General features: G+C 48.5%; 344 protein-coding genes and 6 non-coding genes across 350 annotated transcripts in view; 187 read left to right on the top strand and 163 right to left on the bottom strand.

Annotated features, from left to right (window-relative positions):
* Positions 1-913: 913 nt before the first annotated feature.
* Positions 914-2607, top strand: C8Q69DRAFT_502775 (hypothetical protein; the record flags this gene model as incomplete). The annotated part of the gene is made up of 2 exons (XM_028632422.1): positions 914-2519; positions 2591-2607. The coding sequence occupies 2 exons, from the start codon at positions 914-916 to the stop codon at positions 2605-2607; spliced, it is 1623 nt and encodes a 540-aa protein (XP_028488882.1).
* A 1109-nt stretch (positions 2608-3716) lies between these two features.
* On the top strand, positions 3717-4985 carry C8Q69DRAFT_502776 (putative GPI-anchor biosynthesis protein; the record flags this gene model as incomplete). The annotated part of the gene is made up of 3 exons (XM_028632423.1): positions 3717-4238; positions 4403-4689; positions 4832-4985. The coding sequence occupies 3 exons, from the start codon at positions 3717-3719 to the stop codon at positions 4983-4985; spliced, it is 963 nt and encodes a 320-aa protein (XP_028488883.1).
* A 1117-nt stretch (positions 4986-6102) lies between these two features.
* On the bottom strand, positions 6103-9563 carry C8Q69DRAFT_15948 (Rho GTPase activator). Its single transcript, XM_028625643.1, has 3 exons — positions 9245-9563; positions 8716-8868; positions 6103-8656 (listed from the first exon to the last, which is right to left on the bottom strand). Exons 1-3 carry the CDS (start codon positions 9417-9419, stop codon positions 6321-6323), a joined length of 2664 nt encoding a protein of 887 aa, XP_028488884.1. The 5' UTR covers positions 9420-9563; the 3' UTR covers positions 6103-6320.
* Positions 9564-10333: 770 nt separating this feature from the next.
* Positions 10334-11924, top strand: C8Q69DRAFT_502778 (Tim10/DDP family zinc finger protein; the record flags this gene model as incomplete). The annotated part of the gene is made up of 3 exons (XM_028632424.1): positions 10334-10422; positions 11482-11551; positions 11730-11924. 3 exons carry the CDS (start codon positions 10334-10336, stop codon positions 11922-11924), a joined length of 354 nt encoding a protein of 117 aa, XP_028488885.1.
* A 1561-nt stretch (positions 11925-13485) lies between these two features.
* C8Q69DRAFT_450374 (formaldehyde dehydrogenase) lies at positions 13486-15668 on the top strand. The gene is made up of 6 exons (XM_028629430.1): positions 13486-13750; positions 13850-13864; positions 13951-14065; positions 14138-14273; positions 14327-14964; positions 15027-15668. The coding sequence occupies exons 1-6, from the start codon at positions 13730-13732 to the stop codon at positions 15242-15244; spliced, it is 1143 nt and encodes a 380-aa protein (XP_028488886.1). The 5' UTR covers positions 13486-13729; the 3' UTR covers positions 15245-15668.
* Positions 15669-15941: 273 nt separating this feature from the next.
* On the bottom strand, positions 15942-17358 carry C8Q69DRAFT_15995 (putative NADP(+)-dependent dehydrogenase). The gene is made up of 2 exons (XM_028625653.1): positions 16837-17358; positions 15942-16765 (listed from the first exon to the last, which is right to left on the bottom strand). Exons 1-2 carry the CDS (start codon positions 17197-17199, stop codon positions 16202-16204), a joined length of 927 nt encoding a protein of 308 aa, XP_028488887.1. The 5' UTR covers positions 17200-17358; the 3' UTR covers positions 15942-16201.
* An 899-nt stretch (positions 17359-18257) lies between these two features.
* C8Q69DRAFT_396875 (SGNH hydrolase-type esterase domain-containing protein) lies at positions 18258-19820 on the top strand (the record flags this gene model as incomplete). The annotated part of the gene is made up of 4 exons (XM_028627760.1): positions 18258-18449; positions 18500-18936; positions 19008-19118; positions 19214-19820. The coding sequence occupies 4 exons, from the start codon at positions 18258-18260 to the stop codon at positions 19818-19820; spliced, it is 1347 nt and encodes a 448-aa protein (XP_028488888.1).
* Positions 19821-20315: 495 nt separating this feature from the next.
* C8Q69DRAFT_450386 (hypothetical protein) lies at positions 20316-21401 on the top strand. Its single transcript, XM_028629431.1, has 3 exons — positions 20316-21038; positions 21165-21206; positions 21263-21401. Exons 1-3 carry the CDS (start codon positions 20473-20475, stop codon positions 21360-21362), a joined length of 708 nt encoding a protein of 235 aa, XP_028488889.1. The 5' UTR covers positions 20316-20472; the 3' UTR covers positions 21363-21401.
* Positions 21402-24077: 2676 nt separating this feature from the next.
* Positions 24078-24539, bottom strand: C8Q69DRAFT_440356 (hypothetical protein; the record flags this gene model as incomplete). Its single annotated transcript, XM_028628639.1, has 1 exon — positions 24078-24539. One exon carries the CDS (start codon positions 24537-24539, stop codon positions 24078-24080), a length of 462 nt encoding a protein of 153 aa, XP_028488890.1.
* Positions 24540-26819: 2280 nt separating this feature from the next.
* C8Q69DRAFT_502784 (cytochrome P450) lies at positions 26820-28826 on the bottom strand (the record flags this gene model as incomplete). Its single annotated transcript, XM_028632425.1, has 8 exons — positions 26820-27205; positions 27264-27492; positions 27545-27613; positions 27671-27853; positions 27926-28196; positions 28265-28310; positions 28364-28494; positions 28558-28826. 8 exons carry the CDS (start codon positions 28824-28826, stop codon positions 26820-26822), a joined length of 1584 nt encoding a protein of 527 aa, XP_028488891.1.
* A 1102-nt stretch (positions 28827-29928) lies between these two features.
* C8Q69DRAFT_502785 (S-adenosyl-L-methionine-dependent methyltransferase) lies at positions 29929-31527 on the top strand (the record flags this gene model as incomplete). The annotated part of the gene is made up of 5 exons (XM_028632426.1): positions 29929-30183; positions 30244-30488; positions 30545-30762; positions 30821-30966; positions 31045-31527. The coding sequence occupies 5 exons, from the start codon at positions 29929-29931 to the stop codon at positions 31525-31527; spliced, it is 1347 nt and encodes a 448-aa protein (XP_028488892.1).
* C8Q69DRAFT_17010 (hypothetical protein) lies at positions 31524-32762 on the bottom strand. Its single transcript, XM_028625760.1, has 3 exons — positions 32301-32762; positions 32208-32247; positions 31524-32085 (listed from the first exon to the last, which is right to left on the bottom strand). The coding sequence occupies exons 1-3, from the start codon at positions 32378-32380 to the stop codon at positions 31645-31647; spliced, it is 561 nt and encodes a 186-aa protein (XP_028488893.1). The 5' UTR covers positions 32381-32762; the 3' UTR covers positions 31524-31644.
* An 882-nt stretch (positions 32763-33644) lies between these two features.
* Positions 33645-36467, top strand: C8Q69DRAFT_17241 (hypothetical protein). The gene is made up of 4 exons (XM_028625777.1): positions 33645-33666; positions 33729-35152; positions 35207-35346; positions 35406-36467. Exons 2-4 carry the CDS (start codon positions 33999-34001, stop codon positions 36023-36025), a joined length of 1914 nt encoding a protein of 637 aa, XP_028488894.1. The 5' UTR covers positions 33645-33666; positions 33729-33998; the 3' UTR covers positions 36026-36467.
* A 485-nt stretch (positions 36468-36952) lies between these two features.
* Positions 36953-38550, top strand: C8Q69DRAFT_484216 (permease of the major facilitator superfamily; the record flags this gene model as incomplete). The annotated part of the gene is made up of 2 exons (XM_028631759.1): positions 36953-37226; positions 37292-38550. The coding sequence occupies 2 exons, from the start codon at positions 36953-36955 to the stop codon at positions 38548-38550; spliced, it is 1533 nt and encodes a 510-aa protein (XP_028488895.1).
* A 380-nt stretch (positions 38551-38930) lies between these two features.
* C8Q69DRAFT_450430 (hypothetical protein) lies at positions 38931-40560 on the top strand. The gene has a single exon (XM_028629432.1). It carries the CDS (start codon positions 39061-39063, stop codon positions 40156-40158), a length of 1098 nt encoding a protein of 365 aa, XP_028488896.1. The 5' UTR covers positions 38931-39060; the 3' UTR covers positions 40159-40560.
* Positions 40561-40722: 162 nt separating this feature from the next.
* Positions 40723-40794, top strand: C8Q69DRAFT_t2. The gene has a single exon. It is a non-coding gene; the product is annotated as a tRNA-Glu (tRNA).
* Positions 40795-41260: 466 nt separating this feature from the next.
* C8Q69DRAFT_440362 (hypothetical protein) lies at positions 41261-42676 on the bottom strand (the record flags this gene model as incomplete). Its single annotated transcript, XM_028628640.1, has 2 exons — positions 41261-41335; positions 41588-42676. The coding sequence occupies 2 exons, from the start codon at positions 42674-42676 to the stop codon at positions 41261-41263; spliced, it is 1164 nt and encodes a 387-aa protein (XP_028488897.1).
* A 435-nt stretch (positions 42677-43111) lies between these two features.
* C8Q69DRAFT_17940 (putative serine dehydratase domain-containing protein) lies at positions 43112-45287 on the top strand. Its single transcript, XM_028625852.1, has 5 exons — positions 43112-43198; positions 43313-43441; positions 43540-43797; positions 43931-44062; positions 44128-45287. Exons 3-5 carry the CDS (start codon positions 43603-43605, stop codon positions 45196-45198), a joined length of 1398 nt encoding a protein of 465 aa, XP_028488898.1. The 5' UTR covers positions 43112-43198; positions 43313-43441; positions 43540-43602; the 3' UTR covers positions 45199-45287.
* Positions 45273-46990, bottom strand: C8Q69DRAFT_17438 (putative alcohol dehydrogenase). Its single transcript, XM_028625799.1, has 3 exons — positions 46590-46990; positions 45909-46355; positions 45273-45816 (listed from the first exon to the last, which is right to left on the bottom strand). Exons 1-3 carry the CDS (start codon positions 46732-46734, stop codon positions 45347-45349), a joined length of 1062 nt encoding a protein of 353 aa, XP_028488899.1. The 5' UTR covers positions 46735-46990; the 3' UTR covers positions 45273-45346.
* A 256-nt stretch (positions 46991-47246) lies between these two features.
* On the bottom strand, positions 47247-50320 carry C8Q69DRAFT_502792 (altered inheritance of mitochondria protein 21; the record flags this gene model as incomplete). The annotated part of the gene is made up of 2 exons (XM_028632427.1): positions 47247-49285; positions 49354-50320. The coding sequence occupies 2 exons, from the start codon at positions 50318-50320 to the stop codon at positions 47247-47249; spliced, it is 3006 nt and encodes a 1001-aa protein (XP_028488900.1).
* Positions 50321-54192: 3872 nt separating this feature from the next.
* On the bottom strand, positions 54193-55421 carry C8Q69DRAFT_17731 (putative Golgi apparatus membrane protein tvp18). Its single transcript, XM_028625825.1, has 4 exons — positions 55143-55421; positions 55059-55074; positions 54699-54794; positions 54193-54643 (listed from the first exon to the last, which is right to left on the bottom strand). The coding sequence occupies exons 1-4, from the start codon at positions 55177-55179 to the stop codon at positions 54343-54345; spliced, it is 450 nt and encodes a 149-aa protein (XP_028488901.1). The 5' UTR covers positions 55180-55421; the 3' UTR covers positions 54193-54342.
* Positions 55422-56029: 608 nt separating this feature from the next.
* Positions 56030-57334, bottom strand: C8Q69DRAFT_450471 (putative nuclear transport factor NTF-2). The gene is made up of 6 exons (XM_028629433.1): positions 57182-57334; positions 57009-57026; positions 56848-56912; positions 56718-56789; positions 56565-56666; positions 56030-56480 (listed from the first exon to the last, which is right to left on the bottom strand). The coding sequence occupies exons 1-6, from the start codon at positions 57186-57188 to the stop codon at positions 56364-56366; spliced, it is 381 nt and encodes a 126-aa protein (XP_028488902.1). The 5' UTR covers positions 57189-57334; the 3' UTR covers positions 56030-56363.
* Positions 57335-57989: 655 nt separating this feature from the next.
* Positions 57990-60648, bottom strand: C8Q69DRAFT_450475 (hypothetical protein). Its single transcript, XM_028629434.1, has one exon. It carries the CDS (start codon positions 60559-60561, stop codon positions 58090-58092), a length of 2472 nt encoding a protein of 823 aa, XP_028488903.1. The 5' UTR covers positions 60562-60648; the 3' UTR covers positions 57990-58089.
* Positions 60649-60680: 32 nt separating this feature from the next.
* On the top strand, positions 60681-62506 carry C8Q69DRAFT_17793 (hypothetical protein). Its single transcript, XM_028625832.1, has 2 exons — positions 60681-60955; positions 61006-62506. The coding sequence occupies exons 1-2, from the start codon at positions 60843-60845 to the stop codon at positions 62018-62020; spliced, it is 1128 nt and encodes a 375-aa protein (XP_028488904.1). The 5' UTR covers positions 60681-60842; the 3' UTR covers positions 62021-62506.
* C8Q69DRAFT_502797 (glucose galactose transporter) lies at positions 62101-63884 on the bottom strand (the record flags this gene model as incomplete). The annotated part of the gene is made up of 7 exons (XM_028632428.1): positions 62101-62334; positions 62400-62528; positions 62590-62789; positions 62847-63206; positions 63322-63361; positions 63420-63706; positions 63788-63884. 7 exons carry the CDS (start codon positions 63882-63884, stop codon positions 62101-62103), a joined length of 1347 nt encoding a protein of 448 aa, XP_028488905.1.
* Positions 63885-66592: 2708 nt separating this feature from the next.
* Positions 66593-68758, top strand: C8Q69DRAFT_440370 (hypothetical protein; the record flags this gene model as incomplete). The annotated part of the gene is made up of 1 exon (XM_028628641.1): positions 66593-68758. One exon carries the CDS (start codon positions 66593-66595, stop codon positions 68756-68758), a length of 2166 nt encoding a protein of 721 aa, XP_028488906.1.
* A 712-nt stretch (positions 68759-69470) lies between these two features.
* Positions 69471-70829, top strand: C8Q69DRAFT_450485 (serine-rich protein). The gene is made up of 2 exons (XM_028629435.1): positions 69471-70071; positions 70155-70829. The coding sequence occupies exons 1-2, from the start codon at positions 69870-69872 to the stop codon at positions 70550-70552; spliced, it is 600 nt and encodes a 199-aa protein (XP_028488907.1). The 5' UTR covers positions 69471-69869; the 3' UTR covers positions 70553-70829.
* A 192-nt stretch (positions 70830-71021) lies between these two features.
* Positions 71022-72580, bottom strand: C8Q69DRAFT_450489 (hypothetical protein). Its single transcript, XM_028629436.1, has 3 exons — positions 72200-72580; positions 71889-72146; positions 71022-71824 (listed from the first exon to the last, which is right to left on the bottom strand). The coding sequence occupies exons 1-3, from the start codon at positions 72265-72267 to the stop codon at positions 71218-71220; spliced, it is 933 nt and encodes a 310-aa protein (XP_028488908.1). The 5' UTR covers positions 72268-72580; the 3' UTR covers positions 71022-71217.
* Positions 72581-73092: 512 nt separating this feature from the next.
* On the top strand, positions 73093-75332 carry C8Q69DRAFT_450493 (putative stress response protein). The gene is made up of 5 exons (XM_028629438.1): positions 73093-73344; positions 73442-73492; positions 73547-73694; positions 73749-74540; positions 74593-75332. The coding sequence occupies exons 1-5, from the start codon at positions 73260-73262 to the stop codon at positions 75098-75100; spliced, it is 1584 nt and encodes a 527-aa protein (XP_028488909.1). The 5' UTR covers positions 73093-73259; the 3' UTR covers positions 75101-75332.
* Positions 75333-76431, bottom strand: C8Q69DRAFT_450497 (cytochrome b5-like heme/steroid binding domain-containing protein). Its single transcript, XM_028629439.1, has 4 exons — positions 76199-76431; positions 76107-76137; positions 75790-76027; positions 75333-75699 (listed from the first exon to the last, which is right to left on the bottom strand). Exons 1-4 carry the CDS (start codon positions 76206-76208, stop codon positions 75469-75471), a joined length of 510 nt encoding a protein of 169 aa, XP_028488910.1. The 5' UTR covers positions 76209-76431; the 3' UTR covers positions 75333-75468.
* Positions 76432-77084: 653 nt separating this feature from the next.
* On the top strand, positions 77085-78607 carry C8Q69DRAFT_502803 (hypothetical protein; the record flags this gene model as incomplete). Its single annotated transcript, XM_028632429.1, has 2 exons — positions 77085-77251; positions 77314-78607. The coding sequence occupies 2 exons, from the start codon at positions 77085-77087 to the stop codon at positions 78605-78607; spliced, it is 1461 nt and encodes a 486-aa protein (XP_028488911.1).
* A 684-nt stretch (positions 78608-79291) lies between these two features.
* C8Q69DRAFT_502804 (translation machinery associated TMA7) lies at positions 79292-79657 on the bottom strand (the record flags this gene model as incomplete). The annotated part of the gene is made up of 3 exons (XM_028632430.1): positions 79292-79386; positions 79479-79568; positions 79636-79657. 3 exons carry the CDS (start codon positions 79655-79657, stop codon positions 79292-79294), a joined length of 207 nt encoding a protein of 68 aa, XP_028488912.1.
* Positions 79658-80216: 559 nt separating this feature from the next.
* C8Q69DRAFT_511904 (putative serine/threonine protein kinase) lies at positions 80217-83136 on the top strand (the record flags this gene model as incomplete). Its single annotated transcript, XM_028633280.1, has 3 exons — positions 80217-80968; positions 81026-81249; positions 81308-83136. 3 exons carry the CDS (start codon positions 80217-80219, stop codon positions 82783-82785), a joined length of 2454 nt encoding a protein of 817 aa, XP_028488913.1. The 3' UTR covers positions 82786-83136.
* A 353-nt stretch (positions 83137-83489) lies between these two features.
* C8Q69DRAFT_450514 (integral membrane protein) lies at positions 83490-85576 on the top strand. The gene is made up of 3 exons (XM_028629440.1): positions 83490-84838; positions 84937-85042; positions 85143-85576. The coding sequence occupies exons 1-3, from the start codon at positions 83796-83798 to the stop codon at positions 85365-85367; spliced, it is 1374 nt and encodes a 457-aa protein (XP_028488914.1). The 5' UTR covers positions 83490-83795; the 3' UTR covers positions 85368-85576.
* Positions 85577-91369: 5793 nt separating this feature from the next.
* Positions 91370-93323, top strand: C8Q69DRAFT_18614 (protein serine/threonine kinase). The gene is made up of 2 exons (XM_028625925.1): positions 91370-92163; positions 92241-93323. The coding sequence occupies exons 1-2, from the start codon at positions 91566-91568 to the stop codon at positions 92876-92878; spliced, it is 1236 nt and encodes a 411-aa protein (XP_028488915.1). The 5' UTR covers positions 91370-91565; the 3' UTR covers positions 92879-93323.
* Positions 93324-95434: 2111 nt separating this feature from the next.
* C8Q69DRAFT_502808 (hypothetical protein) lies at positions 95435-96292 on the top strand (the record flags this gene model as incomplete). The annotated part of the gene is made up of 1 exon (XM_028632431.1): positions 95435-96292. The coding sequence occupies one exon, from the start codon at positions 95435-95437 to the stop codon at positions 96290-96292; it is 858 nt and encodes a 285-aa protein (XP_028488916.1).
* Positions 96293-96473: 181 nt separating this feature from the next.
* On the bottom strand, positions 96474-98048 carry C8Q69DRAFT_19324 (hypothetical protein). Its single transcript, XM_028626001.1, has 4 exons — positions 97749-98048; positions 97354-97541; positions 97129-97280; positions 96474-97049 (listed from the first exon to the last, which is right to left on the bottom strand). The coding sequence occupies exons 1-4, from the start codon at positions 97918-97920 to the stop codon at positions 96656-96658; spliced, it is 906 nt and encodes a 301-aa protein (XP_028488917.1). The 5' UTR covers positions 97921-98048; the 3' UTR covers positions 96474-96655.
* A 1-nt stretch (position 98049) lies between these two features.
* On the bottom strand, positions 98050-99527 carry C8Q69DRAFT_19313 (putative hemolysin-III channel protein Izh2). Its single transcript, XM_028625999.1, has one exon. It carries the CDS (start codon positions 99299-99301, stop codon positions 98342-98344), a length of 960 nt encoding a protein of 319 aa, XP_028488918.1. The 5' UTR covers positions 99302-99527; the 3' UTR covers positions 98050-98341.
* Positions 99410-100762, top strand: C8Q69DRAFT_19301 (hypothetical protein). The gene is made up of 2 exons (XM_028625997.1): positions 99410-99621; positions 99699-100762. The coding sequence occupies exons 1-2, from the start codon at positions 99518-99520 to the stop codon at positions 100564-100566; spliced, it is 972 nt and encodes a 323-aa protein (XP_028488919.1). The 5' UTR covers positions 99410-99517; the 3' UTR covers positions 100567-100762.
* On the bottom strand, positions 100696-102686 carry C8Q69DRAFT_19441 (hypothetical protein). The gene is made up of 4 exons (XM_028626011.1): positions 102399-102686; positions 102240-102288; positions 101080-102172; positions 100696-101019 (listed from the first exon to the last, which is right to left on the bottom strand). The coding sequence occupies exons 1-4, from the start codon at positions 102442-102444 to the stop codon at positions 100825-100827; spliced, it is 1383 nt and encodes a 460-aa protein (XP_028488920.1). The 5' UTR covers positions 102445-102686; the 3' UTR covers positions 100696-100824.
* Positions 102687-102797: 111 nt separating this feature from the next.
* On the top strand, positions 102798-103609 carry C8Q69DRAFT_395020 (nucleotide-diphospho-sugar transferase; the record flags this gene model as incomplete). Its single annotated transcript, XM_028627673.1, has 2 exons — positions 102798-102901; positions 102976-103609. The coding sequence occupies 2 exons, from the start codon at positions 102798-102800 to the stop codon at positions 103607-103609; spliced, it is 738 nt and encodes a 245-aa protein (XP_028488921.1).
* A 179-nt stretch (positions 103610-103788) lies between these two features.
* On the bottom strand, positions 103789-105294 carry C8Q69DRAFT_450535 (hypothetical protein). The gene is made up of 2 exons (XM_028629441.1): positions 104960-105294; positions 103789-104881 (listed from the first exon to the last, which is right to left on the bottom strand). The coding sequence occupies exons 1-2, from the start codon at positions 105002-105004 to the stop codon at positions 103883-103885; spliced, it is 1044 nt and encodes a 347-aa protein (XP_028488922.1). The 5' UTR covers positions 105005-105294; the 3' UTR covers positions 103789-103882.
* Positions 105295-105557: 263 nt separating this feature from the next.
* C8Q69DRAFT_19545 (putative transcription factor TFIIIC complex subunit Tfc6) lies at positions 105558-108513 on the top strand. The gene is made up of 2 exons (XM_028626018.1): positions 105558-107256; positions 107311-108513. Exons 1-2 carry the CDS (start codon positions 105840-105842, stop codon positions 108162-108164), a joined length of 2271 nt encoding a protein of 756 aa, XP_028488923.1. The 5' UTR covers positions 105558-105839; the 3' UTR covers positions 108165-108513.
* A 506-nt stretch (positions 108514-109019) lies between these two features.
* C8Q69DRAFT_440387 (hypothetical protein) lies at positions 109020-109892 on the top strand (the record flags this gene model as incomplete). Its single annotated transcript, XM_028628642.1, has 1 exon — positions 109020-109892. One exon carries the CDS (start codon positions 109020-109022, stop codon positions 109890-109892), a length of 873 nt encoding a protein of 290 aa, XP_028488924.1.
* Positions 109893-110476: 584 nt separating this feature from the next.
* C8Q69DRAFT_450537 (vacuolar protein sorting-associated protein 35) lies at positions 110477-114033 on the top strand. The gene is made up of 7 exons (XM_028629442.1): positions 110477-110864; positions 110942-111579; positions 111631-112135; positions 112187-112209; positions 112272-112723; positions 112780-113325; positions 113411-114033. The coding sequence occupies exons 1-7, from the start codon at positions 110728-110730 to the stop codon at positions 113726-113728; spliced, it is 2619 nt and encodes an 872-aa protein (XP_028488925.1). The 5' UTR covers positions 110477-110727; the 3' UTR covers positions 113729-114033.
* Positions 114034-114664: 631 nt separating this feature from the next.
* Positions 114665-118761, bottom strand: C8Q69DRAFT_19586 (salt tolerance down-regulator-domain-containing protein). Its single transcript, XM_028626021.1, has 5 exons — positions 117433-118761; positions 117123-117367; positions 115433-117068; positions 115274-115375; positions 114665-115221 (listed from the first exon to the last, which is right to left on the bottom strand). The coding sequence occupies exons 1-5, from the start codon at positions 118664-118666 to the stop codon at positions 114755-114757; spliced, it is 3684 nt and encodes a 1227-aa protein (XP_028488926.1). The 5' UTR covers positions 118667-118761; the 3' UTR covers positions 114665-114754.
* Positions 118762-119941: 1180 nt separating this feature from the next.
* On the top strand, positions 119942-121153 carry C8Q69DRAFT_19681 (GTP-binding protein rho2). The gene is made up of 5 exons (XM_028626030.1): positions 119942-120134; positions 120204-120284; positions 120351-120356; positions 120425-120616; positions 120688-121153. Exons 1-5 carry the CDS (start codon positions 120072-120074, stop codon positions 120976-120978), a joined length of 633 nt encoding a protein of 210 aa, XP_028488927.1. The 5' UTR covers positions 119942-120071; the 3' UTR covers positions 120979-121153.
* An 843-nt stretch (positions 121154-121996) lies between these two features.
* Positions 121997-123375, bottom strand: C8Q69DRAFT_450547 (hypothetical protein). Its single transcript, XM_028629443.1, has 2 exons — positions 122785-123375; positions 121997-122678 (listed from the first exon to the last, which is right to left on the bottom strand). The coding sequence occupies exons 1-2, from the start codon at positions 123005-123007 to the stop codon at positions 122344-122346; spliced, it is 558 nt and encodes a 185-aa protein (XP_028488928.1). The 5' UTR covers positions 123008-123375; the 3' UTR covers positions 121997-122343.
* C8Q69DRAFT_450548 (RING finger domain protein) lies at positions 123376-125587 on the bottom strand. Its single transcript, XM_028629444.1, has one exon. The coding sequence runs from the start codon at positions 125257-125259 to the stop codon at positions 123724-123726; it is 1536 nt and encodes a 511-aa protein (XP_028488929.1). The 5' UTR covers positions 125260-125587; the 3' UTR covers positions 123376-123723.
* Positions 125588-125697: 110 nt separating this feature from the next.
* C8Q69DRAFT_19633 (large subunit of putative acetolactate synthase) lies at positions 125698-128624 on the bottom strand. Its single transcript, XM_028626027.1, has 5 exons — positions 128320-128624; positions 128155-128253; positions 128022-128089; positions 126266-127951; positions 125698-126198 (listed from the first exon to the last, which is right to left on the bottom strand). The coding sequence occupies exons 1-5, from the start codon at positions 128508-128510 to the stop codon at positions 126137-126139; spliced, it is 2106 nt and encodes a 701-aa protein (XP_028488930.1). The 5' UTR covers positions 128511-128624; the 3' UTR covers positions 125698-126136.
* Positions 128625-129530: 906 nt separating this feature from the next.
* C8Q69DRAFT_396098 (galactokinase) lies at positions 129531-131222 on the top strand (the record flags this gene model as incomplete). Its single annotated transcript, XM_028627720.1, has 2 exons — positions 129531-130186; positions 130250-131222. 2 exons carry the CDS (start codon positions 129531-129533, stop codon positions 131220-131222), a joined length of 1629 nt encoding a protein of 542 aa, XP_028488931.1.
* Positions 131223-131550: 328 nt separating this feature from the next.
* Positions 131551-133295, bottom strand: C8Q69DRAFT_19629 (ribonuclease H2, subunit B). Its single transcript, XM_028626026.1, has one exon. It carries the CDS (start codon positions 133195-133197, stop codon positions 131878-131880), a length of 1320 nt encoding a protein of 439 aa, XP_028488932.1. The 5' UTR covers positions 133198-133295; the 3' UTR covers positions 131551-131877.
* A 147-nt stretch (positions 133296-133442) lies between these two features.
* On the top strand, positions 133443-136403 carry C8Q69DRAFT_19868 (hypothetical protein). The gene is made up of 2 exons (XM_028626055.1): positions 133443-133733; positions 133802-136403. Coding segments are annotated over exons 1-2 (2430 nt in total). The 5' UTR covers positions 133443-133732; the 3' UTR covers positions 136231-136403.
* Positions 136404-136748: 345 nt separating this feature from the next.
* On the top strand, positions 136749-139459 carry C8Q69DRAFT_425871 (hypothetical protein; the record flags this gene model as incomplete). The annotated part of the gene is made up of 1 exon (XM_028628429.1): positions 136749-139459. The coding sequence occupies exon 1, from the start codon at positions 136886-136888 to the stop codon at positions 139457-139459; it is 2574 nt and encodes an 857-aa protein (XP_028488934.1). The 5' UTR covers positions 136749-136885.
* A 97-nt stretch (positions 139460-139556) lies between these two features.
* On the bottom strand, positions 139557-140083 carry C8Q69DRAFT_19878 (hypothetical protein). Its single transcript, XM_028626058.1, has 2 exons — positions 140063-140083; positions 139557-139998 (listed from the first exon to the last, which is right to left on the bottom strand). The coding sequence occupies exon 2, from the start codon at positions 139900-139902 to the stop codon at positions 139654-139656; it is 249 nt and encodes an 82-aa protein (XP_028488935.1). The 5' UTR covers positions 139903-139998; positions 140063-140083; the 3' UTR covers positions 139557-139653.
* Positions 140058-140742, bottom strand: C8Q69DRAFT_19881 (hypothetical protein). Its single transcript, XM_028626059.1, has one exon. It carries the CDS (start codon positions 140564-140566, stop codon positions 140201-140203), a length of 366 nt encoding a protein of 121 aa, XP_028488936.1. The 5' UTR covers positions 140567-140742; the 3' UTR covers positions 140058-140200.
* Positions 140743-141410: 668 nt separating this feature from the next.
* C8Q69DRAFT_19875 (UPF0132 domain protein) lies at positions 141411-142646 on the bottom strand. The gene is made up of 4 exons (XM_028626056.1): positions 142093-142646; positions 141988-142030; positions 141835-141937; positions 141411-141776 (listed from the first exon to the last, which is right to left on the bottom strand). The coding sequence occupies exons 1-4, from the start codon at positions 142440-142442 to the stop codon at positions 141706-141708; spliced, it is 567 nt and encodes a 188-aa protein (XP_028488937.1). The 5' UTR covers positions 142443-142646; the 3' UTR covers positions 141411-141705.
* An 11-nt stretch (positions 142647-142657) lies between these two features.
* Positions 142658-143808, bottom strand: C8Q69DRAFT_450563 (DASH complex subunit Duo1-domain-containing protein). Its single transcript, XM_028629445.1, has 2 exons — positions 143274-143808; positions 142658-143213 (listed from the first exon to the last, which is right to left on the bottom strand). The coding sequence occupies exons 1-2, from the start codon at positions 143565-143567 to the stop codon at positions 142758-142760; spliced, it is 750 nt and encodes a 249-aa protein (XP_028488938.1). The 5' UTR covers positions 143568-143808; the 3' UTR covers positions 142658-142757.
* Positions 143809-144025: 217 nt separating this feature from the next.
* Positions 144026-145737, top strand: C8Q69DRAFT_19913 (hypothetical protein). Its single transcript, XM_028626061.1, has 2 exons — positions 144026-144976; positions 145030-145737. Exons 1-2 carry the CDS (start codon positions 144180-144182, stop codon positions 145598-145600), a joined length of 1368 nt encoding a protein of 455 aa, XP_028488939.1. The 5' UTR covers positions 144026-144179; the 3' UTR covers positions 145601-145737.
* Positions 145738-147448: 1711 nt separating this feature from the next.
* On the top strand, positions 147449-149598 carry C8Q69DRAFT_450575 (hypothetical protein). The gene has a single exon (XM_028629446.1). The coding sequence runs from the start codon at positions 147562-147564 to the stop codon at positions 149512-149514; it is 1953 nt and encodes a 650-aa protein (XP_028488940.1). The 5' UTR covers positions 147449-147561; the 3' UTR covers positions 149515-149598.
* Positions 149599-150178: 580 nt separating this feature from the next.
* Positions 150179-153326, bottom strand: C8Q69DRAFT_396605 (putative cell division control protein; the record flags this gene model as incomplete). The annotated part of the gene is made up of 7 exons (XM_028627748.1): positions 150179-150348; positions 150406-152290; positions 152347-152445; positions 152504-152716; positions 152772-153058; positions 153112-153216; positions 153284-153326. The coding sequence occupies 7 exons, from the start codon at positions 153324-153326 to the stop codon at positions 150179-150181; spliced, it is 2802 nt and encodes a 933-aa protein (XP_028488941.1).
* A 1679-nt stretch (positions 153327-155005) lies between these two features.
* C8Q69DRAFT_20103 (major facilitator superfamily domain-containing protein) lies at positions 155006-156937 on the top strand. The gene is made up of 4 exons (XM_028626074.1): positions 155006-155509; positions 155566-155780; positions 155834-156010; positions 156064-156937. The coding sequence occupies exons 1-4, from the start codon at positions 155100-155102 to the stop codon at positions 156672-156674; spliced, it is 1413 nt and encodes a 470-aa protein (XP_028488942.1). The 5' UTR covers positions 155006-155099; the 3' UTR covers positions 156675-156937.
* A 1162-nt stretch (positions 156938-158099) lies between these two features.
* C8Q69DRAFT_20162 (Ccr4-Not transcription complex subunit) lies at positions 158100-165553 on the top strand. Its single transcript, XM_028626085.1, has 4 exons — positions 158100-158972; positions 159032-159356; positions 159414-165334; positions 165398-165553. The coding sequence occupies exons 1-4, from the start codon at positions 158274-158276 to the stop codon at positions 165461-165463; spliced, it is 7011 nt and encodes a 2336-aa protein (XP_028488943.1). The 5' UTR covers positions 158100-158273; the 3' UTR covers positions 165464-165553.
* Positions 165554-165994: 441 nt separating this feature from the next.
* Positions 165995-167727, top strand: C8Q69DRAFT_450584 (putative adipose-regulatory protein-domain-containing protein). The gene is made up of 5 exons (XM_028629447.1): positions 165995-166192; positions 166246-166430; positions 166510-166965; positions 167027-167552; positions 167606-167727. The coding sequence occupies exons 1-4, from the start codon at positions 166112-166114 to the stop codon at positions 167469-167471; spliced, it is 1167 nt and encodes a 388-aa protein (XP_028488944.1). The 5' UTR covers positions 165995-166111; the 3' UTR covers positions 167472-167552; positions 167606-167727.
* Positions 167728-168054: 327 nt separating this feature from the next.
* On the top strand, positions 168055-170705 carry C8Q69DRAFT_440405 (survival protein sure-like phosphatase/nucleotidase; the record flags this gene model as incomplete). The annotated part of the gene is made up of 5 exons (XM_028628643.1): positions 168055-168066; positions 168190-169082; positions 169140-169202; positions 169296-169369; positions 169447-170705. 5 exons carry the CDS (start codon positions 168055-168057, stop codon positions 170703-170705), a joined length of 2301 nt encoding a protein of 766 aa, XP_028488945.1.
* A 1260-nt stretch (positions 170706-171965) lies between these two features.
* Positions 171966-175805, top strand: C8Q69DRAFT_20238 (heavy metal tolerance protein). The gene is made up of 6 exons (XM_028626102.1): positions 171966-172279; positions 172369-172440; positions 172515-172982; positions 173047-173197; positions 173260-174691; positions 174750-175805. Exons 1-6 carry the CDS (start codon positions 172073-172075, stop codon positions 175576-175578), a joined length of 3159 nt encoding a protein of 1052 aa, XP_028488946.1. The 5' UTR covers positions 171966-172072; the 3' UTR covers positions 175579-175805.
* Positions 175806-175968: 163 nt separating this feature from the next.
* On the bottom strand, positions 175969-177499 carry C8Q69DRAFT_20196 (hypothetical protein). The gene is made up of 3 exons (XM_028626095.1): positions 177038-177499; positions 176595-176908; positions 175969-176533 (listed from the first exon to the last, which is right to left on the bottom strand). Exons 1-3 carry the CDS (start codon positions 177418-177420, stop codon positions 176094-176096), a joined length of 1137 nt encoding a protein of 378 aa, XP_028488947.1. The 5' UTR covers positions 177421-177499; the 3' UTR covers positions 175969-176093.
* A 132-nt stretch (positions 177500-177631) lies between these two features.
* Positions 177632-179445, bottom strand: C8Q69DRAFT_450616 (peroxisomal membrane anchor protein conserved region-domain-containing protein). The gene is made up of 5 exons (XM_028629448.1): positions 179270-179445; positions 179191-179197; positions 178883-179123; positions 178732-178816; positions 177632-178675 (listed from the first exon to the last, which is right to left on the bottom strand). The coding sequence occupies exons 1-5, from the start codon at positions 179297-179299 to the stop codon at positions 177932-177934; spliced, it is 1107 nt and encodes a 368-aa protein (XP_028488948.1). The 5' UTR covers positions 179300-179445; the 3' UTR covers positions 177632-177931.
* Positions 179446-179770: 325 nt separating this feature from the next.
* On the top strand, positions 179771-182062 carry C8Q69DRAFT_440409 (HEC/Ndc80p family protein; the record flags this gene model as incomplete). Its single annotated transcript, XM_028628644.1, has 2 exons — positions 179771-179815; positions 179888-182062. 2 exons carry the CDS (start codon positions 179771-179773, stop codon positions 182060-182062), a joined length of 2220 nt encoding a protein of 739 aa, XP_028488949.1.
* Positions 182063-183647: 1585 nt separating this feature from the next.
* Positions 183648-183953, top strand: C8Q69DRAFT_502841 (hypothetical protein; the record flags this gene model as incomplete). Its single annotated transcript, XM_028632432.1, has 2 exons — positions 183648-183752; positions 183810-183953. The coding sequence occupies 2 exons, from the start codon at positions 183648-183650 to the stop codon at positions 183951-183953; spliced, it is 249 nt and encodes an 82-aa protein (XP_028488950.1).
* Positions 183954-184553: 600 nt separating this feature from the next.
* C8Q69DRAFT_450627 (hypothetical protein) lies at positions 184554-188228 on the top strand. Its single transcript, XM_028629449.1, has one exon. It carries the CDS (start codon positions 184717-184719, stop codon positions 187795-187797), a length of 3081 nt encoding a protein of 1026 aa, XP_028488951.1. The 5' UTR covers positions 184554-184716; the 3' UTR covers positions 187798-188228.
* Positions 188229-188696: 468 nt separating this feature from the next.
* On the bottom strand, positions 188697-191805 carry C8Q69DRAFT_20480 (putative C6 transcription factor). Its single transcript, XM_028626122.1, has 4 exons — positions 191213-191805; positions 191017-191128; positions 190277-190968; positions 188697-190193 (listed from the first exon to the last, which is right to left on the bottom strand). The coding sequence occupies exons 1-4, from the start codon at positions 191554-191556 to the stop codon at positions 188771-188773; spliced, it is 2571 nt and encodes an 856-aa protein (XP_028488952.1). The 5' UTR covers positions 191557-191805; the 3' UTR covers positions 188697-188770.
* A 1-nt stretch (position 191806) lies between these two features.
* On the bottom strand, positions 191807-194134 carry C8Q69DRAFT_20479 (serine/threonine protein kinase). Its single transcript, XM_028626121.1, has one exon. It carries the CDS (start codon positions 194038-194040, stop codon positions 192235-192237), a length of 1806 nt encoding a protein of 601 aa, XP_028488953.1. The 5' UTR covers positions 194041-194134; the 3' UTR covers positions 191807-192234.
* An 875-nt stretch (positions 194135-195009) lies between these two features.
* On the bottom strand, positions 195010-196140 carry C8Q69DRAFT_440413 (dihydroneopterin aldolase domain protein; the record flags this gene model as incomplete). The annotated part of the gene is made up of 2 exons (XM_028628645.1): positions 195010-195189; positions 195253-196140. The coding sequence occupies 2 exons, from the start codon at positions 196138-196140 to the stop codon at positions 195010-195012; spliced, it is 1068 nt and encodes a 355-aa protein (XP_028488954.1).
* A 1531-nt stretch (positions 196141-197671) lies between these two features.
* C8Q69DRAFT_394729 (hypothetical protein) lies at positions 197672-200662 on the bottom strand (the record flags this gene model as incomplete). Its single annotated transcript, XM_028627661.1, has 3 exons — positions 197672-198510; positions 198585-199182; positions 199238-200662. 3 exons carry the CDS (start codon positions 200660-200662, stop codon positions 197672-197674), a joined length of 2862 nt encoding a protein of 953 aa, XP_028488955.1.
* Positions 200663-201282: 620 nt separating this feature from the next.
* On the bottom strand, positions 201283-202309 carry C8Q69DRAFT_440415 (hypothetical protein; the record flags this gene model as incomplete). The annotated part of the gene is made up of 3 exons (XM_028628646.1): positions 201283-201617; positions 201680-202065; positions 202119-202309. The coding sequence occupies 3 exons, from the start codon at positions 202307-202309 to the stop codon at positions 201283-201285; spliced, it is 912 nt and encodes a 303-aa protein (XP_028488956.1).
* Positions 202310-203491: 1182 nt separating this feature from the next.
* On the bottom strand, positions 203492-205393 carry C8Q69DRAFT_440416 (putative pre-RNA splicing factor Srp2; the record flags this gene model as incomplete). Its single annotated transcript, XM_028628647.1, has 6 exons — positions 203492-203878; positions 203929-204025; positions 204090-204166; positions 204575-204768; positions 204897-205025; positions 205342-205393. The coding sequence occupies 6 exons, from the start codon at positions 205391-205393 to the stop codon at positions 203492-203494; spliced, it is 936 nt and encodes a 311-aa protein (XP_028488957.1).
* Positions 205394-206137: 744 nt separating this feature from the next.
* On the bottom strand, positions 206138-208785 carry C8Q69DRAFT_411054 (electron transfer flavo protein-ubiquinone oxidoreductase). Its single transcript, XM_028628302.1, has 3 exons — positions 208180-208785; positions 206578-208093; positions 206138-206521 (listed from the first exon to the last, which is right to left on the bottom strand). The coding sequence occupies exons 1-3, from the start codon at positions 208481-208483 to the stop codon at positions 206422-206424; spliced, it is 1920 nt and encodes a 639-aa protein (XP_028488958.1). The 5' UTR covers positions 208484-208785; the 3' UTR covers positions 206138-206421.
* Positions 208786-211688: 2903 nt separating this feature from the next.
* On the top strand, positions 211689-212655 carry C8Q69DRAFT_502850 (putative RNA polymerase I and III transcription factor complex component Tbp; the record flags this gene model as incomplete). The annotated part of the gene is made up of 4 exons (XM_028632433.1): positions 211689-211954; positions 212015-212102; positions 212169-212583; positions 212639-212655. 4 exons carry the CDS (start codon positions 211689-211691, stop codon positions 212653-212655), a joined length of 786 nt encoding a protein of 261 aa, XP_028488959.1.
* Positions 212656-213621: 966 nt separating this feature from the next.
* Positions 213622-214135, top strand: C8Q69DRAFT_502851 (hypothetical protein; the record flags this gene model as incomplete). The annotated part of the gene is made up of 2 exons (XM_028632434.1): positions 213622-213639; positions 213701-214135. 2 exons carry the CDS (start codon positions 213622-213624, stop codon positions 214133-214135), a joined length of 453 nt encoding a protein of 150 aa, XP_028488960.1.
* Positions 214136-214312: 177 nt separating this feature from the next.
* C8Q69DRAFT_394766 (fructosyl amino acid oxidasesarcosine oxidase) lies at positions 214313-215943 on the bottom strand (the record flags this gene model as incomplete). The annotated part of the gene is made up of 3 exons (XM_028627664.1): positions 214313-214598; positions 214669-215689; positions 215889-215943. 3 exons carry the CDS (start codon positions 215941-215943, stop codon positions 214313-214315), a joined length of 1362 nt encoding a protein of 453 aa, XP_028488961.1.
* Positions 215944-216462: 519 nt separating this feature from the next.
* Positions 216463-217943, top strand: C8Q69DRAFT_20954 (ubiquinone/menaquinone biosynthesis-related protein). The gene is made up of 2 exons (XM_028626166.1): positions 216463-216653; positions 216868-217943. The coding sequence occupies exons 1-2, from the start codon at positions 216560-216562 to the stop codon at positions 217794-217796; spliced, it is 1023 nt and encodes a 340-aa protein (XP_028488962.1). The 5' UTR covers positions 216463-216559; the 3' UTR covers positions 217797-217943.
* Positions 217944-221284: 3341 nt separating this feature from the next.
* On the top strand, positions 221285-223446 carry C8Q69DRAFT_20976 (hypothetical protein). The gene is made up of 2 exons (XM_028626171.1): positions 221285-222065; positions 222173-223446. Exons 1-2 carry the CDS (start codon positions 221641-221643, stop codon positions 223317-223319), a joined length of 1572 nt encoding a protein of 523 aa, XP_028488963.1. The 5' UTR covers positions 221285-221640; the 3' UTR covers positions 223320-223446.
* A 984-nt stretch (positions 223447-224430) lies between these two features.
* Positions 224431-225999, bottom strand: C8Q69DRAFT_440422 (putative cyclin; the record flags this gene model as incomplete). Its single annotated transcript, XM_028628648.1, has 1 exon — positions 224431-225999. The coding sequence occupies one exon, from the start codon at positions 225997-225999 to the stop codon at positions 224431-224433; it is 1569 nt and encodes a 522-aa protein (XP_028488964.1).
* A 568-nt stretch (positions 226000-226567) lies between these two features.
* On the bottom strand, positions 226568-228340 carry C8Q69DRAFT_20979 (RNA polymerase II transcription elongation factor-domain-containing protein). The gene has a single exon (XM_028626173.1). It carries the CDS (start codon positions 228079-228081, stop codon positions 226816-226818), a length of 1266 nt encoding a protein of 421 aa, XP_028488965.1. The 5' UTR covers positions 228082-228340; the 3' UTR covers positions 226568-226815.
* On the bottom strand, positions 228132-230180 carry C8Q69DRAFT_21098 (Dor1-like family-domain-containing protein). The gene has a single exon (XM_028626186.1). The coding sequence runs from the start codon at positions 230063-230065 to the stop codon at positions 228599-228601; it is 1467 nt and encodes a 488-aa protein (XP_028488966.1). The 5' UTR covers positions 230066-230180; the 3' UTR covers positions 228132-228598.
* A 1-nt stretch (position 230181) lies between these two features.
* On the top strand, positions 230182-232397 carry C8Q69DRAFT_21032 (phosphoglycerate mutase family domain protein). The gene is made up of 2 exons (XM_028626178.1): positions 230182-230449; positions 230529-232397. Exons 1-2 carry the CDS (start codon positions 230435-230437, stop codon positions 232209-232211), a joined length of 1698 nt encoding a protein of 565 aa, XP_028488967.1. The 5' UTR covers positions 230182-230434; the 3' UTR covers positions 232212-232397.
* A 1378-nt stretch (positions 232398-233775) lies between these two features.
* Positions 233776-235734, bottom strand: C8Q69DRAFT_20989 (putative cyclin-like protein). The gene is made up of 2 exons (XM_028626174.1): positions 235657-235734; positions 233776-235572 (listed from the first exon to the last, which is right to left on the bottom strand). Exon 2 carries the CDS (start codon positions 235520-235522, stop codon positions 234089-234091), a length of 1434 nt encoding a protein of 477 aa, XP_028488968.1. The 5' UTR covers positions 235523-235572; positions 235657-235734; the 3' UTR covers positions 233776-234088.
* A 5558-nt stretch (positions 235735-241292) lies between these two features.
* C8Q69DRAFT_450691 (chromatin remodelling complex Rsc7/Swp82 subunit-domain-containing protein) lies at positions 241293-243619 on the bottom strand. Its single transcript, XM_028629450.1, has 3 exons — positions 243407-243619; positions 242283-243348; positions 241293-242228 (listed from the first exon to the last, which is right to left on the bottom strand). The coding sequence occupies exons 1-3, from the start codon at positions 243453-243455 to the stop codon at positions 241625-241627; spliced, it is 1719 nt and encodes a 572-aa protein (XP_028488969.1). The 5' UTR covers positions 243456-243619; the 3' UTR covers positions 241293-241624.
* Positions 243620-246871: 3252 nt separating this feature from the next.
* On the bottom strand, positions 246872-247372 carry C8Q69DRAFT_450717 (hypothetical protein). The gene is made up of 2 exons (XM_028629452.1): positions 246959-247372; positions 246872-246894 (listed from the first exon to the last, which is right to left on the bottom strand). The coding sequence occupies exon 1, from the start codon at positions 247250-247252 to the stop codon at positions 246962-246964; it is 291 nt and encodes a 96-aa protein (XP_028488970.1). The 5' UTR covers positions 247253-247372; the 3' UTR covers positions 246872-246894; positions 246959-246961.
* A 1765-nt stretch (positions 247373-249137) lies between these two features.
* On the top strand, positions 249138-251945 carry C8Q69DRAFT_440428 (kinase-like domain-containing protein; the record flags this gene model as incomplete). The annotated part of the gene is made up of 2 exons (XM_028628649.1): positions 249138-250447; positions 250508-251945. 2 exons carry the CDS (start codon positions 249138-249140, stop codon positions 251943-251945), a joined length of 2748 nt encoding a protein of 915 aa, XP_028488971.1.
* Positions 251946-257798: 5853 nt separating this feature from the next.
* On the top strand, positions 257799-260253 carry C8Q69DRAFT_502862 (hypothetical protein; the record flags this gene model as incomplete). Its single annotated transcript, XM_028632435.1, has 2 exons — positions 257799-258250; positions 258318-260253. 2 exons carry the CDS (start codon positions 257799-257801, stop codon positions 260251-260253), a joined length of 2388 nt encoding a protein of 795 aa, XP_028488972.1.
* A 119-nt stretch (positions 260254-260372) lies between these two features.
* On the top strand, positions 260373-260927 carry C8Q69DRAFT_21428 (hypothetical protein). Its single transcript, XM_028626225.1, has one exon. The coding sequence runs from the start codon at positions 260493-260495 to the stop codon at positions 260778-260780; it is 288 nt and encodes a 95-aa protein (XP_028488973.1). The 5' UTR covers positions 260373-260492; the 3' UTR covers positions 260781-260927.
* On the bottom strand, positions 260928-262769 carry C8Q69DRAFT_21432 (P-loop containing nucleoside triphosphate hydrolase protein). The gene is made up of 3 exons (XM_028626227.1): positions 262304-262769; positions 261787-262202; positions 260928-261733 (listed from the first exon to the last, which is right to left on the bottom strand). Exons 1-3 carry the CDS (start codon positions 262621-262623, stop codon positions 261075-261077), a joined length of 1395 nt encoding a protein of 464 aa, XP_028488974.1. The 5' UTR covers positions 262624-262769; the 3' UTR covers positions 260928-261074.
* Positions 262770-262842: 73 nt separating this feature from the next.
* On the bottom strand, positions 262843-265244 carry C8Q69DRAFT_450732 (trimethyllysine dioxygenase). The gene is made up of 12 exons (XM_028629453.1): positions 265147-265244; positions 265052-265085; positions 264746-264960; positions 264665-264682; positions 264540-264606; positions 264421-264481; positions 264270-264363; positions 264113-264215; positions 263957-264056; positions 263416-263904; positions 263283-263354; positions 262843-263212 (listed from the first exon to the last, which is right to left on the bottom strand). The coding sequence occupies exons 1-12, from the start codon at positions 265194-265196 to the stop codon at positions 263100-263102; spliced, it is 1416 nt and encodes a 471-aa protein (XP_028488975.1). The 5' UTR covers positions 265197-265244; the 3' UTR covers positions 262843-263099.
* A 271-nt stretch (positions 265245-265515) lies between these two features.
* On the bottom strand, positions 265516-267212 carry C8Q69DRAFT_450736 (HotDog domain-containing protein). The gene is made up of 5 exons (XM_028629454.1): positions 266822-267212; positions 266706-266754; positions 266312-266632; positions 266148-266241; positions 265516-266086 (listed from the first exon to the last, which is right to left on the bottom strand). Exons 1-5 carry the CDS (start codon positions 266939-266941, stop codon positions 265744-265746), a joined length of 927 nt encoding a protein of 308 aa, XP_028488976.1. The 5' UTR covers positions 266942-267212; the 3' UTR covers positions 265516-265743.
* A 423-nt stretch (positions 267213-267635) lies between these two features.
* Positions 267636-268774, bottom strand: C8Q69DRAFT_395350 (S-adenosyl-L-methionine-dependent methyltransferase; the record flags this gene model as incomplete). Its single annotated transcript, XM_028627690.1, has 4 exons — positions 267636-268111; positions 268165-268496; positions 268563-268672; positions 268742-268774. 4 exons carry the CDS (start codon positions 268772-268774, stop codon positions 267636-267638), a joined length of 951 nt encoding a protein of 316 aa, XP_028488977.1.
* A 955-nt stretch (positions 268775-269729) lies between these two features.
* On the top strand, positions 269730-270903 carry C8Q69DRAFT_484258 (putative Mn2+ homeostasis protein; the record flags this gene model as incomplete). The annotated part of the gene is made up of 4 exons (XM_028631760.1): positions 269730-269855; positions 269908-269950; positions 270010-270784; positions 270849-270903. 4 exons carry the CDS (start codon positions 269730-269732, stop codon positions 270901-270903), a joined length of 999 nt encoding a protein of 332 aa, XP_028488978.1.
* A 276-nt stretch (positions 270904-271179) lies between these two features.
* Positions 271180-273726, top strand: C8Q69DRAFT_21533 (N-acetylglucosamine-phosphate mutase). The gene is made up of 6 exons (XM_028626238.1): positions 271180-271548; positions 271608-271621; positions 271716-271860; positions 271918-271932; positions 271986-272492; positions 272549-273726. Exons 1-6 carry the CDS (start codon positions 271456-271458, stop codon positions 273425-273427), a joined length of 1653 nt encoding a protein of 550 aa, XP_028488979.1. The 5' UTR covers positions 271180-271455; the 3' UTR covers positions 273428-273726.
* Positions 273727-273729: 3 nt separating this feature from the next.
* C8Q69DRAFT_21749 (putative ATP-dependent RNA helicase) lies at positions 273730-275667 on the bottom strand. Its single transcript, XM_028626262.1, has 2 exons — positions 275220-275667; positions 273730-275166 (listed from the first exon to the last, which is right to left on the bottom strand). The coding sequence occupies exons 1-2, from the start codon at positions 275569-275571 to the stop codon at positions 274076-274078; spliced, it is 1443 nt and encodes a 480-aa protein (XP_028488980.1). The 5' UTR covers positions 275572-275667; the 3' UTR covers positions 273730-274075.
* A 1-nt stretch (position 275668) lies between these two features.
* On the top strand, positions 275669-277515 carry C8Q69DRAFT_21716 (putative ribosome biogenesis protein Ssf2). Its single transcript, XM_028626258.1, has 2 exons — positions 275669-275991; positions 276049-277515. Exons 1-2 carry the CDS (start codon positions 275788-275790, stop codon positions 277186-277188), a joined length of 1344 nt encoding a protein of 447 aa, XP_028488981.1. The 5' UTR covers positions 275669-275787; the 3' UTR covers positions 277189-277515.
* Positions 277516-277756: 241 nt separating this feature from the next.
* On the bottom strand, positions 277757-278762 carry C8Q69DRAFT_450749 (hypothetical protein). The gene is made up of 3 exons (XM_028629456.1): positions 278664-278762; positions 278480-278602; positions 277757-278390 (listed from the first exon to the last, which is right to left on the bottom strand). Exons 1-3 carry the CDS (start codon positions 278692-278694, stop codon positions 277843-277845), a joined length of 702 nt encoding a protein of 233 aa, XP_028488982.1. The 5' UTR covers positions 278695-278762; the 3' UTR covers positions 277757-277842.
* On the top strand, positions 278763-280860 carry C8Q69DRAFT_450750 (CoA-transferase family III domain-containing protein). The gene is made up of 6 exons (XM_028629457.1): positions 278763-279080; positions 279154-279185; positions 279274-279397; positions 279448-279952; positions 280004-280297; positions 280349-280860. The coding sequence occupies exons 1-6, from the start codon at positions 278910-278912 to the stop codon at positions 280558-280560; spliced, it is 1338 nt and encodes a 445-aa protein (XP_028488983.1). The 5' UTR covers positions 278763-278909; the 3' UTR covers positions 280561-280860.
* Positions 280856-282778, top strand: C8Q69DRAFT_450755 (putative PHD finger domain protein). The gene has a single exon (XM_028629458.1). It carries the CDS (start codon positions 280943-280945, stop codon positions 282650-282652), a length of 1710 nt encoding a protein of 569 aa, XP_028488984.1. The 5' UTR covers positions 280856-280942; the 3' UTR covers positions 282653-282778.
* Positions 282686-282777, top strand: C8Q69DRAFT_t3. Its single transcript has one exon. It is a non-coding gene; the product is annotated as a tRNA-Lys (tRNA).
* Positions 282779-283375: 597 nt separating the features above from the next.
* On the bottom strand, positions 283376-284812 carry C8Q69DRAFT_396233 (hypothetical protein; the record flags this gene model as incomplete). The annotated part of the gene is made up of 1 exon (XM_028627725.1): positions 283376-284812. One exon carries the CDS (start codon positions 284810-284812, stop codon positions 283376-283378), a length of 1437 nt encoding a protein of 478 aa, XP_028488985.1.
* Positions 284813-285393: 581 nt separating this feature from the next.
* On the top strand, positions 285394-287122 carry C8Q69DRAFT_21823 (putative short-chain dehydrogenase/reductase family protein). Its single transcript, XM_028626267.1, has 2 exons — positions 285394-286220; positions 286320-287122. Exons 1-2 carry the CDS (start codon positions 285717-285719, stop codon positions 286974-286976), a joined length of 1161 nt encoding a protein of 386 aa, XP_028488986.1. The 5' UTR covers positions 285394-285716; the 3' UTR covers positions 286977-287122.
* An 82-nt stretch (positions 287123-287204) lies between these two features.
* C8Q69DRAFT_502876 (small nucleolar ribonucleo protein complex subunit) lies at positions 287205-288708 on the bottom strand (the record flags this gene model as incomplete). Its single annotated transcript, XM_028632436.1, has 3 exons — positions 287205-287562; positions 287623-288602; positions 288658-288708. The coding sequence occupies 3 exons, from the start codon at positions 288706-288708 to the stop codon at positions 287205-287207; spliced, it is 1389 nt and encodes a 462-aa protein (XP_028488987.1).
* A 107-nt stretch (positions 288709-288815) lies between these two features.
* On the top strand, positions 288816-290534 carry C8Q69DRAFT_411101 (26S proteasome regulatory complex, subunit RPN6/PSMD11). The gene is made up of 2 exons (XM_028628303.1): positions 288816-289215; positions 289283-290534. Exons 1-2 carry the CDS (start codon positions 288948-288950, stop codon positions 290287-290289), a joined length of 1275 nt encoding a protein of 424 aa, XP_028488988.1. The 5' UTR covers positions 288816-288947; the 3' UTR covers positions 290290-290534.
* Positions 290535-290616: 82 nt separating this feature from the next.
* Positions 290617-292870, top strand: C8Q69DRAFT_21859 (hypothetical protein). Its single transcript, XM_028626271.1, has 3 exons — positions 290617-290853; positions 290939-291843; positions 291908-292870. The coding sequence occupies exons 1-3, from the start codon at positions 290760-290762 to the stop codon at positions 292430-292432; spliced, it is 1524 nt and encodes a 507-aa protein (XP_028488989.1). The 5' UTR covers positions 290617-290759; the 3' UTR covers positions 292433-292870.
* Positions 292871-293308: 438 nt separating this feature from the next.
* Positions 293309-294506, bottom strand: C8Q69DRAFT_440446 (DUF887 domain protein; the record flags this gene model as incomplete). The annotated part of the gene is made up of 2 exons (XM_028628650.1): positions 293309-293926; positions 294027-294506. 2 exons carry the CDS (start codon positions 294504-294506, stop codon positions 293309-293311), a joined length of 1098 nt encoding a protein of 365 aa, XP_028488990.1.
* A 407-nt stretch (positions 294507-294913) lies between these two features.
* C8Q69DRAFT_21935 (hypothetical protein) lies at positions 294914-302166 on the bottom strand. The gene is made up of 3 exons (XM_028626280.1): positions 301635-302166; positions 300731-301540; positions 294914-300670 (listed from the first exon to the last, which is right to left on the bottom strand). The coding sequence occupies exons 1-3, from the start codon at positions 301730-301732 to the stop codon at positions 295219-295221; spliced, it is 6360 nt and encodes a 2119-aa protein (XP_028488991.1). The 5' UTR covers positions 301733-302166; the 3' UTR covers positions 294914-295218.
* A 109-nt stretch (positions 302167-302275) lies between these two features.
* Positions 302276-303578, top strand: C8Q69DRAFT_21945 (60S ribosomal protein L27e). The gene is made up of 4 exons (XM_028626283.1): positions 302276-302533; positions 302602-302657; positions 302957-303293; positions 303367-303578. Exons 1-4 carry the CDS (start codon positions 302527-302529, stop codon positions 303372-303374), a joined length of 408 nt encoding a protein of 135 aa, XP_028488992.1. The 5' UTR covers positions 302276-302526; the 3' UTR covers positions 303375-303578.
* A 785-nt stretch (positions 303579-304363) lies between these two features.
* C8Q69DRAFT_t4 lies at positions 304364-304435 on the top strand. Its single transcript has one exon. It is a non-coding gene; the product is annotated as a tRNA-Val (tRNA).
* Positions 304436-307228: 2793 nt separating this feature from the next.
* C8Q69DRAFT_22110 (putative pathogenesis associated protein Cap20) lies at positions 307229-308470 on the top strand. Its single transcript, XM_028626291.1, has 2 exons — positions 307229-307499; positions 307578-308470. The coding sequence occupies exons 1-2, from the start codon at positions 307422-307424 to the stop codon at positions 308067-308069; spliced, it is 570 nt and encodes a 189-aa protein (XP_028488993.1). The 5' UTR covers positions 307229-307421; the 3' UTR covers positions 308070-308470.
* A 770-nt stretch (positions 308471-309240) lies between these two features.
* C8Q69DRAFT_22259 (S-adenosyl-L-methionine-dependent methyltransferase) lies at positions 309241-311315 on the top strand. The gene is made up of 4 exons (XM_028626308.1): positions 309241-309476; positions 309544-310670; positions 310736-310844; positions 310915-311315. The coding sequence occupies exons 1-4, from the start codon at positions 309357-309359 to the stop codon at positions 311098-311100; spliced, it is 1542 nt and encodes a 513-aa protein (XP_028488994.1). The 5' UTR covers positions 309241-309356; the 3' UTR covers positions 311101-311315.
* Positions 311316-312013: 698 nt separating this feature from the next.
* On the top strand, positions 312014-314830 carry C8Q69DRAFT_22261 (beta-glucosidase M). Its single transcript, XM_028626309.1, has 2 exons — positions 312014-312402; positions 312475-314830. The coding sequence occupies exons 1-2, from the start codon at positions 312267-312269 to the stop codon at positions 314757-314759; spliced, it is 2421 nt and encodes an 806-aa protein (XP_028488995.1). The 5' UTR covers positions 312014-312266; the 3' UTR covers positions 314760-314830.
* Positions 314831-316096: 1266 nt separating this feature from the next.
* On the top strand, positions 316097-318212 carry C8Q69DRAFT_450777 (putative FAD dependent oxidoreductase). Its single transcript, XM_028629459.1, has 7 exons — positions 316097-316739; positions 316795-316908; positions 316969-317051; positions 317098-317352; positions 317423-317451; positions 317507-317702; positions 317836-318212. The coding sequence occupies exons 1-7, from the start codon at positions 316247-316249 to the stop codon at positions 318151-318153; spliced, it is 1488 nt and encodes a 495-aa protein (XP_028488996.1). The 5' UTR covers positions 316097-316246; the 3' UTR covers positions 318154-318212.
* Positions 318213-320194: 1982 nt separating this feature from the next.
* Positions 320195-321600, top strand: C8Q69DRAFT_22304 (hypothetical protein). Its single transcript, XM_028626315.1, has 3 exons — positions 320195-320521; positions 320580-320697; positions 320765-321600. Exons 1-3 carry the CDS (start codon positions 320329-320331, stop codon positions 321501-321503), a joined length of 1050 nt encoding a protein of 349 aa, XP_028488997.1. The 5' UTR covers positions 320195-320328; the 3' UTR covers positions 321504-321600.
* C8Q69DRAFT_22335 (hypothetical protein) lies at positions 321599-321913 on the top strand. Its single transcript, XM_028626321.1, has one exon. It carries the CDS (start codon positions 321698-321700, stop codon positions 321869-321871), a length of 174 nt encoding a protein of 57 aa, XP_028488998.1. The 5' UTR covers positions 321599-321697; the 3' UTR covers positions 321872-321913.
* Positions 321914-322380: 467 nt separating this feature from the next.
* Positions 322381-326025, bottom strand: C8Q69DRAFT_440454 (ubiquitin-conjugating enzyme E2; the record flags this gene model as incomplete). The annotated part of the gene is made up of 2 exons (XM_028628651.1): positions 322381-325814; positions 325869-326025. 2 exons carry the CDS (start codon positions 326023-326025, stop codon positions 322381-322383), a joined length of 3591 nt encoding a protein of 1196 aa, XP_028488999.1.
* A 587-nt stretch (positions 326026-326612) lies between these two features.
* On the top strand, positions 326613-328072 carry C8Q69DRAFT_450784 (hypothetical protein). The gene has a single exon (XM_028629460.1). The coding sequence runs from the start codon at positions 326927-326929 to the stop codon at positions 328013-328015; it is 1089 nt and encodes a 362-aa protein (XP_028489000.1). The 5' UTR covers positions 326613-326926; the 3' UTR covers positions 328016-328072.
* Positions 328073-329080: 1008 nt separating this feature from the next.
* On the top strand, positions 329081-331263 carry C8Q69DRAFT_22426 (hypothetical protein). The gene is made up of 2 exons (XM_028626328.1): positions 329081-329305; positions 329362-331263. The coding sequence occupies exons 1-2, from the start codon at positions 329270-329272 to the stop codon at positions 331015-331017; spliced, it is 1692 nt and encodes a 563-aa protein (XP_028489001.1). The 5' UTR covers positions 329081-329269; the 3' UTR covers positions 331018-331263.
* A 278-nt stretch (positions 331264-331541) lies between these two features.
* C8Q69DRAFT_494721 (hypothetical protein) lies at positions 331542-333115 on the bottom strand. Its single transcript, XM_028632215.1, has 3 exons — positions 333025-333115; positions 332812-332964; positions 331542-332518 (listed from the first exon to the last, which is right to left on the bottom strand). Exons 1-3 carry the CDS (start codon positions 333028-333030, stop codon positions 332042-332044), a joined length of 636 nt encoding a protein of 211 aa, XP_028489002.1. The 5' UTR covers positions 333031-333115; the 3' UTR covers positions 331542-332041.
* A 129-nt stretch (positions 333116-333244) lies between these two features.
* C8Q69DRAFT_450790 (nucleolar protein 58) lies at positions 333245-335642 on the bottom strand. Its single transcript, XM_028629461.1, has 3 exons — positions 335343-335642; positions 335046-335206; positions 333245-334978 (listed from the first exon to the last, which is right to left on the bottom strand). Exons 1-3 carry the CDS (start codon positions 335465-335467, stop codon positions 333468-333470), a joined length of 1797 nt encoding a protein of 598 aa, XP_028489003.1. The 5' UTR covers positions 335468-335642; the 3' UTR covers positions 333245-333467.
* A 5-nt stretch (positions 335643-335647) lies between these two features.
* On the top strand, positions 335648-337535 carry C8Q69DRAFT_450793 (putative vacuolar ATP synthase subunit D). The gene is made up of 4 exons (XM_028629462.1): positions 335648-335823; positions 335876-335964; positions 336040-336935; positions 336990-337535. The coding sequence occupies exons 1-4, from the start codon at positions 335792-335794 to the stop codon at positions 337071-337073; spliced, it is 1101 nt and encodes a 366-aa protein (XP_028489004.1). The 5' UTR covers positions 335648-335791; the 3' UTR covers positions 337074-337535.
* A 789-nt stretch (positions 337536-338324) lies between these two features.
* On the bottom strand, positions 338325-340278 carry C8Q69DRAFT_22487 (ribose-phosphate pyrophosphokinase). The gene is made up of 3 exons (XM_028626334.1): positions 338924-340278; positions 338544-338867; positions 338325-338493 (listed from the first exon to the last, which is right to left on the bottom strand). Exons 1-3 carry the CDS (start codon positions 339884-339886, stop codon positions 338437-338439), a joined length of 1344 nt encoding a protein of 447 aa, XP_028489005.1. The 5' UTR covers positions 339887-340278; the 3' UTR covers positions 338325-338436.
* A 393-nt stretch (positions 340279-340671) lies between these two features.
* Positions 340672-341427, bottom strand: C8Q69DRAFT_440460 (ubiquitin-like protein; the record flags this gene model as incomplete). Its single annotated transcript, XM_028628652.1, has 3 exons — positions 340672-340693; positions 340783-340921; positions 340977-341427. The coding sequence occupies 3 exons, from the start codon at positions 341425-341427 to the stop codon at positions 340672-340674; spliced, it is 612 nt and encodes a 203-aa protein (XP_028489006.1).
* Positions 341428-341723: 296 nt separating this feature from the next.
* On the top strand, positions 341724-342745 carry C8Q69DRAFT_450798 (GPI-GlcNAc transferase complex, PIG-H component-domain-containing protein). The gene is made up of 3 exons (XM_028629463.1): positions 341724-342225; positions 342298-342500; positions 342563-342745. Exons 1-3 carry the CDS (start codon positions 341892-341894, stop codon positions 342653-342655), a joined length of 630 nt encoding a protein of 209 aa, XP_028489007.1. The 5' UTR covers positions 341724-341891; the 3' UTR covers positions 342656-342745.
* A 20-nt stretch (positions 342746-342765) lies between these two features.
* On the bottom strand, positions 342766-344643 carry C8Q69DRAFT_395570 (pseudouridylate synthase 3; the record flags this gene model as incomplete). The annotated part of the gene is made up of 2 exons (XM_028627697.1): positions 342766-343884; positions 343957-344643. 2 exons carry the CDS (start codon positions 344641-344643, stop codon positions 342766-342768), a joined length of 1806 nt encoding a protein of 601 aa, XP_028489008.1.
* Positions 344644-344957: 314 nt separating this feature from the next.
* On the top strand, positions 344958-346300 carry C8Q69DRAFT_22587 (Rho-like small GTPase). Its single transcript, XM_028626337.1, has 4 exons — positions 344958-345175; positions 345350-345584; positions 345698-345817; positions 345891-346300. The coding sequence occupies exons 1-4, from the start codon at positions 345096-345098 to the stop codon at positions 346050-346052; spliced, it is 597 nt and encodes a 198-aa protein (XP_028489009.1). The 5' UTR covers positions 344958-345095; the 3' UTR covers positions 346053-346300.
* C8Q69DRAFT_22508 (putative amidoligase enzyme-domain-containing protein) lies at positions 346199-347850 on the top strand. Its single transcript, XM_028626335.1, has one exon. The coding sequence runs from the start codon at positions 346344-346346 to the stop codon at positions 347523-347525; it is 1182 nt and encodes a 393-aa protein (XP_028489010.1). The 5' UTR covers positions 346199-346343; the 3' UTR covers positions 347526-347850.
* Positions 347851-348174: 324 nt separating this feature from the next.
* Positions 348175-349344, top strand: C8Q69DRAFT_502897 (putative allantoicase Alc; the record flags this gene model as incomplete). The annotated part of the gene is made up of 1 exon (XM_028632437.1): positions 348175-349344. The coding sequence occupies one exon, from the start codon at positions 348175-348177 to the stop codon at positions 349342-349344; it is 1170 nt and encodes a 389-aa protein (XP_028489011.1).
* Positions 349345-350697: 1353 nt separating this feature from the next.
* On the bottom strand, positions 350698-357954 carry C8Q69DRAFT_395993 (hypothetical protein; the record flags this gene model as incomplete). The annotated part of the gene is made up of 3 exons (XM_028627714.1): positions 350698-353752; positions 353812-354996; positions 355055-357954. The coding sequence occupies 3 exons, from the start codon at positions 357952-357954 to the stop codon at positions 350698-350700; spliced, it is 7140 nt and encodes a 2379-aa protein (XP_028489012.1).
* Positions 357955-362847: 4893 nt separating this feature from the next.
* C8Q69DRAFT_22626 (sensor histidine kinase/response regulator) lies at positions 362848-369032 on the top strand. The gene is made up of 3 exons (XM_028626340.1): positions 362848-368466; positions 368523-368636; positions 368695-369032. The coding sequence occupies exons 1-3, from the start codon at positions 363124-363126 to the stop codon at positions 368980-368982; spliced, it is 5745 nt and encodes a 1914-aa protein (XP_028489013.1). The 5' UTR covers positions 362848-363123; the 3' UTR covers positions 368983-369032.
* A 5508-nt stretch (positions 369033-374540) lies between these two features.
* C8Q69DRAFT_440467 (hypothetical protein) lies at positions 374541-375463 on the top strand (the record flags this gene model as incomplete). The annotated part of the gene is made up of 3 exons (XM_028628653.1): positions 374541-374866; positions 374984-375136; positions 375379-375463. The coding sequence occupies 3 exons, from the start codon at positions 374541-374543 to the stop codon at positions 375461-375463; spliced, it is 564 nt and encodes a 187-aa protein (XP_028489014.1).
* Positions 375464-378021: 2558 nt separating this feature from the next.
* On the top strand, positions 378022-379515 carry C8Q69DRAFT_450822 (kinetochore complex Sim4 subunit Fta1-domain-containing protein). Its single transcript, XM_028629464.1, has 2 exons — positions 378022-379357; positions 379416-379515. The coding sequence occupies exon 1, from the start codon at positions 378122-378124 to the stop codon at positions 379229-379231; it is 1110 nt and encodes a 369-aa protein (XP_028489015.1). The 5' UTR covers positions 378022-378121; the 3' UTR covers positions 379232-379357; positions 379416-379515.
* A 324-nt stretch (positions 379516-379839) lies between these two features.
* Positions 379840-382362, bottom strand: C8Q69DRAFT_502902 (putative sulfate transporter; the record flags this gene model as incomplete). The annotated part of the gene is made up of 4 exons (XM_028632438.1): positions 379840-380541; positions 380591-381110; positions 381169-381801; positions 381887-382362. 4 exons carry the CDS (start codon positions 382360-382362, stop codon positions 379840-379842), a joined length of 2331 nt encoding a protein of 776 aa, XP_028489016.1.
* A 362-nt stretch (positions 382363-382724) lies between these two features.
* Positions 382725-384351, top strand: C8Q69DRAFT_22765 (putative translation initiation factor 2 alpha subunit). Its single transcript, XM_028626360.1, has 4 exons — positions 382725-383088; positions 383152-383314; positions 383368-383575; positions 383627-384351. The coding sequence occupies exons 1-4, from the start codon at positions 383011-383013 to the stop codon at positions 384105-384107; spliced, it is 930 nt and encodes a 309-aa protein (XP_028489017.1). The 5' UTR covers positions 382725-383010; the 3' UTR covers positions 384108-384351.
* Positions 384352-384861: 510 nt separating this feature from the next.
* On the top strand, positions 384862-387351 carry C8Q69DRAFT_450828 (hypothetical protein). The gene is made up of 5 exons (XM_028629465.1): positions 384862-385058; positions 385106-385433; positions 385503-386437; positions 386510-386650; positions 386708-387351. Exons 1-5 carry the CDS (start codon positions 384986-384988, stop codon positions 387136-387138), a joined length of 1908 nt encoding a protein of 635 aa, XP_028489018.1. The 5' UTR covers positions 384862-384985; the 3' UTR covers positions 387139-387351.
* A 40-nt stretch (positions 387352-387391) lies between these two features.
* C8Q69DRAFT_450829 (short chain dehydrogenase/reductase family protein) lies at positions 387392-388529 on the bottom strand. The gene is made up of 2 exons (XM_028629466.1): positions 388149-388529; positions 387392-388044 (listed from the first exon to the last, which is right to left on the bottom strand). The coding sequence occupies exons 1-2, from the start codon at positions 388405-388407 to the stop codon at positions 387419-387421; spliced, it is 885 nt and encodes a 294-aa protein (XP_028489019.1). The 5' UTR covers positions 388408-388529; the 3' UTR covers positions 387392-387418.
* Positions 388530-389148: 619 nt separating this feature from the next.
* C8Q69DRAFT_22868 (putative vacuolar segregation protein) lies at positions 389149-391928 on the bottom strand. Its single transcript, XM_028626374.1, has 6 exons — positions 391420-391928; positions 391334-391356; positions 390782-391275; positions 390361-390732; positions 390089-390305; positions 389149-390034 (listed from the first exon to the last, which is right to left on the bottom strand). The coding sequence occupies exons 1-6, from the start codon at positions 391693-391695 to the stop codon at positions 389398-389400; spliced, it is 2019 nt and encodes a 672-aa protein (XP_028489020.1). The 5' UTR covers positions 391696-391928; the 3' UTR covers positions 389149-389397.
* A 201-nt stretch (positions 391929-392129) lies between these two features.
* Positions 392130-393829, bottom strand: C8Q69DRAFT_411151 (thermophilic desulfurizing enzyme family protein). Its single transcript, XM_028628304.1, has 3 exons — positions 393399-393829; positions 393211-393332; positions 392130-393142 (listed from the first exon to the last, which is right to left on the bottom strand). The coding sequence occupies exons 1-3, from the start codon at positions 393743-393745 to the stop codon at positions 392280-392282; spliced, it is 1332 nt and encodes a 443-aa protein (XP_028489021.1). The 5' UTR covers positions 393746-393829; the 3' UTR covers positions 392130-392279.
* A 670-nt stretch (positions 393830-394499) lies between these two features.
* On the bottom strand, positions 394500-395963 carry C8Q69DRAFT_22905 (putative acetate transporter). The gene is made up of 5 exons (XM_028626377.1): positions 395589-395963; positions 395314-395509; positions 395133-395243; positions 395021-395066; positions 394500-394953 (listed from the first exon to the last, which is right to left on the bottom strand). Exons 1-5 carry the CDS (start codon positions 395772-395774, stop codon positions 394701-394703), a joined length of 792 nt encoding a protein of 263 aa, XP_028489022.1. The 5' UTR covers positions 395775-395963; the 3' UTR covers positions 394500-394700.
* A 1019-nt stretch (positions 395964-396982) lies between these two features.
* On the bottom strand, positions 396983-401686 carry C8Q69DRAFT_425991 (putative cation transporting ATPase). Its single transcript, XM_028628430.1, has 4 exons — positions 401492-401686; positions 398104-401416; positions 397895-398031; positions 396983-397835 (listed from the first exon to the last, which is right to left on the bottom strand). Coding segments are annotated over exons 1-4 (3912 nt in total). The 5' UTR covers positions 401494-401686; the 3' UTR covers positions 396983-397375.
* A 5744-nt stretch (positions 401687-407430) lies between these two features.
* C8Q69DRAFT_450841 (hypothetical protein) lies at positions 407431-409463 on the bottom strand. The gene is made up of 6 exons (XM_028629467.1): positions 409441-409463; positions 409048-409385; positions 408882-408986; positions 408442-408824; positions 408320-408384; positions 407431-408243 (listed from the first exon to the last, which is right to left on the bottom strand). Exons 2-6 carry the CDS (start codon positions 409225-409227, stop codon positions 407837-407839), a joined length of 1140 nt encoding a protein of 379 aa, XP_028489024.1. The 5' UTR covers positions 409228-409385; positions 409441-409463; the 3' UTR covers positions 407431-407836.
* Positions 409464-413799: 4336 nt separating this feature from the next.
* On the bottom strand, positions 413800-414612 carry C8Q69DRAFT_440479 (glycolipid transfer protein domain-containing protein; the record flags this gene model as incomplete). Its single annotated transcript, XM_028628654.1, has 4 exons — positions 413800-414091; positions 414160-414278; positions 414337-414395; positions 414462-414612. The coding sequence occupies 4 exons, from the start codon at positions 414610-414612 to the stop codon at positions 413800-413802; spliced, it is 621 nt and encodes a 206-aa protein (XP_028489025.1).
* Positions 414613-415089: 477 nt separating this feature from the next.
* C8Q69DRAFT_440480 (Pleckstrin homology domain-containing protein) lies at positions 415090-418484 on the top strand (the record flags this gene model as incomplete). Its single annotated transcript, XM_028628655.1, has 3 exons — positions 415090-415206; positions 415259-417832; positions 417927-418484. The coding sequence occupies 3 exons, from the start codon at positions 415090-415092 to the stop codon at positions 418482-418484; spliced, it is 3249 nt and encodes a 1082-aa protein (XP_028489026.1).
* A 422-nt stretch (positions 418485-418906) lies between these two features.
* C8Q69DRAFT_22986 (putative mitochondrial inner membrane protease subunit Imp2) lies at positions 418907-420437 on the bottom strand. The gene is made up of 2 exons (XM_028626388.1): positions 419668-420437; positions 418907-419510 (listed from the first exon to the last, which is right to left on the bottom strand). The coding sequence occupies exons 1-2, from the start codon at positions 420153-420155 to the stop codon at positions 419141-419143; spliced, it is 858 nt and encodes a 285-aa protein (XP_028489027.1). The 5' UTR covers positions 420156-420437; the 3' UTR covers positions 418907-419140.
* Positions 420438-420732: 295 nt separating this feature from the next.
* C8Q69DRAFT_425998 (LRP16 family protein) lies at positions 420733-422400 on the top strand. Its single transcript, XM_028628431.1, has 2 exons — positions 420733-421660; positions 421715-422400. Exons 1-2 carry the CDS (start codon positions 421032-421034, stop codon positions 422124-422126), a joined length of 1041 nt encoding a protein of 346 aa, XP_028489028.1. The 5' UTR covers positions 420733-421031; the 3' UTR covers positions 422127-422400.
* Positions 422261-423564, top strand: C8Q69DRAFT_23041 (putative GNAT family N-acetyltransferase). The gene is made up of 4 exons (XM_028626399.1): positions 422261-422454; positions 422526-422642; positions 422703-423347; positions 423442-423564. Exons 3-4 carry the CDS (start codon positions 422758-422760, stop codon positions 423479-423481), a joined length of 630 nt encoding a protein of 209 aa, XP_028489029.1. The 5' UTR covers positions 422261-422454; positions 422526-422642; positions 422703-422757; the 3' UTR covers positions 423482-423564.
* Positions 423487-427227, bottom strand: C8Q69DRAFT_23110 (von Willebrand domain-containing protein). The gene is made up of 4 exons (XM_028626408.1): positions 424736-427227; positions 424554-424661; positions 424170-424439; positions 423487-424103 (listed from the first exon to the last, which is right to left on the bottom strand). Exons 1-4 carry the CDS (start codon positions 426927-426929, stop codon positions 423622-423624), a joined length of 3054 nt encoding a protein of 1017 aa, XP_028489030.1. The 5' UTR covers positions 426930-427227; the 3' UTR covers positions 423487-423621.
* A 2720-nt stretch (positions 427228-429947) lies between these two features.
* Positions 429948-431174, bottom strand: C8Q69DRAFT_440485 (GDSL lipase/acylhydrolase family protein; the record flags this gene model as incomplete). The annotated part of the gene is made up of 3 exons (XM_028628656.1): positions 429948-430181; positions 430254-430877; positions 430977-431174. 3 exons carry the CDS (start codon positions 431172-431174, stop codon positions 429948-429950), a joined length of 1056 nt encoding a protein of 351 aa, XP_028489031.1.
* A 1987-nt stretch (positions 431175-433161) lies between these two features.
* C8Q69DRAFT_484294 (putative monocarboxylate transporter) lies at positions 433162-434595 on the top strand (the record flags this gene model as incomplete). Its single annotated transcript, XM_028631762.1, has 3 exons — positions 433162-433438; positions 433507-433599; positions 433688-434595. 3 exons carry the CDS (start codon positions 433162-433164, stop codon positions 434593-434595), a joined length of 1278 nt encoding a protein of 425 aa, XP_028489032.1.
* A 5953-nt stretch (positions 434596-440548) lies between these two features.
* On the bottom strand, positions 440549-443222 carry C8Q69DRAFT_23223 (hypothetical protein). The gene is made up of 4 exons (XM_028626413.1): positions 442734-443222; positions 441593-442565; positions 441200-441526; positions 440549-441129 (listed from the first exon to the last, which is right to left on the bottom strand). Exons 1-4 carry the CDS (start codon positions 442763-442765, stop codon positions 440917-440919), a joined length of 1545 nt encoding a protein of 514 aa, XP_028489033.1. The 5' UTR covers positions 442766-443222; the 3' UTR covers positions 440549-440916.
* An 11209-nt stretch (positions 443223-454431) lies between these two features.
* On the bottom strand, positions 454432-456275 carry C8Q69DRAFT_396734 (cholinesterase; the record flags this gene model as incomplete). The annotated part of the gene is made up of 4 exons (XM_028627752.1): positions 454432-455024; positions 455091-455711; positions 455765-455951; positions 456006-456275. 4 exons carry the CDS (start codon positions 456273-456275, stop codon positions 454432-454434), a joined length of 1671 nt encoding a protein of 556 aa, XP_028489034.1.
* A 1934-nt stretch (positions 456276-458209) lies between these two features.
* Positions 458210-458995, top strand: C8Q69DRAFT_450920 (hypothetical protein). The gene has a single exon (XM_028629468.1). The coding sequence runs from the start codon at positions 458381-458383 to the stop codon at positions 458918-458920; it is 540 nt and encodes a 179-aa protein (XP_028489035.1). The 5' UTR covers positions 458210-458380; the 3' UTR covers positions 458921-458995.
* A 41-nt stretch (positions 458996-459036) lies between these two features.
* On the bottom strand, positions 459037-461622 carry C8Q69DRAFT_23708 (putative glutamate-cysteine ligase Gcs1). Its single transcript, XM_028626446.1, has 6 exons — positions 461373-461622; positions 461224-461289; positions 461022-461164; positions 460842-460967; positions 460204-460789; positions 459037-460152 (listed from the first exon to the last, which is right to left on the bottom strand). Exons 1-6 carry the CDS (start codon positions 461493-461495, stop codon positions 459154-459156), a joined length of 2043 nt encoding a protein of 680 aa, XP_028489036.1. The 5' UTR covers positions 461496-461622; the 3' UTR covers positions 459037-459153.
* Positions 461623-462783: 1161 nt separating this feature from the next.
* On the bottom strand, positions 462784-463138 carry C8Q69DRAFT_395136 (NADH-ubiquinone oxidoreductase B18 subunit family protein; the record flags this gene model as incomplete). Its single annotated transcript, XM_028627681.1, has 2 exons — positions 462784-462888; positions 462983-463138. 2 exons carry the CDS (start codon positions 463136-463138, stop codon positions 462784-462786), a joined length of 261 nt encoding a protein of 86 aa, XP_028489037.1.
* A 295-nt stretch (positions 463139-463433) lies between these two features.
* C8Q69DRAFT_450930 (putative apses transcription factor) lies at positions 463434-466343 on the top strand. Its single transcript, XM_028629469.1, has 3 exons — positions 463434-463735; positions 463832-464018; positions 464069-466343. Exons 1-3 carry the CDS (start codon positions 463688-463690, stop codon positions 465949-465951), a joined length of 2118 nt encoding a protein of 705 aa, XP_028489038.1. The 5' UTR covers positions 463434-463687; the 3' UTR covers positions 465952-466343.
* A 1908-nt stretch (positions 466344-468251) lies between these two features.
* On the top strand, positions 468252-470513 carry C8Q69DRAFT_23816 (hypothetical protein). Its single transcript, XM_028626459.1, has 2 exons — positions 468252-468311; positions 468541-470513. Exon 2 carries the CDS (start codon positions 468661-468663, stop codon positions 470383-470385), a length of 1725 nt encoding a protein of 574 aa, XP_028489039.1. The 5' UTR covers positions 468252-468311; positions 468541-468660; the 3' UTR covers positions 470386-470513.
* Positions 470514-471377: 864 nt separating this feature from the next.
* Positions 471378-473226, top strand: C8Q69DRAFT_23844 (putative poly(A) polymerase). The gene has a single exon (XM_028626465.1). It carries the CDS (start codon positions 471548-471550, stop codon positions 473099-473101), a length of 1554 nt encoding a protein of 517 aa, XP_028489040.1. The 5' UTR covers positions 471378-471547; the 3' UTR covers positions 473102-473226.
* A 1499-nt stretch (positions 473227-474725) lies between these two features.
* Positions 474726-478228, bottom strand: C8Q69DRAFT_23942 (hypothetical protein). The gene is made up of 2 exons (XM_028626475.1): positions 478008-478228; positions 474726-477866 (listed from the first exon to the last, which is right to left on the bottom strand). Exon 2 carries the CDS (start codon positions 477792-477794, stop codon positions 475119-475121), a length of 2676 nt encoding a protein of 891 aa, XP_028489041.1. The 5' UTR covers positions 477795-477866; positions 478008-478228; the 3' UTR covers positions 474726-475118.
* Positions 478229-487062: 8834 nt separating this feature from the next.
* Positions 487063-489255, bottom strand: C8Q69DRAFT_24062 (Mis12-Mtw1 domain protein). The gene is made up of 4 exons (XM_028626483.1): positions 488934-489255; positions 488014-488796; positions 487792-487960; positions 487063-487730 (listed from the first exon to the last, which is right to left on the bottom strand). The coding sequence occupies exons 1-4, from the start codon at positions 489166-489168 to the stop codon at positions 487151-487153; spliced, it is 1767 nt and encodes a 588-aa protein (XP_028489042.1). The 5' UTR covers positions 489169-489255; the 3' UTR covers positions 487063-487150.
* Positions 489256-490120: 865 nt separating this feature from the next.
* On the bottom strand, positions 490121-494056 carry C8Q69DRAFT_24141 (phosphatidylserine decarboxylase-domain-containing protein). Its single transcript, XM_028626496.1, has 6 exons — positions 493693-494056; positions 493577-493621; positions 493311-493526; positions 492854-493259; positions 491249-492787; positions 490121-491192 (listed from the first exon to the last, which is right to left on the bottom strand). Exons 1-6 carry the CDS (start codon positions 493837-493839, stop codon positions 490219-490221), a joined length of 3327 nt encoding a protein of 1108 aa, XP_028489043.1. The 5' UTR covers positions 493840-494056; the 3' UTR covers positions 490121-490218.
* Positions 494057-496751: 2695 nt separating this feature from the next.
* On the bottom strand, positions 496752-498875 carry C8Q69DRAFT_24099 (permease of the major facilitator superfamily). Its single transcript, XM_028626492.1, has 2 exons — positions 498613-498875; positions 496752-498545 (listed from the first exon to the last, which is right to left on the bottom strand). Exons 1-2 carry the CDS (start codon positions 498712-498714, stop codon positions 497175-497177), a joined length of 1473 nt encoding a protein of 490 aa, XP_028489044.1. The 5' UTR covers positions 498715-498875; the 3' UTR covers positions 496752-497174.
* A 526-nt stretch (positions 498876-499401) lies between these two features.
* C8Q69DRAFT_24093 (serine/threonine-protein kinase SSN3) lies at positions 499402-501674 on the top strand. The gene is made up of 3 exons (XM_028626489.1): positions 499402-499710; positions 500198-500357; positions 500412-501674. The coding sequence occupies exons 1-3, from the start codon at positions 499587-499589 to the stop codon at positions 501481-501483; spliced, it is 1356 nt and encodes a 451-aa protein (XP_028489045.1). The 5' UTR covers positions 499402-499586; the 3' UTR covers positions 501484-501674.
* A 1079-nt stretch (positions 501675-502753) lies between these two features.
* C8Q69DRAFT_494763 (putative metaphase-anaphase transition protein) lies at positions 502754-504585 on the bottom strand (the record flags this gene model as incomplete). Its single annotated transcript, XM_028632216.1, has 4 exons — positions 504363-504585; positions 504213-504267; positions 502799-504158; positions 502754-502767 (listed from the first exon to the last, which is right to left on the bottom strand). Exons 1-4 carry the CDS (start codon positions 504476-504478, stop codon positions 502754-502756), a joined length of 1545 nt encoding a protein of 514 aa, XP_028489046.1. The 5' UTR covers positions 504479-504585.
* A 727-nt stretch (positions 504586-505312) lies between these two features.
* C8Q69DRAFT_450982 (putative DNA replication licensing factor Mcm2) lies at positions 505313-508732 on the top strand. Its single transcript, XM_028629470.1, has 5 exons — positions 505313-505472; positions 505570-505688; positions 505749-508051; positions 508105-508274; positions 508349-508732. The coding sequence occupies exons 1-5, from the start codon at positions 505468-505470 to the stop codon at positions 508446-508448; spliced, it is 2697 nt and encodes an 898-aa protein (XP_028489047.1). The 5' UTR covers positions 505313-505467; the 3' UTR covers positions 508449-508732.
* Positions 508695-510338, bottom strand: C8Q69DRAFT_24271 (F-box domain protein). The gene has a single exon (XM_028626507.1). The coding sequence runs from the start codon at positions 510062-510064 to the stop codon at positions 508919-508921; it is 1146 nt and encodes a 381-aa protein (XP_028489048.1). The 5' UTR covers positions 510065-510338; the 3' UTR covers positions 508695-508918.
* Positions 510339-511384: 1046 nt separating this feature from the next.
* Positions 511385-512724, top strand: C8Q69DRAFT_396902 (hypothetical protein; the record flags this gene model as incomplete). The annotated part of the gene is made up of 3 exons (XM_028627762.1): positions 511385-511604; positions 511673-512089; positions 512153-512724. The coding sequence occupies 3 exons, from the start codon at positions 511385-511387 to the stop codon at positions 512722-512724; spliced, it is 1209 nt and encodes a 402-aa protein (XP_028489049.1).
* Positions 512725-513702: 978 nt separating this feature from the next.
* Positions 513703-515198, bottom strand: C8Q69DRAFT_450989 (hypothetical protein). The gene is made up of 4 exons (XM_028629471.1): positions 514685-515198; positions 514283-514594; positions 514144-514221; positions 513703-514086 (listed from the first exon to the last, which is right to left on the bottom strand). Exons 1-4 carry the CDS (start codon positions 514948-514950, stop codon positions 513867-513869), a joined length of 876 nt encoding a protein of 291 aa, XP_028489050.1. The 5' UTR covers positions 514951-515198; the 3' UTR covers positions 513703-513866.
* Positions 515199-516657: 1459 nt separating this feature from the next.
* C8Q69DRAFT_524060 (hypothetical protein) lies at positions 516658-518042 on the top strand (the record flags this gene model as incomplete). Its single annotated transcript, XM_028633575.1, has 2 exons — positions 516658-517489; positions 517618-518042. The coding sequence occupies 2 exons, from the start codon at positions 516658-516660 to the stop codon at positions 518040-518042; spliced, it is 1257 nt and encodes a 418-aa protein (XP_028489051.1).
* A 472-nt stretch (positions 518043-518514) lies between these two features.
* On the top strand, positions 518515-519588 carry C8Q69DRAFT_450993 (hypothetical protein). Its single transcript, XM_028629472.1, has 3 exons — positions 518515-518911; positions 518979-519091; positions 519240-519588. The coding sequence occupies exons 1-3, from the start codon at positions 518863-518865 to the stop codon at positions 519303-519305; spliced, it is 228 nt and encodes a 75-aa protein (XP_028489052.1). The 5' UTR covers positions 518515-518862; the 3' UTR covers positions 519306-519588.
* A 101-nt stretch (positions 519589-519689) lies between these two features.
* C8Q69DRAFT_24403 (hypothetical protein) lies at positions 519690-520714 on the top strand. The gene has a single exon (XM_028626522.1). The coding sequence runs from the start codon at positions 519901-519903 to the stop codon at positions 520465-520467; it is 567 nt and encodes a 188-aa protein (XP_028489053.1). The 5' UTR covers positions 519690-519900; the 3' UTR covers positions 520468-520714.
* C8Q69DRAFT_24584 (ADP-ribosylation factor family-domain-containing protein) lies at positions 520715-521924 on the bottom strand. Its single transcript, XM_028626544.1, has 5 exons — positions 521659-521924; positions 521443-521598; positions 521231-521377; positions 521060-521172; positions 520715-521003 (listed from the first exon to the last, which is right to left on the bottom strand). The coding sequence occupies exons 1-5, from the start codon at positions 521750-521752 to the stop codon at positions 520962-520964; spliced, it is 552 nt and encodes a 183-aa protein (XP_028489054.1). The 5' UTR covers positions 521753-521924; the 3' UTR covers positions 520715-520961.
* Positions 521925-522983: 1059 nt separating this feature from the next.
* On the top strand, positions 522984-525335 carry C8Q69DRAFT_484305 (hypothetical protein; the record flags this gene model as incomplete). Its single annotated transcript, XM_028631763.1, has 6 exons — positions 522984-523088; positions 523160-523545; positions 523601-523876; positions 523942-524406; positions 524461-524570; positions 524620-525335. 6 exons carry the CDS (start codon positions 522984-522986, stop codon positions 525333-525335), a joined length of 2058 nt encoding a protein of 685 aa, XP_028489055.1.
* Positions 525336-525731: 396 nt separating this feature from the next.
* Positions 525732-526455, bottom strand: C8Q69DRAFT_502942 (trimeric LpxA-like protein; the record flags this gene model as incomplete). Its single annotated transcript, XM_028632439.1, has 2 exons — positions 525732-526310; positions 526417-526455. 2 exons carry the CDS (start codon positions 526453-526455, stop codon positions 525732-525734), a joined length of 618 nt encoding a protein of 205 aa, XP_028489056.1.
* Positions 526456-526713: 258 nt separating this feature from the next.
* On the bottom strand, positions 526714-530784 carry C8Q69DRAFT_512044 (fatty acid oxygenase PpoC; the record flags this gene model as incomplete). Its single annotated transcript, XM_028633281.1, has 13 exons — positions 526714-526958; positions 527018-527297; positions 527355-527594; positions 527650-528064; positions 528123-528655; positions 528713-529056; positions 529104-529443; positions 529496-529586; positions 529636-529783; positions 529821-530033; positions 530086-530327; positions 530379-530476; positions 530530-530784. Coding segments are annotated over 13 exons (3270 nt in total), but the record flags the coding sequence as incomplete, so codon positions are not given.
* Positions 530785-533102: 2318 nt separating this feature from the next.
* On the top strand, positions 533103-535491 carry C8Q69DRAFT_24559 (hypothetical protein). Its single transcript, XM_028626542.1, has 2 exons — positions 533103-533421; positions 533473-535491. Exons 1-2 carry the CDS (start codon positions 533308-533310, stop codon positions 535249-535251), a joined length of 1893 nt encoding a protein of 630 aa, XP_028489058.1. The 5' UTR covers positions 533103-533307; the 3' UTR covers positions 535252-535491.
* A 1496-nt stretch (positions 535492-536987) lies between these two features.
* C8Q69DRAFT_502945 (hypothetical protein) lies at positions 536988-537995 on the top strand (the record flags this gene model as incomplete). Its single annotated transcript, XM_028632440.1, has 1 exon — positions 536988-537995. One exon carries the CDS (start codon positions 536988-536990, stop codon positions 537993-537995), a length of 1008 nt encoding a protein of 335 aa, XP_028489059.1.
* A 1305-nt stretch (positions 537996-539300) lies between these two features.
* Positions 539301-541088, bottom strand: C8Q69DRAFT_440515 (hypothetical protein; the record flags this gene model as incomplete). The annotated part of the gene is made up of 4 exons (XM_028628657.1): positions 539301-540364; positions 540427-540815; positions 540863-540900; positions 540954-541088. 4 exons carry the CDS (start codon positions 541086-541088, stop codon positions 539301-539303), a joined length of 1626 nt encoding a protein of 541 aa, XP_028489060.1.
* A 1303-nt stretch (positions 541089-542391) lies between these two features.
* Positions 542392-544367, bottom strand: C8Q69DRAFT_502947 (putative homeobox transcription factor; the record flags this gene model as incomplete). The annotated part of the gene is made up of 3 exons (XM_028632441.1): positions 542392-543912; positions 543982-544093; positions 544189-544367. The coding sequence occupies 3 exons, from the start codon at positions 544365-544367 to the stop codon at positions 542392-542394; spliced, it is 1812 nt and encodes a 603-aa protein (XP_028489061.1).
* Positions 544368-545947: 1580 nt separating this feature from the next.
* Positions 545948-547594, top strand: C8Q69DRAFT_24548 (hypothetical protein). The gene is made up of 4 exons (XM_028626541.1): positions 545948-546199; positions 546257-546399; positions 546460-547054; positions 547154-547594. Exons 2-4 carry the CDS (start codon positions 546298-546300, stop codon positions 547378-547380), a joined length of 924 nt encoding a protein of 307 aa, XP_028489062.1. The 5' UTR covers positions 545948-546199; positions 546257-546297; the 3' UTR covers positions 547381-547594.
* A 1-nt stretch (position 547595) lies between these two features.
* C8Q69DRAFT_24386 (thymidylate synthase) lies at positions 547596-548993 on the bottom strand. Its single transcript, XM_028626521.1, has 3 exons — positions 548783-548993; positions 548134-548698; positions 547596-548066 (listed from the first exon to the last, which is right to left on the bottom strand). Exons 1-3 carry the CDS (start codon positions 548935-548937, stop codon positions 547767-547769), a joined length of 1020 nt encoding a protein of 339 aa, XP_028489063.1. The 5' UTR covers positions 548938-548993; the 3' UTR covers positions 547596-547766.
* Positions 548994-549128: 135 nt separating this feature from the next.
* C8Q69DRAFT_24998 (hypothetical protein) lies at positions 549129-551414 on the bottom strand. The gene is made up of 6 exons (XM_028626574.1): positions 551391-551414; positions 550985-551324; positions 550482-550852; positions 550353-550424; positions 549619-550284; positions 549129-549557 (listed from the first exon to the last, which is right to left on the bottom strand). Exons 2-6 carry the CDS (start codon positions 551236-551238, stop codon positions 549229-549231), a joined length of 1692 nt encoding a protein of 563 aa, XP_028489064.1. The 5' UTR covers positions 551239-551324; positions 551391-551414; the 3' UTR covers positions 549129-549228.
* Positions 551415-552722: 1308 nt separating this feature from the next.
* Positions 552723-554248, top strand: C8Q69DRAFT_440519 (alcohol dehydrogenase; the record flags this gene model as incomplete). Its single annotated transcript, XM_028628658.1, has 4 exons — positions 552723-553190; positions 553258-553813; positions 553922-554090; positions 554155-554248. The coding sequence occupies 4 exons, from the start codon at positions 552723-552725 to the stop codon at positions 554246-554248; spliced, it is 1287 nt and encodes a 428-aa protein (XP_028489065.1).
* A 265-nt stretch (positions 554249-554513) lies between these two features.
* On the bottom strand, positions 554514-555836 carry C8Q69DRAFT_440520 (hypothetical protein; the record flags this gene model as incomplete). The annotated part of the gene is made up of 5 exons (XM_028628659.1): positions 554514-554569; positions 554620-555115; positions 555168-555429; positions 555494-555650; positions 555713-555836. The coding sequence occupies 5 exons, from the start codon at positions 555834-555836 to the stop codon at positions 554514-554516; spliced, it is 1095 nt and encodes a 364-aa protein (XP_028489066.1).
* Positions 555837-558734: 2898 nt separating this feature from the next.
* C8Q69DRAFT_440521 (RING finger domain protein) lies at positions 558735-559350 on the top strand (the record flags this gene model as incomplete). Its single annotated transcript, XM_028628660.1, has 3 exons — positions 558735-558871; positions 558931-559107; positions 559164-559350. 3 exons carry the CDS (start codon positions 558735-558737, stop codon positions 559348-559350), a joined length of 501 nt encoding a protein of 166 aa, XP_028489067.1.
* Positions 559351-559471: 121 nt separating this feature from the next.
* C8Q69DRAFT_25045 (small oligopeptide transporter, OPT family) lies at positions 559472-562652 on the bottom strand. The gene is made up of 8 exons (XM_028626582.1): positions 562360-562652; positions 562160-562302; positions 561315-562106; positions 561018-561259; positions 560609-560947; positions 560426-560557; positions 560181-560366; positions 559472-560125 (listed from the first exon to the last, which is right to left on the bottom strand). Exons 1-8 carry the CDS (start codon positions 562536-562538, stop codon positions 559793-559795), a joined length of 2346 nt encoding a protein of 781 aa, XP_028489068.1. The 5' UTR covers positions 562539-562652; the 3' UTR covers positions 559472-559792.
* Positions 562653-564745: 2093 nt separating this feature from the next.
* C8Q69DRAFT_502954 (putative ABC transporter) lies at positions 564746-569499 on the top strand (the record flags this gene model as incomplete). Its single annotated transcript, XM_028632442.1, has 6 exons — positions 564746-565075; positions 565133-566835; positions 566897-567627; positions 567680-567856; positions 567909-568580; positions 568643-569499. The coding sequence occupies 6 exons, from the start codon at positions 564746-564748 to the stop codon at positions 569497-569499; spliced, it is 4470 nt and encodes a 1489-aa protein (XP_028489069.1).
* Positions 569500-570023: 524 nt separating this feature from the next.
* Positions 570024-572924, top strand: C8Q69DRAFT_25351 (C6 zinc finger domain protein). Its single transcript, XM_028626596.1, has 2 exons — positions 570024-570393; positions 570452-572924. The coding sequence occupies exons 1-2, from the start codon at positions 570208-570210 to the stop codon at positions 572510-572512; spliced, it is 2247 nt and encodes a 748-aa protein (XP_028489070.1). The 5' UTR covers positions 570024-570207; the 3' UTR covers positions 572513-572924.
* A 602-nt stretch (positions 572925-573526) lies between these two features.
* On the top strand, positions 573527-575991 carry C8Q69DRAFT_25421 (major facilitator superfamily domain-containing protein). The gene is made up of 6 exons (XM_028626599.1): positions 573527-574037; positions 574125-574233; positions 574295-574436; positions 574509-574706; positions 574776-575034; positions 575109-575991. The coding sequence occupies exons 1-6, from the start codon at positions 573825-573827 to the stop codon at positions 575694-575696; spliced, it is 1509 nt and encodes a 502-aa protein (XP_028489071.1). The 5' UTR covers positions 573527-573824; the 3' UTR covers positions 575697-575991.
* A 1-nt stretch (position 575992) lies between these two features.
* C8Q69DRAFT_25422 (HAD-like domain-containing protein) lies at positions 575993-577238 on the top strand. Its single transcript, XM_028626600.1, has one exon. The coding sequence runs from the start codon at positions 576222-576224 to the stop codon at positions 577002-577004; it is 783 nt and encodes a 260-aa protein (XP_028489072.1). The 5' UTR covers positions 575993-576221; the 3' UTR covers positions 577005-577238.
* A 704-nt stretch (positions 577239-577942) lies between these two features.
* On the top strand, positions 577943-579268 carry C8Q69DRAFT_440527 (1-aminocyclopropane-1-carboxylate oxidase; the record flags this gene model as incomplete). Its single annotated transcript, XM_028628661.1, has 4 exons — positions 577943-577973; positions 578080-578265; positions 578366-578844; positions 578921-579268. 4 exons carry the CDS (start codon positions 577943-577945, stop codon positions 579266-579268), a joined length of 1044 nt encoding a protein of 347 aa, XP_028489073.1.
* A 720-nt stretch (positions 579269-579988) lies between these two features.
* On the top strand, positions 579989-581956 carry C8Q69DRAFT_25506 (C6 zinc finger domain protein). Its single transcript, XM_028626608.1, has 2 exons — positions 579989-580301; positions 580361-581956. The coding sequence occupies exons 1-2, from the start codon at positions 580245-580247 to the stop codon at positions 581651-581653; spliced, it is 1350 nt and encodes a 449-aa protein (XP_028489074.1). The 5' UTR covers positions 579989-580244; the 3' UTR covers positions 581654-581956.
* Positions 581956-584417, bottom strand: C8Q69DRAFT_25516 (protein-tyrosine phosphatase-like protein). Its single transcript, XM_028626610.1, has 3 exons — positions 584165-584417; positions 583563-584097; positions 581956-583513 (listed from the first exon to the last, which is right to left on the bottom strand). Exons 1-3 carry the CDS (start codon positions 584211-584213, stop codon positions 582259-582261), a joined length of 1839 nt encoding a protein of 612 aa, XP_028489075.1. The 5' UTR covers positions 584214-584417; the 3' UTR covers positions 581956-582258.
* Positions 584418-586198: 1781 nt separating this feature from the next.
* C8Q69DRAFT_t5 lies at positions 586199-586281 on the top strand. The gene has a single exon. It is a non-coding gene; the product is annotated as a tRNA-Gln (tRNA).
* A 351-nt stretch (positions 586282-586632) lies between these two features.
* C8Q69DRAFT_t6 lies at positions 586633-586717 on the top strand. Its single transcript has one exon. It is a non-coding gene; the product is annotated as a tRNA-Gln (tRNA).
* Positions 586718-589582: 2865 nt separating this feature from the next.
* Positions 589583-590631, top strand: C8Q69DRAFT_440530 (hypothetical protein; the record flags this gene model as incomplete). Its single annotated transcript, XM_028628662.1, has 4 exons — positions 589583-589916; positions 589970-590095; positions 590155-590496; positions 590561-590631. 4 exons carry the CDS (start codon positions 589583-589585, stop codon positions 590629-590631), a joined length of 873 nt encoding a protein of 290 aa, XP_028489076.1.
* A 509-nt stretch (positions 590632-591140) lies between these two features.
* On the top strand, positions 591141-591926 carry C8Q69DRAFT_25569 (transcription factor Pcc1-domain-containing protein). Its single transcript, XM_028626619.1, has 2 exons — positions 591141-591392; positions 591463-591926. The coding sequence occupies exons 1-2, from the start codon at positions 591349-591351 to the stop codon at positions 591764-591766; spliced, it is 348 nt and encodes a 115-aa protein (XP_028489077.1). The 5' UTR covers positions 591141-591348; the 3' UTR covers positions 591767-591926.
* Positions 591927-592387: 461 nt separating this feature from the next.
* C8Q69DRAFT_t22 lies at positions 592388-592472 on the bottom strand. The gene has a single exon. It is a non-coding gene; the product is annotated as a tRNA-Gln (tRNA).
* Positions 592473-593401: 929 nt separating this feature from the next.
* On the top strand, positions 593402-594091 carry C8Q69DRAFT_502963 (glutathione peroxidase Hyr1; the record flags this gene model as incomplete). The annotated part of the gene is made up of 2 exons (XM_028632443.1): positions 593402-593444; positions 593574-594091. The coding sequence occupies 2 exons, from the start codon at positions 593402-593404 to the stop codon at positions 594089-594091; spliced, it is 561 nt and encodes a 186-aa protein (XP_028489078.1).
* A 191-nt stretch (positions 594092-594282) lies between these two features.
* C8Q69DRAFT_25694 (Translin) lies at positions 594283-596168 on the bottom strand. The gene is made up of 9 exons (XM_028626636.1): positions 596048-596168; positions 595815-595989; positions 595666-595702; positions 595500-595553; positions 595228-595361; positions 595046-595151; positions 594887-594972; positions 594657-594806; positions 594283-594555 (listed from the first exon to the last, which is right to left on the bottom strand). The coding sequence occupies exons 2-9, from the start codon at positions 595878-595880 to the stop codon at positions 594475-594477; spliced, it is 714 nt and encodes a 237-aa protein (XP_028489079.1). The 5' UTR covers positions 595881-595989; positions 596048-596168; the 3' UTR covers positions 594283-594474.
* A 540-nt stretch (positions 596169-596708) lies between these two features.
* Positions 596709-597573, bottom strand: C8Q69DRAFT_25667 (component of the U4/U6.U5 snRNP/mitosis protein). Its single transcript, XM_028626634.1, has 5 exons — positions 597357-597573; positions 597241-597288; positions 597043-597171; positions 596854-596967; positions 596709-596785 (listed from the first exon to the last, which is right to left on the bottom strand). Exons 1-5 carry the CDS (start codon positions 597469-597471, stop codon positions 596760-596762), a joined length of 432 nt encoding a protein of 143 aa, XP_028489080.1. The 5' UTR covers positions 597472-597573; the 3' UTR covers positions 596709-596759.
* Positions 597574-598452, top strand: C8Q69DRAFT_25817 (hypothetical protein). The gene has a single exon (XM_028626654.1). The coding sequence runs from the start codon at positions 597676-597678 to the stop codon at positions 598237-598239; it is 564 nt and encodes a 187-aa protein (XP_028489081.1). The 5' UTR covers positions 597574-597675; the 3' UTR covers positions 598240-598452.
* Positions 598406-599736, top strand: C8Q69DRAFT_451177 (putative 60S ribosomal protein L22). Its single transcript, XM_028629473.1, has 4 exons — positions 598406-598572; positions 598824-598862; positions 598946-599142; positions 599237-599736. Exons 1-4 carry the CDS (start codon positions 598558-598560, stop codon positions 599361-599363), a joined length of 378 nt encoding a protein of 125 aa, XP_028489082.1. The 5' UTR covers positions 598406-598557; the 3' UTR covers positions 599364-599736.
* On the bottom strand, positions 599722-601912 carry C8Q69DRAFT_489616 (putative RNA exonuclease Rex3; the record flags this gene model as incomplete). The annotated part of the gene is made up of 2 exons (XM_028632110.1): positions 599722-600390; positions 600421-601912. 2 exons carry the CDS (start codon positions 601910-601912, stop codon positions 599897-599899), a joined length of 1986 nt encoding a protein of 661 aa, XP_028489083.1. The 3' UTR covers positions 599722-599896.
* Positions 601913-602737: 825 nt separating this feature from the next.
* On the top strand, positions 602738-604659 carry C8Q69DRAFT_25621 (putative lipase/serine esterase). Its single transcript, XM_028626626.1, has 2 exons — positions 602738-603036; positions 603103-604659. The coding sequence occupies exons 1-2, from the start codon at positions 602966-602968 to the stop codon at positions 604457-604459; spliced, it is 1428 nt and encodes a 475-aa protein (XP_028489084.1). The 5' UTR covers positions 602738-602965; the 3' UTR covers positions 604460-604659.
* A 1502-nt stretch (positions 604660-606161) lies between these two features.
* On the bottom strand, positions 606162-608010 carry C8Q69DRAFT_25948 (phosphatidyl synthase). The gene is made up of 2 exons (XM_028626668.1): positions 607410-608010; positions 606162-607317 (listed from the first exon to the last, which is right to left on the bottom strand). Exons 1-2 carry the CDS (start codon positions 607784-607786, stop codon positions 606336-606338), a joined length of 1359 nt encoding a protein of 452 aa, XP_028489085.1. The 5' UTR covers positions 607787-608010; the 3' UTR covers positions 606162-606335.
* A 2953-nt stretch (positions 608011-610963) lies between these two features.
* On the bottom strand, positions 610964-613530 carry C8Q69DRAFT_26032 (hypothetical protein). Its single transcript, XM_028626680.1, has 4 exons — positions 613472-613530; positions 612634-613380; positions 612023-612434; positions 610964-611922 (listed from the first exon to the last, which is right to left on the bottom strand). Exons 2-4 carry the CDS (start codon positions 613333-613335, stop codon positions 611057-611059), a joined length of 1980 nt encoding a protein of 659 aa, XP_028489086.1. The 5' UTR covers positions 613336-613380; positions 613472-613530; the 3' UTR covers positions 610964-611056.
* A 1657-nt stretch (positions 613531-615187) lies between these two features.
* On the bottom strand, positions 615188-616113 carry C8Q69DRAFT_440541 (U1 zinc finger domain protein; the record flags this gene model as incomplete). The annotated part of the gene is made up of 2 exons (XM_028628663.1): positions 615188-616027; positions 616090-616113. The coding sequence occupies 2 exons, from the start codon at positions 616111-616113 to the stop codon at positions 615188-615190; spliced, it is 864 nt and encodes a 287-aa protein (XP_028489087.1).
* A 296-nt stretch (positions 616114-616409) lies between these two features.
* On the bottom strand, positions 616410-619062 carry C8Q69DRAFT_451199 (transmembrane amino acid transporter protein-domain-containing protein). The gene is made up of 4 exons (XM_028629474.1): positions 618241-619062; positions 618111-618172; positions 617174-618027; positions 616410-617113 (listed from the first exon to the last, which is right to left on the bottom strand). Exons 1-4 carry the CDS (start codon positions 618671-618673, stop codon positions 616636-616638), a joined length of 1827 nt encoding a protein of 608 aa, XP_028489088.1. The 5' UTR covers positions 618674-619062; the 3' UTR covers positions 616410-616635.
* Positions 619063-620092: 1030 nt separating this feature from the next.
* C8Q69DRAFT_451206 (putative tubulin-specific chaperone) lies at positions 620093-622399 on the bottom strand. The gene is made up of 5 exons (XM_028629475.1): positions 622067-622399; positions 621529-621985; positions 621383-621473; positions 620213-621321; positions 620093-620162 (listed from the first exon to the last, which is right to left on the bottom strand). The coding sequence occupies exons 1-5, from the start codon at positions 622236-622238 to the stop codon at positions 620150-620152; spliced, it is 1842 nt and encodes a 613-aa protein (XP_028489089.1). The 5' UTR covers positions 622239-622399; the 3' UTR covers positions 620093-620149.
* Positions 622400-622451: 52 nt separating this feature from the next.
* C8Q69DRAFT_411238 (putative splicing factor 3a subunit 2) lies at positions 622452-623770 on the top strand. Its single transcript, XM_028628305.1, has 2 exons — positions 622452-622541; positions 622599-623770. The coding sequence occupies exons 1-2, from the start codon at positions 622530-622532 to the stop codon at positions 623295-623297; spliced, it is 711 nt and encodes a 236-aa protein (XP_028489090.1). The 5' UTR covers positions 622452-622529; the 3' UTR covers positions 623298-623770.
* Positions 623771-623772: 2 nt separating this feature from the next.
* On the bottom strand, positions 623773-626727 carry C8Q69DRAFT_411241 (serine/threonine-protein kinase cot-1). The gene is made up of 4 exons (XM_028628306.1): positions 625704-626727; positions 625135-625638; positions 624579-625055; positions 623773-624523 (listed from the first exon to the last, which is right to left on the bottom strand). The coding sequence occupies exons 1-4, from the start codon at positions 626285-626287 to the stop codon at positions 624211-624213; spliced, it is 1878 nt and encodes a 625-aa protein (XP_028489091.1). The 5' UTR covers positions 626288-626727; the 3' UTR covers positions 623773-624210.
* Positions 626728-627355: 628 nt separating this feature from the next.
* Positions 627356-629114, top strand: C8Q69DRAFT_524095 (mitochondrial import inner membrane translocase subunit Tim54). The gene is made up of 2 exons (XM_028633576.1): positions 627356-627565; positions 627619-629114. The coding sequence occupies exons 1-2, from the start codon at positions 627466-627468 to the stop codon at positions 628959-628961; spliced, it is 1443 nt and encodes a 480-aa protein (XP_028489092.1). The 5' UTR covers positions 627356-627465; the 3' UTR covers positions 628962-629114.
* A 346-nt stretch (positions 629115-629460) lies between these two features.
* Positions 629461-632554, bottom strand: C8Q69DRAFT_26130 (NMDA receptor-regulated protein 1-domain-containing protein). The gene is made up of 3 exons (XM_028626694.1): positions 632222-632554; positions 630176-632152; positions 629461-630124 (listed from the first exon to the last, which is right to left on the bottom strand). The coding sequence occupies exons 1-3, from the start codon at positions 632301-632303 to the stop codon at positions 629649-629651; spliced, it is 2535 nt and encodes an 844-aa protein (XP_028489093.1). The 5' UTR covers positions 632304-632554; the 3' UTR covers positions 629461-629648.
* A 123-nt stretch (positions 632555-632677) lies between these two features.
* Positions 632678-633957, bottom strand: C8Q69DRAFT_451213 (putative caffeine-induced death protein Cid2). The gene is made up of 2 exons (XM_028629476.1): positions 633605-633957; positions 632678-633533 (listed from the first exon to the last, which is right to left on the bottom strand). The coding sequence occupies exons 1-2, from the start codon at positions 633675-633677 to the stop codon at positions 633022-633024; spliced, it is 585 nt and encodes a 194-aa protein (XP_028489094.1). The 5' UTR covers positions 633678-633957; the 3' UTR covers positions 632678-633021.
* A 297-nt stretch (positions 633958-634254) lies between these two features.
* Positions 634255-635414, top strand: C8Q69DRAFT_440549 (formamidopyrimidine-dna glycosylase; the record flags this gene model as incomplete). The annotated part of the gene is made up of 2 exons (XM_028628664.1): positions 634255-634847; positions 634907-635414. The coding sequence occupies 2 exons, from the start codon at positions 634255-634257 to the stop codon at positions 635412-635414; spliced, it is 1101 nt and encodes a 366-aa protein (XP_028489095.1).
* C8Q69DRAFT_26163 (hypothetical protein) lies at positions 635217-636762 on the bottom strand. Its single transcript, XM_028626700.1, has one exon. The coding sequence runs from the start codon at positions 636660-636662 to the stop codon at positions 635559-635561; it is 1104 nt and encodes a 367-aa protein (XP_028489096.1). The 5' UTR covers positions 636663-636762; the 3' UTR covers positions 635217-635558.
* Positions 636763-637104: 342 nt separating this feature from the next.
* C8Q69DRAFT_440551 (nuclear architecture related protein) lies at positions 637105-638972 on the top strand (the record flags this gene model as incomplete). The annotated part of the gene is made up of 2 exons (XM_028628665.1): positions 637105-637212; positions 637293-638972. 2 exons carry the CDS (start codon positions 637105-637107, stop codon positions 638970-638972), a joined length of 1788 nt encoding a protein of 595 aa, XP_028489097.1.
* An 87-nt stretch (positions 638973-639059) lies between these two features.
* C8Q69DRAFT_512064 (hypothetical protein) lies at positions 639060-640188 on the bottom strand (the record flags this gene model as incomplete). Its single annotated transcript, XM_028633282.1, has 4 exons — positions 639060-639342; positions 639402-639479; positions 639539-639853; positions 639935-640188. 4 exons carry the CDS (start codon positions 640186-640188, stop codon positions 639147-639149), a joined length of 843 nt encoding a protein of 280 aa, XP_028489098.1. The 3' UTR covers positions 639060-639146.
* A 2158-nt stretch (positions 640189-642346) lies between these two features.
* C8Q69DRAFT_502982 (metallothionein-I gene transcription activator) lies at positions 642347-642668 on the top strand (the record flags this gene model as incomplete). The annotated part of the gene is made up of 2 exons (XM_028632444.1): positions 642347-642549; positions 642644-642668. 2 exons carry the CDS (start codon positions 642347-642349, stop codon positions 642666-642668), a joined length of 228 nt encoding a protein of 75 aa, XP_028489099.1.
* A 117-nt stretch (positions 642669-642785) lies between these two features.
* On the bottom strand, positions 642786-644618 carry C8Q69DRAFT_26214 (putative anthranilate phosphoribosyltransferase). The gene is made up of 2 exons (XM_028626704.1): positions 644075-644618; positions 642786-644017 (listed from the first exon to the last, which is right to left on the bottom strand). Exons 1-2 carry the CDS (start codon positions 644399-644401, stop codon positions 643052-643054), a joined length of 1293 nt encoding a protein of 430 aa, XP_028489100.1. The 5' UTR covers positions 644402-644618; the 3' UTR covers positions 642786-643051.
* C8Q69DRAFT_451225 (hypothetical protein) lies at positions 644526-645930 on the top strand. Its single transcript, XM_028629477.1, has one exon. The coding sequence runs from the start codon at positions 644782-644784 to the stop codon at positions 645796-645798; it is 1017 nt and encodes a 338-aa protein (XP_028489101.1). The 5' UTR covers positions 644526-644781; the 3' UTR covers positions 645799-645930.
* Positions 645931-645953: 23 nt separating this feature from the next.
* On the bottom strand, positions 645954-648021 carry C8Q69DRAFT_26239 (phosphatidylinositol phospholipase C). Its single transcript, XM_028626706.1, has 3 exons — positions 647947-648021; positions 647791-647898; positions 645954-647728 (listed from the first exon to the last, which is right to left on the bottom strand). The coding sequence occupies exons 2-3, from the start codon at positions 647881-647883 to the stop codon at positions 646109-646111; spliced, it is 1713 nt and encodes a 570-aa protein (XP_028489102.1). The 5' UTR covers positions 647884-647898; positions 647947-648021; the 3' UTR covers positions 645954-646108.
* Positions 648022-648378: 357 nt separating this feature from the next.
* C8Q69DRAFT_440555 (putative 2-oxo acid dehydrogenases acyltransferase) lies at positions 648379-649997 on the top strand (the record flags this gene model as incomplete). Its single annotated transcript, XM_028628666.1, has 4 exons — positions 648379-648547; positions 648611-648714; positions 648776-648847; positions 648900-649997. The coding sequence occupies 4 exons, from the start codon at positions 648379-648381 to the stop codon at positions 649995-649997; spliced, it is 1443 nt and encodes a 480-aa protein (XP_028489103.1).
* A 271-nt stretch (positions 649998-650268) lies between these two features.
* Positions 650269-653968, bottom strand: C8Q69DRAFT_512068 (valyl-tRNA synthetase; the record flags this gene model as incomplete). The annotated part of the gene is made up of 5 exons (XM_028633283.1): positions 650269-651753; positions 651818-651951; positions 652005-652283; positions 652342-653818; positions 653941-653968. The coding sequence occupies 5 exons, from the start codon at positions 653966-653968 to the stop codon at positions 650540-650542; spliced, it is 3132 nt and encodes a 1043-aa protein (XP_028489104.1). The 3' UTR covers positions 650269-650539.
* A 559-nt stretch (positions 653969-654527) lies between these two features.
* C8Q69DRAFT_26281 (thermoresistant gluconokinase family protein) lies at positions 654528-655674 on the bottom strand. Its single transcript, XM_028626716.1, has 2 exons — positions 655161-655674; positions 654528-655080 (listed from the first exon to the last, which is right to left on the bottom strand). Exons 1-2 carry the CDS (start codon positions 655392-655394, stop codon positions 654631-654633), a joined length of 684 nt encoding a protein of 227 aa, XP_028489105.1. The 5' UTR covers positions 655395-655674; the 3' UTR covers positions 654528-654630.
* Positions 655675-660028: 4354 nt separating this feature from the next.
* On the top strand, positions 660029-661852 carry C8Q69DRAFT_394460 (putative vacuolar protein sorting-associated protein 26; the record flags this gene model as incomplete). The annotated part of the gene is made up of 5 exons (XM_028627649.1): positions 660029-660248; positions 660361-660833; positions 660914-660938; positions 661071-661187; positions 661650-661852. The coding sequence occupies 5 exons, from the start codon at positions 660029-660031 to the stop codon at positions 661850-661852; spliced, it is 1038 nt and encodes a 345-aa protein (XP_028489106.1).
* A 458-nt stretch (positions 661853-662310) lies between these two features.
* C8Q69DRAFT_451258 (hypothetical protein) lies at positions 662311-668080 on the bottom strand. The gene is made up of 6 exons (XM_028629479.1): positions 667757-668080; positions 667637-667703; positions 667408-667581; positions 667156-667362; positions 667015-667103; positions 662311-666961 (listed from the first exon to the last, which is right to left on the bottom strand). Exons 1-6 carry the CDS (start codon positions 667832-667834, stop codon positions 662450-662452), a joined length of 5127 nt encoding a protein of 1708 aa, XP_028489107.1. The 5' UTR covers positions 667835-668080; the 3' UTR covers positions 662311-662449.
* A 258-nt stretch (positions 668081-668338) lies between these two features.
* On the top strand, positions 668339-668988 carry C8Q69DRAFT_502991 (putative ubiquitin conjugating enzyme; the record flags this gene model as incomplete). Its single annotated transcript, XM_028632445.1, has 5 exons — positions 668339-668411; positions 668477-668556; positions 668612-668737; positions 668794-668873; positions 668928-668988. 5 exons carry the CDS (start codon positions 668339-668341, stop codon positions 668986-668988), a joined length of 420 nt encoding a protein of 139 aa, XP_028489108.1.
* Positions 668839-670409, top strand: C8Q69DRAFT_26606 (hypothetical protein). Its single transcript, XM_028626742.1, has 3 exons — positions 668839-669387; positions 669466-669626; positions 669696-670409. Exons 1-3 carry the CDS (start codon positions 669339-669341, stop codon positions 670377-670379), a joined length of 894 nt encoding a protein of 297 aa, XP_028489109.1. The 5' UTR covers positions 668839-669338; the 3' UTR covers positions 670380-670409.
* A 739-nt stretch (positions 670410-671148) lies between these two features.
* C8Q69DRAFT_395324 (RWD domain-containing protein) lies at positions 671149-671917 on the bottom strand (the record flags this gene model as incomplete). The annotated part of the gene is made up of 2 exons (XM_028627688.1): positions 671149-671780; positions 671851-671917. The coding sequence occupies 2 exons, from the start codon at positions 671915-671917 to the stop codon at positions 671149-671151; spliced, it is 699 nt and encodes a 232-aa protein (XP_028489110.1).
* A 283-nt stretch (positions 671918-672200) lies between these two features.
* Positions 672201-673978, top strand: C8Q69DRAFT_451269 (hypothetical protein). The gene is made up of 2 exons (XM_028629480.1): positions 672201-672899; positions 672952-673978. Exons 1-2 carry the CDS (start codon positions 672340-672342, stop codon positions 673616-673618), a joined length of 1227 nt encoding a protein of 408 aa, XP_028489111.1. The 5' UTR covers positions 672201-672339; the 3' UTR covers positions 673619-673978.
* Positions 673979-676058, top strand: C8Q69DRAFT_451270 (chromatin regulatory protein sir2). Its single transcript, XM_028629481.1, has 5 exons — positions 673979-674317; positions 674382-674692; positions 674749-675300; positions 675358-675537; positions 675592-676058. Exons 1-5 carry the CDS (start codon positions 674062-674064, stop codon positions 675772-675774), a joined length of 1482 nt encoding a protein of 493 aa, XP_028489112.1. The 5' UTR covers positions 673979-674061; the 3' UTR covers positions 675775-676058.
* A 13-nt stretch (positions 676059-676071) lies between these two features.
* C8Q69DRAFT_26703 (RNA methylase family protein) lies at positions 676072-678191 on the top strand. Its single transcript, XM_028626756.1, has 5 exons — positions 676072-676495; positions 676590-677500; positions 677558-677763; positions 677829-677956; positions 678029-678191. Exons 1-5 carry the CDS (start codon positions 676382-676384, stop codon positions 678083-678085), a joined length of 1416 nt encoding a protein of 471 aa, XP_028489113.1. The 5' UTR covers positions 676072-676381; the 3' UTR covers positions 678086-678191.
* On the bottom strand, positions 677960-679702 carry C8Q69DRAFT_26707 (HIT domain protein). Its single transcript, XM_028626757.1, has 4 exons — positions 679524-679702; positions 679000-679454; positions 678766-678868; positions 677960-678568 (listed from the first exon to the last, which is right to left on the bottom strand). The coding sequence occupies exons 2-4, from the start codon at positions 679282-679284 to the stop codon at positions 678297-678299; spliced, it is 660 nt and encodes a 219-aa protein (XP_028489114.1). The 5' UTR covers positions 679285-679454; positions 679524-679702; the 3' UTR covers positions 677960-678296.
* A 299-nt stretch (positions 679703-680001) lies between these two features.
* Positions 680002-680571, bottom strand: C8Q69DRAFT_26769 (hypothetical protein). Its single transcript, XM_028626761.1, has one exon. The coding sequence runs from the start codon at positions 680474-680476 to the stop codon at positions 680126-680128; it is 351 nt and encodes a 116-aa protein (XP_028489115.1). The 5' UTR covers positions 680477-680571; the 3' UTR covers positions 680002-680125.
* On the bottom strand, positions 680526-682178 carry C8Q69DRAFT_502998 (G2/M-specific cyclin NimE; the record flags this gene model as incomplete). Its single annotated transcript, XM_028632446.1, has 3 exons — positions 680526-680623; positions 680676-680814; positions 680871-682178. 3 exons carry the CDS (start codon positions 682176-682178, stop codon positions 680526-680528), a joined length of 1545 nt encoding a protein of 514 aa, XP_028489116.1.
* A 1414-nt stretch (positions 682179-683592) lies between these two features.
* Positions 683593-684869, top strand: C8Q69DRAFT_502999 (50S ribosomal protein L2; the record flags this gene model as incomplete). The annotated part of the gene is made up of 2 exons (XM_028632447.1): positions 683593-684711; positions 684768-684869. The coding sequence occupies 2 exons, from the start codon at positions 683593-683595 to the stop codon at positions 684867-684869; spliced, it is 1221 nt and encodes a 406-aa protein (XP_028489117.1).
* A 1234-nt stretch (positions 684870-686103) lies between these two features.
* On the top strand, positions 686104-689085 carry C8Q69DRAFT_503000 (C6 transcription factor Prf; the record flags this gene model as incomplete). Its single annotated transcript, XM_028632448.1, has 6 exons — positions 686104-686413; positions 686482-686794; positions 686868-687387; positions 687455-687946; positions 687999-688244; positions 688315-689085. The coding sequence occupies 6 exons, from the start codon at positions 686104-686106 to the stop codon at positions 689083-689085; spliced, it is 2652 nt and encodes an 883-aa protein (XP_028489118.1).
* Positions 689086-690141: 1056 nt separating this feature from the next.
* Positions 690142-691707, bottom strand: C8Q69DRAFT_503001 (WD repeat-containing protein; the record flags this gene model as incomplete). Its single annotated transcript, XM_028632449.1, has 3 exons — positions 690142-690834; positions 690942-691254; positions 691322-691707. The coding sequence occupies 3 exons, from the start codon at positions 691705-691707 to the stop codon at positions 690142-690144; spliced, it is 1392 nt and encodes a 463-aa protein (XP_028489119.1).
* A 463-nt stretch (positions 691708-692170) lies between these two features.
* C8Q69DRAFT_451295 (MFS transporter) lies at positions 692171-694254 on the bottom strand. Its single transcript, XM_028629482.1, has 6 exons — positions 693955-694254; positions 693874-693899; positions 693531-693816; positions 693058-693472; positions 692538-693005; positions 692171-692483 (listed from the first exon to the last, which is right to left on the bottom strand). Exons 1-6 carry the CDS (start codon positions 694163-694165, stop codon positions 692324-692326), a joined length of 1566 nt encoding a protein of 521 aa, XP_028489120.1. The 5' UTR covers positions 694166-694254; the 3' UTR covers positions 692171-692323.
* A 2707-nt stretch (positions 694255-696961) lies between these two features.
* Positions 696962-699065, top strand: C8Q69DRAFT_451302 (ribonuclease P 40kDa subunit-domain-containing protein). The gene is made up of 7 exons (XM_028629483.1): positions 696962-697327; positions 697395-697539; positions 697610-697672; positions 697735-697836; positions 697892-698038; positions 698089-698419; positions 698558-699065. Exons 1-7 carry the CDS (start codon positions 697184-697186, stop codon positions 698799-698801), a joined length of 1176 nt encoding a protein of 391 aa, XP_028489121.1. The 5' UTR covers positions 696962-697183; the 3' UTR covers positions 698802-699065.
* On the top strand, positions 698689-700571 carry C8Q69DRAFT_26890 (hypothetical protein). Its single transcript, XM_028626774.1, has 2 exons — positions 698689-699477; positions 699625-700571. Exons 1-2 carry the CDS (start codon positions 699159-699161, stop codon positions 700440-700442), a joined length of 1137 nt encoding a protein of 378 aa, XP_028489122.1. The 5' UTR covers positions 698689-699158; the 3' UTR covers positions 700443-700571.
* A 3361-nt stretch (positions 700572-703932) lies between these two features.
* On the bottom strand, positions 703933-704800 carry C8Q69DRAFT_451310 (DNA replication factor Dna2). The gene is made up of 3 exons (XM_028629484.1): positions 704753-704800; positions 704349-704699; positions 703933-704251 (listed from the first exon to the last, which is right to left on the bottom strand). Exons 2-3 carry the CDS (start codon positions 704590-704592, stop codon positions 704217-704219), a joined length of 279 nt encoding a protein of 92 aa, XP_028489123.1. The 5' UTR covers positions 704593-704699; positions 704753-704800; the 3' UTR covers positions 703933-704216.
* Positions 704801-706756, bottom strand: C8Q69DRAFT_451315 (hypothetical protein). Its single transcript, XM_028629485.1, has one exon. It carries the CDS (start codon positions 706502-706504, stop codon positions 704939-704941), a length of 1566 nt encoding a protein of 521 aa, XP_028489124.1. The 5' UTR covers positions 706505-706756; the 3' UTR covers positions 704801-704938.
* An 801-nt stretch (positions 706757-707557) lies between these two features.
* Positions 707558-708031, top strand: C8Q69DRAFT_396001 (ESSS subunit of NADH:ubiquinone oxidoreductase; the record flags this gene model as incomplete). The annotated part of the gene is made up of 2 exons (XM_028627715.1): positions 707558-707817; positions 707953-708031. 2 exons carry the CDS (start codon positions 707558-707560, stop codon positions 708029-708031), a joined length of 339 nt encoding a protein of 112 aa, XP_028489125.1.
* Positions 708032-708280: 249 nt separating this feature from the next.
* On the bottom strand, positions 708281-709728 carry C8Q69DRAFT_26898 (putative nitrilase). The gene is made up of 5 exons (XM_028626775.1): positions 709599-709728; positions 709446-709538; positions 709096-709382; positions 708950-709028; positions 708281-708880 (listed from the first exon to the last, which is right to left on the bottom strand). Exons 1-5 carry the CDS (start codon positions 709608-709610, stop codon positions 708524-708526), a joined length of 828 nt encoding a protein of 275 aa, XP_028489126.1. The 5' UTR covers positions 709611-709728; the 3' UTR covers positions 708281-708523.
* A 37-nt stretch (positions 709729-709765) lies between these two features.
* C8Q69DRAFT_426140 (putative exosome complex exonuclease exoribonuclease) lies at positions 709766-713294 on the top strand. The gene is made up of 2 exons (XM_028628432.1): positions 709766-710129; positions 710185-713294. Exons 1-2 carry the CDS (start codon positions 709934-709936, stop codon positions 713097-713099), a joined length of 3111 nt encoding a protein of 1036 aa, XP_028489127.1. The 5' UTR covers positions 709766-709933; the 3' UTR covers positions 713100-713294.
* Positions 713295-713311: 17 nt separating this feature from the next.
* On the bottom strand, positions 713312-715728 carry C8Q69DRAFT_451320 (major facilitator superfamily domain-containing protein). The gene is made up of 2 exons (XM_028629486.1): positions 714982-715728; positions 713312-714904 (listed from the first exon to the last, which is right to left on the bottom strand). Exons 1-2 carry the CDS (start codon positions 715228-715230, stop codon positions 713609-713611), a joined length of 1545 nt encoding a protein of 514 aa, XP_028489128.1. The 5' UTR covers positions 715231-715728; the 3' UTR covers positions 713312-713608.
* Positions 715729-716103: 375 nt separating this feature from the next.
* Positions 716104-718852, top strand: C8Q69DRAFT_27006 (LIM domain protein). The gene is made up of 3 exons (XM_028626784.1): positions 716104-716399; positions 716513-718350; positions 718403-718852. The coding sequence occupies exons 1-3, from the start codon at positions 716294-716296 to the stop codon at positions 718715-718717; spliced, it is 2259 nt and encodes a 752-aa protein (XP_028489129.1). The 5' UTR covers positions 716104-716293; the 3' UTR covers positions 718718-718852.
* Positions 718853-719393: 541 nt separating this feature from the next.
* C8Q69DRAFT_396550 (methyltransferase-like protein 1) lies at positions 719394-720631 on the bottom strand (the record flags this gene model as incomplete). Its single annotated transcript, XM_028627744.1, has 4 exons — positions 719394-719589; positions 719635-720073; positions 720189-720376; positions 720474-720631. 4 exons carry the CDS (start codon positions 720629-720631, stop codon positions 719394-719396), a joined length of 981 nt encoding a protein of 326 aa, XP_028489130.1.
* A 424-nt stretch (positions 720632-721055) lies between these two features.
* C8Q69DRAFT_27017 (DUF852 domain protein) lies at positions 721056-722257 on the top strand. Its single transcript, XM_028626786.1, has 3 exons — positions 721056-721752; positions 721848-721923; positions 721994-722257. Exons 1-3 carry the CDS (start codon positions 721327-721329, stop codon positions 722104-722106), a joined length of 615 nt encoding a protein of 204 aa, XP_028489131.1. The 5' UTR covers positions 721056-721326; the 3' UTR covers positions 722107-722257.
* C8Q69DRAFT_27037 (signaling protein swift) lies at positions 721988-725339 on the bottom strand. Its single transcript, XM_028626789.1, has 4 exons — positions 725003-725339; positions 724490-724926; positions 723044-724442; positions 721988-722991 (listed from the first exon to the last, which is right to left on the bottom strand). Exons 1-4 carry the CDS (start codon positions 725093-725095, stop codon positions 722338-722340), a joined length of 2583 nt encoding a protein of 860 aa, XP_028489132.1. The 5' UTR covers positions 725096-725339; the 3' UTR covers positions 721988-722337.
* A 180-nt stretch (positions 725340-725519) lies between these two features.
* C8Q69DRAFT_27126 (putative toxin biosynthesis protein) lies at positions 725520-727555 on the top strand. Its single transcript, XM_028626794.1, has 4 exons — positions 725520-726114; positions 726172-726310; positions 726373-726481; positions 726548-727555. The coding sequence occupies exons 1-4, from the start codon at positions 725920-725922 to the stop codon at positions 727431-727433; spliced, it is 1329 nt and encodes a 442-aa protein (XP_028489133.1). The 5' UTR covers positions 725520-725919; the 3' UTR covers positions 727434-727555.
* A 452-nt stretch (positions 727556-728007) lies between these two features.
* On the bottom strand, positions 728008-729223 carry C8Q69DRAFT_394498 (alkaline phytoceramidase; the record flags this gene model as incomplete). The annotated part of the gene is made up of 4 exons (XM_028627653.1): positions 728008-728191; positions 728250-728766; positions 728828-729035; positions 729134-729223. The coding sequence occupies 4 exons, from the start codon at positions 729221-729223 to the stop codon at positions 728008-728010; spliced, it is 999 nt and encodes a 332-aa protein (XP_028489134.1).
* Positions 729224-737745: 8522 nt separating this feature from the next.
* On the top strand, positions 737746-740153 carry C8Q69DRAFT_27183 (putative amino acid transporter). Its single transcript, XM_028626800.1, has 3 exons — positions 737746-738482; positions 738534-739369; positions 739444-740153. Exons 1-3 carry the CDS (start codon positions 737992-737994, stop codon positions 739932-739934), a joined length of 1818 nt encoding a protein of 605 aa, XP_028489135.1. The 5' UTR covers positions 737746-737991; the 3' UTR covers positions 739935-740153.
* A 1474-nt stretch (positions 740154-741627) lies between these two features.
* On the bottom strand, positions 741628-742029 carry C8Q69DRAFT_440583 (hypothetical protein; the record flags this gene model as incomplete). Its single annotated transcript, XM_028628667.1, has 1 exon — positions 741628-742029. One exon carries the CDS (start codon positions 742027-742029, stop codon positions 741628-741630), a length of 402 nt encoding a protein of 133 aa, XP_028489136.1.
* Positions 742030-743501: 1472 nt separating this feature from the next.
* On the top strand, positions 743502-745521 carry C8Q69DRAFT_451383 (alcohol acetyltransferase). Its single transcript, XM_028629487.1, has 2 exons — positions 743502-743874; positions 743942-745521. The coding sequence occupies exons 1-2, from the start codon at positions 743844-743846 to the stop codon at positions 745309-745311; spliced, it is 1401 nt and encodes a 466-aa protein (XP_028489137.1). The 5' UTR covers positions 743502-743843; the 3' UTR covers positions 745312-745521.
* Positions 745522-745557: 36 nt separating this feature from the next.
* Positions 745558-746707, top strand: C8Q69DRAFT_27358 (regulator of chromosome condensation 1/beta-lactamase-inhibitor protein II). Its single transcript, XM_028626826.1, has one exon. It carries the CDS (start codon positions 745804-745806, stop codon positions 746401-746403), a length of 600 nt encoding a protein of 199 aa, XP_028489138.1. The 5' UTR covers positions 745558-745803; the 3' UTR covers positions 746404-746707.
* Positions 746708-746967: 260 nt separating this feature from the next.
* C8Q69DRAFT_394959 (nucleotide-diphospho-sugar transferase) lies at positions 746968-748200 on the bottom strand (the record flags this gene model as incomplete). Its single annotated transcript, XM_028627671.1, has 3 exons — positions 746968-747030; positions 747086-747744; positions 747819-748200. The coding sequence occupies 3 exons, from the start codon at positions 748198-748200 to the stop codon at positions 746968-746970; spliced, it is 1104 nt and encodes a 367-aa protein (XP_028489139.1).
* Positions 748201-748725: 525 nt separating this feature from the next.
* On the bottom strand, positions 748726-750428 carry C8Q69DRAFT_503023 (pentachlorophenol monooxygenase; the record flags this gene model as incomplete). The annotated part of the gene is made up of 2 exons (XM_028632450.1): positions 748726-749787; positions 749853-750428. 2 exons carry the CDS (start codon positions 750426-750428, stop codon positions 748726-748728), a joined length of 1638 nt encoding a protein of 545 aa, XP_028489140.1.
* Positions 750429-751701: 1273 nt separating this feature from the next.
* On the bottom strand, positions 751702-754054 carry C8Q69DRAFT_27201 (hypothetical protein). The gene is made up of 9 exons (XM_028626806.1): positions 753880-754054; positions 753799-753824; positions 753570-753742; positions 753424-753515; positions 753081-753368; positions 752811-753025; positions 752707-752743; positions 752621-752651; positions 751702-752540 (listed from the first exon to the last, which is right to left on the bottom strand). Exons 1-9 carry the CDS (start codon positions 753917-753919, stop codon positions 752105-752107), a joined length of 1338 nt encoding a protein of 445 aa, XP_028489141.1. The 5' UTR covers positions 753920-754054; the 3' UTR covers positions 751702-752104.
* Positions 754055-757357: 3303 nt separating this feature from the next.
* Positions 757358-759297, top strand: C8Q69DRAFT_440588 (putative polyamine transporter; the record flags this gene model as incomplete). Its single annotated transcript, XM_028628668.1, has 8 exons — positions 757358-757554; positions 757609-757928; positions 757986-758010; positions 758078-758373; positions 758439-758474; positions 758540-758644; positions 758719-758932; positions 759000-759297. The coding sequence occupies 8 exons, from the start codon at positions 757358-757360 to the stop codon at positions 759295-759297; spliced, it is 1491 nt and encodes a 496-aa protein (XP_028489142.1).
* A 929-nt stretch (positions 759298-760226) lies between these two features.
* C8Q69DRAFT_524141 (C6 transcription factor) lies at positions 760227-762857 on the bottom strand (the record flags this gene model as incomplete). Its single annotated transcript, XM_028633577.1, has 1 exon — positions 760227-762857. The coding sequence occupies one exon, from the start codon at positions 762855-762857 to the stop codon at positions 760227-760229; it is 2631 nt and encodes an 876-aa protein (XP_028489143.1).
* A 919-nt stretch (positions 762858-763776) lies between these two features.
* On the top strand, positions 763777-765279 carry C8Q69DRAFT_451406 (hypothetical protein). Its single transcript, XM_028629488.1, has 2 exons — positions 763777-764211; positions 764292-765279. The coding sequence occupies exons 1-2, from the start codon at positions 764057-764059 to the stop codon at positions 765013-765015; spliced, it is 879 nt and encodes a 292-aa protein (XP_028489144.1). The 5' UTR covers positions 763777-764056; the 3' UTR covers positions 765016-765279.
* C8Q69DRAFT_494843 (putative undecaprenyl diphosphate synthase) lies at positions 765280-766785 on the bottom strand. The gene is made up of 2 exons (XM_028632218.1): positions 766207-766785; positions 765280-766154 (listed from the first exon to the last, which is right to left on the bottom strand). Exons 1-2 carry the CDS (start codon positions 766694-766696, stop codon positions 765583-765585), a joined length of 1062 nt encoding a protein of 353 aa, XP_028489145.1. The 5' UTR covers positions 766697-766785; the 3' UTR covers positions 765280-765582.
* A 17-nt stretch (positions 766786-766802) lies between these two features.
* Positions 766803-769964, top strand: C8Q69DRAFT_426186 (exocyst complex component Sec10-like protein). Its single transcript, XM_028628434.1, has 2 exons — positions 766803-769177; positions 769231-769964. Exons 1-2 carry the CDS (start codon positions 766994-766996, stop codon positions 769726-769728), a joined length of 2682 nt encoding a protein of 893 aa, XP_028489146.1. The 5' UTR covers positions 766803-766993; the 3' UTR covers positions 769729-769964.
* Positions 769965-770321: 357 nt separating this feature from the next.
* C8Q69DRAFT_411353 (HNH endonuclease-domain-containing protein) lies at positions 770322-772076 on the bottom strand. The gene is made up of 2 exons (XM_028628307.1): positions 771656-772076; positions 770322-771584 (listed from the first exon to the last, which is right to left on the bottom strand). The coding sequence occupies exon 2, from the start codon at positions 771574-771576 to the stop codon at positions 770641-770643; it is 936 nt and encodes a 311-aa protein (XP_028489147.1). The 5' UTR covers positions 771577-771584; positions 771656-772076; the 3' UTR covers positions 770322-770640.
* Positions 772077-772218: 142 nt separating this feature from the next.
* On the top strand, positions 772219-774573 carry C8Q69DRAFT_451413 (hypothetical protein). The gene is made up of 2 exons (XM_028629489.1): positions 772219-772275; positions 772428-774573. The coding sequence occupies exon 2, from the start codon at positions 772472-772474 to the stop codon at positions 774176-774178; it is 1707 nt and encodes a 568-aa protein (XP_028489148.1). The 5' UTR covers positions 772219-772275; positions 772428-772471; the 3' UTR covers positions 774179-774573.
* Positions 774574-774597: 24 nt separating this feature from the next.
* Positions 774598-776415, top strand: C8Q69DRAFT_451415 (Alpha/Beta hydrolase protein). Its single transcript, XM_028629490.1, has one exon. It carries the CDS (start codon positions 774985-774987, stop codon positions 776197-776199), a length of 1215 nt encoding a protein of 404 aa, XP_028489149.1. The 5' UTR covers positions 774598-774984; the 3' UTR covers positions 776200-776415.
* Positions 776416-776801: 386 nt separating this feature from the next.
* On the top strand, positions 776802-777182 carry C8Q69DRAFT_395510 (hypothetical protein; the record flags this gene model as incomplete). Its single annotated transcript, XM_028627694.1, has 1 exon — positions 776802-777182. The coding sequence occupies one exon, from the start codon at positions 776802-776804 to the stop codon at positions 777180-777182; it is 381 nt and encodes a 126-aa protein (XP_028489150.1).
* Positions 777183-777293: 111 nt separating this feature from the next.
* On the bottom strand, positions 777294-779181 carry C8Q69DRAFT_27735 (alpha-ketoglutarate-dependent sulfonate dioxygenase). Its single transcript, XM_028626867.1, has 10 exons — positions 778696-779181; positions 778600-778628; positions 778529-778537; positions 778370-778472; positions 778249-778310; positions 778100-778190; positions 777882-778040; positions 777726-777825; positions 777580-777659; positions 777294-777527 (listed from the first exon to the last, which is right to left on the bottom strand). The coding sequence occupies exons 1-10, from the start codon at positions 779054-779056 to the stop codon at positions 777406-777408; spliced, it is 1116 nt and encodes a 371-aa protein (XP_028489151.1). The 5' UTR covers positions 779057-779181; the 3' UTR covers positions 777294-777405.
* Positions 779182-780317: 1136 nt separating this feature from the next.
* Positions 780318-781963, top strand: C8Q69DRAFT_440598 (putative aldehyde reductase; the record flags this gene model as incomplete). The annotated part of the gene is made up of 11 exons (XM_028628669.1): positions 780318-780364; positions 780442-780529; positions 780595-780608; positions 780694-780778; positions 780835-780854; positions 780909-780981; positions 781038-781170; positions 781226-781290; positions 781361-781489; positions 781544-781659; positions 781720-781963. 11 exons carry the CDS (start codon positions 780318-780320, stop codon positions 781961-781963), a joined length of 1014 nt encoding a protein of 337 aa, XP_028489152.1.
* Positions 781964-783047: 1084 nt separating this feature from the next.
* Positions 783048-786326, top strand: C8Q69DRAFT_503036 (AMP deaminase; the record flags this gene model as incomplete). Its single annotated transcript, XM_028632451.1, has 4 exons — positions 783048-784502; positions 784558-785678; positions 785747-785871; positions 785929-786326. 4 exons carry the CDS (start codon positions 783048-783050, stop codon positions 786324-786326), a joined length of 3099 nt encoding a protein of 1032 aa, XP_028489153.1.
* Positions 786327-788311: 1985 nt separating this feature from the next.
* Positions 788312-789370, top strand: C8Q69DRAFT_440600 (hypothetical protein; the record flags this gene model as incomplete). The annotated part of the gene is made up of 3 exons (XM_028628670.1): positions 788312-788363; positions 788598-788922; positions 789079-789370. 3 exons carry the CDS (start codon positions 788312-788314, stop codon positions 789368-789370), a joined length of 669 nt encoding a protein of 222 aa, XP_028489154.1.
* Positions 789371-790137: 767 nt separating this feature from the next.
* On the top strand, positions 790138-792560 carry C8Q69DRAFT_27825 (hypothetical protein). Its single transcript, XM_028626877.1, has 2 exons — positions 790138-790383; positions 791105-792560. Exons 1-2 carry the CDS (start codon positions 790321-790323, stop codon positions 792458-792460), a joined length of 1419 nt encoding a protein of 472 aa, XP_028489155.1. The 5' UTR covers positions 790138-790320; the 3' UTR covers positions 792461-792560.
* A 558-nt stretch (positions 792561-793118) lies between these two features.
* C8Q69DRAFT_451434 (vacuolar protein sorting/targeting protein 10) lies at positions 793119-798260 on the top strand. The gene is made up of 2 exons (XM_028629491.1): positions 793119-797132; positions 797199-798260. Exons 1-2 carry the CDS (start codon positions 793303-793305, stop codon positions 797842-797844), a joined length of 4476 nt encoding a protein of 1491 aa, XP_028489156.1. The 5' UTR covers positions 793119-793302; the 3' UTR covers positions 797845-798260.
* Positions 798261-800976, bottom strand: C8Q69DRAFT_411377 (putative mitochondrial ornithine carrier protein AmcA/Ort1; the record flags this gene model as incomplete). The annotated part of the gene is made up of 7 exons (XM_028628308.1): positions 798261-798534; positions 798659-798740; positions 798872-798953; positions 799062-799199; positions 799399-799599; positions 799935-800802; positions 800869-800976. The coding sequence occupies 7 exons, from the start codon at positions 800974-800976 to the stop codon at positions 798475-798477; spliced, it is 1539 nt and encodes a 512-aa protein (XP_028489157.1). The 3' UTR covers positions 798261-798474.
* Positions 800977-801504: 528 nt separating this feature from the next.
* C8Q69DRAFT_503041 (rRNA processing protein CgrA) lies at positions 801505-802001 on the top strand (the record flags this gene model as incomplete). The annotated part of the gene is made up of 3 exons (XM_028632452.1): positions 801505-801580; positions 801664-801758; positions 801861-802001. The coding sequence occupies 3 exons, from the start codon at positions 801505-801507 to the stop codon at positions 801999-802001; spliced, it is 312 nt and encodes a 103-aa protein (XP_028489158.1).
* A 1121-nt stretch (positions 802002-803122) lies between these two features.
* On the top strand, positions 803123-804494 carry C8Q69DRAFT_28038 (hypothetical protein). The gene is made up of 2 exons (XM_028626903.1): positions 803123-803535; positions 803611-804494. Exons 1-2 carry the CDS (start codon positions 803225-803227, stop codon positions 804311-804313), a joined length of 1014 nt encoding a protein of 337 aa, XP_028489159.1. The 5' UTR covers positions 803123-803224; the 3' UTR covers positions 804314-804494.
* Positions 804495-804599: 105 nt separating this feature from the next.
* On the bottom strand, positions 804600-805485 carry C8Q69DRAFT_396297 (translation initiation factor SUI1; the record flags this gene model as incomplete). Its single annotated transcript, XM_028627728.1, has 4 exons — positions 804600-805021; positions 805102-805189; positions 805317-805336; positions 805425-805485. 4 exons carry the CDS (start codon positions 805483-805485, stop codon positions 804600-804602), a joined length of 591 nt encoding a protein of 196 aa, XP_028489160.1.
* A 604-nt stretch (positions 805486-806089) lies between these two features.
* C8Q69DRAFT_451452 (hypothetical protein) lies at positions 806090-807618 on the bottom strand. The gene is made up of 4 exons (XM_028629492.1): positions 807078-807618; positions 806850-807013; positions 806492-806784; positions 806090-806431 (listed from the first exon to the last, which is right to left on the bottom strand). Exons 1-4 carry the CDS (start codon positions 807263-807265, stop codon positions 806249-806251), a joined length of 828 nt encoding a protein of 275 aa, XP_028489161.1. The 5' UTR covers positions 807266-807618; the 3' UTR covers positions 806090-806248.
* A 1118-nt stretch (positions 807619-808736) lies between these two features.
* On the top strand, positions 808737-809863 carry C8Q69DRAFT_440608 (hypothetical protein; the record flags this gene model as incomplete). Its single annotated transcript, XM_028628671.1, has 4 exons — positions 808737-809016; positions 809082-809423; positions 809482-809591; positions 809645-809863. 4 exons carry the CDS (start codon positions 808737-808739, stop codon positions 809861-809863), a joined length of 951 nt encoding a protein of 316 aa, XP_028489162.1.
* Positions 809864-813706: 3843 nt separating this feature from the next.
* On the top strand, positions 813707-814695 carry C8Q69DRAFT_28066 (hypothetical protein). The gene is made up of 2 exons (XM_028626909.1): positions 813707-814463; positions 814527-814695. The coding sequence occupies exon 1, from the start codon at positions 813811-813813 to the stop codon at positions 814309-814311; it is 501 nt and encodes a 166-aa protein (XP_028489163.1). The 5' UTR covers positions 813707-813810; the 3' UTR covers positions 814312-814463; positions 814527-814695.
* On the top strand, positions 814696-816862 carry C8Q69DRAFT_28067 (hypothetical protein). Its single transcript, XM_028626910.1, has 2 exons — positions 814696-815657; positions 815719-816862. Exons 1-2 carry the CDS (start codon positions 815017-815019, stop codon positions 816707-816709), a joined length of 1632 nt encoding a protein of 543 aa, XP_028489164.1. The 5' UTR covers positions 814696-815016; the 3' UTR covers positions 816710-816862.
* Positions 816863-817509: 647 nt separating this feature from the next.
* C8Q69DRAFT_395965 (ELMO/CED-12 family protein) lies at positions 817510-819760 on the top strand (the record flags this gene model as incomplete). The annotated part of the gene is made up of 3 exons (XM_028627712.1): positions 817510-817776; positions 817865-819254; positions 819309-819760. The coding sequence occupies 3 exons, from the start codon at positions 817510-817512 to the stop codon at positions 819758-819760; spliced, it is 2109 nt and encodes a 702-aa protein (XP_028489165.1).
* An 840-nt stretch (positions 819761-820600) lies between these two features.
* C8Q69DRAFT_395274 (Rad17 cell cycle checkpoint protein-domain-containing protein) lies at positions 820601-823140 on the top strand (the record flags this gene model as incomplete). The annotated part of the gene is made up of 2 exons (XM_028627686.1): positions 820601-821251; positions 821305-823140. Coding segments are annotated over 2 exons (2487 nt in total), but the record flags the coding sequence as incomplete, so codon positions are not given.
* An 824-nt stretch (positions 823141-823964) lies between these two features.
* C8Q69DRAFT_394722 (UAA transporter) lies at positions 823965-825225 on the top strand (the record flags this gene model as incomplete). Its single annotated transcript, XM_028627660.1, has 3 exons — positions 823965-824004; positions 824249-824913; positions 824953-825225. The coding sequence occupies 3 exons, from the start codon at positions 823965-823967 to the stop codon at positions 825223-825225; spliced, it is 978 nt and encodes a 325-aa protein (XP_028489167.1).
* A 1355-nt stretch (positions 825226-826580) lies between these two features.
* On the top strand, positions 826581-828659 carry C8Q69DRAFT_440613 (hypothetical protein; the record flags this gene model as incomplete). Its single annotated transcript, XM_028628672.1, has 1 exon — positions 826581-828659. One exon carries the CDS (start codon positions 826581-826583, stop codon positions 828657-828659), a length of 2079 nt encoding a protein of 692 aa, XP_028489168.1.
* A 775-nt stretch (positions 828660-829434) lies between these two features.
* C8Q69DRAFT_489670 (putative dynamin-like GTPase Dnm1) lies at positions 829435-832878 on the bottom strand. The gene is made up of 4 exons (XM_028632111.1): positions 832844-832878; positions 832364-832727; positions 830298-832238; positions 829435-830216 (listed from the first exon to the last, which is right to left on the bottom strand). Exons 2-4 carry the CDS (start codon positions 832460-832462, stop codon positions 829902-829904), a joined length of 2355 nt encoding a protein of 784 aa, XP_028489169.1. The 5' UTR covers positions 832463-832727; positions 832844-832878; the 3' UTR covers positions 829435-829901.
* An 829-nt stretch (positions 832879-833707) lies between these two features.
* On the top strand, positions 833708-837153 carry C8Q69DRAFT_451487 (actin binding protein). The gene is made up of 5 exons (XM_028629493.1): positions 833708-833857; positions 833989-834328; positions 834396-834583; positions 834651-836576; positions 836636-837153. Exons 2-5 carry the CDS (start codon positions 834124-834126, stop codon positions 836720-836722), a joined length of 2406 nt encoding a protein of 801 aa, XP_028489170.1. The 5' UTR covers positions 833708-833857; positions 833989-834123; the 3' UTR covers positions 836723-837153.
* A 560-nt stretch (positions 837154-837713) lies between these two features.
* Positions 837714-843120, top strand: C8Q69DRAFT_28341 (hypothetical protein). The gene is made up of 3 exons (XM_028626931.1): positions 837714-838767; positions 838829-839306; positions 839410-843120. Exons 1-3 carry the CDS (start codon positions 837931-837933, stop codon positions 842955-842957), a joined length of 4863 nt encoding a protein of 1620 aa, XP_028489171.1. The 5' UTR covers positions 837714-837930; the 3' UTR covers positions 842958-843120.
* A 295-nt stretch (positions 843121-843415) lies between these two features.
* On the top strand, positions 843416-844345 carry C8Q69DRAFT_396738 (thioredoxin-like protein; the record flags this gene model as incomplete). The annotated part of the gene is made up of 5 exons (XM_028627753.1): positions 843416-843500; positions 843586-843605; positions 843681-844082; positions 844148-844195; positions 844268-844345. The coding sequence occupies 5 exons, from the start codon at positions 843416-843418 to the stop codon at positions 844343-844345; spliced, it is 633 nt and encodes a 210-aa protein (XP_028489172.1).
* A 705-nt stretch (positions 844346-845050) lies between these two features.
* On the bottom strand, positions 845051-846292 carry C8Q69DRAFT_28530 (hypothetical protein). The gene is made up of 3 exons (XM_028626956.1): positions 845779-846292; positions 845421-845692; positions 845051-845339 (listed from the first exon to the last, which is right to left on the bottom strand). Exons 1-3 carry the CDS (start codon positions 846149-846151, stop codon positions 845160-845162), a joined length of 825 nt encoding a protein of 274 aa, XP_028489173.1. The 5' UTR covers positions 846152-846292; the 3' UTR covers positions 845051-845159.
* A 788-nt stretch (positions 846293-847080) lies between these two features.
* C8Q69DRAFT_28676 (cyclin-dependent kinase regulatory subunit) lies at positions 847081-848215 on the bottom strand. The gene is made up of 5 exons (XM_028626974.1): positions 847858-848215; positions 847655-847776; positions 847458-847602; positions 847333-847391; positions 847081-847278 (listed from the first exon to the last, which is right to left on the bottom strand). The coding sequence occupies exons 2-5, from the start codon at positions 847759-847761 to the stop codon at positions 847242-847244; spliced, it is 348 nt and encodes a 115-aa protein (XP_028489174.1). The 5' UTR covers positions 847762-847776; positions 847858-848215; the 3' UTR covers positions 847081-847241.
* A 463-nt stretch (positions 848216-848678) lies between these two features.
* Positions 848679-849836, top strand: C8Q69DRAFT_28578 (hypothetical protein). Its single transcript, XM_028626962.1, has 4 exons — positions 848679-848825; positions 848902-849030; positions 849090-849171; positions 849229-849836. Exons 1-4 carry the CDS (start codon positions 848772-848774, stop codon positions 849393-849395), a joined length of 432 nt encoding a protein of 143 aa, XP_028489175.1. The 5' UTR covers positions 848679-848771; the 3' UTR covers positions 849396-849836.
* C8Q69DRAFT_503057 (hypothetical protein) lies at positions 849546-850212 on the bottom strand (the record flags this gene model as incomplete). Its single annotated transcript, XM_028632453.1, has 2 exons — positions 849546-850021; positions 850101-850212. The coding sequence occupies 2 exons, from the start codon at positions 850210-850212 to the stop codon at positions 849546-849548; spliced, it is 588 nt and encodes a 195-aa protein (XP_028489176.1).
* Positions 850213-850347: 135 nt separating this feature from the next.
* Positions 850348-853697, top strand: C8Q69DRAFT_484400 (alanyl-tRNA synthetase, cytoplasmic; the record flags this gene model as incomplete). The annotated part of the gene is made up of 6 exons (XM_028631765.1): positions 850348-850591; positions 850669-850814; positions 850873-850899; positions 850955-850990; positions 851059-853467; positions 853524-853697. The coding sequence occupies 6 exons, from the start codon at positions 850348-850350 to the stop codon at positions 853695-853697; spliced, it is 3036 nt and encodes a 1011-aa protein (XP_028489177.1).
* A 207-nt stretch (positions 853698-853904) lies between these two features.
* C8Q69DRAFT_451530 (putative peptidyl-prolyl cis-trans isomerase) lies at positions 853905-855430 on the bottom strand. Its single transcript, XM_028629494.1, has 4 exons — positions 854912-855430; positions 854504-854649; positions 854237-854374; positions 853905-854156 (listed from the first exon to the last, which is right to left on the bottom strand). The coding sequence occupies exons 1-4, from the start codon at positions 854964-854966 to the stop codon at positions 853965-853967; spliced, it is 531 nt and encodes a 176-aa protein (XP_028489178.1). The 5' UTR covers positions 854967-855430; the 3' UTR covers positions 853905-853964.
* A 795-nt stretch (positions 855431-856225) lies between these two features.
* On the top strand, positions 856226-858296 carry C8Q69DRAFT_28591 (hypothetical protein). The gene is made up of 2 exons (XM_028626964.1): positions 856226-856658; positions 856727-858296. Exons 1-2 carry the CDS (start codon positions 856510-856512, stop codon positions 857928-857930), a joined length of 1353 nt encoding a protein of 450 aa, XP_028489179.1. The 5' UTR covers positions 856226-856509; the 3' UTR covers positions 857931-858296.
* Positions 858297-858413: 117 nt separating this feature from the next.
* Positions 858414-860268, bottom strand: C8Q69DRAFT_451535 (hypothetical protein). Its single transcript, XM_028629495.1, has 3 exons — positions 859812-860268; positions 859428-859750; positions 858414-859364 (listed from the first exon to the last, which is right to left on the bottom strand). The coding sequence occupies exons 1-3, from the start codon at positions 860131-860133 to the stop codon at positions 858741-858743; spliced, it is 1269 nt and encodes a 422-aa protein (XP_028489180.1). The 5' UTR covers positions 860134-860268; the 3' UTR covers positions 858414-858740.
* On the top strand, positions 860269-862082 carry C8Q69DRAFT_451537 (hypothetical protein). Its single transcript, XM_028629496.1, has 4 exons — positions 860269-860692; positions 860753-861045; positions 861101-861242; positions 861303-862082. Exons 1-4 carry the CDS (start codon positions 860571-860573, stop codon positions 861943-861945), a joined length of 1200 nt encoding a protein of 399 aa, XP_028489181.1. The 5' UTR covers positions 860269-860570; the 3' UTR covers positions 861946-862082.
* A 3902-nt stretch (positions 862083-865984) lies between these two features.
* Positions 865985-868003, bottom strand: C8Q69DRAFT_451539 (NAD(+)-isocitrate dehydrogenase subunit I). The gene is made up of 5 exons (XM_028629497.1): positions 867803-868003; positions 867644-867704; positions 867510-867584; positions 866548-867451; positions 865985-866476 (listed from the first exon to the last, which is right to left on the bottom strand). The coding sequence occupies exons 1-5, from the start codon at positions 867833-867835 to the stop codon at positions 866389-866391; spliced, it is 1161 nt and encodes a 386-aa protein (XP_028489182.1). The 5' UTR covers positions 867836-868003; the 3' UTR covers positions 865985-866388.
* A 1521-nt stretch (positions 868004-869524) lies between these two features.
* C8Q69DRAFT_29028 (hypothetical protein) lies at positions 869525-870631 on the bottom strand. The gene is made up of 3 exons (XM_028627008.1): positions 870517-870631; positions 869692-870387; positions 869525-869612 (listed from the first exon to the last, which is right to left on the bottom strand). Exon 2 carries the CDS (start codon positions 870353-870355, stop codon positions 869741-869743), a length of 615 nt encoding a protein of 204 aa, XP_028489183.1. The 5' UTR covers positions 870356-870387; positions 870517-870631; the 3' UTR covers positions 869525-869612; positions 869692-869740.
* Positions 870632-871159: 528 nt separating this feature from the next.
* On the top strand, positions 871160-872663 carry C8Q69DRAFT_28795 (proteasome component C1). The gene is made up of 5 exons (XM_028626988.1): positions 871160-871292; positions 871357-871422; positions 871489-871647; positions 871742-872068; positions 872124-872663. The coding sequence occupies exons 1-5, from the start codon at positions 871290-871292 to the stop codon at positions 872445-872447; spliced, it is 879 nt and encodes a 292-aa protein (XP_028489184.1). The 5' UTR covers positions 871160-871289; the 3' UTR covers positions 872448-872663.
* Positions 872497-873912, bottom strand: C8Q69DRAFT_28748 (DMRL synthase family protein). The gene is made up of 3 exons (XM_028626982.1): positions 873672-873912; positions 873437-873602; positions 872497-873285 (listed from the first exon to the last, which is right to left on the bottom strand). Exons 1-3 carry the CDS (start codon positions 873712-873714, stop codon positions 872880-872882), a joined length of 615 nt encoding a protein of 204 aa, XP_028489185.1. The 5' UTR covers positions 873715-873912; the 3' UTR covers positions 872497-872879.
* Positions 873913-874203: 291 nt separating this feature from the next.
* Positions 874204-876542, bottom strand: C8Q69DRAFT_440630 (glucosamine--fructose-6-phosphate aminotransferase; the record flags this gene model as incomplete). The annotated part of the gene is made up of 5 exons (XM_028628673.1): positions 874204-874586; positions 874646-876039; positions 876113-876344; positions 876398-876468; positions 876538-876542. The coding sequence occupies 5 exons, from the start codon at positions 876540-876542 to the stop codon at positions 874204-874206; spliced, it is 2085 nt and encodes a 694-aa protein (XP_028489186.1).
* An 830-nt stretch (positions 876543-877372) lies between these two features.
* Positions 877373-877858, top strand: C8Q69DRAFT_451558 (hypothetical protein). The gene has a single exon (XM_028629498.1). It carries the CDS (start codon positions 877419-877421, stop codon positions 877728-877730), a length of 312 nt encoding a protein of 103 aa, XP_028489187.1. The 5' UTR covers positions 877373-877418; the 3' UTR covers positions 877731-877858.
* Positions 877859-879326: 1468 nt separating this feature from the next.
* C8Q69DRAFT_29108 (histone-lysine N-methyltransferase, H3 lysine-4 specific) lies at positions 879327-883821 on the top strand. The gene is made up of 2 exons (XM_028627014.1): positions 879327-883264; positions 883326-883821. The coding sequence occupies exons 1-2, from the start codon at positions 879598-879600 to the stop codon at positions 883427-883429; spliced, it is 3771 nt and encodes a 1256-aa protein (XP_028489188.1). The 5' UTR covers positions 879327-879597; the 3' UTR covers positions 883430-883821.
* An 11-nt stretch (positions 883822-883832) lies between these two features.
* On the bottom strand, positions 883833-884527 carry C8Q69DRAFT_503069 (hypothetical protein; the record flags this gene model as incomplete). Its single annotated transcript, XM_028632454.1, has 2 exons — positions 883833-884198; positions 884342-884527. The coding sequence occupies 2 exons, from the start codon at positions 884525-884527 to the stop codon at positions 883833-883835; spliced, it is 552 nt and encodes a 183-aa protein (XP_028489189.1).
* A 199-nt stretch (positions 884528-884726) lies between these two features.
* C8Q69DRAFT_426288 (ubiquitin-2 like Rad60 SUMO-like-domain-containing protein) lies at positions 884727-886286 on the bottom strand (the record flags this gene model as incomplete). The annotated part of the gene is made up of 2 exons (XM_028628435.1): positions 884727-885743; positions 885900-886286. 2 exons carry the CDS (start codon positions 886284-886286, stop codon positions 884973-884975), a joined length of 1158 nt encoding a protein of 385 aa, XP_028489190.1. The 3' UTR covers positions 884727-884972.
* Positions 886287-887569: 1283 nt separating this feature from the next.
* On the bottom strand, positions 887570-889445 carry C8Q69DRAFT_451574 (hypothetical protein). Its single transcript, XM_028629499.1, has 2 exons — positions 888166-889445; positions 887570-888027 (listed from the first exon to the last, which is right to left on the bottom strand). Exons 1-2 carry the CDS (start codon positions 889270-889272, stop codon positions 887578-887580), a joined length of 1557 nt encoding a protein of 518 aa, XP_028489191.1. The 5' UTR covers positions 889273-889445; the 3' UTR covers positions 887570-887577.
* A 79-nt stretch (positions 889446-889524) lies between these two features.
* Positions 889525-891172, top strand: C8Q69DRAFT_451576 (putative hydrolases or acyltransferase). The gene has a single exon (XM_028629500.1). The coding sequence runs from the start codon at positions 889673-889675 to the stop codon at positions 890975-890977; it is 1305 nt and encodes a 434-aa protein (XP_028489192.1). The 5' UTR covers positions 889525-889672; the 3' UTR covers positions 890978-891172.
* Positions 891173-891736: 564 nt separating this feature from the next.
* Positions 891737-892854, top strand: C8Q69DRAFT_494883 (hypothetical protein; the record flags this gene model as incomplete). Its single annotated transcript, XM_028632219.1, has 2 exons — positions 891737-892019; positions 892382-892854. The coding sequence occupies 2 exons, from the start codon at positions 891737-891739 to the stop codon at positions 892852-892854; spliced, it is 756 nt and encodes a 251-aa protein (XP_028489193.1).
* Positions 892855-895022: 2168 nt separating this feature from the next.
* On the bottom strand, positions 895023-895429 carry C8Q69DRAFT_503073 (hypothetical protein; the record flags this gene model as incomplete). Its single annotated transcript, XM_028632455.1, has 2 exons — positions 895023-895361; positions 895421-895429. 2 exons carry the CDS (start codon positions 895427-895429, stop codon positions 895023-895025), a joined length of 348 nt encoding a protein of 115 aa, XP_028489194.1.
* Positions 895430-896157: 728 nt separating this feature from the next.
* On the top strand, positions 896158-897750 carry C8Q69DRAFT_451588 (hypothetical protein). The gene is made up of 3 exons (XM_028629501.1): positions 896158-896365; positions 896420-897502; positions 897571-897750. Exons 1-3 carry the CDS (start codon positions 896245-896247, stop codon positions 897720-897722), a joined length of 1356 nt encoding a protein of 451 aa, XP_028489195.1. The 5' UTR covers positions 896158-896244; the 3' UTR covers positions 897723-897750.
* A 206-nt stretch (positions 897751-897956) lies between these two features.
* Positions 897957-898567, bottom strand: C8Q69DRAFT_29208 (putative conidiation protein Con-6). The gene is made up of 3 exons (XM_028627031.1): positions 898427-898567; positions 898195-898329; positions 897957-898102 (listed from the first exon to the last, which is right to left on the bottom strand). Exons 1-3 carry the CDS (start codon positions 898462-898464, stop codon positions 898006-898008), a joined length of 270 nt encoding a protein of 89 aa, XP_028489196.1. The 5' UTR covers positions 898465-898567; the 3' UTR covers positions 897957-898005.
* A 613-nt stretch (positions 898568-899180) lies between these two features.
* On the bottom strand, positions 899181-901264 carry C8Q69DRAFT_451592 (chlorohydrolase family protein). The gene is made up of 2 exons (XM_028629502.1): positions 900806-901264; positions 899181-900688 (listed from the first exon to the last, which is right to left on the bottom strand). Exons 1-2 carry the CDS (start codon positions 901113-901115, stop codon positions 899418-899420), a joined length of 1581 nt encoding a protein of 526 aa, XP_028489197.1. The 5' UTR covers positions 901116-901264; the 3' UTR covers positions 899181-899417.
* A 36226-nt stretch (positions 901265-937490) lies between these two features.
* C8Q69DRAFT_29225 (glycine cleavage system P-protein-domain-containing protein) lies at positions 937491-941300 on the bottom strand. Its single transcript, XM_028627034.1, has 3 exons — positions 937984-941300; positions 937615-937928; positions 937491-937559 (listed from the first exon to the last, which is right to left on the bottom strand). Exons 1-2 carry the CDS (start codon positions 941114-941116, stop codon positions 937873-937875), a joined length of 3189 nt encoding a protein of 1062 aa, XP_028489198.1. The 5' UTR covers positions 941117-941300; the 3' UTR covers positions 937491-937559; positions 937615-937872.
* Positions 941301-942593: 1293 nt separating this feature from the next.
* On the top strand, positions 942594-945586 carry C8Q69DRAFT_29255 (hypothetical protein). Its single transcript, XM_028627037.1, has 2 exons — positions 942594-942676; positions 942734-945586. Exon 2 carries the CDS (start codon positions 942847-942849, stop codon positions 945289-945291), a length of 2445 nt encoding a protein of 814 aa, XP_028489199.1. The 5' UTR covers positions 942594-942676; positions 942734-942846; the 3' UTR covers positions 945292-945586.
* A 525-nt stretch (positions 945587-946111) lies between these two features.
* Positions 946112-948626, bottom strand: C8Q69DRAFT_29287 (putative MFS monosaccharide transporter). Its single transcript, XM_028627046.1, has 9 exons — positions 948318-948626; positions 948206-948258; positions 947868-948140; positions 947736-947813; positions 947283-947678; positions 947171-947226; positions 946827-947117; positions 946688-946772; positions 946112-946625 (listed from the first exon to the last, which is right to left on the bottom strand). Exons 1-9 carry the CDS (start codon positions 948454-948456, stop codon positions 946293-946295), a joined length of 1704 nt encoding a protein of 567 aa, XP_028489200.1. The 5' UTR covers positions 948457-948626; the 3' UTR covers positions 946112-946292.
* Positions 948627-951360: 2734 nt separating this feature from the next.
* On the top strand, positions 951361-951759 carry C8Q69DRAFT_451607 (hypothetical protein). The gene has a single exon (XM_028629503.1). It carries the CDS (start codon positions 951485-951487, stop codon positions 951704-951706), a length of 222 nt encoding a protein of 73 aa, XP_028489201.1. The 5' UTR covers positions 951361-951484; the 3' UTR covers positions 951707-951759.
* Positions 951760-953204: 1445 nt separating this feature from the next.
* On the top strand, positions 953205-954178 carry C8Q69DRAFT_440643 (hypothetical protein; the record flags this gene model as incomplete). Its single annotated transcript, XM_028628674.1, has 3 exons — positions 953205-953300; positions 953336-953881; positions 953975-954178. The coding sequence occupies 3 exons, from the start codon at positions 953205-953207 to the stop codon at positions 954176-954178; spliced, it is 846 nt and encodes a 281-aa protein (XP_028489202.1).
* A 906-nt stretch (positions 954179-955084) lies between these two features.
* On the top strand, positions 955085-955819 carry C8Q69DRAFT_524194 (hypothetical protein; the record flags this gene model as incomplete). The annotated part of the gene is made up of 1 exon (XM_028633578.1): positions 955085-955819. The coding sequence occupies one exon, from the start codon at positions 955085-955087 to the stop codon at positions 955676-955678; it is 594 nt and encodes a 197-aa protein (XP_028489203.1). The 3' UTR covers positions 955679-955819.
* A 168-nt stretch (positions 955820-955987) lies between these two features.
* On the bottom strand, positions 955988-958002 carry C8Q69DRAFT_451610 (putative serine peptidase, family S28). The gene is made up of 3 exons (XM_028629504.1): positions 957698-958002; positions 957430-957644; positions 955988-957366 (listed from the first exon to the last, which is right to left on the bottom strand). The coding sequence occupies exons 1-3, from the start codon at positions 957911-957913 to the stop codon at positions 956133-956135; spliced, it is 1665 nt and encodes a 554-aa protein (XP_028489204.1). The 5' UTR covers positions 957914-958002; the 3' UTR covers positions 955988-956132.
* Positions 958003-959911: 1909 nt separating this feature from the next.
* On the top strand, positions 959912-961202 carry C8Q69DRAFT_451615 (polysaccharide lyase family 7 protein). The gene has a single exon (XM_028629505.1). The coding sequence runs from the start codon at positions 960171-960173 to the stop codon at positions 960912-960914; it is 744 nt and encodes a 247-aa protein (XP_028489205.1). The 5' UTR covers positions 959912-960170; the 3' UTR covers positions 960915-961202.
* A 519-nt stretch (positions 961203-961721) lies between these two features.
* Positions 961722-962759, top strand: C8Q69DRAFT_29493 (hypothetical protein). The gene is made up of 2 exons (XM_028627070.1): positions 961722-962421; positions 962481-962759. Exon 1 carries the CDS (start codon positions 961817-961819, stop codon positions 962297-962299), a length of 483 nt encoding a protein of 160 aa, XP_028489206.1. The 5' UTR covers positions 961722-961816; the 3' UTR covers positions 962300-962421; positions 962481-962759.
* On the top strand, positions 962730-965181 carry C8Q69DRAFT_29358 (putative cytochrome P450 alkane hydroxylase). Its single transcript, XM_028627056.1, has 4 exons — positions 962730-963609; positions 963681-964338; positions 964457-964723; positions 964813-965181. The coding sequence occupies exons 1-4, from the start codon at positions 963160-963162 to the stop codon at positions 964986-964988; spliced, it is 1551 nt and encodes a 516-aa protein (XP_028489207.1). The 5' UTR covers positions 962730-963159; the 3' UTR covers positions 964989-965181.
* On the bottom strand, positions 965086-966977 carry C8Q69DRAFT_512203 (putative cellulase; the record flags this gene model as incomplete). The annotated part of the gene is made up of 4 exons (XM_028633285.1): positions 965086-966403; positions 966464-966711; positions 966812-966834; positions 966952-966977. The coding sequence occupies 4 exons, from the start codon at positions 966975-966977 to the stop codon at positions 965375-965377; spliced, it is 1326 nt and encodes a 441-aa protein (XP_028489208.1). The 3' UTR covers positions 965086-965374.
* A 1289-nt stretch (positions 966978-968266) lies between these two features.
* On the top strand, positions 968267-968599 carry C8Q69DRAFT_440650 (hypothetical protein; the record flags this gene model as incomplete). The annotated part of the gene is made up of 1 exon (XM_028628675.1): positions 968267-968599. The coding sequence occupies one exon, from the start codon at positions 968267-968269 to the stop codon at positions 968597-968599; it is 333 nt and encodes a 110-aa protein (XP_028489209.1).
* Positions 968600-970098: 1499 nt separating this feature from the next.
* On the bottom strand, positions 970099-971948 carry C8Q69DRAFT_29523 (putative MFS monocarboxylate transporter). The gene is made up of 5 exons (XM_028627076.1): positions 971618-971948; positions 971339-971555; positions 970508-971284; positions 970352-970449; positions 970099-970278 (listed from the first exon to the last, which is right to left on the bottom strand). The coding sequence occupies exons 1-5, from the start codon at positions 971704-971706 to the stop codon at positions 970125-970127; spliced, it is 1335 nt and encodes a 444-aa protein (XP_028489210.1). The 5' UTR covers positions 971707-971948; the 3' UTR covers positions 970099-970124.
* A 423-nt stretch (positions 971949-972371) lies between these two features.
* Positions 972372-974628, top strand: C8Q69DRAFT_396417 (C6 zinc finger domain protein; the record flags this gene model as incomplete). The annotated part of the gene is made up of 2 exons (XM_028627736.1): positions 972372-973477; positions 973533-974628. 2 exons carry the CDS (start codon positions 972372-972374, stop codon positions 974626-974628), a joined length of 2202 nt encoding a protein of 733 aa, XP_028489211.1.
* Positions 974629-974796: 168 nt separating this feature from the next.
* On the top strand, positions 974797-975625 carry C8Q69DRAFT_29528 (cupin domain protein). Its single transcript, XM_028627078.1, has one exon. The coding sequence runs from the start codon at positions 974964-974966 to the stop codon at positions 975519-975521; it is 558 nt and encodes a 185-aa protein (XP_028489212.1). The 5' UTR covers positions 974797-974963; the 3' UTR covers positions 975522-975625.
* A 1953-nt stretch (positions 975626-977578) lies between these two features.
* C8Q69DRAFT_29562 (hypothetical protein) lies at positions 977579-978669 on the top strand. The gene has a single exon (XM_028627079.1). The coding sequence runs from the start codon at positions 977721-977723 to the stop codon at positions 978627-978629; it is 909 nt and encodes a 302-aa protein (XP_028489213.1). The 5' UTR covers positions 977579-977720; the 3' UTR covers positions 978630-978669.
* A 1860-nt stretch (positions 978670-980529) lies between these two features.
* C8Q69DRAFT_451638 (aromatic-L-amino-acid decarboxylase) lies at positions 980530-982659 on the top strand. The gene is made up of 3 exons (XM_028629506.1): positions 980530-980745; positions 980861-981791; positions 981845-982659. The coding sequence occupies exons 1-3, from the start codon at positions 980697-980699 to the stop codon at positions 982416-982418; spliced, it is 1554 nt and encodes a 517-aa protein (XP_028489214.1). The 5' UTR covers positions 980530-980696; the 3' UTR covers positions 982419-982659.
* Positions 982660-983401: 742 nt separating this feature from the next.
* On the top strand, positions 983402-984499 carry C8Q69DRAFT_395862 (BNR/Asp-box repeat domain protein; the record flags this gene model as incomplete). Its single annotated transcript, XM_028627707.1, has 1 exon — positions 983402-984499. One exon carries the CDS (start codon positions 983402-983404, stop codon positions 984497-984499), a length of 1098 nt encoding a protein of 365 aa, XP_028489215.1.
* A 556-nt stretch (positions 984500-985055) lies between these two features.
* Positions 985056-986418, top strand: C8Q69DRAFT_451644 (acyl-CoA N-acyltransferase). The gene is made up of 2 exons (XM_028629507.1): positions 985056-985656; positions 985833-986418. Exons 1-2 carry the CDS (start codon positions 985227-985229, stop codon positions 986069-986071), a joined length of 669 nt encoding a protein of 222 aa, XP_028489216.1. The 5' UTR covers positions 985056-985226; the 3' UTR covers positions 986072-986418.
* Positions 986419-987751: 1333 nt separating this feature from the next.
* On the top strand, positions 987752-988267 carry C8Q69DRAFT_29709 (hypothetical protein). Its single transcript, XM_028627097.1, has 2 exons — positions 987752-988143; positions 988224-988267. Exon 1 carries the CDS (start codon positions 987842-987844, stop codon positions 988112-988114), a length of 273 nt encoding a protein of 90 aa, XP_028489217.1. The 5' UTR covers positions 987752-987841; the 3' UTR covers positions 988115-988143; positions 988224-988267.
* Positions 988268-988784: 517 nt separating this feature from the next.
* On the top strand, positions 988785-991689 carry C8Q69DRAFT_29651 (catalase-like domain-containing protein). Its single transcript, XM_028627091.1, has 6 exons — positions 988785-989258; positions 989321-989546; positions 989600-990015; positions 990072-990236; positions 990292-990466; positions 990524-991689. The coding sequence occupies exons 1-6, from the start codon at positions 988932-988934 to the stop codon at positions 991441-991443; spliced, it is 2229 nt and encodes a 742-aa protein (XP_028489218.1). The 5' UTR covers positions 988785-988931; the 3' UTR covers positions 991444-991689.
* A 518-nt stretch (positions 991690-992207) lies between these two features.
* On the top strand, positions 992208-994285 carry C8Q69DRAFT_29597 (cytochrome P450 monooxygenase). Its single transcript, XM_028627083.1, has 5 exons — positions 992208-992493; positions 992586-992904; positions 992966-993277; positions 993335-993893; positions 993967-994285. The coding sequence occupies exons 1-5, from the start codon at positions 992265-992267 to the stop codon at positions 994069-994071; spliced, it is 1524 nt and encodes a 507-aa protein (XP_028489219.1). The 5' UTR covers positions 992208-992264; the 3' UTR covers positions 994072-994285.
* C8Q69DRAFT_29768 (hypothetical protein) lies at positions 994209-995458 on the bottom strand. Its single transcript, XM_028627108.1, has 3 exons — positions 994675-995458; positions 994336-994615; positions 994209-994279 (listed from the first exon to the last, which is right to left on the bottom strand). Exons 1-2 carry the CDS (start codon positions 995249-995251, stop codon positions 994473-994475), a joined length of 720 nt encoding a protein of 239 aa, XP_028489220.1. The 5' UTR covers positions 995252-995458; the 3' UTR covers positions 994209-994279; positions 994336-994472.
* A 566-nt stretch (positions 995459-996024) lies between these two features.
* On the bottom strand, positions 996025-999731 carry C8Q69DRAFT_29616 (glycosyl hydrolase family 65 protein). Its single transcript, XM_028627088.1, has 4 exons — positions 999638-999731; positions 997829-999580; positions 997487-997774; positions 996025-997421 (listed from the first exon to the last, which is right to left on the bottom strand). Exons 1-4 carry the CDS (start codon positions 999647-999649, stop codon positions 996216-996218), a joined length of 3258 nt encoding a protein of 1085 aa, XP_028489221.1. The 5' UTR covers positions 999650-999731; the 3' UTR covers positions 996025-996215.
* A 1554-nt stretch (positions 999732-1001285) lies between these two features.
* C8Q69DRAFT_29613 (putative DNA repair protein Nse1) lies at positions 1001286-1002886 on the bottom strand. Its single transcript, XM_028627086.1, has 3 exons — positions 1002520-1002886; positions 1001846-1002450; positions 1001286-1001782 (listed from the first exon to the last, which is right to left on the bottom strand). Exons 1-3 carry the CDS (start codon positions 1002647-1002649, stop codon positions 1001507-1001509), a joined length of 1011 nt encoding a protein of 336 aa, XP_028489222.1. The 5' UTR covers positions 1002650-1002886; the 3' UTR covers positions 1001286-1001506.
* An 853-nt stretch (positions 1002887-1003739) lies between these two features.
* C8Q69DRAFT_29883 (hypothetical protein) lies at positions 1003740-1004974 on the bottom strand. Its single transcript, XM_028627119.1, has 3 exons — positions 1004324-1004974; positions 1003914-1004273; positions 1003740-1003831 (listed from the first exon to the last, which is right to left on the bottom strand). The coding sequence occupies exons 1-3, from the start codon at positions 1004552-1004554 to the stop codon at positions 1003790-1003792; spliced, it is 633 nt and encodes a 210-aa protein (XP_028489223.1). The 5' UTR covers positions 1004555-1004974; the 3' UTR covers positions 1003740-1003789.
* A 484-nt stretch (positions 1004975-1005458) lies between these two features.
* Positions 1005459-1006861, bottom strand: C8Q69DRAFT_440665 (FAD dependent oxidoreductase superfamily; the record flags this gene model as incomplete). Its single annotated transcript, XM_028628676.1, has 2 exons — positions 1005459-1006314; positions 1006383-1006861. The coding sequence occupies 2 exons, from the start codon at positions 1006859-1006861 to the stop codon at positions 1005459-1005461; spliced, it is 1335 nt and encodes a 444-aa protein (XP_028489224.1).
* A 1165-nt stretch (positions 1006862-1008026) lies between these two features.
* Positions 1008027-1008271, top strand: part of C8Q69DRAFT_503104 (hypothetical protein) — a gene marked incomplete at both ends in the record, with an annotated part of 938 nt that continues 693 nt past the window's right edge. Inside the window, 2 exons of the mRNA XM_028632456.1 lie at positions 1008027-1008063; positions 1008132-1008271. The exon at positions 1008132-1008271 is cut by the window's right edge and continues 174 nt beyond it. Of these exons, the coding sequence (XP_028489225.1) occupies positions 1008027-1008063; positions 1008132-1008271 (177 nt within the window). The remainder of the gene's footprint in view (positions 1008064-1008131) is intronic.

Below are 1008271 nucleotides of genomic sequence, written 5' to 3' on the forward strand. Positions count from 1 at the left end.
CCTCCAACCGTGCTTTGATGCAGGGGCCGTGACCAAAACGCCCGTTCGTTCGCCGGCCCACTTAGCGACGATTATCATCCGGTCATCGCGCCTTCGACCACTCAGCTTTCCATTTGCTGGTCTTCGGCGGCTGCGAAGTTCGCAGTAGTCCATTCCAGCTCGTGCGGTGGTTCCCCGTGCTGGATGGCGCTGGTCGATCTGCTCCCGCCGCGAGGAACTGAGGGTCGAACTCTCTTTCGCTGCAGTACCATAGAGTAGTAGGTCATCTGTGCCCCTCTATTATTATTGGCATAGCGGTTTTTGACCGTGTCCAGGGAGTGGAGGGATCCCGGCACGGAGATCGAACCCTTGTGATGCTTGCAGATCGTACATCTGGACCTGCGCTCCCGGCGTATTTCTTTTTCTCCTCCTTTCAAATCGTCTTTGGCCTATCTGGATTTCACAAAATGACCGCTGGCTAGTCACCCAGTACCATAGACGCCTGCCAGTCGACCCAGCCTCACGCCTGCGCAGCTCGTGGATATGGCCGCTGGTGTGTCTAGGATTCCGACTGTTCATTGTCGGGCCGATTCATAACCATAACATGCGCACCCGGCAACACCTACCACTCCCACTGGCACTCAATTAAGCGATCAAATTGCCTGTGCGCTTGTATTGCGGCGATAGTCAGGCCGGCTGAAAGGTGGAAGCATACCCATTATTCATTCTCATACACTCGTTTCCTTTCCGTGATCTTCCAAGTGATTTGGCCACGGGTGGATTGTTACTTATAGCTTCGTCCGCTGGGGACTTACATGACTATGGAATCGTGTTGCCAACTGTAGCCTGTTATCACGAGATTACATTCCTTGAGCAAACAGAAACCTTTTTTTTATTTGTGCGATCAACCCTTGGTTATCGTCTCCTATACGATATGGCTTTACGAAGCCCAAGCACCTCACACGGCATTGTTCGAAGCCACCCCAGCGTCGCCATTCGTCGCGGCGATATCAAGATATCGGATCCGATTCCCATACCTCGAGAAGGGCCCGATGGATTCGGGCCACAGAGCCTCAAACGCCCTTCAGTGTCTAACCTTCGACAAATTCGTCAATCCCAATCTTCCGCAACATCAAACTCCCGACGGCAGATCCAAGGCCCGACCATGTCCTACCACAATCAACAAGACTCAATCTCGAGTTCGATATCTAGAGAGTCCAATCTACAACGACGGCGGGGGAGTGCTTTGAAGACTGTTATGCGGAAAATATTTGGGAGAAAGCGCGGGAGTGACGCCAATGGATTCGATACCCATTTTACAGAGTTACATATTGGGAGGAATGGAAGCGTATCGCCTGACCACGGGCCAGAAGGTGCTACATTTGTCACAGTCCCTGAATCTTTCCGGGCGGATCGGTCAGCATCATTAATAGCTGGGGCCGGTCATTTTCACCATGGCATTGAATCTAGCGACGGTACCCTCACGGAGAACACTGGCCGTATCGATAAGCAGCCACGTCCACGTCGCAGAGCCACCTTACCAAGTTTGATACTTTCTGACGAAGATGCCCGTGAGGTAGTCAGCACGTTTACCCGATCAGACGGCGCGGCCGGCGGTACAGAGCAACCGTCAGAAGCAAGAAGGATTCTTGATGATCTGCGGCGCAAGCAAAAACTTGAAGATAAAAGGCGCTCGCGAAGCGCGACCGCCCTTCGGGAAATGGCTAAGGCGCATGAGATGTCCCCCGTCCAGTGGATACAGGGGAATGATGAGAGGAAATCTTGGCGAACCAGTTTTCTAGGTGCGGATGTACCTCAAGTTATTACTTCGAGACCTCAGACGGGTGCATCAGCAGTCGTGGAAGAGAGAGAGATCGCGCCTTCAGAGGCCGATGAGACTGAGCCGGATACTGAAGCCGAGAGCGCCCACTACAACTTTGAGAACCTAATAGGGTCAATGCCCAATGATGACAGCATCACGCTGGAACAAAGAGTGATTACTCTGGAGGTGAAGTTGCTCGATTTAGAATTGGCCATTGCGAAATTACAAGGCAAAGACAACCGTCGGAAAAACTCGAAACCGGATCACAAGGGCTCTTATCCCGCCGGCCAGCTTTCCATGTCCTATCAGTCGGGCGGCAGCGATGGTTCTGGCCGAAGCTCCACGTGTGGCGTTGGCGAAGGGCGGCCGGCGAGTACCAATACACTACGTCCTAATGTCCAGGCTCGAAGTCCAATGTGGCATGCGCCGTCCACTACTTCGCTCGCTGACATGAACGGTATCACTGTAGAGCAGTACAGTGCACTCATCACCCTCATCCGACGAGAACAAACGGCGCGCAGAACATTGGAAACTCAGGTGTCTCAGCTCCAGGACGATATACGACATCTGCAGCGTGTAGCTGTAGGCTCGTTGACTTCTGGGACTGCCTATCCCATCCCGAGCCCAGATGCACAGGAGGTGCTTCGGTTCCGGCGCGCTATGGGCCCTTCCAGGTCTACGACCCCTGCAGAGGAGAGGTCACCAGACCGCTACGACAGTGATAGCGAGAATTCTGATCCCTACGCCGGGAGCGATCCTCATATGAAATCTAATCTGGACATTGAACAGCGACAGCCAGCGGCTGACATGATCTAGCCACAGTTATTCGCTGCGGCAACCATTGGATGGCCTGATGACTCTTCTTCCGTTTTGTGTCCAGTTTCCTTAGCGTGTGTAATTCATGGAGCAAGCGAGCTTTTCAGTGATTCCCCAAGGCCCTGAATTCTGTTTCCAGCGTGGTATTTCTAGGCACCTTCGCTCTTGGGCAAGCATGTCTACTGTACTATCTTCCCTCTCGACACGATCAGCGCACAACCATGATATCTGTTTGCTCATGAACCTCCTTGCTATATACATATACTTCTTTCTTCCTACGGTCATTTACTCGAACCTTGCCCGTGGACATGTCATATTTGTTTTCCTATGTTTCTATTTCCCCCTCTGAGACGGGATTTCTAGTAGTGCAGAATTACCCGATCTGCACTGCACTCTGCATCTTTTTTTGTTACCTTCCCAAGATGTTGTGTTAAACCCAGCATCATTGCAATGGGCGGCTTTGGCTTTCTTCATCTTCTCTGTCTATATAGTAACGATCTCTCATGTGGACCCTTTGTTGTGTTTTTCCTTTCTTTGTGCGTTGGACGCATATTCATCTCCACAAATACCCTTAGGTGATAACCCGGAGAGCGGCAGACAAATAGAGTTGTTTAATGACGCAGTTCAAAAAAAAGTTCTTGTCTGGTTTTCTAATATCCCTGGTAATTTATATTTGACCCAGAATATAAATCAAATGGTTTGTTCTATAGATCCCATTGTCTGGAAGAGGAAGCTGGCGCGCGGTTACAGCGGAAACAAGAGAAATTAATAGTATAATCCCATTATTATTTATTAACCGTTAACAGTGTGTGCTCTTGTCGATCATTAAGTTATACTTCTTCTCGAGAACTTCTAGACCGATCAACATTCTTCCATATCGCTGATGCCGAGAGGCAGCCAAACAGGACAAACATCCCTACACGCCGACAGAGGAACGACGATAACTAATTTCCTGCTCTTCCGGAGAAGATCTCCAGGAGCCACCAGTCAAGACGCGCAATCCTCTCAAATATCGAGAGCCATTGGGAATTACTACGCGCAACTAGATCTGTCGAAAAAAACTAACAATAACCAACTGGCTCCGATATTCCATTCCAAGATGACAACAACGCCTCCCTCTCCCTCCCCTCCGCGCCCTGGCTCCTCCGCTTCCTCCGCAGCGACCATGACAACGACGACTACCGGTGCGCACCACAGTCAATCGCAGACCTCGTCGCCAGTGTCAGGGCCAGTACAGAAGCCTTCCCCCCCTCCAGTGGATATTCTACCCATCCCGGCTGCGCAGACATATGCGCACGTCCACCCGGCGCTGCTGCTGGCGCTCTACGCGCTCCGGTTCCCGTCTATGATGGCAGATCCTGTGTCAGAGATGATTACCCAGGTGCCCCTGCTGGCAGTGGCACAGGTTGTATATGTGGTCACTTGTCTTCCTGCCAAGGGCACGATTGTGACTTCAACTGTGACAGCGGCTGGTGAAGGCGGAGTTGAAGGCACGGAAAGGAGAGCTGTTTCCGGAACACATGGACCTGCGGGAACAGGTGTTGTTAAGTCTGGGAAAGTGGGATATCGGCGGAAGCATCATGGACATGGAAAGGGAGATGGTATTGGGTCGAGATTGACGGTATGTTTCTTCTTTCTATTTACCTCTGACTCGTTTGTTTTATCGGGAGCTACTCCCGCTAGATGTGCAAGAAAGCAAGACGATGAAGATGAACAACCTATAACTTCAATTCGCGATTTACAACAAGAAAAAAAAAAAACCACTAACTCTATGAACAAATACAGGCTGCTCTCCTCTCCCTAACCCTCACCTTCCTCCTGGGAACACCCGTCCTCGCAATTCTTCTCGTGCTGTTCGGCGGCCCATTGACCACCCATTCTCCGCACACCATCCTCTGCGCAATGCACATGTCCCTCCTCTCCTCAACGGCGCTCATCTATGTCTACGGTGTCGACGGCGCCGTCTGGAAAGAAGTCTACGCATTCGCAAGACCAGCAGATGCAGTCTGGGGCGGAGCTCTAGGTACCGGCGTAGGCGCCTGGTTGGGCGCCATCCCTATCCCATTAGATTGGTATGTTATTTATTTATTATCTTTCCCTCACTAGACTTCTCTATTTTTATTTTTTTTTTTTCATTTTATTTTATTTTATTTTATTTTATTTTTTTTTCTTTCGGGATATTCCTTTCTAACAACTCTATTTACCCAATTCTAGGGACCGCCCCTGGCAAGCCTACCCGATCACGATCCTCACCGGTGCGTATATCGGCTTCGCAGTCGGATCGCTCATCAGTCGGACACCTCTACTCTATGGAAAGCGATTATCATTCACAGCGCCCGAGGAGGAGCAGCATGAAAAGTCGAACTGAAAGTAGATTCTAAACATGCATTTTCCTGTTATTTCTCAAAATGAAACCTGAAAAAAGGAAAGACGCCTTTTCCTTTTAATACCCATCATCCGTCGGAAATGGAATAATAACTAGAGAGAGAAAGAAGGAAGGAAGGAAGCGTTATTTCTCCTCAGATGAACGACCGGAGGTTGGTCTTGAGGCTGCCCGTTTTTTTATAGTTGTCTCTATATCCCTACCTGTATCTGTACATAGATTTGACTTGCTTAATGGATTGAAATGTATCTTGCATCTTATGCATAGTGACTTCTTTTATTTTCTCTGAATAGGTAACCCGGAAAGAGTCGTAAATAGGCTAACTTAAGAGATCCCCAGAACACACTAAGCTATGAACTACATGGGGAGCAAAATAGTACAAATTGAATTCATGATATCATAGACTCGTTCGTTCACATGTGTTCGAGAAAACAAAAAGATGAAAAGAAATGGGGAAATCAAAGTCATAGCTAGGGGAAGAAGGGCCATTACAATATCAAGCAATCACTGAGCAAAAACACACCACTGACTCACCCACCCAAGATAGTGGATTGGCTGCGGCTGTGGGGCTTCTGTTTGATAACCGCTTGCGGCCAAATCTTGGAATAATCCCTCGACTCTTTGTTAGCTTTTTTTCCATTTCTTTTCCGCCGTCCCTTTTTCCCAAAGCAACCATTTCGAAAAAAGCAATGACCTAACAGGACAAGAAACAAGGCAATTCCTACAGAAGGATGATAAGGCGGTAATGAAGAGGTAGAGGCCAGGGCAAAGGGTATGAGGAAATATCAGCAAGCCCACAACAATAAAAGGCCAGAAAGACATGGAGAGAAACCTGTGTACTCCTAACCTGGAGCATCCTCCTTTAGCAACTCGTTCAGGATCCATTTGCTAAGACAGAGGAAAAGGCTCCCTGAGAAGCAAGCTCCCAAACGGTACAACAAGGTATTAAATGGTGCTCCACACAACAGGAAAATAAGAAAATAAAAGGGGAACTCCCACGAATAGAAGAAATAACATAGAGCCTCATTAGGGTTTCCATGATAACGCCCGCACCAAAATGATCACGTGCGTTCTCATTCCAACCAATTTCCCCAAAGCAGGCAAAAAAAAAAAAATCACTCCGTGAAATAAACCGCGATAAATAGACCGAGCGAATCTAGAGAGTCTGTATTGTAGCACATCTCTTCCGTATACTCCTCTCCGAACAGGGTAGACCGTGTTAAGCTGTTGTAAGATCGATGTCTGTCTGACCGCATATCCAGGAATGAAAGTGGAAAGAGCCAGGTTCGGCTGACGGAGGCTTCGAGCAACGGTAGGCAACTAGGATGCAGGAGCTGCCTCTGGTGCAGCGGCAACATCTTTCTGATCTCCGTTCTGTTCTGCAACAGGGGCGGTCGAGACCTCTTCCTTTGCCTTCGTCTCTTGCGAAGTGACAGCATCAGTTTGTTGCCGCTCCTGCTGCAGAGACCGTTTCGGAATTTCAGGTGATGGAGGCTCCTCAGGAATGACCGGGGGTGGGCCAGACAGTGGCAACGCAGAAGAAACAGGGGATTGTTGGAAGGCTTCGGGGGTTTCTCGGGGGCCTTCAGTTAAAATGTGTTTGGAACTTCTATTTTCCTTGTTTCCGTAGAATGAGTTCTGCGTAGAAACGGACTTTTCGGTGTCAGACTGCGGGGGACTCTTTGCTCGCTCCCTCTCAGCATCCCAGTCCTTCACTCCATCCTTCACCATGGAAACTTTAGCTTTGAACTTTTCGAAGAGACTCCTCTTCTCTGGCTCGGAGGCTTGAGAAGAATCTTTCAAGTTGTCAAAGCTGCTACTCATGTCACTCGTGGCACGTACCGGGTGGGAAGACTCGCTTCCAAACTGCTGCGAGTCCACCACGGAGCCTTGCCTGAGTCGGTTGGAGCTCCCAATAGAGCTCGTGCTGAACTCTGCTCCCGCGTTGACGCCAAGCTGTGGAGGTGAACCAAAGCCCTGACCAATCTGGTCACTATTTCTCTTAGAACGATGGAATAGCCGGCTTCGTCTGTTGTCCTTCTTCTCCGTCTTCGATGCTTCATCGAGCTGGTCGAAGTCAGAATGATCGGTGAATGAGGATCGAGAATGCATGGAGGGAGTCCTGGATGGAGGCTTCAGAGTGTGGTCGGACGGCTGATGCTGATGCTGTTGATAATTATGTGTTTCATCTATAGGGGCCGAGTCCTCCGGCTTGGTCTCTTTGTTGGCCTGCTGCGTTGTTTCGCCGTGCGATGAAGCAGGTACAGCAGGTAGCCTGGTATTCGAACCAGTATTTTCATGGCTATCCGTCTGGTGGTTGAGAGACTGAGTGAGAGACTGGGCGATGAAACCAATGGTTGAGGGGTCGGCAGACATAGCGTGAAGCGAGTGAGAGGAGCTCTGTGCGCTCTCACTGGCGCTTCCCGGAATACGCTTCTTCTTCAGACGATTGGGCTGACGGGGCTCTTTCTGTTCACCAGCCGGTGGAGGCGACTTTGTGAAAAGGTTGGATAATTTTCGTTCCTTAGTGGGAGTGACAGCTGTTGGTGGTGATGACATGCCTGTGGGAAGACCAGCCTGTAGACGAGGCTTCTCAGCAGTTACTACCTTGTCTGCCGCACTCACGGGCACTGGGCCATGGGTAGAGGTATGAATATACGCAGAGGTCGGTGTTGTCGCAACAGACCCTTCGCTGCTCGCTGTGCTTTGTTTAGCGGCAGGGTTAGGAGAAGCAGCCCGACTGCTAGATCGTGAGGCCTGGTAGGATTGAACCGGAGGAGTCAAGCCAGCGGGAGTAGGTGTCGATGGCTCAGCACCCCTGCCCAGTCTGGACGGCGGCAAGGCAGGAGATTTCTTGGAGGGTACAGTATTGCTGCGGTGCATACCACCGCCCAAGGAAGTTGGAGTAGCTGGGTTAGAGGCATTGTTCGATGTGCGGGAGTTCTTTGAAGAAACCGAGACATTCCTTCTCATAGTCTCGTATTTCCGCAGGCTTTCGGCTCCACCACTAGCGCTAGAAACCGATCGCCTGACAGTCGAGTGTGATGGCTTGGGGGCCAGACCGGATTCCACATCTTTGACCGTCTGTTCATCTGCAGCGGTTCCGTTCATTCCGAATAAGAAGTGGTCCTGGTTCTCGATCAGGAAGATGAGGATATCTTGGCTGAGCTTGTATTCCTGCGGCGCCATATCGTGCTGTGGATGCGACAGCAGACCGGGCTGAAAGATCGCCGACAGGTTGGCAGAAGTCATGCGGTTCTGCTCTGACTTGGACGCGAAAACAGCCAGTAGATCCAGAATGTAGAGAAGCAGCTGCTTGTTAAGCGGAGGCAGCTCTCTGATCAATTGTTGATATGTAGCTACCGCCTTATCGTGATCAAAGTCGCCAGTGTCGTACTCCGCAGCCTCGATATCACCAACCGCCTGAGCTTGATGATTCCGCAGTGGTTCCCTGAAACGTTCGTAAAACTCCAGAGGGACGATAGGTTCGGGCAGCTGGTTGAGATAACGACGGAGAATATTGGCGGCATCGTGTACCGTATATCCGGTCCAGTCTAGTCCTTTTCCGTACCGTTCCGGGGAATCGAAAATCTCTTGGAGATCCTTGATACGTTTTGCAGAACCGTTCAGGCGGAAAATACCTTCGACATCGGTGGCTGAGTTCGAGATGTCAGATCTGTGCGATGGAGTTGTATGGAAGAGCGGGTGTGCTCACCTTTCTCCTTCAAATAAACTCCACACTTAGCCACCACTATAGGAACGTATCCGTAGATAAAGCTCTCTCCATGGTCGTTCGTCAAGGAAATGGCGACATTTGCATATTTGATGCTCACGTTAAGCGGGACTCCGAATATCCCACGAGGTTGAACTGCCACCAGGAAAGTTAGTCTCCTGCTGCACAACAGATATATAAAGCATGCAGGCAACCAAGTACACGAGACAGAATGAAAAACCAAGCATCATTATCGGGTTGGGACAACAGTCGCAAAGAGGGATGGGCACTCCGCAAGTTCTTTGTACGCGATGAACGGGGTGGGTGTAGCGCGGGGTCGGATGGAACGCCATCGTTGAACATGGCTCGCATCCGCGTCTATTGAAGAGATATTCATTGAGATCAACGGATGGGGATAAGGTCAAGAGTGAACGCTAGCGCAGTTACATGACGGAACTGATCGGGAATGGTGCAGTAGAAACAGCAGCAGCAAGCACGAAATGACCATGTCAATGGGGACCCAGGAGCCTACCTTTTTCCTCCTCCTTTTTTGCGTTTCGCTTGAACTGCCTCCACCATGATGCTAGGTCCCTCTTGGATGGCGGAGAGGGTGCGACTGGGTTGGACGAGGGAGGATGAGCATCTCTCAGCTGAAGCTGCTGGACTTGCGCCGGATGCGACATCTGGTGCGAGTCACCCGTTGTCATCGTATAACCGGGGCAGCTGATCGATAAGCCCAGAGAAGGGCGGGTTGCAGGTGTGTTCTTAACGATCGAAGAGGCAGAGTATCGGTTAAAGGCCCTCTGGTGTTCTTGTCGGTTTTCTCGCAGTCAGGTCGTGCAGGTCTGGGGAGGCTGGCCGGTTGCAGTCCCAAAATAGCACGGGAGCTAGGCAGCGGTAGAGAGCCGCGCCTGGACTGCGGCAACGAAGGTGGAGTTAAGCGAGGGAAGCGATGACGGTGCGATCAATCACGATTAAATGCGCATCCAGAGGGGCTAAAGGGGATAGGGACGGATTGGGCGGTGCGACTGCGATGCAGGCGAAGAGTTGTTGCGGGGGGAGAGATGCTGGAGTGGATGGAAGGGCGACGGCAGGCAGTCTGTCACAGAAGCCGGGCTGTGAAGAGTTGAACTGAGGTGCCCGGCAAGACCGTTAGAAAGATGGTCACCGCAGACAGGCGTTGAACAAAGGGCTGCGCCAGAACAAAAACAACAGCATTCATCAAGGATCGCCAGTAGTACGTAGATAGTAGATAGTAGTGTGATGGAGAAAGTTGGATTAAAGAGATCTGGAATCTGAGATTGAAATGAAGGACGAGGATCGTCCGCTACTTCAAGTGGCCGCCTATCTGGGGCTTCTCTCTTGTCTAGAACTCTGGGGAGTTTCCTACCTAGGTACGCAGACGGAACGCTGCCGGGTCGCCCAGCCGGTGCCCCTCAGCAAGGCCCCAACGGTGCCTGGCAGCCAGACGATCAGACAAATAATTATTAGATGCGACCGTTGTTCCAGCAGACTATTCTTGCTTGCGTCTCTGGTTCTCTCCACTTGCGAACGGCGTCCTCGTCATGATCCTCGGGATGTGGTGAGCCTCGTTCGAAAAATACTTTTTGCTCTAGTGATAATGACGGTGGAGATGGCCCAGGACCCGTATACATTCCCGCCAGGGTCTTTGCCTTTGCCCTTTCAACGTCTACGGCACCATGGAATCCTGTGTGTTTCCGTAGCTCATCTTTCAGGAGTCTCCTTTCAATTTCCCTTCTGCCTTCTATTCCGCTCCGTCCTCCACGAGCAACCCATGGTTCCTCAAATCATCCGGTCGTGCAGGCAGTTCCAGACATAGAGACTGTACTAACTAGTACTGGTCAATATTATTATTTTCCACCCGTCTAGTTACCTAGTGTCTCGTTTACTCTACACACTGGCCACTACCGTGCCCGAGCCGCATTTCAATGTGGAGGGCAAGATAGAGATCGGGTTGGGTCTACAAGTAAGCTAGTCCAGGAACATCCTCGCTTAATCTGTCGGCGTTCGCTCCTTAAGTACCAGGAATACATCCATCACTCCAGTGGCTGCTCTTTTCTATGATCCCAGGGTTCTGGAATTCAAGCTTTGCCTTGCTGGGCATGTCCATCGAGACACCTTACTAGTATCTCCAGGTCAGCAGCAAGACCATCATCCGTAATGACTGCAGTGTAGACTACCCCCTGACCGCTGTACCGACCCTCTCCACCAGTCATACCCAACAAGTAGTGACTCATTGAGCAGTTGCTGACACCAACAAACACGGCTGGAACCGAGAAGGGTCGAATGGAGGGAAACAACAATCTGGAAAATCTTCTTCAAGGTGAGCACCTTGTCTTTGGAGGTGTTCCTTGCCCTAAAACACGGAACTATGCTCTCGAGGAGGCTGTACCCATGCATCGTAGAGACAGAGAGAAGCATCCCCCATCAGCCTGGCTTTCTCTGCTTTAATGTCTCATATTATGAGCGGAAGTCTTGTTCAGGATGCCGCAGGGACCAGTTGTTGCACACGTGACTTCACGTGACCGTGGCCCATGAAGAGCTTGCGGAGGAAGCTCTGTCTTGAGCTGCGGACACCAAGACAGCGTCAATTGGGTGGCCGTGCAAAGAACACCATTGTCCTATCCACCACAACTTGGAACTGAAGCATCCTCGTCCTGTACCATTTACCACAATGGATGCGTAAGTAATCGTTCCCTCCATCCTTCTGGTTGGCCTTCTGGTTGGACAATGCTGATGGTGAAATAGCCTCAACGCCTCGGAGCAGCGCGAGCTTGCATCTCGCATGGAGAAGAAGCAGATGAAGGAGTTCATGACTGTATGCTGGCTGACGTCCCTTTTTTCCTATCGACCCTTTTCATCTCCCCCTCTCAATCGATTCAGACTTCGTCGCTGTCTCTTCGTTTCCCGTCATCTCCGACTTTACCGGGGACTCGAAGAACACATTGCAAATAATCGATCAACACTTGCTGATACAACCTCTTTTTTTTCTCTAGATGTACTCCAGACTCGTCCAGCGTTGCTTCGACGACTGCGTCAATGACTTCACTACCAAGTCGCTCGTCTCCCGTGAGGAGAGCTGCGTCCTTCGCTGCGTCGACAAGCACCTCAAGAGTTCCGCCCGACTGGGCGAGCGCTTCCAGGAGCAGAACGCTGCCATGATGCAGGGCGGTCAGCTCCCTGGCCGGTAAACGGCTTCTCCTCACATTCCAAAAAGGCCCGTCCATCAATGTTTGGCTAGTCAATGGTTTTTTTTTTCCATTTCCAAAACTTCGGCAACGCGTACGATAGACAACCGGTCTTAACCCCCATTTCTTGACACCCCAATCAATGATCTGATGCTTCAGGTTTGACGATCGTGAAGTCATGCTCCTCCCAGAGAGTCAGGATAAAGAAGAAGAGTCAGGACGGCTTACGCAGTCCTTTTCTGTCTTTCATGTGTACAGTAGAAATTAGTGGTATTTTGAGGATACGAGCACGGCTTTGGCCGCGGTGCTCGCTGGTCGCAGGCATTCTGGGCGTCAGGAAGGTTGAACTGATGTTATGTTATTTCTATGATCGCAATCAATCTTCCCTTGCCTGGTCCCTTCGGATCGATTTTGCATGGCTGCGTCTCAGCGATAATAATAATAATAAGTGCTCTGCCCTGTATCAGTCGCCAAATAAAGTAGGTGTCGGCGAACCTAGAAGGGCTTAGGTGATCGGGCTTGTGATTTCTAATCTTCCGGATCAAACTATAGACTCTAGTCCCGTGCCGGCCTAGTTTCGGAGACTTAATCCTCACCGCCCAGGCATCACTCGAATACTCTATATGCGAAGTTAATAATGATACTAAGAATCAACCCTCGAAGAATCAGAGGTTGCGTAGCGTCATTATCTACTCTAATGCTATCCTGTCTATTATTCTCCTTATCTTCGTCCTGCGATGATGCCCTCAGCTGAGGTCCTTGATTCTCATAACTCTATGGGGATAGTAAATGGCGAAATCAAGGCCGGAAAACGTTACTCGTTTTGTCACGAAGAAGCGATGGAAGCCTTCTTGCTGGCCCAGCGATGGTAGATAGCGCTCTAGATAGTTAGGATATGATACGATTTACAGTAGCGCCTTCTGGTATATGTAGTAGTACTGAGCTTTATTCGAGATCTTTCTCCCAATCCGTGCGAAAGCGTGACGCCCAGACGATAGATGACGCCCAGACGAGAAATGACGACGAATCGCCGTCAAACCCCGCTGCCAATCTCCGAAGGCATCAGTCTGCTTAATCAGCAGTCAGATAGATTGACCTTCTCCGATGTCTATCGTTCCCTTGGATTCTGCGGACTGTGAGGGGAAGTTTGGACCGAATGTATGGCGTGTGTACTCTGCGGTAGTGATCTGTCCACCGTCTTCTGGCAGCGATGCGCTTTTTGTATGATTCCAATGGCCATGACGCCCGCCCCTCACCCCACCCCACCCGAGGCGCGCTCTTCTTCCCCTCCCCCCTCCTCGATACTCCTCGCGCTCTCCTCATCCCCTCCACAACGGATCCGACTTCCTGTCGGCTTCAGTCTGCTTAATCAGCAGTCAGATAGATTGACCTTCTCCGATGTCTATCGTTCCCTTGGATTCTGCGGACTGTGAGGGGAAGTTTGGACCGAATGTATGGCGTGTGTACTCTGCGGTAGTGATCTGTCCACCGTCTTCTGGCAGCGATGCGCTTTTTGTATGATTCCAATGGCCATGACGCCCGCCCCTCACCCCACCCCACCCGAGGCGCGCTCTTCTTCCCCTCCCCCCTCCTCGATACTCCTCGCGCTCTCCTCATCCCCTCCACAACGGATCCGACTTCCTGTCGGCTTTTGACGGCTAGAGTGGATTTATAAGAGTGTCCTCTTGAGGTTCAAAGCGCTACTTTAGTTTTTTCTTCTTTCCATATATTATAATCCCCGTTCCCCCCTCTCCAGTCAGCAACTTGTATATCTCCATCCTTGGTCAAGATAGTCCTCCAGAAGCAAAATGGCTGACACTGTCGGAAAGGTAAGCATGACGTGAACATCCTACCCATATCCTCCAGTTGAGCTTGGGCACGTCCCATGAAGTTGGGAGATCCTAACGGCTAACATGATCTCATCATAGACCATCACCTGCAAGGTAAGACTGCTTGAAGGGGACCACTCGAGGCTCCAGGCACAACGGCGCGCTCCCAGCTAGAGAGAACAAAAACTGAGATAGAATAGGCTGCCATCGCCTGGGCTGCTGGCGAGCCTCTGTCCATCGAGGACGTTGAAGTCGCTCCTCCCAAGGCTCACGAAGTCCGTATCCAGATCCTACACACTGGTGTCTGCCACACAGGTGAGTTTCTTCCATTTAACGAAGACGCCGGCCCCGGTAGTATGTTGTCATATACTAACCCTTTTCCCGCAGATGCGTACACGCTCTCTGGAAAGGACCCCGAGGGTGCTTTCCCTGTTATCCTCGGCCACGAGGGTGCCGGTATCGTCGAATCTGTTGGCGAGGGTGTCACCTCCGTGAAGCCCGGTGACCATGTCGTCGCTCTCTAGTACGTCCCATTGGGGATCCGCAACTGAAATGCAGCTAGCTAACATTGCGTAGCACTCCCGAGTGCGGCGAGTGCAAGTTCTGCAAGTCTGGAAAGACCAACCTTTGCGGTAAGATCCGGGCTACCCAGGGTCGCGGTGTCATGCCCGATGGCACCACCCGCTTCAGGGCCCGTGGCAAGGACATCCTGCACTTCATGGGTACCTCCACCTTCACGCAGTACACCGTCGTTGCCGATATCTCTGTCGTTGCCATTACTCCCAAGGCCCCCACTGACCGAACCTGCTTGCTCGGCTGTGGTATCACCACCGGTTACGGTGCCGCCGTTGTTACCGCCAAGGTTGAGGAAGGTTCCAATGTCGCCGTCTTCGGTGCCGGATGTGTCGGTCTCTCTGTCATCCAAGGTGCCGTGAAGAACAAGGCTGGTAAGATCATTGTTGTCGATGTAAACGATAGCAAGGAGGCCTGGGCCCGCAAGTTCGGTGCTACCGACTTCGTTAACCCGACCAAGCTCGACGGAAAGAGCATTCAGGAGAAGCTGATTGAGATGACTGATGGCGGCTGTGACTACACCTTCGACTGCACTGGCAACGTTGGTGTCATGCGTGCTGCCCTCGAGGCCTGCCACAAGGGCTGGGGTCAGAGCATCATCATTGGTGTTGCTGCTGCTGGCCAGGAGATCTCCACTAGACGTAAGTTTGACCATTGGACTATAAGAGAAAGACCAAGGCGCTAACTTCACTTGCCTAAATAGCATTCCAGCTGGTTACCGGACGTGTCTGGAGGGGATGCGCTTTTGGTGGTATCAAGGGCCGTAGCCAGCTTCCTGACCTTGTTGACGACTACCTGAACGGCAAGCTGAAGGTCGATGAGTTCATCACGCACCGTGAGCCCCTGGCCAACATCAACACCGCCTTCGAACAGATGAAGCAGGGTGACTGCATCCGCTGTGTTGTCGACCTGAAGGCGTAGTCGGTTACGCCCCGGAATTCAAATAATATGGAAGTGATCCACATAACTGGATATTCCTCTTAAATGAAAGCTCCTGCCAGGCTTCCATCGTATGGAGAATAACGTGAATCTCATGAGAAGTCCGTGGCTCTTCGGTAGTGCAACTGATCCGTTGCACTGGGATGGATCATCAGGGAAGGAGTTGCCGCTCATGCGGAAGCCGCAAGCCATGGCCTCCTATATAATGATTCCTGTTGCCAAACAGCTTGTGTAACTAGGGTGAAAAGTCGACTCACTTGAGGGGTGTCTGAAGTGAGATATTTAACGTTGACTAGAAATGATAAAAATGAAGTTCGGTGCATCATGCAATGTCTTCTTTCGATGTAAAATTCTCCATCTTCTGAAGGCGATACCCTTGTATGAGTTTCCCTTGAAAGCAATTGCAGTAGACGTAACATGAAACTGGATGCAGAGGGAGGATGAGCCCGCTTTTATGTCTGTCTGTCATCCCCAGGGTCCTCATGAGGTAACTGCAACCCTCCAACTTAGTGCATGGATCAGGCATTGCATACGCGCGGCAAAGAGCATATTTTCTTCTCTATAGACAAGATTAAAGCACTTCAAGATAACTCTATCTGTGGAATCCTGTAAGCTTTAACCATGTAGAGCGCGATTGCACCGTTGAGGTGGGTGGCAGAGGTATGTAGGTAGGGGGGAAGCTACAATTTCCCCACTTCCAAGTTCGAAACTTCCGATATGGGACGTTCTGTTCTGTTGCTATCCTTCGGCTCAAAGTTGCTTCCCAACAGCTGAGACAGTGCCGCTAAAAGTTGAATTTGAAAGGGGAACTGGTAGCAACCGGGGAGTACGCGAGTAATGTGAAGACGTATACCACAATCAGCAAGTTCATTTTTTTTTGTATTATCATAGTCCCTATTTAGTCGGATAGGATCACCCGTTCTCGCAGAGTGCTATAATTCAAGCATTCTCTCTCCTCTTCTTCGCATCAGCCTGAATCCACTCCTCAGCCTTAACTTTCCAGCTATCCTCCCACCGAGACAGCGGCGGTCTATCTTCGATCACATCATCAGCAGCCCATCTCATCCTAGCCTGGTCGAGAGCCCTATCCGTTTCTCCATCAGGACAGAGGATGTAGAAGGAATTCTTTTCAAAAGCCTTGCTGAAATAATCAGCAACCTGGCTAGGGTACCAGGCACCTGCTGGTTTCTTGACCTCTTCATCTTTCGTCGGGCCAACGTTCCCCATCAGGCCGGTGTATGCCCAGCCTGGGATTAGCAGGTGTACTGATATGTGAGATGTCTCTGGTGAAGCTCGTAGGTCGTATGCGAGGTGTTCTGCGATGTGCTTCACGGTGGCTTTGGATGCGTTGTATGCAGGGTTAGCTGCGCCGGGAGGGTTGGTGATTCCCTGTTTGGATCCGGTAAGGACGATGGACTTTGGTGATTTGTTCCCCGATGAGGTCAGGATAGGAAGGAAGGCGGCAATTCCGTTCAGGTAGCCATAGACGTTGGTGTTCAGAGTCTTAGGTGACGGTGTTAATATTCGCTAGTGCAGTAGATATGAAAAGACGAAAAAAAGGGGGGGCACTGTACCTTATTCCAGTAATCAAGATCTTCCCAAGCCTTTAATCTCCCTCCTTCCTGCTGACCAGCTGCTTTGAAACTCTTCCCAGCATTCAAAATCAACAGATCCACTTCTCCAAATGTCCCGGTCACCTTCTTCACGAGGTCCGCCCAAGCAGCCTTATCGGTCACATCCATCGCATATATCTCCGTCTTCAGACTCGAATTCAAACCCACCAAGACATCCTTGGCTTTGTTCAAGCTGGTAGTATCAAGATCGACTAGAGCAAGGTTCAGACCCTTCTCCCGGAGAAGTTTAGCGATTGCGAAACCAACGCCAGAGGCGGCGCCGGTGATGACAGCGGTACTTCCTTGACGTAGTGCAGCAGGCATTATGTCTCAATTAGCGAATGTCTGACTGAATAATTTTCTGTTCCTTTGAGCTGGTGAGAAGCTCGACAAGTTCTTGTTATGAAGATGACGGAGCCGGGTCTGCTTGATACATTTATATCTCGGCGTTTAGCGGTGATAAGAGGTCTCTCAGCCCCGCGCTGACTGTACGACTTAAGCGACTCTGACAAACACTCGAAGCCCTTCACTGTGAGCTGTCGAACGCTCTGGATAAGACACTGTTGATTCTGAGCCTCTTAAGAGTGTTTGTTTTCTTTTTGTTGACACGCGGTTTCTCACAGTCTCAAAAGCTTGTAGCACCCTTCAGTGCCTCGGAGAGCTACAATACGCTTCCACCAACTGTTACAAAGCTAGACAACGGCCAAACTTCTGCCTTTTAATTGAATACCCAGCTTGTCTAACTATAGGGCTGATCAGTTCTTCGCTCAAGGAGCAGACATACTGATAACTAAGGGTGGCCTGGCGATAACTATCCACCAAGAGCATAGTTGACTAACTTGAGTAAACCGTAAATAGATAGATACCTTTAACTACTATGCGGAGAACCAAAAAGACGATATCGAACAGCAAATCAGCATTTCCAGATCACCGCCTGGGCAACAGTGAGGAGAAATCCTCTTCTAGGTTATCTTGGAGATCTTATTCGTGGGATTATCCACTAAACGCCTATGATCTCATGTGCGGGCATTCCCCGGATATACCCCAAAAGGTCCACCACTCCATGCGGGGTAGAACCTTCGATTCAGACCTCCTTGGATCTTCCGGGGCATCCAGGTCAGATTGTCTTAACATTTGGAATCGGACCTTGCGATGTGAGGTTGAATTTATCCAGATTAGCCGTGCAGTCATGCCATTCGTTTGTCTAACATAGGTGCAATGCCAATCTTTGATGGAGAGATCAATTTAGGCAAACAATGTCAAAGAAGAGCAAATATAGTGAGTCCTGCTTGATCACGTATATAAGGTAGACTAGGGGAACCGGTTGTCTTTGGTAGATTAGAATCGGTCGTAGTATCTAGCAAATGCAACTCATAATGCTTATGAGCAACCTTCCTTCTCTATGCCGCACTGCTGCGGTCGGCGCCTTGATTCTTTCTAGAGTCGCGGAGGGATTGCCCCATGGCCTCTTTGACAGAGCAAACGATCATGCATCTCATAACTCGCATTGGGTGGATATCTGGACGTCTATGCCACAGTTGACGGAACCAGCTAACTTGCCTGATCCTCCGTTTGTGAGTACTCGCCGTCTGCTGATTAGCTCATGTGTTGACTTGAGGTATAGAATGGAACAAGCACTGTATTCTTCAACTCCACCATAAGACAAACCATTCATAGCTCCATTGGCGCGGATCTCATCCGCATACGCATCTCGAATGCTTTCGGCATAGACGACCTTACAATAACCAATGTAACTGTGGGCTTGCCAGCGGGAGGTAGAGCAGGTAGCAGTGCCATTGAGCCCGAGACGCTCAAGATAGTCACTTTCGATGGGCAGCCGGGAATTATCATTCCAGATGCTGGTCTCGTCGTGTCAGATCCGCTGGAGTTCAGAGTCGAGCCGCAATCGATGCTTACTGTCAGCATATACCTTGAACAAGGACAACAAGGAGGCCACATCACCTCACATCCAGGTAGTCGCACGACTTCGTGGATGGCGTTCGGTAATCAGGTAGACGCTGCGAATATTACGGGCCCTTCAGTACAGAGTGTTGAGCACTGGTGAGGAGATATCCGTGATACTTGAGAAAATAATCTCTTTTAGCTGATGAAAAGAATCATCATCATCATAGGTATTTCCTCAGTGCCATTGAGGGATGGGTTTCGCAAGAATCGAGCGGGTTTGCTATCATAGGAGACAGTATCACTGATGGTCGTGGTAGCGATACCAACATGAACAACCGGTACGCGTGTTTCTTTCCTCACTGGGATATTATATCGCCTTTCTAGCGCTCGGTGATTAATAGATATCATAACAAGATTGGCTGACCATACGCAGCTGGCCTGACCTTGTACTCGCAAAGATGCAGAGCAACCCAAGTACATCGTCCATAGCAGTGCTCAACCAGGCAGCAGGAGGGAACCGCATCCTGCATGATGGCCTCGGACCAAACGTAATCAGCCGAGTCGACCGAGATGTTCTTGCGCAATCCGGTATCAAGTATGCGATGATCTTCGAAGGCGTCAACGACATCGGCGTCGCGGACGCGGACCCAGTCAATCAAACGCTCATTGGCGATCGGCTCATTGGCGCGTATGAACAAATCGCTGCTCGCGTCCATGTGTTCGAAATACCAATCTTCGCAGCCACAATCACCCCTTTCGGAACACCCGCGAACTCATCCGTGATACAGCCCTATTCGAGCCCGGTGCGCGAACAGACAAGGCAGCGCCTAAACGCATGGATCAGGAGCAGCGGCGTATTCGACGCGGTCATCGATTTCGATGAAATAGTACGAGATCCCAACAACCCCTCGCAGCTCGCTCCTTGGTATGACTCTGGAGACCACCTTCATCCCAATGTCGCCGGATATCAAGCAATCGCAGATGCATTCCCTCTTTCTCTGTTTTCCCGCTTCGCAGACGGTGTGGATAGACTTACATAGTCCCGCTATCTATGGTAGAGCTGACGATACACCTCACACTAAATATAGCTCTCATCGCCAAGCTTGCTATATTTACCCCTAGACTAGTGCCGGGAATCTCCGCGCTAAGATGAAGATCTACCCCTGGGCCGTACCAAGTTGCCTTAAAAGTTATAGCCATCCAGAGCACTTATGCGGGCATATTTTCGACATAACTATCCTACTTTCGTATTAGCTATAGTTCTAAAGGTCAATTATTGAAAGGAGCTTGTTTTGTTTATTTGAAAATGATGTTCCTGCTTCATGCCGGGAAAAAGCTAAACCAAAATAAGCCCCAACCAATAGATGAAACCTTTTCTAGTATCTCCTAAGTATATCTAGATACTCAATTCCCATTGGATTAATCCCAAGGTATAACTATCCCGGTCATGTCCCGAAGGAAACTTAATCCGACTACGGAGTATCTACAATGAATGTTTTGATCCCTCAAATATGCTCTAGAGAGGCACAATATGGTTTAAATGGTCGACCAAGCATTGATTTGATAAAACTATTAGAGTAAAAAGTTCAGCCCGAACATAATAGTTCGAACCAATATCGAATAATACAAAGAGTGATAGCAGTTGGACGCAGGACATAAAGAAATGAAAGCCTGTTTCCTTCACAGTACTCGATGAACAGCCGGCTTATCTCACTCGATCAGACAATGCTAGCTGACTATCTCGAGAGATTTCCCTTTCTTCAAGACTGTAGGATCGGTGCTAGATGTAGAACCCGCTTATGCCGCAACCCTTTAGTTCTGAGTGGCAGGGGGAGGGGGGGGTGCCTTTCCGTTAGGCTTCTGAGGGGGAGGAGCCTGTCCATCATCACCGCGCTTGTTGGGGGGGTTCTTAGAAGGAGGGCTCTGAGGAGGCTGAGGCTTTGGTGGAGGGGCCTTTCCATCATCGCCACGCTTCTCAGGGGGGTGATGAGGAGGAGGGCCCTGGGGAGGCGGCGGGTTTCCATCATCACGCTTCTGAGGGGGCGCAGGCTTCTTCGGCTCAGGCTTCTTCGGTGGTGGAGGCGCCTTGTTGTCATCACGCTTCTCAGGCGGGTGGTGAGGAGGAGGTCCCTGAGGAGGAGGCGGGTTTCCATCATCACGCTTCTGAGGGGGCGCAGGCTTCTTCGGCTCAGGCTTCTTTGGTGGAGGCGCTTTATTGTCGTCACGCTTCTCAGGCGGGTGGTGAGGAGGAGGTCCCTGAGGAGGAGGCGGGTTTCCATCATCACGCTTCTGAGGGGGCGCAGGCTTCTTCGGCTCAGGCTTCTTTGGTGGAGGCGCTTTGTTGTCGTCACGCTTCTCAGGCGGGTGGTGAGGAGGAGGTCCCTGAGGAGGAGGCGAGGGGCCATCACGCGTGATGAGGCCGTTGTCTGATACAGTCAGTAACTGATTTTTCTCAAGATATGCATTCAGGAGAAGAACATACCGCTGTCGACCGGGAGAGCCGCTCCAACGGCCAGACCGGCCACCATAAAGCCGGAGATGAGGGCGGAGACCTTCATTTTGAAACGAGTACTGGTGGTTGAATAGAACGATTGTCTTTTGCTCTTGAGCGAATGTTCTTGTCTGATGGAGAGAAGCAGGATTATGGAGGGATTCGAGGCCCTCTTTATAGCATCGATCTCGAGAGCTATCCCGTTTCAAGATCTCAAGTCCAGACTCAATTTCCCGCCTTTCCACAATATTGAATGCAGCTATGACACTCCAGCATCACCTCTACCGGGATGCTGTCGTCAGTGTTCCCACACCTGCGGGATCCGCATGGCATCCATGCCCTAAAGGTCTGGAAGCTCTCTCATACTTGACGGGATACAGCTTAGAAGGACCAATTTCTAGCATTGCGAAACTGTGGATTTCCACTCGCTGTCGATCCGGAGTTGACGTTCGTTCTTTTTGTCCCAAACATGGCTAAGCTCCGACAAGTTATCCATATTGGGGAGTCTCAGCCACAACTATAAATTCCTCCCCTGTTTTGTTTACCTGTATGTACAATGGTCAGCTCTAAAGCCCCGAGGTATATTCAGGTTTCTTCAGGGGAAAGAACTCAACATAGTATGGTCTCCGGCGTAATGAAAGCTTCCCATTTGACAACATGAATTCGCGCTCAACAGTGCTAGCTACTCATGAAGTGAGCATCTGAATAAGGCCCAGAGCTCTTTCAACGTCAGAGGGTGAAGAGTAGTCGGACTTTTGTAGATCCGACACTGATCTGGGTAGGTCAGAACGAGATGCCCGAGTTGGCAGTTCTGGAGATTCAATAACGTCCCCACGATGGAGATTGCGAAAGCTGTCCTACAGAGCACGTCCATCTGGGGGTGTGTATGAGAGGCTGCCAGGGCGCTTCCCTCCACTTTCGCTGCTAACGTGCTGGATTCCGACACGCGGCTACTTGTCGATCATTTCCCGCTCCCCCTTCTTAGAGTTATCTTAGTTTCCGTTTAAGCACTGTTAAGGTCTCGATAGCGCCGATCATTTCAGCCGAAGGATATCATGGTCACGACATTGGCAGACGCAAGCTGGGGATTTTGGATTACGCATCAATTGGGTCGCGACATCCCTCATGCTCCGAACGTGAGATGATGGCTTTCGGGACTGCGCAAATAGTCATTGTTTGAGCAGGTATTGTGTTGACACGTCCGAAAATAGACTGCTCCCAAGGTCACAGATGACGAGGCCCTCGCAATGATAGGTAGAGCTGCATTCCAGTTCCGTACAACGTCCTCCTGCATCGACCGTCTTCTCGTCTTCTTTGAGAACAGTTCGAGAAACAGGGGTCTGCAGTAGGAGCTAACCTTAGACAGCAAGTAGTGTCTCCATTGCTTGGGAAGCTCGTCTCAGAAGATCTTGGGCGTCAGTAACACTATCCTAGATCTGTAAGGAGAGCTCTCGAGAGAGATGTGTTGATACTCCAACCTGGTTGGCCATCTCCAGCACACTGAGACAGTACGTGGAAGACATTATTAGCTCTCCTTGCTGATGCTGATGCTGCCACTGCCCGTTTGGTGACACGAAGCAGTAAGCCTCTGCATACGAGCACGCTAAACTAGGACAATATCCGGATGGATGATGCTTTGGGTTATTGATTCGGTCAGGTCACTGGTTCTAGGCCCGATAGCTATGTCAAAGAATTATGTCAAAGAAATGGTTCTTTGGCCAAACCATTTCTCCTTGCCATTATAATCTTGCCATTATTATGTGCCGAATAGGTGACATGTCGTGATGACCCTCGTCAATCGCATGACCGGAAATTGACCGGTTGGCGCCTTGACCGAGATTTCGCACTTCTCCACAAACCTGTGTTTCTCTGTAAGAGTGCTCTTTTGTACTCGTACAGAAATTCCTCATCAAGTTCTCAATAGCATTTCCCCCTTACACAAGCTTCCGAAACACCCGAGGCAAACCCCAGCATAGGGCAGATCTCGAAGAGCTGGCTTTGATGGTCTCAAGCCTTCGAGACAGACATTTCGAAGACGAGTACCACTAGACCACGAGTCCACGAGCACAAAGGGACTTGAATAGCTGGTTGTGGAAACAGACAACTATCGCAAGACACATGCAGAGGACACGGCGGAATCGGTGAGTGCCGGCCCGCGGGAACGAGTCCGCATTGTTTTCCCAAAAGTGCCTTTTCCGCGTTTTGAGGAATTCGACCCTTCAAGCGTCAGTCACCTTCCGGAAGCTCCTCTGCTTTTTGGGTGATGATAATTACTTACGACCAGAATCTATTTTCTGATATGGAACGGTACTTGCAGTTATGATTTGCATCAAGTGTCCCTGATAATGAACAGCGGTTTGTGCAGTCAGTGACCTGTTGTCATGGAAGCTCGCACAGTATTGTCAGGCGCGCGATATGGTATCATTTCTTTATCACCAGGATCTCGTTAACAGCATCTGTATTCTATCGTTCCGGATACGGACTTATTGCCTCGTCGTTACTGTACGCTCGAGATACCGTTCCAAGTGAGAATCAAATATTTCCTGTGGCATTGAAGAAGCAGAGTTTATTATGTACTAACATAGACATAAAGTATAATATATATAGACACGATCAAAGAAATTATATCCTACTCCTCGTCGTATCCCATGATAGTCTACCCGTAAACTCAGTGGCCACCCACTCGAGCTCCGTGTCGAATGTGGTGTTTAGGCGGTGACGCGCATCGAGAAGAAACGGTTTCCCCCATCGATCAATCCCAGGTTCGACAGTTACCGACGGTGATGCATGGACAAGGCTAGCCTTTCTATCTCCTGAGGCCAGGCACGGCAGTGTTGCTTGCGTTTCGAGGAATGAGGTCGAATGTCTTCAAGAACTCGTTCAGCAGGTCGGTAGTGGTCAGAGCGACCCCTTCTCCCACGGTTTCCAGGAGACAGGCAGCAACGAAAGTTGCGTTGATTCCAATTCCCAAAAGGTCGGGCGCCCACTTGGATGGGTCACCCCACCAGATGACCTCCCAGTGGATTTCATCGATGAGCTTGTTGAAGCTGAGGTCGGACAGCCCTCCAAGCTCGCCCACGATGCGGTCGCTGACGGGCCAGAGACACTGGACGAAAGCGTCAACGGGTGAGTTGTCGTTGGCAATGGGCTCTGCAAGGTTTGGCTTGTGAGAGGTAGTAACCGTCGCGCTCGAGGTTGTCGTGGTAGCTTCTGGAGCGGCAAAGGACGAGGCGATGAGCCCCATAAGGGCAAAGGAGAAAAACTTCATTTTGATGAACAGCTAGCTCGATGGCTTGATCGTCGAAACGAAGGAATTGACAGCTGTCAGCTGCCTGGTTTTGAGGAATGAGCGACTGAGCTGAGCTGAGCTGATCGGAGTGAGAAACGAAACGAAACGAAACTACGGATCCAAAGCTCCCTTTATATGCATTTCATCCAGAGAGGCACGAGAAATTGGGTGGGACATGGTTACATTGTGGTAAGCAGCCTTCCAGTAACGGAGATCTGCCCGAAGGGAACTACGCATGATATTGAGATCGGCACATACTAGATCACCAATTCTTTGCTGCAGTTATTGGGCTGTATGGCCGGCACCCGATAGCCTAATTCAAGTCTGAGAGATGGCCGAAGTATATTCCTTCAGGAACCAAGCATGTTGCATGTGAAAGTCTACCTACAACAGACCATGATCAGTTCTTTTTTACCCGATGCATAATAGTCATTCATAAGATCTGGGATCTTCAAACAATCAGACCATGATTCTTTCAAGAAATAAGCATATACAATCGCAGAAGGTGTTATCTGTACGGTTATCAATCTCGGAATTTACCGGCACCTATCCATTCTTCGCAACCTCAATTGCACTTCTCGGGTGTAGATATAGCGAGGAGAAAAGCACGGAATTCCTGCAGCCCATGAGACCTTTGGATATCGAGCTGCGTTTCCTCCGTTTTTCGGACGCAATCCTGCGGCGCAGTATACTTGATCCGGTCAAAGAGAACGTTCCATAGCGTGATATCTGCACTATGACAGGAAATGCATAGCGATTGCCTCCCTTTGCCCTTCGACTGAGCCGGAAATGACCTCCGCCCGTGGAGAGATGAATGGTCCAAAGGGACGGCAGTGTGCGGACGATGTTGTTAAGAACCCTGTCAACCGTGAACGGGCAGCTTTCTGGTTCGTCGGTACCTGTTCGATATCCCCACTGATCAACAGCACTGATTATCAGATAAAAATCGGCCCCATCCCATCCATGACGGAGAAAAAGGGTCAATAATTTCTCTCGTCCCGGAATCTTATCTGATCCAGTCCAGCCCCAGCAAGGAAGTTCCCCCGTCCAAGACGGTGGGCTCTAGTGGGATGATCGTCTCTGTGAAAGACAAAAGGCTCTATTTTTCAGCCTGGGTCATTAACCGGGACGGGATTCCTGCATCGGAGCTGCGCTTAAACAGGTACAGTTCCAAGCTGTTCCTATGCGCGTGTCAACCATGAGCCGGTGGATCGTGACGGCAACTAAGAACGACAAGTCATACCATCATGAAATAACCTTCCAAAGACAAGGTAGAGTTGAATATCTTTCGTCCGTAAGCCAGGTGAATACGTGTCGGCTATCTATGTTAGCTGATTGAACTACATACTTGCATGGATCTACGAGAAGTTCCCTGATGCCAAAAAAACCCAAGATACACAATCAAGGCCAATTCAGATACTGGAATAAGCAATGCCATTTAACCTCCACATACTCTACTTACATACAGCGGAATCACTTCGTTCTTAAGGTCATTGCATGTCTTAAGCGAGGACACTCCACCACCCCATATCTGCACAAGGTCCTTCATCACTAGAGCAGAGCAGCTCATTATTCGCAAAGATGCAGGTAAAATAAGCGATCGCGCCCACAATTTGCCAAGACACGGTGCAATATGGGATCCACGCCTTCCCTTGGCTTCCGCGAACGTGCTGCGAACAAACCTCATGCTAACGGTTGATCAAGCCACGGCACGGGGAAGACCGAGCGGATCGTCACTATTTTCAACCATAATAAGACGCCATCCGACATCGAGATCCACCGCTATTCATTTACTGTCATCCGCTTCGAGAAACTACTCCGAACCCGTTCTACACGTAGAGTATAGAGACGGTTCACAATAATTACATACCTGAGGGAACTTTATCGACCCGAGCCGGAGAGACGCAGTGTGCACTGTTTCCGAGTACCTACACGGGAGACTCCGATTCCGGCTTTGGACCGAATATTCAGCTTTCTATATAGCGATCATTTTTATGTAATTTTGTTAATTGGCGAATCTCTCTACCTAACGTTGCAGACGAGGGGAGTGGCAGCAGACCCAACGAAAAAAGATAGTACACTGCCCGAAAGTGATACAGTTCGCATCATCTCCTGCCATTATTAAACCCTCGAGACTCATCTCAATCCAACCGACATATCCTAGATCCAAAGAAATCATCCTCTTTTTCACCTTATCCCAAAAGGCATCATCATATATACATTGGTGCGTAAGAGTCGTTGCATGCGATATTCAGTGCTCTACTCTTGCACTATCTTTCTCTGCCGGAACTCGACCACCTGTTCCGGCATACAAGTAAACCTATCTCTCTTGATGTGGGTGGCACCGTCACCAGTGTTCAGCTCGAAGTGCTGCATAACAGCCACCAAGAACTGTTTTATGATCACGTTGGCGACGTTTTTGCCCAGGCACTTTCGCGGGCCCATTCCGTATCCCAGCATACTATAACGGGCCTCTCGGCTAGTGATTTTATCCCATCGCTCTGGACGGAAGGAATAACCATCCTCTCCCCAGATGGGAGACGTTTTGTTGAGTCGCTGGGTATCGATGATCACGGTAGTTCCGGCTGGAATGAGAAAGCCATCTATGCGTTTCTCTACGGCGGTTGTCTCGGGGAGAGAGAACCCTGAGGCGTCGATTATCAGCAGCGATTAGAATGGTACAGACTCCCAAGGTATACTCACAGACTGGCGGGTTATTACGGAGAATCTCGAGGTAAGTCTTGTGAAGGAACGTGTCTTCTCTTCTGACAAACTCTGCGATCTTCGTCTCGTCGCTTTCGATGGCTTTCACCTCCTCGTATAGACGCTGCTGGGAGTTCGGTGTCCGCCCTATATTGATCAATGCGTACGCAAATTGAGCGGATGTGACATCAATGTTGGTGAAAAGGATCTCGTCCAGCGATTGTAGGAACTGACAACTAGTCAGTCGATGTCGGGAGACAAATCCATCGGTTTTGGCTTACCATATCTGTGGTCATCTCACCGCGCTCAACGGCTTGGAACATCCGTTCTGCACGACAAGGCGTACCCGACTTTATATGAAATCAGCTGATAAGGCCCGGTGGTTGGAATCCGATGTTCACGCCTACCTTCCTTGCCTCCCCGATCACATCCAAGTTGAATTCTTTCCAACCATCCTCATACGCGTGCAGTGCTCGGTTGGCAGCTGTAGGCAGGTAACGGTAAAACCGCATGTTCTCCCAGGTTCCGAAGAAGGTATGAGCAGTCACTTTCTCATGGATCTTGTTCAAGTGCCACAATCTCTCAAAGACCTACAATAGAAGGAGCATCAGCTACCGTGCGAACTTCTGATATTCTCCCCATCCCAGGAGTGAATTTCTTACCTCGTCAGTAAGCATGTCACCGTACAGAGACATGGAAATCATACGGAAGGGCAGTTTTCTGCATGCCGCAACACTGTCTGCGAGGAAGGTACTCGGAGAAGTAGGTGTGGCTGCGGAGTCGCCGGGCAGCTTTGTTGCCCAGTCCGTAAGGGCCTTCTGGAACTCAAGGATCATCGAAGCTGCTTCTCCAGCCGAAAAATGAGCTTCGAGATGTCTGCGAGTTTTGTGCCATCTCTCTCCGTTCTGGACGCCAACACACTGGCCTAGACTCCTATGGATCAAATGCGCGTCAGCTCCCTCCCGATCAGAGTATGAGAGGAAAGGACACGGTTTCTATACCTTAGGAAATACTGGCCCATATTGGCATCCTGTTTCTTCTCATGGTCTAGGGGGGCGAAAATCAGCACCCCGTATCTCCAGGCTGCACTCAGAACTTACATCTAGCATCCTTTTCGAAGAAGTCGCGAACCTGATTAGGACTGAACAACACCAGTTCGATCTTCGATTTGTTCTTGACAAGATACGGGTCTGGTCCGCTCTTTTGTTCTCCCTCTTGAGAGAGCTCCTTCCTGTGGGTCGAGAATAAGCTCACGATCCAGAGTGTCGGTACAACGCGGTCGGGATATGCTTACCCATGAGTGAAACGGAGATACCTAGTATCTTTGTCAAGGATCTTCATCTTTCTGCCATCGATATGCTTGTAGTGGAACGCGTTTGCCCTTTTTCTTGAATGCAAAACTGCAATGGCCCCAAGAATCAGGAGCAGCAGAGTGAACCGGATCTTCAAAATTGAGAAGATCAAAGTGTACACGGGCGTCTGACTTGACAGTTCATCTTCATTTACTGTCGAATCTAGATAAGACACCACAGATACTCTGTCACTTGTTGATGTCAAATTCATTTTGGATTTTCTCGTCCAATGTCTGTTTAGAGCAAATGAAATTGGGTCTGCGAGGATGAACAGGAACGATCCCAGTCGAGGTTATAGAAAGCTGTATAATTCATGTAAGACAAGGATCTACTGATACTGACCGTCAATATTAAGCACTGAATGCAGGGGATACCCTGCAGTTCATCAGAGAAGTGATCACTATGCTCACTGTTATTCGTAAGCAAGTATGACTCCGCAATGCTGAAGATGGCCACTCCCAAGTATCCACGACAAAACATCACGTTGAGATATCGAGAAGTTTCCGTGACCCGGCTCTTGTGTACCTAAAACCCTGTCGTGAGGCACACATACTAGGTAGATCCATTTAGCAGGACACATCTCCTCGGGGACCATCAAGGTTTGGTTGTGGCCTCAAAATGTGCTAGAATGGAACCCGCCATACTCTCCTAGTAATACGGTACCAATACAAGAGAGACGGGCTGTAGGCCTCCACTCCGCTATCTCAGGGCTGTCAACTTTAACAGAGAAACTGAAGAAGGAATCGACGTTGTGAAGCAGGGTGGCTGCATCGTGCAGTTGCCCGATTTCGGAGGATGTTAGAATAAGGTAAACATCAATGGTGATCATTTTTCTTTTTTCGTCCGTGCAATCTATGAGCATGACACACGGCTGAGAATCTTCATGATGGAGAAAGATTGATTAGGGCATGTTGACAGGACTCTCAGCCCCAAGTCCCTCTTAGCACGATTTAGTTCCACCCACCGGCTATTTTTTCAGTCTTGCCAAGGTAGGCTCCGCCAAGGAGGGGAGGCTCTCTACATGAGACTTATTGCGTCCGGAGATCGCCAGTTGGAGAATCCCGATCGGTCTTGAGATCACCAGAATGTAAAATGTGTGCGGGTTCTGATCCGCTTCAATGGGTCGTACTGTTGGTCACAGTTTGACCGTGTGGTGATTTGAGTTGTAGCCGTACGAATGCTCAAGGGACCACGATATTGAGTAGCAGATTTCTAGATAAACCAACGGAGTCGTCCTTTTGAGGGAGTTGAAGAGAAAAGCTTTCTTCCAGTCTTAAAATTCCTCCGTTGGTTGTTGATATCATTTCCGCATAATGGCAACCGAGAAGAATCCAGTTCAAGAGCTCGAGCAGCTTCGAGACCTCATCAATTCTTCTATAGATATTATCAAGAAGAACGTTACTGAGAATGGAGATCCTCCTCTGACATTGAAGACCAACGAACCCCATCCGATCTACAGCAGGAATGACCCCCATTTGGCACAAGCTCTGAGGACTGTTTCGTCCTCGGCGCAGATGCTCAGGGCTCTCCTTGATCCGAACACCTTCCTCAACGATATCATATACGGAGTAAGATACTTGGCTTTCGTAGAATAGTGGTCATAGTCGAGACTAATATCTTTGATTCAGTATCATGATGAGACCGCTCTTCTGGTCGCCTGTCAAGCGGATGTCCCCAACTTGATCGGCGACACCGACCGTCATATAGACGAAATTGCTGCTCAGGCGGGTTTGAATGCTGACAAACTCGGCCGTTTCTTGAGGAACCTGTGCAACTCATACATCTTCGAAGAGACAGCACCGAACAGGTTTGCTAACAATGCACTCTCTGCGAGGTTCAAACCTGAAGGAAAGAGAGCAATTGTCGGGCATTGGTATGTCTGCCAGCGGGGATATAACCACAGGGGCGATACTGATAATGCTATTCCAGCGCCGACGAAGCTCGCGTTTCCTCATGCAAGTCATGGGAAGCACTTACCCTTCCTGAGTACAAGGACTCCACGGAAGCAAACAAGGCTCCTTTCAACATTGCCTACAATACGTCGCTCACATACTTCCAGTATGTTGCGACTGAAAGACAGGATATAGGAATAAGGGCGAAGAAGGCCATGGCCGGGAAAGGATTCAATCTTGGTCAATACCTCAGCTGTAAGTCGACCTAGCGTCTCTTTACCGAAAAAGGAGACAATTGACGACGAGATTGCAGTGTACCCCTGGGGATCTCAGAAAGGCGCCAAAATCGTAGATGTCGGGGGTGGAATTGGGGCCGCGACGTTCCCCATCCTTCAAGCCAACCCGGACCTACGACTGACGGTGCAGGATATTCCGGATACTGGACCTGAGTTCCAAAAGGTAACTGCATGACTCCCGTGGACCTGGTATCCTTCCCTGCATGAGGACCAAAATATTAACTTCGACTCGTTACTTTAGAACCTTGAACAAAACTTCCCTGACATCTTGAAGTCGGGTCGTGCGGAGTTCATGGAACTGGACTTCTTCAAGTCCGCCCCTGTTAAGGGTGCGGATATCTACTTCCTGCGCCATGTCATTCACGACTGGCCGGACGCAGAAGCCATCAAGATCCTTAGTGGCTGTACTTCCTCGATGTCTGCACAGAGCAAGCTGCTAATTTGTGAGCACGTTGTCTGTCCCACATATCGGTCCGCAGATGACAGCACCACAGCCGAGAAAGGATCTAACAGCGAGCCACACTTCGTAGCACCTGAGCCGTTGTTGGCAAACTGGGGAGACGCACCCACCAGCAGGCTAGATCTGCAGGTATACACATGTTTGAACGCCAAGCAGCGGACGAAGCTTGAATATCAGGCTCTAGTCCAGCAGGCAGGCCTGAAACTGGTCAAAGTGTGGCGCAACTTGGGAGATGAGACCATCCTTGAATGTCTGCTTCGCTGAGGGTATTCTCAGTTAGAATGTCTAACGCACGTAAGGTGCCGTTCTAGTAGATTCAAGATATGCCGGATGCTTCTTTAGGCAGCCTCATCCGTCCCATACTTAGGGAATAGTAGTTCATCAGAAACTTCCCTTTTTTTTCCCTTTTCTTCTTTTAGCAGTAATTGTATATTGAATCGTCACCAAATAGAATGATTGGACACCATACCATATGCAGAACCCCCTCAAAGCACCAAGTAGGTCTCCCAGGATGAGAAATTTTGTGTGATTAGCCGTATCGTCCGGACAGATTCCCACAAGGACGGAAAGTGGCCGGCATGGATCGAACCTAAGAGATGTCCTTGCAAAGGACTCCAGGCTGACAGGACGTGTCGCTGGCCACCTCGATCGGGGGCCATGCTGATCATCCCTATTTACCGTGAATAATGATTTTTCGAGCACGCTGAGCGTGAAGTGGTTCGAACATGTGGCGTGCCGATCAGGCGGGAACAGATGTCTCGGCCGTGGAGAATTGGATCCTCTGGGGAGCTTGGGGTGGGACACGCGGGCCGAGTATAATAGCTAGTCGAGAAATTAGTTCATAATTCTTCAAGTACTATATACTCTTCGACAGTCAATATCCCTGCCTCTGTCGGAAATGGGCCGGACCCTGCCGATAGTTTGTGCTCCTCGGTAAAACAAACCATCTTTTCCTTCGGACTTTTAGACAATTTCATTGACTTCCTAAATGAATAACTATCCAGAAAACAAACTCCGTGTTCTAATAGGGGACTTACCTCAAGGCTGACACTAGGTTAAGGGCTATAGCATATTTGCAGATGCCCGACGACTGTATGATAGTTCCATGGTAGTCCATTATTTCTTGGCCCGATAGTTCATTTACCGCCGTAGACGGATTCCATCAGTCATTCCATCATGGCGTCACTCTGTGGGAATTCGAGTGAATATCCCCATTGAACTGGTAGATCAGTCTGCCTAGCTCTCTTCTCTTTAGAGTCCAAAGCATCTTCGGATGGATAAGTTTCCCAGGATGTCCCTGTCGACATAAGCGTCAGAAGTGGATCCCGCTTAGTCCCACTCTAACGGCGATGCTGCCGTTATAGTTATCTGATAATCGCATAACTTTGATCAGAGATCATCAGGCCCCTTCAAGCGAAGTTGAAGACCATGTTCTGCTCCACTAATGGGAGCAGATTCCAAGGAACGTACTGGAACCATGCGGCTATTATTGATGTCTCTTATTCCGAGGTTTTCCTGATCAATTGTGCTCGTGATACTCAACCTTCAGGAACAACACTTGGCATCCGCACAAGCCCGAGAGTGGAGTTATCATACAACCTTGAGCTAAAGCCGGACGATTGCCGTGAGCTGTAATGAAGTCCTGGGCAACGCTTTTGCGTTGATATCAGACGTTGGAGTAGTTCAAGCGGAGCGATTCAGACACCGATCTCCCGGCTATCTGTGCTGCTTCTTCAAAACCCGTATGGGGGATCCCTTTCACAAGGCCAAGGCCCTCAAGTTAGTCCGTCTGTGTGGATACGTGATTCCTCAATGAAGTGACTCCATCGGCAGGGTTTCGTAATTTACGTACACCACTGTCATGAATAAGCCACTCCACTAATGAAAAAGAAAGCACACAGGGCTGGAAAGGATTATTGGTGGCGTAGTCCCCGAAATATCAAACGATATTGCTCAATAATTCGTTCTTTTGTAGTTCTGAATCCCGAGTTCTTGGCCCATTGTCTGGCCGTACAGGTCCTGAAGACTTCGTCCCGCTGCTTGGACTTCCACTCGACAGCGTTCCGCAGAGCTTGCGAGACAACTTAACACCAAGGCGAAAGGAGGATGATTTAGCCCCTGTGGATAGTACCGTTCAGCTTGCACAGAAAATATGTCAATTGGAAACTCGAATTGAGTGTCGTTGAAACCTTTCTTTCTTCGTTACCGGGCTGCGATCAGTCCTCCATTGGCGGTTCTCGAGTATTCTGTCGCTTCGGGAAACTCCTCTCCAGCTAACAGATAACAACAATTCTCATGAGAAATTATACTTCCTTGGTGAAAGCAAGCTTCTGCGCGCTTCTTGTAACACCTCGATTGGCCCGTGACATGTCAAGTTACGTACTCGAACCGGTGTGAGTGGAGATTATACCAAATCAGTTACCTGAGTGACAATCGACATAGATTACTTTCAGGGCTCCACTTACAGTCAGATTCAACCCGTCCCTTCGGGGACTTCTGTTCGTTAGGGGCCAGGCAGTCCTTTGCTCCGCAAAGTTCGGGTCAAAGAGATCTAGGTTTCCCGGGGCTCTGGATATTCCACGAGGTGATTGCTCAGGCAAGGAGGTATTTAGTAGGGAAATACTTACAGAATCAGGGTCTGAGCGGATATCAAAGACCCTATTTTCCATGATATCCTCTTCTATGTTTCCTTTGCGAGTCTTTCTGCTTCGTCCGTTAGCATTGATATCATTCAAATGGCCGACTTCCTCTTTCCCGCGTTCGAGCAGCGGATTCGCTCTCACAGGAGGCTCCTCTACCCTGCATTCTTAACAGACTTGGTTCGAGGCGCTTCAGACGCTATTGAAGCACTCGAGTTGTTCCGCGGCCTCCTCCTGGGGACCAACAATGGTCCACAGTCAGTTGGTTTCATGGCCTTCGATGCACACGGAGGAGATACAGCATGTCATCTTCGAGCAGGGATGTTGCTTGAAGTCTTCTCAGTGCACCGCCAACTGATACTCGACCAAACTGTCGGGACACCAAGGATCCCCTTGTGGATCAACAAGTATATCCAATCGTTGGAAGAAACACGTGAGCGAGCAAAGAAACTCTGCGCGGCACTCACATATGACCGAGTTCATCCAACGAGGCTCGGTTTAGGGGCCAAAGAGGACACATCTGAACATATACTCGGCGTCTTGGGATGGACAGAGCCTTTCTTCCCGCGAAACCGCGAGGGTTTATACGGCAGCATCGAGCCTTCCGGGGAGAGCCAGAAAGGCGTCCCTTTTATCACTGTCTTGAATAACGGGAACTTAACCCCCGCCTCTCTCGAGAGCCCCGAGAGCCCCGAGAACCCCGACCTCGAAGACCCTGGGCTTCTTAGCAATCAGCTCTCGTGCTTGAATCTGGCAGGACTCCCTCTTGAGCTCGATCACACAAAGCAAAATTGGCTCCATGGTGCTGGAAGACACGGTCCCCTCCATTCCGCCTATGAGTGGAACATTGGGGTTCCCCCTTCAAGTCCACCAAGGAGCCCCTCGTCCGGAGCCACTCCTTCCATTGATGACTTCGAAAGTGATGTCTCCCCTCTTCAAACGCGATGGGACCTCCTCGATGGTAGGCTTGTGGTTCGATTCATTGTTTTTTCCTATATCCTCTCAAAGTACAAGACATTCTTTTGTTCCAGGGACGTCGTCGGCGCTCGTCTATATCCGGAAGGTGCAGTCAGCCGCGGATATGAGTTGATGGAGCAGTCCTGGAATTTCAAAAACGTGGAATATAAGAAAGCAAAGCTTGAGAGAATGGCGCTGGAGCTCAGAGCTCTTCAGATGTGGCTATCCGATTTCAGCTGCGCCTGGCTGCAGTCCCTTTCGGTGAGATACTCTCCATCAAGTAACATGGCAAGGTGATCCATTCTGGTGTACTGTCTTGAAGCGAACATATCTAACGGTCCACTCAGACTGCTGCTCGGAACAGTCCAAAAGTCTGCCAAAGGGTTGACAGCGGCGGCTTGCTATCCCGGTTATATCCTTCTCCGCAACGAACTTGCTCGAGAGGAACAGACCTTCGTCATGATTGACCGGCACTTCTGTCCACATGGTATGATAGTCTGTTTGCTATATAGCACCAAATGTTTTCAGACTGCTGACGAGTTACAGGAATCCATTTCAATGTGTTCCTAGCAGATCTCCACCATACAGGTAACAAGGAAGATCAAGAGACTCGCTGCGACACGCGGCTCGAGCCTGTCGATTGGAAGGTCAGACAAGTGACGCTTGACGACCTTTATAGTTTGCCGAATCAGTCAAGGCCCCATCCTGTCGTGATGGGTAATAGCATCCAGGGTGCGTCCGCAGATTACATCGCACGCTTATCATCTCACTACACTTCAGATCCTGTGCGAACAAGCCTTCATGAAGACTCCTCGTGCGAAGAGAATGCGGCACATATAGAAGAATTCCTTGCTGCGGATCATGATAGGCTATCTCTGTCCTTCTTTGCTGCCCACAAAAGCTATGCCTTCCCTCTCGCAAATGCACAGGATGAAGTAGAATTTGTGGGTTCAAGAATGGATGAAGAATGGCCCGGCCTTCGCGAGCGATGGCTCGCGTCTCGAGAGGAGATTTCCACATTAGGGGGCGGCGATCAAGGCCTCCATCTCTTCGGTTGGCAGCATATGTTCGTCGATACCAAAGAACGCTTGGCTCATAAGTTGGATGTTTGGATCAAGAATGGGGAACTGATGCCGTTGTCTGCAGATGTCACGGCGAGGAAGTAATGTATTGGTTGGATCTCTGTGATGTTAATGATATCCCACGTTTCATGTCCATCGGTTAGTCGATAGTAAATAATGGAGAAACTCAAATCGATATCCCGGTCTGGCTTATTAACCTTGTCGCGAGGTGCCACGACTCCAAGATCGGACAGTTTCTGGTAATCTGGGATACACCATTGCTACTGGAGGTATCGCAGGATAGGTAAGCTGCAGCATTTTTACTCCTGCCTTCCTGCATCCCTTCATCCCTTATATCCCGTGCCTCGCAAAGCTGAATTTCCAGGAAGATGGCGATATAAGCCGTTGCTGTGGGGTGAAGTCATTCAAAGTCATTATTGATGCGCTTGGGGGCGCGGGGTTTCCCGTATTCGAGATAAGCTTGCTCCCTCGACCAGTTAGCCGTTCTTTTGGAAGTGGAAGCCCATTTCACCTTCGGTCTTTTGGTTATCTGGCTCTGGTTCCTTATCTGTTAAGATCTGCCTTGATAATCGCGATACAGAAGACCGACAGAGCTCAAAAGCATGGTTTAGGAACATCAAAGGTCCCTCCCGGAACTGTCTCTTCGGGCTCTCTGTTTATTGTATGTAACACCAGCTCTGACATGCGGCGAGAGAAAGGTCATTATCCCACAACAGTCTGCAGAAGGTGATCATCCCCAGAATTTCCTTACAGCGACGAGGATTCCCCGCGCCAATCATTCTTGCCGTTCTTGGTACTGGAATGCGGAGTTTCTGTCGGGATTCCAGATAATAATGTAACCCTATCGCCTTGTTATCTGGGCTTGGGCCTCTCTTGCTTCGCTCCTTGGCATGATAACAGCAGTCTAATCAGACTGTTATATAGCCAAGCATTGAGATGTTCTCCCATCGTCGTACAGCTGGCGCTGGAAGATTCCGTCCAGAATATCAACGAGATCATTCAGTCACGGCCATGGTCTCCAGTCAAGAAGATCATTCAGTGGCAGATGATGTCACAAAGGATGCGGTCTCTAAGACAAGCTACCATGACATTGACAAGATCGATAGCGGAGTCGGCCAAGCAGGCATCATCCACGATGTCGCGCGTGTGATTGACCACCAGGCTGAGCGTTCTCTTTGCCGGAAGTTTGACATCAGACTATTACCGATCATCGCTACCATGTATCTATTCAATGCGCTTGATAAAGGGAATCTTAGTAATGCTCAAACTGATGGGCTCAGTGACGGTAAGCTTCAAAGACACACTGCGCTTCTGATCACAACCATTTGGTTCTGACTGGGATATCGATAGATCTAAACTTCAAGCCTAATCAATATAACCTTATCCTGTCGATATTCTTTGTTCCTTATGTTGTCTTTGCGCCACCGATAGCAATGCTAGGAAAGCACTTTGGTGCTAACCGCACGCTTCCCATACTCATGTTTTCTTTCGGATCATTCACAATGTTGGGAGCAGCGACCAGGAATTTTGGTGGGATCTTCACGCTCCGATGGTTTCTGGGCATGTCAGAGGCGGCCTTTTTCCCGCTTGTGATTTACTACTTGACCACTTTCTATCGCCGTGGGGAACTTGCTCGACGCCTCGCCATCTTCTATGCGGCTTCGAACATCGCCAATGCATTCTCGGGTCTCTTGGCCTTCGGTGTATTTCAAATCAGGGATACGAGAATTGAGGGCTGGCGCTACCTTTTTATCATTGAAGGAGCATCTTCGGTCCTCTTCTCCATTTTCGCCTTTTGGTATCTTCCACGCAGCGCTGCTGAGGCGAAATTCCTCAACGAAGATGAGAAGAGGTTGGCATATCATCGCATTCAGGTTGATTCGAGCTCTGTTGTCAACGAGAAGTTCAACTTGCGCGAAGCTCTCGTCATTTTCAAACATCCGACTACCTATGCATTTCTGGCGATCGAGATCTGTTTGGGTGTTCCTCTGCAAGGAGTGTCATTGTTTATGCCTCAAATCGTGCAGCGGCTGGGATATCCGACCGTTAAGACTAACCTTTACACCGTGGCACCCAACATCACAGGCGCTGTCATGCTTCTTGTCCTAGCCTTTGCTTCGGATGCCACCCGAATCCGGTCCGTCTTCATAGTCCTTGGGTTCCTGTTCACTTTTGCAGGTTTTATGATCTATGCCTCAATCAACGACGTGCAAGCTCAGATCAGACTTGCGTATTATGCTACTTTCATGATGACATGGGGCACTTCCGCGCCATCGGTACTCTTGAGTACTTGGTACAACAATAACGTCGCCCACGAGGGCAGACGGGTCTTACTGACGAGTATCGGTGTGCCTCTTGCCAATCTGATGGGGTTGGTAAGTAGCAACGTCTTCAGATCCAAGGATAAACCAAAATACATGCCAGCACTCATCACGATTGCTGCGTTTGGGGCAACCGGTGCATTATTGGCTGCGTTACTCGGGATCTATATGTGGCTAGATAACAAGAGAAGAGATCGACAGGCTGGAGTGAAGATTGATGCTCGAGATGTACCGACAGAGAGGCTGAGAAACGGCCCCGATAGTCCAGAATTCCGCTGGTTTCTCTAATTTTTACTGGGACTAGGCGGCCTGAAGCACTGGGGATGTCTCTTCATTATTGATTTTTGTCCGCCCTTCATGCTTGGTATTTATTATCACGCTTTGAAAAATCGTACATGGTTTCTTTGGGATTTGGGTCGTTACCTATTCTCTGGATAGGATAGGGATCGTAGCTCTCAATCCTGACTTTATGTTGCACTAGGAACTCCCAAGGTTTTATCAGTTGGAAGAGGATTTAAATTCTGCTGCACGTCAATGGGCGTGGTGTGATACGATCATACGATACTCAAGCAGTGACCAATAGGGCAGGATGTGCCTCGGCTTCCCCTCTTACAGTAGTTACTTGACTAGCAGGTAGTTAGTTAACTAATCACTTCAAACTACTGATTACAAAACATGTCTTACATGGTTCCCCGCCAGCATGAAATGAACGACTCTACTTCTTAATCCCCTCCCTTTACTTGTTCTCTTCAAGCTACCTGGATCTGTCATAGGTATTATTCCTTCAAAATCTTCACAATGGTTCCCACAGTCCGCGCGCTCTTGTACAAAAAGATCCCCACCGGATTCCCTGTAGTAGGAGAGCATGTGGCCGTGGAAGATGTTCCTTTCGATATCTCGGCACCACCACCACCAGACGGTATCGTCGTCCAGGTTCTCTACTCGAGTCTTGATCCGTACATGCGCGGACGTATGCGACCTCCAGAAGTCGAGTCATATTTCCCCGCGTTCAAGACCGGAGAGCCTATCACAACCCGTTCTCTAGTCAAGGTGCTGCAATCGAGCAATAGCCAGTTCAAAGAGGGTGATTTGGTTACTGGATTCTTCCCTATTCAGGAATATGCAAATGCTCCTGGCGATTCGTTCCAGGCCAGAACCATCAAGCTTCTCAGCAACCCGTTCGGCATCGAGGATCTCCGGGTTTTCCTGGGTGCGCTGGGTTCATCTGGCTTAACGGCCTACTCGTCCCTGTATGAGATTGGAAAACCGAAGAAGGGAGAAACCATCTTTGTCTCTTCCGCTAGCGGCGCCGTTGGACAGATCGTGGGACAGCTTGCCAAGCACGAAGGTCTGAAGGTTATCGGCAGCGTAGGCTCCGACGACAAGCTGAACTATATCCTCAATGACCTGGGCTTCGATGGCGGGTTCAACTATAAGAAGGAGAAGCCACTGGATGCTTTGAAGCGCCTGGCTCCCGAAGGTATCGATATCTACTATGATAACGTCGGAGGCGAGCAGCTGGAAGCGGCCCTTGATGCATTGAACAGCTTTGGCCGCATCGTAACATGCGGCATGATATCGCAATATAACCTACCACCTGAGAAACAGTATCCGCTCAAGAATCTCATCCACATCTTCCGAAAAAGACTCGAGATGCGAGGGTTTATCGTTTCGGATGCAAACATGGGTCCTAGGTGGGCAGAAGAGCATCAGATGAAACTAGGGCAGTGGATAAAGGACGGTACTTTCAAGGTTCGCATCGATGAAACAGCAGGAATCGACCACGGGGCCGAGGCGTTGGTTGGTATTTTCGAAGGCAAGAATTTCGGGAAGGCTATTCTACGGATCCAGAAGGTCGGTTTATCTCCTGTTCCTTCTAGTAATGGGGCGTACTGACTGGATAGTGATATAGTAAACGCCTAATGAGCCTGGTCAGGCGCCAAGTAGACCAGTACTCATATGGTCTATGGTGACAATGATGACCGTAACATGGCTAGCATTTGGGTTTGTTCTTACGAACGCCGGACACGTTTTCTGTCGGCAAGTGCAGTCCCATGCGGGCTTCAAGGTATAATGATAAGTTATGGATTATGTCTCATGAAATCACTTTGGTTCAATACCTATGTGTCGCCGAAAACTTGGTAATCCTGTCTATAAAGTGCATTCTATAGCATATTTACCTGTTACAGCGGAGCAACATATATATATATATCCATGCCCTACCCCCAGTAGAATTAAAGCAGAAAACTTCTTCGCAACAACGAGGCGCACATGCGCCCTTATTTCGTGCTAGGAGGGATAGAACTATCGGATATATAATATAGTCATCTGATGTACCGAACATCTATACCTTAAAGTGTATAGGTGAAAATACCAGTAATCTCAAATGGATGCATTTTTACGATCTTGTGCAGACAATGGGGTCTTATATCATAGGTTCGGATCCACAATCACACAACATCCCAATTGGTGTAGTGGCTAACATCGCCGTCTTTCACACGGCAGCCCGGGGTTCGATTCCCCGATTGGGAGAACATCATCTGGATTTCTTTTTTGGTATTTCAATAATACCAATCTCTCCCCGATAGGATCTTTTTTTTCTTCTTCCCCTCTTAAATGCAGAGAATTTACCGACATGGTCTATGATAGTAATTTTGGAAGATCATGCGACATGAAGGTGCATATAAATCCACGACGCGTAGCTACTGTAGATACAAGGTCGCGTACATATCCAAGGAGAGAGAATGCGCGTTGAAGTTTCTGATACCACTAATTCATCCGTGGTGCTATTTTCAATATATATGGCCAAGCCTGAAAAACCTAGCCATGATTCTCAGTGTCTCTGCCTCTCTTTAGCAGTAGTCATGAGTTTGATCCTAGCTAGGGATGCCAGTTTCGAAAGCAAGGCATAGGATAGACGACAAGCGGAGAGCAAGTCACTCAGATTCGTGGACCACACACTAGAAATATAGGATACATTATGGGATTCCATGCCAACCTAATCCCTATAATGCCGAATCTCCGCGAAATAGATGAAAGTATAACATCGGTAGCGTGTTCCTGGTTGCCTGTTCTGCATAAATGTACTCAAATATCGTTAACGGAAGCAGAAGAAGAAGAAAAGAGGAAGAAGAAAAAGTCCTATCCCACATGTCCACGTCGCCAGATGGTCAAAAATGAAAACCGTAGATGTCAGTATGCATAAGTCATTATATGGCTCCCTGTCCGCTCATGGTATCCCGACTATCTGGGCCTCCACATCGGATAGCAGGTGCCAACAGTAATCCCATCCATTTTCGCCGCGAAAGCAACCATATGGACATACCCAGTCCTCGTCCCAATCGAGCTCTTCCAGACATGTGTGCTCAGCGTGTTCACGCGAGGGATTCGGATTCCGTTGTTGCACGTGTGCCCAGGTCTTCCCAAAGAGCCACTCGGGTTTGCTTTGGACGCCAATATTTACGTGAGGCCCACGTTTGACGATGACGAGCACTTCCTTCGTCCTCTCCGCTTCGGACATGATGTATAAGTCCTCCTCTTCACCATACTCGTCCCACTCGTCGTCGTCGGAGGGTACCTCCTGCTCAAAGGCTTGTCTCAAATTTCGCTTCATGACTGTCCCCGGTGCGGGGTTTGGCGTGAGAGTACGATAGATGGTAACGGACCCTTCCGAGCATATGCCGTCCCGGCTCCTGAGAATGCTATTCCAGACCGCGGGCTGGGGCAGGCGCACGCAGGCATCTTCGAAATCTTCCTCCCCTTCGTATCCGAATATGGTCGAATCACGCGTGACGAAATACAATTCCCTCCATCCGGATCCCTCCTGGACGAGATCTTCGACTCCCTTATACGCAAGTTCACCGGTATAGGGCGTCAGAATAGTCAGTCGGCGGAGACGTAATGTTGGCAGAAGCTTCATTGCTAGCGTGATGCTGCATTCCCACGGAAGTACCATTTCCGAGTTGCTGATACTGACATCGTCGAACCCGTCGTCATTATGGTCATCGTGATCGACTACCGGGGTATGGAGAATGGCGCTGTTTCCCAAGGTTCGAGCGTACCGGACTTGTGATAACGTTGCCTCCGGCAGCTTAGCTAGGGTCTCCATCATAACATCGATGCGCTCGAAATTGAACAGAGCGAGGCGCACCCATAGCGACCCGATCTCCGAATGGACCTGACGACAGGTGAGAAGAAGCGCTAATCTCTTGAAGGTCTTGTGTCTATTTGTATTTATTCTGAAGTAGAAATTCAGTATCGTTGAGGAGAAGACGAATTTATAAATCTCATATCGCAATTCCGGGGGCAGATTAAGGAAACGACTTGAAGACGCGGTCAGAAGACGGACATCCTTCTCGCCATCTTCTTCTTCTTCTTTTCTCAACCTGGGCCATTTCCCATTTTCAAGAGACATACCAGCTACTTGATCAAAGCCGGACAAGCGAGAGCGACTGCATGGGATGGACGTGGGTTGATTTGAAGTCGTACAGTTAGGTAGGACATGCGATCAGAGACTGACTGAGCAACTTCCGGGGTCGGTAATAATCATCATGCACCAGCACAGCACTTGGAGGCGTAGCAAAGTAAAGTGGAACCCGGCGAGTTTTCTTTTTTTACACTAGAAACGGCCTAGAATCCTGACGACGGGGACAGAATATTAAATAATAATTCGCGGCATCTCCAGCATCGCCAGCAGCAATTAATACTCTAACCAACAGTGAGTCTAGCCGCCTAAATTCGAATTGCGCCCTTATACCTATGTGAGTCGAGAAAACGCATAACGGAACCCAACAAAGACGACTTCATCCGATCAGTAACATCTTAAAACTGCACAGATCGAATGGAAACACGCAACAGGGCCTTGAGATGAGATGAGATGAGATGAGAACAAAAAGATCAATAGCCTAAGTTAACTATATATGGTATATGATATCAGGTAAAACCTCGTATTTCTACATGTTCCCCGAGTCCCGCCGTTATCTTATCTGGTTCCACAGACTCACTTGTAGAGAAGACAACGATGTAACTAACTTAACTAATTAGTTATTAGTTAGTTAGCAACATCGGCCGTCCCGACCGGGAAATATTTGCGGTATAGATAATCCACGTCTTGGAGAGGCGGGGTTAATTGTACAGTGGTTACTTGGCACTGATAATAGCCATTCTCTATATTACTCTTGTTGCTATCTCTTGTTCCTATCTGAGATTCTTCCCATTTCTCTCCTCCCGGAAAAACAACCTCCATTCATTTTAATTTAACGAAAGACAGACAGACAGACCCCGCCATCTGAACACACCCCCGCAGAGCTCGACAGCACCGCAATTCCACCATACCCAACCATGTCAGGAGTGACCAATTATCCCAATGCCTCGATTGAGGATCTCAGGACACAGTTTGTGGGAAAGCTGCTGGAGGAAATCGAGCCTCCTGCTGCAGTCATAGATGTGGCAGTGGCACGACGAAACTGTCAGCTTATGCTCGATGCGGCAGAGGCATTAGGCGTGCATTTTCGAAGCCATGTGAAGACTCATAAAGTGAGTTTTATCTGAATGTATCCGTTGACTGTTTTGATATATCCCCCCCGGGTAAAGAAACCAGCGTTGGATCATGATTCTGGTTACAGATACCATCAGTAAGTCTGCGTATGCTGATACTAACCTCTCCCAGACAACGGAGCTTACTCGACTACAAGTGGGAGAGAAATCAGAGACGGTGCGTCTGGTGGTGTCGACTTTGGCCGAGGCAGAGCAACTGCGTCCATTCCTTGAAGAATGCAAGAACAAGGGCCGACCAGCCGATGTAAATGACAAACAATCCATTGACAAGCAAAAAAAAAAAAATCATCCAGTCTAACGGTTGTATAGTTGATCTATGGAGTCCCTGTGCGGCCCTCTTCCTTCGAGAGACTGGCCACGCTGGGAAAGGCTCTCGGAGCGAACAGCATCACTGTCATTATCGACAGTGTCGACATTCTCCCGTATCTTGACCGATACCATGAACTCACGGGATATTCGCTTGGTGTCTTCATCAAACTGGATACCGGCTACAATCGCGCTGGACTCTCGCCCGAGTCCCCGCAGCTGGAAACCCTGCTGAAGGCCGTACAGGCCAAGGAGACAGAGAGCCCATCGCGTATTTTCCTTCGGGGTTTCTACAGTCATATGGGCAGCAGCTACGGTTCGGATACCACTTCAGAGGCTCTCGACTATCTGGCAAAAGAGATCGAGCGGTGCGAGACGGCTACTCAACAGGCTGCAAAGATATATTCCCAAGACTCATCCAAGCGATTTACGATCTCAGTCGGTGCCACACCGACAGCGACTACTGCACAGAACCTCGTCTCTCCCGAAGCGGCGACTCCTGCAGTAATTAGAACCAAAGAACTAATTAACAAGGTCAAAGAGTCTCACGACGTGGAACTCCATGCTGGCGCGTACGTCACACTTGATCTGCAACAGCTCGCTGCGCACGCGCGACCATCGACCTCGAACCTTTCATTCGACGACATCGCCCTGAGGATTCTAGCAGAAGTAGCCAGTCTGTACCCGCATCGCGCTCGCTACGAGGCCCTGATCGCATGTGGCTCGCTCTGTCTGGGTCGGGAACCATGCAGAAGCTACCCTGGATGGGGAGTGATAACTCCCTGGACGCACACAGACCAAGAGACAAGACAATTGTCTTCATGGTACGAACCGGAAGGAAACAAGACCGGATGGATCGTCAACCGTGTGAGTCAGGAGCATGGTATCCTGTCTTGGGAAGGTCCAAAAGATAACATGCGGCCTTTGAAAGTAGGCGAAAAGCTCCTCATCTGGCCTAATCACTGCTGCATTGCAGCGGCCGGCTTTGGCTTTTTCCTCGTGGTGGACTCGGAGAAGCCGGGAGTTGAGAAAGATAGGATTGTTGATATCTATCCTCGTTGGAGGGGTTGGTGAAATAAAAGAAAAGATATCTGCATATGGGAATCATTATCATAGGATTTTTCGAAGTTAACGAGAATCATTCCTATATGACGAGAGTATATACCCCCCACACCCTGGCCTCATAACCTATATACAAAAGTCTCCCCCACCACCTTCAAATTCACTTAACCCTAACAACAACCTTCCCAAAATGCCCACCACTATACAAAAACTTCAACGCCTCCTTCCCCTCCTCAAATCCAAACACCCGATTCACAACGGGTCGAATCTGATGCTTCTCATAAAACGACAACATTTCCTCGAACCGATCTTTCGGCCCATTAATAATCCCCTTCAGCGTGACGGTCCTTCGAAGCGCGAGGAGGTTGACATTCGTCCTATCTCCTGGCTCGTCTTGCTTGCCGGATAAGTAGCCGATAGAGTTAATGAGACCGCCCCATGCGATACAGTCGAAGGATTTACGGAGCGTGCCCGCCCCGCCGGTCTCGAGGATGATGTCGGCGCCATTGTCGGAGGTGAGGTTCATGACTTCGTTCTCCCAGTCGGGTTGGGTACGGTAGTTGATTGTGTAGTCGGCGCCGAGGGATTTGGCTTGTGAGAGCTTGGAGTCGGAGGAGGAGAGGATTATTACTATTTCCCCCCCTCCGTCGTCTTTTTGTTAGAGTTGTTTCTTAAGAAAAACAGAAAAGAAAAAAAGAGAGAGAAAAAGAAGATTAACACACCTTTCGCACCACTCGCCTTTGCAATCTGCAATCCAGCAATCGCCACCCCTCCCGTACCCTGCAACAGCACAATCTCTCCCTCTCCACCACTCTTCCCCATAGGCCTCATGCCATTGATCGACATCCACGCCGTAACAGCCGCAATCGGCAACGTACTCGCCTCCTCGTCAGTCAGATACTCGGGCGCTTTCACGAGGCCGTATTCCGGAAAGACACGATGCGTAGTCAACACGCCAGGCAACGGGAATCCCAGACCGTACGGCATGTGCTTGGAGGTGATCTGGCCGGATAGATGGGTCTGGTTGAAGGTGGAAAGGACCCGGTCCCCGACTTTCCAGGCTGAGACGCCCGGTCCGATGGCGGTGATGATGCCGCACATGTCGGAGCAGGGGACGACGGTGGGTTTGTCCTTGATGTCGCGGTGGTGGTTGTATAGGCCCATTGAGACTGTGGAGAGTGGTTAAGCGTGTTTTCTGTATTATATCAAGACAAGAAATGCCATGCTGCAGGATATAAAGAACGTTGTCAAAAAAATAAAAATAATAATAATCAAATATTATTCCTCTCCAACTTGTAACATGCCCAAGTAGTACTCCAAACATTCAATTGTAATGCTTATCAAGCGGCATCCCAGAGGAAAGAAAGAATCGGAACAAACACGAAGAAAAGCAAGCTACCAACCTTCAGTATCCCGATAATTGAGCGAAACAGCATGGATCTCTACCAGAACCTCCTTGTCTCCTGGAACGGGCATATCTGCCTCAGTCATTCGTAGATTGTCCAGTCCATCCTGGGCGGTCACCCACTGCTTGATCGTGGTGGGCATGATGATACGCGGATGGTTAACGTCTCCTTAACTCTATCGGTAGGCTGGATCTGCCGGATCAAAGTGGTATATATGCGGAAGCAAAAGGTCTATATTGGTTCAATTGCAAGTCAATATCGCTCAGATGTATGGTAGGAGCATGGAGCGTCCCTGCACAAGCAGTCTACGTCAAGAAAATGAAAAGCATAGCCCCACTTCGGATAGAGTAATCGGATAAGCAGCGCAGAGGATGCCTGGATGTTTTACGACGTCGACTACAATACTACGCGCTTATTCTCACATTGCATAGAAAATCTTTCACTTCACTTCCACAGGGATTACGGGGATCCATGATTGATTATAATTTCAGTAGCACATCACGACATCCCAAATCACTATCTCTGTGGCCACTAGCAATACCATTATATATTAATTCAGCCAGACTCGACCGAGGCCTGAGAAAGCCAAAATAAGACCAGGAATCAAGGACCAGAAACAAAGGTTGATAATTCACCGATGAGACGCCAGCGCTTCTATTCGCTAGCATTTGCCTCAGCCGCCGACTCTTTCTTCTCGTCATCCGCAGTTGTAACGGACTCCTTCGTCTCAGCATCCGGGACTGCGTCAGTAGATGACTTGCCTTCAATGGAAGTCTCAGCAAGAGCGGCAGAAGCCGCTTCAGCCTCGTCTCGGTGTATTGACGGCTCCACGGCCGGTTCGGTTGAAGCAGCAGCAACCTCCTCACTCGAAGCGGGAGAAACACTAGTCTCCCCTACCAGAGGTAGATTTGGCTCAATTGGTTTCGAGACATCAGTGTATACCGGTACTCGGTTGCTTGAAGTGACTTCAGGTTCGCGTTGGGCCTTTTCTGGAGTCTCCTTCACCTCTCCCGCTCCAGGATCCGCTGGTTCTCCCGCCGTGTTTCTTGCAATGGGCGGTGCCATCGTTGTATCGGCGGACTCCGAGGCATCAGGAGCTTTGGATGGAGTCTCCTCAGTCTTCTCTGCCTCGGGTTGACCCACAACCAGATTTCCGCTGTCGTCGGTTTGCCACACATTCCAAGCTGTAGTAATTCTAATTTCCGGTATTGAGGGCAACTTATTCTCTGTGCTGGCAGCTGCGGCCGGCTTCCTCCTTGCTGGCCCGCGGGCTCTTCCTTTCCGTGCGTCACTCAGAGGTCCTTTTGGAGCGGGAGCTTCCTCGTCCTTCTTTTCCTGAGGCTTTGGTGGCAGTTGCGGCCCTAATTGAAGGCGCGAGTTCAGGTCTGACAGGAAACCTGCCTTGAGTGCAGCAATCTTGCCTCCCACAGGTCGAGCCGGGATGGCGGGCTTGGCCTTTGGTACGGGCTGGGCACCGTTTTTAGACTCTTCAGTACTTCCATTAGAGCCGTTAGAGCCGGCGGAAGTCACCTTGGTCAGAGAGTCAGATGATCCTCGTGCAAGAGGTCTTGCAGGCCGAGCTGGAATCTGTGGCTTAGGTTTGTCGGGGATGGCCGGGGGCTTTCGCGACAAGTCGACTGAGGGGGCCTGTTGCGGACGCTTCTGTGGACGCGGCGGGATGGACGGCTTAGACGAGACATCTGCTTCCTCTTCTTCGTGAGGCTCTATCGTCGCCACAAGTTGCTGGCTATCAGGCGCGTCTTCCCAGATATCCTGGCTGGGGAAACGTTGCTTGACCATAGCCGGTCGTGTGGCGGGGCTTTCGTGGCCTTTCTCCAAGATATGCGATGCCACCTTGTGGGAGTCAATCTGTTCCGTTTGCTCCTTCCGAGCAGCCTCTTGCTCGGGGGTCTCAAAGGTGCTGGGTGATTCCTCCTTAGGAAGATCAGGAGTCGATACCGTTGCAGATAATTGCAGGCTGTTGGGTGTGTCCTCCCAGATATCTTCACTAGGAAACCTATGCTTCGAGACATCTGGACGGCGCTTGAAGCGGTCAGCAGTGGAAAGTGGTCTCTCTTGCTTGCTATCTTCTTCCGGGAAAAGCGGCTCGTACTCATCGACATCCTCGAGAGGAGTCGAAACATCTTCACGGTCATAAGAGTTAAATCTGGAGAGACCGGGAATGGCACCGTGGAGGCTGGTTGGTCTGCTTCCCGGTCTGCTTCCGGGTCTGCTGTTCGAGGCGCTAGGAGTCCGACTTCTCTCAATCTCTGCACTTCCCCTCCTATCAACCGTGGGGGAAACGGCAGGATGCAAAAATGCGGAGTCCGGGCGAATTTCGTCCGCAGCAAGGATGGGCTCATCGTACTCCTGATCCTCGCCTAGAGGAGTGCGACTTCGGTCCTCTGGGACGGGAGTGTGGGAATAACCATCCGGGTGGTGCAGTTGATGATGCAGGTCATCGACATGGATGACACCGGCTTCACTGCTGGCTCTCGAGTGCGTACTGTCCTTCCGCTGCGAGGACTCTGCATCGGACGGAGGCAGGCTCATATCCCGTAGACCGGATTTGACAGAAGGCTGAGAGTCCCGCTGAGCTAGCGGCGGCGGGGATGCCAGGCGGGAGGTATATTCGTCTGTTGCAATGTACCCCAACTCTTCCTCTGGGGTTCCGGTTACTGCAGGGGAAGTGCCTAGGAGCGGTCAGTTCGCGTCCCAAAGATGGCGAGTCGTCAGTATGTGTATGTATGTATGTACTTACCAAGACCAGATCCCCTGACCGCGGAGCCGCGCACAATCTTATTCAAGTCGTCACTGCTCAGCGCCCAATCCGGACGCGGCTCCCCAATGCCGGGACCGTACTGGCCCTGCTCTTCACGAGCCAACTCGTCCGGGTGCTTCTCATACCAGGCTTTCTCGAACTTATCACTTGGCGGCATGCCATGGCCGTGAAGGCCATAGCTTCCCGGCGGTGCGGAGAGCTCTCGGCCACTCTTGGTGCGTTGGTGGTTGCGGCCCGTACGTAGGGAACCACCAGACCCTACAGAAACGGCTGATCCTTGGCCAGCAGGGTAAATATATGGGCTTGGGGATGGTGCCTGCACATCACCCGCGTTGGGATACATCGGGACCCTCTGCCCGATTTCTGGGATGCCCTGTTCATCCGTGACAGAGGAGCGACGTTCTGTCCCGTTGGATGCTGTCGATTGTGCGCGAGAACCGCTATTCTTTGAATATAGAGAACGGGGACGGCGATCTGAGTCGTCGTCAGACCTGCCAAAACCCGCTGCAGCAGCCTGCTGAGAATCGGTGCGAGTGACAGCCTGGACCTTGGCCTTGGCGCTAGACGTGGGCAAGGAGGGCTTGGGAGCATGCAGCTTGAGATCACTGCCGACGTTCCTCGTCTCCATCGCCGCCTGATGTTGCTGCTCTGCGGCCAGGTTATCCAACTCCGCATACTCAATGCCCTCCTGGCCAAGGGACGGTATTGTCACGCTCGGGGGACGATGAGAGTGGTCGCTTCCGACGCGACTCATGTTCGGCCCGTTGGGCATCTCGTTCAACGGTGAGGGAGCATAGCTATCTCGCGCGGGGGAAACGGATCGTTCGACGCGCCGATTTACGGGACGCGGTGGAATCTTTGGTATATTGGAGGTGGCAGAGATGGCATGAGCATTTGGTGACTTTGACGGTCGAGGCGGGATTACCGGTGCCGTTTGTGTAGTCATGATGGCGGTATATGAGGTCGATTATGAACGGTACTGGACCGTCAATAGCAAGGGGGAAAAGAGAAAAAACGCTATGGACAAGTATATATTAGTCACTTGAACGAGGGCTGATGTCAATCGAACTTTGGCATTCAGCTGCTCCTCTTAGCTCCCCCCAGCAGGCTGGGGAGCCCGGATGTCGTCTCAAGGGTTGCTATAGCATGCTAGATCTACCATGCTTTCCTCGTCATCCCCGGCTTCTTGTTCGAATCCAATTGAAGGAACCCAACTTTTGATCTCACCTCCACTGTGATACGGTTGGTTGAGAATAAATATTCTGCCATGTACAAGTCACGACAGGGCATCTTGCACCATGCAGGCAACGTGGGTTGGGCTAGGCGCAGGCAATGACCAACGGACAATGCAGGAGCCGCGCCAGCACTGTGCAAGGGCAGTTCTACTGCAGCACGGAGTCGACCGCCTTTGAGAACATCCCAGATCACCATGAAAGGGATTTGGAGAAACCCAGGGAATGCGAGCGTTCATATGGGACGGCCATGCCAAGGAGGAGCAGATAACACAAAGCAGACTCATTTGCTTACCTGGTCAACGGATGGTATTACAGTGGTAGTGGTAGGACCAGTAGGTAGAGCTACAATCACAAGCTCGAAGTGGACGTCAATTGGCCACGAGGACTCTTAGAAATGTGATGTTTTCCGAGGGGAAGAGGGAGGGGATGGTAAGAAAGCGGAAATGGAGAGTGATGATTATAGATAAGGGAGGTGCAACTTCTTGTACGGAGTAGGCGGTGACTTGAAACCAAGTAGCAGCAGCAGCAGCCGGATAGAAATATGATGTGACGGGGTTGTGGCTGTGGCAGTAAGCCCTGGTGCCCTTTGACCGCCTGCCGTCGGGCTGTTGCCACGGCCCACTGCGGGCACTTGCTTGACGCTCTCTGACGCACCTCCGCAGCGCCGGGGGGAAGCCAACAAGAGGCCCGCCGTGGCATTAGCCGATTACCGTTGGCGTCCGGCCCATTGGCCCGCTGAAGTCATGATTGAGATTCTATCGAGCATTCTAGAGTACAACTGAACTATTGTCGACTTCCAGCGGTGACAACTTTTGAGCGAGCCTTTTTTTTCTCTCACTGCGACATTTATCTCATCGTATCGATCTTTTTGCTTTCTTTCTTTTCTACTCCATCATACACCCGTGGAGAAAAGGACACACTGGAGACGCTGCATCAAATCACGCAGCTCAATCCGGACGGGCCTGCTCGAATGAAAATCCTCTGTTGTTCATAAGGTTTACCTCCTGCACCGGACCCCTTTTTATCAGTCCTCACCACTGGGGCAACGTAGCCCGATTGAGTATCTATTCTGTCAGTCCAGACCATGGCCGAGATGATGGCAGATGAAGCTGCACAGCCGGTCTTCACGTGGCCGTTCGATATCGTGACAACTGTTCGAGACTCTACATTTTTTAGGGATCCTTACAGTTGGCGCGCGCACTTTGTACCGCCATGTTCCTGCTGATATGAGCCAGTCAGTAACTAATGCTAGCTAGCTAGGGATGGGGTATGTCTCGCTGGCGGTCAAGTTTGACCGGCATTAGCATTATTGTTAGGGACCTCCGCATGCGAACTTTCTATGTGTATCGAGAATTGGAGATACTTACCTGTTCCTTGAGGCATTCTTCTCTCACTGCTCAGCCCCCTTCCGGATCGTTTTTTCTTTTTTCTTCCTCATCAGCTGCTCCTTATCCGCCACGCCCTAAAAAAGAGGAAACGCGAGCAATGAATCTGGTGGGCTCGAACCATCTTACAGAAAGAGTCACATCATCGATCTTCCCCACAGGAATGGCCTCCACCAACCAACCGCCGGCAGTAAGCTCTCCCTCTGCAATTCTGCGACAGTAACCGCCAGTGGTGGATCACTGAGCATTATGGTACTTACCATAGAACGGGCTGGGGCTTTAACACCCATTATTGCCTCAGACCGTTGAACTTGTTTCGCAGCAGATTCTTGTTTTTCCTTTTACTCGGCTACAGTATGATTCCACAAATCCGCCCGAACTTGAGAATCTCACAAACAGTAACGGATTTGTCCGAAAGGATCTTGAAATTAACTCGTACAGGATAGACAGGGGAACAGTTCCGCCGATTCCACTTCAATATTGCACGCATCTCTCCACAAGGCAATTGAGTGGAGTTCTCTCCTCACTGGATAGTCAAAGTATCACTCGATATTCTAGATACATCCCAACAATTACATACTGACACTCTCAGCAACTACCACGTCACAAGACTGTCCAAGAGGCCAAAACTTGAAAAAAAGAGCGTCCCCTTGTACCAATTACGTGGGAGATATCACCACTAGAAATATGCCCCGCGATAATAGGTTCCGCGGCGGCGTTGAACAAAGCACACCAGCCTCAACCCCGCATTTTTACATCTGCAGCTTGTGGATGAAGTCCAAGCCATATAAACTGATACTACATTATCAAAACCCAGCACTAGTATTCACCAATTGAATCACTATACCCCCTCACTTCTAAAACGATATTCCCGAGCGCAAAAAAGCCCCCCCCTTCCCCAAACATATCAAATCCATGTCAGGTACACATACACATCCCGATCGAGTAGTATCTCACGCGTCCTAATCACCAGATCTCGTCGTCACTAATACCAACAATCCAACAGCAATCTCGTATCGATCAATATTACCCCTCATCGTCCAATCCTCTTCCGTGGACAATGCCCAAGATCTATCACCACGTAATAACACATGTATACCTACTACTGTACTTACTATGGTACATACTTACCCCGCAGGAACCACCTGACATCGAGTCTTAGCCTACGTCAGTTTTTCCCGAAGAAACTACTACTATAAACTAACCCTGGTTTTACATATTCCGACTTGGTTATTCTTGGATGACTGCGCCTCATGATGAAATAATAATACTCTACTCGTTCCTAGTCGTTATGGTGTTAGAGCGGTATATTGCCCGTCATGTAAGTACATAAGTAGTAGTTAATTACGAGAGTTCCCAATTTAACACGACGCAATGCGAAGAATACTTTTCAGCATACATTATATAAAATAAAATAACTTTTTCAAACAGAAACAATACAGTCATAACATTTCCAATAAGACAAAAAAAAGAAGAAATAAAGGGGAAAGGAAAGAACCCCCCCCCCCATCTTCTCATGGTTTAGACTAGACCTTGGAAGTTTTTTTATTATGACGTATGGTATATCGTTCATCGCTTAGCTTACCTACCATACTCTACTTTAAACTACCTTAGGTAACGAAGGCAAATGACTGACTACTGACTGCTCCACTGTAAATGTTTTGAAAAGGATTGTTTCTGCGAAGAAAAAGGAAAGTGGAAGGGAAATAAATGTTGCGTCTGATGTAACTTAATGCCTTTTTGTCCCGTTGGTCGTGGAGAGGCCTACTTTGATCTAACTATCAAGATGGTGCGCACACCAGTGTTCATACTCTACATCGAGAATGGATTAGCTCGGGAATATGCTACGAATGAATAATGCGCAATTGACATGGATGCTGATCTGAGCACTGCTTTTGAGAAATAACATTTGATAGGTTCGCATCGCATGGTGGATTGGCATACGGCGCGGAATCGATAATAACTGACTGAAGCGATCTGCGGCTATTAACTACACCAGAACAAAGCAGTGATAAGATTGACACGAGACATAGAAATACAGAGGCCATCCACGCATCATCATAAGAAAAAAAAAAAGACTAATGTACCATACCTCTAGCAGGGCAAAACCGGCTGTCAACTAATTGAACAACTTTTCGCACCATTTGCAGTCGTTACCGACTTCATACCTACCAATTCCCACGAAACTAAGCTTTAAGCTTCTCCTCATCGCTCGACATTTTCACTTCCTATGTAAAATGATTTCATCGTGGTATCGAGCGTTTTGCTCACTGCACCGATAGAATAGCGGAACCGGGAATTCAAAAGAACAAGCCTCGCCCATCATGTTTCTCACTCCCCGTTTCTCTTCAGACAATCATCTGCACAAGTCCCTGGCCCCCTAATGTCTTGCTGCCAACAAATTCTTGGCTCTTGAGTCCGGCCAGGGCGTAGAAAAGAGATGCTATGAGGAGGAAAACGGCGGCTGCGATCAAGCTCGACGCGCCCGAGAAGAGACTCATCCACTGAACAATACTCATCGCCAAGTACACCACTGCGCGCATCCAAATCGTGGTGAATCGTCTGATAAAGGCGTCAAATTTAGAGGACGTAGGACAGATCCTCAGCAAGAAGGGAATTTCGATGAAGATGATCAGGAATGAACAGATACTGAGTATCTCAATCTTAGCGAGCGAGACAGCGAACGCAGAGATCAAAAACTTACAGGCATACTATACTGAAGACGATTCGTAGCGCGTTGAAGGAGAAGATGTTGGCGATTCCAAGCGCAAAGCACAAGATAATGCATAACACGCCGGTCCTGTATGGTTTATAATCAGTAAACTTTCAGATCCGTGAATGACGAGTAAGAGATAGTAAGGCTGTCGCGTCCAGAGGAGAATAATCCCGCCCAACTGGGGAATTAGATCGCGACTCTTCCTGCGCAAAAGCCGACCAAAGGTTCCACGTTGTATGCCATGAACTGGGGCAATGGCAGCTCGAGCTGTTCGACCGGTGCGCGCGAGGTCTGATATGGTATGGTATACAAAGGACGTAGGGAGAGGGGAAATAGATGCTCACGAACCATTGTCCATAGATGCCTAACAGATGGTATTAGCTCTAATTCAATGCTGCTCAGCGAGCGATGCAGGCGCAAGTGGAAACTTACTGAAATTCCTGGAGCGGAACTCCTCAGCAAGCGTCATTTTGAATACTGGATCACAGATCGCAGTACCAGATATAGGCTCCTGACCGTCTCTTCTAAACCAACAGCGCAGTCACTGTTGAACGACTCGCGTCCTACTGCGTGGAAAGGCACAGATGGCTTGCTCGTCGTTACTCTCGGGTGAGAATATGGGAGTCGTGACTGTCGTTAAATTTCGTGAAGTTCGATTTCGCAGGCAAATCTGCTGAAAAGCTGAATGCAGCACGCAGGGTTGTCTATGCGTGGTTGTGAATTGGAGAGGATTCACTGGCGTGGACCAGTCGTCAGCACCCAGAAGATAAACAACGTGGGAGGTTCGGCGGTTCGGAGTCTGGGCGTCAGTAAGGCGGCAGCGAGAAATAAGGCGTTGAGCCCCGGATTGGTATGTAGAGCAACAAAGAGCAACAGACAGCAGCTATGTCGCACAGAGACGATCCTTGTCTTGATTAGAAGCTTTCGAAGATGATGCTCTGTCCTTGAGACTGATGGAGATCTTTTTTTCTTCTGACGTGGAACGTTTGGAGTTGCTCTCTAGACTACGGACCTGTCAGCTCAGCAGAAGCAGCTACTCGAAATCGGGACAAGCGGCACTCCCGGCAGGAACGGCGACACTGATTCGAGTCTCACTTGCAAGGACCTCTTCTTTGGGCGTCTTTGCTTCGCGCTTTTTTCTTGTCCAGAAGCTCCGGGGGCATCGGGGGTCGTACGTTTCGAGTTTGGCTGTTTTAGTGCGACTAGGGGGAACGGGGTTGCTTTTCATAAAACCACCACCACGCTGGTAAGCTGCAGAGAACTCTGGAGCCTAAAAGTGGATCTTACGATAAAATTATTCTAGAGATCAATAATTACAGACTAGATGTGCTAGAGGACAATGGCGTTCTTGGTTAGAAAGTAAATTGGTCCCTGGTCGTCATTTCTTGACTTTAGAAATAATAGCTCCTAGCGAAACAGATGCAGCGCAGTAGATCTTCAAGTATGTCCGTCAAGCCTCCGCCCCTTGATGTAAACCTAGACCAGGACAGAGGCGAGGGGTGTAAGATGCAAGCCAGTCTCTTCTCACAAACACCCATGCTTTCAGAGGTCAGGGTGGTCGTTTTAATGATCGCAACCCCGGCATTTGCTAGGACTGTCCCTATAGTATATCTCCAACCCTCTCAAGATATTGGTATCATCGTAACCTAGTGTCTATGCGGCGGAGTAAATAAGACGGAAGATGTCATTGAAGACAAAGTAGCTGCCAGCGCCGTCGGGCAGAAGCTGGAAAGACTGGGTGTAGCTCATGGGCTTCTGCTCCTGGTCGACCTAACGTTTCCAACCAACAGTAGTTAGTATACACGATGTGAACCGTCGGGTATATGAACCAGTGCAACCGGATTCTTGACATACCAGCAGGGCACCAGTGACCATGACCAGGATACCACCGGTCTCACTAGAGGGCTGGGCATCGAGGGTAGTCACTTGGTGAACGACCTTCTCGAAAGGCAAGCTCTGTAACCCGTTAGACTCTTGTCACTCTAAGCACTCGAAAGGAATACTTACGGTCAGCTTCTCGACGATACCAGCGGTACCCTGGACCGAGGACGTCTCGAAGGTGAGCATAGACTGGTCGCGCTGTGTGCATATCCTCCGTCAGCAACTACCTAATACCATATCTCCTGGCTTGACTCACGTAGAGAGCCGCGAGACCCGCCCGGTTCTCATCGAACGTCTTGTAGTAGAACTGGACGAACTGCTCTGCAATGTAGACGGATATATGTTAGGAACATCAATGCGCTTCGATCGGGCCACAGATGCATGTCATCAATGACTGAGAGGACCTCGGATACATACGAGCGATAGAAACGAAGTCTGCACAACAGAGAAACGTTAGCTTTCATCCTATATCAGAGTCCTCTCGAAGCGCAACATGCGCAGCCGGGCAGGGAGGGGCAGGACGGGCGTAGCAGCCCTGGTGGCCTGGGCGTCTGCAAGCCGTCTGAAATATGAAAAGAGTGAGCACTTACCACCCATCTTGAATAGATATCTCCAGGAGACCGGGACGAACACAAAGTACCAGCGAGAGCTTGTCTGCACCGAGTCGAGAGCGATTGTTGATGTATTATTTCAACACTCGCGGCTGAGAGGAGGTTGTGGGGCAGTCGGGCGTGGTGGGGGATCTCATAGAGTGAGCCAGTTTGACCGCCGGCGCCTAAATTTTTCTCTCCGAATTTCTCTTTCTTTCCACCACAGTAACTCTCGAATATTTCTTCATCCTTCTCACTACTCCTGGTTTTTCTCTTTTTGATGGTCGTACAGGACAGCTGCAGATATGGCAGTGCTATTCTCAGACTGTTGAGGCTTGCTGCTACCTTCAATGATGATGTTATGCTTGCTCTGAAGATGACCTACCTCCCTTGCAACGGAGAGACCCTGGCAGCATTAGAGCAGCAAACTCGATTCTTAACTAACACCCAGGGCTTACCTGAGCCAGATGATAACTAATCGTAATAGGTGAGTGATAACAAACAACAACAAGTGTTATGATTCTCTTTGCATGATGTTTAATTTTCTAAACGATAACTTCTGACTCACACACCCGTGGAGTTGTACCTTTTGTTCTCTGACTTGCAATCACTTTCGTACTTGTTATTTCGCATCTGTTCTGTTGACTGGACATTCATTAACAAGTATAATAGGTCTTTTGGCTAGCTCTGCGCTCTGCATGTGTCTTTCTATACAGGGGATTTGTGGTCTTGCCCCATGCCTTACTTTGATACATGTCCTGAATAGTACTTAGATAGATCTGGATAATAAACACTCGAGTTTGTCGGACCCATTTCATTTCATCGTTACAGCCTCCGTAGATTCTACTTATGTGGCAACGCGAGGCACAATATTTATAGTACAAGACAAGAAAGACCGCTGATTCCGTTCATTCGGAATCTGAGTCTGCAAACATATCCTCTGCCTTTGGGCGCGGTTTTCGCGTCGGAGGTTGAGCTTCTGGCCCAGGCTGCTTCTCAGGCGGTCTGTCAGACATGGCTGGCTTTTCCTGCGCCTGAGAACCATCTCCCTCCATGGCGATGTCCTCTTCCATCTCGTCCCCGTCCGGATCCTCCAGATCACTATCTTCCATGGGCACACCATCGATGTCACTCATAGGTTCGCCATCGAGGTTGCCATCTTGATTAGCTATGAGAGCGCCCCCTTGATCGATATCCATCTTAGTCCCCTCGGCCTCAACAGGCTTGGTCGGGTCGAATTTACCAGAAGAGACATCTTCCTCGACGGCCTTCCACCGACTCTTACCCTTTGTTCCAGGAGCACTGGCGGCTTTCTCTGCCTCTGCCTTCTCCCTCTCCTTGGCCAGCTCTTCCTCAGTGGGAGGCGGATTCTCAAAGACCTGGACAAAGTGCTCTTGGCTTGTTTGTGGGAAAACACACCATCCTTCCCACAGGTTCAGTATTATACCAACACTCCGCTTCCATTTTTCTGCCTTTAGTCGACCCCAACCAAGGTCTTTCTCCAGCCTTCCCAGATGCTCAAAGACTTGGTGTGATCTGAGCGCAGATTCGAAAAGCTGTCGGTAACGCCACGCGTGGCGGACGCCGCTAGTAGATGAAGACGAAAGAATATCGGATACCACGTAGAGCCCAACAAGTTTGGCGGCTGATGTGTCGAGTTTGTCTTTAGATGACGACCGGTTCTCCTGGGATGTGTTATCATAAACCCTGCTGGCTTCAGCCTCGCCCTTTGCAGCGCCTCTCTCAGCGAGATGATCAGGATTTGCTCCAGTGTATGCCAAAGGATTCAGGACGTTGGTGACGATCATCTCCACAACTTCATCTGCACCCGCGCCAGCATGCTCAATAGCAAAGGCAGTTACGCGAGCGATATCTCCTCTTCGTAGCTTGGCGTTCGTGGTGGGCAGCCTCGCCAGCAGATGCGTTAGTTTAGCCTTCTGGAGAGGGTTCATGAAGCCCAATCCATCACTAGGACCTCCTAGACCATCAGCAGCATGTCGTTTGTCGTCTTCCGCATCCGAGTACTCATCTTCAGAGGAATTATAATCGTCATCGGAGACGAACTCGTCCATCTGCGTAGTATACTCGAAGCGAATCGCTTTCTCAGGGGGGACCCAGCTAGGACCGCCCTCGAAAAGCAGCGACGGCGGAGTCACTCCCATGACAGGGTGCCGACGAGCTCCCTTATTTCCAGAATTTGTTAGAATATCCCATAGCTTCCACCGATACCATATACCACCGGTGCTTCGGGGATTCCACAGCCAAGCCCACTTCTCGTTTTTCTGGACCTCGGGCCGGCTCATAAGCAGAGCTTCGAATTCAGGGCCATAATTCAGCAGATTTTCCAACGTTTTGTGAATCAACCGAAGTTGCTTTAGGTCAGATGGAGGTTTAACGTCCACTTGCAGAGCCGGGCCACTTCTTCCGTAGGACGGACCGTACGACGCAGGAGGTGCAAATGCACCGCGGTGCGGCCCTGGAGGGGGAGCACGGTTCAAACTTCCAACTTGGTTCTGATTGACCTGTTTCGCGCCAAAGGGGAGAGAGCTGGATGATGATAGACCAACAGTTACAGGCATGCCAGAGCTGATTGCGGCGGACGAGAGATGTCGCGAGATAGAGAGGTAGAAGCCCCAGCCGAGATATTTATTTTGCAGTGTGCTCACAGTGGTATCTATATCGCTGGCAGCTGACTCCTTCGCAAGGGTGACGATAGCTGACCATGACTTCCGCTCCGTTGGAGTTTGGCCGGCCTGGGGCATGATTTTGACATTGTCGACGGCGAGAACTGATGGAATCAACGCCTTTACCACGGCCGGCGATGTTCCCGGTGGTAGTGAAGCTAGGTATAATGTCGGTTTCGCAGCTGCCCTCTCAGCCTCCTTTGTTTCTGTGGTCCTCTCTTCCTCATCGTCGGATGTTCGAAAAGCAGCCGCCGCGTCCCGCGCGCCGGATCCTGAGTTTTCGAAAGCAAATAGCCCTTGAGCAGAATCACGTTCCCTATGTAAGGGTTGAAAGCCTTCATGATTGCGTTTCCTCGAAAGCGATGGAGGAGGCGGTCCCAGACTGCCTGGCCCACTGCTCCGTGGACCAGAGCTCGTAAAGTGCCGTTTCGCAGGACCTCCTCCGAACCCTCCTGGCCCCGGGTGTCCGAATGTATTCAGTCTTCCTCCTCCTGGAGGACGATTCGTGCTTGGCGTATCTGCATCTTCGTCGAAGGATTTCACAAAATCCTCCAGGACAGCGGCCGTCTCAGCTTGTTCTCGGGCGCGCTTTGCTTCCGCTTCGGCTTTCTGGCGTTCAAATAACGATTTCTTGCTGGGCGCCGAGAGTTTGGCCGAGAGCTCGGGGAAGACCTTCGTCTTCGAGTCGTCTGGCATCGCGACCAAGCCGCAATAGCAACAACTGCTGTCGAAATAGCTTCGCGGGGGAAGTGGTGGTTAGTATGGGCGTTCTTTGAGCCTGGACGCGGAGGTCAGTTCGGGTGGAGATAGCGGACTTACTCGACACAGTCTAGGCGCCTACGGGGAATTTCAGCACAGTATGAAGCAACGTCCCTTCAATCTCGCAACTTCGCCATCTACAACCTTGGGATTTTCCAGGCACAGGTTCGACCTGTTAATGCCGTATATCTTATGAAAGACTTTTGATAAGTAAGAGGATGGCTGCCGTAGAACTGCAATTGTTATTACGATTCCTTTCCCAGGATGCAAAGGTACCGCTGGCGGTGGCAATGAGCAAAGTGAAAGAGCTCCAGAAAGCCGGTCTCAGCAAGTAAAGAGCTCAACTTCCATATTGACGATAAACAAGTCTAACGCTCGCAGTCCTGATGAAATTGGGCGATCCGAACTACAGACACTCCAGACGATCTTCAAAGATGACAAAACAGCCAAGAAGGTGCTGAATGCTGCGAAACGCAACTCCAAGAAACGCGCAGCGCCAAGTAGCTCAGACACTACACCAACCAAGAAGGCAAAGAAAGATGATCCTGACGCTGAGACAACACCTTTTCAGACTGAATCTAACCTCTCTCTCCCGGACTCGTCGGCGACGGAGGAAGAGCTGTCAGAGACAGTAGTACTCACAAACAGAGCACCGCTTGTCCTTGCATTTGCAGTGACTGTGCTCAAGTATACAATGCCTGAGCAGCCCATCTCAAGCAGGCTGAGTCTCGCGCAAGCTGTGGTTAGTGCCAACAGTCGCAGCAAAGCCGTCAGTCTGGGCCTTGAGAGTGGGAACAGTGCAGAAGAAGAAGGTTGGGGAGAGGGGTTACCAGTGGTGAAAGTTTTGGGAAGAGCGATTAGAGTATTAAAGAGATGGGACTATAATCCCATGGATGGAAAGCCGGAAGACGGAACTACTTCTGTCTCTGACATCCGCCCATGCCCCGGGGATTCTCAAAACACCGCCCGGGAAGATTCCGGGGAGATGCCTCCTCTCTGGGGCGTGGACCTGGAAGCCATACGAAAATCCAATGCTCAGGGTAAAAGAGTGGATTCACAAATACATACGGCGGATGCCGCACGAGCATACCTCATGAAGGCGTTTTCTTTGCATAGGGAATCCAACGGCGAAAGGAAGGAGTCCTTAAGCAAGAAGTCCAATGCTTCCCTGGCCAAAGAGAGGGAAGAGTCTCTTGGCCTCGTCCTACGTGCCATTGATCTCCTATGTGAGTCATGGGCTTCAACCCTCAGCACCGAGGAATTGGACAGACGTGCCTGGGCCTGGTACTTGCGCGTCAGGCCGGATGTCCAAAGTGGCACAGCTGGCTGGGGGGAGAAAGGCCAGGTCAGGCTCTCTGATATACTAAGGTTGCGCAGGGAAGTACCGAGCACCTGAACATTTCTGTTCAAGAGTCTACATTGTGCTTGCATCAGCTATCTTTCCTGGGTTCTACTCCAGCTATGCATGCGAAACTATCAGCGGGATACCTGCTCTGTATGCTCTACAGTCGAGGCCCCTTGTTTGTCTGCGATGCTGGTGCCTCGTTCCAGCTCAAGCGGTTTCTCAGCTGGATGGTGGACGTTCAGATCGGTGTCCCGATGGAGATCCATGCTCTCTTTATTGAAGAAGTTCACATAGATGGGGAAGACCCAAGCCAAGATATAGCCCATCATGGGAATAGCAAGGGCAACATGAGCATTACGGTTAGTCTGCAGGATAAGAGCAATCAGTAGATGGCTTTGGCGGGCAGGGTTGAATTAGGTCCTGTACTTACAACCACAGCTCCCATCATAGGAGGAAAGACAGTACCTCCAGAGATTGCTGCCACGAGAAGCGAGCCTCCTCGTTTCGTGTGACGCCCAAGACCTCGCAGGGCCAAAGTGAAAATCGTTGCGAAGCAGCACTGGGAAGATCCCAATCAGCATATGTTCATCAGAAGAGTTTGTGTTATGTGGTCCACTCACGGATTCAAAACAGAACACCAGAATGAAGAGGGCAATAGACGTCGTTCCAGATGTGTTCATCGCGGCTACCGAGAAAACGAAGCATAAGAAGAGGTATACCGCGAGCATATAGCGAGGCTTGAATGCCTTCATCATCATCAACCCGCTGGCTAGGAAACGATTGAATGCATAGAGGCCCTGGGCGACAGCAAGAAGGTCCGCTAATCCCAATCATCAACAAGGAGCCAAATTGCGCTTCACTCAGATGGAACACTTACCAGCTTCAGAGCTGGAACGTCCAGCTTCTTGGGCAAAGTTGATGAAGTATCCTGCAACTGCGACCTGGGCTCCCACATAGCAGAACTGGCTCCATACCCCTAAGAAAAGATTGTATTGCTTTTTGAAAGGGCCAGGATCCGCGATATGCTCTCCGATCTGCATTTCAACTGCCTGCTGGTCGGCGTCGGTGATTTCAGGGAAGGGGGCGAGAAGAAACAGGATAATCAGCAGTGCAACGAAGCAGGCTACTCCCAGATAGACCCATTGCACATTTTTGAGTCCAGCATTCGTATCCACGGTGTGTGCAAAGAAGACACGAGAAGCGAGAAGTGGCGCTACAAATGTTCCGACCCCTTGGACTGCTTGGGCGAGGTTCAGTCTGATTTCGCTATATCGTGGTGGGCCGCAAATAGAGAGAAAGCTACATGGTCAACAACCTTATACGCTATGCCAACCTCTGTATGCTGGACTTACGGATCTGCTGCTGTTTCAAGAGTTGACAGCCCGGCGCCAACTACCTTGTCCATCATTAGATAGATCAACGCAGAGAGAGCCGATTTCATAACACTCACAAACATGCTACCACAGAAACCCCCAAATGACTTTTTGACGCCGCTTGGCCAGAATAGAAGGCATCCAACCGCGAGGACCGCAAGACCGGTCATAAATGTGATGCGAAAGCCGAATCTTCTGACAATCCATCCCGAGATGGTCAACGGACAGATGAAGTACGCGCCGAAATAAGCCGCCTGGAGACCGCTGGACTTGCTGGCCGTAATGTTGAGGGTGCTTTGGAAATGGGAGTTCAAGACATCCAGTAAGCCATAGCCAAAGCCCCATAGGAAGAAGAGGATAGTAACTGGAAGCTCGATTTGATCAGTTTCGTCGTAAAGACGTGGTTAGAGCCGACAAATGGACTCTATGGATGCTATATCCCTACCTAGGAAATTGGGTATGAGGGACTGTCGTAGAGTAAGATGGACCGCAGACGTGACTGAATCATCCGCCACGGCGATTCTCCGCTTATATGGACCCATGGTGACCGGCGATACAAGTAAACGGGGGATTGAAACCTTTTTGACGTCCGTTTCGCAGTAATTTCATAAATTTTATTTGACCCTATCTACCACTGCAGAATAATCAGTCAACGGAACTGACTCTCCATCTCTGGGATTGATATCTGGTATTATAGAACATGTAGCTAGCTGTATTTCGGGCCATTGTGAAGCGAAGACAGAAGTACCTGAAGCCAATGGCGTCCACTGGACGTACGAATGCATCAAATGATGGCGTCTATTAGTCCCTGATGATTAAATCCTCAGCATTAGATATATTGGCCATTGACTCGACTCGATTGGTGGAATCAAACCATGCTCTTCTAGTTTACACTCCCCTATGCAGGTCATTGGTTGCGTTTTGACCTCCCCCGCCGGAGGAGACCCCAGCTTTGCGGGGGAATATTGGGGAAGAATATCTGATGGCGGTCGGGGAAATAATACCATGAGAAAGCCAGTTAGACCATGGCGGCCACCCTGTTCGAGAATCACCGTGAAAGTGAGAGGTGTCTCTTGCACGTCCCAAATTTACCTGGTCGGGACTTATCTCCTTACTTAGTGGATGAGTTTCGGCCAGAATTGGGATATCCTCCATTAAACAACACTGGGGCATCCACAACATCTGGGGTTGGTTGGTTCCAGACCAGATGTAAATTATCCGGTGGTTGTTTCTTCGCGAATATATACCCCGAGAAACCCGGGGATCACATCTAGCAGCAGACAGGGATCATAAGAAGAAAAAAATTTTAAGACAGAAAGAGTGAGAAGTCTCTGTTCTGTTCTATTAATACAATTTTACACTGGATGAGTTGTGCCTCGTATGCCATAGCTATGTCCGTCTGTAGTGTTGCTGTTATCCTGGCAGATAGATAGGTACAGTACATATACAATATGGATCAGGTGGATATGCAAAGGTAGTTTTACATCCACTTCTTCTTAGTGCTTTTTCTTCTCATTTTCTTGGCTCGATATAAGAGTTAAAATTTACCATATCTCTGTTCTTTGGCGGCCTGGAGATAGAGGAAAAGAGTTAACTTGCGCGCGATTCAGTAGTAGTATACTTAAGAGAGATGGTGAACATTCCGTTTTTGTTTCCGTTTGTTCCGTCGTGGATTCGGAGGTCCGTCAAAAAAACTTGATTTTTTCTTTTCTTTTCCCTTTTTTTTTCTTTTTTAAATGTTAGGAATAATATACACTACTATATGGAAAGAATTATCTTCTGATTAAAAAGTAGAGATGTACAGGTTTTAGTATTATTGATTTTGATTTTGATTTTTTTTTTTTTTTGTTGTCTTCATCCCGCTCGTTATAAATTGCCTGTTGAAGAACCAACGAGAGAGAGAGGATGAAAGAAGAAGCCCGGACAAATGAAGGTTAGCGGAAAGTGACAGGATCCAGGGAATGTTGGAAAGCTTCCCGGCGTCCGCACCAGAAGCGGAAAGTCTATCAAAAAAAGACAGAGAGAGAGAGAGAGAGAGAGAGAGAGAGAGAGAGCCAGAAGGGTCTGGGGGACGGACTAACTATTTAATATTTTCCACTAATGCATCGGTCATGCCAGCCAGGAAACTAGAAAAAAAAAGGTAAAAATTTGAAAATCAAAAGAAAAAGAGAGAGAAAGGTCCAGATAGATAGATTCTCTAGTTGCAGGGCTGTATCTTGTCTTGACAGAGGACGAGCTCGACCTTTGACTGGCGCCCGGGTGGCTGATCCGTAGCGGCGGCGGCAGTGGGCAATAATATTAATGGGAGATGGCCAGGGGGGAGTTTGCGGATGATAGGAGCCATGTGGAAGACAGGTTTGTTTATACATACATACTACTCCAGACTGCATCATAGTTAATAATTTACTTGGTTAGTTAGTCAGTTGATTAGTTAGTAGTACTACTTCCTCGTGCATCTCATCCTCCGCTTCCCTGATCGATAATATTAATCGATAAACTCTCCAGGGACGGTTGGATGAGATGAATGTGAGCCTGTCGCAGAGATGGTCCGGGTGCACTAACCACTGCACTATCCTGCGAGGGGGCATAGTTTACTGAGTTAATGCCCTGTTAGCGTCGACTATCGACTATCTCGACTAGTTGAACTGTTGAAGTGACTGTGATATCCGTTCTTGGCGACCACTAAAAAACCACCGCCATCTGTTTCAGACCCTTTCCCCTCTCGTCACTACTGCTCCCCATCGATCTCTCTGCCAGGACTCTCGATCCAGTCGAAAGGCAATCAGGAAACAACATTTAGATAATACATTATTATTATTATATTGAAAAGTGCTCCAGATCTTTCTTGCTGGACTGTTGGGTGGGGAGTAACCGAGTCTACCTAGTTGGTCTGGCCCAGGAACTGTTCATCAATTCTTTACTTTTAGTTCGTTCCCGTCGAGTCTGACACTCCGACCGGTCGGTCCGCCCTTCTCTCTCTCTCTCCCGACGACTCTCTTTTGCCCCAATCCTGCCCTTTCTCCTGCCCTTTGCTCTCCCTCCAAACCTCGTCCTGGTCGTTGTGCCAACTTCTGTCTCTCCCCTCCGTCTGTTTCCTCCTTCTCTCTCGCGACCCTGCTTCTCGATTCCACCCTCCGTGTCAGCTCGCTTCTATCGCCTGGCCAGCGACTCGATCCATCGATCTCTCGACGTGGTCCTTGAGTGAGAGAGCAGAAGGGAAGGAGCAGGCCCGACAGGGCTGAGCAGCGCCATGGCTGGGCGTGTACCATCGCGAGAACAGCGCGAGCGCTCTCGTTATCGTTCCTCCCAGTCGTCCACCGGGACTCAGGACCATCGGGACTCCCTCTCGCGTCGATCGCTGTCCACCCGTTTCTCGAATCCCAATGTCTTCTCCGACGAGTTCTCCCTCGATCCTCTCGATCCTCCCGACTCCGACCGGATCCACCGCAATCCCTCCATCTCCTCGCACGACTCCTCGATCACCCTCCGCTCCAACAATTACGCGCCTCTACGCTCGAAGCCCTCGTTGACCACCGACGTTGCACCCCCGCCAGAAGTCAATCCCTTTGACGACAATGCCCGATCCTCCTTGGATGATGTTCCCCATCGATCCAGCCTCCCCCAGAAGGGTGGCATGACGGTGAACCGCAACTCGACAGCTACCGTGTCCTCCGGCGTCTCGACCCCGACAATTGCTAGACGCAGTCTCAGTACCTCTTCCCACTTCTCCATGCCTCGCGCTCAGAGCCCGTATACCGGGGCCACCGGGCCCAGCCACCCCTATGCGATGTATCCCCAGCTGGGTGTGAGTCGCTCCCCCAGTGTGACAACCGCGTCGACGGTACGAGGGGTAGATCGACCGTTGATTGGGGCCAATGCTCCCCAGCATCCCTATGCCATGTACCCGCAGAACATCTTGCCCGAGGAGGGCATGGACGCTGACATTCCCCCGGTCGGGTTTCCCGGCCATTCGCAGCCGTATCAACGTCCACCGGGACGAGCAGATGACGATGTCGGTGATATAATCGGCCCCGATGGACATTTGGAACAGTTACCGCCGTATTCTCGTTATCCCGACGGAATCCCGCCCAAGATCGGTATGGGACCAGCCAGTATCGCCAGTGCCAATCGAGAACGAGACATGCACGATCATGATTGGGACCCGGCAGAGTTGGCAGTGTCGGGAGTGTCGTCGTCCAGAACGCTGCTGCCAGGTGAGCCAGCTGCTCGACCACCACCGCCGCCGCCGCCCCCGTCGCCTCCGCCTCCAGCTGCCGCACAGAGCGAACCCCAAGTGGACAGTTTTGAGGAGAAAGTAAAGCGCAAGGGCACACAGAGGACGTGTTTTGGGGTCCCAATCTGGATGTTCGTTCTCATTGCGGCCGTTCTAATCATTGGAGCTGCGATTGGCGGTGTCATCGGTGGTGTACTGGGTGCCAGAAAGGGTGAGCAGAGCGGGGCAGCCAGTGCAAGTTCTTCTCTAAGCCTGAAGCCCGCTTCGGTGGTGACGGTGACGGCTACATCACAGATGGATGCGACTCCTCTGGCGACGGTCCCGGCCAACCTCTTACCGCTACCCACTGGCAAGTTTCAGATTCCGGCCAGCGTGAAGAATCAGTCCAAGTTCTGCATGCCAAGCTCCTCTTTCTGGCCCACCTGGGGCTGCATGAGCCAGGGCTCTCTAGAAGTCGAGGTGGACGGCAAGGTCTCACAGTCGTCCATCACCTTCCAGGAAGAACCCATCAGCGGGACTTTCACGTACGGGGCTCAAGCGCCCGTATTCTCTAACCCTGTCTTTCCTCTGCATCTGATGCTGGACAAGGAGGACACCCAGCTTGGTCCAGCCTTGTTCTTCAACACGCAATTCGATAAACTGGTCATTGTCGACGAGAATACGTTTCCCACGCCGACTGCCGCCTCGAAGCGCTCCGTTGCTGGAGCCGAACTGTTGGCTGCCCAATGGTCTCGCAAGACGGTCGCGTCTGCGGGGGATAAGCCGTGGTTCTGCTGGTGGAATGGCACGGCCATGGAGTTCTTCATGTATCTCAACCAGACCACTCAGGATGCCGCCTCGGACGCTACGTCGCTGGTTTCCACGCCCACAACAACAGCTTCCCCGACCAATTCCGGTAAAGCTAAGCTCAAGCGGGATTATGTCGGCGACTACCCGCGCAGAATCAAAATTGAAGAGAAGCGGGATAGCCCCAATGCACAGCAACCATACTGTGTACAGATGCAGGTGCTAGACGATGGAGAAGTTTCGGGCCCCATCAACCAATTCCAGATCGCGATCGACGAAGTTGAACCGGCACAGACGACGACAATAGCAGTTAAACGAGACGCCGCGGCGTCGTCAACATCATCAGCGCAAGGTTCTTATCAGAGCACATGTTATTGCGAATCACTGACCGACTAAGTCTGCGATTTGATCTGGATTTACGACACTTGTTTCCAATTAGGGCATCGGCGTTTTTTTGAGGGTCCAAGGATCTCGTCTATCATGTGGATATGACTGCTTTTTTCTTCGTTGGCATCTGTTCTCTGTCTATACCACCAGCAAGCGCGTTCAGCTCTACGCGTCTTTGATTCTGTTGTCTTTCTGATCTTACAGGAGCTATTTATCTTGCAGATGGATTTTTTTCTCTCTTGAATCGTCTTCTGCTACCTTGTGTATATATTGCCATGGCGAATATTCGGCGTTGTTATGGGAGAAAGGGGACCGTGGCATTATAACTAAATGTTGGCTTTGTTTTGTTCTTTTTTTTTTGGCCAGACAGACGCATCCCGGTCTGCCTTGGGAATGACATTGGCCCAATGATTCCAGGAACGAAGATCTGAGAGATCAATATTCTTTTACGTTGCACTAGTACTTGGAAAAGCATTTAGGGAGTATAATTTATTGGATCATTTCATCTTCACGAGAAATCTTCCGTTCATACGACAGCCCAGTTATTAATATTATTCTCCGCGTCCATGATCGCATTTTCCGTCCGACTGAGGAACGATTGGCAGAGACTCGAAAAGATCGTCAGGCATCTTTGCTTTTGCATCACGGCTTGCTCTCCCGAGTGATCGCGCAAAACAGTGACTTCCCGATGACCGGCTTCAACGTCATCGTACCCTACCAACGAACCTGACCAACGCCACCAGAACTGGGCAATGAAGTTGAAGTACTCAAGCATATCGCGGACCCTCTAATGACGAGTTCTTATTAAGGAAGAGTAGTTAAATTCGAAGTATCGCCATTGAACCATTCTTCGTACTTGACATCCATTTGATCAATCAATACATTTTCCATTAATTGATATCCGTCAAATACGCGACCATCTTTGAATAAGTATATAACTCTCACAAAGAAGGAGAGCATCTTTGGAAATCCATACATACTGGGAATCTCCCGCATTTGCCACATCTCCCTCCGGACGCAATTCCGATCCCATACATATATACTACGAGCGAGGAGGGACCGTCACGCTCTCTCCTTTTCTTTCCCTTCTGAATCCTCTTTCTACACGGAATCAAACATAATGAACCCTTTCCTCCGCACCGGCCCAGCTACCAGGGCTGCTAGCTCGACGACGAAGCTAGTCTCGAACCTCTTCCGAACTGCTGTCCCGCTGCCCTCGCGGAGATCGTATTCTCATGAAGCCTATGGCGGGGGTGACGAGCCACGAGGCCCGACGAAAACTGGCCAGGATCCGAGTCCGACGAGAAACTTGGAGCATCCGGGTATGTCGGTCATCTTAATATAATATACAAACTCGAGAAAGAAAAAAAAAAGAAAGGAAAGACTAACTAACTAAAACCCCCAGGCCCACCACCACCCAACGTCTCCAAATCCACTTCTAGCAACACCAACAACACAGGATCCCCCTCCCCCTCTACACAACCACGCCAGAAAACCAATGAATCCCAACCCGGCTCCGCACCCTCTCCCGAATCCGCCTCTTCTCAAAAACCCTCCCGCGAACCCGGCACCTCGACATCATCCACGGCCCCGCCCATCCCCTCCAACAAAGCCCATCCGACACTGAACGACGGCAAGCAATCGCCCAACGTCGACGAGAGAGGCGAACTCAAGCCTGATGTTCCCGATGATGTGAAGAAGCATAATCAGGAGATGGATCAGAGGTATGATAAGTCTTATAATAGGATTGGGGATGGGGGGAAGGTGGAAAAGGGGTTTTGGAAGGAGGAGAGGCCGGAGTAGTGTATCAGTATTATTAGTACCAGTACTAAAGGTTTTTTTTTAATCCAATCTCTTGAAGGGTGGTATTGGGTTTCGTTTTCTGTTTTTGTTAGAATGTATATGGTACATACTCTAGTTACTAGTTACTAGTTACTGGTTATAACTTACATTACGTTAATATGGTGTTGTGTTGTGCATACAGAATGTAGACTAAAGACGGCGTGGGCTTGGGATTAAGCTATTCTTCTTCTTCTTCTTCTTATCTAAATCAACTGGTTTAGAACTAGTTGGAGTATTTATATTATATTTAACTGAATAATTCGATAAAATGCATATGCTCCGCGGACTGGGTTTAAACAGTCATGACGTCATAAGCAGATATACTTCCTGTTCTCCCGATTCGGGTCCACTGGTGGATCCGCTATCTATGGTATAGTTATCGTTCTATCTGTACTTTTAGGTAGTATTGGTATCTATCTATTGGTACGAGCACGAAGAAAATGGGGATATGGGCTGATATCCAGCTTGGGTTGTTGGGTGAATTACTCGTGTACTGTAACTGGGTATGATTTTGGCGGTGGTATACTATACTAGTGCTGTAGAAGAAGATTGCCTGGTACAAGGTATAATCTATACTAAGTGATATTGTTCCTGATTTTTCTTGATGGGTATCCAAAAAGATACTATTATGGGGATTCCAACAGTGGTGTTTCTTCTGAGGGTTCTGTTCCATGGTTGTGTGTACCGTCCGCAGCATCGGTCTGGGTTTGCTCTCCGTCATCTCGAGTCTCCTTGGGGGAGATGTACTCAAAGTACATTGCCATGAACAGCAACGAGCCCTGCAGCAGCGCTGTCACGATGTATAATCCCCACGTGCTCCAGCCGTCCATTCCATATCTGGCTGCAAGACTCGCCGCCCACACGAAGCTTCCAGGTGTCTGGATGCACATCATCGGTATACTGAGACTTCCCACGTGTCGCAGGCGGAGAGTCGTATAGATCTGGGGGAAGTATTGGAGGGAAGCGAGAATAGCGGCCAAGATGCCCATGATGTCGGCCCATGCTTGGAGGGCGGATGGTCGCGTGAATGAGAGTACGACCGAGACTATCGCAACAACGATGGCATGGTAGATACAGATAAATGTCACGATCTGGGCGGTGCGGTACGTCGGTTCTGCATTGAGCCGTGAGGTTTTTCCACGGCGTGTCGGTTCTCTCTGGTCCGTCGCGGCGGAATGAGTCGGTGAGGTTGCGGAGGTAGCGCGCGGGAAGTAGACTACAAATAAAACAAGGCTTCATTCAGACAGTTAGCAATATGGGAGGTGTCCAGCGGTCTGCACGAGTGTCAATTTCTTACATGATGAAGAAACAGAGCCATTGGGCTCCAGCCTGGAAGATCCCCAACAGACCGGCGAAGCAGGCTATCCCACTAATTGCCTTGCAACAGGCTACATCCTGTGAACTCAATGGCAGTACCAGGATGTTGGCAAACGCAAACGTCCCTGAAGTCGTACCCAGAAGGACAAAGTAGGGTGAGATGCCAAAGGAGCTCCGCAGCGAGATGATACGGTAGTGCTGCGGAAGGTAGGAGACCAGGATCCCGACCAGGATCACCCTAGCAGCTGTCAGTCGATGCCATCTGAGCCATATGGGGTGGTGTCGCCGTACACAGAGATGGTGAAGTTGGTATAGCTGGGTGATGCCAGCTCCGCGCAACGCGACGGGAGCGGATCCATCTTGGAAGGCAAAAGGACAACGGATAATCACCGACTATGCTCCGCTTGTCATCGATTGCCTGGACGCGTCTAGGTTTCGATGGTCCAAGCTAACCTGGAGCTGCTGGGATGCAGCTTGAGGAGGTTGATGGCGGTCTCCAATCCGCTGATCTTATCTGGAGTCGCGGTCTCGTGATCTCGCTACTCTACTTTGGTCGCGTCTGACAACGCATTGCCAGTTCAACCGAGGTGACAAGTCGGTCTGGCGGACTTGGGAAGACGATAGACACAATAAAGGCCCAGCGAGGACCTGCACCTCCAATACAGCTAGAAAGTAGCGTTTCCTGCCAACTCTCGAGGGTCTACGGGCCATGATATGGTAGTCTAATACTATATTGTGGCTGGAACGCTCAGCGGGCTATGGGGCGCCAAGTCCCGGGGCGTGGCTTAAGCGCCCTACTATGATCTAAGATCCTACCATGAGATCCTCAGTGCTTGCTGGAACTACATAGCTGATATGACGCCAATGATATGGGATGACAGGCGATTTCCGTTGAAAATGAAGATCCCCTGGGTATTCTGGGGAATTCTGGCCGAGCCAAGACTGCTCAGCCGTCCAGCTCCGGGAAAAGGCTGAGATGTCGTTTGGCATGATCTGAATCTTGCTTGTTCTCTGGTCTTGTCTTGTCTGGTCTGGTCTTGATGCGCCGATGAAAGCAGCAGGCCGAATACGTCACCCGGCATCATCACCATCAGACCCGTATATTGACACTTCTGGCTCCCACTTGAGCTTCACCACGCTATTCAACTGAGACAACAGGTCTTTTTCTTTTCCCTTTTACTTTCCATTTCTCGGATCGTCTCTCTTGGTAAGTCTGAGCATTCCCCGCTGAAACCTCTAATAAAATCACCCCTTGTTTCGATCTAGACTGACCCCCCATCTCTCTTTCTCTCACCACAGCTCAAACGGTATCCTGTCTTCAGAGCTCTAGGACACGACGAGGACACCAAAAATGAAGCTAAACTGGGCCACGGGCCTCGTGTTTGTGCTCGCGACCGCTGAGGCGGTTGGAGCGAGCAACTGGTTCAGCAAAGCTGGTAAGTCCTTGACGGTAGTAGCTCCGGGCGCGAACTCGTCTGAAGCGGGAGCTCCTGTCGCAGCTTGCATGGATATCCTGGCTGACACAAGTTACAGCATACAACAAATGGCACGAGACAGAATTGGAACGATGGCTCTCGGATCACGGTATGCTTGAAATCGTTAATGAACAGTTGATAGATACGAACTAACCATGCGTAGACATCCCCTACCCGACTCCTGCGGACCGCAGGGATCTCGAGAACTTGGTCAAGTCCAATTGGGAATCCAAGGTTCAGATCCCTCTTGCACAGGCCTCGGCTCACACCGGATACCACGCTCACAACGTGAAGGAATGGATCTTTGACACGTACGACTGCCGCCCTCTCTGCTCAGAAGAGTCGCGATGCTAACTATATCGCAGCTGGTCGGACTCACAACTGAAAGCGTTCCTGGACCGTCATGGAATCCCTGCTCCCCAGCCGCGGACTCGTGATGTTCTGATCAAAACGGCCCGTGAGAACTACGAGAAAATTGCGAAGAAGCTTGGTGAGACCGCCGCGTATCCGGGTAACTGGCTGTACGAACACTGGAGCGAGTCCGAACTCAAAGAATGGCTGGATGAGCGAGGATGGCCGGTTCCTCAGCCCACCACTCGTGACAAGCTGATTGCCTCGGTCCGTCGCAACTCGCGCCTGGCAAGTCAGCAGGCGAAGAGCATTGCCTCATCAGCTTCTGCTTCAGCCGAAGCCGCTCAGGCTACCTTGAGTGATGCTCTTTTCAACGCTTGGTCCGACTCTGACTTGAAGAAGTTCCTGGATGAGCACGGTGTCAAGGTTCCACAGGGCTCTAAGCGCAATGAGCTGATTGCCCTTGCCCGCAAGCACCGCGCTTCGCTGGTTAGCCAGGCATCTACTGCTTCCGCGACGGCTTCGTCCTCTGTTGCGAGCGTGATTGGTGCCGCCACGTCCAAGGCTGGAAACGAGTATGCTAGAGCAACTGAGGATGCCAAATTGAAGGCGGAAGACGCTTTCGACTCGGCTATCAAGACCTGGTCTGACTCCCGTCTGAAGGCTTACCTGGATGCTCGAGGTGTCCCGGTTCCTCAGCGCGGCAAGCGGGACGAGCTCCTGGCTCAGGTGAGACTGCACAAGCACAAGGCTTCCACTGGCTACAATGCCTGGACCTTCGACACTTGGACTACGGATAACTTGAAGTAGGTACTCTTTTGGTTCGTTTTATTGCGCAGATTACTAACTCGCTGCCAGGAAATACCTGTCTTCAGTGAACAAGAAAGCCGCTGACCGTGCCGGCGTCACCCGTGATGAGCTCGTGAAGCAGGCGCAGGAGGCTTACGCCAGTGCTTCCAAAACCGGAGGTGATAGCTATGCCTCTGCAACCTCGTATCTCGCTCAAGCCACCGATGCGATCAAGGACACCACTTTCGACACTTGGTCCCGCTCAGAGCTCAAGGCCTACCTTGACTCTTATGGCATCCCAACCTACCAGGGCGCCAGCACAAACGAACTGCGCGCCGCTGCTAGACGTAATGCCCAGTACTTCCGGTACGGAACTAGCTCCCCGCAGGGGACGATCTATGCCAGACTCCGTGAGACCGGCCAGTGGATCTTGGACCAGCTGAAGATTGGCGCTTCGAGCGGAAGAGCACAGGGTCAGGAAGCTGCTGAGAAAGCTGCTGAGAACGTGAAGGAGAAGGTCTCTGAGGCCAAGGACAAGGCTTATGAAGCCAGCGAGAAGGCGCATTCGGAACTCTAAACGTCTGCAAGACTATAGGTGATGGTGATACTACTCATTCAGAGGATGATATCCGGTGGTTGTGGTGGTTGATAAAATAGGGGATGGCAAGACGTGCTTGCCTTGTGATGATGACTACGATATTTCATGCTAATTTTGTCTTGGAGTGTTCCATCACGACCAAGTACCATCGCCTGTTATTCTGTTTCAACCTGTTTTCCTGTTAACTGTATCAAAAACTGAGAGATTTGATAATGCGCATTTCAAGGGACGTGAATCGTAAATTTGAGGTAGAAACAAAATATGAGATTCGAGAGCCCAAGCTACAGCCTCGCGGCCCTGGCCAATTGCTCAGCCCAATTCTGCATTGACTCCGAAGATTTTCGCAATCAAGAAGAGGGCGCTTCGGGATCACCCTCAGCAACCAGCTTGCCGACCACAAGGTACTTCTCAAGGAACCGCTCCTCCCAACTACGCAGATTCTCGAGCTGCTCCTCATTCAGGTCCGCAAGGTCATCCAAGGGTCCCTTCAGATCCTGGGTGAGCATCTCCTCATCAAAGCTCTGGCAGGCCAGTCCACGAGAGGCATCACGTCCAGCAAAGTTCTCGTACGGGCCACCCTACATGCATCATCGGTGTCTTGTCAGCAATTTTTGTGGTTCCCTCTCCAGTAACTAACGGGACAGTGCCAGAGGGGTGATTTCCCATACCGGTCCGTAGAAGTTTTTTCCGGGTGTCACGTCAAACACGCGGCCTCGCACAGCTAGATATACTGGCGCGCCATCTACACCATTGAAAGGTAGCAGCGTAGAGGGAGTGAAGGTGCGGAAAACAACGGGAGGTGGGCCTTTGGGTAGCGTCACTTGGGACTTGGGGCGGAAGTGATAGTAGAGAACAAGGATGAAGAGGGAGAGGAGGACCAGGTTAATTGGCGAAGCTATAGACATGCTGTTGTATATTGGTTCGATGTCAGTTTCGAGAGCCTCGTGATGGTGGTATAGTATGTTATCGGCTGATGGACACTTACGCTTCCGCTGGAGGTGGTGGGACTTGCTCTTCTGGATATATCCTGTCAGTATAGACGAGGCAAATAGCTGTATATATCATCCAAGTTCTCACCTGTGGCCATTTCGAATGCTGTTGGACCTAGCTGAACAGTTCAGCTGTGGTTGTAGGTGAGATATCTGGAAAGCAATAATAAGCTACTGCTGCGGAGGTCAGCTTATGCTCCCCGCCATTGGACGTCTGGACTCTGATCAGGAACCACGTGATGCGGTCAAGCAAGAGCCATCGTTTCTGCCATACTTTTAGGGCCGCAATCTGAAACGGTCCGGCGTCAATCTAGTTAATCAATAATGATGGAGGGATCTCCCTGGAGGCTGTGCTCCCCGAGATGAATATCAGCCCAGCTTGCGGTCTTTGCGCATTATGCGCTGGTCTGTGACCAGTTAATATCCCCTCCATTCTCTTTCCAGCTGGTTGATCTTGTTCTCTCCTTTCGACGACTAGATATTCTGTCTGTATCTTGCAGTGGGTTGCAGTCAGTCGTCGTCGAGCAACCAACTAATTAACTATCTTAGTCCTGTTGTCATAGCGATAACTAACGCGACCCTCCTTCGCTTGTCATCTTGTTGCTGGCGCCCTCCTGAAATGAGCTGACACCCTTGTCATTTTAACTGCCTGCAGTCGATTAATTAGCAGTCACTGTTTTTCATGAGCTTCTCTCTCTTCGTTCCCCTGCTTCGCAGCATAATGAATAATTGACCCCTACAGAATCTTGCAGTCTTGCTTTTTATTTTATTTTGGGGTACGTGATATACAGTTATACTCTAGTCCTTGCTCTTGTAATTTCCCTTGTATCTATTGTCCGTTTGCAAGCCTGGACTGTTTTTTTTTATCTCTTCTCGACCACGAGGTTGCTTATCGCCCCCTTTCTCTCCAGGACGCGACCATAGTTATTATTACAGATTAACACCAAACCCACACGTTGTTTTCATAGCGCATCATGTGGAAAAAGGCTTTCAGCCGCCCACGGGAACCAGTTATTGGAAGTCCCAAACTCATAGGAACGACTCTGAATCAACAGAGTCTGAAGGCTATGCCGCGCATTCCGGGAGCTTTGCATGATAACTCGACCAACAAGAGCCTGAAGAGTCTTCCGCCACTACCAGTGTAAGTCATAACTGGGAAAGGGGAAAAATAAGTGGCTTGGTGTAAGCTGACATCCTGACTAGTGAGGAGGAGGATCCAGATGCATGGACGCCCTATCCCGATCATCCCGCATACAGGAACTACGACTCCGAAGACCTGGAGAGGGATGTGGCAGGGCATCATTCGCGCCAGCAGTCCGCTTATAGCGATATACGCTATTCCAGTGGATATTCCGAGGCAAATGGAACACCAGAGATCTCACCTCCCGATTCTCCTGCCCAGGGAGCCGCCAACCAGAGACGACCAGATTCTGACGTATCCTCTCTGGAAGAGGAAGCAAGACAGCCGGTGGAGTCTCCGCAGAAGGGAACCAGGTTCAGTAGTCAAATACCTATCCTGCGCAAGACGGCAAGACAAGCGCCGGAAAAGACAAAGTCGGATATCTACGCGGGAGGCGCCATGGCGAGGGAGATTGGCAATTCCGAACAAGCGTCTCCGGCGATGCATCACCACAGCTTCTTTGGAAGAAACAAGGATCCAAACCGAGCGGCGGAGAAACGCAATGATCACCAGAAGGATAGCAAGCCAACGGACCGTCACTTCTCGGCTAGTCTTGGATTCGAACCACGCACAGTCACTACTATTACAAGCGGGGGAATGCCCAAGAAGCTCAAGAAAACCCATGTGCCTTTTAAGTCCGATAAACAGAAGACACAAACTGCCGGGGGAGGGTTGGAAGCCCAGGCTTCTAGTAGCCGCCTCCCTGACCCTCCTGCGAAGTCCCCTGATAAGCATCTCAGTGAAGGATCTCCTAGCCCGTTCAGGACAGATAATAATGCGGTTACCAAGTCAGCCATCGCCCCAACACCAATGATGGCCAGAGACGTCGTGACTCCACCAGTGACCGGTACGAGCAACACGCGACCTGTCTCTGAAATGCCCTCTTCAGTGATGGGAAGACGCCGCCCGGTTCCCAGTTCGGCAGCCTCCATCAAGAGCACAACCAGGAAACCAACACCTTCTGAATTCCAGGCGGACAAATACAAGTCTTTGCCGATGGCTCCCATTGAAGTCAAATATCAAAGTCGCATCGACATGCTGGAGGCAAAGCGAGAAGAGCTTAAGCGCCGTCGCATTAGCATCAACGCTATCATCCACGAATTGACCCAGGCTGTGCAACCGACTTCCACTGTGTATGATCTAGCCGCGAGAAATGAAATCAAGAAGACTGTCTCCAGTCTCAACGATGAGCTCGCCGAGATCAACAAGGAGGAGCACGACCTTGGTTTGAAGATCCTACGAGCTTGGAAGAAACGCGACGAGGAATGCGTCTATGAAAGTGGGTCGAGCTTATGGGTCAAACGTATGACTAGTTGAAGCTCGGCCTTTCTATATTTATTCCCAGCGATGCGACCACTATTTTTCTTTATCTCTGTCCATATTCATTTTCATGTTGGCTGGGCCATCATCTGTCCTGCAAACCACTGCCAGTCGGTACATATTTGTCCATTGATTGGTGATTATTATGTTCCTGTCCTTGATGTCGTTGTGTCATGTCTTTCCTAGCGTGCTTAGCATCTTCTTCCCGCGCATGATATCCTCATTGCTTCTCGCGATACCCACTCTCCATCAACGTTCCTTCGGTTAGATAGCACTCCAGACTCCAGCTACGTCCTTCTTGCGCTCCTTTCCCACCTTAGATATAGATAATGTCTACGAGTTAGTCTACACTTGACCAGTTAGTATATATATATAGACCTGATACAGTTATGCGTGAAACCTAGCGACGCAGAAATGCCACAGATGCGTGACATCTGATGTCGCAGGTATATATAGCATAAAATATATTATCCATGCGCATTTGACTCGCTCGGGTAAGTGACTGATCCGATGAAAACGCCGAATGATGTACATGAAGCTCGTTGATATCTCATAATTCCCTTTTTTCTTATCGCCCCGCAAATGATAGCCATCTTCCGCACGAACTAGAACGTCCCAAGTCTCATCGTCGGTGCTCGGATAGTGTGCGTGCGGTCGGGATGTGTGATGTGGTAAAGAAATTTATTTCTTGCCGGATTTCTTGATACCCTGGGTTCCAATATTCAGGGGACCCTTGCCCTTGGCCTTTTCCATCAGTTCCTTCTTGGCCTTGGCCTCTGTGCGTAGACAAGATCTGTCAGTGAAAATGCCCAGAAAGACTCGAGAATGAACCTCTTGCAATAGATAAAGAGGGTGTTCCTCCACTTACCAGCCTTCTGCTTCTCTCTGAACGCGATTTCATCTTCGTCCAGTTCCTTCTGCTGCTTCTTGGGAGCCTTGAGGGGCTTGGCCTTGCCGCCTGCATTTGGAGAAATGAGTCAGTATGGATGATATGTAGACAGTAGCTAGTAGAGAGATTCCCTTACCTTCTCTGGAACCACCACCCATTGTGATCGAGATCGTCCAGGCACCGATGATCGAATAAAAGCTGTGAGGACAGAGATTCGCCCGGAGGAAGCAGAAAAAATGGAGCAGAGAACTTGCTTATCAGAAGAAGATCAGTTTCCTCTTTTCCCATTTTTGCCCCTCCCTTTTCTTTCCGTCTGCGCTAGTGCCAGATCGGGCCAAGCGCAAAATCTCTAATCGGACACCGCCAACTTCGGTCCATTGCGTTTACTTCACCTCCAGCCGAACTAACGAGCTTCTCGACACGTCCGGACGACCAGCTCAATTCACGCGGTTCGAGTCGTCTCTAGCGCGTGATACCTCCTTGCTATCCAGGAAGAGAGCTTGGTACGGCATCCGATGTATGCAGGACGATAAGTGCTGTCCCGGTAGCGGAGCAAAAGGCAGACATCTCTAGCCGGTTGGAACTTCTTCATACCACCCAGCCCCATTAGTCGTTGCGATCTGCTGCTAACCGTGCACGCTGTTTTCTTCTTTCGACTACAAAGCTCCAGCAAGGGCCATATTATCTTCTGCATCGACTGTCTAGACCATCGCCGTCATGGATTCTCACAGGTCGAGGTCTCCATCGACCCCTTCCGAGGGTGAGATCATCGAATCAGGTTCGGAGACGAAGGCAACTACGTCGCAAACTTCTCTTAATGGCACCAGCGTTGACCGTCCCACCAGACCATCTTTATCATCGGCGCCCAGATCTCCTGCCTCACTGACCCGGTCGCCGCGCCCACGGAGATCGAGGACGAGATCGAGGTCGAGAACGCGCTCGCGCTCCCCTTCCTCGCCCTATCGCGATTTCAGAGGGGAGAAGCGTAGACGTGACGATGATTTTTATGACGACAGGCGCGTCCGGCATGCACCTCCTCCCCCTCCTCCGCGACGGTACGAGTCGAGATACGACGACAGATACTACGATGACCGGTCGTACGATCGAGGTTACCGCGACCGACGCCGCAGGCCTTACCATGACTACGATCGAGAGCAAGGATACGGTGGCAGCCTGCGATACACCGACGATTATGACAGGCCTCGGGACAAGCGCCACAGAACGCGTAGCCGGTCACCGTATCGAGACGTGAGGAAGCCGAAGCAGTATTCCGGTGACGAAATGGAACCGAGGAAAAATGATTTTTCGGTCCGACAGGCCGGGGGAAGGAGGGATTCTACTGAACAGTCAGTGAGCGAACGGGGCAAGACCCCAGTCGTCGCTCAAGAATCTGGAAAAGAGGCTGAAACTCGAGAGAATCAGGTGCAGCAGCAGGATTCTACCGATGCTCGTCCCCGTAAAGTGACTATGTATGTTTGCCTGCATTTTTATTTTCAGATGGAATTTGGCTGACTGTTTGCCTCCAGTGTTGATGCTCCAGCTACGGAAAAGACTCACGAAGAGCCAGAGCCGCAATTATCCGAGCCAACAGATGAGGCTGCTCGTCTAGAAGAACGCCGGAGACGGCGTGAAGCTATTAAAGCTAAGTATAGAAGTCAGGCGACTCCTTTGCAGCTTCAGGCACTGCGTATTGGGGCTGAAACAGATCCCTCAACTCCGAGTACGGAAAGTGCCAGCCAAGTGGCGTCTGGTAGGTTTTGGTCGGCCCCCTTACATTTAGGGGTGCAGTTACTAATGTGCGATTATAGTTTCCCCGCAATTGTCGTCGTCGGTGACACCAAATGAGACTAGGGCTCCGTCTCCTGAGATTAATCTCTCGAAGGATGAGAACTTGGCCAACGGAGTCGTTCCCACTGACGGCGTGGATGGAGATGACCCTTCTGCCGCCGATTACGATCCAACCGTTGATATGAGAGAGGAGAAGCAGCGACATGATCAAAGGCATTTCGGTGACGAAGTTTCCTCTACCGCCTACGATGAGACTAGAACCGCAAAACAGGACGTGCTCATGCCTGATGCTCCCGGTGCGGTGCCACCACCAGCTGCACCGGTAAAAGAGAGAGACCCTTTTGACATGTTTGCCGAGGACGACGATGATATGTTCGCTGAAGAGTCTCAAGAGACTTCGCGGCCTGTACATGCCACTGCAACCGCCGTTCCGCAGCCTCAAGAGCTGGACATGAGCATGATGGACAATTGGGATGACCCAGAAGGCTATTATAATGTGAGGTTGGGTGAGTTAATCAACGGCCGATATCACATCCAGCAGAATCTTGGAAAGGGTATGTTTTCATCAGTGGTACGTGCGACAGATTCAAAGACAGGGAAGCTTGTTGCCATCAAGATTATCCGCAACAATGACACCATGAAAAAGGCGGGTATGAAGGAGATCGCAATCTTGGAGCAGCTCCAGGCTGCGGATCCAGACGACAAGAAGCACATTATCAGGTTTGAGAGGTACTTTGATCACAAGGGCCATTTGTGTATGGTGTTTGAGAACCTCAGCATGAACCTTCGCGAAGTTCTGAAGAAGTTCGGACGAGACGTTGGTCTCAACTTGCGGGCGATCCGAGCCTATGCTCAGCAGATGTTCCTTGGGTTGAGTCTGCTTCGCAAATGCGGCATTCTCCATGCGGATCTGAAGCCTGATAATCTGTTGGTGAATGAACACCGGAACGTGCTGAAAGTGTGCGACTTGGGATCAGCATCGCCAGCCACCGAGAACGAGATCACTCCGTATCTCGTGAGTCGATTCTACCGAGCACCTGAGATCATCCTTGGTATGCCGTACGATTACTCTATCGACGTGTGGTCGATCGGTTGTACCTTGTATGAATTGTACACCGGCAAGATTCTCTTTACTGGGCGCAACAACAACCAGATGCTGCGGTCCATCATGGAGTGCCGTGGAAAGATCCCTCCTAAGCTGCTGCGAAGAGGCAGTCTTACCCACCTTCACTTTGACGATCTTCTAAACTTTAGAAGCGAAGAGCAAGACAAGACAACTGGACGAATTGTCACCAAAATCCTTGACTTTAAGAAGCCAACGCGCGACCTGAAAACGCGGCTGATGGGAAAGGACACGCGGGGACTCGGGGATGCAGAAGCGAAAGAACTTGCGCATTTTGTGGATCTGCTGGATCGGTGCTTGAATATCAATCCAGAGAGACGATGCACTCCGATGGAGGCACTCAAACACCCATTCATCGCGCGGCCCAAGAATTAACTTATTTACTCTGATAGACATAGTTGACGTGCACGACTCTCGAGTGGTTATTTAGAGGAGCTTCTTCAGCTCTATCCATGTATATCGGCCTTGGACGCTATGGTGTCGTGTTATATCATTCGATCTTAGATCTGTCTTAGGATGGCATGCAGTTGACAATAACTGTAAATACTTAATTATACCATGACCCTTTCATTTTCACTTGGCAAGACGGCTACGGCGGATTTGTATCTAATTTTGCCGTCCAGTCGAGAAAATAGATTACCAGAAGAATGATCCAGTCATTTCTGTCCCGGTATATGGATATGTCTTGTAGGACACATTGCAGATATCATAGAGTATAAAATTCGATATAAGGGGAACTGATTGATCAATATCTGTTATATAGAGACAGAAATATAACTATCAATCACCAGAAGACAAGAAATGGAGACACGCATAGGATTTGTTAAAACAACAAAAAGAGAACACTCGAAACCAGATAGATCATCGCCACCAGACATCCAAGTTTTGCCATCAACCTGTTATGTTTGTTAACGTAACATAGGATGTATCTTATTGTTATTGCATCATCGTTGAACCGTTATCAACTTCTGGCTAACTACCGTATATTCGTCTTCAATTGAATTACAGCGCAGGCATCATCGATACCCTTAAATGATAAATAGAATCTGATAATCCAGAGTATTTCAAAAAATAATAATCATCATCTACAATAGCAATCCATTCCTGAAATATCTTCTATCAAAACGCTCAAAAGTTCCGTTCCCGGCGACGTCAGCGCGGGCCCTAGCGTGGGCGCCTAAGAAAGCCTGTTTGGTTGACAGCCATGATTCCCATCAAGATATCATCACACTATTTCTCCCTATTCTGGCTGGAAAAAGCAAAAGGTTCTTTTTTTAAAGGGGTATCGAACCATGCATTCCCGCATACCCCGGAGTAGTAATACTACATAAGGACATGGCTGTTGATGCGAGAAGATATACAACGACAGCAATCAGACATCTCAGATGCCTTTGAGTAAACGGGCATTTCGCCCCGAGCGCGAGCCGCTGCGGGATTATGCTGATCTCGAACTACAGCGCTCTCATATCAATGCGCCCTTTTCGTTTCTGAACCCTACTCATGCGGTCTTCAAACCAACGGAGAAGTACGCCTTGGAAGGCGAGACTGAGAGAAAGAGACCCGAAGGCGAAGAGGAAACGATCGAGCAAGATCGCAAGAAACAACAACAACAACCACCACGCGCTGAAGCCGACCAGATCCAGTACCTGTGGCGATCTCGCGATAACCGCAAGGGCCGACATGCCTTGCAGGTACGATATCATGATGAGAAAGATCCAACAACGAAGCCACGCTATCAGGCTCCGCGGAAGACGAACGAATTCCGCTCCGTGCTCCAGGGCATCTGGCGCATGTTCAGTGTGTTTCCCTATTGGAACGTCTCGTACCTGGTCGCGGTCGTCTTTACCCTCGGATCCGTGATCTGGGTGATCAACGCCTTCTTCGTCTGGCTACCGCTGGAAGATCCCAGCTCTGCATTCCCCAATGAGTCCCTGACGGCCGGTGGCGTGACGGCTTTTATCGGCGCGACCACCTTCGAAATCGGCAGCGTGCTCCTGATGCTCGAGGCCGTCAACGAGAACACCGCGGGTTGTTTCGGCTGGGCCTTGGAACAGGTGCTCCGGGAAGAGACCGCAGAGGCGATTACCGTCGTCAAGCCCGCATCTGAGGACAAATGCCGTCATCATCACGCGGACCGGCGTGTTTTCGTGGGCAGCGGACGGCGCAGAGGACACTCTTCGTGGACGACCGTCGATGCCGCCGGGGATAGGACATTCACCTGGTTTCCGTCCTGGACGGAATTGAAGACGCATTATCTGCATGAACTTGGCTTTCTCGCCTCCCTGGCGCAGCTGATCGGGGCTACTATCTTCTGGATTGCTGGCTTCACGGGCCTTCCGGGCATTATTAACCATATGAGTCAACGCGTCACGAATGGCGTTTACTGGGTGCCGCAGATTGTTGGCGGTTCTCTCTTCATTACCAGCGGGTATGTCGCGGACAAAGCCATATACTAAATACCACGCTCAATGATATCAACGAAAGTACATATGTACATAACTAACTAACTTTAAATCTCCACTCCAGTCTCCTCTTCACCATCGAAACACAAAAGAAATGGTACATCCCCGCCCCCAACATCCTAGGTTGGCACATTGGCGCCTGGAACTTTGTCGGAGGGATTGGCTTTACGGTTCGTTCCTTAACCTCCCCCTCACCCCCCCCAAGGCCTAACCATGAAACCATATCATATCACATCATATCATATACAAACTAACCTCCCCCCCCTCCAGCTATGCGGCGCTCTCGGTCCCGCGAGCGCCAACTCCGGTGTCGAGTACCAATCCACTCTCGCCACGTTCTGGGGTTCGTGGGCCTTCTTGATCGGTTCCGTGATCCAATGGTATGAATCGTTGGATAGACATCCTGTTGAAGAGAAGAAGGATAAGAATGATGGTGCAAGTGTTAGTTCTGATGAGATGGCGACGGAGGAACTTGCTGGGAAAGAGAGGGGTTGAGTATATTATAATTGTATATATGTATGTATGAATGAATGAATCATGAATGAATGAATATATGAATATGTGGATGAGTTGATGGGTTGATGAATGGATTCACGTCGGCGATGATATTGTATAATATGAAGATATATACATATATCCATCTATCGGGACCAGAATAACTGGATCCGCTCAATTTAGATTGCAACTATACTCCAAGCAGCGGAATATGAAGATTCATTTCCCCTCCCCTTCCTTCCTTTCTCTTTTTTTCTTATTTGAATGTTTAAGGTAGAGTGTATCTCTAACTATATATTACTTCCAAGACTCACGGTCCTCTTTTTAGTTAATATCTTCGTAAAATGACTGACTAATAGCAAAAAATACGAATGTTATATAGCAGATATGTTCAAAAGAGATGATAGATACAGTACATGTAACTGATTTGGTCCCCCGGAAGAATTATTGCTCGGCCTGATTTACTTATTATCGGTGTTAATTCTTATTATTCATAGTATAGGTATATAGTCCTGGAATGCAAAGTTAAAAAAATCCAGTAAATCATGGGCTTCAATATCATGATCAACGTCCAGAAACCCAGAGACTGATCAAATCCTGATTTTCATGTAGCCCGTTCACTAATGGGGAGATATCACTCCTATACACGTGTACAGTGGTAATATCAATGCGATGCCTGGGTCTAGAGCTGAGAAGGCCTTTTCTTTCTTTTTTGTTCTTTTCCATTCCCAGAGGTTAGGGAGATAGGTATTGGGAACTGGAAAACGAAAGCAGAAAACTATGCATTAGGAGCTGCTTTTACGTACTGTGATGCATGGTATGTGCATGTGTATATATGCAGTAGGTATGAATATTGTATCTTGCCGGTTTGTTTATATGGGGGGGGGGATGCGCAGCGTGCAGAATAAAACTATATTCTTCTTCTGCAGAGTATGGCTGCAGTCAGTTCATTGACCGTAAGCAGGTGGCCTGGCGGAGTCGGCTGTTAGATGAACGAATGATCAATTCCTCGACTTGGCCCAGTTATGGTAGAAGAACGTTAATCTCAGCCCAATACCATGCTCATGGAAAGCGGAAACACCCAATTGGTCGCTTGATATCAGGTACTCATCTCCCAGATGGATGTATTTATGTACATGGGCATGTACAGGACTTTCATGTACGGAGGTCTTACTGTGGAGTTGATACATGTACACGTCCGTAGCTGGAAGTATAATCTCACGGTATAGTACTTCAGCAGGTACGTATCGGGCAGGCAGGTTACGTAGGTACCCAGCTGGGTCCGCCCTGACCAAGCCTCGCTAGCTGTTCTGCATCTCCAAGATCGTCTATTCCCCAATGCGCCGGGGAGGAGACCGACAGATCGAACGAAAGAAAAAGGCTCGACTCGACCCCGACTTGGAGTCGGTGATCGATGCTAGTAGGTAAAGTGGAGAGCGCAGAGCTGCAGTCCAAAGTAGAAGAGAACAAACCGCAAGAGCAGGAGCTCCGATGGAGAGGAACGTAGCCGCTCGCGCTAGACTGAATTGAAACCGTAGACGGCCGATCCGACCTGAGGTTGGAGTTAAGTTTCGTTGTTCAGTGCAGATTGTTCACTGTCCACCGCCAGTCTGGCGGTGTGCCGTGTGCACATATCATGCTCTGTGCTCTCTCTCTGTATGTTCGCGGCTCCGTGTGTCGGCCAGTTCGTCGACACGTGTACTGGCCGCCGAAGATACTCTAGAGAGATTCTGGCTAGATTCAACGGCCACCTGGGCGTTTGTCTTTGTACTCGTCGAGTTGAAGATTCACTAGTGCGTTTTTTTCAACCCCATTGAGGATGCGCCTTGGACCGAAGAGGAAATCGAGATTCGAGACTAATCACGAGTAGTGCATGTTTAATTCTCAGGCAGCGGGGGAGATGCATACCCAAACTAGTTGCTCCCCTCGACAAATTAGGTAGACACTATTTGTTTTGATCTTAACTGTCACCAGCGTGGCAGGAAGAGAAGAATGACAGCAAAGACAGATAGATCACTGGACGACTCGAATCAGGTGATCGGATGCGTATGCGCCTTCGATTTCATGGGATGTAAGTTGATTAGATAGTAAACCCACCAGATGTGGCAATCTATGGTACGAGACGTGGACGATTGACATTTTGACGTCGACAAAAGATCGCAGTAACATTTTCCATTGACCATTGGATCCAACTGGGGATAAGCCTACAGCGGTCAGGAGGTGCGTTTCTTTCCGGTTGCCCTGTAATGGTTGATAGACACCTGCCACGCGATTAATTGACGCTCGAGCATAGACCTTCTACCGATGCGTTGATTAGACCAGACAGATAGAACAAAGGCGCCTTTGAAAGTATGCGCAAAGTCAATTTCGTTGTCAGGGCCAGCTGCAGGTGGTGAGTTTGTGATGTATCTTCCTCTATTGTTGTCACGGCGGTTAGCGATGTAAGACAATCCCGTTAGACTAGTGATCTCAGCGATCTTCGATGGAATGGGAGAACCCCTGGACAAGAACGCTATCTAGGGGCTGTCTGGAAGCGCTCAGCTGTGATCAGGGATCAAAGAGGCTGCCTGTCTGTCGTCAAGTACGAGTCTATTATTGCGTGCCGAGTTACTGCAGGGAACACGGTGGAATCGATGTTCCGGGCGGCAAGACACTACGAAGTCCATGTTGATACATCCCTTTCCTTCTAGATGGAGGCAGGAAGATGTCATCGGTGACTGCGAACCCTCGTACGGGACGCAGGATCGCTCCCCGTTCGTACTTTTTGTACTACCGCGCAGCAGATCAGTGGCACAGTGATGTCTTTAGCCTGGCATCTTTGCGAGTCGGTAACAGAGGCGGAGCAGCAACGTCATGATCGGATAGAGCAGATACTCTCGCAAGCCGATCAGTAGGTCATATCCCAATAACGGGCATCATTTCTTTCGCCACGGTCTTCGAGACGCAGCTGAAGGCGAACTACTCACTATACGGAGTACGGAGTAGAGTACAAGCGACAGCCGTTCGCGTGTTTGGTTCCTCTTTTTTTTTTGCGGAGGGCGATTGACTACTCTAGTATCTCGAACCAGTCAGTAATTACTCTTCTCGCCTGGGGATTGCGCACTGGGCAGTTATTTTCCGAACGCCTCACGACTATCCACTTGGGATGACCCACCATCAGCGCACTATTTGTGTGAGAATTTAGAAAGGAAGCGCCAGGGGCCGGGATCGATCTGCTGCCTGTCAGCTGAACGTCGAGCGCTCCCCTGAATTTCAGGAGGGCTCTATTGTGTATGAGATGTGACTAGAGTCGGAATGGATACTCTGGCTATCTGCCGGCAAGAAAGAAAGAAAAGGGAACCGATCTCAGTTAACGATGCCGTACGGGCTTATCGACAGGGGGAATGCTCTATCGAAAGCGTCAGGATCATTACATCCGCAGCCGCCGGTCCACTCGCTTATTCTGTTGGATCATGGATGGAGGAACAATCTGTTCGAGAACAGAGAACAAGCCATCCGAGCGGAAAGGCTGGGGCACCGTGGGCCGTGCACGGCGCACGCACCAGAGTTACCAGACAATAAGATATGGTCTATTCGGTAGAGGGACATTTACCCTGGCACTGTAGGTTGGTGTATCCGTTGCAAAGATCCTGTACTGGTGGATCCTGGTCGAATGCGAACTCCCTCGAAACGCAGCGCAGACGTGTTCGTGTGAGAGGCACAGCACCTCGGCCGTTCTGTGCCAGGTACATCCAGCCATGTCCGTGGACCGACCAGGCTGTGGAATGCACTTGAGACAGATTATGGTATTGCCGGACGATGCGAAACCTCGAGGCTGCGCCGTTTAGGACGTAACGTGGCAGGATGGGAGACAAACCAATCAACTGCCACTGGGCATCAAGGGTTCAAGGGCCACAGCGGCCATTCCGTTCTTCTCGAACGCTGTGGGGAGCGAGCGAGTCCGCCTCACTTTGCCTGTCTGTCGTCCTGTCGTCCTGTCCAAGGTCAAGGCAGACCCGGCTAGATAGACAGGCTTTCCCACTGTCTCTCTGCGCCTCGCCGCATACGTCGATGGACTGGTCCGATCGTCACACGGCCAGCGAGTCGGGTGCGACGAATCAGACCGCTAGGGACCCCACGGGCTGATACGAAGTATATCATCGATTAACCTGCCCCCCGGAAGGGGATGGGATGGGGTTGACCAGGATGAGGGTGACCGTGACGGTGATGATGATATGAAAAGAGAAAGAGAATAAACGATAGACCAACCAGGGTCATCGCCACCCCGGCGTTGATGAAGTTCTTCATCCACACCGTCTAGGGTATATTATTAACTATCTACCATAGGTAGACCATTATTTGTTTCAACGGGGACGGACATGGGAATAATAATGAGTCGACGGTCGACTCAACAGCCATCGAACTAGCACCGTAGACTAGGGACCCTGACTGGACCATGAGCAGTGAGCACAAGAATTCCCTTGTTTCTTGCCTGGTTGAATGCTCCCGATCGTCCTGAGGCTACGATTCGTTTCCCGACCTGTTGGTCCGGACCACAGGAAGGTCAGCGAAGCCAAGAGGGTTCGAAATGCGGACAAGCCGTCAGTTGTCTAGATGCTGAAGTCATCGAGTGCGAGTACAGTATAGAAAACGATGATAGAGTTTCCCATGTATGAAATCCACTTGAGTATGCGCATGGGGTGGCTTTGCTTTAGCTCGCCTCCCAGTCCCAGCCGTGCCGTGGAGACGGGGTCTGGACTGTGGGAGAGCGAACACGAAGACGGAGAGGAGATTATTTTTAATTTGCCCGTGGAGACTCTGGTGCCTGGGAACTTGGAAGTTGGGAAGCGAGTGGACGCTATGGAACTAGAGCATCTAGTCATCGAGTCATCGACCAACTCTGGCACGCACGGCGATTTCTGCAGGTCAGGCGGCCGTCGTGGATGTGGCGTTGGAACTGGTCACATCCCAACGGCGGTTGGTGGCCTTGGGGGAAGTTGATTCTTGTTGGTGTTTTTCCTTCTTGTTGGTGTGTGGTGTGTGTTAGTTATGGATAGTTTCAATGGATAGTTTTAATGGATAATGATGATAATGATTGATGAATCAACTAACTGACTGTGTTCGATTGGGGATGTTGATGGGGGTTGGAGAGGCTGGTTAGTTCCAATCCACACCGTTCGCAGCCGCCACGCACTTCTCCCTTCGATGCACGCGGCTGTGAGCCACTCGATAACAAAGCAAGATGGAGCAAGAATATTAATATTAATAGAAGACGGACACCGACTCTTGCTTACCGCCACGCACTTTCCTCGCGCCACCGCCCAAAACCCCCCTCCGGCGTCGAGATCCGCCCTGTTGCTTGCTGGTTTCGCCCCCCGTCAAGTCAGTCTTGCTCCCTCTTTTCTAACTCACTAAACTACTCATCACTCATTCTTCTCTTCTTCCTCTCCATCCACTAAACTAAAACTCCTCTAAACCAGTCCAGGCCTGCGACGGTTGAGGGCGCAGGCTGTGGACCGCCCCTTCTCCTCCTTTCTTTCCTATTTGTAGCCTGCGCGTCCTGCTCCACGCTGTGCTTCTGGGAGGATTCTTCTTCCTGCTGATGTCCATCATACTAAGCATCGAGGGTGCCCGACTTACTTCAACTCGCCCTCTTCTTCCTTTCTCCTTCTCTTCTCCACGCGACTCCTACAACATCCTTCTTTGCTCCCTCGATCCTCTCTCATCCTCCCCAGACTCTTGTCTGTCCCAACAGCGGGCGTGTCTTCGTACCCATCCCCCCTCGAAGCCACCTCGTCTGTTCGCCCACCCTTTCCGTGTTTGTTAATTACGCCGTGAGAGGATCCGGAGTTTCTTGATAATAAATAATCTACCTTTGCTCCCGGAGAGGACTCGTCGACTGAGTGGTGATATCACATATATCAATCAGACCCATTGGACCAACAAAGAAGGACGCAGATCACATCCCAGAGGAAAAACCTACTATTACCACTGCTACTGCTACCACCGACTATCCTATTATTTATTTGGATTGCTGTACCAGGACTATTCTTCCGACTTGCCACGGACCCTTTACCCGGAGTTTCCATCCACAGGAAAAGAAAAAGAGGCCCTTCCCGTCCCGGATTGGATCGTCTGGTTTCGCTTGGGTGACAGTTCATCATCCCACTTGCGCGCCTATTCCCCTTCCTCTTTTTTTTCCCCCTTCTCAACGCTAGCATGTACCCTACTACCCTTCCAACTCCCCCGCCGTCTCCTATCGCGCGCTGCTATGCCCCCGAGGACCGTTTAGGACTGCTCTTGGCCAACCGGCTGGAGCTCACCAGCATCCTGGGTGTCGGAGCCTATGGCGTGGTCTACACCGCCATTGACATCCACACCAACGTCCCCTATGCTGTCAAGGCCCTCAACAAGACCGGACTCGACTCCAGACAGCGCAAGTTCCAGCAGCGCGAGATCAAGCTGCACCATCTGGCTAGCCAACATCCCAATGTGGTCTCCCTGGTCCGCATCATGGATTCCGTGGATTGTACTTTCGTCGTGATTGAATTCTGTCCCGAGGGCGACTTGTTCTCCAGTATCACTGAGCGCGGCCACTTCGTCGGGAATGACCCGCTGGCCAAACGTGCTTTCCTACAGACCTTGGATGCCGTTCAGTTCTGCCATTCCATCGGAATCTATCACCGCGACTTGAAGCCGGAAAACATTCTGGTCACCGACCACGGGATGACCGTCAAGCTGGCCGATTTTGGCCTGGCTACCACGGACTATTATACGTCGGACTTTGGCTGCGGTTCCACCTTCTACATGTCGCCAGGTACGTGCCAGCACTTCGCTTGATTCTGCGACATTTTATTGCTGCAAAACAGAAACTAACTAACTTGAAACGTGCAGAATGTCAGCAAACCAACCCGAGACCCATGTCTTGCTATGCCTCGGCCCCTAATGATGTTTGGAGCCTAGGTGTCATCTTGGTGAACCTGACCTGTGGCCGCAATCCGTGGAAGCGTGCTTCCCCAGAGGACTCAACCTTCCGGGCTTTCCTCAAGGACCCAGAGTTCCTCCGGACCATTCTGCCCTTGACCCCGGAGTTGAACTACATCCTGAGACGCATCTTTGAATGCGACCCCGTCAAGCGGATTACCATCCCGGAGTTGCGGACGTTGATCATGGAGTGCCCCGCCTTCACTACCACTTCCTACAGTTCTTGTGTACCGGCTGGACCGAAGATCGCCTACACGGAGGAGCCTGCCGTGGGCTTCATGAACTACGCCCAGCTGCCGCTGACGCCGCCAGCCCAAGCTTATGACGTGGAGTACTCCGATTCTGCCGTCTCGGACACTTCTCTGACGGACGACGACACCATCTCATCGGTGTCGTCTTCGTCTGACGATGAGTCGGAGATGCAGTCCAACGGCTACAGATACATTGCTCCCCCCCAGTACTGGGGTTCCATCGGTCAGTTGACCGACGTGACAGAAAAGTCCCTGGTTCCGAACCGACCTGCTGGACCGGTCGTCGAGGCTTATTAAAAACAAAATATTACACCTTCGACATGGCTTTGGGCACATCAACGTTACGCAGTCACGAAGTATACGGTTTATTTCTGCACTCGAACCTCAACATCACATACTACTCTATCTAATCATTGGGCGCCTTTTTCCAGTACCACCCCCAAAAAAAGTCCAATACTTCACGATTTCAACATTACCGCCACTCAAAAAGTGTCTTTTCCATCGAAAAGGCATTGGTTTTCATTTTTTTCTTGGACGGTCACCCAACCTAACCTGGTCTCTTTTCTCTTCAACCCGGACATATCATACTTGGCTTGCCGGTCCATCTGTTAATGATGGGCAACGAAGTTGTCCATGGAAACCCTTACAGTCCCTGGACTGGCCGGATATATACTTAGACTTACCACTTCACTTCACTTTGTCACGCTCCCACTTGTGAGCGGGTTTGCTTTCAAGGCTACATATTGATATCTGTGTTATTATTATCTTTACCTGGGTGGGCTTTTCCTGTTTTGAGGCATTTCTGTTTAGCTTTTTTTCCCCCAAAAGAATTTGCAGGAGATGCAAGTTTGGCGTTCGGTTATTACAGCACTGCGGGATCCCACGACGTGCGAAGTTTTCCAAATACCCAAAGGAACGAGGGTCAGTGTTGCAGCATTTGGCATGGAGTTTCTGGTTGTCAGCGGGAAAGATGATGTATGATCTGAGCAGCCTCCGTTCTCTTTCTTATATACCATATACCCACGATTCTGAAAAAAACTTCTTTTTTTTGGACAATTCTTAATCTTTCTTTCTTTTCCCTACCAACTTCATGCACCAGGTCAGGCCTTCTTGAAGCTCGTTTTATTGTGATGCATACAGGGGGTCGACGCCAGCTCTGTCGGCCCAGGGAAAATTCACGTTTTCAATGTCCAAATGGAATTGCAGCTGTGTGTGTCTAGCCAGACCACTGGTGGAAATCCACGTGTACATAGGCAAAGTTCAGATACACATACTGGTGCTGCTGAATGAACGAACCTATCCCCAGGAGGGAACCGGTGAATCTTTTTGCATGACCCTCTTCAATGTAGCAATCCCATAAAACTCTCTGTAGGGTGCGTGTCAATGAGGATTCGTCGAGGAGAGTGACACGTCATGCCTGGCGGACGCATGTGATTTATCCAGTGTAGCATAATATACTTCTACATATGCGTACACATATGTACCGGAGAGGTAACAATCATCAATAATATAAGAGGTGAGTTAGGCTTAAGTGGTAATATAATGAGTACCTTGACACTGCAACATAACTAAATATATATCATGTATATTAACTGATTTATCTACTACCTATTTATACAGTCATATACATACATAGACCTACGTAGTAACTAGTTTTATACGTATATTTACCTAAGTATATACACATGTGTACATATGTCTCTGTGTATATGCTACACTACCCCGCCACAAATTACCCCACAAGTCTCATAGCGAGCTGGGGTATTCCGGCTGAAATCAGATCGGACCGGTTCGCGGATAGCTGAATAGTTACGATCAATCACAGTCATCTTCTCTATATCCAGCGCCTTTCCTCTGCAGTCATGGTTCCATACCTGTGGGAACTTGCTGTTGAACTGGTATGGATGGCATTCATCAGAGCAGTTCTTCTGCAGGGTGAATAAGGAAGCATGGTACTGTCCTACAGTTACTGTCATCGATAGCATAACTTCACTTGAACTGCGGTTTTTTTTTTCGTTTTACTCGAACTATAAGGTGCATCTTGACCCCGCTTCCTTTTCTTGCATTCATCTATCTCTGGCATTCTCTCTTCTTATTCTGGCCACATTTCCTTGCCCTTGCCTTTTGTCGAATCCTAAATGGCACAGAAGCATGGTCTGATTTGAACCATCTAGCTAATTGCTTGAATTATCTGCCTGACTCTAGATCTACGGGGGAAGGGTTGAACCGATATTTATCTCCTAATTATACAAAGAATCAATAACAACGGCAACGGCAGCCATAATGGGCAAGCTAGTTATCCTTTATGTGATTCGTTTCTAATATTCAAACTAGATAAAATTGTCGTGAATCTCCCGGTGCGGGTGAAGGGGGCTGCTGAGGGTGAGCAGTGGTATTCATTATTATTATCTAAAATGATCTGGATCCTAGTGATCTAGTAGGTCCTATCCGATAATTAGGATCCTAAAAAGGAAAAAAGTCAAGGAACCAAAGGCAGATCCTGACAAAGCTAAGTCCATCCACCAGATGGCAATTTTATGTACATTCTGGATCGTCTGTAACCGAGGAGCGGTTCCTTACCTTCAGGATTATTTGGACAGACACCCAAAGTGTCAATAAGTTTCATTTCTTGAGAGATATCAGGAGAAAGCACACCAGGTTCTCTAAGAGCCTCCTCCAAACGGATGATTGACAGATGACCTGTACATACATACGCTCTGTGCGCCGACACCTTTCTTGACCCACGGTTCTCTTCCTTTCGGTCTGCATCACTATACTGCTGCCTGATCCAGTCGTCTCACGTCGGCTATGAATACTACCGAAACTTATGCAACCTCTGCAACCAGGAGAAACATGCCTCAAGACCCCACATTATCTATCTCTCCATCCTCACAAATTGCCCTGATAGAAGAATATCCACCGGCGGAGTATAAAGGCACGAACGCCTTAAAAAGAGCTGTTGCTGCAAAGAAACAAAAATTGGACAAAGGAAGTCAAGACCAATATCTCTCTTTCCACCATATCACATCGGACAAATTTGCGAGGATTGAGGAACGTCGCGTCGACCTTGGACGCGGAGCCGCCTTCTCCTACTTTGGCGACATTGAGACCCTAATTATAAAACTCCCTACTCGAGCACATGAGAAGGCTCATGCGACGCTGGGCCAGCGAATGCAAGCCCAAGTATTTCAGATGGGAGTCGGCTGGGATGAGTTCGTTGCGATCAATGCAACAGCCATAAGGGGTAGAAATAATTCTAAGAAGGAGGGTGACTCCGCCTGGCAAAATGAGAAACTTAGACCAAGTAAGGCAGATTGGCCAAATATAGTTATTGAAGCAGGATTATCGGGATCTCTCGCGCGGCTACGCAGTGACGCAAGATGGTGGATTGAGAACTCTGCGGGGGACGTGCTTATTGTCCTTGTCATTTGGATCCAGCCGACCTCCAAAAGAGCGAAGATAGAGAAATGGATCCCTAATGTTCAACTTACAAGACGCAGTCCCCGTCTCGGCTCCCCTACGGTATCTCCTATTAAGGTTGCTGATATTAAGATCGATCAATCGTCTGCATCTATGTGTCATGGTGCTCCCTTGCGCCTGGAGTTCGATAGGGTTTTCGGAAGACCACCACGAAATGCCCCGGAGCAGGATATCATCTTCACGCGAAATGAGCTGGAGGATTGGGCAAGGCTTCTGTGGATAGCTTGCTGATGGAAGTGAGTGGAAGGGCTGCGGTGTCTTTTCCTTGTAAAACCACTTAGTTAAGACGGAACAGTGGAATGGGCTCGAAAAGGCTCATATCTGGCTTTGATTTTGCTATCTGATGATCGACATTATCATTATTGCAAATTGATATGTGATTATCAGGGCGACCTCATGCTGATTCTGCAATGTGTATTTATAGCTTGATAGGGCATCAAAAGCAAAGCAATTAGTACCTACTGCCATGCTAACCACTGTATACTATACATATAGTCGGTATGACTACCCATCAGTCCTCCCTGAAAAAATCAAGATAGCTAACAGCCATCTCATTGAGATATCATGGTTAGAATATATGTACTATATACAACCTCACATATTCCTTCCCCCCGTAACCATGATAGTCTGTCCATTCACATAAGAAAACCACGGGCTCGCCACGCCCACAATCGACCGGGCCGCTTCCTCTGGACTCGCTGGCCTACCCAGCGGGATATCGGGATACTCTTGAGCGGGGGCCTTTGCCGCATCTCCAGAACCACCCTTGCGGGCTGCAAGTTGCTTTCCAGGAATACCCAGCGGGACTTTCGTACCGTCCGGGGCGGTGATGAATGCACCGTCCTCTTTGGCGGCAGTCAATCGGGTCGTAACGTGGCCAAAGGCAATAGTGTTGGCGCGCACGCCGAATGCAGGACCCCATTCTTTGGCGATGGTTTTTGTAAGTCCGACGACACCGGCTTTGGCGAGAGCGTAGTTGACTTGGCCTCTAAATCAAATAGGTATCAGTCAGCGAGTAATACTAAATCAATGAACAAATGGAAAATAAGAAGAAGAAGAGAACGTACGCATTCCCATGAATACCGCTCGTGCTGCTGATATTGATAATCACCCGTGGCTCCTTATCCTTGACACGGAAATATGGCGCCGCAGCCCGCACGAGCTTGAAAGGCGCCGTATTGTGAACAGCCAGCATAGTCTCCCATTGCTTATCTGTCATCTGTAAGATTTCTCCAATAGTCAGAATAATATGCGCTTCACAGACAGTCAAATATATGACTGCAAAACCTCACCTTATGAATAACTCCATCCCACGTAAATCCCGCATTGTTGACGATGATATGGATCTTGCCATTACCGAACTCAGCCGCTTTGGCTACCAATGTCTCGATGTATTTGGAATCCGTCACATCGCCCACGACGGCGATGGCGCGGCCTGCCTCTGCGCTGTTGATGGCGTTCGCTACCGAGTTTGCCTTGTCTGGAGAACGAATGGGGAAGTGTGAATAAATGAGGTTTTATTTATCCAATGCCCCCATGAAGGATCTGGGTCAAATGCCAATTTGCGATGCATTGTTTCTCGAAGACTCAAAATATACAGGCAAGATAATACAGTACATGAACATGTCGACTCTACTCCAGTTCTGCTTCACTAACAAATAATGGAAAAAAAAGAAACTATACTCACCAGCATCAATATCCGCCACGACCACCTTAGCACCCTCATTGGCAAATAATCGAGCAGCCTCTGCGCCAATGCCCTGTCCTGCACCGGTGATGATGGCTACCTGGCCTGCCAGCAGGCCTTGGGGGTAGTTGAGATGCTTGTTAATTTGGGAAAGGCGGTCTTGAGGGGCCATTTTTCCTTGAGTTACTTTCGAGTTAGAAGAGAATATTTCTGAGGAAATATAAGATGATCCAGATGTGTGGATTAATATAAGATTGAGGGTTCTGGATACAGAAAGAGTATGTGGCAGGGCCGGTCGGAGCTTAACTATCAGTTTTGGTTATCGAAATTGAGTACCCCGGATTGCGAATTTGCCGAGGCTCAATTGTATGACCAATCAGGATGCCGAATGGGGGCATTTCCAGATGGATTCATTATTGTTGTATCAGCCATGATATCCAACGTGAGATGCCGCGTTGAAGCCGTAGCTTTTGCAGTTCATGACATACGTGCAAAGATTCTATTATGGTACAGCAACGATCTCGTTATTTACATGACTTCCAAGTCCTAAATTCGACATACTACGGTAGTTACCGCGGATGCTGTTTATCGGTCTACGAGCAACTCTCTGCCAACCCGCTGTGTCGATAATCAAAAGCCTTTAAGAGTCCCGTCAGATGTGACACTGCAGCCAGGACAACGAGCACATGGAAGATCTGGTGCGAGCTTCCCAGAAGATCGAACCGGCCCGGTTTTAGACGTTCCGGAATTCGCGCGGCGTAGATTGCTGCTCCCAAGATATACAGGAATCCCTGGAGCAGCATCCAGAAGAGCCCCATCTGCCGAGCCATCTGTTCTGGACCGAATATCTTCAATCCGTGCATCACCGGGAAGATGGCCGACAGCCCCATCCCGACGAACATGGCTGCTCGGAAGGGTCGCAGTTCTGGTGTGCGGAACCGGGGCATGACGGATACGCAGGCGCAGCCTAATCCAATCAAGATGATCATGCTCCAGTACAGGTCCTGCAGTTTTGGGTGGCAGTAGAAGCCGTAGTAGACACTGGGAATGAAGCTGCCCACGATAAGCCCGACGATCCCGACATAGTCAAAGGCGTTTCCCACGCGCGCAACGAACGGAGAATGGTTAGAGATGGTATGGTAGGTTGCTGACATCCCGAGACAGAAGGCAGCTCCAGCGAAGAAGCATGAAAACGCGATTATATCAGCTTGCGTGGCAGTCTCGTAGCGTGGAGTGAGAGTACGGTAAAGCCAGAAGGCCGAGGGAATCGCGAGCAGTGACGGCAGCAGATGGCTGTAGATATTGACAGTCTCATTGTGGAGATAGGCCAGCGATTGGAAAGACACCAGAAAAGAGAACGACGCCGGTCGATAGCCTGTATGGATATGATGGTTGTCGCGCTGCCAGGGCGCCAGGTCGTCCCAGTGGAGGAGCTTCCGGATCACCTTGGGCGGTTTCTCTGCGACGGCTGAAGCGGTCGAGAGCAGGTCGACGGGTTTGCCATTACCCTGCTCTGGCTGGGAGTCAGCAGGCCGGCGTTGACGGGTAGACATATCGACGGCAAACAGCGGAATAAGAAGAACAAGAAGAAAAAAAAAAGAAGTCTAAAACATATCTATACATGGAACAAAAAAAAGTGTTGAAGGCATCCCAACATCGCGGGAGGCGTTGAAAGCTCCGCTGCAAACACTGCAAACTGGCGGGAGATGTTGGGGAAGCTCAGGAACGCGCGAGGATCTCTCGTTCAGACGACCATCTGATGTTTGATCATGGCGAAATATGTCCCGCCTGGAAAGGCCGCTGCCAGCCGGTTAAAGCCGGTCTCTGTTGATCCTCTGGAGAGCGTGGGCTTTGTCTCCAAGGGTGACAAGCAGTACGTGTGAAGATATACAACAGTCCCCAATTCCCCCGCCTCCGCTGCTCTGACCCTTGCTCTCGTGCTCTCTCCAGGCTCCTTGACCATCAGGCGCAGGTAGAGTACTTCCAGAAGATCGTGGACAGGTATATGGAATTCTGCGATCGTCATAACAAGGACTTGGATGCCGCGTTCGATTCGCTTCCTACCAGTGCCTCCGACGATGCCACCAAGAATCCCCCCGCATCCCTTCCACCCGCACGCTCGGGAGCTCCCATGAAAGGAAGCGCAGCAAGGTCGAGTCCTCCGCCTGCGATCGAGCTCTCCAGGATCCTCCTCTCCTTGCGTAAGCTCCGGGAGGCTATTCTCGCGACAGCGTCTACAATCCCAGTTCCCTTCTCCCAGCGAGTTCATGTCTTCTCCATCCGGCTCTCGATCATGGCCCAGCATCCTCCGTCATACTTCCCGTCGCTCCGCTATCTCCTTGACAAGCTCCATACACCAACCCATCCTCTTGAGCCGTCGGAACTGTCCGAGTTCACCTCCTATCTCGCTCTCGATTATGCTTGTCGACAGGCGGACATGGGGGCCGCATATGAGCTTCGCTCCCGGGCCAGGGCGCGCTACGGCTTCCGATCGGACTTGGTCGACCGCGTATTGTCCGCATTGATGCATGACGACTGGGTGGCGTTCTGGAGAGCAAGGAAGGGCCTTGATGGGTACATGCGCAGAGTGACCAACTGGGCAGTCGATAGAGTCCGAAGGCATGCGCTGAAGGCTGTCGGGAGTGCGTATATGAATGTCGACCTCAATTGGATCGTAGTGGGATGCACTGGTGACGGAGAGGGCTGGACGTGGGAGAAACTAGTGGAAAAGGAAAAGCTAGGCTGGGAGAAGGAGGGGAATAAAATCATCATAAAGCGGCCCAAGTCGAGGAGGCTGGAGCCGATCAAAGAAGTTTGAGGCGTTCGTTTTTGGGAAGCAAGGCGTTAGGCGGCATGCAAGCATCCGAAAGGCGTACAGGAGGCCTACCGTCAACATACTAGATGGTACACGGGAAAACGGTGCTATGAGCACATGGCTGTATTTGGATTCAAACTTGAGGGCTAGCGCCTGGAGTTTCTGCGGATCGTTAATCGTACATCATTATGCTTTCATCATGAACTGAGATTCTTAACACATCGTCCCGAGACTCGCCATATCTACTGACGTCCGTGTGTCTCAGAGCTTGAAGTCTGCGTTTGGTCTGTCAATGTTGGTATCCCCCGTGTGAGGCTGTTTCGCAACCTCATCTGCCAGGCGCAGCTTGAGGTTGCGCGACTTGTCAGAGCAGAGTTCGTAGATCGTGGCTAGATTAAATGTCAGGCTCTGGAAGGAATTGTTGCCAGAAATTAGGGACTCGAGAAGGCCGCGGGACTGTAAACAGGTTAGCATAGGATTCTCGCTTTCGATGGCTGACGAGAAGTGAGAACTGACCTCGTTCAGCTTCCCAATATAGAGTAGACAAACTGCCAGGTTGTTTGTGAACATGGCTTCCTGGTCCTTGCTAGTGCTTTTCTCTAGCAGAGACTTCCACCCAGCCACGGCGTCGTCGTAGCGACCTTCCGCCATGTCTAGCAGAGGGTTCAGAATCCCTTCACCAAGTTGGGTCGACTCATTCAGAATGTCCCTCGCGGTCCCGACATCGCCAATTCGTATGTTCAGGAAAGCTCTTCTCAGTTTCTCGGTATCACTCTCAGGCCCGGGCCCTTTCAGACTCTCTAGTGAACGTCGAGCGGCATCCAAGTCGCCCATTTCGATGAGCGCATTCACGCTCCTCAGACCTAAATCAGCCAATCGATCTTTCCAGACCTGCTTCTCGGCTTTTTCTATTCCTGGGCGCATAATCTCCTGTCGTGCCTCCAGACCGATCTCGTAAAGGCCTGCAATGCCCCGGCGAGCGTCTCCAAATCCAATGCTCTGCAGTCTGACTGCGAGCACGCGCAGCGGCCATGGTGCGATATGCCTTGGACGAGGCTTCTGTGTCTGATCGCGTGGCTGGCCTGTGATCTCAAGATCTGGGCTGACATAGTAGAAAGAAGAATTAAGGTCCTCCAACGCCTTAGACTCCTGGGCCGCGAGAATACCGTTGCCCGTCAGTTCCAAACATGCCAAGCGTATGTAAAATAGCGTAAAAATGGTATTGCTATCTGTCGGCGAAACAAAATGGGATGTCAACAACGTGCCGCACAGATGTGCAGCAAGGAGAAAGTGGCCTTCGTTCAATAGCTTGTCAAGGGTCTTGAGCAAAGCGGGCAAGTCTTCGCCGGGAGAAGGTGTGGTAAAAGCTGCGCGAAAGGCGGGAGGAATCTCGAGTTGTGAGAGAGGATGGTAAATTTCCGCTCGTTGCAAAAAGGAGAGGTCCTTTTTCAGTGCGCTGACATCTTCCTTCAGTATATGGTCAAGCTGTGTTTGAATCGAATCATAGTTATCCAACGGGCCCAGGGGGCTTCTGGAAGGCTCAGGGCTGGTCGGAGATTGAATACGAGACCGGAGAGGAGAGTTGGGACTTTCTGCTCCGCTAAGAGGACTGGCAATTTAATTGTCAGTGTCAATCATCACTGTCATAAAAGCAAGCGTCAGGAGTACAAGCTTACTCGTCCGTGGCTTCCAGGGGGCCTTTGGTCGAACTGCGAGGACGAGAAGCTGAAACCCAGTCAATATCCTCAAGTACATAGGAGAAGCAACGCAACAGCCTGGTACAGAGCGGAGGCAAGCTGGCTGCCATAGCTATCTTGGAAGGTTTGGATGCTTACATCTGCTGGAGATGTTGCGACGATGTCTGGAGGTCTTTGGCTCCATATTGAGTGGAATTCACTTATACACACGCATTTATTAATTCCATTCAAAATAGGGACATCACAAATTACGCCCTCTTCCAAATTGTGGTGGAGGATCTATGATGGCCGCAACGTGATAGATGATAGATGGATTGTCCCTCTGCGATAATTGATAGGCGGAGACATGACGGAGAAGCTTCATTCTGCCTAAGGCGGTGAGTATGTCTCCTGGATCGGTTGAGCTGGCCTCTGTACAGTACATTCTAAGAGACAGCAACAAGCTCCGGTTCAACTCCGTTTGCCATCCATTCTTTCATTTTCTCAGTGCAAAAGGGGTCTTTCATTTATTTTCGAAATACTGGAATATAAGACAAAATGGCAGACACCAAGAACAAGTACTCTGTGATCCTTCCCACCTACAATGAGCGCAGGAATCTCCCTATCATTACCTGGCTGATCCAGAGAACTTTCAACGAGAAGTGAGTATTCATTTTTTGTTTATTATCATTGTTTCCATAAATACAATTTATCTAATGATTGTCGTGGGTTACAGCAATCTCGACTGGGAGATCATTGTAGTCGACGATGGCTCCCCCGATGGAACTCTCGAGATCGCCAAACAACTCCAGAAGCTCTACGGCGAGGAACACATTATTCTAAAGCCTCGCGCGGGTAAGCTTGGCCTCGGAACCGCCTATGTGCATGGTCTGCAGTTCGCGTCTGGCAACTTCGTCATCATTATGGATGCCGATTTCAGTCACCACCCCAAGTTTATCCCGGAAATGATCAAGATCCAGAAGGAAACCAACGCCGATATCGTCACCGGGACGCGATATGCCAGTCGAGGACCTCTGCGGGGAGGCGTGTACGGTTGGGACCTGTTCCGTAAATTCACCTCGCGTACGGCGAACTTGATCGCGGATGTGATGTTGATGCCCGGTGTCAGCGATCTCACGGGCAGTTTCCGTCTGTACAAGAAGCAGGTGCTGGAAAAGGTTATCACCAGCACTGAGAGTAAGGGATACTCTTTCCAGATGGAGATGATGGTCCGCGCAAAGGCCATGGGTTACAAGGTGGAAGAGTGCCCGATTACCTTCGTCGACCGACTTTACGGAGAGAGCAAGTTGGGAGGAGACGAGATTGCCGAATACCTGAAAGGCGTGTTTACCCTGTGGCTGAAGGTCTAAACGCATTAGGACCTCGTATTTGTTCTCGTTTACACTTGGAATTACTTTGGTCGGTCGTCGTGTATGCTATACCCTGATGGAGTTCACTTCCTTCCTAATACTGGACGGTAGTAAGGATGCCGTTTCGAAGGAATTAGTCTGTATATTATGCTTAATTGATTTGATGGGAACGAAGAAAGTCCACGGAATTTTTATGCATTTCTCAAAGCCATATGGCCACTTTAGGAGTCTTAGGAATGACCGCAGCTAAGGGTTATGAGATATCAGATATCTTTAAATTGCCTTTAGATAGCCGGCAACCCTTGCGCTCAAGTCGCGCCTAGGTTCATCCTCATCGTCACCACTCAGAGCATGGCTAGCTCCTGGAACGACTCCGCTATGCTCAGAGTCCCAGATCTCCTTTTCGGCATTAGCTGCGTTCTTCCATCTTTGGAGCAGCTTCTCTTTGTCCACCGATGGAGGCGTGTGCTCGTCGTTGCCTGAATACAAAACAAGCAACTTGGTCTTGAGTAGACCTTTTGACGGAATCGCCCCAAACGTTTCTTGCAGGCGCTTATCAGTGAGATCCGAACTGAACAGGTCGTCCTCGCGAGGGTTTTCCGGACTATCAGGGCTAACCAGGCTCAGGAATCTTATGCTGCTGATGGGCGTGTCTGCAGGATAGCCAAGTTGAGCAGTCATGGAGAGTGGCAGGACGGTCTCAACTTTGTTTGGGGTATACGGCATCAATTTTGCCATACTAACAAGCTGATCATAACAGCCGACCAATACATTGGGTACATCTTTCTCCGTCCCCGTCGTCAAGGAATGAAGGATAGCCTCGCGGTCCGAAACAGGGGCCTGGAGAATAGCACCGTCCACTTCAGGTCGGACGATGTGTTTCAGACCATCATCAAAGTCGGGGTTGGGAGGAATTGGGTTGGATGTATAGAGGTAGTGCAGGACATCCTGGCTACCGGTGGAATGGCCCATGATAACGATCTTCCTGGTCCCATCCGAGGCAGCAGGGTGAGAGGATTTATATTCCCGTACGTAATTCACGCACTGCGCAATCTCCTCGACGTCTTTGTCCAGACTGCTCATTCCCCATCCCGTATAAGATGAAGAGAGCAGCAGGTTAAAAACGGACCATTCTGTTGGCTCCAGAGCCGCGACGAGATCCTGTACATAGCGAACGGTACCCAGGCCGTCCGTTAAGCCGCCAATGAAGAGCAGACTGTGTGGCTTGGTGCTTGGCTTGGATCCATGTTCAAAAGCGACTAGCCTTGGTGACTGTAGAAGTTAGGCAAATTCATCTCTATCAGCGCGCGCCAATGCAGATTGAGCATAATCAAGGTGGCATATTCATACATAATGGTGGAGGACACCGGGCTGGGCTGGGGAGTGCGCGGGCATGCTTTACGTCACTGGCTGAGAGACAGCTGATTCGTGACGGAGTTAGATATTTAGACGGGAGGCCGGGAATACGAAATCGTTGTAGTAATGAGGGTTGAAGCGATTAGAACGACCGTAAGGACATTGGAGAGAGAAACAAATATCAATGGCTGTCAGATGATGCTGAGTATCCCTTTCTCTCTCTTGTGCCCCGCTCGAAGGCGGGCTCAGATTAGATAGCAATAGCATGGTTCGTGTAACGACAGTAGTAACGCCAGTACGGGAGGTAACAAAACAGACTGTCGATTAATTAAACCCCATAGGTACGACCACAGATAGAAGGTGCGTCTGTTTGATTTGTATCTGTACAGAATGCCAGATGAGATAGTGAGCACAGACAACCACTAAAGTACTAATTAAATCACTGGGGTGCAAGAATTGCTGATCTGGTAGTTGTACTGTATGTATGTACTGTATGGAGCGTCATACCAGAATCTGTAACGGATTTAACAAGGCACGTAATTTATACGACCGCGGCTAAGATCAGAGCGTCTTTTATTTGCTCCGCCAACCACATCGAGAGGGTGTTGCATTGCTATAACACCTTGGACGCAAGTCAAATGGACATTGTGTTGTCCGTCTCAATGAATACTCTAGTATAGAAGCAGACTTGATCTGAGATCGGCAGCGATCTTGTTTTCTCTTTGCAGTTGTTCGTGTCCATCCCTGGGGTATGCGATGGTCTTGTTTTTCTGGGGATATAAGCGATTCTCTCTTTCGTATCTAATCGAATCTTTCAGAGCAAGTGTCGCGCATCGTATGTGCGTGAGGTAGGTTTGACGTGTCCTGACTCCAAATGGCTCGCGCGCGCAGATCTGGTCGCCTATCTGGTGCAAGAACCAAATATACGGATGATCCGTTCGAACTCGCCGGAATCAGCGGAGAGTCTGGCTCCGAGGACCAAGAGAAGAGGTCAGCGAGTAAAGGAGAAAGGAGGGCAGCGCGAGATGACTCTTCAGATGAAGACTTTGCCGAATCGGGAGACGATGTTGAAAACTATGAAGATGAGGAGGACGACGACAATACAGAGGCCGATGTTGGGACCTCACCTCCTGGAACTGAAGTGTTCGACGAAGACGAAGAAATGATTGATGGTGATGAGAGACCTGTTCGAAAAGTGGTCTCAGCGAGGAACTTTCGATCGAAGAAGAGGAAACCAGATGGCGCAGTCGATGTTCGCCCAGAAGATACGCATTCTCGCGGTATCTGGAACGCTACCGAGCACGTTGGCAAGTCTACCCATATCAAGTTGGTTTTCGGAACAGACGATCGTGACCGTCTGGCAATGGCGTATGCCAGAGATCGATGGTTTCGTGGTATTGACTCTGGTTTTCCAACTCGCACGTCTTTGGATGAAGCCCAGACGATGTCCAGTTATGGATACGGGCCTACATTCGGTATCCACCCAGATGATGCAGAAAGAGAGGCAACTACTGGGTGGGACTGGTATTACCAGGAAGATATTGGTGGGAGATTCCGAAAAAGACAGCGCGTTGAGAAGATCCAGGAGGAGGATGCGCGGAGCCAATATCTACCGCGCGCAGGTCAACGGAAACACACTGTTATGGTTGGTCCGACCGATGCCAGGAAGACATACGAGTTGGGACAGTTCGAGGTACTTAATTTCGGTGATGCATGGGGTGAAGCCAAAGCTCGGAACAAGAAAGGAGCAGCAACTTCCGAAGATTCTGAATCTCGAGCGTCTTCTTCCCGCGCATCAGCCGCTTCTGACAAATCTTCTGGGAAGAAGAAGATGAGAGAAGGGTGGATTCTTAATCTGGGGAATAAAATCCAATGTCTGGCCTGGGCACCGAACCAATCTGGTCTCACACAATATCTGGCTATTGTTGTGCCCATAACTCAGGAACAGAAGGACGCATATCCCAAACCAACAGAGCCAAAGGGTGCCCCAGCGTTTACACCTTCAGAGGGAACACCTGCGGCCTTGCAGATTTGGGCGTTCAAGGCCAGGAAAGGTGATTCATTTACAAGGGAACTTGACACGAGTGTACGACCTAAGCTGCGGATGGTTATATGTACCGATTGGGGCGATCTAAGGCGCATACACTGGTGTCAGATGCCACGCCAGAGCAGGGAGGAAGATGATGAAGACGTCTCTAAGAACCTTGGGCTTCTGGCCGGCGTATGGGCGGACGGTAGGGTAAGAGTACTTGATATCAAGCTGAGTCGGAATCCAGATTCGACCGAATTCTGTGAGTACAACGGAGGGATATACGCGAAAGTGTCTCAGACTAACACCAGCATAGACAAGATGCATTCGCCCGCCTTTGAGTCGAAGCCTCCTTCAACGATCTGTACATGTATGACTTGGTTGTCTCCTACGGATATTGCTGTCGGTTGCGCAAATGGTTTCCTCGCAGTATGGAGCATCTTGCCCGCCCAGGATGAAAAGCCGGGGACGGAAGCGCTGCCTTACATCTACCAGCGGTATCATACAACTTACGTTCTGAGCGTCGACTCCGCCTATCCAACACATGCACATCTCGTGGCGACCACGTCCATGGATGGAGAGACACGACTATCGTCTCTTCTGGACCATCAAAAGGATACGGTAGAGACCACCCGAATGCGGATGGGCTCCGCACAGCTCTCATACTCTCCGTTCCTTCAAGCTTTCTTCTCGAGTGACGAGAATGATTTCGCACGGCTGCTGGCTGTCCGACGCTTCTTTTCAACGACAGCTGTAGCAAGATTGCCCAGTACTGTGACTGCGCTGGCGCAATGCAGCTCTTGGCACCCATCTGCCTTGTTGGGATGCGCGAGCGGCTCTGTGATTGCCGCAAATCCGTTGAGAAGACTGCTCTATGCCAAAGAGAAGCATTGGCAACAAACCTGGTTTGCACACGAATGGGTGTCTGGCAAAAGCGACGATAGCTCGGGTATCAGTAGGTTCCACGATGGATTCAAAGCCGAAAGCGTTAGTCTGCTTCGAAACTTGATGGGAGACCGAAAATTAATCAATGGAACAATGATCATCACGATCTACGATGAGCCTACGCACGTCACGGCATTATCTTGGAATCTCAACCAGAGATGCGCTGGATGGGCCAGTGCAGGGATGGGGTGCGGGCTGGTTAGAGTAGAAGATCTCGCAATGTGATTTCTTTTTGGAACAGTGTTTATTGCTCAGTTTCACAGAAGTCTCGATTTCAGAGTAATAATTCCAGGACGGTAGAGGCCTTCCAGGCCCTGTGTCGATGGAGCGGTGGCTGTAGGGATTTCACCTGCCTTGCAGGTTTGGAGAACTCAGGACGGCAGAAAGCGGGGTCCCTTTGGGGTTATTATAGTAGCAGATGATGTCAAGTCTTAACTACCTAGTTAGTCTAGAAGATAGTTACTAATTTAGTCTATCTAGACAACTCAGCGTGATGGAAGAGCGAGCTGTCTGGAGATGATTTTCAGGGGCGCAGCTGTCGGTGTCCAGCCACACTTTAAATCGCCGCCACAGCCTGCACATCGTCGACTTCTCGTCTCGATCATCGGGCATCAGGTTGCAATGCGATAGGCGATATCTAGACAGGAAAAGCACATGGCCTAGTCTAGGTATCTGCCAATGACTAGTTAGCCCTTGGTGTTCCATGAGGCGATGGATACCTAGCGGGGAGTCGTGGCTGGGCCAACGATGGTCTCGCTGATAGCTTTGTTTCCCAGCCTCCAGACGACAAAACAAACCCACCGAGCGGATGGATCTCCACGGCGATGAGGGAAACAGCTGGCAAAGCCCCCCAGCCATCGCACATTTGATTGTAGCTATATCAGAGGCTGGGATCTCTTCCCTTCGTCCCATTGCCAACTAATTTGATCTCTGGCAGATTCGTCCACAAGAGATCTACTGAAGAACTTTAGTCCAGTGGTGCATTGATCTTGAGTGCACTGAATTTCTTTTCTTTCTTTCTCTCTTGTTGTTCACTTGGTCTTATTTCCTTGATTCTATACACCAATTATCGAGTTGAACATGTATTTCAATACCGCTGCGGTGCTTCTGGCCATTTCATCACTCTCAGCCGCTGTCCCAGTTGCGAACCAGCAGAACGACGCATCTCTTGAGAAGAGATATTCCGTCGTTGCTGTCGATGGAAGCTCTCAGACCACTTCACCTGTGATTGAGACCAAGACGGTCGCTACCACGAAGTACGTGACGATCTCACCGACTCCAACGCCTTTGCCGTACTGGAACAGTACGCAGCCAGTGGGCTACGCTCGTAAAGCCCGCAGAGCATTCAACGCAACATCAAATGAAGCCGCCCCCATACGGAGATTGGCGCGTTCCGCTGAATCTGTGAACGGTTCCTCCTGGAACAGCCTTAAGAGCCGCAGCCAGAACGAGACATCAGGCTCTTCCAGTCCGCTTCACATTCGAAGCACATGGACGGACGGACCCGCAGCTAACTGGACCACAAACGTCCGCGCCAGGAGCTGGAACAGCACGTACCGGGTTCCTGTTTATGTTCCCAAGATGGCTCGAGGCGAAGGCGAAGAGGCTGCTAACTGGACTGCGAGTACTCTGGAGGTCAGAAGCGCGAACGCTACTTCTCTGAAAGCTCGCGGCCTCTACAACTCGACCGTGGACAACCTGGAGGTCAGAAACTGGAATGCTACCTCTCTCAAGACTCGCGGTTTCTACGACGGTGAAGGCTCGACCAATGCAACTGGCGCCCACAAGTTCGAAGTCCGAAGCTGGAATACCACTCGCGCATCTCTTGGAGTTCGGTCTCTGAACAGCTCATCTCCTGTCGACCTTCCACCTCTGCGTCCTCAGCCGCAGACTTCCGCTGCCCCGGACACCGTCCCTGCTATGTCCAGGCCTCAGTACGAGGGCGGCTATTGATAAACGACGACGTGACATATTGACGATCCACATGATACATATTATGAAAATGCCTTCCTGCACATACGGACCATGGAGGCGGTTGCATATGCACGGCGCTTGATATTTCTTTACGAATCACTACGGATTAATGGATTGAATGTTGGTCCAGATTGAAAAACGCAATTGGGGGACGGTGATAGATATCTTATTTTGACAGCAAAGAACATAGATTGCCATGGTGTATGATTACTTTAGATAGAAACCTCGCTTAACGAATAAGCAATGTCAATCAAATAACCGATTTAATGATTAAAAACAGCGATATTTCCATCCGCTGAGCGGCTAAAAGAACATCTTCAGCCTTGAATTATCAGTCTCAAGTCTCCAACTATCACATAATACGTAATGGAGTACTATCGCCCCTTCTCTAGTAAATCCGCCCGCCTGGACAGCATGAACCACCTTCTCTGCTTGAGGATTGATTTGACTCGATGGTAACTATTCGGAACATATATTTGGATATATTGTCAGTGAGAATACTTGCTATAGGTGCATTAGTTCACAGGGGAAGCGTAAGATACCTACTAATGAATGAGGTCGGGGACGAGGCTAGCGCGGGAGCCGCTGCTGGGCGTTCTAAAGTTACTATCAGAGCTCGTGCAACTTCCCGACCCCGGATCCAGATCATAGCCAGTGATTATCGCATGTCCGCTCCGCCTCTTCTGCTTCTTTCAATTCACTAGCATGGTGACCTGGTAAACTGCGGTCTCCTCAATCCTTTCTCCGTCTTGCGCAACCGTCATTGAAGTGATCCCGAGCGTGTTCCCCTCCCGGAGGTCCCCTCCCAGCTACAATGGCTACCACCACTTCCACTTCCGAGGAACAGAGCCGCCTGCTCGAGGAGGCTCTGGGAGTGGTACGGCAGCAGTCGCATATGATGCGAAAATGCTTAGAGACTCCAGGAAAGCTGATGGATGCGCTCAAATGCGGGTGAGTGGGAAGCAGCCGGTCGGACAGCAGGCAGCCAGATTGCGCGATTGCTTACTGACAGTCTGTCCATGGAATAGATCTACCTTGGTCTCGGAACTACGAACGCCCAGTTTGGGCCCGAAACAATACTACGAGCTCTACATGGCCGTCTTTGATGCGTTGCGACACCTGTCCGTCTACCTGCGCGAAAGCCACCCCGTGAATCACCTCGCCGACCTCTACGAGCTGGTCCAATATGCGGGCAACATCATCCCTCGTCTGTATCTCATGATCACGGTGGGGACGGTCTACATGTCGGTGGAAGATGCCCCGGTCAAGGAGATTATGAAGGATATGATGGAGATGAGCCGCGGTGTGCAGCACCCCATCCGGGGTCTGTTCCTGAGATACTATCTCTCTGGACAGGCGCGGGATCATCTACCTACCGGATCAGGAGATGGCCCAGAAGGCAACTTGCAGGACTCGATCAACTTTATCCTGACGAATTTCGTGGAAATGAACAAGTTATGGGTCAGACTACAGCATCAGGGTCCCTCTAGGGAACGGGAGCAGAGAACGCAGGAGAGACGGGAATTGGAATTGCTGGTTGGCAGCAACATCGTCCGCTTGAGTCAGTTGGTTGACTTAGAAACCTACAAGTCGGTTATTCTGCAACCTCTCCTGGAACAGGTGGTTCAATGTCGTGATGTTTTGGCACAGGAGTACCTCCTTGAAGGTAAATATCACTTGCTGTTCGGGTATTTTGGATACTAAATCGTGTCTCTAGTTATCACAAAGGTGTTCCCTGATGAGTACCACCTCCACACTCTGGATCTCATGCTCTCTGCTATCGCGAGGCTTAATCCGCATGTGGATATGAAGAAGATCGTCATTGGACTCATGGACCGGCTATCATCTTACGCTGCTAGAGAGTCAGAAACAACGGAGGACCCTGCAACCAAACAGAAGGCCGAGGAGGAAGCTGTCACCAAGCTTCTGGAGAAATTAAAGGTGTCCGAGAAGGCGAAGGGTGACGAGAGCGCAGAGTCTGGTGCTATCCAGGAAAATGGTGCGAAGGCCGAAGAGCAATCTGAAGCACCGGACGAATCCGAAAAGCCCTCTGAGGAAAAGGCAACGACGAACGGAGTGACCGGTGTAACGAAAACGGGTATTCCGGGCGACATCAAGCTGTACGAGATATTCTACGAGCAGGTTGTCAATTTGATTAAGACTCGGGGCTTGCCAATACAGGATGCTCTCGCATTGTTGGTATCTCTCGTTAACCTTGCTCTGTAAGTCACAATCCAAAATCCGCACGATCTGCCCTTACTAACAGCTTATAGGAACATTTATCCCGATCGTCTAGGTAAGGACAAACATAAGGTTCTGATTGTGCTCAGCTGACAGCTTTGCTCACTATGTCAATAGAATATGTCGATCAAGTCCTTGAATATGCCATCCAGAAGACGGCTGAGTATGCCGACCATGCCGACCTTCACTCGACACCAGCACAGCAGAATATTTTGAGCCTCCTCCTTTCTCCCCTCCGATCATATCACTCCATTTTCACAGCACTCACCTTGCCCAACTATATACCCCTTCTCTTATCGCAGTCTTATTCTACGCGCAGGTCGGTGGCAGCCGAGGTTGCCCGCAGTATCTTGCGCAACAAGACTCTGATCACTACATCCGAGAATCTGGACAGGGTTCTACAGGTGCTGAGGGTTCTGATCAAAGAAGGCACGCAGCAACCGGTGGGATATCCCGGATTGTCATCACAGCGTCGTGGAGGGGAGACGGACGAGACGATCGAGGAACAAGGATGGCTTGCCAGGCTGGTGCACCTGATCCAGGGGCCTGATAATGATACCCAATTGAAAGTGAGCATAGCAACGAGACAACGTGTATGTGAACAATTCTGACGGATTCCATACAGCTCCTCCAGGCAACCCGCAAGGCGTATACAGATGGTGGCGAACGCATCCGTTATACTACACCAGCCATCATCACAGCTTCGTTGCGGCTAGCTCGCAAGTTGAAATCCCGGGAGCATTTCGATGACAACTGGCAGGGCCAGTCTTCGACTCTGTACCGATTCATGCACCAATGTGTTAGTAACCTCTACCAGAGGGTGAACCCCGGCTGTGCCGATCTTGCTCTTCGGCTGTTCGTAATGTGTGGTGAGATTGCCGACCAGACCGGCTTCGAAGAGTTCAGCTACGAGTTCTTTGCCCAAGCGTTCACAATCTATGAAGACGCTATCAGCGATTCGAGAGCACAGTTCCAAGCAGTCTGCATCATCGCGGGCGCTCTTAGTCGAACGAGAGGATTCTCCAAGGAAAATTACGACACTCTGATCACGAAAGCTGCCTTGCACGGAAGCAAACTGCTCAAGAAGCCCGATCAATGCCGGGCGGTATATCTGGCAAGCCACCTATGGTGGCTCGTTGAGGACGCCCAGAGAGAGGAAGATCCCAAGAACGTAAGTCGCTTCTCCATTCCTTTTTTTTTTCTCTTTTTGCTATAGATCTCACCAAACTAAAACCGGACTGGACTAACCTGTACAGCTCTACCGCGATGGCAAGCGCGTTCTTGAATGTCTCCAGCGCGCTCTCCGCGTCGCCGACGCTTGCATGGACACTGCCGTATCCGTTGAACTCTTCGTCGAGATCCTCAACCGATACGTGTACTATTTTGATCAAGGCAACGAAACCGTCACGGTCAAGTACCTCAACGGTCTCATCGAACTGATCCACTCGAACCTGCAGACCAACCAAGGCGAAGCCAATGCCAGCCTGGAGGCCCCGAAACGCCACTTCGAGCGCACTCTGGAGTATATCCGATCGAGAGAATACGAAGGAGTCATCACTGAGGCGCGGACGTGATGAACGCATGCACACCAGTGGAGAGAAAGAGGAGCGCGGGAGGAAGTAAGTTGAAATAATCCGTATATGCATCGTGTATGTTATGACGGGTGACGGTAGAGAGGAGAGCAGGCAGAAGATGACAGCGATGTAAAATGCAGCGTGAATGATATTCTAACAGAGCCAACCAAAGACCCTTTTTTCTTTTTCCTTTTCCCCTCTTTTTCCAGAACCTAGGTATTTTATACTAGCAGTGTACTATGCATTGAATATAATGCGATCGCAATTATACCAGCCTCTTCAAGTATCAATGTACGATGTTCATCTCACCTTCCTCCTTCTAGCGAGACGCATTTGATGCAAGTATGTCTTATCCGCCTCTTATCTACCTCCACAACACGCCACTATTACAGAATATTTAGGTATACTACCTCCCCAAGCAATTTACGTGGAGAATACGCAAAGGGACATCGGAAGTGCAAAATGGAAGATGAGAAGTAAAGGCATCCTAGAACAACCATCCCATATCTGGTTGTCTGAGTGCCCTGTATCAATGTTCATTTGTCATTGGCTTCATGAGGAGTAAAGAAAAAGCCCTGCCCCTTTTTTTCCTGCAAAAAAAAAGGAACAAAGCAAGAGAAACTCGACAAAACAGAGCGTAGCCTCTTCCGGGCTACATACAATACACGGGGACATCAGGGTAAAGCATAGAGAACAAAGCACTCGATACGGGGGTCGAGGAAGAAGACAAACGCGTACGCCCTTCGTACAGGTAGTATGATGATTCGTGAATATCAGGACATGCAATTGCTGATCACGGAGTTTACGCTTCTCCATGGGAATCGCTGCATAACTGTGAATGGGCATACATAACAAGATTAGGAAGGAAGACGCAGGAACCAGACAACTAGAGTAATCGAACAGAACAGAACAGAGGTAAACTCAGGATGACGACGCCACGGTGCTCCGGAAAACAAAACCAGACAAGCAACCGAAATGCATGAGAAAGAAAAGCAGCCAGATCAGCTGTGGTGAATAAGAATAAGCTTAGAAGCCCGCCGTCGGTGAAGAAAACTGCCTCCCAGCTGTGCCAATACCGCCAAATGCGGGCAGGCTGTGGCTAGGGACTGGGCTACCGATATCTCCAGGGACGATACTGCCCCGATGCCCCGGTAGAGAACTGTTGTTGTCTGGCTCGAATTTTACAGACTTGCCGTTCTCACCTTCATCTTTGATGATGAAAGTGCCACCACCGTTCTGGTGGTTGCCTTCCGTATCACAGATGTCCAACATTTCCGCCAGAGAAATTGGAGGCTCGTTCGGAGGTCTCAGTTGATCAACCTGCGTCAAGATTCGGTTGACATGGTGGAAGCCTGCTGTTCCCTTGGACGTAGGACTCAATGTATTAAGCTGCTTGCAAGCCTGGATGACAAGCAGCCGAATAGTGACAGGACGAGACGTATGAGCGCGATGATGTCCACCAATCCCAAATGCGTTACTTGTCCAACCGCTCCCTATTTCCTGTTAGCATTTTATGCACGACAACCAACACAGCGGTTGACTAACCTGGTCCAGCTCCCCATGATTGAGCTCCTGGGAAAGCAGTCCCGAAGGGTAACTGCGGCGCCCAGGTGCTTGAACTACCGGGGAGGCTCGGGTGTTTGGGTGCTACCAGGAGTTGTCAGTACATCTCTTTGGAAGGCGTATATCGACTTGGACACTTACCGCTAAGAGGATCCGCGAAGAACGGCGATCCCCCAAAGCTCGCACGCGCAGGACCTTGGAATGGTCCCGGAATGGCGCTGACACCCGGAAGCGACTGGGAAAGGTTTGATGTGAATGGGGCATCCGAATCATTGAGTAGCGCGCTGCTGCCCAGGTGAGCACTGAGATCGTCGATGTCAGAATGAGACGGCGGTGCTCCTTCCTTCTGCTGATCACGAGGGCTGGTACTAGATGGTCTCTTAATCGCAGACGGACGCGAGATAGGCTGAGTCTGCGTCTGTGAATCAAGAGACGGCCTGTCAAATGAGCCAGAGGTTTGTCGAGAATGAGCCTGTGACCGGATGCCTTGTGTAGGAAGGGAACCGCCAATCGGCTGCTGGCCGTAAAAAGGAAGTCCATGGCCTGGATCCAGAGGAAATCCACGCCCGGGGGGCACTGGGCGACTCCCGTTGACACCGGGAGGCACCGTAATGCCATTCGGTGCTGGGAAACCCCTGAACTGGCCGCCCATAGGGCCAGACGAAGGCGGATACATAGGTATATCATGGCCCATAAACGGACGTGGTGCCAAACCGGGTGGATTAGACGGCAACCCGTTGACACCAGGAAAACCAAGCGGCGGTCCTCTTCCAAGAGGAGACAGCGGCGCTGACGGCTGAGGATGATGAAGAACTGGTTGTGGTCCGGAACCTTTGAATGAAGCGGCGCTCGAAGTCACTGACGGAGCTGTATGTGGAGATACTGGCGTCTGGGAAAGTTCCGTACCGGCGGGTTGAGACCTTGGAGAAGATGTATGAGATCCCTGTTGCGATGGCTGACGAGCGCGCATGGGCGTCGGAGCTTTGGGAACAACAGGGGTGGCGATTTGGAAATGCGGAGAATGAAGACCTTGAGGATGCTGCAAACCTGGCGGTATAGGAATAGGGCCTGACTGCGACGTCCGTTTTGCAGATGCTTGGGTCTGCTGTCCGGGTTGTCCTTCTCGTTTTGCGCGCTCTCTGGCCTCCATTTCTGCCTTCGAAGCAGTCTCCTTGTCCTTCTTCGCTTGTTCCTCTCGAGCCTTTCGCTCGCGCTCTTCCCTGGTCTTCCTCTCTCGAGCTTCACGCTCTTCCCGTTCTTTTCTCTTGGCCTCTTCTCGCTTCTTCCGTTCCCGTTCCTTCTGCTCGCGTTGCTTACGCTCAGCTTCTGCCTGTCGCTCTCTTTCCTCCTGAAGCCGTTTCTGCTTCTCTGCTTCCTTGCGCAAACGTTCTTCTTCTTGCGCCTTCTTCTCCGCTTCCTTTTTCTTCCGTTGCTCTTCGCGCTTTCGTCGCTGTTCTTCCTGCTTCTTCTCTTCAAGCGCTCTGGCTGCGGCTTCTTCTGCGGCCCTCTCAGCTTCTCGGCGAGCCCGCTCTTCCTCTTTGGCTAGTTTCTGCTGTCTCTTCTTATCCTTCTTTTTCTGGGCCTCCCTTGCCTTCTTTGCATTGCGTTGCTCGGTCAGTGTCTGCTCTTCCATTAATTCTTGAAGGAGCTTTTGCTGACGCTGCTCTGCTACTTTCTCTCGATATGCAGTTAGTACGCGCTGCTCAAACATCCGAGCGGCGAATATCTGGAACATTCGTCTTCCCTCCTCCATACGCTGTTCCTCGGTCATGGCATCCTAAGTATCTGTTAACATCCATTCGAAACTGGGTAGAAGATTGATGTCGCGGACCATTTCGTCATCCTCATACTCTTCCTCGTCCTGACTATCATATTCCTCATCTTCCTCATCATCGTAATCTTCCTCATCGAGAGGGCCATGATTATGACCAGCGTGAAGGGACTGATGTGCCGAGGCAAGCCTGTATTGGGTATCTTCCTCTCGCTGCATTCGACGCTCGGCCAACTGCTCCATCATGTCGATGAAGTGTTTACCGTCGTTTTTGAGCAAATCGTCTGCGACTGTGAGGATTCCATCTATCGATAGAATGTTAGTTTAGAGATGTATGAGTGCCATAGGGCTTAATTCGAGAGACTCGTACCTTTCACTGTAAGACTGTTTCCAAACGCGAAGAAATCCGCACGGGCGCTTCGAGTTGCTTCGTCTTCCAGCTCCTCGTCGCTATAGGGCTCATCATCGTCTTCATCATCTTCATCATATTCCTCCTCTAGTTCTTCATCATCGTCAGGCAACTCGTGCACTCTGCCGCGAGAAGGGTGGTGATGCCCTGTCATATGACTATGATGGTCGAACGAGCGCAGAGGAGGCTGATAGAGTCGCGGAGGAGGTACGATAGGGGCGCCATTCTCGAAGGAACCTTGGTTGTTGTTCGCATACTGTTCGAGCTCTTCGTAGTACGCATCGTAAAGCACCTCTAGTTCCTCCTCGATCGCGGTTCGTTTTCTACCACAGACAGTGCAGCTGCATGAATGCTTCTGCTGCTCTTTCATCTTCTTCAAGACCGCGTCCTTCTCAACTTTGACCAGCTGGCGTCGCTCTTCCTCGCCTAGTTCCAGCCAAAAGGTCTTGATATTTTCACGCTCTTCCTGGGTTGAAGTGTTCCAAATGCGGTCTTTCGATACTTTCTGAGCAGATCGTAGGGCGGCATTCGATATAGAAGATGGCGGGCCACGTGATGTTGCAGAGAGAGAGGTTGAACTTTCTTCGACCAGATTATGAGAGTCAGAACGACCTTTCTTCCCTTTCTTCTTTTTGGATTTCTTAGATGTTGATGGCCGAGTTTGGTCATGTTCATCCTCATCGTGTGATTCATGCCCTTGCTGATGCACGACTCCGTTCTCATCCTCGTAGAAATACACTTCGCCATGGGCAGGCTCGTAATGACCACCATCATCTACCTCTCTCAGGACATTGTGGGGGTAGTGCGCTGTGTGTCTGGAGGAAGTTTCGTCGCTGATTTCATGTCCATTCTGATCTGCCTTCGCATAACCATTATTAAGCTGCTGCTCCGCTGCACGCCGAGCAGCTTCTTTCTGCCTTCTCTTCTGCTTCTTCTTATTCACCGATCGCACTGCATTCTCTGTTGTTTGGTCCTCGTTGTTTGGTTTCATGGCAGGCGCATCCTGGTCTGCCAGATCACTGGTCGTCGTCGTGGGCATGCTGGTGGATGAAGCAGGGCTGAGACTGCTTTTGTTGCTCTCAGAAGGAGGTGCTGGCTTCAGCATAGATTTCAGACTCATTCGCGCGTCTGGTGTGGGAGCCTCTTTGGAAGAGTGACTCGACGCCGTGGCTTGTCGTTTCGAGGTCGCCGGCATGCTGCTGTTTGATATGGAAACGGCGTGTCAGAACGGCGACACAGAGCACATAGATGAGACGGACGGAGAAAGAGAGAAGGCCGGTCCAGCTCACGAGACACAGAACAAGGCACGAACCGAGATGTTCAGAGGTCCTGGTCAAAATTGCAGAGAAGCCCCTCCCAGGGATTGGACTAGAACGGGCGGAGGTGCTAGGAAGAAATGGGGGGGTAAAAAGCTCCAGGCGGGCGGGCCCCGGGAGTCGGAGGGGGAGCGGAGGGGGACTCTGGCGACAGGACGGCGAGGGAAGGTCGATGAGCAGCCTGGAAGAGCCTGTCTGTTTTGTTCTCTTGAGCAGGCGCAACGAGAGGGCGGGATATTGGGGGACGTAGATGGGTTTGGACGGTGGATCTTGGACGCCGGCCTTGGGCGTCCTGGAGAGACTCTGGCTGGCCGTCGTGCCGCTGCCGCAGACGCCGCAAGCGAGCCCCCGGTACGGTATGCGTACGGTATGCGTACCGTACCCGGTAACGACGTGACAGCCGAGCAGCAACAACGGCTGGATCTGCCCTCGATCACCAGTTGACCCGTTCGTCGCGACTGAAAGACTGCGGTTGCGGGGAGCTCGACTCTCGAGGCTTGCGTCTCTCGACTCTTGTCGCTCTTCGACGTGTTTGGTATATCGTGGCCGGCCCCTCTGGTCTATCCCGACGGCAGAGACACTTCCCGTCTGGTCTCAGGTTTCCCCCGAGTCTCAGACACGCCAGCTGCTCCCAGGCCGCCCATCCTCAGCTGAATCGAACCCCCAGTCAACGGTTATCTTCGACGCCCTTTTCCCCCAGTCCGATCCCCAGGGGTACTCGTGTTATTCTATCGATTCTCGCTTCTCTGTTCGTGGCGGATTTCAGCTATCCCTCGTTGCGATCCATCGATCTATCTGGCTGCCTGTGACTAGTTGGATTCCCCCGACCATCAGACACCCGCGTTGCGACCCGACCTCCTGGACCCTATTTACATCACAGAGGAATCGAGCGCGCCCCAGAGAGTGTCTTCATAAACAGTCTACGATTCCTGCTGTGCCGCATCTCAACCAGCAGACTCACCATCGGCCCTCCCTCTTCGATCGCGACGGTGCCTGCCGTACCGCAATTGCATCTGAGCGGTGGCCTCCCAGTCGGCTACGTGTTGGCTGATATCCAGTCTAAACCGTCTGCTTGACATAGGATTCGAAGGTTTCAACTACTGGCAACAATGGCGCAACAACAGGTGGACAACGTGATGCGAAGGTACGTGATTTGAGATGTGGTTATAGAGGAAGCCGGCATGGATATTCTCTTATCAACCCCATCGATCACCATCACCAAAACCTGTGCCCAAGTATTGTTTCGGTGCTGCCTTCGGTCGGGATGCGGCCTAAAAGCTCTCGATGGCGGTATCGCCGCGTCACTCGCATGCCCCCTTAAATCGGTCTCTTTGCACGATATGTCTGATATGTCTACACATATACTATGTGTCTTTTGATCAGTGGAGTATAACCGCTAACGTTTGAGATGTATACAGGAAGCTGGTTATTATCGGGGACGGTGCTTGTGGTAAGACCAGTCTTCTGAGCGTGTTTACTCTAGGGTACTTTCCAACAGTATGTGTACTCCCGCGCCCCTCAAAATATGTTTGTCAGCCATGCTAACCAATCACTCCGCAACAGCATTATGTCAGTTCCCTATGATACTTGGTTCAAGGGCCGACAAAATACGACGCTTTGCTAACATGTTACGTTAGGTCCCGACGGTGTTTGAGAACTATGTGACAGATTGCCGTGTGGATGGCCGGTCGGTCCAGCTTGCATTATGGGATACGGCCGGTCAAGAAGACTATGAACGGCTCCGGCCGTTGGCATATTCTAAAGCACATGTGCTTCTGGTCGCATTTTCTGTAGATACGCCGGACTCGCTGGAAAACGTCAAGCATAAGGTATGTGGACGGAAATCGAATCACCAGGCATCGTAGCCTGTTATCATACCTCGTTATCTAACTCCAGGGAGCAGTGGATCGAGGAAGCCAATGAGCGATGTCCCGGCGTCCCCGTTATTCTTGTTGGGCTAAAGAAGGATCTTCGTGAAGACCCAGTTGCCATTGAGGAGATGCGAAAGAAATCGCTGCGCTTTGTGACTACCAAAGAAGGAAGCGATACGGCGACGCAGGTCGGTGCCCGAAAGTATCTCGAATGCTCGTCCTTGACTGGCGAGGGTGTCGACGATGTCTTCGAGGCTGCCACGCGAGCCGCACTTCTCACGTTTGACAAGGAAAAAAGTTCATGCTGTACGATCCTATGACCGACCCGCCCTATCTTATGCGACTACTCTCGAACTTACGCCTGCTCTGTTCTTCGGTTGATCGATTCGCATCAGTAATGAACGTAGAGGATATACCCTCCAGCGCATGCTGCGTTCCTGTCCCTGCTTCGAACATTCCGTGTGTGCTTCAGTAGCTCAGCGCAAGCGTGTTTGTCTGACTCCATTTTATTCGCCTGCGCGCTCACTGCTTTCACGGGAATACCGGAACAGCAGTGATCGAGTAGGTTCTGTGGATACATATTTTGTTGCATGAGTGGCGTTTGGGAGGTGTTTTGTGTGTTTATATGCTCGCCTTCCACGCTTCTTGTTCTTCTTCCCTTTATCACAAATGGTCTTCCATGTCAGCTCATGTGTGAGGAACTATGCTCGCTTCCCAATTAACGGCTGCCTCTCCATTCTTTCAGATACACATCTATGTGCCTACTTTGTCCTTTCGGGTCGTATCTTTTTTTTCTGCTCATACCGTGAACCGCTCCTTTTCCTCTTTTCTTCTACATTCTTGTTTCTGAAGATGCACATGTCTGATGACGAAATACCTCCATTCCTTCTTTTCCCTATTGCCTTTCGAGTCCTTTGATCCCTTGATGCTTATGGTCCGGTCACCGCTCTTTCCTGCTATCTTCCGCACCAATTAGTTTCAAACGGGCCTGGCCCTGGCTTACAATAATCTGCCGTCAGGGTGCGGAGCAATGAGCCCGTTGGTTGACAGATGTCGACGCAGAGAATACGCAAGAAAATACATCTTGCTAAGCACACTTGAAATATTCCGGACTTGGAAACAAAAAGCTATTGGACAATGTCCAACGCCTTTTCTCTTTTTGCCCTTAATTCGATCTACATGCTTATTATGAGTTTTGTCGTCTGTTATCTCTTCAAGCGTCTGTCTAAACTAAAATAGAAGTTAAAGTTTCCTTTTATCGATCATATACTGTCTTTTTTGTATCTTTTCTTTTTTTTTGGATATCTTAGAATGAAAGCTTTAGATTGGAACCAACTTGGTCGTAATTCGTCCGGGATGTGATAAGACACTCAGATACCAGTAATGCACTCAGAATGACTTTCCAACAGGAGCCAATATTGATAAACATATGTTTTGGAAATAAAAATCGTAAAAAAAAAATAGGAACACGGAAACAACGTAGGTATTGTACAGTTACATATAATACGCATCTTTCTCTTCTGAGAAGGCGGCCACGATTCTGCGTAGCTTTGACAAGACTCTCTCTTTCCATCACCATTTATCATCATGATAACGATACGACCTCGACACGGCAGTCTCTCCGATCATAGATTTTCGCCTTTTCGATTTCTTTTCCCATCTCCAATCCCCAACACAGGCCGAACTCACGCCCTCTTCCACTCATGATTCCACCCATCCTTACTCGGCCCCTCCGTCTGCATCCGTCCATACTCAATGGGAAACATATCCGTAAACACACCCCTCTTATTCATCGACACGCGGAACAGCTTTCCGCCATCCCCGGCGCCAGTCCGCAGCTCCTCGCACGCCGCCTGCATGGCCTGCCATTGTCGCTGGAGCTCGAGCTGGCGCTTCTGACGGAGCTGGGCTTGGTAGAGGTTCCAGGCGCGGTGGATCGTCCAGTGGCGGAGGTAGCGGGTTCGAGAGAAGCGGAGAGGACGAGGCGTGAGAGGGTGCCAGAGGAAGTAGCGGATTAAAGCTGTTAAATGTTTTAGTTGATTGTTTCTCTTTTTTCGATGTCAAAGGCATATATATATATATATATAATGTAGAAGGGAAGGGAAGGGAGATCGGGAAAAACATACTAACTCGCCTATCAGTCTTCGGAGCCATTCCCTTATCCCTCTTTGCCAACGAGCTCGTCGATGAGAATGGTCTCAAACCCACCACAGCAGCAGTGGTCTGGCCCGTCGTTTTCCTCAGGATATTCGTCGCAGTATCACATACTCGTCCGACAACCACCGCCGGTCTTGACGGAGCGGAGATCGGGTTCTTGAACACGTTCGCGAGGAACGTGAGTGGCCGCATGTTGGCTTTTTTTTTGTGGTCTGTCTTGAACCCTTACTCCCTGCTGGACTCTATCTTCGGGCGGGATCGGTGTATTCGATACTGATTTATGGGAAGAGGACGGAGATTCGGCTCGAGCAACGCGCAGTCGAGGCTCGGAGGGTATTCTTTAGGGATGGATGGGAATCGGTATCAGATCGGGGGAGCGCTGGGGGAGAAAATTAGCCGCGGACACTAACTAGCGCTGTCCATTAAGCGCCGGCCAACCGAAGTCATTGATGATCGTCGCGTGGGCGGTCAGCGACCCCAGGAACGCGCCTTATTTGACAGTAGCAATAATAGAGAGAGCACCGAGTGTTCTGAATTATAGTAGTTAGATTTTATATTAAAGCGGAGACTATGTACAATGATCATTGCTTCTGGAGATGCTTGGTTTTTATTGAACCAGCTTTTGTGTAGCGTAATTTGACCACAAGGTCCGCATAACTGTACTCCTGTATGTATGGCCATTACCAATAATACCGGGGAGAGCCTCAACCAGAACAAGGCCTCGACAGTAATGCATAAGAAGCCGGTCAATGGGTAGGATGACCGGGAAAGAGAGCTTCGAAATCCGACATATATAATAGTGCTACCATTGCCGCCCGAAACGCCACAAACAATGCATCATCACCGGTTTGATCATGAAAGAAAGAAAAAAAGAGGGAGATTGACCCGGGTATATCATCTTGAGGGCATCATCTCCCTACCACCTGCTTCTTTGTTCGGTCATAGTTCAGCACTCTCCTCTTCCTGTGCGTCTGCGCTAGCTTCCAGCGGCAGTATAGGATCAGGGCATCCTTCAACAAGACAAAGAGGCAACCTCCAACAACACTGCGACCCCACCGCGACTGCAGCAGTCCAGGCTTTGCGCGGTCCAAGACAGAGGACGGCGTGGTCCAGGACCTAGGCAGAATGTACTTCAATATTCCACCCATACCTGCCGATATGGCTGGGAAGAGGAGGGCGCCAAGTATGGTGTCTGCGACATTGCTCGTATCATGGATCAAGTCATCATGGCGTCGCCCAAGAAGCGGACCGCCCTGACCGTTCTGGCCCCCTTGAGCCGCTTGTCCACCGGCAGCACCTTGCTGATTATTCCCCGCTCCAAGACCTAGCATCGCTTGTGGCTGGTCATTGTCATCACCCATGCCAACCTGCAACTCAAGATCAATCTCCATAAGAATCTGTCCATCGCCAATGTCTCCTAGCGGTGGCAGTGCTGCATTAGCCGGATCCTGCTGTATATCGGGGTCCTCCGCCTCCCCAGCGCGCGGTTGCACTTCTGCAATCCACTTTCTCTCAAGCTTTCCAAAGAGTCTGTCGTACAGTGCATTGTAGAAACTCTTGACGTAAGGTAACGCAGCAAAAGTCATGGCAGCACTCGGTGGCCACAGGTCAATATCCGCTTCATGTCCACCGGGGCTATGGGTGGCAAAAAACAGCACAGGTATCGCAGGTAGGAGACCCTCCGCGTAACGGGTCCTAGAGAATATCAAGGCCAGAGGGATGAGCGGCAGACCGAGGTTCAGGGCCGGACTCCATGCCCCATCCACGCTATCCTCGAATATTCGTCTAGCATCTTCCGGGCCAAAGACAAGATACAGCGAGTAGACGCCATGTGCGCAACATCCAGCCCAGACGGTCCCAGCCAGCGTAAATACCATTCCCGGCAGCACCAATCTGCCCGCTATCCGCTCCATTGAACGAACGAGATCGACGATGTAACTCCGCGGACGCGAGATCACGATTTCCGATTTGCACTGCGGACACAGCATCTTCGCTGCGCCTCCATTCCGCTTGCGTGATTTCGGGTTCTCCAGATCTGCCAACCAGTCCAGCAAACAAGACTCATGAGCCGTCAAAGCACACGGACACGGCGAGCGCCATTCCGAGCTGAACGGCGTATCCTCCGTCTCATCCATATAACAAATCCAACATTTCTTGGGTTCCTCATCCGCAGCATCAACAACCGTAGGCGAGGCCTCAGGCGATACGACCGTAGCCTCTGACACATCCGCCGGCGTCGGCTCTCTCGAATCCGAATCGCGCGCCGCGGAAGACGGTCTATTCAAGAAGACCGTTTCTGAGTCCTCAAACGTTTCCGATGACGTTTGGTTCCGATCATTGTTCGCTCCAGAGGAGAACATCTCGTCGTTGCCTGATGTCGAGGGAGCATCCGACGACCTGGACCGGCCGCCGGCGGCAGTATACCTAGGCGGAAGTGCAGCCATCCTTTCACGACGTTAACTCGGAATGAGATAGTTCAGATAATCTTGGTCTGAATGACCAGAGAAGTCATCTCATGTCGTAGCTAGAGAGACGAAGAAAATGGGTGGGATGGAGTGAGTAGCAGGAAAGTGATGCGGAGTGGCCAAATGGAGAGCTGCCTCTCTCAAATGAGGGACGGACCGGCTGCGGAGAACGTCAGCGAGACGAATATGGTCACGTGACGAGTGCGGGCAATGCCGAGGTTCGCCGTTGCTTCTGACTAGATATTAATTATTCAATGCTAGTTAGCAAATATGGTAGTTAACTAGCTGATTGTGAAATGCCAGGGTTACGCCTTCGTGAACACATGCTTCTACGTAATTTGATCTACTATTGGAGAGCATAGAAAGTGCGTCATAGCGCATCTACAGCCTACAGTACCGTGTGCAAGGAAACGAGGAAAGCAGATGAAGTTGTAAGAAACGTTTCAATACCCGCTGCTGAATGCAAGATGCTTTTTGTAATGCTCCGTTGGAAATGCTATTCCTATATTCCTCCAAATGCGACCGTTCGATACCAAGGCAGGTAAGGAAATCAGATTATGTACATGATGGTGCTACAAAAACGTTGGCAGAAACTCGAACCCAAGCCCTTGGGGATTATGTGGGAAAAGATCTGAAAAAGGCCGAGATCTTGTTGACATTGTCGTGCTTAAGATCGGCTGATAATTCTTTTTTTGGTTGTTGTTTCTTCTTCTCTCAGAGCCACAAAAGTGCGACTTTTTTGACCCGCCAAACGCCGTGGATATCAACGGAATATCATCATCAAAGACCAAAGGGCCGCGGTCCAGGAGAGCCGCGGGTTGAGCAAGGAAAAACCGCTAATGTTTCAATTGAAATTTCACTGCAGAAGAGAGGGGTCGGTTCTCGATCTCATCAGTTCCTTCCTCTTCTGTTCCTTGGCTGCAGTAGAAAGTTAGCAAAAGAAAAAATTAAATCGAAGGGGGTTAGAATAGAATATGAGACGTACCTTCGTCATATACAAGGAATTCGTGCAGGGCACTTCCAGCCGGCACCATGGGCAGAACGGGTACCTTTCGGGCAGTGACAATCTCAAGCAGGGCAGGACCGTCGCTCTCGATGAGCCACTTCAGCTTCTCCTCGACCTCATTAGGCTTCGTGCAGCGCTGAGCCTGGACACCCATAGATTGCGACAGAAGGACAAAGTCGGGGTTCTTCTGGTGCGTGTGGGCGTAACGATCCTCGTAGAACAGGTTCTGCCACTGCGTGACCATTCCCTGCTCTTCATTGTTGAGAACGATCACCTTGACTCCGATGTTGAACTGCGCAGCGGTCGACAGTTCCGTCAGGGTCATATTGAAGGAGGCATCACCATCAATGTCAATGACGAGAGCCTCGGGACGCGCCACCTTGGCTCCAATGGCCGCGGGGAGACCGTATCCCATGGTTCCAAGCCCGCCGGAAGTGATCATGGTGCGCGGGTATCTCCAGCGGAAATGTTGTGCGGTCCACATCTGGTGCTGTCCGACACCGGTCGTGATGACAGTGTGGTCCTTAATGGGGTCCGTGAGTTCAGAGAGTTTCTCGATGACGGCCTGCGGCTTGATAGGACCATCAGAGGTCTGCTTATCGTACAGAGAGAGAGGGAAACGCTTCTTCCAGTCATTGATCTGGGCAAACCACTCCGGTCGGTTGGCAACGCGGTTGACCTGAGGGAGTAGGAGGCGGAGGTTGTCCGCACAGTCTCCCTCAACGGCCTCAGTGGCCTCAACAACCTTGTTGATGTTCTTCGGCATGACCTCGAAGTGAACGATTCCTCCACGGCCCTCAGATGCGGCCAGCTTGGCCTGAGGCGCGAACTTGGCAATGTTACCCGTCACACGGTCATCAAAACGAGCACCCAGGGCAATGATCAAGTCGGCCTCCTGCATGGCCATGTTGGCGTACGCAGCACCGTGCATACCCAGCATGTGGAGCGACTTGGGGTCATGCTCATCGAAACCACCAAGACCCTGGAGAGTAGTCGTCACGGGGATGGAAGCCTTGTCAGCCAGCTCCTTGAGAAGCTGCGGGCCCTCCGGACGAGCCAGCAGACCCTGGCCAACGTAGAGGATGGGCTTCTCGGCGATGTTGACGAGGCGGGCAACGCGGGTCATGGTGTTTTCAAGCTCCTTTCTGCTGAGCTCACGAGCAGCCAGGGTGGCTGCGCTGGGGTGGGAGGGAAGGGTGCTGGCCATGGGGATGGGCTTCCTGAGGATACCAGCCGTGATATCCTTGGGAAGGTCAACGAGGACGGGGCCAGGACGGCCGCTGGTAGCAATCTCAAAGGCCTCCTTGATCCGTCGAGGGAGCTCCGCAACGTTCTTGACCATGACATTCCACTTGGTGCATGCCCGAGAGATGCCCACCACGTCGGCCTCCTGGAACGCATCGGTACCAATCGCGGTTGTCGGCACCTGGCCACAGAAGACCACCATGGGCGTACCATCGGAGAGAGCATCCTGCATGGGAGTGATTACGTTTGTCGCTCCAGGGCCGGAAGTGACGAGGACAACGCCAGGCTTGCCCGAAGCCCTAGCGTAACCCTCGGCCATGTGACCAGCACCTTGTTCATGGCGCGGGAGGACGAAGTCGAAGTGTTTCGAATTGTAGATAGCATCGAAGACTGGGAGGATTGCACCACCGGGGTAACCAACTGACTCTAATGTTAGCACGAAAGTCCGTATCTATCTAGAGCCAAACATAGAGGACGAGTCATGACTCACAGATATGCTTCACGCCCTGACGGAGCATCATCTCGTGGAAGATCTCTCCACCACTGAGTCCGATGAAGCTGTTCACACGAGTGCCATTAATCATTCTGCTTCTCCTGGAGGGCAGGGGATCGAGGAAACATACGAGTCATCCAGCTCGGGCACAGGACGGTTCTGCAGCGGCGCTGGCTCATTGCGCCGGGTATCCTGATTGAACGCAGGACTGGGAACAGGTCTGGCTTGACTGTGGAAGCAACATCAGCACGGGGTCAATGGATTGACAGTGTTATCGGTCTGATCATCTACTCACCCTGCGGTCGCCGTCGCCGTACTCTGACCACGCTTGGAGGTCTCAATGGACGAGGAGCGCTGAGCCGAGGAGCGGTGGGGCGTGATGGCCGCAGCCAGAGGAGAGGCGGAAAAGCTCCTTCGACCAGCAGCGAGATACCGCTGGCCCTGGAGAGTGCGCAGAGCACCCTTGGATGATCTCAACGGCATCATCTTGACCACGGACGATTGCCAACCCGGGAGGATAGGATGGAGGAAGGAGAAGAGCGGCCAGCGATGAGCAGTAGTGAAGAGTCGCCGCCGCCGTCTTTTGGCAGGAATGGGGAAAAATAATTATCGAGTCTAGCGGCGACTCATTTTGCTCATGACTCTTCGATTTGCCGCGCTGCCATTGGCTGGTGGCAGGCGGAAGCGAGCACCCGGGCCGATTATCGGACGGCGGCAGGAAGAAAGGCTGCCATTGGCCTGTTAGAGCCCGGCAGTCGGAGCGTTCTCGGTGAGGGCTCGGTGTTTGATGATCATTATTATTGTTATTATTGTTATGCAGACTCCAGAGTCAAGAAACACCAAGAGATCGCCCGATTCTTTGCGGGGAAAGTATAAATCCTGAGTCACGAGTGGTTATTCCAGGAATATGGTAATCCAGGGCAGCAGTAACTAAGTTAACTACGTAGCTTCTCAATCTACTAGTACTACTGTACTAAATTCTAAGCCCACGTAAAATACTAATAATAATAATAGTATGCCGGACGGAGGGAATCGGACTCCAGCCACAGTAGAGCAGGAGACAATATGGAGCAATCCGGAAAAGCACGGTCCTGTGCTCATGCGATCTTATCGTTCCCACCACATCCAACTTGGATATGATCATGATGGCGATGATTGATGATGATGATCATAGCTCTTGAATGCCCTCGTCGGTGGTCTGACAATGCTCCAGACTCCACGGTGGCATCGTCGCATGCTGGCCCGTAGAACTGAAGACTCTCTGGTGGGGTTCCCCGTGGGTAAGGAGACCCTAACGAAATACTACGTACCACGAGGTCACCTGTGGTCTGGTCTTTTCATGCGCTCTGCTCGACCGCATTATAACTGACGCTTTTCGATCCTGCATAGCCTTGCAGTGGTGGTTTTGCTTGATAACTATCTCACATCAGATAATAATAATAGATCCCCTTACCCCCAAAGCGCGTTTGATAGTTCTCTAATCCCCAGCGCAGAAGCAACCCCGCCATGGCAACCCCGCAGGAACTCGTCCCCCAGACGGAATCCATCGCAGAGATCTATGCGACAGACGACGCATCTGCGCGGTCGATTTCGCCAGAGATCAAAGCCCGCTGGCATGGTCTGGTATCGCAGTTTACAAAGCTTTATGGTCACCGGCCTGACTTTGTCGCCCGGAGTCCCGGCCGGGTCAACATCATCGGAGAGCACATCGACTACTCCCTGTACGATGTCCTCCCTACCGCGGTCAGCGTCGATATGATCATTGCAGCCAAGGCTATCCCGACAACAGGGACGGAGCCTTTCGTCAAGATCGCGAACACGAATCCTCAGAAGTTTCCCACTCGTGAATTCACCTTCCCCGTCGACAGAGACGTCGAGATTGACCCCAAGCATCACGAATGGATCAATTACTTCAAGGCGGGCTTGAGAGGAGCGCTGCAATTCCTTCGCAAGAAGAATGAGGGATCCTCGTTCGTCCCATCCAGTCTGGAGCTCCTGATCGACGGCAACGTGCCGCCAGGTGGTGGTATCTCCAGCAGTGCTGCCTTTGTTTGCTCCAGTGCCTTGACTACCATGAAGGCCAACAAGCACGACGTCTCAAAGCAGGAACTCCTCGACCTTGCGGTGGTTTCTGAGCGTGCTGTTGGTGTTTACTCCGGAGGGTAAGCATTGTTCCCAGAGATTTGTCTGAAGGTCATTGACTGACTTGCTCTTCAACCCCCCAGAATGGACCAGGCTGCCTCCATCTTCTCCCGCCGGGGCTATCTGCTCTACACACAATTCTTCCCCAAGTTTGCCGTCCAGCACGTTCCGATACCCAAGGCGGACCACGAGATTACCTTCCTGATGGCCCAGAGTTTCGTGACGTCAAACAAGGCCGAGACAGCCCCGCGACACTACAACCTGCGCGTGGCCGAGTGTACCTTGGCCGCGGTGGTCCTGGCCAAGATGCACGGCGTTACCCTGGAAAAGGATAGCAGCTCCCTGGGCTACAGCTTGCGCAACTTCCACGAGGAGTTCATGCGGAAGGAGGGTCGTCTGCAGGACCCTCTCGAGTACCAGCTCGATTCAGTCATCCAAGACGCTGCGGAGCGTCTCTCCCAGGAACAGGGCTACACCCGCGAGGAGATTGCTAAGCTTCTCGACATCACTGTGCCTGAGCTCGAATCTAAATTCCTGTCCGCCTTCCCTGTGCAGGCGGAGCGATTCCTCCTTCGCCAGCGTGCGCTGCATTGCTTCAAGGAGGCTCGCCGCGTGCTTGACTTTAAGGCTTGCCTGTCCGGAACGGAGAAGCTGGATGAGAAGCACATTACCTATCTGGGACAGCTTCTGAACGAATCCCAGGCCTCGTGCCGCACTGATTACGACTGCAGCTGTCCCGAGGTGGACGAAATCTGCGCCATTGCCCGCCGCGCTGGGACCTGGGGTAGCCGTCTCACCGGTGCAGGATGGGGAGGCTGCACCGTCCACATGCTGCCGCAGAACAAGGTCGAAGCCGTCACCAAGGCTCTCCGCGAGGAATACTACCTTAAGCACTTCCCCGATATTAGCGAGGAGATGCTGGGTCATGCCATGGTCATCAGTAAACCCTCTAACGGATCCTTCCTGTATGTGCCGTCCCATCATACTACTGAGTATGTTGCTAACCGTGATCAATGCAGGGCTTTCGGTGCCGCCATCGATCAGGTGGAAGTCTAAATCTAAATGAAGTACATAGGCTGTAGTACTGATACACTACTTATTCATGACCATAGAAGCCGACCAAATCTGCTTCTATTGTCTTTCTCATTGGTAGATCCATTCTAGTTCTGAGATATCATCTGTGCGCCCAGAGTCCAATTGGAACATTGGCTCCAAACCCCGCAAAATAGCATACCCAACAATATCCTCTCATGCAATGCGAAATGTATATACACGTGATAGACCGCTCATCTTATTCTTCCTGCGCTGGAATCTGCTTCCAGCCGGTCACGCAACTGTTCCCCCTGTGCAATGTCCTCTCCGGCGACACCGATGCAAGATCTAGAATGGTCTCTTTAGATCTCATTGTCTCCAGTAAAGGCGTGACGCACACGGACTGCCAGAAAATCATTGGAGTCTCCTTGGGCTGCAGTGTTCGGTCCCGAGCGGCCGTAGAACACTCAGATCATGTCACTGCAGAGTGGACAGCATACCGTAAACAAACGATCCCCCGATATCCCGGGAACATCGTGTGCTGCGATACCGGCACTTTGCAGTTCGACCCTGTGTCAAACGCAAAGAAGGCTTCCTTGTGCCGTTGTTCCTCGTAGACTCCGCACTCTCAATGAGAGTATATTCTTCCGAATCACCATCCAAGGCATGAATAGAGTGGTCACGATTTCTTCTTAGCAGCAGCCGCTTTACCAAAGAAATCACTCATCTTCTTCATCCCGCTAGTATCGACTTTCTTCAAATCTTTAACCCCACGCGACTGTCCCGCTTTTTTCTTCTTCTCTTCCTCTTCCTTGCGCCGCTTCTTCTCCGCTCGTGATTCGGCCGCGTCTACATCATCGTCGTCCGCAGACCGCTTGCGACTGAAGTCTCCGAAGGAGCGCGAGGCGAGCGCTTCCGCGCGCAGGTCTGCGATGCGCTTGAGCTCGTCTGTGAGCGGTTTGAAATCAATAGGGCTTTCGGGAGACGTAAGGATCTTTTCAATCTTAGCTGAGATGTGAGGAGGAAGGTAGGAAGATTGCATGAATGAGAGCGCGGTCCGGATACGAAGTAAGCGCGGGATGCTGTCGTCTGGAGACGGCGATTGGATGGCCGAAGGCTGTGTAGCGGGCGTGGAAGCATCCAAGGGAGTTGAGATCGATATCGCAGCAGTCGCTGCGCTAGATTGAGTCTCTGCTCTCTCTAGCCCTGGTCTATCCTGCGACTCGGCTGCGGGGGTGTTGCTGTCGGATTTCGTTTCAGCCGTGACGACGTCGTCGCGCGTCACGCTCATCAGTGGTGTTTCCAAGGCCTGGCGAATAAATCGCTCTTCCAGACTTGTTGGAAGGCCCTGCGCTACCATGCGTTCTGCCTTGGAGATCAGCTCCTTGAGCAGCTTCTCCTCGCTCAGACGGAACATCTTCTCATCGCCTGCTTCCACCGTGTCGCAGATCGATTCCATCCGCTTCTCTAGAAGACCTCGAAATGACTCATTGTAGAGGATGTAGCGAAGATGGTCATGCATTTCATCTTGAGAGTCAAGAATATCGTCCAGCGGCTGGAACAGCCCCTTGGCGGAGTTTGTCTTTGATGCAGGCGGCGAGAGTATGGGAAGGATGAAGAAGATACTGTCAACAGGCGTTGCGATTAATAGTTCCGCCGTCTTGGTAAGGGACCCCGCCGGACGCTTTTCGTCGCCATTCGCTTTGGTGGACGTGCTATCTCTCTTATGTGTGAAGAGGATACTCCGCGGGATATGCGGCTGAGATGCGACCACCGTAAACTCGTACAAGCCCAATTGGGGACAGAAGAAATAACGGTTCAATTCGCCGGTACTCGGATTCGGTAACGTGAGGAATCTCGCATCGTTGCTGGCCTTCGAGGGCAGGACGAATGTCTTGCTCGGCCTCTCCGCAGGCGTCAATGTCTTCTTCGATGGCTGCTCTGTCTCCGGCTTCTCTTCTGCTGATGACCCCTTAGGGCCGTTGGCTCTCGTTCTCATGGTGATATCTGTAAACAATAAGATCTTGTGGATGCTAAGACAGTGTGTAAGATGCACCCTTGGAGCAATTGGCGACGTGCTTGGGTGTTCAACGCTGGATGCACAATTGTACTGTAGATCTAGACTGCCCATTAATTAACGTTCCCGACGCGACACGCGATGGAACGCGCTTGTCCGTCCCCGCAGCCGATCCAACCAAACCGCAGCTGGAAAAGTGACAAGCCACATTCTCCATTCGCAGGAGGCGCTGAATTGTCGGCGCTGAAATCAAACTGTTCCACCAATTCTGATAGCTCTGTGCCTTTGTGATTTTATGGAATAAGAGCGCGACTTGACGGTCCGGCTATATCGAGCTCGAAAGCTGTCAGTCAAGGATGTGGAGGGGGTAAATTCATTTGCCCGCACGTCTACTGTACCAGCGATAATGGGAAGGGAGCACGGATAAGGGACGAAATAATATCTTGATCATTGGAGAATACAACCGGGAAAGACAGCGCAAGAGGGGTCCCATCTGCGGTCCGTCTGCGATGACACAAGTGAGCAGCGTCGCCGTGTCTATCTATCTCTTGAGAATATGCTAAACTAACGCAATAACACCTCGCAGTGGGCGAAACATCGTGGCCCCCGAAATCACCCCGTGATGCTTTACTGAGCTCGCCTAGTGGTCGGAGAAAGTACCAGGATATGCAGAATAATCGAATAACGTCGCCCTTGAAGCGATCGTCTACGACGCCAAACTTGCAGGCCAAGTCGCATCGGTTGTTACAAGAGAGCGTTGGCGACGAAGACGACGACGAAGACGACGACGAAGAGACCTTGAAACTGAAGCTTGCAGCAATCGAGGCTCGTCTAAGGCTAAAGAAGCTACAGAAACAAGCAAAGACTGGACGATCGAGTTCAGACCTTGAAGGGGATGAGGTGCCATCGAGACTGTCTTCAGCTGTCGGCGCGTCTAGCCGGCTACAAAGGGATGCCCATGGAAAGGAACCAGAAGATGAAATCCAAGTTCCGCTTTCCCCGACGAGGAAGGTTGCACCGCCTGTTGAGCCGGAGTCTCCTCGGAGATTTGTGCTTGGTATAGACAAGGGGATGAGAGGGAAGGATGTATCACTTCGACGACCACCAAACTCGAGAGTCTCCGGTCGGCCAGAGAGTGCGTATGGCGGTCGAGCAGGCGTGGCACCACGTTCTGCTCATTCATCCAGTGCTACAAGTGCTTCGTCGCCGTTCCGTGATTCCCCACGACCAAAGAGTTTCAGTGAGAGGATCGCTGAAAGCAGGTCTGTGGAGAAGGACCGGCGAGAACGCGCGGAGAGATCCCAACAGACTCGCAGCTCTGCTTTCCAGTTCGACAAGGAAGAAATGGAACGGTTCAAGGCCGCGGCGGCGGACGCAAAACCAGCCTCGAGATCTGCCACTAGGTCTCGGCCAGTGGAGAGCTTCAGCCGAGAAGATGTCCTCAGATCACTCCATCAGTCTACGTCAACAAGGCAAAGAAGCCAAACGATGCCTAGTATACATGCGAATGACTCGAGCCGACCCTCTTCTGGTTCCCGCGAGACACAGTCCTTCCAGGGACAAAGACCACGATCACAGGGACGTTCGGACTCGCACCAGTCTCATGTCCCAGGTGACGCTGACGAAGAGAAACAGAGCGAAATTAAAGCAGGCGATGCCTCCAAGTACGAGGCATTTTCCTCTTTACATCTTTCCAGTCGCATATTACCGCACTCCTTTTTAAGTCGGACGCTCGAAGGCAAGAAGGTCATTACCATCCCCCAGCTCTTAAGGATGGTCAAAGCCCCGGATTTTGAGCTAGATGTGGATGGTGATTATGTGGTCTTTGGTATAGTCGCCTCGAAGTCTGATCCAAGGGAGCGCAAGGAATCGAAAAACATTGCTAAAGAGACCGATCGATTCGACGACGGTCTGAACAATACGAACAAATATATGGCCATGACGCTTACTGATCTCAAATGGTCTGTCGATCTTTTCCTCTTTGATACAGCTTTCCCAAGATACTACAAGCTCTCCGAGGGTATTTTGATCGCCGTCCTAAACCCTACTATCATGCCCCCTCCCCCGAACAAAATCGATACCAACCGGTTTAGCTTGGCTATCTCATCATCAGATGACACGATCCTTGAGATTGGATATGCGCAAGACATTGGGTTTTGCAAGGCCGTGAGGAAAGACGGCAAGACGTGCCACTCCTGGGTCGATGCACGCAAGACGGAGTTTTGTGACTTTCACATCGATGTCCAAATTCGGCGTACACAGGCACAGCGGATGGGCGTGAACAATGGAACTGGTATGTTTGGGCCAGGAGGGAGATCAGGTCCGCGAACTGGTGATTTTGGTGGGGAAAGACGAGCAGGACAGAGGGGCAATGGGTTGAAGCCTGAAGGTGCACAATACGACCTTGGGACTCAATCCACATTCTATGTCGCTCGAGCTCCAAGGATGAATAGTGACTATGATCATTCCTTGGGTTCTGCCAACCTCTTTAACCGAGGTCAATCAGCAGCCAGCTTAATTGATGCTGATGACCCTTTCCTCGCAGCTGGTATGACGGGTCGTGGGAAGGACAGTAGAGCAGAGCGTCTTCGCAGGCGCCTTGCCGAGCAGCAAAACGAGCGCAACATCAAGAGGCTGGTGACATCGGGCGCTGCCACTGGCATAGGTGGAGAGTACCTGCGAGCCCGAGTCAGCGAGAATCGTCCGTCGTCTTCATCTCGCAGCGACGGCACCCCAGCTTCGACTGGGTCAAAGGACGACAAAACCGCAACTCCCATATCATCTGACTTCAACCTAAGCAGCCTAAGAGCACAAGATGTCCGCCTGGAACACAAGAAACGCGCCCACGACGGCGACAAGCCTTCGAATATAGTGAAAAAGACACGCTTCATCACCCCGAAAGGAATTCGGGAAGCAGGTCGAGACAGTCTCGGGGGCCCGTCAGACCTGAATAGTCTGGCGAAGACCTCTGATAATAATGATTATGACGACGATGACGAGTTGGATATCATTTAAAAAGAGAGATACCACCAGGGATAGATACCAGGGACTTCTCTACCATTCCCACCACCGTCCCCTGTTTGCTTTTGGTGTTTGTTATCTATGTATGAGTACATCTGCATAGGTCTACTGGATAGCACACTTGCTGAAGACTAGAGTTATTAATTCATCAATCAATAATACCTCAGAAAACAAGCTCATTCTAAGTAAAATTTCCTTCTCTTGTCCTTGACTATCCTTGGCCATCCACGGTACGTACCATGGTTGTGGTATCTAACTAGGGCTCGTAATTGAATTCTTACATAATATTCGCGCCTATAACTAGTTAACTAGTTAACTATGGTCCTAAACCCTAATCCCCTAATCTCCTAATCTCCTAATCCCTAATTATTTTTGTGGTATATGATCAGTTATGGAAGTGGTGTAAAAACCGCGCCAAGAGTTTGGAACCACGACGAGCTGGCACCCCCGTGACCAGTGACCAGTACTTAAACAGGCGGGGTACCAGCTCAGCGTCGTTCCAAAAACTCTCAGCGTGATAAACAGGCGGCATACAGCTCGTAAATTAATAGGCCATCCTCAATCCCTTTCCTCCCTGTCATAGGGGCAAGGCTGGTCTTATCGACAGGCCAGTGGCCATTATTCACTTGTTTGGCCTTCAACCGCCAATATGCTACCTGAATTCCTGCAGAGTAGTTACGCCCGCTACAAAACAGATACCAATACATTTGCAACATGGCTACTGGAGACAGCCAACAAATGTGGCTATCAACCACCTACCCTCTCGGCCAGCGTTTCTACCGCGAAGAATGGTAAACGCAAAGGCAAAGGCAACGGCTCCGATGCAGATCCGCTTCATTATAATGCGACTACCAAAGATCTGCAAAAGCTTGCCGAGGTGATTGCCAGTTCTGGTTTCGCAGTACCCAAGTCAGTTCTCACCATCGCGGAACGCGCCATCAAATTGAGAAAAGCAGTCACCCGCTGGTTCTTGGGCCAGGGCGACTCCACGAGCAATGAACGTCATGCTCATTTCATCACTGCGCTGGAGCAGATCTGCAAGACTCTTGAATGGAAGACCACCCAGCCCTCGAAGCCAGATGCTAAGCAGCCACCACCGACTTCTGAGGCTCAAAGTGATGATGCCGATGCTGAGAGGTTTCTCAATAAATTTGCTGTTCTCACAGTGGAGGAGCCCCGGGATACTGCGCAAACCCCATCGAGACCCGCAGAATCGCAACAGATCGTTAAGGTGACTGTTGATGAAGAGGACGAGAATGAAGCAGCAGATTCATATCTTAGTCAGCTGTTCTTCAAGACCCTATGTTTACTTCAAGACCTGGACAACATGCGACAATTCATTTCCGTCACCTGGTCGGAGTATCGAGATAAGAAAATCGACCTTATGAACGCCGCTGTTGTCACCGACAGTGCTTTGCAGCTTGCCCGAGGTCTTGCAGAGGAGGTGGAGGCTGATTGGCGCACTTCTCGTACGGGGGAAAAGGACCATGTGCAGAAAGTTGTCTACAATTACGCTGTTCTTGCCCGCGGCATTTCTGCGGAACCATCCGCTGAGATTGGCCTGCCCTACAACAAGAACATGGCTGATGTAGCCAACTGGTGCTATTTGCCAACTAAGGTCCTGCTTGAGTCTTTCGCAGTTGTTCTCCAGGACGATCATCATCCAGTCTTCAAAAAAGGCCACTTCGGTATCTATGATCCGAAAGCGGACAGAGAGCGGATGTCTCTGGGTGAGAAATTCAACGAAGACAAAATCATCCTTCTTTCGATTCTGCCAGAGTTTTGCATGTTCGACACATTCAAAATCCAGATGCCCGCTGAGGACGTGATTACTCGAGGCCTTGCTGAATTTGCTAAAACTAAAACGGTTGATCTGTGGCTTTGCTTCGCCTCCCAGGTATTCCTTGATGTTCATCATATCATGCGACACAGTACCTTGGGTGCATTTGGAGACCTTCGAATGTCTGGACTTCGCATCCAAAAGACTATCGATGACTACCTGCAATTGTCTAGAACACACCCCCAGCCCAAATTTTGGCCAAAAGAGGCCGATGATGAGATTCGGAATATAAAGTCAGCCGTGAAGGCGTGGGTCATAGAAGATACGTTCCAAGACATTCGAGTCCGGTCGGGACTCGACAGCATTGGCCCCCCGCCTGAAAAGCATGCACTCTTATCGCAGCACGCGATCCTCTGCGGCTTGATCCTGTTTAACCTCAATATGGGAATGCAGTACGTTGGCCAGAAGCTCGTCACCCAATGGTACGACGTTCAACAACTGGCCTTCTTGCACAACCTCGTCATCAATACTCCAGGGCACAAAGACCTGAGATGGCCTGATATGGATGCTTTCATCAAGATCCATGGCGAGTCTCATATTTTCGTTGGTTCGCGGCCAAAGAACGCCAATGAATCACTGAACAGGCTAAAGTTGGCTACAGGCATCTCATCCACTGCCAGGTTCGCCCGCGATTCTCGGAGCAAAGGAATCCATCGCCCTGATGGCAAGAACGCCCGCTTACTCAAGCCCACCACCGCAGTTGCAAACTTGTTCTTTGCCCGGTACGTCGGCGGTTCTCAGGAAGATGCCGGGATTGTACATATTGACAGAATCCTGGACGAGCTTTCGCAGCAGCTTAATTCGGCCAGCAAGGGGCTTCAGAGGGTCAATCCAGAAGTCATGATTACCCGAAAGTGGTCTCATACCCGCAACATTGACACACTGCCGCTTCTCAAGTTCCTGAAGACCAAGTTATTCGAAGAGGAGCCTGTCATATTGTACAATTACTTCGGCATGCACAAACGCTCCATCGAGTTACTCAGGCTGATCCGAGACAAAGAGCACCATAAGTTTGCCCAATATTTCACGCCGGCGTATATGCCTGATGAGTCTTTCATATCAAACATTGTCATTCTCATCCATATGGTTGCGGAGGGCTCGGCCCAAAATGCACGTGACATGGGACTTGCATCTCGCAAACTTGGGTTAGTGAGTCGGATTGTCACGAGCGCTGGCGAGGTGATGCGGGAATACTTGAAGAAGAATGGAGATGTGGCATGCAAAGAGCTGAGAGTTTTCTGCAAGAACAAGAAGCCAATTCAAGACGATGTTGCTTATGATAAGGGCGAATCGGACAAGCTGGTGTATTCTATGCTCAATCTTGAGGACGTTATGGGTCCCAAGGCTATGGCCTCGCTCATGACTGGGATCCCGATAGCCTAGGCTCATACTAGGCGCGAACTGCACAGGAGGGTTGGGGTCCAGGGGGGAGCATCTGGGACTTTGTCCGTCTCCTCCTGTTTCTACAGTCTTACCCAGGTAATAGCTCGATATCTTACTTAGGTTGGACGGTTAGACGGGCGGTATGGGTTATTTTCAGGGAGTTCTGAACTGAATATTTCGGTTTCGGTTTCGGTTCAGGACTTCCCTGAACTGGAACAAATTAAGGAAAGGAGACCAACACTATACATATCTAAGAATGATAAACATGACCCGAAGAAGCAGACACCGTCGTAAATATCATGACACGAAATGTAAAGGCCGTCTCTACTCCAGACATAGTGGGAAAGCAACAAGAAAACGCCTAGACTGACGCGCTTCATTCGGTTAGCGCGGGCGGGTATGAGGCGTCTGGGATCATAGTTGAGGTATATCTCTGTCTGCATGTAATCGATGCTGTTTAACCCTTTATGGGACGATTTCCTTTTCTGGGGAAAGGATCAGAAGTGTAAGATTCTTTTCTTTTCTTTTTGGAAGCATATCTATCACAAATATATTTCATTAGTATGAAGATCTTGACGGTGTCCAGCCATATCTGTCACTTACCCTCATGAATCATGTAGCATATCATATTTCCCCTTTCGTAAGAAATAACCATATATCAGGAGAGAAACAGGTCGAGCCATACCCCCTCCTCCGACGAGAAGGACGAATAAAACACCCCCCCATCCATTTCTAATCTACCTAGTCAGCCCGTCCACAACCGCTAACCATGCATTTGAAACCCTTTGGTGAATCAAGCTCGCGAATCGAAGCGTATATGCAATACGGCTCCGTACAGGCGTGAAAGCCCTTATTCACAGGTTTATTATCCGCAGTAGTAGTCTCGGTTGAATTTGGAGCTCTAGGATCACCAATTGGCCATGCGATGAGGTGACGCCGTTCATAGAGCCCATTGTAAGCTGGGTCTGATATAGACAGGTCAGACGAGTCAAAATCGGACTGATGAGGACTCAATGGGGGTGATGGCGCCTTCGCGATGTGGCAGACTAGTAGGACGTGGTCATTGCGATGACCGCAGCTGTTGGTGACTCTTTGGACTTTGCACATTTTTGATGCTCTGGTTTGTGTAAGAGATGGTTCGAGTAGAATGGGAGAACCGATGGACGACGACTTTGAGACGAAGTCCTCGATGATGGCAGCCAGTGAGCACGGGAGAAAGAGCCGCCCCTACTCGTATTTGAAAGAGAAGGATCCAGAGTCGTTGATTCGAGGGAAATGAATCAAGATATCACAGCTCGACCGGCTCGATAAAGCCCATATCATAGCAGAAGGTTCAATGGACCAGATCTCAGCACGCAATGGAGATGTGATGCCGGTGATCTCTTGTCTTGTCACATGAGGTATTGTATGAGAAATTGCTTAGTCGTCAAGCATAAAATTATCCAAAGTAGGGATATGCTCATGCGAGATGATGTCGTTTAGAGATCCGAACATACCCCAAAAAGGAATGCTTGCATGAGGGTGCAGGAGTGTGAATGCGTTCAGGAGCAGAGTCTGGAAGTGACTTTCTTTCTGTCCCCATATCTGAATCGTGAATATAAGAGTTGAGGAATATGCAATCGTTAATGTTTGTTATGCATAGGCAGTAACCTTTCATCAGGACTCGTGACTGCGGAAGGGGAGTTCCAGATGTTTAGACGTTATATGCAATAGAAGGGTATTACAGACAGAAGACGACTGTAAGAAATGTAAGCTCAAATCTTTGTAATTGGGTCATGAAATCTGCCAAAACATGACCTGATGGGTAGTGTAATTTAACAATATTTGTCATGAAGCAAACACGCTAGGTAACACACTGTATCAATATCGTAACAGTGCGATCATGATAATTGAAATGAAAGTACATGAAGATAGTTACCATGTACAATGAGCTTAGTCATATGAAAAATGCTGTACATAATTCATGAGAAATTTATGAGAATCTGCAAGGAGCCAGCGGCCAGAGTATTGTTACATGAAAGAGCTGACCGCCTTAGAACCAAAAGATGCTGAACATAGCGATACAATGAGGCCGCCAACATCGAGAAAAATAAGAGTAGCGCACACAGTCATGTAGAAAAAAAGGCATAAAGAGAAGGGGTTTGCCTTCTGATCATGCAAGCGCTGGAAAGCCACAACAGGTGATTAACAAGGGTATCAAGATCACATGGTTGTGGATTGGTAAAGGAAGATGGCTATCATAAAGTTTATTCATCATCAACGAAGGAGTTTGCGAATCGCCCGAAGAAGGGAACCTCGTAATGCTCGAGAGAATCAACTGTGATCCTTGTCAGCCACTTCTGCTTTTCAATATGTTGCTTCAGAGGGGCCGTTACCGTCTCGATAAGCGTGCATAGCGAGGAAGCCGATTAGAACAATGTCGCCGATGAACATCAGCCACGATATAAAGCTCGACCAAGCAAATATGAGATGGAGTATCTGGATGCGAGTCAGTCATGTGTGTTCGGGCGACCATCGAGGTTGCATACGAAGATAGCGGTAAAGAGCAAGCTTGACTGCCAGGCATGGAACCTAATTGGAAAATCAGCAATCAGTTCTAAAGGCGTAAACTATCCGTATCGATATCAACATACCGGACATAGTCGCTCTTGTGTTCGAACAGCAGCAGAAAGACCCCGCCGGCTGGTGGCAGCAGAAGATATGCCAGCATAGCTTCATAGTCTAACCGTATCGGCAAACTGGTCTCAAAGGCATCCAGACTCAGTCTTCCATTTTCCACCACTCTCTCATATCCTCCATTGATCTGTCCTCCACCGACACCTGCGAATTGACTTGGGGATGGCAGACCGCCTCCGGGATAGTTCGGGGTCGTCGGTGATGCGCGCGGCGAGCGTAGGTTGGGTGATTTTACTCTGTCAGCGAATGCTGGAGACATAGCTCGCTCGATCTCGGGCGACTCATCCTGATATGGAGCGAAGTTCATTTTGCCGTTGAGATCCACAGAGGACCTGATGTTTTGGAGTTGACGTTCTTGGACTGCTTGCGCGCTTCTTCCTAGATAGAGCTCAGGCGGACCGAGGCTTGGCGCGTTGCAGCGATCCAAAACGAAGCTTAAAAGAGGTCAGATCTCGACATCAAACCCGGATGGCTATTTACTTAAACGAGATGCTCTGGAGCAACAATCTCTATACAGATGGTGTTCCGCAATGTGTGAATATCGACGGTTATCTCTATTCAATACTACGAACTTTTTATTCATGGACACGTCTATCTCATCAATCATCGATGCTCGATACAATCATACTCGTCCCCGGCCCCGTGGCAGACCAGTGCTTCGTGACACCCCTCCAGTGCTGGGCTTTCGCGTCGCTGTAGTGGTACCTCTTGTTGCCCCTCTAGTCGCGCTAGATCCTACGCCAGCAGAGGAAGTGCTAGCAGTCCGGCCCAGCCCAGTGCGTACTCTGCCTCTCGTTGTTCCTCGTGTAGTTCTCGTAGTTGAGGTGCCCGCTGCCCTTCTCCTCTCCTCTTCTTCTGCCTTTTTGGCAGCAGCTTCTCTTCGTTGCTGCAACTCCCGTGCCCTCCTCTCGGCTTCCTGCTGTTTCAAAGCAGCTTCATGTTCCATATCAGCGATATCTTGACTGGCACCTTGCCAGTTGGGATTGAGGATCAATCGCTGATTATGTTCTGTCTGTGAAAGTATTCGAGTCCACGTGTTTAGCAGGGTGGAAGCAGAATCAACTGTTCGAGAGACAGTCTAGCATAATATCAGCGGGTGACTGGTTATCTAGGTCTACACTATGTATAGTTGACATACCGTCATGTTTCCTTTTGCGCGATCAAGGCTCTCCAGTAGACCCTCAATTACCTGATTAATGTTGCGAACACTCTGTAGCTCATTGCGCAAGGCAGCTTCCCGTGTCTCTTCGAGGTCGAACAGCGTCTCGCCATTGCGAGGTTGCGCTGGTTCTGGCGGTACGTCTTGGGCCCTGGGTGCTTTCTGCCTTGGGGTCTTGGCATGTCGTTTGGAGGGAGAGTCCCAGAGATCTTCGGTATCCTCTTCGGAGAGCTGGAGCTTGTCCATCTCCTCCGCCGCACTCAATGTTGTCATGTTGGGCAGGGAGAGGTGGTCCACGTGGGTGAGAGCAGCACGTGTGCAGGATGAGAGAAGGTTGGACAGACAGTAAGAGCAGATTGATAGACAGGATAGATAGCAAGTGCTGTGTTCAATTAAAGGAATGCAAGCCTTTATTGTCAAACAATTTGCGCGATAAAGCTGACAGCGCCCACTATCAGATCTGGGCGTGAAGCGCGTCTCCAGCTGGTGGGGCCAGGCGACTCGCGCACCAAGCGGCTTACAGCCTCCCGAATTTGCGGAAAGCGGTGGCTGGTCGACGTCAAAGCCCAACAACATTCCACCTCGTTGGCATCTCCCTGGGCGTCTCTCGTCTCTCTTTCATTACTCTACTCTCTCTCCTTGCTCAATCCAGTGTTCTCAATACGCTCCGTGAGATTATCCTTGGATATCTATTTTATCTTATCGTTCTTTGGCCGGAAACCCCCGTCGCACACGGTCCTGCGCGTCGCCCTTGATTGCCCCTTCTTCCTGGTTGGTGCCAGTTGTCAAGCCCAGGACTACTTGCTCTTGCGATTGCCGTCTTCCAAAGTCCAGGGAGGAGAGTACCATACGAATTGTAAAGGGACGAATAGGGTATTCTACACAATGGCGACGACACCGCCGCCCCCATCGCCGTCGAAGCTTCGCGTCCCTCCGGCTCCCCGTCATGGCCCAAAATACGATTCATGGGAACCATATGGCACCCGTCATTCTGCTAGAATAGCTAGTCAACGAGCATCGAGAGACACCCATACGACACCCCCACCGAGTTCGCCAGAGTTACGTGGTCAGGCGGGTAGAATGGAGGAACACAAACAAAGGGACATGGACGTTGGAACGTTATCACCACCTGGATCGACTTTCACATCGCCCCGGAAGAAGACGTCGGGCCGGGGCAAAGGAGTTATTCCGGCATATTCACTTGACAACACTGAGCTCTCCAGCTCAGATCTCTTCGGCTCTGCTCAGACTACTCGCGTCAGACAACCCTCGTTTGAAGCATCTCGCACAACAATGACCAACGGCATGCTTCCTACTCCCATGAAAACGCCTCGCAAGAAGGCAGTCGAGGACGTGAGTAGTGCTGCACGAACTCTGTTCCCAACTGCCTCTACATCTGCGCGTCCCAAGAAGAGCAAGAAGTACAGTGGCTTTTCGCTGGAGAGTTTTGAAGAAGAGTCAACTGAGACGCATGGCAAGATTGAGATCTTTACGGATTCACGCGATAGAATCCCGCAGCTGGACGAAAGTGAAGAGAATCCGTTTTACAAGAAGCCTGCCGCCCCAGCAATCACTGAGACTGCAGCACCCCGCACTTCCAGCCGACGCAAGGCAAATGGAAGCAAACGTGACAAAGAAGTTGACAATGCTATTGACCGTAAAGATGGGATGACTTATGTCTTGTAAGTTTAGACACTGTCTATATTGTCAAAACATACTAACAGCAACAATTTAGCCGTGGAAGGAAGATATTCCGTAAATTCGATGAAGATGTCGACATGGACAGTGGTGACGAGGACGACGATGACGACTTGGGTCTCCTAGCTGCCCGTCCGGATCTGATTGACGAGTCTTTGACCAGTGTCCGACCTTTGACGCGCTCGTCCATTAAGCCTCGTGTTCTCTTCCCTGCTGCTCAGAAGACTGGACCAGACGCAGTGGAGGAAGAGGAAGCGACCGACGTTGAGGATAGCCACATCGCCAATGAGCCTGAGGTGGACGCTGGCAATGAGGAAACCGATGCACAGAAGGAAGCCGTTACCCCTGCGATTCGCTCATCTGTTACCACACCGGCCTCGCCTGGTGCTACCATCCGGTCTCTCCGGTCGCGTAGCAAGCATATCGCCCAGGATGCCACTCCCAGTGCTCCGCAATCCAAGAATGAGAAGCGCATCAGCCCCTTCAACGGCTGGATGCGTAAAAAGCAGCCGACTCCCACCGGTCTAGCTGCTGCGTCCAAGAAGAGAGAGGCGGATCCTGTTGCTGGCATTGGTGGACCTGCCACCAAAAAGACCAAGGGGAAATAAGCATGTTCCTTCCGTGATGCATCTCGCCTAACCACTGATCCTTCTGGGTTTAACATACACTCTGGAGCCGGTCTGCGCTTTTCCTTTTTTTTTGCAACGAGAAGATGACTCTCGGTCCTGTTTCTTTCTGAAAGTATCTAGTTGATTGTCTCTGGATCGCGATCCTTGGGATCCATCCAACACGCATATTGCCATCGATTCCCCATCTTGTTTCACGCTCTGTTTCTTTTCGGCTTCAACAGATTTCCCACAAAGCTGTTTAATGGGCCCCTCATTACTCCACAACTGGTCTCCTGTTTTCCTTTATGTCACGTTTCTGTCGGTATGGAAATGGACAGGTACGGTCTGGGTTGGTTGGTCGGTCTAGGGTCGGAGTTTTTGCTCTTTTTTTCCAGTAGTCAGATAGCTCAGAATCCAGAATGAATGCTCGGGCCAGAAGTACTATGTACGGCCACGGATTGATCAAATAAATATTTCGCTTTGCTTGTGCACTTACCTCCAGATAGCCCATGCCAGAGCCATGGTCAAGGCTGCTATGCCTTCGACAAAGAGCGTCAATATACTGTATAATCACAGTAGATTGCAAACCCAGCGGGTTTAGACAGACCGGGATCAAGCACCAGATTCTAGTGGCCGCTGCCTAGCTGGGATTTGTAGGCATAGTACGACCATGGTTCCAATGGTAATGTCACACAAGCATACCAATTTCGTCACTTAGCCTGAGCAGGCTTGATTTGAGTGACTACATGTCAGCTCACCTCGTCGGTCATGTGATCCTCACCTCGCACGGACCAAAAAAGCGCCAAGCCTTGTAAGCCCACCTCACCTTGTTATAATAATCCCTCCCAGATAAGGTCACATGACCAGCCACTATGCCGTTCCCGGGGGTTATTCCTGTTAAGTTCCTATTAAGTTCCTGTTAAGTTCCCGTTAAGTATAGTTAAAGGTCTTACCCGGAGTAACCCTCTTCGCTCCGGGTAAGTATAATAGTTAAAAGGGGGGTTATTTCCGGTAAAGATCTTATTGGGAGGGTGTTATAACCCAAGAAGGGTATTTGGGGTTATAAGATATAAGCTTACCGGCCAATATAAGCTGAGGAACTTAAAGCAACCCCCTCCTAGGTAAGACCTTTAATTATAGTCTCCCCCCGGAGAGGATAACAGTTATAACTAGGGGATAATTAGGGGATAAGGTGGGGTTAGAATTCAACGAGGTAAGGTAGGCTCTAAAAGGGTCCGTGCGAGGTGAGAATCACATGACCGACGAGGTGAGGTGACCTGTGTCCTGCTTGATTTGACTCCATATTCAAGAACCAAGGATACACTAGGCTCTATAGCATACCAAGTACCAAATAAACTACTGCAAATGGCAATATGACAGGCTCATCGTGTCTACCTCTGCGGCCTGTTGTGCCTATGATGGATAAAGGATCTACAGTTCCAAGTAATATTCTGCCTGTGGTGTATTCTCTTTGCTGTCACTCTAGTTCAAAAAGCATAGTCACTATTTCTGGGAGCAGATGTTTGGTTTCGCCGTAGCGGATAGACATATCCAGAATTGGCAGTACTTGCTGCCTAATTGCTTTGTGTCAGTATTACTACATAGACCCTTGGAGGGTTCCCGCTTCATATGCGTAGGTAAGTTTCAGTCACCTACAGTCTCTTTATTGCCTAGTAGTCATCCAACAAGGCAGTGACTACCAACATGTCGGCAGATTCCTGGATGAACAAACCAAGTGAATGCTGATATCAATCTTGGGATACTCAAATACCCTCCAATCACCCTCTCTGTTCTTCCTTCTCTCATCGTTTTTTTTTTTTTTTTTTTTTTCCATATATCCTTTCCTAGGAATTTCAGTTTGCAGATATATATATATATAACTCAAAATTATAATAGCTTTCTGCCGGTCGACCAAAAAGGAGAACTCATAGTTGGTCTACCTGAATCTCTAATAATATATAATGGCTGGACGTACTCCTGATATTCCGCTGTCAAGCACTATACCAACCCGGCCTGATTCGCCGAGAAAACGGCGACGCCATCTTCGTGAATCAGACGAGACAGAGGGGTTTATGTTCATCGAACAATACCTGCACAGATCAGACCCATATAGATCTACGAGTGTAGACCATCCTTTACCCTATCCCATTTCAACCAGACCAGCAAGGGGCACAATAACGACAGAGGCATCAGAGTACTATACGCCTATCGCAGATATCCTTAAGAAACATGGTTTCCATGGCCGATACGATATCGGTGTCGTCGAAGTCACTAGACCTGGATACCCAGGCGGGGAGAGGCCGACCATTACCTTAATGACCGAGTACCGGTATGGTGCAGTATTCCCTCTTGTTCCAGGGCACGCTCGAGACGAAATTCGGGACTTGCTTCGCCGGAATCTCGTGGATCTCCACGTAGAGATTGTCGACTTGCAAAACTGCTTCAGGCCGTCACTGTTCGCCATTTCGCCAGAGCATCCTACTGTTCGACCCTACGAGCAAGCAAAGGGAGATCTCATCGATATCCTAACAAAGGAGCTCGGTGCCAACTGGAGGACCCTTTGCCTGTTTGAAGTCGGCCCATCAAAACAGAAGGCTGAAGCGTCAATCGTGGTTCTTGTAGAGCCCCAGACCAACAGCAATTGGTCAAACATTCGGTTTTCCATGTTGCGTGCGGTCAGGCGGTTCCTTCATCCAGATGTACCTCTGCAAGTCGAGTTCTTACCCGGAGATGCATCACCGTTTTCCGGGGACACGGCTTCCCCACGCTCCCCTCCTTCGCAGAGAGGTGGTGATGGCGATGGTCGCCCAATGCTTCACTTGATGGATGGGGTCGGACGACTCCAACGTGGTATGTCCATTGGCATTAAAGGGGTCGAAGGCGGGGGTACCATGGGTGGCTTCGTCACCTTCAAGAGGAACAATGTCACCTATCAGGGAATTTTGACCAATTACCATGTTGTCAGGCCTGATAATCATGAAGTGACTCTGGCGGACAGAAAAGGGATCACCATCGATGATTGGAACCACCCCAACATTGAGATTGTTTACCCAGCCACGAAAGATGCAAGGGCGACAAAGCGACAAGCACAGGGGAACTATGACAGGGCTATGGCTGAGCTTCAACATGTGACCGAGCGCAGGGATCAGAACATAGCCATCGGACGGGGAGTAACTGAGAGAGAGTCGCAACACATCAAAGATCTCGACAGAGAGTGCAAGCTTAGCGAGAAGACCGTGCAGTCAGTGAAGCATCTGCCAGCCAAGATAGGCAATGTAACATTTGCCTCAGGCTTCGGCGTCATGGGATCGAGATTCCTTGATTGGGCTTTTGTCGAAATCACAGAGCCTGATATCAAAAAGTTCTTCGGGTGTGACCGAATGCCTCGTTACCCTTATTGGCATATGTCCGGAATGGAAAACTTACCTGTGATCTCCTTTCGAGATGAAGGAACTCGGTTCGCTGGCATTCGAGAAATGAAGAAAGGAGATTACTATATTATGGTCGGAAGAACCTCAGACGTTCGAGTCGGACGTTGCAATGGTACTCTGGCAACGTGCCACTGGAGAGACAGCCATGTTCGATACGATGAGAACGGCAACGCAGTAGAAACCTCCAAGGTCTGCGAGGAATGGGTTGTCATGGGCCAGGAGATAAGAGACAACAAGCTAGTGCAGGGTATTTTTTGCCAACGTGGCGATTCGGGGGCATTTTTGATCGACACAAGTGGCTATGTGTGCGGCCTGCTATATGGATATCTGGATGCGAAGGTGAAGGAGGATCTATACACGCATGCCGGTTTAGTTAACTGCATGGGAGATGTCCAGATGTCAGCACGGGCTCTTATAACCTCTCGTAACCCCCAGGGAGCGCCCAGTGAAAATTCTGCCCACTTTGAACTTCCTTTCCCTTGAAGGGTGAAATTGCTGCCGTCGACATTCCTTCACTTCATGTTCTTAGTCAGAGATTTCGGGTTCATACTAGTTAAAGCACGAGTTAGGATATTAGAATGAAATTGAAAGTTGCTACCTACCAGACTAACTATGCCAACAGTGCATACATATATTGTATAACTTAGTACATTAGCTCCCATCTAGCTCGCTATGTGCATATTATGTGGATTTACAGAAAGAAAAACAAAGGAAAGTTATTTTTGTGGCCATGTACGTTAATTATATTGCAAAAATCATGATTAACAAGACACAAGAAACTCATAACATGATATCATAGGTAAGGTGCTGAAGAGGCGCTGTTGCAAGACTTCAGGTAACAACAAAGGGAATAACAAGCAGTGGACTTAGAAGCAAAGACTGAACAAAAAGGAAAATTTCACCGAACAGGCTGAAGAACGAATCAGATACCCCGAAAGATCGAAATCGCTGACAAGAGGGAAATCAAACAAGTCCAAAACTATTCCAGCTATAAGGGCAGATTCCATCGTAGTTTCGTAATTAGTAATGTCCCAAAGACCGTCATTCCGTTCCCATATCATGACCGGCCCAAAGATTATTGAAAAATCATATTTGTACAAGAACTTGCCATGAGCATCACGAATGCGCATAAGTCGGAGCTCGTACATTAGATGTTCTGCAGGTAGTTACTCGGTACCAGACCTGGACGCCCTCGGCTGCCTGTAACTTCTGCTTCCCACCAGCCATCATCTTGCATTCGGATAACGGCAAGAATATCCCCTTTGGAAAAGCCGAGCTCCTCCGGGATAGCAGCAGAATAGCTGTACATTGCTCGTGCTACAAATTCACATCAGTGACCTATTAGAAGGAAGAGGGTGGTCAACATTTGCTTACCGAAGTGGAGAATTGGACGTCCGTCACGGCTATATTGGCGTCCAGATTCAGCCGGGACTAAACTCTTGCTTCTACTTCTGGTTCTCTGGCTGCCAGAATCGCCATAGTACATCGACATGGGACGGCCACCATCGTGCCCTCTGGAACCATATGAGTTATAGCCGCTGCCATAAGGGTCCACCTGGTTGCCGGATAGCTGAAGTTCCATTCCCCCGGAACTAGAAGGACGAGCTTGTTGTCTAAACTGAGGCTGCGGCGAAACTGCTCTGGGCATGTTGCTGGGAGAACCATGTCTAGAATACGTCTGAGGGGAGTAGCCACGCTCGTTGGCTCGCTTCGTTGGACTTGCAACGGCTGTGGGAGAATGAGAATAACGGCCATTCATGCTATTGGACTGATAGGATGTTGGGCTGGGAGCGCCTCCACTATACTGGCTCATTCGTGTTTCGACGCGAGGAGCAGGCTGGGGACTTGCACTTCGTCTAGCAGCAGGAGACCTAGCTCGAGGAACTTCCTGAGAAGCTCCACCTCTTGCTGCCGTGCGAGGAGTATTGTTCGCCCCCCTCAACATGTTGTGAGTCTGACCAACATACTTCTGAGTGGTTTTCTGCATCTGTGCAGACGTGAAGGCGGGCTGTGGTGCATCCAAACGCTTGGCTGATGTATCATTATATGCAGGAGGTGGTGTAGCCATCGCACCAGTTCCGTAGCTGGAATTTGGAGCTGACGGGGTCGGCGTGGCGATACCATGATATCGATCAGCGGAGACACGAGTCGCCGACTGTTTGCCAGCAACTTTGAGGTCCGCCAGGGCGCGAGCAATTGGATCCATTTCATCTTCGGCGTCTTTATTGGCAGGGGTTCCTTTCTTCGCTGTATTATCAGGGGGCGCCACGTCAAAAACGTTGTTGCCAACGTTAAGCTGGAAACTAGCCCTGGGATCAACTGGCTCAGGGCTCCCGGAACCGTGCTCAATGTCGGCCATGGCTGACACTGGTGGCCCAGCCTTTGTTGGGCTAGTTTGCCTCGAAGAATCCCATGCTCCCCTAGTTGGCTGCACTGAGATTGACTGGCGCTCTTTGTCGTGTCTGCTCTTCCGCCGGAAAGGGCTGTTGCTGAAGAAAGCACTCCGTTTCTTTTGGACTTGCTTCTCCGGAGTCATTCCCGGCATAGCTACGCCGTTGGTAGGCTTCGTGGGGGATTGTCTAGCACTCGGCGGTTCCTGGCTTGAGAAGGATGTTGGGTTCGAGACATCACTCTGTGAGTCCCGGCTTGAAGGTCGATGACCACTTGTGCCGGAGCTGCGTTCAGAGGGCGGACCGGTACGACAGAACATGGTCATACCGTCAGTTGGATACGCATTGTGAGGGACGCTCCCGATCTCCCCGTGCTGTTCTGGATGGTAGTTCGGTGGTAGTTGGCCATGCTGCCCACTGCGGCGAAGGTCCAACGGCGCTGGCTGCTGTGGTGCTTGCTGTTGCGATACAGGCTGCGGAGGTAAATGTTCCTGCTGGGGCTGTGGTGCTGGCTTTTGTGGTGCTGGTTTTTGTGGCGTGACAGTTGCCTCTCTGCTCGAAGGGGTTGTAGGAGCAGGATGGCCCATTTGCGCGGCCAGATCTGACTGCGGGTCATGGTGAGATTCGTATGTCGACGGCTGCGGAGACGAACTTCTGAATGCCGGATTGATAGTACGCTGAAACTGCGCCACAGAGTAGCCCTCTTCCTCTGAAATTTCGGAGCTCGAGTCATTGACGTCCCCGCGACAGAAGTTGATGTATTTTGGAGGGTCCGGGATTTCTTGCCCGGTGCCCTTTTCCTTGATAAAGCTGCTGATGTCCTTCTCGACTTCACAGTTCTCCAATGCGAGGCGAATCTTCTCGCAGGACTAGGACAGGATGAGCATGAGAGGAACATGATTAACCGGAAGTGAACATGACTTACAGCATCATCACTGACGCAGACTGTCGAAGCGATGTTGGCGTAGCTCCAAAGGCTGCTTTTGGTGAAATCCAAGCGCTCTTCCTCGAGGTCCTGGAATTTCTGTATTGGTGTTAGCCTTAATAAGGTCCAACAGCGCATGTAGTGTGTCGTGACGTACATCGCATGCAGATTTCCATTCCTTGTTCCAACGACCCGTTGTCTCCTCGAGGACTTTAACTGCAGCCTCATATTCACTGCTGTTGGCTGCGAGTTGGACCTGGGTCTTCTCGAGCTTGGCTTTGTTTTTTCGCTCTTCTTGGCCCATCACCATGTGTCCTTGTGCAAGATAACCTTTGATTCGCAGACAGTCCTGCTCGAAACGATCTCTGGTCTAAGCAGCAATGAGTACTTAGGCTCTTGATAGGTAGTTGGAAGACTGGTCTCACCTTGTTTACGGTTGCAGTCTGCTGCATCTTGGTCTTCAGGATTCGTTCGATTCCATTCTGTATAATCTTGCGTCTCTCTTTCATTCCGCCCGCGAACGCAGCCAATGGTTCCTCCAATTCTCTTTTCATTTGAGCGGCGATTGCAGAGTGTGCCTTTGCGATTGCCTCTGTCTCTCCACGCACTACATCCAGTGATGCGCGTAGGGTACCGGTTTCAGCGGAGCCCAAAGGCTTGCGACATAGGGACATAAGTTTTCTCGCATATTCGTCTTCGATCGCAGCACGAACTGTTTCGTGGCATTAGACACTTCTCCCAATGGTGTAATTGAGGTTAACATACTGTTGTAGAATGCCTTCATCTCATCACAAGTCACTTTCGCATTGTGCATGCGTTCTAACATTGGTCCAACGCCCGCATCGTCCTTCCCCCAGAAATTATTCGCGACTGTACAGACAACGGTTAGTCTTTCCCTTCACCATCAATCGACCTGCGGAGGCTCTGGGGAACTAACAAGAAAGAGAGACCGTCGGTCCCTCTGCTACTGTGCCAGGCATGCTTGCTGTCTGTTTGTCTGTGATCGATAACCCTTCGAGCCGTCGGCCAGCGTCTGCTCACTGTTCGAAAACAAGGGCGCCTTGGGCAGTCAACAACAAGGCTGCACAACACACAAAACCCTCCCAGGCTGGTCTGGAGATACAACCCGTATTAAATTGGGACAGGAATCTGTGGAGTTGAAGCGGTGCAACCGTGGAATGGAGCTGGATAGAAGTGGGCTGGCCATGTTTACTTCCTGGTGTCTCTCGGGGCAACGGCCGGGCGGCTCACGGCACTGGTCACTTCTCACCCACATCCAATCCGACAACATCATCTCTACCATAGTTCTTAATACTCCACGTGAGCACGGCTGTCGCTGGGGCGCTTGATGCTGGACGATCGAGAGAATCTTGAACACTGATAGGCGCTGGTCCGTCAGGTACGACGCTGCGGCCCTACATCAGGCTTGCATAACGCCTTACTTGCACGCCGTTGATGTGCTCATCCTGACAATCCTTTGCTTACCGACGATGGCTTACATGGCGCTAGTTAACTAGCAATTGTTCTGCTCTCTTACTCAACATGTTGAGAAGGATAGCTAGTTACACTTGTCAGGAGCCTCGTCCTGTGTGGAGTGATATTAGTTAGCTTCTCCGGCACCGGTGCTCATCAGCCCTATATCCGTGACTGTTAGCTCACCCACTCCTGCCGTCGTGGGTGAGCCCTCCCGTATCTTCAAAAAAAATTTTAGGTACCTTTTGTATGGTAACACCATACAAAAGGTACATAAGGCCAAAAACACGATATATCCAATTATCTCAACATTTTAGTAGAGAACACCTTTATTTTAATTAATAATATTAAAATAATACAATATAGGAACCTACAGCTTTAATTTGAAATTAAAATCTTAATTATTAAAGTAAGCGTTTACTTTTTTTATTTTCCCTATACAAAAAATTTTTAGTGAGAAATCTTTAAATACTTATATATCTCTTATTTTTAATAAGAGCTTTTAAAAATTTTAAATATAAATTATTCAATAATAATATTCTAATATTATCAGTTAAAATAAAGGTGTCCTCTAATAAAATGTTGAGATAATTGGATATATCGTATTTTTAGCCTTATGTACCTTTTGTATGGTGTTACCATACAAAAGGTACCTAAAGAAAAATTTTGAAGATTGGTAGGAATTGAAGATACGGGAGGGCTCACCCACGACCGGAAGGGCGTGGGTGAGCTACAAGTCACGGATAAGCTATTATTCTTTAATAGTATCAACCAGGGAATCGGGAAGAGAACGTTGCGCCGACTAAGATTAAGCTACTGTTAGCTTGTTCAAGGCGGGGCAGCTCTGCGTAAGTAAGGCTGGGTAACTCAGGCCAACGGTCTGATTGCGCTCATCAGTGTGGATGACACAAGAGATCGCGTGGACTCGGAAACGTGCCTCATAACCATCAGACGGATCTTTATTGTGCCACCAAGTAATCTGGAATCCCATGAATCTATATGTGCTTGGCCCTGCAGCAGATACTTATTATCTCTCTCCCAAGCAATACTACTCGCAACTGCGCACGCCATCTGAGTCAGATATTCTACCATCCCTGCTCGCGCATTATGCAGTGACACATTTCAACAGAGAAAACGGGCAGGTCCACGATACCCTTATCGCTTCCCACGTTAATCGTAGTTCGTATCCAGCTTCAAATACTTTCTTCACAGTGTGTCTGGTTGCTAGACAAAATCCTCCTCGCATGGCGCCCTGATAATTGACAAAGAGATCCTTTACCATGGCATGGAGCATTCTAAGAAAGCAGGCTGTGTGGTTATGGGGGCCACAGAAAGAGGATCGAGAGCTGCTCCAAAGACTGGATATCACCCTACTTCCATACTTCTCCCTAATCTGGTTCCTGTTTGGTGTGACCCGTGCTTCCTACTCATCGGCATATATAAGCGGCATGAAAGAAGCTTTGAACTTTCAAGGGAAAGATTACAATTATATGAATACAGCATACCTCGTCGTCTATGCAGTCTGCCAGATTCCCGGGACAAGCTTGTTGACGATCGTACGGCCGAAATATGTATTTGTGATCGCAAATCTCACCTGGAGTGTTCTTACGTTGGTTACATACAAGATGCAACACTCCTGGCAGATAATCGTGCTGAATGCTTTTGAAGGAGGGTTCAGCGCTATTGCTTAGTAGGTACTCATGAGAAAATTCTGATCTGAGGTTATCTCCTAACTGTCTTGTACAGTGTAGGCGCGCACTTTATTTTGGGTTCCTGGTATAAAAAGACAGAGCTGGGCACTCGAGCTGCGATATTCTGTATCTTTGGCCATCTGGGTAGTATGGCAGGCGGCTGGATCCAAGCTGGCCTGTTGAAATCGTTGGCCGGTAAACATGGCCTTCCTGCCTGGAAGTGGATCTTCATTATTGTCTCTGTGATGACCATCCCGGTGGCACTGTTTGGTAAGCCTAGATCCAAGAGACAGACGGGAGATTGAGGATCTAATGGAAAGCAGGATGGGTCTTTATCCCAGATCTACCAGAGCATCGAGCAGCTTGGTATCTTACTGAGGAACAGAAAGAACATGCTGTAACACGACTCGGTGCTACGTCCAAGAAAACATGGGATATCACAGTATTCAAGCGCGTCCTTCTGAGCTGGCAGTTTTATCTGCTTCCACTGATATTTATGTGTAAGTTGAAATAATAACGACTTTTTATGGTAAGCTGGACTGACTTGCGGAAGTATATTCATTATGCGTCCAATCTTTAGGAAACAATGTCATGCAGCTATGGATGGCATCCCGTGGATATACCGTCATCCAACAGAACAACTATCCTACAGCAGTATACGCTACTGCAATTGTCGGAACAATACTTTATGCTATTATTTCAGACAAGCTCAAGTCCCGCTGGGAATGCTCCATCGCCATCGGTCTGACATTTGTAGTGGGCAGTGCTATCCTAGTGGCTGATCCCGCCGCTGACTCTGCACACTTTTTCGCATTCTATCTTTTGGGCACGACATACGCTCCGCAAGGTCTCTGGTATTCCTGGATGGCAGACGTAACGAGTCATGATGTTCAGCTGCGTGCCATCACGACAGGTTTCATGAACTCCTTCGATTTCGCTTTTGTGACATGGTGGCCCCTGATATTCTACCCCGTGACTGATGCGCCGAACTTTGAGAAGGGATACATTGCTAGTTTAGTCACCGGCGCATTAACGATACCTTTCATTGTTCTCATTGCATATTTGGAAAAGCGGGACGTCGCAAAAGGATTCATTGGAAGAAATCAGGAAGAGGAAGTCGTGCCAGAAGACGAAGAGGCTATTGTGAATACGACCCCGAAGTAAAGCTGAGAAAAATGATAGTAGCTCGAACTATCTACCAACGACGTGAAAAATATACATATTGGATTCTGCCGAAGCCTAAATGGAAAGGAAGCAATAATATGATTTGAACCTCCTAGCTAGTAGCTAGGTTGCTTGCTCGACTCTAGATCTAGGGGGAGGGTTGATCCCACATACGTCTCCCAATCATACAAGTCTCCTCATAAAAACACCACTTCCTCTACAGGTGTTTACTTGACACAAATTATGATAAATATATTTCTAATCACCACCTTTGTTAGTTTATGGTGTCATCAAATCATGTCAATGAAATAGCCATAAGATAGAACGACGTCCTAAATTTACTTATGGGAACAGAACGCACTGAATTTCCAGTCAGGATGAACACCTAGTTGCTTACCGTATGAGGGAAATGCAAACCCCAGGGTTCGTGTTGCTGTTCCTGAACTAAGACAAAGTTCATACTCTGTCCTATATTTATTATTTCGTTGCTATGATGCATATAGTTAATACACGCATGCATCGTTTAGTAATACCTATCGTCGATGGAAAAACTACTGCCATTTATACCACACAATCTACGAGTTATCTCGACGTAAGAGCTTAGAATCTACGTGGATTTCTCTTAAGGTACCTTGAGTTTGAATACCTTACAGTAATCGAGAGAGGAATCGTGACCGTAGAAAAGTTTCGGTAGCCGTGCCCCTTTTGAACTGGCGCCAACGTCCTGTACTTAGTTAGAGTGTGTAGTTGCTTACGTTGCTCTTTTGGCCTCAACTATTTTCGGTTTGTTAGATCAGGAGCACGCACAGGACCAGCGAAGAGCATGGAATCGAGGGCGAGCTAGGGTGGCTACAATCCACGAGTCCGGTCCGATGTGTACTGGAACGCTTGCTGGAATGCCGGGTAAGGAATGTCCACAACGTCGCAGGTGTGTCTGGCAGGTGGAAGGCACTGAGCCTGAGCTGAAGTAGATATCTAAAGCGTGCACTAAAATTCGCCATGGCGCCGACCTGTTCAACTTGACCCTCGAGTCTCCCAGTTTCTTCGCCATCGCTAAAAAAGGCGTCGCCGGGGAGAATGCCAAGGGTGTATCACGTGATAGGCTGCCCGCGTCGCACAGCAGCCCAATCATCGCACTGGAAATTAGGGTATCCTCATAAACCACAATGAAAAAAAAAATCATCCCGTAGAAGAAATCAATATTGTGAGTAGAGCTCCCTGTATGTGCCACTATATATAGAGAAATACTCTTGGTAGGTGACTGCGTAGAAAAGAAATCGTTACTGTGTACTCGAGCGCGGGCGCCTTCGAGTCGGAGCCACAGAGCTTCAGCCTCCTTCTGGTTAGACCAGCCAGGTCGCCATCTCCACCTTGCAACCTATCCTCACCTCTTTGCCCGTTCCTGTGTAGAACTTCCTCCAGCACACCTCAAAGACCAACCGTCTACCCCTCCGCGCATCATCCCCTGTCCGAGATCAGAGCAATCTGGTGGGATAACATCCTGAGCACGACATCCTGATCGACCCGTGCAAGTCGGTCACCACGTCTACCGGATCAAATTCTTCGATCAGCCTCAGATCAAATGATCGCGTTTCCTAGATGACCTTCCCTCCCCCTCCCCCTTCCACTCAATCATCGATTGCTTCTGGCACCGATAAGTCCTCTTCTACCAGGTCTGCAAGATCTCAACAGTCACCTTGGGGTTCTGCGCCTCAGTCCAGTCTACGCCGTGGGTTGACGCCGCTCGCAACCGCGAATCTTTCGTCTGCGTCCGCCGCCGCAGCATCAGCTCGTCGCTCGACTCAATCGAGTAGTCCCGGTGCAGGTTTCTCGACGACGTCTCCCTTGACGTCTAGCTTCTCGTCGATCTTGAACTCGGCAAACAGGCTTCCAGGGAGCCGTAGCGGCCCTTCCCCGGTCTCGACACCGTCGCCTTTTACATCCCTTCAAACTGGCTCGCAGCAACACCAGCCGGGCCAGTCTCTCTCCTCTCCAAAATCGAGGGCCTTGACGCCGTCTTCAGCGTCGCATCTGGCTTCCGCAACCGTGGGCGGAGGAGGCAGCGGGGGCGGTGGTGGGACGGGACCCTCGAGAGGTGCAGCCTTCTCGCCGTTGTCATCGGGTCCAACCGTTAACTCACCCACGGGCTTCTCTTCGGATAAGCCAGGATCTGGTGTAAACACAAGCCAGTCTTCTCTGACGAAGATATCGGTAGCCCAGGTTTTCCTTCTGCTGGACTCCATCACCGAAAAAGAAGGGAAAGAGAAGTGGGAAACCAAAGCCGCTCAAATCCATAAGGTGCGCACCCTGATCCCTGTTGCAACAAGGCTAGATTAGAGGGAACTGACAGCTCTTAGCTTGTGGATTCGAACGGGATGGAGGTTTTTTCCAAATATTTCCGCCGACTTGTGACTGGCAACGCTCCTCAGATCTTCCCCGGCACCAACAAAGCCGTGGAGAATGCCGGAAACTACCCCCTTCTAGTGCAGGAGATGCAAAAGGCCACACAAGATTTGGATCAGGCACAAAGAATTGCAGAGACAATAGATACATCAGATGGTGATATCTTTCGAGACTTCGATCTCTCCACATTCCTAGACCACTTCAAGCTTGACCCGTTGGCAAAGGTCTCCTTGGCACTGGCTTTCAAGACAGCAAACAAGTCTGACTTGCGTGCAAAAGGTGAGCGACAGTCTCTGGAAGATGATTGTCAAAGATAGATTGCTGACCTCATACTAGCTGATGCGATCTTGACGAACTCGACGCCCCAGTTCTTGCAGAGTCTGGCTACGCCATCTGATGTTAACAAGGACTTCAGCGCTTCGTTCCTCGGCCTCACGATTGAACGCTTTATCCTCTATCCGCCGCGCAATTTCAATGAAGATGTGAAGACGAAACTGATATATGCGGCCAGTCTGCGATACCAGAAACTCGGATCAGATATCCCTCCCGAGATATCATCTGGTCTACAGATGCTGCATTTCATCAATCCTCGTCTCGTCCTTGTACGTCAGCTCCACTCCAGGGGACCGAAGGCCACTTCAAGCCAGGATGCAGTGAATGAGGCCATAACCGCTGCCGGTTCGGATAGTTGGAGCGAAGAGCACATCGGCAATGCTCTGCTCTTCATGGTTCTGTCACAGTATTTCCGGGACTATTCACTGGAGACATTCCTTAAAGCTGTCCAGGCACACTACGCCGAGAAACGGATTAACTGGTCCACCATTCTGCGGCAGTTTGACCGTGAAGGACTCCGCATTGATGCAGAACCATTCGCGAAGCTATATTCAGCGTTACTGACGGTAGCAGTGGGGGATTCTGCCTTAGACGTCCAAAGACTCTGGGGTGGTGACTGGGAACATCGTGATGCTCAGATTTCTTTCCTGACGGCATTCATCATATCTGGCGTGGATGTCACCCAGATCCCCAACCTGAGAGCTACCTTCCAAGCGGATCTGTTCGCAGATGGTCCGGAGCCTGTTCGTCTCCGTGGCGAACGCGCTGTCAAGTCTCCGCTACGCTCTCTAGATGCCATGAGAGCTATCTTTGATCTGGCCCTGTTTTCACAGGCATCATGGGCGACTGCTGAAAGTCAGCTGTTAATTAAGTCGGTTGTCCAGCATGACCTCCCCGTTTTCCTTTGTTCGACGCTGGCTCTGCCGCAGCCTTGGACAAGCGTGCAGCAGAGCTTCGTGCTACGTACCCTCGTTGTTTTCCTCTTAAAACAAGAGGAAGGCTATCAACTTGCGCTCCATGGCGTCTGGAAACAGGACAGGCAATGGGTTGCAGAGCAACTCTTCACGACGTTCACACAGGATCCGACGACTACTGCCGCCATCTACGAACATGCTGTTGAGTACGGCTGGCTAGACTACCTTCTTGGTTTCACCAATGGTCTTGCTATAGATCTTGCCTCTCTGGCCCATCGAAAGGGTTCCTTCGACCTGGAACAGTGGGTCCGCAACGCAGCCCAGAAAGGACCTATGGATATGGGTAGTCTCCTGTCAAAGTTTCTAAGGATCAAGGCCGAGGATGAACTTCATGTCCAGAGAAAGGAACAGCCAGCTCCGCAAATGGTGAGCTTATCTGTCAAGACGGTCTTCACTCTTCTGTCAATTCTGGAGGAATACGTCGGCGACCGTGAGAACCTTACGCCCGTGCAGCGAATCTGTATCCAGACCTATCCTAGATTGATCAACTATGGAGAGGGATTTGATGACATTATCGATGCTAATGGCGAGAACGGAAACGCACTGCCTGAAGTCATCGACAAGCAGATGCAGGAACTGTTCGGCAAAATGTACCATGAAGAGCTGTCACTACGGGAGATACTCGAGTTAATGAGACGCTACAAGAATTCACGTGATCCCGCGGAGCAAGATCTGTTCGCCTGCATGGTTCATGGACTCATCGACGAGTATCATTGTTACCATGAATACCCATTGGAGGCCTTGACCAAGACCGCCGTTATGTTCGGTGGCATCATCAACTTCAGGCTGATCGACGGTATCCCTCTTAAAGTCGGCTTGGGTATGATCTTGGAAGCAGTTCGGGACCATGAGCCACATGACCCGATGTACAAGTTTGGTGTCGAAGCGATTGAGCAACTGATCGCCCGTCTCCCGGAATGGGTTGGATTTTGCCACCTCTTGCTCCAAATCCCAAGCCTCCATGGCACGACCATCTCACAAAAGGCAGAGGAGGTACTACGGGAACAGGGCAACCAAGCCGCCAGTGAAGCAGAGCTGGCGAGACTCAATGGTGTTTCTGACGGACAGGTGGCCATAAATGGCAACGTCGATGAGCTGATGGCATCTGACGGCGCGTCTCGCAAGTTCCGCTCGCTCCATGTCGATCCACCACTACGTCCTGATATCTATCGGGATCCAGACGAAGAGGTGCAGGACAAGATCCTCTTCGTCTTGAACAATGTGTCAGAGCAGAATATCGAGGTAAAGCTGAAGGATCTTAAGGACGTTCTTCGTGATGAACACCACCAGTGGTTTGCGTCCTATCTTGTCGAGGAGAGAGCGAAGTTGCAACCAAACTTTCAACAGCTTTATCTTGATCTTTTAGAGCTCCTCGGTGATAGGACGCTCTGGGCCGAGGTCCTCAGGGAGACCTATGTCAGTGCTATCAGGTTGCTGAACGCCGAGTCTACGTTGAACTCGTCAACTGATCGGAGCCATCTCAAAAACCTCGGCGCATGGCTAGGGTCTCTGACCATTGCTAAGGACAAGCCTATCAAGCATAAGAACATCTATTTCAAAGAGCTTCTTATAGAAGGTTTCGATACACAACGCCTCATGGTTGTGATCCCTTTCACTTGCAAAGTCCTCATCCAGGCGGCTAAATCCACCATCTTCAGACCGCCCAACCCCTGGCTGATGGACATTCTTGCTCTACTATTGGAGCTTTATCACTTTGCTGAGCTCAAGTTGAACCTCAAATTCGAGATCGAGGTTCTCTGCAAAGATCTGGAGCTCGATCACAAGGCCATTGAACCTTCTACGTGCATCAGAGACCGTGCCGCTCATGCTGAAGATGGCATATCCACTGCCAACATCCCCGAGGGCTTGGAAGCATTCGAAGATATGTCGCTTGCGGCCATTAACCAGGGAATGCGGAACGAGAGGCTCTCGCCAGCTGCCATCATGTCATCGCTGCCCAGCTTGGACAAGATCCTTGTCTTCCCATCGTCGGCAAGCAGCATGGTCGACCCGAACGTGCTCAGACAGATCGTTCACAGCGCAGTTGAGCGAGCCATTGCTGAAATCATAACGCCTGTTGTAGAACGCTCTATAACAATTGCTTCGATATCGACCGTTCAGCTGGTGTCGAAGGATTTCGCTATGGAACCCGACGAGGAGAAGGTTCGTCACGCCGCTCAAATCATGGTCCGCCAACTTGCTGGTAGTCTGGCCTTGGTGACTTGTAAAGAGCCTCTGAAAATGAGCATGACAAACTACATCCGGATGATCCAACAGGAGTATTCTGAGCAGCCCATGCCAGAAGGCTTAATACTCATGTGCGTCAATGACAACCTAGATGCTGCCTGTGGTATCGTCGAGAAAGCAGCGGAAGAGAAGGCCATCCCGGAGATTGAGAAGGTCATTGAGCCTCAACTAGAAGCACGCAGGAGGCACAGAGCAACGCGTCCGAATGAACCGTTCATCGATCCTTCTATGAATCGCTGGGGCTTGTTCATTCCTGAGCCCTACAGACAGGTTCCTGGAGGCCTCAACAAAGAACAGCTCGCAATATACGAGGACTTTGCTCGCCAATCAAGAGGACCAGTATCCGCGCACCTTCAAAGTATTTCGACCGATTCAGGTAGACAGCTGCCAGATGTTCTTCAGGAATCTTACCCGGCTATTCCTAACCTCTCCACTCCTGCTGAACAGCCTGCTGTTCCTCACCAGACACCGCAAGCGCAGCAAGATGCCCGTCTCCCGCAATCCGGTGTGGTCGGTGCCCAGCCGCAGCTAAACGGTTTCCTCGAGGCACAGAGCCCCAGGGACAAAATCGATACTCTTGTCTCTGATCTTCAGCTGGCTGCCCGGAATGCTCCCGAAGAACATATCAAGGAACTCGGCAGGGAAAGCTCGGTCCTGCAGGCTTATAATCAAGTGCTGCGCACCATCCTCTCCTCCCCGAATGGCGAGGACTTGGCTAGGTTGACCGCTGTCAAGATCTGTACGACATTATATTCCCAAACTGAGCGTTCCCTGGAGATTGAAGTCTTGGTCCACTTGCTCGCCAAGATCTGCGACATGTCCTCGCTAGTAGCGAGATACACGTGGGCCATTCTTTCGGAAGTGGACGACGAACATATGTTCAATGTCCCTGTCACAGTTGCTCTCATTGATGCAGGACTGCTCGACCTCCATCGGGTAGACATGATCCTTACGAAGTTGATTCTGCAGAAGAATACTAGTGCCTTAGAGCTTCTCTCTAACTTGATGGACCATGTTCTTTTCAATGATGAACCATCGGCTCTGCGATCTGATTTCTCTGGAAGCTTGGAAGCCATGAATCAGTGGCTTGTCGAAGACTCCAGCTTGTCAATTGCCAGTGAAATCATTCGCAAACTGCGCGAATCTGGGGTTCCTGAGGTGGCTGACTCTCTTCTCGGTGATGAGGCGAGGGCGAAACGCGATCAGATGGAGTATATCTTCAGTGAATGGATCGGTGTCTACAAGTTCCCCGGCGCGACGGATCGGACCTACTACAGTTTCCTGAAGGACATGCACCAGAGGCAAGTTATGAATAACCAGGAGGATTCAGCCCTATTCTTCAGGCTGAGCATCGATATCTCGGTTGCCATGTTCGAGCACGAGTTACAGAACCCCAACGGTAGTCTCGACGAGGCATTCCTGTACATCGATGCCCTTGCCAAACTTGTTATCTTGTTGGTCAAGTTCCAGGGAGAGAGCACCGGATCTGTCAAGGCCAGCAAGCCAGCTTACCTTAACTCTATTCTCTCGCTCCTGGTCCTGGTCCTCAATCATCATCAGGTTATGCGTGGTGAGGCCTTCAATCAGAGAGTCTTCTTCAGGCTGTTCTCCAGCATCCTTTGCGAATACTCGATGAACGGGCTACAGCAGAGCGACCAACATCAAGATATGATGTTCGCCTTCGCCAACAAGTTCCTCTCTCTTCAGCCAAAATACGCTCCTGTCTTTGTCTACGGATGGTTGTCTCTAGTTTCGCACCGAGTTTTCATGTCAGGCATGCTGACCATGCCGGATGAAGCTGGCTGGGGACCTTACTGTGAGATCATGCAGGCCCTACTTTCGTATATCGGCGAACAACTCAAGCCAGCGAACGTTTCATACGTTGCAAAGGACCTATACAAGGGTGTTCTGCGTATCCTTTTGATCTTGCATCATGATTTCCCTGAGTTCGTTGCGGAGAATCACTTCCAGTTCTGCAACGTTATCCCGGCTCATTGTGCCCAACTGCGCAATCTTGTTCTCAGTGCTTATCCTTCCTCTTTCCACAAACTCCCAGACCCTTTCCGAGAAGGTCTCAAAGTCGAGCGGCTCGAGGAGATAAGGGAAGCCCCGAAGATCGCTGGGGATATCGTTGCTCCTCTCCAGAGGGCCGGCATCAAGAACGTTGTTGACAGTGCACTCCAAAACAACAACGCATCCGAAGCTTCTATTCAGCAGATTTGTGAAGCTATCTATAACCCGCCAAGCAAGGGCACTGGTCTCTTCATGATCCCCATCAACGTTGACGTCGTTCTCGTTAATGCTCTCGTTCTCTACATTGGTCAGAGTGCGGTGTCTGCTGCTGCTTCCAAGGGAAACACCCGAGCCGTATTTGACAGCTCGCCTCATTCCGCCTTGCTGGAAAGACTTGCCAAAGTCCTTCAACCGGAGGCGCGGTACTACCTGCTGAGTGCCATGGCAAACCAGTTGAGATACCCGAACAGTCACACTTACTATTTCAGCTTTGCTATTCTCCATCTCTTTGGAGTGGACTTCTCTGAGCAGCAAGAGTCAGACATTCGTCAGCAGATCATCAGGGTGCTGCTTGAGCGCCTTATCGTGCACCGGCCGCACCCATGGGGCCTGATCATCACACTCCAGGAACTTCTACAGAACCGGAGCTATACTTTCTTCCGTCTGCCATTCATACAGGCAGCTCCCGAGGTAAGCACCTACCACAGTATATCAAAATTTCAGAACGGGATAACTAATTATGATCGCCTAAAGATCGGTCGCCTCTTTGATGCTCTTCTCCAGCACATTCAACAGCAGAGTCCTAGGGCCCTTGCTTAAACGCCTGCGTCGAAGTCTGTATGTTCGACCAGCATTTACTTCCAGCGTCTGCTGGGCGTGTCTCATTACCTCGCAGGCATCAATGCCTTCCCATATCATATCTAGCTGTTAGCTACTTGCAACAGCATCTTTGACTTGCACACCGGCGCCTTGGTCCAGTTCGGTACGGAATTACGGTTTATGTTTTTCCAACTTTTATCTTCTTTTGCTGTGGACTATTATGAGAACGTGCGTTGTCTACGACGTGGCCAGTACGAGCCCCGAAGGCATGAGATCCGCATGATTTCTCGCAATGATTCGACACGTCTTTCCTCGATTTGTGATGAGATGGCACGAAAAAGATCGTTAAAAAGTGTATAGGCGTAATTGTTGGACTGTACTATAATGATATGGATGCCCCTCTTAATAGACAATTGTACATCTTTCTGCAAATTTAATCTTAAGAAATATCAGTTAGTAACAATCTGTATACATGCGATTGCTTTCTAGTCTAGTTATAGGACTCTTTATCGTTGTTACGTTGTAGGACCTCTTGGGGTCGTTTAGCATCGGCGCCGAAAACTGGAGTGACGTCGGAGCACCCGACTTGTCGTCATTTAGCTTTGGCCCGGACAAACAACCATCTCTGTCCGATGCGAACACCGTGACATGGAAGCCAGGATGAGGAGACCGGCATACACAATGGATGAGGAGGAGGAAGAGGATATTTCCTCGATTTCCAGAGCAGTGGTAATGATAACCTCAGTGCCTTTCTATGCCTCAGCTGACTTCATGGCCTCCAGGGTCTCATAGCAAGCCCCTTTCGCGCCGCGATATCCAAGCAAGCACAGAGAGCGTACCTGAGTTCCCTGCTGTTTGCAAGCGCTTCCATAATTCTGCTGGGCATCGCGGCCGTCTCGTATTGGATATTGTACTTCAGATTTGTTCCGCAAATTGGCCTTGAGCGAGATGTTCATTTGCAATTCGGGTATGTAGCGCGTTATGCTCGCGCATGGAGCAAGCAGCTCATGACTGGTGAACAATGGCAGTTAGCTAACTCGACATAGTAATGGACACCCTTGGGGAACTGCCATATTGGACTCCGAATTGGCCTCCCTGCAGGCTTACGACGTGAGCGTTACGCTTGAACTTCCTCGGACCCCGTCCAACCTCGCTGCCGGCAACTTCATGCTAGACCTCTCCCTATATTCGCGTCCCTCCAAGTCTATAATTACAGCTGCAAATACCTCGACGCAAGTGCTTTCGCATTCCCGTCGCCCGGCCATACTTACCTACGCATCGTCAGTCGTGGACACGGCCCACAAAGTGTCGCGGTTGCCTTTCTATGTGTTTGGGTGGCGGAGGGAGGCGGAGACATTGGAAGTGGATATGATGGAACAGGTCGAGTTTGCAAAAGGATGGCGCAACCTTCCGGCAAGTCTCCGGTTGGAGATTCAAAGTACAGAGCGCATGCAGGTCTACAGTGCCAAGGTAAAGTTCCTGGCAAGATTTACGGGGCTACGGTATGTACCTTATGATCGCCTGGCAGTCAGTGGTTTCACATACAATACTAACTTGTTACAGTTGGTTCATGTATAGGTGGAAGATCACATCGTTCCTCATATTCAGTGGGATGTTCTGGGGTGTGTCCATGGCATCCAGCGCCATTGCCTGGTTAATACTATCGTCCTATCTTGGTTCCGGTGCAAGGGAACCAGAGAAGTCGATAAAGAAGGAAGAACGTGACGATCGCCCAATCAAGACTGAGGAAGAGACAACAGATAGCGATTCTGACGGTTATCAGGAATCATCGAAGCAGGGGATAGGACGGATCAAACGGGAAGAAGATCCTCACAATGAGGCTCTAGGTGACCCTCATGCTGCTGAAGCGGACGATGAAGATGACGAAGGACAACAGATCAGGGAAAGTCCAGGAGCGGGCACAGACTCCGGCATTGGCACTAGTCTAGAGAGTGCAAGTGCGCAAGGCATTCAGCGACGGAGGAGTCGCCTGTTTGGTGGACATTGAGATGGTCACTGATATCGACCAGTGTCGAGAAAAGACATGTTGGTGGACATCATTTTCTATGTGTTTGAGATTGGATGGTTTCCTTATTAGGATGTGAGATACCCAATGAAACGATAAATACTTCAATAAACAAACCTTAGTTGTTTGTATGTTTCTTGATGCGATTGTATCGTATGTAACTATCTGAAACAAACAATGGCTGCATCCTGGTTATAAATACTGCCGCCACATCGTTGTGGCATTCGTGAATTGAAGCCTTGGAGAAATACGCCAGCAGGGTAAAAGCTTGCTCCAGACCCTACGAACAGCCATGTGACTCGAACATATTATAAATATCATTATCTTTTTACGTGATTTCCATTTTTATTTTTCCGTCCCAATAACCTGCATCAATACTGAAGAATCGAGCCTCTTTACCGGCGAACTGGTTGTCCTACTCAGTTATTTATCGATAAAAGGTGGAGCCACTTTTGGTTCCGCCGTCCGTCGAGAAAAAGGCGGAGAGGGAAAGAGACTGCCGTTTCTGACTTTGCAGGTAACTAGTTACAATCTCCATTGTACAGTTTGAAAAGGACAAGCAGAGATGCATATCCTGGTAAGTTACTCTTGGCTTTTCTTTATCTCGTCGAGAGCAATCGTCCCTCGTGGAACGTTCCCAAGTGCTCAAGGCTGTCTTCGTCTGAGGCGGTAACTAACAGACCCCTCCCCCGCGGTGCAGGTTGTCAACGACGACGGACCCCCGTCGAACGAGTCTTCGCCCTACGTTCACTCGCTCATTCACAATCTTCAGTCCGCTGGTCATGTCGTCTCCGTCGTCCTGCCGCACCAGCAGCGCTCGTGGATCGGTAAGGCACACCTTGTTGGCGCATCAGTGACACCGACGTACTTCCGACCCGGTACATTGCACCAGGACGATGGCACAGTACACCACCTACCGCGCGACGAAGATGATGATGGCGACGAGTGGATCTTAATCGATTCGACTCCCGCCAGCTGCGTCCAGATCGGACTGTACCATTACTTCCAGGATCGGGGCCCTATAGACGTCGTCATATCTGGGCCGAACTACGGACGTAACACGACTGCACTCTTCTCTTTATCAAGTGGCACGATTGGAGGCGCTATGGAGGCTGCTGTATGTGGGAAGAAGGCTATTGCTCTCTCATATGCCTTCAGTTCGCGGAACCACGATCCCGTCGTCATTGCAGAGGCGTCCAAGCACTCTGTGCGACTGATTGAGTACCTGTGCAAGAACTGGGCTGATGGTGTCGATCTCTACACCGTCAATGTTCCGCTAGAGCCAGGTGTCAGTGAGAATAAGATCTTATATACCAACATGCTAGATAACCGATGGTCGTCCGGCAGCTGTTTCCAAGCCACCGATGCTGAAGCCTCTGGAGAAGGCCCAGAGGTTCAGGAGCACAAGCTTCGACTGGCCGGCGAAACTGGGGAACTCAGTGCGAACGGATCAGCGGACGGTGAGCCGAAAAAGAAGTCGAAGATTCAGCATAAGCATTTTAAGTGGGCACCCAACTTCGCGGACGTGTATAGAAGCGTGGAGGAGAGTCAACCTGGAAATGACGGCTGGGCAGTGAAGGAAGGGATGACTAGGTATGTTGGATCTTCTCGCGCTTCTTTCAGTAACGCGTATTAATGGATTGCGACTAGTGTTACTCCTCTCAAGGCCAATTTCATGCATATACCCGGATTCACTCAGGGGGAGATCAAGTTGTGAGTGGAAATCTTGGGCCAACGAATCTTGACGACTTGCTGTTTTAAAGTACCTGGACGTTCTCCGTTATAGATATCTAGATATGATAATAGATATCCCGCTGTTGCTCTTTTATTTCTGCGAGCATTTTCTGCGAGCATTTTCACTCCGTCTCTTAACATGCGAGGTATAGTTCTGATTGTTTCCTTCTTCCTTCTAGATCAGGAACCCATGCACCGGCTCTCTACTACTTGGTGGAACTAGATTCCCCATACGTACAGCCACTGATAGAGAACGCATTGCGGAATCGACTACGAGGAACAGTCTGCCAGGCGATATCCTCCCTTTCCGATCTCCCGGACTCCTCAGCCCCCGTACTACAATACCGGGAATATGAGAAGTTGGATTTCGAACACGCCCTTGCACATCCTTCTTCGTCATTGATCAACTCCTTTGTCATCCGCAAGGCTCTGATCCGGAAGCATTACCTTTCCAATACAGTTGCCAATTGGATTTCCAAACACCCTGATAGTATCCTCCGGAAACATGTGAAACCAGCCGTGGACTTTGAGGTTGACTACGCTGAATTTCTCGATGAAGCCCTCATGGAGGCTTACGAGCTGCGCGAGAGCTTGGAAGCTAATGAGAGCAAGGCTGAGCAAGATAAAGAGTGGTGGATTCTAAAACCAGGGATGAGCGATCGAGGACAGGGAATCCGCCTCTTCAATAGCGAGGCTCAGCTGCAAGCGATTTTTGAAGAGTGGGAGGAAGATGAATCTGATGAGGAGGATGACGAGGCCAAAGTTGGAGCTGAGCCTTCGGTGGATGAGAACGCTACCAAGAATGAACAGGGAGTCGTGACCTCTCAACTGCGCCATTTCATCGCTCAGCCTTATATCGATCCTCCCCTTCTTTTACCGTCTGCATCCAACAGGAAGTTTCATATCCGCACCTATGTCCTTGCCGCGGGTTCTTTGAAGGTCTATGTATTCAGGGAAATGCTGGCTCTGTTCTCTGGAGTGCCATACCAAGCACCTTGGGAGGAGGAGGATGAGGTGAGAGATCTTGCGAGACACTTGACCAACACCTGCCTTCAGGAAGGAGGCAGCGCCAACGAGGGCAGCGTAAGACGCTTCTGGGACCTCGAAGACTCCGCACCTGGGCTACCTTCGAACTGGAAAGACAGCGTGTTTGACCAGATCTGTGCCATCACGGGTGAGATATTCGAGGCAGCAGCCAGAGGTATGCTTGTCCACTTTCAGACCCTTCCTAATGCTTTCGAGCTCTTCGGCGTGGACTTTCTGGTCGATGACGCTGGAAATGCCTGGTTGCTGGAGCTGAATGCGTTCCCCGATTTTGGGCAGACTGGCGAGGACCTTAAGGAGACTGTGGTAGGACGTCTATTTGAGGAGGTCGTGGATGTCGTTGTCAAACCATTTTTCGGACTTGGGGAGGTGCCGCGTCCCGACGACAGCATGGGCCTCAAGCTCGTTGCTAGTTTAGATCTTGGCAGGAAGATCTAGAGGTTGCCGCCAAGAAAAAAGGAGATTTGTATTATCAAATATTAGATATGCTTAACTACCATGTAGTTATATATTGCCAGTCATGGTCGCAAAACCTCCAAAATGGAAGCCTACAGATTTACTTGTTAACTACAAGCTCTGCAAAACCAAGCTAGGGGTTCTCTTGCCTGCAGCACAATCGAATGCTCAGCAAGCATCACTTGCCCTCCGTGAACTCGATGTCTGTACACTCTTTCTCCATCTGCGAGAGATCACAGCAGAAATGTGATCTTGCTCAGCACAGGAGAGCGGTGGATAGTTATCTGGCCGATGTAAATAAGCGGTGACGACGCAAGACGTGAAACACATCAAGCTTGGTGAAGGTAAAAGAGCCACTCACCCAGTCAAGCGAATAAGACAATATGATTTTATGCACATCAAGGGCGGTCAATCTCTCTGTAGTTCAGTTTATGCACTCTCTCTCGCCTATATACGAACTTGGATAAGATAGTTGTGCTTAATTTCTGTGATATTGTGGCGTCAAAATTGGATTCATGAGTGGCTTGTGCAAACTGCGCTAGATTATATGCAGGGAGCCAATAGTGTTTTTCTTAATCGTTCCGTGCTGGCCTATCCTTTCGAAAATGAGGCGGTTTTTCCTTCCTGGGGACGCGGCTATCAAGCAGGCAGTGACGATCTTCGCATCGTCCCCCTTCTGAGCATTGATTGTCATCTCGTTGACATAACTAGGTGGATCTGAGAAAGGGCCCTTTGTCAGCGTCAGAGCTTTCTTCGTGAATCCTGGGGAGTGATACGTGTCTCCTGTTGAGTTCTGTGGGGAGTGGAAGATAGTCAACACGAAGAAGCCTACCTTGGTGCGTGATCGAGCAGATATATAATACCAAACAACAGAGAAACAAAACCCCCCAGACTTAGGAAGTTCCCATCAACTTCCCTGGACCGTGAATGAGCAGTGGAAACGCATGTAGAGTCATTGAAGGCAGGCTCAGTCTATGTTGTCTTTCACTTGTCGGTAAAGGCCTCCCAGCTGCCCAACCTGGATCCAGATTGGGAACTTGGAAGTTTCGCACCTTCCTTCAGATAACCCGCAAGACTCCTCCAGATCGAGCGCGCACTCTACCTTGTTCTCTCATCTCGATAAATAATTGCTGATAAATAACAATCCCGTTCATACGAGACTCTTCAAGAATTTCTCACATTCAACTTGGCGCACTGTATGACAGTTCACATAAGAGCTAAGATCCTGGCAGCCCGCGCTCTTCTTCAAAGACACGAAGCCAGTGTATTCGTTCCTTGACGTCGAGGACGAGTAGCCTAAAAAAGAGGCAGTTCTTCGATTTATATGATACCCCGTAACCCACGGCAAAATGGCTAGTGCCCAGATGGTGCAGGCAGGAGGTATTTCGCTCGCAATTCGGACACTTCACTCTTTTCTTCCACTCGTCGTAGCAGTCTCCTTTGCTATTTCATACATCGCCAGTGCCTTACGGAAGAACGACCATGGTGGGAAGCTGCACAGAGGTCGCAGCAGGGAGATTGTTCTGTGGATGATCTCCACAGTCCTTACTACATACGTGAGTGTTGTCTTCGAGTTCACATTTGAAGCTGATATAAGTTTCTCGTTGATGGAGATTGCTTGAAATCCTGCTAACTGATAATGAAGTGTCTAGATTCTGTAATCCTCATCTATGTTGCCTTCTCCAACAATCGTGGAATTGTACCGCAGGATCATATTGTAAGAACTCTCAAATCACCAGTCAGATATCTTTCTTGATGGGATGTGAGGATGACTAAACCCAGCCTCCGTAGGTATTCTCGCTGAGTTCAATCTTGCTATGGATTGCACTGATTTTCGGTTTTGTCGACTATGCATCGACTCCGTGGTACCCGTTCTACGGTCCTTGGGTCACGTACATGGTCACCGAGGCCGCTCTGTTGGGACTGTCTACTCGCGCTCCACAGGAAATCACATATTATAAGACAATGATGTGGATCCAGATACTGCGCCTCTGTGTCTTATGTTCGCTACTCTGCTTCTCTTTCTCCTCTGACTTCCACAATAGGAGAGCAAGGAGAGTGAATACTGATGAGGAGACTGCACCCTTGTTGGCCCCTGGAAATGCCGATACCAACCATCTGGAATCCCCTCAACAATGTTCATTGGTGAACAACTACGAAACAATTAATGGAGAGGGGGATGGATCAAGTGACCTCCATCATGATAGAGGGAAGAAGGGGGATCCAGAAAAACAATCTAATGTCCTCGAGGATTTCATGGTAAGTCCCTCTGAAGAATAGATAGGACCATCAACTTTCATTTCGGACAGCTAAATGAAGTTAGTTTCTTCTTCCGTTCTTTTGGCCTAAGACAAAGCCTCGCCTGCAATTACTCTACGGCGGTGTAGGTTTGTGTTTAGTGGTCGACCGTGTACTCAACATCTTTGTTCCCATACAACTTGGTCTAATAACAAATGTCTTGAGCAGACAAAAGGGTAGGTTCTACGGTCCAGTACAAATTTCTTTCTATTTCCTAATATCTCATTTTCCTGTATAGAAACGGTTCCTTGGAAGGAGATAGTGGTCTTTGCTGCACTCCGTTTCCTAGATTCCAGTGGCGGCGTCTCGGCCATCCGACGGTATCTATGGCAGCCATTAGAGAATTTTACATATCACGAGATCAGTACTGCAGCCTTCAATAAAATAATGACGTTGTCAAGCGACTTCCATGATAATAAGCATTCTGGCAGCCTGTGGCAGACTGTCAGCCGTGGGAGATCCATCCGCCATGTCGTCGACTCCGTCCTATTCCAAATTGGGCCGATGATAGTCGATCTTGTGTTGGCCGTGAGTATTCTCTACTATCTGTTCGACGCCTATATGGCTTTGATTACAGCAGCGGTCTTCATCTTCTACCTATGGTCTTCGAGTAAGATCTTGGCCAAGCAAAAGGATAAACAGAGGCAATTGATATCAACTGTGGAGAAGGAATATGATGTGCTCTGCGAATCGACCTCCAATTGGCAGACAATTTCGTACTTCAACCGGGTCGATTATGAGAAAGACCATTATTCATCTGCAGTCAAGAATCACATGAACTCGTCACTGACGTTCACATTGTGGTCTAACTTCGAGTCAGTAGCACAGTCATTCCTGCTTGTTGGCGGTTTGACGGGAGCATGCTTCCTTGCCGCATATCAAGTTGCTCAGGGGCGCAAGTCTGTAGGTAGTTTTGTGATGCTTCTAAGCTATTGGGCTCAGTTATCTGGGCCTCTCAGGTTTTTCGCCCATGGATTCTGCAACTTCGCTCTTGACATGATCGACGCGGAGGAGCTAGTCCGTTTGCTGAGACAGAAACCAACCATTCATGATCACCCAGGGGCTAAGGAACTAGTGCTTGACCAAGGAGAAATTACGTTTGATAAGGTCTGCTTTTCTTATGACGGCCGGAGAAAGATCCTAAAAGACGTCAGCTTTCGTGTTCGTCCTGGTGAGACCGTGGCACTCGTGGGAGAGACTGGAGGAGGGAAATCAACTATATTAAAATTGATTTCACGCTTCTACGACCCAGAAAGCGGCAAAGTGACAATTGATGGCCAGGATATCCGTGATGTCACTTTGGACAGTCTCCGCGCAAATATCGGCATTGTACCTCAGGATCCAGCACTTTTTCACGACACTATCATCAATAACATTAGATATGCCAATCCTTCAGCAACTGACGAAGAGATATATGAAGCATGCAAAGCTGTTGCACTACATGACAAATTTCTAAGTTTTCCTGACGGGTATCGAACACTTGTTGGTGAGCGCGGAGTCAAGCTGTCTGGTGGAGAGCTCCAAAGAGTGGCTATAGCAAGGGTTATAATCAGAGATCCTAGTATAGTTCTTCTTGATGAGGCAACCAGCAGCGTGGACAGCAACACAGAGATGCAAATCCAAAACAGTCTAGGGAAACTCACTGCTGGACGCACAACCCTAGTTATCGCGTGAGCCTCATGTCCAATGGATCACAACTATAGTACCGAAACTGACCAATGCTTACAGACACCGTCTTTCTACCGTGATCAACGCAGATAAGATCCTCGTCATTGATGCAGGAAATATTGTTGAAGAAGGCCCTCATGAGGAGCTCCTGAAGAGAAAAGGGAACTATTATCGCTTATGGTCACATCAGTCTAGCCTGAAATCCTCGATCCAGAAGCGCAAAACGGGCGATTCACAATCTACCGGAACGCTCCCTGCTAAAGGATGGCCCGGTGGAAGATCATCTAAAACTGGTAATGGTACAGAAACTGTGCGCGAGATCTCTGTAAGAAGCGACAGAGAACCCCTATATCACGATGACTTGAGTACAGATCAAGAGGAAGGTTATGGGGAACCAGATTTGATTCTCGATATTGCCTCAAACAGCTTTCTCGACCTCGACAAAGACCATTCGAAGATATCTTCTCTCAAGCCAGATGCTCCCGAATTTATCCCACAGCGCTTACAACGTACGGAAACCCCTGCTTCATCCGCTCTCTATGGGTATAATACAATCATCAAGCCCGCTAAAGACAATGCTGGGTCCAATCACATCGGAAAAGAGAACTACAGAGGAAAGGCTACAGAACATGCTGCATGCGACCATGGGCTAGACTCGAACGGGCAGGTCTCAGACAGCTTGCGTACAGTGACTAAAAGAAGCGACATTATTGAGGAGGCCAGCTCGACTACTGCCCGAGTTCGAGTAGCGACGGCTCTAGGTCTTCAGCGGGCTGTCAATTGCAGCACAGTGAACGCAGACGTGAGTCCTAGTAAAGCGCACAAACATAAGAAAAAGCGGATATCTCGAAAGAGATTATCCAAAAGTGAACCGCCTTCTCTCGGTTAAGACACCAAACATGTCAGCTCCGTGCCAGTGGTGACCAGGAATTCGGTATATGGACACTGATATTGTTAGAATGAGAATGCCCTCGAAAGCTAGTCTATCTCTCGGTTCGATGGAAGAGACCTTGGGACGGTACGAGATGCGATGCCATCATGCATGAGATGTTGACCCGTGTCGGCCAGTGGATGGCTGCTGTGAGCAAGGAAATTATTTAATTTTAATGAAGAATAAAATGTATGAGATCTTTGATGACTCGTCCCCTGTTTCATGCCTAAAGGATCGCTTGAAGTTGTACTATTCCTCAGATTTTCCAGAAGAGCATGCCATCATGCATGTAAAGACGAGCATTTTCTGAGTCCGTCTCACCCTTTGTATTTGTTATCGAGATGGTGGTTAGTTAGTTATTTGCCTTCCTGACTAATTGACACGCGAAATCCACTTCGATCGCCCTATACAATGGAGGAACGACCAAACCGTCCCATACGGGAGCCACATAGCCATCACGTCCACCATGGTCTTCACCCAAATCTTTGCTTTGCTAATGCCTTGAGCCAGCCCATCGTCTCTTCTTCTTTTTGCCGATATCTCTGCAGTCGTTCCTCCCGCTCTGCTGCACGCGCCCGCATCATTTCCTCTCTTCGTAATTCCCGCTCGTTCTTTTTCCGCTGCTCCCTCTCTCGTTCTTTCTTCAATATATCGAGATCATTGTCCCCTCCCATGAGCTCAGCTTCTGGAGCGGCCTCCATGGGTGACCCGCCCCTAACTGTCCGAGCAAACTCCCGGTTTGCAGCTGCAGCTTCCCGCCGTTTCTCCATGCGCCGTTCATGGGTGCCGGGTTCGGCACGAGGAGCGACTTCATCGTTTATATGTCGCATCTCGGCTTTATGAGAACGGATCTCGGCACGGTGTTGCTTCTGCCGGTCTTCGCGAGCAGCGATTGCGTCCGCGATTGCAGTCGCTAGTGATGATCATTAGCAATCCATATCCTTTTCCCCCTTCGATGACCGACGTAGGCTCACCTCTCCTGATCTCTAAATCTTGTGTATTCGGGATCGTTGGACCAGGCCTTGCTCCGGTCATGCGGTCTTCTGATACCACTGACATGCCCGGGTGCGGAAGTTTAGGACCATAATCCTCATCTTCGTCTTCGTCTTCTTCCCTTTCATCTCTAGTATGCCGTGGTCTTCCGTCCTGACTCGCTCCATCGTAGTCTGGCGATGTTCGTCTCCAACCTGCGTTATCGCGCGACGGAAGCGGTTCCTCTGCAGCGCTGCGGCGCGCTTTCTCGAGCGTGACAGGATCATACCATCCTTCAGCAAGTTCTCCACGGTTCCTAATATGTTAGCCTTTTTTAGCCTTTCCTCTCCCTCCTCATACCATCGTGGAGATATATATAGCGACACCCGAGTTAAGCGTCATCGATACGATGTAAAAGCCAGACCATCCACACTCCGGAACTTACCATTTCCCAATAAAGCTCTTCCACCTTCCTTTCACTTCTTCATCGCTCAAATCTTCCATTATAATCCCCTTCTGTATATCAAGATACATCGCAAACATTGGTTCGAAGAGAGGCAAATCGCGCTTCGAGAGCTGTCGCGCTCCGAACGGTAACTCGACCGGCGCTGCTTCGCGACGAGCCTTTTCTGAGTGCCGATCATGTCTGTGACGGTGATGTGAATGATGATGATGATGATGATGATGTCTGCTTCGTCTGCTACTCTGTTCTGGAGAGCGGGAGCGCGAGGCGTGGTGGTGCTGATGACGGTGATGGCGCGAGTCTGGGGATGCAGATCGGGTCACAGAGCGATGGGAGTAGGAGTCGGAGCGCTCGCGATAGGACATTATTTCGCTCCTTTTTGGGTTTCGTTGGGGTGGGATCAAATTGCTTTTGTGCAAGAGATAATCTAACTGGAATTCGTAGCTATGGAATCTGGATGATGATGATGCCAAGCTTTCCGCCCCGAAGGTCTGGTTCCCCGCTTACTCCAAAGGGAAGATGAGGTTTTAACTATGTACCTGCATTGATCCAAAAACTAGGGTTTCAACGATCCAATTGTTCATGAATCTACATAAGCTATGACATTCCTTACTTGAAGCTCTTACTGGAATGGAGAGTAACAGATGATTTCTTGACGTGTCGTAACAGATTGAAATAAACCTAGGTACCAGGTACTCATACATACAATATCATTGAACAGCCGCTGCACATCAAAGCAAGTAAGGACAGCTACGCAAATATGCGCAGCATCGACGAATAGACAAAATCCTCGGTCCCATGTATCTTTTATAGCGGAAAAACGAAACTGCGTAAGAAGGCCCAACTCGTGCTTCAAATGACATATAATGTTTACCTTCAGCTGGGAGGCGCACTCTGCTGTTGGCTGCTTGCATTGCTAGAGTCTGCCCCAGCAGCATTAGGAGACGACTGGGGAACACTTTTCGACTTGTTGGCAGCAGCCATCTGCCAGGCAGGAATCGAAGCCGATCGACCAAGCTGGGAAAGAGGGCTGCTGGAGTTTTCACGGGGCGCTGGACTGACCGCAGCTGGCAACGAACTTGAAGCAGAATCCTGGGGCCCTGGAGCGACACCGTTCGTGGCCGTGGAAGAACCAGTTGACTGCTCTGTGAGGGACACTGCTGGGAGAGATACGCTTGGGAGAGTTGATCCTACCGTGCGTCCGGAGAGAGGGGCGGCTGATCCACTACCGGCACCGGCACTGAGTCTGTTTCCTACAAGAACCTTCAGACTTCTAAGTTCTGTCCCAAGCTCTCTGAGTCGACTCTCATTTCCTTCCCTGGCCCCCTCGAGCGCCTTAGGAATGGCATCTTTCAGAGATCTGACTTCGTCACTGATCCGGCGTGTCTCCTCATCCCTTCTACGAGTCGACGTCTTCAATTCTGAGACCACACTTTCAACCTCCCGAAGGGCTGCATCCAGTCGCTCTGTGCGTACTTCTTCTGCGGATTTCAGACTGGCGGTATCCGTAGACAGTTGCTCAATAAGAGCAAATGCTCGCGAAAACTGTTCGTCAATACTCTCTTTGTCCTGCTGAAGCTGCGGTGGTGGCGGAGGCGCAATGAGAGGAGCAATATAACGCTTTGGTAGAAGCATTAGTTTGTTTCTGGTGGGATAGCAGGAACCCGACAACTTACCTTCGCAACGAAGTACAGCCCATAGCCCACGCCACCCATCACTGTCGCCATTATAAACCAGTCACGCCAGTCTCTCCTGGGAACTCTAGTTATCAAGTGGTCAATAGAGGTCCTATCATCCTACAACATGTCCAACAACTGCGGAACTTACTCCGGTGGCGGAGGCTGCCACTGACCATACGGAGGATAGCCATATCCTTGAGGCGGAGGTCGATAGACAGCTTGTGAAGGAGCATATCCTTGAGAGGTGGATGCTGGGGCAACAGCAGAAGCGGTGTCTTCGCCAGCTCGGGCCAAGGCCAAGTCAATCTCCTCTTGAGTCAAGTTCTTTGACTGCAAAAATGCGATCCGCTTCTCAAGAGGTGATGACGCCACAGATGGATCCTGAAGAACTGTATGGCTGTTAAGAGAACAATCACGACAATTTCAATTGAACAGAGGGAAGCGCGTGCCACGTACAGGTAACCTAGCAGCAGCAAGTAGCGTTAGCTCCACGGTCGATGCAGTTGGGGTTGGTATATGCTTATCGGATACATACAGCTGAGGAGACAAGCTCCTCACGAGCCATGATGGATGACTTGCGCCTTCACCGGATCAAACACTTGAGCACCTAACGACGCATCCAGAAAGCTCTGGTCGATATCCAGAGACGAGGCGAGGAGATACCAGAGGCGATCGAAGACGGGACTTGGAGAGATCGCGCGGAGCTGCCGGTTGGAGGCTCCGCTCACCTTCCCTTTTCGCTTTTACCTCGGGAACTTCCCCACAGTCTCGTGATGCGGGATCATGTTTCTCCGTCGCCGGTACCGCCTTCCTTTCCTGGCTGCTTCAGAACTCTCCTTTTGTTTACTTTCTGCGTTGGCGCATCGAGATTCGAGACCGAGAAAACTCCCCCGCCATTACCCCAGGAACCCCCATCGCTGGCGCCCTTGGAATCTTTTTTTTGGTACAGGGAAATTACATCGATACTGCGACCGGATCGCGACTTCTCTTTCTGGTTCTTGCCTTGTCAGCCGCACGTCGCGGCGTTGCTGTCACCATGTCGCAGGACACCGGTTTGTTCAGCATTCGGCGCCCTCGAGAGGTATGAGAATATGAATTCCTGATCTTGATTATGTGAGATGTGGAAGCAGAGGTTAACTGTATGCTGACGCAGTCAACGGCGCAGACTCTTGGGAGCGTCCAGAATTTCTCAGCCATTCCTCAGCCCGCCTCCGCGCTGAAACGAACCAGTTCAATTGGTTTCCAGAATCCTCCGTATACCGGTCAACACGGTCGCGCGTCGATGCTCGGTTCTATGGGTCGTCCGCAACAGCCCAATTTCCAGCGCTCGTCATCGGGGGGGAGCTTTGGTGCGGATATGGGCTTGTCGACTGTACGGCGGTCTATTTCAGCGAATATGTTCCAAACCGCGAGCGTCGGTCGTCCAAGCTATGCTCTCGGATCACTGCCTCTAAATTCAGCTCAGAATCTGCAACGAAGAAGCAGTGTGTTCTCGCGGCCCTCCACGGCTGCCCCGATGAGCCATCAATCTTTCTTCACACAAGCGCCTGCGCCAGCTGGTGTGCCACGAGACCCTCGTCCTCTGCGGGATCGAGCTTTCCAGGCCAGGATCGGTCAGGAGATCTTAGAATACCTGACACATAACAACTTCGAGCTGGAGATGAAGCATTCATTGGGCCAGAACACGTTGAGGTCGCCTACGCAGAAGGACTTCAATTATATCTTTCAGTGGCTATACCACCGGATTGATCCAAGCTATAAATTTCAAAAGAGCATTGATGCGGAGGTACCGCCGATTCTGAAGCAGCTACGATACCCATTCGAGAAAAGTATCACGAAGTCGCAACTTGCGGCAGTGGGAGGTCAAAACTGGCCTACGTTTCTTGGTTTGCTACATTGGATGATGCAGCTGGCACAGATGTTGGATAGGTTCTATATGGGTGAATACGATGATGCGTGTGCCGAAGCTGGAGTAGACGTTACCGGTGACCGGATCATCTTCCGATTTTTGACGGGGGCGTATCACGATTGGCTCCAGGGAGGTGAAGACGAAGATGACGAGATCGCGGAGAAGCGGCTGGTACCTCATGTCGAGGCGATGGCGGCGGAATTCGAGAAAGGAAATGAACGGTACGTGCAAGAGATGAAAGTTTTGGAGGCCGAAAACAGGGCTTTGCGGGACCAGATTGAGGAGCTGGAAAAGAACGCACCGGACATCCCCAAGCTCGATAAGCATTTCCGGATACTGGAAGACGATAAGCGAAAATTCGAGGATTACAACCAGAACGTGCAAGGCAAGATTGACAAGTACGAGAACCGGATCAAGTTCTTGGACGAGGAGATCAAGAAAACCGATGCCGACCTGCAAGCTGCAGAGGAGGAACGCTCCGGTCTTCAGGCAAGTGTTGACCGACAGGGTATCACAATCCAAGACATCGACCGCATGAATACGGAGCGGGAGAGGCTTCAGAAGAGTCTTGATGATACCCTCAGCCGTTTGGAAGAGGTGCACGCCCGGGTCATGGAGAAGGAAGCAGAAGCCAGTCAAAAGTTAGAAGACCTCGAACAGATTGTCAAGACATATAATACCCTAGGGTACCAGACGAGTCTTATTCCAGCGTCCGCTGTTAACGCGAAAGGCGAGGACTACGAGCTTCATCTCAATGTTAACGAGAGCAATTTCTCTTCGTCTCAGCTTGGCGGATCCCAGAGTCGGACTTCCCCAGAAGGAGATCGCCTCGTTGCCGACCCGGTTACAGGCTATCATCCAGCACATCTACTTAACCTGGATCTCAGGGGCATCGTGCGGAGCAATCTGAACGCCTTGAAGAAAGAGATCAATGAGAGACGAAAACGGGCCATTGACGACGACCTGGAGCGACGTAACCTGCTCGATAACATCAAGGAAGCTATGGATGAAAAGCGAAGCGAGGTGGAGGCCCTGGAGCACCGGAGACGCGCGGCAGAGGAAGAATTCGAAAGGACCAAGGAGATCACGACAACCCAGAAGCTGGCCTCCGATGCGCAGATCGAAAAGATGGAGAAGGAACTCGCGAAGATGCGAGCGACTTTGACAGAGAGCGTTCAACTGATGGAGCAGCGCGAGATGAACACAAACATCGAATATGAACAGCTCACGCTCCGCGCAAACGCACTCCGGGAAGAGCTCCACACCGGGATAGAGAGTATGCTCAACGACATCATCCGGTTCAAGGTGCACGTTCAAAAGAGCTTGGAGGATTACGAGAGCTTTGTTGCAGACGAAGTCGAACAGGAATTGGGTGGCGATGTAGAGCCCGATGACGATACCCCCATGGACGAGAGTTAAAGCAGTTATACTGTTACATCATGACGGCGTACATGTTAGGATGGGTAGTTATATTGTCTTTTTATTATGATTGATGATTAGCGGTCCTGTATACAGTTATTGTTTTGTCCTCTTGGTCTAAAATTGATATATCTTTTGCCTGGCGCCTCCCCGTTTGGGAAAATTCTCCGTTGGCAGAGGACCCTGGGATACTTATTATTGGAAAGATTCTGATATCCACGGTGCTGATGACGTGCGTGATTAGTTACCCACTACTGATCACTTACTTATCTTGACTGATGTGCATTTGGTGCTTTATCGATATCCCGCTGTGGCCCTCTGTGAAGTGTGAAATGCCATTCACTGCTTGGACGAATGATTTCTGCGATAATCGAATACTGAAACGTTACCCTGCCTTGATATTTATCAGGTCCAAGGACCCTACATGAGTGATACCGGGAGCACACCATTGAGAGTGCTCTCATTACTCGCCCACGTACAACAGGCGATCGTTCCCTGATCAAGAGTATTTGGCAGCAGGAGATAGCTGCTGACGTGATAAGTGGCACATTGGATAACTAACATCGGACAGGGCCCAGCAGCGCTGATAACCAGGTCGTGGGCCTAAGCTCGCTAGATATTATTAGTATTCGAATTATCGGCAGCTTGGTTTTCAGGTACCTGCAAATTTTTTTTATCTTTTTCCGATGACGAAAGGCACACCAGCGGCGGCTTTCACTATGAGGTCCTCAACAGGCTCAACAAGGAACCGGAAGCTCTGAAGCTGGAGAAGGCAGTGCGCGGATCATCAATCTAGGCCCTGCCATATCGAAGCCCAGCCCCTGTTGAGAGTGCTTGTTCAATGTTGCAAGAAAAGACTGCAACGGTTCCACCGACGATCTCTCGCTTCTATTCTCGCAAGGCTCGCATACACAACACGGATGACCGACTCGGGCTACAAGGAACAACGGTGTGGCGCCGACGGGTTCAACACATCGATTTTATTCGCGCCGTGTTTAGTTTTGGTTCCACTCCCAAGACGGTTCGTTCTCTAGAACTTCTAGCAATGATGCTAGACTGAATAGTCGGCTCTCCGGACATCCAAGTTCCTTTGCCGTCGGCGGACCCGGACTTGCAGCCGGCCCGTACGGAGCAAACTAGAGATTGCTCGACAAGTCGAAAAGAGATGCTGGACCGAATCCACTGGCTGAAAGAAGGATGTGCACTGATATCAACACCTGCCATGAGTTAGGCAGACACCGCCAGACAGGGCATTTCCACGTAGATCCCTCTCCTCGGACGGGCTGTGAAGCCTGCGATGCTGATGTCTCTCGCTTTGGCCGTCGCCCTAACGACCATCTTACTCCCTTGGGCGTCACGGCGTCGATCCAGCACTGTATGACTGGCAAAGTTGACTGGGTTCTAGATACTTATGGAGCTCTTATTCTAATGGAGGCTAGCAGTTTCTGCTCGCTTTCCTATTTACCCATCCCCCTCCCCAGCACCAAGTAGCTTCTCTTCACCACCTGCAATATCTGATTCATAATACAATATCTTCCTTGCCTCTCAGAGAAACCCGGTCACTTCCGTCTACCGTCAAACGAAGATGAAGCTCGCTACTGTTTTCGGCGCTGTTGCGCTTTGCGTTACCCCGGTCTTCAGCAGTGTCCTGCTGCCCACTGGCACTGTTGGTCACAACTACACTGTCGTTGTAAGTCCAGCTTCTTGATGTTAATCACGTCGATTCGCACGCTGACCAGCTTGCAAGCCCTCTGGTGGTCCCAGCGCCGTTCCTTCGCACCTTCTCTCTACTCGCAACCTTCAGAACGAGACGCTGTCTGCTGTCCCTAAGCTCGGCAACTTCGGCTTCAAGAGGACCCCCGTTCGCCAGACCAGACGCTTCAACGCATAAAAACACGAAAAGATGACCGATGATCGACAATGAGGTGCCCTGACAGAAAGGCTCTCTAATTCAACGAAGCCGAATTGCTTTTTCGAGCTCTCCTCAATCCTTGGACAGCACAGAAAGCCACCATCACCGTCCTCCGCTCATAGAGTCCTCACTCCGCAGCACCCGGCACCGCGCAAGAAATCTTTTCACAGAAACAGATGTTCGCGCCGCAACTTCTTCACGTCCCTTTCATGACCTCCATAAACACTCGATGGGCCAGTTATAATGTAACGGGGGTTGTAATCAGATTCTTTGTATATAGAAGCGAGTTTTATCGGTTGGATACATGCCCAGACAGGACGAAAGGACCGTATAGGTCCATGCCACTCATTTAACGAATATAGACAACACTTTGAACACTTATTATTCTTTCTATTCTCCACTCCTTGTATGATCTTGTAGAGTAAATATTGTAACACTCGAGCCAATAACAACACTGGTAGTTGAGAAATCTGTATAGAAATGCACTGCAGTCATTGGTCCATGTAAGATGACTAAGCGCGCAGTTGCCGCTCTGCTTTTCTTCTCATCCCAAGAATTATCTTGCGGACAAAAAGCTGAAGCTGGACGGATCGTTTCCCTTGACAGTTGACAACCAACTTGTCTGTCAACTGGATTGCGAACGATGGGATGTATATGAGTCTCCGGATATGCGCCCAGGACGTCCTTGCGAGCGAAGTCACCTTCCATACATTCTCTTCCCGCCTACCTCCGTGTCCGTGTCATGAGAGCGTGCCTTCGCGCGGGCCGTCCGATACATCTGGGCCGCAAGTCTGTCCTCGCTCGTCCTTATGATCTCTCGAGTCGTTCGGTCCACCCGGTATCGCACTTCGTGAGTACGAGTCGGGGTCGTCAACAGGCGCAATGGAATCCCCAGAGAGATGGCTCCGGACTCCAAACGACCCTCTTACGATTGCGTGAAGATGTCCTGGATAAGCAACCGGTTTGCCCAGTGCCTACGTCGGAGCGCAGAGATCCGAATGCCTGGATCAGATATCTCGATCATTTCCTACCCGCGGAACTACGGGGAAATACAACAGACGATGCTGGACCGGCGGAGAGCAGTCTTGCTCAACAGGATATCCATGAGCAAAGTCAGGCCATAGCTACTCTCTTGTTTCAAGCAAGGAAGCTAAACAATTTGGATCTCCTTACGCATCTTGGGTTCAAACTTGGCAGGTGGCAGGCCGTCCATGCGCTCGTTAACCAGCTCCTTGACTCGACGGAATCACTAGAGGCCCTGTCGATTCAGTCGCGTCTACCTTCCAATATCGACTGGGGATCCGAGACGTCATTGGATCAACTCACCAGCGACTTCCTCGAATTTAAGCCCGCTGAAATCCGCATCAAGCGAGAAAGCCTCAATGCGGCTGTCTCGGAAACGGATTTGGATAAGACGACGGAACGGCCATTGGCCCAGGAGCTATCGCGGTTATTGAAGCGGGAACTGTGGCAGAGTTTGGGATCTATTATTCTCGAGGCTGCAGATGTGTCTCCTGAGCAGTCTAATGTCGCCATGCAATACGTCTACCAGGTCCTTGCTCGTCTTCACCATTCCGGTTCAATACCTGATGCGGTCTATAAGTATAAGGCCCAGAGTGATGAGGATGCATTGTTCCGCCCGCCTGGAATGCATCTCCTCTCCACACATATCATGAACGTTCTGTCTGATACTGTGTGGAGGGTGCAGGAAGCAGAGATATCCGCGAAAGCGGCTGCGGTAGGACAGAAGTCGCCTTTTCTTCCTTTCAATATGGGAATTCGGCAATTAGGGTCCGAGATCTGGTTGGAGTTCATTCTGTGGTGCTGCGTGGAGGAAGGCTACGTGAAAGAGGGAACATGGATTGTGCAACAGATGAAAGCCCGTGAGGGTGATCTTGCTTGGAAAGTCGACAGCTGGAAACCTCTTCTTGCTCATCCACGCTCGGTAGCAGATACAAATATCGATGTGGAGGATTTCTGGCACCGTCCGGGGGACACGCCGACCAGCCGGTCAGCTAAGAGTAAGAGAGGGTTGTTTCTAGGCCTGGGAAAGCGAACAATCAGTGCAGAGGTTATCGAATCCTTGATGGACGGCGCTGCGAACCTAGTCTATCGTGGACTAGGCTACCGCGGGTATTCCCCAGGTAGCATTCTGCAAAATCTGAATTTCCTCCAGTCCATGCTTCTACGTTCCCCCAAAGGAGCTCTGAGGCCTCCGTCGAGAGTGTCAAACTGGTCGGTAACGAGGATGATCGAGTCCCGTGCTATCGATCCACAGGCTGATCCGCAGGCTCTCGAGCGATTACTACGAGCACAGTCTCATATCGTGCCGCCTTGGGATTCTAATACTCCCACTGCTGAAGAGGACCTGGAATTGTTGGAAAAGCCGCAGTTATACGATGACTCGGCCGCTCTGATCGGTTTGGTCGAGTATAACCTCAGGTCTTATGCGGAATATCGTCATGCTGGAGCTGCTTTCGACATGTTTACTTGGTTACAGGAACTCGTTGATTCAAGTAAGCTGCAACATATACAAGGCTTCCTCGACGAGATCCGGCAGCTCGACAATGGCAACGCATTTCTCAGCCAACGGAAGTACCCCTCAATCAATCCGGGAGGCTCCTCAGTTCCGCAGTTGTCCTTGGTGACCTTGGCGCATGTCCTCGACCTGGCAACTACTTCCCGCGCCTTCAGTCTTGGGGAATGGTTGCTCTTTTCTACTGATGTCGATGGCCCAGCCATCCCTCTCGGGTCCTTTGGCGATGAGGCTTTGGCGCCTTCGATATTACGATTCGCGGCAGCTACAAGGAATACAGAGCTCTGCAACCAGGTTGTCAAATCACTGACTCAACCTGTTTCGCGTAATACTCTCAAAGCTCTCCTCAGTTTCCGGATTACAATGGGAGAATGGGATCGAGTAGTCACAATGTTTGAGTATCTTCGGGACCACAAAGCGAAGGCTTGGGGTGAGAGTAATATCACTGCTCTCGCGGCTATCGTTCTCAGATTGGATCGTGCAGCCAAACACAAGGGCGGACCATCTCCCAGCGACGATAAGACCAGCTCACTTTTCCGAGCAAAGGATATCCTACGAAGAGTCCTTAGTGGTGAATTCAATGTCCCGCCTAATCCGCAAAGGCGATCTGGATATCAAGAAAGGGCCTTGTACAGACACTACCAGATCTTCATGAGTCTTCCAGGCCCACTTCGGGAAGTCGCGGAGAAGGCAGAACTCAAGTACAAACCATCAGGCAGTCGACATATACTACCTTACGTCCCGTCTGTAGCCTTCCATAATCTACTTACGGCGGTCGTAGATATTTACGGCAGCGCCGCCGGCAAGCAGTTATGGGAGCGATGGTGTCTCTCACCCGAGTATTCCGAGATGAGACGTCTGCAGGAGGGTGGCACTGCCCGTCTATACTCGTCCGACGAACTCGATTTCAGAAAGGGCGCGCCTGCTTTCAACCCGCTTAGGTTGGCAGAGATCCAGAGGAAGGCCGTTATCCCAAACCTAAACACAGTCCGCATCATTGCTCAGGCAGCTGTCAAGGAATATAGGCTCCAAGAATCCCAGAAGTCGACCGCAAACAATCCCACGGACGCCATCTCCTCTCCAGAGAGCGCAACTCCTGCTGAAGTGCTGGACTTTTGCATCGACAAATTCCGCAGTCTGCGCCTCTACGAGAAGGAAATCGACAGAGAAGTCCAAGGCCACCTAAGCCGAAAAATGAAGGAGCCGTTATCAAAAAAGAGGAAGGCCCCCAAACATATCATCAAGAATAAAGCTAAGGACCAAAAGGCCAGAACCGTCTTCGCCTGATGATCATGCTCTTCACACCCTGTCTTACCGTTACCTTTCAAATCCTATGGCTCAGTTATACCTCATGACTCCCTTCCTCCTTTTCCTCCATCCTGCATACTCCTGAGCATTCCAGTTGCTTTTTCCCCCACTCTGCTGCAATTCAGATACCCTTGAAGGAAAAAAAGCGGTGTATTCTACTTTTCCGTTTACATAACTCATCTTGTATTATACTATGCTATATACCCTCAGATTTGAACAAAACTTCACTAACAGAAGGGTTCTACGTTTCATGTCCTTTTTTGGGGTTGTCTTTTCTTCTTATACGATGCGATAGTAGACGATTAGAATATCATACTGTATGATTAGAACGAGTATAGATGGGTAGAGTTCGTTTCAGAGGTATGTTCAGGATGTATTACTAGAAACGAAATAAAATAAAAAAGAATGCGCAATGATAGACGCACTGTAAGAGAGATGTGTAAGTAACTAAATAACATTGCCCCTCCATTCCAATGTTCTTCATATCTATCTAAGCTATTTGATCGTCGTATATGCGCCTGCTTTCATGTACTGCGCCATGATTCATACATACATTATCCGTCAAGGGAAAGAATCTTATATATACACAAGCCGCCCCTCCTCCATCCAACCCGCCCACAAAAAAGTATATAAATTCGAAAGATAGATATGTTGTTTCAAAAGGCCATGTTCTGCCCCACGGGCCTTTTTTTTAACGGGCGCCATGGTTATAGGCTGAGAATTGAAAATAATCAATCATATGTAGCAGGGAAAGGAAGGGAAAGAAAGGAGGGGAGGGGGGCCGATGTGCATGCATATAAATAATGTACACAGAAAGATATATCAGTAAATAGGCAAGCAATGAGGGGGCCAGCCCTCAATAGCTCGAGATTTTCCCGTTGTGATTCCTGTTTTTTTGCCCGGTTTCCCAGGCTGTACAACAGTAGACGGAAGATGAACAAGCACCATGGGCTCATTCCCACTGTTCCCATTCAGGCTCTTCCTCCGGATTAGGGAAGAATGACCTGATGAACTCTCCGCTGATGGGATCGTATGGGAAGTGAATGCTCCCTGCTACGGGAGCCTCGGTGGTGTAGAAAGCGCCTGGTACGTTCTGGCCTCCCATGAGAGAGGGGTGCAGAGGCTGCCAGTCCAACCCGGTGGGTTGGGGTAGAGGTTCAGAAGCCACGATTGGCCTCTGCTCCATAGAAGCAGTCCAGTCGGCGTACGTTGGAACGACGGATGGAGGCACCAACCCGCCGATACCAGTGCCGGCAACATTATCAGCTCCAAGCAGTGGTTGCTCCGGCTCATCGACTGGCGAAGGCGGCATATCCGTTACATCGTAGTCCATTCCGGTTGCAATCCGCCGGAGTGTACCATCGCACAGACGCCAGGCTCGCTTAGAAGCGATGCTATTTCTAGACATCGCATGTAGCCAGCGTATTGCCTTCTTGGCGGAATTGAGCGTATCCATCTCCTGTCCAGGGATGTGGACGCATCCAAAGGAGAGTTCCAGCAGCAGGACTGTGGTAGCCTGCATGAAGCAGTGTAAGATGGACCACCATGGAGAAATCTCATAAAGAGCGATCGGGTCGGGCACGTCTGGCACTAGATCGAGCATTCGTGCAGCAGCATCAAGAGAGACAATGGATAACCGGTGACTGAATGAGACGCCAGTCTCCTTGTCAGAGAATTGAGCGTCGCGTCGACAAAGACATGGACGACCGAGCGTGATCCGAGCGCTATAGTATTGAAGCGCAAGGCCTAACTTCCACCGTACGATTTCAGGAGAGTCATCTCCCTTATGGGTGAAGTCCATGGCCTCTGGTAGCAATGAAAACCAGAGATCAATGCGAGCCTTCAGGTCTCCAATTCGGTTCTCAATATGAGACCATGGCACCTTGACCGCATCTGCGGTATAAACTTTGTTGACGATCTCTTGTGTAATCACAGTAAGATCAACAAGGTACAAGTAGAAAAGCGAGGAACCAGGATTGAGCTTTTGCAGCCACTCAGCATCTCGCTTCTTCGGTTGTTTCTCAGCTGTTTTCCCTCCTGGGGGGTTCAGCGGCATCAACCGAACAAGGTCGCTGGCAACTGCGCCCCCTATCTTAGCCTCACGAAGTTGAGGGTTGCTAAGGAATTCCGTTGCAATTTGGTTGCTCAGCTGTTCCTCTTCCCATGGAAGGGGTAATGGAGCCGTTGAGACACCATCTAGAATGCATGTGACTCGACCGGTCATTATCCCCAGTAGATGTTCAAATGAGTACAAAGACCACCATACGCGATATCTCGCCTCCTTGGAGAGGTTGTGTGTAGTTACACTGGTATTTTTCATGTTGATTCCTAGAGCGATAGCGGAGCGCACAGCTAGGGCAGATATTCTCCAAGCCCTGAATATATCATATGTCAGATCCAGCCCAGGATGTTTGCGTGAAGTTGGTGATTGAAATAAGAAAGGGTGCGAGTATCGTACCTGTTTATTTGATCAGAAGAAAGCAGGTAAAAGGCTATCAAGCCTTCCACCTGCACTTGTTGCAAATCAGGGTGACTGAAAAGCACGTCCCCATTAAGGCTGAGGATCCTGGCGCGAGTAAAATAAACGAGATGGTCGCGTGAATCACCGCGCCAAGAAGCCTGGATGAGATGCGCATGCTTAGCAGCGATGGCAAATATGAGATTCAGAATCGCAAGCCATTTATCACCGGGCCTAGGATTCTGCTCGTAGAAAGTCCTAAACTGCGCGGTAAAGTGAGGCCGATTGATGATAGGAAAATAGGGGTGCACTGTTCTCAAGTAGTCCTGGAAAAGCTGGTTCGCGAGCGGCCGTGATGGCATCCAGTATAGATCCACGGGTCCCTCCACAGTGATATCCATGTCATCAAGATGGTAATTCATGGAAGGAAGCGAGAATTCCTCGGTCTCTGCTGTTCCCGGCTCTTTCTTGGAACGCTGCTCTGCTTCCAAGTGCAACCTCTGCATCCAGCTGATCTCCGAATTCTTTCCAATATAACCCGTCGCTCTGGCTTCTTCCCCTCGATTGAGATCCTCCTCCACACGGTCAATTGCCTCCAACGAACCTATAGACGATGCGGGAGACAGATCGCCAATTTCTGCCTGCTCCTGAGCTCTGGCAGATTGCAGACCCGATCCTTCATCTTCGGAATGCTGTATGGTGTTAAATCGAAACATGGCACAAGGAGGAGTGACTCAAACCTTAGCCAGCGTCCTCTTGATCCTCTCTGCCGCACGACCGTCGACTACGTTTTCCAAGTCCCTCAACAGCTGCTCGAAGTCTTGAGTTTTCGAGGAAAGCTCTTCTAAATGCCTACAGAGACCAAAATCCCCGTCAGTCAAAAAGAGAAAGCACACACAAAGAAGATTCGACACAGCTTGGTATGATCTCTTTTACCTCTTCGTCTTCTCTCGCATCCCATCGGGATAATGGCAGGAAACCCTGAGCTCGCGGCATTGTCTGCAGACAGGCGTATCACCGCTACACTTGGTCTTCCGCTGCCTGCATGATTCGCACGCCTTCGCGACTCGACGACTATATCGGGCCTCGACTCCAGATCGCTGCCGGGGAATTGGTACCTTCGCATTCGCCGCCACAGCAGCTGGCGCCGAAGAAGACTTTGCGCCCGACTGTAGACTGCGCGTGCGCGCTGATTTCGGCGCCGCCGCCGCACTCTCACTCAGGGAAGGCTCAAGAGGGGCCCCGCTGGAGGGGTCGCTGGGAGGTTGAGATGAAGTCATTATCCAGCAGCATCCAGTCCTTTCTGGGGCCAGCTGGATGTGTTTCCTCTCTGCCTCTGTAGATGTGAGCGGGGTGCGTGTTCGGTGCACACGGGAGAAGAACAAGAGCCCCAAGACCCAGCGCGGAACTCAAGAGAATGCGAAACGAGTGGACTGGCAGCGGGCGCTTCCTGCAAGAGTCTGGAGGCGAGCGCCGGAGGAGAAAAGAGAGCGACGGCGGTGGGGAGTGCGGACTTCGAAGAATCGCGCCAGAGAGATTTCGCCTTCGTTGCTTATCGCAATTCTCGAAAATCCAGACCAGCCACGTGACGGTGGGCGGGACATGCCCGTTCGGGTTCCAGCAATTCGTCTGGATTTCCAACATTCTCGTCCATACTGTTACGGCGTGAGATGATCTATCTACGTGCTAGACGTCAAATCGAAGGAGGAAGCAACGGAGTTGTACCACTCGCCAAGCAACGGAGTTCCCATGCAGATCAGATGGCTCTACTGACTAGTCGAAACCTACGAAGACTAGTCTGATGGACCGATTGATATCGTTTCAAGTCAATCGTCTACGAACTTGATGAGAGTGGGAGGGAAAGTGTGCTTGACGGTAGAGACTGTGCAGAGATAATTGCTAGAGAGATAATCTCTAAGAGAGCAGGCGTACACAGCAGCAGTTCTTCTGCCATGGAGTCAGAATCCGGCAGCAGTCAGCCCGGCATCACTATTCAAAAGGCTGCTCGGAGCCACGAAGCTGAAACCGCCAAAAGGATCAGTCTCGACCGGAGCTTCACCAGGCACGTCCTTCCCGCCAGACGCCCCAACCATGTTCAACATTTTCCCGACATCGTCCTCTTCGAAATCATTGGTGCTCACCATCGGACTGAGCGTCAGGCCGGTGAAGTCGGTAGAGAAATTCTCTGCCAACGCAGGATCCGTGATGACAGGCTTGATCGGGGGTTCCAGCTCCCGTCGCTCAAGAGCCTTCCAGTCAATTTTGCGGAAGAAACGGTGTTTCTTGATGGTCTGCAGGTCCTTGGGCATATGGTAGCCAAGCCTCTTGGAAGGCTCCTTACGGAGCAGACGGGTGAGCAGGTCCTTCGCATCGGGGCCCAGGAAGTACGGCAGGACTAGCTTCTGCTTAATGATCTTCTCCTGCATCTTCGCATTGTTGTTGGCTTTGAATGGCGGCGAACCAGTCAAGAGGTCGAATCCCAGAGCACCCAGCGACCACCAATCACAAGCCTTGCCATAAGGCTTGCCTTGTATGACTTCGGGCGCCATGTATTCGATAGTTCCAAGTGAGGAATTGCAACGGTCATCTTCATTGACGGCGACCTTACTCAATCCGAAGTCGGTAAGCAGCAGATGACCTTCGGCGTCCAAGAGACAGTTCTCGGGCTTCAGGTCACGGTAGACCACTCCGACATTCTGATGGAGATGTTCAAGCGCCAGGACCATCTCAGCCATATAGAAGGCGGCGGCATCTTCTGAGAACATGCGTTCCATTGCCAAGTGGGTGAACAGCTCACCACCTTGGGCATATTCCAAAATGAGGTAGAGTTTCTCGTGGTCTTGGAAGGCGTAGTAAAGTTTCACAACGAACGGATGGCGGTTGACGCTCTCCAGGATCATACGTTCGGTCTTTGTCTGCTCAACGAGCTTCCGGTGAACGGTAATTGAGGCTTTCCGGAACTGCTTTTGCGCGTAGAGCTTTCCCGTGATATTGTGGCGCACGAGCAACACAGTTCCAAAAGAGCCCTTCCCCAGACACATCAATGGTTCAAAGTCCCTGGTCGTCATCTTTCTGCATAGCTGTTTACGCAGATCCTCCTCGTCCATGGAAGTCTGGGCTTCGTCCGCAGCGGCGTCAGCGCTGACAAAGTCCTCCTCCAGAGGCACCTCATAGCTGGTCATCACCTCGGTCCGGTCACTATCCGAGCTTACACTGGCGTTACTCGGGGTCTGCGACCCGAGCTTGCTTGACACACGGCTGCCAGAAAGGCTCAGAGAATCGAGCTGCAGCTTCAAGGCGCTGATTCCACCACATGCTGAAGCGGGCCGTGTCACCGGGCTATCCGCATTGCCCGGGAGCGGATTCAGTCGAGGGGACATCACACAGGAACCCGTGTTAGAAAAGTCCGAATCTTCATCACCGGAAGGCGCTGGGGTAAAGCCTCGAACTGTCGACAAAGCAGGGGCAAGCTGATTTTCCTGGATGGCGCGCGGTTTCTTCTTCTTCTTTCGCGGGGTATTCGCGCTCGCACGATGCGCAGTTGGCGCTCCGTTTGGATGACGTCCCTTTTCCTCCGGGATAATTGAAGGAACCCTCCTGGGCGCTGGACAGTCGGTGCGCATATTGAATCCAGTTTCCTCAACTTTTTCAGTATCCATCTGGAGATTAAGATCCGCTTGTGGGGTAAACACATCGCCGACGGAGAGGTCATCATGACCGCTGGTCGATGCCGATTCAGTTTGCGAAAGAAGATCCGAATACATCTTCGAAGACAGGGGTTCACCGCTGCAATTGATACGTTTACCTCAGCTGGAACATAGGTGTATTTACAAGACAGACAGTCTTTCCGCGTCTGTCTAAATAGAATGGTCTGTTGAAAAAAATATATAGGTTAGCATTCCCCGCTTTGATGTCTTCAACTCCGGAAATCCCATACATCACGTCAAGAGAATCCCAAGTATGTCCGCTACCAAGCAAGACTTTCGGAGGCCCCCGACAATTTACCGTCCGCCCTTATTCAGGACGGACCAAGCACCCCTAGCCAGATCACGTCGCTAACCCTCGATCCGGAGTGTGCGAGGGCAGGGACTTCTGCTCCAAATCCCACGGCAAGAGCAGGAGAGGCGACAGCGGATTCCTTCGATTCCTTCTTGTTGTTCTCTGGGAAGAAAGGGTTCAGGTTCGCAAAGCAGCCACCGGAAATATACGAGGAAGCGGACAAGGACGAGTTCGACACAGACAAGCCCATAGAGGAAGAATCGTAATGTATACTAGATGCAATTGCTAGATTCGAAACGGACCGAATAAAGGCCAACGCTATACAAGTCGCTGAGAGAGTTAAGATGCGCTGTCAGAGAAAGAAAGTTGCTGCGGCCAGTCGCTGAAGCCTTAAAAGGAGGATGACCGATCCACGGGGCAAACCCTGAGCGCTAACCCGGAATCGGCACCTATTACGTCACGTGCAGGGCCCATTGGCCTCCGGGGCTCCGGCTCTGGACGGACTGAATTATGATTATTATTATGATTGATCTGTATCTATAGTATAGTTATTATAGTTATTACAGAGATTGTACAAAGCCACGAGTCTGGGACAGTTAACTGCTTTGAACAAACAGTACGAGTACACCCCGGGATGAGCTGCCATCTGCCATCGGTGGTCTCAGGAGATGATGATTTGCAGGCGCGACCTAAACATGCACCCCTAGATAGTCTCTTACAGGGATGATAATGATCTACGAGATGAAGAACGCCCGAGAGCGGGTGATCTCCACGCCGGCCCTCTCGACAAAAGCGAGCGCGCTGGGCTTTTCCACCTTGACCGTGACTCTGTCATTGCCAAACTCCACGGTGACAATCCGTGCGATAAATGTCGCGAGAGCCTCGACAGTCTGGTATGATGTACCTTCGACGCGCTGGAAACGAAGCATGATATATTAGTACAGAAGCAGATGATGAAGCCTGAAGGGGAACCTCACCTCAGCGACCACTCTGGTCAGCTGGGGATATGTCTCGACGACCGTGCTGGCCCACGGGAGGTGTCCGGGGCCGCTGAATTCGAGAGACACGATGACCGCTTGCTTCTCGAGTCTTTCATGTGAATTGACTCCCAGGATACAGTGACACCGTATTCCGTCGATCCGGAATTCCTGTTCCCGAACCATCGGTCGCCTTTCACTAGCTGTAGCATCCTCTTGACGTCCCGGGATCTCCTTGTAACCCCATACCATAACGCATCGGTACTTAAGACCTTCCTCGGCTCGTAGCAGCGCGTTTGGAAGGTGCAGCCAGACTTCACACTGGCCGAATTCTCCGTCCAAAAGTTCAGCGCCTGCTCCAGCCTGAGCCACAGCCTGAGCTCGCGCCTGAGCATCGACTGCTCCACTGCTCATCCTTCTCCCAGCTTCACTTCCACGTCTCTGTCGTGTTGGGCTCTGATGAACATGCGACATCCTTCGGACACCTGCCACCGTCTCGTCCAGTAACGTCAAACCGCAGTTTGCAATCTGCCCTGCGATAATCCGCACATCTCCTCCCAGGAGTATCTCCCCTGTGACTTCCTTCTGACTGAGATCCACCCCCATCATCTCTTTGATGGGGAGTTGAGACCGGCCTCCATCGCGAACTTCACGTTCCACGAAACGGTACAGCTTGCCATAGTCGAGGGAGAGTGAGACATCATCAGCGGCCGCAGCAGCGATCGCAGACGAATATGAGAGTTTCATAGATGCCGTGCATGGTTGTGGCTTCCCTGATCGATGCCACGGATCCGGGCCCATTGGCAGATGCAGTTGGATGTTTTGCAAGTGGATATTATCAATGACCGCCGGCGGCGTCGGGAAACGGATATTCCATTCTTGAGCCATTGCGAGAGGTAATGAACTATCAATTGCCTAGTGAAAAGAGGAAGAGGGAGAATAAGCAAATGGGTGCGGAAGGCCTGCGTATGCTAGTGTGTATGTGGTTTCGAGCAAACCTGGAGTAAACCCAGAACAGAGAGTAGTTGCTCTAGACCACCATGAGAAATATCAAAAGGAAGACACAGGAGTAAGCTGTCAAACACCAGTGACGATAAAGGGAGATGGATCGCAGCCGTACTCACTATGCAGCTCTGACGCAAGCGAACCGATACCACGACCCGGAACTGCCTTTTGAGCTTAGACTAGCGCGTAACTTAGAATGGCGAAAAGTAAATGGTTCAATTCTTCCGGCCAGCAGAGTGTCGTAGCTCTTTACTGTGTCTCGTTCCAGGGTTCCTCAGTGGTAACGAGAGATGACCGCGGGGAACTGGTGGAGGGGATGTTTTTTCTGCGCTGACGGGATAACGGGGTGGGGTTTTCTGCCACGGTGGGATGTCGTTAGGCTCGATAGGCTTCCGACGTAGATAGAATAACTAATGGTTAATTTAAATATAAGAAAACTATAGCTATAGAAAATTTAACGTTACTGCCAAAGCTTCTTGGCTTTGTTAAACTTTTTAATTTAGTAGTCAAGTTAATAATACAGGTGCTTTAGTTATAATACAAAGCACTTGCTTTGACTATAAATCTCTAGTATAAAATTAAATATAAACCGCTTGCCCTTTGGAAATACTAAAACTTATTATGGATAAAGTGATTTTTTTATAATAATATATTACTAAACATCCTTGACAAGAGAAAGGAGCCCTATCTCGACTTAAAAGATCGCCCATGTGTTTGGTCCTGTTCGAGACCATCAATGATCAAAGTATTAACCGACAGGCTGTGATAAGTGGTATTGTATTGGCTGCCTACGAATAAGGCTAAACGGACCTTAGCACCTTCGAGGAACAACATAACATTCCGCTTGAACTTACCCTAAAAACACAAGATATGAGAGCTAGAAAAATCCCTGGCTCACGCGTGGCTGGCTTGAAGGTATCTAAGGAAGCCGGGGCAAGATCTGCGCTAATTTGGTCTGCGATTTGTATCTAAATATAATGCTTGCTTCGTTGCATGTGATTGATAAAGTAAAGTCAATACCCTGTAGCGACAAGGATCAACTCAAAAGGAGTCATTGGCCGCATGCCTACGGATCCAACAATCACTACGCAGTCATCCCTGCTTAACTCGGTATACGGATTACACGCTGCTTTCTGACAAGGCAGCATCGGCGAGGCTTGCACGGTACGGCGTCGACCGTGGTCTCCAAGCCAGGCGGCCTCTTTCAATTTGGATCCCTGGGCCGATCTGGAAAGGACAGGCTCAACTGCTGGAGGGAACAAGTTCGTCATATCAGGTGATATTCCAATGTGCTAATCTCTCCTGATCAACAATAACAGAAAAGTCGAGCTCCCCTACGATCTCCCCAACTAGCCTGCTCCAGAAACTTGTTATCAGCCTATAGTTCGAGACATATTGAAGCCAGGCCGGTTACTTACTGCGTCAGCCGATTTAGATCCCGAGTCATATACCAGTTGACGCTGCGAATAAGGGCTGCCGCGGCAAATCCTTCTTCAGAGGGTATCTCCCTGCTAAGGAAGTCCCTCAGGTCCGGGATTCCAAACTTCCTAAGCTGCGGCGGCATGGCATGGCCACCAGCCAATGCAGAATGCAGGATGATCAGCCTGGTAGCGATGCCATCCAGAGCGATATAGCTCTCGACCGTTCCAGTCTGGTCGGCAGTCCACCAGAGAGACGGACCAGAAGAGCGATTTAGTGAGCGAGACGCATATCCGGTCAAGGTCATGTAGCCGCCCAGACGCTCTATGATGAGCAGAATCTCACTATAAGCTCTTTTGGGAAAGCGTCCACCGAGAGCGAATTCCCAATCTAGGAACTGGAAGTATTTCTTGCCGTTGCTCATCAGTGTCTGGTACTGGCGGAAGACACGGCGGCGAGCTTCTTGCAGGTGGAAGGCGGGGCTGATCTTATCAGTGGGATCTCCAGCAGTGCCGTTAATACGGGCAAAGATTATTTGGCGGATGCACATGTAGAAGTTGGCGAGCATGTACATGGACTTTGCCACCTCCTGGCGGAGCTCGTAGTGTTCGGACAGTGGATATGGGACAATTGTCCAGAAGTACCCAATGAGAACGCCGACAGCCACAACAGCAAGTCGGTAGGGAAAGGTGATATATGGCGCGTAAACTGCAAATCCGGATTTCGATACGGCTTCTTGCCCCAGACGACGGTCTTGAAGCTCAGTGGCTATCATGACAATTGCGGCTACAAGGGCTACGAACCATATGCTCGAAAAACTTGGGAATCGAACAACTAGCAGAGAGAAAGTAAGCATGGTTCAGTTCTTTCTCAGTGAAGTGATACGGGAGGGGCCCTGCAGTACTTACAGAGGTAGCCAATAACGGTGAACCAGAGCCAGAGCAAAACGAGAATCCCCGGTGTTTTTTGATCGGGGATGTACCAGATAAGATAGCAGACTATCATGGAAAGGATTGTCCCCAGTATGCGGCACAATAGAAGAAAGGTTGATGATCCAGCAGTGCGGCCCATGGAGAGTAATATGGCAAACATGGCCCAGAGAAATTGGTGTCCAAAGTAAAATGTCTGAGAGTCACGGAGGAAGGAAAGTATCGCGATAGTCATGATAGCACAGACTCCCCGAAGACCATAGGCAGCATGGTCGGTGCGCAGGATGGAGCTGATTTGGCGAATCCCGTCTCCAACAGACTGAACCAAGTTAACAGGAGGGAGGTGATCGGGGTCCCTTTGATTATAGAATGCGGAGCCAAGTTTAACATCCTCTTCAACATCGGCATTCTCTTGCCGGCGCCATCGCGAACGGGCCATTGTTGTGAGCCAGGGGATCAAGCGAACAATACGACTTGCACGAGGAAGGCGAAGTCGCTTGGGTTTCGTATTGCAGTCCTCGAGGAAAACCAGCAGCGGCAGTAGTTCGTCTCCAAGAGATGAGAGTAGGGTTTGAAACTGTGAGAATTAGTTGCTAACTGAGTTCATAGCAGTCTAGAGCTTGCACGCCTACATGGAGTAATAGAAAATAGCGCAGAGTATTGGAATACGCTTCAGGCGCGGCGTGGTCCCAATGTTCAACTTGTGGTCTGTTCTGCATGTAATTGTGAAGCAGCTCTTCCTCTCTAGTGTCATGGTCCTGCTGATGCGAAACACTACAGCTGGAGAAGATGTCACGATAAGACCTCAGAAAGTTGGCCGTTCCCGGGCGCATGAGTTCCCCCCGGCGCTCTTCATCAGTCTCTTGCGCACGAATTTTGCCGAACAAAGAACAGCCGATGGTCTGGTCGAGCCTGAGTTTGCCGTGCTCCGCTCCGTCGATGATTGCCTCAGATATCGAGAGTGAGTGCCGGTGCATTTGTAACTCAAGATCATGCCAATCCTTCTCGTCATCCGAGGTATCATTTCCCACATCACGACCATTCATCGCATCAGTACCATTGTGCGAACGGCACCCTTCTGCGGCCAGCTGCAGCATGTGGGCTGTGGAGCTTAAACCAGATGCAGGTGGAATCAAGTTGACCAACAATGAGGCAATATGCTGCAGATCTGAGCCACTAAGACGATCCCAAGATACTTCTCGCTCTGCATACCTGACGCCTTCATGAGCCTTGACAATGATATTTGTGAGCTGTTGCTGGGTCTCCTCAAGCTGACGGATAGCTGAGCTCCTTTCCTCGCTTTCCGCAGAGATCTTGTTTGACCTGAAATCGTCCATGCATTTTCCTTGAGCCTGCATGACAGCGACCAACGCATCTAGGGCGGCTTTTATGTCTCTTTTGAATACCCCTCTGCAACTCGACGGGAATATGACAAGGCCGGTGACAAAGCCGATGGCCTGTCCTGCTAGAAAAGCCTCCAGGATTACGGTGGTCTTAGCAATGGCTTCTGTCATAGTAGTCACTCGAGCAACAGCAGGCATTGCTGCAACAGCGTAGATGCCAGCCAAGGTGAATTGGAGGTTCCAAGAAGGATAGGTAGACTTTAAGGTGAACACACACCAGATGATAACTATCAGGAATATGGCGACCACGGCTTCAGCTGAGGAGTTGTAGGCTGCCAGCTGCCCAGTGCTATCTGTGGTGTGTTTCCTGGCCTGCAGCGCACACCAGCCGGCAAGCAATGCCCAGCAATATGCCGTGACTGTGGTAAATGCGAGTTGGAGATTGTACTCGATAAGCTTTGCCCGCGGAAGAGAAGGCAGCGCAGAAGCCGCAATGATCGCAGCCAAGTAAGCATTTGTGGTGAAGTAATTGATATATGCGTCCGCTTCAATAATACAAACGAGCACGGCGGGCGCGATTGCAGTTTTGATGGCCATTAACACAGTGTCCCAGTCTAAAGTCAGCTGGGCCAAGACCGACTTGAATTGCAGAAGCCTTGTAGTATCTGCAGTTGTGCCTTGTCCATTTTGGCTGGTGGACTGTGCTGCCAACATATTTCTTATCACGGTCCTGCATAGTCTTTGTCGGAATACAAAAACACCCTTCAGTCCTGCATCTTGAAGTCCGGGACAGGCTCTTGCAGATTGTACCGGTACATGACGTAATCGACATCGGCCAGGTACTTAAGGCATGCGCACTGTTCTAATCGTTGCGCATGGAAATTAAGTGGCTTTTGCGTAGCTTGGGGGTATGCTTATTTCCGACAGATATTGAGTGTGGCCTTGTGTGGAATTAACATTCTTCCTGTATTGGAACGGTGTTTTAAAGCTCGTGGTGTTTCGGGGGCTGGTGTCGAACAACGTCCGATGTCTGACCTGTGTCACAAAATTGAAATCTTCTGGATGTATTTGAAAAGGTAGTTGGTTCGATCCTTTAGAAAGACCAGTGGTTTTGCGTTTAACATTCTTGCCAAGTCGGAGCTGGTCTCGTTAACGCCTAGGATAGAGCAGGTATGCATGCACAGGAGAATAGGCTTTTCTCGCCAAAGCGCGTAATCATAAATAGCAAAATCTCAAACAGGCTTGGCGACAGTAATCTATTATTTTATTCATGACACTACCAGATCCATTCTCCTAATATGCAGTGCTAATAAGATGCGCGTTATTTCTACATATTAAAAATAATTTCCCAGCAAATCATCAACATAGAACGTCGAACAAAAGGAGCCTAGGGATTCAACATCGCTGGCATAACTCCCATGCAGGCCAGTGTGCCACGGGTTAGACGTGACTACCGAGTCTAGTATCTGCCGCGGGCCGTTATTGTCGGAGTTGGTTTCGTTTTTGTCCATCAGTTCACCTAATCCATTGGTGTTATTGATGATAGCATTATCAATGTGGTCCGGAAGCGACAAAAGCCTCTTTGCTAGTAAGAATTCCTTCCCAATATCTGTACGCCCATTGGTACATCCTATCTGACTGAGTTTATCTTCATATCTGCGGAAGGATTCTAACAAGTAGTTATGATTAGCAACCACTGTGGATCGATGCAATGAGAGACCAACAACATACGGAGGATTGCTTGTCCGAGACCCCAGTACTCAGCAAATTGTTCCATACCAGACCGGAGTGCTTGGAATGAAATTAATGCCTTTTCGCGGAGTTCCCAGGTTGACGTGGCGAACGCCTTGACCATAAGTTGAATGCATGCAGGAGCCCATAGGGCAAACATAATAAGGGGACAAGTGCGGCAAATAGAGTGCCTAGGCCAATTCCTTACGATATCGCAGATAACGTCTGATGAGAGGATGGCTTCATAGAATCTTCGTGATTCACTAAACTCCGTCGAGGCCTTCACCGGGGATGGGAGCCAAGTCGAATAATTGCGGCAATAATCAGAAGCTGCAGTTGCGTTGACATCACCGAACTTTTGCACTCTGACAATCAGAATTCGGATGCTACAGTATTTGATCAGTTAGTATTTTCCTAGACTCAGGAGACGGTAACTCACTGCTCGATGGCGACGAAAGTGGAAATTATCTCTCCCAATGGGTGCTGGCACTGACGTAGATGCCCGGGGAGCGCTTCTGGTCTGAGCGTCCGGGGCAGCCTCTTTCTCCAGATGGCAACACACTGCTCGACATTGAGGTATGAAAGAAAGCGATCAGGGCTCTCGTCGCTAGCTGTCTTGATCAATTCCATTGAGAAGCGCAGTGTAACAATACGATTAGCCAGAAAAGAATCACTGTGCCAGAGATTCTCCACCCTGCGCCATTCATCGATGTCATTGGGGAGAAACGGTGATGTGAACCTATTACCATCAAACCAGTCATGGACATCCACTGGGAGCCTCGTCCGACAACTAGAAAGATTAATCATCCATGGCTGAAATCTGAGGCTACCTAGAAAGCTGTCCAATTCCCAGATACACCACCAAGTATGGCGCCGTTCCTCAGACTTGGCCCAGTCCGACTCATTAGAATGAGATTGAGACGCGTTCGAAGACTGAAGTTTTCGGATATTCCCTGTCCTCACAGTACTGCTGGGTGCACATGTACTCTGTACTATTTATCGTTTGTACGCTATAGGCATCAAGCAAGTATACCAAAAGCAGAGAAAGTTCGGAACCCTACATACTGATGGATGAGGTCGCAATCCCCAGAGAGACCGGCGCGAGAGGAGCCCCAGTCAGGTCCGGTAAAGAATGGTTAAGTCGATGTGCTGCTTAGGTCCTTGAAAAGAAAAAGTCGTGCGTGGCCTGAATCATACATACATACATACACAAAACGCAGTTACTGCGTGTCTTGTCGATTTCATCATCAGTAACATCACACCAAATCAAATTCGTATGTTTAATTGATTTTTTCGCGGAGTCATCAGGTTTTCCCGGGTCACAGGCAAGGATATGAGGACAACCTTGCTGTAATAGCTGTTTCGCATGCCCCGATTGCCAAAGATACTATCTTATCCCAGAGTGAAAATTATCAACCACAAGAGCGAAGGGATTGGAAACGAATGGTATTGCCATTCGATAAATGTCAACGCCTCATCCATGGTGGAATCCGGAAGACAGAGATACGTAGACGCCTAGCGAGGCCTCCATGCTGGAAGGTCGTTTGTCAAAACAGGTAAGTTCTTTTTTCATCCTTATGTGTCGTCGGGCCATCGCGAATGTTGGCGAAACGAATAGTGATACGAAGAAGCAGACTCTTGCTTCTGTATTCGATCTAAACAATAAGCTTCAAGCGCAAGGCTGGGGAATCATGCCATAGACCAGTAATAAAGCAAATCAGGTCAAACGAAAACGTGCCATGCATAACACAAAGGGTATGGACGCAATGCTGGGAAACGAGAGGGTGACAAGACGAATGTGAAAAGTTGCCTCTACCAGTAGCCACGACGATCATAACCACCATAACCACCCCTAGGCGGGGTACGAGGACGGCCATATGGCGCCCTTGCCAAGTACGGATCATCATAGTGACGAGGAGGTGGTGGGGGACGAGCATCATAAGGGTCGTCGTAAGGGCGACGGGGAGGAGGATAGTCATCTATCCGGGGTCGAGGAGGGGTGCGACGTCCGTAGCCGTCACGATCATAGTAGTCGCGAGGAAGAGGCGGAGGAGAGCGTTCACGGTAGTGAGTCCGAGGGCTATAGCCACGGGGATGGGGAGGGCGCCTGTCATAATCATCAATAGGCGGATATCCGCGACGCGGAGGCGAACGGGACCGGTATGGGTCACGGAAGGGACGCTCCTCAGGAGCTTGGATCTAAATTCAATCAGCCAAGCTTTAACAAGGCAGGGACGGGAATTGCATACATCAGCAACACAGGCTACTCTAGAACCTTTGAACTCACGACCGTCGAGCTTCTCAACGGCGGCCTTGAGGTCAGCAGCAGACTCGAATTCGACGAAGCTTCCACATCAATCGCTTGTCAGCTCATATTCTCAGAAAAAGCAATGGAAGCGAACCAACTCACCCCCTTCCGTCACGGTCACGGCCGGTTTCGGAGTAGACGACATCAACTCCAGACTGTCGGGCGAAATCTTTCAGATCCTAAAGAAGGCCAGGGTGTGAGTCGAATTCCAGCCGGGTAGATCCAGAGTCCTCCTATGGATTGAATGGGAAAGGAACCATGTGCACGAGTCCGGAAACCAAGGTAAGTCCAGTCCAAAGGGTCCAGCGTCCATCTAGGCCAAGGAAGGATCTGTCCATGAGGATAACAGTACACGTCCTGGGAGGTATGCCACCAGCCGCCAGCAAGGGTACATGCGAAACATGCGACTGGAAACGAAGACATATCTCCCAAAGTTGCCAACCGCATGCGACACAATCCTTGGTAATTCCTTGGGTGGCCATCCTTCCGGAGCTGAAAGAAAGAAGAGAACGAAACGGTGTGCTCATAGAGACCAAATGGGATCATATCCAGGGGTTTCCGTTAAGAAATAGACAGGGGCTGCTAACCTGCCAACTGGTCTCTGGAAGGCCAGAGAGTTGCATACGAAAGATGGTGCGACGTGGTCGCGGTGCAACAGGACGATCTGGTGGTCCAGAGAAAGTCTCCTTGTGACGTGGGCCTCGTGCAAACTGCACGGTGAGACGCTCACCCTTAAAATCGCTGCCATCTGTAGAACGGCGACGGTCAAAAAGATGAAATCCTAAGCAGGAGCTAGCTATACATACGAAAAGCTATATGTCAAGTGTCTGGGTCAGCAAAAGGGCAACCGACAACTCTAGCGATCCGTAACACTGGATGTGCTGAATGTGGTATCAGAAGGAAGCTTACCTGGTACAACATCTCTAGCATCCATTGCATCCTCATACTCAATGAAACCGAAGCCACTCATGAGCTTGATCTCAGTGATCTTACCCGAGCCATGGGTGCTGAAATGCTCTTCGATGTCCTGTTTGGTGACTGTAATGAAGCCCAGCGCCCAAGAGGCGTCGCGCAAGTGTTAGCTCTCCATCGATCAACAAGAAAGGTCCAGGGACAAATGTGCGACTGTTCAGGGCGGTCCAGCACCGACAGCCGGTGTCATCTAGCATGATGCTTGTGTTTACCCTTGGTCGTGCAACCTGGGAGGCATATCTCTATCCTTTTGGTTTTCCACGGGAGGCATGTTTTGAGTCGGGAACTCCAGGGACATCCGGTGTCGGAGGGCATGCTCATGATGAGGAAAATACAACGCCATTGATGATATTCTGGGGTAAAGTGATAAAGACCTGCGTACCATTGCGGGGAAGGTTCCCAAGGTAAAGCCGTGTGGACGAGACCTCACTCATGATTGGCAAAGTCGAGGTTAAATTCCTGAGGATGTACCGCGGATCCGCAAGAAACTAGCTTGCCAGGAATGTATGCGATAGATCAAAGGAAAAACGAAGCCCTGGAAGAAGAAAAAATCCACCGCTGGATAAGGTCTGTCTTTAAAGTCTTCTTTCTCGCGATCCAGAAATGGTGGCCTGCCAGGGGGGATCTGTCGACAAAGACACCCTCGTTGCTGATGTGTTGATGAGGATTGACGATGAGACTGGAGATGAAAGAGGGGAAAGATGCTGGCGGCTGCGAACAGATGAAATGTTTCAGGCGGTGGAAGCGCTGAGCCCAAGAGCAAAGAACAAGACCGCCTCACTTGGTGCGATCCACGTGGCCCCGCCAGATGAAGCTGAGAGCGTTAACTAACTTAGCCTTGCACTATCTAAATCCAGAGAAGATCATCCGGGCGAAAACCGCGATCCTATAAAGCATCTTATATGCTGGGGTTGAGGATTATCATTATATTATTGCTCTTACTTTGGGACGCTGCGAAACACACTGTATTCTAGTATGGCAAGTATATTCACCAGATCCATCATATGATTATTGGTTCTAGGCACTTGATTTCCACGGTTCCGCTGCTCGGCTCCCCGCGGGGACGTTCGCCCCCATCTACGCGCCCCGATATCACTACTGGAGTGTTTCACGTTCGGAAAATTCATTTCCAGCTGCGAGACTACAGATAGAAGCTTAAGACACAAAAATAGAAAAATAAAAAGTAAAAATAAAAATACATCTATATATACACTGGGTATTGTATTTTGTTCATAGCACTTTGTCACAACAGATGCGCTTTTTTTTTCTCTCTTCTTCTTTTCTCTCTGCACCGTGTGCTCCTCTTCGCCATTCCGCCCGATTGACAATGCAACAACAATATATCCCCGGCGGGATCCCAGTCTGAATAGAAGCTGTGAATATGGACAGGCAGATGCGATGGATATAGTAAAAAAGATAATAATAGAAATATTGAACGAATAATGCTGCCTCCCAAAGAGAACTAGGTCATGAAGTATTTCGGTCCCTCGCCACCCTGGGGTGTCTGCCAGTTGATATCCTGCGTTGGCACCTTGATGTCACAGGTCTTGCAGTGGATGCAGCTAGAGTGGGTCAGCTTTTTGCTTTGTTAAGAGTAGGGGTGAAATGTGGTACTTACTTCTGCGCATTAATTTGGAAACGCACACCATGCTTCTTGCTCTCATCCTCGACATACTCGTAGACACCTGCAGGGCAGAACCGATTTTCGATGCCCTTGTACTGGGGCCAGGAAGCATCAGTGTGCTTATCCCAGTCCTCCACCTGGAGGTGGACAGGCTGGTCTTCCTCGTGGTTCGTTCCAGTGCGGCTCACGCTGGTCAGGATGTCGAAACTGATAACTCCGTCTGGCTTGGGGTACTCGATCTTCTTGCACTCCGACGCCTTCTTTGTAGCGGCAGAATCGGTACTGTGGTGCTTCAGGGTCCATGGTGTCCTTCCCTTGAATAGGTACGCTTCCAGTCCCGAGTACATGATGCCTCCCCAGAGACCGAGGGTTCCAAACGAGGGACGCATGTTGCGGACCTCCTTCAGTTCCTTCCAGATCCATGATTTCCGAAGTTTGTCTTCATAGTCATACAAGAATACCGTACCGTCCGAGGCTCCTTGCAGAGCGGAAAACGTCGCGTCCGCAGCAAGCATACCGGACTTGATAGCCGTGTGTGTACCCTTGATCTTCGGCACATTCAGAAAACCAGCCGTATCACCGATCAAGGCTCCTCCGGGGAACGCGCACTTCGGGATCGACTGGAAACCTCCCTCATTCAGAGCGCGAGCACCGTACGAGATACACTTGCCGCCCTCCAGAACTTCTTTGAAGAGAGGGTGGTGCTTCAGCTTCTGGAACTCGCCGTACGGGGACAGCCACGGGTTGGGATAGTCCAATCCAACCACAAGACCCAGGCTGACGAGGTTATCACCAAAGTGGTACATCCACGCACCTCCATAAGTGTCCGTGGGCAGCGGGTACCCCATCGAATGGACAATCTCACCAGGCTTGAATTTCTCCGGCTGGATCTCCCATACTTCCTTCAATCCGATTCCGTACGTCTGTGGCTGGCTATCCCGTCTGAGGTCGTACTTCTTGATTACCTGTTTCGTGAGACTACCATGGCATCCTTCCGCGAGTAACGTGACACGAGCATGGAACTCCATTCCGCGCTCATACGTATCCTTCGGCTTCCCCTCTCTGTTCAAACCAAGATCATTGGTAGCGACACCCTTAACTGAACCATCCTTTCCGTAGACCACTTCGCTTGCCGCGAAACCAGGATAGACCTCAACCCCTAGTTCCTCCGCACGCTCGCCCAGCCACTTGGTCAACTGGCTCAAACTGATGATGTAGTTTCCATGGTTGTTCATCTGTGGAGGAGCAGGAATCGGAAATGATGAGGTCTTGGTCAGGAAGCGCATCTTATCACTTTTCGCGGGCGTTACATGTTCGAATCGGTTCGGGTTGTCCTCCGATAGCCAGTCGGGCAAGAGTTCATTGAGCGATGTCGGCTCCAGGACATTACCTGAAAGGATATGAGCGCCAATTTCTCCCGCCTTCTCCAGCAGTATAACTCGGAATTCCTCATTTCCTGCTTCATTTGCGAGTTGCTTCAACCGGATGGCGGCAGCAAGTCCAGCTGGGCCTGTTTTGTGCGCGAAGACACAATTCGTTAGCAACAGTGCTCCTACAACGCAAAATTGCAGACCTTGAAAGTCGTGTCTTTCTTACCTCCACCGACAATGCAGACATCGACTTCGTCGCTCTCACGATCGTTTAGCCGAGGATCCCAGTTGCCCTCTTCGTCTGTGTACTTCCGCCGTAACGACTGCGTAAAAGCACGAGTCTGACCGCGAAGAGCGGTCTGGCTTAAGAAACCGACGCGAAGGTCCCGACTGTTCGTAGTCGCAGACACGCCTGCTGTGCGTCCGCGCAGAGTGTTTGCTGTGGCGGAGAATGAACCACCTCTCAAGGTCCGCGAGGAGGCGCACAGCTCGCGCCTCAACAGAGGCAAAGCAGCACCTCTCGATGCCATTGTAAAAGGATGTGTGGAAGGGCGGGACTATCGCGGCTGTCGATGGTAACCAGGACCATCCATACCTTCCTGGACAGAATAGAGAGAAAGAGGAGATGAAGTTAATGAATTTCTGATCGGACCCCCACTCTGCGCCGGTTCGGAGCTGGCCCAGACGTCAGCGAACGCTGCCAGCTGCACCGAGGAATAACCACGGCTACCCGCCCGGCCAATTGGAGCCTCGGCGATTGCAATCTGCCTGATTCCGGGGGTAACCGTCTTCTCCCCGGAATCATATCATATCATAATAATCTCATCAACATCAGATAAGTTATGGGATTTCTGGAGTGCATCTAACTAATCTACTGTCGTCGTAGGTCAGGAACCGAGCCATGCAGGCCATCAGCCTCGTCTTCCCGATGGGACGGATCAAGCCGATCACGGAACAGTCTTGGGTAATTTACCTAGAACAGCCGGTTGAAGAGACAACAAGAATTATTTGTTTCGAAAAAGCTATACCAAGTTCCCCAAGCAACTAGGTAGTTTCTACATGGACCTGATGAGATCACACTCTATTTGCAGCCTGCCATGCCCTCGAGGAGCACTACCACCTGTCTATTCTAATTATTATGGGCCTGCGAATTCCAACCCCACTTTATGCCATGATTGAAAGTTCATCCCCAATTCCATATAGAGTAATATAGTATATTGGTCAAAGCGAAACTGGTGCTTCCATTATTACCGGAACTAGATGGAAATAGTTCGCTTTGAAGTTTGGATAGTTGTCCCCCTTGATAGGCTGATGCTTTAGTGCTTACTATAATAGTTTAAATAATGCAGCGCGCATGCGACCTGGCAGGTGACATGCCGGCTATTCGGATATAGTCGAGCAATAACAATAACTAATAATATCGCATGTGGCCGTAAAATGTAATTTGCTCTACCAGTCTGTATGAGATGTGACCACGCTGGCACATTCACAAGCCGACGCAAGCATGTATCTATCCGGAATGCAAGTTTGTGCAATGCATTGCCGCCCGGAGCATGCTAATACCCGAGCGCCAAAGAACGGACGATGACAACAACGCGACGAGAAAGGAGAGGAGACGGTGTAGTTAGTCTACTCCGTACTTGCAGCTGAGAAAGAAGCGACTAGTTATAGTTACCAACCCAGCTCGTCTTTCAAGATCTGTTGTCGAGTCATTTCTTTGCGAGTAGATCGATCTAGCGCGCAGAGGCTCTTTCAGAGTGCATTATTGGGCCTCTTGGGGGGAAGATAGCGCCGACGGAAGGCTAACCCACAGCCCATAACACCGCCAAGGCTCCAAACGGTTGTGCTGAATGTCAAACGCGAACCTCCCCGACTGCAGTTTCATCTCTTGATCTTTCCACCACCACTCCCTTTTCGAAGATGCAACCTGTCCAGATGTATTCTCCTCGCTCTGCTGTATTCGATTCCGCACATGATTCTCGGTTCTGAGGTGGTTGATGTCGTGTTCTGGTCGTCTGTTGTCTCCGGAGAGACACGCCTGTCCGGCCAGGGAAGCTTCTGGCCGACCGTAGAGAGCGCAAAGCAAGAGAAAGAGGATGCGCGAAAGGATTTTTTGTCCAGTTGCCATCGGCTAAAGCGGCGAGCAGAAGGGCGACGCGCGCAGGAGGTGTGTGGAAAAGGGAGACGGACGACGATTGGGCGGCCGGAGGGCGTGTGTGGGCGGGACCGGCGCGAAGACGCAAGAGTTGGGCACGGAGGCCAACCAGTCAGAGGGCGTCCATGGGCGTGATGACACCGTACCGGCCAGAAGCAAGGGGCCAGTGGCCATTGGCAGCAGGCTCAGCCTGGTGGGGGCCCTCGACGGCTGCCGGGGGAACTGGCGGCTAGCGAACCAGCGCTGGCAGAATGGCGCTTGCTTGCTCGGCGGCCTGTCCAGATACCGGCCAGCGGTTCAGATACCGCCCTCGAACCGCTGGCCGGTCCCTACGCTGATGCAAAACCCATGGAAACGGGATGGGCGCTCTCGCCGCTTTTGGCTGGCTTGCCGGGCCCAGCCACCCCTGACGCCAGCTCCCCCCAAGCTCTGACTCACCTATATAAAGGCGCATCCTCCCACTTCGCCTCGCCCTTTGGAATCCTGATACTGGTCTTGGCACCGCCCGGAACGCCAGAAGCTCGTCACTCCTCCTCCCGCCCGCCTTCCTCCCCCCATTCCTGCTTCCCCGCCCTCTTTACTACCCCTCCGACAGTTCTTGATATCGACTGTCGACAAAAGTCGTTCAGAGGTCGCCAGCTTTCCGGGAAATCCAGGCTTAGAATATAACAGTTCAGATCTGAAAGACGGTCGCGCTTAAAAAACAAAAAAGAAAAAAAGAAAAAAAAAAGATTACCAATACCAAAAGAAGAAAAGCGCGCCTCTTCGCCACTCTCTTTTTGAGACGCAGATAGACTTCCAAAAACATCTCTTGACAATCCATAACTCCTTCCAAGTCATCTTCTCAACCTTGCTCTCTCCATCTCTCCTGTGCAATTATCCAGAAACTGAAAAAAAACAAGACCAGCTTTGGTGGGTTTCGTGGTGTGGTGTTTACCTGTTACGGAAACGTGACATCGGCGGTCGGCCTCTTTCGCCTTCTTCGCCACTCGGACGGAAACTCCCCACCGCCTTTTCCTTTAAAAGGTCCTCGACTCCCGCCAAATCAGCCGCGAGGCTTTCTGGCATCGTCTCGATCTGGTTATCATCACCTGGGATCGTTTTATCTCGAACTGAATACTCGTTGGTTGAACGGACAGTTACTGTAGGGGAGACATTCAGTTGTTCATCTCCCACAAACGGTAGGACACCTTCATCCTCGTTGACCGCGCAACACATCAGAAAGAAATTTTTTTTTCTTTCAAACCCCCCCCAAAAAAGCCACCTCGCTGGCTACACCCTCCAACAAACCCATCGTCTTCCCCAAGCCTTACTACGGCTGCAAATACCCTTCGAGGCAAACCCCGTCGCGGACATTACTCCTGGGCTCAGCAGCTTTCTGAGAGATTCCTCGACGGCTGGCCTTGTCATCGCCTGCCACACCCCCCATTTGCGACACATCGTTACCTGAATCTGGTCCTGACTGTGACTTCCCTCTGCAGACGTCCGTCTTCTAGTTCACTACAACTCTGTCACCGACGACTTCAAGACTACTCAGTGACAGTTCTCTCTCGAGCAGCTCGAGTGTCTCGCACGTCACAATGGACTCGCTCACGACTCACCCTTCGACCGCACAGCAGGCGAAGGCCTTCACGTCTCCGGCCTCTCTGTCCTTTCCCGGTGGCGCTGGCGATCTGACACCGCCTTCGTCTGAAAAGGAGGGAATCTTGGCCAACGGTAGCCAGAACGGCAGCGTGAATGGTCAGCAGCCAGGAGGGAATGCAGCCGGTAATGGGGTGACGCCCGCAACTCCCGCTGCGACTCCTGGTGCTAACAATCCGGGGAGCGGCATTGTGCCTACGTTGCAGTGAGTATACTCTTGCTGTTCTTCTGGTCTACCAGAATGCTGAACTGGATTGTTTTCAAGAAACATTGTCGCAACTGTGAACCTTGATTGTCGCTTGGACCTGAAGACCATCGCGCTTCACGCACGCAATGCCGAGTATAATCCAAAGGTATAAATCTCCCCACCCTATCAGGTGTTGCCATAGATTATATGGCTAAACATGCTCTTGTTATAGCGTTTCGCGGCCGTGATCATGCGTATCCGTGAGCCGAAGACCACCGCGTTGATCTTCGCCTCGGGTAAGATGGTCGTTACCGGTGCGAAATCTGAGGATGACTCGAAGCTGGCATCGAGGAAGTATGCTCGTATCATTCAGAAGCTCGGCTTCAACGCGAAGTTCACGGATTTCAAGATCCAGAACATCGTCGGTTCCTGTGACATCAAGTTCCCCATTCGTCTGGAGGGCTTGGCTAGCCGCCACCACAACTTCAGCTCGTACGAGCCTGAGTTGTTCCCTGGTCTTATCTACCGCATGATGAAGCCGAAGATTGTTCTTCTGATCTTCGTCAGTGGAAAGATTGTATTGACCGGCGCCAAGGTCCGTGAAGAGATCTACCAGGCGTTCGAATTGATCTATCCTGTGCTTTCCGGTATGTGGATGACTAGTCTTGTCGGCAAGGCTCGATGCTAACATGGTTCCCCCAGACTTCCGCAAGGTCTAAAAGTCCTTTGAAGGAGCATCGCGGTCACAGGAGGATCGTTCCATAACTCCTCTTTGATTTCTGCCCCCCTTGTATTAACACTTTTCCGACGTTATACGTCTCTTTGATGAGGAAAGAGCACCCATAATTCCGTCCCTACCCATGGCTTAGCTCGTGGTCGGGTAGTGTATCTCCAAGCTCATTGTTCTCATCCCCCTTTCTTGTTTACGATTACCTGATGCTAGCATTTACACGGCGTTCTTAGCGATTCGGGGAGTGATGGTTGTCTTCTATTTCGAGAAAAGAAACGATTTACACTAGAAAGTCGCACATCCCGCAGACTTGAGGAGCGGTGCGTGTGCGCTGGTCGAATGGGTGCCGTCTCCTAATTTATCTCCCTTGCCACCCTATTCCGTGCACGTTTCTATCTTCACTTCTAGTTTTTCGCCTCCATTATTCCCGGTGGCTCCTTTTTTACCGTCTTTATTGATTGAATGTGGTGTTGCTTATGCGCACTAGCTTTTAAGTTGTTTACGATTCCCGGCGGAGGGGTTGACGGAGCTAGGGTCGAGAAAATTGGTATCGTGGTTTTCCGTGGACGGGATGACTTGGTTTGGTCAATTCTTGAAATGATACAACAGTGTTACAATAGGCCTGACAATTTGCACGGAATGAAACAGATACGGCCCAATCTTTTATCCTCTTCAAAGTAGCATGTCCTCTTGGCCACAGTTTTCGTAGATCGGCAATCGCTTTGTAGGGCACCTGGATTGGCTGTAGTTTTAAATGCCCGACACAGTAGTTAGCGAAGTGTTGAGTGTTCCGAACGTCTCACCATGGTAACTTGTGCACCGCGGCAGATTATGTATGTCACATTTCATCACTCTTAATTGTGTTCCTGTTACCTGTTAACCCACCATAAAACTATCAGTCTTCTGCGCCACCATCTCTGATTCACTAAATTCGTCTTATTACTATCTTGTAACCATGAGCTACTCTCCAATAGTAAGTTATATCTAACTGATACCCTAGGTTCGTCCTAACTATATGGTCTAATAAAACCTAGCACCGAGAAGTCCCTGAAGGATGGACTACCGACCCTTTTTACGCATCATTTCCCATCAAAGGAAGATGGGCGAAGATTGCGAAAAGATGTGGTCTTGTAAATCCAGTAGGCCTCATGCATGACTCTCCGGAGTCAGGGGAAACCATGGGTTTAATTTCAGCTGGAGGGCGGTATTTCTTCACGGATGATATGACATGGTCTATTTTCGAGATTATTAAGCCAAAGACTCTGGATGAGATCTTGAAGATGATGTTTGATGGGAAAGAGAGATTGATTAAGACGAAACGTTTGGAGGAAGTGATGACGAAGGAGGATCTGGAGGAGGAGAAGAAGGAGAAGGAGGCACGTCTTGCGTCACTGGAGCAGGCAATGAAGGATAACAGAATTCCTGGACTGGGAGGCAATAGACTAGGTGGTAATGTCTCACCATGCTAGTTCTCGTGTCTCCGTCTAGTCGCGCCGATTCCTGTCCTTCTTGCGGAAAATGGTCACCCTTGAAAGGAATGTTCTATGTATTGGTAAGTATTGACAGTCAGTTAATGGCATCCATCTCCTATGTACAGTCCGTTATATATCTACTTCGAATGGCTAAAGTCACGCAGTATCCCTCGCTCATAACGATGCTTTCCCCTTGACCAACTCCTCCATCAACTTCAGCCCTTTTGGTCCGGATCGACTGCCATCCTCACATCCCTCGAACGGCACCAGTTCTTCACCCTCCGCGAAGGCGGGCCATTCCCAGAGCTCACGCAGACCGTCTTCCAAGTTTCCCTCGATGGCATCGACGATCTTTTCACCAAGAACGGGCAGGAACTTGTAGCCGTGGCCGCTTCCACCTGTGGCGATGAAGAGGCCAGGATGGTCAGGGTGATAGCTGATTATGAAGTCGCCCTTGGGGCTATTTTAATGGAAATATGATTGTCAGTTGTGGAGTCCGTGTCGAGTAATAATAGGGGTAGAGAACGTACGTATCAGTATACCAGCAGACCCGCGTTTTGCAGAAGGGTCTATCTGCAAACGCAGGCAACATCTCCCGCAAAGCGTTTCTGCAGGCCTTTTCACCTTCAGGTGGTAATGGGACATCCGTCTCTGGCAGACTGACCTCCATGGTCGCGCCAGCGTCTCCTTTCGGGCCTGGGACGGGCACTCGTTTCGGATTGAGGTATCCATATGCGTGGCGAGCAACCTTGAGGAGATTTTTGCGGGGCGGGATGATAAACATGCCTGTAGAGAAGCTCAAAAGAGTCGGCATCTGGGCTAGTCGTCTCTCTTCCTCGTCCGTTATGCGAATATATGCGAGGGCTTGCCCGGTACTTTGCGCCTTGCCGCGTAGGTCCACGAGCTTAGGAGTCCATGCGCCTGTCGCCAGGACGATCAGATCTGCGGTGATTGTCGTGTTATCACTCAGACGCACACCGGTAGCTCTCAATTGACTCTTCTTGCCGTTCCCGTTCCCATTCGCCTGCTCCTTGTCCTCGGTGAAGATGACCCTTTCTACCTCCCCTGTCTTGAATACCACCTTTCCTCCTTTCTCAAGTAACTCTCTGGTAAATCGCACTCCTGCCTCTGCGTCCGACCATCCAGAACCCCAGTTCACATATCCTCCAGCGACATCGTTGCCAACGCCGTATCCTGGCATCACTCTCTCCACGTCTACTTTCGTCGGCAGGAACTCAACCTTGTCCGCCTCGATTGCTTTCATGTTCTCATAGCTCTTGCGCACATACTTCCCAGCGGTGCTGTCAGCATTCGAATATACGAGAACTAGGCCATTCTCAGAATATCGGCCCTCTTTGCCCCAATCAGTGGTACGCCAGCGAGCAATGGCATCCGCAGCCAATTTAGCATAGGCTGCATTGGCGTAATCGGCGCGCACGATGCGAGATGTGTCGACTGAGGAGCCATGTGGGTTCGGAATAGTCTGTGCTTGCTCGAGGACGGTTACCTGGCACTCTGGATGTCGGTTTGATAGAGCGAGGGCCGTGGATACTGCGCTGGATCAGTATATTGATTGTCTCTATCTCGATGAGTGGCGATGGGCAAAATATGTAGATCTGTGTGCAGGGGACGATACGGTATGAGGGAACGATGAAAGAATCGACCACGAGAACGCAGACAACAAGGTGAATGACAGCAAGGCAGCTTATTTGTGTAGTTGACTTCGAGGGAACAACGGGCCACTACTGACATCCAAATACCCCTGCTCCTACAATCAATACCGATTGTGGTAGCGTGTGCACCATTTTCTCGGCAGTCAAGGGTGCGATTGGGACCTGTATCTAGGAGAACAGACGAATCGCTCAGTCTTGCGGAATGCCTCTCCTGTTCCGTTTCACGCGGGGACACCTTTGATCTTTATATCGGCAGATGAACCAACGCAGTGCGAGCCTTATCGATAAGGACCGGCCCGGGCGTTCTTGGCTTCGGCTGCGAACTCGGCCGGCAACACGCCAGACATTCTCTCCAGTCTATGCTCGATCAGTGTCTGTTCTACATGGGACCCATGACCGTTGTCCATTGCGTCCAATTGAGCGATCGCGTTTAGAACTATACGTTTTCGAGCTTGTATATTCGAGTTATACGTGCTGGTTTCGGTGATAATTGGCTCTTGCGTACGTATTTTCCATTGCTTTCTTTCTCTTGGATGTTTTGGCACAGTTGATTGATCTAGCCGATAGATACGTCTTTCATTGTATACCAAAACCTAATCTCATTCTGTTCTCACACGGAGGCTTTTTGGACTGGTCAGAAGCCTCTTGTTGTGGTTGATCAGAGAAGCTGGACGTTCAGTGTTGAGTAACTCTCTCGGACGACCAATTGAACATCCAGCTCGAGTTTCGACAATGACAACGTCGCCAGATGGAGGGCCCCGTGGGCCTAATAAAGTTAAACCTCGTCTACATGGTCGAACTCCAGCGCCTGAGAAGAAATTGCCTTCGATGGGTAGACACAGGTTAGTATTTGTCGAAGCTCTCCTATGCGGAAATGCCGGGGAAGAGGTCCTTATAAATCATATTTATCTGACTCCCAGCATATAATTCATGTTTGATTACTCCGACTGTAGCTTTTTTTCCCTCTGTTGTCTTGCATTAGAAGAAGAAAAGGGTATACCGTTACATCGTCAGCTGTCATATTCTGACTATCTATCCCAAGGGCACCACCTACAGCGCATTCTCATCTGAGACGCGCGAATCCCCATCTGACTGCTGTTTCTTCTGCTGCTGCTCCCAAGCCATCAGGGACATCAATGTCGCCCAAGGCAATGACGGTTTTTGGCGTTGGTATTCTCGCAATCAGCAGCTACTGTGGATATCTGTACACTTCTTACAGACAGGACGTGGCCAGGTCACGGTCCCTTTCTGTCCCGGATGATGTGACCGATCGTTACGACCAGACGGCGCCTAGCTACGACGCAGAAGTTGAGATGGGCGAGAAGGTGATGCGGTTGGGCAAGAGACGAAAGGAACTGGTACAGATGGCACGCGGAGACGTGCTGGAAGTGAGCTGTGGAACTGGACGAAATATGGATTACTACGACCTAGGCGAACGAAGGGGAGTCGATGCCAACGGGAAAGCTGAGCTGAAGGGATGTCGATCTGTTACGTTTGTCGATCTCAGCCCAGTGATGATCGAGATTGCTCGCAAGAAGTTCGAAAAGCTATATCCCGGTTTCCAGAAAGTGGCATTCCAAGTGGGCGATGCAAGTCAGATTGCGCCCTCGCCTCCGGCTGGCAAGACACCACCGACGGTAACCCGAAAGCCCTACTTCGATACAGTCCTAGAGACTATGGGCCTCTGCTCCACGCCTGATCCTGTGGCGCTTCTTCGCCATCTTGGTGACCTCACTGAGCCTGCGCAGGGACGGATCCTGCTGCTTGAACACGGTCGGTCGTATTACGGCTGGTTGAATAACATCCTGGATAACCTAGCACCAGCACATGCGAATCGACACGGCTGTTGGTGGAATCGGGACATTGGCGATATTGTTGAGAAGAGTGGATTGGAGGTTGTTGAGATCAAGAGATATCACCTTGGGACAACTTGGAGGGTCATTCTGAGACCTAGGAAGGAAACGAGAATCGAGGAGGTAAAATGAGAACTAACTTCTTGAATCACGGTAGAAAAGGGATTCTTGTCTTACGGATAGAGCGGGACTGGACGTCCTAAAGTGTACTATTATCTTCATTTATGCTGATCGATAGAAGAATGTTAGATTGTGTGTCAATAGAGAGATACGGCCGGGTATAATGTATGCTGGCTAGTCTTGTGTTATTTTAATTCTATTATATTCATTCTTACAGATGTCCGTAGCAATAATGCTTGTGTTTTTGTTTATGTTCCATGACAGGGTCAAGCGGGATGTTGGTCATTGATAGTATATATATATATATATATATCCGGGAGACATAATACCCGCCGAACCACGAATATGCTCTTCACCAGCCCCCGTTAAAAACCATCGACCACACGAAATCCACCATATCACGTCGCGAAAGTTGGCGGCTAAACTCGTTTGCCGAAAGGACCATGATATCCTCGTTCAGAGTAGAATCTCCTAGATTCGTGGAATATGGCCCATTGGGTGATTCTTGTGTGCTGTACTGTAGATACTGATGCTAAGGTAGTGGAAGCTTAATTCTTTCAGCACGGTACAAACGAACTCCTAAGGAGTGTTTACAGTTACGAGAAAAAGGGGCTGTCGACCTTTAACTACATAGCTGTTAAAGTGATTTGTTCCGGCGCCAAAGGTATGGTGTTAACTGTTTGAGTAAGGACTTTCTTCAAAATGCGAGAGGTCGTCGCAGATAAAACAAATCACCAAAGACAGCATTTAGTACTTTGTTTTTTGATTTACAAGCTGTTTTCGTGTCAAAGCGTCGCTACTATGAAGTATTTTAGATCGCAGCCATCTAGATTCTACAACAAAGCGTCAATGCGGGGTTCGGCGTTTCCACCCGCGGAGAAAAACTCCCGGTCCGACTGCCTGGGTTGGTAAGGTCGATCACCACCATTTCTTGCTTGGAGCTCCGTATATCAGGATTTCTTTGTTTGCTTAACTCTATCATTACTCCAGAGCTTCGTTGATTGCCTTGACCAGTTGGGACGGGAAAGAAACAGTCCCCACGGATGAGGTAAATCTCCGCGGAACGAGAAGGATATGCGTCAGGAAACTAGACGATATACTGTAATGGACCTGTGCAAAGAGCAATTACCTGGACTATTTTCATTGCGTAGTGTAACAAGAGTCTGTCTTTCTCTCCCCGCGGGTGAATGTGACTGCTATTCAATGGGATAGGAGGAAGGATGCAGAGAGAGCTGCGCTCAGTCCCAGCTCCGTTTGTCATGGCGCATTCCTGCATTAGTTAGGAGGCGCGGATGTATGTAAGTCCATGTAAGGCTGGCAAGCTATCATAATAATACTCCATAGGTGGGCTGAGCTTATCCTGCTTGTTGCTGGCTTGATACGAGATCCCTGATGACTTGACTTGCTGGTGTATATCCAACCAAGCCTTTTGCATCAGCATGCTGCACGTCAGACATAACGGCAGCCTGCGGTGGCTCATCCAGCTGCCAACCGAGTCGATGTCCAGTTAGAGCAGATATGCAGGCTGTGGTTTCTTTTTTTACCAAGAACTGATGCCCGCGTGTAGTAGTTATGTGGCGCCCACAGAGATGGAATGTCCAGGTTTAGAACACTCTTCCTACATGGCAGGGATACGCTATTATTACAGTACATCCCATAGTGAGAGTTCTGATCGCAGATTGGCATAGATAATAGAGTACAGAGTAGTCTGACTTACTTATCTAGTGAGAATATTGTGAATCATAATTGTATCGCTGTTCGGCTGCCCTTGCTGGCTGCAGCACTCTAGTGAAGCTCGTCAACCACCCGGAAACGTTCTGTGTTTCCACATCCCCCTCATCCATCATCACCATCAACATCAACGCCAGCAACATCGCTATTATTATTGTGGCCATCATAATCCATCCATCCCTTTTCTGGCCAGCTTTATCTAGACCCACTGCCTGATACCCTCGAGAACCTCGGTTTCAGAATGGTTAGTGGTTGGTTCGTGAGGTGTGCTCGATTCGTCTGATCAAGAACCCCTCACATCGTCAGTCCCATTTTGACTCGGTGCTAATCACTTCATGGCATCATTACTATCGTCATCTGCGTCTCAGAGAAGATGTCCAAATGCCACTTCGTTACGGTCGTGGAGAGTTTCGATGCGCCAGATGAGATCTTCGGACCCGCGCAAGCAACCCGTCTCTCCTGTCGTATGCCTCACCTACTATTTTGCTACTGAGTGACGAGTTTCTATGGTAGACATAGTTGGACTTAGCTCCCAAGGGCGTCCTTCCACTCTGCTCTAGAGTCTACTCCAGACAGCCCCATGGGTCTTGGTCTTGCTGGGCTACGCAGTGTAAGTGGCAAGCAAGCCCTTTTGATCCACGCCGCTAACCATCCACTACTGATCTCTCGACCGCTCAGAAAAATGATCCTCTAAAGCAAAGCAGCAAATTTTCTGCCGGCTTTTTCTCGTCTAAAAGAGACTAGCGATTCATTTTTTTTCCCTTCCTAAGTTCCTGCCGCCTTGAGCAACCATTCCGCTGTTGGACCGGCGCGGGATCAAGACGAAGCCGTGGCTCGCGCTTCCACTAGCGGATGCTGTCCGGTGCGCTCTCCAACGACGAGAATGAACCGCTAGGCCAAGCGATCGTCATCCTTGGGGACCGATTTGCTGGGCGAGCACCCTCTGCCTTCTTTTCGTGTTCTTTTTCCTTCGCGACTACTGCACTCCAGAGGGCCCGCAACTCCCCCTATACTAAGAACAGTGTAGAGCGACGCTTGGGCTCCTTACCGGGAAAGACGACGCCGCCTCCGAAAAACTCGTCCACTGCGACTGGCCAGGCTCGGCCACAGAGTTCGGCGTTCGCCTCCCTGAGATCGATTTTCTTTTTTTTTTTTTTTAAATCCTCTGGATAGCGTCGAGTAGCTAGCTGCAGGTTGGCGTCCAGCACCATCCGTCATCTTCCACGCCCGGTCCCCAAACTGTCGCGTCGCTTTCTCTCTGTTCAGTATTATTATACGCCACCAGGAGGACATTATTATTATTATTCTGTCTCCTAGCTCGAGCATATGGTGGTAACTTATTATTGTACAATACTATACATCAGTCGACTCAGCTACGAACCTTAGCTCGGGGGTCTATCTCTGTATCCTCGGGAAGTTTACAGGCAGTCTCGGTCGTCATAGACGCATAGTGCAGCCTACGGCCCGGTTTCTTGCATAGCTTGTTGGTCAGTGATATCTGGTGAGTTGGTTCTGGTTTTGTGGTTCCATTGCAGAAGACAGCATATATTATTATTATTATCTTGCTGCTCATTATTGTTTATTCTTTTCCTGCTCCTTTGGTGACCGCCTTACCCGCTGTTTCTCATCGCCAGGCGTCGCCTATCCGACAACTCCAGATTGCCCCTGCATGGCGGTGTGACGGGTCCATCGCTGGAGCAAACCTTGGCTGAACTTGAACTGACGCACCCACTTGGGATAGGAATCGCCTCACGCTGGTTGGATCTCAGTGTCTTTGTTTGTGCTCGTTGGATCCTCCCTGTCGCATTCCTGTTCATACCGCTCTCGCCGTCGAATCAGCGTTGCCACAACTAACGGTCGCATGCTCTCTCTTCTCCCGCCTTTCCAGCTGAAACCCACAACAAACTTGCCTCTCTCCAGCTGCCGGGACACCGACTCCAGTTGACTGCCATCCTTTCGCCCCTTCGCAACAATCAACTCTCTCCCTCCTCCCCTATCCCTATACATCCATACATATTCGTTCAATTGAAATACAAAAAAACGCTCCTTTTTTTGTTGTTTTTGTATTACTATCCCTCCCTCTCCATCTGTCACTCACTCCGGAAAAGAAAACAATAAATCGAATATGCCTTATAATACTCGTCGGAAGTCCCTATCGCTGCCATCGCTGGGCATTCACCTCCCGAACGCCTCCCGCGCACATCGATCACCGTCCGCCTCCAAGTTGCCCGCCCCAACAGACGCACAACTACCACCATCCAAGAAGGTGAAGAGGTCGCACGACCGGGAGTCGCAGTCGCCGGACGCTGAAGCAACTGGTTATCGCGACGGAAAGTCGTTGGGAGAGCAGGGTCGCGCGGGGCGCGGTACCTACGAGCACACTCCACCGCCTTCGCCCGCCGATGGTGTCGCCCCGAAGATCGATACAGAGGGGATCAACGATGATATCGTGGTCGCAGTGATCGAACAGTTGGAAAAGACTGGAAATCGACCGCACCTCATCAAGGAGCTAGCTGCCGTTCTCACGACGATCAATGAGAACGTCGCAAAGTACGTATATTTTTTTTGCCCTCTAACTTCTATCTCGTTCGCATTTAGCGCCCTGCGAAGAAAAAAAAATTATAAAATCAAAAATACAGGCTAACAATCTTGTGTAGCTCTGCGAACCCCGCAGCACTGCTGTCGTCCCGCTTGAGCGCCTACCTCAAGCGTCCCTGGTCTGCTTTGGCGCCCTGCCCACTTGCAAAGGAGCTTATTCCAGTTCACCCGCGCAAGGTGTTCTACTATCTCACCACTTGCGCGCACCAGCCTCTCCCTGAGACTTCAGATGATCTGATCATTGCTGGTTTGGACGGGAAGCAGATGACACCCAGTATCTCAAGCCTCGACCAGGACGAGGAGGATGCGCTTGCGCGGCAACGGAGTCCCAGCCCGGAGGTAGACCTGTCCTCTCCGGAATTCGAGGACGACAATATGGATCTGGCTGGTCACCACAATGCTGGTGGTTCCGGAGTCCCGGCTAACGGCTTCTCCGACCGTCGCAGCCAGCACCGGTTAGCCCACAACCACCGGGCAGCGTCTCCCCCTCTGGAAGGCGATGAGAGGGAATTCACACAGACGGCTAGCTCTGTGCGAGAGCGGACGTCGGAAGAGAGAGCGCAGCGCCAGGATGGTGCCAAGGGTAATGCCCCTCAACTGTCTGAGGCCGCCTCAGAACTGAGTAGCGCGCTCGCCAGCTTTTCCGGCTCGCCAATGGACGAGGACCCTCTCTCGTCTGCCAGCGCCAGCGCTGTTCCGGAGGATCAGTACAGTGACTACTTTTCGCGGATTGACTCCCGTGCCGCCGAGCAGGACCTCGACGAGGCAGCAGCCGTGACGCTCTTTGGCACTTCTCCGTCGCCATCGCTCTCGTCCACTGCATCCTCGATCTCGTCTGGTACGAGCGCTCCTTCTGAGATAGATGCGGACAGCGAGATGTGTACGACTACTGGTCTGCTCAAGCTGCAGCAGAACATGGCTGCCAGCGCCCGGGGCGCAAGCCCAGTGTCTGTGCCCGGCGACGCCAATGGTGCCACGGCTACAGCGCTGAAACGTTCCATCGACATGTTGGAGAATGATTTCTCCGGTGTTGACCTAAAGGTTGACCTGCAATTCGGTGAACATGACGCCAGAAAACCTCTAGCGAATCGCCCCTTTGGAGTAATGACCATGGACTTTGACATGATCCGGGACTCGTGGAGTGAGCTGCAGAGCCCGGAAACCGTTGAGGTCGACGAACTCGATGAAATGTTCGGAGACTTCTAAAACAAACGCTCTCACCGTTTCAAGTATGATTTTTCGGATTTTACCTCCTTTTTAATACGTTTATATTTTCGGGGCGGGGCAAGACTGGACGGCGCCTTTTGTCATTCTCGGCATTTGCATTACACCCAGGGGCTTTTGGCGTCACAAGTTATTCTTCGGCTTTTTTATCGACCGTTCTAACTCTATCTCCCCACTCTCGATATGTGCGCTGTGCACTCTTGTGCAACGACATCCTCTTCCGGAACATTCTCCGATGTACTCTTATTGCAGAGGCTTGTTATGCTTCTGCTCCGCTCAATTGTGTACATGCATCTTAATACCCGCCTCGTTTTCTCTTCCCTCATGTTTTAACCTTTTTTTCCAGCCTGTTGTTGGGGTCCGAGGGTTATTTTATCTGTACATATATATCTCTCTGTGTTTTTATGAGGGAGCTCGTCTCTTTTCCCTCGCTGTATTTATTTTGACGCCCTCGGGCCAGGAGCAGGCCCCCCAAAAAAGAAGACAAGTCCAGGGATGGACTGAACGCGTTGTACGTTTTATGTGAGAAGGACAGGTGACGTTTCTGGGAAGACGGAGGGAAAACAAAACAAAATAAGGATCCAAAAGGGGATGAAGAAATGAGAAACATGTAATGTGATCTGTTTTAGCTCGTGGCGCTTTTTCACCACGCAATGTTGACGAGTCTTTTTTTATTGTCCTTGCCTATCCTATTTATCTCTCTATTTTCGCTCCATTATATCTCCATTATATCTATCTATTCTCTATTTCTTACTCGGATTCCGGGCTCTCGTATTCGTATTCGTATTCTTTATACAATCTATGACAATCAGTTGAGAAAAAAAGTCCTTTTTCTTAACCTACTGCTTTCGTTTAATCACCGAGTATGCTAAGCTTATACTTTTCCCTACGGGAGAGCTATTTTAACATTAACATGCAGGAAAAAAAGAATAATAATAACGAAATTTATCTTCTCATTCATTCGAAGAATATAGATAGATCACTTGCTTGAAATCTAGCTGCTCGAATAAAAGAAGAAAAAGAAGTTAAAAAAAAAAACATCCCATCATGCGATTGATGATTGATGATTGATAATTGATGATATTAATGAACTTCATATCTCGCCCTCTTCGCTTCCACCGTCTTCTTCGTCGATTGCTTCGCCTTCTTCGATATCGCTACGGTCGTTTCGAGGCGGGCTTTTCCCTGCCTCGGCGGTATCTGAGGGACGCTTGTCTCGATCTCGGTCTCGGTCTCGATCTTGGTCAGAAGGTCGGCTGGTGGTAGTGGTGGTGGTGGTGGTGGTATTCTGCTTGACGATGTCGTCGATGCGTTGTTGGATGGGATCTGTGTCTGGTTCGTTGTCGCGGCGGGCTAGTGGAGGCGGGATGGGAGGTAGAGGATGTTGTTGACGTTGTGAAGTAGTGTGGTTGTTATGATTATCGTGATTGTTATGGGAGTTGTGGTGGTGATGGTCATTTTGGTCTCGATCTCGATCTCGAGAAGGGAGATCTGATGAGGATGAGACGTTCGGTTTTGAGTCTTGGGACGAATGTGGTGGTGGTCTCTGCGACTGGCTCTCTTGGCCTGCTCTCCTGGACTCGTCTCTCTCTATCCGTTGTCGTTTTGGAGATCTCTCCGAAGCGGATGTATCGAATGACGCTCCGTTCGAGACGGGAGGTTTCAGCGACTCATGATGGTTCAGAAGTCCTTCTGGCTCTCTTGATCGCTTTCGGCCGTTGATGTCGTTCTCGGATGGAGTGCCAGCAGCAGGACTTCCACGGTATGAGATTCTGGTCTTCTCTGTATCCTCCCCGCCGTGGACCGGCGCTGTTGGGTACCGATGGCCTTGTCGATGGATTGCATTGTTCTCGTAAAGCTCTGCCATGCGATTGCATGCCCTTCGTACCTGCGTCAAGTCCACGTCGGCCTGTTCCCACCACGGTCGTCCCAGCTCGTCGTCCTCGAACGCCACATTGCAATGCAGCGCGGCAGCATAGAGCGCACTAGCTGCGATGATGCGCGGAGTGAACTGGAGACAAAGCACCGTAAATGTAGAATCGTTGACGAACGCCCATGCTGCATTGCGAAGATTCTTATTCTCATTCCCCCCAAAGAAACAAATAAAGTCGTAGAGGATGCGGTATGGCTGCTCCAGCTGCAAGTCAAAGCAGAGCGCTTCGAGAAGCAAGTCCTCATTGTGCAAGATGGTATCTCTCCATTTCCAGAACTCCTTGGACTGTTCGTCCACGACCAGATTCGGGTTCTTCTGCGCCACCCGACAGCATGCCACCACGATCTCTCTCATCTTCCGACAATTCTCCTCCACCTTGGTAGCTAGGAAGAGCGATGTCGCAGCGATCGGATAAGGGTGCATTCCCGGCCGGTGTGGCAGATCGACCATGCTGTATCGCACGAAGAATCGGTGCAGGTATACACTGGCCGTCGCGAGCGTCAGCTGCGGAAGCTTCAACATGATCCCCACTTGTGTTATGAAGTTGACGCCCTTGCTGCGGCTCGTATGCTCTGCCTCTATCGTCATCCCATCTAGCAGGGACGGTGTTCGTGTAAGCTCTTCGTCTGTGAAGAGCCATTGCGACTGCGACGCAAGTAGGACCGGGTTCGACGGCGCCGGGACAGGCCGCCGCTCACGGCGGCGCGATGAAGATGGTGACGACGTCATGAAGGGCATCCCCAGTGGAATATCTCTCTTTCTCTCGACTGGATAGATAGAAGAACGGATTGAACGCTTCTGAGGACGAGTCGATTATCACGGCCGCTGGATGTCCGGTGTGAACTGGGATGTGAGTTCGAAACACAACCTGTCTGTACGGGGACACAGCTCCCGTTTTGTGTCTCTTTCTCCGCGCCAGGCTCCTATTGTATTTGCGGAGAGTTATCGGAGAAGGGGAACCATAGCGCATCACTCTGATACCATTGCTCTCGGGGTTCAGTCTCCGCGAGAAGGGCGTCGCAAGGACGACTAGCGGTAGAGCTATCGGAGGAGTCAGCCAGAGCGGCACCGATCAGTTGCTCTTCAGTATGGAGTCAACCCGGCGGATTTTTCATCGGATCACCAGCCTGAGGTCATAGAACAGGCCCCGGCTCAGTGAAGATACGAGCGTGTTTGGAGCTCGTCGCGGTGGTCGTCGAGGCGCAAGGAAGAGCAGATCGCGGGCGGAAGGTCCGTTATTCCGGTCCCGGCGTCCGATATTCGTTCCAGCTTACGAGACAATACGAACAAGAAATGATTTGGTTATTCTAACCGTGTTAAATTGCTGAGATGTTGCTAGTAGAACACCGAGATAGACTGACACTGACTTGGTATCATAACTGTTCGATCCCGTGTAAAGATTGCAGGGACCACATTCCCGTTTATCACCAGAAACTCCGAAGTATGCTATCGCTATGCTTGCTCGCTAAATCAAGAAAAGGATGACAGACACATCTACCACGACATCTCGCAGATAACCACACAAGAGAAGCATCGTTTACCTTATTACTCTTCCTCACTGACCTCACTCTCGTCGTCGCTGGCTACTGCATATTGCTGCTGCTGCCGCCTTGCTTCTTCCTCACGAGCGCTCTCTTCGAAGGCAGCCTCCATTTCTGCCGCCAGCGCATCATCATCCTCGACCTCATCGTTGGCCTGTTCGGGTTGCGCATTTCTGGAAGGACTTGCAGGAGATGGAAGGCGGAGATCTTCAATGTCTTCCTCATCATCGCCATCATCGTCTGCTTCATTGGCAGATGTATTATTTGATGAGAAATGAGTAGGGTTGACAATGAATGGCTTGCGTGACGGTGGTGGAGAGCCCATGTCAATTATCAGATCTCCATCGATGATGATGTTGGAATTCGGTGATGCGGCAGGTTTGGCGGATGTTGGCTGACTCGGTTCCTCATCTGAGGGAGCCGAATCAGAAACCAAGTGATCTGGCTTAGCTTTGGAAGCAGGTTCGGGTTTGGGTTTGTCTTCTGTAGCCTTGATGGTCTGAGCAGGCTTAGGGGCACGCTTCTGCTGACGTAGAGGGTTGGTCTGAGGTTTGCTTCTGCGTATTGATGGCGCTGGCGGCTTGGTAGCGGGTAGCGACGGGGTGCTGACCTTGGTCGGCACGTTATGGGGATCCGGCGTTGTGCTGGAAGAAATAGCATTCTTTTCGGCTTCGGCATTGGCCTTGGGAAGGAAATGGCGGAAATCGTATGGGTTGCTCTCGTCAGCAGCTCCGGGATCCTCATCCTCGCTTGCGTTCTCCCGCGACGGTTCATCTGCTGAAGGTTGGTCGTCTTCATGAAGAACCGGCAGTTGGGGATACTGCTCCGACACCTGTTTTTCCGTCTTTCCCGGGGCTGAACGCAGATTGAAGTTCAATTGGCTTGAGACCGGCTCCAAGATAAACGCCTTGCGTGCTGGATCAAAGACCAACACCAGGTTCCGTGTGTCTGATTGTGATACTGGCGACGCAGGATCCACGCTTCCTTCATATGAATATGTCAATGTTGTCTGCTCCGCATTCCCGGCCTTGTCCGTTACCGTCAACTTATAGATGTCTGGCGAGGATGATGAACGAGTGATGACCGACCGCTGGTGTGGGGTAGCCGATTTGCTCTTGTGGTTATAGGTGATATTGATGAAACGAGTCTCCTTGGTGCCATCTTTCCCAGAGAGTTTATCTCCCAACAGAATGGGGTATTCCGCTTGTTTGGTAGGATCAATGAGCAACCCCGACGGCGGGGGAGTCGCAGAGGCGGCGAGTGTCGACATGGGTTGGAGATTCGAAGGGAATGACTGGTAGACAAGTGTTTATTCTTCGCTGATCTCGTTTCTCATGTACTATATAGTCCCAGGCAGGGTGAGGTCTGTTCAATGCCCAGGGAGGAAGAAAGACGACCCCAACAACAACAACGGCTAACAGATCCGTGCTCAACAAGGAAGAGCGACGGGAGGTCAACACAGCGCATAAATTCCCGTGAGACTCGTACTCGTTACAGCAGGTAAGCGAACATTCCAGGAGATCATTAGGCTAGATAGAGTGGAGATGGGGGGGAAGTGGTGAGAATCCGATGGAGAGCTGAAGATGGGGAAAGCCAGAAGTTGCGGAGTCGTTGAGCGGCGGAGCGAGTGTCCGTGACCCGCCGCTAGGGCAGACTAAGTTAGCGCTGCCGATGGCATGAGAATCCATCATGAGAACTTCAGAAGACATGAGAGATGAGGGAGGGAGCATGTCAAACAGTGAGTCTCTGCACGCCAGCCTCTCTCACGGGTGCCATATGGATGCATATCAATGCACAGGGGATGCTATCGGCGAAATGCCCTTCCCCCCAGCACCCGTGCTCCCACCGGTGAGCTGCTCCAGCCGTCCAGCAAGCGCCCGATGCTTCCTCATCACCTCCTCCCAGTCATAGGTCATGTCTCTCTCCTCGCCCTCTTCAGAGTCGTCGAGAAGGGTGAGGATCATACCAAAGTCACCACCGAGACGGCCTAGACTCCCAGCACAGTAGAGGACTTGAGTCAAGAGACTCTCTCGTGAGCTCTTGTCCTGCACATTGGGCAGATAGGTACGCAGCGTCTCCGTCAGCAGTGTAACGAGATGCATTGGCAGCGTTGCCAGCGCCGGAGGAAGGACCTGGAGGGGGTCGTCTTTTTCAGACTGTTTCTTCGGGGTGCTCTTGGCCCGTAGGTTCACATTTGTAGTAGCAGAGAATCCCGAGTCCGACTGCTCGGGGGTGAAGATGTTCTTGTACAGCGACACTATAGCGAACGTCTGCTCTCGATAAATCTCAATGTACCTCTTGAGATATCTCTCCGTCTGATGACCCCCCGACCACGTATTCCCAGAAGACCGCGGATCGCTCTTGTTTCCCTTGCTCTGCATTCTCCGCCGTGTCTCCTGGTCTGCGAGCTCCCTCAGAGGATCCAGCGCTTCGAGGGTAGAAACCAGATTGGCTAACCGGGAGATGAGGAAAATGGCCCCTAACGCTCCCTCACTCGCGCCTGTAGAGCCGTCCTTTCGTAGACCCTCCAACTCCGGTGCCACACGACGCAGCCATCCCACCGTCCTCATAGCGGCAGCAAGTCTGATATTCTGCGACCGGAGACTGCTGATCAGGTTCGTCGTCATGTCCTTCATCGCATCCTCCGCCTGCAACGCGACATCCTTGACGAGAGGGGAGTCGGGGTACAACGTCTGCAGTCTCTTGATATGGGCATACAGATCCAACGCAGACGAGTAGTTTGTGCTGGACGGCGCAGCGGTATTTGCACTCGCAGAGGCAGAGGACACGGCCGTCGAGAGCAAGGTCGGCAGCTCCAGGATATCGGACAGTCGGTCCACGTTTCGCGCCAATTGCATCGCCTTCTTCCGCCGTTCTATGATCGGGTTCTCAACGGTCTTGCTGTATGTAGACGAGAAGCGTACCGCTTCCTCATCAAGCTTCGGAATCGCATCGCGTAGTTGATGTACTTCTCGACCGACGCGGGGAATAGATGTTCGGAGAGCGGAGAGGTTATCTGAGGAGGTGATGAATGCCTTGTGCGATCGATTGGACAGCGCCTGCAAAGAAAGTAATGTGGAGTGTGAAGACTGAGCGAGAGACTGAGGTTCGCTGTCCTTCAATAACTGCAATGACAGCGTAGAGAGCCGATGGAGATACTTGGAGGTCGTCGCATCTTGCGGCGCGGCGGGACGCGCAGAGGTGTCCTCTGCATCCAGATATGGAGCCAGCAGCTCATAAAGAGCATCCGTCATGGCGAATTGTGCCTGCTCCACGGGGATTCAATCAAGCAGAATCACTGTATAGACACTGCATGTAGCAGAGCAAACGCCGCGGGCTTGTTCAATTAATAATATTGCGGAGTTGAAGCTGAACTGTCCAATTATCCGATCTCGAATTGGGAGTTTTCCGGCAGTCTCCAACCGCCACTTGCGCAGACCTTTAGGACGTTTCATCATCGCCCCCTCCTGGCCCGACGATGAATCAGTTGGGCGAAAAATGCAATCCGGATTTCTTCTCTCTTTGATATATTCCTCTTAATTCCTATCTAATCTTCCATTCTACGCGCAGACGTTGCATCTTTACCCTTCTGATCATCCTATCCTGTTCTCCCCGCATTAGCCATGGGCAAACCTCGGGCAAGTTTCACCGCCTGCTTGGGCCAACATTAACTTATCTCCGCAATATCAAGTTACTAACATGAGGCTCGTGAGATAGATGATCATCCTGATTCGCCATGCGCAATCGGAAGGGAATAAGAATCGCGAAATTCACCAGACGGTGCCGGATCACCGCGTGAAGCTGACGCCGGAAGGCCATCGACAAGCACGAGAAGCTGGCCGCAAGCTGCGTGAGCTGTTGCGGCCCGATGATACCCTTCATTTCTTTACTTCGCCCTATCGTCGCACGCGGGAGACGACAGAGGGGATTCTCGAATCGCTGACGTCCGATGACCCGACGCCATCGCCTTTTCCGAGACATACTATCAAAGTGTATGAGGAGCCACGGCTCCGAGAGCAGGACTTTGGCAACTTCCAGCCATGTTCCGCCGAGATGGAACGCATGTGGCAAGAGAGAGCGGACTATGGGCATTTCTTCTACAGGATCCCTAACGGGGAATCAGCTGCGGATGCCTATGACCGCGTCAGCGGTTTTAATGAATCTCTCTGGCGGTTGTTCGGCGAAGATGACTTTGCCAGTGTCTGCATCCTTGTCACCCATGGTTTGATGACCCGCGTGTTTCTGATGAAGTGGTATCACTTCAGCGTCGAGTATTTCGAGGACCTGCGGAACATCAACCACTGTGAGTTCGTGGTGATGAAAAAGAACCCAGACAACGGCAAATATGTGCTCCAGAACAAACTGCGCACGTGGTCTGAGCTCAAGAAGGAGAAGGAACTTGAGCGGGAGCTGGAGCTGGCGGAGAAGGGCTTGAAGCCTGCTCCAGTCACTCCGTCTGATGGACCGATACCCGTGCGGCGGAGATGGGGCGGTTGCCCGGACGGTTGTGACCACGGACTGGTGAAGACCTGGAGAGACAAGCCGAGGAGACAAAACACGATTGACTTGTTCCGCGATGATGACGATGGTGATGAGACGAGTGACGCCGGAAAAGAGACGCAGAAGCAGGACCGGTCTAAAGCCTCTTCGGATACGAAGACGAGGGCCAACCTGGCTTCTGTCTCGAGAAGCCTTTCGGGACGCAAAAAGAGCGACCTGGCTATAGTAGCATACAAGCGCGAGGCCATCGATGAAATGGTCTCTTCTCCAGACCAAACGCCCTCGTATATCTCGCTGGCTGCCCTCACACACCAAAACCGTCCGGATAGCCCGGCCGGTACGTCTGAAGATGACGGGCGAGCACGACGGCCGTCTCTCTCCAGACGTCCGCCGATAGAGAAGAAGAAGAGAAGTGATCTTTCCCACCTCCGTCCTGATACCGACGATGAACGGTCTCCTGCCTCCCGAGGGCTCGCGCTCCGTCACCTAGGCGGCCGTGACGGCGGTGGCTCAAACAGCGGTGTAAACAGCCTTGTGCCATCTGATGAAGAGGGGGATCACCCTATCGAATTTGTCGAGGATCCTGCTCATTATATAGAGGACGATGGCGACGGAGACGACGAAAGTGGTGGCCAACGCCGAGCCAGGCGCGGTCGACAACAAGAACAACATCATCACCACCACCATCATCACCATCATTATCACACTCATGCAGAGCCCTCCGAGCACAATAAAGCCGAAAATAGACAAGTGGAGGCCGATGTTCTGGGCGACGGAGACAATGAAACACCAACAGTCCCCAACGACGTCCCTGAGCCAGACCAGGGAGTCCCAGTAGGGGAAGAGACATTCGAAGAAGAAAAGCGCGAAGGCCAAAGCATCCGGCAGACTGTTTACTGATGTTCATTTCTCCCTCGTTCTCCTTGATCTTCTTCTCACGCCCGACCCGTCCACGCTACGAAAATCACGGCTACGAAACGATCCATCCATGCAATTGAGACCCCCACGCTTGATACTCGATGCTTTCCATTTATGAATCTGCATTAGATCTCTTCTTCTTCTCTTCATCTGTCGAATTTGCCATGAATAGAATTCCCTTCCTGCAGATATCCGACTAAGATGGGAGAGGTGAGCGGAGAAAAGGAAAATAAAAAGATAAAAGGAAGCCTGGTTAGGAAACCATGTTTATAGATTCTCGTACAATTCCCGATAGAGCATCTGTCAAACGTGCCTTTTTGATCTTTCATATGAGTTTCCTTGGTGGACTTACTTTTAATGCACATGGCGAGAGGTCGAAGGTAGCCAAGCAACTGCGAGTGATAATGAGGACGACGGAAGCAATTCGTAGACCATCAATAATCGATAGATAGCTAATAGCTGGAACAAGGCTTGAATAGAAGATAGAAAGACGGGCCGGTATATACCGCCCTTTGTTTTCTCATTGCAAGTAATCGTTGGTAGAATGTAAGATAATGCTGATGATGGTATAATACATGGTGTACAATAAATAAGAAGCCCTCGAGAGAGAAAAGAATGGATAAGAAAAAGGCTAAGGGCAATAAATGAGCGAATTGCTGCCCTGTGTTCCATTGAAAGAGAAATTTTTTTCGCACTTTAGTCAAGGCGTCACTCACGCCTCCTGGCTGGATGGCGGGGAGCCGATGAAAATGAGCAGGATGTTCCCGCTTATAATCTGGTTACTTACATCACAAAAAAACAAGTGGTGTTAATCTGAAAATTCAACGGGCCTGTTGCCTCGTGTAGGGGAATAAAGACTTCGAATCAATGCATATCGTTGAAAAGGGGCGATTGGCGTGGGAATAAGTAAAAGAAAAAAAATGCCGCCAACCACTGCTAACGCGAGTAGGGCGAAATGCAAAAGGGTAGTTTTAAGAGAGAGCGGACAAGTAAAATAAGAGAAATGGGAGGATTCCAGCCTAATGTTCTATCCCTCGCGGCCAAGTGAAGAGACTTCAGCAGCGGATTGGGAAGACACACATGGCAGAAAACACCATTCTTGAAGAAATAAACCGTCACGAAAAAAAGAGCCATTGGAAAATTCATGGAAGCGCGAAAACGTAACAGAATCGATCCCCTAAATCGTGCATACCCTGGTCCACCAATCTGATCGACAATAAGAATTAACGCCATGAGTTTGGTCGGAGCGATGGGTTAGAAGGGAAGTAGCCCGATCTGACACAATCAACAAAATATAACAATCTATGGATAACATTCGCCAACACATGCTAGGCAAAAAAAAAAGCCTGAAAATAAAAAGGGGGAAAGAAATAATAATGGGGTTAAATGAAGAAGAGAAATCGCGTAAGACAATCATAATCGTCGTGATTGCACTCTGGTCGACATACCCATGTTGACAAGGACAAGGTCCGTCTGTAAACCTAGGTAGTGCATTCGAGAATCACGCGGACGCAACGAATTTGTATTGAAAGGGAAAATAGTAGGCCGGAGACATGGCGACTGTTTTTTTCTGCGTCGTAAAGGTGATAAGAACCGTAAAAAAAAAGGCGCTCATTCCGCTCTGCTGCTGACTTTTTTTAAGCTTTCGCGAGGCCCGTGAGAGAAACATAAGATTACTTTTTCCGAGACGACGACAAATGGATATACGAGCAATTCGAATCGACAATGGCGAGCAAAAATGGTGCGGTATCATCGAACAGCTAAAAAAAAATCGACATCGTTGAACATGAATTAAAAAGTGATTCCGAGAAGATTGATGTCAGACTGCGGCACCATAGAGCAAACTCGGACCTAGTGGTCTAGCCTGCAACAACAGGCTGCATAGCTCCAAAAGCGTTCGTGCACATGTAGTTTTCATGATGCTTCATGCAGTAGACACATCCACAAGAGGAGCCGTGACCGGTCCACACACTGTGCGTCAACGGGATCGAATAGGCTGGAGTGTGATGGTACGATGGTGGCTGCGATCGGGGTCCTGCTTGCGCCATGTACTGACTCTGGGGAATCCACGCACGCGAGTAAGGAGGCGGCGGGTTAGCATAAGCCCACGCCCCCAAACTGTAATAATCGGGCGTGTTTGGACCGCTGTGCGGAGCCGATGGAGGTGAATACTCGGAAGCAGCAGGATTCAGCCAGGTAGTATCCATATGCGCGCTGCGTTGATACTGCGGCGGAATAGGACCTTCTGGCGACATCAAGGGTTTCGAGACCGCATGTTGCCTGGGAATATTCGTGTCGATCGGAGCCAGCTTGTGACGGGTCTCACAAGCCCTTACGGCGGCTTTGGCACGCCAAGTCTCCCAGTGAGAGAGCCAAGTCGCGAAGCCATCCTGCTTGTTATGGATCCGTTCGTGGATCTTCCACTCGAAGGCAAACAACCATTCGAGCTCCGTCTTGTTCAATTCTGAGACCGGGATGTTGCTGACCTCTGACCACGACCTATTCTGGAAGGTGTTGTCGTCAAGGAACTTGCTGCCCAGCAAGAGAGCTGTGGTCAGCATGCGATATACCTGGCCACTGCCCGTCGCGTAGACTCCAGCGGCGGAGAGCATCCGCATCCTGCTAGCCAGGTAGAAGAGGCCCAGCAGGATCGTGGAACTGGGGAGGCGAGTGGACGACAAGATCTGGTAGACGTATTTTCTAAACTGAGGTGGCACCGGAGTTCCTGGGTAGACGCTTCGAGCGAAGTCAATATCTGAAAGGTTGATCTTGGTGATGTACAAAGCATACATTCCCTGGGCCATCTCAGCCACGAAATCCGACATCTGGTCCATCTCATAGTCCAAATAGGCTGCAACTCCTCCGGTCGCTTTTTCGTCCTTGGGGTGCTGCTGTTCGGGTCGGATGAACATGTCCTGTTGACGGTACTGAGGCGGGATCGCGCTATCCACGGGCGGGAGCTGGACATCGGTGCGCAGCGGTGGCAGCATGGAACCGGCAGCGACAGGTCCGTACATCGCTTGCTGCATGCCGTGCGGGACCATTGTCGACTGCGTCGACGCCATATCCCGGCCGCTTCGCATCGGGTGCATGGAGTGACCGTGCATGTTGAGCGAAGCTTGCTTGGCGTAACACGTCGACTGGGAGTACTGCTCGATAAATTCACAGCCACTCTGGGTGTATCGCGGCGGGAAGGCGGACGGCCCTGTCAGATAGTAGGGCTGGTCACCGTTGTTAACATGCGGTGGCGTGGGGGGTAAGCCATGAAGGCTTGGGGCGAAGAAGGACGGCATGATGGTGGAGGATGCTCGTGTCGAGGCCGGGGGAGGTAGACGGCCAGATGCTGTGTCCGCGACTTGCAGTCAGCACGTCTGTTCGATCCAAGAACCACTTTTGCTGGTCTTGAGTAGGGATCACAGTAGTATACCAACCGTCTACACTTCCGCCGGAACCCGAACTGGGTGAGCGTCGCTCAACGAGCCGCGGCTCTGTAACTTGCGTTGATCGTTCCCTCTAGCAGAATGACATCGAGAAGGGTTCGCTCAATTCAACAGACTGTCCAACGGCCGAGCCGTGGCGTGGCAATCGAAGACGCTTTTTGGAGTAGGGATGAAAGGGAAGGTCGACTCTGCAAATGCTCCGATCAGGACGCGACAATTTCACGAAACCGGATCGTTACTGGACGGAGACGACGATTGAGAGCGAATCAGCAGGAAAATACCGACGAGATATCCTTCAAGGAGATCGCGTCGAGGGATGTTCCGCTGCGAAGACCGACAACGACACTTAGTGAAAAGCTCGTTGATAGGAAGAGTTGGCGCGTAAGAGGTTGGGGGGGGAGTAAGAAGAGATAGCACTGAGGATGAAGAGAGAGGGAGAGAGGGAGAGAGAAAGATAGTCTAGATAGAGATGGAGAGAGGATGGAAGAGGACGGAAGACGGCGAAGGGGGCCGTTCAAAGTGTTGAGGTGGTGATGATCGCTGGGCGGCGGAGGTGTGCGGTGTCCTGGCGTCGAACTAGCGCCGTTGCCCGTGTGGGTGTCGCCGGGGCGAGTCAGGAGGGCCAGCAAAGAAAAAAAATACTAAAAAAAAAAAAGAACCAGCGCAGAACAAGAGAAGAGTAAAAAAAAAAAAAATCCAGTTGCTGGGGCTGAGGCTGGAACATGGCCCGCGGGACGACGGTCCAAGATCGGGGCCCAGGGAGAAACAGCCTCTGCGACGAAAGACTCTCCACTACTGGTGCTTAGAAGCCAACGCCGCTCGTGGGCGCTCGGCCAGCTAGATGGCTTTTCAGCAAGGATGGGCGAACATCCAGACGGCTTACTGGGCCACCGCGCACAACTGCTAGTAGTGTCTGGCGCCTGTCGGATGATCGTAACGCTCTTGTCTGAGATGATGACGCTGCCCGGACACAGCGGTGAGAAAGGGGAACGAATCTCCGCGACCAGCACTGCTCAAATTCAAAATAATCATCGAGCCGCCAGGGGCAACAGACGTAAGTGTTCCCCCCAGGTCAGACGAAGCAGTGAGCATGAGCATGAGGATGAGGATGCGGTGATGCAAAGGCACAGTCACACAGAACACTTACCATAATAATAATAATACTTACCATACTCGACCCTCTCTCTCTTCCCTTTCCAGTCATCTCCACGGCCGGATTGGATTACCTCGACTCTGACTAAATCACTCAAAACAGGCTGCTAGACAAAAGCTGCATTGGTGGATAGCACTACCGCACGCATCAACTATCCATTCATTTACTATTATGGCTTCTCCTGACCAGTACTGCTACTGCTGCTGCTGCTGCTGCTGCTCTACGGGAACCAGGCTACCAACGTAGTCTACTGCGTTTAGAACCTTTCCCCCGACACGTTCTCCATCGGCAGAAAAAGGGTGACTACTGGTCGGCCTTAGAGTCTTAGACAGACAGTCGAAACTTTGACGGCAACCGTTGTGGGATTGGTAAGATGGACCTGGCAGTGAACGATCAGAGCGTTCCCGACCGGCCGTCCAGCGGCTGTGCGAGTCCAGGCGAGAATCATTATTCTACTTGGCCCTTCTCTGCAAACCGAAGTCTGGCCCTGCCAGTTCCGCGGTTGCGACGTGCGAGATCGCAAACCCAGAGTTCACCGGGCTCGATTTTGGTCCTCCGCACGGTCACATCATGGATCTCTTCACTGGTCAGGCTGGCCGATCGGTGATACTATGAGGCGACACGGAGCATACTCGACAAATCTGCGGTTTGGATCAAATACAATAATAATAATCAGTTGTAGGACCAATTGTGACCTAGGAACACCTATTTTCGCCCCTCTACAATTTAAAGAACCCAAGGATCACAGGAAAACTGCTGCGGATGGGCACCGCAACGGTGTTTGACCGTAGAAGATCATTTTGGTCTAACGAGAGATGAAGCACTCAATGATACAGATGAAAGGCGATGCTGTCTTGGATGCCTCCAGCTGCATGGAGCAGCACGAGTCATCTGGAGATTCCATCAATTCCCCGGCACTTTTCTTCCCCGCCGTCTGCAGTGTGGGCTGAGATTGGGGGCAGGAAGAAAGGTCTCGAAGTCGACAGAGGCATGTTTGCGGCGCGAGGAGTCTTGGATGCGTCACGGATCGTCCATGCCTATGGTATTTCTATTCCCACCAGCCAACCAGTATGTATAGAATACAGAAAGCGGCAAAACGGCAGAAAACCCGACGTTATTGGTGTTGTTCGCAAGAACCAGTCTGCACCCCTCCAGATTTAGATATGCCGCTGTGCAAAGAAAAAAAGGAGAAATGCCTCCATGATACCTGCAATGTAATGGTGTGTCACCAGCTACATTTCATTGAACCAGGCATCAAGATTGTCTGTAACTACTCCAGTCGTACTGACTACGCAAGCTGTGAGCCCATGGCCGAAGTGGTCGACGGGGCATGTTGCTGGAACATATCATATTTGCGTATTATACTCATTATGTGAGTTGTGCTGAAATGTGTCTCGAGGACTTTCGACATCACCCAAATGGCCGGTAGCGAGTCTTCTCCTGGAGCCTTGGGGAATTCTGGAAAGGACATGGCGGAATCGCAAGGGGTTGGCCAGTCACCGATCGCGTTCTTGTCCTGGAACCGAAGTGGCAATAATTATAATAATGAGGTTGGTCTCCCACAGCGACTTGTCCGTAATAATACTAACTCTGCCTCGTGGCATCAAGTGGGCGCTTGATCAAATTGTGGTGGACCAGAAGAGGCGCGCAGCAAGGTTCACAGCCATGCTGGACAAACCGCACGTCTAGACGCTGTTGCTGGTGGCAACCTTCGAGTCCATTCCAATGCGCAAGGCATCCTTCAAATCGGATGAGAGTGGATGTGATCCCAGTAGATAACAATACTGTGCTGGCTGTCTCGGAGCCACAAAGCGATCTTCTGCAAGCCTGACCAACGCCTTGGTAATTATTTCTGTTGCTCATAGGGCTTCAGGGACATGGCGTTTCCACCAGCCATCGACCTCAGGTAAGCATCAGACACTTGAATGGAGCATCGTTCTGATAGCCAGTCCTTTTCATCTTCATAAAACGGTGGCTGCGCCTTGCTGATGAACCCGCCTCCTACTAACCAACCATGAAACTCCGCACGGCGCATCTTATTGATTCTTTAGATAGTGGTCCTCACCTCTCCGCACAGGTGTTTCCCTTATTGGCCTCTGTCTAAGCTGCTGCTACTCTCGGAAAGTCACACTTTGGTGATGCAGGGTCGGCCTCCCAACCGCGCGTTTTGCTGTGCGATTCTTGGACAAGACAACGCTTGGGTCAGCAGAGGGATCTTCGCCATGTCAGAGCTTTTGATCCTATCAATCGTGTTTTGCATCTGTGCGCGCCTTAAAAATAACCACGCTCTAGGCCGCAGTCAATTCTCACACAGCCCTCATTTACACTGGACGGAATAGATGTCTGCCATCGTCAAACTAAAAGTGTGTCAACTGCCGGGTACCGCAATAGTGTACTATCTGAAGGCCCAAGCGACTGATGTTACTAGAATTCGCAATAAACCGGGTGCCTGGTGCATGTACTCGAGTAGAATATTATTACTACAGCGCTCTGGTGTATACGTCTCCATCCATCTCACGAATTGCCGCCTACTGGGCGGCGTCTTTATCCCATCAAGGCAACATACCCGCTTAACTGCGACTGACATCCAAACCAGCCCCCTCGTTGGATCATCTACCCTTCCTCTTGATCCGCCAGCCCGAGCTATGTGTCACGCAGGAGTACCTGAGGATCTCTTGGGCTACTGTTAGTTAGTACGATGTACTGTACAACCCGGTACTAGAAGGCTGTGGTGCAGGAGTCGGTAAAACGACCACGAGGCATTCAATAATGATTCACAAGCAAAGCTTCTCTACCCCTCCTCCTGCTCCTCCTATTAACCCCCAGCACTAGATACCTCTAGTCACCTGGAAAAGCGCCGAAAGCCCCTCCTCCTCCTCCCTAGCTATGCAGTGAAGAGAAACTTTCTTTCTCCTTGCTGCCCGACATAAAGAGAAAAAACACCTCATTGATAAAAGAGACGAGAAACAGACCCCGCAGTCACAAAGTGGGATGGTCGAGGCTGAACTGTATTACTATCACCACTGCTACTCTAGAGTATGTAGATGGTAATCAATGAACTAAAACCCCTCATCGTTTCCGCTTCGGGACGGACCGCCGCGGCGTATGTTCATCCTAATATTATTCGATGTGATATCTAATCTCCGTCGCGTCGATACGGGATGAATGGTGGATGGATGGATAAAAGAACACCCCCAAAGAACCCAGCAGCCCCTCCTCCCTTCCTTCGAGAAGTTTATAGTATAGAAGTCAGCCGACCTCGACGCTGACACCCGTCTTTCGGCGGTCATATTACCCCCCCTCTCCTTTCTCCTTCTCCTTCTCCTTCTTACCCCCAATCTCACTTGGCAAACGGACCTTTTCCGAGACGGAGTTTTCGCCCAATGGTGGTGGAAAGTAAACAGATAATAACTAACTAACTCTACCCCGAATGATGACAAAAAGTTCAATAGAGAAGAAGAAGTAGGAAAGACTCGGATGCGAATAACGTCATTCAATCGAAGCCAGAATGAGAAAAGTAGAAGTTAACTAGGCATTTTCGGGGGAAAGAAATGCCTTCATGTCAGTTGACTCATTTTGTTTTCTTTTATGAAGAAAAAAAAAATCCATTTCCTCTCCGCCTGGATGTATTACTGGTATTATTTGGTACACCTTGCCTTTTGCTTGACAGATATTGCGTCCAAGAGGATCGGGCTCTGAAGATTGTATGTATATACATCATCTCTCCATATAACTATACAACATATATTTTTAGGAAGATAAGCAGCAGCCATAAACCAGTTACTATACCATTATCACACAATAGAGAATTATATTCTGACATAGCCCGCATAGCATCCGCGAACAGATCGAATTTCAAGATACATACATAGTAACATACATACATACTAGCCACCATACACTCTAACTACCTACTATATGTATAAGGAAGTGTCAGCACTCCCAAGCAATCAGTAGTTACTAACTAACTACATAGTAGTATTGATAAACTATTAATACTAAGTTAGTATCGAATCATCGACGACTAATTTATATACTATAGAATTTGATAAATCATCCTCTGTAGTCTTCCTCTAGTCCTACGGAATAGACAACCTTTGGTAAAGCAGATAACTCTGTGCTTTCTTCAGTAAGTAGTTCGATTGAAGGTACTTTTGTGCTTTTACATGATATGGATGTATGCGTGCATGGCTGTCCTCTCTATGTAACCAAGGAACGATCTATACTCTGATTCAGGGGTTAGGAGATATTATTATTGTTGTTGTTGTTGTTGTTGTTGTTGTTGGAAGAAGTCTGGGCAGGATTGGGATTATACTATATATCCCAAGGTTATCACTTGTTGGATCAGCATCGATACTGATGAGAGCACTTCGATTCCCCGGAATCAGACAGCATATTCACCTGCGGTATGCTGGGTCCCGAGTACATCATTTCTACGATGACTGAAAGGATAGAAAATGGAATATCATAGGCTAATTTGTTGATTTTGGTTCGATACACCCAGCATCAAAGTTGGATCTTCCGTAAATGATTCTAATAAACAGTCAAGGCCTGTATCAAACTCCCAGTAAACCGCCCGCTGAGACCATTTCATTCCCGCATTACACCCGAGCAAAACTAGACAAATACATCATTAAAAGAGGCGGCCCCTTTGCCTCTTCTTTTCCCTTTTCGTTGGTGTACATGTTTCTCCCAAGACATCGACGACGATAAGAGCAAAATGGGACGGAAAGTTTCCTTCCAGTCCGGTTTATCATACACCCCCCATAGCCTATAGTTCCCGTTGCTTTTCTGTTAATTGCTCACGGGAACCAGGCATAACTCTTCAAGGGTCTGGTTCGGGCTCCATCGACTGCTTCGCTGCGCCATTTGGACTTCCACTCCCATTCGCGTGTGGCACTGTCGACAAGTGCCTCCTTACATTCGGGAGGCAATTCAGCCAGTACATCTGCACCGACGAATTCAGGGTGCAGCGGGTCTGCAATGCTGATGAGCCCGTTGGAACCGAGATCGTGCACGTCACCGTCGGGACCAGGAATGCCAAGGTTGGAGTAGGGGGCACTTTCGTAGTGGATGTCGTGGATGGCAAGATGACGGGAGAAGGCAGCAGGTACAGGCGCGAAAATCGAATGAGGGTCACTCATGGTCTCTTTCGGAGCTGGCTCCTCAACCTCGTCCGCTTCTGCATTATCCGGGGACTCATGTCCGCTCGTGCCATTCGTCAGGCGCAGAGTAGACATGCCCTTCATGAGTTTGCTGGTGACCTTCGTGTCAGGTGGTGGCAGACGTTCCCAGCGTGCGTGCGAGGGCTGCATAATCTTCGGATATTGCATAACATTGGTGTGGACATCGTAAGTTCCTTCGAGGTTCTCCCTGCGTGCGCTAAGGATCGAAGAGTTAAACCGACTTGAGAATATGTTAGCACAATGATTGAAAACGCGTACATAGGATTCCACTAACCTGGCTTCTCTGGCATGTTCAATCATCCAATTGTCGCCAGTCACTGTTACCTTTCGCTTCTTAGGATCCACGATCTTGCCACTTGGCATAGGAACTGACGGAGCTCCGGAGTGATAAACGCTACTGGCACCATGCCATGCCACGTATTGATTCTTATTGTATGGCTCTCCAGGTGGTGGTAGCTTGTCCTCCGGAACGGCGATTTCTCCTTCGACATCCCCACGATCCCTGGCAGCCTGCGCATGATAGTCATCAATAACCTTTCTACCACCGATGATGATCTTTGCGCCGAATTCTCTGAAAACTGATCGCGCAGTGACCACACCGATAGCTCGTCCTTTGTAGGAATGAGGAATGATATCTCTCTCGATGAGATCGCGTTTGGCGTCGTCGTCGATGATGATCTTGTAAAGTAGCTTGTGCTTCTGGAAGAAAAGATAAGAGTCTCGGAAACCGATACAACGCGCCGGTTCCGTGGACAACATATATTGTCGCTCCCCGCGGTTCAGGATCGTGAATGTCCGGACTCTGTATTCTCTGCCACCTTGGAGATTTCCCATTTTATCCACCTTGGTCTCTCCTTCCGGGTCTTCAGGAAGGGCAACTTCATCATCGATCACGTCCATCATGTTTCCTTCCTTGTCGATGGGAACCTGGGTGACATGCGACGGTCCTCCTCTGTTTCGAGCCCATCGCCCACCACTGGCAGCAGGCCGTCCTCGCCTTCTCTTGACCGGCGTGCTGACGTGGATCTGCGGCTTCTCTGCAGAATCATTCTGGACATCCCAATCCGGCGGGCGATTCTTCGGTGGGCGACCTAAACGACGTTTGCGCGGAATCGCTGATGTTCTGCCGCTACGTTGAGGCGTATTCGACCGCGACGGTTCTGATTCTTTTTCAGGCGTTGCTGCGGCCTCCTCTTCCTGGTCGCCTTCCGCCTGTGGTTCGACATCAGGATCATCTTCCGCAGTATCCTTGGGTTCTTCAACAGCGCTAGATTCTCTCGATGGAGGAGCATCGGCCATCTCTTCATCTGAAGCATCGGGCAGGCTTGGTGGAGCGGTCCCTGTTGTTGGGTTAGCAATTTTCACATCGCATTGGCAATAAAGCTGAGAAACACGGACTCATAGACTGCGCTGCCGCTTGCGCGGCTGCCCTGAGCTTCCTGACCATGTTGGCGTAGCTCTAGTCGTGGCGCGGGTGAATAGGCGTTGCAACCGCGATTAATCGCATCGCAGCTGCCCCTTTGCATTCACTTTCTGCCGCTGTCGCGAGTCGCGAAGGTCTGGCGGAAATACTTTTCACCGATTCGTGGTCACGTGATACAACGATTCATGCATTTTGTCTGAACAACAACATATTATTCCCTATTGTCGTAGATTTCTAAATAAAATGGTCCGTAGTTTATTCTTCGGGGTTCATATAACTTAAAAATTGTCGCATGTTTGTGTTTCAGCTGAAGAGGGGATAGCCAACATTCGAGCTTCAAGGACATAGTTAGAACCCGTCTCACGGAACATGAATGACATACTTGACTAGGTACAAAACGTATCGGATTTCAGATTTATCCCTTGTAAGGAGAGACGATTTTGTAGTTTTAAAAGCTACTCATCAATACATATGCACCAATAGCAGCCTTCGGTAGCTCGTCACCTTCGGTGGCTCGTCAAACAATCGTATAGTATCGCTCTTTGCTTTAGTTTGCAAAATATGACTAGAATCGTCAACTCATTTAAGAGTGTATCGACGATATGGCTGTTGCATACTTAAGTATTGATACTGTCATACTATATATCGTACAATGTCACACTCGCAAGTCGAACTTGGATCCAGGATGTTTTCTCTTGAGCGATATCGCTGATTCAAAGATGTCCTGAGAGAATGGGCAAATGTTGGGCCTAGATTATGTTTTATTGATCACAATGTGGCGAGTCCTTCCATTAGCCATTAGAGTAGGTATTGATATGGTACCTAGTGACTATTGTACCAACTACACTGACTGACCATACTACTAGTTAGGTCACTGTTTAGCTCTGAACATGGACGAGTCTCGCGTGTCCTAAAAGATTCTTCTGGATTTGAGCTCCGTGAGAAAGAAAGAAACATCTAGATAGTCACTTTTCCAGATCTCACTTGTCTATTTATTTACCAGTGCAATGTGTCTGGCTATCGACAGGGGACCCGCGTAGGACTTTCGAATTAGAACATACACATAGTGATTGTCCTACCTTGGACGAGTTGACATCCCTAGACAGGAACTTACCTGAGCAAACTAGCTGTAGTAATATAAATAAATCCCTGACGCTGAGGTGTGGGCTTGAACAAGCCTCCCTTGAGACATTACTATTCTTATCCCTGGCAGACAGAGTAATAAGTCTCGAAACCCTAGATATTTTCTAGCTCGTCACAGTTTCCTTGTTATTGTGACACCGGGCAGCTGATCGATCTCAACCCTCCATGCAAGATGAGTTAATAATTAATTCTGCTCTACTTTACTCTAGAACCCGCTAATCCTTGTCTTTGCTGTCGGTAACTGATGATAATAACGTAGGGCTTTATTTCTCGGATCTCACGCACGCACGGCCTTCCGACAGGATCTTGATTTGTGAGGGATAAGGTCCACTCTATGATATTCACATGAGATAATTATTGTGATCCATGTGAAGGTATTATTATAGATTGAGAGCTAGGTATTCTCTTCGGCTGTGATGAATTTCCGTTTGAGAAGAATGAATTATTTTTAACCCCTTGCATGTTACTATAAGAGGGATTCGAACAGAGTAGTTAGTATTACTATATGGCAACAAGCCCGATTAATAATAATATCTCTCGATCACGATAGTTAGATGTAGATGATAGATGATAGATGCATCCACGGCACCGGCCTTAACTGTAGCGAGCCTGTGCAGTTGCCCTAACACCGAAGCCCTAGTTAGTTAAGTTAGTTAACCAGCTTTCGGCTCTCTGATTTAATTAATTCATTTAATTAATTAATTAAATAATCCCTTGGAGCGCAGTGCTCCGACCCCCGTCCGTCCGATGTTGCCCGTGCCGGGACGAATGGACGCGCGAAGTGGGCTGAGTGGAACTGTTGGCGCCGGAACTCCAGCGGCAGCTACGTCACAGCTCCTCGCTCCGACTTCCTCCAGCCACTCCATAAGAGCCATACTGGCCTGGTCAGCATCACGGCCACTGCGAATGGCTCGGATGCTTTTTTGGATGCTTTTTTCACCTCTGCACCTTCTTACAACCAGCGGCTATCTCTCTGCCACCGAGTAGTCACTAAGGCACTCGCTGCATCTTCGTTCTGCAGGTCAACCCAGCTACCAACCGCCAGCAAAGACTGCCGGTGGACCATCAGCATGCGATTTGACACTGGCGATCTGCTGCCCCCCCCCCTATGGAGCGTCGACAGCACTCACAGCCTCTCAGGCTCTCAGCCATCCGTAGGCGTCAGCAGTTGCCCTGTTGGTCGACTTTCCCACGTCTCGCCTGAAACAGCCGTCACATGCAGAAGGCTTCAGAAGGGGACTGCATGCATGCACGTTGAAATGGACTGGCTGGCTGGCTGGCTGGATGGATGGCGGCGAATTAATATCCTCCATTGAAAATAACATTGTTGAAATGCAGTGGCCAAAAAAAAAAAAAAAAACGTATAACAATAAACAGAAATGTATACATACTGCATTATTATTTTCACCTCGCGGCGCTTGTTAGGCCCGTTCATACGGGCTCTAGTGGTCGGGCCTGACCGTGCCAACGTGCCCGCTGATCCTGGGTCAGATCTGAAGGCCTGAGAACCTGCAGCTTGCAGATCGCCCGTAGTCAGCATGGGCCATGCCTGCAAATGACGTTATGGCAACCCTCCATCTTGACGGGCACCCTGGGCTATCGATGTCAAAACAACAACAGTGATAACCCTTCCATACGACAATGTCTTCAGGACAGTCAGGATTGACGGTTCAGTATGCCCTTTTCAGGGACAGTGCCCTCGGATCACTTTTCCCACGTTGTTGATAGGCAAGACTGAGAGATTCCATGGCCGCACAAGGGCCTTGACCGCGGAGAGTGTGAGATCTAGAACCTCCAGCTATCGCATACTTAACTTAAGCAAAGACGGAGAGGTATGCCGCACACAACTGCCAGCAGGACAGTTTTGATCGGACGTCCTCCCCCCTGGAAGATCGGTTTCTCTGGCCTGCACACGATGTGACCAGAATACTGTAGTTGACTAGTGGATGTGACGTGCCTTTTCTGACTCGAAATGGCGCCGGAATCCGGAGTACAGTTCAGGTCGCAGACGCATATACATGCTCTGTACCTCGTACGGAAGTATTCTTGACACCTGTAGACTGCACCGCTGAAATGCGGGGTGTTAGATCGACGCAAGCTTTGACCATGCTGGCCATGTATATTATACTGGTTAGACTTCTTTGACCAGGTAGGGAAACTTATCGAGCTCCCAGGATAGCCAATGGAAGTATAACAGCACTGGGCTGCTCCCTTTAGCTCCCGAGATTCCAAATTGGTGGTGCCATCGACGTTGCCAGGCCAGATCAAAGTCCTGCTTTTTTGATACTGTACTGGTCGCCTCATTTCGCCTATTGGACAACTGCGGGGGTTGGTAAGTAAGTAACTGTCCCTAGACTCGAGAGACAAATCGATCCATTGCATACAGACTAGGCTGCAGGGATGTTGATCGACAGACAAAATACTGGTACGACCTCCGTAGCCACATGTTGGTTGACCCAGAGTCTCCACCCTGCTCTGTACTCTAGTGGATGGTAGAGAGAGGAGGGTGGTGAGAAAGGGAGGGTTGAGAGGGAGTACATAACATAGGAAATCAAATCATAATAAATAGTCTCTATACCATCTATCGACCGAGGAATGCGTCTGCACGGGAAAAGAAGAAAGCACACGGCTACACGGGATATGCTCGGGCTCCTAATCATCCAACGGAATTGGCTCATCCAAAACAAAGTTCTCGTTGCCAACACCAGTCCGATAAATGATGATAAAGGGGCCGATAATGACGGTAGCAGAACGTACCCCCACCCGAGAAGGGCGGAGTACAAACCGTGCTCAGTTACTAATACCCAGTAGTGAATACCATAAGTCAGTAGGAGTTCGTACTTAGGTAGTTAATGAAATACCTAAGATTTATGAGGAATGAGAGGTAAATAATCAGGAGCAGGACTCGACCCAGCACGACGGTGAGAACAGAAACACTGATACATAATAATACATACCATAATTTGACATTATTATTCGACACGAAACACCTGGGAGATTGCAAGACAGCCACCAGTCGTCCGGTTCCCTGGGTGGAAGATGTACAGTTTGTCGCTTGCTGGTGCTTGGCTACACTACTAGCATCGTTCGCCAGTCCACCAGGACCCCTCCTGTGCGCTGAATCGTGTCCCTTGTCGCTGAAGAAGAAGAAGAAGCTGTGATCCTCTGGGCTGCGGCGGACACAAGCCCCCTCGGCTGCGCGCTCACTCGTCTACGTTGGCCGTCACCGGCTCCATCGACCAAGTCCAGTATCTCCACTCGGGCTGCAACTTTCGCCTCTCGCTGATACTTCGGCTCCTCTGAACCTGTCCGTCGAAGCGTTTTTGACAAGTTGACAAGTCGCTCCCGATTTCTTGTCTTCTTTTCCTCCTCATACTACTACTCTCCTCCTCTCTGTGTTTCTTTTTTGTTTTGTTTTCGATCTTCTCTCAGTCCGTGCCAAGTACCAGCACGATTCTGCTCCGCCGTTCGTGTGAGCCGCCGTCCCGCTGTGCCTCAGCCGGCTCCCCCCGAAAGTCGACGCTATCCCCCCCCGTACCAGTGACCTCCGCGGTGGGCGTCACACTAGTTCCCTATCATTAACCAACTGCCCGCCAGCACGGGAACAACCATCAATCATCACATCACCGTCTTCTATCTGCCTTCAGGATCACGGCTATTGAAGGTATCTCCCTCCCGGACTCGTTGTCCTGCTTGTATTCGTGGTTTGGAGAGCGACCTGTCCTTCCCGTCTAGTGCGCGGACCAGCATCGGTACCCGAATCCACCGCTGGTCGAGAACCCAGACCCGGAGCCGACAGTGGCCGTGCTTTATCCTTGTGGGAGCACAGTTATCGCGCAAAACTTCTGGATCTCTTTCTCCATCATCTTCATCATCATCATCACACATCATCAACATCAACAACAACAACGAAAGGCCTCAACACACGGCCTTGCCGCTGCGAGATCTGCTGCTACAGACATCCCCGCCATCTCTTCACAACCCCGGTGCAGGCATCTGGAGGACCGTACTGTGCTGAGAAGGGTATTGCGGACAGAAGGCCATTGAACTTTTTGGAGGAACGTTAATGGGAAAGCGGCCATGGCGGCACCAACCGGAGTGAGCCCACATGTCCCTGCGGACATGACGAGGCAAGGGTCGCATCTGAAGTGAGTTAAGACTCTTTTCTCTCTTCCATTGCTGGCATGTCGTGACAATACCGATTTTACCCGATTTGGCCATCACTGCTGCAGTTGCTTCAAAACACTATGAGCCTTCTATCTTTTTTCTTTCTTTTTTTTTTTCCAGTTTGGGCTCGCTGTGAAGCCCAAAGTCTTTGCTGCTCGACCCAGCGGCTATCTGCTGCACTGTGGTTGGTGTAGAGCTGTCAACATGCAAAAATAGCCTTGGCGCATTTACAGCACGCCTGTGACGTTCTTGTCGCGTGGATCGTCAGCTGGCTTAACGGGTTCCCGACCGATCTTCCCTGCAGGCTGCCCCAATCACTTTATATCATCACCTGGGGTTTTGAGACATCTGGATTGCAGCTCCCTCTCCTCTTCTTATTCAGGATCTTGCATTGTCATGAATTTCATCTGTGCTAACCGGTCCTGCAGCACGGGTGTGCAGGATGATGATAGCCAAGATCAAATTGGTTCCAGCGGCTCGCCGTCTCCTGGGGTCTCGACGCCTCAACCTGATCCCTCAGACAAGCGTCAGCCGTCGATAATGCACACATATCTTTCACAGGTTGGTGGCTCCTCAGGTTACACACCCAGTACTCGCAAAGCACGCTCTTCAATTTCCTTGACCCCAGCGTCTGTGGAGAGTATTCAGTTGAATGCGCAGATTGCGCAGATGGTGCAGCGGAAGGAGGGCGAGATCGTTGGCGAGAATTCCTTACCATCAGTTCCGCCTGTCATGGCAGAGCGTGACCAGCTCTCTGATGCGAAGTCATCAGCTCTGCCAGACGGTAGACAGCAGCAGCAGCCTGCAAAAGAGGAACCGCCAGAGATTTCACGCCCTACTTCGCTGCCTACCCCCCCACTTTCATCCTCCTGTTCATTTCTACAGAGAGATCAGGAAGATGCAGAAGGTTGTGCCTCTAGTCCGGATAAGGGGTTGAGTTCCGTTTATTCCACTCTCAAGGGCTATCTCTCTTCTTCAAATGGATCTCCTGAACCCCAGTCACGAGGACCTACATGTCAACCTGTGTCGAGCGTCTCGGACGATCCAGTCCTTGGAACCCGCTTTGCCAACCCGTCCCCTCCTGACCCATCAGAGCTAGACACGGACGTACCCCTGCTCGAGCATGAAAGGCCACACGTTTCAAAATCTTTTGAGAATCCTGAGAACCATGCCAAGCTAACTGAGAACGCGGCTAATGAGTCGCGTCTGAAGAATACCCCCCCACTTACGCCGAGGGCAATGTCAAATGAGCACGGACAGTCGGAGGAGGAAAAGGCCGAGGAATCGACTTCGGATCCATCACATCCATCCGGTCAACAGGCGGCGGACACAACAGACCCCTCGGAGGAATTGACGGAAAAGCTCAACGATGCGTTTCCCACTCCCGAGTCGGCTTCTCAGGAAGAAGGGCCTCCTGTCGGCTCCATCAAAGGAAAACTTCACGTGAAGATAGCAGAGGCGAGAGGCCTTCGACCTAGCACCGATCCCTACGTTGTTTGCGTGTTCGAGTGGAATGAATACATCTCGAAAGGTGCTCAGAGTCCGGACGATGAAGAAGCGAAGAAGGAAGCAGAACATGATGCCGGGCGGCCTATGGCGATCCCGATGAAGAGTCGACAGAGCAGCAACAACAGTTCGCTGGACAGCCACGACCACAGAGGCAAGACACAAGTGACGGACCCACGGTGGAATCACGAGGCTGTCTTGTATGTTCCATTTCACTCTTACCCTCTCGCGGAAAAGTTATTTACTAACGACTGGCGTAGTGATGTGCTCGGTGAACAGTCAGAGATCGATGTCTGTGTTTATGATCGCTATAATCAGGAGGCGTTTCTGGGCCATGTTCGTCTGAGCCTTGACTTAAAGGAAGACAAGAGCCGGCTCGAAGGATGGTTCCCTCTGGTCGTTCGTGCAGCAGGCAATACGCATACCAGTGGAGAAATCCACCTGGAGATGCGCTTCGAGAAGACGGAAAGGAAAAGTGTCGGCCCCAATGACTTCCAGATCCTCAAGCTCATCGGCAAAGGTACATTCGGTCAGGTGTATCAAGTCATGAAGAAGGACACCAAACGGATTTACGCTATGAAGGTTCTGTCGAAGAAGGTCATCATCCAGAAGAAGGAGGTCGCTCATACTTTGGGTGAGCGGAACATTCTTGTCAGGACTGCCATGGCCGCATCGCCCTTCATCGTCGGGCTTAAGTTCTCTTTCCAGACGCCTACAGATCTCTATCTCGTCACGGACTACATGTCCGGCGGTGAGCTCTTCTGGCACTTGCAAAAGGAGGGCCGCTTTGCTGAGCCTCGTGCAAAGTTCTACATTGCGGAACTGATTCTGGCATTGCAGCACCTTCACCAGCATGACATCGTGTATCGTGATCTGAAGCCAGAGAACATCTTACTCGATGCTAACGGGCACATCGCACTCTGCGATTTTGGTCTATCAAAGGCGAATCTTACAAAGAACGACACCACCAACACATTCTGCGGCACGACGGAGTATCTTGCGCCGGAAGTATTGCTGGACGAGCAAGGTTACACCAAGATGGTTGATTTCTGGTCCCTTGGTGTACTCGTTTTCGAGATGTGTTGCGGTTGGAGCCCTTTCTACGCTGAAGACACTCAGCAGATGTACAAGAACATCGCCTTCGGCAAGGTCCGGTTCCCCCGCGATGCCCTCAGCGCCGAGGGAAGGAACTTTGTCAAGGGTCTCCTCAACCGGAACCCCAAGCATAGACTCGGTGCCAAGGATGATGCAAAGGAGCTCATGGCGCATCCATTCTTCCACGACGTCGACTGGGAGGCTTTGAACCGGAAGGACGTCGTCCCTCCGTTCAAACCGAAGTTGAAGTCTGATACCGATACCTCCAACTTCGACCCAGAATTCACCACGGCTCTTGAAAACTCCAACTCTCTGAACGACCGTGCCGCAGCACTGGCAAATGGGTTCATGCCATCGGGCACGCCGTTGTCACCAGGCTTGCAAGCAAACTTCAAGGGCTTCACCTTCGTCAATGAAAGTTCAATTGACCACCATCTAAAGACACCGAACGAGCGCGTGGAAGAGTATTTCAGAGAGGAAGACTGGCACCGCGCACATCAAGTTGGAAGCTCTGCCGATCACCGACGCGTCTCTGACCGGCGTATAAGCGGTGCTGTCAAGAGTGGCGAAGGCGAAGCTGGCATCTTCAATGTCGATGTCTGATTGTCTTTGGCTTGCTAGGTGGGAGATCTGCACATTCTCTTGTACACAGGCTTCTTGTACACAGGCTTCTTTTTTTGGGAATAAGCGAGATCTGGGGGAGAGGTGTGTTCTACATCACGCGCCCTTTTCCTAATCCATGTGGTTGGTCTTTCATTCTATACCATAAAGCTTGCATGCGATGACCGGACAAAAGTTTCCTCATCTTCCTTGTTCCATATTCTCAGCACTTTCGCCTGGCCGCACCTTTTTCGTCCTTCGGGTAGTGGGCTCATATGATTCCTTATCTAAGACCGTTGAAAGAGTTCCTATGGGTTCCCGGTTTAGAGTTGCTTTTGCCTATTTCTTTTTACTTCTCTGCATTTTGCTATTTGAGTATCTCCCCGTTTAACTACCCCAGTTCTACCCCTGGTCCTTTGCTGCATTAGCTTGCTTTTCAGTTAAGCCTTCATCATGGTCCTTCCGATCTCATTTTTATGCTCCCGTTCTTCTGTGTACCAGAGACGAAGTCTACACAGCCTCTGGCAACTGTTTTCGTTTTCATGACACAACGATGGTATATGAATTCACTGCGTTTGAGCAGTCTCAGGGCAATGTCCTGTGCCGATTTGTTTCCAGATCTTTAGGCGTTCTGCAAGAAAGCCAGCACACGATGTCTGGTGATGTTCATCTTCCTTTTTTGTTTAACCGTCCCGAGCCCCGGGGGCATTGAGCCTTATGCTCAGTGCTACATTCCGTGATACAATCTACATATCCTGTCATGGTAGGTGTTTCACTGTGAGGTCTCGCCTGTAGTGTCGAAACCGATAGCGACTTGGTGATAGCACCCGCCTATAGGGCAGTACGTCTGACCCGGCAGCCCTTCTGAGTGTCGATCCCTGTCGTGACTACTTCTGAATGGGACCTTGATGAGCTTCTGATCCTCGTCTTGGTCGCCCTATGGATGCATGCGCCTCCGCCGGCATGACCTCGCGACATTACAGCCCTGCGGGAATCGGGCCCAGCTGCGGGGAGCCTATCGTCTTGGGTTATCATCTAGAGGAACTAGATACTGAATTTCACATTGACCCTCGACCAGAGTCATTCTCTTGCTTCCTTCTAGTCACTTGAGTAATCCACGATCCATGTCCAGAAATGGTGCGCCTCGACCGACCAAATGGCCCTTGAGAAAGAAAAGCCTTGTATCATGAGAACGCCATTTACCTCGTGACTTATCCCCACTGCCCAGGACAAATTGTTGGTGAAGTCATTTACAATGCGCGTGGGCGGCTGTATCCGTTCCTTGCAGAATTCCCGCCTGTCTCGTCCCTTGGAACAGCGTTGGATTCTCGCGACCGGCCCGCTCCGGTCGAGGTCGAGACCCAGACCCAGGTCATTATTTCATGGAATTTTCTTACTTTTCTAGAAAAAGAGATCTGGAATGGACCAGGAATGTCAGCCAGGAATGCTCCCGCCCTGGATTCCTATGTCCTTGGTACTATTCCAATATCCTGCGGACCAGACCAAAATAAAACAAGGAAGAGAACGTGAAACCGAAAGCCATAACAGGCTGCGAAAAGAAGAGGGAAAACAAGGGAATTTGTTATTACACAGTTAACCACTCCTTTTTTTTTTTTTTTGCCCATTCCGCAGTTCCTTACAACAGGTATGTCTGTGAGCGTTGACTGATGGCGTTTATTAACGAATAGCAGTGGTGATAACATTTGATAAGAGAGAAAGAATAAAATAAGATGAGATGAGATATGCTAAAATAATAGAAAGGATAATTAAGAAGAATCAAGAGCGAAAGCTATCTCAGACCTATTTTTCTATTTTATGATAATATCTTCATCTTAGACAATAATCGCCGCATGACTACGATTGTGATTACTGCGTTACATACAGAATTACATAACTATGTAGATAGTTTACATATACACGCGCATAATGGAGATAGAAACTTCTCATTTTCCTTCGGCTTAGATATAACCATTCTTTCGAATCTATTGTACAGTACTAATTGGACTTTGTTTCCTTGGAAATTATATCCTTCCTGTTCTTTATCGTACATTTCTCCCGTGCCATCTAAAAAAACGAGTAGAACAGGGGGGTAAGGAGAAGAAGGGCGTACGTATATTATTCTCGAATACGTAGTTAGTTAACTATTATTACCCTCTTCCCTCAGCAGTCTTATAAAAAAAAGACCCGGTATATTCCGAGAAAAATAGTTCCGGGTCTGATCATCTTCAGCTCGACGAAGATCTCCCGCTTATAGAATTCAATTAACTTTTACCTTAAATATAAAAAAAGGGTCTTTGCTGAAAAGAATCAGAGAAACAGAGAGAGAGAGAGAGACTTGAGTTAGTACCCACCGCAAAAGACGAATAATCTGCCAGCGGACGCCCTCAGGTTAATATACTCTATAGATAACTAAGTTAGCTATTATTACTGCTAGCTATCCTGAAGACTGGTGTTGACCGTAGTTGAGGTGGTGGTTGTTATTGTTATTTCTCCCTAGATAGAGCCGGACTCTCTCAGCGCTTACTCCTGACAGTTAAGTAGGGACCGTGAGTTGAGACTTGAGAGATTTTGTTCTAATTTAGTATCTAGGGTGGAGAGAGCTAGTGAAGTCTAAGGGAAATCACAAAACATAGATTAAAAAAGTAGCTAGCTATCTCGTGCCACTGGTGGGAATGTTTTTTTAGTAAGAAAAATTGAAAGGGGGTTAGGTAGTTAGGTAACCTTAACTTGATATTGTTGTGAGAGCTGTGTTGATTGCTATATTATTATTGTTTTCTTTTTGTAGATAAAGTTAAAGCTAAGCATTTAGTTATTCGAGGTGTGATGTTCTTCTGCCTTGAGCTTTTGCTGTTCTGAATGGATGTATGTAGCTGTTTGCTGAGTAATTATTATAGATGTTAACTAACTAGACCATCGGGTGTTGAGATGAATGTCCTTGCCGTGCTCGATAGTAAATAATAAATATCGGATCAAAAGGAGGCTCTTGTTGCTGTGGGCTGTTTACCCCAGATGGATTCTGCATGACAACCTAATCCTGTCCATATGAACTAATATCCAGTAGTTCGGCTAAGTTGGCCGGGTGATTTCTGCTGGAGATGCAATAATAATGCGTTCAGCCTGACCTGGTTAGGTGTGTGTAGCAGATTGAGCGTTGGCCAAACGATAGTAGAGTGGCGGGGCCACTCACCGTTTATTTAGCAGAATAACGCACTGTCTTTCTCGTTGTGTCTGGTCAGATAGTTAAATTACTACGTAGGTCGTCGATTCGCTGTCATTAATTGTATTTTGGCGTCTTGAATTACGACTTCATGTCTTCGGGAATCATGGTCAGATATCTCAGTGAGTGTAGGTGTAACCGAACTCCCAAATATAATACTTTTCAGTATGGAAGTAAATAGATAGTCCGCAGTGCAAGAGGCCCACTGTTGATCAAAGTAGCTCAGTGGTCGTCGAAGGCGGGACCTTGATATATCAATGCAGGTGTCTCGATTGAGCAGTCTGAATTCCAACGCTATGACCCAGAAATCCCGTTCCTCAGCGCTAAGCAAGCCGTAGGCGCGAATTCGCCCCAAGCGAGCCGGACCGGATGATCCACTTCTGGTAACGACCTTCAGGAGCTTTTCGAGGTCATCGGGCTACCTGCGATGGCGAAACATTGCCTCCGCATTTTCAGTTGGGTTGCTGTCGATGCATGTGCAGGGGAGCGTAGGACGATAATCAGTCGACGATATTAGACTTCGCGAGTTACACGAAAGATCTTCCTTGGCACAGCCAGCCAAAGCGTCTGCGGAGTGCGATCTGTGTGTTGGGAGGAACACACCGAAATCAAACGGCCGAGTATCTACTCGAGCAACGGCGTCCGAGTACCTGTAGCATTCTCGGTAGTCCGTGATCATTAGAGAGAGAGTGGAGCGGCCGTTGGATAACTTCAGCGCACGGTCACTTACTACATAACAGATACTGCTGGTGATCTCCTTTTTACATGCAGTCCTAGTAATGTTGCTTTTCCAGAACTGTAAGATTTCCATGAGTCCATTTGGCTTAGGTACTGTATCGAGTATGGACTATGGTCAAGAGCACGGTGCTAAGAGCAGACCCGTCTTCTCTTCTACCCACTGCGGACCTGGTCGAAAAGTCATCTGGTTGGATTATTATGACACGACCGGAGCATTTTGCGGTCAGAGGAGGCTGGTATGGCGGCCGCCAAATAACCACGGGGTTCCTGGACTGGTAGACGCTCTGCTTCAAACTACAGTACTTTTTTAGCAGACCCTCTAAGTTGGTTAGAGTCGTAGTTTACTACTCCCTTGGATATAGTCTTATAGTGAGCCATGCCGGTAAATCGCGCGGTCCACGAGGCGGCAAAAGACGCCATTGCGTGGCTCGCAGGCCACCATCCGATCTGTTATCTGAAACAATGGAGTGTGCGACTCTGATTCGGCGCATACTGGCAACTCCGCTGATAACAAAAGATCTCGGAGTGTTTAGAGTTCCGGACCACGAGATTCTGGAAAACAAACGACGCGTGGGATTCGGTCGTCACAAAACGTTTCCAGGATGATAAATCGACGGATAGGGGCGGCTTGATCGGCCGTGAGGCAATCGTGCAGCATGCCTGGGGTCTCATCATCGATGCCAATAATAATAATAACTAACTAATGTATGCTCTTTGACCTTCTGCTAGACTGCTATTTTCGTGAGCGTAGAAAGGGTCTAAATCTGGAGTAGAGATCACAGACGTTGCCAGCCTCGCGGCCTGATTGGCCTACAAGGGATATTGGCGAGCCGATCGGGGGCCGGTACAGCTGATCCTCTCTCCAGTTTCATCTGGAACTGTAAGGGCGCTGAATGTAGTTCACGAGATCGTTCATTCTCAAGAATCCAAATGGTGTCATAGTCGCACCCTGGATCCAAGGGTTGCAGTTCCTCCAGCAGGGTGATTGATCCCTCGATGAATTGCGTGCATAATGGACCCTCTCCATCGGAAAGAAGAAGTCTAACGGAAGAAAAAGAACCCTGAAGGGAGAATAATAATAACAATGTGTCTAAGATGCCGATGCCAATACCGCCAACAACGGTACGCTATCGTGACTAGCAAGAGAGCAGAAAAAGGGGGAGGTTGAAGAATACCCGAAACGGGTTAGCGTTATTGTCCCTGGCGCTAACCCTTTATGACCCACCGCCTACGCCCAAACAGGCAAAGCGCCTCCTCCAGACGAAGCAAACCGTCTGTTCGTCTTCCATCGCGCCTTTTCGTCGCTCGTCCATCTCGTGCGGCCGCCATGGTCATCAAGAATGCTGTATCTACACAATAACTATCTATTCCCGGCAATTGTTGATGTCATCTTGCAAGAAACAAAGAATTCCAGTATCTCGCGGGTACTAACGTGTTTCCCGCGTGCTGGAGGCGTGTCGATATGTACTGTCAAAAAAAGTTCCCGAAGCTCAGAAAGCCTCCCGGTGATGGATCCATCGTCCATACTCTTTACTTTGTCGCCCCTCTGGACTAACCCCTTCAGAGTTTCCCTGTCGTCATGGCTTGCCAAATCGCACGAGTTCCTCCGCTCCCCTCCACAGCGTGCTGGCTTTAGCACGGGTGAGAGCCTTCGATCATCGCCCCGGTGGGGAGAGGATCGTCTCGTCGAAGTGCCGCCCCATCCCTACCATACCCTTGCATCTCCCTTAAAGGTATTGGAGTGGTAGCGGCATGGCTGCGCTGGTGGTCGATGATACTCGAGTCTTAACTGTCTCTCTCCTCGAGATCGAGCCTCTCGTTAACACTCCCAATTTTGAACGATCAGGGACTGCCCACCATTCTTTCTCTCACAACTTACCAAATGCTCCAGAATATCGACCATGAGTGTCATCGCTAGCAGACCGGAAGGGGTTGCTATGCCCTATAATACTGTCCCTCACGAGAGCCATATTGTTCATACCTACAAGGATTCCGCCTATACAGTTGCCATACATTCCGTTCCTTCGCGAACAACTTCAGTCTCTTCATACTCCAGCAATTTCAGCACTTCTACTGTCCCAACTGTTTACTCTCCGACTTCCCCCACGTCTCCCACATCGCCCACATCTCCGGGCTTTTCCTACCGTACTTTCAAATCTGGTACGCCCCCTCCAAAGCCGACGGAGCCGGTCTTCAGACGCCTACCACAGGAGGTTTACGACTGCATTCTGAACCAGCTTGAATTCGAGCATAACGGCCCGCAGAAATCGGGTTGTTTAACATGTTTCCAGCGGGATCTGCACGCTCTTGCCTTAACCAGCAGGACATGGGAGAAAGCCGTCCGAAGTAAACTGTAAGCGCATTGACAGATCACTGGAATGAAATAACCTGGAAGAGAGAAAGTCTAACCTGCGTCTTAGATACAACCGCATCCACATCATAGGAAATGATTCCCCCACGCAATTGAAGAAGTACAGAATGAAGAGAGGGAGTCGACTAAAGTTGTTGAGACGGACACTACGAGAGAGGAAATTGCTGGCCAATCTAGTTCTCGAGCTTCGTGTCCCCGAAATAGATCTGCTGTTGGTGAACGGTAGGCAGGCTGCTCAGTTACAGGAATATCGCGACTTGGTGGCCTCCGTTGTTATGGTGTGTCCGAACCTCGAGAGACTGGTTGGCCTCACAGTACCCTACTACTATGAATTCGACCGTCTCACATACGCATTGTCCACGCGGAAGAAGCTGAAGGAGCACACCTGGATATTGGGTGACACTATCGAAACGCCCGATCGAGCCCGGAGTCAGTCGCCACAGAAGTCGCTGGAACCGCAGCAAGTGTTCGAGTTCCTCAATAACCATGTGTCATGGTCCAACCTAGAGACACTTATGCTGCATTCCCTGAATATGAACAGCCCGGTAGGACATGGAGTCTTCTTGCGAATGTTCAATCTTCTCCCGTCACTCCGTCACCTTTGCGTTTCCTGCTTCGGTGCGGATACATTTACGGATCGGACGTTACTGTTCCTACCGCCCTTGGAATCACTTCGTCTCGAAAACCTTCGTGGGGTAACAGATACTGGGCTAGCACAATATGCCTCCCGGAAAGAAGCTCAGGGGCTCAAGTCCTTAACACTCATCGAATTGAACATCGAATCATTACTCGCGATCTCGAAGATTCTGGCTTCTCTAAGGCAATTGGAACGGTTTAGTGTGCAGACGAGTAGCTGTCCCACATTGCAGTCCGAGGGCATGGTTTTTCAACCCTTGTTGGCATCAGCAAGCCTGAAGCATCTGCATTGGGATGTGGCCAGCCCCGACCCAATCAATGCTCTCAGCAATTTTGACTCGGTTCCTTTTGCGAAACCACCGAAGCACAGCGAGACGCCGAATTCTCATCTCGCTCAAAGTATCGTGCATTCAGGGTTCCCCCGTCTGGAAACCCTACGCGCCCCTTCCGATATTCAACCGGCGGGTATCCTCCAAGGGGTCTGCCAACCTATCAAGCGCGGACAGGCTCTCATTCCTGCTGATAGATACAGCCTTCCACGGAGTTCCCATGGATCCGTTAACGCGAAGCCACTCGCTCTTCCCGGCGGAAACAATCTAACATCCGCTCGTATCCGCGCCCAAACATTCATCGATATGGCCGCGAAGGACACTGAGACTGGAATGAAAGTCATCGTTACAGACTACTCCGATTCTTACGTCCCCGACAATGCGCTTGAAGAGGATGATGATGAGTCTGAATTTGAAATTGATGTATTCGGTGAGCGAGTGGAATCTACGGGCCAGCGACACAATGTCGACCGTGCCGACGATACCGACGGACCAATCACAGTTCACGAGTTCAGAATGCCGGCATATATGGGCAGAATAGGTGGACCGAACAGCTTCAGAGATGCAACCATTCCACGATTCATCCTTCGCCCCGATATTCCCGGAGCCGACGTCGACGGTGGACTGGTCGGATGGAGACACTTGCTAGCCACGAACCAGTCGCTAACTTACTCTGCTGGTATGGGTATGAACGTGGACGCCTGGGGTAACCGCAGTGGTAGCATCGTCAGCAGTGTAGCAGAAGAGCCGCTATCGCCAGCGTCAACAACCACTTCCAGATTCGGTGGATGGGGCTCGATTGGTGGTCGTTCGCAAATGGCAACGAGTCCGAATACTCCCATCACGCCAATTACGCCCATGACACCTAGCTTCCCATCGTCGAATGCGCCTCCGTGGGCGCGAGATAGCTGCACCGGTCACTGGAACCATTCGCACACTAAGGGCAAAGATTGGTGGTTCCACATCGAGCGCGACCGGCCGGGTGCCATTGAGCCCATCGGGCCAAAGCAATTCTTCTGATGGCTTTTTTTCCCTTCTGGATGATTCTCAGGAGGGCATCGCCCCTCGAGAGAGGACCAGCTTTGTTCGATATGCATCTTGTTGATGTGTTTCTTTGTACTATGTATACTGCATGGCATGGCATGGCATGAAATATGCCATTGCTCGTTAAGCACTCACCGGATGGGCGTTTTATGGCTTGATGGATTTGAATATCCTGTTTATTCTTTCGCATTTGTGTTTTTGTTTTTTTTTCTTTGATGCACTGGATACCTGGCTGGCACGGTTTTGGTTTTTATTTATGGCAGAGGACACAGCCCCTCATTTTCTGGCGAAACAGCAGCGCATTCTTCTTTTTTGTTTTATGGCTTTGGGTTTGGGATTTGTCATGGAGATACCTCTCATTTTCTTTCTGTTATCTAACTGCAACTCTGTTTCTCCTTTGTACAACACATCCTGAAAGTTTGTGGATATTTTTTGGTTTCAGAGCTCTGTCCTGCTTATCTGGAGATCGGAGTCTGTCATTTTCCACGGTCATATGTACATAGCGGATGATCCCTTTTCTTTATGGCACATATCTCTCTTTCTATGAAAGAACAGTAATTAATGCCTGGATTTGCTTGTTGGTTAATCATTGATAAGAAAAGTAATGGAACGTGACTAAATAGTAGGTATATCATTATGTCTGCCTTCTATCTGCCGAAACATTCTTAGAATTATAAGACTCCCCGGAACATCGGGATGGAAGGGACATGACCCATGAGCCATGATGCTGAAAGCCAGAGTTTGACTACCAATGGATACAGTACATGACGAGCCGGGAAACATAAGACGTGCGCATATCAGACGTAGATACCCATGTTCGTGTCCTTCTTCTTGGCCTGTACCTCCGCAATGGCGTCAACGTAGTTTTCGTGTCCGACCTTATTCTGACCCTTGCGCAGAGCGATCATACCGGCCTCGACACAGACAGCCTTGAGCATGGCTCCACCGAACTCATCCGTGCTGCGTGCCAGTTCGGCCCAGTTGACACCATCATCGACAGTCATCTTCCGTGAGTGGATACGCAGGATCTGTGCACGCGCCTCCTCGTTGGGCAGAGGAAATTCGATCTTACGGTCCAGACGACCAGAACGAAGAAGAGCGGGGTCAAGCACATCGATACGGTTTGTAGCTGCTAGCACCTTCACCCGGTCATCGGATGCGAAACCATCAAGCTGGTTGAGAAGTTCCAACATGGTTCGCTGCACTTCACGGTCTCCGGACTTTTCTGAGTCGAAACGTTTGGTACCGACAGCGTCGAGCTCATCGATGAAGATGATGGAGGGAGCCTTCTCCTTGGCGAGGGCGAAGCAATCCCGCACCAACTTGGCACCATCACCGATGAACATCTGTACGAGCTGTGGACCAGCGAGCTTGAGGAAAGTGGCGTTGGTCTGGGCTGCGCAAGCACGAGCAAGCAGTGTTTTTCCGGTACCAGGAGGACCGTACATCAGAGCACCTAGACAGGATGTTAGCATGTTTGATACGTATGACGAATCGAGCTCAGCATACCCTTTGGTGCCTTGATACCGATCTTCTTGAATCTCTCAGCTTCCTTCATGGGCCACACAATAGCTTCTACCAGCTCTTCAATCTGCTTGTCCAAACCTCCAACATCTGTGTACTTCTCCTGGGGCTTCTCGTCCACCTCCATAGCCTTGACTCGGCTGTCATATTCGGCTGGCAGCGTGTCCAGAACGAGGTATGAGTCCTTGTTTAGACCGATGAGGTCACCAGGCTTAAGCTTCTCGTGGTCTACGAGACCGATAAGAGGAAGGAAGATGGTCTGACGCGTGGATGTCTTGATGACGGCGGACTTGCCAACGCGGGTGGCGTCTAGGTCGATATTGGCACCCTCCTCAGCCGCCTCTGCCTCGACATCAAGGTCTAACAGTTCAACGACATTACCAACAAGGTATGGTAGTTGTCTGTAAAAGCACCATATTAGTATTAATCATCGGACACTGTGTGACGACATCGATAAAGGGCGTCTCCAAGCAAACAGCTTAGACTATAAACAAAACCGTACCTGTTGTTCTCAATCTTTTCCTGGTTGTCCTTCACCTTCTCCTTCATCGTGTTCTGTTCGTGTGTCAAGCGTTGGAACTCGCTCTTCATGATGCGCAGCTCGTTCTCCAGCATCCGTCGTCGCTTGACGATATCTCTGGTACTCGATCGCAGGATCTCCTCATCTAGCAGCTCTTCTTCCTCTTCCTTCTTCTCCTCCGCATCCTTCATGTCGGCATCGCCATCTCCTTCGGGCTTCTTGCCGTCGCCTTCGCCTGGGTGCTGCTTCTCCTCCTTGTCTTCGCGCCGCTCAAGGTCATCGAGATCCTCGAGAGTCGACATGGCGTGCGGGTGGGCAGACGAACAAAGACAAGGAACAGGATATAGTCAAGTAGGAATCAGACGTAGGAAATAGTGTAGGTAATGCACGCGGAAGATGGAGTGGTGCAAGCTGGGGATGCTGCGGCGATGTTGTCTGTCTGGAGAACCGCCGACGAGCTCTGGGCGGTCCAGCCAACGACGCAAGCTCGCCCTGCCTGTGGTCACGTGATATCACCTCATCTCACGTAAGAAGCTCTTCAACCCCAACATTCGCTATTATTGATCTCTATCCTACAGGCATAGCCTTTCTATACCTTTCGTCCCCTTAAGCATGATGTGGTCGGCCTCCTTAAAGAGAGACGGTTCTCCTAGTGACGCCAAAGAGTAGAATGTCTACCATTGCTTCTTTTTTGAAAGTTGATCGCAACCGCTCTATCCGGATGGTCACTTTTCTCACTTTTCTATAGTACTGTACAACTGTCCATTGCCAAATACTTTTACTCCTCTTGTGGCCAATCGAGGGGGTCAGGATAAACTCCAAGTGTATTCAGAGCCCGCTCACGGCCAAATTTAAGCAAACGATGTCGGGACACGAAATCGTCATTATTGACTGCCAACCGTTAGTATTGAGAATGTCCACCAAGTCACTGGTCAATATCCAGCAGCTTGAAAAGGCTCACCATAACCACCGCACATCCTCCGCTTTCCCGTAAATTCTGACCGCCCATGAAGCATTCTCCAATTGTCAAAGACTAGACCGTCTGTTAGAGGATCGTCCTGCAGACACGACGGTCATGAAGGTGAGTCACTTACTGAGAGCAGTCCCGGGTTCCAGCTGTGTCCAAATCTCCATTTCTGGACGCTTGATGATTTCATTCCAGTGACGGGCTGCGTCGTACCAAACTTTCTGTTGCTTCAAATTCCAGTCTGACTTCGGCGCCCTGTCATAGTTGTTCCAACGAACCATATAGAGCTGTCTCGACCTCGGGATAGTATGGAAGACGTGGGTCCCGTATACCGGTTGGATGCACACACTTTCGTTACCACTCGAATGAGCAGGCGTCTGGAGGCAACCGAGGATTTCAGCATGTTGATGATTTTCTCGTAGTAGCACTTCAGCAGCTTTAAATCCATCTACAAGCAAGCTTGCTCCACCTTCACCATGCGTATGCGACAGAAGGTGGAATAGCTGCAGCCTCGAGGGATCAGTAAAGTATGTGTTATCTGTGTGAGCACCCAGGAACTCTGATGTATACGCGGTGTCCTTGAATGTAAGATCCGAGGTGAAGTCCCAGAATCCGCCTGCTGGATCTTAGTTTCCTGTCTCACTTCGGTTGAGGGAAGGACCACGCACCGTAATGTGTAGGCCTGATAAAAGCGATTCTTTCAATGAGTGTTTTTGTCTTCTCTGGGTCAATTGGGACGCCTTTCACAAAGCAGAAACCCCATTTGTGCTGACTAGAATGAGCTTTCTTCCACTGCAAACAGGAATGGTTTGGTCCTAACGTACGATCTGCTCAATCCATTCCAGGACTCCTTGATCATTTTCCATAACAGAGTCATAGGAAACCGTGGGGAAAGTCTTAGAGTCGGACTTTACCGACTCGAATGGTCTGCGGAAAAGTTAAGGGTCAATACGTAACACAGTATACTGAAATTGGGAATACCTAAATGTCAACGGGTTCAGGGGAGTCCTCCTGGAACCGAACTGATGTTCCTTCAGGAACGCATACGGATAGACACCTGTGTGGCCATCCGACCCTATAGTAGCCCAATCTTAGTTTAAGCGCCACGAGAGATGGGCAGGTGGACACGTACACTTGATTCTTGTACTTTCTTCTTCATAACTCACATCGATGAAGTCAACATCTTCAGGTATCTGCCTCGCTGGTCAGGTCCTGGTATTTCAGACTCAATGTATCAAGCACAAAACTCACAGAGAATGTGTCCACAATACGTTGCTTCGTGTCCGGGTGGACGCACTCAGAACACTGACAATGATCCCTGCAACAGACCAATGAGTCCTAGTCAAGAAAAGGTAAAATAGTGAAGGCATTATTACCTGAGCCAGAATGTTGGACTAGGATGGCCTTAGAACCCAATCTCGAAGTTGACCTCAAAAACAAGTAGACAGAATACTTACTAGGTACGATCGCGACGACCGATTTTCTCAGTATTCAGGGTGATTTTTCGTATCGGATCCTTAGTGTTCCACAGATTGCTTGTACTATAACTAGACCTCAAGGGGATAGTAGGTGTCTGGGAATGCGAAGTTGCTTTTGGGTCAGAAATTGCGGGCTGCACCCAGTCCAGCATAGACTCTGAAGACGTCGATTGGAGCCTTCGACCAGTGGAAGCCTGCGTCTGTGGTTAGACTGATATTTTCTATTTAAGAGAGGCATTGATGGTATCTATGATCTAGAACAAACATGTCATATACATTACATACCCAGACGGGGCCTTGTCTCGTGGATAAAGGCGAGCTGTGATGGTACCCTCACGTTAGGTTTCCCTTCTTACCACAGCCTAGAGGATGAAGCTCACCACGCATATTTCCTGGACAGGACAGCCCTAAGAGGAGACAATCGGCTCATGTTGGTGGATTAGCATCAATTATGCTTTACAAACCGGAAAACGGGCGGTTGCTTCTTGCACAGTTGTATTGTCGGCACTTCGGGTTAATGGCATCAAGGCCAAGATCACGTGTCGAGCAGGTCCCGAATAGGCATTCTGACAGCCAGTATGCCCTTATATGAATATGAATTATAGCTGATTAAAGGTAAATCTATGCTTCAGTAAGGTCGATATTTGACTTCTTAGATATGCGTTTTCTTTCTTTCATATCTTTGTTTCCACTCACAGTACTACGGCTCAGATCCGGAAAACGGAAGTAGCTAATACAGGAATCAACTTGTGCAGAAATGTAAACTATATGTTCATTGCTTTTTTTTTTAGATTTCTGATATATAACCGAGATATAAGCTATATATAATCTCACTGAAGCAGCTCGTTTGTCAACTGGCGACATGCAGGCTTCCAGATACAGACAGATGCCTTCTGTCGCTTCGAAACCTACAAGATCGTCGATACAAGATCAAGGAAGGGAACAATCAGACAAGACTCGATGAAACATAGATCAGTTTAGAGCTTGTTCTTGGGACCGACAACCCGGAGCAATGCACGGCCATTGCTCAGAACGACCTTGCCATTCTGGTTCTTCGTAACGAAGCGGATCTCTTCGAATCCGTCCTGAAGGCTGCCAGTCCTCCAGATTTCTGTAGTCAGTTTATCACCTGGTATCACGGGTGCGGCGAACCGCGCCTGGAACTCCTTTAGGTTCTGGGGTTCACTACCGCCGAGCTCCTTTAAAATGCCGTGGGCTGCAGTGTTCCAGGCGAACAAACCATGCATGATGACGCCTCCGAAGCCCATATTCGCGCCTGGCTCTGGCGTAGCATGCAGAGGGTTGTAGTCACCATTGAGACTGTGCAGAGATTCAGCATATCGCTCTCTGGTTCAGAGAAACGTACGTGGTTTTAACTTACCGGTAAAGATGAGCTGATTCCTTGGTGCTCTGAACTACATGGACAACATCGGGTTTCTTGCCCTCTGGAGGAGGGAAGTTTACGGTGCTCGGGCCTGCAGAGAAGCGTACGTACAGGTCAGAGAGATCATATATTAAAAGATGTGCGTGAAAAGCTAGACTTACCCTTAGGACCACCCCAGTTGCCCTGCCCGACAAAGAAGCTGCTTGTAACGGTCTTTGAATACACTTCCCCTGACTCTTTGTCGACAATGGACTGCTCCGTCTCGAGCACGGTACCGGGCTTTCCCTTGTCATACACGCCAATGACCTTGTTGCGTAGCTCGAACTTCTTGCCAGCACTGGTCGGGGGAAGAGGCTTGAACAGAGTGAGCTTGCGTTGCCCATCTACCACGCGGCGAGGGTCAAACTGGGGGACGCCCGGAATGGGATTCGACTTTTCGCGCGCATAGAAATCGGTGACTTCCTCATCCGTGAGCTTGAAAGCTGATCAGCGGAACATGGAATGATTAGCAGCCACATTACATGGAACGGGATTGCAATACTGTAAAAAACTTACGCAGAATAATCGAATATGTCGGGAAAACTGCGAAGTTCGGATGAAGTTCCTGATATCGGTAAGCAGTTAGGGAAACTCGATCATTATCTGATATTGAATTTCTACGAGTGACGAACGTAGAGGAAATGCAGTTCATCAACAGTACAGCCTATACTGTTGGCGAAGAGCAAGACATCGCGCTTCAACCAGGATACCTCCTGCGCAGGGAACTCGTGGCCAGCTCCGGGACCGGACATCTTGGGTTTGATTTTGCAAAACACGGACACTCAGGAGACACAACGCAAAAGCAACACTTTCAAGCCGGTCACTGGCTATACGCGATAAATGTGCCAGAGAAGGATACAACTGCGACGTTCAACTTTTGTCGGCGGTTTGATCACGGTTTTGCGAGAAGTACAAGCACTGAGCCGGAAGCTCTCAAGCTGCGGGGCCGAGCTCGAAACACCGCCGGGAACCGAGGCAAAAAAGTAAGTTATAGTAACTACGGTGGCTAGAGTAGTATGTATTTTTCAACACGGTTAATTCATTGGGAATTTCCTATAAAGAGTTATGAGATCGGCAAAAATAATCTATTTTTATGCATATGCATGAATCTAAGTATCGGAGGTGGTGTGATTCAGCTTCGACTCGGGGTATCTATTTGCAAATGTCGAGGAGCTCCGAATTCGTCCCCTATGAAATTCACCTCCGTTAAAAGAATGATCGTACGCCGCTTGATCCGATCCCCTTCCTTCCCGAACGCCCAAGAGTAAATGGGAAACAAGACCATTTAATCACCGAAAGCCAAATTTTCTCAATGCTACTTCATCCATAGTGAAACAGGGACTCAGATACAGTGGCATCTCCCCGAAGGAACGGACAATAAAAGTGCCAGATCAGCACCTAGGAAAGAGTTAGCGTGAAGAACATAGAGAGAACAGACACTGACACTTACATTCTGTATTCGCAGTCACCCTCGGCGTACCGAGTGGGGTCCTCTGTCTGCAGCTTGTAACTGATCTTGATATCGAGATCTCTCTTGTTCTTCTCGTTCGGCTTGTTCTCAAGATGACCAGTAATAACTTCATTTTCTTCAACAGTGAGGACGTCGCGAATGTAAAAGACGGTCTGCTTCCAGTGAGTGTACTTGGCGTGGGGCCCAGTCGAGAAGCTGATCGGCTTGTGGCATGCGGTGAAATCGATATCAAACCAGGCGATAATGGCGTGGACGAAATCGTTTCGCCTTGCCACGAGTTGGAAAGGGACCTTGAATGCCAGATCGGCAGGAGTAACGGTGTAGAGATCGAGAGTGAGAACGGGGCACGGATCGGTGACGAGTGCCCTCATCTCAACCGTATCGACGAGAGGTTCCGTCAGAGCAATCTCCTTCATAGGGCTGTAGTCGAATCCGTAGACGTTGTCCCAGACTATAAAAGGTTAGCAGAAGCCTTGGGAGGAAGAAGAGGCAGCGGTCACGAACATCCGATCTTTTCGTCCTTGTATTCGCCATCCTCGATAGCACCAAGATAGATAGTCGCCTTGTCTGGGAAGATCTTGCCACCCGGCACAAGGTACTTGTCACGAGCGTAGAGAACAGTGTCCAGCATGCTTTCATAGAGAAGGAAATAGCCCATCCATTCGGAAATGATGATGTCGACTTTAGGGAAGGGAAGAACGACTTCTTCCATCTTGCCTTGGAGAAGAGTGATCTTGTTCGCCATTCCGTTCGCGGCGACGATCTCGCGAGCCTTCTCGATGATCGAGGACATGTCGACTCCGATTACATGCTTGGCACCAGCTCGAACAGCGAACCTTGAAGAATAGGGGAGTCAGTAGCTGCAGCGTTTCCAAACCCAGAACCCAGAGGCGCAAGCATACATGCTGAGAATTCCAGTTCCACATCCGACATCAAGAACAACCTTGTCCTTGAAAATGTGGCGGTTCTGATAAATGGAATCACGGTACGAGCGGGTACGGACATCATCTTTCTAGAAAAGCAAAATAGTGCCATTAGCGTCTGTAGTCGTGGTGGCAGCTGCCCTGGAGATAAGACTTACCAGCATCTCCTCGTGAATGCCTGAGCGGAGCATTAAAGTGATTAGCCAGGAATGAGAAACAAAAGAAGCTTGAAATATTTACCATGATGATCGTAGCTATTCTGATGTTAGCAAACCGCTCTGAAATAGTCGGGAATAATAAGCCTTACCTGGTAAAATAGCGAACTTCAGCATGATCTTCGCCGACCATTCTCTCAGCGCTGCTGGAAATCACGGGTCCAGCCTGGTTCTGATTTTGCGCCATATTGGACTGAAAGCCGAATGCGCCTAGAAGCGCAAACACTGATGATAGACGAAAAGGAAGAGGATCTTATGAAACACAGAAAAAACCAACCGCAAAGAAAAGTAAAGGTGTCTGCGGATGGAAAATGCGCCCCTCAAGCCCGTCTAAGCGACTTTTTTTGTTTCCTTAGAAATTCCCAACGCTAGTACAGGTATGGCGCCAGTGGCGCTATAACCAATGAGGACACGCGTCATGTGATGATAGAAGCCCTGATCCAGATTAGGGCCAAGATCAGGGTCTAGACAATAATCAGTCAGTCCTGCTTCCATCCAAGAAGAATGAACTACTGTACAAGCTCTGACTCGAGCGGATGCCAGCCTTGTATAGTACTATGCAGCGCTTCATCTTCCTTCGTGAGGTGAATTCGAAGCGGTTGTATCTTCCCATCGTAAGGCGATTCCCGCAGATGGCAGCATTTTAGCCAAAGACCATATGCTGCTACCTTAGGAAGGTTGCGTAAATCAAGATCTAAAATAAGTTGTCGACTCCGGCTGGAGGGAATGCAACTATTCTAATTAGATGTCATCGGGCTCTGATCGCAATACAGTCCTTCAGTTGAGGCGATGGGGAATCCCCATCACCCCTTAATTATAGACAGATGCCAAGACTCGCTGTTCCCAAGTGCCGTTTTCCTCCGCCTTAAAGCGAAACGCGATTCTCCCTGCGCGCCCGTCACCGATCTGGTTACCATATGGATAACTCATTATGCACCTCACTGCTGGGAAGTGGCATTTGCGGACCTTTCTGGTCTTCACTATCTTTGCCCTGTTAATAGGCCAGTCTGCGGCTTCTCTGGGAGACAGGCTCCCTGAATTTAAAGAATGTGTCAAGGTAAACCGGATAGCAAGCATGGGTCACTGAGCTTCTTGTTAACTTCCAGAAGGTGTGCCAAATTGAGAATTGCGAGAATGGCCGCTCAAGCCTGCGTAAGTCTTCTCAATTCCACATGAAAATGTGCATTGCTCATTGATATCTTTGTTTACAGCCTTATACCTCCGTCTCATGCTATGGACATGTCCCGCCGAATGCGACTACACTTGCCAGCACATTATCACCGATCGCAGAGTCGCCCGCGAGCCGCCCATGCTGACGCCAGTGGTACAATTTCATGGGAAGTGGCCTTTTCGGAGGATCCTGGGCATGCAGGAGCCATTCTCTGTCCTTTTCTCCTTCTTCAACTTCATGGCTCACCACCAAGGAATGGCGAAAGTTCGGGAGTCGATTCCATCTTCATACCCTCTTCGCAAATACTATCTTGGATTTGGATACTGTGGCCTGGCAAGCTGGACTTTTAGCATGCTGTTCCACACGAGGGATTTCCCGTTGACAGAAAAGCTGGATTATTTTGCGGCCGGCGCCAGCGTTATGTATGGGCTTTTCCTGTCCGTCGTCCGGATCTTCCGTCTCGATCGAGAGAGCCCACGATACAAGCCAAGTCTGCGACGCTACTGGATTACCTTGTGCAGCGTCCTGTACCTGATGCATGTTTCTTACCTGAGCTTCTGGTCTTGGGATTATACGTATAATATGGCGGCAAACGTTGTCGTGGGAATCATTCAGAACATACTATGGGTCGGTTTTAGTATCTATCGATACCGGAAACAGCTTAAGTCCTGGACTGCCTGGCCTGGAATGATTGTTGGGTGGATCATCCTCGCAATGAGTCTTGAGTTGCTGGATTTTCCTCCGTGGCACGAACTTATTGATGCTCATAGCCTTTGGCATCTGGGAACCGTTTTACCCACAGTCTGGTGGTACTCGTAAGTCATATATCCACGGTCTTGCCTGCCTCGATCTCTCGACTGACTCGTCTTCTACATTTAGTTTCCTCATTACAGATGCCCAGGACGACATGGCCGGGGAGCGACTAAAATCTTAACATAGTCGTCATTCCATCTTGTCCGTGTTTTATCGTTTTATATCCAAGATTAATTTCTAGCAGTTCTCTGCTAGTGGTGTATGATATCCTATTTGCTGAGCTGAGCACTAGGTCCAGCGACCGGTGCGCGAATAAAGTCCATATATCATTATCACTGATGGAGTTTGTCCGATATCTGTATAGATCCAGTTTAGAGATTGCTGCAATAAGCTTATGGCCCAGGATTCGGCCACGATCTGAGCGCACACTCGGGCCGGTTGGAGTTAAAAGGCTTCCCCAGGTGCCGAGTGGATACTGGAGGATGAACAATGCAACGCTGTCCTTTCTGCCGCGGGGATGCAGTCCTCACCGCCTTCGTCCAGCTGCGCTCCTCGTGGCTCGTGCGCCTGTAACGTGCCCTCGATGTCTCACACCGTTCCACGCTCTATGCCATTCCTTTTTAAGATCTCCATCTTCCCCCCCTCCTCTTTTCTCTCTGGTCTCACTTCTCCTGAATTCCTCGCGGTGAATCGATAAAAAAGTAACTTTCACATCCCCAATCCCGACGCCACAATGGCGTCCCCGGAAGTTAGAAAGGCTATCTCGGAAGCCGCTTTGAAGTATGTGAAGCCGGAGGGGAAGGTGTTTGAATATGGTACTGCAGGAGTAAGTGAAAAGCACCAAAATACAAAACCAAACTTGAGCTGATCCGAGATACCCTGTAGTTTCGCATGAAAGCGTAAGCGTCAACCGTCGCTGAATTGACCCCGCCTTGGGTGTGCTGCGCCCCCCCGCGATCGATGCGCTAACTTGCTATCCGTACGGATAAACAGTGATCTGCTTAACACTGTTGTATTTGCAGTGGGATTGCTCGCAGGCCTCCGCTCGAAGAAGCTTAATGGACAATGGATCGGTGTCATGGTCACCGCGAGTCACAACCCCGCGGAGGACAATGGCGTCAAGTTGATCGACCCTATGGTAAGTTACGCAGGCTTCCGCTAGAGACGAAATTTGGCTGACACCTGCTGTCTGTAGGGGGAAATGTTGGAAGTGAGTACTGCGAAAAATACGGGAACTTTGATTGCATACTTATGGTGCTTTAGGCGGAGTGGGAAAAATATGCAACTAAGCTGGCCAACTGGCCGCTTGAAAACATTGGCGATGCCTACGATGAACTCATAAAGGAGATCGACGTCAACATGGATAATCCTGCGCGTGTCGTCTTCGCTCGCGATACCCGTGCCTCTGGATCTCGGCTCGTTGGGGTCTTGAATGCTGCACTCACTGCTACTCAGGTCGAGTTCTCTGATCTGAAGTACTTGACGACACCTCAACTCCACTACATTGTGAGATGTAAGAACACTTTGGGGACGCAGTACGAGTATGGAGAACCCACGGAGCAGGGCTACTACGAGAAACTTGCCGAAGCTTTCAAGAGGGTTACGAAGGGTGTCAAAATCCAGGGGTCTCTCACAGTCGACTGCGCAAATGGTGTCGGTGGACCTAAGCTCAAAGAACTAGTCAAGTACCTGCCAAGCGCAGCAGAAGGCGGCATTGACATCAAGATCGTTAATGACAATGTTATCAACCCGGACAGCCTGAACTTTGAGGTAAGTATTTCCCACGGGACCACGTCTGGCGAGCGAACTGACCAGGACCCGTGTAGTGCGGTGCCGACTACGTAAAGACGAAGCAGCGTGCTCCGCCATCGTCCAAAGCCGGTGTGCTCGATCGTTGTGCATCTCTGGATGGCGATGCTGATCGCTTGGTTTATTACTTTATCGATGAGAGCAACACTTTCAGACTTCTTGATGGAGACCGTATCGCTACCCTGGCGGCCTCCTTCATAGGTGACCTGGCACGTAGTGCCGGCATTGCTCAGAAGCTTAAGATCGGTGTCATCCAGACAGCTTATGCAAATGGCTCCAGCACAGACTACATTGAGAAGGTGCTCAAAGTTGCAACCGTCTGCACGAACACTGGCGTAAAGCACCTTCACCATGCTGCTCTGAGGTTCGATGTGGGCGTCTACTTCGAAGCCAACGGACACGGAACGATCACATTTTCCGAGAATGCACTGAAGGTCATTAAGAACAGCGAGCCACAGTCCCCCGCGCAGCAGCACGCGCTTGATTGTCTCAATGGCCTTACCGATCTGATTAACCAAGCCGTCGGTGATGCTTTGTCGGATATGCTTCTTGTGGAGGTCATCCTTGCTCATAAGAACTGGGGCCCCAAGGAATGGTTGGCAACCTACACCGATCTTCCCTCTCGCCTGGTTCGTGTTGAGGTGGCCGATCGGTCTATCTTCAAGGCATATGATGCTGAGCGTAAACTCGAATCTCCTCCTGGACTCCAGGCCAAGATCGACTCCCTCCAGTCCCGCTACAATAAGGGCAGAAGTTTCGCCCGAGCAAGTGGAACCGAAGATGCTGTTCGCGTCTATGCCGAAGCAGCCAGCCGCTCTGAAGCAGACGATCTCGCAACACGCGTGGCAAATGCTGTTCGTGAGGCTGGTGCTGTGAAGGAAATCGTACAGTCTTAAATGAATCAGCACTTACCAACCTTCCATTTTCACATTTGTGTCTTCCCATTCCTCCAATTTTCTGATGCGGGTAGGAATATACTAGAGGAATGGTTACCTATCTTGTGGGCTAATAATGGTGGAAGGAACGTGCAGACTGTAGCAGATAGTGCGGGTCCCTTTGGTACCCGTCACCCGCAATCGCGGCTATCTTTTTTTGGGAAAAAGTGAAGATACCAGAATTTTTGACACGTCTTATTTGATGCGCAGATAAATATATAATAGAGATCAATTTAAACAGTTCTATGATCAACTTGAGATTACATGCTCAGGCGCCGTAAATACAAGCGGGGATTATTAACAAACAGGTCATTCCACCCCGGGAATTCAATAGTAGAAAAAGGTACACATTTTGATGAGCCTTCTTGGAAACGACTCCTAGTTGTTTATGTTCCGTGATCAATAAGTTAGTGCTGGGTGGCTTGCTCAGTATGATGCGTGCAGATTGAAAGTAGATCATGCTTGACTATGTCTGAAGTCGAATTGGTAGGAATAAAATACCCCATGCTAGCAATAGAAGGGTATTTTCAGGTAGAATCCTTATTACAGTCGTACGAAATAATAAACGCCATACATATCGTAAGAATCACTTTTTCAGCGGCAACCTTTTTAGCCTTCCTCCTTATCCATCTCGTCACGAGAACGTTTAAATCTTCTGCCCTTCAATGTTGCTCCTCTTGTGCCTCTCTTCTCGTGTAGATCCTTCATCTCTGTGATAGCCTGTCGCTGCGCTTCCGCCACTCGGTCTGCCAGAACCATGACCTCATCCTTTTCGGCCTCGTACTCTGATAGCTTCTTGCCCAGAGCTTTCTCGATACGTAGCCAGAGCTCGATGTCGTACTGTGTTACCAAACTAATGGCATGTCCAGATTTTCCGGCACGTGCTGTTCGACCAACTCGGTGAATGTACGTCTTGCTGTCCGGTGGAAGATCATAGTTCAGGACGACATCGACGGAGGGAATATCCAGACCACGGGCCGCAACATCGGTCGCAACGAGAATATCTCTGCTGCGAGAACGGAACTTGCCCAGTGCTCCCAGACGGGCGGACTGAGAGAGTTGTCCGTGAAGCGGGATGGCACCGAATCCTAGTGCGCGAAGGAGGATAGCGATACGTTGTGTCTCGTTGACCGTGCGCGTGAAAATGATGGCGGACTGACCGGCGAATTCGTTCAGGAGATATACAAGATAGATATCCTTGTGTTTGTGTGGGCGGAACAAGAAAGACTGGAGAAGGGTCGAGACTGTCTGGTACTTATTCGAGGATATAGACACTCGGAGCGGGTTCTGGAGCGAAGCACGCTGCAAAGACTCAACCTTGCTGCTCATTGTCGCGGAGAACAGATAGGTACGTCGCTCTCTAGGAAGGGCCTTGAGGATCTTATCGAGGATGGGACCGAAGTCCATGTCCAGGAGCCGATCGGCCTCATCCATAACGAGGTATTTCAGACCCCGTAGCGAGAAACCCTTGGTGTTCTCCAGGTGGTCCATCAGACGACCTGGAGTCGCAACGATGATATGAGGTTTCTTTCCGAGTGCGATAGCCTGCGGCACCATATCCATTCCTCCGACAATGACTGCGGATCGAACCGCTATCGTCGAACCCAGAGCTTCAAAGGATTGCGAGATCTGATACGCCAATTCTCGGGTCGGGGCCAGTACCAGGCCGAATAGCGACTGCGGCTTTTCCATTAAGGCCTCTACAACATTGTTAGTCACTGTCCATACAGGAGTTTGGGTTGGTCGACCATACGAAGAATGGGGAGAGCAAATGCTGCTGTCTTTCCTGATCCAGTCTCCGCCAGACCGATCAAGTCGCGGCCTTGCAAGGCTAGTGGAATAGCCTCAGCCTGAATAGCAGTAGGCGCCTTGTATCCCAGGGCATCGCAAGCTTCACAGAGAGGTTCGATGACTCCTAAATCTCTGAAAGTCTTAGGAGCGGTCTTTGCGGGGGTAGCTCCCTCATCCTGGTCGTGCTCCGGATCGCGATTCGTATCATTTTCGACAGGGCTAGAAGGCCTTGATGACTCTATATCGCCAGCTTCAGAGGACGCTGAAGACGCTGAGCCCTCATGGGCGACCTTTCTCTTCTTTATCGCCGGCATTATTGTGATTGTCGAACCGCCGCGGAATTTTTGGGCGAAGTGGACCGGCGATAAGCAAAGAGAAAATTAATTTTGGCGTGCCGCAAAATCGATGATCCGGGCTGCTTCTTCGACCCAATTTTGTTCCCGCCGACAAGAAGAAAAAGTTGCAGGTCGCAACATTATTACTTGGACAATTTCATTCTTCTCTTAAGTCTCTTTTGTTATTGTTCAAACATGGCGAAGAGACGTGTCAAGAAGCGCACTCACCGTCCGGTGCAGACCAGCTCCGGCACGGTCAAAAATGGCGCTGCATCCATGAACCGATCTCCAAAGTCCATGGTCATTCGCATTGGCGCTTCAGAAGTCGGTTCGAGCGTTAGCCAGCTGGTCAAGGATGTGCGGTTGATGATGGAGCCTGATACAGCGAGTCGGTTGAAGGTGAGACCTGGAGCAGATATTGTTCAGGTAGACATTGTCTAATAGTGGCATTCTTAGGAACGCAAATCGAACAAATTGAAGGACTATACGACCATGGCTGGTCCACTGGGAGTCACTCACTTTCTACTGTTTTCAAAATCTAGCACAGGGAACACAAATATGCGCCTGGCGCTGACTCCTCGCGGGCCGACTCTACATTTCAAGATTGAAAATTATTCACTCTGCAAAGACGTCGCCAGAGCGCAAAAGCACCCAAGAACTGGCGGCCAAGATCACAAGACACCTCCTCTTCTGGTCATGAATAATTTCAACTCCCCCGGTGCAACTGAGAAATCGAAGGTGCCAAAGCACCTCGAATCCCTTGCAACGACAGTGTTTCAGTCACTCTTTCCTCCTATCTCCCCGCAGACAACACCTCTTACCTCCATTCGTCGTATTATGCTAGTCAACAGAGAGCTCGGCCCCGCAACAGGCGACGGTCAGGACGCGTACGTTCTGAACGTGAGACATTACGCTATCACGACAAGGAAGACGGGTATACCGAAGCGGATCAGACGACTAGATGCGACTGAACTGCGTCATAAAGACAAAAAGAAGTCGGCTATTCCAAACCTGGGAAAGTTGGATGATGCTGCAGACTACCTGCTTGACCCATCGGCGGCTGGCTACACCTCTGCTAGTGAGACGGAGCTCGACACGGATGCGGAAGTCGAGGTGGCAGGCACTACGACGAAGAAGGTTCTGAACAAGCGTGAACTTCAGCGTATGAAAGCTGGGGAGAAGAAGCCTGAAAGGATGACCACCAACTCAGGTGTGGAAAAGCGAGCAGTAAAATTAGTCGAACTCGGTCCGCGTATGAAGCTGAGATTGACTAAAGTCGAAGAAGGCATGTGCGGAGGCAGAGTTATGTGGCACGCTTTCAAGTCCAAGACCGAGTCCGAAATCAAGCAGATGGATGCTGCTTGGGACAAAAAGATCAAAGAGAAGGAGCAGCGCAAGAAGGAGCAGAGAGAAAATGTCGAGAGAAAGAAGGCTGAGAAGGCCAAGGCTAAAGCCAACGGAGAAGCTGTCAGTGACGATGAGGAAGAGGAGGACGAGGATGAGGACATGGATGAGTGGGAGAGCGACGAATATGATGAAGATGCGGAAGTCGAAGATCAAGACGAGGGGAGTGACGACGAGTCTATGGAAGAATGAGCCTAAGGATCTGAGACCATTGAGAGCCACTGGTGGTCAAACGTTTGATGCTAAGGTCACATTCGAATGACTCGTTCCTAGTTCTCAGCTCCCTTCGATAATGATGGGATGCTAATCGTGACGCTGGAATACTGTTTCCGGCCAGATTCATACATCAATACTGTGTGACTGCACTCAGTCTACACGGGGCAAGATATGGATATTATGCCTTGCATGCTCTCGAACCGCGCTGCTGCGTGTTGGGACCAGTGTATATGATCTGGGTATACCCATTCTCTTCTTGCGCCGACTTCCCCACCGCGGTGGTGAAGTTAGACCCCATTCCGTTCCGATGAGGGACCTTCAGGGTCACTGGCGGAACCAGGACGTCCACATCCCATTCATTGCCGGGGTTGGAGTTTCATTTGACTGTCAAAGGTTTGCGATTGGATTATTCCTGTGATAGTTATTCTATCCTCTCAGGGACCAGAGGAAAGGAGTTCTATATTCTACGCCGTTGCATGTTCCTCGAAAATGGGCCTTTCTTCTATGTATAGAGCATAATAAGAATATCTGAACAATTCGATGAACAAAAATTTTGATTTCATACACTTGCCGTACGTAATTTTGTCAAAGGCGCTGCTCATCATCGCACCATATTATCATTAGTTCTTTTCATTTCTTGAGCTTTTCTTCAACGATCCTTGAGACCATCTTCTCCAGAATGTTGAAGTCCCCGCCAGCGCTTCCAGCAAAGTAGCCCTGGACACTCTTCTCAACGTATTTGCCCACCTGGTCGACCTCGACATTCACCTCTTCTCCGGGCTTCTTGGATGCAGTGACAATCTTCTCCTGCGTATACGCGATGAGCATCACTTCCCAGTATCCATCCTCTCCATCGACGACCTTGGTCACAGTCAGACTGGCTCCATCCAACGTCACAAACCCCTTCTCCACGATGTATCTCAAGACACTCTTGTCCCGAGGCTGCAGTCTGAACGTAAGCGCGTTCCCGTCTGGGGTGACTGAGAGGATCTTCGCGGTGGTGTCGACATGGCCCTGGACGAAGTGACCGCCCATACGAGTCGTCGCAGAGACGGCGCGTTCAAGATTGACGCGCGAGTTGGTCTGTAAGGATCCAAGGTTCGTGCGTCTCAGGGTCTCAGGCGCAACCCCGACCTTGAACCAGGTCTTATCGAAGGAGGTGACGGTGAGACATGTTCCTTTTCATTCGCGATGGTTTATCTCAGCAAGTAGTTCGTTTTCCAGACATTAATATGTTAGATTTAAGAATCACATGTCATTTACATACCGTTCACAGAGATGCTATCTCCCAGATGCGCATCTGTAAGGATCTCCTCGCAGTCAGATATTGTCAACGACGTTCCCCCGCCCCCGCTTGCGGTGGTGTCGAGGGGCTCGAGGGACGTGACCGCTAAAACATGGTCAGCTCTGCGGGACTCTGCGAGTCTATTCCTATGCTCCGTGAGACTCACTCCCGATCGTCTCAACGAGACCGGTAAACATGGCGACGAAAGTGTATATAATTTAGTGACACATCCGATCGTCGACGGATCTTCCGGGAAAGGTGAGCAGTGCGATTGCGGGAGCTGACCTCGGCTTCGTGGGGCTTTCTCGGAGCTCTGGCCGTAGCGCTACGATCTCCGCAACCATTGAAGCTGCCCGCAGCTGCAGTTAATTCTACATCCGAGGAGATTCCCAGACTAATTGCTGGAACAATAATGGGTGTCTCTCTGGCATTGCGGACCGTCGCGCGGCGGCCAATTCTGTCGACCTTTGGTCTGAATCGAACAGCACAATGGCGGTGCTTATCGACGGGAATTCCTCTGCCAGACGGTACGCTTCCACTGGAGGGTATACGCGTTTTGGACATGACTAGAGTGCTTGCGGGTGTAAGTTTTCTTGGGGGGCTGAATTGCATATGGACTGTGTCTGCGAAGATGCTGATCTCCGTTTTCTATTAAGCCCTATTGTACGCAGATTCTTGGAGATTTGGGGTAGGTGCATCGCATCAGTCGAAACAGACTGCCGCCGACTTTCGACACTAGCCGTGAATATATTTGCTCAACATACAAATTTCCATAGAGCAGATGTTATTAAGATCGAACACCCTGTCCGAGGTGATGACACCCGAGCGTGGGGACCGCCCTATGCGAAGTATAAGGAAGGGTCAAAGGAAGGCCCCGGTGAAAGTGCATATTACTTGGCTGTACTGCATCCTTCGTAATCACATCACAGGATCAAGCTGACAACGTCAAGGTGAATCGGAACAAGAAATCAGTCGGCCTCTCGTTTGCCCATAAGGCAGGCGTGGAAATCCTACACAAGCTTGCGCGGGAATGCGATGTATTGGTTGAGAACTATCTTCCTGGCAACCTGAAGAAGTACAATATGGATTACGAGACACTGAGCAAGATAAACCCCAAGTTGATCTATGCGAGTATCACTGGTTATGGACAAACTGGCCCATACAGCAACAGGGCTGGTTACGACGTTATGGTAGAAGCGGAGATGGGTTTGATGCACATCACAGGATCCAGGGACGGTCCACCGGTAAAAGTGGGAGTTGCTGTCACAGATCTTACGACAGGATTGTATACTTCCAATGCGATCATGGCTGCACTTCTCGCAAGAGTTAGAACAGGTAGAGGCCAGCATATCGATGCTTGTCTGAGTGACTGCCAGGTGGCCACTCTCTCGAACCTGGCGAGCTCCGCATTGATTTCCGGAGAGAAGGATTCAGGACGATGGGGTACAGCACACCGTAAGTGGCTTAATTCCGACCCCCTGCCAAAAGCCGGCTGACGCCTTTTAGCATCTATCGTACCATACAGAAGCTACAAGACACTCGATGGCGACATTCTCTTCGGCGGAGGCAACGACAGATTGTTCGGAGTTTTGAGCGACAGACTTGGTCACCCAGAGTGGAAAGAAGACCCTCGATTTGTCACGAACAGTGTCCGAGTAAAACATCGCGCGGATATTGACGGCATGATTGAAGAGATCACGAAACAGAAGACAACGCAAGAATGGCTGGAGATCTTCGAAGGGAGCGGTATGCCATATGCTGCCGTCAATGACATCCAAGGCACACTAAACCACAAGCATGGTGAGTCTTCAGAAGGCAGACAAGTGCAGGAATTTACTAATAATTCGACAGTCCAAGCTCGAGGGATGGTTCAAGAAATCGAACATCCAGCCTGCGGCCCCATCAAGCTTGTGAACACGCCCATTAAGTACTCCCACGCCAATCCCAGTATCAGAACCCCCCCTCCAACCCTCGGCCAACACACCGACGAGGTCCTTGGCGGAATTCTAGGATATGGTGAAAATGAAATCCGTCAATTGAAGAAGGATGGGGTGGTATCGTAGAGTATAGACGCTCCGTTTGTGAACCCGATCAAAGGAGGGAGTTAACCACAATGATATCTCCGGCCAGATGGAATGCGCAAATCTTCACTTGCACAGCCATGTTCTGGAGCATAGTGTAAATACACACATATATAAGTCTTTTGATATGCAGAGATTACCAACAGCCTTGCAGCATTGATATTAAGCGGAGTTGTCATCGCAGCAGTAATGCCGTTCTCGATCGGGGTGGGGAAACGGATACTGTCACGTGACGATATATAGACTTGATCCGACCATTATCGCTTCAGCCATTTGAACTCCCCCGGTCGGCAGCTGTTGATATATCCATGTTCAAGTACGGGGTTCTGGTTTGCGTGTGGATCATATAGCTGCAACAAGGAATATGTCACAGCAGAATCCGACTCTGGGCACCTCGTCTGTAGAAGACAAGGTGCAGGCAGCAAGCGCGGCGGACCAGCATCTACCTCCTGCCAATGCACCTCAAGAACAAGCAACACACAATACGGCGCACGCTTCAGATTCAACTTCTAGCGTCGCAGAGCCGAGAGGAACTACTCCTAGTGTTCCACGGATCCCGAAGCTGTCCCCTTCTACAGCAGAACTCCTTACACGGATAAACGCTAATAACCTCGGAGATATCAGAGACACTTCGAATGCTCTGGGGCAGAACCCGGTTTGGCACACTCCGTCTCCTTCATCAATCAGTGGTGATAATACAGGTCTAAATACCAAGCCAGACGGTATGAGGGTCTCTTCGGCGATCATATCGCTGCCTACACCCCCTTTTACTGGTCCCGCTTCTCAGCCGGCATCCAGTGTACCTCAAAAGACAACTCTCTTACCACAGAACATCGCACCAAAAGGAGGGCTTGTTGCCATTGCACCAAAGCCTCAGGCGCCAGTAGCGACGCCGTTGCGAACACCACCAGTGGCTCCTGGTGCTCTTGTCCAATCAGCTGGAATATCCACTAAGAAGACGCAAAGAGCAACAGCGTCCCCTAGTCAGCGCAGAAAAGTTACAAACAGCGCCAAAGGTTCAAAGAAGCGGCGGCGAAATCATGGCAGTGATGAAGAAGTTATCAAAGCGGGAGATTCCAGCTCAGACGAGTCTACTGACTTCACGCCAGTCGCAACGCAAACAAAGTCTGGCCGTCAGGTACATCGTCCTTCTTTATACGTGCCGCCGTCGAATCCCGCTGCTATTCCAAAGCCAAACAAAGAGTCGCCCAATGCGGCAGATGGTCTGGTTTCCCAGAACACTCCAGTTAAGAAGCGAAGACGTGTCTATCGCAAAGGAAAGGATATGAATGTCAACTGCATCCATTGCCAGAGGGGCCACGGCCCGTCGACCAATATGATCGTATTCTGCGACGAATGCAATAGGGCCTGGCATCAGTTCTGCCATGATCCGCCGATTGAAAATGATGTGATAACGGTAAAGGAAGCGGAGTGGTTTTGTCACGAATGCAGGCCGACCCAACGTCCAGCTGATGAGGTCTCTACGAACACTATTCATTCTGAATGGCCTTCCTCGCACATCACAAGTGCGCTTCCACCAACTGAAGTTGGAGGAGAACAGTTCTCTTCGGTTGAGAAACGAGCATATCTATCCAGTCTCTCACATGCAGGACTCGTCAACCTGCTCATGACTATTTCGGATCGCAATCCTGCTTTGCCTATGTTCCCATCGAATCTGAAAGCTCTGTCAGCGTCAAGGCTCGTTTCTTCTCAAATGCCGGCAGGGACATTTGCTAGTTCAGCGTCTCCAGCCCCGGCCTCCGAACCACTGGTGACTACTGCTATACGACAGAGTACCGCCGGTAGTGCGGATATTCCACCTACTGGTCAATCGACAACAGCCTCTACTCGGGAGAGAGACGATGACGAGTCTTCCGAATCGTCCGAATACGAAGTAGAAGAACACCGACTCTATCCACGAGCTGGCAATGGTTTCCGCATACCTATGACGCCTGAAGACCTTGACATGTTGCTCGACGATCCTGCCTGTCCGACATTCAGCTACGCCCTCCACGGACCGGCAAAGGCAAAGGCAGAAATGGCAGGAATGGTAGCTGTTAGCGGGAGTGCGTGATAAGACCTTCTGAGCTCCAGGTTATCACAAGCCGCCGGGCTAGCTCAATCGGTAGAGCGTGCGGCTCTTAAAATCCACACTTCGTGGTCACCGCAAGGCTGCGGGTTCGACCCCCGCGTTCGGCTCAATTCCGGACATTTCCAATTCGGCTTTCTTTTTTGTCTTTTTTTTTTTTCTGGAAACTATTTCTACGGTCTAGCTACGACACTGGCCTTTCATCCATGATGTGTTCTTTTTGTGGATTTCTGGAGGCAAGACACGGAGGGAAGAAAAAAAAAGATTTTTTTCGGTTTCCCGCGGAAGGTATGGGATAACGCAACATACTTTGCGTGAAGCACTATGTGTATGAAAATGATGTATTCAAAAAGTCCCTAGCAGATGAGACGGTGTCTGTAGATATGACGGTTTCTGCTACATCCAAAACTTGCCTTGCATCTGCTCGTTTTCCTTGAACAAGGTGTATATTCGATCAGTCATTGAGTTCATGAAAAAAGTATAAACGCTTGTACTTTGTATCATTTATCATTGTCTACGCATGGATGCAACATCCACATTTCTACTCTAAGCAGTCTGAAATTGTAGGCATGCTTATGATGCGTATTCATACGTCGCAAGTATATCATGATATCGCTACGACACTCACTGACAAGATAATCTCCACCCGCCTTCCCCCCCACCGCAAGACCATCACCATGCTATGCACAGCCAGGCCTTAAAGTGGTATCACACAAGGACCACAGTTGTCCCCGGGCTCGAGGCCACCCTCTCAGCTGCAAAAGGTTTCATGGCCAGTTGACCAGCATAGGTCACATCCCTACTTATTCTCCCTGGAGGATCCCAGACGACCTCTGCCACGGTCCTTCTGGTCCTTGGGGTACCAAGGCCTGTCTCATCGACGTTATATATGATGAGCAGGTCTGCGTCTTGGCCTTCTCGCAAAGATAAACCAGATGAAGGCCCTCCCAGGCCTATCGCGGCACGGGCTCGAATTGAGACGCATTCGTATAGTAGTTCCGCATCAGTCTGTGTCCCCTTCTGATAGATACCAACACCGAGACAGGCGAGGGAGAGCGGATCAGGAGCTCCCCAGGGCGTGAATGCGTTTCCAACATTATTCACACCAACCACAGCATCAAGGCCATATTTGCGAATCATGTCAGGTACATGTAGCGTACCCCGCTGTCTGACCTGCGGTGGATTATCCGACGCAGCGGGCGGAGAAGCCATGTATGTATCGCTAGTTGGAAGCCCGACGAAGCTGATGGGAAGGCCATATTCCCGGATCTGGCTTGCGAGTCGGTTCCATTCTTCGTTTGAGAAAAGTGTCAGTCTGGTGCAATGGCCGAGCATGATTCTTTTCCCGGGTGCTTTGGTCGTCCAGCCCTTCGCGTGCAGCGTGGACACGACATGCCATACTAGGGCCTCCTTGCCAGCATCGAGGTTGTAATCGAGATGGAAGTCGACATGCTTTCCTAGTTCTATGGCCCTGTCAATTGCCCATTCGATATTCCGTTTCGCATCTGCGGTTGTCGCTTCGACGTAGGGCGTTGCGCCGATAACTTCTACCTCGGTTTTCCGAATAGCAGTCTCCATGAGGTGTCGGTTCTCGTCCCCGTGAGGGCCAGAGAATAGAGGATCCTGAGCGAAGCATACTAGTTGGACGTAGCAGGACTCTTTCCATGTTTTCTTGAGCTTGATACCGGCTTCCAGACAAGTTAGCTCGACTGCGTTGTCGACCTCGACGAACGCTCTCATGGCCGTGACTCCCGACGCGACAGACTCCGCAATTAGCCATCCTCCACGCCTGAGGAGGTCTGGTGTTGTGAATCTCGCTTTAGCCTGGCTTGTATATGATAATGCTTCCTGGAAGGAGCCCGTTGAGGGAAGCAAATCAGCGTATTCTGGAGCGCCGTGGACGAAAGCCTTGTCCAAGTGGATGTGGGGGTGCGTCAATGCTGGTAGAACGAGAGGGTAAGATGCAGGAGCGCTATTTTCATTGATATCTGGTCTGGAATATGGTGTGATTGATGCAATGACCCCTTTTGGACTCTCTTCCTCTGGGTGCTGGATACTGAGATTCCATAGAGAGTCAGGCGGGGTCCCGGCCAGTCGAACACCTTGTAGGGCCTGTATCGACTTCACGGCATTGGCCTCTGCCATTGTTATTAATATTGGATTCCAGCACCGAATACTCGCGTTTGCAAGGAGGTTATCTAGGCTGGTGGTTCACGGACTCGGTTGTGAAACTGCTGGTTATCGCTTTTGGATGCCGCCATTATATATTCCGATATGGCCACGATAAGCTCTCCCCGCAGTATAAAATCATGGCCCACCTGGACATTAAAAGCCCAAACAAACAGTCGATCCAGGCATGCAGCTAGGATCTCCTAAAAAGATGCTAGCATTGTGTAGATAGCCTCAATTGCAGACACTAAAAGACATATATAAGTCCGGGTAAAAATGCCGTATAGACTTCAGACCGTGTGTTTTGCGTGTGTCGCAGTTTGGTTTCATACTGGTTCCTTTCCAGGGACCAACTTAAAAAGATCGGTGGGTTTGCGAACAGGAAAACAAAAAAAAATATCATGAGTATTGATCTGGTAGTAGACCAGGAACTATTTTTTTTGAAAATATCAGAAATTATTATAGTGAATGGACATTTGTGTATCTAGACTTTCCCAGAGAAATAGCGTAAAGCGAAAGGAAAGGGTATGTTATCCAAAAGAATCCTTAGCCAAACCATTTAACCGTTCAGTGCAGATCACGTCACACTAAGAGGGCCTTCTGCGCCTTATCGGTGATTTGGAGCTTGGATCGACTTTCACCTAGCTATTATTATTATTACCTCTCCGCGGCATACCTTTTCTTGCGCTTCAGATCCTCTTTCATTTTTCATTTAAATAGCCATTCCAAGAAAACCATGGCCATTTATATCTTCTAATCCACGATATTCCTTCTAACCAAACCCTCAACTTCATCCTCTCCTTCCCCTCTCTCTCTTCCCTCAACTAGAGGAACAAAAACAAACCAAGGCCTCGCACTCGCAGCGAGAGACAGAATCGCAATGTCCTCCATCCCAACCGTCCATTCTACCTCGAAATCCATACCAATCCGCCAGAAAGCATGGCACGAATACCTCACCCTCGACCTCTTCCTAGCGGTGCTTAACCGCACGTTCCTCCACCCATTCATCGCCTGGATCGTGGTGCTCTGTCTGCGCGCCCAGGTTACGCCTTACGAACACCCGGCTATGATCATTGCGATTTCGTACGCGATCCTTTTGACGGTCTATACTGGGGCGCAGATGGTTAGTGAGCGCATCGCGTTCGGATTGCCTCGTACCGTTGATCTGGGCGAGGAAGTCGTGGTGATCACGGGGGGTGCAAGTGGGCTGGGGCAGTTGATTGCGCAGATCTATGGTATGCGTGGTGTCAGCGTTGCTGTGTTGGATGTGAAGGAAGTAGCGGAAATTGAGGGGTGGGAGGAGTTGTCGGGCGTTGAGTACTATAAGTGTGATGTGGGAGATAGGAAGGAGGTAGAGAAGACTGCGAGGATGATTGAGAAAGACGTATGTGATTTACTACTGCTGTGCTCTGGGCTGGAAATTTACTTGGATCGATGTGCATTGAATTTGGTTATTCTATCTCGCTGACATGCTATCTTGCAGCTCGGTACACCTACGGTGCTGATCAATTGTGCCGCAGCCGGGATTAATGCACAGCCATTCCTCTCCCTCTCTACAAGCGCCATCAAGAAGACGATTCAAACAAACTTGCTCGCACCGTTCCATACCTGTCAGACGTTCCTCCCGGGGATGCTGGAAGCAGAGAACGGTGGTACCATTGTCAACGTCAGCTCTGTACTGGGCCAGCTTTCTGCCGCGGGTCTTTCAGACTACTCGGCCAGCAAGGCGGGTCTCAGTGCCCTTCACAGAACCCTGGAGGCTGAGCTGCGAGCATCCGGGGACCACGAGAGAGTGAAAATGTTGCTTGTTGAGATCGGGCAGATGTCGACTCCCCTCTTCGACAGGATTCAAACACCTAATCGTTTCTTTGCCCCCGTCCTCGAACCAGTCCAAGTCGCTCAGGCTATCATTTACGCCGTCGACAATGGTAAGGGGGGAGTAATCAGGCTCCCTGCTTTTGCCACGTTGGTCAATCTGTATGCGGCATTGCCCGTCGGAGTTCAGAGAATTGCTCGCTACCTAAGCGGCATCGATACAGCCGTAGCCAAGTCCGCTGCAGAAAATGTTGAGCAGCAGCAGCCTCCCTCACAAGACCAGACGTCCGAAAGCGAGCTGGAGATTATCAACGCGGAACAATGATGCGGTTCAGATGAAAGTCTGTCCCATTGTACATAGAGCCAGGCGATCTATGCCGATAATCGTATTTTAATGTATATGGAGGGCTCCGGGTGAGCCCAATTAGCGCAAGTCACGAAAGATCAAATGGTAATCCTCACGCCAATGTTGGCAACCGGAACCGGCACAAGGGAACGCTGAATTGTAGAGGATTCAAACCAAGTCGTTGTTCCCCAAAGTTGCAAGACTCGGTTACTGTTCCGTCGTGAGAATCATCTTCTCACGCTCGCTGCGACGTGGCATGCTACCGGGTTTGCTATGTCTGCGAACGTTCTCCTCTCTTCTCTTGAGAGCCGCCAGTTCTTCCTTCTTGATCTCGCCTGCCTTCTTGACAACCTTCGGTAGACGTCTGTGACGTCTTATTCTGCGGATCTCCGGCATGTGCGAATATCTGTTGATCAGAGCCTGGTCGTACTCCAACTTCTGTCTCTGGCGGGCACTCTTGATGCCACTTCTCGATGAAGCATTTGTACGCCATATTCGAATGTTACCATCATCCGAGCCGGACAGGACGTACTGATTGTCTGGGGTGAACTTGGCAGAGAAGACACTATAGCACAGGATCAGTATATGCACACCAAAAGCAAAGGAATCGAAATGAAATACGTACCGTTGCATCCGCTTTGTATGGTAGATGTCTCTCGAATGACCCTGAGCCCTGTTCCAGAGACGGATCGTACGATCGTAGGAAGCAGTGACGAGCTCTTCGCCAGTGGGACTGAACTCCACATCCATAACAGCAGCGACGTGGTCCTTGAGCACGTTCAACGCTCGGTCCATCTTCCTCATATCGAAAATGTATGCATTGTGATCTTCGTTTGCGACGGCGAAATTGAATGCCTCCATTGGGTTCCATGCCAGTGCGTTGGAAGCCAGTTTCAGGACAACCTTGGCCAGAGGTGAGCTTGTCCGAAGATCATACATGATAACGGAACGATCTGTAGCGGTAGACGCCAGGATGGAAGTCTCAGTCTGATTAAAAGCGACTGACGTGATCGTATCGGTAGCGTTAGGCCAGTGGAGTGTCTGCGCAGGTGTCGAGGAAGGTCGCGAAAGGTCGTAGATTGAAATGACAGAGGAGGATGCGGCAAAGGATGGACGATCACGATGATGCGTGATGCTCGTAAAGGCACCCTGGCCCAGCCAAGTCGCCAGCGGCGGAGCCTCTGGCGCCGAATTATACGGGTCGAAAAGTTTGACCGTCTTGTCGCTGGCACACGAGAGAATCTTCCGATCGGGCGTCCAGCACATCCCCTTGACAATATTTTCATGCGCCTGGGTCGTCCAGATTTCCTCCCGACTGGTGGTGTCCCAGACTTTTACTACACCATCACCGCTTCCACTTGCGAAACGCTCGAGAGAACCGGGATCCTTAGCCATGGTGTAGACACCGTCAACGTGACCGCTTCCTAGCTGTCCGACGAACGGCGCCGCAAACATCCGCTCCATTTTAGTTGCATTGAGGGCTCGAGTATATTCTCGCGCTCTCTCGAACGGATGCTGGGCGGGATCTAGGTTCCTGTGCTGTCTGGCGACAGTCGTGCCAGGAGCCTGCTGCGAGGCAGCGGAGCGAGAAAGAGCCTTGATTTTCTTATAGACAGTCAGTACGACAGAAGCCAGCAATAATCCTGCATTGAAAACTCACCATGCTGCTCTCTGGGTGTTGCGGAAAATACTCCGTGCAAAGACAAGACATAAAAATTCCAGATCTTTTTGACGGCGATTGACCGCCTCGGCGGGCTGCAGCGTGATTGGCCAGCCAAGGCGGAGCTGGACTGCCGCAGTTCCAAGGCCGCCAGCGGACATACGCAACATCGCCAGACCTCAACCAGCTCCAGCTCTAGCTCTCAACCCCACGACCTCTTCCCTTCCTTGCCGTCTAGTCGACTCATTTGGTCCTTTCCACCTCTATAGTTTAATTGTACTCGTCCCAGGATGGCTCCCACATCACCAGCCGCCCAGCGGATAGAGGAAGCCAAGGCGATCTCTAAGAAGGACGCCTCCAAGGCAGAGAGCATCTACCGGGATATCCTCTCCAAGGGGCCAGGTTCGACGGAAGCCTCTTCGCGCGACTACGAGGCAGCCTTGATAGGATTAGGAGAGCTGTACCGTGATGTCAAGAAGCCACAGGAGCTCTCAGAACTCATCAAGACGAGCCGCGATGTCTTCTCCTCGTTTGCTAAAGCTAAGACGGCGAAGCTAGGTGAGTCACTTATTCCGCAGAAATGGGCATTTGATCCCTTTCATAACGCTGACAATTCACGATATAGTCCGTCAGCTACTCGACATTTTCAGCGAAATCCCAAACACCCTCGATATCCAGATCAACGTCATCAAGTCATGCATAGAATGGGCAGTGTCAGAACGACGATCCTTCTTGAGACAGAACCTCGAAACCCGACTGGTCACGATCTATATGCAGAAGCAGACATACTACGATGCCTTGACACTAATTAACTCTCTGTTGCGGGAGCTGAAGCGTCTGGATGACAAGTTGATGCTGGTGGAGGTCCAGCTACTGGAGTCGCGTGTCTACCATGCACTCGGCAACCAGCCCAAAGCGCGTGCTGCGCTCACAGCTGCACGAACATCTGCAGCCTCTGTGTACACCCCTCCGCAGGTCCAGGCCGGTCTCGATATGCAGAGTGGCATGCTCCACGCGGAGGACAAGGACTTCAACACTGCCTTCTCATACTTCATCGAAGCCCTTGAGGGTTACAGTTCTCTCGACGACGCAACCAAGGCTACCGCGGCCCTTCAGTACATGCTGCTGTGCAAGATTATGTTGAATGCTGTGGATGATGTGACTACCTTGCTGGCCTCCAAACAGGCTCTTAAGTATGCTAGTACTAGACTGGAGGCCATGAAGGCGGTGGCCCGAGCTCACGCCAACCGATCGCTGGAGGAATATGAGAAGGCCCTATCAGACTACCGGTATGAACTCGGTGGTGACACCTTTATCCGAAACCACCTGCGCAGACTTTACGATGCGATGCTGGAGCAGAACCTCATCAAGGTGATCGAGCCGTTCAGCAGAGTCGAGATCGACCACATTGCCAAGATGGTCGGACTGGACACGCAGCAGGTTGAGAGGAAGCTATCGCAGATGATCCTGGACAAGGTCATCATTGGCGTCTTGGACCAGGGTGCCGGCTGCTTGATTGTGTACGATGAGACAGAGCGGGACCGGGGCTACGATGCCGCGCTGGAGACGATCGAGAAGCTGAGCAACGTGGTGGAAGTGTTGTATACTAACCAGGCCTCTCTTCTCGAATAAAGGCCTTCCCTGTTTGGTCGAATTTTCTGAAATGTGATGACTTTGGGAGCATAAGGTGGTCGGATGGTGCTTGATATACCAGGCGGCGAAAAAAGAGCCGGACGTGTAGGTAGAGGCATCAATGATTCGATCTTATCACGAGATCAGACGATTAAAACTTGTTATTCTATGCCTGTAGACGAGACAGATTCCTTAAAAAAGAAATCGAATCGAATACTAGTAGCTCATAGATAGACCAGAAGCCGGTCCTTTGTTACCTACGGCAAGGTGACTACCGCAAGGGGTAAAGCGCGGGAGCGCAACAAGCGCCCATCGTGACTTTGTCGCTTCAAACTCGCGCAAGAACCATCGGCGAACCAGACCGACTCAACAACTCAGAGTTTCGATAAGGACCGCGCTTGAGGAACAAAGAGCTCCACGGACCACGACCCGGTCGTTTTGCGGGCTTGGATTACCCGCTTGTGACCAGCATGAACGCTCCAATTCCCCCCAACTATGCCCGGGCCTATCCTCAGGCCGCGCAGCACTCCCCTGCCACGCCTCGTCGCGGTGCCCCAGGCCCAGGTATGATAGTGTCCTGCATCGCACCTAGCGTGGTTGCGTCCTTTTTTTTCTGTTTTCTTTTAAACTGACATGGCGCTTGTTGCAGCACCAGTGATGCCCGTGCCACTACCACCGCAGGCAGTCCCCAACCCTCAACTCCTTGCCGCTCAGCGCACCATGGCGCAGTCGAACGATGCGGCCTTGCGACGGAGCCGGAAGCCGACAGATAAGAATATCCCCGATGGCGTCGAAGAGGTGATTATTGGGGAGGGCGTGCAGCAGTACAAGAGCCTGCGCGAGGTTGAGAAGCGGCTCGACGCTGCCATGGTCCGTAAGAGGCTGGACATCCAAGACTCGATCAGCAGAACGGTGAAAAGATACAGAACTCTGCGTGTCTGGATTACAAACACTGTGGAGAATCAACCATGGCAGAAGGACGAGCAGAATGGAGCCAATCCGGGTTCCGGTCGCTATAAGGTGAAAATTGAAGGCAGACTGCTCGATGATGATAGTGATCCTACGGTTCCTGATGAGAGCGATGACGAGGGAGGGGAGGACCAGAACGGTGACGCCATGGAGCAGGATGGACAGGAGGGCACGAAGGACAAGAAGCCCGCCTCCAAGCGACCACGGCCGCGTCTGTCGCATTTCTTCAAGACTATCACCATTGATTTTGACAAGGCGCCATCCGCAAAGCCAGAGGAGGTCAAGCCCATCACCTGGAATAAGCCTCAGCTACCACCAAACGCGACATCTTTGCCTCCCACCGCCGACTTTGACTCGTTGCAATTTTCGCGGGCATCGCAGGAGAATCTCAACGTGACCATTAGCCTGGTCCGCGACGAGACCCCGGAACGGTACAAGCTGAGCAAGGAGCTTGCAGAGGTTCTCGACACAGAAGAGGAGGCGCGAAGTGGTATCGTCCTCGGTATCTGGGACTATATCCGTGCAATGGGACTGCAAGAAGACGAGGAGAAGCGACAAGTCCGTTGTGATCACCGTCTGCGTTCGGTATGCAGACATTTCCTTCCCCGGATAATATTGAAGACGGGATACGCTGACATTATCTCTACAGATCTTTGGTCGTGACCAGATGTTCTTCCCTCAGATCCCTGAAAGCACCAGCGCCCACACCAGCCCGATGGAGCCCATCAAGCTTTCCTACACGATCCGCGTGGACCAGGATTTCCACAAGGACCCTAAGCCCACCGTCTACGACATCCGCGTCGCCGTGGAAGACCCTCTGCGCCAGAAGATGATCGCCTTGACGTCTAACCCACAATACGCGGCCTCTATCAGGCAGATCAACGCCCTTGACGACCAACTCTCGCTGGTCACCCAGGCCCTTACACACTCCAAGGCCAAGCATGCGTTCTACACCGCTCTCAGCAAGGACCCAGCCACCTTCATCTGTCGCTGGCTCAACTCCCAGCGCAGGGACCTCGAGACCATTCTTGGCGAAGCGACTCGTGGCGGCGGCGAGGATGGCTCTGGCCCCGAGTTCCGACGAGGTGGTACCAGCAGCGTCTGGGAGACACCCGTCGCTCGTGAAGCGGTTCGCTACATGCTAGCCAAGCCAGATGCTGCTGCCGCTAGATAGACGCAAAACACAGGAGAGTTAGTTCGATCCTGATTCAGAGTAAAGACAAAAACGAGAGGAAAAAAGAAAAGATACAACTAAAGAAAAAAAAAGCAGAGACGACGGTTAATCGAGGCGCTTGGTGGGGTTTTCTTTTTATTTATTCTTCAAACCGTGCTGTTCTCTTTTTTAACGTATTGACCCGGTGTTCTGCGGTTCGGTTTATCTCTTTTCTTTTCTGACCCTTGTTTGTTTCGCAGGGAGTGGATGTCGCTCATGGATGGATGAATGGGTTTGATTGATTGACTGCTTGGTTGATAGGCAGGATTTGTATTCAATGTAAACTAAACTAAGCTCCTGGATTCCTATCGATTCATGGTCTTGTTCGATAAGTCATTTTTATGTGTCCTTTTCTGGTCAAGGAAAGTAAGAGATATGTTTTTGCTAAGAACCTTTACGACTGTTTCCAGCTATTAGGCAAAATGAGGAATATATAAAGTTGACATAGTTATATGTTTCTAGGCTTTCAACCAATTCGTGAGATCGAGAGTTAGCAAATACAAAGCAAGGCACTTGATATAAAAAAAGCAACTTAAGGGCGTATTCCTGATTTTAAGACGCAACTCGTAATCTGAGACGGTGATGGTTCTTCGCTCAAGTTCGGAGAGAGGAAACTTCAATGAAACTCCAGCTTGAGAACATCGAATTAGGAACAAGCGGCCAGAACTGAAGCGCAAAAAAATCAAAGAGGAGTCAAAAGGCGGAATGGATTCTATGGTCGTGATCTACCTTATGCTGCGTTGACTCGTTACTCGTTTGCAACAGGATAAAGGATAGAAATAGGGCAACAGCCGGATGATAAGAATAGCCAACGTGCGCATCGGATCTATATTCAGCTCACGCTTTTCTCCTTCTCAGCTCCTCGTTATCAGCCGCATCCACGGCTGAAGAGGTCTTTTCGAAGTGACCCTCTTCCTCTTCTAGTGTTGCGGCCGCATCGATTACAACGTTGGGAACGTCCTCCTTCTTGGCGGGAGGTTGACGGAATCGCTTCAGGACAGTCTCGACCATCTTCGAGAACCAGTAGTAATTAAGCGCATTCAGGGTCAGGTTGGAAACCACGTAGGTGATGACCAACCACTGTGGGACGCCGGCTGCGGTGTGATGAGCGAACTTGGAGATTTCCGCGTTCGCTCTGGCGCAGGTATCGTCAACGCACAACGTCCCGTTACGCTCCTGGAAAACCGTAGCACTAATGTTGACAGGCTCAAGCAGCTTCGACGCGGACCATGTATGCTTCAGAGCCATCCACATGTCCTGATACACATAGACAGACTGCCAGGTGCCCCAGATTATACGGCATGAAAAGAAAACAGCCAGCAGGGTCATTCCGTTGTACCATTGAGCTTTGCTGCCAGTCATGTTGACCTTATCCAAGAACCAATGGATATTGAGGAACGGGCTCGATAGCTCGTAAAGGATGAAAGTTGGTGCGTAGAAATTTATGAAAGGTCTCTACACACTCATATTAGACCTCGATAATACCCGCAAGGCCTGCTTGCCAGTGCTACATCTGCTATGAAAGGAACAGACGACGACGCGTTGGTGAACTTACAAATCCGAGACTGAAGACCCACAAGGCACTGACTGCATGGAACAGCATCCCGATTCCAAAGATGTCCAAGTGTACCGTACTGATGATCAGATCGTAGACGAAGTATCCGGCTGCCAGTGCCTGTACCAGACCGCAGCCTCCTGTATATCCGTACACTCGTTCCCCAGGGTTCATGGCCTTCCGCTCCTGGTCGGCGAACATGACCCAGAGAGCTACCACATTGATCAATACGCTCTGCACCAGCGAGACGACATGGACATCCCAGTTCAGCTTGGTCCGGGGATTGAACTTCGGATAGATGCTGGGAAAGAGGCGTGCGGATAATAGAGGAGATACGAAGGAGTGGATGAACTGATATACAAGGAACGACCCAATCACCTCATGGATGTGCTCAGTTAGCGTCGGGAGATTGAGGTATGCTGCCCAGGGCTCTGTATAGGTCCGCAGCCACTGAGGCGGCGGAGGAAGAGGATCCAACATGATTGATCGTGGAGTTCTATGGCAAGGGAAGAGTGCTACAGCCTTATAGGGCGTTGGAGAAGCTTAAACGACATAGGGTTGGTGAGAGATGGTGCTCAGACAGAGGCCATGATCAACGAGAGAGAGGGGTAGAGAAGCTCTCCAAGAGCATCCAGCTTCGATAGCTGAAGGGATGAGCTTCCAGAGAGGCGAGGGGAGTCGGATGATAGATGATAAAATAGATGATAAACAGAGGAAGAGCAAGAAGAAGAGCGTGGCTCCTTTCGGTCCGCTGGGGACGCATGACGTTGCGTTGGGGTTGGCTGACTCAGCATTCTCATCCAGTCACATGGCTGACTGCTCATGACTAAGTCATTATTTAGTTCTATTTACTAACTATACAAGACCATTATTATTTCTACAAAGGACTCATTCTCTTTTCTGTGCATATCTAGCATCAATCGACTCGTATTGCATGTACCTCGTGGAGTATCTGGGAAAAACAAAGGGAATTCAAATCAAGGAACGCAACACAAAAGAAATTCGTCAACAAACGAATGACAGAGACGCCAGAAAGCAGAAACCCCGTTTCACTCCACACTCCAGCGCTCAACTTTCCGACATCAAACAGAACGAAACGCTCATATACGAAGAAACATAACCATGGCTTCGGAACATGTGGGTGCTATCACTGATGATTTCTTTTCACCTTCACTGCATACAACGTAGACCTTTAGTCTCCGTTTGCGCTCGCTCCGCTCGGGATGTCCGTTCCGAGACCGCTGTCATTCTGATGAGCCAGATCTCCGATTTTGGGTGGAGGTTCCAGTTCGGGGAGTCCCTTCTCGTCGAATCCACGAGGGTGCTCATCAGAAGCCTCCTCGTCACCAACGGTAGAATGAGCGTCAGCATAGTCGGCATTTCCGTCACGTTCGACCGCATCGTCTTCGCTATCACTGGCCTCGTGATCATCGTGCTGGTCCTCCTTTTCCTCACCAGCGTCATGAGCTTCATGATCCTCATGCTGTTTCTCGTCCCCGTGGTCCCGGGTATCTGGAAGAACGGAACCCTCGTGCTCAGCAACTAGTCCGTTTGTTGAGCTGGCGTAGCTGACCTTGCGGTCGGCTGACAAGGCACTGCCGGTGCCATACATCATACTGTCAGTATAGGTGCCCGCATAGCTAGTGCGTCTCTCAGTTCCGGTGTCACTCTCGTCGCCCGACTGGTTCTCGTCCTCTTCGTGGAAGATCTCGTTCTCTTTGTTTCCTGTCGAGCTCCGAGCCCCCCAGGAAGCTTTCCGGGATGCGGCGTTCGACTTTACCGAGTGACTCCGTTTCATATTGCTGATCCCACTGTTGGGAAGCTGGGAGAGCATGCTCTGCCGGTCGGTCAGGCCCCTGTTGCCAGTAACATGACTCAAACTAAGAATTCGCCTTTCCTTGCCGGGGTTAGGTGAGACGGTTGATCCGGATCGGGTTTTCACTGCGCTGCGTCGCTTCAGAGCCATCCCGACACCGCTGCTGACAATGCTATTGTTGTCCTTGAAAGTGTTGACGGTACTGGCGCGACTGGCCTTGGTGGCAGTGCTCGCAGCACTAGGGACTCTCTTCAGGTTCATGTGCCGTGTGGTGCTTGGCCGGATGAGCAGACTCCTGGCGTGGTCTAGGACACCCTCCAAAATCCTTCTCTCTAGCGATTCGGCCCGGTCTTCCATGACTTGCATTTCTTCATGGCGAATCTCCAAAGCGGTTTCGAGACCGGAGAGCTCCTTGGATAGTTTATGATTCTGCTTGGTGAGATCTTCCTTTTCCTGCTTGAGCGCTTGGATAACGCTCAGGAGGGAGTCTTTCTCTTCGTGGAGACCCAGAATTTCTGCCTCGACCTTCACTTTGTCTGCGATGCTCCTTTCGAGAGCGGCGGCGGCTTCGTCTGCCTCACGTCTCTTCCTCTCATTATCCTCTTCGATGAGCCTGGTCTGGAAAGTAAACATCTCGTTCATCTGCTGAGATGCTGCCATCACCTGCTGTTGGATCGCGTCAAGCTTCTCCATCTGAGCAGTGGACGCGCTTGCGGTTGAGATGTGGTTAAGCAAGGTGTCGAGCTTCTCATGCACTTGAGAGTCATCGTATTTCTCCGGCGGAGGGATCTCTACAGGCGGCGGCAACGCAGGCAGTAGCGGAGTGATGGCGTTAGGGATGGTACAGAGATCATTCTTCAGTTCCTCGGTGGACTTCTGAGAATGTTCGTAATGCTGGCCAACAATAGACAAGATATCCTTGATGGTGTTCAGGATCTGAGGGTGATACTCTTGCAGTTCTGTCTGAACCCGGTCCGTAGACGCAGATGTCTTCTCTAGTTCCGCCTTGGCTTGCTCCTGAGTTGACTTCACCTCGTTATGCATCTCTTCCATCTTCTTGTAGGATTCATCCACCTTTTCGAAGAATGTCCTGGCGTCTTCAGTTATCCGTTCGCAGGCTTCATTGACACTATTGCCCATGGCGCCGATAACGAGTCTGATATCCTCGGCAACAGCCTTGGTGCTCGTGAGTGCCTCGATGTTGGCCGCGTCTCGGTCTTCGATCTCAGAGAACTTCGACTGCACCGTAGATTGTGCCTCGTCATACTTGCCAAGGACTTCGCCCAGCTTCTCGTCAATCTTGGTGCCAAGCTCAACGATAATAGCTGCCCGAACTTCATCCTGTTTAACCATGATCCCCGCATCTCGCTCCTCTGTCTCAACCTTGGTGGCCTCGTGGTCATTGCGCACTCGCTCAAATTCGTTGTTAATGAGGTCAGTAAGCTCCTTAATGCTCTCAACAGTGCTAAATGACTCTGCGGAAGACGCTAATCCTTCAAGGAGCGTCTTCAGTTCATAGAGGCCTCCATTGCTGCCGTCGAGCTTACTGGTGAGCTCTTCGCGAAGCTCATCGACCACGGACTTGGCCTCTTCGATCTTCTCCGCAAGGCCACCGTGTTCAACTTTCCGTGCCTCGAAGGCTTGCGCAGTAAGCTCATTTTCGGCCTCGACCGTCTCCTTAAAACCGGCAACAAGCTCGTTGAGTTCCTGGATCTCAGCCTTTGTTGGTAGAGTCTCTACATCAGGGAGCTTAAGCTCGTCAATCTGGGTCTTGACTTGGAATATCATAGCCTCAACTGTCTGCAGGTCCGCTTTAACAAGCTTCTCCGTGTCCTCTTCAGAAGACTCCTCGGAAGGCTTCACCTTGTTCTGGACTTCTTCAATCGAGGCCCAGATGTCCTTCAGGAGAGCCTCGAGGGTACCGATGTCGGCTTTGGTTGAGCCTTCAGCCTCCATGCGAGCGGCGAAGTCATCGACAGCCTCCTTGGTCTCTTTGAGAAGAGCCTCGACTGCGGAGAGCTGCTCTGTCTTGGCGATTTCGTCCGGATCCGGGAGAACGATCTCATCGATCTTGGCCTTCGTGTTCTGCAGCAAGGTTTCGATGGCATCTGTGTCTTCCTTCTTTGCGAGGGTATCATCCATTGGCAGGTCCCGGGTGCTGGCTTCTGCCACTGATCCCTGGACCTCCCGCACGGCGGCCAAGACCTCGTTCAGGTCCTCTCTCTTCAAAGCATCTTCTGCGGGCTCTGCAGCGGTAGGTGGTTCCATAGCCTCGACCTTGATCTGAAGCTGCGTAATGAGCACTTTCAGGCCCTCAATATCACTGCCAATGGAGCCCTCGTTGGCAAGCATGAGCTCTCTGCCACGACTCGTATTGGCCTCCTCGAATTCCTTCTGTGACTCGCGAATAGATTCCATCTCTGCCTTTATTCCTGCCATGCCTTCTCTTAAAGTCTCCAGAATCTCATTGCTGTCGTTCTCGGAAGGTTTGTTCAATATCCTATCCAGGTCGGCACGGATTACATCGACTCCATCGTGGAAAGCGTCAAGTAGCTCGCCAGTGCTGGAGTAGATGCTCTCGTTGCCATCCCGTCTTTGCGAAGTCTCATCTTGCATCGTCTGGAACGCGTCCTTGAGAGAAGTTATAGCACTTAGGATCTCGTCCTTGTCGGCAGACGGTTCTGACCGCACCATGCTCATGGCGATAGTTTCACGAAGGTGCTCGAACTCCTCCTTGAGAGGGTTGACGATACTAGAACTGTCAGGTGCTCTCTGGTTATCCGTGATATCGCGAATTGCGTCCAGGATCTCTTCTTTATCACTCGACCCGGTATTGCGGATCAGGAGACTGCCGAGGGTCTGTCGCAGGTGCTCAAACTCTTTCTCCATCGCATCGAGGAGATCTGTCGTCTCAGGATTGTGGCCTCCAATCGCACTAACAGCAGTTTCGGTTATCGTCCTCTCCATATCAGCTTGGAGTAGTCTGAACCCTTCCTTGACCGTATCGATTATCTCGTCCTTGCCTGTAACATCAGAGGCACGATCAACGTAGGACTCAATTTCTCCTCGGAGGACCTCGAGGCCGTCTTTCATGGCATCGAGTACCTGCTCTGTGTCTCGGCCGTTTGCAGCGGAATATTGTTTGAACTCATCTTTCATCCCTTCGAGGACATCGTGCAGACGGTCCAGAATTTCCTCGCCAACGTTGAACTTAGTCTCATGGGCGACTTCCTGAAGGCCTGATCGGACTGCTTCGTGAAGGTCCTCCTTGTTCAGCTCGATGTCCTTGCCCGTGGATGGTTGATTGGCAAGTGCACCTGCGATTGTCTCCAAGATCTCTTCACGCGAGATAGTTGGCTGTACATTGGTCGTCAGGGCAGTGTTCTGCGCAGCAAATGCTTCGTTTACTGCGTATACAATGTCGTCTCTGGTGATGTGTGGTTCCGAATAGCCCATGTCCTTGACAGCCGCGTGGTGAGCAGCAAGACCATCAGTCACCGCACCCAGCACGTCGTCGCGCGTTATTCCTGATTCTAGCAATTCTCGGGTGAGACCACTGTGCCCAGCCATACCCTCTGAGACTGCTGCCAGAATATCATCGCGCGTGAGGGAAGGCTCTCTGTCGGACGGCTGAGGTGAAGGGAGTTCGATGCTCTCGAGACATTCACGGATGGTCAAGATGATGTCGTCCCTGGTGATATTTGGTTGAGCGTCTACCATAGGGGGTGTGAAGCTTTTCAGGCCCGCTTCGACTGCAGCAACCATTTGGTCGTATGTGATGCTTGGCTCATGTCGCGGCTGGTAGGCTTTCAAGCCTTCGGAGAGACATTCGAGAATCTCGTCGCGTTCCAATCCGAAATTTTGAAGTTCGATCTCTGGCTTGTAGGTTTCCCAGGCTTCCCTAACGGCCTCAAGTATGTCTTCCTTCTCTATTCCAGATGATGGAGGCTCAGAAGCTGCCAGTTGCGACAATGGCAATTCGGACAGAGCGTTCTTCACCGCGTTGTAGACATCAGTGCTGTCTACACTTCCTCGAGAGACCTCAGACGACAACGATTCTCTTCGGTTCTCTCGAATCATGTACGTCATGTGCTCTCTCAATTCCGCGAGACTATTTTCCACGATGGCTGCAATCTCCTCTTTGTTTGGGCCCGTTGGCTGTCCGGCCTCCGCCGTTCGCAAAGCCTCAGCTTCTTCGAGCTTTCGGGCGATGTCTCTGCCCATCCCCAGAACCTCACCACGTAGTTCCCGGACGAGGGCCTTGACTTCGTTGGTGAGACCTCCTCCCTCGACCACGCTGTTCTTCAGCCTCTTTAGGAGATCCATTATTTCTCCAGGCAGAACATTGTTGCCGGGTGTCAACGAGTTCCCATCAAGAGTGCCTTCTCCGGAATGGACCTGGATCCTACCCTCGAGTCCGGAGCCGGCTGGCCGGACAGAGGGGGAGAGAGATCTTGATCGGCTACCTGGTTGAGGAGGATTGTCGCTTAGGCCTGCCACGACCCTCGAGCGAACAAGAGCACGGGTTCCAGATTCGTCCTTTACCAGGTTAAGAATCTCCTCGAGCATCTTGGTTATCGTCTTATCGGCGTCCTTGTCAGCTTCATTCTTCGTTGGCCTGGACTTGATCTCATCCACAAGCTCGATCAGCTTCTCCTGTCCCTCTTGCGTAGCCATTTCACGCAAAACCTTCTCCAGGAGAGCAATGCTGGCGGAACCATCCGAGATAGGCGCGGGAGACCCGCACAATTCCCTCTCCATGGCGGCGGCAAAACTATTCGGAGTGGGTATTCGGGGAAGCGTGTAGCTTTTCCTTGAGCTTGGGGAACTGTCGTATGCTCTATTATCAATCATGTAACCAGGGCAGATGTGGGTAGAATGTGCTGACCTTCCTGCTGCTTCCGGATCCAGGAGCTTTGAGCTTATGTTGTTTGCCAGCTCGCGGAGGCTCTTCCTGATGTCCTCATCTCGGGCATTAGTGGCCGCCTTGAGACTGATCAGATCCGTAGCATTGTCCTTGCTACGGCGGCTCAACTGGGCCATCTCTCGCTGCAGGTTGGTTGCAATACTGGTGAGACTCAAGATCTGTGTTGAAAGAGCATCGAACGTCTGGCTGGGTAAGCTGCTGCTGTTATTGCTGCTGCTGCTGTTACCCCCAGATGTGTTCGTGCCATTCGAAGGCGCAGGCTCGTTCTCGCCTGGGAGCTTCATGTTCTGGAGAGCCAACATCGTAGCAGATGGAGGTGTATTCTCTCCCAGGATGGGCTTTGACAGGAACCGGTTGGATATCCGGAATGACGGAGTCTCGTTGTCTGAGTCCCGGTTTGACGAGCCCGGCCGGGTGGGAGTCTTCTCCACTGCTTTATCAGCGTTATCGAAGACAGATGCGCGCGACGGCCTCTCGGGAGACCGACTCTCCAGGTAGCTGCGAAACTCCGCTCGAGGGTCACCGCTCTGCTGCGCGAAACTCTGCATCCGCTTGTGATACTGCCCCTTGATGAGCGACTTCTCCGGCGACGTTGGCTTCAACGGCATCGGGTTGGTCGTGTATGAACTGGGAGCATTTTCACGCATCTTCTCGGTTAGACCTGCTGCAACAGCCTGGATGTTGGGCGATACATTTGATCGCGTAGTCGGGCTGCCACCAGGGTTGAGAGGGAGAGGGGGAGGAGCTCTATCTGGATCTGAGCTGTCCCACCTGCGTGTTTCCAAGCACTCAATGTCAGTATGGCTCAGATGAAGCAATCCAAAGAAAAGCTTAAAATGAGGGATATCATCCTCTGTTTACATACATAGGAACCGAGGATCGACCACTTTCTGAGTGCGAGTGTTGGTGATGTCTGACGACCAGTTCGCGGTCGCGCGAACCTTCCCTTTCATGCGACGGCATGGTGATGATGTAATATTCTTATCTGTGATTCCCTTACTGTCTGTCGATGTGATTTCAAAGTTGTTGCTGGAATGCGGGGCGGAATGTCGATTTGTTCAATTTCAAGGACGATTAAGCAATTAAAAACAACACAACTGGGGGCATAACGGGTCGTTAGATCAAACCAAGGTCAATAATAGGACAACCGGACACACAAGACTGTCCGTGTCGAGGAAGGAGATATCCTGCTCCTGCAAGCTGCGGTTGAAACAGTTTCACGAGCAGGCCGTGCCTTGACAATGAATATAAGGAAAACAAGCCAGTGGAGTTTATAGTAAGCAAAGTACGGTAGGTTATGGGGCGGTGACGACGCCAGCCGAACCACCGTCGTACACATGGAGATCGAGGGGGACCATAATAATAGTGGTCAACTTTCGTAGCAACGAGCAACGACGGCGTTGCCCGGTAAACAAAGCTATCTACTGTAGTCTGTGAGATACATCACGGGCTAGACTAGCGCCTTCTTTTCCCCGGGTTCTGAAGGCGGTGAGCAGAAGGCGGTGAGCCAAACCCGCCAGGTTCCGCCTTCGGAGCCTTGCCCAATGGAGAAACTTTCGCTTTCCAGTCTGGCGTCCAGCCATCGGTAAGCCGGCCAATCATCGGAGCGCACACAAATCGTCTTGCCCTACGCCCTCCGTCCACTGCTCACAAGCGAAAAAAGACGTCGAACGCGGAGAACCACACCTGAACGACCGAACTTCCATCGACAACCACCCCCCCGTACGACCTCGCTGCCGCCTACCGGGACTTTCACAATGAAGTGTGAGTGTTCAATGCGATCAGGACTATATTGCTATCGAGAACTTGCAATACTGATGCTGTTGCAATAGTCATGAAAGTGGGCCGTGTGGCCATCATCACCCGAGGCCGCTATGCCGGCAAGAAGGTACGACAACTTCCTTTGAATTCCCTTGTTTTTTGGGCGATCGGACATATGCGGAGATCAGCTGGATGGGAAAAGAGGTGGAAAAGACGTGGAATGGACGAGCTCTTCTCCATTATGAAAGAGGAATCTTCGACTGCGGACATGTTTTACGGACTGGCCGGGGCACAAAAAAAGGAAAATGAGGATATCCGATAGGGAAATAAGGAGCCCAGGGCTGCGTGGAGGACATTGATTTCTCACATCACGTTCAAAGAGACGTACAGAATTGCTGACATGGGCACTTTTTCGCGCACGTTCAGGTCGTCATCATCCAGCCCTACGACGCTGGTTCCAAGTCGCACCCCTTCTCCTACGCTCTCGTTGCCGGTATCGAGCGCTACCCCCTGAAGGTCACCCGCCGCATGGGACAGAAGAAGATTGAGAAGCGCAGCCGCATCAAGCCCTTCATCAAGGTCGTCAACTACAACCACCTGATGCCCACTCGCTACACTCTCGAGCTCGAGGGCCTCAAGGGTGTTGTCACCCAGGACACCTTCAAGGAGGTCTCTCAGCGCGAGGACGCCAAGAAGACCATCAAGAAGGCTCTGGAGGACCGATACACCAGCGGCAAGAACAGATGGTTCTTCACTCCTCTGCGTAAGTTGGGGTCCTTTTCTTGCTTTTCTTTCATGCAAGTCCAGAATTAGCGCGCTAACTTGACTTGTTATAGGTTTCTAAACGGGATACTCCGGGGTTACGGGTGTTGTCGTTTTGAAGGCGCAGGGTCCGAGGTGAGGTGAAGAGGAAGCAACGAGCCCTCGAGCATCTCCAATTCTCGTGCATGGCAACAAAGATCCGGAAAAAGCGACATGATTAGAAAGGGAAAGGGTTTTTATACCATGGCTGGAGAACGGGATTGGAGGGATGGTGCTCGATGGCCACCAAGTCCCGGGACTTGGGGGGCTTGGTAACTTTGCCGGAAGATAATCTTTCTTTTGTTATGAGGGAAGCCGTTAAGATCTGGCGTCTGTCTCGAATGAAATGAAAAAAGCAAATACCAACCACATTTCCTGCCTTCCAGAGACTTCCAAAACAGACTATATCTTAAAGCCACAGCCCGGTTCGTTTTGTCATGCACATAGACCAGGACCACAGCCACGACTTGTTATGAGCTCACGTATATATTCCACATCTTCGAATAACTCTCACGCACTCATATCCCGTCGCCCAACATCATATACACACTACACTACATGACAGTATCGTCACCAAAAGAGGACCCGAAAACCCACTCTCTCAACCAGCGATCCAGGTACACCAATTACTATCACATCCCCATCTCGACATCATATCCCACACAGCAACAACTATTCCAGCTCTTCGCAGACGTAGATGAATGAAAACTTCCAAGGAAATCTCACTGAGAAATTAGCTACCTACCCGTGACCAGGTAGCTAGCTAGCTAGCTAGCTATGGATGAAATCAGCAGCCCGGATATCATGAGTAACGATTTCTGATAAGTTAATCATTGATAGTTACAAATCCGTAGTTGTCGTTGAAGATTGTAGTAGATACTAGTTATCAACTAATATCAACTAAGTAAGTAAGTAATAACTATCGGATCTAGTTGAGGTAGTTAGGAGTAGATGGCTCAGTAATTGGAAATCGGGCGAGGGAATGGTATTATCTGAAGAAGCAAATCTCAGAATGAGATGAAGACTGTCACTGGTCGGTTGGTCTAGTGGTATGACGTCTCCTTTACACGGAGAAAATCGGCGGTTCGATCCCGTCACCGATCATTTTTGTTTTTTTGTTGTTTTTTCTCCGAACGGAAGGCTTTTTTTATCAAACGTCGTGTATGTGTATAGATAGAGATAGTTGCTTCCAATAAGGTCTAGTATTGATTATTCTCTTGACTATTGATTGTACTTTCTTTTCCCATGTCTTTTTCTGCATTGGATGGCCTTTCTTTTTGCGGCGCAGCATACTAAGAAACATATAGATCGGAAGGCATCAAGGTCCGGTTGCCTGGCCAGGTTTGGTAGAGTCGTAAATCATTCGACTACTATCGTTCGATTCTCGCCTAGGGGGCGATCCTTTCTGAGAGAAGCCCCGTGCGCGGTTCTGGAGTGAAATGTTGGGGGCAGAATCCAGACAACTATCTGCGTCCTTCGTGATGCGATGCATTGCATGCATCGGCTGTCGATATTGGAAATCGGTCTTTCAGTAACCCCGTATCTGGGCCAATGATACCGTGTGATGCATGTTAAATGTCCTACTCGAACCTGCGGTTGAAGTCATAGCGCGGGGTTAGACGGGTCTGGGGAGGAGGGGAAATATACACTGGGGGTTTCCCCTGGGCCCTGGCAAAGATAAATCTAACGTTACCAGGATTGCTTCACCGGGGTGCGGTAGGTCTAGATCCGAACTCCCCGCAGACAATAGAGCATCTGGAGCGATGGGAATCTTTCCCGCTTGCATTATCTGTTGAATTGAGTTTTGGGGGCTTGAGTGTCAATAGTTCGTGGCAGGCTGCAAGAGGGTATCATGGACTCCGTTGAGGACGCGGCGACCGACTATCTTAGGCGGACGTGGCGAAAGAATGCTGCGACGTCAGCTTCTTTTTAATCCTGGACATATGTACTTGGGGAGTGCATATGTATCGTTCTTTGACGGCGTTGTAATCCCGGGGCATCCGTCTTTCGCCATCTGATGCGCGCGCGGTGTTGAAGCTCATTCTTTCTACTACTCCATGGATCATTGAAGCGCATGCATCGAGCGGGGAAACGCAGAAGTCTTTGCTCCTTTGCGGCTGAGATTCACATGGGAATCTACTCCGTACAACAGCCGATGAGGTTGGTCTGTGGGTGATCGACTAGCGGACTATGTATCGAATATATCATGCCACTGGCCCCGACACCTTAATTGGTCTCCATAGTACGGAGTCCGGGTTAGATGAATAGGGCTATCCATTATTGGACAGAATGTATTGTTTTGTTTCTTGCAGCCTGGCAGTTGATAATCACGACCGCAACGGCCGTGCCAGTGCCATGGCGCTTGGTTCGTGATAGCGACACTCGTCGGGACCAACAAGGTCAGACTGATGAGCTGTTCCCATCCGCGACAGACTCGTATTGGTAGCACAGTGCACCAGTTCCGCTAATAACGCGGCTTCGCGGGTGTTGATAACTGGTGACCGTGCAATGGCGTTTTGTCGCCCAGCAGGATATTATTATTCTCCTCAACCTCTAGCCCAACCAAGAAACGTGATCCAACTTACTGGGGGAGTGAACTAGCAGGGATGCATGTCACCTTTTTTTCAACAAACAGTGCGGCCAGAGCCTCGAGCGACCCTGCTGTGCAGACAGTTGAATATCTAAGCGCGACGGGCGGATCAGCTATTGCATCGTATACTTTCGGATCAGAATTGCTAGGTTTTGCCCGTGACGCAAACACGGGTGATCATGACGAGACTACTCGAGAGGGTTGAACTTGAACCTGATCGATTTGAACGCTGCATCGAGGGTGTTACCATGTTTGGGAATAGAGTCTGAATGTACGAAGGAAGCATTGTCCAGGCCGGCCGGGAGAAAGAAAAGAAAGAATCAAACCAGAAGCTTTTGCCATCGATGATCGGGGCTGGGATATAATAATTAGACGGAATGGTTGACAGGAAGCATCCCGAAAGGGGGTGGCCGAAAACGCTTGGCTTGGCCCGCAATCACATGTGAATGACACACCACCTTCTTCTTTTTTCTATCAAAGCTTTCGATAACAGATCAGATTCCACGGTTTGCCACTGCAACAACACCATCAGTTTTATTCGACTGAAGCAGAAGGCGAATATGTTGGCAGAGGTGATATAATAACTAATACCTGGGTGAGATATTAGCTTGCTGGAGGACGAGTTGACGGCCCTTTGAAGCCGTTGAACAAGATTCTGCATGTGCGGGCCAGCTTCAGCATTGGCCTCTGGCAAATGCAATCCAAGATTGCGCCCGGGAGACGAACAGTGCAGACTAAGTCGAGTAACTACCTTGAATTAAACTAGTTGGAGTCGGTTAGTAGTAGTTAGTTATGGTACTACTATAAGTAACAAGTTACAAGTTACCAGTTAGTTACTACAGTAGAGTAACTGACTAAGTTATCAGTCTACCATATTATTATTATCAGCTCCACCACTGCCCACAATCACATGTCAGCCTGGCACTTCCCGGACGCAGCACACCATCGCTGATTGGCCCGCAGGAAGCTGTCGCGACAGCTGCGACTTATCTCGAATGCTTGCGGTTTCCCTTCCCGGTCTGACGCCTCGTTATTAACCGCCTTCGTGTCCCCCGTTGCTGCTGGTCGAGATTGAAAAGAAAAAAGAAAAAAAGAAGAGAAAAAAAAAGCCATAATTCAGTCATACGTTGTCGTGCTCCCATCATCCCTGTCAGACATCAAGAGAGTACAACGAGTATCTTCCTCTACCTACTACTTACTACCACTACTACTACTACCACTACTACCACCGCCATCTTATCTAGGCACACACAAGCAAGTAAGTACGTCAGACCGGGAAGTGGACATGCTGCACCCGCTTACCAACTTCCCTACTTACCTTAACTACCTACTACTTAGTTACCCCCCTCGTCCTCCTCCCTCCTCCTGGCCCGCATTGCTCTTATCACTTCCATCCCTCCAGATCCGCTGTCTGCTCATCCGACCGCTCAGCGTAGATACTGAGATCTCAAGGCTGACAACTCCCAGTCGTCCAGTTTCAAAGCTCTCACGTCCATCTTCATGCCCCACGCAGTGAACAACGGCACCATGGGCGAACCCGCAGTCAACGGCGAGAAGATCCATTCTCAATTCCTTAACGTGAGTACCTTCTTCTCCCAATTGTATCACGGGTTACTGTTCTTGGTTCGGTCCTGCTGACATATTTCTCGCTCACAGCACCTGACATCCTACCCGGTCGTTTCAGATTCCATCGCAACCCTTAAGAGCAACAAGTACGCCGCCAAGTCATTGGACTTCGCCGACCAGGGTTACAACCGCTTCGCAAAGCCCGTCCTTCCCTATTTCTCCAAGCCCTATGAATATGTCGCTCCCTACATCAACAAGGCCGATGCTTTTGGAGACCAGGGCCTGAACAAGGTCGATCAGAGGTTCCCTATCATCAAGGAGGATACGGAGAAGATCAGGGACACCATTGTCGACAGTGCCTTCTTCCCCCTCAAGCTCGTGGGCGACATCAAGCAGCACGTCTTCGAACTGTACGGCTCAGAATACAAGAAATGCGGCGGAGATGGCCTCGTGGCCAGCGGCAAGGCCGCCATCACCACCAGCCTCCTCCTCTCCCAGGAGTCGCTGGGCCTGTTGAGCGCCTACTTGGGTGCGAAGAAGGAACAGGCCAAAGATGCGACTGCCGAGAAGCTCAACAACTAGATCGGTCATGAGGCCCACGGGGGAAACTTTCGTGGAAGCGTCCCTGGTCCGTGTTCGTCCCACTTGCCACGACCTCATAAGATAAGACTTGCTTCCCTCCGTTCTGTGTGCGGCTAGCTGGAGTGGGTTGCGACGGTTGGGTGAACTTGTTCTTTTCTCTTAGCGGGAGTTCTAATCTGTGATACTGAACATTGCATTCCTCGTTTCCTCGTCCTGGTCCAGTACTGGCTTCCTCTCCGTCCTTCGTCCCTTTCGACCTCGCTCGAATCGCTTCTGTTTGTGTGTTTGGATATATATAGCCTGGCTTCCTATTTTTCTTTGTTATCGGTCATACTGTGCTCTGCTCCATTCCTGGGTTTTCTTTTCCTCGTCTTTGGCACTTGTATTTTCGACTCGACAATAAAATACCCTTCATCCGACGAACCAGAGTCCCTCTACGCGGTTTCTCAGGTTGACTCGACCGTTCAGAACCGATGAAGTCTTCACCCCAACGGCATCCGAGAAACCGGCAGGAAGTAACTACTATACTACTCTTATCTACTATTCCGTGCTATTCTTGGATCGACCAGTCGAATCAGCTAGACACTGACAGCCCTGCCTAAAATGGTATAGTGTGTCGCTCTGATTCTTGATTCAGAAACGAAGCTCTCGCCCTATCAAGCGACAGAAAAGATCTCCAAAATAGTATAACCACATTCCTTTCCAACGCTGTTTATAACAATAAGGACCAGAAATCTCCTTTTTCCTTGCTAGCAGTTCAAGGGGAAGCCAATACCTACTGCAAAGGGGTGACAATCATAAGCTACCTAGTTAACCAAATACAAAACCTGCGTAGATTAATTACATGATAATAAGATCCATCCCATCCTACTACTCCGTACCTTGTTGTTTGTGTTCCTACCCAATCTGGTAATGATCGGGTGAATCGACTGACGATCTGAAACCCTTCTTTTCTCGGGGACGGCAGAGGCTGGGCAGTGGGGCGGTCCAGTAATAATAATACCTTCGACTCTAGTATTATTATTCTTTCGTTGAAAACTATGTACAAAAAACATTGGATACCCACTTTAATATTGTGTCTGCCTAATTGCCGGGCAAGCAATATTAACCATTGTACTGCTCAATTCAATCCCGTTCGAGTCAATTGATGTTGACTGGCTTCCCTGGTGGAAATCTCGCAGTCAATCAAGGATCTTCGAAAGGGGGTTTCTACCTTTGGAAAAGGCGAAGTCATTGTCCTTAAAGCCAGATAAGCTTCAATTCGTGGTCAACGGTTCTTCTTAGAGGATGTCGTCCAAACCGCTAAATGGCAAGCATCTTGCTGCCGATATCGAATTCATACCGACTCCCCCCCCTGCGCCAGACACGTTTGCTACGAGCGAAGATGTTGGAGTGAAGATCACCAAGGTAAGTGCCTCTGAACCACCTATTGTTCTATTTGACCAAGCTGATGGGCAGTGGTAATTTCAAAAAGTCACCGGCGATTCACAATGCTCCCTTACCTGCGGACGGTCCCGGATATGAAAACTGGTCCAACATCAAGTTGGCTGTGGCTCTCGTGGGTGTGCCGACAGTCCTGGCACGCCTGGTTGGCGGTGGATTCAAGACGACCATCGCCGTCGGTCTGGTTACCACTGTGCCCGTCCTCATGGCATTCTGGACCGTGATGTCGACCAAGAGCCGCCCACTCAACAACAAGGTCAAGCTGCCGGGCCGTCCCGTGGAGTATTACTTGACGTTCAAGAAGGAGTCGGACCGGAAAAAGTGGCATGGACAGAACAAAATCCCATTGCAGACCTTTTACGAACTATACTTCAACGGGGATGTTGACTTTAACGGAGACACTCTCAATGCTATGGAATACCGACATGATTGGGCCACATTTGGCTTCACGCTTGACCTCTTTCGCTACATCCTGTTTACGTTTGCGCTCGACGTTCTGTTCCACACTCAGTCGCAGGACGAAGAACAAGTCCGTCCCAACTACGATAGCGGTAATGATCACTATGCCTACTTTCTCGGCCCTCGGATGATCTACACGAGCGGCATCATCGGTGACACCACGAGGGAGGAGACGCTCGAAGAATTGCAAGACAACAAGATGGCGATAGTCTGTGAGAAGATCGGGCTTAAGGAAGGGGAAACCCTCTTAGATATCGGCTGCGGTTGGGGAACATTGGCCAGGTTCGCGAGTCTTAATTACGGTGCAAAGGTTACTGGTGTCACACTCGCCCGTAACCAGACAGAATGGGGTAACGATGGCCTGAAGAACGCTGGAATTCCTGAAGAACAAAGCAAAATACTGTGCATGGACTACCGTGAGATTCCCCGAACCACCAAGTTCAACAAAATCACGCAGCTGGAGATGGCGGAGCACGTTGGCGTTCGCAGACTTACAACCTTCTTCCGTCAATGCTATGACATGCTTGAAGATGACGGTGTCATGTACGTGCAACTCTCTGGACTGAGAAAGGCCTGGCAGTACGAAGACTTCATCTGGGGACTGTTCTTGAACAAACACATCTTCCGTGGTGCGGATGCTTCGACGCCTCTTGCATACTACGTCAGCTGCCTCGAGGCTGCTGGATTTGAGATTAAGGGGTAAGCACTGATCAACAGTTGGATTTCATAGGGTACACGGATGCTGACTTCGACATTGAAAATAGTGTTGACACTGTCGGTGTTCATTATTCGGCTACTCTCTGGAGATGGTACAGAAACTGGCTCGGAAATGCCGAAAAAGTCAAAGCTACTTATGGTCAGAGATGGTTTAGGGTAAGTAAACATTGCGATTGTCTTGTGATTTTGCTACTGGGACAGAAGCTGATATTGGCTTTTAATTCAGATTTGGGAGCTTTTCTTGGCCTACTCCACCATTGCTTCGCGCCAGGGTTCTGCTACCTGTTTCCAGATCGTTGTCGTGAAGAATCTCAACACTACTCAACGTATTGACGGAGTCGACACGCAAGCTGGCCTCCATGGCCATCTGGCAGCAAGCAAGGCAGCTGGCAAGGCGAGACTTGCAGAGTAAACGGACAGCGTAGCAACGCCGGGCCCTGCAATGCTGTGCATTGGCAGTAGAGCGCAAGGACAGTGAAAATGAGTATAGTCGCCCCGACCCTTCAACCGACTCGACCACCAGCGACTGTTCTCGTCGCTGCATTAGCACGTCCTGTACCAACAACGCGAAAGGAAGCGAATTATTTTTTTGAACGCAATTGTTTCATTTAACGATAGTTAGCTACCAGTGTTCACGGCCCGCATCTGCGGCAATGGAGCTTGGTCGCACAAGCCGAAGCCAAGAAGACGGACATCATTTCACGAATTCTGCCTGTATTCTGCATGCATCTTGTTCATCTCATGACTGTCAACGGCAAAAGTTATCATTGTTAGAAATATTATTACTATTAGCAACAGCGGCACTTGCGACTTTTCCATCGACTGACTACCCACAAAAGGCATGTTCATACGACAACCCCGACTTCGCAGGCCCGAGATAGGATCAAGACCATTTTATGAGGCATCATTTAGACCTATCACAGCTATGGAAGAGATTAACGAAGCAATCATGTGGCCGCAAATAAAAAGGATAAATGTACCAGAGTCACCTGAGGCCTTTCTTCGCTATACTTTGCCGAACCTCACCACGACGACGAATCAGAACACAGGGGGAAATACGATCCTGCGTTGACTAGTTACGACTAGATCCCGATCCTATACTAGCACGATGAAATCGAACTGCAGGCGGGGATCCCAGTTATCCGTTAGGATTTCCTCGAAGTTTACCCGTACCCCATATTATCCAAGAAATTGTCCAGGACAGTTGACTTTGCGGGGAGCCATGTGCGGACAATGTTCTCCATTTGGAGCCTAAGCCGATCCGAAAAGGTCCACGGGACGGCATAACCTAACTATGTAGTATTATGCTACTAGTATACTTGGGGTTTTAGAGGAATTGTCAACAGTGATTTTCAGCCTCGGACAATTCCATTTTTGCCTAGACGGAGAAACTGCAAGAAGATGGATGGTTCCAAGATAAGCTATTGTGGCCCCGATTTCGGTGCTGGGTTGCGCAGGGCTGCATTGTGCTTGCTTCTTGTGTATTTCTTGGGCGCCTTTTCTTCGATTATCCAGGGTCTAAGAGAAAGAGGGAGAAAAGCAGGCACAGTCAGCTATCTAGCTGCTCTATAGTTGACCATGAATGCGTTGATTCTTTCGCTGGCTGCCTCCGCGCATATCTTGGGCGCTGTGTCCGCTCGAAATGTTAGCGCTGAGGCAGCTAATCTGGAACGTTTCTGGTCCTATGGTCGATCTGAACCAGTATACCCGACTCGTAAGTTTCATCCTTACCGAAGACTATCCTCGCTGATAATGAAATACTGACTGCATTGTGTTGCACAATTAGCTGAAGGAAATGGCACCGCCGATTGGGCAGAAGCATATTCCCGCGCCAGAGCTCTCGTCTCGCAGATGACCGACGACGAGAAGAACAATATCACGTACGGATATACGTCGGCGACTAATGGCTGTTCTGGAAACTCAGGCGCAGTGCCTCGTCTGGGGTTCCCGGGCCTCTGTTTACAAGACTCTGGAAATGGCGTCCGGGCAACAGATATGGTGAACGGCTATCCACCAGGTCTCCATGTAGGTGCTACATGGAACCGTGACCTAGCTTACGAAAGAGGGCACTACATGGGCGCCGAGTTCAAACGCAAAGGAGCAAATGTTGTCCTAGGCCCCGTCGTTGGTCCATTGGGTAGAATCGCCAAAGGAGGACGCAACTGGGAGGGTTTCAGCAACGATCCCTACCTCAGTGGCTCGCTGGTTCGTCCGACCATCAGGGGACTGCAAGAGTCGGTAATAGCTTGTGTGAAGCACTTCATCGGAAACGAACAGGAGACATATCGGAACCCGCCGACACTGCTCTCCGATTCATATAACCAGTCTGTATCGACCAACGTCGACGACAAGACCATACATGAACTCTACTTGTGGCCCTTCCAGGATGCAATCAAAGCCGGAGCAGGATCAGTCATGTGCAGTTACAACCGCATCAATAATAGCTATGGTTGCCAGAACAGCAAGACGTTGAACGGGTTGCTGAAAGGTGAATTGGGATTCCAGGGCTTTGTCGTCAGTGACTGGTCCGCTCAGCATTCGGGCGTGGCTAGCGCTGATGCTGGTCTTGATATGGCCATGCCGTCTTCTACGTACTGGGAAAACGGTAATCTTTCCTTAGCCGTGCAGAACGGATCTCTTGCGCAATCTCGACTTGACGATATGGCTACCCGAATCGTGGCGACTTGGTATAAGTATGCCGAGTTCGAGGAACCTGGTCATGGAATTCCAGTTGATCTTCTTGCCCCTCATGCAATCACAGATGCCCGTGATCCGGCATCCAAAGCTACTATATTCCAGGGTGCTGTCGAGGGGCACGTCCTGGTTAAGAATGTGAATGGAGCTCTCCCTATTCGGAAGCCGAAGCTCTTGTCATTATTCGGCTACGACGCTGTAGCCGCATCACGAAATACAATGGATAACGTAACCTTTAGCTTGTGGCAAATGGGACTAGACAATTCGTTGGTCTATCCTAATGGCTCTGCAGTTGATGATGTTACCTTGGAATACATATTCCTGTCGAGCGCCGCCGCAGGTGAATCTGGTCCTGCCGTGGCCCTGAACGGGACTATTTTCACAGGCGCGGGTTCGGGGTCTATTACCCCATCGTATATCGATGCTCCATTCGATGCATTTCAGCGACAAGCCTACGAGGACGGCACATACCTTGCATGGGACTTTAGCTCGCAAAACCCCTCAGTCAACCAGGGAAGCGAGGCCTGTCTGGTGTTCATCAACGCACAGTCCTCAGAAGGTTGGGATCGTCCTGATCTCAGGGATTCGTACTCAGATAGACTCGTCGAGAACGTTGCTGCACGATGCAACAATACAATAGTCGTCATCCACAATGCGGGAGTTCGACTTGTTGACCGCTGGATTGACCACCCCAACGTGACAGCCGTTATATTCGGGCACCTTCCTGGACAAGACAGCGGTCGTGCCCTGGTTGAAATTGTTTACGGCAAACAATCACCATCCGGCCGTCTGCCCTACACCGTTGCTAGGAACGAGTCAGATTATGGCAACCTGCTCAACCCGACCGTTCCTCCTGGAGACGTTGACCTTTTCTACCCTCAGGATAACTTCACGGAAGGTGTCTATATCGACTACAAAGCCTTCATAGCAGCCAACATTACCCCTCGATTCGAGTTCGGATACGGCCTCACCTACACGACGTTCAACTACTCGAATCTCCAGATAGCAATTGATCCCAGCGCGCAGACTAGCGCCTTCCCTCCGACTTCCGGAGTTCTAGAGGGCGGTTTATCATCTCTCTGGGACGTCCTCACCACCGTCAAATGCACCGTCACGAATACCGGCTCTGTCGCTGCAGCAGAAGTGGCTCAGTTATATATCGGCATCCCCGGTGGTCCCGCACGAGTCCTGCGTGGATTTAACAAGCAGACCGTCACGCCCGGCTGTAGCGCAGAATTCTCATTCGATCTCATGAGAAGGGATCTCAGCAACTGGGATGTGAACAGTCAGAGTTGGATCCTGCAGCAAGGAAATTATACAATTTATGTAGGTAAGAGTGTGTTGGATGTGCAGTTGGTAGGCCAGTTGGTTATCTAGTAAGAGAAGAGAAGAAGGAGAAAAGAGGCATTATTATATTCACCGAGGGGCATGGTGTGCATTATATCATATTATACTGTACATACATACATACATACATTAGCAGGCATTCCACTAATCTAATGTCAGATCAGCTACATTTCATTCTTCCTTTTTCTGTGCCACCACGACATATATCCAATGTCCATATGCAAATAATCCCCCGTTCCTTCGTGCTTCTCGCTCGAATTTTCTCTTGAAAGTCTTCTGTGCTTGCTCCCTCACGCCTGGGCTCGCTAATTGACTAGTCTTTTGGGATGTCTTCATACCCTCGTTAAATACATGGTCTGATCGCTCTGGTTTAAGTTGACTTTCTGGAATATGACTTTTAGTTTTCATGACGGTGATGAATTCCAATCCAGTATGTGCATTAGCATCCGTAAGACTCTTCTGACCCTTCATCCAGTCACGCCAAGAAAACAGGACATGAATTCCCAGAGCGCGGGGAACATAATCTACAAGTAGGCCCAGGATTGTCGTGTGTCCTGTGGGATAATCAAAGATCATCGTCGATATTCTACCACCCGGGCGTAGGAGACGTGACAGAAGAGCCAACGTTCGCTGGTAAGTAGTTATCTGCCATCTCTCAAAGTGGCTGACGGAGACTGTGATGCCTTGCAGAAACGAGTGTAAACAAGCAATATTTAGCGCGGTGTCTATTTCTCTTGTTTCTTCGGTCCGACATAAACAGAATGCTTAATACCCCGCAACTCACTTCTGCAGCTATCCCAAACGGTAACTCGTAGTTCAAAATATCCGTCGGGATCTTCACTCTAAACATATGAAAACACAGGTTCCACTTGATGTTCGGAACCAGACTTATTCGAGACCTTGCTACCGCGACAAATGCGGTAGAGCATGCCTCGAAAGGTCCAGTTGATGAGAAATGCGCGGCCGTGATTGCTCCTGCTAGCCGTGATCTACCCCTGGCATATCGGCGATCTTCTCCGCATACATTCAAACGGGCTTCTTGGTCTCCTTTCTTTTCTGGGGTTATTCTAATTTCTTACGGCCGGATCGGCTCCAGAGGGTCTCAATAATCAGTAGCTTGTGATTATACCGAGGAGACGCAAAAAGGCATTGCTTGCGGGATATACAATCCATGGAGCCATAGCTCTAATACTCGAACATAACTTGTCCGATGTCAATTAGTACCGGGGATTGAAGCTTTTAAGGTTAGCTCAGTATATCAGGGGATATTGGGCAAGATGAAGCCAATGCCTAATGTTATATACCCCCGGGGACATCATGTCTAGCTACAAGGGAGGTTCATTTTCCCTCCTCGTGCTATTCCTCAGAATCGTTCCTCGTGGGATGTGCTGGCCGTTTCTGTGTGATATCTCAGTACATTCTTGCTAGTACAGTGATCCATCCATTCTCTTCTTTTATAAAGGACTTCACTTCGATCAACATCCTTAAGTACTCGGAGCTCGAATCGCCGGATCACCATGGGCGTCCCGACATTGTTCAAGTACATGCTTGCAGCATCTGCAGCCTTATACAGTGTCACAGCGGCAGATTTCTGCGACACCATCAAAGCCGAGAACGTCGAAGTGGATGGTCCGCTCTCTGTCCAATATGAAGAGACATTGACCAAATATTGGTCTGCGGCCTGTTCGGCCCTGCGTCCCTCTTGCATATTGGCTCCGTCTAGCGCCGCCGAGGTCGCGGATATCATCAGCGCGCTGCATAGCACGGATGACTTGTTTGCTGTCAAATCGGGTGGTCATATGCCCAATAATGGTTTCGCCAGTATTCAGAACGGCATCCTTATCTCAATGCAGAATTTGGACCAGGTGGTATATGATGCGGAAACAGAGACTGCCGTCGTCGGACCAGGCCTGTCGTGGGAAGATGCCCAGAAGGGTTTGGATGGGACTGGTCGCACACTTGTTGGTGGTCGTTTGGGAGGTGTCGGCGTTGGTGGTTACATGCTTGGAGGTGAACCTGGTTGCAGATTCTCTTTTTTTGAATTAAACATTGATATTTGTGAAAGGTGGTTTGAGCTTCTTGAGCTCTCAATATGGCTGGGCAGCGAACAACGTTGTCAATTACGAGGTTGTTCTTGCGAATGCTACGATCGTCAATGCTAATAAGGATGAGAATCAAGGTAAGGGAACGAGAGGAATGAAGATAGAGATATAGAATGTCAGTAGCTGACAAACGACAGACTTGTTCTATGCCCTGAAAGGAGGCGGCAATAACTTCGGTATTGTAACGGCATACACATTGCAGACTCACCCAATTGGCCAGGTAGATGTCCAGAATATATGTCACTAGCCCTCTCTAACGTTGTCAGGTCTGGGGAGGCAACTACATCTTCCCTGGTTCCAAGTCCCCCGAGGTGCTTGAAGCGACACGCACCTTCACCGAGCACTATCCAGATGAAAAGGCTGCTGTCATTGTGACCCATGAACGTGCTCTTGCTATCGACAGTTGGATTGTATTTTTGTTCTATGACGGTCCTACTCCACCGCAGGGTGTTTTCGACGGTCTCAAGGCTGTCGGGCCAGAGGTTGATACTACTAAGACATGGGATACTTACTATGACTTGGTATGTCGATGTGGCCGTCCTACTCATCATGGACCAAGTTTACCAGCCGTACTGACATCGAGCTAACTAGCTCAAATTCAACGACTTTGCGATTCTTCAGTAAGTTGGACCTACTCTTAGTCTTATATCATTCAACGAACTCACACATTCTCAGCGGACAACGATATCTCATTGGAACAGAGACGACTCCTCTGCCCAACAAGACTGTCGGCGCCGAGGTCATGCAGTCATACCATGATCACTTCGTGGATGTGGGCAACGGTATTCTCGATGTGCCTGGATTGATCTCGACGATGGCTTTGCAGCCAATGCCCCGTAACATTACCAGCAAGGCTAAGGCTCTTGGAGGAGTAAGTCTCATATTCCATTCTGATTCGATTTCATGTTTCAGGAAGATATCACATCAAAAATAGCTACATCACGAACGGCCACTTTTGTCACCGTTCGCAAGTCTCTCAATACTAATAGATGATTTCCTCACAGGACCTCATCGATTTACCCGATGACCAAGACTACATTATTTTTGAGCTGGACTACTCATACAGTCTTCCCAGTAGCGACGACAAGGTTTCTGCTGCTCTGCAGGATTTATACAGCGGTCTCCACGACTTGGTCGATCAGCATATCGAGAACAGCCTCCTCCCTGATGTCTATCGTCCATTGTTCATGAACGATGCGTATTCCCAACAGGACTACTGGGGTCGCATTCGGACGAAGGACATCGCTCTTCAGACCCGTCTCAAGTACGACCCGGATGGTTTCTTCCAGAACCGCACGAGTGGTGGTTTCAGGTTGAACTAGATTCTATCTGCTTGGTTGGAGAGATCTATATGCATCCTGTTGATATTTGAGGATATACGTAAATAATATATGATATGAATGTTGTATATACGGTGAATATGTTACGGTTCTTAATCGATCGATCTCATGCATAACGTGATACGGGACATGTTCCACGACCAGAATTAGCATAATTCTAGTGGTTAAGTGGTTAATGTCTGGTTAAGGAGGGCTGAATATTTGGGTGCAAAAGAAATGGCGACGTGGATATGAGGAGTCGACCTGTGTCCTTCAATTGGCGCATTGCTATTCTAGTACCAAATATTATAGGAAAATTTCTAAGAAGATGCATACACGGATTACAAACGTTTCTCGGAACGAATCACTAATACAGTATGTAACGATAATACTTACTTCATAGCTGTAGCCTTGTCGGTTCTAGTAACTATATTGTGCTCCGACCAAGAAAGACAACAAAAGAAAGCTAAACACAACAGCCCCGTGAATAGAAAAAAAAAGAAAGTTCATGGCGGCTGTGCTGTAGATGCTCAATTCACTTTTGGCTGTTGGATATATCGAGATGACTCTATTAACATTAACTGTCTCACGAGATTCTAATTTGAGCAACGGCCCCAGATCATGAATCTGCAAAAAGCCGTAACCGGTCCAACGAGGAGAAAGATTCAGGAAATTTAATTTTCGTTTATCTAAGAAGTTAGTGATAGGTTAGTGATAGGTTACCTAGTTAATTAACTCATTGCTCGATGACCACGTGAGGCATAAACGATGCAGTGCCGATTTTCCGTTATTCTTCGAGAAAACATCCCCCTGCTGCGCCTCTCCACATTTTCTGGCTGTCAGGTTAGGGAGGAGTCGACAAGAGCCGCCGCAGTATCGGAGGCAGTGAACTCGTATTCGTCGATCAGGCGGGAAAGTTGGCGGCGTTTAACTGTTGCAACTCGAAGTACGGAGTAGAATTGGCCTCATCACCGAATAACAGCGCTGGGAGATCCGACTTTACCGTCTTGGAATCGACCCCCAATAACCAGCAACATCAGTTTCTGGAGTCGCCGAAGAATGCCAACCAGAGTATGATCGCGTGGTACTAGGCCGATCCGAACAATGCGCCCGACGAACATTTCATCATAGATTGGGGGCCAAAGGTAAAGTGGAAAGGTTCGATGTTTGGTTTCTTCCAGAAGCCGTCCAGCCGTTGTCCAAGACGGGATGCCGGGCGCGGATAATAACGGGGCAGTGCTGGTAGTTCTCTTGGTTCGGTGGATCTTGAAAGGCTCCTAGTGAGCCTCATGAGGAAGACTAAAGACGATGTGATGCTGCAGAGTGCAGAGGAAGCGGAAAGAGTAAAGGAGGCCTAACTCTGAGGATTGACGTCGAAAATCCCGCAAGGCTTTCCGTCATATTTGAGGCTGATATGAGAATAGATAGTACTGTAATAATGATCATTCATTGCTCGGTGAAAGAGCAGTTCTGTTAGTGTTAGCAGCATCCAGGCGGAATAGCATGTACAGAGACATAATGCACCGGTAGTTATCATGGTGACACCAAAGTATGGTATGAGGATTCTAGAGGTACTCTTCAGCGTATTGAGCCTGCTATAGAGACGTCAGGAGACAGTAGCATCCGTGATCGAAATCATCCATTATCACGATGACTGAGTGCGGTAAGATGGCTGATTTAGTCTGTCCAGCAGTTCGCCAAGTCCAACTCCGCCTCGTAATCTGGGGATGACCCATTGAGATCGGGGGATTTGAGACTTGAGAGCCAGAAGAGCAGCTTGAAGGATTATCGTGAAGTAATTAGAGGCATTTGCGAGCTTGGCGGATGTTCCTGTAGGACAGCAGTTGGCAAGAAAGAGCCCGCTGCCTAGCTCGGCATTATTTAACAATTTGTATCCCCCCGGGATCATCACATCGATTTCTTGCCCAGAAGTCAATCGACTTGTCCATCATCATCATCACTTTATCTGTCTGCTGGCTGTTTGCTTTCCAGATATTTTCTTTATCTGAAACCCTCCCCCTGTTTCGCGCGAGTTATCGTGACCCCGCACGTCTTACTCCAATACGAGGAAGAAGGAAACAGCCGTCTTTACCGACGCGACTACCATTTATAAGGGCTGTCGAGCTCTCGATCGCGTGAAGCATATCGCATCTTCTATCGTACTACTGCACTTCCATCATGTCTGCCCCTACAGATGCGACGAGCAGCAACGGAAAGGCTGCAGTGGCAGAATCCAACCATGTCGGCTTTCGACCCAACAATGTCGTGAAGGTGCAGCCTGCGCGACTCGATGATCTGCAGCCGAGGTATGCGCAGAGGATTCAGCATTCGGAGGAGAACCCAGAGGCACATGGCTGGTACGCAGGGATGAGTGAGTTGTACATACCTTTACGCGATTAATGCTACCGTTGATACTGATGGATCATCAGTTCATGGTCTGGGTAGTCTTATCGGCTTCTGCGGTGCCATTCCATGCTGTTTCTGCTGCCCGAACCCCTTCAAGGACGTTAAGCAGGGTGAAGTTGGTCTGGTGTCGAAATTTGGACGGTATGTAAAACCTCAGATAGAAAGTAGAGATGAAGGGACAGCATGCTGACGCGGATTTGATTTACAGCTTCGAGCGCGCAGTTGATCCGGGTCTGGTCAATATCAACCCACTCAGTGAGAAGCTCACCACGGTCGATGTCAAGATTCAAATCGTCGAGGTTCCTCGTCAGGTCTGCATGACCAAGGACAATGTCACCCTCAACCTGACCTCCGTTATTTACTACCACATCACCTCTCCGCATAAGGCGGCTTTCGGTATTACCAACGTACGCCAGGCGCTTGTGGAGCGCACCCAGACGACCTTGCGCCATGTTGTGGGCGCTCGTGTCTTGCAGGACGTGATCGAGCGTCGAGAGGAGATTGCGCAGTCAATTGGCGAGATCATCGAAGACGTCGCTAGCGGCTGGGGTGTCCAGGTGGAATCGATGCTCATCAAGGACATCATCTTCAGTGATGACCTCCAGGACTCGCTGTCCATGGCTGCGCAGTCGAAGCGTATCGGAGAGAGCAAGGTCATCGCCGCCAGGGCGGAAGTCGAGTCCGCAAAGCTGATGCGCCAGGCGGCTGATATCCTGTCCTCTGCCCCGGCCATGCAGATCCGCTATCTCGAGGCTATGCAGTCCATGGCCAAGACCGCCAACAGCAAGGTCATCTTCCTTCCGGCTCCCAACCAGACCATCCAGCAACAGCTCGAGCAAGCCGACAACGCTGGCGAAGGACCCAGCCGGTATGGCAGTGGACAAGCCTCTAGCAATGACGACGGCTTCCAGCGCGCGATCAATGCACGCATCGTCGAGAACATCTAAACTGTCCTATCACACTCGTGGGATAGTTGACAGCCGGCTCTTGTCTGCTTGTATCGCAATCAACCCTCTATTATTGACTTTGATACCAAAAAAATTTGGACCTGAATTATGTCACGTCTGAACGTCTTATTCGAATCATGTTTGTTACGAACCGAACTCACGCTCCTGATTACGTGAATTGATGGCTGGCTAGGATGGATGGATGGATGTTGATACCCTCTTTTGAATCATTAATCTTTCTGACTTTGCTAATCTGCTTCCTTCGGACCATGTACTTATTCCTGGCTTCTGTCAATATCCCCCTATTCTACGCTGCACGTGTGTATGTATGTACGTATGTATGCGTTGGCTTTTTTAGTAGTTACTGAAACTAATCTGATACCCTTCTAAGGAATATCTCCCTGGTTGGAAGTATACTGTCTATTTTATAAAGTAGTACTGCATCACGTCATACCTTTTCGTATAACGTGGTGAAGCGTAGACTTGCCCTTAATCACGATGCTTATTGTAGTCTGACAGGATACAGCTATGGTTTCAATTCCTAAATTTTTGTGTAACGAGATTCCGCTCCTCATCTGGCTATCACGATGGTAATAACTGCGTCTGATCGGGACAGATCTGCTTTTGAGATGTATGTGTGCTTTACATCTGTGCAACCGACTGGACCAAAGAGGGTGCCAAAAAGACATGAATGACACTAGCGAAAAGCATACTGGGAGGACTTCAATGGAATTTTTTTGAAGGGGAAAAAAGGGGGTATTTGAATTAGTAGAGCGATAGGAACTGTAAGATGACAATTCTGGGAAGTATCTCATAAAAGGCATAGAGACTTGTCAGAGCTGCTAGAAAGAATATATCCCCAGATACCTGTGACAGTTCAATTTTTCATCCCATTCGAATACTCCAACCCAAGTCTACTGGACTGTTCAAAGTCTTTCGGGATTTCCCATCCGTGGGTTTGGCACGCTCTCCGGTATGCCTCGACGGCTTCGCCGACTCCGTAGTCTAGCACCCTTCCGTCTTTGTTGGTCTGTCCACGCTCCAACCGCGCTGGCTTTGGGTCGGTGCTGCTGAGTGCCAGTCGGACTTGAAGCAGGACACTTTCGATGCTAGAGGCTGCTGACCAGCCTGAGTTCGTTAGAAGTTCCATACACAACGCGCCGCCGGCAGTGACATGGCCGCCTCCCCCTTGCTGGAACCCAAGAAAACGGGGACGGATAACCCTGACAAAAGGTGGTGATATCGGATAATCCTTTCCAAAACGTAGCTCAAGGACAACACTTTGAAGACCCGCGGCTTTCAGGTCTTTGGCAAGGGGGAGACTTGGATCGAACGAATGGAGCTCCACGATCCACTGATAAACAGTAGTGATCAACTCCGCACCGATATACCAACCCAACTCGTGAGGGGGAGTCCGCTCTTGGACCTTCAAGGTCGCCTGTAGATCACGCTGGAGTGCTTTAGTTGCCATGGTTGTGGCATAGGTGGGAGCTGCCAACAGCGGCAAAGACGTAGCTAGCAAAGTTCCTGGGGTGAAGTCCGTCTGTTCATCAGAGAGGCTTCCAGACTCTCCAGTGCCATTGTTCTTCGAGACTGAAGAACTTTTGTCGACCTTGGCGATCTTATGCTCTTTCTCTGGTTCGGTATCAGATAGGAGCAACGCTAGATCTTCGTCGTCGGTTCGGACGCTTAACGTATCTCCATCATTCTGAGGTTCATCTGGTGTCGTCTTTTTCCTTTTACCAAATGTGGACTTGGTAGATTCGGGTTTCCCTTTCTTGTTCCTAGTGCTCTTTCCCTGTGAATTCTTTTCGCCGGCAGAACTGTTAGGCTCGTCCTCGATCAGTAGTGCTCCTCGACGCTTGCTGCTGATGGCAGTAAGCGGTATCACGACGGCGCGACCCCCAGGCCCTTTGGCTGTAAAATGTTCGTCCTGTCGATAGAAGATTGTAGAAGGTGTGATCTTTGGGGCTTGGAGTCCCTTTCCATTGCCAAGAGTTTCGCATTTGACGAAGAGATAGCGCGATTGGATCCAGTCTAGCTGATTAACCACGAGATGCGGCGACTTGCACACAAATTTGGACGGGCAGTTGACGACTTCATTTAGTGAGATTGCACCTGTGATCTTCAGGACACTCTTAGGCCAATGCCTGAATCCCGTACAGCCATGTCCGCCAGCGAAACTGTACGATGTGTGAAAATCAGGACTTAGATACACGCCGTTTCCGAATGCGCGTCCATGCAAGCTGTCTTTAAAATGGAGACCTTCTCTGACAATACCGTGCCAGTTCGAAAGGGGACTTCCATGCCACGCAAAAAGGGTTGGGTATTTTATCTTCTGACTGGAAGTGGCAGAGCTCACTGACTGCACAAACCGTTGTTCCTTATCAGGAGCTCCTTGTGCAAATCGGAACTGCATGTACCCTTCCATATCAGAAACTAGATTCTGGTCGTGACTGGGAGCAGTTGGATCATCGGATGAGCGTCCATCTTCTAGAATACACGACCTATTAGACGCAACTATCCATCGCAGAAGATCTAGCGAGGATTTGGAGATCCTGTCCTTCCAAGATGCAAGCAGTAATCCAGAATCATGCTTGCTCTCCGTTAAATAACTTTTCATCTCCATGACAGTAGGAAGGTTATCGAGTAGCATCGGAATGACCTGGCGCTTCTGAATCTCACTGAGATCGTCAAATAGTGTATCGTATACGACGAAGACTACGGGTGACGGTTGTTCTATCCCCGGCTTCGCTACTTTCTTTTCAAGGGGGCTCCCTCTCATAATGGGCTCCGAAAGCTTGACCCGCGGCCACATAGCTACTTCGACAACTCGACAGTGCAAGTGGGTTGCCTCTGCGACATGATGATCAATAATGGCGATCCAGTCGCCAACCCGAACTGGAGGACGCTCTCTAGGGTCTGGAAAATGGAGATCCATCCTGGGTAGGTCTAATTTCGCCATGTGTGGCCGTGGAGCCTGTTGAGAGCTGAATCTCGGGTTTTTTGATGGATTACCTGATGTGATGACACCGGTACTGCAATCTTGGAGACATTCCGTACCACCGGGGACCATAATGCCGAGACCTGTTGGAAAGTCCCTCAAACGGCCACCTGTAGCGCTGGCATATGTGAAGCTAACCAAGAGGTCAACTACGTTTGGCTGGGAGATGATTTCGAATTCGAGACTGGGTCCGAAGCCCAGAGACAAGTACTGAAACAGGCAGAGATCATTTGAGCACACGTAGGGCTTTAGAGCTTCGAAATCTGCATCAATCCTGCAATGACACACAAGACAGAAGTCTGTACACCTCACAAAGTGACGGAGGGTGAACTGCATGGCAAGGAGGGGGAAAGATAGCTGACCAGAAGACTCAAGAAGATGGTCTCCAGCCAGGAGATTCGACGTGATCAACGCCGGTTTCTCTTTGGCCAAGTATTTCGGGTTACTCGGATCGGCGGATTGGAGAGACTTGCCCTGTTCATCATTGAAAAAGAGCTCTGCACCGGACCAGTTAAACGCGAACGTGTATCGATACTTCATGATTTTAACCAGCCGTTCATTGAGTAGCGTGTTAAGCGGCCTACTGATAAAAGAGGGTTCCAGTCTGGGTCCATTGCTTGTGCCATTGCCGTTTTCGTTAGAGTCTGTCTTCTTTGATTTACGAAAAAATATCTGCTCAGCGTTGGCGAGCGTCGGCTTGTATGAATCGCATAAGGCAACATGCATGTCCACTGAGGACTTTCCGGTAGCGGTGTCCACATCAAGGATCTTCTGGAACTCTTGATAGCCAGATGGGTAGCGGATTAATAGAACCAGATACTGTTGGGGGTTGACACGCCATGCTTGCATGGCCTCGTCCGAGATACCCAGTTTAGCGATTCGGCACGAAATGGAGATAATCACTGGGCCATCGAGGTCACCAAGAACACCGACCTTAAACCCGGCTGTCTTGACGAGACGAAGGTCCGCACGGATTTTTGATTTCAGGGCTCCTTGCATCGACGAGCACACATGTTCAGAGTCAGAGAATGGATCCTCGATATCCAGAGGCTCATCCCACTCGTCATATTCACCATCGTCATCCACGATAGAGGTGTCACTATCATGACCGGATGTCTGAGTACTAAAGCAATTATCGGGAGAAAGAGAGTCGACGATGGAGTCGCTTAAGTGGCTGAGAAAGTTGGAAAGCGACTGTCCTTCTGAACGTGCCTGGACCTCCTGGATGGTTGCAGTGACCGCTGGAGGGACATTTTCTGACGTCGTGTATACAAAATAGCTGTGATCTTTGGGATAAGAGGAGATATCTGCTGGTGTATTAGATACCTATCGATGGAGGACAGTTGGTAATCTTCGCTTACCGGTGACAAATGCTTCTAGGTCGATACTGGGGCCTTCTTTGAGGTATGTAAAGCAAAGCACCCCATCATCTGCACCAGCTCTGATATTGGTTAAATAAACATATTTGCCCGGGCTTAAGACGTCGTCGAGGTCGCGAATATAGTCTCGTCGTGGCATAGTGGATGCTGATAACCTCTGGAATCGCGATACTTATGGATAAGAGCCAATTGGGGCAGCAGAGGAAAGTACTAGTATCAGCTTGGTTATCGAAATAAAATGAGGGAAAATAACAAGCTGGATAAGAACCGAGATGGACAGGTCAGAGTGAGAAAAAAAAATCAGAGAGCTCGTGTGGGGGAGGCTATGCCACAGCGTTCATCTCTGGTTCCCAGCAGGCTGCAGTCCAATTCTCAGACGAGGCTGCAGACGTCGAAGGATGTCATCTATGGGACGTGTTCTGAACGCAGCTGAAACAAAAGAAAAAGTAGCTCGAGAAATAACTGGATTTCTAGCGCTGAAGATGATCTTCGACAAAGGAACCAGGACATGGATGGTCGAGTAGGAGAGAACCTTTTGGCTAGCCAATGATGGAGAGTAAACACGATGAGTGCTGAGTGCAGGACGACAGCTACCAGGTCGAGAAAACACTACAGTGAATTAGCACACATGTCCATAACAGCAGTCTTTGTATGAATATGGATGGCGATAGCCGCCCGTTAGTCGCCCATGTAGGTGGTGGTATTATTCCATGTTCATGTTAACGTTACAAACTTCTTAAGTATTCTGTACGAACTAAGTACTTTAGTGACACGCGGGCGGAGAGGAAAGAAACAAGTGCCTGAGCCTCCCGCGGCCAAGACCGACACTTCCTCCATGCCACAATGATCATTACATGAGCCACGTGGAAAGTCCCTGCCAGAATTAGCTCGTGGATAGGATCAACATCTCATATTGCAATATAAAGATCCGGTGATATCCTTATCTTTCACGGTATCAATTCAAAGGACCCCTGCGCTTGTGTCAGGTCCTGGCACTTCGCACTATTTAGCAAGAACAGCATCAAGGTGGATATCTTGCAATGGCTATACCGCAGGCTTCTGGATCGGGCCCAGCTGCAGCCAGGGAAGGAGGCCAGCGTTCGCACTCCCAGCTTGACCCAACATTGAAGCATTTCGCGGATCCATCTTTTGATCCCGTTGACTTGATCAATGATGCACTCCCACCACTGACGCTTGCCTTATCTCAGCCTCATGCCACGAGAGCTCCTGGTTCTGTTCCGCTGTCGGAGCTGTCCAGCCAGACACAATCTCTGCTCTCTCAGTGGAGTGCGCAGAATGTGAGGCTCTCCAATATCCTCACCCAGTTGACGGACGAGATCTTGAGAAGCAGCGGACGGCTGGCTTACGAGGTAGAGGTTCTACGAGGAGAGGCACTCGGGCTGTCAGATGCTCTGACCGAATCTTTGCATGGTGATATCCAAAAGTTTGTCCCGGAAGGGTTGGTAGAGAACCTTGCTCAGACAGACGTCACCCAAGGGGCCACGAATACCACGGATCTCCCTGAAGCGGAGGACGACCAGGTGAAGCAGAAGCAGACAGCAGTATCTGACCCGGAGTACATCATTAAGCTACGAACGCTGGGCCAAGTTCGATCTCGACTGGAAGATGTAGTGCATCTCTTTGGGGAAGCAATGGAATGGCCACTGCCGCCGTCCGAGCTCTCCATTGCCTCTTCGTTTATTTCAGTCTCGGCGCCGGAACCACCCGGTTGGGAGAGTCATAGTCAGGAAGAGAAGGGACAAGAGATTGCCAGGAAGCTACGCGCAGAGATCACCGAGCTTCTCGACAGCGATGGTGGCGGGGAAGCAGGGCTGGAAGCAGCCCGCAAACGTGTCGAGACGATGCGGGAGCTGGCGACCGTCTGGAAGGGCTCCGTCGAGGAGAGAGCGCGGAACCGGTTCGTTGACGGGCTGGAAAACATGGTTGACGATCGACGCAGAGTACTCGAACGGCAACTCAAGGAACGTGAACGACGGAGCGACGAACTTCGCCGTCAGCGTTCTCAGAAAAAGAACCGGTCATCGATGGATCAGAGTGACAGCGGAGGGCCTGCGGGAGGTCTGTTCAGGAATCTACAGCGATTGCGGGACGAGATATACCTGGACTGAGTCTCTACGGTAGTAGATACAGTGTAAACTAGAGAAAATGAAATAATCTACGCGTCTTAATTATGTGGTTCTTGATTTAACCGTCTCCGGTTCCCTATCCAATGGGTATACGGCCAATGACGCGTCTATTATGTGTCCATGAGTACCGTACGCGGTGTTTCTTAAATTCGGCTGCATGGTGATGGTCTCTGGCTGGAATCGGAGAGCCTGTTTGCAGTAATCGTTATTATGATTGTGATCCGATGCTTATTCTCTCGCACGAGGAGGGGGTATCTTGGACCCTGACAGGGATAATGTATGTACATCCAGTACAGTAGTACTATAGAGTAGATAGTAGTTAGCCAACCCATCTGCAATATAAAGGCTCTTTTTTCACAACGACTTTGACAGCGGTAGTTATATACCGTGGTGACCTAAGTAGATGACTGATTTCTTTTTCTTCCTGCTCGCGGTCTGGTCACAGTGTCCTCTAGATTCGCCCCCAATCAGGAAACGGTCCAGAAGGTTGATTTGACGATCGCTGACGGCTCACGAGAAGATCGTTACGTTTCAGGGCCGTCGTGGAAGCCAAATCAGCTGCCATTAATGATTAGAGGATTATTACCAGACCCATCGGGCGATTCTTCCGCGCACGCAGACGCTCTGTTCTCCCTTTCTCTCCACTGCGACCGTCGAGGTACGATTAGAAGAAGCCCTCTAAGCTCCACTGGCACGTTTTCCTCGTCGGCCGCTTGCGCAACGGGCTGCCATCTGGGATTGAACCGTGCTCGACTCGGTCTTTTCTATCATCCTCTCTCCTCACCAGCTTCAGACGCTGCGCACCTGTCGATTATACCTATCTACGACGTCGGAACTATGATGGCTGGTCCGTTGTGAGCCTGGACTGTCGTGCGACGCTTTCCCCGACATCTTGAAGACTAGCATCGTGCCTGTTTTTGGAATGCGAAGCCGGAGATCGTCATGCAGATTTGCTGAAATCGGGACACCTTTTGTATCCTCCTGCTCGATTCTGACATCAGTTCCCCCGGCCAGCATTTGACCGAGACGGTCCCTCTTGACGTTGTCAATGCCAACCTTCGCGATGGAAGGCAGAGCGGACCAGCGCTCCTTGCTGGCCTACCTCCCAACCCCGGTGCGACAAGCCTACCTTCGTCGTCCCAGGAGTCGCAGGTCGAAGATCCTTTTTCTAGCGACAGCTACAGGAGTCCTGATCTTCTTCTTCATCGCATTGGGTTCAAGACAGGTACGTTCGGAATGACCATATCAGGATGCAGTCTTGCTCTACCTAGTGTATAAGACCCGGAGGTCAAGGGCCCTATCCCCAAGCCCAGCTGACAACTTTGTAGTCACAGACAGAGACAAGCTACTGGGTCAGGCACCCATCACATTATGCTTCATCACAGCGGCCAGAAGATTCCTCGATACTTTCGCCTTCAGCACCGCAAGTGGATGAAGATGGGACCCTCCCGAGCAGCTTAAAAAAGTCGAACCCCTCCTTCCATCTCCTGATCCCAGCTACGAAACGCAGCTCTAGTCTTTGCAAGACAGTCACTTCGGCTATGATTCTGGACTACCCGCCTCCGACGCTCATCGGGTACGGGAAAGAATTCTATGGCCAGTATCCGGAGCATGATGCGACAGCAGCAAGGGTGAGCGGTATCAATTCGTACCTCACCAACAGCAAACACCTGAGCGATAACGATCTGGTTTTGATTGTTGACGGCCTCGACGTCTTTTTCCAATTGCCTCCGGATATTCTGATTCGACGTTTCCACAACTTACTGAAGGAGAATAACGAAAAGCTGAAAAGGAAATACGGCGTGGTGGTCGTGCAGAATCCTGATACGGGAGAAATAAAGGAAATCGTCCAAAAATATGAGCAAAGAGTCGTATTTGGAGCAGGGAAGCTGTGCTTTCCTAACCCTACCCATGACGTGGCCTGTGTGACTGTGCCTCAGTCCACCCTACCGCCAGATGCCTATGGTCTTAAGACGGACACACATCCGGATGGGCATCTGAACCGGCCACGGTATCTCCAATCTGGGGCTATCATTGGCGAGGTCGCAGATCTTCGATTGATCTATTCCCAAGTAGAGCAGTCTATCGGACGCCGCCGAGATAGATATGGTGACCAGTTCGTTCTGGGGCAACTTTTCGGGAAGCAAGAATATGTGAGAGAACTGGAGAGAAGGAGAACGAGCAATCGATTCAAGGAGTGGATGTACAATCAGATTGGTATCTCCGAAGCAACGAACCTAACGGGAATCGAGGTGAACCTCGAGCAGGGACGACGTTACGAATTTGGAATCGGATTAGACTACGAGTCTCGTCTCTTTTGGAACATGCTGCAGTCTCGCGATGACGTGGAATGGATTACATACAACAATCTCACCGAGACGTCCAAAATACAGCAACGTCATGGCGTTCCCCGAGAGCGTATAACGCCCCTACCCTCCGACATCTACGAACATGCACCAAATCCATTTATTGCATATAAACCGGCTGAAGGGGAAGTCGTCAAACCTCCCTTCAATGCGACCGTGGATACTCTTCCCGACCCCAAGAAGCGTTCCTGGGAGAATATCCCATTGATGACCAACGTCCACTCGCGAGAAATCCCCGCCATTGCCCATCTAAACGGGGATAAAAAGCTCAGGAAAATATGGTGGACGAACATGTGGTATCATCCTTGGGCTCGTGCTCTTCTCCGCAAATATATGCGCGGCCCTCGTGGCCGTGTTGCAGCGTTGTCTTCGCTGTTCGGAGGCCGCGACTGGTGGGATCTGCGCGGTGGGAGAGGAGGCGTTTGGACCGATAACGACGAATGGCTGGATTACGGGGAGCTATGCGAAGGATATGAAGAGGTGGTCTTCGACGACGAGAAAGGACCTTGGGGTCAGGAGGATGGAGGGCAACTCGAAAAGCCCGTGTATAATCAATTCGGAATTCTCATTGCGGGCAAAGGACCCCCAAAAATTGACCCGCCACAACCGCCAAACTAAACCCTCGAGATGTCTGATACGATGTCGACAAAACATTTTCTTCCATCCCTCTATTGACGCTCTATTGCTTCACATGCAAGGCACGGATCGAAAGGCCCTGATCGGGGCTGTCTCAGCTATTCCTCCCAGCACACGTGCCACACACATATATATACCCGCAGTCTATTCACTTCCTCTGGCCTGCATAAAATACGACCCACCTTTTTCCTTTCCGGGTGGTATTCTCTCGCTGTACTAAGTCCCCAGCAAATGTCATATCCAGCCCTGTTTTCGTCATTGCATGCATAGATCGAGAAGACTAGGGGCAAAGGTCTTCTGGTCAGGCGTTCGTTGTGAGTATGGCGGTTTGCATTTCCGCTTATTGGGACTCGTCCGTTCCAGCTTTTTCTGTATATATCACCCTTTTTGTATTACTCCTTGTCTTAGCTACTACTTATAAGCAGAAGCATGGGCTGCTTCTTCTTCTTCTTCTGTAGGATAAGACATGAAAAATGCTATATGATTTAATCCCTTCTTTTGTCGATAACTTATCTTTATCTAATCAACTTCTTCGGGTAGTACAAGTACTCTCTCGTAACTTATGCAGAATATACCGCATCTATCCAATTAAGCTATTCAGAAATGAGAAAGGCGGCACGTGCCACCGTCAACCTTCTGATCGTCTTCACAACACTGGTCCATTTTATCCACAAAGTCAAAAACGCCTTATCCCATGCTATGCTATGCGTTGCCAAAAGACCATATGGCAAGCGCCCCTCAACCTCATCCAAGGAGTTATTGACATCAATAACAAGGAGTCGGGACCATCTCTGTAATCGAGAATAGTCCGACAAGAGAAAAGAAAAAAGATGAAAAAGAAAGAACAACGAAAGAAACAGAGGAAGTCTGGTATACAAGAAAGAACCAGGGGGAAAAATGTCAAAAAATAACAAGGAGATCATGTAAAAGGTGACAATAGGCCAGGAGAAAACAAAAAAGAAGCGAGGACCTGATTCTATCCCTGGACGTCATCAACTCCACCAGTTCACTTCCGTCCCGATCCTAACGTTTCTCTGATAATCTTCAGGATCTGCGCTACATCCTCGTTGGATAACCTCTCCTCGCGCTCCTCGATCACAGTATCTAGCAGCGCCAGCGCGCCGTAATCTTCGTCTGCGAGACCCTCTTCGCCGGCTTCTTCCCCAGCAGCATCACCATCTGCCATCGCCACGTCTGCGCCATCTTCAGCCTGTGCTTCTTGGTCGCCGGAAGCAGCAGCGCCGTCTAGTCCGACGCCAAGATTCACGATCGTGAGGACTTCTCCCTTCGTGAGACCGTAGGGCTGGAGGCGTGTGATGAGCTCGCGAAGCGCATGGTCGAGAGGGGTTGGTTCTGTAGGAGGCGGTGGAGGAGGGATCTGGGCGCCTTGGTCGGTGGTTTCAGCTTGTTGGGGTAGTCCCTCGTGGACGTAGCGTGGGTATTTGAGAAGGTGAGGGGAGAGACGCTGGACGTAGTTATGGATCTAGAGGTTCAATGGTAGATGTGTTAGTCATGATTTTCTCACGAGAAGCATGAGTGATTGTCGCCTTGATGGTGCCCCTATTTCACTCCCGAGCAAGGAAAAATCACAGGGAATAAAAACAATATAGAGTGTGCCAATCATGCAAATGGCAACAAGACATTCTACATTGAGAATATGCAATGCCATATTCAGATGATAGACCGTCCATGCGGGCTCGTTCCTTCCACGATCCTGGCGCCTCCTTCGTGGACAAACAAGGTCAAATGTCATAGAGAATCCTAATCCGCGCTTACCTCCTTAACAACAGTATTGTGATCTCTCAAATCGGGACTTGGAACCCAATTCCTCGAATTCGGTGGTGGGTTAGGAGGGCGTCTTGGGGGATTTTCTGTCAGAAATGCAAGCACCTCGATATTGGTGAGGGTTGCGGCCTGCGGGTCCACGATCTAAATCTCTCCTCAGCAATGCGATCTCAAGAAAACAAGATAAGGAAACACTGAACTTACCCTCATGGTGACTTTTTCTATTAGAAACTCGATCTATCCGGCGGACTTGGAGAATCGACAAGAACATGCCGGGCGGCTATGCAGGAAAATGTAACATCTGCCGGCAGAAAAGCGTACAGCCAGAAGGCGGTGAATAATATAGCACTACATCGACAATACGATATTCACGGAATACAACAGTCTGAGCAGATAACTAATTGACTACGTATGAATAAGGAATGTGTGAAAGAAAATGTCTTAATTGAGAAAATATAAACAGATTATTTTTCCGGCAAAAGTATCGTACTCGCCCTATGCCAACAAGCACCTCTGCGCCAGGAACGGACCAGCGAATATTTCGCTCTATGATGCCACCCAGAAAGAAAAGACAAACTCAAGCAAAAAAAAAGCGAGATCAAAACATGATATCATACAGAAACGAAAGCTGACATGATGCAGTGCTTTTATTCCTTGCTCTTCTTCTTCTTCTTCTTTTCCGACTTGTCGACGTCTTCTTCCTCAGTTCTCTTTCGCTTCTTGCCATCCTCCTTGGCAGCTTTCTTGGCCTCCTTCTTAGCCTTCTTCAGGTCCTTCTTGCTGATGGCCGTAGGGTTACCGGCTGCGTCGAAAGTGATCTCGCCTCTCTCGAGCTTGCGGAGATACCGCTTAACACTGAGACCAGCTTTCTCGGCCAGCTTCTCAACGTCTTCACCCTTCTTGCTCTTCTTGGACTTGTGTTTCTTCGACTCCTCCTCAGACTCGTCAGAGCTGTCAGAGTCGGCACCATTGGCCTGAGGCTTGTCCTCCATCTCCACATCAGAGTCAGATTCCGACTCGCTGTCCGACTGGACTTCCTCAATGAGTTTCTTCTTCTTGTCCTTCTTCTCCTTCTTGGCAGATGAAGGAGCCTCTCCGGTGACAGCATCTGCGTCGACGTTGTAGGATCGAGCCTCGTTCAGCTCAAACTTCTTGGGCTGGATGGGGAGGCCGTTGGGGGCAATAGCAACACCTCTGGGCTTCAGGGGCTTGCCTTCCATAGCAGCCAACTTCCTTTCAAGGTTGAATCTAGCCTCTGTTCCCAGAGCGGCCTTCTCCTCCTCGGTAACCTCGTCACCCTCCCAGTCGGCCAGTGCATCGACACGGATACCAAGAGATGCCTTGGCAGCCAGAATTCTTGCCATCTTACCCTTGTTCTTTCCAGTAGCCTGTCCAATCAGAGAGGCGTGGTAGATCAAACCATACTTAGGAGTGTCATGCTTGGTCTTCAGGGCACGGAACAGCGCCTTCTCCGCTCCCAGAATCTGGATTGTACTGGCGGGGCTCTTCGAGAGGTTGACCAGGCTTCCAGCGTGGGCGATAAGTCTAGCACCGACCAACTCACCAACCAAAGCAGTCAGGTTAGGTGCGATAGCGGTCATACGAGCAGTGAGATAACTAGCCAGCTGCTGTCGGTATTCAGCGAATCCGACAACCTGTTCAGCCAAAGCCTGGATGTTTTCGAGATCCTCTGGGCTGATCTCAGTACCCATGGAACGGTCTGCCGCAGACTTGACCGCATTCTCGATTTCCTCCGGCAGGATCTCGCTCAGGTCAACGGACTCCCAGTTTGTGCGCATGCCCATCTTGAGGACGACTCTCGCGTACGCGATGTTGTCGTTCAAGATCTTGGCCAGTTCCGGGAAGTGCCATCCGTACCATTCCTTAACGCGCATGGCATAAGTGTTCAATTCCTTGTCCAAGTCATCGAGCAGGGCGATGGCCTGAACGATCATGGTGTCGATCTTATCGGGGGAGAACTTCAGCTTGTGTCTAGCAAGAGAGTGCGACAGACCCAGAGACATTGCTGACATGTCCTCCGGCACCAGACCCGGAATCAGTGTAGGCAGGTGAGCGCGGATGGCGCGATAGATTTCTGCGGTGCTGGAGTCGGCAATAGGCTGGATGTCGAGGCCAGGAAGCTTGCCAATTGCAGAACCTTCACGGAATCATCAGCATCCTGTGGAATAGAAATTACAATACCAACTTCGAATGGATGTTCTTACCCAGCTTGGGGTCAGCGACCGCGAGAGAAACCTTCTTCTCATCTTTGATGGAGTCGAGAAGGCCCGCGAGACGAGCGGAGACCTTGCCCTCGATAATGGATGCAACTTCCTCGACAGCGGTGGCAGCACTGTCGAACTTCTGGAAAGTCTTCAACTTAAGACTATAAGACCGGTCAGAAAGCCAGTTCAAACGAGTTTTACGCCTCATAGTCCCATTGAGGCAAACGGAGCTCAAATTTTCTTCCCACTGAATTTTCTGGAGAGCACAAAAGAGCACGATCCGCAAATATAACTTACAGGTTCGAAACACCTTCGGCCGTCTCAGTCTCCGTGGCAAGATCATCCCTCTTGAGGAGCTTCTTGTCCTTGGCCTTGAGCAGGGCATAACCCGCGCTGGTCTCGGTAAGGATGAAAAGCGTCATGGTGGGCAGCGACGACTCTCAGCTGTTCCAAGATTGACAAAGGGGAAGCAGCGAGCAAGACAAACAGATCGAGAAGGCGCAAAGAGCGGGTGGTGCGCACTGCCTGTCGGACGAAGCACAATGAGCGTTCGTCTTTTTTTTTCGCTGCTCTCGGGGAAATTTTGCAAGAACTGGCGAGTCTAAGTGTAAAAACGCTGAGTGGCTGCGGTGGGAGGTCCTGCTTATGTCAGCCGCCCTAAACGGACGCCGCGCCCGCTTGAGCTTCCGCTGTCCTTGCGGAGAGCTGGACCTGGACAATCAACGTCCCAGCTGCCATCGCCCACCATGGAGGGTCTGTTCTTCAACGTGAACGGCGGGTATGTGCATGAAATCGAGTGGACGTCGTATGGTCTATTGACGAGTCCGCAGATATATCGAGGGGATCGTTCGCGGGTATCGAAACGCTCTCCTGACCCAACAACAGTACGGCAACTTGACCCAGTGCGAGTCCATAGATGGTTGGTCCTGTCCTGCCTGCATTAGTCTCCTTGGTTTTGATTCAGGGTCCGTTCGGGAACTGATATGATCTCCAGATGTCAAGCTGCAGCTAGCCCCCTCCTACGGGGATTTCCTTGCCTCGTTGCCTCCCAATCCCTCGACATCTGCTCTCGCCGGCAAGTTGACCGACAAGCTCGTTGCCGAATTCCGCTATGTGCAGGCGCAGGCGACTGGTTCCTTTGCGAAGTTTATGGAATACCTAACCTACGGATATATGATTGACAATATCGCGCTGTTGATTACCGGCACACTGCACGAACGAGACACGAGAGAGCTGCTAGAGAGATGTCACGCACTGGGCTGGTTTGAAACCATGCCAGTGCTAAGCGTCGCAACCAACATCGAAGAACTTTATAACTCCGTTCTAGTCGAAACCCCCTTGGCTCCGTACTTCAAGGGTAGTCTCAGCCACCAGGACCTCGACGAATTGAACATCGAGATCGTCCGCAACACGCTATACAAGAACTACTTGGAGGACTTCTACAATTTCATCAATACACACCCCGATTTCAAGGGTACGCCAACTCAGGAGGTTATGGCTGAAGCGTTAGAATTTGAGGCCGATCGTCGTGCAATCAACATCACCCTGAACTCGTTCGGGACCGAGCTGTCCAAGCAGGATCGAAAGAAGCTGTACCCTGAATTTGGTAAGCTCTGGCCTGAAGGCACGTTGATGCTGTCTAGGGCAGATGACATTGAGGGTGTCTCTCTGGCTGTGAGCGGAGTGGCGGACTACAAGACATTCTTCGATGCTGTCGGTCTCAGTCAGGGTGGCGGCGGCGGTCTGGGCAATATGGCTGGTGGAAGTAGCTCGGACGGAAAGAGTCTGGAGGACCTGTTCTACCAGAAAGAGATGGAGATGTCAAAAGTTGTCTTCACACGGCAGTTCACCCCGGCGGTGGTTTATGCCTGGGTGAAGTTGCGCGAACAGGTAAACTGGCATTATCCTCTTCAGGTATCGTGGACTTCGCTAACGCTAGACCAGGAAATTCGAAACATCACTTGGATCTCTGAATGCATTGCACAAAACCAGAAGGACAGGATAGGAAATTATATCTCTGTTTTCTGAACGTCGTTTTGAGCCTGTGAATCCCGTTGCATTTTATCCTGCTGTCTCCAATACACGAGTGTCAGTGTAATTGAACGCACTCGAGCTTTAACGTTTTGTTATCAGATCTGTGATCTACTGTATCTAGCCATTCTGCTTGCTTTCACTATGTGATCATTCTGTATCGATTACCCGATTCTTTTGGGAGACCCGTGTAGAGTCTCACTGGTTAGTTCGAATTAAGGGCGTCTCAACAAGGATTCTTTTATCCTCCTGTGATCCATAGGCATAGCACAAAAGAATAAATAAAGAGAGTATTTGGATAGCAAGTCATCCGCACTCCTTCGACTTCAATCCATGGATGTTTTGAGGCCGTCGCATCCACGTTTAGTGCGGATATAAGCCACGATAGCGGGTAACGGATTCGCAAGTCGAAACACCCATGAGCCTCGGTGTTTACCGCCAGTATTATTTATTGACAACAACTGCAGTTGGATGAAACCAACGAAATCTATAAACTTCCTCAAAGTCACGCTTTTTAAGGCTGCTATGTATTCACCCCATTGGAGTTGAAACTGGCATTCTTTTTCAAATCCCTCTATACCTCGGTACGGGAAAGAATAGAGCCGGAGGGTTTCCTTTCGTATCTATAGACTCGAAATGCCCTATTTATCTAACAATTGGCGTCTCTATCAGAATCTGTAAGGACTAAAATAAAAAGAAGAGGATGAATGGCATTGATATTTTGGGAAGAGGGGAATAAGTATGTGGATCGGAGCGGGGACGAAGATTAGTGTTGGAAATTGAATTGACGCCTAGCTTGAACGACGATCACGATTGTAATCGTGTGAAAAGTCAAAATATGACGTGCGGAAACATGTGGCTCTTGTCCGGTAAGTATCTATGTGATTATTGAAGAAGGGTCAATGATTCTGTCATCTATCGGGTAACGTGGAGAATAATGTCCGTTCACGAGAACAGGTGGAGGTCAAGAAGTTAGTCCTTAGGTAGAAAGGAATAATAATTTCGTAATTTTTTCCACTTTTGCGACTCCAAATCTTCAATAGTTTCGTCTATTCCTAAATAGAGAAAAGATCTTGACGCCGAGCAAAGCATTCGGAGCAACGGATCAGATAACCGAGATAATGAAATACAGAACATTCGAGATATGCGCCATATAACCCGTCGATGCAATGTTGTGTGTTTTACGCGAGGCTGGTTTGAGACATCTATATCTTGAGATCCTCATGCAGAAGAGATGGCCCATCCAATAACGGCCTATCATCTTTACCCCGGTTTGTGATTTTTGATTCTCCCCGGAGCGAGCAAAAAGATAAAATAAAATAGCAAAGAAACCCCCCGTTTTGTGTCATGTGAATTTCATCTAATCGTACTGGAAGAGAACACTGATACTCTCGCCGTGATGGACGCGGCGAATGGCCTGATGTACTGTTAGTGTCCCTGAATGGCGCGAGAAGTTGACGATCTTACCTCAGCGAATACGTGACCGACTTCTAAGACCTCAAGCTTGGGGCATCTCCGCTTGTGCTCATCTTGGTCGACACTGTTGGTCACTACGACTTTGTCCAGCGCGCTGGCGTTGATGCGCTCAATGGCGTCTCCGCTGAAGATGCCATGGGTAACCAAGGCATAGACACGAGAGGCGCCCTCTTTCTTCAGCAGCTTAGCAGCTCTTGTGATAGTATTCGATGTATCAGCTAAGTCGTCAAGCAGGATTGCTATCCGATCTTTCACATCTCCGACCAGCATCATGGTTGCGTTCTGACGGTCCGTGATCCTGATAGGACGACGTTCCTTTGTAACAGTTGGTTAGATTTCGTAACAAGGCTCACGTTAATATTAAAACATACCTTGTGGATGAGCGCGAACTCCATGCCCATCGAGTCTGCAATGGCTGTAGCGCGCTTGGCACCACCTGCATCAGGACTGACAATGACAGCCTCTTTGTAGTTGGGGATGTTGCGTTGAATGTACCTCTTCAGCAGAGGTCGGCCATACAGGTTGTCGACCGGAATATCGAAGAAACCCTGATACTGGGGATCATGCAGATCCATCGTGATGATGTGATCGGCACCGGCACAGGTGAGCAGGTCCGCGACAAGTGTACCAGGCTGCGCAACCCACTGCCTATAACCAGGACGCGGCTGGAAAGTGGCTGTCCTAGAAGAAGTGGACGTGACACTCACGTTATCATCGTTCGCATTTCCGTTCTGAGAGGCGCGATTGCTGCTTTCCGATCTCACAGAATCGATGGTGTCACTGCGAGTCATCCCATTTGCGCCTGGACGGCGCTTCTGGGGACTTCCGTTGGGCACAATGGAGTCATGTTCATCGAGTTGAGCTTTCACAAGTCCTTTCTGAAGGTTATCCACGCCATTGGCAAGGCTTCCGCTTTCGGCCTTCCCAGGATGCGGGGTAGCAGGGGTACTCTCGAATGTGTAGCAATTTCCAGGATCAGACTTGGCTGGCAGTGTCGACTTTCCAAGAGGAGCTCCGACCTTATTGTAGGGAATGTCGCTCTGGCGGGAGTAGGGGAACAGAGGCAGCACTGCCGTCACCCGTCTAGCAGAAGCTGTTTTGCACGCAGAAATGGTGATGAGAAGCTCCATCAGGTGGTCGTTGACTTTACCACCGCCAGATTGGATGATATAGACATCTTTTTCGCGAACGGATTCCCCAATCTCGACTCTTGTTTCGCCGACGGAGAATTTCGTGAGGAGCACATTAGCCTGGGGTACTCCGAGGTGGTTGCAGATCGTCTGGGTCAGGTGTGGATGGGAAGTTCCTCCCAGGACGACAATGTTCCGAACCATCTTGAAGGAGGTAAAGTGACTGTGAGGTGGAGGAGAGGTGTGGAGGGGTGGCAGAAAAGCGGATAGCTAGAAACGCTGGTCGAGGACCGTTGTGCGCAGACGGCGGAAAAGTAGGGCGATCACAGCCGCTTTCGAGAGGCAGGCAGGGATTTGGTCAAGAGGGAGGACGGGCAACACAGCCGTTATTTCATGGCGGGGAGCGCGAGAGAGGATAGGCAAGTCCTGCTCTAGCAAGCCGACGAGACATTGGAAGTCAAGAAGCAAAGTCGGTCGTGTGAGTCTCGATGGAAAAGGCTGTTCCAAAGTAGTGGAACCGGCCTGTTCAAGGTTTGGTCTCGGGGTCACGGGCCTCGCAGGCAAAACGCTCCACCGCCCGCAAAAAAAAAACCCCGCGGCCGGCAAAAGCTAGATATGGCAACAACGCAGAAAAGAGTAGATGGTCAGCAAGGCAGCATAGCATGCATCTCAGCGGTCCAACACCGTACACGATAACAAACACAAGCAGAAAAACAAACAGAAAAAGAAAACATGACGGGTGCCAGCTGTTCCATGTTACAGAGCTGGTATTTATACCTGCTTTACAAGTGGATTGCTGGTAGATACACACAAGGCAAGCCGGGACGCCAAACATCCGTTTCGGAAAAACAGAGACCTCATAGATAGCAGCTATCGTAACACAGAAACAAGCACAGTACATCTCCATGTGCTTCTACGAGTGAAGTGTACCTGCAGCCTTAAGCCGCTAGATAGGTCACTTGGCACTCTGGGAGCTCCAGAATAGTCTCTCAATCGCCCGTGTCGACTTCCCTGCAGCCACATAGTCAGCCTTCAGTCCAATCCACAATGTTTCCTGTGCCACGCAGCATAGAATAGAAAGGAAGGGGATAATTGCTCACAAATCTAACTGGACCCCATTGCTCACACCGTAGTCTTCCAAAGTGAGCTGATCCTTGAATGGGCGTTCCCCTTGCCGCTTGAGCAGAATCTCATGCGGTTCTCGTCCAATGCGTGCAGCCACTTGGGCCTTGAAGAGTTCTGCCAATAGTCAGATTCGTCGACGCCATGATTATTTGTGGTGGTCATAACTCACTGATCGGGTCTGAAGGGAGACACGGGATAGCAGCTTTCGTTCCTAGACGGTCATTGACATGAACGATGATAAACTCCTCGGATGATGCTGCAGCCGGCGCTGGTGCCTTTTCCTTCTTCTCCTTCTTCTCCCTCTTTCCATCACGATCATGACCTCTCTCCTGGTTGGATGGTCTATCACGGGAGTCGTAGCCATTACCGCGTCTTCGGAATCGATCGCGGTCGCCATCTCTGTACCTGTCCCCAGCTCGATCATCATCACCATCGCGACGGGAGGGCCCACGATCGCCTCTATCCCTGTATCCACGCTCTAACGTCCGTTCATCACGGTATCTGTCACCATCATCGCGTCTCTTTTCCTTCCATCGAAATCCTCCATGACTCTTTCGTGGCCTCTCCCGGTCTCCTTCCGGTCCTCTCCTCGGTGACCTGCTCCGCCTGCGCTCTTCCATGCGCGGAGATCGTGACCGAGATCGTGATCTTGTCATCTAGTGCGATCCCGGAGGGAGATAGAAGGAGTGGAGGCGAAGACCGATCAGTAGTCGTGGGTAAATAGCGTTGCAGGATAGTTAAAAAACGGAATGTGCAACTTAACGGCGGGGCTAACAAAACCGGGCACAACAATTCGCTTTTTTTTTTTTCAGGCTTCCTAGATATTAGCCTTGTCTGAGTGGTACACGATCTTGAGCAGGAGAAGCTCTTCTGGCCAGAGGGACATCTGCTGGGAGCACGTGATGATTGTAATCTGACCAGCGCTTAGCTTCCGGAGCTTCTAGGCCCATGCCCGTGCACATTGGAACTTTAGGGGAGCTTAAGTGCGCGATGCAAGACCCTCTCCTTGTGAGGAGGTAGCAACAGACGCAGCGTTGAATTCCTGTGTCTCACTATATACTTGGCCCTTCCGTCGTTCTCCTCAATGGGTGTACATCTTACAGTACGTCGTCCTTCGACGACCACTGTCTCGTTTACGGTCTCCAATGCTTCTCCGCGCAGCACCCTCCCCGCGAAGCTCGCATTTTACCTTCAAGTCTTAATTCGTGGTTTACTCTTTATATCCACCTTATTAATCGATACGGCGGCGTTGCGATCCATATTCTTTTATGATAATGGACCCATTATTCCTTGGAAGGTTATCTGGTCAAGCCCAATTGGGTCATTGTTATGTCGGACAGCAGACGCTTACAGCTGGAGGGTAATTGCGATCGCAAGCGCATTGGTCATATACGGCGTATTCAGGAAAGGATACACAGGTCAGACTATTTGGCTCGGCCTCACAATTACTGGAACTCATAGCGAGTACTGACTCCCTTGCGAATATACAGAAGAATCGCTGCTTGTTATCCGTGGACTCGGGATCCAAACGTCCACGTCTTCAGCCTCATACTGCTCGACCTCCGCGACTAGATTCATTCCAACAACGCAGATCCAAGATATTGTCATTCATGAGGCTTTCAAGGGATTTGAGGTCCGCTTCTACCTTGCCATTATTGTGGAGGGAGAACCAGACGTCGTCGTCGTGTTTCCGGTGAGTGGGAAGCTTGACCATCGCGAAAGTGTTAGGCATTCTGTTAACGAAATGTCCAAAAGAATCTGCTACCTAAAAGGTTGATCCTTGAGGAAGTATGGCGGGGAACACGTCAGTGTCTGTACGAGTCAAAGTCGGCATCTGTCTACGGTTGAAACGATAAATTTCTACTGCGGCGATCTATAGCGCACTTGAGATGGGCCGTGAACCCATTGGTGATATGAATGGTTATTCTCTAGGTAAGTGGTGCATATATTACATGTCATTATGCATTGTCAAGCTCGGCTCCTTGGTTCCTCTCTGTTCTCCTTTCCCTGCTTGCAAGATACCTTGCGTTTTGGACCTCCACTGCGTCCAGCTTCCTTCTCTTCATGACAGGCACATATTTGCCACCTGCCCTCGCCTCGTTTCCGCCATAGAAGACTTTCTGACTGCGAGAAGGCTTAACTGCATTCGGGCCATCTTGGATAATGCTTTGATCACCCTGGCTCACTGCCAGATCCAACAATGCTCCTGCGAGGACTTCATCGATCTTCCTCTGTCGCCATACAGACCACAATTCATCAACAATACCTCCGAGACCGAATTTGCCGTCCCCTTTACCAGTCAGAGATCCACTGATGCTTGGATCGCCAGCATAAATCCACTCGAGCGCATCCGCGCGGCTACCGCTCGACTCGTCAGGGAATATACAGTCCCACAGCACCAGTGGAGCATCAGACGCCATGTCATAAGCGGGCTTTCGAGGATTCTTTGCGATATCCAGCAGTTCGGGGACGATGCTAGGCGACTCCAATCCCTGGCCAACAAGGAAAAGAATGGCCACCATGTGCCGAACTTGGTGCCAGAGGAAGGCTGATCCATGGAGAGTGAAAGTGTACACCTGCGGGGTGGACGGCCACTTATCCTCTGACTGTGCCACGTTGGCAGTGTTGCCGCCGTCTTTAAAGGGCTGGAACCCCGGCTTCCCAACATACCCCAGTGGATTCGACTTGGGGTCAACCAGTTCAATATCTGCATGGTATATGATACGTTCGAAATTCTCAATCTGCTTGCTGGTATCCAGCTTACAGAAGTTTCTGAAATCATGCACACCTTCGAAGTGCTTCGCGGCCTCTCGCATGGCGTCAATATCCAACCAACCCTCCCTGTAAGGGTTGCCTGCGTTTCGCGCAAATCCAGCAGGTCCTGGAGTCGGGGAAAATGCAGGCTGCGTGAAGAAGTATCTGTACTGACGTTCCCGGCAGGAAAAGCGGGCGTCAAATCCAGGAGGCGGATGGGGGCACCATGCCAGTATTCGGATGTCCTCTGGAAGCACATTGTTCAAGATGTGTATGTATGGTAGTTCATTTGAAACATCATCCCACTGCGAGTCGGCTTCGCTCTCCACGTCTGAGATGTCAAGACCGGGTAGGGATGCATCATTTTCAAGGACTTCGCTGTCTCGAGCAGCAACACCGGCTGACTCAACCTCTGGAGGAGGGCTCTTGCTCTTTACTGGCTTTTTGGGTCGCGCACTGCGTACTCGAAGGCTGATGACCTGACCAAAAGCGCTCACGCCTCGGTCTGTCCGGCCACACTTAGAATATTCACAGCCATCCCAGCTGATCGAGTACGGCCGCATAGCCCTAGGTCCGTCTCCAATATCATCGTCGCCGGAAGCTCCCGTAGGAAATATGAGTCTTGTTTTCCGCAGCGCCTTCCACAATTCCTCCTCTATGGTAGGCAAAGGCGTCGTGTTCCCGTTCGCATGCTCGTAGCCGTTATATCGCTGCCCCAGATAGGCAAATTTGAGGGCGATGAAGCGCGTATGGTATTTCGAGGGATCGATTTCTCGCACCACTTTCGCAGGCTTGGTCGGCGAGGCCACGCGCGTGAAGTCATCAGGCGGAGGAAGCGGCTTTTTCTGCTTGGGGCTCGTTGGCGCTGCTACCGAAGGCTCAGAAGTAGCTTTCGTATTCACCCCCGCGACGGTTTCTGTAGACAAAGAACCGCTACCAGCTGAGGGTGCCGGGGCTGAGAGCTGGACTGTCTGAGCGTGCAGTTGGCGCTCCAACTCTGTGATCCTGGCGATCAAGCTATCTGTGCTCCAGGTCGAATAATCAGGACCCTGTGGCGCGAGAGCCTCGCCGAAGTTCGACATTGTCGCGACGGTCGTAGATCGATGATTTGAAGACTGCCACCGGATCGCAGAGTGTCGTGTAGAGCTCCAGAATTTTTCTGTAAGGCTACTGAAAAAGGTGGTCTTTCGGTGTTGCCTCCACATCATCCACCTACCGGTGGCGGGACTCTCTGCGACCTAGACAATGTTCGTATCTCAAAATGCTGGTCTCGATCGATGGAAATTTTAAGTTTCCTTGCCCTGATCTTATCTCGTACGGTAACGTAATACGGTACCGTAAATATCTATGGCCACGTGATCAGTAGCCGCCTCATCCTCTTCGACATCCAGCTTTGAGTCTTTACTACTACTTCTAGTTATAAACTTTTGGACCATTTCTGCCTGTTGCTGTTGGCTCCTATGGACAGCTATTTCTTGTCATGAATATGGTTGTGTATTGACATCAACTGTTCTCCGCACCTCAATGATTCGCAATGGCGGATGCGGTTAACAGAGAGACAGTAACAATCCTCTTGCTGGGAGACCCTGGCTGTGGTAAATCGACCTTCTTAACGTATGTCTACTCCTTTCATTTTCCTTTGTGCATAAGTATAATGGAAATATTCTCTCCGTTCAACAAATGCCCAGAAATTGTCTCTGTATTTCTTTGCCTGCCTTGAATATTTTCGCGCTTCAAAATATATATCTCTGGCGGATTCAACTAAACATGCATGATTTTGCTACGCAGTCGCTTAAAGGCGGGAGTAAAGAGGCCAGGCTCCCAGTTAGCGTCGCAACCACTAGATCCTTTACATGATGAGGACCAGCCTTTTATCTATGATATACGGTTCTCGAAGAAATGGTTCGTTCTCGAGTGCTACGATACTGCCAACCCAAATCAGCACTGGACGACGTTGAACCCGGATGTCGTTGTTTTGGCGTTTGATATCTCGAATAGAGATACGTTGGAAAACTTGAAAGCTGTAAGTTAATTCTCTTTAGCGTCTGGGCTTTTATTGGCTTGTTACTTCTTTTGTAACAAAGATGAATTCATGAACATGACTATTCTGTTCGATTGACTCATGCTCTGGTCTAGTGGCGCCAGGATGTTATCAGATACTTCCAAAGGGGCACCGGAGAGCGGATACCGGTGGCAATGATTGGTTTAAAGCGAGATCTCCGCGTTGAAGGGCCCAGCATTATATACCCTCAGGAAGTAAGTTGTCAGCCTTCAAATGCCTATGCGCCTTTAGTGTATCTTCTCAACAGAATTTTAACAAAGCTTGCAGGCATATCGGATAGCCCAAGAACTTCGCTGTGACATGTACGCTGAATGTTCCGCTCTGACGGGCGAGCTCATGGCGGAAGCCTTTGAAGACATAGCAAGAATGGCGGCAATGACTACTACCGAACAAGGAGGTCAGACTGCCGGGGGTTGCATGATTCTGTGACTATCTCATGGATGAAAGAATGCTGCTATCCTTACACAACCGCCAACAAAGATGATTAATATACAAGCCTTCCAGCTTATTGTCATTCAAGCTCTTTTTTTTCGCATGACCCCCACATTGCTTTCTCCATGAACGTCAACTGTGCTTTGAGCCCAAGTTCATTATTGTCTTCTGCATTTGTCTTTTATTTTATGATATAAGCCCATCACTACGCTAGCATCCAGCCAGCATCCATCTTACCACTTGTTGATATCCCAAAATTACACCCACCGCTTGTTCTGGCTTGGTACGATGAGGAAGAGAAAGAAGGTGAGCGGGCACTTTTCGCCCCTATTCTATCCTGTCAACTACAGTTTCCGTGTGACATTCGGACTACTGGTTAGGTATAGGCCGGGAGACTACACTCCACGGAAATGCAACCCTGGACAGTCACCTCTTCTAGATGGAATCGAACCGACGTACGCTTCGGTGCGAGAGAAAGTCATTCAGGTCTTCGCAGGTTCATTTCTCCGGGTTAATAAGTATGATGCTCGTGATCCTGATGCGAGGCGCTGGACTGTCAAAGCGAATATGATAGCCACACCTTTGCCTCACAATCGACTAGACGAACATGTCAACGTCTTGGGGTTTTGTCCCATGGATATCGTTAGTCCAGTTATACGTCCCCAGGAGAAACCCAGAATGAACTCTTTTGCAGAGATCGAGTATATGCTACGCATACTACGCAAAAATTTCAAGGTCATTGTTAATTCGACCTGCGGGCTGCATGTGGAGATCGGATGTTTTACCAGACTACAACACGGCCGTTGCATCAATAATGGGTTCCCACTGCAGACTCTCCGCAACTTCGCTCAGCTTGTTACCCTGTTTGAAGTTGAACTCAATGCGCTTCATCCCGTGGACCGTGCACTGTATGCGGATTATTGCCAACTTCCTAGTCAGCTCACAAAGAAGTCGCAAGACCCGGTTACCTTATTGGACAGATGCAATGATCATACTACTTTACATGAAACCTGGCAGCAAGGCATAGCTATGTCTGATCCTTTGTTCAACGAAGCCCCGCCTGCATATAGCTTTTCCAATATGCTAGGTAACCCAGGCACGGGGAGCAAACACTGCTCTCCAGGCATGATTGAGTTCCGTCAACATGCAGGCACAATAGATCCCGAGAAAGTTTACCACTGGGTCAAAGTTGCCGCACAGTTAGTGCGTTTTGCCCATGAATGTGGACTGGGAGGGCTACCTGCATCACTGCTCCGAAATCTCGATGAAGAGAGGCATTGCCCGAGCGGCCAGTTCGACACAATAAGTTTCCTCAGAACTATTGGTGCTATTGAGCAGGCGGAATACTATCGAGATAAGCTGAGGCAGTATCCTCGACCACTACCACGACACTTCGACTACCAAGAGCAGACAGATATCAGAGCTAGGTCTGATCTGGATATCGCTTACCCCGGATGCTCAAGTCAATAGTCACGCAGAAGAGAAGGTTACAAAGAAAAGGATGGAAACTAGGGAATTGAAGTCCTTCAAAGACGCTTCGCTGGCTCGTGATCATGGGAGGATTAAGGGAGGCTCTTAACGATATGATATTGCATACTAGGAACTCGATGGTTCCAGTATGCATACTTTTCTAGTTAGATTCATTGTTTCGTGCCAATGTTAAGTTGATCTCCCAGCTCCGACGTCTGCACAGGCCCGTCGGAGAGCTCCGATACTTAAGACGCCAATGCCGGTACCGGTGGGCCATTTGTGTCCAAAAGACAAGAACAATATCATTTAGACTGATAAGAACCACAATTGATGAGCAATATTTCTACCATAGCGCTATTATTGGATTTCCTTCCCTCTGGGTGGTGCTTGTTCATTATTCGATGAGATCGAGTAAGTAAGCTCGGCGGGAAGACAAGTCGTTCCTGTTATCGATAGATACATTAACAACACCTCCTCCTTCCCCTCCTCGTCTTCTCTTCGTTCCAATTCTCCTTCGACACCGTCAATGTTTGGAAATCCCAGCTAATTGATTGCCGTTCTATCCTGAATCATAAGTACACACCGTCAGGAATTCCAGTGGCCGACCCCAACCAAGATCAATCATCTCCGCCTTCCGACCCCGCACAGCATGGAAATCCCCGCGATTACGCCCAAAGCGGCCTCCGAGCTGCCTTCATCCAGCATTGTCAACACGCCTTCTCCCACTTCCTCTCCCTCAGTCACCCAGATTCCTTCCGACCAGATCGACACCGTCTTCGCCCGCACAACCAATCTCGCTTCATCCGCTCTCAGTAGCACCGTTCTCTCGTGCTCCAATGACTACTTCGCCGCAGCTCCGAACTTGCTGAACCCAGGTCCTCCTGTCCACAAACCCGGTGTGTTCGTACACACCGGTGCCTGGTATGATGGGTGGGAGACGCGGCGGCACAACCCAGACCCGTATGACTGGGTGGTGATCAAGTTAGGAGTTGCCAGCGGAGCCATCGAAGGCGTCGAGGTCGACACGGCGTACTTCGTTGGGAACTATGGTGAGAAGGCAGAGCTCCAGGGCACGTATGCGCCTTCTGGTAGCGGCGTAACGGACGAGGAGATCGCAAAGGCAGATTACAAGGGCTGGACAACCATCCTGCCAGCGCAGGAGTGCGGTCCGTCTCAGCGACGGGCGTGGAAGCTGAACGACTATGACCCGAAGAGTCCTAAGCCTTACACGCATGTTCGCCTGCTGATGTATCCTGATGGTGGATTTGCGCGATTGAGACTCTATGGACATGCAATCCCTCCCGCACTTCCATCGGAAACGGCCCTCTCGACCGTTGAAGAGCTCTCGTCGGCACTGGTGGGTGGCCTGGCCCTGTCTGCTTCAGACCAGCACTACACTCCATGCTCGAATCTGATCCTCCCAGGCCGGGGCAAAGACATGGGTGATGGCTGGGAAACCGCACGGTCCCGCGCTCCTGGTCACGTCGACTGGGCGATCATCCGCCTGGGATTACCTGGATCCGTCAGCAAAGTGGTCGTCGACACGAAGGATTTCCGCGGTAATTTCCCGCGAACTATCACAGTCCACGGCCTCGTGGAAGGCAAGGAAGACCCTAGCCACGACCACCCAGGATGGGTGGAGCTAGTGAAGGGAGAGAAGCCCACCCAGGCTGATACAGAGCACGTCTTTGAAGGAGACGACCTAGCTGTGGGAGGAGAGGATACTCGTGTGTTCACCCATGTCAAATTGACCCTCATCCCTGATGGTGGCGTGAAGCGGCTCCGGATCTTTGGTCGGAGAGCCAATGTTGCTGCTTAAGTAGAAGCTTTTCTTTCCCCCTCCCTTTTGTCATTCTACCTAAGTCGTTAAGCTACGGGCGTAGTCGAGATCCACAAAAAAGGAAAAGAAAGAAAGAAACAAAGCTGAAAACGACCTATACGAAGCATATACCATATTGCCATATTTCCTGTTCTATTCTGATTTAGTTTTCTAAAATGCTATACTTACCTGGGATAATTTGGCCCACGGCTCCTTCGCCAAATATATTAAAAAGCATGAACAGGAGACATCACGTATTCTGATTGGAAATTTATACTATACAGCTGCACCCAATGTGTCGGCAACAGGATAGCTTATTAACAATAGTAGTAGTAGTTAACTAGTAGCCTCAACACCCAGCATTTACATCTACTCTTCCCACGTAGTCTATAGACAAATAAAACATCTATACGAAATAGATGAAAGAAAGATACAAAATCTAAAGAATCAACTAGAGGAAATAGAATTTCCCATAAACCCCTTTCTATATACAGATCTCAATCTCTTAGAAAGAAAGGCAACCAAAAAAGAAAAAAGAGCAGAAACCCGCTAATTAAAGAGCCTACCTATCTAATAACTCCTTAGAAGTGTAAGTGAAGTGAAAAAGTAAGTTAAGCCTTTGAATTTTGGTTTCACCTTTTTGTCTTGAACTCTTGAAATGCCCTTTTTGGTCATTTCCCTGCTTTCTTCCGAATCCCGGGCTCTGGGGTATACTCTTTTTGCCTGGTATCCCCGGTTGAGGTGACTTTAACACCTCGCCTTCCCCTTCGAAATAAAGAATAAGCGTATTACAGAAGCTCCCTCTTCCACCCTGCTCCCCCTTTGACTTGGCTCACGTGGACCCTGGCGCATCAAGGCTCTCGGGATGTAGAATTCAAGTTGGCAGGGGAAGAAAAAGACAATGAAAACTTTCGCATTTATAACAACAATGGAAAAGGAAACAGAAAGCACTCAATCCCAAACCCCACGATCAAATGAACCCCTAGAAAAGATAGACAAAAACGACCCGAAGCGATGACCTATGACCTATCTATATATTTCGCGCTGCAATGTTGGTCCTAATAATATCGAGATTTCATCATTCGTGCTTTCATCATGTTGTGAGGTGATCCAGTGAAGGCTGGAGAGAAAGTAGGGGGCAGCGATATAGAGGAAATATGACAAAAAGGGGGTAACAAAGAATAGATAAAAGGGGATAGTGACGTGAATTAGGCGTGGTATGGTAATAAAACAATTTAGGGGATACCCTAAATTATAGTCGGACGGAAGATAAGCGAGTAAACATAGGCTTATCCGACATGATTATTAGGCAACAGCAGCCCAAAATCGAAGGCGGATTGCCTATGGACGGTATTATGACGCATTATTATTAGCATCGCTGCCACCTGCAGTCTCAGGTGACGTCTTGGACTCGACATCATCAATCACGATTGTAGTATCACCTTGCCTCTCAGAGGGCCATATGACATCTGGTGACAGAGGCTGCGGGTCATGGGAGATACTTCCCAGTTTTATTCGGAGGTCCTTTTTAGAAGAGTTTGGTTCTTCCGGCGGCGTCAATGCTATTACTTGACTGCCGGAGCGTGATGAGGAAGAGCTGCCTGGAGTTGGCACGTCATCGACTTTGAGATTTGAATTGCTGATCCCTCGAGTGGGTAGCCTCATAGGTCTCGACTGTGCCGGCGCTGGAGCAAGATACTTGTCGAGCATCTCACTCAGCACGCCGGATCGAACTGGCTTGGCGAGATAATTGTTCATTCCAGCTTCGAGACACTTCTCCCGGTCGCCCTCGATAGCACTGGCGGTCATGGCTATCACTAAGACCTCATTGACATTCGGGTCAGGGTCCTTCCTGATTTCACGTGTCGCATTGTAGCCATCCAAAACAGGCATTTGTACGTCCATTAACACTAGATGGAAAGGCCTGCCTTCTTTCGAACGCAAGCGCAGAGCCTCGACCGCTTGCTGGCCATCACTGTAAGCCTCACTTTCGAGGCCTAAACCCTTGACGAATTGCACAGCAATCTTTTGGTTGATAGGATTGTCTTCAGCGATACAGACCCTAATCTCGTTGCGGGGGATCATTGTCAGGTCCCGCGCTACAGGCTTGGGCGGTACTTTGCTCTCAATCTGGTTAAAGTTCTGGGACCATGCACCTTTGACGACAGCTTCCTTGGGAGCCTTGTTGAAACTGAGATGGAATGTTACCGTCGTACCAACGCCAGGAGTAGAATCCAACCAGATTGCGCCGCCAAGCACATCCTCGATAATGGCCTTGCAAATACTCAGGCCGAGTCCGCTTCCGCCGTACGACCGTGCAGTCGAGCTGTCAGCCTGCGAGAAAGGCCTGAAAAGGCGTGACTTCTGTTCTTCTGGGATACCAATACCCGTGTCGGAGACGGAGCATTCCAGGCGAACTCGGCCCTTACCCTCACGGGTCACCTTGGCTCTCACAGTAATAGAGCCCTTAGGGGTAAATTTGTAGCTGTTACTTAGGAGGTTCATGAATATTTGGTGTAAACGGACGGGATCTCCAAGTACCAGCAGATCAGGCGGTACCTTGTCGACATCCTCTATGGTCTCGAGGCCCCTGTCGCGGTGCGTGTAGCGAAGGGCACGAACAACCTCCGTGATCGTCTCTCTCAGGTTAAGAGGGACAGTCGAGATCTTCATCTTGCCAGCCTCCAGCTTCGAGAAATCCAGGATATCATTGATCAGCGTCAGTAGTGTATCCGCGCATACACGAATAGACTCCACATAGCCGTCCTGCTCCTTATCCAATTTGGTTCCTTTCAGCAGCTCTGAAAGTCCAATCACTCCGTTCATCGGTGTTCGAAGATCGTGCGATACATTTGCGAGGAAAATAGACTTGGCCTTTGCGGCGTCCTCTTTGAGTTTAACGTTATGGTTGGCTTCTGCTTCAGCTACCTTGGCCTTCGCCTCCGCATCGCGGGCTTGCGCCAAAGCTCGTTTTTGAGCTTCCACCATCGCCGCATTGGTCGCACTTACTTTGCGTGCCTTGCGGAAAAGCAGAGCATTCGCGAGAGAGATACCCACTTGATTACAGAGAAGATGGAGCACAACGACATTGCGTTGGGTAAAGGAGTTAGGCTTGCCTTCGATGTGGATAACGCCGAGTAGAGCCCCCGCTTGCACTATAGGCAGAGTGATCACAGATCTCCCAAGTGGATAGCGAGCCTGGTATGCTTCACTGACGTTGGAGAAGCGTTCATCCTCAAGGACATTGTGAACCAGTACTTGCTCTCTAGTACGAAGCGTATAGTGGGAAATCTGCTGCGCCATCTTATCTTCAACCTCTGAGAAAGGTAATCCATCCAGGAAAGCCTGCTGGCCCTTCTCTATGTCACCAGCTGCTGCAACTGCAAACCCAATGTCCTCGAAGTCAGTAGCAATGACGGCAAAGTCCGACCCGCTACATGACTCTAGAATGATCTCGATCATCTTTGTCAGCAACTTGTCAATCTGCAATTCGGAGGACATGACTTGGCTGAACTCCAGAATGCTCGACAAGTCGATGATGTCTAGGCCCACCCCAGAGATATCGAGGGATCGCTCTCCACTGGTCATGCCATTCTGCTCCAACCACTGTTGCTTTCTTTCGTCTTCCATGTGTGGCGTAACTGGTTCGGTGCCAGAGTCACGATGGATATCAATAAGCGAATCCACAGTTTGACAACCGGCGTCATTGGTTCTCGAGGTAGTGGCAGTTTTAAGAAGCCATTCATGTTTTTCAGCTAGATGGGCAGCTTTTCCAGAAGCACTAATTGTCGTGTAAGCGGCAATAGATTCACGGATCATTGCACGAGCAGCTCGTTTTGCTCCTCGACGGATCAAGAAGTCACCCTGCAGCTCTAGAGCTAGAGCTTCTTCTAGCGGCCATCCATGGACTTGGCTATGGTCAATAGCTGCCTCGAACGACTGAACGGCTGCGGGATAATCACTGTTGACTTCGTAAAACAGTGCTTCCAAGATCAAGGACCACATGCCATAGTTTGCGTCACATGCCCTCCGGGAGAAATCGATCTTGGCCTTGTACTCCATCGCCCTCTCCAGGCTTTCTTCCAGCCCGGGACGGTTAGGGTAGTCGAGGTGTAGACTGAGCAGCGATAGCGCAAGATAGAAGTAGACAACCTGAGTGACACGCACAGACCATAGCCGAGAAATAGTGTCCATCATGTTCGTTCCAACTTCGACAGCCTTCTCATGATGCCCGTAGATATAGAGAGATATCATGGAAAGCCCCATGTAAATATCGCGGGGGCGATCTGCGTTTGTGGCATGCAGATCCAGATACTCCATATATTCATGTGTCTTATGGTACTCGTCGGACATCACATATTCGGGAGACCGGAAGGATGTCTTGCCTTGAAGAGCACGTGCGACTTGCCTGCAGTTGACCGTGAGCAATCAAAGAAACGAAGGAAGAGAAAGAGCAACGGAACATACCTGACGGCAAGGACACTGGCTCCTCCACGAGTGTCATCCATCCAATCGGGAATATCCTCTGGAGTTTCATCGCAGAACGCTTCTAGCTCTGCCATATCCTGACCGAGATATAAACGTGCCATGGCCATCGACGAAAGACTGATTAGGCTCATAAAGGGGTCTCCAATGGCAAAAGAGGATTCCAGGGAAGTCTCAAGTTCCGGCAGCGTCGAACGGATTGGAACCCTCAGGTGACTGACGTAAAGATTGTGAACCGTGTAGCCTCGACTGTGTGTCCAGGTCTCGGAATAGCGCTCCAGTAACGCCAATGCGAGGTCACTCAGTCTAGCGCCCAGGTCTATGTCCTTAAAGCGACTATAAGAGATCATGGCCAAGTGGGAACAGCCGATCGCGATCTGAGTGAAACCGCCTTTGAAGAGGTGGAGTCTGACCATCTCGATGGCCATCCTCAAAAAGGTCAAGGCGTCGTCCCAATAAGTGACGGCCATTGCTTCAGACATGACAGTCCCGATAGCCATGATGGTACGGTCCTCACTTATCGGTCTCTCGAGGATTTCATCGAAATCGGCCTGTCTCAGGTAATTACTCAATTCTTCATAGGCAGCATCGCACTCCTCATACGAAGTGGGTTCTCGCAGATGCACGCCCAATTCGTCGAGACCTGTGAGTAGAGAATTCATGGCACCGTAATGATTTCCACTCTGGGCATATATTTTACTTTTCAGGATCCATGCCCTCGATTTGTCCACCCCATCTCTAGCATGAGCGAAGACTTCTTCGAGCAGGCCCAGGGCTTCACCGCTCTGACCCTGCGACCATAACATCTCGGCAGTCTGGATATGAAGACTTTTGGCCTCGAAGTAGACGTCTGGATTTGGATCGTCCCAGCACTTCTCCTGCAAAAGATCGAGACAATGGCGGAAATACCAGAGGGCAGTTGGTCTGGCACCGGATGCAGCAGCCGTTTCAGCTGCCTCCCGAAGAACCCTCCTATACTCAACTCTATGGGGAACGCGCCGCTTGATGAGACGCGATGCAAAGCAGATATGACGGGCTTTCGCGTAGAGATTCTTGGCGTTCCTAAAGTACTTCATCATGGCCTGCGCGATGACAAAATGCATCTTTTCCTGTGTGCGATCATCTTTCAAATTTGCAACGGCCTGAGCGAAACGATCATGGGCAAACCTATAAATAGAGCAGTTAGTCGTGTGCGAAGTACAAAAGTAGACAGAAGGTAACCGACCTAAATTCATCGTCCGTCTCTCCCGGTAGGATGATATACGCCTGCACCAGATATTGAAGTCCGACCACCATATCAGCATCCGATCGTTTCGCAATTCCAGTCGCCTTCGGACATGGCAAGTCGTCTGTGTCCTCTTGCTCCGGGCTGATGAACTCCCCGCTCATGGTCTTCCGGACTAGTGAAAATGAGAACGGAGAGCCGAGTAAAGCTGCCCATGTCAAGATCGCACGTGCAGTAGATGGGATCTCCTGGAGACGCTTCGTGATGAACTCGGTCCCAAGACCTTGTCCATAGTGTGGAGCCACGAATTCGGTGAAGATGCGGTCCAGGTCGAACTCCCAATTCGAATTTCTCCAAGAGTACCAAATACAGTTCTTGCGGTAACAGGTCTCCAGCATCATGCGAACATAGAAGGGATTGCCCTGGCTCTTCTCTAAGATGACAGCGGCTAGAGGCATCAGACTTGGATTAGGTTCCTGGTGCATTGTGGCTGCAACGTAATTGACGATATCTTCCTCACTAAGCGGGCCCAAGGCGATGTTGGTTACATTAGGATTGTCCCCGTCGAAGAGTGACTTAATATCAGCCGACTCTATTTTCTCTTTCTGGCCACTCAATATGATCACGCAGGGAACCTTGGCTTTCAGGATGTTCATGATCAACTCCATCGACTCGTCGTCTGCATAATGGATATCATCTAGAGTCACGCAGATCATCTTATACTGAGACAGTGCTCGCAAGAGCTCCAGAAAAGTCTCCATCAGGCGCACGTTCTTCGCTGCTGCATGGGCCAAAAAGAAGTCAGTCGAGGTCTGGCCTTGGCCTATGCCAGGAAGTGTAACGCGTCTGTTTGGATCCAGCTTCGTGTTCTCCTTCAAAATATGTTGAGCGACACTTAACTTCGGTGACAATGACTTATCCTTGCCCCCTGCGGAGATAAGCTGCTCCGGAAGTTCTAAAACACGATGCAGCGTGGACCAGACGGGCCGCAAAATCGCCCGAATATTGTTGTGATAATCGGATGAGACATCCCGCTCGGAAAAGATCTGGCGGAGGAGACTGGCCAGAGCCCTTGCGAAGGGCTCATAGGGGATTCTTCGCGCTCGATCTAGTTTGGCAATTGAAACGTATCCAAGTCTCCGGATTGCGGGCTGCACTCGATGTAACAGGTCCGACTTCCCGATCCCAGCCATCCCAGAAATGGTAATCACCTCAGTACGTCCACTGCGACGCAGCTTGGGCACGGCTTTTTGCCTAGTCAGAGTATTCAGTGTCTCTGCCGGCCCTTGCGTATTAGAAAGAGGACTCTCTCGATCGGTATTGTTGTCTAACGATGCGCGGGAGTCGGCTGGGCTTTTTACCCTGTTAGCCAGTTGCCCTGGTCGTTGTGTGGAGATGGACGACTCTGTGCTGTGGACCGATTCATGTGTAGAGACATGGACCAGATGAGGCCCACCATTCGAATTACTCCTTGAGGCGGTTATATTGAACGAACCAGAGTCGCTCGACCCGTCAATGTCGAAGCTGTCCACCCTGCTATCCGCGGTTGAAGAGTTCGATCCCAGATAGGTCCCATGAGCACTGTTCTGGGTTGCCTTTACGTATGCAGATTGCTGACGCTTGTAGACCTTTTCTACCACACTGACGATCTTATCATGTTCTTCTTTTCGTCCATACAGCCCGGACGGCAGCGTGAAGAAGGATGACACATCACGCTGGGCAATCTGGAACTTCTTCAAGGCTTCACTATCTCCATCCCCTAGAAGCTTCGAGATCTCTTCCAGGTCTCTTTTTACAGAGGATATCGTGTGGTATCGTTCATTGACTGCCTTTTGCGTCATCTTCTGGATGACTGCAGAAACCGCGTCTGGAACATCCATCCGCTTGGATGAAAGCGGAGGTAGTTTCTTGCCCAAAACATTCTGTACCACTTCCACTGGATCCTCCCCGTCGAAGGCTGGTTTTCCTGCAAGCATTGTCCAGAAGAGAACACCCAAAGCGTAGATATCTGTACGACTATCCGGCTCTGTGGGCATCCTTCCGGTCTGCTCTGGAGCGATAAACTGCAGTTTGTTCTTCACGCCAACCTCTTTCGATAACGCGGACCATCCTTCACTAAGAGCATTATCAAATGCGCGGGCGCCATTTCCCGAATTCACCAGCTTCACAGCGCCTGTTTCCCGGTTGAAATGGAAAGCATCAGCGCGGATCTCTCCATGGATCGTCTTCAGCCCATAATGCAGTAGCTCCAGACAATCACATGCTCCTATTGCAAAGTCGAGGAAGAGAGGCAGTGAGACCTGCTCCCCCGGGGTGGAGTCATTACTGCCGCAGATCCCATACCACGCGGGGCCAAAGGCAACCATCTCCTTCAGATAGTTATCACCGGGAGACTCGTATATCGTGACCAAGATGGGGCCACCGTCTCCATGTTCTCCGGGTAGCCGCATCATATCGATGGGACGTATTGTATGGTGGCAGTCCGGGTCGGATATCTGAACAATCGACCGCATCATGTGGAATTCCCTTTCCAACCTCACCACGTGGGTTGAAATTCGGGCCACCACTGGCACCCATACTGGCTCTGCTTCGATCCGGGACAGAGACAGCTCACTGCTGGATTCGCTCAAGCTGCTTCGCCAGTGGTGTCGAAAGGCCGGCCGCGACTCGATTCGGGGTGAGTTGCGGGCTGAACTGGAGGGTCCTGAGGACGTCGCGACGGGCGTGGAGACGTCCGAATCGGACGAATGTCGAACCCCAAAGACATGCCAGTTGTCATAGGTAGAGTGAAACGGCTCGATGGTCTGGTCCCAGACATAACCCGGCAGCTGGGCCAGACGTTCGAACAGCCGTGCAGGCGGCAACGGCAGGTCCTCGCCAAGAATATAGGTCTCCTCCATTTCAAGCAGGTCTGGAGAAATCTCGATCGGTATTTCAACGCATGGCCGATATCTCGTCAGAGGCAAAAACCAGGGGGGACAGCCAAAGCTGCCGTGTCGACGGTTGGTGGGTTCGTGATGCGATCGGGAGGAGGAAAAAGGATCAGACCATGCCGCTAACCAGCGTTCGTCGAGATATGTCTGCGCCCGGCGGAGGGGTCTAGCGACCACAGACAGCAACGCAGCGGTTCCGCAAAAGGACGGGATCTAAAATGACCTTGACTGAGATCGAGATGCGGAGCGTGTCTGTCTGTCTGAGCGGAGGTTGGCGGATAGGGATCAGGATGAAGAACTGGCAGCCTGGCGAGTTCGACGATTGAGAAGCGTTTGGACGTGACGGCCGTTCTGGGCTCTCCCGTTTGATTGAGTTGACTGATTGACTGACTGACTGGCTGGATGCCTGAGTATGCCTGAAATGTCAGGCTGCAAATGTGGGCGGACTAGTAAAGTTTGCTGTCCTCAGGCATCAATTAGTACCTAAGTTACCTTAGGTAGAGGCTAGAGCTGTCTGTCTTGGTTTCGTTAAATCACTCATTTTAACTACTCTAAGTACCTAGGTAACTAGCTAACAACTCCTACATAATATAGTAGTTTATCAGTTATCTGACATACAGTACCACTTACTCATCGTCTCAAAATAACCAGTCAAACCTCTTTCTCGTGTAACCAGTACCTGCATGTCATGACGTCGATGAACCCGCAAAATGCCTTCGGAGAGAACATAAAAAGGGAAAGACATGCCGGCCGCGTTTCCTAGTCCCGCTCTATGGTATGGCAAAGAACAATTCTCTACCTTCTCCCGTGTCCTCCCTGATTCTATATCTCTCGCCTTTTCTCTCCCTTGCAAGTAAAGCTATTGATTCTGCCAGGCAGAGGCCCGAACCCAAAGGAATCTCGTCGTGTTCCCTGCGTCACTTTCCCCGATAGGTAGAGTCTGTGGCCCGTGGTTCTCAAGAACTACTCTCCCGCACGTGAGATCATTGGACAGAACCCATGGAGAGCTACCTTAAGGCTTAAGTTAAAGAAAAGGCTCCCCTATCCATGGAGACGCCCACAATCCCATTGTTATTGCTATCTCCTGTACGCTGCCCATTACAGCAAACGACCTCAGCCCTATTTCCCAGCTGCTTGCGTCGGGCCAATAGGCCTTGACGCTGTCTGGAGCGCACGATTGATTGATTCTGATTATTACTTGCGGTGCTTCGTCGAGAAAGCCGTCTCCAGCCTCGCTGCACTGTGCCTGCCAAGCCTTTTCCGCTGCCGGCCTACTTCTACGTCGACAATGAAAGCATCGGGGGCAGACCGTCGTCGTCGCCACGTTGGCTGGTTCTTGAACCCATGGATAGACCGCTAGTGCAGCCCTGGTTCTTCCCCAGGTGGATGCTCTGCGGTGGCACCAACATATCTAGCATCTGAGCTGCTCTCCATGTCATCTCCTGCTGCCTGCTTACCTTTTGCTGCCACCTCTGTCCACACATGAGAGAAGGGAAGATATCTTTCGATTCGTTGCTGTCCCATTGGATCAACAGGTCGATGTGCGAAGAACAACCGGTTAGTTCCCTGACGTAGGGAAACCGGGGCTGCGTCTACATCTAAACGATGGGCCCCGTAACCATGCTGTTCTGTTCGGTTCTAGTGGCACCAAGTTGTCGGTCCATTTTAGGTGGCGACAACATGCGGATAATTATACTCTGTGGTACAAGCAGGAAGACGGGTCGAGTCAACAATGAGGGTCGAGGGTGAAAATCCGGATATGCCATATGTTAGATACGCTAGAAACGATATTCCCCTGGCACCCCCCAGCATCCAGCATCTGCGGTTTCTCATGCTAGACGCTTTTCTGATCGAGTGTTCCGTAACGTTAGTGGACAGATGAAACCGGAAAGCTGCAAACCGATCAGTTCCGCGACAAACTCAAGGGAGCAAAGGAAAGTCATGCGCGAACAGCGTGGACAGTGCGGACTATGGTAGCGTCTTCCTACACTGATCTTCAATGAATGAGGATAATCATGGATCAATAATACAATAACAACTAATAAGCTTGGATTCGGATGTTTTACTACGAGCATACTTATGATCATAGTTACCGTTGGGTGCAACCCCCGGTTGGCCCAAGATATATAATTATATATTATTTTGTGCGAGGCCCAGCGGGGACTCTCCACGTGCCAGATATCGGTCCGGGAGAACGAGCTGACATCATGGACGAAAAAAAAGCGCTTCTCTGCTCCACTTCAATAACGCGTTCTGAATGTGTACTGAATGTGTACCCATCCCCGAAGTCAGTGAGGCTACTACCAATATTATTCTCGACGATTAGCTTGCCACTGCGTCAAGCTTCTCTCTCTCTCTCGGTTTTCTTCTGAGCGATACTGCTCAACGCTCAACACTCTGGTCACAAGTTACGCTGGCTGGAGAAGGCGGTGTGCGAACGCAGCGAATGTTCTCAGGCATGGCGCTATTGGCGGACCGAGACTAGCGGCCCTATGACCGTTGATCGATCGGGCCAACAGTCGAAGTCGGCACGAAAAGACGAAAGAAAGAATCCAGGAGGAGGCATGTGAGCATCCACTTGATACGGACTATCAGAATTTTGTTTTGTCCGTCCAGCCTTGCACGCCTTTGCCCCGCATCCGCTCCTCTCCTTTCGGCTGTGCACTGCGATGTTTTGTGGCAGACACCGGGTCGCTTGGATTCCCACCCCCTTTGCCCATCCTGGAGAATCGATCCTAACGGATTCCCGGCCACTCCGCTGGTTTTTTTTTTTTTTTTCTTCTTTTTCCTTGCTTCATCTTCCTGTAGCCGAGGAGAGAGGCTGGTGGCGCACGGGGAAAGCGATTGCAGTTCAAGAAACACTGGTATTGGCTGAGGGATAATACGGCGTGGGGGAACGCTGAGACCGCACCGGATACATTTTCATTATTATGATTATTGTGTTGTTCGAGCAATTGGGAAGGCTGGAGTGACTGGACAGAGTCGACAGACACTGGGGTGCACTAAGACCAGCTTGAGTCCTTGACCCTTAGGGTCCCAGGATAAATATGGAATCAATAATAATGAAGAGAAAAGCAACCCCATCTTCCGGGAGATGCTGACCACCGGGATCGATCGTGGTTAACTAGTTATTAACCCCCGGGTTAATAATAATTAACTAGTTAGTTAGTCTAGTTGACTTAATAATTAATACTTGGAGTCTTGGACAGTATGGTTACTGGTATATGCTATGACGAGACCCTTTTAGGAGCGAGTTGGGAACCAAAGAGGCATCAAGGCCCGCGTACCGTACCGAGACTCTGGAGTCGGGGGGACGCCATTGACGTCGATGCACAGGGGCTTACCCGCTGGATCGGGGGCGCTTTAGTGACGTTCCGGGCGCCGTTGCGCGCAAGGGCTAAGGGGGCTCTGGGGGGGGCCAGCAGCCGCTTATATCGTCGCAGCGCCCAGCGCCCCGGCGTGATGCACCGTCGGACGCGGTGAAGAACGCACATCCTACCAGAAGACGGCGGCAACGATTGTCTGGGATGCCGGCCAGATTGCTTAGGGAAAGGATTCTCTGCGAATTGCTGTCCACGCGTTCGCCAGAGTGGGAGGGAATAATCAGCCCCGAGAAAACTCCACTGCAGACACTATGGTATTTATTATTATTATTACTATGGTACGTAGTTACTCGACAGCTACATAGAGCGAACAGAAATGTAGGAACACGGCCACTCGAGTAGTTAACTCTGTCCATCAGGTGTCAAGTCGATGGGAAGACTTGAGTGAGTGAGTGAACGAGTTAGTAGTTGCCTACCTTGATTGTAGTTAGCAGACAGTATTAATAAATAATAATAGTCTGGGGGTCAACTTGCACAAGTCTTGTAGAGAGGCTCTCTCTCTCTCTCATCGGGACACTAGCGAAAAGCACTATCTACCGGGTTGCAGACCTTGTGCATCCCATCGCTCGATTCGCAGTGCGGTCCGCTCTTCTGCTTTTTCTCCTCTCAAGACTCACCCTCTCTCCGGAACACACTTGGTTAGCATGTGGTAGTCAGTTCGTTAGTTGGTAGTTCATTAATTCAGCAGAGCAAAGAGGGCAAATAAAAAAAAAAGCACAAAAAGAGAGGCATTGGCCATAGTGATGAGCACTTATTATAATAGATAATTATTATCTATCATTATAATAATTATTAACCTTCGTTCTTCATCCACGGTTGGGCTTTTTTTGCACCGCCCAAACACCTAGGTAGACTGGACGTCCTCTTAACTCAAAAAGAAAAGAAAGCAAAAATAGAAAGCCAAAAAAGCCCACTGGTCGACCACGAGGATCACTAACCCTCTTTCTCTCATTTTTTTTTTCTTTTTACAGTTTTTTTTTTTTTTTTTTCCATCGTGGCCCCTCTCCCAACTAAGTACCAGCCAGGCTGCCTTGGAACGGGTAGCAGTGCTCCTCCTGTGAACTCTGTACACACTGTGTTTTTCTCCCTCCGCGCGCTCTCTCGTCTCTTGTCGCTCCCACACGTCAGAGCCTCACTATTTTCGATAACCATAACCCCATCCCTCCTCCTCCCCCCCCTTTTTTTCCCTTCATCAACCATAATTTCCACCCACAGTCGTTCGTTGCCATCGCAAATTTAGCCTCAGCTGGCGCCCACCAGGGGGGAATTTTGTGAGCCGCTTTTTTTCCCCCAGTCTCGTCGACGTCATCGGTTCGGACCCCAGGGAGAGAAGGCCAATTCTCGCTTTTCGCTGGATCCCGACGCAGAGCCTGCCTGTCTGCCTGCTCCAGCGCATCGCAGCCGATCCCTCACTCACTCTCACTCAAACCAAACATCGCCTGCGGAACATCGCCATCACACACCCCTCGCCCATCCATCTGCATCCAAACCCCCCTCCCCTCACAACCAACACCCCCCCCCATTTCCAGTTCTGGAGGCGATACGCTGTCCTCTTGCCTTTTCGTCCCGAAACTCTTTTTTTATTTTTATTTTTTTTCCCTCCCTTCTGGCTGTACCGCCCCCCCTTTTCCCCCGCTGCAGATCCGCCCGAGAGATGCATGGCCGATTCCACTCCTGTGTACTTGCACTGACGGACGACTACTAATTCTGCGACCGGCGGTGGAGGGGAGAAGCGTTAGGGGACCTCCCCAGCATGAAGACTCCTCCGCTTCCATCGCCGGCCAAGGCACCCTCGCCTGTGGCCGCGTCTCATACACATCTACGGCGCCCGTCTCGACAGGACTTGGAGAGCCCTGCTGTTTCGAATCTGGACGGACCCGTGGCCGGAGCCCAGGATGTCAGGTCCCCCCTCGCTTATCGACAGGACATGAATGTGTCGACCCCGATGCTCGAGCAGGACTTTGACAGCCGGATCGACGGTCCCGACAGGGTTGCGGATAAGAAGAAGCAGGACACCGATGCGCGGACGTTGGAAGAGCTACGGAGACGGATGGAGGAGACTCTCGTCTATCAACAGTCACTGCAAAAATCGTACACGTTTCCGAATCGTGATCTGTCGTCGCCCGAGTCGTCGGAAAGGAAGAGCGGCGGTTCATCACCAACATCACCGTCTCGCGCACTGCCCTCGTCGGATGCTCAATCGTCGAATTCCTATGCGGACTCCGTCGGGTCGAGTAATACGGTCAGAGCCACGACCCCGTTCAAGACGCCCAAGGAATGTCCGACGCCGTCCTACCCTTTCCCAGTCATGAATGATCGTGAAGCTCATCTACAGGAACCGTTCACTCTGGTTTTCCCCGGTAGCAATCTGAAATCTAGGTCGAAGAAGGGAGAAACCGCTGCCCCGTTGACATCGGTGCCGCGCAACGTGTTTCTTCCGCCGGGCGCGACGACCGTGGCGGAGGATCCCTCGTACCCGAGTCCCAGTCTTTACGACGTGACGCTGAAATTGAATTCGGACCCAGGCTTGGATGCGTGGTGGACTAATGTCGTGGACATCCTACAGACACATTATGGCGCGGAACGGGCAACGCTTGCCGTCCCGGGTGATTTGACGGACCTCGAAAACATACCGTGGGGCCAGAAAGCGACCTTCAACCCGGATGGAGTTCACCAAGAAGACAGTAACCCGGTTCCTGAGCCGTCGGTCGATCCCCGATCTGCAAGCGCCACTCTCTCCCAAGTGGAATCGATCAAGAAACAGGAAGACTCAGTGTCTCCCTTGAAGATGAAGGCAGTGGGTTCTGGATCGACGGCCAAACGGCCTCCCCTCGCAGCTCGCCATTCTTTTGCAGGATTTGGAAAGGATGGGAAGACGACCGTTTCCCGCGATTTCGAGCGACCCCGTGCAGCATCTCGGGCACATAGCAGTTTAGCTCGTGCGCCTGCGCATGGCAACGGCACCGATGATAAGTCCCTTGGCGGCGCGGAGGTGCCTGGCACGCAGCCATATCAACCAAGGGACAGCCCGATTACCCAGAACTCTCCACTGGTCGTCTTCCCGATACCCAGAGCCCTCGAGGTCGAGCCCGACCCGCTCATCAAGCGGACTGGCGTGGTCAGGCTGTTCGGTCGTACAAAACCAGCAGTCCTGACACGCGAGTATGCCCACGATCCGGCGGGGTCTCCCCGCGGTCAGGGAGAGTCAATACCGCAGACGCCTGACGATAAAGATCAGACCACGCCGGCTGCTGAACCCCCAAGAGATGTCCCCAAGACACCAACACGATCCACGCACCCACGTCCTGGAGCCGGATCGAGTCTCAATCCCCATGCCGCTCTTCACTCGAAGAATGCGCACCTTCGGGGGAACAGCCTGTCGTTCTTGTATCCCGACGACGTCTATCGACATACTGAACTTTACGAAGAATATGAACAGGCGCCCCCGTCTCCCTGGTCCCAGTCTCCGGCACCTTCCCCTGCTCCTAAGTTGCATCCTGAGCAGAATCCGTTCTTTTCTACCCACACAGTCGATGAGGAAGCTTTTGCGCAAAATCCTCCGAAGCACGACTATTCCAAAGTGGAACCTCTTGAGGCTATCGGGGTGGAGGAGCGATCCAAGTCAGTGGTCCATATTCCTCTTCTCCATACAACATCATCGAAACAGGAATCTCCTATGACGTTGAGATTCCCCGTCGCAATCATATCGTTTTTGTCACCAATCGTCCCCTATCCGGCGAATTTGAGACAATCTCTCACGTACCTTATGCCTCACTTGACCGCGTCTTTCTGCCTGGCGCAACAGTACAGTCAGCTCGAAAGGCAGATCTCTGTCGGCCCTGAGAACCCGCGCTACGGCCATCTTCTTGGTCTTGGTGGAACGTTCTCTGATGCAAGCAGCGAGTTGGAGCTCGTGGCTGGTCTCAGCGGGCACGTGAACTATGCACTTACTGATGAAGGTTCACTGTCTGCTCGCGCAAGTCTCTCAACTCCAGATGACGGCTTGACAAAGATAAGCCCAGCGATGTCGACTTCTGGCACGCCTGCCTTTGAGTTGAACAATTCCATGTCAGCGGATGGGTCGAACTTCACCTCTTCCTCTGCTCCCAAGCAGAGTAATGAGACAATCGATAGCTACTTCAACATCGTCCAGACGAACAGTCCCCAAGGGGCCCCTCCCACGCAAACCCGGTCGAAACCCGCTAGATCCAAGCAGAATATCTCATCGAGCCCCACATCGCCTGTAAGAGCTAGAGCGAGGAGCGGTGGCGGTGTCGAATTGCTCGCCCCTCACGATACAGGTCTTCCTTCGTTATCTAATGCGTTGGACGTCAGGCCTCCTCCCGGTGTTGCGGCGCCGTCAGCAACATCGCGCAATCAGTCTACAAACTCACTTATGGCACAACTACAGCGCGATATCCAGCGACCATTCCCAGACACTATTGCGCAATTAATGCTCAACTCGGTGCCTCTTCATCTGTTTCTTGCCAAGCCCCAGTCGGGTGAAGTTATATGGACCAATGCGAAATTCGACGCTTACCGAAGAAGCCAACCACACGAGCAGCGAGTTAGGGATCCTTGGCAGAATATTCACTCGAGTGAACGGGAGCATATTTCGAAAGAATGGCAGAAGGCCCTGCGTACTGGCTCGCAGTTCACAGAGAGAGTCCGGGTTAAGCGATTCAACGATGAAGCCGCCTATCGCTGGTTCATTTTCCGTGCAAATCCTCTGCTTTCAGGAACAGGAGAGTTGCTCTACTGGATTGGCTCTTTCCTTGACATTCATGAGCAACATATTGCGGAATTGAAGGCTACTCAGGAGAGAGAGAGATTCGCGACGGATGCTAAATACCGGGCTCTAGCGAATTCCATCCCGCAAGTTGTCTTTGAGGCTGCTGAGCACCGCGGCCTCATCTCGGCCAATGAGCAATGGCATCTGTATACCGGACAGAAAATTGAAGATGCTATGAACCTAGGGTTCACAAAGCATATCCATCCTGATGACCTGGAGAAATGTGGTATAATCGCTCTCGACCAGCCTGATCTCCAGAAGAGGGTCGCGGGAACTTCAGAGTCAGCGTCCACAGACGAAGATGTGGATACGGACAAGTCCACTAATCATCGTTTCGCGCGCGGCGTGACTCCAGCCCTCGATGAGCTGGTGAGACGCGGAGTCGTCCAGGTTCAGAAAGACGAGAACGGCCGCGTATTCTACTCGACGGAAATTCGACTTCGTTCAAAGGGAGGCGATTTCCGCTGGCACCTCGTTCGGTTGGTGAAAGTCGAGACCAACTTCGGGAACAGAGAAGCTTCCTGGTATGGGACGTGTACCGACATCAACGATCGCAAGCTGTTAGAGCGCGAATTGAACAAAGCGATGCAGCAGCTCAATAAGGAAATGGAGTCGAAGACCAAGTTCTTTAGCAACATGTCCCACGAGATCAGAACTCCCCTGAATGGAATTCTGGGTACTATCCCATTCATCCTGGATACCCAGCTGGACAATGACCAGAGACGAATGCTCGACACTATCCAGAACAGCTCCACGAACTTGAGGGAGCTGGTTGATAACATCCTCGATGTCTCTCGTGTCGAGGCTGGAAAGATGAGCTTGGTTAACGCATGGTTCCATGTCCGGTCGGTCGTTGAGGACGTGATCGACACCATCGCATCAAGAGCGATCGATAAGGGTCTCGAGATTAACTATCTGATGGACGTCGATGTTCCAGCTATGGTCATTGGAGATAGATTTAGGATTCGACAGGTTCTCATCAACCTCATGGGTAATGCCGTCAAATTCACGTCGTCAGGGGAGATCTACACGAGGTGTTCCATCTACAGAGACCCTTCCGTGCCTCTCAGATCAAGTGAGATTCTGCTGTACTTCGAGGTTGTGGATACTGGCAAGGGCTTCAGCGCAGCAGATGCTGAGCGTCTGATGCAGAGATTCAGCCAAATTGGAGGCAGCGGTTCGCAGCAACATGCTGGCAGTGGACTTGGCTTGTTCCTGTCTAAACAACTGGTTGAGATGCATGGGGGCAAGTTGACTCCTAGTAGTAGGGAAGGACAGGGAGCCAAATTCTCCTTCTACGTGAAAGTGGATGCGCCTCCTCCGCCTACGCAAGACGAGCCGCCACTTACACGGCAGTCATCCAGTCTCTCCGAAGCACCTACAGCTGTCTCAAACTCGAGTCCTAAGCAGAGAATCCCCCTGCTGTCTAAGGATTCAGGCGATTCTAAAACTGATCTTCAGGAACTCTCGCCAACTCATGAGGCTCCAATGAAGTCTCCAGGCATTACCGTGACTAACCATCAGTCAGAAGGCTCTTCCGCCGTTCAGACTCCCGAGTTGCAAGCCCTCGAACCTCCCATCAAGATGGATGGTACTCCCAAAGAAGGCATTCTTGATTCGTCAGAATCCTCTGGTCGTGAGAGGACAAGGTCGCTGGCATCAACGAGTGGTGACACCATTAGGCCAACGCCAAGTAGCTGGATGGAGTCTACTCTGCTAAAGAATGAGACTCGGGATTCCTCGTCAGGGTCGCCTCTCCCGGCTTCCTACTCGGTCATGATAATCTGTCCTCTCGACAACGCCCGCGAAGCTGCCAGACAACATATCGAGCAAGTCATTCCCCATGAGATCCCGTCCACGATAACCACTCTACCGGACGTAGAAGACTGGAAGGACCTGGTAAATGCGGGCGACTGCCCTTCTCTGACCCATCTAGTCCTTAGTCTGCCATCGGTAGAGGATGTCTTCGAGGTCATGCAGTACGTACTGCAGGGCGAAAAGGACGATGTCCCGGCTATCGTTATCATGTCGGATCTCTACCAGAAGCGGCAGATCAACTCAAAGATCGAGGAGCTCATTGCGGCAGACAGGAAGGTGTACACAGTCCCAAAGCCGGTTAAGCCATCTGCATTCTCGAGCATCTTCGATCCGGAGAACAGACGCGATCTGAGCAAGGATCGTAATCAGGATATGGCCAGAGAAATCAACAATAACTTCAAGACTATGTCTAAGATTGTGAAAGAAGTTATTGGAAACAAGGGCTACAGAATCTTGCTCGTCGAGGACGACGAGACTAATCGCATGGTATGTTGCATCCAGACTATAACCTCCATATACGCATGTCTGACTAAGATTTGTAGGTTATGTTGAAGTATCTCGATAAGATCAAGGTTGTCTCTGAGACGGCTGGAAACGGTGAGGAGTGTACTGAGCTGGTCTTCTCGAAAGAACCCGGGTACTACTCCTTGATCATTGTGAGTAATTCTCTGTTTCTAACAATTCTTATGCACACCCTCTTAACACTGGTATCAGTGCGACATTCAAATGCCCGTCAAAAATGGTTACGACACTTGTCGGGAGATCCGCGCGTGGGAACAAAAGAACCACTTCCCCCAGATTCCGATAATGGCGCTCTCTGCGAATGCTATGACGGATCAGATCGATGATGCCGCACGTGCCGGTTTCAACGACTATGTGACGAAGCCGATCAAACATAATGAACTCGGCAAGATGATGATGGGATTGCTGGATCCCTCAACGCCTCAGGTCTTGCTTCGGGATCGTCGTCGAACTCGACATGACATCCAACGTAGTACCTGAAACAGGAAAAAAAGAACATGCAGTCTGGTTATTGATTCATCTGTGATTCGGCTGGTGCTCTCTTCGCACGCAGTTTTTTCTGCGGCTGAGCAGCAGCGGATTAATATGCCGCTTTCTCATGGCGCACTAAATTTTTTTTTTCTGGGCTGGGCTGGGGCTTTGGACTGGCAAGAGGGGGGATTTGGAAGGGAACGGCGCCTTTTCTAAACGGTTTTCGGTTCTGGCTGTTTTCTTGATGAGCGCTTGAATCCACGTCGTATCCGCTTTCAGCTCTGTTATACCATTTTGCTGCATCAGCGTCCGGAGTCTTGTGCTTCTTGTACTGATCTGTTTTCTTTTTGGCATGGCGCCGCTTCTTTTGAATTTCATTTCTCATTCCACTCATACCCCGCAGCTTTATTTATGTCAACTCCTTTGACTTTTATATACTTTGTGTGTCATTTTTCTCTTCAATCACGAGTTGTGATCCTCCACGTTTCAATCGACATTAGTTTGTTGATATGTTCGGACCCTGACTCATTCTGGTACTGAGTGCTTTTTTTTTTGCTGTCTTCCAGATTCTTAATATCCGAATCGGTTTGGATTTTAGGGGCCATGGATCCTCCTCTTAGTGTCAAATCGACACGTTGTTTGGTTACTCTGTTCTAGGGCCCCATGAGGCCTGCCGGCTGACAAAGGAAGATATCGGCTCGGCTTGAGATTTACAATCAGCATTGGGGTTCATCACTCGGTTAATGGCGCGCAAAGGTTCTATGGGTTCCAATCATCATGTTTGTTTCCTGTTTCTCTTTCGGTGTGGGCCTTACGGGATGAAGGGCGCATTTCATGCCGTGGGTATTTGGGAAGGCATGGGAATGGACTGGACATGCATCATCATACCCACGCATGGACTGTCTGTGGAAATAGTCGAACAAAAAGCGCCCTCCAGACGGCGAGTGGCGTGAAGTTTCGAAGCGCCATGGAAGTAGTGGGAAGGGGGAATACGGTTGAGGGAGACGGCTAGAGGACCAGGGAGCCTACCTACAGCAAGTTCTTTTTTTCGATTGTTGAGGATCAGTTTGCATCTCAACTTTCAGGCTCTCCTCTTATCTGCCATCCTCTCTTCCCGCCCCTCCTTGCACCGTACCTTCTCCCCCTACGCCGCGCATTCTGTGGGCCTGTACATTACATCATCTTCATCATCGTCACCGGCTCCTTTCGGATCTCGGGCCCTGATGCATGAATGAATTGCACGAAATGAAATGTTTTATATACCCAGTGGTGTGTCGAGTCCATAGAGGAAAGGGTCATTTCACATATTTATTTCATCCATTCTTACTGTTCCCATACATTATTACCCTTTTCTCTCTTGTAGTCTCTCTATCCAGAGAGTAGTAACTAATTCCTCCCCGTAATTTCAAAACAATGGGGTTCGGACTCACGCACAGCCACGCTCCAAACATGAGATGTAAAACACAAAGAACCATGGAACCATAGTTAATACATAATTAACAAGCAAGTTATAAATAGAAACAAAATATCAACCCCACTTCAGTGAGTGATGACTACTACATAATAATCTATTGACTAACTAAATAACATCCAGCAACTAGTTAATAATCTCATTTCGGGAATATCATTCTAAAAAAGCCATGCGAGAGGAACGATCCGGGAAGATTTTCCATGGGTTTAGAAACTTACTTAACTAGTACATTAACTGGACTAACGATTAGAACACGGTACGGTATAACTAGGTAGTTTTCTGGGACATCTCCGGGGTTGGTTAGTTGGCCCTTGGTAAGTTTGAGGGAAGGATGGATAATGATAATGATATGTATGATAACTTTCTCATCGTGCTATGTCAATATGTCATATAAGTAAAATAGTGTAATACACAGGCGGGTGTGTTTTACATACTCTCTATATTGGAGACATAGACAATCAATGTGAGTGTGATATAAGTTATTAAGTGAAAGAAAGGTAATGCATTCCTGGGTTGTATGTATGTATGTATGTATGTATGTATGTATGTATGTGTGTTAAGTGGCAGTCATTTTTTCCCGGATGCGCCCCCCCCCCCCCCTCGCTTCGGGTTTGAGATGGTGATTTCCTCACGGATAGTTATAGTTACTGTGTAGATAATAGAAGTATCGGAGGGAAGGAAGGGTATTTTAACTTCTCATCTACATTATAAGGATGCAAAAGTACGGAAGTATCGATCCATAACCCAATTGAGGGTGCTGGGAGCCATGTACTAGTTGGTTAGTATTACCAGTAGTATACACTACAGTATTTTGTTTTCGAGTATATTGGAGCATCTATGTGGTGATGGAATTTGAGTCTTGAGGTTACTTCCTCCTAGCTTATATGAGAGATGATATAGTCAAGAGGCTAGTCAGCTTGAATGGATAGAATTGGACGAGGATGAAAGTGATGCTGTTTCTCACGGCTGCGTCGACCTACCTGGTAACTAACTATTATCTCTTCTGCGACGATAGCCGTGCGTATGGTATATTATTATGTGTAGCAGAGGGTCCCACATATCTTGTAGAGTAAGTATGGTGCGGGCAACAGATAAGGCTATTGGTATATTATTCTTGGAGTTAGTGATCTTGGAATAGTTGCGTCGCTAGACACTTTCTGGGGAAGAAGGAGTTCCAAGATTCAAAAGTCTCGTCTCGTCTCTTCTACGGTCTCACCGTGCAAAAGTGGAGAGACTGTTGTGACGGCGTCTTGTCAATGCTTGATTTTGCTTGTGGCGGTGAAGAAACGGAAAATCCGCTTGGTGGTGGTTGGCGACAATTCTGGCAACCCCATCGGCTTTTTAATCTCTGCAGGAGCAAATGAGAACTAAAGGGACCCCATGAAGGAGGGACATTTGCTGGCCTTGGTGTGATGATGGAGGACAAAAGCTCGAGGATCATGATCCGGGGTCATCATACTAACTCCTGCAAAGATGATGCGCTTCAATGTGGCCCTTTTCGGGGATCCGCTCCATATTTTCATCCTGTCACCTGCTCAGCTCCGGGACTGCAGAGGATCCATTGGGCGTGGATATTTCTCCAGATTGGTGACAATCCCCAACAGTGCGCAATAAGGCTGCATCGGCGAGGGAGGGGACCCAGCCTAATCAGCAACGCAGAGGGGATAACTGTCGAGTAACAGTCTGGCCAGGTAGTGGTGCAACTGCACTGAACGAACCAACAGAAGACAAATCGCAGGCTGGACGGGGTAATTAGTCGTTTGGTTCGCTGGGAATCGCCGGGTCCTCTCGGTCTGGACTGGACACGGGCTTCGCGACGAGATGCGAGACGAACGCTCTGCCGGCATGGAAGGTTCTTCGAAAGTTTGCGTCACTCCTCTCGGCTCTGCGTCATCGGAAATTATTATCTCCCAGGTGATTTGGAGTGCTTTCCTGAAAAGTAATCATCATGTCGTTGCTCTTCTGGAGGGAGCTAAATCTGCAGCCGAGAGAAGAGAATCGCGGTGGGAGAAGCTTATTCGGTCAACGGTAGGGTGTGATAACCGACTGGGCAGTCGTCCCGTAAAGAGTATGAATCATAGGGAGTAAATCCCAATTGTTCGGATATGCCATTTCTGGAGACAGTCAGGTTGGCAGGCTATGTCTGGTAGTCCTGTTGGAAGGATTTCATGGATTGCTTCGGATACTGTCATTCGGTCGCCAGATCGAGATACTTTCTTCTTAGCTCCTGTCTGGCGCAGATCAGATCACCGTCGCCAGGCCTTCAGGCTGAAGTTTCGTCCCAATTTGAACGCAATGGCACTGAGGATGCACTGGCTGGATCAGCAGGGGGGGTTTTCCAGCTGCGCTCCAGCATGTCTGACAGCCCGCCGAGCCCACCCGACTTACCAGCAGATGGCTTAGCCGGAGAAGCATCTGAAGGACACTGTCCAGGTCTTCTTGTCGGCGCGTCTAGAGCGCTTGTCACCGCTTGATTCTTGCTCGTGGCGTTTTCATTTTTCTGTTGCTGCTTTTGAAATCTGGCACAAACGGGAGCGACTTGCTATGAGAGAGAAGAGAGAAATGCGGCAAACGGCAGCATAGCCGGCATTCTCTTCATCTGATTCATCAGCAAACCTAGGCACGGATTGGCAGCCTTTTCCGCAGTCTGGGCTGATATGACTCCTGTTCTGTGGTGAAGATACTGTGCCGCCGTGAACTGCTGCCCGGCCGCCAGCCTGGTGCGGGAGCTCGACAGGCAAAAAGAGCAACCTGGTTGTTCGTGCCATGCAGAGATGTCCAACATCCACGATCTACAACCCTCCGCTGCCCATACCAACCCTCGAAGCTCATAATGTTATTTGAGCATGGTTCCAGCCTCAGCCAATCATCTTCTGCATTTGAAAGAATAGGAAAAAAAAAAATAAAAAAATAGAGAAAGAATGCTGAGACCACAGGCACGTCGACCAAAACGAGCGATCTGACTATCGGTTTGTCTCCCCGCTCTCGCCCGAACAAGAGTAGCAAGCAAATACTCAAGGTAAGTAAAAGATAAACAACACCAGGTAAAATAAGAGTCAACGCCCACGCAGGCAAGTTCTTTAGAGGTCCAATGGGATCCCAAGAGCTTCTAGAACCCTCGTAATCGCGCAATGCCTCTCTCGCACGTTCCAATGCGCCCACCGGTTCTTAGCATCCAGTCCGCCGTCCTATATCCTTCCTCCCCACTATCTCCTCCGGTCTTCCTCTGCGGACAGAGATACCAACACGAGGGACAGATGCGGAGACTCAGGAGATGACAGGCAGATCCGGAACGGCCACGAGGTGCCCCGACAGACGGAAAAAGACGTGAGAATGCCCCGCGAGAAGGCAACATGGCTGGCATCAACCGGTCTCCTAGTCCGTCCTGGTGGAGGGGTTCGGAGCCCATTGACAGGAGCACGGCCACACGGCAGAGCGGAAAAAAGGCCTAGTGGGGGACGATTGCTCCGATAATGCAGATGGCTGGCCCTTTTCCTCTGATCTTTTTTCGAGCCAGAGCGGGGTCGGGACACAGAGAGGGCGAATTGGCTTCCGGAGAAGGGGGAGGGGGCGGACTCGGAGGTCAGGATTGGGATATAGGGGGGTGGGAGACATGCGACTTGAGACGCCAGGAAAGCCCTCGACTCGTCCACGTCCCGGCCATGGCCAGGGCTATCACGGCGGAGATCCTTCTCGTCGGATAGAAGACCCTCCGTCGACGGCTATAAAAGCCTGCTTCTTTCCTCTGGACACTCCTCTTCCTCCTTCTTCCTTTTCTATCACTCTCGATCCGTCCATAGCATCTTCATCTGGCTACCCTAGCTCCCTCTGACTATACCAGCTGCTCCTAGTCCGACCTGACAAGCACTCATACTCCCCCCGTCGCCTTCCTACCACTTCTTCTGTCTCTCTTCATTAGTTGACTGACTCGCCGTGGGATCTCCCTGCGTTTTGTTTGTCACCTCGTCGTCTCGTTTGCTCTTCCGGGCTTTCACTGATTGTCATCAGACGCATAATTCCCATTTCTCATTCCAGCTTTCAAGCTTCCTGCTTCGTTCGTTGTCACCGCCCCGGTTCAGCAGGGAATACCGCCGCAATGGCCACTCAACGTCAATACTATCAGCCCACTGCTGCTCTCCCCATCAACATGCCATCGAAGGCTCCGGCGAGCGCCAACTTGTTTCCGGTCAGTCGTGTGGCCGGCTCGCCGCCAGAGATCTCCGACAGCAGCACCACGGCAGGCAGCCGTACTTCCGGCTATAGTTTGGGGCCCAGCAGCTATGCCGGCAGCCTCAGCGGCGACTATGAGTCGAGCACGACCTCTTACTCCGGAGTTGATGTTGTCGACATGCTGAGCGACCGCATGAACAATGCTTTCGACCCGACCCCCCTCGACAAGGGACTGGCGAAGCAGGCACAGGCGTAAGTTCTCCCAAGCTTTTCGACGCATCGTCACCAGAGCGATCTGTTCTCCTGGGTTCTTCGAGCGGCGTGTGATCTGTTATTCATTGCAGATATCTGACGAGAGCTTGCAAACAGATCCGGTCAACTCAATGCCAAGCAGCGCGAGCTCCTGGAGCTGCAAGCTCTTGCTCAACGGCGCCTTAAGGGCGTCCGCGCCAACTTCTCAGAGGGTATCAAGACCGCTAAAGAGACGAAGCGTGATCTTGAATGGACCCAGAAGCGTGTTAGGTGAGTTTGCTATTGTCCCTCTGTGTCAGCAGAGATGAGTCCAATCTTCCCCCTTTTGATCTCCGCTCCGCTCCGCGGAGATCTGTCCCCGCCGCGCTCCGCTGTCAATTCTATTCTTGGCGGCCTTATTCATCTGGCGGCGTTGCTGCACACAGGCCAGTTTCTGGCCCCTCCGTCAGGAACCGCAGAGATGGGCATTTCCAGCGCACAATAGAAGATACTGATGCATTCTTTCCTTATAGCGCGCTCAAGAGCAAGGCGGAAAGCGCTCACCCAGATGAATACCGACGCGCAACGAGAACGTATACGTACGATGACGAGTACTGATCTCACTGATATCAGGCCGACCCGGACTGCCACGGTGAACGACTGTAACGATCTTCTGCTGGAGGGATTTAAATTGGCGATCTTTTCTTTGTTTCGGATAGGTTTGTGTCTGATATTTGGGATTTTGGGCGATTTCTCCGTTCCTTGTTCACTGCGAGTATTGGTGGAAGGTTTTGTTCCTCTCCGTTTCGATGATATCACCTGTGTTAACCGATTTCTTTGCAAAAAGTCTATACGTTTTAATCTCTCTCCGGTGCCTAGATTTCGACAGCTCGTAGGCCAGTGTGCCTAGAATCCTGGAGCAGCGCATGACGACAAGACGCGAGAGCTGGGAACGCAAGGTTTCTGAGAAGCCCATCTCGACGTTGCGGCTGATCTGAAGTCATGTGCCCATGGACGTTGTGTCGCAACTTGGGAGATCATCTGGACATGGCAGCAGCAGAACTCCAGAACCCCCTATCTGGCAGCACAGCCACAATTCCGCCGATCTTTATCTCGCCGGGTTTCGACAGCCAAAACGTATTTCCAGGGAGAAAGAATACTGGTGCCGTTATGTCCCTTGGTTCCGCCGCCCGGGATTTACATTCCACCCCTTGAATGCTCTGTTGTCTCCTGCTCCTTCACTCCGCTGCTGAGACGAGGAATCCTTGCACCGCCATGTTCCGCTCCGCCCCACGTTTTAGAGCGATTTCCTTGCCGCTTTTGCGACTGGCGCTGTGCGTCTGCCGGTCTATCACACTTCCCCTGACGCCAAAGCTCAGCAGAGAGCGCCACTGGGCAGATTGTGCATCATGCAAGGGCCCGTGAGTCGACTGGCTGCAATAGACCGGCCGTACGCGAGTTCCTCGGTCCTGACTGGCAGACGCTCCCAGCTTGCATTTCCAGCGAACTGCTGAGCTGTTCGCCTCTTGATTGATGCTTCCCCGGTCATGAGCCAGGGAACGGAGACCTTTCCCCAGATTCTCCACGTGGAATCATGTAACCGTGGATTCAGGAGGTTGTCTAGGCCATCACAAAACGGACGACTGCGGATTTGTGGGTGTTGTACGCCAGGAGGGGCTTCAAGCCGGTATTCGTCCTGTGCGGCGTACGTATCGTCTCGTAAAGCCTCAATCACACCGGAAACAAGCCTAATCACCTGTAGCAGCTCCTCTGACTGGCCTCGTAGGATTAAATGGCCCTTAGATCACCCACATCCCTCCTGAATTTAGCCAATGGGACTGGGGATATCCTCTACTGCCCAGGACCTATCCTGGCTAATCTACATAGACTTACCTGTTTTAGATATGATTCGGCTTTGAATCGTCCTTTACGGTCTCCTTCCTGTATTATTACCTCCATTGACGGAGCCACCGACTTGTTACTGCCATATATAGTTTCTTAGTCAGGAGAGGCCGGCCCTTCGTGTGGCCCGGTCCCTGGATATTTGACCCCGCTTCAGTATTAGGGCTAACTTGTGCCATCTTGTTTCCTAAAGTATTGACCTCCCCTTATAGACGTTGACTTGTTCTCTTTGATGTCTCAGGTAGGCTAAACCGCTTCTTATTACATTCAATAATCACTAACTATTCTGTATACTACCCGGCCTTCCTCTAGGGCTATGTTGTGAATGTAAAATCTGTTTTATGCGCTTCTGCGCTGCTTTATATAGTATAGGTTGCTGTTCTATGCCTTTCTTGAACCTCAATTGAGCTATAATACGCCTATCTAGAGCACTCTGCTCTCTTGCTCCCAATCTTTTGGCGATTTCTCAACTAGTTTGATTCTAGTTATAGTTATGCTGATCAGGGCAGGACCAGCTATTCCTTTATTTTTTATTTTGTGTTTGAAAATCCTCTTATTCCGAAAGCTTGCGGTATTAGAAACGTAGAAAGAAAGGTAATAAACATCGTTAGAAACCCTTGCGGTGTTGCGGTATTGGATGAAGAAGTTTACGTATCTGTACTATAGTATCTGCATGAAGTCGGTAGGTCGGACCCGGAAACATTATAACGGTGAGGTTATCAGAATATTCGAATTGCGTAAAAAAAAAGAAGAACATCGAGATTCCTAATTGAAAGCGCTTTGTTGTCATACGGAGGATTGGGTTGTGATCGTTAGTCAATGGGGGCCGCGAGTCTATAAGAGATTACTAGCTATTGGAATAAAGTGAGATTCCTCAAGAATTTATATTGGCAAGGTTTGTAAACCAGGCAAGATAAGTTGATGGATGTAACCTAGAGAAAGAGTAGACATGTCTCTTCTATTCTATACCTAGGTAGGTAGTCATCGTCTCCAAATACTGGTCTGAAGTACTCGGCGCATTATGCACAGTAAACTAAAATTATACCTGGAACTGCCAAATTAATCTCGCTGCATACATGGACAAGTACTTCCGTACATGGTACGAGCATAAAGCGTACGTCTCATCCTCTACAGACCCTTACATCCAGTTTCAATCCGATGCGAATGCCCTAGCCCTGTGCCCTAAGCCCTTGTCGTTTTTGAGGTATGTTTGATCTGTTTGCAAAGAGTTGTGGACAAGCGCGTCCTGGGCGGATAGCGGCTATTCAAGAGCATAGAACCGCCATAAGATGTTCATATCTCGATAATTTTCTTTTGGAGACGAAAATGTGATCTCTATTCGTTTATGACTCCTATAGATATAGATATCTCACAATGGCGCTGTTCAGTCCAAAACAGATCCTGAACACGTCATGGTCAGTCCATCGGCTTTCGCCGCTACATCACGGCAAGGAGTTTCCGACGCTCCTTGATAATGCGACTGCTCTACAGACTTACGCGGACCGACTGAAGGAAACACTCACTGGAGACGTACTCCGTGGCGTCCAAGTCGGCGTCAGTGCCGCGGCAGCGGGCTATGATGACGCGCTTCTAAAAGCAGGACCATTACAACAATGCGCTTGGCGAGTCATGCCGACTTGGTCTCATTTCAGAGAAGAAGATGAGTCCTTACTGGACGATCCGGAAAACATACAGCCATCTGTCCCGCCTGAAAATGCCTTTGGGATATTGATGATATTGGAATATGAGAATATCGTCTACAAGGCGGCACTCCTGGCCGGTCCGGATGGCTATCATGATGACCGAAAAGGGTCGACGTACTTACCAGTACTGCTTACACGTCTACCGAACTCGCTCAGACAGACGCTTATTTCATTTCTGGCAACGAATTTCGATACTTACTGTACTGTGTTACGACTTCCCTCGAGTTTCCTGTGCACGGCCTTGGAGACGTATATTTCTGTATTGTCTCCGACGCGCAGCAGATCTCGACCCTCTTCCTCTGACAGCATTCTTGAGGAAGTGTTGAAAGAGACGCAGCTGACGCTCTCTTTCTCATCACACGTCGCGCCGAATCTGAGGACTCTCGACTTGAATCTGCCTCGAGCCACCGTCTCTACATTCGTTGCTGAAGGACTAAAGAATGTAAAGAAAGTCAAGAGTGGCCCGAGCCAACAGAGGCCATTCTTGAGTTCATTATGTGCATATATCGATAAGCACCTCGCAATGAAACTCAGTCTAGACGACCAGTCCGCCGAAAAAGGCCCTAGCGACTACGTGAAATTGACCAAAGTTGCATGCGGCGCCTTCGTCCTTGGCGCAGAGGGAAGAATGAAACTGGTGGCCGATCATGGTTATCCGGATTCGAGAACAGAGGATGACGATCCGGAAGAAATGAAAAACCGATTGCTGTTACGAGCAAATGAGGAGATTCTGCGCGCTCTAGTCCGCAGGGCCATCCCAGAACATAAGAAGCAGAATTAGGGATAATAGCCCAGACAACCTTTTTCTCAAGGTCATGGCTTAGATGGCGAGGTCATGCGGAGTTTATGTGTGTATAGCGTAATACCCTTTTACTACATATCGAATTCGATAATGCGTGTTTCTTAAGGTATGATGGGGTCTGTTGCGTTCTGTACGGACACTATAGCTGCTTTCCTAATGAATGGTATTAAACAGTCTGAAATTAGCTCTATTAAGTATGCAGACTGCGTATGTTGTCACGGATTCTCTCTCACTCCTTTCTGGCTGGCAAAGAAAAGACCTGGTTGAGATTGTGGATTTCATAGCTTAAGAATTCCCGATAACCTCTGCCAGATATAGTACGTCTGGACGGCCGTATAAGGTGTGATGTGGTTGATATCTTTAGATGTCTTACAGGAGACTTGGGGTGATTATATGATTGCCCTTAAAGAACAATGACGGTATAGCACGGCTCGGAAAATTTATGCTATCAGTTCAAAACAATCCAATTCACCAAATCCAACCCCAAACCATCGTAGTACCCCGATTTTATGCATGCATGCATGAGATCATATACATCATAAAAAGATAGTTTGCATCAACGACTAAGCGCGCTGCTTTCCCCATAATCAGGGTTCGAATACGTTCTCCATCTCCGCCAACCTCAAGGCCTCCTCGACGCTTGGCACAAAATGACCGCTCCCTCCGCAGTAATCCACGATACCGCTCCTTTCAAACTTTTGAAAAACATCGCTTTTGGGGGTCGGGAGGCGACAGAAAAATACCCGCACTCCCTGATCGACGTATCCCTTGACTATTTCTGCTAGAACCTGCGTTCCAGATCCATCAATGCTCGTCACGCCGTGGACATCGAAGATGATGTTTTTATTATGTTCTGGTGGTCTGATCCGTGGAAGGGCAGGATGAGCTCGACTCGTGCCGTAATATTCAAGTCTGCGGAGACGGTTCTTCAAATCGCCAGTATTTGCAAAAGTGAGCGGCTCCGGAATCTTGACGATGAGAACGCCTTCGATAAACACCACATTTTCTGGATATAGCTCCGCGTTTTCGAACTGGTCAGGCTTGCCTTGTACCTTGCCTAAGATTTGGATCCGAGGCTGTGTTGAGTGACGAACAAGACTAAGTATGGATAATCCCATCCCCAAAGCAATCCCGACCTCCAGCGAGTAAAATATGGTGACCAAGAAGATGAGCCCCATGAGCGTCAGCTCAGACCAGCCTCTTATGCGAATGAAGAAAAACACATCGTGGGGGCATTCTTCGACCAGAGAATAGGCCACCACAGAAATCATCGAACATAACACTGCTTTCTGTAGATGGTCAGTACTGACCACGTCTATCAGGGCCTCGGATACATACCGGGAGGTAATATAAATATGAGAGAAAGAACTGGATGACGATAAAGGTGATGATACTCAAAAATATGCTGCTCATCGGGGTCCGGCCACCAGTGGAAGCATTCACCTTGCTTCGACCATATCCGCCAAATGCGGGGAGAGCCATAAAGCACCCTCCAACAACATTTGCGAGGCCTAGTGCAACCATTTCTCGGTTTGGACTAACGCTAGTTCCCTTGAGACCATCGGCAGCCCCGTCACCCAACCCTTTGGCAGCCACGGAGGACTCAAAAAAACCTAGAAGGGCAATGATGAATGAGGTACTCGTGGCAGTGCGTATATGCTTCATATGACTGAGACGAAACGGCCATACAAATTGCAGCACCCCGTTTCCAACGCTTTTCGTTTCGCCTAGGATCTCAAGTCCTTTCTTGTCCCAGCCTAGCCGCCAGGTGAGGACGGCGCATAGAACAACGACCAAAAGACGGTCGGGGAAATAGGTAACTTGTGGATATCGCTTCTCAAGACGCCTCTTCACAACTCTGTAGTGTGCGGTCATTAGATACGAGTTGCCAGCCTGCCAGACAAATCAAGACTTACCGGAAAATCATGATGACTGCAAAACTACCAAAGGCCACAGCGCAGGTCAGACGATGAGAGTAACTCGCATTCCGAACTAGGAAGGCCAATTTCTCAACTGTGCTTCCATGACTGACACCACCGACCTCCTTTGCCCTTTGTGCGAGACCCATTTCAGGGATTAGTTGATCCACAAATATCACAAATCCGATGGCCGTGATGAAACCTCTCAGGAACGGTCGGCTGAGGACGTTATCCAGGAATCCTAGTCGAGTTAGTCCGGCAACCAAGATCATGGAGCCCGCCATGCCGGTCACTACTCCGACTACTCGGGCACTTGCGACCAGATCATCTTCGTTTGAATGACCTCGATCGACACTAGTTTTCACCATGGTCCCGACAAGCAGAGACCCAGCAGCCTCTGGTCCTACCACCAATTGCGGACTACTCCCAAAAAAGGCATAAACGAGTGGGCTGATCACAAAAGAGTAGAGTCCATTTATGGCGGGCGCATGGGCGAGGTTGGACGATAGAGACAAGGCCATGGGAATGTAAATCGATGCAAGAGTCAACGACGAAAGTAGATCGCCTTGAAAAAAGGACCAGCGATATTGTCTGATCCAGTTAAGGAACGGAATATAGTACGACAGATACCTACAAGGTCCCTCTCCGTCAGCTCCTTGCACGGGACCGTAACAATCCTAACGGCAGACGATCACTACATCAAGGATGCACTTACATAACAGGGCGATATTTCACGCCATGTTCCAAGGCCAGTCTCTTCGTCGCTGATATTTCTTGGCTATCTAGTACAGAGTCTGTACGGCCAACAGGGAATTGAACACCGCTAGAGCCAGTCCGTGGTGTAGCCGGTTCTGAGTGATCTTCGGCTCCTGGAGCCTCTGGAAGAGAACTTACGCTACCAGCTCCATATCCATGCTCTGTCACAGCCCTAGGAGAAAATGTCCCATGATTGCAAGGACTGGTGCCGCAGACACTCTCCCGACGTGTGTATGACTCCAGCAAGCGTGTCCGCTCATTCGAGGCCTGAGAAGCTGATTCTTCGCCGGGACGCAGGTCGTGGGGTTCTGCTTCTTCAGAAGATATTGTTGAAGGGCCAGCTTGTGGTGAAGAACGAAAGATCTCGAAAATACGGTTGCGAAGTGATCGAGGCTCATCGGCCTGATGAGACCTGCTAGGTGTAGGGTTCGGCATCCCTGCGCCAGAGTAAGTAGAAGACGCTCTCAACTGGCTTGGACGATGAGGAACATAATTTCCGCCATCCGTCATGAGCGCAGGTCCGATATCTATGCGGAATATCGTGATGGAGCGAGTCTGTGCAGACGAACCAGCTGTACTGCGTGGGACAGTAGCCAGTATCAGTTAGCCAAAAGATAAGCGCGTAAACAATGCCGGAGAAATGGAAATCTAGAGCAGAAATCCCGCATTTTTGAGGGGAGAGGTCGAGCAAAGCATCCAAGCCATCTGGGAAATCCAAATCGATGTTTGAAAAGCCCAAGATGAACCTAGACATTGTATCAAGACAAGATTATGCCGTTCCAACATATCGTGAGACGGATGGGGATCACCACGTGACTGCACGAGTGGTCGATATGGCAGCCCGTGATCTTTTCGGAGCGAAACCAAGTGGGTTCTCGAGGCCGCCACAAAGCGATTTGACACTGCTTCATCCCACTCGCAAATTCCCCGTCACGCCGTTTACCTGGTTGTGTCGCGCGCCGTTCACCAACAGTCTCTATCGCCCTCAATAGACCAGAGATCGTCTCAGTCACGTTTGACTTCCTCGAGTGTGAAATTTTAATTCGCCAACCGCACGCCTCGGAAAGGCGCAACCCCGCCAAGATGTCGTTGACCAACTGCCGTTTCTACGAGGAGAAGTATCCAGAGGTGGATAGCTATGTGATGGTGAATGTGAAACAGGTAGGCTGCCCTGCACATGTTCGAGGCTGCCAGGGCTGTTCTGACTTGGTGAACAAAATCTAGATCGCCGAGATGGGCGCATATGTGAAGTTGCTGGAATACGACAACATCGACGGAATGATTCTCCTTTCCGAACTGTCACGAAGACGTATTCGAAGTATCCAGAAGCTCATCCGTATTGGCCGCAATGAGGTCGTCGTGGTTCTGCGTGTCGACAAGGAGAAGGGTAAATTATCTCACGGCATGTCAAAAGCGGCATCTGGCTGACGTCCTTTCCAGGTTATATCGATCTGTCCAAGCGACGAGTGTCCGCTGAGGATGTTGTCAAGTGTGAGGAGCGGTATAACAAGAGCAAGGCTGTCCACTCGATCATGCGCCATGTCGCGGAGAAGACGAAGACCCCTCTCGAGACCCTGTACCAGACGATCGGTTGGCCATTGAACCGGAAATATGGCCACGCCCACGATGCTTTCAAGCTCGCTATCACGTAAGTGGCAGAGGCTATTCTGTGGTACTATCAACGGCTAATAGGCTCTAGCAACCCTGATGTCTGGAACGACGTCGAAGAATTCCCTAGTCAGGTCGTCAAGGACGAGCTGTTGCAGTACATCAGCAAGAAGCTCACCCCCCACCCCACCAAGGTTCGTGCAGACGTTGAGGTTACCTGCTTCGGTTATGAGGGTATCGATGCTGTCAAGGAGGCTCTCCGCACGGCCGAGGCCAACAACACCCCTGAGAACCAGGTCAAGGTTAAGCTGGTCTCTCCTCCGCTATACGTCTTGACCAGCCAGTGTCTGGACAAGAACCTGGGTATCCAGCTCCTCGAAGAGGCGATCAAGAACATGGAGACGAAGATCAAGGCATCCGGCGGAGCCTGCATTGTCAAGATGGCGCCCAAGGCTGTTACTGAGCACGATGATGCTGAGCTGCAGGCTCTTATGGACAAGCGCGAGCGGGAAAACATGGAAGTCAGCGGAGACGAGAGCATGTCGGAGAGCGACGAGGGTGTTCCCGAGTAAATTGGCTTCCGATCTCTTTCGACGATTTCTCTGTTGTGATTTATGCGGTTTCTGAATGCGGATACATGAGAAATTTCGCGGGCTGTCGGGTTCCCTACATGACGGAGGAGTGGCGGCAAAAAGTGAAACGATTTCATGCATAGCATTGTTACTTTGATGGGAAAAAACAGGGTTGGTGACGTGGGTGCGTTCTCGATCCGGGTTGCATCAAGGGAAAATGGGATTCTAGACGGGACAAGTTGTCGTTGGTCCCCGGGGCTGTTTAGGAAGAAATGGGTTGATCTTTCAGAGCCTATCCATGTTCTTTATGCCATATCCTCAGCTGTTGCTTTGTTCCTGGTTTGGCTTTGTACCTCAACCGGCGGTATTGACTCTTCCTTGGGTGCACGATACGAAGTAATTCCTAGAATCCTACTGTATATATGTCGCTCTGGCGTATCCATCAGCTGTGCTAAGGAGCTCAAGGTGACTTCAAGGTGTAGAACTGTTAACGGTTACTCTTGCGATAATGGCGCCTCTGGACTGCTAAGAGTTCAATGATCATAAGGATAGCTGTAGATACGAATCTAGGCAAGAGGCAGGGCTCTGTAGAGACTCTCCAGGCCCTGACAAGAGCAAAGATATCCACGAGATTGTACTCGTATGAAGCCAAGCAGAACGCGGAGGCAAGAATGCGATCTACTTAGTTCGCGGAGCATCGAGCTGGCGCTACTTAAGCGGGACCAGATCGAGCCTTGGCAGCTGGAAATGAACTGGACACAACTGATAAACACGCCTTTTGTTTTTCTTTTGCTTCGCACTCCCGCCCTCTGCTCCCTCAATGGCCTTCGCCTTTCTCTCACTTTGATCAATAGCTGATACCCCGGGCTCTAAAAAGAATGGTGCATTGGCGAGATGTCCTCAATGGGGACAACGAAGGGACTCATCGTATCCGCGAGGAAAGTCGGCGATGTACGTCATAAGTTCCGTCCCAAAGGATCGAGAATTAACGTAAACAGTGCTCCCTGCATACACAAGCGATCAGATCCCTCCTGCTCTGCCTTCCAAGGAGGTGACTAAGGTTGCGCTGCGATTGAAGCATCAGATCGAGCAGGTGATTCCCTGCGAGCTCGATCAGGATCTGATCGTGAAGCCGAACAGTCGTATCATCACAAAGGATGTGATCCAGACGGCCAAGGAAGCAGGTGGAGAGGAATACCGAGCATGTGCCGTCTACTGTCTTCTCGTATGCCTGCGTTGGTTCAACAAGCAAGGTGCTGCCGAACTCTGGGATTCTGAACTCTACGGTTGTAGGGCGCTTGCGTGCGAAGTCATCGCAAAGCAAATGTATGTGCAGCAGTCCCCAATGCATCACGATCCCCTGATAGTTGATCAATGCTAATGTATTTATTTCAGAATCGAGAGCGAAGAGGACCAAGAATACCTGCTGCTGAAAGTCCTTCTCGAACGGTATTCGATTATCCGAGGCGGAGAAGAGACGGCGCCCTCCAACGTTGTAGAACGTGCAGTAGACCTCCGCGCGCTGAGGGTAATTGGCTCTTCTGGTTATCAGAAATGTATCAAGTACCTGTGGCATGGCTGGCTCTGGCAAGATGAAAACGACCCTACGAGCTTCGTTGAGTACAAGGGACGGGACAATACAAGCTACCGCGCTCACTTGGATCCGGATCGCATGCGAGCTCCGATCTACCAGAATGCGTGTCAGATATTCTTTTCACTTCTTTACCTTGCACTATACACAGGTGTCATCAATACAGTCAACCCATCGGGTGACTTGGACTTCGTGGAGTGTATCTTGTATGCAATGACGCTTGCGTTCATCTGTGATGAAATTGCCAAGTTTTGGAAGGTAGGAAGATACTACTTCGGATTCTGGAATGCCTTCAACTCGACACTCTACGCCCTTCTTGCGGTTTCCTTCTTCCTTCGGGTGATTGCTTTAACTCGCTCGTCGTCCGAAACTGACGAGACGAGGCGCAAATTCAACGAATTGAGCTACAATTTCTTAGCATTTTCAGCTCCGATGTTCTGGATGAGACTCATGCTTTACTTGGATACGTTCCAGTTCTTCGGTGCCATGCTGGTTGTGCTGAAAGTTATGATGAAGGAGAGTTTGATCTTCTTCGCATTACTCTTTTTCGTCCTGGTTGGCTTTCTTCAAGCATTCATGGGAATGGACCAAGCGGATCTTGGTGTACCTATCACTAAGTCGATCATTCAAGGGATGGCCAACAGTATTATGCAGAGTCCAGAATTTGAGACTTTCGAAGATTTCGCATTTCCCTTTGGCATCATCCTCTATTACTTGTTCAACTTTGTTGTCATGGTTTGTATGTTTCCCTCCCCCTTCCCCATTTGTTAACTGTTGTGTCTTCTGTCGCTAGTCCCCTAACGGCATGTAGTGCTTCTGAATGTCCTCATTGCGCTCTACAACAGTGCCTACGAAGACGTTTCCGATAACGCGGTCGATGAATACCTGGGTCTATTCTCGGAGAAGACGATGGGATTTGTCCGAGCACCTGATGAGAACGTCTTCATACCACGTAAGCCCTCTCTTTGCTCCTCATTGTATGACTAAATGCTCAACTAGTTTGATCTAGCCTTCAATCTTGTGGAGATTATCTTCCTCATAATCCCATTTGAGTGGTGGATGCCTCGTGAGACCTATCAGCGCCTCAACAACTGTGTAATGGCAACTCTTTATGCTCCACTTATCGTCATAATTGCCTGGCTTGAGAAGCGCGAGGCGCACCGGATCCGTGCCAATCGCCGCCGCGGTGAGGAGGACGACAACGTCTTAGAAGAATGGGAAGAAGCTGCTCAAGCCGTCGACTATGATAACGAGGAATGGGAACGCCAGGTTTCCTTGACGACGCCTAATGTCGCCGTTGACACAAGTGTCTTGGAGATCAGAGAGCTGAAGAACCAGGTTGCCATGTTGACGGAGCAGGTAAAAATGTTGACAGAGAGAAATACGACATCCACCAATGAAGAAGAAGTGAGAGAACAAATCGATGATGAGACTAACTAGATGCTGTCAAACGCCGTGGTGTGCAGTCGCCATGTTTACAATGTTCAGCTTATTTATGATGCTAGGATTTCTGAGCTGACGTGATTACGAGTCTCATTATTTATGTGTATTTGGAGTCCAGCGTCTATTTCGGGCTTTGCTTCCATACTTTTTACTTCGTGTTATATCCATCGCAGATACAGGTCTCAAAATTCATGGTTTATATTAACCCATCTACAAAAAAAAACCACTCCTATGCCAAACCGTATCCACCCTCTAACCAAAACCAACAGTGTTAACCTTACCAAGGAACAACCTTCATCTCCCCATTCACAAATTCCCAATATGACCCGCCCTCATACTTCCCCTCATCATCCCCCAATAACCTCACCACAACCTCCGCCCCATCCACCGGATCCTTGCCCTGGGGGAAATAATTCGAAAAAGCCGTCCTCAATACCCCTGGTTGACAAGCAAAATACCTAATCTTCGACTTCTTACTCTTGCTTTTCTCCTCCACAGAATCCCCTTCCTGCACACCATCATTCTCCGCGCCTCGCATATGAGCCGCAAGGCCACTCAACTTGCCCTTTCCCTCCAGAGAGCCCTCCTCCTCCGCCTGTACCCTATCATTCTCCACAACTTGCATATGAGCCGTAAGACCATTCAACCCCACCTTACTCGCCCCGTAGGGTACAGACCGACCCATTTTCTTCGTCAATGCGTTCTGGATACTCCCCAGCCCAGAGGTGATGTTGATGACTTTCGGATCGGTCGATTTGTATAGAAGAGGTGTAAACGCAGTGCTGATAACTGCGACGGATGTGAGGTTCAAATTGAGGATTTCGTTATATGTGTTTCGGATAGTAGTCAGGGTCGCGTTTTCGTCGGGAGTACGACGGAGGATTCCGGCGTTGTTGATCAGGACTAGTTTTTTCATTGGGGAACATAGTCAATTAGTTATTGAACCGGGGGCGTAATCAAAAAGATAGGTAGTTTACGACACAGAAGGGGGTAAAAGAGTTACTTACCATCCAGCCTCCCATATCTAGTCATAACATGCTCCACGACCGCATATATCTGCTGATCATTGATCACATCTAACTCAACCAGATCGATTTCAGCCATGACGCCAACATCTCTCAATTTCTGAACGGCCTCTTGACCGGCAGAGAGATCGCGACTGCAGAGGATATAAGTATTTTCTGGATAGCGAAGAGCTGCGACTTGGATGATTGCCAAGCCTAGGCCTTGATTTGCGCCGGTGCAGAGGATTACTTTGCTGGACATGATTTTAGACGGGGTTCGTTTTTTTTTTCGATGGATTTAGGGAATTGATATGAAGAAATTTAGCATTAAATGGAATAGATTCATTAGCGGCTCGATTCGCTCTTGATACCTTTCGATACTCCAGAATGGGAGTGTCTGTCGAAACGGAGTTAATCGGGTTTTAGAACGTCGCAATTAAGTAGGTCGGGGATAAATGTTGTGATGGGAGGCCTGAATACTACGTGAGGTTAGGCGCCTAGTACGATGCGATGGACAAGGAGTTCAGACTGATCAAAGATGTAGTACGAGGCCATTACGGAGGTATAGGATGTTGGGTATATGTTGGTCTATTAGTCCGCTTAACAGAGTCGAGCGTTTGGACCTGGATTACTTTTCAATTATATGTAGCGATCCACTAGCGATGTTCTTTTCTTTTCTGTTTCAGGCCCCAAGCTCCGATATTTCCATCAGAGGCAGTAGGGAGAGTGATCAATTAAAGGCTCGACTGCGATAGACAAACTGTAAAGTATATATAGCATGCAAACAGCTAGCCTCATTTAACAAGCCAAGCCACACGGACATTGATATATGACTCAAGTATAGGATGAAAATTCGTTTCCTAAATGTTCTAGATATGCTAATCACGGGACACAAGATATAATAAAAAGGAACTAACCATGCTTGCTTTGAGGCTAGAACCTAGTAGGCGCTGTAATGGCAAGGAATAGAGAGAGAACGCCCAATGCCATGCAAATGATACACCGTATGAAACTTCCTGTGAAACGCCAGCCAAAGGGACCTATTCGGGAATGCTTAAAAAGGGCAACTCGCTGCATGAAATAAAGCGGCTGTGGTAAAGCAGATTAAGTAGTCCCAGACTCCAGCAAGACAGATCCGACGTTGTTAGGCCTATCCTGCACTTGGACAACGGCTGAGCATTGCATTGTTGATCAACGCTCAAATTTCGAGTTCCGCCATATGGGAAGATACATGCACCATTAGGTAGCTGCTCTAGGTTTGTGCCCTTTGAGCGCCAGTATATACGCCTTCAAAGTCCAACTGAGCTAGCATACCATTGATCCGGTCAATCTCGCGACTGAGATCTTCCACGTTCATGGCAAGACTGCTGACTTCGTCGAATTTACGGCGCCGATTAGCGTCCGCTATCATTTCTGACACGAAGAACTTCTGCTCCTCGAGAACGATCAGCCGCTCTCTAAGCGACTTTTCCTCTGCTTCTAGGGTTGAAATAGCACTGCTGTTATCACTAATAACGCTGGCATTGCTGCCGCCGGCGGCGTTACTGCCATATTTGATCGATGCGAGGGCCGATGGTTGAGGCCGGCCATTCGCAAAGCCGGGCGTTGCACGGCTGCTAGCATCAGAAACGCCGTTTGCTAGACGACCATGAGGGGTGGCGTGTTTAAGAACTTTCGGAAGAGTCTTGAGAGGGAGCATATGCAAGTGGAGGAAGTTGCTGGCTTGCTGATAGATGGCCTTCTGCAGTCTTTGCTGGGTGCGAGACTCAGTAGGCATATCTCGAATCCGTCTCGCAGCGATGTCGTACTGCGCAAACGAATCAATAAGTCGTCGCCGTACTTTTGAAGCGTCGGTAAGTTGTGCGGTTGAAGGGGGCCTGTCAGGGTCTCTGCGGGGGGAAGTTCAGTAACTGACGCAAGAATTCAAGATTCTGGATACATACTGCAACGCTGCTAGCAATCTCTGGAATTTCGGCAGCAAGAGTCGTATGCCCCTTTCAAACTGTACCAAGTTGTTATACGCCCGTACGTCGGGCGGAGTTCGCATGACGTCTGCATCGAAGTCACGTCTCTTGAACAGAGTCGTCCTACACTCTTTGCAGAGTCTGACGTCGACATTGACTTTGCCGATATTAGACTTCTCCGTCGAAGTATCAGTTCCTGCCAAAGGTCAGCAAAGAGGCAAAGACAGACAGTTTCACAGGATGACACTGACTGGCTACGCTCAACCCAACCTCAACTGAGCATTCAGTCTCCGGATCACCGCATACCACCCGCCCGCAGGTTCTGCAGTGGTGCCTTCGAAATGTATAACTCGTAAAGTCTTGTTGACAAAAAGGACATCTAGCGACACTCGCATCATCTTGCCAACTGACAACCGATTGCTCTATCGCCTTTCGTTGCTCGCCGTTCCATGCGAGCGACCACCTTCTATTCGCTCCGGACTGAATTTGGTCTGCCGGTAGTGTCGCGAGAAGTTGAGTAAGACGAGTCAATCTCTTCTCGAGACGTGAGACTTCAAGGAAATTCTTATCCACTTTCTGTTTTCTTATAGCATTGAAGCTGCCCGTGAGATCCCTCACATATCCTAGTCGAGGTCAGTTCCGCCACATCAGAACATCTGGCACAGGACTCACCATTATGGTCATTGTATCCTTCTCGCGACTTATAGCAAGTCTCACAGACCCTGCACCAGAGACCTCTTACGGGCTCATGTTGCGCTGAACGTGACAGCTTCATCTGGTACATCGTATGCTCCTCACAAAACAGTTTCCCGCACTTCCTGCAATTAACACAGCCGTTGATAGCATTCAGTCTCTTCCCGCACGAAGGCTCCAAGCAGAAATCATTGAGTGTTCGTGGTTGCCAATGTTCTCTCGTCACAACTTCATCTGGATCCAGCGTCCTTATCGGTTCGACGGGCCCCGCGCTGCTTGCAGGGGGCCTACTCTGCGCGGCCAACGAAGCATGGTAATCCTCGTTCGACTCAAAGACGTCCAGCCCCTTCAGCTTCTGGTTCAAAACGGCCAGCGGTTGAAACCGTTTGGCCTTCTCCATCTGGACCTTGAACCAATCCTTAACCTCATCCTGCCTATCTTCCTCGAGGTTCTGATGCACATCGTCGAGGTGTCTGCGGGAAGAGAATTAATCATAACGTATATTGTAATTAGGATAAACGATAATAATACCTGTTTAGTTGTAACAAGGTCACCTTGAGCGAAGTTCATTAGCTACCTGTCATCCCACACCGACTTATCCGCGCCGCGGGACTTACCATCTCCTCATTACAGATGGGACAGACGAGGTTCGCGCCGGAAGCTGCCGGAGCAGCAGAGATGGCGTTATCTCCATTTTCAAGAGATATTCGAGATGTGATATCCTGGGTTTCAGAGGAAAACTGCGACGCGGAGGCTTGCGAGTTGAGCGATACGCTGCTGGCGGAGGGCGACAGGACTTTGGGCTTCGTCTGCGGAGACGGAGTCGGGCCCGCTGGCGATAGGGACTTCCCACTGCCCAGGACGCGGCCACCGCCAAGCGTCCTCCGGGACATGATTTTATCTGCTCATGGGAGGGGATCCGCGAGGAGCGGAGAGAACAAAACCGGGAGAAAGGGAGATGGCGGTATCTGAACATGAGCCAGTCTCAGGTATCAATCATGATAAGTTCGTCCTCCGCCCGAGCTCGTTGCCGCCTTCTCCGTGAGGCAACGGCACTAACGCGGTAAGGCTAGTTACCACTAGCATGCATCAAAAAGATGTATAGATCGAAATTGAGAGTCTCAGGAAGAAGAACGGATTATTACATCCATTAGTATGCATGGATTCAAAAAAGCCCAGAAGTCTATAATCATAAGCGGTCTATTATCTATTCCCTATTAAATCTTGAGCATTAGGCTAAGGACCTAAACTACCACATATACACATACTCCGGTCCGATGAGAGGAAAAACCCAGAAGAAAACAATGCTCAAGAAGTACCTAGGTACCGGAAAGATAAAATATGCGATTCGTGGTAACATAGCTATATTTGATCTATATAAGAAAAGTCCGCTGAACCAGCGCACACCTGATAGAATACTTAGGCGATCTATTTACAAAAAGAACCCAAAACAAAAGTCGAGGATATCAGACACGCTTCAAGTGTACCAAGAAGGACTGGGAACCTCATCCAACAACCAGTAGCGACCCAGCTCAGTCTCCTTGTACGCAACTGGATCGTGCAGAGTATGCGTTCGGACATCACGCCAGAAGCGATCGAATCCGTACTTCTCTGCGGTTGACCTCGCACCGGTCACTTCAAACACACCAGCAGTAACTTCGAGGGAAGAGTGTGTTGCCGTAACCTTGACGCTAGCAGCCCATTCGGCTACCTCTCCACGCTGTCGTGGGGTGATATCGCGCTTCGCGCTGTGCTCCTTCAAGAGGGTGGAAAGCTCGGTAGCAGCACGGTCTGCGAGAGCGTCGGCTGCACGGAGAGAAGCGAGGTATCTACCGTACTTCGCCAGCACATAGTGCTCCTCCGCCGGGGTCTTCTTTGGGTCATGCGAAAATGGCCAAGCACGTGTTTGAGTGTTGGTGTAGCCACGAGCGGTGCGCAGGGCGCCCCAAGCAATACCAATGTAGAAGTTGGAGAAGACGAGTTGAATGCTGGGGAGAAGAAGAGTAGCCCATGGGTTCTGGAGTACTTCAGGGATGGGCAACTTCGTCTCCTTCGACCAACCCAGTGCATCGTCCCATGGGATAGAGACGTTCTCGATCTTCACGGACCCTGACTCAGACAAGCGTAGTCCGATATTGTTCCAGTTATACGAGAAAATAATACCCGGCTGGCGTGTTGGGACCAGCGCAAAGATATGATGTTCAGTGTCTTCATAGACACCTTCCAGAACGGTAAGGTCGGAGATCACACCACCAGTGTTGAAGTTCTTGAAGCCATTGAAGACGAGACCATCTCCAGACTTGGTGACGCGGGAGTCATTGTCGCGCGGGTTCACGGCGCCTAGTGATTTGGTTGAATTAGGATCTATGGGAATTATCTCCAGAAAAAGAAAGAAACCGACCACTTACCTCCAATGAAGTAGTTGTTCTCGATGATAAGTTTCTCGAAGCGGTCCTTCTGTTCGTCCGTACCAACAATGCGTGCCGTTGTAGACCACAGCAAGTGATAGCCCAATAGCATACCAATGGATCTATCAGGAGCTCATATATATTAGCCACTGCTCTCAGGGAGTATAAGAATATCTCGAGTCACGTACCCATCACCAGCAGCAACCTCCCTGATGACCTTATAGCCAGTCTCCCAGCTCTCACCACCTCCACCATACTTGGCGTCACCAATAACCTTGAGCAATCCCGAGCTCTTCAGAAGCGCAATTTCCGCTCTAGGAGTCTTCTGCTCCTTGCTTCGAGCAGCTGCATCTACAGCAAGGATGTCGCTGACTTTCTTAGCCCGCTCCAGCCATGCAGCAGAGCCCTTGGGCTGCCCTTCAGCTGCAAAAGCATCATGGTGCTCCTGATAGATCGCCGGGTCTGAAGCTGGAGGAGCTGGATTCGGAGGGGCATGGTTCTGGAGCGTTTGGATGGTGGGGTTGTGCTGCGCCATGATGACTGATATACTTGCTTGCTTGCTGGCTCTTCGTCGTGTCTCGATGGTGCCTGAGCAAAGCTGCGGTCCATCAGGGACTATTTAAGTACAGGTTGGAGTCTACATCTTTTCCAGAAACCCTCTCTGATGGTGTGATATTAAGCTTTGATCTCCGAGGGAACGGTTTCCAGGAGTGTGAAGTTCTGTTCATCCTCTTCGCCATTATTGTCCATTACTATTGCCGGGTCCAATCTTCTTACTTACCCCTCATATACCTCTGAAGGACCGTGATAGCTAGTATCCAATAGGGCTTTGCCGATGTTATCCATTTTCCCTTTCACGGTAAAGGGATACGGACAGAGACAGGCCCCTTATTCGCTCTCCTTGGCTCTCTATGCATTGTGTGCTTCTAGGCGCAATCACGTCTTCTGGACCTGTCCCACCTATCCAATATCTCATCAGAAAGATGCCCGAGGAAATCAAATCCCGTTTGCTGTCGCAACGGTGGTGCAAGAGATACTCGGAGAGCCACTATTGCTTGCACAAAGTTTAGTGTTGATTGCGAGATTCGGGGTCTGATTTGGCGTTGATAGAACGGGAAAGGTGGGCCATCGTGCCGTCAGGATCGGCACAGGTTTCCTCAATTGTAACTATTCAGGACATGATCAGTAATTAATTATCTGAACAATGTTAGTTATGCAATGGGGAATCTTCAATCCATGCCGCTAGCCTGGATACATCGTGAGCAATTAGTAAAATACGTTTTGTGATTCCGGACTGGATGATGCTATTCTAACATTGGCGGGTTAATGGCTCGATGGCCTGACATAAACTGCTCTTTTATACCAATAGTTAAAGGTAATCAATGCTCTATCGTCAATCCTTTCACTTTCAACGTGTGAAAACACCCTGCCTTTGATGGCAAGAAAACAATTCACAATAACATGCTCTGCAGTTATCCTTAATTAGGTACCTAGTCCCTCCTGCGCCTCTCGAAAAATCGGCTGGTGTCCCCCAGTGGGAAGGAGAAGAAGAGGGCTTTCTGACACATTAAGTGGCCCATGGTGTACCAACCAAACATTCCTGATACGAAGCAGCACGCTCCGCCCAGCTTCTGGAGAACCATTCCCGCATATTCGTGGCCGTCCGCAATGGAAAAGTAGGCTGCTGCAATGAAGAGAAAGCCTAGCTCGACGAAGACAAATATACCGGCATATGCGATGTTGCTATTTTATCCAAGGTCATTAGAACTCGCGTAAGAGATGCTTCCTGCGGCGGGAACCAGAAACTTACATCGTCAGAGATTCAATAGTGAAGAAAAGGTTCAGGACAGTCCATACTAGTAACCTGTAAGCATCACGTACACTTCATGGCATCGGGCAGATATCATCAATTGAATACGTACTGATCATAAAGAAACCGGAGGCATTGTAGTACTGTGCCGTATCGCCGCCAAATGAAGCCTCTACCCCGAATGCAGGTGTGATGATAGCACCATATCCTCCGTAAAAGAGGCCTGTTGGTCGACCATCAGCATCTAAATAACGAAATATTGATCAAATATGGACCAGCTAAGATGAACCTACCGAAAGCGCTCAATACGACATATCCGTATCCATTTCCCCTAACAAGCTCCCACTGGGCAGTGATGACCATGCCGATCGCCGCCAGGAAGAAGAAATTCGCAATGAAAACATTCTTCGTGTCAACTCCTCGCCATTCCATCAGTGAGAGAGACAAAGTCGTCAATGTCGTCGCGAAAGCGCCAATACCGAGGGCGGTCTTACAAGCAAATCAGCAAGTCAGTGCACAAGACTTTTCAAAAACAAGTCTGAAGCCTGCAAAATAGACGAGTACTTACTGGGACGCCCAAACCAGAAGCCACCGAAGTCGGTATGGGGATAACCTGAGGGGAATTGAATGGTTGCGTGCGGTATGTTGCAACGTGGGAAAGAGACTCTATGCCCGTAAACTCCTCATTCTTCTCGCTTGTAGAGGTCTTCCTGTTGATCTCGGGAGGGACGCTCCCATTTTGATAGGTAGCCATTCTGGATATCTTGGTTCGAAATTATGCACTGCTAATCAAATTCAATGAGGCTGTACTCTGTGCTGTATGTATTCCTATGTTCGTAACGAGGAGTTTGGCTGAGTGCAACAGAAGCAACAGAACAACGAAGACTGTCAACTTTGGATCCAGCTGGAAGAGGAAAGGGCAGAGCAAGCTTATGTATTTATTATTATACATCAAGGAAATAGCGACGGCACTCGACTTTCAAATAGTAGTAGTAACTAAGTATCTTTCCTCCGTGGCCACATCGCCGCTTCCCCAGAGGGGAAACTCCAAAGAAACTGGCTTGGGGATCATTCTGCTCTAGAGTAATTTCACCATTACAGATCCACATCACAACATCTACCCACGACACTTCGAAACCAACTCCCGCTAACAAGAGTTAGTGACAGAGCTTAATGCCTTTCGGTTGACGATCACGTTCAGGGCGGGGGAAGTTAGTTACGCGATGGAATTATTACTACTAGCTAATAAGCTTACTGGGCTCTTCATGAGCGTAAACATCTGGATTGGAAAAGGTCTGGTTCTCGCCTCATCTCCGGCTGAATGATTCAAGATTACCCCCAGCACCTGCCGTCCCTGCTGTGCCCTGTGCCCTGTGATGTCGAACACCCATTGCGCAATACACACCTCGCTAGGCGACACCACTTGAGTCTTATAACGCCTGGACAGCGCTTTCTGCTACGTACTCAGCTGATCATCCCGAGGTTATGGTTCAGGTACTGCTTGATATTCAGTGTTCGGAACAGCCATGAGCCAAAAAAAAAAAAAAAAAAAAAAAAAAAAAAAAAAAAAAAAAAAAAAAAAAACCGTAGATTCAGAAAGACGTAGCAATGTGAAAAATAGCGACAATAACGACTCGGTATCCAACATGCCGCTACCCCCAGTCCTCCGCACGGAGTATAAAGAGCAACAAGCTATTCATCTACAAGCCCCACATCCACGGTTCGTGGAGTAGTTACGGAGTAGTCAGTCGTGAGCAATCCCATGGCTGATTTATTAAGCGGAAACCAAGAGCATCACCTTTTTCAGAGCCATACCAGACATTCAAGGAGGCCATTTTATTTATGAACCTTTTAAACCGATTGTTCTGGTTCCAAAGTCACGGTTTACTTAATAGTTGTTGTTAAGAGAGGCCCCGTTCGTCCAGTGGCCAACCACCCAAACGGGGAATTTCAACATCGGTCCCACGAATCGCATCATTTTCGGCATCGAATAACTATTCAACGTCTCCCACTGAACCGGGGCAAAGGTCCATAGGGTTCTCAGAAACTTTCCTTCTAAGGCCATTGTGTGGCAAACACTTCTAAGCATTATTCTCTACCGCTCCGTTAACCAACACAGTGACAGTGGCCCAGAATCAGGAATGGAAACTCATCCTCTCATGAAAAAAGCGCGTCAAAATCTATTACAGGGCTCAGCAATAAGTCAACACAACTACTTGATTCTATAAGCACCATGTTTATGAGATCTCTATCCGCCGCTGCCCTCATAAGCTGCAGGTGAGGGGGCAGACAGTATACTGTTCCCACCATTGAGACAATCTATACATTGCCATCACCCATCGTAATATAACAACATTAGACTTTACGCTGCTTCTCCCTCTCAGCCTCTGCCTCCGCCTCTTCCTTTCTCTTGCGCTCAGCCTCTCGCTGCAGCTGGTCTGGTCGACGGATGGCGATGTCTTTAGGACGGAAGTCGCTGAAGAGCTGCTTCAGAACATTCTCAATGATCCAGCAGCCAGCGTAGTCCAGAACCATCAGGACCGTCAACGTGACTTTGAACTCGTTGCTGAATGGCACCAGGCGCAGCTTCTCGTTGATCTCGGGAACAAACTCGGTAGCGCAAGAGAAGGCAACAGCCGAGGCAGCCACCAGACCCCAGTACATGGCCTTGTTCTCGCGGATAGACTCGCGGAATGGGCGACCCTGGTAGTTGATAGAGAATGTAGAGATCTGTTGGATAAGCTGAAGCAGATAGACGGCACTGTTGAGCAGAGATGGCTCAAACTCGCCTTCCAGATCGACATCATTCGACTTCCTGTAGGTTTTATCAGTTTGTCATTGCCCGGAAGACATGGGTTTATGGAATTGACATACGGCTCAATCTTGGTGACATAATTCGAAAGGTAGATCAGCGTCGCAATGTGAATGGCAAACTGCCCAAGCACCGAACCAATGATGTAGACGTTGAAGATATTCGGTTGTGGACGCTCCTTTGACAGGCCTTCGACTGACTGAAGATATTGTTAGCATATATCGTTCACATTAGGAAATAACCTGGAATCAGGCCATAATCAAGTTCTTACCTTGGCACGAGAGATGGATAGGAAGCAGACACTCATGAGCATACCGCTAATGGTGACTTGGCCGTCTCCGAACTTGATACCATCGAGGTAGATCACACTCAAACTGTAGGCACTGATCAAGCAGTTCAAAGCCAGAATCTTGTACATCTGAATCGTAGCGACGAGGGTACAACGGCCTTGGCGAATGATGTTGGGAATGGCAACGACATTAGCAAGCTTGCTAGTGAAGGGGGCAGCGACCGAGGCGTCGCCCAGCTTGATCGTTGGCGGCTCGCTATCGTCGAGCTCCTGCTCCATCATCGAGGTAGTGAGCTTATCAGCAAGACCCGCAGCTGCCACAGTGGCCTGCTGCTGGCGTTGCTGCTGAGGAGAGAGGTTCTGGTTCGACCGCTGCAGTGCTTGTGCACCGGGAGACACAATGGTAGCCTCGGGCTTGGAGGTGTCCTGAACACCAGCAGCAGAAGCGTTGGTAATACCTTTCCGCTGGGCTTCTCGCTCAATAGCCTTTTCATAGTGCGGGTTGTTCGGGCCGGGAGGATAGAGGTGAGCAATTTGAACAGGAACAGGAGGAGCAGGCTGGTTGAATCGTTGCATCATGGCGACCTGCTTTTCGTAGATTTCCTTCATCTTCGTGTTCCGGTAATGCTCAGCAATCTTGGTGAGATCCTCGGGCGAACCGTTCAGCAAAGCGACACCGACATGAGCCTGCTTCAGTGCACCAACGTCATTTGTACCGTCACCGCACATCAGGGTAGTGTAACCAGCATCCTTGAGTCCAAGAAGAATCTCCTCCTTCTGCTTCGGCGACACACGAGCATATACCCAAGTATGACGGAGAAGGTCCGGAAGAGCTTTTTGACCTTTGAACTTGGCCAGGGCATAACCAGTGACACAGATATCCTTAGTCTCCAGAGTTTCACGGTCCAGGGGTTGCGTGGGGTCCACGTCGCGGTTGAACTTGTCATCGACGCTACGCCAGACGAGTCTCGTTCCAGAGGTATCATTCTCGGGAGCATCAAGGATGAGCACGTCACGATCGACAATTTCCACCTGCCTTGCGACGTGAACGGCAGTAAGTGGGTTGTCTCCAGTAATCATGACTACACGGTGGCTGCTCTCGTTGAGCATACGAACCGCCTTGACAGCATCTTCCTTCAGAGGGCACTGAAGAACAAGGAATCCAGCGAAAGTTAATTCTGACTCAATCTCTTCTCTCGTGTAATTGTTCACACGTCCCTGGCTGATCTCGGCTTCCGGGGAGAGATACTTGTAGGCCAAGGCGAGGACACGAGCTCCGTTACGGGTGAAATACTTGAAGGTCTCCTCATAGTTCTCAGGCGTGTTGACCAGCATGGACCGGATAGTCTCTGGTGCTCCCTTAACACCGACGAATGTCGCCTTCGTCCTCTTTGAAGTCTTTCGGTCCGTGGTAGTAACGGTCGCGATAGTGCTTTGACGCTTAAGAGCAGAAGAGAATTGGAATCTTCTCTTAATCTGAACAGATTCTGGAACAATAGAGGAGCTCTTCGCGGAAACACCCTTGCTGACAAGGATGTCATCCTTACCGAGTACCCAGCCGAGCCATTCCAATGTAGCCTTTTCCATTGGATCGCCAACAATGTCTCCCTCATCCAGCTTCACAAGGGCGTGAGCCGAAGCAAGGACAAGTGCAGTGTACACATCAATACCCTCAGCTTTTGCCAGTTCAGTGTGACCACCGTTGGCTTCCACTTGGGCTCCTTTCTGGCCAAGGGTAAGCCCAGCAATTCCATCGACGACAAGGTCTTCGCCAGTTAATGTTCCAGTCTTGTCGAAACAGGCCACATCGACGCGGCCAGCGAAGGGAATGCGGAACGGCTCTGTGCAGAAGATGGCGAATTTGCTGAGGGCAGCAAGACTGGTGTTGACAGCCAGACTCAGCTCCATGGGAAGTTCAGGAGGAACAACACTCGTGATGATCAGGACACAGTCAAGCAGAAGCTTGGACCGTTTGCGATCCTTCTGAACACCCTCTTGCCACACGTACCAAGAAGCAGCCAGGGCGAAGATGAGCAGGAACAGGATGAAAAGCAGAGCTTCAGCATTGTTGGCGGAGACTCTCTCTGTAGAGTAGATCATTGTGCGAACCAGACTTCCCTGACTGGTCTCAAATCCGGTCTTAACAACCACGCCCAGAGCACCGTTGTCCGGAGGGTTAGGGACCCCGGGGGATGTCTCCGGGAGCTTCTCTGCACCTTGTGCGCTGGAGCTTGGGTGTGTGATTTGAAGGACTTTAGTTCCTCCATGGACAAATGCGTTCTTATCAAGTCCATCCGGGTCGATCAAGTCGTCACCAGGTCGAAGTTGGATAGACTCCTTCAGCAAGGGTGTACTTTCACCAGAAAGCATAGCTTCATTGACGATCACATTACCCTCAATGAGGAGGATATCACAGGCAACGCCACTGTCTTCCTTGGTTCGATTCACTGACATGAGGTCTCCAGGGAGCAACTTGTCGCTGCTGATCTCCTGCCACTTTCCCTCACGGAAAACCCAGACATCGTAAGGTTTGATGCTCATGCCGCGGAACTCGTTCAGCGTGCGCTGACGTTGCCAGACAACAGTGCTTTCGAACGCAACCAGCATGAACAAGGTGAAAAGGGAGTAGTACCAGTATTCATCCAGCATCCATAGACCCACGCAGAAAATCTGGAAGACGAAGAAGGGCGCGACGGCATGTTCCTTCCAGAGTTCAATGAAGCCTGGAACCGGAATATCGAACGTATTGTCGCCATAGTGGTGGTGAACACGATCAACCTCAGTCTTGGTGGTCAAGCCACGGGACTGCTGGAAGAACCTGATCGGGGGCTTAGGGTCTGCATCCAGGACGTAGGATAGTGGCGCAAAGGCTTTCCGCTCCGGATAGTAAAGGAAACGGCGCTTCTGGAACAAAAAGGAGATGGTTTTCTTTCCACCGGTGGTATCATGGATCAGGTCACAGATCTCCGCGGCTCCGGCGTTCGTCACAGGAATAATCTTGATAAGCTGGGCTGAATCGATGCTCCGGGAGCCTGTTGTGGTGAACAGCGCCCTGATGTTGATACTCCATTTCGTCATCAACCATAACAACGATTGTACAGTGATAATAGATCCGGAATAGACAAAGGTCCATTCCTGGCCCTGAATGTACTTATCATATCGCTGGGGATTCAGATAGATCGAGAAGAACAGGGGCCATATGATGGTAAAAGGGAGCACATAGATATGCATCTGAGTAGGGAGTGGATTCCGAAGGGAGGCATGTTGAATCTGGGGATCATCGACGAGTTTCGCCCTGTAGGTCTTGTTAGTACGCATTGATATCTCTAGATGCAGTGGCACGCGACGGGTGCTGGAGGGTGAAACCGACATGTTGGCAACTCGAGAGACCGCGACGGCAGGTCGGAGCAACAAGTGAATGGATTCAGTAAATCATAAGCAAGATAATATTGTAACAAGAAATCCCACCAAGACCGATCAAGCGTCCTCGGGAGAAAAGAGCCGTACAAGGAAGCGGCAACAAGTTCTGCGAAGAAGCCACCTCGACGATGTCAAAGCTCCCAAGATGATTTCGCCGCAGGTCACTAATCGTCGATTCTCGGCATCGATTGGCGTGATCAGCCACATGGCAGTTCCTAGCCACTGCCGCGCCCGGAATAATGTATTCCCGGTCGACCTGGCTACCTATCGCTCAGTCACTTCCTTATGTTCATAATTCGGTTATTTAGCACACTCTGGACTGTGAACTGTGAACTGAATTTGCAGTCGCTTCCAGCTGGAGGATGCATTTGCTGCTACTTCTGTAAGACTCCAGCTATCTAGGAAACTCATAACGAATCCAAGGTTGCATGATAGTTATTGTCAGAGCACATCTGATGACATTATTGCCTGTTCACATTGACTGGACAATTGGCTGTCAGAATATTTGTCTCTGATCTTCAAATAGATGTAGATACTGCTTAAATGTAATAACAGAATAATACTTCACGTCCTATCGATTACGCATATTTCAGATCCAGGCTGAACAAACAGGAAGATTCTCCTTTTTGGTCGAGTGGCCTCGCGCCAATAGGTACCTCTGTTAGCATACTTTCAAAGCAGGGCAATCCTCCTAAACAAAACAGTAATCTATCCGAGAAACTGTGATCAGCAAGCCTTGAAACAAGCCATCGTAATCTCTCTAGTTCACTAAGTTACATACCGGGGTTACTCATGTTCAGCACGACTCGTTTTGCGGTTCAACTTACTCTACAGAGGACTTTACCTCGGCGATGTTATTGTTCCGACATGGAGCCTCGGATTGCTTAGTGAAACTTTGGGTCGATGGAGTTTTATGCGGAGATGAGCGTCCGACATATGCATGGCCAGTAGTGCTCGTCAAAAGGTGCGCTCAGACGCGGGAAGATCTATCGGGCTACCGACAGTGCTTGAGAAGGATATAATTTGGGCCTGTAGGCCAGGCGGATATCGCCTGCCTCCTTTCGCTTTAGGTCTAGTGCTTCGCACAGAGAGTTTAGATAGCTTAGATAGCTTAAAGCTTTAGAGCTTAATCTTAAGAGAATTAAGCATCTTTATCTCTAAGCTTCGCGTGCCCGAGAAGTTATACGCCCAGATAGCTTTATTTTTTTATTATTTCTTATTATTTAAACAGCTTTAATTACTGTAAAGACTATATTCTTAAACTAGACCTATTTTCTGCAGGATCTATCTCTCTTACTAATAGTTTATTAAACAACCCCGCTAGTTATCCTTAAAAATAATAATATATTATTAAGATTCTGATCTTCCAGAGAAGATATCAGAGAAAATTAACAGTATTTAAAAACTAATAATTAAGTCAAACTTTAATAATTAGTTATATTTTATCTAAAATATCCTATGCGCAATTAAATATAAAAATCTAATTAATTTATTAATCCTACATCCAGAAATTACAGATTATAATGCGTTTATTAGATAGAGAAAGATATCTCTTACTATTAGAAGTTAAATAACAGCATAGTTAGATATAGAGATTATTAAAGAACTTTAATAGATATTATAATAAGCTATCTATATAAATAAATATATTAACGTAATTAAGACAATTCTAATTAAAAAAAGATATATAGAATTAAGATTAGTATAAAAAGCAGCTATAAGAACTCACTATTATTAGTATAGATTAATTAAATAGTTTATTATTGCCTATTATAATACTTAATAATATACTAATAATCTAAGCCTTATGATTATTTTATAGTATGCTGCTATACTCCTTTTTAAAAAATTTAAAAAAAAATTATTAAGCTGGATTATAATATAATACTATTCTTAGCCTAAAGATAAATCTAAGATAATAATAAGCTCTAAATTCTAATAACTTTGCAGAGAAGCAATAGATATAATAAAATAATATAATATTAACCTTGCCGCAGTTAATAATACTAATAAGATATTATTAACTTTAATAAAACCTAAGTTAAAGAAAGATAAACTAAAGGATTTTAATAAGATCCTGCCTAAAGATAAAGACCCTATAAATTATATAAAAGAGTTACACAATAAGAAATCTATTTAAAATAAAAGATATAGATATTATAATTACTAGGGCTATAATATAAATACCTATTTTTATCTCGCAAAAAGGAAACCAGAGAATTTTAAATCTAGGGATAAGATCTAATATTTTAATGCTAATTTAGGATAGTTATTAAGTCTTGCTATAATCCTTATACCCCTAAATCTTAAATAATTTATAGGAATTGCCTTTTTAGTATAGGTAATATCAGCAATACCCCTAGTATAGATTATAGACTTAGGATTATTAGGTAATATATATAATAATAGATCTTAATTTGTTAAGTATAGGGACTTTAAAGAAGATAAAAGATATAATTTTAACTATGCTAATAGTATTATAGGATAATATTAAGATAAAGAGAATATTTATCTAGATCTATAGCTAGATAGTAAAAAAATCAATATAATCCTGGTTTATATATATTATAATCTAAACCTTAAATACAGTCTACTATTAACCCTCAGCGTTATAAAATTATATAAGATATAGTACTATGCTAAATAGAACAGATTATTAGATATAGATATAAATAAATTAAAAAGATATATCTATAAATATGGGAATATCCTATAGCTTAAGCTCGCGTAACCAGTTAATATAATAGTAATTATACTAGAACTTCTATATTATTAATTAGTCTATACTAGAGTCCTAAAATTAAAGATATTAATTAAGAATATTAAACTATCTAATATAGAACTAATAAATAATAATTATAACTTCTACTATAAAGCCTATTATTTATTTAAGGCTAAGCAATTAGTCTTAAAAGACCCCTAACTAAGATAGCCTAAACTAGCTGAGTTCTTTTATATAGATCTCTAGCTAGTTAAGCTAATTAGTATATATAGCTATAACTATTATTTAATTATTATTAATAATACTATAAAGATATAGTTTATATAGTTTATTTATATTAAGGAGGAAGCCTCTAATAAACTTATTTAGTTCGCTAAGAGTATTAAGAATATTACCTCCTATTACTTAAAGGCTTAGAGAATTAATAATAGATATAAATTTTTTAATTTTAGAGATTAGGCAATTAATAAAGGAATAATAATTAAAGTAACTGCTCCCTATACTCCTAAAGTAAATAGTATATTAGAATATTATAGGGGATATATTAACTCCCTATCTTATATAATAATTATTATATTAAAATTATCTTAATTATTATAGCCTTTAGCAGTTAAGACTGCTGTCTATATTACTAATAAACTTCCTAAATAAAATAAATATAAGACTCTTATTATAAAGTAGAGGAAGGCTTTTAATATTCTAAATAAATATTTAATATTATAATATATTTGTATTTAGAGTTATAAAGCTTATATTTATATACCTAAAAAAGATTATAAGTAAGCTTTTAAGATATTATTATATATAAGGATTAGCTATCTTATTAGCTATAAAGGTAATAACAGCTATATCTATAAGGTCTAATTTCTAAATATAGGCAAAATAAAATGCTCTAGAGATATAACTTTCTTTAAGGATCTTAAAGATTTTATAAGAGATATTATACTAATATTACTGCTAGTACCTAAAAATAATAATCCTATAAGATAAGATATAATATTGCTTATAGATTAAATTTAGAACTTAAAGATTATTAATATAATTTATCCTATAATTAAGGGGAATAATTAGAATAGGATTATAATGCTATTACTGATACTATAGACTATATAGTAAAACAGATATTAAATTAAATAGATTATATAGGGACTTAAAGTAATCTAACTTACAGCTAGCAAAATATATAAATAGCTAAGCAATTCTATATAGGAAGATCCTATTATTAATACTAATAAAATATTTTATAATATAGAATCTAATAATAGTTCTAACTATATTAAACCTCTACCTTTACCCCTTCCTCTATCTAAACTTACTAAACAATATTAACTGGAGATAGAAGAAGTCTATATATCTTTAAGGATTAGAACTCTACAGACTTAGCTTAAAAATAATTAAGCAAGAGATATTAAATATTAGGCTATTAAGAGAAAGGAGAAGAAGAAGTTTAAAATCTCTTTTAATATTTATGCTATAGCAATTAATAAATAATACGCTTATAATATATTTATACCAGAAATATATAAGCAGGCAATAAGGTTATTATATTATAATAACTAATATAAAGCTATAGTTATCTAAATATAAAAGTTTAAAGATAAGTATACTTAGGAACTAATGCCATATCTAAAGGAAAAGGATACTAAGATACTCCTAGGGAAGTAGATATATAACCTTAAGTTTAATACTGATAGCTATATTACTAGCTATAGAGCTAGATAGATAGTCTATAGTAACTTCTAATAAATAGATAACTATAAATATTATTATAGTCCTATTATATCTAAAACAGTAATTAAAATATTTATAATATTAGTTGCTATTTACTGTTTTTACTAGAGGCAATATAATATTATTATAATATATTTAAACGCAGTCTTAAAAAGTAGTAAAGTTTATATATAGCAACTGATAGGATTCTAGAAGATAAAGAGATATATCTATCTACTAAAGTAAGCTCTGTATGGCCTATATTAATTAGCTTTCTTATAGAACAAAACCTTTATAGATAAATTAAAAGATATAGGATTTAAACTGCTTAATAAAGATCTGTATATCCTAATTCACTGTATAGAGGACTATATTATTATTTATATTAATAATATAATAATTGCTGCCACTACTAATAAAGGAATTAATTATTTTATTAATAAGCTTAGCTTATAATTTAATATAAAGATTCTTAGGGAACCTAGTCGCTTCTTAGATTATAAGCTTATACAGAATATAGATAATAATATAATTATTATAAGCCAGTCTATATATATCCCTAATATATTAAAGGAATCGGGATTTTATAATAGATATACTAGGAAGATATCTATATTAATAAAGCTAATTTATAAGATATAGCTTTTAGAGATACTTATAGATAAAGATATAGTATTATAGTATTAGATTATAGTCGGCAAGCTTAATTAGCTCGCTATAAAGATATACCCAAATATTATTTAAGCAGTTAACTATCTCTAAAAGAAGGTAAATAATTTGAATAATAAAGATATTAGCGCTGTTAAGCATCTACTACGCTATCTTAGATAATACCCTTCTTATAAAATTAAATTAGGCAGCTAGTTAGAAAAGGGAATTAAAATCTATATTAATGCTAATTATTAAGATAACCCTAATAAAAAGTTAATTAAAGCTTTTATTATCTTTTATAAGAGATCTATTATTAGCTGGTTAAGTAAGAAGTAATAGATTATTATATTAAGCACTATAATTGCTAAATTCTATGCTTTAGATTTAGCTATAAAGGAAGCCTTATTTATAAAAAAATTAATTATTAGACTAGGATTAGAATTAGCAAATAACACAAATCTTATATAGGTTTATATAAATATTATAAATGCCACAGTTCTAGTAGAGAATAGGAGATATTGGCCTATTACTAAATGGCTCGATAATCGCTACTTCTTTATATGCAATGCCCTAGCTAAAGGAACAATTAAATTAAATAAGATTAATAAGAAGTCTAACCTAGCTGACGGGCTCACTAAATTATTAGATAAGATTAAATTTAATAAATTTAAGGTATTAATTAAGCTTAAATATATTAGCTTAGGGGATTAGGATAATAAATACTAGAATAATTAATTAATTTCTTTATTAGGAAGTATCTATAACTTCAGGAGGTATTAAGGGGGGTATTTTAGGCCTGTAGGCCAAGCGGATATCGCCTGCCTCCTTCTGCTTTAGGTCTAGTACTTCGCATAGAGAGTTTAGATAGCTTAGATAGCTTAGAGCTTCAGAGCTCGATCTTAGGAGAATTAAGCATCTTCATCTCCAAGCTTCGCGTGCCCGAGATATAACCATGCACTAGGACCCATGTCATCGCTCAATCCTGGTTGGGTGTAGACTTCCCGTTCGTCCAGGATGCCGTGTCTGCTGTTACAACGTGCATATGGACTACATGGGCGGCTGGGCACAGTGTTTCTTGACCGGCTGTCAGAGCTCAGGTTCTCAATAAGCGTAACTGCATGAATGGATATCTTGTGTTTTGCCCCGAATTAATTTTTTTATGTCCAATGTACACCCATATTCCCTCAAAGCCAAACAAACTCCCTCGGATGCCTATACCAGTTCATCAGAAGTAACAACAAAGGTTTTCTGAACAGCCACGCCATGGGAATCTTCTCCTCCTCCCTTGGGATTCAAATCCTCTTGGCTGCTGTTCTTGCTGGTTTGCCGATAATGCCTTCGACTTGGGTTGCCGGTGGTGACGACCACATGGGACTCATCCGGATCAACGTCTGGGCGCCAGTAACCGGGCCCCTTGTAACCTTTGAAAGACGAAGTAGGTCCATGTGCACCGAATTCAGAGAGCTGCATGCTGTCTTTTGTTTTCTTCCCACTCCGAGTGCCACTGAGAGAGCCGTCGCGGAAGAAACGGAATAGGGGACGGAGGGTGATCAAACTGCCAGCAGTAATTCCGAGACTGGCTTCGACATTGGACCAGATAGAAATGCTAGCTGTTGCATCTAGATATTCATCTCCGTCAGTCATGTGTCAATGGCAATGCCGTCAATTGCGGAGAAAAAGAGAAGGCATCCTTACGTAGAAAGTCGGGATCTTTGTAGTGATGAAGGAAAGGAATGCGGATAACCACCGCAGCGCTGGCGCTGTGTCCAGACCGTCAGCAAAAGCTTCATGATGAAAGGAATAATGACACCACATACACACAACCCATACTCAGGATTCCTGCCACGGCCCACTTGGTCCGACGGTTCATCTGCAGGTTCCAGATGACAAAGACGGGCAAAATTCCCACAGTGAAGTCGCAAACAGCAGCCTCGACACTGTAGACATAGGCCATGGTAATGATGGAGTCGGAAGACAAGCAGTGTCCGTTTCCAGTCCGGTTCCAAAAGAAGGCGACAGGGCGACACTGCAAGGTTAACATTAACCAGAAGACCAGTCCCACGATGGTCGTCACACTGATCACGGCCCAAAGGACTATCGAATGGACCCTCTTGACAGTCAAGCGCATGATGGAAAGCGCGATCGATATCTTGGCCACCACGCATGTAAGGACATACGAGACCTGGCCTAGCCACCACCACTGCAAGAAAAACATCAGCGGTCCGCCTATAACTGTGGCAGGGCGTTGGGTTCATACCATGAGCGCTGTTCGAATGTCTTGCTCGGGGATCTGAGTAAACCGTTTTGCAAATCCGTAGAAAGAACCCGTCATACCGCATATCGCGAACCATATATTCAGCGCCTGCCAATGAACATTAGTAACCGCCAGTTATCTCGGATATTCCGTCAGAGCAAGCGCATACCAGTGCTAATATCATCAACCCATCATCGTACCCAAAGGCCCGTACGAGCCTCAAGCGGACGAAGCATCGCAAGCAGACTGATATAAAAGAGATGACGAAGAGTACGAGCGTGACAACAAAGATCGTCGTACTGGCTCCCCCAAGGCCTCTCGACGGTTTTTCGGCGGCGCTGGTCTCCATTATCACTCCCGGCTATGAGGACCCGCTCATAGTCTTCGCCAAACAGCAGTTGGACCCTTTTCTGAAATAGATCCCCAGACGACTAGATATAAGAGAATGACAGATGTAGGAGAAAGGGGTCGGAGGACCTGGATGAATAATAAGAAATGAGGGAGAGACTGCCAAGCTTCAGCAAGCTTGGAGAACAGAGACGGAGGTGGAGAAGTGATATACATTTTACCACAAGGCCATCCAGAGTTCTAGCCGGCGGAGAGTAACGGATTCAGGTTAGACACTTGGGGATACAACACCTGCATCCAGTACGACGAACATTATTTTTGAAACTTTAACCGTTCGGTGATAATTCCAGCTTCCTTTCTGGATCCAGACACCCGTGGGCGCGGGACGCTGGCCGACGGTGCAGGGCTGCACAAGCCGGTTGATCTGTGGCGTCTGTTATTGCCGACTTTATGGGGACCACGTGCATGATGATGATGATAATGGATGGTAAGACAGCAAACTAGTCAACTGTGGGCGGCAATAATGATGGTCGAGGCTTGAGAAGTTGTACCAACAGCCGGCACGATCCGTCAGTTTGTCTGGGTACTCTGGGAAGCAAGTATCTGAGCGCGTGCCACCGCCACGGCAAGACTACAGACTACTCTTTTTTTCTTCCCAGCCCTGGCGGCGTACCTGCATGACAGTTGTGGTAAGCCTGTCGCTGATCCAGGGCTGAACGAACTATACCAGTGCGCTCGATCTTTTCTAGCTTGTTTCAGGTTTTCCTGTGAACCATGGCCCTCTTAGGGTGAAGGATAAATAATCTATGGTATAAGCATAGAGCCAGTGCGAAAATAGCAGTATTGGGGGATCTGAATTGAGCACCCGACCATGGATCAGTCTCGATGGGCAAGCTAGTTCTCGTGGAGAGAGCGGCTTGCTTTCCATGGGTCGAAAAAATTGAAATACCCAGTTAATGAGGGGTCGACATCCTTCCCTCCACATGGATGCTGCTACCCTGACGATAGCCCGGTTTGAAGGGCGTGATCCTGGCTCTATTTAACGACGTGGTACCTGGCAGTGGTCAAAGCCGGCAATAATAATTCTTCTTCAGGAATCTAGATCCTCCGTGAAGAATATCAGTGCGTCCACTGTCCGTCCGGCGTTGTCGGTGTCAGTGCCGCACGACCGAGTCCCCTGAGATCGGATCTGGATCTTTACTTTTAGTGATGGTCCTCTACTCCGTAGTAGTTACTCAGACCTCTCCTCCGTGCTCCGTATCCTACCATGAAAGGAACTGATCTGCGCGGGCAGCCATCTGCTCTACGGAGGACTTACTTCGTACGCACGGGTTCAGACCCTGTTCCGTCCCTGGTTGCGATTCAAACATCATTATTATTATTATTATGACCTCGATCGTACCGCATCATAGCTCTATGTCCGCCAGTCTTCCCGAGGACCATCCGTGATGTCTTCCCGTTATCCGGGATGCACCACAAAACTGCCCAGGTATTTAATTGGTACGGCATGGCATATTACTTTTACCGTTAAGTTAGTTACTACTACTATCCCTCATCCCTGATACTTTATCCCTGTTGCTGCCAATGATGGGTTTTTCGACTATTATTCTGGGAGCAGAATTTGATCTGCTGTCTGGGCCCCATAAACGGTATGGTCCTTATGTGGGCCAGTCAGTCCAGGACTCCAGTGAAATGAATCGTACAACTCGCCAATTCGTTAGCTACCCAACTTTTGGAGACCGTTTCATGACTCGCACTCCACTCATAACCCAGTTAAGAGAAATCCCTGGGAGTCGGGACGGGCAGCAGCGGCTCGACGGCCAACGAGCGGACACCAAGCGGAGAGCGAAATGTCCCGTCGAACTCTGCCGATGGTACTTGGACGGACGACCAAGTTCCAACTCCAGCAACAAGTGGACACAAGGCTTGATGGTGGGCCTCAAGACGGCCATGTTACGGTTCTATATTCTCTAAATTCTCATAACCACACAAAATTCCCACGCTTGACGCACAGTCCTCGTAGAGACGAGGCCTGAACCCATTCGCCCTAACGGGCAACAATCCCGATTTTCACCAGCAAGGTCCGAGTTTCGAGAAGCACAGATGAGATCGCTGATCGTCGTCGAAGCTTCCTCGTGGCTGCAGAGACCACCCGTTCTAGAAGATCTCTCGATGCGTTGATCAATCGCCTTAACGACAAGTGATCATCCTGATGCAACGACGAGAACAACAAGAGTCACCGACTGTCGAGCCTGTGGCCAAGACATCCAGAGCAGTTTGGTCTTCGCTTCGCTTCCCACCTGAAATCCAGCTTTTGGCGACCCTAGTCAGAACGTCGGTTGTTTTGTCCTTCAGACGCCTCAAGATGAGGGACCCGAAGCACAGATAAATAGGACCACGTAGCACCTTTTGCTCCATATTAATATTATTCCTCGATGTAGCTGTGAATAACCGCCACCACACATGAGAAAGTGCCGCTCCCTAAGAATCATAAACGTGATGCCTCGACTCTACGGAAGAGATCCCCGGCTGAGAGGTGAGACATAACGCGTCAATCGAACAATTCACAATGTATTCAGCCGTGAACAATTATTTCTTCCCATTCTCCAACGCATTCAAATATGACAGATCTATGATGTTCTCAACCATCCAACACATCGACTTCATGTTTTACCAATTGCAGACTCTGAATTGAAAGGAACTGATCCTGGCGAAGGCGCAAGAAATTTCCTCAAAACTCAGCGTATATCGCTTGGAGAAAATATGCTTTCAGTCAAGATAAGCGACCCCCCTGAAAGTCGCCGCTGTCATCTCCGGCCCCGACCGCTTAAAAACAACTAGACTATTTCCGTGGCTTTGGGACACCTTTTTATGGAGTAAAAGTATTCGTAGTCATTATTTGCCCCTGATAGCGTTACCCGGAAACTGACGGCAATCATGCAGCGAGACGGGACTCTAGACAAACTCGCTTATATTGAGCATTTCGGATAGATGCTGGATTTTATCTGGCGTGGCGATGTGTTGGTATAATTTCCAAAGCCTAGAGTGTCTATGGTAGATAGATTCTTGTGGCGCCATACTTATCACTCAATAATAGGTTCTTCCCGTCCGGCTCATTGTAAGACATGATAGGTAAACTTAATTCGCGGGATCATGCATATGTCCTTGCCGTTGATTATCAGACGAGTTTATTTTTCATTTTTCATTTTTTATCTATTTTTCATTTTTTTTTTTGTTACGCCGGTTATCAATTCAGAACTGTGTGTGACCGTTCTTCCCGAGACGCAAGACCCGAATAATTAATAACCGTAACCCGACCTACTCTACTACGTACTGACTTACGGCATTGCATATCGGGCTTCCTGGGTGCTCTTATCTTTTTGCTAAGACGGTATTCCAGGAAGCAGATTCATACCCCCCAGCACCCGTACGACGTAGATAATGCTTGATCTCCATCGTGGTGCTGATGTACATGTACATACAGACTCTCCGCGCAACTGGCACTGGCAAACGAAGTGCAGCATTACAATTACTCCTGCCTGGAGATCACTCCATTGATAGTTACTGTCGAGACGAACGCGTCATCGTCGAGGCCCGATATTGTCGACTTTACACTGGACTGGGCCTTAAGGATGACTACCTAGTCTCAATACTTACATGCAGGTCTAGTTGGAAGAGAACACCTAGGTAACTGTGAAGGGCCATGAGGAGATCAAATGGCACAACTCCATCCACATGATGTTTAGATATGGCATGAATCTAAAGCGGATAGATCGGATCGCCACTTACTCATTCCAGGTAAGACGGATGGAATAGGTACATAAAAGTATGTACCATAAACCAAGAAACATGAGTGGTCGTTCAGGTAGACACTGCACCGCCGTATGGTAAACATGGACAGTAACAGGTCACTACAATAAGCTGCAAACCGTCCCTATGAGACGGGGGCGGGGGCGGGGGCGGGGGGGAGGCCAATACTACAATATTATTTTATAGCACGAAGCGAGAATCACATTGGATGTATTTCCAGGAAATCTCACACAAAAAGCAATCATCGCGACCGGGGTGTTTTTCTAGGTTCTTTAGCTTGCTTCTACTGTAACGGGAAAATAGTGAAACGACGGGGGTAATATAATGAGCCAGTTGGGGACTTTGACATCTTCCTATGGACAAACGCAATTTCCCACTCCTGGCTAGGGAAGTCCGTAGACACTCCTCTTATTTCAGTGTCCTCATATTCCTCGAGCAGATTATTTACCGTTGTATCAAAGACGTATGACTACGGTTCTGTAATCTTCTCCACCAAGTTACTACATGTGAGTATTATGATCTTGGTCTGAGTGAGCAAGAGTTTAGTTCCTTTATGAATCACGGGGGTGATCTTTCGTATCTCGATTCTCCTATAAATAGCGAGATGATCGGTCGCCACTGAGTATGACTGCGAGTGGAATCAAATAACGCATCATCTTGAACGAACCTTGCATGCATACATATGCCCGCTGTACAAAACGCTGATTTGAATAAAAGATGGTTCTAAAATGACTTTGAGATGTTCGATCACATAACAATCCGTCTACCACTTAGCTTCCTTGCGATCCTGGAAAGCCTTCAAGATAGCGACGCGCTTCTCGAGGGCTGCCACATACTCTTGCGATGCGGCTTGGACCTTGGTCTCATCGCCCAGCTTGGGGTAGAAGTCCTTTCTGTACGGGGTTGCTGACATGGCAGCGCTGAAGATGGGCTTGACAACGAAGGAGTGGTGAGGCTTAAGTGTGTTACCATAAGCGTGACGGAATGAAGTAGCCAGCTCCTCAGACTGGTTGTCAATGTTGTGTCGGAGGGATTGAGCGGTGAAATCGAGACCTCTATTATGGAGATGGTCAGTTTCGTGCTCCGTCAAGGACAGGGGCGGTCAGTACACAGGACGACATACCGGACAAGCCAGACCAGCCCCTCGGTGGCAGTGTGCTTCTTTGTCTTCAACTCGTTCAGGACGAGGGCCTGCAGCGTGGCAGACTCCTCAGGAGCCGCAAGCTGCCTGTCTCTGATTTTCTATTAGGTACGATTAGTCAATGACAATTCCTCATCTTCGCGAAAAGGCGGTAAGCACCTTGATGTTTCCTAGCAAGTCATTCTTGACAGGAGAGAATGCGACAGAGCCGAGCAGATCTGTCGAACAGTGTTAAGATAAAGTACACTAGAAAAACAGCATATCGCAAAGGCTGAATGACGAACCGAATAGGGTGGTCAGAGATTCGGCGGCCTCGAGGAACTCGGTAGTAGCGATACCGTCGTCGTTAGCGGTATCAATGGGAACGTCAACAAACGACTTCCGGAGAGTGTCGAACCAGGTACCACCGGCGGGGATCACAGCAATAGAGGCCATTTTGAAGATTGTTGACCTTGTCAAAAAAAAAGAAGCGAGATAAGGAGGTGAATGGGAAATGTGGTTAATGGAGAGGATACAGAGATGCAGAGGGGTTAAGCAACAGTATTCCACGCGGTGAGTTGTCTCAAGTCGATCATGCCCCTGGAACGTGGGGGGACACGCAAGCCAATGGCGGGGCTCATTTCCCGTTTTGACAGCTCAAACCATGCAAACATGACAAACAAGACAAACGAGCACGTGACTCTGCTTATGACGTCACAGTGCCTCGTTCTCATCCCATACCTGCCAAATGCGGAGAGATCTCAGCCACAGCCCTGGAGGCTCTGGCGACCCTGTGTTTGGATATCGCTGGCCATTCCCGGTATTCACTTCCTACTCGTTTTAGTTATTGTTTACTCCTATATGTAGTCATTCATTCCTTGGATTATTCTCTGTCAGTCAGGAGTCGCACTGTTTCAGAGCCCACCCTCTCCCATGGGTTCGCAGCCAGGATCCGCCCAATTACCGCCCGATCCTCAGCAAGTTGATGCGGGGAGATGCCATGGCCAATGTGAGGCCCTAGATGCGGGATCGTATACAGCTCAGCAACTGGTACGTTCTCAGACAAAATACATGTTTGACACTATCTCTGATCCCATGACAGCGCCATGCTTCTGCGGAGCACTTGCATAAGACAACCAGACGTTTCTTCATCGGGCCAATTCCTGAAGGTTGGCTGAACAGTCATCGCAAGTCATGGTATCGAATGGGTCTGTCTTTCAAGAATTACTCGTCGCGAAGAGCAACGTTCTCTGCGGATCTTTCATCTGGCGAACAGAGACTGGGTTCTTTACAGGATGAAGCTTCATTGGCAGCTATCCAACAGCGCAGCTTTCCTATACTTGATGTTATAGAATCTGAAGAGACCGGACCAGACGAAACCCAAGATGCATCCAGAGTACCCACTCAGGACCTACAACAACTAGCAACCGGGGCCGGGATCACCGACACATCTACTCCAATGAACAACATATCCCAATCTGAAGAATGTGTCATCACATCTAGCAATGATGAGCCGACAGAGTCTTCTGGGCCTGCTCATGTCTCCTCACCTGCTCAAAGTGCTCCTGATTCAGATGTTAGCGCTGAGGATGCACGGAATGGTGAGAATGCCAACATCAACAGCACTGGTCGCCATGGCAATCTCGATGCCACTGCGCGCTTGCTACCTCATAATGGTTCAGACAATAAGCTGAAATCAAATGGCCGCCCCTCTGCGCGTCAAAGACTGAGCCCGGTGCCGTCAGTAAGCGATGCGAATTCATCAACGTCCCTGCTGGGTCATCATGAGCGGCCTCGCCCGACAACAAACAATTCCGAAGAACCACCGCGCTCTCTGCAACAACAAATGCCGCAGGTTGATGAGACCTGTGAAGATCCTAGGGCTGACCAGTGGCTTCTGAGTCCAATATCGAACAGACTAGCCCGATTTAACCTGGATGACAACGTATTGAACAAACAGCAGCGGATCCGTCAACGCGTGCAAGGTATAGCCTCTAAACGACCTCGAAGATGGAAGCCACTTGAAGGGGAAGTTATCAAGGCAGAGAAGATGCTAGTCCGCGTCGAACAAGCATATCACCGAAGTCTCCCTGATGATTACACTGAAAACGACGGTCAGAAAATCGACACTCATCTTGTTGATAAGTGGCGTGAGTACCTTGTTGTGTGCCGCTACACTCCTCAGCAGAAGCATGCACCGTACACCCTCCAGATGTATAAGACGCGCGTGGTCCCGAAAGTGCAGACATCGAAAATCAACAAACCAGCCCGCCACGAGGTTCCCCTGACTTTAAAGCAGACCAGGGCTAACCTGTACTCTTCTCTCGATAAGACGCTCGTCATCTATCAGCCCTGCAAACACGGTACCAAATTATATATGATACGAGCTCGATCTGGTGCAAATTCTGTGGAATGGTTCGCTTTTATCCGGCAAACTCTTGGGTGGCGTCGGCCATCGAAGCTTCTCATCAACGTTCCCGACCTTGATGTGTCCCTCATCATCAAGGACCCTTTTGGTGCCCATGATAAAAGATATGGTTCTGAAAATAAGGCAGAAGACCAGGGAGAACCGGCAATGGGAACGGAAGAGGATATAGCCGGGATCATTACACACGCCTGCTTGGAGCTTCTTCAGAGCCGAACTGAATGGTCTGATGTCTTAAAGTCGTGGTCTGAGGTTGAAAAAATGGGTCTTGCTTGGAAACGTTATGATCGATTGGAGTGGGTGGTTGGTCCAAACGAACGTAGAATGTTCGGCGCCATGGGGATGCAGATGTATCACGACCTTGAACTCCGACCGAAACATCACTATCCGACCGCCGTTAAAGGTCGCAATGAAGAAAAGGACCATGAGCCGCCTCCTGTGGAAGGTTTTTTAATTCGCCTGACGTCTCAAAAGGGTGTGCATCAGCGATTCAATAGGATGTTTTTCAAAAGACTCTATTTCTCAACTCAGGATAACTACCTTTTCTTCTGCAAGCCGGCGAAGGCTGCGCCACCTCCGCCACCGAAATTGCCTGCCTTGAGGGATGGCAATATACCCTCATCTTCGGAGATCGTACAGAAAATGCCGATTCAGTTCGATATCGACCCTTATCCGATCGAAAACGGAGATATTGCGTGGTTGTCCGGTGGTAATAAGGACTATGTTCGAGACCATGACCAAGAAGCATATGCGCATGTGCGACGAAATCTGCACAATCTAAGTCAGGCTGATGGTTTCATAAACTTGTGCAGGGTAAGGGAAGTGAGATATGTTCAGCGCGGCAGCTCTCCTGCTGACGCAAACGTGGGCGAGGGACCAGACATTGAGTTTCACCAGGAGGTCAGGGATACGCGTAGAGACGACGGCGCGACAAGTCAATTCGACAGCGATAGAACTTTCGAGTTGTTACTGAACAATGGTCTTGTAGTTCGACTGCAAGCCTACGACAACCATACGAGGGACGAATGGATGAAACGTTTGGATGCATTGGTCCGGTATTGGAAAGCACGCACCGCCGCAGATACGGCCGAAATCAAAGCACTACGGCGTCAGAACCTCGAACTGCTTGGCATTGACGAAGAAATGGAGTCTATGCTGGGACAGTTCGCACAGAAGTGGGAGGTCAGGAGGGCGCAGGCGTCCCCGCATCTCTATAACTTGTGTGCTTTGATAGGGTGTCGAGCAATAAAGGTATACATATCTTCGTGTTTCTTCATTTTCCTTTAACATGTTCATTTCTTACTCTTGGGTGAAACAACAGACAGCTAATCTTTCTAACCACTAGATGTCCGGACCATTGTATCGTAAACCACGCCGTCACTCGACCTTTACCCGCTGTAATGTGATCCTCTCAGATGGAAAATTAATGATCTTCAAGAGCACGCTGCGAAGAAGTACTGGTGTCGAAATACCCCATATACATCAGGAGCTTGACACTACTCTCGACCTCAGCGACTGTTACATCTATGCCGGCCTATTGACCGAGTCGGATCTTCTTTACGCGAACCAGACGTTTGACAACAACCGTCCTGGTCGCCATCCATTGCCACGCATCTATCTTTCGACAGATGGCTTCACAACTTGCGATGAGGACACCGCGGTCTGCTTCGTGATATGGCATCCACTCCGCAAGGACCTTTTCCGCACATCTGAGGTCCAGCAAGGAGGACATGCACGGCGGCGATTGCGACAGGTCTCCATGTTGGGTGTTCCTGGTCGGTCAATAGTATTCAAAGCACGAAGTCGAGTGGAGAGAGACCGATGGGTGCTGAGTATCGAATCAGAGATGGATCGGTTACAAGACGAGCGGCTGGAGGACGTCCGTATCGTTTCCGATTCTTGAGCGCATGATTGCAACCATCCCTCATGTAGATTCCTTCCATCGGCTTTGGGGGCTGTTAGGATACAGAATGGCGTTAGGTGATTAAAGCAGGATGAATCCTTGTTGTTTTGGCCATAGGGTAGGGACCTTCCGATGGCATCTTTGTCGGCGCCCAACTGCTTTATTGAAAGACGAGCTGCAGATACCATCAGCACCCTTCACAAAGGGTATAAGACCATCAGCATCAGGTACCTGATTCCACCTATCTAGGATCAAAGCAGATAGGAATCACAGAAGTACGCTGGCGGAGGCAGTGCTCCGAGCAGTAATCGCCCACGATGAGGTCCTAGGGCATAAATAGTCAATAGATCTCGGTATTCTCCAGCAGTTCAAGCAAATCAAGATTTTTTCCCGTTTCGCATGCTTTTCTTCCTACCCTGCTTCTGTGACCCTACCTAGAATCTTGCCTCTCGTTATTCAGTGGAATTCTCTTTTATTCGGTATTATTCATAGTTACAGGAACGCATGCGGGTTTATGATTCTATAAAGTACACGAGAAAGACAAATGCCCCCCCCTTGAAATGGCCAAGAAATGCCAGTTCACCCTCAAAGTGCCCTCCCAATACCGCATCAAAGCGGTACTAGGAGGTTAAGAGAAAGGATGTCGGTAACAATTTCTATTCCAGAACCGGCTTTTCCAGCTTCACAGCCTCCTTCAACACCCTTTCCCTGACCGCCGTTCCATACGTCGATTTCCTTTCGTCGCTAATCCCATTATCGCCGCCATTCTCCCAATCCCACCACCGTAACAACCTCGTCCGTGGCCATAGAACTGCGATCACGCGGCCAGTGATCAGACTGATGCTGACAGGCCCGTAGGTATTACTGTCCAACGACCTTTTCGGATCGGCCGAGTCTCCTTCTAGCCAGACGTGGTTGAACGGTACGATCTGGGATTCCCGTGGGCAGGGTTCTCTTGTCGTGACTCGATCCCCGGGCAGAGCGATGACACGTTTGATAGCGATATTGTCGGGATTCGCGGGTGAACTGGCGCGGAAGATGAATTGTTAGCATGAGCGCATCACCAAAAACCAAATCACCGAGACCAAAGACCAGAGTGGATGTCCCAATTGTGTTTGAAAAAAAAAAAAAAAAAAAAAAAAAAAAAAAAAAAGGGACAAGCAGCAAAACGGCCCAGACATACCGAAAGGTAACGACCATCCCCCTCTCCAGCCTCCTTTTCCTCTCCCATGGCCATCCGCCCCATGGCCACATATTCACCAGCACCATATCACTCTTTGTCTGCATCTGTGCATAATCCTCGTTCAAGTACGGGGTCATACTGGGCCCGCGCACCCACATCACTTGCAGGACATGTTCGGAAAAGAAAAGCCCAATTGGGACAATGGGAGCGAGGACACGAGCGACTCGGAGCGTCCGTTGGACGGGGACTGGGAGGCGGGAGAAGCTGGTTCGGAATCGGGAGAGAATAGAGGAGGGTCTGGCGGAGGAAGCGGGTTGTGATGTTGATGGAGGAGCGGCGGAGTGGGCGGAGGTAGGGATGGGGGTCGTCGCTGTTGCTATTGAAGGCTCCGGTCTTAGAGAGCGTCTTAAAAGCTCATCTTGTGAGAGAACTCGAGGTTTCTGCTGTGGGCTGGAGCCTGGTCTTATATCCGGTCTCGGCGGAGGCATTATCGGTGATGGACAGTGATGATGCAGGGAGTCGAGGGCGTGGAGGGGAAGGGCAATTGAGCGATTGTCTTCCTTAGAGTCTATTTTATAGTTATGGAAGTGTCAGTATCTATGGATTCTGACCTGCATTGGGGGAATTGAATGTCAACAAATATTTGAGATCTGATCGTAATCGATAATACGGATCTCACATCTCGGAGTTGAATCTGGACAGCTTGTTTGCCTCGTTTGCATCAACATACGGATTATCACGATCAATTGTCGGAGTCATTTAATTAATCATACGGGGATCGCTGAAAAGATTTACTGGGATAGCAGAATAGTGTATTGTATAATGGATCCAAACATTTAAACATCATTACTTGTGGTGTGCAGAAATACTCTACCACAATAATCGCAAGCAGGTTGTTGTATACAGCTGCCGATTAATTATCTGAACGGACCTTAGAAGACAAGGACGTGGAAAATATGTAAATCTAGGCTATGAGTTCTCGTGATTGGCTTTTTCTGGAAAGTCAAATCAAGTTGCTGGAAGAAAACGAGGATAATGATGATATTGAATAGATAGTACTGTTCTCAACTTCTCAAGTGAAGAAGACGGTTTCACGTGCGTCTGGGGAGCTTGAGCCTTGAGCTAAGTAAGTAAGCTTTCCCCGCCAAAGACCGACGATCTGCCCAGACATCCAGTTACCAGGTCAAAGAGATCAACAAGATCATCGAGATCATCAGGCCTTTAAGCTATCTCAGGAGACGTTGTCTTTTGTGACCGATCTCACCCCTCCTGGTGTAACTCAAGTCATCGTCTGTTGCTTCTCTACAGTCAACGACGTGCTGCGGGAAGCTCTGCCTTGTCAGATTTGAAGGACATCCACCACGATGGCGTCCTTGATTCCTCTTGCTGAGATTCCAACCATTTCTCTCCTATACAGGCTCAAGCATCTGGTTCCTGCATCATCTACTACGGCCACACCATCTCAGGCCTTTAATGACACCATCAGCTTAATCCGTCACGATATCACGAAGCTGCAGGTGGATTGCATTGTCAATGCCGCCAATGAATCCCTTCTCGGTGGCGGAGGAGTGGATGGCGCTATCCACCGCGCTGCAGGTCCCGAGTTGCTTCGCGAGTGTCGGACACTGAACGGCTGCGCGACGGGCGATGCGAAGATCACGAGTGCCTACCGTCTTCCTTGCAAGAAAGTCATTCATGCGGTCGGCCCGATTTATCAGTATGAAAAGAGCAAGGGAGGTAACAGACACGAGATTCTGCTCCGTAACTGCTACCGTCGTAGCTTGGAGTTGGCTGTGGAGAGTGGGATGAAGAGCATCGCCTTCTCAGCATTGAGTACCGGTGTCTACGGATACCCCAGTGAAGAAGCAGCGCTTGCAGCCGTCGACGAGGTCCGCAGTTTCTTGCAAGAATCGGACAACCTCGAGAAACTGGATCGTGTTGTTTTCTGCTGCTTTCTGGAGAAAGACGAACGGGCCTACGAAAGAGTGATACCGTATGTCTTCCATATTAATAAGGTGCACCTGACCATGAACTAACAACTCTGCAGTCGTCTCTTCCCTCCGACTAGTCAGGACCTGTCTCCTTCCTCGAAGCAGTCGGAATCTCAGCCACAAGCACAGGGTGAGTCTTCGCCATCTTCTGAGACGCTTGCTGCCCAGCTCCCAGACCCGCCCACCGAGGAGCCTACACTGGACGGACAGCCGGAGGCTAAGAAGCAGAAGGTTGACTTGGATGATCCAATCCATCGCGTTATTGTCAGAGATGATGAGAAAAGTGAGGACGATTGGGAGGAGGTTGACAAAGCGGATGGTGGACCGGTGGAAAGGTTGGACGATGAACCAGTCGAGGTCGGCCAGGCTTCATCTGTTGCGGACGTACAGAGCGTTCAGTCAAGCGGGATTATAGACCTTGATGAATCACAACACTCTGTACAAAGCATCCTGGACAAGGACTGGTAATTTATTTGCCCTACTTCCCAGCAGTTTCACGCAGCGAGATGATGACATGCTGTACCTTTCGACTTCCTGATGGTTGGTTGGCTAGGCGTTATCTGGTTTGAGCGATGGTACCTATTTAACACGATGGCGTCCCCCTTGGCAAACCGCCTTTCTTTTATTTGCTTCAATTAGCTCTAGATATTAAATGGACGATTAATATCTTTCTCTGTTGATTGTAATTCGAATATTGCGCATTACTCTCCCTCCAATCTATAGCAAACTCCTACTTTTCCAGTTCGGCGCTCAAAGTTCTATTTTCTATCTTAGCGTTGCCGATAAAAGGACCAAAGTGAGTCAAAGCCCCACGCACATAAAGGATAGTGTCAATGACCAGACCTCCCGGACTTATTCCACACGCAGGAAGTTGAATTATTGTGAACATTGAATTCAACCTCGCCTCAACATCAGTTTAAGTGGCTGGGAGACGCAGATTGGCCCTTGTGAACGTGGTGGCGGCTTTTAGATGTCCGGCGTGAGGTATACACTGAAGACACCCTAAGATCGTCTCCGCCAAATATGCTAATCAGAATGTACCAGATATAATCAATAAATCACTTATATCAAACATCAAACATCAAAAGGGGACACCACAATGTCCTTCCAAATCCGCCCCGCCACAGAAGCAGACATACCCGAAGTCCACGCTATAAACACTCACTATGTCACCAACACCGTGGCGACATTTCTTCAGAACCCTGCACCTTTATCATCCATGTTCTTCAAGTTCAGAGACTTCACAGACCGCGGATTGCCCTTCCTGGTTGCTGTGGATGATGTCAAGAGCACAGGAGATACTTCCGAACGGCAACAGACCGTGATCGGGTACACGTATCTCTCCCCTTTCAGGGGCGCAATGCTCTCATATGCTCCTACTGTAGAGCTCTCGCTCTTCGTGCATAAGGATTATACTTCTCGAGGTGTGGGTAGCGCGCTGCTTTCGGCGCTCTTGGAGAAACTTCAAGGTGGCATGGTGAAGCACCTTGCGCGCGAACATGCTGGTGATCTCGAATATGAGGTTCTTGCCCCTGATGGTGGAGTACCGGTTCGTAATGTGATCGCTTGTATGGCGTTGGACGCAGTGAATGGTAAGGAAGGTGGTGAGGGGCTACGGAAGTGGTATGAGAAAAGGGGATTTGTGGAAAGAGGAAGGTTGAAAAGTGTTGGATGTAAAAAGGGAAGATGGTAAGTTCAGAAATTTCAAAAGCTTCTTCTTACGTTGTTTTATTATGGTGATGTTGAGAATGTATTATCCTACTGACTGGTTATACTGGGACAGGATTGATACGGTATATCTTCAATATATTGTTCCAAACTAAGCTATATCTAAGAATTATGATCAATTTGAGCGACCCTGACAGCGCAGCACATGCGGATTAATGGACTAATTTGTCGTACCTTCTATGTTGTCTCTTTCTTACCCACCCATTTACATTGATACAATCTGGTGTAATCTCATTCAGAGCAGACAGGAAATGACGTCTTTCAAATCTCTGAAAGGCGCTGCATCAGGACCCATACTCTGAAGCGTCTGTTCCAACCATTTCGCTGCTTTCTTGTCGACAAGTTCCCATATTTCTTTCCTGTCAGATGCTTTCTCTTCCAAGAATGTCCTGACCAGCAATGTGGCCAGGAGTCTGGATATGGTATTATCGAAAAAAGGATCTTCGTGGTTTCCAAGTCCATACTTCTCAGAAGCAGCATTCAGCTCTTCCTCGAGCTTAGGCTCAACCTTTGCATGGTCTATACCGAGTATCTGAAGGAGTTGAGTGGTCCAGTCCCAGGATCCTTCGAATGCCTGCAGGCCAATGATCTGATGGACTTTGTCCGTGTCTCCAGGGGCTGAAGGCGCCGATGGCGAGACATCACAAGAGCGTACAACACATCGGGGCCTTGCAGTCCTATAAGCGGTCTGTGGCACAATTCCTCTCCCTGAGCGATCTGAATGTTCAGTCAGATTGGTATCTGTCAAGTTCTCATGAGAAGGGAATGAGGATCGCGGGGTACCATGAAGTAGTGCGCCCACGGGGAACAGTGACTGACCAGAAGGGGATAAAGGGTTGTTTGTGTTTAGATTGGGTGGAGAAGCGAAGGGGCTTCTTGATAGATTCGAGGAACCAAAAAAGGAAACACCTTGGCTTGGAGGGAATCTTGTTGCGGGAGAGGGTTGTGATGTTTGAGGAGAGCCACCGAACAAAGACGAAATGCGAGGTGACGGAGACTGAGAAGTAGAACCGAAGAAGCCACCTGAATTGGATGGGCAACCAAACTGGGGAGCTCCATGATTGTTAGGTAAGGTCGATGATCCAGAGAAGAGCGTTGTTCTTGGAATTGAGGCACAACGGACCAGAGGAGTGCCAGAAGAACTTGAAGCAGGAATAGGGGTTTTACCATTATTTCCAAATGAACAGAAATCCGCCCGACCATGCGGAGGAACGTAAGTGCCTCTTGCGAGAGGACGGAGAGTCGCCTGTTGTGCCATTTGCACATGTTGCTGTCCTGTTTTGCAAATGAGTTCAGTGGGATTGTTCGTCCTATATTGGCCATTCGCAATGTTATAAGCTGAAACTTACCTTGAGGAATCCCACCTCCACGGCCTCCATGAAGAAAGCGTCCTGAGCCTCCACCGCGTGTTCCAAAAGCAGTTGACGCATTAGCATGCTCTGTCGAAGAAATTTGGCATTGCGAGACTGGCGTATTCATGGAGTTATCATTCTGCAGAGCCACGAAAGAACACCATCGTCCGGCTATCTGGAACTTCGTTCCCAGACGGACACATTCGCGAGCGACGATATTCTCCCACTTGCTGTCACACATGTCCTTCACCAAATTCCCATCTGCGGTTTTGGCATTGAGCAGCCAGCCACGTCCTTCTTCCAATTCCAACACTGCTCTCTTAGCAGCCAGTTGGTGGACAGTCTCTCCGATCCCGGCGTCCTGTATGGGGATTCTCAATGACAAAGACCCATGTTTCGAAGTTCCCCGAAAAATGAGGTCCTTGGGGGTCTTGCCTGCTGTTTCTGGCGAAAATATGATATAGATATTCGACCTGATGAAAGGGAACAACGAAGGGACCTTCCCGGGAGCTTGGAGTATATTCGGCACTGGAATAGTAGGAAGGTCCTTGAAACGGTCTGTGACGGGTATTTTGCCGTTTCCCGTCTTCAATTCTGGTTCTTGATAAGAATTGTCGAAAAGGGATATCGGCTCGGTGGTTTTCTTCATCGCTTTCTCGCCCTTCGAGTGTTCATTTGTAGATTCCGTGGACTCGACCATGGGGATTGTATTTGCTGCATCGACCATCTCGAAGTCATCATCACTGTCGACGGCAGCATACTCAACTTCGAGTGACAAGTCGTTGATGTGAGGAGACAAGGCTCCCTTGAGCATGCGGATAACCTTTTTATCAAGCTCTTCGTCCTCGAGAACAAACTGAGAAAAACCGTTTCCTGCACGTGCAATGCCCTCGACTAGGGAAGATGATGCACCGCTTCCGATTCCAAGAGAGAAAAAGCGAACAGTGTTCTCTTTAGATGCCTCATTGATGAGAGAAAAGAGACTATTCTGCTCCCAGATGTCGCCGTCGGTCAGGAGAAGTACCTCTAACTCCCTGTCCTTGAATCGGTTTTTCAGCGTCGCATCTACAGCTTGGTACATCTCTGTGCCTCCCATGTTACTTGCGATTGTGTTCACGTAGTCGAGAGCTGCCTCCAGGCAAGCAGCATCGACATCCTTGCTGCGTTGCCACATGAAAGAATACGAACTGCCGAATGAGCAGATATTGAACATGACGCCAACGGGCAAGGACTTCAAGAAGACCCTCAACGCAGACTGCAGGGTAGGTATGTTTGAAGCCATGCTACCGCTTCTGTCGATGACGAAGACTATCTCCGGAGTGTTGTCCGGGAGACCGAACTTGGGCACAAGAGATGTCATCAGTGCTCTTTGGTTGGGAATAGATGGATGCGTCTCCAGAAAGGCCACAGGTTGATCCTGACCTTCTGCATTGACGACCATGACGAAGTCTCTTTCTAAAAGGACCTGGCCTTTACGGAGAGACAAGGTAGCTGACGCCTGGTGTGGCTCGAAGACAGAATCCGGGCTGCGAGAGGTCCGGCCTAGACTTATGGCCAGTGGATGGCTCGTGGATTGAAGCCCTCGGATCACAGATCCCTTTTCCATCATCACGTCCACAGTGATCGTAAGTCCACCACGCTGAACTAGACCAGACCAAGTGCTCGATTGGGCACCCTGATCGTCTCGGACATTTCCGTATCGAGGAGCAATGACACTGGGAATGGTGAACCGGACACCATTAGTCTGTCCATCCTGTCGAAGCTCTCCTACGTAAGTGATGGCCACTACCACTTTGCTGTCGGCGGGGATATTGCCGAGCTTTGTCCGGAAGACATCGGAGGCGTCAGTCATCTGCTCAAGCAAACCGGCAGTCTGGCCTGATTCAACGGCTTGATTGTATTCAGCACTGGCTTGCTGTCTCTCTTTCACCAGGCCATGAAGAACTCGGTCTCCGACGTGACAGCTGAAAGCTACCACGCTGACACCATCATACAGGGGAAACATGTACGAAACGTTCTCGATAGCTTCATGTTTCGATGGATTGATAAAGGTCTGCGTCAGAGTAGTCCTGCAAGTGGAAGACAAGATAGTGGAATGGACATTGAGGTCCACCTGAGGAAGATATTCCAGGCCACGCGAGGACAGGTATGCACATCCGCAAAGAGAGCGGCCATAGATAGAACCAGACATGACTGCTAATTTGGAAAGGCAGGAGAAAAACAGAGTTGTTTGAGTATAAGCCGTTTGAAGGAGATAACCCGAGAGAAATAAGCGAAAGTACAGTAGTTGACTCGAGTCTTTGAAAAGGAGATAGTCGTGCTTGGGCGTAGCAAGAAGACTTCTTGTATATTGTCTTTGTTATTGTTTGCAAAGATTCTTCTGTCAAAAAGTATTTCGAATAGATGGAGTAGATAATAGATGGTAGATGAAGATGTGAGGAATGATGCATCAGAGTTGTATTCTGAGATTTATTTTATAGTCTTCAGAAGTGGTACAATAACTTGAGGCTTGTGGTACGATAGGCAGCCATCGGAAGACACCCGCCCGTTATGGTAAAATCCAGCACGGAAGCCTTGGTATCAACCAACGCGATCATTAATTGATTTATACTTCATTCGCGAGGAATAATAATAATAATCATACATGGCTGATCAACTGGACTAGGGCACAGCCTTCTTCGGGAAAGTAGCTGAATTTAGCCTTCAAGGACATCCTCGCCAAAAGATGGGAGTATACGAAATGTGATCCGATGAGGTCAACCCAAGGCTTATTCAAGGTTAGTGGACTGTTCGTGAATCCGTTGAATAAAAAAGCCTAGTAGATTGCATCGCGGAACTTCTTGATGGAAGTGACCAAATCGGTGATTAAGTATTTTTCTTCCTTTTGGCCGACAGGATTGGTGCCTGAGGGCCGACACTGAATGTGATTTTCACATCACATCTACTCAACAGGACAAAAACATCGTCATTTGACACAGAACAGTACAAGTATCCAGTTGGGAAAAGCATGTCTCTCTTTTGGGCCCCGGCAGCGTTGCGATCTCCGGGTCCATGCAACGCATCCATGGGCGAACGAGATCGGATCTTGCTTCAGGATTAGTTAGTACTTAGGTATCGGAGCTAAGATAGGACCACATAGTCAGAGGAAGGACGTGGAGCTGTTGTGGGCTCAATTGAGCGAAGGAATATTGCAGTTCTCACGGCTTCCAGTATGACATACTTGCAACGCTGAGAGGAGATCTCTGAATACGATGATGGTCTGGAGAATGCCCAATCCAGCGAGTGGCGGCGGCAGCAAATAATACCGCCAAGAGATTCAGCTGACTCCAGACGCAACTCAACATCCTCAATCTTGACAATGCGAAGAGACTGGTGCTCTGGTCCATCTAATCGTCGTATACCAGAATATATACTGCGTGGGTGACGGCTATTAGAGATCGGTCGTAACCAACAAACGACGTCGCATTCGCGAGTAAAAAAAGAAAAGAAAAGGAAAGGAAACGAAATGGAAATACAACAATGGATAAAGCCTGTATTCGCCATCTCTCAATCAATATACACGTCGGAAGCAAGTGATATAAGAGATAAGAATCAGCGGCGACTATCCCAATGCCATATTTCATCAGGCCATTTGTCCAGTCCCAGATTCCGGCGGATACGCATTTGGAGATTATACATCGATATATTACCCGTGTCAACAACATCAAATTCTTCAGCACAACTAAAACCTGAAAAGTCCGACCCAGCTTCAAAGAAGAACTGTTTCATCCATTTCCTGGTATCCTTGAGTGGGCATATTAAAGGAGTCTTCATACCCGAAGACAACCCTTGTGAGATAAATTCTGGGAATGTTATCGGCACGAATTTATGAAAGGTGTCCACATATAAATTCCGGCCGAGTACTTGAAGATCTGAAACGATTATAACTTTTGCCAAAGGATGCTTGTTGAACTTGCAAATATGTCTGACGAATCCAAGTCCACTTCCATGGAACAGAATTTCATTATAGTAGTGTTCATTACCAATATGGTCTTTATATTGGATGGATCTGAGCTTTTCCATCAAGTCAAGTTTGCCGAGGAATGCGATAGTGAGGCAAGGACAAATATCAACTTGGCCAGCCAGTAGCATGCAATCGAATTGTCCATAAAGTTGTAGAGTACCAGGATATGTCTTTGGAAAATGGTATAACCGTGGACTATGCCATGCAGAACGAGGGTGGAGGTTCCAGCATTCATCACAATATCTCCAACGTTTATTTTGAATCTGGCGGAGTAGCTTTATTCTAGGCCGTTTTTCGATCTCGACATTAGGGCATAACGTTGGCCGCTTTTCGCGTTGAAGAAGCTGAGGCAGGCTTATTCCTCGAGCATTAAGAAACGAGAGGAAACAAGCGTATAAGTGTTTACAACTCAGAGACAAGCATATTTGGTCCGGCGCCGAAAGAAAAATAAAGATGATATGGATATTCTCTGACGGAATTTCTGTGATGAACGTTGAGTACTGTCGTCCGAATACGGATTTGGTTATAAAGCGCCGTACCCTCCTCATATTGGAAATGTTGAGGGATAGTCGATGCAAAGAAGATGTCTAATAGAATACGTAGTACTCGCTTATTAGGCAGATACGGGAGGTTTCCGACAGATCTTAAGTCATTTCTGCCTGGTCTTAAGGTTTTGCAAGAAAATTGGGTAGCTAAGCCTGCCTTTCTAGGCTATGAGCTAGCGTTTCATTCTATACGCCGAATAATGCAGAGTGGTTAAGACTTCATTCGCAGGGACTGTAATAACATATTTAGACCCTTTTTATAATCTGTTCGGAGAGAATGACATGAAAATGTTAGTTAAGTGTTTGCTTAGATAGAATGATTGTTGACGCAATATCATAATCACCACTGCCATCATCACCATCTAACGTAGAGAGACTACTTTCGACTTTTTCACCGTTCTCGACTCCTGACCGTGCCACAAGATATTTTCAGGTCTCTGGAGACTAGTTTTCCGAATACGCTAGATGCGTTCTCGTCCTGAAAACGTTGGAATGATGGAAAGGCACATCCGAGTATCGGGATACCTACGAGAAGATTGGCATAGCAGGGGCGAGTGTTCGGATCAACGGATTCTTCAACGAGGCCCTGCAGTCAAATAATTGCACCGATTGTAGGATTTCCATCCGAGTAGTGGAATCGATGCAGAGTTCGTTGCAGAGGTCACCAGTACGTCGCCCACTTGCTCTTCCCTCTAACGACTTCTATAAAGTTCTCTGCGATAATTTGATCCGTTCGCTGCGACGGATGCAGCTCATCAAACCACAAGTAAGAGTCAGGACTTGGCATCCTCGTACAATCTGTGCCGTTGATGTTGCAATGATTAATGTAGCCGGTGACATTGGCTGGTGCAGAACCGTTCAAATATGCAGTCGGGTTGTTATAAATGTCAGAGATCTGTGATCGTGCGTTAGCTACCCTTCACTTTGCTTGCGCAAGTCCAAGAAAAAGGAAAAAACAGCGACTTACTAGTCCGTACATATCCATCACGGCAAAATGTGCCCCGGGATATCTTCTCGCGACAAGAAGCTCAAAAGGTGTCCGGTACTTGTACACTTCGTTTACTAGGATGACTTGCTCCCACATCCGGTAGCTAATCTCAGTTCTGTTATCCGGCTTGTCTGGCCAATATTGATTATCTCTTTTTTCTGGCGTGGCGTATAACGGCGTGAGCTGTAGAGGAGCAAGATTCATCAGAACGAAGTATCTAGCGCCGTTGGCATAGATCAGGTCAAATGCACTGTATACGCATTCGATGTAATCAGAAATTGTCTTATTTGCGACCTGCGAGTCGGAGAGGAAGGCATCAACTCCTAGATCATTGGTGCCGATCCACATTGAGTATACAGTCTCCTGGGCAGGAATGTCAAGGAACTTCTGGCCAGGTTGTGTGACATATTTGCTATCCGCAATGTAGGCGGGTACTTCGTACTCTAGGACTGAAGGAAATGGCGCTTTTATTGTTGAGAATGTCCGCGGTGTTATCAAATTAGAGCAGACGGCACCAGCGACAGCGTAGTCGTATAGGTTCACGCCCGCGTAATCTGCGACAAACCGCGGCCATATGTAGCCACCAGATGCTGTATCGTTATTCTGTAATTTGTCAATTGTCAAAACACATACCATTTCACTGGTCGTTCATGGAATCAAGGAACTAAATCATGAGCTGATCAAAAGAAGATTTTTGCTTACAATTGGGTCGACCCAGCCCACTGGTGGTGCGGAGCCATTATGACTAGCAAAGTAATCCAGTCGAGATTCATCTGTATAGCTGTCTCCAAAGGCGACAAGGCTCTTGAATGACTTCAAATTCCAAGCAGTGCTTGGAAGAGCGGCAGTGGCAGCTACCCAGCTAGATAGAACCCAAGAGATATAATGAATTTGATGCATTGTGACGATACAGTAACTGGAGTCTGAAATAAAGGATAAACTGAATCGAGCTCCATATTCGTGGGCATATATATATATATATATATATACGCAATAACAACTTCCCGTAAAACCCGACGCACTCCAATGTTCCACTCCAATACGTGGGGAAGATTCTTCCTTGGAATCCTGTAGAAGATGGAGATTATGTGCTCAGCTTACCTGTAGACAGCAAGAAGTACAGATTTGATCATGTGGGAGACTGGACGAAATGCGGGGACTCCGCATTAATCTGAGAATTCAGGATAAAGACCGGATAAATGTGAACTCGGACTACGCAACTCCAGAGAGCATATTCTTTTTTTTTTTTTTTTTTCTTTTTGTATTGCGCACAAAGATGCCGATTTCTTCGTTCCAGCGGTCATGGAAACATTTGGATGGCAAGGAGGTCGGTTCCGTTAGAGCCCCTGCAAGACTGCAAATATACACGACAGTGCCCCTGAGGCTTCATTTCATGGTCATTTGCTGGGATAGTGCCAAGCACTTCAGAGGAATCTCGGGGAGGTCTTCCGGCAAATTGTATTTGATGCCTAATTTCCCGGCCGAGGTTATGTGTTTACTTTATTTCTTTTAAAACCCCATGACTTGGATAAAAGAAATGGGGATTCATACTCGCGCCATTATCATTTTCATAGGTATTCAGGGACTTTTAGCCTGCTGCTATCTAACTCGCCGGAGTATGAAATCAGGAGCAATGAATTTGCTGTTGCAAGTTCCACCTTACCCTAGAGAGATGCAGTCGGAAAATTGGCCGCTCCTCATTAGAAATCTGTTGCAAGTTAACCCGAGGTACTTTATAATACTGCAGAAATGTATTCGCGGATACCTTCGTAGGAATAATGGCAGCAATTCTTCAATATATTACGTAGGACAGTATCCAGGAGTGTGATGCGTATCGTTTCTAGGAGTAAATGTACAATTCACCACATTAGCTTGTCCCACAGGCAGTAGCGACCAAATTGAATGCTCATCGATTAGGACAAAACTATGTAGCAGACGCCATTCCTAGTTAATATACCATGTGATAAATTCTGATGATTTTTGCTTGATACTGCACTTGCGAGGGACTAGTCTATCTCTCAAGGTTCGCCGTGTAGCCTTATAATCACAATCCACTGGGCGGTTGAATGTGCTAGACATATGTATGTAAGAATTAAGGCGCGTAGATGTGTTTGGCGCGACAATATACTTTAAACCCAGATTATCGACTGCAGCTTGGACAGTTCGTTTGTAATTACTATTGTCTTATGCAGAGTATTAGAGATCTAGGGAGAAATATGCAAAAAGAGCGTCCGAGTGACGTCCATTTATACTGTGGTCCTAGTTTATCATATAATTCCACACACAAGACTTCTATTCTATCTAGTTCTTTCACCCCCATTTTTGTATCCGCATCGAAGACAATGAAACTCCGTTCCCCACTTATGTGTTGCTAACAAAAAGGGCCTCTTTATTTCTGGTCGTGGGACTGAACTCAGCCACTCAAAATCGAGAAGGAAATACTTTCACATCGCCTATTAGTTAACTATGCAAGAAGCCCACATTGTTGTTGGGCTTGGTTACTTATTAATTTATTGCGTCAACTGATAAGCTCTACAGCTTATCTGTCGGTGTTCTCGCATCCCACGGCCTCCGAGCATCCACTACCGGACAACGCTTTGAATCTCCAACTCCAGTACGCCTCTCGTCGAGAAGAATGATCGCACTTCAGCATTGCAATTGCCGCAATCTCATATTTCGCTACTCCATGGCGGAACGGGGCTGAGAGACGTTACTCCTTCAACGATGCCAACTTTTATTGCTCCTGACTATAGCAGTTGCGATCGAGTACCCGTTACAGCGGAGCCAGCATCATAAGTAGAGAGGCAGGCGTCTTCCTAGACCGCCAATCTATGCGATGCTGGAGACATCTCTTCGTGAAGGGGATGCCGACCCTTGTGAGCTGCGCATGCCAACCAAGGAAGTTCCGGAGGTCGTTCCTTTGGAGACAGCAGGGACATCGGAAGTTTCTGACAATGAAGACTACCCTGAAGGAGGATTGCAAGCATGGCTCGTCGTGCTCGGTTCATGGTGTGCTATGCTACCTGGGATGGGCCTGCTGAATACCCTTGGAGTACTTCATGCTTGGACGGCAAGCCATCAATTGAAGGGTTATTCTGCATCAAGTATCGGCTGGATATATGGCGCTTTTGGATTTTTCCTTTATTTTTGCGGTGCACAAGTCGGTATGTAACTGTATTGAATTCAACTTGCGGATCTAACAGAGAACACGGCATCTGACTATCCTCTGTAGGGCCAATCTTCGATGCACACGGTGCAAAGTATCTTCTTATTCCAGCATCTGTCGGTATAGTTGCTTCGATGATATGCTTGAGCTTCAGCACTGGTACGTATCCCCACAACACTAGCTGTCAGCCTGCTTTCGATGCCGCCTAGAATGCTTCCATGTATCGAAATACCTAACACTCCAACAGAATACTATCAGATCTTCCTATCGTTCAGCGTGCTCGGGGGTATTTCGACCTGCGCAATGTTCAACCCAGCGATAGCTTCCATCGGCCATTGGTTCAATGTTCGCAGAGGCTACGCGACCGGTATTGCGTGTACCGCCGGGGGACTGGGCGGCGTCATCTTTCCTATCATCATTCTGTTTGCGGCTCCGAAGATTGGCTTCCCGTGGGCGATGCGCATCATTGCACTTTTCAGTGCGGTCGTATGTGTAGTGGCATGTCTTTTGCTCAAAACACGCCTACCGCTCAATAAGAAAGCGGGTATGTCCATCGATTTCAAAGCATTAAGAGATGTCAAATATGCTTCGACAACCGCTGCAATTTTCCTGGTCGAATTCGCAGTCTTTATTCCGTACACATATATCCCCTCATACGCTGTGTACGCCGGCCTAGATGATACGCTTTCTTATTCTCTGATTATCTTTCTGAATCTTGGCGCAGTGCCAGGGCGCTTCTTCCCTGGTTTGATTGCCGACAAACTAGGCCGGTTCAACGTTATGATACTAACGTCTTCGATATGTTCGATCTTGACACTAGCTCTGTGGTACACGTCCGGGAGCAATGAAGCAGCCATAATCTGCTATGCGGTATTTTTTGGCTTCTGGAGCGGAGCAGCTATCAGTCTAACCCCCGTGTGCATTTCTCAAGTGTGCGCAACAGAGGATTATGGCAAGAGGAACGGGACAACCTTCACGATTACCAGTATCGGAACACTGACTGGTATTCCCATCGCTGGTGCCATCCAACAACGTGATCACGGGGAGTACGGCGGTCTTATGCTCTTTGGAGGGATACTTTATTTAGCGGCGACTGTTGCGTTTGTCATCGCCCGCGTAATCAGTCGAGGTTGGTCCCTGAAGGTCATATTCTAGAAAGGGAGGGCAACTACATACGGCGTCTAAAAAGGTTGAACCGGCTGTTTTTGATATGACTGGGGTACCAGTTCAAACGACATTTGACTTTTATGAGCGCGACCGATATGGTCGGATTAATACACGGCTCTCAGTCAGCCGTGAAGACGGAGGTTTTTGTTCAAGAACTGTGGAAGGTCCAGCCGAGGATCGAGTGCTCAACTCAGAGACTGATCGATTAGACCGAGAGTCTTGACGTGTGTAATCATCCCAACTAGGTGCGATATCGACCTACTCCATATACCTAACAGCTGGTGCACGACGACGACGTGGAACGCATCAACATGACCTTTTGATCACTTTCATGATGAACAATCTTGGAAATGCAGCCTTTCGCGAGAAGGATAACAACATGAGATATCGACGAAGCCTTTCCCGGTGACAAAAACATTTGACGCGACACGACAGAATCTGACTTATTATGGTGACTCTACGACTGCTGTTATATTTTTCGCATGCGGCAAAACGAGGGCTCTATTCTTTGGAGAATGTAATCCACTAGACGTGCCCGTGAGCAAGCTGCGGATGCTCTAAGGATTAGCTCTCATGTATCCGATGTGCGATAGACTACTTAAAACGTCCTTTCATAGAACGAACACATATAGAACCGATATCGATATAGATAGAATAGTATAAAAGTTGAGCATTACTGTCTACACTATGCAACGAAGTCATCAAACATCATCAATCTACTTTGCATTACAGGAGTTTATATCCGATATACACATAGACTAGCGACGGTTTATGGCTTTCTAGATCATACGTATACCATATCTTCATGGATTCGCGCTATGAACAATTGACAGCCTACTTTTATACTATTGGTCCCTAAATGCACCTCGATAATACCGTAGATCTAGTATATTCCACTACTACTACCAACGACGAATTTATCATCCTAAAACTGTTCTAGTCAATTTATCAAGTACATACGTACCTGCTAACTAGGTATCATATGATAGAAAATAAAGCTGACCCCCGCTTAGAGAAATTATTATCACGTAAATTAACCGCGGTATCTGTGATTGTAACTATTAACACCCTTAACTCTAAAACAGATGAGACTATGGAAAAGTCTATTATGCTAAATCTGAGATATGATCTGGCTGGACCCCGGTGGCAAGGTCGATGATTATTTCCATATTCGGGAAATATCATAAGAATTGAAGCTTTACCGATTTAACTACCTGTCCAGTTACGGTAGTTAGGCGATCAGTGCTGTCAAACATCTAACTACTAACTATCTATCTACTCCGTACATATCACAGAGCACTCGGACCATAGCCGCATACCAATAGTACGGAGTACATATCATCATTATTCATTCATTTTCGACATTTATACCGCCCCCCATCCCCCCCGTCAAGCCGTTTTGAGCGTTAGCTCGAGCGCACATACCCACGCCTCCTGGAGTTTGATGTGTCAGATAAGAAGCTAGTGCGCTTGGCAATCGACAGAGTTGGTATAGTTACACGGAACGAGCCGTCGTGCAAACCCGTCAAGGGGGACTGTAATATAAAGTATCACATTTGCGGCTGCTGCTGGAGTCTGATATGACATCGGCGGATCCAAAGATCGACAAACTCCCCCCCCCGCTATGTACCACGAAAAGACAAGGTCCATTTGATGTACATATTATTATTGTCGGACTCGCGTGGCGGCGCTTTGTTGTATGTACTTACGGAGTGCGGAGCAGTACCTATTGACAGGTCACATGATTTGGATAATTGAGCCAGCTCAAGAAACTATTTGCTGATTATAGAGTATGGGATGCGAATAATACCCACACTGAGTCGTCGCCTCTTTTCAACGGTAGAAGTTATCTATCTCCCGCTGTCTCGGCTTGGGTGGCGTCTGTGCGAGGGTCCGTGAGGTAGGGAAATATCTTCCTACGCTTCTGTATGGGCTTGATGTCTGCGATAGGTAAGGTAGGTAATGTCGTCGTGACACTGTGCCATGCATCTTTCCCTAAGCCTCATTTGATCGATCAAGCATAACTATTTTATACCGCCCTGCACAGTGCAGGCTTCGTTGTCTTGGGTTGCATTATTTAGTTCGTTGATTGCGAGAGTATTAGTAAGCCGTCCTCTTCGTGAAAGGAATCTATCTGGCCAGGGACCAGTTCTGCGGTCCATATGGAAACGCAGTTGATGACGCCAGTCTTGGTTGCTCTCAGTCCAATCCAACGTATCTGGCTTACAATGTCATCAGTTGTTGCTGCCAGATGAGCGACGGTTGATGAGGACATTCTAGACAAGTCCATGACTTTCGTATGTGCAGTACAGTACGTATCTGGAGAGCTCATATTCCCGAGTCGCCGGCATTTGAGATCAGAGAACAGACCACTTCCAACGGTGCGGTCTCACCGGATGGCTGGCGCTGAGATGCATATGGAGCTGCACGAGATCTGCGTATGACAGATTCCAAAGTAAGGTCTGGCCGGGAAACTGCAGGCTGCACGCCGCACGAACCCTCTCATGTTCCTGCGGCGAAAGTCCGACGACATAACTAATCGGGGTGGCTTCTGCCTTCAGAGGACTGAGCATACAGCTCCGTTCATCTCCGGCGCAAGTAATACAGAACCAAGTACATGCATGGCTGGCTATGTTCCCTAGCCTCCATCCGACAGTTGACCGAAAGAGCCTAGTATTCATCCCTCCGCATTTGATCTTCAATAATCAGTGTATAGTCCATGAACGAGCGGGGTTATGACCGTATTATTGTCGCTACAACGAGTACTTTCAGGACGTTGCCTTTCGGATACTGTACCTTTCATTGGAAGACAGTCTGTATTAATGATTATTACCTGTATCCATCTTATCAGAAACAGGTTATGGCCAGACGTAATCTTGGCAATCCCGAGGCCATGGACAGTCGTAGATCATGTGAACGGCGGCCATAACAAAAGACGATGGTAACCAACTAAGCGTCCAACGTCCACGGACCAGGAGATTTAGGATGTGCAGAAGAGATGGCCGCTCAGGAGGCCCGAGGGCGGTTCCGAGAAAACACGAGATCGCCGGACAGGAAACTAGAGAAGTCAATTGGCCGTTCAAATTTTATTTTATTTTTTTTCCGGCCCAAGAGGGTTTAGCCATGTCCACTTCCATGATCGAGATCTTCCATCCCGGATATCTCACTAGAGCACGCCACGCCCGGTTAGCTGCCGATTCCAATAATCTGGCCAACTGGTAAAACTCACCTTGGCGCGCGCGCCAGCCGGCTGCACAGTTCCGTGAAGAGATTTTGGGCGCCGATCAAGCCCGGATCTTGCTGTCCAGAGGTCCGATCTGGGATCAGATGTGAAGAGTTGAGACGGGGGGAGGTCTGACCTTCCTGATCGGGGATAAGGCCGTATTCGCCCATCCATGTTGTTCAAACTCCAACGGCGCGGAATGGGCTTGGATCTACTAGTTCGTTCAGAACTCAGATACTTAGCCAAGATCTCCCTGATCTCTCTATCTCAGTAACGTCACCCCTCACTAGACCAGAAAGGTACCCCCCTTTTCTTCACAGTTGGCTTGTCTTGACCCCCGAATTCCCCTACTTGAGACTAGGCTCAAGATCCAAACTACACAGACATTTTCCCGGTTTCTGTAAGAATTCCGATACGATGCTGCGATTTTCAGGCACATCAGAAAAAGTTTCCGAGGATTGCTCATCTCGGCTGCATTCTTCCCCGGTCCATAACAATATGCCACACGGGACATGGCCAGCCAGCAGTCGGTGAAATCATCTTACAGAGAAAGGAGGGACGCACACAATAACAATAATAGTAATAGTAAAGGTTGTTTGATCTTCCCGTAACGGTCGAGCTGCAACTAGCGGTCCAGCGGGCCGGTAATCATCATCATCATCATCATCATTATTATTATATCGCTCACTTTTATGGTCGAAATGATGTATGGATGGACTTTGATGTTTGGTGATGCAGTTCGCCTTTAAGCGAGATCGCCGGAAGACTAACCCACCCACCCATTTTGACAGGTGTGGTGCTGGAGCATCAATAATAATAATAAATCGATCTGATCTGAGATTCCAAGTGGAGTAAGAGTAAAACAGTCGAGAAAACCAGCAGTACCGCCACATCATATGATGAATCTCGTGTACTCAGAAGAAGAAGAACTATCGTTGTTCAGGCTTCTTTTTTTTTCGTGACGACGCGACGGTGTTGAGCTGATCTGTCAAAGCGTGATTGGTGACCAACTAAGTAGCGGTCTTTCTCCCTTTTTTTTTCAACTAGATTCTGTTAGCCTGGTTGTTCGTTGAGTTCCCAATAATTCCCGCGAACTCTGCTGTCGTTCGAAGCGACGTTCTGGATGCGTATACTGTTGCTTGTTCTGTACCACCTTGTCGGCTGTCTTTGCCGTCTATATCGCCAGGCATGCTTATTTTTGGGAACTTCTCCTTAGCTAGCTAGCTAACCGAACGAACCGAATCAGCCTCTCTTGAAGGCTGAGCACTGAAACTTCTGCGCTACTTCACAGCGTAATACGTAATACAGGACGCCCAACTTTTCCGTCATGGTGTGCGTAAAGTAAAGTAGAGGAGTGATCAATAATACTACATACCCTAGATATTATTCGAACGGAATCACGGGAATCAGCCTAAATCCTAACACCCAGAGCTAGTAATCATAGTCTCTGAGTCTTGAGATCAGATAGCGTGTAGTTAATTAATGATAGTCACAGCTAGCATTCGTACTATGATTATTGAGGTGCCTCTTACCTGAACCATGTCATCATTCAGGCAGCAAACGAATGAAGGGAAAATGATAGGGCGTGGCGGCGCAGAAGAACAAAATCGCATACAAATAAAACGTTCCCAGAGAAGCCATCCAATCTCGAGCCGTGTCAGGGGCGTCACTGAACGGGGCTATTGTTCGATTCAGAGATCGCAGAGGTGGAGAATAATTAAAATTCAACCGTAGGACTCTAGACATTATTCTTTTTTCACCCGCGCGTTGAGGAACGTAATAATACTACTATGTTGATTAGCGGGAAGTGTTAACCGCCGAATTGAGATTAAAACAAAAAAAAAAAGAGATCAGAATCAGATCGATACGGTTGTGGATCTCCGTGCGCCAAAGCGTCCGCATCTCCGCGGAAAGGAAGAGATGAAAGTGTCCTCAGCAGCGTATGCAAACTTTCGAGCCGAAATGACTTGGAGAATCTGATCGTATAATTACTTTACAATGATTAATTAGTGCAGAAGGCTGGAGTGACTCCGAGTGAGAAGAATAGGGGCGCAGCGGAACATTTCCGTTTTAGAACAAGATGATCGCGATCACGAAACGACTAAAGAAAACGATCGAATTCGATTGACATTGACGATCCTTGATGCTCTGGGGCGAAAAGGATTGAGCCCGGAGATCTGCAGCGATCGACCACGCAGTAGCATCTGCGCTTTGATTTTGGATGCACTTTGTCAGGACCGTTGAACGTGGCCAGGGTCATGAATCCTGCCTCAAGAATTTCATTCCCTTTCATCGTCAAGGCAGATGGTACGAGTAACCATTCCTCTGAACAAACTGAGACAAATAACATTTATATTATATGATGCAATCAATGACAATATGGATATGACTGAATCACGACGGTAAAAGCGGCGATAGACACACAGACGTTTTTGACTAGGCAACCCAATTTTAATTTTTGCCTCCCAGCACACCTAGTACTTGAAAATCATAAAATCACTTCCGAGAGCCTCCAGTTACACAAGGAGGCGCGGGACATGAGAATTTGCCACATTTTTTTTCATGAACTGAACAATTAGAAATACTTTAAGTGGGGTATAATGGTCAAAGTAGAACGGGGGAATCGAGACGAAACGTGCGCACAGGAGTAGATCTTGTATGCAGGGTGGAAAATTTCAGCAGGGTAGAATGTAGGGTAACGAGAAATAGCTAGGCATATCAACGTAGAAGGGGATATAACAGATCAGGAACACAGTTATAAGGGGCAAAAAAAAAACACACAAAATCCGCTGTGGACAGGGGGAATCTTGTAACGCGATAACGTCCCCGACAAAATGACAACCGGAACAGGTAAATTTTGAAATCAAAGAACGTAAGGGCGCCACGCAGGGACCAGCAAAGCAGGAATCATCAATGCACTCTGCGCCTTCGTACCCATAGTTGCCGTGCCGCATCCCTTAGCAGGGCCGCAACAATATCCGGGATACTGAGGCACTTGACCGCCAAAGAAGTAAGGATCTGAACGAACGCCCGTATGCTTCTAAATTAAACCCTCTTCAGAACGCCAAAAATGAGACAGAAAATTATTAGTGAGGTGTCGGAGATGCCGAGTCGAGACCACTTTTCGGTTTCAGATTCGAACCCAAAGAAGAAGCCTTATTAGCACCCATTTTGCGCGTGAGTTTCGCATAGTGCAAACCGCAAGCGTTGCAAAGAGTCCGAGCACCGTCCGGACCACGGCGCCACTCGGGGGTTTCTGCTCTATTGCAGCTATGACAACGTCCTGGAGGAGCAGCTTTCTGTAACCAGAAAAAGTTAGACAAAAAAATGAAAATGCAACGGCAGAGAGAGATAGGAAAAAGGACCTACCCCGCGTCGCTTTTTGGGGTCAGCACCTGCGAATCCACCAGCCCCCTTGAATTCATCGTGATACATTCCACCATGATCATCATCATAGGGACTGTCCGTTTTGAAAGCCTGCCGCTGTCTTTGCTCTGCGAGAGCATGTTCCTGATTCAAGACCGCGGTTCTTATCCGGATCAATGCGTCCTGGTTACGACGCTGGAGCTGCAATAGCTCATCAATCTCGTTCAGTGAAGGAAGAGACCCTAAAATTGGACCAGAGCGTTGTGTCTGATGGGCCCTGGCGGCATAGTGACGCGAGAACTCCAGCGTCCGCGAACTTACGTCGGTGATCTACTATGATTAGCTTCTTCTTGCGGGAAAGAAAAGTCGGAATAAAAGACCGTACTGGATACGTACCTCGTTGAGAGAAGTCTCGACATCATAACTATCAAGATGTCTCTTGACGGAATCGCTGTGGGGTTGACCCGGCATGGCAGGACGAGTCACGAGGCTCCTCTTCATTTCTTCCATGCGATGTTGTTCTGCCGCGCCGGCCTTCCAAGGAACTCCAGTGTAAGGCCGACTATCATATGGAGCAGAAGGATACGACCCAGTACCGCTGGAGGGTTGTGACTGATATGAAAAGGACTGGTTGTAAGGAGAGTATGTGGTAGGCGAGGCCATAGACCCAACTGAGCCTTGTGCACTATACTCGTAGGCGGACGATGTCTGGGAAACTTGAAGAGATGGGGCACCAGTTCTCGAGCTTTGGGTTGGAGATTTCCCTGAGCTAAGAGAGGGGAGGGAAGGATTCCTTGAGTCTTGGCTATTGAGGGACGCGAGGCTGGAGCGGGAGGCCTCCGCCTGGGACAATCCCGCTTGACCGTTTTGGTACGGGTAAGCGGGTTCTCGCAGGTATGGAGCCGATGTAGAGCCGTTCGAAAACGGATTGGGAGGACCTGGAGGACCTTCCACGCTGGACCGCGATATCAGGTTGGCAGGTAACGGTGGAGGCGCGTGATGGGCCGGTTGTGAAGGCGGGCCAGAGGAGGGAGGCCCAGTATATGGTAGAGGGTTATCATTGCCCAGAGCCTCATGTATAGAAGGCAGAGATTGCCTCTGAGGTTGGGAATGCGATTGATCCTTCTCGTCTTCCACAGCTCTGCGCGAATCGGGCGGGGATATGTATCCTGACTGTAGCGGCGCCGAACTGGTGGATGATGGATAAGAGTAAGGTGGTGGTGGGCCGGAATATATGGACGTAGGACTAACAAGAGGTGCTGTTGACACCCCAACTGTCGTGGCCATGGTGGGATATTTCTGGAGAGGTCTAGATCCGTCTTTTTTGATCTGTTCCAACTCCAGGAAGCCTATTGATGGTAGACAATCTCTAATCGACGGAATTTCGGTTAGCATGGATGATCCTAACATCAAAGATGGCGCGACCTTCAACAAATCAATCGCAGACTCAGGAGAATTCCAGCTGAAAACTGAAACAACGGGTCGCCAAGTGTAGAAATAGAAATTCTGGCAGCAATGAATCTTAAGGAGCACAAACCTGGGCCTTGTTCCAGCTCCCAGTGTCCCCATCCCGCCAGTCTATCCGGGATCAATAGGCCAGCGTCTTCCCCGAGCTCATCCACGGAGACGCTTTCACCAGTATTTCTTGCTCTATTCTTAAATCCAATATACAATGTTTCAGAACAATCTGCAGCCCCCGACTCAAGACTCTTCTTATCGACGTTGGTTGCGCGGCCTTGTGATTTCTGCCGTACAATCCGGTTCCCAAACGTAGCTCCCAAAGTTTTCTGCGTCGTGGAAACGAGTCTTGATTGCAGGCGTCGCCGTTGGGAGAATCGCAAACCCTTTCTTTTTCGGTAACAGAAAAGTGACACCGTGCAAGTCCATGCAAAGGGGACAGGAAAAACCCGTGCGGATAGTGGCGTAGAAGAAAAGAAAAGAATAAATAATAATAGAAATAATAAAAAAAAAAAAAAACAAACAGTGAGGCGTCGCAACAAGACCACGATGACTGATCGCCCGGATAGCCGTTCAAGGGTGTACGGGGAAAGTCGAGGCGCAGAATCGTAGTGCGGGAAGTAGATTAGATCGCGACAGGTTTTCTTTCTCGCATATGAGGGAGCATCTGCCAGACGAAACCTCCGTTGCTATTCTGCTGCGGCCGGCCAGATCAGATCGACTTTAGCAGCGGCTGTGGCGATGGACGCTGGAGAGGGGCCGAGCGGGACTGTGATGCAAGGGATAGCTTGCTGTGTCGCGTGGGTTGGGAGCGTTCTTCTCAGCAACAGCGTCCGGAGATATAAGGAAAGGGTTGAAGAGACGAGAGGAAGGGGGAGGTCAGAGGAAGAGAGGTGAGGAATGTAGTAGACGGCTGCGCGGGATACTGGACAGGATATGAGGAAGGAATGGAGAGGAAGCGCGCCAGCAACAGCTAGGAGATGTTGACAGAAGTAATAATGGTCGCCCCAGTGCGACCCGCGTAGATGTCTCCAGTACGGAGAAGTGAGTGTCCTTTAGCCCTTTTTCTGACGCCGCTGTACACCTCCCGTACGGAGAGAAGAGCAGACCAGTTGCAGCAGCGGAAAGCCAGAACAGGAACCGCGTCTAAGAATGAGGATCGAGTATCATCGATTCGTCCCGCCCATCGTGACAAATGTTACGGCGAATTACGGGGGTCTTACAGGACGCGAACATGCGGATCTTCTACGAAATGTGGAGTGGATTTGGATCATTGGCGATGTGCGGGTATCTTGGTGGAGGCGCGATGGGGACGACCAGGGGTCCGTGATGCTGACTTGAAAAAAAGGAACCGCTCCCAAGGATTGAGGACAGTCGACGAGGCCAAAGACGAAAAGGTGGGCGAGTGCTAGCCAGAGGCTGAGTGGCCGCCATCCACGCAAGGCCGAAGTTGACTCCGCAGGGTACGACTCCCGGAGATGCGCTGCCGTTGTCGATGCGTGAGACCGTCAGATCCAGCCCGAGAATTAGCTGGCATACTAAGGCTGCTGGCTCCAGCGCGGTGCGTAAGGATCAGAAAAAAAAGTGGAATGGCTCCCCATCCTTAGTCGCTGGCCGGCGATAGTGGGACGGATCAGGCATGGAGATCCATAGATCGTGAACTACGCTGTTTCGGGAAAAGGTCGGTCCTGACGCGCGAACAGCGGCTTTTTAAGGGGCAAAGGACCGCGAGACGCCAAATTGACCGGGGAGACAGGTGTTGTGTTGGTATTGTTGTCGATTGATTGAGTGAGTGAGTGAGTGAGTGAGTGGTTGATAGATAGATAGATAGATAGATAGATTGATTGATTGTCCGCTTACTCCTCGATTTTATATGATTCCATTCCCTGTCCCCGTAATGCGCACCCGGCTTTGACGGATATCAGATGCTGACCAGATCTGGCATCGAACCGCCACGGATCCATTGTCCCGCTGAGGCGCTGTAAGCGAGACTGTCCTATCGTAGGACATAGAGAGACCAAGGTGGGCGCAGTGCTTTGCAGAGCCCAGGGGGGTCAAAATAGGTGGGTCCCGTGAAAGCGGGTGAGATGGATGATCATGGTTTATTGCTGGCCTGGGACGGGGAGGGGTAAACCCGTGTCGCCTGCAAGAATAGGATTGTGCGCGATCCGTGGCTAGTAAATACGGCCAAGCATGGCTGTGGTCGGCGATCCGGCCGGACGGAGCCCAGCGAATGGCAATCGATAAGATCGGAGATCCAACGCCCTGGATCTCTCCTAACGTTCGACGGCAGATGAGAACGGCAGTAGGTAACAGAGCGCATGCGCACCGGCTCTGAATATCAGAAGCAGTCGAGTACACAGCTTCCCTGAAGCAATCAGCCAGTCAAGTTGTCTGCACGTAGCATCAAAGGCCCAGATCTGGCAACGATCAGGGTGGAGGACTCCGATCGCATTCTTCCAACAACAAGCCCTCACTATCTGCAGGTAGTCAAACCTAAATAAATAATCTGACGACCTGCAGCGGTGATGATTCATTATGCACTGCAGCCTCTGTGAGACTTGTAGCAGTCGCTGCCATCAGTGGCCCCTGTGACGTGGGTGAATCCCCCGGAATGATGATTCAAATGACACATGGTGCAGCTCTTAGGCTCCCGTACCTTGCAATGGCAGCAGTGTATTTCCATGGAACGCTGTAAGAGTTGAGTCCACCCGATTTGTACATGAACTGTCCTGGAAGACAGAGACGGTTAGACTGGTTGCTCACGACGCGGACTAGAGGGACAAGAGGAGACCAGTCGATCGTTCCTCAGACGATTAATCGCCAGCATGCGGCAGCTTAAGTTTATTCCGTCTGGGTCTGGAGCTGTCAAGAGTCCCGCCTAAGTCAGTTAGTTAGTACAGTGGCAAAGATCCACGCTTTTTGAAAAAGGTCACCGATCTCCTGAAGAGTATGTATGTTCAATATGGGAAGTTCTTAACAAACAAGAAGTGAATAGATGAGACCTATCTCGAGGCAAATTGATACTTGATCAGAAGAATTTTTAAAAACGGAGGGAAGAAGTAATAATAAGTTACTTGGATGGCAGATGGCCTTTTGTGCGGTCATTGACCCTCCTCGTCCGCTGCCTTTGTTAGGCCCCGACCCCGTGACCAGCTCTCGTTCCCTTCTGCCCTTTCTAACCTGCAGCTTTCTTCCGTTGGCCCTCGTCAATGTTAGTTACTTCTTGTCGCGCTCCTCGCATCGCGGATTCGATGATTGTGGGATAGACTGTTATCCATAGGAGAGCTATCATCGTCGCGATTTCTACGCTGCCAAGGGACTTGCATTTTATCGTCACATGCTATCACATAAAGATCTCTACCGAACGATCCACCTCTCAGAGCAATCAGCTATAGAGATGATAACGGTGAAAGCCATCCAGACGGGTGTTCCCACTGGGCAAAGAATTGGCTACCTCTGCGTATCCGTCTTCAACTCAGGGCCAGATTTTCTTCTAGGACAAGTCTAAACGGATCTCCTTTTTAGGGAACCTAACCTGTTCAGAATGACGGGTACTATTAATCCCTCTATTTATGTTCCATCCCAGGGTCCCTCAGGCTCATTGCACCGCCTCGCTTCATCATCCCCATGAGTTGCTAATATTATCATGGGACGACATCCGAGACCGACCACCCATCACTACTTCCTGGTGTTATTGTACCAGTATGTTTGTAGACTGGTTTACGAGAGGAAGTGTACCAACTCGAGGGAAAAAAAAAAACTACTTTCCAAGTCATGATAGCCACTCCACCTCTTCTTACGGGCTCATGCACCGATCTTGCATCTGCACTAATGGTCAAAGTGCCACACTGTCAGACACCCCTGATCAACCGTCAACGAGAGCATCAGCCGATCACAGTACTCCGTACGCTGGCCCGTCAACCCGGAAAGGTCCCACTAAACGATAGTACCACTTCAAGTCCAGGATAATTCAGCGAGTCAGAGACTGTTACCGGCAAACTCGACCACCGAACCAAGTTAGGAACTGACAGGGGGAACCGAGCAAGAACAAGGACCAGAAAATGGGAGATCGATGAGATCCGTCATTTCAACGGCGCGCGTTGCGGCTGGCTCCGATCTTGAACCACGATCCTGTCGCTCGTCCACTAAATGCCGCCACACATGTTCTCGAGGCCCTTTCAGTCGTGCTAAAAGGAGTTGCCAGATGCGAACCAGCATGACGACAGGGTGAAGGTCGGTCGCCCGAGTAGATATATCTGATCTACGTATGATATACGACAGACCGCTCTCGACACGAGTATTCTTGAGGTAGCGTTTGATCGTCTGATAGTATTCTGACCGTTATCTCGAAGCCGCTTGGTTCTCAGCTAATTCGAGTCCTCGTTATATGCTTAAGACAACTTGAGAGCAGTAGCGCATGAACAGGTGATTAAAGAAGCCGGTCCCCACCATCTGTGCTCGATGCCACTCTGGCAATCGCATCTGACAGCACAACCACGATTCTCTGCGCTGACACCTACTCTCTGTGCTGCGATTGTCTATACGGAGTAGTCTTGTAATGGTCGGATAACCATGGCGAATGCGAACAACGTAAAACAACAGACTCCCATGGCACCCTCTTGATATCGGTTGAGACTCCATCTATGACCAGCAATTCTACGAGGTGCACCTCCGTCATCTAGACCCTCGTTTTACTTGACTCGTGTTTGGATGGCTGTTAGGCTCAAGACGTCCCTGCACAAGTTTCTCAGCTTGCTGCGAAAGGGCCGTTCGGTAAGCACACAAGAAGTCGTCAGCTGGGTGGGTTATGCTATGATCGGTTGGAACTGCTACGGCGCTAGTCAAAGTTCGAATCGACGCAGCGTTCTTGTCGACCATGGGGGGGATCATGCATGATGCAGCAAAGGTCGGGATCATGACATACTTGGGGCTCAAATCGACCCAAACGTCGATGTGGATGAACGACTTAACAAGGGTCATCCTATTTAGTGTCGCTCGAAGAACTCGCTCGGGGTCCTTTCAGGTTATCAGCCAAAATTTGCCCCTTGATCCCCGGAATATCGGTCATATTGGGCCATCTCGAAACGAACAAACGGTGTCTTACCTGCTTGCGAACCCAGTCCAGCCTGCCTAGAGCGGACAAGTGCAGTCCCCTGAAGTCGCAGTGCGCCACACTAGAATATGATAAGTGACAGATAACGGCCTCGGAGTGGGTTTGACCAACTATACTAGTCAGTTACATTCGTTGCCCGCGCCGTTCCGGCCAAAGAGAAACCAAGCCTGATTTGATTGGAGATCTGCGAAGGCATTGCCGACTCGGTTTAAGGGGAAAGCGAAAGAGGCTTCGGGAACCTGGGGTATATATCCCGTGTTCTTTAACAGCAGAGGCTGCAGATAGGTCTGTGAGTTAGCTGATGTTAATCTCTCGCAAATGCCGACTGACTTGTCAGATCCCGAGTGCTATATTCAGCCAACTCGCCGAGGAATCTCGTCTTCTCTAAGTTTCCTCGATGTGTGGTGTAATACCTCTGATGAATACGGAGTAACTCACATACGATTTCTGGTCACTGCTGAAACGCGCGATCACAGAAATCAGTGGTGCGGATGGGTCACGTACATGACCCAGTGGCATTCATTCGCCGTTGATCTTGGAACATCGTCATTAATTGGCCGTATCCAATCTTCCTTTCCGAAGAGTAAAAGTCTCGGGAGTGCTGCTCCTTACTTTTAGCGCGCACTTAGATACAACCCGAGATGTTCTCAACGGAAATGCATGTGTATACCTTATAACTTCGAAGCGAAGAACGTCTTAGTTCTGAGATTGCGCCTGGAATCACGCATACTGTGTGCCAGAGCTTGCATTTCTGCCCACTTGACGATCATTTGCAGGGACGGTTGGTCTGATTATTGGACGCATTCCAATGACTTCTTGCCAAGATCACTACTTTCAACGTCGCGAATCTTCAAGCTAGTGAGTCGTAGCTTTTAAACCTGATCTCCAGAGTATCTTACTACCGTCTGGTGGCTTTTATACTGTGATGGGACATCTTGGAGCTGCTGCTGAAGATGCTTGATTAAGTCAACTAGCTAGGTGGCTCGATCGAGCTGAACTAACTACCTAGGTAGGTAGTTGGCTACTACTCTGCTGACTAACAAGGGGTATCATTTTATGGCTCGCGATGCAACTATCTGACCGAAATGTCTGTCTGAGCTTTCCTACAACGAACGAGCGCGAGTGGCCTTTCATTTCCACTTACTTCCTAATGAAGAAACCTCATCAAGTGGAATATAGCTAAACATTATCACAGCGTTTAATTGATTTGGTGCTGCATGTAAATTCAAACTGCATACTCCGCATTGATTGCGGACTCACCGCCCTTGATCAACTGTCCACGGTCATGTTATTATTATTGGCAGCAATGCATGTTACATTGTTCATGGGCCAAGACTTCAAGGTCCTCGCGATAGCGATTTAGATCTATAATGACTGATGGCGGATTGCGCGCGGCGTGGTTGTGGTGATGAGGACCGCATTTTGGGGACGATCGAACGTGCGGTTGCCGTTGGAACTATCGAACCGACACCAGAGTCGTGTTTCCCAACTAGAAATCGCTCATTCTCAACGGGACAGTCATCTCTGCGAAGATCCAGAATTCTCAATACTCCGTACACGGGCACGGCATCCAACTGAAGCCTTTTTTTAGAAAGCTCAGATCGCTTCAAACTATCGGTCCATGGGTCGATCCGAAGAGCACAATGATAGGAATAAGATATGACTTGGCAGCTCCATCGGTTTATTGAGTTTTCGGCTGTGATGATGAGCATCCGCCGTAGACTACGGTAATTCATCTGATCGAACAATGCAAATGCCCTCCGCTGGAGCTGCAAACCCACGGGGACAGAGTGAACCCAGAAGATCTACATCTCGAACCGGATTGCAATCTTCATTTGATATTAAGGTTGTTAGCTATGTCCGGTTATCGTTTCAAACCATACTGGGAGCCGCAAACAAGTCATGATCAAAGATGGTTATATCTCCGAGTGGTGTCGGGGATCAGTCCCACTAGTGGCCACGATCGTCAAGATGTCCATCAACTCCTGGACTAAAGCCACGACTCGCCCGAGACGTTGGCGTCCTGCATCGCGTATCGATCGGCATCTGTCACCCTAATGTCAAGGGGCTTGCGAGCGCTTCAGACCTATCAAGTCCTCTTGACAGGGGTGGGACAACTGGGTAGAGCTCCCCGGACAACCCCCCAAGTTCAACTACTCCGTACAGATCACTCCGTAATCCGTATACCATATAATACGGACTATGGAGTATGGGTACGTCCTTATACCGATTGGCCTATAACTGGGCTGGGAGCGTCAAGAATAAGTTTAGACAGCGACTTGTCCCGACCGAAAGGGTTTACCCAAGATGCCTGGAGACCAGCTACTCCTGCACTTCGACCAAAGGGGCAATCATTGATCCTCAGGTCCGCCTGCAGTCGATGCTGTGAGCTTCTCATTATTATTATTGTTATTATTGAACTGGCTGGTCCGATCCGCAGTTAACCTAGCTGGTAACTACAATAATGATATACCACCACTACTAACTACTACTACCACCACCACCACAGCAGCAGAATCAGCGCATGGATGGAAACCGGTACGATCGCTGCATTGCCCTGTCGCTTTGGTGGCTGCGATCATGCTCTTCCCATGGACTCTGTCCTGGTCTCTGGCAAGCTGTCCCCATGCGATCCTGAACTTGTCTCACGTCAGGTCCACATTCCCATCTTTTGGCACCAAGATTCCGATAGAGCTCGTCCGGCAGGTCAGCGCTGTCTTAAGCTTTTGATGAATAGCCCGCAGTGAGGCTGACTAGCGAACACCTCGAACTGTCGGTCTGAAGTTGGGTCCTTGGCGCAGCCGTAGCGAAGGAGAGGAGACGACGAACAGTTAGTTGGATGGGCCGCGACTTTTTTCCACATCTACGAAGTACGAAACATATTACTGTGTCATCCAAAATATCTGCATTCTGCAGTCGGTCGCTGGCAGGACACCATTAGCCTTCAATTGTCAACGCCCTCCCATCTGGCAAGATGCTGCAAGGACAACCTGACTCGGTAGAAGCAAGAAGGCTAGTCCGATTTGCTTTAACGTCCATCTACGGCAGGGATCAGCACCGGCAAGGGAACATCCTGAAAAGCTTCCGAGATAGATCCCCAGCTCCCGAAGCGCCGTCGACCGTTATGCTCCACTCGACCTTGGCTTTCTGCTACCCACACACATCGGCTCCCCCACGGATCAGGGATATGTTGCGATGAAGATGCCATCAATACCATTCTACAGGATATCAGCGGAATCATCAGACCTTGCTGCATGCATTGATCTACAGATGTGACCATCAAAAGATGTGGGCAGTATTATATCCTAATCGATGAATGTGCAGCGCTGCTAATATCGGAAGGGACCTTCTGCTTCCTTTTCGACACGTGTGCCGGCACATTCCAGCCCCGATGTCCTACTTCAGATCCTTACGTTTTACTCTGTACTGCAGATCCTATCCTGTCACATCGGTACTGATCGTTAGTGCTTCTCCCTGCGGTATTCAGCTTGGGCCCATTCCTGGCGACACAAATTAGAAGTGCGAACGAAGATGCTAATCTGTAAGGCGCAGTTTATTGACCTGGGCTGAAGCGACTAGTCTAGGTCGGAAAGAGCTAAATAATGCTGGTCTGAAAAGCCCCGTGCAAATCCAAGGCTTGTTTTCCATGAATCGCCTTCCCACGATTGGAGCGAATTTATGACCCAGTTTCTGCCCCGTGCACTGTCACTACGATCTACGATCAAATGGACCTCAGCCGAGCCTCTCAATTCCAGCCACTTTGGACGCACTCCTCCTACTCCGTAATACTCTACTTCCCGCCAGTTATACGCCGCGTCGCGCTTCCTGGGTCAGACGAGACCTTTTGCCGCAAATCCTACTCACAATAATTCGAGTCTACTAGCACATATTAACAAATAGAGAATTATCTATTACCGCCACAGCCCCTCTCTGAGTGACAGCCGACCTTGGCTCGTCCCTGACCACTGGACCGCAGGATGCAGTTGACTGGAATACGGCTCCACTAGCTTGTGGTAAACTCTCCGATCTCTACTACTTTCTCTTGCTGGTAGCTTAGAGTTTGCAGGCTCTCTGCACCCTTCCCACACGGTAATTGAACGTGGAGGGACGATATGATCAATGGTATCTTGTCTTTTGTCCATACTACTCAAGTACATCCATCACCAAATGCTTATCTCTCTTCCTGGATCTTTTTACTCGACACTGAGCACTCCATTTCCACGGGGTTGCGGTGAGGAAAACAAACGATGTGCTCGTATCGTTTCCTTCGGGTGATCAAGGAGCAGGCTTTCCAACCTACGGAGTAAGTGGTTACAACTTACAAGGGACAATAACTAACTACTACATCGACCGGTGAAGGGCTTGTCTGTCAAACTGGGTCCTGTGGCACAGGGCCAGAACCCTTCTCTGGTTGCCCTCGAATGGCATTTTCCAGGCCAGCAGTCTGACTATCGATCCGCCCGAAACACCTAGAAGACCCCCGCTCTGAAATTAGCTCACCCAGTATTGCGTATTATGTACGGAGTATTATTACATGGCCGCTTCAATTGAGCATCCTCGACCTAGGAAGATCTCTCAACGATCATGATGATTACTGCTTGCCATCGTCTACTTTCTCAACTCCCATGATCCCTACCATGAACCGTAACCCGTCAGTAGCGTCTACGTCATGGTCCACGGAACTAGCCATATGATCGGCAGACCGTTAAATTGGCAATATCTCGAATCTGCAAGATTTGCACCACGTATCCGACGCTATCACGATGGCGACGTTAAATCGGGACTCCCACTTCCCCAAATGATTCCCCTCCGGCGGTATTCCAAGACAGATTGCTCGGAAAATCAAATACAAGCTCAATACGGTGTAATAGTTCGTCTTCTAGACTATGCAGAATACGTGATAGATAACCTGCGATATACCTTCTCCGCTGGGTTGAGATGGACAAATACAGGGCTCAGGTTTCTGAACGTGGAAGTGACGAACGGTGCAATGGAGGTCATGTCGTTCATTCGGCAGCGCGACCCAAGCTTTTCCGAGTTTCGACTCTGTGTCCGCTTTTCGCTAGTTGGATATTATCATCATATTATTCTACTCAAGCCTACCCTGCTGATCATCGTAACTTGAATCTGATAGTATTTTAGTATGGTCTAGTGTTTCTAGCGCGGGTGCCAGGGGTCACGAGCTTCCTAGCCGATCGAGATGGGACGGTACGTATGGATTCCCCAGAATCAGATGGGCTGTGGTGCCACAGATTCATTAGCCAAGTGCAGAGTCTCGTCTCATAAATTTCGAATCATGAAAAGGACCCGTAATTATGGTACTATCACAAATAAATAAGATTCGCCACACGTGTAATACCTTGTTAGTCTGGAGTAACACATGTTACGAGAACAGCTCGCTTAGTTATAGCAATGGCATCATGATCGTTGCCGCCACCTAATTATCTCTTACTAATGATGAGATCAAGCCTTTTTTTTTTCTCGGTACCAATTGACTGTAACAGTAATGGCCATGTGTCATTCGCCGCAGATTTTAGGGGACAATAATGAAATATCTCCGTGCTAATAACATAACTCAGCCTGACAACTCCAAGGTACTGTAAAACTATTAACGCACAATATAAGAGGTCTACTCGACTAAATAGGTACTCAACAGGTTAATATACAGTTTCTCAATTTTCTACCTTCCGCGTATACTTTCATGGGTAGATATCAATCGACACCGGGTTCCCTATATATACACATGCTTTGAATGTCTATGCGTGTAGTATTCTAGTTCGTAAACTCAATTTATACGTCCATATGTTCATACCATCTATGTTTCTGATATAAAAAGGAAGCTATATGGTCATGTGATACTTCTTTTGTGAATCACACTCTTTAATTGCTTTTTTTATACAAACAAGTACCAGATATAGTCTACGGTAGTTCTTGTACTTAATAAGTAAAAATTATTCTCAAGTCTTATGTATATTCCCCACAATCTATTTGTATTATCGTTTTAATATCGGTCGTTATATTTGGTATTGTGGTGAAGCTGTGTATATATATATTGATAGGCGTACACATTGCTGCGTAATATATTTATCCCGAAAAGTCTTAGTGTAGACTATAACGAATTGCTTTTTTTGAGATTGAAATGTCTTTTAAAGCGAATGGACTTTATCCTGGCATAGCGTGCAGATAGAACAATTAGGGTTGACTGCTTATTGCAGAAAGTTCTATGATCACGCTACTATAGTAGACGTGCCTGCTGGAGGACTTCTACTTCCATATATTATGACTTTGAGAAATATGAATGGACAGAGCAAAGATTATCTTTCCCACATAAAACTTAACGTCAACGTGATCCAAGTGAGTTATGGTGGGTAGCGAATCCATGGTAATGGGACTGTACACGAGACTGATCTATCATGCAGCCAGCATGCGAGACGTGAAGAGGGTTGTTATCACATTGGCAATGTCTTTTCCTTGCATATGCCACGTGGACTTGTGCGAAGTAGTAAGATAAAGTCCTGTTACCGGACCTGAGAGCTATGTAATTATTACTATTACGGCATACATTGAAGGCGATAGGGTCATAGCTCCCATGCAATGGTCATAGTCATGAGACTATTCTCACAGATTATGCAGAGAGCCAAGGCGATTCTACCAATCCTGATCATCTCCAGTATGCTTTGGCGATCGAATTGATATAGTCGATCCCCTCCCCACGCCACGTGTCCGGCTCCATGTGACTGGTAACGTTGGCATCGAAAAGGAAGTCAGCAGGCTTATCTTGTGAATAGGAAGTCCACTTGTTGGTAAAATTGCGCACTCCACTGTTAGGATCGAGATCGTGGATGAACGAAGCCCACATGCTGGTCATGAGCTTGCTGAGCTCTGCATACGAAGGGGGAGTGCCTGCAAACGGTTTGCCATAGTGATATCCCGTCCCGTTGATGTTATTGAATACGAAAGAAACTTCCTCGAAGTGGGTGGCGCCGACCAGATACGGGACATCTGCGGAGTGGACATTGAACCGATAACAGTAGGCTGGTATCGATGCACCAGCCCATGTCTCGCTTTGTTTACGGCGATTGGCGTGCATTTCAGCATCGCCTGCATAAGCACTTGTTCGACGCCACTCGTAGCCCTTGGAAGGAACTCGCTGGTCACCTAGGAAGGCGGGAATGCCTTGTGATGGGTCGTCTGGGTACAGATCGAGAATGCGTTTCGCAACCAAACCAGGGAGCTTTATTCCAGCTGAACCATCTATATCCCAGATTAATTAGTCGATTTTGACAAAACAACATCACAATGAAATGAATTCCCACCGACCTGTCAGATATTCGTAAAATTGCTGCGTGGTGTTAATGCCCGTTGGCCCAAAAGCAGTTCCTTCATCTGTGTTTGTCCCTGAAATAATGGGAGCCTTGACAAATTCGCCATTGGCAAGCTGAACACTGCCCCAGTTCCGTATAAAATCTCCATCTACGACGGGCCAAAAGCTGTATTGGGGGTTACCATCGGTGCCGTTGAGAACCGAGTTGAGGGTTTCAAAGGGAGCTTCACGCAAGCATTGTAAGGTATCTGTCGCGTTGGAGCAGCCGACCCCGGCGAGGATGGAATCATAGGAAGCTTGGTAGCCAGTGGAATTCATAGGGTTCGCCGCAATGGACCCTCCGGATTCCATAATGGCTGCACGAAATAGTCCGTCGTCTCTTCCACCATAGGCTGTGAGATGGGCTCCCACCGATATAGCACCCGCAGATTCGCCCCAGATTGTGACCTTTTTGGGATCACCACCAAAAGCATGGATGTTTTCCTGGACCCATTGCAAGGCCAGCCTTTGGTCCCGGAGTCCAAGGTTGGTATTTCCTGTCCCTTGGACTTCGCTTGAACTAATGAATCCCCATGCTGATACTCGGTAATTGAAGGAAACAGCAATGAATGGCTTTCCTGTATTTTGGTAAGTATATTTCTCTTTTCTATATCCTGTTCAATGAGCGTACCGATTTCATATGCGTTTTTCAGTATATAGGACATGTTATACCGCTGATCGGATCCAGATCCTTCATAAAAGCCACCTCCATGGATCCAAACTCCCACAGGAAGATTCGAAAGCTCATTTGCAGACGAGCTACGAACGACATTTATCGTGAGACAGGCCTCAGACATAGGATACCAGATGGAGTCTGTCTGTTTGACCCTCTGTCAGTGAAAGTTTTATCCCACCGGAAAAATATAACATACTCCATACCCCACGCAGATATCTGAATATTTCTTCGCATCGCGTTCACCTTCCCAGCTCTCGTTCAGAGGCTGGGGTACAGCAAACCGCAGATCACCCACAGGCTGTTGAGCATATGGCATGCCCAGAAAGAAATCCTGATTGTATTCTTCGTTCCAGACCCCGGCATATGTCCCATTAATAACATGCGCTATGGGTTTAGAACGTGCAACCGGAGTAGCGGCCGCCAACACCGCAGCGAGAAGGCCGAGAGAAGCGAGTATGGTCTTCATGATGTCACCTCGTAAAAGCGCCCAGTTCCTACCGGCTGTATCGCAGCCATGTCCGCAGGTATCGATCTTAATATATGTGTGTGGCGGGGGCATATAGGAACCGGCAACCACAAGGTACAAGGTCTTTATGCGGAGATTGCTCCTCAAAAGGCTGATTTACCGCTGCACGGAGCAAAGGCGCGCAAGACCATGGATTTGAGGGGTTCCTCACTAATCATTTTAGGAGATATCGGGAGGGGCTTTATCCGGAGCAGGTTAATAAAATAAACGGGATATAGACCTGACATGTGGAGAAAAGGAGTCAATGTGGGGTTCTCCAGTCGACGGAACAGTCTATCAGTCGGAGATCGCGGCTATCTTGTGATGTTTCTGTCCCCAAGTCATGTAGAGTTGAACGTCTGCTGTCTGAGTACAACTCGAACTCGGAGAAGGAAATCAATTGATCAAACTGAGCCCTGCGTGAAATAGATAAGTAGCGGGTAATATTGATCTGGCGATCAGGCTGATTCTTATTTTTATCCCCCACGGGTTTCTCCGGAGATTATCCGTGAAAGCGCCGATCTGGTTTTTGAGACCATGAGATCAAACCTAACGAAATCAGTACCAGCATGGGATTTGACTCTTCTGGGAACATAATAATGTTACTATTCTCATTGTTAACCCCGCACTGTACGTACGAGTGCGTTATGTGCCTTGGGTCAGGATATACTTCCAATCTATTTTTCAAAGGTCGTCCTCTTAACAGAGAAACAGGTCCATAATAAGAGGAATTAAGGCAGGCATGGATACCTTGAAAGATGGACTAACAGTAAGCGGGTTGGTGGCAGGTAATTATCTCAATAGGTTGATGATATAGCTCTGAGAGTTAAACTAAAAGTGGTTCCCTCCAAATGTTTGAGAGAAATGCACCGTGTTCGACGATGTACATATGTGTGCAGCGATAAGTAAATTGATCTCTAGAGAGAGCAGAAGCCTATGGAACGAAGGAATATTATATACATAACACCCTACACTCTATATTGTCGAATGCAGACTAGTCGAAGCGAGTCTCGAAAGGTCGTTTATTTTTTGAAGAGTATATAGAACATATCCACAACATTGTTGATGAATAAGTTTGGCCCTAAAGACAGGTTTATATGGAAACAAGCGACTTATTCTAGATTATAATATTCCTGGACAGCACCTAACAAGTTACAGGTGGCATATATATGCCCTTTGAACAATACGAGATTACTGCTTAATCACAAGCCTCTAGTTATAACAAACATTTCATCTATCATCATCCATAGGCCTCGACGAGATTCCACTAGATCTCAAACAATGTTCCACAACACAACAGCCACTACCACATGACAGGGCTAAAAACAACCATGTAACCCTCATTTTCCAGCTAATCATACGTGTCACTTCTTATAAAAAAGATGAAGAAAAATAGACCGAGAGCCCCCATTCATCCAAAAGGCTATTGGTTGATTATCGTGCTGCAATATACGCATTTTCAACCACTCAGAGTCCACGACTAAAAAGACAATCAGCTGAACGAGACAAGCTCGGCCCCAGAATCGTAGGGTTGTACAATGTACGACGACACTTAGCATTATCTACTCTCGTCTCGAGTCTCGGCCCCCGGCAGCTTTTGTGATTGGATAGATGGGAAATATTCGAGATTACGATCGTGACGAATAGGACTCGAGCGGAAACGTTATACGTCGCCTTATATTACTGTCGTGTCGTTCGTATTAGCCAGATAGAGAGTCTGATGCTGCTAAATGAGAGGAATCCGTGGGAGTATATTTGTCATAATGGCCATGCAGCTTGTCTTAGTCGTATACTATACTCACGTGGATCTGAATCTTGCAGGAAGATATGTTTTACGAGCTTGTGACATGTACAGTAATATGTTACCGTGGGCAATTGGAGATCTGATTTATTGCTGAGATTATATGACCTGTATTTCCTATTTCTTCTGATGCTTTACAAAGTGCTGGTAGCGAATGTTACAGTGATTCTAGACGTCTAAAATATCATCTCCTGACCAATACGTTGCATTCTTGAATTACACCCCTCCCCAAAGCGCCAAAAGTTGAAGACGTAGATTTATAGAAATGTCTACAGCAAAAGAACCCCTTGACAAGACTACGGCCAGCGACAACAAACAGCCACCATCTAAGACCGAAGAACAAGACACGAACGCAACTTCCGACAACACAGCAGCGTCGAAATCAGCAAATGAATCAACAGATGTCACAGTCTCTACTCTCATATCCATCACAAACTCCTTCCTCTCCGCTCTCAGTAACAAATCCAGACCCGAGTTCGAAAAGCACTGCCTCAAAGCGGCTGGGATGGCGCTGTGCGCGCCTCAACCGGCTCCTGTCCGCTTCTGCAGTATTGATACCTTCATTGATCGCGTCACAGCCATGCGTGATGAGATCCACGAAAGAGGATGGAACCACGAAGTCAAGCTGTACGAGGAGGGGAATATGGCAACGGTGTGGGTGCCGTTTCGGGCGAAAATCAACGGCGTCGTCGACCATGTGGGGGTGAATCTGTTCATTTTGCACAAGTTGAACGGGGTGTGGAAGATTACGGGAGTGGCTGATTCTTCGAGGAAGCCGACAGATGAGGAGAGACAGATGGAGTGAGAGATGTTGCGATGGTTAAGTGGTTGTTGGATACGAGAATGTGTTAGACCAGGAAACTATTGCATGGATAGTAGAAAGCCTAGTTGGTATCCATATCGTTCGATCTATCTTGCTATCAATATGTGTAAATGCGCTAGTATCATAAAAGTGACATATCCAAGCAGTTGCCAATCGCCTTCTATAGTATGATTTTAACTGAAAAATGAAGGCATGTGTCGTGAGATGTGTCCAAGTCACGGTTTTCGACCGCTCAGCATCTCCCACCCAACAGTTCCATTTTCGCCTTCTTTATACGTCATTTCCTTAACCGCTTCGACAAGATCGTAACAGATCTTCTCGGAGACTGCGCTGTCATGTTTGTATTCAGGATGCGTCGCAACGAACTCCCGAATCCAGCGAGCACCAGTCCAAAGAGTACCGTCGGCGCGCTTTCGGATAAAGTCAAGGTATCGTGCTAGGGCACACCGCGTCTCGACATCCACATTGACGCTGTTCAGGTACGACTCAACCAGAGGAATAAGACCCGGGAATGTGCCATCTTCCGACCCGTTGATGATGTCGGAGATGGTCATGAGCTCGTACTCAGACTCAACAGGACCGAGAGGTGGAGATGGGGGTGGCGTACTGACGGCAGAGCCCCCAGCCGGGGTAGCAGCAGAGCTACCATTGCTGTTATACCTTGGTACACGGTGATGGAATGGATCCTTGCGGAAATAGAACTTCCGGTCAAGCACAGCGTTACGTGCGTGGGCGGTCTCCATATTCTCTGTTGTACGCTGAATAGGAATATAGAAATTAAGGTCGAAGCTGAGAATGACGCGAGTAATGAGAACTATGAAGATGCTGAAGGCAGCATTTTCGAAGTCCGTTATTTGGATCTCCATCGATCGGAACTCGACTCGCCAGCCAATGTCCTTATCGGGTGGCGGGGGCTTAAATCGCATATGCTGCCAATTTGTCGACTGGAGATTCTCGAAGTGATCAGTGGAATTCAAATCGAGCTCCTTCATGTCTTCTGAAAATACCACCAGAGGGTCGCGGATAAAGAGGTGTGCGAAATGTGTTGCCAAGAGGTCGTCCATGCCACCATCGATCAGACGCTTCTTGAGATCTTCATCCACGACGAGATCCGGGTCAAGATATTCTTTTCGGAGCCTTGGGTCTTGGGAGATATACGTAGAGTTCGAGGCATATCGCGACTTGGGTATCCGCCACCTGTCGTTCTTCAGGGGCTAACGATACAGATTAGTCTCTCGCCTCATATACGGAACGACATTACTTACGAGTTCTCCAAGCTCCTCTCGCGTTCTGCAATCGACGGATGCGCCGATCTGATTCCATCGAACATCCGTGTCCACAAGGAATCCCTTATAGATAGGCGTTGCTGCTGTCAATGCCAGCATGATGGGCCCCAGCGGGCTCAGTTGATCGTACAACTTTCTGCCTTCTGTGATATTCTTTGCTTGGAAAGTGATCTGTAGACAGCAGCTTCCCATTCCGAATGCCATAGCGTCCATATAGACATGATTTTCTTTGGCCGCGCCGTTGCGCACATCATCGTCTTCTGGCCACTTATGGAGATCATAATCGACAGTTGGGTCGTGAAAAGGCCACGGTGTATTCTCATCTCTGAAGACCGGAACATTGATTTCCACTTTGCGCCCTCGTCGTGACCTGATATTTGCTGCTAGTGTTGGAAAACGAATGTGCGGATTGGCGATCTCATCAGGCACGAACTGAGAACGCAGAGCTGGTCCTGACGGGGGATAATATGGCACGATGTAATCATCCTTCGTACCAAGTCTCGGGAAAGTAGTGAGAGTAATCGGGAATTCACTCGGATCCATGTGTGCTTTGGCGATATCTCGTCTGGGATAGCTGTCAGATGGCACGACGAAAACCAACATTGCGTGAATTATACCTCCAGCGCATATTAGATTCCACTTTCAGCAAGTCCTTGAAATCGATGCCCCACGGTCTTCCCGGCGTAGCCTCCAGCATGAATCGTCCGAACTCGGGGTGAAAATGAGGTAGCGCATCGCTATCGCTAAGAGAGAATCAGAGCTGCCCAGCACCGATATAGTGGACATGGTGGATTTACTGTGATATCTTCAATCCTGGTACGCTGCCACCTGCCTTCCATTCCGCCTCATCTTCGGCCAATGATTTCAAAATCTCCGCTTGGGCCAGGGAAAGCCGGACTTTCTGAGCCTTATCATCGACCGCTACGACGAGGTATTCGACCTGATATAAGAAAGATAGTCAGATAATTGGCGTGACCATTATTTAGGAGCCAAACGTACCTCATCTCCCCACAGGAGTGCATCCCGTTCCTTCCCCTTTGCTCTATTCCATGTTGCCAGAAGTTGCTATGGCGCTTTAGCAACGATCATTGACAGACATTTCCCCAAGATAACGATAACCCTGGGGCATATCGGAAATGAACACCAACCTCAATTCCCCATCTCCGCACTTGATCCGCTTTTTGCTTAGCCTCTGGCCAGTCCAGCGCAGTTCCGAGGGCTCTGAAATGATCAACTGTCAGCACTGTGCTAGATGCGGGGTGAATTCTCATACAGCAGACCCATTGCGTCCGAGGCACCTCACGCGCAAAGAGTGAGCAGTCTCTGAATCAGACTCTTTTCGTCCCCGACTGACAGAGCGAATGCTCTATGTTAGATACCCTTTTTTTTATTTTCCGGAGTAGCGCCGTCAATGTGCAGAGTTGATAGTTAATCGCGATTCGCGCTTTGGTAATCAGCGGCAAGTGACGGCTGGAATACGTCAAAAAGATCGTAGTCACGATTCAGGCGCGCAGGATGACAGTTCTTCAACCGCAGTGAAGAGATAAAATCTGACATTCGTCCCTCTCTTTATGTCTCCTTCTTTCTGACCCCTCAAGGCTCGGGATTAGCTGCCTATTGGCGCAGTGCTGTCCAGACCGACCGTGAAGTCTTCCTATGTGGGGGTTTGGCTTCGGAGGTCTACAGGCTTTTCCCGATGCTGCGGGGCACGAGAGCATTCGAAGCGTCGAGCGCAACAATGTTTGGATAGGCAGAGCACAAAGAAGACGCAGCCACTATCTAGTATTAATAATTACTGAATGGCGAGCTCGAAATCACATGTCTTGACGAGGCGCTCTTCATTGGGATAACCTTCAAGAGCAGAGGCCTCTTGCACTGCAAGTAATCTCCAACATCTATTTAAGTACTCGGATCATCAAAAAAGCCACAAAAATCTATGATTACTGATCGTTATTATGATGCCGCTGAAATGGAATTTACTAGATCCCTTCCGGCTACCGTACCGGAAAGGACTTCGCTAAGAAGAAAAAGCAATTAGCGGCGAAGATACGATAGTTTCTTCTACAGAATAATAATAATCTCATGATTGCGGAAATAAGAGATCGGTAACTGCTTACAAATTCAGTTCTCGGCTAGTTAGTTAGTTAACTAACTAGCTACCTAGGTAGGTAGTTAATAATTATTAACAGCCTTTTGCATCGGGCAGCGAATCCACTTCGAGCTATTCCGTTCAGCCAATGTTATGCAGTGCAATAGAAAGCTGCTTGGGTGCAACCCTTAACAAAGCAAAGCTCCATGTGAAGTGATAAGAGGGCACTGGGTGATTGTGAACGCCAATTAAGCGCTGATACTGGCGCGCCTTGTAATACTTATTGAGAAAAAAGAAAAAAGAAACAGGGCTCGGGACAGACAGGCAACGGTACACTGCAAGCTTCGTTTCGAAAGAATCCCAACGCCAGACTCGGTCCGTAGTGGCCGGTCTTACAGTTTATGTACATCTTCTGTCTTTGCTTCTTGCGTAATGCGTCTCTTTGTGGTGATCATCCCCCGGTTGCACATCTAGTTGCTCCGGGCACCGTCCTTCGCAGCGCGCAGCTCGTCCATCTTGGCCACACGCTTCTTGAACTCCTCATACTGGCACTTCTCGTAGGTGTGACGCTCGGTCTGTGATAATAGTATTGTACGTCAGCATTCGGTCCTGGGATCTAATATCACGTCCCACTCGTAAACGAAAGTGGATAGTTTCGGGGTCTCCTACCTCGCACTTCCAGGGCAAGTAGTACTCATCTTGACGGCATCGGTTCAATGGGATCAAAAGGTGTGCGCATGAATCCCGGTAGGCAAGAGGAAGACGAGCATCCGACATCTCCTGGCGGGTGGCTAATGCAGGACTGTCAACGACCACTCCGGACATATGTACGACTAGCCTCTCTTTCCGAGACTCAATGGGGGCGAAAAACCTACCGGTGCCATCCCCGAGACCGATGGTACTCTTGACCGACTCGACGAGCGTCATCTTGGATTGCAATGTGGTGGAGTTGAAGGATATGTCGGTGCTGGACGTCAGAGTCGATGTTGCGGGCATCAAAGGCAGGTTGCGCGCAGCCCGCGGCGGAGTCATGTGACATCACATGACCGACGCTGGCCTTGTGGACGGATCGGGACTAGCGCTGGTTTTCCACTTTACGCGACTTCTTCTGCCAGGCGCGTCTCGCTCTCTGGAGATGCAACGACCGCGTCGTCGAGATGTCACTGACCCGATCGACGAGCCACCGTGGCTGAGGATATTGCTGCATTTTCAGACCTGTCTGCCTTGATGTCTATACTATTCAATACTGCCTTTCATAACTGGGATCTGTACGGGACAAGACGAACTCCCGCCCTGTCCTCGACTCTGCGTCGCATTTCTGGCTGCTCGGAAACCTACCTGGAATAAGGCGGCTTACGAGAGGACGCACGCACCATGGCGGGGTTAAACGATGGTAAAATCTATTCTGCTACGTACAGTAGTGTTGGTCTTCCCTTTTCTCTGCTCTTTTTTCTCCCCTGACGCATGGAACCCGCCTCTTTTCCGCATTCAATCTGACGCCCTTGTGTCATTGTTCAGGTACCGGTATATGAGTTCAAAATAGACGGGGAAAATGTGATGCGCCGGAGGGCCGATGACTGGATCAATGCTACACATATCCTTAAAATCGCGGGGTTTGACAAGCCTGCGCGCACTCGAATTCTGGAGCGTGAGGTCCAAAAGGGCGTCCATGAGAAAGTACAGGGTGGCTATGGCAAATACCAAGGTACGTGAACCCAATCTCGTCAGTGATAGCGATTGCTAACTGAAATAAAGGAACCTGGATACCTCTGCCCGAGGGTCGTTTGTTAGCTGAGAGGAATAACATTCTCGATAAGCTGAGACCAATCTTCGATTTCGTCCCTGGTGATCGCAGCCCGCCGCCAGCCCCAAAACATACAACGGCGGCTTCGAGACCAAAGCCAAGGATATCAGCAGCGGCGAAGAAGTTGGCAAAGGATGACATGTCGTTCAATTCTATAAAGTCGCACCGCAGTATGGGTCCTCCGAGCTTTCCCCATGAACAACAGCAGTACGACATGGGCGCTGCCTATGAAGACGACGAGTCTATCGAGCAAACAACACTAGAGTCTTCTTCCATGATGGCGGAAGATGATATGATGCCAATGTCTCAACATTCGACCCACTCTCGGAAACGGAAACGCGGAATGAACGATATGGCCGCTATGTCCCTCATGGAGCAAGAGCACATAATCTACGGAGATCAGCTCCTGGATTATTTTATGACTGTCGGAGATGCCCCTGAAGCTGCAAGGATTCAGCCCCCACAACCTCCGGTGAACTTCCAGGTAGATCGTTCGATCGATGACTCTGGAAATACGGCGTTGCACTGGGCGTGCGCAATGGGCGACTTGGACATCGTGCGAGATCTTCTCAATCGAGGTGCAAACATGCAGGCCTTGTCTGTCCATGAAGAAACACCTCTGGTGCGGGCAGTCTTATTTACGAACAACTATGAGAAGCGAACGTTCCCGGCGCTTCTGGACCTGCTGCAAGATACGATGTTCTTCCGAGATTGGTTTGGAGCCAGTGTCTTCCATCATATTGCTGAAACTACCAGGAGCAAAGGGAAATGGAAGAGCTCGAGATATTACTGCGAAGTGCTCCTTGAGAAGCTGCGCACCAGTTATCCGCAACCGGAATTGGAGCTGCTTCTCTCATGTCAGGATTCGAATGGTGACACGGCTGCTCTGGTGGCGGCTCGCAACGGCGCATTCCGCCTGGTGTCCATGCTTACACTTCATTGCCCGAACTCGGGACGATTGGTGAATTCCAAGGGCGAAACCGCTAGCGATTTTGTTCGACAGGCGCAACATCCAGAACGAGAGATTCCTCCTCCACCGTCGTCGGTGACGCAAGGAAATGACCAGCAAGATGGAGATTTCAGCGGGCCCTACAACTCCGACCGTCCGTCGACAGCTCTCCCGCAAGCTTCTTCTCCTGCCACCTCTGTTCTGCTCTCCAAGATTGGATCGCTCATGGAGGAAGCGAACAAGAAGCTGACTGCAGCCTATGGCAACATCCAGCACAGCCAGCCGGGATCGGACGATGTGTCTAATCCTGAAGGACTCTATGCCCAACTGGAATCGGACCGACTGGATATCCAGAAACAAGTGCTCGCCTTGTCTTCCCAGGAGAGCGAAAAGGAACCCATCAGCTCGCAGCACGGACGATATGAACAGGTGAGGGGACATTACGAATCTCTCCTGGAGAAGATGCAGCATCGCAGCATCCTGGAACGCCTGAGCAGCGGCGCCTCGTCCGTCAGCGAAAGATCACAGCAGTCGCCGCCTGCCACTCAAGAGCAGCTCACCAACCTCTTCCATCTGGCCCGTGAACTGTCTCAGGCGCAGAAGACGCGACGCACCGCAGTCCACGATCTGATCCAACAACGGGCCGATGCGGGTGTGAGCACGAAGTTTGACATGCATCGCAAACTGGTCTCTCTGGCGACCGGTCTGAAGGAAGAAGAGCTGGACCCCATGGCTGCTGAGCTGGCGGAGACGTTGGAGTTTGAACGTATGAACGGCAAAGGGGCGAGCTCGGATTCTCCCGAACCTGAGGTGGTCGCGAGTAACGGGACGATGTCGATGTCGATGTCGACTCCGGGGAATAATACAGTGTCGGTTGATGCTTAGCTCGGTCGAGCGATGTCTCGGGCGTCTTGACGAAATGGTTGCCTGTGCGCTTTTTTTTTTCCCTTTTGATTCTTGGCATTGGTGATGATGAACGGCTTCTGGCGCGCCTCGTGCGAGAGCGGACCAGCAGATACCCCTGTTTTTCTGTTTGCACCTCTCTTCCGGCGCTTGTCCCACTGTATGGGCAGACCGTGTGGGTTGTATTTTTTTCTGTACATAGGACAACGGTTTGGGATCTTTCGGGGGCGTGTGGACAATGGACATCTCGTTAAATGGCATTTCATGGCACTTGTAATAATCTGTTTGATGACATCAAAGTGGTTATGTGATTATCTACATCTTGTTAACTTAGGTACCTAGTTAATTACAGTTTGACATGACGATAACGGATAAGCTTAAACCGATGACAGGACCATCATCATGAGCGCCAGTAATCAACCAACCCAGACCGTTATTATACTAGATACCTCGAGTAGGTCAACCCCAGGTCTGGAGATCGAACGTGGATGCCCTTGTTGACGGCTGCGGGCGACCTGGTGCACCGGAGCAGTATCAGTGGTGGCGATCAGCGACGATCGTTATTCTGCGCTTGGAGTAAATCAATTACATTGTCGGAGGCTTTGCACATGACGCACGCTTGCCACTAGATTGAGCGAAAAAGAGGCTTTTGTTTTTTCATATAATTTTGACTTGATGAAACACAAGAGGGGTTGTGATGAGAGATGCGTATAGTTTGGTTGTACAGTGACTACAAGGGACTAGTGAGGGTGACTGGGCGTTGGTAAGCTTGAGCCACGGTAGGGTAGTTAAACAATCAGATCTATCATCTGCGGAGTAAAGCAGTTCAATAACTATAGGTACCTAGTATTCAAGATCGGAGGGTTTTATCTGTCTATCTATGGTACTGGAGTCAGAGAGTAGACTAGTTAAAGCATGGTTCACGAAGCGTGGATGCCTCGGAACGGGTCTCGACTGGCGCGACGGACGGACCAAGGACTTTGTTCGTAGTGGGAAAAAAGAAAGGAACGGGCGGGTTGGATGTGCCTGGATCGGATCTCGATGGATGGCCAGCACGACGGCCACGTTGGATGCGCCGGGGGGAGGTTATGATGGGCGAGTTAGACTATCTTAGGTATCCAGTGACAGCGCGAGATTGCATTGCCCCCCGTTGCGCCTGGTTAAACCCCGGGTGATGCTGGCTGGTTGGATGGGCGCGTTGGCAGTTCGAGTCAAGAGATGGGAGATGATTCATTCACGCAGCATTCTGGAGGGGATTATATGATTGTTATTGCAATTATTATTATTAACTATTCTACTATTCTGTTCTCATCATTGATTCTATTATTATTTTTATTCTTCTTGTGATGATTATACTATTAATATAATAAATATAATACATGTTCTCCTCGTGCCAAATAATACCGCGATCTCTCCACCCGCCCAACGGACCAACCAGCAAGAGCGACCAGCGACCGGCGGTCTCAGGGTCAACTCGGCTGCTTCTCGCTTGACTCCCTTTGCTTTCCCTTTCCTCGCTCGCTCCTCCTTCGCCCCAATTCTTCCTCCTCTCTTCCTCTTATCGTCCTCCTCTTTACCTTCTTTTTCCACGCGCACTCCTTCGTTTGTGGTACTGGTTGTCATCGACTCTTTCTCCTCTAAAAAAAATTATATCGAAAATTATTTAAAAAAAAATCAAAAGGACTCCATCCCCCAAGGAAAAGGTTTAATCAAGAAGGAGAGAGCGCCCCTTGAAGAAGAAAAAAAAAGAGAGAGAGAGAAGAGAGAGAGCGGCTACACCTCACATCCCCCTCCACCCCCCCCGTCGCGTGTCTTCCCCTCGTCGACTCGATTCTGTGATTATATATCATTCCCGTTACTTCTATTCTGTTTCGAAACGTCATTGTCATCGCACCAGCTTAGACTTGTCGTCAACGACAGAAGAGTCCCCTCGGAAAACGCGCTCAAACAACACACACACACATCGCTATTGGAGCCGTCACTCGACCGGACGTCCGCGTGTAATATCGTCCTTTCCTGCTGGGATTGCAGAGCATCTCCCGCAGGTCAATTCATCCATCAGTCGTCTTCCCCTCGACGGCTCCTTGTCGAACTCTCGTGAGGTTTTTGGACCGTGTTGTCGTCGACCGGCTGTCGCGTCGTCCCCGTTCAATCCGGTATCGATCTTACTATTTTTTTTTCCGACTTCACACCGTCCGTGGGACTTTTTAAAGAGGCAGCCTCTTCCTTCCTTGCGGCTCCCTGCCCTATCTATCTTCGTTGTACATCTTCTTAATCATATTCATCGGCCTGCTACTTCTTTCGGGATCAAACATCATTCACTTCTACGGATTCTCGGTTTGGTAAGTCCCAGATCCTTTTTTTTTGTCCTTGAGATTCACCACGACGTTGGCTGACCAGCTCCTCGTCTCTCAAGCTAGGTCTTGCTTGTCTTCCTATCCTCTTTTTTTTACCGATTCTCTTTTCTAGACCTTTCGACAACCCATCAGTGTTGGCTTCGATCGGGTTTCTTTTACCAACCTGGCAGTTTTTTTCTTGCCTAATACCCTAATCCCACCCACCAAGCATTAGGTGGTTGACCGCATTCTCATTCACCGTCTGTCCGGTAGTTGACAACGGTACTCTTCGTCACGACATATCGATCTCAACCGTATCTGCACATATTTGACCTCGATTTCCCCCTCCACGACCATGAGTATGGACGCTGGCGGTCTTGCTCAAATGACTTACAATTCCTCGTTCAACGGCGGTTCCCTTGGCGTTCCCGGTTCTTCTTTCGCTTCTCGTGGGAAGGGTTCTCACATCAAGCGTCTTAATGTGCCTCCCATCGATGAGACTCGGGCGTCTACAAACGTCTCCACGCCGCGCACCAGCCGCTCCCATCTGCTGGCCGGCCTGAGGACGGCTCCCAAGTCGGCCACTCTTCCACCCACCCAGCAGCAGCACCATCGCATGGGTCTGGATGGGAGCCGTCACGCGGCTTCCAACCAATATGCGGACCGTGTTCCGCAGACCGCCGCTGCAGCCAGTTTCCCCCAACACGCGTACGGTGCGAACCACAACCTCAACGCGGGTGTGGGCATGAACGCGAACCGCCCAATGTATTCGTTGCCGGAGCAGGTGTTGGCCCCTCCCTCGATTGACCTTGGTTTCGGTGATGGCGAAGGACCCATCGACGAGAAGCTGTATGCGGAGCTGATGTCGACCAACCTCTTTCTGGCCGCTCAGCAGCAGCGCTTGCAGCAGCAGCTGATTAGCGTGACCGCTGCTGCCCAGCAGTTCCAGAACCTCAACCTGGGTCTTCAGCAGCAGCAGCAGCAGCAGCAGTTCTCATCCATCCAGGTTCCCCCCATGGGATTCTACCAGCAGCAGCTTCAACAGGGAATGCAGCCCATTGTCCAGCCGGTGCCGGGTCAGCCTGGTCTCTACTCCGTGTACAATCCGATGACCGGCCAGCAGAGCTTCGTCTTTGACAACAGTGCGCAGCAGGAGAGCTCTCCGCCTCCCGCGTATCAGGAGCACGCTCAGTCGCCGGTTGCGCAGGCGCCGACCTTCCGTGCTGAGGTGTCCCCTCCTACTGAGTCAAAGGCGTCCCCGGCCCAGTCGCGTCACACCTCGCCCCCGAGACACAGCCCGTCTCCCCCGCAAGATGCCACGCCCTTGCCCCCTCCTTCGGCCAACGCCTTCCGTCGAGGTCACAAGAAGACTCCGTCTTTGAATCCAGGCCTGAAGGTGGATGCAGCCCGGATGGGAAGCGGTGCTCCCAAGTCTGCTGTTTTCCCTCCCACTCCCATGACCGGCACCTTCGGGCCGGGTCAGGCCCGTGCTGGTGAACACCCCATCCGTCAGCCCCGTGGGCCGCCGTCGATGGAGGAGCTCATTGCTAAGCCAACCTCAAAGCATGAGGGCAGCAAGAACTTTGCCGCCCGTCAGCGCCGCCGTGCGGTTCACAACCTTGTCCGTGCTGGCATTGAGCGTCGCGGCGAGTCCCGCAGCAATGGCAGTGGAGGCACCAACACTCCCGCCAGCGAGACGGAGTTCACCTTCTCCGTCTCTGACGGAGACGACTGCACCAGCCGCAGCGGCAGCCTCTCCAGCAAGCCCAGTTTGGGCAGTCTCCGTGCCGCGGCCAGCGGTGCAATCGGTTCCGAGAGGAAGGAGAAAGACCGCTCCTCTCGCGAACGGAATTCTGTGGACAGCCTCTACACGATGGCGACGGTCAGCAGCGACGATGGCAACTACATTGGTGGAAAGCTGGCAGAGGTGCGCCAGGATCGCGTTTCCTCGCCTCAGGGCCCTCCCTCCGCGGCTGCTGTCGTGGCGGGTCAGCGGACCGTGTCCCAGGGACCAGAGCGGCGCAGGATGCCCATGCTCGTGCTCTCGAGTGCGGAGAAGCGCAAGACTCCTCTTGTTTAAATGAGGAGATCTTTTAATGTGACCGAGATCTGACGGATACGTGAAGACTCCGGGAGATCTTTACCATTCATTTTTATTTCTGCGTTGTGAGCCTTTCCTCGCTCGCTTTCCATTCTCTTATCGCGACTTACATGGAAGTCCGGGATGTTTGGCACATGCTTTGGGCTATTGTGAACTTGTTTTCTTTTTATTTTCTTCTCTACTTTCAGTTCTCGACGGCTACCGACTTGGTTCGGACTGTGTCCGCCGGACCACTCAGCACGCTAGTTGCTGATGCTGGGCTTCCTCTCTACAGGAGGGTTGACCCATTGACCGAAATTGTGTGACGAAAACATGATCTTGTTGAATTGACAGAATTGAAATTGAATTGAACTCCATCATGGACTTGGTAGAAATAGTGTAGCTCGTGATCACGAAACCCAAGTACCAATGAAGAAGTCTGAACCAGATACATATACACCTTCCCATGTAGTTGAGTAAACCATGTTGGTCTTTCTAATAATAGTGTTTCAGTCCTAAAAGAAATTTTGATGCTCGATATCGAGGGCTATTGCTGTCTCTAAGCATGTAATGCTAGCTTGACTAGAGGTGGTATGTATACTAAATGAAAAATTAAAAAAAGCATTTGCAAAACAAAAAAGAGGATAATACATTTAAGCCTCCCTAGATAAGTTGTAGTCGTGACCCGTGATAATGTGAGGTAGATTCCAGCTAGCGCTTACACCTTACTGTCGACCACCGCTCCATAACGGCCATTTGCTACCTATGTATTTTCCGTACTTTCTACGCTCTCTAAAGGATTTCATTACACCGGCTCTTTGAACAGTTTCAGCCTCTGAGGCCTCATATATCTAAGCTTCTGTCACTTGATGGTTATCCTACTGCACTGTACCTGCCGATACTACATCAACAACCACGCGGCGCTTCCAGGAGTCCATGTCTCAGTTTCCTAGAGACTGATATTGGCCGCACCGTTCTCGATCACGATCAAGAGTCATACATTCATCTCACAAGATAGCGTAAAATATACATAGGAAGTGCAAAAAACGGGGTCGTCAGGCCTACGAGCTTCTAAGTTGGCCGCTGTCTTTCTTGAGCACGGAGTGCTTGACTGACTCACCAACACGGACGTCATCACAAGTCGCTGCCTCGTCAGCAGCAAATGGCGAAACAACCCGAAAGTACAATAGACTTATCACCAGTCGAAGAGCTTCTGCGGAAGTTTCTGCTCGACTGCCGGGATCACATCGTGTACAACAGCCATGACTCCACTAATCTCGATCTATGGTTCGCTGGGGGCTGGGTTCGAGACAAACTACTCGGCGGCGAATGCCAGGATATCGATGTGGCCCTCAGCTCCATGACTGGGGCTCAGTTCGGGGAAGCCCTCGAAGACCATTTTGCTCGCTCTGCCGCGGCCTACATCGCCGAAGCCCAGAAGCTTGGAGTGCCCCCAACCATCAAAGGGCTGCACAAAATCAACAGCAATCCAGAGAAGTCGAGGCATCTAGAGACAGGGACTATCGAAATATTTGGGTTGTCGGTCGACTTTGTCAACCTGAGAAAAGAAGTCTATACAAACCAGAGCCGGAATCCTCAAGTCGAATTCGGTACTGCGGTAGAAGATGCTTATCGCCGCGATGCCACAATCAACTCCATCTTTTACAACCTGGACAAAAGACGAGTCGAAGATCACACGCAGATGGGGCTATCAGACTTGGCAATCGGCATTATTAGGACACCACTTGAACCTACTCGGACCTTTCAGGATGACCCTCTTCGGATCCTAAGGTTGATCAGAATTGCCAGCCGGCTTGGATTCGCAATTGATCAAGAAACGGCACAAGCGATGAAAGACCCACTCGTTCATTCGGCTTTCAATGAGAAAATCTCTCGCGAGCGAGTGGGCATTGAGGTTGAGAAGATGATCAAGGGTCCAGATCCGTTGATCGCCTTTGAGCTTCTCTATGAAAGTGATCTATATTCCACGGTCTTCCTAGATCGAGCAGGTTATCTGCGCCATGCGTTGCTACATTTTTTTCCTCGCAGCGGACCTGGCATCCCATGGCCGAATTCATGGCCGTTCGCATTCAGGAATCTTGCGTTTCTGTTGCAACATAGACCCGGACACTGGGAATCTGAAGCGCGAGAGCACATCTGGTTGATGGCAGCCTGGGCGCCGCTCGCACCACTTCGGAGAACCGACATCGAGCAAGTTGTGAAGAGCGCAACGGAGGCAATCAAGACAACAAGCAAAACATCACAACTTCTAGACGATTGCCTCAAGAATATGGATTCTATCCACGCATCCGTACGACAGGTTACGACAGCTTCAGCAGGGATATCCCGAAGCGCTCTCGGCAGGGCAGTCAGGTCCTGGGGTACGTCATGGAAGCTCCAAGTGTTATACGTGCTATTAGCCGACGCCATTTCTTCTCAAGCGGTAAACTATAACGCCTTTACCGACCTACTACTTAATGGATATTCGAAGTTCATGGACCATGTGTTTGAGCAGGGCTTGCAAAACGCACCTCTCGCTAAGCCTATACTTAACGGAAGCGAATTGAAGACTATCTTCAACCTCAGGCAAAGCGGTCCTTTTCTCAAAGTAGCTCTTGAAAGTCTGGTGCAGTGGGGATTTGATCATGAGCATGCGTCGAAAAAAGATGCTAAAGAATGGGTACTCATGCAGAGAGAAAATTTTTGTATACCATGATTTATATTATAACTCCTACCGTGGGTAGTATTTCTCAACGTCTTCGTTGTGAGGATGGCGGGGCGAGTCCCATTTTTTTTTTTGTAGCTCCTTCAGGACATGTGCTCCTTTCGAATTAAGACGAGACATGTCTGGACTCTGTTGGCTTGCGGCAACTGCCGGCGTACTGAATAAACAACGGAAGGGTTTGGTATAGTTAGCAGTGTCAGCTAATGAAGACAAGCCTCTGTGAACCAAGTTGACTGGGTAATGAACAGACAAACTCGAGAGCGAGGAGATGCGGCTTTATACATGACGATTGGTAGAATGCCCCTTGGGTTGCCGCCCGAATCTATTGCCTTCGTGTTTGAAAGTAGACGAAACAGAGGGAGAAGTGATAGGAAGAAGGGGAGGAGTCGAGCAGGAGATGGTCGGGTCGTTTATGTTGGGACAATCGAGGAAGAGATCAATCACATCTTGGTTCGTTCTGAAGCTTTGACTAGAGGCAAACCAAATCGTTTCATTTTTGAAAGAAGGGGGGAGGGGAAGGCGAGAGCAGCTTACTTCGATAGTTCAAAACTGCCTCAAGGGATAAAAAGTACTACGTACTCTCTTGATTGACGCTAGACAAGTCAAGAACTAAAGAGGGGGAACCTTACAAATAACTTGAGGCATCTAGAAGCGAGAGCTTAAGTAACCAATCACCTATTAGTTAACTAACTACAACATCATGTATTATTCTATCTATCTATCTATCTATCTAGTCCTCTCTAATGTTTCTACTCTACGATATCTATCCTGAGTAATACATTAGATCCATGAACTAGACGACGTAGAGAACTATTCTTAGAATCGCGGACCAGATTATATATGTATGTAGTATTAAAACCGTAGATCCGGCACAGATTAGTTTGCTAATTACTCCACAGTGACGTTTTATTACCCCAGACCATCGGGATGAACAATCGCAACGTAACAAATGTCACAGCGAATAGTTAGTTAGCGAGATCATCATCTCCGCATGGTCTTCCCCACATAACTCTGCAAACTGACGCGTAACTTACTCTACCATACTCCGTATGAGTTACACAACACTAAGTTACTGTGCTCTACTTGTTCCAATGCACTCTACTCGATACTTGGACCAGCTCGACAATGTAATACGATAATCAACCAGTTTAGACGCTTATATAGCGCCGGTAATATATATAGCTATAGCTATACTAAAACATCAAGAAAATGCTTGTTATAAAGATAGAACGCGTGTACGTATAGATTGAACCGGAAAAAGGCAGGGAAAAAGGTCAAACGAGGGGGAAGGCAAAATATCAAAAAAGGAACAAAATGAAGAACGACTTGCGATCTCCAAAAGAACCATGATTTTTGGGGTCATGACGCGTAAATACCGTTAACTCCTATTTATGACAATCGAGGACGGGTAGTAGGTATGCACTGGTTCAATTGAAGCAAGGCAAAAAAAAAGAGAGAATATGACAAAAAAAACCACTCCAAACACCCTTCGAAAAACAAGAAAACACCCAGGAACTTTTTATAGGTCCCTTCTCCTTTTAGCCACCGTCTGAGAGATAAACGCCAAACCAACCCATGCCCCTGTGTGCTGGAGAAAACAAAGGAAAATCAGGTATAAAGTCCCCGGGTCGCTTGTTAGGCTCCAGAATAAATGATAGAAGAACGAAAAGAGATATGACAAGATAGCAGTAATAATACCATGCAGAAGGTGAGCCAAGAAATTAATTGGTCCAGAGAAGGGCATGCATAGACATAGGTGGGGATGGAAATATTAAAATGAGAATTGAAGCTTGACCGAAATAAGAGGCAAGACGCTTATAACCAAGACAGAACGCTTTAAGAGGGGAGAAAATCCACTGAACGACAGAAAATACCGAAAGACAAAAAGAAAGAAAGGAATGACTCCCGACGAGATTTTGATGTATCCGAAAAGAAAAAGAAAAAGAACTCCTGTGTTTGCAGACATGACGTTCTTCGTTCGGGGAGACCGTCATGGTGATAGCGGCTCTTAAAAACTGAAAAGTCCGCTTCGTTTCTTTCCCAGTGGATAGACCACCAGGGCGGCGAGGAACAGACCGACGGTGATACCAATTGCGACCTGAACCATGCCGTATCCAATGTCAAAGACAACGCCACTATACTGGTCGCTGCTACTGTAGCTTGGTGCGGATTGGTTTTGTGCCTCTAGGAAGCCTTGGGTTCCATTAGAGATAATAGAGTAGATGGATTTGTTGGCCGTCATCTCATCAGCAGATGTGATCCCAGATACGAGGGATCCGCTTGCTGCGAGACCAGACGGCACCTGGACGAAAATGGCCGGCAAAATTGCAGCAGCTGCAAGACCGTGTCGTAGTCGACTATAGAGATTACCCATCACACCGATAACAAAAGCTCCCAACGCGTTCGCAACCTGAGTGTTCGACGCGAATCGCTTCATGCTGAAGAAGTTGGTGACATACCCAGCAAAGGAGATGATCAGCATGACAGGAACTTGTCGCCATTTAGCCTGGTTGATGGTGATGAGACAGAAGGTGAAGAGAGGTACAAAAATGAAATGGTTAAGGTATTCGTTCGTGATCGGGCTCGCGGGACACGTGTATTCCGAGGAGGCATTTGCATCCAAGAGTCCATAGACCGCAGTACCAATTGTGATTCCAAATCCGAGAAATAGGGAGTAGATGATGGCGTAGACCATGCGGACAGACCCAGCCACGATACTGCGCGATTGAAGCTCAAGACTGCCGCACAGCACCATGTACCCAGGTAGGATAAGCGCGATGGAAGACTGGGCCAAAGCGGAGAAACAGAACAGGCGGCCTCCATGGTAAGGAATGCTACCAAAAGCTCGGGCCAGAAAAGAAGTCAGAACGGCAGCAGAGATTTCGAACACATTCGAATAGAGCTGCGATCGCGGGGAAAGCACGAGCTGAAGAATGCCCAGAAGACAGCCTAGCACAAAGGCAATGGGCAAGTCAATAGGTCGGGCATTGAAGGCGAACGGTCCAACTGTAGCACTGGCACAGCCATGCATGAGGATCAGAAACCAGACGGGAAACTTCGGTTTGCGTTTCATGATCTCGTCTAGCCGTTGGATAGCCTCTTCCACGCCGATCACATCGTGCACAACTTCCTTGTAGATCTGGTGAGTGTCCTTCAGACGACCCAGGTCCACTCCCTGCGCCGATTTCACAAGCTTCACTTCCGTTGTATGAGTGGAAGCATCGTCAAAGGATATGATCATGCATCCTGGAATGTAGAGAAACTGTCCGTCAATCTCCAACACGCGTGCAGTCATCCTCATATACTCCTCCAGTCGATGTGTTGGGGCGCCATACTTCATCAGAGCCCGACAGAGTTTCATCAGGTACCGTTGTCGAGAAAGGATCTCGGCAATGTGCACCGTGATCCGAATCTCGTCTTCCAGGTGCGGCTTCCCCCATCTCTTTGCAGCTCCCGCCAACATCCCGCTGCTCTTCGACCGTTTCAACCCTGGTCTCTGGGGGTACGTGGAGCTCGCAGACGACCCTTTGGCTGTGCTGGCCAGGGACGTAGAGGACATGTTTGGTGATTTGTCGTACCACTTCCTTGGCTTGGGAGGCTTCTCCCCGTTGCCTCTGCTCGGGGATAAGCCTCGTAAACTCGACTCTCCCAGGCTGCCTCCCCTGAAATGACCATGTTGAGGGCCTCCAACAGGTTGGCCAGCAGCCTGTTGGTCGTACAGCTTCAACAAGGTTGACAAGATACCACCGCGATAATGCGCTGGCCGTTGGACGTAGGCGTCCGGGTCCCTGTCCTCCAAGGGAGTGACCTGACCCGAACGAAATCCTGGTGATGGTGCACGTACTCTGTTCAGTGGATCGAACTCCTTTCGAGTCATTTGTTGGACAAGCTGGTGAGCTTCGGAAGTGCGTGTGTTGGGTCGCCTCCCTATGGATGCCTCCTCATCCTCGTCGTCCGTGGATTCGTCGAGAAACTGCTTCTCTGACAGATTGATCATGGGGATCTCATCCCCGTCTTCTGATATCAAGACAGACTGCGAAGGCGTAGATGCGATAGATGATGGCAAGCTGGAGCGTGGACTGGGTTTGGGGGATTTGGAACGACTCAACAAGAAAGCTAACCTCTGAGCTCGTTCCTGAGCTCTTTCCTGCGCAGAATGGATAGTCCGATCAGTGATCTCATCTTCCCCAAGGAACCCCGGAGAACTGGCGCGTGAACTAGCCCGGGAACTGGCTCGAGAGCTTCCGCGAGAGCTAGCTCGAGAGTGGATCGTGAGCCCTGTGACATCGGCGGACGCGTTGAGGCCGTCATCTGTCAGAGGAGGTAACCTGGATGAGGTATCCACCTTCTCATTGTATGGAATGCTGGCTGCCGGCGATGGTTTTTGAGGAAATCCCCTTCCATCGCCTCGCGAGTCTGACGTCGATCGACTTCGACGCTCTTCGTGCTCGGGGGGCTCCGTTACAGTAAATTTGACGCGATTCGCTCCTTTCAGAATGCCTGCATTCTTCGGCTTGCCCTGCGCGCCACTAGTTCCTGCGCTCCTGTCGCGAGAACCGTCATTGGGGGAAGGGAGGGGAGTCGTATGTGACCCCGTAGATGATCTGCTGCCATCCCCAGACTGCTCTGTCATATTTGGCTGCCTGGGGGCAGTAACGGGAAGATCAAAATAGCCGCCTGCCATCTTGTTCACTGGACCTGTCCTCTCCGTAGATTCCGAACGGTCCAGGCCAGAGTGAGCGGGTGTGGTTTCCGTCTGTATCCCGGCAACCGTCAGCTATGTTGCATCACAGGCACACCAAAACCCCAGAAACCAGGACCTCCAGAGGTCCAGACGCCGGGGTGGCAGTTGACAGTAGTACTGGAGAGATGTTTAAAAGGGGAATGAGACACCAACAGTTTTGCAACTGGAACTGACTGCAGCGCTACCTTGCGCACGAGCTGTGCAGGTACCAGATGGTATTGCTTTGATCCGCTACCAGGAATGATAATACGTCATGTATACATGATCAGAGCAGCCACAGCATGAACAACAACAGAATCGAGAGAAGAATATAATGATCTTTGTTAGAGCGTAGTGACAAGAAGGTGGGAAAAGATTGTGCGTCGTGGGAGGAGGACAAGAACGGATCTAGGACGGATGCGGGTGACGTCGAGGAAGACCCGATGCGGCAAGAGAATAAAAAATAATAAGAAAAAGGAGGATCAACCAGACACCAGCTTAGTTGATCAGCCAATTGTTGTCTCTTGTTGGTTCAAGCGTAGTAGATGGCACAGACCAGCGACGAGGAGGAGAGAGATATTCTTCTTGCCTTGTTGATTGTTAGCAGCAGTAGTAGTAGTAGTAGTAGTAGTGAGAAGAGAAACCTCCTTTGGGGAACAGTGGCACGGACGAGAGAGAAGGGCCGAGTAGATAAACGCCAGTGTCTCCCAGCCCTTCGAGGGGGGAAAAATCCTCGATTCAAGAGGGGATGGCAGCGAGAGGGTCACACCCTCGCCTCTCCATCGGGTTGAGACGGGCATCAGGCATGGAGCGGCCTTGCGTCGTCCTCATCAGACAAGCTATGCTACTATCTTCGTTGCGACCTCCGTTCGTCGGTTCCACGGGTCCACGGGGGAGGTACCACAGTGGCCAAATGCAATCCGCGGACAGAAAAAAAGTCCAAGCTCTGATATCAACAACAACTACTAAGGATATCCGTCCTCTCGAGAATCCGACCCACCGGGTCAAACGATCGAACAGTCTGGATTCTGACGGTTAGGAGTCAGCAGTGGAGTATTAGCACTATCAGCTTCTTGTTAGCGCCCGCAAAGCACGACGAACTAGTTTAACTCATCAGCATCTCTCGTCCATCAAATCCCTGCTTCTCACCAACCAGTTCGATATCTACCCATGGAGGGAGAAAACCATATTCCATCCTTCCAGCTGGAGAGTGGCGGTGGCCGTCGAGTCTACGCAGAGGTAGGTTTCTCTCCCCTTCTCTGTTTCTTTTCTTTCAACGTTTGTATGTACGTTCCCAATCCATACACTACTTACTCGACCCTCCCAGTGGATCACGCTAGACACAGGATACTCAGAGCACCCCATTCGAGTATGCATTACGAATCTCTCTGTAGGATGATCGATCGTCAAGGCCAAGGTCGATGCTCTACTGTGGCTTCGAGAAGATAACAGCGTCAACGACTTGGACTGGGGCAGCGTCAACTATGCGTTACGTGTCAGGCCGAGACATGGACATCATCCACTGAGGAGTCGCTATCAGACAAGAATCGCTGATTTCTTTTTTCATCACTTTTTTTACCCCTGGCAACAATGTCTCTCTGTTGGGTCCATGATCAACATGTGATGATCTTCGACTCTAAAACCTCCTGTCAATTTGTGCCGCCGCAGACTCTTCCGCACTGGACCCTGACGAGCCCGTGCGAGCGAAACCAACCCAGATAGGGAATGTCGGCCAAGAACTCATCTCTGCCGTCCAGCCACAGTGCTCCATCGAAGCCTTCTAGCGGTTGATAGTCAATTGTGCCCCCCTCGTGGAAATACCAGAGCCGCCGTCCGGACAAGCTTAATCGATTCGACGCTGATCAGGCCAAACTGTCAGGGCAGCCGGTCGGGAAACCCCCTATCGACTGCGCTAAAGCAGACGTTCATGACAGATCGATCTGGATCTTTGCAAGAAGGCCTGCCCATACATGTTCTGCTCGCTCTGCCTGGTCAAGCATAGATATCTAGATACCTTCTGCGACCGCATCTCTCCAACTGCGGCCACCACTGGGCTTGGATTTCACACCCGCGGCTGATCGAGATATCTGTGCGGTGCTCACGGCCCCACTGCTGGCACTTAACTTTGAGCACAGGACGCATTATTATTGTACAGTAATCATGATCGGGTCGTCCAAGTCTGGATCTCGAGGTTTGTGACAGCGGGATGACTCTTTCCCCCTTCGCCGGCCTGTGCGTACATCGTGTGTGGAGCTGAGTCTCGCGTCATTGTGTTACACGCATTTTCGTCAATGGTGACCAAAAAGACAGGTCTCCACGCGCTGTGTGGCAGAGCAACAGAGCATCTCACTGGAGCGCGGTAGAGATGAGCCAGTGCACACTCATGGCACTCGATGACACTGTGGGAGAAGAAGACGTGCTCCGAGTCCTGAGGTGCGGCGCAACATCCTCGATCTGGTCAGTGCACCTCGCTCTCGGCCCCTCACACGACGATTGTCACTCCCACCTGCACTATCAGTTGGGCTTGATTGGCGATCCTGCATGTGAGCTGCATGTATGCGACCTTGCAGGAACGGTGTCTAACTTAGTTATGGCAATTAGTGAATTAGTTTCAGCAGCCCCCGTCGCCATAAGCTTATCGCAGTGCATGTGTCTAGAAGTTATACGGTTTCTGCATCCGATGCACTCTCTCAGAGACCATTGCTGAGGGCTATAATACGTCTCATAAACATCATCTATGGCGGTCACGAGGGAAAATTTTGCCGGGAAACCTCGAGCTGCAACCACGAGTTAAGCTTGTGCGACAATGCAGCCTATGTCTTCACGTTGCCGTTTTCACGGACCACCTATTACCGAGGATGACTGTGCGACATCGATGAACCCAAATGACCAATATGAAGCAGGTACGGCTCCTTCGTAGTAGACAATGTGCAGCGTGCCTGTTCATGGACACGATGAGACGCACCGTCCTATCGAGTGAGTGGACTGGGGCCCCGCCATCCCTAAGACATTCTGTACGAGGTTTACTGAGAAAGACAGCCCGCGGAAACTCTCTGGCAGTCACGTACCATAGAGCATCTCGCAACGACATACCATTCCCTGTTTTCACCGTATACAATACATATTATGCAATGTTCGAGTCGATGTGGCGAGTCTTGGTGAAGGGCTGTTCTATTTCCGGATATCCGCCTGGCCCGGGAGCTGAAGTTCGGGTCAAGTGGAGCCGTGGCTTTGAGCTTAAAAATGCCCCGAACCGCGATAGAAGAAGTTAAGAACAAACAGACTCAAAAAAGACTCAGCCTTGGGGATATCCATCTCCGCACACGCTAACGGATACAGCCACCAGCGCATTGAAACGTCCGGCTCCTTCGAACAATGTTACAAAGAAACCTGCTTTGAAGCCCTACTGCGATCTATGAATATCGGATGTTGATATTGATGCCGGTTCTGCCGACATAACCAAGCAGGCCTCGGGGACCCTCCGGCCCTCCGACTGCAAAATGTGCAGCCGCAGAAGCCAGCCACATAACTAACACGTCCGCGGCACGCGGATGGCTAAAAGGTCATGTCTATTGATTATTGCGCCACCGGGTAAGCTAACACTATCGGTCCAAGAGAAAAGGGCCGTAGCGCTACCATCCTTCGCCATCCAGATCCACAAATTCAACCACGCACAATGCCAGCAAATCAACGACCCGAAAGATCGTTGATAATCGACACATCTAGATTCTTTTAAGATCTCCGCTACTAACTAACCGCCAAGTATCATATCTAGTGAATCATGTGTTGAAGGGGGCAAAAGAAGAAGAAAGTGAAAGGCGATCAATAACCACCAGATCCGCATGAACATCGATCTTATGGATAGCGCCCAAAGATTCCACTTAAACAGTCATGTTACACATAGCGTGGTTGCAAGATGTCAACACTATTCCGCTATCTTAGCTCGCCAGAGTTTTCCTGTTCTGGGCTCAATAGTCGAGGGGCAGAAAGACAGCACCTGAGATGATTTCCCTACAGTAGCGCCAACATCACAACAACATACTCCGTAGTATGCGATCTCGCCAGGAAGGAGCCCACGGGTTCCTCAACACCGGGTTCCAAAACCGACGGGAAAAGTCGGTGAGACTCAACGGTGGTCCTTTCGCATTGTGGAAGAGAGATCTCAAGGTTCCAGCCCTTGATCCCAGAACAGAAAAAGCACATCTGATTGGAGCATCAATTGCGATAATGGAGGGCACGGATTTCAAACAGTAGCCTGTTTTTTGGCCGTATCCTGGACTTCTACACGTCAACATTCAGTCACTCCACGATATTTGATCTCTGCTCTGCGTTATGGTCCCTCACATTCCTTAAGCCGGCTTCTCAAAGGACAGTGCACGGTCCTTGAAACATATTATCTAGGCGTCTCTTGCTGCACCAACGCTCAGATAAGCGAGAGCTTGGGCTCTGCAAGGACAACATAGCGCCTCGGGTAGCATAAGTACGGATTTGAAAGAACTCGTTGCTGCCCGATCGAATAATCTAGTCTCGTGGGTCTCTAACAATACGGAGATTAGGGGAAAGGGGCTTTGAGCACAGATAAGTGGATTCTGGCGAGTTTCATACTAATTTCGACCTTTCTCCCTGCAGACGTACTACTTCCCATGCAGTCATCCCTAGGATTGCGTATGCGGATCAGGGCAGACGTTGACCTATATTGCAATATTGACTAGAACGTGCCAGCTCGTCTCTCCAGAGTAGTAGTCGATATCAGCGTTCTCTTGATCAACGAGCGTTCTCTTGGCACAGGGTTTGTTTTTTATATTGGCCTTGAAGCATATTTCCGCTGCAATATCCGCCCGTTGCATGTCCTGATGTCGCAATTGACTCCAGGACCAGCGTGGTATTGCTGACTCCTTGGATCTGGGACATGCTACGTACTCTATGCGTCACTACGGAGTACCCAGATGACTTTTGACTCTGTTTCGACAATGGCAACGTATATTGGACCCACGCATATCAACAGTACCGAATATGCAGAAACCATCTCCAAATTCGTGCATTCAGAGACTGCAAGGACCCGGGAGCCAGCGGAATCAGGCGGAAACTAACCCTTCCTTTGCATGTTGACATGTGGTTAACAAGCATATTATACCAGTATTCAGCATACCAGGTTGCTATCATGCTTGTTTGCCGCTGATGGTGCGATCTCATGGCACGGTGCTTTCCAGTAACCTATCTACCACTGTCTGATTCATCATAACGGCTGGGCCAGTTATGAATGCATACGCCTAACTCTTTCCACGATTGGAGTTCAGGACCTATGAGTTAGCAGACCACAGGTGAGACGCAAATTATAGTAGGGAGAGCGGCAGCGCGGCCGGATAGGCCCACAAATGATATGGTGTGGCAGTGACGGCTTTTTTTATATCAGGTATGGAATTCCTCGGACGGAACTGGGACGGGCGTTCCGAGCTCCAAAGATAAGCAGTTCGGACTATCATGCAAGATCCAATCATGAATTATTATCCTGGAACATGATTGACAGGCATTCAACATTCGGCTCTCGGTCGGAAACATCTCGCCAAAACGGTGCGTGTTCTCTAACATCATGTATGTGCTCCTGATATCCATGCAGCAGTGATCTTCAGACATAGTACACTCTCATGGCGCATTGTAGGCATCAATAAAATCCCTTCCCTTTCCTTCCGAACGATAGTCAGGGACATGGGGGTTCCTAGACTACATGATCGGCGAAATGCAGCGGCAACTTTACTTGCTCGGGGAAAACATGGATCCTGACGCTGATCCGGACGACGTGTGCATTGGAAACTATGTCCTTTCGGCCCGCAGCGATCAACCTCCCGTCGGGCCCGCACGTATCCCGTAATTTGTGCCGTCCGCCAAAGGGACCTCACTAGGGGACTCATACTGATGCGATCGTCATGTTCATTTGGAAAACTGAAATCCACACTGCACAGTGTCTGAGATTCTCCACCTTTTTTATACACTTTTGTCGACCGTTCTCGGCCCCATCGAAGGAGACACGCGGTCTGTCTAGAACAAGGCCGCCTAGCATTATCGACGTGCATATTTGGATTTCAGCGGTGTGCAAATGGACGACGTTAAGCTAACCGGTTCATTGCATCAAGGATGAATATTATTCAAGGCCCATCCACCTCTTTGGAATATTCGGTTTCCACACTGCTTATTCTAGACTGCGGCGAAATTAAAATTTCCCATCGCAGAATCCTCGATTCGGAGGAACCCGGTGGTTGAAGATGTCGCGACATGTCGGTCGGCGAGAAAAGCAACGACCGGGGAGGAAAATCATGAGACGAACCTTCGCCTCTACGGCTTGCCGGACAGTATTTCCCTGCAGATCCGGGATTGGATTTACTGATATACCGACGATCGTTCCCTGTTCCTTTTCGTAGATCTGTTTATGATCTTCGAGTATAAAAATACAGCATAGATATCTGTCTAGACCTGTGGCGTCGTCGTAAGAGTTAGAACTACTATTTTTTAGGCATCACTCGATGTTCCTCATGTAGGGTTGGACTGCAAGTATTACTGCGATTAGTGAAGTAATCTTGTCGATGGTCGCAGGGCAATTGGAATCTGGCACAGATATGTATATATCTTTCCACTGGTGTATGATATGGTCTTGCCGGACAGTAGTTAACTTACTCTTGCCGCAACGACTCAACAAACCTTTGAGCCTACCACGGAATCGAATCTCTAATATACGTATTCTACGACATCTATCGATAAAAAAGAAAACAATAGTAATAATACACATTGCCACTGTATTAATCATGTCCGCATCGATCACGTATATTATATATTTTACACGCCTGTTCATATCTACTCACATGCGTTTCCGCCGGACATTGTGCCAATCATCTGCTCATACGGCGCTATATAATCGTCTTTTTCCTTTTCCTGCAATTTTAACACCATCTACTAATAATAAGAGAAACGAATCGCGGTCCAACGACATTGCACGCTGATTTGTCTGGACCAACCACTTAGGCATCACTCCGCCACAACAATTCAAATCACCCAGACGATTCCATACTAGATCCTCATTCGTCTATACACATGCCAAAAGCATATCAATCGTCAGCATATAGCACACGAAACACCAACGGTCGAGCAGTTAAGTTGGTCTTGAGACCAAATCATAAATTCACGAGCCCTGCTTCAACTAGCTACGAACAAGAATACCTAATGAGTCTACCTGCCTATTGAGACACACGCACATGATATTGTCCGTGCAACATTGCGAGAATAGAGTTTAAGACACTCGAAAGGCTGCGATATCACGAGAGCAAACAGGATGGGGGAGACGCCTTTTCGTGTTTGGGGATGGGATCATGAAATGAAATAGGCAGCCGTTTTTCGAGTCTTTGAAACCTTTTTTTTCTCTGATTAGTCTATACTACTGTGAAAGGTAGAGTGGTTCGCAATTCCTTGCTTTTTCCTCCGGGTCGAGTGTCACATGTGGCTGAAGTTATATGTACAGTAGTTGATTTATCACAAGTATCATCATCTCCGGAAGGACGCCAATTGCCTCGGTTAGCTGGGATCAAATAACCAATGCGATGTCTAATATCCTTTCTTGTTTCTTTGCTTTTTTTTATAGGAAGCCAGCGGAATAGCTTCTAATCCCTGATTTGATTGATGACCATGTCTATAAGTCATATATCTATTTTTCTCACGAATAAAAAACACTATTCACACACACACCCGTTACATCCGACCAACACGACACAACACTACGCTTATCATATACACACACCTAACTATCATCTAAGTTAAATAGTTAGTTATCATGTGGCAAGATCTTACTAATTACCTACCTTTCTTTTTCCCTCTTGCTCTTTATTCCCATATTCTTTTCGAAACCATTCTCTCAAATCAAGGGATAAGCAAGAATGAGAAATCAAGAATGATAACATGACATAATCCGAGTAATACAACCGATTAGTTACCTACCTAACTAGTTATGTTGTGTTGTGTTGTATCCTCCCAGCCAGCCACCATGAGGAATTTCATAAATGATACCCTCCCCCCTAGCGCGACAAAACAAAAAACCAGACCACAGGCTTATTGGATAAATCTTCCTATCGGACTATTTAGCCTAAAATTGCCTGAAACCGAAGCCATGGTTTTGCGGGGGGGGGGGGGGGGGGGGGGGGGGGAGGGGGTGGTTTCGAAACATACATAGATGATATGAAAATGTGAATTTTGGTTGGGGATGATGGCGCGCGCGCGGTTTTTTGTCTAGGTACCATAAGGTTGGGATATTTGTTTGATGTAACCCAAGAAGGAACGGTCAATGCGCCAATACGGTTAAGGAGGGAGGGTTCTCCGATTCTATCCTTCTTTAGGTCAATGGGTTGTGGGAAGGAAGAGGGAACTTGGGGATGATTATCGCTGGACATGGTGGTTTGACTATATTATATAGTTAAATGTATATAGAGCATGAACTAGCACCACAGTTGAATCGTTTCTAATGGCAAATAATACCGATCTTGTAGTTCATAAGATGGTAATTGTTTCTATTAAGGGTGTCTGTCAATTCTCGGGGGCGTGAGAATCAGGTTACGCTTCTATTGGAGTCCATCTTTATATACATACATTACAAAGCCGCAATAGTAGCTAGTTATAAGGACGAGTAGATGAGCAGTGAATATTGACATATATCCAAGGTTCCACGGCCATTGAAGTCAGTAATATATACATTGATACGCCCGCGATTATACGCATTTATATTTATTTTTCTATTGCTGGTCTGCTCCGTTCGATACGCATACGCATAGGGATTTGCCCTCAATACTTTCCCACGCAAATGGCCGGTTGAGCCACTGTCCCCTAGAATAACCAGATGACAGAGAATGCTAAAAGATTTTCTATGATGTGCTCGAACACCATCCACTAGAATACGAACCTTTCCGGATACTCCAAATCTGGCACCAGTTCCCGTTTTATTGGAAATAGGTACGCATATACAGAGTTATGTACTATGTTGAATTGTTGATGCCATTCATCAAGGTAGCCAAAGAAACCTATTTGACAGCAGAACACAAAATCCCAAGAACCTAGACTGGTATCTCTTTTGCAGACTCCGTTCCCTTTGCAAATGCATGATCCCATATTCGGGCCCGACTCCTAGCCGTCCGGCCATTTCCCATATAACCATCGCCTGGACGAAGTGAAAACAAAGAAGCATTCTCAAGAAACTCTTCCTTGAGGGAGGTTGAAGAAAGATACATAAAGTAGATGCAACAAATCAGATATCACATGACAGTCGATATGGCCATCGACCACTTTCATCGCTTCTCCAAGCGACTCAACGCGCCCAAGACGAGACTGACGTCTCTTGGTTTCTCGCGTCTTATTCGTACCCTTGCTCTTCCCTCGCCCTCGCCCTCGTCTGTACTTCCCTCGATCTCTAATCGTTCAAGGGAGTTCTGCATGTCTCGTTCCTCTAGTCGTTGGGCACAGATGCGCAGTATCTGCGAAGACACATTGTCTGCCGCAGAACGGTAGAGCTCGATATCATGGACACCTGCAGCAAAAGAGTCAAGCGTAGGTGCTAAAGACGATGTCACCTGCGATAAACGAGAAGAGACAGCAGATATAGTCGTATTGGACAATAGGTCCGCCGAAGGAGACTGCTGTGGGCTCCGCCGGCTTGCACCTGCTTGCTGCAGTGCGGGGTTCAAGATTGCTAGTAGATCTCTCTGTGAAGGATCCAAGAGAGATGCGTCGATGTCTTGGGTCTCTGGCAATTGGGAGTCGGTTCTACCACCTTGGCTCTCCGTTTGTCGTTCTGACTGCAGAGATTTCGTATGCGGAATAGAAGGTGCTCGCAATAGAGCATTCAAAGAATGACGTTCGTTTTGTAACCTGGGTAGCGAAATTTTAGCCTTGGATTTCCGAGAAGCAGGGCGTTATTTTTCAAGCATACCTCTGTATTTGTTCCTCGAGCTCCTTTATCTTCTCTGCATTTTGGATATTCTTGGGATTGGGCTTCTTGACAACCACTGCCGGAGGCTCTGTCTCTTGTCTGCCGAACCAATCTGATAGCTCAGATACGTTTGCAAAGTCTTTCAACAGTTCCTCTTGAATGACTCGTGCTGCGATCAGTGAGTACATGAACTGCTCACTTGCTGTATTTCTCATTACTTACCTGCTAATCTTGCACTTTCGTCATCTGATCGAGACCCCGATGGCTTGTCCCCCATTGCTCGAGTAGCACACCATGTCAACAGTTGCCGCATTCTCCGTGGCTCTGGAAGATCGCTAGCGATGTGTTTGTAGAAATCGGCTGCGTTGACTTCCTTGTGTGGAAGCGCTGCAAGAAAAGTATTAGTACTCCGTTCTATTCCAGGGTAGCCGGGTTGCTCGAGAGGGTCTCTCCCACCATTGGAGGCGCCAGAGTCTATCAGAGAACTGGCTCTTCTTCCTCGCATCCCAAGACTACTCCTTCTTTGGCCCTTTTTACCCTTCTCCGTTCTCATCTCCTTGTTTCGACGGATAACTGGGGTATCTGCAACTGGCAAGGCAATCTTTGACGTTCCTGGCTGCGACGGTTCGGGTGACATGAACGTATTGTTTTCGGTACCAGATTTGCTGGGCCTGCCTCTCTTCTTCTTGGGCTCAACTGAAAGTGAATCGATATCGTCAAATTTGCGAGTCGGACGAGAAGGCTCCTCAGATGCTCTGTCAGGTTCCGCAGACGTAATCCTCGAACTTCTTCGTCTCCCCCTCCCTTTGGTTGCTCCGTTGGTTTTCGTAGTCTCTTCCGTTACGCCATTCACTTCTGCCTCCGTTTTCGACTTCGTCGGTCTCCCTCTCTTGGGTGATCTCCGTTGAGCCGGTTCCTCCTCGACCCTCTCTGCAACTGAAGTCCTAGGCTTCTTCGGTTTGCTCGGGCGTGTGAACTGGAAACCATCCACATCCTCATCATAGTCTGTTATGAAGTATCAAACAAAATCAGCGGACCCATATACGACTCCGTACGCCTTCAATGCTAGCTGCCTCCCCGTTTTTCAACCCCTCGCCGGGTCCTTTCAATTGACCGACACTGAAAGACATTGCACCACTCACCAGCTTTTCTCTTGCTATCCACAGTCCTCCCACCTCTCCCATTCATGCCTGTGTTCACCGCTACCGCATCCTCCTTCGTCTTTGCTGCGCCTCGTGATCTCTTTCCTTTCCCCGTATCTTGCGCAGACGACGACGCAGGACGCGTCTGCGCCTGCGACGTCGCCATATCAATCGCCCTCAACGGTTCGCGACGCGTTATCTTCGTGCTTGAGGTTGTGACGACAGTGGTGCTCATGTCAGAGATATAGCAGGCGGGGCGGTGAGCGTAGATGGACGACGAGCCACGGTGAGTTCCTTCTTGGTCGTTGTCTATTCTATATATCGCGCTTGAATCTCCGAATGCGATGGCGTATCATATATTATTAACGACAATCGTGCGCCCCCCTGATCCTGAACGAGAATAGGTCGAGTCAAATCGTAGGCTTGCGGTAACCCCAAGACGTCACCCCAATTCCATGCAGTCGACGTGCAGAAACCCGGAAAAAGAAGCCTAGCAATCGCGATCTTTGAGTAACCCAGATCTTATAGCAACAGAAGGGGTTCGACAAGGGTCTGCGCCTTCGTGGTGTTGTGCGATCAGTGAATATCGGTCGGCTCGCGCTTCTGTACCGGGGATTAGAGAAACGGGAGTGAGGTGGGCGGTCGGGTGTCGCGCTTCGACAACGGGACGCGATAGAGGCACCAAACAAGTTCACGTCGACAAACCTGCCGGCGACACCAGCACGGATCCGATGCGACGATGGCGCTGAAGTCGATTCTCGCTTTCCAGAGGTGCCAACCGATATGATATGACCGTCTGGGATGGAGACTGATCGAATTCGCCCGCCGTTGTTTTGGTCTTGGCGCGTGGGGACTGCGCTAGTCCGCTTTAGGCTGTAGAGGGGGATGCATGATTTCAATTTTCAAGGGTTATTGAGTATTATATCGACTGTGCGAAGGAATCAGGTTTGGATTCGACCTTAGATCAGTGAGGATGGCTAGCCTAATTACGCGGTCGTTGGCCGTTGGTCTCTTGGTTACTAGGAAGGCGAGTGATAGCTTGCTGAGACATGATCCAGGCAAAAAAAGAAAAGAGTGAACACGAATCATACAGTTAGTTCTAAATTGTCTACAGTTATCTGACAGGTAAATCAGAAAACCAGGATGCTAATAAACACACAATGGATGCTCAGTCATAGATCCTCGTTGGAATTAACCCCGTAGTCGCTGGGATGGTGGCATCTCTCGTAACGGCTTAGGCCTAGTGATCCCAACAGGAAGGCCTGCTTCCAAATGGATCAAGTGCCTATTTGACAGATGCCAGATCTGTTGGAGGAGCCAAGCTTCCTTCGATCCGCCGCTTGGCCGCTTGCTTCTCCTCGTTGGAGATGTCTTCCTCGTTCTTACGCATATCCGGCTCGTGCTGTGGCTGATCAGGAGAATGACCAATGGACATGCCGACGCGGATCTGTACAGGTATATCAGTTAGGATCGGAGTACGAAGTGAAGAGGGCTGAGGTCCACCTACCAAAGTTTCGAGGGCGCCCTTTGAGTTATCTACCAGGTCGCTATCGAAGTTCATCACACCCTGTTCAAACAACAAGAGAATTGTACTGCCGCCAAACTTGAAGTAACCGAGCTCTTCAGCTCGAGACACCTTCTCACCGGGTTTGCGAGTGATCACAGTGCTCCCCACCATCATCGCACCGACACAGACGACCATGACCCGTCCGTGTGCAACGGAATCGATAGGAACTAGCACCCTCACGTTCTCACCATACACATCCAGAGCTGAACGGATAGCCATTGGGTTAACCGTATAGTACTCTCCTTCGATAGTCTTGGGAGTTCCCAGGACACCATCGACAGGAATATGGAAGCGATGATAATCCTGCGGTGCCAGACGGAAGATTCCCAGAGCACCATTCTTGTAGCGTTCTGCGTCTTCCGGATAAGCATTTCCAAGGAGTCTCTCCACCGAGAACTCTCTGCCCTTCACCCAGATCTTAGTCGCTTCATCGATACGATCGAAGACAACGGACCGACAGTCTGCGGGGGACACGACAATCTTTGCGTTGTCCGGTGCGGAGCAGGGACGAGCTCCGGGCTTTAGAGCCCGATAGAAGAACTCGTTGAAAGTTTTGAACTGGTCTACAGGAAGCAAGACTTCCGACATGTCAAGTTGATGGAAGTTAATAAATCCCCGAATCTGACTGGCAGAAGCCGGGTCATCATACTTTTTTCCTTGCTTGATGCTTAGGGACTTGAGCATTTTACGAACTAACAATTGGTCAGCTGATAAATACTCTCTGATCGTCAAGGCCAGCGCAACATACTTCTCTTCTTTTCCATCTCCCTACTTTTAAGGCCTTTGTAGAGCAGGCGAATACCGAGTCGGACGTAAACGCTCATTCGCTCCTCATTGATCTGTCCAGTAATTCTATCCTGGACAAGGATGTTGGCAGAGTTCGCACCAAGCTTGTAGCCTCCGTACGAGATCTTCGTTATGACCTTGGAGTACCATTTGCGTTGTGCCTGACTCGAGGTGACAAAACCGCCCATCATAAGATTATCGACTTGGCGCCAGTCTTGACTAGCACATGTAGCGATATGTGTGATGATATCCGCGTCGCTGCGTTTCCCGAGTCGCGGTTGATGGCACAAAGGACATTCACGTATTTCGACGACGTGTTCCTCGCCTCGCTCATCGGCGAGATCATCTGGGGAGAGCTCATCGCTGGTCGTCTGTTCCTCGCTGGAGATAGCTGGCACGGCTGTACGCTCAGTGTCAGTGTTGGAGGCCGGCGTTGAATTATTTTCCGCTGCCAGCTCATCACTGCTGACCTCATCTTCACGTTCCTCCTGACCCTCCACAGAGGGCTCGGTCGTTCCCGGCAGCAAGCTCTTGACCTTTGCACCAATATCGCGGACGCTCTTCTTCTGTAGTTCCTGGAGCTTTTCCTCGAGACAGATCACCGCTTGATCAAAAGTGAGATCCACCGTCTCACTTGGCTCGTTTTCAGCGGCAAATTTTCTGAAGAACCCATCGATGGTTGAGTCTTTCAAGGTAGACCCAAGAGTGTCCAGCATCGTTGTCAGTTCGACCTTACTAACCCGGGCGCTGTCATCGGCATCGTACTGCTTGAGCATCACTCTCCAGAACTGCTGCCTGAGTGCAGGGTACGGCATATATTTGGCTTTGATGTATAATTCCGGGGAGTGCTTATCTTCCCAGCGATCCTTGTTCTTCAGCTGAAGGGGGATTGTATAGGCTTTGAGATCCTCTTCCTGGCTAAGAGGTGTGACTGCGTCGTCGTTCAAGTTAGCAGCAACCGGGTTAGGGGTAGAGCTCGGAGCAACGCTTGGGACAGTCAGATGAGTGCTGGTGGTGTCAGATGGCGGCGCACTGGTCGAAGGAGTCGGGGTCTGCTGGTCTTGCTGGAACTGGGTAGATAATGATGTTCCCGAGCTTTTTGATTTCAAGGGTGGCTTCGACATTTTCGAGAGACTAGTACTTGACGAAGAGCGGCTCATTGGAAGTCGGAAACGAGATTTCGTAGCAGGAGGAGTGCGAGCAATATTTCCATAGGGCTCAGGGAGTCGGTACAAACCCGTTTCTGGATCAGCTTCAGGAGCAGCTTGAATGAGGGTCTGCAGGGGCAAACTGGCTGAAGCCACAAAATCATTTCCTGAAAGCTTGTCTCGATCGATGACGGTAAAACTCATGGTGTATTGCTGTTCATGCTTCATGACCTGGAACACCATCTTCTCATCGAAAACCGGGTTAAGATTATGCCTGATAACTCGGGTTCTCATGGTCTTCCTTCCCAGAGAGGTCACGACGAACGGGTCCATGTCAAAGGATGTGCGCGTCACTGTTCATAATCGTCAGCATCACTGCATCTCGGACATGGGTCCCAAGAACCCTAGCGATCACATACCGTTGCGTTCGGGCGGAAGATCTTTAATTCTGGAAATCTCCAAGAAGACAATGCCAGAGATTCCGTTTCCAGCGCCGCTGAATTGGTAGGCCCTAGCCGCAATCGACTTGCGCTTCAGGCGAGCAATGCGGAGTTTCCTCTTTTGCTTCTCGACGCCCTCCGACTTTCCTTGATCGTCTGTTTCCTCAGATGTCTCGTTGTCCTCCAATTCATTTGTATTCGCCCGGGAGAGCTCATCCTCATCATCTGCAGCGCGGACAACAGCCTTAAACTTCTGGTATGTCTCTTCCGGGGAAGCAGCGGGGTTGGATGCATCATAGAGTGAAAATTGCATAAGGATTTCTCCTGATACCGTGCTTCCCTTTTTCCCGGGCTTTCGTTTCGACTTGAGCGTGTACCATTTTGGCTATCACTGCGTCAGCAGACGGTCATTTCCCCATGGAGAGTGAAGACATACTTGCTGCTGCAGCTCACCACCCGCGAAGATCTCTTCCAGAGGAATATCGAACTCGCCCATGTAATCTTTTCCGAACTTGTCATGATCCCAGCAGATACATTCTAGCAAAGGCACGCCCCCAATTGGCAGGTCAAATGTCACGTTCCACTCCGGGTTCAGGGTCTTCGATATCGTCGGGGTCGATTCTCTCGCATCTCCAAGGGTTACGATCAGATACTGAAGAGTCGTCAGATCTGTGTCCGCGCCGTATCGCCGCCAGGACTTACCGGATCGCTGGTACCGCCTCTATCTTTGGGCGCTAGGTTCCTCCCCTACTCCCAGCGTAATCAGTATTTCGGCTCTTAAGATGCGCGTGGCCGCACACGTCCCGCACGCTACTGACCTTGACCACCGTTGTCCTCAAAACCAGGCTCTTGTTTTCAAACTGCATTCTCAGCGGACTCGTACTTCGACTTGGACCCTGGGCTGGTGTCGAGGACTTGGAACTTAAGTGGGAGCTGATACGCTGCGGAATCGGTAGGCGAACCATCTTGAACGATGGTGCGGGGTTCGCGTATGCTTGGCCACGGAGAGACAACCTGTTTCTCCCTCTTCCAGCGAGGCCTGCGCGGCTCACTCTTGGTTAGTTGACATTGGCCTCCGAGCCGTCGGGAGCAGTTACCTACCTTAGGCCCTTGGTGCTAGGGGACTATATGATGGTGGTGATGATGATGATGATGATGACGGCGATGATGATGTACCCAGGCGGTCAGCTCTCAAGGCATTGAAAGCCACGGCAGCTTCCTTGGCCAAGGTCATACACTCCGGGAGAAGATGGATCGGACGAGAGAGCGCAATTTATCGGGGCAATTACTGTGAAAGGGGGGAAAGTTCCAGCTGCAACGCCGCCGGGAGGCTCTGTGGGCGATGCTGGACTAAGAATATCATCGAAGCCATCACCCCAGGCGGGACGGGCGTTAAGACAATGGATGCACAACCCCCAAACAACACCTTACGGAATCCGCGGCGGTCGGCAAACGCTCTCCAGGCGACATCAAGGCATGGCATCGCTCCAGCAGGCTTCATCCAACTCCTATCTCGTCCGCAACAGGGCCCAACAGACCTCAGGTCCGCTTTACCGCTGGTCCCAAGCGATCTCCGACTCCACATGGTGACGAGACCGCGCCGAGTCTACTCTATGATACTATCATCTCTGGTCGATGATGACAAGCGCCCGTTTGCGTATTCAGAAATACCTCGTCCTTTGTCCAGCGGTGGCGGTGTGGTATTGTTATGGTATTTATTAGCATCAATGTCATGGTGTACAGCTTCTGGACACGTTCGATGAGCAATCCTGGTGCTGTCAATCGTCAGGACGAACAACAGCCTTGAAGCCGTCGTAACGGCATGCATGGATGCGATTCAACGTCGCTTAATAATTTTTTTTTTTTTTTTTTTCAATATCTGTCCAGACGTCTGTTTCACACACAAGCAGAATATGCACGCCATCGGACCCCGACAGAGCCCCTGTGGCTGATTCCTCTGGGCTGTAAAACTAGAGTAGAAGCCGGTTCGAAACCAGGATCCTTCCCGCGCTTCTAGAGCAGAGCCAAGCACTTTCTGCGGCCCGCCCGCTGGGAGATCCGAAGTTCCGCACCTGGTTCAACTGTTGCGGGGTCTGTTGCTGCTGCGAGGATCTGCAGCTTTCACCAAGTTTATACCGGAGCGTTGGCCTGGCCTTTCGACATCACACGGACTTCAGAGCAGTGTGGAGGATATTGATCCCTGATCGACCTACAAACCCTTTCTCTCCTCTGTTAGTAATCCCCATTGTCTCAGTCGAAGATCATGACCCAGCGTGGTCTGAGCGAAGGAGAGGAGAACGAAAATGATCGGGACGACGGGACCATATGCAGTCTCTGCAAATTATCCGTGCGACACTATAAGAGAAGCCAGTTTTTGGTAATTGTGGAACCATATTAATTACGTTACCAAGACCGTTTTATCAAAATACTACGTACAACTATAGTGACTGCTACAGCCTACTAACTAGACGAGATCGAGCGCGACGAGAAGGATGCTGCGCGAGAAGGGATAATGATATATCGCGATCAAGTTGCGGAAAGGGAACCTCGAAAAAAAAGGAAGATAAATTAGGTATACAAACTTACCAAGACCCTGGACTTACCTAGTCCGTTTATTGCCCAAGCGTTAGACAAAGGGAAAATATCTGTTCTGAAGGACGTATGCCATCGTTCTATCTATCCGTGCAGACCACCGTCAGCAAGAAATAACGTTTCTTGCCCCCCTCAACGAGTACACAACCGAGGCTGAAGACCAGCCGTCATAAGCCCAAGTGCATATGACTTCCAATCGTGGTTGATGGTCCTCAAAGCTTCTTAGCTGAAACTGAAGCAATTAGAGCCACTGACGACCGGAAGGCACAGCGTATTATTTAACCATGGCTCTCACCCGGGCACGCGATCAATTATTTATCCGTTGTTATCATCATCATTCTCATTATTATTTCTATTATTTTCTCTGCAGGTCTAGCCACTCAATTACTTCCAACCAGCCTCCAGCACCTAGTAACTAATCCAGTAGTGTATCTGCTACCAGTAATAAATAACTCGCACTTGTTTTCGCGTGGAATTCGGGGAAATACACTACTTAGTATTACTTAGTTAAGAACCGTTGTCTTCCTACTAACCACTCAGAGTCTAGTCAAGAGACTCAAAAGAAAAAAAGAAGGGAAGGAAAAAAAAAAAAAGGAACGCTGCATGGAGCTACGTATCGACCAATGATCTAGAACAGTAATTATCTAGCCAAAATAATAATAAAACCCACATCTAGGCTACAGGGAAAAGCAACAGAGAGAAAAAATCACAGCCACAGAAAGAGGCGGCGGCTCTGGGGCACTACTTACTGCATTGGTCATTCTCCACCGCGGCTGAGCTTCAGCTCTGGTATAGCCACCGTACCTAGAATACCGTAGTAGTAGTTCGAACGTCATATGCACCTGCCACCAAGTCCGTGGCATTGTCAGATTATGTCGAACCAGTAGTTAGGCTGGGCGATGACAGATCGTTGGCGAAGACTCAACGTCTGTTAGCTTCTAACGCTGCCCAGAAGTTGAAGTATAGATAGTTAGTGAGTGGTTTTTACGAAGAGTGGAGTAGGGGAAGAAGTGCGGCTGAGGAAGGTACAGTAGAGAAGCTGTGGGAATCCAGGACCACGGAAGCAAAAACACTGGAAAAGCATTTGATACAATAAAATCTTAATTGCTTACAGAACTAGAGGAGTACTGAAATCTATCAGCCGTTTATGCCTCTGTCCTGGATTTCTACTGCCTGGAGCTGCGCTGGAACACTGTCTTGAGCGTTCCATGGTTCCAGCGTGTCTGCTCTATTGATGGATATAGGTGGCTTCCCGTTGCAGCTGCTACCCGGTTTGTATAGGATAGTAGCAGCAGTCTGCAGCTCGCTTCCACTGTACAGTGGGTGTATATTATGGAACGTCAAACAGAGCCCGTTGTCTTCAAGTTCATTCGATACTAGTGTGACAAGTGATTATCAATGTAGTTGCCTGTATTTATCTAGTCGGATGCTTTAGTATCTTCTCCATTGACATGGTAGATTTCTTGAATTGATCATTGAAGAAGTTAAACTCGGAAGTCTTAGCAAACGCGACACATGGTATATTAACGACGGTTCTTAGGTGGTGGATGTCTAACCAAAAGACTTCCTCTTGCGGACCAGCCTCTGTTGACTACAAGGACTTATACAGAGATGAGGGAGGCTACCAGAGACATTCACCTCTAGCAAACGGAGTGGTGGGATGATGTGTACACATACTAGTCCCAGCATAACAATAAAATAAAATAGCTTAGTCGACTCTTCTCTCTTGTCTTCCCCATACCTCGTCTGCATTGGCTCTCCCCTTAGTCTCTGGGACCCACCAGAAGATGAAAGCCCCCAGCAGAGCAGACATTGCTGCGAAAATCCAGTAGATCCTACCGCGACCGCCGAGAGCGTCATTGAGAACAGGGAAGAACTGCGCCACGACAAAGGTGGCGATCCAGTTGCTGGCCAAAGCCCAGCTCTGTGTTGCCCCAACGGCTTCGGGTCCGGCGAGCTCTGAGGCTAGAATGAATGGAACTGGACCGAGTCCGACGGCAAAGCATGCGACAAACAGCAAGGTGGCTATGGCAGAGATAGCCTTCTGACCGAATGAAATGCCAAGCGCAAGCAGGATGGAGCTGAAACCCATGCCCGTAATGCTGAGCATGAGGCATCTTTTACGGCCAATCTTGTCCGGCAATGGGGCGCATGCGAGTGTGACCACTAGATTCAGGGCTGAGATGATCACCGCCAATAAGGCAGCTGTGGTAGGGAGGATGCTCTGCAGCAGAGAGACACTGTACATGACAATACTGTTGATACCAGTGAACTGCTGAGCAATCATCACGCCGACTACTGCAATAATTGCAGGGCGATGAGTGGGATTCATCACGGCCCCAACAATGGAAACCGGAGGATTTCTGGGGGGAATGTTGCCCGATGGTGGTGTTAGAAGAGACTGCTCTTCAGCAGAGCTGTCTTCGGGTGCAGTGTCGACCTTCCATGCCCTGGCTTCCTCTCCAATATCTGCATCCTTCCCGCGGATCCGCTGGAGCACTTTCCTTGCTAGGTTGGGATGCTGATGTCCTGCCAGCCAAGTCGGGCTCTCGGGGACAAAGAAAAGACCTAGAAGCTCCACGGTCCCGACAATGCCCGCAATTGCAAGGATAATCCTCCACATACTATCTCTGCTAAGGAAGAATCCGAGACTCTGCGTCAGGAGGATACCGACATTGGTCATGATCTGCGTAAAGGCACCAAAAAGGCCCTTCTTGTCGGGAGGGGCAATCTCTGATATGTAGATGGGACCAACGACGATGGCAGCTCCAGAGCCAACCCCGGACAGCAATCTTCCAACGCTCAGCACAGGAATGCTGGGGGCAAGGGTCTCTGCAACGGGCCCGAGAATGAAGAAAGCCGTCGTGGCTCGTAGGGCAAACAGTCGTCCGTATTTTGTGGAAATTGGCCCTGCCAACAGGGCTCCCAGGAGACCTCCGAGCGTGTAGATGGACGAGACAAGACCGAATTGGGCTGGGTTCATCGGAATGCATTGTGGGAGCTTCGGGGCGGACTTGAATTTCGAGGTGATGCTCTTTTTCTCGCAGGTAATCACTACTTGGGGTGCATTAAGCTCAGCCTGTAAATACGCAGTAGGTGTCAGCTGCAATCCTGCAGGAGCGGTTCCAGGAGATGTCAGACTATACCAGGTGATATCCAAATTGCAAAGGCCCCAACGTGGTGATCAGGACCAAATAGATGAGGTACCCTGTCACCCGTGACCGGGTGTGCTCTCCCTGAGACGCCATATCTAACCAGGCTCTGCAGTGCTACTGACAAAGCGATTTATCGAGCATGTAGTATCACGAGCTCTCAAGTCAAATGGAAGATGGAGCGCAGACAGATGTTCTCCATGCTGCTGCTACTGTAGATGTTGTTGGTTGATCGAATTGAACGAAGATGATCAGGTCGCAGGAGCTCCCAGCATGACGTTGGCGTTGTCGCACGACGCGCGCCCGGCTCCGAGCGTCAGGTGAGTTTGCTAGTTGTTGCAGCTCCATACAGAAAGGAGGATAGCTATTAACTGATTGTACTGTATCAGATATTCCCGTTGGGAGAGCTCTAGTTTGGTCCAGTTCTCTGTCAAGAGCTTTCTCTCAGTAGAATCGAATGCCTCCGTCCCGATTACTAGTTTAATTACTCAAGTGTTGGCTGTTCTGTTGCTTCGGGGTTGTACATAACTACCTAACTATCGGATGATGCTTGTATCATTCCGCCCGCTAGTTAGAGTGCCGTCAGCACTTCGTCCTTGATGGTTTCCAGGTCTTCTCCTGCAGACATCTACTGTATGTACATGCAGCATGCGTGATTGACCCATCTCTGCAGTGGTGATTCATTCACTGATGAATCTTAAGGGAATCTCCAGCCTCTCCGCTGACTAAGTCACTGTCCCGCCCCTATTTTTCCGCCCCTAGGCTTTAGCAAACGCCAGCAAACGCCGTGATCTCCTATTATTGTCCCAGTGGAGAAGTTGGAGAAAAACATCGTCTGCCACGCCACTTGCGGTGCCGTCGGACCGGATCGTTCCCAGCACTTTCGTCGCTGCCAATCTTACCTTTTCTTTCTCCGCGCTGATGCCAGCGGGGGTGAGGAGGCGACTTAGTGTACCGCCTGCCTCTCCATGAGCCTGACCAACCCGCCATCCTCCACCGGAGGTCCTTTAACTGTCTCCTCAGTCAGGCCCGCGGCGGCGCCATCTGTCAGCCAGAATCTGACCAAGAGGAGTATGCAGGCCGCTCTTGACGGTAATACTACTTCTTCCTTTTTGATCCTCTGGCATTCCAGCATGTGCTCGTGATAAGCAGGGTTCTGGTATTTCTTGTGGGGTTTTGCTCCGCAGCCCGCGCGCTGGTCTTCCATTGCCCGCTGCTCCTCTCTCTTTCTTGATATCTGGAGGTGTCTCACGATCTCTGTAAATCTCCTTCATCATGTTTGGAAGAAGCTTTCCTTTTCTAAATTCCCTAAATGGGCCGTATCCACGTGGTAATCTTCCCCTCCATGCCGTGATTTGTCGTTTCTGCAGCGCTTTCTGCTTGGTCCACTTAGCCATAAGGCTGAAGCCCATCTCAGCCTGAGTCGTGGTGGGACTGGGGAGACGAGGAAATGGGTCTTGATATGTGTCACTATCTCTTGATTCATTCTTCTATGCCACAATTTTCGGTGAAGATCATTTTGGATGGATTTGTCTCCATTCTTTTAGTCTGGCTTTATGTGACTGACAACCTGTTGCAGATCCATTAGATCAAAGGAGGACCCCTACAAGTGGATATACGAGCAAAGTCCGCGTTCGAGAGAAGTACCACATTATTGGCTTCATCAGCAGCGGTACTTATGGCCGAGTATACAAAGCCATACGCAGAAATGGCCAAAAAGGCGAATTCGCTATCAAAAAGTTCATACCCAACAGAACTCCCTATTGAATAGATGCAGGACTGACCGGTTCCAGATTTAAGCCCGATAAGGAGGGCGAGTTGATCCAGTACACGGGCCTGTCGCAGTCTGCCATTCGAGAGATGGCTCTTTGTTCGGAGCTCTCCCATGCTAACGTGGTAGGACTCGAAGAGATCATCTTGGAGGACAAGTGTATCTTCATGGTCTTCGAGTACACAGAGCACGATCTGTTGCAAATCATCCACCACCACACCCAGCCACAGAGACATCCCATCCCGGCACCCATGGTCAGATCGATTTTGTTCCAGCTGTTGAATGGCCTGCTCTACCTCCACAGCAACTGGGTACTCCACCGCGATTTGAAGCCAGCGAATATTCTCGTCACCTCGTCTGGAGCGGTGCGCATAGGGGATCTTGGTCTTGCACGATTGTTCTACAAACCTCTTAACTCCTTGTTTTCTGGAGACAAGGTCGTCGTGACGATATGGTACCGTGCCCCAGAACTGCTACTTGGCAGTAGACACTACACGCCAGCTGTGGATCTTTGGGCGGTTGGATGTATCTTTGCAGAGTTGCTGTCACTTCGCCCGATCTTCAAAGGAGAAGAAGCAAAAATGGACAGCAAGAAGACGGTTCCGTTTCAGCGAAATCAGATGATGAAGATCATGGAAATCTTGGGCTTGCCGCGCAAAGAAAACTGGCCGGGTCTGGTTTCGATGCCGGAATATCCCCAGCTCCAAAACCTGGCTTTGTCTAGAGGCGCAGGTCACTTTAATAAGCCGTCCAATTTGGAGGGATGGTACCAAAGCTGTCTAAAGAATGGCGGCTATTCTCAAAATTCGAGCGCTGGTACGCCCGGTGCGGACGGATTTGACCTACTGTCTCGGCTGCTCGAATACGACCCGACCAAGCGGATCACCGCCCGCGAGGCCTTGGAGCACCCTTATTTCAAGAATGGGGGCCCCATAAGTGCTAACTGCTTTGAGGGGTGCGAAGGGAAATATCCGCATCGTCGCGTGACTCAGGATGACAACGATATCCGCACCGGTAGTTTACCCGGCACCAAACGGAGTGGTCTGCCAGATGACAGCCTAGTCGGGAGGCCGCCAAAACGTCTCAAGGATTGAATTCTGTTTAGATGATCTGTGTCTGCATTATCTGGAGTTTGGCAGGGTCTGACAAGGCTGGTGGTCATGCCGATATAGAGGAAAGGGCGTTTTGGGTCGTATACATTTTTCGTCGACTGCTGACTTTCGACTCCCGCATCTTTATTGTTAAGACTTATTTTTTTTTGGCTCTTGTCCAACACGGGGTTTTTGTGTCCACGACGATTATCCCCGCGGAAATCGTTAGCTGAATGAAGTACAGTACATGTGCTTGTTGGTCATGCAGACCCAACTATACAAACTATGAGCGAATTAGTATCCAGTGTATCTTGAGCATTCGTCAGAGAGACGCATATTTATTAGACCCTGATTCTCAAGTACGATCGTTAAGCACAGTAAATGACTACTGCAGTGCCCATTGTTTGTTGAAAGTTCGACTCGGCACTTCCATGTAGAAAGTCCGGCGTATTCTATAACATCTTGCTGTCCCTACGTCGCGTCTGTATCCACTCAGCTGTATATTACGACCGGACAAAGATACAAGTAATCTTTATCTCTACTCACTAGAGCAGAGGAAAGGGCAATAATCCTCTAAGTCATCCGCGATAGAAGTAGGCAACGCCATCATCGAAGTGCTGCCAATTCAACTCCGCTCCCCGCCCCGAGAGTTGCACAGCCAAGAATATCGACGTAAGTGTCACGAACAAACCAATATCGCTACTTCGAAAAAATAAAATACCATTCTTCTATTCTAAATCTTCGGCGGCGGCACTTCCGTCGTGGCTGATAAGCACGGCGTACGGAAAGGATACTCTTTTCGGGTCGATTTGTCCTGTCACTCAGGAGGATGCGCTAGCGTGATTATGAATCTTAGAGAGAGAGAGGGGGTTTCTATGATGACCATCTTCGATTAATGTGCGGCCTTTCTTTTCCGTGTCTGTTTATATCGGTTGGAAGGTGAGAGGCTAGATGGATACGGGGTTGCGAGGTGATAATTGCACTGCTTGTGACTGACGAATGTGTTAATACTGATCGATTGAGATGCTCTACTAGCATAGAACATATCTGCGGCTTCGATAAGAGCCATTGAGATTGAAACCAGAGTTATGGCATTATATTGGATACAGACAAGCCCTTGTGTCCCCCGTTTTTACGCCATGAGTCTCAACCACCTGATACACCCTTCATGATCCTTAGTCGTGGTATTTTCTGGTCCCCCCATTACTTCCGTAAGACGCCCGTGTGATAGAAGAAAAATAAAATAAAAATCAATAGCCTGTTTAATAAAATGTCAGAATTTGGTCACTGTGAAATTTCCGAGTGCAGGGAGACATACCACTCTGCTCCTTTCTGTTGTCAGCTCCATCTGGATCTTCGCCTTGGCCGCCGGCGCCAGCTGCGGCAGCCCGACCACCGGCTTCTTGTATGCCCTGAGCATCGCCTCTGAGCTTCTCGAAATAGGCCTTGATATCCTCAGCGCCGACAGCCTGTCCACTTTCTGCAAATGGCTTCAAGAATTCCTTCACCTTGTCTCGCAGATGATTGTAAACCATGACACCCTCAATGGCTTTCACTCGATCCATATTGCTCAATGCTGCTTCTCCTCGCTCTAGGAGGCTTCCGGTGCCCTGACTGCCGCCGCCGTTGGCCTCGTCACCGTCTTCGGAGAGCGGCGGCTCATACGTCTCTTCCTCTTCTCTCAACTGTGGATGAGGAATAAGGTTTGGGAAGCAATCGGGGCAATGGCATAGGTGGTCGCGAAAGTCCTCTTTGAGGAAGAGAGAGAAGGTCCCCGTAGGAGCAGACTTAGGAAGAAAGTCATGCTTATGCTTGGGTGTCTCCGTGGAAGTAGTGCTGATTTTCGCATCCTTGTGGTCATCCGGCGAGTCTTCCTTGGTGCGCTTAGAGTCAGGTTCTTCAAGGTCATCCTCTGCCTTGCGCTTCTTTGTACTGTTGGCTTGTTCTTTCTCAGCCTCAGCTGCAGCAGGAGCCTCTTTAGGTTCGGCGTCTTTCAACCCTCCTTCTTTGTAGACAGCTGGTAAGAATCCCGGCGTACCAGCATAGCGCTTCAGCCACGGGTTGGAATCGAGACATTTGTAGCATATAAAGGTCTCGAAGTCATCCTCGCCAGGAAAACCTGGTGGAAGCGGCGTTTCTTCATCCTCATCAAATCCATCCGTCGCCTCCTTCTTCTCTTCCTCGGTCATCGCAGCCTCTTGCTTTTTAACTTTGTTCCAGTCGCGAGGAAGACCGATCAGACACTCTGGATGCCACCAATCCTCCCCGCAACCGCCTGTTTCCACAGTGCCTAGTCCAAGACATTGGAACATCGTTCCCTTTTCTGTATGCGCATCATACACTTCGAGACACCCGCAGAATCTGTTCTGAAAGTTGTGATTGTATTTATTCCCCGCGGCAGGCTCCTGGGAGTGGACGCCTTTTGAGCCGGTGGCGGGGTCTGCTCGAAGAGTGCATGGCGAAGTCGACGGCAGACGAGTGGTTCCGCAGTCGCAAACAAAGTTCCTTTTGTTGAACAGCTCGACTAGCGTGTGCTCGCCGTGGCAGGAGATGGAGCACGAGTAGCAAACTCCAGCAGGGGTATACGGGTCATCGAGGTTCTTGGGAGGGTTGCAGGTAAGGCACGAAAAGATACTCTGTCGTAGTGCACCTAATGGCTGCGTGCAGTTATCAAAAGACTTGAAAGGTCAGCAAACATAGACGGTTATGAGCATGTACATGGATAGGCTTACATAGGGGAGCACTTCACGTGCATCAGCCTCGAGTTTGAGTTGGTTTTCAAGGAAACTGTGATGGAAAAGTGGTTAGACAGATCGCGTATGTTGAAGATTGTATGATACATCTTATGATGACAGCACGGTCAAGGAAAGCAGCATACATACTCTTTAGCTGTCTGGGAATCTTGGGATGCGAAGCTCTCTCTGCGACGGCTTTTGTCCTGCTCTCCATTTTGCGGCTGGGCGCTGGTGGACTGGTCTGGTTTCTTCTGGTCATCCATTGCACCACTCCAGGTACAACAAGAGGCGACAAAAAGAAGGGCGATAAGACAACTGATGAATTTGATGTCGTTGTGTTTGCCTTGTCACCGTGATCACTCAGCCTGCCCTTGCCCGAGTGCCGCGTCCATTACTTACGCGCAAGGCGCGCGGCACTTTAAGTGTTTGCTTGGTTTGCATTTAATGATCCCAATATCCCTGGAATCGTGGAATTACAGCTGGAGTACATGCAACCGCCTGGAGGTTAATCTATTGATGCGTATTCCGATGGGAATATTTACATGGATTTCCTACACAGTAGTGATTTCCCAATTCTGTATAGGATGTCTTGGTGTTGCTGCGGGTCGAAGCTTCACTCCCAAGTGGAACTTCGAGCTGCAGGCCAGACACGTAGCAGGCGACTAACAAAGCCAGTTATTCTATGTTCCGGGGATCCTCAGCAACTTAGTAGTTGCTACGGTCAGGATCTTTGATCGCTGCAACAAAAAAGAGAAGGGATGGCTGCTAGCATTTATCCAGGCTGCTTTCCATTCTCACCTTCACAGGACCCAGGCAATGATCTTCCTCAGTACAATTGGACAGCACTAAAGCCTCCAGTAGATGATGCCATGATACTGTAAGCTTGTCAGAATTTATAATTATAGAGATAAACTCTTGTGGCCGATTATCTAACGTGTGCTGAAACTTGAGGCAGTCTGTTCTATATATGCACAGACTCGCCTTACCGGATTTGGGTTTAATGGAAAAAAAGCGACGCGTCGGGAATCGCGACCACGACGCGTCGTTGCCGGGCCACAGTAAACGCACCATCGACCCTTGCGGGCGGCGTCTTTCTCCTCCCTTGAGCTGGCAATCAATCTCAAATCGCAAATTCCAACAGCCACATCCACTGTTCATCCTGTCATCCAACCGCCATCTTGATCTATCGTCCATTCGATACGAACGAAATTTGTCGGATGGTTGACAGTGCGTGAATTTTGCAGAGCACACAATGAGGTGAGCAAAAGATCTTTCCTCAGTCTTTGCAGTTGCGCCGCAGTTGCAATGAGTCGTTCTCAAATTTCTCGTATCATGATAGCTGACCTCGCACAAGTTCCCCTCTTCGACCCAGCTCCTCAGCCGCAAATCGCGGTCTGGGAAACTTGAACAGACGCAAGCGCGACAGAGAGCCCGACGATGAAACTTCTTCGGTTGCTGCTCCACCGTCAAGTCGTAAGTTAAAGAGAGTGTGATTGACGAAAACCTCAGTAAAACTGATCTATCTTGTGATAGCCCCTCCCTCCTCTCCGCCTATGCTTCCATTCGACGAAGAGAATGACCGAGACGAGGAAGCTGAGCTGTTGGGGGACATCGATGATATTGAAGAGATGGCCGAAGATGAAGACGGAATCGATCTCTTCGGCGATAACTTCGAAAAAGATTACCGAAACACCCAGGACCAAATGTATCGAGGACATGACATTGACGATGACGGAGAGTATGACGAACTGGACCCCGCTGCTCGCCGACAGCTCGAGGCCCGTTTGAACAAGAGAGATAGGGAATTGGCACGCCGTCGTCGCATGCCTGCTGCTTTCCTGCAAGATGATGATGACGACATGAATGTCGATCTTACTAGGCAACCTCGCCGCAGGAGACACCACTACGATGAGGACCACGAAGATATCGAAATGGGCGAAGATATCATGGAAGAGGAGCTTTCTCTGGAAGAATTGGCAGATGTCAAAGCCTCCAACATTACAGAGTGGATTCTCCAACCTCAAGTGCTACGCTCAATCCATCGCGAGTTCAAGGCCTTCTTGACTGAGTACACAGACGCTTCTGGAAGCTCGGTGTACGGTAATCGTATCCGTACTCTGGGAGAGGTCAACTCTGCATCTCTGGAGGTTTCCTATGAGCACCTGAGTTCGACTAAGGCCACCCTTGCGTATTTCCTTGCAAACGAGCCCACGGAGGTCCTGAAAGTATTCGATCAGGCTGCTCTCGATGTCACTTTGTTCCACTACCCGCAGTACCACGACATTCATAATGAAATTCACGTCCGTATCACGGACCTTCCGATCGTGTACACTCTCCGAGAGCTCCGTCAATCGCACCTCAATTGCCTGGTCCGCGTGAGCGGAGTTGTCACCAGAAGAACAGGCGTGTTCCCTCAGCTCAAATACGTTCTGTTCATTTGCAACAAGTGCGGTATGACTCTGGGTCCTTTCCAGCAGGAAGCGAGTGCCGAGGTCAAGATCTCCTTCTGCCAGAACTGCCAGTCAAGAGGTCCCTTCACATTGAACTCTGCAAAGACTGTTTATCGAAACTATCAGAAATTGACTCTGCAGGAGTCACCTGGTTCGGTGCCCGCTGGCCGTCTCCCGCGCCAGCGTGAGGTGATCCTCCTTGCTGATCTCATCGACTCTGCGAAACCTGGAGATGAGATCGAAGTTACTGGTATCTACCGCAACAGCTATGATGCTCAGCTAAACAACAAGAACGGATTCCCTGTTTTTGCTACCATCCTTGAGGCGAATCATGTCATCAAATCGCACGACCAGCAGGCTGGTTTCCATCTGACCGAGGAAGATGAGCGACAGATTCGTGCTCTTTCAAGAGATCCTGATATTGTGGACAAGATCATACGATCTATTGCTCCCAGCATCTACGGCCACTTGGACGTGAAGACTGCAGTTGCTCTGTCTTTGTTCGGTGGTGTCAGCAAAGAGGCGCAAGGAAAGATGTCCATCCGTGGCGATATCAACGTTCTCCTGCTTGGTGACCCTGGTACCGCCAAATCTCAGGTCCTCAAGTACGTCGAAAAGACAGCCCACCGCGCAGTCTTTGCGACTGGTCAGGGTGCAAGTGCTGTCGGTCTGACGGCCAGTGTCCGTCGTGATCCCCTGACAAACGAGTGGACCCTTGAGGGTGGTGCTCTCGTCCTTGCTGACCGGGGTACCTGCCTGATTGATGAATTCGACAAGATGAATGACCAGGATCGTACTTCCATCCACGAGGCTATGGAGCAACAGACTATCTCTATCTCCAAGGCTGGTATCGTCACTACCCTCCAGGCTCGATGCGCAGTTGTTGCAGCTGCGAATCCGATCGGTGGCCGATACAACGGCACTATCCCTTTCTCTCAGAACGTCCAACTTACTGAGCCCATTTTGTCTCGTTTCGACATTCTCTGCGTCGTGCGTGATCAGGTGGAACCGAGTGAAGATGAGCGCTTGGCCAACTTCGTGATCGAGTCTCACCACCGCGCAAATCCTACAAGGCCACACAGGGATGAGCAAGGTAATCTAGTCAACGCCGATGGTCAGCGTATCGATGAGGAAGGATATCGTGTTGACAACAACGGCAACCGCCTTCCCCTCACCCCTGAGGAGCAGCGGAAACGAGAGGAAGCGAAGCGCAAGGAGGAGGAAGAGAAGGAGGGAGAGATCCCGCAGGAACTACTACGGAAATACATCCTGTATGCCCGCGAGAGATGTCACCCTAAGCTCTACCAAATCGACCAGGACAAGGTGGCTCGCTTGTTCGCGGACATGAGACGTGAGTCTCTCGCTACAGGAGCGTATCCTATCACTGTAAGTACCAAGCCAATGGCTCCTTGCGTGACCGCACTTACTGACATGCACAGGTCCGTCACCTTGAAGCCATTATGCGTATCGCAGAGGCCTTCTGCAAGATGCGTCTTTCTGAATACTGCTCCTCGCAGGATATCGACCGCGCCATTGCTGTGACGGTCGAGTCCTTCATTGGAAGCCAAAAAGTCAGCTGCAAGAAGGCTCTTTCGAGAGCGTTTGCCAAGTACGTTCTTTACCTTTCTTCTAAGAAAAAGAAAAAAGAGACAAGGCAGGAAAATACTAACAAAGACCCTACAGGTACACACTCTCCAGACCCAAGCCGCAATCTAAGCGGAAGGCCGGTATCTCATCGCAGAACCCGTATTCCCGTCGAAACGCGGGTGCAGTTTCTGCGTAAGAGTGATACGGTATATGGATAAAAGAAATAGGTAATTTTCTTGTAATATGCGGAAGAGGAAGCCTGGGGGTTCCTTGTTTATCATCATCTACTTGAAACATCTGTCCGGTTCTTAAAGGTTATCATCAGATGGAGTTTGGGTTATTGAGTGCGGTCTCTCTTTTCTGATATTGTCTGTTTGCGCCCTTGTTTCTACGGCTGAAGATGAGTTGTTATGGTAGATACCTCTTGACATGTGATGGTGACCAACGAATAGAAATATAAAGAACATTCGTCAATTTGCGTCTCTATTAAGAATTGCTATCTATCTATAACCTTCTAAATATCCCAAACGCCTGTCTATATACTTACCTACGCCATGTAAAATCACCGAACCCGCATCTCTATATGTAGAGGCAGTTTTTTTTAACGAAACCCCGGTACTCGTGAAATGGAAAAGAAAAAGCGTCGGCAAGATGAATAACCACAGCTCACTTCTTTCTCCACCCACCACAACCATCATGAACCCAACCTCCACCACCAAGCACAGTGCCCACCACCGCGCGCAAATCCGCCTGCATCGGCTCAACGGCATAATCGCAGGCCTGAAACTCGACTAAATTCCGCCTATTCCCTGCATCTCTCACCGCATGCGCGATGAGCGAGTATCCCGTCGCGATCTCCATCCAGGGATCGCGCGGATCCATCGACCCGCGCCGCTCGTCCTCGATCACACTATCGCTCTTCCCCGGTGCGAGTTGCACGCTGAAGGAGCGTAGTTCCGTCATTGTCTCCAGCACGTCGAGGACCAGCTTGACGTGGTTGTAGAAGGGGAAAACGGCGGTGTAGTGGAAAGATGTGAGACGATTGAGGGATGGGAGCGGGTCGGGTAGGGAGTCGGCGATGATGCGCTCGTCGGAGACGAGAGTGCCCCATTTATCGAATATGGAGGGGATACGAAGGAGGAAGTATTCGTAGTGGTTGTAGGCGCGGAGGGAGGAGGATTCGTTGAATGCGAGTTTGCTCCATGGTCGAGCGGATAGGATGTTCGTGGTGGCGGAATCGTCGTCGTCGTCCTTGTCTTGTAGAGCCGGACACGACGAGATGGAATCGCGATGACCGCGCACTGGGGGTTCTTGTTCCAATTGCAAGATCTGCAATGGGATCTCGAAAGCCCAGCTGTGTGTTCCTACGACCTTGGTGAGGGTCATATCTCCGATAAAGAGCGGTGATGCAACGATCGTGATGCGCTGCGGATTAATCTCCCTCAGCACTCGCTGCCACCATGTCGTGTCACGACGACCAGTGACTGTTTCCTTCCCCGTCACCACGAGCGAGCGCACACGTCGTTTGAGTCCTGATTTCTGGATAAAGGCTAGGAAGTCCCTCTCATCGCGGATATCGAAGCGTAAATGCGAAAAGAGGAACGGGCGCGCAAGATGGTAGAATTGGGAGGAGGTGCATGAGAGGTTCTTCAGTGGTTTGGTCGCGCTCTCGGTGAGTTGAAGGCTAGGAGCATCGTGGAGGCCAGAAGTAGATGGAGGGTCCGTATCAAGGTAAAACATAATCTCTGTAAGAAGCTCGTTTGGCAGCGATGCCAATCGCGAGGATGAGGAGCATTGTTGTTGTAGCTGCATGGTTTCGACACACAATCTTTTTAAACCCTTTCTCTTTCTTTTTCAGCGCCTGCGCCTGGTAATTAATTATGTTTAATGATGGGTGAGTGTTCGCATCGCACACGGATTGATAGCGAGGGATTGACGTCGCGGTCAACGACAATTGTCAATTGGACATGGTTCTGTTCTCAGGTGAAAAAGAAAAAAAAAGAAATAAGGACGCGAAACTGGTGGTTGGTTTATATGATTTCAATGTGAGATTTATTTTTTTTTCGCCTTCAAGATCGAATCCCGAAAACGCCGCTAGCGTCACCGCAACTTTGGATCAGGATGAAAATGCAACAGCACGCTGGTCTGAGTAAGAGAATACGGGGTAAATCGGAGAGACCAGCGCATACTGGCATGTATGCTGGCATCATTGATCCGTCTGTACCCGATATAGATATATACACAGATGGCTGACCCGTGGTTCTTTTTCTCTCCCGTTGACTCGGCCGATAACGCTGAAGGTTAACTAGTGTTAGTTATCGAGATGATGTCCTTTCTCGTATTCCGGGCTCTGCATCAGTTAGTTACCATAGTTCTTGGTCCGTAAAGTCCAATGACCTGAATCGTGCAGACGAGGTCGCAGGATAGCCTCTATGGCGATGCTGCAGTTCGTGGTATATAAGAGCGAGCCGATAACATAGGATTACTTGACTATCTCCAAACCCACTAGACTTAATAATAATTAGTGGCTATTATTATTATCCATTATTCTGGTACTTATCGGTATTCTAGCCGGTCGCCCACATTTTCTCTTTCCGCCCCGCTCGGAGAAACTGTTCGCTTTACGACAATCCGATTAACAATCATCCTCAGTTTTGCTACGAGATCATGACATAACGCCATAACGCTGGCATCTTATTCTGTTTCCAGATGCGCATTATTATACATATCCTTCAATATATACTGATCGGTCACAGTCCAAAAGAATAAAAAATAAAATAATAACAAGAAAAACCCTCCGCTCGATGTGGAGAGCACAGGTGGTGGGGCTTGTCGTCTGGAGGCGTACAAGTTCGACTCTTCGGCACAGATGCTGTTGAACGAATGCCGAACTACGGAGTCCCCGCCTGGAAACGGAAATACCCCTCCAGCTTTTTTTTTTCTACGTGGTTGGAAAGCTTTTGGATACTCTTCCCAGATTGTTATTGTACCTGAAGTTGACCCTGGAAGAGGTAGGGTTCCTCCTTGCCCCCAATGCCGAAGATCGTGGTGGCGGCCATCGATAAGACAAGAGCTAATCTGATCGGATTTGATCCAGCCATTCTCCGGTATCATAGTTAACAGGATATCACCATGTCTGCTAAGCTGCACCGCAACCCTCCCTTCCGGGCTGAGCACCTGGGATCTCTCCTCCGAACGGAGGAGCTGATCAAGAAGAGGGCTCAGGTCATGGAGAAGAAGGCGGACGAGTCGGAGCTGGTGCCGATCGAGGACAAGGACATCAAGGAGATTGTCAAGATTCAGAAGGAGCTCGGTTACAAGGCCATGACCGATGGAGAGTACCGACGACACAGTAAGCGAGCCCCCCGAGCCAAAGAGTCCTGTATGCAATGAACCGCTGACAGTCTTCCACTCATCCAGTGTTCTGGGGTTCTTTCTTCCCTGGTCTGGAGGGTTTCGAGGAGGTCGACGATGTTGACATCGAGATCTTCCGTCCCTACACCCCTGATGTTGGTGCTTTCATCGAGGCTGGCCACAAGCCCGGCGAGAGCGTTCTCTGCACGGGCAAGATCAAGCACGTCGGCAGCACCTACGTTGACCAGTTCAAGTACCTGGCCAGCCTCGTTGCCCCTGAGGAGGTCAAGAACCTGAAGATCACCCTGGCTGCCCCCAACTGGTACCACTTGCGCTACCGTGAGGGCCGTGCCTACCCCAAGGAAGTGTACAGCTCCGACGAGGAGTACTTTGGTGACATCGCCAAGGCCTACCAGGAGGAGCTCCGCATCCTCTACGAGGCTGGCTGCAGGAACGTGCAGTATGATGACCCTAACCTGGCCTGTAAGTTTTTTAGTCCATAAGCTGCGGCTCCTGAGTGTGGGATGATGCTAACATTCTGCCCAGATTTCTGCTCTGACAAGATGCTGGAGGGCTGGAAGAATGACCCCCTGAACAAGTACTCTGCCGATGACCTGCTCGACAAGTACATCAAGCTGTACAATGACTGCCTGGCCAAGCGCCCAGCTGACTTCCACGTTGGTGTCCATCTGTGCCGTGGTAACTTCGTCAACAGCCGTCACTTCTCCGAGGGTGGCTATGACCGCATCGCTGTCAAGCTCTTCCAGGAGCTGAACGTTGACACTTACTACCTCGAGTACGACACTCCCCGTGCCGGTGGCTTCGAGCCTCTGAAGGTTCTGCCCAAGAACAAGAACGTTATCCTAGGTGTCGTCACCAGCAAGTTCCCCGAGCTTGAGGACAAGGAGGAGATGAAGAAGCGTGTCCTTGACGCCGCCAAGTTCATTGCCGAGGGTAACAACGAGACTGTCGAGGAGGCTCTGCAGCGTGTTGGTGTCAGCCCGCAGTGCGGTTTCGCCAGTCACCACGAAGGTAACGCCGTCGTCTGGAACGACATGATTGCCAAGCTGAAGTTGGTCCGCGAGATCGCCGACGACCTCTGGAAGGGAGAGCCTTAAATTCGTCATTTCGAATAAAAAACGGCGTTTGAGGGTGGCGGTGGGAACCCAGGGAGCTTATCCGCGGGAAGAAAAAAGGAACGAATTTTTCTTTTCTTTTCTTTTCTTTTTTTTCTGAAATGAACATATAATATTTTCAGTCTCCACGAGTGAGGCCGGCCATCCGCCCTTTCAACAAGCGGCGGCCCTGGCGATATGTGTGGCCCTCGATGAATGCCATGACCCATGTATATATGAAAAGAAGCAATTTAACATTTGATTCCCCATCAGCGTCCTTCGAGGGGGGCGCGTCTTGATCTGCTGTTGGAGAAAACCCTGTTTTGATACCATATCTTGTCAGTGAACACTGCATGATTTCAATTGAGTTCGATATCCATAAAGCCCTTCTCTTGAGTAGATATTTCCAAAAAGAAAAGTATCCTATTGTAGCCCCTCCACGCAGAGAATGAGAATGAACACGACTTAAATAGGCGCTGCGATCTGCTCTAGAAGAACATCTCCGCACTGACAACAAGGTACTCAGTCTCCCAAGGTACATGCAAGGAACAGGTAAGTGCAGCATGAGGTCATGATCTGTCGAAACCTGCAGGATATATCTCAGAGATGACCAGGGCTCTCCACGAATATCTCGCTTCCCAAATTGCAGAGAAACAGGGTCGAGGTGACTTCATGGGGGCTGTACTGATGAATTCGAGGTGTAACGACTACGTAAAATAAAGGAGATGTCGAAGACAAATGTCTTGGTAAAATAATGAGTAAACAGATGATGCATCTAGCCGACTGGAAGTTGGGATATTCGCCGGAACTTTCCCTCAATAGATAGCTAAGTGAAGAAAGAGAGCTGGTAACTTGGGGGTCTTCAATGCACGTGATCTTCATGGTGATCGCCACTTCGATTAATCTAAACTCATCAAGCTACATATGGTGATTGGAGGATTCAGGTTACTACATAGTCGCTATAGAGGTCCGAGATAACGGTTCTTGATAAGAGCAGAACAGGGAGATCGAATTCACCGACTACTTGTCTTTGACTCAAATTTCATACATCACAAGTGTACCTCTTCACTACATGAAAACCGAGAAGAGAAAAATAGAAAAAAGAAAATAGAAGAAAAATACACCTATCCGAAATTTCCACCCTACTATATCTTTGCCCTTTTTCTTTTGAGTGGACGAGAAACCAATGCGCGCAATGATTCGTCATCCGGTGCCTCTTCATTGCCTCTGGAGACCATCGGGTCGACTGTATGGAGGTTACCGTATCGACTCTTGCACGCAAGCTCCCACACAACAAATTCCGAATTCGGTATGAATTTCTTGGGCTTCCCCACGTATTCAACACTCTCTAGATCTACGATGAAACTAGTGGTTCCCATCAGCAATAGCGTCATGAGTATAAATCAAACTAGAAGGATTTACCATCTTTTTGTCTCATCATCCCATATTAGGTTGTGTCTACCGCGATCCATGTGGCGATATCCAAGAGAATAGAACTCCCTGTGAGAAAGCTTCAGCAGACATTCAGATAGAACATGTAAAGCATGAAGGCTTTTCTTACCGTATAGCCCTTGCAGCGGCTATCCTGACTTCATCTCGCTCCTTCAGCGTGAAGGTGTGGAAATTATTCAGATTCCGACCCGGTACCTTCTCCATTAAGATAAACGCAATATATCCACCCGGGACATATTGATCCTTTGTCTGTGTTGATATGCGATAGTCTAGCAGTTTAGGAGTGCAACTGCAGCCTTTCTCTGTGAGCTGCTCAAGGAAATCAATCTCATTGTCTGCCATCCAACTGATTTCATCCTTTGCGAATTTAGAGTGCTCTCTGTCATCATCATCTTCGTCATTGCTGGTGTCAGGAGGGATCCTAAGCCAGGAACAGATCAGTTCATTCGGTCCTTATGTCGATCTCGAGAAGAGTGATGCGAGAATGGAGAACAGATGGAATACTACTCACTGCATTCGTACTCTCAATATCGCCTCCGAACTTTTCGATGGGCCTTCTGTCTGAACAGCAATACAAATCCCGGAGGCTTCGTAAAGGTCGTGCTCTCCGGTGTCCCTGGCATCAAAAACTCTCTCGGTCAAGATCTGCTCAATCTTCCATTCAGTCTTCGTTTTGGGAAAATATATTCGGTAACTGCTTTCGCCTGTTTCGTCTTTACTCTCTGTGAGAATGTCCAACCAGTCTGATTTTCTCGTGAGACCCAAGTCTTCCGCCATCGTGCATTTATTTATGCTCAGGCGAGGTCACAGAGAGGGTGAGGCCAGGTATAAGCATAAGGCTTCTACACTGGCAGAAGTTGCAGTGATAAAAAGTCGGAATGAGAAAAAGAGTGGTATGCTATGAGACTGTGTGCTCAGAAAAGAAGTTGGTGTTCCTCCGTCAAGTGAGGTGTATGTATGTAGGTAGGTACTCTTTGTTCCAGGACCACACTTTAAGTGGGTCCAGCCGCACACTAATATAGGACCTTTCCACCAATTGCATTAGATCCTCAAAACACGACAAGGTATCAACTTGTAGGTGATGATACAACTCCATGGACCCATGCTTCCCGGCAATTTATCTTGTTCTTTCAGATGTTCAACCCGTTTTACTGTCATTCTCTTTATCTGTCCTTTATCTCGCCGAACTAAGACGAGACGACCCGCACGGAAATATGTAGCCTGTTTGGAGGACCAAATTTGCCGCAAGAACAAAAAACAATATCCAATATAGATAAATATAAGTCACACAGATAGTGGGTCAGGTGGGTCAGTAGTCAATTTACTGTGTAGCTATTTGCCATAGATTCTGTAACATGCTATAGTGTCAGGGCTTACAGCTTTAATGGAGGCGAGCTGCAAAACGCCACCACTACCCTATACAAAGGGTATAGAACAAACAACATGAAGCCACCAATTTCCACCAATATAGGATCAAAGCAGACACGCTGGAATTTGGAAACGTTCAGGAATAGTGGTGGAGGCAGTGCTCTAGGCAGCAAGCAATTAGGGGGGAGTCTGTGGGCGTAAAGAGTCGATACATTTTGGTACCCTCTAGTTGTCCAAGCAATTAAGCTCTTATTCCCGTATCAAACACCATTGCAATATCTTTGTTTCTGTGGTCTTAAATCTTTACACATATGATCTAGCAGTTGAGTTTGTCAACATATGAAAAGTTAGGAGATATCAGTTCTGCCATATAGCCCAATGATTATTTCATTCTTGCGCCATGTTAAGACCCAGTAATAATGCAACCTCCCGGCATCTAACAGCTGTAGCGAAAGAAAGTTGCGACGTGTCTCTATTACGTAGATAAAGGATACGGGAATTACCAGCTGCCGCCCCTTTGAACAAACTACAAACAAAAGAGATATTCTGCATGCGGCATACGACGAGACAAAATGCTGGAGCTCTTTGTACATCTTAGAATGGAACCAATGATATGTTTCCATACCTTCACAACATCGAGGACTTGAGATATTGATGAATATGGGAATCGTATCACCACTAGAATATTACAGCAAGAGCGGGCCAGGAAACAGACCCCGCAAGCCAGGATCATGGAGTCACTCTAGAAACGAAAGTGAATAAGTTGCGGAGAAAGTGATCTGAGATATCGATGAATATGGGAAGCATATCACCAGTGGACTATTACAGCAAGAGGAGCTCGGGATGACTTCACAATCCTTGCGGCAAGCCTATGATGTACGGAACTTCAGCTTCTATTTGTAGACACAATGCCATTTCTTTGTAACCGGATATCCGTGGTAGTTATAAATCAATGTTATAACTCATTAGAGCTGGCCTCCATGGGAACTTTCGCATCACACTAAAAAGTTATTCATGCTGATAAAAACCACTTCTAGCTGCACCGCAATATCTTCTTCTCATCTTGGTCTTCTCTTCTCTGAAACTGTTCATATACAGACGTATTCGACTGACACCATGGTCACCACACGGTCGATGGAAAAGGCTAAAAGCAACAGCGGCCAGAAGACGAAAAGCAACAGCGGCCAAAAGACGAAAAGCAACAGCGGCCAAAAGACGAAAAGCAACAGCGGCCGAAAGACGAAGAGGCGTCAACAAACACAGACACCGAATGTGGCCTTCTTTAAGGCACGAGACATAGTCATGTCCTCCTTCCCGGAATGCCTGACAAACGAGCAACATCATGTGCGATCAAGCGCTATACATCGCCTAAAGTACGCTCGGGAATTGGTGCATTGGGTTGACTTTCAGGAGGACGTGCGTCGGACATTTGACTCGATATCTTGGGATGACTATCAGAGACCCCTCGACGTCAAGTTCCATGAAACCACAGGGAATGAAAATGTATTGAGGGAAGAGCATTTCATGTCAGGTAATGAACTCTCGACAAACTCGAGATATGTGCAGCACGTCCTGCACGTTATGTCGGCAATAGCAAAAGAGATAGGCATCGGTGTGTTCTTCGGAGATTGGGATGCAACAGATGCCCGTCAGGCATCGAAGAAAGCGAAGGAGGAAGCGGAGGGGAAAGGGAAGAAAGGGGGGAAAAAGGGGGGGGGAAAGGGAAAAGGAGAGGCTCAAAGTGCTGAAAGCAGCAAGGCACAGAAATCCGAATCGACCGAAGTGAACAAAGACATGGATCTCCAACCCGATTTCGCCCTTATGGATTCCGAGTTTGTCCCCCGCGCAGTGGGTGAGGGTAAAACCCCCTTCAGTCAGCATCAATTCTCGAGGGACGTCAGTGATGCTATCGATGGGCGTGATGATTCTCTACTTAGGAACATTCTTGGTAAGTAGCCCAGATTGACCAGGATTTACACTTAGTATCTGCCGTTTTAATCTGCAGCATCTACCTACCTAGTCATTGAGCAACCCACCCACCCCCCTAATGTGATATTCGAGCTGATAAGCGAATAGGCCAACCCGCACGGTACATGCGCGCTTTCGATCTCAAATACGGATTCATAATGAATTACAAAGACACAATATTCCTTCGGCAGGAGTTTGTGGCGGGGTCCTGGAAGCTCATGTATTCAGACGTGATTCCTCATGACCAGGTATCAACAATAGAGCCTGTCAAAGTATCTGTCAGGGAGGCAATGCTCTTCCTGCAGGCAGTAGCTGCTGGTGACAAGACAGATTGGACCAGCTACAACACTACGCCGCCGGAAGAGTGGGTTAAAGACCTCAAACCAGGAAAGAAAAGGAAGAGGGACTCAAAAGTTGTTGGAGGTGATAGAGGTGAAGCGGAAGGGGAAGAAAGGAATAGCCACAATGATGAGGACGCTGGTAATGACGAACCAGGTCCGTCAAGAAAAAAGAAACGAGTGTCCTTCGAGTGAGAGTAGCCTTACCTGAGGATTTCCGAAAGTGCTTTTCTTTTCTTTCTTTTGCATTTGACAAATTCTCTCTCAAAGGTTTAGTTGTGCGTGTTCGGGTCCCCATGTTGCCATGCTCATCTTTACAGTCCATACTTAGATAACGTCCTAGTAAACACTACCAAAAAATGAATCGTACCAAGTTCTGCCATGCTCAGAAAAATGCCAGTCTCTTCTCCTTTTGCCTAATAGATTAAGATTATTTTCTCAACCCGTAACGTCAACTCTTTAATAAGCTATGTTAGAGGTCCAGGTAGAGTCTCGCCAACTAGGAGTTCTCCTTTTTTGGTCGAGTGGCTGAAAGCCGATAAGCTATTTCCAAGTAACTTTCATGAGGCGAAATTCGGTCCAATATTCCGTCTTGACACACGGTCCGGAAAAGGTCCCGGGCTCGTCCGGCTCTGAATCTCGGAGATGTAAACCGACATTTTAGCCACAGAAGATAAACGCGACTCAACATGCCTCCTGTGCAAATTCTCCCAAGTATGGAGGCTCGTCAAGACATACACACCCAAAACAAAGCCGTAAAAGCGTAAAAGTACAAATCCTGGATCGGGTCCGTCAGTCTGACGGAATTATCTTCTGACGTTCACGAAAACAACGCCACATTGACCGTCCATTTTAAGCATAAATAGCAGCTGCATGGATCTCATCTTCTTTCGTCTCAAAGGTCTCCACTAGGTCTTTTCAATAAATATACGCGGATAGCATCACCCAACCACTCGATATTATACCATTTTCCCTTCGAATCAAAGAGGAGAATCAGCGACAAATACACATCGCAATGCCTCAGTACAGAGTGGGACAAGAAGTTCGCTACAAACCCGTTGGAGGTAAGACATCGTTTTCATAGCAATCATATACCTCTCTGTATATACTGATCTGACATTTACATATCAGGCCCCGCCTCCCATACGTCTGAAAGCGTAGGCGTCATCCGAGAGGTTATCACGGAACCTGGGAATCTCACGAATCGAAATGTCGAAGCTTCGAGACAGAATCCACGATACGAGGTATGTGCTACATTCCCGCTTTGGGGATCCGCGCGTTTCTCTGGGCTTGAGAAACGAGGATCTCTTTCGCGGGAAAGAAACAAGTCTTCTTCTTTTCTTAAGAAGAAATGCTAATTCAAGGTCCATTCCCGACTCTTACATCTTCCAGATCGAAAATATGCACACGCATAAGAGATCCGCGATTAAGGAAGAAAACATCATTGAACCGTGTTAAGAAAGGAAGGGTTTCGGGTCATGGATTGGAAGGCAGTCTGATTAATGGGGCGTTGTGTAAAGGAATAAGGCGCCTGGGTTTAATGTGCTAAGGCTGGACTTCGTTATCAATCGAATAGCTTGAAGTTTTCACTCACGTCTTTGGTCTCCAATGCTATGGCATAGTAACGGTGGTACTTACACCAAGGCTACGTAAGAGTCTACTATAACTAGTACTACTTAGGTAGTACGTAGTAGCTTCATGAAGGCAGCTAAACTCCAAACTCCTCCACCTCTGAATTAGATTATGCGCTAAAGACATCTACTCCGTAGTCTAGTCGGGATCAAATAAGCGCCGGAGGAACGTGCTCTATATTCTATGGTACGTGGCGCGACGCGTCGATTTTGGCAATCAATTAGTGAGGCTAACTAAACTACCATAGACTAGACCTGTGTACTCGAGTCACTGTTTACATTATATCACTATTATCCACGGATAGGAAAAGAAGAAAAATCCATTTTGTCTATCTATCGCAACTAATCTTTGGTAATTCATCCACTTATTTGTTCGTTAGTCATCTTCCCATCCCGCAGGCTATCTTGCGTTCTGTACCGCGATGCCTCCCAAAACACGTGGTGGAAGCACCAGAACACGCGGTGGAAGCACCAAAACCAACGCGCCGAAAAAAGGACGCATCACAAAGCGCGCTCCCAATAAACGTACAACCAAACCAGATACCGTGATATCGTCTCGACAAGCTAGAGAGCTATCTCCCGAGGAACTCTGCTTCTTGCGGGGTCCAAACGGACCCCCGACCTACGACCATTTAGGTTATGAACTCGACTATCACAAGGTCGCTGGCTCATTTTGCCGCCGTGGTCGTCCAGGAACTCAAGCCTATACGGATATGCTAGAGCGGGATGAGCGAGAGAAAAACCGCAAAGCAGATATCATGGGTGGTCCTGAATGGAACCAGCGGTCGGCTATGACGTTGATGTTATGGACTGACCGTGTTGCGCGAGATCTGGGCATCCCATACCATAAGGTGAAGATGGAGCAATTTGAGGAGTGGCATGCCAAGGGGTTCCGCGCAAACGGGGAGGAGTTTATTGCAGCGAATGTGTCGCCAGAAGAGCAGGATAGGGTGACAGACTTGGCAACAGGGAGTGCATTTAGGAAGTAATTATACATTAAGATAGTGAGATCTATCTGATAATCTAGGTAATAACATATCAAGCGCACCAGTGCGAAAGCTTCGAGAAAGAACATAAGAACAAGACAGAATCAAAGACCAACTCAGACTGAGGGACGCCGATGTAGGTCTTCTATTATGGATATTTTATCTAACTAGACGACTTTAGGAACAACCAACATATATTAGGCGATAAATGCGACAAATTGAGGGATACTCATTGCAATCCACATGAAAACAAGAGGGATATCATAGAAAGAGAAAGGGAAAATCAGGGGTGGAAGCACATACACATAGGGAAAACTGCGGATACGCGATGAAAGCAAACCAGATGCTGCGTCGTCTGTCATGAGAACAAACATAATACCAAGGAAATTATTTGCCGAACGGGATTAGTTGTACACGAGGCTGTCTGCAATTATGCCTCTGCGGAAGTGCGCGATGGGGTTATTAGGCGTTTGTGACCATTCGACTGTAAATATGGTCTATTTCGGGGGCTGAGTTTTGACGTTGTTCGAAAGCCAAGCCTGTGGATAATATATAAGTATGCCGCATACTTTTGTGGAGGTAGAATACAACTTACCAGGCCCTCGAAGATTCCCGTGCCTTGCGTTGCAACGCTAGGAACCACGTACCACAGCTTGTCCTTCAGCTTGGTGAGCTGGAGAGCGTTGGTGACATCCTCCGGGCTCATATCTGCGGTAAAGCCATGTTAGCAACGAGAACGTGGCGTGATTTACAGTTCGAGACGTACGGCCTTCAATATCCTGCTTGTTGGCAAAGACCAGCAACAGTGCATCCTTCATTTCGCGGTCATTGATGATCTTGTGCAGTTCCGAGCGTGCCTCTTCCATACGAGCGGTGTCGCTCGAGTCAACCACGAAAATAAGACCTTGGGTTCCTGCAACAGACGGATATCGTTAGCATTCGCGTTCCGCCGGCGGCACGAATGAGCACAGCGCATACCGGAATAATAGTGTCTCCACAAAGGACGAATCTTGTCCTGACCACCGACATCCCAGACATTGAACTTGACGTTCTTGTAGGTGACGCTCTCGACGTTGAATCCGACGGTGGGGATGGTGGTTACGTCTTGGTTGAGCTTCAACTTGTAGAGGATTGCTATAGAGATACATTAACAGGCCGCTCTGTCAGTCGCTCTCGATTCAAAGCACCACCTACTTGTCTTTCCAGCCGCGTCCAGACCCAGCATGAGGATACGCATCTCCTTCGATCCGAAGATCTTGGCCATCACCTTTGATACTTGGCCACCCATTTTGCCTGGTTGCGCCGAAACCCTTGATTAGCGAAATTCGATCAAATAATCGCGAAAAACAATTCTCTGCCCGTCTGGCATGAAGACATGAAGGCCAATTGGATCTAGTCTATGGCAGATGATCGACCAGATGGCACGAGATTGAAGAAAAAGAAAGCAAACTGCGAGCTCTAGCGAGATTGACAAACTTGCCATGGCCCGCAGGACGCGCGACCATACTACTTACCCAAATACTCGACACAAGCTCCACTCCAAAGGTTTCCAGCTAGAAAAAGCACGAAAGGGCGCACGGCAATGACCTGCGACTCTGGTGCGAAGTGACTTGGCGAAAGGGAAGCCTCAGATCAGCTCCAGGTACTCGAGATGAGAGAGAGAAAGGCCGTGGAAAGCTCCCCAGACCATCGCGTTCGCAAGCCAGGGGAACAGCGGGGGCAGGTAAAAGGGGCTCCTGCTGACTAAGGCCCCGCGCGCTCACGCCAAGACGACAGCAGGTTTCAGTTGTCGATACAGCGATAATTCTAATTACAGCCAACATAAGTTACTGTTGTTGTTGTTGTTGTTGTTATTATTATTATTATGATTACGACTGTTATTATTCTATTATTATCATCTTGCCTCGAGTAACTATCAGCTGTTCAGGGGAAATTTCATCTCCCTGTCACCTCATCCTTGCATCGTGAAACATCTCCCATCAGGCGCTCCCGGCGGGACGGACCATTGACCAACTCCACGTTGAACCAAGACCAAGACCCTTGTTGGCCTTATCGCGGCCTCACCTCTGCTGCTTCCGTATGCACGCACCGGCTGGCTTCATCCACGCTGGTCACGCGGATGAGGAAGAAAATAATGTCGACCTGTTTCCGTCGTATAACTTATGCATCCTCAACTTGTTTGTTCCAGTGTTCGATGGAGAACTGGTTGGTTCTGTACGTCATAGGCGCAAGGATCGTGAAGTCATCCCGAGCTCCCGGCCCGATCTTGCTGTAATATTCAAGTGGTGATATGCTTCTCATTATTATCCATCGATATCTCAGATCACTTTCTCCGCAACTCATTCACCTTCGTTTCTAGAGTGACTCCATGATCCTGCGCGTGCGGGGTCTGTCGTACTTTATAATCAATTGAGCCTCTGCGCGTCAACCCGTGGGTACAAGAATACAGATAGTACAGTACATAGATCAACCCCGCACCAGACGAAGCAGAAGACAAAGCAGAAGACACATTAGCCATCATGTCTCCAGAGCAAGAAACCTTCCAGCGGCGCGGATCCGTCTATCAGCAGCGTCGTCTGAGCCAGCATACTATGAAGAATGCCTGGACCGGTCCCCCGCTAGAAGTATGAGCAGTTCTTCTGAACCATAGAATCTCCTGGCTCCAAATCCTATGGGCTAACTAACAGCACCGCAGACAATCTATGCAGGAGTATCTGCAACCTTCCATGACGGCCAAGCCTCAACGATTGCCATAGCTGTGCGGAATGCCACCTATCTGCTGGATTTCTTGGAACGCCATTTCGAGCCTGGCGAACGTGCTTCCGGCGCGGAGATCACCGGTCTGATCATCGAGCAATTGAGACAATACAGCGAGAATCAGCTAGAGAAGTTCATCGGTGTAGCTATTCCGGCATCGTTGGCGGAGAAGTGTCCGACGCTCTGTTCGCGGGTATGGGCCGAGTTGGACATCGTACCAATCATCTTCCGCGAGAACAAAGCTTTGGACGAGCCCCAGAACAGGAGATGGGAAGCCAGAAGTGTGGATGAACAGGCGGAGTCTATGGCCAGAAAGTGTGTCTGGTATGTTTTTCTCGCGCTCTGAAAGAGGTGGGAATGGACTGTTGACGGATATCAGCTTCTTCGGTCCCAACAATAATCCCTTGTTGCAAGTGGGCTACCGGGGGATGGTCGAGGTCGACGCAGGCTTCAATATCCGCCTAGTATCTCTGCATGATTACGAAAAGACAGTTGGCCACTTGACATGGAAGGCTGTCAAGCACTACGCTTCCGATCTCCAAGACAGGAAAGTCAAGATTGCCTTCTTCAGTGCAACACCTCAGGGTGGAGGTGTAGCACTGATGCGGCATGCTCTGGTCAGATTCTGTCATGAACTGGGAGTTGATGCTAGATGGTGAGCTCCTTACTCGCATTTTTTTTTCTTCTGCGCACGGGGGGTATGAGCTAACAAAACGGCAGGTATGTGCCAAAACCGCGACCTGGAGTGTTCCGCATCACGAAAAACAATCACAACATCCTCCAAGGTGTTGCACTTCCTGATGAGAGACTCTCACAGCAGAGCAAGGATTTGATCGCGGAGTGGATCAATGAGAATGCCAAGCGGTACTGGTTGTGCGAAGCTGGACCGCTGGTTCCACCTGAACAAGGCGGAGCGGATGTTATCATTATCGATGACCCACAGATGCCAGGCTTGATTCCACTGATCAAGAAGATCACTCCGAACAGACCGGTTATATACCGTAGCCATATCCAGATCCGGAGCGACCTCGTTGCCATACCGGGATCCCCACAGGCGGATTCTTGGAACTGGCTCTGGGAGAGTATCAAACAGGCAGACCTCTTTATCAGCCATCCTGTGAGTGCATTCGTGCCACACAATGTACCCAAAGAGATAGTCGGCTACATGCCGGCATCAACGGACTGGTAAGTTGTTCCATCATCCCGTGCGAGAGATGGGAAACTCACTGCTCTCACCAGGCTCGATGGACTTAATAAGACCATGAGAGATTGGGACATCGCCTTCTACGGCCGGATCTTCAACGCTTCCTGCAGAAACACTGGAATGCCCACAATCGACCACCCTGACGGCAAGTAAAGCGATTCTCTTTCGGAATTTATGCTAACTCAACTGCACAGACGAATATATCATCCAGGTCGCGAGATTCGATCCGGCCAAGGGAATCTTTGACGTCTTGGAATCTTACGAAAAGTTCCACAAGCGGTTGATGGACGCTGTGCCCGCTGCTAGACCGCCAAAGCTACTGATTTGCGGACATGGCTCGGTCGATGACCCTGACGGAAGCTTGATATACGATGCGGTCGTCGAACACATTGAGAAGAAGGTTCCCCATCTTGCCAAGTTCATCTGTGTCCTACGGCTGCACGCTTCGGACCAAATCTTGAACGCACTTCTCTCCAAGGCCAAGATCGCACTTCAGCTGTCCACACGGGAGGGTTTCGAAGTCAAGGTTTCAGAGGCAATCCACAAGGGCAAGCCCGTCATTGCTACTATGGCGGGTGGAATCCCACTCCAGGTTCAGGATAAGAAGACCGGTTTCCTAGTGGATGTCGGTGACACCGACGCTGTGGCACAGCATCTCTTTGACCTGTGGACAGACCAAGAATTTTACGGCCGGGTGAAGACTCACGCGCTGAACAACGTGAGCGATGAGGTCAGTACGGTGGGTAATACGCTGTCATGGCTTTACCTCGCATCAATGCTGTCAAAGGGCCACAAGATCGAGCCCAACGAGCGGTGGATCAACGATATGGCGCGTGAACATGCAGGCGTGCCCTACCCAGAGGATGAGACCAGACTGAAGAGAGCAGTCGAGGTCGCCAATATGCGGTAGAAAGGGATATGGTTAGCAGAGGAAGTATAGGGATGGTTTACATCCATGGGTAAGGGGTCACGTTGAAGATATCCTCTCAATCCAAATTAGTCCACATAATGTTGAACATATGAACGACAAGTAGACAACTATCAGAAGGCCTTAAAGAAAGTCAATCCAGCCAGATTGCAGAATCTTTAGTTTAAGCATCAGGAGAACTCGTTCGCAGGGTATCTTAAAATCACACAAAAAGAAAGAAAGAAAAAAATAATGGAACATCGCAAATCTCCACAACAACCCCAAAATGCCCTCCCGGGCACAACAGATGATAGAAGGACCCATCATATCCTCCACGACCAGTCAGGTGAAAAAAAGCAAGAGCAAGGTATCGAACTATATCCTGGAGTATAATTCCTCCTACCTCCCCACAAGCCTATACCTCTCTCTCGCCAACCCTCCTTCCGCCCCCTCAACACCATACCCTTCTCCAACCTCACCCACAATCCTCGCCGGAGCACCGCCCACCACACACCAGCTCGGAACCACCATCCCCGGAGGCACGACCGCGCCATCAAGTACGTACGCGAAATCTTTCAGAATCGCCATACTTCCCACGACCGCTTCCCGACCAATATGCACATGATTCCCCACCGACGCGGCCTCCACGACAGCTCGCTCCCCGACAAAGACATGATCGCCGATCTTAAGCGGATAGAAAGAATGCACGCCACGATTCAGCCGCGATGGCGGACGCAGGATCGCTTGTTTCGAAATATAACTGTATCGCCCGACAGTGATAGCTACCGAGGGCGCGGAGGATGATGATTGCGGTGCTGCTGCGGAGTCGTCGTTGCCGGAAGATGATTGAGGAGGTGGTGCGACTCTGTACAAGTCGCCACGGATCACGGCGTCAGATTGAATCACTGTTTTTCCACCGAGGATGATATGTTGTGTGCCGTGGATGAGGGAGCGGCGGGAGATTTTATTTCCTGTATCCTGGTAGTTTGGGGGAACGGAAGTGATTAGTTTTGGGCTTTTGTCTTTTTTCTCTGAGTAGGTAGGGGAGCCAGGTGGTTTGGGTTTGGGTTTGGGTTTGGCTTACTGTTTCGATATACTCTCCCTTGACTGCTTTGGGAGGCATTGTGAAGGATGAGGATGGGCTTCTGGAACGTAATCTGCGGTACGCGTGTTTTGTGTTTATTCCAAGCGGATGATAAGTAAGACATGATTCAACTTTCTGGAAGCTCCGGGGTAGATAAACTATCATTACTGCCGCTGCTTGGTCCTTGCGGGGAGGAAGGCGGTGAGCAGGACTTAAGGGGATCTTGTCTCCCATACATAAGTACCTACTTAGGAGGTGCAAGATCTTTGAAACCATTTAGTACATTTTTTTTTTCCAAGATGGTTGAAGGTCAAGCGTTGCAGCAGCTATAAATAACTAATTGCAGCGTACATAACTATTATGAGGCATAGCTAGCTAGAAACAGAAACAGAAATCACAATCAGGTATCACCAAATAATAAATTATCATTCCCATCGACTATCCTCTTTGCTTGTCATTATCATACCTCAACTAGTTACGTCCCAATGAGGTGGACCGTCTCTTCAGCGGAGGCATGTCACCATCCCAGTGTACTTTCATAGCTATTATTATAGTCAGCATACACCACTCTAAAGTAACCCTGAAAAATAGGAGAACTTACTTAGCGGGAAGACGAAGTAGCCTCCATGATCTTCACGCATGTAGATGTAGAAACCGCCCGGACGCGGGATCTTCTTGAGTTGTCCTTGAGCGCCTGGGGCACGTCGGAGGTTGTCCAGTCCGCCCACGACGCGGAGCATAGCAGTCAAGGCGACTTGGCTTGCCTCCTTGCCTAGGCACGTGTGAGGTCCGACACCATAGTGAATGTAGGAATCCAAGGGACGATCGAGGCGGACCTCATGCGGGTTCGGGAACACCTTAGGGTCGCGAGCGGCGCCAACCTGTTTCGAATTAGAAAATGAAACCCGGGACAAAAGATAGTAGTATCATAGACATACGAAGCTGACGAAGACTTTGTCTCCAGGCTTGATGTTCACTTGACGACCGTCATCGTCAACAGTGAGGTGAGTAGTGGATTCGCGGTAAGAGCCGAATGTGCCGTTGAGACGGATACCCTCCATGCAATAATGGAGCAGCTTCTCATCAGATTCTGGTGTATTCTCCTTTGCGAGTCTGTTAATATCAGGAAGATGAATCTTTCCCTCATCAGAGAGATAGTAGTCCAGAATTTGAGTGAACTATAGACCTTGATCAGCCGATATTTCTACATATACTGGGGTTTTAAATACTTACCACCTGGGACTGATTCGGAACCATTGCAACTGCAGTAGGCAGGATCTGAGACCAAGTGATCTCGGAAACACCCAGTCCGCTCTCGAGAAGTCTGCGGATCATGTGGATACCATAGTCCTCGAGAGCGTTGTGGTTGCGGCGAAGGCCGTCAATAAAACTAGATAGGAAGCCTGTCGCGCTGACTGACTTGACATTCGCCTCCACAATCTTGCCCAGCTGTTGCGCAACAGCACGAGCGGCATGTCGCAGGGGGAAGGACTTGGCAGGGTCCAGATCGAAAAAGATGCATGTGAAGATGACAGCCATGATCATGTACATCTCGTGCTCGGTGAAGATACCACGAGGATTCTCCTTTGTCTTCAATGGCAGAGAAAAGATGTTGGAAGCGAAATGCACATGGGCAAGGTTGCCAACACTGCTCCTGTTAGCATCTGCTAAACAACGTAAGATATTGGATCCGGGGTAGAACTTACTCTCGCGTGATATCAACCTGATTAATTCCGGCAATCTTGCACGACTTCTCCTGGAGAAGGCTCAAGGTAGTTTGCTCGTAGAACTCCTTGACGTGCTTGTGCCACTGGTCTCGGTAGAGGGACTTGCTCATAGTTTCACGCTGCTTTGCATGGAAGGATGTATCCCCAGACAGCATAAAGTCCAGACCACCTTTACCGAAGAGGAATCCGGTTGCCTCGCCCCAAGTGACGCGGAAGTCCTTTGCATTCTCCAGGATGATCTTGGCTGCTGGGTAAGATGTCAAATTCACTCTCGGAGGAATCAAAGCAGGACGATCCCAAGAATAGTCAGATTCTCGGCCGAGATTCTTCATGATGACCTTGTTCTCACTGGGGATGGTCATGGGATAATGAGCATAGATAGAATCAGGCTTGAAGTAGTGCGGGAACACGCGCAACATCAGCTTATAGAAAACGCAACCCTGGTTGATATTGAGGTCGTAGGCAACCTCGTTCCAACCCCAGTTTGTCAGGTTCTTGGGGTGATGGTCGATCTAAAGGGATTGGTCAGTTCGAAGCTTATAGAAGCAACTGATCTCCTAGAAACATACAGTATAGAATCTATCTCCACGAACAAGGGCCACTGCATCGGACAGAATGGCACGAGAGATAGTGTAGGTAGGAGCAATACCGACACCTGGCACCATGGGATACTTGGCTTCCTCGGACACAATACCGGGATAGAGCTCAACGTAGTCAGGGTGCTCATATAGATGACGAAGTTGATCAGCGACTTCAGGATCGGAGTTGATCTCCTCGAAGGTCTCGTATGGCTTGAGATTAAAGAACTTGCGGAACTCATTCAGCGACCCAACCTGCCATTTACGGGCTTGCTGGATACCCAGAATCTCGATGGCTCGAAGCGCCTTAGGGACGTTACGGGCACCAAAAGAACCTATGATTTGTAAGTAAAATACCGCATATGCCGCGATCAGTACTCACCAGCAACATCCTCGATTGCATCCGTTAGGATCTTCACCAGTTCCTCGTCCTTGAATGTTCCATCTTCCTGACGTTGAAGATGGGCGAAGGTGCGCTTCGAGGGGTCCTTGTCCAAAGAGCTCTCGTACTTGCCAAGACCAATCAAGAGTTCCTGCATGGAAACCTCGCTCGCTGGCTTTCCAAATAGCTCCTTGTAGACATTTTCGGTCCACTCTTCATCTTTCGCGCTGGTTGCAGAATGCCAACGGTAAGCAAGGTTGAACTCAACAGAGCACTGGTTACCTAATCCTTCCGGAGTAGTCTCCTTTCCTCCTTGCTTGTCCATTCTTGCACGTGGATCCTACTGCCGTTAATATATGAAGCCAATTATGCACAGGAATTGCACCACTTACCAAACACCAGGTGGAATTGCTTCTGTTCAGATTGATAATTGTGCGCAGATAGTCATACAGGATGATGTTGATGTAGAGTCCGCAAGTGACGCTGTAAACGTATTAGAAGAAGCTTCGGTTATGTTAGCTCCGGTGCTTACAGTCTTCCAGTCTGGAACAAGTCTTCATCATATTTAGCCCACGCCTTCTTGGCTGCCTCCGGCGCAAGGCCGTCCCGGGGCTTAGTGAATCGACCATTTTCATTTATCATGGCCAGTTGCTCGACAACATAGTTATGGAATCTGCGTGCTGTCAGTGACCCTGTCGATTTATGGGATAATTGGACTTCCTTGCCTGTTCAGCATAACCAGGAGCACACAGCAAGCTGCAGGGAATGCCTGAAGACGAGGTTCGGAGAAGCTGTCCGGCTTCAGTTTTCCATCCTTGAATGTTCGTATCATATCTTGCTCTTCCTTGACGTCACCATAGAGAGTAGATAGATCTAGGTAACCTGAAGTCTTTGAGAGATGAGGATTTCTGTGGTCTGTTTGGAAAATATCTACGTGGTGTTAGAGCTAGGTATAACAGAATATTGAGCAGTGCATACGTACCATGGATGACCAGCGATGCCCAGTCAAAGAAGAGACTGGAGACCTTGTTTGGATGAGGCGTGAACTTTTCTCGAGCAAATAGACTATCGAAAATCAGCCCGGGGTCGGGCAATGCTCCGGGCTGGATCGTCGATGGAGGAATCGATCGAGCATATGGAGTATTGGCAGCTCCTAGCCATGGTAGGGTGGGGTTGTTGTTAGATCCATCAGCAGATCTGTAGGCATATTCGTCTCCCATGTACCTGTAGAAGCCTCAGTATTCCGCTCCCATCGGAAACATGTATATAACTCACGAGAGTGGTGGGTGCGGAAGAGCCGTCCAGAGTTCATCCAAGAAAGCATTGGTGAGCTCGGTGCGATTTTTGGAGTGAGATGGAAGACCGCTCACGAGCTGCCATAGTTTCAGTTATACAGAAAGTAATGAAGATGACGCAAGCTTCGTACTTGAATGATTCTCTCCATAAGCATAGTCTTGTCATCCACATATTCGCCCTTGGCCTTGTTCTTCATCACATCTTTCAAGGTATTAACATCCTTGAAGCCAAGAGACTTCAGATCTTGAAAAAGACCACTGGAACCATCGGTCTCAAGGTACGTTCCATCTCCAGATTGAGTTGGAAGTGGTCGGCGCGACGCATGTATAAGCTGCGCATACTTCTCGAATGTAGCTGCTACTTCGCTTCGCTTGACGCCATGTTCTTCCTCCCGTGAGTTTCGAGGAGAACGCTTGTGGTTTTGCTTCCCGTTGGCTTGAACGCCATTTTCTTTGGATGAATTGTCCCCTTTGGACTTCCTGAAAGTGGATGAAAACCTGCGCATCATTGTGCCTGCAGTTAGGGTTTCTGTGACGGCACACAAGAATTAGGAAATTGGGATAAGGCTCTTCTTCCATAATCTCCCACTTTGAGTATTTAAAAGAACCCCGGAAAGAAAGCTAATAGCCTGGGAGTGGACCATTTCAATAGCAGACTCAAGCCACCAATACCGGACCGTCTATTTGTCGCAACTCCATACAATGATGTGCTCCGTGTCAGTACTGAGAGCTCCGCCAATCCTGGCCACAGTGGATACCTGCTCAAGCCCATCGTGAACAAATGAGATCACAGATATAGCTGCTCCAATAGAACAAATTTTGATGATCAGGGTGCGACCCAAGCTCCCTCGTGATGGTCATCCACTGATTCCATGTCCAGCTGGAGCTGTATGTGGGAACTATGGCAACCAATAGTTCCAGTAGATCGTAAACGCGAGGGGTACACCCAGCAATTCATTGTCCGGCTCTGCAAGCCACGCGGAAGACCTAGCCCACGAAGGTAGCTTATTATTTATGACCAGTATGTTTCCCTTCTCATTCTAGAATCCCTGCAGGAAAGGCCATGTAGTGCCGAAGAATTAACCGCCAGGTGAGATCCGGGTCAACAGAACATAATTGTTAGTCAACGAGAACAGTCAATGGCATGCAGTTGGTAACATTGACCGCGGGGCATTCCAGTCTACATAGCTTTCCCGTGCACCATAACTGCTGAACAAATGACCAGCTGAGAGAATCCTCTAGCTATGTGCATTGAGTAGCCGACCATGATCACTAAAATCCCGATGCTAACCTTGCACAACTTCGCTGTTATCTTTGAACTAGTGTGGATAATGCGTAGGAGGCTGTCTGAGAAATGAACGACGATCCAAATTCTCCACCACTAAACTCAAAGAGACCTTGAGGCTTGAAGATAATTCAGAAAGCTCTGAAGCAGGTCATAGATAGAACTATAGTTGTGACTAGCGAATAAAAAGCGCCGAGATGGTCTGCTATCTCATATTAGCGCGACATTCAGGTGGCACGGTGTTCTGACTCCAGTAATAATCGGGGTGATCAGATCAGCGTGTGGTCTGGTTTTCAGCTCGCCATCGAGATGCTATGAAGATCAGATCGTCCCAGGGGACCACGAGCCGAGCTTGTTCAACGAATCGAGAAGCGGGTGTTTTGTCCTGACCTCGTTTGTGGTCACCGTTATTATTCATAGCAGTTCGCGGAACGGTGGAGCAGACCGCAAGATCTTCTCTCAAGCCTTAGTTGGGCTTCCAATGACAACGCCTGCTCAAGTCTGGGGCGATCGGGTGCGCCCGAGTCCCGGCCGGACTGATATCGCTTTTACCATAAGATCATTTAGCTCCGTAGTTCGTTACCCGCCAGCCGGGATCGTTCGTTGTCCCCGCAGGTGGAGTTGGGTTTGTTTACCCCATCCACCATGTTGTACTGTATTTTGCTGATATCCAGATCCGAGTACGGAGGAATAATGGCTCCACTCCCACAACACATATGAACCTCCTTCTCATCGTCAGTGGCTAGCAATTCAAATCATGCTCAGTAATCCACTCGCACTCACTGGAGTCCACTCCCTTCGGTCCGAGCTCCAAGCGGCCCTTGCGTCTGGGCTCTGACCTAACCTCATATTTGGGTCGAGGTTCAATTGTTCATGCATGCAAAAGCCCTGGTGGCATAGCTTCCTTGAAGAAAGCATCCCCGAACAGAAATCAGAGTGACGATCCTTAGACCCCGACGCATGTTGCCATTTGGCTCGGGTCGCTGGCCAGCGTGCTAACGAGGACCTACAGTAAAGGCTTCGGCAAAATCCACCGTAAAGATTTGTCATGCATCTTAATATCGGTGGAACGTGGATTGGATTTCATACTGATGCGAGAGTGTTCGCTTACTCAGTTCGCGACGGGATTTCCAAAGTTTCAAAAGGTACTGGCTGGATCTCGTGGCATGAATTCCTGTATTATCGCTCTCCTATTTGCCAACAGCGCTGAGTGAGATCTAGCGAACAAGGCTGCCCATTTTCCACCTTGCGCGCAGAAATGGGTTTCTCCTCCAGCCATGCCGGTCCACATCTGCACTCAAGGCCCCCGGTCTGACTTCACGAGGTCATTATTGAGGAACATTGGCTGTGCTGATCAAGGACCCGGCAATATGGGTGTTTTCTATTCGCACACCCTTCGGAATGAGTGTGCACAGTTCTGTAGATTGTCCTCTGATTCGCCGGTACTCCGTTTCGTGCAAAGCTGTAGAGAGTAAGACTCGTATTTCCCTATATAACGGCTCTTTGCGCTATATCTGGCTCTTAGCAGGCACCGTTCTCCGACTCCTTGGCTTGCATTTTCCTGTGCCAGGCCCAAGTAGATTCTAGAGGGATCAGGTTCTTTCCTTGTCTCCCTGTTACCAATATGGCGACCGTTGGTCCTGCCCTTCCCCCGAAAACTTTCGTCTTGTGTTTTGATGGCACAGGAAATAAGTTCTCGGGCGATGAGTCTGACAGTAATGTGCTTAAAATCTTCCGCGTAAGTTTCCGTCTACTAGCAGGTTAGGCCAATGGTTAATTCGCTGCCCAGATGTTGGACCGCAATCGGGGTAATCAGTACCATTATTATCAGCCTGGAATCGGTACATATGTAACAACCACGTCCCTTTCCAACCATGGAACCTTCCATCGCATCAAATCAGCGTATATGAAGGCGAAGGATTCAGCAATTGGGTCGTCATTCGATGATCATGTCATGGGTGGATATAAATTTCTGATGCGGTATTATACGCCCGGGGATGACATCTATTTTTTTGGCTTCAGTCGAGGTGCCTATATTGCCCGCTTTCTTGCGGAAATGCTTGACTATATTGGTCTCCTGGAGTCTGGGAACGAGGAATTGATCCGGTTTGCATGGAAGACATTTGCCAAATGGCAACAGAGGGCTGGAGACACCGAAGAGGATCGTAAAGAGAAAAAGAAGTTGTTCAATTACATGAAAGCCTTCCGCGAGACGTTCAGTCGGCCTGTCAGTCGCATCAGATTCATGGGTTTATTCGACACGGTAAACAGTGTTCCACGATTTGAGTCTGCTTGGATGCAACGCAGCAAGTTTCCATACACGGCTCGAAGTTCCGCAAGAGTCATTCGTCACGCCGTTGGAATCGACGAGCGCCGTGCGAAATTCCGCCAGGATCTGATCTCAGAAGCTAGACCTTGGAAGGAATCTAATCACCATAGGCATTACTGGAGGAACAAACTCCACACGGATGGTACAAAGCACCAGGAAAAGCCAGAGGTTGTTCCCACGATCGTGCTCAATGACAATGACAATCAAGAGACCGCAGCCAGGACACAGGGAAAGCAGCGGGGTCACGATGACAGCGATTCAGTATATCGCACTCCGCATAGCTCCCGACCTGGCAGTCTGCACAACGAACAGAGATACCGACCTCCATCTCCGAATAGGAACGCTGGCCTTGAAGTCCCAATCCAGGCAGCCTCGACGGAGGACCTGGCTTCCATTCGCAGCGGCGTCTCTGGGACCTCACTCCAGGTTCCCGGTTTCTCCTTTGATGCTAACGAAGATGAGACTGCTCAAGATATCGTGGAAGTATGGTTCCCTGGTGGCCATGCCGATATTGGAGGTGGTTGGAAGCTGGCAGAAGGCGAGGTCTGGCCACTTAGCCACGCTCCTCTCGTTTGGATGGTGCAAGAGGCGCAAAGAACGGGACTCTCCTTTGATCCTAAGAAACTCAAACAGTTCGAGTGTTGCGAGGAGTACTCGGGGGACTTCTCCCCTATCAGCAGCCGAAGCGTCAGCCCTGACCTGACGGCAGAAAATAGCGAGAAGAGGACTGAGAGTTATCAGGCGCGGTATGGTGGCAGTCGCAAAATGGATCAGTCCATCTTAAGTTATAACTTCCACGAGGCACTGCGCCTTTCCAGCACCAAGGGTCTGCTTCACGACTGTCTCCAGTTCGGAGCCGGCTTGCCCTTCTCCTCTGTTCTCTCGTGGCGCATAATGGAATATCTTCCATTTCGACGTATGGATCTTCAACCGGATGGGTCGTGGAAACCAATTCGATGGCCTCTTCCGTGTGGAGAAGTGCGTGATATCCCATCAGATGCACAGATCCATGTATCTGTTATCCGTCGCCTGCAAGCAGATCCTACTTACCGCCCTGGCAATCTCATCGTGGGTGGAGGTGGTCGGGGTGTCAGAAAGGCCCCAGAAGAGTATGGTATAGGTGAATGGGTTATATTCCAGAATGAGGGAGACCCGGTCAGGGAGACCTACATCCGGAAGAGTCATTCTAAAAGGTGCAGGGATGACCACTTGAGTAGATGTCTCGAGATTGGTCATTGATTGAGACCTTCGTGATTGTCTAGCCCATGGAAGTCCGGCTCTAGCAGATAGGGGGCGCAATGATATCTTTTCTTTCTTGTGGTTACTGGAGTGATGAATTTGTTATATCCATGTTCCTTCGCGATTTGACAATCAGGCACTTTTTTTCATAACGAGGACGAACCTATTTGGCATGATGAATCTGTGAGCAATTTGGATATGCTTAGTGGCTCTTGTAACTAAATAATCTTAGGACCTACCGATGGTCGATATTATCACATGAAGCATGATGTCAACGAGATCGCACTTCAGTTAGTTTAGAGGGAATATTTCACGTATCGAGCAAAGATCTTACGCGAGTCTACATGCGTATGTGTAAGGAAAAGAGGAAGAGATGTCTCTGCTGTCAGTGATTGCCTGGTCTCAGGGAAGGCTGGCCGTGAAGCTTTCAAGAGGCTGATAAGATCAGTAGTGTGCAGTCTCAACCTCGCCATCTCTCTTTCAAAAAGAGAAGGAGGAAAAGGGAACAACACTCGGTGCATTCGTACGGAGTATTATTTGATGCGGTGAGGCATGTTTCACCGAACTATTATCGAAAATTCTCCAATAGTAGTCCACTATGGTCATAGCGGACAGTTCAGAGTCTCGATTGCCACAGTTCGTTCTGTCGCTCAGCGGAGAGGCAAAATCCAGCGCCATCGGCGGGAATCGCCCCTTACCACGAGGCATGCCCAAGATGCCATTGGATGTAAGACAGACCGCTCTCATGGATAGCTTGTCGAAGTCCAGACGTCCAGATAAACGCTAGAACGATGGTTTCTCCTGGCGACGAGAGGCTAATGCGAGCACCCGTCCAATGCCAGAGGGAGATGCTTAGTTTCTGCCCATCTGGCTGACTGTATGTATACCAAAATCCGAACAGAGACACTGGTAACCACGACGTGGACAGTTTCCAGTGCAACAGCACTACAAGAGAGAGAGCAGTCGAGAGGCTGAGAGTCCAGACCGTTGCATTGTTGATTCAGCTACGGCGGTCAAGCCGCATACCAGACCGCCCAGAACGTGCTTCATCAGGATGTTCGCGCTGACACGTTGAGAAGCCAGGCGTTGCAGACGGAAACAGACACTTTCAAGAGCCAGTGGACGTTCCAGAAGCGATCTTTTTGGCGTGGCGTGCCCAGTGGAGGGGAAACGGGGAGATTGAAGTGAGCCAAGTGAGACTAGAGAGGAGAGCGAACAACAACGGGAGATCAGGAGGTCTGGAGTTCTCCGCGTTTCGCTTCTCGGGTCTTCCACCAGGACGGCGTCAAGTTCACATTAACACTGGACTCGTTCTTCTTTTCTTCTTCTTCTTCTTCTCCTTCTGCCACTCAACCCCCCTCGATCGCTGCTTGTTCCTTCCGGCAGCTTTCGGGCTCAACGCCCTTTGACATAGAGTTAGCCTCTCCTTTCCGGCGTCCTTTCCGCTTGGTCCTCCCCAGATCTTTGACCTCATCATTTGCACACCCGACTCCATCCGGCCAGCAAGCTCATCCAGGTCGACAACAGCCGAGATTCCCATTCCCAAGCTCTTCCGGTTGAAGCTTGCCAGCTGTCGTGCATCCTTCGTCACTGCTCTGCTCGTGTCCGTCGATACAGGCGGCGCTTGGAGCGGCCCCTGGTCGCTCAGCGAGTCTCGCCGGTTCCCAAGCATGCGACTGTGAGAGCTGCAGGTTCTGGTCGTCTTGTCCTACGTTCGAATATTAAGGGAGACCGCCATGGACGCATCATGTCTGCTTCCGGAGCAAATACCGCTTCCTCCCAGTCCAACGGAGCCTGCTGGCCACAGTAACGATGTTGCGACCGAAGTCAAACAACACCCCCAGAAGCTCGAGGACGTCACGATAAACTCGTCGCTATCCCTACCCATTCAACAACCTCTTCGGGACCGATCTCCATTTTCGCGGACTCACTTCCGTTCTCGATCCCTGGCTGGCCCTCCGGGCGCTCCTATGACTCGTGCACACTCGACCCCAGGGCCCGACTCGCGCGGCCGGTACATCTTTATCACCAGTCCTGCGAAGCCACCTAGTCCTCTAGATCTCTCCAAACGGAGACACAGCCCACTGCGGATGAACTTCGAGGAGAGTGGATATCCCAGCATGGCATCTTTGAATGTGTCGGAGACCATATCAGAACACGCAGAGCTCGATAGTCGCTCCAGATCCAGCGGTTCTGACTTGGATACTCAAGCCAATTCTCCTACCTTCCTCACGACCATGCATCATACCTTCCCGCGAGCTGCCCGTCGACGGCCATCCTCTCCTCTATTTCCACCTGCGATCAACACCAGTGGTCCATACACGAGCAGCCCGGTGCCGACACAGTCCTCTCCAGTCACATTAGGAGCCAAATACAACGAGGCCTTTCCGAGTTATTCGACCTCGTCAGGATCATCCGTCCCGTCAACTCCCACGAGCATACGCTCCCGTAGCCCGAGCATTTCTTCTCTGGAAACGATCCCTGACATACCCGACGCGGAAGCAGCTGCCACGGAAGCTGACCGCATTGACAGTCTGAAAGCTGCCAATGACAGAGCTGATACAACTGCCGACACAACCAGGCTGCGCGGGTGGCCCGATACCTCGGGGTCTTCTAACGGCGTAGGTAACATGCGCACCGGGTTAGGAGGCTACGGCGTGAGGACCGATAAACGGAAGCGTTGGAGTGTCTGTGGAGCAGAAAGACGACAAGATCTCGATCTGGAGACTATCTGGGAAGATTAAGTGCGTTACCAATCGGACCGGACGCAGTTTTCGATCTCGAAATCTGAGAAGATAACATCTCCGGGAGAGAACCTGGGATACCCTCTATGGCTACGCAAGATCCTGCACCATTGTATCATATTGCCCATTTGGATTTCAACGTCTCTCCATACTTTTACACTCACTTTCGGCGTTAGATTCGACTTATTACTGATACCCTTGATGTCCTGGTCTATACGGCGTCGTTCAGTCGTTTCAAGTTTGGATTCCAAGCAGGCGTCTCCTTTTTTTTTTACCATCTAACCATTATGGCCGTCTCTATGCCCATCTCGGACGTTTGAAGCCTTTCCCTACCGGCGTTGTCATCAGAACTTTTTTTTCTTTCCAAGGAATGGGAGCATTCTCTCGTCTATGGACTCTCACATTGTCCTCATGCGCGTTGTTCACAGTTCCTCAACGACTGTCATCATTCTGCAAGCAGTTCATATCTATTCCCAAGCGGAGAATCGCAATCATGCCGGACATGAGATCCACCGTCTTCTACTAAGTCAGACTCAGTCTGCCAATGGCGTTTGAGAGGATTGTCTCTTTCTTATCAACTTTTCTTTTTTTACACACTTTTTCGCTTCATTGCTCTCTTTTTATTGCGCCCCTTTTTACGTCGTTTTCGCATGTATGATCTATCGCTCTCGTCACGAAAGCGACTCCAGAACTAGGGCCGGTTGTAGATACATATCATCGTCATCGTCATAACTACAAAGCTTCTTGTTGAAGTTTCTCGGGTTAGAGATATTGGCAGGGACTTGATGAAATATATTATCCATTCAATTGGGAACCTGTTTGTTTCCGCGGCACTTTGTTCTATGGAGTACGGCTTTCTCGGCTGTTACACAACCGGGTTTAGAATCTAGAAGCGCACGCTTGCCTGCCACAGAATAGGGATTGTTGTCCAATATAAGGAATTATATCTTGATCATGCGCTTATTCCTGGCTATGGGCTAGTCTCAAACTATCAATAGAGTCGGCGTCCGGACAAAAGACACGATCTATATGCAAAAAAAGAATGATATTGGTTCTTTAAATAATAGCTAAATCAGATTAATCTTCGATTATTATATCCAACCAGTATATAATAATCATTTGTCGTCTTGCTGTTCAAAAGCTATACTCCGGGATCTGGGGAGGTCTAGATGACCGTATAGGTTTTATCTCACGGCATCTTGTCTCGCTGCTGTATGGTCATCCGTTCCCAAAAACGCCCTACCCCCCTATCTTATCTTATCCAGTCTTAACCTTTTCTATCTTCTCTATATCTTATCCTCCTCTCTATTCTTTGGTAACGAGCGTAGTAAGAGGTCCGGTGTGGAACCCTTTGACGACACCAAGTGCAACGGCAGAAGGCAGCGAGTCGTCTCTTTTTAGGTCGAGACCAGCCTTTGGCAGACCATATACATCGCATATCTGTCCAGCGGCACGCTCACCACTCCAGTATGCACCTGCGGTTGTTCCCAGGTCAACAAAGGGCGCAGTATGCTCACCGGCAAACCACACTCCACGCTCGGCGCCAACTCCGGCTCTGAAAGTCTCGATATCCTTGTCACCCTGTTCGAGGCCGACCTGGAAATTCGAATATGAGCCGTTGCCTGCGTAAGGGTCATTTTGCCACTGCGTAGCTAAGAAGGCGGACGGCTTGCAATCCGGAGATGACGCAGAATAATTTGGCAGGCGGGAGTAATAAGGAAGAAGGAATTCATTGAGGATGTGGTATAGCTTTTCCGAGGAAGGGTCCAAGCCTGTGATCTGCGACACTATATGGGTTGCACAGGGCCCATATGTATAGAAGAGTAGAGTTGGATGATTGCAGCCATCGGGCAAATCAGCTAGCGAGATGGATTCCTGGTTCCAGCTTATATCCTCCGGGTGTTCGACATAAGTTGGGTTGAGAAATTGTGCAAATGCTGGAGGATTGCTGCTGGGACCCTTGCCGTTGAAGACTTCATGCATCCCATTCGCTTTCCCAGAATCCATATCTGGAAGTGAGGCTCTGGGCTGGGTATGCCAGAAAGCCCGCGGAAAAGTTACGTATACCTTCTCAAGCCGTCCATACGATATACTGTCGATAGCGCTCAGCAGACGCGATGGAAGAGCAGGACTGAAAGCTTCTTTGTTTCGTTTTAACCAGCCCAAGGGGCACGTAACGACGACTTCGTCGAAACTATATGAATCTCCAGTCTTGGTCGTCACTGTGACTTGATGATCCACGCCGGGTTTCCGTGGATTTGCCTCGATCCCGATGACGGGCTCATTCAGACGGATATCCGCCCGTCCAAGAACTGCCCGAGAGATATGGTTTAGGATATTCCTGTAGGTAGATGCGACAAAGAGATTATCTGTACATAGCTTTTTAGCTGTTTCATCTTTTATCAGCATTCAACGATACAGCAATACTCACTCTCATCGATGCATTCTTCGAGGCAGAAGAATTTCAGACTCTGTCTGTCTATCGGATCCCCTACATAGGAACCCCACATTTTAGAGGACTCGATGCATGCGTCCTTTTCTGCTTGCGTGAAGTTGGTTTGCGCAACCCGTTCTTTAAAGAAATCTAGCAGACTCTTATCAGCGGGGATCTCGTCCTTGAACCTATTGCTATGCTCGAACGCCTCATCGAGGGTAGTCCACACAAAGTCAGAGATCTTAGTAGCCGTCTTTTCATCATAGAGGTTTCCAGCAGTGTCAAAGATCGACTGTCTTCCGTCCCAGTCATGCGTCGTCGTATTCGATAACACGCCTATCTTGGAAATTGGATTATCCAAAGTACCATGGATCCAATTAGGACCGCTGTTGCATTGTCAGTCATGTTCATCTGCACAGATCAACGGACCTACAGGTCAACAAGGTGTCCTCCGATTTCACTTTGACAAACCTGTTGCTTGTCGTTAGATATCTCTCCGGACTGGAGATCACTGGTAGACGTACTCTGCCGCCAATTCTATCCCTTGCCTCAATGATCGTCACCCGGACACCATTTTGGATCAGGATGTCTGCGCATCTCAGACCAGCTATGCCAGCTCCAATGATGCCGACATGGGGAGTCTTTCCCATAAGTGGCATGCTGTACCAAAAAGTGGAAACTGGCACCTTAGTAGCGGCCGGAGACGGATAGGGGTCGAGGAGAATGCTCTTAGGAAAAGGAGACTGATGCCACCTTGTGGGCTGCGTCAAGCGGTTAGTCTTGCACTCCATAAGTTTACACAATATAAGAATAATAATCTCTCTCGAGCTCTCTCTAAGGTCACCGACGTGAGACTCTGAAAGAAAATGCAACCATAGATAAGAGATAACGGGACGAAGAAAGCTCTTAGGTTGGATGAAATGAAATTGAGAAACAGTTGCAACTAAGTGGTTCAAAAATGGCTTCTAGACTGGAGTCCCGAGAGGGCATCATCATACAGGCGCTCTGGGGAGGGCATCTGTTCCTCCTCAACAGGATGAACTAGCAGGCCCTACTGGCTCAGCAATCAGATGCAGAAGGCGCATGATGTTCCCTCTAGCAGTAATTCAGGGCAGCCAGTATGAATACTGTGAATACGTATGGCACGGAAAGAGCACATCAAAGATATAACCACAAGACCAGTAGTTTGCACAACATAGATAACGGTGTACCAGAAGCTCGGAGAAAAAGTATGCAGCATACCTCAGGATAACCTACCGCTCGTGGGAAAGGCCGGACGACGTGGGAAAAGCAAAGAACAACGAAAAGGCCTGCTCGAGAAGATGCAACGAGATCTCGAGAGAACAGACACAGTATTAAAATGAAAGACGTAGAACTGAAATAATGGATATTGTGAAGCAATATGGATAAATCCTTTTATCACAGAACCACGTTTCCACCGGCCAAGCACCACGGGTTCGAAGCACGGGCCACCCGTTAACGACCTCAAGGGAGGGAGTTACGCTTTCTCTTCTTCTTCTTCTTCTTCTTCTCTCAAGCTCTTTAGGTATGATCGGATGATCATCATGGTTCGACCTTTTTCTTACGAGACGAATCCACCGGTCCTACAGTGCTAGCGGTATCCAAATACATGATAATACCCTCGCGAGCTTGGCGGGGTTGCTATCTTAACGCTTATCCTCGGAGGCGGGGAGTATCGTTATCATCAGGGATGGCATTAAAGTGATAGGACTACCTGAATGAACTCTCTACGATCACCGGGTTATCGGTGTCGATGCGCTGGTCAAGTGGAACTGATCGTCACAACATCAAGAGTTTAACTTGTACAAAGGAAAGCTCAATCCAATCGTTACTAATATGCATCGCTCGTGCGCCCCATGGGGTACATATGCCGCCCGTCCAGGTCACGGCTTGAAAAGGAATCGTTTGTTACAAAGGAAATGGGTAAAAGAGCGGCAGTGCTTATCGCCATGCACCTTGGCTTAGTGATAACAGGCCCTGAATGCAATCGAGGTCTTCTTCCTGGCTAGGCCCGCCAGCGGCAGACATGAATGCAGAAACCTCTTCATCAACCTCCGGTGCCAGAGCATTCTCTTTACTTGCACTGGGTCCCTGATTTCGGGATGACCGTGCGTGCCTGCCATCGGCCATTACCTTCGAACTTTTCCCAGGCTGGTCTTGCGCCCGACCTGCTTCCTTGAGTATAGGACGCCGGTTCTGCCTGGGAACTGCTCTCCGGCGGACCTGAGGTTGCTGTGTTCCCGGGACCCAGTTTTCTTTGTCGGAATCGCCAGGGTCGATGTCTTCAAAAACTTCATACTTCGAGCCATTGTACGACTTGAGATCCTTCCGTGGCAAAGGGCTCTTGTCCATGGAGATATTCTGATCAGACTGGAGTCTTCCTAGGGATGAAACAGTGCGCGACAATTTGCGCCTCTTCTCGCCTGACTGTAATGGAACCGCCACCCTGTTCTGAAGATCCGAACGGGGAGCAAGAGCATTTTCTCGGCCAGAGAAGCTCCGACTTAATGATCGGTTACTCCTGGACCGCATCAGACCAGATTTAGCGGCGTTGGGTGTACCCTGGGAACTTGACGGAGTGGACAGTGCACTTCGAGCATCAGTATCGCAGTACAGTTCCCAGTTGCGAGCGTCACGAGACCTCCCAAAAGCCTTGTTACGGACATCCCGATCTAGCAGATCTGGTCTCGCTGCACCCAGGCTGACAGCACTGTTGCTTCTCCGTAGGCCGCCAGCTCGAAAGCTTCTGTTTGGGGTGGGAAACAATACCGTCCGCGCTTTGGAGGGGGATGGCTCGTTTCCGGTTCGAATCAATGCTTCACCGTCTGAAGACATTGAGATTCTCACTGCGCTGCGTCCCTTCAACGGCGACGGTGTCATCTCTCCTTCCTTCCTGACCATCGCCTCGCCGTCGAAGGATAGTGATATTCGCAATGAGGGTGGCGTCTTTACCCCAGGCAACCTCTGGATGCCTGTCCTCTCAATGCCGTGTTGGGTCTCGGATTCGCCACTGCAGATGTCTGTGAATGTCCGTTTTCTTTTGGGGGATTGTCCAAGTTGTTCTTCCGCAGACATGGTCTCTTTTAGAGGCTTTATTTCCGGTTTGTCAACAGTCCCGGGAGCATTCCTGATGCTACTCGAAGACTTCGAAGCGACGCTAGTCTGCGAACTTTGTATCTGAGGCTCAACCTCTTCATTATCCGCGGAAACTACTCCGGAATCGAACGACGATTGAAATGATGCGTTGAGGTGTGAGTTTGTTACAGCGTTCGAGTCTGTGGCTTGCTCGCCTCCGTCACAGTGCTCCGCCCCACTCGATGAACCTTTCTCCGCCAACACGTTGTCGTCACTTCCGCTGTGCTGCGAGGAATCCTGCGACGTCGATCGAGGGGCCAGAAGTTCATGTGGTTGAAGAGGTTTCGACTTCCGTCGATCGTTCTGCCTGCGGTTTTGGAACCATATCTATATCCGTGCAATCAAAAGTTAATACACTGGAAAGACGCGCTGCATACGCGTTATTGGGGAACGTACCTGAACTTCCTTTTCCCCCAGAGCAACCCGACTAACTATACTGGCCCGAGCTGCCTTGTCTGGTTTCGGGTTTCGTCTATACTCCGCCTCCAAAATGGCATGGTCCTCAGGACTTATGCAGCAGGTATTGTTAGCAAGTCCGTTCACAGCGGCGCCAGAGACGCGACAAGCGCGACGACAGGATCACAAATTGTAGGATAAACTCACCTGGTCCGACGGCGCTTCTGGCGTGCCAGCAGCTTATTATCGACGCGGGGAGGTAGATTTTGCGTCAATGTCTTCTGCGAATGGACCAGAAATGCGTAATTGAGGGCTGCGGACTCCGATGCGTTTGTTGGCGGCGGAGGTGACGAGCTGGCCGCTCCTGAGGGCTCCTGGTCACCCATTGTCGACGCAGTAAGGGGTCACTTGCTGTCACAACAAAGAAGAGAGACCCAGGAGGATATAAATCAGTCGAGACCTTAATGTCCCATCAACCGCGTCGCGATGTGGACGCGGACGGCGCACCGTGCAGCAATGGAGGTACATGGACTCGGGCCGGTTCTCGACCCGCCACTAGCTGCTTCGAGACGCGGTCATCCACGACTCCAATCTCGAGCAATCCATGGCTTGGTTTTACACGGACTGTATCTCTATTCTTTTATATGATCTATGGCTATCGACTCATCCCCGCCGCATATAAGTTGCTCCCGTCTCCTCGAGAAAATGACCCCGCGGGGTTCTCTTTTGCGAGACTTATCCTCGCAAGTGTTTGCTCTTGGACCACCTCAAATAAGTTTAGCCAATAGCAGTCTAAAACATTAGACTACCTTAGGCCATCTAAAAGCTCTTCTAGTTCGGTCGTTCGCTGTCATGCGTTCGCACCAAACTGGCAGCATCGAGCCCGCAAATGTTTTGGTATCCCGCGGGACCTTGCCTTTCCAGCTATAAAATACATACGTCCTCTGTTGTTGTATCTACAAGGGCGTCTCGCAACTTGTATAGAAAACGACTGTTGCATGATCTTTTTCATCTCTTCAAAAGCCTTCGCTGACGTCGTCTAGGAAATTACGGACTTGAGACGACGTGCTAATTCTATTCCTAGAGCGGCATGTGTGTTCTCGCGTTCTCGATTGTTCGTTGAATCGTTCCGGCCAGACGCGCGGGAACGCGAGATCCCGTGACCGTGACCTCGTGCTGCTCTAACCGGATGCGGCACAGCTGAGAGTCGGCCCTTCACAGTGAGTAATCGTTCAATTCTCAGCTGTCAGGCAACAACAGCGGATCTTGTTCAAGGCTCCACATTCCAGTAATGACAGCTGAATTCCCTTTCTCTAACTCGGACTCATCAGATGATTCAAGGCTTGCACGACACGAGGTCGCGCCTCCGACATTCTTGCTCTATTCCTTGACGCGGACAGTGACAGTCTCGCCGTATTGTCAATGAAAGCCTGTCAAAACAAGGAAGGAAATGGAGCCAAAGTCATTATAGTCTTCAATTTTTTGGAGGGAAATTGCCGGCGGTTTTGTACTTCGTATCTCGCGCTCTGTCTCACACCGAGGCCCTCTGGACAACCCAGCAAATCCGCCTTATCACGGCAAGCAAGGCCCCTGCTTCTCGAACTGATCGCTGCAGGGAATAAACGAGGAACATTACTAACGTCATAAAGCAAAGAGCTGAATGAATACGTCATATTCACCTCTAGCTCCCCTGCTGCCTCAGAAGCGGTGCATATATCCCTCCGATGTCACTTGCTGTCCCTTGATTGACTGTGGATTTTCAATCTATACAGTAGCCAATGTGGATTTGAGGACTGACAACTTCCCAGTGCCTTCTGCATCTTCCCATGACTCACCAATATAGGAAACGACTTCGTTGAGCGAATCTGCTGTCTCTTCAAGTCCTCCGTAGACTTCTGCCATAGGATCAGCTGCGAATCCAAGGCAACAGGATGAGCAGGGAGATGCAAGTTCGATATCATGCACACGGCGAGATCCTTGTATTCCCATCTCTATTGGTTAGGGATCAAAAACATGCTTCCCGTGTTCATCTGCATTGTCACGTCTGATCAACATTGCAAGTTGGAATACCAGCTATGTCTGCTATAAAGGACTTGAAACTCAATCCAGTTGTATGACCTATTAGTGCTCGATATCACTGTGACTTCTTTATCAGATCCGACGTCTTTTCCGAAGACGAAGAGAGTTTTGTATCAGATCTCTGCAATTCTCTTATCGTGTACATTCCGGTGATTTTTCCATAAGAAGAAAGAAGAACGCCTAACCTGGAAACTAGTCCCTTTCCTTTTCTCTTAAACAGAAAGCCACTTGCTAGTCATGATCAAGATAGCAATCGCCGGGACGGGCGGCCTGGCACAGTATCTTGGGCACTATCTTGATACACAAACATCTCACCAATTCATCTTCCTCTCAAGAAACGTAAGCACAACAACAACAACCCACTCCCCATTTCTAACATCTTGACTCATACCACCGCAGCCTAACCCAGGCTTATCCACCAAAGGATGGCAAGTGATCCAAGTGAACTACAGCAACGACCAGGACCTCCGCTACAAACTGACCGGGATTGACATGGTCATTTCCACTATCCACGGACAAGCCCAACTGGCCTTAATCGACGCAGCAGCCCACGTGCATGTGCAACGATTCGTCCCAGCCGAATTCGAAGGCCTACCTGCCCTCAGACCGCAGTCAGACATCCTGGATCGCGGCAAGACAGCAGCCCTGAATAAACTAGCACAATACAGACCCTACGGAATGGAATATGCCGTCTTCGCCTGCGGTGTTTTCTACGAGCGCTTCGCTCCTGGCGGAATGGCCGCTTTGCAACTTGGTCAGAGTATCTATGCAGCTGGAGAAGGTGACTATGTCATGGATATACGAAACATGGTGGCTCGGATCCCGTATTTCGATTCAACAGGTCGAGAGGTTCGAATATGTCTAACGTCCGCTCAGGACGTTGCCAGATTCGTCGTTGCGGCGCTGGAACTGCCGGAATGGCCTACTGAGTTTACGATGTGCGGTGAGCGAATGACGCTGAATGATCTTGTTGGTGTTGCGGAGCATATGATGGGTGAGTTGACGATCGTCGTATTGTTATTTATTGTCCTGGTGGTCGTCGATATACTATTCGATAAGACGCATATTTAGAAACTAACGATTGAATTCAAAGGTGTTCACCAATTCCACCGTGTCGGCCATACCGTGGAGTCATTACAGCATAGTCTGGAATACGCAAAGGCTACAGGAAATATGCCTGAACAGTGGCGTCTTTATCAGTTATTCGGTACGGCGATGGGGAGGTATGACTTCGAGGAAGCGAATCTGAATACCATGGTCAATGTTCGACCCATGAACTTCAGAGATTGGCTTTGCGCAGTGTGGTCTCGGAGAGTCTGATTTGTATTGCACGCAATAATGATAATAATGTTTTTTTTATGCGTTGATGATGCATTTCGGGGTGCAGGATTAGATTAACATTTTCTGGTGCGATGGTTTAGCTAGGGTGGTGTTCTAGGATACTACAAAAAAGTGATAGGATGCTGCTAAAGAATAATAACTTATCAGAGTCTGTGTCAGTTGCGAGGTATTCCAAGAGAAGTATAACCGATTGATAATAAATGGATACTTAAATTTTCGCAGCTTGGTACCAACACACTATCGTAACACGTTGTGAAATGATATTCATTCCTCTATGCCCTGCATTAAGAGCCGCTAGTGTAACCGTAGAGCTTTTCGTCCAAATCATCTATATATCAATCAATCCAATCCAGCCAAAGCAAACTTCAAACAGACATTTTCATGGCAATGGTCTTATGGGGGTTGTATCCCTTGATGACAAAGTCCTCCAGCTTCCAGCCGTCAATGCTTCCACCTTTCTCCCGTGCTATTTCCAGCTCGGGGAATTCTCGAGGTTCCCGTTCTAACTGGGTCTTGAGCGCATCGACGTGATCCACATACACATGTGCGTCGCCCATGACGTGAGTCAAGCTACCAGGAACGAGATCGCAGACGTGCGCGAGCATATGTGTCAGAAGAGAGTAGCTAGCAATGTTGAATGGGACACCGAGACCCATGTCACAGGACTGCGTTCACATGAGCATGTTAGCAGACAAGTATGGAGAAGAGGCTCAGGGAAACAGTGATACTCACTCGTTGATACAGCTGGCAGTGAAGATGGCCCTTTGGCTTCTCTCCATTTTGGCCCTCTCCTGATGCGTTCGTTCCGCTTCGCGGATAGGAAACGTAGAACTGTGCGAACATATGACACGGGGGCAATGCCATCTTCTTCAGATCGGCGGGGTTCCACGCGCTCATGATGATCCGGCGATCATAAGGGTTATGTTTCAACTTGTGAATCACATCTGCTAGTTGATCGACACCCTTGCCGGTATAATCCGTCTTCGCATCTACATATTCGGCACCAAAGTGACGCCACTGGAAGCCGTATACGGGACCCAGATCCCCGACTTCACGATGCGACAAGCCCACGCTGTCGAGGAACTCTCGTGACCCATTGCCATCCCAGATCTTGATGCCGGCCTCACTCAATGGGATTGAAGACGTGCTTCCAGCAACGAACCAGAGCAGTTCCTCAATGACGCCTCGAGTAAAAACACGTTTCGTTGTGAGGAGCGGAAGGATGGGCGTTTCGTTCTTATTGAGGCTAAATTTCAGCGGTCGGGGCGCAAAGATGGAATATGTACCAGTTCCAGTGCTATAAATACCAACAGTCAATTCTACCTTTCTAAAACTAGTGAAAATACGCAAAATTCGCCTTGCGCATGGGAATCAGACGTACCGGTCAGGCCGATGTTCCCCCTCGTCTAGGATCTCGCGCACGAGGTCCAAATACTGGTACTCCTCATGTTGCCTTGAGGAATGAGCCCCATTCTGCTTAGCAGAATACTCTGCTGGAGGAACAGGCACTGTCTCTGCTGGTGCTGTGGTAGCCATATCTGCGATGTCTCTGAAGTTTGTCAAAGTACTTGCCAAACGTGCCGACGCGTTCGGCGACGCGTTAATTAGATTTCATAGTTGGTCTTTGGAGCTGGCCGTATTATGAGGGGCTGCGACACTTTGATTCGTCCATATTAACACGCGCTAATACTATCGTTATCTGATTGTTATCGATAAGGCTGTAGAGTCAGGTGATAACTATTGATTATACCACTCGAGAGAACAATCAATGTAATGTTATTATTAACAGTAAAATGAGACTCTAGACTCGTTATATCATCTATCCGTCTATATCTTACTTCTAGCGACTCCACTTCCCACTCTCTCTTTCTCCATGGCCCTCAACCGATTCCGCATAATCTTCCCACTGATGGTTTTCGGGAGAAAACTCGGTTCCACGAACTGAACCCTCCGCGGGTACTTGTATGGCGCAGACATCTTCTTGCAGAAGTCCTGGATCTCCTTGCGAAGCTCATCCTGGTTTCTTCGCTTGTATTCCTCAGTGAGGACGATGAAAGCTTTGACGACCTCGACACGCTCTGGATCTGGTGAAGCCACTACGGCCGACTCGACTACTCCCGGATGCTGCTTGAGGACAGATTCGACTTCGTATGGTCCTGTTGGGATTAGAATCAGGAGTCCTTGTATGTAAGGTGAACGGTGAGTGTTGGAACTTACCGATTCGGTAGCCTGATGAGTTGATAATATCATCTGAGCGGCCAACAAACCAGAAATATCCGTCAGTGTCCCTCGTGGCACGATCTCCTGTTAGGAACAGAGTCTTCCCTGCTGTCGAGGCTGTAACGGGTCTCTGCACACTTCCGTCCTCCTTGATATATCCCTCGAATATGCCAAAGAAAGGGGGGTTAGTGTCGTCGCCTATTGATAGCGCGATATTTCCTTCTGTCCCTGAAGGTACTTCCTGTCCGGATTCATCGACCACCAGCATCGGTACACCCGGAACGGGTTTTCCCATAGAGCCGACTTTGATTGCGTTTCCTTCAAGGTTGCCGCATACGAGGATCGTTTCTGTCTGGCCGTAGCCGTCGCAGATCTGAATGCCGCTCATTTCCTTCCAGAGTCTGATCACTTCACCATTCAGGGGCTCCCCTGCTCCGACACAGTGTTCCAAGGCAGCGGGAGGGTTCTTTCTGAAGTGAGCTAGACTGGCTTGGAGAACCAATTGTCGATATGCGGTTGGCGGAGCACATAGTGTCGTGACGGGATGTTTGTGCAGGGTATCGAGCAGATGGATGGGGTCGAAAGGTCTGCGATCATCTTCTACAAAAAGCGCCGCTCCGCAATTCCATGTTGCGAAAACCGCCCAGCCAGCTTTCGCCCAACCTGAGCACACGATTGTCAGCATCTATATTTGTCTTTGGGCTTTTCTTTCCCAGAGAAGCCAAACGCACCTTGTTCCGCTAGATTCCAATAGACCTTACCAGGCTTCAGTCTAAGCCAATACTTTCCAGTGCTTGTGTGTGCTGCGTGGTATTAGCATTTCTTTTTCTTGTCCCAGAGACTGACTTCAAGTTTCTTGCCTAAAGGATACGATATCTGATTATGCAACACCATCTTCGGAGGACCGGAAGTGCCAGAGGTAAAATATATCAGAGCGGGGTCCGTCGCCTTGTTTGGCTGCCTCGAGAACTGGACATGCTGTTCGATTTTTCCCAGCGCATCGAAATACGACACCACTCCTTCAGGAGCATTTCCGCCGACCTGCAATATTGTCTTCAACTGCGGGCATTGATGTCGTACATTGAGCAACTTCCCAACGCTCGTCTCATCACCGATAAAAGCTGTAGCGCCGGAACGTTGGGCTCGGTATTCGATCTCTTTATCGACAAGGAGAGTGGTGCACGGACATAGAACAACTCCGGCTCTGATAGCAGCGATAGCAACTTCCCACCTTTATTCCGGTGAAATCGGTTCTTAGTGTAAGTAAGATTTCTTGACATCATGCAGGAGCCGAAGGCAGATTCATGACAACTTCATCAGGGGTGTTTTGGGGGGTTTAGTAAATTTCATTTTGTACACATACCACGCAGTTACCCGAGGTAATATGATAATCAATCTATCACCAGCTTTTATTCCTAGTTGTCGTAGTAATGTGGCAACACGATGCGATTCCCTGCTGAAATGATTGTAGTCCAGTGTACGGCATTCCCCCGTCGCTCGCGAAGTCCAGTACATCGCTCGGAGACCGGGAGATTTGGAAGCCCAGTAATCGATAACATCGGTAGCGAAATTGAATGTTTCAGGCCGGGTAAGTGCCTGTGCTTCGAAGTGCGCCATACTGTGATAGGTTCCCTGTCTCGTGGTCGTTTGCTTTGCTTTTTTTTTTCTCCTTCCCTGCAGGTGGGTTGTTATAGGTATTATTCCTGGTCAGTTGGAAGAAGTTTGGTTTCTGTTCTTTTCTTCTCTTCGTCCAGGCAGGGTCACCTTACCGTACTTACCTAGGTAGTAGTTAACAGCCTCCCCCACCTGATGATCAAGCCATCACGGACCGACATTGCTATTTTTTCTCCTCACTCTAGCTGTTCAGAACCCACATTTATCCTGTACGGGCTCTGGAGGCGGGATGACAAAGTCATTTGCGAATGTAGACCTCATCTTCTTGGTAGATGGCTTCGGCAAACATACCGTTGTGGGGACGGAGCGCGGTCCGTTCCCCGCGTTTTCTTTTAAGCACAAACTCCATAAAATTAACTATCGTGGATTCTTTTTGAGTTTTGCGGAGTAAACTTTTGCGGGACGCAGGCCGAGGTAGAGAACTATACGTAGATACCAGAAATCAGTCTCCGAATTCCAGTCGGGTGCATGCTTTTGAAACGACCCCAGATCATGCGCGGTGGCGTTAGAACTATATAAACTGAATCTCCAGAACCGTCGAATCGGTGATGATGATGCGGATCCGCGGGAATAATTGCTATTTGACATACGAAACATGGTACCATTCAGGTATATCTTTGTACGAGGCTAGGAGCAATATATTCATTTCACCGGTGCTGCAACTGAATACATAGTATGACTGCTGTCTACGAGCGTACTAGTCATGCAACAGGGCTCGATTGGCTTCAACCTACTCATACATGATATAGTTCCACGCCAAGTTCACATGACACATGTAGACAAGAATGAGCATCTCCATCAGATTATTCTTAGTCCGACAATCTCGACAATGTGTCTACTGTCTATACTGCTGTCGAACCTGTGCACTGTGTTGCAGTATTGCAGTCCGTGAAAACGCTTGTCAATTCTCATATAGCCAGGTCCGATTGATTGATAGACATGATATTATCTGGGTATCTATCTGCATGCAACAACACCCATCGAATCCCAACGACGTTGACAACAGGGGTCCCATGACAGCGGCTCGGAAAGATCACTGACTAGATCATAATATCCTCCCGGCCCCCAGATACGTGCTGTCTCCATGGTCGGAATCCTTCATCCGCGGGTCCGCTTCAAAAATACCTGAGCTGCAGTTGGCCCTCTTTGTCCTTCTAATCGACTCGCTTCGGGGAAATGCAGATCCACGTCCGCGTGGACAAGACCGCATATACCCCGCATGTACCCGTCCCTTCTCGACTCAAAAGCGCCGGGGTCCTAGGGTCATGATCCAAGCAGAAGGCATATATATGTCACACCCTGTCAAGCAAGCCAGTATCCTGTTATCCTTGCCAGATACTCGCCTTCCTATCTCTTGTATCAAGATAGAGTTTTCATTGTGTGAACAGCCGTCAATTCCTTGTCCTCACGCATCATCTTATCCCATAATGGACATTCCAAAAACACAAAAGGCACTTATCACAGATCCGCCTGGGCCGAATACAAAGTCCGTGGTCAAAGAGATCCCCGTCCCCACTCCAGGAGAAGGCGAGATCTTGGTGAAGCTCAATTGTACTGGGCTCTGCCATTCGGATGTGCACCTCATGCGCAACGACTGGGGAGATCGGGGTCTCTCAATGATGACCAAGATTGCTGGTCATGAAGGAGCCGGTGTCGTTGTGGCTATAGGGCCCAATGTGACACGGTTTAAAGTCGGAGATAGGGCAGGCATCAAATGGGTGGCTGATGTCTGCGGAGAATGCGAGATGTGCACGAATGGGACAGACGAACTCCAGTGTCCGAAGCAGCTCAATAGTGGCTTCACGGCCGCTGGAACCTTTCAGCAGTTTGCCACGGCAACTGCCCGTTACGCAACTCGCATCCCTGATGGCGTCTCAGATGAGGAAGCAGGACCAGTGAGCACTCTTCCATTCACATATGTACCAAATGGTTCTCCCGAACTAACAGTCCATTTTCAATTAGGTGATGTGTGGCGGAGTTACGGGATACGTAGCGCTAAGACGATCCGCTGTTCGCGCGGGACAGTGGGTTGTCATCATGGGAGCAAGCGGTGGACTCGGTCACTTCGCTGTACAATATGCTAAAGCCATGGGTATGCGGATCATAGCCATCGACGGAGGTCCCGGAAAGAAGGAACTGTGCGAGAAATTGGGTGCAGAACAGTTCATCGATTTCACTGTCGAAAAGGACGTTGCTGAAAGAGTGAAGCAGATTACCACCTGGGGTGCGCATGGGGTTGTTGTTGTTGCTCCGAGTCAGGCTGCATATGAGCAGGCACCTTACCTCCTCCGCGCCGGAGGAACGATGGTGTGTGTTGGCCTCCCGAAGGAAAATTTCAACGCTGGTGCTCCGCCACTAGTCATAGCTCTTCGCAGGTTGAACATTGTCGGCTCAATCACCGGGACGTTGAAGGATGTCGACGAGGCGCTAGATTTCACAGCCAGAGGTTTGGTTAAGCCCATATTGGTCAAGGGGTCAATGAACGATATCGACGATCTCTCCGCCAAAATGATGGCTGGTCAGTTGGCCGGTCGGGTAGTCATTGATCTTTGGGCATGAGTCAGAGTTCTACTTTTCGCAGGACCTATCATGTCTTATGGGTTGTTACTATGCTGCCGTGTTTTAGGCTGGTGGGCTTCCGGGCAAGATCAATCGATTCTCTCCTCGACTCCTTATGACTTACTAGTTTTGACCCACTATGTACCCGTAGGGCTCAAAGATGCAAAAGCGAAGTGTAATGCTTCGTCATGTCTCATGACTTCTGCTCTCGTCAAACATATAGTCCTGCGAGATAAGTAAGCTCCGAATCCTAATCCAACTTTAACATCGATGCCTACAATTGCGACTACTTACTGAAAGGTTATCGGACACTCCCAATTTAGCCGTTCGACCATCTTCCCGGATTCATATCCCCAAACTCATCTACTTTATAGAAATCCGGTATGAAATTTAGATTTCCTATGCTCCCCGGAGGTATATTCGGGGGGCTACCGAACAGCGCCGAATTTGGCATCATAAAATCGGTGTGTTGTGGAACTGAATGTGACAGCGGTTGACCTAGAGTTGCGCTCGAATTGAGCATAGGTGGATCTGGTCTTGGGTTGTAGGACGGAGGGGACGCATCATTAGATGGCGGTCGAGAAAGGGTGTTATAATCTGTAAGGAAGTAGAGCTTTTCAGCATCGGAAGGGTCGAGTTGCACTCGCTGCGGTTCTGCTTCAATGAGTCCTTTGAATTTCGAACTCTCCAAAGAGAACTCGGAGAGTGCATTTTTCTGCGACATTATGTTAATCAGCATTCTGGGTTGGTAAACTGCTTTCACACGTACAATGATGACCGAGTTTTTCCAGCATTTCGCATGTTCATCTAAGAACGCCTGATCAAATTGCAGATCTTCTATAGCTTGTCGCCGCACAAAATCGTTTTCAGAGTGTTGATGCAGCGCATTGATCATCCCGGCTACCACGACGGCAAAACCATAGAATGAACTCTTCAATTTACAGCCCGCCTTTTGCGCTTCTCGAAGTACTCGGGTAATGTCTTGGGTGTGCTGCAAGCAGATTGCTATTGACCTAGCGAGAAACTTTGCTGGGATGTTCGCGTTATACTCCTCTAAGCGTTGACGGAGGAGGAAGGGGTGATGTAGAAGGCAATGTGAAAGGTGGAATAAGATGTATGAGAAGATTAGAGGCTCTGCAGCATCAGAGTCCACATGACCATCGACTACGCAGTGTCTCAAAAGTGCGCCGGTGATGTCGAGACCAAATTCGAACCGTGTCTCCAGGTAGAGGAGCGCCGAGGAATTGATAGCATGATCGGACTAGGATTTTATGAGCCTGAATCAAGAGGAGCCCTGGTGATAATCCACTTACGCGAGGGTCCCAGGGAGGTTTTCGACTTTGAAAGTGATAACCTTGAAGAGAGTATTGTGCACACTGTGACAGGACGGATGAGGTAACGATCACCTTGGCGAAGGTACTAGAGCAATCCGTTTCCAGGCTGTCGTTTCGAGTAAAATGTTCGATACTGAACCTTTTCTCATCCGCCTCTAACCGAAACGCTGCCTCGGTGCAGGGTAATTTGACTCTGCAGTAATGTTCCTGGAACACCGGGGGCTTGGCCCTACCACAAGTTCTAGAGCGTAGTCAGCAAATGTTCAACCGAGATAGATAACTACGTTATGGAAATTGTCGCTTACATCAGCTTATCAAGAAGGTACAATGACCAATATGCGCGGCGGTGTTCTTCCTGGTCAGCTGGAGATAGTTCTGCCGGTGGTTCAGACATCAGATTCAGATCCTGAGCATATCTGGCGGCTAATCCAATCTTGATCCAGGCAGCCCGGTGCTTGCACTCTAAAAAGAAGGACCTAGTCAGCCACACACCAGTCCGCAACTGCACAAATCGTCCACCATACCTGTGAAGTCAAAAATAGCTAGAAGCGTCATGGACTGAACCAATGTTACATCACCTTCTCTTCCATCGGACAGCCACTCCGACACTATAGATTTCCATGCGCGTGTTGCATAGGAGTCCGCCATGGCGTCACGGTTCTTTGCAAAGAACGGTTCACTAGAAAATCGAACCGCAGATGCTAAAACCGAGAGAAGGAGATGACCTGGTAGCTGGTCCTGCTCTAGCTTAAGGCGAAAGCTGTTGCTATGAAAAAAGGAATATGGCTGATTGTGGGAATAGCGGAAATAGTCGTCTACAAGAGATCGAATGACAGAGGCGGGTGGTAGATCTTCGGAACTGTTTGAGGAGAGAAAAATGTCAGGCACATACGATGATTGAGACACAAATTCAGATCGACTGACACTTGAGATTGTTCCTGTCTTTCAAAGCCCGTCGTGGCTCTAGCTGCATTTCCTGGGTCTAGCATCATCATGGAATTTGAGCTCGGTGTAGACGCTGTTTCCGCGGGCGATCGATTGATGTCTAGCATATCAGCAGTACTAAACCGACAATCAGCATGCATTCCTTCTCTTCTGACATCTGTGTCCAGTGAATTGCCCTTACAGGTTGGAGCCCGGAGTCATGCCCGTCAGTCTGGCCTCGATCATCGAAATCCGCGACGCTAGCTCTCCCTAAGAATCATAAGAAGATAATCCCAACACTAAAGACTTTTGATGATCATACATAGGCTGCTGTCGCGTCGGGCTGGTGGAAAGATAAATTGGACATGTGGCTTCTCGGATACTCGCATCGCTGTCCCAAACGTACGCAGAAGCTGCATTGTGGTTGATCTCCCGGACACTTAACTTTCTTACGCCTGTGCGTGTGACAGATTGTAAGCTTCTTCGCCTTGCATACCGCCACTGCGACCATGTTCCCTGACAAAAAAATATATGAATATACCTGCAATTCAAGCACGCCCGATGGACGCGAGGTCTCCGGCTGCCAGGTTTTACGTCGTCCATCGAGCTTCCATGGAGAAATCCTCTGACAAACGCAACGATGAATGGAATTGATGATGAAGATGATAGCCTCGATGCTGACGAGCGGCAGCTGTTTTGATATTCGAGACGAAAGGATTATCACAGTCCGTGTTGGGGTTGACACACTAGCTGCGTCCAAAAAGCGGGGTAAACTTCATCTCCACTGAGCTGCGGGCCAGCGCAAATTCACGATCCTTTTCGAACTCCCCAGAAAAGGGCACAAACGGCGGACTGGCTGGAGGTCTTGGCTCTGTTCCGGGCGGAGCAGAAATCAGATCGTCTGGACTCTGAAGGGACCTCGATCTTGTTCGATCTGCGAGATGGCCGCTCAGACTTCAATCACTGCCTTCGGCCTGTTCGTTCACTGGTCAACTGAATGGTAGGAATAGGAGCAGTAGTACAGTAGCAGCGCATCCTGTCTCTGGGCTAAGTAACGGGATAGTCTGTCATCGTATCCCGATTCGTTTAGTTGAGTCTTAGTCAGGACTCAGGAGTTCAGAACTTCAGGCAAGCGTTCCCCCTACTAGAGTAGTATTTCGAGGTCTTGTATGTACTCTGTAGATAGCCCTAGGATCAGCGTGGCGCTAACAGTCGTTAGAGAAATACCCACTCATAACTAACTTCTCCAGGCCCAAGCAACCGTGTTACCATACTCTAGAATTGACACGTCCAGGCTTTGGAATGTGACTCTGGACGTGGAGCTGTCAAGCGACGTCTCTCGGTATGGAGATAGCAGGAAATTAAGGGAACGTGTCTACTTCTGCAGTTTATTAGTCTTGAACGTCGGATCGCAAGTGGACAAAAAAAAAACGATTAGCGAGTAATCAATACCGTCTGCGCTTATGCATTCCTCTCGCTTAATATGGCGCATTAAATCAGTCGAATCCCAGGAATATGTAGAGTACACTGTGCCAAGGTTGACGTACCATATGTTTGTCTACTGGCGATCTACCAGCCACTAGTTACTGAAACATAAGATCATCCATCAAACGGGGGACCTTTCCCATTGACCAGCACGAGGAGTATCTCAGCAACGAGCAACCAACCGAGGCGCAAAGTTCAAGCTCGAGAGTCGAAGGACAATAAATAATAATAAACCAAGGACTCGGGCATGGTTGATCGACCACAATGCCCCGCGCACATGACCTGCCAAGACGGAAATGCTGCCATCTCAGTTGCCAGAGCGTTTCTCAGCTAGAAATGCAGTCTGCTGGATAAGTCGACGCGCTGCCGCTTTTTGCTAGTTTTACAGTCAATTGCCTAGGTAGCTTCCCATCTAATCCACAGGGAGGTCGTCCTTTCATAGTACGCACGAGTGCGAAGAGTATCTCACGCCTGGAGATACATACTAACAGAGATCTAGCACAGACACGAGATGAAACGCATCTTCAGGTAGATAGACACAGGACCAAATAACTACAACGTGAGTCTGTGCAACGCCGTGCAACGATGAAATATTCTATGAAATATTCTATATTAGGATGCCCGATCGGCCCAGCCTTTCCAGCATGGCATGACGGGTTCAGTTGTCGAATGACATGATCCTTGCCTGCGCCACGGGATAGCCAGCTAGCTCTTTGTCCCGCTGATTGAGCTTAAATACTTGTCCACGCGATCAGCCGGTGGTCTCATCACTCTCGTTAGGCTCGTCCGAATGTTGGCCGTACTTGATCGGCAGATGCTGTCGCGTTGTCGAAGCCCTATACTTATAGTGGGGTAACTGGTCGTCGCAGTATGAGTTCTTCCATGCTCTGGAGATTGATTCATCTACGGACATTCTCTTCTACGCATCACATAATATTTCGCCAGTCGCACAGTCGCACAGGTGCACAGCTCAGCAATATAGTCGCCGAGAAGTACGTGGTGCGTCACCAAGTGCTTTTTGCTCTTACGAGGATTCTGCGGGTTAAAGCGTCTATCCATCGACAGGTCTAAAAAAATAGAAATCACCTCAAAGAAGCACATTCCGCAAACTTGCCTCGTTCCTCAAGATTATCGCGCATGTACGTCCAAAGACCACTTTCCGCCACGCATTTTCCCATGTTAGAGAAACGAGGCGATGAGAAACTCGGAAAACCGATCATCGTACTGTTATCAGTAGCTCTTGGTGTGATATTTATCTTTGTTGTCTGTCTGCTGTGAGTGGCCTCGTTCGCCAATCCATCCAAGATTCCTGTTAATGACCATAAATCTTTAGTTTGATGATCTATGTGAACCGCGGCAATACTCGCCGGGACCCAAAAAGCAAAGGCGCTTCCCGTGAAAGGCTGAGGAAACTGGATGCCGTGTCGCCGATATGCCGACTCGATCAGTGGTGGCCTAATGTGAAGGGTTCCTTGGGTCTGCCGGAAGCAGCCGATAATCAGTTCATATGGTACGTTCGTCACTTTAGGTATTCTGTCATGGTGCACCGCTAACCGCGACTGACAGCGTGGTGTGTCTGGAGCCGGTTCTAAACTCCCAGGAAATCCATCAACTCAAGTGCATGCATGTCTTTCACAAAGAGTGTCTGGAGAAATGGTATCTTGGGGATCATTTCAACTGTCCACTCTGCCACCGCGCCTATTTCCACGAAGCGCGCCGTCCAATGAGTGACGACTTCGTATGGATGGTGTGAGATCGATTCTATTACTGACACATAGTTTACTGATCTGGAATTTACAATGAGATACCCCCTGCACTTATTACCTGATTAATCAATGTTTGCATCCTTTCAACTGATAAAGCCTTGCAATTGCAAGAGAGTAAAGATAGATGGGATACTAAGAAATGAACTACTATACCTGGATGACTTTCAAATATAACCAAACATGCCAGGGTTAACCAATCGCAGACTCCAAACAATAGATCCGACGCTCCATGTCTATGTACGCTTATCGCTTATAGGGTGGTAAGGAAATACAACTTGTTTCAAGGTCACCTCGATGGCTTAAGTTAACTAGTTAGTCAATTAGGTTGTAATGATTGGATAGGATACTCAGCGCCGAAGTGACCCAAAGCCCGATCTGGGTAATATACATGCGTCTATAAGATATCATCATTCTCCCCCATAGTATGATCTATCTCCAGTTACTCGGACCGAACGTCTCGCCCGGAGCCACGGTTCTCAAGGGCGTCCCTTGCCCGTCAGCAGTTTTATCAGCAATAGTATTGCCGTACCAGCTCAGCGTGACACCAGGATACGAAAGACAGAAGAAGATGAAGAACGTTCCAACAGCCAAAGCGGCGTCTAGTCCAGCAGAAAGGATATAGTTATACTTTGACCACCACGGATGATATTTGCGCTTCAGATAGAAATTGAAGAATATGCCGATTATACCCCAGGTCATGTAGTTAGCTGCTGTCGCGGGAGGGATGGATGCAGTTGATGCGAATATTGCAGGCATGTGGATCTAACATGGCACAGTCAGTGATCAGAGAAGCATTCCGAGTGGATGATGCTCCTACCTTGCTGAGAAGCTTGCTACGCAAGCGCAGGTTCACAGCCCACAGAAGGATAGGCACGGCGGCACCGATGAGGAAGAACCACAGCATGGATCGATACATAGATCCCGAAGAAAACAGCTTCGTTGGTCCGATGAGACCCCAGAAGACTGCGTTTGTGGCATATCCCCGTGCAAGTGGGCAGGTGAACTGTACGTTCAGAATCAGCGAGAATCATTCCAAGCGAACAATCAATGGTGTGAACTGACATTATTATCTGCTTCAGACTCGCAGATATGATTGATATTAGCCATTGCCCATAAATTGACCCCCGTCTGGGTTAACCATGACACAATTATGCCGGCACATTGTGCTGCAAACGTAATCCTCGGAGGTATTTTCTGAGGCCAAGTCAACACAGTAATAAATATGCGTCAGAACGAGAGACATACCATATAGTGTCCGATCTTCATGTCGCGGACGTATCCCAGTCCCTGGTAAGAGGAGACAAGGACAAAAATCTTAAACATGACATTGTTCACCATCTTCCCAGGCCATAGATACCCGGCTATGAAGGCGGATATAACGGTTGTCGAAAGCATGATGTTGCAGACAGACATCATGATACCAGTTGGTATAATGAGGACAATGACTAGTCCGATAGCTAATATCATGCCATACCATGGGAGACCCGTATCGTAGACATACAAAAACACAATGCTAAGCCCGAACATGCTAAAGAAGACGCTCGCATACCACCAAAGCGGCACAGTCTTATATTTCTGCATGAGCTATTTGACAGTCAGCACAACTAACTCTACTTCAAGCATTCCAGCGGTTCGGGATGTTGCTGTTAGATACCTTGTAATGAATATCAGGTTTCTCCACTGTGGCCGACTTTCCAATCGTGGCAAGAAGACCTCTCCACAGAATCTGGTGATGATGTAGCAGACAATGCACGACGACTGAAATTGTCGAAGCGAATCCGAGTCCATACGAAAGTACGGATGTAGTGGAGAGATACACTGGCGAGTAGTTATGATAAGCTTCATCATCCAACGAATAGTCCGAATTCATTACACGACTCGTGTTATATGAACTTCCTAGAGAATGTTGTTAATTGAAAGGATCTGACATTAACATCAAACAAAAACTCACCTGTATTATCGAAAGTGTCAGATGATGAGAACGGCATGTATAACCCCTCCCATGCATTACTCCAATGCAGCGCAGGGGCGATAACCCAAAGAAACAGAACCGCTCCCCCGAAAACATTTACCAGTGCCCACGAGGGAACTAGCAGTGGGGAATACAAATAGCCGGTGATTTGATTCCAGTCAAGGGTCAAAGGTAGGAGGTCCATTCCAGTTGTCGCGCCAAAAACTTGGTTCAGCGTTACGTTGTTCGGTTTGATCCAGGTGATCCAGGCGAAAGTGGTGAGCCCGGTAAATAGATAACCGGGGACGAATTGGTAAAGCGAGCCGCAGGCAAGGATGATCCAGAAAAATTTCATTCGATCGATCTTCCACCCATTGGCCTCCTGGTCTCCAAATCGTCGATCATGGAATGTGTATAGAAGGGCGCATGTTGGAAGGGCAGCTGGCCATACGCAAAATGCAGGCTCGACGAGCAACTTCTGAAGTATTCCAGCAATTCCAAAACTGAGCGCTTGAGACGTCAAAAGGAACATGAACCTGTATCCAACCGAAATTGGAATGTTAAGAAATTTGTCAAATGCAACGTAGACATCGGAAGCCAATGAGCCATTGTCGAATACTGTCGCGAGAGTAGACATTATAGCAACGATCGAGTGTTCTTTCTGATTGAACGGTCCAGGATTCAGTGTAAAATTCCATCCCCAGAAGCTGTATATAGTCGTTGGCAGCACCCTTTCCATTAGTCGTCCAACTGGCAAGGTGACTAATATTGCAAGATAGGGCGAAAGAAAGACTGTTACTCCGCATTAATTTCATCATCGATTAGTGAAGCGTCCGCTCACTTACTCGGTGGCGAATGCAGCTGGAAGAACTGATTCAACGCTGTTAAGACCATGGTCCCAGTAATGCCCAGGACCCAAGCACGGAAGGTATTGACAGGCACATCTTCATCAACTGGAGGAATGCTGGCCTGAACTTCTGGATAGGGACTGTCATCAGGTCAACACTTGCGCTTTGCTGTTGCGCGCCGCGATAGAAGGACATACGAATCGTCTGAGGACGAGTCAGGTTCGACATTGTTTTCCCCTACAGGTTTATCTGATTTGACATCGTCATCGTCAGGATCGTCAGGATTGTTATAATCGGTTTCTTGCGCCCCAGCCGCAATTACACCTTTCTGGGACTCTGCTGAAGGGCGACGTCTCGAACGTCCTGTCCCCGCCATTGTCGCCCATAGAGACTGGCGAGTTCAGTGATCGTGACGGTTTAAGCTGGCAGGCAAGCCGTTAAAACTGCATTGTTTGGCCGTGTCAGTTCCAACGGGAGCTGATCTCGCAGCCTCAACACTCCGGCTAAGAAAGGCTTGACAAAGTGGCTGCAAATCTGGGGAGTCTTAGGGGATAGGAACTGAGACGATCTCGCACCACAGAGGGTCCGCGTCCTCGTGGCGACGGCTAGTGTTCTGGCTGAATCCACAAGCACCGACTGATCACCCGCCAAGCCCGGTTCGTTCTCATCTTAGTTCGAGATCCGCAAGCAGGAGACCCAGCGGCCCACCAGATAAACTTGTCCCACAATCTTTCTTTAGGAGTCTAGATAGGTAAGCATAGGTAAGGCTGGTACAGTTCTAAGCCTTCCAAGCTTGTACCTCTTCAGAGGACAGGTCATAGCTCCTTCTCAAGCTAGGAATCTGGTTATAGAAGCACAATAATCCTCAAAGAAATCTTCTAGCGTACTTTCGCCTATGGCCAATAGACAGGTCGCTAGTTATGCTCTTAAGGTCCAGACCTAAGCATCTTCTGCAAAAATCCGATCCAGAGGTACCTCTGTCATCGTGTTCAATGGCTCAACTGTCCAATGGCAAACCACATACCATACGCCCAGGTGGACAATCGTAACAGAGAAGATGTTGTTGCTTGCAAGATCTTATCATGGCCAGTTTTTGCCTACATTATAGAGTTATATCTCAGCATGCCTAGGCTGTGCTCCGATGAATAACTGTTATCTATCATACTAACACATTCACGTCGAATCGTTATTCTTTTCAAAGGAGGCAGGTGTGAAACCATGATCTGATCTAGGAACTGTTGATTTCTTTGGGAGGCTATTGGGAGGCGTATTGGGAGGCGTATTGGGATGCTCTTGGATATTCAAGCTGACCGCATAGCATAACCTTTTCATCTCACAGGTCTGAGTTACTCATGAAGCCAGTTTCGTTTACTTATCAGTTCTTGTTCCGGGCTGGCTGGTCAGTGAAGATATCGAAGAACCACGAGTCCACGAGAGGTATTCCGATAAGCACAATTCCCACTGTCGTTCATACGACAAAGGCCCAGCTTCGACAACATCTTCCTGAGGTGAGACATCACTCTGCGTTGCACAAAGCCTCAAGAATAGAAAGGCGTCAGTGATGTGCCAATCAAACCAGTCGCGACTGATAACCCGGTCATCCGCAACATCAAAGGCAGGTTATCGGGCTCATTGAGACTGTCAAACTGCCCTACATCAGGCCCTTGCCAGGATCAGTAGGGCTCTCAGAAAAGGAAGAAAAGAAGAGCAAAAGAATAATAGCTGTCTCCTGTTGTTGGAGTCAAGCGAACTAGTGCGTATAATTTCTTGAACCTGCATCGCAAGAGTCCATCACTTCATTCCTTGGTCCATAACAAGTAGGACGCATATTCGGGAGCTTATATATGTAGCGACTGGCGGGTGGCGATGGCCGTTTAAATCCCGCAGCGGACGCGAACTTGGTTGATTCTCGAGCACAGAGATAAGAGTCGTGAAAATTCCGCTCACGCAACAACGCATACATATAACCTCATAGTCGACATATATATAGTTACTGTTACATCCTGCCGTCAACAATTGCTGTATCTGATCCAAAAGGAACGAGCGCGCCGGTTACCAGAGTAGAGTAATTCTGAACGAGCGGAAGAACTCAAAGCTCGGTCCACCCAGCGCGCCGTCGATTCCAAGCGAGGATTTTAGCCTCATCTGGCAATCGAGAACGACCGGGCTTGACTTTGTCGGCCCCAAAGCTCCATTTTCCCGTTAGGGCCATCGTCTGCGAAAATCCCCGTCAGCAAGTTCGATGACGGAATCTGGGCTCGAATCAGAAAGCCATGAAAAATGATAACCCTAGGGTCGCTTCAGCTCTAAGTTGCGCGAGGAGATTCGTTCGAGAACGCGTCCGCGATGGCAGGCATAATCTCGACAGCTAAATCTCCGGTAGGCTTCCTCCGCCATGTGGCAGGTCTAAATATGTTTCTCAAACCACAAAGTGGGCCCTTGGAGGAGGATTTGGGGCCTCTCGTTTCCCATGAACACGCGTCTAGCTGATATAAATGAAGCAGCCACCCAAGATCGCGAAATCACCCCGAATGGCACATGTCATCTCTCGAAGAATATGTGAATAGCAACAGCGATTAAAATATGCCGCGCCTGGGGAAATTTCGGGGGACTTTACCTCCGCAGCATGGGCCTCCGCTGATAATACATCCCGGCGCGCCTCGTCCACCAGAGCCGTATCTGCCGCTCGAGAGTGCAGTAATCCTCGCGGTTCTCTGTCTGTTGATATTTCTGTTCAACATCAAGTTCTACATTCGACGGACGAGATGCGCAGCCGTAGCTTTCACATGGCGGCATAAGTGGCTAGGCTACTTGGGTCTCTGGAGCAGCAGTTGTTGCGTGGTTGCCTCCCTCTGGCCATCACGACGAACCCGTCTGGATGACTGGACGAGAATTCTGGTAGGGACTGTCTGGGTATGTGATGCTCCTGTGAATCTTTCTCGAAGGACATGACCGTACTGATAGAGTTAGCTGTTCCTATGCGTAAGCCGCATCATCTATTTGATATCCCCAACACAGCGTCGGATTGCCTACAGGAATGCAGTGTTGCTGGGCACTTCACTTTTTCTGGCGGCAATCGTACCCCGCTATCTCTACCCTTCGATTTGGATGTCTGGGCCTCCAGGGCCTGATGGTCCTCCTCGATTTCCCTCACTGCCTCCTCGCCATTGTCCTCCAGGATCGCATGGCTTTCCAGGCCCTCCGCCTCATGGTCCTCCTCACGGGCCTCCTCACGGACCTCCCCATGGGCCTCCTCCTGGCCCGCATGACTTCTCTCCTCTGTTTACTCCTCGAGGGATTCTCGAAGTATTCTCTGCTTGTGTGTGCACAGTTATCATCCCTCTATTAACCCCATATCATCATCCAATCACCGAACAGTATCCTCACCCTTCAGAGACATGCTCCCCTGTGTCGCGATGGTGGCTCTATTCCTGGATCAGTCCTCTAGTGAAGAAGAGCTATGCTCATGGCGGAAATTTGGATTCTGAAGACATCTTGCCTATCCACCCTCAAAGCTCTCCGGAGAAGTGGCTAGAAAACTACGTCGAACTTCGCCAAAAAGGCGGCTCATTCCGCACGGCTATGTGGAGGCTTTTTCGTCCCCGCCTTGCTATAACAGCACTCTTCATGATTCTTTGCGGGTTCTTCGAATTCATCGGTACCTGGGGCCTCCAGCAACTACTTCTCTTCTTCCAGGGCTCTCGAGAAGTGAAAATTGCCCCATGGTTTTCTGTATTACTCTTTGGCATATGCCCGATTCTCCGTGGTCTATGCATGCAGACGTTCGAGTATTTCGCCACGCATACGATCGGTCACTGGAAAGCACTTATCATCTCCGCCGTGTATCAAAGATTGCTCCAGTTTCCTCCAGGTGAAAACATCGACGTAGGTCAGCTACAAAATAACATTTCTGGAGATATCGACCGACTTGGCACTCTACGCTACACAGTTATGACCATATTCATGGTGCCAGTTGAGCTTTCCGTGGCATCGGTAATGCTATATAGGACCATTGGATGGTCCTACATACCAAGTCTTGTGTTTCTGATCGCCACCAGACATCCGTTGTCAAAATTCATCGTGCAGGCACAGGGTGCGGCTCAGTCGAAAATTTTGCAGGCAACAGATGGACGAGTGGCACAAATAAGTGAAGCTATACGATACATGGCGACGATAAAGATGCTTGGGCGCGCGCAGGCTTTTGTCACGGGGATTCTTGACAAGAGAGCTAAGGAGCTAAAAGCGCTGTGGAAGAAAGCAGAAATAATAGTGACTTCGGAAGCTATCTCGACGGCCTGCACATTCGTGGCACTTGTTCTATGCCTGTGTCTGTACACGACAGTCTCGAAGGAACGTCTCGAAGCCGATGTCGCCTTCACTGTGATAGCCATATTCAACATAATCAAAAGCATGCTCTCGCTAGCTGTTCTTGGGACCGGACAATATGCGCAAGCGGCAGTGAGCTACAACAGACTATGTGAATTTCTAGATCACGAAGATCTTCCAGCAGGTTCACTCTATCCCACATCAACAAACTGGTCTAGGAATAGTATCGGTTTCCAGGGAGCGGGATTCGGTGTCCTTAATGCGGATGGATCGTCTCGGATGCTCTTAAGAGACTTGAACGTCCAGTTTGTCAGGAGAGGGCTAAACGTCATTAGCGGTCCACTGGGGTAAGCGTATCAATGAGTCACATGCAGAATACGTGGAATACGTGCTAACGAAATCTGCCAGATGTGGAAAGAGTCTCCTTCTACAGTCTCTTTTGTCCGAGCAACGGCAGTATGAGGGTACCGTGAGATTACGAGACGCACCATTTGAGCCTGTTGCCTATGCTTCCCAGAATCCCTGGTTTCAAAATGGTACCATTCGGGACAATATTCTGTTTGGGTCCCCGCTCATCAGAGAGCGGTACAAGCAAGTTCTGAAGATGTGCGCTTTAGAGCTAGATCTGGCTGAGTTTGAAGAAGGCGATCTGAAAGATGTTGGAGGAGCCGGCAGCGCACTCTCGGGCGGACAACGGCAACGCATTGCACTGGCTCGTGCGCTATACTCCAGTGCAAACACCGTCATCCTCGACGATGTGTTGTCCGCTCTAGACTCGGCTACAGCTACGTTCATAGTCGATAATTGCATTTTGGGTCCGTTGATGAAGGATCGGACATTGATCCTGGTCACCGATGACGCAAAATGTCTCGAGAAAGCTCACTTAATAGTTCGTATGGACGACGGAACTATCCAGGAGATCATCAGGAAGACAGAGAACGACCTCAGCATCAGTGATCGCGCGGAGCCCGCTACCCTAACGCTGGCCGTCCCTGGTACTCCCGAGACGCCTCCCAGACCTATAGGAACTCCTGCTGAAAACGCCATTGAGTTGACCAGTCCGAGAAATACCGACAGTGGAAAGCAAACCCCACTCATCCTTGACAGTAGTCGTCGCGGCCTACTGGGAACGGCTTACGGTGAATCGAGCCCTCTCCTTCGAGGTAGTCTTCTCGTGCTGACTTGATTCAGTTTTCAAATACATACGGTCTTTGGGCCGTTGGCCCTTTGTCCTTTTAACTTTCATAACTATGATGGTCGCGCAAGCCATGGATGTCGTCCTTCCTGGATGGCTTTCTTATTGGACCCTTGCGACGTTCTGTGCTCCGCCTGGCACCTCTGCCGGCTTCTACCTTGGGATTTTTAGCGGTACGTTGACAGCCAATATATTCATTGAGATTCTTGCTCATCGTCCGGACAGGTCTGGGTGCTGCTCAGCTCGCTCTCTTGGCCGCTTCTCTCTTGCTCCTGTACAGAGGTGCCTTGAGGGTAAGCCGCGATAAACACGTCAAGCTGCTTGCTACGGTCTTTGGTGCATCGTACACATGGATCGTGAATACACCAGCTGGTGAAGTGATCAATCGTTTCTCCACCGACATGACGAGTCTGGATGATACGCTGATGAGATCCTTGCGACCTGTCTTGGAAACGTACTTGTCCATCGGATTACGAATTCTGACCGTGGCTTCGATGGTGCCCATCTTCGTGTTTCCAGCTGTCGTACTCACTGGACTAGGGATCTATACGGGGTACCGGTACCGATTTGCATCCACAGCAGTAAAGAGACTGTACGCTGCCAGTCTGTCACCTCTCCATCACAGCATTGCGGAAACTGCCTCGGGGCTCGTCACTATCCGCGCGTACCGTGCAGAGAGGACCCTACAGGACCGGTTCATCGGTCAAGTTGAATACCATGTTCGATCGTGGGAGGCTGTCAGCGACTTGCAGCGGTGGCTAGCTGTCCGAATGGATCTATATGCCTCGCTGATCTGCTTTTCAGCCGCCGTGTTAGCGTACCTGCGACCGGGGCTAAACCCATCCTTCATGGGTCTGGGACTAACACTGACCACAGGGCTGTGCACCTCTCTTATGTGTAAGTGCAGAAGCTCTCGACCTGAAGCGAGCCCTGGACTAGACTGCTAACGGCCATGCCAGACCTGGTATATCTTTCAAGTCTACTTGAAGTGGAGATGAACAGCGTACAGCGCATCGACGAGTACATTGAAGACGTGCCACGAGACCCCGGCGAGACTTCCCCAGACGATGCAATTCCCGACGACTGGCCCACCCAGGGCAACGTCGATGTTCAGCATCTCACCGTGGGTTACTCGCTCGACAGCAAGGAGGTGCTTGGAGACGTCAGCTTCCATGCGCCTCCAGGCACACGCGTGGCCGTAGTGGGACGGACGGGTAGCGGGAAGAGTTCGCTCGCATTAAGCTTACTGCGACTAACGACCCAGTTCTCGGGCACCATCCGCATCGACGATGTTGATATCTCATCTCTGCCCGCCGAACGGGTGCGACAGCGAATCAGCCTGATCCCACAGGATCCCACCTTGTTCAACGGCTCTATCCGGTTCAATCTGGATCTCAGCGGGACCGTCTCTGATGAGCATCTTCAGTCGGTCCTGGACGCGGTCGTAGGCACGCACCAGTGGACGCTCGACGATATGGTAGAGTTGAACGGACAAAATTTCTCACAAGGTGAGCGACAGCTGATTGCTCTGGCGCGCGCGGCGGTCAATCGTAGCAAGGTCGTCATCATCGACGAAGCGACAGCCAGTCTCGACCAGGCCAGCGAAGCGCGCATCCAAACGGTCCTTCGCGACCAGTTCCGTGACTGCACCATCCTGGCCATAGCGCACCGCTTGGACAGCATCGTAGATTTTGATCAGGTCCTGGTGTTGGATCACGGTCGTGTGGCGCAGCGCGGGCATCCACAAACCTTGATCGAGAGGGAAGAAGGCTTGTTCTACGAGGCGTACGCGCAACAGGCCCGCCGGACGGCGTGAGCGGTACGCCCTTAAATGGTTCCTGGAGTTTTACCACTTGTGTAGTTGCATGTACATAGTTACTTACAGTAGATATCATCGAGAATTACTCGGTTGTCAGTTGGCTTCCATACTTCATCGTGATCTCCTCGTAGTCAACTCAGAGAGTAGTTAACTATAAACTACTAAATTAGATATCCAGCAGTCAGTTCGATCGTCCTCCCTGCGAGTACTAGTAGATAGTTACCCTAAGTTTGACGCTACCAGGTGGACCATCTCTAACTTACCACTAGAGCAAAGGGTGACGACGGCGTCTTCGTCGCACGCGGCCTTTTTGTCCACTCAGCCCCAAATCCAATAATAATAATAATGGCCCTTGCGCTACTCGGACATCCTCATCGGCCTCGGTGACGCCTCCGGATTCGCAAGCTTCGTTCTTGTGGCTGTCGATCTCTGCGGGATCCGCAGAATATTCAGACGCTTAACTGGAACCCACCAAGAGGCCCGCGGAGGCCTTCAATGGCGGAGGGTTTCTTGTAGTCGATAAGACGCTCTCTGCGCCATCCACCGTTTCTTCATAACGCTCCCCATCCCTCAATTCTCTTTGTAACCCCTCCTCCGCAACGCGATGAGCCACATGGAGGATTCGCCACATGCCAGACGATATCGAGGAGCAGATTAGATGCGCATCTCGACGCTATTGCTCTGGACCAGCGCGGGGCTTCCAGCATGACTGACACCAAGAAGGAACCGGAGAAGGACAAGGGAAAGGACAAGGAAAAGGAAAAAGAAAAGGAAAAGGACAAGCAAAAGCCCGTCAGGAAGCGCAATGTTGTCTCGCGAGGTCGCACTGGTTGTCTGACCTGCCGTCGACGGCGTCTGAAGTGCGATGAGGCGAAACCCGCTTGTCACAGTGTAATTGACCCAGATCCTCGCGCATCATGGCCTGCCATCTGACATCTGCCATTTACAGTGCACTCGTCTGAACCTGAAGTGCGAAGGCTACGCTCAGCGCATCTCCTTCAAAGATCAAACCGACCTGGTCGTCGAACGGGCCAAAGGAAAGTCGACCAAGAAACGGAAGGCATCCGAACCACCGATCAAGGAGGAAGATTCTACAGACAGCGTGCACCAACCCAGCGATAGCGGGAGTCCAGCGGAGAAGAGCAGTGCCAGTCCGCCAGCTACGAGCTCGATCACCTTCGATAACCCCATCGTTTTTGCCGGAGAGCCATCGGATTCACGCCGGCTAGATTCCGGGCGCACGCAAATTGATAGCCAGCAGTCAGCAACTTCCACTCCCGACCGTGTTTTGGGGGACCCCTTGGCCTCTTTCGATTCACTACTCTCGTCCACCACAGACCCCTCTGGGGGTTCGATGATATTATCGGATGTTCCTATTAAGTCCCATCTCGCTGAGGATTTTTTCACAGACTCCGGGGAAGGCTCTTCCACGTGGGTGGTAGCGCAGGAGGGAGAAGGACCGTTCGATCAGCATTACCAAACAGAATTCGCTCGAAGCTCTCCGGATACACATTCTGAGTTCACAAGAGGCTCACCGTCTTCAGAGGTGGCATTCTCGGCAGCCTACGGCACACCTCCATCAATATCGCTGGTGCCATCATCCCCCAGCAGGCCGCTTCCAAACGCCTTCCTGTCTCTCTGTGGTGCGTACGAGTTTCCGGAAGATGTGGCCTACTACGAGTATTCGGCCGGTCACTTTCAAAGTCTCTCACGGGTACTTCCACTCTCGGAATTATTTAGATCAGAACCGGTGTCACCTCATGTTTACAATGCGGCCTTAGCCCTTGCGGCTTTGAATCTCTCTAGTATGGAGGACTATTCGAAAAATCCGGTCGTGCTACGGCAACATGCATTTCAGCATAGTCTAAAAGCTGTTCAGGGTATACGGGAGGCGCTATCTTCTCCAGACCAGTCAAAGGCTCTCCGAACACCGAAGAACGTGGACACCGGTCTGTCATTATTTGCGACGATTATCTTGCTAGCCAACTTCGAGCTTCAACGAGGCTCTTTGTTTTCCTGGCGCTCCCATATGCGCGGGGCAGCATCATGCCTAGGCATCTGGCACAAAGACATGGCACAGAGACCTGCAGGGATGTTATTGGCCAAGGCCTTTGCTAGAATGGCACTTCTCTTACGCCTATACAACGAAGACTACTCGGTTACAACACCAGATGTTCTGTCTCCCAGTTTAGCCGCCTGGTTGAACAGTCTGCTCGCCAGATCTTCCGAGTTGCAGGATCGGCTCTTACTTCTGGTCGAAGAATGGACGCAGATAGAAATAAAATATCGTGAACAGCCAGAACTAGAAGACCAGTGGATTGCATTCAGCGACGACTTCTTATCCAGATTAGATGAGTGGCGGAAAAATATACCGCCCTCAGATCTACCAGTGGAAAGCAACGGGCCTGCTAGTGTGACGGTTTACGCTCCTTCACAACAGTCTGCGGATTCGTCCGGTTTTGTCTACGTTCCGGCTCTCTGTTTTCCAAATTCTGCGGACCCATGTACTGCTGCGGTCAACTACGCCACTTACCTCTGTCTGGGTATGAGATCTCGGACGCGGTACTCTGTGGAGTTAGGGAAGATTGTACCTCCAGACAGTGACGAGACAGCACTCATGATTTGTCGCATTGCGGCTGGCATCTCTCCAGTATCATTTGGACAGTCCTACACATATGCTTATGGCATGCTGCCTTCTGTCGTGGGGGCGGCTCGCTGGTCATCAAACCCGGGTCTGAAAGCCTGGGTGAGAGATTACCTGACGAAATATAAGAGTAACCGTGAGGGAATATGGAATGTTTCTCATTCCATTCGGTTGCTGGACCACATGGACCGTGAATACGCCAGGCGCGGAGCCGCTGGATGGGAGATGGTTGCTGTCCGCGTCTTGGACGAACCGACGGATCCATCCCCTGATCTTGAAGAAAACGATAGCAGTAAGCCCTTCAAGATCGTGATGCGCGGAAGGACCAGGCAAGGCCGCTCTGAAGACGTCGTCGAAGTCCCTTAGAGCGCTCATGGATATTGCTTTTTGGGAGTCAGGGCGGTATAGGCGTTCGCCCCGTTATTGATTTATGGCTGTCGAAAAAGACAATTTAAGTATATGGTCTCGGACATCTGATGTTTGGATGCGGGTTTGATACCACTGATGACGATAGCCTCTGATTTTGTTTGCTTTCTTGCATGTCTCCCGGAACGGGATCTCGGGATTTTGACGGCTGATTTAAATCTCTGTCAATGAATATACTCTTTTCTCTATCATGCGGACCGCAGGCAGCTGCAAGATTAGAAATGTTTTTAGGCGTGTTAAAATGACTCTGTTTTAGATACGGCAAGTCAACTCATTGATGGCTCGAGTAGTTGCCGCCGACTCTCCTAGCCTCAACAGAACAAACATGATAACAAGCCAACTGTACGATCTTCGGAGGTTGCTAGCTCAGGAACTTGTTCCTGTGCGTGTGACCACTTTCCGGTCAAAGCTCCCAGGCTAAGATACCGATATCATGCACGCCACAGAATGATCTTATCGGAGAAATCGACCAAGCAACTTATGGCTCATCCTCAAGCTAACCATATCCTTACTAAAACCCCACCTCTGGCAGGCCAAGAATTACATAACTACGTGCACAGATAACAGGTAGTTAGTTAGCTGGGCAACTGTACATGATACGTACTGGGTCCCAATCGGTATCGTCAAGAGCAGGAGGGCTTGCTGTATACTGGCTATGCCGTTCATGATACCAAATGTCATTCAGAGCATTCTCAAGAGGTCGTTGTTAGCAGTACTCAGTAGTACATCTTACCATAGAACTGACAAAATCTCGAGGTTTCAGTTGTTCTCGACGATCTAGCATGACGAAGATCGACAGGGAAAGAATGCTAGTTGGCGCTCGGTAGGGGATTGATAAACATTCCCCGTTCCAGGCCAGGCCTGTTGCCAATTCTGGCCCCCAAACAGCGATAAGGACGATGCACAGACAAGTATTGTCCATAAAGATGTCCTTGCATCTTGGAAACTTTTTATCTGTTTGGATAACTGATACTCAGTAAATGGGGTCTTGTTCCTTTCTGTTATCTATGCTCTCGGCCTCAGCGTCGCTATACCGTACGAAGTGCCAAGCAGCCACTGTATCCCCCTCGTAGCTGGACATATAGCTAAAAGCTGGGTGGTGATGAACTTTCGGCTTTCTTTCAAGGAAGTATAAAATCTTGTTTGCCTTGATTTCTCACTCTCTCTATCTCAAGCGTAATTGCGAGATTAATAGTCACGATCCATCCTCCTGTATTAGCGACAACCAGTGACTACTTCGAACCTTTGCAAGATGTTAATCGACCCCGAGAAGAAAGTTGCGGCTACACCAACGAGCATTAGTGCAGACAATGAGGATGGTCGGGGGCTTTCGCTGGATGAAACTTCCGGTGATATCCAAACGGTCGAGATCGATAAGGCGGTCGAAAGATCGTATTTGCGAAAACTAGATTTTTATCTGCTACCGTATCTGTCGTTGATGTATTTGTTTAATTCAGTTGATCGAGTGAGTTTTCTTTTTCTATGTTTGAGATTTGGTTTCTATACTATCTCGTTGTATGCTTTCAGATTGCCGATAACTTCTCGACTTTAGTCAAACTTGGCAAATGCAAAGACAGACGGGTTCGACAGAGATATGCATTTTACTGGAAACGAGTATTCTCTCCTTCTGCTACTCTTTTACATCCCCAATGGTCTCGCCGGTGAGTACTAGCTTCATATAAAGCATTTTTGGACAGGGGCCGCTGACCTGGACATTGTCAGACCTGCCACTGAATCTCCTGACGAAACGGTTTTCAGGGAAGATTACCCTTCCATCGTTAATGCTGATATGGGGTGGTCTGTCCATGATTCAAGTTGGATGCACAAATTTTGGAGGGATGCTTGTAGTTAGGCTGCTCATCGGGTAAGAGTCGATATATCATCTTCATGCTTGCTTTTATAGATCGAGACAGTAGGAACTAATAGTAGTACGCAGTTTCTTCGAGGCCGGCTTCTTCGCTGGAACTGTCTTCTACCTTACACTTTTCTATAATCGAAATGAACTCGGATTCCGCATCGCGCTTTACTTTGGTAGTGCGGTCCTAGCAGCTGCCTTCTCGGGGATTCTGGCCTACGGTGTCTTTCAGATTAATGATACTAGCATTGCCGGATGGCAATATTTATTTATTATTGAGTATGTTCCTTCGTTTCTTTAGCGGCAACTTTGTCGTCGAAAAAACTCGCTCACAGAATGGTTCCTTAGAGGTGGTATTACCGTTCTCCTTTCACTTTTCGGTTACTACTGGCTACCATCCTCACCTCAGAATGCACGCTGGTTTACTCCCGCGGAGAAAGAGGTAGCCAGGACTCGTGCTCTCCGGGACGGTTCGAAGGTTGTCGATGAGAAGTTCAACTTCAATCTGGCATTCCAGCAGTGGAAAAATCCCAAAATGATCTTGTGGTCGTTTATCTCCTTGACATACCCGATTCCGTTTACTACTTCGGCCAATTTCTTACCTCAGGTTCGTACATTGCGCTTCTTTTCCCTACTCTTCGTCATTATAGGGAGTTGCATGATAATTAATAGTATCAACAGATCGTCCAAAGGCTGGGCTACAGCGAGGTCAAAACAAACCTGATGACCGTTCCTCCCAACCTGGTCGGTTTCTGCGTCCTCCTCGTCGTCACCTGGTCATCAGACCATTTCCGTGAGCGTACATTCCACATCTGCTTCGCTCTACTCCTATCCCTAATTGCACTTATCATCCTATCCACCATCGACGTAGCCACCCACAAGGGCGTCGCCTACTTCGCCATGTTCCTCCTCGCCTCCGGCGCCTACATCCCCTCATGCCTCGTTCACTCATGGCATAACAACAACAATCTCAGCGAGAACGCACGAGCCGCAACCACGGGAATCCTTGTTGGTTTGGGTAATCTGGGCGGTATCCTGAGCAGCGCGACTTTCCGCATCGAGTATGCTCCTAAATACATCCCAACTTTGGCAGCTACGGCCGCGAGTGCTGCGGCGTGTATTATCCTGACGCTGGGTTTTGGTCTTTGGATGAAATGGGATAATTATAGGAAGAATCGTGAGCAAGGAGTGCAATTGAGGGCTGAGGATGTGGATACGCATCTATTGGAGGATGGGGAGAAGAGCCCGAATTGGAGGTGGTTTACTTGATCGTGTTCTGTCGGACTCTGTCTGGAGTCACTCTGGATTAAATGGGATATTTTTTTCCCTGATTTCCCCACTCTTGGGTCTCTAGTCCTATTGTACATGGACCGCCTCAAGAGCTACATTAGCTCAGCCTTCAGGTAACCTCAAACGTGAACCGAGGAGCATGGTGCTTTTATAGAGTATGACTCAAGGCTCGTCGGGATGGTTTCTCAAGCCCCACCAGCGATGGGTAGTGAGTCGTAGTTAGTTGAAATGAATCGCAGGTGATGTTGCACCATCGACGTCTTTCACTCTAATCATCTACATGTTCCGCACCAAACGGTCATTTGTTATAAAATTCCGTGACCTAGATCCGATTCAAAGATCACCAATATCGCCTGAGTGGATGATGTGGAAGACAAAACGAGAATATGCCTTATCCAGAAATCCTTGAAGGAAAAGCCGGGGCTGGTACCGCAGTGTTTCCTGACATAGAGCCGTTGAAAAAGGTGTGCGAGTAAATATCGCTGCTATTTGGCCCGAATAAGTATGCTAATGCAGCAACAGCATCAAGTTGGTGACCTATCCTTGGAGGCCTATGGATCCAATTTGGATGACATCCAGAAAGCCTTGTCCTCCAAGACATGGTTTGGCTTTGATCTTGATGACACGCTCCATGAGTTCCGAAAGGCCTCTGCATCCGCGTCCTCTGCTGTGTTCAAGGCGATCCGCAATGAGAACCCAAATATTAGGATAGAAGACCTTGACACGACCTACCGTGATATACTTCGTTCAAAAACAGCCGGTGCTTTCACCGATGGAAGGACATCTACTGAGTACCGCAGGGAGCGCTTCTCCCATCTCCTTCAGGTCCATGGAATTGCGCCATCGGAAGACTATATAAACCGTCTCTTAGCAATCTATCAAAATAGTCTCGGGAATTCTCTCAGACTGAAAACGGGCGCGCTTCAGTTGCTCCAAAGACTGAAGACACTAGGTAAGAAAGTGATTGTGATGACAGAGGGGCCGCAGGACGCGCAGGAATGGACAGTATCAGAACTTGGACTGCGGAGCTATATTGACATTCTTATCACGACCAATGAGATAGGAAAGTCCAAGATCGATGGCCTATTTCCGATTGTGTTGGACAAATACAATATTGCCGCCTTGGATATCGTCTATGTGGGTGATAATGAGCAACGAGATATTTTCCCGGCACGGGCAGCGGGTATAATGACTGTGCTTTATGATGAGCGGAGTGATTGCCGATTTGAGAACGCTGAGGTATTTCGTCTTAATTCTCTTCTAAAGCTGAAGTATCTGGTAGGTTGAGAAGCTGGCTTGGCTATGATGTTAGAGACAAAAGAGTTGTACGTGGTCGTTGATGTATCTGCTTAATTCAGTACATAGGATAGGGTCTTCTTTCTGAGTATACTTGAGGTTTGCTACTATACCTGACTGTATCTCTCTTGGTATATATGCGTCCAGGTTTCTGATAGCTTCTCCACTCCAGCCGATCTTGGCAAATTCATGCTACTCAAAATTCATAATCCAAGTTAACTCGTGAAAAACACTTCTATAGCATGCAAAGTAAACAATATACTGTTATATTGTAGTAGCTAGCAGTGCTATCGGCGATCGGCGGCCGGCGGACTCCGTTGAGAGTTCTCCCATCCTTCTTTATCTTGCTCAAAAACCCCAACTCTTGGAGCAATATTCATTAAGAGCCCCATGTCAAAGGCAGGTTGTGTATGATCAATAAAAACCATAGAGTCATATAGTCGATGGTGACGGGGATGGGGCCCCGGCGTGCCTATCAGATCCATCCTCAATGTGTGTATCCTGTCAGTGCAAGAGCTAGAGGCACCAATTGAGACGACTGGGTTCACTAGCATTTCCCATATTGATCAGTACTAGGATCATGTCATCCATTTATTCGGTTGGTTGAGGTCCATTGAGTGCCAAGTCGATTATCTCTTATCGGCGGCACGGCCGATAGAGGATGTATCTGGTTTTGTAGCTTAAAAAAGGTATTATATCGGACTCTCTAGACCACTCAACTAAAAAGGAGAAATCTCCGATTTTGTCTCCTTGGGTCCAACAAGGTACAATTCTACGCTTGAGAAGTCAGGATATTTCACGTATAGAGCCATCCTTGGTATGCATGTCCTTTATTATCTACGAGACCTTTCTATGTTGATTAACTGTCCTCTTTATCCGGTTAGAAATAAAGGCGATCGGCAAGTACAATCACTTGGGCCACAAGAAAGATGCCACCTCCTCCGATCCTTGACTTTTCTGGTACGTAACTAATGCTTTGGAAAAACTCCCTGCTCAGGTCAGCTGGATACCTTCCTGGTGACTACCGATTCTCACTTTCGCTAACGGGCTGCTTGTCGACCGGCAGTATTCTACGGCGATGATCAAGCTGCGAAACAGCAACTAGTCGACCAAATTCGACAATGCTGTCTGTACAACGGCTTCTTCCAGATAACTGGACATCGAATCCCGTGGGAGCTACAAGAGAAAATGCTGCAACTCTCGAAAGAATTCTTTGAACTACCTCTGGAGGAGAAGGAAAAAGTCAATAAGAGTATGTGTCCATTATCGGTTTGCTTATGGAAACGAGATGTAAGGTTTTGAAGAAAGACACGTCTTTTTTTTTTCAAATTTCTGACGATTTTCTATCGTAGATAATAACACGTGGAATCGAGGATACGAACTCCTACGATCTCAGATCCTCGAGGAGGGGACGCATCCAGAGTTGAAAGAGGGATTCTACATCGGGGACGAGATCTCCACCGATCATCCATACTTCCTTCAGAAGAAATTGAACAGTGGACCAAATCAGTGGCCGCAAAGCGTCAGGGATCCAGAGGATTTCAAGAATACTGCGATTGCTTATTATCGCGCGGCGTTTGAACTCGCCAAGGACATCCTGCGCATACTCGCATTTACGTTAGATCAAGATGAGAGCTTCTTTGGTGGTTTTACAGATGGGGCGGTTGCTACGATGAGACTGCTACATTATCCACCACAGCCGAAGGATTCGGACGAGAAGCTCAGCCGCGGCATTGGGGCGCATCAGGATTTTGGGGCCGTAACTCTGCTTCTGCAGGGAGACGTCGATGGATTGCAGGTGTTGGATGTGCCAACTGGGGAATGGTTTGATGTAAGTCGATTATTTGGTCTCAATCTCTATCATCGACTTTCTGCCACTGGATGCATGTTAATAATCGTATCTTCAGGTCGAACCTGTCAAAGGCGCCTACGTCGTGAACCTGGGAAATCTCTTCATGAAATGGTCCAACGATAAGTATAGATCGAATATCCATCGAGTCATCAACAAGTCCGGCCAGGAACGTTATTCGATCCCATACTTCTTCAGCGGTAACCCTGACTTTGTATGCGACTGTCTCCCCAACTGTGTAGCAGAAGGCGAAAAGTCCAAGTATCCGCCTAGGACGGTCAGTGATTTCATCAATGAGGGTTACCAGGTCAGCTACGGCCGAGCAGAGAAATTCAAGAGAGAAATGGAGAAGAAAGAAGCCGAGGGTCTCAGTTTGACTGCGCCGGCCGTTGCGGCGGAGGCGTAGGAATAGCAACTTGGAGAAAATGCACATCATGACAGCCATAAATGATTCTTCCAGTTTTGGTGTCGACCACCTTCGATGGGAACCTCTGTGGCAATGGTTGGTTACGCAAAGCTTAGAAGATAACCTTAGTGCAATGTCAAAGATAGAGCAGGGCCAAGATCTGACGCCGACAGACTGCAGACCAAATGGAGAGAGCAATAGAGCCATAACGGCAAGTCTATAATTATACTATGGAACATCTGCTGTGACTAGCTCATTTCCTTACGAGATAGTCTATGGCCAGGTAAAGTTAATTAATGACCGACGTTAGCATGCACCGGAAATACTTCCTACTGGCAGCTGCCATCTATGAGGATAGGGACCAGGAGTGGATTGTGGCTCTATCCTCCCTCTTTCTTCTTTCATCTCCCAGACCTCATCTCCTATCTTCAACCTCCTCTGGCTCTCGGTCCTACAAGCACTGACTACATATCTAAACAGAGATCGCCATAGAAGCAAAGTCACTCGTCGTGACGGGAAATACCGGCGCTGATGCGCTCTCTGGGACCTTCTGGTGGCCTCGCCCTCCTTTTTCCAACCGCACAGGCGCCGTCGACCCGCTCGCGATGGTCAGCCACTTCCGCAACCAATCCATCATCCAGTCTGCCCCTCTATCTCGACCGTTGAGCTATTCTAATTTAGATCGAGTTGCGATCTGATCATTCCTATTCTCTTTGGGAAGTGAACGGCGGGCACAAACACCTGCACGACAGTCGACCGGAACTGCGGATCCCATATAGAGATCTACCGTAGTCATGACCTGTCGATTCTGATCTCATGGGCCAGCTTGGGCTTCTCTTCCTTCCCTTCATTCTCTTCATTCTCTTCGTTCTTTTTCCTTCTTCTTGCTCAGGCAGTCATTCTGCAGCACCTTATCACCGGTCTGTCATTTTGTCCCGAACCGTGCTGTGACCGGCGGGATGGTAGAGACGCCACGATGGTCGGCGTACCGCGCAGCAAAGCATGTCTCTTATGCCTCCAGCGGCGCGTGAAGGTTAGATCTGGGTGCCAATCTGCATAATACGACCTTCTAACTGGTACTCACCCTAACAGTGCGACGAGCTCCGACCAGGATGTTCCCAGTGCCAGAAATACGGCGTTGCATGTCCCGGGTACAATAAGGCTCTAAAATTTCAAGATCAAGGCCCCCTACTACGGCAAAAATTCGGATCTCGAGCTGTCACCAAGCAAAACAGTCTACAGGGATTTCAATCGTCAATCGATGAGCGGGTGGTGCCGTCCCTAGTCTCAATATCCATGAGCAAGCAACAACCCAATGTCTTCCGTGACTTCGTCTTAACAGCTTTCCCACGCTGGTTTGGCCTGAACAAGCACCGTGTACAAGTAACGTGGGTTGCTTATGTTTCTGAGCAGCTCGGCAAGAACCCAGCGCTAGATGCTGCTGTCTACTGTATCACATGTGCATTTATGGGCCATTCTCGCAGGGACAAAAGGTTGAAGGAGTCTAGTTTCGAGATGTACTCCAAAGCTTTGAACCTCTTGAAGGAGTCGGTCAAGGATGGGACGGCCCTATGTTCGCGGGAAAGCATCAGCACATCTATACTCCTCGCTATGTTTGAAGCATATACAGCCACTAGCAACGATGCGTGGGCTCGACACGCCAGCGGTGCATCTATGATGATGTCCCTTAGGGGAGCAGAGAGTCACCATTTCGGATTTGACCGTAGTTTATACATCTCGTTTCGCAGCTTCTTGGTCGCTCAAGCATTCGTCGAGGGCAAACCGTGCATGTTTGAGAAACCAGAATGGCAAACCTTGATTGACCAGATCCGGAAAGAAGATATGGCGGATCCTAGGGTGGACGAGCCGATTGCAGTCTTTATCGACATATCCGATAGACTCTTCATGGAGATCGTCAAGTTCCCCGGGTTGGTGAGTGAGGCACGCTCTCTTATCTCATCACCAGGAAGAGGGACGTACGAAAAGAAAGACCTCATGGCAAAGATGCTCAACGCTCGTGAAGTGACAAGTATCCTTGCTGCAGATATGCGCAATGCTCTAGCTGCACATGGCCATCTTTCCCGCGGAGGTTACAGAGTCCCTTTTATCGGTCCAGTTCCCTCAACTTTTCCAGAGGCGTTCGCAAACAGTTTACTTCGTGGCACTGATATGGCGTTAAGCGTACTCGACTTCCAATTGGCAGACCTTGCAACCGAGGGGGCGGCAGACCGTCCGGTCTCCAGGCCCTTTCGGATCATATCGAACCTTGCAGGTGGTGAGATCAGCCAAAGCTCAGAAGCAGCTGATGATACTCGACAGGTAAATGAATGGCTAGACAAAGTCGCGTCTTCCATGGGGATGGAAGGCATGGCAATTGTCCTATAACATCAAAAGCCCCCTGCGGTGGTCCACATAAAATACGATATGAGCCAATAAACTCACTCAGGCTCCAACCTCCAGGAAGCAATTACAAACAGCAGCTCTATAACGACAGAAGACAGAATGTCCAAATAGGATTATTTATCCGATTCCGTGAGACGAATATCGTACTGACGTGAGTCGTAACATACAAACAAACAAGATTACCTTCAACCCTGGGAAACACCGTGCTATCGAAACCATAAAAACAGACCAGGAAAGTAAAACTCCTTGTACATCTTCAATCAACTCAATCAACCACACCCCATATCCAATTGCAACCGAGTTTTCTGGATCGCCAGGCGGCCAGCAAGATGCAATCCAAGAACGCCGTATTAAACTCTTCCCAAACCAAAGACCTCGAGTCCCGACAAACCACAGGACAGAAACAAAATTGTGAAACCGGGCACAGCCGTTGAAGATGCACAGTGCATGCCGGTGAGACGCTTTCACCGGCGAATTCACAAATCGAAGCAAGCAACCATGAATAAAAATGCTGAATGGAATCGCAAAGTCATGAGGCATAAATGGGGGTCACCAGACTTGAAGTCGACTGAACCTTTTTACAGCATCTATTTGACTCTTGTGGAGCATCCGGCACTGCCAATCCTGCCGCTAATCTTCCTAACGCCCTTAGTGGTTTCGCTTTTGCTATCGGTCGCTCGTCGAGGACTCGAGCGCACCTTACCCATGGTAAGAGCACCGTTGCCACTCTTGCTGCTACCAGGGGTCTTTGGCTTCCCGGTCGGCGACTCAACCCAATTCTCACGGTCCTCATGTATTTCGTCGGCCAGCATATAACTGGCACTCACCGTGGCAGAGTAGCTGATGGAGCGTTGAGTGGGGGAAGCGGTAGGGCTCCTGGAAGAGCGTTTCGCGAGCATTCTAAGTTGGATCTCCTCTTCACTTTCGCTGCCTTCATTGCTTAGGCGATGAGATCTGGTCTTGCTGCGCTCAACCGTCCTCTCGACCTCCTTCTCAACGGTAATACCGCCTGAGACATTGCGGGCGTATGGATGATGCCGGGAGTCCTTCCTGTGGGACTTGCGCGGCTGTCCAGGCGTTGGTGCCGGGAGATTATCTTCAGCATGGTGACCGCTTCCTTCGTTGTGATCAATTTCACCGAGAGCCGCACGCTTGGAATGGCTTCCATTGGGAGGCGTGGTGGTCTGTCCGTTGCTCGCCCGCTGCTTCGGGGCGGCCCTACCAGGCGTGACCGGCATAGTAAGAGCCAGCTTCTCCCTCATTGAGTCCTCAAACCACCATTCGCGGAAGGCGCCTTGGTTCAGGTGCAACCAATGCTGCTGTGGTCCAACAACCATGCCCGGCCGCATGAATCGCATGAAGGCAATGATCTCGTTCGCAGTGAACCCATATCTGTAAATCAGGTACGCCCCGATAAGGCATCCAGTACGCCCCAATCCTGCTTTGCAGTGCACAGCAATTCCCTTCTTTTTGATGGTGATCATTTCGTGGGCCATCTTGATGAAACGGCGGACCAATGGCAGCGGTGGGCAAGTACCGTCCTCGAAGATCATGTCAATGTGATTGATTCCCAATGCAGTGAAGTACGACGGCGAGTACAGCTCCGAATTCAATCGCACTACCAGTCCGACATTGCGGGAAGAGAAGTGGGCAAGTACGTTCTTGAAGGGAAGTGGCAGTCTCGAATTGAGAACTTCAGAGACGGTCGATGGCAGGGCGGCATATTCAGGCGTGTTTGACGGGATGGGCGCTACCGGCTGGTGCTGAGGCGATGCGAAGGCCAAAAATTGGGGGGTGATCCAGTTAAAGTCACCCATGTCGACACGTTCAAATTTCTCATACCTAACCCCGCGTCAACATTGTTTGTACCATGGAGCTGGACATTACTTACTCTTCCAGGCTGAACTCCCTCAATCCACATAAACCTTCTTCCTTGGCCTTCCAGACGCCGTACACAACATCTTGAATGCTCAAGACAAAGTCTGCCTGGCTGTATCCAGCATCGCGGAAAGGCATATATGGGGGATCCGCCTGAGCGATTGGGGCAAGAGCCAGATGCGGGGGCCAGGACTGGATCAGGACCATATAGCACGCCACCAAACAAGCAGCGTTGGCACGGCTCCGCGAATCAGTCTTGCTGTAAAACACCACTGCGCGGTCACTGTTGGCGGGATCTCCCAGAATCTCGTGGAAATGCACGGCAAAACGATAGAGGTGTCCAATGTGGAAAGGACCGAAGTCTGCATGGAAGGCATTGTAGAGCAGGGTGTCATCAACAGTGAAATAGACAGGCCTCTTCGACGTGTCTCTTCCTGGGGTCTGCTGGCCTCTAGATCGTTTACTAGGCGACTTGGGCTGCGGTGCAGCATAGGGGAAAGGCGTGTGAGCATCGGGGGTGGAATCGTAGGAGGCGAGGTACAAGCGATCTGTTTCGAGTCAGGTACGGATTCTCCTCCATCTGGGCCTTTCCAGGGAAGCACGCGACCCACGAACCTTGGATATACTCGATCACCTGCCCATAGCAACCCTGAGCGGAAGGCATCTTGTTTGCGCAGATTGTCGCGGAATCGATCCGGACACCAGAACGAGAGAGAAGGGTTAACCCAGGCGTCCTAAGAGGACAATTGGATGTTTTGAGCAGAGAAAGACTTCAACCTAGGCAGGTCCGCAGGAAGTGGAAGTTGATTCAGGGCCAAATGGTCATGGCCTGGGCAACAACAACAACCGGAATTCCAATCGTCCACGCTCGCGGCTTGGGCTAGCAGTCAAGAGAAATGCGGGAAGGTAAGGATACAGGCGATATACCAGAGAAGAAATGAATATGGTGAAGCTGAGCCCAGCGCCGAGATAGACAGATGGAAGTCGGAGTAGAAGAGGAAGAAGAAGACTTGAAGGTCGAGATACCCATGACACTTTTTGGCAGCTGCGACGCACGCTAAGTGGCTGTTATGTTATGATGTCCCGATACGGTAAGCGCGCTGCCGTTGACAGGACAACGGTTGCCGGCCTGAGGCACCAGGGCCCGTCCTGGTCACGGGATTGGCCGTCACCATAACAAACAGTCGCAGACCGCCCTCGTTCACAACAAACACATTCCTGAAAGGCTCGTCCATGGCGAGTCAGACGGTGCCATGTCTCTGCTGAGGTGGATCGGGCATCAAATCTCCATACCGGGTGACTTCGTCTGAGCTTCAACAGCCACCACCCCAGCTGGTTGACTGGGGCCCCTCGAGCCCACAGGGAGGGGTCCAGATGGCATGTTGATGATTCTATTGTTGCTTATCCACAGGCGTGATATACAAAGCGCTCGTGATAGCTAGTATCTGGCCCAGCATGGACCAAACTGGGCGATTGAACGAGTATGAATTCATCGGCCACGTATGCTCGTCCTTAGATATTCACAAGCAATCCGCCGGTTTTCGAGACAAGTTGGTGACATAGCAAAGGAGCATGGGACACATTGTTCATGTGCAGTCCTTGGCTTCTTCCCCCACGGACACGATTTCACTGGGTTTTTGGGATATATTTCCGTGGGTTTGCTCCCCAGATCAAAGATATGCTCGTTGTGATTCTATGTGACCACGATCTATAGTTATCTACGTGGCCACGATCAGAACCCATCGACATGGATGCACGAACCTATATCGTTTTCCCGGCTCGAGGCCACCCTGCAAGACATGTAGCGAGTAGTCTAATTCCATCACCAAAAGCACGAGATAAACCTGCAGCGGCGTGTCTGATACATCGCGTTATGTGTGAGCTACACGGACAGGTCGTCTACTGAAACGCCAGGTCATCCCGCGGGTGTCAGACAAGAATGCAGCGTGTGGATTTTCTCGAAGCATGCCCTGTAAAGTTTCGTTCATGGAGCTAGGTGGCGAAGACGGGCTGAGTACCCACGACAATGGAATTCTCCCCATACAATGTACACGCGCGGCTCTACAGTCCAATGGTGATCTCGTCCTTGGTTTTCCAGGCCATCTACTGTTTACCATCACTGAGGCAATTGAATTTGTACCCTCCGGGGATGTGTAGTTCATCGTGTGGACATCGCGCTTGGCGAACGATAACTTTGGCCATTAGGCCTCGTTATCCGGACTCGCTGTGCAAGGATCCAAGATTAGTATATGATACCCATGCAGCTCGTAGGGTCATCACTGTACTTTGTTCTTGACGATACTATGCATACTAATATCCTTTGATCTGTTTGCGATGGTGGTAGTACCAACAGTGTATAGACATACATTATCTCCAGATATATATTTACGGTACACAGCCCTTCAGTCCCTCTCAATTACTTCGAATAAAGACCACCCCTCCACGAACTACATGAAAAGCCAATAGCAATGCTTAACACACTCAATACTATAGGGACCCTCGCAAATAACAAACTACCCGCTGTCAAACACCAGAAAAGCATACATATTCTCTACCATCTCGAGTAACCACAAGTACGAACTGTCCGACATACTTAGTTCTGAATCTCTGATTAATAGATTCAAAAGACTCGCCGCTTTAACAAGAACCGGTTCTGTAGTGTAGCGGTTATCACTCCGGATTCTGATGATCAGAATCTTCCGGCAACCCCGGTTCGATTCCGGGCAGGACCTGAGTGGTGGACTCCTTCTGACTCTTAAGATCCCGATTGGGATTCGTAGAGGCAGTGAGTTCCTTTTATTTTTGCTCCCTAGAGATGTGTGATGGCTGCGATACATAGGAAGAATTCTAGGTTCTTTGTGGGAGATGTATAATTAGACGAAGAGATTTAGGGAAGGGTCTTTTTAAGCCGTTGAATAGCATTTGTTGAACAAATAACCAAATTCGATAACCAATTTCTTTCTTTCTATGTGGGCAAGGAAGAACTGTGGAGATTCTGGAAAACTTTGACAGGCTATCGAACTCATCACAGATTTACCTTAGCTTGATAAGATGAAGATGCCCCGATCCACACCAAGATAACCGGTTCTGTAGTGTAGCGGTTATCACTCCGGATTCTGATTGCATCAGGATCTTCCGGCAACCCCGGTTCGATTCCGGGCAGGACCTTCTTTTTTCACATTTTTTTCTCACCAGAAAAAATGTGACTAGACTATTGTCAACGGGGAAGTCGCAGTTTGTTGCCCTCAGTGTTTTTTTTTTTTTCTTTCTCTTTTTTATACACTACTCCGCACAGAGTAGTTAGTTATCTAGTTGACTATACCGTAGAATCTGCCCTTATCAATAGGTGGTGTGGCGCAATATGGAGCTATTATTCGGCGCAAGCAGAGATGCATTGGTTGCATCAGCCGTCCGCACGGTCTTTAGAATGTTGCTCAGATCTACGGAGTCACGTACCATAGTAAGATAGTCTATTATTCCATGCCCCTTTAACCAGTAGATAATCTGGCAGAGATATGGATTGGCCCCCATCTTGATTTCCGCCACCATTGACTATCTTGATCGGGGTAAAGACCAGCAACTTTCCATGTATCCGTGCTTCCCGAACAAGCAGGATGGAGATGCTCCACATACTCTAGTTATCCTTCCCTGTGCTGTGGGATAGTGGACAATGGAGCTTTAGATTGACGAAGATAAAAGCGAGTTAATTTTGCCGTACTCCGTAGAAAGATGGCTGTTCTTGGATCCCATCCTCGATGTCAGCAGATCGGCCCCTAAGATATCTGCACCACTGCTTGCCGTTGGGCTCTCTTGCACACTCTCTCGGCCGACCCTATCTAGTAGTGTGCAACAGCGGCCGTTGCAGCGGAAATAGTGGTGGCATAGCCGGCGTTATAGATCACGGCAGTTGTAGCTTTCGCCCAACTAATCGGAGAAATCCTGGACTTAACAGATCAAGATGGTCCAACCAATCCAGTCAAAGGGTCTGAACCCGGCTTGTAAGGCTGCTGAGGCACATCCTATTGACAAAAGCCGCTAAGAGCTCTTTATCAGATGCTGAGAACGACGGGGAGCATCGCCCATAGACTAGCGGCGAAGAAGATCTGAGAAAACTTCGCCACAAACATGGGCAAAGCTCGATACAACTAAGAACCGGACCGAAGACGGCTGTCGCCTTATTATTTTAACAACAATTAGGATGCGTTTCGCGGAAGAGTGTTGACCGCCAATTTGATTTCCAGCATTGCCATCGAGGATTTGAGGAAATGTAGGCATATTATCGGCCCGAGAAAAAGACGTTGTCTACCATCAGAAGACGGCAAGGAGACTCGAACTCCTATGCCGAAGCATGAGTTGAACATATCAAGCAACATTTCCCAGCGCTGCCATGTGGTGCAGCACCGTCCAACGTCACTGATCAGCAGAACTGATCACTCGTAGTGAGAGAGACGGTCACTGATCGTTATCTCTGATACCACCCAGGTGTGCCAGCGCACATTATGGAGTGTAGATCATCTGCACTGGTGTTCAACAGGAGCTTCCTCTAGTCATAGCACGCAATAATAAGACAGCTGTTCGGGGGCAAAAAGACGGTGCCCCCAAGGCCCAACTGTTCCTGCAGCGACCAAACCTCCACCCGCGAACACACGATGTCATTCCCAGGACACGATCGACAGGGGTAGGAGGCTATTGGTATTGAAATTATTCCGTTTCCAGATCAAATCTCGACATGCATGCTGCCCTGGACACCTTCGTATTCGAGCGTTCCAAGTCAGAAATACCTCAAAAAGGGACAAATAAGAGTACTAGACCATATTGTTACAGAAGCGGAAATAGTGCGACAGTTGCAGATTACCCAAAGGGCCGGTGCCAGCGCTAAGCCGTACGGAGTGACCACAAAATCTACGGAATAGTTATCTCTTTCTGTTTCAAAAGAAGGGCTCCATAGTGCTCCCCGAGTCCCCCTTGATTCTGTGCCATAGCACCAGGACCGTCGCGAGCAGCAACCAAAGGAATAATCTTCGTATAAGGGCCTGATGAAGCCTGCTTATGAATGCCAACGTCTCGACAGGTCAGGGGCAGCGCTGTCCGATATTAGAAATACGGATCCGCGACAGGTGGAGGCCCGTGTTGTCGCGGGTGAAGTCATTATTATTGTTGACAGATCGACGTCCCTTAAACGTCCGCTAAACGGCCGGCGCCAAACGGGCCGTCCTTTTCACGCCGGAAATCCCAGTCTCTCCCCGCATAGGAACCACATGGGACGCCCCGTGGCAAATGAGGCTGCACCGGATAGGCGCGATCGACAACGCGTGGATTTAGAGTATACGCCGGGTCTGCTGTTAGCGACTATTGTTGGGCCAGGTTATTCCATATACGAGTATCGTTGCCGCTGTCAATAGATGGCCCTCCCAATGTTTTCTGAACCACGGCTGCGATACAAGCAGTAAATCCTCTGGCAAACAGACTGATGCTGTTATCAGTTGAAAGAAAAAAGCCGAAAAGCCGCACCTTGATGGCCTACTCCGTAATTCATGCCCTTCCAGGAAGCACGCTTGTGAGCCACCAAGCACAAGACATTGGGCGCTTGGTCCTCCGGACCCCTTTCCTTACACTGACGGAAAGCTTAGCCTGAGGAAGGCTTGATCCGTTATAGCAATAAATCAGGTATATCGCTATTACGGCTGCTGATCCGACAATTGCAGCACAACTCTTGGGATTGCCGATCCCAGCGACAGTTTAGGCCTATCCAATTTCCCGGCCTCGCGGGACTGGCGATCTATCAGGCTTTTTGTGGGCGCTAGGAAGATTGGACGAAGGACTTCTCGAAGACGATTGTGTAACAAAGCGCCGAAAAGGGGTCGCTCCTTGTTTAGTTGACTTGGTAGATATGTATATAACCGCTCATCGAGTCGGAGCCATGAACGGCTCTTCTCCAAACAAGCAGTCGTTCTCTCAGCGATCCTTCCTTTGCTTTTTCCGACTTCATACATTCTTTTTTGAAATAGTCACTCCTTTAAACAAACCGCAACAATGAAGTTCACTGGAATCGTTGCCTCTATGGCCGCTGCTGGCGTCGCTTCCTCGGCCGCCCTCCCCGTTGCGACCGTCGACGCGACCCTCAACCACGTCAACACCGTCCTCGCCAACGTTCAGGGTCTTGTCGGCCAGACTCTGTCCTGTGCCACCGGCCAGGTTGACCTCAGCACCGTCCACTCCGACCTTGTTGCCGTCAAGTCTGAGCTCGTCAAGCTCGCCCCCGTTCAGAAGCGTGATGGCCTGACCACCCTTCCCGCCGATGTTCTTGGCAACGTTGCCGGCACTGTCCAGGGTGTTGCCCAGCCTATTGCCGGCCCTATCGTCAACAGTAAGTCTTGAATGAAACTCCAGAAGGAAGAACCCAGGCTCATTTGTATCTAGACGTTGGAGGCGCTCTCCCCGTCAAGCGTCAGCTCGGTCCTCTTGGCACCGTCGGCAGCGCCGTCAGCGACGTCGAGAACACCGTCGGTGGCCTCACCAGCCCCGTCGCTGGCCCTGTCCTTGACAGTAAGCATCCATGATTCCGCTACCGAGAGAATTTGAGTCGAATCTAACCCGACGTCCAGCCGTTGGCAACATTGCCCCTTCCCCCGCCAAGCGTGACGTTGTTGGCAGCACTGTCGGTGATGTTGCCGGCACTGTTGGCTCTGTCGCCAACCCTGTCCTCAGCCCTGTCCTCGACACTGTTGGCTCCGTTGCCCCCGTCAAGCGTGATGTCGTTGGCAGCACCGTCGGTGACGTTGCCGGCACTGTTGGCTCCGTTGCCAACCCTGTCCTCAGCCCTGTCCTTGACACCGTTGGCTCCGTTGCCCCTGTCAAGCGTGACCTCCAGATCCTCAACTCTGCTGGTTCCGTTGTCAACACTGCTGAGATGACTGCTACCCAGCTCCTCCAGGGTCTCCAGTCCGGTAAGTTCATGGTTCCAGATAATAAAGGAAGCCATTGAACCGTTGAACTGACAATCAACAACAGGTGCTCTCCAGCTCCCCACTGAGGGCCTTCCCCTCGTCGGCAAGCTCCCCGTTGTTGGCGGCAGCAACTAAGCGTATAATGTTTGATACTTAGACGCCTAGTTTAGATCAATATCATTCCCCCGCGGAGTCCCTCCGTACTATCTTCTCTTTTTTCCCTTCTCAGGTCGCAGATCGCAGTGGCGGTGCGCTAGGGTCTTTTTGTAGATATTTTTAGCGATAGGCCTCATTATGCTTAATGGACGATACCGTTCTTAATGCAGTAATAATCAAACCGATTTGACGATTCGTGGTGCCCTTTATCTACTCCATTGTTGCGATGCGTTAATCTCGTGGAACTCCAGATGCTGAAGTAGCAGTGAAACAAGATGCTTGGGCTGATCTCGAGATCTCGAACGAACGGTGGATCATCGTGCCTGGGCAGACGCTTATCTTGACATCTTGACCGACGGGACGGATATGGTCCGTTCGAGCAAATTCATGTATTGTAAGATCAGGTTAGCATAGAGTTAGTGACCTGGGAGAAGAAAGAGACTCGAGGCCATCTTGGAAGGAGAGGAGAGCTCAGCGTCGATCGTCGTCTGTTGATGACTCAGCAGTCGTTCTTCCCCACCAACGCTCTTGGAGGGGAAGACCATGAGAAATAGTTAAGACTCCAAGTTAACCTTTCCCTACAGTGTGCGAAGAAATTGCAGTTTTGCTGTACAAACGTGATATAATATAACGTTCTCTTGACCCTGGATTCAATAATTTGAACTCGTCCCTACACCTACGAGTGCACTCAGCGACATGGCAGCCGCACCAGTATCCGAGTCGCAGTTCCCTTACTCATTGTACGTCAAGACCCTTCGAAGGCAGCTTAACTATGCAAAGATCATGTTATTAATCATATATACAAACCAGAACCATCTCACTTCCCCTCCCTACCAACCGCCTAGCGTCCTCCGCCCTCCGCGCTCTACAGGTCGACCAAGAACTCTCGCCATATGTTAGGCGGGACTTTGAGCTGGCCGCGCCGGACGAGGCAGCTGCAATTGAAAGCAAGGAAGCAGACGAAGCGAAGACAGTTCTAAAAACAACGTATCGCGCGACAACGAACCGTATGTTACGTGTTGCAGTGAACGGCTTTATGGAGAGTCTCGGTGTCGTGCTGGGAGTCATGGAGGAGTTGGATGTGGATGTTTTGAAGCAGGAGTTGGGAAAGTGAGATATGCTTCGGAGTATGCATATTTGAAAAGTGAAACAGAAAGACTCGCTGCACTTTGTGCAGCTTCTGGCTGGACACTCCCCATTGGATCTGTGTCGGGCGAGTCTCTCTCCAGATTGGTCGGGTATTCGGACGGCCTAGACCTTGGACACGGGGATTCACTATTCTTTCCAACGAGCGAGGCATCATATCGAGGAAAAGAAAGGGATGCAAGTGCCCTTGTTTCCCTTGTCGCAGGCTACAGGCCTGGGGGGCATGCCTGCCCCTACGGCGTCCTCCGTTGAGACATTGATGACTCCGCCAAATTCTGTGGCCCTACATGGGATCGGTACCCGGGAAGAATAGATATAGAAGCGAGCTAATGACCTCTGAAGACGAAATCACAGCGAATGCGCATTGTTTCGGGGTACCTGATGAAAAGAAAACAATATATGGACATTCATTCCTATTTTGGCTCCACTGTATGATCTTCAATAAATACAGAACGCTTTAATCTTAGTTGAACAGCAATGTTTCTAAGCAAACTTTATTCATGTTCAAGCACATTCTCGATAGAGATCGAAGAAACACTGAATATTGGATGGATGAAAGGGTAAATAAAAAAAAAAGAGTAAAAACAGAAGGTCCTGCCCGGAATCGAACCGGGGTTGCCGGAAGATCCTGATACAATCAGAATCCGGAGTGATAACCGCTACACTACAGAACCGGCTTTCTTGATGAAGTCCACATAAATGTGATATATCAGCGATTACATCGTGCTGTTACACCCGTAACCATCCGTCTGACTGGCAGGGATAGCTAGTCATGCAGTGTCGATCTTAACGGTCGCAACGGTTTTGCAGCCAGAGACATCTCTGGAGTAAGCTGGGGAGAGGGGTCTATGAGACGGTGAGACCAGAACAGCCCGATTCTTGAGCATTGGAGATAACGACAGACGGAATAATGCTCTTACAGCACATTAGTAACTTCTTAGCCGTCTAGACTCTGAAATCTGAAACGGCGTCGAGACAAGGCCCATCTATTCTACTGTTGACATACGCCACGTGCATGAACGTAGGGTTGGTAATACAATAAACCGGTAGAATAGCGATTATTCCATGCCCCTCGAATCGGATGACACGATCGATTGCGAGAATTCCAAATCAATATGAAAAAGTCACTAATTTGACAGCGACGGGGCCTTGGGCTGATCCCTGACACTTTGCAGTTTCCACTCCCAAGGGTCCGGGCGCTAGGTTAGTTAAAGCCCCGGGGAGCGTTAGTTAACTACCTAACTAACCTAGGTAGTTGATTACTTAGTCCACGGGTTCCTAGGCAAACTCCCAAAGTTGCCGCAGATATAAGAACCTCCCGGAGCCTCGGTCAAGTTTCAGGACAATGCGCTCATCCTCGAAATTGTCATTTCATCACGCTTCTCCATTGCTATACGCTAGGATCGCGAATCCCTCACTGATTGAACGTTGTTCGATCTCTTTGATTATCAGCTCGGGTCACTCGACTGCGACGTCACCTACATCATCTGTCTCCCCTCAGCTTACTTCTTCTACCTTGCAGTCAGCTCCAAAGAAGAGCTTAAACTACCAGCTTCGCACATTCAGCGGTCATAGTCGGATCGCAATCGCAAACTCGAGCACCATGTCGTCCGGAAAGACTTTCTTCGACTTCGAGACCGTCGACAGTACGTTTTGGATTCCCTTTTTCTGCCTGCCCCCCCCGCGTCTCCCCGCACGTGCTCATGGGATGAGTCCATGCACGCGCTTTCTGCGGTAATTGGATTCTCGCGCTGACTTTTCTTCTCATATTACAGAGAAGGGTGAATCGTTCCCCCTCTCCAACTTCAAAGGCAAGGTCGTCCTCGCTGTCAACACCGCTTCCAAGTGCGGCTTTACCCCGCAGTTCAAGGGTCTCGAGGAGCTCTACCAATCCATCCAGAAGAAGGAACCCGGCGCCTTCACTGTCGTTGGATTCCCCTGCAACCAGTTCGGTAACCAGGACCCGGGCTCCAACGATGAGATCCAGTCTTTCTGCCAGGTCAACTATGGCGTGACATTCCCCGTGCTGGGCAAGATCGACGTCAACGGTGACAACGCCGCTCCTGTCTACACGTGGATGAAGGCCGAGCAGCCCGGTATGTTGGGCTTGAAGCGCATCAAGTGGAACTTTGAGAAGTTCCTGATATCTGCGGATGGCAAGGTTGTCGGTCGTTGGGCTAGCACCACGAAGCCGGAGAGCTTGCAGGACACGATTCTGAAGGAGATCGAGAAGGCCAAAAAGGAGGGAATCCTGACGGCAGAGGCTGGTAAGAAGGAGGAGGCTACCGCTTAAGGGGGAGATGATGTGGTCTTGCTTACGTCTGGTGTGATGTGACAGGACCGAAAGGGAAGCTATGATACCTGACAATCGACGTCTGAATACTTGTTTCACCGAGATTGTATTTTATTTCTTATGATGGAATATATCAAATGGAGTAATGTATCGATATTTGTATCTCATCTCAGCTCAACTGCATCTTGCCCCACAAATTGACAGAAATGCATCTGTGATTGATTTCTCCATTGTTCTCCATTTATTATTGCTTTCTATCCTTTCCCGGTGACGATGTCGCTTCAATCCGGGATCTGACTGGTTCCAGTCTCAGCAACGCACGGCATCTCTGCTATGCATCAAATGGGCAGGGCTTCTTCTATACCCATACGACATGATAGGATTCATGCCGATCCTGCTCCTGCTCCCTTCGGGACCAGGTTTCGTAGCGACAGGTCATATACGACATCCTCGACCTTCTTGACCTGCAGCGAGAGAAGGATTCCATCAGCGAATCAGCGTGCATGGTAGACACAACCCGAACTATTTGGAAACGACGGTTTCGGACAGGGAGCGTAGAACTTACACTGTATTTGATTCCGTCACTCCTCTTTCGCAGGATGTCATTCTTCAGGTTTAGTAGCTGGAAACCTGCAAATAGATCCTTGATGAAGTTTCCAATCTGAAGTGGACGACCGTAATCGCCCAGGGTGACGGAATTGACCGCCAGACGTGCCTATTATGTATTAGCAAAATCATCAAAAAGGGTCGAACTGAACGCCAAAGAACAGTGACCAGGAGAATAGGTAAACTCACGAGCTCTTCGACCATCGATATCAATGCAAGGAGATACTCCTCAATCGTGAGGTGGAACTCATCCCGCTCCTTCAAGTTGACGGGGACTAGATTTGCCAACAACAGTCAGCTTCACAATAGAAACGCAATGCATAGCAGTTCGGATTAGGACTTTCTTACTATCCAAGAACTTGCCGACGTCCTCAATCGTCATAAACGAAGCTGACGTCGAGCTCTTGTATTCTGATAGGCCACCAAGCCAGGCGCACAGCTCGATAGAGTACACCTTTCACAGAAACCGTGTCAATTAAAAATTGCCCAAGATTATGGTTTGGATCGTCATCACCGGGTATATAACTCACTAGGTTCTGCAGCTCGCGCGACCATACTCCGTTATATTTGTAAAACGGGTGCTGAGAGGCGATGGCTTTTAGTTTGGTAACCTCTTCTTTCTGAGCGAGAATCTCCTTGGTAGCATCGTCGAGGACGGGTTTCACTTTTTGTATTGTCAGCCATTCCCCATCAGCTAGAAATCGAGTGAGGGTGTGGCATCCATTCCAACCCTTCATAGAACTGGAGAAAGAGCCGCGACAAAAGGAAAGGGGAAGATAAAAGTGAAAATGAAGAAACATACGCTGATCAGAAGGCGTAGAATGTGCCCTTGAAAGAATAGCCTGGGTAGATCTTCCTGCAACCCAGTATCGGACATGTCAGTCTCAAATCCCAACGCTCAATTGAGCCCAGCTATCACCCCACGATTCTGAGCAGGAATGGAATAATGACAGGGACACAGAACACACCTCTGCGTGCAAGAGTCTGCACAATATCTTGGAGTTCCTACATTCATGAATAGTCGTGAGCGTCATTCAATAGGTCTTTGGTGTAGTCTGAGCTTTGCCTTGGCCAAGTGACTTCTCAATGAGTCTCAGGTTGAAGAGAGGCCACTCACATCACGGACAGCAGTCTCCGCATCAATCTTCTCCTGGAGACTCTCAAAAATAGATGGGTCAATCATTTTCGCTGGCGCTCGATGTTGTTGGTTGGAGCTTTTTTAGCGCACGGGAAAAATAAATGAGGTCTGATGTTTTCGTGCAGCGCAAACGAGTGGACAAGTTGTCCTGAGACTGCCAAGTCCAGTTAGTTAGTTTATTCTAGATCGTGCATACAGTTTGATAGATGTACATTTTTTCTGTACCTCAGTAATCTTTAAGGTACGTGGGATCTAGTTATGCTAGGGTGATCTTGACATAATGCATCGGGCAGTGAAGAACCAGTGACGTTTGTGGGGAGGCTTGGCGGTGAGTATAGATCTCGAGCAGAGTTAACTCTTTGACAAACGTCATTTAACTAAACCATTCGCTTATCATATTCTCATCAATGCAGTATCATGCGGAAGTTTTTAGAAAGATACAGATACGATTATATAGACAAATATGAAGGCTACCTTCTATGAACCAGACCCTGCGAAGTTAGTAACGAATTAGTTGTCCCCCGAAGCAGCAGATATTGAGAGCAAACTGCTTTCCTCGATATTCGTACTTTTTACGCGTATCTACGTAGAGTGACCTTGCTCGCCAAAAGCAACTATCCGTAAGGTGGCGACATACTAGCTAGCTCCTTCCCCATAAAAAGAAAGTTCCCAAGTTGACGAGGGGGGCTTACTTGGACAGTGAAGAACATATATCAAAAAATGACATACCAGAACCTGCATTGAAAGATTGATTTCGATTAATAATGACCTGAATATCTAACCCGCTAAATCGGTTTTGAGATGACAAGCTTGCCTTTTTGAAACAAAGTCATAAATACGCCGTAGCCCTCGCCTGCATTCCCTCGTCTGCATAAGCTCCATGATCGGACCGTGTAAGGGAAACAGTACGATAAAATCAAGATTCTAGTATCGGTATCTGGTAGAGTAATCTGCAAAGGAAATGCTGTTAGCACCAAGCCAAGGGAAAGAGCATAGAACCAAAAACATGCGGACTTACCCTTTGGACTGACCACCAGACCCCTACCCTTCTTCGCACCCTTGTAGATCGTTTCGATAATATCGATCAACTCCTGCTTATCATCGAGCACCCAGTTCAATTTGTTGTTATTACCTAAACCCCCAGTTAGTCTCTGTCTGTGCCCGCCACATCCTCACGGATCTCTGTTCTCTCATGGCCTGCGCTTACCTGTTCCGAAATCGCACATCATGTGTTTATTTCTGAAGAAGAACATGATAGTCATCGGGTCGTAAAGCTCGTACATTGTGTTGAATTCGGGTACCTCGTCGATATCGCATAGGTAGATCACGGCGAAGTCTGAGATAAACCAAAGCTGTTAGCGCCAGTCCACCGGTTCTGCAGAAGGATGTTTGGTACGCCACTCACTCTTGACCCTGTCGGAGATCTTGTATAGAACTTCATCCTGCTTCATGCCTATATCAAAAGAGTTAGTATCGCATTGCAGCGAGGCGAGCGAGGTAAGCCGCGGTCTGGGAACATACAGTCTGGGTCGTGATCGCGGCCGAAGCGGATGACAACCAAGCGCTCATCCTCACTGAGGATAGCCTGGTCGACGTGCCAGGCAGTGCGCAAGTGAGGCAGCACAATAGAACCCATGGCTGAGGATAGAGACGATTGCTGGCTTCGCAAAGAGGACGATGACCGAATGCAGTGTCAAACTTCCGCGGGGGCAACGATCACGTGATGATAGTATCTGGCGCAGAGGGGCGATATACTCGAGGCAATATTATCAAATAATGGAGGTTGGAACTTCTTTACAGGGTTTGGTTTAAATGTTATGGGAGCGAACCGAGGAGTAGGATGACAGCAACTGTAGGAGTTTGTGTAATCGCATTAAATAATTCTGCGTACAGCCACCCTGCCAAACTCAGGGTGATAGGAAACCGAGTACACCACCATAGAATCTTATACGAACTCACACCAACCCATCAACATTCGATGACATTCCATACCGCAGACCCAGATCTTCCACAAAACCAGAGATTCTACTGCAAGCACAAGCTATCTACTCCTCCAAACCGACTTTCTTCTCCAACCCGCCGGAACAAGCCGACGATCTTGATGAAAAAAGGGTGGTTCGCGTCAATCGGGGGTAGTGTAAGCCCGATGACACTGTGCGGCGGAGTATGCGCAAGCACAGAGGCTCCGCCGCGGGGTCCAAAAATGAGATTAATCAATGTTGTGTCCCTTAGGACACTTTCAGAGATTAAACTGAAAAGAACAGATACTACACTTGATCTAAGCCAAAAGGCAAAGAGAGCTGGAAAAGAAAAGAAAAAAAACTTCCAAAGGACGGCGGGTTCGAGGAGTATTTATGTTCTTTGGCGAGTGGTCCGTGCGGCGCTAGTGAGGTCACCTCGCTAATAATTCGTCAAGCGAGGTATCTTGATGCCTGAATATGACAAGGCATCAAACTGTCTTCGCCTCCATGCCCCGTCAACGGATCACCTGAAAATCCCGCCCCTAACCCTGTACCTGTGCCCTAGCCCTAACACGCAACTTTATTCGGCAAGCGCACATCGAGATGAAGTAGCGGCTCCACCGTTGCAAGATTAATCCCGCGACTCCAACAAGACCCAACTTCTCCCGAAGCAAAAAAAAGGCGCAGGATATTCACCTCTTTGCGACCGTCTTTTTGAAAAGTTCCAATAAAGTCGACACTCGACCTTACCATCAGTCACAATGGCTCCCGCTACTGTACGTTGATTATCATCTGCAAACCGCTTTGCTGTTCCCCCACGGAGGTGTTTCTCCCGCGCGAGCTTTGTCCACATTATTTTGTCTTCGATGTTGTCGTCGCATTGAGTAGTGATTACTGTCGCTCTTGGGTGTGATGGCTGAAGAAGATGCGAGTTGGGATAAGAAGCGAGCGCTGGGGAAGCTGAACTCCAGGGATTATTTCGACATATGGAACAGTAGGCTAATTGATCGTCTTTGGATATGAATAGGCTCGTGCTGGCAAGAAGGCCCAGAAGGTGACCAAGAAGGTAATTCAAGACATTATTATACTCAAGTGGCTCATGTTTCACACCTAGAATGATGGAGATAACTAACATAACTTGCTACACAGTACGTCATCAACGCTTCGCAGCCCGCGAGCGACAAGATCTTCGACGTCTCCGCCTTCGAGAAGTTCCTCCACGACCGCATCAAGGTCGAGGGCCGTGTCGGCAACCTTGGCGAGAACGTCCAGATCTCCCAGTCTGGCGATGGCAAGATCGAGGTCGTCACTCACATCCCCTTCTCTGGTCGCTACCTCAAGTACCTGTACGTTATACTTTTCCCCTCTCGACTACCGTAACCATGACCGCCAGGGTGACATCGGTATTGGAGGAGATGGCTGATGATATCGTGAATACAGGACCAAGAAGTTCCTCAAGAAGCAGCAGCTCCGTGACTGGCTGCGCGTCGTCTCCACCTCCAAGGGTGTTTACGAGCTCCGCTTCTACAACGTCGTCAACGACGCTGAGGACGAGGAGGAGGAGTAAATTTCTCCTTCAAGCTGAAGCTACGAACCCGTCAGGCTTGCTGGTCAGAGCCCCGTCCCTCCACATGGGAAAAGATGGAGGCCAGGGCATGAACGAGCAGGACTTTCGCGGGAAAGACCGAGGGACAAGGGGTCAAAAAGCGGTATATACGACAGTGTCGGTACATCGCTAGTTTGAGGAGTTGGATATCGATTCATACTGGGAACCGCAGAGGCAGGGTGAACATGGTGGGAGCCGTCGGCCAGAGATGGTCGTGGTGACACCTGCGCCTTGTTGATGGATCTGGGTCGAGTTTCAACATCAACGAACAATTCGTTCCTATTCATGACGTTATGAATGATAGATAGATACGAATTCAGCCACCTTAAACCTCAATCTACATCCGTGCATTGAAGTAGATAACTAGTCTTCGGCCATTAAAACCAAAAACGCACTCGTAGATGATCATATATGCTAGCGCCATGTATGCAAGAAGTATGCAAGAGATGGGTATCATGTGGCTTATCTAGAACGCCGGGAAATATGAGAAATTTCTATGTTGATGGCTCAGTCCGTGTGGGATCTTTCCTCTTCTGCCCGGCACCAGGCCCAAGCACACCTCTGCCAGTGTTCAATTTCTGATCCACGCCTGGTGGTGCAACAAGCTTGTCGCCTTCAATGGTCCAGCCTTGTCTTTTGAGCATCTTCCATGTCTCTGCCACTTTCACCCTGACCAAGTCCCCGGTAGCCCTAGCGTCTTCTTTCGAATCATGCCCTTTATCGCCAGCCGTCTGGATATCTCTATCGAGGTATCTCTTACATAAGACTTTGAGGCTCATCCTCATTGGAAGACCTCTGGGGTGGGGGTATAGCATGACAGTGTCAATGATCGTTGGGTGAATGATTCGACAGGCATTAAGATCATTATCAATGGCATGTCCAATCAAGGGAGTCTCTGGCTGGAGGAACTTGAAGAGCAGCGCCCGCGCTGCAGCAGGAGAGTCAACGACCTGTAACGGAGTCTCCTTTGTCTCCCCATCTTCAGATCCTACATCGTGTTGTTCGGGAGGCGATGTACCATAGGGGATAGCATTCGCATAGTGCTCCGGCCGAACGCCAGAGAAACGGGAGTTCAGATCCAGGATCTCGCCCATTGGTCTGACAAGAACATCGACGAGCTCTTTGCCCTCGGGCCAGCTGACAGCAGTCAGTCGTATGAGCTCGAGCCCAAGTGTAGTATAACCCATCTCGCAGTCAAAACAGACAGGCGGCAACGGCCCTTTATCGGGTTGTGGAGGAGTCTCTTCGAACTGGAGGATTGACGCTAGACGTTTCACTTCGGATATCTTGAAAACATGATACTCTGCTTTCGTACATCCAGCAGAAGTGCCTACAGTCTCGTTGCAGCATGGTAAGTATGCTGGTCGGTCACCAGTGATATGATCTGTCTGCTTCCGGGAGGGATATATTGGCTTCCCAGGATGGAAGCTACACTGTCCCCCCGTTGCCAGCGTGCCATCCTCACGACGCCCTGGGAAGACCTGGAAACGGCCACCGCACCGGTCACAGCTCTCGAAGCCTTTGGCAAACTGGACGCCCTCCTTTGCGGACTCGACTTCCTGTTGGGACGGCGCTTTCGTCACGTACCCGAACTTTTCTCGACCGATCAATGGCGTAATGAGCTTGGATGCTACGGCGATCTCTTCTTTCTCACTCAATTCCGTCGTAAAGGTCTGGGGATTTTGAGGTTTCTGGCTTGTTGGAATCTTGTAATATCTTGCGTTGAGATGTGCTGTGACTTCCTTCTCCCAGTCCTCCTTGCTCATCTTCCCGAGCTTTACAATCCTCAGCTTGATTACATTGGCGTATACAGCTGGATTGCCCTTGGCAGCTTTCTCTTCTTCATCCAAGGCCATTGTTATCAACTCATCCTTGGATAGGACCAGAGCTTTCTTTGTGCTGTCTGGATCTTTGGCAACCTTCTCGTTCAAGGCAACCATAGCCGAATGAAGTTTAGCCAGTATAGCTGACCGGACAGCGTGGGATGCCGGCGCTTTAGTTATCATGCGCGGATTTAGTGATTCCTTGGGCGCCTGTCGCGGGGGCATCCGCGTTGGTGATGCCCCAGAAGGCTGAGACGTGTCTTTGACTGCAGCCGTACTTCCTTTCGGGTTGGAGGCTGCTCGTATTGGAGGAGGGGAAACACCTCTGTTGATCGATTGGAGACTCTTGACATCTCGGCTTGGCGTCTGTGATGAGTCCCGCCTAGCTGCGTCGGGCGCTATGTTGGCGGTGGATGTTTGATCTCTTCCACTCTTGATGTTCGTCAGCGACGACGATCTACTCTTCTCCTCAGCGCCATCAGTGGATGCCTCTGTCTTTCTTCGCTTTGATGGCGGGGCTTCTTTGAAGGTGGCATCGTTGTCAGCCGCACGTGGTGTCACTGCTGGAGCAGGAGCCGCCACGGAGGCAGGACTGACATCTGTGTGAGAGAAAATGCAGGTCAAGAGGGCGCACTTGCTGCCCTGCGGACAAGGTACATCCTTAAACAATCCAAGTGGGGTAAACATGATGAACTAGAAGTAAAAGTAGACCGCATGGAGGGGCAATAGAAATGGTTGTCGTCCGCTGGCTGCGCTGATACCCACAATAATAAGCGCGGCGCTCTCCTGCTCGTCTGTCTGGAAGCTTCCAACAAGTTAAATAATGGAGTCGGCCAGACGGTCGCAAAACGTCCGTATGGGGAAACGGGAGAATTTGATGCCCAACCAAACCCAGTGGAAATCAGAGAACCGCACACAGGTCGATTTGGACTTTGGAGCAACGGGACAAAGAAAAAAAAAAATCAGTCTGCTGCTGGCATCCGTGGATCCTGCCTAGTACACCGTGTGCGCCAAGGGTGATTCTGTCCCTTTTCCTTGGCCAGATAAGGTAGCGGATAGGAGGAGCGGGAGTTTTCGTGCCGTCACGGAAATCCAGTAGAGAGTAGTACAGTAGTAGTTCAGCGGGTGAAAACGCACAAGACAGCTTACCGTTCTAGGCAAAGGAAGCGGATCCACGGTCGAGGACAAGCAGGATATAAGGACCGTCGACAATTCCCTTGGTTTCTTCTTCTCGTTCCTGCTCCTTGCCCTGAGAGCTTGCACAGTGAGCCTGGTAATTGCCCTCGCGACTCCGTAGATAACACCAAGCTTGGCCCGTTTGGTTGGCTAGCAGGAGGCGACGGTTACTTATCGCTGCATTTGCTTGCTTTCCCCCCCTGAGATAGTGAAGGACGCGACAGAAGGGACACGTAGTCTGGGCTCTGCGGGATATTCACACAGATATCTGTTGAGAAGAGTCGACTCTCTGTTTCTTTTTGGGCAGGACAGACAACCAGCCAGGGTGGTTTTAATATCATCTGTTGTTATTTTGCGGAGGACGAGCGGTGCCAAGACTCCCGCTGCAAACAAGACAAAACCCCGAGTTCCGCCCCGACACGGCCGAAAATCGTGCGTAGTTGCACGGGCGTGTCGCCAGTTGATTGTCTATCAGATCCCAAGGCAGCAGGTTTAACATCACCCACCACGGCGCTGCCTTTTGCCTTTTCGAGTTTCGATCGAAACTCGATTTTCTGCAGAATCATGGAGTCAGATATCATAGCTGCTCCGGATAAACAGCCTCTGGCAGACCATCTCTGCGTTCTGGTCCATGGGTAAGTCGTTCCTGGTCCGCCACTACGATGACGTCCCAAGCTAATCGCTCTCTTCCGTCCCGGCAGTCTTTGGGGCAACCCATCGCACCTGAACTACGTGGCATCAGCGCTGAGAGAGCGATACAAGGAGGATACTCTCTACATTCTTGCCGCCAAGCGCAATGCGGGAAGTTTCACCTACGACGGTATCGAGCTCGGTGGCGAGCGCGTTGCATATGAGATCGAGGAGACCCTGGAGAAGTTGGCGGCCAAAGGATACCAGATCAAGAAGTTGAGCATAGTGGGATACTCGCTGGGTGGCCTGGTGGCCAGGTACGCCGTCGGATTGCTCAACTCGAGAGGATGGTTAGACAAGCTGGAACCGGTGAACTTCACTACGTTCGTCTCACCACACGTCGGGGTGCGGACGCCGAAGAAGGGGATCCAAAACCATCTTTGGAATGTCTTGGGGGCGCGGACCCTTTCGATGTCTGGCAGGCAACTGTTCATGATCGACTCATTCCGGGATACCGGTAAACCGCTGCTCAGCGTCCTGGCCGACCCGGATAGTATCTTCATACGCGGCCTAGCCAAATTCAAGAACCGCTGCGTATATGCCAACATCGTCAACGATCGCTCCACGGTATTCTACACCACCGGTGTCTCCAAAGTGGATCCTTTTGTCGACCCCGAAAACACCAACTTCAACTACATCAAGGGATATGAACCGGTCGTCATCAACCCCGACGTGCACGTGCTTCCCGAGGGCGAGAAGGAGATGCCCTCTGCACTTGCACGGGTTCGTCAGCAGTGCGTCAATGCCCTTCTCAAAGTACCCTTCTTGCTCTTCATCCTCATCTTTGTCCCCATCGGCTCGATTCTCTTTCTTCTCAACTCGGTCGTCCAGAACTTCCGCAGTCAGAAGCGAATTCGACTCCACGAGGAGGGCAAAACTGGCGTCACTTTTGGGGGATATCGAGTACCTCTGATTGTCCAGGATGTGCGCAATGCAGTAGAAGACGTCTTTGAGAATGTCAACGCTACGCAGGAACAGGAGTACCTTTCCGACTCCAGTGAGGCGGATGAGAGGCGGGTTTCAAAACACCGGTCAACGTCGTCATTCAGTGAGAAGACTGCGATGGATGAAAAAGAGGGAAACCAATTCGTCGAACATGTAGACAGTGTGGAAGACAGCGACGTGGAGGACCAGGGCTCTGTGTCTTCAGCTGGCCGGCAGACTTCTGAGTTCCCGACTCTCGCCCTCACGCCGGCGCAGTTTGCGATTATCGACTCGCTGAACTCGATTGGATTCCGCAAGTACCCGGTGTTTATCCACAATAGCCGCCACAGCCATGCTGCGATCATCGTGCGGATGCCCAAGAAAGCCTTTGACGAGGGCAAGCTCGTCATCAAGCACTGGCTGGACCAAGAGTTCAAGATATGAAACACGGCGAACTCTCCCTGACCAAACACAATGCTGTGTTTGAGATCATGCCAGGATGGTTCTGGGTAATCGTAACCTCAGCCGTCTACCATCGGCGTTCAGAAGTAAGCAAGATGCGGAGAGACGTTCCCCACGGCGATGCCGACAAACTGTTCTCTCGGACGGTGCGGAGACGGCGGCATTCCCCGAAGAACGTTGATCGCAGCCACTCCGCCTATTCAGCGGGTCTATCTCATTGCCTTTCAAGGCTGAAGGAGACCCGCGTCTGCTCCTCGCAGAGTAAGTCCCTACATATTGTATTCTTATGACCGGCGACGGAGCGATCCGATCCCTGCTCCCCCCATCCCAAGGCGTCCATCTAGGAGGATAGAGAAAACCTCACGACAGCATCGGAGTATAGATGAGCGATATTTTCGACCTCGATCTGTTTCCATGCATGGCAGGGTTTACCCCGGACTTCGCCCAGACGACGCAGATCTTTCTGTCCGTGCGTGATGAACCGTCGTCCATTTCCTCGCCCGGTCCTTGGTTCCCCTTTCAGCCCCATGTTGAGTTCAGGAAGCTGGCGAGCGGAACATTCTGCTCCGACTCTATATATGCATCCGCCCCAAAGCAGAGTACGACCGGCTTTCCCGTTTTGTCTATTCCGAGTTGTCATCTGTTCCTGTCAACCAACAGACAGACGTCTTTGAAAATCCGGGGTACATCACTCCACCATGTGTATCTACCCCGCGTGGGTCTACGGGAAAGAAGGGTTTTATCATATGCAACATGTACATGTTACATGCATTGTGTGCTCGGAGATAATGGTTGTGATCTTACTCTGTTATGGGTGATGCGGGGTCTACTGTATATCCCATACTTACCTAATGGAGCAGGATGAAGAGACCGGCCGGCCAAACGCTTCTTTTGTTTTCGGCGGGGACACTCGTATCATTCTTCTTTTCTGTATTTTGCTGCCTCTTCTCTTTTTCTTTTCTGGTTAGATGTCTTGATCCTGTTCTAGAGCCTGCATGTGAGCGATTCAGTTTTCTTATCTTTGTCTTTCTCCGTCAAGTTGATATAGTCATTTTTGTAAGATCGATGATAGATGGGATACTATAGAATAGAATAGACGAATGTTCCAGTATACAAACATATATCTCGCCTACTAAAAAACAAGATAGTAATCCAAAGACGGGAGCTGAGACTGTCGTTTCTTCTAGAATTAATTCATCGTTTCCGTTCCAAGAAAAGTTATAGAAATACTATAAAATATAGGTAATAATAATAATAATACTAATACTAATACTAATAACCATCTATCTATGATCCTATCATCCCAAGTTCAAGTCCAAGTCCAATGTCTAACTGTTGCCAGAGACGACCAATATCATCTCTCTTCAGACAACATTCGACGACTCAGCACACATGCGCATACGTACGTAACATACAGGATAGAGCAGCAAGCGGTATCATGAGCCAAAATAACAAAAGGGAAAACCGAAATGACACGACACGACACGACACGACACACAAAAAAGCCTAGACTCCACGAGACGGAAAGTGAAAAGCGACGAGAGATGGTAATCTGATGCCAGAAAAGAGAAACATCTCATTCGTGCCAGGGCGCCGTCCAGTTCGATTCTCCTTCTTTTCACTGCTTTTTTCCCCTCTTCTTGTGGCGTCTTTTCTCACTTTGTCACCGCGAAAATCCCAGCGCGGAAATCAATGGGAAAAAGAACAGATTTGAGTCTCGCGGATGGGTAGATAGATCGGAGAAGAATTGAAATATAAAAAGAATATGGCAAAATACAGGTCCTCGAATCATGATGTAATGTGCAGTAATCAATATCATAAAATAAGACAGTTCGTTTCGGCATTTTGAGAGGTGGGCTTAGTCGTCGATGTCAGCCTCGTCCTCAAGGGCAGCTTCCGCAGCCTTCTTCTCCTCTTCGTCTGCATCGCCGGAGACCTTCTCTTTCATGGCCCGGACGAACTCGCGCTGCATTCCGAATCTTACTGCCTCCAACACGTCCTGAACGCATTTCTTAGGAGGGAAGCGAGGAATGGTGCCGTCCTGGTAGACGCCGGTCTTGACCAGGATCGAGTACCAGTTGCAGTCGCTCAGCTCAGAGTCGTTGAACGCGTTGGTGCCTTGGATGTCAGATTCCGGAGTGTCACCGACGAAGTAGACCGTCTGCGGGGGCTTGTCGATGCCGTAGACGTCCTTGCGCCATTGTTGGAGGAGTCGAGTCGCGAATGAGAAAGTCCCGAGCTGGGGCTTGCCAAAGGCAGTCGTCTTCAGTTCCTTGCCGGAGACGGCCTTGAATAGCGTCTCCAAAGATGCTCGCAGAGCACCCATGCCGATGCGGACGTGCTCGTGCGACGTCGACCAGACAATGTCGTTGTGAGAGAAGTAGACGGGTGGGCCCTCGTCGAAGGTCTCCGATCGGGTGCCTAGCTGGCCGTTCTTCGACATGAGCAGGTCCAGAATGATCTGCTGGTCACCGGCCCAGTCTCTGCTGTCGGCGAAGACGAAGATGGCATCGATCTTGATCTTGCTGAAATCACGATCGCGGGAGTTCTTCCACTCGTCCTCGGTCAGTTTGCGGAACGGGGTGACGTCCTGCTTCGCCTTGATAATGTCTCCGGGCGTAACGACATCTTTGAAACCGTAGCCTTCGGCCACCTCACGGCACTTTTCACCCTCACCACCTACGACGAGGACGGTTTGGTAACGCTCCGCCATCTCCCGCATGGGAGTGTGGCCGCAGATGAACTGGCCGGTGGAGACCTCGATCTCGAGTTGTTTGCTCAGATCGATACATCGTTCTTCCTCAGTCTTTCCACCTCCGTTAGTGAGGAAGATGTATGGTCTGGGACACAATGGGTTAGCAAACGGCATTGAAGCCGTCCATCCATATGGTCACGGAAGGAAAAGGAGTTGGAGGCAGGGTTAGACTCTTACACTTTGATACCGTAAGGGTTCTCGCCGTTCAGCACCTTCATGGCCTCCACGGCCGCCGGGATGGGCTTCCCACCGCGGATGAGGACGCCATCGATATCGAAGGCGAAGGCATACTGATCCGTAGGCGCGGCCTGCTGCGCGGCGTTGACGGGAGACGATGACCGCGGGGTGACCTCTTCGGACGAGGTGGTGGCTTCTTCGAGATGCATCTTGGCCCTCTCGAAGGACATGGCGGTTTCATTGGCATCGCCGAGGGTTGCCATCAGCTGTTTGGGAGGCACCAGGACGGTCGGTCCGCTGATGAGGTCGCCACGGCTGGCATCCATACTGGATAGCCTGCGGATCCGTGGAGTACCCGCACTCTGTGCTGCTGCCATGGTGGATCTTGGGAAGGGTTGCGTAGTCGTTTCCTGTAGGTGAGTATTGTTGACAGGGAGACCACAGCCGAGCTATTGGGTCAGTCGGAACGATCAGAACGGGGCTGGTCGTGACGGAGAATGATAATATATATATATATATATATATATATATATATAGATATATATATATGATACAGTGGGCGAGGACGATGATGATATCACAGTGGAAGGGATCTGGAGAGCTCGACGAGAAGCGACCTGCGTCTGCCCGTCCTAGGTCCCAGGAGATAAGGAAAACCGGTGAGCAAGAGAGAACGGTGAGCAACGGTGGATCGATGAGGAAGCTCGACTGCTATTTACTCGAGAGCAACGCAGTCCGTATTCGGTAGATCAGTTACAGTTCGAATTTGTTGTAGCTGGGACGAAGGGGGAACAAAGGCTGGTATATATAGATCCAGAGAGCGAGCTAGCTCATGGCTGATGCCCTGAGGCACGCTCTGGGGATCAGCGGGTGACAACCCGACGTGAGCGTCCGAACGAAGGTTGGATCCACCGTGGGGAGAGAATCGAAGCGATTACGATTCGCCATCCGAGCGATCTGGCTCCATCGGCCGAACGTCAAGGCTGTGATGATGAGGGCTTTGTCTCTCTCTCTCTCTCCACCCGTCAAGGTGTGGAGTTGGCGCATGCTGAGCGGTTTGTGGCCGTGCGTCGAGTCGAGTCGAGTCGACCGCATCAACCCCTCGCCCCCAATCCATTAGTAGCTAGATATCCGTTGCTTTTCTGCACTGGCGAGATTCGGGATGTCGCAGGGGACGAGAAAGGCAAGATAGTCGAAAGGCGAAATCATAGAATCACCGCAACAACAGACAAGACAAACGGAGAGCGAGAATGGTGATGACTAGAGTCGAGTAGATCAGGTCCGTGACGAAGGATGGAACCTCGGACGACCGGATTGTGGTGTTCGTGTCTGTGTGCGTTCATCGAGATAGACGAAATGCCAGAAGACCGGTTTTGTCCCTCGTCTGGGTCGGCGACATCATCGGATCTCGGGGGTGAGCGTGGACCGAGAGAGCTAACTGATTAGTTAATTAACTGGAGTCTTGAGTTAGCAGTAGATAGTAGTAGTAGTAGTAGTAGTAGTAGTAGTAGTAGTAGTAGTGATAGCAGTCTGGACAGAAAAAGAAACAGACGCTACTCTCGTTAGTTCTGCAAACGGGGGATTTCTCATCCACTCCCTGCGTCATGGAGGGGCTCGATGGCCGATCTCTCCCTGACGTCTGCGTTCATTGATTATCAACGAGAATAACAACATTCCTTGATGGAGAACTTAGTCAATTATTGTCAGCTAGACTAGTAGTAGTAGCCATGAAGAGTACTGTATAGATCCTCATAGCCACATCTATATCCACATCCACACGTGCAGCCACACACTTGAAGTCATGGATGATGTACTCAGCAGTACCTGGGATGCAGCGTCGTAATTAGTAGAGTATGTATGTATGTACCATAACATAACTAGTCCTGCTGGTGAGAGGTCAGAGCACTTATTAATGTCATTGTGCCCACTGCCGAGTCCCTTCAGGTTGCAACGCTCTGTTGCAGGCCTATCGGTACAGAAGGATAAAGTGAAAAGTACCGTGCAGTTGATGTTATTGATTATCAGAAAATACCTCTCAGCTGGGCCATCCGGTTTCCTACGGTATGCAGACCTCCACTTGGCGTCGCAGAAGAGACACGGCGAGCAAAATGATTATCTATGGTAGAAGCGACTAGATAATTACGTTCTACTGTTTGGGTTGACGTCTATCCCATCCTGTTAACAGCATCAAATCAACTTCGATTCTCTCTACCCGGTCTGAGATGGCGCCATCAGCCACCGTCTCTCCTCCCCTCCCTAGATACTCTAAACCTTACCACAGCCACTGTCTTTTCTATCCCATGAATCAGGGGACTTCCTTTTCTCTCTCTGTCTCTTTATCAAGTCACATTATCCCCCTTGATCACTCCGGCTCCGATAACACTGAGGTAAAAGAAGCAGTGATATCAAACCAAGAATGATGCCAAAGCACTACTCAAAAGAAAAAAAGAAAAAGAAGAAAAACCCCCCAAGAAATCCAGAGCATGGATAATATCCATAGAAACAACACGATAACTAGTAGAGTACCCAAGATAATTAACGTCTTGGACGAAAACGCCTCCAAACCAGCTAAACTTTAATAAGAAGCCATTGTTCAGCCAGTGACGTAGGAGGTTGAAGTGAGGATATCAGCTAGTTTACCTAGACGCAAAATCCTTAAAAGAAAGAAAAAACAAATATCACTATCTCTTTTTTCAATTAGAATGAATTGCTCTTTGTTTAATTTGTACAGTATACCATATTTCTCCACCTTGGGCGAAATCTACGTGCGGTACTCAACTTTCTTAAAGCATATAACTACCCCTAGTAGTCTCCAGGGAACGGATAACAAGGAAACATCCGAGAGAGCTAAATAATAAAATGATTAATTATAATTAACCTCTTGTTATTGCATCTGTAGTGAAGTGGGGGTAAAAAGAAACGCACTGACATCTAGCCTTTATAAGATCTTCTAAACTCGACTTCAGAAAGAGGGGTAATAACAATAATACTACCTATAATATAATAATGATTGTGGATCCGGACAAGACTTTAGTTTAATGGTCTAAATTATGATACTACTGCTACTCCTCCTCCTCCTCATTCACACGAACCTTAAAAGCATCATGTACATACCTAGGTACATACTGCATACAGGCTAGTGGAGGGGTCTAGGAGGACTCTACTCCGTAAGAAGCACAGAAGTTAAGAATGATATCGGTATGGTCAACGACTTGGGCTACGGATCACGAAACAGATCGAATTTCTCGGCGTTTTTCTTTTTGTCAACACCGGGTCAGAGCGCTGGATTAAGATACAACATTACACTCTGCCCTAAACATCAGACCCTTCCCGCCCGGAGTTCAAGTGCTCTCCTTCTTCTTCTTCCTCTTCTTCTTCCTCTCCCTCCCAGAATCAAAAGCCAGAGGGAGAAAGCAACGGAAACGCCATCAGCCCTACCATATGCCAGTCCCGGTAGGTAATGTGAAGAAATATCTCAAAATGTCAAACTCCTGTGGCCATGTGGCTTTCATAATATCAGAAATATACAAGCAAACAGCAAAAGTCCAAGGCAGAAAAAGCAGCCAGCTGAGCGCCGTGAATGATCAGAAAAAGTGAAACCCATTTTTACAAGGAGGCCGAAGGTGACATCACGTTGGAACCCTCTGTTACTGACGAGAGACGGTCCAAGATCTGACAACCATGCCACATATCCGCTTGATCACCTGCGTGGTTCCTTTACCGGCTGCCTCTTGTTCCAAGAATTTCTGCGCGACGAATAGCTTCGCGCCCGCATCCTTCTCATCTGTAGTCGTCGGTTGTGGGACACTGCGAGGGAAATCGGCCCAGCGCTGCCCAAGATGGCGGGCAATCGCAATCGAGTAAATGACGTCCCGATTCTCGTAAGTGTCGAGAAGCGTCCGGCAGCGCGCCAAGGTGTCGTCGATCTCCTTCGCGGAGCTGGCCTCGTCATCATGCAAGGTCAGGAAGTGCCCGACCGCGCCCCAGAAATCAACGGCTCTCTGATGGAGCTGTAGAGCGAGACTGGAGGTATTGGGTGGAGGCTGTTGGACTATGGGCTGTGCCAGGGGGTTGATGTCCAGGTATTCCCCAGTTACCAGTGCCTCGAAGACATCCAGTCGCTTGGCAGCAGTGATCAGCTCCGGGTCTTGCGATGCACTTCCGTTCATCCTGTTAGCCAAGTTGCGGCACAGGCACATGGACTGCCAGACAACGGAAGCCTCAAAACTCTCCACCCTTGACAGCACGGCTGGATCACCCAGATTTCGATCGTTGAACGCGTCAATGAGAGCAGAATACTCGGCCATCAGTTGGGCGTTCGTTAGCAACTGAGACAGGGCTTTGTCCTGGAACCAGCGCGTTTCCAGGAACTTGTCGATGGCTGGCGCGTATGTGGCAAGGAACACTGCTTGTATCTCGTCCAAACGCGCTTGCTGAATGGGGACAATGGGATGGGGAGGCGGCGGCGGGACACCTCTGAGGGCGAGAAGATCTGTGATCTTAACTTGTTTCGCTAGGAAGAAAAAAGACCCAGTTAGCAAAAAAAGATCTCCATAGTTTGGGGGATATATAATGCGGTAATGCATCCAGTGCGCGCATGAGGGAATACCAACCTTTTAGTGCGGAGCCATCAGAAATGGGAGTAGCACCGACCGAAGAGGAGTTTCCAGCCCCTTGCAGACTGCCTTCCATAGCATGTTGGACGTTTGCCATGGCGGACATGGTATTGCTCTCCAGTGCCGGATCGATAGCAGTCGATGATCCGTAGTCGAGCTGTTCCAATGACGGGGTCGGCGAATCTGACTGAAGCGAAGGAGCAAAAGGCTGCGTTACAGCAGGAACGTATCCAGGTGGTGCACCAGGATATTGTGGCGGTTCCTGAGGAGCGACGACGAGAGATGGAGGGGGGTTCGGAGCCGGCTGGATGGCAGATGGCGCTGGTTGAGGCCGGAAGACGGGATCATAGCCCAAGCATTCACGCTTGCTTTTGACGCAGTTTCGACAGACCGGATGTCCCTCGTCGCACTAGAAGGAGAGCAATTGCTGGTCAGCTCCAGATGAACGGGCGATGTTGGGCGCGCAAAGTGAGAAAAATAAATAGCGGGGTCGTGTGAAGGCGGAGATGGGTATTGGGAAGCTTGGGCGTGTTGTTGCAAGCTAAGCGACTGCTCGCGTGGAACAGCCCGCCTCTCCGCACCCACCAACCGCCCAGTTTACGGCTTACCTTGATTCTTCGTTTCCTGCAGGTCAGACAGCCCGTCTTTGTCCTGCGCTTTACTTCCTTCTTATGACGGGCACCTGAAAGCATTTTACTGGGATCGCCTGGGATCTGGTATCTCATCTGCGCATTCGGCGGAACGCCCATCTGAGGCATTCCCGGCGCATATCCCGGCATATATTGGCCCATGGGTGGCATGGGAGGCATACTCGAGGGCAGCGGAGAACCGATTGGCGCCTGTGTCGTCTGAGGAGCAGGAGCCGGTTGTGGTGGGAGTTGTTGTTGCCGACCGTCCACCGAGTGGATCGAGGGGAGGTTCATAGGTGCGGGCTGCTGGGGAACAGTTCCAGCGGGTGGTGTACTATGATAAATTTCGGTATTTTGCTGGGGCTGTTGAGGCTGAGGAGCAGGCGATTGTGAGTATGAATATGAGCCATTCGACTGCGGAGTCAACGTATGCGGCAATGTCTGAGGCGTGCTCTGAGGCGCGGCTTGTGGTGCGGCATGAGATGCAGCCGGCGACTCAGTCTGTGCTGTGTGTTCATTTTCAGATAGCGCTGAAGATGGAGGAGGTGCTGAAGGAGCGTTTGTTGGAGCCACTGGTGCCTCCGGGGCTGTTGAAGGAGCAGGAGGTGCTTGGGCCTGTGCCTCCGTTCCCTGAGGAACCTCTGCAGCAGTGGGCGGTTGTGTCGACTCGGCTTCTGACATGTTCCCTGTCTTGAGGGGGCAATCTATCGTGGAAGACCTAGATGTCTTATGTGTCCGTCAAGGTGAGCTGGTGAAGTCCTCAAGCCTATATCGATAGAACCGTCGAGGTGATGGATCCCCGAAAGACACCACTAACTAATAGTATTGACCGGAGTTGACTTTGACGAGAGAGTATATAGCTGGAGGCCCATGTATGATCCGCGCCTATTCTGATCAAACGAGGTTAGTTCGCTCTTCAAGATAGAAAAAGTGCCCGTGTGATGACAATTGTAAATCTTGATAGAATAAGAATCGTAATCACGCGTCTTTTCCAGAGGCTGCAGGCGTAAAAGAAGAGCCTCTTAGGCCCTGCGCGGTCGCTGAAGCGGATCCATAGTAGCTCGCAAAGCCCGTAGCTTCCTCGGTCGAGTTTGCATCGAGGGTTGATACATGTCTACCAACGCACCACCCGCGCCATCCAAGGCCTGAGCTGGCTGCAGAGCCTCTAGATCCCTTTCTAACAGCGTATTCGGAACAAGATTCAAAACAGGCAGCGAATGCGACCGTCATGGGTCATGATGAGCCGGCATTGAAGACCAGCGCAGCTCATCTGGGTCGCAAACCCTTCAACCATCCCAACAACAGACATCCCATAAATGCAGTATAGATCGTCTGGGGAGAAGCGGAAAACATCACGGCGCGAGGGACTCGGAATTTGACCGCAAGACAGCGTGTTGGGGCCTTCGATAAGACGAAGCAAAAAGGCGAAGGGGAGACGATGGCAGGAGCCGAGAAAGCGAAGCTCTCGTTTATTGATCACGTACGTACCTGGGCTAGATAAGCGAAAAGAAGCGAACCGAGTAGCTTAGTCCACCAGAGCTTGTTCTCCTGGAAGCGAGCGGTCTCCGCATTTAACGGTCAACAATGCTGGCGAACAAAGAGTGCTTGAAGTTGAGCTCCGGAGCAACTTGAAGAAAGTCCGGACCGTGACGATGTGAGAAGCGCGAACGGAACAAAAAAGCAGTGGCAATTATAGCCTGCCAAGGGCCGCGCTTCTCTTCCGGCGCAAACTGGCAAAGGACGCAATTTTTTCTTCTTGTACAGCAGCATCACAGATCAGAGAAGGATGATTAGCAGAGAATGTGAAGATCAATTCTCTTTGTGGTTCTCTGGTGTAGTAAAGTCAAGTAAATTCAATCAAGATTATTAACTATCGGTCTTGTTAATTTTACATGTGTATGTAGCAATACAAAGCGCAAGGAGTTAGATTCATCAGAAAATGCAATTGCTCACTGTGTGCAATCTAATTTCATTATGCTTATTCTTTAAAGATATCTTCAGCTGTGTCGCTGTATTCTGTGTTACCCTTCACCGTGCAATTTCTCCAGGTTGGAATGGCTAACTTATTCTACAGTAGGTCCAAAACAACCTCCCCGTGTTTGCTATCCTATGTCTGATAGTATCTTCCGACGATAGTTTCTGGATATCCCCAGAAACTGCTAGTAGAGGTATACAGTGATCAGGAATCAATCTACATATGATCCTGCTGCGAATTCAACATGGCCACAGCTCTTTCTGAAGCGCAAGGTCGTATCGTGGATCCTGTCACAGGCTTTACTTAGCCCAGACCCCTGTCAAGCAGCTTTGCTAGCGCTTATGGTATAATCATCCGTCAAGAAGGGCTGGCTCTGCCAGAGGATGACTTTGTATGACCACGGCAAGAAGGGGAATGTCTGCAACCTTTTTCATGATCAGAGTTTTTGTCGGCTTCTAGTGATTAGCTGCTCAACGCGAAAAAGGCGCCTTCGTTGCGGCGTATTTCCGCAAGAAAAAATCCGAGGTAAAGTATTCAACGAAAAGAAATCAGATCCGCTTATTTCTTCGCGAACTTGGGCTTTCGTTTCTTGAACACAACACCCGGTGCAGCCTCCTGGGCTTCGCTCCCAGCTTCCGGGATAGATTCTGGGACTCCTTGGAAAGACTCCTCCTTTTTAATCGCAGGAGGCTTGTCTTCTTCAGCGGGAGCCGGCGGAGGAGGACTGCTCTCCTGCTTGATATATTCGTCCGGCTCTTCTGTCTTCGTTTCCACTTTCACCGCCGGCCCCTTGCCCTTCAAATTCTTCGTAGACTCCAAAAGCGCATCCAAATCTCCATCATCTTCCGCACCAGGATACTGCCGTGTTGTGGAACCCCAGTTCTTCTTGACGGCTCTCTGCGCCTCCTCTTCTTCCTCCGCCTCTTGTCCTTCGAGTTTGCGCTTTCGCACTCCAATATTCAGAGATGGGTGTTCTGGCTTCTCCTCATCCTGCGTATCGATCACCCGCTCAGAAACCGTCTGCCACTCTCCGGCCAAAGCCATCTCACGACGGAACTCATCCGGTATAGCAACGCCCATCTCAGCCAACTGCGCCATTTGCTTTTTCCTCTCCTCCAACGAGACCGGACGCGAAGACGGCGCAGCTGCCTTCTGGTTACGTTTCCAAGGCGCATCTGACTTGTCCTGTCCGGAGGAAGAACCCGAGACTAGGCTGGTGAGTCTCTGCACTTCATCTTTCGCCCTTTGCGACTCCCGCTCATGCCGCTCTTGGTTCCTGTGTATGTCTCGTAGGAACCGTTTGAGATTCGACTGATGCTTCGCAGTGGCTTCATGTTGAGTTTTTTCGAAGGTTGTGTCGCGGATAAAGACCTTGCAGTGCTTGCACCAATACCTGGGCTGTCGCAACGGTTAGTTAAGAGGGCTTCTTTTATTGGGGATCCCGACGCGGTCGCACTTACTGCTGACTTCCAATATTCCGCCATCAGTGCGAGTATCAGGTAGTTCGCACTCAGGCTATCGTATTAACACGTAAAAAGATAACGTTTAGAAGGTGAGATTTCGTTGTCTGGCGCAAAAACAGTCCCACGGTGACGTTTGAGAAAGCGCCTGAGATGTCATCGGCATCGGAACTAGCGCGGAGCTAAGCGCCACGAGCAGACATGTAGGAGGTAATTATGGAAGTCCTGAAAAGCTGGACAATAGCATTTTATAGATTTGGAAGATTTTCTGTAAGTGAGTGTTTTATCTGAGAGCATAGAAGCAGGATTATTATTGCTCAAGGCAATCGTTATAACTTTCGTACATATCGACTGCCATCCTCATGTACAATACACGCAGTGTATTTATTCTACAAATATACCAAAAGATCAAAAGAACTATATATCTACAGGGGCAAAATTCTTAAGTCACATCAGAACATGAGATGAAAAGCGCTGGAGTATCCCTTAACCTCTCCGAAGATTGAACTGGTCATAGACTGTCACAAGCAAGTTTTCATTTCCTCATCAGGACACCTGCGATAAATCAAGGGGCGAGACACACGTAAAGGCATTCACTTGCGGATTCTGAAACGCTTCAATCATACCCTCAACGGCAGCATACATTCCCAATCCGGCCGTCGCCAGCGCACCGCCCCCATACAACACATGGAGAACATTCCAAATCCATGGTCCATTTACCAGGCCTCTCCACAAACGCTTTAAACCGGTATCTTGACGAACGACAGTACCGGTGGTTGGGTCAAAACCGTCCCCTTGACTGGTCTTCAGAGCATAGAGTTTCATGTTATAGCCCAGGGCTAGAATGGGCGGGAAAGAGTATGTGAATTGGACAACGGTCGCCGCAGAGATCACAGAGACGAACCCGAAGTAGTCGGGAATTGCGGCAGCGACAACATAAGCAATGGACCACCATATGGGCACAATGATGGCCCAGAGGATCTTACCTCCTTTGTGCGTCAGAGGCGGTGCGCGGAAGAGATCCCTTGGTTTTAATATCAGATCAAAATCGATATGGTCGGATCAGATGGCCAAAAAAACTTACATAAGAACGTTGTTGTAAAAGACCTTGATCCCAATGTTTCCATACAATCCTGCAGAGATAAGGCCACTTACACAGGCGAGCATGTCTCCCACAACCTGCCATCCGTAGCGAGAGACCCCTTGATAAGAGACCTGATAGGCATATTGCCCCTGGAAATGATACACGTAGCAACCGTAGATAAGGTAAACGCTGTATATGAAGAATTGAGCCCCCCACATGGCCTTGAAGAAATCAAATGGGCGTCTCATCTCGGCCATAAATTCGACGAACAGTTGGGCGCCACCGTAGGCGAAGACTCCCTGCAGAAGCCCATTGAGCGACCCGACGAGACTTTTCGAGTCAGGGAGACCACCGTAGTGCCTGACCGGGGGATATATTCCAGTTTTGGGGTCGGGTGTAATGGTTGAGGTGTCGACTGCAGACCCAGCAGAGCCAAGTACAGAGATAGCATAATTCGGCGGGCTATGAGCCATAACTCCCATGGTGATGAAAATAACCATGAGATTGAGCCATACTGCCGTATTTGCTAGCCAACCGTAATTGCGAAGGGTGCGCACTTGACCAATGAGATATCCTACAGCCACAAATACCACGCAGCAGACAGAGTAACACAGACGGAATCTGGACACCTGGGAGATGCCTTGGCCGTTCTGGATGATGACTTGTCCCAGAACCAGTAATAGAAGGAGTCCCTGCAGGATATTCACGAAATGGCGAGCATAAGGACCGTATATGCGAAATGCTAGATCCCCGTAGTTTTTGAGAGGAAACTCGTACGAATCCAACCCAAGGAACATTTTCCATAGCAGCCATCCGGAATAACCAGCCATGATACCAAAAACGGTATAAAGTGCCTGGTACCTTTTGTTAGATCTTACTCAGCGGGAAAAGTGTGGTGATAGTTAACTAGATACCACGCGAGCGGATGCCGACTTACTACACCGGGGCCCCAGCCCAAGGTGCCGAGTGCGAAGCCAACGCCATACGGTCCCAAAATATCTAATGAAGAAATGGGGGTCAGGTTTCTGCGGAATCTTGCGCGTCATTAGAATCGGGGGGATGCTCACCAGTCGTGATTAGATACCAGCAAGCTCCCCAGCTAGCTGTCCTCATCATGCGTGAGGCGTTGGTCCATTCTTCGTCCGTGATTTCTAGCCGGTTGGCTCTATTGGCCAAGTTGACGTTGAGAACCTTTGACTGCTGTTCACTTTGGGGAGCTGAAACTTCCGGCTCATCTTCTTCGGGCTGACCAGCGCCCTTGAACAGCGCTTTCCATATGCTTATCGTTGGACCCGCGGGCGGGGAATCCTTTTCCTCTTCGCGTGTTTTCAATGCATAATAGCGGTACTCCTCGAAGGTTACTTCTGGATCATGGAGACGTCGATGTTGTGGCTTGATGATCGTGCCTGTGCGTGGAGGACTCTCGTTGGAGTCTTGCTCTGGGCGCTTTTCGGTATCAGATGCTGACGACGGAGGGAGAGCAGTTTCGTTTAAGGACATGATCGCATCAATAGGTTAAGATCCAGCTCAATAACCATCGAATCCCCGCATACACACAATGAAGAATATAAGATTGTTTCCAGATGGATCCGGATTTGCTGCTAGCGACGACCACTTTTATACGAAATTTCTTTTCCTTTGGGTTTTGTCTCTATGGGAGGGTCCCACTGAATAATGACTGATAAAGAGAACCACGCCTTGTGGTGTTCCTGGTCACCGAACACAACGGTACGATGTAACTGGCGCTCTTCGATGGCGTATTATCCCTGGCGCCACCGGCGAGCGGCAGCAGTTTAGGGGGCCAGATAACTAGGTAGGCATCGAGCAACCAATGGAGGTCAATGGGGACTCGGATATATGCGGCATCAAAGACTGCTGCTGATCAGCCATCGCTGGTGATAACTAAGCGCTCCAAAGAGAAGGTTCCCATCCAAGCTTCAGCCGAACCGTTTTTGGACTTAGCGGCCTGACTTCCAAGGCCCGCAATTGCTTGTTTTATGCTTGACTCGACGAGCCTCGACGGCATTGATGTCTACATTTAAAACAGTTAACACATAACAACAGCACAAAAAGCTTTTAATTTAGTCAAGATAATCCATCACTATTTTAGAACAACGCGCAGTGCCAGCGCTTCGTTGGAGCCTCAATCTGGCGGCTAATCCTCCTAGCTGTCTCATTATCCAGCATGTGGTCCATTCAAGCGGCGACGCTGCCCAAGCAACACTAAACTAGTTAATGAAAGGTCTCGATTCATGGCACGAGTATTGTAAGTATTAGTGATTAGCATCGATAGAGTGGGTGGCCTAAAGAATAAGATGCCAATGGGCGTCTTACATTAGGCCTATGATATTTCGTAGAAGCAAAATTCAAATTAAGGCGTCCAGCAGCTAACAACAGGAAGATACCTAGGTAGCATCGACCAACCAAGACTATTCACCCTGCATGTTTGTACTGTCATGTCCTGTTTCTGGTATCTATGTGGAACAAAGAAAAAAAAAATTGAATATGGCAAAAGGTAGGTTACATTGTTGTTATTGCTTGCTAAAGTATCAAACTGTAGGAATAGATTGATGGGAATAGATAATGGGACAAGAAAGAGATAACGAGACGCTGGGGCTATATCAGCTTTGCATGCCGCACTTCCATTCAAGGATATGGGGGCCAAACTAGCTAACTCCAATGCCTGGGAGAAGCCTGGGATCTTTCACTAAGCTTCAATAGCTATCAATCATGTCCATCATACCATTTGCTTACGATAAGGCTGAAACATCACATTGCCACTGCATGTTAAAGCAGTTCGAATATTCTGTCTAGAACCCCTTCCATGAGGTTAGTCTTCCCCCAGAGAGACGACGATGGAACTAAACTTACCTGCAAGCAGCCGAGGATCAAGGAAAATTAATGCAAAACAACCAAGAAAAAAAGACAAAGATTTAGTTCGCTATTTTAATAGAACTAACCTTTCTATTTGGCACCTTATACATTGGCGGTAGGAATGACATTTATACACCCAACAGTAACTATGCCCTAACTTAAAAGACCTCCACCCTCACAGTCGCTTCCTTAAGATCATCATTAAACCAGTATCCAACGTGTCTCGTCGAATCTACCAACTCTACCTCCCGTTTGACGAACTTGTTCCCATCTTCTCTTGTCATGACTCTGTCTGATGCAGCTCCATTTTTGGATATCCTCTGCCCTTCGCTTTCTGCGGCATCTGGTTCATCATCATCGCTGCTATCCCATTCATCAAGACCAGTATCTGCTTCGTCCACGGGATCCCATTCCTCTGTCTCCCAGATTAATCGGAAGCCGAGAGGAGTTAGATCGAAGAGCCGCGAAACAATAGATTTCACTCTATAGACGTCGAAAGTGCGCGGTATCTCCTGCGTGTGCTCTCTCCTGTTGTTGGTGTCCGGTATATAAAACGTAAATCTGACCAATCTCGCGGCAACGGAGCGTGGGTTGATGTCTCCCCTGGAGGAGTCCAACGCTCTCCTGATAACTGGTTCTCCGTATAGGTCACACAATTCACCGTACCGAGGATGATTCGCCAGGATGCTCTTCTCTGCACTTTCAGGATAGGCCGAGAGCTCCTTTCCAATCAAAGACAGATAGTACAGTTCTCCATTAGTTCGCTCTTGCGGAGTAATCTTGCTGTAGTTCAGAGATTCGAGGTTCCGTAGACGGGCTACGGTTAGCATGAAAGCTTCTTCAACCGTCATTGATTTCTCAGGCAGATTTGTCACATTGGAGGGTGCCACCGGTTGGTCGTATAGAGGATTATCAGATATCCGTAGAGATTTGAGACCAGGGAAAAGTCTTGGAAGAGCATTGATGAAGCTCCAGGAATTGATATTGTTGCGAGAGACATCCAGAGATCGGACGGTAGGGGAAAATTGGAATGGTGCATCTTCGCTGGGCGAATCTGAAGGCAAGACACCGCGTATGTTATTGCCTCTTAACGAAAGCCGGTCTAGATTAGGGAGCGATGCTAAACTCCGGACCGAATAAAGAGAATCAATCTCATTATTCTCTAGGGTCAGGCTCTGGATTGTGGGCGAAAACGTTGATGAGATAGATGAGATCTGGTTGCTGGACGCGGATAAAGATGTCAGGGACGGGAATTGATAGCTCAAAAGCGCAATCTATAACCGAAGTGTCAGAAGAATTCGCCAAATTTATAAAAAACCGAGATAAACGTCGTACCTCGTCCGAAGTCAATAGGGTATCATCTAAATGCAACTCTAGAATCCGCTCAAATGTCAACTCGTTTTTGATGGCTTCAAACCGATTTCCACTGAACAGGTATTAGCACAATATTTCCGCTTTTGTAAATGGACAGAGAAACCCACTTCAACTTCAATAGCTTGATCTTTTTCAATGGCCTGCATATATCTCTCACATCCACCCATCGTTGAAGTAGATTATGACTAAGGTCAAGTTCAACAATTCTGGGACATGTCTTCTCAATATCCTCCACTGCTTTTTCCCGCTGCTCAGGAGCAACGTCATTAGCCAGTAATCCAGAAATACGCAGACCATCCAGGATGATGATCCTGAGCTCCTGCAGCTCAGCGAGCTTCTTTCGGATCTTCTCAAACCCAACCTCCTCCACAACCTTCCCATTGAATCGAATTTGGTCAGGAAGAGGTACAGCAGTTCCTGCTTCCTCTTTCTGCTTGCTCTGAGCTAGCTCTTCCTCATATTCAGATGCATATTTTTCATGCACGGCTTCGAGGAAACCCCGGGGCTTCTCCGTGGGCCGGGATGGACGAACAAACGACCCCGCTGTAGGATGATTACTTTTGCCTGCGTATTAAGTATGAGCATCACGCCTAAGAAATATAGACGAAAATATTCAGCGGCTAGAGGAGGATATGAATTTATTACATCGGAAATATTTCACTCCCTTATGTTCCCCTGAGTGCTTCCCGCGTGTTGGATCGTCCCATTCCACTCCAAGCCATTCGCCAGTTGTGCCCTCGACCTTTCCGATATAGCGCACCGTGCACAACGCGCCATCGAACGATAGTCGCTGGCATTCATAAAATTCGTGACTCATATCTCGTAGATCTTCGCAAACATGTTTCTAGCATAAGGGATGTTGTCCAGTCTATTGGGGGAAGCCAATAAATACATATCAACCAGGCTAAGGGCCGCAGTCCAGCCGTGAGATGCGGAAGAGCCAATAGTAAGCGAGAGCGCGGCGATGGTTTCGCTGCTTACATAACAACAGCTCTGCGGAACTTCCAGAATCTCTTCGAGAAAGCTGTTTACTGATAACCGCCCAGATCGCGCCACTGTTATCCCTCATTTGCACGAACTATTAGTGCAATAGGGCACATATATCAACATGGATTACCAGGTAAGCTACATATACTCCATAATGCTCTAAATAACCGACTTTCTAACATCATCTTAGAACCGCGCAGGTTCCAAATTCGGTGGCGGTGGTGTCGCATCGCACTCCGCAACGAACGCCGACCGTCGTGAGCGTCTGCGCAAACTCGCCCTCGAGACGATCGATCTCGATAAAGATCCGTACTTTTTCAAGAACCACGTTGGAAGCTTCGAGTGTCGTCTCTGTTTGACCGTTCACCAGAACGATGGCTCCTATCTCGCTCACACTCAGGGTCGCAAGCACCAGACGAACCTGGCGCGTCGTGCGGCAAGAGAGCAGAAGGAGGGGAAGAATCAAGATGCGCTACTCCCCGGAGCGATGGGTGTGCAGGTGAAGAAGCAGACGCTGAAGATTGGACGACCGGGTTATAAAATCACGAAAATTCGGGATCCGTTGACGAGACAACTGGGATTACTGTTCCAGCTGCAATACGACCAGATCACTCCTGGAGTGAAGCCGCGAGTACGATTCATGTCAGCATTCGAGCAGAAGGTGGATGAGCCCCCAGACAAGAACTTCCAGTACCTGGTTGTAGCCGCGGAGCCGTACCAGTCGTGCGGTTTCAAGCTACAGGCGAGAGAAATCGACCGGAGAGAGGGCCGGTATTGGACTTGGTTCGATGAAGATAGCAAGGAGTTCTGGATCCAGATCATGTTCAAGACCGAACGTGAGGAGAGATTCAGTGGTGTCCCCGGTCTGGCACCGGCAAACACTCAATAGTGTTTCCTGCGGCAACGTGTATGTTTTGTGGAGAAAAGGAAATTGTCTTGGTCGATATCAGAGCAGAGAGTATGTATCTCTAATGGGTTACGGTTGAGGCGTTTTACGGTTGTTGGGATCAAAGTTTGAATTTCAATGTCAATAGCCCAAAAGGCGTTCTAGCGTCCGCTTCGGACGTGGCATGGTGTATCCAGTGCTTCGTGAGGTGAAGAGATAGTCATTTCTTGAATCCGAGGGCTAGATCATAGCCTCAGAACATAACTATCCTACTACTCTTAATGTTGATGGAGAGCTCACCTTCTTGCGGGGTCCCCAGGCCCCGAATTGGCTTGCTGAGGATGACTCGATATAATCAAAGCTTGTAATGCTACTTCTATACCATGATTTCATGGCTTGCGCAGCGCCGTCTAATGCACGGCCCAGCCAAATACTCTACTCCACCTTTGTCGACTAGCAAGACGTAGCTCCAGATGATCTCAAATCATTTCTTTCTGAATATCCCTTTTTTGACTTATTTCAAAGATTTGTCTACATGCAGAGTCTAGGTAGACACAGCCAGCTCATTGTGACATTTTTTCGGCCAAATAGCATTGATATAGGAACAAATCCTCTACGCCACGTCAGAGACATGCACATGTAAATATAGACCAGAGATATTCGATCCCATTCGCCAACAGGTGGTCTTCAGGTAGTCGTCGCCTCACAATAAAATCACAAATAATGTCGGAAAAAGAAGAAGCGTAGGTCATCACCACTGGCAAAAGCTTTCGCTGCATGTTGAACGACAAGTAGCCACATAAACGGAGTTAGGATGCAGATGAGCCGCTGAAAAGACGTTAATGCAAGCCCGCCTGCTGGAGACTTCCCAGCCAGGTTCACCGTCACTCCCAATCTCAGGTGGTCGGCCAGCTCTCTAGCTCGCCTGGAAGGCATTGAAGGCCTTGTAAGTGTAACCAATGAAAGGAAGACTCATCTCTGCCTCCTGTTCGTCTGGCATAGCACGAGCCTGGGCACGGTGAGCCGCGGAAGTATCTTCCTGAGGAATCTCGTCGACGGGGAAGTAGGAGACGTCGACGTTGGAGCTCAGCTTGGGTTCAAAAGGTGCGCGGATATTGCGCAGTTGATCCCAAACAACCCCGCGGAAGAAGGGGTGGGCCTTGATCTGGGTGGCACCGCCATGAGCACCACCCTCGCTACCGATACGGTGCTCAGCATCACAAAGGAAGCTACGAAAACCATTAGCAATGAACTTGACCGAGACACGACCTGAGCTGGAATTACCTTCGAATAAGCGACTCAGACTCACGCGAAAGAGTGAGCTCTTCGGGGAAGTAGAGACAGTCCCTCCAGTTCACGATCTTCCGGTAAGTGTCGGTCGTCTCCTCAGCACAGAACGGCGGCCAGCCCACAAGACACTCGAACATGATGGCACCAACGGACCACCAGTCGCATAGGTAGGTGTAACCCTGACCGTTGAAGATCTCCGGGGCAATGTAGTCTGGAGTACCGACGGTGGAATACGCCATCGCTCGTCGAGACTTCCTCCAAGTGTTGATCTGTCCACGGTTGGAGACAGTCAGGTTGATCGAGTCCGAGAAGTAACCAGAGTTACGGTTCTTGTCCTTTGACGTAGAGTTCTTGAGGAGGTTCTGGTAGTAGGCATTGTCGTGAGTCTTCTTTCCTCCGGTGGAGAGACCAAAGTCAGTAAGCTTGATGTGACCACCACGGTCGAGAAGGATGTTATCAGGCTTGATGTCACTATACCGAAACGTGACTAGTTAGCGCCCCATATAAAACAGCAACAATAGATGAAGTATTATCAAGAGCTGAGACTTACCGATGGAGGAAGCCTAATTGATGGACAGCCTCAATAGCCATCACGATCTCTGCCATGTAGAATCGCGTAATGTCCTCCGAGAAGATTTCGTATTTGATAAGCATAGTCATCAAGTCACCACCGGGAAGGAACTCCATGAGCAAATAGAGGTATGCGGTGTCCTGGAAGGAAGCGTGCAGCTTCACCAGCCAAGGGTTGTCCTTGGAGTCTGCCAGGATATCACGCTCAGCGCGGACGTGTGCCAACTGATCCTTCTTAAACATCTCTGTCTTGATCAACGACTTGAGGGCGTAGATCTTCCCATCAGTCTTCCTCTGGACAAGCTTCACTTCTCCGAAAGCACCCTTTCCAATAACCTTGATGGTCTGGAAGTTGGCTGGTGTTTCCTTGGTGCGCAGGAACCGAAGGAAAGTAGACTCCTTCTTCGCCATGGTTTCAGACTCCTGTCGTTTCTTGTCGGCGGACACATTCGGGTCGCGAAGCATATGGTCAAGGGTCGCAGCACTGTCCCAATATTCGTGTCAGCAACGGTAAAAGATGTCGAAAGTGAAGACTGTATGAATACCCACCGCATGTTACGATCGCGAGCACGCTCAATGTTCTCCTGGAAGAACACGGTGACCAATTCCTTCAACGCCTTTCCACGCTTGTGAACATTTTCCGAGTACCTGTCCGGGTAGCGCTGGAGCTCCTCATCTTCACCCGGCGGCTTGGGACTGCGAGTGTTGGGCTGTCCCTGAGAGCCAGAAGTACGAGGACGCTGGCCGGGAGAGCCACGACCAAATAGTCCCGCACGAGGCGAGGCACTCAAGTCTTGGTTTGAAAACTGCTGAACCAGGCCGTTGGTACCATCGTTGGCGTTGTAGCCCATACGGGACTGGTATGCGGCCTGCGGGGACTGGAGGTTCTGTTGCGCATACTGCTGCTGGGCATACTGGGCCTGTTGGGCCTGGTACGGGTGATTCATGAAGTATCCCTGGCCATAGGCTGCATTCTGGGCCGCCTGGGGGTTGACATATTCCTGACCACCATTGGGATAGATTGGTTGCGGGAAGGTGGATGGCGTCGTAGGATAGGCGCGACTGTTTGGCTGGGGAAGGGCATGCTCGTTGTACCCAAAATTCAAGTGCAGGTTATTGTTGTTTCCCGCCATCGTGATTGAGGTGCTCACGCTCAAAGACAGTGAGCGCGAAGGGGATAAAACGACTGAAGACAAAGGGGGTGGGGAAGTGAGCAGGTGGCACAGTACTCAGGGGACTGGTGAGACGAGTACGAGGGACCCGGCCAGACCAGAAGCGCGAGTCGGACCGTACGATCCCACAGGCGGACTCAGCAGACCTGGAGAAACTGTGAACCGGTAAACGAAGGGAGAGGGTGAAAGAAAAGGAAGTAACGAGATGGTTAGTTCAGGAGAAGCAGAGACAACAAAGAGTTGTCTTTGGAGTCGATAAGTTATTACCTGGCTCCGTTTAGCGTGGAGATGGCCGCCGCAGACTACTAACTATCGGGGCCAGCCATATCCATGAAACGCCCCAGGAACATCGCCCCCAATGGCCCAATAAGCGAGGTCACGGGGGTTCGATCATGGACGATGCTTGATGTTTTTGTCGTGTTTCTACAGGGAACATTCCAGCCTTGGATGTCACTGCGGGGTCTATTATTGACTGATTTCTACAAGGTGATTCCAGACCCTAGTCAAATCCTATGGCATAGCAGAGGTTACAAATTAGAGAGTCAGTAAGTGGATGGTCGGATGCTGAGCAGTTAGTTACTAGATCTAAAGAAGATAAAATAGCTTCTGGATGAAGAATACTATAGAACACGACCATCTCATCAAATAAGTCAACAGTTCCACTGCTAGTTAGGTAGTTATTTGTGCGCCCGCTCTCAGTGCTGAATAAGTTGGTGATAAGAGTCTTTGATTATGTGGATTGCAATAATTAATAGGTGCCGTAAAGATACCCTCTATCACAATGATTTACTATCTCAAAGCATATATAGATAGTATCTTGATATAAACACTTATATAAACAATATACCACCGCATATATTACACAAACCCAGCTTTATCCTGGCAATCAGCGCATTATCATCGTCTGCTTTTATCAGATTCACGTTCCAGATAAAGTTTGGCTTCCGCCAACCTATGCCGGAAGAATAAAACTCCGATCACAGCTGCCGCGGACATCAACTTTTTTGGCTGCAGTAGAACAACACGCAGAGGACACGAGCTCCAGGAACTGTATTCCAGGACATCGGGCTGTCGACGTCGAGAAGACGCCCTTGTTGAACGTACTTTTCTTCAGAAGGGGCGCTTGTATCTTGCACAAAATGGCGGAATCCTCCAACTCTTCCGCCCCATCTGGTCAGCCCCAGAATGCTGTCCCGAAGCCGCCTCCGAAGGCACAGAATCCGGCCCTGAAGATGATGGGTGCGTTTGCCTTATATGTGTTTGACAATCATCTATGCTGACAGGATCCCTAGGACTACCGCACATCCGGTTCAAGTTACCCTCTCGCAATTGGATGATCTTTCTCACAATAACCGGCTCTTTCGCCGGCGCCTTGATCTATGACCGAAGAGAGAAGAAACGTGCACAGCAGAAGTGGTGCAACCTGGTCGCTCATATGGCAAATGAGCCTTTGTCAGTTGATGAATTGAGGAGGAAGGTCACGATTTTCCTTGCCGCGCCACCCGGTGACGGCTTGAGGGTTGCTCGAGAACACTTCCAAGAATATGTCAAACCGATCCTGGTTGCCGCTGCTTTGGACTACGATGTCATCGAGGGCAGAAGAGAAGGTGATGTTAGAGCAGGGCTCGCAGAAAAGATTCGCAGGTTCAGACGGAGGGCAGGTGAGCCCAGCAGCGTGGTGGAGGAACCAAACAAGCAGAATGTTCTTGAAGAGTTCCGGAGACTGAAAGGCAGCAAGGAAGAAGCTGGACCCAAGGGTGATATTGTCATTGGACGGCATACTTGGAAGGAGTACATTCGGGGTCTCCATGAGGGCTGGCTTGGTCCGCTTGATCCTCCGCCGCCCCCTCCAGCTCCTCCAGCCCCCGAGCCTGAGACCCCAAGTTCAGATGATGCATCGCCAATTGCTGGCTCTGAAGAACAGAAAAAGACAGAGGAGAAGAAACCTGAGCAGCCGGCTACGCCTCCTGGACAGGAACCGGCCTACATCTCACCAGCGGACTACTCGTCCCGGCCTCTCCCTCCCACCATGCCGTCCACTCTGGAGGGATCCGTTCCCATCCCATTTCCTCACATCCTCGGCTTCTTGAACACCCCCATTCGCATCTACCGTTTCCTCACCAAGCGATACATCGCAGATGACATTGGACGGGAAGTAGCCGCTATCGTCCTTGCATCATCAACCAGACCATATGAAGACAATTCCTTGAACTCCTCTCCAACCCTCACTCCCACTCCAGGCACGGACACCTTATCCTCCGCGCAACCCACTACCTCCGATGACTCGAGCCCGTCCTCCACTGCCAACGAACAGCAGACCATCCTCGAAGATGAAGAGAAAGAATGGCACAAGTCGGTCCACAAGCGCTCTGAAACCATTCCCGACGAAGAGCGCGAATGGCTTGACGATATGGTCGTCGACCCGCGCATCGGCTCACGGATGCGTCGCTTCGTACTGAACTCCGAGGAAGAGGCTCGCGCCCAGCGCATCGCCGAGGACAAAGAATGGGTCAAGGGAGAGACGAAGCCCGCCCCCGTCCCCTTGTGGAAGAAGCTGTGGATCGAATACGGGTATGGAGAAGACGAGGCTACTCTGCGAAGAAAGCCAATCCTTGGAAACATTGACGAGGAGTGAAAGAAGAAGAACGCATTGCTTTGCTCCCCTTCTTGTATGATTTTGGGTGTTGGACAAGGGATGAAAACCAACCGCACGATGATCGCTGGTTCTGTATATTACTCACACGTATAGAGGGCATAGATGTACGATGTCATAATTAACAAACTCCCATTTCTCAATTCACCCAATGACGTGCAGATATCTCGAACGTAAACTAGAACGAAGACGAGAAATTTCTCTATGTAGATTGTAGATATCTCTTCCTTTACGAAGGTATGGTCAAGTCGATGTGCCTCCGACTCTCACTACGGGGTAGTTTCCTGCATTAGTTATATTGCTTTGTGTATAACTATTGCAGTTACAAGAACACTTATTAGCAAAGGCAACCTTGATGATGCCCAATTGTCTCTTTTTTGATAAATGGCTGAGCTCACTACCTACATAATGTACAGTATACCGTGGTCAGTCAGATAATAAAAACAATTAGTGCACGTCTCTCCGTCCCTTTATCTCTTTGATTTATGAAATTTTTCGTCTTCACTAGAAAGGCTAGAGACCTTTCCGGCATTTTCCCTGACGGCCTTGGGTCGTAGAGAGTGGCATCTCATTCCTCTTCACTTCACGTAGCCGTCAAGCATATCGGTTGTTCTGTGGACCCGGCCCTCGTTGAGGGAAGTACAGAAAAGAAGTATAATCTATCCTTCTTCAAGCGTCACTTTGCTTCGCCTGAAACGCAGATGCTTCGTTCCACTTCTTGTGCGCCTTCTCAATGTAGGCAGTCTTTGCGGCCTGGTTACTACCCCACTCGTTGAGCAGGTCCAGACCCGCCACAGCCTTCTGTATCGTGGCGTCTTCCAGATCAAGAGTGGAGAGAAGATCCTGCTCACACTGCGACTTGGAGTCAGGGCTGAGGAGCAGTCGAGCGGACAGCGCGGCTTGCACGTGGGTGGTGCGTGTCTTATGAGCAGTAAGGAATGCGTCGTTCCACTCAGTGAGGTTAGTAGATTTCGGGAGCAGAGGCTCAAATTCGCTGGTGATGACCTCCGCGACCTGGGGGGGAAGAGGCTCTGCGAGAGAGTCGAGTTCCTTCCGGAAGCGAAGGAGCTGAACATGGAGTGTTGGATTCGAAGCGTCAATGGAGTGAGCAGCCAGCAGGCACTTCAGCGCCAGGAGGTGCTTCTCTGGAAGACAGTCAGTCAGTAAATTCGAGCTATTCGTATGCGAAGACTTACTTCTTCTCAAGTAGACTTCAAACCCGACGTTCTGCGCCTCAATATTGCCGGGGCTGAACTCCAGCAAATGAGTAAGAAACTTGAGAGCCTCTTTCAAAGGATCTTGTGTCTGCACGAGCTTCGTTCCTAGAGGATCCGTGTCCTCCTTCTTGATCTCACCATCCAGATTCTTCGCGGTAGCGCTTGCTGCCCTCTTCGCATCTCTCTTCTCAGCTTCCGCCTTTTCAAGTTTTTGCTGCTCTTTCTTGGCTTTCTTAAGAGCCTTTCTCCTTTCTGCACTATCCTCCTCACTGCCATTCAGACCAGCAGGCACCGGGCCGTGAACGAGATCGGGCTGGTCATGCAAGAGCACGTAAGCCTTAACTGCGGAGAGCGCCATCCGTGTGTAGAAGGGATGATCCCGCAAGTGGTCCTCCCAACGGATCATGTCAACATATGCCCGAATCATACCCTTTCGTAGCGAAAAGCTGTGGAAATCGAACTGGTCTTCTTGCCAAACATCAAAGATGGTCTGAACAGCATGGAACCGCTTCAGAGCGAGTCCGAGCTTCCTCTGACGCAAGTAGGACTCTCCATCTTCGGTAAGATACCACACACATTGCATCTCGAGCAAGTCACCGAGTGCACCACCAACGGTCTCGTTGCGCGTGAACTTGCTCATGTCATCAAGTGCCTTCTCATTGTCGTCATTTCTAAGCTGGTACTTGGCAGCTTTCGAGTTGATGTAACGGTCCTTCTCGTCCAGCTGTCTCGCTTGCTCCATCGCCTCCGCAGCCTTGGCAAGATTGCCATAGTGCTTCCATATCCGTGCCTTGGTCATTTGATAATCCACTGACTTGGGTGCCAGCTCGATAGCCTTGTCGACGTATTCCATGGCCTTTGCCAGATCCCGACTAAGATGGTAGTTGTAATGCTGCGCAAGGAAATAGAAGACGGCGGACTTGAAATCAGTTCCATCAATCTTGACCTGGTTCTCTGTGGATCCATTGGACTGGCTCTCAACCTTTCCTGCTGCATAACCTTCAACAAGCTCCTGAACAGTGTCACGCTTAGCCGTGTTGGTGTAGAGAGTTTTAATGTTTGCAAAAAGTGACGGCACGCCCCTTCGAAGCATACGCTGGAGATAAGCGTCTGCGGCAGTCTTGAAGTCGTCACCTTCCAGGAAGTCCAGAGGCATCCGACGCGGGGCGTCACCCCTGGGATACTTATCAGCCCACTGATCGTACACAGCTTTCAATGCACTATGATCAGTCTCGGGGATACCCTTTGCCTGTATCAACCCTTCATAATAGTTCGCGTTCTCAGGGTTCCGGTCGATGAGGGCAGTATAGGCAGCTTCAGCTTCCTCCTTACGGCCGAGGCGCAGAAGGTAATCGGCCCTCATTTCCATAACGGCGAGCACATCTGAACACCTCTTGCCAACGGAATCCAGATGCTCGAGGGCCCTCTCCAAATCTCCCGACTCGGCGATGATCATGTTCTTATAGAGGACCGCCTCAGAATGTTCCATATCGGATCTTGGCGGGGGAGTCTTCAGTGTCTCCTCGTACGTGTTCAGGACATTCTCCGCCTCTGTGAGATTGCCAGCCAGATGATGTGCGATCGCCAACGCAGTCCAGTTCTGTCGGAATGCTGGTCGTGCCTGAAGCATGGCGCTTCTGCTCTGAATATAGCCCTGATAATCTCGCATCTGCATCTGGAGCAGAGCCAGATCACGCTGAATGGGCTGAGAGTCTGGCTCCAGTCTCAAGGCAAACTTGTATGCTTTGATAGCTTCCTCGAAGTTCTTGTCCGCTCGGTAGAGCAGGCCGAAAACGTGCCAGCAGACGTGCGACTTCATGTCGTTCTTGAGCGCCTCCTTCGCAAGCACGAAGGCTTCCTCCTGCTGACCTTGGTTGCTCATTATCAGAGCTTTCATTGCTTGTGTGTCGCCATGGTTTGGGTTCTTGCGCAGGATCTGGTCCGCAGCTTTGAGACCTGGGAAGCAAACACGCAGTCAATATCTGCTCCGTTTCGGGGAGTGCTCCGGGACCGTATGAGACGTACCCTTCTTGTATTGCTTGTTCTCATAGTGGCGGACCACCTGGCGGAACAGCGATGCGTCCTTGGAGCCCAATTGTTGAGGCATGGCGGCCGTAGGTCAGTGCTGATGACACTGAGGGAGCTGGAGGAACTGCGGCGATTGACTGTGTGGGAGGAGGGCAGGTGATGTGCGGGGGTAAACTGCCCGGTGAGAGTAAATCGCTAACAGTATATATAGTACAGGATGAGACGCGGAGAATGTGTCACTGTGTCTTGACAAACAGTTCCATAGCTGTCCACGGTCGCTGCTGGGGGTTCTGTACGGAGTTCAATGCGACGATACTGGAGGTAAAGGCTGCAGCTGCGACTTGTCCGGCGGGCGACAAATAATTATCCGAACCTCATTTCTACTCTGTGCTTGTGCATACGCATGTGTCATTGTACATCCCAAATTCGACAACAAACAACTTCGAGATTGGACGCTCTATATATATTCCAAGGACTGCCTGCTTTCAATTTATCTTATGTCCTGCTGCTCTGTTTTGTTGGGAGCGAGCAAGCTCATCATTCATCGGATCTCCGATGCCGGATCTTCAACCACTCCCTGATCTTGGATCGACTGCTATGTTCTGTACTATGTCTATTCTCTATCTGAATCATAGAGACACATTATATATACAAAATGCTTTTTCGGAATGCTATGAAAATGCAATCATTTCCCATCTCGCCTGAACCATTGCGCCATAGAGCCGAGACTTGACCTTATACCATAGGACCATGCTTTAGAGACGAGATACTCGTGTACCACCCTATTCCACGTGGCTTCACGAGGATCGTTGTCCCTTGTTTTCCCGCCATCGATTCAATGCTTCCTCCCAATCGCCCGAAGGGTCGCCGCACCTCTCTGTTACTAGACCCCAGGTGCGAGCGCGAATGATCTGTTCAACGCTTCGTTCGTTCCGGATTAAGTATGCCAGGGACTCCGTGCGCGCTTCTTTGGGGAAGAATCGAGCCGAGTACGGGTCTAATCGCTCGTCCACCACCCGTTCGCGATCCTTCGCGGACTCCGTCTCTCGCAGAATGAGATCGGGATCTTCAGGATCAGGACTCGTAGCCACACCGGCGCAATAGTTTAGAACATCTGATCTTGTCTGCCACGAAGGGAATAACACGTTGTCTTTGAACGATTGACAAGCTGCGGGATCTATAGTCTTTTTGCCTGTTTGGCGCACGGCAGTAGAGGAAGGGTCGAAGCCGACCCGGGCTGGTGTTATCAACGCATTGAGGTTCTGTGTGATCGAGTCATCAATCGCTGATCGCGAGAGGCGCAGGAAATCTATGTTCACGCAAACGTTAGCATTGTCTCGAGAGTCTATGTTCCTATGACTCCGGCGGGATGCCGCGCACCTCTCAGTACTCTCTCATTGAAGCAAAATTGGGGGCTCAACTCCGGAGCTACCGTTGACGACTGCTGTGACATCTTCCGACTCACCGGATCTTCCACCTTCTCGGAAGACTGTGACTTTTTGGCCCAGAACCACTCCAGATTGTGTAGCTAAAAGGATTGAGTGGGGATCAACAAGAGCTCTATGGTATGCTCCTGGTAGGAGTGGCTTGAAGCTGCTCGAGCGCAGAAGGTATTACTGCTATCAACCCACTATAAAACCAAATAACGTTCCCAGCGAAATTATGGCAGAATGGGAGCTGCTGGAAGCATATATGGTGTCGGAGGAGCCGGCGTAGTAGAAGTACTTTCGGACTTCTTCTTGGCCGGTCTGAGCTCATCATCCGAATATGGGTAAATTTCAAAGTCACGGGACAACGCGCCTCGACACGCGTTACAAATACAGCTCCGTGACTGCACATTGTAGATCCGATTTCAAGCCAAAACTAGGGTGATACGATCCCATTTCTATCTCATAAGGACCATCTATGCCTTCTGTCTCCTTAAAGAAATCTGTTGTGTGATCGGTCCATAGCTATCTTTATGTGGTATTCCTGTTCCAGTGGCCTTTGAGATTCCAATCAGAGGACAAATACTTAATCAGGTCATCACTATGCCCGAGTTAGCAGAGGTGTCACGCATTGTGCACTTCATTCGCAAGCATCTTGTTGGCAAGAAATTGGCCAATGTCCAAACGCAACATGATGATATTGTCTTCGGTAAAGCTGGCACAAGCGCAGCAGAGTTCCAAAAGGCCATGCAGGGAAAGACTATCGCTGGTGCTGGCCAGCAGGGCAAATATTTCTGGATTACCATGTCTTCACCACCTCATGCAGTCATGCATTTCGGTATGGCTGGATGGATGAAGATCAGGGATGCGGATACGTACTATTACCGAACAGACAAGCCGGAGGACAAAGACTGGCCGCCCAAGTACTGGAAGTTTCTCTTGGAGACTGATGAAGACCCGAAGACGGAAGCTGCATTTGTTGATTTTCGGAGACTTGCGAGAATCAGGCTGGTCGATTGCCCAGCAGATGACATTCGGAAGTACAGTCCTTTGAAAGAGAACGGGCCGGACCCCGTTGCAGACAAGGATACGGTGACTGAAGAGTGGCTCAAGGAGAAAGTGAAGAGCAAGAAGGTACCTATAAAAGCTCTTCTGCTTGACCAGGCGAATATAAGTGGAATTGGCAATTGGATGGGGTACGATCATCTCAGTATTCCATCGTAATGACGTACTGTGTGTACTAATACGCTCCCAGGGATGAGATTCTTTACCATGCAAAGATACACCCTGAGCAGTACAGCAACACACTCACTGATGACCAAATTAAAGAACTGCACTCTTCTATCCACTACGTCTGCGACACCTCAGTGGAACTGTTGGCAGATTCCGAAAAGTTCCCGGAAGACTGGCTGTTCAAGCACCGTTGGGGTAAAGGCAAGAAAAACAAGCCTGCTGTCCTGCCCAACGGGGAGAAGATAGTCTACCTGACGGTAGGAGGAAGAACAAGTGCGGTGGTTCCGTCAGTTCAGAAGAAGACTGGCCCTGTTGCAAAAGACGTCAGCGACGAAGACAAGAAGCGTCCAGCTGCGTTGAAGGAAGAGAGTGATTCTGAGGCAGTGGAGGATAGCGCTCCGGCAAAGAAAAGAGCCACAAATGGCCGCAGTAAAGCGACCGTGAAAAAAGAAGAGGTGGAAGATAAACCAGCCAAGAAGGCCAAGGAGCAATCTGCAGGGAGAAGACGATCAACACGTCTTACTAAATAGCTGCGTTCTATAATCAGAAGGTCGTCGTTAGGAGCACTGTATGTATAAACTTCTATGTAACTTGGAATAAGGATCTGGTTATCTTCATGAGTTGAGCATCCAATTTAGGATGTAACCAGTAGTTTGATCATGCAATCGTCCAATTCAGATCATGACCCCGTGTAACTTCCGATAGAAAACGCCGAAATTACCGTCGCCGTTTTTACCTGCCCCTAGATCGTCCATGACTGCGAAGACGATACTCTCCCACCACCCACCTTGGAACTCATTTTCCTTCAAGACCTCTGCCCAGCAGTCTGCGACTTCATCCCTCGGATTGAGAAAGGCCCCGCAACCAAAGGCACCCAGGACCAGCCTCCGATGCCCGTTGAAGGCTGCAATACGAAGGATAATGCGCATCTTCTCCTTCATCAAATCTCTATCTTTGGCGTTTTTGTATTTAGGCAATGTTCCGCTCGTCACCAACGCGGGTTGACATAGCGCAGCTATGCTGATGACGCTCACGATCGGAAGCTCATCAGGCTTCGTCAGATCCAAAAGTTTATGACCGTCGTTGATACTGTTGCGAATAATAACAACAGTCGGAGAATATATTGCTTGGTTATCATCAAGGGGATAATATCTCAATTTCAATGTAAAACTGAGACTGCTCCGGTAGCAGAGCGCCTCTTCTTGGGCGAGAGCCCCATTGAGCCAGCCTCCTCCGGCACTGTATGCATTTGCCATGTTGAGTACACACACATGCCGTCTGTCTCGTACTGTCATGTACTGGCTGCAATTGGCCAGATTGATAGCAGTGTCAAATGAATCCGCATCTACGACTTTGACCTCAGCAGGGAGGAAACCCGGACAAAACTTCTTGTCGAGAACAGGTGGCAATGGAGGGGTATATAGGTAGCCCTTAGGTGGCGCATGAGGTATTGCCTGAAGAATTTTTGGAAGAATCTTTCTTGTCTCTTGCGCTATCTGTGACAGCATCTTGCGCCGTCGTACGACTTCTGGAGGCCGTTTTCTTTTGGGACGGATACGAGACTGTGATGGTTCTGAATCTGGCCACTCGTCTGAATAACCTATCTCTGTCGCAGTTTCTGATGGCTGGTCGCTCACGTCGCGACTCTCCTGCTCGGAGTCAGTTGGAGAGCCTGTTTTTGCGGAGGTGGATGCAGGCCTCTTCTTTGACTCAGGAAATAGATAGAATGCGGAGAGCTTTGTCTGGGTCAGCTTGGGATTTACATGTGGACTGGACATCGTAGAAAATCCCACAAAAACAAATAAGATAAGATGAGATGAATTGGAGATGCCAATTCTCTATCATTATTATTTTCTCAAGTATCCTTATCGGCTAACGGTAGGCAACAATATGCGGCGGAAAAACAACGTCTTCTCCATAAACGGAAGGCGGTGTCGTTATCAGTCCGATCGGACGCTGATTAGTTAATTAGCGCGGGGGGGCAGCTTTCTAAGCATTGCCACTCCGAAGTGATCTCCGCGGAGCCACCTTGGGTACTTACTGTCTTCATCTTTTTACATCTACAACATCTCTTGTCCTGCAGATTATTTCGCTTGGCTATAATCGGATTTACCGTCTGGCTGTAGATTCAGCTCGAATCAGTTTGTTCAAAACCTTAGAGGTCTCTGGCCTTCCTGGCGTTGGCCACGCCACGCCGGTGTTCGAAGTACATTTGTCACCATGAGTGCAATACTATCAGCAGACGATCTCAACGATTTCATCACCCCTGGTGTGGCCTGTATTAAGCCTGTTGAGACATTGCCCAAGAAGGACTCACAAAATCCTGAGGTAGGTCAATTCGAAGTACTCGTGATTTCGGCTTGTTGCGCCACGTCCAATGACAGACGGCTAATTTGCAATTTCATTAGAATCCCTACGAAGTAACGACAGAAGACAAGGTGCAGCCAGAGAACCTCCCACCAGCACAAATATCGTTGACAGACTGTCTGGCATGTTCTGGTTGCGTCACCTCTGCAGAGGCAGTGTTGATCTCGCTGCAATCGCATGCTGAAGTTCTAAATACTCTCGATACCTTTCCTGAGATCTCCGTGTCTGGCCAACGGTTCAATTCGGACAACGATGGTCGCATCTTTGTTGCAAGTGTCAGCCCCCAAGTGAGGGCAAGTCTGGCCGCTACATATGGCATTACAGAGAGAAAGGCAGCGTACATGATCGACCAATTTCTTAGCGGACCGCAGGGATTGCGAGCAGGTGGCAAACATGGAAGTGGCTTTTCCTGGGTGGTTGATACCAACGTGATGAGACAAGCTGCCTTGACTCTCACTGCAGATGAGGTTGCGGAATCGCTGGGGAGCGGAGACTCTTCTGTGCAAGACGCGTCCGGTTTCCCAGTCCCTAAGAGACCTATATTATCATCTGCATGCCCTGGTTGGATATGCTATGCAGAAAAGACTCATCCTCACGTCCTTCCTCATCTGTCACGTCTCAAGTCTCCGCAAGCCATCACGGGCACTTTTCTCAAGACAGTATTGAGCAAAAGTCTCGGAGTTCCTCCGTCGCGAATCTGGCACTTGGCTATCATGCCTTGCTTTGACAAGAAGCTGGAAGCAAGCCGGGAAGAGTTGACCGATTCCTCGTGGCAAACTTCAACTTCGGAATCTCAGTCGCCTGTGCGCGATGTCGACTGCGTTATCACTACCCGGGAGTTGCAAATGCTGGCATCGTCTAGGGGCATTTCTCTTCCGAGCCTTCCTTTGAAGCCCTTGTCGAAGTCATACGTGCCCGAATTTCCTGACAAGACTATTGAGCCGTTTATTCTTTCGAAATCACTGCATAAGCAAGACTCGGCTGCCGGAACATCAGGTGGCTATCTTTACCATGTTCTCACTACTTTCCAGGCACGGAACCCAGGCAGTCAGATTGTGACTCAGAGGGGAAGGAATGCCGATGTCGTCGAATATACTCTTGTGTCTGCATCTGGAGAGCCAGTGATTAAGGCTGCACGATATTACGGGTTCAGGAATATCCAGAATCTCGTTAGAAAATTGAAGCCTGCAAGAGCCTCGCGGATGCCAGGGGCAAAGACCGCATCTGCCAGTGCACGGAGAGGGCCGGTCTCACGGGCCGCTGGTGCTGGAGGGCCATCTGTTGACTATGCATATGTTGAAGTCATGGCTTGTCCTGGAGGCTGCACAAATGGTGGAGGACAGGTACGGATCGAAGACGCTAGGGAAGCCAATGCTAGCGCGCAGAGCATTCCTGCAGAGGGAGCACCCGGACAGTCGTCGAAACCAACGCCTAACGAACAACGAGCTTGGCTGGCGCGTGTGGATGAAGCATACTATTCGATGGATTCTGAGTCGGATTCAGAGTCGTCTGAGTTGTCTCAGCAAACTTCTATCACCGATCGAGACACCAAAGTCCGTGATATTCTCACATACTGGTCGACTACGACAGGAGTTGCGTTACCAAGACTCCTCTACACGACATACCGAAAGGTCGAGAGTGACGTGGGTAAAGATAAAAGTGAGGCTGGTGAGACAGCTCGCGTGGTTGAATTGGCTAGTAAAATCGGTGGAGGCTGGTGAAATCGATTCTCGTCCTATTTTATACCCCTTTTGCCATCGATTGCATAGACTTAATGAATTGCATTGTCTCTATTTATGGGGAATTTATATAGATTACGAGCTCAGTATTTTATTCAAGAGACATAGCTAATGGTACTATCGGGATACATATCATGTCACATCTCGTCTTAACTCTCAATGTTCTGTGATATTGTCTTCGTCGTCTTCCTCGAGTGGTACTTCCTCATAATCAGAGGGGATCATCGGATCATCTGATTCACCCTCAATTGCGACGTCATGCTTACTGCCGAGTCCCCAGAGCCGATAATCTATCCTCGGTATGAGTTTTATCTTTCCTTGATAGTCGAACTCTTCTATGCCGACAAAAAAGCTACATGGCGGATTAGCGATTTATAGCAGAGGCTATGTCTTGAAGCTGAAAGTGCTCACCATCTCTTTGTGTCATTATCCCACATTATGTTGCGTCTGCGAGGGTCCAAGTGCGTGTAACCAAGAGCATACAACTTCCTAAAAGAGCGAGCTTAGCGATCACAAGAATGTGGATCGTAGAAAAGATCAACTCGTACCGGAGAGACTTCAGAAAGGAGATTCGGACCTCATCTCGCTTTTTTAAGGAAAACGTGTGAAAATTCTCCAGATTACGACCAGGAAGCTTCTCCATCAAGATGAAAGCTATGTATCCACCCGGGACGTATTCGTCATCGCTCTGGGCTACAACATCATAATCGATCAGTGTCGGCGTGCAGCTGCAGCCGGCTTCCGTGAGCTGTTGAAGGACCTGTATCTCGTGATCACCCATCCAACAAATCTCGGTTTCTTTTAGCTTGGAGTAGTCGAACTTTTCGCGAAGACGACTGTTTGGATCTTTAACCGGGGGAGTTCTGAAGTTTTTTTTCGGTATTAGTTTATTCAGCACTTTCAGATTCCCATGAACTCAAGAAAATCCAAGAAGGTTTTCTTACTGCATCCGTATTCTCAAAATAGCCTCCGTACCCTGGGATGGTCCTCTTGTCTGAGTGACGAGCGCAAGTCCAGAGACTTCGTAAACGCCGTCCTTACCGGTGATTATATCGTCGAATATCTTCTCCGTCAGGACCTGCTTGAGTTCCCATTCAGTCTCTGTTTGAGGGAAATAGAGAAGGCGCCGGTTACTGCGAGGCGTTTCTTTGTCACTGAAGATATCTAACCAAAGGAATCTCGATTTGGTCTCGTCCATGGTGAGCTAATACTGCGATGAAAAGAAAATTTAGAAATAGCATAGGTGATCAAGCCTGTATGAATACCTAATGATCGTATGCCTCTGTAGCGGAAGACTTTGGTTTGTTAAGAAACAAAGAAGGATGTGTAGCCTGATGCCACTATATTCCCTCCGAGCCGCTCGAGTGTGAAGTTGCGTCAGACTTAACACCTGACATGTCAAACCTCGCAAGGCTATTATTATATATTGAATGAGGAGCTTCACACCTGTCTCATCATTTCACCGCATTGAGCCTGATCGATTTCACCAACAACGCCACACATCTCCGTTCAATCCGAATATATGCATCATCACCCTTATCTGCCTTGACCGTTGATATCTCAAGGCGTCTATATGATCCTTATAGTATCAACGTCTTTATTCTTTTAAAAACCCCAGAAATCAACGTCTATTTCTCTATCTTCCACGAAGATTGTTCAAACGAGGTTTTCTTCTGCCAAAATTGAGGATTTAGCCTCCAGGGAGAACAATTTGACCACTCTCCATAAAGCTAGAGATATAATTGTCGACAACTTTCCGCAGTGTCTGATTGTCCCCCAGATTCCACATCACAAGTACGGCCATCCATCGGTTGAGGTTTATGGGGGCGTTGCAGCACTGGAGCTCCTTCCAGCTCGATGCGAGACGGCAATTCAACGCCATTGACTGGCAAGATCACACGACCTACCTGGATGCTACTGTGGTCGATGCTGCCACAAATGGACACAACATACGTAACGAGCACTATAGGTGCTGAGAGGAAATCACCAGTAATGGTCGTTATGTAAACCACGTTCTGCACGTATTGTCCGCCATTGCGCTCGAGATCGGCTTCCCGGGGAAGTTTGGAGATTGGAATTCGTGTAAGGAGAGAGGCTCTAGCAACAGCCAGAATACCGGCCAAGAGAGGGGATTGGTCCCAGATTTCGTCCTCATGGGCCCCTGTCTATCCCTCTTATTGTCGGGGAGGGGAAGACACCCTTTCAGAAGCATCAATTCAAGGAATGGTTTGAAAGTGCAGTACTCAGAGGGAACTCTGCCTCGCTGCGCGTCCTTCTGGGTGAGTTATATGCTACTTCTCTTGCAGAGTTCCTAACAATTATGCAGGACAAATTGCACAGATCTCGGTTCGTGAGGCGATGCTGTACCTGATAGCAATTGCATCCACCGGTCCGCGCAAGCGGACTTTCAAGAACTAGACGAAAGCAGAAGATTGGGTGCAACCTATTCGTGCCAGGGGTTCGTTCTAGGTCAAGGGCCGGATATGTTGGGAGTTCTGGAACGCCCGATCTCAAGAATAACAAACGATTTAGCCTGGGATTCGGTTTTGCGGGAACAGTCGAAGCGCATGTCAACAAGGTTGAAGGGAGGGATAACGCGGCACAACATCCTGTCGGCGTACAAAAGCAAACGCCAGGTGATCTGTCAATCATCCGTTTGTGGCATAATGGATTACTACTAGATTACTAGGTTACTAGGATCTAAATTCTTTGTATGCTAGAGATAAATATGGGATCAAATCCCCCCTAGACCTAGAGTCAAGTAAGCAATTCAGATTCTGCTTCCGTGCTCTTTTGGATTCGACACATCCTACTGGGATACCGTGGCGCCTGTTACATGGCCACAGGTCTATCTAGGCTAGGTCTAGTTGTCACCGTTATATAGGTAGGTATCTCGTCATGAATAGGAGGTACCTACAACAAACCAAGAAAGGTGGCCGCTCAAGACGGTGCATAACCTGGGGACGCGCAATTGCTAGCGCTCGAAGTTTTCCGGGATACCGTACTGATCCATGTGAAAAATTCTCTTCCAAATAATCGGATAAATACCTCTATTTCAAAGGATGCTGTACACAGACAAACGGACGGGCTGCCACCTGAGGACTATGTAGTTACCGCTTTCGGTAAGTGACTTGACTAAACAAAGACTAGTCTAGATTAGGTTAGTCTGCAACTGTCCGTCGCATGGAAGATCATCGATGCCGCCGCATCTCCATTTTTCCCAAGTCCAGACGATAATTATTCCTGCGCCACTCATTATTCACCACCTCTCTCCGCTACAACAGCAAGCTCGCATCTCTCCTGCAAACTGCTCTTCACTTGAAAAAAAAGGAACGGAAAGCAAATTCTTGAGCAAAATGTCCCGCGAAGCCTACCAGGTCCCGTCTTTGGGCGCCCAGAACGCCTTCGGTGCCGACGGTCTCAGCGGCGCCTCCGCGGACGGTCCAGCTGTGACTTATCTCTGCGGAGACTGCAACTCGAAGGTGTCGCTGAAGCGCGGCGATCAGATCCGTTGCAAGGAGTGTGGTCATCGTGTGCTGTATAAGGAGCGGACCAAGAGGTGAGTTTCCGTTGATGACTGCTGAAGAGTCATTTGTCTTTGGGTCCTGTTGTGATTGCGGATTTGCTGACGAATGCTGTTTGCGGTGGAATAGAATGGTTCAGTTCGAGGCGCGATGATTGGGAAATCGACTGTGAGGTGTTGACCTCGTCAGTTTTGCTAGGGCCATGGTCATGATGGGCTGGAGACACCGGTTGATTTGTCACGTTTGCTACGCATTTACATGGCGCTAAGGGAGTCTAGAGGGTTTTCATCATATAAAAAAAGCAATCTAGAGGCAGTTCAAGCGGAAGGGATCATTGCAGAGAGAGCATGACTCGTTCACGGACAAACCTAGCACAAGGAGTAACCAAGAGGATGGTTCTCCCTCCAAAGTGCTTTCGATTCTAAAGGACATACTGTCCTGCTGAACCCAGTACGCTATACAGAAGAATTCGAACACAACCTTTTTTTTTGTTCCCAAATTCCAATCCTATCCATCCCGTTCTACATCGTAAGAATATCACAGATTATTTGTTGCCTGAATAAACTCCTCAAATGTCTTCAGTGCTTGGCCACTCTCCACTGCCCACCTAGCTCGTCGGACACCTTCCTTCCAGCGTCCGCCACCAGGGCCCCGTTCAGTGATGACCTTACCGTCATCACCAGGACCCATGTTACTGGTGTCAGCCTCACAGATGCCGGAGACGACGAGGAGCGCTGCGACATTCATCAGTACGAAGTCCAGGATCGGATCATCGCGAGCAAGTTCGTTGCGTAGAATGCTCATCAGCTTCGCAGCGTTGTCCTTGGGCATCTTCCTTCCGTACACATCGGACAACGGGTGAGTGGGAAGCCCGAAGTCAGATGGGTGAAGCTGGAATGTCTCGAGCTTGACAAGCGTTCGAGAAGGAGCATCTTCATCGCTTGTGCTGGCGTCGTCATCGTCCGACGATCCCTTGTAAGCTGGATTGGGATATTCCGACAGCCTCCAGCAGTTGGTCTTTCCGGCACAGCTGATCTCGTCCATGTCTTCTTCACCGCAGACGACCATTGCCTTCTTTGCACCACTTAGTCTCAAAGCCTCAACGAAAACAGGTCCCAGGCTCTGGTATGCGACGCCGACCACCCGGGCTTCCAGAGCCCAGTCGACGGGATTCGCCAACGGACCCATCAGGTTGAATATCGTTCTGATACCGAGGCCGCGGCGGACAGGGTTTGCGTACATCATGCCAGGGTGAAAGTTGGGTGCGAAGAGGAAGGCGTAGTTCGTCTGCTCATACACTTTCGCAATGTTATCGGCAGTCACCGCGGAGATCTTGGGAGGTACCGGTTCGACCGCGTTAAGGACATCCGCTGAGCCCGAGAACGAGGTCTGCGCACGGTTTCCATGCTTTGCCATCATGAGGAGCGGAGATGCGATTATTGAGGAGGTTGTGGAAATGTTGAAGGTCGAGTGCGAGTCACCGCCGGTACCAACGATGTCGCACTGCATCAAGTCAGCATTTTCTTGCGCCTAGGGCAATTGTATAAGCTCATCGCTCACCAGTCCACCTCTGTAATTGCCCTCTTTCCGACCCCTAGCCTTGACTGCTTTCTTCAATGACTGCTTTTCGATCTGGCTTGCTGCCTCTCTCATGCGTTGCGAACATTTTGCGATCACATCCGACTCCCGATCTTTACCAGTGGAATGCAGGAGTGTGAGCAGAGCAGCGGTCTGGATCACTGAGATTCGATCCTCGAAAATCAGAGCGAATGCACTGGCAATTTCCTCTGCAGAGACCTGAATCTCCCCTGCTGCGGGGTAGGCCAGGCTCTTTAGGAGGGGTGAGATCGAGACGGGCTCGGGTTTTTCTTCGGCGGGAGCAGCCATAGTATTGACCAAGGGGAATATGTACGAAGTAGAGACGACAAAAGTACGTGCGCAATGATTATCAATTGAACGGCACGCGCATCTGGCAATTGAGCCTGCCCTTGTATGCTTGATTCGGCGTTACACCGGAGATCATTTCTTACTCGGACGGAAACGAGTCATCCTGCACCGGCAGAAACAGACCGCCTTGACATCCGACCTTTTCCTTTTTGGGATCCAAAAGCCCGGCCGCGATTCATCGCCAAAATTTCCGCTTCTCCAGGGCATCAACTGCATCTCCAGCCTCCGCTGCCTTCAGACAGGTCGTCAAGCTGGGCTAATGGCCCGTTTCTGAATTCTTCAATTGCATCTTGATCGTTTTGTCAACTCATATTTTCCAGATGCCGCCCAGGCTACGACTTGCGCGCTCGCGCATCTCCCAGTCGCTCTGCCGACAAAGGGTCTATCAATATGAGGTCCTGGTACCCAGCAGATATGCCAGTGGTGCTGCAGCCTCTGCAGTCACTCCGGCTGCATCGATAGAGCAGATGACAACCTCTTATCCTCCGATTGCCAGATACCCTCCCTCCCAGCCTCCATCACATCGCAGACCCGAAGAACGCAGGTCACAGCTTCTCCGACAATACACCTCCCTGCTTCGGACAGCACCTCTCATGGTTCTGTTCCAGCACAACAACCTGCAATCTACTGAGTGGGCTGGTATCCGTCGGGAGCTGAGCAAGGCACTGCAGAAGGTCGACGATGATCAAGCTGCGGCAGGACGGAGCCTTCCTCCGCTCGCCTCTTCCATCAAGCTGCAGATTATTCAAAACAGCATTTTCGAAACGGCTCTTCGTATCGTCGAATACTATCATCCTGACCAGAATGCTCTGAAAGCAGGCAAGCCAACCGTCTCGGGATCGAAAAACGACCCAGCCTTGACCCACGATCTCTCCCGAGCAGCGCATGACGCTGTGATGAACATGAAGGGCAAGCACGAGCTGACGACACTTCTTTCTGGACCGTTGGCTGTGCTCTCTTTCCCGCACGTCTCCCCGGAGCATCTCAAGGCCGCCCTCTCGATCCTCGCCCCGAAGGCCACCGGTTTCCCGGCGCCTACGCGACGAGCCAACCCCGGCTACTACGAATTGACCGTTCAGGATGGACTACAGAAGCTTATGCTACTCGCTGCCCGAGTTGACGGAAAGGTATTCGACGTCGACGAGACCAAGTGGGTCGGAAGCATCGAAGGCGGCATGGACGGATTGCGCTCCCAGCTGGTCACCATGCTTCAGAGTATCGGTGCCGGCATCACGAATGCTCTGGATGGCCATAGCAAGAGTCTCTACCTTACTCTGGAGAGCCGACGGAGCGTGCTCGAGGATGAACAGAAGGGTGAGGGAAAGAGTGAGCCCTGAAAAGGGAAGAGAAGCACTCCTCAATGTACAATACCTATTTTTATTTCGTTGCGAATCTGAATTGGTAAAGGATGATCGAGATATATATATTTTATCGCGAGCTATGAAGACAAATAGATACAATGTTCTTTAGGTCGTTTTCACTGACGAGTAATCATTGCCATCTAACCAATAAACCTGTAGAACACAAGATATAAAAAGCAGACTACGTATACCTCTGAGGTCCTGCAGAGGGGGCTTTTCGCTTGAGAAGATTACAAAAATAAGAAGAATGAACACAGATAAGCTCAAAGAAGTCTATCTTCCGAGCTTACTGCCTCGACTTCAACCTGGAGTTCATGCCCACGACACATCTAACCAAGTCCCAATCTCCATCTAGACCAACCCAGTCCATAACCAGGATACCCGTGGACCAATCACCATCCTGCTTCTCGGGGTGCTTTCGACAGAGATAGTCTACGGTGGCTGGGTTCAGTTTCGCTGCTATCTTCTCAGGCCAGGTTCCTACTTTCCAGAAATTACTGGCGGAGAGGAAGTTGATATAGAAAGGATGACGCTTTCCGTCATCGGGGTTCTTCAGGATGCCGTATGGATAGCATTGCTCGCCAGATCGACAGATTTGTTCCGTGACGTATTGGATCTTCTTATTGATGTTTTGGGTTTCGAGGACCTCGTAGAAATCTTGGATACAGATCTCTCCGCTGGGACACATCGCATGGGGGGTGTTATCCGCCCATGCAGATGCGTCTAAGCCCCAGCCTCTCCCGTTATGCTCGTGCTTCAATCGCTCCTCGATGTTGAAGCGGCGGATGAGAACGACTTTGCCGCGGACCTCACCTAAGGTGGGTATCTTGGGGTCTGTATACCAACGGCTGTCTGGACGAGCGTAGTGGTCGCGTAGGATCCGGCTTAATTGTTCATCAGTATGTGTTCCGGGCCCCTCTCTCTTCAAAGAGATGATGAGGGTCTCCGATGGATTACGGTCCAGGAACTCGTTTACCGTCTGCATCAGATCGCGGAAATACTTGTTCCCTGTTAGAGAAATGGGAAAGACACTGTGGACCAGGAGCAGCTGGTCTTTGGCTGGGTCCTCAGGAAACTGCGGCTGAACCCGAATGTCAAAGAAGCGTACACCGTTCTCGAGCTGCTTCCGTGGGCTGACTGCTTGACAGCGGACAGATGGCGGAGCAACATGGCAGGTGGGAGAGTTATGAGTACCAGGAATCGAGAGAGCGGACAACAGGGTGTCGTCTCTCAGTTCGCGCATCCAAGCCTGGAGATTGGCAGAGGAGAAGACTGCCAGGTGTGACTCGGGCGTGATATAGATGCCAGTAAATTGGAAACGAGGCTTGTCCGTCAACGCGCGCATGGTTGCAGATTCTGTGGTCGGCACCGGCGTCTGCACCTGGTGTCGTTCCCCTTCTGCTTCGATGGTCAGGCGCAGTCTCTCCTTGTCGGACTTTGTGAAGGCGCGGATATCTGTCTGGGCCGTAGCCCACGGTTCCACCCGGACATTTACATCCTCATGCGCGAAAGGCTTCGCATCGTTCGCGATGGCATCAACCGGGTTGTTGGTGCGCGTCGTATTCGTCACCAATCTGGTGAAGTTCTTCGCAAGGGTTCCCACATCAGCAAGTGGTGCGTCCGGCGCAGAGAAGCGCTCCACGAGCTTCAACTCGATCGGCGTCGGAGTGAGGTTTCTGATAGTGAGATGTTCAGCAACCATTTTGGACTTCTTAGGCTTCGTCGGTCCTGTCGCTGCACCGCCATTAGACCCAAAGGGCTGTGCGAGAAAGCGAAACATGGCCATGACGACGGGCGCAGCCCGGATATATGGGAACGAGGCGAGGAAAATTAAGTTCTGCTCTGTTGGATCTGGGATCTGGGATCTGTTCCTGATTGCGCCCTGGCTCTCTTCGACGGCCCGTGGCTGATAGCTTGCGCAATGTGAGTGTCCATTCAGATTGCGGATAGAGGTATGCGGCCCCTTACGCTGGCGGGAAGAGGCGCGCGAACTGGATTCTCAGCCGCTGTCCCAAGGGTCGGAGAGGTCTCCGCGCATTCTCGGCGGCTGAAAGCGGTCATTTTCGTATTAACAAGCTGCGATTGTCAGTAAAGATGGCCTCGCAGTAACCTGGGACCACGTACGCTGATTTCTGAGCACGTTGAGGAGTCTGGAAAGCGCTTCTAGACAGTTCAATTGACCCCCGAAAGATCCTTTTAGATGAGCTGACGGCGGTTCTCTCACCGCCCGGACATCAACTTATCTGAAGAGGGGCATCTCTTCTCGCATTGGTTGCGCAGACACGTATCCATGGCCCTGAAGAGATGTCAAAGTCTATCTAGAATAACAATAGATCAACAGCCGTGGCTCGAGATATCTCTATCTCCTCTCATGCTCGTCAATCCATCTCATCTTCTTCTGCTACGCCAAAGCTGGGGAAAGTGCGGAGTAAGTCACGTGGCAGCGGCTATCGTCGGCCTTCCAGTCTGGGGTAGTCAAGGGCCGCGGGGGGATAAGTCTCCCAGAATCCTCAGATCCCTTTCTTTCTGCTCTGTTGTCAGACTCAAGGGATCATGATGGGGATCCTGCGTTGCGGTGGGAAATTTCCTCGTGTGCTGAGGCTGGCTTGCTCCAGCCATGCCATGCCAATTGTTCCTACATCGGTGCTGGGGTCTTATCGGAGATTCCACAGTTCACCTATTTGGTCCGGAGTCAGATCGCAAGTCTTGAAAGATGTGGGTGAAGGTGAGCCTCAAATTAATACTGGTGTTTTGCAATTTGATAGTATATTGATATCATTATCCACAGGCATCATGGAAGTCCAGATCATCCAGTGGTATGTAGAGGAAGGCGCTCATGTCGAGGAGTGGAAGCCGCTTTGCCAGTATCAGTCTGATAAAGCGGTGGATGATGTATGCTTCCTATGTACTGGTCTGAAGAATTAGTATCCTATATACTAACCTACCATCATAGATCACATCGAGATACGAAGGCATCATCAAGAAGCTTCACTTCCAAGCAGACGACACAGTACCAACCGGAAGGGTGAGGCAGTCTGAATAAATCACCACCATACAATGCTGACGGTCTATAATAGGCATTGTGCGACATCGAGGTCGATGACGCAAAATACCCTGATGATAGTCCCCATCCCCCTGCCCCTGCAGAGGAACCTGCCAAACCCATTACCTCCGAATCTCAGACAGAAACGACAAGCCTCAGTACGGCACCTGAAACGGCAATATCAGTCCAGGCGGAGAGTCCTCCTCTTCAAAGATCAAAATATGCCACACTCGCAACTCCCGCTGTTCGAGGGCTCCTAAAACAGTTCAACATAAACATCCTCGATATCACAGGAACAGGCAAAGACGGGAGAGTAATGAAAGAGGACGTCCTCAAATTCGTTGCTATCAGAGACTCCGCAGCAGACACTCCTGCTTCAACAACAGAAGATACCAGATCAGCACCAACACTAGATGCAAAGCAGACAGAGAACCCGGTTTCTCTGACCCCGATTCAATCACAGATGTTCAAAACCATGACTCGATCCTTGTCCATCCCACACTTCCTCTTCGCAGACGAGCTCAGCGTGGGCCGACTGTCTGATCTTCGAAAGAAACTCGCGAGTGACGCCAACAATCCGCAGAAACTCACTTTCCTTCCATTCGTCCTCAAAGCAGTATCCCTTGCCCTAGAGCAATACCCCCAGCTCAACGCCAGGGTCGACACCAGCGACCCAAACAAACCAAAACTCATCATGAGATCTATCCACAACATCGGAGTGGCAATGGACACGCCTCAAGGCCTAATCGTCCCTAACGTGAAAAACGTCCAAGCGCGATCCATCCTAGACATCGCATCCGAAATATCCCGTCTCAGCACCCTTGGAAAAGCAGGAAAACTCACACCAGCAGATCTCACCGGCGGCACGATCACCGTCTCCAATATCGGAAATATCGGAGGAACGTACGTTTCGCCCGTGATAGTTCCCACCGAAGTAGCTATTCTAGGAATCGGAAGGTCTAGACAACTTCCCATCTTCGATGAAGCCGGACAAGTCACCAAGGGCGAACTGGTCAATTTCAGCTGGAGCGCAGATCATAGAGTCATTGATGGTGCCACCATGGCTAGAATGGCGAGTGTCGTTCGTCAATTTATCGAGACGCCGGAACTGATGCTTTTGAATCTGAGATGAAGAGAAATGGAATTGATTTGACTCAGGCTCATGCAGAGGTCAAAATGGGATTAATAAGAACGATAACTACACGTGAAGTCTTCTGGGAGTCCTTCAACTCATAGAGGCTCATGACTGAGGCTGTAATCCCTTTATATTCACCTCAGTATACACAATACGCAATACGCCCCTTTGGGCGCGAGACGGCTATTTATGTATATAAATGTTGATGATGACAGACTTGACTAGAAAAGAAAATCAGTCGAGATGATGTTGCAATGGACAGAATCCTTTATAGATTTCCTAGAATACGTTGCATTGACGATCATCCATTCCATGGATCCTAGCAAGAAGAACTCTCGATGTTCAAAGAGATGTGATTCATAATTTAATATATTTGTACGGCCTATCTAACAAGCTAGGACATCACGCATACACATCACATAGACCATGAGATGGAGAAACAACAAGAAAAAAAGCGCTGAGATTCTTTTCTTTCATATACTCGAATCATGATTTCCTCTATAAGTAGAAGAAGTAGTAGTGCACTTGAAATTTCGAATTCAAGCACTTCCCAGGCTCATCTTCTCAAACTGCTCGATTGTTCGCTTGTAGTTCTCCGTCGCGGCCTCGGCGTCGGCAAGCTTCTGCTTTTCAGCACTGCGCACGACCTCGCTGACCTTCTCTTCGAAGCCTTCACGGGTCAGGACCTCGTTCTGCTTCTGGATCGTGGTCTGGCTCTTTTGGAGCTTCTTGCGAAGCTTGCTGATCTCAGCGTTGATGTCGGTCAGGCCGGCAGCCACGTCGACCATGACGACGATGTCGGCAGAGATGACAAAGATAGCGCAGCCAAGGGGAGTGGCATCCTCGGGGGCATCAGGACCGAGGACCTTGAGCTCGGTGATCGCCTTGCCGGAAAGAGCCTTGATAGCAGAAGCCTGAGGCTCAATGCTGGCGTGGCTGGCAGGGGTCGAGGCCCTGATAAACGCACGTCCATCGTTGCGGACGTTGAACTCAGCGATCAACGAGCGAATACCCATGACACACTTCAGTCCCAGCTCGTAGTTGGCAGCATCCTGCTCAAACTCGAGGCTGGCGTCGAACTCTGGGTAGGGCGCAAGCATGATCGTCTCAGTCGAGTCTCCCTGCATACGGGGAAGACGCTGCCACAACTCCTCGGTGATAAAAGGCATGATGGGGTGAACCAAGCGGAGGGCAACATCCAACGCGCGGTACAGAGTCTGCTGGGCACTGGCCTGTTCTTCAGGGGTACCGTCGGACAGGATAGCCTTGCTGTTCTCGATGAAGACGTCGCAGAGCTCATCGTAGAAGTACTGGTAGATGATCCTGGTGCTTCTGGAGAACTCACGGGCAGCCAAGGCTTCGTTCACACCCTTGACAGCAACGTTCATGCGGTGGAGGATCCACTTCTCGGGGAGAGAAAGCTTCGAGGTGTCCAGCTTAGCAGTTGGGACAAAGCCCTGGGGAAGGCGACCCATGACATACTTGCTAGCCTGCCAGATCTTGTTACAGAAGCGGCGGTAAGCATGCATGACCTTGATGTCAAAGTTAATGTCTCCTCCACCAGTGGTGTAGGAGAGGAGAGTAAACCGGAGGGCGTCAGCTCCGCACTCTGGAATGCCTTGAGGGAAGGCAGTCTTCTGGTACTTGGTTGCCCTCTCGATCTCGCTATCTTGAAGGTTTCCAACAAGGAGCTTGTCGTGAAGCGCCTGAAGGTCGATACCGTGGATGATATCCAGAGGGTCGATGACGTTACCTAAATCTCTGTCAGTCACAGGCACTCCAGTCATAAGTTCTGTTCCGGATATGCATATACGTACCGAGAGACTTGCTCATCTTTCTACCTTCGGAGTCACGAATCAAGCTGTGGCAGTAGACCTCGCTGAAGGGCACTTCACCGGTAAGCTTCAGCGACAGCATAATCATACGAGAAACCCAGAAGAACAGGATATCCCTAGCACTACAGTCAGCGTCGTCATCATTACTTTCTCGGAAAAAGGCACAAACCATCCAGTCTCCAGCAGACTCGTGGGGAAGAAGTTCTTGAAGTCGGGCTTCTCGGTGTTCGGCCAGCCGAGAGTAGCCATGGGCCAGAGTCCACTGCTGAACCAGGTATCCAAGCAGTCGGGATCTTGCTCCAGACGGAACTCCTTGTCTCCGTACTTCGCCTTGGCCTTCGCGTGAGCCTCCTCGGCCGTCCTTCCTACAACCCAGCGAGTCTCAGCGTTTTCAGAAGACGACTCTCCATCGAAGATGACGCGGTAAGCAGGGATACGGTGACCCCACCTGTAGTGAACAGTTAGCGAAAGCAATAGCGAAGCTTTTTTTTCAGGACTCCACATACCAAAGTTGTCTGGACAGACACCAGTCATTGATGGAGGACAACCAGCGCTTGTATGACTTGTTGGCAGTCTCAGGGGCAATAGTGATCTTTCCCTCGTCAACAGCCTTGACGGCTGCCTCTGCCATTTCGTTCATACGCATCCACCACTGAGGCTTGATCAAGGGCTCGATGACATCCTTGGACTTTTCGCACAGCGGGATCTTCATGGCATGGGACTCCTTCTTCACAAAGAGACCCAGCTTCGTCAACTCTTCCACGACGGTGTAACGAGCATCAAAACGCTTCTGTCCCTTGAACTGAGCCGCATTTTCGTTCAGGGTGCCGTCCTCATTCAGGATGTTGATGAACTCGAGGTTGTGGCGCTGACCGAGCTGGTAGTCGTTGAAGTCGTGAGCAGGCGTCAACTTCACAGCACCAGTACCGAATTCAGGGTCGACATAGGTATCCGCAACGATCCTCAGAAGACGGTTCGTGAACGGATGACGCGCATACTTGCCGACGAGGTGGGTATATCTCTTGTCATCCGGGTGCACAGCAATACCGGAGTCACCCAGCATGGTCTCGGGACGGGTCGTGGCGACCTCAACGGTCTCGTTGGATCCGTCGATCTGATACTTGAAGTGGGTCAACACACCAAACTCGACCTTCTTCTCGTAACCGGGGACGGAGAGCAAGGTCCGGCCAGGGATGTCCTTGTTCTCGACCTCAAGAGTACTCAACGCAGTGTTGAGCTGAGTACACCAGTTCACCAAGCGGTCGGAACGGTAGATGTAGCCCTCTTCGAAGAGGCGGCAGAAAGCCTCCATGGTGGCAGCAGTAAGTTGCTCATCCATAGTGAAGGCCTCACGCGACCAGTCCATGGAACCTCCCATACGTCTCTGCGCATTGTTGATGCGCTGGTGGTATTCATCCTTCCAGTCCCAGACAAGACGAGTGAACTTCTCACGGCCAAGGTCGTGGCGGGTCTTCTTCTCCTTCCTCCAGAGCATCTTCTCGACGACGGACTGAGTCGAGATACCGGCGTGGTCACAGCCGGGAACCCATAACGTCGTGTAACCCTTCATGCGGTGCCATCTGATAAGCGTATCCTGCAACGAGTTGGCCAGAGCATGACCGCAGTGCAGAGCACCGGTGACATTTGGCGGAGGAAGGGGAATAACGAATTTTCCATCGACATCATTCCTGCCGGACTCAGGACGGAAGTATCCGCTCTTCTCCCACCATGTGTACCAGGACGACTCGACCGCTCCGGGGTTGTAGGCAGAGAAATGCGGGCTGTCGAACGACTGGATCTGCTTCTTCTCCCCAGGCGGGGTAGGGTCCTGGAAGGGAGGGAGTGTCTCGACGACTTTCTCTTTCTTGGGTTGCGCCTGTGCCTGCGTCTTATTCGAGTTCTGCTGCTGCTGCTTTTCCTTCAGCTTCGCCTGCTTCGCAGCGAACTTGGCAGCCTTTTCCGCCTTGGCCTTTTCCTTCGCCTCTATACAAGAAAAGAAAAAAAAGGACGTTAGCGCGGACCCCGGACCATCAAGAAAACCATAGAGGGGTAAAAGGAGGGGGGGGGAAGACAATAGGTTCAAGTGAAGAAGGGAAGAAACTTACGGTCCCTGTCGGGCTTTGCCTCCGTCATTTTCGGTCGTTGCGTGATATAGTGACCTCGAGAACGAAAAACGGCGGCGGCTGAAAGGGCGTGAGAGAAATGACTGCCTCGTATACTCAGCCGATGGAGCATCGCAGTCTTCGAGAGTGACTCAGTGGGACAGAATTTCTCGGTATTGCTCGATTCTCACAGGTTGCGGTGGGGCTGTCATGTGACCGTACAGCAAGTACGGGTACGTATTATTACTGGCCGATATCGCTCGACTGGATTATTGTTCTTGTACCTCTCCTGCATGCTATTATTATTGTGTTTCATTGGAGCTTAGGTATACAAGATCTAAGAGAAACGAAAAAGAAAAAGACGCTAGGGGTAGAGTTCTGATTTTGCACACCCTGAAATTGCATAAGATACGTGACATCATCAAGAGAGACGCAACACTGGTATTAATAAAAAGTACAAGTCCAAGAAGAACACAACACCTCCCCATGTTTTCTCACCTGCCATTGGAATGACAATGAAACGCCTAGGAATTAGAAGACCCGAAAAATAAAAAAGCAGATGATGATAGACCGAAAGATCCGTCTGATGAGATACTTCCCAACCTCCAAGACACCGAACCGAAACTGACGCCGTACAGCTTTATGCTCATATGATGGAAGCAGACTACCAAATAATAATCGTCTGAGAGACTATTACTGGTACTCTGCCATTGTTGCATGCACTGCAGTGATAACGCGATTCGCAACCTCCTCCGGAGGTGCAGCGACATCGACAGCAACTGCATCCCACTCATTGACCGGCTCTTCCAGGAGCTCTATCTGGGAGTGCACCATGCCGCTTTTCATGTAGTGGTCTTTTCGTTTGGTCACCCGGTCCATCAGAACATTCTCGTCAGCTCTGAGATAGATGAAGTGAATGCGAACAGACGGATGACCATAGGCAGCCACGCGCATCACATCTCGGTACTTTCTCTTCAACGCAGAACAGGTGACAATGACGCCGGATGGAGGTGTTGGACATTCATCTGTGGCGGAGAGTGGCAGAATTGCGGCCTCCCGCAGAGAGATGAGCCAGTCCCAGCGGTCTGCATCCGTGAGGGGGATGCCGTTGGCCATCTTCTCCCTGTTGGCCGGAGGATGGTACTATTCCCAGTCACACAATGTCAGCTATCCAGTTCACGAGAATTTGACAAGTTCATGGGAGGAGGGAATGGTATACTTACGTCATCTCCCTCGAGAAAAGGGAGGCCCAGTTTCTCTTGTAGACCTTTTGCGACAGTAGTCTTGCCGCAGCCTGCAGGACCTGTTACCACCCAGATGTGCTGTAGCTTCTCCGGTGGCATGTCTGTCTGCTGCACTGTCACGTTGTAGGACTTGACGGGCCTGGCAAGTTGAGTCCGCGGCCGGCCTACGGTGGGATTGAGAGAGGGCTGCGTCCGGCCATCGGCGGTCAACATGATGATGAACGGATGAAGATTTCGGGACGAAAGTCTAATTGATGTTGTTTTTTCGGAGGAGTACTCCGGAAATCACAGTGAAATCACAGTCGCGGTGGGACGCTGAGGTTGTATGCGATGGTGCACCGTGGATATACACAATTACGGAGAGTCGGGATCGAAGTATAGAGCTAGCTCGATGGTGGTTTGTCACAACAGGAGATCGATCGGATCGGACTGGCGCAATGAAAATAAATAGTCGTCAAGGGGGGAAGAAAAAAACAGAGCGAACGGCCTGGTTGCCGATGGCAGGATCTACTTCAGATTAAATACTCTTATGACGGTGACTATTGGGTGGGCCGGCAGGAGGACGGGCAAACCGAGCTGAATTGATGGAATCTCAAAAGCCGGGCCCGAGTGGGGGAGAAGTGCAAGGGACGAGTCCGCCCGTCTGGTTCTGGCGTGAGAAAGCGGCCGGGCTAAAATTGCTCCAGTGGGCTGGGCGGATCGATAGACAGTAGTGAGTATCACAAACCGTTGGCAGCTGTGGCTTTTTAGGGGTCAACAGGAAGAAGGGATGAGATGATATGTTTCTGCGTAGTATTATGATTGTCCGTCAGAGAGGATAGCGCTCGTTATTTAAGTTGACGACTGCCAAACCTCTTGGGCCAGGATCTGGTCAACTAAAAGCTGGTTTCATCGGAAGGAGGATCGCAGACGACCGTCGCAGCAGCAAAGAGTTGGGCCTCGTTACCGCCGCCGTATGGTACGAGTACATACAAGTCGTTTCATCTGTTGCACGCGGCATGAGGTCATCGATCGTGGTGCAGACCGCCTAGACCAGCGAATCGGGGACCTCTGGGACTCGCGGACGTGGATGTGACGGTACTGATGATACAATAATAATACAGTACATCAACATATCACATAAAATGTCGCTTTCCCCCACGCTAAGCCACAGGGCGACGTTCGGGATTGCTGCCCCGGCCGACGGTCAGTTTAGGTAGGTAGTTTGGAGGCCAACCATTTCCGTCACATCCACTGCCAGATCAAGGGGGAGAGGTTTCACGAGGGCTTGTCAGACTCACAATAGGGAGTGGGAAGCTGCGAGTATGGCTAGAGTTTGTGATCATTTATTAACAGGCAAACATGCATGGTTGGTTGATTGACTTCCTCCAGAAGGACAGAGAAGAAAGAATACTTAACTAGTTAAGTTAGGCTGCGGATAATTATTAATCACAAACATTCTGCAAGGTTTCCACAGTTGGGGCAAGCATCAGCGCTGCCGCAGGGATATCATGGAGGAAGCCCATGGAGTCTGGACTAGTAAGTGCAAACCATTTGATCCGGTGCGACATATCATGATTGCTGAGGAAGCCCGAAATGCGAGAAAGGAGAGAGAGAGTTGCGCATCAGGAAAAGGCAAGGGACCGCCTGACCTCTGCGTTCCAAAGCGGCATGGCGCAGTCCGGGGAAGAGCGACCGCGTGGAGTCCGGAGCATTTTCGGTTTTCTCTTAGATTCTAATTTCTGACTAACTACGGGGTAGCAAGTCATTGCTATCTTTTGCGTGACAACCACCATGATGATTCTGATGCCGCACATTGTAAACGCATCCCACCCCTCTCATTATCATACTGTTTGCATCCCAAAGACAAGCATCAAAGAGAGCACAGAGAGGATGGAATCGAGTCCGGGAACAACACCGATCGCCCCACGCTCGGCAGCCGGCAATTGATCACCTGTAATACTCCGTACTGGGAGCCCGAGCACGTCCTGCGCTCTGTGAAGCGATGTCACTATCGACGTATCTGAAACCCTGTCAGTAATCGAAATGGCGCTCGAACCTGCGGGAACCCCTCACGGATCTTGAGTGCAGGTAGGAGTCTAGTGGATGATGTTCTGCAAGAGAAATCCTGCATCGCTCGTGGCCGGTACCGTTCGGGACGCCAGTCAGTACATTACGCCGTACAGCTTATGCCTCATACATATGCTGAAGAACAATTCTGCGACGACCTATCCAGATCTTCTGCTAGGGCAAAGTCAGCGTATCAGCCTGGATGTCGAGTTGACATTGGTACGATGCAGCAGCTGAGGCTAGCGGTCATCGCGGGCGCGGGCAGTGTCACCGGTCAGTCCTGGCGACAAAGCAGATGATATAGTTAGCAGCTGAGGGGGCTGGTCACAACTGACAACCTTCTCATGCATCGCTAAAGATAATGGCCAGACGGTCCGAAGCGAACCTAGTAATTACCCAAAAAAACTTACTCTGCAGTGGCGCGGGGAATCGCCCCCCGTTTCATATGGCCGACTGGACTTTACAACCCACGTGGCAAGGATCACCTGCGCTGGACTTCTTTATTAGTTTAAGCTATTGCTTATGCTCCCTCAGATTCTCAATCGGCCTGCAAGCTCCTGTGTAGGGAAAACTGGCGTTTATGGACAAAGGTAAGGTCGGAATCCAGCTTGACTATATCATCGCATATGCCGCGTCCTCAGCACCTCATCTACAAATGCAGTGTGAAAATGTGTTATACACTCCATTGGTTGATATACGTGCAGATGGTAGCCAGCTGTTAGAGACAAGCTACTGAGATGCAGAATGCGCGCCGTATGTACTCTCGACGTGTGACGTGACGCATCGCATCGGAATCGGTTAATGACGATACCCGACTTGGACAAAAAGAAAAGGCTATGGTCAAGTTCTAACAGTTGCCTTATTATGGCTGAATATGAGCTGCTTCTTTGGTGCAGCGAAGTGTTTTCTGGTCAGATGCAGCGAGTGATGCTAAAGTACATACATACAGTACATTCAGCACAGTGATAACCACTAGCCTTGCGCCTGGTATTAATGTTCAACCGATAGCTCATTGTCACTCTCTTATGCAACCGATCCGTTATGTCAATATATGAAGTTCCATTGGTGACTCACATGATCACTGTATCCAGATGATACAGGAAACTAGGCCGTGGCATCGATACGAATCATTTCAGAAGTGCTTCCCCAAGCCGAGTCAGTTGGGAAGATTTGTGGCTTAGTCCAGTACTCTACAGTAGGTGCGTCACTGATCTTCGCCCCGCATACCAAATAGGATAATTAGTGCAGTACTCTATGGTCTGATGGAGATTGTTTCCTGCCTGCAACATTGATCCCGGATTGCTACAATCATCGATGACCGTGTTGCGGTTTCCCTGCTCGGTCCTGCAGCTTGCCGCTGTAGGTAGTTATACCCGTGTCGGGAGACTATCATGATCACCAGACCTGGAAAATGCGAAAAGAGGAATTACAGATCCACAGAATATTGTTTACCTTCAGAAAATAATGATAGCTCTCTGCATGGCCGTTCTTACTTAGGGAGGGGGGCTTCGGATTGACATCCGGCCTCGTATCTCCTTTATCGACGTCTGAAAGACATGGGTTGAGCCAATAATATATCAAGTCAGGGATTTGGAACAGGTAATTAGTTACATTCTTACCCCATACACCTAAAGTCAGCTCAGCCGCAGGTGCAACAACTATGTTACTAGTAACTATACCGACACAGCGCTCTCCATATCACCTGGGGCTAATACCCCATGGGGCAACATTTTGTATGGACAAACACCGAAACGGGCTCTAGAACAAATTCTAGAGCATTTTGATTCTTCGAATAATAACACTCTTATGCTGTTCTGTCCCGGGTCGGCGGAACCTCGTTAGCTAGGAGCAAGGATGATGTCCCCATGAATCAAGCCGTATCTCGGGCATTTCTTCGTTCTAGCAGACAAATCACCTATCATACCATGGCAATGGAGAAGAAAGATATATACTACGCATGCTCCATTACACAACTAGCTTGATAACCATTCTGGACCATACACTGATAACTTTTGCCCTAGTGTCCGCAGGTTCTTCCATATTCGATGTGGCGCGTTGTTGCGCAACAGCGGTGACGGATTACAATGTCTGATAACAGTACGGGGTACATATTCCTGTATGTTGAGTCTCTCATATTGCCGGCAATCTAGCTACTGTGATGCAGAAAACCATTAATCTTGCCACAATACGCGGAGAAGGTAGTACTGTACATACATCGTTGCAGTGCGGAACGCGAGTCTCAGCTTGACCCGAAAATCTTACTTTATCATCATCACTGCTGCCTTCACCATGGGTTTTACCATCATTGAAACGAAATCACGAATAATCTGTCCTTCAGAGCTCATCCATAATGGCTTGTCTGAAGTTCAAGTATCGATTTACGCCTGTTCTCTCCGTGAACATACGGTAACAGTCCAGCGACATTGGATAAGTCGAGATTCCTCTCCGAGACGGGCTTGCAAATAGTGGTCTCCTCGCAGACTTATATTGATTGCTTTTGAATAGATATACAAAAATAATGGTAAGAATCGTCTTCAGTACACTCACTGTAAATTAAGTTACTGTCTTATGTTCTTCTCGAACAAGAGCGTTTGGTGGTACGATATCGATTACATAATCCGCACTGGACCCCCGACGCCAGCTTGCGCGGAGCTACTTTCCAGGCAGTCGTGAATCTTGCGATGAAGCTCCCCCGCGACATGACCCAAGCTCTCTGATTTCCATTGTCTAACGAAATTCACGAATTGAACTGGGTTGATTTCATCGAGCTTCTTTCCGAGTGTGGTTGATTTACAAGCATGGCGTCCTTATTCTTCTCTACACCGGTCGACATCGACGTCGTGCTCGAGGATAGCGATGAGCGGCAGACGGTCGATGTCAAGCTCGACAAGGGACGCCGGGAGAAGGCCCCTCTGTACATGGATGGCGAGTCGGTCAGAGGTGCTGTGACCGTACGACCAAAGGATGGGAAGCGTCTAGAGCATACGGGAATCAAGGTGCAGTTCATTGGGTCGATCGGTACGCAGTATACGGTGCATGCGCTTTCTTTCTGCACGCGCGCGATCCCTCCTTGAGGCTTTTGCAGTAACTACTGAAAGGCATTGGACTGACATAATGTACTTTTGCATAGAAATGTTCTTTGATCGCGGTAATCACTACGAATTCTTGTCTCTGGTTCAAGAACTCGCTGCTCCGGGCGAGCTCCAGCACCCGCAGACGTTCCCCTTCAACTTCAAGAATGTCGAGAAGCAATACGAGTCTTATAATGGCATCAATGTCAAGCTACGCTACTTTGTCCGGGTGACGGTTTCGCGGCGCATGGCGGACGTCATCCGTGAGAAGGACATCTGGGTCTACTCCTACCGCATGCCACCGGAGAACAACACCCCTATCAAGATGGACGTCGGTATCGAAGACTGCCTGCATATCGAGTTCGAGTACTCCAAGTCCAAATATCATCTCAAAGACGTGATTGTCGGGAGGATATATTTCTTGCTGGTGCGGTTGAAGATCAAACATATGGAATTGTCTATCATTCGAAGAGAGACGACGGGCACGCCGCCCAATCAATATAACGAGAGCGAGACTCTGGTGCGGTTTGAGGTTGGTTTTTCGTCCTGATTCTTGTCTTGTTTCCGTTGTTGGTCATTTATAGATCAGTTGCTGACGTTGACTTTTGGCAGATCATGGATGGTTCTCCATCACGAGGTAAGAACACTGCCCCAGAAGTCTTGCATATAGGTTAGCAGGATCTACCGGATCTTATTCCTCCATAATGCTGTCCCTGGCGAGGGAATTCGTTGTCAGTTGTATGAAGGCCGGTTGCTGAATGAAGATCAGGTGAAACAATTCCAATCCGGCTGTTCCTTGGTGGATTCGACCTCACCCCGACATTCCGTGACGTGAACAAGAAGTACTCTACTCGGTATTATCTGAGCTTGGTTTTGATAGATGAAGGTTAGTGATATGGTTCTGCCTTTCTTTTCACCCTCCCGTCTGCTTGAACTTGGTGCAATGTGCACGGGTGCGGGGTCATTGTTTTAGGTGCCTGTCCTATGACGATTGATATCATCCGTTCACTGCCGGCATGAGCACTATTTCTGTCCCTCTCTTTGCGCATGTGCGCGGCTTGATGCGTGGCCGCCTCACCCGCGGTCGATACCCGACGGCAATTGATCTGGCCGCGCTACGGCAACGGAACCTTCGAGCTGGGCGTGGCTCACGGGAGAACTCCCCACGCTCCGAGCCCACATCTCCCCCACGTCTCCCCCACGTACCAGTTCATCTCCACTTTCGTTCAAAACTATAAACTTTCCTGTTTTGGCCTTCAATACCCACGCTCTCACGTGCTCAACGCTCCTAGAACTGCAAAGGAAACTATCGCCAGCAATATACTAATACCAGCTAACTCTTCTGCAGATGCTCGTCGCTACTTCAAACAGAGCGAGATCACCTTATACCGTCAAGCCCCTGAGATCGCGACCACCCCACAGGTGGCTCAACAACAGCAGATCCAGCAGGCTCATATGCAACAGCAGGCGCAACAGCCGCCACTACCTGGGGCAGCCACAGCAGGTCCTGGAAGAGATTCAAACAACCAGCCTCGCGCAGTAGCCGCATAGTGAGATTGCCGTTGCTAAAAACGGTTTCCTCTGCTCCCACTTCAGAGGAAATCCTCTTGCTCTGTTGTTTGGACTATACCCCGCATGAACGTCTCCTCCCACAATGACCGATGATTCTACATCCCCTACATCTCGTGTGTTTGATTCTTTGATTGCTTTTCGAAACGAATATCAACAGAATTCCCATGTACATAGCATTATTTGATCTTTTATCCTTTTTTAGTAACATGGTTTCCTGCTATGGGCGGGGGCGTTGAGTATTCCGCGTTGTCTTGTACTGTATACCTAGATTCGAAAAGGAAACGACCTTTTATATAATCGATTCATCTGTGTCGCGTATCACTACCCTTGAAAAAAAAAAGCCATGCACTGAGTCCAAATAACACTATGAAGACACCCACGCTGCTAGATGAAATGAGACTGCTCTACCATGACGGATCAATATTATGGAACATTACGCTTCACACTTCATTACATTATAAGAACAAAACGAGGCCGTCTTTCTTTGATCTACTCCTGTTTTTTGTTACAAAGACAGACAGACATACACACACATACACACACATACACACACGCACATGTTTTTTCTCCTCCATTTTACTCCGAATCTGCTGCTTCCTCTTCTACTAAGCTGACTTCCTGTAGAATTTTACCTAGCGCTTCGAGGACTTTGCCGTCTTCTCTCTCCTTCCCCGCTACTTGGATGGCTTTCACAACAAGTGGATACATCCAGCCGAGGTGTTTCTTCTGACTAGCTCTTGGAGATGAGGATTGAGAAGGGGGAGAGAAGGCGGGGGCGTCTGGGATCGCGGCTGGTTCGCTGTTCAGCTCGAGTAGGTGGTGCAGGAGATGGAGCAGCTCTCGCCGTGCAGATGTGGGCTGTGGCATCAGACCACGCAGCGGCTGGTCAGCGATGTAAGATTTAATGGAGATGGCACAGCGCAGGATCAGGAAGGGAGAGATGGAGCGTGCGATGGAGACGCGACGAGGATCGGCCTCCTGGGCCGTGTGGTTGTCGTCGTCTTGCACGTGGCAGGCAGATGCGAGGTCAAAGAGCGTGTCTATGAGTACATAGGCTATTTTCGAGCGGTGTGTAGGTGCCGCGTCAAATGTACGTCCAGGACGGACCTTGTATAGATCGCGCAGCGGTTCGTCCAGCGCGGATCCTCGAGGGAGATCGAGCCGCTGTGGGGGATAAATGAGCGACGAGCGGAAAATTGCCCGTACGAAATCTCGACGGTGCTCGTCCGGAATAATGGAGGCTCCGAGAGATGGGATCACGAGGGATATTAGACGGTTGAAGGCACTGATATCAAAGGCTTCGTCGGAAAGGATTCTCTCAATGGTCAAATCAGGCCCCATCTCGATTCCACCGGACACAATCCCCTGAGCAATATTTACCACGCATCCCCAGAATCGTGCGACTTGAAGAGGGTCGGCAGATTCATATTGCTTCTCAACGTATGGTACGGCAACTTGCAAGATATTCAATGCGGCGGTTGTTGATTTCTGCCACAGTGTGGGTTCGCGATCTTTGCCCTGCCATTCATACTTCCGGGCTATCTGGTGTGCCAAGTGCTCCAGTGCGGTGCTCAAAGAACCATTCGTGAATATGTCCCTCTTGATCCCAAAGTCTGCGATATACCAGCTAAGGAGTTCTATAGCGTTCTTCGAAAACGCGACGAAGCTCGGTCTACTCTTGTCTCTGTCTGGCGACCATTGAGACAGGGCAGAATCGGCAAACTCCGCAAGGTATTGAACGACAGCTGGTTGAGAGCTCTCCTTTTCCACACATACCACTTTGAGACAATCTATGACGTGAGCCTGGAGTGTCGACTGATGGTCCGTGTCCACCGAATATCGTGAGCATACTGAATTCCAAACACTGGCTCGCAAATTCTTGAGGACCTGCTCAATGCGCTCATCGGACAGCTCATCCTTGAAGAGGCGATATATCTGCTGGAATGACCGTAGATATGCTAGCAGGGCGTCTTGATTGGGGTTATCCAGGTCTAACGGGTCCCCGTCAGGAGCAGGGTGACCGACAACCCAAAGATCCCATGCGCGTTCGACAGCTCCCTTGCTAAGCGTCTCAGAATCCTGGGCACGGGCGAGGATTTCCGAAACACCCGAGAAGATTGCTTCACTCAGCTCCAGTAATTTAACTTTGAGCAAAACTCCGAAATGTTGAACCAGTCGTTCCCACGACTGATCAAAATGATCATCTTTCACGACTGTATCGAAAAACCCAGCAATCAAATTGGAAGACCCTTTCACCATGACCACAGCTGTTTCCATCCACTGGCTTTCCTCAGAGTGGGCCGGACTAGACGCATTGGTCACTTCCAACATCTTTGATTCAATATCTTCGAACATCACAAAAAGCACTCTATTCAGACATAGGTGCCAAGCCCTAGGAGAAAGCTGTTGTCCGTACGCGTCGAATATCCGCAGAAGCGTACGAATAGCACTATTCCGGATTTCTAACCTAGAGTCGGTTGCCAGGTCGACGATCCGTAACAGTAGCAGGAGCCATAGCGAATTTCGAGAAACAAGCGTATCACTATCCTTGGCTAGTTTCGTGAGAGTCTCATCACTAGCGGAGGAGTCAACGTGTGTTTCAATTGAGAACTGCTCAATTTGGCCCTGTAAGAAGTCGGAAACATTCCAGAAGAAGGAGGTCGTGGTGAGTGAAATATTGAAATCTTCATCTTGGGATGCAAACTTCGAAAACGATTCGACAAGCTCCAAGAAGCACGATGCCGGCAGAAGAGACAGAAAATCCGAAGCGACAAGCTGAAGCGACTTATACGCAGTGCGGACTAGCCGCGGCGATTTTGTCTTCAATGGTTGGGACTTCCCTTTGTTCGGTGTGCTTTCTCCATCGTTTTCGGGAAGGTCTGGCTTATCGAAGACACTCGATATCAGGTCAAAGACAAGATCCCATCCGACAACAAAACTCTCCCCATACTGTTCGAGAATAGACTTCAATGTCTCCAGAGCCTGCTCATGGACGTCTATATCGGCAGCTTGAGAAGAGCCTGGAAGGCGTGTTCTCCATGCATAGAGGGAAGTCACTTGTGATTTGAGGGCTTCCAGATTTCTCAGTTGTATCTGATTCCTCAGAGAGATATCATCTTGATTTTCGGGTTTCATTGTCTGGAAGATAACATTGTTGAGTACCCTACTCGCCCTCAACCTTAAAGCAAGGTTGATATCCCCGTTCACGAGGACCAACTTAAGGTAATCAGTCAAAATACACCAAGAACGTCCGCCTTTATCTCCATCGGGGGAGGAAAGGCGAGCCAGGTTTGCCACAGTCAGCTCTTCCACCTTCTCCAGGACGAATCTCAGTTCGTCTTCCTGTACTTTGGCTTTTCCGAAGGTCATTGAGATACTGCGTGTGCTCTGATGGATCCGTCCCGTACGCCGAGCAGGAGATGGAGACTGGGGAGAAGGAGATGGTTTGCCCGGTCCCGTGTCAGGAATGCCGTCCTCGCTGTCATTAGAGAGCTTAAGGAGAGCAGTAAGCATATCCTCAAATGAATTGTCCGGGTAGTCTCCCGTACTTTCAAACAGCTTTGCAGCTGCCGTTTGCACGGCGATAATTTCCGCTCCAAAATTGGCCTTTGGGACGTCAGTTCCAGAACTAGCGGCGTTTTCGTCATTGTTGTTTGCAGCTGCAGCTTGTTTTGTGGCAACTACAGCAGACACGCTCATGACCAGGTCTGCCCGTTGAAGGGTCTCAAGGACAATAGACCACGCTGCCCGATCCAGCGTTGGTCCTAGAGCAATCCCCAGGTTCAGCAGGGCCCGCAAACACAAGAGATTTCGAGTGCTTAGAGATACAGCAGTAGTGTCCAAAGAGCCTCCAGGAGTCGCAACGGGAGTAGAAGCACCATCTGTAAATTCACTAACGGACTTTTTCCTTTCTCCAGCATATGATTCGGTCCCAGCTATGCTGAAAGGCCCGGCAGCCTTCGAGCTGGCAGCATCCGAAGGCATGGCTGCTTTCGCGAGTGTTGTGAGGAAAGCATCCCGAGGGGTGGATTGCCGAAGTAACCCAGCGACATGTGTCAGCTTTTGGAAAGACCGGACTAGATTATGATAGAAATCTGGGTCCAGTGCCGCATACAGGAAGGTTGAACAGGTCGCAAGGGCTGCAGGCCAACATGAATCGATGATACCCGCACAGGCCTTGATGGCTTCCAACTGAGGATGTGCATCTAGATCCAAGGGATTGACTGGAACGGAGCTCTTCTTTGATAAAGATCCACGGCGCTTCTTCTTTCCCTTTAGGTCGGGAACGGTTAACGGAAGGATGAACTTTGCCAGGCCTTCAGAAAAGGAACTAATACAGTTAAGCACAAGACTGTAAATGTACGTCTCCGGGGGGGATGGCGCATCCGTCTTGTCGAGAAGCTCAATGTAAGGAGTGCGAACGATACTCCACTGGTTGCTGATTCCCGAAACATTCTCATCCGCTGAACTTACCGCGGTGCCAATCACTCCCGCCACACCACCAGCTTCAAGAGTGATTTGATCCTCTGTCTTTGATCTTGAGTGTTGGATCCCAGATGGAATAGTGGACTGGTGACTGACACCTATCAGCGAAGGCTTTTCAGAAGCCAATCGAACAAATGACGCCATATGTTCTTTTAAGATATCCTTTCGCTTATCATTCGCGTCGTATAATAAGTAGATCGAACGGATAATCCCCGGTTCTGCATGCAATCCACGAAATATCTCCATGCAAAGGACTCTCTTCCAAGGTGCGGATCCATCAGGTTCGCAAAGATGAATCAGGAGACCCAGGGCCATTTCACACTCAGCAACCAAAAGAGCCATATGCCGTTTCAGAAGAATAAGTAAAATGCGTGCAACCCTAACGGTCTGAGCGAAAGACTGTCTCTCTGAGAAACACCTCACGGTCAAGGGCATCAGACGGTTCCGCAGCACTTGTGTCTGCTCTGGATGTGCATGAAAGAGACGGCCGCTATTGGACAAAATACCTTCAATGAGCTCTAGAACAAAAGTCGCCGGAAGAGATTTAACCTGGAGAAAGTCTGCTCTCTCCCCTTCCACCAGACGGCAGAGATCGTCCAGAATCTAGAGATATCCAATTAGTGAACAGTAAAAACGGTGTAGCATACAGTACTCACTCGTAAAGCATCGTAAGCAGCAAGTCCTATGGTCAATTGCTCTCCCTCGACCCTGACGATTACCGTCGGTATTGAGCCAGGCGGTTTCCCTGAAGACATTAGTATACGTCTGGGCCGATCACGGGTCTATTTGGCACTGACTATCTTCATCCACGACCTTATCAAATGCCGAAATTACTAACTGCTGTAGTGTGGCAGCCGCAGTATTCGAGACTGCAGCTGTCTTGCTAGCTTGCAAAATTGCACATATTTCCAATGTGCCTGCAAGAAGCTCTCCGCTCAATTCTTCAGAGTAACTGTGCAAAAGAGACGGTAGCGTCTGAAGTATCTTCAGCTGGACATCCAAATCTGCTGAAGTTAGAGACGTCCGGATCATGGAGCAAGCTCACTTACTCAAACTCGTGGTCTCCCGCAGCCCAGCTAGAACGTCTTTCAGTCGCTCAGCAGGAAATGCCCGTGACGTCGCCAACCGTTGCAGACAGGAGACACCAATAGCCGCGAGCCTTGCATTGCGAGTGTGACAGGAAAGAATGAACGGGGTAACAAAGTTTGGTCTCCGTATCAGATCTGATAACTTCTCAGCAACATGGTACAGATCTCGCAGTAATGTAGAAAAACAAACCAGCTGTCAATTGAGCTTCCGATGTCGAAGGCAATGCCTTCAGGTCACTGATAGATTGCTCGGCTGCCTAGCTATACCATTAGCAATGACCCTGATAGAACGAGTAGATCGCATTCGTACATTGCGCAGTTCAGAGTTCTTCCTCTTTGATTCATGTATCAAATTTGATAGCTCTGTCTGCAAAATCTGGGAGGTCATCTCAAACCGCGTGGTTCATGATAGCATATCCCAGACTACTAAGTATAGCTGAGGAGCGCGAAGCCAGTTCTGCGTGTTGGATAGCCGCAGATAGTCGACCATGAAATGGTTTGTTACTCAGTGTAGAGGTAGCAGAGTAATGCCAGATTAGAGATTCAGTGGATTATCATCAATTCTCATATGCTGCAGCAAGCTAGGTGCTTCAGCATAGGGAGTTGGTTAAATTCTAAGAATGGACATGTCTACACAGTCGGGCGTGGTCTTCCGGCACCGCCAAGAGACCACCTGGGCATTTACAGGGGTCTTGCCCATTCCAACCACGTGATCTGCTGTGCTTTGAGGTCACGTGGTTAGGCTGCCGCGGTCCTTGGCTTGCGTAGAGGCAATACAAAGTGGGCTGCTGCCCCTCTTTCATATCCTCCGATTATTTTACAGTCTCCGCCGCTTCCACAACTAACCTGTGAACCTTTCTTTTGCTGAACCAGTTTCTTACCTTTAGTCATTATGTCGGCCAAGGTTCCTCGCAATTTCAGGCTTCTCGAGGAGCTAGAGAAGGGCGAGAAGGGCCAAGGAGCGGGTTGGTATATTCAATGTTCCGCCGCGGGGGTATCAATGACTGATTTACAATTTTGAATTTGGCAGAGGCATGCTCTTACGGTCTGGCTGATGGCGACGATCTGATGATGACGAACTGGAACGGGACCATTCTCGGACCTCCGCACGTCGGTTTCCTACTTGTACCTATCTTCGTGGAAGCAAAGTACTGAGGACAAGCAGAGCGTGCACGAGAACCGGATATACAGTGTCAACCTCCACTGCGGAGACGACTACCCTGATAACCCTCCTACGATACAGTTCGTTTCAAAGGTGAACCTTCCGTGCGTAGATCCACGAACTGGAAAGGTACTAGTGTCCACAAAACTCCCCGGCGTGCGGAACATATATCTGACAATCAACAGGTGGACCCATCAAAGTTGCCCTGCCTTGCGCAGTGGAAGAGAGAATATACCATGGAGACTATTCTTCTTGAACTTAGACGGTATGGCTTGATAATTGTCTCGCCGCCACGCTCTGGCTAATATCGAGATTTTAGATACATGGCTCTGCCGCAGCACAAGAAGCTTCCGCAGCCCCCGGAAGGAACGACGTTCTAGACTCGTTTATCGAATATATGGCTCATAAGGTGAGCAGCCGGAGTCCTAACTCGGCTGTTTCTGAATTTCTTGTTGATATTGAAGAGCATGTATAAGTCTGCATCACCGGGAAGCATTGGCGTTGGTTTTGTTGCTTTGGAGCGTATATCTCCGGTGGCTTCATAAATAAATTCTATATTTCTATAACGTAAACTGTCTAATCTTTAGACATATGTCATAGATGAATAGACCGAACTGACTACAAATTCATGATATCAATCACGTGATTGGGACTAAGATATGCGGAGAAGCTTCGGAGCTGTGGTCACGTCCGCCAACAATGTTACTATTTCCGACCTAATAATCTTCAGATGCATAAAGTAGTATTCCCAAAGCACTCGGGGGTGCACCGGTTTGCCTGTGAGTCTCAGCATCCTGAGCTTGACCTTACCTAGATCGCAGACCCCAGGGCTAATCTAACGAGTCGCTTCCTCGCAGGCCTTGCGCTCTACCGGGCTCTCCTCCGTCAAAGTACAAGATTACCCTCGACCTTTCCCGAATCGCGTACGGTCAATCATCTCATAAGACACAAATTCCACAGATACAAAAACCTTCAGAGTCCGTCTCAGACAGCCAACGCCCTGAAGGCTGGTTACGAGGTACATCCCCTTCCAACGGTAAAAGTTGTCCATGATCGCGGACTAACTAGGCTGGAATTCAATGTAAAGGCGCTGGATCTATTACATTCCGCTTCTCAAGGCAAAAATGAAGGCATCTCCCGACTTTCAGCTCTTCTCTCCGAGGGGCGTGCCCTACGTTTACGCAACAGCTCTGAACAACGGGCATTAACGGAAGCACAGCCAGTCAAACCTCTATCTAAGAAAGAGAAGAAGAAGGAAGCAAATAGACGGCACCAGGAAGCAACTGCTCTGCGACATCCGGATGCTACGCCCATCTTGTCGCGCCCAAGAGCCGTTGTGAGCGGGCGGCGTCGAGTACCTGTCCTTGTCAGCGCTCGGGGTGATGTCCCGTTCCTGCGGATCAAGAAACCGCAGCCCAAGAACCTCAGCGGGGTCATAAGGAGCAAGCTTGATAATCGATGGAAGAGGATCGTCCGTCGAGACAGGCTGGAGGAGGAATTGCTTGTGGCACAAGACGAAGACCACTGGGACTCTATAACAGGACAAAAAGAGCCAGAGTCTTGGACGACTGAGATCCGAAATGCACATAAAGAAGTTATCCAAAAGATCAAAGAATCTGATAACAAGAACAGGTTGCTCGCAGAAGCAATGTGGAACGTCGTGCTAGCTGAAAGAGAGTTGGCGGCAAAAGAAGAAAAGCAGAGAGAAATGGAAAGGAAGGCCAGGTCGCTTGAACGGTCTGAGTCTTCTGATGAGACGCAGACGTCTTGATGCACTAGGGTAGTATTAGGAACACCATCTAGTGCGGGTTCGGCGATTCCAACCAGTCAGCTAGGCTGGTGCAATATGCATGGGAGACCTCACGTTGTACTTGGAGGATCGTCTGGTCACCTTCCAAGACACGAATGCCTCTTGAAGGCATCCCAGTATAACGATCTCATTTACGACCCTAGTCGCAACTCTGCAGGCAGTTAAGATGGGTTCTGTTCTGATAGACGAGGACCACATCTTGGCTGAGTCATCCTAACAAGTGAAGGGACACACCTCGAAACTACGGCCATATTAGTCGATATTCCGGGGATTGAATAACATGCCGTGTCCGTCGGAAGTTGAGGGGAAACAATCGTGGGATTGCTCTACAGGTAATGAGCAAAAGGCGCGTGGATTGTGGCCTAGTATCTTGCTGTAGCTACAGTCCATGTTCGGCAGTGTTCTCGGAGGAAACAGACCGTGGCTAAAGATGTCCTCGCCGCGAGCTGCTGGGAGGGGCGGGGGGTTCACGAGTCTGTATTCATATACTCGTATACCGTCCCTGCCGCATATCCGTGACTAGTTGCGAGTGAGCCCCTAGTCAATCGCTGCGGGTGTGCTCTAAAGGCACGGATACCCTTCTGCTAAATTAAATGCGCCCTCATGTAGCATTGTGGGTAATATATGTTGCACAATAATACCAGTGAATTTGAATATTGCATCTTCTCGAATAAGAAAATTTGCGAACTTGCTCGGAAAACGATGACATAAATCACCCAGTAGCTCCAAATCAGGCGGTTACTTTCATCCTCTCCATCGCTGCTGGAATATCCTCCTCGTCTTCCTCATCATAGTCGCCCTTTCCAGCCAGACCTGTCTCCCATAGTTGCCTGCCGGTGAGTTTCTTCTCTTCTCGTGCAGATGGCTTCTTTTTCTTCTCCTCTGCTTCCTTCTCCTCCAATTTTCGCTGTTCCTCCTCCTCCATTTCCTTCGTGAACTTTTCTTTCCACTCCAAAAACCTTTCTCTGGTCACAAGAGTGCCCTGGAATTTGCGGTTTTCCTCCTCTTCCGCCTGGGCGATCTCCATCTCTCTCTTCGCTTGGACAGCATTCGCACGTTCAGCCATCAGCTGCTCAGCACTTTCCTTGAGGGCGCTGACCAGAGTGAAAACCATCGCCATCCCTAAGTTTTCTTCGATGGTAGGCTGTAGGGTCTCGAGCAGACGCGCGCGGTCCTCTTGCAAGTCAAGAAGGGGATGTTTAGAAGCATTAGGTGGAGCAGAGATTTCGAGATCTGGAGCTACATCCGGATATTCCTCTGGGTATGAGACCTGTAAAAACAGGATTGGCGGTTCTGCTTCGGTGTCATAGTTCTCTGGAGGATCGAGAGTGATCAATATCCGGTATGATGTGTCGGATATATCTGATTAATCCATAGTGTTAGTAGACCTACGACTAAATTGGCCCAAACTACTATCAAGATGGCAGTGTACCTGTAATCTCATCTGGAAAAATAGAGCTGAGCACCTCGCGCTCTTCGACCTGATCATCGCGACCCATCCTTCATGTCCCCGCCAGCGGTATGGAGGGGTTTCGGAGTTTGATCTTTGACGCGGGGTAGGGAATTCCGGCAAAGGCCCAAGAAGACCGAAAGATATGAAAATTAGAAGGAAAACAAATTTCCCTGGAATTCAAGAAAAGAGTATATGACTTTAGACGTCAATCCTGTCTGCGGGCTTCATTCACGTTCTGCGGTGCGTCGCATGGCTAATCGCTGTGACCCGTGCAAACTACACAAACTCGAGTATCCAAAAATTTGGCTCCGTATTCGAGGTCCCGTCTATTTCGGTCAGATTTTGAATGAACAACTCTGGCCTGTCATATTGTCCTTTATCTTTCTTCTTTGTTTAATTCATCCCTGATCGCAGAAGGATATATACAGATTTATTCGGCAAGAGAAAAACGACGAAAAAAAATTAGCCATGGGCAAGACAAAGCCGAGCAATAAAAAGTCTCCAAAGTCCCGCGAAAAGTCCGTTCTCAGCGCCGGAGCTTCACTACAGTCGAAACAAAAGCTGAACGAGGACCCCGCCACTCTACTCGACCAGGCGACCGTTCTCCTTCAGACTGGTCAGGCCGAGGCTGCTCTTCCTTTAGTCGAGCGAGCACTGAATCTTGTGCCCGCCAATTCGCCCAATGCCCTTTCAGCTCTGAATTTGATCGGGGAGGTGAACGTTGAACTGGGAGAGATTGATGCGGCGCGACAATACTTCAAGCTCGCGGTGGATATAGATCCTGAGGGAAAGATACCTGAATCACAAGGCGGCGGAGCAGAGAAATTTCTATGGCTTGCTCAACTGAGCGAAGAAGGTGGAAAGGACAGTGTTCGGTGGTACGAAAGAGGTGTCTCCGCTCTCAGACAGATTATCCAGTCGTTAGAGCAGAGCGGTAAAGCGGAGGAAATTGCTCTGGCCGAAGAGAAGAAGCGGAAGTTGGCAAATGCCCTCTGTGCTGTTGTGGAAATCTACATGACTGATCTTTCGTACGTCTTGGATGTTCACGTCAAGCCTCGAACCAAAACTGACAATGACTAGGTGGGAAGATGACGCAGAGAGCAGATCTGAGTCGCTCGTAACCGAGGCCCTCTTCGTCGCTCCAGAGGCACCGGAGTGTCTACAGACTCTGGCATCCGTTCGGATATCACAATTGCGGGTGGACGATGCCCGAGCAGCACTCTCTAGAAGTTTAGGATATTGGAAGGATCTGGCTCCGGAGGACCCCAAAGTCCCAGATTTCCCTACACGGATCAGTCTTTCGCGGCTTTTGATGGAGGTTCAAATGGAACTTGAAGCGCTAGAAGTCCTCGAGCGTCTGATCCTGGAGGACGACCACAGTGTCGAGGCGTGGTACCTTGGCGGATGGTGTCTCCATTTGCTGGCAGAAAAAGAACAGCCTCCGGCACCTGCGGACGCGGAGGAATCACCCGCTGAAAGACGACATGCTTCCCTCGTCGCCAGCCGCGAATGGCTGAAGCAGAGCTTGAAGTTATACGATCTCATCGACTATGAGGACGTGAGACTCAAGGAGCATGCACTTGAGCTGGTTGAAGAACTGAACAAGGAACTAGGGGAGGACATGGATGATGAAAGCGATGCAGAGAATCCTCTGGCTGCAATGGAAGATGGTGACTGGGAGGAAGAGGAGATCGAAGTAGTGTCGGATGAGGACGAGGATGAGGATCACGAAATGGCGGACTCTTAACAAAAGCATTGCATGCATTGATTTTCTTTCGTAATTGGGAATGGGTTTTTGTCAGTGATACCAATAGAGGACCGTTTATATTTATCAGATCTATCGCTACATACTTCCAGAAAAGGAAGTATGCTAGAGCTCTATGCCAACAGCATGATTCGCAGCGCACATCGTCAGTAGTTCCCTATCACTATAGACACTGATTGCCTCAAGAGTATTTCAAAAGTAATTTTGTTCGCCACTCTTCTGTAGATAAGGTATTCAGTAAATCCTGAGATCTAGTTAACCCATCATTGGCGAGACCGGAACACGTTCGGGTAAATTGATTATCCGTGCGGCCACCCGGAGATGACCATAGAGCATGAGAACAAGTCAAAGAAAGCGGCAAGGACCAATGTGAGCTAGCGCTGTGTTATTCTGCTCGCTGGGGGCGTCCGCTCTTCCTTTTCACAATGGACTTGGTTTCAGCACCAGGTGGGGAGAGCTCATCGTTGAAGACGCCTGTGGTCGAGCCGGAAGTCGCTGATATGGCGTCCGGCGATCAGGAACTGAAACGGGCTGTTCACCCAGAGACGCGCCCAGAGGGGGACAACACGTCACATTCTGAACCTGATACTGATAGCGAGGCTTCTGGGGAGGAATGGGAAACAGAGTCCCTTTACGAGGATTCTTTGCAGATTGTTCAGGACGAGCAGCTCCGTGATGGAGGTACGGAACCTTGATACCTAGGTCTTGGGTCTATGTGATCCGTCGCGGCTAACTTGACTTCCAGTGCCTGATGCATGTACTCTGGAGGAAGCAATCGCGTATCGCAAACGTCTGCATGAGCTGGGGAAAGTAGCTTTTGTTGAGGATACTCTGGGAAAGGGGACTATCTCCGCCAAGAAGCTCTGCACTGCCTTTGGGATAATACCGCCAGCCTTCCTCGAGGATGCCCCTGATGAGGCATTTCACCCACTTCTTGCCATCGCCATATCGCGTGAGTTCTCCAAGAGGCAGAAGCTTCCGCAGTACAATACTATCGAGGATGCTGTTGAGTTGCTCAAGAAATCCAACAATATCATTGTGATCACTGGAGCTGGAGTAGGATTCCTTTACGCTTTTCATGTCGAAGTCACATTGCTAACGTGACATGTTAGATTTCTACCAGTCTCGGAATCCCTGATTTCCGTTCCAAGGGCACTGGCTTATACGCGAGGCTTGAGCATCTTGGTCTCAGTGACCCTCAGGAGGTCTTTGACATCCATCTCTTCCGCGAGGACCCCAGCATCTTCTTCTCTGTTGCGAAGGATATCCTTCCGAATGAGAAGAAGTTCTCCCCCACTCATGCCTTCATCCGTCTGCTCCAGGACCAGGGAAAGTTGCTTACCAACTATACCCAGAACATTGATAATATCGAAGCAAATGCTGGCGTGCTTCCAGAGAAGATTGTCCAGTGTCATGGTTCATTTGCTACCGCCACCTGTATGAAATGTGGACACAAAGTCTCGGGAGAATCCATTGCCGACGAGATCAAGAGAGGAGAAATACCTGAGTGCGTGGCTTGTAAAGAACAGCTCGCACGGGATACGTTGAGACCGCAGGGCATGAAACGAAAGAGAAGCTCGAACGGTTCTCAGAAGGACCGTAAAAAGAACTCGTCGGAGAGCAGTTCTGATGAATATGACATCCCAACTCCAGGCATCATGAAGGTTGGTTTCCAGACTCTTATCTCCATGATTCGAGTACTCTTGCTAAGCACGCGCTAGCCCGATATTACCTTCTTCGGGGAGGATCTGCCAGACGAGTTCGGCCGTCGTTTGATCCATCATGACCGCGACAAAGCGGATCTAGTCATTGTCATCGGAACATCGCTCAAGGTGGCCCCGGTCGCGGAGGTGCCCGGTATCTTGCCGCGCGATGTTCCTCAACTATACATATCACGAACAGTGAGTGATACCTAAGATACTATACCGTTCGACTATCATACTGACTCTCTCAAGCCTGTTTCTCATATTGGTTTTGATATAGACATGTTAGGAGACTGCGACGTTGTGGTATCCGAACTCTGCCGCCGGGCTGGATGGGACTTGAAACATGAAATGATACCCGAGAACGAAAGAGTAGAGGTTGTGAAGGAGGAAGGTTATGATTCACGATATATTTTCAAGGTTGTAGGCGCATAGCGGTGGAGTTGGTGGTAGCATATCAGTTCAGTTGCTCATGTCGGTTTGACTTCGATAACAGGGCGTACCTGAGTTTGTGCTAAGACTGTGGGCTGCAGATTTGGGGATTATTGTGCTTCAAGCAGATTACCATGGCAGATTACAGAATCATGTATCAACAATTCGGCAGAAAGGGGCTAGTAATCAGTTCTCATAATGGTTTATGCAGACATCAGTATAGGTATTCTCAGGTAGAGTCTAAATTTTCTATTCGTTAATGCATTCAACAGGTCATGAAATTGAAATTATAGCATTTTCCGGTCATAAGTCGTGATAAATATTTGTCGAAATAAAGTATATACGGCTGGGCTGCGCGGGAAACCTCATCAAGATTTTGCAAAAATATAAAATTATCCCACCGTGAACCAAAAAATCTGCAAATCAGACCCGAACGTACTCACAACCCCACTACCTCAGGCAACGAATCGAATCATCATATCCTAAAAAATAATCACGTCAAGAAACAGGAAAAAATAAAATAAAAAAAAGCAATATACACGACTCTAGACAGGAGAAAAAGAAAAAGCGACAGGACTTTTTTTTTCCAGGTTGGCGTCACCCTCCAGAAATGGAATATCTTATCCGCTTCGCGCAAGCGCACGAGACATTCCGACGCCCGGAGATACAGGCGCTGGCGACTCTTGCGGGGGTGGATGTTGAGTTTCTTTCATATGATCAGTTCGTATGTTGGTTGATAATTTCCATATGTTCATCATGAGCTTTTCGTCTTTTCTGCGCATTTGATCAACGCAGCGCTAATACGTCCCCCTTCATAGTCACCATACGCCGTCGTCAAGGTCCAAGATGAGAGAGCGGCACGAGCCCTCATTGAGAGAAGTGTCCTCGCGAAGGACATCATCGAAATCTGGGGCCAGGGCACGACGTATGACGAACTGCACGCCGATGTCCGCAGGCGGACCTCGGACCGCTGGGCGGCGTTCAACGATGTTTCGTTCCGCTTCACAGTCGACAGTTATGCTCTCAAGCGCAGTCAGCGCGAGAAGCGGGATATCATCCAATCCTTTGCTTATTTAGGCTTCGATGGACCAATCCGGATGAAGGATCCGGATGAGGATTTCTGGGTGCTTGAAGAGCATACTTCTGATTTGGAGATTGCGCGAACTAACCCGGGAGCAGTCTCATCAGATCAAGATCAGACGACGCAGTCTATGCAAATAGGACAGCTGGAAAAGATCTATTTCGGCAGATGGATCGCATCTGGGAGTCGGGATCTGGTGGCGAAGTATGATCTTAAGAAGAGACGCTATATCAGTACGACTTCCATGGATGCGGAGTTGAGTCTGGTTACTGCGAATATGGCTCTCGCGGCACCGGGGAAAGTATTCTTTGACCCGTTCGTAGGGACGGGCAGTTTCTGCGTTGCGGCCGCTCATTATGGTGCTTTGACGCTGGGATCGGATATCGATCCACGGAGTTTCAGGGGGAAGGAGGAAATGTCCAAGGGCAAACCGATGGCCTTGATGCTCAATTTCCAGCAGTATGGTCTGGAGAGTCGGTTTTTGGATACTTTCACCTCTGACCTGACCAATACCCCCCTCCGCGACGTGCCGCTCCTGGACGGGATCGTGTGCGATCCTCCGTACGGCGTCCGTGAAGGACTAAGAGTGTTGGGTCTTCGAGATGGGAGGAAGGATGAGATTTTTGTAGACGGTGTTCCGGCTCATCTGTATGCTGTCTTGACACTGCATGATAAAGTTCCATGAAGATCTAACACTTGGTACAGAAAACCCGGTTACATCGCTCCGAAAAGACCGTACGGCTTCGAAGCAATGCTTAGGGACATACTCAATTTCGCATCTCGAACTCTCGTTGTCGGGGGTCGACTCTCCATGTGGATGCCCACCGCCAGTGACGAAGATATCGAACTCGAAATCCCAACACATCCGAACCTAGAAGTCGTCAGTGTCTGCGTGCAGCCATTCAATAACTGTCAGTATATTACTGTGGTATACACTATTACTTCCTGCAGAACTAACTCATTATCTGCTGTACAGGGTCGAGGAGACTTATCACATACAGCAGACTACCGGAGGGGGTCGTCGCTGAGAATAAATTCATACGCCAAAGACAGGATAACCCGAATGGAGTTAGTGCTGATGATCTTAACGCGTTCAGGAGAAAGGTAAGTTTGAATGAATTGGAACACTTGTATTATGTCCGGGAAAGATATCGAAACTGACTGACTTACTCCTAGTACTTTATGAAAAATTCCAAGAGGGACACTAAGACACCTGCTCAAACCCAGGACTAGAAGGCATATCAATGGATCACATGGGAATAGAAAAAAAAGGGCTTTCAGGGACGATTGCATCTCGATAGAATGTCCGAGTGAGTACATACATGAAGCGTTATCAATGCGCCTCCCGCGCTGCGAGACATGAAAAAGTGATGACACCACGCAAAATATCCGTTTATATAAACGCTATCCAAACGTGACAAAAGAAAATAGAAACTCTGTAACTTCACAACTTCACCTGACTTCTTCCTTTCTGCTCTGGCTTAGAATCTATATCGAGGTCTATCCCCTCGGATTCCTTGATGCGAATGACCTCCCTGGCTAGTTCTTCTCTCATGGCCTGGGCGAGCTGCTCGCCTTCTTCATCGTCGAGGTCGTCTCTTTGCCCCCGGCCGAACATCACCCAACTCATCTTGGTGCCGGTAGGAACCACGTCGGTATTTGGTCGTGGAATTACATGGAAATGAACGTGGGGAACGAGCTGGGCTGCTCGTGCGCCTGTTGGGAAGAGTGATGGATATGAGCAAATAAAACATGTAGACATCTAACTCCATACTCCATAGAGAATTCAAAAGAAAAGTTCGAGAAAAAGAAGTGTAGGACCTATCCATATCAAGGTGTAGATAAATAAACAAAACAGGACTTCAGAAGAAGCCCAAGAAGAAAAAAAAAAAAAGAAAAAAGAAAATACTCACCGTTATTCTGTACAACGTTCCAGTGCATATCAGACTCTGGTGCATCCTTGCCCAGCACCGTCCTGGTCACGACCCTTGAGATGATAGGTAGCCACTTCCCGAGCTGCAATAACGACAGTGGATATCAGCAGGCAAATAAAATATTCATGGAAATTCAACAGATAAAGAGAACCCCGAAACATATGCATCAAAAAGAACTATGAATACAACAAGAAGAAAATCTTAAGAACCCACCTCCTGACCATCTTGCACCCCGACCTCACCTAACTTTTCGTGATGCCCTCTCGTGATGAGCAACAGGTGTCCCCTTGTCAAGGGCATGATATCTAGAAATGCGAGAACGTGCCTGGTCGACAGGACTAAATGAGCCTGTCCTTCTGAGCTGGTCGAAGGTGATGCTGTTTTAGACGACGACGATGATGATCTGTCAGAGAGGAATGAAGAAGGGGCGATAGGAGGATATGAAGATGAGATTTTGCAAAAGGGACATGATGAAGAGGTCGTTGGATGAGATATCATAGTGTTGATGTTGGAAGACAAATGGATTCTATGCCGATGTACGGAGTACTATTTGGTCTTCAAGATTAGATCCCTTTGGATCAGAGTTGTCACCCTCGATGGTGTCTCAGAAGGCTGCCTGGAAGGGATCGTTTTTCAACCAATATCTCTGCTTCATGCGTCCTTGTTCTCTAGATTCTCAAGGGAAAGTAAATTAGACGAGAACAGATTGGAAGGCAAGAGGTAGCTAATTAGCTAACCTGCACGTCAGGATACGGGGTCCGAACAAGATGAATTAAGATTGATGCATCGGTGTCGTTACACATATAATTAGAATGCAGAAAGAAAATCTCACAGATATGGACCAACACAGTAGATAGCTGTAGATGGCCACTCACTATCTTCAAAAAGAGAGAGAGAGTGGGATGTTCTTGCGGACACGATTGGATGCAGGTCGGGGTACCGAGGTTCGGGTGTTGCCGCTGACAGCGCCTTCGACAAACTGCACGGATTCAGATCATCTAAGTAGACATCTAAGAGATTATTGGACGAACAGGCCAAGTAATTCTAAACAACACCAAAGGTTCAAGAAATTGTTCAAGGTAGAACTCTAACAGAATTGCAAGATTTGCTACACATTATTTTACCTCCAGCCTCGGCCGTTACCCTGTACTTGCTTTGCCCACGAAACACCTATTTCCATATCATCCAGGCTCCATGAGCCATTTGGGGTGTGCTGCAAGGAATTAGCCATCCAGCAGGCAACCCGACTCCACAAAGTCCCTCTTGAGTAGCGCTTATGCTCGTTATGTGTGCAGGAGACTGCATAGCAATTTCCACGTAAGACAAGAATATGAAAGGGCTACGCGACGAAACGGTGCCAGATGAACCCATGAGGAAGAAAGGCATCAATATCAAAAAGGTGCTGCAGCCGTAATGAAAAAATTATTCCCAACCGTAGAACATCCGACGCCAGGAACACGGGTAGGTCACAGAAATGAGAATGATCAGAATGTAAAAGAGCAAAAGCAACCACAGCAGACAAGTGGAGAAGGGTGAAACAGCACGAGAACCCATCGCTGCCAGTAAACAATGAAACCAAAACCAAAACCCAGAAGAACGCAACAATGCCGTCATCCCATATGCAATAGATACTCCCATCAGCCGTCAGAAAAAATATGAGCAAAGGGCAACAGGCATAATGAAAATCCATTTCCTCAGTTGTCTCTGGGAAGGGTACAATAGTCACGAGCCCCTCGAAACTATTGGGCAGACTTCTTATAGCTGTAGCCCTCCGTGAGCGAGCTCTTGATGTATAGATGCTGGTACTTCTTCGCCCATTGACGGGTGAGGATAGAGGCTAACACGCGTTAGTAAAGCTTCAGAGAAGGAGGACATCTATGACTATTTACCTTTGAGGAACTTCTTGCTGGCGTACTTCTTGAAGAAGGCCTCGTGAGCCACGGGACGGTGAAGGTAGTCAATCATCAGTCGGAAGACAGGCAGGATCTCTTCTTCGGTATAACCGGCGTAATGCGCGAGAGTTGCATCCTAGATCACGATTAGCTCAGTCATAAATGGGGTCCGGTTGAATGTTCGTCACTTACCCATGCGCCCCGGTCGAGGATCAAGCGCGCGAGGTACATGGCAGCAGCAGCAACATGGCTTTGACGGTACTCCATGAATCTGTGGTCCAACAGGCTGATCTCCATGAGATACTTTCCCAGTGTTCTCGTTTGGATGTCGTAGTTGTCTGCCTTGGAGATTCTACGCAGGAAGTTCATTGGGTTGGGGTAGCTCATGTTGTAGTCCAGAGTGGCAAGAACGTGTCGCTCAGCGTCCAGGATCTCCTTGTCTGAGAAGGTCTCATCGGCAACGTGGCTGAAGTTGGCAACATGGGGTGAGAGCACCTCCTCGTACTTGGAGGCGATGAACATGGCAGTGACGCCAACCAGCTGAAGACGGTCGAGAGCGACGACCTCGGCGGAGAGGAAGCGGTCGATGATGTTGACCGCCAGGAAGAGGGTCTCGGGCAGCAGACGGAAACGCGTGTGCACTTCGATCAGCCAGTCGACAAGGATGCCTCGCATCTTCCACTCCAGGTCCGGTTGGTGTTCAATGTAGTCAGGGTTGGGCAAAGTCTCCAGCTCCAGATCCCTCATGTAATCAAAGATCTCGACAACATACTCTGCAACCATGAGAGGGTCATCCAGATCTTCTTCATCCAGGTTCTGGGGCACGTCGATGTACTCTTCCTTGCCCACCTCTGCCTCAGCAACGACATCCTCCTTGATAGCGGTAGCTGCCTTTTCCACGACAGCCTTCTCGACATCAACCTTCTTGCGAGGAGGCTCCTCCGCATGGGAAGTTTCTTCCTTAACCGACTTCTGGCTAGAGGTTCTCTTCATTTGCGTGCTACCCATCACACCCGAGCCACTTCCCGGGCGCTTCGGCTCAGGGACGGCGGCCTTCTTGCTGTTGACATCGCGGGTACCGAGAGCGGTCCGCGAGGTGTTGGTGCGGCTCAGTTTCTGGACGCCTCCTGCATGGCCGGTGACCTTAGAGGCCAGGCCAGTCTTGGTGGTTGCCTTCTTCGCATCCTTCGTATCTTTGACATCTGCGTTTTCAGTCTTGGTCACGTTGCTAACATCTCCAAGGGCAGCTCGTCTCCTCTGAGTGCCAGTGGCCGTTGTGGTCGTGGTAGCCTTCTTGCTCTGAAGGGGCTTCTTTGCTGGCTGGGTAATCTGAACTTCTGGCGCTGAAAGAGCAGCAGCCTTGGCTCTGGTCAGACGCGTCGAGGCGCCATTCTCATCGTTTTCGTTGGTGATTGCGCGCGTACGCAGACTTCGTGCCTGAGATATGGTCAATGATGAGTTAGACACGCTATGTGGTGACTCAATCGATGAGGTAGACATGTCGACTGTTCAGGGGAGACATCAATCAATGGCTTACCGGAGGCATTGTTGTCGGCCCTCAGAGATTACAGGGACGCGTTAAAAAAAGAACTGGAAGGGGACAGGTGAAGAAGTAGGCTCAGAAGCCGTTCAGAAATCGTCAAGGTTCCGTTAGAGTGACCTGTTGCTGCACATTCCGTTCAAGATTAACGTGGATCAAATACCAGAGAACGAGTGCACGTACCACGCGTGAAAATGTGGCCAATCGACGAGCGGGTGTTCCCTTGTGAGCGTTGAGAGGGCAATGCTACGTGCAGCAGAGGAATTCGATCGTGGAAAGTGCTGAATGGCAGATCGAGAGCATCCAAAGGCTCTGTTGACGTGGATGACCAGTGGTGGATCAGGACGTGAACGAAGCTGCAACGACGCGAAGTTGGCTTCAAACAGAGGTTTTTGAGAAATCTCAAAGGTGCGCAATGGGTATCAATGGTGAAGCAAAGCAGGCATGGACAAAGTGGTCAAGCAAAAGACCGTGAAGGCCAGCAGCAGGTGTTCGCGAGGATGGTGGTTGGATTAATTAAAGAGGTTCGAGTTGGCAGGGCACGGCGATGTTTGGCCCTCTCCTAGCGCGGCACCTGGCGTCAGGCTGAGGATGCCCCACGGCACAACAGCCAAGCAGAGCCGTAGACAAGCTAGAAATGCTGACTGTACAATAATACAGAGCTATGATGCGCACTGGGCCAGCGAAGAATCTGGCCTGGGACGCAATGCCACGATACTCTCTGCTGGGGGATGAGGGATGTTGAAGGGAGTATGCACAGAGAAGAGGTAAGAGCCAATTTGGGAGAGCAATCGGGAGATGATTCGAGGTGCAAGACAAGAAAGCCAGCTGGGGGGATAAATTAAATACAAGAGGGAAACGTCGTCTGGGGAGAATTTCAACGTAGATACCGGTCGACGGCGTCAGGGCTGCCCGAGAAGCGAGAGACGTGCTGCCAGAGCGCGCTTGTGGACCCGCGAGGGAGAAAAAAACAAAGCGTTGCCGGGCAACAACTCGCGCTGGACGTGTTGGCGTTGATGGAAGCGTCACGGGTTCACGGGTCACGGGTAACGCACGGTCACGGGCGACGTGTAACTTGTAAGGGACTCAGCCTCTGTGGCTGGGCACAGTCGAAGTCACATGACTTTCTCACTAGCCACACCCGTGATCTCGGTCCCAAGACACTTTTTCTGAACGCCAGACTGAGCAACGGCTGGCCACTCACTAACGCTGGCACGTCGGGGAACGAAAGACGTCTTGGATTGATTTATATCGGATCAGTGGGCCATGATCCAAGGTTCATAGATCTGGTATCACCTCAATTGATTCTCCAGATTCGGCGAGACAACTTCGTACACAAAGGCCTGTCCTTTGTTCCAGTCTCCCGACACGGCCATGCTTCAGCCTCGGTTGGCCCTGAGGGCCATCCAGCTACCCTATCGGGCACTGTCCTTAGTCGCTTCCAGGCCGTATTCCTCGGTCATCCAAGAAAGCAATCCTCCCCCGGCTGGTGAATCATCCTCGTCCGCCAGCTTTGACCCCAGCATCGCATTCGCTCCGCCCCCAACCCGAGATGAGGCCGGTGTCCAGCTACGAACCTACACTCCGCGGACGCCTGGTATCAGACATTTGAGGAGACCGATCAACGACCATCTTTGGAAAGGACGACCGGTGCACAAGCTGACATTCCCCAAAAGAGGTCAGGCAAAAGGTGGTCGCAATAACACAGGAAAAGTCACCGTGAGACATCGCGGAGGAGGTCACAAGCGAAGAATCCGTATCGTCGATTTCGAGCGGAGAGCACCGGGTCCGCATGTCGTGGAGCGGATCGAACATGACCCCGGACGAACCGCACATATCGCCTTGGTGAGAAGCAAAGACACAAACCAGCTAAGTTACATCTTGGCCGCAGAAGGAATGAGAGCGGGCGATGTTGTGCAGAGCTACATGTCGGGTATCCCAGAGGATCTCTGGAAGAGTATGGGTGGTGTCGTTGATCCCGGTGTGCTCGCCGCGAGAACCGCATGGAGAGGTAACTGTCTGCCATTGCACATGATTCCCATTGGAACTCTGATCTTCAACGTGGGATTGAGACCTGGCAAAGGAGGACAGCTATGTCGAAGCGCTGGCACTTTCGCAACCGTCGTTGCCAAGGGTGAAGAGTCTCCGCAGAAGGACGACGCCGTCGAAGGTGACGCGGAGGGTCAGACAGAGGAGAAGAAACCCATGACCCAGCGAGAGAAGCAAAAGCTCGAGCGTGCGATGCAACACATTACGATCCGTCTCCAGAGTGGTGAAGTCAGACTCATCCACAAGGACTGCTGCGCAACCATTGGCGTTGCTAGCAACCCCAACTACCAGTATACCCAGATCGGAAAGGCTGGACGATCACGATGGCTCAACATCCGACCGACTGTTCGTGGTCTTGCAATGAACGCAGCCGATCATCCTCATGGTGGTGGACGAGGAAAGTCCAAGGGAAATGTCGATCCCAAGAGTCCCTGGGGTTTACCGGTATGTTCTATTATGGCATCCTTTCATTTGCTATGTATTACTTACACAATTCATAGGCAAAATCTGGTTACAAGACCCGTCCGAAGTGGAAGATCAACAAGGCCGTGGTTGTTCCTCGCCCTCGCAACCAGGGCAAGCGTCGCAGAGGCTACAACTAAGCTTTCTGTACTTTCCTCCAGCCTTCTGCATTTGGCACGCATCAAGTGCGCCACCCGCCTATTTGCAGTTTGCAATCGGGTCCACAGGCGTAATGTTCTCTGTATTATAGTTCGCCAAATCTTGGGGGCAACTTCATCTACTACTTCGGTATATCCACCGCCGGTTATCCTCGGTTCTTTGATACCGTCGTCTCATGTCTCTTCCCTCATGCATTTATTATTTGCCGATTTAATTTGTATACTACGGACCAGCACATCGAGGAAAATAGACGAATGGGAATGCCGTATGAACACTACTTGGTTGTTTAAGCCTGCAAATTTACCATAACCCACTTCGAAGATCTGACGGATTGGCTCTGCATTTTGTCGAGAGCTTGGTTGGGCTTCTGAATCGCCATATGGGGTCAAGCACTATGCCGTCGCGTTCAACTGCACACTTGCTCTAGGTATTAACTGGATGTAAAGAATCGCCTTCGTGGTCCAAGTATAGATAACTAAGCGTCCTCGACATGTGGTCACCCGCTCGGATTACTAAGCGTTAACTCTGTAACTAACTAACTAGTTAATTACGCACAATTTGACTATGGTAGTTTAACTACGGAGTATTGGAATCTCTGTTATACTCTACTGGATCAAGTCCTCCCTTGTACTTCGGATTCCCATACATTTTAGCCTTGGAGCGCCGGTGTTGGGGTTCTAGGCCATCTAGCGGCAGAGTGGATCGAAATAGGGAGTCGGACATCATTATCAGATAGCCTAAAAAGCTGTCAAAGCTACGGGCTGTCTTCTCCTTATCGCCAACGTCAGTCGAAATCCAGCGTTGTGTACCTGACGATCGCAGAAGACCTTATGAGCTCTCTACCGGTTCCAGGATTCTCCAACGTCGATAGACCAGCCAGTGTCCATCGCTAGCGCGCCATTCTGCGAGCCGACAATTTGGGTTCGGCCTCTCCGTGCTTCTAGGCTGAGGCAACACCTTACGACACGCACGACGCTTCAGATCAGAATCGAGAGGGTCTGGGCGTCTTTTTTTTTCCGCTCGCGACCAGGCGTTACGCCGGAGGTTTCTATCACTTTAGAGACCTTCAAGATCCCCCGGTCCTTGTTCGATTCTTCCCCGCATCTCGAGTCGATACCAAAAGCCATTCCTCGCTGCGCCCGCCACGGCGTACGGGACATCACCCACGCGACCCAAGGACCGCTTCACAGAGATCCAGGCATCATTCTCATAGTCATGGAGGTTGCAAACCCCTCTTCAGATCAGTTTTTCAACGACCTATCTCAGGGTCTACCCGCCACCGATACGTACCAGTCGCAAACATCAGAGAACACCGGCGCAGCCCAGGGTGAAGGAGATGGGAACTCAGTCCCTCGTCCTAAGCGCATCGCATGTGTTGTTTGCAGGAAGAGAAAACTTAGATGCGATGGCAAGAAGCCTAGTTGTGGCACTTGCTCGAGATTAGGTCATGACTGCGCGTATGATGAGGTGCGCAAGAAGAGCGGCCCAAAGCGTGGATATGTGAAGCAGCTAGAAGCTCGTTTAGGTGGGTTGAATTCCAGCGCTGGACTTCCGAAGAGAATGTTGCGGCTGATAACTCTTTACGATATAAAGCCCAGGTTGAGACGTTATTGAAGAGCCAGGATCCAGAGCCACCACGGGCTTCTGCGCCGAATCCCCAGCAGAGCAGCACCTTCAATGACACATCGATACCAAGTGACCCGATGCCAGGGATGCCTGATATGTCTATGTTTTCGGATAACATCCCAAATTCGATGCCGTCGCTTGCTGGGACGTTCGGACAGACCCAGTCTGGCCCAACAGGTCTGGCGGGAGAAAACATGGGCTTCAATGGAGATTTCTCCTGGGAAATGATCAGTCTTGGCCTGGAGGAGCCGTTGCCTGCGCAAGACGTGATTGATGAGCTGTATGTGCTCCGCTGATTTATTTACTATGGCGCTTGGCCCCTGGGGTATAGCTTCTAACGACAGAACCAACAGGCATCAAATCTACTTTGACAAGGTCCATCCCTCTTCACCAATTATACACCGACCGCGATATTTAGCTGCTATGAATCTAGCACCTCATACGCGGCCTCCAGTGTGCTTACGTTATATCATGTGGTGTCACGCCGCATCAGTATCGAGCAAATATTCTTTCTTGCAGGAGCATTTTTATCAGCGGGCGCGGAAGTACGCTGAAGCAGATGAAATGAAGGGCCAAGGAGAAGCGATAACGACTGTTGCTTATTCACAGGCATGGTCCCTGATTGCCGCATATGAATTCAAGATGCTATTCTTTCCTCGAGCGTGGGCAAGCGCTGGTAAGGCTTCCAGGTTGTCATTGATGACTGGCTTGCATCGCTTGGATGGAACTGGTCTCGACACGAAACAGTGCATAGGACCGCCTCGGGACTGGACAGAAAGAGAGGAAAGAAGGAGGGCGTTCTGGTTAGCATTCTGCCAAGACCGATATGCGAGTATCGGTACTGGATGGCCCATGATGCTGGACGAAAGAGATGTCAGTCACGCAAAGTCTTCTTCTATTTTTCTTTGTCAAAGGGGGTGGAGCTAACCATTTACTGCAGATTTTGACGAATCTTCCTGCTTCGGAGGACGCATATATCCACGGACGCCCAGAAAAGACACCCTCCCTTTCCGAGGTCGTCGCCGGCGAAGGTCTTGCGAACATGTCGCCATTTGCTGGTGTTATAGTGACGGCCTCTTTCTTTGGCCGTCACCTCATGCATTTGCATCGTCCAGAGCCCAACGACAATGATCATGATCTTAATGGGGAATTTTGGAAGCGGCACAGAGCATACGATAACATCATCCTAAATACTGCCTTGTCACTACCAGCCCATCTTCGGTTACCTGCTGGCATCAACGATCCGAACATCGTCTTCTGCAACATGTGTATCCATACATCAACGGTCTGCCTCCATCAGGCTGCCATTTTCAAGGCAGACAAGAATCAGATGCCGAGCCAGATTGCAGCAGAAAGTAAACGAAGATGTATCATCGCTGCCGACCAGGTAGCAAGCATAATGAAGATGATAAGCCATACTGATTTATCTACGGTAAGTTCTTTGAAGCCTGTGGTCTTTGGGGGCTTTTACTGATGATTCTTAGATGAATACCTTTATCTGCTTCCCCCTCTATGTTGCCTCCCGTGTCTTTGTGCAATATCTTAAATCGCGCCCCAACGATCAGACAGTTCGATCGACCCTGCACTTCCTGCTTTCAGCGCTCAATGCTATTAAGCATATGAATCCTTTGACGGAATCGTTCTTGATTCAACTCAAAGTCGACCTCGGTGGGACGATCATGGAGACACCTGATATAGCAGTTAAGACGAGCTGTGGTATGAAGGGGAAGGTATGTATCACCTTGCTGGTTGAAGTTTCCGTTATCCATACGGCACATGTGCTGATTCCTTAAACTATAGTCAAACGCGTCAGGCAGTGCCGGAGGATGCTCGCCACTCGTGCCATTTGAGAACTCTCAGCAGTCCCAAAAGTCCGGGTCGACCGTCGAGAGCCCATTGTCAGGAGAGACACTCCTAGATAATCCAGGATCATATGGTCAATCCGGAATTAACCCCTCGGCTATCCCTAATCGTCAAAAGCAACTTGGAATACAGCAGTTCAATACGAGTCTTGGCTTAAGTGGCATGGAACTTCCAGTCCGTCGGCAGGCTTCTGGGAATTCCAGTCCCAGTATGGAAACAATCGGTTACAGGATAAACGGGGATATGGATGTCTCATCTGATATGAGCGTCAGTGACCGTAATCAGCCTTCTTCGGATCACCCCACTCCATCGACACAAAACTCGTCTTCGAATACCTCTTACGGGGTTTCGGGAGCTGATTATCCTTCGCCGCAAAAGCATCAGCGTTCGTCCACGACCGCTTCCAATATACATCCGAATTCGTCTGTTGACCCGTCTGTGAGAAACATGGCGATGCCTTCGGACAATCAATCCTACCTCGCAGAGGTATCGTCGTCCGTTAATTACTTTGCTCCTGACGGCGGTAACGCCGGCGGTCTCACTGGATCAGAGAATCCTTTCGCCATGCCCGCAGCTTGGGACTACCCCCTTAACCAAGGCTCTCCTGAAAACATAGAGGTTGTTGGGGGAATGTCAGGCATGACTCCTACAGAAAGCCAATGGACGCAAATGCTTGAAGGCGCGAGTTGGGAGAACTGGCGGACATGAAAACGTATGCTGGTTTTATGAGCGGCGATCTTCTATCTGTATTTTCTGAAGCTGCAACCTAGGAGCTCGTTTGGTTTCTCCTCGATCCCGCATGGATCATCTCTATGGCTGCCGGGGTCTTGGCCTGGGTCAGTGACATCTCGGTGCAGTTATCAGCCAACCTAAGCCTAACCGTGGGCAGTCAGGCAATCACGCAGCTAAATCGACCGTATGGAGTGCATCTGAGGAATTTCTGGCTTCCGCGGAAGCAACAGCGGCACATAGAGGACCTAGTTCCTCGGGGATAGACAGGGTGGAAGTCCGTCCTTGTAGAGAAATCCTACGCTCCTACATGCAATGCGAGACCCACAGGCCAGCGAGAATAGCCTCGCTTTTCGCCTTGGAGACATTCATCAGCCTCGTTAGTGCCGTCATCAAAAGGCGATATCTACGTTTGATGGACCGGTAATCTCTGGCAGATTAAATTCCTGCGTAGACCGCCGGCTCCCAATGCCACATATTGGTGTTACGAATGACGTCCTGGAAATTTCAATCTGTGCTCTTTCTTTCTTTTTGTTTTCCATTTGGAGAGCTTCCTTTCTTCTTTTTGGGTGCGTTTTCCGAAACAATTGCGCAGTGCAATACTTGGACTTTGACTGGGAGTTGAGAAGTACAAGATACTCTCGAACACGGAGTTTTCGGTATCCTTGCCAATTCTTTTGGGGTTTATTGACTATTGCGGAGAACTGGGGCTTATGGTTCTTATCTCAGGATTACAATGTGGAGATAGTGCTTTATGGTCAAATTATATGGAAATGGGTCATTGGACCAGAGTAATGGCGTGGCTGTATGGTTATCTCCAGTACTCACTCCTCTCCATGGTTATTCTGTCTATCTATGTGGCGTCTATTTCCATTAATTTAACCTCGATTACGAACAAAGGCAAATAACCACCAGTGTCTAGTCGAGAAAGCCATCTCTGGTATCGAGATGTGAATTCCATTCTTCAGGTGTCATTTTCATAGCTGCTTCCAAAAAACCCAAGAATCGTAGGTAATGATTGTAGTAATGATAACCTCACAAACTTCCCCCGCCCGCTCCTACAATCTTCAACCCACCGGCGGCATTTCCCGGCCCATCAGCTGTTGTCGAGTATGCCAACCAATACCTCGACGGATGCCACGCCACCGCAGGGACTCCAACATTATTACCCTGACCAGTAGAAACAGTAAAGACGCTTTCACCCGTCTCTGCATGGAAGATCTCCAGTCCATTACCTCCGCAGCCGGCCTCGTCACAGGCCCCACAGATGAATCGTCCGTCGAAACTCCAGCTGACGCCACGAACGGCACCGCCGTTGTTACTCGATACGGTCCGTCGGCAGATCCAGTCCGTTGTATCCCAGAGGGAAATGAGGGCGTCGCTGCCTCCGATAGCAAGGTAGCGGCTTGTTGGCGATAGGGCTAGAGAGAGACATGCGGATGTGTGAGCGTGGAGGGTATGGAGGATATCGAAAGAAGGGTAAGAAAGGATCTTGACAGTGCCGTCGCCAGTCGTGAGAAGGAGGTCGAGATCGGGCGAAGATGGGGTAGGGATATGGTGGGAGAAGGTGGTAGCGTTTGTCTGGATAGGTTGGGGGTGCGGTTCAAGAGCTGTGTATGTGAATGATTTCGAGTTATTCGTGGCTGGAGAAGCGCCGGAAGAGTTCCCATTGGCGACGATAGATGGGGTCGATGGGGATTCGATAGAGATGGGAATTAGAGTATCGTCCTATAATATGAAGCTATTGTTAGATGCCTTTTCTTTTACCATTGACCCATTGAAGAGGTCCTATGAGAAAGATGGCACAGCTCGAGCTTAGGGGATCTCAAACACACCTTTCTTCCAACGAGGACGACCTTTCCATCCGCAGACCACGACAGTGTGAATGCCTCTCCACCGACATCGAGACGGCTCACGCACGTCTTCGATCGTACATCCCAAAATCTCACAGTGCCATCACTGGAGCAGCTGGCAAGTTCAGAATCTCGAACCGGGTTGAAGAGCACTTTCTCGATGCCTGCGGAATGGCCGCGCAAGTCAGTCGAGTATTTCACATGAGGTCGCTCTGGGTTCCAGATTCGGAGTGTACGATCCGCAGAGCCCGTCGCAACTAATTGGCCTGTTGGATTCCAGGCAATGGTTCGGATACTGGAAAAGCAAGAAGAACAAGTTAGCAAGCGCGTTTCTTTCCTCAGCTGGGACGGTCAGATCGTACGTATGGGAGCCTGGTCCTCGCGCAGCAGGATCATGGTAGCTTTGAGTCTTTAGTGTCCCAAATGCATATGCGAAGCGATCCTTAGAGACTAAACGACGGGGCGGAGGAGCCATCGCGAACGGGGGACTATCCTGATGCTGCTGCTGCTCTTGCGATTGCGGCAGCAACGCTAGCCCACATTCATGCCCGTGTAAGCCGTCGGCGGCACAATCGAGGGACGACTCTGGAAATTCGGCCTGCGAGGTTACCCAAAAGCTAGCGTCATGCGCAACTGGATCGACAATGGGAAGTTTCGCGGTGCGCTGGGTTGATTCCTGTCCGCGGATATTGTCGACGGTGCCGCGCGAGGATGGAGGATCGGCGGGAGCTGTGTCTGCCTCAGGCATCACGTTGTTTTTGGGTCGCTTCACGTATCTAACTGGATAAACAACATATGGAAAAGTAACATAGGTTTGATTTTTGAGGCAACAGCATATAAATGAGGTAACTGTCGGGGAGCATCGTATCTCGAGCATTGCAGGGAGAGAGAAACCGGTAAAAGAGGGATATAGATGTTTGACCCCGGATACACACATCATGCCTTTGATGAAGACAACAATGAGAGCAATCTGTGGGCATTATATCTGCGAATGGTCTGATTGAAGGAATAATCTCCGGTGCTGAGATGGCTGAGGAAAAATGAAATGAAAGTATTTACTGTAAGGAGATCTATAGCTCGCTTCCCAAATGTACCAATATGTCTCCTTACCATGAAAATGTGATTCTAGGTACTAGGGGATCTATGGCACTCTCCGCTTACGACACCTTTACCGTTCCTTACTCTATAGCTATTAATCTAGAAACTGAAAAGTCATTATGGATATATTGGAGCTCAACTTTTTATGAGACACCTCTAGTTCATGGACCAGGATAGTCTATAGAGGGTATGACGCCAAGTCTATATGAAATCGTTGCTGGACAAAACCAGTTCCGATACCCGTCTTCTGTGCATCTTGGAAAACATCACAATACATACCGAAAAAAGGGGTTCTCCTTGTCGGTCAAGTCATGGAAGGCAATGCGGTCCCGGCTATTTTCGTCGACGTCTAAACTCTCTTTTTGCTTGTTTGCTCTCCACAGCACAAAATACAGGGTGATTGCGGCAATAACAGTGATAACGTAGCTATATTCAGATATTAGTCTATATGTGTCATTCTAATTGGTATTGCAGACTCACCAGATGATAAGCCCTATCCAGAGCTCAGGATAGTGACGGTCCTTAGTTTTGCTATTGATCAACTGTGGCCCGATGATATTGCCAACGTTGTAGAAGACAAATATGCCTGCCGCCATAAAGCTTTTCTTCGTGGCCCCTGCCACATTGCTTGCTCCCAGAGTGATGATTAGACTCACGACAGGCCCAAAAAAGCCGATTATTGAGTACCCAACAACTGGAGCAGCTGGGCGGTGACCCCATTCTGATTTCCAGATGATTATACACCCGGCAATTACAGGAAGACAGCAGGCAACCAGGAAGATAATACGTAGATTATGCACCCGGGAGCATAACCATCCGGCAAGACAAACGAATATGGCGGTAATTCCGCCAAGTGGAAATTGGAACAGGATGGCATCCAAGGTATTGTAGCCAAACGTAGAGACAATCAGTGGTCCGAAACCAGAGACTGCGCCATTGATGGTGTAACTGTACTCTTTGTTATTATAAATTGATGCCTGAACTGAAAGTAGTGACTCACGCGGCACCCATCATTATGCAAATAAGCCAAACTTTGATATCCAAAAGGGCTTCTTTGACCTGGCCAAGTTTGATTTTCTGTTCACGAGTCCCTGTTTGACCCTTTCTTAGTCGCTCAACGGCTACAAGCCGCTCGTCCTTCGTCAGAAACCAGGCAGAGATAGGCGAATTCGGCAAGCAAAAGCACCAAAGACTGAATACTGCTGTCAGGCATCCTGCAAATATATAGATATACTGCCAGCGCTTCAGCGAGCCACTCGTTATCTGACCGAAGCCATAATTCAGAGCACCACCGATAATCGTGAACCAGCCGGTTGACGAGAACCAAAACGCCTGGCGTAATGCTTGCTCTTCTTGCGTATAGAAGTTGCTGACTATGGTCATGAATCCAGTAGGGATGACACTCTCCACAAATCCTTGGATGCATCAGTGCCTATCATCTGAAAAGCTCCCCACCTCTCAGAATAAACTAACCGAGAAAGAACCGTTGCGCAAACAATCCGTGCCAGGTAGTGACACCGGCGGTAGAAGCACAGATAATAGCCCACAGAAAGACTAGCGGTCCCAGGACTCGAGCCAAAGTGAAGCGCTGCAGGATGAACGTCATGGGATAGGAGCCCGCTAGCATGCCGAAATAGAAGATGGATGTCGCCCAGCTGAGCCTTGATGTGTCTGTTGTCGGCGGCTTAGTGCTGTAATCAACATAGCTTAACGCAAGATCTTGGGGCATGCCAAATAAAGCAGCACTTCCAAGAATAGCCTACAAATGTCAGTATTTTGGCATTGAAAAACCTCATGGGGCCTCCAAGGAGTCTACTTTGTCATAGTACACCAACCCGTAGCCTGTGTCTTCATTAGTAAGTTGTCTTCAATAGACAGCCTTAAATGAATCTCGTACCAATTAGCATAGCGGGCATGAAAAAGTAATCGATCTTTCTTAGAACGCGAGCTTCGACAACCGGATCAATTGGCTTCGCGGTCTCTCCGACCACCGATAAAATGGTACCTGTAGCCCATGATGCGGTGTCTTGTGGGGAATCGACCTCAGTACCCCGGATATTATTTTCAGGCTTATCTTTCCCGTGCTCGTCAATAGGAAGGATACTCATGACTGTGCGGGGATCAAAGGGTTATCAGATAGAGGAATGCCAGATAGAGGAGGCTGTAGCTGTATATAATAGCCACCTATACACCCTGGCCAAGACAAAAAAAAAAAAAAAAAAAAAAAAAAAACAGATTTATGCTATCCACGATACATGCCTAGGAACAGACTGAGCCGGAGATTCAGAGCTTCTAGCGCTTCGCCATGGTCGCAATATATTTACTATATGTTGCCAAAAAGGCTGGTTTTTGCTTGGCGAAACTCTCCAATTGGCTACGTCCTCGTATAAAGATCAAGAAATTGCCGGCACAATCAAATTGGCGTAATAAAAAGACCAGGAGACTGGATCCTCATATAAGCGAGGGGTACATTTTTCAGTTCCGGTATCGGATTGAGCCGCTGTCACGATCTAGGACTACGATAAGTAAGTACCGGTATCCCGGGCTAGGCCAAGCCAATCCAAGGATCGGGAACTACGAACGACTAAATATACGTGTAATAGTTAGATCAGCTAGTCACACGATATAGCCGTCAGAACTAGGTCATTCTAATGACCTAGTAGAGGATTGAACAGATACATTAGACTCCCAATGAATAGGAAGTCAGACGGATCAGACTACTGAACCTGACCTTTGACTCTACTGCCAGTAGACAACTACTCGTTGGCGACTTGACTCCTTCTCTCGTCCTCTGTTTTGACTAGTTCGACTAGTCACCCCCAAGAGCTTCCCTTATCCTAGCTCTTTACACTGGATGCTCATCACCGGTGGTGCCGCTATATGGATCAATACTTTACCCATAATGCCAATACGTTTCAGACCGAAGCGAGCAAAATAAACTACGCAGCTGCTTTGCTCGAAGACGAACACGGGATAGCATGGAGTCACGGACCCCCTATTTCGGCTACGACTTCATGGCAAGGTTTCCAGCAATGGCGACTGGATCGCCTGGAGGATCTAAGATATCGACCTTGGACCGCATCAGTACGATTCTTTCGACTGAAGCAACAGCAATCACAGACTGCTCGGGAGTTTCTCAACGAATTCGAGCTTCGTAGAGCCGAATTCAGCATCGAAAGCAAACCTTCGCCGGATATTCCCATCTGGAGCCGGATATTCTTCTCAATGTTACGAGAAGACGTACGAAGTCAGCTGTACAAGTGCGGAGAAATCCCGACGGACCTACTACAGTTAGCTTCTAAAGCCACTGTAGTAGAGCAGAATCCAGAAAGATCTGTCAAGTCCCGCTTAAAGGATTTTAAGAAGAAGAAACGATTCCATTCAGCAACAAATAAGCGGAAGAGGGAGTCGTCTAAATCAAACTCCTCCAAACCCCAGACGGAGTCAAAACCTAGGAAGTTTATGTCCCACGAAGAAAAGAATCAGTTTAAAAAGGAAGGGCGATGCTTTAACTGCAGAGAAATCGGATATATTAGCAGTCAATGTTCAGAAAAAACTTCCGAAACCACTTTCGCCCGTTAGGTTGGCACATTATTATTGATGGTATCCCCATCACGAAGTCCGTTGTGGGCATGCACTACTCTATTCCTCATCGCTATTCCTGCCTTGAGATATTTAACTCCGCTCAGCCTTCTAATCAGCGAGTTCGTTATTAAAATACATCTTCCAGTCAGATTATACATAAGCCTGCATTTGCCCGAAAAGTGAAATGATCACAAGATTTAACTTGGGACTTCAATGAAGTTCATTTTTTGAGAATTAATATGGTGAAGATGGGCACAGGAAAGAAGACAGAGAACATCATTTCGGGTTTTCTTCATAGACGACCCCTCATTGCAATATTAGCCATGGTAGGGAAATCATATCTCGTCCCAATTTCGAATTCGACTTCGATTTCTCGTATATACTTTAGAGAATATGGACTGGGATAGAGAAATCATGACTATCCATGGCCTGTCTTAGCCCACTAATGAAACGCAAGTTGATTCAGGGGCCTGTACTTATTTATATTATTAGACCATGAAAATACTAGAGGAAATATTTGAGAGAATCAAAAATAGCAGGTTTAAACAACCCTCCAGCTAAGGCTAGAGAAGCATTACTAAAGAAAGCAACATAAGATCAGGTCGGGTAGCGTTCTACGGGAAATGGCAGATGCCTGTGGCAAGTCCTACCAGCGGACAGCAAGACGGAATGTATGTAAGCTACCAACCACGAGCGTGGGATGGTCTCTAGGAAGGGAATAGCAAATAACTGTAAGAACCATGGCCGGTACCTTCGCGTAAAATGACAAGTACGCCATAAAGACAATTTGTCGCACAGACAGATTATTCTAATACCCAAACAGAGACTCTGTGTAGTGTAGGAGTGTCGAGGCTACTGGTGCAGGCATCCAGAGATATCTTTTCATTAAACCTTTCTTACACTGACAATTTATGCATGAGCAGTCTCCCTAAGTATCCCCTGTTGAATGTAACGTACATAAGATTGCGTTCACATATACTTCAGCAGGAGTTGCACACGCGTGTCTTGAATCATATCGAAATGTGGATCGGTGCTGAGGCCACGCAGTGTGATCCTTTCGTGGACAGGCCTTCAGCATTGCACTAGGTAGATAAGAAGTTTCCCAGAATGCGGAGAAGCAGATCGAAATAGAGGAGTACAACCGAACCGTGGAAAATCAGCTATGAATATCGGGATTTGATTTTAGCCTGCCGATTACATGACTATCAGGTACCTGTAGAAGTTGCAATCAATGAGCCATTCCAACGTAATTATTAGATGGACATGGACTTAAAAAACGGTCCGAGTCCCTCTGCTCTTCTTTGTAGTCCCCTTGGGTGGCCACTCCAGTAGAAGGGCGAGTGTAAGAATGCCCGCCGATATCACTTCAGCCTTATGGGGCTGCGCGACTTGATCCGGCAGCTCCCGTCTCCGCATTTTTGAGCTTATCCGCACTTCACGCGTACGGCGCAACAAGTAAGAATTTTCGTCACGACGCTGAAGACACGATCCCTTTGACGGTCACGGTGTCTTTCGCGCGTCAATGTGCGCGGGCTGCGACCATGTTCGAGTTTCACGATGAGGCATCACAGCATGAAAAATGTTATGTTACCGTCGGCCAGCTTCCTCGCTTCGTGGACCCGAAGCAACCACCAACAAAAAAATCGCCCTTTTCAGCCATTCTTTCCCATTCATACGTACACACGGTATGTTTTGAAGAGCCATTCTGGTTTTTGATCTGTTTCAGAGGAGAGTTTGACTGACTTTTCGCAGACAGAATTGATCTTACCCCGAGAGATCTATAACGCGATCTGGGAGTCGGTAGACTCAAAGCTCCAGAGACTCCAATATGCCAAGGTCATACTTCCTCTTTCTTCTTTGCTCGAGGGCGAATTCTTCAACAAATATATCAAGACGAGTGCGTCAACCGTCTCCGTATTGACCTAACCAACTTGTTTTCACGTGTTCGATCCTAACTTTCAAAATAGGTGATGTATTAATGATTTCTGAGGGACGTTCGGGAGTAGATGATGTGTTTTCTCTCCGCAACGGTGCGTATGTCTTCCCATGTGTCACTTTTGATCGGGACTTTTCTGATCCTCATATGTACTAGGGATTTTGAGACTTGAACTTGGAAGAGAGTCCTATGAAAAGAGTGGACTTAGCGGGAAACCCATCCGTAGTGGGGGAAGAAAACATGCAAAGGAGAGGTACCGTACGTGAAACTTATGCTTGCCTTCATTCATGACCGAAAATTAATTCTCCACCAGTCGTTGAGATCAACCTGCGGTTACCATCCATGCTGCACGGAAAGAAAGGATTCGAGAGGATTGTTTGGGCATTTAAGAATGCACTCACTACATCGGTTACTTGGTTGTTCTGTGACCTCTCCTCAGAGCCAAACTATACAGGTCAAGGTAAGAACATACCTTGGCTTCTGACATGTCATTGGTACTGATGGTGACAGGGAGTCCGTTGGAGAAACACCACCCCACCATTGTCTCTTGCTCTCCATTGCGGAAAGATTATCATGATGTTTTAGTCCCACCAATCGACATGGGAGGTCTTGTAGATGCATCTCAAGACGATGTACAGGACTTATGCCAGGAATTCTCAGAATGGATTGCACTTGTCTCGCTAGGCTCACCACGGGTGGTGGCTGGCGATAGTGTAGATCCCTATCTAAGCCGGTACAGCGTGCCGCAGGTCGAGATCAGTAAACCCTCGGATCTAGTCAGTCTGAAATGGCGCGGCCTCATACCTTCTCATTGGATCAGCCAGTTATTCACGCTATTGCTGTGAGTATTTCTTTATTCCCCGGTTGACACGCAGATAGATATTCCGGAAATCCTGGGAACTTACCTGAACTCTATCGTGCTTTCCTCATTCGGATGCTGACTTTCTATATCCCCGATTGGGGTTTATGGTGTTTATAGACGTGAAATGAGCCGTACTTCTACATCAACATTTTGGTTTGCCCTATCCGCTAATTCTCTGGGAAGAGAAGCCGTTGAAAGCAAAGATGGCTATACAATAATATCGTTACCCTCGACGCTTGGTCCCAAAGAAACCCCGAGTGATGGCCTTGTCCCAGGGGAAGGACAACCAGTGAATGAAGGCTCTAGGCAGGAGCGACACTTCATTTGTTGTGAGTATGTCGGCGCATCAATATGTACATAGAAGCGAAAGCTAGAGCTGCCCCATACGGGCCCGTGGATTTGATGGTGCTCGAGAGGCCCCTTCATTGCAAAGGGACGTATTGATGATGATTCTAGCTCTAGGTAGCAAGCCATCTGTTGAAGGCCTGAATGCCTGTAACTCATTTCTGGTCCCTTCTCCTGCAAAAAGTTCTCTCCACACTTCTCATCTATCTTTATTTCCATTCATCTCTATCCACCAGTCACTTGCTGCATTGCATCTTTATCATTCGTTTCCAAACATCCAAAAGGAAATCCACTGTTCGCTACTCACACATACGAGCATAAGTCTGCATATACCGACACAGATTCTCATAAGCAGCGTATCATAACTGCCAGCATGGACACTGATCTTTTAACCTGCAATCCGACCGACATCTTTAATCCCTTCGACTCGGACCTTCCATTCTACGCTGTCCCTGAAGCCAGTGAGGATATCTTTTTCTCTCTTTCCGACGAAGACTTTATCTGCCAGTTCGACCGGGCCCCCGACGAGTCACCTCAACAAACGGCTGAAGAACCCGCCTGTCCACTCGAGAAAGAGACCCTTCCTTCAGAAGTTGCCAGTGACCAGCAGCTGAACAACTGCCAAAATGCGGACGATTCTTTCACGTCCGACTTTTTCGACAGTGCCTTCTGGAACCTCGATAATCTTGACAGTAAGTATATTGATCTTATTATCTGATGATCCCAGCATCTGCTTCACTTATCATCTATTTATTTCAGCCTGCTTGTCCGTACACTTGAGATGTTATTCATCGTCAGTGCCGTCATTCTTTTAGAAGCACTGACTTAAGGCTGAATAGTTCCTGAATCATTCCCGGATATCATTCCGGAACCCGCACAAGGCACAACACCTCAAGCAAACACAACAGTGGACGGAGAGATATTCAATTCTGGAAGCCGCCCGCCTTCCCCCGGGACTCAAGACTCAGCCGATACATTTATTGTTGACTCGCCTCGCGCTGCCGAAAGTCATCCTGCTGACCCGGAAGAACCTCCTCGAAAACGGACAAGACACAGGAGAAAACAAATCATCCCTGCAGGAATTTCTTATAACGAGCTCGCTGGCTCTGTCGCCACTACTGAGCCTACACCTTCTTCGCCGGTTCCTCAGCAGACTCCGGTACACCAAAATACGGTACAAGCAGCAGTCCATTCGGTGCCATCGGACCCCGTTTTCAACCCCAACTTCGGTATTAGCCAGCTGGCTTTGGCCCTCCAGAACTTCGGGCAGACACTGATGTCCTACCATAACCTGGGACTCAACAATTCGGCTCCTCCTCAGGTCATACCTCTGCCACTGGTGCTACCGACACCTTGCGCCAGTCAATTCGCAAATCTAGTACCAAATTCGACCTTCCCAACGCAGACATCATATGCTTCCATTCCAGTTTCGAGGAGACCGCCGGTGCCAAACCGGCCAGTTATCGATCTCACGACAACCTCTCATAGTCAATCTGCCGCACGTTCTCGCCCGCGCCCTGTTCAGCAGTTCACATTCGCGGAGACCTCAGTGCCAGAGAGCTTTGTCGCCAATCCAAACAACCACGGAAGGTGGCAGATCGACGAATCCGGAAGACGCCATTACCTCAATGGGCCCAGAAACAGGCGTCCCCACTAAATACACCATTTCGAACACCGGCATTGATACTCGACCTCAGACAACTGCAAACCACCCTTTTTCAGAATTAATGGGAGCCGAATTTGCCTGCACACATCACACCGAAGTCTTAGCAGGAAGGCGAACAAAAAGGCAGGGACCTGATATGAGGTTTTTACCACCGATGCAGCCACAACACGCTTTACTCCTGGTGGAATATGTGTAAGGTGTAATGCCGTTGTTGTCACACAAGAACCATCGCGTGGACGTTTCCCTCATTATCTCGCGAAGCACACCGAGCGAGCCGAATGGCAGGTCTTTGAAGTACTCTTCTTTCCCTCGTCAATTGGGGAACTACTCGCGAAGAGGAAAACGTGCCTATATATAGTACAGATCTTGTTGTATGGAGTTTGGATTTCATCTGCGTTATTCATTTGGGCCTGTATTGATTGGTGATTTTCAGCATATGTTTTTCTTGGGTTATTGAGATCAGGAAAAGGTGACATTTATCAGTCATACATGTAATTTGTATCACAAGAAACTGCATTCTGCATACCTACAATGCCTACATTTTTATTTCAATTCTCCTTATAAATATGAATTCCCGTACAGAAGTAGGCTGGGCTCTGATCTACTGTTTCAAGAAAGGACCTCTTCAACTAATAGTGCCGTTTCATGGCATCTTAATGCTTAGTGATTCCAGCAAGCTATAGCGACCCGATACTCCAAGATAGCGTAGTAAAGCATATACAAAATTCTCGCCAGGAAACGCCAGGCAGCATATATCTTGCGCAGACACCAAAGGGACAAGTGACAAAGAAAAAGACCCATCCAGAATACAATACACCCATCCCAGCCAATCCGATCCAGACTATTATGCCCATAAGAAGGGCAACATATAAATAAATAGTGTTCAATACCGTTATCCATGATCTCAGCCGATCACATCATTCATCATATCACGCAGTATAGGTCTTTGCCGCATAATCTTCTCCGCATCCATCATCTTGGCGCCTCGTTTTTCCGGTTTCCTGATCCCCTTTGGTGCCTGTCGGGGCTGAACCGGGCTCAGGGGATTTCGCGGGCCTTTCTTTTGGGAAGGGTTTGACTTCGGTTGTTCTGGAGAAGACAACGGCCGTTGGGTCTGCGAGAGGCTAATGTCGTAATCGTCGAAAAGGTGGTCGGAGACGGCATCCTTGGGAAGGTCATATACCCATCCACGGTCTGAGACCAGTTTCACGTATTTGCCAAGTAACTCGTTCCCGTCACGGAGTGTGCTCATGCTGCCGACGACGAGGAGCTTGGTTCGTGCTCTGGTGAATGCGACGTTGACGCGGCGCCAGTCGCGGAGGAGTTCGCCGACGTTCTTGTCGGGGTTGCTGCGCACGCAGCTGAGGATGATTACCTCTTTATCGCGTCCTTGGAATTTATCCGCAGTGTGCATTTCGAGGTCAGGTAGGTGATGACGGAGGTTCTGTTTAAGCAGCGAGAGCTGACTGCGGTAGAAAGTGATCACGCCTATGTCGCGTGCCTCTATACCAGCGGAAATGAAGGATTCTACGAGCTGCGCGCAGACGTTGGCTTCAACTGCATTTACAATGCGAGAGCCATTGGCGGTCTCGAGAGCTCGGGGTTCAAGCGTGTCGGTGTTGACAAGACGTGTCTTGGCTGAAGGTTCGAGGAGATCTCGCAGCCAGCAGCGACCTTGTGCGGTGCCCAAGCATAGAGACTTCTGAGATGGGATGTCCGTCAATGAGTTGACGTGATGCTTTTTCAGCCCACCCATGTCAGGAATACGCAGGGAACGCGATGCGACCTCTGGTGTGCCGCACTTGAGGTGACCGGAGTAGATCAGGGTGTTGGAAAGTAACATGATCTCTTCACACATGCGGTATTGGTGCTCGAGGTTGACGACGGACGATGGATGAGCATCGGAAAGAAGCTTGAACAGACTGACATCAAGTCCTCCTTCTTGTGCTTCTTTGTTCTGAACAAGGGGCGGTAGCTGGTAGTGGTCACCAACTAGGATGAAAGTCCTTGCCATGCGAATAGGCCCCAGACAAACGGGCAACGTGATCTGGGATGCCTCATCAACAATACAGTAGTCGAAAATACGTTCTTTGAAGATTGTGTGGTTGACGCCTAGGCATGTTGTAGCCACCACTCGAGACTGTTCATACGACTCTTGGAGCTCCTCAATTGTCTTCTTTGGAACTGCTGCCAGATCAGCGAACTGCTGGACCTCCGGATGTACCTTGGCAGTGGCTCCGATTCGCAGAATACGGATGTTATCATCCTTGATCTTAAGCAAGATATTGTCAACCGCAGTGTGCGTGTAGGACGTTAACAGCACACTCTTCCCCTGAGTGACAAGGGCACGGATAATATGAGCGATGGTTGTTGTTTTGCCTGTACCGGGCATTCCGAGCACAAGAGCATAGTCTTTTGCACTCATGACCTTCTCAATCGCTTGTTTCTGGTCGACGTTGAGACTCTCCCGGACCGATTGAGACATTGTATAAGCACTCGACGTTTGCTTGAAGGATGGCGGTTCCCCTTCAATGATAAGCCTCCTAAGTTGTCTGGCCTGAAATAAATCCTTTTCCATCATACAGATGATATTGTTTCGAACCGTTGCCATTCCATTACTGAACTCGTCTTTGTCAAGTCGATATAAGACCTGCTCATCTGGCTCAATAGGCGTGACGTTTTTGGCATCTGCTACCCTTGAGACTTCCATGATACCCTTGAACGTCTGGTTACGTTCTGCATCAAACCCTGGCTCTCGTGTTCGGGCATTGTGCAGCCTTCGATCGACCGCAACAGTTATGCGCCTTGGACTAATTTTCACGACGTATCCGTTTGCAAGTGCAAAGTGACCCCTCTCATCCGAGATCACGATTGGCTCTCCCAGTGTGATCTGAGATTCGCCGAAGGAGAAGCCTGGAGGTGCGTTCTGTTTGACGAAAGTATATCGAAATCGATTGATCTTGGGCCCATTTGATTCTTCATAGGCAGATCCAGGTTCGATCACCACATTGCTGAAGCATCTGCCGAGTGACTCGCGCTCAGTGCTCAGCATAGTCCAGAGCTCTCGTCGGAATCTCATCATGTGCTTCTCTTCTTTCGTCAGGAGCAGGTCCCATTTCCTGAAGAAGTCTTGATGCGGCTTCGTCAAGTGGCCCACAACCTCCAGAAACTTATCGCCTAAACCGCTAGTTTCACCATCTCCATCATCGACCAGTTTGTGATAGATGAAGCAAGAAGTCTTCGAGTAGCATTGGTTGCACAAACCCGGCCTTTTGATCATCGGGGGCAGCTCAAACCTTTCTCGGACAAAGCCTGCCAGCCGGTTCCGTGCCTGGATCATCTGCAGGATTTCATGTCGAATACGACGGATGCGGAACGTTTTCGCGGTCTCCAGGTAATAGAGGATACCGAAAGTGACTTCAATATCTGCTGGCCAATTAATGTCCGCTGTGCGGAAACAATGGGAAGGGGAGGCACAAACCGTAGCGGTCAGAGAGAAGCAATGTGTAGAGAGCCGTTTGTGCTCTATGCGCCTGATTTGAGTCCTTTCGACCGGTTTTGAGTTCCAGGGGAACCGTGAGAGTGGCATGATCATTACCGTCGGTGTAGGCTATTTGAACAGTGGCATCGATGTTTCCTTTTAATCCGTACATAGGAGACCACACATGTTCTTCGACCTCAAGCAGTTTGTTGATGCTCAAGGAAGCCTTGGTATTATGACGATCCTCAACCACAGACTCGGCCTAGGTTCAAATCAGTCATGGATCAAAAGTGGGGATGTGAAGCTGGGATTTCGTACGGTTGGTTTAGCTCTGAGAAAAATATCCGCCCAAGCTCTCAAGTCTGGCATTTTGCTCATGACATGGTCGAAAGCTTCTGACATACTGGTATGCGTAGCATATAAGCTATCGACGTAGCCGGCGAGGATATCCTGAACGGTTTTCTGTAGCCAGCTCAAGTCCCAGCGGTTGGCTCTCAAAGCAGTCTGGAAGACCTCATGAAATATGTTCCCGTATACTTGAGGTTTGCCTAGGTCGCTTGCGGATTTGATACGGTCCTGAAGAACAGCTCTCCGTTGGCAACTAATTGCGTCTGCAACGACAGTCGCGGAAATGAGGTGGTCCGGATGAAGAATAATCATGTTGTTGGAGTTGTCGACAACGCAAACTCCGGCAGCAGTGAACTCTCCGATCAAATGGACGTACGAGCCTTTTGTGCAAGGAGTGTCAAACCAAGACTCTCGGAGGTGTATGACATGTTTCTGATTAGTCCTCTCGTCTTGAACTAACAGAATCTGACAGAGAATTAGTTGGTATCAGGGCGATCTGTGGAGTAATTGGGTGGGCTAACCTGCTCTGGTTGTACACGTCCATTGTGGGTAGTATACATGTTCTCAGTAATACTAATGACAAGATACCGTTTAATAGCCTGCTTGGCTCTATGGATCTATAGACAGACGACTTAGCAGATACCTAATATATAACTGGCTAAGGGCAACCGACTTGACCTGGACCATCTCCGCTGGCCTGCAGCATGGACGATTCTATCGCTTCTAGATCAAAATCTTCATCTTCGAACTCATCCTCCGAAGATCCTTTGCCCTGGTTTATAGCTGGCCCGTTCCCCTTTCCATTACCCTTGTCATCTATAACTGCAGCTGCAGGAACGTCACTTTTGAATGAATCGGCCGTGAATCGTACTCTCTTGGGAGTTTTAGTCTTAGCAGGCACATCCTGCCTGTCATATTGAGCGAGTATCTCCTCCATCCCATCCGGAAACTCGTCATCATCATCAAATTCGTCATGGTCATCGACGTGTACAGCAGAATCTGCTGTCACGAGGTTGGCGGCGCCTTGTGTAGTTTCTGTCGTGCCTGACACGTTGACTGGCAAGCCTGGAGCAATTTCCGCTCCCGTTTCGACATCGTCCACTGCTGGGACGACGGGGGCATCTACCGCCGTTTCTGCCAAGTCAAGGAGATCCTGATCCAAGTCATCGTCTCCAAAGTCAGAAGACGATTCTTCGAGTATAACGGCTGAGCCCTGTGGCTTCTCAGGAGTACCGATCCGATTGCCCTTCTCTATCACTCTGTTCCTTCTTCCTTCTGCGGGAGACGGCGACCGGTTTCGCAACACAGCCATGGGCTCCTGTGCGGGAAACGAGTCCGACGATGCCTTGCGAGCTCTTGAGCTCCTCTCCAGATTCTCTTGTATCTGCCCAACCAGGAAACTAATCTTCGACTTCGAGCTACCCGAATCAAGGACATTACTCCTCGACCGAGAGAAGATATTCCGAGCCTTGCGTGTTTCTTCATCCGTGCATAGTTTCCTCCTTTTCGCTTTCGAACTCGGCCAGTCGTCAGTGCAGCTGTTCGACCTCCTCAAGCCTGAAGAGTCGCGGGTTGTCTTGGCGGAGCCAGGAGTCTGTGGTGAAGAAGAAAGAAGGTTGGCCCAGCGCGGCGGTGGAAGTTCAACTTTGCCAGTACCCGTGGTCTTTTCGACGTAGTTATTCCATAGATCGGCAGCCATGTCATTCTGTGGCGTCCTCAGAAGAGACTGAAACTTCTGCATATCGAAAGGTTCTTTGATCGGTGAACTAATCGGAGGAGAGGAGCTGTGACGACGCTTTTTCCCCCGAGTCGCTGGCGTCCCGTCGTACTCTGCACCGGAGCTTCGAGGCACATGCTGCCAAAAGACATGGTCATCTGGCGTGAGTTCCTTTCCTGGAGCGGAATTGACGGCATCTTCCATATTGCTGATGAGATCCGCTAACGGAATTCTATTCGCCGGTGTATGCGGACATTCCTTTGCCAGTTTAACCTCTTTTGTTTGCGTCGACGGTTCAGTTTTGGTTTCTTGCGAGTGTGCTGGCTGTACGACACCATTCACCCATGAGCTCTGATTCTCCTTGTCTGCGTTCCCGGCTGCGAGGGCGGCCTTCGAGGGAGACTGCTTCTCGGATTGCGGTTCATCCTTGTTGTCTGTATACCGGAAGGCATTGAGTTTTGATCGGGCAGTAGATGAGACCTGGAGGGGCCTTGGATTTGCGGCCATGGTGGGAGCCCTTCAGCAGTTCAATTCGAAGCGCAATAGGTATACATTGGTGGAGACCTTGTAGCCTGAGGTGAGTAGTGAGGACAGCTGAGGAGATGCGCTCTCTGTAGATTACCTGAAAGAGGATATGCGAATGACAAGGAAGGTGTGTTGGCTGGGGATATCACGTATCATGCATGCCATACACACTGACATGTGCCTAGCTTTTGTGAGGTTATGTTAGACAGTGGTTGTCTGCAATCTCCCTGCCTATTGTTCCTGTTTACTCTGGATAGATACAGCTGCCGCCATGGACGCGTCCTTCGCGTCTGGCGTATTCCTGCCTGAGGCATGCACTAGTTATTCCCACTCCGGGCATAAGTGATGTGGCCTGAGGCAACAAAAAAATCCCAAAGAGATGAACAGAAGAGTATCATTTTCGCATACAATAATAATCATATTTCTCTGTTTAACTCGCAGCACTTCCTCTTAGCATCATGGACAATGAATTAGCCTGTTTACATGGCAACCAACTGTCATCTACTGTTCACCATGTGAAATGCAGAAATAAGAAGCACAATGGATGGAATAAGATAGACAATAAGACAAAGAAAGAGTACACCACACGATAATTGTTCATCTTGGGCCCTCTAGACAGACAGCCATGACAACTAATTATAATAATAACATGAAGGGCTAACTATCTCTGTAGTCCAGCTTCTTCTTAACTTCTAAGCGGTTGCCGGATCGCAAGCGGCTCAAGGCTCAGATGACCCAGATCGGAGAGGCGGATCCCGACCCGACGTTCGCTCCTAGCTTCATCGGCCTTTTGCTGCTCTCAACGACAACGACAGCCCATCCAAACCACCCCCTCCGTCTTACCCTGCGGCTCCCCACGACAGGAGCTCTGTCTGCCAGTCAGTCAATTGAGCTGACTGCTCCCTCGCTGGTCGAAGAGGCTCCTCATCACGAGCGTTCTTTTGTCACGACAAACTCTGCTGCGCCGCCCCCCCGCATCCGTCATAGGATTCATCGCCCGTGGCCACCGTCAATTCTTTCGCACACATTGCCAACATGCCTGCTCGACCTGTCTCCCTGTCTCTTCGAACTCGCTGCCTCTTGAGGCGTCCCCAGAACGCCCAGGGCTTCTCGACGCGGAGCACCCTGCGCGCCGCTGACCATGGCGACCACTACGACCCGCCCGGTGGATATCTCTTCGGAGTGAAGCCTGGTCACAAGTACGTCAAGGAGGGCTGGGAGAACATCTGGTACTATGGCTTCGTCGGAAGCTTGGTCGCAGCTGGTGTCGCATACGTTTTCAAGCCGGACACATCGTATGTCAACCCTTTCTTTCGACCCATCGCCCCTAGCCTGCCGTTACCCTGCAGGGTCCAGCTTATTGAGTTTTGATGGGATCGATGATACACTGGACTGGAGAATATAGAAACTGACAATCTGGTTGCTTATAGGATACAAACATGGGCTCTTGAGGAGGCGCGGAGAAGACTGGAAGCCGAAGGCATCTTGGAGGACCCGAACAAGCAGTAGCGGCCATGATGTATGCGATCCATCAATGACACTGGAGGATTTTTCATGTTCAGGGAAGCGCTGCCAATGGAACCGACTTGCTCGATACTAAGCCCCTTGGAGACGGAATAGAAAACTGCTTTGTATATAGATGCCAGGTGGGAGGTCTAATGTGCTCGCAGCACTCTATGGTCCGGATGTTCATGCGCGAGACCAACATTAGCCTTTTGTTGCATTCTTTTTCTTTCCTAATTTTCTACGCCTAGCATGTGCTTTATTAGAACTGCAGAAACTGTTTTCAACTAGTCCATGCAAATGGTTTGGAAACCAGCTGATCATAATCGTGCATCTTATGCCCTCTACCGATGTAATATTAGGTCCTGCATGCTTGAGTCTCCTGAGATAGCACCATAAGGGGGGAATTGCAAGACCATTCGAAGTACAGCGCTAGGATCGATTATCGAACATGGTAACATCAGATCTATAGGTGGAAATATGGACGTCTACTACGTATTACACTTCCGGATACACGTCCGTTCTCCTAAGCAGCGGCATCTCCGTTCTAATCTTCGTGATCAGATCGAGATCGATCTCCGCAGTTGCAATCTCAGGCTCCTTGTACTCGCCTCCAAGCTTGGCCACGACTTCGCCCCAGGGGTTGACGATCATCGAATGACCGTAGCTTATCCGCTTTTCATTATGAGGTCCAGCCTGCGCTGCTGCAATTACGTAAGACTGAGTTTCAATCGCTCTGGCACGCAGTAGAGCTTCCCAATGTGCTTTGCCCGTTGGGACGGTAAAAGCGGAAGGGTACGTGATGATATGTGCGTTCTGGCGCTTGAGAGCAAGGCTGATTTCAGGGAATCGTAGCTGCCTGCTATCAGTATTATACTCGCTACAGTGCAGGATTGGATGGACTTCTTCTAGAGAAGGGCTTACATCAAAACATATAGCCAATCCGACGCGCCCCAAGGACGTCTCAAACGGTGGTAAGATCTCCATTCCCTTTTCAACGCTCCTAGTCGAGAAATCAGTCCACAGATCTCTGCATATAGATGGGCTCACTGGTGTATAAATCTGCGTACGTGCTCTCTTTTAAGACTGGACCATCTTTGATTTCAACATCGAAAAGATGGATTTTTTGATAGCGCTGCGAAATCTCGCCATCTTCGTCGATCCATATCAATGTATTCTTCACTTTCTTACCGCCCTGTGCGGGCTCATGGATACCGACATTGATCGGCAATTTGGATTGTCTGGCTTCTCGCTGGAGACCTAAAACAAATTCACTCTCCTGGACTGAGCGAACTAGCGATAAACTCTCAGCTGCGGAAGAGCTGATATAGTCTGAAGCTTCCGGAAGGAAGAGGGCCTGATGACTTCTTAGGAGGATGACTCAAAATACATAATCAGTACGTTGAACGTGAAACAGTACCTTTGCACCAGCGGCAACTGCTTTTCGGACAAGGACCTGGCATTGAGCAAGATTGCTAGCCATGCTCGCTGTCGAGCATAGCTGTCCCACGGCCTATCAGATGTATTGGTCAGCGATTTGGCACAAGAAGAGCTGGACATGGAACAAACGTACTGCAATCGCCATTGTACTAGAGTATATAGAGACAATTCAATAAATTCTTTTTCGAAGTAGGAGCTCTCCTGATCTTGTAGGATACTATTGATGGATTACTTAGCGCAGGAGGGGCCTTGGTAGGTAGTTGATAACCATCTGGGTACGTCGGCAGAGTTTCCCGATTTGGGTGGAAATATTTCATCTGCGATCCCCACGCCGACAGCTTCGACAGCCCACGCAACGAAAGCTCCGAACGAACAGGACGACGCCTATTCTCCCGAGGCAGCTTCTGGTCTGAGTCAGATTTAAACTTGGTGCGCAGCTTATCAGCTGCTTTCTATCAGAAAGAAAAGATGAAGAGTTTACGAAGAGATTTCTCTTCGAACCCGCAAGCCGCAAATGTATCGAGCAAAGTCTTCGTGAGATCTACCAAGAGTGGCAAGGTGCAGAAGATCGTTCGTGAGCTGTATTTGCGACAGGATATTCCTTGCTCGTCTCAGCTCTGTTCGATATGTCGCGCAAATGCGCCAGCTGATGCTAATGGAAACAGTGAGTATTACGTCGTGCTGCTTCAAGTTTGAGCGGATGGCTAACATGATATAAGTTGCGCCCTTTGTCCTTTCCGATCGTCCCGCTGGTACGAAGTCTTTCCCCAAGGGCCATTATCTCGTTCCCGATACAAATGCACTGTTGAATGGAATGGACCTTTTCGAGCACACTGGCGCTTTCTACGATGTCATCATCCTACAGACTGTCCTTGAAGAACTGAAGAACCAGTCTCTACCTCTCTACAACCGGCTACTTTCCTTGATCAAAACCGATGACAAGCGATTCTATCTATTCTTCAACGAATTCCGCCTGGAAACACATGTTCGCCGAAATCCCGATGAGACGATAAATGACAGGAACGATAGAGCTGTTCGGACTGTCGCGAAGTGGTATTCTGAGCATCTTCGGGAGGCAGTAACTAGGAAGGGCAAGAAAGAAAAGTCTATACCAGCTATTGTGGTCCTCACGGATGACAAGGAGAATCTGCGCAAGGCAAAGGAGGAAGGCGTCACGGCTCTGAAGCTTACAGATTATATTTCAGGACTGGAAGATGCTGACAAACTCCTGGACATGGTCAACGATGCTCAGGAAGGAAGAGATGCGAAGGGACTCCGTGGAGAGCTGTTCTACCCGGAATACTACTCTATGTCGAAGATGATGACCGGTCTAAGGGCCGGCACTCTACATCAGGGTGTTTTCAATATCTCGCCATACAATTACCTGGAAGGTTCCGTGAACGTGGCAGCCTTTGCGAAGCCACTCCTTATTCTTGGTCGTGATAACAGCAACCGTGCCATTGCCGGTGATGTCGTTGTTGTTGAGGTCCTACCGAAGGACCAGTGGAAGTCTCCATCAACCAAGATCATCGACGAGGAAGCAGTGACCAAGGATGAAAACGCAGATGCAGAAGAGAATGAAGCAGTAGTCACTGAGAGGGAGCGAAAGGCTCTTCAAGAAGAAGTCAAGAAAGCCCATGGGAAGAACTCTGAAGGCAAGCCACAACCAACGGCCCGAGTGGTTGGCGTCATCAAACGCAACTGGAGGCAATATGTTGGCCACGTCGATTCTGCTTCTACTACTTCACTTGTCCAGTCTGGGCGAAGACAGCAGACTGTGTTCGTGCTGCCTATGGACAAGAAAATTCCAAAGATCCGAGTTAGGACTAGACAGGCTGCCGACCTTTTGGGCCAGAGGATCTTAGTTACTATCGATGCGTGGGATAGAGATTCTCGGTATCCGACTGGACACTTCGTTCGATCCCTAGGAGAGCTGGAGACCAAGGAGGCGGAGACTGAGGCTCTCCTTCTCGAGTATGATGTACAGTACAAGCCGTTCCCGAAGGTCGTGCTAGACTGTCTACCGCCCCAGGGCCATGACTGGGTAGTACCGGCCACCAAGGAAGACCCCGGTTGGAAGGGACGGAGAGATCTCAGAGATCTGCTTATCTGCAGTATTGATCCTCCAGGCTGTCAGGACATTGATGATGCCCTCCATGCGCGACCGCTGCCGAACGGTAACTTTGAAGTCGGTGTCCATATCGCGGATGTTTCTCATTTTGTGAAGCCAAACAATGCCATGGATCTAGAGGCAAGTCTTCGCGGAACCACAGTATACCTGGTCGACAAACGTATCGACATGCTTCCCATGCTGCTGGGTACCGATCTTTGCTCTCTCAAACCATATGTGGAGCGTTACGCTTTCTCTACAATTTGGGAGATCACTCCCAACGCAGAGATTGTGAAGGCTGATTTCACTAAATCGGTCATCCGTTCTCGCGAGGCTTTCAGTTATGAGCAGGCACAAAAACGCATTGACGATGCGTCTAAGAATGATGAGCTCACGCAGAGCATGCGGACCTTGTTGCATCTCTCCAAGATCCTTCGCCAGAAGCGTATGGATGCTGGTGCACTGAACCTCGCGTCTCCCGAAGTCCGGATCGAGAGCGATAACGACGAGCTAGGTGATCCACTTACAGACGTGAAGACCAAGGCCATGCTCGCTACAAACAGCTTGGTCGAAGAGTTCATGCTTCTTGCCAACATTACCGTCGCTTCCAAGATCTATGAATGCTTCCCACAAACCGCTTTGCTCCGTCGTCACGCAACCCCTCCTCCCCAGAACTTCGAAGACTTAGCCAAGCAACTCTCGAGGAAGCGAAACCTGGAGCTTGATGTCTCCAGCTCAAGAGCGCTTGCCGACTCTCTCGACCGCTGTGTGGACCCGCAGAATCCATTCTTCAACACCCTTGTCCGTATTCTGGCAACCCGCTGCATGACGTCTGCGGAATACTTCTGCGCTGGTGCCCACGCGGAGTCTGAGTTCCGCCACTACGGTCTCGCTTCTCCTATCTACACCCATTTCACCTCTCCTATTCGTCGATACGCCGATCTCCTCGTCCACCGTCAACTCGCTGCCGCCATCGGCTACGAAGGCGAAGACGGCCGCGGCACCGCTGAGGCACCCACTGTTCGCAGCAAACTCGAAGATATCTGCCGCAACATCAACTACCGTCACCGCAACGCTCAATTCGCCGGCCGCGCCAGCATCGAGTACTATGTCGGCCAAGCTCTCAAGGCACGCGGCGAGAAAGCCGCCAGGACTCCTGGCGAGAACCCCGGCGTCGACGAAGACGGCTACGTGATGCGCGTGTTCGAGAACGGTGTCGTCGTCTTCGTGCCCCGCTTCGGTATCGAAGGTGTCGTCCGTCTCGAAGACTTCATGCTCCCCGGCGAGACGGCCCGACCGGGTCTCGAGGAGCGCAAGGAAGTGGCTCTTCGCAGGGAGAGTGAGTTCGATACGGAAGAGTACTCGCTCCGTGTATGGGAGAAGGGTCATCCGGAGAAAGAACGTGGTGTCAGTGTTGAACTATTCCAGAGACTAAGAGTGAATGTTAGCTCCGTCAAGGAAGAAGGCGGCCGAGGAGCTGGAAAGAGGAGAGTGAGAATCTTGGTCCTTGGAACTGCGAATTGATTCGGGAACTTCTATTGTCTATAGGGATGCGATGTGGGATTGGCTTTTTTTCTTCTAATGATCTGTAATCGACGCAGGTATGTATGTATGGTTGTACGTGTATCAAAAAGAAAAGAAAGAAAGACGGACTTTGAGATTATGGTACTTCCCCTGGGAAAAGAAAATAGAATATACGTCTGATGTTACGAGTTACCCTACCTGAGATCGATCATCTGTAGTCTTGTCTAATATCCAGCGAAATATGTATATGCCAAGAACGTAGCGATGTATTATTATACTTTAATACTCAGCGACTCATAAATTCTGCATGGTGTATCATTTCGTAAAAAGCGAAAAAGGCCCAAGAGATGCAGTGCACATGACATAAACGTGGAAGATGCAACTTATATATACATACGGTGGAGCATTTCACGTGGAAGAGAGAGGTATATATATACCCAAGATAAAGGAGGGTTTAACGAGATCATGCGGAGACATTCGACATAGACACGTGCATGGTATGGGTGAAATCAAACTCTTTTCCAAGATACCATCCCCTGCCACACAGTGACGGGATCCCACAGGTTGATTCTGGAAGTGTCTTCTGTGGATATATGCGGTGTGATATGAGCAGGAGCCAGGCCAGTTTCCTTCTCCGTGGAGCTACTGACGGGGTAACTGCATGTTGTTATAGCATCTTTTCGTTCGATTAATGCGAGTTCGCGGACTTTCCAGCCCCTCACTAGCCAGAGACAACCTGCAGCGCCGACGTACATGCAGGCAGTGAAAATCTGGACTCGCAAGTACGAAGAGCCGTCCTGCGAACTGTCTCTTAGGGCGAGAGCAATAGCTTCCGCTACCGTTGTGGGAGGGACGAGGGTGATCCAGGTGATGCTCAATCCGCTTGGAAGCTCTTTTAGGCCGATGATCTCTGCGAGGACTGACGATACTGTTGCCCAGTAGGTTCCTGCCACGGGGCCGACGATGATAGCAAAGAAACATAGCACGCCCATATTGGTGGCGAAGATCCAGATCACAAAGCAGAAAAAGCCACAGAGGAAGGTGAGGAAGGTTGCCATATTGATACGTCCCACTTGATCACTGAAGAGGCCGACGAAAGGTCTTCCGAGACCTTGCCCTAGGTTCAACAGCGCGCTAACAATACTGCCTTGGTGAGGTGAAAGTCCAACGGAGAGTGCAAAATTCGCCAGACTGAACAAGAGCGCAACGTAGCCTAGCATGCTGAGGATTCCCCAGCCAAGATAGAGGAGAAACTCGAGCCGTTTGAACAGAGGCACATGAAAGGCGGCTACACGACTCCCAATGGCTTTGTTACGGTCCCTCAGCAAATTAGCAGCCACCACGTTCACAGAGAAACACACAATGGCGAGGACGCGGAACGTCCATGCGAGGCCCAGCCGTGGGATCATGGCTCCTGTCGCGAGGGAATACATCAGCCCGCCGATGCCAGAGCCTGCGGCCGTGATACCGTTGGCCACACCTCTCCGACGCGAGAACCATTGTGGGGCGATTCCAATGGTTCCGACAAAGAGAAAGCCCATACCGAATCCAAAGCAGACGCCCTGGCTGAGGAAGATATGCCACGTCTTGGTAGCAAAGGACGCACCAATGAAGGAAATAGTCTCGAAGAACACTCCCAGATTGAGCGACAAGCGCGTGCCACACTTATTGATAAGATATGTAGCAAGTGGTGCTACCAGCATGGCGCAGGATATACTTAGACCTCCGGTGAAAGCATATTCGAGGGCACTCGTATTAGGGAATACATTATGGGAGAGATAGTATGAAAGGAAAACACCATAGGACTGGTAGTAACGAGACGTCAGCACCCCAAATCGACCACGTAGGATCTAGTCATGGGCAATTCTCAGGTGACACATACACTATTAACACCCCAAGTATGCGCGTTGATCCAGAAGACACAGGCGACACAGACCCATCCATAACCGCCATCGGGAGGGACATCGTCATTTGGTTTCGTGTTTCGATTGCTGCCATCCTGCTCTAGTCTCAGGTCCTCAGTTCGCGCATTATGTTGGTCCTGAGTAGAATTTCGCAACTCTGGAGTATCTTCTTCTGATGCGTAGACCACATCAATCGGAACATTATCTGACATTGCTCGAACGAGCATTGGGGCAATGCTCAGAGGGTAAAGAGCCTGTGATCAAGATCGTGCCTTTTTGGCGGTGTGCAGCTCTCACGCCAGAAGTGTTTACCGCAAACGGTCATAGTTCAGCGCAACATAATATGGATGGATAGATCCGATGTATTCATGTAGTTAAGATGTCAAAAAACGAAACACAGAAGGACGGCCATAAAAATCAAAAGCGCCACACGTGCTTTTTTCTCGGCGAGGACAACATCTCGAACGTCTTCTCGAATGTCCATAGACCGGCTAGCAGCGAGCTTCTAGGATTGGCCGAGAAGACCGCTAAGAACCAACGGAACCGATCTTGCAGCCGTCGTCCCGACGAACCGGTGCGGAGACGAGCTGGAGCGCGAGGCGGGGTTCCATGATCCAGTTCCACGAGGGGCAGGGTTGTTGCTGCTGATGTTGGCGACGATAGGATCAACGCAGAAGAATGCTTCCAACGCAACTGAAGCGTCGAGGAGAGAGAGTGTGTGAGAGAGAGAGATGTCGTCTGTGTCTTCCAGTACGGAGTAGTTCTGCATGATGCGAAGCAGGAAGAGTCTAACCGGCTTGGGCAATCGACAGGGCTTAGGGCTGCCAGGAACCATGTGATTTGCCAAGACCCCGCGCGTTGCCTCAGGCGACGATATATGGGATTATCATTGGTGGGCCAACCAAGTTAACTAACTATGCTAACTATGAACTTGCTGTGTTGTCCGCCAACTAACCAAGTCAGTTAGCTTGTAAACACTAAGATAGGAGCTCCTCTAGCTTCCCCCCGAAGTTCGAACGAAGGCGTTCCTCGGCCTGATCTATCGGGATCGCCCTGGTTCTTCCCTGCGCCATGAGGATGGCCTGAGTCGAGATCGTGATTGGCGCCAGCCCTTGACTCACTGCTGTTGTCCCAGGCCCTTGTACCCAAGCAACTTAACCTTGCTTCAGGGACTTAACTTACTTCTTAGACTTAGTACAGGGCGCGCTGGCCCGTTCCCTATCTCGACTGCTATCAGCGTCCACATTCCACCATCACAACAGTCAGGAACGTCGCTCTAATATTGCAATCATGTCGCCTCGTTCTCTGGAGAAGATCATGCACAGGAATAGATCCAAAGAGGGTCATCGGAAATTCTCTCCTCCGGGCCCTACATACATGTCAGATGATCAGATTGGTGGGTATCCTCCATTCATCTCCATTCGTATCCATTCCTCCAAACTGCTCCAAAACCCTTCCCACACACTGACACGGTGAATGTCGAAAATACTAATCCGACCATGGATCCAGCAAGCTATCTCAAGGATCTCCGGACAAACAGACCCCCTCGTCCCAATGGTTCGCGGCCACTCCCCTCCAAACCCAACCCGTCCACCACCAGTGTCAGGGACGAGCTCCCTCCACGGGCAACGTCGGCGCTCTCAATGTCGAGACGCACGGAGACACCATCCCAGGAACACCTGAGAAGTGATCCTCAGCCTCGATCAGCAAGTGCCCTGTCCCATCGCCGGCTGACCTCAGAGGCGGGACCCAGGAGGGGTTCGGTTGGACGTCCGCTCGTCCAGGAACCAGGGAACTACTCAGGGAGACATAGCTACGGCCCGGGTGCGAAACTGGCCTCCCCGACTAGCGTCACCCCCAGTGGTGCGTATCGAGAGAACGGCCAGCGCTGGATGGAAAAGCAGGAGGCTCGATCACTGCGGGACGCCCTGGAGGAGCTGGATCTCCAGGAGGAAATGCGGATTTACGCGGGGGCCCAGGACGAAGCAACCGAACTGGTGTGGAAGCACCAACATCCTGGTGTTCCGTTCAAGAACCCACATGCTGCGTACCGGAATCCCGATATGACCAGAGTCTACCCACAGGACAGAGCTTCCTACACAGGAGGCCGCAGTAATAGCATAACTACAGACGACGAATCACACAGCTCGAAATCGGGGGGAGCAGCCTCGATCGACAGTAAAGGCTCGGCTTCTCGAGGTGACACCTTACCCAGAAAGCCGAAAGTCAACTTTGCGTTGCCTCCTGAGGAGGACTCTCCGTTGCCAGGTTGCCGCGATAGCAGCGGCTCTCCCAAGGGGATATTCAGGAACCCGGAGGATCACATATATGAAGAGCCCGATGAGCGGGATAGCAGAAGGGCATCATCTCGGTATGAGACGATGCATCCGACCTCGTCTGCATTGAAAGCAAAGCCACGAAACTCCTTACCACGCGATGGCCGGCCGTCACTCTCTCGTTATGATATCCACAAGAACCCCCCTTCTCAGTCGAGAAATCCGGCTTACACAGTCAATTCTTCTCCTTCTCCAGAACGTGAACTTCTGAACCAAGACGTCCCAAAAAAGAACGGTATTGAAATTCGCAGCGACGACATCCGTGCTGCAACCAGTATGAAGCTGAAGGACCGGAGCAGCAAGTTACCAATGCCGACAGCTGTCAGCGATCGTCTCGGACGGCCCATTGTTAGTTTCGACAAAAACTGGAAGGCCCCTGATGAGCCAAAGAGCAGTAACTCTACTTTCGGGAAGGGAAAGTCATCTCCTACTCCACCGCCACCGGTCCCTGAGATCAACGTCTGCGAACCTGCCTCGATACCCACGATCACTCTGCCTGACAACAGTCCCCCGAAGATATCAGAGATGCAGCCGATTTCTGACCGTGGGAGAGATAGCACGCGGCCGCTGCCTGATCCGAAGAGTGTTCCCAACAAGAAACACGTAACGAAAGTGAGCCAAGGAACGTCGAACCGCTGGTACTCCCCGTACACCCGCGCTGGTGTTCCGACGGCCACCTGTGCTGCTTGCACTCTTCCGATTGCGGGGAAGATAGTGACGGCAGCAGGATCACGGTTCCATCCTGAATGCTTTACCTGCCATCACTGTGGGACTGCTCTGGAGTGTGTTGCTTTTTACCAGGAGCCGGAAGCGAAGCGTGCGGAGAGAATTGAAAGATCGGCTGCTGACGATGACGAGGCTCAGGCGATGCGATTCTATTGCCATTTGGATTTCCACGAACTCTTTAGCCCCAGGTGTAAGAGCTGCAAGACCCCAATCGAAGGCGAAGTGGTGGTGGCCTGCGGTGCAGAGTGGCATGTTGGTCACTTCTTCTGTGCGGAGTGTGGTGATGTATGTGCAACAATCCCACCAGTTCATAGACACTTTGCTAACTCTCTCATAGCCTTTTAACTCCGAGACCCCATTCGTGGAAAAGGATGGCTTCGCCTGGTGTCTTCGTTGTCACTCTCGACGTACCGCTTCACGTTGTCTTGGCTGCAAGCAACCTGTGCTCGATGATATCGTCGTCACCGCTTTGGGTGGCCAGTGGCATGATAAATGCTTCGTCTGCCACGAGTGTGGTGCTGGATTCGGCCCTGAAGGGCGATTCTTCGTGAAGCAGGGGGAGCCAAAGCGAACTGCGAAGGGTCGAATCATCGGCGGACCAGTTCAGTTAGCAGTTTGTGAAAGATGCGAGGGCATAAGGCTCAAGGCCTGATCACAATGTCAAGCAGACCGTCCCCATTGAGTAACCGTCCAAACTCTCCTGGTTAAGCAAGCATTTTGCTGCAGCCGCAGAGCTGTCGACCGAATCTTCGCTGTTTCCCCCGGCTTCTTTCTTGATTGCATCTGAAGGTTTCTGTTTAACTGCATTGCCGGAGTTTAGCAAAGCGTATTGCGTGTTTATATTAGGGAGAATGACTATTGAATCTCTGGGACATAGCGAATGGGATAGCATGATTGCATGGCTGATTTGATTATTTCATCTTCATTTATGTCTGTGGATTGATCTGTTCTGTATGGAGTTGGAATGTGTTCCTGATGGTTTTCCTTTGGTATAAGTTGTTCTCTTTCCATTATTTACGGTCACGTCAGTGACCATGGCTAGAATGTGATGTTTGGTTGGTGCGTGTGTATATTGTCCCGTTTCAACGATGACCGTTCGACATGTTGTGCGCATGGCATTGGTTCCGGGCATTGGTATTTAAGGCTTGTTTTCTCTCGCCTGGAGATCTTTGCAGTTATATTCTCGACATTTGGGCGTCTGCTTATATTGTTCTCATCCAGTACGTAACCTGACCGAGTCCAAGCCCTGACTAAAGGCGAAGCTCATCTGATGTGGAGCTGTCCTGGCACGGGATGCTGTATGAACATATCTTATAATAATAAGATCTTCAAGCCGGCCATTCCGGATTAGCCTTCCTCCTGAATACCGCAACGTACTTATTCCCCTTATTCCTCGTGACCTTCTTAGACTCTTCCGTCTCTTCGCTCATAATCCTCACGCACGGATCATCCTTCAACTCCTCATCCGACACCCTCTCCCAGAGTTCTTTAACTCCCGTATCACTATTCCCTTCCCGCTCATCGCTCGCTTCCTGCTTCTCAGCCGCGACGGCATCTTCTACCGGAGACGATTTCTCAAAGTGCTTCAGAATCCAATTATGATAATCCTCCACATCAGTGATGGTGTACAACAGACCACCGGGCCGTAGCACATAGGCATATTCGGCGTTCAGAGCCGGAGAGACGATGCGCGCCTTGTGTTTTCTAGCCTTGAAGTGCGGATCGGGGAAACAGATGAAGATCTTGGAGAGTTGTGCGCGGGCGAAGAAGTTGGGGAGGAATTTCATCGTGTTGGTTCGCAGAGCGGAGACGTTCTGGTACCCGCCTGGAACGGGGGCAGTGATTGTCGTTGATGATACGGAGGGGGAGGGAGAGGATGTGGAGGAAGAGGCCTGTGCTTGTGCTGGAGCTGGAGAGGAGGATATTTTCTGTGCTTGTTCGCTCTGCGAGCGAAGGACCTGGATGCGTCCTGTGACGTATTCGAGGACAGAGATGCGGATTTCCATGCCTGAGAAAAACGCACAGCAGAGTCAGTATTGCTTTTTATCTCATACCGAACATTCATTATAGGTCTCAGAATAGAATGGAAGAAGAAGAAAAGAAAAAGACGAGTTTATACGCACCGACAATCAAGGTATCCGGCAAGACGGGCGCAAGACCAGCCAACAACCCACCGAAACCACATCCAATATCAACGACCTCAACATCCTTCACTAACTGTCTGAAACCACCTTCGTTCTTCTTATCCGGATTCGGATCCACGAAAGCCGGAAAATGTGATGCCCAATCCATATGTGCAGGACTAAGGGGACTGTGTTTCGTTATTATCGTTAGCCTTTTTCTTTTTTTCCCTATCCTTCGGACAGAATGGCGCAATCCAGATGTGAGAAAAGAACAAGTGAACATACTAATCCAACATATGATCCGAAAACGGATTCGCATGCGCTCTCTGTCTGTAGAATCTCTTCTTTGGCATCTTAATCTCCGTGCTCTCCTTCTGCGCTGCCTGCGTCTGCGCCTGGCGATATTCTTCGCGCTTTTGGCGCTTATGCGGTGGGAACGTCATGGTTGGAACGAATGATGGCTTTCTGCTATGAAGAGGAGCAAGTGAAAATGAGAGTAGAGCAGAAGAGAAGTTCGCCTTGGGGGAGAAGAAGAGGTGGGGTCGTCGCAATGGGAGGGCGAGAGGCATGGACTGTTAAAAAAATGGCGGCGGCTCCGCGGCACGGTTTTTTTGCGCTTTTCTACCGTACGCGGGTTGGAGCTGGGGAGCTAAAATTAAGCTTACATGGATGGATGTCCGAGGGGTTAGATGGACACCAGAGGAGATTGAGAGAGTGTGTTATGGCAGGGTATTGTTAATAAGAGAGGTTGACCTAAGTAGACAGATGGGATAGAATATTGCTACTATTTTATCATATTCATCAATTGATTGTTCGTCTGATCTTACCATAAGTAATCCGTTCCGCGGACAGGCAGAAAGCGGGCAAATCATCACCGCCCAGGATCTCTCTCTATCTTATCTCGTACCACTTTGTGTATCCTGCACGAATGATGACCCTTTTTGTTTCTACATACCCCAGTTGATTCATTTTGTGAAGAATACCCAACGAATTCTCCAATACCCTTCGAAGACAACTACAATAGCACCTTACCTTCAACACTCACGCGCCAGCATACCCCCTCCCTCCTCTCTCCGCACCCCCCCTCCTTCGCCGGACTTACCTCTATTACATACGAACAAACCCTCGAAAGACAACCATGACCATGAGCTCCTCACGTCAGATCCAATCCTTATCCACAATATCAACGGAGAAACCCCCCTTTCAATTCCCTCCAACATACTCCTTCCCACCATTCTTCACCCCGCAACCAAACACCTCCACACGTCACTCCCAGCTCGAGAAATGGTCTGCTCTGATCCAATCTTGGTGTCGGTATTATCGGATATTCAAACTATCGTTAGTCGACGCTGTCGAGACGCCTCTTTTCCATAATGCGGCGTTGAAGAAGAGGGTCAGTCTGAGTGAAGCGCGCGCAATCGTGGATTGGATGGCACGTGCGGACGAGGATGGCGGTGGAGGAAAGAGAGCGGAGTGGGTGGAAGGTTTGGCCGGGAAGGAGAAGACATTGGCATGGATTTGGTGGAGGAGGCCTGAGGAGTGGGCGGCGTTGATTGCGGGTTGGGTGAGTGCCTTTTTTACTTCTGTTACACTTCTCTGGGCCGTTGAGCTTTATAATAGATGACTTCGTCACTAATCAACCGGGATTGTATCTTGTAGGTTGAGGAAACAGGTCAGAAAAACACGGTGTTGACTCTGTATGAATTGATGGAAGGTGACGGGACAAGATCACAAGGTGAGACAATCCCTGCATTGCATATTGATAACGTGTGCTCTTAGCCCGATAGTGGCTGACGTCCATCTAGAATTCCACGGACTAGATCCCGATATCATGCTAAGATCCCTCAACGTCCTAGTCAAGCAGGGAAAGGCACAGGTCTTTGGCAATGAAGGCCAAGAAGGTGTCAAGTTCTTTTAAACAAACATGAATAGCGGCATAATTATATACACCGTGCAGTGCCTTCAAAAAAACTTGCAGTTGGGTATTCATACAGCAAACTAAGAAAAGGGACGAAGCAAATATTGTGGTTGCAACAAAACAGGAAACCGACCGCCAAATACACCATATCTCTGACCAGTAACAAGATACCAAACCTGTGCCTCATGAGATGCATCCAACACCACCATACACTATGCCACTTACGACCGGTTATGCTTCGGCGTTCTCGATCATGTCCTCGTTCAGCTCGTATTCGTCCTTCCAACGCAACTCCTGAGACATGGCAATATCCAACAACCAGTCGACCCGGACGATCCGCGGCACCTTTCCGACGTCGCGGACCATCTGGCGGAACCGCGGCCACAGCTTCACTTGGTCGGGCTGGGTACTGCTGAGAAGATACACTTCCTTTGAAGTCGAACGTCTTTCTTCTTCGTCATCGCTTTCGTCACTGTCCGGCCGATGGTGGCTGCTCATGGCTACACGTGCACGGAAAAGGGCGCATTCGCCCCCGTTGATCTCAACGATGGATTTGAACGCTTCAAATCCTCCTCGAATGGATTCGACGCAGTACACATTGTGTCCTCGAAGAAGCTTGTTCTTGTTTATCTTGGCTCTGGATCTTGCTTCCTCAAGCGAGAAGCCGTATTTGCTTTCAGCAGCCTTGTCTTCCAAAATGAAATCATTGGGGTCAAGAAGTTGATCCTTCTTGAGACATTGCGTAATGAAGTCGACATTGATGATCACTGGCCCATATGCCAGCGCGTTGACGAACTTGGGCGTACGCAAAATCGAGGGAGCTGCTAGGTGAGTGCAATTGCGCGCTTCCTGGATAATGACGATGCCCAGTTCCCGAAGTTGTCGCTAGATACGGTTAGAAAATACAATTCATAAGATCTCAGAATGCTTGACAAACCTTGTCCGCATCTTCCTTCTTTTGATTTCCCACCCATCTCTGAAAGCCAGTAATCAATAGGCGCATTGTCACTGGCGGTTTTGACTTCTTCAGCCTCTTTGCCTCGGATTCTTCCTCCACATTGCTTTCTTCCTGGCCATCAGTCGATTTTCTCTTCTTAGCATGAGTGATCCTGTCTTCGTCACTCTTCCTTCTACCACCGTAAATGACACCACCAACGCGTTTCAATTCTTTCTCGTACAGTGCAATGTCGGGCGCTATCTCGTGCAATCGCGCGGCAGCGGCCTCCTTAGACTTGCGGCTACTTGTTGTGGAAGGCGTGTCGTTCTCCTTTCCATCCGCTAGAAGACGTGAAAGAATGGGTGTTCTCATCTTCTCACCATTCTCGACATTATGGGATGTGGTAGCAGATCGAGGCGTCATGGCACGTGTGTCAGGAGCAGCATCACCCTTCTTCTTGGTCTTAGTTTTTGGAGGCTTCATAGCATCAGCAGTTGAACTCGCTGCCACATTTTGGTCCTTCTGTTTCATCACTCTTGCTGGGCTTGCAGCTTCCGGCGTCTCCTCGGAGGGAAAGAAGAGTTGTTCGAGAACAGTCTTGTCGAGTTTCGTTTGACCGACAACTTCTCCCAAATTTGTCCGCTTTGGAAAATGCGTATAACGTGGATCCGAGACGGGCTGTTGCTTCCACTTTGCATAGCTCTCTTCCAGCCATAGATGATTGACGACTTGCAGACCCCATTCTTTGGCTGCGCTGCACTTCTCACTGTTTCCATGGGCGGTGACAAGATGCGTGTTATCCTGTCTCAATGTTCTCGTGCATTCTGCACCGGTGGCAGCAATGAGGTTTTCGAGATATGCTCGCGCTTCACCTGCGTAGTTCGAAAGACTGATCTTCAATCCCTTGAATCCGGGGATCGGGGTACGCGAGACGGGATAATGCAGCAGACGACGCATAGGAGACGTCCAAGTGTTGTGAGTGATCAGGTGGTACAACCAAGATAGATTTCCGACGTCCTTCCCTAACCTCGAGGCGAGCCTGTATTCGAACCCTTCCCGATAACGACAGATAAACATGTCCGCTTTGGAGACGTCAGATGTGAGACTGCCGCCCCCTTGCTCGATGAGGCTCTCTATTGAACCATGCAGATGAGACCCGATCTTAAGGTCGGACGATAGCATCACTTTCTTGCCCTCGAAAACGTCCAGCTGGCGTTTGGTTTGAGGTGTCTTGACTGGGCTCGGCAGATTGGAAGGTTCTGGCGTTGAGGCGCCTACGATATCCTTATTCTCATAAGCACGAATTGGCATGTCAGGACCGGCGCGCAGGATTTCTGGATCGGGTAGAATGTATGGGCGTTCGGGGATCCTTCTGCCTAGTTTCAAGCAGTCGTCGAACCTGACCCGGTGAGAAGGGAGCAAAATTAAGAGGGTGGAGCGACCTACCAATGAGGAAGTACTATTTTAACGTTCAGTTTCTTCGCCAGCACGATCTTTGCTTTGTCGGAGTCCGTCGTCAGATCCACAAGGTGTGTCACCATGGCGGTGATCCTAGAGCTGTAGAGACCACCCATTGCCAGGACACCTCCGATTATCGCGTCCTTATCACCTTCGGGAATATCACCGCAAGTAACAACCACGTCATTTAAAAACAGTCTCGGGTCTGGGTTGTGTTGTCGGGGATTAGCAAGCTTCATCTTTGCGATAGAAACCTGCACCCATTGCGGCTTGACCACAGGTATAAGAGCATCGCACGCTGCTTGGTATCCAGGGAAGTCGATCGTAGGTGAAATAAAGTGCGTGAACTCCTGGACTGAAGGGAATATCGATGATGCACTGTGGATGACCGTTTCACCGCCATACTCTTTCATCGAGATGGCAAGCTAGAACTAGTCAGTTTGGGCCCGCTGAAACTATATCCATATCCGCGATTGAGAAGATTCGCATAATATTCCCTACCTGGTTGGCTGCATCTTCGTCAAAGTCCTTGGAGCAGACAATGCAGATCTTGCATTGTCCAAAGAGTTGGACCCCCTCCTCGTGGTCCGCCATGGCCCCTCAACCCCAATTACAGGGTGACCAGCTAGTAGGTTTCAAAGTCTTGTCTGCAGAGAGACCACGAAAGGAACCGCTACAGGCTAGGGGAAAGGGGAGAAACTTGTGGTAATGAGAATTCAGACCGTAGTGTTCCGGGGAAAGCGTTGTAAATTCGCCTGGCGACAAGATCATCTGCGACGCGGGCCAGACGCGAGATAAACGCGCCGCCTGACACCATGTCACGTGATGTCAATATCCCAATTAATGGGCAGTGATTTCTACTGTCAATGCTCTGAATAAACCTTCATGAAGCTGGATCTGACACTTATTCTATATGGGAGTTCACAATCATAGTAAATCCGTGTATAACTGATGCCAGCGGTAGTCATGGTCATCTCTGTCGATATTCGTCACTGTACTGCTCGTGCCGAGGCTTGGAGTTTCTCTGCCCCATCTAAGTACAATATTTTGGAGCATCCTGCAGCGCGGCGAAGAGAGTAGATATTAATATTCCCTAGCCTTTTCCCCAGACTCTGCGGAGCAAGACATACTTTACTGATCGTTGTTGGGGTTCGTCAACCAGCATACTGGCATATCATTTATCTAGAGGCGTTCGTTTGAGTGCCACCGGCAGCTCCCTTTCCCGCATCCACAGCGAGATCCTCGGCACATCGCCGTACGCCGGCAACGGGCGCCGGACCCTGGTGCCAGTCCTAAACCTCGCTATCGTAAATGAACGACTCCTAAACAAACCCCTAAAGCCAGTCTTCAAGGTCTTTGGGGATCTGTCAAGATTGCAATAATCCGCTTTCTACCCCTACCAAGCAGAGCTGGCCATCATGTCTTCCGGTCCTTTTCGTATCGTCGAGCATGTGGTTCCCTGCCAATACATCAGAGAGTATCCGCAGGCCACGTCTAATGAACAGGAAGATGTGCTGCACCTAGCCGTGAAGCAGTACATTCCCCTCGATAACCCGAATCCTCAGCGCGGAGATGTAACTATTATCGCTGCTCATGCAAACGGTTTCCCCAAGGTGAACTTGTCTGTACATCCGGAGCGGCGAGACACTGGAAGTTAATATTAGTCTTAGGAACTGTACGAACCACTATGGGAAGAGCTGCATGCGCGTTCCAAATCTCATGGCTTCCGAATCCGAAGTATCTGGATGGCAGATGTTGCCCATCAAGGAGAGAGCTCGGTGATCAACGAAGATCTCCTGGGAAATGACCGTACGCAATTCCTTGCCATTCTCATTTCCTACAATGACAAGACCCTCTAACTCATGCTGCAGCTAGCTGGTTCGATCACTCCCGGGACCTTCTCCATTTGATCAACGTCAAACGCCATGAGATGCCTCGTCCACTCGTGGGAGTGGGGCATAGTATGGGCGGTGCTCATATGTTAGTTTCCCTAGTCGCAGTTGACTTTTCTCTCTCTGTGAAATATCCATATCTAACAGTACGCAGTGCTAAACTTTCACTGCTACATCCTCGTCTATTGCATTCTGTGATCTTGCTCGATCCTGTGATCTACCGACAATCCACCTATGACGGGACACGCAGCTTTCACAAGGCGGGCAAGAATGTCCCCATCACGACGAAGCTGTCAACATATAGACGCGACATATGGCCTTCTCGAGAAGCTGCAGCAGAAAGCTTCAAGAAGAGTCCATTCTACAAAGCCTGGGACCCTCGTGTTCTAGAACGCTGGATCAAATACGGTCTTCGTGAGCTTCCCACAGCTATCCATCCATTAGATGAGACCGCCAAAAGCAAAGGCGAAAAACCAGTGACTCTCACAACAACTCTGCATCAGGAGGTCTTCACCTTCTCTCGACCAAACTATGACTTCAGCCCTTCCCAAAACACACCTATTAACAAGTTCACTCATCCCGATTTCGACCCGTCGTTGGACTCTTATCCCTTCTACCGGCCCGAGGGTCCACTCATCTTCTCACAGATCCAGCACCTTCGACCTAGCGTGCTTTACATATCTGCCGGGAAATCAGATCTATCCACACCTGACCTGCGCGCTGACAAGTTAGCCGTGACCGGCACAGGCGTCGGAGGAAGCGGCGGCGCCCCCGCAGGCCGTGTCCAAGAATTATTCCTAGAGGATCGTGGACATCTTTTAGCCCAGGAAGTACCTAATGAATGCGCAGATGCAGCCGCGAGCTGGTTTGGCAAGGAGCTCCAACGGTTCAGGGAAGAGGAAGAAGCGTTCCGGGCACAGTGGAGTCGGAAATCCAAGGTGGAAAAGATGACAATCGACGAGGAGTGGAAGAAGCATATTGGTCCACCTCTGCGGAGAGAAAATGGGAATGGGAAGAAGGGTGAGAAATCGAAGCTCTAGATTCACTCTGTTTGTCTTGTATGTTTTCTTCCCTTTCCCCCCATTTTTACGTCAGAGATGACTTACTCAACAAATGCAGCTTTGGCATTGTATCTTCTTTTGTCTTATAGAATGGGCCATTCATGAACTTCAAGAGACTCTTTCTTCTTTGACAAGATTCTGAATGTTTTTTATATTTTCTTTATTGTATTGTTTAAATCAGTAAACATCAAGAATAGTCCATCATCAACAGGGATATCCATAGCTAGCGGTCATAATTCAACACTGCAAGTATCAAGAGAAAGCATCCCAGTTCACGCCACCTTCTTTCCTTTTCTTCCATCTCTATATTCGACCTTTGCTCCATTGATGCACGGTATCCTAAAAGAATGAGCATAAGACAAAGAAAACGCGGCATACATTCGTGCCGGCACGTCGCGAGCATCTATCCAAGTCACGTGCAGGCGGATCATCATGCAAACTTATCACGAAAGTTTGGGAAAAGCCAGCATATAGGGGTCCATTGTGAGATGTGAGCAAGATGACTTGAAAAATTGTGTATCTAAATATAAGGTTGGGGTGAGGGGGTTCTGGCTCATGAGTCCTTCTTGGACGAGCCGTTTTCGTGGCTACTCTCGGGCTGTACCCGAACGAGCTCGGGGAAGTTGTAGAAATGAGGCCACTGCAGCATGAATTCATCCTGGTGGTTGTTCAGGCACACGCGAAGCCAAATACCCCAGATGATGTAGAGGTAGGCGCCAATACCAGTCATAAGATGCCTGCTCCCAATTAGTTCCGGAAATAATCTAGAATAGTAATTGGTAGGAAGATACTCACCACCAGCCGTGTCCCTCCAGGAGCACCCCCCATGGTAGACCGACAACTCTTCGCCACCTTCTCAAAGTAGGGCAGAATTGGTTGTCGAGGAACCAGATGAAGAAGCCACCGAGAAACATAGCGAGTCCATATACGACCATGAACCACATTGTCTTCAGGGTCTTCAGATCCCGCACATTCTCGTAGTGCAGTCTTTCTTTCGAAGGTGTGGGCAAACCCTTTCTCTGTCGCTCCAAGCGATCTTCTTCGGTAGTCTTGCGGAGCGAGGGACGCAACGTTACCTCCATGATCCACATGCTGCGTAACACGATGACGGTTGTCAAGAGCGCATATGCGTTTTGGTGGAAGACTGGATCCTGCAGGTAGTGATAATACAGCGTGATGAATACCGACAGAGCTGTCAGCGACACGGCGAGCGAGACCCGGGTCCAGATATCCCTGGAGTACGAAAAGGACGCATATGCCATCAAACATGTTGTGTAGATCATGGAGAGTTCATCAACTAGCTGCATCGGGTCTAAACGGAGTTCTTCTGTTAGTTTGCAACTGCCCACCAAAATATACTGGAACGACGAAACGTCTCAGGAGGCTTGACTTGCATTTCAGAGTTGAATGGAACAGAAAGCTGCCAGTTCCCACCACAAGGTATCCGAGAAAAGAAACCTGGAATACCGTGTCATGTCTGTTTCTGCGACAGCTCAGATAGCCTTTGATTCCCAGGTACATGAACATTAGATTGGTGAAGCTGTTGACGACCTCTGCGGAGTACGGCGTGGCATAGTAGTCCTATCCTCAATGGATTTCCATTATCAGCCTGCGCCTGTTCTCAATTCAAACACATCCCTCCCATATTCGCGCGGGATCGCCGGATAACATCAACATACCTCTTCGCACCAGTTCAACGTAGAAGTAACAGGGCTCCAATATCCAGGCTTGGCAGCCGGATATGGGACGAAAGGAAGCCACCGAGGCATGGCGGAGCACAAGACTGTCTAGATGGTGTCGTCCGTATTCAATTCCAATTCCCAGGAGGGGGAGATAAGGAATAAAAAAACGAGGCCGATGGAAGCTGTGGCAGTAAGTAAGGTTGGAGAAGTCGCAGCAGCTCCCGTGACGTATGCGCGGGTGCAGGCAGAAACACACAGCTTTCTCTAGACTAGTCTCGACTTCGAGTATCTCGACAACGCCAGAACGGCCAACGATAGACTCGACCCATGGCAACACTCCGCGTGAATCGCTGGCAATTGGCCACCCCGCGCGAAGCGGACATTCCGCGCTCTCCCGAATCACCGTTTGGGCGGCGGCAACGGGGATATTAGTAATGTCGCTATCCTCCGAAGCGGTTAGGTTCGATATTGTACAAGTAATCGCAGACGGTCTGGAGTTGTCACGGTCACCGCTAGATCACTGATTATTATTATCGAGGGGGTTTCCTCCCTACTTACTTCCACCGTTACTTCCACTGGGAAACGAACCGTAGATCGTCCATCACCACGAAGAACTACTAAAGTAAATACCATAAACCATCATGATCTCCAATGGCCCACTACCTAGATCCACTCACAATGGAATCATCGTGATCTTCCCAGAATCCTACAAAGTCTGACACCCTCTTGTTGTAGCGCTAATGCCAGTCCTCTGATAAACTCACAGCCGAGTCCGCCTCACCGAGCCTCGGGATAGGGCACGGGGAGGTAATGATGCGTTAACAACGCTTCGATATTGTCCTTGATACCTGCTAGCGGTGATTATTTATATCGAGAAAAAGAGAAAACTGCGCATGGGAAACTGGAAACGGAGAAGATCCTCACTGCAGGCGTGGTCAAATGCCCATAGGGCTTCTATAGCTTCAAGGGAATATACCAGTAGGTACCTAGTTAACAACTAAAGTGTAGATGCTTATCTTAGCGCCTGTGATGATCTGTCCCGCTTATGTCTGCAATGTTAGGTCCTCACGTGTCGATAGGCTCCATTGTTTCTGGCAGTATTAATTTCTCAGTTATCTCATGTGATGCACCGGATTCTCAGTAGCGAGTCTATATTTAGCTGGCTGCAGCTCTGATCTACAGAACGCTGCTGAAGGACAAAAAGATAAAGAGCGACAGTAGGTCAAAATGAAACGATGAATTGGGCTCGAAGAACGATGTCCTGGCATGCCAATTTTCCTTCTCACCGCTCCACGAACTGGCCCATCAGCAGGAGACAGTTGGTTGGTCGAGTCTCATGTTCCAAACATGCAGAGAAAAGTTGGCTAGACTAGTCATGTACAGTTATATAAGGGTGTTAGTAACGAAATATTGAAGATGAAATATTCCCTGTTGAATACATATACCTATGTAATAGAGCAATAAGCAATATAAAGCTTGGTGAGCTTTGCACTTAAGACAATTGCACCTTGGAGCTCTGCTTCCTATCTGCAGTCGTGGCTGTGGCTTTCCACAGTAGATAGTTCAGAAGAAATAATAACAGGGGGGGGGGGGGGGGTAGAAAGACCGTAAGCGCTAAACATTGTGAACAAGACTGAGGCTCCCAGTTAGTGTTTACCAGCCACGAAGCTTGACTACAGCGTAGAGGTTTCTATTGGGAGCACGTATGTACCTACGTGTGCTGTATTTTGGCGGTCGTTAGGGCGCCCTGCTGCTGCTGAGGGTACAATGAGCAATGCTGAGTGTTAGAATTGCGCCCAATGCCTTTCCACACTCTCACTCTCTGCTGTCTCACGGCCTTCTCTAGGAGTCTAGGGCCTCCTTAACTCTACCCTCTTTTCTTGCCAACATTCTTCAACACATTGTCATCTTTCTCAGTGTTGCCATCCCACTCCATCTGCATGACCAAGAGCCCCTTCGCCTCAGGTCTATCGTTATCACAGCATATGAATTCCGTCCTGTGTAATTTCATCCCGTTCGTCCGCCGGCCTGGACTTCGTCAGTTGACGGGTCGACTAGGACCAGCAGTGGGAGTGCAGCTGCCAACCCAGAGCTGAAAACCGCAAAGGCCCAGTTATCGGTTGGTCGAGAGAGAGATTTGGTCATTTTTTTCTGGGCTGTAGCAGGCGTATCGGTCGGGTACATCCTCTGCTGTCTCATCGCCCATTCAAGCTATCGACTGACTGGCCCAATCCAACTTTTACCGGGACTGATCAATGCATCAGTTTCCACGTGCCACGGGACTTGTATACCATAACGAGGGACGTGTTATTCGACGTCTCATCTTCAGAGATAACAATGAACGCATAAGTATATGTGCGAATCTGTTTTGACGGTGATGACTTGAAGAACTCCCGAAGGTGTCTGATGAAGTGCTTGGTACAATCGCTGAGGTCATCAAAAGCTCCTTCATCGACCGCATTCTAGACATCTGGCTTGGCGAGTCGCCCATTGGGCAAGTTCAAGATCTCTTTGGCATGGCTCTCAGTCGCTTGGTTACAAGTGTTCTAAACCATGGCTGCTGTGACATCCTTCGTTCCATACGCGAGCACCTTGCCATCTTCAACGGCGTATTGGGTTCCCTGGTCAAACACGTTGCTAGCACCTGAAAGTAATTCAATTCCAATGGCTAGTCTTGTACCCTGCAACAGTCGAGCAAATGAGCGATCTGTTGTCTGGTGAAAACTCCAGCTTGCCAATAGACTCGGGACTCATAATAAATATCGCTTTCAGCCTTTTCATGGCGTTACATTGGCGCACCAGAACGATGGTGGTTGCTTCATATGATTTCTTTCGTGTCTATAGGAACAGGTACAATCCGAGTAGGTAGGTAAGTAGAGAGGCTGCGGGGGCTACACAAATTAATGGGGGTTTGTTGGGTATTTGCCAACAGGCTGCCCGTCAACAATTAATACCATACGTCCGTTGCAAGCTCAGCCTCGTAAATTATTATGCGACACAACCAAGGAATGCCAAGACATAATACTCTTCTCCAGTTAGGAACTGAAGGAAACAAAACAGTAATGGCTCGCTCATACTGCCATGACTTGTGATCTAGTTAATAGTTTACCCTGAAGGAGCAGGTGTGGTTATAGTCCGGATAACCGAAGTATGAGTCTTAGTCGGCGTTTTCCAGTAGCCTTTTGAGACTGACCGCAGTAAGTACTGGGCAAACGGGCCTCTTTCAAAGATCGTGTTTGCTCCTTCCTAGGCAGCTGGACAACATACGTCCTGGCATAATTCGTTGCCCTTCATCTTTGCTCTCATGACTTCGGGTTCTCCGAGAGATGGAATTTCTGGAAGCTAACATGCCAATCGAAATCCAGCCTCGCCATTATACAGGAAATCGGTTGTCCTGAAAGTATTGATGCGTAAGGGGCACTGTCAATAGTGTGTATACTGGCGGCGCCAAATTGACACCTGATTGAGTATGTAGGCGATCCCCATGCTAAGGCAGCCGGATCAGTTCAAATTTATAGATTGTCGAGGGTTAGAAAAGCCTGCTTGTACTTTGATTTGAACCGAAGCTTTGTTGAGATATGCTGATTGATATGAATATATACAATGCAGTTATACAGGAAAGTTCTATGAAGGTTCAGTATGTCAGATCCCGCGGCTTCTGCTGGGAGAAGCTGCAAACCTGCTGCTTCCCTATACAAACCGGATAGCAACTGCAACGGGAAGCCACCTAGATCCACCTGCATGGGATCAAAGAAGACGGGAGTAGAACCGTGGAACAGTTGGATTAGGTGTTCAGTTCAGCTCTAGGCAGCTGCGATATTGGGATAGAGTCGAGGGTCATAAATAGCTATTAGACTTCGGTGTCCTTTAGTTCTTCAAGCAATCCAGAGGTCATTCTCGTTTCATATACTCCTTCAGAATCTTTGCTTCTGTGATCCTAGATCTTCACACAATATTTCCTCCTGATCGACCTGTCTTTTTTTATCAAGACAGGCATTTGCCGTTGGTTTCTGATGATATTCCAGGTATAATGATGATGGAATGAAGTTAATCTTCTATACAGCCTATGCTAGAATCTTGACACTTGATGTCCACAGTAATGTGTGCTACGGTATGCTATATCCGAAATCCTATGGTCTTGGATGGACAGTAACGACTCGAAGGTGCTAACTGCAAGAGTCTGCCAACCCAGCTGTTCTGGGACCAGGCTGACCAAAGCCACCCGTAACAGTCGTGGCTATGCAGGCTGTGTCACATCCCACACTTGCGGTAGCACGGAACAGTGCGACAAGTATCCGTATGCCTCGACCAGCAACGCTGATCAGGTCAGTGCGGTTAGCCGCTATGTCCCTCGTGACCAGAACCATCATGAGTCTACTGAGGGAACTCAGACTTGAGCGGGGTTAATTGACTGATAGTGAATTAGGCCAGGCTCAGGCCCTTCGTCACTTCTACAACTCCCAGGGCAAATTTCGACGATGGAGAATTTGGTGGTTGAAACCCAGGCACCTACACCGTGGGCTTTGCCAACGTTGGCGGTATTCGGTACTGCTTCGCCAGTGCCAGTGCCAGCTGCGCGAATGATGGCAACGAATAGACACGGAACGCAATGAAGCTGTTCGCCCTTCTGATGAGGAAGCGTGATAGCTGAGCATCCAAGCGTTCGCCCATTCCGGGGTAGGGGACACGCGGGCTATCAGCTCAGGATTCGTCGTAGATTGCACTGCCTCCGCATGCTCAGACGCGCGCTAAATCTGTTTAGAGCCTTGACCAATCCGCTCTACTGTAAGCCATGAAGAACTACTGCGTTAGTAACATGAAGATAAACATAGTTACGTTAGATTTGCAATATACAAGAAATCCTATAGGGCGTTTTATACCCCGGACGGAGCCAAGCCCAACTCTAATCCTCCTAGAAGCTTAACCGGTCAGTTGACTAGCTAATTGGTTGGTCGATTGTCAGTTACTTGAATAGGTCAGCTAGTTAGAGTTACAGTATTAGAGGATTTTAGCAACCGCCCCACAGCAGCACTACAATATAAGATTCTGCCGGCAAAATGCCTAATTAGGACATTATATAACTCTAAAATTTAGTAATTTAAATATAACGCTATCTGAGCAGAATAGTAGTTCTAAGCAACTTCCCCTTTAAATAGTAATGCTGGCATTAAATATATTATTTAAACTATTAATATACTAGAATTTAATTAATCAGATGCTTATATTATTATTATCCTAATGCTTATATATATTTTTTTTAAACTAGATACACCTTGGAGATATATTATTAAAGCAATTCTTTATTATATATTTTTATAATTCGATTTAGTAATTTTATCTGATATTATTGTTATATAGTAGCTTTAATTAGCCCCTTTAAATTAGTAGGCTATATAGGATCTTATATTAATTATATAGAAGATTTAATAGGGATAAAATCTAAGCTATTCTCTTTTATCTTAAACTTAATATAGTTATCTGGAGGAATTATATTAACCCCTCTTTAGAGATAATATTTAGTATTCTACTTACTTATTTATCCTAGCCTTATAAAGGTATAGATTATAAATTCTTTTTTAGATATTTAAAATTATAGATTTTATTAGTTTTTAATAATATATTATAATATATCTATAGACAGTTTAAGGATATTATCTCTTAATATCTGCTTTTAACCTATAATTATATATAATACTATGCAGATACCCTTAAAATTATTAATAGTATAAAAAATATCTAGGGGTTTATTAATAGAACCTTTTAATTTATATGCCGATTTAATTAGAATTAATATTTCTTTTACTCCGGCTATAAAAAAGATTATAAATTTAAATATTAAGATATTGCTACTCCTAATAAGATAATACTATCTTATATAGGACTATTTAAAGAGAAAGTAAATAACTATACCCTGTTTAAAAAAATATAAATAAAAGAATACTTTAAAGCTCTACTTTATAATTAAAGCCAGACTTTATATCTATATAGAGATTCTATATATAATGCAGCATATTGTATTATAACTCTATATAGGCAGATTAGGATCTTAATGCCTTCAGAGATAAACTTTAATATAAAGCTATCCTCAGACTGTATATTAGTAGAATAAGTATTTAGCATTATATAGACCTATTAGCATATAAATGCCTTAAATATTAATCTATAACTAGTTAAGCAGGCAGTAGCTATAATCTATGCTATATCTATTCTCCTAATAAATATTATAATATATTTATAGGGGAATTTAATTAGTTCTCGCTATATTATATAACCTTTTTTATTAGATGATTATCTGCGACCGATCCCTATTTCTCTTAGTGATATAAATGCCCTAGAATCTCCCTAATATTATATCTAAGCTTAAGGAATTTGCTTAAGCTAATTATTTAGAGATCTTTAGCTACTAATTTTAGTTCTATAATAACTAATTTTAAATTATTAAGCTTTTTTATAGTAGAAGATTTAAAATTATTAAGCTTTTTTAATTATATTATAAAAAGCTCCTTAGTAGAAGATTTTAAATTATTAAAGTCTATTTTTACCCTCTTAATAGTTTTAGCTATTCTCTTTATATTATTCTTAGGTTTAATATTTAATTATAATCTCTCTACTAATTTTGCTAAGCTTATAATAATTAAATATTTTATTTAGCTATTAGTTATAGAACTCTACTTAAAGATAGAAGAGCTTATTAGATCTTTTAAGTCTAATATTATTAATTCTAAAGAACTATCTAATACCGCTATTTTCTGCTTATTTAATCCTATATTTAGTGTTAAATTAATCTAATATTAACTATTCTTTCTAAGATTAGCTTATTTAGCTATTGATTTAGCCTCTATTTTTAGTTAATTTTTATATTTAAGGTCTTCCTAGCTAATTTATTTATTAATTATTATTTATAGGTCTAATTGCGGTTTATATTTATTATTTATTTTATTTAATTCTAGATCTATCCTCTGAGCATTTATTATCTGTTTAACTTATTGTTAATATAAGATCTAATTATAATAAATCTTTATTTTATACTAATAGGTTCTAGAGACATACGCCTAAAATAATTAAAGCGACTTATTTAAATATTTTTAATAAAATTTATTGCAGATCTAAAAAAGCATAAGCTTTTTTTTTATTTAATCCTCTTTTCTTTTATAATAGTTTAATTAGCCCTAGAATAGAAGTAATAGCAAATTAATTAGATTTATCCTCGCTATAGATATTATTATCTGGTAATAATACTAGGCTTAGAGATAGATTTATTAGAGTTTTAAATTAAAATAGGGGCAATTAATCTAGGCCTAAAGACTAAGGAGTATTTATATTTAGCGCTTTTATAAATAATAATACCCCTAAAAATATAGATTTCCTATTACTATCTTATAGCGAAAAAAAACTTTAATATTTAACCCTATATTAAATATAGCTTAATTAGATATTAGGAGATACCGCTGGCTTCCTAATTAGGATAAATTTATAATAAGCTAGGTAGCTTATATTATAAGCTATTTAGCTTATTGTAATAACACTAGTAAATACGCTATACAGACTGCTTGCTTTTAATGATTTCAAATAGTGTCTGAATAAGGAAATTTCTTATATTGTAGTCCTCTGTAGGGTATTGCTAAAATCCTCTATTTTATTAGCATTTTATTATTATATATTTATATGTTGCTTCCGATTGCGCTAACTGATTACTAATTGGCTAAACGACTTGACTAATGTAGAATCCGGACGCCCGCTAGGTATGCACCTGCCTAACACTGTTAGACTATCTAGTCTACTCCGTATTTCGCGCACGTGGAACAAAGCCACCCTTGCTAAAACGAAGAGTAAATAATCCCTCTTATTCCTGAGCGATACATAGTAGTAGATATGCTATCACCAAGCAATATATAATTGGTGTGATTGCTCTAGATACATGATAAAGGACCAGTAGTACAAGGAAGGCCTGTATGACCCGATTGCTGTATTATTATTGTATGAGTGATTTTACTTGCCTCGGTGACTTCGGTTTCACAGAGAAATCTGGCGTGTCAGTGCTAAATGCGCCTAAAAGCTTGACTTGATCCACTGAAAGATACCGCTAGACCATATACGGAAGCTACCGGCTATGGCCGCACAAATCAGAGCGACTAGAGGAAGCTTGTCTGAAACCCTATGTGTGACAGGCCAACCAAGCTTTACGGCGATAATGCCGGTCCCACATACCGGTGGGTTCATTAATTAATGAAATGAACATCGGCTGTCCCGAGACGATTATGGTATTCTCTGGGAGTCTGATAAGGCAAACTGGTGGTGCGACACACGCGAGTGCGTCCAGGTGTTACGCAAGTGATCTTCGCGAGAAAGAAAGTACTAACTAACTAATTAAAGTCTGGGGATGTTGGAAAGCCACGGTGAAGCCTGGGTGAACCGGAATCAGAGAGCATCTTGCGTTCGATTTCCCACTGCCTATCTATGGTAATCATACCTGGCAGAGACGGATTATTGACGAACTAACTTATCGACGGGTCCTTCTGAGGGATTCTAGAGTCTAGAGTCGAGCAGAGCCCGTGGTCTTATCTGGGATTGATTGGTTGCCACCGTCAGAATGTCGAGATTTTACTCCGGATTCCGCCACTGGCTTCCACAGCCATGTGGAGAATTTTCACGTTGTATCGCGTGCCACTGTCACTGTATCGGTGCAGTCAGTGCGCCGCCTTTTTTCGGACACCGTCGGGCTTCTTGTTGAAAAGATATTACTATTTATCTATTCCTGCTGATCCCTCCAAGCGTCCACCACCTTGTGTCTCCCTCCCATTGTCAAGTTGACCCGTTGGTGTCAACCCCTTTTCAATTCCTTATCTTCAGTCACAATGGCCCAACCCGCCAGCTTGATACTGGACGGAGGTGATCCGCGACTCCATGAAAAAGAGCGTGAGGTTTTGGATGCCGTAGACTATGGTGTCTCGACTAGCCAGGGCATCGCCATCAGCCCGCAGCATCGAAAACTGCATGACCCCGATGTAACATTCGAGGAATATTACTACTATGCGCAACTTACTCGAGCCGAAGAAGAGCAGCACGCTGCTTCTGAGGAGACTGTGAAAGACAAAGGGATTTTGGCCTTTTTCTTTCCCACAAAAAATGATAGTGGTATTCAGAAGGTCTCCGACAATGCCGCGAGAGATGCCACGAAGATGAACACCAATAATGTGGCCACTCGCATGACCATCACTGATGAGGAGTGGACCAATGCATCGCGTGCGCTCCGGACAGCCTCTCGTGGCGCTGTTTTCTATCTCATCACTACTGATATTCTCGGCCCTTTTGGTCTTCCCTATGCGTTTGCAAGCATGGGATGGGGGTAAGGTTCATTCACCTTTAAAAACTAAGAACCCGCGCTTATTCGTCACAGTCCAGGTGTTGCCCTATTTACCGTCTTCGCCGGTCTCGCTGGTTACTCTGGTTATCTTCTCTGGGAATCTTTCCTCGGTCTGGACTCGTACCAGTTCCCCGTGCGCAGCTTCGGTGACATCGGTTTCCGCCTCTACGGGCCATGGATCCGATATCTCTTCAACGTCCTGCAGAGCATCCAGCTATTGCTAAACGTGGGTCTAATCGTCATCTCCAATGGTGAAGCGTTGTCCCAGGCTACGAAGTTCAGGTTGTGCTTTATCATCTGCTGTCTGATCTGGGCATTGATTGGCTTTGTACTGGGCCAGGTCCGTACCTTGCAGAAGTTTGGATGGCTTGCCAATGCCGCTGTGTGGATCAATATCATCTGCATGATCATTAGTATGGGTGGTGCTGCTCACTCCCCTCCCAACTACACTGCTGCTTCACAGTCCGCTGGTGCCAGTATTGACGGCGGCAGCTTGATCACCCCTCATAATGGTGTTTACCCTCCAGTCACCACTAGCGGAGGCCTACCGAACGCCGGTGGCTTCACAGGGGCCGTTAGCGGCGCTATGCAGGCCGTGTTCTCCTATGGTGGTGCTATGGTGTTCCCTGAGTTTATGGCCGAGATGAAGCGACCCAAGGACTTCCTGACTGCCATGTGGGGAGCCCAGGCTTTCATCTATTTCGTCTACATGTTCTACGGTCTCTTCATGTACGGCTACCAGGGACAGTATGTCGTGAACCCAAGCTACCTTGGAGTCAGCAAGTACAGCATCCAGACGGCCGGCAATGTTTTTGCCATGGTCAGTGCTGCTATCGCCGCTGCCCTATACGGCAACATTGGTATCAAAGGTGAGTCATCTCTTTTTATTATTATCATCATTACTTCTAGCAACATAAGACAAGACTCTAACCAAACTATCTAGTCATCTACAACAATATCTTTGTTGAACTTCTCAAAGCGCCACCCCTGACTACCACAGTCGGCAAACTGCTGTGGGCTGGTCTGATCCCAGTTTACTGGGGAATTGCCTTTGTCGTGGGAGCTGGTATCCCCAACTTCTCCGGCCTGACTTCCGTTGTCGCGGCATTTTGCATCCTCCAATTCACCTATACCTTCCCACCTGCGCTTGCCACCGCCTACTGGATCAAACGCGCCGCCCTCCGCGACGGCGAAGGCTTCAACCCCAGCACTGGGGAGACAATCCGTCAAGACTCCGGCATCAAGCGCATTTTCCGAGGTTTTGCGAACATGGAAACCAAGCAGTTGCTTATGAGCATCTTCAATATTCTCTACTTCCTTGGTGCATTGGCGCTAGCGGCTTTGGGAGCGTACTCTGCCATTGAGGTATTGATTGCGGCATTCGCGGATAGCAGTGCGACGTCATTTACCTGCAAGAGTCCTTTGAACGGATAGGCTTCTTTTCTGTTCCTAGGCTCAACGGCAATCTCCCTTTCACATTTACAATGACATTATGTACAGTAAAAATCTCATAGTAATGAGGCCTGTTTTGTATTACCAAATATTCATGCATGCTTTTCATCGAATTTATGAACTGAACCGACCCGATCTCACAAGAATAATCGAATCCGATCATTCGGTTAAGATAATGAGTATATACGCTCGACATGATTCTCATCTAATAATCCTAGTACAGGCTTTGCCGTTGAAACTAAGTGCTTACTATGCTTGACGCGAGATGATGACAAGCCACGTGGTTTCGAAGGGGAACGGCCCGTTAATTGGGCATCCGTTATTTACTTCTAGCGAAGGATCGGATTACGAGATATATGTATCTGATGGTTGGATATGTAGACCAATTAGCAGTATTTTAGTCAGATACATTTATTTTGGTCTGACCGACGCAGTATCTCGACTCAGATAACAGTTCCAGGCTAAGGCCTCTCTCGAAGTCTTCCTCTGACTAGTTACCTGTTGACGGCTTTCTGCCAGTCGACCAAAAAGGAGAACTCCTTGTTGGTCTACCTGGATCTCTCTAACACCTGTACTGAAAAGTAGGGTACAGAAAAGCAGGAATAGCCATGATTGACTTTACAAGCTCATCTCGCTTTACAAGCTCATCTCGCTTCATATCATCGCGAACTCCTGAATACTTGTAGATTTCGTCTCCTAAATCCTCCAGTGCGTTGTTTGATTTTCTTCCAGGGAAGAATCCATCGGGAATTGTTACTAGGGCCTTATAAAGGGGATATTCGAAGACAACATCACGGTCCTTACCACCACCCTGAAAGACAGCAAGAATCCGATATTCATCCATTTTAGTCAGGGTGATGGTTGCTCTCAAGGTTTGCTGTTAACGGTGGATTAAATAGGTATTATTGCCATTAAGCTTATCCAGTCCTAGTTGTGGATCGAATGGAATTAGCCCAGTAGCTGTAAAACCGTTGCAAATACTGGTAGGAGATGCATATAAAGTACAATGAAGCTCTACTTATTGATATGATGGATGTCATTTCGAATATGATATTGTACATACATATCTTTCGACCCTAGGGCGCCTGTAGGCGGGCGGGGTTGACCCTCACCTTCCGCATTGCGTTTAGAGGAATACAATCCAACCAGGTCCTACTTCTAACTGATGAAAGAAGGCACTAAATACTACGGCCATGGTGCGATCAGAGCCAAGAATAGTCAGATAATAGCGGGGCTACAAATTTCGGATAGAAGGAAAAAAGAAGAGAGATGGTTTAAGTTTTCATCACGTCTTTCTTCGTTATAATAGTTATGTCTAATCTCGTGGTCGGGATTTGAATCCCTCTGTCTTTATAGGTTCGTAGTGACCATTCTGCTCGACTCTCGCTGAAAAATGCAACCAAGGGAAAAGGAGCACGTTATCGCTGAGATGCTATCCAATCATAAATTTCCAAAAGCCCCAATTGCGCCGATGGAGATCCCATCACCATGCTAACTCCTTGCTTAAACGCTCATAATAGTGATCCACCATGCAATGCAGATGGTGGTACTCATAGGAAAAGAAAAGAAAAGATACCAGCCGAGTGTGCTGGGTGCCGACATTAGGTGTTCGGATCAAGAAGGGTAAAGAATAGTCCAAGAAGATGTCGTAATGAAGATTTTGTTTAATAAAGACTCAACGAGCCCTGGATGCGTGGGTACTGCGGCTGGAAGTACTTCGCAGGCTGGCCGTGCTCCCAGCGCCCCGGAGAGTCTTGCGCATCTTTGATATGGCTCGCATGCGGTTCCGGCTTTGTCTTGAGGCGGAAGAGTTGATTGAATGTTGCGAGGAAAGCGAAGCAGTCGGGCTGGCAGGTTCTGCTGAAGTGTAGCCAACCACTCTTGCCCAGTATGAATGGGCTGCTGCCTCGGGGTGCTCCTCCATATACCACTCCGGAATGACTTCATGGAGCTGGGATGGTCGCAGAGATTCGACATGTGGATAGAGTGCCGAAAGAGGATGCAGGCTCGGGGATGCCGGTATGCCTTGTCTGCGGCTGGCTGAGCGATAGGGCTCGTAGTTCGTCTTGTAGCTCATTGTGGCTGGTGATGATCTCAGATGGTAGAGGACGTTTGTTGTATGGTCGAATAGAAGTATATGAGGCTTGAGCAATCTAACTTCTTCAGTGTAGTGAAGAGAGGAGTCTTGTTGGTTGAGGATGTGAGGCTTAATGATAACTACGACGCGAGGGGGAGGAAGTATGTATTTATGCTCGATGGTGACATGCATCCAGGATGAGGGGGAGCGGTGATAGCGGGGTCTGACATGAAGCTGACAGCCTTCAGCCCCATCCTGATAGAGCACGATTTGGAATTTTTGATCTGGCTAAGTTCGTGGCAGTTCGTGGACCGTGGACTGGCTGATGGCCAAGCTACAAGCTGGCGAACGCTAGTAGGAAGATCTCAAAGTATCTCAGTCGCTAGAGGCTCACCAGACCGGAAATAGATTAGCTGTTCGAAAGATCCTCGAAACACGCAAAGAAACATGTTTCCCTCGTAGGGCTCCATCTCAGTTCCACACGGTGCGTGGTCTCGTGGCAGAAGTGCAATTATGAGAATATCATGATTAGTTTACCCTTTCCGAGTCATATCTCATTCTTCTCTCTCACAATCTAAGTCTGTTCTGCACAGCTTGTAGGAGTCTGCTTCGGGTCCTGCGGAACCCACAAGCTTCAAGATCTCAAATCACTCCTGTTAGCGTGAGCTTACCATTGCGCTAGTCCTCTGATCGCCGTTCTTTTCAACATCGCTGCAGCAAGTTGAGTTGGCTTAGCCAGGCACCAGATTCTCTCGTCTCGAGCGGGGCGTGGCCCTTCTTTGCGGGACTGATTGCATATCTCCTAATTCATAATTATGAGAAGCTTCTGTGAAATCAAATCCTCAACTGCTGAACAGCACCGGACCCAAGCTATCTATCTAGTGGGATCGCACGCGAGACGAGAAAGGAGCACGTCTGTGATCTGCAATTCGTGCGTCCCGTGCTAAGTACTGGATCTCTGGTAGATAACCCAACGCTGTCCTTAGATCGTAGCGTCAGTGCGATCCGGGATCGATAATGCCAGGAAAATTTGTCACAAGGCTGACTTGCGACTGGATCATATGTGGCTTGTTATCCTATTCTATGGTCCCCGAGTCAGTCGTGGTTGTCTGAGCAGACGCAGTGCATCCCCGTTGGTCGTGACGTACCCAAGCAGAAATACCTATTGGCTACAGCCACGGCATCCCACGGTATCGCTGACTCCCTGTAGCTTACATGGAGATCATGGAGATACGAGCCACAGGTGCTCTGGGGATCGGCTGAGAGATGGTAAGGTTAGCCTTTGACAAATTGCTGCGACAAGACAAGCCAAGAAGGAGAATCGCGGATAGGGAAAGCGTTCCATCTTCGACGACTTTTGAACGAAGCGGTGAGAAGCTTGTTTGTTTACTAGATACTAACAGACAGGCATTGTGCATACAGTACATAAAGTAACCAGACACCATGTAACAGGGTATTTTGATGGACTTCGAACTGAACCAAACATAAGCAATTATCAGTCAGTTTCTACTACGGATTGCAATAATCAATTCAATTACCTCTTTCAATCTTTCGATTAGATTTTGCGACCGAGATGCGTCATTGCCAAGACCCTAAGCGAGTCAATCTACAAAAGCACGAGGTTCCTTCCTGTTCCTGAAAGGTGCTGCCTGGACGCCAACAACAATCATCCTGTGTTTATCTGTCCGGACTTTCACTGTCAAGAAGCATGTTTTGAACCCCTGAAATCGTACATTAGGAATTGTGTCGTTTCGATCATCAATTGCTCGTACAGAGACCAGGAGAAGACGAGTAACAACCAAACTGAATGAACAATGACAACCCTAGAAAAGCTACGACCAGTCGGTGAGTATCGAGATGGAACTAACAGGTACTCAGAGGCCACAATCAATATTTCTGACACACATTATAGGTCCATTGGAGCGATATTCCACGGCCCGCCATCATCTTGGCTTCTACAACAACGTCGCCCTCACAGCGAGGCATCTCGTGCCTTACGATGATGAGTCGTCGCTGAAGGATCGGATCTATGGAGCGTGTGCTACTGTGATAAATGACTATCCCATGCTATCGGCTGTCCCGGTTGACGAGGGCAGCAGAGAGCCGTACTTTGCACGGCTACCAAAGATCACTCTCGACCGAACAGTGTCTTTCTATTCGCGTAAGATTCATCTTACTAACGATGACGACGAGGATGCGGAATTAGATAGCCTGCTGGAGACCCAGCACAATACGTCTTTCAAGACCGATCCCGGATCTGAGATGTCCACTGCTTGGCGCCTAGTGGTTATACTGGATTCCGAGGATCGATCGGCTTTTGACGTCGCATTCATCTTTCACCATGCACTTGGGGACGGCATGTCGGGTCTTATCTTCCACAGAGCGTTTTCTGAGGCCCTGGTATCATTTAACGGGACCCCACCAACGGAAGTTATTTCCCCCAGCCGAGAGATTTCGCCAGCTTTGGAGTCCGCGCTTTACATCACCATATCACCGCTATATCTCTTGAAAGAGGTCTTTTGGTCCAGCATTGGCTGGCAGGAGCGAGGTCTCTGGGTTGCAAATCCGACCGGAACTACCCCAAAGTCGCGCTACCGATCAATGCGGTTCTCGAAAGATACAACCGCACGGCTCTTATCGATCTGCAGGGAAAATGAGACAACGGTGTCTGCCTTGCTCCAGGTGCAAATTGCAAGAACTTTGTTCAGTATACTTCCATCCACATACGGCAAACTGCTTTGCAATGGAGCAGCTACCGCCCGACGCTGGATGGATGTGAATGCTGTCGACGACAATACTATAGGTTGCTATGTTGCGGCCTACTCTGAAACCTATATTCGCAACGCTCTTCAGACCGATGACTTCCCGTGGCACATAGCCCGTCAATCCCGAGAGAACATACTCAAGTTGATCGACACAAAAGGGAAGGATAACCCCATTGGCCTGCTTCGGTTTATACCAGACGTCAATAAGATGCTTCTTTCAAAGATCGGCAAACCTCGGACAAACAGCTTCTCCATCTCCAATGTCGGTCTATTTAGTCCTAAAGAGTCAGCGGAACCTGCGGCAACAACTAGCAATGCTGGACCACGAGTGGGAAAGATGCTATTCAGCCAATCCGGCAACCATTTCGGAACTCCGTTCGAAGCCTGCGTGGTGACAGGAGGAGATGGCTGTCTGACGATAGGATTTGCCTGGGCTGACGCAGCCTTTAATGAAGAACTCCTCCTTCAACTCATGCACGGTGTCAAACATGGTCTGGAGGATTTGGTGTTGCCTTAAACACGCATACAGATGATGGGGCGGCCCTTCTTCCACATCCCAGAGTGCCGTTAGCTCTTTGCTCATTGCCTACCTAGTCAAGGCACGTGGTTTTCATATGACCGCTATTAATACTAATATTAATACTAATATCCATACGGGGCTCCCCGAGAACAGGGAATAATAATAATGTTAATGACAAGAATCACTATACTTTCTGTTGGACTTGTCCATCATCTTTCCCTATTCGACCAGGGGTAACATGCCAAGCCACGCTAAGTAGTGTGCTCTAAACATCCTTTAAAGAAACCCGGAGACGCGATTAGCATCATAAACAGTCCCTGCTGTCTTAGCATAAGGTCAGTATTGCGGGTTAATTGTAGACATGATTCTCAATCCGGCGGCTTAACAGTACACGGCCCAAGCTCGTCACGCGGTTGATGTTTTCCTGTTGTCCAGTCATCATATCACGTTTGCAGCTACAGCCTTGAATTATCTTACTTACTGAATATCATGCCTCCGAAGTCTGCAAAGTCGCAAAAGCGACGGGCTCAGTCCCCAGAGCCTCCATCCAGACGCGTCAAGTCGATGGCAAGGAGACCTAGAAACCAGGCTCTTGGACCAATCATTGAAAATAAAGCGCCAACCACGAGACTCGACGTATATGTGTTTGGAGGAGGCAGCACAGGAGAGCTCGGGCTGGGACCTAAAAAGTCAGTCGACGTCAAGAGGCCCCGGCTAAACCCTCTCCTAGATGCAGAGAAAGTCGGGGTTGTTCAACTTTCTGCGGGTGGAATGCATGTTGCTGCTTTGACATTCGACGGCAAGGTGCTGACCTGGGGCGTTAATGATAACTACGCCCTAGGTCGCGATACCCCCTGGGAAGGAGGATTGAAGGATATGGACGCGGCAGAAGACGATTCCAGTTCGGGCACGAGTAGTGATATTGAACTAAATCCGCACGAATCTACTCCAACTGCTATTCCTGGAAACAGCTTTCCGCCTGGTACGGAAATCGTGAGCGTTACAGCAGGTAATAGCGCGACAATTGTCTTGACGCAAGACGGGCGGGTTTACGCCCTAACTTGGACGAAGTTACCGTCCCGACCTTGATCGATAATACTGCTGTTCGGGATAAGAAACTCACCTGGGCAGGATCGGGTGGTCAATATTCTATACTTGCGGGACCACATCAACTTAAGTCAAAAGAATAGTGTAGGCCATTTCTCATATTGAAGTCCACCCCTGCATTGCATACGGCTTCCTCTGCTATCCAAGCCCTTATCACATAGATGTACGTACGGAGAATGTCGACGCGACGGTTCAAGTCTTATTTTCCGTCTATCCTTAAGTAACTTATCATTTACCGCAGTGGAAGGAGAAAAGACACCGGTATCAAGCGTCAGTGCCCGCGTCAATGTCGCCCAAACACCGTTTCGACCAAATAGCACCGTAACCTTTAGTTTCCATAAAGGGCAAGTGGTATAGGAAGTAGACCCAAATATTCCACTCCTGTTGGGCAAGCAAGGAACCAGTCCAGGTGCAATTCCATGTACCCTAGTTACCGATTGATTCCTACCACGCTATGCATGCATAATTTAGAAAGTAGAAACAGCCACTGACTTCCTCTTGGTCCTTGAATGATATGCGGAATTTTGTAGCTTCTTAATTGGTTTACTATTCCGCTTGGTTCCTCGGTGGCCAATCCGGAGCAGGGTAACTAAGCAGCTTGCAGATGTCCTAACACAGTTTTTGTCAATTCAGGAACAGGTTTCGAATTCATTTTTGATCTCACCTTTCTTCTTCTTCGGAAATCTTCATACAACTCTCTCCATACTTCTCGGTCGCGGCACCCGCTCTCTTCTGGCGTACCTGGCTTATTGTCACATCGGGGAAGCATCTCTGCCAACAGTTTTTGCGGCCACATTATCCAGGGTTTAGGTAGCGGCCAGTCAGAGAAATGAACGAGCTTGGCTTCTTTGAGGACCTTGTCTGGATCCCAAGTCTCGTATTCATTTCCGAGATAGGCTCTGTGATCCTTCGTCCGGAACTCTCCCGTGACGAGACCATATTGCCTGTGGGGAAGGACCATGGCAGAATCGCCGTAGCGATCATTCAGCAATTCCATGTCGTATCGCACTTCTGTCGTCTCGTTATCTGGGGCCGCTTGACCCGCGCCAACTTGGCCAGCGATGATCGGTTGGGCAGCATCCATGAGGGCTTTATATTCCCGATAGGAAGGCTCAATCAAGATAAGAAGGGAAGTCAGCTTCCTAGTCTGTGCGTATTCCCAATACGCCCGAGGCATTGCCGCTTTCGCTGGAGGCAGGAAGAAGAGATCGTCCATCTCTTGTAGGATGGTAACATCAGAATCAATATGCAATACGCGGTCGTACTGGGTCTGGCTAAATGCGAGGAGCTTCGTGATGCTACTATCCCAAGAATCCACATCGTCTGTATAGAGATTAAGATTTGTCAGCCATTTGATAACTACGACTTGGACGAAGACATGACGGCGCCGGACGAACTTGAGCCACCCCTGACAAATTGTACATCGATCGGCATAAGTTGTACATTGTACTGGTCCCGCGCAAGAACTAGTAGTTGGCTGTTACGATCTGTTGCACTCTCGATCAAAGTATCCCATTCCTCGGGATAGAAGAGAACCCGTTCTGCGCGGCTCCCGAGCCGGTGCAGAGCCTCGAATATCAGGATGGAGTTGCAGAGATATGCGCTGGAGGTCGCATACTGCACGTATGCGTATCGAGACCAGTCGACAGCTTCATAGCGGTAGAAGGGCGAGTTTGAAAGGCGATGTGAACGGTGATGGTTGTACCAGAGAAACGCCAAAACGAAGATGGCTAGAATCGCATAGGTTCGGAAGCGTCGAACTGGACGCCCAGCTGGCATGTGCCCCAGCTTGGGAGGCATGAATGCATCTTTGAGTCCCGGGGACGTCCGATCAGCAGCTCTGGACATCCTCGACAGGACTGTTGCAAGTGAAAAGAAGTCATCTTGCTGTGACGCGTCAGGTTCATCGTCGGAACAGACACGTGATCACCGCTTCCCGCCCCTGAAGTTGGTTCCTTTTCATGGCTGTCAAATCTCACTGTCTACATGATCTTACGCATACATTGAGGACCCAAGATGATGCGGGTGTTAAACGCATTGAATGCAAGATATTGTAACAGACAATTTCCAACCGTCAAGGGAGACATTGCAAAGGGCCAAAACGGCCCGATAATCAAGTACTACCTACCTATCTACCTAAGTCGGTCATTACACCACAAGAGCGACCACAACAGAACCTGTTAGAAGTGAAGTCAGGCATTCAGGGAAAACAGCGATGAGACTCGCTTTCATGTCCTGTCAGAGAATGGACTATCTAAGTATCTAGCGCATTTGTTACTACATACAAGCGAAACCACCAATTCTTCAGTTCAGCACACCATTTGCAGATTGAGCCCCAGCACCGTACCATTGCGATAGGTAGGTGATGAGCTTCTCCCATTCACCGGGGATACATGCCATGCCAACGTACAAGTCTGGTCGGATAACTATCAGGCGACCCTCTGCAGGAATATCGTACCGCGTCTCAAATTCATCAAGTTCATCAACAGTCTCGTGATCGATGTCAAAACGCTGTTCCCGTTGCCGCGAGATCAGATAGGTCGAAACCTGCCTGGGATATAGCTTGTTCAGTTTATCACGAACTGATGTCCCGATGTCGATGACACTGTCCGGGTTCGCTGTACCAGGGGCCACGAGAACCGTGAACTGCGGTCGACGCAGGGCGTCATATAAGCGTCTTTTGGGTTCCCTCACAAGCAACGCATCTGGAGCGCGTTCGCCCGGTTTGGGACCGCTAACTGGAGTCAAGCCTTCAGGAAGGACAGTCACATCACAGTAATTGTGTGACAGACCGGATACGAGTTTGATGGTGCGTTCCTCCCAGCCTGGTTCCTTGGTGAGATGGAGACGGTCCTCGGGCTCGACACCGAATCCCATGACTATGTGATGTGTTGCGAGTGCGCCTTCGGTGACCTGGCTACCAATTGGTTTCCGCTCCTTCTCATACGTGTTGAGAATAGAATCATCTGCTTCCCCTTTGAAGACAGCAGCCAGCTTCCAACCCAGATTGAATGCGTCCTGCATCGTACAGTTCATTCCTTGTCCACCACTTGGGGAGTGGACATGAGAGGCGTCACCACAGATGATCAATCGCCCAGCACGATACCGCTCCGCCATATGGTTGCGGACATCCCAGGCCGTCACCCAATCCGGTTTTCCCACCTTGAATCCAACACCCAGTTTGTCTGCGACTTCCTGGTATGCTTTTTGCGGGTCCTTGTCGAAGACGTATTTCCCGGTCGGTTCACTCATATAGATGCGCCAGTACTTCCCGGGCATCTTGGTGCAGTTCATAAAGAGGTCCTTGTTGAAATAGTAGTTCATCCATCGGTCATCAAAAGTGACGTTGCTGAGTTCCACGTCCATCTGAAAAGATTCGGGTTCATTAGTTCTGTTTCATCACCTAGCGCAGCCAAGGAACTGTTTCTCACCATTGACATCACGGCGACGGTCTCGCCCTCGAACTTGATATCTGCTGCCTTCCGGACAAAACTGTGGACACCATCACATCCTATCACATAGGGATAGGAGGCCTTCTCGATGCTGCCATCTGGGTGCCGAATAGTAGCCGTTACTGACTTGTGCTCGTCTTGCTCCAGGGCCACTAGCTCCGTACGATATTCTGGGCCAATGGAGTAATTCGCGAACAGTTGCTCCCGCAGCACCAACTCGACATTTTCCTGACTGATCTTGTAGTAGAAAGGATATCGCGTCGGTAGTACTCGGTAATCTGTTCGAGGCCATTCGTCTTCGCTGAGTCCTGGAAAGTGATACAGGTTTCCTGGGCATTCCAGACAGACCTGCTCCAGTCTGTGTGCCATTCCCATATGATCAAGCATCTCCAGGGTCCGCGCATGCAAGGTCATGGCCCTTGTCGTATGCGACGGACCCTGTCGTTTCTCGATGATCCGCACAGGAACTTGTCGGCGAAGGAGCTCATAGGCGAGCAAGAGGCCCGTAGGCCCTCCTCCAACGATAAGGATCTCGTTCTTGATTGTGTCTTCCATTGTTTTTTTGCCCTGGAACATCCTGAAACTTCGATCAATCACTCCAGATATAAATCGACCTGCGAAAGAACCTCGTGGGGTCTCCATTGTCTCTCTCCACACCAGGCGACCTGCCTGTGGGGCTGTATAGGGGCGGGAAGATGAAAGAGCAGAAGGTGGGAAGTGGAAGTTCGTCGTGTAGGACATCCATTGAATCTAAATATCCAAATCCAGCTGTAGGGTTGAGAGGCAGATTATTATCTGATCCGATAATCGGATATAGATCTTAGCATAGGACTTAATTTCCTGCCCCACAGGCGGGGCCCCAGAATCATCCCATGTCCCCATATACTGACGAGGACGTTGTAGGATACATGAACCGATGCGCTTCGGGTAGTGTTTCCTGATCCTAGTAGAGGCTTTAGCCGAAAGACGCGATGGTTAGAATAACCGCAGAGAAAAAAGAAAAAAGGAAGAAAAGAAAATATGTGGGTGTTTCGATTCCTTTTTCGGCACGTCAAGATCTTGAAGCAGACCCCCCCCCCCCCTCCTCTATCCTACCACCTTGGTCACCTGGAATTAAAAATGAATATAAGCTAGAAATCCTACATTATCGTAATTCTGATCCGAATTCAAGAATCTTCTTGTCGTAACAGTGTATCCCCTATCTTTTCACAAAGCCTTACTCCCTCAACATGCTACAGCACCATATTCCCCATTTGGGTAAACGTCTTCGGGACTAAAGGTGGGACACCAAAAACTCCCCCTATGAACCCCCTCATCGGAAAAGGAGGGACCATCCATCCCACATGGCATGAAAGCCGAGGTTAGCCAACGGTCCAACTGATGGCACCACCATAGAAGGTAGTACTAACCATGAAAATCATTCTCCCCTCCTTGACACTTAGTACAAGTACTCACCGTAGCTATGGAAATGGATAAGTATGATATGCTTTTTTTTGGCGGTAATAACTCGGTCTCCCACCCAAACGCGGGATCTCACTTGAAGCACACATTTGTAAGTACCATATGGTACTTAGTTAGTGGGGTCCACCCTTTTTGTGTTTGAATTTCGGGATATTATTTGATCCAGCAAGGAAATTGATCTTCATTTTGAGTTATTTTATAACGGTTCATGGGATATTGAAGAGCTTGAAATAGGTTAGTTTGGAAAATTTTATCAATCTCCGAATTTCGCTGGTAGATAGATAAAAAAAAAAAAAGAAAAAAAAATCTACTTCTATGATTTGATTTTCATGGATGAGAGAACTTGACTGACTGGACTAACTAACTCGTCTGGTTAGCTTAGTTTGATAATCGCAGAGTTGTGCTGACGCGTCAAAAGCTGCTTGTGTTTCAGGACTGCAGGCACTGATGTGATAGTCTCATAATATTTATTGGTCCGGAGATGTTGTCCCAAACAACATTACTAATTATATAGATGTTGTGTACGTCCTGTTAAGTATGGTCTATTCTATACTAGGAAGGGCTGTTTTGTGTTGATGGGTGTCGACATTGTGCCATACGAGCTATGTATGCCGGTCAATTGCTCTTTACGTTGTATGCAAGTAAGCGCATATGGATTATGGTAGCCTGTACACGATTGAAATTTTCAAGTATCCTGTCCCATACATACATAAAATAAGTTAAAAAATAGAACTGAGAAAGACGCGGGATATCATATTCGCATGAAGAGATCAGCAATCAAACATGTCTCTGTGACCACTGCCCCCGCTCTCGCGAGGACCCGAAGACATTGAACTGCTCCCTTCCTCCTCATCATCAACCTCCACAACTATATCTGTCTTGACTGTAACTTGTCCACTGCGCACAAGTCCTGTTTGATCTGGTGAAGACACCATTATTCTGCTTTCGGATCGGTCCGAGCAGTGGTCCCAGTCCAGCTCGGTCTTGTCCCCGTACACCGGGGTGGCAGAAATAGATGTCTCCCTGCGGGGCCCACGGCGGTGGGTTTTGCGCCCCATCTCGATTGTCTGGGTATCCTTGCTCGAATGTGAACGAGACCAAGGATAGCCAGGATAACGCCCATCCCGACGGTTGTCAACAAAAGTGCGAAGGAATAGCCGGATTACTGGGGCGCAAGTGGCGATTAGAATACTATAATTCTCGATTCTATTGCCAATGATGATGAAGATCAGTATTCTGTACGCATGCCTGTAGCTTTTAAGTTGTGGAAGATCGAAGGTGCTTACTTGACCCAGAGAATAAAATGCACAATATTGTCTGAATGGTAACGTTAGCATGTGGTCACAATAGAAGCTATCGTTATAGGACTCACAGGTGAAATCTAGTCTATCTCCGAGAGATTTAAGAAGCTGTAGAGATGATGTTAGTTATCCGACACCAAAATTGAAGTGGTTAGGCTCTTTAAAATTAACGTACGTAGGTCTTAACGATGGAGGCTGCTCCCGAAAGGAAAAGAGGCACGCTCAAGCTTATTGTCTGCCAGATACGACGTGACCGTACGCTACTATTAAGTCTCTTGAACTGAGTCCAAACAGAAACGTTCGGATTACGGTGTAGTGTCTGGATAAAGAACTGCCAGAGCTCGAAGGCAGATATGACGCCTAGGAAGAAGTCGATAGACGTGTTGAACCCTGTCATTATTCTTTAGTCAGAAATTCGAGAGAATACAGGACGATGGCTCCTTACCTCCTTGCACAAATCCCACAGTCGTCTGCACGTTTGGGCTCTGGCACTTGACTGACCCATCCGCAGGGAGAGGATCCCACATGTAGTGGAAGTACTTTGTCCTATCCGCTGGACGGTAGGGATTTGGTCCACATTGCACGACGATTTGTACAATTGTCAGGGCATTTGCTATCACTTGTATGATCATCGAGATGATAATGCTCAACCGTATACGTCTATCGCTGGCAGAGAAACACTGGTAGAGGAACCACATCATCCCGGTTCGCGACACCATGGCTGCAGCGACAGCTATTGATAATTAGAAGAGGGACAAGATGATAGAGATCTAGCAATGAACACGTACCTGTCGGCTGTGACGCGAAGTCGAACCTCAATGACTGCACTTTCTCTGTAGGACTAAGATAGTAGAAGTGTCGTCCAAGGCCCCATTGATAGCTATAAATTATTAAGTAACTGTTTCGAAGGAAACCACATAGGAAATTCACGTACCTTAACTGGATCAAAGTCATATGCAGGAGATCTAGAGAATACCCGAATAGGAATATCAGATCCTCGAATCCCCACACCCTTTCGGGAGCTGACACTTGAGGAAGGGCCCAACGGATCCATGCTTTCATAGAGAACCTGAAGATCAGGACAACTCCGACAATGCCGGTGAGGACCTTTATTTTCTGTGTCAGAAGTGGTATGCACAATTGATCAACTATCTTTATCATACCCAGCAGACTCTGACGATATCCGTGCCTGACCGCAGGTTAGCACAATCACTCTCATGACGGAGCTCGGGAGGCAATCGAACCAATGTTCACATCACCCTCACTGGGGCGCGGGATATCCATCTCTGCGTATACAGAGATCGGTCCCAGTACGAGATGGCAGCAAGGCTGATTCTGTTTTGGTAAGGAATGACAGATGTTCACAATTAAAGACTAACAGGGCCAGACTGCTGTTTATGTGGTCGAGCTCTGCGCAACCATCAAGCTGGATCGTTGTGTAGCCAAGGCGACCCGACTTTGTGGCTTCCTACAGGCCTCTATCATTATCCACTCCCAAATCAAAAAGAATATTGCTGGTCAATATGGTCCAGACAAGATATCCTGGAGAGAGACATGCAAGATCTATCACAGTTTCCCCTCCAGTTAAGCATCCCTCGATTGAGAGAACCAACCAGAGTTCCTGTCATTCCTGCAGATGGAGGAATGAGGTACGGCCAGCCTCCCCCAAGGGATAGTGGCGGATCTGCAAGTAGCTGGGAATCCACGCGAGGGCGAGACATTCAGACACATGAAACTGCGAATAATAACCAAAGAGTTTATTGTGCAGGAATTATGAGCGACCATCTTGTGGGTGGACCGGACTGCATCTTTCTAACACCAGAATTAGTCCAGCAAGCTCACTTGTGGCAGAAACCTTATCTGCACATGGTAGACATTGGCCTGCAAGGGACTGGTTTCTAAGTACAGTATGAAAAGGAAGGACATCGAGGGGCATGCGTTAGGTTTAGGGTAACAACCACGCAGATTCAAGCGAACGTTCGTCAATATGTAAGACAAGCTGTCCATCAAAGCCACCAAACAAGGCCTGTTGGCCAGGAAAGATTGCTTTCCGGAGGCCATCGATCTGACCGCGATGCAGCTCAGCTAGCTGATGACGCCGTTGAACCCTCAACAGCTGGGTAGCCGATCAAGATAATCGTGTGTGGCATGCTTCAAGGTTTCTGTACGGTGAGAGCGTGCTAGCGAGATCTATCCAGTTTTCAGCACATCGCTCATTTTGGTAACTGAGGGGCGAGGGCAGAAACGGGGAAGTAGCAGTTGATCTCCGTTTCTCCCATTTTGGCTTCAGGCGACAGCGTCGCCGTCACTTGAAGCACAGTATTGTCAACTTGTGTTTGGTTCGGGTGGTTTGGCTAAGTATCCGAGAGCGGGTTGAGGTTTCAAACCTTTACGGCCGCTAAAAGAACACAGACATTTAGTTCAACAGCTTATTCTCCCGATGCAAGGGACCATCGCGTGAAATCAACCAGTCATGGACAGTTGTGTCTGCGGCTCCTTGCATCGACAAACATATCCGAAAAAAAAAATGTGATCCATGTGTATTTCCCATTGGATGACAATGTCAGATATTACAGAGAATTGCCAGTGAACCATTTATTGTCGAGTTCAAACCCTACCGAAGGATGTCGTCTTTATCTATAGATGATGTCGGAACTGTGTGTCCACTAAGTAGCTGGTGGTTACCTATTGTTGAGTACCACGTAGAGCTCCAAGGCAGTCTATACATGGCACCCATGAACACGCATCATCGCTGATACCTGCTGTCATTGCTTTCCTTTGGCATGCTGGGAGACAAGTGGGAGCCTTCTGAAACCAAAGTATGTCTGAAGATATCTCCAGGATATCTCATCTGCTAGAATTTCAAAATCCAAAGACTATTGCCTCGCATCCACCCCAGACCAGACCCATCTGTTTGATTCAGTAGCTGTACTGCAAATTTCTGGGACTTAAAACCTAAGATATCACAAACGCATATATATGATGGCCACTCTCCCTGTGTTCCTCCATCGGGGATAATAAACGTTTAATGAATCCTTGACCGTCGTGGATTTGCTGTTTGTAGGGCAATAAAGACCGAAATGGAGGGCAATGGACGACAATCTCAGCGCAGCCATTTATTGCCCACATATTACGTCCATATGGAACGCTAATAACTATAACAATAAAAAAAGAACAATTCACGGAGACGATAGCCACCACAATGACTGCTTCAGGGGGAGGCGTCGTATAAACTTGCTCTATCTTGTACTTGCTGGTCCAGACAAGGAATTCAAGATTTGTTTCAGAGATGATAATTTTATCACAACTTTACCAAGAGAATGGAGAGACGCCCATGTGGCAATCCACGTTTGTGGTGTTCCATCTCGATCGTTGTTCGATTCCTGGCGCAATGCAAGGGGCGATCATCCCTTTCTTGACGTGTCGGGAGTCTCTCCCACCTGTTCGTGTCGGAGAAAACACTCGTCTAATTTCTATCCCCATCTCGCTTCTCCAAAAGGCAGAACTGTGGGTCTTTGATAGCCTAGGGTAAGCTCGAAGTCCACATCATGCCTTTGGGCGTTCTGGTTTTTATGTTTAGAGGGCGAGAAGAGGTTGGGAGGGCGCGCACAGTTCAACCTCCGGATCGCACTCCAGAGTTCCGCTGTCCGTTAACCTCGCCGAAGGTTTTGGACCTTGCATTCTTGTCCGGCATAACGCCTCTGGGGACGCATTAGCAGACATCTTCTCCGGTGATCAGATAGGCTTCCAATGTAAGAGTTCGTCCTCCAGGTTTATCTACGATCCACAAGGGATGATCCAGACCTAAAAGACTTTGACAGAACTTGAGAGCGTGGCCCCGGATTACTTCCGGTCGATCCAGCTTTCCCCATGCCACATTGTGGAAGGTTTGGGGCTCACTACTATCTCTCTTCCGCTTCTGGTCTGACATACTTGATCGAGGCCGCGAGGGTCATGGTGTCTACGCCGTCGAATGGAATCAGCCAGCCCTAAGTGTTTCGCGTCTGCAATGAGATGGATCATGAACGCTTAACCCATATTGACCGGACTGATACTGTCTGATTTTTGGGTCTTTTTCTCGTGGAATGATCTGGATGCCACAATTGGGGGCAATTCGTCGTCTTCCATTTCGCGCTTATCCCGTTGTTCTGGCTCTAGGAACCCCCCCTACTGTCGGACACGCTACGACTTACCTTATCGAAGGGCCCACATGTTCTTCATATGCGAGGATCTCTATCCGCTGAACTTTGAAGTCAATGTGAGTGTCGACAGGTCCTCATGGGAGCAGGGATCCGACCACAGACCCTGTGGCACGCGTCTGCCATGGACGGCGACCAGCAGGCTGGCCATGCCCTTACCATCCGATTGGATTTCTCCATAAGATCGGGAGATAGATGACTTCAAGCCATGTGGTTCTGGCAGTTCCAGACATGTGGTGACCACGCAGCTGGGGACATTCAAAAAGACTGGGACTCCAGCAGGTAGAATTCTATCGATCTTCTTTTACTCCATCCCCTGCAGACCATCAGGCTGTCATTCTTTCTTCTGGCCCACGTCTTTCTTTGTCTTCTGTCGTGTACAATTGTACCATTATCCTACCCCCCTCTGCGAGGGGCCTGAGGCTGTGCTATACTATCAATTGATATCTTCCCCCCCTTCTTTCTGGGAGTCGTCCCAACCTTGCCGTTACATAGGTACTAGTCGTCATACAACTGTAATACAATGGACACGCAAAGTCATGAAGCTCCCCGATGGGAGAAAACCTTCGAAGTTGGTCAAACATCGTCCGATACGAGTAGCGATCGAAATATGTCCAAGGGACCAGATCGCAGTGATGAGGCGGATCCTCGAAACTGGAGTCCATGGAAGAAAGGCTTATTGTTTACGGCCCTCATGACCAGTTCGTTCTTAGCGGACGGGTAAGTGCAATTTGTTCCCCATGCTATCTGCACAGCATTGCTCATTGATCTCAGTGCGATGACTTGGGGCGCGACTATGGTTGTTCCACAGGCTCTAGAGTGGAAAATCAGCACTACGCATTCAGCAACGAGTATGAACTATGGCATCTTACTGCAGGGCTTTGGTGGCATATTCGCAGTCCCTTTTATCGAGGCATATGGTCGATTCCCCGTTTGGCTTTGGCCGCAAGTCATCACTATGTTCATGGTTCTGGGAGCCACATTGTCAAACGACTGGAGTACCTTCACTGCGTTCCGCTCTCTGCAGGGTCTATTCGGGACGGTTCCCCAAGTTGTTGGACTTCCTATCATCCATGATATGTACGCACCAGAGGGTCAGTCTCGATTATCTCCTACCTATATTCTATAATTTTACTAATTTTCCCTTATAGACTGGCCAAGCATGATCAACATCTGGTATGCTATTGCTATCTCTACTTCAGCGGTCCCATTGTTTGTCTTGCATCAATACTAATATCCCTAGGGGTACTACCTTCCTCGCTGGACCATTCCTTGGTCCTGCCATCGCAGGCTACATCTCCAACGCTGCCGGGTGGAAAGTATCGTTTGCTGTCCTAACAGGGCTGTATGGATTTTCAACGCTACTGGTTCTCTGCTTTGGCTACGAAACCTACTATGTACGAGGTAGCCATGTGTCAACATCGTGGTTCAAGTCGCTTTTCAGCATTGGAAAGACAAACCAAGCCAAGGCTTCCACGTTCGCGTACGAGTGCAAGACTCTTGTGCTTCTGATTTTCAAGTTTCCCTTGCTCCTCACAGGTATGTGCTAATCTCACAATCTGCATCAACTACTCCTTGTTAATACTGACATATTCTCTTTCTAGGAATCGCAACCATGGTGAATTTCACTTGGCCTATCGGTATGTTCTCTCATGATATTCCCATCTATCTGGGTAGTGCCTCTGTACTGACTGGCTTTCCTAAGGAATCACCACTACAATCGATGGATTCCTCCATGCGGCGCCATACTTTTTCAACACGGTGCAGGCATCGTCGTTGCGTTTCGCTGGTGTCATCGGTGCTATCTGTGGTATGTCTTACCTGGCAAACCAACCAATAATCACTCTGGCCCACAGCTCTGATGATATTCTCTCTCCCGAATAGGTTACATATTCGGCTACTACTTCAACGAATGGATCTTCAAGAAACGGCGCTTCCACTGGCGTCCCGAGTATCGTCTTCATGGTGTCTGGGTGCCTATCTGCGCTATGGCCGGCGGTCTGCTCACGTATGGCCTAACTCTCCAATTCGGTAAACACTGGATCGGTCTTGCTTTCGGCTGGGTCCTAGTAAATACCGGAATGATCGGTTCCACTGTGTAGGTTTACCCCTGTCCCTGAAGATCTTGAGATGGGAACAGGAATGCTAACAAGACATCATAAAAGCGCAATCACCGCATACGCCCTTGAGAAATATCCTTCCCATGCTACTGGTGTATCGGCCATCATCAACATGTGGCGCACCTGTGGGGGGTTCAGCGTTGGGTACTTCCAGCCCTCGTGGGTTGCGCGAGATGGCGTCGGTGTCGTCTTCGGTGTGCAAGCTGCCATTGTCGCTGTTTGCATCGTCCTGACCATTGTTCCTGTCATTGTCACTCAGCGAGGCAAACAGGACTCGATTGATGGTCTAGATCTAGACGATCATATGAGACATCAAGAGGCAGAACATTCTGAGGATGCCTGAGGCAGATCAGAAACGAATGATGCGTATATATATGATCAACGTGCCAAGGTGTTGTATATCTGAATTTATGTGAAAGTCTTATTTGTGAATAAGGATAAACCGCTTGCTTTGATGGTGGATTATGTGATTTTGTACTGTTCTATATTGATTGTGATTAAAGGCATGTGAATATATTTTTTGATGTTAATAAGGTGTTTCCTCACTGCGTATTGTAAATAGTAAATATAGCCCAAAGGACTGTTCTTATGCTCAATTACAGTCAGACGATTGCTAGATGTCCTTCGACAGGAAATGGACTACACAGAGCTAAATTCACGACTGCTGATCCTGTGCAATGGACATAATAATTCTTATATCCAATGCACATGGAGAGCGATATATTATGATTTAGCCTAGTTAATTCATTCGATACTCACTACCGATGTAGGCGTCAAAAGTTTTTTATAATGCCTGTCACTTGGCGCTGATCAACTGCAAAGGCAGGTCTATACGCGCCCAGTTGCGCTCCGAGGGCAAAACGATAGCCGATCTTAGTGCTTTTAGGAGCATCTGTGGTCTACACAATGGGACCACAACCGGAAGTGAATCTGCAGCCCCAGGACTGCTGCCAGGTAAGATGGCCCAGCCAGAGGGAAGCAGGTTTCCTGTTGGGATACAGTCGCGCATGTGATCGCGGTCCTGTATTTTGTAAATTGACTGTGTATTGTTAGTGTTCTGTTGTTTAAGACTCATGAATGGAGGTTTGTATACAACTTACCTCGAGGAGACAAATTCATGCACGAGCGGGCGCATAGAATTGCGACCTTCCTTCCTAACGGCTATTGTCAAGGAAGAGCATTATATCGTATTTGCCGTCTTGTGCAAAGTTTATATGTGGATATCTTTCTGATAGGTCCATCGAGAACTTTCACTCCAGGGAAACTTCAAAGTCAGCCTTCGTTGTTCCCCTGGAACGCTTCCGGGAAGAAGCCAGGGGGAGGCCATATGTCCGCGATAGATTGCGGATGGGTCAATGGCTGCGAGCCGATCAAGCGGTCGGGATCATTGCAGAATGCTTGGAATGTACTGTCGTCGATAAAACCGAAGTCTTCCAACGCCTCTTCACGACTGTTGGCCCACTCGTTTGTGTCTAGATAGGCAAGATCGTTGAAGATAGAATCTAGGTCACCATGAGGGGATGGGTTCTCAACGGCGGCCTGGGTTCCCTGACCTGTACCATGTGGCGCGTTGTTTGAGCTGGAAGGCTGGGCTGCGTTCGCGGCGGAGGAATCAGGAGTTGGAGGATGCGTCTGAGCACCAGGTCCTAGGCTTGCCTCTGGTCCGATCTGCGAAACGGTCTTGCTAATCTCGACTGGAGTATCCAGTGGCCGTGAGAAAAGCTCCGAGAGAATCGAAAGGTCGACATTTTCCGTTGCGGAATTCTGTGGTGTGAGGTAATAAGAATCTATAGGGATTCTGATTCCCATGATGGGAGGAGTGAAATCGGTGTCAGTGTTTCCATTTCGATGGAAAGAACCCCACGACGAAGGCGCTATAGGGTTATCGTTCATTTTCTCTGGCTGTCTTATAGCGGCGTCCGCAGCGCCCGCGCCTAGGGGAAGAGAATTCCAGATGTCCTGTGTGGATTTCTCCGGGGATATCAATCGCCTTTTCCCGACAGCTAATGAACGGGACGTATCACCCAAGAGGGCACGTCGCTCAATAGATGTCGCCAGGGATCGGAATGCAGGCCAACAGTGACCAATCTCGAAGATCTCCTGGAGGACTGTTTCCAGCCATCTACGGAATGGGAAACTTTCCAACTCGAGTTTCTCCCGTACATTCGACGCTCTTTCGACTATAGAACGACAGGCGAACTCGAAGATGGGCGGTAGTCCGCATGAATTGAAATTTTGACCATGTTGCGATAGCAGCGGTGCTATGCGGTATAGAAGTTTCTTGGTCGCATCAAAGGACGGTCTCTGCATACCAGGCTGATCACGTTCACCGGCCGTGAGACGGGAGAATAAAGACAATAAGGTCGCCGCGTACGTCAGAGCCAGATACGTCTGGTGCGGGAGTAACGGTGGAGAGCCATCCGAGGAACTACCTTCAACTTCCATCAGTCGACACCTTGATGGCAATCGTTCGTCCCATTTCTTTAAATCCCGGAGAATCCGCTGCGTGAGGACCTGGTCACGATTGCCTGTTGAGAGATCCCGCGCAATCTTGTTCAGAACCGCTGCCAGTTCGATCAGGCGATTGAAACAACTGAGAGCCAAGAGCGGACCACGACGAGGCATACCTGGTCCCTGGGTCCGATGTTCGCCAGATAGACAGAGAACATCTACCCATGGGCTCCATTCTTCCAGACCGTCTTCCTCCAGAGGCGGGATCTTGGCCAGGTCTTCTGGCCGCATACAGGGGCATCGCGAGAGGCGAACAGCCAGCAGGGAGTCGATCACGAAACAACCCAGAAAGGCCGCTTTTCCCTGCTTGATCTCCGACGCCCTTCGGGGCGGTGGGAGAATGCCTCCTTGTCCCATCGCGACCACCATGCGTGTCGCCTGCCCACTGAGCAGCCAGGCCGCCGTCCAGTCCTCCAGACCCATATTGACCATCGTCAATAGCAATAAGGCCTGGATATGGCCTATCTCGAATTTCTCCTTCTCCGATGGGATTAGGCTGCGTGCCACCTTGTAGTATTCCTGCACCTTTGGCGACATAGCATTTCCCGTGTTCTCCGCCGATCCAACCCGTATGGGATGCCGTTGAGCAACCGTATAACTGAGGATAGCCCACAGAGCGGCATGATCTCCAGAACCAGATGTAGACTTCCCAGCCGAAACAGGAGCCGTGGGGTAGAGGTAGGACGCCTTGAGAACATTGTGCTTGGCGATAATGGGGAACCAGGTATGCGTTTTGGCGAAGTACCATTCTAATAACTGGGAGGTCTGCGGCGGCAATTCCAAAGCCTGCGGACTGGATGCCGCCGACCTATCCCTATCAGTGTCCGTCGAGAAAGAATGTCTGGGCCTCTTCGCTGGGGGAGCGTCGGAAGTATTCACCACCCGGGGCGTATCCAACGCCTTGGAGGTGGAATCTCGTGCAACGCGGAAGCCCCATTCCTCATCGCTATGGCCGCGGGGGCATTTGACAAAGGGCAGGGTTCGATCGGCATCCTGGTTTGTGAGCATCTTCTCGAGGGCACCATAGAGCTTGCTGGACTTCCAGGTCTCGTGCAGGCTTTCTGCGGCGCTATCATCGGTCCAGAGACTCATCAGTTGCGGCCGTCGTGTAGCGGACTCTGCCGTTACCCCCAGCAAGTTCAGCATGGTGTCCTCGAGCCCGTCGATATTGCAGAGGGACAGTGCCCATAGTTTCTCGAGGCCTCTGACATAGCCCTCGGGCAGACCACGCTTCTTCGCATGGGGGTCATAGGAGCAGACGTGACCGGATGTCTGGCAAGCCGAGCAGGTCGGGCGAATCCCGTCGCATTTATCCTTCTTGCTGCGACAGCGGTCGCAGGCGCGCGATACCCTCTTGCGACGAGAGCCTCTGAGCTCCGATCCCTCTTCCATGAGGGCTGGCGTTTAGGAACACGCGGACATGACCTGCCGTGGCGAACGATGCACACTCGTGAGAGACATCCAAGGCGTCGAGGAGAGACGATACACAATCACCGCGATTGCTTTTTCAATGTTTTCCTAGAAGACGATTCCCACGGGGACGATCTGGGGTATGTGTCGTGGGGTTTCTGGTCCTTTAGTCACGTTCCGCCATTGTCTGCGGAACGGATTAGATAAGATTAGTCGGTGTACGGAGTAGTTCCGTCGTCGGTCATCAGTATTCTTATACTGGTGTTTCCAGGGGACGTCGACAATGATGCTTTGGACAATTAATTCTGATATTGTGTATTAGACTATCTCATACTCTACAATTTCCCATGATACGAGCTTGGTTCTGTGGTTTGAGATCTCCAGTTCGTCTAACCACGAGGGTAAGCTGTACTAAACTATCGACAAAACACATGATACCAGATTAATGATCTGATACGAACGGTGCAGCTTCTGGCCACTGCCGCGCCAGATGAAGGACCAATGCTCCTTAGTAAGTCCACCAGTTGAGACGTGCTGTCTCCATCGTTAAGCTTAAAGAGCCGGTTCAACGGGGCTTAAAGATCTTGTTGAGTTTAACAGATAGCTTTATCCTCGACGGAATCGATACACAAGGTAAAATCTCATTTGTACTTATCAGAATATAGAGTTGACCAGTCGCCGTTCAGATATATTTGTATTTGCAGTGGTTCGGGATCGGGCATACCATAGATAGAACGCATTTCAAATACACACAGCAGCAGATCGCTAAGAATCCAATACACTTATAGAGGATGCGTTGCCCCAGAAATAAGTAAACAAATATATAACTACTCTGGATAATAAAATAATAATAATAATAATAATATAATAATAAAATAATAAAATAATAATAACTTATGCCCCTGACCAGCCCCACAAGTAGTCTAAAAGACCCGCTAAGGCTGACCGCCCAGCCTGCTGATTGGCCCCTTGCTTTAACTGTTCCTGAAGCTTCAATTCACATCTCTTTCTATCTTTCTATCCATCTCTTCTGCTCCTCTTCCGTTTCTCATCGGACGGCCGTTCCTCCAAGGCACTTCAATCTCCCTCTTACCCTCCCATCAGGGGGGCGTTCTCTCGGTCTGTCCATTCGCTGATTCTTCTGTGCCATTCCCTCTCTTCTTTGGCCTCCCATCAAGCCCATGCATCCCGATCCCTCCTGGGATATCGCCGCCCATTACGGGACCACCATGCCAGCGCGAGCCACAGAACCTGCCGCCTTTGCTGCGGCCACAGCAGGCTGGAAGAAGCGGAAACTGGATGCCGTTTACCATGAGCATCCAGCATTACCAGACGAGTAAGTAGACAGAACGAAAAGGACTACGTCCCGGAAGATGTAGGGGGAAGTATCCGACTGACATGAAACGGTAACAACAGAACCACTTTCTCTCCATCACCTGTACAACATAATCTCTATTCTCCACTTCACGTCGATTATCGAACTGAAGATGAGATGATGAAGTCGAATCCAGCGTTTCTTGCAACAGATGCAATGATGCATCCTCGCCCCCGCATTCAGCCCTCCCTCACGAAAAAGCGACGCCTATTGCATCAGCAGCAACAGCAACCACAACAACCACAGTACATCCAGCAACCTCAACCTCGATTATATGCCCTTAATACGAATCTCAAAACCCCCTCGAGACTCTACTCGCCGGAGATCTCACCTAAGACTATCCCTTCCTCTATGGACCAACATCAGTATCCCACCCAGGTGGCTGCTGCCTCTGTCCTCCGTCCCTGCCACATCTGTCACCGACGACCGACAACGCGTGAGGTACTCGACGCATATGCGACTTGTGAACTTTGTGGCGAGCGAGCGTGTTACATTTGCCTAAGGGAGTGCAGCGCGGTGGATTGCCGGGGCGCGGGCTCGACCCCTTCCATTGCTGTCCCGTCTCTGTATGGACCGGATGCCATGATTGATGACACCGATGATGTTCCCCCTGCAAGTGGTTGGAGACAGACCGATTGGAGGTATCCGCAGGCAGCAGATGTCGGGAAGAGAAGGAAAGTGTGCTCATGGTGTGCGGTCGAGGGGTTGACTGACGGTGGCATGGAAGTCGTACATTGTCTGGACTGTGTCCGGCGGGTGACATGACTTTGATACCGCGGGTCATTCAACAATTGGAGCGACTATCTCAGGAGGAAGAACATAGTTTTTCGGGGAGGTTTACACGGAATCAGCACAAACACGACTGGAAGGACAGGACACGTCGTTTTCTCCCATCATTTCTATTATCACTTTCCTACAGTCTCATGTCATATTATACCCACACCCTGTATATCCTGTCAGATTATACCCGCATCGTTCCAATGGAAGAGTATAATGAAACGGATTCTATGATATTCCAGAGTTAATTTATCCCAAACAAATCAGAAAAATACCGACTTCAAGTTCGATGCATATAATACAAAGAGAAAATAAAGATAGATTTACACCATTTAAAAATGTGGGTTTGTCTCCCCTATAAAACTATGCGCCATTCCAAACACTGCTAGCAGAAGGAGTGGTATATAATTTTCGAACCACCCCCAAAGGAGAATCGAGAACAAGGAAAGCAAGATGCATGTCCGTATGGAGATTTATATATATATATTCTCGGCACAAGATGCGATGTTGCCAATCCCCCTCCCAATCCATCATGCAAAGAGATGAAATATCTGATTACCGCCCGAATCGCATCTGGGCCCTCGCGTACCGACACAGCCCGCGCAGGAAGCCTTGATATTCGACCGCGTCCCGGCCACCGGTGATGCTGCTGCTACGGTCGCCGGTGCAGAAGATCTCTGTCAGACGAATCTGCCATGGTGGATATCCATCCAGCTTCACATAAGGACCGAAGATCAAGAGTAGGTCTGGCTCTGGTGAGATGATGGGAGTCGGCAACAGACCGTCATCGCCGTTTTGCGTTGGCTGCGACGTGATTTCACTGATCTCTGCATCGATCAGTTCCGTGCTGATGTCGTCAGGTGAGAGCTTGCCGTTCTGCGCCATCTCGGTCAAGGTCTTGGTAAGGTCGACCAGCGTCTCACGTCCATCCGGGGCGGAAAGAAGGAGGATAGTCAACGTTGCAGGGTTGTGCTTATTCTCGCTCCTTTCGACATCTGACAGACGGTAGACGGGATGGTGAGGAGCAAAGACCAAGAGAGTGGGTTGATGCGAAGGAGGTCCATAGTAGGAAGCGAGTTTACTGGTGACGACCTGGTGCAGAACTGGTATGTAGGACTTGAGGATGCCTGGAATCTTGTCAGTATAGGTGCCAGTGCATGTTCCATAGCCGATGCGTACCGCTCTTCTCATAGATGCTCAATGTCGGAATCCCAGCACATGCACTCCAGGCCGCGAGTTCTGCTACTTCATCCATGAGCCCTTCCAGCGCATCTTCCTGCTTCCGCAGCGAGAGCACCACGCTCAAATGCTCTGGCAGACGGTTTAATCCCTTGACATCCTTCTGAATCAGCTCCGGTGTGTGGTGGTGATAGTACAGGATAGCTAAGATCCGATCCACGACGGCACGGTAGCTCTGCGTCAGACGAACGTAGATGCTAAAGCAAATATGAATGAGGGTATAGAGCAGCAGGTGCAGCTGTGACTTGACGAAGTTTCGAATCGGTGTAGGCTTCTGTTTCCGTCCGCTCTTGCGGCGTGGAGTTCGACGTAGCTCCGAGGGCTCTGGCAGATAGGACCGGACGATGCGCTCCCTGTCGGAGACAGACAGGGAGGTTCCTCGAGTACGAACGTCCCGCCGGAGCAGTTCTGCGTCTTTGGTAGACACCATGGCGGGTGGACTGTTTCTTCAGGACGGGAGAGGATCGGTGATGATGGTACGGAAAGGAAAGGATTGGGTTCCGTGGTATTAGATTACTGGGGACGTGGCGATACCCCACACGAGAGCTGCGGACTTCCCATTCCTACTTATGGAGCTTCATCAGAAACGCCCCTCGAAAGAAAGGAACCTACGCTTCACACCAATACTTATCTATGGAGACTTCAGTTCCTTGAATCGATCTCCCTCATCCCCGTTTACGTCCTTGTCCGGCTGCATGCATGGGAGTGACTGTCGGAAATCGCAGCCATGCCGGACAGCATCTCCAGTTCCCAGTCGGGTGCCACGTCGCGCACCGTATTCCCCAAAGGCCCCAGCTTCAGTCTCGAGGACTTTTCTAGTCGCGACTATATTGTCAAAGATTTTATCGAATCCTTATCCGACAGCGCCCATCCATCACGGCGATCTGGTGTCGGTGCCCCCAACAGCTCGAATCAACCTTTCGATCCGAAACCCCTCATCCGAACGTTCGAAAATGCCCAACGCAGGCTCAATGATCTGTCTGGCGACCTGGAGATTCGCGAAAATGAACTATCGGCCGCAGTCCGCAGGGCGGAAGCGCAGCATACCCAAAACCTGAAAACACTGGGCAGGAAGCTCAACGAGACTATCGAATCGTTCCAGAAGCTGGACACGTCTCTGAATGGAGGAGGGGGCATCGCTGCGGAAGCCACCGGTGGTACCGGAAATATGGCGGTGGAAATCGGCAGGAAGCTGGAGGAGCTTGACAGGCAGAGACGACGTGCGCTGGACGCGCATTTCTTGATCGAATGCTGGGACGAGGTCTGTAATAGGGGAGAAATCACGCTTCTGGAGAGTCTGAGGAGAGCTGGTAGCAGTGAAGGACGGATACGCTCTGCTCACATTGCACGCCAGTTGCTGAGAATCAGCCAGAGGCTCGACCCGCGAAGCTGGAACGAGACAAATGGAGGAGGTAAGGGCTACACAAACGGTGGTACATCCCCTGGAGCCAACGAGGCCGGAGGCACCGGAGGCAACGAGGAGAGAAGGAATACAAGGGAGATTATCGAGAAATTCTCCGAGACGCTCGAGAAAGATCTCTTGAAGCAGTTCGACGATTTTTACCGCAAGGCCAACTTCGATGGAATGAAAGATTGCGCAACTGTGCTTCGGGACTTCAATGGCGGTTCCAGCGTCATTGCGCTTTTCGTCAACCAGCATCAGTTCTTCATTGATCGCAGCCAGTTAGTTAATGATGAAGTAGGTGGAGATCCAGAGTCATGGGAGAAAATGGCCGATCCAGATGCCGAAACCCCCGGCGTCGAACCGAGTCTACAGTCATTGGTGGATGAAGTCAAAGTCGTCGTTCAGGAAGAATCGGCTATCATCAAGAGAGCTTTCCCGTATTACGATGAAGTACTAGGGAGATTTCTACAGAGAGTATTCCAGCAATCCATTCAGCAGCGATTGGAAATGGTTCTGGAGAAAGCAAGCAGCGTGTCTTCGCTTGCATTCCTGCGCTGTCTCCAAAGCTCGCGGAGTTATATCAGTGCTCTAGTGGATGATCTCAAAGCTCATGGCTTAACTGAGCATCCCGATGCGATCTCATCGCAGACGGCCGTTGTTCTCGATCAGCAGCTGGAAGATCTCTTCGTACCGTACTTTGTGGGTTCATCGTACATTGAGCGAGAGAAGAGGAATCTGGAGGAACTATTCACCGCTTTGATGTTCAAATTCACAGCCTACCATGCTCGCAGAAAGAAAGCCGCGACCACCTTCATGGTATCTCTGGCAAAATCGGGGAGCGAATTTCTGGCCTCGGCTAGAGACGCCTACGTGAACCGCCTTGACTCTCCCGACTTCACCCCTACACAAAAGAAGACTCTACTCCGCATTGCTGGCCTTAGAGAATCAACAGAATCGGTGAAGCAACCTGATACAGAACTGACAGATGCGGACGGACAGCTGAACGTAGCATTTGCGAAGCGTATGCTCAAGTGGCTAGCTGAGGGTGTCGGCCGTGGGCTCGAGCTCAGTGTTAACAGCGAAACGCCAAAGGATGTCTCCGTGCTTCTGGGCTTGCTTTTGTCGATGGTAGGTGAAGGATACATTGAAGTCGCTCTTGACGCCGCTCTCGATTCTGCAGCGGCTCAAGAGACCGCTAAGACCGAGCCGGATTTCGGTTTCTTGCCCAATCTCCATGCCGCAATCACTATCACAAACCTGATGATCACTTGTATCAACACGGTACTAATTCCCCTTGCGGCGGGCGGCATAACTATCCGTCGGGAAATGGAGAAGCGGACAAACATGCAAGTCAACCGGATCGAAGAGAAGATCAATACTATCGAACAGAGGACAGTCGATGCAGCCTTGACGTGGGTGACACGCCTTTTGTCCAACCAAAAGAAGAACGACTTCCGGCCCCGCGAAGCAGATGGCACAGAATGGCTGGAGATGTTGCAGACACCGGTAAGTCACCGAAGTCAGTCGCAGCTAATGTATATATACTGACCTCATTTCAGACAGCTGCTTCTGTATCCACTTTTCTTACCCGCGTACACAATATTGTTGTCACGTCTCTTCCAGCAAGCGGCGCAAACGTTCGAAATCTTCTCACTGAGCTTGCTTTGGGAACTAGAAGCATCCTGCTGGAGCATTTCAAGCGCTTCTATGTCAATGGACCTGGTGGTCTGATGGTCACCAAAGATGTGACAAGATACGTTGAACTACTCAAGTCTTGGAACATCGAGGAGGATGTTAAAGCTCCTGGAGGTCTTTTGGACGTCCTGCTCGAGGTTGGCAGTCTGTTTGTCATCGGTCCAGAAGCCCTCAGAGAGAGAATCCGCGGAGGCGCTGCAGGCGGCGCAACTGGAGGACCTGGCAATTCTGGTTCAAATAGTGGAGGCGCACCCGCGCAAGGGAAGGGTGCTACATTGTCCGTGCAAGAAGTCAGAGCGTATGTTCTTCGCAGGGAAGACAGCAACACTTACGCAATGCAGAGCGTTCTGAACGCTCTATAACCTTGCAAGGTCTCTTCTCATGTTTCGTTGCTATATGGCGGGAGATTATTATGGTTATACTCCACGCACAGCTCCACTGCTCCTGCTTTACGAATTGTATACCCCCTTGCAAGCTTAGCTGTTTTAACAATGTGATGCCAATCATCGACTGTCGTTGGTATAGATATATCTGAATGGGACCCTATGTGTATCCGAGAGTAGTGGTATAGAAATGGAAGCAAATAACTATAGTTCGATATTAGTAAGTCCTACTTGTCATCAGAGAATCCGAGTGACCTGGGGGAATACCATGATATCACCGTATCAATATGGCAACATCCACTGAGGTTTCTCAGTCATCATCTCGACTAAAAAACCACATATGCAGTGGATCCAACGGGGCCAAAAGACCCCAGAGATATCACTGATTAAAGGAAATGGCCAGCAATAGTCGGCTAACAAGTAATGAAGCAGCTAGTGCTAGAGCGCATATTTGCTACAAGGCAAAAGGCCGCAGAGTGAATATATCCTCCGGCGAGGTTGCATTGACCACGGCACGAAGCTGCCACACGGCATACATGCTTTATGGTACTTTTTGCCACAAGCTCTAAAACAAAGCGTAAAATGGCGCGCAGGGCGCTTTATAGTAGGGACTCCCTATGGCTAAGTTACAAGTACATATAAGGTCTTTGAAATATTTGGTTTGATAATGTAGCTATCCAAGTAGTCACCGATCTGTTGACTTCTCGATAAATTTAACATTTTCCACCAAGTAGAGATGTCTCGCGTATCACACACCTCAAGTTATCGTCGAGGATATGTTCTGGTAATGCTAAAGCATGAATTATGAGCACCATTAGGTTTGAAAAGAAAGAAAATAGCAAAGAAGTATGACCCAAGAGATCACGCAATGGACCAAAAAATTTGGAGCCTTTAAGAGCAGCTGTCTGAAACTTGAGAAAGAGACCGACTGCGATCTGCATGTTCCGAGGATTGTTCTTCACGCCAGCTATACAGTCGGTTGAACAGCTCGGCCTCCATTCGCTCCGCTGGTTGCGGCCCCCGGCGAATTTCTCCCATCATGTCGGTACCAGGTGGAAAGTCGAACTCGAATATTGGTCCACCAGCACCGCGCATATTGATAAGCACGGCCTGCTCAAAGTGCCAGAGCAACAGGGCATCGATAACACTTAATGGATTGCCCGGCTGACGACACACAGTATGCAAGACATTACCTTGGAGATCCCAAGTAGATGGACGAAAGGTCTGCACTCTGTAGCCATTATTGGGATTAATAGCGATGAAGTAATTATCCCACAGAGAATGAATATCCGCCCGAAGTAGGATACCGTTTTGGGGTGAATTAACACCTGGCGGATCATTGTAAGTCATCAGCTGGGCAAATCCCTGGCTGATAAAGAGAGGATCGAGTGCCAAAGGGAAGATATGGGCTGCTTCAAAACCAGTCCAAATCCCTACATCCGCATCCTGATTGATACGGCCAGTGATCACACAGCGCCTATCGCGAGTGCGGACTTGGTCCCGGAATGCATCTTCTCTAGGTGTATTTGACAATGACAGTGTGCGGGGGTGCCACTGTTCGTCACTTATTTCCACTTGCTCTCCCGCTGTTCGAGGATGGAGGATGTAACTACCGCGCTGTAAAGGCTGATTGGTACGGGTAATTGGAGTATTGGAGCCATAGAAGCGTACTTCGAATCCACCAATTGCTCTGAATGCAATATTGAGCATATCAATGAACTCACGTCTGGTGAGGTTTTGCGCAGCACAGAGTCCACCCTGGACTACACCAGGTTGATGCGAGAAGTAGATAAACACATTGCGGGAGGCTGAGCGACTAGGAGACATGGGTATCACTTTTATTAGGGTGTTAGTGAGAAAACTGCTTGTTTTCCTAGAGATCAAAGTCTGTGATAAGATAACTCACCAGCGAAAATCAGAGCATTAAGCAGAGTCTTGATAATGCAAATCTCCAGGTTCACGTGGTGTATGTAGGTAGGTATGTACTGACAAGTAGCAAAGCACAACTGAGATAGGGAAGTGGAGGAAGATCCAAGATGTGCTAGCAGACGCTCACTTTATAGTGGGGCAAAAACAAGAAAGAAATGGATGTTTCTCATTATTCACTGTGAGGAAGAGTGATGCAAGCCATATTTTCACAAGGTAGCCTTTAGGTACCTAGTTCCATGATCCAACCACAGCCCCCATTTTGAAAGCTTATCCGACGTACTATTGAGGCGATAAATAACCTTTTATAAGTCGAAAAAAGAATAGATTAAAGCAATAGTAACTAGAGCTTATAACCTCTTAGATGTGCAGCTGTAAAACCTAGAGATGCTCAATTAAGGAACAAATCTAGGGAGATGCTATATACTTAAGCACCTGGCTAGTGGCATACCTACGGAGTAGATCATGTGCCAAGCCACACGGCAGGCGGGGTGCCATAAGTAACTTGAGGCCACTCCGCCATTTCGTCTTTGCTCTACTTTCCCCCTTTTCCTCCTCGAGGGCTGATATCGAGGAGATAATAATCCTCTACAATAATAGGTATGCATGGATCTTAGTTGCTATCCCTACGACTTCCACCCATTTGCTTCACCCTAGGGTTGATTTTCAGCTCACCCTTTCTCTACCCCGCAGAGCAGATCCCCAAGCCAGTTACATGTTTAAAAGGCCAACGAAGCTGACAGGACAGCAGTTTTTTTTTTTTTTTTCTAGTTGACTTTTCGCATTAAACGTCAAGATGGCTGCGCCGACGGATCCCCTTCGTGCCCACCTCACCTATAAGCCGCAGCCTCTCAAGTTCGGTACCAGTGGCCGTCGTGGTCTGGTCGTTGATTTGACCCAGCTTGAAATCTACACGAATGTTCTCGCTGAGATTCGCTATCTCCGATCTCTCCCACTCTCAGAAGGTGGTATTCAGGCTGGCGACGATTTTTATTTTGCGTATGACCTCCGCCCCAGTTCGACCACCTACGTTGAGAATAACCGTGGCGGCATCTCCCAAGCCGTCGTGCAGGCCTTGAAGGATGAAGGCATGAATCCCATCAACCTGGGCGATATCCCCACGCCTGCCCTGACATACTGGGCCCTCAAGAATGGAAAGGGCAGCATCATGGTCACTGGTAGTCACATCCCTTTTGACCGCAACGGTTATAAGCTCAACACGTCGAAAGGAGAACTCCTGAAGAAGGATGAACAGCCCATTAACAAGGCTGTTGAAGTCACTCGTGAACAACTCATGGAACAGCCCTATGCTGAATCCCTGTTCAACAACCATGGCATGCTTCGCAACGCGCCGTCTAGCCTGCCACCCGCTACGTCAGATGGAAGAAACGCTTATATCCAGCGTTATCTCGATTTCTTCGAGGGGAAGACACTCCAGGGCATGAAGATTCTGGTCTACCAACACTCTGCTGTAGGCCGTGACGTCGTGGTTGAGATTCTCCAGAAGCTAGGCGCTGAGGTCACCGCCGCCGGCCGCAGTGATACGTTCGTGCCAATTGACACTGAGGCTATTGACCAGGCCCAACTCGACACAATCGAGAATCTCCGCCGCGAGACTGGTGGAACATTCGATGCGATCGTCTCCACGGATGGTGATAGCGACCGTCCACTCCTGGTTGCCCCTGAAGGCAGTAAGCTCCGCTTCTTCGGTGGCGACCTTCTAGGCATGATTGTTGCGGAATTCCTTGGTGCCGACGCAGTTGTCGTCCCTATCAGCACAAATGATGCTATCGATCGGGGACCGCTCGCGCGCGTCACTGAACCAAAAACCAAGATTGGCAGCCCTTACGTGATCGCTGGGATGCAGCGTGCTACCGCCAAAGGCCATCTTCGTGTCTGTGGATGGGAAGCCAATGGTGGCTTTCTCACCGGCTCCGACATCGAGCGAAATGGCAAGACACTCACCGCGCTTCCTACGCGTGACGCCGTGCTTCCTCTGCTCTCCGTCCTGTTCTCGGCGCGTATCCGCCAGATTGCGGTACCAGAACTTTTCTCGACGCTTCCTCACCGTTTCAGCCGCGCTGCATTGATTAGAAATTTCCCTCGGTCGACAAGCATGAAGATCATTCAACGCTTTTCGCCTCCCGAGGTCATCATGCAAGAGGTCTCTTTTCACGGAGACCACATCGTTGCTTACGACCCCGAGCGCACAACGATCGAAGTCCAAGAGTCTCAGACAAAGCAACTTGACCAGATCCGTCGCGAGCTCCAGGCTGTGTTCTCTAGCGAGTCCGGGTTCTCTCTCATTGGCAAGCTAAATTACACCGACGGCGTCCGCATTATCTTTGCCAATGGCGATGTTGCTCACTTCCGCCCTTCTGGCAACGCTGATGAACTGCGGATCTATGCTGTCGCCGACTCACAGGAGCGCGCCGACCAGATCGCCGTACAGGGAATCGCCGAGCCTAATGGTCTTCTGAGGCGTCTGGAACGCACGGTTTAGGACAGTGGCTGACCCGATTTTTCCAAGTGTTGGAATTCACTTTATCCTAGTCGTACGCCATTCATATACCCAGTCATATACTCTATAGTTCTTTTTTCTGCTTGTCTTCCACATTGGATCCTTCGAAGCATTTGAAAAGCAAGGTTTTGGGAAGCCTAGTGTAGGTGCCACATTTCACCTGGTTAAAAGAATGCATGAAAGTCTGAATTCAAGACCAGCGCTACATTCCAAGTATGATTACCATCTATCATCTTAAATAAAAATTTCAAACTTATACTGGCAGTGTAAAATTGATCAATTACTACGTGAGTCTTTTCATATTGAGAAAGCTCCATGGCGTGATAATTCTTCTTCCAGTTAATGTAACCAAATAGAAAGTAGAGAAGATATGGGTGGCTTAAGAGTTTAAATTATCATGAAAGATTTACATCTTTAGCCATTAGTAGCTCCTTTTGCAGATAGAATTGCTTTTCTATATTGGGCTGTGGTTGATATTCAGAGCTGCGCCGCATTATGCTGTGACAAAGCTAGTCCTATTTGCCCGCTGCGCTCTCAGTGATGATCGGGTTAGACCACCACGAACAACCGCGTTTTGGATAATAGTGAATATATGTATCTGCAACCACGCTCATGCTGCAAAGGCGCTATCAGAGCCTCTCTATCTGTGGTGTGAGTTTTCAGAGCCCCCAGGGCGCCTACTGATAACGTTTGATTTAGCTGTTGGACCTGCTCTGCGAGGAAGCCTTATTGATTGCAACCTAGCGTGATCTCCATAAAGAAGAACCTCCTCCTGCTCTGGTTTCATCATGACAGCTGGTGAGACAGCTGCAATATTCTTCAAATATGCTTCTATTTCTGTGGCGGCCGTTGTTGGTCTGTACGCCGTCCTCCTGGGTTTGTTGACCACATCCACCTTTCAGTCTCATGTGGTCTACCTCCACGCTATCCAGATGACCTGGTTCAAAGACCTCGATGTACCTGAAAATTGGGGCTTCCTTCGGAACCAGGTCACTCCGTTTTATATCACCACGCCTGATGGGGAAAGATTGTATTCCTGGCTAATTCTTCCGATCGAGCTGTACCGAAAACATGAGTTGCCGTTGGTGACTGAACCCACCGGTCTCAGTCCTGATATCACATCTCGCTATGCATTCCAGCTACTACGTGATGACCCGGAAGCGCGCCTTATTCTGCATTTCCATGGTGCAGGTGGCACAGTAGCGTCGGGTTACCGCGTTCCCAACTACCGCGCATTGTCTGCTGGCCATCCAGCCAAAATATTCGTTCTGACCTTTGACTACCGCGGTTTTGGGCGCAGTACTGGTACTCCCTCGGAGCAAGGCTTGCTGGTCGATGCACGAGCAGTGATCGATTGGGCCCAGAATGTTGCAGGCATACCTCAGTCGCGCATACTCATCTTTGGGCAATCAATGGGCACCGCGGTGACCGTCGCTGTATCGCAACAACTCGCAGCACAATCTCCACCAGTAGTCTTCGCGGGCACTATTCTAGTGGCCCCCTTCGTGGACGTACCAACACTCGTCGCGACCTACCGTGTTGCTGGAATCATCCCGATTCTCTCGCCGCTGGCCCGATTTCCGCTCGTCTTTAACTATCTTCGACGCTTCATCCGAGATCAATGGCCAAGCAAGGACCGTATCGCACAATATGTACGTTCCAACGAGGCAAACGGTCAGCCATATTGGCTCACCATCATCCATGCGGAGGATGACTACGACATTCCCTGGCATCACACCGAAGTTATGTTCTGGAACGCTGTGAACGCAAGTGCCCTACCCATGGGAATTAGCTACGACGAGCTCGCGGTGCGGAAACAGGAGTCTCAAGTTGACCTAGGCGCAGCAGGGTCTGTTATGGAGTGGCGGGCTCGTTTTGGCATTATCCGCGAGGAGATCCTCAAAACCGGTCTTCACGACGTGGTTATGGGTTACCCTGTCATTACTATGGCAGTGATGCGTGCGTTCGAGTCTACTGACCCGGAATTTACGAGTTGGTCATGAACGGAATGAAATGATATTTCTGTCTAATCTTTCTGGGCTGAAGGTTAATTGCTTATTTTTAGCTTTTCTAGATATTGTGGCAGAAATAGCATCCGCATAATGTCTTTGGATATAATGGAAGACGATATAGTCCTGATTTGGAGTATCTAAATAACCTACCGTTGCTTGATTTATCCATGATGCACTTAACGGTACAGACAGGAATCTAAATCGGAGGCCATGTTGTGATTGTAGTACAGTATACTATAGGAATGGGGTAAATTCATCGTAACCTAGGTAAGATCTGGACAAAGCCAGAGTTCCGATTGGCCAACTTTGTTTTAGCTAAGTTATGTTTAGGTTCTGACCCACGTGCCGAAAAACATGGGACGTCGACGATATCGTTCAACCTCCCGCAATCCTCTCTCTCCGAGAACATGACTCCTCGACAATAATAACACACAAGACCCGGAATGTCGAAGTTTCAAATCCAATAATTGCGGCATGGCAAGGTCGACTGCTATGCTAGCCCCAACGGGAACTTGAACCACCCACAGCACACGCGCGGTACGCGGTCGAGTTTGTTAGTTACCTACCTAGCTTAACTGGAACGGCTGACGGAAATGCGATTCAACGCCCTTATCCGCACACACCATATCACATCACGCAAGAAGGTCGGGGCACTCAAGCGCGCTGCCGATACACATAGCTGTTGGGTCCTGCTTCGCTCCGGCGGCTGTCCGGGCATCATGTACGTTGAAGGTTCAACGCAAGACGATGTGGGCAGCTGGGTGGACGTCGTGCGTCGCTTGCGGTATAAGGATTTCCAGCTCGTTGCGCGACCAGGTCCCTTCGTGAAGGAAAGTAAGAATGATGCTTCTCGGGATACAGCAGACCGCCCGGGGCTGAGTGAGGTGGATTCGGTCAAGGAGTTTGGGAATATTATGGAGCAGAAAGGGATTTGGGGTTGGTGGAGGAAAGGTATGGGATACGCGGGGGAATAATGGGGCAGCTTGGATCGGTCTACATCTGGATTAATCCTTGCGATGGCTGCTTTCTCTGTGATACGGGAGGCAGTCTCTGACTATTCCTAAACCGAGAGCCTCTTTTGTGTACTTTTGTATTGTTGGTCATAAAGTGATATAACAAGATACTAGAATCCACTCTCTCATCTCTGTATGGCCATTGTATTGCCGCCCGTGACACATATCTCCCGAGTTGTTTCTTCTATGCGGCCACATCTGCAACGCCTGTTCCAGCTTTACTATCATTTGTACCTTGGCTCCCCTGCTGCTTTTGCTCTCTCTCGAGCCGTTGATTGCGGCTTTCGCTCTGCGGGTCCAGGAACGCTACCAAGGATCAGCATCTAAATTACTGCGTGAAATTAAGAAAGACGCATACGCTTTTCACCAAATACCGTAGTTCGAATTCCTCTTCGTGGTTGCTTGTACTTCCCGGGAATGACGCGGTGAACAGTGCACCTGATGTACCCGGTAAGTTTTGAGAATGTAGAAGAGAAACAAGCTGAACCTATGTACAGTACATACCTATTATCCCACATGGCAACGCTTCCTACTTCCCATTTCCATCGTACGTAATGGTCATCGGCAGAGTGGAGATGGTAGGCGAAGAAATCCAGGAGTTTATCTATCGCTATGGTGTCAGAAGAGCTGAACCACGTTGGATAGCATGTGACGACAAACCTGATTCAGTTTTGTTCAGCTCCGCAAAGCCAGTGACGAAACCCGTATTGACATTGAGCGCCTTGAGCCCTGTGACGGGATGAGTGCGTACGGCCGGGTGGTGCGTATCGATCGGTGGACGATTAGGTCCTACTCCCCAGAGATCGAGAATGGTATCATCTTCGCCGATTAGTTTTGTGGTACAGTATTTCACAGGATGCGAATTAATGAGAACGTACACTGATATCTGGATGTATGCACCGCGTGGAGACCGTCTACAAATCGCTTCATCGCGTCGCTTAGGGCATCGTAGAGTCCGTATTGGGAGACCTTGCGGGGTGTGGTCAGTATATAATTGAAGATCTTTCTTCATCAGGATGTATTTTACCCAGGCGGTATCTCCGCCAACTGGGGGGTGTTCTTCCATCCTAAGCATAGAATAAGAGGGAGCTGCGCAACCGTTAGATAGAAGTGGCCCACGGCAGAGGTCCAGTTAAGCAAGCGCTCACGGTTGATTTCGAAGGATGTATCAGCATGCCATTCTCCCGAAGGCCAGGGTGTGTACTTTCCAATTTCACGATGGTCTTCGGTACTTCCGCGTATTACAACGTGCTAAAAAATTTTTATTAGAAGAAAATGGCCTCTGTATTTCCGAAAGATTGGCTCACCCTCTGGTCCTATAGTACAGCATGTCTCTCAGCATGATTCTTCAGATTACAAGCTTGTATGATCTAATTACCTTTTGTGCAGGATGCTTGTCAAGAATGCCTATTGTAGAATGTCAGCACTACAATCGAATGACTGAAACAGGTCTTTATCTTATTTCCAAGCCTACCATAATGCTCAAAAAGCTTAACTTGCTGTTCCGTCGTCAAATCCTGGTTACGGAAGAACACGACTCCCCTTTCGGCGACAAGCAATGCCAATTCATCCAGTTGCTGCTCGTTCAATTGCGAAAGCTGAACATTCTCAAGGAGAGTTCCTAGGGACTCTGTGAGATCGACTCTCTTAGCGACGGAAAACAACGCTTTCTTCTCCGGGTCCGCAAACGAGGCCCTGTCCTTGTCTGGCTGGAAGGGTTCTCTACGGGGCTCTGGAGGCACATGGTTCTTGATCTTAGGGTTGAATGCGGGGTGGAGGGTGATGGGAAACCCTGAATCGGGCGAGATGTGTTTACGAGATTCGAGATGAGCCATGCTGCAGGATCGATGGCTATGATTTGATAATAACGGCAATATATCGATGGAGATGACCAGAAAAACTGATTCTTGAGGGCACTACAAGATCTAAATATCTAAAGGAAGGCAATTACAGCCTGTCGCATTATTTCTCGGCATCTAAGAGCCAAGCGCGACGGGTCCAGATATCGCTGTTCTGTTGCGCCTTCTATCAACTCGTATGCTGGAGGACAAATCCATTGATAATCAGATGGTGTTTGTTTGATTCGTCTCCCGTTAATTCTGGATGGCGTAATCCCGTGCAAGTGTTGTCGGTATTGTGCTGTAGATACATTTCATTGGCGCATGTGGACTATGGCGCGACCACTACCACGAATGGCATCAAATGCGAGTTTGGCATGTCAGTGACTGTGGGAATCGTGAGCGGTGGTTGCTAAGGTATGACCTGTATAAAGTATTGAAGTCAGACGCGATGATAAAAGGGGGAGTATATTCCAGTACACAAACTACCTACTACTCTACTCTATATGATGGGAATGGAGAAAGCTAGCCCCGCAAGATCTCCGATGCAAAAAGCTTAGGGTTTCGGTTTAACCGGCGGATAAATAGCATGCAGTGAGGGTCTATGATTTCATATTCCTAATAACAACAATAATAATAATAATAATCGAATATGGTTGATGGGAGAATACCTTGAATATCATTCCCTGTTCTGGGGATATTTGGTGATTTCTAACCGTACCACTCCAAACCGAGTTCGACGGCATTCCGTGAATTCAGGCTGAACAGAACATGATGTGGCCGCTTCTCCCGCTCCACTGGTTGGACGACATTTGATGGTTGATGCATAGCACGCAAACGGGCGCTTATGAAATGTACGATACTCTAAGCCCATGCTGGAGAATCAAGCTTTTGTATTTTTGTGGTTATCGACAGGATAAGTTAACTAACCATCTTACCTACTGTAGCCGGGACCCTCGGAAGGAGCCGACTTAGTTAAGCCAGAGATGGCAATTATTATCAATATCGGAGCAACTCCAATGAGGGGTTTGGGATGGCGGGGCATCATCGTCATTTGTCCCCGCCGTGGAACGTTCACGTAATTACTGAGCAGAGCAGGGCAGACGGAGGACCCTCAGCGCCTTTTTCAACCGTCTGTCCCCCTGGAGATATCATATTCTTCTTCTCTTCTTCTTCCTCTGTCTGTGTTCTCTAGATCGATATCCAATTATCCAATTCACAACATCAATCAAGGAATCAATCTATCTATCAATCAATCATGTCGCTCGGAAAGAAGGTCACTCTCAACTCTGGTCACCAGATCCCGTAAGTTCATGTCCCCTTTCGCTCAACAGCTATCCCCAGAAATCAAGTCAATCCGTGTACTCATTCTCGATTCACAGTCAGCTGGGCTTTGGTACCTGGCAGGCCAAGCCTGGTGAGGTCGAAGAAGCTGTCTTTGAGGCTCTCAAGGCCGGCTACCGCCACCTGGTAAGCTCCCCGGTTGCAAATAAGTATCGGACGGCAGAGCATTATCTGACTGATCTTGGCCGCAGGATCTCGCGAAAATGTACGTTACGTCCAGTGTCCCGGGAAGATGGGTTCCAGGAGCCACGGTAACGGGACTATGCTGACATGTTATCCACGGAAACCAGCTACCAGAACCAGAAGGAAGTCGCCCATGGCCTGAAGAGAGCCTTCAAGGAGATCCCTGGCCTGAAGCGTGAGGATATCTTCCTTGTACGTATTCCCTTGTCTTGATGCGTCTATGAACACAGGCTTAACAATATCTGCAGACCTCCAAGCTATGGAACACGTATGTGGCCCCGACATTCAAACCTACAATTGACCCTGATTAATCATTGTATAGCCAGCACCGCCCTGAGGATGTCGAGGCCGCCTTGGACGACACTCTCAAGGAGCTCGAGCTGGACTACCTCGACGTAGGTTCTCTCCCGGAATCTTGCTACAAGCCTATTTTTTCTGACCTCTTTCTCAGCTCTACCTGATCCACTGGCCCGTTGCCTTCAAGGCCAGCAGTGACAGTTTCTTCCCTCTCGATTCCTCCAGCTCCCATCCCGACGGGGATGTTGCGATTGACGACAGCGTCTCCATTGTCGACACCTGGAAGGGTAAGTCAATAGCCTGTTGAACGTGAACCTACTGTGTCTGATCGAATCAATCCAGCCGTTCTTAAGCTTCCCAAGACCAAGGTCCGCTCCGTCGGTGTCTCCAACTTCACCGTCCAGCATGTGAGTATTGACAAACATGAAATTTACCCTACCTCTTAATTATCTCTGCTAATATCTTATTCTTTTCTAGCTCGAGGCAATCATCAAGGGCACCGGATCTGTCCCCGCGGTCAACCAGATCGAACGTCACCCTCTCCTTCCCAGCAAGGAGCTCCTTGCCTACGCCAAGGAGAAGAACATCCACATTACTGCCTACTCGGTAAGTCTTGCGTACATCTACCCTACGTGGCGGGGCTGAGTTAATGTGTGACAGCCCTTTGGTAACAACATGGTCAATGCTCCCCTGCTGGTCACTCGCCCAGAAGTCAAGGAAGTCGCGGAGAAGGTCTCCAAGCGCACCGGATCTGAGGTTACTCCCGCCCAGGTTATGTGAGTATCCTTCACGAATGAAGACTGGTCAGCATGCTCCAGTTGCTAACCCCTCGATAGCCTTGCCTGGTCCCAGGTTGGCGGCCACAGCGTGATCCCCAAGTCGGTCACTCCCTCTCGCATCCGCGAGAACTTCAAGGAGATCGAGCTGCAGGATGACGAGTTCGCCGCTATCGAGTCCATTGGCAAACAGCCTCGCCGCTACAACGTCCCCTACGCCTCATACAAGCCGCGATGGCCCATCGAGATCTTCGGCGAGCCCGAGGAGAAGTCGGCTCCTCACAAGGTCGTCTTGGGCGCTTAAACGCACGATGCGCCCTAATCTATCTGGAAATTACGTGCGACGCAGTCCACGGGCAACGACCAGGCCATGGCCGGTCAATATACCCGATATCTTAGGAAGATCTAAGACTCACGAATGGTGAATTCCGCTACAATGTATGACAGAACCAATTAATGAATAGATATATGTTTCCGCTAGAGGGTCTTAAGACTCGGTGGAATCTGTCCCAATGCATCTTGCGATCCCTGTAAGCAGCTTTGAGAGTGCAACATAAGCAATCTGCACTGTACACGAAGTGGCATAAACAAACCATAAAAGGAGTCTCACTCGATGACTTGGGAAATGGAACGTGTGACCTTTCAACTCGTAATCGCGGGCAGTAGCATCAGTCTCGACAGGCCCATACACTTGAGAATGTACAGTACGTGTGGAGGATGCCTATACGAAGCAACAGCCCAAGCCTTGCTGCGGTGTAACCTGCCATTGTCCAATTTGTCTAACAATATTTGTTGGGTTCGAGCATCAGGCGCCAGAGTTCGTGCCCTGTCACATCGGAACCCAAGCTAATACCTTGCACTGCAGAAGGGATGCCGGTGTTCCGTTGTTATATACGCTTTGGTCTTGACGAGCAAGCGCTTGTCAACTAAATCCTCAAGTCCCGTGTGGACTTTCTAAATTCTATAAATATCTCCTCGCAGCTTGAATTGGTCCCCGCGCCCAAGCTTCTCCGCAAACGAGCTCGGGCCCCAAGGGACAACGACAAGGGCAGGAAAATCGAGAATACCCGGGGATTCTGGCAAATACATAAGAATAAATCGAATTTTCCAAGGCACGCAGTGGTCATAACCAGAACCTGTCGATTTTAGTTTGCCATGTGGAATGTTTGACGGGATTGCACTCACCGGCCACCAAACTCAGAAGTGATCCTTTCTTTCTCCGATGCGCGCCAGGCCCTGCTGGAGATCTTCTTCCTGGCATCTCGAGTAGCAGAGTGGCGACAACGAAGCTGGAAGTTCTCGGTTTGTTCATTTCTGTCTCTCTCCAGATAGATAACTATGCTGACGCTTACTTTGTCGCACCGCTCAGCTAGCAGCTGGTTGTCAGGATGGGTTCGCCGCGCCCGAATAACGGCGATTTGCATCTCGATTCCTCTCAGATACCAACTGAATCTCAGTCCACGATACGAAACCCGCTGAACGCAGAAGGTGCAGCGCAAGGTTTGCAAGACGATGGTTCAGCTCCAGCATCGGTTGCGCAGAAAGGGGATCAAGCAGACGCCAACAGCCAGAGGGAGGGCCAAAAAACGCCAGACTCGGCCGAAGACGTCGTCCTGCCTCGAGATCGACAGCAGAAGACGCCCAGCTACAACTATGCCTACGAGAAATCTATGAGCCATGCCGAAGCCAGGCTCTTCTACCAGCGCCAACTGGCGTCGCGAAATGCGGAGAGCGAACCGCAGAGTCCGACACTAGCCGCTCGAGATGATTTGCCTAGTCGAGCACACTCGCGCATGAGCAGTCGGGGCTTCAGTGGTCCCAATGGTGCTTCGGAGGTGACTGCAGCTCCGTATGGGCCTCGAACCTCTGCTCCTCATCCCGGAATGTTGGCAGGTTCGCAGAACACCACCTCGTATGCACGCCTACCTGCTGAGGTCTTGATAGCAGCTGATCAATCTGCAAGAAGCCATGCTATGCATCCCGGGCTTCCCCACGAGCACAAACCATACCTGTTAGCGACAGAGGGCATCCACGGAGCCGGTGCTGGTATTGGGGTTGGTCAAGGTGCTGGAGGCTATGCACCCAGTGACGAAGCGGTCACGTCGGAGTTGAGTCTGATCTGCCGTAAGATCCAAAACCTACTAGACATGCGAAATAAGTATATTACGCTCTCACTGCAGGGACCTGGTCATAACCCCAAGGACCAACCAGGCTGGAGAATCTATCCTTCTCCCCCGGAGCCTGTCTGGGGAGATGACCTTATCCGGAATGGACAAACTGACAAACCGCGCAAGAAGAGGAAGATGGGACAGGATATCGGTGAAGACTTTGATATGGAGGAATTGATGCCTTTACCCGGACCTTCGAACTTGACCTTTAGAGTAGATCGCAACAGTGTGTATCAGGTCTATGAAACGGAGGAGGCTGCAGATCTGGGCGAGCCGATTGTCCAAATTCCGTCCTTGCGGGATTTCTACATGGCATTGGATGCGATCATCGATGTCTCGACGGACGGGCCGATTAAGACGTTCGCTTTCAAGCGACTGTCGTATCTCGAGGGCAAGTTTCAGCTCCACACGCTGCTGAACGAATATCAGGAGGTGGCCGACAGCAAGAAAGTGCCGCACAGAGACTTCTACAATGTGCGCAAGGTCGACACTCACGTCCATCATTCTGCGTGCATGAACCAGAAGCATCTACTTCGCTTCATCAAGAGCAAGATGAAGAAGTCCCCTGACGAGGTTGTTCTCTTCAGAGATGGAAAGCACTTGACGCTCAAGGAAGTGTTTGAGAGTATCAACTTGACGGCGTATGACCTGAGTATCGATACCCTGGATATGCATGTGAGTTCAGGCAGCTCTCTAGATTGTGTCTCTTGATTATTAACATGAGTCAAAGGCACACACGGACACGTTCCACCGCTTTGACAAGTTCAACCTGAAGTACAATCCCGTGGGGGAATCGCGACTGCGTGAGATCTTCCTCAAGACGGATAATTACATCAAAGGACGCTACCTAGCCGAGATCACCAAGGAGGTCATGTCCGATCTCGAGTCCAGCAAGTACCAGATGGCGGAGTGGCGTATCTCCATTTACGGAAGGTCAATCGATGAGTGGGATAAGCTGGCCGCCTGGGTCGTCGACAACAAGCTATTCTCGCCTAATATTCGATGGCTCATCCAAGTACCTCGACTGTATGACGTGTACAAGTCCAGTGGGATGATGGAGACTTTCGAGCAGGTCATTACGAATGTCTTCCAACCTTTGTTCGAGGTGACGAAAGATCCCTCCAGCCATCCCAAGTTGCACATTTTCCTTGAGCGTGTGATCGGTTTCGACAGTGTCGACGATGAGAGTAAAGCAGAACGTCGATTATATAAGAAATACCCCATCCCGCGGGAGTGGGATACGAAACAGAACCCGCCATATAGCTACTGGATCTATTTCATGTTCGCCAATATGGCCTCTCTGAATACTTGGCGAAAGCAGCGCGGCTTCAACACCTTTGTCCTGAGACCGCACTGTGGTGAAGCGGGTGATCCCGATCATCTGGCGGCAGGATTCCTATGTTGTGAGGGCATCAGTCACGGAATTCTCCTTCGCAAGGTGCCGCTGCTACAGTATCTGTTCTACCTGGACCAGATCGGAATCGCCATGTCGCCGCTGAGTAACAACGCCTTGTTCCTTACATATGACAAGAATCCGTTTGCCGGCTTCTTCAAGAAGGGTTTGAATGTCTCTCTTTCGACCGACGATCCTCTACAGTTCGCTTTCACAAAGGAGCCGTTGATAGAAGAGTATTCAGTGGCAGCCCAGATTTATAAATTCAGTGCTGTCGACATGTGTGAGCTGGCCAAACGTTCCGTCATGCAAAGCGGGTTCGAGATGGCTCTGAAGCAGAGATGGCTTGGAGCGGACTGCCTCCTCCCTGGAGTAGCAGGGAACAACGTCGCCAAGAGCAATGTGCCTGATATCCGCGAGGCGTACAGACACGAAACCTTGGTCGGGGAGATTTCTCTGTAAGTTTCCCAAGCTGCATTCCGTGGTCTTCAAAGTCGTTGCGCTGTTACTGACCACACCAATTCAGCATCGAACGATATGCGGCGTATACGTCTCCGAATGTGCCAGGAACGCCAGCTAAGGAGCCCCCCCGTCAGCCGTTCAACCCGAATGTCTCTCCGCTATTTTCGGCTAAATCCGCCGCAGCTACCGGTAGGTGTCAGTGTTCACATGGCATTCTGGCTGTCGCTTATTGACATTGTATCCCAGGTACTCCTCCAGTGGTGGTAGGAGATTCCGATTCTCCTATCAACCTGCACTCCCAATTGGCCGGGCTGAATATAGACACGGGCAGCACTACGAACGACACTAGAACCGATACTCGAGCTACGAGTCCGATTCCCCAAGCCTGGAATGCGGGCCAGGATGCTAGTTTCGCCATGAGTGGCAATGCCGCCGCAGCCTCAGCTGCGGGATCTGGTCCCAGTAATGTTCCGGAGCAGAAGCTCTTCCCTGGGATCGTCCACGAACGTGCCAGGAGGAGCAGCATGATGACCAACGCATCTGCGGCGGGGGAGAGGCCCAAGCTAAAGAGAGATAAGGACACAGACAACGCCAACGAGTCAGCAATTGCTTATGATTACGCGTGGGAAAGCGATGACGACTGAGCAACTAATACCTATAATACATGGCGTTATCGATTCCCCAGGCACTTACTCTTACTATAGTACCATAGAGTTATTGCTATTATTAGATACTGTTGCATTAAAACTAAAACCTAGTCACATCACGCGAAGAGGAAAGAGAGGGAAAAGAGAAAAAAAAAGTTGAAATAATAGATGCAAGTCTACAAAATTGACTACATTGAAAGCAAATTCCTGTACATAATACATCTTTTAAACATGAGCATGCATGTAACATATTTCATTACACCTCGTCGCACTTTTCGACCCTCTAAAGCGCATGACTCACTCTACACCTTCTCCTCGGTTCTCCCCTTCCTCACCGCCGTCGAATGTCATCGCGTATAGCCATGTTGGGGGCCAGAGTCAAAATACGAGACGCTGGGTAGAAGGAACAACGCCGGACTACCGTAGACTAGACTAGACCAGACTGGATTAGACTAAATCGGAGACGATGAAACAGCGGAATGATAATTTTGTCTCTGGAGGGGACAGACGAAAGTACTACTAGTAGTATCATATCATAATTATAGATCCAGGACGGATAGTTGAACTGTATCTTGTTACGACGTCAGTTCGAGCACTGCTAACAGAGTAGTTAACTTAGTAGTCCGCGATTCTAGAATTAGTTAAGGCACGGACTAAGTACAGAGTAGTTAGGCTACAGACTATAGAGTAAGTAGATGTCAAAATAGAAGAATTTGTCATAGATAATCTTCTACTGAAATTATTTCTTCCAGGAGATTCATTGATCGAGTCGAATGTGGAATTGTATAGTATGTATGTACATCCTTCGATCAGGGATTCCCGACTCAGAAATCCCGCCAAGATGTAACAGATATAAATCCAATAGTCCTGGATCCTGTGTTGCGGTTATTATTATTGCAAGGTGCTCCTCTCTTACTAACTAGGAGTCTTGAAACATTGTGTAACGTTCAGACGAAATTGTCATATACCTTGTTCTTGTGATACTAACTGGTCGCGAAGTGTTATTTTGGAATTGATCATTGATTAGTTAGTAGCTACAAGCTATGTTAGCATTTACTCTAGAAATAGGAAGAGAAGGAAGATTTCTAATAAGAGGCATATCATATCTGGTAGTCTAATGATGCAGTTATATTCTTTGTTCTACGGAGAAGTGCATCAAAATTGACTGCCAACGCTAGTAATCATGCTAGTATGCAAATTACACCCCTATCCCCGAGGAAACACCAGGTCTCGCCCTCTTTAAATAAGGATATTGCTTCTGTTCTTAAATAAATATATAACTTATCGCTCCAGAATATCTTTGTACTTATAATCATCTTGATATAATATATTATTAAGCCGAAAAAGAAAAAGAAATATGGGAAGAATATAGTAAATTAAGGGGGCTATTTTGGTATACAAAAGCTTTTACAAATTTAGTCCTTTATCCTTAAGTAGTTTAGATAAACAAAACAATTTCCTAAAACATCTCCAGAATCAAAATATGTAATTAGTAATACAATGGTATTTATCCTGTTATTACTAGCGTTGGCAGTCAATTCTGATGCACTTCTCCGTACAAGCGATAGATAAGCATAGCCGACTTCTTTAATTAGCTAGGGTTGTTCTATACGGAGTATATTAGCCAGTGTTATGATCGCCCGCTGACAAGGACTCGGGGAAAACTCGCTACTAAAACAGAAGTCCCGCATGGAATATGACGACAGAGATTGTGAGCGGTTGTTTCAGGTTTGTTGTTGGTCACTTAACCTGTACTACCTAGCTTATTCGAACATTCAACAGCGTTGTCTGTTGTCCTCTTTGTGGTAACTATTTCCTAGATAGAGTAAGAACTATACATGGAAAATTTACTTCGTCTAGTCAGTTATGTGATTTTCAGTTCTCCTTTGGTCTGTGCTCGTTGTTGCACGCGAGAGAGGATCATGGAACATGCGTTAACTGTATTACTGTCTATTCCAAATAACTAAACAGGTCCTGCTAAGATGGACCTTGGAGAGGGATATCGCGCTGCAAGCCTGCACGTCGACCGATGCAGTAAGACCTAGGCTGCGCTGGCATTTGACTTTTCTGTGGGCTTCGAGCCACGCGAGCACTTGATAAAGACGTGTTCTGGAAGACTACTCGATGCACAGTTAAGAGTGCATGTCTTGGATGTTAGCTGTCGGTCCACGATTCCGATAGTTTCGGAGGAATTTGTACGGTGCCACGGTCAGATCCATAATACTCCGTAGCTCAATAGCCTTATGATAAGCTGAACTATAACTATAGGGCAAGGGGGGGCGTTTTTTGGTCAAGGCTTTGATCCGGACAGGGTTTCTCGTATCGTTAGAGTGGTGAAGAGTATTAACAGTGGGATTTGGTCCTGGCCTTTGTCGCGGGGAGGGGTTGATGCGAACCCGGGCCAGGAAAATATCCTTGAGACGCAAGGGATGGTGATGAGGGCGTTTCCAGACTGTTCGGATCAAGCCAGATGCAATGACCAGTCAATTCTCCTAGGGCATGAACACGCGGCGAGAGTTGATGGGAATATTGCCTGCATGGACAATGTGGACAGCTCGGTTTACGTCTGTTACTGCATCAGTGCCTGCTGGTTGTATGTAGTGTAAAGTATTCAACCTGCGGCCTGAGGCCAACTGCCTTTCCTTTTTCGTCCAGTGAAATACCTCAACTTCAACCTCCTTCTGCTCCGGCCTTGCTTCTCTCAACTATCTATCTTACGATACATCCATTTCTTCTTATCTCTCGACAGCTGTATCCTCGGAATACTCCTCGTATCGCTTCCGCCAGTACGATGGCAGGAAACACAGGACGTTTCTACAAGCGCTGAGGCTCGATGGCCGGTGGGACGGTCTCCTTACAGATCTGGCGTATTCGCTGGACCTCGCACTACGACTAGCCAGGCCCTTCGGGGCCACAATGGCACAAGCGACGGGCACAGACTCAACCAGACAGACAGTTCATCGGACAGCGCTAACGAACGGCGAATCCTCCGTACTCCAGCTTTTCCTTGGAGAAGGTTTAACCCACCCAGGGGCGGTTGAACAAGCACGGTAAATCGAGTGGGGAGTGATCCTCCCGCCACTTTCTGCGCAATAATAATACCAGGATAAATAACTTTGAAGTTTGACGCCCTTTCGGTGGAGACGCAGGTTCGCTCACTAGAGGGCTGTCATCGAGGAGGTCCCGCCGAGCATGACGCCCAGCTTTTTCGATCGCTGCGAAGTGACAGATCCCAAAATAACCCTCGATTGGAAGTTGTTTTCGCCAGTCCCTTCCATTGGCGGTTCTCCATTCTGAAACAGAACGGGGTGGTGGTGCTGACGCTGTCTGGCTCCATTATTAGAGCGCTACCGCCAGAGCTTTCCCTCTGCGACAAAGGAGCCCAACAGCAAACAGCTCATCACGTCTCACATCCAGTATCTCCTGTGCAGCGGTGGATCTTGCAGCTCAAGCGCTCCTCCGTGCATCGGCGCGTATTCCCAATTTCCCATTCCACCCGTGGGAAGACCATGAGGGCGCTGTCAACAGTCAAGAAATCATAGACCCGCTGGTCCAGCACCACGTTCGTATATAATAATATCATAGCCATCCCTTCCTGGTTTTTGCTTTTCTCGCCTTTTCCCATGTATTATTATCGAAAATCTTCCCTCGCATGATGATCTAATCAATTCCATTCTCTCCCAACTGTTACTGTTGGCTGTGACCTGGAAGCACAGTTCTTCTCCGGGCTCTTTTCATTGTACCGTTGCTGGAGCTGTGTTCTGGTTTTCTTCATAACCGATTGCCTCGCGTTTTGACAGCTTATGATTCTATTTCGGGCTTTCATTTATTAACTTCAATTCCCGATTTCCCAATTGCAAACACGTCGCGTGCTCTTCTAGTAAAGGGTTGATCTTTCTATTGAACTACGAAAGGGTTCGCCAATTCGCTTTCTATTTACGGGCCTCGACTGCCATCAGTTCCAACGCTTTGGAAAGAAAAATCAAAGAGGATGGTGACCGTGGAACCAACAGATGAAGAGTTCGACTCTCTTCCACCGGCGGTGAGACGAAAGGTATGTATATACTTTTCTTGCACTATTACGCCCCCAACGGAATTCGGCAATCATGCAGGTAGCCTAGCAGCTATCGCTATTCTAGTCCATCGTTTGAAATGGCCATGGTTGTGTCGTATTTCTGTCGGCCATCCTTCGCACTACGTTGATTTTAGTTTCACTGCATTTCTCCGGCGCTTAGTTATTATTCTCGATGCTGTCGAATGCGCCACCTTCCTGAGATAACTACCCTCTTCTTTTACCGTGTTTTGCATTGTTTGTTCATGATTCCCTTGTCCAAAGCTCTGCGCCAACGACTCAGTAGTAGTCTGAGCGCTGGATCTGTGGGGATTGCCAACACATCATGGCGTTGTGAAAAGGGGCGAACTATGCACACTATGCACAGCATGGAAGCTATAGCACGTTTGGGGTTTGGCTTATCGGGCCCTGGAGAGACCGATATCCACTGATCCCTGAACGATTTGGCTATCGGCACAGCAACAATCCCCACCCTGCTCCCCTGAACCTCAACTCTATTCGCATTCTATGCTTGACTATCGACCACGGGTTCCTGGATCGCCCGACTGCGGCAGATAGTCTGGGGGCCTTCGGAACGGTCTCGCGGGCTCGTATGCAGACGTTGCAGGAAGGAATGGCCGTGGAAGAACCGCCATGGCCACCGCCGGTCTCAGATCGGACTCAATAATCGTACATTGCTAACGGGGGACCCTCTTTACTATAGTTTTTCTCGAACCTTGAGCGTCTACGTCTCGAGCGAATGCGATTAGAGCATAGCGATCCGAGCTTTGACCAGGACCATTCTTCAGGAGTATTTGCTGCCCATTATTTTCAGCTGCGCAGATCCAGTACGACTTCTCGCGTGAATACTTCTCCCAAGAAGCGCGGTTCACAAAGAGGTCGACGGCTTCGCAAGGCCGAATCCGCCCAGGCAGCCTATCTTGCAACTCGGGCCGAATCTTTGTGGTTTCATTCCTTACCTCCGAAGGTCCAACAGAAGCATTTCTCGAAAGAAGAACGAATCCTCTTTCGAAAAGGTTATCGCAATACCGTGATTCTCGACGCTGCCGACGAGGCGCTGTGTAGACTCGAGCAACGACGCCAGACCAAACGGTCGTTGAAACTGTCTCAATCAGAACCATCCAGCGCGCGAAATTCAATCGTATCTCAGGCCTCTCAATCCCCCGTTGACTCGGCCATCGACATGGACAGCGCTTTCATTGACAGTAGCCGTTGGTTGGAGGGAGATGGAGATCTTGATCTCTCGCTGTACGACTACCACAATCATGTGGTCGACACCGTGCCCACCAGCGAGAAGCCACCTCGCAGGCGAGCTACCTTCCGGCGAACATTGTCCACCACCTCAATGCATCTGAGCCGGGCTTCAACTTCCAACATCCACACTAAAGTACCTGGGTCCAGCCGGTCAACCACTGCACCAGCTCCATTCGCAAAGCGCATGCACCGTGCTTCCACCTCGCGTCCTGTATCCAGCCATCCTACTACTTCTCGCCATATCGCTCGCGGCTCCGTTTCGAGCATCGAGCCCGGCGCCCAATACTACCAAGACCCAGATGCTCGCTTGAAACTGAGAGTCTATCTGGCATCACCGCAGAAATTTGACGAGGCTGTCGAGTTCGGGTTCCCTTCGCTAGAAAGCAAGGAGAGCGCCCGTACAACAAAATTGGCAGAAGACCGCAACCAGAAACCTGACGAGCCCCACGGCATCGTCACAGAGGAAGACAGCACTTTCGGCGTCGAGGACACGCTCCACAGTCGAAGAAATTCGATATCGAAACCACTTAATTTGCAGCGCCTCTCTCGACGGATACAACCTGTTCCTGTATCGGGGAGCAGAGCGCCCGGTCACAACCGGGAGATGACATTGAAAATGACACTGACGAGACCGGATCTGCGGACGGACTCGCCCGTTTCGCCGTCGATGTCAGAAGAGGCGGACGATCCCCTCAAATTGGCTGATTTACCGCCGGCAGACCAGAACTCGGTGGTCTGGGACTCACAACAAGATGAGCGCGGTGTGATAAAGAAGGTGTGGCAGAGGCTTCGAGGAAGAAGCTAGGTTAACTCTGGGTCTGTGCTCTGTCTGTGCTCTGTCTGCAGCTTTAGACCGTGTTCTGTTCTTCTGTCTAGACTCTAGAGACTCTAGACACGCCCTACATGCCGTTGTCGCCACTATCATTCCTCTCTTCTCCCCGACATCCCTCAGGTCTCTGTCCGTGCACACGCTCAGACAGACCACCAAACCATTGATGACATGAATGAAACTGTACAGGCATTTCTTATTCTATTCCTACCATTGTGCAGCCGGGGTTTTCTGTTTAGGACTTGGGAGCTTTTCTGTTTTGCCTGTTTGTCTGTTGCTAGCGTGGTCGTTTAGGGATCTTGTGCAGCGCATAGTAAAGTATCCAATACCATCTATCTAGGTATCTTTAGAAAGAACCAATCAATAGGTCAATCGATCAACCAAGGATTCATCAAGCTATTTGAGAAACCGCATGGAGTCTGCAATCTATCTATATAGATATAGAAATATGGAAACCTGGAAATATGGAATCTCTAGGCGTCTCCAGACTTGACGCCGTGCCATTTCTGTGCGTGCCTGAATAAGGCATGTCGTCCTCAGCTGGCACGTGACATGGAGCTTAGGACACGCTGGAGCTCCCATCGAGGCAACAGCTGCGATATCAAAACATCAGCTTCATTTATTTCCCGGAGAGTTTGCCACCATAGCCAGCCGAGTGTAAGTGGTCCTGTTCCTGTTTGAGTATTCAGAGTCTTGTCTCTCATTACCTTCCATCTCGTTGCAGCCAGCTAACATCTCCCGTTGCTCCAGCCCGCACCTATCCGCGCGGCTAGCTGTTCTTCCTGATATCCTTCTGTGATGCAGGTCTAATAACGGCCATGATTACCCGCTGGCTTCTCCTTGTGAGCTGTCTGCTGCTGGCGCTGGTCGCTCAGCCTAGCACGGCAAAGAAGTCCGATGGTCCTAAGATAACGGCGACACAATTCGACCATGAACCCATCAACCTGTTCTACTTCGAGGACAGCGACACGGTGATATTCCAAGATGCCGACACCAGTGACATATACCGATCCTTCGACGGAGGTGAAAAATGGGAGGTCGTCGACGATGAGGATAGCAAGATGAAGGGCAACGTCTGGACGGTCATACCGCATCCCAACGACAAGACAAAGGCCTATATCCTGGGAACCCAGGGGAGGCATTGGGTCACAACCGACCAGGCAAAGACATGGCGCCCCTTCGAGCTATCAGTCATACCATTGCTGATGCGGTCACCCCTCTCTTTCCATGGTCGCGATTCCAACAAAGTGATCTTCCAGGGTGAGGAGTGTGCCGGGTTCCATTGCTTCCAGAGAGCATTCTACACTCGTGACAACTTCCTCACAGTTTCGCCTCTGCGTGATGGTAGCCACATGTGTTCCTGGGCTGTGGGAACGCCTGAGTTTGCCCGTGACTTGGAAGCCGCCGATGAGATCGAGGACCGCGTTCTCTGCATCGTTCCCGGTTTGAAGGTGCCTTACGTATACGCCAACCGTCTTGTCTATTCAGATGACTACTTCACGACTGACGAAGAAGGGATCGAGGCGAAGCTCGATCAAGGGAGGCCGATCAGTGGTATCATCAGTACCGCATCGGTCAAGAAGTATCTGGTGGCCGCCGCCAAGTCGCAGGGAACAGATGAGCTTGCGCTGTATGTGACGGATGACACAAAAGTGTGGCATCGGGCAGAGTTCGGTGACCACAAGCTCGAGGAGGATGCCTACACGGTTCTTGAGAGTACAAACTACAGTATCCAGGTGGATGTCCTGACTACACTCCCCACCAGCGGCATGGGTGTGCTATTTACCTCGAACTCCAACGGTACTTATTTCACCCGCAACATCGAGCATACAAACCGGAGTCCCGGGGGATTGGTTGATTTTGAGAAGATCGCCAACATTCAGGGTATCGTACTGGTTAACGTTGTTGACAACTGGGAGGAAGTGGAAAAGACAGACGCTACATCCAAGAAGATTGTCAGTAAAATCAGTTTTGACGATGGCCGTACATTCCAATCACTCAAGGTTGGTGACAAGTCGCTACATCTCCACTCTGTCACTGCCTTCGCCAATGTCGGTCGTGTCTTCTCGAGTCCTGCCCCTGGTATAGTCATGGGAGTAGGCAACACTGGGGATCATCTTAAGAGCTATGAATCCGGCGACCTTTACGTATCTGATGACGCAGGTGTCACCTGGCGCAAGGCTCTCGATGGATCGCACAAGTACGAGTTCGGCGACCAAGGTGCTGTTATTATGGCCATTCAGGACAAGGAGAAGACGGACAAGATTCAGTTTTCTATTGACCATGGGAAAGAATGGGAGACTGCCGAGTTGAAGCACAAGATCCACACCAGGCTGCTTACAACGACCCCCGATTCGACCAGCCTGAAGTTCATCTTGGTCGGCGCTGTGGAAAAAGACCTCAACAGAGAATGGATTGTCTCTTCTATCGATTTTGGCGGACTCCACGAGCGGAAGTGTGGCAAGGATGATTTCGAGAAATGGCCCGCACGATTGGATGAGAATGGAGAGCCGGACTGTCTCATGGGCCATAAACAATTCTACCGCCGTCGCAAGGCCGATGCCGACTGTTTCATTGATGAGGAATTCAAAGACCCGGAACCTATCTTTGAACCCTGCAAGTGTACTATCGAAGACTTTGAGTGCGATTACAACTTTGTCCGCAGCGAGGATAGAAAGAAATGTATCCCTGCCAGACCCCTCGTCCCACCGAAGGGGGCATGCCAGAAGCCTAGTGACAAGTACGTGGGCCCGTCCGGTTGGAGGTTGATTCCAGGAAACGCCTGCATAAGAAATGGGGGTGAGAATCTCGACAAGGATGTGGAGCGCTCTTGCGATGAGGCAGCGACAGCACCCGATGGGGCAGTCAGTGCGACAAAATACGTCTTCGACGCGCCGCGATTCGGTGATTTCTATTATCTGGAGAGGGCGCCCACTAGTGGTGGAGATGACGAGACGATCGTTCTAGTTACCAGTGACAACGAACTCTTCATCACACACGACCATGGCAAGAACTGGAAACGAGCCTTGGAAGGCTCGAAGATCCGAGAGATCGTACCTCATCGCTACTTCAACGATCATGCATTCTTCCTTACAGATAGCAAACAGGCCTTCTGGACGGTCGATCGTGCTCATCATCTTTCCGAGTTTGAGGCCCCAAGTCCCCCAAACAAGGACAGAGTGCCGACCCTTGGCTTCCACCCACAGTACAAGGACTGGCTGATCTGGACTGGGCATGCTTGTACCGGACTTGGCTGCAATTCCGTGGCTTCTATCACCAAAAACAGAGGCGCCAAGTGGGAGCTTCTCCTCCGTGGTGTCCGCAAATGCGATTTTATGGCCAGGGATGATCGCAAAGACAGCGAGAATCTCATCTTCTGCGAGCAATTTGAGAACGAGGATCCAGACAACGGCGCTCTGCAGCTCGTCTCTAGTGACAATTGGTTCTATGAAAGCAAGGTCCACTTCACTAAGGTTGTTGATTTTGCTACGATGGAGGAATTCGTCGTCGTAGCTGCGCGGAACCCCGAGAACGAGGAGTCGCTCAAGGTGGACACCAGCGTTGACGCAAGAGTCTTTGCTGATGCCGAGTTCCCGCCCAACTTTGATGTCCCTGTCCAGAAAGCCTACACGGTTTTGGATAGCTCGACACACGCTGTCTTCCTGCATGTGACTGTGAACAACATGGAAGAACGTGCCTATGGATCGATCATTAAGAGCAACAGCAACGGCACCTCCTATGTCCTCAGTATCGATGCTGTCAACAGGAACGACAACGGTTACGTCGATTTTGAGAAGATGCAGGGTCTGGAAGGGGTCGCGGTAGTCAACGTTGTTGGGAACGTCAAAGATGTGGAGAAGGGACAAGCGAAGAAGTTCCGGACCATGATCACCCACAATGACGGAGCACAATGGACACTTCTGGCGCCGCCATCGAAAGACTCAGAAGGCAAGGGCTACAACTGCAAAACCAACAACGGAAAGCCTACGGAGAAGTGCGCGCTACACCTTCATGGCTATACTGAGCGAAGAGATCCTCGCGCCACCTATGCGTCCGCCTCGGCGGTTGGTATCATGATGGGCGTTGGAAACGTTGGTGAATACTTGACCAACAAGCAAGATGGCGAGACCTTTATTACCCGGGATGGCGGTATTACCTGGAAGGCTGTCAAGAAGGGAAGCTATTTATGGGAGTATGGCGACCAGGGTTCGGTCATTGTCATCGTTGAAGAGTCCAAACCGACCAAGGTTGTCTACTACAGCGTCGACGAGGGCGAGACTTGGGAGGAATATCAGTTCTCGGATGTGGAGATGCAGATCGATGTGATCTCCACCGTTCCCTCGGACACGTCAAGGAACTTCCTCCTCTGGGGACGAGAACTGGGTGACAAGAAGAAGATTGCGACTGTTAACCTCGACTTCAGCGGTCTTCGCGACCGGCTTTGCAACTTGGAAGAAGACTCGGCTGAAAATGAAGATTATTACCTATGGGAACCCAAGCACCCGATGCAGGAAAACAACTGTCTTTTCGGCCACATTGAGCAGTACCACCGCAAGAAGCCGTCGGCGCACTGCTGGAACGACTGGAAGCAGCCGCACATCCACCGCATTGCTCAGAACTGCACCTGCACTAGAGAGGATTATGAATGGTAAGGAGACTCTTCTAATAAAAATAGTCGTTTAATCGCAGGTTTAATGCTGACACCGTTTAATAGCGATTATAACTACGAACCGCAAAGCGATGGCAGCTGTGCTCTGGTTCCAGGCCTTCCGAAGCCGGACGCCTTGGCTGTCTGTCGGGATGACCCTGAGGCAATTGAATATTGGGAGCCGACTGGCTACCGTCGTATTCCGTTGACAACCTGCCAGGGTGGACTGCAGCTTGACCACATCGTGTCCAAGCCGTGTCCCAACAAGGAGAAGGAATACGAGAAAAAGCATGGCATCAGTGGTGTCGGACTGTTCTTTGCCATTGTGACCCCCATCGCAGTGGCCGCAGGTGCTGGATACTGGATCTACACGAAATGGGACGGCAAATTCGGTCAGATCCGTCTGGGTGAGAATGTTGGTGGCGCCGACGGCATGTTCTCACGCGACTCTTCCCTTGTGACCGTGCCGATTGCGATCATCGCCGGCATTGTCGCTGTGGCCAAGGCACTTCCATTGCTAGGCATGAGTCTCTGGAGAAGCGTTAGCGGATATGTGCGTCTTCCCGGACGAGGTGGCATCGGTTCGCAGAGGCCATATTCGTCAAGAGGCGCATTTGCCGCTCGAAGAGGCGATTACGCGAGCGTTGTCGAAGACGAGGACGAACTCCTCGGCGTTGAAGACCTCGAAGGGGAAGAGGACGAGGAGGTGTAAACATAGAGCGCTTTCCTTTTTCTGTTTTGCCTTTTATCTTCTGGTGTTTCCGCTGAGTGAGCTATGTTTTTTGTCCTCTATATGATATATGAGTGAACGGATTCAGAGATGCATCTTTTTTTCGTCTTTTTGGAGATGTGATGTTGCTGGTCCTGTCGAATGGCAGGTCATGTTTTGTACTTAGAGAAGGTAGAATGGAATGATATGATACGATAGATATATCAGCTTCCTTTGTATGTGGTTGGGAGTGGTTTTGAGTGCGCTGCGTTTCAGATATTACCATACTTTGAGGCTGTAACTAGAGTAGATCCAATAATCTACCAATGTCCTTTCTCCTTAGGTTCTTGGTGACTTGCGGGATGACTTGTTGATCGTTGGAGCTATTATTCTATAAAAAAAAACATTACATATTACAATCGGTTACTAGCTACAGAGAAATCCAGCACAAAGAATAGACAGCTATATATCTATCTCCAGAAACACTTCTCCATTATCACGAACTTCAACGCATCTCCTCTAAACTCCCCCACCTCAAGACTCCTACTTATATAAATACTGAAACAAGTCCTCTTTCCGACTTCAGAAGCTCATCAATCGCCAGTATAATCCGAGACATGATCATCCATTTCTTTATTTGTCCTGCTCACTTCGAGACAGCAGATCATTAGGCCCAAACGAACCCGGAAGAAGCTACTACGTGTCAGTATCTACTCCACGAGTTCAACGAATTGGATCATCCCGGAATTCTCGAAAGAGAGAGAGAGAGAGAGAGAGAGAAAAGAAAAAAAAAAGGGGGGGGGGGGCTAATACTCACCTCTCCCATTGTCACGACGGTGTGATTCCCATCCCCATCGTACATGTACACGGGGAAAGAAGGGGTTGTAAATTCGCGCATGCTGCGGTTTTCGTATTCATATTAGTTTGGTTTGATCACAAGATCAGGGAAAAAAGAAAAAAGAAAAAAGAAAAAAGAAAAAAAGAAGAAAAAAAAAAAGCGGGAAAAGAGAAAAAGAAAAAAAAGACATACAATTGTCTACACATCCCACACGGCGACGCGCCGGGCTTGATATCCGTCGCGACAGCAATGGCCTTGAAGTCCTTATGGCCCGCTACCTATAACATGAAAATCAGCACTCATATTATCCTATCTCAGATAATAATAGAAACCGAAACAATTTCCATATATGCATGGTATCATAGACTGGAAAAACATAAACCTACAATAGCCGTTCCAAAAGCCACTCTCTCCGCGCACGTCCCAACAGGATAAGAAGCATTCTCGACGTTGGCGCCGGTGATGCATTCACCACTCTGCGTGAGTATGCATGCCCCCACGCGGAATTTGGAGTAGGGGCCTATAGTATTCGTTGTTAGTTGTGTTCTGACTATATCGTGAGAGATCACCCGTATAGAGAGGGGTGAAAGCGGGGTGTGGACTGCACCACAAGTTCTCCTAAAAAGAGCGCAACAACGAGGCGAATGGATGAAATGTGTATGGCTTACGGCCTTGATTCGTGTGATGTATAAAAAGAAAGGAGGGTAGTAAATACATACAGTAGGCAGTGGCCTTAGCCGCAATGGCTTTGGTGGAGAGGATCTCCAGCTCAGAGGCGGTTAATGGAGAAGTTGACATTGTTGAAGGTTTAAAAATCGATGTCCTGCGATTGGTGGTGATCTGTCCCGTCTGAGAAAAAGCAAGTAAATAATACGAGGGGAGAGTTGTTTGGGAACAGAATCCTTTAAAGATATCCTGTTCTTTCCGGTGGGTCGTCAAGTTGATGCGGTGAACGGACGGTTGATGTTGTGCAGCAGACGCGGACCGGACTCTCCGACGGGTTTCCGAGAATGGATGATATTATCAGTTCTACAGGAAGATAATGAGATAACCGGCAAGAGAAAAATCATGATTGAAGTTCTATCTATGTTGCTTTTTTTTTATCCAGATTAGCGACCAGTCGCCGCATAACACCGAAACGCCTCGTCAGCTAAGTGCCTTGCCACGTATTCCCCCACCGTTGTCAGAAAAAAGAAAAAAGGAAAGAAAGAAAAAAAAAATATAGACGATCACACTGCGCTCTATGGGAATCAACCGAAATAGTGTCGTAAGCATTCGTAGATGGAGAAGATAAAGGCAGAGCTGGGTGCAGAGCGTCCCACGGTGATGCCGCAACCGCGGTACAGCCCCTTCAGGCCATGCTGTTGCCAGATGCTCTTCCCGACGCTGAAGAAGGTTGGTCGTCGAGAGTCTAGACTCAACCGTGAGACGTCCTCTGTCTGCATCCGTGATTTGATGGTATCCGCTGGGTAGAAGAGGAAATTATAACTGATTCCAGCCGCAGCTCCAGCCAGCATCTGCTGGTAGATCGGGAGCGGAGGCGAGTCTGATACACTACCATCCGCTGTGGGCGAAGCAGAATAGCCTCGGAAAAAAGCAGACACGCCTTCGTAGCTACCGAACCAAGCGGCAGAACCACCCGTTTCGCGGATCAATGTTCCCAGTTGGCCCCGCCAGAATCCAAACAAGCCCGAATGGCGGAAGACCGACACGATCAGGGCCAGTGGACCTGGAGGCTTCTGACCGGCCGAGACAGGGACCTGCATCTTGCACTTGATGAGCTCAACGGGCGTGAGGAGTATCGATGTAAAAGCACCGGACGCGGCACCGCAGAGTAAGAGAGCGGAGAATGGCAGCGGCTCCGTAGGTGAATAGATGGCAGCCTGAAGAGCCTCCTGCGCAATGCGGTAGCTGAAGAACAGACTGCTATTCTCGATGGCAGCCCCCGCGAGAGGAGCACTAATGCCTCGGTAGAGACCTCGAATGCCCTCTGCCTGGAACGACTGCCGGAAGCAATCCAGAGGCCCGCTATATCGTAGGGGGAGGTGGTCTGGCTGCGACTGTAGCCGCACCTTGATCGTATCGAAGGGATACTCGATGAACTTGCCCGCAATGCCTGCAGTCTAGTGGGGAAGTAAACGTCAGCATGGGACAGCTCAGAACATCCTGTACCCAGTGCAATGGCATACCGATCCAAAGATTATGTCCTTGAAGGCCTCAAGGCCCTGATTTGGAGGCAGGGACGGGAGTTCCACTGCCATTTCATCCTTGAGGATTACATGTTCTGCCGCCGCCATCAAGGTAAAAACGCGCCCAATTGGGCTCCTGCTCTAGGGACTAGGAAGAAGAGAGGAAGAAATCACAGAGATTGCTATCGCTGGAGCATCGTAGGGACTCTGGTGGTCGAGGATGGGAAAAAAGGTGGAAGTTGGGCCGCCGAAGCGGGGTGATAGCTGAGGTATTAAATATGGAACTGGCAGCGTCTCAGACCGACTTCGGGAAAAAAAGACGCAGCCCGGCTCATAGCAAAAGAGATACTAAAACAGCCAAGACGGCGGGACCCTCCACGAGCAGAGTGAATGGTGGATGAAGGCGTGTTTTCGTCGACGATGCAAACTTTAGGGCGTTGACGAGGCAGAAAAAGGAACAGTGAGTGGGATTCGGAGTGGGTTTTTCCGCTTATCTGATCTAAGATAATCTGCCCGCGCCAAGGCCGAGAACGCTGAGGCGAAAAGGGCAAAAAGAAGAGACGAAGAGACGAAGAAGAAGAAGAAGAGGAAGAGAGAAAGGACAACCACCCACGTCGTGACACAGCTTCATCCACCATGTCTGCTCCGGCCACTACCCCGGCGACTACCCCTGCGGCAAATGCTACCCAGGTCAAGGGGATGAAGAAAAATGGTACGTACACCCTTTCTTTCCACGCAGCAGTTTTATTTTTATTACTTCTCTCCCGTCCCGCAGTCTCTGACGGTCCCCTCCAGGCAAGAACTGGCATGCCACCAAGAAACCCTTCCGCCCCGGTTCCGGCCTGACCTCCTATGCAAAGAGAGTGGAGGAGCGCAAACAGCTGGCTGCCGTCAAAGAACGCGAAAGAGAGATGAAGGAGGAGAAGGAGGCTGAGCGACAGGCGGGTTCAGCCCATACGGAGTGGTGTGATTCCCAGCTAACCGCCATGTAGGCCCGCATCCAGAAGATCAAGGAACGCCGAGCAGCCAAGGAAGAAAAGGCCCGGTATGAGAAGATGGCGGAGAAGATGCACCACAAGCGGGTGGAACGACTAAAGCGCAGAGAGAAGCGCAACAAGCTGCTCAACTCCTGAGCGTTTTCTGTTTCTTTCCATCGATATGCCTCATTGCCTTGATATCTGTCCGACGTGGATTTCATTGAACATAATGGATTGGTGTATGGGTTTACGGCGTTGGTTTTCAGCGGATAAATATGGAATACAGAGTGGGTTTCAATATAACAATTCGCCTACTCGGTCTCTTTGTGGACCTTCTCTACGGACGTCCGTCGTGGCTATGCTGAAGATCTCTATGAAATCCCAGACTTAACAGAGTGAGTCTGGATGTCTTGTTGGTATATCACCAAGTCCTGAGTGCATGGAAGGGGCACTTTACAGAGCCTCCCCATCCCAGTGGTTCTCCCCGTGATATATCCGAACGATGACCTTTCCTACGATCAAAAGGTCTTCACTTGCCATGCGTACTGCATTGGTACTTGCACTATCTAGGTGTAATTGCTGTGAAGCGAACCAATAAATCAGAACTGCTCATTTTATATCTATCCGGAAATCTAATAGTTGCAATGTACTATTTCCTTGGATCGTCCCATCTAAACGAGACCTAGCAATGTCTAGGAAGTGGCAGACTGGTAGTAACGACGCTTGTCATAAGAAAGAAAAGGTGTTATGGACACTCTCCACTTCCACCCCATTCCTGCCTCTTACTGTAGTTCGATCGTGTCAACAGTATCATCTATTAAGATATCACATGTCTCTATTATGATGTCGCTGCAGTAGATCTAGATGTCCTAACAAAGATTGCAAATTCAGATAGCACATATGCCGCCTCAATTATAGGAACAAAATCAGTGCCTAGATAGATGATTTAGACCTTGACCCAAGGTTATAAGCTTGAACTTAGAAACTCGATGCTATCTGGAGAAGTTGACTCCAGTAAATTAAGCTATCCAATCCCGGCGGCGCGATCGGCGCAGCCAAACCCAACCCAACCCAACCGTCCGGGGCAAACTACATCCTGCAACCATTGTTTCGAGTTCCTGGGCCCCGGACCCTGATCGTCGCGAGCGTACTTAATCTCAGCAGTGCAGCTTAACTAGTTATTGTTACTTTTGTTAGATTGAGTTTTCGTCTGTTGATCAGTTAACATAGTTCCCAAGTTGACGGGTGCGTCATATTGATATGTGCATGTACCCGAGCCCGCAGCAGAGTACCGTTGCGACGAACCGACGACGACAGCCCATTCTACGACGAGGGGAAGAGTAGACTCCCAACGGGGTGGTTAGCGATTAGTAGCAGCCATGAGTCACTTGACGTCAAATAATGCTGCTCGGGGTCTCCTCTCCACGCGATCGCACGGGAAGGAGAGGGAGAGGGATAAGGAGAAGGAGAAGGAGAAGGATCATGATGGCGATGACGGTCTGCTCCGACCGACGGCCACGCGCGAGTCGCCACGGGCACGAGGGGGATCGAATTCGACAGGTCATCTCAGTAGTAGGAAGAGCAGCCAGTATGAGGACAGCGACCCGGGAGGGGTGTCCAGACTGAGGCGACGGACTATTACGACGGAAGATCTGAGGCGAGAGAGGGAGATGCGGAAGCAGGGCGAAGAGTATGTTACGATTCCTCTGTCGATACGATAACAGAGGGATGAATATGTACTGATTTTTCGTCGTACTCACTTCAGACAACTCCGCTCGGCACTCTTCTCCATCAGCACGTTCGCTACGGAAATCACTCGTCGACTCGATTACACCTACTACAACCTCCTCGAGAAACTGACGACGCTCCACGCGGTGATGGATTCTTTTCACGAACTCACCAAATCCACCGCGTTACTTGGCCAAGACTTTGAGAAAGAAACCGCAAACCTCGACCAAGATACGCGCAGACAGCTGGAGGAGTTCAAGGGCTTCGAGACCCAGATACGGGATATAGAAGCGTTGGAGAAGCGCATGGACGCTGGACGTGAGAGGGTGGATGCTCTCGGGCAAAGAGTCGCTGCGGTGAAAAAGCAGATTGAAGACTGGGAGAGGAAAGAGCTTGAGTGGCAGACACAGACGGCGAGGAGGTTGCGTATCTTTTGGGTTGTGGCAGGGACGGCCATTTTGGTCCTGGTGATTGCCGTTGCTATGCAGACTCGGCCGCATGAGGGTCTGGGCAGACTGGCGAACGGGTCGACGAATGGTTCTTTCGGTCGTCTTATTCCAGAGGTAGATGTGAATCAGGTGCGGTTGGAAGACGACACAAGCTGGACCAAACGGCCGTCGCGACTCGGACATGCCACCACTTCTACGCGACCTCATCCGAATCTCAAATCGACAGAAGAAGCAGAGTCGAAGACGTCAGCGCCGGAAATGAATCCTTTTCGGTTACTAGACGAGTTATAATCAGGTCGGGCAGGTTAAGTCTTTTGTCATTTACTCATTCCCTGCATAACAGGGATTGTATTTTGCTATCCAGCGACTATTTGTATGTAATAAGAGGTCTGTTTTGTTTTATGAGATACCCAATATGATATGCACCGTGACATCTAAATACGTTTTCATCCTCCTAATACATCCCAAAAGAAGAAACATATAAACTCCGGTATGCCTTTAAATTGAAAATCGATGTGCACTTTCTCTGCCCTCCCACCCTGGCCGTCATCATCATAATCATGACCCATCAGCATAATCAAGCAGGAGCAGCACTGCTCTTTTTCTTCTTATCCTCAATCAGCTCGATATTGTCCTCTGGAACCTCCTTGCCATGGACCTCGAGCAGCCAATCGTACAGATCGTCACTGACGTCTCCCTGTACTGTGATCTCCTCGGCGCCAGCCGGCGACTTGGTCACCGACGAACCAGTCGCGAACTTCTTGCCGAGCTCCTTTGCGATCTTCTTGTTGTCCAGTCCATGAGCCTCCAGACCCGCCACGACCGTGACGAACTTGCGCTTATTCCGCTCGACACGCTTGATCTGGATCTTGGCCGCCGCCTTGCGCTCCGCGTCACGGGTCTCTGCTAGAGCGGCCTTGGCTTCCTTCTTCGCAGCGTCTTTGGCGGCTCGTTCACGCGCGGAAACGGAGAGAGTGGACAGGTTTGCGTTCAGGGCTTCTGCAGGTGGGAATGGGTTGTTAGCGTTCTGATATTTCAATCAAAGACAGACTGCGGGGGAGGCGAGGTGGGAGGCATACCTTCAGAATACAACTTATCATGGAGATCCGGATGGCTACTCTTCAACCATTCCTCGCATTTCTTTGCTGTACCGCCAAATTCACAGTACTATATTCCGCACCAAGTCAATATCTATTCCTGCAAAGTGACATCGGTGCCCCGCTTCTCAATCACAATCGACAGCGCCCACTACAACGCAAATCCGACACAAGTATGAGAGACAAATTTCCCTTACCTCTGGAGGCAATGAACAGACTAGTACCAAGCACCATTAGCACTCCGGAGGTCCTCACCTAGAGTTGATGGAACGAATGAGGGGCATGCAAGCACAGAACAAACTCACCTCCGCAATAGACAATGCGCCTTGCGCGGGACTCAACAGGGGCCGTTTCGACGTCAGCCATGTTCAAATCTTTCGTCTTATCAAAGAAAAAAGAAAGGAAAAAGTGGCTCAATAATCCTGGTTTTCAATATCGCGGGGCAAAAACTTCGTGTTCAATACTCCCGACTTAGTTTCCACTCGCCATTGCCCGATATGGGACGCGCGGGGTCGGCGCGATGTATTTCCATATTCCGTGTTTGTATGCAGTCACGTGATATACATACATACATTATCTGAACGATTCATTGGTATGAGAGATACCTAGATAGAAAATATATTACTGGTAGCACAAAGTGGGCAGTCACACAGAGGAAGAAGCCCAGGCGACGGATGTTGGCTGGTCAAAAATTCCATAGAATTAAATAGCTTGTGGCGCTACCTAAGCAAAATAGGTACTTCACACCATGAGCTTCCTTACCTAATTTAAAGAAGTGATGCCCCATCCTTAATTGTTTGCTAGTTGCACACGGCAGGTTTTGTGAGTAGCTTGGTGAAGGAAGTTATGGAAATCTTGCTTGTCTAATTAATTGCAATCGACTAACTATCGGATGACTCGTGGAATAAGATAGAACAAACGAGATCTACAACGTAGATAAAGCACAGAAGTGAAGCACAAAATAGTATCTCTGGAGCAAAGCTCGCTGAGCTTGGATTTATCTAGCAACTAGCTCAGACTATTTATCCCTGTGGGTGGAGGGGCTAGAAAGGCGTGGGAGAAACCCGACAGGAGATCTGCCTGTAGGCAGATTCCGACATAGTATCTGACGGTCCTTTAAGTAGACAAGTCACGCCGGTTGAAATCCCATATTGACGATTTCAGCACTCGCCCAAGTACGCAATATATCGACACTCAGATTCCATACGTCGGCACCATTTCTTCCAGGAAATACGTGCGCGGGCCCAAAGAGCTGAGCTCGAGTTATAGGGATAACCTGGGTCGCTGCATTTGCCGGCACTGGGAAGATGGCCTATTATCATTATTTAATCACCTGTTTGGTACCAGGGTATCCAGTAGATTAATAACTTACTCCGCTTTGCTTCAGGTATGGAGTGTTTCCAGCGTCTCGTTCCCAAACTTCAAAAATTCCCTTGACTCTATGGACCGGAGTCTCGATGGTCTTTGTCCAACAGAGAACAATAACAACCTGTACTGCTGGCAGCCCACCAACAAGCCACATGCACATATCTCCATGGAGCCGTGGCAAACTTTCGGTCCACCCGCTTTCAATTGCAATGCTTGGCATCAGTACAGAATCATAGTGGATGAGGAAGTCTGGATCTTTTCGCGACCCAGTATACTGTCCCGTGAAATCAGAAATAGCTGTCCACTATTAGCAAATAACAATTGGAGGTGAAGTATATTATGATCAAAGGGTATTAGCATACTCGTGCCAACCCCCGTCTTCAAGCCAAGCGCTTCTGCAGCATTTAAGAATCCAGAAAGAGCCATCCGCATGTTCTCTTCATGGATCCACTGTTGATGAACATTATGTACATTCGTGGGCATGATTAAAACGTTAAGCACTTTGGTAAAGGAGTTATAACTGAAACTAGGAAGCATTAGTGAAATGAATAGGTAATATATTATTCAATCTTCTTCTCATGGAATTTTACCGAGGATTGCGTCGTTCAATATCAGGATCTTGAGAGAGTGAGTCAAGCAGTAATGAGCCCTGATCAGTCGAGATATTCTCGAATCTTAGCTCCGTGCATTGAGTAGCTGTCTGTATCTGCCTTTTGATTTGATCGAACCAGGCCTGGGCAGAGTTGTTCGACTGCGGGGGTGATGCGTTGACAGTCATTGCGAAGGATGTTTTCGACAGAAAGTTTCTGCAGCCAGTATTTGAAAGATAGATTTGTGTTGGTTTCCTTCTGCGGACTTTTATGGCAGATGGTGAATGACAGAAATCCCGTGGCCGAGGGCTTCAGATTGTAACTAGTACGTACTAGGCCTCTGGAAAGTAAAATCTGAGGTAGATGTGAAAGGAATGCCCGCATAAAATGTACTGGGAAGATATATTGACTGGAGCTGACGAGATGCTGGATTGAGGATCGAGGATACTGCCGTGACCTGACTCTGGCTTACTATGTAGTTAGTTAACTAGGTACTTACCTGTTAGTTACCGGTAGATATTATTTAAGTTAACTAGGTTGGTCTTCACTTAGTAAGGTCGCGCCGTAACTACCTAGGTAACTAATCTGGGCCGCCTTGGGAATTAATTCTACAACTAAATGTTATGTAATAAGCTGTGGTTTAGTTAGTTAACTAGGTATCTATCTATCTTCTTTTATACTTAACAACTTAGTGGACTTCAACCTAACTTTAGGAGCATTGCTTGACATCAGTGATCATACAGATGAAGGGCAGGGTTGCTTAGCGACTACTCAGTGAGCAGATTAGTTGCGAGAGGCTTGGTAAAAGGAGTGCCCCTTATAAACCAAGGAAAGGTGACCGGCTTCAAGGTTGTTACTAGAGTAGTGGACACGCTTTGAAAGATGGCGCTGGCTGCTGCTCAAATGGACCAGCAGCAAATCTAACCAGTATTCGCCTCGCGGTAAGAGCTTTTTTATTTGGCACCCGAGAAATCATGATCTGAGAGATAAAACTTAACAAGGCAAAAAGAAGGTAGACCTACCATAGCTGATAGCCTGTCGTGTATTTAAATATTAGCTTCAACCAGACCTCAGTATGCCAATGGTAAAGAGTGTGCTTACGATCAGATTAAAGATTAAGTTTGCAAGACCACATAACAAAATACTCATAGCTGTGGCAATATTTAAATAGTCAATTGTGACTCTAGATTCTCTCATGAATCCTGTATACTGGACGCCGCCGATAGCGGTCGCAGCGCCTAGAACCATGACCCGGAAACAGACAGATTATCTATCATTTGGAAAGGAAGGGAAGATATGTTAGGAAATGGTAGCCTGGTTGCCTACTAGTAGTCTAGGATCTGTTGCCTAACTTCTTGCCTAATATCAGACACTCTCCCTTTCCTTTTACAGTTTGAACCTCATCTTTCTTCATTTCATCTCTCAACCTCGACATGTGTCATATCGGAAGTCGACTAGACGACTCGACCAAAAAGGAGAACTCCTTAGAGGTCTGGTCCTAGCTGGATCTAACATCAGGTTATCTCTTTTTGTGTCCACGCTTTTCTGCTGTTAACAACCTTACATTCCATCTCTTCTGACGAGCCTCTCGACCTTTGATAACCTTATTTTCCCCTCTATTCTGTCCTTACATCTCTCACCTTCACGACTTTCCATAAAATGCCTCGAATTATGCGTCAAGGACTCGACAAAGTCAAAGAACTGCTTCGCTCAGTAAAGGGCATACTCAAGGAGGAGCCGGATACAGGCCAGAAACTGGATGAGGCACGTCGGAAACTGGATAAGGCCTTGGAAGTAATGGACAGACTGCCAACTTTGGCAGCCAGCAGCTTAAGGGAACCAGATGTCACGGATATATTCGGTCTATCATATGATAAAAGATCACCTGAAATATGGAAGATCGACGAACGTGATCTTATTCCAGTACCAGAAGCTCTCTGTAAGTCTTTATCCTAAATGCCATTCATTTCTTTAGGAAAATTCCCAAAATTCTAACCTTCCTAGTGTCCCGTATTGAAGAGATGGAAAAGGTCCGAGGAATACATCCTATAAACGAGGCGACGGTTCGATGGCGATTAGATATCATTCTCCAGTATTGTGTTAGGCTCGAGCAGCAACGTGTCGCTGATATAGATCCGACCACATCAGAGAGGCCTATTACTCTCACCGCCGAAACGCAACTGGAATGCAGGATAATGTATAAGAAGCAACCTGTCCTCCTGTCTGGAAAGGCAGACTATAGTATCTGGTATGAAGACCACGGAATGTCAACAAATTTAGTGATATGTGAAGCTAAAGACCTTGGGCATGCATCCATTGGTATCCCTCAATGCCTAGCGTATATGGGTACGTTGACCAACATTATTGTATCTTTGAATAACAATAAACTAATTAGATTATATAGGTATGGTAAATGACATTCGTCGACGGGAAGACAGAATAAACTCTATGGTCTATGGATGTGTTACGGATGGACAAGGGTTTACCTTTCTACGCATCGACAATGACCATAAGGTAAACTTTCCTCGTTTTGACCTATTATATGGTGCTAATACTTTCATTTATAGTACTCTGTATGGAACAGCCAACGGTGGGATAACGGCTTTCCAGAGAGAGACAAAATATGGACTCACTTGGTCCGTATGACGAGATGTGCTAGTGCGTTATCGCCAAGGACGTCGGTGAAGAAAGTACATCGAGCAGTGGATGATACGACAAGGGGGCAGAAGCACTGGAGGCTCCATTTCGGTAGCAGTGAGCGGTCAGATGAAATGATGAGTATGTAGTACACTTTGGTAGGTTGCAGGATTAGAATGATATCGTCGATACCAGTGGCAACATATTGGCCATGATGGAAAGTATGGCCTAGACGAATCGGATGAAAACCACCAATGTCGTAATAGTCCGGCTCTTCTGCGACTGGGTAAGAATTGACGCGCTCTAGCGATGTCAGTTGAGAGGGTGTCCCAAAGAACTTTAACATTCGCGATCGTATTTGGGCTAAAGACGCTTTTAATAAACTCATCATCTTAGCAGAAGCTGCTCAGTGTTACTAGTAGCACAATGTTCGGGGGTCACGCAGAGGGAGCAGCCCGGGCGACAGATGTTGGTTATGTACTGTACCTAATGTTTTTCTTACCAGATATTAATATAATTAAATAGTTTGTAGCGTTAAGCAGAATTCTTAAACCCATGAGCGTTCTCGTTCGAAGAAATGATGCCCATTCCTTAGTTGTTTACTGGTTGCACGCGACATGTTTTGTGAGTAAGTATTTAGGTTGGTCTTCAGTAAGATCGCGCCGCAATTCTATGTGACTAGGAGATTGTGAAGGAAGCGGTGAGAAACGTCCTAATTCATCGCCTCGCTAGCGCTCAGCAATCAATTCTTATCCTCCATATTTCTCCTCATCTTTAGGATAGTTATACATACTTCTTTGTCACAAAATCACTGCTTTCCTTAATCATTTCCGACGTCCAACGGCCACCAATAGGATTAGGATTCCGGGGATCATTAGGCCTTAAGAGAATTCTGAAAGGAATCCTTGTTTATTTATATCCTCTTAGTGTAATGCAGCTTGCGTGCTTGATCTGGAGATAGCTCTAATCGGTTATTTTGGCTATATATTGGTCGCGTAAATATTAGATTTTAAATCAGCGTATTATTTATAGGGATTGTCGTAAGTGTAAGAAGAAAGCGGACTTCTTATCACAATAGGTCCTATATAAAGGCATTCTAGATGAACTGGTAGTTGCTCTTGTTATAGAATATAGCCATATCATGATCTGCTAGCAAATTTATAAGGGACTATTTGGATTCGACAGAAAGACAAAGACATTATGAATATCTAGATGACACTGAAAGTATTCAATTCGAGGCATGAATGTGATAAGTGTTGATGGGAAGTCTTACGTGATATGCGGGGAACATAGTTAAGTCACAAATTGATATCATACTGCAGCCATTGGATAAGTCTACTGTCCGGATATAACGGAAAATCAGTGATATTGATCTGGTACCTATTAAAATTGCGGATGTTGACCGCTGAACATAAAGGTGGTAATTTGATGCAAGAGGGATCGCAGTTTTGCTACAGTCTTTGATTTTGGCTGGTCACTGAAGACAATAAGTTTTTTAAAATATTGTCGACCGCAACCTTTTCGTATAGGCGGACTCGAGGGATTCTAACCACGGTGTTTCGACCTGTTATTGCACTGCACCTGGTAGTCTCAGACTTTGAAGGTAGGCACGTCGTTATGCGTTATACGTCATGGCGGAAAGATCAGATATGAGCATCCGTTGCGGCAGGCATACGGCTCAAAATTAAAACAACATAATAATCAAATCAGACAGGAGGCAAGCTGCTGTTATGTGATGAGGTGATCTTTGACTTCATTCGGCTCCACTATCACGTATAATTTTAGGAGTCTGTAAGTCTGTAGCAGTAACGAAGAACACGGTTGAGATCCGGTCAAACCCCGCAGCCGTTGGTAGCGGACCCCCACGAACAATGACAGGCAGGACGGTGAACACAGACGAACTCCTAGAAGGGATGCCAGAATCGCCTGGCAGGTGTTCTGTGGCACAGTCACTGGCGGGATCTGTTTGTATGCAGCACAGCTGGGATCATTACAGGCGGAATGGATCGCTCCGTGGGAGGACGGTGCAATCAGGACGCAGTGGCAGGTTTCTGTAGCCTCAAAGCTGGCCCGTGTAACGATCATGCAAGCGCTGGCGGGGACGTTGATGGTTATTTTAGTAGGCGTTGAAAGTCAATTGACACCGTGGGTCGACGATGCAATCGGTTACTTTACGTCAATTGCCTGTTTCGAGTCAGTGGGACAAGAGAGAGGAGTCGCGGAGGAGAGACATTTCATTCGCAAGGATTGATCATACTCGCCTACAGTAACTGGAACTTATGATTATTGCTATCACTAGGGTGCAGCAATCAAAACAAGGCGGATGCGATGCTGCACAGCGGTGTCTGCAAGAAAGCATCGACCCGTTATGTTGTATCACTTTCCAGTTTCCAGGGTCCAGCCCATGGCCCAAAAGACGGCCGCGATCTGCATTGCCATGCAATCAATGCCGCTGAATCGACTAACCAGGAGCTGGAGAAGGCATCAGTGGTGATCCAGCGAATACGAGGAGTCGAGGACCATATGGGATGTACCCACAGCATCTAAACCTCCGAGCACTCGACAGACGAACTACATACATACAATTACATCCATTCATTTCTCACGACGGGACACACTTGACTTGCATCCGGCCAATGCAGGCGCACAGACAACCAGCTGTCCAGAACGCGCAAGTGGCAGCTCCATCGGATGGTCCAGATCGACCGGGACGACGTCGCTACATTTCCGCGACGGTCTAGAGTGCAGTAAAAAAAAAAAGAGAAGAATAGGCTTGGCTAGATGGATGATGTTGGACTCACCACCAGGGTCAGAGACGAGACAAGGTTCCAGTGACGGACTGCGTCGAGCATGCTGGATGAAGGAGCGTATTCTCGAAAGCAGGAACATTGTTATTATTCAATAATGGGTATCTAGTCTACACTATGTCGCACGGAAGCTCATGTTCTGGAACCCCGCAAGAGATGGATGATCCCGGCCAGTAGCAAGGGCGCCACTAATCTTCTCCGCACATTCCAAGTCGATCGAGTCCAGGCGTGCAGTGATGCGCTCGTCTCCGAGGCAGACGAAAAGGAGTTGTGATGCTGGTTCCCGCGGTGTTTGATTATTATGCTATTGTGCTCACTGACTTCATCAGCAATTGATTCGCTAATCGCTGAGCGTCAGTTGCACAGGAGGTGTGCAAGCTCCCGAACATCTTGCGTTCACCACCGTCCTGGACTGGTGGCGGCGATGTCGGCTTTGTCGGCTTGGGTGGCTTTGTTCATGCCTTTGATCATTACTATGTTGGGAGCCCCAGTGTGGTTGGTATCCAAAAAGTGGCCGGTTCTTCGCTGATAAGCCCACAGTGGCTTCCCCGAATTATCTCCTGACATCTTCGATCTCTTTGGTCCTGGACTGATAACCCGGAATCGATGTTCTCAGAAGCATCTCGAAATGGAAGACAGACGGACCTAGGCCGGGGTAGACGTGCTACTCTATTGCCACTGTTTCGGTATCGTACCACATGCCAGTCTCACAACACTGGCCTTGACAGGCGAAAGGGAACCCCTGTTCCGCATCCACGATGCTCAAGAGAATGTGGAGGATTCCGGGGAAATGACAGATTGCACAATGCTCACAATCGATTGAATCCGGGGTATAGCCATCTTCCCCAGGGGGTTCCCCATCCACTGCAAACGGGGATTCCAGACAATTGCTACTTGGAGCATACGGTAGTACCTGATAGCATCGAAGATCCTCGTGTTTCATCACATCGAGTCGAGATCTATTCGGTTCACGCTTCGTCAATGTTCAAATTGCGGGGGCATCATCTGTTTATGAGAATCTCGATGGCTGATGCGGAGGACATCTTGGACGGGAAGTTCTACTTACGTATTGAAACATGAACCCAGGCAGGTTATCCATGACAGCTGGAGCGATCGTGAAGGTAGATGAGGTGCTGGGTAGTAGTAGTTGTGCTCTCTACCTAATCTATCTCGTAAAATACCATCGATCAATCCATTATTGTCGAGCGGTGGCACAACAGGAAAGAGAACAGAACAGGAAGGAATATCCTATCTACGAGAGACAGGCCAGCTATCTCTGACCTCTCTGGATGCAGGACAACGCATCCGAGATCCATGGATACAGGAGCCGGAAACATCAGGATCCCACGCACGAGGCACGGATCTCCTGCCAGTCGCTCGGATGCACAATTCTACGGTTCTGGCCCGGGCAAAACCCCCATCCTCTCGTACTGCCGCATCGGGGAGGGGGAAAAGATGCTGATGGCGCTCGTAAAAGGCTGGAGAATCATTCCTGCTTGCTCCGGACAAAGTTAGGAAGTTGTTCTGTCGGCACTGCTGCAGTATGTATCACCTTCCAATTAACTATTATTATTGTTTTAATAATAATGCCCCTCCGCCCTCCGTGCACTCTCTCCTCCTCTCTCCACTCCCCACAGAAAACGAGGATCGTCGGGTTTTTATCAGCCAACGACTATCTGGGGAACGGACGACGTGCTCTTCCATATTTTATTTCTCAAGTTCTGATACTACTAGTACTACTAGCGCTAGTTTTCACTACTCCCACGCCGCGAGTCTATCTCGGGTCCTGAGCGACAGACCGGACATCGGGATCGCAATATTCTCGGCCTTGCTGGTCTACAGAGGAGATTGTTGTTTGCCCCTCGCTGGCCGTGCGCCGGAACGATGGATGCCAGTTCCTTGCTGAGCCGGTGATTGATCGCACCAGGAATCGACAGTCTAGGTTACTCGTCCACATCCCGACTCGGATCAGCGTGCGATGACATCCTAACCCGATCCCTTCTAGCATCATCGTCCTCGAGAAGAAGTACTCTTAAGGGGCACAGCCGATTTTTCGTCTATTTTTGCCTCCTCCCCCGAACTCTTTGCTACCATATACCATACACATACTGCCGTTGTTCCCCGTCACATCCGGTTTCCAGGAAACAGGCCAGAACCCTTAGCGCCCTGTGGCTTTTTTTTGCGCTTTGGCTGCCCGGCTTATCGCGCTGCTATCGCCACCATCCCGGCCCTCCGCGACTCCGCGCCGCCTCCCTTCGGTTTTGGACGGGCTCGAGCCTTTTACATCGAACAGTTACACCACTGTCCTGTTGGCTCTTCTGTCTCTCTGACCGACTTGCTGAGGCTGTTTCGTCTACGTCTTCCATCCACCTAAACTACTACTACTACTATTACAGTCTCGACCGCGGGCAGAAGGAAAACCTGAATATCAACCGCCTCATGCCAAACTATATCACCTTTTTGATCTGGTAGTCGTCTCCGATGCTGCTGCTAAGATGACTGCTGTGCTTCTGGCTCCTGGCCGGTCGCCGGGGGACGTTCGATATTGTCACACGGATCTACGCCATGCCAGTGCGGAGGACCTGCTAGATGTCCAGGATGCCTTTCTTTCTTCGTCTCCTCGCGACTACACTGGCTATCCTGAGATATCGCGGTCGCCATCCGTCTCATCCTATGCTCACTCTGCGTCTACCTCTTCGACCTTTGCCACATGCTCTCCTTCAGTGACACCAAACTCGTCCCTCAGCCCCAACGACAACAGTGTCGATGATGACATTGCGTTTCCGTCCTACGATGAAGACTGTTCATTCGAAACCACCGTTCGGACCAACCAACAAACAGGTGTAGAGTCAGCGAATCCCTCTCTGGAGGCTCATTGCGGGACCTCCACCCCAGACTCTCTACTGCCAACCGGCAAGGCCGCCAATGACGATATAGCGATAGAAGATGAACCCTCGAGGCATGTGGATTATCTCTCGCATGATTGGCGTGAGGAGGATATCTGGTCATCCTGGCGCTACGTTATCTCTCGAAGAAATATGTATGCAAATGCGGTGCGGTTAGAGAATGCCTCGTGGAGGACGTGGGCCAAAGCGAAATACAAGTTGCGGACAGTGTCGCCGGAGACATTGAACTGGTGAGTCTTTATAATGTTATTCTTGCGCGGATACACTGTGTCTGTTTCTAACACTGAACAGGCTGAAGGACTGCGATGTAACCTGGCTATATGGGCCTCTCCAAACCGAGAATAAGCAACCAACAGTATCTAGTACAGGCAGCCGGGTTGGGACCCCTGCTTCGTTCAAGTCCATCTTGAAGAAGAAGACTGCTTCGGAGAATATTTTACAGCGCTCTCTCTCGCAGCATGTACTCCTCAAGCATGCCGGTGCAATTCTAAGGGCACGAGAGGAGGAGACCAATCGTGGAAGATCCCCCTTTGAGAGGAGTATCTCTGACATGGGTGTGACGCGGACACCCGCGGTTGACTCGGCTTTCAGCTCAATGGATACTACCCCGACGAACGCAACTTCGTCAGGTCTTACTTCCCCAGGAGAAAGACGCCACATTCACTTCAATAACGAAGTCGTCCAGTGCATCGCTGTCGAAGCGAAAGGCGCAGATGACGACTACAACTGTTGGTCTCATCCGTATGATCAGGACGATGAGTCGGATGATGATGGGCTGGTCATAATGAAGCGATTCTCTTCGAGGCCCCCAATTGCGAGGAAAAGAGCCCCTACCAGGAGTTCTAGCAGCGAAAGCAAGACGATAGCCCCATTGCCTCCGACCACGCTCAAGTACCGCGGCGATACACCAGAGCTTCCATCATCGGAAGGTCCTGCTGGGATGACTGAGTCTCCGAACCTGACACACACACCATCAATGGAGACCCTACGGCCGTCCAAGTCCCAGACCAATTTCCTTCTTGATGACGAGGACGATCTGGATATGCATTGGCAGCCAAGGCAGCCAATCTATGCGCCTGGACCGGACCGACCATGGTTCGTCAACCCGGAAGACGAAGAATCTGAAAACGGGTGCGAACTCCACTTGACGCCGTCCGGCATGTTCATGCCTTACGAGGAAACAGAGGGCTCTTCGTCTGGTCTCTTCGGACGGGTCATTAACACCGTCAACACTGCGAGAGATATCGCTCACGTTATCTGGAACGTAGGATGGAGACGATGAGCTGATCTCCCGCTAACGGTCCAAGGTCTTTGAAAGGCCGTTAAGTGGCCTGAGCACGAAGTATGGTCACGCCCGTTTTGAGTTTACCGTTCAGTCTTCGGACAGCATATCAAGGCGTTGTTTCGCAACTATTTTTTTTATTCTGGGAGGAAAGGATGGGATCATGGAAATGGGTTGTTTTCTAGCGCTTCTTCGATCATCAGCTGCGGAGTTGGGGCATATAGTATTGTCTGTTTTGCAGTGCCGCTTTGTTTGTTGCAGAAGATCCCTTATAGACGAGCTGCAGGCCTCTCCAAAGAGACACGATGAGGTTTTCTGGAGCAGGAGGAGGCATTCTTGACGATGGCTCTTTCATTTCAGACACGGCTATTACTGAACCACCGCTTGGCGCTAAGTATGCCTGTCGATCTTGTAAAGATAACGAATTCCTTTTTATAAAAAAAAAAAATACAATTACGATAGTTAGAAATAATACAGTGTCTACCATTGTCCCTGATATTGTGTTAAAAGTTGATGCCAACCATGAAGGGTCCAGGGTCAAGGGCTGTGGACCCGCGGGACCGCAGACTACGGGGAAATCCCCATCGTCGTCCCTCTTGTCTCTGCCCCTGTTCCTGGTCGCAGTTCGCGGCTTGATCGCTGCACACCCGCTGTGGAAATATCACACCGATGAATTGTGGCTATCTTTTCTCAGATAGTCACTACCATACCGTCCTTGCGGTTTCTCCAGCGCCAAACGGCATTCTCGACCTGATCGGACGATCCTGACCATCATCCAGTCCGGTACTACGCTTCCCGCCATGGAGGGCGTCAACGTCGCCGAACTGGTCGAAAGACTAGGGAGCGACGAAGATGCGGTGCGAAAAATGGCCGTGTTCAAACTGCAGGGCAGCATTGGCGATCCCTCTTTCGCAGACATCTTCATCGCGGAGGGCGGACTGGTGAGATTACGCTTCCTGACTCTGCATTCGACGGGAAATACACTTGCGTACAGCTTGACGAGCTTTGCGAGGCTGCTGGAGGTGGATAAGGGATGGGAATTTGTCGATCAGGAATTGGTCGATAGGGTAAGTCGTGAATCACGAGCGTGATGGTTTTGCGCTGGCATCATATCATGTCTGGTGATCGAATTGATACTGATGTGCTATGTGCTAGATCGTCGAGCTCATCGTCACTCATCCTCTCGTCAATATCCTGCGTGGCGCCATGGCGATCCTTGTCTCCATCGTCTCTCGCCCTCACACTGCTAGCGGCTCATCCGAGCCTGATCTGTTCGGTTACCAGGCGCTGAAACCCTCGATTGCTCTCTATCCGCAGTTCCTCGAGATGCTCGTCAGCCGGCTCTCTTCGGCGGATCATGCCCTCTGTGCCAATGCTCTACAATTGATCAATTCCTTGATGCGGGATTCGATCACGAACGATACCGAGACCGAGTGGCCCAAGTTTATCAAGCGACTACAGGATCTGGGTGTGATCAAGGCGGTCTATATCCTCATGCAGGGAACGGCATTGCAGGATCACGCACATCCTCTGATCGAGTTCCAGTCGCTCACCAAGGTGCTGTTGAGGAAGTGGAGAGATGTGTCTGTGGACTTGGAAAAGCCGGATCATAGGAGAGCGCTCAAGGGGATCCATCTGGCCAGCAATCCTCCCGAGAAACCGGAGGAGAGGTTCCTAGAGCTCAGTGAAGATGGTCGCAAGAAGAAGCACAACCCGGAGAAATGGCGGCGCCTTGGCTTCACCTCGGAAAATCCCGTTAGTGATTTCGAGGAGATGGGATTCCTCGGAATGATGGACCTGACGGACTACGTGAGGAAGTACCAAGAAGAATTCCAGAGGATGCTGCTGGAGCTGTCGGCCAAACCGGCCGCACAGCGGTGCCCGATTGCGCGAGCCTCGTTGGCTGTGACTTCTGTGCTCTACGAACATTTTGAGGTTGACAAGTCCGCTATGGAGGATGCCAAGACCTACCTTGTTCTCGAATCCCGTTCTAATGTGGACAAGCTCTTCAGGCCTCTGCTGCTGCACTGGTCGCGACTGCATGTGGCGGGACTACATGCGTTCTTCCGTCTGTGGAAAGCCACTGGAGCAGAGGTGGATGATTTCGACAAAGTGGTCGAGCTCGTGCGGATCCTCATCGAATCTGTCGTCGGCGGTGCATCGCGCACCAAAGATGTGCAGGATGTCGAAGAAGAGCTAGCGGCTTTCGAGTACCAACGACTGCGTGAGCTGCAGATGGAACTTCTCGAGCTGACGTACGAAGATGCATGGGGACAGCATCTGCGACTGGTCCGTGAGGAACTGCAGCATGAGGCCTTGCAGTTCGTCAAGGAGCAGCGAATCAGATGTTTATTGCAAGGTGCCTGGTTCCCTAATGAGCCCAAGCCTGAAAATGCCCCGGTAGGCAAACAGGAGACCAAGCGGGCGACCCCCTCGTCCTACAAGTATGCGCAGCTTTCTCACAACCGAAGATATCTCCATTTCGGTGATTTCGAATCGATGGACGATGAGAAGGCCCCCGAGCTGGACAGTTTGCCTGAGAGGAGTGAGTTTTCATCCATGTTTACTAACAGAAGAACCGTGCTAATCATGTATCCAGTTGATTTGTCCACTGTGTCGTCCGTTGTCTCCAATGTGTCCGCTTCGGCTGATGACTCGTCCGGTGCGACGATCAAGACGCTACCTCAGCAGTCTTCTACCAAGATAACGATCCATGGCTATGCGCAGACCAACTCATCGGCCGTAAGTTCGAAAGGCCACGCCCGCTCGAACAGCAAAACGACCGGGAAGGAAGTCGTTCTTCTCACTCTGCGGCCGCAGACTCACAGTGTGGCGTCGGAATGGCTTGACGGGCTGCTTATGCTGCTCAACCAGCAACCGATCACGGCCGAGACCAACAAGCTGATCAACCTGGTGAGCAACTACGGGCTGAAGATCCGACTGCTGAACGTGCGATTCGACGACGCTGCTTTTGCCGGAGAGCCGCCGGAGGTTCCAAGCCGTGAAGGTCTCGACGATGATTACTATTATGATGTTTTTGGCGGGGCGTAGCCTTGCTTTATCTTTTTATTTCCCCTTTCTTAAACCACACTTTCGGATCTATACTTTACTTCTACCCCAGGCTGCAGTCGAGGGCGACAGCGCCGCATTCTTCTTCGGCACATGACAAATTTCTTCTTTTCGATTGGAACTGGTACGGTGCTCACTGACCTGATGTGTTCAAGCACTTGTGTATTATTTTATTCTCTTGGAACTTTTGCAAAATACCCCTGAAGATTCAGATCTGTATATATTTTTCACTATTTACCTTCAACATTGCTATGACTTGTTGCATATATAACCATCAAAAGATAGACAATCCAGGTGTCCCCAAGCACGCTCTATAATTATCTTCCAGTCTAATAATTAATACTGACACGCGTAATAAAGTTACGCGCCTCGCGCCAGGGCAGATCACATGACTCCATTCGAACCACCTTCGGACCCGAGACAGCAACTCCGCAATAAAGAATCAATGGAATTCAACTGTAATCCCCCCAGATCAAACGCATGTCAAAGTGCTGTTGCAGGTCATGAGAATGATCGCGAGATGAACTGAGATACAATGATACCGGCCGGGAATATATCGCAACGGAACAGGAACAGTTCGCGCCATGGCTGCTCCTCCTCCGGCGAAGAGGCAGCGGAGAGTAGTGGTTTTGTCTTCGGACGATGAGGACGTTGGAGCGGGGGGGATGGTTTGTCTCCTTGACTTTCGTTTATTCTGTTTTGCTTTTATATTTCAGGTGTAGGGGAGAAGGAGCTAATTGATGATGATGATTGGAATAGTCTTCGACAGGATTGCGCACTCGATCTCGATCTACGAAGCACTCAGAAAGGACCAATGCGCGCAGTTCGAAAGCACCCTCCTCCTCACCGGAGAAGGATAGGAAAAGGAAACAAGTCCCTGCCAACGCATCCGGCTCAGGCTCACAATCTCTCCATGCCTTCTTCCAGCCCGCAACGGAGAAGCAGCGATGGTCGAAGTCGAAGTCATCGTCGCGAAGTTCTATTTCCGAGAACAAGACCGCCCAGATATCAATACCGAAACAGAAGCAACTGATAGACGAACCGTTGGAAGATATCGACGATCTTATTGAAGATGATTACGATTCCTACGATGAGATTTTCAGCCAGCATATTTCGGGTGAAAAGGAGAGTTTCCAAGAATGGAATCAGCCCCCGAAATATAATAATAATCAGGGCTTAAAAAATAGTAGTAGTAATGATCGAAGGAAGCAAACGCGGGTGTCGCCTGCGGTGGGGAGTTCGTTGAGTAAATCTACCGCGTCGAGTAAGCGGTTTCTGCTTCCGAATGATCATACTTCATCTGGGAATGTGCGGAAGGCCTCGCCGGCTGTCTCTGAATCCGGACGCGGTGAATCGCGGCCATGGGCGGAGCGTTATGCCCCAGTGGATATTGATGAGCTTGCGGTGCATAAGAGGAAAGTGACAGATGTGCGGAATTGGTTGACGGGTGTGTTTTCAGGGAGTAATCGACGGGTGTGTGTTCTATTGAATCGTTTATGGGGTATGATGACGACTGACTGATATAGAGGCTACTTGTCCTGCGAGGCCCTGCAGGAAGCGGCAAGACTACGACCATCTCGCTGCTCTCGAAAGCTGTAGGATATGACATTGTCGAGTGGAGGAATCCTCTCGGGTCCGAGTACACCGCGCATGACTATACGTCCATGGGCGCGCAGTTCGAAGAGTTTCTAGGACGGAGCGACAAATTCGGGAGCCTTGATCTGGACACTACTGGTATGCCGGTGCAGCATGATAGCCCTTCTGGACGGCGCATCATTCTCATTGAAGAATTTCCTACTGTGCTCAGCCGGACATCGCCGACCTTGATGGCATTCAGGTCTTCTCTACAGCGATATCTAGCCGCTAATAGCCACCCTTTCCTCAACAGGCAGGCTGCCCAGTCGATTCCTCCCGTGGTGATAGTGGTCTCGGAGACGATGCTCGGAACGTCGACCTCCATCTCAGATAACTTCACAGTGCATCGGTTGCTGGGGCCGGAGATATGCAAACACGAAGGAACGAGTGTTATCGAGTTCAACCCAATCGCGCCAACTTTTATGTCGAAAGCACTCAATCTGGTACTGCAAAAAGAAACGAGTGACTCCAAGCGGACGAAGATACCTGGTCCGGCTGTGCTGAAGCAGTTGTCGGATATGGGCGACATTCGCAGCGCTATTTCGTCTTTAGAGTTCCTCTGCGTCCGCGGGGACGAGTCCTCAGGCTGGGGAGGCAGAACGGTTACGAAAAAGAAGAAGCCTCCAGGTGGAGTGGCTCTCACGACGATGGAGAAGGAGTCGTTGGAAATAATAACGCAGAGGGAGGCCAGTCTCGGGGTATTCCACGCGGTTGGCAAGGTCGTCTACAACAAGCGCGAAGACGCAAGTCTTGCAGCGGAAGGCAGCATTCAATATACCCCGGCACCAGACCACCTTCGCCACCATGACCGCCGAAAGATATCGCAGGTCTCGGTGAACAATCTCATAAATGAGACCGGATCTGATATTCAGACATTCATTTGTGCACTGCACGAGAACTATGTGCCGTCTTGTCATGGTTCATCGTTTACGGATTCTCTTGAAGGGTGCATTGATTTCTTGTCGGATAGCGACATGCTCTCTGCTGAGTCCCGTAGAGGGATTCAGTCGAGCTGGACCGGTGCCGGTCGCGGTGCATCGGGCTACGGCAGCACGGTAGACAACATGCTCCAGGACGAAATCAGCTTTCAGGTGGCGGTGCGAGGATTGCTTTTCTCATTGCCCTACCCTGTCAACAGACGCCTAACGCAGGGCCCCCGGAGTCGGCCTGGAGACGCTCACAAGATGTTCTATCCTAGCTCCTTGCGCCTGTGGAGACAGACGGAAGAGAGGAGCGGTGAGCTAGACATGTGGATGCGGCGTCTCCTAGAGCCGTCCAGTGCAATCAGCGCGATTGGAAGAGGTTCGTCAGAAGGATCGAAGTCGGAGGGAGTAGAGTCGTGGGTGAATCGTGGGGTTGGTTCTGGTCATGCTGGACTGGAGGATCAGGCTGATCTGTCCGCGAGGGCGACGTTGATGTCTCGCGATGAGGTTCTTCTGCAGACCCTCCCGTACATGGTCAGGATTTTGGGGAATGTGGGCGCGATGAAAGACCTGGAGGACCTAACCCAGTTCCACGGCATAGAGGCTGAACCCGTCGATGTGGAAGACGAGCTTGACGGGCTAGACGATGTCCCAGTCGAACCTGTGGTGTCTGCTCGAAGCTCGTCAACCTTGCGTCGGGAACGATGGCCGAAACAACCAAGCTCGGAAGCACCAGAACAACCACCGATTGAAGATACGGTTGAGAAACTGGTACTGAGCGATGACGACATTGAAGATGATTAACACTGACAGCGGGCTGTCAAGGATTAATGGCGGATGGACATTGGCGTTCAATAATGCATGATACTTGGTTTGGATTTGGATTTGGGCCTGGACTAGGTAATGAGTTGGATGCATTTGCGGAAGGATTAATATTGAATCAAATTAGATCAGCAGTTGGCCTCTGCAGACTTGAGGTTAAGCGGGGGTTATTATTAATGTATCTACGAATTGCAGTACATTGTAACTATATTAAAATGTTTACTACCGCATACTAGTTACTACGTACATAGATAGTTCAGTAGTGGGTCTGATCCGAATTAAGTCCGATCCGATCTCCACGTGTTAGTTAATTGCTTAGTTTACCATGATTCAATTAGATTTACCCCGACTAAACTAACAACCACACGAATCAATGGAATTGGAGCGATTTCTCGCTTGGTGCTAGAGGACCTCTAACTCCCATCTTGTCTGGTTCTCGCCCAGTCCTGGTGTCAATTGGTTTGTCGAGGGGAAGTTATCGCGCCGCGGAGTCGCGCCCATCTTACTTACGGTGAGTGAACAGCCCGTCTTGGAACCATCTGTTTTGTTGGATGAATTACTACTGACTGACTACATAATCTCATAAGATGGCTAGATCTGGCCTGCACACGAATGAACAAAATGCCCACTTTCGCACAGAGTCCAATGGACACGTAGAGAAAGGAAAGACCATCTCCTCGTCGCGTCAGGAGAATGGCATGCGACACAGAAAAGATGGTTCGTTAGACAACACGCATGGTGATCTGTCGGAGATCGCTGCGGCGGCTGCGCAATCGACCTTTCCCGCATGGACGAATATGGTTGCGATGACGGCGTTGATTTTTGGAGGGTGTTGTGCGAATGTTCGTTTGGAATAATACCATACCTACTCTCAAGTTGTTTTGTGAGAGTGGATTGGAAGAAGTTGGGTCAAGCTGACGGTGGATAGGTGTATGCGCTGGAGGGGATTATCAAGTGAGCCCTTCTCTACTTGTTTATTCTACTGAGACTGTGGCGCTGACGAGATTTCTGTCTAGGGATGCGCCGAGTGCGGGTGAGCAGAGTCGCTATTGACGAGACTGAAATGAAATTCCAAACTGACAACAACAAGGTCCCTTGATCACGTTGATCCAATTCGTGACCGTCACACTGTTTACGATCCCCAGTTTCATCTCCTTCTCGGCAGGACCGCCGTCGGTGTTTGTCGTCCCCCGCGCGATCCCGCTGCGATCGTGGGTCATCTACACGGCGTTCTTTGTGACGGTGAATCTGTTGAATAACTGGGCGTTTGCCTATCGGATTTCCGTGCCGCTGCATATTATCTTGCGGTCCGCGGGCCCGGTAGCCTCGATGATCGTCGGGTATGTCTACAACGCGAAGCGATATTCGGCTGGACAGATCTTTGCGGTGATTCTGCTTACGCTGGGCGTGAGCGGTGCCGCGTTGGCGGACGCGGAGGCCAAGGGCAAGGTACAGTCTACGGGGGGTGAGTCCTCGCTGGCGGATTTCCTGGTGGGATTCCTGATCCTGGTGCTGGCCATGATCCTGTCCGCATTCCAGGGCGTGTATGCGGACCGACTGTACGAGACGTACGGCCGGAATCACTGGCGGGAGGCCCTGCTGTACTCGCACATGCTGTCTCTGCCGGTGTTTCTGCCAACGTATCCGCAGATCTCGTCGCAGTTGCGGGCGCTGGTCGCCAGTCCGCCGGTGCAGTCGCTGGTTGGTCCCTCTGCGTCGAGCATCTTTCCCAACGACCAGTCCATCACGACATCGGTGTTGGGGATGCTGTCGCGGGTGCCGGTGCTGGGGCAGATGCCAGTCAAGGTGGCGTATCTGGTGTTGAACGCGGTCACGCAGTACGTGTGCATCCGGGGGGTGCATCTGCTGTCGGCCAAGTCGTCGTCGCTGACGGTGACGATTGTGCTGAACATCCGCAAGCTGGTGTCGCTGCTGCTGTCAATTTATCTGTTTGGCAACCGACTGGCGACGGGGGTGATGGCGGGAGCGGCGCTGGTGTTTGCGGGGGCTGGATTGTATGGGTTTGAGGGAGCGCGATTACGGGGGAATCAGAAGAAGCGGGCATGATTGTTGATTTCTTTGTATGTCTATCTTGTACGAGTCGACATACTCGTATATGTATGTATGGTATAGAGAGAGAGATAAGACACCAACCAGTCAGAATCACTAGTTAACTACAATCGGAACATTACCAAGATTTATATGGTACATACACCAACGGGAGGAAACGGAGAATACTCGGACTGGTGGAGATGAAAGAAGAACGGGAGTGGTCGACAGAAGAGAATCATGGCATGATCGGATTGTTGATATGGCATGGTTCATTACCATCCTGGATAACAGTATGCTTGTTGGGAAGAAATGTCTGTCTGAGTGACGGAAACGGCATGGGATTGTTGGATGTGGCGGGATGGTCGATTGCGGGGATTCGACAATAGATTATTAGTGAACTTGGTTAACTTGGCAAAAGTACGGAGTAGGGAGTAATTATAGTCATGGAGTGATTAATCTGGAGATAATGGGATAACTAGGTAGATGTGTATGCGTTAATTAGTATAGCGTCGTAGTACAGTACTTAATGAACTTGCATGCTGTGCTGGCACCAGCAGGATGGAGAATATATTGTATTCTAGTCGGACTATATTATACTAGATAAAGAAAGGATAGGATAGATAGCTGTATTATATTCCAAGAATAAGTATGTATTCGCGCGCCCAACTTCTCCAAATCAGGAGATCAGAAGATTCCAGACCCGTCGAAGCAGCCACGATTCTATCTATGGCAGTATCTTTCCTCTTCCAACTCTGGCTTCTTTCTGTTCTTTCAATCCGATTATTTTGTCAATTCTTCTTCCAACCGATCGTCTCGTGTCGTCTAGTTCGCGCTGCTCCACTATTAGTTACTTACTTACTCTGTCTCGCTCTGGCCAGTGATCGACTCGACTTAGTGGATTAACTATCCTCTACTTCTGATTTCCCCCTGTCCGACATCAAGCAGTCTGATGAACTTATTATTATTCTTCTAGAGTATTCGCAACCCGACTGTTCCAACATCTCCCGACATCCTGTTCTTCCCCGCATCCATCGCTTCTCGCCGGACGCGGGAGATCCTCGTGGTCCATTGCGATCTGGACAGCCTCCCCTTTCCATTACAACATCAGCATCATCATCATCATCATTATTATAATTATCATTTCTGTTATCTTCGTCCTGGTCATCCTCTCTCCTGGTTTTTAAGATCTGGATTCACTCTACCATATAACAACCCCCATCAATCTCTCTCGTCTTCCCATCCAACTGGACGGGCCAACCCAAACAGGGACCGGCTCCCTTCTCCTCAATGCTGCAAAGCGCATGCTCTCTCTCCCCCGCCGTCTCTGTCCCTGAGCGAAGCATGATCGGTCGAGAAGAAATTCTATAAAAATGGGCGATTCCTCAGCGCCCTCTGCCTCGCCTCCGCGACGATTCCTCCCGCAGCCCGTGGAGACGTCATCCACATCTTCCCGATCTCCGGCCGTCCACCGTCCCGCCGAGCACGACAACCGACCTGCTGCTGGGACTACTTCTGGGACGACTACTTCATCCTCGTCCTCCCAGCAGCATGTCAGACGCTTCCTCCCTCAGCCGGTAGAGACTACCTCCCGCAGCTCCAAGGCTTCGTCCCCCGCGGACCCGTCCAACAACCAGGGCGCATCATCAGCTCAGCTACAAGCCCCCGCTCCTCGCCGTCGATTCCTACCACAACCCATTGAGACCGAGACCCGATCCTCCAAGCAGCCCAGGGATCAGTCTGGCGCTCGATCCCGGGGGTCCTCGGGAGCCTCTACCAGCAGCAACCGTCCGGTTCGCAGGTTCGCCCCGGAGCCCATCGAGACCGTCAGGGCGACCAACCGAAAGAGTGCTCCTGGCCGGTCCAACACTCTGCGATTGACATCAGATACTCGAGGGTCGACGTCGTCGGGCTCAATCTCCCCTCTGCGGAAGTTCACCCCGCAGCTGATTGAGACTGGCAAGCGCTCTGTCCGCAGGAGTGACACTATCGCACTCGAACGACGCCCGTCGGACAATATCTTTGAAAGGCCTGACCCGTCCGAGTCTCGTTTCTCCTACGCCAGCCTGCTGCGTCGCCAGGAAGGTGGTGGCCGAAGACACTCATTCCGCGTGCCAGACCTCCCTGCCATTCCGTCCAACAGCGGAGAGAGCTCCGATAGTGATACGCCTTCATTGTCAACCTCCCCGACTACCTCGACCGAGGAGAGTCGGCGCCCCTCGAGGCTTTCGGACGAGCGTCGCGAAAGCTGTGACGAGCGTGTGTCCGGCTACCTGCTGTCGCTGGCCGCCCGCTCCGCCGAGAAGCAATTGCAGGAGACGGCGTTGGCGGCCTTCCCCAATGAGCAGGTCTACCACCCCGTGTCCCACTTTGCCATCGATCGGGAAGAGGATGAGTCGACCGTGAGCGAGGAGGAAGTCGTCGATGTGGTCTTGCGCGATATGAAGAGTGATCTAAGCGCTTTCCGGCGCGAGTCCACGACCGATCTGCCCTTCGAGATCGAGGAGTTGCGCCGGTTCAAGGAAGAGGCCCAGAAGAAGGACAATAAGAAGGATTACCACCACCAATATCATCGCCCCAAGGAGACCAATGCGGTAGAGTCGAAGTTCTCCGCCGCCGCCATTGCCGCGCGCCGCGCTCAACCTGCCGTGTCTCCCAATTTCCTGCGAGAATGGCAGAAGGAGAAGGATGCGCAGACCAAACGGGTCAGCCCGCCGATGCTGGGCGCCGACTTGGTCTTCCCCCAGAGTCTCTCGCCCCAGTCGACTCGCTGCGATGTCGACCACCCGCCGGTGGACCGCCACACGAGAGCTACCCAAGGATGTACCAAGTGCGGCGGTCTCTGGTGTACCAGCTCTCATACCGATGACAGTCGCGGGAGTGGACTGTGGATGGGCACCTGCTCGAAACGCAAGGTGTCTGGCATGGAATCGTCTTCGCCAAACATACCGGGCATCCAGACCCCAGCCGTTGGCCCGGATGGCAAACGCTACTTGAGTGTGAATATGGGGCTTGCGTCCAGTCTACCCAGTCATCTCCCGACGACGCCAAAGGTGGTGGATCCCAATCTTGCTGATATGCAGAGGAGGCTGAGCGTCGAGGAAGAGATCGAGCGGGAATTCCACGATGGGTTCGTGACACAAGTCTACAACTATTTGTCGCTGGGATATCCGTGCACGGCGCGATACTTTGATGGAGAACTCAGCAAGATCTCCGGTATCCCCGTGCAGGATCTACGACAGGACGACCAGCACACGGATGCCAAGGGATACGTCGGCGCCCCTGAGGGAAACTGCCCTGACGCTGACGGGGTGACGGGTGGAAAATGCATGAGATGGACGGCATTACGCTTATATATCCGCGAGTGGGCTCGACAGCAGCCCAGGATGTCTGGCAACGATCACCTTGAAGCTTGGGGGGTTCGGGAAAGACGAGGAAGCTGGGCTGTTTAGCGAGTCTTGTTCTATTCCTACCGCTTTATATCACATTGAGCACACTTGGTTTTTTCACGCGGGATCGGTTGATATGATTGCATCGGCATTGCATTTCCATCTCCTTCGAGAGTTATATGACTCGCCTCCTTTCTCACTCTTGCCACTTACACCGTCAGACGTATATACAACCTTCCTTCCCTCCTGTCACATACATTTGTCACCCGATCGGACCTAGACCCTGCCAGAGTCAGTCAGCAGTGGTATCCAGAAGCACAGCACCACAGTGCTCGGGACGAAGATAGATCATCCTCGTTTTTTATTATTCATCACATCATATATTGTATTTAATTCGACCTGCTCGGCGTCTGGAGCCCGTCTCGTTGGGGCCTTCCCTGTGCACAAACAACAATATTGTGCTTGTCATTGGCGTGCGTTTTATCATATCAGGTTCTTCCTTACTACTACTACTCGATAATCCGAGGGTAGGTTTAGCATACAGGTTAGACTAGGTAGCGTTGTTCGAATTCAGTCGTCTATTATCCATATTTAGTATCTCCTAGAGCATACAAAGAATCCAGGTCTCAGTAACCTAGTAGGTTGTAGTTCTATCCTGTAATAATTAGGATAAAAGCGTACAATATAGCTGTATATATTCATATATATATATGTTAACTTCCGACAAACCTTAATTACGTAGGGCCTTGTATACAAGAACTCATCATATGATTTTATTTTATCTTTTGCTCCTAGAAAGATTCCCTTCTTTCGTCTATAATAACAGGAATGACCATATCGGATATAGAGTAATATGTATTTATTTATTTATATTTATATTTATAACACCACGGATGCATACATAAAGAGAGAAGGGGATGGGGATAGGGGAGGCATATGACTGACTTTATTTAGCGTACAAAGGAGAACGTTAGGAATCGATTATTCAAACATTCGACGCGAAATTCGAACTAGTGTTACAGCATAAGACAGACAGACAGATAGGACAGGATAGGACATGCGAAGCGTGATTCGTTCCTTTCTTTACACGAATGAAGAGGAGAAAACGAAAGAAAAAAGAGGGCAAGAACGGCAGCCTGATATCTTTCGTTTTTCTCCCATCCAGTCTTTTAGTAGGATTTGATTTCTCTTTTATCGATCATCACATGGCTCGAAAGGGGTTCCCCCTTTCTGGCTTCCAAAAAAAAGAGAACGACAAAGTCGACATTCGTCTCTCGGATCGGTTCATACAAAAAGAAAAGATGCTTATAGCACTTCGCCCACGATCTTGGCGGCTTCCTTGTAGGTCTCCAGAAGTCGTTCGCACTTCTCGCGCTCCGCTTTGATGCCGTCGTCTTCGTACAGGAGATCGCCGAAGAGATCCTCCTTGTACAGCTCGCTCACTAGTCGGTTCTGCACGACATCCTTGCTGTGGTTGACCAGGAGGTGCATAACCGCCTTGGGAACCTGGTCCGCGATGGTTTCCCGGACGATGTTAAAGTACGAGGAGATCAGACGTCGGATCAACTCCGTCTCCATCACTTCACGGTCGGTAAGAGTCGGTTCGGCATTATCCTGAGGCTGGAACAGATGTTAGTAAAGTGTAAGACAAAATGCGAAAAAAAAAAAAAAAAGAGAGAGATAGCTGGACGGGGTCCTTACGAATTGAGGTGTCTCGCCTCCATACTCGGAGAGTCCGGTGTAGTCATCCTGAACGGCAACAGGCGACCTCGGCTCTCCTCGACGAAGGCTCTGGCTGATGCTGGGCTCGTTGGTATGGCTGAAAGGCTTGCTTTGCGCCGCAGACGGTTGAGGCAGAGGCCCGGCGCTAGGCAGGCCTTCCTTGCCGAAGAAATAGTTCAGGAACGAGTCGCGGGCTGCGTTGCCCGAGCCGAATCGTGGTGGTGACGCTCCGTTTGTCGATGCGACACCATTCTCCACGTGCGGTGACATGCTTCGGCCCTTGGACTGGCCCCTGATCGGGATGGCCTTCGTGTCAGCCTGTTCATCCTCTTCACCGGTTCCATTGGCCGCAGCCAGTTCCTTCAGCCTCCGCTTCTCGCGCCGCCTCTTCTCTTCCGCCAACAGTGCCTTCTTCTCCTGCTCCTGCTTGTTCTGGATCACGGACGACATGGCCGCTGCAGCACCGAGGAAGTTGGGGTGATTCGTGTTGATGTATGCTCGCTGGATCGCGATGAGGGATTCGACGTAGCTGGAGCAGGGTCCCAGACGTTCGCGCAGTAGATCCGACACAACCTCGATCAGCTTGGCCTGCAGACGCGGGAACCGTGACAGTTCTTGGGAACCGCAAGTATGGCATATCTTGATGAGTTCCTCGTAGACGAGTTCGACACATCGCTGACTGGGCACTTCCAGCAATTTAATCTGGGGCTTCACCAGCAGGTCAAAGGCAAGTTCGGGAACGAACAGACTAGGTCTGGGACCGGTTGAGTTTCGAATGGCGGTCCGGATATCGGAGACGGAGAGGTTCTGAGTCGGGTCGATCGTCTCCAACGAGTTGCCGAAGACCGAATTGAATATATAGTAGATGCGTGCACCACCGCAGAGCTCCTTCGTTGAGATTTCCGAAGAGGTTCCGTCGATGGACGAAATGAATGAAGAAGCAAATCGAGTCATCAGCTGTAGGATGAGCGAGCCGCGGTGCTCCTTGCCGCTGAACTGCTTGTTGCCGTAGCTAGCGAGCTCTTGCTGGGTCTGGCCCATCAAGGTATTGAGCCGTGCCTTGATGTCCGGCAGTCTCTCCCGGATATGGCCCATCAAGGTCGTGTTCAGGGTCTTTGCCAGGAAATGCGTACCGCAACGGTTGGCCATATTCCGGTAGGCCGGGTGGTGTCTGAAGAATTCCGCTTCCGCCTTCAGGGCTTCGGACAACGACTTTCCACTCTGGATATCCTGCTGGGAACGGTTGACGACGCCGATGAATCCCAGCTTCAGGGGATAGACGCGACCAGACAGAATGTCCATCGCATTCGTGCCGTGATCCATCAGATCCAGTTTCGTCAACACACCGATTGTCCTCCGACCCATGGGATCTACGTGGCGCGCCAGCTTCAAAGCCTCTGAGTTGACCAAGTCGACATTGGCCGGTGACACCGCGAGGATGATGCTGTTAGGCTTGGCGATATACTCGGAGATCAGGGTGCGAGTCTGCTTCTCGATGTCGGATGGCTGGTCGCCGATTGGCACCTTGGTCAGACCCGGAAGATCGACCAGCGTCAGATTCAGGACGTGCGGCGAGAAGATCTTCAGGTTGATCGGTTGTCGATTGATACCCTTGTTGTTACCTGCTATGCGCGCAGTTTCCGCCTCGATCTCCTGCTTGACCTGGGCGAAGTCTTCGAACTTGCGTCCGGGCTGATGATGGAACTCTGCCCACTCTCCATGGCCTGCGACACTGGCGGCCGTGTGAGGCACATGGACTTCATCGCCGTCCAGTTGATCATCGCGATCGCTGGGGATGTTGATAAGCTGCAGGATCAAGGGTCTTCTGGTCACGATGCCGCTACCCCTCGGAAGGAAGTCTCTCCCAACGATATTCTCGAGCACCGAGGATTTTCCGGAGGATTGTGAACCTACCACCACCTGTGCTTCCGGGTCAGTTTATCTGGTCGAGGGAGGAGGGGGGAATGGCGGATGCAGTGGACGAGGAGAAAAGGTTGCGCATGGTCGCTCGCGTGAAAATTCCCCGAGAGAGGCGATCGACTTACAATCTGCGGCAGGTCTAAAGAATCATTGCCGATAGTGTTGAAGACGAGGTCTTGCAACTTGTTGACGGTAACGAGCAAGTCCTCACCCAGGGCAGCCATCTTGTCGTCTCAAGCCGGGAGGTGGTTTCTTGAGGATGTCTGGGGTATCGACGGAGGACGGAAGGAGGAGAGACCAAGAGACAAGAGACAAGAGACAAGAGACCAGAGAACAGGGCGGCCACCACGGCCGTTGTAGGGAACGCACAGGTGGCTGATAACTAACTGCCAAAAGGGAGGATGCGAAATGAAAACCGTCAAGAAAGCAGGACACTTGGACCGTCAAGCGCCTCGTGGAGACGGAGAGCGTTTCATGAAGCAAGAGAAGCTGTTTATCCGCATTAGTCGCTTTTCGGCGTCTCGCATCGACGGAGAACACGTGACTTAGGTATTCAGCCACTGTCCAACTTTCCGTTCATTGAAGTATTTAGTAGTCTACTTAACTTATTATTATCATCATGATTCATTTACTATTATTGCCATGATGTCCCATATTTATAAAGAATTATCATCGATTAGATCCATCCCAGCAATATATGGTATCGTGAACGCTCTATGGCGGGTGTCTATTCTCTCCTGTCCGATTCATAGAACGACCTAGACTATGGTAAACTGTTGCTCGCCACAGCATCCTTATGTACCCTTGACGTCTACCAGATTCGATTCAGGAGTCGCCAAATAAGCTTAGATCTCCGCCAACTAACTCTACCATAATCACTCACGACCGCTATCAATGCGATTTACTTTCTGGTGCTTCTCCGCAGACAGGCGTAAGATAGCAGGATGTTTCAGTATGGAACTGATCGCAGAACAAATTCCAGATTCCACGCTCGAGTCTCAACCTGATCGTAGAAGGCGCATAAATTGTTGCTTTGCCGTCTTCCCTCCAAAGTCTGGTATATAGTAGCCGATCGAGAGAATACGACTGCCTGGTTCTAGCCCGCCCACCGGTCAGCCTTGTCGTACGTCTGCGCAGAAATCATCTACATAGCCATCTCGAGTCGACTGGAATGCGCAGAAATCATGCTGCCTGGGATCGGGAGGCTGTGATGACGCTTCCTCAAGAGTCTAGATAACTCTGATGCTCTAGCAGACGGAGCAGAGGTAAGACAAAAAGCTCATAGTCCTAGAACGCTATTGAGCAGATTGCACTAGTTATTATTATTGATTCAGGCACATACGTGGAGTCCGTTGGGCAGATTGGGTAAATTGAATTAAATTAAATCCAAATTAAATTAAATAGAACAAAATCAGAAATGTTGAATACTAATGGCAGAGATCGCCAACTGACGTACTGTTTTCCAAGCCACAGCCCGTGCTCCACCGCAGCCTAAACTAAACATCAGCAACTTGGCCTAAGTTACTCTCATACATAATACAACCCCCTCGTCCATCCATACTCTCTCCGCCTTTGATTTACATATCGTCCTCTACTGCTGGAGAAGATACAAGCACAAGGTGAATTGACGCTTACCCCTATTTTCTTTTCTTTTGGTCTACTTGGTCCCGAGACCGGAGAGGCCCAAGACCCGCAAGCTGTCACCCCGTCCCCTCAGTGCCAGTAGTAACCAGTACAGTGTCTACAACAGTCGCTCAGTGGTTAACTGTCTTTCGCGGTACAGACGTTGATGTCCCCAACCTCGACCTGATCGGACGTCGTCGGTTCTCCCTTACTCTCACTTGACATTGGCACGTCGCCCTCGTCTGGACCCGACTCCTCCACCATGGCTACCCTCAATCTCTCCACGAACGGGCCGACGATATCCAGAAGCTACCAATCAGTCGTGAATGCCCCGGCTCCCAGTGGCCCTGCTGCTTCCTCTCCTACCTACGCCCAATGGGCGGTATTCTCAGTATCGGCTCCTCTGGCGAACGCCTTCCAGGATGTCGGCAATAAGGAAAGTGTCCTGAAGGTTCAGAGCACAGGAGGTCAGTGACAGACGTCTTCGACCGGCTTCTCCGCCAGACCAAGGCTAACACACACACACACGTACAGAGGGCGAATTGATAGACCTGATCGACGAACTCTCGGAAGGACGAATACAGTTCGCCTATGTCAAGGTCAGAGACCCGAACACCGGTCTCCCCAAGAATGTCCTCATCGCCTGGTGCGGTCAAGGTGTTCCGGAAAGGACAAAGGGTTACTTTACCAGCCATCTGGCTGCCGTCTCGAAGTTTCTGCATGTTAGTTCTCCTTTCGTTCTCTCCGACGGAGGAAGCAACCAACGACTAATTGATATCGGCCGGTTAGGGATACCATGTCCAGATCACCGCTCGCGCGGAGGGCGATTTGACCCCCGAAGGCATCATCCAGAAAGTTGCGGACTCCTCTGGTGCCAAGTACTCTGCTGGCGAGGCCCCTGCTCCACCCCCCGTCAGTGCTGCTTCAAAGCCCCCGGTGGCCACCAAGCCAGTCTTCACGCCTGTGCGGACTGGAGCCCTTGGATCAGGCACTGCGAGCCTTCCTCGCCGAACAGTACCCCGCAGGGAAGAGAATGTCGATGATGATGGGTGGGGTGCTGATGCGCCTCCGGTGACTAGAACGCAGCTGGAGAAGGTCCAGCCAGCGTACAAGCCTACGAAAGTGAACATACAAGAACTGACCTCTCAAAAAACGGCCACTACCTCATCCACCCCGGTCGACGACGCAGGCCGGAGTGATGTCGTTAAGGGAGGCTACCAGCCCATTGGCAAGGTAGACATCGCTGCTATCAGGAGACAGGCCCAGGAGTCTGGACAGTTGCAGGATGACCGTCCAGCGCCGGTCAAAGGCACATATGAACCGGTCGGAAAAGTTGACATCGCTGCTATCCGTGCACGAGCCAGGCAGCCCGACGAGACACCCTCATCGATCTCTCCTGCCGTGACGGGGGAGCCTGCAGATGAAGACCGGCCCAAGACCCTCGCCGAACGGTCCGCGGCCTTTACACCCTCTGAGCGTCTAACTTCCCTGCCCAAGCCTAAAGTGGAGAACAAGTTCGCTGGAAGCTCGCCCTTCACAGCCACTAAACCTCCAGTTCCTGGCGGCTTCGTTGCCAAACCCCCTCCTGCTGCTGCGCCCATTGGAGCCGCCAGCAGAACATTTGCTGACCAAGGCGGAAAGACGCCCGCTCAGCTGTGGGCGGAGAGGAAGGCGAGGGAACGCGGCGAAGCTCCAGCAGTGTCCGATGCGGGCGCCGCGCGACCCGTGAGTCGAGATCAATCAACCGGCGGAGGAGAGTGGAAGAGTGGATATACTGGCAAGTCGTGGGCTCCCGTCCAAACCACCCACACCGGCAAATCTGCCAGCAGTGCTCTTTCTGGCCAGCACACTGGATCTGTAGCTGGGGAGACCCCTGAGGACACCCCCTCTGGAGGTGTCGGCTCGCTTCGCGATCGGTTTGCCAACGTGGCACCCACTAGTGCTGCCCCCGCCGCTGCTTCTCCTCCTCCGCTGGATACCAGCAGTAAGCCGAACGCTGGACGTGGGATCCCCATGCCTGGACTTCCATCTGGTCCGGTGCAACCGGAGGAGAACTACGAGGCGGAAACTCATCAAGTTGCCCCTACTCCGCCGCCACAGCCACGATCTCCTACTCCACCCACTCCCCCTGCAGTGCGTGAGAGTTCTCCTATCCGTGTCGCCATGCCTGTCGGGCGCGGAGTTGCGGGTGGTCATGAAGAGATCAACTCTCCACCCCCGGCCATGCCCGTTGAGAGCCTTCAGCAGGCTGTGCCTAATGAGGAGGATCTGGAAGAGCCTGCTCATGATCCCGCCCGTGCGGCGGCTGAGACTACCGCATCACACGTGTCTCAAGGAGGCGGTATTCGAGCCCTTGTGCAGTACGACTATGAGAAGGCGGAAGACAACGAGATTGATCTGAGGGAAGGAGACTATGTAAGCGAGATTGAAATGGTGGACCAGGATTGGTGGTTGGGCGTCAATATCAACGGCGAGCGTGGATTGTTCCCCAGCAACTATGTCGAAGTGGTCGAAGCCGGAGACGAGCAGCAGGCGGCACCTGCAGCCCCAGTACATGAGCCAGAGCATGAGCCAGAGCCAGAGCCAGAACCGACAGCGCCAGCGGCCCCAGCAGCCGCTGCTGGTGGAAGACCGACTGCGACTGCGCTGTACGATTATGAAGCTGCGGAAGACAACGAAATCAGCTTTCCTGATGGCGCCAAGATCATCAATATTGTAAGTGCCACGCAGTCTCAATCTATCATCTGGTCACATCGACTAACAATTGTTCTCAGGACTTTCCCGATGAGGATTGGTGGTCTGGGGAGTACAATGGAAAGACTGGCTTGTTTCCGGCGAATTACGTCCAGCTGGACGAGTGAGCCCGCTTGGACCCCAGGCTTGCGAATGTTGTCGTCAAACGTTTCGATGCTCCTTTCTCCCAACATCAGCTCCCGTGCGAGCACTGAATGCAGTTATACCGTGCAGTGCCAAGGCTCGAGTCCTAACCAGCTTCCTGGCCGCTAGATTCAGCTCCGGACCTCAAGCCGTGTCTTCCATTCACTGTATACATTGTTATATGTTGGCTGACGGTTTCTGGTATACCTTGGCTTCCTCCCTTTACATCGATCGTTGCTAGCCCAGTTTGCCTGTATTATTTACACGACTAGTCATCATCCAGGAGGGTTGGTGGACGCGACATATATCAGTGGCCGCCTTGTTAAATTGAAGATCACCAGTGAATAGAGTCTGATTTGAAGATCCGTAGCTTGTGCCTGCGCCATGCCCTGGCGAAATTATTATTATTATTATATTCCTCTGTAGTCTTCTGTACCGTAAAGTACCATATGATAGTCGACGGGGCTTGTGATTGGCCAGCCAAAGTGAAGCGGCTCTCCACCTCGGCATCTGCCCTCTTGGCCTCTCCGTTTCCCCCTCGAGAGAGAGTCGAGACTGACTTGACTGTCACCAGTTGCATCTATTTCAACTATCGCTCCATCTTGATCACCATCTCTATCTATCCTCATCTTGCCTCTGCCCTGCTGCTTCGTAGCCGGGTTAGCATCTTTTTTTTATTGATCTTTTTTCACGCCTTGAACTACTACAGTTCAGAGCTGCCCCGGGCGCACCTTGTCAGCTCAAAAGTGATACCCTAATCTACCCTGTATCATTTCATCCATGCTGCCATCCTGCGACTTGCTTGCTTGCTCTCTATTTCTATACATTCCTGTCTAAGCTTGGGTGAACTGCCTTCGTCATTACAGGAGCTCCCCAACGTGCATGGGGAAGGATCCGCCTCGAGTTCTCCGTATCTCGTGCGCTCCTTCGCGGTGTTCAGACGCTTCTCCCGCTTGGTCTTCCCGTCCACACTCTTGTCCTCGTCTTCGAGGCAGCCCATACTGTTGCTTTTTAGTGTTATTGCACTATCTCTGCTGAAATGGAGCATCGGTCACCGGTGTCGGGACCCGGTGCTTGAAAGCTTCTTTAGTTTTCCTTTCCTTCTATTATACTTTCCCGTTTCCTAATTCTCATATTTTTTTTATTCTGCTCTGCGCACCTGTTCATCCTAGGACAGGTGCCACCGGCAGTTATGTCGGACTCTCTCAGGGATCCTGGAAATAGAGGGCCATCTTCTTTTGAACCAGACAAATCTACCGGCATCGAGGATGTCCGGACTCCTACACTCGATTCCAAGGATTACTCCCCTCGGACACAAAATGATCTGGACAGCCGTCAGGCAAATTCGACCGTGGATTTCCAGGATACGCAATCATTGTCTTCTTCTTCTTCGCCCCCATGGCATAAGGATTCTATTTCTCCAGGAACAGAACTTCAGCGTAAACGGAAACGTTCTCTAACGACTGACAACTTGGCAAAACCACTTTTGACGGACCATATGGATGCTGACCACGAGGATCCTACCACTTTACATTCTATGCCGAATGTCAAACGGGCAAAGACCGGGGAAACTGTTGCAATGCCGGAAAGAAGTTCTATTCCCGTCGACAAATCCAAGTTACCCAAGGAGTTATGGCAGCATATTTTTACTTTCCTTCCTCCGGCCACACTTGGTGTCCTATTGCGTGTCAATAAAGCCTTCAATTCTTACCTCACTTGCAGTGAGACGGATTTCTCCAGCACTCCTCGCTCTACTGGTTTATTAAGATTCCAAACTCAGGATTCCATCTGGTCCATTTCCCGTAAAACCTTCGTCCCAGGCATGCCACGGCCATTGATAGACAAGACTGAGCTTGAAATGTGGCGTTTGACCCGTGGACTCTCCTGCCAGTTCTGTGGAAAGTCCAGGATACCGACTCGACCTGAGTCGTCACCCTGGGAGTCCGGTCCAGGTCCCGATGGTGTCCGTATCATATGGCCTTTTGGGATCCGGTCGTGTGGAGACTGCTTCTCTGCGAGAACCGAAAAGGTTCGTTCCGTTAAATCGAGGACCTGTCTGCTTTATTAGTGACTGACGCTGCCATTCCTAGGAGCTAGATGTGATGCTCTCATCACTCCCAACGTTCTTGATTCCTGCGCTTCCGTTCGCCTTGGTTACCTCCACATTGCATTTTGTTCCATCCGTCACTCTCCGTTCAACACCCGTTCCACCGTCTGCTGCCATCACAAAGTATTATTTCAAGCCTCATATCGATAGCCTGAAGCTCAAGTTCGAGGATGTCAAAAGCCTTGGGCCGGCCGTGGTCGAGGAATGGATCAAGGGCCTTGACAGTAAAGGCAAGGAGCACCTGGCTGACTCTTCACGGTGGGAACAATGGGAAGCCAACGGTGGTTTGCGCGCAGTCCAGGAAGGCGGATCTCTCATAGGATCAAGGCGTCCACGCACCACTTCTCCCGCCAAATTTGATAATACTGTCCCGTCTTCCGCAGAGCCAAGGCAGACTGGTTTGTCTAATGGAAAATGGACCTCCAGCGAGCGAAGCCCTGCCGCTTCTGCGGCCAGGTATGGTACGTATCAAGACTGCTTTTCTTCGTCCGATATATCGACTATGATCACCATATTTTTGGTCTCTAATGTTCTTGAATTCGTCCGCTGAAAATTACCCCGCAGGTTTAATACTACCACCTCGGCCTTTTAGTCCGCAGGTCCAACCGGGTCACCATTTCCAGCCACGCATGGAACGAAATCTGCGCGATATAAACGAAGCAAAGGCTGCGCGTCGGGCTGAAATCGAGCGTCGGTGTGCTGAAATGGATCCTCCTCTCACCCCGTCTGTTTTAAGTCATATGGAATCTTTCCTAGCTGCTATACAAATTCCCCATCCCTTCACAGATCGAGATTGGGAGATCCTAAAGCCCCGATTGATGACGCAGAGAGAGGCTGCTGAGCGAAAAGAAGAGCAGCGCCTGAGGCAGTCCCAACTCCTGCAGGCACGATCCGAAGAACGTCGACAGCAGGAGGCCCACTTGAAGGAAGCCAAGGAGATGCTCGACCGTGAATGGGAAGATGTCCAAAGACCTATTCGGGACCGAATGGCCATGTATGCTGACGAGATAATCAATGAAGGTTGGCGTGGTGGTAGCGCTGTTACTAAAGAGAAAAGCCCGAAATTTGCCGCGGATGTGTTGATGTATGTTCGCAATAAGTTCTACGGTCACATTGAGGAAGAGGATGCCATTGCCCGCGCCTCAGGGAAGCCTGTTGAGCTTGATCCACCCAACGCACCCCCTCGTCGCAAGCTGATCCTGGAGAACATGAAGTGGATATTTGATACTAAGGTCAAACCTTTCACGGAGCAGTTCCAGAAGGAGTTGTTTATCTGCAATGGATGTGAGAACAACTCTAAATTTTACGGGTTCGAAGGCGTCATACAGCACTACGCTGCCAAGCATACAAATTCTCTCAGCCTAGGCAGTGTTGTTGTGCACTGGCGGTCAGAATGGCCCGAGAAGCCTCCCTTTCATCCAAACCCGAGTGCTGCCAAGGCTCTTTTCATGGCGATGGGCCAGAATTCCGGATTTCCAGGACACCAAAAGCCATCCGGGATGTTCGTGCCTGGCACCGATCAAGGTCATCCTATACACCCTGATACCCCCTCCATCTATCCACATCAGTCCCCAGGCCCGTACGGTCCTCATCCATATACTCCATATCCTTACGCCCATGGACCGTTCAGACCACCGTCCCCCAACATCAGTCACTATTATCCTGGTTCACCGCCAGCGTATGGATACCCTGCTCCCCAGACAGGATTTCCTGCTGGTGCTCCTTATGAACAACCTGTGCCGCCACCCACAGTATATGGTTCTCCATATATCAGACACGCCTATCCTGTTTATCAGAGGCCCGATCATCACGTCGCGCCTTATGCGACACAGCCGTATGGACCGCCGCCACAATATGTGCCGCCCTATCAGAACAGTTCCAGGCCGCCGAAGCGTAACGGCCAGTTCCATCATTACAACTCACCAGCTCACTCGTTCGGGCCTTATCAGGATCAAGCTGATGAAATGGCAAGAACCGCACGTGAAGTATGGAACAGGACCTCCGGGATCAAGGACCTCCCAAATAGTGTTCGGGCGCATGTTCTGATGTACCATGTCATCACCGCGTTCAGAGAGCAGTTTCAGGGAGATCCGCCGGTGGCGCTCTTTGCTGATTGCTTAAACAATCACCCACAGATGAGACCCATCCGAAATCTGGGCGGTCTAGCATGTAGAGCTTGCATTCGAGGAGAGGTCTCTGGTGGATTCCAGCAGCCCGAAGCCGGAAATGATGCGAGACTCTATACACTGCCGGCATTGGTTAGTCACTTTCAATCTTCCCACGGAGAAGCCGTGAAGCCTAGCATTATCCCGCAAACTGGGGTTGAGGTATTGAGACCGGACTGGAAGTATGATATGATCGAACTTCCAGACGCATCAGCAGTCGCCTTGCTTCTCCAAGCTCCCGGTGTGGATGGGGCGAAACTTCAGCTTGTTGCCGATGCTTTCCCGGGCGTCTTTTCAAAACGTCCTGCGTCGAGGGAAATAGTCCATGCAAGATATCAGGCTCCTTCGCCACGTGCGAAAGCACATACAGATGCTCGAGAGGCAAAGCGACACTGCCGTGGTCTCTCCGTTTCTACGTATGACAATCTGGTGGCTGATTCAGAAGAGCGACGACGAGAGGTATCTTCGAATCTGTCAAGCCCTAGGCGGCGTGACTTGGAATTAGTGGTAAGCCGCGTACAAAGGGGTATTGAGTCCCCCATCAGAGACTCTGCCAGGCCGTCCAGACCATCGCGGGATGATGAGTACTATCCGCGCCGGCCATCATCCATCGAGCCAAGCCGATTCCCTTATGAGAGCATGGGTAACAGGCCACCTGCTTCACCGCTTCACCGACAAGTAATCATGCATGGGCCATCTCACGGATATTCCTCTTCCAGGGACTACGATGATAAATCTTCACGCGGGACTCCTGCTAGTAGAAACCAGGACATGGAAGAGCCGGACAGGAATGACCTTCGATCCCATACGTCGACGGTTGACCGCTCCAGACATATCTTGGCAGATGCGACAAGTCCGCGGCTTTCCAGGCATCGGGAGCATTCTGCTAAGCTAGAGTATCGAAACCTGGACAGCGAAGTACTGGCTCCTGCACATCGTCAAGGATCCGTCAGGGCCCGTACTCCAGGGAAGGATCCCGAGGATGAAAAGATCGTTGACAAGCTTAAAGCCGAGAAAGGACCGATAGACGAGGTCGCTTCCACTGGAAGGTTGAGCGCGGCCGAACGTTTCTTGGAGAGTTTCTTTCCTGAGCAAGAAGCAGATACATATCAACCGGACGATTCTGAAGCCCAACCTAGGATTGAGACATCCCCTGGACCGCAATGGCGGCAAGCAGAAATGGAGCCGCGGCAGTATCGTTATGGCCCATCAGCTGACAGACCAGGCGAAAAGAATCCGCGAGGTGTCCGTGGCCGCAACGCTGCCTCTAGCGGTTGGCCGAGGAGAAAAAGAAGTCCTCCTGCAGGTTCCTATGACTACGAGGCACGATATGATTCCCGCAGCAGTAGGGGCCCGCCGCCGAGGTTCTATAACGGAAGATCCCCTGATCAGGCGGATTCTCGACAAGGAAGGAGGACTGCTAGCCACCAAGAGTCCAAACGGCCGCACAGTCGATTCGACCGCTATGAAGCTCAACGACAAGGGTCACTACGACCACGATCAAAGTCCCCTGGCGTCCGAGACCGAGTCCCTGCAGAAGTCTCTTATTATGACGAAGGCAGGCCTCAAGTCCAGTCTCGCGATGTATATCAGGGGCACACTCCCGATGCGTACTATGAACGCAGTCGCGTTGAAGAGCTAGCATATACAACCGCCCAACGAGGGCGTTATCACTATATTGAAGAACCAAGAAGCGTGGAAACACAATACGACAACCCTGTCGAGTACGTGCCCGTGCGTGTGGCCGCTCGAGAGCCTGGAGATTCCGGGACGTATTTCGTTGAACGAACGGCGCAGGCGAGCATCCCCAAAGACTACACCAGCTATGATATAGAGGCCTCCCGTCAGCCAGTATGCGACGGCCAGGTCCAGTCATATCACTCTCTTGCGCAGTCGCACGTCCTCGGTGAGCGCAATGCCGTTCGGCTGGATGGGAGTCTCCGATAGCTTTTGAATGAGCGAAACATTTGTCGTGTATATAGTTTTACGGCTGCTGCTAGAAAAAGGCCAGCTCAATGTAACTAAGAGGTATACCCTGCCACTGACTTGAGACCATTTCTCAGTTCTCTTTACTGTCCCAGTTACTATACCACCCAGTAGTATTACCATGCATCTCTGGTATCTATCAAATTACATGAGGAGTAAGGTAATAGGCGATAACATTCACCTACCGTTCCGTGATGTAACTGTCTACTACTTACATGAACGAATGACGCAATTCTCTCTACCCCACCTTGATTATTTATTTATAAGAACCGATCGCTCATCGGCAACAATAGACTATTCAACAATTCTACACTGACCCTCATTCGTCTCGATTTCCCGCACTATTTCGGACAGTTAAACAACTTACCACCGAACGGTATTAGGTCACATTGATATTCTGCCGTCGTGCTATATCTATCATGGCGCTCCCTCCGAAGTACGCGGGACAGAAGTTGTTCGCAGCCGCAGCCACGGTGCAGCAGGCTCATCATACGCTTGAATTATGTAGGTTCGAACTAGATGTAGTTTAATTGAATATTGATGATGGATTCGAGCTAATGCTTGTGGTTGTTTGATTGATTTCATATAGATCTCGATTATGTTTGTCCTGTAAGTATGGTGTTCGCGTTTCCACCCTACAATAATAACAACTGGATACATACTAAAACCTGGCGCGGCAACTAGTTCTCCGCAAAGCTATTTAACACATTTTACACCTCAGTCAGGCCCGTCGTTGTGGAGAAATACAAATCTAAGCTCCAGGTAATCTTTCGTCAGCAGATTCAGCCCTGGCATCCATCGTCGACATTGACGCACGAGGCTGCCGCCGCTGTGTTGAAGGTAGCGCCTGAAAAGTTCTGGGACTTTAGCGCCGCGTTGTTCAAGCACCAAAAGGACTTCTTCGATGAGAATGTCGTGAATGAGACAAGGAACAAGACCTATGGGAGATTGGCGAAGATAGCGGGTAGTATTGGAGTGGATGAGAGCGAGGTGCTTAGTTTACTGGTTATCAGTGACAAGCCTGGTCCAGGAGGCATCTTGAATACTGGCAATGGTGTCACTAATGATATTAAATTCATGACGAAGGTAAATAAGAACATGATGTCTGAGGGAATTGGCAATGTTGGGTTTATGGCTTATTTAAAATATAGGTGAACCGTGTTGTGGGCGTCCATGTTACTCCTACTGTATTCTTTGATGTGAGTTGGATCGTCGCTGCTGAGTTACCATACATGAAGTAAAGTGAATGTTGACTGTGGTTTGAAATATAGGGAGCCGAGGAGAAGGCTATCAGCAGCAGTTTTACAGCCGCTCAGTGGGAAGAATGGCTTCTGGAGAACGTGATTTGAGACGTATCGAATCTGGATCCACTGGAGGTCTCCCAGATGAGATTCCCGGAGGCCAGAGTGAAACGTGTCGTCGCATAAAAATTTGTGTAGGTGATCTGCCATATCGCCCGTTTGCGATAGGTTCCTTCATACCTATCCTAGTTATAGGATAGAACCTAATAAATCACTAGGACCTAGATTTTTTTTATATGCTATAGGAGATAACCATGGGATTAATCCCCCCCTAGATCCAGAGTCAAGCCAGAAACCTAACAACGTAGCCAAGTAGTTCAAATCATACCGTTGCTTCCGTGTCCTTTAGGATGCGACACGGTCATGTTGAAGGTCAGTTGGTCCTGTCCTTAGTCATCGTCGTTGTCCTGTCCTGTCGCGTTTCCCTCGTCGACTATAACTATCGCGCTATTACGGTTGGGAGTTGGCTGTTGGATGTCGGATCGGGTGTCCAATCTCCTGGCTGGGCGAAGGTCAACATGTTTGGCACCTTGACGTCGGGGATGACAAAGTGTAACTCGTCCTCCTCCACGTTTGTCCCCCCTGCTACTATGTAAAGTCTGGTTCTGACGGCGTAAGCCCACCTTTCCAGGTTATGAGCCGTAACTCGACGGAGCTCCTCATCGTCGTTAGCCAGTGCGAGTTCTACCATAACGTCCGTGACATCCAACTCCTCCGCCACGTTGGCCGGGGGCACGATCTGCCCCTGTCTGTCTATGAATTGGTGTGTATAAAGTTTCGGAGCGCCCCTTGTGACGCGGAGGTAGACGTCACTCCCTTCTTTGCGATGGGCTGGTGTCCTTGGTTTGGGGGGAACACCAGGTTACCCCTTTGGATGTCCTGGATCATCCGGGCTGCCTCTAGTGCGGAGGGAATCCAACGGCCATTGCCATATATCACTAGCATTTCTGCCAAAAGGTACCTGACCCGAAGGATAAAAATCCCCCCTATAAAGGGTGATTTCCTGTGCCGGGACCCCTAGCGGAGGAGCTGGGAATATCTCCTATAATTGTATCCGATAAGTGAGCAGCAGAAAAAGAAAGAATAATAGATACTTAAAAGAAATTACTACTGTAATACTCACAAAACGTTGACAAGTTAAAGAATTCCGTCTCCAAACTGCCAGGAATCCTTCTACGATCGTTCCACTCTGTACTAGAGACCACTTTAGGATGATTACGACATTTACATCTGACGTTCCGTTTATCCAGATGTCCCTATGACAGATTAACTGTGGATAGGATTCCGAATAACCCGCCTCGAAAACAATAGTCGGATGGCGTGACCCCGGGAGACGAAAATAGGCATCTGGTTGCTTAAGTGAGTTCTCATATGGCGGCAAGAAATTTTCAAAAGCTAGTTATTGGGTTTCGAATTAATACCTATCTCTCTCTCTCTCTCTCGTCGTATATATAAGATCCGAATTAAGAAAGAAAACTTACTACTATCAGAAGAGAAAATAAACGCGTCAAACTCCTGCAATGTAAAGAAGCCGCTAGATAGACTCAGTGCGAACTCGCGGACAGCCCAAGCTATATGAGAATTCTGAAACGCAATGGGCGTTTTGATGGACAGAATGCGCGTAAATGAGTTATATGAGATGTGGACTGAACGACGTTCGATCTCCCCGTTGCTATCGAGACTTTTCGACAGCAGCAAGCCAATGCTGGGGTCTGAAACATTGTACTGGAAATAGCCTGGACCGTTGCTGGTGAGAATCCTTCTCTTTACCTCGTAGAAGAGCTGCTGGGCTGTGTGGGTACTCTCGGAAGGATTGGCTTCGCTGCGTAGGTAATGTCGCTGGTTCGGAGACATGGTGGTAGTGTCGGTGTACAAAAGAAATGCCAGGTGATATGTCGATCATCTGTTTGCAGCAGATCATAAATATAGGATGGAACCAACTAGATCACTAGGATCTAGATATGTTCTTTGTATGCTGAAGAGAAATATGGGATCGAATCCCGCCCTAGACCTAGAAGCAAGCAAGCAATTCAAGTGTTCAGGTCAGACCTTGCTTCCGTGCCATTCAATATTCGAAAATGGCAGATCAGTAACAATGATAATAGCGCTCAGATAGAACGAAGTAGCGGTGCAGATAATGCAAGGAATAAAGAAGAGAAGGAGGTATCTATATCCTTTATGGAGGGCGGCAAAATTCCAGGCAGCGACTTCACTAAGCTCTAAGTTAATGACTCCTCCGTTGGCAGGTGTACATCACATAACTGATGGTATGGTCCAAGCGGGCGCGCCCGTAGAGTTCGGGCCCGTGGAAAGGATATTAAACAATGGTAGTGAAGATCTATATATGTGACCACTTAATTGTGACGGCCATAGAACCGGAGATCCAAATAAGGCCTAGTAGGAAGTAGTCTACTAGGCTACTTTGGGAAGAAGGCGGTCTAAGTCAGAGGGCAGAATATTCCAGGATAACCCAGGATACAAAGGGCGGTAAAGGATGCATAAGTGCCCGCGCCCTTCTGCCGGCAAAATACCAATGTACCATACTGTATCTTTTGTCTTCATAGTTTTTTATTTCGATTTCTTTTTGATATTTGAATTTTTTTTTGAACTATCTACAGATATTTTCCTATTTTATATTGATTAAAATTATTTGCTGATTACCGAGTCTGAGAACGTCGTGAGTATCTAGAGTATAAAACTCTAGAGCGCCTCTGACTTGGCAAGGTGGCTCGAGCACTCGTCCGCCTCGTGAATGCCCACGTTATCAGGAATATAGTGAATTCCGGTGTATTCATGGGTCATCTCGAACTGATCTCAGCGCGAGGCAAAGTAAGTACTGTCCAGGAATGATCGAAGCAAAGATACACATGATCATGAGGTCGCCGTTTCAACGGGAACAAACCGTCGAGACGACTTGTAAAGTATGGGAACAAACTGTAAACAATTATTGAGAAACAGGAGGTTGGTAATTAATGGGACGCCTATTAGAGGTCAGTAGACGCTACAGTGATGTGGGTAGAAGAGCAGTTGCATACTTGAAAAGCAAGATATGTGGCTCCGGCTCGTGTACTTCGTAGTGTTCCCATCCCAGACTCTGAATCGCTTAGTCAATTGCCATGGACCAATTTGGGGGGGTTGTTTGATTGCATTTGCGACATACCTGAGTGATGCCCAAGCCCCGCCATTCCTCTTCCCACAGAAGCTTCAACGTTCCTTTAGCGCTATCAAAATAATCGGCCGGGATCTTTTTCAGCATATTCTTCGGCAACTGCACGTGTCGGTACTCGTATTCATCATCGGAATATCTGCGGCTTGTCAGCGGGGGGTTTCGCCAACGCTAAGTCTGGACCGCAATACCTAGCGGAGTAATGGATGGAGTCGATGAATTCCTCAAGCTTCTCCCGCTCCGACTCGAGCAAGAGACGGGGCTTTTTGTTTCTTCTGGAGATGTCGATGTCGGCCATTGTCTAGGATCTGATCTGACGAGAAAGGCGTCAGGATTCGGATAGGAGCCGGGATTCTGTGCGACGGCGAGGAGAGATTAGCAGGGAAACGCGTACTCGCAAAGAGAAGCCGGAAAGGACAGGGCCTTGCCGATCGATATCAATGTGACGCGAACTGTTACGCACCACTCAGACCCGTAAGACACGGTGAGAAAAAAAAGCAACCGGACCGTGGTGATTCAGAACTTCCAGAATCGCGTTATCCAATACCGTGTTCTGGATATCAAGCTGTTTGAGGGGGGATCTAAAAACAGCAATAGAAAAGAAAGCGCAATTATTGAGAAGAGAGGACAAGCAGGAGAGTGTTAGCCTTCTTACTCCGCGGTGGGCTGTCAGTAGTCGGTAGTACTCGATGCGTATCTCAATAACCGCCAAGGAAGTTGGGTCAATTAATGCGGTACCGGCCCACCCAGTCGGGTTCTTCCTGTCTAGGACTTTCTGTGGCTGCCTCAGGTGTCGATCACGAGACTCTCCAGACTGTTATACAGCTAGACTAGTTATCTATCTACCATAGGAAGAGGCAATTGCCGCAGTGACTTGAGGACACGCCAGACTACAAAAAGGTCGGATGCCACTTAAGAACCGCCACAGAGTCTCTGCATTGCCCCCTTTGGGAAGCAACAATGCTATACTTACCTTCCAGGACAGATCAGAAATGGAAGGAGGTCTTGCCCGGTGCATCTCATGTCGGATTACACGTTTCAGCCGTGCAACAGACTGGGACTCAGCCTCGTTGCCGAAACACAGTGAAGGGGAGACTACTAATATGTTCCATAGTCACCTAGAATCTCGTTTCCTGTGTTCTCTTACTCCATTGTTTACCATTTTGACCTGCATTACCTTCCTTTCTCTATCAGGGACTCTGCTTTAAGCTGTGCTTGGCAACCCACTTTATACGTTCTTTATTTAAGATTTATAGCATTATCTGGGATAACTTTTATTTATACTATACTATATCAAACACACTCGAGATGGCGGATTCTGAAAGGCAGCAAGAGGCCAATGAATTCGCTCGCGAAGCTGATGTATGTATAGACAGACAGACAGACAGACGGCAAGACACTTCATCTCAGGTTCGATTGAATACTGACCATGTATTAGACCATTCTCATTATACGATGGGCAATCTTTGCAGGTATTGCTCTGATTCTTCTGATCTGGTTTCTTGCGGGTTTCTTGCATGCTCGAGTACGGATGAGAAAGGGCCTTCCTCCACTCGCTTATCACAGAGTAAGTTTATATGAGCAGATATATTCAAAAATCACGGCAGAATCTAACATGCGCGCCAGTGGTTCTATCCGCGCGACCAGCGTACTTATACGGCTACCAATGTTGGCTATGCCCAAATGCCTTATGGGGCACAACCACCAGGTGAACTGAACCTTGCCCAACAGGAGAAAGCTATACATTATTGCTGACTTTCATTAGCATATAACTACGGGAGTGCACCCCAACTAGCGCCAGAAAAGACAGAAGCGTGGCAGAACCAGCAGTACACAAGAGATACCTTCGGTGCGAGTCCTACTGCCGAAGCAGGAGCCGCGCCTGTGCTACCCCCATCAGCCTATATACCCAGGGCAGCACCCCAGATTTAGAGACCATGGAGATGTGGCCACTTCCTTTCGAGGAGATAATGAGCACTCCTCGAAAGTGACTTGCAATGTCCAGGTTGTGCTGGACACAACTCTCAGCCTATCATTAATGAAATTACCTATAAAGACGTCTGGCCCAGTGATATCTCACTTCTAATCGATATCCATCGTCTCGGTTGGATCTCGAGGCACATCCGCTGCAGTGCCAGAGGAGCCGTTCGGAGCATCGGTTGCCAAGTTGCGCTGGATCTCCGGATGATTCCTTCTTTGTATCTCAGCTTGCTTTTCTCTAGCTCTTGCTCTGGATTCAATAATAGCCTTTCGAACGCTGTCCTGTTCCTTGGGAACGGTCAATGACGTCGGTACTTGGTAGACCACAAGCTCATTATTTCGCGGCTTCGAATCTGCGAGTAAGGCCTTTGGTACTGAAACCAGTCGCTTCTCGATTTCCGGCAGAAAGGCGATGCAGCCCTCCTGTGCTTCTATCTCTTTCAACTCGCGTTCTAAATCGTAGATGTAGGTCGTGTGCTCTGTGTCGTCTAACAGCATCGAGTCGCTTGGCAACGATGGCTGCCGGACTGCCGGTGGCGCGTGCTCCTGTCCGAACCCATTGCAATCTGGCAGAGGCCCTGTGGAAGATGATATGGTTAATACAGATCAAGCAGAATAGAGATAATCTCAATAGGACAGAAAATAATAGATCAATACCGATGTGCAGGCGCCCGAACTTCTTGGTCAAAGGTTGGTCGCCGTCGGGGTCGCTCTCCGCGGGGCGTTTCTGGCCTTGAGTTCGAACGCCCAGATCAAAATGCGGTGCCATCAACCGACTCCCAAATCGGAGCGACCGCGATAAACTTTGGACGAGAGCGCGAAGCGCAGCTAATCTCTTCTGTTCTGGCGTTTCTGCTCAATCGTGTTTCGAGGCAGGAGTTTCTGCTCGTGGCCGGTCCGCTTTATGAGAGTTCTGCGGGTTCTCAAGGATGGGGAACTGGCTTTGACTCACCTATTCTCGCCATCCCAGCCAATTCCCAGAACATTCCATCATCCTCACCTTCTCCGCAACAGCACAACCCAACACCGGACTGTTCCTTTCGCGCTGTTCAGGATGGCTTCCACTCTGCCGCGTCGTCCTGAGTGGACTGCCAGTCAAGTTAGGGAGACTTTCTTGGATTATTTCAAGAAGAATGGCCACACTTTCGGTATGCCCAATTTCGCCCCTCCTTTGCTCTGGTCTTTTTTTTGCCCTTCTTTTTGCTGACATGCGACATCGATACAGTGCCTTCATCTTCGGTGGTCCCTCTATCGGACCCTACTCTGCTCTTCACAAATGCTGGTATGAACCAGTTCAAGTCGATTTTCCTAGGAACTGTCGATCCCCAGTCCGACTTTGCGCAGCTCAAGCGTGCCGTCAACTCTCAGAAGGTACCCCGCGCCCACTTTCCCCCTCGATATTATACTTCTCTTGCTGACTCTATAACAGTGCATCCGTGCCGGTGGAAAGCATAATGTACGTCTATTCATTGCTAAATGTTCTCGTGACCTGCGTTTACTGATCATTCTAGGATCTCGACGATGTCGGGAAAGATAGCTACCACCATGTGAGTTACCCCGCTAAACAAAGGAAGCTTGATAGAAGAACCACTCGCTGACCGGGAATTATCACTAGACATTCTTCGAAATGTTGGGTAACTGGAGTTTTGGCGACTACTTCAAGAAGGATGCGATCCGGTATTCCTGGGACCTGTTGACGAAAGTATACGGTTTAGACCCGGACCGCCTCTACGTTACGTACTTTGAAGGAAGTGAAGCCGGTGGCCTGGAGCCAGACCTGGAAGCCAAAGAACTGTGGAGATCGGTCGGTGTCGCTGAGGACCACATCCTTCCTGGAAACATGAAGGATAACTTCTGGGAAATGGGTGACCAGGGTCCCTGCGGTCCTTGCAGTGAGATTCACTATGACCGCATCGGCGGACGCAACGCTGCGCATCTGGTCAACCAGGATGATCCTGATGTTCTTGAGATCTGGAACAACGTCTTCATCCAATACAACCGCGAACCCGACCGTTCTTTGCGGCCCCTTCCCAACAAGCACGTTGACACAGGAATGGGCTACGAAAGATTGGTTTCTATACTGCAGGACAAGTCTTCGAACTACGACACAGATGTCTTCCTTCCTTTGTTCAAGAAGATCCAGGAAATTACCGGCGCACGAGACTACCAGGGACGTTTCGGTGCCGAGGATCCAGACGGTATCGACACAGCATACCGTGTGATCGCGGACCACGTCCGTACGCTGACCATCGCCATCACGGACGGGGCTGCTCCAAACAACGAAGGTCGCGGTTATGTGATTCGTCGAGTCCTTCGTCGAGGAGCCCGGTTTGCTCGCAAGTATTTCCAAGTCGAGATTGGAAGCTTCTTTTCCAAGATCGTGCCCACCGTTGTCGAGCAGATGGGCGGCATGTTTCCGGAGTTGCAGAAGAAGCAGGCTGACGTTATGGAGATCTTGGATGAAGAAGAAATCTCCTTCGCTAAGACTCTGGACCGCGGTGAGAGACAGTTTGAGAACTATGCACAGCAAGCCAAGGTCAAGGGCTTGGACAAACTGCACGGTGCTGATGTTTGGAGGCTGTACGACACCTTCGGCTTCCCTGTGGACCTGACTCAAATCATGGCTGAAGAACGCGGCTTGCGCATCGATGATGCCGAGTTTGAGGAAGCGAGACTGAAAGCCAAGGAGGCAAGCAGAGGCGAAAAGAAAGCTGCTGCTGATACTGTCAAACTGGACGTGCACGACCTTGGAAAGCTGGAAAAGATGAACGATGTACCCAAGACCGATGACAGTGCCAAGTTTGAGAGGGGCAACATCAGCGCCCAGATCAAGGCTATCTACCATGCCAAGAAGTTCGTTTCCTCCACGGATGAGATACCAGAAGGGGAACAACTCGGTATCATCCTTGACCGCACAAATTTCTACGCAGAGCAAGGTGGACAGGAAAACGACACAGGCAAAATTATCATCGATGGAAAGGCCGAACTTGAGGTCGGTGATGTCCAATCATACGCCGGTTACGTTCTACACACTGGTACTATGAAATATGGATCTTTCTCTCTCGGTGATACGGTTATTGCTGAATACGATGAGCTTCGTCGGTGGCCCATCAGGAACAACCATACCGGAACGCATATTCTGAACTTCGCCCTGAGAGCGATTCTTGGCGATGGAATCGAGCAAAGAGGCTCGCTTGTTGCGGCGGAAAAGCTACGATTCGACTTTTCGCATAAGTCGGCCATCTCCGACAGCGATCTGGCGAAGATTGAGGACAAATCAACCGAGTATATCCGCCAAAATTGCGCTGTCTACTCGAAAGAAGTCCCGTTGGCAACAGCTCGGGAAATCGCGGGAGTTCGCGCTGTCTTCGGTGAGACGTACCCAGATCCTGTCCGCGTTGTCTCCGTGGGAGTTGAGTTGGAGGAGATCTTGAAGAACGTCAAGGACCCGCGGTGGGAAGAAGTCAGCATCGAGTTCTGCGGTGGAACCCATGTGCAGAAAACCGGAGACATCAAGGACCTCATCATCTTGGAAGAAAGCGGTATTGCGAAAGGCATCCGTCGTATAATCGCCGTGACCGGTGAGGAAGCTCATGAGGTGCAGAGGGTGGCTCAAGAGTTCGAAAAGCGCGTAGACTTGCTTGATAAGCTGGAAATGGGCCCCAAGAAAGAGCAAGAAGCGAAGCAGATCCAGGTTGAGCTGAGCCAGCTCTCGATATCCGCAGTGCACAAGGCGAAATTGCGCGAGCGCTTTAACCAGATCAACAAGCAAGTTATCGAGGGCCAGAAGGCTCAGCAGAAACTCGAGTCCAAGAAGGCGCTTGAGACAATTACGACTTACTTCCAGGATCCCGAGAACAAGGATAAGCCTTGGCTAGTTGTGAGACTCCCCATTTCTGCCAACGCCAAGGCAGTTAGCGAGTCTCTCAATTATGTCAAGTCGAAGCTTTCAGACAAGGCTGTGTATGTCCTGGCTGCAGATTCTGAACAGGGCCGGGTGTCTCACGGGTGCTATGTCCCCAAGGTAAGCTCAGTGAACAGCACGATCTTCGAAGCATTGGTACTAATTCTTGACGATAGAACCTGGGCGAACAGGGCGCCTCGCCAAATGAGTGGGCTGGTGTTGTTGCTGGAGCTGTTGGTGGTAAGGCTGGAGGTAAGGCTCCTACTGCTATTGGCAGTGGCACAAACGTCGATAAGGTGGATGAAGCCATCGCTCAGGCTACGGAATACCTTCAGAAGTTTAAGTTGTAAGCTCCGACCATTGTGTTAGCTCTGTGACACATGATTTTCTTTTCTTTCGGGAATTTGCATGATGGCTTGGTGGGAGAATCCACGTTTTGAGTATCTGCAAGAAACGGAGTGGTTAGGAAAACGGCAGAATACGATATCGTGCTACCTCATCATTTAGGGATGGTCTTCCAGGAACAATAGAGCGAATAGTATATAAAGCTACTTTTTCTTTTAGCCCTCTTTTATTCTTTCTGTGTAGATCTCGACGGTATCACAAGCTAGCGAAGGTCACATTTCTCCGCACTGTACAATAACTACGTCCTGGTTTGGTTTATCTCTTGTTGTCCTGGTATTCTCTATCATACGGACAACATCCATCCCGTCAATGACTTTTCCGAAGACAACATGTTTGTTGTCAAGAAAGGGAGTCGGCGTAGTAGTTATAAAGAACTGACACCCATTTGTATTTGGGCCAGAGTTCTAGAAAGTGTTAGTTAGCCAGCACTCGCGAGAGAGAGGCATCCCAGAGAATGGTGGTGGTAGATATTTCCTTGACTTACAGCCATACTGAGCACTCCTGGGCTATCGTGCTTCATGATGAAATTTTCATCTGCAAATTTTTGGGTACCGTAAATCGTAGCACTGCCCGTGCCATCACCCTTGATGAAGTCACCACCTTGGATCATGAAATCTTTGATCTGTGCATGTAACATTAGCCTGACTGAAAGTTCTTCTTCTGTGGTAAAAAAAAAAAAAAAAAAAAAAAAAAAAAAAAAAAAAAAAAAAAAAAAAAAAAAAAAATTTAAAGGCGTTGCTGTTGAACATACCACTCGATGAAATTTACTGCCCTTGTAGCCTTGTGGCTGTCCTTGGGGATTCTTCGTCTCGCCGGTACAGAACTGACGGAAATTCTCCGCGGTGCGAGGGACAACATTGGCGAATAATTCCATCTTAATGCGGCCCAGTGGCTGCCCTGAAGTGATGGCTTTCATGTTAGATCTTGTCCCATTTTATTGATAGTAGCGAAGATGAATCCGGTGGACAGGTATACATATAAAAAAGTGATGCAGAAAAAAAAAGACACCATGGTTTCAAAGAAACATCAAGATTAGGAAGTGGGGGGTTTGTCCTCCTGTAGCTGGAAGACTATTGCCCATCCTACTGAGATTTGAATGCTGGAGTGTTCCCTTCTGCGTTGTTTCGAGGCGATCCAGAAAGAGATGCATGTCACTTACCACCGAGGGCGATGTCGAAAAAGACGACCGGATTCGGAGCCTTCGAATCTGCCATTGTGTCCTTAGAGCGATACGATATTGTATTCGCGAAAGGAAATTGTCGTAATGTTTGCTTGATAGAGCCCCTTCAATGTAGGGATCTCCAATGTCAATTTTGATCTCCTCCTAGATTGGAGATGTTAAAAGCGGACGTCACCCTAGCTTAGCTTAGGTAGGGATTATGATTGTTTCCTGCCACACCTTCAAGCTTCACCCACGCCCATGAGGATGCCAACAACCACCATCGAGATAATACGGCCATACAACCTTGATGCGCCATGGAATCTTCGTATTTAATGTAGAGATGGATCTAATTTCTTTTCGTATACAAGAAGTGCACCTATTCTGACAGGGGGTAATAGCTATCTTGTGTCATTGTACGTATCGATCTAGGTACAGTACTTTTGTAGTCCCTTGTACTGAAGAACTACTATAAAACGGCCTGAAGAAAGACATATTAATCAACGGAACGAGGTGATGGTCTACAGCTGCGAAACGACATCCAGTTAGAGTACCTGTTAGAGTAGTTATACTTTGTATGTACGAAAACGGCCGTCACGGACGTTTTTGACCGAAAACAACCCGTTTATCGCACCAGAAGCACATTCTTTCCTACCACTTATTTACTATAAGCGATCGACATCTGAAACGAGGGCTACGTTAAGGGGCAGATGGTCAAGATCCCTAGTTCAAATAAAACGAGGGCGTGTGCTCCTAAACCTCCATTAATTAATTAGGTTCGCGGGAGCAATCTCGTGACTTGCAGTGTCAGCCCCGAGATCTCGACTCTCTTCCCGTCTGCTACCATTATTGTCATTGCCAACTGCCATCCATTATCAGCAACGCTCTCCTACTTATCGCGGCACCTCCGGGGAGGTAGCATATCTCCATTACTGATACCCGCTTCATCCTACCTACCAACCCGGTGCACTTGTCGCCTTCTCCCGTGTTACCAGCCAGGGCCGGCCCCCTCCCGATCTCGGTCGACATATCCCAACTGCCCCGGTCGAAAGCGTTCGCAGTTACGGAGCTCCCAGCATTCGTCTATATATCCAATTCCAAGTGGTTAGGTCTAATGTGACCTCCATCCCGTCCTCGTCTTTGAGATACAATCTACCTAGTGGTGCACGGCAACTATAATCGCCTTTCATAGTTTGCGCTCGCGGCCCTATCTATTTCGCGGAGTATCTCTCTGTCAGTTGCGAATGCTGTCAGTGGAATGGTCCACAGGCGCTCTCTAATGAGTGCGCATGCAGAGTTTGTGACGACTACTGACAAACTTGGGCCCTGCCTGCCAAAACGAAAAGGAAAAAAAGCACCAGGCGAGCCTGGCTTGGTGCTTCAGTTCCCTCCCCAGCGCCGACGGTGAACTGGCGAGCGACTGGTCCTGAGAATTCTTTTCTATCGGTCTCCTAAACGAGAGAAGACGCATTCATCGGGGCGAGTAATTTCTCGAGCGTTTGCTCTATAGTATACAACTTGACGCTCCGCCCTTATCACCGTCTTGTTTCCGAACTCCGCCCTTAACTCACGCCACGGCTGGCATCAGTGATCCCAAGATGTCAGCAGCTTCTGCGACTACTTCCAGCGCGGCTGCAACGAGTTCCGCCGCGGGAAACGGAGGTGGTAGTGGTAACAGTGGGCCGACCAACTCGCCCTTATTATTCTTTGTCGCTCTCGGCTTTGGTGTTGTTTTTACAAATCTATGGTCAGTTTCTGATACTCGAAGAGAATTCCCTGCCTCTCATTTCTAACTCGCGACTCGCGGACGATCAGGATCATTGTCGGTGTCAAATATTGTTTTCGTTATAACCAACGAAACCGTCAAATGCGCAATGAAGGAGCCGGGGAAACTATAGACCTAATCAGTGTGCCTAGGCCGCATAGGAGGCGACGAGAGAAGAAATTAATGACGATGGATGAAGTGAATGAGCGATTCCCCCTTGTCAAATATAAAGTGTGGCGATCGACGAGAGCGGACAAAGGTCTTCCGACTGCCGGAGGAATTACGGCACCGAGCAGTAGACCCCAGAGTCTGAAGAATGAAGATGGCATATCTGCTGTCACTGTTGGAATTTCCATTTCTCCCGAAGCGACTACATCCGCCCCAGCCGGGACCCATCGACGTGTAGAGTCTACTTCCTCGGACTTATCGAGTACCATTGAACAAGTCCAACACAACGAGCATATACTGGTCCAATCAGATGAAAAAGGAGAGGCAGGACCTCCCATCCATGACGATCGATCATTTGAGTCGACCAATGCCGACGCTCGCCAGACCAACGCAGATGACACTGCAAACAAAGAACCGCGTACCTCGGAAGACAACGAGGACGATCCCATTCGAACAGCAATTGCGGCTGAGCTACTTCCAGACCCAGGAGATTCCTGTGCTATTTGTCTTGACTTAATCGAGGACGACGATGAGATTCGGGGGCTCACGTGTGGACATGTATTCCATGCTTCTTGTGTAGACCCATGGTTGACAAGTCGTCGTGCCTGTTGTCCTCTCTGCAAAGCGGACTACTATGTTCCCAAACCGAGACCTGCAGGTACTGAAGGAGGGCAAGAAGATGCACGACATCGTCGACGTGTGCATGGTCGTACGAATGCGCCCACACAGCCGCAGGCCGTCTTCGTTGGTGGAAGAGTGAACTTGTTTCGGCCCAGAGTGGTATTACCCAGTCGGTCTATGGGGCCTCTGCCTCAAGGGGAAAGGAGATCACCCGTTGGAACACGCCTCGCTGCTCCTTCAGACAATGCTGCTGATCCTTCCGACACAGTCGGACACGGGCAGCGGACTTCAGGATGGAGATCATTATTAACCTCCGCTCGCTCGACGCTGTTACCTTCCTCTTCACCTAGGTCGCCTATCTCCAGTCATTCTCGCAGAGGATTGCGCCTGTCATCAAATGCAGATACCAGGTCATCGAGAGAGGAGCCTACTCCTCGACAACTCGAGGCAGGCTCCGCCGTTTGAGCCAAATGAGCCAAAGGACTCGAATCTCATTGAGGCTACGTGCGCATGACTATAATTGTATTCTTGGGACATATGCCATTTATAAAATCGATGTTGATATTCGAATGTGAGTGCCTGTTTGACATCCAGTGGCTGTGCATGTTGCAACTGCGTTGCACATCATGCAGGATTTATGTACCATTACCCTCCATTTTTGTTTTCTATTGCTTTGGAGTATATCTGCGTTTTAACGAACATACCATGAGAAAGCTATTTATCTACTTTTCAAATTACTATGCAGTGACTATTCTCACCCTAAGGGCGGACGGACTAGTACGTTCCCGTAGCTTTTCATCCTAGGTAGAATATCAGTCCTTGATACTCGTGTTGGTTGCGATCTTGCGTTTATCGCCCTTTTGAAGGGTTCTGGACCTGCGTAGCTTTAGTAGTATTCCGAAATTATCGCGTCTTTTCAACTCTAGTATATATCATCATTTAGGGAGTATCTCATACAATCGATCCTTAAACGGTCATGCTCAAGGTCAGTTAACCTGCTAGGCTGTTAAAGCCGAGGCTTATCTTATCTTTTCTTTTTCTTTCTTTTTTAAAATACGAAGAGTGATTATTGAAGTGGGGCCTACCCAATATCATTCTTCGTTTGTATTGGGAGCACAACATGAACATAACTTGAAAAAAGAAGCCTTCGTGCATAAGCAACTCCTGCTAAACAAGACTCAGATTTGGAAAACACGAGACGAGACGAGTGATATAAACAAACATGAGGCGGCATGTCGAATAGTTAGGTAGTTATACAGCTAGCTTCGCAATGGTCTACCTCTGCGCCCTCGGCGCTCCAACACCGGCACCAATCACACTAGGTAGCTCCTGTTGCCCTACATTGAACAACATACCGATGCCACTGGCAATCGCGAATACGATAGCTAGTGTTATGCCAGCCAGCAGGAAAAAGGGCGTGCTCACATCCTTCTTCTGGCATGCTGGACCACCCCACTGGATCGTTCTTACACTACCATCCTTGCCTTTCTCCACAGTTTCCACACATTTGCATGCATAGCAGTCGCTTCGAGCGGATTCATCCTTAGAACCATACTTGCGGTAGCAGTGTCCATGCCCAGAGCAGTTATTCGTAGCTTCAACACACGCAGAATCCGAAAGATAGCAGACTGGCATCAGCGTCGATGGAACTGAGCTCTCATACCGCGAACCGTGGAGAGACGAGGATTTTGACGAAGCCGCTTGTGACACGGCTGGCTTTAGAGCGCTCTCTTTTGTATCATAACGAGCATTGCGCTTTTGCTTTGTTGTAACATCCGTCAGGGGCAAGAGAAGGACGGTCGTCTCTTGTTCCGACTTGGCTGCCAGAGACGATAGGTTGTTGAAAAGAGACGACAGGGTGTTGGACACCGCAGCTTTCTCTTTACGTTCCATCCGAGACTAGATTGAAGGACACTACGTTTAGCGGGGAGTAGTATATAGTCAGGTCTGTAAATGACATACCGGGAGTGTGATTCTTAGGATTGAAATTGCTCCATTTTCTTTGCTCCAACTTTCAACCCTTCTCACCGGGAATGATGGAGAGGATCCCCGGCCGAAAACTTGCAATGCTTCCGGGAAGGCGGTGGTCGTCGAGAGACATTCGCGGGCCTCCGCAGGAACTTCAGCATTGCCATTGCCATTCACATCGAATGCACATGTCACGAATGGTCCTCGTTTATCTTGGTTCATTCCAATGAGAGTTTCGAGAGAGTCATCGCTGGCAAATCCTCCTGAAACATGGTGTACGCTGAACTTGTTTGATTCCGCGTTCGGGACAGCAGAGACTATGAAGGAAGTACTGTTAGCTACAGCTCCCGTTCCACGTTCTGTCAATATTGGACGGACCTAGTTCATCATCCACCCCTTCAAGGACGAGAAGCTGTCTTCGCGGATCGTTGTGCTCGTGCGACAAGCCAAAGAGTGATTGTTGTTGTCCTCCAAACTGATCCACATATTCTACCACTTCATCATCTGCAGAGCCCAGCACGGACTCCTGGAGCATCATTCGTCGTTCTATGATCAATTTTGCTGCATCTTGCGGTAGAGTAATTCCGTGAGAAGGAGACACTCGCGGTTGCCGGTCAAAGGTATACACCGAAGCATCATACGCATTCGCCCCGAGAGCGGCCACCAAAGAGAGGGCGAACAAGTTCGCCGTTCGCCGCATTCTGTCGTTTATTCGACTCGCAGATGTATAACAATTCAAGTTGATGCTAGGTGCTGCAATGATTCATCAGTAAAAAGTGGTAACCGCCCGGCGGCCAGCTTGATTCGAGGCCAGATAAGGTGACGGCCTGCAAGTTGCTCGGCTGAGGTTAGGAGTTGATGCCGGAGAGTAGAGCGGATAGCTAGCATGGCGTCACGTGCATGGAGCACCTGCGACACCTCCGATGGGCAACATCCATGCTTTGTCCAACGTTGTCAGTTCTAAGTCAGTCACTTAACTCCTGGGCCATCTCGAGGGCCGAATTCAACCTGCCTGGGCAAACCCGATAGCCCGCCTTGTTTATTCGCTCCTGTCGCTCATCGCTGTACCACAAGAGCGGACTCAACTTTTGTCTTTCTCCTGGTCATGAAAACCAGATAAACGGTCGAGGTTACCCGATGCTACAGTTCAGGCGGCCACTATGCCGTCGCTGCTTATATCTTAGGCATAGTCGGCCATTATCTCAGCGCGCAGGTTTCGCGAATGTTCAGCAGGTAAAACTCAAGAAACCATGGGTCAAGTATGCAGGCTCCCTCTGTGCGCTTGTTACGAATGTGACCAAGAGCTAATTGTTCCAAAGGAGGTTCTTCACATCGTTCTTCCTCTATGGCGCTGCATTTAATATATGGTGTTCCTTGGTCCTCCTTCGCTTCGACGAGGCCGATGATATTGACGCTGAAGATGGAAAACCCCCGAAACCCAACAAGCAACATACGGAGGAGAGTCCGGGCGAAATGGACGACGCGGACGCACTCTTCATCCCTCTCACCTTGCCCAGTGTTCGGCCGGGCGAACTTTATGCGCCATCAGACCCCGAGTGGAAGGAGTTTGTGAAGATCGCCCGTGATAAGCAACGACTTCCTGCACTGAGAGGTAGGACCAGCTATATCTGCGCCTCGCCCGTGGCAATCCATTCTAACAGACACAGATGAGTTGGTATCAATTGTATGGAAGAAGGCTTCTGAGTCCAATCAAATCATACGTGTGCTTGGGGGCCCTCTTACCTTGACTGGGTCCTGGCTTGTTCATCGCTTTCCGTATCGAGCGCCTCCCCAGTTCGAACTATCAGGGTATGTACCTGTTGGATATTCTTCATCGCTCAATGTTCGGGATGTTGATACGTTGTATAGATTAGAATTTGGTCACGAGGGCGTCTTGTGGACCTCCAGGCCAATGGCACCTGAACAAGGATCTCGGCTCGTGAAGTGCCTACTTCCGTTTGCTGTAACTCTCGCCATGAAAGATGCGTATTTAGTGCTGTGGAGAAAACAGGTCGACCACGTGAAGGAATTTATAGGATTTAATAAACCTGAGCCGATCGCTCAACCTTCAATACCACTCGATCAGTCGACTCTTGCAGGGCACACAACAACGGACACAAAGTTTCCTCCTGCCGAAGCAGAAACGCGCATGCGTACGGAAGGTGAGCTTGGGGAGGATATTTCAAAAGGTGGACAGCCAATCGTACAGCATCCATCAGCAATTATATCCACATTACAGCGACTCCCCAGACCCCAGTTTGGGCCTGGGTCGGATTTACACGAAGCTTCGGCAGCTTTTAAGAAGAGACTAAAGGAGATATGGAAAAGAGATCCTCAAGTACCTCGGCGCGGTGTATTCTACATGGCTGGTCCTGTCGGCCTAAAGGGGCCCAAGGGATATTGCAGAATTGAGGTACGGGGTGAATATGACCCTACAACCCGAACTTGGACAGCGGTGTCTATGCAGGTCAAGGACTTGAATCTGAACAATCAAAGGGCACTACGTGTCTAGGTAAAGGTTTAATTTAAAAAGTAATAAGTTAAAGGAATTAAAAAAATATTAAAAAGTCTTGGCCGGGCTCAGCCTGAGTATCCCATCCCGTTCCTAAAAGTTTGTTTCCTCTGCTTTTCCCTGTGCAGTAGACTCAGTATGCTAGAAATGAAGGTGTTACTAATCGAATAAGAAGTAGCTATAAGAAAACGTTAGTCTTAGAAGAATATATCATATTAAAGCATATCTCGCCTCTATCTTTGAAGGTCTAGGGCGAAGAATTTACAGCTCTTCGACACCTTCAAGGTCTATTGCGATCATTTTAACTGAGAAGACTTTAGTAGAGCTTGTAATAGTCCTTGTAAGGATATAGGGTTTCCACCGCTCTTTGATCATCGGGAATTACGCTGCGGCGTTGTATGGAGGGATAGTGATATGGAAGCTCTGATTATAGCATCTATAAACCTTGTGATACGAATGCATCCGGCAGGAGACAGGGATTGGAAATTGCAAACAGTCCCTCAGGTAAATATCCAGCCTCACGAGTTAAGCGGATACACGAGGATTAGTGGAATTAGCATCACTCTTTGTCTTCAAACGGGTGACCCAGACTTTCAGGAGATTGGATTCAATTGAGTAGTAGCAGACCTCAAGGGACTTCTGACCATGAGGTGATTTCTCCTTCGGCGTCCTCCATCATTCGACCGCAGAAGAGCCATATCGCTAACCCATACAAATGCCCAGGTCGACATTCTAGGTAAAAGTGAAAAAATTACTCGGTTTTCAGGATTCATAAGTTTCTATTGGCCATGTATGCCACAGTTTGATAGCCCGTCAGAATCACCAGAACGGACAAGCAATCGACATGCTCTTGAGTGAATACCTAACTTAGGAGAGGAGGGTACAGCAGGTTCGTAGCCGAGGAATAGTCGGTGAATTTGGTACGGAGGACTCATGTGTCGACGGCGTTTCCCCCCAGCTCCGATATTCACCTTGCAGCCAACTACTCGTGGTATGGTTCTCAGGAAGAATGAATTATCAGGCTACATTGAAATCTTGCCGAAGAATCTAGCTTCTAGAATTCAGCTCTATATATAAAAGTACTGGTATTGGCAGAAAGATGAAATCTCAGTCCCTCTGGCATTCCTCAGTAATGGGCATTATTCTTCTCTTTTGTTGGTTAGAGACAATACTAGCATGAGAATAGTAGTTCATATTATTCTATTCGAGCTAGTCAAAGTTATAGGATTTGGTGGCGTGTCTTCCACCATTTTTGATTTTATGTTATATATCTTTGCAGCTCCATTTCCCCCTTTACGCTTACGCCTTTGTTCGCCAAATCCACTCTGATTAAAGAGACTTTGACGCTTCTAGTTTCAAGAATCTGACGAAATCTCTTTCTTTATCCATATTTTGCATACTGTCGTAAGCCAACTCCGCGATATATTGAATGCGGGCTCACGCGTTCACTAAAATTCAATCCACCATCTCCTTAACCCGCTATTCCGAGACCATTTACCTATCACCTCTCTATATATTAGTGACTTCTCATTTGATATCGGATATCGTTTCTACATTCTGAAACTATCCAGTATGCCTGCTTTCACCATGAAACCAGTACTGCACACTGTTGCCAACGGAGGATGCGCTTATTGTAGTCGCTCCGGCTTGGGTTTGGGATCTTGCAGCCTATTCTCTCTTCCTGTGCTCTCAATAAAGGGTATATATAATCATCGGGCGGCCAGCTGCTCTACTTTTTCTTTACACTCTTGACTTCATCGAATAACCACCATGTCTCCGTCACCCGAACGTGTTCTTCGGAATCAAGGCGGACCCCCTTCCCGCTGCCCCTTTTCTTGTTAAATAAGCTGTTTTAACGTGCCTTGTTGGAGAGAATGAGAGCTGACAGTGATATAAGCGAAAATCCGAGCTTTTATAGTCACTTTTACCTTCTGCTGTCTGCCGTGTCTCCTGCCTGAACGTGGCAGTATGTCTCTTGGTGATTCGGCGGTGTTTCCTTTCGACGAAGCTAATTGATATAGCCATGGTCTGTAAACGCAGTTCAGATCGTGATATATCTTTGCTACTCTTGGTCCAGGTTATCTACAATACATATCTATTTGCCCTGATATCGGTTACCAGGTGCTAAAAGCCTGTTCCTTGACCTTCAGATTAATTGAGAGTCGTATAATCCAGATTGTTACGGAATCATCATGGCCTGGTTACTTATTATCAGGCAATCATTTACCCTGCCACTACTTACCACCCTGGATCACATATACCATAGCTTTTATTTATTCGGGAAGAATAACTCCTTCGTTGAAGCATTCAGTGTCACATACACATTTAGTTTTTCTGTTACGCTCCCTATTTTTCACAATAGTTATACGTCTCAAGCTTTGCAACATTATGTAGAAGTGTTAATTGTTAATATAATTACTTCAAGTAAGACCAAAACCTTACAAATTTCTTCTAATCTTGCTATATCTCCTCTGAAGCAAAAAAAAAAAAAATCTATCAATGCAGCATACTAATGAAAGTCAACGATTTGACAGTTTTTCGTTTCCCTTGGCAGAATATTTACAAGGAACCGGATTTCTACGATACCTTTATATTACGAGAACGAGACATGCTGAAGTGGACTTTATCTCCTTTTATCAATTTACACACCTGCATCATTTACAACGAATGAGACATTACCAGATTAGGGACCCCAAAACCGTGTACTACCAAGGGACGAGCTCGAAAACTATTAATATTATTAAGGCCACGCGGAGCTGCGTTCCCAACAATTGTTTTCGAAGCCGGGTACTCCGAATTATATCCGCAACTTCTTGCCGACAAAGACAGAGATCTATGGTTTAATGGAATCTCTTCGGTCAATATTGTTGTTCTCTTAGTGGCTATTCATATCCGGATATTATATTAAAGGCTGTATCGAATAGGTCTTTCAAAGTATTCTCTCTGCCCTCTGCTGAAATTTCCTTTGACAGAGATGTCATATTGGATTGATCTTCACGCAAACATGCATCTATGGGCAGCAGGGTCTAAGGGAAATAGCAGAGAAGGTGTTGCTACTCCAAAAGTTCAGCGATGGAAATTGAGTATTCGAAAGGGGTAGGATTCTAGTTGCTCATTTTGACCCTGAGACAAGACACCATTATATCCTTTCAGTGCTCGTGATGCAGTTTCTATATTGGCAAGACGACGAAGGAAAAAAAAGGGATGTCTTTCAAGGGATATGCAGATGTAATATGTTGCTATTCTAGATATATCTGATACGGGATCATACCGGTACTATCTATGCTGTTCCTCTGTTGATCTGAACCGGATTGTATACCATGTTGAAGGTCGATTCTGCGTCTATCAGAGAAGCTACGAATATACTTCCGCAGTTGGGAGTCTCCAAATTTAAGTTCTTGCGAACGGCAGAGAGGTCCTCTTACAGATCTAGATATAAAGGAAGGAAGTCCTGACAAGGGCATCTGATACCAAAGAGAGGAGGAATCTGTATTTCGGGAAGTAGAAGGAGAAAGCACATGAAACAATAATTGTATATCAAATAGCAGGAGTTAGGACTCTCTGGGGAAATTAAGCATTCTTTGCACGACGAAGTCAAGCAGCAGTCAGTTCAATAATCATGAGGGAGGACTCCCATTAACAGCAGTATCAGTTAGTAAGTTGAGTTTATACCGAGCGGATATGATCTAGATATGTATCCTAGATCCAGCTCCAGCTTATGCTCTGCTATTCTTGTACTCCCGGGTATCCTCACCTCACAAGACGGGTTTGAGTAATGTTCCTTCTAACGCTTCAGTCACCAGATAAACAGAATACGATACAGCAGAAGCCCCCCTTATCAATTGATTGACGAGAACGGCAGACTATTAACTAGCACAGGTCTATATCGGACTTTTCCTGGAGTTGCGCATTTTGGCCCACCAATTCTTTGCGAAGTATAACAGCGCTTAAGTATCACGGAACAAACGTTTAATCTCTACGGGCTGTTATGCCATGATGGCTTTCTCCAGTTGACCAAAATGGAGAACTGCTAGTTTGTCTGGATCTCTAACATGCCACTTGTAAAAGCTCAGAAAAAGGAACCCGGGGCAACAGTTCTTTATTGCGGGGCCTTGACGACCCGTATCATGATTCTGGATAGTGAGTTTAAATGATTTTATACTCTGAATTTCAATTTCATTTCAAAAATGTCGGACCAACCTGTCGAAGATACCCCTGCCGCAGAACTAAGCGCAATTCGTGAGACTATCGAAGCAATGACTCGGCGTTTGCTTCCTGGAATAGTTCTTTACAGAGTCTTAATATGATGATACGTACCACAGGTGGAAACTTGAACAAGAATATATATGAAATGGCAGTATAGCTACGACAGATTAAGCTTCCAAGAATCCTCCATGCATACCCCTACAACAATTGCGATTAGATGGTGCCGGCTGGAATCATCTACAGAGCAGTCTCCATCTTGTCCAAGACAGCCCGGGTGAACTCGTGGGTGCTAGCCTGGCCACCCATGTCGCGGGTTCTCGTTTTGCTGCGGATCCAGAAGTGTTAGTGACACGACAAAATCATATCAGAGCGTAGTATGAATGCTGATGAACTTACCCCTCGGCGATCACGTCGTACACGGCCTTGGAAATGCGGTTGGCGTGTTCATCGAGACCCAAGTGACGGAGAAGCATAGAGCCAGAGAGAATGAGAGCGGTAGGGTTAGCCTGGTCCTTGCCCTTGATGTCGAGACCGACGTGACGGCAACCGGGCTCGAAAACGGCGATGTCGCGACCAATGTTGCATCCGGGAACAATACCGGGGCCACCAACAAGGGCGGCACCAATGTTGGACAGGATACCACCGTACAGGTTAGGCATGACCATCACGTCGAACTGCTGAGGCCGGGAGACAGCCTGCATGGAGGCGTTGTCGACGATCATGTCGTTGGTCTCGAGAGTGGGGTAATTCTCGGCGACCTTGCTGAAGGTGCTGCGGAAAAGACCGTCTGCGAGCTTCATGATGTTGGCCTTGTGGATACAGGTGACCTTCTTGCGGTTGTTTGCCAGAGCGAAGCTGAAAGCAAACTTGGCGATGCGCTCAGACTTGGCGCGGGTGATGATCTTCAGCGACTCGACGACGCCCTGGACGGACTGGTGCTCCAGGCCGGAGTACTCTCCCTCGGTGTTCTCACGGATGATGCAGAGGTCGACATTGTCGTGTCGCGTCTTGTAGCCAGGGATGTTCTTGATCAAAACGACCGAGGCGTAGATGTCGAGCTCCTGGCGCAGAGCAACGTTGAAAGACTGGTGACCGGAACGCTCGACAGGGGTGTGCAGAATACCCTTGAGACCGAGCTTGTTGCGCTTCAGAGAGGCGATCGACTCCTTGAACAGCTCCTCGGAATGCTTGTTGCCGGTGTCAACACCGCTCACGTCGACCTGCTCCCACTCAATTGGTACGTTGTCGGCCTTGAAGATGGTCTTGACGGACTCCGCGACTTCGGCACCAATGCCATCACCTAAACAAATAGTCGGTCAGAGGACGCGACCCCGGACAAGAGGAGGCGCAGACCGTACCTGGAATCAGAGTGACGGTGTATTTACCACCATACTTGGTGGGCTTGAAGATGTCGGACTGGACCGTAGCAAGAGCTAGAACTCGAGGTCAGTTTTGACGGCACGGACAGGCAATTGCCTTTCAAACCACGTACTTCTAGACGGAACGGAAGAGCGAGCAAAGTGCGACGCGGTGGAAGCGCCGCGCAGAAGCGACTACACGAAGATAATGTTAGCTGTGACGCCAAGGTGAAAGCATCAGGCACCGTGCGAAAAAGAACCATCCACAGCGGGAAAGTGGCAGGACAACGAACCTGAGCCGGCTGCGCAGTTCTCAGGGAGAACATGATGGGCGACAGAGTGAGAATGACGGAGGGGAGAGACGAGGAGGAAGGAAGCGTCGAGAGCGCAGCTTGAAGCTACAAGAGAGAGAGATCGAGGAGTTAGTTAGTTAGTTAGTTAGTAGTCTTCGATACGCGGAAGTGAAGGAAGACCGGAAAAACGGGATCGGGGCAAGTTGCCGCAGCGGGCGACTTTCTTTCTTTGCTTCTCACGTTTCGGCTTCGGGCTGGCCGGTCGATGGTCCGTTTTCCGATATGGATCTGATCTCCTCACTGTCGATTCTATTCTAGTCTAGGGAATAATAATTATAGGATCTGGCCTATTTCGAATATCCTCTTCGTTTCCCTATCATCTTTTTCCTATTATTATCTTCCGCGGGGGTACTTATTGCCGATATCGCTACTTACTACTTATTTATTGTTATTGAATCTTCCGATCGGGAATGCCAAGAACATCCGATTCGGTATTTACCGCGATATTTAGTATACTGCGACTTCTATTGACACTTTCAGTAGATGGCTACATGCGAACTGGGAAGTGTTCTCTACCCTTGGTGGGCCCAGATGTTTGTTGCTCTTTCTTTTTTGTATCAGTGCTTATTGAGTGCCACTATTGAGTGACTGACCACTGGCAATAACGGCGATATTCAGGATGAATCGCTTATTGCCGTGAATCAGCATCTAATCGAAGTGATGGATTAGCTCCTGTCTGAATTATATACATCTTCCCTTCCCAAAATAATCCATGAGGCCTTCTCGTGCCTGGAGATCTCCTAAAATCATGCATCGCTTCTCTTCCGCGAAGCATTTCTATACAAACGAAATACAAACGGCCATATCTACTTTGAACCCTCAAGTCTTCTCTGTGCAATAATTACTTACAATATCGTGAACAACGTTTTCATACTTCCAGTTCTTTCTAGTTCAGATTTGCATTCTCGACCGCTGGTTCGGTCATGAAGTTATCTCCTATCTTTCTTGTCATACTGCTGCTGGCTATATCGCTCGAGACGACGGCAAGTCCCCTACTTCATCTAGATCGGTGGTGCCGTCGTCCCGGTCAGCCGTGTGCAAGGATAAAGCGTGGAGTCCAGATATGGAAATCGGAGCTTGGAGCATCTGAACCCAGAGACAAGCAGTCTCTCGCGTTTGGACTCTTCAACAGTCGACCTCCAAGCTCTGCTGATCCATTGATGGATCATATTTCAAGGGAAACGTCGACTGCGGTTTCGTAAGCATTGGACCTGACTATCGGTTGAAGGGGATTGTGGACTGACGGCTAGAAGTAGAGACGTTGAACTTGGAGGATCTCAAGGTGCTAGTCACGCTCGATAGAAGCAACTTCCTCTTCATCAAGTTTCTCCTCGGCTTTGTTTCAGCATTTAGTGGAATTTGGGAATATCCTCAATTTCCAGGGGAATTAAGGGGCTGAGGACGATCTCAAGATTGGCAGACTGTACGTCGGCTTGGCATCAAGAGACGCAAGGTCTTCGACCAAGGATACAAGGAAATATCTATGTTTTTGTTACGCTCTTCTTCCACTTAATTCGACGGACTGTTACCTGGAGATTCTTGCATCAGATGTCTACTGTGGCATTGCTGGAACTGGTCACTTTTGCTTTCCCAGAGGGTAGCACCCATGCAGGTCTGCGTGTATTCGCAGACTACATATGCTCACTTATATTCATTCGTTCTATGAATAATCTCGTCTCAATCTTATCATCGTAAACATATCGGCGTATTTCGCATCATTATCGACCATAACCAGCTCCAAAGAGCGTATCTTCTCGAAACCTAAGAATCACTGTATAGGGTCATAAGGTATGAGTCGTAATACCTCCTCGGACAGCAAGGTGACGTACTGATTCGAGATAGGCATAATTATGTATAATCATCCATCGCGCTGTACTTTCACCATCCATGACCTTGATATACAGGGTCATACGCCGGGTTATACGGGGCACCAGTCGTGGGTTCTTCCGGCAATGACGTCTTCATCGAAGACAGTTCATATTCGCGCCGAGCTAGTGCTTCATATCCCGACATAATATAGGGTTCCGCGCCTTCTTCAGTGAAATCGCAGTCGTTGCCATTATCAATGTCCATGTCCACATCGGCAGCAAAGGTTTCGCGATCTCCTTTATTCAATTTGTTGGCTGATGGATGCTTCTGTCCCAAGCCCTCCTCTTGTGTAACACCTTGGGTCATCACCGACGTCTGACTTGGCTTTGATTGCTGTTGTTCAGACATGTCGGACTGAGAGCTAGACACCGACAAGCGTTCGGGATCACGCTGACCCAACACCCCGAACGAAGGTGCAATCGGTCTCCCATCACCGATACCTAGACATGCTGATGATTTCCAGGAGGAATCATGAAAGCTCTGTAGGGATGTGCCGGGGAGGGCATACTGAAACGTGCTATGCAGCGGGAAAGTAGTATTATTACCACGATGTGGACTGGTCGACGGAGGCGGGTTGCTTAGAGTGACCTGTCTAGCAAACAGTTCTGCAAGATGGCTCTCCATCCCTCAAGTATTTCGAAGATAACAGTGCCTAGCTAGATCTAGTGTCAATATCGATAGGTTTGTTACAAGCAGCCCATGTGGGGTAGAATCCGATGGAGCATAGACATGCAAGCATTGTATGCTGCTCAAAGGTGAAGGAGTACAAGCCACAGATCACTTACAGGGGAAGTATGAATCCAAACAATATAGTCGAATCTCTATATTCGCCGGAACCTCTGTGTAATCAGGCGTATGTATCTCTTGCAGAAAGATACCAATATTTCAACTAAACTAGGAAGTTCTGAGACGCGATTAATGGTGTTTTTGCACTGGAAGGAGGGAGAATCTCAAAAGTCCATTCCTGGTGAAATTTTCTAGAATACTATAAAGATATAAACCAAAAGCAAACCGATAAAGAAAGATGAAGTGGCTTCGCTGCCCAAATTCAAGTGGGTTGGGCGCGAGATGAGGGGCTCCAAAGAGCATGGGAATTGTCATTTGACGAGGAAGATAATACATCATGGCGTGGCAACAAAATAGACGAAGTAGGCATACAATCTGCCAACGACATGTTTAAGGCACATAAAAAAAAGGGGAGGATGATATGATTCAATTCCACCGCTATGCAGAACAGTAAAATGTGCCAGGAGAACAATTGAAAGCAACGAGGAGAACATGTCAATGTCCTGGTCATGTGACCGAGCCTGTACTGACAGGCAGCACCCGTGACGCGCTTAGAAGCTCAGCCTTGTCATGGCCCGCTAGCTGGTCCTAAGTCCCGTCGCTTGAAGCTCGCGGAGACAGTAACGTAGGTCGCTGTCTTGTCTATGCGTCTCAACGCCATAACTACCTCTCCCTTCCAAAAAACCCTTACCCGTGCTACCTCTCGTTTACCTCTCTAATCGATCTCTGTCTGTCTCTCGATCAATCGCGCTAGCCCCTTCTATTCGTCAACATGGTCCGTTCCTCGCCTGCTCGTTGAGCTCCGATAGCTTCGCCGACTAACCACTTCCTTGATACAGACGTCCATAGGTACAGGCTATGACCTTTCGAACTCGGTCTTCTCCCCAGATGGAAGGAACTTCCAGGTAAAGCTACCCCCTCTCACTACCTCCTGTACTCCTCGACTGACCAGTCCTTGTTGCGCATTGTAGGTCGAGTATGCCGTCAAGGCCGTTGAGAATGCAGGAACATCTATTGGAATCAAGTGCAAGGATGGTGTCGTCCTGGCTGTGGAAAAGATCATTACCAGCAAGCTCCTGAAACCCGGTGCGAACAAGAGAATAGCGACTGTGGACCGCAATATCGGTATTGTGAGTAAAGCCATTGCCACCGCAGGATCACAGCAAGAGAAGTAGTGGCTGTTATTTTCCAAAGATATATTAATGCCTTTCTTTGACCCTCTAGGTCTCTTCTGGGTTGATCCCCGACGGCCGTCACTTTGTGTCGAGGGCCAGAGATGAGGCCTCGTCATGGAGGAGGACATACAAGGGACCCATCCCCACATCAGCCTTGGCCGATCGGTTGGGCGGCTACGTCCAGGCTTATACTCTGTACTCCAGTGTCCGCCCATTTGGTGTGACTGCCATTGTGGGCGGTTGGGACTCCGAGGTAGAGTTGTCTGTTGACGGCCAAGTCGGTGCTGGACCACAGAGCGGTTCTGGTGGGAAGGTCGAGGGCGCAAAGGCAGGGGGCCCCGGCCTCTACATGATTGAACCAAGCGGTCTATATTGGGTATGATGGGAGTCTTATCGGTGATGAGTGCATGATATACTGACATTGCATCCAGGGCTATTACGGTGCCGCGACCGGAAAGGGCCGACAAGCTGCCAAGGCCGAGCTGGAGAAGCTGGATCTTCAATCGGGGAACCTGAGTCTGCTTGATGGAGTCAAGGAGGCAGCTCGGATTATCTACATTGCGCACGAGGACAGCAAGGATAAAGAGTTCGAACTGGAAATGACTTGGATCAGTTCCACTGATGGCCCGACGAAAGGCAGGCACGAAGAGGTCCCCAAAGACATTCTAGAGGAAGCTGAAAAGGCAGCGAAGAAGGCGCTAGAAGGCGAAGACGAGGAGGAGGAAGAAGGAACCGGTGAGCGAATGGAGGAGTAGAGGGTTGGGCATTTTGTACGACCCTTCAGTTAAATCGATGATGACTTGTGAGATGCAGTTCTAGACAGATAGACATGCAATCTGCAATACGCGCGGATTTCTATCTCTGTACTTGACGTCTTAATTTGAGGTTCTTCTGAAATATAGCAGGCCACCCTACTATATCATGGCCCCTCCAAACTTTGGTCCTTGAGGATCCTGTCTCCCTTGGTCCTGATATGTGCATGTATTTATTTCTCCTAGTTTCCCCCCTGCGATCGGATAGGCAGGAAGCAGCTCAACACCATTTCCGGTGCAGCCAATGGTAAACTAAGAATTCCAAGCTTCCCAATATCCTTTGCTACCTTTCCTTTTTTTCCCATTTCCAAACAGCAGTACACCGCCTATAAGACCATCGTAGCCTTTCTTCTTTCCCCCATTCTTTTAAACCCTTTAGAGAATCTTTCCCTGAATCCAACCCCTCCTCTTCGCACCAAGCTCCACAGCCGCCTTACCCCAATCTTCACCATGATTATGCATTCCCTTCTTCCCCAAACCAGCTCTCTCAAGACCCTGCTCCTCATTCAGAACAGTAAGCAATCCAAAAATAACAGGGACTCCAGCATCCAGCTGCACGCGCATCAATCCGTGCGTGACCGCATCAGCGATGTATTCGAAATGCATCGTCTCTCCCTTGATCAGGACTCCAATCGCAATCACGGCATCGAAGGGCTTCACGGAGGAAGACGTCTCTGTCTTGGTCAGATCGGTCGTCGATGAAGAAAGGAGATCGCCTGCGCTGAGACCGCCGTCGGATGAGGAGCTGGTGGCGGCTTGGACCTGCGAGGCGGCGTAGATCCTGTACATTGAGAAGAGGGATGAGTGTTAGTTTACATGTGCATATATATATATATACATAAGTGGAGGTAGGGAGAGCGCCTGTATGATTGCATGAACAGCTCTCCCTGGGACCTCTGAGAGAGAGGGGGGTGTGTGTGTGTGTGTCTAACCGTTGTACCGCAAAGGGCAATTCATAACTGCCTGGAACGCTCTGCATAACAATGTTCTCTTCCGTCACTCCAGCAGCGAGGAGAGTCTTCTTGGCTCCAGCGATAAGAGGATCGATGATGGCAGTATTCCATCGTGCATGAACGATCGCGACTCGGAGGCCGGTGCCTATGCAAACGAACGATGTGATCTTCAGTACTGTCCAACCAAGCGGGGAACCTGGAGTTCATCGCCTACCGTCATAGCTCTGCGCAGCTCCAGGTCCTTTCAAAGATGCCATCTTTTGTATGTATCGAGCTGTAAATAGTGAAAGTGCAGAGCAATGGGTAATAATAGAGGATTGTGAAGTAGATGCCGCGCCGGATTGACGTTGTGAGAGTGGTGGGGTTCCGAGTGACTGTCCAAATCCGTACAAATCGATGACTCCGCTTTATCGGATATCGTCGCTTAAAATCTACGATTATCCAGGACAGTGGAGTCACGATGTGGAAAGTGAGATAAACTGTCGGTGGCTATACGGATATGTAGCTTCATGCTGAACTGTACGAGAAACCCGCTTTATTCATACTACACAGCTGTTGCATTATATTCTCTTAATCCGACAGAGTCAGTGTTTCAAACTTCGTGAAGCTTCCCGACTCTAGAAAGAAAACCCCCCCCCCCGTATGCTCCGTTCCAAAAGACAAGTCAGAAGAGACGAACCGGCCATGATCTTTGTCGCATTCAATGCCTGAAAAACAAAACGTGCAAATACCTCAAGGGTAATGATTTACTCGACAGTCACAGACTTGGCGAGGTTGCGTGGGAAGTCAACGTTCAGTCCCTCGCCAACAGCAAGCCAGTACGCAATCAACTGCAGAGGGATGACGTTAAGTAGACCCTGGAGGCAGTCAACAGTCTTGGGGATCTCAATCTTCTCCGTCTGCGACGTAGGGAACTCCGAGTCATTAGGGTTACAGATCACGATCGGACGTCCACCGCGGGCAATCACTTGCTGGTAGGCATTGAGCGACTTCGGGAAGATCTTGTCGCGAGTGAGGATCATGATGATCGGCAGGTTCTCGTCGACCAAGGCCAGAACACCGTGCTTGAGCTCTCCAGACATGACGGCCTCGCAGTGAAGATACGAGATCTCCTTGATTTTCAGGGCTCCTAAACAAGATGTTAGCCATCAATTCTGGTATCATACATCATTTCTGGGTGGAACTGACCTTCGAGCGCTGTGGAGAACTGGCTGCCTCGTCCCAGAAGCAGCAAGCTCTTCTGGTTCTTAAAGAATTTCGCGCACATCGCCTTGATTGGGTCGTTAAGTTTCAGGATCTCCTTGAACTGATCCGAGATCTTAGATAGTCCTTCCATGATCTCCTCTCTCCTCTGCTGCTTCGATGCGCGGTCCTCGCTCAGTGACAGAGCGAACATAACCATGGCAACGAACTGAGACGTGTACGCCTTGGTGGAAGCAACACCGATCTCCGGACCAGCGTTAATGTGAACACCGCAGTGAGTGAGAAGAGAGATAGATGATCCGACCACGTTGACAATACCCACCGTCAAGGCACCACGCTCAAGACAGTAACGCAGAGCCATGAGAGAATCCGCGGTCTCACCAGACTGAGACACAAAAACGCAGGTGTCATCACGGAACACAGGAGCTTCTCTGTCCAAGAAATCGGAAGCCAACTCAACTGCAATCGGGATCTCCGTCAACTCCTCAAAGATTCCACGAACCGCCATGCAGGAATGATAACTGGTTCCGCAAGCAATGAAGATGATCCTCCTGCACCGGCGAATGGTAGAGATGTATTGACGCAAACCTCCAAGCGTGACCTTCTTGTTAGCGACGTCCAGGCGACCTCTCATAGTGTTCACCACAGACTCCGGCTGTTCAAAAATCTCCTTCTGCATGAAGTGGTCAAACTTGCCCTTCATGATTTCTTGCAACTCGAGTTCGATAGTCTGGATGGCACGGACATTGGAGGTGCCGTCGTCCTTCGTCAGACGATGGATGTTAAGTTGGCCTTCGTGAATGTGAGCGATATCGTCGTCCTCAAGGTAAAGGACCTTCTTCGTGTGTTCGACGATAGCCGATGGGTCAGAAGACAGGAAGAACTCAGCCGGCTGGGGGACGCCATCATCCGACAGGAAAGCACGAGACTGCGAGCGGTGAAGCAGCGACTTGTCGGGCGGAGCCAGCAGACCCGGCGCGGACTTCTTGATAGCGACGTTCTGGGAAGCCTGCTCAGCTGGCAGAGCTCCCTCCTCCGAATACTCCACGTCGACGAAATCAACCTTCATCTTCTTCGCGGTGCGGACACCGACGACCAAGGGAGAACCCTTGCGGGCGGCAATGACTTCGTGGGGATAGTGCACGGACTTCATCAGAAGACCGAATGCACCCTGAAGCTCCTTCACCACGGCCTTTGCCAGAACTGTGAAGTCGATGTCGGGGTGCTGGTCGTAGAGGTACTTTGCAAGCTTGGCGATACATTCCGTATCCGTCTCAGTTTCAAAGCGGAACCCCTTGGTCTCCAGAAGAGCCTTCAGCTCCTTGTAGTTGGTGATAATACCATTGTGAACGACGGAAAACTCCCACTTGGGGTCGGATCTGTGACATTCGCATATTAGGTCGTCTGCAACCAAGGGAGTCGAACTGGACTCGACGTAGCGGGTGTACTCACCTGTGGGGGTGGCAGTTAAGGCGAGAAGGGGTACCGTGGGTGGCCCAACGAGTGTGAGCAATTCCCGCATGGGAATCGAAGGTCTTGGTGAGGTCTGGCTTAGATTCGGCGATGAGCTCCTTCAATTTGGCAACCTTGCCAACCTCCTTGAAGGCCAAGACTTCATTCTTCTTGTCGCCATCGACAGCCAGACCAGCGGAGTCGTAACCACGATATTCAAGACGCGAGAGACCTATGCAAACGCATCAGAAACAGAACCAGCCGTACACTGTCAAGATCACTCACCGTTCACCAGGGTATCAAGGATATATTTGCGGTCTCTCTCGACGAGATAGTTGATGTAACCGAAGATACCACTGTGTTGTCCCCAGTCAGCATCGATTGGTCTTCATCCGGTTGGTATCAACTCTGGGGGGGATACTCACCACATGATGGATTCTTGGAGCTGCAAAGACTGTGTACTGAAAAAGAAAGAAAAGGATGCACTGGCCGTCTGTTGCTTTGTCTTCGACTGAAGCGCAGACCGTTCAGCTTACCAGGCAGGTCGCAAGGGGCTCAAGGGCGCAGCAACGAAGGGACAAAAGGCAGAGATAGCAGCGGGACGTCAGACCACGAGCTATCTAAGTTCTTAAGAGCCCAGAGAAGAAACGAAAGCAGCAACTGCACAGGCAAGTCAGGTTGGCAGCAGAGGAAGGTGAGAGCGAGCGATTTGGATGGAGGAGTGGACGGATGCCGATGAGGGGGAGCTGTATTGTTTTATGTAGCGAGATTCGACCCACACAAGCCCGGGCTGGGATAGAAAGCGGTGGGAGCGACCGAGGCGATCTCAGCAAACCAGCAACGCGGCCACCTGCAGTAGCGTCTCCAGAATAATCTCTAATCGACTATAATTAATGGATCTGATTCTGGCCGCTTGTCTCGGATTTTTGGCTTTCGAGCCAAGTGTCCGCAAACAACGTGTCCTCTCTCTTCTGCCTGTGCCACAGCCCACAGGTAAACACCCTAGAGACTACTATGGTCGACTAGTTTGTGCTGGACAACCACTTGGGCATGTCATAAACTTGCCCTATCTACTATAGCTTCATAGCGACTGTTGCTATGTCAAGCAAGGATTACTACTACTGCAAGTCAGCCTCCCGCCTGCAACTAGTTAGTTAATTATCATTTTACTCCGTACTCTATTTCCACTCGAGAAGTGGCGCCCTATGATCGTCATGATGCCTATCTACTAGTCAATACCTTCTCCGGATCAAGCAGTTGCCCTTCCTCATCCGGAGAACACAATGTACATTGTATCGGGTGAACAATGAATTCTCTCATAATAATAATAATAATAATAATCTTGGTAGCGGGAAAAAACTCTGCTTCAGTCGCCCACTCTAGAGCCATAAATAACAAAGGCTCCATGGAACTAACTACGACCACCCATCATGATTGTGCTCCTTATTCAGCGATCCAAGTGCGCTCGATCCAAAAGAATAGTTTATTCGGGGCGTCCACCGGTGTTTGCGGCTGCGGCAGTGCAAGTTGCTATTTTTGCATCGAGCTATTGGCGCCAGTCTCACATCCCAGGTCCACCACGGCGTGCGTCGGATCAACAGGAGTCCCTGGTCGCTGAGAACCGACGAGACGAGACGATGAGGCGACTCTACCGTTAGAACCTGTGGACCTCCCCACGGAACCTGTGGCTCGCTTCCCTCGTGCTCGTATATCACTAACTCTGAACGGTATCGTTCTATCCTTGAGGAGATTATTTTTATTTTTTAACGGCCTTGACACCTCCGGAGAACGGTCTTTCCGACATTCTGCGTGGCTGGTCTGCCAAGAATGGGCTAGAAGATCCTGGTTAAACTTGGAAAGTATTGCTTCCCAAGGGCGAGGTCCCCCATTACAGCAATAATAGTAGCTGTCTAGGTAGATAAGTCAGTATCCGCATTCCAGGCTGTTGTCTCGGCTCTTCATCAAGCTAACGACTCTTGATCATGCACACAACTGGGGAAGAATTTGGAATCTCGTCTCAGTGGCAGCCACTCACTATCTGATGATCAGCAAAGGAAGATAGAGGGATAAGAAAAAAAGAAATCTGCGAGTTACGGGTTCTTGCAGTTATACTTAGTCGAGTGTAACTATTCAGCAGTTGTAACTGTAATATGGGATATATTATACGAAAAAAAGGAAATTCAAACATCCTCTCTTTTTATTTACTTATAATTTTGCACCCCGCCAAATGACCAAGATGGCGGTCACATCATTTCCTGCCACTGGATAAAAGTAATCTTTGCACGCGCTTAAAGCTGTTGAAGTCCCGTTCATAGGGCTCCCCCGATTGAGGTCTAGTGATGTCTTCAACCCAGCAATGTCAGCTGACATGGGAGACGTACCATCCCAGTGGGACGTCGACATTATCATCTATCACCCTACCAAATGCGTGGTGATTTGGATAATCTTTATTGCACCAAGAAATAAAAAGCACGCTTCTTTTCAAAAGCCTCAGATATTGAACAATGCAGCCAATCCCTCACGAAGCCTCAACGATGGGGATGACCGCAAAACAAAAGGCACAGGCTACACGGTTGGTTAAACCAAGAACAGCATTAAGCAATCCATAGCTCGTTCTCTATATCAATTCTCTCCCAGATACTGATCTTACTGGGAGACTATTATGGATTGCCTAAGACAGGTGGCACTGCTTTCCGTGAAATACTAATTGAGGTATCGCGCATAGTTCTCCTGCACTGTGCTCTACATTAGAGATCGCGACCGAATCCAAACACATCTTCGAAGAGACAGAGTGCCACCGTATATGGATGGAAGTAAGGGAGATAGAACGGCACCACGCAACAGTAAATGCCTTCGTTGCCTCTGAGGAGCGTGTGAGGCGGGCGGGCATCACGACAGTAACGCGAGCACTGTAAGTATCTACCAGTCGAGGAGGAATAAATGAAAGATCCAGCAGAAGCGCTGACCGCCTACCACTCTGGCACAAGGTGTAGTCTACTCCGCCTTAGCGCGCTCCCGCCTCGCTAATTCCCCATCCCTGCCGCGACGACCGTCAGCCTTTTCTGGTCCAAGAGAACATCATCTACAGGATCTCCGCCAGCTCTTCACCCTCTTCGCAAGCCGGTTTGTCGGCCTCTGGACAATTGTCCTTCACTCCTGACGCGTGCGCCGTACCACCGTTTGGATTCCAGCGATCTCAGAGCTCCTATTTCTGGGGATATCTTGGGCCTGCGGAATTCCTGTCTCCGCCACCTCTCTACCCGCTCAATTCCCTACTCTTCGCGTCTCTGTCGGTCTGCACCTCCCCTGGTGGGAAAGCGAGTGTCTCGCGATTCACTATCGATGCGTTGAATCCTATTGTTCTCGACTTATCTGTCTCTGGAGATTCTGTCAACTACATGACTCTCCGGTAAACGCTAGAGCAGGTGTCAAGGATGGTCGTTACTTGTCGCGGCCGGTCTATATCAGGCTCGTAGCCATCCAATATGTCGCGCTCGTCAGCGGGCTTCGCGGATTTCTTCCCCACCGCGCCCTCCGTTCTCCAGCAGAAACGGTTCAAAGCCTCCCAGGAACGGCAGCGGGCCAAACCAAAACTTGATACGGACACAACCGCGAAACCACTATCCGATCTGGCGGATAGCTCCCATGGAGGGGTTATGAGCACATCAACCAACGAGACAAAGGCTGACGGCGAACTGGGAATACCAGATCAAGAGTCTAATGTGACACCTGGTCTTGTCGGCACTGAGCCCGCCTGCTCGACCGGCGGAGGTTCGTCTGGCTCAAGTTCGTCATTTTCTCAGGCCGGCACAGGAATTGCCAATGGGCCCCCGTCCTATACCCTAACGCCTCTAACAAACGCGGAGTCATCACCTCCATGCAAAATCTCCAGTCCTTCCCAGTCGAAACCAGCATCTCAAACCGGTTTAGCCGAAGAGGCTCTCCGAAAAGGCACATCGGCAGACGACAAACGTGCTATTACCCCTCTTCGCACCCCTCCGACGCCGCAATCGCAGGCAAGGGTACTTGGAAATAACGTCATTAAAGGCTATAAAGTGGCATATGATCCTGACCTCGATAGGAAGTCATCAAAAGAGAAACGCAAGAAGGTTCAGTATGTGGATATCATTGCTTCAGTCGATGAGACAGCACCATCCGACCCGCGCCTTGCAATTGCAAACTACACTCGAGGCGCCGGCGGCAAGCAAAAAACTAAATATCGCCCGGCGCCTTATGTATTGCGGCAGTGGCCTTATGATGCTGCTACGTCTATAGGACCGGGGCCGCCAACCCAGATTGTCGTTACCGGTTTCGACCCACTAACTCCCATTGCTCCAATCAATGCCCTTTTCTCGAGCTTTGGGGAGATCGCGGAGATCGACAACCGGACTGATCCCATAACGGGAAGATTCCTCGGGATCTGTTCCATCAAATACAAAGATGCCAGGAGTTTCCGCGGCGGCGGTCCCGTCCCTGCCGCTGCTGCGGCCAGACGGGCTTATTACGAATGTAAACGTGAGCAGCGCATCGGGACACGGAAGATCAGAGTCGACTTGGACCGTGATGGCATTCTCACCGCTAAGCTGGTTTCTAGAGCTGTCGAAGCTCAGAGGCCGGACGGGAAGGCAGGAGTGCCTTTTGCGGAAGAGAAGAAGAACGAGCAACAAACGAAAAAGAACGAGCCCCCTCCGACTGCGCCGAAAGGCCCCTCTGGAAGATCCTCTATGCGACCTGCTATCGCACCGCCCGAGGGGCCCAGAGCTGCGATGAAGCCTGCGATACCGTCTTTGGTCGAGGAAACCCCGATCTTGAGCCAAATCAAGCGCGACCCCTATATCTTCATTGCACATTGCTATGTTCCTGTTCTAAGTACTACCGTACCTCACTTGAAAAAGAGACTAAAAATGTTCGAGTGGAAGGCAATCAGATGTGACAAAACTGGTTACTATGTCATTTTCGATAACTCTCGGCGCGGGGAGGAGGAAACAGAGCGCTGTTACAAGATGTGTCATATGTCCGCTCTCTTTACATACGTTATGAACATGGAGAGCCAACCGTACGGAAATCCAAACTACGAACGCAGTCCCAGTCCTGAAAGAGTGGAAGCTGAACGCCGTGAGAAAGCTGAAAAAGAGAGACTGGAGAGGGAGGCGCAACTTGATATTGAAGAAGAAAAGAAACAGAGGGCAGCGGATCTGGATCCTGCGCGAGAAGTACTACGCGTCGTTCTGTGTGAACTCAAGGACAAGCTGTTGGAAGACGTTAAGTCTCGCATAGCTGCACCAGCCTTGTACGATTATCTCGACCCAGAAATGCATGCGGCGAGAAGGCAGAAACTGGGTATTCCCGAACCTGAAGGCAATATGCGACCTGCTTTTCGGATCAGTATCAACGGCGACACTCCGTCGGGAACCCCCGATCCCCAAGCTGAAGTGTCAGCAAGTGGGCGTCGGCCTTTGGGCTCATCCAACTTAAATGTCCTTGCGCTTCCCAGAATACGGAAAGCCAGCGGCTTGGGTCGGGCAAATATAGCTTTTGTTGACGAAAGACGCAAGCGGCCGATTCGCAGGAAGGAAATCCGACCCCTGTACCATCGTCTGCAGCAGCTCCACGACGACGAAGATTCAGACGAGGAACCGAATACGCCGTTGCTCAGGGATACAGAAGAACTCGAAAGCAGGCCTCCTAGCCGAATGAGTCTTGATTCTTCAGAGTCGGAAAATGAAGATCAAGAGACCAATCGTGAATCGTCGACAGTCGGAGATCTCGGAAACGATGATCCTAGTCTATCCGGCTTAGAAGGCAATGAAACAGTTGATGGAGAGACTACCACTGAGAAATTGCAGCCCAATATCCGTGAACTGTCACCTTCCTCGCGAAAAAGAAAGCGGCTCAGCAAAGAACTCAAAGCGCGCAAGAGGCAGAAGGAGGATGATGACTTGTTTGGTCTCAGTAGCTCTGTCGAAGAGACGGCAGATGAACTGTCGACAAAACCTCTGGAATCCGAAGCACCATTGCCCGCAGAGACGGAAGATCCAGAAGGCCCTACGGAAGCACAGGCTAAAGTCACAAAGACCAAGGCCAAGAAAAAGTCTAAGAAACAGATTTCCGAGGAAACAGCAGCGTTGGCGACCGAGGTTCTTGAACCACAGCCCGCGCTCGAGAAACCAGAGGAGGCACCGGAGAAGACAGAGTCGGATGATGCAGAGGTTGCGGAGCTTATATCTGACGATAGGGCGGAGATTAAATGGGGAGTCTCGAATGACATGCCACGTCCGACCGTGGAAGATGACGAGGATATCATCTTAGATCTCGATGGGTGGCAGAATATCATAAAGGATGAAGAAGATTTACGCTTCCTCAGAGAAATCCTGGCGGATCAGCCAGCTGTCGTGGTCGGGAACCTAGCAGCTTGGGCGTGGAGACAGAAGGAGATCAAGGCTTTGAATCGGCCGCATGAGAAGGGTCCTGTGCATGAGCAAACGACTATTAATGGCTATTATGTGCCGAACTGCACTGGCGCCGCTCGTACAGAGGGCAGGAAGAGGATATTGGAGTCGGAGAAATCCAAATATCTGCCTCATCGGATCAAGGTCCAAAAAGCACGTGAGGAAAGAGAGGCGAAAGCGAAGAATGATCCTCAGGCTGCTGCTGCTGAAGCCGCAAGGATTGCTGCCGCAAAGACGATCTCCAAATCCACATCAAGATCAACGCGTGTGAACAACCGCCGCCTCATTGCCGATATCAATGCTCAAAAGCAGGCTCTTCCTACCCAAAGTGGAGAAGGAGATGTTCTTCGATTCAATCAACTGAAGAAGCGGAAGAAACCCGTGCGATTCGCTCGATCTGCAATCCACAACTGGGGTTTGTACGCCGAAGAGAACATTTCCGCCAACGATATGATTATCGAGTACGTGGGAGAGAAAGTCAGACAGCAGGTGGCGGACATGAGAGAACGGAGATATCTCAAGAGCGGAATTGGTAGTAGCTACCTCTTCCGAATCGACGAGAACACCGTCATCGATGCCACGAAACGCGGAGGTATAGCAAGGTTCATCAACCACAGCTGCACGCCTAACTGCACTGCAAAGATCATTAAAGTCGACGGTAGCAAGCGAATCGTTATATATGCATTAAGGGATATTGAAAGAGGTAAGCTTGTCTATGGTCAAAATTACGTCGCGCATGAGCTGACAATTTTTTCTTTTTATAGACGAGGAGCTCACTTATGACTACAAATTCGAGAGAGAATGGGATAGTGACGACAGGATCCCATGTCTCTGTGGCTCTTCTGGTTGTAAGGGCTTCCTTAACTAGGAAAAGTGTCGGCGTATGTGGTCCTTTCAGTGCAGGCACAAGGTGGAATTGCATTCCAAGGCGTTTCAAAGTCCGGACATCTTCTTGCGGTCAGCATTCAGTCAATGGAGCAAACACAGACTCGATTGTACACTGCTTGCAATTTTGTGTTGTTAGAATCACAGGGTCTTCTTCAGCAACCCTAGCTGAAGACGTGTACATTATATGAAAGGAAAAATTTAATCTTATGTAGTGATCTGCTGCGGTGGTCTCATTTCCAGCCTGGTGTCTGTTGGATCATCAATTGATGATCACGACTCCTGTAGGCTACCTTGCAGTGGGTATATAAATAATACAAAAGCAATCCTAATACGCTTTTTTTTAAGCCCAGATCTCGCTTTCCTTTTCAACGTCCCGCCTTCGTCTAAACCACGCGTCTGCGGACCTCGATTTCATTGAACATGAGACACCCAGAAAACACCAGCGCCAAAAACTCCAGCTGCAATAAAATAAATTTCAAACTGTCATAGAAGTCAGCGGAACCGCATAGCACAAAAAATCGATCGGACAACTCGTCCCGTCCGGATAGGGGAGATATCCCACCTAGATGGCTAGGAAGGAGAAAGTTTGCGATTCCTTCCTTTATCTTATACTCATGGCCACAGCTCCCACAGACTAGTTTCCCTTCGACAACGCGCGTCTCCAGAAGAAGCGTATGTAGATCTTTTAGCGTCTGTTCGTCGAGCGCTTCGCCTTCAGGCTTCGTTTCGGGGATGGTAGGGAATCCGAGCTAGAAATATAGAATCAAGGAGTCAGTATGGAGATAGGCTTGGAAAAAGAGAGAATGAATATGGGAAGGAGAGAGAGAAATTCTAGGCGAGGTTGATCAAAGTGGTTGAGATTCGAGTCTTTGCTTTTTTCTTTTTTTCTTACCTCGCTGGCCGTGATGCGCAGTGCGTCCCAGTCTATACGAGGGAGAATGTTGCGAATGAATTCTGGTTGAAGATCGAGTTCCTGCTGCTCGAGCTCTGCGTCTTGGAAATGGAGAGGGAATGCAGCTGGTGAGATCTTGCAGCTCTTGACTGCGCAAGAGATAAAGTTGGCCGTTACAACTTTCATGTTTTCGCTTTTTCTTTTTCTTCTTTTTTTATTCTTGGAAGCCTGAGTTGGTTGTCTAATCGGTGAACAAGTGTTCGAGTGAGCAACGGCTTTGCCTTTCAGCAGAGTCACAGCCTAAAAGAACAAAATAATGGAGCTTTTGAAGTGATCACTGATGTCGGAAAAAACGACGGACGAGAAACTGCGCTCCCGTACAGTAGGTTATCTCCGAGGTTCCCCCCACCGCGGGGCTCCAAAGCCAATAGGAAAGCCCTAAGCCCTAAGGCATGTCATTACTTTATTCGTAACGACACTGCTTGTTTGTAAAGTCTGTCAATGAGATCATAGGTAAGAAGCTAAGCTTATAGATAGTAGATACATAGTGGGCTTTTGGTCTAGATCTCCAAATATAGTGATAGTGATATTATTATTACTAGACTTCAGGTAAATCATTATTAGTATCATCTCACTTCACCTGCACATCTACCATGTCTAGATCAGCGATATCATAGTCACTGACACATGAATCAGTACTCAGCCGCTCACCATCAAACAGCAAGTATATCTGCTTCTCTGCAGAGATGTGCTGTGAATCTCGGAATGATGCGATAATATTTGAGATGCGGGTGTTTGGAGTAACTTTCGCCCTCAGCTCACCATAACCTGGGCTTTTTAGTATCATCCTGATAAGCCCTCCAGTACTCTCTTGTCTGTCGTCGGATACAACCCCAACTTTAGAGATAGGCTCATTAGTCGAGTCTGACGGGATCTGTTGGCGGGAAGGCGCTACAGGAAGATCGGTCACAGCCTCCACGTGTATCTGCATGCTTTCTTCCTTATCTCCTAGCTCATCACTGACATCCCACAGACCTTGAGAACTGGCTCTGTTCTGACGACCTATACCAAGGCTTTTACACGTAGTGACATCGAACAGCCGTCTCCCTTTCCAGGTCAGAAACACTGATGCAGTCATGTCTTTATCGAACCCTTGACGTTTACACCACGCTAACCGGACATCCCTGAGCCTCTGGGACATTTTGCGGCGGACGATAAGTGGCATCGTATTCTCGATGTTCGATGTAATCAGTATCTGTATGATAGGGTCTTCACCGCTCTCCCCGTGAGAAGCACCTGCAGTAGCACGAGACTCGTCGCGAGTACTGTGTTCACGGCCTAGAGGCTGTACAGGACTTCCTTCAGTATCTTTCCGTAGCAATAGCGGATCTGAGCAATGTGACTGCACCCTTTCTGAGATCTTCCTGTCCGGGGCTCGTCGAGCCTCTGATTCTTCGAGCGTACAGGCCTCTGTACGGTCATTCAGCTCACTTCCATTCTCCGCCGCTGAGGAGACGGAGACAGGCGTATCAAGCCCAGATTCCAGATTATTAACAACATTATCAGGTTTCACCTCCGATAGTCGATCAGTCTCTGGTACCGGGGCACTTTCGAGGACATCGGAGTTGAGGTTGGTTGGTGATGAGTCTCGAGCAGATTCTACCACGTCGCTGTTGCTTGCGACTTCAGGACTTGGGCGTCTGTCCCCATCGGAGATTTCGGAAGCTGGTACATCTTCATTGGAATGTGATATGCGAGGCTTTTTAGCGGCTCCTCCGTCCTCGATATCCGCGATAGCATCGGTGTTATCGGTCTCTTTTGAGCGCGATCTTTGCGTGGCCGCAACTATATCAGCATAGATATGTTGCGAACGCTGATAGAAATTTGCTGTTGAGCCATCATCTTGAGTACTGGCCCACGAGGGCTTGTTAAAAAATGAACTCATTGCTGAGAATCCTTTGGAAGTTACGCGGAAGTCGGAGTGATGGGACGCGAACCTTGGCAGATGATGTTTGGCGCCTCAGGCATTCACAGGTAAGTTACAAGGTTATGGAGTGCCCATGTTAACTAATACTCCTAGAAAAGCCTAGCTTGTCTAATAGCATGTGTCAGTAAGGTTCTTTCGTATAATTTCTTAATTAGTTATTCTCTGATATTGCTATCTATTAACCATTCCCTATGCGGGCACAAACCCCTCGTTGCTGCTTGCCTCGTCTGCATCTCCCGGAGCCCGTCTAAGTACGGGTCCCATGACAATAGATCAAGGGGATTTCTCCCCTCAGCCACCGTACCTCTCAAGAAGGAGAGGCTCCAGGATACAAATTAGAGGCATGTTATATCCACTCTATTCTGTCATTGGTTCCCGTCCAACTGTTTCCTGCTCGGATATCTCCTGCACGATAGCTGCTGTAGAGGCGGGCAGGGCCGTCACAATCTGTGTGATGATTGTCTGCTGTCAATGATAGTGCTCGACTATCTGACTCATTACCAGTATAGCTGTCTAGCAGCAGCTTGACGATATTTGTATAGCCATTCTCTGCTGCCAACGATAATGGTGGTCGACCTCTATCATCTTTTTCGTCGTGGGGCCAATTACCCAAGTCAAGAAGACAAGAAAACAAGGGCGCATTTCCAGACTGCGATATATAGGACAGAACGGGTCTCTTTCTTGAAAAAGAGAAAGTCCTTCCAAGGGCTTCGCGTTTGCTTCCAATAACGTACTCCTGCAGCATCCCATGATACCTTTTCCCAGAAGGCTGTTTCCTTGCATGACGCTCAATGAACACTTGAATCACCTTATGACTTCTGGCAGCAAGGGCTGCAAGTAACGGAAAGCCATAGCGTTCAGTTTACCCAGCTTCCACCTTGAAGTAATCCGAGACGGAGGGTTTGATACTTTTGATAAGATTTGCCATTTTCTTTTTCTGCTAAGAGGTATAAAAGGCTGACATTCTTAGTATGCCTCCGTACTTCATGCTTTTCAAGCAAACCTATCAACTATCGAGCGTTATCCAATGTGTCAGAGGAAAGGTCCGTATAAATGTCTCCTGTGTCACCTGCTGCTAGTTAGTCACCACTTCCTTCACTGTTTTAACTATCCAAGAATTCAACAAGAGGTTAGACTAGGTGTCTAATGCCGGATACGCCTCTCAATCCGGAAGCAAGCCGACGAGCATACTTTCATACGTCACCAACCCAAGTGTTTGCTCATCCAGCGAGCAAGTACTTACCAAGCCTTATGGTCCACTCATAAAGATGGCGCCTTTTCTGACCTCTCTCGCGAGAAACTCAGCCTTAGTATACATATTAGAACCTTGAGTCACTGAATCTAGAACACGACACCCCTCGTTGCGACCGCTAGCCTCTGTTAGTGGAATATGCAGCAAGATCGTGACGCGCAGGAACTGTTCGCGGATCCACTCGTACTGCCCAGGTCTGAGTAAGCTCGTTATCAGCTGGCCCTGGTCTTCTGACGAGAGGGTCAATAAGCGGCTCAGCGGGCTCATGGCGTGCCACGGCCCTTGGGCGATGATATGACGCCTGTGCTCGTCTTTTGACATCCTGGGGTCGTGCGTTTGCTTGTTCACCGGCCCCTCATCGCCGGGCAGTAGGGAATCGCAGCTGGGAAGCAAAATCGTCGGGTCGTCAAAGTCAGCAATGCTGCATAATCTGGTTCGGTTGCCAAGGTAAAAGGGCATGCTATAGCACACGGAATCCACCAGTTCTTGGAAGATCTGTTTGCATTCAAGGATACCCTCAATTTCTCCTGAATATTGGTCCCTTGCAAGCTCATCCGGACTGAGACTAAGGGTCTTATTGAACAGGCCGAAGGTAATCTTGGCGAGTAAAAGGCGCTGAAAGCGCCATAGGTTCCATATGTTTGCAATCGTGCAAGAAGGATAAACCTCGCAGACAGATCGATAGGTGGGGATCGACGGGTCAATGTCTCGTCCACTTATGAGCTTCAGTGGACGCCAATGATCTGGTACACTCTGTGCCCAAGCCAGAAGCTGTTCATCAATGCGCTTTGCCTCGGCCCTCCACTCTCTCCGAGCTAGCTGTGACAAAGGCATGGAACGCTTCTGTATTTCCAGCCGCATATAGCTTGCCTGAAGCTCGGCGACGGACGCCCCTATAGCATCGAGTGCCGAGCTTGGGTTGTCTGGCGCAGCCATCAGATGTTTGCTCCCAATCCATGAGTATTCAATGCTCTGCAGTGGCCGTTTCTGGCGCATCGCTGATGATATTTCGGTATGAATCATGAATCTTCGAATATATGCTCCGATCATCCCATTAATATCGTTCGAATTCGCAAATGGGAGCAAAGATACTGCACCGTTGTGGTGTACGCGAGTGGCCGAGTGGACGCCGTATACGGCGGCGATGTCATCATATAGCTGCAGCATCAACACAGCCAATATTGTTGCTGGCTTACTCCGTTCTGATTGATCCTGTACTGCCCTCCGAAGACACGCGACCGCTTGGGCATAGGCCTTCTCCGGCCATAGGAAGTTGCGGGTGTCGTGCCGCCACAGGGCAAGTATTCTGGAAGCCATGGCCGATACCGCGAGCGAGAGCACCGAGTCCTGCTTCTGCGAGCAGTATACTGGAATTAGTATCTCAAAGAACCCGCGCGCGGATCCAAAGTCGCGGCCCATGTTGGCGTAATGCCAAAGGTAGAACGGCACGGCGGTGTCGGGCTCGGCCAGCGGACGAGGCACGGCCGCCCGGTCCTGAATCTGGGCAGCTTTGATGCGGAATTTGTGGTTCTCGTCTTTGAACTTGAGCTTTCGCCTGGTCGAGTTCGTCTGGTAGCCTTCGCAACGGATCCCGAGGCGCCGACACAGCAGGCATTCGGGTTTCGCTTCATCGCATTTGACGCGTCGCTGCTTGCACGTAGCGCAGCCTCCGGAGCGTCCGCGATTGACCATAACGACGGTGACGATGCCAAAAAGAGCGATGTTGTTGCGAGGAGTTGGTTAATATTAATAAGAAATAAGCTTGCTTTAGGCTCCAGTATAATTATTACCATCTATACTAACTTGCGTGGGACGTTGATCGCCTTTATGATAGCCAATGGTAAGGCTCCATCGCAAAAAGATACACTCGATTCAGCCTAGCTTGGTAACCTAATTGATACCCCGATTCTGGGAATAGTAAGAAGAAGAATAATAATAGCTACCTATCTATACTCTCGCTGCGTAGCTCTAAGAGCAGAGCGGAAGTATAAGTAAGTAGAGATGGAACGACCAGGGTGGAAGACAGAGATCGTCCAAGAAGCACAAGCTCAGTCAGAAAATACTCTCGTCACTTACTTAAGTATACCTCGCCATGAAGCTCTCTTCCATCTATACTGGCCCTCTTTTGGCGGCACTGCTGCAATGGAGCCCAGCAGCCGGGGCCAACACCACCAGCAATGCCCCTATACTCCTGCTGAGCTCGGATCAGACCTTCCACTTTAATCTGCTGATTGCTCTCGGCGACGCTATCGCTGGAGGATCGGATATTGCCCCTGTGCTGGGCGCTGCCAAAAACATCCAAGCAGGAAACATGACCTCTTATAGCGAAGTGTTCTACAAGCTCGCCAACCAGACCAAAGCTCAGGCTGAAAATCCGGACAACGCCTATGACCCTGTCAACGTGAAGGACACTTGGTTCTCTACGGCCAATTACTTCCGTCGCGCCGACTTCTTCATCCACGAAAACTGGAGCAACCCGCTCATAAACAGCCTCTGGGCAGAGCAGACCGCAGCGTTCAACAAGGGGCTGGCCGCGTTGCCCATCCCTGGCAAGCGTGTAAGGATCCCGGCTACCAAGGGTAACTTCACCATCGAAGCGATTTGGTACTCCGCTTCCAAGAACAAAAACGCCAAGTTGCCTACCTTGATCATTGGGAATGGCTTGGATGCCGCGCAGGAGGACTCTTACCACAACTATGTCGTGCCTGCCCTGGCTCGAGGATGGAATTGCATCACGTACGAAGGCCCGGGACAACCTACTGTGCGCCGAGAGCAGAATATCGGCTTCATCCCGGATTGGGAGCGTGTCGTTACCCCTGTTGTGGACTATGTTCTCTCGCAAAAGTCTGAGGTCGTGGACAAGGACAGACTCGCAATTGTCGGCAACTCCATGGGCAGCTATTTGGCTGCCCGTGCCGCAGCATTCGAGCCCCGATTGTCCGCGGTCGTCCTCATTGACGGCGCCTGGGACATCTATACGTCCTTCGCGGGAGCACTGCCCTCCGAGATGGTAGCCATCTTCGAGGCGGGCAACTACACACAATTCGACCACGAGGTCCTCTCGCTGCGTGCCTCTGGAAAGCTCTCCACTGGCGCCGCCTGGGGCTTGGACGAGGCCTTGTGGACGTTCAACACGCATTCACCGTCCGACCTGCTCCTCCGGAGTCAGAAGTTTCAACTGAAGGATGTCGTCGACCAGATCAAGATGCCCGTGTTTATCGGCAACGGCGAGTATGACACCCTTATGCCCGGGCAGGCGGAGTCTTTGGCAAAGGCCCTGGGCGATAGGGGTACCCTGCATAATTTCACTGGAGTTGCTGGTTATCACTGTCAGACTGGCGCTGGGCAGGAGATGTCGAGGGCCATTTTTGCGTGGCTGAACAAGACTTTGGGCTAGGTTGAACGTGGTAATAGCAAGGCAACCGAGCATGCAAGAGTTGAGTAGGACTCGGTGGTGAGGATTGTTATTCAATATTAATATTCAATTCATTGTAAAACCACTCGATCACCTGACCCACAAACAAAGGTTCTTGCAGCGTTAGTTAAGTTACGAGCCGTCTAAATCTAGTCACCTAATGAACCATCTTATTCGATTCCATCCTCCCTCAACCGGCCTATCCTAGGCTGTGCCTGAGCTGGGCTTAATCAGCTTGTCTAGGGTAACTGACTAGATACCTAGGTATCTAACTTGTTAACTAACTAGTTGTGTTTCTGGTGACCGACACAGGGACCCCACTGATGTGCGAGAGGGCCCTGGTATGAGCATCGTGGAATTGACCCTTGTCTTCAAGAAGTCTTGTCCTGCCTCGAGTCTTGTCCCGCTATTATCCGTGACCCGTCCCTGGTCTATCCTGATATGTTCCCCTTCTAAAGCATTGAAGATAGTACCTCAGCCTTCAACTATATCCCGGTCTGCAAGATGTCGGCTGAAGTTCCTATGCAGTTGCATCACGGACTAGAGCAGGAACAAGAGGTGCAGGTGGTACATATTAACTTGGTTATTACACATCGATGACATTCAATATGCTAACGTCTATATTTCCTATCAGATCTAGGACCGGACCTCTGAGGGGTTCTCCTTTTTGGTCCAGTCGTCTAGTCGACTTCCGTCATCTCCATATAGAATCAACTTTTGCAGATAATCCAGAGCCAACAGATGCAACTGCAACAATCACAGCAGAAACAGTCTTCTAACGAAAGGATAGCCCATCAAGAATCTATCAAAAATGACCTTCGTTCCAGACTTCTGCCTGATTTTCCTTGGCACTTCGAACCAAAATGGCCCTTAACACACGCTGAACGCATTACGGAGTTGGATGAACTATCCAGGTATTATGAGAAGACGCATCATAAAGATAATATCCGCGCAGCGAAAGAGTACCATGCTCTATTCCCCCCTACGGATCTTGTGCCAGCCCAGACAATCTGGTTTCGGGATGGTAAGCAAGCCACAAAAGCAGAGATCAATCTAAAAGGTGGTGTGATCTGGAGCGAGCTAAGTAAACTACATTATATCATATAGTATATTTCTTAATTGAGCTTTTATAGGGTCCTCCGATTGTCGATAATCTTATGAATTATCAGACCTAGGGGCCAGACCTCTAAGGAGTTCTCCTTTCTATTCTAGTCGTGCAGTCGACTTCCGACAAAGTCTTACAGCACTGGGATCTCCGGCTAGAACTGTGGACTTTTGCAATTAGGGAACGGCTCTTTTTCGAACAAGGGGGAACTGCGGAAAGGGATCACCTTAACTTCGTCATACCAGACATTAAAGCGCCAAATATGTAGCGTTTCGCGTTAGCGATTACTAGCAGATTGGGTGGCGATCAGCAAACGGCAGACACACCAACGGGTAGGATTAGGCCGCCGCTGGTCATAATTGAGGACGACGTCGAGGAGCCAATCCTTAACACCCCGAATACCGCGAATAGCGTGTTGGGGGATAATAACCCGGCAGACGACTCGTCTACAACGACTCAGAACAACAACATTGTCGACGGCACGACGATACAGGACAATAATATAATTGTTAATGATATCAATAACACAATCACAGTGAACGATGCAGCGATTCAGGATAACATCCCAGGAATTACCGACCCAACGAATAACTCGACCGCAACAAATAACTCGGACACAACACTTCGGTCATCAGACATAGTAAAACGCGAATCACCGGAGACAACAGTTATTGACCTCACAACAGATGAAGTGGTCGTGAAAACGGAAGCGCCTTTGCTGGGCACAGGGAGCTACCAACTCCAAATATTATGAGAGACCCCCAAACGGTTCTCACATGTATGAGGTCTGACGATATATCCCATATCCTAATATTATTGTTCGGCGCATTTAATCAAAAATACACAATGACTGTAAAATACGATAGTGGCTGTTCAGCGATGGCCATTCCTTTATCGGAGCTCACTTCAATAATACCGGACCCTGAGGACTTACATTGTGTGACAACCACCACTGCCACTGGAAGAATGAATACACTCTTTGCATACGTTCAAGTGAGACTTTTGTCTCGGGACAAGCAAAAGGAAGTCATACCATGGCATACGGTGCCTTGCCGAGGTTACCAGAATATTCATCGTCGAATTTATCGCGGCAATCTGGAAAACAATTGCTTTGTATGCAACCATCCAGTTAAGCAGCGATTATATATTAGCCGGTCTAAGGTTTCCTGATGCACCGAATGCCCCAATAATTCCCGCATGTGACCGTGCTATTTGCACGTCCTAGCAGGTATATATCGGCAACAGCGAGTATGACACCCTTATGCCCGGGCAGTCAGAGGTGTTAGCAAAGGCCCTGGGCAATAGGGCTACTCTGCATAATTTTTGCTGGGGTTGCTGGTTATCATTGTCAGACTGGCGCTGGGCAGGAGATGTTGAGATCCATTAAGGCTGAACGTGGTAAGTAATGATGGTGAGGGTTTGATAGCTTGATGGCCAGACATGCTACCATATCATCAAGCGCAAAACTTTGATTTTTTCATAACTGTATTTCAGCTACATTACTCCCTTCAAATAAATATATAGCACATACGACCATAGGGTGTGGAAAACAGGGCTTCCCGTCCGCTCAGCCGTACTTAAGCCACACGCCGGCAGGTTAGTAGTTGGGTGGGTGACCACCAGCGAATCCCTGCTGTTGTATGTTTTTGTCTTTTTTGTTATTTTTTATGCTTCATGCAGCGGTATGAACCAATGTATGCATAATCTGGTATAGAATGTCATAGACACTGTTCTTGAGAGCGTGGTAGTAATGTCAGGCAGGGCACCAACCCAGCATTAGAAACAGACTCAAGAACCGTATACAGACGGGAACTTCCAGATTCTACCACATAGTCCTCTAGCATCGACAAACTTTGTGGGTAACGTCCATAGTCTGCGGAGGATTCGATAAGATGGCTGAGGGATACGTGGAATTGAAGCCTTTGGTGATAATAGAGGTCGACTTGTCCAGGTGAGATATGGAGAAATCGAAAAGTTCTTATCGAAGACAGTTTCAGATAGACACGGATTTGACGTGTAGTGAAGAATAAAGATCTATAATTACATCGGGTAATCATATTTGTTGCTACGAATTTTGTGCACGAGCCAGATAAAAATAGGGAGCACGGAGTATTCTGCTTATTACCTACGATAATTTGTAAAATTTGAAACGGGCCAAAAAAAAAAAAAAAGCGAGCTCTATAACTAGGTATATGGTGGTCAAGAGGTCGCCAGATCATCACCGAGGTGCGACTAAACCGGCGGTATAATGAACAAGGCAAACTTCTGGCTGTCAAGATCCCACCACAAGCGGCACAAGTATGTAATCCTTTTTATTTATCCTTAGTCCCTGGTTTGCATATGCAACCATCGTTCGGTCTGGCATTCAATCCAATCGTTTTTCATATCCTACTGGAGACATCGATGGAGTTGGTCCCCATCGTCGCGCCACCGCGTTGCGTGTCTCAACCGCCATCACCCTCCCATTGCTGTACACTTCAAGTCTTATTAGTCTGTTGAGATTTATCTTGTATATCTTATTTTCCTGCCATTACCGGAGCCCCCTGCGAGCGTATAAGACATTGTAAAGACGAGATTTGTTCGATGCGTGGCATCCGCGCTGAGCCCACGAGAGGGCCTAAAAGTGAAGTCACTGCGCAAGTTCCAAATTTTGCTCCGTTCTTTGTTTGTCGGATATTAAAGATCCAGGTAGACCAACAAGGAGTTCTCCTTTTTGGTCGACTGGCAGAAAGCCATTATCGGATATTAGGAGAGTAGTTGAAGCTCCAACCAGCAAGTTTTAATGGCTCGCTACTGATGAGATTGAAACGCGCGTTTTGAAGGACATACTTCCATGTCCCCGTTTGCATAGACTCCCAACGATAGCAATCTAGGGATTCCCCTAGAAAGAACTGCGTATGTTGATTTGATTGAGGCGCCTTTTCAGGAATGAACGGTAGGCCGGTCCGCCCGTGGTTGACGCTCTTTCATTTTCAAGGCCCTTTCTCCCTTCTCCGTCATTACCTCGAGAATTGCGTCCAGGTCCTGCGGTTTAACAATCTCCCAAACGCTGTTCTCAACCTGATTCCATTGGTAAAATTTGTTCCCAGACTGAAATAGAACAAAAGGCGAACCGGTATCCGGAGTTGTAACCATAATTGGTCTAGGATCCTTCAGGCCAAATTCTATGGCCATACACTGGCCATCACTATTTTGAGGAGCCCATTCGTTTTCGTAGTCAATTTCTTCAGGGTCAATGGTCCAGCCTTTTGGCGGTTTAATCTTGATTAAGGTCTTAAGTCAGCAGAATACCATTGTAAAGGAATAGAATATATACATACTGATGTCATTATGGTTTGATTAACAGTAATGTTAAATGGAAACTCCATGTTTGATCAGTTGGAGAGAACGAAAGGCTTGATGACAGACACTTCTTTTTCAATGTAATGTTGATGTCATGAAAGTGGAAGATTATCGGCGCACAAAGCGAACGCCAGGTGATCTGTCAATCATCCATTTGCAGCTCCTAAATATAGGATGTACTAGATCACTAGGATCTAGATTCTTTGTATGCTAAAGATAAATATGGGATCAGATCCCTCCCCTAGACCTAGAAGCAAGCAAGCAATTCAAGGTGTCTAGGTCAGACCTTGCTTCCGTGCCATTCAATATTCGATAAAGATAGCCTTAGTTCACGTGATATCTCACCTTCCCACGCCGGCTTCGAACAACGCTGACCCTAGTAGGAGTAGAATGACTAAGGAAGTGATCATAGAGTTGGGAATGACCATGGTCACGGAGGTTTTCGAAGAGCTTTCAGTGCCTTTGTTCTATGTGTCGAATTCGTCCACAATGCGTAGACTGCCTGAGTTCCTCATACCTGCCAGGGCTTCTCGCCGGAGATTGGCTAGGGATGGAGGTTAACATAGTAAATATTGAGACTCAGTGAAGTAATCTTGGCTGGACCAAGTATCATCGTCGGCATAGCTCGGAATTTCAAACTATGACGAAGGTCGGCAGAAACCAGTTGCCAGAACCGGACGGTAGGCGAGCACAGGTTAACGTCAAAGTCCATCTTCTCGTAATGAATTATATTATAATTTGAAATTAGTTCTATCTCCATTATTCGTTATGCATACTAGTCCTTGCATAGGACGGACAAATAATGGTGGATAATGATAATATCACCAAAGATGGCCAAGACGAGACGCCAGAGCCAGTTCCATTCTGGAGCCCCCATTTGAGAGGTGTTCGTGCCCAAGTTGTGCGGAAATTGGCGCTGATGAGTGGGTTTTCAATTTATCCATACTTATGTGAGCTAGACTGATATCAACCTGTAGTTCTTTTCCTTTGCGTATTCATTGTTGGCGTCTTATCCTTGTACTGGGCCATTTTGTTCCGGGAAGAGAAGAACCTACCAGCGCTCAAGGTCTGGGTTGTCGACTTTGATGGTCAAATTGAACCATATCATTCAAGTGGCTCCAGACCGCTCGTTGGGCCAGTGATTATCAGCGTCGCGACGCAGATCATCCAGAATATTACTGGTACCCTGGGATTTACGATCAAACCACCGGCAGATTTTGGCAATGACCCATTTGCAGTCAGACAGTCAATTTACGATGAGAGAGCCTATGCAGCTATCATAGTCAATGCTAATGCTACAACTCTGCTACGACAAGCTATCGTGCAGGGTAATACCTCATACGATCCCTTTGGAGCTGCCCAAGTCATCACTATATCCGCGCGAGATCAGACGACATATCCGATATACATCTCAACCCCGCTGTTTGAATTTCAGATCACAGCCCTGACTGCATTCGGTCAGCAGTGGGCCAGTGAATTAGCCGCCAATTCGTCTTTGGATTTCTCCCGCGTACCGCAGGCTGTGAACCCCGGGATAGGTTTCACGAATATTGATCTCCGGCCGTTTACCCCCCCAGTCGCTACACCAGCTGTAACAATAGGTCTGATCTATCTTATTGTGATTGCATTCTTCAGCTTTCCCTTCATGATGCCCATACATTCGATATATATCAATCAGAGATACCCCCTCCGAATCAGCCACATGATAGTATGGCGGATTCTGTCTACTGTGGTGGCTTATTTCTTTCTATCTCTATGCTACTCCATCGTCTCTCTTGCATATCGGATTCCTCTCAGCAACCACCCTGCTCCGGACACAGAATCAGCCTCGAACCCCAATGCATATGGAAAAGGCTCATTTGTCGTGTTTTGGATGTTGAATTGGGTTGGAATGGCGGCTCTCGGATTTCCTTCTGAGAACATGGGAATGATACTGGGCTCGCCCTGGAATGCATTGTGGTTGATCTTTTGGATCATCACCAACGTTGCTACTGGGTTTTATTCCCTGGATCTGGCCCCCGGGTTCTTTGCATGGGGCTATGTATGGCCGCTTCATAGAAGTAAGTATATATTCCCATCTACATCTTTCCCAGTCAACTCCCGGTGATATCAATTAGCAGTTATTCAGTTGTTGAAGGCTCACGGACGATATTGTTCGATACCCACTCTCGGATTGGTCTCGATTTTGGTGTTCTGTTTGGCTGGGCAGGTGTCTCCGTCGCTTTATTTCCTTTTGCGGCCATGTTTATGCGATGGAAGAAAAAGAAAGGTATGTCATAGCCTACATTTCCCCTGCGTTTATATACTGTAATCTGGGGGCGGGGGGGGGGGGGTTTCAGGAATATGGACGTGGAATTTATGGCATCCACACCTGTGTCCTTACTGCATCTTTTTTCTTGCCATGTACTGTACATACTACGATAAGTATACTCTACACGAGAGACCATGTCCAAATAATATAGAAAAATCATGAATCCAGTCTATAAGAACATTCTCTAACTAAAACCTAAATTTCCCATATAATACACAGACCAAACAAACCTATATTCTAACACCCAAACATTTAATCAACCGGCTCCTCCGGCTGTTCTCCCATCCCAGCCAACTTGTCTCTAGCTTGCTTCTTTCCGTAATCAGTCACGTTGGGGTTATGCATAGCACTGTATCATCAAAAAAAAATTAAATGTTAGCATCATCTCCGCATTTAGTGCAAAAACCAGCTTTTATAAAAAGAATCAAGGAGGACACATACGCCTTCAACCCTCTCTTCACATTCTGCGGCATTTTCTCCCCTTCGCTACTACTGCCGTCACCTCCATATTCTTGCTCGAGAATCGCTTTGTCTTTGGCCTTGGCTGCGTCGGAGACGTTGGGGTTGTGAATTGCACTGTTTCATAATCGGAAGGAATGGGTTAGCGTTGATGGGTGGATTATAAGGAAACGAGAGATTGAATAAGAGAGTGAGTTTTGAAGAAGTAACATACGCTTTCAGACCTCGCGCGCGGTTCTGGTCTTTAGGCATTTTTGTAGATTTCCTTTCCGAAACGTGTATGATAGATAAGTTATAAGATGAATAGATATCACTTCTTTTTTTCTTCTAAGAAGAAGTTTAGTAGATAATAGATACTGATACTGATAGAACGGTATCACACATGACAGCTAGCGCGACAAGGGAAAACATGGGGACGAATTTATATCCTATTTCCCTCCCAGTTTCCCTCTCCATTTACGACATAGACGTCCTTCTTCTTCGCCTCCACCCCGTAAATGTAAGATACGCCATCGAAAAGTGGCATCATAACATTACAGTGTTTGGCCTTCAATGGCAAAATATCCTCTTGATATGGTGCCCCTAATTTGCCTATAGCTGGCCCTATAGACCATATTTGGTATTACTGCATAGTACCTAAGGTACTATTATGGTTTGTAGATACACGGACCGCACATCCCTGCGCCTCTCGGGGTTCGGATCCCGCAACGTCATGTTGCTATAAACCGCACGTCAGGGATAAGCGAAGCATTACGCGAAATAATCCGGGCAAATGAAATGTATAAGTTGTTGATTTAAGTATATAGTGAATGGCGAAGAATATGTAGAAAGGAAGAGAAAGAAGAACGTAGATGGCAAATAGCATTCTCTCCGTTCATTTTGGCCGTCAGGGAGGACGAGTCGAAAGATTACGTGGGTGGCGATATGAAGAGATGTAGAAAAGGGGAGTATGGAGGAAGGAATTAGAATGGTTATTCAGTTAATTAGATTGTCTCATGAGGAAGGCTTTATCAGCTAATTCGAACCAAGCTAAAGTGCTTCCATAGAACAGAGCAGAATTCATAATTACAACATTGGCAAGCTCAAGTTATGTAAAGCAAATCGGAATAAATATGCGTCTGATTAGAACCTGGTACTTGAAATCGATATATAAGTCTATTAACGCCGTGTACGTCCCAACTCCTATAGTAACCATATGTATGCCCTTAAAAACCCAACCATCGTAGTAAAAACGACACCCACGAGCGTGGCACAACTGGAATATTCGCATGTACCACACTCTTCCTTGTTTCCTTTTGCGACCGCTGGTAGACTAGTTCTCCATTGACCCAGACCGCCTTCACATTTCGATCATCGCCGCTCCAGACCCATTTCTGGATCTTTTCTTCCCATGACTCCCAGCCAAAGATGTCGACATTTCCCTGGGGGTCATTGATGGTTTCGGCAGATCTGTCTTCAACAGAACTCAGTTCGATAAGTTGTGCGTCCCAGAACATGCCAACTTCGAAACCACCGATCTGGTCAGCCATGTCGACGACTTTTGCGCCTCCTCTTGTCGCGAGATATAAGGCTTCCTCAACACTGAGATTCTCTCTTCCCGTTTGCTGTTCTGCGCTGTATGAGACGAGACGAGAGACGAGGATTGCCTGGCGAACTGCTTCAAGGACACTCGGGCTGTAACCACCGCTGACGTCCGTGCCCAACCCAACCGCAATGCCATCGTCGAGGAGCGTGCGGACCGGACAGAGACCCGAGCCTAGAGCAGAATTCGATGCTGGACAGTGCGATATCTTCGCCTCTCGTGAATGGATCAGCAACCGTTCAGCTGGCGTGAGATGAACTGCATGTGCAAGAATTGTCCGAGGAGTTAGGAGGCCATGGCGGTCATAGACATCGGCATAACTTGTGGAATCAGGGAAGAGCTCTCTCACGAGAGCGACTTCATTCTTGTTTTCGGAGATATGAGTCTGTATCCGCAACGGAGGATCGAACGAGGCAGCCAATTTTCCCAGGCCTGATAGCGAGATCTGGCTACACGTTGGTGCGAATCTTGGTGTAATGATAGGAGCGACAACTCTGCCCGCAGGATCAATTGATCGAATATGGGCGATGGTAGCCTCCGTGGCTCTCAGGGATTCCTCTGCGGAAGCGTCACGATAGTAATCTGGACAAAAGTCGGGATTATCCATGCAGATGCGGCCGATAAATGCTCGCTGACCACGTTTGAGACAGAGATCAGCCAGCAGATTGGTGGCTGGAACATGAATAGTGGCATAGTAGGCAGCACACGTGGTTCCATTCGATAATGTACGCGCAATGACCTTTTCGTAGGCTGTCAAGGCCTTTTGCGGAGCAACATCCGATCCATCTCCGTAAGAGGATTCTAGAGGAAATGTGTATTTCTCTAGCCAATCAAGTAACGTTGAAGAACCGAATATCCCCGAATTAGGATATTGTGACGCATGAATATGTGTGTCTGCCAAATCTGTTAGTTGTTTCCACTACAAGATAACACATTCATTTACGAGAATCCAACCTAGAAAGGTCTCACACAAATTTTGCAAACCGGAACATTGAGGGAGACGTTACTTACCAATAAACCCTGGGAAAAAGAAGCCATGCCTCTTCTCACTCGCCTTGACTACTCTCACCGCTGTCTTCTCTCCATCCTCCTCCTCTTCAACATCTCCAGAAACAACCCTCCATCCCTTGTCTTGTAGTAAATCATGCAACTTTTCTTCTGTGCAGACACCCCAGTCAAACCCCTCGACACGCCCGCTCTCATTCGAAACCCACAGTGCTCCATGATTAATGTCCAGAACATGCTTTTGTCCCGAACTGGCGGGTATCCGTGGCAATTGAATAAATGTGCCATAGAAAATAGTATATACGGGAGGCATCATGCAACAAGAGTGGATGTCAAATGTCACACAGCTTGAAGAACCTGACGCTAGTGCAGTGTAATGCCCTCGCCTATATAGAGCTTGCAACAATGTATGGATCTGTTACGGCTCGAGCAAAATGCGGAAATCGAAAAAAAAAAAAAAAAAAAGAGAGAGAGAGAAAGAGAGAGATGGAACAATGAAATTGGAAGCACAGGAAGGTGGGATCTTCCACCTCTTTATATATATATATATATAGATGATGTTTGCTGCGATAAGAGCGGAGAAAGCAGAAAGAGTGGCCTGATGGGATGATCTGCAATGGAGACGCGATAGCGACTTCTATCTCCGACGACACCCGTCGAGACAGCTGAACCGCTCCTGCAGAAGACAAATAGTTACTGGAAAGAAAATCTGGAATATCAACTGAAGCGATGAGACTGCAAACTCTCCAAAAAGGCCAATCCAAGCCCCAGCTGGCAGGAAAACAAGCCTCTTCTTATATCTCGAATCCAGGAACGATGGCGGGAATCCAGCCCGATCTCCGGCCCGCTGGGGTCTAAAATGTTGAAGGCCCCCTCCGGCTGCCCCCTTTCGGCGCCCTGCTCCCTAGTGATCACGTGACCTAGGCGAGCCCATATAGGCTTCGCCTAGCTCCTAGATCCAATTAAGCAAGCTTTCTCCCGCTTCCTTCAGGTTATGTCGCCCTTGTTTTTACCCCTTGAGCTACGAGCTAGTTACCTATTAAATTAATATTTTATTTATCTTATTGAATTCTTTGGGTTCTATTTACCTATTATAAGCTTTTATAGCTTTAAAATACGCCCTATTTTAGTATTTAATTAACCTGTGAAAATTTTTCTCTAATAAACCCCTAAAAAGCCCTAACTGCTAAAAGTGCTGGCTTAAAGATAGGTACATTTAGTTACCTACTATAGTCCAATATAGTATAATAGTATTATTATTTTAAATACTATATTACCTCTAAAAAAGCTTTATTAGTTATTTAATTAAATTTAAATTATAGTCTAATACCTATTATATATATATAGGCAGCTGTATTTAAAGGATTCCTAGTTATTTTAGTATTATAATAAGTAGCTAATTCTCTATTAAATAAACCGATCCTTTCTATAGAGCTAGCAGACCCTATTTTTAATAAGCAATTATAAAAGAAGACTAGGATAGTATCTATATAGCTAGAGGAGATTTATATAAAGATCTTCTATAATACTTTAATAGAGTTAGTTTATAAAACTACTCCTTTATTATATATTCTCTTATAGGAGATGCTTTACTAACCTATAGAGTAAGAACTAAATAATATCTATTTTATTATATTGGAGATATATTAGGGTTTATTCTTATATTTAAACGCCTAAAATTATTAATAATTAATATTATAATTAGTGCTAGCTGCGAACTCTATTACTTTATTAAATCTTCCCCTACTATAATAGTAGGAGAAATATTATAATATTAAAGTTAATCTATTATATAAATAAATTAATAATATATTTAAGCGGCTAAAGATACCTTAACTATAATTAAATAGCAGTAATTTTTAGAATTAGAGCTAGTAGTTTAAATTTGCTATTAGCAATCTAGATATTAAGAATCTTAATATCTTTAATTAAAATACTTTACTTAAAGGAAATAGCTAGTAATAGAAGATTACCTAATTTATTATAAGGAATTAGATTATAATATTATTAGACTTAAAAATCTTTAAAATTATTTAATTTTTAGATTAGCCTATTATTACTAATATCTAGCTAGTATTAAGGTATAGGCTCAGGAAGCGGGTCAGAACAAATAGAATAAGGAAGTTAATACTAGGACTAGCTATAGGATCTCTATTTAGCTAATTCAGACTAGAACAGACTGTTGCAGATAGGCTTAATAAATAAGATATAGCTTAAAGAGCTTAAATTTAGATTAAGCTATATACTGAAAATATTTTTGTAAAGTTATATAATATTTTATATAAGTATTAGCCGGTAAATCTCTATCTCCTATACTAGTATTATAATAATACTCCTCTCCTTAAGATTAAGCTCTATTAAGACTATCCCTTAGCTTTAGCTTATTTAGATAGCGGCGGTAAAAATTAGTAATAATTTTCTAGATATACTATAGATAATGCGCAGGCTCTTTAATTAAGTTATTATAATCTATCTATTTAATAATATACTATAATTAAGGGCCTCTATATCTATAGCATTTCTATTAGGAGTTTAAGATATCTTTAATAACTTATTCTTTAAAGCTGTTAACTTTAACAGGCGGTAGTAAAGGTTATCTTTATCTAGGCACAGAGTCTTTAATAATAGGGCAGAGTAGGCTAATATTAAATATAAGATAGATATATATTAAGGCAGGCAGGTTAAGCTAATAAGTATGCGGGTTAATAATCTTAATAATATAGAACGGGCTAAAATTCTTCTAATTAAGTTTCTTCTAGGGGCGCTGGGTATAAATATTTTAAGCATTTAACTAGACAGACTATCTTATATAATAATAGCAGGCTAGGGTTTAATAATAATTAGTCTGCTCTTTATAATAGGCTTAGGCAGCGCAGATCTAAATATAGATATAATCTATAATATCCTATATCTTTTTAATAAAGGCTTTGGCATCTCTGATAGCAGGCTAATTTATAGGCTAAATAAGCTTAAATTCTATATATAGATAGAACCTATAATTAGTAAAAAAGGGCAATATTTTAATAGTCTCAGAATAATAGGAGTTTAACGCGAACTTAGCTAGAGGTAGCTAGTTAACCTAATTATCTTATAAGTAGCTAATATAAGCATACAGGTATTATTCTAAAACAGCGTTTATCCTCTTAATCTAACTATTAGTCTTAGGGTAGTAGGTAATAAATAGCAGGTTTATAATATCTAGGCATTAGGTTAGGTATTTCTAAAAAGCAGTAATAAACTAAGGGCCTTAGTTAAATACTATAGTCTTTAATAGCCTATAAAGCTTCTATATATAATAAATATATAATTATACTACTTCTTTAGTATTATAGGTAGCCTAGCAGAGAATAAAGTACTTTATCTTTATAAGTCAGTCTATAATAACTAATATAGTATTATAACCTTAGCAAAATATAAGTCTAGTAATAAAATCTATTAAGATATCTTATTAAGAGCATTTAGGGATAGGGAGCTAGTATAAGATTCCTTAGTAGCCTTTATTTAAGAGTATAATATAATAGCAGGTATAGCAATTCTAGGTCTAATAATCTATATATTAATATATATTTAACTAGTAGTACTCTTATAAGATTAGATTATAAAGCTTATATTTTTTAAAGTATTTAGATATATACTTATTATAGTATTCTTATAATAAGTAAGCTCTTAGCTTATTATAATTAGGAATATATAAATAGTCTTTATAGTATAGATATCTTCCTTTTTATTAGTAATTAGCTAGTATAATCTTAGGATAATAATTAGCTTTATAATTTAAGGCTTACAGGATAGACTATATTAAATTATTAAATAGATAAGCTATATCTAGCAGGTTTTTAATACTAGGCGGGTATTCTAGTTTATTGGGTATAATAGAGGAACTTAATTAGTCTTATTTAATAGGCTGGGCTATTTTTTTAATAGGCTAAATAGTCTCTTTAATAGACTAAATTATCTCTTTAGCAGGTTAAGCAATTTTAATAGGCTAGTTAAGCAATAGAGTAGACTAAATAAGTTCTCTAGGCTAAATAGATTAACTTCTTAGAATAGGTTAGGCAAATATTCTTATAAGTTTAGCAGGATTTTTAGCTTCTTAAGCTATTAAATTAATAAAGCAAATATACCTTATTATTTAACTTCTAATAATAGCTTTTAATTTTAGGGATCTCTAAATCTATAGGTTAAGGTTTTCCTTCTTTAAGACTATCTGGCTCTAATACTATAGCTATTTATCTCCCTCTTTAGAAAAATCCTTTAACCTTCTAATTAGGGTATTAGGCTTTATTCCTTACTTTCTAGATTAATATATAATTTAGAAATTAAACTAGAATAAAAACTTAGATTAATAGGCCTATCGCTGGTTTAGCAGCTTAATTAATATAAAATATTCTAGATTATAATAGTCTATAATAACTTTAATTAGCAATAGTATACCTTTAAGCTTAAGGTGCTACTTTTTAAAGCAGCAGATAATTATTAGCAGTTCTTTATTATAAATCTTATAATTATACTTTATAGTAGAGAGCTTTTTTAAGAAAAATATAATAAGATATAAGATTCCTTTATTATTATACTAGGATATAACTCTAGCTAATATATAGTTAGATAAGTTAGTTTTAACTATAACCTTATAGATCTAGTTAAATAGCTTTAAAATCAGGGCTTAAATAAATACTTTTTTTAAGGCTTTAAAACTAGACTAATAGGCAGATATCTAATTAAAGGGAACTCCCTTCTAAGTTAAGCTTATAAGCAGTATAATTATCCTAGAAAAGTTATAAATAAACTAATAATAAAAGTTGCCAAACCTAATAAAGGCTTATATATTAATTATATAGATCAGGGTCTTCTATTTAATAATTATTTTTACCTTATCTAAGTTTATCTTAATATAGTCTTAGTTAATAATAATACCTAAAAATTTAATCTTAGAGATAATAAACTTATACTTTTAGATCTTTATATATAGGCCTATTTTATATAACTTCTATAAAATAGCGCAGATATATTAGATATATTTAGAATAGATTATACTATATACTAGAATATTATTAAGATATATAGTGCAAAAGATATTAAAATAATCTTATAGAATATTATTAATAAACCTTTAAAATATCGCTAGTGCTTCTATTAAGCCAAATAATATTATTAGTAATTTAAACAGGCTAAGTTAGGTGCGAAAGATAGTTAGATATTCTTATCCCTTTTTAATACAAAGGTTATTAAATGCAGAAATAATATCAATTTTTATAAAATACTTTATTCCTTTTAGGTTATTTAGGGTCTTCTTAATTAGAGGTAGAGGATATTAATCTTTAACAGTTATTGCGTTTAAGGCTTAGTAATCTATACAGATCTATATTTCTCTACCAGGCTTCTTAATAAATAGAATCGGGGATACAGCAGGTAATAAGCTTAAATAGATAAATCTCTTTCTCAGATTTTTTTTAATCTATTCCTTTAGGACCTTTAATTTATTTTAGGACATAATATATAAAGATTTAAAGAGGAGTAACTTCCCCTCTAGTAGCTTAATATTATAATTATAAAGATAATATAATAGCAAATACTCAGCCTCCTTAGGAGAAAAGATATTAATATAATCTTTAAACTCTTTAGGCAGCAAGCGGGCAGGGTCTTCTTTCTAGACTTATTTAATCCTTAGAGCAATATCTAGGTCCTTTAGGGTAATTATAAATATTTAAGCATTTTTTTAAATATAGGCAGAATAAGCAGCTAAAGAAATAAAAGCTATATTTCTCTCTTCTAATCTTTTAGGTCTTAGAGATAAATATTAAGGCAAAGCCTTTAGGGGAATATTATATAAGGCAGATATTATAGTTAGTTTTAAGGGCATATTATAATTCTTTTAATAATAATTATTATTAAAAACAATACTATAGGTAGCAAATTATAGGTGCGGGTTATAATACTTTAACCAGGGGAGTCTTAAAATAATAGGATAGTGCGCCAGTTAAATAATATAGAACTTAGCATTTTTTTTAAAATAATCCTCAATTCTTATATCTATCTAAATATAGTGCATAATCTTCTTATCCTCTAGTTCTCTTCTATTAAATATATATAGGATAATTAGGCTTTTTAGAGGAATAAGCTTTAACTTTTAGTTTTTAGCCTATCCTCAATCTATAAATTCTTATCCTTTAGCTTTAGTATTAAGCAAGGCATAAATTAGCAGGCAGGTCTTCTTCTTCTTCTTTTCTAATATTATAAGCAGTATTATTGATTTTAATTATTGCAGGTGTTTTTTAAGGTTAATTCTATAAATAATAGCAGTAGAGATTTAGATAATATATAGTTCTTAAGCCTAACTATAACTTACTCTAAGCTTACTCTTTTTATTAAAGATTAGCTAAGGGATAGACTATATAAGTCTAAGAATTAAATTGCTTAGAGAGTCTAGGGACAGGGTTTATATATAGCTATAGCCTAGATCTTCTAGTAATTATCTAGGTGCGGGTAATCTCTAATATAATATTTTAGGGAGCTATAATAAAAGCAGGCGCTAGTTTTATAATATAATAGGCTATATCCTCTTCTGCCTGGGCGTCTAAAAATGCTTAGGTTTATTAAGTTATATAGCTGTATTAAGGCTAATTTACTCTTTTATATAGGGCCTCTCTAAGGCTAATTATTATATCTTATAGTTAGGGCAAGACTTAAAACAGGCGAGGGAGACTAGATATACTAAACAGGTTTTAAAATAGTAGTATAAGTCTTTATAATAAAGGGCTAGTTTATAGTATACTAGCAGTGATAGTTCTTAAAGTTTTATAAGAATTTAGTAAATTAATAATATTTATAACTTGGGGGCTAATTATATAATAATATTCTTTAGAGTTTTTAATTAATAGCTTACTTAAGCAGGGTAAATAATATTTTTTTAAATATTTCTCCTTCTAGTACTAGGCACTAGAATTTAGTAAAAAAGATTTTAAATTCTTTATTAGTCTAATAGAGGTTAAATAATTTATTATATATATTGTTTATATAATTAGAATTATTAAATACACACTTTAAGATATTTAGAATCTCTTAGTAGTTGCTAAGAATATAAGTCCTATCTCTAATATATGGCAATACTTAGGTATAGGGCGCGCCTTTTAAATAATTAGTTATATAGGCTATATAGCTTTAGGGGATTAAAAATCGGTCTTAGTTAATTATTATCTTTCTCTAGATCTAGGCTATAAAGTGTTAAAGGTTTTTTTAGTTGCCTTTAAACTTATTAGGGTTAAAGAGTCTCTTTAAAAGTCTAGGGGCAGAGGGAGATATAATAATAAATATTTTAAATATTCTTATTAGAGCAGCTGCAGGCCTCTTAATATTAGGCTTAGGTTTAAGTATAAATAAAGGTATATTTATAATGGGTATAACTATATAGCGGGCCTAATCTCTCTTAAAAATAGCCTAGATATACTGCTATTTTTTTTTCTAAAACTAAGTCTTCTAATATTACTAAATAGCCTTAAGTTTAATAACTTTTTATTTAAGTCTCTATTAAATAGCGGTAAATTCTTGCTAAAGCTCTTAGAAGTATATTTTAGCCTAATAGTTTATCTTATTCGCAGTAGTCTTAGCTTTATTAATATATTTATATACTAGGCGATAATACTTATATTATTCCGGCCTATAGCCAGTAATAATATATTTAATAAATTTATTTAAGGTAATCGGCAGGAATAGGGGAATTAGGGCAAGTATTATTAATAATATTAACTCCTAGATAGGAGCTATATAATATTAAAGTATAGGCTCAGGAAGCGGGTTAGAACAAATAGAATAAGGAAGTTAATACTAGGACTAGCTATAGGATCTCTATTTAGCTAATTTAGACTAGAACAGACTATTGCAGGCAGGCTCAGTAAATAAAATATAGCTTAAAGAGCTTAAATTTAGATTAAGCTATGCGCTAAAGATATCTTTGCGAGGTTATATAATACCTTATATAAGCATTAGCCGGTAGATCTCTGTCTCCTATGCTGGTACCGTAATAGCTAGAGCTAAATAAATAATTTAATATTGCTAGATTTATATATTAGGTTAAGCTCTGCTAAGAATTTATAGAGCTTATTAATCTCCTTATATTAACTTTACTTATCTCTACCTATATAAAGGCAAAATATATCTTTATTAAGCTTTAAGGTCTTAATATTATATTAAAGGATCTCTTCTATAACTAATTTTTAAATTTTATTATTAAATAAGAATCTGGCTAGGTAAATAATTATTTTAAGTAATTTTATGCTACTAATATTATTAAATACCTAGATATTAAAAATCTAGATATTAGAAAGGTATTAAAGGACCTTATCTAATATAAGAAGGCTATTACTAATATTAGATCTATATAGAGACTAATAACCTAGAATATTCTTATAATATTAAGGCCTATAGTAAGGTCTATAGATTTAAAACTTAGAGCTTTATAGAGACTATATAATATCTGTAATAGATTAAGTTATATTATAGAGAGATGCTAGATAATATACTCTAAATTATATTTACTATAAAATTAAGATAATATAACCTCTAAACCTATAATATTATTAAATCCTAATCCCCTAGTTTAACTTATAGTTTATTAAGTTAATAGCATCTCTATTATACTGGGAGCGATACCTATATATTATATAAAGGGGAATTAGATATTAGATATTAGATCGGATATCTATTTAATTATTTAGAGAGAGGTATTCTTAATATTTAAATCTATAAAAATCTCTATAGCTTATTTTAAAAGTATTTATAAAAAATAATTATTGTTTTAGAGAACTAGTATTATTCTTATATAATTTAATAATATTCTATTATTTATTTCTAATATCTATTATATTCTAGGAGCTAATAATAATATCCTGTTATTTACTCTATTAAAGAGCTAAGAATTTAAGATCTTTATAAATAAAGATAATAAATATTTTATTATAAAGACCCTAGAAAATAGCTATTTTTATAGTATTATTATCTTTAAAGGGTAAAGATATCTTATATATCTTATAGTATCTTCTCTTAATAAATAGGTTTATATTGCTTTACTTATTACTACTATAAGCATTCTTAAATAGAATACTATTACTCAATTAGTTAATCTTAAACTATTTAAAGCCCTATTTCTCTATTATTGTTACAGTATAGGGGATAAAGAAGTTATCCTTCTATTAGCTATATAAGGAAGTAACTATATAGCTAAGTTATTGGCCTAAGACTCTTATATCTTGCATCTTTATACTTTACTAAGGTAATAGGCAGGTAATATTAAGGTAGTATTATATGCCTATATCTATGTTAATATACCCCCTTTAAGAAAAATATTATTGTCCTTAATAATAGAGTATAGAAATATATATATAGATATAATATAAGATATAGTTAGATATTCTTATAGTTTATCTCCTCCTGCGCCTAGTTTATAATAATTAATATTATTTATAGGGTCTCCTATACTTCTATAGTTTAGCTAATAGTTTAAGATATTAATTATATTTTTAAATAAATTTTTAAATATTAACTAGGTCTTTAAGATAATATTATATATTATAATAAGCACTATATCTCTTTTAACAGACTAAATACTTAATAATAGTTTTATTTTAAACTTGCTAGATATAATAGTTAAGTAATATCTTAATCTTATAATAATTAATATTAATATTCTTTATATTAATATATAATAGTAGTATATTATTAGAGAATATAAGATATTTAAAAGAATTATTTATATAGTATAGCTTTAGATAAGCAATAGAGAAGATATTATAATATTTCTAATAAGCTAGAATATCTAGCTAGTATATAAGATATTTAATCTTATATTTAACTATAAGCGGTCCTATATATTGTGCTAATAATTTTTTTCTAAGGATAATTATATTAGGGATATTATATTTATAATATAATCTTAGTAAGATTTTATTATTAGGGGTAAAATAGATTAGCTAGTAATTTTTATTATATATATATTTAGTATTTATAGCAGCTAAGCAAAGTGCTTTATATATATTAAATTATAAGGTAAAATCTTAGATTTCTCTATTATAGAGGTTTATAGCATTATCTAATTAAGTATTATATATTAAATTATATAGGGATCTTATTATAATAAATAATAGGCTAAAGTTTAATACTAATTATATTAATAGTAGAATCTTAAGCTAAGCTATAATATCTTTTAAAGTAGCTAAGTAGTATTATAGAGTAATCTTAGCTATCTAATTTATTTACTCTAATTATCTATTTATCTATAGATAGTATACTATTAAATAAAATAATTTAGTATTAAAATGTTTAAATAGGCCTTTCTATAGATTTAATAGAAACTTTAAATTATAATCTAATAGGATTATTAATAAGATACCTTAATTATTAATTTAAAGTTATTTAAATAATGCTAATACCTAGTCTTTAGCTGTCTATATATCTCGCCTTAGTATAAATATAACTTATTTTATGAATTTATAAATAATAGTTAAGATTTAATTATATAGCCCTATATTTAGTAGTCCTATAATAAAGTCTATAATAATTATATAAAAAGGAATATCTAGTATAAAGATAAGCTAATAGCTGCTATAAGGTATATAATAATATATTTAGTTTATCTAGCATAAATAGTAATATTTAATATATGCTTTAATTTACTTTATAAGTCTATAAATTATAAAATTATAAATATTAGTAACTGTCTAGTAATACCTAGGGTATTCTATATTATTATAAGCTATTTTAAGAATATCCTTAAGGACTAACTATAGTATATAGAGATATTATATATTATTAGTATTAACTATATAAAGGAGTTTATTACAAATTATAAAAGGGAGATATATAGAGTTTATATTATCCTATAATATAATAAGAATCTTAAATTAATAAGGATTAGTTTTATAGCTATTCTTTAATTAAGTCTTAAACTTCTTTAATAACTTAATAAGAGTTATATTATATTATAGCTTATCCTTAGTATTATTAGTATATATAGTCCTAAGAAATATAGTAGCTAAATAATATTTAATATCTTCTAATATAGGGGTATTTAGCTTAATAAAGGGTAATTTAAGATATAACAATATATCTGCAATAATATTATTATATCTTGGCTTATATATAAGTATAAGGTTAAATCTTTATATATATTATAATGCTAAGATAAGGCATAGGTTAGTCTAATCTATAAATATTAATTAGAGAGATATTTATTTAGTAATTATAATTATAGCATTATAATCTATAAAAATAATTAATAGCTTTTAATAGGTTTTAATAATATAGTATATCTTATGTAGTGCCTATATTAAATATACTACTTCTATTTTTATAGGCCAATATCTCTTTTTAGCTATATTAAGCTGCCTTAAGAGGAATATAATTAGCTAAACTTTTAATTAGTTAAATATAGCTTTAGGAGGTTTATAAACTATAAAGAGATAGTAACTATCTAGTTAAGCCTTAATATTACTATAAAGGTAGTATAATATAATACTAAAGCTAGAGATGCTGGCATTAATATTAAAGTAGAGCTAGCGCTTTAGATTACAGTATATAAGAAAAGATAAATTACTAAAGTGCTTTTAAATAGCATTATAAGTATCTATCTTAGCTTATAAGAGTATAGCTAAGATTATATTTTTTATAAAACTCTGCTATGCTTTACCTTTTATAGGGGCTTTATTAAAAAATATTATCTTTTAATCTTAAAGCGGCTATATTATCTTAATATATTAAGGGATATACTGCCTAAACTATCCTATTAAGCTAAGGTATAACTCTAAGGCTTAAGCTATATAAGGAAATAGAATATTAATTATAGCCTTTACCTTCTTACTAATAGTACTTATTCCTAATAAATTAATATAGCAACTTAATAGCTATATAGAGAAAAATCCTATAAAAGACTTTTTAGGGTTAAGCCCAATATTTAGTTTCTGCATTTTCTTAAAGACCTTATAGAGATATATACAGTAATTATTAATTATATTAAAGGCGACTATAATATTATTAATATATATCTTTATAAATTTATAGAAAGCATGCAGGTAGTAATCTATCTAGCGCTAGACATATACTAGTATATTATAAAAGCCCATAACGGCAATATTAAAAATCTCCTGTCCTCTATAGGATATAACTAAAAGGCGGTTCCTGTAGTTATATTAGATACACTATTAATACTAGAAGGATACTGTATTAAATACTAAAATAAAGCATTTTCCTGCTATAAATGCGATAATCTCCTCTTATAGTAGAAGGGGGTAAGCATTAGGTTTAATAATATAGTTTAGCCTATAGATATTTATAATTACCCTACCTTTATAAATTATTGTTCTATTATACTTAATATTATGCTAGATAATAAATATAAGATATTCGCTTAGCATATAGTTAATAATATATTTTATTCTGCTCTAGTAATATAGCTTATTAAAGGTTTAATTAATAATTTTATAGTCCTTAAGGCCGAGAGGGTAAATCTTAGTATACTTAAAGATACTTAATTTCTAATTTTCCTTTAATAGGATTATTATCTACTAATCTAGGGGAATATTAGTAAATCTATAGTCTAACTAAATATTATAAGCTCTAATTACCTTCTTAAGCTTATTAGTAATATCTGGGGGCCTATAAATAGTAATACTAATATTAAATTTCCTCTTAAGGCTCAGATTATTACCTTAAATAGCCAGTCCCTTAGCTTTACTAAGGGATAATAATGCTAACTACGCCAGCGGTGCTGCAATCGGGTTAATATAGAATATATTAGTCTTCTTATACTTACTAACTAGACCTAAGCGCATCTTCTATAGAATAGCCTATTCCTTATTTATAGTGTTAATTGCTTAAATAAAGGTAAAGTTAGCATTTACTAGATAAGCATATAGACTTATTCCTTAGTAGTTAGGCTTAAAGAGATAATTATAATCTTCTGCGAGATATCCTTTAAAGTATATTAAAATATACATAGAACTATTTAGTAGCACTACTATTCTGTATATAGAATAGACTAGTTACAGTAAACTATAGTTTGGCTTTACAGTAATTATTAATAGGATGCAGATATTTTTAACAATAATATAAGCTAAAGTAGTAAGGTATATTAATATACTATAGTAACTTATTATATTAACTCTAAATAAAAGGTTTGTTTTAAGATAATTAACTAAATAGGCTTTAATTTTAAGCTAAAGTATTATAGGCTTAGAATAATAGATAGCTAGATAATTTAATATAAGTTAAATATAGGCTAATAAATTATATACTATAAGTCCTATCCTATTAATCTTTATTTTAAATATATAATAGATTTTCGCTTGCGGTATAACTTGCTTAAGAAATATCTTATTAATTATTATTATAGAGCAACTTAAATCTAAGCAGGTTGGCTCTGCCTTAGTGCTGCCAGTAATATATACTTTTACTATAGTATAATACTATCCGCGAAAGGTATATCTTAGAGGAGCTTATTTAACTAGGGACTCAGCAATAATAAGTTATAGTATAGCTATAGCTATCTGTGTAGTAATAGGTAACGCGACATTAGATAACGCGATATTAAATAACGCGATATTAGAGGCTTTAATAATAAGGGAATATAATATTAATTTTTAATAATAATTAGTATCGCGTAGATAATTATAGAGCTTATTATTTAACTAGAAGACTATCTAATATAGCTGGCATTTAAATAGAGAAGTAATCTATAATATAGCATAGTTAATATAAATATTATAATTGTCTTTAATATAGTCTATATATTAAGGATTATTATATCTATCTTAATAACTATCTTAGTAATAGTAGCTATTATATTCTTTAGAAAAGTTAATTAAATCTAGGGTCTAATTAAGAGGTATTATATTATATACTTCTAAGCCGAGTATATTATAACCTTACTAACTATAGCTTCTATCTATAGTATTTATAGCTTAACCTATTTTAGCACTTATATAGGCTGCAGCTTACAGCTATACTAGAAAAGGAGAATATTAATTATTATTTTTATATTATTAGGAGTAGTTTCTATTTAAAGTATAATTCTAATTCTAATTATTATATTATAGGAACTAGCGCGGCTATATTAAGGATTAGCCTATATTCTATATCTGATATTATTATATTTATATATTAGACTAGTTTAGTTAGTAGGGCGTATAGTTATAGCCTTAACTTTTAGTCTTTCTATCTTTTATCTAGTTATTAATATTAATATTATTTTAGTTTTACCTTAGTGCGATCGGAAAGGGAGAATAATAAAAAAAGGGAGTTCTTTAATTACTATAATTATACTGTTAGTAATAGTATCTATTCTTATCTGCCTGTTTTTGCTAGATAATATATGCTTTCTTAATATATTTAATAAAGTTAGAGAGCGTGGTATTAAGTTATAGCACCTATATATCTTATTTTAAAGATAATAAAAATTTATTCTATATAACTAAGAGCTGACTATATATCTTAATAGTGCCTATGGCATATAACAGTTATAATACTTATTAGATAAATCCCTAGGGTATCTAACCTATAGCGATATTCTGTATAATATAGTATAGAGATTCTAATTATCTTATTACTATAGTAGTATTAAGCTTAAAGCGCTTTATTATTATAGGGATCTATTTCTCCTTAATTAGATAGTTTTATAAGAAGTTATAATTGCTGTTAGATAACTCCGCTGCATATTATTATAGTATAAGGCCTTATAAAGATCTTTAGATATAGCCTTAGACTAGGGCTTTTTCTTTTATTATAGCTAAGTTATGAATATAGTTAATAAAAATATATATATCCCTATAATATATATAACTATTAACTATAACTATTAGGCCTGTGCTAATATAGTCTATATTACTAAGGTTAGGGTAAAAGTATCTTAGCTCTACCTACTTCTATAGTATATTATTAATTATAGTGCTTATTAGTATCTCTAGGGCAAATCTAGCATTTAGGTTTATTAAAGGATTATAGCGAAGAGTTTAGTTTTAAACTAGTTATTATTATTAATTTTACTATTATTAATGCTATTGCTATTAGTATTGCTGCTATTAATAGCTAGATTAGCCGTTATTTTAAGCTATATTATTTTGCGCTATATCGTTCTGACTTATAAGGTATTTTATTATTTAGTGATTTTAGTCTAATATAGCCCTTGTATTTTCTACTATTTGCTAATTTGATTCTATTATCTGCTAGAATATCTCTATTAATATAGTATTGGAGTTAGTAGCTAGTAATACTAGAGATATAGCTGGGTTAGTAATATTTGCTATATTGTTAATATTCGCTGCTAGTTATATTAAGGCTTTACTTAAATACAGCAGTAGGTCTAGAAAATAACATAGTAGGTTAAATAATAAGACCCTTTAATACCTAGTTCTCTAGCTTTAGAAGATAGAATTCTAGAAATTTCTAATAACTAGATTAGGCAAGGATAGATGAGAAGATAAGACAACTAGAATATATAACCTAGGTTGCTCTTATTACTTCTGCTAGGGTTTATCTTATAATAGAGCTATAGAGGTACTATATAAATATATAGAATATAGTCTATCTAGCAGCTGTATAGGTTCTATTGTAAAATTAGCTAGGTTTACTATATTAGTTTACTACTTCTAGAAAATAAGATGCTCTATTAATATTAAGGCAAATTTAAGAAAGTCTTTAATAGTACTATAGAGTATAGATTAATTTATTGCCTATAATGTAGGAAATATAAATTATCTTGCTTAAGGAGGAGATGCTTATAGCTTAATCTGAAATACTTTAGTATAGGCTAATAAAGTATACTTTAAAGAGTTATATCCCGGGTAGTAAGATAAGATAAAATTGATAAGATTAATAGTTTTACAGTTAAACTGATCCTTGAACTAAGAAGTTACTGTTTGAAATATTATTAGACTATATATAAGCTTTAGTATCTCTCTGGATAATATAGAGAGATATTGGCTTTAATCTGTTTCCTTTAAAGACTGGCTTATTATAAAGGCTTAACCTTAGCTTCTCTAAGTAAGATACCTAGTAGGAGAGACTGAAGCCAGATTATAATAATACTGGGGATAAAAATAATAAAACTAATAATATAATATAGGATTCTAATAAAAAAGATAGGGCTTTAAATATAAGTATTCTTAGCTAACCTATAGTATCCTTAGGCATAAAATATATGAGATAATTTAATATAAATAATTTAACAATAGACGCTAAATTAGGACTAATAGAGGCAGAGCTTAATAATATTAAGATAAATCTTAATAAAAAGGGATATAAAGAATAGGCAATATAAAGACTTCTAATAATAATAGACAACTTTATATATAATAGAGAAAAGACTGCAGATAACCTACTAGTATTAAAAGCTAGCTTAAGATAATAATTAAATAGTATAGCAGATTACTATAATAGTTTTTAAGATATTTCTAATAATAGTTAGGTCCTAGATAACCTTAATATATTACTAAATTATTACAGTATAGGGGATAAAGAAATTATTCTTCTATTAGCTATATAAAGAAATAACTATATAGCTAAGTTATTGGCCTAAGGCTCCTGTACCTTATATCTTTATACTCTATTAAGGTAGTAGGTAGGCGACACTAAGGTAGTATTATATGCCTGTGTCTATGTCAATAATACTATCTGTAAAAAGCATATCTTAGAGGAGCTTATTTAACTAGGGATTTAGCAATAATAAGTTATAGTATAGCTATAGCTATCCGCGTAGTAATAAGTAACGCAATATTAAATAATATAATATTAAATAATATAATATTAGAGGCTTTAATAATAAGAGAATATAGCATTAATTTTTAATAATAATTAGTATTATATAGATAATTATAGAGCTTATTATTTAATTAGAAGATTACTTAGTACAGCTAGTATTTAAATAGAGGAATAATCTATAATATAGTATAGTTAATATAAGTATTATAGTTATCTTTAATATAATCTATATATTAAGAATTATTATATCTATTTTAGTAATTATCTTAATAATAATAGCTGTTATATTCTTTAAAAAAGTTAATTAAATCTGGGGTCTAATTAAGAGATATTATATTATATATTTCTAAGCTAAATATATTATAATCTTACTAACTATAGTTTCTATTTATAATATTTATAGCTTAATCTATTTTAATACTTATATAGACTGTAGCTTGCAGCTATATTAGAAAAAGAAGATTTTAATTATTATTTCTATACTGTTAGAAGTAGTTCCTGTTTAAAGTATAATTCTAATTTTAGTTATTATATTATAAGAATTAGCGCGGTTATACTAGAGATTAGCCTATATTCTGCATCTAATATTATTATATTTATATATTAGATTAGTTTAGTTAGTAGGGCATATAATTATAGCCTTAACTTTTAGTCTTTCTATCTTTTATCTAGTTATTAATATTAGTATTATATTAGTTCTGCCTTAATATAACTAGAAAAGGAGGATAATAAGAAAAGGAAATTCTTTAATTATTATAATTATATTATTAATAATAGTATTTATTCTTATCTGCCTATTTTTATTAGATAATATATATTTCCTTAATATATTTAATAAAGTTAGAGAGTATAATATTAAGTTATAGCGCCTATATATTTTATTTTAAAAATAATAAAAATTTATTTTATATAACTAAGAGCTAACTATATATTTTAATAATGCCTGCAGCATATAATAATTGCAATATTTATTAAATAAATCCTTAGGATATTTAATCTATAGCAATATCCTATATAATATAGTATAAAGATTTTAATTATCTTATTACTATAATAATATTAAGCTTAAAGTACTTTATTATTATAAGGATTTATCTTTCTTTAATTAGATAATTTTATAGGAAGTTATAATTATTATTAGATAATTCTGCTATATACTATTATAATATAAGGCCTTATAAAAATCTTTAGATATAGCCTTAGATTAGGACTTTTCTTTTTATTATAGCTAAGTTATAAATATAGTTAGTAAAAATATATATATCCCTATAATATATATAACTACTAATTATAACTATTAGGCCTATATTAATATAGTCTATATTACTAAGGTTAAGATAAAAATATTTTAGCTCTACCTACTTCTATAGCATATTATTAATTATAATATTTATTAGTATTCCTAGGGTAAATCTAGTATTTAGGTTTATTAAAGAATTATAGCAAAGAGTTTAGTTTTAAACTAATTACTATTATTAATCTTACTATTATTAATACTATTATTATTAATATTACTGCTGTTAATAACTAAGTTAGCTATTATTTTAAGCTATATTATTTTGCGCTATATTATTCTAACTTATAAGATATTCTATTATTTAGCGATTTTAGTCTAATATAGCTCTTATATTTTCTACTATTTATTAATTTAATTCTATTATCTGCTAGAATATCTCTATTAATATAGTATTAGAGTTAATAGCCGGCGATACTAAAGGTACAGCCAGATTAGTAATATTTGCTATATTATTAAGGTTTACTGCTAGTTATATTAAGGCTTTATTTAAATATAGTAATAAGTCTAGAAAATAATACAGTAGATTAAATAATAAGACTCTTTAATATCTAGTTCTCTAGCTTTAGAAGATAAAATTCTAGAAATTTCTAATAACTAGATTAGGCGAGAATAGATAAGAAAGTAAGATAACTAGAATATATAACCTAGATTACTCTTACTACTTTTATTAGGGTTTATTTTATAATAGAGCTATAGAGATATTACGCAAATATATAGAATATAGTTTATCTAATAGCTATATAGGTTCTATTATAAAATCGGCTAGGTCTGCTGTATTAATTTGCTATTTCTAGAAAGTAGAATATTTTATTAATATTAAGGCAAACTTAAGAAAGTCTTTAATAGTATTATAAAATATAAATTAATCTATTACTTATAATATAGGAAATATAAATTATTTTATTTAAGGAGAAGATATTTATAGCTTAATCTAAAATACTTTAATATAGGCTAATAAAATATATTTTAAAGAGTTATATCCCGGGTAATAGAATAAGATAAAATTAATAAGATTAATAATTTTACAGTTAAACTAATCCTTAAATTAAGAAATTATTATTTAAAATGCTGCTAGATTATATATAAGCTTTAATATCTTTTTAAATAGTATAGGGAGATATTAGCTTTAATCTATTTTCTCTAAAGACTAGCTTATTATAAAGGCTTAATCTTAGCTTTTTTAAGTAAGATATCTAGTAAAAGAGACTAAAGCCAGATTATAATAATACTAGAGATAAAAATAATAAAACTAATAATATAATATAGGATTCTAATAAAAAAAGTAAGGCTTTAAATATAAGTATTCTTAGTTAACCTATAATATCCCTAGGTATAGGATATATAAAATAACTTAATATAAATAATTTAATAATAGACGCTAAATTAGGACTAATAGAGATAAAGCTTAATAATATTAAAATAAATCTTAATAAAAAGAGATATAGAGGATAAGTAATATAAAGACTTTTAATAATAATAGATAACTTTATATATAATAGAGAAAAGACTATAGATAACCTGTTAGCATTAAAAGCTAGCTTAAGATAATAATTAAATAATATAATAAATTACTATAATAGTTTTTAAGATACTCTTAATAATAGTTAGATCCTAAATAATCTTAATATACTACTAAATTATTATAGTATAGGGGATAAAGAAGTTATCTTTTTATTAGCTATATAAGGAAATAATTATATAGCTAAGTTATTAGCCTGAGGCTTCTATACCTTGTATTTTTATACTCTATTAAGATAGCAGGCAGGCGACGCTAAGGTAGTATTATACGCCCATGTCTATGTTAATTATATTACTAGATCTTTAATAAAATAATACTAAATTTTTAGTTATATTAATTAAAGTAATCTGCTCTACTTAATATATAATTCTTTTTTTAATATTGCTGTTATAGGAGCTAAAGATCTTTTATTTTATACTATTTACTAATAGATTAAAATTATTAAATAGGTTTTATAAAGGCCTATGCCTAGAGCTATAGTATCTGCTAAATATCTTTATATTAATATTATTAGTAGCGGGCGTATATTAGATTATAAAACAGATAAAGACCTCCCCAGCTATATTAAAATAAGATATATATTATTAATTATAGATAACGCTACTCGCTATAGGTAGATATATCTTATAATAGACAGAGCCTATATTTTATCTTTTATTAATAATTTAATATATTAATTAAATACAGAGAGTTTTATAGTTATATATATTTAATTAAATAATAAGCTCTATACTAAAGCTTTAAATACTTTTTTTAAAATACTAGGCATTGCCTATAAACCTATAGCTACTTATATACTTTAGTAAAATAGTATAAGCAAATGCTTTATAAGGACTATTATAGAGCGAGCTTAAGCTATAATAATTAACTCTAGCTTAAAGTACTTCTTTTAGCTATATATTATCTAGTATAGTATATATATTATAAACTAAATCCCTACTTTAATTCTATTATTCTATAACTATATTTTAGGAGCTATATCTTATAGTAGCAATATTAAGCCTATTAAATAATATATCCTAGCTTAAGCTTAAAGGAATACTCTTATTATAGCTTTATATCTATACTAATTTAGAGCTTTAATATATTATTTACTAATTAACCCTAAAGCTTTATTAAGTAAGCTTCTTTTAAAGGATAAACTAGCCCTTTTTTTTAGTATATCTAATAAAAATAATATACTATTATTAGATACTGCTACTAAAATAATAATATAGATTCTATATTTTTATATAAATAATATTACTGCGCTGGCGAAGCTCAGCCTTAAGCTTTATAAGCTGTGTAAAGAGCTGGGGTAAAGAAGCTCTTTATCGGAGGTAACTAGTTAGACTAGTTAAACAGAATATAAGATAAGAAGTAGAGATATAAGTAAGTAGCTGTCTATGCATAGTAGAGTTAAAAGTTAGATTTAATAGTAATTAGAATAAATTACTAATTTATTTAACTTCTATTCTTTTAGAGGTTATTTATCTATTTATTTATTCTATTAGGTTATCTAGATAATTTAGTTTTAATAGCTTTATTTATAACTAGCTAATCTAACTATTATATATAGATCTAGTTATCTTATTATCTTTTATTATCTATCTTAGGTTATCTATCTTAGGTCTTAGTAGGTCTAGATTAAGTATTATAGCCTTAGTTTATAATAGTATCTTCCCCTATTAAAAGGCTTATCCTAAGCTGTATAAAGTTTATTATATAGATATAGATATTTTAGGTATAGCTATAGTAATAGTAATAAATTACTATTAAGATATGCTTATTATATGAATTTATCTAATATTAGCTTTATTTTAATATTTTTACCTAGAAGATTAGGAGTATTTCTATTTTTTACTAACTAACTCCTGTCCTCCTGTCTATATATTAAACTATTCTTTTCTTATTTCTATAGCTTATTTAGTGCTATATTTAATAGTTTAAATATAGAAATAGCTAATATTTATACAGGTATATTAAAAATAGGATTTTTAAGTTATTTCCTTTATAGGTTCTGCGTATATGCTTAATATAAATTATAACCCTTTAGGTTTATATAATAGTGCTAATTAATATAGTAATATCTCTTAAGCGCTTTAAGTATATTTTATTTTTTCTAGGCCCTTTTAATAAGGCCCTTATAGTTAGCCTTAAGCTATTATAGCTATTAATTAAAGATTATTTACTTAGTTATTAGCTTATAGATAATAAATAGCTTAATAAGCTATTTTCTCCCCCTATATCTTTAACTGCTAATATAATATTAGAATTAATAACTCTTTCTTTATAAATTATTTTATTTATTGCTATTAATAATAATAGTAAAATTTTTATTAAGAGTATTTATAGAGAACCTTTTAATAGAGGAGTATCTTCTATTTAAAATATATAGAGATTAGTTTATATTTAGTAATATAGTTTCTCCTATATATAAAAAAATATAGGCTAATCTATTATATTCTCTTTAAAGATTAAAATATAGTTATAATAATATTGCTCTTATTATACCTATAATAGAAAAAACTCTTACTTAGCTAACTAAGAAACTATAAAAGAAATTAAAGGTAAAAAAGGTCCTTAATATAGAGATTTAGGGAATTTAAAATACTATTATAACTTTTATTCCTAAAATTAAGGCTATTATTAAGATATTTCCTCCTTAAATTAATCTAGCTCTTATTAAGATAATAATATTAATTATTATTACTGATATTAATATAATAGTAAATTATTTTATTACCTTTAAGGCAGACCTTATTATAAATTCTTTTAGCCTAGAGAGTTTAATTAAAGACTTTCCTTTTATCTTATAAAAGATATATTTTTATTATTTAAAGGCCCTAATATAGGATTTTAAGTAATAGTATATTTATTCTTATATTAATGTAAAATATTTCTATTATAAGGGCCTTTATAAATTATATATTCTTATACTGCCAGTATATAAAGCTAAATTAATTTATATTTAAAGTCTTAGCTAAAAGGCTTATTTTTTAAGTAATTTAGAGTCTTATAATAAGGCTGTAAATATATATATCTCCTTTATAGAGGTATATATATAGAAATCTATATCTAAAACTATTAGATGCTAGCTTAATACTGCTATTATCTTATTAACCCTATTATATTTTAAATTAGAGTTATTATATCTCCTTTAGAAGTTATATTAAATAATTTATTTATTAAACCGCAATATCTTATATATAGCAAATATATTTGCCTAATTATAAAAACTGCCTCTATTCTCTAATAAGGAGAAGGAAGATATTATTAAGAGGTTTTATAATAGTAAAATAGCTAAATAGAATAATTTTATAAGCTTATATTTAAAGCCTTAGCCGGGGCTAGCTTAGTTAAATTAAATTATTTTTATTAGAATTCCTTTCTTCTATATTCTTTTTAAAACTCTTAAACCCTATAAGAAAATTAGAGAAAGAGTAATATATATAGCAATATATTTAATAATAGTTAAAAATCTAATAAAAGAAAAGTACTATTATTTATTTATTTTACTTTACTTTTTATTTTATAGCTCTCTTTTATTTTATCTTTATTTAAATAGTTTACTTATATTAAGAGCCTTATTAAGGTTCTTATTATAATACTCCTCTAAAGCTTTTATTATATATATAAAATCTTCTAATATCTACTATAAGTTCTTATATAAAAGATATTCTTTTTATTTTATTAAGAACTGTTTTTTTTTATAAAAGGTTTATTTATTAAGGATTTTTTTTATCTCCTATTTTTATTCTCTATTAATAAAAACTAGATTTAGCTGTTTAAGTTCTATACCTTTTTATTAATTATAGGGCTCTAGCAGGGAGATATAGAATATAAGATATATCTTACCTAGGCTCTTTAGCAGTTATATTTAGTATACTTACTTTCTAATTATTTTAATTACTTTATAGGGTCTAAAAAATTAATAGTCTAATTTCTTATTAGATTAATTAGTTTATAGATTCTTTATTAATAGAAGAACTTAATCCCTAATTTTATATAATTTAGGCGTATACTTCTTATTATAGTATTTTACTTATACCTTAATAATATATTATAAGTGCTTTTCTAACTTTACCTTAATATCTACTAATTCTTTAAGTTGTTTTTTAATAGCAGGAATATTTAATCTTATTCTTATATTATATTTATCTTAGCTATTAAGATTAAATCTATAAAGGGCCTTAAATAGCAAGTAATTAATAGTAAAATACTTTATATTATTATAGGTATACTCCGCTATACCTAATAATAATACCTAATTATTTTAATAATAATTTATATATACTCTTAGATAATACTCTAAGGTCTAATTTTAGCGCTTTATCTGTCTATTTATTTATAAATAAAAAGCAGTGCTTATTAATTATATAATTTATATATACTAATAAAGCTCGGTCTAGTATTTATTAGTAAATACTAATCCCCTATTTAAAATAATTAATATTAGGAGACTAAACTAGTAATATACCCTTTCTATAATTAGATTAGCTAAGTCTTCTACAATAATTATTTCTTAGATTAAGATATATAAAGCTATCTTAAAGTATTAGTCTATAACTATTAAGATTATATTATATTTAACTCTCTATTAAGTTAATAATAGCAGTCTAATAATAAAGTCTATTAATATACTCTATTAAGGTCTTTCTACTATAAATAATAAGCTTAACTGCCTATATAGCTTATATTTAGGAATTTAATTCCTTTTATAGATATTATAGGTTTTAATATATCTTTATATATTATTCTATATACCTAGCTAATAAAACTTTTATTTAAATAGCTCTTTTATAGTTTTAACTTTTTAATAGCTAGTATATAAATTATTATAATAAATTTATAGCAATTCTTATTTTAATAAATATTTATTTAAGATATAAATTTAATCCTATCTTTATAGCAGACTCTTACTATTTATAGTTTATTTAAAGCTTCTAGATTAATTAGTCTCTAAACTATTAATCTTTTCTAATATAAAAGTATTTCTCTACTAGAGCTGCCTAAGCAACTTTAAAAGATTAAGCTTTAAAGAATCTTAGATTATCTCCCTATTAATAACTTTTAATATTAATAATCTTAATAATAAATATTTACAACTACCTATACTATCTTTTTTATTTAAAATATATAGTTTTAGTTTCTTCTATAAGATAAATAATAGTCTAATCTCCTACTCTTTCTCTAAGGGTTTATAATTTAATTTTTAAGATAGTATATTAATTATATTTAAATAATCTAGCTTATATTTAATATAAAAGTTATAGCTTGCTAATAGCTTCGCCTATTTTACTTACTTATTATTTAAAGTCTTTATTATAAAGAAGTAATATAGGTTTATATAGTTAATCTATATTTAAATAAGGTATTTACTGCTATCTAAATAATATCTTTAATGCTTAAAAGCTTTAACTATTACTAATAGTTTTTAATTATATACTTTATATTAATATTTAATTTTAATAAATTTCTTTAAGAAGTATATAACTAGATACTACTACTTTATTATCTTATTTATAAGCTATAATAGAATAGCAGCTAAAGTAAATCTTAAGATATTTATAGCTACTATAATTAGCTTCTTTAAATTATAATACTATAATACTAGCAGTTTAATAAATATAATCTTTAAATCTTTAAATATTTTCTATATTTTAAGTATTTATTCTAATAGGCCTATCTTTTTACTATACTTACTGCCCTTAAATAAATCTATTAATAATATTATAATAGAAGAGTAATTATAGATAAATCTCTTAAAAAAACTTATAAATCTTAAAAAGATCTAAATATTATAAAAGATCTTTAATATAGGTTAATTATAAATTGTTTTAATTCTAGAGGGATTTATTTTAATTTTATCTTATCCTATAATAAATCTGAGAAAGGAGACTTCTTCCTTATAGAATTTGTATTTACTTAGCTTTATATATAAATTATACTTATAAAGTCTTTTTAGCACTTTAGAGATATACTATTTATATTTTTTCTTATCTATTAAGAAGATTAAAATATTATCTAGATATATAATATAGCAGATATTTAATAGGCCCCTAAGTATTATATTAATATAGGCTTAAAATATAGCTAGAGTATTATATAATTTAAACAGTATAATAAGATATTTAAAATAGCTATATTAAGTTCTAAATGCTATCTTCTATTTATCTCTCCTTTATATATATATTTTATAATAGGCTTTTTAGAGGTTAAGTTTTATAAAAAATCTTATACCTATTAATTAATCTAGTATCTTATCTATCTATAGCAATAGATAGTAATTTTTAATTATTTAAGCATTTAGTCCTTAATAATTAATATATAAGCATAATTTATTATCTTTTTTAGAGATAAAGATAATTAGTAATCCGGCTGGGCTAGTTAAAGCCTAAATCTAACCCTATTATTATATATCTTCTAAATATTTTTATAGTATATTTAGTTTTCTAGCAAAATATAAGTATAGAGGCCTCTATAGCAGTATCTTATTATTAATTAACTTTATTATATAGGTCTTAGTATCTTCTAGCAGGGGTAATATTTTAGCTCCTTCTTTTAAGAAGATATTTTAGAATTATATATAATATAGAAGAAGTTAAATTTCTTCTTTATCTATTTTAATATATTCCTTTTATATATAATAGATCGGTTAATTTTATACTATCTCTATAAATACTTATAGGGTTTAAATCTTAATCTAGGGTAAAGCCTCTTACTAATATCTTTAAGTTAAATATCTTTAATCTATAATAGGATTGTTATAGTATAACTATAATAATCTTAATATTATATTCTAATTCTTTCTAATTATATTAAGTTTTTATATAGAAATAATTTAGAAGTTAATTTTATATTATTCTATTTTCCCCTCTAAATCTTTTACCTTAATAGTAATTAAGAAATAGCTATAAATTAATATTGTTTAGTCTTTTATCTATAAGATATATCTAACTAGCTTTTAAGGAAACCCTTTATATCTATAATATAGTAAAAAATTACAGTTAATAAAATTAGTATATGCTTAAGAGTTAAGAAGTATATTTATTTTTATAGTATAACTCTTAATTAATATACCTATTAAAGTTATAAATTTTAGCTCTGCGCCTTTAAGTTATTAAAGTACTCTAAGCTTAATGCCTTTATTCTTTAGGGAATTAGAGTCTTTTGCAGTCTTCTTAAGATATTATTTACTAATATATTATTATAGTGCTAGTATAGAAGATAGAGATCTACCGGCTAATACTTATATAAGGTATTATATAACCTCGCGAAGATATCTTCAGTGCATAGCTTAATCTGAATTTAAGCTCTTTAAGCTATATCTTATTTATTAAGCCTGCCTGTAATAGCCTGTTCTAATTTAAATTAACTAGATAAAGATTCTATAGCTAATTCTAATATTAACTTCCTTATTCTATTTATTCTAACCCGCTTCTTAAGCCTATATTTTAATACTATATAGCTTTTATCTAGGAGTTAATATTATTAATAATACCTGCTTTAATTCCCCTATTCTTATTAATAACTCTAAGAGAGTTTATTAAATATATTACTGCTAGCTATAGGCTAAAATAATATAATTATTATTACCTAATATATAAATATATTGTTAGAGCTAAGTTATCTATAAATAAAGCTAGCTAATATATTAAATAAATTAAAATAAAATTTTAAAAACTTTAGTAGGAGTTCGCGGCTATATAATAGAGATTTAAATAAAAAAATATTAACTTTAAGGCCGTTTAATAATATTAGGAAATATAGCTTAATAAAAAGAAATAATAATATATTTGGGCTATTATTAAGAGAGACTAAGCTTATTATATAGCTACTCCTATTATAAATATACCTATATTTATATTTAAATCTAAGCTTAATATTAAAAGGCCTGCAGCTGCTCTAATAAAAATATCTAAGATATTTATTATTATATTTTTCTTTACCCTTAAATTTTTAGAGAGACTCTTTAATTTTAATAAATTTAAAAGCAATTAAAAGAATCTTTAATACTTTATAGCCTAAATCTAGGGGAAGATAATAATTAATTAAGACTAATTCTTAACCTCCTAGAGCTATATAGCCTATATAACTAATTATTTAAAAGATACGCCCTATACTTAAATATTGCTATATATTAGAGATAGGACCTATATTCTTAGCAATTATTAAGAGATTCTAGATATCCTAGAGTATATATTTAATAATTCTAATTATATAAATAATATATATAGTAAATTGTTTAATCTCTATTAGACTAATAAAAAATTTAAAATCTTTTTTATTAAGTTCTAACGCCTAGTACTAGAAGAAAAAATATTTAAAAAAATATTATCTACTCTATTAAAGTAAACTATTAGTTAAAAATTTTAAGGAATATTATTATATAGCTAGCCCCTAAGTTATAAATATTATTAATTTATTAAATTCTTATAAGACCTTAAGAACTATTATTATTAATATATTATAAACTAGCCTCTTATTATAAAGACTTATATTACTATTTTAAAACCTATTTAATATATTTAATCTCTCTTATTTACTCTAAGTTCTACCCTAGCTATAAAATATAATAGTTAGCCTTAGAGAAGCTTTGTATAAAAAAATAAACTAGCCCTAATATAACTATATAATTTAATAGATTTAAGTATTTCTAGACGCCTAAATAAAAGAGAATATAGCTTATTATATTATAAAACTAATACCTGTTTCTAATATAGCTCTCTAAAATATTATATTAAAAATTACTTATATTTAGATAATTGCTAGAAGATCTAGATTATAGCTATATATAAACTCTGTCTTTAAACTCCTTAGGTAATCTAGTTCTTAAATTTATATAATTTATCCTTTAGCTAGTTTTTAGTAAAAGGAATAAGCTTAAAATAAATTATAGCTAGGCTTAAGAATTATATATTATCTAAATCTCTACTGCTATTATTTATAGAATTAATCTTAAGAAATATTTATAATAATTAAAATTAATAATACTGCCTATAATATTAGAAAAGAAGAAGAAGAAGATTTATTTATTAATTTATGCCCTACTTAATACTAGAGCTAAAAGATAAAGATTTATAAATTAAAAATAGGCTAAAGATTAGAAATTAGAGCTTATCTCCCTAAAGAGCCCAATTATCTTATATATATTTAATAGAAGAGAACTAGAGGATAAGAAAATTATATACTATATCTAGATAAATATAAGAATTAAGGATTATTTTAAGAAAGATATTAAATTTTATATTATTTAACTAATATACTATCTTATTATCTTAGGACTCTTCTAATTAAAGCACTATAACCTATATCTATAATTTATTACCTATAATATTGCTTTTAATAATAATTATTATTAAAAGAATTATAATATATTTCTAAAGCTAATTAAAATATTTGCTTTATATAATATTCTCCTAAAGGCTTTGCCTTAATATCTGCCCTTAAGACTTAGAGGACTAAAAAAGAGAAATATAGCTTTTATTTTTTTAGCCGCTTATTTTATCTATATTTAAAGAAATATTTAAATATTTATAATTACTTTAGAGGACTTAGATATTACTTTAAGGATTAAATAAGTTTAGGAAAAAGACTTTATTTACTTACTGCCTAAGAAGTTTAAGAATTATACTAATATCTTTTTTTTTAAGGAGGCTAAGCGCCTGTTATTATACTATTCTTATAACTATAATATTAAGCTATTAAAGGAGAAGTTACTCCCCTTTAAACCCCTATATACTATATCTTAAAATAAATTAAAGGTCCTAAAAGAATAGATTAAAAAAAACTTAAAAAAGGGATTTATCCGCCTAAGCTTATTACCTGCTATATTTCTAATTTTATTTATTAAGAAGCCTAGTAGAGAAATATAGATCTATATAAATTATTAAGCCCTAAATATAATAACTATTAAAAATTAATACCCCCTGCTCTTAACTAAGGAGACCCTAAATAATTTAAAAGAAATAAAGTATTTTATAAAGATTAATATTATTTCTGTATTTAATAACTTTTATATTAAAAAAGAATAAGAATACTTAATTACCTTTTATACTTAACTTAGCCTATTTAAATTATTAATAATACTATTTAGCTTAATAGAAATACTAGTAATATTTTAATAGTTTATTAATAATACCCTATAAAATTATCTTAATATCTTTTATATTATATATCTTAATAATATTCTAGTATATAATATAATCTGTTTTAAATATATTTAATATATCTGCGCTATTTTATAGAAGCTATATAAAATAGGCCTATATATAAAGATCTAGAAGTATAAGTTTATTATCTCTAAGATTAAATTTTTAAGCATTATTATTAGCCAGGACTATATTAAGATAAACCTAAATAAGGTAAAAATAATTACTAAATAGAAGACTTTAATCTATATAATTAATATATAAGCTTTTATTAGGTTCAGCAACTTTTATTATTAATTTATTTATAATTTTTTTAAAATAATTATACTGCTTATAAGCTTAATTTAGAAAGGAGTTCTCTTTAATTAGATACTTGCCTATTAGTCTAGTTTTAAAGCCCTAAAAGAAATATTTATTTAAGCCCTAATTTTAAAGCTATTTAATTAGACCTGCGAGGTTATAGTTAAAACTAACTTATCTAACTATATATTAGCTAGAGTTATGTCCTAGTATAATAATAAAGAAATCTTGTATTTTATTATATTTTTCTTAAAGAAGCTCTTTGCTATAAAATATAATTATAAGATTTATAATAAAAAACTGCTAGTAATTATCTGCTATTTTAAGGAATAATATCCTAAGCTTAAAGATATACTATTACTAATTAAAGTTATTATAAACTATTATAATCTAAAATATTTTATATTAATTAAGTTACTAAACTAATAATAGGCTTATTAGTTTAAGTTTCTATCCTAGTTTAATTTCTAAATTATATACTAACCTAGAAAGTAAGAAATAAAGCTTAATACTTTAATTAGGAGGTTAGAAGATCTCTTTAAGGAGGGGGATAAATAGCTATAATATTAGAGCCAGATAGTCTTAAAAAAGGAGAATCTTAACCTATAGATTTAAAGATCCCTAAAATTAAAAGCTATTATTAGGAGTTAAATAGTAAGGTATATTTATTTTGCTAATTTAATAGCTTAAGAGGTTAGAAATTCTGCTAAACTTATAGGAATATTTACTTAATCTGTTTTAAGATATTAATCTATTTAGCCTAAAGAATCTATTTAGTCTATCTTACTATCTAATTAATTTATTAAGATTATTTAACTTATTAAGGAGATAATTTAGTCTATTAAAGAGACTATTTAGCCTATTAAAAAAATAGCCTAGCTTATTAAGTAAGACTAACTGAGTTCCCCTATTATACTTAATAAATTAGAGTATTTATCTAATATTAAAGATCTATTAGATATAGCTTACTTATTTAATAACTTAATATAGTTTATTCTATAAGCCTTAGATTATAAAGCTAACTATTATCCTAAGATTATACTAGCTAATTATTAGTAAAAAGGAAGATATCTATACTATAAAGACTATCTATATATTTCTAATTATAATAAGCTAAGAGCCTATTTATTATAAAAATACTATAATAAGTATATACTTAAATACTTTAAAAAATATAAGCTTTATAACCTAATCTTATAAGAATATTATTAGCTAAATATATACTAATATATAAATTGCTAGATCTAGAATTGCTATATTTACTATTATATTATATTCTTAAATAAAGGCTATTAAAAAGTTTTATACTAGCTCCCTATTTCTAAATACTTTTAGTAAAATATCTTAATAGATTTTATTACTAGATTTATATCTTACTAAGGTTATAATGCTATATTAGTTATTATAGATTAATTTATAAAGATAAAGTACTTTATTCTTTACTAGGCTATTTATAATATTAAAAGAGTAGTATAATTATATATCTGCTATATATAGAAGCTTTATAGGCTATTAAAGACTATAATATTTAATTAAGGCCCCTAATTTATTACTGCTTTTTAAAAATACTTAACTTAATATTTAGATATTATAAACCTACTATCTACTATTTATTATCTTAAGATTAATAATTAAATTAAAAGGATAAATGCTATCTTAAAATAATATTTATGCATTTATATTAGCTATTTATAAGATAATTAGGTTAACTAGCTATTTCTAGCTAAGTTTATATTAAATTCCTATTATTCTGAGATTATTAGAGTATTACCTTTTTTTACTAATTATAGGTTCTATCTATATATAAGATTTAAGCCTATTTAGCCTATAAACTAGCCTGCTATTAGAGATACTAAAACCTTTATTAAAAAGATATAAAATATTATAGATTATATCTATATTTAAATTTATACCGCTTAAGCCTATTATAAAGAGTAGATTAACTGCTATTAAACCTTAGCCTACTACTATTATATAAGATAGTCTATTTAATTAAATACTTAAAATATCTGTACCTAGCGCCCTTAGAAGAAATTTAATTAAAAGAATCTTAGCCTATTCTATATTACTAAGATTATTAGCCTATATACTTATTAGCTTAACTTGCCTATCTTAATATATATCTATTCTATATTTAATATTAGCTTACTTTATTTTATTACTAAAGATTCTATACCTAAATAAAAATAATCTTTATTACTACTTATTAAAGTTAATAGCCTTAAAGAATAGGTTATTAAAAATATCCTAAACTTTTAATAAGAATACTATAGGTATAAAGGCCCTTAACTATAATATACTATTAAATAGATAGATTATAATAACTTAATTAAAGAGCCTATATATTATCTATAATATGCTTAAAAAATTATTATTAATTTTTATTACTGCTATTTAAATAAGCTAAAGCTAGAAAATAGTCTTAATAAAATTTAACCCTAAGAAGGGGAGTATTATTATAATACTAGTATAGGAGATAAAGATCTATTAGCTAATGCTTATATAAGGTATTATATAATTTTACAAAGATATCTTTAGCGCATAGCTTAATTTAAATTTAAGCTTTTTAAGCTATATTTTATTTACTAAGCTTACCTGTAATAGCCTATTCTAATCTAAATTAGCTAGATAAAGATCTTATAGCTAGTTTTAGTATTAACTTCCTTATTCTATTTATTCTAACCCGCTTCCTGAGCCCGCACCTTAATATATATCTGTTTTTTTTATAATTAAAATATTACCCTTTTTTTATTAATTGTTCTTACTCTTCTAAAGTTTTAAACTTTTTTAGTTTATATTCTGAATAAGTCTTTATAAAGGTTAACTAAGATAATTTATTTTTTTGCTTATCTCTTATATATAGATAGAATTAGTCCTTCTCCCTTATATAAGGGTAGAATTATTTTTTTTTTTATAGTCTTTTAATTAGGTTTTAATAGAGTCTTAAGGGCTTTATTTAATAATTATAGCTTCTAAAGCTAGTTGTAATAAATTAGTTAAAATATATATATACTTAAATAACTAGTTCTGTATATCTTCCTATAATATAGAGAAGAAAGTTTAGCTCTAGATATTATTTTTTAAAGCTAATTTAGCTTTATAAAGCTTAAATTTATTAAGAAATTCTTAAGCAATTTATCCTAGCTATTGCTTTAGCCTTTAGAATTATATAATAACTGTCTAGGGTCTAAATTTTAAGTCTTTAAAATAATCTAATAGCTACTGCTAAAATCTCTGTTATAAAATTATAGCTAAAGCAGGGGGTCTATAACTTTAAGCTATTCTATAGTTATCTGAAAGTAATATAGTAGTATAGTTTACCTTATTTACTTTAATTACAAATATTAATATATTATAGGTAAAGTATTAGTCTATATAATAGCATTAACAGTAGTAAGCATTTAAATCCTTAGCTTAATATTAATAAGGTTTAGGCAGTTTAGTAATAGATCTAGATTTAGGAGTTATATTAATTTATTTTATTAACTCTATAACTATAGCTATATTTATCTTTTCTAATAGTCCTTAAATTATATCTTATAGAGCTTTTATTACTGTGTTATTAACTTAATATAATATATCTAGCGAGGTAGTAGGTCCGGTATTAATAATATTTAATTCTAATTAAATATTAGGGGCTATAATATTTTCTAGATTAGTTAGATCTTTTAGATCTATAGTAATTACTAGTCCGAGCTAAATGCTAGGTTTTAAACTATATTTAGGTTTAGATTTAAACCGCACAGGTCTTAGGTTATTTACAGATTCTCTATATTAATCTCTAATACTACTTCTTAATATCTTTTCTCTTCTTAATATATTATTAGTTAAGCAATTTAAACTATAAAAAATTAAGGTAAGGAAGCTTTTTATTAGAGGTAATTAATTAGATTAGTCAAATAGAATATAAGATAAGAGATAGAGATATAGGCAAATAGCTGTCTATATATAATAGAGTTAAAAGTGAGATTTAGTAGTAATCAGAATAAATTGCTAATTTGTCTAATTTCTATTTTTTTAGGGGTTATTTATCTATCTGTTTATTCTATTAGGTTATTTAAATAACTTAGTCTTAACGGCTCTATCTATAACTAGCTAATCTAATTATTATATATAGATCTAGTTATCTTATTATCTTTTATTATTTATCTTAGGTTATTTATCCTAGGTCTTAGTAGGTCTAGATTAGGTATTATAGCCCTAGTTCGTAATAAGCCAGCGCTTACTATCTTAGCTATTATATTAAATTTAACTAACTATAAGAATTCTACAGTATATAATAAAGAAATTAACTCTATTAATAATCTTAATATTATCTAGCGCCGATTTACTAATTTAATAAAAATATATATAATCTTATTTTAAGAGGAATTAAATACTCCTAAGTCCTATAAAGCTACTATAATATATATTAAAGCTCCCTAATAATAGGAAGCTATAAGGAAAAAAATTAACTTATTAGTAAAATAAAAATGCTAGTATTTAATTTATTAAAATAAGCTTTTTTTTAGGACCTATTCTATACCTAGTAGATAAGTATATAAAAAGAAAAAGAGTCCTAATAGCTTAATTATTTATAAAGCTTACTAGATTATCTATAATAATATACTAGATAAGATTATATTTAATATAATAACTTATACTCTAATAGTCTCTATTATAATTACTAATATATTAATAGCTTCTGCTACTTACTATAGCTAGGCTATTCTTTAAGCTAATATTATATAGGCCTTCTTAAATAGTAAATTAAAATATAATATCTATATATTTTAGCCTATTAGCTTTTATAAAGGTAAAGATAATATTCTAGTTTATAAACTGGACTAAGCTCTTTATAGATTAACCCCTTTTATAAAGATATAGTATAATACCTTAGTAAAGTATTTATTTAATATTGGGTTTAGGCTATTTCTATATAATCTCTGCCTTTAAATCTCTATTATTATAGAAAATATCTATATTACTATCTATATTAATAACTTCTCTATATATGCCTTTAAATAATTAATTATTTAGGGAGTTTATAATAGCATCTCTAAGCAATTTAAAATAAAGAACTTAGGGCCTATTAAGCACTATCTAAGGATAGAAGTCTCTTATAGTAAAAAGAGTATATAGCTTACTTAAATAGGGTATATATATAAATTTATCTAATCTTTTAAATAGAAAGATTTTAGCCATATAAAATCTCTTATAGATTTTAAGTTTTAAATTAATAATAAGCCTAGTTCTATAATTAATACTAAAGAATATTAATAGGGTATTAGCTGTTACTAATAGCTAGCTATTAAGACTTGCCCTAATCTATTTAGAATTATAAGCTTATTAGCTAAGAGGAACTTTTATTTAACTCTAAAGAGTTATATAGCTTTAAAGTATATTATATATTATTTAGCTAAATATTCTAACTATAGCATTATATACTATAAAAGTAATAGGGATATTAGACTTTTATAAGCCTATTATAACTCTAACTATATTAGGGATTATAATAAATATTACTCTACCTTAAGATATATTTTTATACTTATTAGTAAACTTATTTTATAAAAGATCTATAAGCAAACTTATATCTTAATTAGCTCTAATAAAGCAGAATATATAGCTGCTTCTAAAGCTGCTAGAGAAGCCTAGTAGATATATTATTTAATAATTAATATAGGTATTATAAAGGATATTAGTCTAATTATTTTAAATATTAATAATAATAGAGCCTAGAATCTAATCTGCGCTTCTGCTGGCATTAAATACTCTAAGTATATTAATATATAATTCTATTATATCTGTAATATACTTGCCTAAGGCATAATTAATTTAAAATATATTAATTCAGCAGATAATATCGCTAATAATTTTATAAAGGGACTAATAGTTTTAAAGTTCTGAATCTAGCTTAAGCAGCTTAGCTTAACTATAATTGCTTAACTATATAATTAGACTATTTATTTTTTTACTTTTATACCCTGTCTGCTTTTTAGTTAGTCCTATTTATTTATATTTAGTTATTTAAATAATTGCTATATATTCCCTAGTGCTCAGTGCAAGGGTAGGTATTAAAGGCCCCCTCCGGCTGCCCCCTTTCGGCGCCCTGCTCCCTAGTGATCACGTAACCTAGGCGAGCCCATATAGGCTTCGCCTAGCTCCTAGATCCAATCAAGCAAGCTTTCTCCCGCTTCCTTCATAAAACAGCTAAAGCAGGCTGGCGGCGAACTCCACGGGGATGCCAAAATCGAGCTAAATAGCCGGTCACTAGTAGATACAAGTTCAACTGCTGATCGGATCGGATTCCAACGCATGCTCCGCTAGAGATCCTCTGCTCGTGAGGATGCTGGGAAGAGGAGAGGCCGACGTGGGGGAACAACCAGAGAAACATCTCCCCGCATGCGTCCGGAAGGGGTGCATTCCACACATAATGGATACCAGCAGCTGTTTCTCGCAAGTATTAGGATTGGGAGAATAGAGAAACTACCAGTGAAAGTGCAACTTCCTATCACTATCACCGCTACAACTGTGAACTAACTAATTAATTATCCAGCATGATATCGTCGATGTTGGCGTGGTGGCTTTTCTGCTTTTCTGCTTTCTGGGGTCATCGGGCATCGGCCGTCTCCGATAAGCGTCTGTTCGGTGGGGCTGGCTTGCCGTCTCCCTTGAGAATCAACAATTGCTAGTTACAACTACTGATATTCTGTCATGCTGTGCCAAGGGTTCTATCATTATTATTTCTAGACAAGAGAGGGTCACTACAGAAGACGATTCTTTCCTCAGGTATACGTGCTCAGAGAGGGAAATGACGCTGGAGAATACTAACACATTGATATATTCTGGAACCCATCGAAAATATATCTATACTATTTATTATATTACACAGAAAATGAAGTCCAACTAAACTGGAGAAAACCTCGCGAGACGTTGCGAAGTCTATGGCAATGTTGAATCATAGTCAATGCGTAACGTTCGTCAGGATCCGCTGAAACGCAGCGAACAAGAGATGTTGAAATATTCAGATATGCAGTCATAAAGCTTGAACAATGTCCGCCCTAGACAAGGGAGAAAACAACAGAAAGAGGGGGTATCATAATTATTCGCTATCTTCGACAGGGCCGCAGGTGCAGAAGAGATTCTGGTCGCCAAATGCTGTACCGCAGTCAGCTTCATGCTAAACGTTTTGAAAAGGAATAAAAGAACTCACCATCATCCACACGGGTCACCGTGGGCCAGAACTTCTTCTCCAACAGCCATCGCTGAGGATAGGCGGCTTCCTCCCGCGAGTATGGACGGTTCCATTCGCTAGACAGCAGGTCTCGTTGCGTGTGAGGCGCATTCTTCAGAACGTTGCCCTCCCGTGGCTGTTCTCCGCGCTCCACAGCTGCGATCTCTTGGCGGATCGAGATGAGGGCATCGCAGAATCGATCCAATTCTGCCTTGTTCTCCGATTCCGTCGGTTCAATCATGAGGGTGTTGGCCACCGGCCACGACATGGTTGGCGCGTGGAAGCCATAGTCCTGCAGTCTCTTCGCGATGTCAATCGCTTCGATGCCAGAGGTCTCCTTGAATTTCCGGACGTCGAGGATAAACTCGTGTGCGCAACGGCCGTTCTCGTTGGTATAGAGGATAGGATAGTGCTCCTTGAGACGCGACAGGATATAGTTGGCGTTCAGAAGGGTGATCTTGGTGGCATGCGTCAAGCCCTTGGCGCCCATCATGTTGATATAGTTGAACGTGATCGGGAGAAGACTGGCACTACCCCATGGAGCGGCACTGACGGGTGGTGATGCGGTATCGCCTCGCTTTCCCTGAAGATACTCGCTGACCGGGTGGGAAGGGAGGTATGGGCGCAGATGCTCAGCAACACCAATGGGTCCCACGCCAGGGCCACCACCGCCGTGAGGAATACAGAAGGTCTTGTGTAGGTTCAAGTGGCAGACATCTGCTCCAATCTCTCCAGGAGAGCAAAGTCCAATCTGTGCATTCATGTTGGCACCATCCATATAGACCTGACCGCCATATTCGTGCACGATCTTGCAGACCTCTTTGATGCCGGGCTCGAAGACACCGAAAGTGCTGGGATATGTGACCATAATCGCAGCCAGCTCATCCTTGTGCTTCTCACACTTGGCCTTCAGGTCCTCAATGTCAAGATTGCCCGTCTTGGTGTCACACTTGATGGTCACCACACGCATACCAGCCATGGCAGCACTGGCAGGGTTGGTTCCATGAGCCGACACGGGGATCAGGCACACGTTCCTAGTGCCACCTTGCGCGTCCTGGTACTTCTTGATCACTCGGAGACCGGTGAACTCTCCCTGAGCACCGGAGTTCGGCTGGACAGTGACTTCAGCCATGCCGGTGATGTCGGCCAGCTGCTGCTCCACTTCGTCGATGAATTGAGTGTAACCGGCGACTGCATCGGTGGGGGTGAAAGGGTGCATCTGGGAGAATTCGGGCCACGAGATGGGAATCATCTCACTAGTAGCGTTGAGCTTCATCGTACAGGAACCAAGAGGAATCATGGAGTGGGCCAGTGAAAGGTCCTTTGACTCGAGGTGATGAATGTAACGAAGCATTTCCGTCTCCGAGTGATGCGTGTTGAACACCGGATGGGTCAAGTAAGATGATGTGCGCTCCAACGCAGCAGGAACAGCGACCGGACCAAGCTCACCAGACAATTCGACGGCTGCCTTGGAGGAATGAGAAGCGAAGACATCCAAGATGGCCTTCAGCTCATTCTTGCCGACTGTCTCATCAAGAGAGATGCCAATCCTGGTAATATCCAGACGACGGAAGTAAAGGTTGGCTGATCTAGCTGCATTCATGATAGCATCGGCATCATCAACGTTAGGCAGCTCAACGGTCAGCGTGTCGAAAAACGCTTTACCATCGGATACATTACTCTTGGTGGGGACATTGTATCCCAACCCCGTGAGCTTCTCCTGCAGCAGAGCTGTCAGGGCCATGATACGCTGGGCAATCGCCTTCAGTCCCTTCGGGCCATGGTAGACTGCATACATGGCACTCATGTTGGCGAGCAAGGCTTGCGCTGTGCAAATGTTGCTGGTTGCCTTTTCACGACGAATGTGCTGCTCTCTAGTCTGGAGCGCCAGTCTAAGAGCACGGTTTCCCAGTCTATCCTTTGAGACACCAACAAGGCGTCCAGGGATCTTACGCTTGTACTTATCCGCACAAGAGAAGAAAGCAGCATGAGGGCCTCCGAAGCCCATGGGAACACCCAGTCTCTGAGCGCTTCCAAATGCAATGTCAGCGCCAAACTCCCCAGGGGATTTCAACACTGTCAATGCCAGGAGGTCGGTGGCAACGCTGAAAGTACCTCCGAGCTCATGGATCGTCTTTCCCAGGCTCTCGAAGTCATAGATGCCTCCTTCAGTATCAGGATACTGGGCCAAGACACCGATAAGGCTGTCACCCTGGTCCTTGACCAGCTTAGCATCATCCGCCAGGATATCACCAATCTTGAGCTCGATCCCAAAGCCTTCGGCGCGAGACCGCATGACTGCAATGGTCTGTGGGTGGCAGAGATGGGACACCACAAAGACCTTACCCGGCTTCTTCTGTCTGGCTAGCGGAAGAACTGCGAGAGACATCGTCATCGCCTCCGCTGCTGCAGTCGCCTCGTCCAGAACGGATGCGTTGGCGACAGGCAGTCCTGTCAGGTCCGCGGTCAATGTCTGAAAGTTGAGCAGCGATTCCAGTCGACCCTGGCTGATTTCCGGCTGGTATGGAGTATAACTGGTGTACCAAGCAGGGTTTTCAAGTACATTCCTAAGAATGACGGGGGGCACAATCGTGTTATAGTAGCCACAGCCAATGTAGGGTTTTCCTGTCGTCGTGATCTGATCTCTGTATTTCTCCAGCAATTTCAGCATATCAGTTTCGCCCAGGCCACCATGGACATCATCTCTCTGTAACTCTGTGCCCACCCTGGGAGGCGTCACGACCATGTCCTTCTTGGACAAAATATCTGCCGGCAGCACCTGCTGGACAAACTCGTCTAGTGATGCTACCGGGGGATCCAGAGTGGCGAGCATCTGCTTCGCAGCATCTGGACTGGGTCCAATATGACGACGAGGGAAAGTATCAATGGGCTGGAAGAGATCACGAGCTTCTGGCTCACCGTAGTCAGCCAGAGAGCTGGTGTAAACTGTGCGGGCAGAGGCATGGTGACGTCTCAATTGCAGGTAATTCCGGCCAGAGGCCACAGAAGATGCTGGTGACCTATATAGAGCTCTTGTCGAAGCCACGCGTAGCTTCGACAACCGCGTTAACTGGTTGCTTGCTCCGCGAAGAGCATACAAGGACGGAGCCATCTTGGAGAACTGTCAACTAGAGTGGGAGCTTCAATTGCTGCCAGACCGGACGGTTCAGCAACGCAAGAGCCACACCCTTGGAAAGATGGAAAGGTTTTATGATGCTGGGAAGCGAACAGTTACACGAGAAGAGAAGGGGAAAAAAAAAGAGACGCCCACGAAGAGCGGTGGGAATCATTCATTCCTTTGCATCCCGCCCTCGTTCCTGCTGCTCTCCGATCGCCCGCCCTTTGATGTATGGTTATGTAACGGAAGCGCGCCAGAAGTGGTATTCACGTGATAATGCCGCCGGGACCTGATGAGTAGACCAATAAAGGTCTCGTTTCTCCGTATCTTAGCCCCGTGGCGACCCCGGAATACGGTACGGATACAGTACGAATCATTGATATCAGTTTCGCATGCCCGTTGATAACGATAAGCTTGCGGGCAATCGTCCACTTTCCCGCGGAAAACCTTTTCCCCTCCGTAACTCCCCATTGGGAAATGAGGGCTCAAGCCCAGATGACACGCGATTTATTTCTACCTTCTATAACTATGAAAGGCGCTTCGATAAGTGCGACCCTCTCCATTCGTAGCTTGAGATCTCAGGGCCGATTGTATGTAGTTCCTCCACCGCGAATTGATATCGATAAGTTGACCCCCGGGGCCCACAAGAGCTACGTCGATATTAATAGGTTGGTTTAGATTATCAGGCTAGTGCTGGCTATAGATTTGAGTGTTGAAATATGGAATACTTCAGCCAAACCATCAATAACTATACGATCATTGATGACAATTTATTGTGTTTCCAGGTTTGATTAATCCTATGCACGAAAATCATCATAAATGCTTCAATACCAGTTCGCGGTAACTGGGGAATACGTATGTCCCTATCCAGTGTCAAGAGAGGTCTACATGGGAAATGGAACAGCTACCGCCACAGAAATGCTACGGGCAGGATAAAAGATGAGATTATCCTTCCTTATGCCACAGCTATGGAAGGCCCACGAGCGGAAATCCATCCCGCAATCTGAACTCTGGAACCATACTATGGATCTTATTTGCGAGACTCGTATATGAAGGAAGGAGCCATGGATGGAGATAAATTATTTCCGGTTCCAAAGTAGACAGAGGCAACGAGATATACCAGTGAGATCTCTTAACCGCAGTATCGTCAAATACACTGAGGTCAATGTTCTATGGGCCTTCCGGGACTTTTCGCCTTTGTCCGTTTTCTGGCTTCTCTCTCTCAACCAAGTTGAAAAGGGTCATGGTTCATACCCGCGAATACAACGCCTTTAGCGGCTCCTGATACCTTCAATAATGAGAGTGACGTATACTTGAGAAACTTCGCTAAGCCGTCGTTGGCAAAACCATTTGCCTCAAGGATACACTTCCTACGTGAGTTTCTCGAGGTCCTCAACATGAATAGTAGTTGATCTGATTGTCTTCACTTGGTCCTCCTATCTGCAATAGGAATATCGTCGGATGATAGATAGAGCTCGACGTCTGTCCCTTACAGGGAAAGAGGGTCACAGTGTCGCAGTTCCTATGGTCGGATTTAGTATCTCTTGACGCAAGGTATGTTATATGCACGAAATTTATTATATACATTTTGCTTGATCCTAACCCAATCAGTGCATCTTTTCACTGTCAGCTGAATATTTCTGTGGCCTCAGCTCGCCCACGCCCGGTATAGACTGTACGACAATCAAGCATAAGGGAACAAAGTGATTCATCTCTTTCTAAGTATGTCTCAAGAGAGCTACAGCAGCTCGGAGTATTCCGACGATACGAAAACACCAGACCGTGAACTGGAAGAGAGATGGCATGGTACACATACAGACGACATAGGATCCCCGAGGAGACAAAGGGTCAGGTTCAAATCTCTCGATGATAGGCCCCAGGACGAAGATACGCAGACTTTTATATCTCGTCTCAGAAATGAAGGCCAGCAGCAACAGAGACCGTCTACGCCAGATCCAAGTACGTCTAGAGATGTGACGGATATATCGCTCAATGATCGAGCAGCACCAGAAGACGATGGCAACAGACCCGATGGAACAGAGAAGCCAGATACAGAGAAACAAGACACAGAGAAGCCAGATGTGGGAAATCTAGGCGAGAAGCTAAAGCAGACTACAACAAATCCATTTAAGACTATACGCGAGAAAGGTCAGCGCCTTGCAGAACGGATGGGACACGGACCCGGACACGAAACGGGAGACTCTCTCACTCCGGCTCATCCGGAGCAAAACTGGGCAGGCGGCGGCAATGTGCCTGTGTCGGATATGACAGACGATAAGCACAAGGGCGATGAAGACAGACGCCGGGACCAAGCAACATCTACTGCGGAGGCTCATCGTCTTGTACGAGACTTATGTCAGAACCAGACGGGCGATAGGCGCAAGACTAGACCTACTGTTCGTGGTCAGGGCACACCAGCTGGCCTTCAGACCGATGCCGATTCTCAATATAGGTATCGTAAAGGTGGTGGTGGAGTCTTGTCGCAGCTTCTAAAGCTACAGAATGTGCAACAGGGACAAAGAGGTCGTTATGACAGTGACACAGATATCGAGGATCTCCAAACATCCAAACCGTCTTCGGGTACATCAACTCCAAAAAAAGAAAAGCTTAAGTGGTACAAGAAGCCTCCCAACCAGTCAACGTCCTCTCTGGCTGGATCGACGAATCTCAGTGGAGCTAGTACCCCGGTCCACTCTGGAGAAATAATGTCTCTTGCTTCCAAACGGCGCAGTAAGGGCGGAAGTATGAATGAAAACAAACTGCGTCTCGAGGATGAGATCCGGGTGACGATTCACATCGCTGAGATCATCGCCCGTCAGAGGTTCATAATGCAGCTATGCAAGGCGCTAATGATGTACGGCGCCCCTACACATCGACTGGAGGAATACATGTCGATGACTGCGAAAGTACTAGAAGTCGATGCCCAATTCCTATACTTCCCGGGTTGTATGGTCATATCCTTTGACGACCCGTCGACCCGTACAACAGAGGTCAAACTTCTCAGGGTAGCGCAGGGTGTGAACCTGGCACGTCTGGCCGATACTCATAGAGTATACAAAAACGTGATGCACGATATCATTGGCGTCGAGGAAGCAACTTCGGAACTAGAAGAAATCTTGAACCGAAAGCCTAGGTTTGGCAAGTGGGTTATGGTTTTGGTCTACGGGTTAGCCAGTATGACGATCGGGCCCTTCGCCTTCGAAGCAAGACCCATTGACCTTCCGATGATATTTGTCCTTGGTTGTCTTCTTGGTATCTTACAGCATGTAGTAGCGCCCAACTCCGCACTTTATTCCAATGTCTTCGAGGTCTTTGCGACAGTCTTGAACTCTTTCCTCGCCCGCGCGTTAGGAAGCATCCGCTGGGGCGTGGTGAACGGGAAGCAACAATATCTCTTTTGTTTCTCTACTCTGGTCCAATCTTCTATCGCTCTTATCCTTCCAGGTTTTATGGTTTTATGCAGCAGTCTCGAATTGCAGTCCCACCAAATGATTGCCGGATCCATCCGTATGGTCTATGCTATCATCTATTCACTCTTCCTTGGATATGGGATCACCACCGGTACAACAATCTACGGCCTCATTGATGGTGGAGCCAGTTCCGACATTTCATGCCCGCCGTCTAGTATTAATAACCAATATCTTCAACGATTTCCCTTTGTTGCGATAACAATCTTCTGGATCGTCATCATCAACAAGGGAAAATGGAAACAGCTCCCGGTCATGTTCTTCATCGCAATGGCTGGCTATACGGTCAACTTTTGGAGCACCAAGCGTATCGGATCGAATGTGCAAGTCGCCCAGAGTTTAGGCGCATTTGCCATTGGCACTATGGGTAATCTATACAGCCGTCTCTGGCATGGACACGCTGCTACCGCCATTCTTCCAGCTATCTTCATCATGGTCCCCTCCGGCCTAGCTTCTACTGGTTCCCTGATCACGGGAGTCCAGTCTGCAGATCAGATTCGAGGGAACGTCACCTCTCATGGAGGACAAAGTGGTCCCGAAAACGCGAATGGCAACATACAACAGGCCCAAGGTAATAATGCAGCTTCGAATATCGGATCCGGTATGATTCAAGTCGCCATCGGTATCACAGTTGGTTTGTTCTTGGCAGCACTGGTCGTGTATCCTTATGGAAAGAGACGAAGTGGACTGTTCAGTTTCTAAAAGCTCCATATATCCTGAGATGCAGTCAACAACCAAATTCATGTCCGTGGTGGATATTGCGATTATCATATGAGCGGGTATAAGGTTTGTGGGGATGAATCGAGATATCTATCTGGACAGCCTAGACTGGATTTAGTATGTATAGCTAGCGAAGTGTGTTAAGTCTTCTAGGGAGTTTATGACTATTCTCAATTCACTTAATATGATCGTTCAACCTTTGTCTGACATAGGGAACAGGAAAGAAATCATCATACATACTAAGACTGCTAATAATTAGTGGAGATGATAACTGCTATATTGAAAATAACAGTCTACTGTTCTTCTCTAAAGACAAGCGGTACACATTGCATCCAGTCTTTTACTCTTCAAGCCTTGGCACCTATCACATCAGTAACCGTCTGCCCGTTCCGGTATTCCATTCACATGGTATTTTCCAGAATTTGATCTTCAGGCCGCATCCCTCCCATCCTTCAAACTCTTCTCAATAACGTTTTCCACAAATCCCGATATTCGACCTGGGTTCCGGTAACGGTCTTCCAACCGCTCCGTGACCAGCGTCGATCCCGTTGTGTTGCACCATTCACGACGCACTCCGAAGTCCGTAGCGACTACAGGGCTTCTGAACCATTCGTCTGACCAGGCTCGGAATCGCAGTTCAGCAACGTTGCTTATATGCAGGTGAAGTTCGCCTGTAGGACCCTTGCCATCGAGGGGAAGTGTTGCAGTAAATTCCCCTAAAGAGTTAAACTTTGTTACGAAATGCCCCATTACTCTGTAGGGGGTCTAAGTTTACTGATTTTATTCGGTACTTTGTCGGAATCTGGAAAAAAATTGGGTGATTAGATTGGCTTTGGTACATTATTCATATCATTCCTAAGATACACAGTCCTGCAAGACTAGTCGTAAAATCCAAACCAATATACATGATAACTGTATATAGTATAGTATGTAGAATTTATATTGTAACTGGTTCATCTTACCTTCCCATCGTCGGTGGCCATTCATGCCGTCTTCACGTCTTCGACATTATTGACTGTCCCACCAACGGCAGCCTTCTCTTCCTCCTCAAGGCCATGCTCACCATCCTCTCCCAGGAGAGCCAGGAGCCCAATCTCGCGCTCAATCCGAGCCTTGAGTGCGGCGTCTTCGACCGCCATACCAGTCGAGCCGAAAAGCTCATCCATCTCTTCCAGTGTACGGCCATTGGTCTCGGGGACGAAGAACCAAACATACAGGACCGCAATGAGGGTAACGCAGCCGAAGAATATGAAAGCGCCGAAGTTCGAGGTGTGGATGAAGGGAGAAGTGGAGATTCCGACTGAAAAGTTGTTCAGCTAGTGTGTAATGTTAGTCTGTACTTATTCGTGCAGGACACAAGGCGGACAAAGGAACATACCCAGTTGGCACTGCCACCAAGACTGACGCCCTTGGCTCGCATACTCAAGGGGAAGATTTCAGAAATCACGATCCATGCACAAGGACTGCAGTCATGAGTCAGTAAAGAGCACTCTACGATGCTAGATTGCAGTACTCACCCCCAGGAATACGCGAAGTTGGCGATGAAAATCCACACAAAAGCAACAGCAACCCATCCTGCGGCGCGGTGGTTCTGCCAGTCGCTGGAGTATGCACCAATAATACCAGCAACGATGAAATGACACGAGGCCATGCCGATAGCACCCGCAAGGAGAATCTTCTTTCGACCGAAGCGGTCGACCCAGAGCACGGCCGGGATGGTGAAGACAAATTCGATGATACCAACTACTCCAGTAGCCAGGAGTGAGGTAGTGTTACCGCTGAGTTCGAATCCTTTGAAGATGAACGGACTGAAACTGTTAGACGGCTCAGCTGCTACGGGTTTATTTTGTTGGGAACTCACGCATAATAGTTGATGGCATTGATACCATTCCACTGTTGGAAGGTCATGATCAAACACTACATGGAAATGTCAGTGTCAGCCATATCGGGAGAGTGGTTTGACAAGAACGTACAGCAACAATCGTGCGCTTGAAGAGCGACTTGTTCGTCACGAGAGATAGGTAGTCGTTGAAGGCGATCATGAAGCGGCTCTTGAACGATCCGTCCTGCCATTGAGGATACTTTTTGGTAGATGTTTCGATTTCGAAGAGGCGCATGGCCTTCACCTCAAGGAACTCGATGCGCACAAGCAGGTCATCGGGCGATGTCCGTCGGAGCTTGGCTAGGGTCTCTAGACACTCCTTTTCGCGACCCTGGTTCATCAGATGTCTTGGTGACTGCGGCATGAAGAGGATCATACCCGCAGCCAAGAGGAGGGCGGGAGCCAGTTGAATGCAGACCGGCACCAACCAGGCTGCGTCGGATTGTCCTTGTCCAGTTCCACCGATATAGTTTGTACCATATCCGATCTAGAAGAAGTCAGTCAGTATTCCAGTTACAGTATCTCAGTCCAGTGGTTGACTAACCCAGAAGCTGACCATAATTCCAAAAGTGATGGCGAGCTGCTGCACGGCGACAAGCGATCCTCGAATTTCAGGGGGAGCCTAGGAAATGGTTATTATGCGGCGACGGATTCTCCATGGCTCCGTGATACTTACCAACTCTGCGTTGTAAAGAGGCACAATCATACTCAAACTTCCTACACCCAGACCAGTGACGAAACGACCAGCAAAAACGTAGTCCTTATTCTCAGTACAGGCCTGGACGATGACTCCCACCATGAAGACGACACAGGCAATCAGGGCGCACACTCGACGTCCAACCGCATCGGCCAAGTATCCGTTAAACAAAGTACCCAGCCAGGCACCCAATTCGAGAATAGAGGTCATCAGACCCTGGGCTGTTCCGGTTTGAGCTGCATATCCATTTGTCTAGGGACGAGTTGTGTAGTCAGTACACAAACTGGTTCAATTTTGTGTCACGGAGACAAACATACGCGGTTGATAAAAGAGGTCATGGTCAAGACCTGACTGAACATTCCCTGGTTGTCTGTAGATTCAGGATCAGCTCTGCATACCCTCGTCTCTAAGGATAACGTTGTCTCTTACACCCATAGACCAAACCTCCCAGGGATGCAAAAAATGCAATTGCCGTCGTCTGTCCATTTGCCAGCAGGCCACGGAATCCCGAAGGACCAGCGAGCTGAGCTCGTCTTCCGGACACCTGCGCATCAGCCACGGGAGCCATCTTTGTGTCGTCCGCAGTTCACCTTTTACTTGGGAAAAAAAGGGGGGGAAAGGGAAAACAACAGTGGCAAGAGGAGTGGAATCTATTTTCTCACCGTTCCCACTGCCTGCCTCGCGATGGAAGACACTGACCCCATGGGCAGTGCTCCATACGAGCTGTATTTAAATCGAAGCCAGTGCTCATCTGGGGCTCCCCACGGGGACTGCAACCGTGCCCATTTTGGGGTCGCGATGAATTCAGGCTAAAGAGACAGTCTGGGGATATCACTATCCGGACGGGGCTAAGCTTTTCTCGTGGCTTCTGAAGTTCTGCCCGACGCCTTCAGACTCGACAAGAGGCCATCACGGCGTCGTCTGAGTGCTCTTGGCATGCTGGGATGCCGCGAAAGCCGGTGGCATAGCGAACCGAGAGCCCTGTTGGAAGATGCGATGCCGTGCAGTGTTCAGCCCTTCTGCACTCTTCCATGTCGCCGTGCAAGGCTCATCCCGAACGCAGGTGGCCTCAAGTATCACAGACGGACGGATGATCAACATACTACGATATCCTCGTCGCATGTTTGCCTACGCCAACTATCTAACTAATTACCTGCAGCTCCTGTTACGGGTTGAGGTAGAAAAATCACAACATCCTCAGTACTTAATGGTCGCCCATTCACGAGGAGAACGTCATTTTGACCACGAGTGATTATTTCTTCCATCGGTTCAAGACATAGAACTTCCCCAATCGGTACCGTTAACAGCTTCTTCTTTTACCCGGCCACTCAGCAGCAAGTCTGTGGGGACGGTGGATTATCTTCGATTTAACCAGAGAATGGAGGTTGGCCGAGGTCTTCCTCCACGTTTTCCCCCTTCAATGTCGGGGTTTTCCGCCACCTCCACGCGCTCCGCATCCCGGGGTCCATTAGCTACTACTACAGTTAGTGTTGCCGGGAAAAAGTCGGGCCTGGGAAAATGTGAGATCAAACGGCTGAGACCACGCGAGAAGAAAACAGGGATGTCCGCTTTCGTCTGTTATCCCACAGTCACAATCCGTGTGCTGCCTCGCTGCTCGATTCTACGAGTTTCCGAGGCGGACTGGAGGCCTGCTTCTTTCACTGTCCATGTTGGAGTTGCGGTCCATGGCTTTCCATCCCGTCTCCGGGTTTGAGCCGGAGAATAGACAGCTTCCCATCAGCCGAGACATCTACTCTGATCCTTCGGCTGACTGGGATAGACCGACTATCTAACTAGCCGGAGGGATGTCCTCAACGCGTGGCATCCCACGTCCTGATTGGATTCAGAGATTCAAGCCCCATTCTGGTTGCACATGGCTGCAGTCAGCGAAGCGATTGTTTTTCTGTCTACTACTTCATAATCTTAGTGGTCACGGATTTAGCCAGCGAAACACCAAGAGACCAAGAGACGCCAAAAGACAGGTGCAGTTTTTATAGACATACGCAATAAACCAGCTGATTCGTCCACATGGAATGCTGGCACTAAGCGTTGCAGGACTACCCGAAGGTCGATTACTCTCTAGCTCTGGCAGATACCGTACACTCGCGATGACCGCGATGTGCTCGCTGTTTTGCCGTTGACCCCGATCCCGAGTCAGCTGAGCATTATAGTACTCTCGGCTTTGGCTTCAATATCGGCTTGCAGTCCAGACCGCCTGGGCCGCTTAGCTTTGGTTTCAGGACACGGAAGATGATGGACGATTCATGTTCCATTTGCTTCTGGGATTCTACAGACCATGACAATCCGGTCATCGACTGCAGTAGTGGCTCCTTACTATTACCTCATTGGCAGATTCATGCCTTCCTCAATACCACAAATCACCATACAGAGAATGGAAATACCATAGAGGTCAGTTCGCGAATCTCAAAGCTAGACTGATGTCCCAACTAACAAATCTTGATTTCTACCGTCGGGCGCCATCGCAGTCAGTGGCGTTTGGGTGCTTTGGTGTTTGGCCGTTTTGGCGTCTTGTGTGGCTAATGTCTGGATGTCCACTAACTAACTAGTAAAACCTGCCTACTCGTGGGCTTCCACGGTACAGCAGCGGCCGAGGACATAAGCTGCCACGTTCTCTAGACTTGGTTGCGCTGGAGAGCTTAACCCTAAGTAGGGTACCCTTGCGCGCTTCAGTGTTTTAGAAAGGTGAGGAAGAGGCCCGGGAGTCTATATAGCCGGTAGCTGCTAGTTAGTTAACTATAAAATATAGATCATTGTACTCCAGATAATGATGGTAAGCTGCTCCAGGTATCACTCATTCTCTGTGGCCTATTTGCCGTCTACATTTCGTTTCTAAGACAGTGATGGGGCTTTGTCACGAAGTTATTCTGCTCAATAGAGATTTAAGAAAGACACCCAGAGAACAAGCAGACTTTCGTGACCGGGTCGAAGCACACGAGATTCGCAATTATCACTTCTAGTTTTTATAGAGGTCTTTGAGCAGGATGTATAATTGCTCCGTCTATAGTGTACCAATGTGGTCGGATTGAGCGCGCAGTGATTCATAAGCAGAAAATTCACTACGAGTCAGTACATTTGGGGAGAATTGCCATTGTTGTTGCTTTATCTGGAGCCAGCCAGAGTAACATTAAACTATAATAATATGATTGCAGGCGAAAATCTTCAGCACTTGGCATCGGACATCTCATCGTCGTTATCTCCTTGCTTTTCTTTCTCTTCCTCCTCCTCCTTCTCCTCCTCCTTCTCCTCCTCCTTCTGCTTCCCCCCAACCCCCGCAAGGCGGCGCAATTCAGCGGCCCTTGCCCGCTTGCGCGCGGCTTCCTGCTCCTCTCTGCCAGCGGCTTCCTCGAGACGCTTGGCCTCAGCCAGCTAATATAACACGGAATGGATTAATCCCTTTCCAACGTAATAAAGTCACGCATGTTAGATAGAGACTTACCAGGCCCTGCTCCGTCTTCAGGGAGCTCTTTATCTTTTTCTTGGCTTCCTTTTTCTTCTTCCCGATTCTCATGGCTCTTGGCTGGCGCCTATCGAGACGGGGAGCCTCGATTGTCAGGTGAGCGCCCGCGCTCACCTGGATGATGTTCTATCTCTCAAATCAGTATAGCCCCTTTATATTTTCCATAATATGTTCGATGTCAATTACCTGGGGTGGTGCCATTGGGGTCGTAAAATCGTCGATTGTGGTTGTTCCGTTTATCGAGAGTGAGGGAGCTAGACACTCGTTAGATCAAAGATACATATACATGATGGTGATTATTATACACTCACAGTGGTCTCAAGGAGGTGCTCGGAGGTAGAAAAAGAGAGGACGAGGGAGAAGAATCGGAGGATTATATATGCACAGAGCACCAAAAAAACCTATCAATAAGGAGGAAGATAATAGTCATTATAACAATAATAATACAACCTATTCAATGGATAGATGAGCAATTCAATCCTATTTCGAGTAATTCTGTTTGTTTCGGCCTCATTGTCATTTCTGGCTTCAATAGGCGTATTCAAATATCATGCAACATAGAAAATGAACACCACTCGTTTGTCTGCATATCGGCGCTCAATAGTATTGAGAATCCCTCCTATTATGAATCTAGCGTCTAGAGCATTATGAGCACGTACAATACAGATGACTATTTTGCTTTGCACTTCTCATTTTTTAACTTAAAGTTCTGTTGAAAGTCATGCAACATAGGAAGTGAATACTACATGTTTGTCTGCATACCGGCGCTCGATGGTATTCAGAATCCCTCCTGTTATGAAGTTGGTGTCTAGAGCGTTATGAGACGTACTGTGCAAATGGCTATTTGCTTTGTATTTCCCTTTTTCTAACTTAAAGTTCTGTTGAAAGTCAATTCTGCTTCTATGATCGGCCTGCCATGGTTCAGATCAGGCTGCTTACATGCATCTAGGTAGGAATTACCAGTGCATCCCTATTCCTTGACGTGGCAATATAAATATGTCAAAGGCCCCAGGAAAAGACTCTTTCTGGACTCGCCGCACTTGCGATATTATACCGAATTACTCATGGTAGCGCCATCAGATACAGACTGCATCATCTGCAGTCTGCACTTTGGCTATTGGGTAGGCTACCAGCCGTGGCATACGAAGTTCAGAGCATGTAAGCACAAAACCAAGGCTTTATTTATCTCTTACGTCTATTTGCTGATACAAATTTCATTGAGTGTACCGTGGACAATACGGTGTGGGATTAACTGGAATCGGCTACACTTGGAATGACAGGGAATACCGAGTTCCCTATGATGAAAGGGAGCGATGGGACACCACGGACGACTTAATTCTCCTCATTTATCCCCCGTTCCGAATTTGGGACGTCTACTTATTCCATGAAAAATGCTGGGACAATCTTATGGAGCATATTGACGGGGCGGAATTTGATCTGGATAGTTTATATGAGGCTCTTGAGTCTTTCCCACGCACGAAATGTTGTTAAGTCCCTTTCATTGAGTTTAAAATTTCTATATACTCACATCTCTTGTGTTTACTTAGGTCCATGGGGATTCCAATGGCACGATGGGGACGAGAGCTATGATATCTTCATTATTCCGACGCTGGAACAACTCATGCAGTCACCACGAGTGTGCCCTCTCCCAACAAGACACATCCCACGGGAGCTCCCACGAAGTCCAACCGATCACTTTAGTTTGCTTCCAGTTGAGCTTCTTGAAGCTATTGCCGTCGATCTCCCCACTTCAGACGTCCTGAGACTGCGTCTTACTGCAAGAGCAATGGCACCGATCTTCACAAGCAAAATATTCTGGAAATCGAGATTCTCCATCAATGGTGAACGCGGATTCCTCCGCCCTGTCATCCAGCAAGAAATTGAAGGGAACGGCGGTAAACAAGTTGACTGGCGACTTCTTTACCACTGCACTTGTAAGTTAAAGTGCAGTCTGGAATTCGACTATCAGATCAGGATTTGGGAATCATTAAGGTGGCTCAGAGACGCAACACTTGCCAGGTGTTCAAATAAACGCAAACAACAAGGCAGCGTTCCTGTTCTTCAATGTGATCTGCCACTAGACTTCCGCGGCCGGGCGCTACAAGGCTATCATAATACCTTCTATCCCAACACACACAGAGAATCCGTTCATCTAGTTCGGCCGCTTAAGAGAATGATCGCTATGGTTCTCCAAATCGATGGAAAGATTTACATCACCGGACTTGAGTTTATCTTTGACGGTATGCCCAATGTTCTTATCGGCTATAAGACGCCTGGGGCTGTAATAATAGACAGTAACACGCCGGAATTGGTCAACAGAAGAATGTATAAGTATCCAGGGATAGGGTTTACGACAGAAATTTCGTGCTTGAGAGGGTTTGGCATACACATCACACCTGGTGGCCTTCATTTTATGACGGTTATCCAGGAAGACGTCACATACTATCTCGGTGGAAATCCACCTCCCAGGGAGTCCCAAGAATGTGATCTCCGTTTGGATGAGGTTATGGAAGTGGTAGGTACATTTGACGTGAGTTCCCGGACCTTCGTTCTATGAACAATTCGGATTTCATTCTCATGATTTGCAAACAGCATTGTAAGATGTTAGACCTTGGAGTCCGGGGTAGAGGAGAGAGGAAAGATAGAGATGGCAAAGATCGATGGGACAAAATGGTTTGGCGTCGTCGCCGAATGCGCCGTGGGATTTACTGAGATACTTTTTTTCGACTTCCTCTTACCGGAATTCCTTACGGGGGGGTTCTTCGACACCTTTGTCACGAGCTCTACCTTGAGGTTTTCTAGCACTGGATAGCTTCATGCGTCCGACACAACATTCATATACAACGAGATATGTGTTACCTATCTCGCAGGCTCCATACACCAAATGCGTCTCAGACGATCACCTGTCGGCGCTGTGTACTTGGCCTTCTTATCCGAGTGGCTGAGAGAATTGTTGAACTTCTTAGAGAAACACACTAGCTGGTTATTTCAATATGATTTATATGCTCTTTTAACCCATGCATCATACATAACACGAAATCCGAAGTTCTTCTTCGGTGAGAATAGCATATGACCCGACCTAACATGCTTTCGGGGGTAACGCCGATGCAGTAAATGCACCAGAGCTCAAGACAAATACATGGCTTCAAGTCATCGCGTGTCAAATCTTGTAACTATTCTTTTTGTGTGGCACTTTCTCTCCGCCGTATATTGAGATAGGGGACTCTCCAAATGTAGACTGTTTAGGCAAGTATTCTATCTGCGGATTGATATGAACATTTACCAATGCTACCAACACCAATACACAAATGGCTAAGTAGTATTCACTTTCCCCATTCCATGATATTAGTCGAATACGACAGACATGTCTGAAGCCCTTGAGGGGTAAGGATACTAGGGAATGAAGCCATACAATGGTCATACTTCTATTTCTCACAATATATTGTCCACCCTAAACCCTTCTGAAGATGGATTTCGTAGCTGTAGGCATGGAGTTCAGAGAGAAAAATGAAAGGTCAGAGAAGAAGTGAAGTTAAGAAGGAGAAGTGAATTATTTCGCCCAGCTTGCTGGTGTGTTACTGGCCTACAGGCTTTGTTTTCTTCCCTCTCCCCATTCGCCTCACCTAGAGACACGCACTCTACTCACTCAGCAACTCGGGTCAGACTGAATATTTCTGGAAGAAAGATAACTCTTTTTTTCTTCGTCTCATTATTCAAAATGGCGCAGCCCACGGTACCAAAGTACATGGCAGATGCCCCTATGAGGGCATATCTCGCTGAAGTGACAGGCGATGTGTACGAGGAGAGGATTGACCAGACCTGGCTCAATATCCTCAGATACTACTTCCCTCGAAAAGACTTCGGCTTAGAGAGAGAATCATATCCCGATGACCCCAAGGTCTCCAAGAAGAAGCTGAATGTCTGTGTGACAAACGTCAGACAGGGGAGGTTGCAGAAAGTCTTCTTCATTGAGTCTAAGCGCTTCCCTCACAAGGCTGAAAACAACGCTGACTGGGCTCAAAGCTATCGCTGGAGTGTTCACACAGGACAACTCGAGGACTATATACTTAGGGCTCGGAGATCTTCTGGCTACAGGCAGACTGTTTATGGGCTGCTAGCTATTGGAGACCATGCGAGGTTTTACCAGATGCGTATGACGGGCGGCTCGGAGAAGTTGACACCATACACTGATGGTGGACTAGGCGGGCAACCGCTCACAACACCTCTGAATATTAATACTGATGGCCCGGAGATCGAGAGGATCTTGGACGCCATCAGTGCCACGATCAGAGATGGAGACAACGACTTTTAAGCGATGGCGAATGGAGTTGACACTTGGACATCAGCAAGATTAAGGCATTGTCATTTTGGTACCTAGCCTAGGGTCTTGTATTAATAGCAAGACTAAGGAACCGGTTTAGGAAACCCCTAAACCCAACCTAAGGGCTTGAAGTCATCGCGTCCAGAATGTGTCAACTCCCCTTCGGGCATTCTTTCTTCGGCTTGTCCGGGGGCAGAGAGTTCGTCGAATACATACAAACAGGCTGTTTGTTCATATAGCGATCGTGCGTTGATTCTATTGACCCTGCTATCAGGAGAACTGTTATACTAGCTGTGGCAACTGCAAAAGATGGTTTATTTATAAACTAGGTTTGCACCCCATTGCTACTATATATACACAACGCTAACGAAACTACGTACAATGAACAGATGCAATATATATACACAAAGGAAACGGAAAAAAACAAAAAAAACAAAACGCGTCTTCACTGCCCTTTCTGGAAACATGGCAACCATTCCTTCAAAGCGTTGATGAAATACCCTCTCGAGGTGGCCCCAGCGGGGAAAGTAGTGCGGAAGTCGAAACAGTGCTCTGCGTTGGGCATGATGTATCCGAACACCTCGTCCTCGCTGGTGCGAACCCCACAGCCGGGGACCTCTGTCGTGAAATTGACATTGGCTGGGGCGAATGATTCGGTTGACAGCGTCGAGAGAGGCCTCCATGGATCATATTGCCCACCGCTGAAGTAAACATTGGATGGCCGTATTGTCCAACCTCCGGTTTGCGCATTTACCAGAGCAGTTTGCGGCTGGGGTGGCAGCAGACCGCTACTCAAGCCGTCTGGGAATTGTCGATAACAGACCTGCTGGGCATAGTCGTTCGTCTGATATTTGGATAAAAGCGCATGTGGGCCAATATTATCGCTCTGGAAATACCCCCACTGCGTACAGTACTGCCAGGTCCAGCTGATAGTGTCTGGGTTGGTGGATGGCCGACCGAGTTCACAAGATGATGAGCGCGAGGTGTCTGAACCTTTGCAGTTGGTGCCAAAAAAGCTATTCATCAAAGGAGTCATCATCGGCCACGAAGAAAGCCTCTTTGTCACAGCCTGGCCAGTGTTGATTATAGCGAAGGTACTGTTAGTGTTGTTTCCGCTGCTTGATTCCAAATAGCCGCATAAAGCGCTGAGGGATGCAGAGCCACCGCCCATTCCATAGCTTTGGAATAAACCGTAGATTGAGGTAAGAGCAGCTGTGAAGTCGGCATTGGCGTTGTTTTCCGCTCCTGGTCCCAGAAAGAGTCGTTTGATACTCGCGGCAGTCTGGCTACCATCCAACTGGTCGTCGATATATGCGAGCGCGGCATGGAGATCTTTGGCGCAAGTTTCATATCCGTACCCCACCATTCCACGATACACTTGATCCCAATAGGCACTCAAATCGATACGAGCCTCTACCGGGGCGGATGAAGAGAAGGCAGCGAAGAAGGTCTCTGGATATTGATTTCGGGAGAATGCTGCGCGCATTCCGGAATAAGACCCTCCAACCATAACCCACGGTGTCGACTTCGGTGTAAGATCTTGGTCGGGAAAAGCTGCTCGGCTGAAGTTGCTAGCGAAATATGGCAAATCAGCCAGGGCTTGCTCGTTGGTCAGATATTTGAAATTTTCAACTGGTGTATCGGGGCCAACATCGAAGGGTAGCGAATCCCCGTAGTAGCTGTTTGGTGGGCATCAGCAATGAAGCTCATGTCATTTGCAGAGGCGAACAATGATCTCTTACCGATGCTCCCATACGATACCAATGGCATTGAATTCTTTCAGGAACTGTTGGAAGAATTGAGTCGAGTTGCTCAGGTACGCCTGGGCTGACGATTCAGCGTTTGCTTCGCCGCCATCATATACAATGACTGGGCCCCCTGGTTCATAGTATGCATCCGTGACCCAGTATCGGTTCTTGTAAGTACCAACTGAATGATCTCCGTGGTCGATGGGAAGCTTCCAAATGTCTCAGAAAATGAACATCAACTAACGGGTTTTAAGGAACTTACTGTAGCATATTCCGCTGGAACATTTTCTGCAGCCGAGTTGGCAACCATCGTACGAAAGTTCTCATGGCGAAAGAGCACGGTATCTGCATCCAAGCCTAGATTCGCTGCGAGCTGTAGATCTCTAAGTGTGGGCGACATCAACACGCCCATGCTCGAGGAATATCCAATCAGCGAGACCAGGGCTATCGCCGCGAGGGCTGACCGGCAAGAACCCATTGTGCCGGTAAGATTTTATCTTTCTTTTCTCTTTCAGTTTCGTTCCAAAGAGATACAGGAGAAAGAGCACATAGCGACCCAGGCATAGGCCGCCCTTAAATGCCTTGTCCCAAATCATTTTCTATCAACCAGGCACGGTTGCATCCATCAAGGTTCCCTAAAATCCCGCTTTGATCTGGGCTCGACTAGATAAACATGCGGTAACATCGCGTGCGTCTGGAGGCATTGTTTGCGCTTGTTGCCAACTGCATCTGGAAAAGTCGGAAGCATTAACGTGCAATGTGGAGTCCTAGAAGCTACCCAAGAAGGCCAGGTACCCATGTGGGCAGTATATCAAAGACAACGTCCCTGGAGAAGATGTCGTGTCGATCTTCGACGCATCGGGTTCGCTCTGGACTCTTTTCGGAAAGAATGCAGATAACTAAACCAAGGCGGAGAACCCGAGGAAATACTCCGAATACAAACATGATAAGCTTCCATTTCAACTTATGTGTTTTATTTTATGGAGCTGCTCGCACAATGGACAAGTAGATAGCCCCAAACTGCTTGAAGCTTCCACCGTTGAATTATACGCATCTTTTTTCATACAGCGGTGGTGATCCGGAACAATTACAATATGGCAACGTCTCCGCATGAAACCATTGATAGAGATGTCGCTCTATTGTCGATCCGTCCAAGCTTCCGATCGCAGTGCCATGGATCAAGTTATGCGGCTGATCAGCATACACCAAGTATATGCCCACCTTTGTCGCCGTATCCAGATAAAGCCACGCAATCGAGAAGACTATAATGAATTGTTCGCGCTGCACAGAATGTTTCTGGAACTTATGTACCCGATGTCAATTATTAGTGCGTTTGCATCCATCATATGTGGCGTTTTCGGAAATCCAGTCACCACTGTTGTGGTCTTCCGAAATCCACGAAGGAGATATGGTACTCCGCAGACGAGATCGGCGGACACCCTGTCCAGCTAAATTTGCTTGTTTCCCAGTGCAAGGAACCGTCGTTCTTCGCAATTTCTCTATACTGCAAAAGTAAAAGGATCTCTGAATCGAGAACTCATTGTTGAATTATGGCAGAAGCAGCAATTCGTTGACCTGGACAATGTTTACTAAGGAACATAATAATTAGTTAACTACAGTGTCCGGAAACGGAAGATTGTCAACATTCCACGTGACGTCACCGTCTGAAGTCCGACCGGATTTCTTATGGCAACTGGTAAAAATCAACGCGAGGAGGAGGTTATCAAAGCCATTATCTTGGTATAGAGTCCTTATTGGGGATATTTTATTGTTATCATAACATGTGGTTTGTGGCTTTGGGAGATGTGCGCTGATTGCCTAGTTCGGAGATATATTAGCTTGGTTGCAACATTATTTGGATCGCTTTCCATCTTCACCTACGTTATGCCCGTACATCCCCCATTATGTGTTTACGCCACTTCCTCCAACTGTCGAAGACGAGCTAATTCATCGTCTCAATTTGATCAAGACTGGATCGAGCTGTCGAAGTGCTTGACTAATCGATGGATCTCTCCAACTGTTTTCATATGACCCCGCTACAGGGCTGGGAGAAAGCCTTACGAACTTTTTATACGGTCAAGCAAATTCAACTTCAACAGATCGAGGCCTTTTAGGTGGAAGGAGGCTTTCGGAAATGATTTCTTCGTCCACCTCGTCGTCTCCCCATCTATCGCCGAACCTGCTAGTATTCAGCCCTTCAAGAGATTAAACAACGAGAGAATGTGCCATAAAAAAGTCTTAGACACATGTCTAATCGGGTAATTGGTTCAGTTGGTCAAAGCCCAGAACATCGAATGAGACACCGGCTCGAAGCCGGGGCGCTGAAACGTTACATCGGCACCCTGCTCAATATCACCCCCAAGAGAACAGATTCCTGAAATGGCAACTCCTTCGAGCTACAGTGTTGGCATTTACTACTGGCGCAAATATTATGCTGCGATGTTAGCACCTTGGCAAACTCAGCGACTGCGCATGATGCGAAAATAAGCTTATGAAAAAAAAAAAAAAAGGTACCGTAGCATCCTCGGCGCTGTGAGCTTGCGATCAGGAACTCTCTATCGCTTATGAAATTAATACGGCCCAAAATCGTATGCTCAGAAGGCGCGTATAAAACCAAGAGACTTATCCACCAGATGGAAGGATCTCTCATTTGATCGCTCTACAGCAGTTCAGCGCATTCTCATTCATCTCTATATCTTCGTACTCCTACTTATAAGGGGAATCACTATTGCACCATGTCTTCCACCGCAATACTTACTCTCCTCTTCTCGACAGCTGTCGTTGCTCTTAACCCCAGCTGTGCCCCCGGGGGAAACTTCGACTTGAGCAAATGGAATCTCCAACTTCCCATAGGCAGTGTTGGTAGTCCCACCACCATATCTAGTTCCGCTCTAGAGGGCTGCAATGGCTACCAAGACCCGGGCCACCAGTACTTCTTCACGGAGAGCGGTGACGGTGCATTGGTGATGAAGGTGCCTGGCTCGCCCTCCTCATCAGGCTGCGTTACAACACCCAACAGTCAACACTGTCGGACCGAACTGCGCGAAATTAGCCCATCTAGCTGGGATCCCAACGCAGCGACCAACCGACTTAGCGCGACTCTCAAAGTCACCCAGGCCGACGATAGCAGTCATGGCACAGTGATCGGACAAATCCACATTGACGACAGCATCTCGAGCAAGCCTGTCTGCGAGCTGTTTTACAACAGCAACGGCGATATCTCCATCGGCGTTGAGCAGACACGTAGTGGTGGAAACGAAGTTGTCACATATGTCGATAATGTGCCGGTAGACACGACTTTTTCATATGAGATCCAGTATGAGTCGAACGTGCTCAGCGTCAGCATCAATGGCGGCGCGGCCAAGACGTTCAGTACTTACAGTCTGGATGCGCCAAAGAGCTATTTTAAGGTGGGGAACTACAATCAGGGAGACAGTCCGTCGGATGTTCACTTCTTTGCGATCTCAACGCAGCATTAAACTTCAGCGGGAAGTCGAGATTACTGCTCTACTTAAACATCTTGGAGAAGGCGAATCCTTTCCATTCTATCACGGACATACCCTATCACGATCTACATCGTCCTCATACATGATTAGGAATTGTAAAATAACGCATATGGAGCATACTTTAAATATCCATTAAGTATCAGCCATTTCTTTTCTGGATGGTTCTGCCAGCCACTTTAAGCTGGGGCGGGTTCTATTTATGGATCGTGCACTCCGCGTTCTAGACCACTGATATCCAACCAAAACACATTTAAAACATGATATTATTATGGTACACCGTCCGTTGCATTGACTGGCCCCACCGCTGATATTAATAGAGAAAAAGGCAAGAGAGAAAAAAAGACAAGTATTCTTCAAGGTGGTTCTGAAGTCTCGCGAACGCCCCGTCAACAGGAGCGGTGTGATTCTCTGCCATGATCGAGTCTAATTCTAGCTGGGTCCGGATCGTATGTAAACCCCTGACAACGCACCTTGCTGCCAATAATAGAGTATGATGACTAGATGGAATGATGCTTTATGCTTTCTGGGGCCTTGCCAGTGGGACCACGCCTCTTTGTTTCACCGTACCATAAAGTACTGGATCCTTCGGTCGCCAGATGCCCGGGATCGTGGCTGGGAGTGGAACAAGTCGCATGGGCGTAGGTAGGTAGAGAAAGGAACATAAAAAGGCAAGCATCGACAGCATTCACGCATTCACTTCGTTTACCAGAGCACTCCAGAGCCTCATTGGACATACAGTCAACCGCATTAAGAGTCGGCCACATCGTCCAGGAGCCATATCCTACAGCTATCAATCCAGTGACCAAGTACCACTCGGATTATTCGTTTCCGTCAGCAATCCGAAAAAAAAAAAGTTAAACATACCAAATATCAGAATGTCTACTACAGCCGCAACAACCGCCGCCGCTACCACTGCTGCTTCTTCCTCCGCTGCATGTGGTGCTAAACTCTACGAGATCCCCATCAAGGATGCTGCATGCGCCGTTCCGTCCAAGGGCAACTACACTGATGTGATGAAGGAATGCTGCAAAGTGGCTTCTGTACACTCCTACGACAATAACTGTGGCCTGTATTGTCTCGCACAGGAACAGTCTGTTGGAGATCTCTCTTCATGCTTGACCAGCCACGGAGTCAAATACGGCGATGCGTTCTGCAACACAAACTCCTCCGCGACGGCTACAGCGAAGGTGTCTTCGAGCGAAGCTACTTCATCGGCCACGAAAACGGGAAGTTCCGCGTCATCGACGTCGTCTCACAATGCTGCTGCGGCAGTAGTACCACCGCAGGCTATTTCGAAGTCAGGACTAGGTCTTCTGGCGCTCCTGTTCTGTTCAACCGTGATGGGGGCTTTGGTCTAGGAGGGAATACTTATTGGGTGACAAAATGGAATGCTTTTTATGATTGACTTTTGAAGGAGTTTGGTTCCTGGAGTGCATGGCTCGTGATTCTGGGCGGTGTTTTTTTCTAGGACTGCTGCTTGGTAACTCGGCCCAGGGGATTTTTTTCATGGCTCATACCGGCTGATACCTCCTGCTCTAGCATATAATTATATGCAATAATCCAGACAAATGGATTCCTTAGAATAAAGGTGTGTTAAAGACGCGTATTTGCAGTAGCCGCTGTTAGAGATGTTCTAATCGTGGACAACGTGGATTTAGTCGTATCATCTGCCAGATATTAGTATTAAGGACCGTGCCCCATCTTTGGTCTCGATAGAAGGGGCAGGATTTGCATTGTGGAGAAGGATCTAAGTAATCGGACGCCATCGCCAGGCGTAGCTAAAGAATCACCCTTTTGGCGTACATCATGATGCGGACCGAAAACCAAGACGCAGGCCTTTTCGGAGAACAAACTACTTCAGATCACTTGTGAGTCGCCACAGAGAAACACGTTATACGGAATTCAAAGTCGTCAATAACAATATGGGGCGCCGGAAGCGGCGGAGAGGCGGAGCGCTAAAATCAGTCCGAGTCCGCACATTGTTGGAAATGTTCACATGGTGTGTCGCGCATCGTGAGTTTACCTAGGCTAATAGAAGAAGTTACTTCGACTCCGCTAATAATACTTTCTCCGGCCTCTTCCTCGGCGCTTTCTAATTGAATATATGTCACTGGTGCTCCCCGCAATTCAAAGTCACTCACTGGCACTGCTAACTCCCCCAGAAATGACCTGAGAGCATTGATATATATATACGAGAATCCTCAAATAGCTAATAATCATGGGGGTGCTCGCGGTAGTCATCATTGCACTCGCGTTCTATGCAATCTTTACTATCCTCCGGTCTATCCAGCAATTCAATAGACACCGCAAGAATGCAAAGGCTCTGCGCTGCCAGCCTGCACCCCAAGGACGACCCGGTTTCTACGGCATTCCGGCCTTCTTGAAACTGGCCCGAGCTGTCCGGGAGAAGAGATCGGTTGAATTCATGGCCGAACAGTATGAACTATATGGAAATACTTTTGCACAGAAAATCCTTGGACGACATCTTGTCACAACCATCGAACCGGAGAATTTAAAAGCGCTCTTAGCTACTCAGTTCAATGATTTCCGCCTGGGGAATCGACATCGAGAGTTCTATCCGCTTCTGGGAGATGGTATCTTCACTTTGGATGGTGCAGGCTGGTCGCACGCGCGAGCATTACTGAGGCCCCAATTTACGAGGGACCAGGTACGTTAGTTGACTGAATGGCGGTTGAACAGTTTTCCTCAGAAACGGCTGGTGCTAATTGACCTTGTCAGGTTGCTGATCTGGCGATGATGGATGAACATGTCATGAGGATGATCGATATCATTCCCAAAGACGGCTCCGTGTTCGATATCCAAAAGCTTTTCTTTCTTTTAACGATGGACTCTGCGACCCACTTCTTATTTGGTGAATCCGTCGGATCCATGCTTCCAGCTTCTTCCAGTCCCGGAGTACTCGAAAAATCCACCGGCGGCGCGCAGGGCTTTGCTGATGCATTTAATCTGGCACAAGAATATCTCGCCGCTCGATCGCGAGCCCAGGACTTTTACTGGATGGTCAACCCCGCGGAATTCCGTGAAGCGACAAGGAAAGTGCATGATCTAGTAGACCACTATGTCCAGTTGGCTCTCCAATCCCGAAACAAGCCGCAGAAGCCAGATGACCGGTATATCTTCTTGCAGGCTCTGGCGGCGGATTCGCCAAATCCAAAGGTGCTCAGAGATAACTTGCTCAATATCCTTCTCGCAGGCCGAGACACGACGGCTAGTCTGCTCAGCTCTGCATTTTTCCTCTTTGCCCGTCATCGACACGTCTGGGACCGTCTTCGACGAGACGTTATTCGCCAGTTCGGCGACTGCAACCACAAAGTTTCTGATATCACACATGCGAAGCTGAAGGATATGCCTTATCTTCGTTATGTTCTTAATGAAGGTGAGCTTGACATCCAGAAGGCCCATACTCCATTATAGCCTATGATACACCATGACCCCTGATGTTCACATTATACGGCATTTGCGATTTCGCTATGCTTGCTAACACACTATACAAGTCCTCCGCTTGTACCCTCCAGTGCCAATCAACTTCCGCGTTGCTGCCACAGATACATCTTTACCCGTCGGTGGCGGTCCGGACGGAATGTCTCCGATATATATCCGGAAGGACTCAGTGATCACATACGTAGTCTACGCCATGCACCGACGAAAGGATCTATGGGGTCCTGACGCAGAATCATTCCGACCTGAGCGATGGGAAGAAAATGGCAAGCACAGCTGGGAATATCTTCCCTTCAATGGCGGGCCGAGAATCTGTCTGGGTCGTAAGTGCCGTCCTCTTATTTATTTCCCCTATCCCTCCTTTACTCCTGCTCGCAAGCCTAGCCAGATTGGATAACTAACAGGTCATCAGAACAATACGCCCTTACTGAAGCGAGCTACACAATAGTTAAGCTCATGCAGCACTTCGACACTGTCGAGAACGCTGACCTGGACCTCGAACAACCTGTCTTGGTCTCTAATCTCACCATGTCTCATGACAGAGGCGTTAACATCAGACTATATAACTCTGGAAAAAGCTGTTACTAAACCTAAGCAGCCTATGTGTTATAGTTCACTGGTGTGGTAGCAATGTTTTCTTTGCATTCGATCGCTGGCTCTGTATGAGATATTCATGACCTATGTTTTGATTTGGGATGGTGAAACTCTCCGCTAGAGCAAAATTGACTATAGCAGTGTACGTGCTCCATCCATCCTTCTGAGGAGATATGGCAACATAGGTTATCTTATGACTATCACTGATGTCGAGAAAGGGAAAGTCTTATGACATGTCCATGTATAGCTATTCCTTCCATACGCATTAGCATGTGTATGCCTATACTTCAAAATTACAATCTAGTAGTTGAAATAAGCAAAACAATGCATTATCCTTGCTTTGTTTACGAATATACAGCTCCATTTACACCACTGTGCGGTTATTTCCTAGTAATTGTGACAGAGATATCTGTCACCTCCTTGAGAGAACTCGACGTGAACAGGGCCAAGGTGCGCTTGTCTCTCTTGTATTGCCCCAAGCTGCCGACAGGAGAAATCTGAACGCTGTATCCATTTGGAAACGTAGAAGGCGGCAAGATGATCTCTGTAGGCGCGTCGATATTCGGGTCGCTTGTGAATTGCAACTTGAAAGTGCCCGATTTCTCGTCGAAGCCAAACGAAGTGGGCGTGCCAGCGATCGCGGCCGGATACGCACGGCTGTAGTGCTTCTGCAGCTCTGGATACGTCTTTCCAGAAGTGCCCTTATACAGATTCTCATATGCCCAGCCGATCCAAGACACTATGTGTGCATCAGTCGCCGTCATGGCATCTGCCATGTCTCTCATCTGCTTATCGTCGCCAACCCAGAATGTCAACTCTGTAAGGACTCCGGCAGTTTTGAGTCGCACGTTGTCCTGGTGACGGTTTCGGAGTGTATCGGAGATGGCGCCCACCTGTGGTGGATGGTAGTAATGGAATGAGTGCACCGTCTTGGATCCGTCGGCGAGAGGCACGTTGTTAAAGCCAGATAAAATATCGAAGGTAGTCCCTTCGAACCAGATGAGCGTGTCATTATCGACGCTGCGGATCTGTTTCGCTGCGAGGTTCCAGAGGTCCTCCAGAACCTTGCGGTCAGCGAATCCAGGTATAAGGAGCGTCGGATCAGCCTGTATGTCCCCAGCCCAGGGCTCATTTAGCAGATTGTACCCTACGACATTGATGGTTTCGACATATTCCGACGCCAACTTCTTCCAGTATTCCGCGAATGCATCTCCAAGACCGTACTGGTTCTTGTACAGTCTTCCGAAAGCGTTACAAACAGCCACAGATAGATAACCATATTCCCAATTAAAGGTATTGCATTGCGATTGGGGCGAAGGGAAGCCATCACTGTCAGTAGTAAATGGCCATAACTGGACAGGAAATGGGAACCTTTTCCAGGCCGGTACCCAGTCTTTCTTGACAAACCACTGCGCTCTTGGTCAGTCAAGTAGTTGATAAAAAGAACTAACTTGCTTTCCAAAACTCACATCAGGCACACCATGGCCACAAAATTGTCTGGCCAATAAATCTTGATGTACGTCCACCAATACATAGATTCCTTGCTCCTCTGCCAGCTTTGTTTGTTTTTTCATGATATCCAAAAATGTCTGATTGTACTCGCCACGAACTGGCTCAGCACCCGCCCAGCTGTGTCCCAACCGCACAATATTCAGCCCCAAATCATGCAAGTTTTGTACATCTTGCTCGCCAAACGACGAGACTCCGGGGGTCCACTCTTGGTCCGACTCCTAGGGTGCATTCTAAGAGTTAAACTGTTATACTACTAGCAAAAGACTAGGAGGATATCAGATCGGAAGACCTAACGCTGCACTTACTCATATAGAAACTTGTTGCCACGCTGTTACACTTTATGTGATATTCAATTATAATAGCAGAATCTGGGTAGCGCACTGGGGTAGTAGGGGGGGGGAGGGGGCAGTTAGGCGTCTGCATTATAGTATGTGACGGAACTTACATTCGGGCGAAGTTGGTTATACGCATTACAATGTTATGTATGGAAGACAAGGCCATTTTACCATCTGCGCCATTTCTAGTGCTTGGAGGATATAAGGAAAACTGGAAACAAAGTTGGACTTCCTCCTTGAGTAAGTAGCGTCAAGGACAAAGCAACTGATTCGCTATGTCTACCAGTCTTCCGAGGGATCGTGTACGGATCTAGGTCAATGATATAATGTAACCGTGCTGTTTCACTCATTGAAACAGTGACTAAAATATGAGAAAGTTGTTCTAATTGGACAGAGATGAAGTAGGACCTATAGTTTAGTGCTTAATGATCCTGTTCTTTAGACCGTAAGTCAAATCATTGATCATAAGCACTTAGTATTTTCGCAACTATGCAGGCCGATCTGCTACGTGTTCTGAGTGAGTGCACATGACCACGGCGATTGGATGGGTAAAAATGCAAGCAGATCGGACTAAGTAAAGATATCTGTCTCAGCCAGCCACTGAACCTTTTGACGACCTCTTATATGGTAGAATTTGACGAAGCTAGTGTCCTGCACAGCTCGGCTCCGGAGCTCCGGACGGTGCTGTAAGTACATGTACATACATACTTTAACGGGCCGTGCCGTAACGCATGCAATATTGCAACATTAAATCGAAACCAAAGATTAAGCCCTAATTCAGACGAATAGTGTATTGTGTCTGTTAAATCTGCCCAACTTTTAGGCTTCGGACTTTCTATGAACTGGCGTTAAAGTTCATCACTTCGGATTCCCAATGGATGGCCGAGGTGGAGTATGCAGTCGCGTTGTCCCAACTCTGCAAAGAAGAACAGATGGGGAGCTGACCCTGTGGAACCATTTGTATGAGCTCATTAGATAGCCATGGATACATAACACATATGCCGGTTCATGTGTGCTGAAATAACTCTCAATGTGTGAGACTTGATTTGAACCACGACTTAGAAAAAACAGGGAAATGACCAGAGATTCAGCTCGCCACCTACTCACGAGTCAATGACCACCTCCCTCCCAAGCAATGATAGGCCAAGAGGGGTATACAGTACTTCTGTTCGCAGACGGAGCTGTACAGCTTGGCTACTTTGGCCCTATGCCCTATATGAAGGATATCGAGAATATAAAGGGAACCATGTTCTTGAGCTGTAGAGGATAAATCAGTGCCATCACTATTCTTTACCTCTTACACGAAGTTTCCTAGCTGCTACGCATCTTCACTTTTATCACCCAAGTGCCCAGACAAATCTGGAAAAAAAAAAAACGACTTCACGTACGAGCCTTTCCCACACGATAACTTCCATCAAAATCATCATGAGCAACACGGTCTGGACCGAGAATAAGGATCACTCCGTCGAAGGTCACACCCTGACTGGCGCCCTCTACTACAACGACACCCTTATTTGGGGACCCAGAGGTTGCCACGGAAACACGAGACGTCTCGGAGATGCCCTCCACGACCTTGACCGTGGCTTTTACATGAAATTTGACGACAAGGAGAAATCAATCGAAGGACACACGCGCTACATCAGCGTCAAGGCCAAAGGCAATGTTATTCTCGACAAACTCAGTACTCATCCCAGCATGGATGAATTGGCTACCGTTGTCAAGGGTGTTCTAGCTGGTAAAGGAGAACTTGCTGAGTGAAGGCTTCAACCGGTCTTCTGGGGTTTCATAACCAAGGTTATATATCGGGGAAGAGAGGCATGGACTTGGTCAGAGGCGAAACCGAAAGAGGTCATTCAACATCACTCATACAGACTTCAAGAGATGCTTTCAACAACTCATCATCAATTGGAACACCTTTTTTTGCGCCAGCATTGATGTCGGAGCAATAGCTGTAGTTAGTGAAATCGATTGGGATCAAGTCCATACGCATTGTATGATTCATTCTTCAATCGATCCATCTGATCATGGGTCATCTTCTTTTCTTCTCCATCGAAACCTTGGGAGCACCCTGCTCTAGGCATAAGAGACGATGTTGGGCTGATAGTTACTAACTTTACCGACTCAGTAAACAATATATTCCGCGCCCCTCACGGGGTTCAAAGGTTGCTCCTGGAATATCCCCCTCCACATGTAGCAGTCTCGCACTTCGCAGCATCTATGTGCCAGTATCTATGCAATAAACTTTATGGGAATATCAAAGGTTTTCATGGTTGATATTGGGAATCTTGAAGATGCACAGAGAGCAGATTACAGAGTACATAAGCTTGAAAAGGGAAAGAGTAACCACGGAATAGGATTGATTCACTTACAATGAAACAAAAAGAGCCCAATCTGACAATATTTCGATAATTGCAGCCTATATGTTGTACATACTATACTTACACTTTTGGATCTGTGAAACCGGATGGAATTCAATATTTTCTGTCAGCATAGAATCCTAAGCGTGAAGAGGAAAAGCATGAGGGAGATAGCCCACTTCCCTAGCTGTCTCCGGTAAGCAGAACCCACCCACTTTCTGGGGGCGTTGGTCTGCTTCATCTCAAACCATGCGAACATATAAGTTGGTCATGTGATAACGGTCAGATCAATCAACCTGACGAGGCCGTCACACTATGAAGCAGTGAAGCTTGTTGCAGATAAACAAGTAACATGATTGGCGTTAAGGCCAGGAGAACAATAGTAGCCTCAGAACAGGAAAGAGAGATTTTGGCTTCCTATACCCCGGAATCTTGTCATTGGCGCTATCCCTGCCTTCATCATATTGTTTTTCCCATGGTAGCCTTGATGCTAACCCCGCCCGCTGCAGCCAAGCTTAATATCTTCTCACGGCTGCTAGAGAGGAAAGGACTGGTCAAGGGCTTATATTCTCTAGGAGGGAGCGAGCTCCAGCTCCAGCAGCTATCTAGCTACCTAGGTATATAAGCTGTGCGCTGGGCTGGGCTCGAAGAGGAAGGGGGCAATATCCTCCTGGCTTAGGGCCAAGATCTTCGCAGATGAAGTCCGTATATATATTTGTCAACACGGTGTAGCTCAATCTGATGGTAGTCCATTTCAAATTCCAATAAGAGACTAAAGTTACCGTTTGGGAACGCATACAATTGGAGGTGAGGATGATCCCAAGTGTATAAAGTCGAGGTGCATGAAGTTGTTTTTTAATTGTGAAGGTAATTAACAGACTGAAACAACTAGAACCCCATCCGAAAAAAATAAATACATCGTCAATCTAGACAATAGCCGCCAACTTCCCATTCTGCGCAAATTTGGCTGCGAGCAGGATGGCGCCTCCCAGGATTAGGCTAGCTCCTGAGTACACGGATAGGGCGAGGAATCCGTATTTCTGACCTAGTTCGCCGCTGATTACAGTGCCGGCCATAGAGCTACAGTGACGATTAGTATTAACGTCAAATCCCGAAGGCTACGGAAAGGAGGTTCTGGAGATGGACAACGTACGAAAGAGAGCACGAGCCCATGACAATTCCGATAACTGTACCCACCGTAGTTGGTGTGGCGATCTGAGCGGCACAGGCTTGTTGAAGTGATAGGATTGCCTTTGGTTCAGCCTATTAGTATAGTTACAGTACATTCAGGTGGATGCCTGCCACTTACCCCAGAGCAGAAGCCATATGCTGCGGAGAATATCACCAGACCAGCCACGGATGTCACCTTCGTCCAGCAGAAGGCGATAATACCGGATAACATGGTCGCCAAGATGCAGAGGTTGAACTTGCCATACTTATCGGCGACAATTCCGGGGATGATGCGTCCGAAGAGCGAGGCACCGTTGATAATCGAGATGGTGTAGAAGGATAGGTTCGATGAGAAGCCTTTATCGACCGCATAAGCGGTAGTGTAGAAGAAAGGTGAGAACATGCCAAAGTAAACGATGAAGAAACCGGCGCAGGATAGCTGTAGTTCTGGTTTCTTCACGACAGAGAAATCCAACTTCGGTTTAGCGGGCGGTTGATCTTCTTTGGCAACTGGCTCTGGATCACTTGCTGCTGAAGATGCAGACGACGGCGCAGGTGGTGTCTTTGGTGCCGGTTGGCGCCCTGATAGGGAAGAGATTCCCAAGATGGGCAGCATTATGAACCCAACAATGCGCATCGTCCACCCGAATCCAACGTTCGATTTCTCAAGCAGTTCGTGTACGACGACAGGCCAGATGACACCTCCCAGGGATGATCCCGCGATAACCATACCAACTGCCGCTGCCCGTTTCTTCTGGAAGTGCTTGCTGATGATAGCTATCATGGGGGTCACGATAAATGCCATCGAAATCCCAAGAAGGATACCCTGCGCAAGGATGAACTGGTAGAGCTCCTTGCAGAGAGATGCCATCATGATGGAGAAGACAACCCCAAGAGATCCCAACCAGAGCATCAGCTGTTTTCAAGAATCAGGTTCTGTCCATAAAATATATTGGGCTATCCTTCGTACCTCCGGACCAGATACATCAAGCAAAGGACCTGTGAAGACTGAACCCGCGAATATGCAGAATACGTTGATCGCCCCGATCCATGCAATGTCTGTTTCCTTTTGATGTGCTAACTGATTCTCCGCGTAATAAGTCTCGAAGACACCGAAAGCGTTAACGAAGCCGACGGTGCAGAACATCGACCCAAATGCTCCAGCTAAAGCGATCTTTGCCTGAGCTCTGAAATGCGAAAGACTGTCAGGAAAAATGAAATTCCATGGGAAAGAAGGATAGATACATACGTGAGTTCATTGGCTTCCTCAGTTTCTGGGACCTTGGGGGGTTCCTCCTTGGGGGCAATCTCCCCTGAGACTCTCTCTTCCTGACCCATTTTTCGACCAACTCTGTGAATCTGTTTCCACGCAGAAGCAAAGGCTGCTTTGGGAAGGAGAGAGATGGGAGCGGATCAGGAGTTTCAGTTATAAAATAACTGATAGAGACCGTTCTCGATACTTGCTAGTGGAAGACACTGACGAGTAACTTAACTTACACCCCGAACGGCCAGGCTCTGGGCTTCTTATATTAAGGATCGGCATGTTTACAAAAATTCAAGACTAAGTGGAAAGGCCAGCTCCGGAGGGGAAATCGGAGAATCCATGGGACCATTCTATGACTGGTGACCGACCGCATGGAGAATATACCGAAGTCGATCAGTTGTTGTTCCCATACATTGCGGCCCCTGATGCACCCCGGAGCGTCCGCGGACTGCCCGAGAGCGATTGTCGGAGGGTGGAGGGAGGGCTCTTGCGTGCGCAATGATATTCTCGTGCAATCTTCACAATGAAAGTTAACATTGAGCAAAATAATGAAGAGCTGAGTCTTCTTACCTCTCTGTCCAATATCCACATGCAATAACATCCATCGTGTCTCATGGATGGAGTTGAAGCAAATCGAAGCATCAAGCCGGACCCGAGCGGGGCACGTGATTCAGTTACACCGGGAAGTTCACGTCCAAGATCGCAAATATTCTCACGCAGTCACGAACTATCGAGCAGAATGAAACGGAAAGCTGAAGCAGGAAGCCCCGAGGCAGTCGAAGCAGATGCATCGCGCAAGCGGCCACCCCGCCAGGATCCTGTGTCGTGCCAAACATGCCGTGCAAAGAAGCTAAAGTGTGATCGGAACCAACCATGTGCGAACTGCACGGCGCGCAAGATCACCTGTATCTATGGCACTGGTCGCATAGAAAACGCCTCTGACAGGAATACTCAATACACTCAGGAGAAACCGGACGCGACTATCGTGCCTCATCAGGAGCATGGAGCGAGGCGCCAGCCACTGAGTTCCAACGAGGCACGACCGTCGCGCGAGAGTAGTGAACAGTGTATGACTGCAGACTGGTTGGAGAACATTGTTATGGGTCCGAGGATCCCGGATGCCCTGCCAACGACCCTTAAGGACAAATTGATCCCATTTCAGCAGAATGGCAACGAGGAAGCCGTCCAGCGGGCGATGGCCATACCGCTTGGAGCGACTGGGGGGCGTCAGTTCAATGTGCGCAACTCCTATCTGAGAGGGCAAGAGAGGAACCTTGGCAGCATTTCGTTAGCTAGCCTACTACCAACGAAATCAGAGACTCTATCCCTCTTCAGGTACTACGTGGACTGCATCGATTACCTATACCACGTCATAGTACCAGTTCGCGTTGAACGCATGATCGATGATATCTACAGGTGCATCGAGAATAATTCTCCCGTCAATCTGAACCATGTCGCTCTCTTGGCAAGCATCCTTGCTGTTACTGTCTATTTCCGGCCGCAGAGCGCTACAGAATATACGGAGTCAAGCGATGCAGATGCGAGATGTAAAGAGTTTACTTCCCTGGTAGGCGCTGCCTTGCTACAAAGCAACTTCATTGCATATCCTACGATCGAGGGACTCCAAGCGACTATAATTATAGCTCACTACTTATCAAGCCTAAATACTGACCCATCTCTGCGCTCGCTTTTCCTACACGGTACGATTGTCAGTCAAGCAAAGAATCTCATGTTGCACTACACAGACACACCACAACACCAGGAAGAGAGACGAGTAAATGGGTTCGATAGTGTAGAGGTAGAGACAAGGCGACGACTGTGGTGGCATCTTGTTGCGTATGACTGGTAAAGATTGCTGTGCCTCCTTGATAGCGGACTTTGCTAATGATGGAGTACACAGGTTACTAGGGTTCTTGAGCGGACCGCAAGAAAGAACATACCTGATACACCCTAATCACATGAACGTCAGACGCCCACTAAATATTGATGATGGTCCTTCCCAATCCTACGGGAGCGAGCGTGGGCTTAAACGCTCTATTCCTACTAGCATGTCATATTCTATCGAACGGTTGAAGCTGGCCTTCGTATGCCGCGAGATTGTGGATGAAACTGCAGTTGAACACTTTCAAGGTCTGGAAGTCAATTATGAAAGAATATTGGATCTTGACCGCAGAATCCAGCAAGTCTACAAGGAACTTCCAGAGTTCTTTCGTCTTGACCCCGTTAGCAGACGTCGCTATGCTCAACTCTATCGGGAGCGACCTACAATTGCTTGGCAGAGGTGCTTGGTACAACAAGGCTACCATTCTCGTCTGTGTCGTCTTCACCGCCAATACTTCATCCGGGGTGCTGGAGACCCGGCTTTTTCGTATTCACATGTTATTTGTCTTCAGTCAGCACGGAAGGTCCTGGAGATCAAACGCATCATGGACGAAGAAGAGCCGATTTTCACCCCTAACAGCTCTGTGGTGTGGTCGGTAATGCATCACGTCTTCATGGCGGCCGTCATACTATTAATGGATGTATGTTTCAATTGGGATGATATTCTAGCCAACAAGCGCAGGGAAGAGGTACTGGACGCCTGTCGGATGCTGAGCAAAGCGCAGCAGGCTTCAACGCTCGTTAGAGAGGGTATAAATGCCATGATGAGCATATTGCAAAAATACTGGCGACCTGCAAGATCCAATCCTGGACCAGTTGATCCGACTACATGCACTGCAACGACAGCATTCACCAGCAACTCTATGGTTGTTGAGAGCCCTGCATCGAATGCTCTTCCGACGCCGCAATCGAATTTCCCGACTTCTGAAGTCGATGGCAAATTTCTGGCTAACCCTTCTCCTGTCAACGATGCATTTTCTATTGACAATGGTAGCAGAGAACTGGAAGATATCTGGACCGCAATGCTGGACAACGGTGGTAATCTCGCTACTGAGCAGACAGACTGGATGGATCTTCTGACTGAACTTACCAATGCGACGATACCTTGTGAATAAGGAAAGCTGGTATTGGGTCTCGATATGCATAAAAATCAAATTTTCGTGGTGTTCGGGTCTAACGGAACATCGTTAGGTTCTGTCAATAGAGTTGCTATCTCCGACGGGCCTGACCAATATCACCCCCTGGAACCTTATGCCGATGAGAACCTATTCATTCCCAGGCGCAACCAATCGGCCTCTGTTGAAGACGTCACAACACATTCCATGATCACGGCCACATATACCGGATCTATTCCAAAGATACAATATCCCGCTCTCCATACTTAGCAGCAGATCAACCAAATCCATATTGCATCCTCCTGAGAAAAGTAATAGCTTGGTCAGCCTGCGCCATGTCGACGGAGAGTAATCTCCCTCTGATACACCGCTACATCACCACGCATAGCAAAGAGGGCGAATCCGTCTTCGTCTCCACGAGCCAGTTTCCCGAGTGCATACCTGCCCGTCCTGCAGGAGAGGATGGCGACCTGGCCCTTCTCTACGCAACCGCTTCATGCCCCGTCCAGCCTCACGACGAATATGACGTCGCGCTATACGACGAATACCTGCACACGCCTCAGGGGCTCGTACCGCCCACAGGATCCGTGATCCGAACGATCGATCTACGACCGGGGAAAGTCACCCCCATGCATCGTACCGTCAGTCTAGATTACGGCATCCTCCTGGAAGGCGAAGTGGATCTTATCCTGGACTCAGGCCAGAAGCGGATCATGAGGCGCGGAGATGTCATCATCCAGAGGGGAACGGCGCATTCATACAGGAACCGAAGCCAGACGGAGTGGTGTCGGATGGTGTTTGTATTTCTGCCCATGGAGCAAATTACAGTCGCTGGGAAGACCTTAGATGCAGAGGTGTATGATGAGCCCTATGAACTGGGAAAGCAGCAATGAGCAATGCTATATGAATATGTTTGTAATATCAACACACGATCCGCGTAGCATACTCTCGCTTGATTTATTATTTGAACACATGGGATAAGTTTGAATTGCTTCCGATAGATGACTGGATAGATCCTTCCATCGGAGACAATTAATCAAGACAGGGCCCTTACTCGGCGTTAACATCGACCTTATTATTCTTGTCTACATAGTTTAGAGAGTATGATAACCATCCCGATCCCGTGCGGGAGCTAGTACAGCTTCGGTATAGAACTTACCTTGGAGGGCTTAGCATATAAATAGCAATCCACATAACAGACTTTCATAGGTCCACCGTCCGAGTCTATCTAAACTTCTGTTCTTAACAATGATGTTGTAATGGACAGCAGCGTCATCAACTTTCGTTTATATGAGGCGCGGAAGCTAGGAAAGTCGGGACTTAAGCGAGAGACAGCATTGTCAACCAAGTTGGCAGCCAAGGCGCCGCTCAGAATCTTCAGCACAGGAACGTCGAGATTGAGATGCTTGGAAAACCACGAGGCTAAGTACCGTCACCGCGCTGAGAGAGTCCACGCCCTGGTCGATCAGAGGGGCTGCCAGACTCAGCTCGTCGCCCTCAGCGAACAGCAATGCTCCCCGGATTCTGCTAGACACGTCTTGGAGGATGACGGTGCAGCGCCTGTGGTAAGAATAAACATATCATTTTGGGCCTAGCTTAGAGCTTCAGAGCTTGATTCTAGAGGAATCAAGCATCTTCATCTCTTCAGCCTACAGCCTCTGAAATATCACCATCACACCCGCACGCTTTCAGAGCGGACGTATGGCTCTGCGCAAGGATGCATGGTGCGAGTGATAAGCCTTGTCAACTTTGAGGACTCAAGCAGACGGCGATTCGTCAAAAAGAACATCGTACGCCTCTAGAAATAATGGCATCTTTATCTCCGAAAGGTGTGACGGTGTCTGGGCCATTGCTCACTGCGACTAGCATTCTACCATTGAAAGACTCAAGAGCGCACATGTCGCTTGCGTCGTCGAAAGAGGTGTCCGCAGCCATCATGACACTCTCCACACCATCTGGTGATGATATACGCCGTCCGTCTCTAATTCTTTTTATTTGACTGACGCTTAAAACCAATGAGCCTTGTACGCCTGTCTCAGAAGACGCCGACTCCTGCAGCGCCTATCGACTACGGATACTATACAACAGAAAATACCGAATCGGTGATACTAACGAAGAATTATGAGTTATTCTCCTTCACGAAGACGTCATATAATCCGGGCAGGATTCGCCCGGCTCCTAGTTAATGCATGTTGAGTATTCTAACTACATACAAGCAACCAGCCAATGGGTTCGACCGTCGACCTATCTTATGGAGAAGGATAATCGAATTTCCCGTATTGAATACGAAAAAACAATGGCTAATTCTTCTTAGGTACATAAGTGGGGGGTACATGTTTTTTTTAATTTCCCAATCTCCCATAGTCGTGTCGATTAGGTTGCATTGCCACAGAGGCTCAATGCAGAAGAATCCCATTTCAATATGAAGGGAACCGAAACGTTCGAAAGTGGCTTTGCTTGCTGAAACATGTCCGGCTCATTACCCCAAGACTATGCAAGATAATCGAGGTATTATTCAGATATCGCAGGACATGCACGCCGAAGGTGTTGATAAGGCCGTGGCTGCCGAGGATCGCAGCATAAGTCCCGGTAGGAAGAGCGTATGCTTTTTCGGAGTCAACATCGCAGCCCAAAAGTAGGGACCACCGGTCTGGGTTAATGACATCCTAGTGTACGGATGGTGGTGGTCGAACAGTGAGGTATCGCCAAAGCTCCATAGCATATCTGATATCTTCACGGCATCTGGAGGTTTCTGATTCGGATGTTGGCAATGGGCTCGATTGATTTGTCCTCGGGTGCGTGAAGGCATGGACGGTTGCTTTATTCTCAGAGTTGGAACAAACGCCGATGATTCCTCGAACAGCTTTGCAAGGGCTGACACTGACGGCCACTCATCTCGGTTGAATCGGCAGTTCAGAAGGGAAATTCGAATGGCGGCTCAATAGAGATCGTATGCTTCGGGGAGTTGAAGCTCGCATTCTCTATTTTGATGATTGATCAGCATCGAAAAGATCGGGACCTTGGGTTAAGCAATTCATGTGTGCGTTGTATGTGGCGACTCCCATGATTGCTCTGTCCATGAAGTTGGTTCGATGCCTGTTGTTTGTGAGTTCATCTTGGTTTCCTTGTTCCCCAGCGAACAAGTACTCGTCACCAGCACTGCGCAGAAGTGTGAACTCGACGCTGGTGTGAGCCCCCCAGTCGAGGCACCGGTGCCCCCCCCAGGCACCGGTGGACTGGTCCGGCTCCCCCCCCCCCCTTCTTCCTCCCCTAACCCCATCTACCCCTGGCGCCCTGGCTGCGCAGCATTCACTCCCCCCGCCTCCGCCCTCCCACCCCCTTCGCCCACCTCCCGGGCCTCCTCGAGCAGGGCGGCCGCTACTATGAAGGCCACCGCTGCCTTCCACAGTTTAACTGGGATAGTATCCCGCGGCTGCTCCCCCCACGCCCTCCTCGCCGCCCTCCCCGCCCTCACCAAAATATTTATGAGGAATAATCCCCCACAAACTACCGCCATAATCTCGAGAGTGTTTTCCGCCCACACGTATCCCATCTTGAATGTGTTCAGATGTGTTCAGATGTGTTCAGATGTGTTCAGATGTGTTCAGATGTGTTCAGATGTGTTGTTGTGTTGTTGTGTTGTGTTGGTGACCTCCAGAGGCGGATATTATGGACCTCTGGGGGGCACTGGTTATGGAAAGAGCAGTTTGGGGAAGGCACAAATGTCACCACCTACACCTGCCTCTCTACAAACCGAGTATTCTATGTACAACTGGAGGATCCAGCACGAAGACCACATTGAACATTTTCGTGGAATACTTGTCGGTATCAGGAGACTCGGCTGCTGCTTGGTTGGCCCTGGCTCCAGGATCTGCATTTGCTTTCTTCTATCCAAGCGCTCCAGGCCTGCCGTTTTCATTATTACTATCATCGCGTCATCATCACTGTCCAGAAAGGCCTCAAGGTTATCGCCTTGGCCGTCTCCTAATCGTTCTTCGTGACCAAGCTATCCACCTTCCCATTCCCTCTGTTGCGCTTTTTTAGTCATTCAGATCGATCTCTGCGTCCTCTGTTGTATCCATTATCGATAACCTTTGACGGAATGGATTCTGTACCTTCCTTTTGGAGTGGGCGCGAATGTCTCAAATTGGCCACCGTTATATACAGCACCGGTTTCTGGATTATACATGCTATCCAACCAGTCTGAAAATTCCCGGCAATTATCGAGGAAGGCAGAATCGACCCATCCATATGATGCATAACGCCATATGGAAGAAAACCCTGTTTCAAGCATGCCAAAATAGCGAGAGATATGGAGTTCAATCAATCCATCTGGTGTAATTGTCATATAGTATTTTGCCTTACAGAAAATGCAGTATCGGATATCACCCGGACTTAGATCTCGGAAAAGACGCTTGGCAAGTATATAAGTTGTCTTATGTGGACATATTGGAATGTCTGCACTCACGCATAAACGATCAAAGCCAACCAGTCCGAGATCTGAGAGTCTCCCAAGGTAGAACCGGGATAAGAGACGCATTGTGTCTAAATTGAACTCCACATGCTCTGAAAAGCAGCCGCCAGCAGGGATCGTAATAGATGAGCCAACTTTCTCTCTGCAAGACCTCATTCCTAGTACTAGGGTTCGGAGCTCAGCAAATGTCATTTCATAGCAAATGCCAACCCAGATCTTCCTCCTTTTATATTTGCAGCTGCGGGTAATGGCATCAGAGCAGTTTATCCTCTGCTCTTCAATTGACAATTTTAAATTGACGGATTTTTGCGGGGAGTAAAAGGAACTAGTCCTTGATTTTCTGTGAGTCCTCATACACGCCCAGCAACAGAAAGACTCGGTGCCTTTCCCACAGATTTTATCAAATTCCATCAGGCGGAGGATATGAAAACGTGCTTCTGTAAGGCTCCAGCTATTATGTGCCGTTGTAGCCAATTTGTGTCGTATATAAATAAAAGCTCGAATATTAGCTCTCGCATACCAGAGTCGAGCACAGCTAATCATCAAACAGAAGGTCTCGGCGATAGGGAGATATTGACAGATATGGTCGATTAACTCAACGGGGAGACAGTATAGTGGCCTTTTCGCATTGAGGGTTCGTACTGTGTTCAGTCGTACCGAATTGGCGATGTTCATCAATATTTTGGAGTGTTGTCTTGTCCTGTAACCGATCAGAGGCATTTTGTAGGGTAAGGTAAGCGTAGAGAAATGCTCAACATAATAAAGAATATGCGATGCGCTGACCTTAAATAAACCCATTTCTAATCATCATCAGGTATATTACGAACTGTGAGCGTAATACATTGTGATCTACGTGGTGTTCAATTACGTTATATACTTGTAGTCCGCCAAGCCTTGTCATAGGTAAGTACCCTAAGTCTGTATTGGGAGGGTTTGAAGTAGAAAATAGGTATACAAGAAACATTTTCAATGTTATTTGAAACCCTAGCACGTTTGGTTTGGTCTGAGATCATTGCTTTAATTGCAAGCAATGCTCTGCCTTGTTATTCAATAGATGAATTGGTTGATTTCATGGAGAAATCATGGTGTTGGGCATGTTGTGCGCAGTCGATTACATATGTTTAACTAGTCCCTTGCACCTATCGTGCTGCATTTGGCGAGTACAACATCCCTACAGGCCCTTTCTGTTTGGAGCCGTTCTCTTTAGAGTGCAGTTACTTGAAACGACAAGTATAAACATGAGGGGAGCAATAATAAGAACATTTGCAATGATCATATACTTGGAAGGCATAGATAGTTACGCCTTGTGCTGCGGAATATTGCCGAGTACAGTGCGGAATTATCGGCACCAGACTAGGCTGGATCTGGCGAAACTACCGCCATACGAAGAGCCAATGGATAAATATAAATTAATTTCTATTAATTGACCAAAGAACACTCTGCGCCCTGGGACTCTCGTTCGTTTTCTCAATTCACACTTTCTCTAGGGGCTGCCGGTGCTTGCTTGTCGGTTGTCAGAGAAAAGAAAAGAAGAAGAAAAAAATCTAAGTATCCGCAACCCATTCTTTACCCCGCGCCAGCGACAGTCAGCGAGATGGACCGCGAACAGTTCAAGGCCGCTGCACATGCGGCCATCGATGACAGTAAGTTTGGCCTTTGATCGTCCGTCCGAGATTGATTAAGACGCGATTTCTGTGATAGGGTCGTGCAAATGCTTTGAAGGAGTGGACAACCGCTAAGCAGCATGGAATCGCATAGTCATCGACCATTTCGATACCGTCCCCTCGAAGCCTGTTCTGTCCACTGTCCAGCCGGGATATTTGCGTCCTTTGATCCCCGATGCCCCTCCAACCGAGCCGGAAGAATGGTCTCAGATTCAAGCAGACGTCGACTCCAAGATCAAGCCCGGTCTGACACACTGGCAATCTCCCAACTTCATGGCGTTCTTCCCGGCCGGTGTCACTTACCCCAGTATTCTGGGCGAGATGTACTCTGCTGCGTTCAACGCGCCAGCCTTCAATTGGCTCTGCTCGCCAGCGTGTACAGAGCTGGAGACCATCGTGATGGATTGGGTCGCCAAGGCATTGGGTCTCCCGGAATGTTTCCTCAGCACCTCGCCAAACGGCGGTGGCGGAATCATCCAGGGAAGTGCGAGTGAAGCCGTAGCCACGATGATGGTGGCTGCGCGAGAAAGACGTGTCCGGGAACGAGCCTTGGCTGAGGGTCTCAAGGAGGGAACGCAGGAGTACGAAGATCGCACGATGGAGCTCCGGCCCCGACTGGTCGCCCTGGGCAGTGACCAGGTTCACAGCAGCACGGCCAAGGGGGCTCTGATTGCAGGCACCCGATATCGCAGTGTTCCCACCCGTCTTGAAGACAACATGGAGATGACGGCCGATGCGCTGCGGGCAGTTCTTGAGCAGTGTGAAAAGGATGGGCTGGAGCCGTATTATATGACCCTGACCATGGGAACGACGAGCAGCTGCGCAGTGGACCGTTTCGCCGAGCTCAAGGCGGTCCTGAAGGAAAAGGAATCATGGCAGAGAATATGGGTGCATATCGACGCTGCCTATGCGGGAGCGGCTTTGGTGGCCGACGAGTATCAGCAGATCGCGCAGGAGTGGGCCGAAGGAATCGACAGTTTCGAAATGAACATGCACAAATGGCTCCTGGTCAATTTTGACGCTGGGTGAGTTCAAAATATCGATTCCATGTGAAACGGGACTAACTGAGTCTCTTCAGGTGCTGCTTCGTCCGCAACCGCTTGGATCTGACAACCTCCTTGGATATCACGCCGGCCTACCTGCGCAACCCTTATTCAGAAAGAGGATCGGTGATCGACTACCGGAACTGGCAAATTCCCCTGGGTCGGCGGTTTCGTGCATTGAAGATCTGGTTCGTCATGCGCAGCTACGGATTGGTTGGCCTGAAGAACCACATCAGGAAATGCGTGTCCATTGGAGACGTCTTCACAGACTTGGTTCGCAGCCGGCCAGACCTCTTCGAGATCATCACCAAGCCTGCCTTTGCGCTCACGGTGTTGCGCGTCCGCAACCCCAAGGCAGTGACAGCCAACGGCACGGCCCACACCGTTGCTCAGCCCGACGAACTCTCTCACGATCTGACGAAAGAAGTCTACGAGCGGATTAATGCAGCGGGTGAAATCTTCATCACTTCTAGCGTTATTGCCGGTATATACGTGATCCGCGTTGTTGGTGCCAGCCCGACTGTCGAGGAGAAGCACCTTCGACGGGCTTTCGACATTCTGGTCACGACCACGGAGTCGGTCCTCAAACAGAAAATGGAGAAAGCATGATCAGCTCCCTCTGGGGCTGAATTCTCGATGGGTATTCTATAGATATGCGATTTCTTTTTGCTTTTTTATTTCATGTAAATCGACGCCAGCGATGTACAGTTACGATCTCCTCTCCGATGTCAGAAGAGACATGGATACGATATAGACAGACCAGTTATGGGCACATATCTCTTGATTCTCCATTCTTCTTAGAAGATCTTCACTCTTTTTTTTTTTTTTTTTTTTTTTTTTTTTTTTTTTTCATTGAAACATGTTGTAGCATCCTACTCTGGAGCAATATCAGAGATCCACCATGATTTCCACTCTAGGCAAGACAATGTCTATCTCCCAGAACTACTTAACTGGCGGGGAACTTCATCCGGCCGGTGATTTGTGATGTCATACTGTAGAAAGGGTGTACAGAACAAGCCTGTTGACAATCTTGTCTGTGCACATCTTACATTTATGAACTGGATCTGGACTCTTGAAGCCTCATGTGGTGGTCTTTCTCTCTCCCTCGAGACATCTGTCTTATAGCACGTGATCCTGTCACACTGTGGCCAGAGATTTCTTTGTTGGAAAATCTCTCAGTCGGGCGCAGTGATCAATCCATCTCAGAGCAGTGCTGTCTATCGACCTGGCCGCGATAGAGCCTGCAAAATGACAGACACATTTGTCCATCTTGTCTCGCCGGATCGATCGTGATTCTTAAGATACAAGCCACCATCCCCCCGCCAAGTGCCTGAACCATCGTCTCGAACTCCGCAAACATGTCCCTGTGGCGGGATCCGCCGTGGGGCATTGGAAACTCCAGACAACACGCTCTATTTGGCGGATTAGCAAGTCCGGCCAACGCGAACCCTCTAGGGCCAGCAATGCCATGCGAAACGTCATCTGGGGGAGTCTCGTACGGGAGCCTGTCGGATCCCCTGACCCTCTTGGATTCAACCACTACCTCGAGCACCACGACTCCCGCTCTGCACCTGCATATCAGCCACGAGACTATGCCCGGACATCTTGGTCAGAAGATCTTGAAGACCTTTGGTCTGGACGAACCGAAGCCGCGCGAGGCGACGCCTACTGGAGATGTGCCCGGCAGGGCAGACGTCCACCACCAGGACGAGCGCATCCTCTCCGAGTTCGCTAATAACGGGACCTATCCGCGCCTCGCTCGCCTGTCGGATGGCTCCATCTTGTCCGCGACGACACGCCGCGAAGGGCCCCAGCGTGTGCTCCAAGTCTCCAAGAGCACCGACGGTGGCCATCGTTTCTTTACCTGGGGTGAGGTGACACGCGGACATGGCGACGTCGACAATCTATACCTGCTCGAGGTCGCGCCCAACAAGGTGCTGGCCGCCTTTCGCAACCACGACTTGGGTCCCCATGGCCCTACGCACTTCCGCATTACCGTCTGCCAGTCCACCGATGGTGGCAAGAGCTGGTCCTATCTCAGCCAGGCTGCTGAGAAGGCAGCTCCGTTTGGGCTCTGGGAACCGTTTATGCGCCTTGGACGCGGGGGCGAGGTGCAGATGACGTTTTCTCAAGAATTTGCTCCCGAAGACCAGGACACCATGCTCGTGGTCTCCCACGACCAAGGCAAGACTTGGTCCAAGCCCGTCGTCGTAGCCGGCGCCGACGAGAGGCTCCGGGACGGAATGACAGGCATCGCCGATACCAGAGACAACGGGCAGGATGCTCTCGTCATGGTCTTCGAGACAACCAGATACGGAACGTTCTGTATTGAAGCTGTTATCTCGTATGATGATGGTGTCAGCTGGCAGCGTCGTCAACCAGTCTATATCCCTCCTCGTGGGCGCAACGCAGGCTCCCCACAGATTGCTTCTTTTGCAGATGGCTCTCTGGCCGTCGTGTTCATGACCGACGAGGAGGTCCAACACTGCCACTGGCCGGGCCGAGCAGCTGTCAAGGCAGTCTTCTCAGGGCCACCGCAGCATGGAAAGCTGCACTGGACTCCACCGACCCTCGTCGGCCCAGAGGCCAGCGTGTGGCCGGGCATCATGGCCATTGACGAAAAATCCGTCCTGGCTACTTACGACCATGGCGGACCGCGAGGTAAACTGATCACTTGGCACGCAAAATAATTGACTCTCGGAGCGTTTTTACCTATTTTGACGTCGTCTCGACCCGTTTTCTTTTCACTCTAGTGAATGTCCTTGATGGACTTACTATGAGTGTTCTTTCGGTTCGTATGAAGCTCTCATGCACCTAGGTATGCCGTTACCTAGTCTTAGCTCGGCCTGTCCTAAGTTTTTTTTTTTACCCTACTGTCCGGGTGAACTACGAAAAAAAATCCTCCTCAAAGGTCATAAAAATAGTAGCCTTGATGCCTGAGTAGATGTTGCTCTGTAGCCTACGTGAAATTTCTAATTAGTCACGACTATCGGATGACATATCTAAGCTTTCCTTTCCAGTATACAAAATCGGGCACTGTACAGGAATGTTCTAACAATTGCATACGCTTGAGATTCTGACTACCCGAGTAAGAATTCCGCGCGCAAGGGGGCTGCTTACTTGATTCATATTTTTCATTAATAATAATTTAATCTCCACTGTAAGCAGCAGTGCTGCAGCTAGTTACTTACCTCGTATTTGTGCCGTCTTTCGCTCACCGCACTAGGATAAGATGCAACTGGAGTAGTGGGTCCTTGTGTTTAACTTGATCCCTTCGATATATGCAAGATTCTAGCCAGCTTTAATTATTAATAGACCATTGAGTTCCTATTATCATATCTGATCAGATCTACGATTGAGTTCCCTTCTAGTTTCCCCGGATACTTAGATCAGCGCTATACGGATACTTCAACGACCATGACTGCCGAGATCGGTAATGTCACTGACTCCGCCAACGCGCCAAAAAGTACCGTCACGTCTTCATCTACCCTTCGCGTGGAACATGCCACAGTCTCTGACGTCGAAGAACTGACCGATATCTGGTATGCTTCCTTCGGGTCCAGTCTCGGAAATATGTTCCCTGACACGCCCGCGGTGCGCCAATGGTGGAACGACGCCCACCGGGACGATATCCTGAACAAGCCTTTCCAGCACTACCTGAAGGTCATCGATACAGCTAGTGACGGGAAGATTATCGCGTACGCAAAGTGGGATTTATCCGTGCCTGCGGAGAGAGGTAGTCGGTTCCCACCATGGCATGAGGAATGCGACAAGGAGCTGTGTAGTCGGCTCTTCGACACTCTGGAAACTGAGCGGGAGAGACTGTTGGGTGGGAAGAAGAATTATTGTATGTTTTTTTTTTTTCTTTGCCCTTTTTCGTTTTCATTGGTATTTCCTTTAGTTGATTATATTATAGTTATTGGTGATGGACAAAACCCAGTTAGTTAGTTGGATAACCCAGTCTGAAGGAAGAAGGTGGGAAGAGATCGATCGATCGATTATTATTACTAACGCAGTAAACAGATCTCGATATGCTAGCCACGCGCCCAGAACATGAACGAAGAGGCGCAGGCTCAATGCTAGTTCAGTGGGGATGTGATATCGCCGATGAAAATGGAGTACCTGCGTATATCGACGCGAGCAAAGCTGGTGCCCCACTCTACAAGAAGTTTGGTTTTGAAGATAGAACCGAGCCAGGGCTTGGCTTTCCAGGTATAGCATCGATGGTTCGGGAACCTAGGGCTCGAAATCAGGAGAAATGAGAGCCGTGGCTATTGTTTTATACCCTAGGGAAATCAGTCCTATCTAGTGTCATCATGGATGTCCGCCATGATCGGCAGACTTGAGAAAAAGTAATGGGGGGTTTACTGTATCTGAGAGATAATATCAGATATTGTTAAACAGCGTTGATATTGCATACGGTAGCTTCGACTAGGAATTGGATAGTTGCTAACGAACCATGGTGACGGAGAAATTTCGGGGCCAATGAAGAAGTGGATAGTCCAATCCAACAATACAAACCGTCATTAACAATTGATGTGCATTCCAATTGCTAGTTTCCTCATGGAATAGTCATTTGTGTCTTTATTTACATGAAATAATAGTATTTGGAAAGGGATATTTAATTTATGCGATAGGGGCAAGTGTTTCCAGCCGGACAAGGATGCCATGACTGAACCCGTGCTCCGCCAAGCTTCCTTCTTCTCACATATTTGACTATACTACTACTGTATGATCATCAGACCAGTGTAGCTTTTGCTGAACATAATCATCGTCGTCATCATCATCATCATAATAGCGCAGCCTCATCTAGAATATCAGAGACACAGTGCCGGGATAAGGAATTGCTCCGTCCAGTCACAACCTGCAGGCTGGGTCATGTGCGACGCGAGATATTCACACAGCAATATTTTTCGCCTTGGTAATACGTTGATCTTTACTGGAGAACAAGATGAATGCTGACCGTCATGTCTCTAGAAATCCCTCATGGGGCTCTGAGGGAAGAGACGAGCCCCCTCAATTGATGGGCAAACGGCGAAAAGGGCACTGCATGATAGCCAACAACGCCATGATCTCATTGAGGCACGTTCATCTGCAGCGTCGCTCGATTAAATGCATCCTTGAGCTAGACTATCGGCCGAGATGCTTGGCTCTAATAATAATGAGATGGGCTGCATGTTGTTCCACGCGCTTCTGTGCTTTTGCTAACCGGCTACAGAAACGACGTATAGAACCGACTACAGAACCAACATACGGAGTACTGCATACAGTGCATCTCAGACGGACCACTAACAAGCCGGAAATAGCTTTCATTACCAAGCCCTATTACTTGGCATCCATTCGATACCAGATTCCGCCTAATACAGTAGTACCCCACGGCTGGAAATACGTACCAGGCTCATAAGCGTTTATTTTTGCTGCTCAGGAATAAAGTCGAAAGTGAGTGATGTACGCCGAGACCAGTGGTAGTCTTTAGCGGCGGTTAGAGTAGACTAACTATCCCGCTTCCCTGAAGAAGCGGAGAAATTCAACAGTCCACTGTACCGGAAGCAAGTGGTTTCACTCTCTTCGTTGCTAGCAACGCTCTCGTTGGATTAATTAATTCGCGGATTCCATCACGCGCATCCTTTCCTCCGGAATCTAGATAATCTGGTCGCCTTTTCTGCGCCTCTTGTGGTATGATCCGCGGATGCCCGGTGTTGAATTGACCGCCAGCCGCTCCTTTGCAGGGATATCTCCAGGAACCGTGTTTATCGAAGAGCCTGGCTATATGCAGTGGTCCACCAATAGCAGCATTTGCATATTATACCACAGAAACCAAGCGTCTCAGGATTCAGCGGCAGAAGCTTGAGGTATAGCGGTCGACGTGCAATATCCACAAGAAGCAGCTCCCAGATGGTATGTGGCCGCTATGTCTTCATTATTGCGAGTTTTGCCATCGAACCAGCGAAGATTAAAACAGAGCCAAGACCAGTGGTGGAATACATACGTGTTGATAATTGCCACTAACGTCTTGGTATCGGCAACGAAGCATGGTGTCGTCAATTGTCTGTCTCTGGGTCTCGGTAGCGACGAGTCTTGGCCCGGTTGAGCTCCTGGGCTATCGCACCACCAAGTTCAACAGGGACCTGCATCAACTTGTACGCTTTCCGTATGGTTCGACTGCACTGAGGCTAGTCTATCGGAAAAACAGTTCGGAAACAGGAACAGTAAACAAAGTGGTGCAGATCTGTCGCTGCTCCAGACTCCAGCTATTACCAAGCAGCACGGCCTCGACCGCCCCGGATCACAGATCGTTTAACTAAGCGCGATGATCATGATACGCATTGCGGCGGTAAGGCTTTTCAATTCACCTCCCGAGAGATCACTTCCACCGGTGTCATGGAAGTTTCTTGTTAACGGTTTCGGCCCTAGTTGACCTTGTGCAATATCGCCCACTCTCCATTCAAGTTGTTCAACAGACGACTATACCGCGGATCGCCGTGTGATAGTAAATTCATTGCACATTATTGGCTGCTTACCTCTCCAGTTTAGGAGTAATTTTTCTGTCTTCGATATATTCCATGCGTCCAAACACGCTGGAACTCTTTCTTCATGATTCTTGCTTTTTCCTTAGGGCCGGACACGGCTCGGAATGGCATGTACATACGGCTACATGCATTCCAAGCTTCTGCTGACGCTATTTCAGAACCCATTGGGTCACACAAGAGACGGAAGAGATGTCTAGCTGGATCTATGTGGGGACAGTGGTGTCGATTCCGTATTACTATAGGAGGCAATATTGACCAGGCCAAAAAAGAGTACTGGCCGTGATGCTTGGCTACCATGTGGTGTATCCATTTGCACCATGTTAGCTAAGGGTGTGATCATGCAGTTCCTGTTCCTACCAAGAGAAATTATTGGCGACTTAGAGTGGCCCTATCTCCATCGCGGTCACCCGTGTGGTCCCCTGCGGATCAGTTGAGTTCTTCAGGCCCATCTACAGATGGCTGTTCGGCCTGTATCTCTATACCGTCTCTCCGGGGCGCGGCTACCAGTCTTTATAAACGAGTACCTTCCCCATCCTCATGAAGACCTTGTGCTCAAGCTCTGCTTCCTATCCTTCTGACGGCCTTATATGCTATGAAGCCTGACAAGATGCGTTCAATTGGACTCTTGCTGGCTCTCGTCGGCACTGCGCGTGCAGCATGTCCTGTCATGACAGGCGAGCTTCCAGCTTCCTTTGCTAACAACCCTCATGGCCTTCAACGTCGTGATGAAGAGAGTGCATCTGTAGAGACTGAGCAGTTCCTGTCCCAGTTCTACCTCAATGACAGCAACACCTACATGACCTCGGACGTTGGAGGTCCCATCTCCGACCAGACCAGTCTGAAGGCTGGCCAAAGAGGTTCCACCCTGCTTGAGGACTTTATCTTCCGCCAGAAGATCCAACACTTCGACCATGAGCGTGTAAGAACAGCCCATTGGACTTTTCTTTTTACCCGTCAAGTATAACTAAATGAGCGATCTAGGTACCTGAGCGTGCAGTCCATGCTAGAGGAGCTGGAGCTCATGGTGTTTTCACCTCGTACGGTAACTTCTCCAACATCACGGCGGCCTCCTTCCTATCTGCGGAAGGGAAAGAGACACCTGTATTCGTGCGAATCTCTACTGTGGCTGGAAGCCGAGGAAGCGTTGACACAGCCCGTGATGTACATGGCTTTGCCACCAGATTCTACACGGATGAGGGAAACTTTGGTGGGTTCGACGCCATTGCTAACTGCACGACATATGATCTGACTGTCTTGCAGACATCGTAGGAAACAATATCCCCATCTTCTTCATCCAGGACGCGATTCTCTTTCCCGACCTCATCCATGCGATCAAGCCCAACCCGAGCAATGAGATCCCGCAGGCAGCTACTGCTCATGATACCGCTTGGGATTTCTTCAGCCAGCAGCCCAGCTCTCTGCACTGTTTGTTCTGGGCTATGGCTGGACATGGAATTCCCCGTTCACTCAGAACTGTCGACGGCTTTGGTATTCACACCTTCCGTTTCGTCACCGACTCCGGTGCTACCAAGCTCGTCAAGTTCCACTGGACTTCGCTCCAGGGCAGAGCCAGTTTGGTGTGGGAGGAAGCGCAAGCCACAGCAGGCAAGAACGCCGACTACCTCCGTCAGGATCTTTATGAAGCAATCGAGGCTGGGAGATACCCCGAGTGGGAGGTAAGCTTTTCACATCCTTCTAGGTATCTTCGATTGTACAAACTAACTATACGCAGTTGGGCGTCCAAATCATGGACGAAGATGACGCGTTGCGTTTCGGATTCGATCTCCTTGATCCTACGAAGCTTGTTCCTGAGGAATATGTGCCCATCACGAAACTTGGCAAGATGCAGCTCAACCGCAACCCACTCAACTACTTTGCTGAGACTGAACAGATCATGGTAAGTTAAGAACCGAGGACGTCATGGCTGGCTCCGGTCAACTAATGGTCTGTAGTTCCAACCTGGTCACATCGTCCGGGGTATTGATTTCACCGAAGACCCTCTGCTGCAGGGACGTATATTCTCATACCTCGACACGCAGCTGAACCGCCATGGAGGTCCCAACTTTGAACAGCTCCCGATCAACCGACCTCGCGTGCCAATTCACAATAACAACCGCGACGGTGCTGGTAAGATTCCTAACTCCTGTTCCTCGATAACTTCAGGCGTCCTCTAATTACATACAGCTCAAAACTTTATCCCTCTGAACCCCGCTCCTTACAGCCCTAATACTGTCAACAACGGCTACCCGCTGCAAGCCAACCAGACCGCTGGAAGAGGTTTCTTCACTGCTCCCGACCGCACTGCTAGTGGAAGACTTGTTCGAACTGTCAGTGATACTTTCGCGGATGTCTGGTCCCAGCCCCGTCTGTTCTTCAACTCCCTGGTGCCAGCGGAGCAGCAGTTCCTGATCAATGCAATCCGCTTCGAGACGTCCAATGTCAAGAGCGACGTCGTGAAGAAGAATGTCATCATCCAGCTCAACCGTGTCAGCCACGATCTGGCCAAGAGAGTCGCCGAAGCCATTGGCGTCGAAGTTCCACAGCCTGACCCAACATACTATCACAACAACAAGACCGCCAACGTGGGCAGCTTCGGTACTCCCCTCAAGAGAATCGACAACTTCAAGGTCGGTCTCCTGGCTACGGTCAACAAGCCAGAGTCTATCTCTCAGACCTCCAGCCTGAAGGACGGCTTGGCCTCCGACGGCGTCGACCTCATAGTCGTTGCTGAGCGATTCACCGACGGCGTCGACCAGACTTACTCCGCTAGCGACGCTACCAACTTCGACGCCATCATTGTCGCCAACGGCGCTGAGGGTCTGTTCTCTCCCAAGAGTTTCACTGGTGCGACGACCAACTACTCCACCTCCACCCTCTACCCTGCGGGAAGACCGCTCGAGATCCTGGTCGACGGCTTCCGCTTCGGCAAACCAATCGGCGCTCTGGGTAGTGGCTCTGCTGCTCTCAAGTCAGCCGCTATTGATACTTCCCGGGCTGGCGTTTACGTCGCCAACTCGAGCAGTACTGACTTCGTTAACAACGTCAAGGATGGTCTTCGCACGTTCAAGTTTCTTGACCGGTTTGCGCTCGATAAAGAAGCGTGAGTGAGTGGACGAAAATAAGAAATAAAATAAACTTTCCCCTATCCCATATTACTCTCTACAACAATAATGGTTGAATAATGTCTAGATAGGTAGTAAAGAGATAGAAGTACACATTTTGAAGGCCTCTTGGCCACTCATTATGATTTTGTTTATCTTTACATCGAACGCTTCGTCCAAGCGAGTGGTAATTTGTTTTCTTGAAGGGACAGACAGGGTTAGGTAACCCCCGCTTGCAGTAAAACGACGCCGTCGATTTCTGTCACACACAAACTACAGCCCTACCAGGGTGGTGAGGCTACCGAATCGAGATCGACAGATACTGACCAAATCTTTTCATCCTATGAGTGAACGTAGGCAATCACATGGGCCATGCATAGACCTTACTAATATCCCCTGTCAACGTCTCCGCATTATCTGTCTGCTCCCCTCACTGACTATAAGTATAGGATGGCTCAGAACCGTATGGGAAGTGTTGCAGTGCAGAAGCAGGCTAATGGGAATGCTTGGGCATCTCTTTCTCTATAGAGAAGTCGGAGTCTGCCCATCCATGGAACTTGCACACACACACACACATACACACACACTGGTTAGAACCTGGTAGTCTCGTTTGCTATCGCCAGGATGATACTCCGTATATTCCGACGAACCAAGTTGTCAGCCTCGAGAATTGGGACACTTTGTGTAACTGTGGTAGAAGCAATAGACTCCGTTGCCTGAGGATAGTATATGAAGGGGCAAAGACCCCAGATTCCTTCTAGCAAAATGTCCATCTGCATGTATAACATTCAGACCGAATGTGTCTCTAGCGCATTATAGCAGTGATGTTTTTATCAAACTGGTTATCCGGGTCTCTCCCGATCTTCGTCCTCGTTCTACTGATAGCAGTAGCGATCGACGTTGCTTTTCGGATACTCTACAATCTTTACTGGCACCCTGCCGCAAAATTCCCTGGTCCTTGGTACTGTGCCTTGTCGTCGTTGCCGCTCTCGATAATATCTGTCTTGCGAATCGAGCCTCAATGGCTTCTGTCTCTTGCGAAGAAATATCATAGTATGTCCCTCCTTTCCCAAAAAAATTACCTACATAGAGTACCTACGTACAAGAAGGTCGAAGCTAATAAAGACGTACCCGGGATTTTCAAGGTCAACCAATCCGCATCGCACCTTCTATGCTATTCTTTCCGAAATCGTCTGCTCTTAAATCCATCTACTGTGAGTCTGAATTGAATCAGAAGATGAGCCTATATGGAACTGGAATCTTGGGACCTCCTCACCTATTCACTACATTGGATGGCGATACGCACCGAGCTCTGAGAAAGGCCCTTGGCGGTTCGCATTGGAATATCGGTTATCTGAAGAACCACTGGGAGTCGAGTATCGATGAATTAATACAGCTGTTCATTGATCGGCTTGGCGAAAATGCTAAAAGAAAGGAGAAGGTTGTATTAGGCGATAGATCAGCGTAAGATCCTCTTCCACTGACGAAGCCCTGCTGGACGTCAGCTAAAACAAAACGTTTCTAGATGGTTTTCGGCTGATGTCATGACCATGCTCTCTTTCGGTGAGCCATGGGGCTTCGTGAAAAATAATCGCGATGAGCGAGGTATTCTCAAGAGTTGGCGACAGGGACTTGACTTGTTTGGGTTTGCCGGACGGTTCAAGTTTTTCCAGAACTATATTACACCCCTTCCTGGTGTTGGCGCATTATTTCTGCCGAAGACGACAGATGTTGGGGGAATGGGATGGTTGATGAACCAGGCCATCATTCAGGTCCAGACTCGGAAGCAGCAGACGGAGATGAATGCCTATGGAGGAAAGCGGGATTATATGCAATAGTACGTTCCATGACTGATATTATGCTATTAAGAAACATACTGATGATGAAGCCACAGCTGCCTAGAGGCTCGAATAAACGGGAAACCTCTCACTGATGTGCAGAGAGTGGCCCACGTCACGTTATTGATCCAAGCCGGTGCCGACACAACTGGGACAGGCATTGGATCCACGTTGCGTTTTCTTGTATCGAATAAAGAAAAGATGAAGAAGGCAACCGCGCAAATAGAAGCAGCAGAACAGGCTGGGAAACTCTCTACTCCAGTGAAATACGAGGAAGTCCGTGAACACCTCCCATACGTCGTTGCTTGCGTCAAAGAGGGACTGCGACTCAACCCTCCAGCAACGAATCTCTTTGGGCGCGTCACCCCTAAGAATGGGGCTATGATCGATGATCATTATATCCCAGCTGGCCTGGATGTCACTAGCAATGCTTATGTTGTCCACAGAGACACGGAATTTTATGGCCCTGACGCTGAAGAGTTTCGTCCTGAGAGATGGTTGGAGAGCGAATCACCCGCTAAGCTGGATGCCAATAGCTTCGTGTTTGGCATGGGTGCCCGAATTTGTTTGGGAAAGGATATTGCTATCATGGAGAGCTACAAATTGGTCACTGAGGTACGTGGATTATTGTTGCTATTATTAATCATCGAGACCTGGAGAGATGGTCCAGTGTTAATAGTCTTGCTAGGTTATCCGCCGTTTCGATATGGAACTCATCAATGAGGGTAAATTTGTTGTCGCTGGCGGCGTTGCCTATAACAGAGACTTCTCTGTGGCTGTGACTCGCAAATAGTCGAATACGGACCACTTCCAACTTCGAATGAGCACCTAGGCATGTGTACATTTCTATACCATACCATGGCTTCCATGCTTTCAGACGGTTCTTTTTGTTCCGTGACTTTGCGCGCATGCTAGGATGTAACTCGAGAGATCAGGCAGCACACTATATTACACATCATTCCATATCTCATGTGTAGTTAGGACTTTTCTTTGGACTCAAGGTATATTGTCGAATATTGAATCGCACAGAAGTAAGGTCTGACCTGAACAACCGAATTGCTTCTAGGTCTAGGGGCGATTTGAACCCGTATTTATCTCTAGCATACAAAGAACCTGCTGCAAACGGATGATTGACAGATCACCTGGCATTCGTTTTGTGCGCCAACACACCCCCTTAAGCTGGCAATCATCCGGCTAGCTCAGTGGCCTTTTTTCCAACATCATTTGCAGAACTTTGGTGTTCCTCCTCGAGACCTGTTCCCACGAGAGTTTTGCTTTCCCTTCTGGGCCTTGATCAGGTTTGACGACATTTCGGAATTGAATTTGACACGCCGTTCCTCCTGAATCAGCCGAGTAGCAACGGAGTCAAAGGTGGCTGTTGCGGCTTTGTACTCACTGTTCAGGAACACTATCATGAACGTATCCCACTTCTCGTCGAGGTTGCATAGAAGGAACTGGGCACCTAAAGCTTCTGGCCAGGGTTCTCCAGAAAGGCTTCGCTTGATCTTCCGGATAGCAGCTTGCATCTTGTGGATATACTCCTGCACATCCTTGCATGTAGAGTAGTGGGTTCTCATGGCAGTCTTCAGTCCTTCCAGAGATTGAGCGCCGGATATAACGTCATATTCCTTTAGGTATGTCCAGATCTCCGCTGCGTGTTCAAAGTTTCTCTTCCTGACTTCGTCAAAGATTGCTTTAGACAGGGTACGACAGATTGCATCCATTGCTTTATGGTTCTTTTGATCCCATTCGTCCTTTTCCTTTCGCAGGGCGTTTTCCTCCTCCGTCTGACATCGAGTGCTGATGCCGGCTTGTTGTTTGTTGAAAATGTCGGGATACAGTTCAGCTGGGTCCTTCTTGGTCCCATCGACAATACGCCAAACCTCCTCGATGGTCAAATAGAACCTCAATCTGTTCCTCCAACTCCGGTAGTTATCAGCGCCTGATAATACCGGAACGTCGTAGTTCGACATGGTGTTTTTCAAAACGCGATGTTGAAATCGCAAAGGGAGATCCGAAGCTCTAACGAGGCTCAGAGCATTTGATACGGGAATCAAATCTTGATTGAGAGGGTGCAGAAAATTTATGCCCCCAGACTCTATCCTGGACTCACGGCTTCCGTGGAGGCGAGCTGCAAACCCGCTGCTACTACCCTATACAAACGGGGTAGAGCAAAACAGCGGGAAGCCACATATATCAATCACAGATACCCTGGAACAAACCATGGATGCTCAGAGACAGTGTTCCAGCGCAGCAGTAAATATGTCGGTGTATGTACAAAGCGAACGCCAGGTGACCTGTCAATCATCCGTTTGCGGCAGATTCTTTGAATCCTGATTATAGGATTGATTACTGGATTACTAGATTACTAGGATCTAGATTCTTTGTATGCTAAAGATAAATATGGGATCAAATCCCCCCCTTAGACCTAGAAGCAAGCAAGCAATTCTGTCGAATACTAGGATCACGGAAGCAAATATGCTGATTCATAAGATATTCAGGTATGCGAATATATTGACTAGATTGCTTGAAGACTCGAAGAACACCATAAACTGACAGCTATTTATGCTCATAGAATCCCGCTGCTTTTACCTTACCCCTCCTATCCTTTAATTGAGCAATTGCCTAAATAGGCAATTGACGTGGCATAGTATAGGAGTTGCATATAGGATGCATTAGGGTATGAGTTGGATATTTGCAGATCGGCTGATTAATCGGGGAACCGACGATTTGGATGCCGACATTCCCACATATGTGAGCTCATTTTTAATTACTGTACATCGGGTGTTTCTATATATTTCCAGGCTTTGACTTAAACAGGAATGATATTATTTTCTCAATTTCCTTTTATATACATAGCAGGCAGGCAAACATGCATCGAGAAATGTCTGGGGTGATACCTTATAAGATCATCCGCAATTTCTCATCGAGTTTTGGTTAGTTACGCCGAGGATCCCGCGCGTAGCGTCCAAGAAGTTGAGAGCTTCTCTTCAGTCTCCTCTTCTCTGCATCAGGGTCAGAAGCAACAATAGTACTGTTTCCTGCGAGAATAGACCACTCAGCAACGGTAGCTCCAGTTCCATTCTTCGCCTGAACCTCAGCTTCGGATAAGGCCTGGTTTCCGACAATCAAGAGCGTCGCAAACCGCGGAACTGGCACGGGGTTTGTAAGCGTGACATTTGTGCTGTTCCCGCGAGGGATATTGATCGCGTTGAGGTCGGTCGTTTTTGGGTTATATGGGTCCGAAAAGCTAATGTTGTGCAGGCTGAGGACCACGGAGTAGTCGGATTTCGAGCTCGAGTCCGATGTAGAAGAGAATGCAGACACAGGATTCTCCACGGAGTTATTGTGGAATATGACGGTCGCGTTGACAGGTGGAGCTTGTGCCCAATCGAAGTAGAATCCCGAAATAGGCGCTCCAGACTCGGTTTGGCTCAGAGAAACGGTCACTGCGCTGACATTGGCCGCATACGATGGCTGCCACTTCGTAGACGTAGCGCCGTCGACAGCTGCAATGGGGAACTGGCCAGGCTCAAATTCTGAGGTTGACGTTACTGGCTTGCATTGAGCAATGTTTCCGGCAACTGTATACCGGGATGCAATCTGCCTGTTCGTAACAGTGAGAGTTCCGTTGACTGGTAGTCGATACACCGTTGCGTTACTCTCAGATCCAACGTGCACGGGGATCGTGACGTTAGCAAATTTAGGGTCTGCTGTGTCAAGCGGAGAAACGTCCGTCGCTCTCTGGATCGTAGTGTGGGTGTAGTTGGACTTCGCAGAGATAGGCCATCCTCGCCAGTAGAAGGTGCGGTACTTGACATGAGGCACCTGTGGTGGCAGGTTCGGGTCAATATGGATAACGTTGTCTGGAAGGAGACGCAGGCCAAGGTAGCCGAATAGGACGACCTGATTAGCGCCACCACTACCGGTCAAGAAGGGATACGCTGGGTGAGTTCCGCCATTAAGAGAGGCGTCATCAATCATCTGCTCTGAGAGTTGATAGAAGGGTGCTCGCGCATACGGAACATAGGCGTTTTGGCCGTAAGTATATGCCGAGCAGCCTGATGGCGACACCTCGCTAGCTACAATAGAGAAGATAGCCCATGTCATGGCTGGACCATCAGGAGATTGACTTCCGGCGTACTTGAGATTTCATTAGCGTCGTAGAACTTGCGCATTGGGGCTTTCCATATTCAAGGCGCACTCACATAATCCAGATCATTCAGGGCATCCTGGGCACTGTAGCCCGAGTCATAGTTCAACGGGTAAGTATCCAGCACCACATCTGCCTGCTTAACTGCAGCTGTTCCGTTCATCGTTGTATATTCCAAGGTGACGCCGTTTTCGCGTAGAAGCAATACATTCTCGGACATGTCCATCCATGTGCTGTTCTGTTCGATGCCGAACTGCTTACGGAATGCATTCGCGTAGAGCAATGTCTGCGCAATCAGGGGCATCGTGTATCCACCCGCATCGACATGGTTTGCATATTCGTCCTGTTCTGAGTGTTAGGTAGTTGCTTTTTCTGTAAGAGAATGGTCGACACCTACCGGATCAGTCATATTTGTCAACGTCCATGATGTACCGTTCCGCTCAAGCAAGTTGGAAAACATCGTCGCGATGGAGTCGTAGATCGGGAAAAGCTTTTCTTTGAAGAAAGAATCATCTCCGGTAGCGACCCATTGGTTGATAAACGACAAACCGATATCCCCGTTCAGATGGTACTCATAGTCGAAGCAAGGTCCCGTACCCGTGCAGTTCCCAAAACGGCCGCTTGTCCAGGAATAAATCGCAGCGGAGTCAGAAAAATGAGTCTTATTCTTCGAACTCGTAAATGCTGTGTGGATATTTTCACGGGCCTGGCCGTACTTGGCAATGCGGTAGTTTGTGATGCATTGTGCGGCTTCTGGGTGCGAAGCTGCAATACCAGGTTGCATCCAGGTATCCGCATCCCAGAAGATCTGGCCTGCGTATGAGTCCGAAGTCAGGCCACCGACGGAGATACTCTCTGAGTTCAGTGATGTAGAGGAGGATTCCCGGATCGCATTCTTGCCGACCGTGTTCTGTAGGAGATAGTAAGGATTTGTGACAGCACTGACGGCCGAGTCAATGATATACTCATCCTGGGGGAGAGTGCCGTTTTCTGGGAAGGTAAAATCATCGACAGATCCATCAGGCATAACGTTTGCCCATTCTGAAACATGTGAGTGGAGAGACTTTTCGTAACCAGTGGCTCGGGCTTTCAATGCTGCCTTCTTGGCTGTCTGCTGAGGATTGGAGAATGCATCTGAGGATGCAGCCCCGACGAACTTGGTAATACTGACAGTCTTCCCGGCAGGGAACTTGACGTTGACGAGTTGCGCAATGGACGAATCGTTTGTGTGGAGATAAGGCTTGTCTTTAGTGACAATTGGGGTTGACGTGTTAACTCCTTGAGAGCCACTCATGATGGCATAGACATACGCCGTCACGTTGTTGATTCCCCATGGTCTAACGGCTGAGTAGATCGCAGGTCCATCCTGGCCAGATTCCACGAAGTCTGTGCGGACAGCTGAATAACCATCTATCACGTTCGCAACGGTAGCTTCTGCGTCGGCTGAAGCGGTCACCTCCAGGTGCACGACAGCTTGGTTGACATACAACTTGTGGGCGAAGAGCCTATATGTGACATTAAAGGAGGCGTGAACGTCTTTTGGTTTCCATGTATATGACCATGAAAGGAGCCCAGCTTTATAGTCGAAGGTCGTAGTATAATCGGAGATAGTTTCGTTATCGACAGTGGCATCGAGATACGTATCATTTCCCAGGTCGAGAATCAGACCACTCCAGTGTGGAACACCACTAATGACGCTTTCGCCGCCGTACTGATTCAACCAAGGAAAGTTCGACCCGTTTGTCTCAGCCTGAAGGTCGAAGAATCCACTGATGGTAGCGAAAGTCTGCCGTCTGGAGAAGAGTGGCCAACCGCTGATTACATCGCCATCTACTGGGACATCGAGCTCGAAGAAAGGACCCGCGCTAGCGACATTGATACCGATATAGCCGTTGGCAACAGAGCCACGCGACTGGAAATGACCCTGATCGAGAGTCGTGCTTTCAAGGCGCCAGTTCTCTTGGTCCCAGCTAACGCCAGGAAATCTCGTGCTGTATACATGGCTTGAATTCCCAGCAACATCACTGCGTCGTCCAATGCCGGAACGTCCAGAATACCTTTGGAGTACCCTATCAACTCTAGCATCATGGGGGAACGCGGATACAGATGCAGACTGAAGAAGGGATGCCAGTAGGCCCCATTCTAAGAACTTCCCAGAACATTAGCCCGGCCATTCTCTCTCCAGATATATAGGAAGCAGACTCACTGTTAGCCGCATTTCGCGACGAAGTCACCCAATTTCTGGCTCTAGGCTACCGTCTTTGTTTCTTTGCACATCTAGGATCCCAACGGTTTGTATGACGCTCCGTAGTAACTGACCCCGGACCTGATCGTACGTTTTGACGAGTGCAGACACGGAGGTACAAATACGAGCAACATTATTTAATAATCATAGAGCCCGCATTTGATCTCATTGGAGCTTGAGGCCCTCGTACCGCAAATAATAATGCCGGCACATGGTACTAAGTTTAAGACCGTCATCGAATTTTCCGGAACTAAGGTACCATGCCGTCCGGATTCAGAGGTACGGCGTGCGGACCTGCCTCTCAGAGTTAGGCTGACCCCACGCCATCCCCGAGCACAGTACAAGTGAGGGAAAGCTGTGGAGGATACTCTAACCCGGATCTGAATGGTAAAAATCAGCCTCTTACGTCTCCGGCGCGGAGACAGAGGCCATTGGTTTCGTAGTCGCCCAAGCCATTGCAGGGGAAATAGCATCCTCGACACCCCGTGACGTTCAGACGGGAAAGCAGAGAACGGTTAGCCATAGCTAGACCGTTACAGCCTGAGTAGGAAACATTATTATTATTGTTCAGCCAGAGAAGCCGTTGAACTGTTGAAATCCCTGAGAGTTTGCGCTGCGCCGCTCCCGGGTTGTTTTAGCGGGGATCTTGCGGAGGGAAGTTGTGGGGTCTGGAGAAATGCCGGGATTTGTCCGAGTCGGACATCCGAATCGGCCAAGATGGCTCACACGGCTTCTTTTCAGCGTTCCATGCCGAAGGATTGGTGTCTCAGAGCTGGAGGAATAGCTTTCGCTTGATTGTTCCGTTGGGGATTTAGCAAGTCCCTATTCTTCACCGGTAAGAGTTTATACACACTAGTGCAATGCTCCAGTGGGCGGGAATTACTCTCTCGTCCCTGAAAGGATCGAAAAACGCGCATCTCATTACATCGGAAGTACAGAAGAGCATCGTGAGATGGTGAAACTCATAGATGAAGGAGATTCTATTGTGTCGAGGGGGAAAAGAAGAACAGAAGACGAAGACTGAAAAACAGGAGAAACTGGTGTTGGGTCGAAAGACGTCGGTGTTTTAAAAGATCAGGGATGCCGATCAGCTTGGGGAAGCACGCGGTCCCTCGATCTGATCTGGGTTCCACTGCTGCAGTCACGCCTGACTCCGACCTCAGGCACCACGAATTGTACTTCCAGCAGTGGAATGATCTAGAAGCTTTTATAAACAGTGATACTGTCTCCCTAGTGTCATGTTGTCATCCTCGAATAATAATTAATACTTTTTGCAGGCGGATAATATTCTCTATTTCTGGCTCTATTCTCTGGCATCAATTCTGCCTCGAATATAGGAAGATGCTCAGACGCTCAGTGGAAGGATCAATGGTCCTCCGTCTCACGTAGAGATCATCTGCATCTGCCCCTGTCTCGGCGGATCGGTGCCACTGTTTCTCTGGCCATATAGTCTTCGCTGGATCCGTCGACATCTGAGACATGCAGGCATCACAAGGAAGGTTCATAGAGACCCTGATAGGTATGCAAGATAAGCCTGGCAGTATCTCTAATCCATCCAGTCAGTTGTATCTCCTTCTTAAGGAGAGCAGGTATCTTCTGTTTTGCAAGACCTGCATCCCGGCTGTTCCGGTGTAATTGGCCGCTAGCAAGGCTCTGCTGACTGAGGAGCTATCATCCGATGTCGGGCATCCAGGGAACTGTCCGACCTAGAAACTATCCTATATCAGGAGGGATGTCCATCTCGCTGTGGTTTTTACACTTCTGGGTATCGTATCAAGCCGGGTCGAGCGAGTCGCAAGAAAATAGTATCTGTAGATACTAAGTTCAACTTCAATCCGCTTCACCTTCCGCGTCTTCCTCTTGCTCGTCTCCTTCAATAGCGGATGCACTGGCGGTAGCATTGCTCACGCGTTGGGTGTTCCCACTGCGTCTCTTTCCTTGCTGGTACTGCTCCGTAGTCGTAATGGCCCTCTCTCCGACGAATTTATTGTGTGGCCAGTCGGCCTTGCATACAGGGCACTTCTCAGCCTGCTGCATACGGAAAAAGTTTCGCATACAGATATCGTGAAGTCGTCCCAGGCAGTCACGGTTAGCACAACGCTGGCCCTGTCCGCAAGTCAAGATTAGCACCATATCTCTCTCGACAAGTGCCATAACCCAGATACTCACGGCAGTGATTATATCCTTGCAAGCTGCGCAGAACTTTATCTTGTTGACCCGTCGTCCCTCGTCGTCTTCCTCATTATACGTTGCAACCAGCCAGCCTCTTAGTTCCATGAGAGCACGAGGACTTAACGAGTAGAACCCCTTTCTACTCTTCTCGAGCCATCCTTCATCCAAGAGTCGCTTCATGACTGACTCGGCCTGCTGCATCGTCAACGACTGTGCTGCTCCGCCTTGAGGCTGCTGCGTCGCCGCCGACTCCCGCCTGTCTGCGGAAGATACTTTTGCCAGCTGCACGGCTTGCATCCCAGTCACAACCATAGCTTCTGATCGCCGCGTGTTGTACGTGTCAAATATTGCATCCAAAATACGCTTCACAAAGGCAATCTCATCTGCTGTATATGTTGTCGCAAGTTGGGTAAGGGGGTCGCTGGTAGTGTTTACGAGAGCGTAGACGCGGTGACTGCCGCCGTTGGTCCCATTATCATCAGGCAACTGATGCAACGTGCTCCGGATCTCCAGGTCAAAGGGAGATATGGCTGTATTCGCCGCGGCGATGTATGAAGACAGATCCGCTTGTGTGACATCCTCTGGAAGAACCGGGCGGCGTTCTGTAGGACATCATAGGTCAGCGATTATTTTTTCGACATAATCCCCCAGAAAAATAGTCGACTGCGCACCATGAGTTGAAAAGATCGCTGCTAGCACAGGCTTGGCTTCTTCGAAAGTCATAGTCGAACGCGCCAGAAATGCCTGAAGAAATGCGCGGTTGCTATCATTGTAGCCATCTTCGTCCACGTCGTTGGACATCACTGTTGAATGTAAACGAACCAGAGCTGGATGTTTCTGATACGTGTCTGTAAGCTACAAATGATGAAATTGAGCTGCAGTTGGCTGTAGTTTGCAGCCAGTCCAGGTGTATTTGCCCCGACGCGATAAAGTCCTCGCAACGCGAACCGCGCGCGCCAAGCCCATTTCTTACTTAGGGATTAGTCTACGGACGTTGTGCCGCCCTGGCCACTATGAGCCACGTGATCTGGGTCAGCCATAAGTTATAGGCCTGGCCTGCCGTGCTCTGGCCCATGCTGAAGAAATGTGGACGAAATGTTGGGAGAATGATTACAAGAAGAGAGAATGGTACAGTACTTCCGGAAATCGCTGCCATCACCCTCAACTTGGAGATCTCTCAAACACGGTCTAATAATACATCACAACTCTAACTTGGAAAATGGCAATCTCTACTAGGTATACAGTAGGTTAGGTAGGTATGCTGATATACTAAGATATGAACGAATAATAGGAGAAGAATCAATGCTTCAAAGTCTTGGATAACGTCGTTCCAGTAGAATCAATTCCCTAAATGAAACGACTACCGACGATGAGAGCGGACACCAAAATGTCCGTTGAGCCTTGGAGGTGTTCTATTTTCCCCTCGCAGAAATCGAGTTTTGTTGGAGGCTCCGTACTTCTCTTTTGAGGTTCCTGAAGTCTCCTCCTTTAAATCTTCGATAGCGATGTCCTTGTTGGCATTCTCCCTTCGGGGCTCTTTCATGCGGGCGTGCTTCTTACTATTTCTAGTTCGGAGCTCTTCGATAAAGGCGTCTTTAGTGGCATTTTTGGTTTGGAGCTCTTTGATACGGGCGTCCCTTTTCTTGAGATTTTTAGTTCGCAGCTCTTTAATGCGGGTGTCCTTCTTGTTATTTTTAGTTCGGAGCTCCTCGATGTGGGCGTCTTTGGTAGCATTTTCGATTTGGAGCTCTTCGATGCGGGCGTCTTTGGCGGCATTATCGGCTTTGATATTTTCGATTATACCCGCCATATTCCTAGGAACAACATCTAAATCCCTTTGAATGACCAGGATCTCGTCGTCTTTGGCGGCATTATCGGCTTTCAGATTCTCGATTATACCTGCCATGTTTCTAGGAACAACATCTAAATCTCTTTTAATGATCATGATCTCATCGTCTTTGGCGCGTACATCTTCCTCAAGACCTTTGATCTGATCGACATTAGTTGTGCTGTTGGAGTGCTGGATGTTATCCAGGTTATCATTAGACATCTTGAGTATGCTGACCTGTTCTTGAAGCTTCTCCTTTAACTTCGCGAAGTCTTTTTCACATCGCTGAGCTCGTTTCCGGAGTGCGTCGGCTTCTTTGGTGTGCTCTTGGATTTTATTCCTCGTGTTATTATCGGTCGTCTTGAGTCTTCTGGCCTCTTCTTGATGCATTGAAAACTCCTCCCCTAACCTCGCGAAGTCTCTCTCATATTGTTCCCGAACCGTGTTGGTTTCTTTGTCGACAGCGATTCTAATCGTCTGGTTTTGGCTATCAATAAGTTTTTCCATAGTCTCTAGAAGTCGGTTGTTTGCCCATCTCTGGAGAGAAGGTTCCGTTGGGAAGAGAGTAACGATAGCTCGAGACAAAACAATCGCGCACTACCTTACAATTAGTGATTATACCAGTAAAGACAGTGAAACAGGCTTACTATCGCAACTAAGAAAACCTTGATGTAGTAGGTAAGAGATGTCGCCGCAGGTATGGTTAAGCCGACCGTGACATATGCAAGAAGCGCAAATGTACTGATCTGAATCAGAAGCAGCAGCAGATCCGGGGTAAGCTGCACCAGATGGAGTGCTAGAGAATGAAAACGGATAAAGAACTTTTGTTTGATGCGCACTAGCCGATCGCTGGAATCTATGGATTCGTACATGGCCATCAAAGTATGATACAGAAGATCAAGGAATAGAGCCCAAGGTTTTTGGAGAACAACTTTGAAATTCAGGATGTAAGCAGTGCGGGGTAAAAGATGTTGTTAGAAAACAACTGCTGGTTGGACTCATGCTTCCATTGGTTAATGTTGGCATGGTATTATCTTGGATGCAGCATTTAGCAAGGACCGGTCGACATATAAAACATCTTCAATATCCAGGTGAATTTATATCAGGAAACAAATGCATTCTGAACCAGCTCAAGTATGGTCAAGTTCAATAGTCAAGGTTCAGGCCCATCCCGGTTGTCATATCTACTAGCCCATTTACTCGTTTACTTGGGTGGCCTACCTACCCATGAAATATGTTGGTTACCTTAACTAACCGACTATTTTACATAAGACACGAACACGCAATGAACAAGGGAGAGTTGAAACAAATTCCTACTGACCCATGTTATATATAAATCAGTGGATCTTAGTATATAAGTTGGAGAAAGAGCTATTGACAACCGGTTTCTGAAATACTGCACAGACCGATAGTACTTAGAGATCACTTCGGTCTTATTATTCAACCTGCTTACCGCAGTCCTTCATATAAGGCTTCTACTGGTATAACTAGAACGGGTCTTGAAATTGAGTAAGTAAATAACACAATAGCTAAGTCAGAAGTACGGTCTAGTTAAATCGTAACCCCCCCCAAATTAACTGTCTTACTGGCCGTGGTAGATAGTGTAGATAACTGAATGACATTGAGCGCGAAGAACTAAATATCTTTTGGACTTCAATTTTGCAGTCCTCTTTGGTTCATCCCCTTATAGTCCCATATAGGGAGGACTTGGTAAATTCGGGCCTAAAGTGTTCCTATTGTCAATATTATCAAACTTCTAATAAAATCACTTCAGTTCCAAGATCAAAGGACCAATCCGCTAATATCCGCTGAAGTCTTTACTCCGTCCACCATCTCTGCAACAACTTTCCCAGTTCCCAGCGAAAGCGAGATTCCCCACGGTCCATGGCCCGCGGCAATGAAGACACCGCCTTTCTTCCTACCTTCGCTTGAACCCTCCAGGGACCCTGTTTTGATACCTGTACCCAGTAATTCGTCGCCGACTCGAGAAATAATGGGTGATCCTCTATTTGTCACTGGTCGGAAACACAGCCCTTCACGGAGGACTTCGAGGTCATCCGTGTTAGGAGCATCGTCGGATGACACTAGACTTCCTTCCGCCAACTTTCCCAATAGTCGAACAGAAACATCTTTCAGTTCTTGTATTTTATCTTTCTGGATGAGTGATTTTGATTCTTCCGCCTTGCTTGGCAATGGGATCTGCGTGCTATTCAACCCGGCAATATATATCTCGGCACCGCGCCTCGAGAATATTTCGGGAGAAAACCCGCATGACGCAGGGTGGGTTGTGAAAACAGCATGACTTCTACCTTTGTATGCCTCGCGCTCAAGCTTCTCTGTATGCCGTGGAGATCGCAAGACCAGCGAATATCCCGCTAGCTGCGAGATGCGGACTCGGGCTTTTGATGATGGGAAGAGGCCTTTAAAGACCGCTGGAGTCCAAGGCCCGGCGGAAATTACGAGATTTGTGCACGGAACAACAGACTCGATCTGAGTCTTCAGGTCTCTGACCTTGACGCCGGTGATCATTCCCGTGGCGCTGTCTGTGATGACAGATGTTGCCTCCGCGGGATGATGAAGCTGAACACCGCGAGAGATGCAAGTATCCATAAGATACTTGCAGAGTCTTAAAGGGTCCCTATAAGAGCATTAACTTCTGCTCCAGTCCATCAGAGAAAGCACAGGATCGGAAAGGGGTTTACTAACACCTGGGCAGCCGTCTCGCCATGGCTAATATTGTCGATAGTTCCACCTTTTTGTCTAGTCAACCAGAGCGGAATCTCATCCGAGATATTCGAGACTGCTTCTCCTAGAGAAGCGGCCTCCGCTCTCGAGGTACCCTCCCTCAACCAGTCACCTCCCCGCGCACCGGTACGTGCTGCAGACACATCGCTCACATCCAGACTAAGAGCTGTGCTCTTCATATAACCCCATTTCTCCTCGCCACCATTCTCAGATGCTACTTTGCCATGCAGATCAAATGAAAGAGCACCCAGAGGTGCTACGGATGACGAAAACCAATCCTTAGCAATAAAGCCAGCGGCATACCCCGATGCAGCGCTAAAGAGTTGCGAAGATGATTCGATCACATGAATTTCTTGATCTCGATGAGGTGATGACTCGCTGGATAAGTAATAGGCGATCGACGATCCGATAATGCCGCCACCGATAATCACAGTTGACATCTTGATAGGATTCTGCAATCGCACTTTTCTGGTGACAACCGGGTATGGGGGTAGTAGATCTCAATAAGAAATGTGTACAGATTATCGACAAGTAAATTCTAGAGTCGGTCAGAAAATTGTCTTGTGAATCGTGTAACTCAAATGGTGGATATATACCAAACGTGGTCCCTAACTGATATGGAAAGCTTAACCTGCTTATCAAGTAGCAGACAGGTTTATTATATCTATACAGCTTATCAGATCACTCGGTTCATAGAGTACAGCATCGCTGAGAACAAGTCTCCAAAGGCGCAAGTATTCGCGATAACGAGACTAGGTCTGACGCAGATGTAGGGATAGATTCCGGAATAACTAAATACTGCAGTTCGGGGGATGGGCCCTCAAGTATAAATAAGCACCTAGTCAGTGGAAACCAATAGATAAGCCATTCAATATGTCGGGCTGGCCAGGTAAAGGATTTGCGATCTGGAGGTAATTCATATGTGACGATGATATGGACAGTCCATTACAGGTAGGGTCCAACAAGTGGGTAATACGCAATCCCTAGTACGAATTACATATCCATTATCATTTGCATTTGTTTAAACATTGAAAGGGAGTAGATATCTTGGTTCTTATTCTTGAAAATGGCATATTTATCAGCCGAAGAGGGGTTCCATGAAGAAGCGCGCCGCTCCGCCCGCCACACAATGACGTTGAACCACCGAGATCCGATCCCGTCCAAGTACCCCTCCAATGTCTGCTCCGTTCACTGAATGCTTTTCTTTAGAGTTCTGACTGCTGCTTGAGCCTCATCGAGACACTATCCTAAAATTGTTGGTCTTAGGTAAGTCGGTCCAAGGACATATTTATTTCTACTGCTTGTATGTTATTTCTTCGTTGTTTCAATTCGCACCAGCGTCGAAAAGAAGAAGGGAAAAATAGGATGTATGATTATCCGGGCCTTGCCTGTCGGTTCATGGGATGAAGTTTTTGATATCTGGGCATTGATCATCACGCAAGGATCCAATGTCTGAGATCAGTGTTTCCCTGTCTGCAGGGAGTATGGTGCAACCTCCAATGCTGCGGTTCTTTCACATTTGAAGCCTCTGAAACCAGCATTTTATATGTCTTGTTCCGATTGTATGAGAAGCTAATGTTACAAAGCAGATAACAATTAATCAACATGGGAAAGACAATCATTGTCACCGGTGCCTCTAGAGGTAAGTTTCATGAAGAAAAAACGTCCATATCGCTGGTAAAAAGCACAATGCTAAGCGAAACAAATCAGGAATCGGTTGGGTCATCGCTCAGTACTTGCTCAAAGCACCCGGATCCAACAATGTGCTTGTTATCGCTCGTAGCCAAGAGCCCCTGCAGAAGCTTAAAGAGCAATATGGTAGCCAGGTCGAGTACATGACCGGCGACCTT

The sequence above is a fragment of the Paecilomyces variotii genome (genome assembly GCF_004022145.1).
Source record: "Paecilomyces variotii strain CBS 101075 chromosome Unknown C8Q69scaffold_1, whole genome shotgun sequence".
Classification (NCBI taxonomy): domain Eukaryota; kingdom Fungi; phylum Ascomycota; class Eurotiomycetes; order Eurotiales; family Thermoascaceae; genus Paecilomyces; species Paecilomyces variotii.

Excerpts from the sequence above, each read along its gene's own strand:
- C8Q69DRAFT_25817 (XM_028626654.1), top strand. The coding sequence starts at position 597,676 with ATGACAGCAACTGTAGGAGTTTGTGTAATCGCATTAAATAATTCTGCG.
- C8Q69DRAFT_28578 (XM_028626962.1), top strand. The coding sequence starts at position 848,772 with ATGGCGGATTCTGAAAGGCAGCAAGAGGCCAATGAATTCGCTCGCGAA. Across the intron at positions 848,826-848,901 it reads AATTCGCTCGCGAAGCTGAT|ACCATTCTCATTATACGATG; the intron begins GTATGTATAGAC and ends ACCATGTATTAG. Across the intron at positions 849,172-849,228 it reads TTATGGGGCACAACCACCAG|CATATAACTACGGGAGTGCA; the intron begins GTGAACTGAACC and ends GACTTTCATTAG.
- C8Q69DRAFT_26130 (XM_028626694.1), bottom strand. The coding sequence starts at position 632,303 with ATGCCTCAACAATTGGGCTCCAAGGACGCATCGCTGTTCCGCCAGGTG. Across the intron at positions 632,153-632,221 it reads GAACAAGCAATACAAGAAGG|GTCTCAAAGCTGCGGACCAG; the intron begins GTACGTCTCATA and ends TTTGCTTCCCAG. Across the intron at positions 630,125-630,175 it reads TGAAGTCTACTTGAGAAGAA|AGAAGCACCTCCTGGCGCTG; the intron begins GTAAGTCTTCGC and ends ACTGTCTTCCAG.
- C8Q69DRAFT_25516 (XM_028626610.1), bottom strand. The coding sequence starts at position 584,213 with ATGCCTTCCGCTCAGGGTTGCTATGGGCAGGTGATCGAGTATATCCAA. Across the intron at positions 584,098-584,164 it reads GGTGATCGAGTATATCCAAG|ATCGCTTGTACCTCGCCTCC; the intron begins GTTCGTGGGTCG and ends GACTCGAAACAG. Across the intron at positions 583,514-583,562 it reads AGGGAGTTCAGCCTGGAAGA|GTATGAGAAATTTGAACGTG; the intron begins GTAAGTAATGTC and ends ACGCGGGGTTAG.
- C8Q69DRAFT_19545 (XM_028626018.1), top strand. The coding sequence starts at position 105,840 with ATGGCTCGCGCGCGCAGATCTGGTCGCCTATCTGGTGCAAGAACCAAA. Across the intron at positions 107,257-107,310 it reads TCCAGATTCGACCGAATTCT|ACAAGATGCATTCGCCCGCC; the intron begins GTGAGTACAACG and ends ACACCAGCATAG.
- C8Q69DRAFT_450790 (XM_028629461.1), bottom strand. The coding sequence starts at position 335,467 with ATGACGCTTTTCATCCTTACCGAGACCAGCGCGGGTTATGCCCTGCTC. Across the intron at positions 335,207-335,342 it reads GCCGAAGGTGTTTCGAACCT|TCTTAAGTTGAAGACTTTCC; the intron begins GTAAGTTATATT and ends CCGGTCTTATAG. Across the intron at positions 334,979-335,045 it reads GGTCGCTGACCCCAAGCTGG|GTTCTGCAATTGGCAAGCTT; the intron begins GTAAGAACATCC and ends GATTCCGTGAAG.
- C8Q69DRAFT_24584 (XM_028626544.1), bottom strand. The coding sequence starts at position 521,752 with ATGGGTGGCCAAGTATCAAAGGTGATGGCCAAGATCTTCGGATCGAAG. Across the intron at positions 521,173-521,230 it reads CAAGCAGGATATTGAAGGCC|ATATGAGCCCGGAGGATGTC; the intron begins GTACGTCTCGAA and ends GCTTTACCGCAG. Across the intron at positions 521,004-521,059 it reads CGGGAATCTTCGAGGGCCTG|GCTTGGCTTTCGAACAACGT; the intron begins GTAAGTTGTATT and ends TATTATCCACAG.
- C8Q69DRAFT_20196 (XM_028626095.1), bottom strand. The coding sequence starts at position 177,420 with ATGTCCTATCGCGAGCGCTCCGACTCCTACTCCCATCGCTCTGTGACC. Across the intron at positions 176,909-177,037 it reads AAGAGCTTTATTGGGAAATG|GAACCGTGGAGAACTTGCTG; the intron begins GTAAGTTCCGGA and ends CTAACATATTAG. Across the intron at positions 176,534-176,594 it reads AGATTTAGAGATCAGGAGAG|CGACTGCAATCGCGGACGCA; the intron begins GTGAGCCTACGT and ends GATCATCACTAG.
- C8Q69DRAFT_450584 (XM_028629447.1), top strand. The coding sequence starts at position 166,112 with ATGGAAGCCAGGATGAGGAGACCGGCATACACAATGGATGAGGAGGAG. Across the intron at positions 166,431-166,509 it reads GATGTTCATTTGCAATTCGG|TAATGGACACCCTTGGGGAA; the intron begins GTATGTAGCGCG and ends AACTCGACATAG. Across the intron at positions 166,966-167,026 it reads GCAAGATTTACGGGGCTACG|TTGGTTCATGTATAGGTGGA; the intron begins GTATGTACCTTA and ends AACTTGTTACAG.
- C8Q69DRAFT_25621 (XM_028626626.1), top strand. The coding sequence starts at position 602,966 with ATGGAGTCAGATATCATAGCTGCTCCGGATAAACAGCCTCTGGCAGAC. Across the intron at positions 603,037-603,102 it reads CTCTGCGTTCTGGTCCATGG|TCTTTGGGGCAACCCATCGC; the intron begins GTAAGTCGTTCC and ends CCGTCCCGGCAG.
- C8Q69DRAFT_19913 (XM_028626061.1), top strand. The coding sequence starts at position 144,180 with ATGGCGACGACACCGCCGCCCCCATCGCCGTCGAAGCTTCGCGTCCCT. Across the intron at positions 144,977-145,029 it reads GATGGGATGACTTATGTCTT|CCGTGGAAGGAAGATATTCC; the intron begins GTAAGTTTAGAC and ends GCAACAATTTAG.
- C8Q69DRAFT_451213 (XM_028629476.1), bottom strand. The coding sequence starts at position 633,677 with ATGTCACAGCAGTCGTCAACGGTAGCTCCGGAGTTGAGCCCCCAATTT. Across the intron at positions 633,534-633,604 it reads CAATGAGAGAGTACTGAGAG|ATTTCCTGCGCCTCTCGCGA; the intron begins GTGCGCGGCATC and ends GCGTGAACATAG.
- C8Q69DRAFT_451537 (XM_028629496.1), top strand. The coding sequence starts at position 860,571 with ATGCTACAGTTCAGGCGGCCACTATGCCGTCGCTGCTTATATCTTAGG. Across the intron at positions 861,046-861,100 it reads ACGACTTCCTGCACTGAGAG|ATGAGTTGGTATCAATTGTA; the intron begins GTAGGACCAGCT and ends TAACAGACACAG. Across the intron at positions 861,243-861,302 it reads CCCCAGTTCGAACTATCAGG|ATTAGAATTTGGTCACGAGG; the intron begins GTATGTACCTGT and ends TACGTTGTATAG.
- C8Q69DRAFT_27201 (XM_028626806.1), bottom strand. The coding sequence starts at position 753,919 with ATGGATATCCCGCGCCCCAGTGAGGGTGATGTGAACATTG. Across the intron at positions 753,743-753,798 it reads ATATCGTCAGAGTCTGCTGG|GTCCTCACCGGCATTGTCGG; the intron begins GTATGATAAAGA and ends CAGAAAATAAAG. Across the intron at positions 753,026-753,080 it reads TGTGGGATTTGTGCAAGGAG|GGTTCAACACGTCTATCGAC; the intron begins GTAAGGAGCCAT and ends GAATAATGACAG.
- C8Q69DRAFT_24141 (XM_028626496.1), bottom strand. The coding sequence starts at position 493,839 with ATGGTTCGCCTACCGATTCCGCAGCGTATCAGCTCCCACTTAAGTTCC. Across the intron at positions 493,260-493,310 it reads GTGGTGAGCTGCAGCAGCAA|CCAAAATGGTACACGCTCAA; the intron begins GTATGTCTTCAC and ends ACGCAGTGATAG. Across the intron at positions 491,193-491,248 it reads GGAGATGGAAAAGAAGAGAA|TTCGTAAAATGCTCAAGTCC; the intron begins GTATGTTGCGCT and ends ACCAATTGTTAG.
- C8Q69DRAFT_451487 (XM_028629493.1), top strand. The coding sequence starts at position 834,124 with ATGGCTACCCTCAATCTCTCCACGAACGGGCCGACGATATCCAGAAGC. Across the intron at positions 834,329-834,395 it reads GAAGGTTCAGAGCACAGGAG|AGGGCGAATTGATAGACCTG; the intron begins GTCAGTGACAGA and ends ACACACGTACAG. Across the intron at positions 836,577-836,635 it reads GCGCCAAGATCATCAATATT|GACTTTCCCGATGAGGATTG; the intron begins GTAAGTGCCACG and ends AATTGTTCTCAG.
- C8Q69DRAFT_29108 (XM_028627014.1), top strand. The coding sequence starts at position 879,598 with ATGTCGCGCTCGTCAGCGGGCTTCGCGGATTTCTTCCCCACCGCGCCC. Across the intron at positions 883,265-883,325 it reads ATTAAGGGATATTGAAAGAG|ACGAGGAGCTCACTTATGAC; the intron begins GTAAGCTTGTCT and ends TTCTTTTTATAG.
- C8Q69DRAFT_451258 (XM_028629479.1), bottom strand. The coding sequence starts at position 667,834 with ATGACCTCCCAGATTTTGCAGACAGAGCTATCAAATTTGATACATGAA. Across the intron at positions 667,363-667,407 it reads GCGGGAGACCACGAGTTTGA|ATTTGGATGTCCAGCTGAAG; the intron begins GTAAGTGAGCTT and ends TAACTTCAGCAG. Across the intron at positions 667,104-667,155 it reads TAAGGTCGTGGATGAAGATA|GGAAACCGCCTGGCTCAATA; the intron begins GTCAGTGCCAAA and ends TAATGTCTTCAG.
- C8Q69DRAFT_25421 (XM_028626599.1), top strand. The coding sequence starts at position 573,825 with ATGTTAATCGACCCCGAGAAGAAAGTTGCGGCTACACCAACGAGCATT. Across the intron at positions 574,234-574,294 it reads CATCCCCAATGGTCTCGCCG|ACCTGCCACTGAATCTCCTG; the intron begins GTGAGTACTAGC and ends GGACATTGTCAG. Across the intron at positions 575,035-575,108 it reads CGGCCAATTTCTTACCTCAG|ATCGTCCAAAGGCTGGGCTA; the intron begins GTTCGTACATTG and ends TAGTATCAACAG.
- C8Q69DRAFT_494721 (XM_028632215.1), bottom strand. Across the intron at positions 332,519-332,811 it reads ACAATACTGTTGTTAAGGAG|ATCCATAACTACGTCCAGCG; the intron begins GTAAGCGCGGAT and ends TTGAACCTCTAG.
- C8Q69DRAFT_28066 (XM_028626909.1), top strand. The coding sequence starts at position 813,811 with ATGCAGGACAACGCATCCGAGATCCATGGATACAGGAGCCGGAAACAT.
- C8Q69DRAFT_451302 (XM_028629483.1), top strand. The coding sequence starts at position 697,184 with ATGTTCGAGTTTCACGATGAGGCATCACAGCATGAAAAATGTTATGTT. Across the intron at positions 697,540-697,609 it reads CAACAAATATATCAAGACGA|GTGATGTATTAATGATTTCT; the intron begins GTGCGTCAACCG and ends CTTTCAAAATAG. Across the intron at positions 697,673-697,734 it reads TGTGTTTTCTCTCCGCAACG|GGATTTTGAGACTTGAACTT; the intron begins GTGCGTATGTCT and ends CATATGTACTAG.
- C8Q69DRAFT_22986 (XM_028626388.1), bottom strand. The coding sequence starts at position 420,155 with ATGCCTCCGCCGAGACCGGATATAAGACCAGGCTCCAGCCCACAGCAG. Across the intron at positions 419,511-419,667 it reads GGGATGGTCGTTACCTTTCG|TTCACCCGCGAATCCCGACA; the intron begins GTATGTCTGGGC and ends CTTCCGCGCCAG.
- C8Q69DRAFT_29709 (XM_028627097.1), top strand. The coding sequence starts at position 987,842 with ATGGTGTCGTCAATTGTCTGTCTCTGGGTCTCGGTAGCGACGAGTCTT.
- C8Q69DRAFT_450475 (XM_028629434.1), bottom strand. The coding sequence starts at position 60,561 with ATGCCAGACGACTCGAAGACGAAGGTCTTCCCCGAGCTCTCGGCCAAA.
- C8Q69DRAFT_450784 (XM_028629460.1), top strand. The coding sequence starts at position 326,927 with ATGGCTATACCGCAGGCTTCTGGATCGGGCCCAGCTGCAGCCAGGGAA.
- C8Q69DRAFT_451574 (XM_028629499.1), bottom strand. The coding sequence starts at position 889,272 with ATGGTCAATCGCGGACGCTCCGGAGGCTGCGCTACGTGCAAGCAGCGA. Across the intron at positions 888,028-888,165 it reads TCGCCAAGATTACCTTCGGC|CTTGGCAACCGAACCAGATT; the intron begins CTGTTCAATAAG and ends ATGCCCTTTTAC.
- C8Q69DRAFT_20479 (XM_028626121.1), bottom strand. The coding sequence starts at position 194,040 with ATGTATTCGGATCTTCTTTCGCAAACTGAATCGGCATCGACCAGCGGT.
- C8Q69DRAFT_450717 (XM_028629452.1), bottom strand. The coding sequence starts at position 247,252 with ATGAGCCAATTCCGTTGGATGATTAGGAGCCCGAGCATATCCCGTGTA.
- C8Q69DRAFT_451270 (XM_028629481.1), top strand. The coding sequence starts at position 674,062 with ATGGACTTGGTTTCAGCACCAGGTGGGGAGAGCTCATCGTTGAAGACG. Across the intron at positions 674,318-674,381 it reads CGAGCAGCTCCGTGATGGAG|TGCCTGATGCATGTACTCTG; the intron begins GTACGGAACCTT and ends CTTGACTTCCAG. Across the intron at positions 675,301-675,357 it reads CAACTCCAGGCATCATGAAG|CCCGATATTACCTTCTTCGG; the intron begins GTTGGTTTCCAG and ends AGCACGCGCTAG.
- C8Q69DRAFT_450489 (XM_028629436.1), bottom strand. The coding sequence starts at position 72,267 with ATGGATCCGCTCCCGTCGCGTTGCGCGGAGCTGGCATCACCCAGCTAT. Across the intron at positions 72,147-72,199 it reads ACCAACTTCACCATCTCTGT|GGTGATCCTGGTCGGGATCC; the intron begins GTACGGCGACAC and ends GACAGCTGCTAG. Across the intron at positions 71,825-71,888 it reads TGGCTCTGTTTCTTCATCAT|CCTTGTTTTATTTGTAGTCT; the intron begins GTAAGAAATTGA and ends GTCTGAATGAAG.
- C8Q69DRAFT_25694 (XM_028626636.1), bottom strand. The coding sequence starts at position 595,880 with ATGATTGACCCATCTATTTTTGAGAGTCTCCAGGAGAAGATTGATGCG. Across the intron at positions 595,703-595,814 it reads CGGAGACTGCTGTCCGTGAT|GAACTCCAAGATATTGTGCA; the intron begins GTGAGTGGCCTC and ends TCATGAATGTAG. Across the intron at positions 595,362-595,499 it reads TTCTACGCCTTCTGATCAGC|TGAAACCCGTCCTCGACGAT; the intron begins GTATGTTTCTTC and ends CAATACAAAAAG.
- C8Q69DRAFT_28676 (XM_028626974.1), bottom strand. The coding sequence starts at position 847,761 with ATGGCCGACATCGACATCTCCAGAAGAAACAAAAAGCCCCGTCTCTTG. Across the intron at positions 847,603-847,654 it reads TCCATCCATTACTCCGCTAG|ATATTCCGATGATGAATACG; the intron begins GTATTGCGGTCC and ends GACAAGCCGCAG. Across the intron at positions 847,392-847,457 it reads GGGGCTTGGGCATCACTCAG|AGTCTGGGATGGGAACACTA; the intron begins GTATGTCGCAAA and ends TAAGCGATTCAG.
- C8Q69DRAFT_23041 (XM_028626399.1), top strand. The coding sequence starts at position 422,758 with ATGTCCTTCCAAATCCGCCCCGCCACAGAAGCAGACATACCCGAAGTC. Across the intron at positions 423,348-423,441 it reads GGATGTAAAAAGGGAAGATG|GATTGATACGGTATATCTTC; the intron begins GTAAGTTCAGAA and ends ATACTGGGACAG.
- C8Q69DRAFT_426186 (XM_028628434.1), top strand. The coding sequence starts at position 766,994 with ATGCCGGACAGCATCTCCAGTTCCCAGTCGGGTGCCACGTCGCGCACC. Across the intron at positions 769,178-769,230 it reads TGGAGATGTTGCAGACACCG|ACAGCTGCTTCTGTATCCAC; the intron begins GTAAGTCACCGA and ends ACCTCATTTCAG.
- C8Q69DRAFT_23708 (XM_028626446.1), bottom strand. The coding sequence starts at position 461,495 with ATGAGAATTCACCCCGCATCTAGCACAGTGCTGACAGTTGATCATTTC. Across the intron at positions 461,165-461,223 it reads CACTCCTGTGGGGAGATGAG|GTCGAATACCTCGTCGTAGC; the intron begins GTACGTTTGGCT and ends TTCTTATATCAG. Across the intron at positions 460,790-460,841 it reads GAATCTAATATGCGCTGGAG|ACGAGATATCGCCAAAGCAC; the intron begins GTATAATTCACG and ends CAGCTATCCCAG.
- C8Q69DRAFT_20979 (XM_028626173.1), bottom strand. The coding sequence starts at position 228,081 with ATGTCGACACTCGCCGCCTCTGCGACTCCCCCGCCGTCGGGGTTGCTC.
- C8Q69DRAFT_29768 (XM_028627108.1), bottom strand. The coding sequence starts at position 995,251 with ATGTCGAACTACGACGTTCCGGTATTATCAGGCGCTGATAACTACCGG. Across the intron at positions 994,616-994,674 it reads CATGATAGTGTTCCTGAACA|GAACGGCGTGTCAAATTCAA; the intron begins GTGAGTACAAAG and ends CTGATTCAGGAG.
- C8Q69DRAFT_19324 (XM_028626001.1), bottom strand. The coding sequence starts at position 97,920 with ATGGCCCCTCAAGACCGCCTTTCCCAAATTAACAAGCATCTCAACTAC. Across the intron at positions 97,542-97,748 it reads CGTGGCGGATATTGATGCTG|ACAAGGCAAACTCGGTAGCG; the intron begins GTGAGTATAGTT and ends TTCGTTCTCCAG. Across the intron at positions 97,050-97,128 it reads AGCGGTATTCATGGGAATGC|AGGCCAAGTCAACTACGCTC; the intron begins GTACGTTCTCTT and ends TATTTGATTTAG.
- C8Q69DRAFT_450732 (XM_028629453.1), bottom strand. The coding sequence starts at position 265,196 with ATGAGCCGATTGTCTCCTCTTAGGGCTGTCCTGTCCAGGAAATATGCG. Across the intron at positions 263,905-263,956 it reads TATCAGGCCTACACATTACG|GCGGATTCTGGGACTTCACC; the intron begins GTGCGTGGTCCT and ends AAGATCCAGCAG. Across the intron at positions 263,355-263,415 it reads GGAACCCGGGACTGCTCTCA|TCTTTGACAATTGGAGAATG; the intron begins GTAAGTGACTCA and ends CAGACGGTCTAG.
- C8Q69DRAFT_450430 (XM_028629432.1), top strand. The coding sequence starts at position 39,061 with ATGGTTCCCACAGTCCGCGCGCTCTTGTACAAAAAGATCCCCACCGGA.
- C8Q69DRAFT_451295 (XM_028629482.1), bottom strand. The coding sequence starts at position 694,165 with ATGAGTATCCTTCCTATTGACGAGCACGGGAAAGATAAGCCTGAAAAT. Across the intron at positions 693,473-693,530 it reads TGCGCAACGGTTCTTTCTCG|GATTTGTGGAGAGTGTCATC; the intron begins GTTAGTTTATTC and ends GATGCATCCAAG. Across the intron at positions 692,484-692,537 it reads TGGATAGGGCTTATCATCTG|CTACGTTATCACTGTTATTG; the intron begins GTGAGTCTGCAA and ends ATCTGAATATAG.
- C8Q69DRAFT_451615 (XM_028629505.1), top strand. The coding sequence starts at position 960,171 with ATGTCTTCCACCGCAATACTTACTCTCCTCTTCTCGACAGCTGTCGTT.
- C8Q69DRAFT_27126 (XM_028626794.1), top strand. The coding sequence starts at position 725,920 with ATGTCTTCCGGTCCTTTTCGTATCGTCGAGCATGTGGTTCCCTGCCAA. Across the intron at positions 726,311-726,372 it reads AGATCTCCTGGGAAATGACC|CTAGCTGGTTCGATCACTCC; the intron begins GTACGCAATTCC and ends CTCATGCTGCAG. Across the intron at positions 726,482-726,547 it reads AGTATGGGCGGTGCTCATAT|TGCTAAACTTTCACTGCTAC; the intron begins GTTAGTTTCCCT and ends AACAGTACGCAG.
- C8Q69DRAFT_411241 (XM_028628306.1), bottom strand. The coding sequence starts at position 626,287 with ATGGCGGGAAACAACAATAACCTGCACTTGAATTTTGGGTACAACGAG. Across the intron at positions 625,639-625,703 it reads GCTCGCGATCGTAACATGCG|TGCTGCGACCCTTGACCATA; the intron begins GTGGGTATTCAT and ends ATATTGGGACAG. Across the intron at positions 624,524-624,578 it reads TCTGAGTCGCTTATTCGAAG|CTTCCTTTGTGATGCTGAGC; the intron begins GTAATTCCAGCT and ends TGGTTTTCGTAG.
- C8Q69DRAFT_23816 (XM_028626459.1), top strand. The coding sequence starts at position 468,661 with ATGAGTATGGACGCTGGCGGTCTTGCTCAAATGACTTACAATTCCTCG.
- C8Q69DRAFT_24099 (XM_028626492.1), bottom strand. The coding sequence starts at position 498,714 with ATGGCGTCTCAGGGAGAGCACACCCGGTCACGGGTGACAGGGTACCTC. Across the intron at positions 498,546-498,612 it reads TGCAATTTGGATATCACCTG|GCTGAGCTTAATGCACCCCA; the intron begins GTATAGTCTGAC and ends GCGTATTTACAG.
- C8Q69DRAFT_450691 (XM_028629450.1), bottom strand. The coding sequence starts at position 243,455 with ATGGTCAGGAAGCTCAGGGCAGCCGCGCAAGCGGCAGCGCAGTCTATG. Across the intron at positions 243,349-243,406 it reads AGCGGCAGCGCAGTCTATGA|GGACCGCTCCACCAAGCCTG; the intron begins GTCCGTGTTTCT and ends ACCCAACAACAG. Across the intron at positions 242,229-242,282 it reads GAACATGCCAGAGAAGCCAG|TCGGTTTAACTCTTCGATCC; the intron begins GTTAGTGGAATC and ends CATATTCTCAAG.
- C8Q69DRAFT_15995 (XM_028625653.1), bottom strand. The coding sequence starts at position 17,199 with ATGCCTGCTGCACTACGTCAAGGAAGTACCGCTGTCATCACCGGCGCC. Across the intron at positions 16,766-16,836 it reads ATCTTGATTACTGGAATAAG|ACTCTGAACACCAACGTCTA; the intron begins GTACAGTGCCCC and ends CCGTCACCTAAG.
- C8Q69DRAFT_22426 (XM_028626328.1), top strand. The coding sequence starts at position 329,270 with ATGACCATATCAGGATGCAGTCTTGCTCTACCTAGT. Across the intron at positions 329,306-329,361 it reads GCAGTCTTGCTCTACCTAGT|TCACAGACAGAGACAAGCTA; the intron begins GTATAAGACCCG and ends ACAACTTTGTAG.
- C8Q69DRAFT_450485 (XM_028629435.1), top strand. The coding sequence starts at position 69,870 with ATGAACCCTTTCCTCCGCACCGGCCCAGCTACCAGGGCTGCTAGCTCG. Across the intron at positions 70,072-70,154 it reads GAGAAACTTGGAGCATCCGG|GCCCACCACCACCCAACGTC; the intron begins GTATGTCGGTCA and ends TAAAACCCCCAG.
- C8Q69DRAFT_451269 (XM_028629480.1), top strand. The coding sequence starts at position 672,340 with ATGGGCAAGACAAAGCCGAGCAATAAAAAGTCTCCAAAGTCCCGCGAA. Across the intron at positions 672,900-672,951 it reads ATCTACATGACTGATCTTTC|GTGGGAAGATGACGCAGAGA; the intron begins GTACGTCTTGGA and ends GACAATGACTAG.
- C8Q69DRAFT_28341 (XM_028626931.1), top strand. The coding sequence starts at position 837,931 with ATGTCGGACTCTCTCAGGGATCCTGGAAATAGAGGGCCATCTTCTTTT. Across the intron at positions 838,768-838,828 it reads TCTCTGCGAGAACCGAAAAG|GAGCTAGATGTGATGCTCTC; the intron begins GTTCGTTCCGTT and ends TGCCATTCCTAG. Across the intron at positions 839,307-839,409 it reads CGCTTCTGCGGCCAGGTATG|GTTTAATACTACCACCTCGG; the intron begins GTACGTATCAAG and ends ATTACCCCGCAG.
- C8Q69DRAFT_29651 (XM_028627091.1), top strand. The coding sequence starts at position 988,932 with ATGAAGCCTGACAAGATGCGTTCAATTGGACTCTTGCTGGCTCTCGTC. Across the intron at positions 990,016-990,071 it reads GGAGATACCCCGAGTGGGAG|TTGGGCGTCCAAATCATGGA; the intron begins GTAAGCTTTTCA and ends AACTATACGCAG. Across the intron at positions 990,467-990,523 it reads TAACAACCGCGACGGTGCTG|CTCAAAACTTTATCCCTCTG; the intron begins GTAAGATTCCTA and ends AATTACATACAG.
- C8Q69DRAFT_27006 (XM_028626784.1), top strand. The coding sequence starts at position 716,294 with ATGTCGCCTCGTTCTCTGGAGAAGATCATGCACAGGAATAGATCCAAA. Across the intron at positions 716,400-716,512 it reads CATGTCAGATGATCAGATTG|CAAGCTATCTCAAGGATCTC; the intron begins GTGGGTATCCTC and ends CCATGGATCCAG. Across the intron at positions 718,351-718,402 it reads TCTGTGCGGAGTGTGGTGAT|CCTTTTAACTCCGAGACCCC; the intron begins GTATGTGCAACA and ends ACTCTCTCATAG.
- C8Q69DRAFT_450471 (XM_028629433.1), bottom strand. Across the intron at positions 56,790-56,847 it reads CGGGTCTCGCGGCTCTCTAC|CGCGACCAGTCTATGCTCAC; the intron begins GTGAGTCAAGCC and ends ATATGCACACAG. Across the intron at positions 56,667-56,717 it reads GTATCGTCGAGAAGCTGACC|AGCTTGCCTTTCGAGAAGGT; the intron begins GTAAGTATTCCT and ends AACGGGTTACAG.
- C8Q69DRAFT_24386 (XM_028626521.1), bottom strand. The coding sequence starts at position 548,937 with ATGGCTACCACAGCACCAGCAGAGACAGTGCCTGTTCCTCCAGCAGAG. Across the intron at positions 548,699-548,782 it reads GGGGAACATCGGCCTGACCG|CACTGGAACTGGTACATATT; the intron begins GTACGTCTGATT and ends TGGTATTTATAG. Across the intron at positions 548,067-548,133 it reads ACTGCCAGCTGTATCAACGA|TCCTGTGACATGGGTCTCGG; the intron begins GTGAGTATCACT and ends ATGTGAACGCAG.
- C8Q69DRAFT_451638 (XM_028629506.1), top strand. The coding sequence starts at position 980,697 with ATGGACCGCGAACAGTTCAAGGCCGCTGCACATGCGGCCATCGATGAC. Across the intron at positions 980,746-980,860 it reads ACATGCGGCCATCGATGACA|TCATCGACCATTTCGATACC; the intron begins GTAAGTTTGGCC and ends GGAATCGCATAG. Across the intron at positions 981,792-981,844 it reads CTGGTCAATTTTGACGCTGG|GTGCTGCTTCGTCCGCAACC; the intron begins GTGAGTTCAAAA and ends GAGTCTCTTCAG.
- C8Q69DRAFT_26239 (XM_028626706.1), bottom strand. The coding sequence starts at position 647,883 with ATGACCGCTTTCAGCCGCCGAGAATGCGCGGAGACCTCTCCGACCCTT. Across the intron at positions 647,729-647,790 it reads GCGCGCCTCTTCCCGCCAGC|CCACGGGCCGTCGAAGAGAG; the intron begins GTAAGGGGCCGC and ends GCAAGCTATCAG.
- C8Q69DRAFT_29028 (XM_028627008.1), bottom strand. The coding sequence starts at position 870,355 with ATGGAGAGCCATCTTGCAGAACTGTTTGCTAGACAGGTCACTCTAAGC.
- C8Q69DRAFT_20480 (XM_028626122.1), bottom strand. The coding sequence starts at position 191,556 with ATGACTTCATCTCAACCTCCCAGCGACCCCTCCAGCGGGGCCCCTCTT. Across the intron at positions 191,129-191,212 it reads ATGCGAGAGAAGACGAAGAG|GCATTTAGAAGAGCTTTCCT; the intron begins GTAAAAGAGATC and ends TGGTCTCTGTAG. Across the intron at positions 190,194-190,276 it reads TCTTCTGATCAAATAAACAG|GGCTTGGAGAATATCTGCCC; the intron begins GTACGATACTCG and ends TGATATATTCAG.
- C8Q69DRAFT_26606 (XM_028626742.1), top strand. The coding sequence starts at position 669,339 with ATGCATAAAGTAGTATTCCCAAAGCACTCGGGGGTGCACCGGTTTGCC. Across the intron at positions 669,388-669,465 it reads GGGGGTGCACCGGTTTGCCT|GCCTTGCGCTCTACCGGGCT; the intron begins GTGAGTCTCAGC and ends GCTTCCTCGCAG. Across the intron at positions 669,627-669,695 it reads CCCTGAAGGCTGGTTACGAG|GCGCTGGATCTATTACATTC; the intron begins GTACATCCCCTT and ends TTCAATGTAAAG.
- C8Q69DRAFT_451206 (XM_028629475.1), bottom strand. The coding sequence starts at position 622,238 with ATGAGTCACGAATTTTATGAATGCCAGCGACTATCGTTCGATGGCGCG. Across the intron at positions 621,474-621,528 it reads ATCAAGCTATTGAAGTTGAA|TGGAAATCGGTTTGAAGCCA; the intron begins GTGGGTTTCTCT and ends ATACCTGTTCAG. Across the intron at positions 621,322-621,382 it reads CCCTATTGACTTCGGACGAG|ATTGCGCTTTTGAGCTATCA; the intron begins GTACGACGTTTA and ends CTTCGGTTATAG.
- C8Q69DRAFT_25422 (XM_028626600.1), top strand. The coding sequence starts at position 576,222 with ATGCTAATGCAGCAACAGCATCAAGTTGGTGACCTATCCTTGGAGGCC.
- C8Q69DRAFT_451320 (XM_028629486.1), bottom strand. The coding sequence starts at position 715,230 with ATGCTCGTTCGAGCAATGTCAGATAATGTTCCGATTGATGTGGTCTAC. Across the intron at positions 714,905-714,981 it reads ATACTTGGGGTGTTAATAGT|TCCTATGGTGTTTTCCTTTC; the intron begins GTATGTGTCACC and ends CGTTACTACCAG.
- C8Q69DRAFT_451177 (XM_028629473.1), top strand. Across the intron at positions 598,863-598,945 it reads CCCAGAAGGTGACCAAGAAG|TACGTCATCAACGCTTCGCA; the intron begins GTAATTCAAGAC and ends CTTGCTACACAG. Across the intron at positions 599,143-599,236 it reads GGTCGCTACCTCAAGTACCT|GACCAAGAAGTTCCTCAAGA; the intron begins GTACGTTATACT and ends TCGTGAATACAG.
- C8Q69DRAFT_21935 (XM_028626280.1), bottom strand. The coding sequence starts at position 301,732 with ATGCCGTCGCATGAAAGGGAAGGTTCGCGCGACCGCGAACTGGTCGTC. Across the intron at positions 301,541-301,634 it reads GGTCGATCCTCGGTTCCTAT|GTGGGACAGCTCAGATCCAG; the intron begins GTATGTAAACAG and ends GGAAACACGCAG. Across the intron at positions 300,671-300,730 it reads GATCCGGAAGCAGCAGGAAG|TTCCCCAAGCTCAAGGAAAA; the intron begins GTCAGCACATTC and ends AGCATACGACAG.
- C8Q69DRAFT_450793 (XM_028629462.1), top strand. The coding sequence starts at position 335,792 with ATGGAGGGTCTGTTCTTCAACGTGAACGGCGG. Across the intron at positions 335,824-335,875 it reads TTCTTCAACGTGAACGGCGG|ATATATCGAGGGGATCGTTC; the intron begins GTATGTGCATGA and ends ACGAGTCCGCAG. Across the intron at positions 336,936-336,989 it reads GGGTGAAGTTGCGCGAACAG|GAAATTCGAAACATCACTTG; the intron begins GTAAACTGGCAT and ends ACGCTAGACCAG.
- C8Q69DRAFT_450829 (XM_028629466.1), bottom strand. The coding sequence starts at position 388,407 with ATGTCCAGCAAAGTAATCCTCTGCACCGGCGCAAATCAAGGCCTAGGC. Across the intron at positions 388,045-388,148 it reads TAGATATGGGAGGCTGGATG|TCCTGATCAACAACGCCGGA; the intron begins GTAAGTAACTCT and ends TGAAAAAACTAG.
- C8Q69DRAFT_19441 (XM_028626011.1), bottom strand. The coding sequence starts at position 102,444 with ATGGAGCCAAAGACCTCCAGACATCGTCGCAACATCTCCAGCAGAT. Across the intron at positions 102,289-102,398 it reads TCGCAACATCTCCAGCAGAT|CTTCTCGTCCTCGCAGTTCG; the intron begins GTAAGCATCCAA and ends ACTGGGTTTCAG. Across the intron at positions 101,020-101,079 it reads ATATTGGGAAGCTGAACGAG|TCCCGCGGCCTTCTCGAGTC; the intron begins GTCAGTTCTCAC and ends ACCTGTTTACAG.
- C8Q69DRAFT_425998 (XM_028628431.1), top strand. The coding sequence starts at position 421,032 with ATGGCGTCCTTGATTCCTCTTGCTGAGATTCCAACCATTTCTCTCCTA. Across the intron at positions 421,661-421,714 it reads GCCTACGAAAGAGTGATACC|TCGTCTCTTCCCTCCGACTA; the intron begins GTATGTCTTCCA and ends ACAACTCTGCAG.
- C8Q69DRAFT_450777 (XM_028629459.1), top strand. The coding sequence starts at position 316,247 with ATGGGCGTCCCGACATTGTTCAAGTACATGCTTGCAGCATCTGCAGCC. Across the intron at positions 317,052-317,097 it reads AGACTCACCCAATTGGCCAG|GTCTGGGGAGGCAACTACAT; the intron begins GTAGATGTCCAG and ends TAACGTTGTCAG. Across the intron at positions 317,452-317,506 it reads AACGACTTTGCGATTCTTCA|CGGACAACGATATCTCATTG; the intron begins GTAAGTTGGACC and ends ACACATTCTCAG.
- C8Q69DRAFT_451535 (XM_028629495.1), bottom strand. The coding sequence starts at position 860,133 with ATGCGGCGAACGGCGAACTTGTTCGCCCTCTCTTTGGTGGCCGCTCTC. Across the intron at positions 859,751-859,811 it reads AGGGGTGGATGATGAACTAG|TCTCTGCTGTCCCGAACGCG; the intron begins GTCCGTCCAATA and ends CTTCCTTCATAG. Across the intron at positions 859,365-859,427 it reads TCCTAAGAATCACACTCCCG|TCTCGGATGGAACGTAAAGA; the intron begins GTATGTCATTTA and ends CCTTCAATCTAG.
- C8Q69DRAFT_18614 (XM_028625925.1), top strand. The coding sequence starts at position 91,566 with ATGTACCCTACTACCCTTCCAACTCCCCCGCCGTCTCCTATCGCGCGC. Across the intron at positions 92,164-92,240 it reads CACCTTCTACATGTCGCCAG|AATGTCAGCAAACCAACCCG; the intron begins GTACGTGCCAGC and ends TGAAACGTGCAG.
- C8Q69DRAFT_17438 (XM_028625799.1), bottom strand. The coding sequence starts at position 46,734 with ATGCCCACCACGATCAAGCAGTGGGTGACCGCCCAGGATGGACTGGAC. Across the intron at positions 46,356-46,589 it reads CAATTATCGGGATACTGAAG|TCTCAATGGGCCTATACAAC; the intron begins GTTGGTAGCTTG and ends CACTCTCCACAG. Across the intron at positions 45,817-45,908 it reads AAAGGCGAGTGGTGCGAAAG|TAATAATCCTCTCCTCCTCC; the intron begins GTGTGTTAATCT and ends GGGGGGAAATAG.
- C8Q69DRAFT_29208 (XM_028627031.1), bottom strand. The coding sequence starts at position 898,464 with ATGCCTAAAGACCAGAACCGCGCGCGAGGTCTGAAAGC. Across the intron at positions 898,330-898,426 it reads CGCGCGCGAGGTCTGAAAGC|TGCAATTCACAACCCCAACG; the intron begins GTATGTTACTTC and ends ATTATGAAACAG. Across the intron at positions 898,103-898,194 it reads GTGAAGAGAGGGTTGAAGGC|TGCTATGCATAACCCCAACG; the intron begins GTATGTGTCCTC and ends TTGATGATACAG.
- C8Q69DRAFT_17731 (XM_028625825.1), bottom strand. The coding sequence starts at position 55,179 with ATGACGCTTGCTGAGGAGTTCCGCTCCAGGAATTTCA. Across the intron at positions 54,644-54,698 it reads GTCTTCAGTATAGTATGCCT|TATCTGTTCATTCCTGATCA; the intron begins GTAAGTTTTTGA and ends TGAGATACTCAG.
- C8Q69DRAFT_450993 (XM_028629472.1), top strand. The coding sequence starts at position 518,863 with ATGCCTCAGTACAGAGTGGGACAAGAAGTTCGCTACAAACCCGTTGGA. Across the intron at positions 518,912-518,978 it reads TCGCTACAAACCCGTTGGAG|GCCCCGCCTCCCATACGTCT; the intron begins GTAAGACATCGT and ends TTTACATATCAG. Across the intron at positions 519,092-519,239 it reads GACAGAATCCACGATACGAG|ATCGAAAATATGCACACGCA; the intron begins GTATGTGCTACA and ends TACATCTTCCAG.
- C8Q69DRAFT_24403 (XM_028626522.1), top strand. The coding sequence starts at position 519,901 with ATGCCTCCCAAAACACGTGGTGGAAGCACCAGAACACGCGGTGGAAGC.
- C8Q69DRAFT_19629 (XM_028626026.1), bottom strand. The coding sequence starts at position 133,197 with ATGAGAACGAGAGCCAACGGCCCTAAGGGGTCATCAGCAGAAGAGAAG.
- C8Q69DRAFT_451199 (XM_028629474.1), bottom strand. The coding sequence starts at position 618,673 with ATGTCCTTAAACGAAACTGCTCTCCCTCCGTCGTCAGCATCTGATACC. Across the intron at positions 618,173-618,240 it reads CTGGTATCTAATCACGACTG|ATATTTTGGGACCGTATGGC; the intron begins GTGAGCATCCCC and ends TTTCTTCATTAG. Across the intron at positions 618,028-618,110 it reads TGGGCTGGGGCCCCGGTGTA|GCACTTTATACCGTTTTTGG; the intron begins GTAAGTCGGCAT and ends AAAAGGTACCAG.
- C8Q69DRAFT_17793 (XM_028625832.1), top strand. The coding sequence starts at position 60,843 with ATGGCTGCCGTAGAACTGCAATTGTTATTACGATTCCTTTCCCAGGAT. Across the intron at positions 60,956-61,005 it reads CAGAAAGCCGGTCTCAGCAA|TCCTGATGAAATTGGGCGAT; the intron begins GTAAAGAGCTCA and ends TAACGCTCGCAG.
- C8Q69DRAFT_29225 (XM_028627034.1), bottom strand. The coding sequence starts at position 941,116 with ATGGCTCCGTCCTTGTATGCTCTTCGCGGAGCAAGCAACCAGTTAACG. Across the intron at positions 937,929-937,983 it reads GGTGACCCGTGTGGATGATG|CATTTGGCGACCAGAATCTC; the intron begins GTGAGTTCTTTT and ends ACTGCGGTACAG.
- C8Q69DRAFT_23223 (XM_028626413.1), bottom strand. The coding sequence starts at position 442,765 with ATGGGGACACTGGGAGCTGGAACAAGGCCCAG. Across the intron at positions 441,527-441,592 it reads TCGAGACTTCTCTCAACGAG|ATCACCGACGTAAGTTCGCG; the intron begins GTACGTATCCAG and ends TAATCATAGTAG. Across the intron at positions 441,130-441,199 it reads ACCCCAAAAAGCGACGCGGG|AAAGCTGCTCCTCCAGGACG; the intron begins GTAGGTCCTTTT and ends TTCTGGTTACAG.
- C8Q69DRAFT_22587 (XM_028626337.1), top strand. The coding sequence starts at position 345,096 with ATGGCGGATGCGGTTAACAGAGAGACAGTAACAATCCTCTTGCTGGGA. Across the intron at positions 345,176-345,349 it reads GGTAAATCGACCTTCTTAAC|TCGCTTAAAGGCGGGAGTAA; the intron begins GTATGTCTACTC and ends TTTGCTACGCAG. Across the intron at positions 345,818-345,890 it reads GCATTATATACCCTCAGGAA|GCATATCGGATAGCCCAAGA; the intron begins GTAAGTTGTCAG and ends CAAAGCTTGCAG.
- C8Q69DRAFT_450548 (XM_028629444.1), bottom strand. The coding sequence starts at position 125,259 with ATGGCTGCACTTCCGCCTAGGTATACTGCCGCCGGCGGCCGGTCCAGG.
- C8Q69DRAFT_450563 (XM_028629445.1), bottom strand. The coding sequence starts at position 143,567 with ATGACAACATTGAGTGCGGCGGAGGAGATGGACAAGCTCCAGCTCTCC. Across the intron at positions 143,214-143,273 it reads GCGCAAAAGGAAACATGACG|ACTGTCTCTCGAACAGTTGA; the intron begins GTATGTCAACTA and ends ATATTATGCTAG.
- C8Q69DRAFT_22868 (XM_028626374.1), bottom strand. The coding sequence starts at position 391,695 with ATGTCCCGGAGGACGCTTGGCGGTGGCCGCGTCCTGGGCAGTGGGAAG. Across the intron at positions 390,733-390,781 it reads AGGATACAATGACCATAATG|GATATGTGAGGGATCTCACG; the intron begins GTGAGTCCTGTG and ends GACCTCGACTAG. Across the intron at positions 390,306-390,360 it reads GGTTGGGTTGAGCGTAGCCA|GAACTGATACTTCGACGGAG; the intron begins GTCAGTGTCATC and ends GACCTTTGGCAG.
- C8Q69DRAFT_24548 (XM_028626541.1), top strand. The coding sequence starts at position 546,298 with ATGATCAAGATAGCAATCGCCGGGACGGGCGGCCTGGCACAGTATCTT. Across the intron at positions 546,400-546,459 it reads TCATCTTCCTCTCAAGAAAC|CCTAACCCAGGCTTATCCAC; the intron begins GTAAGCACAACA and ends ATACCACCGCAG. Across the intron at positions 547,055-547,153 it reads TGTTGCGGAGCATATGATGG|GTGTTCACCAATTCCACCGT; the intron begins GTGAGTTGACGA and ends TTGAATTCAAAG.
- C8Q69DRAFT_26769 (XM_028626761.1), bottom strand. The coding sequence starts at position 680,476 with ATGGATTTTCATTATGCCTGTTGCCCTTTGCTCATATTTTTTCTGACG.
- C8Q69DRAFT_450575 (XM_028629446.1), top strand. The coding sequence starts at position 147,562 with ATGGCTGGACGTACTCCTGATATTCCGCTGTCAAGCACTATACCAACC.
- C8Q69DRAFT_19633 (XM_028626027.1), bottom strand. The coding sequence starts at position 128,510 with ATGATGCCGTTGAGATCATCCAAGGGTGCTCTGCGCACTCTCCAGGGC. Across the intron at positions 128,254-128,319 it reads ACGGCGACGGCGACCGCAGG|TCAAGCCAGACCTGTTCCCA; the intron begins GTGAGTAGATGA and ends TTGCTTCCACAG. Across the intron at positions 127,952-128,021 it reads TCAGGGCGTGAAGCATATCT|TTGGTTACCCCGGTGGTGCA; the intron begins GTGAGTCATGAC and ends CATTAGAGTCAG.
- C8Q69DRAFT_494843 (XM_028632218.1), bottom strand. The coding sequence starts at position 766,696 with ATGGTGTCTACCAAAGACGCAGAACTGCTCCGGCGGGACGTTCGTACT. Across the intron at positions 766,155-766,206 it reads GAGCATCTATGAGAAGAGCG|GCATCCTCAAGTCCTACATA; the intron begins GTACGCATCGGC and ends ACAAGATTCCAG.
- C8Q69DRAFT_450841 (XM_028629467.1), bottom strand. The coding sequence starts at position 409,227 with ATGGAGACCAGCGCCGCCGAAAAACCGTCGAGAGGCCTTGGGGGAGCC. Across the intron at positions 408,385-408,441 it reads ATCCTGAGTATGGGTTGTGT|CGCCAGCGCTGCGGTGGTTA; the intron begins GTATGTGGTGTC and ends GTCTGGACACAG. Across the intron at positions 408,244-408,319 it reads CAAAGATCCCGACTTTCTAC|ATGCAACAGCTAGCATTTCT; the intron begins GTAAGGATGCCT and ends ATGAATATCTAG.
- C8Q69DRAFT_24271 (XM_028626507.1), bottom strand. The coding sequence starts at position 510,064 with ATGCAGCTACAACAACAATGCTCCTCATCCTCGCGATTGGCATCGCTG.
- C8Q69DRAFT_451310 (XM_028629484.1), bottom strand. The coding sequence starts at position 704,592 with ATGATTATTCTTCATCCGGACCACCTCATTTCCGCGACTGTCGTTGCA. Across the intron at positions 704,252-704,348 it reads CTACGTCGATAGCTTATATG|CGTACGAAATCCCAGCTTCA; the intron begins CTACGCATACCA and ends AGCTAAACCAAC.
- C8Q69DRAFT_27825 (XM_028626877.1), top strand. The coding sequence starts at position 790,321 with ATGGTGACCGTGGAACCAACAGATGAAGAGTTCGACTCTCTTCCACCG. Across the intron at positions 790,384-791,104 it reads CACCGGCGGTGAGACGAAAG|TTTTTCTCGAACCTTGAGCG; the intron begins GTATGTATATAC and ends TCTTTACTATAG.
- C8Q69DRAFT_17241 (XM_028625777.1), top strand. The coding sequence starts at position 33,999 with ATGGCCGACTTCCTCTTTCCCGCGTTCGAGCAGCGGATTCGCTCTCAC. Across the intron at positions 35,153-35,206 it reads CCATCAAGTAACATGGCAAG|ACTGCTGCTCGGAACAGTCC; the intron begins GTGATCCATTCT and ends CGGTCCACTCAG. Across the intron at positions 35,347-35,405 it reads CCGGCACTTCTGTCCACATG|GAATCCATTTCAATGTGTTC; the intron begins GTATGATAGTCT and ends GACGAGTTACAG.
- C8Q69DRAFT_411353 (XM_028628307.1), bottom strand. The coding sequence starts at position 771,576 with ATGTCTCCTAGTCGCTCAGCCTCCCGCAATGTGTTTATCTACTTCTCG.
- C8Q69DRAFT_27358 (XM_028626826.1), top strand. The coding sequence starts at position 745,804 with ATGCCTCCGAAGTCTGCAAAGTCGCAAAAGCGACGGGCTCAGTCCCCA.
- C8Q69DRAFT_21945 (XM_028626283.1), top strand. Across the intron at positions 302,658-302,956 it reads GCCGCTATGCCGGCAAGAAG|GTCGTCATCATCCAGCCCTA; the intron begins GTACGACAACTT and ends GCGCACGTTCAG.
- C8Q69DRAFT_29562 (XM_028627079.1), top strand. The coding sequence starts at position 977,721 with ATGCCTGTTGTTTGTGAGTTCATCTTGGTTTCCTTGTTCCCCAGCGAA.
- C8Q69DRAFT_450750 (XM_028629457.1), top strand. The coding sequence starts at position 278,910 with ATGGGTGTCTCTCTGGCATTGCGGACCGTCGCGCGGCGGCCAATTCTG. Across the intron at positions 279,398-279,447 it reads AAAGTGCATATTACTTGGCT|GTGAATCGGAACAAGAAATC; the intron begins GTACTGCATCCT and ends GACAACGTCAAG. Across the intron at positions 279,953-280,003 it reads ACGATGGGGTACAGCACACC|CATCTATCGTACCATACAGA; the intron begins GTAAGTGGCTTA and ends GACGCCTTTTAG.
- C8Q69DRAFT_22765 (XM_028626360.1), top strand. The coding sequence starts at position 383,011 with ATGTCGTTGACCAACTGCCGTTTCTACGAGGAGAAGTATCCAGAGGTG. Across the intron at positions 383,089-383,151 it reads TGATGGTGAATGTGAAACAG|ATCGCCGAGATGGGCGCATA; the intron begins GTAGGCTGCCCT and ends AACAAAATCTAG. Across the intron at positions 383,576-383,626 it reads GCTTTCAAGCTCGCTATCAC|CAACCCTGATGTCTGGAACG; the intron begins GTAAGTGGCAGA and ends AATAGGCTCTAG.
- C8Q69DRAFT_21533 (XM_028626238.1), top strand. The coding sequence starts at position 271,456 with ATGGCGTCCCCGGAAGTTAGAAAGGCTATCTCGGAAGCCGCTTTGAAG. Across the intron at positions 272,493-272,548 it reads CGGACAGCCTGAACTTTGAG|TGCGGTGCCGACTACGTAAA; the intron begins GTAAGTATTTCC and ends GGACCCGTGTAG.
- C8Q69DRAFT_451558 (XM_028629498.1), top strand. The coding sequence starts at position 877,419 with ATGAATTCTCTCATAATAATAATAATAATAATAATCTTGGTAGCGGGA.
- C8Q69DRAFT_15948 (XM_028625643.1), bottom strand. The coding sequence starts at position 9,419 with ATGACAACGGGTGACTCGCACCAGATGTCGCATCCGGCGCAAGTCCAG. Across the intron at positions 8,869-9,244 it reads AAAAAAGGAGGAGGAAAAAG|TTCAACCTCGTGGGATATTC; the intron begins GTAGGCTCCTGG and ends TCCTGGTGGCAG. Across the intron at positions 8,657-8,715 it reads AGTTTATTTGAAGGAGAAAG|CCACCGATGTCGAAGGTATT; the intron begins GTGAGCACACCC and ends TCTCGAACTCAG.
- C8Q69DRAFT_22261 (XM_028626309.1), top strand. The coding sequence starts at position 312,267 with ATGAATGCGTTGATTCTTTCGCTGGCTGCCTCCGCGCATATCTTGGGC. Across the intron at positions 312,403-312,474 it reads TGAACCAGTATACCCGACTC|CTGAAGGAAATGGCACCGCC; the intron begins GTAAGTTTCATC and ends TTGCACAATTAG.
- C8Q69DRAFT_450386 (XM_028629431.1), top strand. The coding sequence starts at position 20,473 with ATGAACAGCCGGCTTATCTCACTCGATCAGACAATGCTAGCTGACTAT. Across the intron at positions 21,039-21,164 it reads GTGGTGAGGAGGAGGTCCCT|GAGGAGGAGGCGAGGGGCCA; the intron begins GAGGAGGAGGCG and ends GAGGAGGTCCCT. Across the intron at positions 21,207-21,262 it reads ACGCGTGATGAGGCCGTTGT|CGCTGTCGACCGGGAGAGCC; the intron begins CTGATACAGTCA and ends AGAAGAACATAC.
- C8Q69DRAFT_28530 (XM_028626956.1), bottom strand. The coding sequence starts at position 846,151 with ATGTCTCCGAACCAGCGACATTACCTACGCAGCGAAGCCAATCCTTCC. Across the intron at positions 845,693-845,778 it reads TATTTTCTCTTCTGATAGTA|CTTTTGAAAATTTCTTGCCG; the intron begins GTAAGTTTTCTT and ends CCCAATAACTAG. Across the intron at positions 845,340-845,420 it reads CTTTAACTTGTCAACGTTTT|GAGATATTCCCAGCTCCTCC; the intron begins GTGAGTATTACA and ends ATACAATTATAG.
- C8Q69DRAFT_22626 (XM_028626340.1), top strand. The coding sequence starts at position 363,124 with ATGAAGACTCCTCCGCTTCCATCGCCGGCCAAGGCACCCTCGCCTGTG. Across the intron at positions 368,467-368,522 it reads ACGACGAGACTAATCGCATG|GTTATGTTGAAGTATCTCGA; the intron begins GTATGTTGCATC and ends TAAGATTTGTAG. Across the intron at positions 368,637-368,694 it reads GGTACTACTCCTTGATCATT|TGCGACATTCAAATGCCCGT; the intron begins GTGAGTAATTCT and ends CACTGGTATCAG.
- C8Q69DRAFT_22487 (XM_028626334.1), bottom strand. The coding sequence starts at position 339,886 with ATGGTTCGGAACATTGTCGTCCTGGGAGGAACTTCCCATCCACACCTG. Across the intron at positions 338,868-338,923 it reads AGTTCGCGCTCATCCACAAG|GAACGTCGTCCTATCAGGAT; the intron begins GTATGTTTTAAT and ends ACTGTTACAAAG. Across the intron at positions 338,494-338,543 it reads TCGGTCACGTATTCGCTGAG|GCCATTCGCCGCGTCCATCA; the intron begins GTAAGATCGTCA and ends ACAGTACATCAG.
- C8Q69DRAFT_25569 (XM_028626619.1), top strand. The coding sequence starts at position 591,349 with ATGGCAGCCGCACCAGTATCCGAGTCGCAGTTCCCTTACTCATT. Across the intron at positions 591,393-591,462 it reads TCGCAGTTCCCTTACTCATT|AACCATCTCACTTCCCCTCC; the intron begins GTACGTCAAGAC and ends TATACAAACCAG.
- C8Q69DRAFT_26163 (XM_028626700.1), bottom strand. The coding sequence starts at position 636,662 with ATGTCCAGTCCACATGTAAATCCCAAGCTGACCCAGACAAAGCTCTCC.
- C8Q69DRAFT_23942 (XM_028626475.1), bottom strand. The coding sequence starts at position 477,794 with ATGGCAGGCGGCTATTTTGATCTTCCCGTTACTGCCCCCAGGCAGCCA.
- C8Q69DRAFT_22110 (XM_028626291.1), top strand. The coding sequence starts at position 307,422 with ATGCCCCACGCAGTGAACAACGGCACCATGGGCGAACCCGCAGTCAAC. Across the intron at positions 307,500-307,577 it reads TCCATTCTCAATTCCTTAAC|CACCTGACATCCTACCCGGT; the intron begins GTGAGTACCTTC and ends TCTCGCTCACAG.
- C8Q69DRAFT_450920 (XM_028629468.1), top strand. The coding sequence starts at position 458,381 with ATGTCTACAGCAAAAGAACCCCTTGACAAGACTACGGCCAGCGACAAC.
- C8Q69DRAFT_489670 (XM_028632111.1), bottom strand. The coding sequence starts at position 832,462 with ATGGCTGCCCTGGGTGAGGACTTGCTCGTTACCGTCAACAAGTTGCAA. Across the intron at positions 832,239-832,363 it reads CTTTAGACCTGCCGCAGATT|GTGGTGGTAGGTTCACAATC; the intron begins GTAAGTCGATCG and ends CCGGAAGCACAG. Across the intron at positions 830,217-830,297 it reads GAGGCGAGACACCTCAATTC|CCTCAGGATAATGCCGAACC; the intron begins GTAAGGACCCCG and ends CATCTGTTCCAG.
- C8Q69DRAFT_450930 (XM_028629469.1), top strand. The coding sequence starts at position 463,688 with ATGGCGGGGTTAAACGATGGTAAAATCTATTCTGCTACGTACAGTAGT. Across the intron at positions 463,736-463,831 it reads ATTCTGCTACGTACAGTAGT|GTACCGGTATATGAGTTCAA; the intron begins GTTGGTCTTCCC and ends GTCATTGTTCAG. Across the intron at positions 464,019-464,068 it reads TGGCTATGGCAAATACCAAG|GAACCTGGATACCTCTGCCC; the intron begins GTACGTGAACCC and ends ACTGAAATAAAG.
- C8Q69DRAFT_29883 (XM_028627119.1), bottom strand. The coding sequence starts at position 1,004,554 with ATGGCCATGTACGAATCCATAGATTCCAGCGATCGGCTAGTGCGCATC. Across the intron at positions 1,004,274-1,004,323 it reads AGGTTTTCTTAGTTGCGATA|TGCGCGATTGTTTTGTCTCG; the intron begins GTAAGCCTGTTT and ends ATTGTAAGGTAG. Across the intron at positions 1,003,832-1,003,913 it reads AGGAGAAGCTTCAAGAACAG|GTCTTGAGGAAGATGTACGC; the intron begins GTCAGCATACTC and ends ATCAGATCAAAG.
- C8Q69DRAFT_29528 (XM_028627078.1), top strand. The coding sequence starts at position 974,964 with ATGTCGACGGAGAGTAATCTCCCTCTGATACACCGCTACATCACCACG.
- C8Q69DRAFT_19878 (XM_028626058.1), bottom strand. The coding sequence starts at position 139,902 with ATGCAGACAGAGATATACCTCAACTATGATCCCAGACGCCTCATACCC.
- C8Q69DRAFT_451406 (XM_028629488.1), top strand. The coding sequence starts at position 764,057 with ATGCATCCCGATCCCTCCTGGGATATCGCCGCCCATTACGGGACCACC. Across the intron at positions 764,212-764,291 it reads CATCCAGCATTACCAGACGA|AACCACTTTCTCTCCATCAC; the intron begins GTAAGTAGACAG and ends CGGTAACAACAG.
- C8Q69DRAFT_450616 (XM_028629448.1), bottom strand. The coding sequence starts at position 179,299 with ATGGCTCGTGAGGAGCTTGTCTCCTCAGCT. Across the intron at positions 178,817-178,882 it reads TGGCAGCCTCCGCCACCGGA|AGTTCCCAGGAGAGACTGGC; the intron begins GTAAGTTCCGCA and ends CTTGATAACTAG. Across the intron at positions 178,676-178,731 it reads GGCTGTACTTCGTTGCGAAG|CGTTATATTGCTCCTCTCAT; the intron begins GTAAGTTGTCGG and ends CTTCTACCAAAG.
- C8Q69DRAFT_25667 (XM_028626634.1), bottom strand. The coding sequence starts at position 597,471 with ATGGGTTCTATTGTGCTGCCTCACTTGCGCACTGCCTGGCACGTCGAC. Across the intron at positions 597,289-597,356 it reads CCGCGATCACGACCCAGACT|GCATGAAGCAGGATGAAGTT; the intron begins GTATGTTCCCAG and ends CTTTTGATATAG. Across the intron at positions 596,968-597,042 it reads GATGTGCGATTTCGGAACAG|GTAATAACAACAAATTGAAC; the intron begins GTAAGCGCAGGC and ends CTGGGGGTTTAG.
- C8Q69DRAFT_29523 (XM_028627076.1), bottom strand. The coding sequence starts at position 971,706 with ATGGGTCAGGAAGAGAGAGTCTCAGGGGAGATTGCCCCCAAGGAGGAA. Across the intron at positions 971,556-971,617 it reads GAGGAAGCCAATGAACTCAC|AGCTCAGGCAAAGATCGCTT; the intron begins GTATGTATCTAT and ends TTCGCATTTCAG. Across the intron at positions 970,450-970,507 it reads CATATGGCTTCTGCTCTGGG|GCAATCCTATCACTTCAACA; the intron begins GTAAGTGGCAGG and ends GCTGAACCAAAG.
- C8Q69DRAFT_28748 (XM_028626982.1), bottom strand. The coding sequence starts at position 873,714 with ATGGCATCTTTGAAAGGACCTGGAGCTGCGCAGAGCTATGACG. Across the intron at positions 873,603-873,671 it reads AGCTGCGCAGAGCTATGACG|GCACCGGCCTCCGAGTCGCG; the intron begins GTAGGCGATGAA and ends TCGTTTGCATAG. Across the intron at positions 873,286-873,436 it reads TTGCCCTTTGCGGTACAACG|GATCTACGCCGCCTCGCAGG; the intron begins GTTAGACACACA and ends CTCAATGTACAG.
- C8Q69DRAFT_19313 (XM_028625999.1), bottom strand. The coding sequence starts at position 99,301 with ATGTCTACCCGTCAACGCCGGCCTGCTGACTCCCAGCCAGAGCAGGGT.
- C8Q69DRAFT_21823 (XM_028626267.1), top strand. The coding sequence starts at position 285,717 with ATGTCCTCCATCCCAACCGTCCATTCTACCTCGAAATCCATACCAATC. Across the intron at positions 286,221-286,319 it reads CGAGGATGATTGAGAAAGAC|CTCGGTACACCTACGGTGCT; the intron begins GTATGTGATTTA and ends GCTATCTTGCAG.
- C8Q69DRAFT_22304 (XM_028626315.1), top strand. The coding sequence starts at position 320,329 with ATGTCTGCCCCTACAGATGCGACGAGCAGCAACGGAAAGGCTGCAGTG. Across the intron at positions 320,522-320,579 it reads TGGCTGGTACGCAGGGATGA|TTCATGGTCTGGGTAGTCTT; the intron begins GTGAGTTGTACA and ends ATGGATCATCAG. Across the intron at positions 320,698-320,764 it reads CTGGTGTCGAAATTTGGACG|CTTCGAGCGCGCAGTTGATC; the intron begins GTATGTAAAACC and ends TTTGATTTACAG.
- C8Q69DRAFT_28038 (XM_028626903.1), top strand. The coding sequence starts at position 803,225 with ATGAGTCACTTGACGTCAAATAATGCTGCTCGGGGTCTCCTCTCCACG. Across the intron at positions 803,536-803,610 it reads ATGCGGAAGCAGGGCGAAGA|ACAACTCCGCTCGGCACTCT; the intron begins GTATGTTACGAT and ends TACTCACTTCAG.
- C8Q69DRAFT_451415 (XM_028629490.1), top strand. The coding sequence starts at position 774,985 with ATGACAGCTGGTGAGACAGCTGCAATATTCTTCAAATATGCTTCTATT.
- C8Q69DRAFT_22259 (XM_028626308.1), top strand. The coding sequence starts at position 309,357 with ATGTCGTCCAAACCGCTAAATGGCAAGCATCTTGCTGCCGATATCGAA. Across the intron at positions 309,477-309,543 it reads TTGGAGTGAAGATCACCAAG|TCACCGGCGATTCACAATGC; the intron begins GTAAGTGCCTCT and ends AATTTCAAAAAG. Across the intron at positions 310,845-310,914 it reads ATGGTCAGAGATGGTTTAGG|ATTTGGGAGCTTTTCTTGGC; the intron begins GTAAGTAAACAT and ends CTTTTAATTCAG.
- C8Q69DRAFT_21428 (XM_028626225.1), top strand. The coding sequence starts at position 260,493 with ATGCACTGGATACCTGGCTGGCACGGTTTTGGTTTTTATTTATGGCAG.
- C8Q69DRAFT_29597 (XM_028627083.1), top strand. The coding sequence starts at position 992,265 with ATGTTTTTATCAAACTGGTTATCCGGGTCTCTCCCGATCTTCGTCCTC. Across the intron at positions 992,494-992,585 it reads TCTTGCGAAGAAATATCATA|GTCAACCAATCCGCATCGCA; the intron begins GTATGTCCCTCC and ends GGGATTTTCAAG. Across the intron at positions 992,905-992,965 it reads GTATTAGGCGATAGATCAGC|ATGGTTTTCGGCTGATGTCA; the intron begins GTAAGATCCTCT and ends AAACGTTTCTAG.
- C8Q69DRAFT_450514 (XM_028629440.1), top strand. The coding sequence starts at position 83,796 with ATGCCTTTGAGTAAACGGGCATTTCGCCCCGAGCGCGAGCCGCTGCGG. Across the intron at positions 84,839-84,936 it reads TCTCTCTTCATTACCAGCGG|TCTCCTCTTCACCATCGAAA; the intron begins GTATGTCGCGGA and ends TCTCCACTCCAG. Across the intron at positions 85,043-85,142 it reads TCGGAGGGATTGGCTTTACG|CTATGCGGCGCTCTCGGTCC; the intron begins GTTCGTTCCTTA and ends CCCCCCCTCCAG.
- C8Q69DRAFT_20989 (XM_028626174.1), bottom strand. The coding sequence starts at position 235,522 with ATGCCGTCCTTCTTCGCCCCAAGCCTTCATGGCTTACCCCCCACGCCA.
- C8Q69DRAFT_20954 (XM_028626166.1), top strand. The coding sequence starts at position 216,560 with ATGGAGGGCCCCGTGGGCCTAATAAAGTTAAACCTCGTCTACATGGTC. Across the intron at positions 216,654-216,867 it reads CCTTCGATGGGTAGACACAG|CGCATTCTCATCTGAGACGC; the intron begins GTTAGTATTTGT and ends CACCACCTACAG.
- C8Q69DRAFT_451610 (XM_028629504.1), bottom strand. The coding sequence starts at position 957,913 with ATGGGTTCTTGCCGGTCAGCCCTCGCGGCGATAGCCCTGGTCTCGCTG. Across the intron at positions 957,645-957,697 it reads TTCCAGCGGAATATGCTACA|CTTCCCATCGACCACGGAGA; the intron begins GTAAGTTCCTTA and ends GACATTTGGAAG. Across the intron at positions 957,367-957,429 it reads GGTATCGTATGGGAGCATCG|CTACTACGGGGATTCGCTAC; the intron begins GTAAGAGATCAT and ends CCCACCAAACAG.
- C8Q69DRAFT_450749 (XM_028629456.1), bottom strand. The coding sequence starts at position 278,694 with ATGTTTACCGGTCTCGTTGAGACGATCGGGA. Across the intron at positions 278,603-278,663 it reads TCTCGTTGAGACGATCGGGA|CGGTCACGTCCCTCGAGCCC; the intron begins GTGAGTCTCACG and ends ACCATGTTTTAG. Across the intron at positions 278,391-278,479 it reads AGATAGCATCTCTGTGAACG|GAACATGTCTCACCGTCACC; the intron begins GTATGTAAATGA and ends GCGAATGAAAAG.
- C8Q69DRAFT_26898 (XM_028626775.1), bottom strand. Across the intron at positions 709,029-709,095 it reads CCAGTCTTAAAAGAGAGCAC|GAGCGTTGAAAAGGGAATGG; the intron begins GTACGCAGATTT and ends TTTCTCGACTAG. Across the intron at positions 708,881-708,949 it reads GATTGGCTATATGTTTTGAT|CTACGATTCCCTGAAATCAG; the intron begins GTAAGCCCTTCT and ends GATAGCAGGCAG.
- C8Q69DRAFT_19681 (XM_028626030.1), top strand. The coding sequence starts at position 120,072 with ATGGCGGTATCGCCGCGTCACTCGCATGCCCCCTTAAATCGGTCTCTT. Across the intron at positions 120,135-120,203 it reads CTCTTTGCACGATATGTCTG|AGGAAGCTGGTTATTATCGG; the intron begins ATATGTCTACAC and ends TGAGATGTATAC. Across the intron at positions 120,617-120,687 it reads TGGAAAACGTCAAGCATAAG|CAGTGGATCGAGGAAGCCAA; the intron begins GTATGTGGACGG and ends AACTCCAGGGAG.
- C8Q69DRAFT_450374 (XM_028629430.1), top strand. The coding sequence starts at position 13,730 with ATGGCTGACACTGTCGGAAAG. Across the intron at positions 14,066-14,137 it reads CACTGGTGTCTGCCACACAG|ATGCGTACACGCTCTCTGGA; the intron begins GTGAGTTTCTTC and ends CTTTTCCCGCAG. Across the intron at positions 14,274-14,326 it reads GACCATGTCGTCGCTCTCTA|CACTCCCGAGTGCGGCGAGT; the intron begins GTACGTCCCATT and ends AACATTGCGTAG.
- C8Q69DRAFT_451383 (XM_028629487.1), top strand. The coding sequence starts at position 743,844 with ATGACAACCCTAGAAAAGCTACGACCAGTCG. Across the intron at positions 743,875-743,941 it reads AGAAAAGCTACGACCAGTCG|GTCCATTGGAGCGATATTCC; the intron begins GTGAGTATCGAG and ends CACACATTATAG.
- C8Q69DRAFT_26214 (XM_028626704.1), bottom strand. The coding sequence starts at position 644,401 with ATGGCTGCTCCCGCCGAAGAAAAACCCGAGCCCGTCTCGATCTCACCC. Across the intron at positions 644,018-644,074 it reads GCAATTACAGAGGTGGACTG|TGCGACATCGTTGGTACCGG; the intron begins GTGAGCGATGAG and ends GACTTGATGCAG.
- C8Q69DRAFT_23844 (XM_028626465.1), top strand. The coding sequence starts at position 471,548 with ATGGCGAAACAACCCGAAAGTACAATAGACTTATCACCAGTCGAAGAG.
- C8Q69DRAFT_450493 (XM_028629438.1), top strand. The coding sequence starts at position 73,260 with ATGAAGCTAAACTGGGCCACGGGCCTCGTGTTTGTGCTCGCGACCGCT. Across the intron at positions 73,345-73,441 it reads CAACTGGTTCAGCAAAGCTG|CATACAACAAATGGCACGAG; the intron begins GTAAGTCCTTGA and ends CACAAGTTACAG. Across the intron at positions 74,541-74,592 it reads TGGACTACGGATAACTTGAA|GAAATACCTGTCTTCAGTGA; the intron begins GTAGGTACTCTT and ends ACTCGCTGCCAG.
- C8Q69DRAFT_28591 (XM_028626964.1), top strand. The coding sequence starts at position 856,510 with ATGTCAGCAGCTTCTGCGACTACTTCCAGCGCGGCTGCAACGAGTTCC. Across the intron at positions 856,659-856,726 it reads GTTGTTTTTACAAATCTATG|GATCATTGTCGGTGTCAAAT; the intron begins GTCAGTTTCTGA and ends GCGGACGATCAG.
- C8Q69DRAFT_17010 (XM_028625760.1), bottom strand. The coding sequence starts at position 32,380 with ATGGACTACCATGGAACTATCATACAGTCGTCGGGCATCTGCAAATAT. Across the intron at positions 32,248-32,300 it reads AACCTAGTGTCAGCCTTGAG|GAAGTCAATGAAATTGTCTA; the intron begins GTAAGTCCCCTA and ends TTATTCATTTAG. Across the intron at positions 32,086-32,207 it reads AAAGTCCGAAGGAAAAGATG|CTATTATACTCGGCCCGCGT; the intron begins GTTTGTTTTACC and ends TTTCTCGACTAG.
- C8Q69DRAFT_451588 (XM_028629501.1), top strand. The coding sequence starts at position 896,245 with ATGGTGGATAATGATAATATCACCAAAGATGGCCAAGACGAGACGCCA. Across the intron at positions 896,366-896,419 it reads GCGGAAATTGGCGCTGATGA|TTCTTTTCCTTTGCGTATTC; the intron begins GTGGGTTTTCAA and ends ATCAACCTGTAG. Across the intron at positions 897,503-897,570 it reads TGTATGGCCGCTTCATAGAA|TTGTTGAAGGCTCACGGACG; the intron begins GTAAGTATATAT and ends GCAGTTATTCAG.
- C8Q69DRAFT_450755 (XM_028629458.1), top strand. The coding sequence starts at position 280,943 with ATGTCACAGCAGAATCCGACTCTGGGCACCTCGTCTGTAGAAGACAAG.
- C8Q69DRAFT_21716 (XM_028626258.1), top strand. The coding sequence starts at position 275,788 with ATGGCGAAGAGACGTGTCAAGAAGCGCACTCACCGTCCGGTGCAGACC. Across the intron at positions 275,992-276,048 it reads ATACAGCGAGTCGGTTGAAG|GAACGCAAATCGAACAAATT; the intron begins GTGAGACCTGGA and ends TGGCATTCTTAG.
- C8Q69DRAFT_451225 (XM_028629477.1), top strand. The coding sequence starts at position 644,782 with ATGCCGCCCAGGCTACGACTTGCGCGCTCGCGCATCTCCCAGTCGCTC.
- C8Q69DRAFT_27183 (XM_028626800.1), top strand. The coding sequence starts at position 737,992 with ATGGCCCAACCCGCCAGCTTGATACTGGACGGAGGTGATCCGCGACTC. Across the intron at positions 738,483-738,533 it reads TTTGCAAGCATGGGATGGGG|TCCAGGTGTTGCCCTATTTA; the intron begins GTAAGGTTCATT and ends TATTCGTCACAG. Across the intron at positions 739,370-739,443 it reads CGGCAACATTGGTATCAAAG|TCATCTACAACAATATCTTT; the intron begins GTGAGTCATCTC and ends CAAACTATCTAG.
- C8Q69DRAFT_411101 (XM_028628303.1), top strand. The coding sequence starts at position 288,948 with ATGGCTCCCACATCACCAGCCGCCCAGCGGATAGAGGAAGCCAAGGCG. Across the intron at positions 289,216-289,282 it reads AGCTAAGACGGCGAAGCTAG|TCCGTCAGCTACTCGACATT; the intron begins GTGAGTCACTTA and ends TTCACGATATAG.
- C8Q69DRAFT_451607 (XM_028629503.1), top strand. The coding sequence starts at position 951,485 with ATGATGTTCTATCTCTCAAATCAGTATAGCCCCTTTATATTTTCCATA.
- C8Q69DRAFT_22335 (XM_028626321.1), top strand. The coding sequence starts at position 321,698 with ATGGATGGATGGATGTTGATACCCTCTTTTGAATCATTAATCTTTCTG.
- C8Q69DRAFT_411054 (XM_028628302.1), bottom strand. The coding sequence starts at position 208,483 with ATGGCATCGAGAGGTGCTGCTTTGCCTCTGTTGAGGCGCGAGCTGTGC. Across the intron at positions 208,094-208,179 it reads TGTCTGCATTGTCGGTGGAG|GCCCAGCTGGACTTGCTGCC; the intron begins GTAAGAAAGACA and ends CGCACAAAACAG. Across the intron at positions 206,522-206,577 it reads TTCCAAATTAATGCGCAGAA|CTGCATCCACTGCAAGACCT; the intron begins GTAAGTACCACA and ends GACCCACTCTAG.
- C8Q69DRAFT_451539 (XM_028629497.1), bottom strand. The coding sequence starts at position 867,835 with ATGTTCTCCCTGAGAACTGCGCAGCCGGCTCAG. Across the intron at positions 867,585-867,643 it reads CTCTTCCGTTCCGTCTAGAA|CTCTTGCTACGGTCCAGTCC; the intron begins GTACGTGGTTTG and ends CTCGAGTTCTAG. Across the intron at positions 866,477-866,547 it reads TACGACGTGATCGCCGAGGG|CAAAACGAGAACCCGCGACA; the intron begins GTAAGTTCATCA and ends CTGGATCCGCAG.
- C8Q69DRAFT_29287 (XM_028627046.1), bottom strand. The coding sequence starts at position 948,456 with ATGGCTCCCGTGGCTGATGCGCAGGTGTCCGGAAGACGAGCTCAGCTC. Across the intron at positions 948,259-948,317 it reads GGGAGGTTTGGTCTATGGGT|ACAACCAGGGAATGTTCAGT; the intron begins GTAAGAGACAAC and ends CTGAATCTACAG. Across the intron at positions 947,679-947,735 it reads GAATTATGGTCAGCTTCTGG|ATCGGATATGGTACAAACTA; the intron begins GTTAGTCAACCA and ends GACTTCTTCTAG.
- C8Q69DRAFT_26703 (XM_028626756.1), top strand. The coding sequence starts at position 676,382 with ATGGAATATCTTATCCGCTTCGCGCAAGCGCACGAGACATTCCGACGC. Across the intron at positions 677,501-677,557 it reads GACGGTGTTCCGGCTCATCT|AAAACCCGGTTACATCGCTC; the intron begins GTATGCTGTCTT and ends CACTTGGTACAG. Across the intron at positions 677,764-677,828 it reads CGTGCAGCCATTCAATAACT|GGTCGAGGAGACTTATCACA; the intron begins GTCAGTATATTA and ends TCTGCTGTACAG.
- C8Q69DRAFT_450736 (XM_028629454.1), bottom strand. The coding sequence starts at position 266,941 with ATGTCCGGTCCCGGAGCTGGCCACGAGTTCCCTGCGCAGGAGGTATCC. Across the intron at positions 266,633-266,705 it reads GACATATTCGATTATTCTGC|CTTTCAAGCTCACGGATGAG; the intron begins GTAAGTTTTTTA and ends TCCGCTGATCAG. Across the intron at positions 266,087-266,147 it reads GAATCAGCTCATCTTTACCG|TCTCAATGGTGACTACAACC; the intron begins GTAAGTTAAAAC and ends ATCTCTGCACAG.
- C8Q69DRAFT_27735 (XM_028626867.1), bottom strand. The coding sequence starts at position 779,056 with ATGGCTCATCTCGAATCTCGTAAACACATCTCGCCCGATTCAGGGTTT. Across the intron at positions 778,311-778,369 it reads TACATCCTTCGAAATCAACC|CTCCCTCTTATTCTATGCTT; the intron begins GTGAGCGCTTGC and ends ACGGTTGCGCAG. Across the intron at positions 777,660-777,725 it reads GTTGCCATGTGGGATAATAG|GTGCACTGTTCACCGCGTCA; the intron begins GTATGTACTGTA and ends CGGGTACATCAG.
- C8Q69DRAFT_24998 (XM_028626574.1), bottom strand. The coding sequence starts at position 551,238 with ATGGCGCACTTCGAAGCACAGGCACTTACCCGGCCTGAAACATTCAAT. Across the intron at positions 550,853-550,984 it reads TTACCTCGGGTAACTGCGTG|GTGGGAAGTTGCTATCGCTG; the intron begins GTATGTGTACAA and ends ACCGGAATAAAG. Across the intron at positions 549,558-549,618 it reads CTCATCAGGCTACCGAATCG|GACCATACGAAGTCGAATCT; the intron begins GTAAGTTCCAAC and ends TAATCCCAACAG.
- C8Q69DRAFT_450828 (XM_028629465.1), top strand. The coding sequence starts at position 384,986 with ATGGTGCATTGGCGAGATGTCCTCAATGGGGACAACGAAGGGACTCAT. Across the intron at positions 385,059-385,105 it reads CCGCGAGGAAAGTCGGCGAT|TGCTCCCTGCATACACAAGC; the intron begins GTACGTCATAAG and ends TAACGTAAACAG. Across the intron at positions 385,434-385,502 it reads GAAGTCATCGCAAAGCAAAT|AATCGAGAGCGAAGAGGACC; the intron begins GTATGTGCAGCA and ends TATTTATTTCAG.
- C8Q69DRAFT_451592 (XM_028629502.1), bottom strand. The coding sequence starts at position 901,115 with ATGATGCCTCCCGTATATACTATTTTCTATGGCACATTTATTCAATTG. Across the intron at positions 900,689-900,805 it reads CTTTTTCCCAGGGTTTATTG|ACACACATATTCATGCGTCA; the intron begins GTAAGTAACGTC and ends CAGATTTGGCAG.
- C8Q69DRAFT_19875 (XM_028626056.1), bottom strand. The coding sequence starts at position 142,442 with ATGAACTTCGCTCCATATCAGGATGAGTCGCCCGAGATCGAGCGAGCT. Across the intron at positions 142,031-142,092 it reads CACAAGAGCGACTATGTCCG|GTTCCATGCCTGGCAGTCAA; the intron begins GTATGTTGATAT and ends TTTTCCAATTAG. Across the intron at positions 141,938-141,987 it reads TGCTCTTTACCGCTATCTTC|ATACTCCATCTCATATTTGC; the intron begins GTATGCAACCTC and ends ACTCGCATCCAG.
- C8Q69DRAFT_20162 (XM_028626085.1), top strand. The coding sequence starts at position 158,274 with ATGACCTTCCCTCCCCCTCCCCCTTCCACTCAATCATCGATTGCTTCT. Across the intron at positions 158,973-159,031 it reads AAGCCGCTCAAATCCATAAG|CTTGTGGATTCGAACGGGAT; the intron begins GTGCGCACCCTG and ends GACAGCTCTTAG. Across the intron at positions 159,357-159,413 it reads GTCTGACTTGCGTGCAAAAG|CTGATGCGATCTTGACGAAC; the intron begins GTGAGCGACAGT and ends ACCTCATACTAG.
- C8Q69DRAFT_450547 (XM_028629443.1), bottom strand. The coding sequence starts at position 123,007 with ATGCGGCCACTCACGTTCCTCGCGAACGTGTTCAAGAACCCGATCTCC. Across the intron at positions 122,679-122,784 it reads GAAGACTGATAGGCGAGTTA|CTTTAATCCGCTACTTCCTC; the intron begins GTATGTTTTTCC and ends AACATTTAACAG.
- C8Q69DRAFT_411151 (XM_028628304.1), bottom strand. The coding sequence starts at position 393,745 with ATGGCGCAGCACAACCCCACCATCCAAACGCTCCAGAACCATGCCCCT. Across the intron at positions 393,333-393,398 it reads GAGGTTGCTGCTGGTGATGG|ATCCATTGGTATGCTATTGG; the intron begins GTACGTGACTCG and ends AGCTCCTGATAG. Across the intron at positions 393,143-393,210 it reads GAACAACTACTTCATTGGAG|GCGCCGTGAACCCGCGCGAC; the intron begins GTAAGTGGTCGG and ends CCAAATCACTAG.
- C8Q69DRAFT_20976 (XM_028626171.1), top strand. The coding sequence starts at position 221,641 with ATGCCTTATAATACTCGTCGGAAGTCCCTATCGCTGCCATCGCTGGGC. Across the intron at positions 222,066-222,172 it reads ATCAATGAGAACGTCGCAAA|CTCTGCGAACCCCGCAGCAC; the intron begins GTACGTATATTT and ends AATCTTGTGTAG.
- C8Q69DRAFT_21098 (XM_028626186.1), bottom strand. The coding sequence starts at position 230,065 with ATGACGGATGCTCTTTATGAGCTGCTGGCTCCATATCTGGATGCAGAG.
- C8Q69DRAFT_451413 (XM_028629489.1), top strand. The coding sequence starts at position 772,472 with ATGGCTGCGCCGACGGATCCCCTTCGTGCCCACCTCACCTATAAGCCG.
- C8Q69DRAFT_450822 (XM_028629464.1), top strand. The coding sequence starts at position 378,122 with ATGGCGCTGTTCAGTCCAAAACAGATCCTGAACACGTCATGGTCAGTC.
- C8Q69DRAFT_450535 (XM_028629441.1), bottom strand. The coding sequence starts at position 105,004 with ATGCCCGCGCACTCCCCAGCCCAGCCCGGTGTCCTCCACCATTAT. Across the intron at positions 104,882-104,959 it reads CCGGTGTCCTCCACCATTAT|TCACCAAGGCTAGTCGCTTT; the intron begins GTATGAATATGC and ends TAACTTCTACAG.
- C8Q69DRAFT_450497 (XM_028629439.1), bottom strand. Across the intron at positions 76,028-76,106 it reads CCACCACCTCCAGCGGAAGC|CATGTCTATAGCTTCGCCAA; the intron begins GTAAGTGTCCAT and ends AATATACAACAG. Across the intron at positions 75,700-75,789 it reads GAAAAAACTTCTACGGACCG|GGTGGCCCGTACGAGAACTT; the intron begins GTATGGGAAATC and ends TGATGCATGTAG.
- C8Q69DRAFT_29358 (XM_028627056.1), top strand. The coding sequence starts at position 963,160 with ATGGGGGTGCTCGCGGTAGTCATCATTGCACTCGCGTTCTATGCAATC. Across the intron at positions 964,339-964,456 it reads TCGTTATGTTCTTAATGAAG|TCCTCCGCTTGTACCCTCCA; the intron begins GTGAGCTTGACA and ends ACACTATACAAG. Across the intron at positions 964,724-964,812 it reads GCCGAGAATCTGTCTGGGTC|AACAATACGCCCTTACTGAA; the intron begins GTAAGTGCCGTC and ends ACAGGTCATCAG.
- C8Q69DRAFT_450989 (XM_028629471.1), bottom strand. The coding sequence starts at position 514,950 with ATGGCGGAAGACTTGGGTCTCACGAGAAAATCAGACTGGTTGGACATT. Across the intron at positions 514,595-514,684 it reads ATATTGAGAGTACGAATGCA|GATCCCTCCTGACACCAGCA; the intron begins GTGAGTAGTATT and ends TTCCTGGCTTAG. Across the intron at positions 514,087-514,143 it reads GATGATGAGACAAAAAGATG|TTTCATCGTAGATCTAGAGA; the intron begins GTAAATCCTTCT and ends GGGAACCACTAG.
- C8Q69DRAFT_26890 (XM_028626774.1), top strand. The coding sequence starts at position 699,159 with ATGGACACTGATCTTTTAACCTGCAATCCGACCGACATCTTTAATCCC. Across the intron at positions 699,478-699,624 it reads GAACCTCGATAATCTTGACA|TTCCTGAATCATTCCCGGAT; the intron begins GTAAGTATATTG and ends AAGGCTGAATAG.
- C8Q69DRAFT_22508 (XM_028626335.1), top strand. The coding sequence starts at position 346,344 with ATGAGGAAGAGAAAGAAGGTGAGCGGGCACTTTTCGCCCCTATTCTAT.
- C8Q69DRAFT_451644 (XM_028629507.1), top strand. The coding sequence starts at position 985,227 with ATGACTGCCGAGATCGGTAATGTCACTGACTCCGCCAACGCGCCAAAA. Across the intron at positions 985,657-985,832 it reads GGGTGGGAAGAAGAATTATT|ATCTCGATATGCTAGCCACG; the intron begins GTATGTTTTTTT and ends CGCAGTAAACAG.
- C8Q69DRAFT_17940 (XM_028625852.1), top strand. The coding sequence starts at position 43,603 with ATGTCAGGAGTGACCAATTATCCCAATGCCTCGATTGAGGATCTCAGG. Across the intron at positions 43,798-43,930 it reads GCCATGTGAAGACTCATAAA|ACAACGGAGCTTACTCGACT; the intron begins GTGAGTTTTATC and ends AACCTCTCCCAG. Across the intron at positions 44,063-44,127 it reads ACAAGGGCCGACCAGCCGAT|TTGATCTATGGAGTCCCTGT; the intron begins GTAAATGACAAA and ends ACGGTTGTATAG.
- C8Q69DRAFT_21432 (XM_028626227.1), bottom strand. The coding sequence starts at position 262,623 with ATGTCGACTCTCGAGGATCTCGATGACCTTGAGCGGCGCGAAGACAAG. Across the intron at positions 262,203-262,303 it reads GAAAAGATTGAGAACAACAG|ACAACTACCATACCTTGTTG; the intron begins GTACGGTTTTGT and ends GTGCTTTTACAG. Across the intron at positions 261,734-261,786 it reads CGGTATCAAGGCACCAAAGG|GTGCTCTGATGTACGGTCCT; the intron begins GTATGCTGAGCT and ends CATCCTGTCTAG.
- C8Q69DRAFT_450537 (XM_028629442.1), top strand. The coding sequence starts at position 110,728 with ATGGCTACCACCACTTCCACTTCCGAGGAACAGAGCCGCCTGCTCGAG. Across the intron at positions 112,136-112,186 it reads TCTCTCGTTAACCTTGCTCT|GAACATTTATCCCGATCGTC; the intron begins GTAAGTCACAAT and ends AACAGCTTATAG. Across the intron at positions 113,326-113,410 it reads GAGAGGAAGATCCCAAGAAC|CTCTACCGCGATGGCAAGCG; the intron begins GTAAGTCGCTTC and ends TAACCTGTACAG.
- C8Q69DRAFT_451434 (XM_028629491.1), top strand. The coding sequence starts at position 793,303 with ATGATTACCCGCTGGCTTCTCCTTGTGAGCTGTCTGCTGCTGGCGCTG. Across the intron at positions 797,133-797,198 it reads ACTAGAGAGGATTATGAATG|CGATTATAACTACGAACCGC; the intron begins GTAAGGAGACTC and ends ACCGTTTAATAG.
- C8Q69DRAFT_26032 (XM_028626680.1), bottom strand. The coding sequence starts at position 613,335 with ATGTCAGAAGCCGAGTCGACACAACCGCCCACTGCTGCAGAGGTTCCT. Across the intron at positions 612,435-612,633 it reads GCAGGAAACGAAGAATCAAG|TGCGACGAGGGACATCCGGT; the intron begins GTAAGCCGTAAA and ends CTCTCCTTCTAG. Across the intron at positions 611,923-612,022 it reads TGATGGCTCCGCACTAAAAG|CGAAACAAGTTAAGATCACA; the intron begins GTTGGTATTCCC and ends TTTTCTTCCTAG.
- C8Q69DRAFT_29616 (XM_028627088.1), bottom strand. Across the intron at positions 997,775-997,828 it reads TGACAAATATGACTGATCCG|GACGAATATGCAAACCATGT; the intron begins GTAGGTGTCGAC and ends CACTCAGAACAG. Across the intron at positions 997,422-997,486 it reads CCCTGAATGATCTGGATTAT|TACGCCGGAAGTCAATCTCC; the intron begins GTGAGTGCGCCT and ends TGAAATCTCAAG.
- C8Q69DRAFT_19586 (XM_028626021.1), bottom strand. The coding sequence starts at position 118,666 with ATGCCGGCGACCTCGAAACGACAAGCCACGGCGTCGAGTCACTCTTCC. Across the intron at positions 117,069-117,122 it reads AGTATGAGGATGACGAAATG|GATGCCATGACCGAGGAACA; the intron begins GTCCGCGACATC and ends ACAGATACTTAG. Across the intron at positions 115,376-115,432 it reads CTTCGCGGATCCTCTTAGCG|CACCCAAACACCCGAGCCTC; the intron begins GTAAGTGTCCAA and ends AACTCCTGGTAG.
- C8Q69DRAFT_451530 (XM_028629494.1), bottom strand. The coding sequence starts at position 854,966 with ATGGCAGATTCGAAGGCTCCGAATCCGGTCGTCTTTTTCGACATCGCC. Across the intron at positions 854,650-854,911 it reads TTTCGACATCGCCCTCGGTG|GGCAGCCACTGGGCCGCATT; the intron begins GTAAGTGACATG and ends CCATCACTTCAG. Across the intron at positions 854,375-854,503 it reads GCAGTAAATTTCATCGAGTG|ATCAAAGATTTCATGATCCA; the intron begins GTATGTTCAACA and ends TTACATGCACAG.
- C8Q69DRAFT_27017 (XM_028626786.1), top strand. The coding sequence starts at position 721,327 with ATGACCATGAGCTCCTCACGTCAGATCCAATCCTTATCCACAATATCA. Across the intron at positions 721,753-721,847 it reads CGGCGTTGATTGCGGGTTGG|GTTGAGGAAACAGGTCAGAA; the intron begins GTGAGTGCCTTT and ends TGTATCTTGTAG. Across the intron at positions 721,924-721,993 it reads TGACGGGACAAGATCACAAG|AATTCCACGGACTAGATCCC; the intron begins GTGAGACAATCC and ends ACGTCCATCTAG.
- C8Q69DRAFT_19881 (XM_028626059.1), bottom strand. The coding sequence starts at position 140,566 with ATGTGCAAAGTCCAAAGAGTCACCAACAGCTGCGGTCATCGCAATGAC.
- C8Q69DRAFT_426140 (XM_028628432.1), top strand. The coding sequence starts at position 709,934 with ATGAAGAGTTTACGAAGAGATTTCTCTTCGAACCCGCAAGCCGCAAAT. Across the intron at positions 710,130-710,184 it reads AGCTGATGCTAATGGAAACA|TTGCGCCCTTTGTCCTTTCC; the intron begins GTGAGTATTACG and ends ACATGATATAAG.
- C8Q69DRAFT_29255 (XM_028627037.1), top strand. The coding sequence starts at position 942,847 with ATGTCTCAAGAGAGCTACAGCAGCTCGGAGTATTCCGACGATACGAAA.
- C8Q69DRAFT_25045 (XM_028626582.1), bottom strand. The coding sequence starts at position 562,538 with ATGGCGGGGACAGGACGTTCGAGACGTCGCCCTTCAGCAGAGTCCCAG. Across the intron at positions 562,303-562,359 it reads GACTCGTCCTCAGACGATTC|TCCCTATCCAGAAGTTCAGG; the intron begins GTATGTCCTTCT and ends ACCTGATGACAG. Across the intron at positions 560,948-561,017 it reads AACCTGATATTCATTACAAG|CTCATGCAGAAATATAAGAC; the intron begins GTATCTAACAGC and ends ACTGTCAAATAG.
- C8Q69DRAFT_20103 (XM_028626074.1), top strand. The coding sequence starts at position 155,100 with ATGGCATGGAGCATTCTAAGAAAGCAGGCTGTGTGGTTATGGGGGCCA. Across the intron at positions 155,781-155,833 it reads CATCCCGGTGGCACTGTTTG|GATGGGTCTTTATCCCAGAT; the intron begins GTAAGCCTAGAT and ends AATGGAAAGCAG. Across the intron at positions 156,011-156,063 it reads GCTTCCACTGATATTTATGT|TATATTCATTATGCGTCCAA; the intron begins GTAAGTTGAAAT and ends GACTTGCGGAAG.
- C8Q69DRAFT_29493 (XM_028627070.1), top strand. The coding sequence starts at position 961,817 with ATGTCTACTACAGCCGCAACAACCGCCGCCGCTACCACTGCTGCTTCT.
- C8Q69DRAFT_24559 (XM_028626542.1), top strand. The coding sequence starts at position 533,308 with ATGGCGACCGTTGGTCCTGCCCTTCCCCCGAAAACTTTCGTCTTGTGT. Across the intron at positions 533,422-533,472 it reads ATGTGCTTAAAATCTTCCGC|ATGTTGGACCGCAATCGGGG; the intron begins GTAAGTTTCCGT and ends TTCGCTGCCCAG.
- C8Q69DRAFT_24093 (XM_028626489.1), top strand. The coding sequence starts at position 499,587 with ATGAGCCTGACCAACCCGCCATCCTCCACCGGAGGTCCTTTAACTGTC. Across the intron at positions 499,711-500,197 it reads TATGCAGGCCGCTCTTGACG|ATCCATTAGATCAAAGGAGG; the intron begins GTAATACTACTT and ends AACCTGTTGCAG. Across the intron at positions 500,358-500,411 it reads GGCGAATTCGCTATCAAAAA|ATTTAAGCCCGATAAGGAGG; the intron begins GTTCATACCCAA and ends GACCGGTTCCAG.
- C8Q69DRAFT_28067 (XM_028626910.1), top strand. The coding sequence starts at position 815,017 with ATGACTGCTGTGCTTCTGGCTCCTGGCCGGTCGCCGGGGGACGTTCGA. Across the intron at positions 815,658-815,718 it reads TCGCCGGAGACATTGAACTG|GCTGAAGGACTGCGATGTAA; the intron begins GTGAGTCTTTAT and ends AACACTGAACAG.
- C8Q69DRAFT_450627 (XM_028629449.1), top strand. The coding sequence starts at position 184,717 with ATGAGAGCGTGCCTTCGCGCGGGCCGTCCGATACATCTGGGCCGCAAG.
- C8Q69DRAFT_24062 (XM_028626483.1), bottom strand. The coding sequence starts at position 489,168 with ATGAGCACCACTGTCGTCACAACCTCAAGCACGAAGATAACGCGTCGC. Across the intron at positions 488,797-488,933 it reads GGATAGCAAGAGAAAAGCTG|ACTATGATGAGGATGTGGAT; the intron begins GTGAGTGGTGCA and ends ACTTCATAACAG. Across the intron at positions 487,731-487,791 it reads CTCGAGGAACAAATACAGAG|GTTACAAAACGAACGTCATT; the intron begins GTATGCTTGAAA and ends TTCGCTACCCAG.
- C8Q69DRAFT_19301 (XM_028625997.1), top strand. The coding sequence starts at position 99,518 with ATGGCGAAATATGTCCCGCCTGGAAAGGCCGCTGCCAGCCGGTTAAAG. Across the intron at positions 99,622-99,698 it reads GTCTCCAAGGGTGACAAGCA|GCTCCTTGACCATCAGGCGC; the intron begins GTACGTGTGAAG and ends TGCTCTCTCCAG.
- C8Q69DRAFT_450798 (XM_028629463.1), top strand. The coding sequence starts at position 341,892 with ATGGGTGTACATCTTACAGTACGTCGTCCTTCGACGACCACTGTCTCG. Across the intron at positions 342,226-342,297 it reads ATTCAGGAAAGGATACACAG|AAGAATCGCTGCTTGTTATC; the intron begins GTCAGACTATTT and ends GCGAATATACAG. Across the intron at positions 342,501-342,562 it reads ACGTCGTCGTCGTGTTTCCG|AATCTGCTACCTAAAAGGTT; the intron begins GTGAGTGGGAAG and ends AATGTCCAAAAG.
- C8Q69DRAFT_28795 (XM_028626988.1), top strand. Across the intron at positions 871,423-871,488 it reads CAGATGGAAGGAACTTCCAG|GTCGAGTATGCCGTCAAGGC; the intron begins GTAAAGCTACCC and ends TGCGCATTGTAG. Across the intron at positions 871,648-871,741 it reads TGGACCGCAATATCGGTATT|GTCTCTTCTGGGTTGATCCC; the intron begins GTGAGTAAAGCC and ends TTGACCCTCTAG.
- C8Q69DRAFT_21749 (XM_028626262.1), bottom strand. The coding sequence starts at position 275,571 with ATGCCGGCGATAAAGAAGAGAAAGGTCGCCCATGAGGGCTCAGCGTCT. Across the intron at positions 275,167-275,219 it reads ATTTGCTCTCCCCATTCTTC|AGGCCTTAATGGAAAAGCCG; the intron begins GTATGGTCGACC and ends ACAATGTTGTAG.
- C8Q69DRAFT_451576 (XM_028629500.1), top strand. The coding sequence starts at position 889,673 with ATGAAGCTCTCTTCCATCTATACTGGCCCTCTTTTGGCGGCACTGCTG.
- C8Q69DRAFT_27037 (XM_028626789.1), bottom strand. The coding sequence starts at position 725,095 with ATGGCGGACCACGAGGAGGGGGTCCAACTCTTTGGACAATGCAAGATC. Across the intron at positions 724,927-725,002 it reads ACGAAGATGCAGCCAACCAG|CTTGCCATCTCGATGAAAGA; the intron begins GTAGGGAATATT and ends GACTAGTTCTAG. Across the intron at positions 722,992-723,043 it reads AGAAGGAAGATGCGGACAAG|CGACAACTTCGGGAACTGGG; the intron begins GTTTGTCAAGCA and ends AACCGTATCTAG.
- C8Q69DRAFT_25351 (XM_028626596.1), top strand. The coding sequence starts at position 570,208 with ATGACTGACACCAAGAAGGAACCGGAGAAGGACAAGGGAAAGGACAAG. Across the intron at positions 570,394-570,451 it reads CGAAACCCGCTTGTCACAGT|TGCACTCGTCTGAACCTGAA; the intron begins GTAATTGACCCA and ends TGCCATTTACAG.
- C8Q69DRAFT_451452 (XM_028629492.1), bottom strand. The coding sequence starts at position 807,265 with ATGACTGTCAACGCATCACCCCCGCAGTCGAACAACTCTGCCCAGGCC. Across the intron at positions 807,014-807,077 it reads ATTGAACGACGCAATCCTCG|TTTCAGTTATAACTCCTTTA; the intron begins GTAAAATTCCAT and ends AATGCTTCCTAG. Across the intron at positions 806,785-806,849 it reads GAAGACGGGGGTTGGCACGA|CTATTTCTGATTTCACGGGA; the intron begins GTATGCTAATAC and ends AATAGTGGACAG.
- C8Q69DRAFT_26707 (XM_028626757.1), bottom strand. The coding sequence starts at position 679,284 with ATGATATCTCATCCAACGACCTCTTCATCATGTCCCTTTTGCAAAATC. Across the intron at positions 678,869-678,999 it reads GGGTGCAAGATGGTCAGGAG|CTCGGGAAGTGGCTACCTAT; the intron begins GTGGGTTCTTAA and ends TCGTTATTGCAG. Across the intron at positions 678,569-678,765 it reads GAACGTTGTACAGAATAACG|GCGCACGAGCAGCCCAGCTC; the intron begins GTGAGTATTTTC and ends TCTTCCCAACAG.
- C8Q69DRAFT_450982 (XM_028629470.1), top strand. Across the intron at positions 505,689-505,748 it reads TGCTGCTCCACCGTCAAGTC|CCCCTCCCTCCTCTCCGCCT; the intron begins GTAAGTTAAAGA and ends ATCTTGTGATAG. Across the intron at positions 508,052-508,104 it reads CAGGAGCGTATCCTATCACT|GTCCGTCACCTTGAAGCCAT; the intron begins GTAAGTACCAAG and ends TGACATGCACAG.
- C8Q69DRAFT_23110 (XM_028626408.1), bottom strand. The coding sequence starts at position 426,929 with ATGTCTGGTTCTATCTATGGCCGCTCTCTTTGCGGATGTGCATACCTG. Across the intron at positions 424,662-424,735 it reads TGGAGGTGGGATTCCTCAAG|GACAGCAACATGTGCAAATG; the intron begins GTAAGTTTCAGC and ends TTTGCAAAACAG. Across the intron at positions 424,104-424,169 it reads CGTGGGCGCACTACTTCATG|ATCGCTCAGGGAGAGGAATT; the intron begins GTACCCCGCGAT and ends CTGAACATTCAG.
- C8Q69DRAFT_425991 (XM_028628430.1), bottom strand. Across the intron at positions 398,032-398,103 it reads TATCCATCTCTCGTGCCAAG|TCAGTCGAAGGCCTGTCAAA; the intron begins GTAAGAACTTGA and ends CAATATCTTCAG. Across the intron at positions 397,836-397,894 it reads TATGTCACCAAGATTGAGCC|GAAGTCGAATGATGTCGATC; the intron begins GTATGTCAATTC and ends TAAAACCTACAG.
- C8Q69DRAFT_26281 (XM_028626716.1), bottom strand. The coding sequence starts at position 655,394 with ATGTTGACCGCCGATGGCCGGACGCAGCCCTCTCTCAATCCCACCGTA. Across the intron at positions 655,081-655,160 it reads CTTTTCTCGAGGGAGATGAC|TACCATCCTCCGGCCAACAG; the intron begins GTAAGTATACCA and ends GACTGGGAATAG.
- C8Q69DRAFT_524095 (XM_028633576.1), top strand. The coding sequence starts at position 627,466 with ATGGCGGAATCCTCCAACTCTTCCGCCCCATCTGGTCAGCCCCAGAAT. Across the intron at positions 627,566-627,618 it reads TCCGGCCCTGAAGATGATGG|GACTACCGCACATCCGGTTC; the intron begins GTGCGTTTGCCT and ends CAGGATCCCTAG.
- C8Q69DRAFT_22905 (XM_028626377.1), bottom strand. The coding sequence starts at position 395,774 with ATGGCTACCTATCAAAATGGGAGCGTCCCTCCCGAGATCAACAGGAAG. Across the intron at positions 395,510-395,588 it reads CTTCTGGTTTGGGCGTCCCA|ACCGCCCTCGGTATTGGCGC; the intron begins GTAAGTACTCGT and ends TTTGCTTGTAAG. Across the intron at positions 395,244-395,313 it reads TGTCGTATTGAGCGCTTTCG|GCCTCTTTTACGGAGGATAT; the intron begins GTAGGTTCATCT and ends GTCGACCAACAG.
- C8Q69DRAFT_25506 (XM_028626608.1), top strand. The coding sequence starts at position 580,245 with ATGGTCGGCGTACCGCGCAGCAAAGCATGTCTCTTATGCCTCCAGCGG. Across the intron at positions 580,302-580,360 it reads GCCTCCAGCGGCGCGTGAAG|TGCGACGAGCTCCGACCAGG; the intron begins GTTAGATCTGGG and ends TCACCCTAACAG.
- C8Q69DRAFT_451315 (XM_028629485.1), bottom strand. The coding sequence starts at position 706,504 with ATGGCCGCAAATCCAAGGCCCCTCCAGGTCTCATCTACTGCCCGATCA.
- C8Q69DRAFT_20238 (XM_028626102.1), top strand. The coding sequence starts at position 172,073 with ATGGCTAGTGCCCAGATGGTGCAGGCAGGAGGTATTTCGCTCGCAATT. Across the intron at positions 172,983-173,046 it reads ATGTCCTCGAGGATTTCATG|TTTCTTCTTCCGTTCTTTTG; the intron begins GTAAGTCCCTCT and ends AAATGAAGTTAG. Across the intron at positions 174,692-174,749 it reads CGCACAACCCTAGTTATCGC|ACACCGTCTTTCTACCGTGA; the intron begins GTGAGCCTCATG and ends CAATGCTTACAG.
- C8Q69DRAFT_25948 (XM_028626668.1), bottom strand. The coding sequence starts at position 607,786 with ATGGCAGCAGCACAGAGTGCGGGTACTCCACGGATCCGCAGGCTATCC. Across the intron at positions 607,318-607,409 it reads AACCCTTACGGTATCAAAGT|ACCATACATCTTCCTCACTA; the intron begins GTAAGAGTCTAA and ends ATTGTGTCCCAG.
- C8Q69DRAFT_21859 (XM_028626271.1), top strand. The coding sequence starts at position 290,760 with ATGAACGCTCCAATTCCCCCCAACTATGCCCGGGCCTATCCTCAGGCC. Across the intron at positions 290,854-290,938 it reads TCGCGGTGCCCCAGGCCCAG|CACCAGTGATGCCCGTGCCA; the intron begins GTATGATAGTGT and ends CGCTTGTTGCAG. Across the intron at positions 291,844-291,907 it reads GTGATCACCGTCTGCGTTCG|ATCTTTGGTCGTGACCAGAT; the intron begins GTATGCAGACAT and ends TTATCTCTACAG.
- C8Q69DRAFT_29613 (XM_028627086.1), bottom strand. The coding sequence starts at position 1,002,649 with ATGTCCAACGACGTGGACGAAGATGGCTACAATGATAGCAACCGCGCA. Across the intron at positions 1,002,451-1,002,519 it reads AGCGATCTTTTCAACTCATG|AACGCCGCCCGGTTCTTCCA; the intron begins GTGCGCAGTCGA and ends GATGTCCTACAG. Across the intron at positions 1,001,783-1,001,845 it reads GCAAGGATATAATCACTGCC|GGCCAGCGTTGTGCTAACCG; the intron begins GTGAGTATCTGG and ends ACTTGCGGACAG.